Here is a 1,108,483-nt window from a genome sequence, read left to right as displayed (position 1 = left end):
AGTAAAATGTTGGTGACATTCATTGTCATGTAAACATAATGGGCGATATATTGCATCACAAAATGATTGAGGTCATGTACATATATTGTGCGATATATCGATATATTGATTATTGCGACAGGCCTAAGAACACCCCTTTAAAACACTGAATTCTTTCAGGCTTTTTTTGTTGCAAAGATTGGTTAAGATTTTAGTATTTGAGACATTATTTTGATTACATTTTCACTCCAAATTCTCATTGCATTAGTGCATCCAGAAATTTTACTTGCCCATTATTCAGATAGATAGATAGATAGATAGATAGATAGATAGATAGATAGATAGATAGATAGATAGATAGATAGATAGATAGATAGATAGATAGATAGATAGATAGATAGATAGATAGATAGATAGATAGATAGATAGATAGATAGATAGATAGATAGATAGATAGATAGATAGATAGTGTTATAAAAGATTTCTATTTTAAATAAATGCAGTTTTTCCGAACTTTTGATTCATCAAAAACTCATATATCATGGTTTCTACAAAAATATTAAGCAGCACAACTGTTTTCAGCATTCATATGAATACATGTTTCTTTAAGCAGCAAATCGACATATTCTGAAGGATCATATGACATTGAAGCATAATAATGCTGAAAAAAAATCAGATTTGCATCACTGGAATAAATTACTTTTTAAATACTTTTTCAAATAGAAAAGTTATATTTCTACATTATTATTATTATTATTATTATGCAATTTTACTAATATTACAACATTCTCACTGTATTTTTGACTAAATAAAAGCGGCCTTGGTTACCATGAGACTTCATTCCTCACACTTTTGAGCTAAATTATAAAATGTACCTTTTATAATGTAGATTTTAGGATTAAACATGTCCTGAACACGTTCTTGACGAACCGTTTTCACCTTAATATCTCATATTTGTGCCTAATTTTCATGTTTGTAATAGCTGAATGTGAACGAAGCCTCCCAGCTGGAATGTAGCGTTCAGTCAGTAGAGGACAGTGTTGCTCTATGTGACTTCAGGACATCTGCATTACAGAGCTAATGCTCTTAGGCTTTATAAAGACAAATGCTTTTCACCTGCAGAGGGAGATTCTGCTCTTACCTCATGAAATTAAAGCTGAAATCTGTCACAATCATGTTGGTTGCTCAGCAGATCAGATGTGATCGGTCAAGAATCCTTTAGCATCAAATTTTCTCTGCTTTTGAATAACTTATGTGAAAACTTGCCAAGGGATTCATTTTGCTATGTAAATTTCCCAAATAAACTGACTTTGAAAAACATGCCTGATAAATAAAAGGCCTTTGATTGTAGGTAAGAAAACTCAATCGCTGGTAAGTGGTAATGCTGTAAGAAGATGCTTAATGTGAAGATCAAACAAGATTATAGCGCAGCGAACACACTTGTTCTCCTGCGTTTTAAGTGTTGATTCAGATCACAAGAATGCAGATCCTTTGAAATCTTAAGTCCTTGTCCTTGCTTGGCCACAATATCCAAACCTGGGCACTCAGAATGCTTTATCTTTGTGCAAATTTTGAATACCACAATGTGTATTTGGAAACTTCAATCGCATACATAGCTATCAGTGTTCAAAATGAACACATTTTTGTTTCCTAGTTGTTAAACATTAGTGAATGCAAGATATTGTGAAGAACTGGTTTTGGACTAATATGGATGGACAATATAATATGGACAAAACCAGTTCTTCACAATATCTTGCATTCATGAAAGTCAATGGGGTCCAAAACAGCACTGTCCCTTATTGACTTTTACTGTATGTACAAAAACAGTTCTTCACAATATGTTTTTAATAAAAAATCAGATTTGGATTAATGTGACAGGAGAGTAAATCACAACAACATTTTTACTTTTTGGATGAATTATGCCTTTAGATGTCCAAAAACCTTTTTTTTGTGGGGTGTTGTGGCCTTTGAATTCAGATGTGGACAAAGTACACAACTCTATTACTTGAGTAAAAGTAAAAATACTACTGGTCAAATATTACTCCGTTACAAGTGAAAGTTCTAAAAACAGATTTTTACTTAAGTAAAAGTACAGAAGTAATTGTATTTAAAAGTACTTAAGTATCAAAATAAATTTCATTTTTTATGTCGATGCATTATTTTATTATTGTTGTATAAATGCACATTATGCCTAGCCTGGACGCCAGCCGAACTTAGCCCCGCCCACAACATTTCAGGTCGGGAAGTTCGGTCTGCAACTATGCTCGAACCAGAACTGTTCGGACCAATCAAATTGTCAGGGCGGGCTTTATACGATGATGGACAGATGATCAACAGTAACGTAACATTCACCTTTACTATTTCTCTCAAAAATGATGATCGTGTTGGTAGGTACTCCGTGTATCCTTAAATTATTTTTACAACACCGGCAAAGATCGTTTACACTCATCTTCTTCTTCTACTTCTTCCAGCGTACGTGCAGTTGAGTTCTGTTGACAACTATGCGTCGCTCAACACGTGCTCTGATTGGCTGTAGGTCTATCCAATTGAGTGCAGAGGCATTTTCTTTCCTGGTTCAGTTGAAACGCCCCCATAATCACAGCCCAATGGAGCAGCATAAGACTTATATTCTGACTAGAATCTGAGTATGACGACGACGTCAGGCTACATTATGCCATCATGGTGGTTTAAGCCAGTCAGTGATGCTCCATCTGACATACTAGCATACGATTACCTTAAACTCATTCCAATACTTGTATAAAAGTTGCAAAGCTCTTTACAAAGCTGCTGTCACTTTAAGGCCGAATGCACGGACCCTATACTCTGATCCACATCCGATATTCTCAAAACTCTTTTCTCTTTCTCCCACACATTTAAATTTTTGAACATTTTACATTTTGAACAGGTTTTGTTTTTTGTCGTGTTGTTGATTGTATTGGTGCTTGTATTTTGTAATGATGTTTTGATTGGTGAATGTTAGGACCCCCTCGAAAACGAGATGGCACATCTCAAGGGGTTAATCCTATTAATACATTTAAATATATTATGAGACATGCATCAAGTGTATGCCAACTAAACTAATCTTTAATCTTTTCAGAAAACTGAAACATGCTTTCTAAGTATGGCCATGGGTGCACACACTGTGCCGAGGAACCGTCTTCTTACATTTTGCTATAAATTAATCAGTGTTCAAAAAACTTCACATGACCCTACAAGAATGATTAGTGAAAAAAAGAAGAAAAAAATCATCCACTGACTTTCAAAGCTGCTACAGAAACGACTTTCGACTTTGAGGACCTTAATAGAAATGTAGTGGAGTAAAAAGTACGAAATTTGTCTTTCAAATGTAGTGAAGTTAAGTTTCCATAAAAATAAAAAAAATACTCAAGTAGATACTCAAAAAGTGTACTCAAGTACGGTCCACCTCTGTTTGAATTACACAAAGATATGATGTAGATTAATCAATATTCTGAGATGGCATCCTAAAAACGTGTTACCCCTGGTTATACAATGAACAAATGTTCTAAAAACACGACACTTCTCGTGCCAACTCATTTTGGTTCTAATTTACTGTCTGTTTATTGTACTAGCGCTTCCTCTGTATGCATGAGAAATCTTCTCTTTTGCTTATGAAAGCTCTCCCACTTTCTCCCTCCCTCTTTCTTTCTTCATAACTGGTAATGAGACCCTCTCTGACTCCATCTTATTAGGAAACATCTATGCTGTTTGTTGTGTGTAATTAAAACAAGGAGCGAAGTGTGCTGTGATGAATTTCCTCCACTGAAGTGTGTCCCACCGCTTGCCCACAGGCTCATCTTCACCTAAAATGGGCTCTTGCTTAAGTTTCTGAAAGCAATGGAAGAATATTTTTCGTATTCTTAAGATGTTCTCTGTGTCTACTTTCATATTACATTTTGCAATAAAGACTGCAAATCTAAATAGCCGACTGTTTGGTTTACTCTCTAATGTAGGTTAATGTGTTTTTTTTTTCATGCATAACCAATTTTGCCCATGGGTGTCCATTTTATTTTAAAATTTGGCTGTGACGACATGATAAAGGATTGGCTCATCAATATGAATTAGGTGCACAACAAATAAATGTGACGATTGTGTCTGTAGTGAAGTAGCCTATTTGCTTATTTCCGAACTGAATGTTAACAGTGCTAGGCTATACACTCACATGAGATGAAGACTGTAGGCTACTCATACTAGTTTTCTATAAAAAGTATTTTATTCATGTATGGCTCGGGTCCGTGTCGTGTTGCCCCGTGAATATATTTAACCATGAGCGCAATGTTTAAATCCGAGCCGTTGAGAGAACCGTTGAACGCTAGTTGTAAAGTTAGTGTTGTTTGGCGGTGCGAAGATCTTCTGGTCCTTGGAAGAGCGAAAATTATTAGACACTTAATGACATGTTATCGTGCTTTACCAGCGGATACAATGGGATAATCAGTAGGCCTGTAACGTTACGCCGGCCGAAGAAGCAGAAATGGTCTGAAAACAGAAACACAGACAACGACCAAACTGCGCATAAACGGCGTACGACATGAAGACATACACAAGGTGGACAGGTAAGAGTTAGCGTTGACCGCTCTCTGAAACTCACTATCAGTTTAATTTACATAAAACTCAGAAATGTCATTGATGGTAGACACAAAATAGCAAATGCTAGCTAAAGAACTAACAGAATTCAACTGGAATTGCGTCAAATTACGCAGAAATTTAAGGGAATCATTCTTGCTGAACAATTTATTTTGATTATTTCACTTGCCACTGGGATTTTTAATGTACAGATAAGCAATTGACTAACAAGCTTGATGTGTTGGTGTAACTTAGTGGTCATGTATTTGCTCTGTATACAAGTGTTTGGGGTTCTAATCTTCCTTAAAGGGATAGTATCATTAGTTCACCCAAAAATGAAAATTACCCCATGATTTACTCACCCTCAAGCAGAGGTGGACAGTAACTAAGTACATTTACTTGAGTACTGTACTTAAGATACACTTTTTGAGTATCTGTACTTTACTGAAGTATTATTTTTTTAGGGAAACTTTCACTTTAACTTCACTACATTTGAAAGACAAATATCGTACGTTTTACTCCACTACATTTCTATCAAGGTCCTCGAAGTCGAAAGTCGTTTCTGTAGCAGCTTTGCAAGTCAGTGGATGATTTGTTTTCTTCTTTACGGTTCCTCGGCACAGTGTAGGCTACACCCATGGCCATATTAGAAAGTAAGTTTCAGTTTTCTGAAAAGATTAAAGATTAGTTTCGTTGGCATACACTTGATGAATGTCTCATAAAATGTTCAAAAATGTAAATGTCTGGGAGAAAGAGAAGCATAGACATATGGATGAATCTGAAAAAGCATGATGAAAGAGCTCAGTTCAGTCTGGTTTTTGTGCCTCTCAGATGCCAGAGCACGAGTACTGAATAGAGCTTTCTTTCGCATTTTTTTCCGCTCTTAAACAGACAAATACACACAAAATGTAAAAATTGTCATTTTGGAAAGTATTCACGTAAACAAAGTTGATTATGTCTTAAGTGAACGTAAACAGTTGGGGGAATATCAGATGTGTATCAGTGTATAAGATTTGTGCATTCTGCCTTAAAGTGACAGCAGCTTTTATACAAAAATTTAAATTAGTTCAAGGTGGTCGTATGCTAGCATGTTGGATGGAGCATCACTGACTGGCTTAAACCACCATGATGGCATAGCGTGCATTTATACGACAATGCAACAATAATAAAAATAATGCATTGACATAAAAAAGAAAATTAACTTTTGATACTTAAGTACTTTTAAAAACAAGTACTTCTGTACTTTTACTTAAGTAAAAATTGTTTTTTACCACTTTCACTTGTAACGGAGTAATGTTTGACCAGTAGTACTTTTACTTTCACTCGAGTAATGGAGTTGTGTACTTTGTCCAACTCTGCCCTCAAGCCATCCTAGGTGTGTATATGACATTCTTCTTTCAGACGAATAAAATCAGAGTTATATTTAAATATGTCCTGGCTCTTCCAAGCTTTATAATCAAGCTTTATCAAGCTCAAGAGTGGAGCTTAACCTGTTTAATGGGGCCCAAAATTTCCATATTTAACTAAAGTTATAAAGTAAAATATCTAGCTTCCGGCGGACCGCTTTCCCTATTCAACTTACGAAAACTGGCACGAGTGGATGACATAGAGTAAAAAAGCGTAACTATTGCGATGATGACGTCAGATGTAGCATAAGCATTTTGAATTGCGAGAGGCGTTACACTTTCTGCGTAAGTTGAATACGGAAGGCGTTCCACCTGAAGCTAGATATTTTACTTTATAACGTGTTAAATATGGATATTTTTCTTACACAAACACATAATTTGCTTCAGAAGGCCTTTATTAACCCCCCGGAGCTGTGTGGAATGGATTACTTTTATAATGGATGGATGCATTTTTGGTCTTCAAATTTTGGGCTGCCATACACTGCCATTACAACATTTTTTTAATATAACTATATAACTCCGATTGTATTCGTCTGAAAGAAGAATGTAATTTACACATAGGATGGCTTGAGGGTGAGTAAATCATGGGGTGATTAAAATTTTTGGGTGAACTATCCCTTTAATATACCTTTTTTATTTTAATGAATCAAAGTATTTTAATTTATTGCAACTAGAATGGATAGCAAGCTATGGAAAAGCAATAAATTGGAGCTATAAATTGCCACTGTAACGTTCCACCACATATGAGAACCACAACAAAATACTCAACAAAACATAAATAATAATAATAATAATAATAATTCCAGCAAGGATCACCACTCACTTTATCAACTGCCAGTTCAGTTTTTGAAAGTAGTGCTCTTATGCTCATACACTAACAGTAATTTTGTGGATTTGTTTTACAACCGTTTTCTATTTTAATAGGCAAATCTGGCAAATCTGAATTTTCAGCAGCACCTTCAGTGTCACAGTGTCACAATATCCCATTTTTGGTCAATTTGATTTATTGCTGAATAAAAGTGTACAAAAAAGCTTACTGAAAAAAAAACTTACTGAGGGTAGTGTGTGTTTTTTTAACAAACGTTTGGAGGGCGCTTTATCTCCAACATGTTAAACTGATAGTCTAGTTAAATCTGATTGATAGTCTTTCTTTATATCTTTGATCATGACTAGACAGCAAAGATTGTGTAAAATGACACTTTCGAACCGCTGGAAACTTAGACAAACAGATCAACACGCTGAAGCATTATTTGTTCTGGTGAAATATGAATTTGTCAATCCATGTGTTTGGAAGAACTTGATGTATTAAAGCAAGATCCCAGAGTAGGATGAGCATTAATCTGTGACATGCAGTGGTCTGAAGTCAAACTAAACTCCGGCCCATCTATCTCATGAGCTCAGTGGCAGTCTCTGCGCCTCGCCATTAATCAGTGTGTCACGTTTCATCTGGAGGTGTTGGCACTCCACTCCACTCACCCAAACAGCTGATCACACACAGCGTGTTCACAATTCCTGCGGGCTAATTGCACATTTCGCAGTGGCCCCGGTCCCCGTGTGGGACTATCAAAATTCACTTTCACTCTTGCAGTCACGCCACTATTAGTTCATCATCGTCAGCTAATGAATGCAGACTCCATTGTCTCTCAAAGTTTGATGAGATGACATGTAATTAATTGTGAGTTGTGCAGAATGCAGCTCAGGGAGATTTGATGTCTAAGAGTGCTGATGTTCTTACATTGTATCATGTCCATTTTTTTCTGTATGCACTTGCCATTGTAAGCATGGCTGACCCGAAGGCTTATGCTGTGGCTGAAAAGTCAACATGAAATCAAAAATCAAGTCATATTGTGTGGTGAAATATAATTTCAAAACAATTTCCTCGTTGTAATTTTTCATCAAAGTGTAATAATTTGCTAGGGCTGGGCAATATGTATATCATAGGCAGAAATGTTTACATTTTGATGTCCTGATTTTCCTTGTAGAATTCTTTCCATCTTCAAGGCTTTTAAATAACCATCTTCAAGACATTTACTAAAGTATTAGTTCACCCAGGACTCATTAAATTGATCAAAAGTGACAGTAAATACATTAATAATGTTATAAAAGATTTATAATATATTCAAATAAATCCCAAATCAGTTTTTAACATCACTGATAATAATGAGAAATGTTTTTTTGAGCAGCAAATCAGCATATTGGAATGATTTCTGAAGGATCATGTGATGCTGAAAATTCAGCTTTGTGGTCAAAAGAGTAAATTACATTTTAAAGTATATTCAAATAGAAAAGTTATTTTAAATTGCAATAATATTTTACAATATTACTATTTTTTTACCAATACTGAATTTGTATTGCAGCCTTTGTGAGACTTCTTTTAAAAACATGAAAAAATCTTACGACCCCAATCCTTTGAATGGTAGTGTGTTTCATTTATAATAAAATAAGAGAAAATGAGCTTTAAACTGTGTGTGTTTACCGGCTTTGTCACATCACCAGGAGTGTCTTATAGCATGTCGCCAGAAATCAGCAACTCTTTGGGTCACTGTACAACTGCAAACCACTGTCGGTGTAAAATGTTCTTTAGAGATAAATGAGTATGTGCACTCCTATTTCCTGTCAACACTCTGAATTCAATGCACATTCATGCTGCTGCATTAATATATATGCTGTTTATTGATATATGCTGTTTGATTTGAAGCCTTTTTGGTGTAATGAACAGCAGTTTACAGAAAACCACACAGAATTAACAAGAGTTGTTGTCATTTGTATAATAACACAAATATCCTCCGGCTACAGACAGGAATATTCTGACTACTCACGTGTCTTCTTGCCTCAGGTTGCTGTTAACCTGATTTACACAAGTCCTGTTAAATTGAGCTAAGGGCTCTCATGGTGGGATCATCCTATTCCTGAAGCCATCCATCAAATTGTCTATCGATTTCTGACATTTGGAAAATGGGCAGGATTCTGTATTCCAGACACAGGCGTTCGCTTGTTTCTCTACTTTAATGGGTAAAAGTAAGAGACTGGGATCTTTGCAATGACTATGATGGAGAACAGTTGTGATCAGCGGTTGGTTTAAATTGACAGAAGTGATTGGTGGCCTTCAATACAGACTAAAATGAGCCCAAGTCAAAACTCCACTGTGGCAGACTTGCATCTGCATACATGACGCAGATTATGAAGTATTCACATGTCATGTACAAGCACTGTATATTCTGTCGGCATGCACAGGTGAGACTGATCAATGCAAAAGTGTGTGTTTGTGTCTTTAAGTGGCTCTGTCCTTCGTGCCAATGCTGTCCATTGAGTTTCTGTCTGCGTGAAGATGAAACGGTAATAATGACAGCTCCCATCAATATGCTGCCCTTCAGCAAGCAGTGATGGATGAATAGCAATATTCAGTATAATTGAGAGCTGTTACCTGGTTTCTTTATGTTTTCTTTCTTTTCAGTGGAATTGAAACACTGCATTGGATTATCCCCACTATATAAGGGCTTTTTATACTACACTTTAACCTGAGGGTTTTAACTCTAGATTAAGGTGATTTTTATCCTTGGGTCAAGTTTTTACTATAGTAATTTCACTTTTTAATCCTAGTGTAATGGTGGTCTGCAGCATTGGACATTGGAGGAGGAAGACACTACGGGTGGGACCGGAGCATCCGAAAGGCGAAGACTCAAGGGTGGGACACAGATCACAGATCTAGCAGACAGTGCTGCAGGAGCACTCCTGGCTCTGAGATGGACTGGGCAGCTTGTTTCGGCTCAGGGAAGACTCAGGCAGCTGGTTCTGGCTGGTTACCCGGAGAATCGCCCTGCTGTATCCTCCACCACCAGTATTCCACCAGCGCCCAGCATTCTCGCAGGTGATGAGCCTCCGCAAAGCCATGTTAAAAACTTGGGTTGGTTTTTCTGTAATGGTGCTCTGCAGCACACACAACGATAGAGTTCACAAACGTCTTTATTTAGAATAACAAACACTCAGGAGATATCTTGGAACACTTAGAAAAATGCAAACCATATCAGGGCTCGAATTTCGGCGCAGGATAGTGGGTATTATGCATAATTTTCATCATTCCCCCAGGTCTCGTGCTTTAATGCGGGAAATTCCCACAAATATTTATTCACTTTAGCATGCAGGTTTATAATCCAGACTCTCTCTCAAAATGCGCTAAACATCACACAAGGTGCATCTGCACAAGCCAAGGGTCAAGCGTCATGCAGGCAGCGATACCAGGCTCTCATGCTTCGGGGGTCAGGACAGTTGATGCTTGTCACTTGCACAATCAGGCCAGTGTTGCATCGTCACTAAAGTTTATCATTTGCACGTCTTTTTAAGTCTTGTCAATTTAAACATTCAAGGCGATTTTAAAAACTATACAGTACTCGTGCGCTCTCTGAGAGATGTTTTTTTCTGCGCACATACATAAGCCGCCTCACAAACAGCTTGTGATTAATAAAACAGAGTAAATCATGGGCTAATTTTCATTTTTGGGTGAATTTAAGGAGGGAATTCACTCACATTTTCCAAAACGAAATTCAGACCCTGCATATAAAAGACCATATCAAATTTTTCTTGGAATTGCAAGTTTATATCTCACAATTCTGACTTTATATTTTGCAATTGCGTATTTATAACTCGAGTTAATAATTTCTGACTTTGTAACTCTCACTTTATAACTCGCAATTGTGAGCTTATATCATGCAATTCTCACTTTATAACTTGCGAGTGCGAATTTATATCATGCAATTCTCAGAAAAAAGTCAGAATTGCGAGATGTAAGCTTACAGTTGTGAGATTAAAAGTCAGAATTACCTTTTGTATTTTTTATGCAGTGGTGGAAACAAGCTTCCATAAAAAACAAACAAACAAACATGGTGCATTTTTGTATCATTAATATACTATTATAGTTTTTGTTAATAGTTTGAATTATATATTTGTTTTTATAATCATTTTAAAGTAGTTTTCTGTGTTTTTTGTCATGTTTAATAGTTTTGTTTTATACTAGCCCATTGCTATAATTTATTTTATTTTATTATTTTCCAAATTACAAGTCACAACTATCGTTTGGAGCTATTTTTGTTTATGGAGAAAACAAAATAGACAAAGTAAATGGCAATAAGATGCTTAGAATGCAAGTTACTCTATATTAACTTCTTGCTTATTTAACTGTTGTATAATATCAATATCACACTTGCAGTCATGCTGTTGGTCTGAATATCAGCACAGCTGTGATTAACTGGGGCTGGTGTCTTTTTTGTACCCTTTTATAAAAGTAATAAGCCACAGGTTTGCCACAGTTACTGTTCTGAGTTGTATGGGTTTTCACTAACAATAACCTCTCATGGCTTATTGCTTTATTTAATACTAATTTCTATTTTAGAGTAATTAGCACCCTGATGGACAACACAGTATCACACACTGACAGTCTTACTAAGAAAACTGCCAAATAGACTGATTACAGCACATTGAGCAATCATTAAGATGTTAGTATCAGAAGCGTGATGCAGTTTCACAACACAATGTGCTGAAATTAATAGTCTGATCTCTAGAGAAGATCACGGCGACCGTTCATCATGTCTCGAACAAATGAGGAAAAGATACAGCAGATTACACTTAGTTTGTTCTCCAAAAAATATATGCAGTGCCCGTTCATTTATCTGTGTGCCACAAGCTTTCCATGCAATCATTGTGAGTGGGTTAGTGAAAGGGGAAAATTGCCATCCAGCTCATAATCTTCAGGGCAGCGACTCAACATTTTCATTCCATGTCCTACACGTACATTTAAGATTTGATCCCAGGCCAGAGGCAGTTAAGCAGGCTACATTAATCTGGATACATTTGAAAATGCACCTTTTGCTCTATGTTACGTTTTGGCCACACTGAGACAGTGTTTTTGTCCGGTGAAAACGGCCTTTTAAAAACGCTCTCCTAAATGGATGAATTTAAAATCGTGACATATGAAGGCCAAGTGTGTCCCATACTTTGGGGGGTGGGTGGTGTTCTTATTGGGGGTCAGTCATTTCCTGCCGGTATTGAGAATCGAACCCACCACCTCTGGGTTACCAGTCTTTTCTCTAACCATTAGGCCACGACTGCATGTGACACATATTGTATTGATAGATATCTATGGTTATACCGGCAATGTTGTATGTAATGAAGTTTGTTGTTATGGGAAGAAGGAGGGGGGAACCGGCGAACATTCAAAAACTTTAATAAATAAACAAACAGAAAGTAAAAGCGGTAGCTCCTCACGGACGGATATGCTGCGCACACAAATAACAAAACATAAACAAAACACAACGTAAAATCCAGGCCTGGTCTTTTCTCATCCTTCACTGTCGTCACCCCCACTTGCATGTGTCCGAGCTCCTCCGTGAGAGATCTGAGACCTGAGATCTCAAATTGGGCTGTGTGACGCGCAGCTGGCATTCATCATTCAATTACTCACCGGCCTTGCGTTGCTCTCACGGCTCTCGCTCGTCCTGCTCGTCACATTGTGCCTGCTCTCTTAATGTTGTTAAATGTAACTTATACAATCTTCAAATTACTTTCCTGCAAAGTAGGGATGTGACAGTGAGGACATTTTCCCACCGGTTAATCGATGTGTGACAACACCGGTAAAACCGGTATCACCGGCGGGGGCTAATAAATCTCTAATTCTAAATCGCCAGTGCACCATTATGAATGCCAGTGCGGCCGTGTGCATTTTTTGCTTTTGCTTTAGAATTTGGCCAATTCAGGGGCGAATTGCTTGAATGGTGGGTGTTCAATATTATTCTTAATGAAAACAACAACAAAATGATACAATGACAAGCTCGCTTGTCAGTCAGCTCCTCACTCTCGTGATGAATTAAATCTGACTCCTGCTTCTTGTCTGTGCTGCGACTCTCATTCGGCTCACGCTGTATTAAGCCCCGGGTATACTTCAATTTCCGCGGATGGCAGAGTTCGACACATTCACAGTAAAATTGTTGTGACTCTTTTGACTTTCCGTGGGACCGTGAGAGCGGGCTGGTGGCGAGTGATAATGAGCGACACCGGTCCCGTCTCACGGCTGAGTGACGGGAGCATAAAAGGAGGAACGACGACAGTGCAAGACGAGAGAGTACCAGGCCTGGAATTTACATTGTGTTTTGTTTATGTTTTGTTATGTGTGTGTGCGCGGCAGTCGTCCGTGAGGGGCTGCCGCTTTTACTTTAATTTTGTGTGTATTATTTGATTCAAGTCTTTTAACGTTTGCCGGTTCCCGCCTCCTTCTTCCCTGAACATACACACTCCGTTACAATTACGTCATGCGGACGGTGCACGAACGCGGATGGCCGAAGTATACTTTGGGCTTTAAACAAACATGATTAGTTTTTGATAATTGTGTTGACTTCTCTATCTGAAGTAAATTATTTGTATTACTATAAAAAATGTAAACAACGGTGGGGGCGGTGCCACGTGGGAAAGTGATTTAAACAGTGTTGCTGATGTGACGTAATTTCGAACAAAATCAGGCCAAGGGATGTTCGTTTGGAGTCGGTTTTTTGGAGTTCGAAACAGCTTGCAAAAAAAACGTTCTGTAAAAGTTTGCTTTAGCTGGTAAACACCTTTGTACAACCATTGGTCCATGGCGATTACGTAATAGGTGGGTGTGCGCGGAGGCTCCACCTTCTTTCACGCTGTAATCTTTTCTGGTTAATTTGGCCTGTTCAGTCCGTCGAGGTCAGATGTCTGTGAATGAAAACATAAACACACTGGAGAGCTGCTTTATAGTAGAAAATTAAGTTGTTCTTCTGATGAAATGAGACACTGATAATGTAATATGGTAAAACTGCTTGATTTTAAGCAATCTATTGTATTGTATTGTGACGTGACTTTACTGGAGTGCAGTAAAGCTTGTGCAAACATATCCACATTGCTATGATCAGATGCTTTTCTAAATGCTTGTTGTTTTCTCAGTTTCGTTGTGTGTTTATTTTGTTATTGAGAGGAAAGCACGCAGCACATATATTCATCTGTCGGATGTTCGATAAGAGTACATCGCTGCTTACGTATTTCAAACTTTGTTTTACCCCTAAACGAAGAATGAAAAAGAACTTTGCCGTGAGTATATCGGGGCCTTTAGTGGTGGGATAATTTGCTAATAAAATTATGCCAGAAGAATAGTGTGAAAACTTTACTCCTGCATGGTCTCTCTGTAAGTTATTATGTTCAGTAAGATGATTTAAGCAATTTCAGATGTTTCCATGTGGATGTGCAACTTTTGTGTATATGGAAAGCGTTTTGAAACAAAACATTATCTAAAAATGAATTTTATCCCCATTGAATACACAGGAAGCACCGCGGCCCATCGCTTAATATTTGTCTCTGACTTGAAGTGTGTGACAGTGGGCACAGTGGAAATATTGAGCTTCACTGAATACAGACAGTGAAAAAGCCCAGCCAAAACACTTTATATAATGTGCCGTGAAGAATGGGTGGCTAATGGATTCTAGCCAATAACCTTTTAGATGGCAGCAACAGCAAAATATCCTTGGAGCTCAGTCCTCTGTCCTGGTGAATTGTCTTGGAAAATACTTGGTCTGTACTTTACACTCGAAACAGCATGAATGAAATCTTAAGTGGCTCCAAACTGGATCCACTGTCATCCTCACAATAGGACGTCTGCCTGCTTTGCTTCATGCAGTTACAAACACCCCTTATCTTGGAAACTCGGAAAAAACTACTTTTCAATACTGAAGTTAAGAAGAACTTTTAATGGCTCATTCATTCCAGCTGAAATGTGGTGTTGACCTTTTTCACAGTCCTTTTCTGGTTGCTACATCAACATGGGAGAGAGATAGAGGCAAGTTCTCTCTCCCTGCTTCGGCAGATAGTGCTTCTGCCGAGAGATGGCAAATCAACTGTGGACAGTTGGGTTGGGCTTGTGTTTTCAAGCAAACAATTTGGCCTTTCCCCCCCTTTTCAATCCGCTACGAGAGCAAACAGGGTTAGAGTGGGACACGGTGCTGACACGCTTCAGTCCTGCAACCTTAAGCACTCCTCGGGGCCTGTTTTGGTTTCTCATGCTCCGACAAGATTCATTTTTCCCCCAGCAAGTTCCATTTGGAAAGGGGAAAATAGTATTAATAAAATATTAGTCATTAATCAAACATGCTGGCTTCTTCGCCAGTCCCACGTGGTTATTGAGGAGAATTTAACGCTGTGGCGGGTAGTAGTGCCTTACTTTGTTCCCTTCGAATGAACGAGCTTTCAAAATTTAAACCGAGTAATTGACTTATGCTCCCCTGACGGAGCACTATAGTAATGGATGACTTAGACGCTCTCTATGTATCCAGAAAATACATTGCTTTGCGATGCAAAGTAGCATTTCTACCCTTGCATGCGTGATTTATGCGTGCGTGTAAGCTATAACGGCTGGAGTATGTTGAAAAAGTGGCAGATCAAATCCAATCAGGACTGCGGAGAAGGAACTCCAGGCCCTCGTTTCTTATCACGCACCTTAGCCTCTAAAAGCGCTGTTCGGGATTTGAGTGGTTCATTAACAACTTGAGGGTGAGAAACGAGTTCCACAAGGGTGGTTAGGAGCTTATTGATTTCAGAAGCTCTTTGCTCTATTCCGCCATATGCATTGCCTTGAATCAGCATGAGCAATGAAGGCCCCTAATTCATCATTACAAATCAAATGCTCACTCTCATTTGCATACACTGCCTATACTTACCAGCACACATGCTCTCATTTGTCTCTGGAAATCTCCATGGAGACTGAGGGGGAATATTTTAGATATTTGGAATTGCAGACTCATTGGTCTTGTGAGAATTATTTACTCTCTGGTAGTTATCGATAACTAGATATGAGTAGAGCTGAATTCCATCTGTAGAATTGGTGCATTTGTATATGGTCTTCAGTGGTCATTATTTGTGATTGCATTGGAGAGCTGTAAGCCTGCTAATAAATTTCACTCTGTCTTGCAAACACTAGTTTGAGAATATCAAAACTGAGAACCATTTCCTGTATTAACGTCTCCGTATAATGAAGTTGGGCCACCAAATTTATAGCGGATCTCTGAAGATTGTCTCATCATAAACTAATAACGAAACTCCCGCCCTGGGGTATTACTGCAGATAGGCTATAAAGCTTTCCTGTGCTAAACGCATTGATGAAACAGTGAAAATGTATTTCACGCATTTACATTTAGCAGTTTGCATCCAGCTGAGCCATTATCTAGATCTCATTAATGTAATAAGATGTTCCAGTTGACATAATTGAGTGAAACTTCAACCCTTTTTTGTCCAGAGACAATCTCCTATAGTGCAATAACATTGTGTACCCTTAAAGTACTGCCTTTACATTACATTCATTGACAGACATTTTAATCCAACCCGACTTGTGCATTCAAGATATACATTTTCTCTGGGCATCAAACCATTGACCATGACACTATTAGTGACATTAAGCAGGCAAGTATTTGATCCTTCCTACGTACTGCAAAGTAGTAATGCTTAGTACACACATAAACATTGCATACTAACATGCATATTAAAGTAGTGTTGTCACACACAGATCACACACAGTTTATGTAAATCTCATGTCAATCTTGAGTACCTATAGAGTAGTATTGCATCCTTCATATCTCCGAAAAGTCTCCTTCCGGGCATGCTTTTGCTCTCTCGCTCTGGTCGACGTGTGCGTGCGGGAGAAGTGCCCGTACGGCCCGTACAAGGAAATTCTGCCCTTTTTGATGTCACAAAGGCCCATACTCGAAAAAAAACTTTCCGAAACTTGTGAGAAACTGGAAGGAGTATTTTTGGCACAGAAATACTCCATCGAACGTCCAACTTATTTTTTTGTGTGGTATCACACAGACCAAAACAGAATCAGACATTCCGACACGGAACGCACATTTCAAAGTAGAATAACTGGCTGTAGCATTGTTTTTTAGTGAAACGAGTATGTGAACTCAGCATGTTTCCTAAGTACCATTCAAATATACTACCGAATTTCTGATACAAAGCTTAATGCTAATCGCTGAAGTCCCCCTTTAATTGAAAACTCTGAGTTTGTTAACCCTGAAATGAGGGGAACTCTGGGTTTTCCGTTTCAGAATGGGAGGTATGTGTAACCTGAGAAAGCAGGGTAAGTCAAGCCCGTTTCTGAAAGGGAGGTAACTTATACTCAGAGTCAGTTACCATGGTAACTTACTCTGTGAACCTTACCTGGTCAGGAGCAGGTTTTCTTTGGTAAACCCAGAGTTTCTTTTGGTCTCCTCCCCTTTTTTAAAGAAGGATGTCAGATGGATGGGTAGTCTGAGATATAGCTGTTAAATTAACACAAATTATTCACAATTTTATGGTCATCTTTATTTCCTTCAAAAACTTTAATATTAATATTCTTCCCCATCTCCTCGTCATCTGTTGGTGATTTGCAAGCCTCTGCCTTCTTGCTGTTGGCTAGCCTGAGACGTCAAATGTTAATTTCATTACCCTAATTAATAAATGTAACAGGCTGCTGCACATTGAAATAGACACTGAATGATATTTATTTAATATGTCAAATGTTCGTAAAGTCATGTAGCCTACACACCCATGAACCTTTTATACTTAAAGCTTTACCTGATTGAATTATGTTTTTATACTTAATTTTTAGCTGCGGCCACATTCTTTTTTTGCCTGTGGGCCATGAAAAATAAACTTAATTAAACTTACATATTGAGCCGGAAGTATGCAGATGTTGGCTGTTGCCATGGTGAATCGTAATTTTGGCGCTCCATTGATCATGGCTTTTCATAGTCGTGGTGTACGCGCTTAACTCAGAGTCAGTCTACTCAGAGTTGACTGAACTAACTCAATTCAGCTGTTCTGAAACCCAAAAGTCAGAGTTTCCCATCTCAGGGTAAGTCAACTCAGAGTTCAAGTTGGTTGAACCTCCTTATTGAAACAGGCCCCAGTACTCAGTTGTTTAAAAAAAATAAAGATACCGGAAATTACATATGTAGGCAAGAACAATTGGATTTTTGTTTTTCATTCACCAATACATTTTTAGGTTTCAGGATTTTTTTTAAACCAAATTTTGTATAAAGATGATTACCAACTACGCTATGAAAGATATAATGGAATTAAATATATACCATTTTACTTACAGTATGTGGGTGCAATATGTGCAATGGTAAAATGGTCATAAATGGGTAGTCCCATTCAATAAAATGTATCTACAGGGCTGCCAACTTTTCAAAAAAACGTAGTGAGATTTGGTGCTGCCAACCAAAATTTTGCTGTGTACAAGCAAAAATGGCAAAAAAACAATACAAAAATAAATAAATAATAATAATAATAATAATAATATTAGCTAGGGCTGTACGATTAATCGAAAAATGATCAAAACCGAAATTCAGAACCTCTGACCGACGTATTTTTTCCATGTCGGTTATTTCGGTTTTAGTCACGTGACTCCGCCCCGTCAGTCACATCAAGTGCAGTTTGAAGGCACACAGAGAGATGCAGGAGCAGTTATCTTTATTTATAGATGCCCATAATCACTATAGTAACTGCATGTTTTACACAGTTTATACAGGTAAGTTAATTGCCGTTCTTATAACCTACGCTGCCGCACGCACGCACACACACACACACACACACACACACACACACACACACACACACACACACACACACACACACACACACACACACACACACACACACACACACACACACACACACATGTTGGGTTTTCCTGTTTTATGGGGACTTTCCATACGTGCAATAGTTTTTATACCGTACAAACCGTATTTTCTATCCCCCTACACTGCCCCTGCCCCTAAACCTACCCATCACAGGAGACATTCTGCATTTTTACATTTTCAAAAAACATCACTTAGTCTGATTTATAAGATGTTTTCCTCATGGATGTTTTCCTCATTAAATTTTCTATTTTCTATTTTCTTTTTCTTTTTTTTACAATGAGATTGTTACAAATAACTTAATAATTGTTAATGAAGAATGTTATAATATTTGGGGTTTCAAGCAACATAATGCAATGTAATTATGATTTCAAAGAGTATGGGGTGAATTCAGGGTTATTGGGACACTTTTTTACCAGTCATTTCAATGGCAAAAACTGTCAGAATCATTACACTCTAAAACTCAATCTGGCTGTCAAAGTGCAAAATGGCTACAAATTTAACATCAGTGCAAGAACAAAATGTATCTAACTTAAATTAAATACTCAGGATTAGTCTAAAAATGCAGGTTAAACTCACAGCACATGCAGTGATGAAGCGCGAACAGAAACGCTCTTAGACGGCAGTCATGACTCATGAGCTGCTCGTGTGAACAGTGCGCATTGCTCGACTATTTATTTTCGTTACGAATTGTTTCGTTTAAAAGTGGACATTTAAGTCCACATGTCATGAAACCAAGAAACTCTGCTTCTAACCACAGGTCGAGAGCTGTCATTCCAACCACTCAACTTTGCAATGATGTTTGCGAACGTTCGTTGGAACTATGTTTCGGGAAACACAGACTCGTTTAACTATGCTTATAGCGACGGAACTTGTGACCATAGTTAGCTATCGACGCTTTCGGGAAACGCACCCCTGAGCGTCACAGCGCTCCGCTTCACTCATTACAGGCTCGTTCTCGTTAGAACCCAAAAAGGAATGTAGCTTTCGGTCGCGCTACACCATATTTATTTGCACGTTTATCTTGAACCCCCTAACCAAAAGCATTAATAATCGATCTCGAGTGGCTCAACAGGTAGATTTCTAGATAACTCATCTTTCACGCATTTGACCGACCAGGTTGACACTTCAGCGTGAGAAATCGGGGGTGTGGCGTGTGAGCATGTAAAACCAATCAAATGCGTGTTTCTCACGGCCAATGCGTGAGAGTTGGCAGCTGTGTATCTATACACTGTATTTAATTTGCATATTCATGTGTTCTTGGGGAAACGTAATGAAAAGAGACTGTAATAATGGGAGTAACAATTGGCAACATTTTCATAATATCTAATATTTCATAGGAATATATATATATAAATTCTTTCCCTATTCACGTATTGTGTCTCCCAAAATACCTGATAAACATGCTTTAAGTCCTGGTGTCCTGTGGACATGTATGAAATCAATGCCCTGTTTTGTAACAGAAAGTCGTATTTTGTTTAGAAACATTTTCCTTAGATGTTGATTTTTGACAAACAATTTGAAAATGAGTCAGATTTAAATAATAATTACAAAATATTACATCTAGGACATCCAAACTGTTAATTCACTAAAATATGATGTCCTCTACAGAGGACAAAAGTCTATTCGTGGGTCTGTTACAAATTTTTTTTAAAACAGTAATATTGTCAAATATTATTACAATTTAAAATTATATATATATATATATATATATATATATAGTGTCAGTGTCACATAATCCTTCAGAAATCATTCTAATATGCTGATTTGGTGCCCAATAAACATCTCATTATTATTATTATTATTATTATTTTTTTTCCCCAAGATTCTTTGAAGAATAGATAGTTCAAAAGAACAGCATTTATTTGAAATGGAAATTAATTATAAACTTGCATGACATTTTAATATTTGACTGTCACTTTTGATCAAATGAATGTGTCCTTTTAAGGAAATAAATGTAAATCAATTACATTATTCTATAATCTGTTTTAAACGAGTACGTTTGAACATCCTTTTTGAAGATTTACATTTGTATTTTCCCTTGCTAAGATCAGCCTGAATGTCCATCTTTTTATAGTTTATACTGTTTGGTGTTAGTTTGGTGGAGACACTAACACAGCAGCATCCTGTGAACAGCGATACTCTTCTTTTCAGTGACATCTTGCTGTCTGTGTCAATTTTCCTTTTTTTAATATGACTCAAAAGCAAAATACTGCATTTATAGCCCATGAATCAACAGCTTGACTCCTGCATGGAAAAGCCACGTGTGTCCCACTGCTGATAAGCTGAAATATGTGAAGTGTGCAGAAGCACAAGTGCCTGTCACTGCACTGACTACTCCACCATGCAGGCTGGATCAAATACTTATCTGCACACTTCCTTAAGCCAGATGTGCTAACTAAATCAAACATGAAGAGAGCGAGACATGGACACTGGATAAATCTGCCCCCCCCCGAGTGCGTGATCCGACTGAGCATGTGTAACAAATTCTTAAAAGCTTGTTGAACAGGTAAAGAGTGTGTCAAAGTGTATAGCTTCCATCTGTATGCAAGTGGACGTCTAAAAGTTGGCAAAATAAACTTTTAGCAGATATTTGCCTTTAAATTTAGTTTATTGTCCAAGAAAATGGACCAGAAAAACTGATTTTCATCCATTTAAATGCTCTAGAAGGATAATGTCCTTTCCCCTTGTCACGATCTCCAGTCACCACCAGCCCAGTCCCCTCAGCTCTACATCTCCCAGCATTCCTGGCTCCCACTTGCACACACTAAGCCATTACCCACACCTGCCACAATCACCTTCATCAATCAGCACCACATATAAGCCTGCAAGTCACACACTCTATTGTTTGGTCTTGACTGGAACAAACTGAAGTATCGGATTATCTATTTACCTGAGTTACCTACCTATGTGTTATTCTTCTCATCTTCCCAAGAAACCTGTAAGAGAAGGAGACATTCTTATAATTCAAGGATTCGGTGATGCACTGGTGTTTTTGTGGTTGTTGTGCAACTTACCTTCATTGGACCGATTCTTTCCCATCTTCTCGTTTGTTGTCGATTTGCAAATTCTCCTCTATTGAATATGTAACCCGGTGATTGACTCTCCTAAGAGCCAGTGATAAAAGCGCATTCTCAAGTCCCGTCCACATGTTCCGTCAGCGCAGCTGCACTATCAGCTGGGCAGAGTGAGACAGAACGAGCCACGGAAAGCAGCTGCACAGAGTCGAGGTGTTTGCGGATTAACTGATTTATGTGAATGTGAGAAGTTATTGACTTGACTGGGTTTTTTTTGTTTCTATGTCTGTTTCTACATGATCTCCAGCGAGAGTTTTCCTGTTTTGTGCACATTGAATCTGTATGGAGAGGATTCGTCTGTGTATTGGACGCAATTGAATGTGCACAATGGCGAGCTACCCACGAACCGATTTCCGATTTGAACTGTGCTTTGAAGTCACTAACTAGTAGGACAGTTCCAATTTCTCTTGTTTTTGACACTGAAGACTTCCTTTTCGACGAACACTTTTGATATTTTTTTGCTTCAAAAAGGAGAGATCATTTTTTGAGCTTGAACTGATCGAGAGAGTCTAACGACTCTTTGAACTTTGAACATTTGATTCACGAACTCTGATCAACTGAGTCGTTTGATCCATGGACTTTGTTCAAGTGAATCAACTAATGGATTTGTGTATTTTCAGCTCACATTGTTAATATACTTCTTGGGTTTGAAAGGGAAAGTGATTTAATTCAAAGAATTCTGAATCATATTCAGTGTTTGAGTCAAATTGAGAGTCCAAATTGAGTTACATTTATTTGGGTCATTGAATGTTATATCTTGTTGAAGGTTATAATATTGTGAATTACTTTACTCAAAGTGATAGAAAGACACATTAATGTTTTTTTTTTTGATAATCTTCTTTATTTTTGCATTCTGTGAAGTGTGAATTTTCAGATTGAATCAGAGCTGTCAAGTTGTTGAATCCTTGGTTCTATAAGAAACAACAGAAGATTTAACTGTTTTGATTCTCATTGTTACGAATTGATTGTTCACATTTGTGATTTCTTTAATTGAAACAAACTACGAAAAGAGACATTTTCTATATTAATACAAACGACTGAATCAAACCAAAGCTTTGTCACCCATTACTCACCTGCTGCATCATCTCTTCCCTCCAGAAGTCGTTCCTTGCTCCTGATACGTATTGGCCCATACTGAATATCATTACCAGACGTAGCACATTAGTTACATTTCACACCACATGCTACAACTTTGGCGAGCCAGCCAGGAGGGAGGAAGCAGCAGTAATTGAGGTGAATAACCACTGAAAGAGACATATAGTGAACCTGACAGAAATGGATGTTGTAGAAAGAGAAAACGTCAACGTGCAAAACTCAGTCATTGTTAGTGGAATAACACTGACTGAATTAGATCAAGTTCTGGAAGCATACCTTTCAAGATTTGGCTCAATACAACGCAATCTACTAATTGATGATCCACAATCTAAGTTTCATCATAATGCAGTCATAGAGTTCATGCACAGTTCAGCCATGAGCAATCTTGAGCCTCAGCTGCCTTTAACCTTTGCGAGCCCCATTGATGCAGATACTGTGTTCCATGTGCGTGCCCTGGGTACGGTTTACACACCTACCACAAGTAGCGCCACTGCTGAGTGCTTGGAGAAACTGCAAGCAATAGCAAGTGCCAATGGAGAAACCTTACAAGATGTTCTCCAACGAGAGTTGATGAAGGTTGGAGGAGTGAAAACTCCAGCTGATGCGCCACCTAGAGCTGAGCCTGGGCTAGAGCAAAGCCCTCTTGAGATTAACCCTTTAACAAGTGCGACTAGCACTCCCTCACGGTTAGAAGGATTCAAGTCGCCCTCTGTTTTGAGAGTAGAATCTGAAAACCCAGTCAAAGAAAACATAGGTGCAGTGTTGCCTCACTGTTCAAAGGATGCTGATGCTGATTCTGTTGAGACAATTTCTGTGAAGTTTCCCATGTCTGCTATGCATCCCCTAGGCGTCCAGAGAGTAGTAATGGAACATATAGTGAGGACGAGTGATCCTGTGTCCCCGCACAACACCTCATTCCGCCTAAAGGCTTTCTCTGGAAGGAGCCCCCGTCTAAGCAATGAGCCTGATTTCGACACCTGGCGGGCAAGTGTTGATTACCTGCTAAATGATCCATCCCTTCCAGAGTCACACAAAACACGCAAAATTATAGATAGCCTGTTACCACCGGCCTCAGACATTATCAAGCATGTGAACCCACTCGCTCCCTCGTCAGAGTGCCTCAAGCTGCTGGAGTCTGTTTACGGCTCAGTAGAAGACGGGGATGAATTATTAGCTAAATTCATAAGTACTCTTCAGAATCCTGGCGAAAAGTCATCCGTCTACCTCCACAGATTGCATGTCGTCCTGAGTGCCACTATCAGACGGGGCGGAATTGCAGAAAATGAACGAGACCGATGTCTACTAAAGCAGTTCTGCCGCGGCTGCTGGGACAACACCCTGATCGCTGACTTGCAGCTCGAAAAGAGAAAATCAGACCCACCTCCTTTTGCTGAATTAGCAATACTTATTCGTACAGCTGAAGAAAAGCAAACATCAAAAGAGGAGAGAATGAGAAAACATCTTGGTGTAAGCAAACACCCACCAACCCAACTCAAACTGCGAACTGCAACCCACCAACAGTCTGCTTATTCTTGTAACGTGGTAGAGGAGGATGACAAAAGCTCTCTAGACCCTGCCATTCTCAAGCAGAAAGCCTCCAAGCAGAAAATCAAAACTCAGTGCCCTGAGATGTCTGAAGTAGGCATTCTGAAAAAAGAGATTGTAGCTCTCCAAAGCCAAGTTGCAGCCATTAAAACAGCTACTAACCAGGAAGTGAGGGAGCACACTGGAATAAGTGATCTTCAGGCATTAAAAGAACAGATAGCGGAGCTTAAAGTCCAAGTTGCTGCTTCTGGAGCGTGGGGAAACCAGTCAGAAAGACCCCTCGGCCAGAGAGAGAACCCAAGTAAACCTGGTGCTAACGAAATTCGCAGAGACAGGAATGGGAGACCGAAGCACACCGATATTAGTACAAATCGGCCTCGGCCATGGTATTGCTTCCGTTGTGGGGAGGACGGCCACCTAGCCATCAACTGCTAAAGCCCTCCAAATCCATCCAGGGTTGAAACAAAGAGAAGAAAGCTGAGAGAAAGGCAGGCTGAGTGGGATTTCCAACATGGATTCACCCTAGAGTCGTAGGGCTGATGGGGACTGAGAAAAACAAACAATGCCCTAAGTATCGACGAGTGTTTAACAAGCAAGCTGACTCCAGAAACTCCTTGAAATTACCCGCTGGACTAGTGAGAATGAGATGCACTGCACAAATAGAAGTCGAAGGGAAGAAAGTGAACTGCTTGTTGGACACAGGATCTCAGGTTACGACAATTCCCCTGTCTTTCTACAACAGTAACTTGTCACAGCATTCCATGCAGCCGTTGAACCACCTGTTGGAAGTAGAAGGGGCAAATGGACAGGCTGTTCCCTACCTGGGTTATGTTGAATTAACTCTGAAGTTTCCTCAGGAGTTCCTAGGAATTGAAGCGGAAGTTCCAACGTTGGCCCTAGTCGTCCCAGATCTCACATACACACCCCAAATCCTCATTGGCACCAACACTTTGGACGTCCTGTATGCTGATCATGTACAAACGACCATGCCCCGAGTTGAGCCATATTATCATGGGTATCGAGCTGTAATAAGAGTTCTAGAAGCAAGACGCCGACGAGCTGGTGCGAGTGTCTTGGGCCAGGTAAAAATGAAGGGTGGCATTCCTGAAGTCATAATGGCCGGGAGCACCGTGGTTCTTGATGGCTGTGTCAACCTCACTGGGCAGCTGACGGAGACATGGGCGACAGTAGGACCGGCATCACCATCCTTCTTGCCTGGCGGATTGCTAGTGGTTAGTAGCCTGCACTCATTACCTCCAAAACGCAATGTCCAGATACCAGTAGTACTGAAGAATGAGACGCAGACTGATTTAATAATACCTCCAAGAGCAGTACTGGCTGAAGTGCATGCTGTCCAGCATGTGATTGAAGGAAGACGCCCCATGAGTCCTCCAGAGTGCAAAGATGTGAATCCTTCACAAGTTCAAGTTGTTCCTGATTTTGGTGACTCTCCGTTGTCATGTGAATGGAAGGAGAGGATAACAGATCTAGTGAACTCCATGTCAGAATTATTTGCACTGCATGAGTTAGATTACGGCCACACTGATAAAGTGCGACACCATATCAATCTTAATGACAACACACCCTTCAAGCAGCGTGCTAGGCCTATCCATCCGCAAGATGTGGATGCAGTAAGAAAGCACCTCAAAGAACTCCTTGATGCCGGTGTCATAAGACAATCAGAGTCCCCATTCGCTTCTCCGATCGTAGTCGTAAGGAAGAAGAACAATGATGTGCGCTTGTGTGTTGACTTCAGAAAGTTGAATTCCCAAACCATAAAGGACGCGTATGCTCTGCCAAATCTGGAGGAAGCCTTCTCAGTTCTAACTGGCTCGAGGTGGTTCTCTGTCCTCGATTTAAAATCAGGTTTCTATCAAATTGAGATGAAAGAGGCAGACAAACAGAAGACGGCATTCGTATGCCCCTTGGGCTTTTGGGAAATCAACTGAATGCCACAAGGGATCACCAACGCTCCAAGCACATTTCAAAGATTAATGAAGCAGTGCATGGGTTATCTTAACAGGAGAGAAGTGCTAGTCTTCATTGATGATCTTATCGTCTTCTCTAAAACCCTCGAAGAGCATGAGGCCAGGCTCTTGCAAGTCCTGAAGCGGCTGAGAGAGTATGGATTGAAGCTTTCCCCCAAAAAGTGCAGTTTTTTCCAAACATCAGTCCGATATCTGGGCCATATAGTGTCTGAAAACGGTGTTGAAACAGACCCATCCAAAATCGAGGCCCTCAAGACCTGGCCAAAACCCAAAAACCTCAAAGAGCTTAAGTCTTTCCTTGGGTTCGCTGGGTACTACAGAAGGTTTGTCCAAGATTTCTCTAAGATAACAAGACCTCTCAACGACCTTACTGTTGGCTACCCCCCTCTACAGAAAGACCAGAGGCGAGACCCAAAGGAAAGTACCCAGTATCGAGATCCCAAAGAGCAATTTGGGGACCGATGGACTCAGGAATGCCAGAAAGCTTTCAATACAATCATAGAGAAGCTGACTTCAGCCCCAGTTCTCGGATTTGCAGATCCCAGCCTTCCCTATGTGTTAACTACGGATGCTAGCACCACTGGACTTGGGGCTGCTCTATATCAAGAGCAAGAGGGCAGAATGAGAGCGATCGCCTTTGCCAGCAGAGGCTTAACCAAAAGTGAAATGAGGTATCCAGCACACAAATTGGAGTTCCTCGCACTCAAGTGGGCAGTTACGACCAAATTCAGTGATTATTTGTATGGAGGAGATTTCACTGTAATAACGGACAGCAACCCGCTCACCTATATTCTGACATCTGCGAAGCTCGACGCGACCAGCTATAGGTGGTTGTCCAGCCTGTCGACATTTAATTTCAAGATCCAATATCGAGCGGGCAAGCAAAACCTAGACGCAGATGCACTCTCAAGGCGTCCTCATGACAGGCCTCTGGATGACTTTGTCTCTCAAAAAGAGTGTGAAAGAATAAAAAAATTCACCCTTCACCATTTAGCAGAATCAGATCAACCAACAATTCTGCCAGCTGCGGTGAAAGCCCTTTGTGAAAGACATCAAGTGTATCAGAACTGCACTGATCCTAACACGTCATACTTTCAACCTACCGTGTTTGAGTCACTGTCTCTTGTCCTTAGTGCAATACCCCAAGAGTTCCAGCGAGAAGACACCCATGGTCTTCCAGTTCTTCCCCGAATGTCTGACGAAGAGCTGAAGAAATGCCAGAGAGCTGATCCAGAACTCAATGAAGTTATTAAATATCTTGAGTCTGGTAAGAAGCCGGTTGGGAAAGTAGAGCCTGTAGAAGTAGCCTTATGGCTGAGAGAGTGGAGCAGACTTGAATTCAAGAACGGGACCTTATTCAGAAGAAAGCAGGATCGAGGAAGTGTGCTGTACCAGTTAGCATTACCTGTGGACCTCCGGGAAATTGTGTTGACAAACCTGCACAACGACATGGGCCATCTAGGGATTGAGAGGACCCTGGACCTCGTTAGGTCCCGTTTCTACTGGCCAAAGATGGCAATGACTGTGGAGGAGAAAATAAAGACCTGTGAGCGCTGTGTGAGGCGAAAGACCCCTCCTGAGCGAGCTGCACCCCTAGTGAACATAGTGACAAGCAGACCCCTCGAGCTAGTCTGCATGGACTTTCTGTCACTTGAGTCTGATCGAAGTAATACGAAAGATATCTTAGTAATCACCGATCATTTCACCAGGTATGCTGTGGCTATACCCACCAGAAACCAGAAGGCTGAAACCGTGGCCAAATGCCTGTGGGATAACTTCCTAGTCCATTACGGATTCCCGGAGAAACTCCACAGTGATCAGAGGCCCGACTTCGAGTCAAAACTGATTAAAGAGCTTTGCGCCATAGCAGGAATTCGTAAAGTGAGAACGACGCCTTATCATCCTCGTGGCAACCCCGTGGAACGCTTTAACAGGACGTTACTCCAGATGTTAGGGACTCTGGATGATAAAGAGAAGACTTGCTGGAAGAGTTTTGTTAAGCCATTAGTCCACGCGTACAATTGTACTCGTAATGATTCGACCGGATTCTCACCTTATGAGTTAATGTTCGGGAGGCAGCCCCGACTGCCAATCGATCTGGCCTTTGGTTTACCTACTGATGAGTCATCTCAGTCTCACTCGAATTATATGAGGAATTTGAAAGATCGACTGGAGGAAAGCTACAGAGTAGCAAGAGAAAATGCTGCAAAGGTAGCAGCGCGCAACAAGAGGAGGTTCGATGAACGAGTGGTCATTTCATTCCTTGAGGTTGGTGATCGTGTTCTGGTGAAGAACGTTAGACTAAGAGGAAAGCATAAGTTGGCAGATAAATGGGAGAAAGAAGTTTACGTCGTAATCAAGAAAGCTGGCGACTTACCAGTCTACACCGTTCAACCTGAAGGCAAGGATGGGCCGCTTCGCACATTGCACCGCGACCTGCTGCTACCCTGTGGGTTTCTGCAAAAGAGGGATAAATCTGAGGAATCAGTAGGCCCAAATAAACCCTGCAATCCCAGAACTCGAGCGAATTCTGTTTCAAAAGAGCCTGAGAGTGAAACCCAGACTTCTGAATCCGAAGATGACTTCACAAGTTATGGACTTAGGAATTTACCAAGTATTGAGAGTAGGATCCTCTCCAAACATGGACCTGAGAAGCGGTCAAAAACTGGAGTGGTGGCAGAAGCTTCCCCTGGAATGAGAACTGCAATTGGTACAGGAGTCGAGCATCCTACTTCAGCAGAGTCACAAGGGAACTTACCTGACCTTCCTGATGATGGTGTCGAAAGTCTGCATGATGAACCTGAAAAGGAGAACACACAGTTGAAAGATCCTACAGGAATTGACGTTTCAAGTGACTTGCCTGTGCAGATTGAACAGCAGGACCAGGAGTCTGATGAGCCTCCATCTGGGACCCCCAATGGAGAGGATAGGAATAATGGCTTGACACAGGACGGATTTGCCAATTTGAGTTCTCAAGACAGCCCAATGGAGACTGGACAGAGTTTAGAAGATGTCCTTCGACGTTCTCAGAGACATTGTGAGCCACCAAAGAGGCTGCAGTATCCTAAATTGGGTAATCCCCTTTCATTGGTCGTACAGTCATTACTGCAAGGGCTCAGTACAGCCTTCACTGTATCATTGGAGGAGCCTGATTCTCTAAAGGATATGTCTGGGGAGCTGTATAGTGGATGTCCCCCTGCAGTGATTTTGCAACCTCAAGGATGCAGCGGGACCTGCATATCTTCAAGACGGGGAGTGTGTAACCCGGTGATTGACTCTCCCAAGAGCCAGTGATAAAAGCGCATTCTCAAGTCCTGCCCACATGTTCCGTCAGCGCAGCTGCACTAGCAGCTGGGCAGAGTGAGACAGAACGAGCCACGGAAAGCAGCTGCACAGAGTCGAGGTGTTTGCGGATTAACTGATTTATGTGAATGTGAGAAGTTATTGACTTGGCTGGGTTTTTTTTGTTTCTATGTCTGTTTCTACATGATCTCCAGCGAGAGTTTTCCTGTTTTGTGCACATTGAATCTGTATGGAGAGGAATCGTCTGTGTATTGGACGCAATTGAATGTGCACAATGGCGAGCTACCCACGAACCGATTTCCGATTTGAACTGTGCTTTGAAGTCACTAACTGGTAGGACAGTTCCAATTTCTCTTGTTTTTGACACTGAAGACTTCCTTTTCGACGAACACTTTTGATATTTTTTTGCTTCAAAAAGGAGAGATCATTTTTTGAGCTTGAACTGATCGAGAGAGTCTAACGACTCTTTGAACTTTGAACATTTGATTCACGAACTCTGATCAACTGAGTCGTTTGATCCATGGACTTCATGGATCATGGTTCAAGTGAATCAACTAATGGATTTGTGTATTTTCAGCTCACATTGTTAATATACTTCTTGGGTTTGAAAGGGAAAGTGATTTAATTCAAAGAATTCTGAATCATATTCAGTGTTTGAGTCAAATTGAGAGTCCAAATTGAGTTACATTTATTTGGGTCATTGAATGTTATATCTTGTTGAAGGTTATAATATTGTGAATTACTTTACTCAAAGTGATAGAAAGACACATGAATGTGTTTTTTTTGATAATCTTCTTTATTTTTGCATTCTGTGAAGTGTGAATTTTCAGATTGAATCAGAGCTGTCAAGTTGTTGAATCCTTGGTTCTATAAGAAACAACAGAAGATTTAACTGTTTTGATTCTCATTGTTACGAATTGATTGTTCACATTTGTGATTTCTTTAATTGAAACAAACTACGAAAAGAGACATTTTCTATATTAATACAAACTACTGAATCAAACCAAAGCTTTGTCACCCATTACTCACCTGCTGCATCATCTCTTCCCTCCAGAAGTCGTTCCTTGCTCCTGATACGTATTGGCCCATACTGAATATCATTACCAGACGTAGCACATTAGTTAAATTTCACGCCACATGCTACAAATATTCTTCTTACAAAAAACTGTGTTGCTGCTCAATCTCTGCAAGTTTGTTCTGTAACGCTCTCTCTTTCTTCAGCGTTAATTCCGCATAGTAGCAGGGTCCGCTTCTCTGGATCTCTGGTGTCATTTGATGCGATTGTCGGCCTGATCGGGATGCAAACCAATAAGCTTCAGATCGTTGTGCAGCATGTCGAGCCACCACTGCTTCGGTCGTCCCTTTGGTTGCTTTCCGGTGACTTCCCGCTGGAAGCCCATTTTTGGCAAGCGTTGTATGGTCAGCACGCAAGACATGGCCATACCACCGAAGCCTGGCTTCACATAGCTTGTTGGATATTAAGGCAACACCGTACTGTTTCCGAATGCCATCATTACAGACGTGGTCGACGAGTGTGATGCCGCGATCCACCGGAAGCATTTGTGTTGTTTTTTGTTTCCATGACACCGGCGCCGTTCTACTTCTTTCGTCATGGGCCAACACTCTATAGGCGTTTCTCAATGTCAAGGAAGGATCCTCGGAAGCCAGAATTCCGAGGATGCTACGTCATCGACATCCGTCGAAGGACTGTTCCAATGTCGAGGATCCTCGGAATTTCAACCAAGGTCTGAGTCCTTCGTTCGAAAAATATGCCATATACAGGAAAGGATGCATACGATTAGCCTTCACGCTCTCAAATCACCCACAATCCGCACAGCTTTGCTATCTTGTTCAAAAAATACAAAATATCAGACATTGGTGGAGTCTGAGCATTAACGGGGCAATGCTTTCAAGTCTAAGTATTTACGTTACCAAACATTTGTTATAACCGTAGTAAATATAAGTAAAGTTTAACGTTTAAATGCCAGTACAAATTACTACCATATCGATATTATACAAATTACGTTATTGATGGCTAACAGACCTTTTCACTGACATAATGACGCAATGACGTGCACTTGCTAGCCTGTTTCATTTACCTGTTCTCCGAATGCTACAGAGGAGCCTTGCCTAGCCTCTGAAGGAAATTACTTGGAAGGACCAGTTTTGCAGAGGAAGTATCCTTGACATTGAGAAACACCTAGTGCCTTAAAGAACAGCGGTTCAGAAAAAGATAGGTCTTCCTATCGCACGTGAAGCTGGTCACCTTGCGCCACTTCAGCCAGGGTTACTAGTGCAATGACTTCATAGTTCAGACTTCCATCAACTGTGATCGAGCCATTTTATTTGAATGTCTCGGATCTTGGTAGGTCAGTGCCGTCTATCTTAATCATATCCTGCTCATTTGGGTCTGTCGTCATATACTCTGTCTTGTTAACATTGAGGCGTAGGCCGAAAGTTGCCAGCCGATTGCTCCATGCCTGGACATTCTGCTCGAGGCTGGCTTTCTCTTCAGCAGCAAGCATAACATCATCTGCATAGAGAAGTGTCAATGACGTTGGCTGCTGTAGGTCTTGCGTGATGACATCCATCACAAGAATGAATAGGAGCGGTGATAACGCCGTGGTGGGCACCCAAAGTAATATGGAACTCCTTCGCTGTTCCGGCATTTGCCTGCAGTTGGCTTTTTGGTTCATCGTACAGCAGCTTTACCCATTTGATTAGCTTTACAGGAACTTCATGGGTTCGTAATGTGTGCCAGATGGCTAAATGAGAAACACGGTTGAATGCCTTTTCAAGGTCAAGAAAAGCAACGTGCAGGGGCTTCTGTTTCTCTCGATGCTTCTCAAACAGGAGCCTGGTGGCATGAATTGCATCAACTGTCCCACAGTCCTTCACAAATCCTGCCTGATTGACTGAATAATGTTACGAATTCGCTTATCCAGGATAAGTTCGAAGATCTTTATGGTGTGTGAGAGCAATCGAATTTGCCGGTAGTTTACACATTCAGCCGGGTTGCCCATCTTCCAGATTGGAATGGTTTGACTGACCTGCCAGTCGTCAGGTGTCTTCTCTGAAATGACCTGGTTGAAAAAACATGCTAGCCAATCCATTGTGACTTTCACACCTCTGCTGCCAGATCGTCTGGTCCAGTAACTTTACCCGGCTTCATTTTTCTTCACTGCTTCGGCAACTTCATCAGCTGTGAATGGTTGCACTGGAAAGAGAACCGAAGTAGTGGACACAATCGGTGGATGTGGGAACTCCTCGGCCGAGATCTCGTCGAAGTAGTCCTGCCAGCGTTTGACAGCATTCTTGAGGTCATTGATCAGCTGCCCATTTTTGTCATTGACATCAAAGAACTTTTCGATATCCTCAGTCTGGCGATGGCACGACTTCAGGAGGCGATAGATGTCACGTTATTCTGTAACACCCCTAAATAGAACCTACAAACCATTTGTAAACTATAGTTAATTCATTGTTAGTGAGTACTTCATTCATCGTCACTGTAATTAACCAAATTATTTAACTAGCTCATATGTGACCCCGTCTGTCAAACCCCGGCTAAAGTCGCATGATCTAATGATGAGATATAGAGCGTCAAAGTAGTCATAGCCATAAAAATGACCAAAACAGGTGATTTGTGTTTATTGCTGTAAATGATAGATTATACCAATGGCTTTGAGATGCAGTACTCAATTTTTCATCTATAATATTATAAATACTAAAATAAATGATTTTATTGACGCTACGTTTTATTATTTTGCACCAAAAAATACCGGAGGTGGGCTTCTTAAATTTTGATTTAATGTTTACTTTCGACGCAGAAACAACTGCTGCTTCTTATATCATTCGGTTCAGAAACATATTTTTTACAATTACAAAGTGCAAACAGACCATAATATCAATCTACACGAGCAACGATCAGGTCAGTGTCGGGAAAGGCAAGAAAACGGCGACTTAAGCCGGGTTCCGATTTCTGTGTGGATTTCTTTGTGCCATCACCGACATTTCAGGAACAGCTTATTAGTTTTCTAACTCCACCTTCTGCCGATATATCCATCTTATTTTAAAGGGGTCATAGAATGGTACATGCACTTTTACAAGTTGATTATACGGAAATGTGTGTTGGCAGTGCCTGTACACAACCATCCTATAATGATAAAAATACATCCAGTGTTTTTTTTTAATTTCCTTATATATTTTCCCCGGTCTCAAATAGAGCCGTCTGACCGTGTGACGTTACACGGTGTACGCCCCTCCTAAGATTGTTGATTGACAGCAGCGTTTCAACACAAACCCGCCCTGAGCGATCAGTCCGCCATTGTTGATACTCTGGAGCAGAATGGCGTCTAAGCGATTGTGGTGTTGTGTTGTTGGGTGTAATAACGAACACAGCAGTCATTTTGATGTTCCTAAATCCGAACTGCTGAAGACCCAGTGGCTGCAGTGCTGAGTTTTGTTTTAGAAGGGAATACCCCCCCCCCACCCCCCCCCCCCATCAACGTCAATGTTTGCGCAATCATTTCTCAGCAGACTGCTTTATAAACGAGCGTCAGTATAAAACAGGTTTTGCTAATAAGCTGCTCTTGAAAAAAGGATTGTGTTCCTGCTGCACCTCAGGAAGATCGAAGATGTGAGTGTAACGTTTTATTAACCTTTATATTAATCTTTACAAATCGCTTGCACGCTTCACGATGAATGAGGCTAAAGTTTACAGGGTAAGTTATATTACGGCATGCTTTCTGTGTATGACGTTCTCAATATAATTCATAATCCCACGTTTATAATGAACAACGCGTTATGTTTGTTATTACAAACTGTGTACTCGGGTGATAAAGTTAACGTGGTAACACTACACTAAGCTTACTTTTGTACATGGTTTATAACGGTGTCTGTTACTGATTAAGAAGTAATGTAAAAAAAAAAAAATCTTATAACATAACATCAATCTGTCAATGAACTAACACATCAGTAAACACATAGCAACTACGCTACTCTGCCAGTACAAAGATAGATCAAAGTGACATGACGTTAACCAACCATTCAGAAACGTCCTGTTCGAACTTCGATGGGTTCGTCATCTGTTCCTTGTCCGACTCCGGTTCAAAATGATAAGGTTGCTCAGATGTGTCTTCAGAGACTCCCGTTGCCATTATTTCTCGAAAATATAGGCTACCCTCAAATGTTGTCAAGGCAACACTCCACGTGTGTTGTGGTGTTGTGTCGGGTCGAACCGAACGCCACACAGAGCACAGGGGGCGGGGTGAGCAAAGCTCATTATCATTTAAAGTCACATACACTGAAATGACTTGCTGAAAACTGAGCTGGTTTTGACCAGGTAAATTGAGTGTTTTCTTACAATACTAATGAGAATTTTTAATTAAAGTATATTACAAACTTTTCATTTAGACACTAAAGAATCATATTAACTTGTACAAAAATGTCATTCTATGACCCCTTTAAACACATTTAATGGCTGCGACGTGTCGAAATAGTTTGGTTTTTGGATGCTGATGCGCTGGGTTTATGAATGCCCTCTCTGACAGGGCGGCCGCGGCACGCTAAGCGCAAGGGACAGAACAGCTGATAGTTTAATTAATAAGGATTACTGTTTTTTGTAGGCTAAAGAAAGAACCCGTATTATATATTAATATAAAAAAGTTGCGTATGTCCTTCGGAAGCAAAGCTCTTGCGTCTGATGTTTTGGTTTCGGTTTGTAAGCCTATACGAATAGAACATGCATGAATATGATAACATAAAGTGCAGGACGTGCTTTATGTAAAAGAGTTATTAAGCGCAATCAGCCATGAAAAAATCATAATGAATCATAATCTAATCGAAAAGTGAAGATTCACAGGTATCACTAACTGTACAAAGTTTGAGATGACCTGTTCACTTGGTAGGGCATTAGATTTACTTTACAAATGTTACAAAGTGAGATTTTCTATGGATGTTTTATATATTAATGGATATATATTATGGGGGTAGATTTGTTGCATTATTCCAAACAAATAGATTGTTATCCACAAATAAATGTAAAGAGATTCACAAAAATGAAATAAATTCACAAATAAATAGAATGAGATCCACAAATATATGCAGGAGTTTCACAAAAATGAATTAGATTCACAAATAAATACAATGACATTTGTGAATAAAAAAAATATCCACACATATGTTTTTATGTCACAAACACAACTCTGCCCTGCATTCATTTGTGAATCTCTTCCTGTGCATTTGTGAATCTCTTCCTCTGCATTTGTGGATCGCTTCTTGCACATTTGTAAATCGCAGCACAGCGCGTGGATTTTGAAACATTTCTAGCGTCTACACTCAAACAAATCCACAAATAGGTAGACTCCACCCACCGTCTACTTGAGCCAATCATATAACGGCCATATTGTGCTGACTAGAGCCATAGAGCTCTCGCTAGTTCTAAACATCTCCGCGCTGTCAGTCTGTTTTAATAGGATTTAGCAGGATAGACAGCATTTTCACTGTATTTGCAGCGATTTCTGTCGAATATTAACACAATATGTGCATTGATTTCGATTAGGCTTTACAGTAGCATTTTATTCTGGGGAGAGATAAAGAAAAGACAACGTTAATCTTTTTTTGAGTGATCGGGTCATTTTATTTGGGTCATGACAGTACAACATGATATTACATCGTTGAGTATTGTAGTCAATCGCGGGCATTTCTGTTGAAAATAATAACCAATCACAGTGTTTCCCACACATAGACTAACTTTTTTTTAACGCTATTTAAAACGTTCAGCTGCATTTCCTTTCCCTGCTCTTCCTCCGTCTCTCTGTCACTCACGCGCGTCTCTCGCTCTCAAATTGCCAAGCTGCTTTTGATATGAAACAAAGTCTAAGCGTTTACATTTTTTTACGTTTTAAAACGAAATTCAAACAATAAAAAGCGGTGTGGCACTAATGAGTAAAGTCAGAGGCGTTGAAAAACTACCTGCTCTCATCTCCCTGCGGCACGCGCGGTCACGTAGTTCACGGAGCTCTCATAGACGCTTTTGACTGAAAGATCTCAGAGAATCTAAAAACTGTTGAAATGACAGATAGCATCTGGATATAGTAGCTGTTGCAGTGGTGCTCACGTTATCTAACTGAAGTCTAACGATATATTATATAACACTAAACATTACCTCTAACGTGCTTCACAAAATACATCTTCTATCAATATTCCTGAGAGGTCAACTAATGTCATAAAATCTCAAAATATGCAGTAATTTCATCAGTTTGCCAGGAGTGTGCTTGAGATAACCTACACTGAAATGAATGGAGTTCAGGGTTCAATGCTGGAAGAACTATTATTGGTCACTCCATGACACTCTTTGGGCCCTATCTTGCACCCAGCGCAATTGACTTTGTACACCGACGCATGTGTCATTCCTATTTTGCACCCGCGCAAAGCGCGCTTTTCCCTCCACAGAAGCACGTCGCTAAACTAGTGAATGCACTTGCGCTCCCTGGGCGGGTCAGCGCAAAAAAGGAGGCGTGTTCCGGCGCAAAACAATCCCTGGTGCTATTTTGCTGTTCCATTAAACAATTGCGCCACTGACCAGAAAAAACCTAGTCTAAAGTCAGTGGCGCGTTGCGCGTTGTTCATTATGCTATTTTAAGGGCGCATGCTTGACCATAATGTATAGCGTGCACAACGCGCATACACTTTGCTCATGTAATCTACACAGATGCAACAGTTATTTTTGCAAATCATAAATTGTTACACTAAAAAAAAATATATAGGCTAATATATATAATAAAAAAATAGGCATAAATCTAGCTTACAAATGATTCAGGCTAATTGTAATAATTAAGGATAAGACCTGTTTGTCCAATAGTGGCAAGACATGTATATAAGGACATCTGACAAATTGGTTTGTCCGTCAAGAACCAGGAACAAAAATCGACTGAAAAACTGAAAAAACTGAAAGACTGAAAAAAAAAAAAAGACTGTGAAATCACCTTTACCATAATGTACAACATTACAACTTCACTTCTCTGTCTTTCACTGCTCTTACAAGAACATCAGTCTCCTCGGCTGTGAACCGCTCCTGGCGTGCGCCTGGTAAATACGCCATAATAATAGCAATCCATAATGGAACTTGCGCACCTGCTTTTAAAGGGAATGTTGGATGACGCTCGGATTGGTTTATTCGCGTTACGCCCAAACCACACCTATGAATAATGAAGCTACTTCAGACCAACCCATTTTAGATTTGCGCCGGGCGCAAGAGCCATTTATTCCGCCGGGAAAATAGCAACAGCGCCGAGACCCGCCCACAAAGTTACTTGCGCTTCGCGTTTTGACACTTGCGTTTCAGATCGTTAAAATAGGGCCCATTAAGTCTATGGGAGTGGTAACTAACGGCTCTGGCCAAAACGTGATTGGTTGGAGCGAGAATGTGCTACGATTGGTCAGCACAATATGGCCGTTATATGATTGGCTCAAGTAGACGGTGGGTGGAGTCTACCTATTTGTGGATTTGTTTGAGTGTAGACGCTAGAAATGTTTCAAAATCCACGCGCTGTGCTGCGATTTACAAATGTGCAAGAAGCGATCCACAAATGCAGAGGAAGAGATTCACAAATGCACAGGAAGAGATTCACAAATGAATGCAGGGCAGAGTTGTGTTTGTGACATAAAAACATATGTGTGGATATTTTTTTTATTCACAAATGTCATTGTATTTATTTGTGAATCTAATTCATTTTTGTGAAACTCCTGCATATATTTGTGGATCTCATTCTATTTATTTGTGAATTTATTTCATTTTTGTGAATCTCTTTACATTTATTTGTGGATAACAATCTATTTGTTTGGAATAATGCAACAAATCTACCCCCATATATATAGGCCTATTAATGGCATTTTCTACTGAGATTTCATTTTACTAATAAAGTTATAGTCTACAAATCATTAGAGTGAACTGACTTTGTAAATCAAGCTCTTGTGGTGCCCCCATTCGTTTCAATGTTTCACGCTTTTTGGACATGCACATCATAATAAATAGACTTGTTTTACAAAACTCTAAGAATTTTCCCATAAATGTGTCCTATATCACTGAAAATGGGAGAATCTTAGCTTTTATGTGGTATATTGCACATTATCAGAATAATAATGGTTAAAATGTTTTGCAATTTTAAAAATAAGCTTGATTTTAAAATTGGAATTTCTCAAAATCATGATTTTCTGAGGCCGAAATTCAAATAATTTTTTACATGGTCTTATTCAGTCAATATTAAAGATATCAAGGTTATATTTTCACAGAATGTTCTTTACATTATGTAGGATGATTTTATGTATAAAACAGTGAATCACCAAAAAATGACTTTAGCTGGGTTTTCACAGACAGGGTCACATATGTAAAGAGTTAGACAATTTGCATTGTTAACAACTTAACTAAACAGTTCTCACTTTAGATTAGGTCAAGGAAAATGTTAAGTGCTTTAAAACAAACTTTTATTAGACATTAATTGTATTAATATGCCCTATACATTTAGGGGTAGAGTTAGTGTAAGGGAATAGAATAAACGGTGTGTACAACCATTACGCCTATGGAGAGTTCCCGTAAACAACATGTTAGTGTGTGCGTTTAATGTATTTGTCAACATTTTAAAGAACACTAAATATGATTACAATGTCTAATAAAAGTTGGTTTAAAGCACTTAAGTAATGACAATTTTCCATGACCTAATCTAAAGTGACAGCTATTTACTCCTAATAATCAATTAACAATTTCTTAACTACGAGCGAATTAAACAATAATAATTGTGCTATTACGGTGACAATGAATGAAGAACTCACTATTTGTATCTAGCCTATTAATATATTAACAATGTAGAGACTACAATATATTAACTGTGCATTAACTATAAATTAATAGTTTGTTAATGATTTGTACTATTTGATTACTGTACACTTATTATAAAAGTGTTCCTAAGTTAAATTATAAAAGCTACTACTTGTACCCCTGTTGTCCAATTAGCAATAGCAAGTACACTGAAGAAAAAAAAAAAAAGTTTTTCAAAGATCTTTACACAGAATTTTGAGTCTCATACTTTATTTTTATTTGTTCTGGCTGAATCACATATATTTGTACACATATATCACATATATTTGCATATTAAATAATTTAATAACAATAGCCTATATTTATGTTGTACCATTTCATGGTGTTTGAGAGATGTGAATAACCTTACTTTCTTTGTGTAATGTCATTTTATTATGTATTTTATTTAGGCCTACTAGAATATTGATATTTAGAAACATTATATATATATATAACTTTACTGAAAGCCTTTATGTATAAAGCATTTTGAATGCATTGTAAGGTCTCATGAATAATTGTAACCACAATACATTATAACACTTATCTATACATTGAAAACACCTCTAGAAAAAAATATGCATTAAATGAAAGACAAACAACCAATTTCAGAATCTGCAAATATTATAATGCATTTTAACTGCTAACTTTGCTTACAATTATTTGAAAAGATGTAATGCATTATAACATACATTATGAATACCGATACTTTTTTTTATAATATACTTTTTTAACCTGCTTTGCCTGAGCCTCATCATTTTATTCTAAGTGATTGCGTCTGTTTCTATTCCTGTAGGTTTTAATCATCAGAACGACTCGTAAACAACATCTCTTAAAATGAACACAGGATGAGTTGCTGTGAATCTTGGGTACATGCTTAAAGAGATATGACAGGTAGGAACAACCTTCTGTTTGCGCCCAAGTTCATTGACTTTATAACATCTCAGAAAGTGGCAGTAGAGTGAAGGAAAGGCCATATTTCACCTGACAAACCTATTAAATGCGTTTTTTTGACTGCTTATGGTTCCCTCTGCAGTGTTGCATTAGTACATATCAGCCTATTCTTTATTGTAGCTCTCACACTAACCTCTCTCCCACGCAAACATCTTTCGGCTATGTCTAACTACACTTGATCCATGTGGTCTCAGCTCTCCAAATGTGCTGTCCTTTGCCCTGCTTTTCTGGTGGTAGTTTTTTACGCAGCACACCATCTTGTAGATTTAGATGATGCCGCTTTACCCGACAGCAGAGAGGAGCTCGAGGACATGCTTTCCATTATCAGTCATTGTAACACCTGCAGTTCATCTGCTGGGAACTATTTACAGGAGCTTTAGAACAAACAGCCTGAGATTTATCACTCTTTTGTGTATGTAGTCTGGGAGATTTCTTGTTTATTGTACCTTTGTTGTTGCAGTACCAAAAAGCCCTTCTCTTTTGTCCTTGAAAACTCATTTTGTTATTAATGTCTAAAATTGATTTTAATAACTGTGCCCAACCATTCTTTCATGCCTTCACACAGTTTAGATAGAACATATTACGGTAATAGCTATCTTTTGAGCAGTGGAGTTCTTTTTTTTTTTTTTTTTTTTTGAAATTGGGTTCCTTTCACAGGCAAGATTATATTTTGATTGGTCATTATTTTTTGGTCATTATGATAAGCTTACAAAAGAATCAGACTGCTAAACAACTTGCATGTCGCAATGAAGTAATTTTCTCTTTTGTGTCACATCTGCATGATGTTAAATACATTGGCCTGCACAAATGACTAATTCACGGAATTCATGGACAGATCTCACTTGTAGGAAATGTCTTTAGTTCATTCAAAGCTTGATCCTTTGGCTTCTTTTGGGGCTATTTTAATTGGTGGAGAAAAATGTACACTTCTGTCCAATCGTTTATGGTCAGTAATATTTTTCTTTAAAAAAAAAAGAAGTCAATACTTTTTAGCAAGGATGCATTAAATTGATCAAAAGTGTCTAGTTCAAATAAATTGTTCTTTAAACTTTTGACTTATCAAAGAATCCTGAGGAAAAAAAAGCATAAGAGTTTCCAAAAAAATATTAAGCATCACAACTGTTTTCAACATTGATAATAATAATCATAATAATAATAATACACTTGCCCAGCCCAAAACATTTGCTGATTGAATCATTATTGCTTTGATTGTTTTTAGCATCTTGTATGTTTGGCAACAGTTCTTTTAACCCTAATTGGTGGAGTGTGTAGCTTTTCATTTCTTACAAGATCTTGACTAAAAATTGATGCACCTCTTGATGGAAATAAATGTTGATGTTATTTCCATCAAGAGGTGCATCAATTTTTGGTCAAGAACTTGACAAGACAATGCAAGAGTCAAGCACTTTGTAAAGTCTCCTCCAGCACACCCCAAAGATGTTCAATGAATTGAAGGTCTAAACTCAGAGATGCCAATTCATGTGTGAAAATGATTCTTCATGCTTCCGCCCAACCATATAATTTCTGTGAACAATTTCTGAAGCACCATGTTGTGGCAAATGACATCAGAAATATTGCCTTGTTTGAGAGCTCTGGGAATTTGGAAGATTACATACACTTCGCTTAGTTGTAATTAAATCAGGTCCTATTAATGAGGTTGATGTCGTGTGCTTTGCTCCTCTTTTACCGATGCTCTTAGGAATAGGCAGATAATTGTCAACTGACTTACTGAAATCATTAGACATAATTAACTGAATACAGTTAGAAACAAGCAAGGTATCTCACCTCGCTATAATTAAAAAAAAAATAGTTTTAATATATTTCAAACTGAAGTTATGAGATCTACGCCACACCCCCCACCCGGCAATACCTCTGCGGCTCACAATTTGGGAAGCACTGGTTTTGGAAGTAAAATGTGTTGATAGGATCACTTCATTAAGCAGAAGATATGAAGTGTGAAGCATGAAAACTGAAAAAAAAGCAATGAGTGCGAAGAAGGAATAAGACTTATTTACATGCCACTGAGATTTAAATGACAAGAACTGTCTGTTTGACAACCTAAATTCTGTTTGAGAGGCTGAAGTAGTCACGGCTGACCATATGGTACATCAGTTTGTCCATGTAAATCAGACTGACATCTCTGTTAAAAGAGATTTCATTATTCTAATGAATGAGTCCAGTCAAAATTGTCCAGACCTAACGAAAATAATCACTACAGTGTTTATAGTTCATGATATTTTGTCATTTTAATTAAAATTAATTAACCGTCTGTCACTTTCTGTTAGGTGTAATGTCAGTTATAAAATTCACAGTGAAATGATCGTAATAATGTTGTGTTTTTAAGGAAAACTTTTAAAACAAGCACAAACTGTTCTAACAGGTTCTGAGTTTAATGTCCATGAAATGCTTTTAAACATTCCAGCTGGTCACAGGCAGCTTTGCTGAAATTAGGCATTTTTTCACAGCAGGGTCCCATGATGTGTTCTTAACACCTTGGAGGAAGCTCTTAAACAAACTGTGATCATTTCAAGAAATAATACAACCATATCAAACCAACGGATACATGAGAAGACCTTCACGATCCCCAAAGTAAAAGTGTTTACCAGCACTGGATGAATCACTCTGCACTTTCACTCGACAGATTTAATTTCTGTGCCAGGTTTCCTTCTGCACTCTCAGCGGAACGTTCTATTGCTCAGAGGTTGCTCTTTCATGAAGTTCTCATATTTTTCTTTTCTTTTTTTTTATACTATCAACTTTGTCTTCTAAGTTTCTCCTAAAATTCCTTAGGAAAAAAAATTAATCGATATGATATCTATTCTATATCATAGAATAGATAATATGGGACTGGAGTATATAAGTTCATATTGAAATCTCAGAACCCTAAAGCCCAGGACACACCAAGCAGACGTCAAACTAGCGGCGACGAAAGATGACTGTGTTGTTGCCTCTTGTCGGCTGCGTCTCGGCCAAAAAAGCTGCGTTTTTTTTTTAATTTTTTAAACGATTTGGCAGACAACAAATTATAGATTCATGACACCGAAGATCGACCGTTAGATCCACACAAGACGAACCACTACAGGGCATCAGAGCCAGCGGCAGACGGCAGAAGGACTAGCCGAGGAAAGGTTGCTCTCGCCGGGTTAATGAGCGCTGAGTGCCTGGTGATCGCCTGGATCTCACAACTCCACAAACGCAAGATTATTTAAAAAAAAAAAAATAGGCGCTCCTTTATAAATAATATTTTTAAATTATGCAGGGTTTCTCATCACGTCACTTCACCACGTGACAGTAGCGAGCAGGCTCCTGATTGGTTAACGCGGCGCGAATTGACGGCAAAGTTAAAAATTTTCAACTCGGGCGTAAGAACGCGAATTCGCTTCAAACGCGTGAATGCACAAAAAGCACGTCTCGCGCATAACGCGCGTAACGCGCAAGACGCTCAATTCGCGTTGTGCGAATGAGGCGGAATTGTGTCCATTGCGCCGCAGGACCTCCAGACGCGCGTCAATGCGCCTTTCCATTGACTTAACATTGAAATCACTCGGCTCCTGACGCTCTATTCGCGTTCGGTGTGAACGCAGCATAATAGCTCGCAATTCTGACTCGAAATTGTGAAAAAGTTTGATATAAATGTTTTTAAATTCTGTGGCAGAAACAAGCTTCCATACTTTTCTCTCTTTCTGCCTTTTTTATTTACTGTATAATCCTTATTTTGCTATTTGATGCGCAAGTTGAGATATGGCAAAGTACCCAACTTCTTCTGTAGAGTAAATGCAATATTGATGTCAAAATATGTTGCTGTGTTTTACAGTTCAAAAGCACTTACGCTGTTCCAGAAAGTGCACACAGAATAAAACAATGATGAATTTATGAGAGGAGCAAACCGAGACCTTCTGACATCAATAAATTGGCCCTGCATGAAGATCTCCCGATGGTATAAAATACATTGGCCACTTTTGCACGTCGAGAAGGCGAAATACACAAAAGAACAGAAAGCATCGTATAGAAATGCATGCTGTTTGACACATATTTATGGCACGGTGGTAGTTGAGCAAAACTTGATATGCAATATGAAGATGTTTGATGTAATTACTTTGGCACCTGCCTCACAGGATACACTTCGCCCAACCTGCATATGTCAGTTCATTACTCAAGGAGCCCTCAAGGACAGCATCTCTTCAATATTCAGTGACTACAGTGCAATAACTTGTTTTGTCGGAAATATATGTATGTGAACATGTAATGACTCTCAATGGACACTGCGAGAATATTATTATAGCGCGCCTGAAGCGAAGCTATTGCTGTCCAACTGAGTTTTTCTTCTTCACACCAACACAAATTATCCAAGACTGAATGCAGTGTTTAAAAATAAATCCATATTTAACACTTTCATTTCTGAATCGAAAGTTCTTCACTCTAGGTTCTAGATTTTTTTTAATCACTTTTTGTGCCAGAGAGACTTTTTTTCCCTGGCACATCCTGACTATGTTGTGGTTCTTGTAGACATTTCAAAAGCTCTTCCCGACCACTTTATTACACCGCACAGGGGTTTCAGTCGCCCTGAGATATAAAAACAGTTTAACAGAATTTAAAGTGAGACCGCAATTAATTCAGGACATTTAATAAAGGAAGAGTGCATATAAATACTACATTATGCCTGAGGAAATGCAAATAGGACCGGCAGGTGGCGCTCTTACAGAGACACTGAATGTTATATAAATTTTGAACTATATTAATAGCAAAATAGGCAGTGCAGAAACTTCAACCCCTTTGAACTTGATGGTTGGTCATGGTTCAACAATCTTTGTAATTGTGGTTTGAACATCTAAGCAGTGATGGTGAAATATCATATAGGCTATATAGGGGACTGTGCTTCATGTGAGAAATGGGAAAGGGGTTAATTTCTTCATTCTGTCATTAGAGAGCAATACTTCAGCAGTACTTTAGTTTCCTCTGGGAACTTTCATAATGTTATGCTTAATTTTCAGCCGTGTGCATCTCTACTGCTCTTTTCTCATTAAACTCCCAGCTTAAATGACTCTTAAAGGATGTAATGTGTCTGGTTTTGCATCAGACCGGTCCGAGCTTTTATCTGTTGATTTGACTGTCTGTCTGGTGAAACTGCAAACTAGCTGGCAACAGATATGCCTGCATTGTATGAAAAAGCCAGGGCTGTCAATTAATTAATGTTTAAATTCAATAAATTAATATGCTGATTAAATGATCATTAGTTTGATTAATCTTATTATAAATACACGTGAGAAAAGCCATGTAATGAAGATACATTACTATATTTTTACTGGACAATTAAACAAAAATACTCATGAATAAGATTATTTTTGCACTGAGGAATTGTATTAGGCTATCTAAGTACAAACTAGATGAAAATGCCCCACTTTACCAATTGCATTGTCCCACTTTACCTGAACGCATCAAATGGGTTTGTATCATTTTCTGTGTATTTAAAAAAGAAACACAAACATTCCTTCAAAAATCATAGTTATGGAGATTAGTAGACTAGGTAGAATAGATTTATTTGTATTTAAAGGGCACCTATTATGCCCCTTTTTACAAGATGTCATATTGGTCTGTGAAGTTTTAGCACAAAATACCCCACAGATAATTTATTATAACGTTTTGAAAATGTAATTTTGAGGCCTGTCTATAAAAAGCGCTGTTTTGGCATGTACCGCTTTAAATTAGGGATGCACCGATATGAACATTTTGGCCGATACCGATAACCGATAATTCTTAATATTTGAAAGCCGATAACCGATATATTGGCCGATAAATCTAAATACAAATTTTAATAAACTCTGAGAGCCTGATTACAAAAACAAAAGGCTCACCATTAAAAGCCATGTCCCAAACACTTCAACATAAACCAAACAACTAAACGCTTCATATATGAGAACAATCAGATATTTATACAAAATAAATATAATATTACAACTTATATTAGCAAAAAATCACGCATAGGTGAAGGGTTATAACTCCTGTGGATGCTCTTCCCCTGTTTGAGAGCGTGCTGAAACTTAAGATGATCACCGGTACAGTGAAGCACTGCGGGTTATTGACTTAACCAAACACATCCTATATGACTTTAATCAGATGTTTATACTACAAAAACGTAATATTACGACTTACATATGCTTAAAATGACGCGAATGCACAAGCGAACTTGACTGTGCTGGTCAGAATGCGTTGTTGACGCTTCCCACAACAGCGCGCTGAAAAACAACTAAACCCAGAGAATTCACTACGTTTTATAACAGAAATATTCTCATTGCAGTGTTATGTATAGGACAGTCCCAGTAGTTATTAATGCTGTGCATTTGTTTGAAATGCGCGCGCCGGTACAATGAAGTGCTTTACTGCATCGTTAATTAACTCAACCAAACGCATCCTATATGGGTTATATACACAAAATAATAAATATAATATTACAACTTACAATGGCACAAAAGGCTGTGAATGCACAAGCGAACTTGACTGTGCTCGTCATGAAGGTGTAACTCCGTGGGCGCGCTCTTCCCTCAACAAAAGCGCTGAAACACAACGCTCTTTTACAGCCTATTCTATTCTCATTATCATTTTATGTAGATTATAGAAGACTTGCGCTGCACATGTTGCACATAACTGTATTTTCCTTTTCGAAGTGATTCCAAACATATTTAGAGCAATTCAAACCCATCATGGTGGACAGCGCGTCCGTCTCAGCTGAAGGAAATAATACATTATCTATCGGCTTGACTATATCGGTCAAATTTTCTTATTGGACCGATAACGATAACATCAAAAATAATCATTTATCGGCCGATAACGATATGTTGCCGATATATCGTGCATCCCTACTTTAAATGTAAATGAGCTGCATATCCCCGCTCCGTCTTTAGAAGAGGGCGTAGCATATACATCTCTCCTGTGCATGGCAGATTGCATACAGGTCTCACAGGGTGGGTCTATGTTAAAATGGCAGTGTCAGTCAAACCTTGCGGGCGGGCCTTTGCAGTGTGATGTCACACTGCAGAGAATATGAGAACAGCTTGTTCTGAAACACTGCTTATGATTTTTGGGGATTAAAAAAAAATACTGGGTGGATTTTTATCGTTATAGGGTGGTTGTTTACACACACTGTCAACACACATTTATGTTCAAACATCATGTAAAAGTGGATTTTGCATAATAGGTGCCCTTTAATAAACAGTTTACCAAAAAGTGTCCCAATTTTGCTGACTTGACCCTAATATATACAGTGAGGAAAATAAGTATTTGAACACCCTGCTATTTAGCAAGTTCTCCCACTTAGAAATCATGGAGGGGTCTGAAATTGTCATCGTAGGTGCATGTCCACTGTGAGAGACAATCTTTAAAAAAAAATCCAGAAATCACAATGTATGATTTTTTAACTATTTATTTGTATGATACAGCTTCAAATAGGTATTTGAACACCTGAGAAAATCAATGTTAATATTTGGTACAGTAGCCTTTGCTTGCAATTACAGAGGTCAAACATTTCCTGTAGTTTTTTCACCAGGTTTGCACACACTGCAGGAGGGATTTTGGCCCACTCCTCCACACAGATCTTCTCTAGATCAGTCAGGTTTCTGGTCTGTCGCTGAGAAACGACAGTTTGAGCTCCCTCCAAAGATTCTCTATTGGGTTTAGGTCTGGAGACTGGCTAGGCCACGCCAGAACCTTGATATGCTTCTTACAAAGCCACTCCTTGGTTATCCTGGCTGTTTGCTTCGGGTCATTGTCATGTTGGAAGACCTAGCCTCGACCCATCTTCAATGCTCTAACTGAGGGAAGGAGGTTGTTCCCCAAAATCTCGCAATACATGGCCCCGGTCATCCTCTCCTTAATACAGTGCATAAAAACACCCCCAAAGCATGATGCTACCACCCCCATGCTTCACAGTAGGGATGGTGTTCTTGGGATGGTACTCATCATTCTTCTTCCTCCAAACACATTTAGTGGAATTATGACCAAAAAGTTCTATTTCGGTCTCATCTGACCACATCACTTTCTCCCATGTGTAGCGTCTGGAGTGTCTCTCAACTAGGATCAAAGAGATGAGTCGTTTGGAGAAACAATCAGAGATGCTTTCCTCCAAACAGCTCTGCATATAAATTAAATTCCTGCCCCACTGGCTCCAACAAGTCTGGGTCAAATTGCGCCTCCGACTGTTTAATGACCAGCTAGAGCTGACCAGAAGATACTTGACGGCCCTTTCTGAGCTTCAATCAGATCCTAATCAGCCAGGACAGTTCCCTCACCCTTCAGTCTGGAACGGCCGGGGGGTTGACTCTAATACACACACACACACATACACACACACACACACACACACACACACACACACACACACACACACACACACACACACACACACACACACACACACACACACACACACACACACACACACACACACACACACACACACACACACACACACACACACACACACACACACAAGCATTCCCCTCTATTTAGCCTTTAATTAAACTATCCCAGAAATTACATATATGATGATTTCTTAAGTGTATGCATGCTCCCTATATTTCTTATGCTTGCGTGATGTAAGAACTATCTTAAACGCTCCAAATTGCTCTGTATAGAAGATGCACTGCCTTCATGTCTGTAAACCAAGGCATGTTTGATGTCTAAATGTTCCTTTTTCTGTGTCTTAGTCAATGGTACAAATTATATGATTATGAGATGTACCGCTAGTATGTTTTAGTCCTTTTGGAGTGAAACTTTACTAGTTCTGGCTTCCAGCAAGAACATTCCATTGGGTAATAAAGTCCGAACAAAGAAACTCTCTCCCGCCTGAAATTCACACCAACGATTGGTCGCCGCAGGGAAAGTGGGCGTAGTTTAATGGACTTCAAAAGACAGTAACACTAGCATATCTGCTGCTCAGTCGACTTGCAAGGACCCCGACGAGAAACATTTCCTTTTCCTCCCATCTCATCAGCGCGGCTCGCGGGCTTCGACCTGCGAGGCGGCGCGGTCCAGCCAAGCTGTTGTTTCCTTTGAAGATCGACGCGCTCCGTGACGCAGTCAGCGGCGCGCTCCACCAGACCGAGGAACTTAGCTTGGAGTAGAGGAACTTTCCCTTCCAAGACGCTCCCTTCCCAAACACCTTTAAAACTCCCGCGGACCAACGAAGCTCCGGAAGAACCAAACGGAGAGAGCGCTTCAGCGCACGAACACTCTGAGAAACGCCAACGCACGCATCTTGCTTTACACAACACCAAGAAACCATGCAAGTATCAATTCTACCGAAATTTAGATGCGTTTTAAGATTGTACCCCTGTTTAAGGTGATATGGTTCTTGCTGGCTCTAGTGGTTATGTCTGGGAAGGTGTCGGATCGGACACGATCAAACCCTTCTTCCTTTCCCTTCCCCTCATCCTCCTCTTTACCTTCCACTATTCTCTAAATACATGTATTCTTTATGTAGTCATATGTAATCGTAGTATTAATCTTTATTAAAACCATGATATTCACGTTTTGATTGTCATTGTTTTGCTCACAGAACACGAGTCCCTTTAATGTCAGATCTAAGCTACGAGCTCTTATAAGTATCGTTGAATGCTTTAATTAATACCATAACTCGGAAAGTTTGTCCTTTGTGGCCAGAGGGATAAACTTCCCGAAAATTGGGTAGGAAGAATAGACCTGGTGAGTGGATAAAGAATTACCGCTCGTTCTTTAAACGGAACGGAGAGGAATTTTGAATCAACTCCCTAGGTTATTCTGTGATTATTTAATATAGATATATCTGTAGTTAATTGCAATAAATTGTTGTTAACCATATATATATTATATATTGTATAAATACAGAGGTTAGGTATTCCCCTTTTGGGTGATTTTGGAGATTTGTGATTAGATTATAACCCGTTATGATTAATCATAAATCCCTAAATATTAATACCCACAATTCCCTATTGAGCTAATTTTTAATTTAAATATATATGTAACCCTAAGACGCTACACATGACTCCTCTGGATCATCCAAATGGTCATTGGCAAACTTAAGACGGGCCTGGACATGTGCTGGTTTAAGCAGGGGAACCTTCCGTACCATGCATGATTTCAAACCATGACGTCTTAGTGTATTACCAACAGTAACCTTGGAAACAGTGGTCCCAGCTCTTTTCAGGTCATTGACCAGCTCCTCCCGTCTGATTTCTCACCTTTCTTAGGATCATTGAGACCCCACGAGGTGAGATCTTGCATGGAGCCCCAGTCCGAGGGAGATTGATAGTCATGTTTAGCTTCTTCCATTTTCTAATGATTGCTCCAACAGTGGACCTTTTTTCACCAAGCTGCTTGGCAATTTCCCCGTAGCCCTTTCCAGCCTTGTGGAGGTGTACAATTTTGTCTCTAGTGACTTTGGACAGCTCTTTGGTCTTGGCCATGTTAGTAGTTGGATTCTTACTGATTGTATGGGGTGGACAGGTGTCTTTATGCAGCTAACGACCTCAAACAGGTGCATCTAATTTAGGATAATAAATGGAGTGGAGGTGGACATTTTAAAGGCAGACTAACAGGTCTTTGAGGGTCAGAATTCTAGCTGATAGACAGGTGTTCAAATACTTATTTGCAGCTGTATCTTACAAATAAATAGTTAAAAAAATCATACATTGTGATTTCTGGATTTTTTTTTTAGATTATGTCTCTCACAGTGGACATGCACCTGTATATAAATATATTTTAAAGGTGCACTATGTAAAAAATGTTCAGTAAAATATCCAAAAACCACTAGGCCAGTGTTATATATTTTGTTCAGTTGAGTACTTACAATATCCCAAATGTTTCCAACTATTTGTAAATCGTGAGAAAATTGCTATTTTAACCAAGGAACCGGGACGTGTCAGGGAGTTGCCTGTCGATGGCATCATATCTGAGTTAACCCTCGGTTTCCGGTTTTATTTTGCAGAAACGCTTTACTCTCACTGCAGTGCGCAACAAGTGTCATAGCAGCCGCCAAGCGAACGCACAGAGTACCTTCATAACATCATTTTCAATAATCCTCCACAACTGAGTGCAAACTGGCATTCAAATCTGCCACCATTGTGTTAGCAACTTCCAACGATCCAATCAATTCCCGAAGGACAAAATCAAGCCCGTCTACCAGTGATGCGCGGGTCAATGTATAAACAACCCGCACCCGACCGACGTTTTCAACTAACCCGCCCGCAACTCGGACCGCAAAAAAAAAGAAGAAAATATTGTACCCGACCCGCTTCCTGACCCACATTTTTTAAAAGTAGTAAATGCTCATCGTAGCTCATTGGGCCATTGAGAAAATGTTTCAGGCCCTGGCGTGGTGCTCAGAGGTGCAGTAGCGAGAGCAGGCAGTTCTTGAGGCGGCCCATCATTTTCCATTTCAGCTCCAGATGCATATTATTGATGAACGCGATGTTTATGTTTCGACCCGGCTTGAAGAATTCATCAGCCCACATTTGGAAAACATTTGGAAAAGTGTGAAAGCCCTTAGGAGCGCAAACTGTTATTTTTCTGAATGCTGTATGATATAGCCTAGTGTTATGTAATACAGGCTTGATTTATTCATTTATTTTGTTTAATTTTCTTAACAATTAAGATGCTGCATGTGTTTATCCAGTCTAATCGAAGTGTGCGTCTCTCCCCCGACTTTCCCAACAAAAATCCCGCCCCCTCTCAGAAAATACATAAAACTGACTTTAAATGCGTTTAAAAGTAGCCTATTAAAATGGTACAATGGCATTGCTCAGTTCAACGTTTTGGGAAATCGGGCATTTTGTCCCGCGTCAGCATTTATTCAAAAGTTAATAACGCTCAACATCCAAAAGGTAAATAAGGATTTATTGACGATCCGACCGACCGTGACCCGAATATCATTAAAAATATTTTTGGATGACTCGTAACCGCGGGTGGCCGCGGGCACCCGCTCATTTTGGATCAACCCGCGCATCACTGCCGTCTACCATAGTGGGGGAAAAAAATACTATGGTAGTCAATGGTTGCTCTATCTGCTTTGTTACACAGATTCTTCAAAATATCTTCTTTTGTGTTCAGCAGAACAAAGAAACTCATACAGGCTTGGAACAACTTGTGGGTGAGTAAATAATGACAGAATTGTCATTTTTGGGTGAACTATCCCTCTAACGTATAGGTCTATTTATTCATCAGTATAAGTCATATTCATACAATTAATGTGTTTGTTAAGTTGGCTACAGTCGGACATTATGTGTGTGTCATCAATTTTTGTTAAATAAATGTGCTTGTTTTTTTGTTTTTTTACATTATGGTAAATGGTAAAATGAGTAGATTGTTTCTGACTAGTCTACAGTGCAGACATTTATTTCATTTTAGTTTACTCAGGTATGCTAACTGCTCTAAAGAAAACGTGAAGCCAATGTGAATCTAGTGTTATTATTGCTGGTGCCCTTTCATGAACCCTGTCTCCACAGCAAACAGAACCGAACCGTGGCTCCAAAACCATGACATGAACTGAACCGTGGCATAGGTTTATCGTTACACCCCTATTAGTTTATACAATAGTTCATGTTATTGTTAACAAATGTGTTAACAACATTTTTGTAGAAACAATGATATGTTTTCTCTGGATTCTTTGATGAATAGAAAGTTCAAAAGAACAGCATTTATTTGAAATGGAAATCATTTGTAATATTATAAATGTCTTTACAGTCACTTTTGATCATTTTAATGCATCCTAGCTAAATACGTTTCTTAAAAAAAAAAAAAAAACTTTTGAACAGTAGTTTAATTTAAAAACATTATTGTAGCAGACAACCGTAAATAATTCAACACAAATGACTTTAGAAGTCAGTATGGTTTTTGTTTAAGTCCTAGTACTTCTAGTTTTGCTCCAATCCTTTGTTTTCTTCTTTTGACAGTTTTTTTTAAATTAATTAATTGGGTAACGCTTTATTTTAAGATGGTGTAGTTACACGTTACTACATGTACTTACTAGAGTAATAACAGTAAATTATGTATAATTACAAGCAGTGTTGGGAATAACGGCGTTACAGATAAACGGCGTTACTAACGGAATTATTTTTTTCAGTAGCGAGTAATCAAACGAATTACTGTTTCTCTCGTTACAACGCCGTTAGCGTTACTGAGGGAAAAAAATGCGGCGTTAGTCGCGTTACTATAATTGAGCTCACTGAAGCGCTTTTCATCCGAACAGGCTCTCTGTCAGTCGGATCTGCAATGTGTGTGTGTGTGTGTGTGTGTGTGTGTGTGTGTGCGTGTGCGTGTGCGCACCAGCCATGCGTGTTGGGGGTGGGTGCGGTGGTACACATAACTGATGATGATTGGTGGGTGGGAGACAAGGTTGAAGTTGATAGGTTGAGTTCACACCTATTTTTTTTCACGGTCTATGGTTCACACACACACACACACACACACACACACACACACACACACACACACACACACACACACACACACACACACACACCTATGACGCACACACATTCAGCGATAGTCCAACGACTTCAAAGGTAGCTTTCGCAAATTGGAAGTATAAGCGCTACTTTTCCCTCGTTGAGGTGAAAGGTAAGAATATTTAAGTAACGTGCAACTTATGCCCAGGAAGAAAGAGTCTCTCCACGCCGGTGGCAAGTGATTCTGAAGCGCCTCACATCATCATATGCCACAAAATTAGTGGCTAAAAACCCAGGTGATAATGTGAGCTCCACTACCACAGGAAAGTATAGTACTGATAATATTTACACAATATTTACACTATAGTAGGCCTACTGATAATATTTACACAATATTTACACTATAGTAGGCCTACTGATAATATTTACAATAATGCATTGAATTTGATAGGTGTCTCTCACATTGTCCCACAGCAACATTACAATAGTGCACATTAATGTACAATGTTTTATAATAATAATTTATTCTATTTAGTGTCCAATTCATTCATTTAACATATCTAATATTGGGGGCATCCAAATTATTTGACATATTTGAACATTTGAAAGAAAAAAAAAGTAACGCAGTAATTACTTTCCCTGGTAATTAGAACTTTTATAATGATGTAACTCAGTTACTAACTCAGTTACTATTTGTAAGAAGTAACTAGTAACTATAACTAATTACTTTTTTAAAGTAACGTGCCCAACACTGATTACAAGTAACTAAACCCTAACTGTAACTCTGTAGCAAGTACATGCTAATTAATATTAATCTGTACTTATTTGAATAAGTACAATGTAACGGTCACCTTAAAATAAAGTGTAACCATTAATTGTGCTAAATGAATACAATATAAAGAGCTCTAGTAATAACCGTACTAAATATGTAGACTCATGAATGGTGTGCTGCTGCCTCACCTCACTTACATGACTGACTGAGTCCTATGCTAATTTAACTGCTGCTAATATGGCCATGTCAACAGATTGAGGAGGGTTTGATAAATCACCTGAGGAATAAACAAGCAGAAGGTAATAGTGTTTGTTGCCAACTTGCCGTCTGGTGAGATTCAGGGAGAGAGAGGTCTTGAGGATTTGAGCCGAGCCGAGTCACCCACATGCTTCACGTCTCACTGGATGGACACTATCCAACTGAACGCCGGTCGAGGAAAGTCACTGAATCTCTAGCGACCAAGGACACATCTGTGACTGTCCAAACGCATTAAGGTTCTTTGCTGAAAGTTTCTAAGGGGATGTCATATTCTCCTGGTCTCAGCATCGTTCACAGTGACAACATGAAGACCTTGGTCCCGGGTTCTTATAATATCCAGACCTGATCTCCTCTCACTTCCTATTTTCCAGCTCCCATGTTAGTGTGTCATGTGTCCACAGACAGATTGAGCATGTCAAAACCGTGTCTTCATTACAAATACTGTCTCGTTCCATGAGTCTGCTGTTTGAGGGAGCTGTCAGCAATGCACTTTCATTCCCATGACTCCTTATACCCTCACAGCACCATCATCAGTAAGACTCAAGTACCCCTTCAACAACACCAAGTCTGAAATGTTTTTTCTCATGTTATACTGAATTGAATTTACTCATGTCATACCTGTATTATAATGGACTTGCACTGGGCTTCATGACGCACTTCTCTTTTGAAATAGTACATCTAGTCCGGTTATGTATATTTTCAATGCCAGATTTAAACATTGGACATTTTCAGAGACAGGAGAAGAGATATTCTGATGATTACTGTAAAGAACATTCCAAACTCAACGGAACATGAAAGGACGCATTATGCACTATGCACATATACTCTTTGTACTTATGCACTATGTACTCAACCGTGCAGTGTATGAACTTTATATGGTTATTTTGTCATTCAACATCGGAGTCTGATAGCTAGAGCTGCACGATTAATAGTTAAAAGATTGCAATCTCGATTCAAACCCCCACGCGATCTTATTCCTAAATGACCACGATTCTTCTGTGTCTCTTATGCCTGTTCCACATCGCAAGCGTCAGTGGAGCGTGAACAGCGCTGTGTTTTTCCTATGTTAATGAATGACGGGTATCAACTGGCGCGAAGCAAGCGGAGCAGAGCAAGCATTTCCAATGAATTCCTATGAACTTCCATAGGTTACTTTTTGATAAATCACCTGAGGAATTACACCTCCACTACGTAAATAAACCTTTAAAAGTACGATCATCCCACTGCAACATTCAAACCTGCGCACGCTGCTTATCTGGAGAGAACAGCTGCCATGTATGAAGCAGCTTCACAAACAAACAGTCTTTTCAGCCTGTTTTACAAACATTTAAATAACGGGATAAAAGTTTATAGTTTGGGTATAAACATGGTATTGATCAAAATAATAGTAAAATATATTTTAGAAATGTATTTTGACACTTGTATGTATTGCATTGCTTATCGTTATGTACAATGTAATTATATAAATACAATTACATTGTAATGGCAGCCGATACCGTTAACGTGAGCACCACGACGCATGCGTGTGAGGATGACACAGGAGTTGCACTGTATTTACAGCATAAACTGTGTAGGAGACTGACACAGGCTAGAACGAAATTGTTGAATAAAGTTGTTATTTTGTTTGTTTTTGCGCACAAAAACTATTTTAACGATGGACCTTTCTACCTTTCTGGGCCTTGAAAGTGTTAATTAAATAGCTATCTATGGAGGGGTCAGAAAGAAAGGTCAGAAGGATAATCATAAGACATGATTGTCATTATTTAATTTTTTTTATGAGGAACAAACCTTATTGATTCTTGTGTGTCAAGCATGTTGAGCTTCTGTTTACCATATTTGATGTGCTAAAAATATCTTGAATTTTCTATGTTTACAGCAGCTCACCAACCCTCATTGAAAACCAATGACTTTGTGTAATGCTTCTCTATGCGATTTCCTTGCTGTGTGATGCAACAAAATCACAGCCAAAGTCAAAGTGTGTGGATGACTTTGCATGATCTCTTGCACTCGCAACTCACTATAAATCTGAAAACTATATATGGCTAGTTGGCTACATACCTTGCATTACCATGATGCTTCTTTAGACAGCATCCCTTCTTTTTTCTTCATTTTCTATATGGATCTTGAGCGATTTTTCATATGATATTCAATGTTTCTTAATTTCCAGAAACAGTTTCTCCTTGTCCATGTTTGATGTTTAATACACTTGAAGAGCAGAGTTTTGGTATAATGAGTTTTTGGTGTCGGCGGAGCTGCCCAGCATGATATGGCAGAAATACAATTCAATCCAATTACAAAATGTAGTCCCACACATTGCTTACCGCAGCTGGTCATGCAAATTTATAGTAAAAAGCTTTTATCGCTTGTCGCTTTGTTCCTGGTTAAGAACAGGTAATTGAAGTTGGATACAGGAAAATTCCTTTGTTATATTTCTTCCGTCTCCCTGCTGCTCTCGTAAGAAAGATGAACTGAGAGGGAAGGTAGTCCGAGATTTAAAAAGAATTACAGCAAAAGCCCACACTGCTTTAAAATAACTTCCTGATTCTATTGACGGTGACAGAAGGAGTGAGCAGTCAGTCATCTCTGAACATGAGCAGAAGTGGATGGAGAGAGTAAAGCAAGATTGGATCTGCTTTTAAATGATAATCTAAGCAAACGGATTAAAATCCAGAACCACAGACAATTGGTCGCCCACCAAACCCAGGTCTAGTTGATGTGGTTATCTTAGTCATACACCTACAAAATACTGCAGTAAAATCACATTACTGCTTCATGACCTCAGGACTGCAGCCCATGTAAATCAGTTTGCAAACTCTCATTATCTCGTTTTCCCCCTCACTGAAAATAATGAAAATATACCAAATTCAGCTGATGGAGTTCTGAATAAACATACCATCATGGTTCTTGTAACGCAAGTCCACTGGAGGCAAGTTGAAGTGAACCCAAGTGTAGTTTATTTACAAAAGTGATAAACAGAATCCAATGATGACTTGAACAGACTTGAAACCAGACTTGACTTGAAACACGAACAGACTTGACTTGAGAACAGACACTCACCAACTGTGGTTAGAGGAAACGATACTCGACAAGGACCATGGCAAACATGAGGGTATAAATACACAAAGACTAATGACTAAACAAGACACACCTGTGAACAATCAAGACAATGAACCAATGACAGAACTGAACTAAGAACACATGACTAAAACAACCAATGACAACATGACACGAGACTAGGGAATCACATGGAGCACATGGCAGGATCACATGACAAATAGGAACACATGACGAAACCAGGAAACATGACTGATTACTCAAACAGAAAACATGAAACAAAACCCAAACACACCGTGACAGATCCCCCCCCGGATAAATATAAATGTAAGAATTTATCAGAAGAAATTTCTGGACTTCTTTGTTAAGAATATTATTGTGAGTCTGGCCCCAGAATATCATAGATATTTTGGGCAAATAAGCAACCACCCACAACAGTAGTGTTACATTTTCCCTGTGTTTGCCCGTGGACTTATAAAGGAAAGTGACAGTGATGAGATGTGATGTGTAGCCAAGTATGGTGTCCAATACTTGGAATTTGTGCTCTGCATTTCACCCATCTAAGTGCACACACACAGCAGTTTTTTGGACATTTTTTTAAATCTGATTAGATCCGTTAGCATCTCGCTAAAAAAAATGACCAAAGAGTGTCTATATTTTTCCTATTTAAAACCTGACTCTTCTGTAGTTACATCGTGTACTAAGACCGACGGAAAATTAAATGTTGCGATTTTCTAGGCCGATATGGCTAGGAACTATACTCTCATTCCTGCACAATAATCAAGGAACTTTGCTTTGTACCATGGGTGCAGTGGCGCAATGATATTACACAGTTTTTAGTTGAAAACGGTGTCACGTAAATGATCCCCTCACTCTGCATTTGGATCCACCTCTCCCTCGTTTCTGAGTTTACCAGTTGAACATCACGCCAGCAACTTTTGCATGACCAAGAACCACTCACATTTACTAAAGAAAATGTAGTTCTTTATAAAGTATAAAATGTAGTTATTTTTAAAGTATAAAGAACATTTGAGATTGACATTTGAGACTGATGTGGTTATAACATTGCATAACACTTTCTACTGAAATTTGTCTTCATTCCTAGTTAGTCTATGCCTGCATATTTTCCATAATCAGGTCTGTGAATCAAATTAAGTCCCTAATCTTTTTAAATACAGGATTTGCTCTGTATAATTGCAGGTATGTGCTCCATATGAGTGCAATCATAAATTAAGGATCTGCATAACTGCTGAGCATTATGGGAATCCACAGTGAGGTTTAACTGGGGAAATCTTCAGAAGGGGGCACTCATCGAAACAGCTGTCATGTTGATCACCATGACCAGCCCATTAACACTTCAAGCTGTGAATGCCAATTAAATTAACTTATTGATCTTTGGTTTAATAAAGCTATTAAATGCAGGCATAGAGGAACAAAAAGGAAAGGAAATGTATGTGAGAGAGGCAAAGGTCTGTCCATTTAGAAGAAAAAGTGTCATTAAATGTGTCATGCCTTATATAGATGTGCAGACACAGAGAGGAATTTCTCTAGGTCTGACTACTTAGACAAAGACAAGCTTAAGTGGTCAAGCTTTAAATGTGTCATGGCTTTTAAAGATTAAACTTTGCAAAGCAGCAATCTCACCAGCCAGAAAGAGCAACATCCTGCTAGGACGAAAGGCTTGAGATAACATGATATACTTTTGCGGTATAAAAACACTATTGTCCTTTCTCCTCCAAGTGCTATATGTCTTTTAATCCCCTGCCACAGTTAATGCTGCTATCAACATCATGAATTGCAAAGATAAATCCACCTGATTTAGAGGAAATCTGATTTTGTTTGATGCTCAACGATTGCAGAGTGGAATGACATGGTCAGATCGCTCTCAATGGGCATATTGGGGATATTGCTCTCAACACCATTTCTTAAAACTATTTTTTGAATGTTCCAACTTAAGATGTGACATGCTGTTGATTTTCAAACACACACACACACACACACACACACACACACACACACACACACACACACACACACACACACACACACACACACACACACACACACACACACACACACACACGTTTGTTTTTGTGAAATGTGAGGACATTCCATAGGCGTAATGGTTTTTATACCGTACAAACCGTATTTTCCATCCCCTGAAGGCCAATTTATACTTCTGCGTCGAGTGCACGCAGAGGGTACGGCCTACCCTACGCATAGACGCGTTGGATACGCCGTACCCTACGCCGTAGCCTGACGCGCACCTCTCCAAAAATGTAACAACGCGCCAATTCTACACGGACCACAAGCTTTGTGATTGGTCTGCCAGAATCCTTCCCTCAGGTCAATAAATAAATAAAAAATCTGCGATAGGAGTGTGTGTGTGTGTGTGTGTCCAGAAATTGGATGATAGTTCCTTACGTCTGCTATAACACAATATTTTGCAGTCCAGCGATTCTTTGTGGTAGTAAATAAATACATAGATCCGCTGAGTATAGTTTATTTATTTTCTCATTAAAACCAAAGATGTTAATCAGTAATTGTATATCAAGAACAGGGAAACATTAGGGTATATTTCGTGAATGAAGTCTCCGCAACAGCAATCGATTGCTCGAGCCACCGTTGCTGAAAACAGCGCCCACGAGCTCTGCATGATTTCACAAACACATTCCAGCGCCAGATCGCCTTATTTAACTTTACTAATCAACTAGAGATGCTTAATTTGTATTAGATACAACAACTCAAGCTGCAATAAAAGCCGCTCTCTCACTGCTGCTGATATTCCGACATGAATGTACAGATTCTACAAGCTGCTTCTTCTTCGGCTGTTCTCTTGATTACACCAACATGCCCGAGGACACTGCCTACTAGCGTCTGCATGTGTAATTGCACATTGACGCAGACAACAGCGCAGAAGTATAAATGCTCACGACGGCGTCGGCTACACGCGTAGCCTACGGCGTACACTCGACGCAGAAGTATAAATTGGCCTTTACACTGCCCCTACCCATCAGAGGAAACTTTTACTTTCTGTGAAAAAAAACTTGTTCTGTGTGATTTATAAGCATTTTGAAAAGTGAGGACATGGGGAACGTCCTCATATTTCACCCTCTTTTTGTAATACTGTAATAGTAGGAGAAACCAGGAGAGTAGAGGACACTACACCAGGATGGTAGTTTACACACAATACTTTATTAATCGTTAAAAACACAGCATAACATCATAAAACACGTTACCGCCCTTGTGTCAGTAGGCGCAGTCACACGCAAGCTCACGTCAGCAGAGAAGGCTCTCTGGGGTTCCCCTTGTCGATTACGTCACACAGTAGGCAGATTGGTCTCAGGTTCGCATCATCCGCAGCCCAGTTTCCGGGTTCCGGGTCACTCAACAGTTCTCTCAGTGTCCTTGGGAGCTCTCCTAGCCAGCGAGTCAACTCCTAACTATCTAACACATTTGCCCCCCGCTTACTGACTATCTTCACTGCCGGAGACACTAATTGTCCCGAGCGGCCGGTTAGCGTTCCCCACAAGTGAGAGCTCTCACCACACAAAACTCAGCCCGCGCGCCTCTAGAGCGGCACTCAAACACTGCTTATATAATCAGGATTCACACGCATCACCTGCGCACATTAATTTCATTACGGGACACCCCTTCACATTAACTGAGTGGCGTGTACGTTAACCATAGCCATTCTCCTACTATTACACTACCCCCCTCCCAGGCAAAAAGGACACGTCCTCGAGTCAAGCAGATAGCTCATAATCCAGCAACCGGGCTGGTAACTTCCTGGCCCGCGACAACCGTCCCTCAACCAGTTTGTTTTGTGCCACAGCCCGCGACTCACAGGCTCCATATACCAACTCCATAAGTCCATCACCAGACAGAGAAGCACCCATATTCAGCCTAGGGATAGATAGAAAAGTAGGGGCAGAGGGCAGCACAGGGTCCGGAGGCAGCACAGGGTCCGGAGGCAGCACAGGGTCCGCCTCCCCCCATTCTGCTTTTCGGGCATCCCTACAAAGGAATTAGAGACATATGGCTTAAGGCGATTAAAATGTACAACTCGCTCAGACCCTTTCTCCGGTGGGGCTATTCGGTACAGAACATCCGTAACTCGTTCCATTACAACAAACAGCCCCACAAAATGCCTTTGTAATTTTGGACATAGTCCCCGCTTACGAGCCATATTATTTACCCACACCAATTCTCCTTCTGTATAAAACTGATGAGAAACCTTTAAATCAAAACATTGTTTCTGCCATCCTGATGCTTTAAATTGGTGTGTCTTCACAGCTTCTGCTACCGTAGACAGGCTTTCAGCTATTTTCACCACATAATCACTTACGGAATCAAAATGTTCCACCTCCCCCACTCCCAGAACAACATCAACAGGCAAAACAATTTCTCATCCAAAAAGAACCTTATATGGTGAAAATTTTGTAGTAGCATGCGTGCTGCTCCTATAAGCCATCATGACATAAGGCAGGAGTGTGTCCCAATTCAGTTGGTTACTATATACAAACAACGACAGCATGGAAAGCAGGGTCCGGTTAAACCGCTCAACCATCCCATTCGATTGCGGATGATACGCTGTCGTCCTTGTTTTATGCATCTGCAACAGACGACATAATTCTGCAATTAATGTTGACTCAAAGTTACGACCTTGATCAGAGTGAATACTGCGTGGGACCCCAAATCTACACACCCACTCCTGCACAAAAACCTTAGCTATAGATACTGCCTCTTGATTTGGGAGGGCAAATGCTTCGGTCCACTTCGAAAAGTAATCCCCAATAACCAGGATATACCTATTCTTCTCCGCAGACAAGGGCAAAGGCCCCAAAATGTCTACCGCTACCCGTTCAAAGGGCCGAGAAACAGAAGAAAGCTGTAAGGGGGCACGAACATTTAGACCTGAAGACTTACGAGAAGCACATTCAGTACATTCTCTACACCATTTCCTTACATCCTCAAACCACCCGGGCCAATAAAACCGATCTTTTATTTTTGCCTGTAATTTCTGCACCCCAAGATGGCCACCTGTTGCCGAATTATGCAACATTTTTAATACATCTGGAATCATCACCTTTGGAAGAATCACCTGAATTTTTGAAGCTGCATCAGTATTCAAGGGTGGTTGGCGCACCAACCGACCTCGCTCAAACGCCAATTGATTCCACACAGGCAAAAAAGCCCTCACCTCTGCTCTAGTCTGCGCTTCCGCAAGCCCCTCCTCCCCTCGCGACCACAACTGAACTACGAGCTGTAAAATGGCATCCATCTTCTGTGCCCCTACCAACTCATTGTCAACCTCAACTTCTTCAGAAGGAGCCGATTTACACACAACGCAGACAGAAGCGCTACCATCCAGACGCGGATCTACAGAATCTTCTCGCTTAGCACGAAATGATGGCAATCGTGAAAGCGCATCCGCGTTAACATGCTTTTTCCCGGGGCGGTGCACAATGGTATATTGAAAACTGGCCAACTGTTCGACCCATCTAGCCAGCTGTCCCTCCAGCCCCTGAAAGTTATGAAGCCACCTTAAAGAGCTGTGGTCTGTACGCAATACAAACTCTTTTCCCAGCAAATAATGTTTGAAGTATTTGGTAAATACGACCAAACTAAGTAACTCTTTTTTTGTAGTGGCATACTTGCGCTCCTGTTTCGTTAACGCTCGGCTCGCATACGCCACAACCCGCTCTAAGCCATCCATCTCCTGTGACAAAACTGCACCGATCCCCCCATCACTTGCATCAGTGTCCAAAATGAATGCCTTATGCGGGTCGGGATATGCGAGGACTGGAGTGGTCACAAGGGCTGTTTTGAGCTGCAAAAACGCCCGTTGACACTCATCATCCCACTTAAATTTTCTACCTTTTTCCATGAGGCGATGTAATGGTCGCGGAATTTCAGCAAACCCCTTAATAAAACGCCGATAATATGATGCCAAACCCACAAAACTTCGCACCTCAGATTGATTTACCGGTACGGGCCACTGCCTCACCGCATCAATTTTAGCTGGATCTGCTCGTACTCCGTCTCGTACAGAGGACCTCATCAAGCCATTGTAGATGTTCTCCAAATGTCCTGCCAAAGACAATAATATCATCTAAGTAAACAAGGCAAGTCGTCCACTGCAAATCCGCCAACACCAAATCCATAAGGCGCTGGAATGTGCTTGGTGCGTTGCATAATCCGAAACTTAAAACATTAAATTCGAATAACCCCTGTCGCGTTATAAATGCGGTCTTATGTTTATCTTGAGGGTCCACCTCGACCTGCCAGTAACCACTGGCCAGATCAAGAGTGGAAAACCATTGGGCATGAGCAAGACTATCCAACGCATCATCGATACGCGGCAAGGGGTACGCGTCTTTCCGTGTTACATCGTTCAGCCGCCTATAATCGACACAAAAACGAAGTGTCCCATCCTTCTTGCGTACAGGGACCACACTAAAGCATTTGTTAATCTCGGTTAATGTTAATCTCAGCATTTTCTAATACATTATTAAAATCAAATGTTGTATCTGTTAACATTAATGAACTTGAACTAACATACAAAAAACAATTGTATTTGTATTAATTAGTGTTAACAAAGATTAATAAAAGTACTGTAACAAATGTATTGCTCGTTGTTAGTTAATATTAGTTATTGCATTAACTAATGGAACCTTATTGTAAAGTGTTTTGACCAACTCCAAACGTTTAGCCTACGTGAATTCTTGAATAAACTACACAAATTATTTTATTAATCAATATATATATTTTTTTTTCCTGAAAAAAATATCTAACAATCCATAAAACAAGGTGCATTTAGAAAAATCCCTATCAGAGAACAGCTTTAAAGCCCAAACCCATCTACATTTAGTTTGATTGTTACAGCAGGGGTCTTCAGAGTTTAAGACAGTGAACCTCCTCGCTTACAAGCGACAGCGTGTTTGTAGTTTTACTTGGTGGATTTATCATTGCCGTGCCTCCCATGTTATTCTCTGGCGGCCCCCTGTGTGGAGGGGTCGAGAACCGCTGATCTTCAGGATAAGGGTGTAAGTCCGTAAGTGCTGTTGGGCTTTATAGTTGTCAGTACATATGATTGTGTTTGTATTTGATCATGTGGAACAAAACAATGAAACCCTGAAAATACAGATTTTTATGATGGAACCCTCCCTTCTCCTTTGTTCAGCCTGTGATGGTTCATTTGACTTTGCTTTTGGGAGTATTTCACACGTAACAGTCCACTGTAAATCGTCATTCTGATTTGATGTGACCGCACTCAGAGTAGATTCTCTTTGTGTTTGCTTGTGTTCTGAGTTTGACTGATGCTTCTGGTCATGGATATGGAAATGCTGTGAAATTAACTTAAGCTCTGCATTTTATTTATTTGTTTTTTGATGGTTTTCTTTTTTTTAAAGTTGAGTTTGCATAAATGATAATGCAATCTGCGGAACAAACACTACATTTATCTCAAGCTCCCTCATCTTTTGGCTGCCCAGCGGTTGCAGCGGCACATAAACAGCATAATCATCACCGGAGGTGTGTCAGCCGTAGCTGTGCGCCGTCTAAACATTCATGTCAAAACATTACTTCCAATGATGAACGACAAGGTGACTCAGCCCCTGTCACAGAGTTGTCAATGCTGCCACACTCCCTTCTGGACATTCTTGCGCTCTTTCACAGGAAGTGAGCCTTTGCCAACTGCACATACATTTGTCAAAACAAAAACTCATACTTGGCTCTGTTGAGGGAGATTCTGAATTGCATCTACAATGTGTCTATGGTGCTTAGTGAGAGAATCTGTACTGGAGATCATAGTGGTGAACATAGTTTTCTTATAGTGGTGAAGATGGCAATCTCTGCATCTATATCATTGGAAAAAGAGTAACTGTCAACAAGGCTCAATATGGTTTGTGCACTCTTTGAAAATGAATGGTCCTGATGTCATTGAAATAAAAGAGGTCTATAATACAATGGAGAAAGCTATTCATTAGCATTCTCATTCATCTTAATGGCAGTTTCTCAGCTGGTGCAAGACACCCTGGGTGTACAGTACAGTATGTGATTTGAAATCTGATATTTTTGCACATGGATGTTCATTTCTACTGCCAAGTTGTTTTGAGCCACTCATCTGACCTGTAAATGTCATGTGACTAATTATTCTGGAAAATGACACACTGATGGAACCACAAGATTGATTGGCTGATAGAACCATTAGAACAGAACTGTTCCAAACTCTTCATTATGATGATTTCCTGATCTTTGATGTCACAGACGACTGACAGGGAAATTATAAGCCCATTTTTCTCAATTTTAGGAGGGAAAAAAATCAGGCATTACTAAAACATCCATTTAATAGAGTGGTGCAAGTATGACGTCACTTTGTAGGCCAACCAGCAGTTGGCATCGCACTGGTTCCCTCGAGAAAAACCCAATAGGATTTTCCCATAGGCTTTTGGATTATTGCAAAAAACAAGTTCTGTGATCAGCAAAAGTTTATGATATTGAAACGTTTTGTCCATCAAAAACATTTTCACAAATGAACAAAACTTGTATTAATTTTGAAGCCTAAATGTAGTCGCCAGAAGTAAAAGGCTAAAGCTATAAACAGACTACACCATGGTCCTTCAATTTCAACGTCATCATCACTAAGCTTCCGACAACTCTTTCTGTTGTTATCTCAAAACATTTTTCCAGAAAGTTTGAGTTAGACTAGTTTACAAGAGCAAAATTATGAGCATAATGAGGCTGTAAGAGCAGACTGGGTTTTCCTTTATGTCGTGATGATGTTTAATCTCCCCGACAGCCTCTGTAGTCCCATTTAGCCACTTGTTACCAACCACCTTTTTCAAGACAAGTAACGGCTTCAAAAAAAACCACGAGTGGGGTAATACTGATGTATTTTATGTCGTAGAATAAAACTTTAGCTTGTGTTCACCACAGGCCTTATTTCAGCCATTTAAAGGTCCCATGGCATGGCATTTTTCTATTATTTTATAATGTTTCCTGAGGTGTACTTATATTGTTAGTATGATTTTTACATCATAAAATGTAAAATAAAATGTGACTCGAGACGCAAATCGTTTAGAACGATTCAGTCCGATTTGGTGAATTGGTTCGGTTCACTAAAAAGAACCGGTTCAAAAGAATGATTAATTCGCGAACCGGACATCAATAGACCAGAGACGGAGAGATTGCTAACTATAGTGATATTGTACTGAGTTGTGAGAGCGCTGTCAGCGTGAGTTTATTTTTTTTTTATCTGAGAGTTCTGAATAAACACGAGTCCCAGTCACGCCGAGCCCGTCTTCCTCCTTATAACCAACTTTGTAACACATGTAATGTACCATAACAGGAGATGAACGAGTTACGAGTAAGTGTTGATTATAGCATTATTTTTTAGATATTTTCCTATCATATGAAAAGCGTCAGTGACGCGCATTGAGTACACAGCGCAAAAAAAGACACAACAGGGCAGTAATCGAATGTAATTCAGTTTATTGTGGGGCTAGGCTGGTTAGCCCAGATATGCTCACGCTTACCCCCCTTCTGCTTAAAGGGTTAGTTCACCCAAAAATGAAAATTCTGTCATTAATTACTTACCCTCATGTCGTTCGACATCCGTAAGACCTCCGTTCATCTTCAGAACACAAATGAAGATATTTTAGTTGAAATCTGATGGCTCTGAAAGGCCTCCATTGGCACAATGGCACTTTACACTCTCAAGACCCTTAAAAGGTACTAAAAACGTTGTTACAAAGTCCATCTCACTACAGTGGTTCTAAAATAACTTTATGAATCGGCGAGAATTAGTTTTTGTGCGCAAAAAAAACCTAAATAACGACTTACATACTGATGACGATTTCAAAACAAGGCATCATGAAGCTTTGAAGCGTTATGAATCAGTGAGCCGAATCATGATTCGGATCGCGTGTCAAACCGCCAAACTGCTGAAATTTGGCGATTCAAACCGCTGAATCGACTCGCTGTTTCATAACGCTTCGAAGCTTCATGATGCCTTGTTTTGAAATCGTCATCACTATGTAAGTCGTTATTTAGGTTTTTTTTGCGCACAAAAACTATTCTCGCCGATTCATAAAGTTATTTTAGAACCACTGTAGTGAGATGGACTTTGTAACAACGTTTTTAGTACCTTTTAAGGGTCTTGAGAGTGTAAAGTGCTATTGTGCCAATGGAGGCCTTTCAGAGCCATCAGATTTCAACTAAAATATCTTCATTTCTGTTCCGAAGATGAACGGAGGTCTTACGGGTGTCGAACGACATGAGGGTAAGTAATTAATGACAGAATTTTCATTTTTGGGTGAACTAACCCTTTTATCTTGCGCCGCGTTTGTTGCCTCCGCTGTGGGCCAGATGCAATCCTGGGGGTCGGTGATGTTAAAGGCCGACCGGTCAGTGCAGCCCGAGCTTTGGCGTGTGCGTGAGGTTTATCTCTAAAGATGTGATTCTGCCGATGTTGAGCAGAAACTCACAACTATATGCACATTTTAGAACAGATAGACGCGACGAGGACAAACAAAAACACTGACTCACAAGATAGAAAACACCATTCTGTCGGGAGAGAGAGAAGCCGCAGCACAAATAATAAAGTTCTGTTAAACATCAGAAATCACTGATCACAGATCAGAAGGAACTGAAAAAAGACTTCTGTTTTCATTTGTACATCCAAACAGTGAGAAACTACCAGCATTCACTCGTTCACAAGCCATGATCTCTCGAGGACAAACAAATATGGCGCTCGCATGGGCGTGCCAAATTCTCTGGGCGGAGGAAAGGAAGGTAACCGTTCCTGTTATGACGTCATAACAGAAGAATTCAAGATCAGCTCGTCTGGGCTGTCATTTTCTCAAAGGCAGAGAAAGACAGCCAGAACTCGGTTTACACCGATCAAAATTTCTAGCCACTTGGGGATAGGCATGTGCCGGTATCAAATTTTCATGTTGCTATTAATTGCTGAAGCTTTTTTCACGGTATACGGTATTATCACGATATTTTAAAAAAAGTTGCAAAAAAAGTGTTGTCATACTATAACAGGTTTAAAAACTTTCTTAAAACAAAAGAACCAAACATTTAAATACAATAAAGCAATACACAAAAATGAATAAAGTAAACAAATATTTGAAACAGATTAAAGTGCTAAAGAATTATAAAGAACAATAGGTAACACTTTACAATAATGTCTCGCCAGTTAATGCATTAACATTAACAAAGAGCGAATAGCTACATTTTTACAGAAGTTATTCTTCTTTGATAATGTTAGTTTAAAAAAGCAACTGTTAGTGTAAGCTAAGGTCCATTAAATAATACAGTTACAACTTTTTATTTTAATAATGTGTTATTAAATGCTGAAATGTACATTTAACTAAGATTAATACATGCTTTAGAAGTATTTTTCATTGTCAGTTTGTTAATGAATGAACTAATGTTAAATAATGGAGCCATATTGTAAAGTGTGTGATTGAACAACAGTCAGAACATATTCAAACAATATCTAGGGCATGTAATTTAAAATTAAAAAAAAAAAAATTAAGTTTGAAAATGACTTTAAGTCTTTAAGTATTAGGTTATGTGATGACGAGCACCGGATTGTGGTTACTGGGGAAACGGCTGTATTTCTGCTGTTCCATCAGCGCCCTCTGCTGTCTGAAAGTGAATGTGCACTCCAGTGCGTCTTCACGCCTTCCGCCATGTGCTCGGCTCATGAACTGTCTGTTTACATCAGTGCGCATTCCTCTTTGACGCGTTGTTCATTTTAAACGGTTGATGGGTAAAGTATTCTTAAAATACATTCTAAAAATCTGAATAATTCGTAATAAATAATTATTCACGGTATTTTGAAGTGCCCACGATAACAATATTGTGCATGTTCATTATTGCGGTATATCGTATTACCGTTTACCGGCACATGTCTACTTGGGGACAATGTTTAGGCTAGGGGAACTCATATTAATGTTGAAAAACCTCATAAAATGAAAATTTCATGCCATGGGACCTTTAAAAAATCCATATATGTGGATCTATATGTTGATCTGATGATTATTATGATGTATTTTAATATAATGAAATATTTATGTTTTACATTTTGCTTGCAAAAATGTTATTTTGTCTGAATATGGATACTTTTAAATGGTTATCAATAAAGAAAGATGCTTTTGCACCCAGATGGTATAGTTACAACATCTCACTGCAGTTTAATTGGAAATTTGTTAAAAATGAGCAGAAAGACAGTTTATTAAGTAATGAGCTGTTTCTGCACAAAAGTTTATGCGTACCGAGGCATCTCTTTCATTGACTTCTATTCAGACAAAACAGCCTCTGGTCTCCCTGTTAGCCGTTACGCTAACGTTTCAGCTAACCTTGAAAGCTTCCCCTGGGGGAAGGGCTCTGCCAATATCAAAACTTAAAAGGTGAAGAAATGGGATATTATGTGCAGGCAACCATACTAATGAGAATCTGCACTTTTCTCTAATTTATAGCTGATGTTTTTCAATGTTAAAATATTTTCTTTTCAGTTTAATATACCTTTATAAACAAGCCATTGATTTTTCTGAAAAGTGTGAACAGTGGTGCTTTGAGCATTGCTCTGTTTGTTTGAGTGGCCTGATATAGCGAATTTAGCCAATCCAGGCTCAATGTAAACACATGCATGTATCTCTACTCAATGATATTACATTACTACTTGCATGTTTCTCAACACTTTCCAAATGAAATGTCTAGTGAGCGGCACAAAAATTAATTCAGTTTGATCTGAAACAGATTAATGTGAATTTGCCAACATTTTATTTCGACAGGTCAGAAATGATGAACTTTCATATTGACAGAACGATAATGACAATGTTTTATCATGCTTTTATTGAATCCGTTTTGTTCTTTTCCTTGGTGGCATGGATTGGTCATACATCCTTAAAAGCAATAAAATCCTTAAACCAGATAGTTAAATTGTCTAGTCGGTTGTTTGGCGAGTTACAGTTGTATCCAGCATCTCTGTTAACTAGACAGTTACAGAGGATGCTACCTCTATTTTAAACGATGACTCCCACCCTTTGCATGGTTAGGTTCAGCTTCTTCCTTCTGGGCGAAGGTTTTTAGTCCCAAGATGCAGAACAAAGTGGTATAAAAGCAGCTTTATTCCTGCTGTTTTAACAGTGTTGAATAATAAATAGGGTTTTTATCTGTGTATGGATGTATGTTTATATAGGTATATGTATGTATGTATGTATGTATATATGTAGGGATGTGTATTTGTATATGAATGTACAGGTTTATATCCTATTCCTATGAAAAGTCTTGAACACTTGTATCATGTATCATGTAATTGTTATTTTGTTTATTTATTGTTTTTTGTCGTGATGCCCTTATCTTATCATATCATACTGCAAAACAAATTAAATGTCACATCTGTTTTGTGTTTTGCACATTTGGGACTTTTATGTTGAAGTTTCTTTGTGACTAGGTTCTGTGTTCTTTTCTGTGTCCTGTTCCTGTGGAGTTTTGTAGTTCTTTGTAGTTTTTCCATGTCGATTAGTTTTCCCAGGTGTTCCCATTCACCACACCCCTTGTTATCTCATTTAGGTAGTCTCCCCTGTGTGTTTATATAAAGCCCATGTTTTCTCTGGTTCTCTGTCGGTCGTTGTTTAATGTTTGCTTTCATGCAGGTGTTTGGGTTCCCCGTTCCCCGTTCCCCGTTCCCCGTTCCCCGTTCCCCGTTCCCCGTTCCCCGTTCCCCGTTCCCCGTTCCCCGTTCCCCGTTCCCCGTTCCCCGTTCCCCGTTGTTTCTTTTGTGGGTTTTTTCAGTGTTACTTTGTTCCTGGTTTTTGATCTTTTATTGTTATTAAATTCTCCCCTACATTTGGATCCGGTCTCTCTGCCTGCCATCTGTTTATTCCCCGTTCCGTGGCAACTTTAGCTTATAGCACTAGCAGCTTTTTATACTCCGCTGTGTACGTTCAAAACTGAGGCAAGTTATTCCCAGCTTGTCTCTTTGTCTATAATCAGTAATCTGCCCCTGTATTTGTAACTAGCTATAATATCTATCTACGTATCTATCTATACTATACTATGTACATATCCATAAAATTGGTACATGTTTGGAGAAGCATTTTTTTTTCAATGAGCCTATGTTGATTTTAGCTCAACTAATGTTGTGAGTTTGGCACATAAAGGAGTGTTTGGGAAACCTGATTGGTAGAAATTGTATTTTTTTTCTATTTCTGTGGTGTTGGTAGTTGTGCATTAATTGCTGAATGCAGATTCCTTGGAATGCAGAAAAATAAAAATATATATATATATATTTTCTCAAAATTAGGGATCATTATCTTTTCCCACTGATTTTCCACTAAACCCTCTTAGTTTTCAATACCATCTTCCAACTAACAGTCAAGTGAACTTTCCATGATCCAGTCAATTCCCCAAGTTAATTTGGATAACAAATGCAACCTGTTTACACCTCACGCAGAACTGTAAGTTTTGAGCGCAGATAGCTTAAAATATTGAGTAACTCCAAGCTAATTTTTGTATGCATTGTATTCATGCAAATGGTCTGTCGGCCTGTTATTTTCTGACAAAAACAAAGTGAAGAATTTCACACAATCTCACAGATTCACAGAACACGTCCTCTGTTCTTAGCTAACACACAGACAGACCTCTAAGCTTGTGCTAAGAGCATTGAACAAGTCAATCAATGTGTTATCTTCTCACTGTAACTAAAGGTCACGGCCTCATTTGGAGAAATGTATTGCCCGTGGCCTCGCTCCTGTGATCCAGATTAGCTGAAAAACATGCCATGTTCCACCTGTTGAGCTGTTAAGCTTGAGGTCTTTTCAAATTAAAGCTGTCAGATCTTTCGATATCTACTCATGTCACTTCCATAACATTGGGATCAAGCTGGGCATTATATTGTCTGTGTCTTCGGGCATGCTGGGCAATTCATGTCTCTAACGATAATATAAAGAGGAATTCTGATAAGTAACAAGCTCATAAATATTGTAAAAGTCAACTAGAGGGTTGCTAACTATAGGGATGCACACTTTCATGTTTGGTCTAACACAAGCTTTGTTTCCAATCAAAGTTGTGAACTAATGCGCAAAATTAGAACATCATATAAACAGAACAAAAATGGTCACTTCTATGGAAAGCAAAGTATTTCTAATAAAAATGAAAGTTTCTGCAGTCTGGAAAGCTACTGTGGCTGTTTTTCATACATCATAAATTACTTGCGCCTCAGAGAGCACAGAAAAAACGCAATAAACGCTGGCATGTTATCTTGCGTCCGGAGGCGGATGCCTGGTGTTTGGGAATGCAATCATGTGAGACACTTCTGGGAGGTCATTATACCCAACCTTTGTGATGAAAGACATTGACTCATGCATTTCAGAATGACCAAAGCAACATTTGAGTAGTGATGGGCAGACAGAGGCTTCGTGAAGCACTGAAACAGTTGAAGCAAATGTGCCATATTGTTTCGAAGCTTTGAATCAATCTGACACCCGTCTCTACAGTGACACCTAGTGGCAATGATCCATGTAAAAAATAAAAAAATAACAGTTTTAACATCTGTCTGACAACTACATGATCTTGGTTTTGTACCCTGTAGCCTCCTCATTGTGAATAACTATAGTTTTATTTGTGGTCATGAAAAATGAACATTAATAAAATAAATAAAGCCACAATGTGTCACATTTATTACACAACATTTTTATTCAAAAATATTATTTGCTCTGCTGTTGAAGGAGTTAGCGGACTTCTTTTTTTATTTATTTTTTTACATATCATTTCTCCAGCCTTTGAAAAAATCCTCTCACATGGGACACCTGTTGTCCTCTGCAATCTCCAAAATGCCAGGATGAGTGCTCTTCAAATGGTGCATCAAGGCTAGCTGCCTATCACAATACACACATCTCACTTTATTTGGTGTTTCCAAATGGAAATGCTCCCATATCACAGATGTATGGCATCTCTTGTAATGGACAATAACAAAGATAACTTCCTGATTAACAACATCCTCAAGCTGGGAAAATTTTATATACACAAATGCAAGTTCTTAAAGGTGAAACCAAGATTTTATTAATTTCATAATAAGTTTAACTCTTATACAAAAGCCCTCAAAGTTATGAAAATGCAATCAGTCTTTTTTCCATTATTGAAGAATATGGTCTTCAAACAAAACCCTAGCCCCTTTAATGTTTTTTGTTTCTTTTATTGTGATTTGGCTGATATATTTTTCTACTGTACTTTCAAGCACCTGATCTGTATTTTGTAATACAAAAATGTTGTTATTGCCATGCTGTTTGTAAATGATTATTTGTTCAGCAATAAAAACATGTACGGCATCTCTTATGTGGAGCCTCCATTTTTATCTATTCTATTAATATATCTATCTACACTCACCTAAAGGATTATTAGGAACACCATAATAACACTGTGTTTGACCCCCTTTCGCATTCAGAACTGCCTTAATTCTACGTAGCATTGATTCAACAAGGTGCTGAAAGCATTCTTTAGAAATGTTGGCCCATATTCATAGGATAGCATCTTGCAGTTGATGGAGTTTTTTGGGATGCACATCCAGGGCACGAAGCTCCTGTTCCACCACATCCCAAAGATGCTCTATTGGGTTGAGATCTGGTGACTGTGGGTGCCATTTTAGTACAGTGAACTTATTGTCATGTTCAAGAATCCAATTTGAAATGATTCAAGCTTTGTGACATGGTGCATTATCCTGCTGGAAGTAGCCATCAGAGGATGGGTACATGGTGGTCATAAAGGGATGAGCATGGAAACAATGCTCAGGTAGGCCATGGCATTTAAACGATGCCCAATTGGCACTAAGGGGCCTAAAGTGTGCCAAGCAAACATCCCCCACACCATTACACCACCACCACCAGCCTGCACAGTGGTAACAAGGCATGATGGATCCATGTTCTCATTCTGTTTACGCCAAATTCTGACTCTACTATCTGAATGTCTCAACAGAAATCGAGACTCATCAGACCAGGCAACATTTTTCCAGTCTTCAACTGTCCAATTTTGGTGAGCTTGTGCAAATTGTAGCCTCTTTTTCCTATTTGTAGTGGAGATGAGTGGTACCCGGTGGGGTCTTCTGCTGTTGTTACCCATCCGCCTCAAGGTTGTGCGTGTTGTGGCTTCACAAATGCTTTGCTGCATACCTCGGTTGTAACGAGTGGTTATTTCAGTCAAAGTTGCTCTTCTATCAGCTTGAATCAGTCGGCCCATTCTCCTCTGACCTCTAGCATCAACAAGGCATTTTCGCCCACAGGACTGCCGCATACTGGATGTTTTTCCCTTTTCACACCATTCTTTGTAAACCCTAGAAATGGTTGTGCGTGAAAATCCCAGTAACTGAGCAGATTGTGAAATACTCAGACCGGCCCGTCTGGCACAAACAACCATGCCACGCTCAAAATTGCTTAAATCACCTTTCTTTCCCATTCTGACATTCAGTTTGGAGTTCAGGAGATTGTCTTGACCAGGACAGCACCCCTAAATGCATTGAAGCAACTGCCATGTGATTGGTTGATTAGATAATTGCATTAATGAGAAATTGAACTGGTGTTCCTAAAAATCCTTTAGGTGAGTGTATATCACCTATGAATCTATATAATTCTATATCTCTAACTTATGCTGTGCTATCTGTCACTATCTAACTTAACTATATGAATGTGTCACTATATCTATCCTATATATATCTATCTGTCACTGTGTATACCTATCAGTAAATATGTCATTTAAATCTAGCCTAAATATAGCCTAACTAACCAAAGCGCACTATAAATCTCACTTATATCACAAAATCACTGCTATCACAAAGTCTCTCTCCTCTCACAAAAACCCACGAGGTGAAGATGAATTTACTTCACTTTTAAACGTAGGGGAATTAAGTTCATACAGATGTGTGACTGTGTGGTTTGTTCCCGCCCCCTTTTAATCAACGCAGTTTCGACAGGCGCCACCTGATGAAACACTTCGAAGCTTCATTTAGCCATAGTCACGTGACATGGGTGTTTCGAATCACTGTTCGGAGCAGTGTTTCGAAACATCTGCGCTTCGGGATCTCTGCAAAGCGCCGAGACGTCAGTTTCGCGTCAGCCATCCCTACATTTGAGATGTTGTGCAATGAAATTAATCAATTTTTGCCATCCCACCACAGCGCAGTTCTGACAGAAAAACGTGTTCATGCATTTTTTGCTGTTGTTGCACATCATGGGATTATTCTGTAAATGCGTTTCCATCATAGTTTATGTGCATATCATCTTATCGGATAATTAATCCTCGATTGAACGCATAAGTATTTTATGTGTGACACTTTCAAAGTGAAATGTCCTGTCCAGTGAGTGGTGCTAAAAGCGTGTTTTTTCAGAAAAAACATGAATCTGACAATGTTTTATCTCATTGATTGTTGTATGAATCACAACAATTCTGGGCAACACTTTCTATAATGAATTATAGCTCCATTTATACTTATTTATAAGTAAGTATTACCATTTTATGAATATTTTTATAAAGACTAATTAAGATCTATACTGCATTTTAAGAAAAGTTATTGTTACTTTTATATTATTTTTATAGTTACTTATAAGTCATGCATTTGCTTTTTCAATGCTCATGTTCATAATCCATTATACACTGATTTATAAGTATTAATTAGTCAGTCATATGGCTCCATGAATGTATTTATAAAGATGCAACCTGCATTGCTATAATGTTATTATATTATAGTTACAATGACTTTTTAGTAATTCAGATTTCTGTCAAATAAGTGAAGATATTGTTATTAATAGCTGTGTTGTGTTCTTATAAATACTTATTGTGAGTAGTAATACAGTTATGAATCTCTATAAATGCATCCTTGATGGCTTTAAGTAAAGTGAAAACATAGGATGCAGTTTTCCTTGAATTTGTTTATTTGTAAATGTAACTAATGAACAATAATTCCTGTAATAAAATCATTAATACAAACAGTTGTACAAACAACTACATTATTACAAACAAATGTTACATACTAGCAAAGCACAGCAACAATAATATTTTAAAGTATAATTGCAAACTGCTTTAAAACCCTTTTATGCATGTGTCCACATTTGGGGACAGTTAATTTAACTCCATTTAGGGTTCAGTTATCATGGTAATTTTCTCCAAACCACTTGAGGGCAGTGTCAGTAGACTGACAGCAATATTTTAACTGTAGCTACTGTCTTGTATTCCCAGAGGTGGGTAGAGTAGCCAAAATCTGTACTCAAGTAAAAGTACAAGTACTTACGGAAATATTTACTCAAGTAAAAGTAAAAGTAGCAATCATAATATTTACTTGAGTAAGAGTAAAAAAGTATTCGATGAGAAAACTACTCAAGTAGTTAGTTACTAGTTACTGTCAATCTGATTGATAAGAAGCGAAAACCCTGAATTTCAGGCTACTTGGAGAGCTTTCACACACCTCTCTGTAACACTTTACAATTAGGTTGTATTAGATAACATTAGTTAATGTATTATAAGATGAACTAACCATGAACAACACCTCTGTTCAGCATTAGTTAATATTTGTCAACGTTAGTTCATAAAAATCTAGCTGTTCATGGTTTATTCATGTTAGTTCACAGTGCATTGACTAATGTTAACAATATTTGAATAATGCATTAGTAAATGTTTAAATTAACATAAAGATAAGTAAGTGCTTTATAAGTGCAGTTCATTATTAGTTCATGTTAACTAATGTAAGCTAATGAACCTTATATATATATATATATATATATATATATATATATATATATATATATATATATATATATATATATATATATATATATATATATATATATATATATATATATATATGTGTGTGTGTGTGTGTGTGTGTGTGTGTGTGTGTGTGTGTGTGTGTGTGTGTGATTAATGGTTAAACAGTGTAAATTAATGGTGTGCTGGGCTAACTAGAGCTCTTCTTAAAACATACTTTGTTCTTATATTTTTATAGGCTATTCTTTAGGTAGGAATAAAATACAATACCGTTTTTATTTGTATGCATTTTCTACACTTCAGACAGGTTTCTGTCCGGATTTGTGTATAAATGCAAGACGTCACATTAGGCTGTTCAATTTGTTTCGTTTTGTGAAGAAAAGGATATGTAAATGTGAAGATGTGAACGTTTGTTCGTGGACGTGTGTTGTTTGGAGGATTCAAACGATTTGTCATTGCTTACACGAGCGCATATGAGGAAAACACTGGGACAGTGTGTGAAATAGTTTTATAATAAGGGAAAATTTCCCATAGTTACCAAATGACCGTTAATAGTGTTCAAATATAGGCATCATTGTGACACTTACCGCTACATGTTCTTTTCAGGGTGGAATTCTTGTATGCTGAGAGATGTCAGTTCGTTTTGGTGCACACAACATGCATCGCATTATGAAACTATTCTTTTTGACATCTTGGAGTGAAAACATAGACTGAACTTGAGGCCACGGGCAATCTGCCTCCCGTAGCTCACACACATCTTCCTCAGCTTCGGCCATCATCTTCCGACTAAACGCGCGCTAATTATAAGCGGGTGATCCGTAGCAACCTCTCGCGAAGCAGCCTCTCCAACGTTTCGCGAGACTTGCGAAAGTCATATGAACTTATTTTAATATATATAATATAATTATTACCATTTGACAGTAACGGAGGAACGCCACCGAATGTAACTAAGTAAAAGTACAGTTTTTTCACAAAAAATTTACTTGAGTAAGAGTAAAAGTACCCATCTTTAAATCTACTCTAAAAGTACAAGTTACCCAAAATATTTACTCAAGTAAATGTAACGAAGTAAATGTAATTCGTTACTACCCACCTCTGTGTATTCCAAATATTCATTGCTTGATGACATCATTAATCCAAGATGGCTGACAGCAATAGCCATGTGCCAAATGCCCCAAGCATATCTGTTAAAAAATGATATACTAAGGAGGTCGATTGAGCTAAAAAAAAGATTAGTTTGTACAGTAAAGTATGATGAATAGGTTAGTATTTTATAAACTAATATTTAGAGTAAAATGTAGTTTTTATACACCAAAAACGAACTGTCCACGCATGGACGTCATGCAACAGTGTCAGATTGCATAAAGTCTGATTTCTGTAACCTGCTAGTATACCTGTTCTATTTTTGCAAATATGTTTTGAATTGTCTTATATTGTAATAAAACAGACATTTAACTAATATATCAAAATAAATAACCATTTAAAATGACATATTACAGCATTAAATGGCAACTTTACACACACATACCGAGACAAATTTGCATTTTGCCTTCCAAACAGGGACAGCACAGGTCAAGCATTCAGTACAGAATAATATAGAATATCCCAGAGGACAGAGGAAGTGACAGTGACTGCAGTGATGAGGAGTATGGGCCAGCAAAGCCCAGTCCATATTGCTACTAGGTTTCCCCATATATGTAATTACCATTATAGTTCCTACAATATGTGTTTTATCGTTGTTATATTGTAATATTAGCGTTTTTAATAACTGAGCTGATATACATAGCATAACATGACATAATAAAAACACAATGTTCCATATTGTCATCTGTTGCTTTTTGTCCCATTTTACACCTTTGTTGCATGGTGTCCACATACGTTGGACAGTTAAATAATTTTTAAATAAAACTGAATTTTGTAAAAATTTTAATGGATTTAAATTTTAGCATCATATTAAAGTAATAAAAAGAAACTTAAAAAAATCTAGATAATGTTTTTCATAATTCATGCATGAAAGGGTAAGCAATACCATGCATATGGCCGAGGAGATTTAGGGCCCTATCATACACCCGTGTTTTTTGCTAGTTTCAGCCCGATGTGGTTATCATTTTCACGTCCATCGGCACGTTGTTTAAATAGCAACTGCACTTGGCAGGGTCGCCGCTAGCTTAGCTTAGCATAATGAATGGAATCCTATGTTGCCAGCTAGCATGTCCCGAGTAAAAGTGATCAAAAAAAAAAAAAAGCCACCTAATTACTTCTTGTGGCCTAAGTATTCACAACGAGAACAATTAGCGATGCAGAAGTATCACGCAAAACATGAAATCCCAGTGATATCTCTGCGCCCAAGAAGCAGTGCTTCGCCTGTGCTTCCCCATTATATAGTCCCAAGTTAATATCTGCCTAGGAAATCGCATAGTCTTAATCTCCATCGCTATTTGTACTCGTTGTGAATACGCAGGCCACAAGAAGTAATTAGGTGTTTTTTTTTTTTTTTTGGATCACTTTTACTCGGGACATGCTAGCTGGCAACATAGGACTCCATTCATTATGCTAAGCTAAGCTAGCGGCGACCCTGCCAAACTAAAACAATGCATGCACTGAGACAAAATTGCATTTGCCCACATATCTAAATGTAGGAAAGATGTTGAATAAGCCCTATTTCTAAAAACAGTGGAGTGTTCCTTTAAGAGACTGGGTACAACACTTTTGGACCATGTGCCTGACACGCCGACCGTTTTTCTGTCATTAAACTAGCAAAAGTGGATCCGGACACACCCTAAGTGCACATGACAATGCGCTCAGATCGTTAAAATAGGGCCCATAGATTTGAACACATCAAAATTACCATTCATGACCTCTAATGCAAAAATTAGCCATTAAAGACATAATTGATAAATAATTGGTACAGCAATTAAACAGCGTCTCTGGAACTTCGAAAAATAACGTACCACCACCTACACTAAACCTTAAACAGACCCGATAGTGTTAACTAAGGCAAATGCATTAGGCTAGTATAACCAATAATTGTTTATCAGTCGCTAGTCCCGCCTTGTTGATGATATTACACACAATCGTTAAAAACAGCTAACGATGATTCGTCAGGAAGCAACGTGTAGTCTTGTCCACAACAAGAATTTAGGAGTCGAAATCTCATAATCTGACGCAGTGACTATCGTAACAGAAGTCTGAACCTGACATTAGCTTGCTTCTGAAAGTCTTTGAGCTCTTTTATTTTGATTTGTGTTTCACTGGACGTGTACCTGAGTGCTCTGCATTGCAAGTTCAGTGCTGTACCATGTGAGCGACTTAGCAAGTCTGCTACATCTGAAAAGCCACACATATAGAGCTGGTTATATCATGCAAATGTAAAAATGTATTAGTTTAATATGCACTAATATAAAAGTGTTTTGAGATCATAGAATTGTGCGAGGAACTGCATGAAAATAAGTCTCGATAATCTGCCCCATAATCATAATTTTGTGAAAAAAAGGAATACAATTGTTTCTGATTTACTGCCTCTAGTGTTAATTTCAGCTGGCAACTGAATTGATTTGTATGTATTGGTATGTGTTTTGGGTTTTGTAAAAATGTAGGTAGAGACATGTTGTTCCATTGAGCCTGTGTTTGTAGAAACATGAAGGGGGTTTTTGCCGGGCAAATGTTCTATTTGTGCGGTGAGTGTCATACTGTCAAAGGCCAGGCAGGTTTTAATTTCATTGTGTATTAGTTGAATATGTGTGCTATATATGCATTTAAAATGGCAGAAGCCACAGACCAAATCACATTGAGAAAAGGGCACAACCCAATTTGCTTGAACATCAAAGGGACTTATAACTGATGTATAACCGAACCAAATTATAGCTATAACTTCAAAACAAGCACATGCGTTTCAAACAGATGGGCCACAACAGAGAAATTAGTGGTATCATTTAGAGTAAAATGTGCATTTTCATGTACAATAACATTTATGTAAGAAAATATATTTTTGTAACTGTAACAAGTTATTAATATAGACTCCTTAGCATTTAGGCCCTTGAGAGGAAAAAAACAATATCGTTACCATATTCAGAGTGCTGAATGTATGTGTGTGTGTGTGTATGTTCTAATGCTGCCTCCACGTGCTATTGGAAATTTCATCTCACTTCTGAACTTGTGAATACGAGCTTGTCACATTCATGTGCTTTGCTGTCGGAAAGAACAGGAATCATGGAGGACACCATGTTTATTCTTGGGAAAATCTTATTAAAGCCAAAATTATATTTAGCGCCCCATTCATTGACAACCATATAAAAATAGTGCAATCAATCTAGATAGTCTATTTGCTGACGATTCTTGGAATTTTGGAAATACAAACTATTTTTGCTGTGTATTAAACATACAATATGCTTCAAATGATTATTCATTTATATATGTAAAAAAATACTTCTTTAAAGACAAGGCGATGCATCTGTTGTGTAAAAAATGATTAAAGAATATCAGTCACAGCAGTAATTGTTCTCCTCTCTGCCTTGTTTAAAGTTTATGGCATGCCCAACTCGGGAACTGGAGTATACCGGGCTTCCCAGTGGTAAATGCGACTTGAGAGGGCATTCACGTCCAATTTTTAACTAGGAAACACATATTCCTAGTATTCCAAGATCACATTTAAACTATCATGTGTTAAGGTCACATTTAAACATTTCAAAATTGTGTACATCATATCTAAAGAATCACATTCTTCTGAGGGTCCTGTGGCAGCCAAGCAACTGCCATTGAGATGAATAGCAATGCTAATGTGCTAATGTATAGCTTTCTTTCTTATTAACCTCTTTGGTATACTCCCTTAGCTTGGCTAGGAAATATATCCTTTTCCTCATCTGTTTCCAAAAAATACTTTGAGAAGTTTACTTTTCTGAGATAAAAAAAAAAATCATGTAGCTGACATCTATATCAAACAGCTTTCTGCTTGCTTTAATATGTAGTTGCACTTTACAGACCAAAGTACAAGTCAACTTGAAAGGCTTATACGACAACAGAAGCACAAACCAACCAAGAAAAAAACAAACACTCTAAAAGCTTATTTTATTCTTAATATATTATAATTGGCAACATAAAAGCTTTGCGCAGATGTTCCTACAACACAAACAAACCGTCAGGGTAATGGAAAACAAGCCTTGCCAACAGTAGGAATTGTGAGGAAATTAAGTAAAAAAAATTCGTTTATTGACGCCCACACCAAGGGTTCCCATCATTATAACCACAATATCTGTCTGTAAACTGTGAAATCAGAATTTTAACTTGAAATCAACATTACCTCAGGGTTTTTACTGGATCAAAAATGGTCTTCGGTGGTGGCGGTTCATTCACATGGGTGGATGAAAATGATCATCGACCCATGTGAACTGTGAGCCCAGTACTGACAATAAATCCAAAGTAAATGCAAAGAAACAGTTGCATTTACACTCCAAGACCTAATGCACAGATTGTTTGACATTGATTGTTTTGCTTCATCCATTGTTATTTTTACATTGTTAATTGGTTTTAATGGCACTTTTAAAAAGGCTGCCAATCCAGAAACTTTGCAATGTGTAGCTAGCAGCATGAAAAATATATATTATACAGAAAGTGGGCAAAGATTGCTGTCTATATATTCAGCATCAATGAAGCTGTCAATTACTTGAGTTCAAGGCAAGGTACACAAAGCTGTACTTCACACGCAAAAACTCCTATTATAATCAGTGAAGCTGTCTACACTGTGCAATGAATCTCTTATTGATCATCTTTATACTTTGTTGGCTATTTGCGTGCAGAACTCGCACTGAACAAAAACTCTGCCTTTTTGAGTGGATTCCCACTAACTTTAATCGAATAAGCCATTGCGTTCACGTGCTTAACATATATGTTTGTGATTGCTACAAAGCTCAACACTGCAAAAACACATTGTAAAGAAACCTTTGATGCTCTTCACAGAGCGCTTAGGGTAACACTACTATCTTTGAGCTCAGATTATAAAAAGAAAAAAAAATATTTATCATCCTACTTAATGTCTTAACCAATTGATGTGTTTTACTATACCTCCTGTAATTTCAGCTAATCAGTCCATTGCACACTGAGATATGGGTTTACATGTGTTCACACTGTCTGGTGGCCATTTTGAAAGCTGTCTGAAAACTTTCACCAAAAGAGTCCCTTAAATGTGCATTTTTTAGATGTTTAAACCTTTATTTTCGATAAGTATAACTTCGTACTGCAAAATTAAGAGATTAATGTTTAGACTTTTGTATATTATAACCTGGAACCTGAATGTGGGAAATAATTACAGTTAGATCTAAAAGATAGTTTTAGCAACATAGCGCAGGTGCTACGGAACATTGTTAGCTTACTAGCTGTATAAGATTGTGTGCTATATATATTACTTCACAGGCATTACTGGCTTGTACTTTTAAATCCATTATATTATAAATGTACAGTTTATTGATGTTCTGTGGTTTTACACTGCTGTAATTTTTAAAGACTTCATATAATTGTAAGGTGAGCTTAAAGGGTGCACTACTATGAAAATCACAGCTTCAGTGTGATATCAATAAGAAAAAGTATAATTTCATAGATATTTTCAATAATAGCTGTTCATATTAAAATATGTATGAACTTAGTTCATGACCTAGATTATTTATTTAGCACAATTGCCCTTTTAAATTTAATTAAATAATATTTATTAATTAAAAAGGTTTGCTGTTCCAATAAATCTGTGTGCTCCCTTTAATCTCATCCACATTAAATGTAAATACTTCATAAACAGACTTTAAATATTAACTCATGGGTGTCACTTCAAGTTAATCTTTATAACCCCCCCCCCCCCCCCCCCCCCAACAAAAAAAAAGACATGTTGTGAGCTTAATGCAACAGGGGTGTAAAGGGTTCAAACATGTACCCGTTAAACACAGTCAGACTTTTTTGCATTTAGTAAAGTATATCTTCATTTAAATGCTTTTGTCATTTAAAATAAAATGTAATATTATTGTGCAAGAGATTAATATTTTATTTTAACATAACTTCTTATGCTCAAGCCAATACCCTGTGCACTAAAATATGGAGGACCAAATTACTCAAAATGAAATAATTCAATAAATAATGAATTCAATAAAACAACAATTAAATGTACCAGTTTTTTCTGAAATAATTAATTAATTTTATAATTTCATAATGAATTTAATTAATTATTAATTAAATAATTAAATAAATAAATGTATCTATTTATTTTGTAAAATTACATGAAAACACAACATTTATTGTTTTATATATTTCCCAATTACCTCTTCCACACACACTATTGTTGTTTAAAAATCTATATTTTCATTATTAAATGTGCTTTTTCAAAAAGCTTTTTTTCATAATGCTGCATTTACGAATGACGCCTATTAGATGAATCATGCATTTCCAAAGCACGATTTTCACAAAGATTTTTTTCATAATAATAGAGGACATTTCACAAATGCCAATCTACAGGCAGTGTGCGGTGCTTTGCGTTGATTGGTTTGAAGTTTGAAGTCGACAGACATGACAAATCGATCTTTGTGTGGTGTGGTGACATCACAGAACTCCAAGGGTGCTTCTCATTTCTTATTTGTGCCTGAAAATGTATTTTTTTCTAAAAACCTGTAAACTATGAGAACTGTGGCTGTGTTTAAGGACAGGGCACTTAATCACTGAAAGACTGTTGGACTTTGGCATACAAAAAAATATATAATCATAACCTTTTTCTTTCAAGCATTTCATAAAAAAAAACTTATTTGTGCCTCCTCGCTTCTTTTCCTTGCGTCTCAGCACCACCCCCGATGCGATCTCATGTTTGTATACTCATCTACAAGAGCTCTATGTTCAATTGTTTCTAAATTGTTTCATATGAAGTCATCGATTTCTAGATCCTGTGATGCACTTATTGCCGCCAGCAGATCCTTTATGTCATGTAATCCAAATAACAGAGCATCACCAAACAACCCATTCTCTTCTACATCGTCTGCAAATAAAAGCAGTGTGTTTTTAACTTGATCAATTCCTACCGCCATATTCATTTCCAATCAATTCCCCAATTTCCCCTTGCCACTTGCCAGACCCAGACAAACAAAAGTAATCAATCTGAAAGGATTGTCCAATCAGCGCGAAACACCGCCCACTGCCTGTTGATTGGCATTTGTGAAATGTCCTCTATTATGATGAAAAAAATCTTTGTGAAAATCGTGCTTTGGAAATGCGTGATTCATCTAATAGGCGTCATTCGTAAATGCAGCATATTATTATGAAAAGCGAATTTTTGAAAAAGCACATGAAAAAATAGATTTTTAAACATAACAATAGTGTGTGTGGAAGAGAAGTATATTAAAAAATAAATGTTGTTTTCATGTAATTTTACAAAATAAATAGATACATTCATTTATTTAATTAGTAATTAATTAAATTAATTATGAAATTATAAAATTAATTAATTAATTATTTCAGAATAAACTGGTACATTTAACTGTTGTTTTATTGAATTCATTAATTTTATTGAATTCAGTAATTTGGTCCTCCATACTAAAATGTCTCAATGTAGATTTTGGTGAGCTTAATAGGTACGTTTACCTTACACAAACACTCACAGAGCTTTTAAAACATTAACCTAGTCAGTTAGAGAAGTATGATTGTGTTTGTAACTACAGTGCCGCCGCTCCCACCACGCGCTCCCACCACCATGTAGGGCACCAAGTGCTCAGGGGGGCACCACAAGAAAATGCTCTCTCTACCCTACCCCGCTCGGCTCTACAAAATTCTCGAACGTCACCACTGCGGGCATCAAAAAGTGATCGCGCATAGGGCATCAAAACGGCTAGCAACGGGACTGGTACAATATGTACAGGGTTTTTGCTTTATTGAAAATATTTTGTCGCCAGCCAAAATGAATCTTTGTCCTGCCAAAGATTAATTTGCTTATTTAATGTGACGATACTTCTGCAGTATTGGTACTCGCTGATAGTTGATTGCTAGAGGGTATGCATGTGACGTCTCTGTCGACTGGAGTGACTGCGGTTAAACCCACTGAGTGGCAAAAAGACTGAGAGGCAGCATTGGTTTTCAGCGTGAATGCTGTGAAAAACACACAAAACGCATTTAAAAAAAATTAAGCTTTGAGATTGACTGTATAAATAGATTTGATAAGAAATCTGAGGTATATTTTTATAAGCTGCAGAAAGGCTACAGTGAAACGTGGATTTGCATTTATCATTTTGTGTCCATATGCTGAATTTTGAGGTAAAATCCAACGCTATCTCACGACCAATTCATACATATTTTACGAGGTGGCTAATTCGTACAAATTTGTACGACCTCACTCGTACGAATTTGTACGTTTTGTCTAAACCCCAGTGACGGGTAGGTTTAGGGGCGGGGTTTGAGGTAGGTCATTCGTAAGAATTCATACGAATTTGTCAACTCGTCAAATACGTACGAATTAGCAAAAATCGTACACATTCGTACGAGTGAGGTCGTACAAATTCGTACGAATTAGCCACCTCGTAAAATATGTACGAATTGCCGTGAGATCGGGTTGGTAAAATCATACCCTATATATTGTATTGTTATGTATTCTATTGACAACTCATCAATTCAATATTTACCATTGTATATTCTGCATAATTGGATGATATGATGATATATATTGATATGAGTGATGATCACCCGAATTTAAACCTACCTATATTGTATTTATATAAAGCATTCACAGGCAAATTTGCTTAATGTATTTCCCCAGCATGAAATCAGGCTCATATAAATGTCAGGAAAACACGATTCCTGGCTGCATGTCAATATCCATGGTTCACTGGATCTTTGGTAAGTTTTAAGGAACACTTATATTGAGTCCAACTTATATTTGTTTTACTCAGTTTCCCCTATTCATGCAGCAGGCTCTTTTGCCACTCAGTCCGGCTGAGGGGGAGTGTTCCGGTGGGAAAGTGATGTCAATGTAGGGCTATAGTCAAGTCCACCTTTGTCGAGTCCAAGACAAGACCAAGACCAGGACTAGTCGAGACCGAGTTCAAAGAGGTTCAAGTCCAAGCCAAGACCAAGTCCAAATGAGAGACAGAAAAAAAAAAAATCCTCTTCAAGACCACGTTTTGATCATTTTTGTGATGCGAGAGACAGCATATCTTCTATTCTTAGATAATCATTTTGCATTATATTTGTAATGATCAAAAAGCATGTGCAGAGAAACACTGGATAAAATTAGGAATTTTATTTAATCTAGGTATAGCAATTTCACTAAAGTCACATAAAGCTGAAGTGCAACTTCACATTTTCAGTCTTTTTATTATAGTGTAACAATCACATTCTGGGCTGCCAATGGAAAATGTAACAAATAACAAGCAACACAGGTGTCACTAAAAATGTTTCCATTCTTGATCATATTACTTGTCCTAAATAATCCATAGTACAAAGTAGGCTAACCAAAATAATGAGCATTTTCAACAGCCCTCCCAACAGCCCTCCCAAGCAAGGATGTGAAGCAATACACATGAACATCTTCAGCTTTGTGTGGCGTGTGTGTGTGTGCGTGCGTGCGTGTGTGTGTGTGTGCGTGTGTGCGTGCGTGTGTGCTAAATTTTTTTTTTTTTTGCAATGATGATGACTTTTGATAAATAAATAAATAAATAAATAAATAAATAAATAAATAAATAAATAAATAAATAAATAAATAAATAAATAAATAAAATAAATGTGCGCATATAGCTGCCTGGTTGTTTTTAAATTCCCTACAGGATTAGAATAAAATATTTGAATACAACTAAATGTTGTTTCTAGAGCAGCAATATTAAAGTTTAAAGCAGAAAAGTCACTATATATATATATATATATATATATATATATATATATATATATATATATATATATATATATATATATATATATATATATATATATATATATATATAAATAAACATTGTATTTTTACTTACAAGGGTTTAATTTCACATACTTACTATACACGTAACTAGCTGTTGTCAACCTGCTCCTTCACTTCACTGTGTGTGTGTGTGTGTGTGTGTGCCTGCGCTCATGAGAGAGCAGAGGGCTGCAGCCTCACGGCCAGTTTAATAGCATGTTTTGGTGCCCATCGCTTATACAATTCATCTTTCAGCCCTAATTTCTAACCTCATAAAAAGACTCCCGCTGCTCACCGACATTGTGTCTGTGGCCAAAATGAAAATGATTGATATCTCCGCACAGCGCACACACGTGGAGCCTGGCACATGATGCAGACAGGCGTCCAATTGCAATGCCTGTTCTAGATGGATTGTGAATTAAACCAATAATATTACCCGTTTTCTGAACAAGCGCACTCCATCAATGATTTTGTTTTGAAGGAGAAAAAAGCATATATTGCTGGACTCGGTCGAAACCAAAGAACATTTGGCAAGTCCAATGACCAAGTCCGAGACAAGTCCGAGTGCAAATACCAACCAAGTCCGAGACAATAGAAAACCCCAAACATCCCAAAAACACAAACACAGTTCTCATGAACAACTCGATAGCATGAGCACGAACATATTACAATTATGACAAGATTAGATGGTTATATCGATAACTAAAAGAGAAACCAAAGGAAACAAACATATATTAGGAGAATATATGTTCAGACACACGTTGGGAGCTGATGCTTGAAACCGACAGTGAGGAGGTTTAGACACTCCAATCTTATACGGTGTGGAAATGAATGGGTAATTATAGCTGAAGTGAATGACAGTACGATCGCAAGTGGACAAGCAAGCAAACATGACTCCTGAGCATATTCAAGCAAAAGCCAGCATATATTAGCCTGGTCCTACCAGACTCTCGTACATTTCATTTGTAGAGAGAGTCTGGCCACTCTCCATTGACAAGTGTTTACTTCCTTGAAGGCGGGTACTCTGTTGAAGTTTAAAACTATTGGATCTGTCCAGAGCCACTCTGGATCTGCCATAACCAATCGCTAACGTTTGGTCGTGATGTATGTCATCTCAAACTAGCGCACAACATCAATGTCATCGTTCTCAGCCACTCCCTCTGTTGATTGGACCGGTTAAAATTTGATTTGTGAAAACCAGAGAATATATCGCAATCCGAGACGGAGTACTGAAGGAAAATTAAAATTGAGCGGAAGTACGTAGGAGGGCGGAGCCAGGCTATGCAAATATTAGTTCTGTGAAACAAAACAAAACCAATGTAACTCGCCTACCGAGAAGAAATAAACCTCGGCATCCGATTGCAGTCCTTAGTGCTCCTTGAGTTCTCTCCAGCACTGGAAAGCTGATACTTCTTACCTGATCGTAAGCCTTCTTTTGTTCCATAGACATTTTCAACTTTAGTTTTTTTCTGCCATCTCTTTCTGTCATTGCTCGGCTTATGTTCTTTATCATGTCTTTCGAATAATGACGTGCACTGAGCGCACTCTTCTCACCATCATTAGTAGACACGCTCCTTACTGCTGATGGGCTATAAGTTTGTTGGCCTGAGACACTTTTACTAAAGCATTTTTGAAATAACACTTACCCCACATTTAATTGATGCTGATGCAAAAATGTACTATTCACAGTCATACATGATTAATTTATTTCTCAGGGAAATGTCTAATAACAGGGATGTTATTGAGATAAGCAGTAGTATAAATATGGAGCCTCCATTAAGCAACCTGCTCCATGTACAATAAAAAAAGGAATTTATTTATCTACTGATATGACTGGTTGCGAGTTTGTGAGTGTACATCATTTTTAACATATTCTTCCTATGTAAAACTTTTTAATGAGGGAACATTACTTACCGAACCTTTAAATAGACTGACGGTATCAACAGCAGTCATCAGAGCCGAGGCAAAAATTATCAGGCAAATTCAGGTGCTAATGGGCAAGAATTAGTTCAACACGCCCAGACGCTATGTGTGATGTATGATAATCAAAATGTACTCATTACACATGCTCATACTCATGTGTAATTTAATTCAAATGATGAGGACATGTAGAACGGTCATGTTTTGATAAAAAATCTTTATAGGTCGATCAATATCTGAATTTTCCTATCAGTCACTGATGAAGGGATTTATATTAACTAAATTAATGATAACATATATTAAAAATTATTTCTCTTAACGATGATCCTGGCATCTAAAATGGGCTCGGAGATGAAATATGGAGTTCTTCGAAGAGCTGAACAAACTGTCCTGGAGTCTGGCATGATAAATTTGCAGTAAGGAACATTACCCCTGCAAAACAAATTGCATTTATATCAGGAGCTGCTGCATGATGAATTAATTCAGAGCAGCTGAGAGTTAGTTGGAGTTCCAATGAAAAGAGCTCTATATATTATCTGCCTTTACCTTTTTTGCTCTGGGTGAATGCAAGCATGTTTAAAGGAATAGTTCACCTAAAATAAAAATTCTGACATCATTCGCTCTGACAAATTCTCATCAGTCAGTTTTAAAGCACCAAACCTGTCGGACTTGCTTTTTTCTGTGGAATACACAAGGAGAAATTGTGAAGCCAGTGTTGGTTACTATTTCCAATGCAATTACAATAAATTATATTATAATAAATAGATTCACAAAAGGCATCTTTACACAGCTGTGTTATGGCTGCTCTAAAGCGACTCCGTGTCTGCTCAAAATTCTGTGTAAAGGCACACAGACTTAAAATACACCGGGTCTGACCCACCTCTGCCCCTTGTATCAAAGGTGACTCTGAAACGGTTTTGATTCAGTGTAAATGAACGCGATCTAAACTACGCCCTAAACTACATCATTGTCATGACAACCAGCTCAGGCAAAACATATAGGAATAGCTCCATGTCGTTTTAGGCAAATAAAAAAAAATTTTACCATTAAAATAAAAGATTTCCTGTACTCACATCATCTGCTTGAGAACAATATTTCTAGCGCGCTCCATCAATGATTTTGTTCTGAAGGAGAAAAAAAGCATATATTGCTGGACTCGGTCAAGACCAACTAGAACATTTGGCAAGTCCAATGACCAAGTCCGAGACAAATCTGAGTGCAAATACCAACGAGTCCAGGACAAGTTCGAGACAAGTACTACAGCACTACGTTAATGCATACCCTCTATAAGATGCACTCATTCGTTTCTGTTTGTTCGGCTGGCTGATATGACATTGGTCTTGTATTTGTACTGACACTTAGTGGTGTGGAGGCACTACAAAAGTGAAATTAACTGACGCTGATGCAAAAATGTTCTATTCACAGTCACACATGATTCATTTATTCCTCAGGGAAATGTCTGATAACAGGGATGTTATTGAGATAAAGCAGTAGTATAAATATGGGGCCTCCATTAAGCAACCTGCTCCATGTACAATAAAAAGCAGAGGCAAAAATGATCAGGCAAGTTCAGGTGCTAATGGGCAAGAATTAGTTCAACGTGTTGGTTTCACAGCGTGAGAAATCATCTCCTTGAGACGATATTTCACGACGGTCTGTTGACATCTGCTGTATTGCCTGAAACGCTAACGTTATCATTGTTCAGTTGTTGTGCCTGCTCCAAAGTGACTTTCTGGCTCTTTGAAAAAAACTTTCAACCACTTTTAATCAAGCAGTGATGCACGGTGTAATAATTCAAAATTTCTTTGTAGCATTTGTTCCAGCTGGCACAATTTTATTAAGAAATATAAAATAACTATACAGTACTATATCAGTAACATGCACATAATTATAACATCAAAGCGTGAGATATAGCATGCAGAGGAAATTAATGTAAAATTCAGTTTTTTATGGTCCCCATTTCCAAAATTGAGAAACTTGGGAGAACAATCAGCTATTATATCAAGAAGTGGCTTGGACTCCCTCGTTGCCTCAGTAATATCGGCCTGTATGGGAAAAGTGTTCTGGAACTCCCTGTCTCGAGCCTCACTGAAGAATACAAATGTACCAAAGTGAGACTGTACATGACCTTGACCGAGTCTCAATATGCTGTAATACAAGCAACTGCTCCCAGACTGGCAACTGGGAGGAAGTGGACCACGACTGAGGCCATACTGCAAGCAAAATCTGCTCTCAGGCATGGAGACATTGTAGGACAGCTGCAGCAGGGAAGAGGGGGTTTTGGACTCGGGACAAGCCGGCCCTTATGGTACAAGGCAACATCCGCCCAGAGATGAAAGCTGGTAGTAGCCGAGGTCCGGCAGCAAGAGGAGGCAGAGTGTTGCACAAAGGCAGTCTCACAGTCCAAACAGGGACAGTGGACTAACTGGGAAAACCTGGAGAAACATATGCTCACCTGGAAGGATCTTTGGGAGATGTAAGGAAACCGGCTGAGCTTCATCATCAGAGCCACCTACGATGTTCTTCCTACACCCAAGAACCTAAACCAGTGGACTGGAGAAGATCCATCATGTCCTCTCTGTCAAACCCCAGCAAAATTAAGGCACATCCTTGTCGGCTGCAAATTGAGTCTTTCCAAAGGCTGTTACACCTGCAGGAACAATCAGGTCCTGAGACAACTCGCGATTATCCTGGAATGAAGGAAGACCATCACCAAAGCCCTCCCTCCTCCAAAACATGTATGCTCAGAATGCATTGCCTTCATAAGAGCAGGACAACTTCCAATGAAGCCAACTACAAAAGTGGAATCGACGCTGCCCGGGACTGGAAAATGCAAGACCTAGACCGGAAGCTCAGCTTACCTCCTGAGATAACTAACCTCAGGCCGGACCTGATCATGTGGTCAACCTCACAAAAGTCCCTTTTCATTGTGGAACTAACTGTGCCATGGGAGGCTACAGTTGGTGTAGCGAATGAACACAAATGCCTGAAGTACTCAGACCTAGCAGCCAAAGTAGAACAACGGGGCTGGGGAACCCAGTTTATCCCAGTAGAGATTGGTTGCAGAGGTTTTGTAGTCACAACAACAACTAGGCTATTGAAGGGGTTGGGAGTCAGAGGACAGGCCTTCCAACAATCTGTTAGGTTGCTGTCAGAGGCTGCTGAGCAAAGCAGCAACTGGCTGTGGCTAAAAAGGAAGGACCCCAAATGGGCTGCAAAATGACCAAGATGAGTAAAAGCAGAGGGGAGAACACATGGGATGCCAAGTGTTGCTGTTGAGCCCGTTGGAGGTGTCGTGGGCCTCTCAATGAAACGCCATCTGCCCACCTGACCCCCATGAAGTGATTACCCCTACCCACTCAAGATGTTAAGAAAGTGCCGATTATTCAAAGGGATTGTACTATCATGTCCTATATGCTCAACATATTATTTCATTATTTTTTTTATTAATTTATAACACTTTGTTAAAACTATAGTTTTAAAATCAAAGCATTGTTTCCCGCAATTTTAATTCCTGTGTAAATGCATTTATGCCGCTTTAGAGAAACATTAAACAATCTGTGTAAATGCATTTTTGTGATATTATGCTGCTTCAGATTTGGTTTCTGTGACGCCTTTGCTATGTAAAGATGCCTAAAGTGCACAACCCTCGTAAAAAGAAAAATACTTTAGCAATTTAAGTTGCAATTTAGAATTTTTAAAATATATTAACTTTAAATGTAATATTGAATAACACTACAAATAAAATAATAATCAAGTACATTACATGTGCTCTATGAGTACTTAAAAGCAGGACAAAAGATGATTAAATCGTATTGATTAAAAATGTAATTTAAAGTTAACATTTTACTTTTTAAGTTTATTTAATTATATTAAGAATTAAATTAAAGTGTACTCTCAATAAATACATTTTAGTGGCCTTTTATATTTAAGTAATCTATAATCTGCAACTCCAGTTTTCAAAAAAATATATACTTTTAAAACTTGAAGTACAATTCAAGTGCACATTCAATACAATTAAGCTCACTTCTTTTTCTCAAGGGAAAAGCACCATTAAAGAAATATTAACAGTGTTGCATAAGACTCCTGCTATATTCCAAGTATTCTGAGGTCATATGATAGCTTTGTGTGAGGAACATAAAAAAAAGATTACAAAATATAATATTAAAGTTTGCTTATTTATTAGTGACTTAGAGTGGATTCAGACCCTTTAATTTTTTTCCACATTTTATGTTGCAGACTTGTTAAAATGCTTTAAATGTTGCTCTCTCTCTCTCTCTCTCTCTCTCTCTCTCTCTCTCTCTCTCTCTCTCTCTCTCTCTCTCTCTCTCTCTCTCTCTCTCTCTCTCTCTGCCGTAAATGTGTGTATAAAAACAACAGTAAACATGGAAAGGTCTTTCACCCGAGATGCTAATTCTGTCATAATTTACTCATGTTGACAGTGAAAGTGGTCTAAATAACATTAACTTTTATTATAAGAACAAAAACATTTCACTAAAAAATATGCTACACTCTTAATGTGTCAGCAATTGATTAATTTGTGTATATACTGTATTTCATAAGGAGTTTTAAGAGAATGCAGTAGATGTCACCTACTGGAAAGAAGAAAAAAAAAGATGGAACTGTATAGTCATTATGTGCTTTTAAGAAAACAACAGTACCCAACAATAAAGGGCTTCTTCTCTACTGAATTTTAAGCATGGACTTTACTGGCTTGAAAATTACTCATGGGAGCGCAGTGAGTTTTGGGAGCTTCATTTCCCTTCTCGGGAATAACACAATATATCTTCCAGAGATAAGAGACTGAGATCTGGCCAAGACAGGGTTGAATGATAGAGGCAATCCCACAGATGTGTGCATTTGATAGAGCTTGTGTCAATGTGCAGACTCTGAAGAGAAACAAATAGTACTGAAAGCGAACAAGTTTGCCACTATGATGCAGTTCAGTTGCTTGAGAGGAACAGCCGTGCGTCCTAAAGTTGACATTAGTGATTACCATAAATCACCACTGTATATACAGTATAATGTGTATATTATATATACAGTGTGCACTTGGCAAAATTCTCAAAGGAATCTCCATGGACAGGTGGTTATATAGACACACTGTTGTGTGGGGGCAGGTTCCATATTTTGGGAACGTCCACAATTTTTTCCATTTGCCATATTTTTAGGCACCTATTTCTTCTGAGTAGAAAAATAATAGGCTACATATTCAGATCTTTACATAAACTTTGCATGTGATAATGAGATTAGATTGAACGCTTTTTAGTTTGTGAGGCAAGCAAAGTGTAATTTTCTGCGAATGTGTGAGACTTCTGATTCATTAGCCACAATAGGTAAATAACTATGAGAATAACAAAGTGCAGTGAACTGAAAACCGTTTGTGCTACAAACAAGTGTGTTTGTGATTACGATAATAGATTAAAACAATATTATAACAAACACCAGCCTTGCACATTCATGCTATAATTGGCAAGGCCCACGCTTATATTAAAAATAACAGCCACTAATATTCACATTTTTGGAAGAAAAAGAAAGAGAATAGAAGGTCAAGGGTTTCAGATGTAACTGAAATGAGCCCCTTTTCCATCCCGGAAAAGTGCTATAAAATTGCCAGAGTGCAAAGTTCTGTGTGAACGCAAACGCGATTGATTCCGGGATCGATTCTGGAATGGGGACCTAGTAACATTGCCGGGACCAGTCCCGGAACACGGCCTGTGTGAAATAAAGCAAAGGGCTGTGTGTGTCATAGTGATGATGCTGAGATCGTTCGCCAACTTAGTGGAACGGACGCACTGCGCCAGTTTATTTCATCAGAAAAAAAAAGTGGTTTCTCGAGAGAAAGAACCTGGACATTGTACATGTGTAACTACGTATATTGTAGATGCTGTCAATTAGGGCTGCTCTAAATATAATTTTTTGGAGCTTTGAAGCTTCGGTAGTAATCAACACAGAATATTCGAAACTTCGGAGGGAGGGGGCTGAACATATTCTTCTCTCTAATAAATGCAGGAATCTGGAGAAGCGTCGCACCTCATGTGGCCAGGGCTTATATGCGCCGAGAACGGACACTGCACTAGTGATACAAAACACACAGGTCTGTTACGTCCCAGTAACAAGCTCCTATATTTCGCAGTAGATTCATTTAGATTGATAATAATAACGGGTAATAGGCTTGCTGCGATACCAGTTTAGCAGGCATAACACCAGTTACGCAATTGCCCACCACGGCACTTCCCCCCACCATCGTTTTGATTTTTTTATAGTAATACAATTATTTAGTTCAGTTGGAGAACAGACACTACAGATGAAAACTGAATGTGTCTGCCGAAGTCGCAGCACAGACCAGCAGCAGGAGTCAGATTTCATTCATCACGAGAGTGAGGAGCTGAATGACAAGATGACGGCGGAAGATTTGGTCTCAACGCGAAATGTAAAAGCGCCTATTTAAGTATGTTTGTCGTTGTACTGTTTTGTTGTTGTGTTTTTCATTTAATAATAATAGGCTAATGAACCCACCATTCAAGCAACCCGCCCCCGAATTGGCGCTAATTCTCACTGGCATTCATTGACGGCCCCACACACACTATAATGTGACGTGAGGGAAATTTTTCGTACCATCACAACCCTAACGGGTAAAAAGGCTAATATATTTTGATTCTATTATTCCATTTTCCGCAATGACAAACGAACGCAGCTTAACCCAAAATGCAAGTTCAGGCATGGCTTGCATAACCCGATGCATAAATCGAATAACCCACCGAACGAATATTCGAATATTCTGGTCCAGCCCTACATCCGCAATGTACGTTTTAGCATATATGCAATTGTACAAATATGAATACCTTTAAATATGGCTGTTTTATCGATGCAAAGATATATTATTGATTTGTTGTTACATTATTTGTTTAACATTGTATTGTAATCTGTATTGATAAAATATCAAACAAAAGAAACTGTTAATATCCACAAGTCAGAAGCCTGTTAAAATCACAATATTCAAACGTGGTGGCACACACGTGAATACACTGCTGTTTGCAATGATTAAGACCAGTTCTCCTGAGAGTGTATTCACATTTGCCTGCTAATTACCCATGATACAGTTCTCGAAGTGAGGTTATGTCTCTTTATACCCTTTCATCGTCAAGACTAATGCACATGCCTTAGCTAATGCTTGTGTATAGAGTTTTTTTTCTAGTAAGAAGGTGGATTTGGAGGAATTACGTGTTGAGGATTCATATTGTTCGTCCATTATGAATACAGATATTGAGTATGATCTTTGTGCTGATGTGAAACGAAATGCAACACTGTGTTGAAACTTTTGTTTTGGCAGTTGTCACAAGAAATGTTGATTGGATTGTTCGAATGATTTGTTTACACCCCAGAAGTGCCAATGGAAATTTTGCATCGCTTTAATTAGTGCGAGGAAACGAGTGAAAGAATTAGAGAAGACAGGAAATACGGCGGCAGGTCTAAATAATTAGCTGTTATTAATATGCAGACTAGCAGATGCCTCTGTTCCGAGTAATGGGTTTAATGTCGTGTCATGATGGTATGGAGCTGCCAAACCACTTGACAAATGCCTGTTAACAGACAATGGTGGTGTTAGCAACAAAGGATGAGTTTTTATCTCTTGTGCTAATGAACTTCTAAGTAATGACCTGCCAGTAAATAAGTTAATTGCAGCTTTGATAAAGGAAACTTGTCAGCTCTCCTTATGGAGCGTTAGCCCTTTTTGAAGCAAGCTGAATGTATGTAGGTATTAGTGTGACTTAGGATTGATTGACAACATACATGGACATTAATTAGCGACCAAGCATTGAACTTGTGCAGGAACCTATTGTGTCCATTACTTTTCTTATTCTGCTTCTTACTGGGAGTCAGCCTATTGATCAAGTTTAAAAGTTAAAACATTAAAATTCACAGCATGCAGAATATGAAGGGTCGGAACATTAACCTGGCCACCATTGGGGTCTGGTGCCACCAACAGTTCAAAAGTTTATTTTCTATTTATACATTTTTAGCCCTTTGGTCTACAAATGGGCCACGACAAGCTCAAATAACACAAACTAGTCTTTTATTGAAAAAAAAAATAGGTCACACTTTAGATTAGGGTCGACTTCTGGCCTCAAACTCCTAATTACTGCTTAGTAGTAATATGTTTAGGGATTTCAGGGCTTGACTCTTACTTTTTTCCCAAAGAGCACCTGTGCTCCTAAGTTGGAAAATTTAGGAGTGCATTTAGAAACTTTAGGGGCGCAACTAACTATTTTAGCATTTTTATATATGAAGACTTCCAATGCAAAAGCCACCTCCGTCAAAAATGAGATAACGATACTGAGTGAATGCTTTCCACACATTAGTATACATTCATCAAATACTTTCACTTCAAACACACTAAATCCCAGCCTCAGCCCATTCAGAAGAACCGGTACTTGGGTAGAAACCTAGGAGCCTGACAAAAACCCATATTTTAAAGAAAAACGTCAGACGGATTTAGATGATTTTGCATCTGAAGTCTTCATATATATATATATATATATATATATATATATATATATATATATATATATATATATATATATATATATATATATATATATATATATATATATATATATATATATATATATATATATATATATATATATATATATATATATATAAAACTCACTGTAACAGATTTTGCCATACTAGTGTTATTTTAGTATCACTGAGATACCATATCGTTTTTTGATCAATTTAATTCGGCTTTCATTTTGATTTTAGTTAAAAGCTTTAGTAATTATGTTGCTTTATTCTTTTTTTTGTGTGTGCTATTTTTTAGAAATGTCTGTATAGTTTTTTTTATTATTAATTTTTATTTCACTTTAGTTTGGTATAACAGGTTAAATTCAACTAAATGAAAATAAGAAATGTTTGTTTTTATGTTATTTTATGTCAGTTAACATTTATTTATTTCAAGTAAAGAAATTTTTTATGGTTTTAGTTTTTGTTAACGATAATAACACTGATACTAGTAAAATCTATATATTTTATAATATGTGTCAAATAATGTTCTTAGTCTTTCCTTCCTGTGACGGGGCATTCCAGACAGAAGCTAAAATGGTTAACTTGAAATTAAATGGAAATTAAATTAAATTAAATTACATACAGTTTGCGTAACCAAATAATAACCAGGGTGGAAATTGGACACAGTGTGTGACTTTTATTTAATAAACAAGCCCAAAATACACCTGGACTCTAATTTTGAAATGTCTATGCTTTATTATTGCAGGATGCTCTTGCTCATCTAAATTCAGACGAGGGAGATAAAATATGCATTTTTACAACTGTATACATCATACTAGAATGTACATTTCCTGAAGAAAATGTGAGTGGTGCTTGCCGTGGCAAAATTCGCCACCCGGATAATGCAAAAAAGCCAAGAAACATGTCTGTAGGATGTTCTGGGGCTGAGATATAGGTCTTTGTAAACGGTTGCTAGGGTACTCTGTTTGGTTGCTATGGAGTGTTTAGGCAACATTCAATGATGATACTGCTTGTCAGTATGAATGATATAAACCAACCCCCATGTCTCTATGTTGTTCTGAGGCTGAGATATAAGTCTTGGTAAACGGTTGCTAGGGTACTCTGTTTGGTTGCTATGGAGTGGCATGGAAGTATCCAATGATGATACTGGTTGTCATAATGAATGATATAAACCTACCCCCATGTGTCTATGTTGTTCTGAGGCTGAGATATAAGTCTTGGTAAACGGTTGCTAGGGTACTCTTTTTGGTTGCTATGGAGTGGCATGGCAGCATCCAATGATGATACTGCTTGTCAGTATGAATGATATAAACCAACCCCCATGTCTGTATGATGTTCTGAGGCAGAGATATAGGTCTTGGTTAAATTGTTGCTAAGGTACTCTGTTTGGTTGCTATGGAGTGGCTTGGCAGCATCCAATGACAATACTCCAAAGGCTGCTTGTCAGTATGAATGATATAAACCAACCCCCATGCCTCTATGATGTGAGATATAGGTCGTGATTAACGGTTGCTAGGCTGCTTGATAATGTTGCTAGGGCGTGGCTAGGAAGAGTTGAAGGTGATTTGTGATTGGCTGTTGATGCCCCGAGTCAAACAAACCCACCCTCATGTTTCTATGACACTTCTATCCAAAGATATACCTTTGATCTCTTTCAATGGAAGTCTATGGGATCAGTTGCTAGGGAGCTCTAAATGGTTGCTAGGGCGTGGCTTCATACGTTGACAATCATCCTGAGATAGTGATTGGCTGTCTGAGTAAATTGAGCCCACCCCCTTGTCTCTGAGACACTGTGAGCCAGAGCTGTGGTCAATACAAAATCCCTATGCAATTTCCCATAGTAAGAGAAACGCATGAGTTTTATGGGACGTCCCTCCCCATTATAAGTCAATGGGGCAAATTTAGGCAGCTCCTGCACCCCAGGGGTACAACTCACACCCCTTTGCGATGTGTCATCTTAAAGGGCCTGTCAGCCACTTCAAATGAGGTGACACATGCTTCGCAAGGCATCACTAAAACCGTTCTGGGGCTAGATAGTAATAGTGATGCCTTGCTACGCAAGCACCACTAATAAACCGATCCTGGGTGAGATATTAAATATTTATGGCTTGCTACGCAAGCCCCAATAATAATTTTAAGTATGGAGAATAACAATATTGATGCCTTGCTTGGCAAGCACCACTAATAAGTATGTTTGAGAGTGATGGTGATGCCTTGCTGCGCAAGGCATCACTAAAAACCGTTCTGGGGCTAGATAGTAATAGTGATGCCTTGCTACGCAAGCACCACTAATTACAATATAATCAGTAAAGTAAACATTGTCATAATTGATCAGCATTAGTTCATAAGCAATCGCTTAGCATAAATGTGCGCTATTCATTGATTGCGATCTGATCTGAACAACACGCCACGCTCAGGCTTTGAAAAGTGTTGCGATTTGTGTTTTTCCATCCTCAAAATATGAGATGCCTTAAAATGATCATTAAGACGCGTGTTATACCATTTAAGGTATTGAAGACTTTTTATGATCTTACAGAAAACTGCTCGGGTTATGTATATAACCCTTGTTCCCTGAGAAGGGGAACGAGCACTGCATCGGAACGACACTTTGGGGATGCTCCCTTAGCATCAGCGAATCTGAAACCAGAATGCCAACTAGGCCAATCCGATTGGCGTGCGTGATGACGTCATCGTGACGGCATACCCGGAAGTATAAAAGGGGAGCTGGAACGTAATGGCGGTAGTAATTGCTCTGAAGCATGCGCTCCAGGCGCGCCGAGGTGTGGCGTCGGGATGCAGTGCTCGTTCCCCTTCTCAGGGAACAAGAGTTATATACATAACCCGAGCAGTTCCCTTTCGAGGGAACTCGCACTGCATCGGAACGACGCTTTGGGGAACGAGTACCCACTAGGCCACACCGAAGGGTAGCACCTGCCCTAGTGTGAAGCCGGAGACCGGGCACAGCTAGGACTGGAGCACCCTAGCACCAGGCGTCGTAGGGAGATCCAGGCTATAGAACCTGATAAAAGTGTGTGGGGTAGCCCACCCGGCCGCCTCGCAGATATCCTGCAAGGGGACCCCAGAAAGAAGGGCCACCGAAGAGGCCATGCCTCTGGTGGAATGAGCCCTCACGGCCACAGGTGAAGGCAAACTGCGCACCTGGTAGGCCATGGTAATCGCCTGGACAATCCAGTTACTGATTGTCTGGGTAGACGCAGGCAATCCCTTCTTAGGTGAACCAAAACACACCAACAGTTGTTGTGATCTCCTCCACTGTGCAGACTTCGCCAGATAAACTCTCAGAGCCCTAACCGGGCAGAGTAGGTGAAGCCTCCCCTCTTCCGCCGTCACATGAGGCGGGGGATGAAATGCCTGCAGGACCGATGACCTGACCACCCTGGAAGGCACCTTAGGCACTTAGCCCGGCCTAGGGTGTAAGATGGCCTTTACTCCTCCCGGGGCAAACTCCAGGCAGGTCGGCGTTACCGCCAAGGCCTGGAGATCTCCCTCTCTCCTAAGAGAGGTAATGGCAAGGAGAAAAGCCACCTTAAGGGTCAGATTTTTTGGTCCAGCCGACTCCAATGGTTCGAAGGGGGCCTCAGCCAATCCTTCGAGAACCACTGCCAGGTCCCAGGTTGGAACTCTGGACCGAGCCGCAGGCCTCATCCTCCGAGCCCCACGGAGGAATTGTACAACCAGCTGGTGCCTACCCAGAAGCCCATCACCCATAGGAGTGTGGAAAGCCGCAATGGCAGCCACGTACACCTTGAGTGTGGACGGGGTAAGCCCTGCAGAGAAGCGATCTTGGAGGAACTCCAGCACTGAATCCACTGGGCAGTTAACTGGGTCCACCTCACGCTCTCTGCACCAAGTGGAAAATACATTCCACTTGAGGCTGTACAGTCTCCTCGTAGACGGAGCCCTGGAACTGAGTAAGGTCTCTCTCACCTCCGCCGATAGGCCAGCCTCTATGTACCTGGTCCCCTCAGGGGCCAGACCCATAGGTTCCAAATCTCCGGGCGGGGGTAAAATATCGTACCCGCCGCCTGAGACAGGAGATCCCTCCTCAGAGGAATCTCCCACGGCTGACCTGCTAGCAGAGCTATGATATCCGAGAACCAAACTCGAGTCGGCCAACAGGGTGCTACCAGAAGTAGACTGACCCCCTGTCGACGGACCCTTTCCAGGACTCCCGGGAGCAGAGCAATCGGGGGAAATGCGTACAGACGCAGCCTCGGCCACGTCTGAACCATGGCATCCAGCCCCAGCGGAGCTGGATGCGTGAGGGAAAACCACAGTGGACAGTGGGACGTCTCTCGAGACGCAAACAGATCCACCTCCACTGGGCCGAACCTCTTGCATATGGCCTCCACCACCTCTGGGTGGAGTCGCCACTCCCCGGGCCTCAGCCCCTGCCTCAGCAGGATGTCTGCTCCCTGATTTTGGACCCCCGGGACATACATTGCCCTGATGGACAACAGTTTCCCTTGGGACCACAGGAGGATGTGATGCGCCAGTCTGCAAAGAGGGCGCAACCTCAAACCCCCCTGCCGTGCCCCAGCCAGTGAGGAAGGCGTCTGTTGAAACGGATTTCCGGCAACAGGACGCTCCCAACACTGGCCCTTGGGACAGAAACCAAGGTTTCTTCCATATGACTAGGGAACGAAGGCCACTGCGCGTTACCCTGATCATACAGAATGGATTTCCCCTCAAGGAAAGCCACCTGGTTTACTTCCATATCAGGACATGGTGGCCGCGGAGGTCCGGGAAAAAGCTCCTCAGAGCTTTGTAGACCGCCAGCATTTCCAGGCAGTAGATGTGCCAGGAGAAATGCCTGGTCTCCCACAGACCTCTCGCAAAGCGACCGCCATGACCACGTCCCAGCCAGTGAGGGAGGCGTCTGTTGAAACGGATTCCCGGCAACAGAACGCTCCCAACACTGGCCCTTGGGACAGAAACCAAGGTTTCTTCCATATGACTAGGGAACGAAGGCCACTGCGCGTTACCCTGATCATACAGAATGGATTTCCCCTTAAGGAAAGCCACCTGGTTTACTTCCCATAACCACGTCCCAGCCAGTGAGGGAGGCGCCTGTTGAAACGGATTACCGGCAACAGAACGCTCCCAACACTGGCCCCTGGGACAGAAACCAAGGTTTCTTCCATATGACTAGGGAACGAAGGCATCTGCGCGTTACCCTGATCATACAGAATGGTTTTCCCCCCGAGGAAAACCCCTTGATTCCCAGCTACCACTGTAAGGGTCTCATGCAGCAGGCCAAGAGATATTCTGTTGGACGCAGCCGCAATGAGCCCCAGCAGACCTTAAACTGCTTCACAGTGATGCTGTGGCCTAGCTTCATTTTAGAGACCACCGCCCGTATGGACTCGATACGTTCGGGAGACAATTGTGCCCACAACGTAGAGAATCCCATACGACTCCCAGGAACACAGTTCTCTGAGAAGGCGTCAACACGCTACTGCGTGTAGAGTCTCAAAGGGCCAGGCCGCCTGGAAGAACCCGATATTGGTACGCTTTGCCCCAAAAAGCGAACCTCAGGAACTTCCTGTGACACAGAAGGATGGATACAGGGAAGTATGCGTCCTCTTCAGACCCATCGTGACAGACCAGTCCTCAGACTGGATCTGAATCACAATGGAGGAAATGCTAAGCATCTTGAATCTGAATCTCCTCAGAGAACGATTCAAGTACCTCCGGTCTAAAGTTGGATGCAACTCGTCATCCCTCTTAGGAACTATGAAGTACTGGCTGTAGAACCCGGACTCCCTGTCTGGCGGAGGAGCACATTCTGTGGCCTCCTTACCAACAGGGAGTGAACTTCCTGTTCCATTACCCGAACCTGCCCAGGGACCACTGCCGTCCAGACCACCCCACTGAACTTCAGGGGAAGGTAACCGGACTGCAGTCTGTATGCCCCTTCCTACAGTCGCAGGCCCCAAGCTGATATATTCGGAGGCATAACCATGCGCCGAGATAATCTGCTAAGGGAACCAGCCTCTCGAGGCCGGTCTCGGGTGTCAACCGAGCCTCCTCCCCGACCCCCTGAAGCGGCTAACCGGCAGGGCGAAATCGAGGAAGATTTACGGTGTGCGTACGCGTTTGCTGGACCACCGCAAGTCTTGCTAGAGGCGGCTGATGCAGCATGCGTGCACGGGGAAACGATGTGGCCCGAAGCGTACTAGACGGCGGGAACACAGCATCGACTCCCGAAAAACTCCACAGGGGAGACGACCTCGATCGCTCCTACCCGGGAGAGGGGGCTGGCCAGCAGGGGCCTCATCTAAGGGAGCAGCTCAACAGGGCCACAACACTAGAGCGGACACTGCGATTAGCAATTGCCTGAAACTGATGTGTCCCGCAGGCCACAAGGCAGCGAGAACGACATCAACTTCAGGAGGGCTCCATCTTAGATGAATATCCAGTTCACAAGTTAAACACGCTTGGGTGACAGAATTAAAGTATCCAACTTATCAAAGTCGGATAACATGACACTCAATTCCTCGGAATTAAATGCCATCATAATCACCAAACCCGTGCAACCTGATCTGAATAATAGGCTGAATAAAAAATATATCTAACTCCTCAAAGTCAGATAATATTTTAATTTAATTCCTCAGAATTAAATGCAGCCACAATTAAGGTGAAACATAGTCTGAATGATAGGCTAAATATCAAACTCCTCAAAGTCAGATTATATTTTATTTAATTCCTTAGAATTAAATGTAGCCGTAATTAATCAGACAACACTGTTTTATTTGTATTATACGGACTCATTGACCCCGCGTTGCCTCAGCAACGTGGTTCAAGCCGTCATAATACAATTGGTTTTCATCCCTCGAGAAAAAAGCCAAACAGTGTCACACAATACGGTGAAACATGGTCTGAATGACTGAATATCTAACTCCTCAGAGTCAGATCATATCTCATTTAAATCCTCAGACTTAAATGCCGCCATATCAGACAATACTGATTTAACGTACGTACGGACTTGCCGTTAAGCCAACCAGTATCTCATGCACACCGATCGCGTGTGTTCACTTTAAATGCAGACCCATAACCTGCGCGCTGCCTTTTTTTTCTGCAATCGCGAGATGGAATCTTGCATATTTAAGAAGTGCTTATAACTTTGACTGCCACGATGCTGAGCACGTCTAATTCCTCAGAATCAGACCGCTCACACATCGGGTCCTCCGCCCCGGGGGAAGAAGCCGCAGCGCGGGCTTCCACACGGGGAAGGAGAACATCTGAACTGTCAGATAAAGACTGGGAAGATGCCTCAGCAGTCCCAGTCCCGCTGACAGTCCATCCGTGAGCCCAATGACCAGCCTCGCCGCACCGCCTCGGCGGATGCGGGACCGATCCACGGGGCTCACGAGGCTGGCCGGCCTCATCGAGCACGGCCAGCCGAGAGCGGAGCACCCTGAGCGTCAGCTTCTTGTAATGCTTATAAGCGGCTCCCTCGAGAGCCGCTTGAGCATGCTGAACGCCCAGGTAATGCACACAAAGCAGGTGTGTATCCGAGCCCGACATGTAGCGAGGGCAAGGATGCACACACTGCTTAAACTCTCTCACACTCTCACATTTTCCATTTTTCAGTCACACACACTTTCACTGACAATACAACAGTAAATAGACAGACAGTTTGACAGATAGCGCTTGCTGAAGAGCAATAACTACCGCCATTACGTTCCAGCTCCCCTTTTATACTTCCGGGTATGCCGTCACGATGACGTCATCACGCACGCCAATCGGATTGGCCTAGTTGGCATTCTGGTTTCAGATTCGCTGATGCTAAGGGAGCATCCCCAAAGCGTCGTTCCGATGCAGTGCGAGTTCCCTCGAAAGGGAACTGGTTTTTTTATTCACATGTGCTCCAAAGTACATTGTACAGTTTGCACACATCTATATTTTTAGTCGCAAATGAGTGAAATGGTCACACAATGGTCGTGAAATAGAGCCCTGTATTGGGCAGGATTAAGGGATGTAGAATATGCACTCAAAAAAAAAAAACCTGTTGAACAAACTTATATAAATTAAGTAAAACCTTTCCACGAAATAGAATTACATTTTTCCAAAATAAAGTTTTTTAAATGATTTGTTGTAATCTTGTTGTTTGGACTTAAATTAATTTAGTCAAGACTACTTAAAAAATTGTCATTCCAACTTTTTTTTTTTTTTACCATTATGGTGAAGAGGTGAGCTTGTGCTTAGGTTGTGAGTAGCTGCCGTACATACACATACATGTTACAATATTGTTTGAGAGGAGTAGAACTGGTGACCATATAGACTGCGGGAACTAAATCAAACACATTTATTTTATTTATTTCTATAAAAACTAATAACCAACAAAACACTTGTTCACATGCTAAGTGAAGTGTAACTTTTCTAGCATGCAAGTAATGATCAAGTAAAACACTTGTTCTCTTGCATTAACACAGTTACAGCTCATTGAGAACAGACTTATTTCACGTAGCCACCCACAGCTTAACCACAAGTTCCACACTTCTCGACAATGGTAACCTCAAAAATCTCTTTTAAATGTTAACTCTTTCCCCGCCAGCGTTTAAACAAAAAAAAAAGTTGCCAGCCACCCCCAGGGTTTCATCATTTTCACAAAAATGTAGTGGCCCATAGAATATTTTCTTGTAGGGCTGCAATGACGTCGACTACGAAAATACGTCCACATGCGTGAAATGCGTTGACGCGTCACATCATTTACGTTCTAGATAGAACAGATCTAGAATAATGGCGGCTTCTTCTCACGGGCATAGTGAAAATTATCTTTTATCATATAAAGCCAGACCACGACATTCAAAAGTGAAAACAGAAGCCGAATAAAACGTCTCAGGTTACAAATGTAACCATTGTTCCCTGAGAACAGGGAACGAGACGCTGCGTCAGCTTCGACGCTACGGGGAACGCCTCCAGCGTGACTGGTGCCTGAAATCACATTGAATCACGTCAATCCTATTGACCGGCGACAGCCTATGATGTCATCAAGGTGCGACCAGGAAGTATATAAGGGCGCCTTGCCAACATGACAGTATCTATCGTCTGAAGGGACTGTTTCGGCAGGCAGGCCCTGCGGCATGGCACAGCGACGCAGCGTCTCGTTCCCTGTTCTCAGGGAACAATGGTTACATTTGTAACCTGAGACGTTCCCTTTCGAAAGGGAACTCGCGCTGCGTCAGCTTCGACGCTACGGGGAACGATATACCCACGCCGCCATGCCGACGGGAGTGCATGCCCAAGGGCAGTGACAACTGTCAAGACAAGCAAATCTTGCTGAAATGCCTGAACCACTCCCCTTCTGGTCACGTTAGGCTGTCAGTGACAGCGCTCCCTACGGTCATAGCCCAAGCTTATCGCCTGAGAAGGAAACCTTCACACACATGAGTTCCCTCCCAGGCCTTGCTCGAAGGCCTGGAACCAACCCATTCGACTCAGAAGGGGTTCCTTTAAGGGAGCGTGGCAAGGGAACTACGAGGGAACCCTATGCCAGTCACTATTCGGGAGATTATCACCGAATGCCACCAGGGAGACCTGACCAGGTGACCCAGTCTAGTATGGGACACGTAATACGGTCAACCCTGTCTGTACAGTACAGAGCCTCTGGTACTCGCCTCCGAAGAGACATCCCGCTAGGGTGCTGCAAGAAAGGGCAGCATCACCGACTAGCCGGACCTCAGAGACGGGTTATCCCGGAGAGCAGCGCTCAGCGAAGTGCTTTTCAAACCCTTGCTAGCGAGGGGAGTCAAGCCGCTCGATCCTCGGATCTACCAAGCACTTATTTTAAAACGTGCTTAGGAGGCCAAAGGCCTTATAGGCTGAATATATCGGGAGGGGCCCCTCGGGACCTACCACCAATAGATCAGCCCCAGGAGGCTGTAAGCTCACAATAGACCCTCGTTTGAGAGGAGCTCATAAGCCTGCCCGGTAGGCAACCATGCCGTAGGCCTACTATGAAGGTCCCGTCCTGTCGGGACCACATAGCCGCAGTGACACTTCGTCGTGCTAGGGTAAGAACACCGCCTTCAGGTCTCGCAAACGGCCAGAGGCCGGTGCCTGATAGCGGGTAGCCACTAGCTGTCAGCAAAAAAGCCAGTTGTGTGTTCCCGCCTAGGGAACTCGTCCCCCAGGGAGGCCGAGAGAGGCCTCCACCTGGTAACCTGATAGACCGCTCGCGCATCCAAAGCAGCGCTCGTCCTCAGGAAGGCCAAACGGGCCTGATACCTGATCGCAGTCGTGCTAGCCCTCGAGGTAGCTGGGAAGACCAGGGACTCGCTTAATCAGGGAGGCCAAGCGGGCCTACCAACTGCAAGACATCGGGCACTCACAGCCAAACTGAATGTGCTACTCATAGCGCTTCAAGCTCACCACAGCGGCTGGGGACCGGGAGCTCGCTTTCAGGGAGGTACCATGCCTACCACCTGATAGCAAAAAGTGCCACTTATAGCACTTTATGCACACCACAGCGGCCGGGGAGCCGGCCTCTGCTCATTGACTGGATTTATCCAGGAACCACGAGACCAGAGCGTGCCCTCAGAGGAGGCCACGTGGGCCTACTACTCCAAAGCGAATCCCCTCAGGGAAGCCCGTGCAGCTTTGCCTGATAGCAGCCCATGCTACGATCCGTTACCGAAACTGGGGACCAGGGAACGATTCCAGGGAGGCGCAATGCCTCCACCTGGTAGCAGAGCATGCCGTCCGTCGTGCTTCGCACATCACGCTCATTGCCACAGTGACTGGGAACCGGGAGCTTGCTCTCAGGGAGGCCATAATGCCTACCAACCCGATAGCGGAGCATGCTACTCGTAGCACTTCACGCTCATTGCCATAGTCGACCGGAAGCCGGGAGCTCGCCCTCAGGGAGGCAACCGTGCCTACCAACTGATAGCAGGACATGCTACTCGTAGCATTCCATGCTCATTGCCACGGCGACCGGGAACCGAGAGCTCGTCGTCAGGGAGGCAACCGTGCCTACCAACCAACGGCAGAATGTGCTTATCCATAGCGCTCCATGCTCATTACCACAGCGACCGGGAACCGTGAGCTCATCGTCAGGGAGGCCCCCATGCCTACCACCTGATAGCAGAAGGTGCTACTCATAGCACTTCATGCTCACCGCCACAGTGGCTGGGAACCGGGAGTTTGCCTCCAGGGAGGTCACTCAGGGAGGCCGGATGAGGCCTACTACCTACTAACACTCGTGCTAGCCATCCAGTGACTGGGGCCCAGGAACGCCATCCGCAGAGGAGGTCAAGTGGGCCTGCTTACCCCACAGCAGGCCCATAGGGAGGCCCAGTAGCGCCTACCACCTATTCAGCAGCTCGTACCAGCCGTCGAGGGACTTAATGCCTATGGTGCCCCCTCAGGGGAGACCAAGCAGTGCCTGCTGACCACAGCAGGCTCTCAGGGAGGCCAAACAGGGCCTAACTCCTGAGCGAAGGAAACCCAGACTGGGAGCCTACCCCTCAGGGAGGCCTGGCAGGACCTGTCCCCCCGAATAGGGGGTCTGCTTCAGATTCCAAGGATCCTGCCGAAACTCTAAGAAGGCTGGCTGCTGCTACCTGGGCTGACGGCAGCTGTCTGCTGCTGACGAAGGCCTGGAAATCCAGTTAACACCTGGGGACTCATCCCCAGGGCCAATGACGGGTCACTGCTGACGTCGACACCAGTGGAGAAGAGCCTCCGAGGCCCACTCGTGGGCCATAGTGTCGGGACTTTCCTGCAAGGAGGCCGGTTAACGCCTACTACCTGTCCTGAAGTCCAGCTTGGATCCAAGATGGCGGCGCGAGTAGTTCGCGAGGCTCTGGGTCTCTCCAGATTCTGCAATTTTGCGGTATTTTTCCTGCTCATCTCGGGTCTGTTCGTTCAGAATAGTTGTGCCTTAACATCGTACACCCGTGGTGAGATTTTGGATATTGGTTTGCGAATTTCCGACAGTTTTATGGACAATCTTCGACTCCTTCCTGAGATCGCTAGGACACCCGAGGCTATGCACTCTACCCGGCCGGGCGGAAGTGCTCGCAGGCGGCGCCGAGATCGTAAACAAAGGCGGGGAATACGCGGTGGTCTGAGAGCTAAGCTAAGGCTAAAGCTAAGGCTAACCCCACATCGGCTCTCTTTACCCAGTATTTTCCTTGCCAATGTACGGTCGCTAGTGAACAAAATGGAGGAGATTCGACTCAGCATCACACACAGCAAGAAACTTTTGAACTGTAACGTCCTAATCTTCACGGAAACCTGGCTAAACGGCGGAATACCGGACACCGCTATTGAGCTAGCGGGATGCCACACGCTCCGGGCGGATAGAACATTAGATGGCTCCGGTAAGACCAGAGGTGGTGGATTGTGCATTTACATTAACAAAGCCTGGTGCACAAACTCTGCTATTGTTGGGAGTCATTGTTCAGCTAACCTCGAGTTTCTCATGGTTAAATGTAGACCGTTTTATCTGCCGAGTGAGTTCACTTCCACCATTATAACTGCAGCCTATATTCCTCCGGATGCTGATGCCAAGCTTGCTATGAAAGAACTTCACGCAGCCATCAGTAAACAACAGACTGATCACCCGGAAGCTGCTTTTATTGTTGCAGGTGACTTTAATCATTCAAACTTAAAGTCAGTGCTACCCAAGTTTCACCAGCATGTTTCCTGCCACACCAGAGGAAACAAAACCTTAGACCATGTGTACACAAACATGGCTGGTGCTTACGTTGCGACACCCCTCCCCCACCTGGGACAGTCAGATCACCTTTCTTTGTTCCTCATCCCCAAATATGCACCCCTCATCAACCGTGTGAAGCCAGCAGTAAAGACCATCAAGGTGTGGCCTGCGGGGGTTGACTCCACACTCCAGGAAAGGTTTCTACACACAGACTGGAGTGTGTTTGCTTCTCAAGCCACCAGTGGCGCTCACACGGACATTGACTTCTACACCTCCTCTGTATTGGATCATATCAATACCACCATTGACAGTGTTACAACCCAGAAACAGATCACCACATACCCTAATCAGAAGCCTTGGATGAACAGGGAAGTTCGACTCCTGCTGAAGTCACGCAATACTGCCTTCAGATCAGGAGATGCACAAGCCTACAGTACATCCAGAGCTAACCTGAAGAGGGGCATCAAAAAGGCCAAGCACTGCTACAAGCTGAAGATAGAGGGTCACTTTTCCAACTCTGACCCTCGACGCATGTGGCAGGGCATCCAGGCCATCAGTAACTACAAACCCCCCCACTCCACCCCCGCAGCCACTGATGTCAACTTCCTGAACGAGCTAAATCACTTTTATGCTCGCTTTGAAAGAGACAACAGAGAAACTGCCACCAAGCTCAAACCCTCAGCTGACCCACCAATCACACTCTCCACCACAGATGTCTGCAAGTCACTGAGCCGGATCAGCGCACACAAGGCTGCTGGACCAGACAACATCCCTGGTCGTGTTCTCAGGGCATGTGCGGAGCAGCTCGCTGGGGTTTTTACAGACATTTTCAACCTGTCTCTTGCCCAAGCAGCTGTACCTTCATGCTTTAAACGCACGTCCATTGTGCCAGTGCCGAAACACTCTAACCCGAGGTGCCCTAATGACTACCGCCCTGTAGCACTCACACCCATCGTCATGAAGTGCTTTGAGCGGCTGGTCCTGGAACACCTAAAAGACTCTCTACCATCCACATTGGACTCATACCAGTTTGCCTATCGCAGCAATAGGAGCACAGAGGATGCCGTTTCCATGGCACTGCACTCTGTGCTCACCCATTTGGACCATAAGAACACTTATGCACGCATGCTGTTTGTTGACTTCAGCTCAGCATTCAACACTGTCATCCCAACCAAGTTAATAGCCAAACTTGGAGACCTGGGCATCAATACCTCAATGTGCAACTGGATTTTGGACTTCCTAACTGACAGACCCCAGAATGTTCGTTCAGGATTCACCTGCTCCACATCCATCACACTCAACACTGGCGTACCACAGGGCTGTGTGCTAAGCCCGTTTCTCTACTCCCTCTTCACCGCCGACTGCAAGCCTGTGTATGGATCTAATTCTATCGTCAAGTCAAGCGGACGACACTACGGTGATTGGTCTCATCAGCAACAACGATGAGACTGCCTACAGGGAGGAGATCCAGCACCTGGCCACATGGTGCGCTGATAATAACCTGCTCCTCAACACCACCAAAACGAAGGAGCTCATCGTGGACTTCAGGAAGGAGTCAAGAGGCACACACGACACCATCCACATCAATGGAATGGCTGTTGAACGTGTCTCCAGTTTCAAGTTCCTGGGGACCCACATCTCGGCGGACATGTCGTGGACGACCAACACCTCCAGCCTGGTCAAGAAGGCTCACCAGCGCCTCTTCTTCCTGAGGACACTGAGGAAGAATCAGCTCTCCTCGGCTATCCTGGTGAACTTCTATCGCTGCGCAATAGAAAGCATCCTGACCAACTGTGTGGCAGTGTGTTATGGGAGCTGCTCTGTTGCGGAGCGCAAGGCACTGCAGCGGGTGGTGAAAACTGCCCAGCGCATCACAGGGACTCCACTACCTGCCATCGAGCACATCCAGAGGAAACGCTGCCTGCATCGAGCTTGCAGCATCCTCAAGGACTCCTCTCACCCAGCCCACAGACTGTTTTCTCTCCTGCCCTCCGGCAGGCGTTTCAGGATCCACCGGACCAGGACCAGCAGACTAAAGAACAGTTTTTTCCCCAGAGCTGTCTCCTTACTGAACTCTAACCCCCGTTGATCCACTCCCCTCTTATACTGATAACTCTCCTACCTCACATCCACCTTCACTTTGTTATTTGCACTACCGACTGTTTATCACAGTAACAACTGTTTACTTATTCATTTTGCACTACCACACCGTAACTGGATTATGCTCATTTGCACTGCCGACTGTTTACAGTACCTACTGTTTACATTTGTATTTTGCACTGTACTTCTAACTGTAATATGCAACCACTTTCCACTGCACTTTTACACTTTTTTTCGGATAGCTTCTGTCCATAATTTATTGCACTACCTTAATCCACTGCCATATTCCTCATTTTAGCCTAACATATCATTGTATACCTCTATCTGTAAAATGTATATTATATTATATTCATAGTACATATCCACCTGTAAAGTTTATAGTATTAACCATCTGTATATTATTCACCTGTAAATTCTGTTTATAGTAATAACCATCTCTCTATTTATAGATATATTTATATATACTCAGTACATATCCATGTCCTGCACTTATGCAAACGTTGTATATCCTGCACTTGCTGCTATTGCACTTCTGGTTAGACCTAAACTGCATTTCGTTGCCTTGTACTTGTACTTGTGTAATGACAATAAAGTTGAATCTAATCTAATCTAATCTAAACTGCCCAGACCGTCCAAGCTGGCCACTCAGAGCCAGCTGGCTCCTATGCCCGCACCTGGGGCTGGCTCCATCCCAGAGGCAGCTAGGGACAACCTGCTTCGTCGTGTCCTAGGGCCCCCAGGACGGCGCAGTCTCTTGGGCAGTGCCTACAAACATGGACCTAATCACATTGCCAACAGCAGTGTACTCAGCAGAAGTGCTCAGCAAAGACCCTCTAAAGCGAGGGGAGTACAACTTACGTCACCTGCATCGGGGCGGCTGTCCTTCTTTCCATGCAGCGGCCAACCTTGATTGCGAGGGCGTCAGCCATTGGCAATGCTCGGGCCTCAGGGGAGCATCCGACCAGAACCGTACAGACAGAAGGATTATCCGATGTTCTGCTCAACCCGGGCCCTAAAGGAGGTGAAGCAGAGACATAAAGCAAGGGAACAATATCACAGAAATGTGAAAAACCACCGGCCGTACCATCCTCCAGGAAGAGGCCGGGGGCCGCCAGCAGATGGCGGCCACCAAGCTCCGAAAGGCGGAAACAGCAGATAAAGTCTAGTCGCAAACCGGCGAAAGACGCTTAATTCCACCCCACGACTACTGGCAAAGTCGCTGTCTCCTGCAACATCCTCGTCTGCATTACACGTGACCCCAGAACGCAGAGAAGGGGGCGGGCCTTGGCCTGACGACTCTGTAACAGAGGAGGCTGAAACAAGGATGCATAAACAACGCCATGTTCTTAAATAAAAAGACAGGCCAGGGGCGAACACCTTTATTAAAAGGGAACGCCCCCATCCTTGACAAAGCCTAGGCCAAGTGGTGCGACATAGGTCCGCACTAGATCTACTCAGGGCCCGGGAAAGAAATATTATCACCTCTAATATTACACAATGAGGCCCCAAAAAACCCCTTTTCCAAAGCCCCGCAGAGCTGGGCGCAGATCTCACTACAGCTCGTGCATTAGCGCGTACCCGGTCTTCAGCTACTTTTCACTTTACGCTAGGAAAAAACACAGCTCACCCCTTACACTACAAGCCCTCAGGCGAGAGCGCGATTCAGTTACCCAAACAATGGGGAAAAAATATAGCACGGAGAGGCAGCAAACTCTCTAGCAGAAAGTGAAGTATTCACACACAACCATCATAATGTTGCAAAGAAGATCGTTCTTAGCTTACTCACGGGGAGCTGCAGGCCCTGCGAAGATCCAGCGGCGATCCAAATTTCCCCAGAAAACCTCTCAGGCGAGCGAAGGTATAGGAGTTCTGAAAAACATAGTTTTGAAAATGTTTCACCCTCAGAGAGGGGGACTCACCGATCGCTCCCAGCGGTGCTTCCAGCCAGCCATAAGGCTAGTATCCGCCCGCCATCCTGAGGGGGGCGCTTTCACCAAACAAGCCAGGCGAGCCGGCAGAATCTTACATTTTCTGCTCATCATAGGCCACCGGCCTGATGTAAAAGCGCCCGGGGGAAAAACCAGAGGAAGGGAAAAAAGGCAGCGTTCATCTCCGCGCTCCTCGGGGGGTGGAGTCTGCTGCCTGCGCTGGTTCCGGTTACCAGCCCCGGCTTCCTTCCTCTTCCTGTCGCGGGTGTCCCGCCTCCCCTGCGCCCCAGTCCTCCGCGGCGGGGCGCTCGAGAGGCGACGTTGGCTCGCTATTCCCGTCTCCAGCCCTCAGACTGGGACGGGCCGGGGACACCCGACTGCCTGGGCGCGGTCCCGGACCTCAGCGGAATGCATCTGAATGCCGCCGAGCGCGCCTTCGCCTCTCCGAACCTCCCCACCACCGCCTCTACGGAGGTGCCGAAAAGTTCAGATGGCGAAACCGGGGCATCAGGGAGAAAGGATTTTTTCCTTCTCCCCGATGTCCAAACGGTTTAACCACAGATGTCTCTCCGTGGCCACCCTCGCCGCCATCGGCGCTATCTGAACGGTGGCCCGGAGAGCAAAAACCGCGGTCCGGCGCGACTAGACTACCGCCTCAGGGGGTCCCTCCCCCCTGATCGAGGTCCCTCAGCAGGTCTGCCTGCAACACAGCCTGCAACACTGTAAGGTTTCTTCCATAAGTAAGGTTTCTTCCATTCCCTCGAGATCTGCTGATGGAGATCTGGAAGGAATGGAAGACTCCCAGGAGTTGGGAGGTCATGGGCGGAGAGAAACCGATCGTCCGAACTGTTTGGACGCTCAGCCTTTCTCCTCACGCACCGCAAAGGCAGCTGCAGTCTACCCGCAGCGCGTTCCATGACCTCCAGCAACTCCCGTACATGGGACAGGATGGTAAGAAAAGCTTCAGCATTTTTAACTGACTCACCCATCCTCTGCTCGAGTGAAAGAGCAGCAGACGAGGAGGAGGAACATAAATCCAGCTCCTTCCTCCGAGGTCCGCCTCTCGCGATCTGGATCGTCCTCAAGAGCCATAACTGTCTCCAAGCGACGAGCCCGATCCATCTGGGAAGCGCTTTTGGTATTTGGACGCCGCTCAGCCTCAGCTCGAGCGTGGCCGTTCCCAGATGCTGAAACCTCTCCTCTCGAGAAGAGGTCCCACCGAGAGCGGAGCGTTTCCAGAGGACAACGCTCACAAATACTTTCACAAGTACTTTCACAAGAGGTTCGCAAACCTCTCATGTATGCTCTTCTCCCAGACAGTAAACGCAAAGTGTGTGTGTATCCAAAGCGCAAGATACACATTCAAAACACACCTGCAGAAGTGCCGTTCTCAGCACACTTCATTGTTATCCTTCTTGTAGACGTTTCACGTGAAGACAGGCAAAACAGTCCCTGAAGACGAAAAGATACTGTCATGTTGGCAAGGCGCCCTTATATACTTCCTGGTCGCACCTTGATGACATCATAGGCTGTCGCCGGTCAATAGGATTGACGTGATTCAATGTGATTTCAGGCACCAGTCACGCTGGAGGCGTTCCCTGTAGCGTCGAAGCTGACGCAGCGCGAGTTCCCTTTCGAAAGGGAACTGTGCTTTGTTCGCTCTGTAACGCCGGTTTCACACTGCACGCGGTGGCAGAGCAGAAGCTGTGCGTGTGGAGAGCGGGAGCAGCGCACGCCCGTTGGGCTTTCACACTGCCAGTGTTTGTCTCGCGCAGCTGAACCGTGGCGTGTGTATTGCAAATACAGACAAATATTGTCTATTCGGTCACATTTTCCGGTGTTCTTCTCAGACCCCAGTACGTCTCGTGCTTTTATTTATTATGGGCAGCATATATCTGCTGCAAATGCGACCGGGTTCCCCTCTGTCCCAAACACATATGCATATATAACATGCTGTATATAGGTAGTTTACATGATTAAAGTAACTTTAAAGTTAAGATATGCCTCTAGTTTTAATCATTTAAATGTGTCTTTGAAGTTTGGGCAAAAACTTCTGGCAGCTTTAGTCGTTGTTTATGCACATGTATATCTTCAAAATAGACGACTAGTTATACATTAACACTATGCTGAAAGCTTCTGTATGTGAACCTTTTGCAGATAAATACAAGTGCATTTTCGTTTACTATTGACACAAATCAATAAGTAAATCATACTCAACTATTATAGTAAACAACATTTCCTAATTAGGCCTACTCGGGATACATTTTATGATGAATAGTATCATTAGTTATACATAATGTTTAAAATGCTTCTTGTGTTCACAAATTTCATTATAAAATGGCATACTAAGTACACTACCCTTCCTGAAATACAATTAATATTGTCCTTATTCATTGATTTCATTTTCAAATAATATACAAATTCACTACCCTCTTTGAAATACAATAATCAGTAAAAAAGAATCATCAGATTAATCTGGAAAAATAGTCGTTAGATTAGTCGACTAATCGAAAAAGAATTGTTAGATTAGTCGACAGAAAAAATAATCGTTCGTTTCAGCTCTATTTTCTTGTATGAATATCTGAGCAATATATAAAAAAGCAGACCCTCTGCTTTAAAAAAACAAAAAACATTTTATTCTAGCTTCATTCATTCCTTTTTTATCAACACTTAAATATGGGCACGTTTCATAAAAAAAAAAAAAAAATTGAACAAAAAGCTCCATCTAGATCAGATTGATCAAACACAGATGGAGTGATGATCAAACACAGATGGAGTAGATCGAGTCCATCAACACCCCTCATGTTTGCACAGTCCTATAGCTCGTTCTGGGTCGACATTTCATTTAGTAACATTAGACATTTTGATTTATATGATTTTTAATGTTGATGATTACGTTATTTTACATATGCATCTGCTTACATACGATCACTTGTTTTTTTTGCGTCTTCCTCGTCTGTGTTTTGATCAGAAGATTATGTACTCATATTATAGCACCCCCTAGCGTATAACAGTAAAAACCCGGAAACCCGTTAAATTCAGTGTGTGGCAGAGAAGGGTTTTCTAACAAATAACGGAAAATTCTGTTTGGCGGGGAAAGAGTTAATATATAACTGAACACCAAACTTCGCTTTACTAAAAAACATTTAACAGCACTCAATTTCAACATTTACTCTCCTTATCTATCTATCTGGGAACTAGAAATACACTGCCAATTTCAGTCATGTAGTCCCAAACACAAATGGTTTCGGTTTACTTAACATTTTACACATTTAATTTCATTTCACAAAATACAATTGAGTGCAAATGGCAATTAAGTAAAAACCTAAAGATTTGTGTTGTTTCAGCTTATTTTATTTTAATAAACTGAGCAAATAGTATTTTTTTGAGTGTGGTCATGCAGAATAAGACATTTATATGTGCTTTATAAGTACTAAACAATAGCCAATAGCCAATATCTTAATATGCATGCAAATAAGCAACTTAAAAGTAAGAATGGGACCCTACCTAAAAATGTTATTAACGCTGTATGGCCTGACATATGAAACAGTAAAACAAAAATAGTTTATTGAATCATTCTAATATCTAAAGAAAAAGAAAAAAAAAGGTTTGCATGTGTGTTTTTGTTGAGTATCATATTTGTATCATATACGTCTTTTATGGCTCATATAGTATATAGGAGAATATGGAGCTCATACTTGAGGAGGAAAAACAACAAATTTTTATCTAGAGGTCCAAACTGAGCAAAAATATGCACTTTGGGTGCAGTTGCTGATATTTATATGACCGTAAGTAAATGGAATTCTGAAATAGCTTGTAAATCAATGAAATTTATTTCAAAATGAAAACATCAACACATCTGAACCAGAAACCTGATACAATGATGTTAAATCAAAAGGAATTGTTTAAATGAAGTGGACAACATCAAAAAATAATTTATTGGATGGGAGGCGTGCTACAATTTTCTGTTCATTCATCAACTGAAAACAGCATAGACTAAAAGATCAATTCTTGGGATTTAAGAATCAAGGTTTTTCAAAATGAGAAGTGAAAACATTTGAGAAATGGATATATTTCTTTCCCCAGCCCTAATCATTAGTAATCAAATGCTCAGTAAATGCTGCAGGTCTCATGAAGGTCACAGACATGAATGTGCAATTTTAATTGAATCGAGCTGAGTACTCACTTGTAGCCAGACGTCGTCATCCTCAGATTCTAGTCAGAATATGAGTCTGATACTGCTCCCTTGGGCTGTGATTATGGGGCGAAAATGCCTCTGCACTCAATTGGACAAAGTGACGTATGTTGAGTGACGCATAGTTGTCAACAGAACTCAACTGCACGCATGCTGGAAGAAGTAGAAAAAGAAGAGGAGTGTAAACGATCTTTGCTGGTGTTGCAAAAAGAATTTAAGGACACACGGAGTAGTTACCAAAACAATCATCATTTTTGAGAGAAATAGTAAAGGTGAATGCATAAACGAACAAGTTCTGCTGCGTCCCAATTCGCATACTATCTGTACTAAATAGTATTCGAAAATAGAATTAGTATGTCCCAAATCGTAGTGAGTATTCCAAAGATACCCGGATGGTCTACTATTTCCGGTCATAATTAGAAGTACAGATCGACACACACTCTAACGACTGATATTGCCCACAACCCATTGCGAGTTGGACGAGGATTCGATTAGAACTACAAACGCAGATAAAAAGTTTAAAAAAACTACAAACATGACGGATGTGCGATGTGCGAGTTAAGTAGAGAGATTTAGATAAAGGGGTTTGAGTGATCAATTATCAGTATTTAACCTGACGAAAATATATTTATTCAATGTTATACACATTATATTTCACCTGCAGCAGCATTGTGAACTTTTGTAATGATACCTTTGGCCATTAACTTTTAAATGCATCATTATATTCAAACTGCAAACACACGAGGAGAGTCTCTGCATTAAAGACCCACGAATGGCAGATCAACGTGCTACTACGTTTCGCTCCGATACGGCAGGAAATTAAATTGAATGTGGAGGATTTGAACTGTGACTATGATTGACAGGGCAGTTTAAACGGTGACGGGATGCACGTAACTAAGCAACAGAGTCTGTTATAGATGACGAAGTAGTATGTCCCAAAGCTTGCATACTCTTCTGCTACACACTTAAAAATCTAAGTTTTTTTTCTTCACAAAAAAAGTACATACTTTTAGGTCGTAGTATAAGTAGGCGAATTGGGAAGCAGCATCCATTTAGTATTAGAACGAATTCAACCCTGACAATTTGATTGGTCCGAACAGCTCTGGTTCGAGCATAGTTGCTCCACAATGGATCAAGTCCAGACCGGACTTCCTGACCTCAAAAGTTGTGGGCGGGGCTAAATTCGGCTGGCATCCAGGCTAACTCACTTGTTCTTAGACAGACCTTTTTTTTTTCATATGAAATTCATGTCAATTTGGACATGACCAAAACAGGTTTTGTTTAAGTGGGTTATTATTTTTTCACCCATTCAACCCAATTAGCAGATCTGTTGTGAAAATCTTATTCTGTTGACAATTTAATTTGTTTTATTGTTGAAAAAAGTTATAATAATTAAAAATTTAATTAATACATTCATTAGCTAATTGATAATAAATTTAACCAAGCTGTTTCTGATTTGCCTGATTATTTAAATAAGATTCTGAACATGGCTTACAGTTTACAAGCCATGCGGGTGTGATAAATCATTTAAGAATAATAATATTTTTTGCTTTTTAATAAATATTTCAATGTTATATTAATGGTGTTGCAAGACTTCATAGATCACTAAGAAGCAAAGAATAATTCATTGTTAACAAACAGCAAGCAATGTGGGAAAAGTAAGAGGATATAACATGATATATCTCATATTTCTCTGCTACAGAAAACAGCTGAGTTTGCCTTTTGTTTCCCCATGTGTGCTTTGTTATAAAATGAAATAAATTATTGATAATTGCAGGGGTTGGTCAGTAATATAAATAAGAACAATTTATATAATTTTATGATTTCTGATGTTGATTTAAACACAACATTAATTGGAACATGATCATTTACTTTAAATAGTTAAAGTACAGTCAAGCTATTTTTAAAAAAAGTAGTTAGCTACACAGTAGGCTGCTGACAAAAACAATAGATAATTAAAATGATGCTACTTATGGAGAAGCCAATTTATTTTTAAATGAATAATATAATTTTAATCAGTAACAAGTTGCCCTTTATATCTTACAGTATGTGCCTTTAACAGTGTACTTACCTAAGAAAGAGCTGGTTATTATAAGGTAACTACATGGGTTAAGGTTAGGTTTAGGGTTTGCATGTACTTATAGTAATAACAGTACATTATGCAAAATTAAAAGCAACTAACCCTAAACTCTATAGTAAGTACATGTAGTTCATCAATATTATACTTTACAATAAAGTGTAACCTTTTATAATCAGATGCAAGTTTTTCATTTATATCATCAATATCATTTTTTAAATTGAAAAATACTCAACCTATCACGATGATGATGATGATAACAGGATCAAACTTTACCAGAAACATTTACAAAAATAAACAAAAAAACTAGAATACTGTCATGTTCTCCTTTCTTTAGTTTGTTTCTCTTAGTTACCCTTTTCCTGTGTTCCTTTGTTCCCACTAGTCATTAGTTGCCATGGTATTCATTTAATGATCACACCTGTTAGTCTTTGAGTTTATTATAATTTTCCTAATTTCATTCTGTTCTTTGTCCGTTATTTGTGCTTAGTTAGCATGCTGTTTCATTTGTGTTTATATCTCTATTGGATTAATAATCTCAATTTGTTTAATAAACGCTTCTATTTTGAATTACTTTGCCTATGTTCGATTCTCACAAAACTGTATTTTATGCAAGCGTCAAGGATCCTTGGAGACTCCAAAAGGACACAAAATAACCAAATATAAGGAATACATATAATTCTATTATATAATAAATCTATGCACACCTAAACACCCATGAAAAAAACGTTACAGCAAAAAACTTTACAGAATTCACAGTGTATTGTATGTGTACAGAGCAACAACAACGAGATTAAGGTTCATTAGTTAACATGAACTAATAATGAACTGCACTTATAAAGCATTTATTTATCTTTGTTAATGTTAATTTCAACATTTACTAATGCATTATTAAAATCTTGTTAACATTATTTAATGCACTGTGAACTAACATGAACAAACCATGAACAGCTGGATTATTATTAACTAACGTTAAAGGTCCCATGGCATGTTTTTTTTTTATTATTATTTTATAATGTTTCCTGAGGTGTACTTATATTGTTAGTATGGTTTTTACATCAAAAAATTTCATATTTTAGAAATGAAAAGCATTTTTTCTATACTGATATTAGCCCTCTGGCTTGAATGCTCTGTTTCAAGGGGCGTGTCTGATGTGAGAAAACGCCCACTGTTGTGATTGGCTGACATCTTTGCATTTGAAATTAGTATTTTATGTGGCGGAGGGGGTGTGGTTTAGCGAGGCACCGTCTGACTCTGCAAGAACTGCCAGTCCAGAGAGAGACGGACTGGGCACTTGTTGTCCAGAAAGACTGAGAGCTGGAGAAAGATAGCGGAGAAAGTTTTATTGTATCAAGTTGTTGAGAGCGCTGTGAGTGCGAGTTTATTTTGTTTGTATCTGAGAGTTCTGAATAAACACGAGTCTGAGTCACGCGACCCTGTCTTCTTCCTCCTTATTCTACGAACTTTGTAACATGTGTAATACCCTCTCGAATACTTTTACTATGTCTTTTTACCATCACAGCCGTCGAGATTAACGAATCGTGAAAGTGTTGATTATAGCATTATTTTTAGATCTTTTCCCATCACATGAAAGTCTGCAGTGATGAGCATTGAGTACACATGCAGTCTGTTGATCGCGTGAATGCAGTGATCTCGTCATTTCAACGTGTTTTCTCTCACAAAATGCTTTGACCACAACTAACAGCAAACACGACATCAACATGAATACAGTAAGAGCTATAATATTAGAGTTATAATAATTGTGTGTGTAATTACGTTAAAATAATTCAAACAACTGTTATTTAATAAATATTATTATTAGGGATGCACCGATATGATTTTTTGGGGCCGATACCGATTTTAACAAACAATTATCTACCGATACCAATATTTGTCACTTGCCCTCTTATTTGAAATGTTGTCTTTAAAATAGAATGTTTTAATCATGTTTTAAATCAGTAAAGTTAAAAAAACATTGCATTAACTTGTAGCCTACTAGCTAGTTTATTGCTCCATTAGCAAATAATTTCTAATGAACATAGACTGGATCCTTTCCTCCTAACAGGGTTACAGGTGCCTTGTTCAGTGTGATTGTGATAAACTCCTGACTTCTAAGATCATCTTACTGCATGACAAAAATGAAGTTAATGATACAGCTTCTCGTACTTCTGTCATTTATTTGCGCTTATTGCATTCAATTATTTTAACGCGTTAAGGACTTAGAAATTAATCACACTACTGACAGCACTATTTGAAACTATTGTCACACTAATGCAAATTTAGTTTATTGTAGTTATTATTATAGTATCACTATGTGTAGTTACTTCTCAGTTCTGTTGAAGAATCAGCATTGTGTAATTGTGTGCCAATTAATAGGATTCTTTTATAAAATTTTTGGACAACCATTTTCTGTCAGCATCAACATGTTTTACCTATAGGTGCCTCATGAAAATACACAATCTGGAAGCCCTTTGCACATACAGCTCTTTTTATGAGACAAATCTCCTGTACATGTATTCAATAGGGCTTAAAATAGCAGTTGAAAATGCTGATGTGTATATCCGTGTACCTGAGGGAAATGTCAAAAAGTTTCCTCTGCCAAATGAAGCATTTGTCCTTCAGGAAAAACTGGGACTGCAAATCGTGTCAAACACTGGAAGACGCTGTGGTGTCATGTGCCAGCCGACAGTTTCGGAGATGCACAGTTCAACATTGTTTTGTGCAGTGATGTCTCTATATTTGACACCTGGGATAAGAGCCCAGTCTATGCGACACTCTCCTCTGTTTCACGTTTAGCCGTCCTACTTTTTTGCTAGAGTTTGCCCTCAGGGTGCTTAAGCTCAGCTAATACTCCAACCTTAAGATTAGAGCTCATACTTAATTCCAGAGCTCTAGCTCAAGAATATTAATATTATATTTATATTATCAGGGTTTGACATTAACTTTTTTGCTCACCAGCCACTGTGGCTAGTGGTTCTCCAAAGTTACAATCCACTCAGAATTTTCACTGGCCACAATTTTGACATCCAAACTATGGGGAAAAACGGCCATATAGATGTTTCTGATATTATCTTGCCTAATTTGCAGGTATATTAGGCTGATGTCACTTTAAGACCTGACGCACGGATCAATTATACTGTTACAAATGTGTTTTCTTTCTCAACTGTTTACGTTCACTTAAAATATAACTGACTTGTTTTTTTTTTGTTCATTCATTCATTATCTTCCGCTTATCCGGGGCTGGGTCGCGGGGGCAACAGTCTAAGCAGAGACGCCCAGACTTCCCTCTCCCTAGCCACTTCCTCCAGCTCTTCCAGGGGAACCCCGAGGCGTTCCCAGGCCAGCCGGGAGACATAATCCCTCCAGCGTGTCCTAGGTCTTGCCCGGGGCCTCCTCCCGGTGGGAAGGCGTCTAGGAGGCATCCGATATAGGCATCCTCAGCTGGCTCCTCTCGATGTGGAGGAGCAACGGCTCTACTCTGAGCTCCTCACTCGTGAACAAGACCCTGAGATACCTGAACTCCTCCACCTGAGGCAGGAACTCTCCACCAACCTGAAGTGGGCAATCCACCCTTTTCCGACTGAGAACCATGGCCTCGGACTCGGACCTGATTCTCATCCCAGCAGCAACGAAATCGCATGCTTTATTTTTTTTCCCATAAAAATTATGAACAGAACCGGTGACAAAGGGCAGCCCTGCCGGAGTCCAACATGCACCGGAAACAGGTCTGACTTACTGCCGGCAATGCGAACCAAGCTCCTGCTCCGGTCGTACAGGGACCGAACAGCCCTAAGCAGGGGGCCGCCGACCCCATACTCCCAGAGCACCCTCCACAGGATGCCACGAGTAACATGGTCAAATGCCTTCTCCAAATCCAAAAAATACTTGTGGACTGCTTGGGCAAACTACCATGAACCCTCCAGCACCCTGGAGAGGGTATAGAGCTGGTCCAGTGTTCCACGACCGGGACGAAAACCACACTGTTCCTTCTGAATCCGAGGTTCCACTATCGGCCGAATTCTCCTCTCCAGTACCCTGGCACAGACTTTCCCGGGGAGGCTGAGAAGTGTGATCCCCCTGTAGTTGGAACACACTCTCCGGTCCTCCTTCTTGAAAAGAGGGACTACCACCCCGGTCTACCAGTCCAGAGGCACTGTCGCCGACCGCCACGCGATGTTGCAGAGGTGTGTCAGCCAAGACAGCCCCAGAACATCCAGAGACTTGAGGTACTCAGGGCGGATCTCATCCACCCCTGGTGCCTTGCTGCCCAGGAGCTTTTTAACTACCTCGATGACTTCAGCCCGGGTGATGGACGAGTCCACCTCTGAGCCCTCAGCCCCTGCTTCCTCAGTGGAAGACATGTCAGTGGGGGTTGAGGAGATCCTCGAAGTATTCCTACCACCGCCCTAAGATATCCCCAATTGAGGTCAACAGGTGCCCATCTCCACTGTAAACAGTGTTGGTAGGGCACTGCTTCCCCCTCCTGAGGCGTCGAACTGTTTGCCAGAATCTCTTCGAGGCCAAACGATAGTCTTTCTCCATGGCCTCACGAACTCCTCCCAGGCCCGATTTTTTTCCTCCACGACTACCCGGGCTGCAGTCCGCTTGGCCTGCCGGTACCTGTCAGCTGCCTCCGGAGTCCCACAAGCCAGCCAGGCCCGATAGGACTCCTTCTTCAGCTTGACGGCATCCCTTACTTCTGGTTTCCACCACCGGGTTCGGGGATTGCCGCCTCGACAGGCACCGGAGACCTTACGGCCACAGCTACGAATAGCTGCATCGACAATGGAGGTGGAGAACATGGTTCAATCGGACTCAATATCTCCAGACTCCCTCGGGATCCGGTCAAAGCTCCACCGGAGGTGGGAGTTGAAGATCTCTCTGACGGGGCTCAGCCAAACGTTCCCAACAGACCCTAACAGTATGTTTGGGTCTGCCGAGTCTGTCCAGCTTCCTCCCCCACCATCGGATCTAACTCACCACCAAGTGGTAATCAGTGGACAGCTCCGCCCCTCTCTTCACCCGAGTGTCCAAGACATATGGCCGAAGGTCAGATGAGACGACCACAAAGTCGATCATCGACCTCCGGTCTATGGTGTCCTGGTGCCACGTGCACTGATGGAAACCCTTATGCTTGAACATGGTGTTCGTTATGGACAAGCCGTGGCTAGCACAGAAGTCCAATAACTGAACACCGCTCTGTTTCAGAACAGGGGGGCTGTTCCTCCCAATCATGCCCCTACAGGTGTCACTGTCACTGCCCACGTGGGCGTTGAAGTCCCCCAGTAGAACAATGGAGTCTCCAGTCGGAGTGCTTTCCAGCACCCCTCCCAGAGACTCCAAGAGGGCCGGGTACTCCGCACTGCCGTTGGGCCCGTAGGCACAAACGACAGTGAGAGACCTATCCCCAACTCAAAGGCGCAGGGAAGCGACCCTCTCGTTCACCGAGGTGAACTCCAACACATGGCAGCTGAGCTGGGGGGCTATAAGCAAACCCACTCCAGCCCTCCGCCTCTCACCATGGGCAACTCCAGAGTGGTAGAGAGTCCATCCTCTCTCAAGAAGTGTGGTTCCAGAGCCCAAGCTGTGAGTAGAGGTGAGCCCGACTATCTCTAGTCGGTACCTCTCGACCTCCCGCACAAGCTCAGGCTCCTTCCCCGCCAATGAGGTGACATTCAACGTCCCTAACTGACTTGTGTTTACGTGAATTATTTTGTGTGTATTTGACTGTTTAAGGACAATAATCAGTGAAAAAACTATATTTAAAGGAACACGCTGACTTTTTGGGACTTTAGCTTATTCACCATAATCCCAGGGTTAGATAAGTCCAAACATACCATTCTCATCTCTGTGCGTGCCATAACTCTGTCTGACACACCCACCGCTAGCCTAGCTTAGTACAAAGACTGGAAGTAAACGGCTCCATCTAGCCTACTGCTCTAAAAGTGACAAAATAACACCAACATTTTCCTATTTACATGTTGTGATGTTAATAGTCACAGCGTGTACAAATAACAAGGTCACTTGAGACACAGCCATCTTCTAACTGTGTACATACTGGGATCTATATTCTCAGAAGGCGAAGCACTGCTACTTTTGCGGAGTGATTTGCTCGCAGCACCTGAGAAGCACCATTGTCACTTCCGTCAACAAAACCAACATGAATAGGTAGCTAGTAGCGAACGTGACTTCTCACTCCGCAGAAGTAGCAGTTTTTCGCCTTCTGAGAATATTGTTCCCAGTATGTATACGGTTAGAAGATGGCTGTCTAAGTCCCAAAAAGTTGGTGTGTTCCTTTAATACTGAGGCGGCTTCATGTGTGCACACTTTGAGTGTGAGCACAAAATATGCGCAAATGAGTAAAACTATGCACAATATGCACAATACCATGCCGAAATTCAAGCCCTGTAATACCAACAATATTCATTCAGAGCAAATAACTGAGTGAGGGGAGGCGGGTTTGTGTATCAACTCGCTGTCAGAGAGATGAGAGGGCTAGGAAGCACTGCTGGTATCATGAAGCCTATCTATTCTGCAGAAAATTAGTATTGGATGCTTTTCAGATGTATAGATGTATTGAAAAATCCTTATTTTTGACAACACCACATTGCACTTTGCTTATTATTTCAGATTCCTTTTCAAAAGACTACAATTGAAAAATGTATATATTATATATAAAATTCCACCCGCCAAAGTGGCTAGTAGGAATGACTGTGGTACACACCACTGCTTTGGCAGGTTGCAGTTAATGTCAAGCGCTGATTATTATCTAAATTAGTGAAGTATTCAGAATCTCTATAGAGGACATGAGTGTCATAACCCAAGCTTATTGCTAGTTTTATGGGGGAAGCAGGATTGGGAAAAAAGTTAGCATAACCTAATAATTCTGACCATATATTTTACATGTCTTTTAGGAAATTTGTCCACCCTGTTACAAGACATTTTTATAATGCAAAGTGTAACAGGATGGGCTGCATTTCCCAAAACCTTCTTAACGCTATGTTGTTCTTAAGTTATACCTTAAGCTGTACCTTAAAGGTAATACGTTAGGGATGCACCGAATATTCGGCCACCGAAAATTTTCGGCCGAAAATGGCCCAAAGGGGCATTTTCGGTTTTCGGCCGAAAGACTTTTATCACCGAAACAACACGGCCGAAATGTTGTGATGACGCAAACAGAAACCGCGACCAGCACGTGCTTGTCTGAAACAACATGTCCGCAGTGTGGACGTATTTCAGTATATATCTGAGAAACACCCATGTCTGCTCCATGCACAAGCACTGACAGCGAGACCTCATGTTCTCAATGAGAAGAGGACCAGACTTCACTGTGAAACCGAACGCAATCTTTAACAGTGGGCATGTTTTAAGCGCGGTACACACTTCAATCTGGCGGCGGCGCGCGCCTGAACGCGATCGTCTGTGAGCGCGATCGATCATCTCTTCCTTAAGAATAAACATGAATGAACATCTAAGGTGTGTTGAGGATACATTACAACTTACTGTCACGTCTCATATGTGGTGTAATCGCTAAATCAGTGTCTCAACGGCGGAAAGACCTCAATATAACTGCTGTAAACTAAACAGTCATGTAGCATCACATTTACCTCAGGCAGTCATTCAGTGTCCACATCTGTTAGTTCACTAGAGAAATCAAATCTTTCACTAAATATATGACCTATATTAGCCGTTATATTCATTATATTCTACTTAACCTGTTAATGATATATTGATTATTTCATGTATGTTTAAATAAAATGACAGACACTGTGTATAAATGATTATATTTCAACAACGAATTGGATAAAAAACTATTTTATAATTAGATTTAGAAGTTATTGCAAAAACTGTCTTATGTGAAGTTTACATGTTTGCGTACTATGTTATTTGAGTGTTGATTATTAGACCTAAAAATACATAGCAACTGAATTTAGGCTGATAGTTTGGGCTCTGTTGTTAACCTTTAATATTAATGTGCAAGTAAGGGCTCCCTATATAATTTAGAGCAATATATTCAATAAACTTTTAGTTATAATTTAATTCATTTAAGGACAGATACTTTTTTTTTCAGTAAACCAATAAAAATAAATAAAAAGCCATTTTGTAAAACTGCTGTACCGAACCGTCAGTTTTGTGTACCGTTACACCCCTATTCTACAGTTAACATATGGGCTATGGCAGTCTTTGTTTTGATACACTATTATGTTGAAGGCCTACAGAGAAAATAGTTGTATCTTTAAGCAGTTGCACTTGTTCTGAATGCACTTTCTTGTAGTCCTACAGAGAAAAAATTTAAATGCACTAGACCTAAATGCACTTTGTTTTTATGAGAGAACATTTAATTTTATAACCTTTCTGTAGGCATGTACATTATTATTTAATGTACAAATGAGTGGGGTCAAGTTAAACATTTTAGTTTGAATTTTATTTTATACTGTGCATTGTTGCAATGTGCTAAATAAATATTGGCATAATTTGTAATTGATTTATTCTTTGAAACTTTAATATTAATTTATGCAATTGCAATGCCTTGATTTTAGTAAAGTTAGTACACAGTCATAGCCATAAATGCAATGGTACTAATAATTGGCATAATTTCTTTCGGTGTTTCGGTTTTCGGCTTTCGGCCTTGGTTTCCTCTTTTTCGGTTTTCGGTTTCGGCCAGGAATTTTCATTTCGGTGCATCCCTATAATACGTGTTTCCTGAAACGTTCTTAGTTAAAGTTCGTAAAGTTGGTCTGGACCACTCTTAGCTATACCTTATCAATATTAACAGTTCGTTCCGATAGTTGCCACCACTGTTTCTTTACATCTCAGTCTATACGAATATAATTCTGTTAATTGAAGTGTATTCATTCAAAGAATACAATTGTCATTACACTGATGTTTGTTAGCTTTTTAATTACATTATCCAAAGGTAGGCCACATCAGCTGGCAGACCATTATGGTGTCTATTTAAAGCGAATAATTGTAGAGGGGCTAGTTGTGCTAAATCAAAGATGGCGCCGTCCGCGGAGCCATTTAGTGTATGTGCACTATTTCATTTGTGAAAAAACTTTAGTCCCTTGGCTACTGTTATCAGAAGCTGTTTTTCAAAATAAAATTTGCCTGCCACGGCAGCAAATTCAGCAGCTTTTAGATCTTGTTGGTTCGACTTCGTCAAGACAAACCCGACATAGCTCAGCCCCGAAATTCAGCTGCTGGCGGCTCTTCTCTTTATTTCTTTCTTCTCTGCTATAGTAGCTGTTGATTATGTTTTGCGTGTTGCGCTTTTATTGAGTAGGTCATCCAGTAACAGAAATTAGTGATTTACACCAATAATGTGATGCGGGCAATTAACCCTGCTTGTGGAGTAAATTAACTATGGCAAAATATATTATGATAATATAAATGGCATACTGCCAGATAGTGTAGCGGGTTGATGCATGATACGTTTGGGCATGAGAGGTTGCGGGTTCACACAATCATTTTAAAATTATATAAAATATCCACAGTTGGATTTAGTTTGCAATTTGGATTATAAGATAAGATCTCACGAGTCCTGATAAATGCCATTTCAACTATTTCTTAAGTGCTTCTATTATAAAGAACACCACTTTCTACATAACGCAGTTAAACAGCCCCTGCATAGTGAATAATCGATTTTTGAGCCATTGATAACATTGCACTTAAGAAGATATACCTTAAGCAACCTTCTAAGATATAGTTCGGGGAACACGCCTAGAAATGTATACCTTTAGTTAAGTTATACCTTTAGAGTGTTCGTAGCACACTAAGAGACAACATTATCGGGAAATCCGGCCATGGACCTAAACAGGATGTACATTTTAAGCTAATTAAACCCATTACTAGCTAGGAAAGAACAACAAGCTAGCAGAAAATTAACCTTTAAAGGGTTAGTTCACCCAAAAATGAAAATTCTGTCATTAATTACTCACCCTCATTTCGTTCGACACCCGTAAGACCTCCGTTCATATTCGGAACACAAATGAAGATATTTTTGTTGAAAGCTGATGGAGAAAGGCTTCAGATAGGCCTCCATTGGCATTCAGTACATTTACACTCCCAAGACCCATAAAAGGCACTTAAAACGTTGTTACAAAGTCCATCTCACCACAGTGGCTCTACAATAATTTTACGATGCGACAACAATAGTTTTTGTGCGCAAAAAAAATCAAAATAACACCTTTATCCAACTTGTTCTTGTCTTCCGTGTGTGCCTCCACGATGCATGCGCGAGAATATGACGTAGCGCCGGGGTTCGGGAATCCATGAAATGCACACTTTAGCCCGATTTTGAGAACTACGCCGAGACCTTAAGCACGATCAATGTAGAATTCAACAGCTTAGACACGGGCGTCTTCCTCTGCTTGTAAACAAATCGCTTCTGGGTCATGTGTCCGAACGCCGGATCTGCGTCATATTCTCGCGCATGTGTCGTGGAGGCACACACGGAAGACAAGAACAAGTTGGATAAAGGTGTTATGTTGATTTTTTTTTGCGCACAAAAACTATTGTCGTCGCATCGTAAAATTATTGTAGAGTCACTGTGGTGAGATGGACTTAAGTGCCGACGTTTTAAGTGCCTTTTATGGGTCTTGGGAGTGTAAATGTACTGAATTCCAATGGAGGCCTATCTGAAGCTTTTCTCAGCCACCAGCTTTCAACAAAAATATCTTCATTTGTGTTCCGAATATGAACGGAGGTCTTACGGTTGTCAAACAACATGAGGGTGAGTAATTAATGACAGAATTTTCATTTTTGGGTGAACTAACCCTTTAAGGAGAATTTTAATAGATGTATAAAATACATGTCCAGTGTAAATTGACACAACAGGGCAGACATGTTATGTTTTACACTATTATATGTCTATATTATTAGTTTATGACTAATGCTTACTTTGTTCTTGGAGTTCCCTTTCCTCTTCCAGAAACTGAGAAAGCATGATTGGAGACATGGGAATTTGCCTGTCAATTTTTTTAAAAGGATTTTTTTAGGAATTTGTGTTGATGAATAATGAATTCTACCAAACAATAGGAAAAATATCCATCAGATCCATTCACTCTTCGTGTTTGCTGGATAATGAGTGAGCCAGGGGATAGCATGGCATAATATTATACATAAACTTCTAAAATCACTATGCAATAATGTGTGTGTGAAGTGAATGAGTGTAAACTTTATGAATGAAATGATTAGAGCGTGATTGTAAATCAAATAGCCATGTTGCTGCATGGGAATGTCTTTTGTTTGTGTTCTGCAGAGGAGAAAAGGTCATACCAGGTTTGGAAAATAAAACATGAGAGACAGTAAATGATGACAGAATTTTTGGTTGAACTATCTCGTTTGCTTTGTAACTGCCGAGCGCTTTTTTACAAAATAGCATGTATCCTTGGTTACAGAAATGTGGCTAACCATCCCTGGACGCAGTTTCATTTTGTGCTCTTCACAGCTATATTTTGCTGTCACACATTTTGAGCTCCTGACAACATGAGCTGCCCTTTTTTTGTGAGTAGAGTGTTATACTGACGGTTTAAATGTTATTTCCAATATTTCATAATAATATTAAACTGGCATGTAACAGTCTACAATTACATCTGTCTGGTTGTAATGATGATATCATATGTAAGCTGAAAATATATGCGACCTGTAATACTTGCTCTGAAATAACTCTTTTCTAAACATGATTTGGTAACTTTCTCAATATTAGTACAGATGAAGATGCTTGTTCTTGTTCTGCATAATGAAATGTGGAATACTGTAAAATATCTGTCCTGTACTTGCAAGTCAAATTTTGATTTAAAAAATGACCAAAAGGAAACCCATTTCTCTATAAACTCATCAGTTGATTATTCTTTCGAGGGAGGAAGGCCATTGCAGGCACTTGAAAGAAGACAGCAAACTGTTACTGGATCTAACCAGGTCAGACAGAGAAAAGGATGGTCCATGCACACAACTACAAGAGGACAAGTACATCAGAGTCTCTAGTTTGGGAAACCTCTCACTGGTGCTCAATTGATTGAAGCTGCATTGAACACACTAGACAACAACTTCATCTTCAGCTTCATCTGCTTCAGTGTTGAAAACAGTCTGGGATGCTGCTGGTCTTTTAGACCTCTTCAAAGACAAAGACATATCTGACAGTGACAAACAAGACAAAAAAGAGAATGGCAAAATAACTTCAAGACTGTATGAATAAATGATTAGGAAAGAGTATTAAAGTTTGTACTTTAAGTTTGAGGCGTTGAGCTGTTGTAGGAATAGATTGCTTAAAGGTCCTTCAAGCACCTTTAAGAAAAAAAGGGTATAGTAACTTATGATATCACAGGAAAACACAACTATGAGGGGGCAATTTAGTTTGAATTTATAGATGTGAATGGTACAGAAAAGTATGATTATTTGAAAAAAAGTAAGTATGAAGGTCCACCCCTTACATACTTAATTTTCTCCTTCACCGTCTATCCATTGCAGTTATATTGACGCTTGGTCAGTTCCCTTCGGCGGCACTTTTTAACTCACAGGGTACCCCTTTAGCGCTGTTATCGACGCGCAGTACTCCATTGATTTCAATGAGAAACCTTTGGTGTCATATACAGACGAGTTGGGCATCGTCATGATGAAACTATATATTGGGTTACGATTTTGCCATTATGACATGGAGTGTGATTCTCAATTCGCCTAATTTTATTTACATTTTTTTATGTTTTTTATTTACGCTATTCAGACATGTTTTGAACACGTAACCCAACCCCATCCCTAAACCTACCCATTTGTGTATTTAAGAAAAACAGGATATAACAGACAGATACGACTGCAGACACAATTTATTCAAAAAGTACAAATATTCCAAGTGTTCCGAGGCCAAACGATTGATTTGTGTGAAGAAAATCTTCAAAAGTGATCAGCGTAGAGTCCATCCGCCGAAGATCATGAACACATTTCAAAAATTGCCGCCCAAAGAAAATGTCAGCTTTAACAGCATTGGCTGTGGTATGTCTCGTGACCAATTGCGTCATTACGTCAGCTTTGATTTTAAAATGCCATTGGCTCTCCTGTGTCTCGTGACCGATCTCGTCATGCTAAAGAGTCGTGTGTATCATCTGGTTAGTTGCTCCAAAATATAAAAGTAGCCTATACATATTCATAAAATCATGTCTACTTTTACAAATGCAAAGAATTAAATGCTTCTTGATCTGACGCATTGGGCAAACAACTGAAATCAAATGGAGTACCCTGTGCATTAAAAAGTGACGCCGAGGTGTCCTGACCAAGCGTCAATAAGTGACGAATAGAAGTGAGACCGTGTTGTGGCTACGGCTTCATCCCATAACGTAACAATAAGTTTAAGGTCGGCTATGAAAGTGCGGTGCCAGGTGATACGGAGGCGACCACGTCCGCGTTTGCTGCCAAGTGGAATCCAGTTCATAGCCACTCAAGGGAGGCGCTGCCGCAGAATGCGGAAGATAACTATGACGTCCAGCCTGTCGAATCCAATGCGTCGCTGCACCTCTTCATTTTGGATTTTTTGAGGATACGTCGGAGGCATTGAAAATGCCTTCGGTGTCTCCGTTCCTGCAGACAACACTCCCAAGGTATGTGAAGCTGTTTACGACCTGTTGCTGTTGCTGACAGTAACGCACCCTGTTTTGCCGACCAGGCCAACCGGCATGGACGTTCAGTGTTAATTCGCAACACGACCTTCCCTGCTTCCTGGGTTAAGTGTGTCGTGGCTATTTGTAGCTGCAGATCATCTTCCGCAAGTAGCGTCACATAATCCGCAAAGCACAAGTCGGTCAAGTGATCATGGTCGGTCCAAGGGATGCCGGCCCCAACATGAAATCCATCACTACGAGAAACAGCATGGGAGACAGAATACATCCTTGTCGGACACCCATCTTGATGTCGAAAAAATCTGTTTGGCCTGATTCGGTCTTAAAGATCTTTAACTTCGGTCGTCATGCTCCATTATGTCGAATGGCTCCGGTAAACCATACAGCCTCAGTTCATCATCTGGCTGATGTTTTGAACTCCCAAGTGCCTGTTAATTTGTTTGGTAATCATATCATGCAGACATATCATGTGAAATAACATAATTGTAAAGAATAATGGACCGGTTTAGAGTATCTTATATAGGACTTAATGAAGTAACCTCGGAATGAATCCCCATATTATTTTTTATGCTGTAGACTTATTGTTATTGTTAATAACATGCTAATTTAATTCAAGTTGGTTTCAAAGACTTATAAAGTAACTGTAGAGTCAATGCTGAACAGAATGGTTCTGGATAACTATACAGCAGCTCTACACATGGCCTGTCAGCAGATGAGCAAAGGGTCGGGCAGTTCTGAGGTGTGAGGCATTTAATGGTAGGACTTCAACTTTAAAGCCATGTACCTTCTCCTAGATGGGGCAAGGAGAGTGAAACGAATGGAGTATAATAACTCTCAATGCCAATGGATGGCTGCTTTGATTGATGAGGCAAAGCAGGACCTTGATAGGTGAGGCAGAGTAAGCTGTAAATCTGCGTGCTATGTTTTCCATTCGGAGAAATACGGCCCTGTTATTTCCATGCGTGACCCTCTGTGAACGAAAGATGTCTGCTGAAAAATGCACTGTTGTTTGTTTGGCCGCGTTCACCCTTTGGTGCTCTCTCTGAGCTGAGCTCTTCAAATAAACACCTAACCTAAACATTTTGCTCAAAAAATTTATTTTGTGGAACAGTCAATGTGAATTTCTGAAGAATATCCTGGCCATTTTCAGTCAGTATAATTACAGTGAATCATTCAGACTGCTTCTAAGAACTGGATGAAGCAAATCATTGAAACAACCTAATTTAATAAAAAAGAACATATACTGTATATAAAATACAATATATAAAATATAGTATTCTGACAGTTCCCTGAGAAGGGGAATGAGGCACTTCGTCTCATTGCCATGCATTGTCGACACTCACCTGTCTATGTCTCATTTAGACCATGTGTTGACGTCTAATACGGTTGCCATTTTATTATCACGCCGCACCGGTAGTGATGTCACGGACTGTCGTTAGCCAATGACATTGTCACGTTTAAACACGTGCTTCAGACACCGGTCACGCGGGAGGCATTCCCATAGTGTCCTCTAGAGGTCTTATTCCCCTTCTCAGGGAACCATTGTTACAAATGTAACTTGAGACGTTCTGATGTTTACTACATCAGAAAAAAACATATACAACTGATTATGTAAGGCAAATGTCAAAATGCATTAGTTTGAAAATCATGCACTATGGTAAAAGTGTCTAACATAGTATTGTGCAAGGAACTGTGTGAAAACAATTCTTTAGAATTTTATAATCTGCCCCTGTAATCATAAATTGTGTGAAAAGGAATAAACGTTGGTGTTTTACTGCCACTATTATTAATTTCCAGTAGAAAGGGCAGTGAATTGTATGTATACGTTTTTAGAATTTTGCAAAAATGTAGGTAGAGGCACATTTTCCCAATAAGCCGCTGCAATAATCAAAAACATAATATTCACCATAAAATTAATTCTGAAGCCCTCCAGTAATGGTCACCATTTGGAGTAATTTTTTACGAGTGGCACGTTTTAGTAGCTATTCTAACTTGTGTTGATATGGAACAAGAGAGAGCAGAGTAATACAAGAGACATGAAAGTAGCACCAGTATGTTGCCATGGACTACAGTGGTCAGTATCCAAAAATATTTGACTCTGACACTCAATGGTACGATTAACCAACCAGCATCAGGTACTGCAGAGAGCCGTGCATTAAAGAGAAATAAAAACCTCTTGGGACCCTGATGGTTTTATTAAAGTGTTTGAGAGGTGGGGTCTGAAAACAGTCTGCCAACAGCTAGCAATTGCGCTGTCAGGCTGCCTCATGCTCTGTGACATCCTCCAAGCTTTCATTTGGCTCCTTGTCAAAATCGAGTAGTGTCACGGCCCCAGCAGCCAGTCAGGCTCTTGGGGAGATCAGAATGAAATTTGGCTCAAGTGGGTCTTCTGTCTCTTCAGAGGGAATTTCAGATGATCTTGGGAAATGGATGGATTCTATTCTTTCTGGCTCTTGCTGTCTGACTGTTTTTCTCACTTATAGGCATAAACAAAAGTCTTGTCTAGTGTCCCATTGGTAACTAGCACACTTTGACAATAAAAAAAATTAACAGTCTAAAGAGAATCATTTCTAATACACTCTAATAGGGTGGCAGAGGCATGGTCAGGTCATTACTGGATTTTAGAATTAGGGTAGCCTATGCAGAAAAGTATAACCATTGTTTGTACAATGTCTTGCACTGTAATCTTTGTCTTTACTCAAAAAGACAGCTGAACCCTAGAGCACCAGAGAATTATGAAATATGCTCCACTTTAGAGCATCATTTTCTTTCTTTTAAATGGTAAAAAAAAATATTTATTTTCATAATCATTAAAAACATTTTAATAGTCTGAAAAAACGTTTGTTCTTTAAGCGTAGTGAATATATTTCACATGTATTCCAGTAAACATGAACTGTATATATCATTCATTTTTAAAAATGTATGAATGTCATTACATTAGATTATTAGTGGTGAATTAAGACAAGCTTGGTGATTAAGACAACTCTAACCCTAACAATAGAAGTCAATAGAAACCAAAACTGCTTGGTTGATTTGTTTTTGGGTGAAATGAAAGCTCTAGCATAAGTTCTGCTGGGGAGACTCAATTACTACGTCACTTATTGCCTTCATTCTAACCCAATTATATTCTCATGCTCACCGTATAAAAGCCTGGTACTTACACATGTTTGAGTTTGCAGATACTGAAGTGACGATTACGCAGATCTGAAGCGACGATTACGCAGATCTGAAGCGACGATTCAGTAAACGTTCTGGATGTTCCGTAGCGGTCGATCGCTGGTCCTATTATAAAGTTAATAATATGCACACAGTGGCGTTCTAAGTCCATGTCAGCCATCATTCTATTCACCGGGCAGCCGGGCTGTCGCGGCAACAGACACGAGTGCCTTCACTAACGAGAGCAATCTCGCGTTCAGATTCAGAACAATCACTTCCACGGAGGACTATTGGGCATGTTATCAAAGACACGGCTGTGATCTCCATCACCATTCTGGCGTCATCTCTACATCAGCATTCACCACAGCGATATGTATATGATTATACATTCCGATGCCGATTGGGTGTAGTATTGTACTCTTTCTCAATTTTGTCGCAAGTCTGTACAGTGCAGACACAAGCATCATATGAGACGCGCACAGGTGTCTGCCGGTCTGCTCGTGCAATGTGAGCGCTCGTTAGGGCTCACTTGTGTCGTAATCCATAGTGCTGTAAATGATTCGCATGACAACGGCCTGTATTGATGGCAAATTGTTTAGAAAAGCTGAAACAAATCAGATGGCACAGCATATTAGCCTCTATCACTCTCCCTATGAACGCAAGGAAACAACATGAGTTTAAAGCAACATGCACCCAGTTAATCGGGGCTCATGATTAACAGAGTTAAGCTGGAATCGCAATGGGTTCTGTGTTATTAATCAATACAATTGAATTAAATATGCTAATTTGCTCAGCATAGTTTTTAAGTAGGCTACAGCACCGACATCAGTGCTTTGATCCGTTCTCATTCAATGGTGTTATTCTCTTGCAGCACTGTGAGTTCGTCACATACAACATGCAATTAAAACTGACACAAAGTTTTAAGCTTAAAAGTGTTTTTGGGCTGTCATCCAGCAGAGTACATCATCTGCTCAATCATACGGGGCACCCAGCGTTGAAATGGTTTCCCTTTTGACATGGCTTCCTTTCTGATGAGGAAGTACTGTAGCGTTCTGTGTTCCATAAAGGTGTCATCTTATTGCATTATAAATATGCGCTATATTATATATTAGTCAATTGAAATAAACACGTTATGTATAGTAATTGATGCTTTGTTTTCGCTTAACTCCAGTTAATTACTTGTGTTTTATTCAGCTGATATCTGTATACCTCTTTCTATTTTAGTAACTTTAGAATTTAGTATTACGGTTCACTTGGTCCTTCCGTGCTAGGACGCCATGGCTGCAACTAGTATAAAACAAACGTGTATCTTGCTTGTACTCACAGCACCATAGGTCAGGTAAGGTTTGCATACTAAACAAGTTTTAGATATTCGATTGCAGCACTAATATATTTCCGTACTCAATCGACCCGTATTACATAAAGATTGCATCTAAATCGCAGCACGGGAACACTTATTCAAATCTTTAATGAAAACAGTAAGTGAGCAGAGTGTGCTCCCTTTATAAATGCACGGAACCGTCAGAAGTGCTTTAGTTCAGATAAACTCCTACACTAGTGGAAACTGCTGTGGTCAATCTACACCGAATCATGATCTATTGCATGCTCTATTCTTCGTTGGTCAAATGTATGCACTAGAAGGCAGAATTAGCCAGCAAACAAGCGCTGAACCATTCAAATGCGATCGCGTGTATTGTCATGTTAACTCCTCCAATTCGTCACTGCATCCAAGCGCTCAACAGACCTTACATTGCATTATGCTTTTGGCAGACGCTTTGTCCGGGCGACTTGCTTGAATTCGGGGTGCACATTCAGTATTCTGTCCGGTCTTGCTTTCCCTGGGAGCCGGGCCCGTGGCTTGGCGTTGCTGGTGCCGCGCTCTACTGTTCGAGCTACAGGAAGACATGTCTGTAATCGGCTACACTGCACCATTAACGCAACATTTTCAGTTATTGAGTCTAACACAATATACAGGGGAGTAAATATAGCGTTGACTGTTGACTCAGTCTGCACATGAGTGTTGATTTCCGGGTGCACCGCAAATGACGAGCTCTCTCGCAGTGAGCTTTTCTCTTCGCTAAAGCTGGCACACAGTGCGCTTATAATCTTTGTGATTCGTTGCTTTTCAGACTGCGATCTGATGTCATACTGTGGGATTTCAGTGCATTAATGCCAGGTACGTTAATCAGATCCACGAGGACTTGTCCGGAGTTTACATCAACCCATTCACCTTAGTGAAATTATTTAGGCCAAAATTATATCATGGCGTTGGTGAGTATGTCAAATTAACTATTATAGACTTCAGATGTTATTCCAGGGTCAAAGGAATTTTTAGGATTGTGATATTCGTCTCATACTGCCAAATGTGGCCACAATCACACAGTATTATCCTGGCTTAGGTTATCAAATGATGAATTTTTTCATAGGTTCAGTAGCCGTGCCGGGTCCTATATAGCTAGCTATGGTTTTATTAGTTAGTAAAGCTTAAACATATAAAACATTCTTATCCTTTTGCAAGGGCATCGTCTGATGTTCTCAATCACATGCCCATGTTATGTTTGTCATGCTGTCTGGTTTATTTTCTTTAGGGGCTCTCTTAGCAGGTTGACGGTTAGATGGTGTTATATCAAGACGTGAGCGGGAGTTACGCAAGGGTCTAGAATCCCCCTAATTGCAGATGGAAAGAAATACGTTCTCCAACTCGCACGTGCATGGGAAATTTTTTTTCAGGTCAGTGTTGCTACGAACATAGTTCAATGCGTGGAGTTGGCATCCTCTACCAAGGTCTCCTCTATTAAGTATGCGGGATGCCATGATGGTCAAGATGGTTTTCTTCAGCAATCCCAGCTCAGTCTTTCGGTAGGCGTTTTGTCTCTCCATCCGCAGCTACAGCGTTCCCTCTTAGAGCGAACATCGTCCAAGACTTTCAGACGGCTCTGCATAAGCCAACCCGGACCCAGCACCCTGTCCTCCCCTAGCAGCATTAATATTATATTAAACTATCTGCTAATATAGGCTAGAAAATATATTCCTAAAAGTGTCGCTTCCTCAACTTTCAAAACTTACACGTCCGCATCGTCAGTTTTTTCTATGTTCTGTTTCGCCTCAAATGTCAGTATTTCCCACTTTGATTTCGACCATTTGTTCCCTTCTCATCTTATAATAAAAAAATAAAATAAAAAAAAGACCTCTTACATCCGCCGACTCCTCGCTGGCATCAAATCCTATGCAAAAATCTATAGTCCTAATTTTCCAAGTCTTTTCTCCGAAACTTCCATTTGTTTACTCCTTAAAGGCTTCGCTAAATCCTCTAGTAAACAAATAGATAAACGTATGCTCATTACTCTCCCGTAGTGGCATAGGTTTATCAGTTCCGTCCGCAACGGTCTCTTTCCTTTTACATCAATATTCTGCTAGAAGCAGTGTTTCTAGTTGCTTTCTACGGTTCATGCGTCCAGGCGAATTCTCCTCAGATACTAATACATTTGATCCTACCTTTGGTATTTCCTTTTCTGATATTCGTTCTCACCTAATCGCTCCACTCTAATTCTTAAACATGAAAAAAAAAAAAAAAACGTTCAAGGCTACGGCGTCACCTTATCTTTCTTAAAATCAATAATGATTTTTGTCCATTCATCTATGGTCAAATTCCTTAAAAACCACCCTAAAACTTCTAATTATGCCCCTCTCTTTATCTTACCTAACGGTGCACCTCTTTTCAAAAGGCTGGTTCAGAACCCAGTTAAACTGTCGTTAAAAGCTGCAGTCTATCCCCCTCTCTCTACACCGGCCACTCATTCAGAATCGGGGCAGCTACTACAGCAGCTGAACGAGTAATCCCCATGCCGGCCATCAAAGTTTGGGTAGATGGTCTCCTCGGCCTTTGAATCATACAAAAGACCCGATTCTAAAACCATTCTTCAAGCCCAGCAAGCTCTACAGTAACCATAAGGTAAATTCCTATGCAACTACTGGTGGTGGTGTCATAATCATATTTCCCTCATCCAGTTATCATTCTAGCCAGCACTCCTCAACGACTTCTAGTCATCTAATATGTGTGGCCTAGCGGCTCTGTTCAATGTGGCCTCGTCTCTATGTGGCTGTAGCAGCCGTTGTGCCTTTGTTACATGTTCGTTATTTAAATAATCTTAAGTTAATAATATTATAAAAAAAAAAAAAAAAAAAAAAAACTTGAATGTCTTATTTAATGCAATATTTTTGTTCTATGTGGTCTCCTGTGACCGTGTAGCCTAATGTGGCCTTATCTCGTAGTCTTGTGGCCATTAAGCATGGCATGTTCTGTGTGGCCTAGCGGCTCTGTCTCGTTGGCCTCATTCAGTGTGGCTTAGCAGCCTTGTGGCCCGGCGGGCCTCGTCTCTGTGGTACAATGTTGCCTTGTTCCATGTTCGGCCTTCAAGGGTGCGGCCTTTATGGCTTCGTTTCGTGTGGCTTAGTGGCCATCGTCTGTACGTCTCGTCTAAGTGTGGGATTATGGTTTAGGAAACATTCTATGTTCTGTGTGGTCTACTGTGACCGTGTAGCCTAATGTGGCCTTGTCTCGTGGTCTTGTGGCCTTCATGGCATGGTTAAATGTGGCCTAGTGGCCTTGTATTCAAGTATGTCTGTCTATGTGTGGCATTAGTGGCCTTGTGGCCACGTGGGCCTTGTGTTCATGTGGGGCTTGGCGCCTTGTGGCATATGTTTGCCTTGTCCTTTAAAAAGATGCCTGATCGGCCAGTGGCCCCCCTGGGGCATATGTTTAATGTGGCTTAGATGCCCTAGTCTCGTGTGGTTTGTATTTGTGTGGCACTAGTGGCTTGGTCTTGTCCTTAAAAGATGCCAACAGTGGCCAGTCGCCCCCTGGGGCATAAGTCTTTGTAAAAAAAAAAAAAAAAAAATTCTAGCCAAGTGGCTTCGTTCACGTGCAGTCCAGTCTTCCTCGTCTCTTTGTGGCATTAGCGGCCGTTGTGGCTTAGAAGCCTCGTCTCTGTGGTCTGTATAGGCCGGGTGGCTCATCAAGGCCTTGTCTCTGTGGTCTATAAAGGCAGTGTGGTCCAATGAGGCCAGAATATGTGTGGTTTATGTACGGCCCTAGGTGGCCTGCTATATGTGGTCCAATGTGACCGTTCTATTATAGCCAATGCGGCTCTGTCTGTGTGGTCCAATGAGGCCGTGTGGTCCAATGAGGCCGTGTGTGGTCCAATGAGGCCGTGTGGTCCAATGAGGCCGTGTGTGGTCCAATGAGGCCGTGTGGTCCAATGAGGCCTGTTTATTATTTTTGCCAAGGCGGCTGCCTGTATGGTCCAATGAGGCCTTGTCTATGTGTTTTCCTAGGAGTGAACTGGCAATATATATATATATATATATAAAAAAAAAAAAAAAAAAAAAAAAAATATATATATATATATATATATATATATATATATATAATACAAATAAATAAATTGTCTTTTTATCTAGCTATAGGCATGCCGTATCTCTTCACATCTTAATTCTACCACATAGTAATTTTCTTCTCTATTTTTCAGGAACCCCAGGATTCTAGACCGGTGGGTATACTCAGTTACCAACTTTTGGGGGTTGGTGGGCCCCGTCCCGGTGTATTCATACTCCACCTACTTTTGGGGGTCGGCTGCGCCCTGCCCTTGTCTTCAGGCAGGAATTGCAGATCCGATACCCTCGGATTATGCCTACGGACGGGGCCTACGCCAAATTGACTTTGTATATTATTAGCTTGCTGAGCTATTATTAAATGCACTATTGTCGATATAATTCTCCCGAGTCTTTCCTGCAGAAATGAAAGCTCTAGCATAAGTTCTGCTGGGGAGACTCAATTACTACGTCACTTATTGCCTTCATTCTAACCCAATTATATTCTCATGCTCACCTTATAAAAGCCTGGTACTTACACATGTTTGAGTTTGCAGATACTGAAGTGACGATTACGCAGATCTGAAGCGACGATTACCCCCATCCTCCCCACCACCACCAGGATGGTCCCGTCCATACCTCCCGGGGGGTCGGCTGCGCCCTGCCCTTGTCTTCAGGCAGGAATTGCAGATCCGATACCCTCGGATTATGCCTACGGACGGGGCCTACGCCAAATTGACTTTGTATATTATTAGCTTGCTGAGCTATTATTAAATGCACTATTGTCGATATAATTCTCCCGAGTCTTTCCTGCAGAACTATTCCTTTGTGTCCAAATTGTCCAAATACATTTTGGATCCACTTAATGTAAAATATAGTAAGAACAAAATTTCATAGGCTTGTTCTTACACTGTGATTAATTTGTGTCCAGACAGACAAAAAAATACAGCAATCTTGCATCAGAACCTAGAACAGCTTAGTTACATGTCTCTGGGATTTGTATGGCAACATTTGACCTTTGTTTTGACAAAACTGTTTTAATTCATTGTTAATTACTGCAGTAACATCTGAGAAGGCCACGGGTAATAAAAGCTCTGGCAATTTATCATACTCCAATCAACGTCAAACATGTAACAACTCTGGTTTCACTGAGAGTTTTTCCACTTAATTTAATAAAGTTTGTAATACAGCATTTCTGCTAGAGGTAGCGAGGCTTGTCAGTTCTCATATTCAGATGACAGTTTACCTTAAATGGATAGTTTGGATAGCCCCCCCAAAAATGAAAATTCTGGCATTTACACACCCTAATTTTGTTCCAAACAGGATACATTTTTTTCTGCTGAACATTATAAGACCATCATGAAATAACCCAGAAGACTTGGGCTGCGTTTAGCCCCAAAAAAACGTTGCTGCATTGAACACCCTTCTGATGACGCAAGAGTTGAAGCTATGGCAACTGAGAAGGACATTCTTTGTGTTCCTTTTGAAGAATTTTTGGAGCATGATGAAATCATGTCAGTCACTGCCCTTGCTGTCCAGAATTAAAGTGTGAAGGGATTTGTGGAAACTGTGGTTCCTAATTATTGTGATCCAACATTTGCCTCGCATTTCAGGATGAAAAGACAAACATGTCTTCTAATATCTTCAATTGTTGTGTTTACCGAGCTGCAGTGGACACATTTATAAACGACTTTACTTGGACCCATTGTGCGAGCTATCTCTTTAACACCGCACAGTTTATGTATATGTGTTACAAACAGAGGTGACACGGAGAACTGTTGACAGGGGTTAACAGAGTTTATTGACAGGACCAGGTAATGAGCAGTTGGAGTAGGTAACGGCAGGGTAATCCAGTGGAATTTCAATGGTGATACTATACGTCTTTGTTGCAGGATACACGGAGAGCAGGTCGATGGAGCGATGGGGACACGGAGCCAGGAGACAAGACAAGGAGACACTCAGGAGACAAGGAGAACAGGTGGGTAATACAGGTGAGTCCGTTGTAAGCATAGGCGTGAGCGTGTACAAACGATACCGGACAAAGACTGAGTGTGAGAGTGGAGCTTAAGTGCTGGAGGTGATTGCAGTGCTGATGACGTGCAGGTGTGTGTGATTAATACTCAGGTGATTGTGAACTTTGAGTCTGGGAGAGGGTGGAGCCTGGCGTGCTTGGATCTAGGATGTCGTGTCTGGGTACCCACGATCGCTCCTCTGGGCCGTACCCTTCCCAGTCCACGAGGTACTGGAGCTGACCACCACGACGCCAGGAGTCCAAGATTTCCTGGACCTGGTATACCGCGCCATCTTCTAGAAGAAGCAGAGGAGGGGGCTCCGGGGTAATGCCAGGCTCTGGAGAAACAGAAGGGTGATTTGCTTTAAGAAGTGACACATGGAACATGGGGTGAATCCGATACTGAGGTGGGAGTTGGAGTTTGTACGTGACAGGGTTGATCTGCTGCAAGATGGTGAAGGGGCCAACGAATCTGGGACTCAACTTCTTGTATTGCAGACGCAGTCTGATGTCCCGGGTCGACAGCCAGACCTTCTGCCCAACCTGGAACGTGGGGGCCTCTGAGCGGCGAAGGTCGGCTGTCATCCTGCGTCTGCGAAGGGCCCGCTGAAGTTGGTGATGGGCGGAGTCCCAGCCCCTCTCACTCTCCCGGAACCAGTAGTCGACTGCAGGGACATCGGAGGGTTCCCCTGACCATGGGAAGAGGGGAGGTTGGTAGCTGAGCACGCACTGGAATGGGGTGAGGCCGGTGGTAGGCTGACGCAGGGAGTTCTGTGTGTACTCGGCCCATCCTAGGTACTGGCTCCAGGAGTCCTGGTGGCCATGACAGAAGGTACGGAGGAAACGGCCAATCGCCTGGAACTTGCGCTCCGTCTGCCCGTTCGTTTGGGGGTGGTATCCCAACGAGAGGCTGACGGTCACACCTAGGAGGGAGAGGAAGGCTTTCCATACCTTCGATATGAACTGGGGACCCCTGTCCGATACTATGACTTCAGGTATTCCATAGTAGCGGAAGACGTGGTTGAACATGGATTCGGCAGTCTCTAGGGCAGTAGGCAGTCCTCGTAGTGGAAGAAGGCGGCAGGACTTGGAGAAACGGTCTACCACTACAAGGACACAGGTACAGTTGTTGGAGACAGGGAGATCTGTGATGAAGTCCACTCCTAGATGTGACCAAGGGCGGTTGGGAACGGGCAGAGGGTGACGTTTTCCAGTAGGTAGATGGCGTGGACTTTTGGACATGGCACATTCCCTACATCCCTGCACGTACCTTCTGACATCTGATGTCATCTGGGGCCACCAGAAGCGTTGACGTAGCAGTGAGAGGGTTTCATTGACCCCAGGGTTACCAGTGCCCAGCAATGTGTGGGAGGAGTGGATCAGAGGAAAACGTCGCGGTTGAGGAATGAACTGTAAGCCCGGGGGACAACCCGGCGGAACGTCGGTGGAGGCATTGGCTTAGGGCAGGGACTCTTCTGACCAGGTGATGGGACTGACAAACAGCTGGGTCGGAATGATGGGCTCAGATTCCTCGGTCTTCTCCTCTGGGCTGTGGATGCGGGAAAGGGCGTCCGCCTTGATATTTTTAGCACCGGGTCGAAAGGAGATCTGAAAGTGGAACAGAGTGAAAAAGAGAGCCCATCTGGCTTGACGTGGATTCAGCCGCTTGGTTCCTGGGTTCCTGTCGGCGGTGAGTACCAGAAAGGGATGTTTGGCGCCCTCGAGCCAGTGCCTCCACTCCTCCAATGCGAGTTTGATGGCGAGGAGTTCGCGGTTCCCGATGTCGTAGTTCACTTCCACCGGGTTGAGCTTGCGGGAGAAGAAGGCACATAGATGGAGGCGACTGGGGTTCCCCTGCTGCTGGGAAAGTACCGCTCCCACTCCGGTGGTGGAGGCGTCCACTTCCACGACGAAGGGCAGTTCTGGATCGGGGTGGACGAGGAGGGGAGCGGTAGTGAAGGCAGTCTTCAGGGTCTGGAAGGCTTCCGTGGCAGATGGGGTCCAGGACAGAGACTTGGGCTTGTTGCGTAGGAGACTGGTGAGGGAACTGGCGATGGAACTGTAGAGGTGGATGAAGTGGCGGTAGAAGTTGGCGAAGCCAAGGAATCTCTAAAGTTCTTTAACTGTGGAGGGAGTTGGCCAGGACCAGATGGCTTCCACCTTCCCCTCGTCCATCCGGATGCCACTGTGGTCGATGTTATAGCCGAGGAACTGCACTGAGGGCTGATGGAACGAGCATTTCTCGGCTTTGAGGTATAGGTGGAAGCTCCTCAGGCGTTGGAGGACCTCCACAAAGTGGTGGCGATGTTCGGCCAGGCTCCGAGAGAAGATGAGGATGTCATCGATGTAGACCAGAACGAACCTGTGGAGAAACTCCCAGAGCACCTCGTGGATGAAATCCTGGAATACGGAGGGGGCGTTGGCGAGTCCATAGGGCATCACTAAATATTCGTAGTGACTGGTGGGCGTGACAAAGGCGGTCTTCCACTCGTCCCCCTCACGTATCCGGATGAGGTTATACGCGCTGCGGAGGTCCAACTTCGTGAACACAGTGGCACCACAGAGATGTTCCAGGGCAGCTGGGACGAGAGGAAGGGGGTACCTGAACTTCACGGTAATGTTATTGAGTGCTCGGTAGTCGATGCAGGGCCGCAAGCCTCCATCCTTTTTAGCCACAAAGAAGAAACTTGAAGCAGCAGGGGAAGTAGATGGACGGATGTAACCTTGCTCCAGCGCTTCCTTGATGTAGTCCTCCATGGCCTTCTCCTCCGGACGTGAGAGGGGATAGATCTTTCCTCTGGGCACTGGTTCACCGGGCAGCAGATTGATGGCACAGTCCCATGGCCGATGGGGAGGCAGCTTGGAAGCCGTTGGGGACAGAAGACGTCACTGAAGGGGGCGTAGCAGGATGGAACATCCACCGAACGTCTCTCTACTGGACTCTCGATAGATGTGGCGCAGACAGGGAGATCTTGAAGACGAGGAGAGGGACGTACCGGTGGAGACGGGAAGCAGTCCGGGAAACAGCTGTCACCCCACTTCAGGACCTCTCCCATCTTCCAGGAGATGACTGGGTTGTGCTGCTCTAACCATGGGCGCCCTAGAATGATGTCAGCGGTGGATTCCTCCAGAACTAGCAGATGTATCCGCTCCATATGGAGGATTCCCACTTGTACTCCAATGGGGCCCATGGATCGACTGACCTGCCTCCGACTGAGGGGTTTCCCGGTTATTGACTGGATCTGATAGATGGTCGGAGTCGCAGACGTGCAGAGCTTGAGCTGGCGGCAGAGGGTGCCCGAAATGAAGTTGCCGGCTGACCCAGAGTCGAGGAGGGCAGTAACTGGAAGAGAGATACCGGCAGCAGTAAGGTTTACAGTTGTGGTGAGTGGTTGCATTTTGTGAAGAGAGGGAATGATAGCACTCATCATGGGATGTGGGGGGCAGACTGGGCATTCGGAGATGTAATGCCCAGGTAGACCACAGTACAGACACAGACTCTGGATCAGCCGCTGTCAGTCGGGAATTCTCCAGCTGCATCGCCTTGTGGGCTGGTTCTTGAAGCAGCAGGGGAAGTAGATGGACGGATGTAACCTTGCTCCAGCGCCTCCTTGATGTAGTCCTCCATGGCCTTCTCCTCCGGACGTGAGAGGGGATAGGAGGGCTGACATCAACTGGCCGGCGGAGGAAGGAAGAGAATGACGGCTGGCCCTGGTGTTCTTCGATACACGACTGCATACGAGTGGCGAAGCGGATGGAGAGTTGGATGAATCGTTCAAGCCCGATGGTATCCTCGTATGCATCGAGATGCAGCCGCACCCGAGGATCCAGACCCTGTCGGTAGGTCGTAATTAGGGATTGTTCGTTCCATCCACTCGCAGCAGCGAGGGTGCGAAACTGAAGGGCATACTCATTGACAGACTGTGAACCTTGTTTCAGGTGGTAGAGTTGCTCACCGATCGACGAATCCCAGGATGGTTTTCCGAAGACTTCCTTGAAGTGATGGGTGAAACCGCAAAGGGTCTGGATCACGGGACTGTCATTGGACCACAACGATTCCGCCTAACGGAGCGCTTTCCCCACTAGCTGCGAGGTGATGAACGCTACCTTGGCGCGATCGTGTGGGTACAGGTGCGGCTGCATCTCCAGGACCAGCGAACATTGCAGAAGGAATCCGTTGCAATCCTCCACCGAACCAGAGAAGGGCGCCGGTCTGGCCATGGGACTGGTATACTCCAGGGGCGAAGAAGCGGTGGTGTTGTTTCCGGAAGTGCTCGCTGGTGAAGGTGCAGGTGGGCTGAAGGGAAGAGCTCGCCGAACGGCGTCGACGAGCTCCTTGAAGGGATCCGGGGTGCTCATCCTGGTGCTGTGCGGTGTTGGTCCGGTATTCTGTTTCAAACAGAGGTGACGGAGAACTGATGACAGGGGTTAACAGAGTTTATTGACAGGACCAGGTAATGAGCAGTTGGAGTAGGTCACGGCAGGGTAATCAAGTGGAATGTCAATGGTGATACTATACATCTTTGTTGCAGGATACACGGAGAGCAGGTCGATGGAGCGATGGGGACACAGAGCCAGGAGACAATACGAGGAGACACTCAGGAGACAAGGAGAACAGGTGTGTAATACAGGTGAGTCCGTTGTAAGCATAGGCGTGAGCGTGTACAAATGATACTGGACAAAGACTGAGTGTGAGAGTGGAGCTTAAGTGCTGGAGGTGATTGCAGTGCTGATGACGTGCAGGTGTGTGTGATTAATACTCAGGTGATTGTGAACTTTGAGTCTGGGAGAGGGTGGAGCCTGGCGTGCTTGTAACAATATGTTGCTGCTAATTGGGCTGACATTTTTGACACACCCACCAAACAAGAGAAAACGCATTTCAAACCCCGTTGCACACTGTTTCCAGGAAACATGACTCTGTGTTGTTTTCATGTGTGAATTGTGTTGTGGACTACTGTTTTGAAAATAAAATCTGAACTGTTGTGTAATGACGTAATGGGCCCTATTTTAACGATCTGAAACGCAAGTGTCAAAGCGCGAAGCGCAAGTAACTTTGTGGGCGGGTCTCGGCGCTGTTGCTATTTTCCCGGCGGGATAAATGGCTCTTGCGCCCGGCGCAAATCTAAAATGGGTTGGTCTGAAGTAGCTTCATTATTCATAGGTGTGGTTTGGGCGTAACGTGAATAAACCAATCAGAGCGTCATCCAACATTCCCTGTAAAAGCAGGTGCGCAAGTTCCATTATGGATTGCTATTATTATGGCGTATTTACCAGGCGCACGCCAGGAGCGGTTCACAGCCGAGGAGACTGATGTTCTTGTAAGAGCAGTGAAAGACAGAGAAGTTGTGTTGTATGGGGATGGGAGAAACCCACCCAAAATAGCGTCGGTTAAACAGGCGTGGGAGGAAATAGCCACAATTGTTTCATCAGCTGGCATCCCCAGGACGTCGCACCAGTGCCGCAAGCGCTACAATGACATCAGAAGACGGGGAAAGTCCAAGCTTGCCAGCATCAATCGGGCACGCCGTGAAACGGGAGGTGGATCTGCCTCTACTCAGGACCTGACGCCAGCAGAGGACATCGCTGCGTCCACCCTTACCGATTTTTTTTCCTGGTTCTTGACGGACAAACCAATTTGTTAGATGTCCTTATATACATATTAGATTAGATTAGATTAGATTCAACTTTATTGTCATTACACAAGTACAAGTACAAGGCAACGAAATGCAGTTTAGGTCTAACCAGAAGTGCAATAGCAGCAAGTGCAGGATATATACAATGGTTGCGTAAGTGCAGGACATAAAAATGTTCTGAATATATATAAATATGTATAAGTAGAGAGATGGTTGTTACTATAAGTAGAACTGAATTTACAGATGAATATATACAGTGAATAAATATACAGATGGCTATTACTATAAACAGAATTTACAGGTGAATATGTACTATGAATGAATATACAGATGGCTATTACTATAAACAGAATTTACAGGTGACTATGTACTATGAATAAATATACAGACGGTTATTACTTGAACAGAATTTTACAGTTAGAGGTATACAGTAATATGTTAGGCTAATATGAGGAATATAGCAGTGGATTAAGTTAGTACAATAAATTATGGACAGAGCTATCCGAAAGAAAGTGTAAAAGTGCAGTGGAAAGTGGTTGCATATTCCAGTTAGAAGTACGGTGCAAAATGCAAATGTAAACATTGTTACTGTAAATACAGTCGGCAGTGCAGATGAGCATTATCCAGTTACGGTATGGTGGTGCAGAATGCATAAGTAAACAGTTGTTACTGTAATAAACAGTCAGTAGTGCAAATAACAAAGTGAAGGCAGATGTGAGGTAGGAGAGTTATCAGTTTATGAGGGAAGTGGATCAACGGGGGTTTGAGTTCAATAAAGAGACAGCTCTGGGGAAAAAACTGTTCTTTAGTCTGCTGGTCCTGGTCCGGAGGATCCTGAAACGCCTGCCGGAGGGCAGGAGAGAAAACAGTCTGTGGGCTGGGTGAGAGGAGTCCTTGAGGATGCTGCGAGCTCGATGCAGGCAGCGTTTCCTCTGGATGTGTTCGATGGCAGGCAGTGGAGTCCCTGTGATGCGCTGGGCAGTTTTCACCACCCGCTGCAGTGCCTTGCGCTCCGCAACAGAGCAGCTCCCATACCACACTGCCACACAGTTGGTCAGGATGCTTTCTATTGCGCAGCGGTAGAAGTTCACCAGGATGGCCGAGGAGAGCTGATTCTTCCTCAGTGTCCTCAGGAAGAAGAGGCGCTGGTGAGCCTTCTTGACCAGGCTGGAGGTGTTGGTCGTCCACGACATGTCCGCCGAGATGTGGATCCCCAGGAACTTGAAACTGGAGACACGCTCAACAGCCATTCCATTGATGTGGATGGTGTCGTGTGTGCCTCTTGACTCCTTCCTGAAGTCCACGATGAGCTCCTTCGTTTTGGTGGTGTTGAGGAGCAGGTTATTATCAGCGCACCATGTGGCCAGGTGCTGGATCTCTTCCCTGTAGGCAGTCTCATCGTTGTTGCTGATGAGACCAATCACCGTAGTGTCGTCCGCAAACTTGACGATGGAATTAGTTCCATACACAGGCTTGCAGTCGGAGGTGAAGAGGGAGTAGAGAAACGGACTTAGCACACAGCCCTGTGGTACACCAGTGTTGAGTGTGATGGATGTGGAGCAGGTGGATCCTGATCGAACATTCTGGGGTCTGTCAGTTAGGAAGTCCAAAATCCAGTTACACATTGAAGTGTTGATGCCCAGGTCTCCAAGTTTGGCAATTAACTTGGATGGGATGACAGTGTTGAATGCTGAGCTGAAGTCAACAAACAGCATGCGTGCATACGTGTTCTTATGGTCCAGATGGGTGAGCACAGAGTGCAGTGCCATGGAAACGGCATCCTCTGTGCTCCTATTGCTGCGGTAGGCAAACTGGTGTGAGTCCAATGTGGATGGTATAGAGTCTTTTAGGTGTTCCAGGACCAGCCGCTCAAAGCACTTCATAATGATGGGTGTGAGTGCTACAGGGCGGTAGTCATTAGGGCACCTCGGGCTGGAGTGTTTCGGCACTGGCACAATGGAAGTGCGTTTAAAGCATGATGGTACAGCTGCTTGGGCGAGAGACAGGTTGAAAATGTCTGTAAAAACCCCAGCGAGCTGCTCCGCACATGCCCTGAGCACACGTCCAGGGATGTTGTCTGGTCCAGCAGCCTTGTGCGCGCTGATCCGGCTCAGTGCCTTGCAGACATCTGTGGTGGAGAGTGTGATTGGTGGGTGGTCAGCTGAGGGTTTGAGCTTGGTGGCAGTTTCTCTGTTGTCTCTTTCAAAACGAGCATAAAAGTAATTTAGCTCATTCAGGAAGTTGACATCAGTGGCTGCGGGGGTGGAGTGGGGGGGTTTGTAGTCACTGATGGCCTGGATGCCCTGCCACATGCGTCGAGGGTCAGAGTTGGAAAAGTGACCCTCAATCTTAAGCTTGTAGCAGTGCTTGGCCTTTTTGATGCCCCTCTTCAGGTTTGCCCTGGATGCGCTGTAGGCTTGTGCATCTCCTGATCTGAAGGCAGTATTGCGTGACTTCAGCAGGAGTCGTACTTCCCTGTTCATCCAAGGCTTCTGATTTGGGTATGTGGTGATCTGTTTCTGGGTTGTAACACTGTCGATGGTGGTATTGATATGATCCAATACTGAGGAGGTGTAGGAGTCAATGTCCGTGTGAGCGCCACTGGTGGCTTGAGAAGCAAACATACTCCAGTCTGTGTTTAGAAACCTTTCCTGGAGTGTGGAGTCTGCCCCCGCAGGCCACACCTTGATGGTTTTCATTGATGGCTTCACGCGGTTGATGAGGGGTGAATATTTGGGTCTGAGAAACAAAGAGAGGTGGTCTGACTGTCCCAGGTGGGGGAGGGGTGTCGCAACGTAAGCTCCGGCCATGTTTGTGTAGACATGGTCTAAGGTTTTGTTTCCTCTGGTGTGGCAGGAAACATGCTGGTGAAACTTGGGTAGCACTGACTTTAAGTTTGAGTGATTAAAGTCACCTGCAACAATAAACGCAGCTTCCGGGTGATCAGTCTGTTGTTTACTGATGGCTGCGTGAAGTTCTTTCATAGCAAGCTTGGCATCAGCATCGGGTGGAATATAAGCTGCTGTGATAATAGTGGAGGTGAACTCCCGCGGTAGATAAAACGGTCTACATTTAACCATGAGAAACTCCAGGTTAGCTGAACAATGACTCCCAACAATAGCAGAGTTTGTGCACCAAGCTTTGTTAATATAAATGCACAATCCACCCCCTCTGCTCTTCCCAGAGCCATCTAATGTTCTATCCGCCCGGAGTGTGTGGCGTCCCGCTAGCTCGATAGCGGTGTCCGGTATTCCGCTGTTTAACCAGGTTTCCGTGAATATTAGGACGTTACAGTTCAAAAGTTTCTTACTGTGTGTGATGCTGAGTCGAATCTCCTCCATTTTGTTCACTAGCGACCGTACATTGGCAAGGAAAATGCTGGGTAAAGAGAGCCGATGAGGAGTAAGCGTTAGCTTAGCACGCGTTCCTCCACGTCTCCCTCGCCTTTGTTTACGATCACGCCGCCGTCTGCGTGCACTTCCGCCCGGCCGGGTAGAGTGCAGAGTCACCGGTGTCTTAGCGATCTCAGGAAGGAGTTGTAGATTGTCCATAAAACTGTCGGAAATTCGCAAACCAATATCCAAAAGCTCAGCGCGGGTGTACGATGTAAAGGCACAACTGTTCTGTGCGAACAGACCCGAGAAGAACAGGAAAAATACCGCAAAATTGCAGAATCTGGAGAGACGCTGAGCCTCGCGATCTACTCGCGCCGCCATCTTGGTCACTACTCTGGCAAGACATATATGTCTTGCCAGAAGTTGCCACTATTGGGCAAACAGGTCTCCTTAATTATTAGACTACAATTAGCCTGAATAATTTGTAAGCTAGATTTATGCCTATTTTTTCACATCTTCGTGGCACACCACAATGATTTCCGTCATCTCCTGTGTTAATATTTTTTAGTGTAACAATTTATGATTTGCAAAAATAACTGTTGCATCTGTGTAGATTACATGAGCAAAGTGTATGCGCGTTGTGCACGCTATACATTATGGTCAAGCATGCGCCCTTAAAATAGCATAATGAACAACGCGCAACGCGCCACTGACTTTAGACTAGGTTTTTTCTGGTCAGTGGCGCAATTGTTTAATGGGACAGCAAAATAGCACCAGGGATTGTTTGCGCCGGAACACGCCTCCTTTTTTGCGCTGAACCGCCCAGGTAGCGCAAGTTCATTCACTAGTTTAGCGACGTGCTTCTGTGGAGGGAAAAGCGCGCTTTGCGCGGGTGCAAAATAGGAATGACACATGCGTCGGTGTACAAAGTCAATTGCGCTGGGTGCAAGATAGGGCCCAATGTGTGTGAAAACAAAAGTGAAATGTCCCATGCGGTAATTTTGAGTGGCTCAATAGCGCGATATGCAGTATTATCGCTATATATATATATATATTAGTGGTGGGCCGTTATCGGCGTTAATGTGCTGCGTTAACGTGAGACTCTTATCAGGCGATTAAAAAAAATATCGCCGTTAATCTATTCTCAAAGTTGGGTTGGGAGCTGGGTCTATACTACGCAAGCTATGATGACTTTCACCTTGATATTTTAGGCCGGATGTATACCTAGCTGAATTTCACTGTAGGGGGCGAGAGAACGAGTCTTCGAACCTGTGTGTATGCCTACTAGTGTTGTCAAAAATATCGATATTTCGATATGTATCGATACTGAAATATCTGATACGATACTCATTTTCTACAGTATCGATATCAGCTGCGCTCTCCTCTCCTCTCCGACCGACAGCGAGTTGACACGCACCCGCCTCCTCTCATTCAGTTCGGTTAACCCTCTGAACATGGCGAACAGGTGTTCTGTTGGATTTTTCCTCATGATTTTAGTATTGGTGTGACCGGTCTGAATTTTGCGCATGGTTGTACATAATGTTAATTCTACTAATATCCGCAGATTTTGCGCTCACATCTGAAGTGCATTTACATACCGTAATAAAGCCGCCTCTGACATACAAGTGCAGAAATTAGCTCCTTTTTCCAGCTTAAGTTTTAACGTAAACACAGTCGTAACCAGCTCACAGGAACAGTGTTTGGGATCCATGCGTGCGGCAAGTCTTAAAGGGACAGAATTTATTTATTATTCAAACTACAACTATGTATGTGTGTGTGTGTGTATGTTATGATTTAGCGAGGTCATATTTTGTAACCGAAAATTTTGCGTTGAAACAGGAAGTGAAATAAACCAAAGAGAATGTCAAATAAGGGTCCACATAACAGAACATAAATCGGAAATTGTTGGGCTATTGTTATAACAGTTAGTTCTGATAATCTAATCTGACTGGACAAGAGACTTTTTGCTAATATTTCACCAGTAAAAGCAGCTTCTCATCTGCGTGTTCTAGATGGGATGTCAGTCAGTGCCGTTACGTTGTTATGCCCCAAAGTGGCGGCAAGGGACTGTCTTTGAGTGAGTCTTTAAGCCGTTCATTCAACTACAGGTTCAAAATCACTGATTCTTTCAAAGAGAGATGTAATGAAACGACTGTTGAAATCATTTTAACTTTGAACGTCCCTTTAGAAGACTCAGCTGACCAGCAATGTGTTGATGCTAAGACAGAGACATTGCGGTTATCGTGACAGCCCTAAGAGTAAACAAGAAGGATGAAGTTCTCGGTAATGATTTAGATTACAGCCCAGAAAGTACTGCATAATTAAAACGAATTTACAGTGTAACTTCCGGTAATTATAGTGTAGGTATAAGGGAACAATATGTAATATTTGTGGAATAAAGGTGGAACTACCAGGAAAATTAACAAATTATTTATACTGTAAGTATTTGTTAATTAAGGGGTAATTATCTGTGTTGTTACAGGGTAAGTGGTGCTTGTTCCCCTTTTGTTTCATGTAGTTACAGGGTAAGTACACTCTAAAAAAAAAAGGTTCTATATGGTACTAAAAGTGGTTCTTCGTCGTAATCATAGAGGAACCACTTTTGGTGCTATATAGCACCATATCTTAACATGTTCTGTATATGGTAGCGGTGCTATATAGCACCTTAGTCAGTGGTGGTATATGGCACCTTAGCTGAAGAACCGCTGAAGAACCACTGAAGAACCACTGAAGCACCAAAATTGGTGCTATACAGCACTTGAAAAGGTTCCCCTATGATTACGATCCAAGAACCACTTTTAGTGCCATATAGATCCTTTTTTTTTTTTTTAGAGTGTATGAATCTACTGGCTGTAAATTAAAGTGGTGCTTGTTCCCCATTTGTTTCATGTAGTTAGAGGGTATGCATGAATTTACGGGCTGTAAATTGAAGTGGTGCTTGTTCCCCTCTTGTTTCATGTAGTTATAGGGTAAGTACACTCTTCTGTTCTATATGGCACTAAAAGTGGTTCTTCATCATAATCATAGAGGAACCACTTTTGGTGCTATATAGCACCATATCTTAACATGTTCTGTATATGGTAGTGGTGCTATAGCACCATAGCAAAAGAACTGGTGAAGAACCGCTGAAGCACCAAAATTGGTGATATACAGCACTTAAAAAGAACCACTTTTAGTGCCATATAGAACCTTTTTTTTTAGAGTGTACTTACCATATAACTACATGAAACATTACATGAGTGTATGAATCTACTGGCTGTAAATTAAAGTGGTACTTGTTCCCCTTTTGTTTTGTGTAGTTACAGGGTAAGTATGAATCTACGGGCTGTAAATTAAAGTGGTGCTTGTTCCTTTCTTGTTTCATGTAGTTAGAGGGTAAATACAATAAAACATGTACACAATCTGATATCACTCGGAAATCTTTATTTGAAAAACAACTTTCAAAACAGATTTACAACACTTCGTATTTGTTTTTCCCTTGCTTGGCTTCATCCTCCTCTTGTTCCTCTTCTTTTTCTTTCTTGTCACAGATGAATCTTAAGCAGAAATCCAATGACTCTAGCTATTATTAAAAGAAAATACAGTACACCCAGAAATGTCCTCACCATTAACTCGTCTTTTAACCTCATGCCATCCGAGATGTATACGACTTTTTCTTCAGATGAACACAGACAAATAATCTCTACTAAAGAAAGCTAATTTGGGTTCCTAAAAGTTGAAGCATCAAACAGCACGTACAGCAATAACTACAGTATTCCATATGACCCCAATGGATGAATCAATGTTTTTAAGAAAAATAACAATATATATATATATTTTTAAACTATAGACTATCGCTTCCGACCCATAGTCACATGCGCATGCATGAAAGGGTTATTTTTTAAATGCTCACAACAGTATACAAACAATAACATAATATATGATAATAGCAATAAGAAACAAACAAGACAGGAATACAGAGACACCAGTTCTCGCGTGAGTTTCGGATGAAACGAAAACTTGAAGTGTACGTTGCTCATATACCACGCTCTGGTAATAGTTGGTTGGAAGCGAAAATATAAGTCAATTATGAGAGCATTTCTGTGTCTACTTTTTATTTTAATAAATATGAATACACAATAGTAAAAGACATGGGATTCCTTCAATGGAAATAACGAAAATGAAGAAGAGGAACAGGAAGAGGAGAAGCCAAGCAAGAGAAACAAAACAGGGACAAAACATGCTTTTTTCTGTTTATTTAAAAAAAAAAAAGAATAAGAAGTGTCATAAATCTAATTTGAAAGTTGTTTTTCATATAAATGTTTCTAAGTGATATCAGATTGTGTACGTGTTTTTATGGTATTTACCCTGTTACTACATGAAACAAGAGAGGAACAAGCACCACTTTAATTTACAGCCCATAGATACTTTCCCTGTAACTACATGAAATAACAAGCACCACTTACCCTGTAACTACACAAATAATTACCCCTTAATTAAAAATACTTACAGTATAAATAAATTGTTTATTTTCCTGGTAGTTACCCCTTTATTCCCGAAATATTACATATTTTTCTCTTATACCTAACCATACATACTTTATAATCCATGGATTATAGGTCCATGGAGAGGAAGAGGGCCAGGGGGCAGAGGCAGAGCTGATGGCCAGGGGTGGAGTGGGCTCTGGAGTGGGATCAAGGGCTGGAGCTGTCAATGGACTCTGGTCAGGGGCTGGAGCTGATGTGTGTGTTGCCCACACACACAAGATAGCCATGGCCACAATGGTCAGAGCTGCAAACTCTAAAGAAGATTCTGGCGTTCGAGACTCTGGTGTGGCGGCCATGTTGGCTGAAAACATTACATTCAGTTTGCTCTACATTCTTTCAAAGTATATTATTTTCGTGATTAGTACTCTTGTATGCTAAAGTGTACTTTTTCTTTTTGGGATAACTATCACTCTGTGTATGTGCTGTATTGAACAAATTAGCTTTTAGTTATCGAATATAAGAATAGTTGTATACTGATTTAGGAAAATGTTATACAATTTAGATTTGTGCATGAAATGTGTACTGTAGTTTTTGAGCCACAAGCTGGCCATTAGGGACTGGCCACTAGGGACAGGCTCCAGAAGGGAGCAGAATCTCATTGAGCCCCATGTTAATGCCCAACTTTACATCAGAAAAAAACATGTTTACAGCCTGGTACAAATTGTGGTTTTGGTCTATACGGCTAATTTTGTGAGGGGGGTAATTGTTTTTTATAACTCATTCGTTTACATTATATAAAGCCTTAAAGTTCTGCATAATTAAGGGCATGGCCACTTTGAGTGACAGGTGGATAGCCATTTATCTGCTGTCTGTTAGTCATCGCGTCACCTCAGCTCCGCCCACGTCCCGCCTCTTTGCCCATTTTCTGTTATCCGGGAGTGACGCGCTGCCAAGATGGCAACGGCCAGCTCGTCCCTACTTTACGCTTCAAAACTGCTCTTCAGAATCCTATGGGTGACGTCACGGACACTACGTCCATATTTTTTTACAGACTATGGTAGTGTTGTAGTCAAGAACACCTAAACCGAGACCAGGGCTGCGTTTCCCAAAAGCATCGTAAGCCTAAATTGATCGTAAAAAGGATCGTACGAGTGATCTTAATATTAAGGTCTGTTTCCCAAAAGCATCGTAACTTAAGTAGCACTTGAAAATGATCGTAGATCTACGAGTGCTCTGGAGTAATCGTAAAGCTCTAAGTGTATCGTAAGAAGACAGAGTTATGAGGTCACCTACAGGACAACCGGCAGATTACACCTTTAACTTTATTCAACTGCATTGTGATAATACTATAAGGTTTTGATTGTACTTTATTGTACACTTTTTTATTATTTTTTTTTATTTTAATATTCTCATTATTATCAATGTTGATTAAAAAAACAGTTCTGCTGCTTAATATTATTGTGGAAACTGACTTTATGATTACTGGATTTTTTTTTTTTTTTTTTTATGAGGGCAGGTTACAAACAAAAAAAATTATAAATACACATCTGAATTAAATGAGGATATTTATTTCGTCCTTTTTAAAGGTTCTCTTGTTTGTTTTTTTCTTGTTTTTTTTTTTGCCTCAGCCTGAAGTTAGTTGCTTTATATAGACGTGTTTGGATTGCTAATCCACATCAGATGACAATTATTAGGTGAAACGTTCAGAGGAAACGATTCCATATAAGGTTATATTTCAGAACTTCGCAAATGGACAGCGACTCTTAAGTAGCACTTAGAGCGCGTTCTCGCGCGTTCATGTTAAGTACATTTTTGGGAAACGCACGTGGCATTGCTGCGAGTGATCGTAACTTCGCTCGTAGAACATGCTCTTTAGAGCTAAGATATACATCGTTATTGGGAAACCCGGCCCAGGTCGAGACCAAGACCAGCGTGGGCCGAGACCAAGACAAGACCAAGGCAGGGCGAGACCGAGTCAAGACCAAGACCAAGGCAGGGCGAGACCGAGTCAAGACCAAGACCAGACCAGCACTCCTTAAATTCCTCTAAAAGATCCATATCTACTGTCTGAGAAATTCCTTATATTTAATGAATAAATACAATTAGAATAGTAAGACTCATGAGTCTTGAGAAAATTCATGGCACATGCGTCTGAACTGGTACAATTACACGTTCATAAATAATGTTCAGATTAATTTAACATTAAAACATTAACATTATTTAACAGTCACTGAATCATTTATTTAACCGATTTGTTCAAAGCAGCAGATTCATTTAATAATGAAACGTGGCCGAATTAGCAAATACACCGTTTAAATTGTGTCATTTAATATTAACTTCTTGTTTATTGAACGTTTGTATAAATCAATATAATTTGCAATCCCGCTTATATTCATGAATACAGCGCTCTTGCTCTTGTGAGATATATAAAAAACTAAATCTCAGAATTTTGTGGGCATTTATATTAATTTTTTCATTTTTGAGACAATGCTGCTTTGATTTTGAACCTGGCAGCACAGTAACAAAAGAAATCACATTACAAAGAAGTTATTGATTGCATTTTAAGCTGTAAGTTTTACATCAAATCACATTAATGATGTTAAATCAGAAAATGCACTGGCAATTTAGTGATATCCTTGCAGTAGTGGTCTTGACTAGCCTGACGTCGTCATACTCAATTCTAGTCAGAATATGAGTCTGAGACCGCTCCGTTGGGCTGTGATTATGGGGCGTGTTTCAACCGAACCAGGAAAGACCTCAATTGGATAGACCTACAACCAATCAGAGCAACGGAGCGACGCATTACGTTAGTTGTCAAATGTCAACAGAACTCAACTGCACTATGTTGCCATGTCCGCGGGTTGAAGCGACCCCAATTATGTGATATACAAACCCAGGAATGCGATTTTTAACTGCCAGCCCTGCCAAAATAACACATATTTTACCCCTCAAATGCCTTTTTTTTCCCGGAGAACCCCCCCCCCCCCTAGAAAGCTATTGGGCTTGTTTTTGGCTAGTTTTGAGGAACGTTAGCAATTGGGCGGGTTTTGTTGTAAAAACTTGGCAACCTGTCTGCACGCACGCTGGAATAAGTAGCCTAACGTTAGAAGAACAAGATTAGTGTAAACGATCTTTGCCGGTGTTGTAAAAAAATAATTTAAGGATACACAGAGTACTTACCAACACGATCATCATTTCTGAGATAAATAGTAAAGGTGAATGCATACGAGCAAGTTCTCCGTTTAGGATTAGAACAAACTCAACCCAAGCGCCTTTGATGACGTAGATGATTACGTTACTGTTGATCATCTGTCCATCATCGTCTAAAGTCCGCCCTGACAATTTCATTGGTCCGAACAGTTTCTGTTCGGGCATAATTACTTCTCTACCGATCAATTCCAGACCGAACTGCCCGAGTAAAAATGTTGTGGGCGGGGCTAAGTTCGGCTGGCATCCAGGCTAGGTCTTGACTGGTCTTGAGATAAAATCCTGAGTCCTCTAAGTCCGAGACCAAGACAAGACCGAGGAGAAATGCAGTCGAGACCGAGACAAGACTAAGACCTTCAAAAAATGGTCTTCAGACTGGTTTTGGTCTCGAGTACTACAACACTAGTCTATGGTTTGAACAGGTTTCCTCCCCTGTCTGCCGTTGATCAGATAAGTTAACCCTAACCCAAACACACTTTTGGTTGAACTAATGTTGCTTTGTTGGGCTGGTCAAGATTCTCAAAAAAATAGGGCAATGTTTATTTGCGGAAACATTTTTTTTTTAAAATAAAATAATTTAAAATACAACACTTTTAAAAGAAGAATATGTATCAGCTGGATGAGGCGAACTGAGGTGAGGACAGCAAAAACAGGCCATAACGTTCCACATAAATAACTCTGTAAGAAAGACCTATAAAAATATACACATAAAAGGGATAATATTTTGTAACTTGCCTTTCACAAAGAAGTGATGTATCTCAAAACATTGGTTCTGATAAAGAGAAAATAACTCAGATTAGTCCATCTTTTTTACTTAGTTGGGAAGTGGACATAGGAGAATATACAATTAGAATAATATGCAGTGATCAGAAACAAGCATGTGATTTGCCAATTTGATTTTATGAGTTTTCCTCCATTGATGACTTCTTTATCAAGCTCAGGCTTTGCAAATGTCCGTCATCAGTCACTAAGCAAAGTGACATCCTTCACTGAGGCAGAGAGGATGCTGGGTATTGGCTGTTTGTGCACTGACAGACTGTTTCCTCATACTTGTAGGGTCGAGAGTAAGTACAAGCTTCAAAGGATGTGTCGAAAGTATTGAAAAGTCGTTTTATGTTGGCATATTCTGATTCTTTTCAAGGAATACATAAATTATTCATATAGATAGAAAAAAATAAAATAAAAAAAGTATTAATGCTGTATGACAACCTGTAAACCCTCTGATTTACACATCATTGCTATTTTTAATGTGGATACTACTCAAATCCATTATTAATTTATTTCAAATAATACATTTTTATAATTTATATTTTATAATTTGTTTATTATAATTTCCTCTAATTTATATGGATAAATGGGGGGGGGGGGTCTTTTTGTAATATTTGGATTTTAGTATGTTTGTTTATTATATATGTATTGTTTATTATTTGGATTTAGTATGTTTGTTTATTAAGCAGTATTCATGGGGTCATTAGCTGTTTCCCAAAATGCAGGTAGTTAACAGTTTTACCAACCTTGTGGGAACATTTTTGTTCCAGCTCGGAATTAAGCCCTTCAGTGTGTTTATTAATGGTTTGATGATGGTAATGAACAGCTGTAGACATAATGCTGTAGGACCATAGAGATTTGTTGATGAGGTCCAGTCTGGAGTGCCACAGTTCTTCTGAGGGACAATGGGCAAGGGCTTTCATTGTTACAGTGCTGTATTAGCTTGTGTTCTGGAGTCGTGTTAATGCCAAGGGAGGTAGATGAATGTAAATTCAGACTGAAGGCTTGTGTGACTCAGGCTGGATGAGGCAGTTTCCCACCAACTGAACAGAATTGTCAAGCAAGTTGCATGTTCTCTTTGAGTCAGTAGGACCATTACACAGCAGGGAGTTTGCTGCGGCTGTTAACACCCTCCTGCTGAGAGACACGGCTGCACACACCTTCTCTTATTCTCCAATGACTGTACATAAAGCTTATGAGTTATGACTGGAATTCTGCTTACAAAATGGCAGGTGAACACCAGCTACTGTACAGATGACATGTCTTATTTTAGGTTGATCTGTCTGTTTTTCTTCCTCTGTAAGTCACTTGCTCATTTTAAAGGGAAACCTCTAGGAAGGACAAATACAAATGTGTTTTATTTCAATATCTGTCTAGCCCAGTGTTATTTTTGTGTTATTTTAATTGTTTTTAATAATATTTTGAATGACCGTTTATATGATCAGTAAACAGTATACAGTTACAGTAGAAAAACTTTGTAGGTATGTAGGTATGTGAACACAAAAACTAGAACCACAAGCTCAAATTTACATGTTGTGAAAAGTGTCTGAATTTCCAATGTTTCCAAAAGAGATAGCTGTTACCACGTTCTTCTACGCCAGGTTTCTCTTATTGCAAAATCGCATACTGTCAAAGTACTACATTTTAAGAACTTAGTTTCCTTCCAATAAAAAAACTATGTTCTTTATCAGGGAAAAAAGAATGAGTCCTACGCAACTCAAGTCCTGTAGGGCCACATTCCTCCATCCCTAATCAAACACACATAACTGAGATTTTTTAAGCAATCCTTACTTTGTTAGGTTTTTCAGGTATGTTTGATTGGGGATCGGGCTAAACTCTGCAGGATAGTGGTCCTCCAGGACTGGAGTTGCTCATCCCTGTTCCATTGATCAGGTGTGTCCAATCAGTTCTGCTCCAATCCCAAATAAACACATCTGAACCAACTAATCAAGCTCTTACTAGGCATACTAGAAACTTCCAGACACGTGTGTTTAAACACAAGTCAGAGATAAACTGACTTGTGCAATAGAGATCGCTAAGACATGTGACCAACTGGGCGTCAACGTCATCAGAATGCAAAGAATTATGGGTATGTTTGGCCCGTTTACATGGCCTGGCATAGCAGGCTAGTGTTCTGGCATGAAAATAATTAAACATTAGAGAGAAAAACAGAATATAATCCTACAAAATGCAGCGGGCTAAAGAAAACATTGTCGGACCATATCGCCTAAAACTAAATCCTAATGCAAAGACGAGATCTGATGAGAAAAAGGGAATCAAATGACTGGATCCTTACGAGCTGAGCGACTGGTCAAGGGACGTCAAACTGTTGCCTAACTTCCAGCACCCATATATATACAACTACATGATGTTAGTGCTTAAACACACACACTTCTGAAGTTTTCAGAATTCAAGTCGCTGCAGTCTTTTTTACAGATGGATGGGTCTAGGACCTGGAGATTGTAAAAGTGGGGCAGAAAACTCGTCCGTTCAAAGTTATGCAAAGTTTTAAGCACCACACTCCTCGCTCTCTCTCATCTATCTGCATACAGTCAGAATTCAACAAACCTGCGTGCGTGTGTGTGTGAGTGAGTGAGGCCGGCTACACACTGCAAGCGTGGCGTGTCCGTTTTTATTTCGGCTCCCATGTTAACAGGTTAGAGCGTGCACACTGCCTGCGTGAGACGCGGAAAACGCGTGCATGCTATAAATAGAACAGACGCCTATCTTTCACGCGACACGCAAGCGTGTTGGAAGCGTTTAACATGAAGTATAGGCCTTCCACTACGTCACCTAGCAGCAGCATCGCCGTCTGACACGCTTCTGGTGTGCAGACACAGAAAACGCCACGCAGCTGACACACAACAGAAACGCCACGCTCACAGTGTGTAGCCGGCCTGAGAGAGGGGGGAGCGGGCGCAATCGAACAGTGGACACATAAAAATATACTCCGTCATTTTGTTTATACAGGACATCATTCAAACTGCAAAGTGTTTACTTATTTGTATATCCCGTTCTTAAGCTTTATGCCACTTCTATCGTGATAACGACTTTTGCAGTTTATAACACAGCAGGTAGACGGCATCTTGAACACTGCGTTCTTCCCTCCATGCAAAGAAGTCTGGCGACCGGCGCCCGTTTGTGCCGCGGATTCCCAAAATGCTTTGCGTTTACCACTGGGAATACGTCATGATGACGACACATTAGCAATCTCTATATTGTTTGTGCGAAGCAGACTTGTGCAAAGCAGCAATGTTGACTTCCAGACAGGCGTGTTGAAACACAAGTCAGAGTTTATCTTTTTAAAGTGTCCTTGGGGATTGTAAAGTGTACTTTGTATGCATACTTCAAAATATTGCAGGTATTAAGTCATCCAGGTACTTTTCAACTACCGTTTTATGAATACTGCGAATTCAGACATACTACACTCCTAATGTAGCCTGCTGTTTTTTTTGTTGGTTTTTTTTGCCTACTTTATAGTAGGGAAGTGGGTATATTCAGACTGTCTGGCACCATTCTGATATGTAACACCCACTTTTCATTATCCAATTAGTACCCAATTCACTGGTCCCTGGAACAATATATTGATCATGCCCTTCAGTTGAGTTGATCCTCATTTACTGTGGGAATGGCGGATGAGGACCCCCGCCATTCCACAGTACTCACCTCACCAAGTGCCTCCATGCCCCCACTTTCATGTGTTACGAACCCCTTCTCAAATTCCACAGAAAGGGGAACACAACACAAGGACACGTGAAACTAAAATACGAAGTGAAAATATTTATTTAAATCACGAAAGTAAACATAACACAAAAGGAAACACGTATCATAACAAACAATTAAACAACTCTAAAGTATTAAGGCAATTAACCTAAAGAATAACCCACTTAAGAAATAACCTAAAGATAAAGGAAAAATAGAATACAAAAATGAAAAGCTTGTTTGCGGGTGAATCTCCTCTCTCCTGCCATGCTCCGCTTCAGCGTTCTTAAGAGTTAATCAAGAACGACCCGCAGGTGCGCAGGGCGGACCTAGACAATCAAACTCAAACGAGGAAACAAGAAAATAGAGTCATGACGTCATGAGCGAAGACAACGCACACAAGGCACAGGCCGTAACGCATGTCTAGATTAGTTCACGTCATGCCTGCCACACCTGATTTCGTTCATGTCATGCCTCCCAAGCCTGATTTTGTTCACGTCATCCCTGCCCTGCCACAGCCTGTCCAAGTCCAGAGTCCAGTGGCGTCTCCTGTCCACGTCCAGAGCCAAGTGGCGTCTCCGGTCCACGTCCAGAGCCAAGCGGCGTCTCCTGTCCATGTCCAGAGGCAAGAGGTGTCTCCTGTCCACGTCCAGAGCCAAGCGACATCTCCTGTCCACATCCAGAGCCAAGGGACGTCTCAAGCCCATGACCAGAGTCCAGGGAGGGCTCCAACCCGATGCTGGTGTCGAAAAATGTCTTCTGACTTGCTCCTCCAAAACACCCCTAAGTGGCTTGATAATATTCAGATCTGGTGACTGTGCAGGACATGCGAGATGTTCAACTTCACTTTCACGTTCATCATATTGGTGCATTATCATCCTGATACACAACATCACCTTTAGGGTACAATGTTTGAACCATTGGGTGCACATTGTACTCCAGATGTGTGTTTCCCAGAGCCAACTATAGGCGCAAGTTCTGTCGTTACTAATGGAATTCAATGGAACTTGTGACCATAGTTTGCTAATGATGCTTTTGGGAAACACAGAATGGTTCTATAGTCCTTGGCAAAGAGACCCCCATCTAGCACAAGTAGTGGGCCTATTATTTTGCAGTCCAAACCATCACTGATCCACCCCCATGTTTTACTCTTGGCACGCAACAGTCTGTATGATAAGCATTTTTGGGGCTTCTCCACACCGTAACTCCCAACAGAGAACAATACATGTTTCACATGGTCCACAACTCAAGATTTGCGCTGCTGGCACCATTGAAACCCGACTTTTGGCATTGGCACAAGTGACCAATGGTTTGTCCATAGCAGCATGACCATGAATATTGAAACTGTGGGGCTCCCAATAAACAGTTTTAATGGAAACAGGAGAGTTGAGGTGCGCATTTAATTCTGCAGTGAGTTGGGCAGCTGTGGTTTTATGTTTTTTCGATACAATCTAGGTTAGTACCTGGACATCTCTTTCAGACAGCTTCCTCTGTTGACAGTTAGGCCTGTTGGATGTGGTTTGTCCTTTGTGGTGGTATGCTGATAATACCCTGGACGCTAAAGCTTGATACAACACAAATACCTGCTGTCCTGGTCACAGATGAGCCAGCGAGACACGCACCAACAATTTATTCTCTTTTGAACTCTGATATGTCTTCCATTATGTTGTGTGGATTGCGATATTTTATTCTCTACTAATTCAACCTTCACACTCTGATATTACTGATGGAATGTAAAATCAGTGAAGATTGGCCACCAGGCTGTGCATATATAGGCGTGAGTGTAGGCCAGTGTTTCAGTTTCATTGTACAACCCCTGTATGTGTGAAAAACATTTATGAAAATCAATTTTAAATCACATCAATTTTTGACTGCCTGCTGGAGGAAAAAATTAAATATGTATTAATATTAATATATTCAGTATTCAGTGCTTGGACCTCTCCTCTTCTCCATTTACACTACATCATTGGGACCTATCATACAGGCACATGGCCTCTCATACCACTGCTACACTGATGACACTCAGCTCTACCTTTCATTCCAACCAGACGACCCCACAGTAGCTGCACGAATCTCCAGCTGTCTGGCGGACATCTCGGCATGGATGAAAAAACATCACCTGCAGCTCAACCTGGCAAAGACTGAACTGCTCGTCTTCCCGGCCAATCCAACAATACAACATGACTTCACCATCCAGCTAGGTTCATCTCGGATCACCCCTTCAGGGTCGGTCAGACACCTTGGCGTAATCTTTGACGACCAGCTGTCCTTCAAAGACCACATTTCAAAGACAGCTCGCTCATGCAGGTTTGCGCTCCACAACATCAGGAAGATCAGACCTTTTCTAACAAAGCATGCAACACAGCTTCTCGTCCAGGCCCTGGTCATTTCTAGGCCTGACTACTGCAATGCGCTTCTGGCTGGACTTCCATCTTGTGCGATCAAAATGCTCCAAATGATCCAGAATGCAGCAGCACGTCTTGTCTTCAACGAACCCAAAAGGGCCCACGTCACACCACTCTTCATCTCTCTGCACTGGCTACCACTCGCTGCTCGCATCAAGTTCAAGGCGCTTACGTTCGCTTACAGATCCACCACGAGCTCAGCTCCTGCATACTTTGACTCGCTCCTACAAGTCTACACCCCCACCAGAAGCCTTCACTCAACTAAGGAGCAACGGCTTGTGGTACCATCACAGAGAGGCAGAAAATCCCTCTCCAGAACATTCACATTCACCATTCCCTGCTGGTGGAATGATCTTCCCACCTCCATCCGAATTGCAGAATCACTGACAACATTCAAACGACAGCTGAAAACTCACCTCTTCCGCAAGCACTTAACCTTATCTTTAAAAAAAAAAAAATCCTTTTCCTTATTTTCCTTCTATTTTCCTCTACTTCTTCCCTGCCCTAGTGTGTGATGCTCTGTGCGATGTCCAAAACTTAGTACTTCAGGCACTTTCTGTGTTTCGCTGCCTCCTCATGATGGATCGCTTCCTGTACTCCTCATTTGTAAGTCGCATTGGATAAAAGCGTCTGCTAAATGTATAAATGTAAATGTATATTCCCAAGAACATCCTCATAAATAACATCCTCTCAGATGCTCCTATTGTCACACTTCAGTCTGCGCCACTATTTTCACTCTTTACAGAAATATAACTACGCATATTTAAAAAAAATTTGGCATACTGGTGTTTCTTTATTTCTGATATTTTGCCATATTTCTATTACTTAGAATCTACCCTACTAAACACAACATTATGGTTTGATTCCCAACATAACTGATTTCTTGTTTAACCCTATTATTTGATGACCAATCAGCAACTGTGTGACCGACTGAAGTGAGGAAATTGATGCCGTAACCTGAAAACTGAAAAGTCCCATCCCTCTATGCCAAAGGCAGACTGTAGAAGAGCTGTAGAAGATTTTTGTCTCTCCTTCTTTTGACAGATTTTTTCATGCTCAAAGTAAAGTCTACTGTACTGTTGAGAAATCAGTTAAAGGGGTGATGAATTGAGAAATCAACTTTCCTTTGAGCCTTTGGTACATAAAAGTTCATCGTGATAGAAGAATATCCTGCAAGTTTCAGAGCTGAAAAAGTCCTTGTTAGTCAAAGAAAAGCTTTTATAGACACCAGGCCCAGAAAACGAGAGATCTCAGAATATGTCGACCACTGATGTAGTAGGACGCAGAAGCACCGCCTCAAGCCCGCCCACCGACTCGTGAAGCTAAACGATGCGGAATCGATTGTAAACAAGATAGAGGTCGAGACTGGATTTGCAGACATATTGAGATTAAAACACAATGCTGTGCCTTCTATATTGGATCCGACAGGAATGGTGCAACACACTTATGTGAGTCAAACATGTTTGTATATGTGTTAGTATTGCATTGTTACAGATCGTTTGATGTCTATTGATTACATAACTTAGCACGCGGTCACAGGCTTGAGAAGGTGTTATTGGTTCATTCGTGTTTAGACTCTGACTTGTAACGCCAGCTCGCAAAGCCCAAAGTCCCGGGGCTATGTGCTTTTCAGACAGGCTCACGGTTCACGGTTATATTCACTGATGATCGAGCAAAATGATGCAGAAATAACATTTCAATCAATCGTGGGTGGATGAGAGATGAATCATTGTGTTTGTTTGATAAAGACATTTTGCGAGCCCTGGCTGTGGGCTGGGTGATTAATTCCGGTTGCCATTTGCCATACGGTGTCACTGACAGGGGAGCAGAAGCTCATTATATATGCAAATCTTATCCAATCCTAGCCGTGGGCGTTTACTTCCAAGTCTTCAGTGCGGCATGCCCATCAAAATGGATCGTTTTTCAGAGAGCCTCAAAACCAAGGCAGAAAGTAGCCAATTACTTATTCATTATGATGTTTTTGAATGTAAAAACCACGCAAACGTCATAAGTTGACCTTAGACAACAGTATAAAAAAGCCAGTTCATGACACCTTTAATTTGATTTTGGATGCATTGATAAAAAATACTTGATTCCCGCAGGTTTCAGTCAGGCAATCTCATTGAAGGTTAAAATATTATATATATATTAATATTATCTAAAGTTCTTTCCAGCTTTGTGTGTGATATTAGATGCACAGTGTGCTTCATTTGTTAAACATGAGCATTCAAGCAGAATCATTTTTGATAACCATTGTAATGTAAATTGATGCTCCAATTCAATGTGGCAATTTAAAGTAATAATGATTTTATGAACAATTTACACAGAAATTTGTATGAAAATGCCCAATGAATTATAAAAATGCCCAATGAATGTCTGGGACTGAGACACATAGGCTGTAAGTAATCATTTAGCATACATTTTTATCTAGTGCCTAACAGCACACTTATTATTTGGGCATACCCTCCATTTAACCAGGGGATAAATGCTTTGCTCAAGGGCACAATGGTTATAGCTCATTGCTTGCTCCTTGTCGAGCTTCAGCCAACAGCCTTCCATTACTAGCCCTGAGCTTTAGCTACAGTACTAAGACATACAATGCTGTTCTTTCTGTCAAATGTTCTGCTATCAAAAGAAATGTCCCATCAGTTGGATGGTATGTACGTCTATATCAAGTCCATAGACCATTCCTGAATATGGAATCAATTTGAATTGTTGGATGCTACTCAATGCCACAAGCAGTTGCCATCTATCAAGCAGAATATTTTTAGGTAACACTTTATTTTAAAATCTCCTTATGTTACATGTGCTTACTGTAACAATAACAGTAAACTATTCATAATTACAAGCAACTATCCCGAAACCAAACCTTATTCCTAACCCTTCTCTATAGTAGCCTAAGTACATGTTGTTAATTGATATTACTCAGTACGTAATTGTATAATTACACTGAAACAAGGACACCTTAGAATAAAGTTAAGCCAAATTGTATTTACTCAAATGCATCTATGATAGATGTTTTCCCAATTTGTTTGAGATTTTCATGAACTGCACTTAGGAAAAGAGCAGTGATTAATATGGAGATGTATGCAGCTCATGCAGAGCGCTTGGATTCACACTAACATAAGAATGTGCTACACTGTTCCATGCAGTGCAAGACCACAGGCATTTAAAGGGACTATTAATCTTCACTATGCACTCAACCTTGTACTGAATGTTGCATAAATAAGCCAAAGTGAAGGTCAATATAAGACAAAGGTGGCTTGAAATCCTGCCCCAAATTATGTTTAACACCTTTGTGACTTTCATTTGTTCAATAGATGTGTTTACAGCATTCAACAAGACAAGTAATCAAAATACCCAAAAACATCAATAACTACCCAGGAAAGCCAATCTCTCACACGCTCAAAACCTCAGTGTTGGCAGACTTTCAACATAGTTCTCTCAGTTGAGTTTTAGCAAGTAATTACAAGCATCATTTAAAATGATACAACACATTCTACAAAAACCTAATAAAAAATGTATAAATAATTGCAACATCCATCCATCCATCCATCTGACATATCAGAGTTCAAATTAGGACAAACTGTTGGTGCGCATCTCGCTGGCGCATCTGTGACCAGGCGCTTATACCATGAAGCCGGTTTAGCTGGCTAGCCAGATATGTTTAAGCTTAGTTTGTGCTAATCCTGGGTTTTGGGTACCATTAAAATGCTTTGGCTTTTAGCAGTGTTCATCTCCATAGTAACTTACGCTCCACGGCTAACCTGCTCCAGGGCAGGTTATGTTCTGGATAAGACATCAAACTGAAATTGGACCAATCAGCTGTGAGCAAAGTGACACACCTCTGATACAATGAAGTTACTCCCCCTGTTTCTACTCCAAATTAAAGGTCACTACATAGCAAATGGCTATTAAAGACTAAAGTGTCTGGCTTTTAACAATGCTTATTTATAATAATAATAATTTTGAATTATTTAGATTTATGTAATTATTATTCTCGTAATCAATTATTCAAATTCGTATCATTTTAGTTAATCAATCATTAATAGGCACTTAGTTGAAATTAATATTAATAGCTTATACAAAGGTCATACAAATAAACTTTAAAATCAATAAATAAAGCTATTAAATGACTACATGCGAGCTTAGATGTTAAATTCTCTATATATCAACAAAATTAACTTCATAACTTTTACTTGCATTGACGTAGTGAATGTTTTCTTTAAGTTGTCCACTTTCATAGACAGCTCTTTTCTTCTTGCTGTGTAAATTTGTTTAAATTCTTAATATTTTTCAATCATGTAATATTCTGCAGAAGAGAGAAATGAATCTCGCTGCTTCTCTCGCGAGAAGTGAATCTCAGTTTCACTGATCTACAGCATGTGATTGGCTGTTCACTACTGATCACAGCTAAACTCCTAAACTCAGGATCAAAGCCTGAGTTGACAGAGAAAGCTGATGATCAGCATCATGGGACCGACAAAGCCTGAATAGATTGGTTTGGTTTTGTCAACTCTAAACTAATCCTGTAACCCTGAGTTTGTTAAATTACCATCATGGTACAGGCCCCAGGACAGAAAGTCTTTGTGTTGTATCGAGAGCCATGGTACTTTGTCTGCTAAGAATTTTGGTGTTCTGTTTGACAGTCATTTTTTTTTATTTATTTTTTTAATAAACAAATAATTGCTGTAGTTAAATTGTGTTTTTTACCATCTTCATTTATTGGTGAAAGAAAAAGCCCTTCCTGCTTTTGAGCAATTCCGTGATTAATGCATTTGTTTCCTCACGTCTCAATTACTGCAACTCTCTCTATTCTGAAGTTTCTCATTCTTCTCTCTCTCATCTTCATTAGTCCAAAATGCTGCTGCCAGACTCCTAAAGGGGAAATGTAAGTTTGATCACATCACACCAATCCTGATGTCACAGCATTGGCTCCTATCAAATGGATTGATCGTAAAATTATATTATTAGGGCCCGAGCACCGATGGTGTGAGGACCCTATTGTAATTGCTCAACCTATCATTCTTCTTTTCCGAAATGGATCGCATTTTTGAGGGCCTAAACATGCTCGAAAACTCAAGGTAATTTTGCACACGTGTCAGAAGTGGTGAAAATGTACTTCTGATATGGGTTTCAGAATTAGGTGTGGCAAAATGGCTCAATAGCGCCACCTATAAAATTTTAATTAAGCAAGTATGAAATTTGGTAGACAAATGTAGCAGCCCAATACCTACAAAAAAGTCCCTGGGAGCAAAATCTGAAAACCCAACAGGAAGTGAGATATTTAGAATTTTCTCTGCAAAATTTTAGCAGTTTTTGCCATTTCCAGACGTTGTACTTTAACAAACTCCTCCTAGAGATTTAATCAGATCAACATCATATTTGGTCAGTCTAATCTAAAGGCATTTGCGACTTTAAATAATGAAGATCTTGAGTTTTCACTGGAGGGCCTGTCTGTGGCGGCCTTACAAAATTGGATGTTTCGCCATGAAACAGGAAGCTGTTGTAACTCGGGCATACAATGTCCGATCTGCCCCAAACTTTACATGTTTTATTAGAGTCCTGACCTGAAGACATCTACTTGCCAATATTCAGTTACGGTCATAGCGCCACCTGTGGGCAACAGGAAATTACATGTTTTACACTGTGATTAACTCCTCCTAGAGATTTAACCAGAACAACAACATCTTTTGTCAGTTTAATTTCAAGGCCTTAGTGATATTAAATTGTGAAGATCTTGAGTTTTCGCTGAAGGGTGTGTCTGTGGTGGCCTGTCAAGTACCAAACATGCTAGAAACGTTAAATCATGCACCACTTGTCTAAGGGCTAATGTATGCGAATAACTCCATGAAATCAAAGGGCCACCTGCTGGCAGCAGGAAGTTTGGCACATAAAAATTACTTTGCTCTTTTTCTCCTATATTTACCCGCTTAAATGCATCTCGCTCACTATTTGCTGTTTTCCTGAGGTCACCGGGTGGTGGTGTTCCCAGGTGCAAGGGTTCTTTCATCGCTGCTTGCAGCATTAATTTGTATTCAATTTCCTTAAAAATCTGGCCCCATAATATCTCCCTAGTGAGCTTAACTTGCTTGATGTCCTACGATCCAGACTAAAATGCAGAGGTGACTATGCATTTGCACAGTTGCACTAAGTATAATAACACAATAGCATCAAATGTATAATTAGGTAAACATGCAAATGCGATTTTACTTTATTGAGCAGTTTCCCAGCAAATCGGAGGGTTTCATTTGAATATGTTCATGTCAGAGCAGTACTTTTATTCTCTCTACACTTTCAAGACACTATTACACCACACATACCGGGTGCTACTGGGAAGTGTACTGTTTTTTTTACCTTTTATAGTATACTTGGAGCATGTTAGGAAGCATGAAACTTGGATATATTCATGTCAGAGATATAATACCTGAAAATTCGTCTTTAGAGGCTGCAGTTGCTCTGACCTTTCCATAAGCTTGAAGGAATGTTTCCATTTTTCCACCACTAACTGAGGGGAAGCATTGGACAGGAAGCCCACAGGCAGTATGATTTCTGAAGGATCATGTGCCAGTGAGGACTGGACTTTGGATTGCTAAATGAAAGGAAAAATTAACCATCTTAACTTTGTTACAGTTTTCATGCAAATTTTAAATATGTTCCTTCCAAAATTGCTGCTGTATGAAGTTTTAACCCATTTTTAATTTAACCCCTTAAGTGTCAAGGATCTCCACCCGCCCCAGATTACTGTTGTTCAACTTTTACTGCTCATTAAAACATCACAGTCTTACTTTATCTGGACAAACTCAGTATCATTAGACAGATTAAAGACTCCAGCTTCGATATTTGAAGAGTGTTTATGATAAAACTCTGTTGCATTAATTTCTTAATTTATGTCAGGATTGCAAAATAATCAATCTGTAAAGAACGATATTTTGAATTGAATATCACACGCAAATTCTCTCTCGTCTGCTGCGGTTCAGTTGTGTCCACACAGCTTGCAAAGAACAGCTTTTAGTTCAACTCTTAGTTAAAAGTGCGCATATTTGTAAAAATATTTATTTATTATCACGTTTGCTAAATATTTTGTCTTATAGAAAACCATTTCTATTCATTTCCCACTGAATTATCCAATATGAAAAGATGAAACAGTGTTCATAGCGAGCTCTGTGTCTCCTCTTCCTGATTTGCGTCAGATATGAGTCATCACGCACTCATTGTTTCTCTAGAGCTGTCAATCATCTTACGTGACTCAATCCTGCCCTCTGCATGATGCTCTTCTGTGTACACTTCCTCATTCTGTCTCTGTGAAGAACGAACCAATTCTACATTTCTACGCATGAACTAAGAAGCTAATAAATACACGATAACTATGGCATAAGGTTTTTGTGTCATTTTTCATGTGATTTCGGCTATTTTATATAAATAATGGATGTTTACTATATACATTACTATATTACTATATACATATATACATATGTTTATTATAAATGCTCAGCAGGTGTAGCGATGAGCTCCATATAAAATACTATATATAACATGTTTCAATATCACCATATGAATGAAATCCCCATTAGATCGCAACAGGAAGCTAATACAAACACTCGATGTTGGTCTAAAGTGACATTTTGAGTGAAAGTGTAATTTTAATCTTTTAAATTGTGTTGTGTAGCTTGATGCTAACTGTAGCTCTAATGCACCTGTTGGACCAGGAGCTTTATCTATTTCGTTACAATAATTCACATAAGATTCCATGGATGTGCTTTTATTTATTTATTATTATTATTTTTTTTAATACTTCAGATAATATGTGGATTACTGTGAAGTGCTGTTAATGGGGTGACAGGCAATGCATGGGTTATGTATTTTTTTATATTTTATGTAGTATTATTATAATTGATTTTTTTGTGTAAACAACTTCTCCAATTGTGCTACAATGGGTCTTTGTGGCCTAAAGGTTAGAAAATATTCTAACCTTCTGCATGCATGCCCCGTGGCTCTTGTAAGTTTTACTGAAATAAATGTTTAATAGTTTTGATCTTAGGTAATTTCATGGAGTGAAATGATTTGTATTTTCTACCATTTGTATTTCTCGTGCACGCAATGTCTGACAATTAACGTCAGAAATACTGCAATGTATTTTGCCTCTATGATGTTGGCAGTCTCTCAGTACAAGCTGTCATGGACTAGAGGTTTGTACCCCATCCCTCGCACTAATTACTGAGGTTGGAGCGAGAGCTAACTTGATCGAATCCATTTAGTTTGGCATCTACAGGCCAAAATGGTTAATCATCCAGTGTCATCCAGCTAATGCCCCTGAGGTATTCAAAAACATGAAACACTCAGGAGCACACTCAAAGCAGCACATCTGAAATTACTGTACTGCATTGATGAATAATACATTCACTGAGCCATGCAATCCTGTGTATTATGGCCGAATAAAACAATGCGATCCCTCATATTTACAGTCATCCTGCTAGAATAGTGAGCTCAGATGATTATTGGATCTCTGCTCTTCAGGGATTACCCACAGCGTGTGTTATCATGAAAATGAACCTACTCTTGACAGCTTATTTCAGCCACTTTATGTCCAACGCTATCCTGCTGTTGCTTAATTCTTCATTTCGTTTAAACTATGGAGTAAGGATGGGCGATAACCTAAATCTTGTATCACAATATGATTAATTTTATTTCATGATAACAATATATATCACAATATAGTTGTGTTTTTGTTTATACCGTTGAAATTTCATAATTCTTATTACCATTTTCAATATTATAAATAAAAACTAATACTATAGCCTAAAAAAGTCTCAAGCTTACTGAAGACAAGTAATGTTCAATGTTCAGTTTCTTTATACAGCAAAATGAAAACGACCTCAGTTGACCAAAGTGCTGTACAAAGTTGCATAGACCCAATTAAAAATTATACAGTCACAAGACATTAAACGCTATAAAATATGGGTTTTTAACAAACTTTTAAACTCGGACACTATAGAGGCTGTTCTAATAGATAATGGCAAATTGTTCCATAACTTGGGGCCAACAACTGCAAAGGCTCTGTCATCCCTGCATTTTAGTCTGGATCTGGGAACCCGTAGCAAATGCCTAGTCTGTGGTCTGGATTGTGTACAGTAATGAACTCTTACTGTGAGCAAGATTGTTTAAATCTCAAAAATCTGAATTTTGAATTCAATGCGATAATGGACCGGTAACCAGTGCAACGAGCATAAGATACGCGTAATGTGATCCCATTTGCAACTGCACGTAAGCAAACTGGCAGCCGCATTTTGGACTAGTTGAAGTCGATGAATAGATGCGTCAAACAACCCATAATATAGCGAGTTGCAATAGTCAAGCAATGAAGAAATGAAAGCGTGAATTACAGTCTCAAAACTGAGACAGTGAGAGGTTTTCTTTTTCTTTTTGGTGTCTTTGAATAACATTAATAGCGACAGCAGGTAAATTTGTATGCTGTCACTTTAAAGGTGCTGTATGTAAGTTTTTGACTGTACTAAAGCATAAAAATACCACAATTTGTTTGCAGATATTTAGGAAAAATGCTGAGTTCACATACTCGTTTCTCTGAAAAGCAATGCTACAGCCAGTTATTCTACTTTGATATGTGCGTTCCGTGTCCGAATGTCTGTCACATTGTCAGTTTACCCAATAGTATTCCACCAGGATGCCAGTTGGCAGAAAACACAGTGTATTGCTGCCATGGAAGCCAGCAAAAGAACTGGGTCAGAGATCACAGATTCTGCCTGACCTAAAAAGCCTTGGCATCCATCTAAAAAATCTCTATGAACCGAAGTATATTAAAACATGGATAAATCAATTCATCAACTTACAGTGTTTAAGTTTACTCGCCTTCCATTGTCAATTGCGCTCGTTCCTGTTGCGTGTCCTCAAACTGGCAACCCATGTGATCATCAAGTCTAAGGAGGAGGGGGCAGGGCAAACTATAAGCACTCAGTTCAGTCAGTACTCGCGCACTCTGAGCAGCGGCTTCATGAATGCACGTCTTTTAGAGAACACACGAATACTGAAATTAGTTACGCTGCTTATTGCGCTTCAACGGTTTAAAATCACCTGTTTTTAAACTTCAGTGCTTAAAATTGCATGCGAAAAATACACTCTTGTGACTGCGTAGCACAGCAACATCACTTGAGCGTAATATTTCTACCAGTTAATTGTGTCTATGGTATATCGCCCACCGCTACTATGGAGAACAGAAGCTAATGAAGTTGCTGATCACAATGTGTAGGGTACAACGGGCCTAAAGGCTCCACAGGGTAAAAGGCTCCTTTGATTTTATCTTCCTCTAAACCACTAGATGGCACAAAAACTTGCCATAGCACTTTCCAAAACGTCTCGGTTACGTATGTAACCCTTGTTCCCTGAAGGAGACGCCACGTCGGAGTACCGACGAATAGGAATCTCGCTCGCGAGAGCCAATCTACTTCGAGTGTAACTAAACGAGCCAATGCACATTGGCATGCAATGATTGCACCAGGTGTTCATGCCACGCCGTGTGGGTATAAATGAGACACAGGTGATTGCATCAAATCAGCCGAGAGTGACCGACTGAATGGGAACCTCCACTTTTGCATCATGATGCACGTGAACCATCATATTTAAAATATTATTCATATCATATAATAAAATATAATTTATTGTTACTACTGTAAGTATATATTAAATTATTATGGGATCCCCTTCAGTGCTTTCAGAATCTTTACTTTTTAAAATTATTTTGTTTCTATATTTTTATATATGCCTGATGAAGGTCATGAGACCGAACGGTTGCCAATCAAAAGTTGTGATATCTTTTGTAAGTATCGATAGTGAGTGTGTGGGATTTCCTTTCACTTTTGAGTTTCTATATTTTTTAAATATATAAAAAAATATTTTATTTATCAAAATAAACAAAAATAATGCAAACTTTGCTAAAGTGATTTTTTGAACAAGTATTAACTTAGACATTATTAAAAACATTATTTAAGTATCTGTAAATACAGTGAGCCTTTACCCCGTGTGTGGGGTAATAGGCCCCCCGCGACCACCTAAGACATTTATACGATTTTTAAACAAAATAAACCACTTTTATGATTTATTTTCACACAAAATCTGTTGCTCCATAAATGTTCAATACATACACTTTGGGAGTAGTGAAAACAAAGCATATTTTTTTTAAGGTGTGCCTTTAGCCCTGTTGTACCCTATGTTTCTTTTTGCAAGGGTTAGATTCAAACTCACAAACCTTGTGGGCTTTGTCTCAGCCCACAGTCTGTGAACTGACTGTCTGATGAATAGCGTGCTAAAAAATAGCAAGCATTAGCTGAAATTGTCGGTTTGAATTGGATTGGCTGGCTTTTGGGAGTGACAGCATACAGGTCAGTCTGTCTGGAAACAGTTATTGAGGAATTGGGTTGTTATACTGAGTGCTTTTGCAAAAGAAATAATCACTGGATTCATAAAAGAGTGAAAGGTTTATGGCAGCAGTTTATTTATTTATTTATTGAGGTACTTGGTACTACATATTGTTTTGTTTTCTGAGCTACACTACTATTTAAAAAAAAGGGAAATTAATACTTTAATTTAGCAAATCAAGGAAAACATATTGGAACGCTACTTGCTGGAAGGACCCTGTGAAGTAATCACAGAAGGTGCTCTTTGGCTGGGTTTCAAACACATTTTTTGAAAAAACAAAAACAAACAAAAACAAACATTATCTTCATGTCTCACACTAGAAACATTAAAAATGACTAAAACACTGCATACTGCTGCATTTCGGCCATTTAGCCTTCCTCAGAGTGTGTCAGGACATGGCCGAATGGCCGAAAGGCAGCAGTGTACAGTGTTTTTGTCATTTTTAATGTTTCTAGTGTGAGCTATGATGTGAATAAAGGCTTTTGAGCTTAATTTAGCAATCGATCAAAAGTGTCAGTTAAGACATGTATAATGTTACAAAATATTTCTATTTCAAATAAATGCTGATCTTTTCAACTTTCTATATACCAAAGAATCCTGAAAAAAATTATAATGGTTTCCATCCATATTTCAACATCGATAATAATAAGAAATGTTATAATCGGGATATTAGCATGATTTCTGAGGGATCATGTGACACTGAAGACTGGAGACAAATGCTTTGCCATCACTGGAATAGGTTCCATTTTAAAATAGAAATCAGTTTTAAATAATACTATTTCCAAATATTTATGCAGTCTTGGGGAACACAAGAGACTTGAAAAAAAAACAAAAACAAATCTTAGCTACCTTAAACTTTTGAATGATAGTGTTTACGCCTGTGAAATAATTGGTAATTACCTTTGAATAAGAAGGAATTCTATCACAAAGTTTAAACAGATTTTGCTGCCGAAACTGCAGTGTCATTCATTAAATTTGGTTGTCTTTGCTGACCTGAGGTCTACCAGTATAATGTATAGTTCCGATAAAATGGCACGTAAAATTAATTAAACTCTGGATGGCCACTTTTCAGGTCACTCAAATGGTCTCTTTCTTTCTAATGGGCAGAATAAGATTAACTTTATAATTCAAGTCTGGCTGTGTGAGAATACAAGCACGCTAACTTGTCTGCAAAGACGCCAGGTTTCCTGCTCATGGGAAAAGAGACATTTTATCCTTAAAATGTCTGCTGTGACAGCTTACAAGCTGTAATTGACAAAACAGCTTTGCTCTGTTACGTTTGATTTTCCATAAAATGAAACTCCTGAAGGGAAGCCTAGAGAACAAATTGTGACTGTGACAACAACAACAAAAAAAAACTTGTTTTTGTTTAAGTCTGTATGTCAAGAGACTCAAAAATATCCAATATAATTATATTGTAAACTTTTCTGCTTTCATTACCAGTGGGACAAATGAAGACTCCAAAACACTAATGGGAAAGGTAAACATTTTATATCCCACAACAGTGTTTGAATTACTAGAGAATTACTTGTGCGGGGCTGAGACCTTCCAGTCAAAGATACTTACAGAGCTTTCTGCCATACAGTTCAGTACAGATCTGATTACAAGACAAATAAATAAGTAAATTCAGTCTAATGGGATTGTTTCCCACCACTGTAAACCAAAGTCCCAATATGTGATGTGTTGCTAACTGTTTCCTGAATTAAAGGCAAAATGCATTGATAAGCGTTATCAGAGAACTATTCCTAAAGGTAAAATATTATAATTTTTGCTTAAAACAATGGAATCCGACACACTCTGAGGCTTTGGTATCATTCAAATACTGTCCAGGAGTGTGCGCTGAACTGTAATAAATTTTAAATTTGAGTAGTGTTGGATGAATGGATATTCATTTACCTTGACGGCATGACAGGACTTGACAAATACGCTATTGGCTTGTCACACATCCACATCTTTCAGCCAGCGGGAGTAGAACTCTTGACCTGTCACAGCTCAGGGATGCAAAACATCAATGTTGTCAATGATCAAAAATGCTGAGTCAAGAACGACTCTCTTGATAATGGACATTTCAACGGTACACCTGAGCAGAACAAAGGTGTTTCTAAACACATTTTAAAACTCAAAAATGTATAACAAATGTAAATGAGAGCATTGCAAGAGGATTGCAAACATGTATGACACGTAAAGTGCAAATTTGCAATGTGAAACCTCTTGATGTTGTGCCAAATTCCCGTTGTTGTGTGTAAATTCTCACATACATACTGGCTCTGCATGAACTCTGTGAGATGCAACTGAGAGATTAATTAAGTTATTTTCTCAGAGTCCTAATGTACACTCACCTAAAGGATTATTAGGAACACCTGTTCAATTTCTCATTAATGCAATTATCTAATCAACCAATCACATGGCAGTTGCTTCAATGCATTTAGGGGTGTGGTCCTGGTCCAGACAATCTCCTGAACTCCAAACTGAATGTCAGAATGGGAAAGAAAGGTGATTTAAGCAATTTTGAGCGTGGCATGGTTGTTTGTGCCAGACGGGCCCGTCTGAGTATTTCACAATCTGCTCAGTTACTGGGATTTTCACGCACAACCATTTCTAGGGTTTACAAAGAATGGTGAGAAAAGGGAAAAACATCCAGTATGCGGCAGTCCTGTGGGCAAAAATGCCTTGTTGATGCTAGAGGTCAGAGGAGAATGGGCCGACTGATTCAAGCTGATAGAAGAGCAACTTTGACTGAAATAACCACTCGTTACAACCAAGGTATGCAGAAAAAGCATTTGTGAAGCCACAACACGCACAACCTTGAGGCGGATGGGCTACAAAAGCAGAAGACCCCACCGGGTACCACTCATCTCCACTACAAATAGGAAAAAGAGGCTACAATTTGCACAAACTCACCAAAATTGGACAGTTGAAGACTGGAAAAATTGTACCTGGTCTGATGAGTCTCGATTTCTTTTGAGACATTCAGATGGTAGAGTCAGAATTTGGCGTAAACAGAATGAGAACATGGATCCATCATGCCTTGTTACCACTGTGCAGGCTGGTGGTGGTGGTGTAATGGTGTGGGGGATGTTTTCTTGGCACACTTTAGGCCCCTTAGTGCCCATTGGGCATCGTTTAAATGCCACGGCCTACCTGAGTATTGTTTCTGACCATGTCCATCCCTTTATGACCACCATGTACCCATCCTCTGATGGCTACTTCGGGCAGGATAATGCACCATGTCACAAAGCTCGAATCATTTCAAATTGGTCTCTTGAACATGACAATGAGTTCACTGTACTAAAATGGCCCCCACAGTCACCAGATCTCAACCCAATAGAGCATCTTTGGGATGTGGTGGAACGGGAGCTTCGTGCCCTGGATGTGCATCCCACAAATCTCCATCAACTGCAAGATGCTATCCTCTCAATATGGGCCAACATTTCTAAAGAATGCTTTCAGCACCTTGTTGAATCAATGCCACGTAGAATTAAGGCAGTTCTGAAGGCGAAAGGGGGTCAAACACAGTATTAGTATGGTGTTCCTAATAATCCTTTAGGTGAGTGTATATCTTACATGTAGCCTGAAAAACAAGTCAAAACCGTGTTGACTTCATATGACTAAAAGTATTTTGTTGTTTTTGTTGCATTTAGCATAACAGTTTAATGCCATCACCCTATTTCAGATTCATTCATCAATTGAGATTAAACCTAAAAAACGTCTCTGGTTACGAATGTAACCTATGTTCCCTGAGAACAGGGAACGAGACGCTGCGTCAGCTGACACTACGGGGGAAAGCCTCCAGCGTGACAGGTGCCTGAAATCACAATTACAAAACGTCAATCCTATTGACCGGCGACAGCCTATGACGTCATCAAGGTGCAACCAGGAAGTATAAAAGGGCGCCTTGCCAACATGACAGTATCTAAACGTCTGAAGGGACTGTTTGGCAGGCCAGCCTTGAGGCATGGCAAAGCGATGCAGCGTCTCGTTCCCTGTTCTCAGGGAACATAGGTTACATTCGTAACCAGAGACGTTCCCTTTCGAAAGGGAACTCGCGCTGCGTCAGCTGACGCTACGGGGAACGATATACCAACGCCGCCATGCCGAAAGGAGTGCATGCCCACTGGCAGTGACAACTGTCAGGACAAGCAAATTCAACTGAAAAGCCTGAACCACTCCCCTTCTGGTCACATTAGGCTGTCAGTGACTGCGCTCCCTACGGTCAAAGCCCAAGCTATAAACCTGAGAAGGAAACTTCGCATACTACATGAAGTCCTACCCTGGCTGCTCAAAGGCCTGGAACCAGCCCGTTCGACAGAAGGGGTTCCTTTAAGGGAACGTGGCAGGGGGACCCGAGGGAACCCGTGCCAGTCACTATTCGGGAAGAATTCACCGAATGCCACCAGGGAGGCCTGACCTAGCGACCTCTATGTGGGACACGTCAGTTCGGCCAACCCCTGTCTGCTTAAGTACAGAGCCTCTGGTACTTGCCTCCGGAGAGACATCCTGCTAGGGTACTGCAAAAAAGACAGTGTCCTCCACCAGCCGGACCTCAGAGACGGGTTATCCTGGAGAGCAGCGCTCAGCGAAGTGCTTTCTAACCCTTGCTAGTGAGGGGAGTTTAGCCATTCGATCCTAGGATCTACCAAGCACTTATTTTAAAACGTGCTCAGGAGGCCGAACAGGCCTACAGGCTGATCCTTGCTGGGAGGCCTCGATGGGCCTACAACCGACGGATCAGTGCCAAGCGGCTATCAGCTCACAGAAGACTCTCACTTGAGAGGAGCTCCCAAGCCTGCATGGTAGGTAACCATGCTGTAGGCGATCTATGAGAGTCCCTTCCTGTAGGGACCGCATAGTAGCAGCGTCGTCTCGTCATGCTAGGGTATGAACACCGCCTTCAGGTGCTACCGGCTAGAAACCGGCGCCTGATAGCAGGTGACCACCAGCTGTCAGCGTAAAGCCAGTTATGTGTTCCCTCCTAGGGAACTCGTCCCCCAGGGAGGCCAGAAGGGGCCTCCACCTGGTAACCTGTGCCGACTGCTTGCGTGTCCAAACCACGGAGCTCGCCCTCAGGGAGGCCTAGCAGGCCTACCACCTGACCGCAGTCGAGCTAGCCCTCGAGGTAGCTGGGAGAACAGGGACTCGCTCCGTCAGGGAGGCCTAGTGAGGCCTACCACCTGTTTAGTCGTTGGGCGTTCCTTCAGGGAGGCTTAGTTAGGCCTGCCACCTGACAATAGGTGCGCTAGAGATAGCTTTTTCACAGTGACTAGACTCATCTAGAGACTGTGAAACCGGAACATGCCCTTAGAGGAGGCCAGATGAGGCCTACAATCCAATAGCAAATCCCCCAGGGAAGCCCGTGCCGCTTGCTACCTGTTATCAACCCATGCCACCATGTGGTACCGGAACTGGGGACCGGGGAACGATCTCAGGGAGGCTCGCCGCCTACCACCTGATAGCAGAACGTGCTAGTCCTCCAGGGAGGCCTAGTGAGGCCTACTACCTGCTAGCACTCCACGCTCACCGCCACAGAGACTGGGAACCGGGAACTCACCCTCAGAGAGGCCGGGTGAGGCCTACTACCTACTAGCAGCTCGTGCTAGCCATCCAGTGACTGGAGCCCGGGACCAACCCCTCAGAGGAGGTCCAGTGAGCCTGCTTACCCCACAGCATGCCCTTAGGGAGGCTTGGTAGCGCCTACCACCTACTAGCAGCTCGTGCCAGCCGTCAAGGGACTAATGCCCAGGAATACCCCCTCGGGGGAGACCGGGCAAGGCCTGCTATTCACAGCAGGCTCTCAGGGAGGCCTGATGGGGCCTTCTATCTGAGCCAGGGTAACCCAAAAACGGGAGCCTACCCCTCAGGGAGGCCTGGCAGGGCCTACCTCCAAATAGGAGGTCTGCAGGTTCTATGAACCCTGCCGCGGATAGAAGAAGGCTGGCTGCTGCACCCGGGCTGACGGTAGCTGTCTGCTGCTGACGAAGAACTGGACATCCAGTTATCACCTGGGGACTCATCCCCAAGGAGGCCAAAGAGGGCCTACTAGTTGACGAGGTTACTGCTGAAGTTGACGTCGACGGAAAAAATCCTCTGGGGCCCACCTATGGGCCACGACGTTGAGACTCTCTTGTCCTAGAGTCCACTGCCCAGACTGCCCAAGCTGGCTACTCACAACCAGCTGGCCTTCATATGCCCGCACCTGGGGCTGGCTCCATCTCAGAGGCTAAAGGGCCTCCGCGATAGCGCAGTCTCACAGGCCAGTGCCTACAGACATGAACCTAATCACATTGCCAACAGCAGTGCACTCAGCAAACAAATGCTTAGGAACCCTCTAAAGCGAGGGGAGTACAACTTACGTCACCTGCTTCAGGGCGGCCGCCTTACTTTCTCATACAGCGGTCTGATGTTCGTGCAAGGACGTCAGCCATTGGTAATGCTCGGGCCTCAGGGGAGCATTCGATCAAACCGCCGCTTTTTGCAGAAAGTTGCGATGTTCAGCTCGACCCGAGCCCTAAAGAAGGTGGAGCAGAGGACATAGAGCAGAGGGTAAAACACATCATACAAAAATGTAACCCACCTGGCGTACCATCCTCCAGGATGAGGCCGGGGGCCACCAGAAGGTGGTGGCCACACCAGCTCTGAAAGGCGGGGCACAGCAAAACTAAAGTCTTAGACGCACACAGCGAAAGACGCTCAGCCCGGCCCCACGACCACTGGCAAGGTCGCTATCCCCGCTGCAACACCTACACTGCATTACTAAATAACCCCAGAACGCAGAAAAGGGGGCAGGCCTTGGCCGGACTACTCTGTAATAAGAGGAGGCTGAATCAAGGATGCAGAAAAACATGCACTGTTCTTATATCTTAAAGACAGGCCTAGGGCGACATACCTGCTTTTAAAGGAAGCGCCCCCCATCCTTAGCAAAGCCTAGGCCAAGTGGTGCGGTGCTAAACCAGCACTAGATCTACCCAGGGCTCGGGAAAGAAATATTATCACCCCTTACATAAACAACGGGGCCCCGAAACCCATTTAAAAGCCCAACAGGGCTGGGCGCAGATCTCACTACAGCTCACGCATTAGTGCTTAACCCGGTCGTAATGCTACTTTATACTTAAAGCTAGGAAAACCATCAAGCTAGTATACGACCACCATCCTGAGGGGGGCGCTTTCACCAAACAAACCAGGCGGGCCGTCAGAATCTTACATTTTCTGCTCGTCATTGGCCTACCGGCCTGATGTAAAGCGCCCAGGGGAAAACACAGGAGGAAGGGAAAAAGGCAGCGCTCATCTGTGCGCCCTGGGAGGCGGAGTCCGCTGCCTACGCTGGTTCCGGTTACCAGCACCGGCTTCCTTCCTCTTCCTGTTGAGGGTGTCCCGCCTTCTCTGCGCACCAGTCCTCCACGGAGGGGGAGCTCGAGAGGCGATGCTGGTTCGCTGGTCCCATCTCCAGTCCTCCGATCGTGACGGGCCAGGGACACCCGGCTGCCTGGGCGCAGTCCCGGACCTCAGCGGGATGCATGTTCTAAATGCCGCCGAGCGCGCCTTCGCCTCCCTGAACTTTCCGACCACCGCCTCCACGGAGGTGCCGAAAAGTTCAGAGGGCGAAACCGGGGCATCCAGGAGAAAGGACTTCTCTTTCTCCCCGATGTCCGCCAGGTTCAACCACAGATGTCTCTCCGTGGCTACCATCGCCGCCATCGAAAGACTTTTTGCCAAAGGTTTGTTTGGCAGCCCGGAGAGCGAGATCCGTGGTCCGGCGCAACTCGGTCACCGCATCAGGGGTTAATCCCTCCCCCTGATCGAGGTCCCTCAGCAGGTCCGCCTGGTAGGCTTGTAACACCGCCATGGTGTGCAAAGTCGCCCCAGCATGACCCGCTGACATGTACGCCCTGCCGTTCAAACGTGATGTTGTCCTGAGAGGTTTGGTCGGCAGGGTGGGAGCCCTCAGTGTCGATGGCCGCCCAGAGGCGAGATAGTTCGCAAACATCTCGTCCACGGGCGGCAACGACACATATCCAGCCTCAGCCAGTCCCTGGACATCAGCGAAGTTAGCTCTCTGATGCCGATGGATGCGGGCTGAATAAGGCTTCTTCCATCACTTCGAGATCTGCTGATGGAGATCTGGAAGAAATGGAAGACTCCTGGGAGCTGGGCGGTCATGAGCGGAGAGAAACCGGTCATCCAAACGATTTGAATGCACAACCTCTCTCCTCGCGCGCTGCCACGGCAGCTGCAGTCTACCTGCAGCACGCTCCATGACCTCCACCAGCTCCCCGTACATGGGACAGGATGGATGTGAGGTTTCAGCTTCAGCTGACTCACCAACCTCTCTCAGTCGGAAGAGCCGCAGACGAGGAGGAGGAGCCCAAATCCCGCTCCTCCTCCGATGTCTGCCCCTCGCGATCTGGATCGTCATCTGCGAGCACCACACCAGTCTCCAGACGACAAGCCAGATCCATCTGGGAACCCCAGGACTTCAGACGCCGCTCAGCCTCAGCTCGAGCGGGGCCGTCCCCAGATGCTGAACTCTCTCCCCTCGAGAAGAGAGCCAGACGAGAGCGGAGCGTCTTCAGGGGAAAACGCTCGCAGTTTGCACAGGAAGCTCCCTCGAGAACTTCCCGTGCATGCTCCTCATCCAGACAGTAAACACAGAGTGTGTGTTTATCCTCAGGTGTAAGATACCTGGTACACGGGTCCACACATCTGCGGAAGTGGCGTTGCTTCTGAGCACACTTCATTCTCTCGATTGTAACTTTCTTGACGCTTTACGTGAAATCGGCAAACAGTCCCTGAAGACGAAAAGATACTGTCATGTTGGCAAGGCGCCCTTTTATACTTCCTGGTTGCACCTTGATGACGTCATAGGCTGTCGCCAGTCAATAGGATTGATGTTTTGTAATTGTGATTTCAGGTTCCTGTCACGCTGGAGGCGTTCCCCCGTAGCGTCAGCTGACGCAGCGCGAGTTCCCTTTCGAAAGGGAACACCGGTGCTACGTCATATTCTCGCGCATGCGTCGTGGAGGCACACGCGGAAGACAAGAAGAGGTTGAATAAAGTTGTTATTTTGATTTATTTTTGCGCACAAAAACTATTGTTGTCGCTTCGTAAAATTATTGTAGAGCCACTGTGGTGAGATGGACTTTGTAACGACGTTTTAAGTGCCTTTTATGGGTCTTGGGAGTGTAAATGTACTGAATGCCAATGGAGGCCTATCTGAAGCCTTTCTCAGCAATCAGCTTTCAAAAAAAATATCTTCATTTGTGTTCCGAATATGAACGGAGGTCTTACGGGTGTCGAACGACATGAGGGTGAGTAATTAATGACAGAATTTTCATTTTTGGGTGAACTAACCCTTTAAGGTAATGCCCAAATCTTCAACTACAGTGCATTACAGCAGCTGCTAATAGAATAAGTCATGCTTCAGTTTTAGGGTCCAACAGCTCATCTGTGTGAGCTTCTCCTCTTTTCTGAGGGGCATCCCGCTCTCTTTCCCTTCTCATTCCCCACTGTGAAAACAGGTCAATAAATGTCCAAAGTGACAAAGCTCACTTCCCTCCTAAGTTCCTCCATCCCCCTTTCTAGTTGCCTGGCTTTCGTGACCCTGGTGTGAGCTAATGAGTCATGGTAATGAAACCAGACAGGGTGCAGAAGCGTTAGCCTACTGCTAATAAAGACTGACGGCGCGGCTCCACACTTATTCCCTTCAAAACCGCTTCTCCATTCCCACACTCACCCTCTTATTTTCTCCATGCTGTGGGGCTGAGAGAGAAGATGCAACACCGCACTTTTGAGATGCGCCCCGAGGATGCGCTTGGTTAATCCAAAAGCCAGCGAGGTAGTGATGCAGCCTTGATTTCACACATATTTTACACAGCGTAGCACCTTGTCATGACGACAAAAGAAGTCAAATGATCTTCTATATCAGATTTATATGTTGTAACAGCTGTGGATGTCTGTTTGTATGGGCTCCGCTAAGGGTCCAGGCACTTTCTCTGAGAGGTGATTTCTTCTCACGTTACGCTGCTGCAGACACAGTCATCATAAGGGTCTCTCAAATGTTCAGGTCTTAGGTTTATGCCTATGGGCACCTCATACAACTGCTCACATTATTATTGAGGGATTGTTGCCAAGAAATCCCAAACACCAACTTTTTAAAGTTAGTTGGAGCAACTTGGGATTTCACATGCATTTTGTATCTAGTATCTGGATATTTTTCAGCTGTGCATTACATCAGAATCTCCTAGATTCCGTTTTCTTTTTTTCCTTGCGATTTTGAAAAAACAAGAGTGGTTTTCTCAATTGCTTTTTTTTTGTGAGAAAATTAATTCGAGATCATTTGAAAACAAGAAAGAAAGAAAAAATATATGCATGGCCTGTACATCAGAGGTTGTATTAACCAAACATTGCCTGCCATTTACTGAATTTTAAAAACATTGGGTGGGTTGCACCAAGAAGAATGAAATGAAGCACACTTTAGAATTAATCTAGGATTTGTTAATCTAGGCTTTATTTTAAATCAAGTTGTGTTGCACCACTTAAATTTAAACCCAGATTAACAAATCGGGGATTAGAATTTAACCTGCGATTAAAACCTCCATTTACGATTCATTTTTGCTGCCATGATGGATTCGCCATTGACAGCAACATTGTTAATATTCAATTTCCTTCTTTATTGACCACCAGGAACTCTCTCTCTCTCTCTCTCTCTCTCTCTCTCTCTCTCTCTCTCTCTCTCTCTCTCTCTCTCTCTCTCTCTCTCTCTCTCTCTCTCTCTCTCTCACTCTCTCTCTCTCTCTCTCTCTCTCTCTCTCTATCTCTCTCTCTCTGACAAAAGTAGATCTTGCCAATTAAAGAAGAAAACTTGTAAAATGTCAGCTGTCTTTATAAAGCGCTACGTAGAGAGACAGATACTGATCAAGCAGGCAATGAAAACATTGATTTCATAAGCATGGGAATATATTTATAATATCAATTAATGGAGTATATTGTGGCAGCGTAATTTATGACAAAACAACTGTCATGATTGGCTCTTGACAGCGCCGCCCATTCCGTTTGATCGCCGCACAGCAGCAACACGAGGTGCGGCCGCGATCACTGGCGCTCACCTCATCATCACAGCTACCGTTACATGCTAAATATATTCCTCTCTTCTTTTCTTTGTCCGACACCGAGGTGCCCCGAGATGAGTGACGGATCTGCATCCCCGACTCGACAGCAGGCGTAAACTAGTCCGCCACGACCCTCACACTCTGCCGGCTCAATGCGCTTTATTTTTCATTTTTATTTGTAATAAACACCTCTCTGAGACATGATGACACTCCCAATGTTTCTATCTCTGTTCAATCATCTGTATATTTTATATTTATATTTTAAATATGAGTTTAAAGTTATGGAGCAACAGGATTAATCCATTTTAAATATAAATTAAATCCAGGATCAAAATGATGGTTTAAATGTAAACCTGCTTATTTTTAAACACAGTTTAAAGTTTGGTGCAGCAGAATTATTAGATAAACCTTGATTTAATCTAGATTTAAGATTAATCCTTGTTGGTGCAACCCATCCATTATTTAAAACATTTAAAATATGGGTAGCACTTTACAAAAAAGTCTCAGTTAACATTTGTTAATGCATTGACTATATAATCTAACAATGAGCAAGACATTTGTTACAGTATTTATTCATCTTTGTTAAGTTTATAAAAACACAACTGTTAACAAATGGAATCTTATTGTAAAGTGTTACCAAAATAAATCTGTTCTATTGCATTTCCTTACTTTAGCAATGGAAAGGATGCTAACTGGGTTTAAAAATGAAGAAAAGAGGAGAAGACAAAGATTTAATGACAAGTTCACTTATGCAAGTTAACAAGTTCAGTATGGAGTACTGCACAGCTCAGTGCTAGGACCGTTGCTTTTAGCCCTGTACATGCTACCCTTGGGAGATATCATTAGGAAGCACAGCGTTAGATTTCATTGTTGGAATGCATTGCTGATATAAAAAAATGGATGACTAGTAATTTCCTACAACTTAATTCTGAAAAAAAAAAAACCTGTCTAACGCTTGATGGTTGCTCTGTCAAGTCCTCGTCGTCAGTTAGGAACCTGGGTGTGCTCTTTGATTCCAATCTTTCTTTTAAAAGGCACGTTTCTAGCATCTGTAAAACTAAATTTTTCCATCGTAAAAATATATCTATATTACGGCACATGCTTTCAATGCGAAATGCTAAAGAGTTAGTTCATGCGTTCAGGGCCTCAAGGCTAGATTATTGTAATGCTCTACTGGGTGGTTGCCCTGCATGCTTAATAAATAAACAGCAGCTGGTCCGAGTTCTTACTAGAACCAGGAAGTATGACCATATTAGCCTGGTTCTGTCAACACTGCACTGGCTCCCTATTAAACATCGTATACATTTTAAAAGCTTGCTTATTACTTACAAAGCACTAAATGGCTTAGCTCCCCAGTACTTGAACCAGCTCTTAACGCATTATACTCTCTATTGCAGTCTCAAAATTCTGGCCAGTTGATAATACCTAGAACAGGGGTAGGCAAGTTCGGTCCTAGAGAGCCGCTGTCCTGCAGAGTTTGACTCCAACCCTGAAAAACCCTCACCTGCCTGTAGCTTGAAGACACTGATGAGCTGGTTCAGGTGTGTTTGATTAGGGTTGGAGCTAAACTCTGCAGGACAGCGGCTCTTTAGGACTGAACTTGCCTACCCCTGACCTAGAACATCAAAACCAACGGCAGGCGGTCAATCTTTTTCCTATTTAGCACCTAAACTTTGGAACAGTCTTCCTAGCATTGTTCGGGAAGCAGACACACTCTGCCTGTTTAAATCTAGACTAAAAACACATCTCTGTACTCATACACATAGAACATTATCAATTTCTATTATTTCTATCAGTTAAAGGATTGTTAGGCTGCATTAACTAGGTCTGCCGGAACCGGGAACACTTACCATAACACCTGATGTACTGGTGGTTACATCATAAAAAGAATGGTATCTACGCTAATGTTCGCAACTAGACTCTCCCCTGTGAAGACCTCCTTCCCTTACCCTCTGTACAGATAAAAACACATATGCACACATACGTATTCAAACACGCTTGCCTATAGGCTGAACATGTAATGCTTGCGTACATGCCATCGCCGGTTTCACAGATTCGCTTTTTTTGGGGTTTACTTTTTTGGGATGATGGTATAGTTTCAAACAGGGCCATGCACAGGGAGGTGGCCCGGTGGCTAGAGCCACTGCCCCTCTGCCCTCATCGGCTGATGTGCCCCCATTCCCTCCCTCCCCCCCAGAGGATTCCCATAAAAGCGCTCTGTTCCGCTAAAGATCCTCTAATTCCACTTATCCACTCCGTGTTTTCTCGCTCGCTCCGCAGCATCGCTCAGTCTGTGGCAGTGCCCTCTCTCTGTGGAGATCACAGTTCCAGAATGTCGTCCCATTAACAGGTAGATTAAAGATTACAAACTACAATCCACATTACAGACAGTGGTTGATCCACGGAATTAGTAGTTTGGTGGTTTGTTTTTGTATTTATGTCGGTAATGTTTCACTCCTGGTCTTCTAATAGTGCTAACAACTTATGCAAAGTATTCACGTTCTTGGAAGATGTATTGTCTAATCAAATTATTATACCTGATCTGAGCTAAATAACACCAAATTTGCTGTTGTCGGAACACTTTGTAGAGAAACACTTCACAAAAAAGAAGACCGTGAGAAAGAGCCAAGGGAGGCTATAAAGTTAGTTTAACATTGCAAATATGGATTCAAAGCTACAGCAAATCAGCGAGTGAATCATCATATAGAATATATAACAGACAGTTTGTCACACTTTAACAAAGTAATTTGTAAAGTAAATATCCCATTATAATCAATTGTGAGTTAATATAGTATCTATAAAATACATCATATTTATAATGTTTTATTAAGACCATATTAAAAGTAACCTATACCCAGTTAAAAAAAGACAATATACTATAAATGTTCAAAATGAGTTGTATCGTAGCTTAGTAGGGCATAAAATTGGTTTGTTTGTTTGTTTGTTTAAAAATCTTATAAACGTATGGGGTGGTAAGGTGGCCCTTTTACCACAGACACAGGGTCAAGCATGGGGCAAAAGATACAGTAATGATACAAATACTTTAGCTAAAATAATGTTTTAATCATGTCTTAGTTAATAGGCTACTTGTTCAAAACAATCACTTTGTAGTTTATTTTGATAAATAAAATAATTAATTATTGTTCACTAAATACACTGTCATTAAAATATGTTAGTATAGAAATATATTTTAAAAATACAGAAACAAAAATGATTTAAAAAAGTAAAGATTCTGAAAGCATTGAATGATAACTCAATTAAATATATAATATTTTTTATAAAGCTTTAGAGTAGTAACAAATTATTAAAATGTGATATTTTATTATATGATATGATTAATATCATATTTTTAAATAAATGGTTTCATGATGATTGTCTCTAAGGTGGACACCACACTTAATATATGTCATGTCAACAAATGGAAAAGTCAACTGGCTGTTTATTATCATGTTAATAATTGTGTCTTTTACCCCAAATACCATACTTTTACATATTCTTCTGTTATTGAAAAAACGTTGCTAATTACCTTGAACAACACTGAAAATCATTAACAAGACCTTTGTTTCAAAATATATTCAGTTGTTTAGCAATTCTCATTTGCTACATAAATCTACAACATAAAAAAAAACTGTTTGTTATTCATTCTTAAGGTGATACTCAACCCCCTTATAGTGCCCCTTTTTTTTTGTTTGGGCCACTGCCCCTCAAAATGTCTGTGCACCGCCCTGGTTTCAAAACTATTTCAAACCTATTTCATGGTTTACGTTCTCAGGCCACCAAGTGCGTTGGGGGTTTTCTGTTTTAGCTGAGGATGGTGTTGTTTAAGTGGCGCCAAATTAAAACACTAATCAGTTTTTACAACAGAAATGAATCAATCAAAAACTGACTTTAGCTTTTCTTCTAAAACAAAATGAATTTCCTATTATCACTGTAAAGCTACCTTGAAGCAATGTGTGTTGTTAAAAACGCTATATAAATGAAGGTGACTTGACTTGATTTAACATGCCCCTGTAAAAACAGACCAGTGAGGATAATTCATGGGATATTGTTTATTGCAAAAGGCTACAGTTTTTGCATTTTTTCACATTGCAAGAACAGAATAAAAAACAAAAGCCAAGAAACCACAACATAGAGCTTGGTAAGACTAGAAAGTTCATTAGTATCACATTGGACATTTATGGTTTTAGACCCAGTCCATCAAACTGATGCTTAATGATAATTTATAGCCGATTCTGATTCACAAATAAATGAATCAGTCGAATTGGTCTGAATCATCAAAACGACATGTTATCAGTTTGGATTTAGATCGTTGGAGTGACTTCAAGCTATGTTTTGTAGCTCGTAGTGTAGTCTAACTAGCTTACTTTTAGCTTAGCTCACCAGAATTTTTCTATTGAGTAGTTTTTGTATTTATTTGTTCAGCTAGCTTTTGCAAGTTCAATCATATAGTGCTCTGAAAATGCATGTAAGTCCCAGTTGTAATGGTGGACTTTGATATGTTGGATTAAATTAGGATTGATTAAAAAACAAAAACAAAGTTACATGTAAATGAATTTGCCACATGATCATATGTTTGATTAAATCAAATGTTGGTTTGCTTTCTTCTGTTATAAGCACTTTGTTCTCGATGTTAATATTCAACATTGAAGCTGCTTGACTTATGTAAATAGGATAAAGAAAAAATTATATAACTTATAATTATGATTTTTCAAAGATGTTTCATTGGTTATACTGCTTATCAGAGACAGTCTCAGTGGTCCTCCTTGCCATTGTTAGGAAATGTATTGCTCAGTCTACCGCAATTCAACATTTCTTGGGAGAGAAAAATAAATGCATTCACTTAAAAATCCCTCTTTCTGAAAGTCTTTTCTTTGCGTGCTTGCATCAACTTCATCATTAGCCCTAGTTTAATTGAGACACATTTGAGAACGTCTCGGTTACGTATGTAACCCTCGTTCCCTGAAGGAGGGAACGGAGACGCCACGTCGGAGTACCGATGAATAGGAATCTCGCTCGCGAGAGCCAATCTACTTCGAGTGTAACTAAACGAGCCAATGCACATTGGCATGCAATGATTGCACCAGGTGCTCATGCCATGCCGTGCGGGTATAAATGAGACACAGGTGATTGCATCAAATCAGCCTTTTGCTGAGGAGCCGGGTAGGTAGACAGGCACCCCAGCAGGGTACAGAGGACATGGCGACGGGACGTGGCCGTTCAGTCGGTCACTCTCGACGCCACGTCGGAGTACCGACGAATAGGAATCCCTACCAAAGCGCCATGGCATCTGCCCCCATCCAGTGCCCTGTGTGAGCCACCTGAGCTCTCTTACCTGATGAGACGGGGCTCACACCGGGAAGTCCATCACCGCTGTTCCGCATGACCCGCTCAGTGATTATTGGATAACACTGGGAAAGCGTGCCCTAGAGAAGGGAACGCTGCGGAGCCCACAACGTACCCCGAAGGAGTTATGTGGAGTACAATGCTGAGCCGTAGCCCGCCAGGAGAAGGGGGCTCAGTCCCACTGCAGGGAAGGCTCTCCCAAGGGAAGGACACGGGCTTCCCGTAGGAGCGACCGTGGAAGAAAATATGGGATCCCCGCAGAGTCACTCATATGGCCCAAGCCCAATACCGGTTCTCAAGGATTCAGCGGCAAGGGGCCTGATGCCAGACGTTCCGCCACGTCCGGCACCGAGGACGGTGGAGGACTCACAGAGTTTGCTTCTGGAGAATATAAGCGCCGTAGCGCAGCAAGCCGACAAGAGCCGGGGCCTCTCAGTGCTTCTACCCGTTTGAGGTGAGAACACAGGAGGAGACCGGCTCTACACGTAGGCTATAGAATCTAGCGAACGTGTTGGGTGTCGCCCAGCCCGCAGCTCTACAGATGTCTGACAGCGAGGCGCCACGTGCCAGCGCCCAGGAGGATGCAACACTTCTAGTAGAGTGTGCTCGCACCCTGAGCGGACAGGGCACACCTTGTGCTTGGTAAGCCAAGGTGATGGCATCCACTATCCAGTGGGCCATCCTCTGCTTGGAGACAGCCTTTCCCTTCTGGTGGCCTCCGTGACAGACAAAGAGCTGATCTGAGGTTCTGAAGCTTTGAGTTCTATCCACGTAAACCCGCAGAGCGCGGACGGGACAGAGCAAAGCTAGGGCTGGGTCTGCCTCCTCCGGGGGCAGCGCTTGCAGGTTCACCACCTGGTCCCTGAAGGGAGTGGTAGGAACCTTGGGCACATAGCCAGGCCGTGGTCTCAACACCACGTGGGTATCACCCGGCCCGAACTCTAGGCACGATTCGTCGACCGAAAATGCCTGCAGGTCCCCTACCCTCTTGATGGAGGCCAATGCAGCCAACAGCAAAGTCTTCATTGACAGAATCTTTAGCTCTGCTGACTGCAAAGGCTCAAATGGGGCATTCTGAAGTGCTCGGAGCACTAGAGCAAGATCCCAAGAGGGTATGGAGGGGGGGCGAGGAGGATTTAACCGTCTCGCCCCCCTAAGGAACCTGACGACCAGGTCGTGCTTCCCAACCGTCTTACCTTCTACATGGTCGTGATAGGCGGATATTGCAGCAACATAAACCTTGAGGGTGGAGGGCGACAGCCTACGCTCCAACCCCTGTTGCAGGAAGGAAAGCACAGACGCGATCGAACATCTTCGGGGGTCTTCTCGGCGAGAAGAACACCACTCGACGAACAGGTTCCACTTCAAGGCGTAAGCCTGTCTTGTAGACGGTGCTCGTGCCGAAGTGATGGTGTTAACTACCTCTTGGGGTAAGTCACCTAGAACCTCCGCGTCCCGTCCAGGGGCCAGACATGAAGCTTCCACAGGTCTGGACGCGGGTGCCAAAGGGTGCCCCGTCTCTGAGTCAGAAGGTCCTTCCTCAGAGGAATCGGCCAAGGAGGGGCTGTTGCGAGGAGCATAAGTTCTGGAAACCAGGTCCGGTTGGGCCAGTACGGCGCCACCAGCAGGACCTGCTCCTCGTCCTCCCTGACCTTGCACAGAGTCTGTGCAAGTAGGCTCACTGGGGGAAACGCATATTTGCGCAGCCCCTGGGGCCAGCTGTGCGCCAGGGCATCCGTGCCGAGTGTACCCTCGGTCAGCGAATAGAACCACTGGCAGTGGGACGTTTCTGGGGAGGCAAAAAGGTTGACCTGTGCCACCCCGAACTGTCTCCAAATCAGCTGAACCACCTGGGGCTGGAGTCGCCACTCGCATGGGAGCGCAGCTCGTGAAAGCTCGTCGGCCACACGGTAGTGCACACCAGGGACATGAATGGCCCGAAGCGACCTCAGACACTTCTAACTCCAGAGGAGGAGATGGCGGGCGAGTTGCGACATGCGACGGGAGCGCAGACCACCTTGTCGGTTGATATACGCAACGGTCGCAGTGTTGTCCGTGCGGACCAGTACATCTTTGCCCCGTAACCGCGCTTTGAGGCGGCTCAGAGCAAGATGCACTGCTAGCAACTCGAGGCAATTGATATGCCAATGCAGGTGCAGGCCCGTCCAAACCCCTGACACTGCATGCCCGTTGTACGTGGCTCCCCAGCCCATGGCAGAGGCATCCGTGAAAACCACATCGTGCCTGGACACCTGTTCCAGGGGCACTCCGGCCCGAAGGAACGAGGGGTCTGACCATGGACTGAAGGACTGGCGGCAGGCCGGTGTGATGCTCACCCGGTGAGTGCCGCGTTGCCACGCCCATCTCGGGACTCGGTCGTGTAGCCAATGCTGAAGCGGTCTCATATGAAGCAGGCCGAGCGGTGTTACTGCCGCAGCGGCCGCCATATGCCCCATGAGCCTCTGAAACTGTTTCAGTGGAACCGCCATCCTGCCTTGAAACGTGTTCAGGCAGCTCAGCATCGACTGGACACGCTCCTCCGTGAGGCGCGCTGTCTGTTCGACCGAATCCAACTCCATACCGAGAAAAGTGATCCTCTGCACGGGGGCGAGTTTGCTCTTTTCCCAGTTGACCCGAAGACCCAACTGGCTGAGGTGTCTGAGCACCAGGTCCCTGTGTTCGCACAACTGATCCTTGGACTGTGCTAGAATGAGCCAGTCGTCGAGATAGTTGAGGATGCGAACGCCCTGTTCTCTCATGGGCACAAGGGCCCCCTCCGGGACTTTCGTGAAGACACGGGGGGACAGGGACAGCCCAAAGGGCAGGACTCTGTACTGATATGGCTGGGGCGGCTGTCTCGTGGAGGCGGCCCGCAGCGAGGTGAGAGTGTGCTGTGCAACACTTACCTGATTCCACAGGTGGGCAGGAGGAACGTGAGGAGGTCGTCCACTGCTGCCCGCTGGCGAAGGGGGAGGATGAGTGTGGTCCGGCGTTTGACCGGCCACAACTCTCCGAGCCCCCTGAGGACCCAGAGAAACGGAAAACGGAACAAAACGGAACACAAAATTCTCCTCCCGGCCCTCCTCCGGGGGATGGAGCGGCGCGGTCACCGTCTCCAGAAGAGCAGTCCTCCCCATCTCCGGGTCGCCCGTCTCAGGGCCGCTTGCCCTTGCCCCTGCCTTTGCCACCTCTCTTGGCAGGAGCCTGGACGGGCTGGGCGGCCTGCTTGCGCCCGGCTCCACGATGTCGCTTGGGTGGAGGCTGCTGCTGCGACGCGGGAGCGGAGGCAGACGCACAGGGCCGCCCTCGGCGACGAGCAGACTGAGGTGCTGCCGGCGGCGGGGTGGAGACAGCAGCTGACCGCCGTGGCAGGATGTGACTGATGGCCTCAGTCTGCTTCTGTGCGGCCGAGAACTGCTGGGCGAAGTTCTGGACCGTGTCGCCGAAGAGGCCGGTCTGGGAGACGGGGGAGTTAATGAACCTGATCTTGTCGGTCTCCCTCATGTCTGCCAGACACATCCAGAGATGGTGTTCCTGGACCACCATAGTGGACATCGCACGACCCACGGCCCGCGCCGTAACCTTCGTCGCACGAAGCGTGAGGTCCGTTGCGGTTCTCAGTTCTTGGAGAACTGCGGGATCGTGACCACCCTCGTGCAGGTTCTTCAGTGCCTGGGCCTGATGAACCTGCAACAACGCCATAGCGTGTAAGGCGGAGCCTGCCTCTCCACAAGCCTAGTAGGCCTTTCCGATCAGATCGGACGAGTACCTACAGGCTCGGGAGGGGAGACACGGGTTCCCCCTGGATGTGGAGTTAGGGCACAGTTGCATAGCAACGGCCCGTTCCACGGGAGGAACCTGCGTGTAACCCTTTGCAGGTCCGCCATCGAGGGTGGTGAGGGAGGAGGATCCACTGGGCCGGTTTCGGGCAGTAAAAGGTGCCGTCCACGACCTAGTGAGCTCCTCGTGCACCTCCGGGAAGAAAGGAACCGGGGTGGGGCGCTGAGAACCAGCACGGGCCACCCCGAGAAACCAATCATCCAACCTTGAAGGTTCGGGACACGGTGGAGGGTTCCACACGAGCCCGATCTTCTCGGCGGCCCGGGAAAGCATGGCCATCATCTCCGGATCCGTATCGGGCACAGCGGATCTTCCCGAAGGAGCCCCCTGTGCCGACACGTCATCTCCAGAGAAGTCTGACCCTCCCTCCGATGCAGCGATGGACATCTGATCATCAGGGGGAGCCCCGAAGGATACGGATGGTGCACATCTCGAGGACGGCCCACCACGTTCCGACGGCAGCTCTACTGGCTGCGGAGTGCGTGAGGGATGAGGGCTCCCCGGGGGTTGGTTCCCTGGGGGAAGCGCGCTCACCGTAACCCTCAAATCACCCGTGCTACTGCCTGAAGTAACCCTCTGTGGAGGGTTAGATCGAGGCAGAGGCACGGGGACTCCACCCCTTGCGAGAAGGAGTCTAGACCGCAACTCCGAGATGGTCATGTTCCCGCAGTGAGAACATGAGTCATCCACCAACGCTGCCTCAGCGTGCTGAACGCCCAAACACGAGATACAGCGCTGGTGACCATCCCTTGGTGACAGGTAACCACCGCATCCAGAAACACACAGATAGAATGTCATCTTGAAAAAGACGCAAGCTCTATCTGTGTTTGCTCTTTCAGAAGGACGCTCTCCTTGGTGCTGAAGCACGCAGGGGGCGGGGTCGCGGCGACACAGTCAGGGGGTGGGTGCAGCCTGACGTGCGCGCTCTCTCACACGAAGGCGCTCTCTTACCAGCCGTAAGAACGGCTTTTCAGCGCTCTCCACCTAGCGCACCGAACCAGCTGTGAGAACAGCCTTTGTGATTGCTCTAAACAAACAACACAGAGAGATGATCCGAAAACCACGCGACCGCTGCTGTGCCGTCACACCAACACCGACTGAAGAGATCGCTTCCGATAGGCGGCTTCCATCTTCAGTCAGGACTGCGAAGTAGTGAGTGATATCTGGCGTTACCATCTACCACCCGGCTCCGAAGCAAAAGGTTGATTTGATGCAATCACCTGTGTCTCATTTATACCCGCACGGCGTGGCATGAGCACCTGGTGCAATCATTGCATGCCAATGTGCATTGGCTCGTTTAGTTACACTCGAAGTAGATTGGCTCTCGCGAGCGAGATTCCTATTCGTCGGTACTCCGACGTGGCGTCGAGAGTGACCGACTGAATGGGAACAGAAACACTCAGCAGAACAATAGACCAAAGTCACAGAGGATAATGCATTGGTGGGGTATCAATCAAGGTAAATGACAGGGCGGCTTACACAACCAAAAACTCCACAAAGTAGGGGTTAAAATTGCATTTGCACATGTGATATTTAATGTCAGCTAAAACATGAGGGCGTACTTCTCTGAAAGGAATAGTTCACCCAAAAATTTTAATTCTGTCATCATTTAACCCTCACATCAAACCTCTTCTGCAGAACACAAAAGAAGACAATCTGAAAAATGACAGAATTTTCATTTTTGGGCGAACTCGGATCTCTTGAATGCTGTTTTTAATGTTTTTAATAGCCCAAGTTCTTACATCTTGACATTTCTACTGGAATAGTGTTTGTTATCTATTCTCTTGGATATTCTGGTACTGATTTCTCTTGGCTTATTCTCGGCTGTTGGACTGTTTTCCACATGTTGGTTGTGACTTCTGCCTGACTATGGCATTGATATTTGGACTTTATTGTTCACCCTGTAAAACCTTCTGTATTATATTTGATACACACATTTCTAAGGCTTCTAAATGATCAAAACTTTAAAAACAAAACACTTTTATAAAAAATTGTTGTACACAATATGCCTTCTGTCATATGATTGATGTTTTTAAAAAAAATATTTTCATAATAATTCTAAAAACGTCCCCCGTCTTTTTGTTGTCCAATCGCTAATGTAAATGTAAAAACAACTTTTATATTGTTTGTAATATTTCACGATAAACACTTACTGGGCTGAAGCAACTTCGGTTTACTTGATTATCTTTAAAAAAAATTATAATTGAAAAACCATGTCAAATTACTGAGTATCAGTTTTTTTTGAGGAATGTGTGTGTATTTGTACATCTCTTAATAGCCATTGCATTAATCACAGATCAGGCATAACATTATGGCGACTTCCTAATATTGTGTTGGTCACACTTTTGCTGCCAAAACAGCCCTGACCCGTCGAGGCATGGACTCCACTAGACCCCTGAAGGTGTTACAATTTGCCTAGGCAGCAGGAAATCAGGAAGCGGAACTTCAAACAAAGATGGGTATTTAATAGTCACTAGAAACAGAATGGCAAACACAGGCAACTTAACAACATCAACATCAAGAACGGAGTGCAGGGAGTGAATACAATATAAAGGAGTGCTAATGACAAGACAACCAGGTGCAGGGAATCCATGGAGAGTGGGAGAGATAACGAGGAAGTGAGTTCAGGTGTGAGACAGGGAGGATCATGGGAACTGGAGTTCGGGACAGGCGTGGATGTGACAGAAGGTGTGTTGTGGTATCTGGCACCAAGATGTTAGCAGCAGATCCTTTAAGCCCTGTAAGTTGTGAGGTGGGGCCTCAAACCATTCCTTAACCATTTTTGCTTTGTGTCAGGGCGCATTATCCTGCTTTAAAAGCGCCACCAGGGAATGGGCACCCTGACTAGTCTGCATCTATGCAGCCCCAAATGTAACATATTGCGTTGCACTGTGTATTCTGACACCTTTCTATCAGAACCAGCATTAACTTCTTGAGCAATTTGAGCTACAGTAGCTCGTCTGTTTGATCGGACCACACGGGCCAGCCCTCCCTCCCCACGTGCATCAACGAGTCTTGGCCACCCATGACCCTGTAGCAGGTTCACCACTGTTCCTTCCTTGGACAACTTTTGATAGATACTGACCACTGCAGACCGGGAACACCCCAGAAAAAGCTGCCGTTTTGGAGATGCTCTGACCCAGTCGTCTAGCCATCACAATTTGGCCCTTGTCAAACTCGCTCAAATCCTTATGCTTGTCCATTTTTCCTGCTTCTAGCACATCAACTTTGAGGGCAAAATGTTCACTTGCTTCCTAATATATCTCACCCACTTACAGGTGCTGTGATGAAGAGATCATCAGTGCTATTCACTTCACCTGTCATTAGTCACAATGTTATGCCTATCTGTTGTTTGCCCCCAATATAGAACAAAAAAAAAACTTAAATATCTTCTTACTAAGACATTATTGGGAGATATAAAATTACAGCTGATATTTATATGCATTTTATGTAAGTACTCTGTTATAATGTTATAAAGATTAACATTACTCAGCTTTCTTTTTGGCCAAATAAATATCAGCAGCTGCACCAAATTGCAAATTTTTGCTCAGTTTTGGCCTCTAAATAAAATGTAGGTGTTTTTCCTCCTTGAATATGAGCTCCATATACTCCTATATCATACTACATGAGCCACAAAAATAAAGATGTATCAAATATGATACTCAACAAAAACACACATGCAAACTTTTTTTTCTGACTTATTTCATATGTCAGGATTTACAGGGTTAAAGGTTCTGGCCCCACTTTATATTAGGTGGCCTTAACTACTATGTACTTACATAAAAAAATAAGTACAATGTACTTGCTGTGTTCAAATTGTATTGCAAAACACCTTTGCTGATATTGAGGTGGGATACGGGTAGAGTTAGGGACAGGTGTGGTGGTATGGGTAAGTTTAAGGGTAGGGTTAGGTGTAAGGGAAGGGTCAACTGTGTAATTACAAATTTAACTAGAGAAATTAATTACAGATTTTAAATGTAAATACAATGTAAAAACATGTATGTACACAATAAGTGCATTTATCAAATTATTAATTAAAATGTTAGTACATAGTAGTTAAGGCCACCTAATATAAAGTGGGTCCAAGGTTCTCTGGCTTTCACCAGACCAAGCTCAATTTAAGATTGAACATTGGTCTGGGGAGTCTGCTATGTATTTTGTACTGCACAAGAGGCGTGATAAACGAGCATGAATTCAAATGGCTCTGTATGCAATTGGATAGTCCTTCAACCAATCAGACCAAAAGAGGCAACGGGCAACGACCCATCGCTTCTCTATCCGTCATCGTGTTAAACCCGCCAATAGCGCGCCAGGTGGATAAGCCAGTCTATGATTGGTTCCCGCAAAAGTGTAACAGAAGCAGTAGAAATTACAGGTTTCCAGACTGAGTTGCAGGTCGAAATCAAATCAATCAGACTGGGTTTACCCAGTCTAGGTTAAAGGGATAGTTTGTTGAAAAATTTAAGTTCTGTCATCATCAATTCTATGGGCCACATTTACTAACAGCTTGCTCTAGTTCAAACCCTCTTTTGGCATTAAAAAAATACTGTCAGGATTTACTAAAGACACGCAGTGAATAGCCTTGAAAAGGCGTGGACAGAGTTATTTTTGCGGCTGACCTTTTTGCATATGCATTTGTAGGAGTTTCCCTTTCAGACAGGGTACGAGAGTATTTAAATTAACCACGCAACGCGATTTTTGCGGTAGTCAATTTTACTGGTATTTGCGCCATTATTTAATGCCCCACCCAAAAAATTATTTACAAAGTCTGTATTCTTTAATGTGCGCATTGTCAGTAAATCACAGAACTTTAGTAAAGTAAATATGGCCCTATATGTCCTTCCAAATTAGTTTTTTCCCTTCACGCAAAGCTATCATACAACTTCTTAAGATTTTGGAATATAGCACACATAGTCGTATAGACTACTTTTATGATGCTTTTTTATCACTTTTGAAGATTGACAGTCCCAGTGACACTGATTGTATAGAAAAGATCAACCTGAATATTGCTATCAAACACTTTTTAGGTTCCAAGGGGTAGGGTTTGAAAGACATGTCTGACCTCGTTCCACTACAATGATAAACGACTGATGCACTATAAAAAATGGTACAGTTGTTTGTTTCTCAAAGAACTTAAGATCATGATATCACAGTGAATATTTAAAGGCATTTTTAGTTCATTTCACAGCTTGATATGAAGTGCGGTGGGGGATAAACGATCTATGTCAGGCCTGCTGGGGTCCATATGGTCCATCACCAAGGTTCTCGCACTACATCACACCCATGAGATAGATGAACACATGCTGTCTGTTTGCCATCCTTTGTCATCCTTCAAACAAAACAAAAAAAAAATGATGAGGGCCAACAGAACAGATACTCAAGGCTGTGCCCCCTCAAATGTTTATTGTCTGTTACAGTGTCTTTATGCTAAACTATATATCATGATTTTTATATGTCATGTTACTATAGTGGAAAAGAACATTCGTTTTACCACAGAGCCTTGTTACTAAAAGATTTAAAGGGTGTCATTCAAGGTTGGGAGCTGACAGTCACTGAAGCACTGAGCAATAGAGATAACTGCCTCTGACTGAAGCCTGAGCTGGATGGATATAGGCTTGATTCACATTTAACCATGTGACAAATAGAAATTCACAGGAGTCTCTTTTTAAGATGGAATTATCTATGATATAATGATACAAATGATATAATTATATAATATGCTGACTACTTAAATGAATCACAATGAATCACATATCCCTGTTGAGAAAAGCTAGTTTCATGGTCTTGAGAGTTTTCACACCTGGCTCATTTGGATTATTTTATTTTTTATATATATATTGTGACGAGTCCACCCAGAGGAATCAGCGTCGCCCTGGCAACAACACACCTGCACGTCATTACCATGGGCTGATCGGTCACAGCTGCACCTCATCAGCCCGGAGACATAAAAGCGGCTACGGATGAGCAGACAGAGAGACTCTGGTCTCGAGCTGATGTACTGCTGGACTAACCTCTCTCTTTGTTCTCCTAGAAAGCAGCGAGTGACCGACAGCCCACTTCACTGGAGCACGTTTGGGACACCCACTTTCACCAGGATCGAGCACCACACGGGACGAGGATTCACCAGCCACCACGCACCGGCTCACTAACTGTTTTCACCCTTATCACGAGCACTGTAATTAAAATCCACCCTCCGGGAACTTTTCACTCAACCTGCCTTGTCGTGTGATTCCTCACCCCGTGACAGTGGTGGAGAATGCGGGCAGAAGCGTGAGGAATCACCGACAGGTTCACTGCACCCAAAAATCCTAATCTTCTCTGTTTGTTTTGTTTCTGCACGCCAGGACCCGGAAGTAGCGCGCTCGCTCCCCGAAGATGGAGGAAGTGTTGCAGCGCCTCACGGAGGTGAGCATCCGCCAGCAACAAATCGCGGAACATCTCGCCACCCGCCAGGGCAGGACGGAAGATGAACTTACCGCCATCCGTGTTGCCGCCGCCCAGCGCGTTCCGCTACCTGATCCGCGTGCCCAAGCCACCCGCCTGCTGCCGAAGATGACGGCGGATGATGACGTGGAGGCTTTCCTGCAGGTATTTGAAACCACTGCTCAGAGCGAAGAGTGGCCAGAGGGCGATTGGGCACGCGCGCTGGCACCTTTGCTGACTGGAGAAGCCCAGCGGGCTTATTTTTCACTTCCCCGTGCGATCGCTGAGGATTATGACGAAGTCAAGCGGGAAATCCTGGCGAGGTTGGGTCTCTCATCTATCTGTGCCGCCCAACAGTTTCATGAATGGGAATTCAAGCCTCGTGTGCCAGCCCGTGCCCAAGCAGCCGAACTGAAGCGCATCGCTCACCATTGGCTGATGGAAGGAAGTCCCACGGCAGCCCAGGTAGCGGAACGGGTGGTGATCGATCGCCTCCTCCGTGCTCTTCCCCGTTCCATCCGGCAGGCGGTCGGGATGAAAAACCCGGCCAACACCGCGGACCTCGTGGAGGCGATCGAGCTGGCGGATGCCGTCCACCACCGTGAGGCAGGGGAGCGAGTGTTGCCGTTCCCCCGGAGGGTGGTCCAGGAGCGACGGCCGTTCGAAGGCACCTCGCGACCAGGTAGCAGGCCGACGGTTCCCCCGCCGCGAGACGAGCCCATGCCCAGCGCCGAACCCATGCCGCCTCCGCGTGCGTGGCTGGCAGGCTGCATCGTCCACCAGCGGATGCCATCGGGAGCCCTGGAAGCAGACGTGGTGATCGAGGGAAGACACTTCAGAGCCCTGCTGGACTCCGGCAGTACGGTCACCCTCATCCAGTCAAGAGTGTGTGGGCCCCGAAGAGGCGAGAAGAGCTTTCTCCCCATTACGTGTGTGCATGGAGACACTCGCCAAGTGCCAGCCCGTCGGATCACCATCTCTTCGCCCCAAGGTACCTGGCCGGTGGAAGTAGGCCTGGTAGAGGACCTTCCGGTGGCCGTACTGCTGGGGAGAGACTGGCCGGGCTTCGATGCCCTGCTCGCCGCCGCCACCCAGCCTGTCAGCCAGGAGGGGAACCGTCAAAGACGGAGACGGCCGCGAGGACCCCGCTGCCGACCAGCGCTACTAGCCTCCGACAGCGGGAGAGATGGTGAGTCCCCCTCCCAATCTACTAATCCGTTCTTTGATGTGTATCAGCAGGCTGCCGGAGGGGGCTCATTCGCCAAGGAACAACGGGAGGACGATCGCCTGAAGCACTGCTGGTCCCAAGTGCGGACCATCGACGGGAAAGACGTCCTCCCACAGCCCCATCCTCTCCCGCATTTTGTCGTTGAGAAGGGCCTGCTATACTGTGTCGCACAGCGGAGGGGGGAGGAGAAAAAATTGCTAGTTGTTCCTCGGACCAAGACCGAAACCATCCTGTAGTTGGCGCACTCCCATCCGATGGCAGGTCACCTCGGGGCAGCTAACACCACGCAGCGTATCCGTGACCGGTTCCACTGGCCGGGACTGGAGGCCGAGGTGAAGAGGTTCTGCCAGGCCTGCCCGACCTGCCAGGTTACGTCGCCCAGGACTCCTCCCCCCAGCCCACTCATTCTGCTGCCCATCATCGAGGTGCCCTTCGAGCGGATTGGGATGGACATAGTGGGGCCGTTGCCAAAGTCTGCCCGTGGCCACGAACACATCCTGGTCATCGTCGACTATGCCACCCGGTACCCCGAAGCGATTCCCCTCCGCAAGGCCACCGCGAAGAACATCGCCCAGGAGCTGTTCCTGCTGGCCAGCCGGGTTGGCATACCAGCGGAGATACTGACTTACCAGGGTACCCCGTTCATGTCCCGGCTAATGGCAGATCTCTGCAGGCTGCTGCGGGTGAAGCAGTTGAGGACCACGGTCTACCACCCACAGACGGACGGGCTGGTAGAAAGGTTCAACCAGACCCTCAAGCAGATGCTGAGACGTGTGGCGGCGGAGGATAAGCGGGATTGGGACCTCATGATTCCTTATGTGCTCTTCGGGATCCGCGAAGTACCCCAGGCCTCAACTGGCTTCACCCCCTTTGAGCTTCTCTTCGGCCGCCAACCACGAGGGCTCCTGGACATCGCCCGAGAAGCTTGGGAGCAGCAGCCTGCCCCTCATCGCACCCTCATCGAGCACGTCCGCCAGATGAGGGAACGGATCGACCGGGTGATGCCATTAGTCCGGGAACACCTCAGCAAGGCTCAACAGGCGCAGCAACGCCGGTACGACCGGGCAGCCCAACCACGGGAGTTCCAGCCGGGAGACCGCGTCATGGTCCTGGTCCCCAGCTCTGCCTGCAAGTTCCTGGCCACCTGGAAAGGACCCTATACCGTGATCGAGAGGATTGGGCCAGTCACATATCGTCTGCGGCAGCCGGGACGACGGCAGGCAGAGCAACTCTACCACATCAACCTCCTGAAGAAGTGGGTGGGGACCCGGGACCAAGTAGCGGCCTTGAGTATCACCGACCCCGTGGTTGTAGACGTCAACCCCCATCTGTCGGCTGCCCAGAAGGCGGAGCTGCAGCACCTGGTCAGTCAGTTCCAGGATGTGTTCTCGACCCAGCCCGGGCAGACCAACGTGGTACAGCACGACGTCCGAACACCGCCAGGAGTCATCGTCCGGCAACGGCCCTACCGTGTCCCGGAGGCTCGTCGGCAGGCTATTGAGGAAGAGATCCAACAAATGCTGAAGTTGGGGGCAATCGAACCATCCCGGAGCCCGTGGTCCAGCCCCATCGTGATGGTCCCAAAGCCGGATGGCACCCTCCGCTTTTGCAACGACTTCCGACGCCTGAACGAAGTCTCCGAATTCGACGGGTACCCCATGCCTCGGGTCGACGAGCTACTGGATCGGTTGGGAAGGGCCCGGTACATCAGCACCTTGGACCTCACCAAAGGCTATTGGCAGGTACCACTCTCTGAATCCGCTAAACCCAAGACTGCTTTCTCGACCCCCAGTGGCCACTGGCAGTACCGGACCCTTCTCTTCGGCCTCCATGGGGCCCCAGCGACCTTCCAGCGGATGATGGACATCATCCTAAGGCCCCACCAGGCCTACGCGGCGGCCTACATCGATGATGTCGTCATCCATTCCGAGGCATGGGGGACCACCTGGAACGTCTGCGGAGGGTGCTTTCGGAGCTCCGGCGGGCTGGACTCACTGCCAACCCCCGCAAGTGTCACCTCGCCTTCTCCGAGGCCAAGTACCTGGGTTTCCGAGTCGGAAGGGGCCTCATCCAGCCCCAGGAGAAGAAAGTCGAGGCCATCCACTCCGCCCCAAGACCGCAGACGAAGACCCAGGTACGGGCCTTTTTGGGGTTGGCAGGGTATTACCGATGTTTTATCCCCAACTTCTCCTCTCTAGCCGCCCCCCTGACAGACCTGACCAGGAAGGGGCAGCCGGAGAAAGTCTGCTGGACCCCAGCCCTCGAGGAGGCTTTCGCCCGGGTCAAGACAGCCCTGACGTCATCGCCGGTACTCCGCGCTCCAGACTTCGGTTGCCCCTTCCTGCTGCAGACGGATGCTTCCGACACAGGACTGGGAGCCGTCCTGTCCCAAATCCAGGAAGGCGAGGAGCATCCGATCGTCTACATCAGCAGGAAGCTGTCCCCGGCTGAGACGAGGTACGCCGCCGTCGAGAGGGAGGCCCTGGCCATCAAGTGGGCAGTCCTGGAGCTGAGGTATTATCTGTTAGGCCGCAAGTTCACCCTGGTCACCGACCATGCGCCCCTGCAGTGGATGGCCCGCGCCAAGGACACCAACGCCAGGGTGACTCGCTGGTTCCTAGCGCTCCAGGACTTCCACTTTGAGGTACGCCATCGGGCCGGGGCCGCCAACGCGAACGCGGACGGCTTCTCAAGGATATGGACAGCTTATGCAGGTCTGTCAGGGGTCATTCCCCACCCTCCCTTTGTTTCACCCCTACTGTCTCCATATGTTCGCAGGACCAGAACGACGCTTAGGGGGGGGGAATGTGACGAGTCCACCCAGAGGAATCAGCGTCGCCCTGGCAACAACACACCTGCACGTCATTACCATGGGCTGATCGGTCACAGCTGCACCTCATCAGCCCGGAGACATAAAAGCGGCTACGGATGAGCAGACAGAGAGACTCTGGTCTCGAGCTGATGTACTGCTGGACTAACCTCTCTCTTTGTTCTCCTAGAAAGCAGCGAGTGACCGACAGCCCACTTCACTGGAGCACGTTTGGGACACCCACTTTCACCAGGATCGAGCACCACACGGGACGAGGATTCACCAGCCACCACGCACCGGCTCACTAACTGTTTTCACCCTTATCACGAGCACTGTAATTAAAATCCACCCTCCGGGGCCTTTTCACTCAACCTGCCTTGTCGTGTGATTCCTCACCCCGTGACAATATATATATATATATATATATATCAATATATATATATATATATATACACACACACATAGAAAACGCACTCTGACCCACACCAAAAAAAAGAAGAAAAAATATATATAATCTGAACAATGGGTAATTATGAAAAGCAGAGTTTGTTAGTTTGTTTTGCTAATGTCTCACAAAATGAATTGTGGGTTAATCTGGAGCAAAGACAAAGCATGATTTTTCATTTTTAAATGTCGCCTAATTGCTCTGAAATAGGTACATAGTAATAATGATGTCCCAACGAAGCCTTAATTCCTGCTCAAAATGATAAAGTAACATAATGACAGCTACAAAAAAAGCCACAATTGTCAGGGTTGGGTGAAAGATGAAAGGAGCAAGGACTTAATGATGCAGATTAATGGGTTTTAATAATAATAATAAAATAAAACAAGACAAACAAAAACTATCCCGAGGGGAAAATTTAACGACTTGACTCGACACACACACACACACACACACACACACACACACACACACACACACACACACACACACACACACACACACACACACACACACACACACACACACACACACACACACACACACACACACACACACACACACACAACAAAAGGGTGCATATGGATGTTCTTGTGTGAACGGCCCCTTAACACCACGCCCCAAACACAAAACTCACAAGGACAGAAGAGCACGCAGCTCGAGCATGCTCAAAGCTGCATGCTCACACAAGACAAGACAAACAATACAGGAGTGCCAGGGCTCTGTCACAAAACCAAGAGTAAGCTAGACCAAAGTGACAGAACCCTGACAACAATAAGCCCATGGAGCTGTTGTCTATCCATCCTGACCAATGAGAGGACAGTTTACTCGCATGTGATTGATGTTTAGAAATGTTACCTTGTGAAAGCCAATTGAATCAAGAAGAAATTGCAACATTGTAACCATTTTAGTCCCTGTTTCAGAACAAAGCAAATGGCAAATCTACAAAAGCAAAGCAAATCTACAGGTCTGAAAACACCCTTAGATGGCCTTTTGGCTGTTTAAGTTTTGGACACTTTTAATTTGGCCAGGCTGGAAGACTTAACTTAATTCACCTAAAACCAACTATAGAAAGAAATACCAGACGAGTTTAATCTTCTCTCTCTCTCTCTCTCTCTCTCTCTCTCTCTCTCTCTCTCTCTCTCTCTCTCTCTTGCGTACGCATGCGTGAGCGTCTGTGTGCTGACTGAGTGAGTGTGGACTGGAGAGCGTGTGGTGAGTTCGAGTGACTTTTCTGCCCGCTGTGGCAATTTTTTCTTGGTTGAACATTACTAATTTTAAACGTTTAATCTGCATTGAGTAGATAAAACATAACATTGCCTTTTGGGCGTTTTTGTGCCAGTGTATCACCGAGGGCATGGCGGCCCAAGGTGTTGACTCGCTCGGTTCATTAACGCGGCGCCATGGGGTTAAAGTGGTTGCCGCGGCAAGTGTGGAAGATTGTATCTTGGCTATTGGAGAGGTTGTTGGACATAAGAGCATTTTAGCAGCGTCAAGGATGAGTAATGCAGTTGTTTGTTTTTTGAACACTGTTGAAAATGCCAATGATGTAGTACAGAGAGGAGTTGTAATTCGTGGCCTTTTTACACCTGTGATTCCTCTTTCAACTCCTGCGAGAAAAGTTATCCTGTCTAATATACCACCTTTTATTAAAGATTAAGCTTTGGTTAAAGAATTGTCATCGCGATCGGGAGTAAATCTGAGTTGATTAAACATGTGGTGTCTTTTAGGAGATTCACGTACATGATTTTGAGTGAGAACAGAACAGAACGGAACTGAATTTAAATTTGAAATTCAGATGTGATGATTTCGATTACACTGTGTACGTATCTACTGATACAATGAAGTATTTCGGATGTGGTAAAAACGGACATTTGGCTCGTACTTGTCCCGAAAATGGGGGTAACAGTACACGCACAAGACAAGGCACGATAGATGAGAGGGTGGTGCAAGACGAGGAAAGCGCTGCTAGAACATCTGTGCCAGTACCGGTGAATTCAGCACAGGGTGTCAAGTGCACATCAGACACCGTGCCTTGTGAGCAAACAGTTGAAACTGTTCAAACCATGATCGAAATCATGGAAGATAATGCCTCGACTGATAAAGATCAAATAAGGTCGAATGTGAGCTTGCATAAAGAAGCTACTGTTACAGAGAAATTGATGGACACACAAGATTGTTCAATGAATTGCTCATCTGATATAGAATCTTTACCAGATAATGTACATTTCTGTGAAGTGGATATGGATCAAGATGTTTTCAAAACTCCCCTAAAAAGGAAAAAGAAAGACAGAGAAGAAAAATCAAAACAAGCGAGAAAAGAACATAAGACTGACACAGAGAATATTGTCTGACTCTAGTGCTTCAAGTTGCTCACAGAGTGAATGGAAATGTAATGATTACAGTGCTAATGAAATTAAGAAATTTTTAAAAGTAACAAAAAATCAGAGAGGAGTACAGATTGCTGATTTTTTCCCAGACCTGAAACGGTTTGTGGAAAGCACTAAGAGTCTAATGTGTGAAGGTTGTTTTCTGGATAAAGAAGTATATCGACTGAAAAAAATTGTTTCAAAAATCCAAAATCAACTGAGTAATGATGATAAAGTGGCATAATTCATTTATCCTGATTGGCTGTGTGTTTCTGTATGGTTTATTTATTTTTTGTTTCCTTTTCTTCTTTACACATGGCAGAAATCCGTATTGCATCCTTAAATGTAAACGGAGCCAGGGAGGATGTAAAAAGAATGCAAGTGTATGAAACAATGAAACAGAAACAAGTTGATGTTCTTTTTTTACAAGAAACGCACAGTGATGATAAAAATGCTATAGATTGGATAAAGGAATGGAATGGTCACACATTTCTAAGTCATAAAACTTCACGTAGTGGAGGAGTTGCCATCTTGTTTGCGAAGAATTTTACTCCATGTTCTTTTAAAATGGAGGAAATTGTGAAGGGGAGACTTCTGAAAATTCATGCCGTCTTTGAAAAATATGTTCTGGTTTTTATTAGTGTGTATGCCCCCACTTTACCAATAGAAAGAGTGTCTTTCTTGGACATTTTATGCTCAACTTTAGACAAATGCAATAGCGAAGAATATCTTTTTCTCGGTGGAGATTTTAATTGTGTGGAACAAAATATTGATCGTAATCATATAGAACCACATATGCCCTCATGTAAACGTCTTTGTGAAATAATTGAAAGAAATGACTTATGTGATGTCTGGAGAAATTTAAATGGGGATTCAAGGCAATATACATGGGCTCATGCTCATGAAAATGTATTGTCTTTAGCAAGATTAGACAGATTTGATTCACCACAGTGTTTTTAAGAGTTGTAAAATAAACCCAGTTGGTTTCTCAGACCACAGTTTAGTTATATGCAGTGTTTTTTTCAATTCTGTGTCACCAAGGAGTGCGTATTCAACACTGCTTTGTTAAATGATGCCTTTTTTAAAGAGACTTTTACATTTTTTTGGGAAAATTTTAAGAATGAAAGGGTTTCTTTTTCTTCTTTGCAGAGTTGGTGGGATTTTGGCAAGATTCAAATTAAGCTTTTTTGTCAACAGTATACTCAAAATATCACAAGGGAGACCGTTAAATCTATAAGAATTTTAGAAACTGAAATTTTAAATTTCCAAGATATGGCACAATTAAATGGAAATCAAGCTTATATTGATTCTCTTTTTTTAAAGAAAACTGCTTTGTCTGACTTACAAGAGATGAAGGCACAGGGTGCACTGGTCAGATCGCGATTTAAGACCATAGAACAGATGGATTTACCGTCTAAATTTTTTTTCAATTTAGAAAAAAAGAATGGCCAGAAACGGTTTATTCATTCATTATTTTCTGAGTCTGGATCTGTTTTGTCAGATTCTAAAGAAATAAGAGAAAGGGCAGTTCGTTTTTATGAAAAACTTTATAAATCTGAATATAAAGAAAATAAAGACATAGAACAAGTGTTTTTTGAAAAATTACCAAAAGTGTCGAAAAAAGCTAATATAACACTTTCAAAGTCTATTGGCCTGGAAGAATTGTTTAAAGCTCTTCAAGAAATGGATAATGGTAAAGTTCCTGGTATAGACGGAATCCCGGTTGAGTTTTACAAAACTTTTTGGTCTGTTATAGGAGAAGATATGCTTAGAGTTCTTAACGACAGCTTAACCAAAAGACTTTTACCAATGAGCTGTAGAAGAGCAGTTTTGACCCTTTTGCCTAAGAAAGGTAATTTGAGCGACATAAAAAATTGGAGACCTGTGTCTTTATTGTGTTGTGATTATAAATTGTTATCTAAAGTACTTGCTACCCGGTTGGGTGAAGTTTTAGATGAAGTCATCCATCCTGACCAGTCATATTGTGTGCCGGGTAGGTCAATTTTTGATAACAATCATTTAATCAGAGATTTGTTTGATGTTTCTAACATGTTTGGTCTTGACATAGGCTTGATTTCCTTAGATCAAGAAAAAGCCTTTGATCGAGTAGAACACAGTTATTTGTGGAAGACTCTTTAGGCTTTTGGTTTTAATGCTGATTTTCTGGCTTATGTTAAAGTCTTATATTGTGATATTGAGAGTATTCTGAAGATTAATGGTGGCTTATGTGCGCCTTTTAAAGTGTGTCGTGGGGTAAGACAAGGGTGTTCCTTGTCAGGGTTACTATATACTCTTGCAATAGAACCACTTTTAAGTGTTTTAAGGAGAGTTTTAAAGGGAGTACCTTTACAAAATTGTAAGAATTTATATCTGTCCGCATATGCAGATGATGTTATTATAATGATTAATAAGCAAAATGATGTAGACTTATTAATAAAGACATTAAATGATTTTGGTTTAATTTCTTCTGCAAAAATTAACTGGAATAAAAGTGAGGCAGTCTTGATGAGAGAGTGGAAAAGCAGAGTACCAAATCTTCCAGATGGTTTATGTTGGACCAAAGATGGATTGAAATATTTGGGTATATATTTAGGTAATGAGACAGTAGCTCAAAAAAATTGGATGGGAACAATTGAAAAACTTAAGAGTCGACTTGAGAAATGGAAATGGGTTGTACCAAATTTATCATACAGAGGACGTACTTTGGTGATTAACAATTTGGTGGCTTCCTCTTTGTGGCACCGGATGGCTTGCATCGATCCACCTGCTTATTTAATTGGGAAAATCCAGTCCGTTTTATTAGACTTTTTCTGGGACAAGTTACACTGGATACCACATAACATCTTGTATTTGAAAAAAGAAGAAGGAGGTCAAGGACTTGTACATGTACAAAGCAGAACTGCAGCCTTTCGGCTGCAATTCATACAACGATTTCTTACTAGTCCAGAGAACTTGGCTTGGAAATCAGTGGCTTGTGCCATTTTTAAGTCTGTGGATGAACTCTGTTTCGATAAGAACCTTTTTTTGATGGACCCAAAAAGAATTAACACATCGAGGCTTCCTGTTTTTTATAAAAATCTGTTTAAAATATGGGACCTTTTTAAAGTCAAAAGAAATGAGAGTACAGATTCTCTTTTTTGGTTATTGGAAGAACCCATGATTTATGGTGCTCGTCTGGATATTTGTGGACTGTTGAATGGTGCTTTTATTAAATCCAAGATTGCAACATTGGGGTGGTTAATTAATGTGACTGGTCCAAATTTTAAAAATGTGGAAAATGCAGCTGCCTCTTTAGGTATTAAATCAGTTCGAATTGTTGAAAAATTTCTTCAGAATTTGCAGTTTGTATTTACAGTAAAGGAAATGAATATGCTTGGGAATTTTTTGCTGAGAAACTTTTTCCTAATGATAAAGATACATTTCCAAAGTGTTTTTTGTCCCCAAATATAGAGGAATACTCAGGAGTTTTTCTGGAAAATGTGTCAGATATGGACTTATATGAAGTTGGGGGGAAAAAGATGTATAATGCTTGTGTAAAAGTTTTTAACAAAAAAAATCTACATGAAAGAGTTGATTCACCTTGGCATACCATTTTTGGATTTGATAAAGATGTAAAACCAGAGTGGAAGGCACTCTATAAGCCACCATTAACAAAAAGAATTGGAGACTTACAGTGGAGAATTGTACATGGCATAATCGCAGTTAATTCTTTTATTTCCATCTTAAATCCAAATGTTGGTCAAGAGTGTCCTTTTTGCTCTCAAAGAGAGACCGTTTTCCATGTTTTTATGCACTGCTTAAGACTTAAGCCATTATTTGATTTGTTGACAGATATTTTTATTTGTTTTGATGAGCAATTTACGGTACCAGTTTTTATTTTTGTTTTTAAATATACCCAAAGTAGACAATATGAATGCCAACTGATTAATTTTATTATAGGAAAGGCAAAAATGGCAATATATGCTAGCAGAAAAAGAAAAATTGAACAAAACAGTGATTTTAATGTTGTGATGATGTTTATAGCTATGATTAAATCGAGACTTCTAATAGATTTCTATTTTTATAAAGCTACAAACTGTTTAGAAGTGTTTGAAAATATATGGTGTCATAGAGGGGCGTTGTGTTCTGTAATTGGAAATGAAATTACATTTTCTTTAAACATGATGTGATTTATATTTGAATTTTAATGTTTTAATATTTTAATATGTCTGTAATAAAGTTTTTTGAAAAATAAAAACAAATCTCTCTCTCTCTCTCTCTCTCTCTCTCTCTCTCTCGCTCTCTCGCTCTCTCTTTCTCTCTCTCTCTCTCTCTCTCTCTCTCTCTCTCTCTCTCTCTCTCTCTCTCTCTCTCTCTCTCTCTCTCTCTCAGCAGGGATCACAACAATTGAAAAGCCTCAAAAGAAGATAATTTAATATGGCAAACAATGAAAACAAACTTAATACACAAAATGTGACTTTAAAGGGGACCTATTATGCCCCTTTTTACAAGATGCAATATAAGTCTTAGGTGTCCTCAGATTGTGTCTGTGAAGTTTCAGCTCAAAGAGGGCTGTAACAATAAAACAGGAGAAAAGGTATGAGGCTGTCTCCACAAAACACGTTTTTGCATTCCAATGTGCTGCTTTTTCATTATTTCCTAAGTGAAAACTTGCTGGACGGACCTTGAGTTTTTTTTTTTTCCTCATTCAGGGCCATTCACACACAACGCATCTTTGCGACTAAAAATGCTGACAGTGGCAAACGAAAAATGTTGAGATGCGTTTTTTAAAAGTTAAACTTCTTTTAATGCGAGAGCTGCGTTTTTAGAATGCCGTTTCCTGTGCAATACATGTTAAAAGATGCGAGACGCTAGAGCAACGGTCAAATGCGTTATTGGTGGTATTGAATAAACGCATGACGCAGAATCTCACGATAACTTCTTTTAATAAATTAGGAGAATATACACAGGAGAATACTATAACTTTACCACACAAATTAAGATGTGAACCGAGATAGAACTGAACAGAACAGGGAGTATAAATACACAGGGAAAGCATAATGAACGTAATCTGCTGAATGTAATCAGTTTCCAAGGAGACTAACTAGAAAGCAATCTAGACTAAACTAAACTGAATCAAAAGAAACAAACACATAGGAACGAAAAGACAACTAACAACATTTGGCTGCGTCCGAAAAGTGAAAAATGTTGCCTTCGGAGGTAGGAAGGCATCAAGGCACGTCAGAATCCGAAAGTTAGCTTTACTTCGCTGTCTCCTGAGATACCTTCATCTGATCGATTTTTGAAGGCAGCATTGATGTATTCTTCACTACCTTTGATATCCCATCATCCTGAGCTTTCCATTCTGTGACAGTTGAGCTAAAAAATGATGGCAAAAGATGGCATCTGAAAGTTGCGGTTGGTGGTCAGTTTGTTTTTTTACCAACGTTTTCCACTTTTTATGTCATGTCTATTGAGAAATTACTATTGTAGTAATTCAATATTAGCTTAGTTTTCACCAAAGCTCTCTCTATTTTGCTGTAGATCATTAAAGGGATAGTTCACCCAGAAACGAAAATTTGATGTTTTTCTGCTTACCCCTAAGGCATCCAAGATGTCTTCGTTTCTTCAGTAGAACACAAATGAAGATTTTTAACTCCAACCGTTGCTGTGTGTCACTCATATAATGCTTGTCAATGGGGTCGAATTCTATTAGAGTAAAAAAAACATGGACAGACAACTTCAAATTAAACCCTGCGGCTCGTGACGACACATTGATGTCTTAAGACATGAAATTATCGGTTTCTGAGAGAAACCGAGCAGTATTTATGCAAATATATCACCTCATATCAGACGAACGCTTCAGCTCTGCAGACTGCCATCACTTCCCGTGTGTGAGGTCAAAATTCTGGCCGGGTCATAGATATGTATACGTAGATTCCTCATTCAAGCGATCCATGCCATGATCCACGCAGGCACTAATGAGGAATCTATGTATATATCTATGACCGGGCCAGAATTTTGAACTCACACATGGGAAGTGATGGCAGTCTGCAGAGCTGAAGTGTTCGTCTGATATGAGGTGATACCTCATATCAACCGATCGTTTCGTGTCTTAAGACATCAATGTGTCGTCACAAGCCGCAGGGTTTAATTTGAAGTTGTCTGTCCATGTTTTTTTTACTCTAATATAATTAGACCCCATTGACAAGCATTAAAAATCTTCATTTGTGTTCTACTGAAGAAACGAAGACCCTTAGGGGTAAGCAGAAAAACATAAAATTTTCGTTTTTGGGTGAACTATCCCTTTAAACCGTTACGCTGCCTCAGAAGTCTATCCGAAATCAGTTTTGTGAGGTACCTTCATGCGCAAACTCTACCTGCAAAGTCAGTGCCTGATAGGGCAGCAAGGCAACAAGTCAGCTGCCTAAGTTTTCGGATGCAGCCCTAATCCTGACACAAACAACAGAACACTTAGACGAACATACTTTGCAAAAAAGTATGTCTTATATAGTATGAATAGGGGTAGTATGCATTTTTTTCATGTTTTATGGGGACATTCCATAGCCATAATGATTTTTATACTGTACAAAATGTATCCCCATACCATAATCCTACCCATCACAGAAAACTTTCAGCATTTTTACATTTTCAAAACACATCACTTTATAAGCTATATCCTCATGGGGACAACACTTTTTCCAGATATTGCCATCTTTGTGTATGTTACCCCATAATGTAGTATATAGTATACGGGTAAACCTGAAACACACACAAACACAAACACATCTCTTTCGTCTTTGTGGGGACTCTCCATAGATGTAATGGTTTTTTAAACTATACAAACTTTATATTCTATCTCCTTACACCAGGGGGTGTCCAATCCTGCTCCTGGAGGGCCACTGTCCTGAAGAGTTTAGCTCCAACCCCAATTAAGCACACCTGTACCAGCTAATCACGGTCTTTTTAGGCATACTAGAAACTTCCAGACAGGTGTGTTGAGGCAAGTTGGAGCTAAACTCTGCAGGACAGTGGCCCTACAGGACCGAGTTTGGACATCCCTGCCTTACACTGTGACTAGACACAATGCAATAAGATTCCAGTCAAGTAATTTCGCAGCGTCAGCCGCAACGTCACAGAAAAAGAATTTTTTTTAAAAATAGAATCATTGCATGTCGCCGTCACGGTTGGTTAGGACAAAAACTCAAAATAACATGGAAAAGATAGACTACCTTTTATCACGTGTCGCTGGCATCGCGTCACAAGTAGTTAGGACACCGTGTTACACTAACTCTACCCCTAAACTTACCCATCAAAGAAAACTTTCTGCATTATGATTTATAAGCTTGTTTCCTCATGGGTACCTCAATTTAGATAACCACAGTGACACGAGTCCCCATTAGTCAGTGTGCATTCATCCCACCAGGATGGAAAATCATGAACACACACACACACACACACACACACACACACACACCATATGCTCGGTTTCGCTATATTTGTGGGGACCCTAGGCATTATGGTTTTTATACTGTACAAACTGTATTCTATCCCCTAACCCAAAACCTAACCCTACCCCTAAACCTACCCATTACAGAAAACGTTATGCATTTTTACATTTCCCCAAAAAAACTAAACATCATTTAGCATGTTTATTAATCCATTTGGCTGGTCCCCACAATGTCGGTGATCTCCGGTTTTACTATTGTTGTGTGGACACACACACACACACACACACACACACACACACACACACACACACACACACACACACACACACACACACACACACACACACACACACACACACACACACACACACACACACACACACACACACACACACACACACACACAGACAACAAAAGGGTGCATATGGATGTTCTTGTGTGAATGGCCCCTTAAATTGACAGCCCTAGGAAATAATACATTTTAAAAGCTATGTCTACCCATAATATAATGGTAAATGCATGACCTTCCAAGATGTGCAAAGTCAAATGTGTATATCTATTATTTCAAAGGAGATAAGACCTTTAAAATGCAATGTTAATGTAATTTAAGGCAGTTGCAAGTTGTTAATATACTACAGTAAGAACAAGGTCACAAGAACAAAGGTTTAAATAGATTTTTTCAGTATAGCACAGGCCATGAATTACATCTGCTTACTGAACATGAAGAAGAATCCATTTTAATGTCAACCAGCTATAACTTTTATTATGCCTTTATGACATTTATAATGTTGGCGTTGTAAAATTGCTGTCTTGACAATACCAAAGGCAGTATTTTCTCTCATTTGTGAGGGATTGTTAATTTTAAAATATTCACACAAAAAGTAAAAGTAGCAGAGAGAAAGATTCCAGTTATTTGCTCTGTGTTTATCAGCTGTGATTGATGTTGTTCATTGAAGAAAGCTAAGGAGATAGACTCACTATGGTTACGAGGGGAATTAAGTATTGAAGACTCTATCGTGTTAATCCATGAACTCATGCTGTGTCTGTGAAGCAGCGAGTGTCATGCTGGTTAGAAAAACAACATGCATAATGAATATACGTATATCCCTTGTTTTAACAAAGAATCATTTTCCTTATCTAGCTGAGAAGACGCTGACATCACATGAGAAAAAGATGATGAAGGTTTCAGAGATCAGATAATATCATGCCAGGTACTTTATGTTCTTACATTTAAAGGTGGCTCCAAAAAAGTATTTGGTCACTAAAGTTATGCTTCAAGATGTCATTGCATTACATAAAAAAAAATAAATAAATAACATTTGAAAGAAAGAAAGCACCAGTGTTGGGCAGTAGCGACGCTACTAGCTTAACTACATTTTTCAGTAGCTTGTCAGTAGCTCAGTTACTTTTAAAACGGTGTAGCTTTTCCAGTAGCTAACTACTTTATCCAGCAAGTAGTGATGTAGCGCAACCAAAAGTTACATTCCGTTTTGGGTTTGGATGAGTTACGAGCCTGTAGTGCAGTGAAGCAGCGCAGCGTCGTCTTCATACTAGATTACAAACTAAATTTGTTCATTACCGCCATCTGTTGTTACATCACACATCTTGCAGCTTTACTGGCCATCCACCAACAAGAGATCATCTGATGATAATGTAAAGGACATACAGGAGTAGATATTTCATGAGTCGACTGTAAATTATGCAAACCAAAGATTAAAACGCTGTCTACGTCGAAGATTAAAGCACATACAGGAGGTGAATAAAAGCCTTTTTAAATTGCTTAATTATCCTGCTTTATTGCACTCTATGTCTATTTCTGATTTAATTACAAAGATTACCCGCCATTGTTTAATCTGTCCCGCTACAGTTTTGTAATGAACCTAAAAGACCACTAATCAAACAGAAAATAATATTGCGATATACAGTGGTTAAAGTGGGATTTGATCTAACCCTCACATTTTTTGTAGGCGCAACAGGGAAAAATGACTCACCGTGGGACAACATATTGAGTATCGTGGTCTAGCAATACTTTTTGGAAAAAAAGAGTGTCACTGTGACACCAAGTATCGCAATACTTATTTACTTGATATTTTTAATGGTTTTATTTTGGTCCATTTACATCTACACTGATATGATGACGATACTTAACATTGCTGAGCACACAACCTTGTTTTTCACAATGTAAATTCAAACATAAAAATGGGAAGTCCAAAACTGACTCAAATTTAACACACCAAAATGGCTGATGACACAACTATAACCGAAATAAATCACAACCTAGATAGACCTATTGCAGAGTCGATGTCAAAATACAGATTTAAAAGTTTTGCTGTATCATAAAACATAAGAAACAATAACAAAAACAAAACAAAACAACAATGTATGATGGTCCAAATAGCTCCCATATTGACTGGTACTGTGACTTGATTTGTCCTTTTATCTCCACTGCAACCAGGCCCAGATTAAGAACACGTTGGGCCCTGGGGCTATAACAAACCCAAGGGTCCCCCATAGTAGCCGATCTTGGTGCCACAACTTTTTCTACCACATAAATAATTGTATTTTTAAAAAACAAAATCTTCAAAGCACATAGATACAATGAGCATATACTGTTTGAATATTCAATTTTAATATTAAGTAGGCCTATATATAGATATTCCAGGCAACACATTAACAGCATTAAATGCATTAACTCCAGGCATGAGGTCAAAGCAAACAGGTTTCCAGAAACAGCAACAACTTTTGAGCAAATACAACTGCCTTAAGGAGTTTTAAAACCAGTGAGGTCCCAAATTGGAGCTATTTAGGGGGATTCGGGGGGCATGATCCCCCAAGAAAAAATTTGATTTCTCTGATCTACATATGTGCATTTTAAGATGTTTTAAGGCAAAAAACAAAAAAAAAAACAAAGATTAATAAATAGCTTTCAAAATCATGTTAGTGGCCAGTAGATTGTCTGTCATACCTGCTCTCTCCTCATTTCATCATTCTCTCATTTCCATCACTCTCCTCATTTCTATCACTCTTTCACTTTTTATTTTTCTCCAAGTCTCCTTCTCTTACCCTGTCTCTTCCCTTCCTAAAGCTGAGCTCTGACTGATAGTCTTTTCATTTTCGTCGTGTCAACTGATATTTAGCCTTTATTTTAGCAAGCATTTTCTTAGACAAGTTAATTCACTGAAGGCTAGGTAAATAAGTTTAATAAATTAATTCACACACATTCATTATTTTATGCATAATCTGATGAAATTGGCTTTGTTAATGTCCTTTTTTTAATTCAAAAGGGTGAAATTAGACAATTGTATTAGTTTGCCTGATTATTTTTGTCGGTTGTTTAACGTTTCTATCCTAAAACAGCTGTCAAATATGAAATGTTTAGTTTAGCTACTTACATCTCGCACCGTTAACTGAACAATGCGAATGTGCACTCAGCAGCTTCTGTGGACATAAAGCCTGCCTACTTTAATTTGATCTGCATTTTTTGACTAATCCTGAGTATTTAATTTAAGTTGCATACATTTTGTTCTTGCACTGATGTTACATTTGCAGCAATTTTGCACTTTGACAGCCAGTTTGAGATATATTTGAGTATTTTGTGTATCGGATAGTTTACAAAATCAAATGATTCTGACAAATTTTGCCATTGAAATGACCCAATCAACCTGAATTCACCCTATAGGCTACTATTTGAAATCCTAATTGCATTGTATTATGTTGTTTTAAACCCCAAATATTTTACTTATGACATTCTTCATTAACAATCAGGTCTTGACATTAACTTTTTTGCTCACCAGCCACTGTGGCTAGTGGTTTTCCAAAGTTACTAGACACGCAGCATTTTCACTGGCCAAAATTTTGTTGTTGGACAATTTGTTGTTGGCTATATGTAAATGACAACTGTACACACCCAAATCAAGTATACATGAACATGACAGGCCATCGAATGGGCCTATTTAGCTCTGATAAGGTTGTGTGTAAAGCTCCTCAATCTAGACCGAGAAACACTAACAGTAGCATGTCTGAAAAAAAAGGTATTTGGTGTAAATATAATTTATTCTCAAGCAATTTTCTCATCAGTGTTCTGTCAGCTATGACATATTTAAATCCAGCATATTTTTTGTATGAGCCTATACACTGAAATGCATATCCATATTTTCATGTGATTTGACATTTAAGGCCTATTTTATATATCAAAAATCCAAAAGGTGTGCATTATACCTGACATCTGTGAACACTTTACAATCGGTTTTATGACTGCAAGTCATTCTCTTCAAATGCTATTGAAGTTAGAGACGGTCCCTAAATTCCCAAATATCGAACGCCATCTAACGTCAAGTCAACTTTATGACAGGTACATCACATCAGATGCGCTATGGTTCTGCTGTGATCTTTGTTTGAAAGTATTTTCGCTGCTGAAATAGAACAAAAACAGTCAATCACTGTATGATGAATGAATCTCCTAGTACATCGCACTCACATCTCTGCTTTGTTGTTTATGACGAGAGTGCAGATTTCAGGGAGTGAGAGCGCGCTCTGAACAAAACTCCGGCATTTCAGAGTTGACTGATCTAAACCTATGATCTGAATGCCTCTGATTATTAGATATTGCATTCGTAAGCTCAAAAGAATCAAGTATAATGCACAACGCAATTATAACAAATGCCTTTTGAGAAGACTACAATAATGTTCAACCCTCCAAAGTGGGAGTGAATATGTTACACGACGCCATGCACAGCTGAAATCCACCTGCAAATGGCGGGTTGGCGGGTGTTAATGTCAATCCCTGTTAACAATTATTCAGTTATTTGTAAAAAAACAAAAGTAGTTTCAATGTAGCTAGCTACTTTTTTGATAGTAACTTGTAGTGTAGCTAAGTACTTTTTCAGAAGGGTAGCTTGAATGTAAATTAACTACTTTAACTTACAAGTAGCTTGTAACTTGTAAAGCTACAATTTCAGAGTAGTTTGCCCAACACAGGAAAGCACAAGCACACTTTTTCAAGAAAAAAAGTTTAAGTGTAAGTTTAAATGTAAAATCTAAAAAAAGAAGAGAAATACTGTCGGATATTAAGATTTAAATAAATCAATAAATAAATACTGGATCCTGTTCGTAGTGAACTAACTTTACAGCTACATCCACTAAATGTTTACCTTTACAACCTTTAAAAAGTATAGTGCATTTCAGAAAAGCCTTTGCATCATTTATTTGCAGATACCACTTGCTTTGGTGTTTTTGTTATCTAATGCAATTACATTATTTCTCTTTTAAGTGTGGTTTATATTTGTGGAGTCACTGCAAGGTCAAGCTCCTTATTGCACATTTCTTTGATGTTAAACGTGTCTTTGATATTTTTTTCTTCTCCTTTTTAGAAAATCCTTCACAAATAAGTCTGCATCCGTTTTAAAGCACCTGAAGTTTAACTATCCCCCTCTGTGACAAAAACAAGCGTGCCACAGAGTGTTTGAGTGTTTGTCTAATTTGTAGTGCATAGACCTTGAAATGACTTAGTATTTGTTAATTTCTTTTTCCAGAAAGTGAGACACAGTTGTCTAGGGTTTTGGACTTGGCTTCCCTCCAGCTGTGTGTCCTTCCCCTGCCATCCTTACTGGAGCTCAGGCTGCACTGGCAGGCTGGGGAATGCTTTGAATGTTAATGAAATATGTCATCGTGAGTTGTCTCAGTAATTAATTGTTCACATCACATATTTGAAAGGCCACCAGGAAGCAGTCCCAGTAGCACTGCGGTGTGTGCCTGTCTCAGAATAGAGCTCCACTTTGAGGCTGGAATCAGAGTGCAACTATTGAAGACTAAATTGCAGCAGCAATATGAAAATACAGACGGTATTTGAATAAACTTAGTAATTGTTAGTACAATAATTTTTGTTACTACACTGTGAGCACCACCAAACTTGCGCCTCCATTGTATGTAATATAACCATCACATTCAGTACTTAAGTATGTTTTATATAAATACCACATATTTTGAATAAAAAGTTCTGCCAGCCATACAGTTGGGCATTAGGGGTGTGCCATATCATACCGTCCACAATAACACCGCTATAAATTTCTACATGATAAAAAATTGTCATATCGCGATATCAATGATATACAAAGCAATGACGTATGCCGCATTTACGTTCCCTAGCGCACACAACAACAACACCTCTGAGTAAGAGCAGCATGTCAGCCTCCGATGACGATTTAGTACCTAAAAAGGGAGCTACTAGCGGTCAGACCTCTTGACAACTGAAAACTTAAAGCTGTTATTGATGTTTGCAGCGCAATATTTGACCGGAAGGTTACAACTGATGGTTATTTTCGTCAGTTACGGCTTGTTAGATCCAACATTCTGCCGCTTTGAATCAGACACAGAGATAAAGTAGTGTGTAAGATTACAATTATTTGAATGAATGAATCATAGCATTTATTTGAATTAATTATAGAGAGAGAGAGAGAGAGAAATTTGTACCTGTGTGACTGCGTCACTCTTAACAACGAAGATGTGCGTTTATTACTTAAAAATAGGGATGTAACCCCATCGTTGCTGAGAAATATAATGTAGTGATCCAGTAACTTAGTTAATGACAAGTTTCTGTGCTCCTGAATGCGCAGCGTCATCTCCGCGCGAGTGGCGTTTGTGTGTGCACGCTTCAATGAAAACAGCGCATTAAAGGGATAGTTCACCCAAAGAATTAAAATTCTGTCATCATTTACTCGCCCTCAAGTTGTTCCAAACCTGTATGAATTTCTTTGTTCTGCTGAACACAAAAGAAGATATTTTGAAGAATGTTTGTAACCAAGCAGATAGAGCAACCATTGACTACCATAGTAGGGAAAGAAATACTATGGTAGTCAATGGTTGCTCTATCTGCCTTGTTACAAACATTCTTCAAAATATCTTCTTTTGTGTTTGGAACAACTTGAGGGTGAGTAAAGGATGACAGAATTTTCATTTTTGGGTGAACTATCCCTTTAATATAGAATGGTGATTCAACTGAATTGAAACTACCTGTGCATTAAACGATTTTATTTTGCACACCTTCCAGCCAATCAGAATCGAATATTCAGACGGGCATGCATTACTTTAGTTATTGTTAAAGCGGCTGTTCGTAACTTTTTTTGTGTTCAAGATTTACAAAAATTATATAATGAGAATGTACAACATGAATCCATTTTCCAAACCGTGTTTTTGTCTTACCCTGAATCATTATGGTACACTTATAATAAGGGTTTATATTGGGGCTATTTCAGACCAGACTGGTAGGAACCGTTACGGCGGAGCACAGTCCCTTCATGACTCTCCATAGACATAAAATTAGAGAACTAGCTCCGGTTGCAATGTTCTTCCGCAAGACGCATGCAGTTCTGTTTATTAACCGCTAGAGCACAAAAAGTTACGGACAGCAGCTTTAAACTAAAATGTTATGTTATGTTTTACTTTTACTTAAGATTTCCAGTGAAAACACTACCAACATGTACCAAGGCTACTTTGTTTACATTTGATTCGTGCTGTGTGACTATAAAGCTGTTGCTGCCGCCTTATGACAATGCATTTACACTTTGAATCAAGTATTCTGTCATCAACGACAGTAGCTCATTGTTTGCACTAATAAATGCTGCTGCCTACCAGCTGCAATCACCAACAAAACATTGTTCCATACATTTTTTTTCTATATCGTCATAAATATCATTATCACAAATATTCTTGAAATATCGTGATATAATTTTGAGGCTACAGTATATCGCCCATCCCTGTTGGGCATAATTAAGCAATTTCACATGCTGTTTCACATTCAAACCATGCTGTATTTCCAAATATGATTTAATGTATCTGTTTTTAAAATTCAATGAGCTTAGGCAATCCGCTGTAACTATACCTGCGGGTGTCGCTGTTGGACAATGTTACTTTATAAAAACGAGTGATTTTTATACTTTATATATATATATATATATATATATATATATATATATATATATATATATATATATATATACGTTGTTTCATTTTTGTAATATTATATATTGTCTCTTTTTTTTGAAGAGACACTGCTTACCTCCTTCTTGACAGCCTACATTTCAAATAATAGCTTTGATTGATGATGAAAAAGGTTTCAAAATTGTGATTGTTTGAATAGTTTTTTCCTGCCGTCGAGCCACAGGCGTTCACTGAATGACCCATATGGCTCGTGAGCGTAGAGGTTCCTGACCGCTGTTGTAAGCAGACAGTTGGGTCACAATTGTGAATATGGCATTACAGATACAAACTTATTGTATTTTACTTTTACAATGAGCAGAATAATTACAACAAAAAGAAAAAAATATAGTGGAGGCAGTGTCAGAACGAGCAGTCAAGCAAGACACACGCACCATAGCAACACGTCATGGCAACGGCATTTCAGACTGACAGATACGTAAAAGATATGAATACATTTTGAATACAAATGAGGGGAAGCGTCACAACAAAAGTGCAAAAGTGGATCTGTACCATGATTATAGAGACTGCTGCATATATAACATACATGAAAATTACTGTAGCAGATCTACGTAGGTGGAGCTTGGGGAGGCGGAGGATTACTACGGAGCCCCTAAAGGGACGTGGTGGTGGAAAAAAATTAGGATGGGAGGATATTTTTTTCCAAATCGTTTGCGTTCCCTCGCAAAACTTTTGCGTTCCCCCGAGAAACTTTGCGTTCCCTCGCAAAGATATTTGCGTTCCCCCGAGAAACTTTGCGTTCCCACGCAAAAGTTTTGCGTTCCCTCGCAAAGATATTTGCGTTCCCACGCAAAACTTTGCGTTCCCTCGCAAAGATATTTGCGTTCCCTCGCAAAGATAGATGTCCCACGGGCCGTTTCAAACAGCTCAGTAGGCTACGTTAACAATATTGTATCCATTAAATGAGCGGTTAGAGTTATTTTGAACTTGGACTTAGGCTATAGCCTAGGCGAGTGCTCAATGAGTTCGGTGAGCTAAACGTTGTTAAAACACAATGTCTCTTTAACGTAGACAACAAGCTGCAACCTATTTTTCCTCAAAACGAGCCTTATAATATAAATTAATTGGGTCTATATGAGCAGGCGGCTGAGAGACAAGTCCGAAGGGACTGTCTGCAAAGTGCAAAACCCGAAAAGCGCATAGCCTATAGTCATAACTTCAATGTTACACACTGTGTCTCCAAATTCAGTTTACACATCAATGGTCACTTAGTTTGATAAAAACACTTAGTTTGATAAAATTTGCTTTTGCATAATTGTTAGGATTATTTTATTAGGAAAAATGTTCAGCAAACTTCACTGAAATGCACTGTACTGTAGCCTACTGTCACCAAATTCAGTTCACACGTCACGCTCTCCTGCTGGTTATACTACAACGCTTAGTTTGGCAATAGCACATAAAAATAATAAAAGTAATAGCACATAGCCATAGGCCTATTCTTTACACAAATGATGTTGGTACCCAGCTAAAATACAGTAGTTGCAAGTTCCATAGCTTTTGTATGATAATTGCTTACTAATTTTGATGGCATTACACTGTATAGCCTACTGTATTAGTATATTGTAGTAGGAGAGCATTGATTGTTATTGCCTATTTTTTAGTAACGCCTTTCGGGTTTTGCACTTTGCAGACGGTCCCTTTTTATTTGTCTCTCATATATTAAGGCTCGTTTTGAGGAAAATTATGTTGCAGCTCGTTGTCTACGTTAAAGGTGTCATTTGTGTTTTGAACGTTTTTAGCTCACGAGTTATTGATCCGGGAAGTTAAAATCTGTGTATACATTGCCAACTAGGCTACTGAACTCCGATCACTGACTGTATTATTTATAAGCCCAAGTTCAAAATAACTCTAACCGCTCCATTAATGGATACAATATTGTTAACGTAGCCTACTGAGCTGTTTGAAACGGCCCGTGGGACATCTATCTTTGCGAGGGAACGCAAAGTTTTGCGTGGGAACGCAAATATCTTTGCGAGGGAACGCAAAACTTTTGCGAGGGAACGCAAATATCTTTGCGAGGGAACGCAAAACTTTTGCGAGGGAACGCAAATATCTTTGCGAGGGAACGCAAAACTTTTGCGAGGGAACGCAAAGTTTCTCGGGGGAACGCAAAAGTTTTGCGAGGGAACGCAAACGATTTGGAAAAAAAATATCCTCCCATCCTATTTTTTTTCCACCACCACGTCCCTTTAGGGGCTCCGTAGATTTCTGATAGGGTCACTGACTGACAGTATTTATTTATTTATTTATTTAGTAAAAATTAATTAAATCAATCACAATTAACACAGCTCAAATTCACCAGCCTGGAAGTTTCTAGTTATCCTGAAGAGCTTATCTTTTTCAGGTGTGTTTAATTGGAGCTAAACTTTTCAGGACATCATAGAAAACTAAAATCTTCCCAAATATGATTGGGAATCTTTGCCATTTCATCACCATTGTACATCTCCAGAATAACAAAAGGTTAGGGCATGACACTTTTTCGTTAGTGAAACAAACCAAAACAACAGTAGAAGCAGCATGTTCTTTTCTAAAATCTAATTTTAAAGTTAAGGAACATCATAAAACTTACAATCAAATAAAGAGCTTGCTCTTATCAAGTTATTGGCCTCAGGAAAGACTGTATCCTATGAACATGGACCAGAATGACTTGAGTTCATAATGTGGAGGAGACAGCAGTTAAGTAGTAGAGCTCCTAAGTATGATGGAAACATTATTTAAGAGCGGTAACTACCTCCATCATTACTGGTACAAGCAGAACCATTCAGTCTTTGAATAGTCCTAATGCAAGGGCAGCAATATCAATTTGTGACTGTACATGCACTTTAAGTTTAAAGACAATCAATAGCACTCCATGATAACACAATTACAAGACTGTGGCCAAAATGAAGGAGCCAACCAGTTTAGACCTTTATGCGAGGTAATACTGGATCAATACATATTCATTCTCAAATGAAACTCTTATTTTTTAAAGTCTGCTGTTGCAGTTGGTAGATAGCGAAAAAGAATGCTTTGTGCTGAAGTGCTGCATCAAATTTTGATAATAATGTTAACATTTTTACAGGACAACTTAAAACGATTAAAATTATTAATTTATATTGTTATATGTACTGTATTTTGCACATATATCTAGATATTGTGCATATACACACACACACACACACACACACCACACACACACACACACACACACACACACACACACACACACACACACACACACACACACACACACACACACACACACACACACACACACACACACACACACACACACACACACACACACACACACACACTTGCCACTTTATTAGGTAAACCTGTTCAACTGCTTGTTATAAAATATCTAATCAGCCAATTATGGCATTTGACTCAAAGCATTTAGGTATGTTTACATGACAATGATATCTTAAAACTGAGAAGTTTTTTCTTTGAGTTATCCACATACAAACAACATCATTGTCAAAACAATCCCTATTCACACAGAAACGCAAAAACAACAAAAAATCGAGTTCACATTGCACAATTTTCAAAGTCATCGGATCCTGTTCTTTTCACACTTTATGACTATCTGGGATAGCAGTCACTGCTGTGTGCACACTACACGATGGGTCGGATTTCACATTGCATGACTTTACAATAGGAAGAATCGCTGACAACTCTGTCTGGTCCGCAAACTACGTTTCACAACTAAACCTCCGTGAGAAGTGATAAGAAAATAATGCAAGATCATTAGATGCAAGATCTATAATCTTGCATCTAATGCAAGATTATAGCCTGCAAGAAGCTTGAGATCCAAAATGTCTGTGCGCTAATTTGCAGCGGAAAGGAGAAAAAGAAAAAAAGATTATGTAGGAGCAAATGGTTGGGGAAATACAAGGAGCAAGGATTCTGTGTTCTGCAAAGAGAGTTGGAGGTAAATTAATAATTTTGGTCAAGCAAATGTTTGTGCTTAGTTTCTGTTTGATATAACTGTAAATACAGCGGGGAGAACAAGTATTTGATACACTGCCGATTTTGCAGGTTTGCCCACTTACAAAGCATGTAGAAGTCTGAAATTTTTATCTTAGGTGCTCTTCAACTGTGAGTGACAATCAAAAGCAAAAATCCAGAAAATAACATTGTATGATTTGTAAGTAATTAATTTGCATTTTATTGCATGACATAAGTATTTATTACATTAGAAAAGCAGAACTTAATATTTGGTACAGAAACCTTTGTTTGCAATTACTGAGACCATACGTTTCCTGTAGTTCTTGACTAGGTTTGCACACACTGCAGCAGGGATTTTGGCCCACTCCTCCATCCTCCAGATCATTCAGGTTTCGGGGCTGTCGCTGGGCGATACAGACTTTCAGCTCCCTCCAAAGATTTTCTATTGGGTTCAGGAGACTGGCCAGGCCACTCCAGGACCTTGAGATGCTTCTTATGGAGCCACTCCTTAGTTGCTCTGGCTGTGTGTTTCGGGTCGTTGTCATGCTGGAAGATCCAGCCACGACCCATCTTCAATGCCCTTACTGAGGGAAGGAGATTGTTGGCCAAGATCTCGCGATACATGGCCCCATCAATACAGTGCAGTCATCCTGTCCCCTTTGCAGAAATGCATCCCTAAAGAATGATGTTTCCACCTCCATGCTTCACGGTTGGGATGGTGTTCTTGGGGTTGTACTCATCCTTCTTCTTCCTCCAAACACGGCGAGTGGAGTTTAGACCAAAAAGCTCTATTTTTGTCTCATCAGACCACATGACCTTCTCCCATTCCTCATCATCCAGATGGTCATTGGCAAACTTCAGACGGGCCTGGACATGCGCTGGCTTGAGCAGGGGGACCTTGCATAACACAGTGTGTTACTAATGGTTTTCTTTGAGACTGTGGTCCCAGCTCACTTCAGGTCATTGACCAGGTCCTGCCGTGTAGTTCTGGGCTGGTTCCTCACCTTCCTCATGATCATTGATGCCCCACGAGGTGAGATCTTGCATGGTGCCCAAGACCGAGGGATATTGACCGTCATCTTGAACTTCTTCCATTTTCTAATAATTGCACCAACAGTTGTTGCCTTCTCACCAAGCTGCTTGCCTATTGTCCTGTAGCCCATCCCAGCCTTGTGCAGGTCTACATTTTTTATCCCTGATGTTCTTACACAGCTGTCTGGTCTTGGCCATTGTGGAGAGGTTGAAGTCTGTTTGATTGAGTGTGTGGTCAGGTGTCTTTTATACAGGTAACGAGTTCAAACAGGTGCAGTCAATACAGGTAATGAGTGGAGAACAGGAGGGCTTCTTAAAGAAAAACTAACAGGTCTGTGAGAGACGGAATTCTTACTAGTTGGTAGGTGATCAAATACTTATGTCATACAATACAATGCAAACTAATTATTTAAAAATCGTGCAATGTGATTTTCTGGATTTTTGTTTTAGATTCCGTCTCTCACAGTTGAAGTGTACCTATGATACAAATTACAGACCTCTACATGCTTTGTAAGAAGGAAAACCTGCAAAATCAAAAACTTGTTCTCCCCACTGTATATCTATTAAAATACTGATATAACTCAATAATTCCTCCCCGAACTTCCAGCTGCCCTGTATCTTGCTCTCTCATTGGCTGTAGGTCATCGCTGATGTAATCAGAACACATTTCACACAGAAAGATTTTGAATCACAGAAAGGTCCAGATATTTAGCATGGCAAATATCTCACATGTGCCTGCGACGCATCAGCGATTCTCTCAGATCACGTTTTTGATAATTCACACTGCGTGATTGTCACTCGCATGAATAAGCACTGGTTTGCCTCCAATTTCAGGCATGAAGTACTTCCTCCAGCAGTTAAGGGGCTAGCATGTTCTAGTATAGGTGGACAGCACAGTAGGCATTTATATAAATCACCAAGACGTACTGTGTTCGCGCTGCCTGAAGAGGCTAGCGCAGCAGGTTCTGCTTTGGGCTCAGGACAGTTCCTGTCCCTCAGGGCGATTTACATTCCAGGGAATATGAATGTGGGAGCAGACTTACTGTACAGACAGGCTGTGACATACTAGGAATGAAAACTCCAGCCCGAAATGGTCAGACAGTTTCGAGAAAGATTTTACGAAGCAGAGGTGGACCTCTTCGCTTCACAGGAAATGGTGCAATGTCCCCTCTACTTCTCTGACTCCTCTAGCTCCTCTGGGTCTAAAAGCCATGGCCCATATGTGGCCCAGACTGTGTTTTTATCCATTTAGTCCTGACCAAGGTCCATCAACAAGGGTTGTGCCTCTTTCTGATAGCGCCTTGTTGGCCGACCGAAGCTTGGTCTTCAGATCTGATATCCCTCCTCGATGGCTCACTATAGGCGATTCCGATCAGGACTGTAATCCTGTTCCCTGAAAAAATGGGCGCGAGATGCTGCGCTTCATTGCCACACTGTGGGCATGTCTAGACGTCTTTTCAGACAAAGTTATAATCTGAGGGCGCGTCTGTTTCATGTCTATTTACACCGATCAGGCATAACATTATGACAGGTGTAGTGAATAACACTGATTATCTCTTCATCCCGGCACCTGTTAGTGGGTGGGATATATTAGGCAGCAAGTGAATATTTTGTCCTCAAAGTTGATGTGTTAGAAGCAGGAAAATGGGTAAGGGTAAGGATTTGAGTAAGTTTGACAAGGGACAAATTGTGATGGCTAGATGACTGGGTCAGAGCATCTCCAAAACTGCAGCTCTTGTTGGGTTTTCCCGGTCTACAGTCAACTTTTTACAGTGGTCAGTATCTATCAAAAGTGATCCAATGAAGGAACAGTGGTGAACCGGCAGCAGGGTCATTAGTGGCCAAGGCTCATTGATGCAAGTGGGGAGCAAAGGCTGGACCATGTGGTCCGATCAGACAGACGAGCTACTGTAGCTCAAATTGCTCAAGAAGTTAATGCTGGTTCTGATAGAAAGATATCAGAATACACAGTGCATCGCAGTTTGTTGCGTATGGGGCTGCACAGCCACAGACCAGTCAGGGTTCCCGTGACCCCTGTCCACCACCGAAAGTGCCAACAGTGGGCACGTGAGCATCAGAACTGGACTTCAGAAGACTTGGAATGCAACATGAGTTAATACTTTTATACTGTTTTTGGTCAGTTTTTGCAATAAATAGATGTGTGTGTACTTGTATTTGCCTGTTATGTCTTTTATATTGTTTGGGAGTGGGTAGGTTTAGGGTAGGAGTTGGGTTAGCTGCTCCAAAATATAAAAGTAACCTTTAAATATGAATAAAATATTATTAAAATCATGTCTGCTTTTACAAATGCAAAGAATAAAATGCGTCTTGATCTGACGCATTGGGTAAACAACTGAAATGAATGGAGCACCCAGCGCGTCGATATAATGACGCCTAGGGGTGACTTTAGCGTCTTCGATGTGACGTGGAAGGCACTTGACCATGCGTCGGATTTTGACGCCTTGGGAGTGAGAATGGGTTGTGTCTTTCAATATTGTGTAAAGTATAGCTTGTAAATAAGCATTTTCTGAATAAATAAAGAACTTTGAAATACTTTGAGAAAATGTGCAAATTGCTTCATGCCAAAAAATCAGAATATAAATAAATGGTAGAGCTGGATTCCATTTATAATGTCTGAATAATAGGAATCTACATTAGTCAGGTTTGGCTTTACGCTTGTCATCAAAATCATTCGCTCATGAAATATGTTAGGATGTGGTTTCCAGTATTCTGATGACAAAATAATAACATTGTTATTTTTTGATACACAAGCTCATTTTCAAGCTGTCAACTGTCTACAAACTTTATAGACAGTGACAGTTTCTAAAATGTCTTGTTTAGTTAATATTGTTTGCGGCTATTGTGTATACAGTATCTGTGCACAGTGCCAGTAGAAGCTGTTGGTTGATGATCTGGGAGCAATTTTTCTGTTCCTTTAAAAATGATACATGCTTTGGTTTGGACTGGGGTTGTAATTTTTGGATCATTGGGCAGAGGAAATTATATAGGAGACCAAGTGGTACAGAGTGACTTTGTACATAGACTTTCCCCCCATTCAATCCACCATTTTCCTCCAGATGAATACTTGCTGCTGAATGAATGGCAGTAATTACAGTTGACCTAAATTTTTTAATAGTGTTGTTACATCACATTGAAAGTAATTGTGAATGAACAGCTCAAACTCCCAATTACCTGACATTTTGGATCCAAAGGCCTTAGGACTGGACAATTTTCCTCTGTTTCTAAGAAGAAGGAAAAAAAGTCCTGCTCTTATGGGGACAAATTCTGAAACATAATTCTTAATTCAAAGCATATTTTAAAGGGGTCATACTGCATATCATACGGAATCAAATTAGCCTTGATCTTTTGAGATAAAAGAGTGGTGTACTATGGAAACATACTGTAACTTTCAGAAGTCAAAAGTCCCCAGTCCGAAAATACATTTTATTGAAACTAAAGAGCAAAAATAACTCTAAGCTCTTCTAAACTTATGCAACTTTCTATCATGGCTAAGATAGATTATTGTATCCCTACACAGAAGAGCCAATGCTTTAAGAGTAAAACATTCTGTTCTGTCCTGTTTAGCATCTGCATATCATTTCTGTTCCTAATGTTAGGTTGTTGTTGTTGTTTTTTTAAAGATTTTGTAAGAACATTTATTATGTTACAAAAGATTTCAAATAAATGCTTTCTATTCATCAAAGAATCCTGAAAAATTTCCATATTAATTTATTTTTATTTTCATATTTAGCAACTGTTTTTCAATGGTGATAATAAGAATTAGCATATTAGAATGATTAGCATATTAGATGATTTCTGATTTCTGTGACATTGGATGCTGAGCACAGGAATACACTGCATTTTATTAAAATAGAAAACAATTCAATTGTAATATTATGTTAGTGTATTTTTAATCACATAAATGCAGCCTTGGTGAACATAAGAGACTTCTTTAAAAATGGTATCCTAAACTTTTGAATGGAATGGTAATTAACAGTAATTAAAAGTTTGTAATTGAAGGACAGGATAGATTTAGTCATTAATCACACACACAACCACACACAACCACACACACACGCACACGCACACACAGTGTTGTTTATGTGTGAAGGGGGCATTTCCTAAAGACACATAAAAAAAAAAAAAACTAATTGTTGTAATTGTAAAGGTCAGAAAAAGTGTGGGGAATGGGGATGAAAGACTAAATTCTATATAATTTTACAAGTGGAATTCAGGAAAAAATGTGAGTAAATAAAGTTTGATTATCCATTTAATTAATTTGGTACAAACACTAAGGTATACATTTAGACTGTGAGTCAAGAGATGAAATAGCTCACTTTATTTCACATAAATTCTCATGGTTCTGACCGCAACTGCAATTATGAATCCAGCATCTCTGGTTGTCATGGTCGCATAACAGCTGGTGCACCCACAAGAACAAGTTCACCTGTTCAGGACCATTACGGATGTAGAAACAGTAGATTTCGCACATTCCATAGCCACGAGTCTATCAGATAATTTACAGCTTTGCAACACTTTTCCTCACCCCAGAGCGAGCATCTCTATTACCTGATCTGAAGCTCTGCTGTCATTTACATGCATTCAGTTCTCATCCTGATAGCACATTCATCTCTCTCAATGAGATAACCTTTTCTACTTTTTCAAGAAAGCCTATGGAGAAGTGGTGAGGGTGACATAACCTTCAGAATACAATCCTTGCCTGCAGGCTCCGCCATGTCATGTTTCATTATTACCATTTCCCATCTCTACCCAGTGGCTTAGGGCTAATCTCTGCTATTCTAAATCAACTATTTTGAGAAACATATTTTGTTATTTTTGTCTCGTGTTGGGTTCGACACTGAATGTCAGGCATCTGGAGAAGGGTCGGCCTTGTGCGCTGATTGAATTTTCAGATTTGATGGATATATGATTCTAAGCCTCTGAGGCCTTGTGTATTAGACAGGCATTCTGCAAATGCAGTAGTGTAACTGACAATTCTAAGCCACAGCAAATTTGCTATAGGATGAGCGACCAAAAGATGCTGCCAGAATAACTTGGATTCCAGCGGAGAGCTTCATAGTCTGTTTCTTTCACGGTTGGAAAGGAGCAACACACTTTCTCACCTGGTGCTTCAGTTTATTGCTATCATGCAATACTTAGACGCAGACGTCCGTATTTGTTGGAACTGGCTAAAATGAGATTACAGATAAAATGTTAAAGCAACATACCCCATAATTAACATTCCTGTCATTATTTACTTGCTACAAATCACTGTAAAAAAAAAGTTGCTGCCTTAAATTTTTAAGTTCAAACAACTTGGATGTTTAAGTCATTTTAACTTAAATTACATTAAACTGACTTTAAAAAATGTGTTGAATCTTGTATAACTTTTTTTTAAAAGTTGAATATTGCTTAATTTATTTTGGTGAGTTAAAGCAATGTAAAAACATAAAAGTCATAACTTATTGATCACAACTTGTTTTTTTACAGTGTGTTGTTAGATCTAATTTTGTTAAAGAGGCCACATTATGCCCTTTCAAATCTTGATTTTGCTTTTGGGGTCTACTAAAATAGGTTTTCATGCTTGAATTTTTAATAATTTACATATTTTAAACTGTAGCAGCACCCCTCTTCCCCATCTGTCAGTAATGCTGTTTAGTATCTATGGAGCCCCTCCTTCCGATAAGTGTGCTCTGATTGATCAGCTGGATCAGTGTGTTGTGATTGGTCAACCACTTCAAGCATGTTTCGGAAATGTCACGCCCTTACCTTAACCTAGAGTTTCATCACACCACTAACGCAACTCAACCGTACCGTTCTCCACCCACTGTTCGGCATGCACTTGCACCGCAGTTCATCTCAAATATGACGATGCATCACACATCTTTAATATGGTTTGTTGAAAATAACTGTAATAGTTAGGTGAACCAGGAACAGGTTGAAGACTCAGAAGAACAAAATACAAACTTAAACTTTAATAATGATGCTCAGGAACAAACAGAAAGGCAAGTGTGGCAAGCAGCGAGGCAGAGGGACCGTGAGAACATGCCTGGTCCTCTCTCGTCTTTCACTATTGTCGCTCCTCTTTTTATGCGCCCGATCTCCTCCTCGGGCGCATAAAAGGATGAGCGACGACAGTGAAAGACAAGAGAGGACAAAAAGAAAGACAAAATCTTCTTGGGAGGAGGGACAGGAGACGGAGTCCTCTCTGGACTGGGGACAGGAGACGGAGTCCTCTCTGGACTGGGGACTGGGGAAAGGAGGCGGAGCCCTCGCTGGACTCTGGTCATGGGCTGGAGCTCTCTCTGGACTGGGGACAGGAGGAGGAGCCCTCGCTGGACTCTGGTCACGGGCTGGAGCACTCGCTGGACTCTGGTCACGGGCTGGAGCCCTCGCTGGACTCTGGTCACGGGCTGGAGCCCTCGCTGGACTCTGGTCACGGGCTGGAGCCCTCGCTGGACTCTGGTCACGGGCTGGAGCCCTCGCTGGACAGTCATCAATTGCTGGCTCTGTCCTTGGCAAGGCTGATGGTGTAAGGGGAATCACAGCTCACAAGTACCCACTCGACAAACTCTGCAAAGTTCCCTCAAGGTCCCACATCGGGCAGGTGTGCCTTAGTCTCCGCATTCAAGCTGGCTAAGTAAAAGGTGCACAGCGAATGATCTGGGAAGTTGGTGAGGCACTTCAGGTCGATGAACACACGGATGTGAGCCTCAAGGGAAAGAGTCTCTTGCTCTAAACAGAGCATCGGCCCTTCATGCTGCAGCGATGTTTTGGGGTCTAGACATCTGTAACGGTTAGGTGAACCAGGAACAAGCTGAAGACTCAGAAGATCAAAATGCAAACTTAAACTTTAATAATTTTCTTAATTTTTTTTGACAGTAGTCTTTTCCCCGTGCATAGAAAATACCGAAACCGTGAACCTAAAACCATGATACAAACCGAACCGTGAGCAATTTGAACCTTTACACCCCTACTAGAAACTATGGCAACACGGCCACATGAAAAAATGCGGAAGTAGTGGGTGTAGCATCTAGCACACCACTCTGCTGTCTTCATGGACCACGGTTATTCATTATCATTTGCAGCAGGTTGTGTTTCCAAAGATAACTCCAAGAAGCGTAACCATGGGCGTAGGAAGCAAAAAAAAATGTGGATGGGTCCTCTCTCAGAAATTTTTACAGGAGTAGATGGCATTTATATTAAGTACAAATATATCGTCTTGTTTACTAAATGTCTGGTTGGGCCAGACAAAATTACGAAAATCAACGAGTTATTGAGAGCGGCAATAGGGTAGGGGTAAAACACATGGCATGAAGTTGACGCAAATCGACCAGAGGTTTGAATCCACCTTTGCCGAACTCACTCTACTCCCTTTTCCCATCACATACAGATAGGAAAGGCGTTTATTTTCAATAAAAATTAAGAAAATATTAGAAAAATGGAAATAAAGCAGCTAACGTGTTAAATAATAACGTGTTTATCAGTAAGGGGTAAGTAAACAGACATGAACTGAATTCAGTCAGAATGTGTTCTCATTACATTGCGCTACTTTTCTATCATTTTAATGTAAACGTCGCCCTACTGTTTGACTGTTGTGCTCGTTTTCATACTTTTGCAGAGTGTCGTACATGACGCGGCTTTATAAACGCGGCAAAAGTTAAAATAACCTTTAAAAAGCATTTTTAAAGTTAACCGCAAAAACACGTCCTGTGTGGATGACCCTAAACTGCTATACAAGATATAAAGTAATCTTATTTCAGTGCTATTATTTAAGCTGACAGTTTGCCTCGTATATTCAGTTCAACAGCATTAACAGCAAGCCAAAGAGGACAAGGTTTCAACTGAAATACACTCACCTAAAGGATTATTATGAACACTTGTTCAATTTCTCATTAATGCAATTATCTAATCAACCAATCACATGGCAGTTGCTTCAATGCATTTAGGGGTGTGGTCCTGGTCAAGACAATCTCCTGAACTCCAAACTGAATGTCAGAATGGGAAAGAACGGTGATTTAAGCAATTTTGAGCGTGGCATGGTTGTTGGTGCCAGACGGGCCGGTCTGAGTATTTCACATTCTGCTCAGTTACTGGGATTTTCACGCACAACCATTTCTAGGGTTTACAAAGAATGGTGGGAAAAGGGAAAAACATCCAGTATGCGGCAGTTCTGTGGGCGAAAATGCCTTGTTGATGCTAGAGGTCAGAGGAGAATGGGCCGACTGATTCAAGCTGATAGAAGAGCAACTTTAACTGAAATAACCACTCGTTACAACCGAGGTATGCAGCAAAGCATTTGTGAAGCCACAACACGCACAACCTTGAGGCGGATGGGCTACAACAGCAGAAGACCCCACCGGGTACCACTCATCTCCACTACAAATAGGAAAAAGAGGCTACAATTTGCTTGAGCTCACCAAAATTGGACAGTTGAAGACTGGAAAAATGTTGCCTGGTCTGATGAGTCTCGATTTCTGTTGAGACATTCAGATAGTAGAGTCAGAATTTGGCGTAAACAGAATGAGAACATGGATCCATCATGCCTTGTTACCACTGTGCAGGCGTGTGGTGGTGGTGTAATGATGTGGGGGATGTTTTCTTGGCACACTTTAGGCCCCTTAGTGCCAATTGGGCATCGTTTAAATGCCACGGCCTACCTGAGCATTGTTTCTGACCATGTCCATCCCTTTATGACCACCATGTACCCATCCTCTGATGGCTACTTCCAGCAGGATAATGCACCATGTCACAAAGCTCAATCATTTCAAATTGCTTTCTTGAACATGACAATAAGTTCACTGTACTAAAATGGCACACACAGTCACCAGATCTCAACCCAATAGAGCATCTTTGGGATGTGGTGGAACGGGAGCTTCGTGCCCTGGATGTGCATCCCACAAATCTCCATCAACTGCAAGATGCTATCCTATGAATATGGGCCAACATTTCCAAAGAATGCTTTCAGCACCTTGTTGAATCAATGCCACGTAGAATTAAGGCAGTTCTGAAGGCGAAAGGGTCAAACACAGTATTAGTATGGTGTTCCTAATAATCCTTTAGGTGAGTGTATATGCATTTAATCATATACATTATGTTCTAGCTCCTCTGAGTCGGTCTATGCAATAAATACACGTTCTTAAATGAGCGAGTAGCCAACCTATTTTTTATAGCTAATTTCAACTTTGTATGAATCAAATCAAATCAGAGCTGTATATTAATCAGTGGCGGCTGGTCAATAGAGGGCGCTGGGGCGCCGCCCCCATCAAAATTCCAGAAATATACATGTATACAAAAATTATATAAAAGTGAAATAAAAATAAAATAGTTTACTCATACGATGTGCCGGCTGTTAGTAAGAGCCTCAGCAAAAACTGGCTTTGATGGGTTAACTATTTTATATGTTCTTCAATATGTGTCATGCGGTTTCATGCGTGAAGGACACCGGACAAATGGATGTCTATCTGAGTCTAAAAATATACGGGCAGCATGTGACCTGAAGCTGGTCTCTAATTGGTTCTTAAAGATCCTCCTCCGGACGCAGATCGTTGCGTCCCTGGCGAATCAGAAATGGATGCGTGTTATTTTATCCAATCTGGGGTGCGTTTCCCAAAAGCATCGTTAGCCAACTATGGTCGCAAGTTCAGTCGTTATCAACATAGTTCAACCAGTCAGTGTTTCCCGAAACCATCGTTCGAATGAACATTTGCAAACAGCGTCGCAAACTTGTGTGGTTGCAACGACAGCTCTCGACCTGTGGTTAGAAGCATAGTTTCTTGTTTGCATGACATGTGGACTTAATAAATCCTTATCTTGAGCAAAATAAGCAATCTGACATTCAGTACAACCTATATCTTTTATTTAGAATACATACAAATGTCATTAATGTCTTTTAGTTTGTCAAGAGATTTAAAGCACCGTTTTTGAAGAGTGCGCATGTGCGGACGTGCTCTAGTACGTAAAAAAAAGCCTATTTGAATCTGGAAATAAAGCAAAATAACTGAGAAAAATTATTCCTCAGGTGCCATATCCATAATGTGTAGCAAAAAATCTAGCATGAATTCGATCTCAAAATAATTAATTAAAAGCATTTATTACTCCACCACCTGCGTGACATCATTAACCAACGTGGTTGAACGACATATTTGCGACAATACGGTTTCGGGAAACAGTCGTGACTAGCTAGTTGATTTCTTCAACAATGCATCGTACTATTTACATTTACATTTACATTTACATTTACATTTATGCATTTGGCAGACGCTTTTATCCAAAGCGACTTACATTGCATTCAAGGTACAAGTTTTTTTACATTTTGTCAGTTCTTGCTTTCCCTGGGATTCGAACCCATGACCTTGGCGTTGTTAGCACCACGCTCTACTGTTTGAGCTACAGGAAAGAACTGCTATGGTAGTTAAGCAGTGAGTTACGTCGTTGTACGGGAAACGCACCCCTGATTGGTTCTCGTCACCTGTCATTCAAGCTGCTTTGAAATGATATGTATAAATCATACATTTTTTAATGATATGAAAAGCGCTATACAAATAAATTTGAATTGAATTTAATGCTTGAATTTAGTAAACATGCATCTTGATACGATCGGCGGCTGACTTGAGGCAGTGCATGCCGGTTAGAAATTGTGTCCGACTTGAGACAGCGCCAACGCCACGTGACAGTGACGTATGGCATCAAAATACCGCGAGAGCGATTCGAGAGCAGTCGGCTAATACAGCCGGTGCAATTTCTTTAGTGCGGCTGCACGGGATCTGATGACGACACAGCTGTTCCACGATTGGCTGGATTCACCACATGACAGCGATCACGTGTGTTTTGTGTTTCTTCTAAAACCTTCAGTTCCACTAATGCTCACAAATCTGTCTTTATAACAGTAAAACCTCCTTTCATGTAGGCACGATGTTATATTGTCATGTTTATCAAAATAAAACTGATAAAAAAACGTAGACCCCACTTCATTGATAGTGTAGGCTTATATGTTGAACTTCATTCTTGTACAAACACACGCTGTATTAAGCAGAGCATAAAGTATTACATGACAATAATGTCTCTGAAACATCTGTGTATTGACAAATATTGTATTTATTTCACTTCAGCTCTGATAAAGTATGCAAACACAGCGCAAGCGTCCCTGCGGGAAGCAGAAAGTGTCCGACTTCACGTCTCCGTTTGCAGCTCCTCACCGCCTGGACACGGCTACTCTCGCCGATCAGTTCCATCCAGCCGCAGCCGATGTCCAACACACCTAACATAACACATGAGGACAAGGGAATCACATGACAATGATCACATGACAAACAGGAACACATGACAAGACCAGGAAACATGACTGATAGGAAAACTAAAACAGAAAACATGAACATGAAACAAAACCCAAACACACCGTGACATACGAATAAAAATTCAACTTAATTCACATCTTATAGCATGCAAATATTTCTGCCCATTTTCGCTCGTGTGATTGTCAGTCTCTGCTTCTCTGCTACAAACTGAAGCACGTGAATAGTGCGCCGCGCCATTACTTTCAGTTAAAGTTTCAGTTACTGCAAATTTCTGGTGTTATTTTTGTGATTGTTTGGAGCATTTTACAGACCTTCATTAAACCTTTCAACACATAGCCCACCTCAGATGTTTTTTAATCAATGCACAAATCGTAAAAACAGATACAGTATCCGTTCCTAAATTCTGATTGGGTGGGCAAGGCAGACGTTTGGCCTCTGCAACCAAGACGATAAAAGTGAGTGGGTCCAATATCATTGGTCGTAAAAAGTGGGTGGGTCGTGTCCCACCCACATACAATGGTTCCGACACCCATGAGCGTAACCATAATCATTCAGTGCTCTTTCACAGCATTATCAAGCCACTCCTTTGTTACTGTTTTTAATATGGGACCGCTATGTAAAAATGACATACTGTGCTTTTAAATCTATAATGATCTAAATAACTATAAATAATTTAAAATGTATTGTGATTAAATTATTTAAATGTACACACATTACAACTGTTAAATGGTTAGATAAAAACCATAGAATCCTATTTCAACCGTAGAATCCTATTAAACACAATGCATAATTTGATATGTGAAAATTACAGAAATGGTCATGACTTTCATTAAAAAATGACAGAATTCTCCTGTGATGCATTTGTAAACGCCATTTGACATTATTCAAATAAATAATTAAAACAAATGAGTGTGTGAAAAGTCTAAAGAGCCAATAGTAGCCATAGCTGGAGGATGCAGCTCTTGTCCTTACAAAGTTCATTGTATGTTAAACTCCAAAAATGCAATTCAATTCTAAAAGTAGTCCTTTTCACTTGACTTTTTTTGTTTGGAACGACATGAGGATGACTAAATAATGACAGGATTCTTATTTTTATGTGAAGTATTCTTTATGTAATTAGCTCTCTCTCACTCAAAGTGTTTTTCCATTTACTTCTGATGTTGAAACTTGCATTTTTTCTACTGAAGAACTAAAAACGTGTCATATGTAGAACTTGCACAGAATCATTTCACTCATGATTTGAGTTTGATGCAAGTATGAAAGTGTATGAATTCTCATCCTTGATGTTCAGAGCCACACATCCATATTTAGATGATAGAAATGTTTCTTACATATCAGTGTATAAAGTTTCATCTTAACACATTCAAATGAAGGAAGTTGTTTGCAAACTTTTCAAGAAAGAACATGTCAGGCTAAAGAAAAATGTATAAAAAGTTAAGTATAGCAAACTTTTCATTTTGATTTGAAAGTTTTGCTTTTACAACTCACATAAGAACATGCCAGGGGACCTGCAGTTGATTGTACCTTGAGCTGGAATGGACACCTGTAATCATGCCGTGTCAAGTGGAAATATTACTGTAATCGTACCTTACCTTTCTTAAAACTGTTCGGCCTGACGGTGGAAAAGCGGCTATTGACAGTTAACCTTTTAAAATTGAGTTGAACTTGTTCTGCAGCCTCTGTCATGGTAAGGTCTATGTTTACGATGGGCAACAATGACAGTGCAGACTTGGTTAGACAGTTCCCTGCTCTCTCCTTTGAGTTTTCTCCTTTGAAGAGGTCCATGAAGATTTCTTTGCTCTCTTTCACTCCCTTTCTGTAATTTTTTACACAGTAAAGACACTACAAGTGTCCACATATGTTTTCTAAACAGATTAAGTGATTAACCAGTGCAGTTGGACTGAGTGATGTTGAAACAAAAGCAAAAATCAATGTTACGTTGGAGCTGTTTAAAATGCAAATGATGTAAAACCAAAAGTGTGAAGCTTTGTATTATTTTATAAAAGCGGTTCCCTTTCGTTCAGTCACTACGACGTAACGTTAGTGACTAACGAATGGGGGTTTCGCTTAGAAGCCTATCAACTTCGAGTTTTGAGAAAACGCCCAATGGCGTGCCAATGCCATGGGGCATGCGGAATTTGCATACGTAGCTCCGCCTCACTGCGTGAGTATATAAGGAAGTACGAGGCAATATCGCATTATGTTTCTGCTTTCGGAGCCAAGAGTACCTACCTCTTCACTCCTACAGCCTTCTGAGACTCTGTCAGCTTCTTCGAGACGAGTAGCTTTCCAGTCGGTGTTGGTGTGACGGCGCGTTCCAGTGATCGCATACTTCCTGCCTGCTGATCTGTGCAGTGGTCCGCCTGACAGCTGGTGTGTGTTTCCCTGGGCGCTTCGGCATCGACTGCAAGGTTTTCCTCTCACAAAAAGAGCTTGCGCGTGGCACGTCTTTTTCAAGACGGCTCGCCCGTGCACTTCCGGGTGCGATCGATTTTCCGCTGCTGTCTGAGGACGCATTCACTGCTCGAGCGTGTTTGGGCTTCAGCGCGCACGGGCAGTGTTTGCGGATGTGTCACGTTTCCATTGCGGGGGCGTGACCATCGCGATGTCACGGTCGAGACTCAATGATCTCCGTGAGGAGAGAGAGTCCCCTCTGCCACACCCCAATCTACCGTCCCCGAGTGAGATGGTACTTTGGCTGGTGGCCAGGGTGACCTGAGGGCGGTGCTGTGGTATTAAGAACCCCGACGTTCATTCCTCGGGCCACACCCCCCTCTCATACATCGCTTCCGCGAGTGTTGGATTGAATCTACGGCCCGTCTCTGACGCCCCGTTCGTTCAGTTCACGCTCCGGATAGCAGTGAGATGTCGATCGCCGCATCCCAAGGTGGGCTGGAGTCCTTTGGGGATGACGATTAGGTTGTGCTCCGCCTCCGGGTGTGTCAGCACTGCCTGATCTGACCTAAAGTTGACAGCCATGTTATCTCGGGCAGCCGCGAGTCTCGCGCTGGTGTGGAACTCCGCCCAGCCGCGGGTGCTCGTGGTTGCGCGATTGGTTTTTGGGGGCGGCACCCGACAGCTGTTGGGCCCCGCCCCCAATGCCTTTCGCTCCCGGGGTGCATGAGGAGATCACGCGGTCCCGGAAGTCCCCGTGCTTCTCGCGACCGTTTGGTGGCCTCCTCCGCCTTCTCTGCCCTTGATGGGGCCGCGGCCTAGGGTACACTGGGGCCCCCTCCCCCCCCACTGTTGAACTCTCTGTTGCGCACTACGGTGTCCACAGAGGGCTTTGACGTGGCGTGGTGTGGCTGTCCTAAGCACCCCCCCCAAAGCCTGTGGGCTCGTCTACTTCGGTGGCGTGGTCCCGCAGTGCTACGGGCAGGCCGCCGCCCCTTTGCACATGCACAAGGGTGGAGCCGACCCAGGGCTCTTCATTGAGCTGCGTGCCGCAACTGACCCCGCCCCCGGGCGGTGAAGGTGGCCACACGCTCCCTGGGTCGGGCGATGTCCACAGCTGTGGTCCGGGAGAACACCAGGCCTTACCTGGCGATGTGGAGGACGTTGAGCGGGCCCGCCTCCTCAACTCACCCATATCCCAGGCTGGCCTCTTCGGCGGCGCGGCTGAGAACTGCGCCCAACAGTTCTCGGCCGCCCCAGAGCAGACTGAGGCTGCAACACGTACTGCCCCGGCGGCCAGCTGCTGCACCAGCCGCCGGCCCAGTCGCCTCAGTCCGCTCGCCGCCGAGGGCGCCCTCCCTCTTCCCGCCCGGCCCCAGCAGCAGCCTTCACCTGGGCCGCGCCGTGGAGGTGGTTGAGGATGTCGCCCAGTCCGCTCCCCAGACTGGTTAAACGCCAGGATGGAGGTGGACAACTCAGAGATGGGTTCCAGTTCTTCCCAGGGGATGGTAGCAGGGCCTCTCCTTCCCCCGGTGGAGGGCCGGGGGAAAATCCTTCCGCTGCTGGCTCCCGGGCTAGCAGCGCTTGGGAAGAACTCATGTTCCTGTCTCTGAGCACCCAGAGACCGGTGATGACAGTGCGCGCCACCCTCGGGTCTCGCCACTCGCATCCCTCTCTGTCGCCAGCCCCCTGGCAGAGCAGACCCCAGTGGAACGCGAGTCCTTCCCTGGTCTCCTCTGTCAGGGCGCAGCCGTTAACCGTGCTCCGACCCGGGGACGCCCAACAGCCTCCCCTGTCCGCGCCGGTAACGCTGCCTCGCTGCCCCACCCAGGGTACGTCTGTCGTCCGGATGACCCCGTTGGTGCAGTCTCTGGAAGCCTGGCTTCAGCTTCCGGGGCTGTCCCGCTGGGCTGCCCGGACCATCAGGCTCGGCTACGCGATTCAGTTCGCGCAGGCTCCTCCCCGTTACAGGGGAGTCCGCTATACCATGACCGGGGCCATGCCCCCGTCATGCGTGCGGAGATTGCCACTCTACTGGCGAAGGGTGCGATCGAGCCTGTCCCTCCAGCCGAAATGAGGTCGGGGTTCTACAGCCCCTACTTCATTGTACCCAAGAAAACCGGTGGGTTACGGCCAATCCTGGACCTTCGCATCTTGAACCGATCCCTTCACCGGCTTCCGTTCGAGATGTTGACTGCGAAACGCCTTTTCGAATGCGTTCGTCCGTACGATTGGTTTGCAGCGATTGACCTGAAGGACGCCTACTTCCATGTCTCCATCCTTCCTCGACACAGACCGTTCCTACGGTTTTGCTTTCGAGGGGCGGGCATACCAGTACGCAGTTCTCCCATTCGGGTTATCTCTGTCCCCTCGCGTCTTCACGAAGATCGCCGAGGCAGCCCTTGCGCCCCTTTGGCAGCACGGGGTCCGCATCCTGAACTACCTCGACGACTGGCTCATACTAGGCCACTCTCGAGAGCAGGTTTGCGGACACAGAGATCTGGTTCTCCACCACTTAACCCGTCTGGGCCTTCGGGTCAACTGGGAGAAGAGCAAACTTTGCCCCGTGCAGAGGATCTCTTTTCTCGGTATGGAGATCGACTCGGTCGCCATGTACGCGCAGCTTTCGAGCGAGCGTGCGCAGTCTCTGCTGACTTGCCTCCGACAAATCGAGAGCAAGAATGCGGTTCCACTGAAACTTTTTCAGAGGCTCCTGGGGCATATGGCATCTGCAGCCGCGGTAACGCAGCTCGGATTGCTTCATATGAGACCGCTTCAGCACTGGCTTCGCGATCGAGTCCCGAGATGGGCATGGCAGTCTGGCACGCTCCGGGTCCAAGTGACTCGGGCCTGCTTACAGACACTCACCCCGTGGTCGAACCTCAGCTTTCTACGGGCTGGTGTGCCCTTAGAACGAGTTTCCAGGCATGTTGTCGTATCGACGGATGCCTCTGCCACGGGCTGGGGTGCCATGTGCAATGGACAAGCAGCCGCGGGCTCCTGGACAGGACCCCAGCGTCTCCTGCATGTCAATTGCCTCGAGTTGCTGGCAGTACGGTTCGCCCTGCACCGCTTCCGAGCGTTGCTGAAGGGTCAACATGTGCTCGTCCGGACAGACAACACGGCCGTAGTAGCGTACATCAACCACCAGGGCGGTCTACGCTCCCGCCGCATGTCTCAACTCGCCCGCCATCTCGTCTTATGGAGTCAGAAGCGCCTGAGGTCCCTTCGTGCTGTCCATATTCCGGGAGTCCTGAACCACGCAGCCGACGAGCTCTCGCGGTTTCAGCCTCTCCCGGGAGAATGGAGACTCCATCCCCGGACGGTTCAGCTGATTTGGGAACAGTTCGGCGACGCACAGGTAGACCTGTTTGCCTCCCACGACTCTTCCCACTGCAGCCTGTATTATTCCCTGACCGAGGGCACGCTCGGCACGGATGCACTGGCGCACAGCTGGCCGCGGGGCCTACGCAAATATGCGTTTCCCCCAGTGAGCCTACTCGCACAGCTTCTGTGCAAGATCAGGGAGGACAAGGAGCAGGTCCTTTTGGTCGCCCCGTACTGGCACGGCCGGACCTGGTTCCCCGAACTCATTCTCCTTGCGACAGCCCCTCCCTGGCCTATTCCTCTGAGACCGGACCTCCTTACTCAGAGACGGGGCACCCATTGGCACCCGCGTCCCGACCTTTGGAACCTCCACGTGTGGCTCCTAGACGGGACCCGGCAGGTTTGAGTGGCCTACCACCTACGGTGGTCGCCACCATCACTTCCGCTAGGGCAGAGTCCACTCGGCATGCCTATGCGTTGAAGTGGAACCTCTTCGTCACCTGGTGCTCTTCCCGCCAAGAAGACCCCTGGAAATGTCCGATCGGGTCCGTGCTTCAATATCTGCCCACCACGATCTCTTGGAGAACAAAAAGGTAAGTCAGCACGACCTGGTCATCAGGTTCCTGAGGGGAGCTAGGAGACTGAATCCTCCTCGCTCTCCTCTCGTACCCTCTTGGGACCTCGCAGTAGTGTTAACTGCTCTGCAGAGACCTCCCTTTGAGCCTTTGCGGTCGGTCGATATTAAGTTTCTGTCTATGAAGACGGCTCTGCTGACCGCATTGGCCTCAGTCAAGAGGGTCGGGGACCTGCAGGCATTTTCGGTTGACGAAGCGTGCCTGGAGTTCGGGCCGGCTAACTCTCACGTGATCCTGAGACCCCGGCCTGGATATGTGCCCAAGGTTCCCACCACTCCGTTCAAGGACCAGGTGGTGAACCTGCAAGCGCTGCCTTTGGAGGAGGCAGACCCAGCCTTGGCATTGCTCCGTCCAGTACGCGCTCTCCGCGCCTACGTAGACATGACGCAGTGTTTCAGGACCTCAGACCAGCTCTTTGTCTGTTATGGTGGAGAGCGGAAGGGAAGTGCTCTCTCAAAGCAAAGGCTGTCTCACTGGATAGTGGACACCATTGCTTTGGCTTACCAGCAGCAAGGCCGACCATGTCCCCTTGGTGTGAGGGCACACTCCACCCGGAGTGTGGCTTCCTCTTGGGCTCTAGCGCATGGCGCCTCGCTAGCAGACATCTGCAGAGCTGCAGGCTGGGCGACACCCAACACATTCGCCAGATTCTATAATCTCCGAGTGGAGCCAGTGTCCGACTATGTACTCGCTCCCCCGAGGGGCCGGTAAGGACCAGGTTCAGGTGTCTTCGCTTGCTCGCCACTCCACTCCACGGACTGGATACGTGCGATATTTCCTCAGGTGAGTTCCCCGAGAGCCCTGAGCTCCTCCAGCACTGTCGACGCCGACATCAGTTCAGTCTGCCCTCTCGAGCCCAGACCCTCATGTCCGGCCAGGTGCCCCATGTGCATGGTTCCCTCTGGCGACCCCCACATGTGTATTTCACCGTAAGTCTCCGCAGTGAGCGGGTTTCTTCCCTTGGCGTGTCCCCGCCACCCCTAGGGTTAAAAATCCACCTTCGGCTGGTACCCTAGAGATCTCCCATATGCAACCCTCTCCGGGTCTTATGTGTCTCTTAAGTCCTCCCCACGGGTAGGCATCTTGGCATTCCCTCACTGGGATATGCTTCCCAGTGTACCTTGGTAATCCTGTGTTAAGTGGGAGTCCTTCGTCCGTACTAGTCTTACGACAGGGTACTCACACTTACGCAGGGCACTGGAAGACAGCTGAGTGGCGGGATTATATTGGGACCCCCATTCGTTAGTCACTAACGTTACGTCGTAGTGACTGAACGAAAGGGAACGTCTCGGTTACGGATGTAACCCTCGTTCCCTGAGGAGGGAACGGAGACGTAACGTCCCCTTGCCACATCAGCTGTGTTGCCTGGAACGCAGGAGTTCAGTCTTGGCTCCTCAAGCAGGTAACATAATGCGATATTGCCTCGTACTTCCTTATATACTCACGCAGTGAGGCGGAGCTACGTATGCAAATTCCGCATGCCCCATGGCATTGGCACGCCATTGGGCGTTTTCTCAAAACTCGAAGTTGATAGGCTTCTAAGCGAAACCCCCATTCGTTAGTCACTAACGTTACGTCTCCGTTCCCTCCTCAGGGAACGAGGGTTACATCCGTAACCGAGACGTTATGTTACCTCGTTTGTATTATTTGATAAATTATCATTTTAGTTTAAATCATAATTTTTACAGTTGTATTTTTTTTGGCATAGTGTTAACACAAATTGTCTATGTCTTGTACTAACATTCAGTATTTTGTTCATTTTCATTTGTAAGTTCACTCCCATTTTAAGTACCTCACTGTAACTCAGATTTTTAAGGAAAGACAGGACAATTTTAAATTTTTGCATAGTCACACTTCATATTAGGTGTCTTTAATTACTATGTACTTACACAAATGAACATACTTTTGACTGTAAAAGAAATATTAAAGGCAAAAACCTAGAAAAAAGTAGAAATGTGTTATTTTACAATACAGTACAATAATGTCATCTTATAACTTACAGTGAAAAAACATAAATTGACATTCCCAGAATTCTCTGTGTGACACTTCACATTTGATGGCTTTTCATTAAAATAGCCGTGTTTTCATATTTTTTTTTTCTTATCAGGGTTTTATGATACGCTTTATGTTGTTAAATTAATGTTTATTTCATAATTTTACTGTCATGTTATATTAGTAACTTGTGGAAAAGTTACGTGTGATGAACTTTGATTTATCATGTGGCTGTATCATCCTTAATGTGTTTATGGTGTATTGCAAAAAACCTTTGCTGCTATAGAGGTGGAATGGTTAGGTTTAACCCTGTAAGACCCACTGTTGTAATATTACAACATCAAGTTTAGCTCTACTAAAATAAACCTGTATATATTTTTTTCCTCTCTAAGACCACATTTACACAACTAATAGGTCCTATTGTTCAGTCTTGCAATGCTATTGGATGGAAAATTGTGTGAATAGGCCTGTTTATCTGCCCATGAACTCGAAACAGATCATGAAGTTTTACTGGACTGGATAAATCAACATTCAAGTAAGTAAAATTCCCCAAAATATTTTTTTTATGTGATTAGTAATATGTCTAGATCATGCAGATATTAAGGTACTGTTGAATACTTTAATCATATTAGATTTTGAGCTTGTAATTTTACAACATTGGGTGAAAGGGGTAGCAAAATTTACCCGTCCACCTTTCATATTACATGGATGAAATGTACTTCTCACCTGTTCTGTGTTAAGTAAATACTAAAATAAACAATGTTTTTGATCATTTACAAGTTTTAAAATGTCATCTTTGTTACAATTTTGAGTTTTAATCAACATTTAATTATTATTAAATAAGTTGAATTAAGGAATACATTATTTCTTTGAGAATTTGAAAGTATTTGTTTAGCAGTATTTGAAACTATTTGTCTCTTATCATTTATAAAACACACTTAACTGGTTTTCTTTAATGGGCTTTGTTTGCCCAAATATCTGCTTCCTGCACGAGGGACTGGTGATAATGTCTAGGAATGTGGGGGGTAATAGTGCTATTAGCATGATAGGAGAGGGCACAATAAGCTAGCCAGACGGTATTGTGTGAATTCTGTGGAACGTGTGAATTCTTTATATGTGTAAGTATCATTGGGATATAGAAAATAACCGTGTTTTTTTTTCCATTTCAGAATGTCACCAGCCAGGAAAGAAAGTGTATGATGTCATTGATGGCATCCAAAATGGGAACAGTGATTTTGAAATGGATTCTGATACATGATAAAAAGATGAATATGGAGATGCCTGTGAACTGGAAAAGTAGAATAAACCACCCAGTGACCATATCCCAATATTGACCCAATACTGATTTTTCAGGTCATATCACTAATGATAACGAGCTTAATACACCAATGGAGTATTTCTGAAAGTTTGTGTCGGAAGATATGAAGAAAATAGAGGATGCCGCAGACACTGTGGTAAAGGCTACACCAACACACTTTGCAGCAAGTGCAATGTCCACCTCTGCTTCTCTGAGGGCAAGAACTGCCTTTGGGACTATCATAACTGAATAGCTAAATGACTTAAATGCCAAAGTTTTCATTCAGTTCATTATGTTTTGTAAATACAATCTAAACATATTTTTTTATAATAAATTATTTTTCATAGAAATATGACTTGTCCATTTATTAATATTGTGTGATTATTAGTGTATATATATGCTACTAATATAATCATTACACCCTGCAAATGAACCCTTAGATGTTCTCTACATTTATTCAGACAATGAGTGAAATCACTGAAATTCTGCTACCCAACAGACCCAACGTTGCAATATTACAACATTCCCCTAAAAACTTACTAAAATGTCGAAAATGTAAAAAAAACACATTTTTTTTTGCATTAGAGGCCTCCTACAACAACATATATAAGGTGGAACAAAATTGTACAGGTTTTTTTCTATATTTGGGTCTTACAGGGTTAAACAGTTAGTTCACCCAAAAATGAAAATTCTGTCAAATCAGTCAAAGAACTTGCGTCGATTCAGGTTAAACCTGGAGTCACATGGATTACTTTAATGATGTTTTTACTACCTTTCTGGGGTTTAAAAGTGGTAGTTGCATAGCTGTCAATGGAGGGACAGAAATCTCTCTGATTTCATCAAAAATATCTTAATTTGTGTTCCAAAGAGGAAGGAATGTCTTACAGGTTTGGAACGACATAAGGGTGAGTAATTAATGACAGAATTTTAATTTTTTCGGGTGAACTAACACTTTAAGGGTCACTTAATAAGGGTCAGTAGTGTAATTGACCTATCGGTAAGCCCCGCCCCCCTTAGTTACTGTTGCTAACCTGGACAAACAAACCGAGTGGCTAACTGTCTTACAATGCCAGCTGTCGGTTTGAAAACCTTATCCCAAGTTGTTTATGGACACAGAATGTAGCGGACCTTCTCCGATTGATTACCAAACTTTACTGATGGTTTATGAAGTTTATTGTGTCCCTTTTCACTCAAAAAATCACTGTAAGAGCTGAACAAACAAAGCATAAGAAGTGCGCATTAACGTCTCATTCACAAACTCTATCTCCGTCGCATTATCATTAACATACACAGCAAATTATACAAAAACACTCATACAACTAACAGTAAACAAACATATACAGACCTATGATGTTTCAGGGGGTGCACATGGAATAAACTGTATACTTTGTATCTGCAAAACAACTAAACTGCGAGCTCTCCCATTCGCATCACTCCGTAGACTTTAATACCCATCAAAATAGGAGTCATCCTTAGTTAGACAGATAATGCAAACCTTAACATATCTAATCTCACAGAAATATCAAAATTCCATGCAAAAACAAATTAGAAGATAATCACAATAAAGTCTGTGACACAGAAGGACCTCCTCTTGCCGAGGACCATTCATGTGGGACTTAAATATGCCACGGAGGGATATATAAAAGATTTTAAACTAAATATGGTGGGAGATTAATTTTGGAAGCGAGGGTTCACATTTCACAATGCAAGCGGGAGAAGCCTCATGTTAAGCTCGTCCCGATCACAGATGCCAACATCCAGGATCAACACTGTTCATGTACCGCAGGGTAAAATTGAATTAATATACTTTTAACCATTTCACTATGGAGAGGCACTGAAATGTAGACTTTTGTTTGTGTTTTTGACCTACACTGTTAACGTTACATAACGTGAGAACAGTTTCGATTTGTATGTTAGCAGGGATTCACTAACTTCAATCGTAACTTAATGATAGTTTGACAACCAGAAAATCCTCTCAGGATACCTGGAATCAGTGTTGCAGTACCCCAGGCACATCGTTTTGCCATTTTTGTTTTGCGTAAACACCATCAAACAGAGATTGACTTTCGGATTTTCCAATATTTCTCTATGGCGCTGAAACCTAAAGATATCTGAGTTCCGGTCCCCGTGCGACTGATACTCAACTGCCATTGGCTCATCTGCGTTCGAGGGGAGGGGCAAACCATCAATTATAGATGTAATTACATGCAGGTATTTTTTTAAATATAATTACAATGTAAAAACATGTATGTACACAATAAGTGCAAATTATCAAATTATTAATTTACATGTTAGTGCATTGTAGTTAAAGTCACTTAATATAAAATTAGTCCGTTTTTGAGGCAATGCCACAAATGCAGATGCACTGCTTATAATGTATATTATAACTAATCCTTTGTTTCTGAGTGTCATACTCAAGGGTCTGGTTTTGGCTGGCTAGGATGACCCGTTTAACCCCTACTGATAGATGCTGGAACTACACCATCTGGCAGCAAAACAAATCTTTCTCCATTGACAGCAATTCAGAATTTTTTATTGTGTATTCTAATTCATAGCCTTCTCTTAAGTTTTATAGTTTTTAATAAAACGTATTTCTCTTTGAGCTTTAAACTAAGTGATATGTTTCAATAAATGACCAACACCTGTGAAGAGACGACTCAGCTCCTGCGAGGACTTCAGATGACGCAGCTCTGCATCAACACGCACCCATGCTCATCTCTATATACCTTATTCATTAACAACATGTATTCTTATTTCACTTATTTCTGTGCCTTAATTATTATATTGATTATTAATAGATTGTTAGCTAATCTGTGTGCTTTGTATATGTGCATTTCTGAAATGCATAACATGGACAAATCACTTTAAATTGTAATGGAGACGCATTCATTTTCTGTGAAGCTGCTTTGAAACGATATGTATTGTGAAAAGTGCTATACAAATAAATGTGAATTGAATTGAATTGGATAAAACAAAAATATAACACATATACCATAAACCTGTGAACATCACAATTAAAAAGTTCATTCTTTTTGAATAAATTCAGTAATCCAAAAATGTGCCATTTCACCTCACACCTCACAGTGTGTATCTTGATCTTGATCAACAGTTTCCTCAGTGTCTAACACAGCCAAATCTGACACTCACAATCTTGATGAAAAGACTCATTAGTAGACTGAGGGAGCGTGTGCGGAAGAGTGATGTCCCAGCGTTCTGCACTCGGAGGGTTTAATTAAAGAAAGAGAAAAACAATACAATTCATGGCTGACAACTTCAACTGTCTTAATAAGCTTCTTCTCATTAGAGGTAATATCTAATATATGTACATATACTATACTATACTATACTGTACTATACTATATCTAATGTTTCAAAGAGATCTCTTTAATAACTTAGTTGTTTCTCCTAGACAGCAATACTTGAATATCAATAGATTCTCCTCTCAGCTCGAGGGCAATATTATTGAATATTAAAAATGAAGAAGTTTTGGTTGAATTATCCCTTTAAAAGGCATAAATCCTTTTCTTTGATAGCTGGTTTATTCAATTAGATTCAATTTTATGTACAAATTTAACAAGCCACTGACAATGAAATAGACCTGATTATGAAGTATGAGGATTATTTGGAGTTATGCGAAAAGATAATCCTAGAAAGAAAAGAACAATCATAGTTTAATCTGTGTTCTATTGGAATTAGGACACAGACATACATGAAGCTGCATTATAAAATCTCGAATGCACTTCATGTTTAATCCCCCTGAACAGTCTTCAATTTTTCTGGCTAGTTATTTCATATCTCTGCGGTACAGGTAACATTTATTTTTCTGTCAAGGTTGAGTGTATTTGAATTCACCTCTCTCCTCTGTTTTCCTTCATGCTGTTTTTCCTTCTGTTGTTTCACAGCCCATTATTATAGGTGGAAATTGGCCAGCTCTGAGACTGTTTACACGTTTGTCGACTTCACCAGATGATGCATAACTGCACGAAGCAAATAAACAAATATTTGTCCAGAATGTTGACATTATCCTTATCTCCTGTGCTTTATGCCAGCATTTAGACCTGAGCAGAGGAACTGTGCTAATTTTTATTGTGTGTTAGCCTGATAAAGGTCTCTTGTCAGATATAATTGTACCTCTGGGAGGCAGTACCCAAACGTGTGCTGTGAACCATTAGCTATAATGAAATTCAGAAATTCAAATGTAAAGAGGTCTCAGACAATGGAATAAAATCTCAACATGCATCGGACTGTTTAAACAAAAACTTTTGGAGGGTTTGAGGCATGCGTTTTGGTAGAATTCCTGCTGTGACACCCAAAAAGTGTTCTCTCTGTTAAGGATCCTTTGATAAATGTGCTCTTACACCACAGGGCCATCTAATTAATTCCCTTAATGACATCAGACAGTAATAATGGCAGTAGAGCCTGAAACATAGAAAGTAATTTTGGGCCTTATTAGGGCTAATGGTTTAACCTTAGCCATGCGTGCTAGTTAATTACCAATGGGAACACTAACAATAAATAGGAGGCAGTCAAGCCCCACACTCACAGAATTTATGGGATACTTTTATGGGATTTGACTTAAAACCCAAACAAGTGAAAGTGTGTCTGACTTTGGTTATTGTCTGAAATATTTATCCAAAGGCATTATTTTAACCATTTCTGTAATGCCAACTAAAATGCTTTTGGCCATTAGGTGTTTGTACGTGTTCCTAAAATAACTATTCACAAACAGGAATGACTGTATTCATATTCAAAGCAGCAAGAAGTATGTGCAACTGCTTGATCTTGAAGCAATAACACAAATTTATACAAAGACTAGAAAAAAAAAACGAAACAAAAAAATAGCCTTTGTAAATCGAGGGAACTAAATTGTAAATTGTGCGCGTTATTTACTTTTTTTCTTGCACTTCATGTGCGGGGCTCCGTACTTAACAAGATATTAATGCAAGTGGAATTTATTTTAATGAATGATAAAATAATAGAGTGTTCAAAATGGATTCTTCTATTAAACTAGCGTTCACGAACGCCTGTCTCAAAGAAAAGAAAAATAAAAGCTTGAGTCTGTTACTCTAGAATTAAGGATCATATACCACAAAGCTCTCATCCCTTATTCACATTGACTTTTTTATTTTGATCTTTGACTCAGTTTTTTCACATATTTTGCCAATGGGAAGTCTTTTCTTTTTCTGTGCTCTCAGATAACCAAAATAACAAATGCCAAAATAACAAATCGTATTGGAACCACAAAACCACGGATGTCTATAATACCTGGAGAGAGCTTTCCATTAGCATTCCCATTCATCTCAGCGGAAGTTGCTTGACTGGCACAGGACCCCACTGGAAATATGCAATCTGCCCTTTTTAATAGTTTCTGGACACAATTGTTTTTAAGGCAACAACCGGGCATACTGTCAGTTTGTGCGTTAGTGGTGGGGATTTTTCAGTGAGTCTTTATGTAGGTTCTAAAAATCATTCTAAATATGAAAAAATAGCAGAGTCCACACCACAACTATAATGAAAACGGCACAGAAAAAACAATATTGTTGGAATCACTTTCAGAGCGATTTTATACTGCTGATGAATTAAAAAAAACATTGACAGCCAATCAGAATCCATCCTGCTTTAAAGAGCTCAAGCATTTACATATTTATCTTTATCGTTAGCGTTGGTGTAAACGGGCCTTAAGTCATTGAAACATTCATTCAACTGATTTGTTTAGAAAATGCTGACTCATTCTGGAATGAAAATAGAAACTATCTTGCTGAGTCACTGAATCATTCATTCAACCAATTCTTTAAAAAACAATGAATAATTCAGCAATGACACCACTACTGTGTGTTGCTCAATATTGCAAGGATTCTGCGGTAGCTTTGTTTGGATATTTTTGCTGGTGAAGCAAAAGCAGACAAAGCAAGTGGCAATATGCTTTTAAACTAGCAGTACCAGATCCTGAATCAGTGGCTTAAAGGCAAGTTAGGCAATTTGTTCCAGAAACATTTTTTGTAATGCTGGATTGAAAATCTCTTCACATCCTAATAGCTATCAGTAAGTGAAGTGGTCTAAATGTGTTTATGTGTATATACAGTATATCGTCTCTGGAAGGCATAGGACTAGGGGTGTCCCGGACTAAGGATTTACATATAGTCAAATCAGAATTGTCAAATCTTGCCTATAGTAGAATGATCGTGTGTGTGGGGGACATTCTTAAAATGATTCCTCATAACATTTTAAACCCACAATGTACAGAACATCACACAAAGATATAGAATAAAATGTATAAAAACATTTTGGATCAATAAACCTAAAACATAACAAATAAATAGCCGCAGAAAGGCCACACTGCAGGCAGGATTTGCATTCACATGTCGGCAAATCTAATTAAATCGGCTAAATTCCCTGTGCAATATGCTCTAAGTACAGTGCAACATCAATGCACTGAAAAACAATCAAAAACTAATTTACAGAATTTAATTGGAACAGAATATACCTTTCTAATAAAAAAAAAATGAAATAAGTCAGAAGGTGCAAACCAAATGTGTGCAAAATGATTAAAGAACATATATTCAAAACACAAGCCACAAATATCTAAATTAGATAACCCTGAGTGATCAATAAATAAAATAAAAATAAAGAAATTATTAAAATAATGAAAGTATAGCCAGAATTGTCAACTTTGTCTTTTTAACTGCAGAGACGACAATAAACACTAAACTGGAGTGGCAGTATTTTAGCTAAACATGTCCACAGCATCCAAAAATCAAATTAGAACCGGCTGAATTGTTTTGAAATCACTTCTACCCTACCTGGTTGAAAAAAATCCAGTCTTTCACTCTACCTGTGTCCATTTGAGTATTTTCAGATTTTGTGTGTGGAAAACCGGTAGTTCTGTGTGAAATCAGACATTAGCTCCTTTCACACAGCAATCCCGGGAAATTTCCGGAAAATTTCCGGGACTTTGGTTCCGGGTGGATGACGCAAGACGCAAAAGCTGAAGTAGCACGTCCGACTAAAAAAGAACCGAATGAGCCGGTTCAACCAGCTGTCGAAATTTGTAGAGGATTACCGAATATTCTGAGGATTGAGTTGGCGAAGCAAGTCTGAGGCATGTCCTGGAAATATGCTTATTATGACTACTGTTATTAAATAACATTCTATTAAAACCTGCAAAAAACTTTCTGTCGAGAGATTTAAATACATTTTACTGTAGTTTATTGTGCATGCAGATTATATTTTAAATTGTTAAGCGAAAATTATAAGACTGGTTTATTCTTTCTATATAGGCTACTTTAGACATGTAACATATCCGCATTTATGCATGTCTGTAATGTGTGCTGTATGTGTGAAAACTTTAGGAATCTCTAATCTTTAGGAATCCAACATAAAGGAATCCGCGAATGAAACTGTAACCACAAACACCATTAACTTAAGGGAACTGGTTTTATTAAATAGGCCTTTGTTTTATTAAAATGTGAAAAAAAAACAATCACTATGGTTTTGAGCGTGCAGATTATATTTTAAATCAAGGAGTTTATAAGTACAATAAACAAGGAGTTGGTTTACTCGTTCTATGGTAAACTTTAGACATAAAGCACATATCCGCGTTTGTTGATCAGTGCCTGTAATGTGCGCTGTAGAGGATGGATACCCGACCCGAGCCCGATGGGACCCGTCGGTTACCGGGCTGGGTTCGGACAGATATTTAGAAATAATATGCGGGTTCGGGTCGGGCTTGGTACATTTGAAATTTAAAACAGCTTATTATGTAGGTAGCCTGGCCTGTTTAGCTTGATGCAAAGGTATGTTTTTGTGATTAAAATAAATAAAAAATATTACCCTAACATCCATCTTCCTGTGTGCGGAAATTTGTTTATGTAGCTGTGACAACGCGCAACATGTGCGTGCATATTGCATATTAGGCTACATGTGGCTGGCAGCACAACTTCAGCGCTGCTGGCAGGACCATCGAGCAGAGGAGGACAGCCTTGAAGCCATCCACAGTTGATGCAATCCTTTTTCTGCACAAAAATAAAAAACCTGGATTTGCCTAAACTTTGATGGATGGATTATGTAAATAGATCCCATGTTGCAGTTTAGTAGCCATATAGTTTTCGAGAAAAATGGTAAGAGTGATTTTCATTTCAATAAGCTGCATTTGTGTTACGTTAATGTTTTGTTCTGTTAGCTTGGGCCATTTTTGGTAGACTTTTTGTTTATTTAATTTCAATTGGTTATTTGACTGGGCCCCGTGTTAACGTGTGTATTTGTTTCCCCATCTGCGCGCTGATACGCTCATAATGATTTCAGAATGCCTTCCTAAAGTTGCTTAATAAAAGCGGGATTTTCACACGAACAAACGTACATGTGTGATTAGTATGAGAAAAAAATTGATTCGGGTTCGGGTTGGGCTCGGACATAAATATCTTAATGCCTGTCGGGCTCGGTTACTGCTCTGTTGGACGCGGGCCGGGCTCGGGCAGAAAAATGCGTCCTGATCTGCACTTTAGTATGCTGTAGTTGAAGTATGTAATTTTCAGTCGAATCCGACGTGAAGGATAAATTAATTAACTGTGAACACAAACACCATTAACTTAAGTGAACGAAAAGCAATGACCAGCAACACACACTCACGCAAATAACTTTATTCGATTGTTTCAATATGCATTGACACAGATTACTTTATTTGAATGTTTCCTTGATATAACATGACACTGAGAAATGCATAAAAAGTATAAAAGAAATGCATAGTGGCATCATTGCATGATGACATCAGGAACCTATGAATCGGCTATTTGAATTGGTTCAATGAGCCGAACTGTCCGAAAAGAACCTGTTCGCGGAAATGAATCAGACTTTGCATCACTATTATGCACACTTCATCAGCGTGTTTCATGCTATGTGGAGTTAGACGGACGTCAGTCACTAAGCACCGCAAACTAAACAGCAGCCACCTTTTACAGATCCTCCTGAACCAAAGCAACCAGCTTATGCTGCGTTCACACCGTAATTACTGTAATTTGAAAGATTCAAATTACATCAGAAACCTGTGACGTTATACGCTGAGCGAATTTATGCTTTTCAATGGCAACACTATCAACGTCGAAATGAACCTGCAACAGTCAGGTGGTACAAGTAAGAGCTTTGTAAGTAGGTTCATTATTATTGTAATGTTATGTGCTTTAAGACATGAAGTAGTTTAACGTCGTCTCTCCTGACGTTTTTGTTAGCTCCCTGCTGTACGCGTTAATTTGTTTTGAAGGAGGCGTGGCTTTGGAGACACTCTGAAGGGAGGGTGGGGGATTATGCTTTCAAAGCTAGCTCACAGTGCTAGCCTCTCTGAAAATTGCCTACCTTACCTTTAAGAGGATTTTTCCTTACTCATTTAGGCTACATACTGGTAAAGTTACAGATACTACCAGCAGCTGCCCATGCCAACCAGCCAAACTTAGGCCCTGGTGTCACATTTGTTTATTTATTCATCTTCACAAGTTCAAGGGATGGTCTATTCTTTATATTTATAGATTTTAGTAAAGTATGATCATATTTAAGATAATCAAGTTTATTTAAAATATATGTTATATATGTGTTTTTTTGATGGTGAGGCCATATTATGCCATTTTACAAAGTCTCGATTTTGTTTTTGGGGTCTACTAGAATAGGTTTTCAAGCCTGAATGTTCAAAAAACACCATATTTGACCACACAATTTACATTGATGCAGCTCCACTCTTCCCTGGTCTTTTTAGTTCTTGTTTCTATAATGCCCCTCCTTCCAAAATGTGCTCTGATTGGTCAGCTGGATCAGTGCGTTGGGATCGGTCAACCGCTTTAAGCGTGTTTTGGAAATGCTGTTTCAGGGAGTTCAGAAAAAGTGCTCCATTTGGAGTGACTTTGTGCTTTGTAACTTTGCTGACCTTTTTTAATGCTCAAACAGCAACATTACACACTAAAGAAAGTTAAAAATGTAAAAACAAAAGCATAATAGGTCCCCTTTAATGAAAATAAATTGATGTAGCTTTAATGCCATTATTGCTGGATAGATTTCCCATTATTACATTGTTTCCTTTGTTTTCCTTATTAAGAAGAATGAATCCGCCGGTTTTAGATAAGATATATTATTGCAGAGAATAAGGCTGTATATTAGTCAAGGCTAAATTGATTGTTTCTCCAATCTCCAATGCAACATCATCACAAGCTCACAATGCCTAAAGCACATCAGTTAATGTTCTGAAGCCAGGCTGACTGCGCCAGAGACTCAACTGATTCAGATATAACATAATAAACTTAGGAGCGTTATCTGGCATGGGGCATAATGCAATTCCAGGACTGAAGAAATACTCAAGATTTATATTCAGTGTAGGAAGTGAGTGAGTGATCTTTGATTTACGTTGAGTTTGAATCACAAACCTTGACGGGTGTGAGCAATGCATTTGTCACTCGTTCAGAAACACTTCAGTACAATACTTTGCAATTCAATTCAGTACAATTCTTTACAATCCAAAAAGCAATCCAAATTGTCATGGGAAGTTCATCAGGACTATCTTTAAGACTCTTATGACAAAGCTGGAGCAATAACTTCATCGGGTCTGTGGTGGCTGCCTCCTTTTCCCCTCTGAAAGAAGAGAGCCTGCCTCATACAGTAGATTTACCCAAGACATTTTGATTTTGCATTGATTTTAACTTTGATTTAGTGAGTAATGTAAAAATCCTATCAGAGCAGGGCTTCTTATTCCACCCTCTCTGGAGAACTGCAGTGTCAGACATATTTATTTCTGCTGGTGCTATAAACTACTGTTATATATTCTGAATCTGTGTCACATCAATGAATCTTTGAATCTAGATTTCACAGTAATGCATTCATATTCACATACATATTACATGCGTGTGGCCAGATCAGTTTTCCAGAGCTTGTAAACCAGATAACACTTTATTTTACAATTCTTCGCTATTAACTAGTTGCTTATTAGCATGAATATTACTAGGATATTGGCTGTTTATTAGTACTTATAAATAACATATTAATGCTTTATTCTGCATGACACACACACACACACACACACACACACACACACACACACACACATTAGTGCCACCGAACGGAATTACAACTCCAAATCAGAAAAAGTTGGGACAGTATGGAAAACGCAAATTAAGTGATTTCTAAATTTACTTTGACTTGTATTTCATTGCAGACAAAATGAACACAAAATATTTCATGTTTGTCTGGTCAACTTCATGTCATTTGTAAATATGCATCTTTTCCTGTCATTCAGACCTGCAACACCTTTCAAAAAAAGTTGGGACAGGAGCAATTTAGGGCTAGAAATCACTTCTTTTTTTTTTTTTTTGCGTTTTCCATACTGTCCCAACTTTTTCTGATTTGGGGTTTTACAAAAATACAGCATATTTTGCAAACGCACCTTGCTGGGAGCATGAAATTGTCCAAAATGTCCTAGTATGCTGAAGCGTTAAGGCTGTAACATTCTCCGCAAGAACAGAGAAAAAAGTTCTCGCTCCTAGGGCTGCCAGAACAAAATGACGTATTTTTTTTCTCGGAGCCCTGGTTTGGGAGTTCTCGCAGCTCGTTCTCGACACATCGTCTGAGCAGAACTTTTTTCTTGTGGGTGTCCGAGAACTATTGTGTGATTGGTCAGAATTTTAAAGTGAGCGGGGTTAATGCGGAGAAACGGAGATGTTCGGCACATGCTTTTCTCGTGAAGTATGGAATGTCCTGGCCAGAACGAACGTATATTGTTCTTGTTCTTGCCACCTCGAGAAAACAAACAAATTTCTTTGTTCTTGCAGAGTATGTTCAAAGCTTTTCTTGGAACTAAGGGGCCAAGCCCAACCACTGAAAAACAACCCGGCACCATAGTCCCCCCTCCACTAAACGTTACTCTTGGCACAATGTACGTCTCTAGAGTCCAGTGGTAGCATGCTTTACACCACTGCATCCGAGGCTTTGCATTGCACTTGGTGATGTCAGGCTTGGATGCAGCTGCTCTGCCATGGAAAGCTCTCTACGCACTGTTCTTGAGCTAATCTGAACGCCACACGAAGTTTGGAGGTCTGTAGCTATTGACTCTGCTGAAAGTTGGCAACTTCTGCACACTGTGCGCCTCAGCATCTGCTGACCCCTGTTTTTTTACATGGCCTACCACTTATTGGCTAAGTTCCTGTTGTTCCAAATTGCATCCAATTTGTTATAATTCTACTAACAGTTGACTATGTAATATTTAGTAGTGAGTAAATTTCACAAATGCACTTATTGCACAGGTGGCAACCCATCACGGTACCACGCTTGAATTCACTGAGCTCCTGAGAGCCACCCATTCTTTCACAAATGTTTGTAGAAGCAGTCTGCATGCCTGGGTGTTTGATTTTATATTTTATCCACCTGTGGCCATGGAAGTGATTGGAACACCTGAATTCAATTTGGAGGGGTGTATATTGAATAAAATATGAACAGTTTAGTAAAAGATGGAAATTATATATATTTAGTTTTAATTTATCACAATTAAGTAAAAATATTAGAAGAATTGTATTTAATTACAGTACATTTGTCACAAATTTAATAATATAGAATAATAATAAAATAAATAATAAAATAATAATAAAAAACATTTACGATTGTTTGTTTATTTTTTCTCTTCTACTTATTAAAATATTTAAAACATAGTAGTAAAGTAAAACATAATACATACAGTATATAAAAATTGTAAATGTTTGACTATTATAAAAATAACATTTGAATAAAGTTTGAATAAACAACTACTTCCGGATTAAAACACAAGTATATTCAGTTTTTTTTACATTACACGTACACTACCACATAACCCAGGAATAACACCAACATCATTCCATTGCTGCTGTTGTGTTCCGCTCCCAGAACTGTCAAGATGATATAACTAGACATGTTTGCGATTGTGACATACTGTAATATGATTTGACAGAATCCTGTAGGCTGAATTCATGAGCATGTATAGGACTGCTCTTCAAATCTGATCACTTAGATTTCTCTATTGTCCTTCATTTGTTTTCCAAATATAGGGCTGTGGGAGTTTTCTGAAATGTGGATCCCTGTACTCTCATGAAATCTGACACACAGTTGAAACTGTGAAACTTATAAATAGACTTCAGTGGATTAGTCTGTTTAATGTTCCGCAGTGCGTAGACTAAATGTACATCACTTTGAAATTAGATGACATGGTTCTGGGAGCTTCCATCAAAGAACAGCACCTGATCTTTCCCCGTTCAGCTCTCCCTTTATGAAATTCCCAACTGATTATGGTTAGTTAGACAAATCATTGCATTTCTTTAGCTATTCTTACACTGAAATTGAGGCAATTACTTGAGTGCTGACCCAGGTTAGAGGCATTTAAAATTATCTATATCATTTATATTCTTTATGTATGCACCAACCGGGCTTCTGTCAGGTTGGATGACTGGAATTCTTGTCCTAGACCCTGTGACGAGACACACTAATCTTTACAATGTGAATGAAGGCTGGGGCTTGTTAGTGGAAAAATATGTTATATAAAAATAAGCTCAATGTCTTGAGAATTTCCCTGCATAATTCATTAGTTTGACTCAATAACAAACAGTCCCAGTTCCTTCATTTTGTTGTTTTAGATTTCATCTCAAATCTAGGAAGTGAATAATCATTTAGAACAAGCACTGTCAACAGGCACTGTCAACAGTTACTAAATCTAAAACGATCTCATAAATGTGAGGAAAAAAAGTCACACAAGCTAAAAAATGAATTTGATAAAAACAGATCCAAGCTGTAATACTGAGGTGATGTTGGCTTATTGGAACATATTTGCTTTTCAAATTACAAAATGGTTGCAGAGTGGTCACTGTGGACTTTTTTTTGTTCAATACATGTATTTTTTAGTCTGCTGTTTTGGTCTTGAAAATTGCTTTGGTCAGTTTACTCATTTGTAACAGACCACTGGAAAGGAAAATGACAACAAAATCTCTTTTATTCAATTTACTAGATGGCGAGGAGAATAAATGGAACAAACAGACTCTGCTGAGAAAAAGACCCAGTGTTCTTACGTTTCTTCTTTTAGAATTTCAGAAGAGATCTCAACAGTGTCACACACGGAGCTCAGATTTGCCAAAATACCAAAGTCTGTTACCAAAAATTTGATCAGTTTTCTCCACAAATTCTGATATTACTCAACGGTTGACAAATGTATATATATATATATATATATATATATATATATATATATATATATATATATATATATATATATATATATAGGCCTTTCACTATAAATCTGGTATAAGCCCTGTGGCACTCTGTGCTGTAGCAAATGTTTTGTCAAATTGCTAGTGCAGCCTCCTTTGCATGTTATTAACTTTTCAAATGTGTTACATTTTGCTTCATTATCATTAATTCTTTGGAAATTAATCCATACTTGTGACTTTCTCTTCGCCATGCTGGTGGTCAACGAGAAAATATCTGACGCAAAACCATAAACGTGTACCGCGAGGGCTTTCAGTGCTGAACTGCGTTGCACTCCTGGAAGTGGCAGGCAACGTAATTAATATTCATGATGAGGTGAGCCAGGGTTGCCAGGTTTTCACAACAAAACCCGCACAATTGCTACTCAAAACTAGCCCAAAACAAGCCCAATCGCGTTTCAGGGGGGTTTCTCCGGTAAAATTCGCATTTCCGGGGTCACACAATATATCACACAATTGGGGTTGCTTCAACCCGCGGACATGAAACACAGCCCGCATCAACAGTGTTTAAGTAGCCCAATTCCGCGGGAAAACCACGGACTTGGCAACACTGGCTGTCACTCGCTATTAAAGGATACGCTTCCAGCGCTTCGCACACACATTGCACCAGAACCGTTTTCGGAACCGAAACTTAGGAATTTCGCGCGGTTCTGGTATTTTTCAAAAATCAGTTTCGGTTCTGCATAAGAACCGGTTCTCGGTTCCCAACCCTAGCTGGAATACACTACATGGCTTATGCCCAGATTTTGCCCCAACTTGTAAATCAGGACAAATCAACGCTTGTTGCCAAAAGTAAGATCAAGTTTGCATATTTTGGGCAGTAACACTCACTAAATTTATAACAGAGAAGAACTGTGCATTAAACACTAAATGACTGAGGATCACACACTTATAAGACTTTCAGGTCTTTCCAAACACAACAAACTCACAAACATGCAAAACAGAAACGTGTCTTGTTGCTAGGAAAAGGATGACGAATGAAAACAATATGTTTCCTAAAATAAGCTGAAATATCGAACATGTTTGACATCCTCCAAATGAATGGAATCTACGTGATTTCCTGTGAAAGCTATTCAATTAAAATCAATTCCCCAAACTCTGTAAACTGGCTCTGACTTTCAGAAACTAGTGTTGACTATTCCAGACTGCAAGTCTGGGCTAAATTTTGTGTAGTATATTTCAAACTTAACTGACTTAATTCCACTCATCTCCAACTACCATTGCAATGTGTACAAGACATTATGACAATGTCTACCCACCCAAGACTGCATCGATGGCTTGATTTTTCAACTACTGTCTCTACATCAACTACTACAGTCATCTCCTTTACGTCTTTTCATTTGTCAAGCATCTCCTAGTAATGAGGTGCAAGGTTCTGCATGAGTTTGTTGTGTTCAGAACCTTGAAAGTATGGTAGATTGTGATCTTCAGTTGTTTAGTGTATAATCCCCAGTTTTTCTTCTGTATCCAATTACAATGTCAGCAAGTGTATGATGCAGATGCCTAGTGTTTTAAAATCTGTTCAGTTTTTAAAAGTTGTGCAGTGTGTACCAGCCTGGTATCCTTTAATCAGTTTATGCATTTCCAGTGAATATATGGTGCTGGCACCACGCTCTAGTTCAGTATCTGCGCATCCCTCAAAAATCAAACCAGCTCTTTGTCAAGAGTAGCTGAATAATCAACCAAGCAATTTTCTACAACTTGATATGCCTATTTAAATGTTTTAAACTTTGTATGATATGATAGGCTACATATTTCTCTGTTTCACTCTCTCTTGGAGATGGCATTTATGCAGGTATATATATATATTTTTTTTTTTAATTTGTTCAGATTTGCATAGAAAGTTTCCTTCCATGTTTTCTAATCAGCTATTTAGAGTCAGACTCCTCTTATTTGAGGTTATGGTTGTCCTGACATTAGTCAGTACACAGAGTTCCTCTGAAGAAAATATATGTTATTATTACTGTATTAATTCAGACTTTTTAATCACAAAAGGTCCCTGAGGAGGGACTCTAACTCGGGTCGCCCGAAGCACAAACGCATTAGGCCTCAAAGCATTGCCTGTACAAGGGTATCGGCTCTGACAGTTAAAAGATATTTAAATAAATTATAATCTATAAAAATATAATTTTATCAGTTATACAAGACATATTTGTTCAGTGATAACTACGAAGAAACCAAGCCTAAATAACACCTTTCCAAATAGACAATTTTAATGGATCATTTTATAATATTGTGCGATAATATTTATAATAAGTGAAATGTATAATAAGTGTAGTGTTTAGTGCGGCTTATCCATTGGGATCTTCATTTTTGCTTTTTTGCTAAGTTATGATGATTTGTGTCAAAGTTCACCAAACTTTAAAAGTGTAGGGACATTTCTTCTTCTTTATTCTGTCCATCAGGAAGTCCATTGTACCAAGTTCTATTAAAATGAAGGGATTTCGCTGAGCAAGTAAATTTTTTTATCTAAAGCAAACAAGCTGTAGTTGTACTCATAATTCATAATTCTTGAGGGGGTCATGGTGGGGGGTATTTTCTCCATGGCAATGCGTCATGCTTGTCACACGCCACACCACAGCCACAATAGCGCTGTATGAAAGATGTATCACTTTTATTTCCATTTCCCTATATTGACAAACTTGTTAACTATATCAGGAACTATCTGATGTGTTTTGTCATTTAAGAATTGATGTTTTATAAACAAATTTCGGGAGGAACACATTCAGGAAATTAAAACTGTTAAGTGGAGCAGACCCAGATAATTAAACCTAATTGAACACAAGAGGAGCTCATTAAAAAATCAACGATAGGAGGTGTATATAGACTGCCGATTTACCTTCCTGTCGTTGACAGTTTCTTAGCATTTGGTCTGACCGTCTGCTACCATGTCGCAAATCCTATCATCCTCCTCCGACGATGAAACCAACACCCCTCAGGGCTCTCTGCCGCAAGCTGCCGGCCCTAGGGCCACTCCTCCACCGCCGGAAATTGCACCCGAGTCCCAGGCTTCTCAGCGTGGCCGCCAGCTCACTCCTCCAGCCGCTCGCTCATCAAGACGCCGAGGCCAATCCTCGCCTCCACCGGCGAGACAGCCTACTTCCTCCCCGGCGTCCTCTTACATCTCAGCCGTCTCAACGATCCCAGCCATCGGGAAATGGACGGTGGTAAGTCTGAGGCAAGCGCTGGCAAACTCCGAAGTGCAGTTCTCAAGGAAATTAACGAAAGCAGAACTGTACGCACTTTATGTCAGCTTGCAGCCAGATAAACACCGTCCAAAATCTACTCCCGCTTCCAAAACGGCCAACAGGAAGTCAAGAGCACGCAGGGCTCAGGAAACGCCTCGCTCGACACCTTCTCCTCTCCGCTCAAGATCCAGCTCGACGCGAGCAACGAGCCACAACAACAGGCCTTCAGCAAGCCTGGGTCGCGCTCCTGAGTTTACCACGTCAAGGCCCCATCTGCTTTCAACTGAGGGTCAACCTCGCACCGCGGCTTCTCACGCCACAGAGGCATTTGTAGCTGGGCCTTTCAACCCGCCTCCAGCCTCTCATTTCCTTCCTCCCACAGTTACTAACCCTTTTCATTTGCAGTGGCCTTCAGCTCCTTACGCAGACGCTAGCGCGAACTTGCTAGCAGCCCAAACGCAAGGTTGCCACCAGTCCAAGCTACCTTCTGCTAACTTTTCTTCTCCTTTTCAGTGGCCTGCAGCTCCAGCAAGCACCATGCCGCCCCTACCGACAGCACAAGCACATATTCCCCAATCATATTCTACTTTTCCTCATGCTCCCAACAACTTTTCCCTCCAAGCTCCAGAAGCAGCCCAGGCTCCTCTTTCTTCCAACCTCCTTCTGCAGACTAAATCTCCATTCTCTCTCCTCACAGCAACACCGATGCCTGTCCCAGCGAATGCCGTTGCCTCGGAGCCGCCTCCGGTGGCTCAAAACATCCGGGCACAGATCCTGGCAGGTGCGGATGTTGATTTGTCATCTCTCCTCTCTATGTTTCCTGCGTCAGACACCAACCGTCAAATAGACTGCGGGGATTTTTCAGTCACTCTAAAAAACCCCAACCCACATTCTTCCCGTTTACTTTCTTTTCCTGAATTTTCGATTGCTTTTTCCCGGTTCACGGATATCATTTGTTCAGTTTTCCCCCACAGGCGCCGCGAGCTGAATGATTATCTCGCAATAATAGGCGAGCTCGCGTTGTCCTTTGGGGGAGGTCATTTCTACACCTATCACAAACTCTTTTCAGCAAAGTGTGCCGTGCGGCTCGCCCAGTGGAACCAATGCGCTTACTGGGGCGCTCTTGATACAGATCTCCACAGTAGAGTGTTTCTAGGATGCAGGAATATCTCGTGCGCAGTTTGCAGGTCAGTGGCACATTCCACAACGTCATGCCCCCAGATTAACCCTTACATCCCCGTCCCAGATACGAAACAAGTTAAATCGACCAGTTATGTGCCAAGACCTGCAACCACCTCAGCAAACCAAGATTTTAGAAGAAATCAACCTCGTTTTGAGGGCAACCAGCTGTGCAATGGTTTTAATACGGGGAAATGCTACAGACAACGTTGCAGATTCCTACACATATGCAATTTTTGTGGTGGAGCGCACGCTCGTTATGTATGCCCAGTGTCCAAATCTGTCAATAAAAACACAAAAAATTACTTATCGACTCCTGTGAACATTTCTCGTCTTTCCGTCGAATTAGAGCACCACCCGGACGCAGACTTCACAAATTATTTGCTGAACGGACTCAAATACGGCTTTATACCCGGCATTGAATGCCCGCTTTCCCAGAACACAATCTGTAACAATCTCCAATCTGCTCTCGCTGAAGTCGATGTTGTAGATAACCTGATTAAAAAAGAAGTCGAGTCAGGCTTTATGATCGGCCCTTTCGACGACCCTCCCTTCAACATTTTTCGTATCAGTCCCATAGGCGTGGCTACAAGAAAATTTTCGGGTAAAAAACGTCTTATCATTGATCTCTCGGCTCCGCATAACTCACAATTTCCTAGCATAAACAGCTTGATCCCTCTCAACGAATTCTCTCTCAAATATCACGATATAGAGCAGGCAATCGAAATGATTAAAACCGCAGGTCGGGGGGCTTGGCTTGCAAAGATTGACATCACTTCTGCTTTCAAAGTGATGCCCATCCATCCCGATTCCTGGCACTTATTCGGGGTTCGCTGGCACGAGAAATTTTACTTCGCAGTTCGTCTAACGTTCGGTTGTAAAAGCAGCCCCAAAATTTTCGACATGCTATCAGAAGCTGTTTGTTGGATCCTGTCGAACAATTATGCTATTCCTCACCTCATCCACCTGCTAGATGATTTTCTAATTATCTCACCTCCCGACGACATCCCTGCCGCTCACATCCTCACCGTTAAAAAAGTTTTTTCAGAACTTGGAATCCCCATCGCCCAGGAGAAAACTATGGGTCCCACCACGTCGATTGAATTTCTCGGTATTAATTTAGATTCAGTAAAATTCCAAGCTTCACTTCCAAAAGAGAAAATTGATAGGATAATTCTCGTCTCTTCTACTTTTCTAGATAACTCCCACCATTCTAAGCGCGAACTCCTATCACTGTTAGGTCATCTGAACTTCGCAATGCGCATCATTCCTCAAGGCCGCCCTTTCATCTCACATCTCCTCTCACTCGCATCTTCGGTTCACGCGCTGGAGGACCAAATTCCGATAACCACGGCGTGTCGCAACGAACTTAAGCTATGGATAACGTTCCTAAACCAGTGGAACGGTTTGTCTTTTTTCTATAACAATCTCGTTTCTTCCCCTGTTGACATCCAACTTTTCACAGACGCAGCCCCTTCAATCGGTTTTGGGGGATTCTATCAAGGACGCTGGTTCGCGTCTCCATGGCCACCACAGTTCCAAGATATGCTTCAGTCCTCAGCTCTGTTTGAGCTTTACCCTCTCGTAGTCGCGGCTTTTTTGTGGGGGAAAGAATGGACGGCTAGTAGCATATTAGTGCACTGCGATAACGAGGCAACAGTCCAGTGCATTAATAAAGGCCGCTCTCATTCACCTGCTTTAATGCCATTCCTAAGACGTCTCATCTGGATCTCAGCTTGTGATCAATTTATTATTACTGCAAAACATGTCCCAGGGTCCGAAAACCTAATTGCTGACTCTCTGTCTCGTTTTCTGTTTCAGAAATTCAGGACATTGGCTCCAGAGGCGGATGTTTTCCCAACTCCAGTACCTCACTATTCAGAACTGATATTTCCATAAATCACCCGCTAAAACCCCTCTTGGACGCATCGCTCAACAGTATCCTCCAAGCAGTTTCCCCCAGAACAATCCAATCATATGTGACAGCTTGGAGATGTTTTAAAGCTTTCCACTTCTCGTATAGCTTGCAGTTCCCTGATTTTTCTCTCCTCTCAATTACCTCTTTTATCTCTTATCTCAACAATATTAAGAGTTTCCAAGTTGGGTCCATCAAAGGCTACCTGAGCGGTCTTCAATTTTTCCACAAATTAATTCACGGCACTTCATCTCCGGAGATAAAAAACTCCCAAACCTCCCTCCTGATCAAAGGAGAGAGTCAAGATGGCGCCGAGGACGGCCGCAACGTCGCAAGCTCTGCTGAAGCATTGTAGTTTTTTGTTTGTTCTGTTTATAGTTTTTGTGTTTTTTGTCTTGGATGTTGTCTGCCTTACTACGTACGACAGACAGACACTTTTGGACATTGGTTCGGCAATCGCACACCGAAAACCGGACTTTAAATTCATCAACGACGACACGCCGTTTACAAACACAGCAGCGGAACCCTTTGTCTGGGTGGCCCGGCCGCGGAGACGCGGCCGGAGAAGGGGCTGTAGAGCTGGCGTACTCGTCAGATTAAGACGCCGCGCAAACCGACCCCCGCTTCCCAGTATTTTACTGGCAAATGTTCAGTCTCTGGACAATAAACTCTGCGAGCTGAGAGCGCGGATCTCTTTCCAACGAGACACGAGGGACTGCTGCATCATCTGCCTTACAGAAACTTGGATGTCCGCTGAGATTCCAGACTCAGCCATCGAAACCACGGGGTTCTCCGTGCATCGGATGGACAGAGAAAAAGATCTCTCCGGGAAAAGCAAAGGCGGGGGTGTGTGTTTTATGATCAACCGATCCTGGTGTGATCAGAGGAACGTACACTCTATCAAGTCTTTCTGCTCTCCTGATCTGGAATTTCTCATGGTTCTGTGCCGACCATTCTGGCTACCGAGAGAATTCACCGCGGTCATCATCACAGCGGTGTATATTCCCCCACAAGCCGACACAGACCGGGCACTAAAGGAACTGTATAGGTCAGTGAGTGAGCAGGAAACCGCGCATCCTGAGGCTGCGTTTATTGTGACCGGGGACTTTAACAAAGCCAACTTCAAGCGCATCGCACCCAAATACCACCAACATGTTAGCATCAACACGCGAGGGAACCGTGTTTTAGACCACTGCTACTCCCCCTTCAAGGAGGGTTACAAGTCCCTCCCTCGCCCACCATTCGGCAAATCAGATCACGCGTCCATTCTACTTTTGCCCGCTTACAGGCAGAGACTGAAACAGGAAGCACCCGCCCTCAGAACCATCCAGTGCTGGTCGGACCAATCGGACTCTATGCTACAGGACTGTTTTGATCACGCGGACTGGGAGATGTTCCGGTCGGCCTCTGATGACGACATCGAGGTCTACGCTGATAGCGTAACGTGTTTCATCAGGAAGTGCGTAGATGACGTTGTTCCGACCAAAACAATTCGGCTGTACCCAAACCAGAAGCCGTGGATAAATGGGGATGTTCGCGCGGCACTCAATGCGCGGACCTTCACTTTTAACTCTGGTAATGCGGAGGAGCATAAACAAGCAAGTTATGCCCTCCGGAAAACAATCAAAGCAGCAAAACGCCAGTACAGGGACAAGATTGAAGGACAGTTCAACACCACCGACTCCAGAAGCATGTGGAGGGGAATTAACACCATCACAGACTATAAAGGGAACACAAACTCCACCGTGAACACCGCTGCCTCTCTCCCGGACGAGCTCAACACCTTTTATGCTCGCTTTGAGGGAAATAACACCGCCCTCGCGGAGAGAGAGCTCGCGGCTGAAGATACAGAGGTTAGTGCACTCTCCGTATCTGAAGCGGATGTAACCCGATCCTTCCGGCGGGTGAACGTCCGTAAAGCTGCGGGTCCAGACGGGATTCCCGGCCGCGTCATCAGAGCGTGCGCGCGCCAACTGGCTGGAGTTTTCACGGACATTTTTAACCTGTCCCTCTCCCTGTCTGTGGTCCCCACATGCTTCAAAACGTCCACCATTGTTCCTGTACCTAAGCAGTCAAAAACACTCTGCTTAAACGACTGGCGTCCTGTTGCTCTGACCCCCATCATCAGCAAATGCTTTGAGAGACTAGTCAGAAACCACATCTGCTCTGTTCTCCCCCCCTCACTGGACCCACTGCAGTTTGCATACCGCAAAAACCGCTCCACTGATGATGCCATTTCATCAACAATTCACACTGCTCTCTCCCACCTGGAAAAGAGGAACACATATGTGAGAATGCTGTTTGTAGACTACAGCTCAGCATTCAACACCATTGTGCCCTCCATACTTGACATTAAACTCCGGGCTCTCGGCTTAAACAGCTTGTTATGCAGCTGGATCCTGGACTTCCTGTCAAACAGACGCCAGGTGGTCAGAATGGGCAGTAACATCTCCTCACCACTGACTCTCAACACTGGAGCCCCTCAGGGCTGTGTTCTCAGCCCACTCCTGTACTCTTTGTACACACATGACTGTGTGGCAACCCACAGCTCCAACACCATCATCAAGTTTGCTGACGATACGACGGTGGTAGGTCTCATCACTGACAATGATGAAACGGCCTACAGAGAGGAGGTGCACACTCTGACACGGTGGTGTCAGGAGCACAACCTCTCCCTCAACGTCAGCAAGACCAAGGAGCTGGTGGTCGACTTCAGGAGGAATGAGAGAGAACACCGCCCCATCACCATCGATGGAGCACCGGTGGAGAGAGTCAGCAGCTTCAAGTTCCTCGGTGTCCACATCACAGAGGAACTCTCATGGTCCGTCCACTCCGAGGCCGTTGTGAAGAAGGCTCATCAGCGCCTTTTCTTCCTGCGACGGCTGAGGAGGTTTGGAATGAGCCGCCACATCCTCACACGGTTCTACACCTGCACCATAGAGAGCCTGCTGACTGGCTGCATCACCACCTGGTACGGCAACAGTACCGCCCGCAGCCGCAAAGCCCTGCAAAGGGTAGTGCGCACGGCCAGCTGCATCATCGGAGGTGAGCTTCCCTCCCTCCAGGACATTTATGTCAGGCGGTGTGTGAAGAGAGCTCAGAGGATCATCAGAGACTCTAGCCACCCGAGCCATGGGCTGCTCTCACTGATGCCATCAGGCAGACGGTACCGCAGCATCAGATCACGCACCAGCCGACTCCAGAACAGCTTCTTCCCACAAACAATCAGACTCCTTAACTCTTGACCCATCAGGATCATAACACACACTGGACAGAATATCACTCAGCACAACCCACTGTAGATAAACACACATTATATACACATTTATTTATCATACAGCATCTATTGCACTTTGGATTTCAATTTTTCAATCTGTGAATAATATTTTATACTGTACATTGTATATTATTATTACTATTATAGCGTAATGTATATTGTTTAGTGTATGTTTAGTGTATATTGTTTAAAGTATATGTATATTGTAAGTATGTGTATATTGTTTAAAGCTGTGAGAACTACACTCACATTGTGTAAATTATTTATTGTTTATTGTAGAGTTTACTGTGCTGTGAGTAATTGTGGGCGCATCAGTGTAATCTGATGCTGCTTTAAATGTTGTACATGTCATGTCATGACTACCATGTTGCTCGGAACTGCACCTAAGAATTTCACCTACTGTTGCACTTGTGCATATGTAGAGTGACAAATAAAGTGATTTGATTTGATTTGATTTGATTTGATTTGATTTGATTTTGAATTCAGCGATCACAACCCACCCGCCCTGACAGTAGACAACCCATAACTCTAGATTTACTCACAAAATGCATTCATACCCTTCGTACAGGATATCAACCCCTTGACACAGCCCGCACTCTGGATACCATGTTTATCTTGGCTTTCTTTGGCTTTCTTAGATGCTCAGAAATCGCAATCACCTCCAAATTCGACCACAAAGTCCACCCCACTGTCTCAGACTTATCAGTACTTGACGATGAAACCATATCATATTTAATCAAGCGAAGCAAGACAGACCAAAGTAAAAAAGGCCATTTAGTCTACATTTTCAACATCTCCTCCCCAATTCAACCATTTCAAACTGTTCTTGCATACCTCCAAATGAGGAGATTTCAGGCTAAATCTCTGTCCGAACCCCTCTTTGTAGACTCCTCTAACAAACCCATCACACGATTCTGGTTCCAAAAACAGCTCAAATCTGTTCTCCAGCAAACAGGCATCTCAGCGCAAAACTTTTCTAGCCACTCCTTCCGCATTGGGGCGGCAACAACTGCAGCGCAAAAAGGACTCTCCCAGCAGCAGATCCAAGCCCTCGGGAGATGGTCTTCTCACGCTTTTCAAAGCTACATTAGGACCGACCGATACCACATCAAGAAAGCTCACCAAACCCTTATTAATTAACAACCCTTATAAAAAACCCTATCCTTTCTTTCTCTTTTTTCAAACTAACGAGGCTCACCCGTTCAATACAGCGAGTCTTGATCTCCTGTCGAACACCGCAGAGTTCTCCTTGATAGTGGCTATTTCCTTTTCCCTATTTTTCCATCTGGCGAGGCCCACTCATCCGACACCTCGAGCTGATTTCCCTCGGATGCCGTGGAAGCCTTCCAGGCCAGCTTCCATCTTTTCTTTCCCTGACTAGCGAGGGTGCCTTTTCGATGCCGTGAGAATTGTTCTCCCATCGGATGCCGCGAGGGCCCTCCAAGTCGCTATCAATCTTTTTCTCTTCCATCCAACGAGGCTTGCTTGTCCGATACCGTGAGTATTGATCTCCTTTCGGACACCACAGAGCTCTCCAGGTCTATGTCTATCCACTTTGCTTTCCGCCGTCCAGCGAGGCTACCCGAAACCGCGAGTATTGATCTCCTTTCGGATGCTGCAAAAGCTCTCCTGGGCGAACTTGCATGCTTTACCCTCCACCTGTCCGCCAGCGAAGCTTACCCATCTGATACAGCGAGTATTGTGCTCCCATCTGATGTCGGCGAGAGCTTCCTGGCCGGGTGTTCCAATTCTCCTTTACCGTGCCGTCAGCCGATAGGACCCACTCCCCTGAAGCCAGAAAATGCTCCTGGTGGAGGCTGGGTGGGCCCCCTCGGTCAGTCGTTTCTTTTTAAATTGCGTCGCCCCGTCTATCGGTCAGTAGGGCTCACCTGTTTGTCGTCACGAGTATTGATCTCCCCGCCAGATGTGGCCTGAGCCTTCCTGACCGGCCGTTTCAAACAACGCGCCCTCCGTTTACAGCCAGTAGGGTGTCCCTCTGGTTGGGCGGAATAAATCATGTGCTCCTCTTTTTCGACCGGTAGGGCTTTTATTCCCCGTCCAATACAGCGAGCATTGGCCTCCCATTGGATGACGCAAAGGCCTTCCCGATCGGTCACCCCAAATTCTGTCTGCTCCACACTTACCAGCCAGTAGGGCCCGTTCCGCCAGGTGCTATGAGCTCCCATCAGAGGCAACACGGGTTCTCCCGGCCAGGTAGTTCCTGAACATGCTGCTTCTCATTTATCGGCCGGTAGGGTTTTTCCATCTGATACAGCGAGCATTGGCCTCCCATTGGATGTTGTAAAAGCCTTCCCGACCAGTTGCCGCTCCTCATTATCGGCCGGTAGGGTTTTTCCATCTGATACAGCGAGCATTGGCCTCCCATTGGATGTTGTAAAAGCCTTCCCGACCAGTCGCCGCTCCTCATTATTGGCCGGTAGGGTTTTTCCATCTGATACAGTGAGCATTGGCCTCCCATTGGATGTTGTAAAAGCCTTCCCGACCAGTCGTTCCAAAACATGCTGCTCCTCATTTTCGGCCGGTAGGGTTTTTCCATCTGATACAGTGAGCATTGGCCTCCCATTGGATGTCGTAAAAGCCTTCCCGACCAGTCGTTCCAAGCTATACTGCTTTTCATCATCGGCCGGTAGGGTTTTTCATCTGACACAGTGAGCATTGGCCTCCCGTTGGATGTTGCAAAGCCTTCTCGTCCAGTCGTTCCAAACCTTGCTGCTCCTATTTTATCTACCGGTAGGGTTCTTCCATCTGATACAGTGAGCATTGGCCTCCCATTGGATGTTGCAAGAGCCTTCCCAAACTGTAGTTCAAACCATGCTGTTTTCATTTATCGGCCGCTAAAGCTTTCCATCTGATACAGTGAGCATTGGCCTCCCATCGGATGTTGCAAGAGCCTTCCTGACCAGTCGTTCAAAACTAAGGCTGCTTCCAGCCATCAGCCAGTAGGGCTCGCCTGCCCAATGCCGCGAGCAGCTCCCATCTGAAGCAACAGGCCCTCCGGGCCAAGCAACCAGGCTCATCAAAACGCCAGCCTACCAATTATCTGCGTATTTGGTGGCTGTCCTCTGTTTTTGCATTTTGGGGGGTACTCTGGGTTCGGGCAAAATTCCGAGCCCGGAGCCCTCCCCCGGACAGCACGCCAAATACGCATAATATTTACTCTATTTAATTTGATGTAAGTGTGAACTCGTGAATTGATGTTTTATAAACAAATTTCGGGAGGAACACATTCAGGAAATTAAAACTGTTAAGTGGAGCAGACCCAGATAATTAAACCTAATTGAACACAAGAGGAGCTCATTAAAAAATCAACGATAGGAGGTGTATATAGACTGCCGATTTACCTTCCTGTCGTTGACAGTTTCTTAGCATCCCTCCACCACCCCTTCTCCTCACTTAATTAAACTCACATAAGACATCAAATTAATATATGTAGTCTAGTTCTAGACTATTTCCATCACGGGGGGGGTACTCTGGGTTCGGGCAAAATTCCGAGCCCGGAGCCCTCCCCCGGACAGCACGCCAAATACGCATAATATTTACTCTATTTAATTTGATGTAAGTGTGAACTCGTGAACCTTAATAATGATCATGTTAGTTGATCTATAATGTGTGATGGGAGCCGCCGTTTAGTTTGCACCACAATTCAGAGAATTGGATCTGTTGGATTTGCATCACGTAAATTCATCCATTGGCGAACAGAGAGGTCAATAGAGTAAACTTTATAGTTTCCTTATACAGTGTATCTTATATGAATAAAACACAATGTCAAATTATTGCCACATAGACATCAGTGTGTATATGTATTTAACTATGTTAGTTTTTTTTTAAAAATGTTTTTAAATGTCTATTTAAATGTCTGAAACCTAAAATAAACATTATGTGGCTGAAAACACTGAATACTTCTGATATATGAAAAGCGCTCTGGTACCTCTTTTCCACCAGAATGAACCGGGTGCTAGTTCAGAGCCAGTGCTAGTGCCAGTTCGAATGACGAGCCTTCTAAGAACCGGTTTGCCTTTCCACTGGCGAGAAAGCCACCACAGAGCCAGGTCTTACGTCACTGTATACGTCTCATCTTTCTCAGCAACGCTACCGAGGCAGTGCGAAACACAAACACACCAGGCTTGTTCGAGATGCATCTGCGCTGCACAGAAGATCAGCGTATGATATCAAAGTACCGCATGAGCGATTCAAAAGCATAAGGAGTCATATGCTCTCGTTGTACTCGTTGTCATACAGAGATCGGTCAACACAGCGCCGATGCATCTTGAACAAGCCTTCCATCAACAATGGTGAACGTTGCGTTACTATTGATGCACATGGCTACATCCTACATCGGCATCAAAACACAGCGAATCCAACGCATTCGTGCAGTTCGCCGTAATTTGTATAGACGGAGATTACCATCAAGCCGCAATTAGCTTCATTAGCTGCTATTTCCAAAATGGCGGTCACAAGTTTGTGTTCGTCTTGTTTGAGCCCCTGACGCAATCGGTTCTTACTTCTAGACCAGCAATGTTTTGGTGCTAACCTTGCTTTTCCTGGTTCAGAGCTGGTGCTTTGGGTGTGGAAAGACAAAGAACTGATTTGAAACTAGGCTCTGGCTCCGAACCAGCACCAGCACTGCCTCGGTGGAAAAGGGGTATGGTTCAACGCCAGCCAAAGCGCAAAAGCACATTTGAATCTAGCAGTTGATAACAGCACACACTGAACATTCTAATAAGTCGATCATGTTTTGTGGGTGGAGGGGGAACAAATTGAAACTGAAAGGGGAATGCTCCATTTTTACTAATTGTGCCGTCGAGCCTGCGATCACCCCTGACATACTTATAGGCGAAGTGCGTAATTTCTGCGCCACTAACACCAGAGAGCAAACATCTCCAGAACACTCCCCCGGTCTGCAACTGGCAAACTCATACTGTTGGTTGAGTCAATGTTGCTGTGTTACAGAGTTACAATGCATGTGCCTCATTTTTGAAGGATGTGCCCTCTGCAGGTTACATTTGTCGGCCACCTATGCTGAGGCTGTCTCATTTCCGAAAAGCAACCATTCAAAGTGTTATTCCTCAAAATGTGTAATTACTGTAATTTCTTTCCAAGATGAGAATGTAATGGTTGATTTTCTGAAATGACAGCTTCGATGATGTATGGGACCGACAAATGCGACCTCCGGACGACCTGTTAGCAAACATCCTGACACCGTCCACGCTGCTGGGAGCAATGATTAGGTGAATATGTAAATTAAGTGTCGCACACTTTCCTCTCATTAAATAAGCATACAACAAAAATGACAGCGGTGAGAATCCAATCAAGTCGTGTCTACTACAATATATTGCTTTAAAGCAAGCAGCCTTACAGTATTAAATATGAAAAAATAGTTTCAGTGTCTTTCAATAAGAATTACAACTTCAGTTTCTACTATAAAGCAGCTCTTCTGTATGTTCATGTTTTTATTCGTGTCCGATCCTGACAGACTGAACAGAAGAAATTAACTGGAGAAGATTTCCACGTCAAAGAAGGCGAAGCCTCAGAGCACACCTACCTATTATGTAATCACCACGGACCAATGGTAATTCAAAGGTATTTATCAGCCGGAGCAATTGTTTTCGGAAAGTTTGCTTTGGCAAGCTGTTTCAAACTCCTAAAACAAACTCCAAAAGACCTTCATTTTAGTCTGATTCTGTTCGAAATGACATCTCACCGGTTTGTTCTTCGATTTCACTTATATCTGGACCTTAATGTTTACACTTTTTTTCAGGGGAAGCAACCTACAAGTTACTTACTTAAATTTGACTTAACATATTGAACTGGGAATATAATGTTCCAAACATTACAGTAACTTTACAAAAATTACACACATCACCCTTAAATAAAACTAAGTGAGACCTCCATTAAGTCTCATAAGCTATGAAACAGCAACCTCCGAGCAATAAGAATTTCTTTTGGGAGAAAACTTGGAACTGTTAATCACATTTCTTAATCAAAGTTCTAGTTGAGGCCTGTGGGAGAGTTTTTTTTTTTTAATAGTACCATGACAGTAAATCTACTTCACATATTCAGCTTCCATTTAGCAGTCACTTTACAATCAAAGCCAGCACATTTCAAGCCCCGGTTACCTGCCAGCTCAAGGGCGCAGTGGAAAGCGAGACCATGGTTCTCAGTATCCCTCCAGTTTCCAGGAAAACTCTACTTGGGACTCTACTTTTTCTCTATTAGCAACCTAGGATCAAAAGGCTACCAGCACATATGGAACAGACAAACTAAGCATAACCATTTAACTTTGATTATCAATCAGCCTGTCACTATGACATATGAATGATAAAGACTCAATCAGTCTCCCACACTGAACCTGCAGGGAGTCTTATCAAGCACGCGCAGACCCCGCTGTTTGACACCAGCTCAAATTTATGCATTTAATGTCAGGCAGCAAATGAGGAGAAATAGCAGTAGGTGATTACAGAATGTGCCGTGTGTGTTTGTTTAATGGCTGAAATCATAATTAATGCTTTAATGAAGCATCTATCATGCATGTGTCATGTTGGCGCTGTCAGAGAGAGCTGTTATATCCTGATGTTTGTTTGTGTTGTGCTGGATCACTAGAGGGGGTAGTTTGGCTCCACTCATGTGCTGGGTCTGAGTGTGATGGGCTCTGAATCAGGCTGAGATGAATCTCTAGGGAGGTTTCCAAATAATCAAGGGATCCAACAGCGAGCGCCTTAATTGGGGTTTAAATTGTACCAAGCCTTGTCTGTGTGTGCTATCATGGGTTCAACCTTCAACTAAAAAAATTAAAATGGTCGAAATTTCTCTGTTATTTATTATTTTCTGGCCACTCTTTATATTAGGTGTCTTTAAAGGATTAGTTCACTCCATAATGAAAATGTCCTGATAATTTACTCGCCTCCATCTCATCCAAGATGTTCATGTCTTTCTTTCTTCAGTCGAAAAGAAATGTTTTTGAAGTTGAAGTGTTTGAAGTGTCTTGTTGAAGTTTTTGGAAGGAAACATTCGAGGATTTTTCATCATATAATGGTTTTCAATTGCAACCAAAATGCTGAAGGTCCAAATCAATGCAGTTTCAAAGCTCGTCGATGGGATGAGGATGAGGATGAGGAATAGGGTCTTATCTAGCGAAACGATCGATCACACCCCCCCCCCCCCTCCCAAAAAAAATTAATATACTTTTTTACCTAAATTGTTCATGTTTCGCATCTCTGCGAGGTGCTAAGGATGAAGTAAACACGTAGAAAAGGTCACGCCAGACGTAGCTAGACGTAGACCGAAGATTTTCAACTAAATTTTCAACCTCAAAATCATCCGATATCGTTGTTTTACCTTTTTTTTTTTGCTAAAGGGTGTTTGTATTAGTCTTCGCACGAGCGCTTTGTAAACACGGGGGTGGTACTTCTGCCTACGTCTGCCATGACCTTTCCTAGGTGATTTCATCCTTAGCACCTCGCAGAGCTGCGCAAGATGAACAATTTAGGACGAACAAATCAACTGCATTAATTTGGACCTTCAGCATTTTGGTTGCAAAACCATTATATGATGAAACATTTTCTTCCAAAAACTTCATTTCTTTTCGACTGAAGAAATAAAGACATGAACATCTTGGATCAGATCGGGGGGAGTAAATTATCAGGAAATTTTAATTTTGGAGTGAACTAATCCTTTAACTACTATGGGCCAGATTGTGTCAGTGCAATCCCTCTTTTGGCGTTAAATAACTACTGTCAGGATTCACTAAAGACACACAGTGAAAAATTTGCGCTGAAAAGGTGTGGACAGGGTTATTTTTGCTTCTGACCTTAGTGCATATTCATAGGAGTTTCCCTTTCAGACCCAAAACTTATGGGAGGAGAGTATTTAAATGAATCATGCAAGGTTATTTACTTTAGTTTGCACTCTCAATTTACAGGTGTTTGTGCCATTATTTATATTAATGGAAATTATCCGGCTGTGTCTGTGTTCTTTACTTTGCACGTCCTCAGCAGATTATGCGCAGAACTTTCCTGCTTAGTAGTATGGTTGTATGGCTTTTCTGGAAATGCGCTCTCACACTAATTTGGCCTGTTCATTAAATCTGGCCCTATGCATTTTCATCACAAAAAATAATTGGTAGGTACAATGTACATATGTTCATGTTGTAATTCAAAAAACTTTTGTTGCTAATGAAGAGGGATACGGGTAAGGTTAGGGACAGGTTTAGTAGCATGGCTATAGGTTTAAGGATGGGTTAAGGTGTAAGGCTCACCAGTGTAATTATAAATGTAATTAATTAAATACATTTCAGCTATAATTACATGCAGGTATTTTTTTTAAATATAAGTAAAAACATTTATGTACACAGTTAGTGCATAGTATCAAATGATTCACTGAAATGTTTGTGCAATAGTTCAAAATGCTTACTGTAAGCTGGAGTGTGGCAAACAGGGCGGGGCTGAGAGCCGTGGGAACGGAGCAAGGACGGTGGAGCGAGACTCTCCTCAAGTTTCACAGAGGAGTTTCTGAAGGATAAAAAGAGGAGTGACGACAGTGAAGAGGACCAGGCCTGGACTTTACGTTGTGTTTTGTTTATGTTTGTGCGTCAGTCATCCATGAGGGGCTGGCGCTTTACTTTCATTTTGTTGTTTGTTTATTTTATGATTACAGTTTCTTGAACGTTGCCGGGTCCTGCCTCCTTCTTCCCTGAACTTTTAACATTGCTACACTGATGCCGAAAACATGGGAGGAAGTAGGAACGCACAGTCAAAGAGCCCTCGCCGCTGTGGAAAATCCACAGTGCCATCGAGCTGAGCAGACTCTACCGCCATGGACACTCAAGGTGGTGGGCTGGAGTGACTTTACGGGAGGATGGACAAACTCACTGCCGGCTGCCTAGGTTCTGGAGGGGCGGCTGCCGACCAAGAGGGAGCAGAGTTGCCACCATTCGCGTCCTCCATTATGGGGAAGAGCAGGAAATGGGGGACTCTCTCTCCAGTTGCCCGAAACCGGAGGAGCCGTCGCCGTCCACCAGGCGTTGGAAGAGTTAGAGGGCCGTCCACCGAGGGCTATCCAGCACCACCGCCAGGCATTGTGGACCCAGCTGGTGAAGGACTGCAGTGCGTTCTGGGAACCGGACCAAGATTTTTTTTCTCTCTCTCCTCTCTCTTTCGCTCCTCATCCTTCCATCTCCCCTCATTCTTCTGTCTCCTTTTCTGTCACCTCGTCTGTCCTTACCCCCAGGTGCTGCGGCCGCCATGACTGGCCCCCTGTGACTACACCAGTGTCGAGTCTCACGGAGGAGTTCCGGAATGATGAAAGGAGGAGTGATGACAGTGAAGTATGAGGGTGAAGGACGAGAGAGGACCAGACCTGGACTATTTATGTTGGTGTTTTATTTTATTTTAAGCGGCAGGCGTCCATGAGGAAACTTTCATTTTGAGGTTTGTTTATTTTATGATTAAAGTTTATGTTAAATGTTCGCTGGTTCCCGCCTCCTTTTTCCCTGATCCTTAACATTACAAGGACAATTTTTCTTCTTCTTTGTTACTTAAGTAATGCCAAATGCCTGAACTGCTCTTTTCCATACATGTGACCGTAAGCATGATATAGACTCTGTAATAATGATGTTGACCAATGAAACAACTGGTTTTAGAAATAAAAATCACGTTTTCCATACAGTAAAAATCTATTGTTATTTGTGGTTAGGGGGGGCATGGTTTCGCAAGGTTTGCACAGACAGAGGGAGTCGGGAGACGAGTGGTGAGAAAGTAGGTCAAGTGCATGATGATAAACACCTGTGTCTGATTGCAGTGATTGGCGCGGAGAGACCGGTTAAAAGCCACACAGGAACAGTTTGTCGGGAGAGAGGGAAACTGAGGACTCGTGGGACCTGGCAGAGCAGGTGTCGTCCAGGAGAAAGCTGTGGTTAGTGACAAGTGACAAGTTTTAAGTGTTCTTAGTGAACGAGTGCACGTAGCGCCAGATTCATTTTATATTAAGTGAAATAAAACCTGCGAGTTCCAGCTTATCGCCGACCCTGTCTTCTTCCTTTCATCCACACAAACAAACATTATTACACTGGTGCCGAAACCCGGGAAAGGAAGAAGAAGGCTGTTGCCATCATGCAAACCCCGTCAGCCTCGCCATTTGTGGACATCATTCAATCGCTCGCGGGACTACACCAGGAACATCACCGGGCACTGGTTGACATGAGGGAGGACCAGGAACAATGCTTCCGTGCCCTCATCAGTGCCCAGCAGGAGGACCGCGAGCTGTTCCGGAGCTTGGTGGAGCAGGGGGTTCGGACCGGGGGAACAGCCGCAGCTGCAAAGCCGCCCACTCACGTGCCTCTGCTGAAAATGGGTGCCCAGGACGATCCTGATGCATTCCTGGACCTTTACGAGAGGACCGCCGAGACCTGTGGATGGCCGCAGGATCACTGGCCAGTACGTCTCATTCCCCTGTTGTCGGGGGAGGCACAGCTAGCGCCGCAGCAGCTTCCGGTCCAGAATCTCCTGGTCTACAAAGACCTGAAGAAAGCTATCCTCCAGCGGATCGGCCAGTCCCCCGAGCAACACCGCCAGCGATTCCGGTCGCTGGGTCTGGGGGAAAATGGCCCGGCCCTTTGTGATGGCTCAACAGCTCCGGGACACATGTCGCAGATGGCTGGTGATCGAGGGAAGCAACGTGGACACCATCATCGACCAGGTGGTACTGGAGCAATTCATAGCGCCACTGCCCAGAAAGACGGCACAGTGGGTCCAGTGCCAGCTGCCCTCGATCAAGCCGGGCTGTACCAGATACCCGTGAGTATTAAGGGGGGTACATATCAGGATTTGGTGAATTTAGGTTGTAACCAGACCTCCATTCATTAAAGCCTAATTCAACCTGAGGCATTGGATAATGGCCGCTTGGTTACGGAATGCGATGGATAGGCTAATCCTTTCAGAGCGTGATGATTTTCCTCTAGAACAGTTCCAGGACGAAACGCTCAAAAATGCTTTTGAGCAGGTCCGTTACATCGACAGATATCTTCTCCAACCGGTGAGACCGCTCTCTTATCCTTATTTTTCAGTGAGGTTGTATCGAGTAACCCAGGATGCTCAGACAAAACAGGATCCAACCCAATTATTAGTACCGAAGAGCCGTCGGGAAATGCTTTTCCATGCGGCTCATTGTAATCCCATGGCCGGGCATTTGGGTCAAACTGGCATGTTGAATAGTTTAATGGCCCGATTTTTTTGGCCGGGCATTCACGTGAATGTGCGCAGATGGTGTGCCGCTTGTTGTGAATTTCAGTTGGTAAACCCACTGGCCGCTCCAAAAGCGCCTTTGCGCCCTCTACCTCTTGTGCAGGTCCCCTTCGAAATGAATTGGTATGGACCTCATCGGGCCATTAGAATGATCCTTACGAGGGCACCGTTTTGCATTAGTCATAGTAGATTATGCAACACGATACCCCGAGGCAGTTGCCCTCTGCAACATTTCGGCAAAGAGTGTGGCGGATGCGCTGTTTCGTTTAATCTCCCGGGTGGGAATCCCGATCAAGGCACGGCGTTCATGTCTCGCACCATAAGCAAACTTTACGAACTATTGGGCATTAAGTCGATTCGTACCAGCGTTTATCACCCACAAAGAGACGGTCTGGTAGAACGATTTAATCACACGTTAAAGACAATGATTCGTAAATTCGTGCAAGAAGACGCCAAAAATTGGGACAAATGGCTGGAACCTCTGTTTTTCGCTGTGAGAGAGGTTGCCCAAGCCTCCACGGGGTTTTCCCATTTCGAACTCCTGTATGGGGGGACTTGACGTCATGCGGGAAGCTTGGGAGGACGGACCGTTTGAAAGCAAAAATGAAATTCAGTATGTCCTGGACCTGACACACAAAGCCGATTGTAAAACAGATGAATCAGATTAAGAGAATTTACACCGGGAGAGAAAGTGCTTGTATTATTACCCACGTCTAGTTCAAAATTACTCGCCAAGTGGCAAGGGCCGTACGAGGTCACACGACGAGTGGGAGGTAGTGAGGGCGGATAGGAACGGGGCACGTCAGATATACCACCTCAATCTCTTAAAAAAATGGAATGAGGCTGAATCAGTGATGCTGGCGACAGTGGTATCGGACGAGGATGATCTCGGGCCAGAAGCGAGCAGCAAATGCCAACCGATCGCTCTGGCCCCATGTGGGGATAACCTCGCACCCTCCCAGCTCACGGACATTGCCAAGTTGCAGGCAGATTTTGCAGACGTGTTCTCGTCCTTACCCGGCCGAACAAATCTCATATGGCACCATATTGAGGGGATGGGGGGGGGTTTGCGAGGTCTGCACAGACAGAGGGAGTCGGGAGACGAGCAGTGAGAAAGTAGGTCAAGTGCATGATGATAAACACCTGTGTCTGATTGCAGTGATTGGCGTGGAGAGACCGGTTAAAAGCCACACAGGAACAGTGTGCCAGGAGAGAGGGAAGCTGAGGACTCGTGGGACCTGGCAGAGCAAGTGTCGTCCAGGAGAAAGCTGTGGTTATAGTGACAAGTGTCAAGTTTTGAGTGTTCTTAGTGAACGAGTGCGTGTGGCGCCAGATTCTCTTTATATTGATTTAAATAAAAACCCACGAGTTCCAGCTTATCGCCGACCCTGTCTTCTTCCTTTCATCCAAACAAACGAACATTGTTACATTATTATTTATACTTCCAATCTCTAAAAAAACACCATGAAATTATAAAAAAATATTTTTTTTCCTGTCAGTTTTAGTTTTATGCATCTCATATTTTCAGTTCATTACATTTCATGCAGCAAAATGTTTTTGTATGGTCTAAACTGAATCGTGTATTACTGTAAGCATCCCAGGCATTTAACGGGACAGTTTATCACAGATGGTCATATAATACTCACGGTTTTGCATCATAATATGGATATCTGAAAAAACTTAAAATACCACTAGTTGTTCAAGATCAAATAGGAATGATGAGTGGTGACCTCTATATTCGGCCGAACCCACCAGTTCAAGCCCAAGAGTTGAAGAGCAGAGGCCCAATGAAATGATACAGTTCAAATGCCACGCTATTGTGGGAAGAAACGTCTGTGTTCTTATGCTAAAACCGAACTTGTTTAGCAAGATGTCATTGTGCATGTACTAGATTCCCATGAAGTTAAACATCTCACATAGTTGCACTTCAAATGGATAAATATTAATGAAAGTAACATTATCTGTCATCTATAAAACATGATCCTATGCTTTTACCATTGCTCTCTCAGTACGGCAATTTCCTGGCTCGGTAAAGTAGCTTGTGTAGTCTATAGACCTTGACCTTGAAATTTGCGTTTGCCTGCGTTGTAGAGCTAAAATGTATTTTTTTTAGAAAATAGGTTACAATCATATGTTATTATGATATAATGTTTGAGGCTCGAACATGCAAATCTTCTCCAAGCAGGTCTTAGTGTTTTGTGTGTCCATGTCCCTTGTGTTGAAGTAGAATTGGAGGTTATTATCTAAAGTTTCCATTGCAGTGCTTGAAAAAACCCTTCTGGGTTGTACATAATGATGCTATTGTAGATTACCAATGCTTTCACAGACCACTCAGTAGGTGTCAGGAAATGGGGGTTATTATAGGCAGAATAGTTTAAATTGCCTTGTCCTTTATCAAGTCCACAGGGTAACACAATGAAGCCAATCTACCCACAATTCTCTTCGAGCAAAATGCACGTTATTTCACACACAGATGAAACAACCACAAAAAAATGTGTGCACATGCCAATGATGTTTTCTTTTTTATGTACATATATTCATCTATAAACGCAAAAAAACATCATTTATATTAGTAGCTGACTGAGTAAACATTACTGAGGCTATTGTCAGTCAGAAATTGCACTAAAGATCCTCATGTGTGAAGAATATTTAATAATAATATGAATAAATTCATAATAATATGAAGAAATTGTAAATCAGTAGAAATTTCATTTGAAGTAATACTTTTGGAATGTCCTGATTTGTAGCTGTACACCCCTAATCTACATAAGCCTTTAATTCAGTACATACAAAAAAGAAAGAAAATAGGCCTTTTGAATGAACTGGGTTAGCTTTACGACACAAACTCATTTTATGCCAATAATTATTTATAATTCTGTGTGTTTACGTCAACATGCACATATGGTGTCTTTAGTAATGCCAAATATAATTTCATATTGAGAACACTGCATGGTTTAGTTTTTGTTTCCGCTACAAACATATAGACAAATGAAAAAGGATGGCACTCACTCGTTTTCTAAACATACATATGAAAAGGTACAAATGAATATATAAACCACAGTTATACATACTTCTCTTTAGTTCACCAAGGCTGCATTTTTTGCATTTCTTGCAAAGAAAAAAAAAAGAAGTATTATTATTATTTTTTTTATTTTAAATATATTAAAATGATGACAAAGCTGAATTTTCAGCTTCATTACCCCAGTCTTCAGTGTCAAATGATGCTTCAGAAATCATTAATTTGGTGCAGCATTTCTTAATATTATCAATGTTGAAAACTGTTGTGTTGATTAATGATACTTTTTTTTTCCAGGATCCTTTGGTGAATTGTTTTCTTTAAAACAAAACACATTTTGTATTATCTAATCCAGATTCATGAAAAGACGTTTGAATATAATAATAATAATTAATAATAATTAATTACATTTATATAGCGCTTTTCTAGGCACTCACTCAAAGCGCTTTTACATAGAAGGGGGGAATCTCCTCAACCACCACCAATGTGCAGCATCCACCTGGATGATGCGACGGCAGCCATATTGCGCCAGTACGCCCACCACACACCAGCTGATTGGTGGAGAGGAGACTGAGGGATGATACCAATCGTATATATATATGGGGATGATTAGGAGGCCATGATGGACGATGGAATATGTGGATAAGGTCCTCTTTCCGCTCATTTGTAAACACTGACTCTGTACTTCCGCCTGCGTCTAGCGTGACCTTTTAAACGTAATTGTGTATTACGTGACGTCACGAGCGCGCATCACTGAACAGAGCAAGGCGAGCATTTGTGCTTATAAAACTTAAACTTTATTTATTTAAAAAAAAATGACCGATCGTTTCGCTAGATAAGACCCTTATTGATCGTCTGGTACCGTTTGATGTGGTTTAAAGCCCTTTTGAGGCTGTACTGAACCTCTTATTTGGACCTTGAACCATATGGAGTCTATTGACTTCCATTTTATGGAGAAATAACCTGAAATCTTTTCATCAAAAATCTTCATTTCTTTTCGACTGAAGACAGAAAGACATGGATATCTTGGATGACAAGGGGGTGAGTAAATTATAAGCAAAAGTTTATTTGAAATTGAACTAATCCTTTAAATATGAATCCTGTGTGTGTGTCTGTGTGAATGAATGGCACAGACGCGCGGTTTCATTTACCTCACACACATTGACACTCGCTGTGTTTTTCAGCCTCTGCCGCCTCAATATGAGGACATGAATGCATCTCCAGTCACTTCATGAGCATTTTACCGTTTCATTCGACAAAATCTATCGTCATATCATAAACACACACACAGAAACTCAAAGGTCTTCACGGCAACCCGTCAAAATAAAAGTTCAGTTTGACAAAGTAATTGTAACAGGATTAATGTTTTACAGTAGAATTTAGCTGTCTCAATAATAATATACGTATTTAATTCATACAGTGAAGAATATGCAGTGTTATTTAACATTAAACCTACTTAGAAAGCACTGTTTATTTAATATCTTGTTCTGTTGGATTTATATATTTAAGTTGGCTTGCTGAATGTTAAATGTTCATTAGAAATTATTTGATAATGCAGCAATAAACTAGCTAGTAGGCTATAAGTTAATGTATGTTTTCTTTTTTTACTTTGCTGATTTAAAACATGATCAAAGCACTCTATTTTAATGAAAACATTTCAAATAAGAGGGCAAGTGACAAATTTCTGTATCAGAATCGGCCAATAATTGTTTGTTAAAATCGGTATCTGCCCCAAAAAATCCTATTGGTGCATCCCTAAAAGGAATAAATATATTTCACTTCGCGAAAGTGCAATGTGAAGGCCAAATAAAGAGCATCATTCAAGTTAGTGCACACACACACATCAAACCGTGCTTTCATGCCAGTGAATTGAGAATCGAACCTGCAACCTTTAGGTTACCAGTCTCTAACCATTAGGCCATAACTTCCCCTTAAATGCAGATTAGCAAAACAAAAGAAAAAACTGTAAGACAAGTACAATTAACTGAGTTTCAATTCATTTTTGTGATGCGCTCCACAAATTTCACGGAAAGGAAACCAAGATGGCAGAAAGCGGCATCCTGTTTTACAAAAGCAAAATGTTGTTTTTATTGTGAGTGTACACAAATAAAAAAATAGACCCTTATACTGTATATCAGTTGAGAATGATGTCTTACTCTTATCTGTATGACCATAAATGATGTAGTATTTTAAGTTGTTTCTGCCGTTATAATGAGATAAATGTGCCGATTTGTGTCTTTGAATTATCTCGCTGTATCCTTCTCGCTCTTATTTCCTTGATTTCTTGAAAAAGCATAATATTGAACTTTGTGCATTGTCCCCGCATGTTTATAGACTCTCACTCGCAAAGAAATTAAGGCTACCATAAGGCTACCAAACCAAGTTTGAAAACAGCTATTGCATTTTACTGCACAGCATTGGTCAATCTATGAAGTAACAAATCATATGCGTTCACCTTTACTATTTCTCTCAGAAATGATGATCGTGTTGGTAAGTAAACTCTGTGTATCCTTAAATTCTTTTTTACAACACTGGCAAACATCGTTTACACTTACTTCTTCCAGCGCGCGTGCACAGGGTTGCCAAGTTTTCACAACAAAACCCGCCCAATTTTGGGGGGTAAAATATGTGTTTTTTTGGCTGGGTTGCCTGGGTTCCTGGGTCTAAATATCACATAATTGGGGTCGCTTCAACCCGCGGACATGGAAAAACCCGCGGACTTGGCAACACAGTGTGGTTGAGTTCTGTTGACATTTGACAACTACATGTCAACTAATTCTCATTAGAGTACTAACAGACATTCTCCTGACTATAAGTTTGTAACTACATGTTAACTTATTCTAACCCTACTAGTCTACTAATATTCGACTAACACAAAGTGTAACCCCAACCTGTAATGTGCCTAGTAATGATTGAATCATCTTGTTTGGTCACTTAATTGGACATTACAAATGGACCCCTTAAAGATGCTGTGCAGCAGGGTGTTCAGTGTGTTTTTAACACAGTATACCATGAGACAGAATACAAGAAATCTTTCTAAGATCCTGTCCACAACTTTAAAATGTTTTCATAATGGAAGAGTATTGAGCTAACAGCTAAAATCTCAACCTCTAATGTACTGTTTGGATCCAATACAACACATATAAGTCTGGAATTCAGTAGACACAGGTCTGTAATGAAATTACTTCCCATCTATCATGTCCTCCATCCAAAGAAAAAATCATTTACATCAAATTTATCTTTTACCGTTGAACTGTCCATCTGTTTGTCCCATTGTGCAACATTAGAAATATTATCAGATACATAATATAATTCTAGGGAACACTAATTATATTCACAACTATGATGTAGAAAATGTTGCAGAAGACATCTGAGAGATTACTAAACCAGACAAGTGATTTTCCGAGATGGAATTTCAGGAAAATTACCCAATTAACCAAAGAATGATTGTTGTTGTATCAAAAGCTTTAAGCTTAATCTAGTGGATGGGAAACTGAACACAGGCTTGGTAGAAGATGAAGAGAAGCATCTGACAGCTTTATCTTCTCGTCATCCGCTTCTTAGCTGTCTCACCAAACTGATGCAGTGAAACGAATAATGAGCATTTCTTGAGTGTTCGCAACTTGAAATAGACTGTGTAGTTATGGCAATTTCAATGTTGTATTTCATTTTTACTTTTTTGCATTTAGCCAAGTGAATCCAAAGCAAATTTACAAGTTCAAACAATATATTTTATTAGTACATGATATTCTGGGGATCAAACGCATGACCTTGGCTTTGCTTTAATGCTAGAGTCTACAAGTCAAGCCATAAGAAAAACACTCTTTACAATTCTGAATACATAAAACATTGTGAAGTGAAAGAAAGTTTTATACCATAACCTTTCTTTGAATTAAATTTTTAAACACCCTACAACTTTTTATTTTCTGGTTTATATGAAAACAACAACAACAACAACAACAAATAAACAAATTTCAATATTATCTCAGACTGTAGGGTTATGGAAGCTTGTTTGCATCACAGAATAATAAAAAAAAGGTAATTGCGAGTTTTATCTCACAGTGGTGAGTTTCTCACAATTCAGACTTTATAACTCACAATTCCGAGTTTATATTGTACAATTCTGAGAAAAAAGTCAGAATTGCTTAAAATGAAATCAGAATTGTGATATAAACTCACAATCAGAATTGCATATAAAATTTAGATAAAAGTTGCAATTACCTTTTTTATTTTTGGATTAAAGCTGATTTACAGTAAAAATTGCTTATTCATTATAATGTATAATAGATTATTATCTAATAGTTCCAAACTATTTTTGTTACAATTTGAAATAATGTTCTGTCTTTAATTAATAACTACACGGTGTCACGCCTGCCAGCCGGAGAGCCTATGATAGCCACCAGAGGGAACTCCTCCCTATAGTCCATTGCTACCATTTCATGAAACACATTTCCCATAAACCTTTGCCTTACTTCCACCTGTTTGTCATTAGCTTGTTTATGTTTGCCTATTTATACCCTGTGTGTTTATTCACTCATTGCAAATTCTTGTATGTGTTATGCTGCATTTCTGAGTGCTCTTCTGGTTTCCTGTTCCATGGTTTTGACTCTTTGCCAGTTTTCAGTTTTTTTTGTGTTTTTTTTTATTACCCTTTATTAAAAGCTGCATTTGGATCCTCAACCTTGTGCCTCACAGCAATTACGTAACAACGGGAACAAATTAGTAACACAAAATTAACATTCTAGTAACTGCTATTAACTAACAAGAAACTCTGATTAATTAAATATTAAAGGTGGGGTAAGTGTTATTTCAAAAATGCTTTATAAAAGTGTCTCGGGCCGAAGACCAAAACAAACTTGTAGCTAATCAGCAGTAAGGGGCGTGTCTACGAATGATGGGGAGAAGAGAGCGCTCAGTGCAGGTCATTATTCAAAAGACACGACACAGGATGGACATTAGCCGAGCGACGACATAAAGAGAGAGATGGCAGATCAAAAACACGTTGAAGATGTATGTGGAACAAAAGAAGGCTTACGATTGAAGTATCAGCTTTCCAGCGCTGGAGAAAACTCAAGGAGCGAAGGCCGAGGTTGCTTTATTTCTTCTCGATAGGTGAGTAACATTGATTTTGTTTTGTTTCACAGGACTAATATATGCTGACTTTTGCTTGAATATGCTCATATCATGTTTGCTTGTTTGTCCATTTGCGACCGTATCGCCGTTCACTTCAGCGATGATAAGGACCCATTCATTTCCACATCATATAACGTTAAACCACTGTCTGTTTCAAGCGTCAGTGTGTCCGAAAAGTAAGATAATAAACTCCTTATATATGTTTGTTTCCTTTGGTTCCTCTATTTGTGATCGATATAACCCTCTAATCTTGTCATATTTGTAATATGTTCATTAGTTGGTCTGTCGTGCTCGTGCTATCGAGTTGTTCATGAGAACTGTTTGTGTTTTTGTGATCGCTATAACAGTCTAATCTTGCCATAATTGTAATATGTTTGTTGGTTGGACTGTCATGCTTGTGTTATCGAGTTGCTCATGAGAACTGTGTTTTTGGGATGTAAGGGATGACTTTTTCATTGAACATTCAACCTGGATTACCATAGTAACACACATTGCTTTCACTTATTGATGGCATCATACCCTCGGCCGGCTGGCACAGTAGATTCTGCCGTAGTCATTGCCTGGGTTATGTATGTGTGGGGCGGAGCTATCAAAATAGGAGCGAGACCCTTTTGGGGTAGGGGTGTGTTTGTTTTGGGGATTTTAAATATCAACATCGGTTACCAGAAAGCACTTACCCCACCTTTAAGTATTAGCACTCAGTTGAAAGAGGTTGTTCACTATAAGCTAATCAGTATTTTTCATACCTCCCAGAGGACTTTATGAACTACAATATACAGGTTCATAATTAATGTGAATAATTCACAATGTATTATTAATTCTAAATTGAAGATCATCTAGTAATGACTCATAACCAAATCCTTCGGAAGGAATTACTAATGGTTTGGAACAGTATTCTAAAGTGAAAAGCATGATATTGCTTTTCAAATTCTTGTAAAATAATGCTTTGAGCACATCAATATCACTGAAAATTACTGAAAAATGAAGACAAGGTGTTTCTAATGTATTTGTCCACTTTCAAAACAGATTTCACGTGTGACTACGTTTCATTTTCTGCTCATGTTAGGGGAAATATAACTCTATATTGTTTTAGTTTATTCACTTTTCCCTTGCCTTTCTTGTGAGCAAAAGTGAATTTGCTGCCACAATAGAACTCCGAGGGAGTGCTGCGGGTAATTGGATTTGTAATTGTTCTTGTGACTATCATCACACAGCATGTATAGCGCCAGCCATCCTTATTTCTCCTTTTCATATGGAGAACCCTTGTGTCCTGTTGTTACATGTGTGTTGATATAAAAGGTGTCATGTTGCTCTCCACATTCTCCAAAAATACACCCTGATGACAAACTTGGGGTGCCGGCAGATGTTGGCATAGACAAGCCACAGGGTTTTCACAAAGTGACACTCCCTACGGGTCTACACCGCTCACCTGTATGCACTGATATTCAGACGTGCCCTCTATCTGCACTTTGCAAGTGTCCCTGAATTCAACTGTGGGTCTGGTTACACATTATACACTCCAGATGAACCAGGTACAGGCCACAATTCATTACAAGGATTGCACGGCATAAAAGAGCATGATGCAATTAACGTCCTAGTCCCGTTGTCCTATAAATGACCCTCTTTCTCGTAAACATGCAAATACAAATATTACTGAATATACTGTACAAATGACTCATTATTCTGTGCTCTGCAGAGAAGGTTGTGCAATTAGATTACAATGCAGTTTGGTGCCCATTATTATTTATTTGAGAGCATAAAACATACAGTAAGTTAAGAAGAATTGCTTATTTGCAACATGGTTTATGTTGTCATGGCAGGATTGCTGTTACTCATTGTTGGTGAAGCAAAGCTATAGCTTATGATGCAACAAGCCACTTATAATTTAAAGTAAATTAACTCATGTTAGCCTTATGATAAAATACCTCTTATATCATCTTTTTAATCTGATATGATTTTTAATTTAATTTGTCTTTTTTGTTACAAGAACAATGAAGATTTTTGAGTGCTTGAGTGATTTTTTTGAAGCTCATTTGAATGATCACAACTAAAAGCAGCATTAACCCTCTGGTGCTCTTCGTTTAGGGGATGCATTGGTTGTCTTCCCGGTCATAAGTGACCGGACACCTAAAAATTAAACTTCCTCACCTCAGTAAAACCAATGCAATTAATTTTTTTTCAATAATATTTTTTCTTTTTAATTTTGTATTTAGAGATTATTTGATGGTATTTTTTAATATTTATGCAATAATTATGGTCTATTTTTGCCATTGAAAATTATACAACTTTTTTTTTTTTTTTTACATTATTATTATTTTTTTTAATTATTGCAGTATTTCAGGTTAAAATAGAGACTAGGCCTTCAAAATATATATATTTTTGAAGGCAGATTAGCGCCCTCTTTTGGAATTATTTAAGAAATCATGCAACCATGGGTGTAATCACTAGAAGTCTCTATGGAGAATTCCCTAGTTCTGTTTTGAACACATTTAATGATTTTTTTTTGTTGATGGATTTGAATATATATTTAAAAAATCTCAAAGACTATTTATTATAAAGTTTTAGAGTTTTTTGTTGTTGTTAGAAATGTAGATTTTTTTCTGTGAATTTGTGTTTTTGCAGATTTCCCATTCATTTCCTATGGTGTCATTTTTGACCAAAGAGCACAAGTGGGAGTATTTTTTTTACGACCACTTAACATGCTCGAATCATGCCCTCAAATTTTTGGTGTGTTTACATACCGAATGCTAGAAAAGTCACCAAGTTTCATATCATTCTGATGTAGCTGTGATTTTTAAAAGTTCCAAATGTGGTTCATAGGTTCAGTTTTTCATAGGTGTGTGTATAAGTGTGCGTGTGTGTGTGAGTGGATGTGTCAATATCACACTCTTGATGTTTCAGAGTGTCACCCCTTTACTGCGGTGTACTTTTTTCAGCATTGTGGCCGATTTGTAGATTGTACACACAAATATTCGGTGCATTTTTGTGTTTTTGCCGATTTCCCAATCATTTCCTATGGTCGGTCATTTATGACCGAGGACAATGAACGCTACTTTTTTTTTTTTTTTACGACCAATTAGCATGCTCGAATCATGACCCCAATTTTTTTGTGTGTTTACATACCTAATGCAAGAAAAGTCACCAAATTTCACATCATTCCGATTTTTAACATTTCAAAACAGATTTTCCGGTCAGAAATGACCGAAGAGCACCAGAGGGTTAAAGACTAAATCCAACTGCAAAAAAATACTAGAAACACCATGATTAAAATAACTAAAAACGGCAATGAGCAGCATAATATTATATTCTGTAGAAAAAAAGAAAACCTAAAATTTTAAGATACATCCAGGGCTGTGCTGAGACTCAAATCAGATTTTTAATCGGATGATATCAAATTTGAAATTTGCCATGAAAAGGAATTTGCGATAGTCTTTTCTTTCCATTGTGTGACATATTTTTGAGTGAAACGGAAAATGTAAGCATGACTTGATTTTGTTAATTGGAAATTGATTGGATGGTTGTGGTTTGCTATTGGTGGATCTCATTTGAGTGACAGGACTGTAATGGTGGCAGGTCCCAAGTATAATTTAAATCAGCAAATTAAAGATATTTAAAAACACATCTATATACTATGGCATACACACATTATCAATTTCTATTATTCAAATCAGTTAAACGATTGTTAGTCTGCATTAACTAGGTCTGCCGGAACCGGGAACACTGCCCATAACACCTGATGTACTCGTTACATCATTAAAAGAATGGCATCTGCGCTAATGTTAGTCTCTCTGTTTAACCCAAGGTTTACTGTAGTCAGCCGGATCCAGATTCGATGGTGGGCCTGCGCCTAGACACGACCACAACGCATCCCTGAAGTGTCAACTAAACTCTGCCCTGTCAAGTCCTTCTTCCCTTACCCTAAAACACATATGCACACTTATGTATCCAAACGCACTTGCCTATAGACTGAACATGTAGTACTTGCGTACATGCCATCGCCGTTTTCACAGATTAGCCTTTTTAGGGGTTACGAGGGAATGATGATGGTAGAGTTTCAAAACTATTTCATGGTTTGCGTTCTCCGGCCACCAAATGCTGTTGCCGTGCGGATGGGGTCCGGAACGCATTAGAGGTTTTCTGTTTTAATTGAAGATGGTGTTGTTTAAATTGCATCAAATTAAATAACTAATCAGCTTTTACAACAGAAATTAATCAAAAACTTTTCTTCAAAAACTAAATTAATTTCCTATCATCACTGTAAAGCTGCTTTGAAGCAATCTGTGTTGCAAAAAGCGCTATATAAATGAAGGGGATGACTTTGTAATTAAACAAACTGATTGACTTAGTTCGGGTGCCAGACAAGCTTAAAGGGTTAGTTCACCCAAAAATGAAAATTAGCCCATGATTTACTCACCCTCAAGTCATCCTAGGTGTATATGACATTCTTCTTTCAGATTAATAAAATTTCGGAGTTATATAAAAAAAAGTCCAAGCTAATCCAAGCATTATAATGGCAGTAATAGTTGCTCTGTTTTTGAAGTCCATAAAAAAAATGCATCTGTCCGTCAAATAACGTGCTCCACGTGGCTCCGGGGTGTTAATGAAGGCCTTCTGAAGCGAATCGATGCGTTTGTGTACAAAAAATATCCATATTTAAAGCTTTATAAAGTAAAGTAAAGACGCTCGTCATGACGTCAGGTACGCATTTTGAGTTTCACTTTCACCTTTCAACACTTTTCCACGGAAGGCGATCGGCTGGAACTTTACTTGAATAAAGTTTTAAATATGGATATTTTTCTTACACAAACGCATCGATTCGCTTCAGAAGGCCTTTATTAACACCCTAGAGCCGCGTGGAGCACATTATTAGATGGACAGGTGCATTTTTTATGGACTTCAAAAACAGAGCAACGATTACTACAATTGACCTATCGGTAAGCCCCGCCCCCCTTAGTTACTGTTGCTGACTCGGACAAACAAACGGAGTTGCTAACAGTCTTACAATGACAGCTGTCAGTGTGAAAACCTTAAGTTGTTTTCGGACACAGAATGTAGCGGACCCTGTCTGAATGATGGCCAAACTTTACTGATGGTTTATGAAGTTTATTACATTGTTTTTCACTCAAAAAAAAAACTTGTGTTGAGTTGAACAAACAAAGCAGAAGTGCGCATTAACGTCTCATTCACAAACTCTCTCTCTCCGTTGCATTATCATTAACATACACAGCAAATTATACAAAAACACTCATACAACTACTTACAGTAAACAAACATATACAGACCGTATGCCTTTTCAGGGGTGCTAATAAACTGTAAACTTTGTATCTGAAAACAACTCCGATAAACTGCGAGTGCAAGCTCTCCCTTTCACTACCCGTAGACTATAATACCCATCAAAATAGGAGTCCCTCCTGGTTACAGATAATGTAGACCTTAAACATATCTAAACTCACAGAAATATCAGAAATATATACAAAAATTCTGTGGCACAGAGGGACCACCTCTCATCGAGGAGCATTCAAGTGGGACTTAAATATATAAAAGATTTTAAAATAAATGTGAGAGATTTATTTGGAAGCTAGGATTTACAGATCACAATGCAAACTGGAGAAGCCTCGTGTTACGGTCGTCACGATCGTTACTCTGTACATCAACACTGTTCATGTACCGCAGAGTAAGATTCAATTAATGTACATTTAACCATGCAATGTACTGAAATGCAGACCTTCGTTTATGTGTTTTTGACATAAACTGTTAATGTTACATTACGTGAGAACAGTTAGTTATTTCGGTTTGTATGTTAGCAGGGAATCACTAACGTTAATCGTAACTTAATGAGAGTGTGACCACCAGTCAGTGCCACCAGTGTTGCAGTACCCCAGGCACACCGTTTTGCCATCAAACCGTTGAGAGCTTCGGATTTTCCAATGCATCTCTATGGCGCTGAAACCTAAAGATGTCCGAATTCCGGTCCCAGTGCAATTGATACTCAACTGCCATTGGCTCATCTGCATTCGAGGGGCGGGGCTTACTGATAGGTCAGTTATAATGCTTGGATTAGCCTGGACTTTTTTAATATAACTCGGATTGTATTCGTCTGAAAGAAGAATGTCATATACACCTAGGATGACTTGAGGGTGAGTAAATCATGGGCTAATTTTCATTTTTGGGTGAACTATCCCTTTAATCTTGTCAAAGAATATGTTTTTTTCACCCCAGAATAGCTCTTTAAGCCACCAGTTACAAACAAACATGAATCAGAAATCACACAAAGAAACCTCAGTTTCACAGTTATATTTTGCCCCATCATCAAATAGAAAAGAATATAGCGCTTTTCTAGGTACTCAAAGTGCTTTACATATAGAATGTAACCACCACCGATGTGCAGCATCCACCTGGATGGAAGGAATCAAACAAAACAAAAAAACTAAACAAAAATTAGCACTTTGGCTCAAGTTCAAAATACTTTTTTTGGGGTTCAACAATAAAGAAAGCGAAAACAAAATAGCATGTGAAAGTTGTTGCTGCCGAGGTAGAATTATCTCTGGTGAAAGGGTCAGCAGATTCAACAATCCATACTCAGCAAGTGTGAGAGAAGACAAATAATGAAAAAGAGAGAAAAAATAAGAAAAAATTAAATAGTTAAATTAAAAAAAGTTAAATCAACCGTTTAAATACAGGGAGTGCAGAATTATTAGGCACGTTGATTTTCTGATCATATTTTTTTTCCAGGCACATTTGACCAATTCCAAACCACAGTAATCCTAATAACTACTATTGATTTAGTATTAAATAATGTATAAGTGATATATAATTGTTCATGAAGGCTGGAAATGAAAATCACCTTATATTCAGGTGTGCAGAATTATTAGGCATGTTTTCTTTTACAGATAAATTGAGCCAAAAAAGAGATTTAACTCAGACTGAAAAGTCAAAAAGTATTAAATGCCCATGAGAAGGATGCAATACTAATGCAATACTAGACATTGCAGTTAAGGCATGACCATTGGACAGTGAAATCCTCGTTGGGTCAGCAGGGTCAGACAAAAACATGTGGCGGAGAAAAGACACCTGTTAACTGCAAAAGAATTAAGAATTAAGGTGAAGAATTAAGGGTGAAACCATCAAGAACCCTTTAGTCTCCAGCGCCACCATTTTCCAAAGCTGCAACCTACCTGGAGTCTCCAGAAGTGCAAGGTGTCAGGATCTCAGAGACTTCAGTTAGGTAAAGAATCCTAAAAAATGACCCCCACTCAATAAGAATCATAAGCTGAAGTGTTGTAAAATACATGAAGCCTGCTTTTTTATAGGCTTTATAGGTTTTATAGGTTGAGAATGACTCTTGAAGGACCAGCACCACATCCTCTAGTACCACTGTTTGAAGAATTCATCTTCCAGAATCTGGCAGTACGTTTTGGGAGTTCATTTTAGTCCATCCTGAAGTCCGTTTTGCAGAGATGGACTAAAAATGAACTCCCAAAACGTACTGCCAGATTCTGGAAGATGAATTCTTAAAAATTCTGTAATTGTGTGCTTTTTTGAAACACTCCTTCGCTTTTGATTGAAGTTGAACTAGATGATTGAGCACATCTTATGGATGTAAATCAGGAGAGATGTTCTTGCCATGCAACAGTTTGTCCATTGGACCTTGAGTGTGTTTATGGGAATTTTTGACAATTCTTCTAGAAGCGCATTTGTGAGCTCAGGCACCGATGTTGGATAAGAAGGCCTGGCTCGCAGTCTCTGCTCTAATTCATCCCAAAGGTGTTCTATTGGGTTGAGGCCAGGACTCTGTGCAGGACAGTCAAGTTCCCCCACACCAAACTCGCTCATCCATATCTTTATGAACCTTTATTTGTGCACTGGTGTGCAGTCATGTTGGAACAGGAAGGGGCCATCCCCAAACTGTTCCCACAAAGTTGGGAGCATGAAATTGTCCAAAATGCCTTGGTATGCTAAAGCATTAAGAGTTCCTTTCACTGGAACTAAGGGACCAAGCCCAACCCCTGAAAAACAACCCCACACCATAATCCCCCCTCCACCAAATTTTAAAATTGGCACAATGCAGTCAGGCAAGTACAATTTTCCTGGCAACCACCAAACCCAGACTCGTCCATCTGATTGCCAGACAGAGAAGTGAACAGTAACACCCCATCATGTCAGAATCTATCTCCTGAAAAGTGTTGCAACTGTCTGTGCACTGGCATTCCACATCCAGCGGGTAAAATAGTCCAGGGAGACAAGAAGGTACTCGTTCTGATGGGTACTGCGAGGCATTGGTGCCATGATGTCTACCACCAGCATTTTGTTGGCCGAAATCAGACTGCTGGGAATGTTCACCCGATAATGGCACTGGCCACTCTTCAGCTGAGTTGTGTGGTACAATTTATTCTCTACTACCTCGTACTGATTTTTCAATTGATAATTTCCTGCCTGCCAGTGTTTGGAATATTTTTTTGATTACAGGGTCCTTGTGCTGCTCGTCCCAGATGGTCCCAGCGCCAGTGATTGGAAGGTCTGACTCCTCTGGTTGTCTGGCATAAAAGCTACAACCAGGTTGGGTGTGGATCCAAGAAGGCGCATCCGGTGCCATATTTAGCCTTCCTTTATGATACTCAATTACAAAATCAAACTTCTGCAATCGAAGAACCCATCCAATGAGACAACTGGTAGTTTAAATAGAGCTCATTACCCATTGCAGGGCTGAGTGTTCTGTCACAACCGTAAATAGTCTGGGAACTAGGTAATGTTGCCACCTTTCCAGAGCCCATTCGATGCCAAGGCATTCTTTCTCGGTCACAGAGTAATTGGTTTCAGAAGGCCAATGACCAAGAATGGGAAGTGAGGTAAGGCAGTCTTTTAGTTGTCCGAAAACTTGTTGACATTGGGGTGACCATTGAAATTCACAGCCCTTTTTTTCAAGGCATTGATGGGCTCAGCTATCCTCAAGAAATTTCGGATGAAGCGCTGAACCTCTTTGATGTTAGGATGTACAGGGTATGCAAATATAGCTTCCACCTTACTCTGGTCTGTGGACAAACCATGAATGTTCACCACATGTCCGAGGAATGTCAGCTCCTGAAGACAAAGCTAGCTCTTCTTGAGGTTGATAGTCAAGCCTGCTGTCTGCAATTGATGGAGAATGGTTTGGAGATTGTGGAAGTGCTGGTCCATGGTGAGTACACTATAATATCATCAATGTAGACAAAGCATATGTTAACTCGTAATTTCCCGTAAACTGTCTCCATCAAAATGGTCTACATACGTTTTTGCAGACAGCGGGCATGACTTGTTGAGTTCTCCAGGTGAATCCCTGTTTTACCTGTTTTTTTAACCTCACATTGTCAAAAACATTCCTTCCTGCCATTATCGGCCAACGCTTACACGTACACACACACACACACACACACACACACACACACACACACACACACACACACACACACACACACACACACACACACACACACACACACACACACACACACACACACACACACACACACACACACACCGTTTTGCCTCACGCAAGCCAGCCTAGTCAAACATTCACGGACATTTAGGGCCCACCACCGCTACAGGTTGTTTTTAAATAAAGATGTGCATGGATAAATAATTTATAATAAATACTGCAATATTCCAGAAGAATTGTGATTGTCAAGGTGACTTTAACACTTAAAGTTACTAAGACCAAGGAATAAAACACATACATGCACACGCACACACACACACACACACACACACACACACACACACACACACACACACACACACACACACACACACACACACACACACACACACACACACACACACACACACACACACACACACACACACACACACACACACACACACACACACTAATTCATAAGGGAATCAAAGACATATTGTGAATAGAAGTAATTAACTAAATATTTACTTTGCTCCAAAAACATGATAGAATCCTGGAACATTAGGGAACACTACTGAGTGATAAAAAATGTATTAATTAATCATCTTTATGAGTTAATTGAAATTAAGCATATTAACAATATTTTATAAAATGAATTGGACTTCCAGTACTGCTTGAAAGAGGAGGTTTTTGTTATATTATCCTCTGAGCTTACTTGGTTGTAAGGCTGCAATTTTGAAAATACTGTCTCAAATGTATTAGTAGCACCACTGCTTTCATTTAGATACTCCTCAAGATAAGTGTAACGTTATTTTGGGACTGGACAGTTGGACATTCCTTTGTATAAATGTGCTGAGTCAGTTCTGTATGTTTTAAATAAGAATACGTGATTGTGCTAAAAAAATTTAAATCCTATTATCACCACAGTTATGAACAAGATTATGGCAGGATTAGTCTGACAGTTTCATAGTTGCTCAGAGACTTGTCCAGACCCTTATGTGAAAAAACCTCCCTCAGAACTAATTAATTGCTGATTTATATGCAGCTAAGTGATGGGTAAGTGTGAGCCACAACTCACAATTAATTAAAAGGCGGAAGGATGACTTTGCCTTTAAAACTGCCCCACTGTTTTGGCATATTAATGTACAATAAATGTAATTTTTTATGTGGTTCTGACACAGCGATTCTGCTATTAAAAATGACTAGGAAGATCACTGTAGTCTTCAGTGAATCAGTGGACTTCCCTAGAAAAAGAAGCTCCAGCAATGCGTAAAGTTTAATGAGATAGAGAGAGATTGAACCAACGTTTGTCTGAAGAACATGTCACTTAGTAACATAAAATGTATTCAGATGAGGCTATCAGTATATGAGCGTGAGGTACCTCTTTCCCCGCCAGCATTTTTGCAAAATTTGATCCTGGGGGCGTATTACAGAAAGTTCATTTAGGATTTTTCACAATTTCGCATTACTGAAGCAAATCTTAACTTGATTTAGGAATCTTATCCTATCTTACAAAATCTCATCTTATCTGTAGTTAGGAAATCTTAAACCCCTCCATCGAGTTCGGTAATCAACTGTCAGGTCTGTTACCAAGCAACCAACAACGCGCAAACTGCTAACAAAATGTTAAACCTAAAATCAAAATGGAGAAACAACTGCGTGCTATTAATTTCAGTGCGGCAGAGATTGAAATTTTGTTAAGCTCTGTTGAAAGGTTAAATCCCTTTTTTAACATCGCCTTTTGCAAAAACAAAGAAAGAAAGCCGTAAGTCACTTGAAGACGACCGGTAATGCTCCGTGACGGCTAGTTGGCCTCTGTAATGTTGGTCGCAATTCGTCAACGAACTGTAAATGTAACGCTCTCTCGAAAAAAGGCTTTTTGTACTGTGAATTTTTTTTTTTACCGTTGGATTTCAAAAAGTTTTTAAGTTAAGACACCAGTGGGGTTGTCCTAAATTTAAGGCAGCTTTTAGGATTTTTTGTCAAGTTAGGATGCCTAAATGCATCCCTAACTGAAATTGCCATAGTTACCAAACAGATAAGATAGGATTCTAAAATCAAGATGTTTCTGTAATACGCCCCCTGGAGCACAAAACCAGTCATAAGTCGCACGGGTATATTTGTGGCAATAGCCAACAATACATTTACGCATTTGGCAGACGCTTTTATCCAAAGCGACTTACACATACTCAACATGGAATAAAGTGCCTTGCTCAAGGACACACTGGTGGGGACTACTGGGATCGAACCAGCAATCTTCTGCATATCAGTTCAGTGGTTCAACCCACTAGACCACCATCTCACCATCTCATCCCAATACATTGTATGGGTCAATTTTCGATATATTGAAGCGGCAGTGGATTTCAGAATCTGCACCCTTCAGTGAGTCTATGTCTATGCTCAGGTTCAAGTTTAGTTCATGGTTCTGTCAGGTCAGGGGGGTATTCCAGAAAGCAGGTTATGTGATATACCTGGGTATGTTTAAGGATAAGTAAGCGGATAACCTCAACTTTCGGTTCCAAAAATGGAGGTAACTTTCAGGGTATGTAAGTAACCATAGCAACTCACTCTCTGAACATTACCTGCTCTGGAGCAGGTTATGTTCCAGAGTTAGTTTGCTTAAGACGTATTCAGATGTGTTTTATATAATTAATAAAGTTATTAATATAACCAAATTAGTTTCAGTTATGTAATATACAATATTATATATTAATTCTAAATAATTAGAATAAATCAATATAATATACACGATAATGTTTAAATGTTAATTCAATTCAAATATATTTTTTATCTATTTTATTGTCATCTCACACATGGATCTGCATTCAATTAATTAGCATCAAACAAATAATATATGTGATGCCAGCATATTATTCTCAGTGAATAAAGAATGCTTATTAAATGAAGACATTGAAAAAAATATTGCACAACCACCAAATAGGTGGCGATGTGCACTAAGTAGGTTATGTGAATCACCATTAAACAAAAGAAGAAGAGGAAGTAGAATGGCACACTTTTTCTTAGCGTCTGTTTCCATGGTGAACCATCGATTCATCGCGTTTTTGTTGAAATCTGAAGGCTCAATGAGGCCTGCATAGCCAGCAATGTAATTTATACTCTCAAGATCCATTAATGTACTAAAAACATATTTAAATCAGTTAATGTGAGTACAGTGGTTCAATATTAATATTATAAAGCAATGAGAATATTTTTTGTGCGCCAAAAAAAACCTAAATACGTAAAGACTTGTATAGTGATAGCCGATTTCAAAACACTGCTTCATGAAGCTTCGGAGCGTATCGAGTCAGCGAGCCGAATCAGCGCGTGATCCGAATCATGATTCAACTCGCTGATTCGATACACTCCGAAGCTTCATGAAGCAGTGTTTTGAAATCGGCTATCACTATATAAGTCGTTATTTAGGTTTTTTTGCCGCATGAAAAATATTCTCGTCGCTTTATAATATTAATATTGAACCACTGTACTCACATGAACTGATTTAAATACGTTTTTAGTACATTAATGGATCTTGAGAGTGTAAATTTCATTGCTGCCTATGCAGGTCTCACTGAGCCTTCGGATTTCAACAAAAATATCTTCATTTGTGTTCCGAAAATGAACGGAGGTCTTACGGGTGTGGAGCGGCATAAGGGTGAGTAATAAATTACATTATTTTATTTTTTGGGTGAACTAACCCTTTAATATTTAATGTGTTCCCTAATCTAAAGTGTTACTCAAAAAAGTTACAGTATATAACTTTTTTGGGTAACTGTAACAAATGACTGTTTCCAGGTAGTAATAAGTGAAGTAATATGACTTTTGAAAGGAGTAAAATTAATACATCAAACGTTTTTGAGTAACGGTCCCAACACTGGTCCAGAATGCGGAGAGTTTTGTTATGTGATTTTACTATTGATGGAAGCTGTGGGAAAGTGATACATGGGTGCTCGAGAATTACAGTGCCAAATCACCACTCAGTAAAACACAAGTGAAATTCTATCCAAGCACTGGACGTCCAAATTTGGTTATTGTAAAAAGTGGACATGGACCTCACCATAAACTAACCTACAATCAGGATGATTTCCTTGCTGCCAAATGTACAGAACTTCAATTGCAGGCTTGGGATGAGTTTTAAAACAAGACATAAATGTTTTATTTGAAAGGATCGGTGGATTGCAACCATTGCAAATAAAAAAGAGGATCTGCAGTCTGTCCCTCATTGCAATTTCTGGCAAACTTTCTGTCATTGGCTTTCTATGCACAATGACAGAATCAGAATTCTCCTCCTCAGCCTGTCTGTGATGCGTTGGTGTGTTCAAATATACAGTGAAAAATACATTATAATATGCTATTATTTCTTACATATGAATATGGCATGAAGCTTTACTTCACTGAAGATATTTTAGGGTTAACAAAAGCTGCTCTAGCTCTGAAACTGGATTCTTCTAGTTAAGTTTTAACATCAAATATGAATATATAATATCAAAATATGAAGTCCCTTGATTTCTGAGTGATGTGGCAAAAATATCTCAGTGCATAAATGTTTGATTTTAAGATATCTTGTTACATTAATATGGAATGTTTTAGTTGCAGTGGCCAGAATTTTGCTTTAAATATTACTTGAATTGTCATAGTACCTTATATAATTTAAATTAGCTCTCAATTTACACATTTGAAGTCTTGCACAGCGTCATCACTTAAATTACACTGAATAGGCACATAGACTGACTGTTGCTGCTGTTTTCGAAGCATTTTTGAAAATTACAGTAAATACACAACTATTATAAAAAAAGTACTGTGATGGTACTATGATACAGTGATAAATGAGATAATAATACCATGACCCTTGGTGAAAAATAAATGTTTAATTGTGTTGAATGTGAGCTTGTCGTGAACTTCAAATCTTAAAAGTAGGCTATATATTTAAACAACGTGGTGCTGGAAGTGAAAATTATGAAAAAATGAAGCACTTTCTGATTGTGCTATGTCAGCAACTTATTGGATACAAACCAGTTACTTGCAGTAAATACAGAAAACAAAAGATTCAAACAATAAAATGAACCACCCTAGTGAAAAAAAAACTATACCAAAATGTATTTACAATACATTTATTTCATAAAAGTATACTACATTACTAATCCATTAAAGCTACACTGTGTAACTTTTTTAGTCTATTCTTAGCTAAAAACACTTAGTACTTTCAAAAATATATGTGCTCAATAATGTATATTTACTTCTTTCAAGTAATAAAGTATTCTCGTAAGTTTATAATATGCCATTGAAAATACATAAGGTAATGGGATCTAACGGTGGTCGCCATGTTGCCCCTCCATCTTGAAAGTACATTAGCCAAAGAGGGACATACCCGTAAATTCAAGCTTCGCCTTACGCGGTTTTACTGTGCGCGTCAACTTGTTCAGACTTGTCTGGTGCATGTGCAGAGTTTTCATCTCAGCAGCTCCAGTAACAGAGTTATACGGCGTTTTCCTGGCTTGTTTATTCCTCAAAAGTCTGTTTTTCCTTGTGTGGTATTTCTGTGCGTTAATAACTCCGTAAGTAATAATAGTTATTGTCATTGTAGATGTGTTTCAGAGTGTGTCATCACGTAATTCAGTTGATGTCACCTCAGAAGTATTTTTGTGTCAACATACAATAGCGTAATGCTCACCTATTTGAATAATCATTCAGTTATTAACAATGTTTATTCGTTTATAGAAAATATTTGCTTATAATGTATGTTGATGGAAATATGTATCAGGTCTGATCGGCATATTAACACTTGTTATACAGAGCTAAACCTGCGCACACACTTTTGTAATCCGACACCGCTTGTTAGCAGCGGCAGCTCCGCTCCTTTTAATGCAGCTGCATTTAGCGCCTATATGTGGTACAATAAGCTCTGGTTTACGGTTACATTATACAAATGTAACTTATACGTATAGTTATACAGTTCTTAACTGTGTATATTCTGTCATGTCATTATCATGTATATTTACCATCCTAATTTGTTCTCTCACAGAAACCACATTTATGTACATATCCACGCAAACCTGTTTATGCCTTGCAATTGGATGACTGAATAAACATTACTATCATCAAAGTTCACTCTGGATTAGCTGCAGTTCTTTCTAGCCGAATAATTAGGCCAGTTGAGTTCCAACCATCCCACTGCGCACAGAATATCCCACAGGCACCGTGTCGAATGTGGACGAGGTCGAACTGGAAGCCATATTAATCTTGGACTAAATCGGCCACCGTAGGAGTTAAAACGAAATCGGAATTGAACAGAACAGAAACTAAAATTCACTGGATGGTCATATACCAGTTCACCACTAGATGGGGGAAAATATCACACAGTGTAGCTTTAACATATCGCTTGAGACTTACTGATATAATTATAAACTTTATTTGGAGTACTTTATTTCACATAGCACATTTAATATCACTATTAGTAAGGATAGTATGATCTCTGTATACAGTATAACATTGTTCTAGTGGGTTTTGGATATGTCACTGAAAAAATCTTACATATTTTTCCTTTAAGTGTACTTAGAGTGCACTTTTATGCAAAGAATGTGCACTTTGCAGCCCTAATAATACATTTTTCTTTAAAGTACATTATAAATCATTATGTTGTGGTGCTTAAAAGAAGTACACTTATTTTGTACACATATGATGTACGAATTAAAATTAGGTATTTACGATATTATTTATATAAGCAAATATGTTATTGTATTTTAAATATACTAAATAGCAACTTTATCATCACAAATGTGTAATATGTTTAAATACAGACACGTTCCAATAGAAATTACCATAATTTTACCATAAATGTTTGTCAGTACATTTAGCAGTACACTTTAAAAGACAATAGAGATAAATTAAATCACAAATAGACATATATTTAAGTCTTTTTCAAGTGCAGCAAATTGCATTTAATATGAAAATAAACTATAATACTCTTTTCACTTAATTGCAGTTAACATGCGTTGCTTAAATATAACATGAAAGTTAGTTATTTAATATTAATATTAATTATTTACATAAAGTTATGTAATTCACTTTAAAGTTTATTATGTACTCCATATTGCTTAATTGTACACATTTAAAGTACATGAAACAAACCATGATAACCTGTTTAATAAAAAAACTATATATGGTACTTTCTGGTACTGTTTTAGTAGAAAATGTTCAAGTGTGGACATGAAGAGCTTGTTTGAGCCCATTTGATGAATTGTCTGTGTTGGTATGTTGCGTGTGTTCAGGGGGTTTGAGTGTGTAACGCTCTCAGTCTCTCCCAGAACCATACGAGAATGCGCTGAGGGATCAATTAGTTGTCATAAATGAGAAGAGAACCCACACTTATTTGCATTGGAGCTTTCATCAGGACCCCAACTCCCATCAAACTCTCCAGCCTCCCTGTGGAGTAGCTGGGATCAGCTGGGAGTGGCAGTAGCATGTAGGCCAGATATCAAAGAAACCTTAGAAGCTCTGAAACCCTCAGCCAGAACACCAGGCTGCCCGCTCTATGTCAGCTCTTAGCATGTTACTTGGGGCGGCTCAGGTGAAAGTAATGGAGGCTGGTTCCAGATGTCAACAGGGAGGAGAAGAAGAAAGATGGAATTCATTTGTCTCGCTGTGCTGAGGAAGAGAACTTTTACAGTTGCAGGAAAAATATGTGAACCCACTGGATTTCTTGCATGAATTGACTGTAAATCATGATTGGATCTTCAGCCCGATACTGTGCCCGAGTCAAAATAATAGGCAAAAACAGTTTGTTTTGACTTTATTGAACATGAACCATTCATAGTGGATGATGGAAAAGGTATGTTGTGAACCCTTGAGTTTAATAACTTGTTGACCCTCCCTTGGCAGCAATACTATCAACCAGACGTTTCCTGTGATTGTGGATCAGACCTGCACATTGGTTGAGAGGAATTTTGCACCACTCTGTTTTTAAAAAATGTTTCTGTTTGGATCTCTAGTGTCATCTCAATCATGTTGAGGTCAAGCCTCTGCCACAAAAGCATATTTTCTTGTGCTTTCTGTTTTGGTCCTGTTATATCACCCAACTTCTGTTGCACTTCAGTTGCCAACTATGACCTTATTCTCCAGCAAAATGTCCTGAAAAACCTGGAGATTCATTTTTCTATCCATGATAGCAAGCTGTTTAGGCCCTGAGGCAGTAAAGCAAGAAAGCATTAAAAACCTTCCTCCATACACTCTCAGAAAAAAAGCTTTCACTGGGGCAGTACCCTTTCAAAAGGTACACCTTTGTACCTGCATATACCTGCATATACATATTTGTACCAAAAGTACAGATTAGTACCTAAATGGTAAATATTAGAACCTTTTTAAAGGGTAATGTCCCAGTGACGGCTTTTGTACCATTTTTTTCTGAGAGTGTACTGTATTGTTGGGATGAGGTTTTAATGTAGAAAATCTTTTCATCTTTCCACAAAATATTTAGCAATATTTTGAGTTGTTTTTCCCCATCAAACATACGACAGATTTTTTTTTTTGTCAAAACAACTCATCTTTGAAAGAATATCTCTGCAGAGTATTTTGTGCTGCAATTATTGTTTATTCCAACAACTCATCTTTGGTTTAATCTATTCACAGAATATTTGCAATGTGTTGATGCTTTTTTCCCTCCCAAACAACTTTGGTGTCATCTCATTTAATTTTTTGATAATTTGTCTTACTGAGGACTGTTGAGCATGTCCCTACCTAAGATAAGACTGACAAAATACCTACCAGTATTTCTAGCAATCTTAGTTGTGACACAACATTTTTTATCTAAGATAAGTATTGCATGTTTTCATTCTTAAAATGAAAGCATTGCATTTTGCTCTGTATAGTACATGTTCCCTTTTGTTCAGTCACTCCGAGTAACGTCCGTGACTGACGAATGGGGGTTTCGCCTAGAAGCCTATCATCTTCAAGATCTAGAAAATGCCCAATGGCAGTGGCAATGCCATGGGCATGTGGAATTTGCATGCGTAACTCCGCCCCACCGTGTGGGTATAAGTACGCTGGCAAAATCGCATTGTTTCTGCTTCGGAGCCAAGAGCCTTCTGAGTTATTGTCAGCTTCTTCGAGACGATCAGCTTTCCAGTCGGTGTTGGTGTGACGGGGTGTTCCAGTGATCCAGTGAGGAGGTCGCGGGGTCTTGGAAGTCCCCGTTGTCTTCCCGTGACCGTTCGGCGGCCTCTTCCGCCTTCTCCGCCCTCGACGGGGCCGCGGCCAAAGGGTACACTGGGGTTCCCCCGGTTGAACGTTCTGTTGCGATGCAACTGTATCCGCAGAGCGCTTCAACCTGGCGTGGTGACCCAAAGTACCCCTCCAAGGCCTGTAGGTTCACATCAACATTGGTGGCAAAATCCTACAGAGCTGCGGGGCAGGCCACCGCCTCTTTGCATGCCATGGCTACCCTTCAGGCCTACCAGGCCAGGATGCTGTGCGACATGCACGAGGGTGGAGCTGACCCAGGGCTCATAAATGATCTGCGTGCCGCCACTGACCTCACTCTCTGGGCGACGAAGGTAGCCGCACGCTCCCTGGGCCAGGTGATGTCCACAACTGTGGTCCAGGAGAGACACCTCTGGCTCAACCTGGCCGATATGCGGGACGCCGAGTGGACACATTTCAGCTCTCACGGTCTCAACCACTTCCCGGAGAATGGAGATTCCATCCCCAGACGGTCCATCCCCGGGATGGGCTATTCGGCGGCACGGTTGAGAGTTTCGCCCAACAGTTCTCAGCCGCCCAGAACCAGACTAAGGCTATTAAGCACATATTGCCCCGGCGGCCAATTGCTGCCTCCACCCAGCCGCCGGCACAGTCAACTCAGTCTGCACGCCGCCGAGGGCGCCCTCCTGCGGCTCCCGCCCCTCCCGTGCAGCCCCAGCAGCAGCCTTCACCTGGGCTGTGCCGTGGAGGACGCCGCAGGAAAGCACCCCAGTCCGCTCCAGCCCTGCAGTCCGCGAAGAAAGGCTAAGCGGCGCTCCTGATGTGGACAGCTCAGGGATGGGCAGTTCTTTCCGGGAGATGGCAGCAGGGCAACTCCTTCCCCCGGTGGAGGGCCGGGGTAGAATATTTTGTTCCGCTGCTGGCCCCCGGGTCAGCAGCACCCTAATGTGGTTAAAGAAAGAACTGACACCCCCATCCCTGAGCCCCCAGAGACGGGTGATGGCAGTGTGTGCTGCCCCCGGGCCACACCACTCTCATCCCTCTCTGTCGCCAGCCTCCTCTCAGAGCAGACCCCAGTGGAATGCACGTCCTTCCCTGGTACGCAGCTGCTGACTGTGCCCCCACACCGGGACGCTACGCCTCCGACTTCTGGGCCAGTCACGCTGCCTCGCTGCCCCACCCAGGGTACGTCTGTGGTCCGAATGACCCCGCTGGTGCAGTTCCTGGGAGCCTGGCTACAACTTCCGGGACTGTCCTGCTGGGTCGCGAAGACCATCAGGCTCGGCTACACGATTCAGTTTGCACAGGCTCCTCCCCGCTTCCGGGGAGTCTGATTCACCATGGTGGGGCCAATGCCCCTGTCATGCTTGCAGAGGTTGCCACCCTACTGGCGAAGGGTGCGATCGAGCCTGTCCATCCAGCCGCAACTGGCTCATACTGAGTCGCTCCAGCACTTAGCCCATCTGGGCCTTCGGGTCAACTGGGAGAACTGGGATCTCTTTTCTCGGTATGGATATTGACTCGGTCGTCGTGTGTGCAGCTTACCAGCGAGCGCACCCAGTCACTGCTGACTTGCCTCCGTCAAATCGAGAGCAAGAGTGCGGTTCCACTGAAGTTATTTCAGAGGCTCCTGGGGCATATGGCCTCTGCAGCCGCGGTAACGTCGCTCAGATTGCTTCATATGAGACCGCTTCAGCACTTGCTTCACGATCGAGTTCCGAGATGGGCATGGCAGTCGGGCATGCCTGCATACCCTCACCCTGTGGTCGAACCTCAGCTTTCTACGGGCAGGTGTTCCCTTAGAAAGAGTTTCCAGGCATATTGTTGTAACAGATGCCTCCACCATGGGCTGGGGTGCCATGTGCAATGGACATGCTGCCGCGGGCTCCTGGACAGGACCCCAGCACCTCCTGCATGTCAATTGCCTCGAGTTGCTGGCAGTACGGTTCGCCTTGTACCGCTTCCGAGCATTGCTCAAGGGTCAACATGTACTAGTCCGGTCAGACAACACGGCCACTGTAGCGTACATCAACCACCAGGGTGGTCTGCGCTCCCGCCGTATGTCTCAACTCACCCGCCATCTCGTCTTATAGAGTCAGAAGCATCTGAGGTCTCTTCGTGCTGTCCATATCCTGGGAGAACTGAACCATGCAGCTAACAAGCTCTCATGGTCTTAGCCAGCTGATTTGGGAACAGTTCGGCGATGCACAGGTAGATCTGTTTGCCTCCCACGAGACTTCCCACTGCAGCCTGTTTTATTCCCTGACCGAAGGCACGCTCGGCACGGATGCACTGGCGCACAGCTGGCCGTGGGGCCTGTGCAAATAAACGTTCCCCCCAGTGAGCCTTCTTGCAGGTTCTGTGCAAGATCAGGGAGGACAAGGAGCAGGTCATTTTGGTTGCCCCGTACTGGCACGGCCGGACCTGGTTCTCAGAACTCCTACTCCTTGCGACAGCCCCTCTCTTTGGAACCTCCACGTGTGGCTCCTGGATGGGACGCGGCAGGTTTGAGTACCCTACCACCTCCGGTGGTGGCTACCATCACTTCCCCTAAGGCAGAGTCTACATGACATGCCTATGCGTTGAAGTGGAACCTCTTCGTCACCTGGTGTTCTTCTTGCCAAGAAGACCCCTGAAAATGCCCTGAAAAGGGCTGTCTCCTTCCACCCTGAAGGTTTACGTGGCCGCTATATCAGCCTACCACGACCTCATGGAGAACAAAAAGGTAAGTCAGCACGACCTGGTCATCAGGTTCCTGAGGGGAGCCAGGAGATTAAATCCTCCTCGCGCTCCCCTCGTACCCTCTTGGGACCTCGCAGTAGTTTTAGATGTTCTGCAGAGGGCTCCCTTCGAGCCATTGTGGTTGGCCGATTTTAAGTTCCTGTCAATGAAGATCCGCTCCTGATCGCTTTGGCCTCCATCAAGAAGGTAGGGGACCTGCAGGCATTTTCGGTTGACGAAGCGTGCCTTGAGTTTGGGCCGGCTAATTCTCACGTGATCCTAAGACCCCGGCTGGATATGTACCCAAGGTTCCCACCATTCCGTTCAGAGACCAGGTGGTGAACCTGCAAGCGCTGCCTTTGGAGGAGACAGACCCAGCCTTGGCACTGCACTGTCCAGTATGCGCTCTCCGTGCTTACGTAGACAGGATGCAGTGTTTCAGGACCTCAGACCAGCTCTTTGTCTGTTATGGTGGGAAGCTGAAGGGAAAGGCTCTCTCAAAGCAAAGGTTGTCTCACTGGATAGTGGACACCATTGTTTTGGCTTACCAGACGCAGGGGCGTCCATGCCCGCTTGGGGTTAGGGCTCACTCCACCCGGAGTGTTGCCTCCTCTTGGGCTTTAGCGCATGGCGCTTGGCTGACAGACATCTGCAGAGCTGCAGGCTGGGCGACACCTAACACAAGATTCTACAATCTCCGAGTGGAGCCTGTGTCCAACTATGTACTCGCCTCTACTAGTGGCCGGTAATGGACTAGGCTCAGGTGTCTTCGCTTTCTCACCATTCAACTCCATGGACTCAACTCCACGGACTGGATACGTTTGACATTTTCCTCAGGTAGCTTCCTGGAAGCCCTGAGCTCCTCCAGCACTGTCGACGCCAACACCAGTTAGTCTGCCCTCTCGAGCCCAGACCCTCGTGTCAGGCCATGTGCCTCCGTGTGCATGGTTCCCCTCTGGGTGACCCTCACACGTGTATTTCCACCTTGAGCAGGTGTTTTTCCCTTGGCAAGCCCTTACCATCCTGGGGTTAAAAATCCACCTTCGGCTGGTACCCCAGAGTTCTCCATATGCAGCTCTTAGCGGGTCATATGTGTATTCCTAAGTCCTCCCTACAGGTTGGCGTCTTGGCGCATTTTCCACCTGGAATATTCTTCCCAGTGTACCTTGGTATTCCTGTGTTAAGTGGGAGTCCTTCGTCCATACTAGTCTTACAACAGGGAACTCGTACTTACGCTAGGGCTGTCAACGAATATTCTAAATTCGAATATATATTCGAATAGTTTTTGAAAAACGAATTTCGAAGGTGAAAATTAATATTCGAATAAATTAAAAAATGTGGAAAAAAACGCCCGCGGTAGTAGAGGCGTGGCTGTCTGCTTTGCGAGTGGGCGCTAGCGCGCCTGAAGCCTTGGCCTGGCTCTGCAGCGCGAGCCCCCGCTGACTGCGCGCGCTCCTCCCCAAACGGCCGAGGCATTTATGCTCGCCATTGTGCTATTCTTTGAAACGACAGAGGGCGACTCGGAGTAATTGTTCTATAAACCATCAGGAAAAAGCATAGAGAAGAAGTGGGCTAATGTACACAGGTGACGATATTTATTTTAGTACACTTCACCGAGAACCACACTACAGAAGAATCATGTAAAACAGATCAAAATAAACCTTGATATCACTTGTGACATGAGAACAAAATGTATGTAGAAATGTAACGTCAACTTATACAACTCAATTTATGATCTCTAAATGTTTCCTAATTTCACTAAACACTTTAGTGAGTTTTCACTTAGTTTCGTTAACTTTTCTTTATTAAACGGGCTTTTTTATGCTTTTGTAGGCTCGTTTTGTAAATATAAGCAACTAATTTTTATGTGCAAACTGGACCACCCTTACTTTGCATCGCCCGCCACAAGCTCTCTGTCTGCAACACGACAATAGGACATAACAGAGCAATTAATTTTGTTCATTTGTAAGGACATGAGAGCGATCAGTGTCGTGGATGGGGCAGGCTGGAGTTCTGTCAAGCAATGGAACCGAGGTACTGACTGAATAGATATTGCATGAATAAAGGATAAATGCACTGCTTCCACTGGTTTGATTATTTACCGTTTCATGTTTACCACAGCACAGCTCGCTCGGAGCGTTCAATAATATGCTGTAAAACTTCAATTAATATTGTTTCAATCAATTAATGAAGCCTGCTGTTTTTTGGACAAGAATCGCGACCTTAAAGTGCTTGCACAAAACTCTTGATCAGCTCTCAATGTGTGTGTGTTCATTTAAACCGTTATGCGCAGAGAGAGTGAGGTCTGCGGTCTTAGCCATTAGTTGATTTACTTGTTTTTGTGTAGGTAATACGTTGTCAAATATGTTTAAACTTAAATAGACTACCTATATAAGTAGTTATGTCTCTTTGTATTCATTTGTCCTGTTATTGACGTAATGCGCGTCATTGACAAAATGCGCAACCAGATGTTCGAATAGTTCGAATATTCGTGCTTTTTTTAGAGGGAATATTCGAACGTCATTTTTGAGCAATTTTGACAGCCCTAAATTACGCAGGGCACTGGAAGACAGCTGAGTCAGTCACTGACGTTACTCGGAGTGACTGAACGAAAGGGAACGTCTCGGTTACGTATGTAACCCTCGTTCCCTGAGGAGGGAACGGAGACGTAACGTCCTTCTGCCACATCCGCTGTACCGCTGGAACGGCCGGGAGTTCAGTCTTGGCTCCTCAGTAGGTAAACATAATGCGATATTGCCAGCGTACTTCCTTATATATCCATGCGGTGGGGCGGAGTTACTCATGCAAATTCCACATGCCCATGGCATTGGCACTGCCATTGGGCATTTTCTAGATCTCGAAGATGATAGGCTTCTAGGCGAAACCCCCATTCGTCAGTCACTGACTCTACGTCTCCGTTCCCTCCTCAGGGAACGAGGGTTACATACGGAACCGAGACGTTAGTTGACACTGCATTGTTGACTGCATTGAAAAAATTGGCAACCTAAAATGGTAACATTAATTTCCTGGTTTTATTAAAGTCAAAAATATAATTTAATATCAATCTAAATACATGCAACAAACTGATTTTTATGGGTTGAATCAGGTAATAATATATTTTTAAGGTACGAATTATAGGTTACCAGTGTGTTTGAGTTATCTTCAGTCCTTTAATCCTATAAAGCCATTATCTGTCAGTGTTTATCTGTTTATCAGAGTTAGTTTGTTCCTACAAATCAATGGAAGTCAATGGTAACCAACACTGTTTGTTTTTGGTTTGCATTTATATAGTGTGATTGATTTTTAAAATGCCCCATCAAAGATAAAACCAAACATTTTCCATTGAGGTTAAAGGGTTACTTCAGCGATTAGCATTAAGCTTTGTATCAGTACACTGTAAAAAAAATTCAGGTCTCCAATTGAACATTTTCTATTGACCGATCACATCTACATTTTTCAGTTGGCCAAATTGAATTTCTGTGAATTAAATTGCTTCAATTCACAGAAATTAAATTTGGCCAACTGAAAAATTTAGATGTGATCGGTCACTAGAAAATTTTCAATTGGAGATCTGAATTTTTTTTACAGTGTAGAAACCCCCCCATATCCTCCTGAGATGAGAGATTTATGTATTTTATGTCTGGAAAAAGACTCAGATAATGCAAATATCGCCATTTTGCGTTATCGGAGGCTCCGATCGGAGGCTATTCTCTCACTCACAGAATGTAAATACGCACGTCCGCTTGGGCATTCATAACAGAGCGCTGCGGAGCAAAGTGAGTGTTTTCAATTAAATCCTATGAAAGTTAAGCTTCCATAGGCGTGAACTGAAAACACACCAGACTGGACACGCAAAGTGAATGACAGTGCGGCCGTGCTCATTTTAGTTTCGGTATAGAATTAGCCCCAGTTCGGGGACGGGTTGCTTGAATTGTGGGTTCATTAGCCTATTATTCTTAATGAAAAACACAACAACAAAACGGTACAATGACAAACTCACTTAAATAGGCGTTTTTACATTTCGCTTTGAAACCTAATCTTCCGCGATCATCTTGTCTGTCAGTTGTTTGCTCTCGTGATTAATGAAATCTGACCCCTGCTGCAGACTGATCTCATTAAATAGCGTATGTATGACACGCCAATTTGCTATGCCATTTTGGCGTGCTATCAAGACGCATAATCGCTTTTTAGCGTGTTTATCAACGCCGTTTCATTCTATCCCCCTACACTGCCCCTACCCCTAAATCTACCCATCACACACACACACACACACACACACATACACACACACACTGCCCCTGTACCTAAACCTACCCATCACAAGAAACATTCTGCATTTTTACATTTTCAAAAAAACATAATTTAGTATTTTTATAAATCCATTTACATTCACGCGGAATCACATGGCGTTGACATACACGCGGAATCACACGGCGTTGACATACACGTGGCATCACACAGCGTAGACATACACGTGGAGATGATGGTTCGTTTCGGCGTACACATACACGCGGAATCACACGGCGTAGACATACACACGGATAGCTCAAAATGCGTACAGATAACACGCCATTTGGCTTTAGAAAGTGGCGTGTATGTTTACGCAAAGTCATGATGTCATGTTGCCTGCTGCGTTTGTGCTGCGACACTCATTTGGCTCGTGCTGTATTGAGCAGACAAGTTCAGTTTTTAATTGTAGTGTCTGTTCTCTAACTGAACTAAATTATTTTATTACTATAAAAATGAACACGATGGTGAGGTGGTGCTGCGGTGGGCAAGTGATGTAACCAGTAGGCGGGCTTGGGTGTGGCCTCTAGGCAGCGAAGCAAATGCATTCTGGGAGTTGTTGTCTTTCATCCATATGAGTCAAAAATACATTTTCTGGCTTTTCTCAGTCTAGAAGGCACCAACTTATAAAATAATTTCACATTTCTACTACATAAATGACCCAATTTAAATACACATTCATCTTTCCAGCGGTGAAGTACCCCTTTAAGATTTTCACTGGAAAGATCTATGCTGAAGACATGTGAGAATGTGTTGACACCTCTGCATTTAATTTTCCTTGCATGGATTATTGACTTTTAATGACCTGCAAAATAAAGTAATGTTCAGCAGGAATAAATTGTTCTCTCATTCTGGTGGAAAGCCTCTCAACATCTCTGGAATCACAGTAAACAAAGCTAACGTCAATTCAGTGACAGGGTTCATATCACTTTGCTGTTTAGCAGGCATTACTGGAGCCAGTGTCAGGCATCAGTATGGGCATCAGAGTTTCACAACCCAGTGCTCCACTGCATTCTAAAGAAATGCCCTGACTTCACAGAGACTATTGATTTTGGATAAAGAAGGATTAAGACAAATATGTTGCAGTTGATTTAATATTGCACTATTTTGAGACTGCCACCTCCGTTTCTTAAAGTTTTAGGAGTTTACATGGCTAGTCTGACCCAATATTATTTACACTAACCTTGGGAATCCTGATTACATAATAGACGTTTCATGTATCTGCCGTGGCATTAATAGAAAGCTAATTTTAGGCTGTACAAATGCAATTAAATAGAAGTTTATTCAATATCGTGGATGAGACACTTCAGATTTGCAGAGCTTCAGATTCTAAACGCCCCCATCTCTCAATGGGGGTCTCAAAGCACACTCATTATAGCTAATGGAACGAACAAATACATATACCCCCATACATATACATATTACCCCCATTCTCGCCTCTCTTCTCTGGTTACCTGTCCAGTTCAGGATTCATTTTAAGATTTTGGTGTTTGTTTTTAAATCTCTTAATGGTCTAGCACCCAAATATCTTTCAGACCTGATTAAGCTGTATGCTCCGCTAAGGGCTCTAAGGTCCACTGACCATTTGCTCTTTGTTGTTCCACAGGCAAAGCTGAAGAGCAGGGGTGACCGAGCATTTGCTGTGGCAGCCCTGAAGCTCTGGAATAGTTTGCCCCTTTATATTACAGGCTCAAACACTTGCTGTTTTCAAATCTAGCCTAAAAACGTATTTTTATAGTCTGGCAATTGACACTATCTGAGAGCTGCTTTCTTATTGTTTAATTGTGTTTTATTTTGTTTCTTTTCCTTTGTTAGTGATTGTTTGTATTACTGATATTTTAGTCTATGTGTGTACAGCACTTTGATAAACACCTGCTGTTTTTAAAAAGTGCTTTATAAATAAACTTTGACTTTTAAACTTTGATATATACAGTATGATTAATGCACTCTTTTGTAGTATCTTTTGAAATTTACTCACTTACCTTTTGGGTGCTTTTGAGAAAGCTAATATTTGTGTTCACCCCAAAGCATTTTGAAATGATCCAGTTGACAGTCAAGCACTGAAATATTTAAGCATGAGAAAATCGTTAAATTTGGCATGTACTGTTTGATAAACAACCATATTTTCTGATTCCTGCTAAAAAGAAAAGCAAACATTACAAGACCCCCGAAAACACTTTCTTTATCAAAATAAAATCACAGTGGAAAATGCTTTATAATGCTGTGTTTATTATAAATTATCTTTCAGTGCACATCATAATTTTCATTAAAATTCATGTGCCCCTCATAATCTTTAATCAAAATAACTTCCCCTCCCTCTTGCAGCAACATCTCTTCTATGATGGTCTCAGCCTCCGACGTAATGTCCACGGAGCGTTGGCTTTGTTGAAAGCTACTATGGAGTCCAGACCTTCTGCTGTCAGTCTGAAGGTCTGGCTAAGGTCTGAGGGTAATTTTTAACCCAAAGGTCCTGAGTGTGACAATTTTTTTATGACCACTTAGACTTTTCAAATCCTGTCCCCATTTTTTGGGGGTGTTCATATACCAAATACCAATAAAGTCACAAAGTTTCGGACCATTCCGATGAAGCTACGATTTTTAAAAAAAAATTATAAAACGCTTCGGGTTATCTTTGACCCGAAGAACCCCAGAGGGTTAATCATCTTAGTCGGACCTAGAACATTGCAATAACATAACTGCAGTGTGCACTTTTAAACAGGACGGGACGGTAATATAGTTATCATTCTAGTTGTTTTTATAGTTTATTTTTGGTGTGAACGAACCTAAAGAGATACAATTGTATCTGTGGGCATCCATGAGGCTGATTAGATAAAGCTCTTTCAAACATGTAAAAGATTCAAATGGATTTAGTCACAGGATTCACTTTAGCAATATAGATAAATGCGTTTTAATGTGTAGAATTATAAAATATGAAGACTCATAAGATTTTTTCACAATTATCTTGCTAATACAAAGGCCTCACAATGGCATCTTATCATATAATGTGTCTGCACGTTATCTGTCTATGAGGGGTAATACATTTCTGTTGATCTACAGTGTTTTGGCTATAATATCATAACTCTTAGCTATGTGTTTTCTTTGCCACAGTTGTCAGTCTCCATTACTTGCGCTGTGACCCGCCACTGTGTTCTGTGATCTTAAAATTGATTTGAGCTCAGATGTCATTTTCTCACTTTGTATGCTCAGAATATTAAAATAGAGTCCTTTGTGTTTTAGGGAAAAGCTAAGTCCTCATTGTTTGGTTAAATGGCAGAGCAGTTTGAAATTTTTATTCGTTGGTATAAAGGTTACCATATATCACACCTGAATTCTCAGTTTTTCCAAACTATTCCCTGAATTCCTACTATACAAATCAAATAAATGGCACTTTCCACAAATAAAGTACATTTTGATGTCTGCATGGCTTTTTTTAAATACAGCATTAAAGGCGCAGCATGTTGTAAGAACTTATAAATTAACACAAAAATGAGCCTTGCATGAAAATGAGGTTGTCAACACTTCAAATGTCTCAATTGTTAGCTAATTATAATTGTTAGTCTGAGAAGTAAGTATAGGCATATGCATCTGGATATGCATTTAAACAGGATTCAACAGGCAGTTGTTGTGTTGTCACATTATTTTTGAGTTCTCTCAAGGGCAATGCCCTGGGGGGGGGGGGGGGGGGGGTTGTCTCTAAATAAGATTCACTAATTCAATATGTCTCCAAATAAGACAGACCTCAGTCACAGAGATAAATAAAGGATGTGTCCTAGATAAATGTGAAAATCATGTTGCAGCGAGCATTTTAATGAGCCTTTTGTATTATTGAACATCTCAGAGTGATTTGACAAGGGCCTAATTGCTCACTGCACATGTTCATTAATTAGTTACATGACAATGAGCCCACACAGCACACATACAGTGAACATGTCAATAAAAGGTTTTGATGCTTATTGCATAAATCCTATTTGCTCTAACAGATAGCCCTGTCCAAGACGTATGCCATAAATATTGTTATTATGGATGCTCAAATAAACAAATACAACAATGTTAATTGACCTACAAATTGCTTTCTTATAGTTATCTCTGCATATTAAGCTAGGAAATGTATTTTAACAGGATAAACATTTAAGCCCTTTTAAATTTGCTGTATCTCAACTATGTGTACTGTAAGCCAGTTTAAGAGGATACTTGTAAAGATTATGATAGCGTAAAATGTACTGTATGTAAAACAGAAATTGCAACATATCCAGGTTTAACTTTTATACAAATTGTTAAAAGTTTCTTCATAATTGGCACTACTTGTTAAAAGCTGTTAAGACAAACAAGCTCAGGTGTCTCTCTTAAATGGGGACTATAATAGCAAATCTTTTTCATCTACAGTAAATGTTTTTTTTAAGTGAATTTTTGTAAAATGGCATTTTATAATATAATATAATTTGTATACGTTTAGTTAATTCATTACATAGAATGTAATACCCATGAACAATGGTAACTATATTCATAAAATGACTATATTCATAAAATAATCGTGCAAACTGGCCACTAGCACAGGATTGTTAAAAAACTGAACCTGAATTGGAATATAATACAATCAAAATTATGTATGTATGTATGTATATATATATATATATATATATTAGGGGTGTGTGATCTCATGCCAAATGTGACAAGATTTCTCTCTGAGTGAAAAGCTTGCGATATCGCCATGACGGAGCATGAGGGTGAAATTAGCATAGAATATGCTACCTCTACATTTACATCATCCACTGTCGTATTGCTTTTTTTAAATTGAAACAAAAAAAACTTTAATTCAGTTGGAAAAAGGTTGGTTCAATTGAAAACTATTGTAAACGTTTGTTCTGCTCTGCACTGTGTCTGAGCTGCAGGAATCACAATTCACTGGTCACGTGATGAGAGTAAGGTGAGATGATTGACAGGACTACGGCGGAAGATTTGTGCGCAACAGAGCCTGATAAAGTCTCTGATAAATGTCTTATTATGCAGAATGTGCGCTCAGCACCGCTGTGCCCTATACACAGAGTATGTGCAATCGCGAATCAAAAGTAAAAAGTAAACGCGAGCTCCGTGATTTGCACAAATTAGGCGACATACAATAGCCAGTCTCCAAATATCAAAGCTATGCTGGGCTGTGTAGTTGTAACCACTTTAGCTCTGGTCTCTCTGTTTGCACTTTGAATATTTAAAGAGTAATTTGATAATGGTTGCACATCTTATTGTTTGCATTTCACGAGTTTGTGTGCCCATATAATCTTAAACTGGGCATACACTGTGCGATTTTCATCCGATTTCGAGCCGAATTCTTACTCGTGCGACTCTTTTTTGGGTCGGGCCGATTTTCAGCTTTATCATGCGTTGTTTGTCGTGAGGTGTTCGTGCAGTTTACAGAGGGAAACGAGAGGCGACAAACCTCTCCGGATCGGCAATCGGATGGTCGGATGAATTTCTGGCATGTCAGAAATTCTGGTGGCTCCTCGTGAGGTTATTAAACAGCTGTAGCAGAGCTACGAACTGATTGCTCTATTTCTCATCACTGCGCCTGCGCGAAAGCAAAGTTGAACCATTTCATCTTTAATGCAGCAAGAAAGAAAACGAAAAGAGGGAGATCTTTAAGTTCTGTAGGCAGTTATCAAATAGCAACAATTTAGCAAACTGTTGCAATTGCCTCCAGTTCGTGTTGTAAAATGGATAATCTAAGACGTTCAAACCACCGTGTTTAGCCTATCAGTGCCTCTTTTATTCATTTAACTTTGCACATTAATTTACTTGTTTTACTTTCACAAATTATTTTATTTACTATGATTTAATGTTTACTTAATTTTATTATCATGGGAAAAATGTGAACCGTTGTCCATCATTTGACATAAGAAAAGATTGACAAAATGTCACGGCGCAATATAGATTTTTTTTTTTTCGTTTTAAATCATGAAGGCGAGTCAGTGGTGAAAGTGAAAGTAAAATCTGACAAGCTTTCGGCGCATATTCTCACAGAGACAAGATTCATCTTCTTTAAAATATGCTGATAACATAGCCTATAACTGTCTTAATTTATATTCTTAATATTTCTCTTGTGGCCCATATTGTGAAACAAATTAGAAGAGAAGTATAGGCCCATTTCGTGTTAAACAAGTTGTTTTTTAAATAAAGCTGCTCTTACTTTCCGATAATATTATTGCAGTGTTATGACATATTATAGACTGATAATCATTTTAATTATAGGCCTATAATTCCTTTAATAATTCCTGCGCGGAGGCAATAAATGGAATATCAATTTAATAATAAAAGTAGACCTACCCTAATAATAATGTTAATTTATATACATAAATTGTAAATGCTCTTGATTTCGATAGCTGATGTATTTGATAGGCTATCTCTTTATTATAGTTTTTTTTTTGTGCATATTTCACTCGTACAGTGTGAGCAGACAAGTCGCGCTCGACGATCGGACCGCACAGTGTGCGCACATAAATCCAGAGCTTTGGCTTTACGTTGCATGCGATCTACTCGTACAGTGTGAGTAGGTAACCTTGCTGAAATTGCACAGAAATCGCACAGTGTATGCCCAGCTTTAGTGAAAGTGGTAAACAGATTTGGCTTGCTGTCTGCTATAGCGGGGCTCGGAGAGGATATTCTACCCGAGCTCCGATTGCCCCCCATAACAGGCACAATTTTACAAAAGGAGGAGCAGGGGAGGAGGAGGAGGGATGCTGCAGGAACTAAAAATGGGAAGAGGTAAGCTGCTGGTTTTATACCTTGGTATTAATTGGAAGATTAGATGGGAGTACTCCTCCCGAAATTAGGTTTAATAACGTCACTTAAAAAGACTAAGAAAAAACTGTTCTTTATTTTTGTTATGTATACTGTTTTTATTTCAATTTGTGGAAAAGAGTTCAATTAGGAGGTCACAGCCTCAATCATAAGTTCTGGCAGCTCATAATTCATGTACAGTATAAGGTCTGAAGAGACTCATGTGGAATCATATAAAGTCAGTTGAGTTTGTTTGTTACAGTGCTTGTATATTGTTGTCTTTCAATACATATCTAATTCTCAGAAAGTGGAACGGAAATTACATTCATTACAAGGTGATTAGTTAAAACAATTCAAAATGCACCTGCAGACTATTTTTGTCATCAAGGTTTTCTTAAAAACACTGTGCAAAAATCTTGTCCCGTTCTCGTGAACCCAATCTCGTCACACCCCTATAGGCTATATATTGTTTAGTTGATTCAGGTAGCATGAATTACCTATGAACAATGATATATTTATTAATTAGCATTAACTGTTATGTAAAGAGAATTGTTCTGTTCTGTTTTGTTTCCATAGTTTTCACTGTCACCAGTTCTGATTCACTGAACAGGTGTGTGATCCAGCAACAACATCCATCATAGAGGGTATTTTAGTGAAGTTTGATGGGTTTAATATCCACTATGCTAGAATCTATTACTTTTATCATTTTCACAAACTAAGTCATATATAAAAATGAATAATTAATTTACACATACTTTTTGCAAGCATCAACAGCTGAGAGAGACTCCTCTGCATTCGCTTCATTTACACCTTGAGAACCAACCTGAAATATGTCTTAAAGGGGTTCAAATGAAGCACAGAGAAGCAGGAGGGGCATTTTTTCTTGAACGGCAACAAATGAGTGTCCCAGGGCAGAGCTTTCTTAGAGACAATGCAATTGACTGCGGATTTAGCAAAGAAGAATGTGATTGCCCCGGGGATCTGTGCAGCTTTTTAAACCATAAAGTGGCAAGGTTGTTGAAGAGAAAGCTCGGTAGATCATCTTCTAAAGACTGGGAGAGAAAAGCGCTGGTGCAGAACCGTGCAGTGGATGGGGCGATGGAATAGACAGGCCGAATTACAGAGTGTTAAATGACCTCCACTTCTGAGCGGATGGGGAGAGCTGGATAAAAGGGAGATACAAACAATGAGATTCCAACACATGAATGCTAAAAAGGTCTCTGAGCTCAGACTGCGCACCTTAACACTTTGCGCTGACAGTCAGCAAAAATGAAAACAAATATCAGGACTTGAAGTCAGATTAAATACAGCTTATAACTTCCTCGATTTAGTAGACAAAATTCTTTGACTTCCCTTAATTTGCATATAAATCTCTCAGAAGAGATCTCTTCCACAATCCACAACCTTTGAATGAGGTGGCAAGATCTCTGAGCTTTTCATTTGGTTTTCAATCATTTCAATTCTCACCTCTTTATATTTCCCATCTCCCTTTCAAATGCTTGAGTATTTGCATTTATGCTTTTCCAAACATATTTTGCAGCATTTCTACTTTGCAGGACATCTTCATGTCTCCCAATATATCTTAAAGGGATAGTTCACCCAAAAATGAAAATCATCATTTATTTACCCTCATGACGTTCTAAACCCATAAGATTTGGTTAATCTTCGAAAAGACAAATTAATATATTTTTAATGAAACATGAGAGATTTCGGTTCCTCCATTGAAAGTCCAAGTAACCAAATTTAGAAGATCTAACAAAATCATAAAGGTGCTGTAAAACAAATCCATATGAATCAAATGGTTCAATCCAAGTGTTGGGAAGAAATATGATCACTTTATATGCATCACATAAACACAGATGCTTGTGCATGTGTCACGCTAGAACCAACCTCATTAGTTCTCATGCATCATGCATGCACATTTTAACTTCCGTGTTTACCATACGCAATGTGCTCTATTTGTGTGTCAATCATTGTTTAGATGTACAGCCGTGGCCAAAAGTATTGGCAGTGACATAAATTTTGTGTTTGGCAAAGTGTACTGCTTCAGTATTTGTAGATATTTTTCACATGTTTCTATGGAATACTGGAAAACAATGATGAGCATTTCATAAGTTTGAAATGCTTTAATTGGCAAAAACATTTAAATATATTCAATATTGAGTCAATATTGGCAATGTTGACTCTTCTTCACAACCTCTGCAATTCGCTCTGGCATGCTGGATATCAGCTTCTGGGCCAAATCTATTCTTGCCTTATTAGTGATCGGAGTTGATCAGAATTTGTGAGCTTCTCCTTGTCCACTCGCCTTTTGAGGACTGACCAAAGGTTCTCTATGGGATTAAGATCCGGGGAGTTGCCTGGCCACGGATCCAAAATTTCAATATAATGACATCAAAGCCACTTCATTATCACTCTGACCTTGTGACATGGTGGTCCATCATGCTGGAAAATGCACAGATCATCACCAAATTGCTCCTGGATAATTTGGAGAAGTTATTTTGCAGGTCGTTTTGATATCATTCTTTTATGTTTTTGGGCAGAATTGTAAGAGAGCCCACTCTCTTGAAAGAAAAGCAACCCCACTCAGGATGCTTCACTGTTGGCACGGCACAGGACTCATGGTGGCGTTCAACATTTCTTCTCCGGACAATCGAATTGTCAGGGGGCTTAATCTGGGAAAATAACTTTGCACCACCCGTGGCTCATTTGTAAGAGCAGGTAGGGCAGAGCCCCACCAAAATATTCATCCAAAACATAGACCTCTATATAAACTGAATCAATGATAAGTTGTAAATGTGTTTCGAATTCTGTAACAAATATTTTCAGATATTCTAGACTATTTTAAGTCATAACGTGAGCAGGATATACAAATATTTACCAAATGGCTTCGGCAGCATATATTATGATACTAAGCGGGCAGCGGGTGCCTGAGCCCTCCCCAGCTCTACAGTGTACCATCATTTTTTTTTAGGGCCCTATCATATACCCGGCGCAATGTGACGCCAGGCGCGACGCAAGTGTTTTTTGCTAGTTTCAGCCTGACACAGTTATCATTTTCACGTCCTGCACCACGTTGTTTAAATAGCAAATGCATTTGCGCCCATTTGTTGGCCCATGGGTGTGCTGGTCTGAAAACGAGGTGTGTTCATGTGCATTATTGGTGCGTTGCTATTTTGAGGCAACTGAAAATGACTGCGCCGTTGACCAATATTTTGTTTTGTTATTTAAAGAGTGTGTTAGTACTATGCGCCTTTAGGCTGGTCCACAACGCACATACACTTTACCCACACACAGGGATGTGCAGCAGCACACAAACATTTTTAAATATGAAAAATTAAAGGATTAAAATGTAAAAGATTATTACTGTGTACATAAATATAAAAATGCCTATATGTCATAATGGATAGTAATTGCATGTATCAGAATAAGCCTACCTATTTGCAATAATGATGAGCAAGCAGGCGTCATTGGACAAGCAGATCCGTTCCCTCGCTAAAGAAGTGTTCAGTTTTTCCCCTTGCAAATTCCGCCATGTAAATAGTGAATCCACCATGGCGCGAGTGCAACTGGCTTTTAAAGGGAATGGGAGATGAGACTCTGATTGGTTTATTGCATGTTACACCTAAAACACACCCATGACTCATTAAGGGAATAGGGACAACCCTTTTACACCATTTTTCCTGTTGGTAAACTAGCATTTGCGCTGTGCACTTTAGACCATGTGCTTATATCAATAAAATAGGGCCCTTAATGTAAATTTGTGGTGAAAAAATGGAACTGAAACTAACATCAAATTTATGTCACTACCAATTAGGTCTCAACTGTAAATAAAAAGCCTAAAATAAGTCTGTTAACCATATAAAGCGATCCCATCTCTTCACAAGACCTGGATTAAACCACACGATTCATATCAACATTTGTTTGCAAATTGAAGCTTCTCAGCAAAAAATATCTTTTCTTGAACATATTATTTTAAGTGGTTTGTACATTTTCCATAGTTCCCCAATATCACTCCTTCCTTTTAGTCTTTTATAAAATGTTACTAATTAAAGTCACCTCCTCCAGGAAGTGACATCATTTTGGAGGGAAAATAACAGCTCAACAGTGATGGCTCATTTCTGCTTATCATTTCCCTCCCTCAGAGGCAGCTGATAGATCGAGGAGGACGAGGACTGATGATTTGGAATCAGCTTTTGTAAGCTGCAGGGCTTCAGTGACTGACAGTAATGCAGTCTCCGTTGAGTGGCCACTTTTGAAACCTGATTGGTTGACGTCCAGCTGGTTATACTGTGAGAGGAAAGATGAAATCTGGTTAAAACAACTCATTCAAGTGTTTTCGCTATGAATGGTAGAAGAGAGACAGGTCTGTATAGCGATCTACAAGTTAATTTTTTTAAGAAGTGGGATTACCCGAGCCTGCTTGAATGAGGTAGGGAAAATGCCAGTGCAGAGAAATGTGTTGATGATGTGTGTGAATGCTGGTAGGAGTGTAGGAGAGATGGTTTGTAGGAGGTGTGAGGGGATGCGATCTAGAGGGCAGGATGGCTGGAGAGGAGAAGTTTAGATACTGCCTCATTGAGTGCTGAGAGAGGAGATTAGATTCCCGGCTGTGGATGCGGCTGATCTAAAATCCTGTGTGTTTGGAGGTGAGAACTGACTGCTGATAGCTGTTGTTTTACCAGTGAAGAAATTGGGAAAATTGTCTGCCGGTAGAGAGGTGGTGAAGGGGAACAGAGGAGAGAATTGAATGTTCTGAAAAGTGTGCGTGTGTTAGAAGTGCTGTTGATTTTGCAGTGGAAATATTAAGATTTAGTTTTCTTCATCTGAGAAGGATGAGAGCAGAGACTGATACTTACTCAGGTCAGATGGATTGTTTGATTTGCACCTTTGATTTGATTTCCTCTCTGTATACAAATCATTTTTACAGTTAAAAACAAAACATAAAAACCCCTTATAGAAAATTGGGTGTTTGAACACATAGAAAAGTGCCCGTTTATATGAATTGGACTAAAAGGGCAATACATAAAGAAATGGAAAGGGAATGTACCATGAGATATGCATTTTAGATACTACAATGATTTATATGTATATTGTATATGTATATTATTTTAAATGAATATATGGTCGCACCACCTGACATTTTCTGGGTGGTAAAATCAGAAATATTGTCTTAAAAGCTGTAAAAAAAAAAATAAAAAAAAATAAAACAGATTCAACACCATACATTTTTTGGACATATTTTGAACTGTTTAGCATATTTTTTTAATTACATTTTGAATCTTAAAAACCTTTTTTGTCATTGACCCTTTTACTACCTTTCTGGACATTGAAAGTATTAATTAAATTGCTTTCTGGATGGGCCTGAGAGCTATTGGATTTCATCAAAAATATATGAATTTGTATTGCGAAGTTGAACGAAGGTCTTACAGGTTTGTAATGACATGAGGGTGAGTAATTAATGACAGAATTTACATTTTTGGGTGAACTAACCCTTCACGTGATTAGCACGGGTGCTCCTTAAGTGGTGGTAGTCATGCGGTAGTGCAGGATTGATTCTGGCCAAAAGATAAATAATATAAAATAAGCCTAGAAAAAAAGATGCTGTGCGCTTTCACAAGGGGGGGGGGGGGGCAATTATGTTCATACCAGAATGCTAATGGGTTTGCTAATTGTACTCAGGGGCTACATGCAATGCACAGTTTAACTGTCTTATTTAAGAGGTAATTGGTGAATCTTACCATACACTGGATGGAGTAATCAGTGGACAATAGAACACCTGAGCCTCGCTTTTTGCCAGCGGCTGCTTGTTTTGCAAAGCAAAAATGGATAGTTTGGTGCCCCCAAAGACCCTAACCCAAAGTACTGTAGATTTGTAAAGTTTCACAGTGCTGTGAACAGTACATTTATATGGCTCATGACACAAATGCAAATCAAACTTATTGTGCATTTCCATTTGCAATCCATTTTACTTTGTGATGCATTTCTGAGTGGATGGAACTTGATTTTGTCCATCGTAACTCTTGGATTATACAACGTGGCTGTTTTACACCCAAATATAGTCTTTGGAATAACATACACTGATTAATTGTGTCCAATAAGACCAGGAACATGTATTCCCTTGTGAAAAAGAAGCTTTAGCAGAGTAATTATTACAGAAATAATATATTTATATAATATACTGTGTATATATACTGAATAAAGCATGTCACGGCTGGTTGACCCAAAGAAGACAAATTTGGTGAACTGGTTCAAAAGAACAATTTTTTTGTGAATTGGACATTACAATAGGAAACACTGAAAAACCAACTCAAAGTCCAAATCAAACACAGACCAAACGTAACAGTTGTGAACCTAATATCATGTTTTCGGACACTTCAGTGCATATTAATTGCAATGAATTAAAATAGTTTTATACTTGATGCAATTAGCTGAACTTTATAGTGCTTTTGACCCACTAAGTACGACATCTTTATATGCAATTTCATAATTAATTCTATGTTCTTTAAAATGTTGTTAAATTGTACTGTGTAAAGACCTGGGGTCTCATTTATAAAACTTTCCGTAGATTTCATCCTAAAAGTGTAAGTACGCACAACAGTTAGATTTTGCGTATGCACAAAAAAATTCTGATTTATAAAACCATGCCAGAACCTTTGCAAAAATCCCTTTATAAATCACAGCCAGCAGAAGATTGTGCGTACGTGCATCTCCACCCCGTCTCCTCCCCGAAATCACCATTTATGGAGCTTACAACGCCTGCATATTGCATGCATATTCCCATCCACGTGACACCATGTTGAACACTGTCAAAGGTACAAGACATTGAAAAATATTAGATACGGTCTATAAATGCCATTTGTGCCTTACACAGTACATTGCTGACAATCATCCAATATCCTTTTTATGTTTTAGAATAAATATATCAAAATATCCATAAAAACTAAATCATATAAAATACTTCTCAGATATTTTTTTAAAAATAAAGTTTATTCATTCATTTCCACGGGCCAAATGTTATTTTAATTCAAAATATTTTGTTAATTTTAAATCCATCGACTCAAATTCATGCAGTTTTGCTGATAATGTGAACATATAGGATGTTTAGGCTATTTTAATTTAAACAGATAGGCCAACTTATTTATTGCAGTGTAAATACAATCATCTGACTCAGAGCGTCACTGACAAAGTATTTTAGAAAAGGAAACGTGCAAATCTACATTTTTTTAAATACAGTGGTATTTTTCATAATTTTGTGAAGATGTCTTTACACTCCATGTCCGTGCAGCTGCGGTTGTACAATAAGCTATTATCATTGGACCTATTCCTACCCGGATAATGGACCGTTCGTCCACCGAATCCTGCAGTGTCTGTAATAGACTATCGAAGTAAGTGTGTGCATCACTGATCATCGTTCTCGCTAAAACATATTTTGTCATAACATGAGATCTGCAGTTAGGTTTAAGAGGAATGATTGGATTTAGCCTATATTTAATCCTTGCTGTCATTAAAACAGCCTGTCAGAGGAAAAGTGATCAAAAGTCGCACATCCACATGTCTATCTAAATTCATATAATTTTTGTGTAGGCTAAATTCTGAGTATGACTTTATGTAATTTCAGTGCATATCGCCATTAATGAAACTGGAACATTAATGTAAATGTGTATATCAAAATAAAAACAGAGTTTTAAATTGTTCTTACTTCATTACTTTTCTCACTCTATAGGCTACAGTAAAAGAGTTCGTATGCATGGGTCATAGTTTGCGTGCAGGTGCGCAAATTTTCCCGTCAAGTTTTTTTTATAAATCACAACTTATGCGTCGAAAGTGGCGTACGCCTCTTTCAGGGCCATTTTTGTGCGTACGCAACAGTTATAAATGAGACCCCTGGTATACTTAATTTTGCTCAGCCTTTCAAACTATACTCCTTTGGCCATGGGAGCGGAAAGATGCTTTCGGTGTGTTCGCACTATCTAGTGGATTTTGTTTCAAGAGCTCAAGTCACTCGCACATGCGCTGTGGTACGCGCACAGTCCGCGCTGTCACAAAAATTGGGCTGCACATGGATGGGGTGTGTAGACAGCCGAAGTATACTTTGGGCTTGAGTGTCTGAAATGCATTTTGTAACGTGTGTGTTCAGTTTTGCTTTTGTTTCACTGTGTTCTGTTCCTGTTTTGCCTGCCTGAGTTCCTAGTAGGTTTCCTTGATTATTAATTAGTCCCTCACATCTGTTTCTTTTCGTGCTTTCCATGCATTTAAAGGGTTAGTTCGCCCAAAAATGAAAATTAGCCCATGATTTACTCACCCTCAAGTTATCCTAGGTGTAAATTACATTCTTCTTTTAAAAAAGAAAAAAAGTTATATTAAAAAAGTCCTGGTTAATCCAAGCATTATAATGCAATAATTAGATGGGTCGTTTTTGAAGTCCATAAAAGTGCATCTATCCATCATAAAAGTGCTCCACACGGCTCCGGGGGGTTAATAAAGGCCTTCTGAAGTGAAGGGGTGTGTTTGTGTAAGAAAAATATCCATATTTAAAACTTTATAGACTAAAATATCTAGATTCCGGCGGTCAGCAATGCCCGAGTAGACTTGCGCTAAAAGCGCTAACCCCCGACGCTACGTTTTGTTTTGCTCTTTCCTCTGCGCTTCTGTGTTCGTCAATACGCATGCGTCAAGGGTTCCTCTTTCTTCGTAAATCGATCCTTACGGCAATCCGCCGGAAGTATTTAAATGAATCATGCAAGGTGATAGTATACTAATGTTTCTGCTCATCAATTTACTAGTGTTTGCGCCATTATTTACCGCCCAAAAAAAGCATCTTAAACCAGACGCTAACTGGTAGATTGCGTTGGTCATTATGGAAATGATCTGGCTGCATCTGTGTTCTTTACTTTGTGCCTCATCAGTAGATCACGCGCAGATATTTCCACTCCCATTCGCGTTTTCCGGAATTGCGCTCTCACGCTAACTTTTCCTGTTTAGTAAACCTGGCCCCTGGTATTAGGATGCATTTTGGTTGATCGGACCACAAGTAGATGAGGGAGACACATATCTGGTATATTAATTTGTCGCTTTCGTCCGCTTTCAACCACTTCTGTCCTGATTACTTTGAGGGGTGGGTCTATGGGCGGGTACATGTATGGGCTTCTTTAGATCTTTCGATCTAATGGACAAAATAAGCTCGGGGCAATTTACACATGAACAGGACTGGAGATGACAGAAAAACAAGGAGAGCAGTAGCTTTCGTTTTTGCTCTGATAGCCACAAGACCCCGCCGGACGCTGTGACTGTGTGTTAGAAATCAAATGGTAAGAGAACATTGCACGTGGTACGTTTTTTGTCTCCAAAACAAGCTTGGATCTTCAGCCAACAAAGTTGAAATCCCGTCTGTCCAGCACGCTTCCCATAATGTTTACACATCAAGTCAGTAGGCGGAGAGTAGATGGTCTTTTGTGGATATTTAAACGCATTCAACCACACGTTTACACCACTAAATTTGTTTACACCACTAAAACAATCCGGTCAAATGAGTTTTCATCTGCCTTTGGAAGTGGTCGAAAGTGGACAAGCTCAAAATAGACCCCGTTTACACCTGTATTTAGTGTCGTCCACTTGTGATTCGAATGATCAAAACGCTTCTTAATACCAGGGGCAAACAGGGCCTTAGTTATCTGCAATTATACAATCTGTCAAGTCCTTTAAAACTGCAGTCTACCCTACTGAAAAGACTGGCTCAGATCCATAAGAATTTCCATGCTGTTCCATACTGGTTTAGCTAGTAAACCAGCGCATCCATAATGGGAGGGGTAAAAATCAAAGCTATAGTCGTTCTGGTGACACTGGTTAATCAAGGAAGTCTTACTGGTGAAATTAGTTAAGAAGCCTGGTGAGGACTCCCTGCTGGGGTCCACCATCTGAAACACAACATACAAGGGTTTCAACAGAAGACCATAGTTTTTCTGTGGATAGTATAGTAATCCCTGGTGTATTTATTTACAATATGAGAAGATTTGTTTAACTGTGACTACTACAAAAATTTCCTTTTGCACAGATTCCTCCCTGACCCAGGGCCAATTACTTGAGTAATGAACCTATGGAAGCCCTAATGCATTAAGCAAGACTTTGATTCATATGCAGAATGAGCGGGTGTATTTTAAGAAAGTCATTACCCTGGTGACGCATGGGCAAATTTCAGTCAATGACATAAAATATAAATCGCAAGGGTGGGGGAAAAAGAGGGGGGAAATGACAGTTTCATTACACAAACATCTCATCAGAACACATCATCCCAGTCTAAAGACCTGTCAGGACACATAAACCCATCTGGTCTATGATTACATGCTTTTACCATTTTATACTGTCTTCTTAATCAAAACAGCTGGGTTTATTTTTTTTAAATACATATTATGCTGTAGCTTTGTGATGATTGTGATATGCAAACTATTTGAACATTATACTAGAGCAATATTTGATATATAACTGCATTAAAATAAAAAGCTATATATAGCTTTACTTTGAAGCACTGATGTTTATTGGACCGTTGATAAAATATAATAAGAATGTCTCACTAGTCACTATAAGATTTAATCTGGCATGGCAAATGTTTTTCAAAGCTCATTTAATAACCTGATTTTCCATGCATGCAAATGATGCATGCAAAGTTTGGTAATTCACAAACATTTGCTACTGATTATTGGATTATGACAAGGCAACTGTAGACTTTATCAAGTTGCTAAACAATAAAATTGAAACACACACACACACAAATGTTATTCTATTCTCTATTCAATTATTTAATGTCATATATATTGTCAGTTGATTTTCCAACGCTGCAAATGCTTTGGCAACAGAGGCGGACAGTAGTGAAATATTTTTACTTTCCAAGTAATCCAAGTAATTTTCCAAGAATATGTACTTTATCAGTGTTCTTCTTTGGAAAACTTTTACTTCACAACATTCCAAAACATAATATTGTACTTTTTTACTGCACTACGTTTCATATTGAATATCATTTAATACTTAATTACACTAAACATGTAGTACTGTATACTTTTACTCAACTAAAAGTAATTCAAAGTTTTACTTGAGTACAAGTAAGAAAGTACTACATTTTTAATGTTTAATTTTAATGTAATTAAGTAATTAAGTAACTTTTATTTATGAAATGTAGTGTAGTAAAAAGTATGACATTATATATTATGCTTTGGAATTAAGTACACTGATAAAGTATTTACTTGAAAAATTTACTTGAGAAAGTAAAAATACTCCACTACTGTCCGCCTCTGATTCAAGATTCAAGATTCAAGAGTTTTATTTGTCACATACACAGTTATATACACAATATACAACTGGCAGTGAAATGTAAACAGGTCCGCTCCATGGACAGTGCAAATAACAGTTACAAGAAATTAAAATAGAAATAGAATAAAATTAGAATAAAAAGTATTAACATAAGTAGAATTATAAATAAATCAAGTAAAAGATAAAAATAGGAAATAAGATAAATAAAAATATAAAAAATATGTGGATATGATAAGTGAGATAAACTGTAGACTTAAAAATAAGTGGTTAACATAAAATATATATATATGTATATATAAAGAAGTATAATGTGCAAGGTTTATTACAGGTTGTTACGCAGTAACAATAGGAAAGTAAAGTGCAGTGCAATTGCAGTATGTGGATGTTAATGTTAAAAAACCGTATGTTTATGCGTGTGCGGGGTGAAGTGAAGTCACGTGACTGAGTTCAGGAGTCTGATGGCCTGGGGGAAGAAACTCCTCCTGAGTCTTTCAGTTTTTGCCATCAGGCTACGGAAGCGCTTACCAGATGGCAGCAGGGTGAAGTGAGAGTTTGCAGGGTGATTAATGTCTCTGATGATTTTGGTAGCTCTACCTCTGCAGCGTTTGGTGTAGATGTCCTGCAGAGACGGGAGAGCTGAGCCTGAGATGCGCTCGGATAAGCGCACCACTCTTTGCAGGGCTTTGCCATCATGACTGGTGCTGTTCCCGTACCACGCTGTGATGCACTGAGTCAGGACACTTTCTATCGCCCCTCGATAGAAAGTTTTCAGGATGGCTGGTGAAACCCTGAATTTCCTCAGCTGGCGCAGGTGGTACAGTCTTTGCCTGGCTTTTTTCACCTGTGTCTGGATGTGTGTAGTCCAGGTCAGATCCTCGGAGATGTTCACACCCAGGTATTTGAAGCTGCTCACTCTCTCTACCGGTGTCCCGCTGATCATGAGAGGGGAGTATGACCGATGCTGTCTCTTCCTGAAGTCCACAATCAGTTCTTTGGTCTTGTTAACATTCAGAGAGAGACAGTTGTCCTGGCACCATGATGTCAGTTGCTCCACTTCGTCCAAGTATGCCGTCTCATTGTTGTTGGAGATGAGACCCAGGACAACAGTATCATCAGCAAACTTGATGATAGAGGTGGAGCTGTGTGTGGACAAACAGTCATGGGTGTAGAGAGAGTAGAGCAGGGGACTCAGCACACAGCCCTGTGGAGCTCCAACACTCAGGGTGATGGAGGTGGAGGTGAACTGGCCTACTCTCACCGCCTGGGGTCTGCCAGTGAGGAAATCTTCAATCCAGAGGCAGAGAGAAGAATTCAGGCCTAGATCCAGGAGTTTGTGTGTTAGCTTAATGGGAACTATGGTGTTAAAGGCTGAGCTATAGTCAATAAATAGCAACCTGACATAGTTCCCACTTTTGCTGTCGATGTGAGTGAGGCAGGAGTGAAGGACGTGAGAAATGGCATCTTCAGTCGATCTATTGGGACGATAGGCAAACTGAAGAGGGTCCAAAGTGTCAGGAATGGAGGAGCAAATGTTGTTTTTAATGAGTCTCTCAAAGACCTTCATGACTAAAGATGTGAGAGCCACTGGACGATAGTCATTTAGGCAAGAGGGTTTACTGATCTTAGGTACAGGGATGATGGAGGATCGTTTGAAGGAGGTGGGGACAACAGATGTAGCAAGGGACTCGTTGAATATGGATGTAAAGAGCCCTGCGAGCTGATCAGCACAGGACCGCAGAACACGACCTGAAATACCATCCGGCCCAGCAGCTTTCCTGACATCCACACGTTTGAGTGCCCTCCGAACCTCGTCCTCCGAGACAGAGATCACGTGACCGTTGCTGCTCTGAGGGACTCTCTCTGACGCGTCACTCGCCGGAGTCGCGCTGCCGCGATTACCATCAAAGCGAGCGTAGAAAGAGTTTAACTCGTTCACCAGTAACGGATCAGCTCTCACCTCTGCAGAGGATTTAGTTCCAAAAGCACAGATGGTTCTCAGTCCCTGCCACATCCGCCGGGAGTCGTTGAGTTGGAAATGAGATTCCACTCTGTCTTTATAGCGGAGTTTTGCGGCTTTAACGGCGCGCCGGAGGGCGTAACATGAAGCTTTGTACTCCCTCATATCCCCCGTTAGGAGACCGGCATTGTAAGCGGTGGTGCGCGAGTTTACTGCAGTGCGAATTGAACTGCGAATTGAACTCTGTTTGGCAATATGAATGGACAAATTGTTGTCATGCCAATAAAGCACTAAATCACCTGAAAACAGAAAATGAGGGAGAGAGATTATTTTTGTTGTTCTTATTGATTGATTTATTTTTTACTGTAGCAAATTAGCTCTGAGTGGAAATATTAATAATTATTCATTACTCATTATGATTATTCATTATGATTAATTATGAAGATTTTGATAAGTTAAATAGATTAACTTGATGTAGCTACCTTAACATTACAATCAATCAATCAGTTCCTCCTATGAAAGTTCAGTATTAATTATCAATTTATTCTAAGAAAAGATATTTTTCATAGCTACAGAAAAATAATTATTTCTTTGAATTTACGTAAGTTTAAAATATATTATCAGTTGGAAGCTCTGGGACCTTTCTCTGTTGTGTTGGGGGAAGGTCTGTTACTAAGCACAAAGTATTTAAAACATGTTTGTTAAATGTAACAAGCAATTATGTGTCTGATTTTCCTCAGTCACTACATTACTTTACACCTTTAAAGGTACTCTATGCAACTTAAAGAGAAAAAAACGCAGAACAGAGGAAAGCAAAAAGAGAATGCGACAGAGCTCGTAATAAAACACGAATCAACATTGGCTTGGCTTTTTCGGAGATGGCGAGAGGGATTTGAAATGTTGTAAACGTGACGCGGAGATGGCGTTTTTGTTACTTAAAGGTGCGATAGGTAATCTGAGAAATGCTAACTTTAGCCTGCTAGCATTGAAAGCATGCAATCCAACCCCCCCTGCCAATCGCCATCCAAAGCTACACCTCCTTCAAAACACACGAAAGCGCCCAGACCAGAACGAGACAACCAGAGACAACGTTATTGGATTACATCGTGTGTCCTTCACCGGTGAGAATATGTTTACTTTACAATGAGTAACAGTGCTATAATAAGGAACGTGTTTGCCTGCCATTCTTGCTGTATCTGCACAGCGTACGTGAACATGCTAATGATGTATGATGTCTGTGCAGAGGTATGCAAACACTTGTTAACTGACAGGGAACACATGCTATAATTTCATTCAGACCGATTGCAATGATTGAATGGACATTTTATGGTGCTATGCCTTCCACAGATAATATATACTTATAAAAATACATTTAGACCGCCTAACATAGTGATTGCTATCAGGATATGAGGAGACTTTCAACCAGCATAACAAAAAACCTATTGCACCTTTAACAGGTGAGTACAGTATTTTATTGAACAGATAAATTGCCAAAGGTAGCTGTCAGGAGTGCACCGGCCCTCATCTGCACAGTTACGCAACCCGTAGCACAACCAAAACAACGTTCTTTCACAAAATGCATGCAGTTTTTGTTTTTTTAACCACTACAACGGCAAACAATTATTTTCTATGGATTAGCTTGCACGTAAAGGAAAAAACTAAGTAAATAGTGCCAATTTTGATTTCCTGCAGACTTTAATATGGTCTGGTCAACAATCGTTTCCTTAAAAAACACTAATTAACGAATACTGTGTAAGAATATGGTGATTGTAAACAAACATCAATCATTTTAAATTAACCATTAGAGTATAACATTATCAGTTTTATATATCTGATATATTAGCAGTACTGGTAGATGCTTCCAGAACCTGAATCTACTGTTATTCCTAGGTTGTATGCTGCAGAGACATGCTCATCTTGATCTTTATTCTGTGTTCTCTGAAAAAGCCGGTATAGCGTAACAATGCATCCAGGGTCGTAAGTTTCCTAACAGTTCCTGCTTCATTCCCTCAACAGGTCTTGAAGGAAGGTGGGTGTTTTAGGATCCATACAGGTTGGAAATGTGTGTAAAATTGTAGTGCTGTGTGTGTGTGCAAGGTTAAGCAAAAATCTTTTTGTTTCCATGGTTCCCATATTTTTTTTTTCTTCAATTATTGCTTGGGGCATTGATAAGGTCAGTCACTCAATACTACTATATCACAGGGTTTTGGCAGATGGTTTTATATCTTTTGAGACTTCGTCTATTGTGTGTAGGTAAACCGTTGTGACATTTACTGCTTGTTTAGCCCTAAACCAATGAGATTTAAACTCCAGATCCAGTGCCATGTCTTTGTTTTAGCCAAATCTCACATTGACAGAGCTAAAGGGTTGTTTGAGTATAAAGAGACATCTCGATGGCTTTTGTTGGTTCCTAATCACCTACAAAATAAAACCATCTCTGTGACTGGAGTGGTTGCTTACACACAATACAACTTAACGCTATATTTATATGTATGCCTGTATATGTGTGTGTGTGTGTGTGTGTGTGTGTGTGTGTGTGTGTGTGTGTGTGTGTGTGTGTGTGTGTGTGTGTGTGTGTGTGTGTGTGTGTGTGTGTGTGTGTGTGTGTGTGTGTGTGTGTGTGTGTGTGTGTGTGTGTGTGTGTGTGTGTGTCTGTGTCTGTGTGTGTGTCAATGTTAAGTGGTCTCTTAATTTTTTCCAGAGCTGTATGTATATATGTGATGAGTCACACGTGAAAGTAATTAGAGAAGGACAAGTCAGCTGTGTAATGTTAAACACTAATTAATGAATTATTGTTTTAAATATATGGTAAATTATGATTGTGAGGCATCTACATTACATTTGGTTGTTTACATAAGAGAAGTCATCTGTAAGAAAGGCAGAATATCACTGTTGTCTTGACCATGCATTGAACTGTGAGTTCTAAACAAGCTTCCTGCGATTTGGATTGTGGTTCCTGTCACCTGCAAGTGTTTGTGTTGCCATATTAAGTGTCATGTATAATTAGATGTTTGGAACTATGTGTGTGGAAATATCCTCCAGAATTGGTGACAGTGTAAGCAAAGTGTTGGCAGGCTTCAGAGACCAATCTTAACTAGACGTATGTCAGAATCACATAACATGCCACTGAAATAGCTACTGCACTTTCAGTTTAACCCTTGCAGGCACACATTGGCCTGAATGGATAACAATGCAACACATTAAAATCCATTTTGGGTAAGCAGACTAGGGTTCAAGGGGTTATGGTCTCTCATAGTGACCACTGTACACCATTCTGTACTGTAAGGGCTCTAAATATTTTTGGTTAAATTGGTGCAAATTCTGCATTCTACCTGGTGTACATGTAAATAATGCACCGATCAGGCATAACATTTTGACCATTATGACCTAATATTGTGTTGGTCCCACTTTTACTGCCAAAACAGCCCTGACCCGTCGAGGCATGGACTCCACTAGACCCCTGAAGGTGTGCTGTGGTATCTGGCACCAAGATGTTAGGAGCAGATCCTCTAAGTCCTGTAAATTGCGAGGTGGGGCCTCCATGGGTCGGACTTGTTTGTTCAGCACATCCCACAGATGCTCGATTGGATTAAGATCTGGGGAATTTGGAGGCCAAGTCAACACCTCAAACTTGTTGTTGTGCTCCTAAAACTAGGGCTGGTCCGAATACCATTTTCTGAGCTTTGAAGCTTCTGTAGTAATCAACACCGAATATTCGAAGCTCCGGAGGGAGGGGGCTGAACATATTCTTCTCTCTAATAAAGACAGGAATCTCGAGATTCTTAGCGGCGCACCTTTACGCGGGCAGAGCTTATATCTGAGAATGGACACTGCACTAGTGATACAAAACACACAAGTCTGTTACATGCAGTAACAAGCTCCTATTTTTCGCAGTAGATTCGTTTAGATTGATAATAACGGGTAATAGGCTTGCTGCGGTAGTCGGTGATACCGGTGTTCAGGCATAACACCGTTTACATCACTTGCCCACCGCGGCACCACCCCCCATTCGTCTTTTTGATTTTTTCATAGTAATAAAATAATTTAGTTCAGTTAGAGAACCGAATGAGAACAGTTTTGAGGGGGATGCCAGATGTGCGAGAAAAAACTAAGCAAAAAAACGAATATTCGAATCCCAAATTTAAAAATCGAATACCAACCCACCGAACGAATATTCGAATATTCTAGTCCAGCCCTACCTCAAACCCTTCCTGAAGCATTTTTGCTTTGTGTCAGGGCGCATTATCCTGCTGAAAGAGGCCACAGCCACCAGGGAATAGCGTTTCCATGAAAGGGTGTACATAGTCTGAAACAATGCTTAGGTTGGTGGTACGTGTCAAAGTAACATCCACATGGATGGCAAGACACAAGGTTTCCCAGCAGAACATTGAACAAAGCATCACACTGCCTCTGCTGGCTTGCCTTCTTCCCATAGTGCTTCCTGGTGCCATGTGTTCCCCAGGTAAGCGACGCACATGCACCCGGCCATCCATGTAATGTAAAAGAAAACGTCATCAGACCAGGTCACTTTCTTCTATTGCTACGTGGTCCACTGGTTACTGATTACATTTAACTGTCAATCATTATGTCTCCCTATGTGTTTAATCCTTTAAGCCTCGTTCAGACAGTCCAAATCCGATTTTTGTGCATATCCAAGCAAGTGCAAATGCTATTTTTACAAATCTGTTTCAAGCTAGATTCATATGTGGTTTGAAATCCCATTTAACATCACATTTCTGGAAATCCGTTTCAGTCTGACCGCTCTGATTGGATTTTGCGTGCTTTATGTGAATTTCTCACGCCACATAAAATGAAAACACAGGAAACATGCTGAAAGTTAGCGACAGAAACAAGGTTGTGTTGCAAAGTGTCAGATGATCAGAAAATTATAATATAAAGGATAATATCAGAAGACGACAGCACAGAATAAAGCTGTGCATACCAGTGGCATAAGCAGAAAGTGGATGATGGGTGGGCCTCTAATAGTGTGGATTGGACGGAATAATTAGCATCACCCCTTAATTTGAAAGAAAAATCCCAAAATATAGCAATAGCGAAACATAGCTTTGTTTGGGATGTTTGAGTGTGGAAAGACTGTTTGCAGGCGAGTGGCCGCAACGTGAAAAATTCAAACAAAAACAAAGCAGGAAAGAGAGATCCATCCCAAGTCCTGATAACAACTATATCACAAAGATAAATCAAAATGTCTGAGCCCTGTATCGACAGCCTGCCATTACTAATACAGTACATGTGGCTTATGTACATTTCAGAAACTTCTTGCTCACCAATATTACATGCAAATATTGCATAGCCATGCCACGGCGTACCCATAGCTTACCTTTTATGGCTGATGTCTGTTCTGAACAAGTCGGAGTTGGCTAGGTTTTGAATAGAAGATGTTGATAATATCGTCATAATTCAAGTTCACTTTCAAACGACAAAAATGTTATGGCGTCCCTGTCATCTTTGTCAAGGCGAAAATGGAAAACGTATGTGTTTCGGCCGATCATTTACACAACAACAGCATTTTGGGGGCCTAAAAAACACAAGCTTTTGAAAATGGGTTTCAAAGTGCAATGTTCTGAAAACTTATTTTTTTGTAAACAAACCTTTACAGTCTTCATGTAAACAACAAAAACGCAAATCTGTGAAAACGGTGATGCCATGCACATGCGTATTACATATTCACACATGCGTATATGTCGTGTAGCTCCAATGAAGACACAGATGAATACAACAAACAAGTTTTATTTTTAAATATCTCAAAGACGATCCAACGGCATAACAGTGTAAACGCGAGCAATACCAGACAACTGAAGAGTGAACAGACAGCAACTTATGCTACGTTCCAGGTAGGTTTTTGAGCCCGTAAGTCACAACTACAAGCCAAACTTTCTTCTGAAAAAGTAAGATGGCGTCTGAAAGTTGTGGTTGCTGGTCAGTTTGTGTGTAAATGTACGTTTTTGACCAAGGTTTTCCGCTTCTGATGTCATTACTAGCGAGAAATTACTACTGTAGTATATTCTGTAATATTTGTTCAGTTCTAAAAAAGCTTGCTTTATATTGCTGTAGATTATTAAACTGTTACGATACCTCAGAAGTCTATCCGGAATCGGTTTTGTGAGGTATCTTTGTGAGCAGTGTTAGGTGTAACTAAATAATTAGTTACTGTAATTTAATTACTTTTCCCATGAAAAAGTAAAGTAGGGGATTACTCTTATTTTTTTCTGTAGTTTAATCACAGTAACTGCTGATGTAATTGAACTAAATACTGTGAATAGACTGCAGAGAAATTATATAATACAATAGTGGAAATAACATCAAAATTTTAAGTCTAACTTTAAAATACATGTTTTATGTATCCTTCTCACATTTGTAATACTTTGGTAAGTTAATAAGAATAATTTATGTAGTTTTATATTACTTGTTTGAATTAATTAAAAGAGCCGTTTCATGTCTATTCTTTTTGGAGAGAGTAATTTGTACAATAATCTTATTACACTATTGAAGATATAATTAGTAATTAGTTACTTTTTTAGGGTAACTTATCCAACACTGCTAACAAGTCATTGCCTGATAAGGCAGCGAGGCAACAAGTCAGTTGCCTAGGTTTTCGGATGCAGCCTTCATTTCTCACCTTGCGGTGAAATTAAAGAAATGAGATGCCCTTCAATATTGCTGAGTTCGATCAGTTTCCGGGTCATGGCTGGAGGACAGAGGAGCGAGGAAATGAGGAAGCATTAGTTTGAGTATTGGGAAGCACCCAGTGTATGTGCAAAAAAATAGTTTAGCTAAGCTTGGTTCAGCTAGTATCAGACATTTTCAGACTGATTTACACACATGGTCAATTATACTATTGAATGCACACATTTCAAAAAACAATCACTGCATGAAAAAAGGTGTATCCGGACCAGTATACTCCTGTATGCACTGCTGAAATTCGGAAGAATCCAGGAGTATACTGGCCGGATAGGTCAAATTCCATGGATCCGTATATGTCCGTATTCATCCGAAATGGTACCAAATCGGATGTATGTTGTGGCCGTATACTCCAATGCTACAGCCATTTGTTGCCATGGCAAATAATCCCATCAAGTTTTTCCCAGGAGACATTTTCACACCTCTAAACAGCTTTGCCTTCCACCCCCTATTGGTCCTTCATCTCAAACTGGATTGGTTGTTTTTTTAAAACCACTCCCAAAACAAGAATGCTATTGGAGGACAGGACGCATTGAAAACCCAGTCAAGTGACTTTATTGGTTACTTCTAAGGCTAAGGGTGGGCTAGGTTTTGTAGCATAGTGACTTGATTGGTTATAGGCCAGCTATGCAGATTTTGCTCATTAATATATATATAAATAATCCCCTCTCCCTCCCAAAAGAAAAATACACACAAAACAATTTGAGAAAGTCTGAAATATTTATTAAAAAGGTATATATATATAAAAAAAAATTCTTAACCGCATTATAAACGAACATTAAAACAGTGGTGAAACAAAAAACAAGTGAACTAAATGTATTTAAAAGGGATGAAAATGTAAAGGAACAAATGTAAAAATATAAACAGTCCAAAGAACATAAACATACGTTAAAATGAATTGGTAAAGAAACAAAAAGGGAAAAAAGTGAACAAAATGCATTTAAAGGACAGAGATGTAAAGGAATAAAATACACAGTGTACATAAAAAGGAAAATAATAAATATACAAATTAAACAATATAAAAATATAAAATGAGAACAATAAATTTATAAGACTGTTGTAATGTTGTACAGTTACTCTGAGCCGTGCATTAATTTAAGTGATCACAGATATTATGGGAGTGGCTTGATACAGCGCAAGAGATGCAGAGAATTTGATCTTGACCCTTAAGAAACGTTAATACTGTCAGGTTACAAATCTGCTCCAAATTGAATTAAAAATTAAATTACAACATTGAAATAAAAATGTAAAGGGTGTACAAATACTGTATAAAATCGTGAATATAAATAATTGGTAATATGGTAAAACATTTATCATTTATCTATTATAACTTTTATGTTGGTTTGGTGGTTTGGCTGTTTCCTTATAAAGGTCCAGAAATTCGTGAGGTTTTTATTGTATAATTTGTCATGTTTTTTGCCAGGTGGCTTTTTAATTATATGATGTCATTACGTTGCTGTCCTGACGCCAGCCAATCGCTGCATTGCTGATCGTGGTTTCGAGTATCGATGCATCTGCCCTCTTCAGGGAAAACAAGAACGCGCAGTGATCTTAGATCATTTAATCCAGATATTTAAATCCAATCCGCAAATTCGTTTGAAGAACCAAATTAGCCTGAGATCAGTTATCACGATTAAAAGATCTGGAATCTGTCAAATCATCTCAGATGTAATAAGCAACGTACGAAGAACGGGCCCCTGGTCTCCAGCAACTGCAAAACATGACAGTAAATTAACCACTAAAACTCAGAGAGGAGTATTGTAACATTCTGGGGGGAAAACTGCTTAACCACTTTTTTAACTTACCCGTCTCTTTCTCTGACGGTTCTGTGTGATGTTCTTCATAGTGTTTCTTTTCTGGGCCTTTTCAGACTGAGCCAAAGAATACCTCCTCAGCAAAGTCTCACAAAATAAAATACATCTTGCAACCTGCCAAATAAATCATGAATAATATATGTAATGCCAATAAAAGTAAGTAAAACAATTCAATTCAATTCAAATTTATTTGTATAGCGCTTTTCACAATACATATCGTTTCAAAGCAACTTCACAGAAAATGCATGCGTCTACATTACAGAAAAAAACAGAGAACATTCAAATAATTACAACATTTTTAAGATTACCTTTTACACTTTCAGGGTCAACATCTGTAAAAGTTCTTCAGGATCATGGATCCCAAAACTTCTGGATCATGAGGGGGGAATAAACATGCACACACACAAATGAATATTAATTTGTTTGATAAAACATTAATATTAATTATCAACTTACTGACATGGACTTGCAAAACGTACTCACCAGGCCCATACAAAAACTTCACAGTAGAGACAAAATCCTGGTTCCCTTTCGAGGGAACTCGCACTGCATCGGGACGACGCTTTGGGGATGCTCCCTTAGTATCAGCGAATCTGAAACCAGAATGCCAACTAGGCCAATCCGATTGGCGTGCGTGATGACGTCATCGTGACGGCATACCCGGAAGTATAAAAGGGTTGCTGGAGCGTAATGGCGGTAGTTATTGCTCTTCAGCAAGCGCTATCTGTTACTGTCTGTCTATTTACTGTTGTTTGTCAGTGAAAGTGTGTGAGAAAAAGTATGGAAAGTGTGAGAGTGAATGAATTCAAACAGTGTGTGCATCCGTGTCCCAGGTTCATGTCGGGCTCGGATACACACCTGCTTTGTGTGCACTGCCTGGGCGTCCAGCATGCCCAAGCGGCTCTCGAGGGAGCCGCTTGTGAGCACTGCGAAAAACTGACGCTCAGGGTGCTTCGCTCTCGGCTGGCTGCGTTTGATGAGGCCGGCCAGCCTCGTGAGCCTCGTGGTTCTGGACCCGCAGTCGCTGAGGCGGCTCGGCGTCGCAGATCATGGGGCTCACAGCGGGATTTGTCAGAGGGTTTCGGGACTGCTGCGGCACTTTCCCGATCCTCCTCTGACAGTTCCGAGGATCTTCCTCCCCGTGTGGAAGCCCGCGCTGCGGCTTCTTCCCCCGGGGTGGGAGGTCCGATGCTTGTTCTCTTCGGTTCCGAGGAGCCGGAGGAAATAGGCACCGAGGCGGGGGATGAAGCAGGAATTGTTTCATCGCTTCATCCACCCGCCCAAGAGGAGCTGGTCGAGGTGTTGACCCGGGCAGTGGCCAAATTAAATATAAGTTGGCCACAAGAGGCTCCGGAAATCCAGCTACCCAGCAGGCTGGATGACCGGTTCCTCTCACACCGGGTTCAAACACCTCGCCGGGGCCTGCCTTTTTTCCCGGATCTACACACCGAGGTGTGTAGATCATGGAAACGGCCCTATTCTTCGCGTGTTTGCAATCCCCCAGTATTGGACTATTCCAATGTTCTGGGGGCACGCGAGGCGGGCTATGGGGCGATGCCTCGGGTGGAGGAAGCTCTCGCGAGCTATCTTTCACCCGACTCTGCATCGTCCCTCAAGGCTCCGGTTTTGCCCACCAAACCCTGTCGGGACACCTCATCTTTGGTGGGCAAAGCATATATGGCGGCTGGTCGGGCTGGTGGTTCCCTGCACACATTATCAATTCTGCAGGCCTACCAGGCCGACCTCCTTAAAGAGTTGGACGAGGGAGATGGTCCCTCTCCGGAGGACATTCTGGAACTGAGGAAGGCTGCAGATTTGTCTCTCCGAGTCACCAAGGAGACGGCCCGCGCTATCGGCCGCTCCATGGCTTCCATGGTGACAGTGGAGAGACATCTCTGGCTGAATCTGTCGGGGATAAAGGAGAAGGATAGAGCTTTTCTCCTGGACTCCCCGATCTCGCCTTCTGGGTTGTTTGGAGACGCGGTTAACACCGTCGTTTCCAGACACCAGGAGGCGAAGAAACAGTCAGCAGCCTTCCACCAGTATCTCCCTCGGCGCTCTAAACCTGGGAAGGCTGGCCCTAGCGGGCAGCCTCAGCCGTCATCCAGCTCCTCGCACCGGAAGGTGCAAAAGGAGAGCGTCGCTTCTAGAGCCCCTCCCCCGGGAGCCTGGCAACAGAGGCGGCGCTCTCAGCAGCAACCTTCAGCTCCTAAAGGCGATCTTCGGAACGTCCTTCAGGCGCGGAAGGCTGCTGGGAAGAAGTCCTAGCCACGGCTGGGCTTCTAAGAGCGGTCCCCCCCGCGGAGAAACAACCGAGGTTGTTTCCTCCGCGGCGCTCTGGGAAAATCGATGTGGTAATCCCGCCGTCTATGACGCTTCGGGCCACATCGATTTCCCGCGAACACATGCTGCACCAGCCGCCTCTGGAAAGACCTGCGGCTGGTCAGCTCGCGCGTCCGCACACGGAGAACCGTTCCCAACTACTTCCTGCCGGTCAGCCGCTTCAGGAGGTTGGGAACGGGAACCGTGTAACACCCGACGCCAGCCTCGAGAGGCTGGTTCCCTTAGTAGATTATTTCGGCGCATGGAAATGCCTTCCGAATATTTCTACGTGGGTCCTGCGTACTGTAGAAAAGGGGTACAAACTGCAGTTCGGTTTTCCTCCTCCACAATTCAGGGGGTTATACTGGACAGCAGTGATACCCGAGCAGGTTCGGGTAATGGAACTAGAAGTAAAAACTCTTCTAGCGAAGGAAGCCATAGAGCGTGTTTCTCCGCTGGAAAGAGAGTCCGGGTTCTACAGCCGGTACTTTATAGTTCCCAAAAAGGATGGAGGGTTGCGTCCGATTATAGATCTGAGGGTTTTGAATCTGTCTCTGAGGAGCTTCTGGTTCAAAATGCTCACTATTCCCATGATCGTGAGTCAGATCCAGTCCGAGGACTGGTTCGTCACGATAGATCTAAAGGACGCATATTTCCATGTCTCCATCCTTCCATGTCACAGGAAGTACCTGAGGTTCGCTTTCGGGGGCGAAGCGTACCAGTATCGAGTGCTTCCCTTTGGCCTAGCCCTCTCCCCACGCACGTTCACGAAGTGCATGGATGCAGCTCTGGCTCCAATGAGACTTCAGGGCATCCGTGTGCTGAATTATATCGACGACTGGCTCATACTGGCCCAGTCGTACGAGGTGGCGGTTCGGCATCGAGATGTCGTTCTGAACCACATGAAATGCTTGGGGCTGAGACTCAACACGAAAAAGAGCGTGTTGACGCCGTCCCAGAGGACTACGTTCCTCGGGGTCGTGTGGGACTCGACAACGATGCGGGCACGATTGTCTCCCGCGCGAGTCGAGACCATACAGGCGATGGTCTCAGGAATAAGGCTAGGCCACAACATCACTGTGAAGCACTTTCAGAGAGTGCTGGGTCACATGGCAGCAGCGTCCAACATAATACCTTTTGGCCTGCTATACATGAGACCCATCCAGTGGTGGTTGAAAACCAAGGGGTTTTCCCCCAGAGGGAATCCTTTCCGTATGATCAGGGTAACGCGCAAATGCTCTCGTTCCCTAGCCATATGGAAGAAACCTTGGTTTCTGTCCCGAGGGCCAGTGTTGGGAGCGTCTTGTTGCCGGAAATCCGTTTCAACAGACGCCTCCCTCACTGGCTGGGGCGCGGTCATGGACGGCCGCTTTGCGAGGGGCCCATGGGAGAGCCGTCATTCCTCCTGGCATATAAATTGCCTGGAGATGATGGCGGTATACAAAGCTCTCAGGAGCTTTCTCCCGCACCTCCGAGGCCAGCACGTCCTGGTACGGACAGACAATACGTCTGTCGTAGCGTACATCAACCGCCAGGGAGGACTGAGGTCGCGCTTTCTGTACAAGACAGCACGCCAAGTCCTCCTGTGGACCCAGGGGAAACTGTTGTCCATCAGGGCAATGTATGTCCCGGGGGTCCAAAATCAGGGAGCAGACATCCTGTCGAGGCAGGGGCTGAGGCCCGGGGAGTGGCGACTCCACCCAGAGGTGGTGGAGGCCATATGCAAGAGGTTCGGCCCAGTGGAAGTGGATCTGTTTGCGTCTCGAGAGACGTCCCACTGTCCACTGTGGTTTTCCCTCACGCATCCAGCTCCGCTGGGGCTGGATGCCATGGTGCAGACGTGGCCGAGGCTGCGTCTGTACGCATTTCCCCCGATTGCTCTGCTCCCGGGAGTCCTGGAAAGGGTCCGTCGACAGGGGGTCAGTCTACTTCTGGTAGCACCCCGTTGGCCGACTCGAGTTTGGTTCTCGGATATCATAGCTCTGCTAGCAGGTCAGCCGTGGGAGATTCCTCTGAGGAGGGATCTCCTATCTCAGGCGGCGGGTACGATATTTTACCCCCGCCCGGAGATTTGGAACCTGTGGGTCTGGCCCCTGAGGGGACCAGGTTCATAGAGGCTGGCCTATCGGCAGACGTGATAGAGACCTTACTCAGCTCCAGGGCTCCGTCTACGAGGAGACTGTACAGCCTCAAGTGGAATGTATTTTCCACTTGGTGCAGAGAACGTGAGGTGGACCCAGTTAACTGCCCAGTGGCTTCAGTGCTGGAGTTCCTCCAAGATCGTTTCTCTGCAGGGCTTACCCCGTCCACACTCAAGGTGTACGTGGCTGCCATTGCGGCTTTCCACACTCCTTTGGGTGATGGGCCTCTGGGTAGGCACCAGCTGGTTGTACAATTCCTCCGTGGGGCTCGGAGGATGAGGCCTGCGGCTCGGTCCAGAGTTCCAACCTGGGACCTGGCAGTGGTTCTCGAAGGATTGGCTGAGGCCCCCTTCGAACCATTGGAGTCGGCTGGACCGAAGGATCTGACCCTTAAGGTGGCTTTTCTCCTTGCCATTACCTCTCTCAGGAGAGTGGGAGATCTCCAGGCCTTGGCGGTAACGCCAACCTGCCTGGAGTTTGCCCCGGGAGGAGTAAAGGCCATCTTACACCCTAGGCCGGGCTACGTGCCTAAGGTGCCATCAAGGGTGGTCAGGTCATTGGTCCTGCAGGCATTTCATCCTCCGCCTCATGTGACGGCGGAAGAGGGGAGGCTTCACCTACTCTGCCCGGTTAGGGCTCTAAGAGTTTATCTGGCGAAGTCTGCAGAGTGGAGGAGATCACAACAACTGTTGGTGTGTTTTGGCTCACCTAAGAAGGGATTGCCTGCGTCTACTCAGACAATCAGTAATTGGATTGTCCAGGCGATTACCATGGCCTATCAGGTGCGCAGTTTGCCTTCACCTGTGGCTGTGAGGGCTCATTCCACCAGAGGCATGGCCTCTTCGGTGGCCCTTCTTTCTGGGGTCCCCTTGCAGGATATCTGCGAGGCGGCCGGGTGGGCTACCCCACACACTTTTATCAGGTTTTATAGCCTGGATCTCCCTACGACGCCTGGTGCGAGGGTGCTCCAGTCCTAGCTGTGCCCGGTTTCCGGCTTCACACTAGGGCAGGCGCTACCCTTCGGTGTGGCCTAGTGGGTACTCGTTCCCCAAAGCATCGTCCCGATGCAGTGCGAGTTCCCTCGAAAGGGAACTGCTCGGGTTATGTACATAACCCTTGTTCCCTGAGAAGGGGAACGAGCACTGCATCCCGACGCCACACCTTGGCGCGCCTGGAGCGCATGCTTCAGAGCAATTACTACCGCCATTACGCTCCAGCAACCCTTTTATACTTCCGGGTATGCCGTCACGATGACGTCATCACGCACGCCAATCGGATTGGCCTAGTTAGCATTCTGGTTTCAGATTCGCTGATGCTAAGGGAGCATCCCCAAAGCGTCGTCCCGATGCAGTGCTCGTTCCCCTTCTCAGGGAACAAGGGTTATATACATAACCCGAGCAGTTTTCTTTTTTGGAGTCCAAGGATGGTGGTTTCCTGTCCTCTCTGCTGAATGAGTACATGATCTCAGATTATTCATTCCAAAGCTCCTTTACATTTTATGACAAGCTTAATCTTAAAGCTACACTGTGTAACTTTTTTAGTCTATTAGCTAAAAACACTTAGTTCTTTCAAAAATATATGTGCTCATTAATGTATATTTACTTATTTCAAGTAATAAAGTATTCTCGTAAGTTTATAATATGCCATTGAAAATACATAAGGTAATGGGATCTAACGGTGGTCGCCATGTTGCCCCTCCATCTTGAAAGTACATTAGCCAAAGAGGGACATACCCGTAAATTCAAGCTTCGCCTTTCGCGTTTTAACCGGTTTTAAAGGTCCCATGGCATGGCATTTTTCTATTATTTTATAATGTTTCCTGAGCTGTACTTATATTGTTAGTATGACTTTTACATCATAAAATGTCATAATTTAGAAATAAAAAGGCATTTTTTCTATACTGCTGTTTGCCCTGTGGCTGAATGCCCTGCTTCAAGAGGCGTGTCTGCTGTGAGACTTCAGTAAAAACACCCACTGTTGTGATTGGCTGACATCTTTGCATTTTATATGAGCGGAGGGGGCGTGGTTTATCGAGGCACGAGCAGGCACGAGTCTGCCAGGGAGACGGATGGACCTGAGTTCACTTCTCATCAGTTCTCAGCATGTCTGAACTGTTTTAGTTACAGCATATACTTTAGGTTATTAGTCTATTTCTAGTCGGAGGGACTGTCACTCATGTCAGAAAGTTAGTAACTTTAGTAAATTATGGATCAGCGCTGACTGGAGACGCGAACCGTTTAGAACGATTCAGTCCGATTTGGTGAACTGATTCGGTTCACTAAAAAGAACTGGTTCAAAAGAAAGATCGTTCGCGAACCGGACATCACTAATGTACCAGAGACTGAGCTCAGCGATTGCTAACAAAGTTATTTATAGTAACTACTGAGTTATGAGAGCGCTGTCAGTCAGCGCGAGTTTATTGTGTTTGTATCTGAGAGTTCTGAATAAACAGTCACACCGAGTCCGTCTCTTCGTCATTATTCTACCAACTTTGTAACACATGCAAAGTACCATTACAGCTGTCGAGATGAACGAGTTAAAAGTAAGTGTTGATAATAGCATTATTTTTAAAATAAAATAAAAGCGTCAGTGACGCGCGTTGAGTACACAGCGCAAACAAAGACACAACAGCAGTAATCGGATGTAATCCAGTTTATTGTGGGGCTAGGCTGGCTAGCCCGGATATGCTCAAGCTTACCCCCCTTCTGCTTAATCTCACGCCGCGTTTGGTGCCTCCGCTGTGGGCCAGATGCAGTACTGTGGGTCGGGGATGTTGAAGGCCGAGCTTCGGCGTGTGTGAGGTTTATCTCTGCTGATGTTGAGCAGAAACTCATGACTGTATGCACATTTTAGAACCGATAGACGCGACGAGGACGTACAAAAACACTGACTCACAAGATATAAAACACGAAAACACCGTTCTGTCTGGAGAGAGAGAAGCCGCATTGTGTGCACGAATAATAAATAATTAGCTACACATCAGAAATCACTGATCACAGATCAGAAGGAACTGAAAAAAGACTTCTGTTTTCATTTGTACATCCAAACACTGAGAAACTGCCAGCGTTCACTCGTTCACAAGCAATGATGCAATGATCTCTCGACGAGCGTTTGCATGGGCGTGCCAGATTCTCTGGGCGGAGGAAAGGGAGGAAACCGTTCCTGCTTGGACGTCAAACCAGGAGACTTCAGGATTGGCTAGTCTGGCCTGTCATTTTCTCAAAGGCAGAGAAAGACAGCCACAACTCGGTTTTACACCGATCAACATTTCTATCCACTTGGGGACAATATTCAGGCTAGGGGAACTCATATTAATGTTGAAAAACCTCATAAAATGAAAATTTCATGCCATGGGACCTTTAATACTCGATGGCACTTGTACAAAATTCCCTGCCTCGCGAGTCAACTTGTTCAGACTTGTCTGGTGCATGCGCAGAGAGTTTTCATCTCAGCAGCGTCCAGTAACAGAGTTATACAGAGTTTTCCTGGCTTGTTTATTCCTCAAAAGTCTGTTTTTCCTTGTGTGGTATTTCTGTGCGTTAATAACCATAAATAATAATAGTTATTGTCTTGATGGATATTTTATTAAAATGCTACAGAATAATACTGCTTTAAAAGTCTTCACTGTATGATATTCAATTAGTTAATATCACATGATTCTTAAAGAAGCAGAAGGTCTTCTCTATTCTTTTGTTGTTTGATTAAAATTATGACAAAGCTGCAGCCCCTTTAAGAACGGATGCACATAATGACACGCATCCGGGATTCCCCACGTTAACTTGAACTGTTTGACTTTACTTTAGACATAACTGACTGTTTAAATCAAGTGAATACCTCACATGACAAGGTTTCTGAGATAAGTGTGTGCATTTTACAGAAAGATAATTGATTTCGGGATCGCGTGCTGTCTGGGAGAGGCTTATTTTAACACATGCATGTCCAACTCATTATTCTACATTCAAGCATGTTTCCTTGTTAAAATGTCAAAAACTTTTAGTACAGTCAGTGCTGCGTTATATACGCTATATTCACATTCCGCGATATAAAAAGGTAATGTTAACGTTTAACATACTGCAAAATCGCTAACAATAGTCAGTATCAGATCGTCATAACATCCAGCCCTATCTTAACAATATTACAACACAAAACACAGAAACAAAATATGTAAGTTAATCATGATTAGCATATGACTTTAATGCGCTAACGTTATATCTTGATGAGCAGTAGAAACAATATAAAGGGATTTACGTTACCTTCTGCCGTCTGCTGTCCGCCATTGGAAACTTAGTCTGTTCTTATTCATGTTTTTTCGTTCTCAGTCGACATCCCACAATCAAAATTCGTCCAAAATAAGATTTTAACAGATTTAAAATGATCCATGCAATGCCATGGACCGAAGAAGCAGTCCTGTTGCAGATTAGAAGCCGCGACCGCGTCCCCGCGAGACACTCCCACTGCATGAAAACACTGAAATCCGGCACTATCCGGGCATGGTATACTCATGTGTAATTTGATGTTTACCGGATGTATGTGGGAAAAAGCGGATCAGAGTAACACGGAACAGTATATTTCCAGAAAAACCCGGAAACCTCACGTATGCGGACATATACAGGAATCCGTAAATTTCACGGACATATACAGCTGAAACACTGCTGGGTGTGCTAGGACTGAAGACTGTTAGGTGTGAAGAAGACCTTTCATATGTTAATGACTGACACTAGTGCTGGCTGTTCTCAGAGGGAGGGGGGAGGACTTCAGGATTGAGAATTATCTCTGGTCTACTGTAGGCTACAGCAAACAAGCTTTTTGTTCAGAAAAATTAATTCTTAAGGCCCTGAAACACTAAACCGAACTAGCAATGACTAAAGCCGACTGTGGGGTTGGTTCACGTTGCCTGGGTCTGGGCCAAACCATCAGAATGGTGCGTCAGGGCCTTAAAACCACTGCATGAAAAGAGTCTCTTAATCAAATATTTTTTATAAAAGCAGTACAAAATAAAAACCCTGACTGAACATATACGTTCACAAAAAAATCTGAATATGTAATGAAATAAACAAAGAAATGTAATGGAATTAACAAAGGATAATTAACCAAACATTTAAGACTATCCCCAAACAATTTTTGCAAAGTTTTACAAATTTTAGGCAATAATAGCATTAAATAAAAAGGAGATGAAATGTGGAATATAAAAAAGTTTGTTTTTAAAACACCAAAAACTGATATGCTCAAAATATAAATATGGAATAAAAAAGAGCAGGGATTCACTTGCTCAAGAAACACAGAAACACAAGCAGATCTTTCAGCTCTGCAACTGTTAACAAAAAGTGTCACTCCAAGATTCTTAACTTTAACACGCTGCAAAAAAGTTGGGTTTTGAGGTTTGAAATCCACCACTCACAATAGATGTAGGTGCAACCAATAAGGTTACCAATAAAAATAAGACAACCAATAAAAATAATCCTAATTTTACAGAAAAAAACTTCAGTTTTTTACAGTATTTTCTTGTAATTTTTAATTATGTTTAAAACTATGTAAAATTACAAACAATATCTAAATAAACAACTTGACTGCTATTTTAAGGATTATATCATTAATGACAAATTACAGTAATTCTCATTTTTTTATACAGGAACATCACTGTATTATTTTTCTGTTTTCATAAATAACAAATTCATGCAAAATTGCAAACAATATCTGTAAATTAACAACTGTAATAAAATATTTAGCTCATTATATTAAAGGTTTAGGTTTATGTCCATACAATTTAACATTATTCTTTGTCATTTTAAAGTAAATCTTATTAGTTTTATATTTACACTGTAAAAATAAAAACCTAAAAAAACGGTCAAATGACAATTTAGAGAAAACACTATTAGTTTACAGATTTTTCCTTATTTAAATTAAGATATTTTACTTTAATTTTCTGTTTTACAGTGAAGTTGTATTTTTACATTCAAACTGGTTTTACATTCAATTCTGGATACAAATATAACAAACTATATAGCAAACTAAATATCAAACAATAATTGTTTTTTAAAGAGTACAAATCTGCACTGCTCTCCAGGTTGAAACTTCCAGGCCTCTGCCAGTGCCCACACCACAAAACACCATTTGACCAATTAATTAAATATAACAGCAAATAAAAATAAATATACACATTTTCGAACTGTTGTTTTTTTTCTATATTTGCAAGGCTATTTGCTGTCTTTCCGGTTTTCTTTTGAGCGTGATTGGTCAATCTGAACGTCATCCAGAAATCTGGCAAATGACAGTGCGCGCCTTCAGTTTGAATTATACACCCGTTGTCGTTGGGCCTATAATCTGTCTCTATTTTACTGTCCGTTGATGTTGAAAACTTATATAGTCTGTGGGACACAATCATATTTGCTTATTTTTTCAGTTCCAGCTGCCACATTGGAGACTATATTTCTGCCATCATTATCATTTCTTTTTCAAATTTGTGGGATGATTACATTGTTGTGTTGTTTCCTACAATTAAAAGCCAAAATGGCATTTGATATATAATCTGATGCAGTGAGCTGTGTGTCCAGATGATACAATTGGGTACTCAGTACTGTACTGATGCCTGCCAAGCACTGCATGCATTGTTAATTACAGAAACAGTTTTGTTATAGATTGTTGCAACAACCAAGTATTGGCTTGTCTTCATTTTTTTCCCTGTTGATCGCATTTGAGAATCTGTAAAATCCTGATTCTTAATTCATCCGTTATTAAGTTGTCTTTTGAAATGTTATAATTCTTTGCTCGGAGCTGAGCATCACAAGGGAAAAAAATCAAAGAAGGAATAAAATCATCAAACACGCCTTCACTCTATGTATGTGCACACAGCGTGATAAGTGCTTTGATGTTTACACCTGAGGTGTGTTCACTGTCCCCGTGTTGTTTTTTTGAAGCATACTTCTTGTTCTGGCCAATATTGATATCAACAGACACTGACTCGGAACAAATGAGAGTTATTGCAAGTTTATTGAGGTTTGTCCCAGTGCCATCATTTACTCTACCTCGTGTTGTTCCAAACCTGTATGTGTCAGGATCCTGTAACTTAGGTCGGTCTTATTCTTAGTTTGGTTACTTGACTCCAATGCACTGAATCGTCTAGTCCACGTGTGAGCGTGTGGCTTTGAGAATTGTTCTCTGTGTTTTTTGTGTGTTCGGGGCATTGTGTCTGTGTTCTGACACTCGGTATCAGGATCCTGACACTTTTTTCTGTAATGTGTTTTGTTTTCTGTTAGAGCACATGGACTTTGTTGGTGTTTGTTTGCCATGTGCTCTTCTGCCTTCATTGTGTTTGGTGAGAGTAGGTGTGTTGGACATCGGCTGTGGCTGGAAGCAACCGATCGGCGAGAGTAGCCGCGTGCAGGCGAGGAGGAGCTGCAAACGGAGACGTGAAGTCGGACACTTTCTGCTTCCCGTAGTGACGCTCACGCTGTGTTTGCATAATTCATCACAACTGAAGTGAAATAAATGCAATATTTGTCAAATGCACAGATGTTTCAGATACATTTTCATTCAATACTTTATGTGCTGCTTAATACAGCATGTGTTTGTACAATAATAAAGTTCAACATAAGCCTACACTATCAATGAAGTGGGGTCTACATTTTTTATAAGTTTTATTTTGATAAACATGACAATATAACATCTCGACTACATGAAAAGAGCTTTTACCGTTATAAAAAACTGATTTGTGAGCATTAGTGGAACTGAAGGTTTTAGAATAAACACGAAACACGTATGATCACTGTCATGCTGTGAATCCGGCCAATCGTGGAACAGCTATGTCGTCATCAGAGCTCGTGCAGTCATTCTAGAGAAGCTGCGCAGAATGCATCAGCCGGCTGCTCTCGAATCGCTCTCGCGGCACTTCGTTGACATACGTCACTGTCACATGGCGTCGGCGCTGCCTCAAGTCGGGCAAAATTCCGAACCGGCCTGCACTGCTTCAAGTAAGCCGCCGATCGGTCTGCGCATAGTTGCATGAAGTCGAACAAGCTTCATGTATTCTGTTGTTCTGTTGTATGTTTGTATTTCTATCTGCCATGTGCTGTCCCATCTAATTTTTGCAAACGCCCTCTTGTTATCTCATCATTCGTTTATTTGCCCCACCTGCTGTACCTCATTACCCTCCTCATTTCCTTCTCTACATATTTCTCTTGTGTGCTCTGGCTTTTGCTGGTTCATTTTTTTTTTTTGGTGTTCCTATTTGTTGGTTGGTTTATATCTGTCTGTTTTATCCTTCTTGTATCGTTTTGCTAGTTTTATTTCTGTTTTAGTTTTGTCCTAACATGGGTCTTTTGTTTCCAGTCCTGTAGTCTGGACTTTTATTTCCAAACTCTATAGCTGGGAAAGGGACTAGGTTTTGGTGAGTGCACCTATATACATTTTTTGCTGGACTGGAAAAGTCCTTCAATTGGGAGGAGCTGGTAACCTAAAGACCTGGTAGGGTTGCACCAGCCATATTACATGTTCAGTCTGGCATGCAGAATACTGGCCTGGTGTTTTTAACCATTTTCACAGATCTGTGTGAATGGAGATTGCTCAGGTTTTGTGTTTTGACACAAAACACAAAGGAAAAACGTTTCCCGTTTTAGTATATCGTTGTCGTTTAAATGTACCCTTAATTTGAAATGTGAAGTCCAAACTAGAAGCGTAGTAACTACTAGTAGTTTGAAATTAGCTTTGTACTTTATTTGATTGCACCATTTGTTCTTAAACTCTAATGCATAGTCGTGTTGGGGAGTAACTAGTTACATATAATGGAGTTTTGTAATTTAAAGGGTAACTTCAGTGATTTAGCATTAAGCTTTGTATTTAAACTGAGTCATTTATGTAGTAGAAATGTGAAATTATTTTTGAATTTGGTGCCTTCTAGACTGAGAAAAGACAGAAAATGTATTTTTGTCTCATGTGGATGAAAGACAACAACTCCCAGAATGCACTTGATTCGCTGCCCTACGAGGCCACTCCGTACACCGTCGTTTTGATCTTCATAGTAATACAATAATTTAGTTCAGTTAGAGAATAAACACTACAATTAAAAACTGAACGCGTGTTTTCAATAAAGTGTGAGTGAGGCGAACGAAAGTCCCGTCACAGACACATTAGTGTCAGATTTCATTCACACGAAGAGCTGAGCAGAACTGAGGTAATGTTAAGCGCCAATTTGGCACGTTTTCAGATCGCAAAATGACGATATTAGCGTCATCGGAGGAATTTTTCCAGAAATAAAATGCATAATTCTCTCGTCTCAGGGGGATATGAGGGGGGAAAGTACCATAATTTGAATATACTACCGGGTTTCTACTGATACAAAGCCTAATGCTAAACCACTGAAGTGACCCTTTACGTACAAAATAAATGTAACTGTAATCCACAATGCACCCTACCATTTTAAAGGCCATTTAGAAAAGTAATGCTATTCTGCCCACTACCAATCCACATTGCCACTGAAAGCTTTAGCCTTTAGGCTACAACCTGTCTGAGAGTTGCCACCATGGTGAGTGATAAAAATGTCTTCCAGTGCTGTAAATGTTAAAACAATTTCATCCAGAAACTAGGTACAATTATAACAGATCAGTGCAAATATGACAGTTCAGTGCAAAATATGTTTGCCAACTATTAAAATTAAATCGACATCGAAGGATTCAATGTCGAACCTGAGGAAGCATCTCCTATGATGAATGTTAACCTGAAGCGCCACCTAGTGAACAAATCTCTCTTTTAGTTTGTCCCGTTTTGACTTGCAAAATAGAGCTATTTAGTGAAGTTTTAGTAACTAATTTCGGGAGGAGCACGCCAGATAATGTAACCTAATCAAACCCAAGTGGAGCACCCTCAGATAATTAAACCTAATTAAACACATGTGGAGCGCATCAAGCCAATCGATTTAATCAACGATAAGAGGTGTATATATACAGCATATTTACCTTCTTTCGTTGACCGTTTTTATTTGTAGCATCCCTCCACCACCCCATCTCCTCACTTTGATTTAATAAACTCATTAGACGTCAACACAATCCATAATAAAATACAGTCTAGTTCTAGACTATCTTTATCATGGGGGGGGGGGGGGTACTCTGGGTTCGGGGCCAAAATTCCTCCCTCGGAGCCCTCCCCCGGACAGCACGCCAAATATGCATAATCTTTACTCCATTTAATTTGATGTAAGTATGAACTCGTGAAACTACACAACGATTGGTCACTGAGTCTAAACAATACCATGCATGTTATTACGGCTACACTTGGGGGCGTCTGTTTGGGTTGTCAGTGAGTATGAAACTAGAATTTATTCTTCTGCTAGTGAGAAACCAATATTAGACTGTATATGGTATAATGTTTTCCCTTCACACGCATAGTGGAAAAAAGAATCAGTATGAAAACCATGTTTTTTTTACAACCCCAAATCAGAAAAAGTTGGGACAGTATGGAAAACACAAATAAATAAAAAAAGAAGTGATTTCTAAATTTACTTTGACTTGTATTTCATTGCAGACAATATGAACACAAAATATTTCATGTTTTGTCTGGTCAACTTCATGTCATTTGTAAATATGCATCCTTTTCTGTCATTCAGACCTGCAACACATTTCAAAAAAAGGTGGGACAGGAGCAATTTAGGGCTAGTAATGAGGTAAAATGGTTAAATAATGATGTGATTTGAAACAGGTGATGTCAACAGGGTATTGTAATTATGATTTGGTACAAAAGCAGCATCCAAGAAAGGTCTAATCCTTTAGGAGCAAAGATGGGCCGAGGATCGCCAGTTTGCCAACAAATATACGTGAGAAAATTATTGAAATGTTTAAAAACAATGTTCCTCAAAGAAAGATAGGATGAGATTTGGATATTTCACATTCATAACATAATTAAAAGATTCAAGGAATCTGGAGGAATTTCAGTGCGTAAAGGACAAGGGTGCAAGCCTAAGCTGAACAACCGTGATCTCCGATCCCTCAGGCGGCACTGCATCAAGAATCGTCATTCATCTATAAGCGATATCACCACATGGGCTCAGGACTACTTTGGTAAACCTTTGTCAAGTACCACAATACGTAGTTACATCCACAAATGCCAGTTAAAACTGTACTGTGCCAAAAGGAAGCCCTATGTTAACAGTGTCCAGAAGCGCCGTCGACTTCTCTGGGCTCGGAGGCATCTGGGATGGACCATCACACAGTGGAAACGTGTACTGTGGTCAGATGAATCAGTATTTCAGGTATTTTTTGGGAGGAATGGACGCCGTGTGCTCCGGACCAAAGAAGAAAAGGATCATCCAGACTGTTACCAGCAACAAGTCCAAAAGCCAGGGTCTGTCATGGTATGGGGTTGTGTCAGTGCCCTTGGCAAAGGTAACTTGCACTTCTGTGAAGGCACCATTAATGCTGAAAAGTATATAGAGATTTTGGAGCATAATATGCTGCCTTCAAGAAGACATCTTTTCCAGGGACGTCCATGCATATTTCAACAAGACAATGCAAAACCACATTCTGCACACATTACAAAGTCCTGGCTGCGGAGGAAGAGGGTACGGGTACTTGACTGGCCTGCCTGCAGTCCCGACCTGTCTCCAATAGAGAATGTGTGGCTCATTTTGAAGCGCAAAATGCGACAACGACGACCCCGTACTGTTGCCCACCTTAAGACTTGTTTGCAGGACAAATGGGACAAAATTACACCTGAAACACTTCATCACTTGGTGTCTTCAGTCCCTAAACGTCTTTTAAGTGTTGTGAAAAGGAATGGCAACATTACAAAGTGGTAAATGCTTTACTGTCCCAACTTTTTTTGAAATGTGTTGCAGGTCTGAATGACAGGAAAGGATGCATATTTACAAATGACATGAAGTTGAGCAGACAAAACATGAAATATTTTGTGTTCATATTGTCTGCAATGAAATACAAGTCAAAGTAAATTTAGAAATCGTTTTCCATACTGTCCCAAATTTTTCTGATTTGGGGTTGTACAATAGTATAATGATATAGACTTGATTTCTCTTAAATATACCTAAATATAACTATCTCTGTTTTTTAGAGGTTAAATGTTTGAAAATGATTTACAGTGGAAAACATTAGAAATTTTGAAAAGTAATCAAAAAAGTAGCCTAATCATAAAGTAATCAAATGTAATCAGTTACACTTTAATAAAGTAAATTAAATAGTTACACTACTTATTACATTTTAAATAGGGTAACTAATCAGTAACCTATTACATTTCCCAAATAACCTTCCCAACACTGGCATATGATGTTTACCATCAATGATCCAGTCTTCAAATAAATGAAATTGATGAAGTTGATGAAATGCTGTGAATTTAACTTTATCCTTGACTCTAACTTCTTTTGCCTCACAGAGCTAACAGTAAAAACAAGCTTCCATTAAAATACGTTAACCATGAATAAAATAATTAGTATTCTTTTGTATGTCAATAACATTCAGAAATGGTATGAAATGTATAATCAATAAATAAATAAATACTGATGCAAAAAACATAAAAAATTACATTAATTTATGACTGATTTTATTTGACATGCACAACACAAACCTTTGAATGATAGTGTAAGCCATTAATAACTTGCATTAATCAACATTTAGGACTATTCTATCATATATATCCTCAAAGATAGTATGCATAGACTAAAAGCCAGGACATTTCTATTTAATGGAAACTGCATTTTATAAATGCATCCCTTTGCGTTGAAGTTCAACCCATGTCAATAGCCTTTTATCTGAATCCTATGTAGTATTAAATTCACAGCAGTGTTAGAGGGCATGTATCTCTCTTTTCTTATCTGCTTGCCATGCTGTTGATTTTGCTCCCTGTGTCTGCTGGTAGGAACAGAGGGGTTCTGCGCTGTATATATCGTGCGCCATCTCCATATAGCAGCACTGTGATCTGAGTATTATTGCCTGCAAGGAGGGGATATTACATCTCTGCTGCCTGGGTGGGAGATCAGGGGATGCCATCAGTGAAACGGCAGGGACTCTCTCTCCTTTCTCTCTGTCTATCACAGACACAGACCAGTCAGAGTTATTAGATTTGCAGGCATGTACATCTGCAGCAGGGAATAAAGCAGTGTACAATGTCAAATTCTAGCACAGCTTGACTGCGTGACAGAGACTAAATAAAAAGTATTACTTTTTTTTTTGCGGGGGAAGATATTCAAACTTTGAAGAACTGTTTCAGGGTTTTATTGTGGCCATGGGGTGTCAAGCTCCAAAAAAAGACAAAAATACACCATAAATGTAAAGAAAAACCACAGTAATTGAATGCTTCTCCTTTTTAAAAAACATTTAGGGCCCTATTTTAACGATCTGAGTGCATGGTCTGAAGTGCATGGTGCAATTTGCGAGCAGAAAAACTGAACACTTCTCCTTTTATTTTTAATATTTAAAAATGATGGTGTTATAATCAGAGTGTACACGCGTTGTGCACCTGCCTATATAGGCACATATTCCTAACGCGCCCTTTAAATTACAGAAAAAAATACTGCGTTATTGACTTTAGACCAGGTTTTTCTTGGTCAATAGAGCAGTCGTTTTCAGTTGTGCCAACAATGCGCCTGAACACACCTCGTTTTCAGACCAGCACGTCCATGGGCAAACATATGGACGTGAGTGCATTTTCTATTTAAACAACGTGGTGCTGGACATGAAAATGATAACTGCATCGGGCTGAAACTAGCAAAAAATACCTGCGTCGCGCTCTGGCATCGCATTGTGCCGGGTGTATGATAGGGCCCTTATTTAGTAAAATGAGGCCTAAAACTTCCAGTAGCCTACATAATCTTTTTTAACATATTAGCAGTCATTTAAAACTTAAAAGAATCAGACGCAATCAAACTAGATTCACACAAAGGCTAATGTTACATTCATTATACACAATTCATAATGTAATATATGTAACAGAGAACGAAAATGCTCCAAAATGTGTATAGTTCCATTTTTATGTGTATAAAATTTGCATGTCAGTCAATACACAACACATTCTGAAACACTAGACACATTTTTATTTTTTTATTTTTATAAACCTATGGTACAACCAAAACATGCAAGTTGATTTGGAATATATATATATATATATATATATATATATATATATATATATATATATATATATATATATATATATATGTTATATATACACTCACCTAAAGGATTATTAGGAACACCATACTAATACTGTGTTTGACCCCCTTTCGCCTTCAGAACTGCTTTAATTCTACGTGGCATTGATTCAACAAGGTGCAGAAAGCATTCTTTAGAAATGTTGGCCCATATTGATAGGATAGCATCTTGCAGTTGATGGAGATTTGTGGGATGCACATCCAGGGCACGAAGCTCCCGTTCCACCACATCCCAAAGATGCTCTATTGGGTTGAGATCTGGTGACTGTGGGGGCCATTTTAGTACAGTTAACTCATTGTCATGTTCAAGAAACCAATTTGAAATGATTGGAGCTTTGTGACATGGTGCATTATCCTGCTGGAAGTAGCCATCAGAGGATGGGTACATGGTGGTCATAAAGGGATGGACATGGTCAGAAACAATGCTCAGGTAGGCCGTGGCATTTAAACAATGCCCAATTGGCACTAAGGGGCCTAAAGTGTGCCAAGAAAACATCCCCCACATCATTACACCACCACCAGCCTGCACAGTGGTAACCAGGCATGATGGATCCATGTTCTCATTCTGTTTACGCCCAATTCGGACTCTACCATCTGAATGTCTCAACAGAAATCGAGACTCATCAGACCAGGCAACATTTGTCCAGTCTTCAACTGTCCAATTTTGGTGAGCTTGTGCAAATTGTAGCCTCTTTTTTCTATTTGTAGAGGAGATGAGTGGTACCCGGTGGGGTCTTCTGCTGTTGTAGCCCATCCGCCTCAAGGTTGTGCGTGTTGTGGCTTCACAAATGCTTTGACTGAAATAACCACTCGTTACAACCGAGGTATGCAGCAAAGTTGCTCTTCTATCAGCTTGAATCAGTCGGCCCATTCTCCTCTGACCTCTAGCATCAACAAGGCATTTTCGCCCACAGAACTGCCGCATACTGGATGTTTTTCCCTTTTCCCACCATTCTTTGTAAACCCTAGAAATGGTTGTGCATGAAAATCCCAGTAACTGAACAGATTGTGAAATACTCAGACCGGCCCATCTGGCACCAACAACCATGCCACGCTCAAAATTGCTTAAATCACCTTTCTTTCCCATTCTGACATTCAGTTTGGAGTTCAGGAGATTGTCTTGACCAGGACCACACCCCTAAATGCATTGAAGCAACTGCCATGTGATTGGTTGATTAGATAATTGCATTAATGAGAAATTGAACAGGTGTTCCTAATAATCATTTAGGTGAGTGTATATAAATGTACTTTAGTGCAGATTTTTAAATATGTTGATTGTTATTGAAACTGCCCATTATATTAGGATGAAGATGGTTGAATTGCACTCCCTCAATTTGGCCATGTTGAGTATTTTGTCCATTAGGTTATTACTAATGATTTATTTATTATGGAGTTTACAATTATCCCTGTTCTTCCTTTCTACAAAAGCAGTCTATACACAATGTCACAGAACATGTTGTGCAAAGTGTCTTCACATGCCAAGTTGGAACATGTGAAAGTGCGATATTGTATAACTTTTTTTAATGTATGTAATTGTATTGTATAACTCAATTCAAGTGTTGTTTCCATGCCTTTGTGGCAGTGCACATTGCTGTGTAAAATACAACAAATGAATGTGTTGACTGGGGCTTATCCCTCCCCTATGGCTACACTTCCAAAAATGTGCAACCTGCTATATCCTCTTGTGACTTCAATGACCAACAAGCTATTTTAGCTGCAGACATTTGGGTTAGAGAGCAGAAGAGGACTTTTAGACATTCGCCACTGCTTTTGGTGGCAACAGTCTTCTCAGCATGATCAACATATTTTTGTTTGCTTCAGGACTGGCATAATCAATGCATGTGAGCAGTGGAATGTCATGTGTTTTTCTTTCTCCAAGGAAAGTAGATGACTAGCATAATCACACCATTCCTCTTTGGGTAGAACATGCATTTTAACATTATCTAAATAAATTGCTTGCTTAGAAGTAATTTTAATAAATATGTAAATGCATTACTGGGAATCTAGGGAGCTCTGGCATTCCTTGGGCAAGAGGGATAGCTCTCAAAATGTGTCAGGCCTTTTTTTTTTCTTTTTTTTGCGAGCCAGCATTAAAATAAATTAAAGTAATGGCTCCCTGCATATGCCAGCTCCATTAGCGGCAAGTTGAAGCGTGAGGGGGGTATGAGCTATGAAACCTTCTTGGAAAGGTGTTTAATGTTTGTCACCGCTAATGGTCTGCTGGTCATTATAGGGTGGGGCTAATTATCAGACCATTATCACCTTACCTGAATATCAAAACAAATTCACTTCCTTACAGAGGAGAGCAAGAAATAATGGTCAGAATAATAACAATGTGCTGCTATTACAGTGTCGCTGGGTTTTTGTTAAATTGAGATTCTATGACACTGAAAACAAACAAAAAGAATCCCTCATTGCTAATGGGAAAGAGGTGATTGCGGAAAGTAATGCATGACGAATGTTAGGAATAAAAACACAGCGCCAATTTGTTTATGTTTGTATGAAAATACAAAGATTCCCTAAAATCAAACATTATTAGTGCTATAAAACGTGCTGGCCTAACAATTATGTAAATGCATAAGCCACAGCAAAAATGTGAATTACAGTCCAACACGTAGAACAAACACTAACAATAATATTTTATAACAAAATTTATATTAGTCATACAACAATTTTTTTTTACTATTTGCATTTAAAATATTTTCCCTGCTGTCTACTATTGGAACAGGCCCAGTGAACATTGCTAAAAGTAGTAAATATTTTGCAAATATTTAAATATCCTGAAGCTTTTTAGTGTCACAGTCACGTTAGTTTGGACTGTTAGTTTCTGCCTTCATCACTCATAACGTTCAGCTGTGCACTCATCATCACCCTCATTATCACGCGTAGCCTATAGTTGTTTGGTACTGTTTTCAGTTCAGGGTCCGGTGTTGTCTTTTGTGGATGTGTTGTGTGTTTCTCTGTGCCAGTTTAGGTCTAGTCCACACGTACACGGGTATTTTTATAACCGGAGCTTTTCCTCCTCCGTTTTAAAAAACAATCGCGTCCACACAAGCAGGGTTTTAAAAAAATCTCTGTCCACATGAAAACGCAAAACCACGGTATGATTGGCTGCCTGATTTCAACATGGGTCCCATCCATGGCACTAATGCACTGAGGGATGCCATGGGCTCAGTGAAACCCTTCTGCAAGTTTACTTTACTGGACTCAGTGACAGGTAACTGTATACACAGGGGCAGGGCCCAAGTGGACTGTAATAGCTTCACACACTTGCCTTACTACTATTTTGTATTATTGAATCATGGCGCCTCTGTTCTGCAATACAACGAGCTAACTGCACATGTATCTGTATACATTTGATAAGCGCAAGTGCTGCTAGCAGAGTTATTCAAAGCTACGTCCGCCATTGCATAGACTCGACTTGTAAATAAAAGAGATAACGGCACACAATCTGTCGTCAAACAAAGGAGAGAACGGCGCACACTTCGACTTAACAAGCCGAAATCTCCGGTTTCACCGTCTACACGACAACGCTGTAACCGGAGTTTCTAAAAATCATCACCCTGGCCGGAGTTTTCCAAAAAATCCGGTTTCAGTAACCGGATACTGCGTTTGCGTGTGGATGAACAGCCAAACCGTGTAGAAAAAGCTGCGGTTTTGAAAATACCCGTGTTCGTGTGGACAGGGCCTTAGATTCCTCTTTGGATTTATTAAATAATACCTGTTTGCCTTTGTCATCTTTGGTGTGTGTATTTATACAACCAAACCCTGACATTTAGTAGCAAATATTTATTTTTTGTTCCAAAATTTCAGCAATAAAGACTTGTGTACAGTATTCTGTCAGATATTTCAGAACAAGTGATGTCCGAGTCAGGAATGTCTAAAAATAAATAAATTAGTCCACTTTAGCATACTTGATATAGGCCTACTTAAAGGTGCACTATGTAACATTTTTGCAGTAAAATATCAAAAATCCACTAGGCCAGTGTTATATATTTTGTTCAGTTGAGTACTTACAATATCCCAAATGTTTCCAAAATTTGTAAATCGTGATAAAATTGCTATTTTAACCAAGGAACCAGGACGTGTGAGGAAGTCGCCTGTCAATTGCGTCATATCTGCGTTACATATCGGTTTTATTTTGCAGAAATGCTTTACTCTCACTGCAGTGTGCAACAAGTGTCATAGCAGCTGCAGAGTGAACGCAGAGAGTAACGTCATAGCATAATTTTCAACACACTCAGATGTATCTAATATGATAAACAGAGCTGTGTTACCTCATACTCATGACCGGAAAAGCGGAAGTGCCGCCTATATGCCATGACCCAAGTCCCGCTGCTCGCAAGGCGTGTGTTCTGCTCTTCTTATTAACAATTAAATTAAATGAGAATTTCTTTTAGTTTAAATTTATATGAAATGCAATTGGCTCAATTTGAGTGCGCTTTTTTGTACTTAATTGTGTTAAGAAACAGTCATAAAAGTGTACTCTCTGTAAAGGGGACATAGTTTGCCCCTTTTCACAAGATGTAAGATAAATCTCTGGTGTCTCCAGAATTTATCTGTGAAGTTTCAGCTCAAAATACCCCCCAAAACATTTATTATAGTTTGTCAAATTTACCCCTATTTGGGTATGAGCAAAACGTGCTGTTTTTGTGTGTCCCTTTAAATGCAAATGAGCTGCTGCTCCCCGCCCCCCTTCCATAAGAGGGTGAATCCTTTACACAAGTTTCGGATACTCCGGCAACAACAATACAGGCGACTCTCACAAAATGTCAGAAATAACCAGTTGTGGAGTGCAGCCTTACATGTTTGATCCGGAGTCGGACACCGATTGAGAGACTCAGGAAGAGGTTGCAACTTTTACCAATCATTTTATAATTTTGTTACTTTTAAAGCTACACTATGTAACTTTTCCGTCCACTAGAGGTCGCCTGTTCAAAACAAAGGCGTAGTTTGATGACGCCACGTTTGAGCGCAGACTCTCGGGACATGTGGTCTTCACCTCACAGCCGGTGGGAAACAGTCAGGATAGGACTCGGGCATGTTCATGGATGCGATTATTAACATTACTGTAGTCTGAAGCAGAGCAGGACCGAGTGTTGTGGAGCTGAGCAAGGCCGCAGGAGCGATTGAAGAGCGGGACTGTTATTATGGCATAGTCGCTGGCGGGACTTTTATTATGACACGGTTGCCGGCGGCACTTCCTCTTCTCCAGTGCTGAGTGTGAGGTAACGCAGCTCTGTTTATCGTATTAGATATATCTGAGTGTGTTGAAAAGGAAGTTATGACGTTCGCTCGGCGGCTGCTATGACACTTGTTCACAATGCAGTGAGAGTAAAGTGTTTCACTGAATAAAACCGGAGACCGAGGGTGACGCAGATATGATGCAATCGACAGGCGACTCCCTCACACGCATAGCTCACACGTCCCGGCTCCTTGGTTAAAATAGCAATTTTCTCACGATTTAAAAATAGTTGAAAACATTTGGGATATTCTAAGTACTCAACTGAACAAAATATATAACACTGGCCCAGTGATTTCTGGATGTTTTTCTGCAAAAATCCTACATAGTTCACCTTTAATACAGAAATAAATGACATTGTGCTGTTAAAATGACTGCTTTTGTATTATGTTTGTGCATTTTTGTTGGATCTGAAATGTCGGCAGACTGGTGTGAGCACTGAAGATGGGAGCCACAACCTCATCCTGGAAATGGTTTAGTGCCATGATGAGACCCTCCATCACTCCACCTGATCTTATTGCCTCATCTGGCACAAATTTTGCTGTGGTCTCTTCATCCTCAGTGAGCCCAGAGTCAGCGAGAGCTTCGAGAAAAAGACCAAAAGTGACTTACAGTGCACTTATGCAGGGACGATCCCCCTGGAGCACCTGGAGTAAAGAGCCTTGCTCAAGGACATACTGGTGTTGACAGCTGCGGAGATCGAACCAGAAACCGTCTACTTATCAGTTCAGTGGTTTTGTCCACTTCATCACAAAAGCAATAAAGCTACAATAAAAATGAACATGTAACTGTAAAAAAATATGAAATTAAATATGGCAAGAAATGGGATGCTGACAACATGAATTGTAAAACGTTTTAATCTGTTTAAATGTTTTACAGGTAGTCATGCTGATGGAGAGCAGGCACACGGATGTTTGGAGCAGACACAGCGGCAGTCAGATTGTCCCGCACATGTTCTACCACTCTTGCTTCAAGGTTGTGGGGTTCAGGGGAGCCGTCATCATGGTCTTCCTCATCCTCTGGATCAACAATGTCCCTGTTGAGAAGAGCAGCAATGAGGGACATGATGGATGGCAAAGGCAGATGAAGATGATCACGGTGGTCAACTGCTTAATTAAAATAAAGCCGCAGAATTGGCACAGCTGTGTTGAGATGGCAGCAGGATGTGGGGTTCACCGCCTGTAAATGTGTGATAGTTTGTTAGAACAATAAGTTTGAATAAAGCTTTGTTTCATGTGTTGTTGACTTTTATTCATTTATTGTGATGTTTACTTTTATTCATTATTTTACTCATTTATTCATGTTTCCTATTGTTGTCAGTAAATAAAATATTATTTTGCATTAATTCATTGCTTGACTGAAAATTGATGTATTCACATCGACTGCATTTGTCTAGTGTGGATTCATTAATCGCTATGTCATATGACAACAAATTGCATTTTGCTTGCTTTACTAAAACAATTTCATTTTCAGTAAAAAAAAATAAAGTTATATAATTAAGTATTGTTCAGCATTTGTCATTATTATTGTAAGTGTTTGGGTGGGCTAGCAATGCAACTCATTCTGGGGTTAGTAGTGATACTTACATTTTTCGAGTATAAAATCAAAACTTTTCTCCAAAGGCAAGATCTTTGAGCAGCTGAAAGACGTCTCTGTGCAGACATTGCAAACACTGAAGGAAACCGTACTAGGTAGGGCTTTCGAGTTACTGATGTTATGAGGTGTTAGTGCACCTGTCACTCATATCTTTTATTTTATTGTTTTATAATTACATGGTTGTATCTTTAAAGGTCCCATGGCATGAAATTTTCATTTTATGAGGTTTTTCAACATTAATATGAGTTCCCCTAGCCTGAATATTGTCCCCAAGTGGATAGAAATGTTGATCGGTGTAAACCCGAGTTCTGGCTGTCTTTCTCTGCCTTTGAGAAAATGACAGGCCAGACGAGCCAATCCTGAAGTCTCCTGGTTTGACGTCTAAGCAGGAACGGTTACCTCCCTTTCCTCCACCCAGATAATCTGGCACGCCCATGCAAGCGCTCGAGAGATCATTGCTTGTGAACGAGTGAACGCTGGCAGTTTCTCAGTGTTTGGATGTACAAATGAAAACAGAAGTCTTTTTTCAGTTCCTTCTGATCTGTGATCAGTGATTTCTTATGTGTAGCTAATTATTTATTATTCGTGCACACGCAGCGGCTTCTCTCTCTCCCGACATAGCGGTGTTTTCGTGTTTTCTATCTTGTGAGTCAGTGTTTTTATATGTCCTCGTCGCGTCTATCTGTTCTACAATGTGCATACAGTCGTTTCTGCTCAACATCAGCAGAGTAACATCTTTAGAGATAAACCTTACACACGCCGAGGCTCGGGCTGCACTGACCGGTCAGCCTTCAACATCCCCGACCCCCAGTACTGCATCTGGCCCACAGCGGAGGCACCAAACGCGGCGCGAGATTAAGCAGACGGGGGGTAAGCGTGAGGGTATCTGGGCTAGGCTAGCCAGCTATTCCCACAATAAACTGGATTACATTCGATTACTGCTGTTGTGTCTTTGTTTGCGCTGTGTACTCAATGCGCGTCACTGACGCTTTCCATATGATAGGAACATATCTAAAAATAATGGTATTATCAACACTTACTCATAACTCGTTCATCTCGACAGCTGTAATGGTACTTTGCATGTGTTACAAAGTTGGTAATAATGATGAAGACGGACTCGGTGTGACTGGGACTCGTGTTTATTCAGAACTCTCAAATACAAACAAAATAAACTCGCGCTGACTGACAGCGCTCTCATAACTCAGTAGTTACTATAAATAACTTTGTTAGCAATCGCTGAGCTCAGTCTCTGGTACATTAGTGATGTCCGGTTCGCGAACGATCTTTCTTTCGAAGCGGTTCTTTTTAGAGAACCGAATCAGTTCACCAAATCGGACTGAATCGTTCTAAACGATTCGCGTCTCCAGTCAGCGCTGATCCATAATTTACTAAAGTTACTAACTTTCTGACATGAGTGACAGCCCCTCCGACTAGAAATAGACTAATAACCTGAAGTATATGCTGTAACTAAAACAGTTCACTGAACTGAGACTGACAGAACCGATGTGAAGTGAACTCCGGTCCATCCATCTCTCTGGCAGCAGCTTGTGCCTGCTCGTGCCTCGTAGACCTCGTTAAACCACGCCCCCTCCGCTCATATCAAATGCAAAGATGTCAGCCAATCACAACAGTGGGCGTTTTTACTGAAGTCTCACAGCAGACACGCCTCTTGTAACAGGGCATTCAGCCACAGGGCAAACAGCAGTATAGAAAAAATGCCTTTTATTTCTAAATTATGACATTTTATGATGTAAAAATCATACTAACAATATAAGTACACCTCAGGAAACATTATAAAATAATAGAAAAATGCCATGCCATGGGACCTTTAACATATCATTATTATATATATATATATATATATATATATATATATATATATATATATATATATATATATATATATATATATAAAATCATGGGTTTGCATACATACAAGAGGAGTTAGAAAATGAGCATATTTAACAACAAAAAAAACCATCAGGAACCCTTTAGTCTCCAGCGCCACCGTTTTCCAGAACTGGAGTCTCCAGAAGTGCAAGGTGTCAGGATCTCAGAGACTTAACCCTCTGGTGCTCTTCGTTTAGGGGTTGCATTGGTTGTCTTCCCGGTCATAAGTGACCGGACACCAAAAAATTAAACTTCCTCCACCCCAGTAAAACCAATGCAATTTATTTTTCTTCAATAATATTTTTTCTTTTTAAATTTGTATTTTGAGATGATTTGATGGTATTTTTTAATATTTATGTAATAATTATGGTCTATTTTTGCCAATGAAAATTATTAAAAAAATATATAATAATATATATATATATATATATATATATATATATATATATATATATATATATATATATATATATATATATATATATATATATATATATATATATATATATATATATATATATATATATATATATATATATATTTTTTTTTTTTTTTTTTTAATTATTGCAGTATTTCAGGTTAAAATAGAGACTAGGCCTTCCAAATAATTTTTTTTTGAAGGCAGATTAGCGCCCTCTTTTGGAATTATTTAAGAAATCATGCAACCACGGGGTGTAATCACTAGAGGTCTCTATGGAGAGGCTTGAGAATTCCCTAGTTCTGTTTTGAACACATTTAATTTTTTTTTAATGGATTTGAATATATATTTTAAAAATCTCAAAGACTATTTATTATAAAGTTTTAGATTTTTTTTGTTGTTGTTAGAAATATAGATTTTTTTCTGTGAATTTGTGTTTTTGCATATATCCCATTCATTTCTTATGGTGTCATTTTTGACCGAAGAGCACAAGTGGGAGTATTTTTTTTACGACCACTTAGCATGCTCGAATCATGCCCTCAATTTTTTTGTGTGTTTACATACCTAATGCTAGAAAAGTCACCAAGTTTCATATCATTCTAATGAAGCTGTGATTAAAAATTCCAAATGTAGGTTAAGTTCAGATTTTCATAGGTGTGTGTATAAGTGTGCGTGTGTGTGTGTGTGTGTGAGTGTGTGTGTGTGTGTGTGTGTGTGCGCGCGCGCGTGTGTGTGTGTGTGTGTTTGTGTGTGTGTGTGTGTGTGTATAAGTGTGTGTGTGTGTGTGTGTGTGTGTGAGTGGATGTGTCAATATCACACTCTTGATGTTTTAGAGTGTCACCCCTTTACTGCTGTGTACTTTTTTCAGCATTGTGGCCGATTTGTAGATTGTACACACAAATTCTGTGAATTTTTGCGTTTTTGCAGATTTCCCATTAATTTCCTATGGGGGTCATTTTTGACCGAAGAGCACAAGTGGGAGTATTTTTTTTATGACCACTTAGCATGCACGAATCATAATTTTTTGTTGTTGTGTTAACATACCTAATTCTCACGTATGCGTCGTGGTGCTTCGTGAGTTCACGTCAAAGGCCCAGGTGGAAGACAGAAACTTGTTGAATAAAGTCATTATTTTTATTTTATTTTTTTTGTGCACAAAAGCCATTCTCGTCGCTTCATAAAATTATTTTAGAACCACTTAAGTGAGATGGACATTGTAACGACGTCTTTAGTACCTTTTATGGGTCTTGTGAGTGCAAGTTACATTGCTGTCAATGGAGGCCTTTCTGAGCCATTGGATTTCAACAAAATATCTTAATTTGTGTTCTGAAGATGAACAAAGTAGGGATGGCTGATGCGAAAATGACGTTTCGGCGCTTTGCCGAGATCCCGAAACGCAGATGTTTCGAAACACTGCTCTGAACTGTGATTCGAAACACCCATGTCACGTGACTATGGCTAAATGAAGCTTCGAAGTGTTTCATCAGGTGGCGGCTGTTGAAACTGCGTTGATTAAAGGGGGCGGGAACAAACCACACATGCTAATCTGTATAAATCTAATTCACCACAGTTTAAAGGGTAACTAAACCCTAAACCAACTTTTTTTAGTTAATGATCTGTAATACTGGGGCTTTATTAATGCTGTTCATTGATTCGAGTAAATGTTTTGACATTTGAGTATAAAGTGTTTTAATTCTATAAAATATGGTGTAAAACCGCCAAAGTGCTGCCCTCTTAAGGTTGAACGGTGGCTACTGCAGTTGAATTTTCCTATTGGACGTTGTGGTACATCGTGACGTAGGATGGTACCTCCAACGGCTCACTATCCGCGCCCCTGGCACGAGCTCACCACGCCCTCAGAAATGTTTCCCCCAATCACACGATGAGAACGGCTTCCCTCCAGTATGAACTCTCATGTTACATTAAGTGGAAACATTATGAATGAAACTCACTTGACACTTGCTTTAACATTGTATTGAAGAAAATACGGTTAAATAATGCAGTTGGTACATGTCACGCTTTTCTTGCGAGATTATTGCCGCCCGTCATGTGTACAGATAATTTTCATACATGAGACGCGCTTTCAAACCCTGACACGCAAGTGGTTGCCACGGACGCAGATAGATTAGGTCAGTTCTCTTGCGCGGCTGCTTCACTAACATCGTCGGCATCGGGAGTTAACGCAGTTTGAGCAGCGGCTCGCATTGATAAGGCTCCGGGTTTGTGTCTGTAACAGACAATCCACCCTCCTCCACTTCAGGTGAAGGTAGGAGAAATGACCGCTCTGTTGCAAAGCTGGCGTCACTCCAGTCATTCTCCATCTTTGCGACTCTCGAGTCAGACAGCTGTCAATCAATCCGTCACTGCGGGTCTCAGGTGCACACCCTCCGCTCAGCACCGCCCTCGGTTCGTCCCCTCTGTGTCCGCCGGGATCTGCCCACTTTTCCAGCATTTTTTGAAAATTGCCAGTGGGTGGAGTTAAGCTCTGAGCAGGGGTTTAGTTACCCTTTAAAAGTGAAGTAAATCCATCTTCACCTCGTCGGTTTTTGTGAGAGGAGAGAGATGTTGTGATAGCAGAGATTTTGTGATATAAGTGAGATTTATAGTGCGCTTTGGTTAGTTAAGCTTTATTTAGGCTAGATTTAAATGAGATATATTGACTGATAGACAGTGACAGATAGGATAGATATAGTGACACATTCATATAGGCTAAATTAGATAGTGACAGATAGCACAGCATAAGTTAGAGATATAGAATTATATAGATTCATAGGTGATATATAGATAGATATATTAATAGAATAGATAAAAATGGAGGCTCCACATAAGAGATGCCATACATTTTTTTATTGCTGAACAAATAATCATTTTCAAACAGCATGGCAATAACAGAAAATTTGGTTTCACTTTATTTTGATGGTCCCTTTAACACATTCTGTTGACTATAAATAACATTGCACCTACATGCAGAACCGGATTAACGCAAAGGCAAACTAGGCACGTGCCTAGGGCCCGATTGGCGGGATGGGGCCCAGACAGAGGGACAAAAAAATAAATACAATTAAAATGTACAAATGTCCTATCTACAATTTATTTCAATATTTATTAATTAACTAAAAATAGTGACGATGTTTATCTTAACCATAGACTGTTACATTACGTCACATTAACGCCAGCCCATGACTGTATTTATTATAATCAGGTCAGAGCGGGACAACAAAGCTAGCAGGCAGGTGTTTTGAGTAGGCTAACATTCAAGATGCTTTCGGTGTGGCAAAACGTAAAAAGAAAAAAAATGAAGAGGAACAAAAGAAGAGACAGCGGGGGGCTTTATAGAAGTTTCTGTCGGGCAGCTGTGAACCTGCTCGAGTCAGCAGAGCCAAAGGCCGAGCCATGCCCGGAGACACGGCCCGAAGACGCGGTGGAAGATGCGGCGGAAAATAAGTAAAACAACATTTCCGTGTCAAGTTTTATGCTGCGTTCACACCAAACGCGAATAGAGCGTCTGGCGCGAGTGATTTCAATGTTAAGTCAATGGAAAGGCGCGTTTACGCGCGTCTGGAGGTCCCGCGGCGCAGAAGGCGCGTTTCGCGCGGAACGCAGCATTAAGTTACAAGAAAATCTAATTCAAAATGATAATAAAAGATAAAAACAAATGTAAAAAAAGAAATAAATCATTAAAAGAATAATGGCATGGCCCTACTTTACATATGATATAATAATCATGTATGGCTCCCATAATAATTATTATGGGACAATTATTTTAAACAATTATTGTACAAAGTCCTTTATTTTACTCTTGGAGATATAAGTCAGCCTTTCCAGTCCAATGCACACTGAAAGTTCTTTTATCCATTGTTTTATAGAAGATCTTCCATGCTCTTCCAGTTCAGCAATGGCTCTTCTGGCATGTAACAATCCAAAGTCCAATAGTCTAGTGTGTTTCTTTGTTTGTGAGAAACCTGTAGGATATATTCCCAGTACACAAAGTTTGGCACAATGTGGTATTTTAAGATTAAACCGTTCTGACAAACAGTTTATGACATCCTTCCAGAACTTCTGTATATCAGAACATTCCCATAGACAGTGAATTAGAGTTCCTTTATAATTTTGGCATTTTGTACATATATCAGGAATATTGCTAGACATATGATTGAGTTTTTCAGGTGTTATATAAACCCTTGTCAACCATTTATACTGTAATAATTTAAGCCGCGTGTTTATGATTTGTTTTTGCGCTTTTAAACATGCTTCAGTCCATTCAAATTCCTCTATTTATTCTTGAATGGCTTTCCTCCATGCGTTTAATTTGTCTACAGCAGACTCTTTATAGTTAGACATTATTAAATTATAATATTTTGACAATTGGCCCTTTTCACCTCTTTTTTCAATTATTTCCTTAATTAATGACAGTTTGGGAATGTACATAATATCTGTAGACCTGGAAGACATAAAACTTTTAAGCTGTGAATATATATTTTTTTTAAATGTTTTGAGGGAATCTGGTGTTTATCACACAATTCTTGAAATGTAAGAAGTATACCATCCATATACAAGTCTTTAATAGTCTGAATACCTTTAGTTTTCCATAGTTTAAATCCTCCATCCTTATATTTATTATTATTTATTGTTAGACAGTTTCTAAATGGTCTTGATGAATGTGAAGGGGTCATGTTTGCCTTCTTGTTCTTAATTACAACATTTATAAATGTTGTAAGCTATTGCATTTTGCAGAAAATCTTAATTAAATGTGTTGATTAAATGTAAACAGAGCAAATAAGATAAACTTATTTGCTCTGTTTACATAGTTTACTGATACCTATTGTTTATTTACTGGTACTACTGCCTTAACAATGACACCCCCAATGGATGAGGATAATTTAATAGCATTTAATAGAGCCATGTAATGACGTATAAATAATGAATATCAAAAAATAGTCTGATGGACTGTTTAATATACAACAATTTGTAACCAAAGACTAGGCTATGTAAAATGTGAATTCACTTTTATTAGTAACTTTGGTAAGTTTCAGATTTCAATTCATAAATAACATCGATGGAGGGGGGCCCAAAAAATGCAGCTTGCCTAGTGTAGTCCATTTATTTAATCCGCCTCTGCCTACATGTCTACTAATTCTCATTAGAGTGTTAGTAGAGTATTAGTAGACTGGTAGGGTTGGGGTTAGAATAAGTTGACATGTACTTGCAAAGTTACTTATAGTCAGTAGAATGTCTGTTGGAGGACCATCACAATAAAGAGTTAGCAGACATTAAGCAGACAGTCTACTGATAATCTAATGAGAGTTAGTTGAAATTTAGTTGCAAATTTACTTATAGTCAACATATTGTTCAAAAGGGACCATCAAAATAAAGTGTTACCGAAAATTTTAGTGTTTCAAAATACAGATCAGGTGCTTGAAAGTACAGTAGAAAAATATATCAGGCAAATCATAATAAAATAAACAAAAAAAACAAAAAACATTAAAGGGGCTAGGGTTTTGTTTTAAGATCATATTCTTCTATAATGGAAAAAAGACTGATTGAATTTTCATAACTTTGAGGGCTTTTGTATAAGAGTTAAACTCATTATGAAATTAATAAAATCTTGGTTTCACCTTTAAGAACTTGCATTTGTGTAGGCTATATAAAATTTTCCCAGCATGAGGATGTTGTTAATCAGGAAGTTATCTTTGTTATTGTCCATTACAAGAGATGCCATACATCTGTGATGTGGGAGCATTTCCATTTGGAAACACCAAATAAAGTGAGATGTGTGTATTGTGATAGGCAGCTAGCCTTGATGCACCATTTGAGGAGCACTCATCCTGGCATTTTGGAGGTTGCAGAGGACAACAAGTGTCCCATGTGACAGGATTTTTTCAAAGGCTATAGAAATTATATTTAAAAAAAAAGAAGTCAGCTAACACTTTCAACAGCAGAGCAAATAATATTTTTGAATAAAAATGTTATGTAACAAATGTGACACATTGTGGCTTTATTTATTTTAATTATGTTCATTTTTCATGACCACAAAAAAGAAAACGTCTCGGTTACGTATGGTAACCCTCGTTCCCTGAAGGAGGGAACGGAGACGTACGTCCCAATTTGTCGGTACGTCCGACGTACGTCGAACGTGACCGACTGAAAGGGAACTATAATGAGGAGGCTACAGGGTACAAAACCAAGATCATGTAGTTGTCAAACAGATGTAAAAAACGTTTTTTTTTTTTTTTTTTACATGGATCATTGTCAAGGTATTTCAGATCAACACATGCAAGTGGCCACTAGGTGTCGCCGTAGAGACGGGTGTCGGATTGATTCGAAGCTTCGAAACAATATGGCACATTTGCTTCAACTGTTTCAGTGCTTCACGAAGCCTCGGTCTGCCCATCACTAGAACAAAGTTCTTACGGGTGTCGAACAACATTGTTACAAGTCAGTCAGGCAGGAAGGCAAGGACAAGCAGATACGTGACTCAAACGAAGTAGGTATCTCAAAACAAGCAATAAACAGTGGAACATACGCACCATACATAACTGACATAACATAACTGTGACCAGACAACAGGTGAGTGAACAAAGGGGAACTTAAATACAAACACAGATGACAGAATAAACGAAGGGCACAGGTGAAACAGGAGTAGGGTTGGGTACCGAAATCCGGTTCCAATATGGCACCGGTACTTATATAACCGGTATGTATCGGACCGAATCAGAACGCAGATTTCGGTTCCTCATTTCGGTGCCAAAATTCAAACGTGCTTTCGCGCTTTGGCTGAGCCAGAGACAGACGCTCAGCGCTCGTCACATCACAACTCATGACAACTATTCAGTGTTTTCAACCACATCATGTTTATTTCAGGTTTCAGACATTTAAATGCTCATAAATAGGCTACTAGCAAAAAACACACACTGATGTCTATGAAAGCGGCAATGACAATCCTTTCAGACGGTTATAATTTGACTAACGTTACGTGTTTTATTCACATCAGATAAATGCACATTATATAGTAACTATATCGTTTACTCTATTCTTCTTCCAGTTCACTGGTCACTTACTTTCATGTATTTCGTGAGACGAGAATGAACTCAAGTGTTGTAAATCCGACAGATCCGATTCTGAGGCGCAAACTAACATGGCGCCGCCCATTGCGCTTTATAGATCAACTAACACACATTCACTCACACATTTGAACATCAGATAGTTCGTGACACAGTTAAGAAGTTTGTGAATATTTTGAATAAAAAGAAAAAACGAAATAAACCCGATACAGCTGAGCTGTCAGCGCTATTGCGGCTGCTGTGTGTCATGTGAGAAACATGACGCGTCACCATGGAAACATTAAGGCGATGCGTTCTAAAATATTTAGCCAGAGAATATGATCATATTTCAAAATAAAGCTGAAGCTCGAAGCTGGTTTGTAGCAGAGCAAGAATACAGACGACTGCTGTTATTACTGTAACTGTAATTTAGAGTTATATTAGGCTTGTTGTAGTTGGGTTAGGTGGCTTAGGTTTTACTGTGAATTTGTAAATATGTCAATTGTAATTTGTAAATAAGTAAATTGTGTTTTGTATTTATTTATATTCATACATTTAAGTATACATTAAACTTTTAATAAATGGTTCAATTTAAATAATAAATAAATAAATAAAAAGCCATTTAATGTCATCCACCTCGTTTGGTGGCCTTTAAAAAAAAAAAAGTATCGGTTCAGGCACCGTTTAGGCACCGGAACCGTTTTAAAAGTATCGGTTTGGCACCGGAATCGAAAAAAACCCAAACGATACCCAACCCTAAACAGGAGAAGATAACTAAACACAGCTGAACAGAACTAGACTAACGAGGGTAAACAAGGAAACAAAGGAGTGGCGGGAAAAAGAACCATCGGACAAAAGGTGTGTTCGACATCGGCTGTGGCCGGATGCAACTGATTGGCAAGAGTAGCCGTGTGCAGGCGGGGAGGAGCTGCAAACGGAGACGTGAAGTCGGACACTTTCTGCTTCCCGCAGTGACGCTCGCGCTGTGTTTTCATAATTTATCAGCTGAAGTGAAATAAATGCAATATTTGGTACTACACAGATGTTTCAGAGACATTATTGTCATGTAATACTTTATGCACTGCTTAATACAGCGTGTGTTTGTACAAGAATAAAGTTCAACATATAAGCCTACACTATCAATGAAGTCGGGTCTACGTTTTTAATCAATTTTGATAAACATGACAATATAACATTGCGACTACATGAAAGCAGGGTTTACTGTTATAAAAAAACAGATTTGTGCGCATTAGTGGAGCTAAAGGTTTTAGAATAAACACGAAACACACGTGATCGCTGTCATGCAGTGAATCTGGCCAATCATGGAACAGCTGTGTCGTCATCAGAGCCCGTGCAGCCTCGTGCAGCCGCTCTGGAGAAACTGCACCGGCTGTATTAGCCGACTGCTCTCGAATCGCTCTTGCAGCACTTTGCTGACATACGTCACTGTCATGTGGCGTCGGCGCTGCCTCAATAGGATAAAATTTCTAACCGGCATACAATGCTTCAAGTCAGCCACCGATCGGTATGCGCATCGCTGGGTAAAGTCGAACAAGCCTAATAGCAAAAACACAAACGAGACATGTGACAGACATGAGGGTAAGTAATTAATGACAGAATTTTCGTTTTTGGGTGAACTAACCCTTTAATAAGAATCAAAATAAGAAATAAGAAAACATGCCTAATAATTATTCACACCTGAATACCAGGTGTTTTTTTTTTTCATTTCCAGCTTTCATGAACAATTATATATCACTTATCAATGATTCAAATGCACAGGATACCAGGATACTCCGTTACCAGGGTTACCATCAGATAACACTTGGTTTACGACTCAAAGGAATGTGCAGAGAGCTGAGACTCTCACAGTCTTTCTGAAAAGGACAAACAAACCATCTTTAACTCATATAGCCTATATATAACCGCTTGAGAAATATATAAACATATTTCCATCTCATGATTTGTTTTTATAGTGTTTGTTCTATGTGTTAATTCAATCTCTGTTGGATATATGTTTCAGAATTGCATACTATGGTTAACGAAAATCATGTGTTTGGCATGTTTGGTGTCAACAAAGTTGAAATTGAAAGATCTGAATGATAGTGTATATGATATGTTGATTCTTGTGCAACATATTACAGGAATCTTTAATAGTTCCTTAATCAACAACTAATCTGCAAACGATCTCCTTGAGACAAAGGGTCTTAAAACTTTCCATCCAAGAGCCTGAATACGATTGGCTCACTGACCTTCAAGGTGGGATTTCTCCCAAAAGCTTAACCTGTTAGCCTGCACCCCCGCTTTTGAAAAAATCCTAAAATGGCATACTCAGACTAAAACCGATACAGTTCATGAATCCTTTGCACTAAAAGCATTTGTATGGTCTCATTTGAAAGCAGACACTTGCCAGTTTACTGTAAATTCAAAATTATAATTATTTTCATAATCAAAAATAGCTATAATAAGCTTCAAAGTTTTGTAAAGTTATTAGAAATTTATTTGTATGAAATATCTTATATATAATATTTAGAATATCTTAGAATATTTCCTCCGGCTGCCAGTATGAACTGAAAACGCAACACATCAGAGTATCCAGCGCTCATAATGATTACATCTGCGCATTTTGGGGAAATATAGAATAAATAATACTTCTCTGTTTAGAAATTTGACACAGACAAATGAGAATCTATCAATATTTCTCCTCATCTGCTGTAGCGACTATGAGTCAGATAAAATAATAACTCAACGGGGAACTGAATTAAAATGAAAGACTCGAATGACACTATGTAGTATAAATAATTCAGAATTAATGTTTACACCTTAACTTATTCGTCCGCCGATATGTAAGGACTTAAAGGGGGCTCTGTTAAAGGGAAACATGTATATTTAGCTCAAATGAATGAATTTAATGAATTCATAGGGAATTTTGAGAGTCTATTTTACAGCCGAGCAAATGACTCTTCTAGCGTTCATTTGAACGGGCCGTAAATATCAACTCGGCAGCGGATATTAATATCCGAACAATAGTGAAACACTATTTAACAGCCAGGTAACTTAGATCGGCAGTTCAAGACATTAAATTGATAAGCACATAACACAAGAACAGTTATCTTTGAATACAAACGGAACTTTATTGATTAATCTAACACATCAAACTAATATCTAACATAAACACACACGCTCGCACATTCACACGTTGCAGAAAGGAAGAAGGTGAGGAAATAATAAGTTCTAAGAGAGAGAAATTATGAAATCCTAAGCAATCTATGCATTTATGAAACATGACCTGAAGAAACCATTGATCAGTAATTTAACCTCCTATCGTTTCTTAGGCAGGGTTATTACATTTGATCTAATGCACCAGTTCAGCTTGGAATCAAAAAGGCGTTACTTGCGTTTGGGTTTCGCGTGTCGTCTGACAAGGGGGATTCCCTTCTCCTGGCTGGACAGGGATTTTCCCGGATCTTTGATTCGCTGAAGGTCTGGTCGACGTCTGGGGAGGCCGAACACGTGGGGTGTTGGCGGCTGGATGGAAGTCTTGTGGGCGTTGTTTGAAGTTGGAGCGCGCTGTTAGAAACTCGTTGTTGAGAGACTTTTACGGCGAAACTTTAACAGACCCGAGACTTAGCGGAAATAAAATAAACTTTAAGTAAAAGAAAGGAAAGTGAGAGAAAAGCAGATGGCCTGAATGAAATCGTTGTTAACCCATTTTCTCTGATGTTGGTCTGTCACGATCGTCAGATCGTCTCCTGGGAACTCCGTTCCGAACTCTCTCTGGTCATACTGCTAGGACTGAGCTCATCTATGAACTGCGAACAGGCCGCGAACCAGCTCGAACCGAACTGGAACCGAACTTGAGCTGAACTCTGCACTGCTTCTGGTCTGAACTGTACAGAACTGTAGAGAACAGAACTGTGAACAGAACTGAGAACTGAACTTGAGAACAGAACTTGAGAACAGAACTGAGAACTGAACTTGAGAACAGAACTGAGAACTGAACTTGAGAACAGAACTGTGAACTGAACTTGAGAACAGAACTGAACTTTTCGTTCGTGTTCTGAGACTAAACTCAAACATTTGCCCATCCCCTGGATGGGTTCTGGCCAATTAGGCTTCAGGGGTGACTGTGTCTCCACCCCTCCCACAAAATTAGGTTATCTCTAGAATTTAGTTTCCTGCTCTTAAGCAGAGAGTAAATTTAGACCTAATTTCTTACTATAAGGACATGATCAATTCTATAAAGATTTCATTCAGCTCATCTGTTGGATTATACCCATACGAACGCACCGGTACCAAACACGATGCTTTTTCATCCACTCATTCAATAGTTACATAATTGCATGAATTGTGAGTAATATACATGCATGATAGTCATGTGTATTAGTTGTAAACACACTAACAAGTTATGTCGAAGGCTATTTGAATGAAAGTCCAATAATCAGTTATTTGATGTACTCCATAAGCTAACAGTTTCTGTGAGCTTACTCTGAGTTTTAGCTGTCACGTGGAGTTCATTTGCTGGTCATGCAAAGACAGAGGTCTGGTTGTTTCTTTGTCTTGTGACAACCACGAGCCTTTTGTCCTCTTTTAACTGAGTTTGGTGGCGAGTCCATAGGAAGTCAGAACTAGTAGCTCCGGGGCAGAATCAAGCCCCCATCTCCCTCGTGATGATGATGAATTCCTGGAGCTGAATTGTGCTTTGTTGAAAAGGATGTTAATTTGATCGAATCATTGGAAGATTAACTCATCTATATGTCTGCGTCCATAATTGCTACATTCCCCCCTTCGTTAGGCGATGTGTTGGGATGAAGACATCGGCGAACGCTGTAGAAGCACAAGGAGAAGAAGCAGACACAATACACAACAAACAACAAGACAACACCTCCATGATTGGCCACTGTACTGGTGCAGGGCCTTAGATTATTCGAGTACTAACAGTTTTAAACTTTAAACTTAAGGTTAATTTGAAGTTTACGTTTTAACGTTCCTCGGTTTATCGTGTCGACGTAATGTAGTTTAACTTTGGTGTTGTTCTAATTTGGTTCGGTACGGTGACTCTTTGACCAAATTCTGTGTTTAACTTTTGTTTTGTTTGTTTTCTTCACTTCTAAATCGTACTAGGTTGAGACCGTTGTACCTTTCTTCATGACGTGGTGACATCATTTGTGGTACAAATGAGGTGACCTCTTAATCATGGAGCTCTCTAGCTCACATTGGTTCAAAGGTGGCCTGCCGATATTAGGCGTGGTGCATCAATCCCTATATCGTGACCTTGACCCTTATGGGGTAGACAGGCATTTTACCTAATAAAAGAAGAAGGAGAGGGAAGGAAGAGGTGAAACAAAACAAAACAGTTGAGTGTCTCTAGGTCTTGCCTACAACTACTCGTGCAGCTAAGGTGTCGTGTACCCTAACTTAATGAGAGGTGTTCTACTTGTTGGGTAGATTGTGCAATGTTTCCTATGATGAGTGTAGCCGGGTCCATGCCAAGCTAGTTTCTGAAGCTAGTTTCTACCTGTGGGAAGAACATGTTTGCTGAATGTTTTCCCTGGCAGATGTGGTTAACTTCTGTATGTTAGCGAGTATGTAAGTTATGTAGTGTATGTAATGTTAGTGGATGTATGGTCAGATCTGTTCTAGTCTGTTTTTGGTCCCCCCTTTCCTGGAAGGCGTGTCAATCAGAATCTGACTCATCCCATTTCCTGTCCTCTTCATGGCATTTGAGGGATTCTCTCAATAGCTGCATGACTTCTTGTGAGTCGCTGCTTTGCTTATGCCCACGGCCGTCTGGTTGTTTGGATCTGGCATTGGCATGAGAGTCTTGTTCTTCGGCGTACTCAGTGCTGTGCTCGACTGAGTGGTGCCGAGGTGGGTTTTGTCGTCGCTTACCCACGTTAGATGCTCTGGAATGTGTGGGATGGCGATGGTCTTTGGCATCTTTAGGGTTTCTTGAGAAGCGAGGCTGGTCCCATGGCTTTTCCCAGCGGTTGGTGTGGTAGCTGTCATGGGAGTCACGTTCTCTGTACTCTTTAAGATGGACTGTGGTGTAGTCATGCCACTGGGTGTCGTCCAGTGCAAGGCTTGGGTCTTGGCTGACGGAGTTTGACACTGTGGATGTTTTCAAACCTTTCTTTGAGGCCATCTTTTGTTTGATGTAGGCCTTGTGTGTCAGGTCACGCAGCTGTTGGATTGTCATCGTGTCTGGGCAGGCCATGATGCCTAGATGACGACTCACTCCAGGGTGCAAGTTTCTCAGGAAGATGGTTTTGAAGTTCAAATCCTCTTCAAGTTCAGGTTCGTTATATGCACCAAAGTAGGCTTGTCGGAAACGGCTGTAGTAGGCTTGGGGAGTCTCTTGTCGACCTTGTTTGGTTTCCCAGGCGATTAACAGTCCGTGTTCAGACTCAGGGCCTGTAAATTCTTGGGTCAGCGTCCCACGTAGTAGCTGGTAGTTGTACTTTACGTGAACAGGTTGCCGATCTAGAAAGCTTCGTACCTCGGGACTGGATGTGGCCTGAGGAGGTATAACCTGTGTCGGTCGGTCACCTGAGGTCTTGCCTCTAGGTAGAAGTCAATATCTTGGAGGTAGGCCTGGATGTCGCGGCCCTCCGTGGAGTTTGGGTTGAACTGGGTGATGTTCTTAGCGAGCTTGTCGAGGTTTTCAAAGGTCATCTTTTGTGCAGGTTCGGAGTCTGCTTGGATGAGCTCTCTTTTGTTGGCCGGGACAAGTTCTGTGGTGAAGGCCGGTGACGCTTTGGGTTGCGGCCATTCACTTCTTCCGTTGTATGGCAGTTCTTGGAAGGAAGACTGTGTTCTACTCAGCAGTAGTGATGCTGAGGGAGTTCTATCCCTTCTTGGCTCTGGTCTCTGTTTGACAGCATGATTGAGTTCATATCTGACCGCGTAGAGCTCGTCGTTGGCGTCGTCTCGCTGTCGGATCAGATGGTCCATCTCAGTGCTGTACCTTTCAAGGTGGTCTTCCAGAGCATTGATTTTAGAGTTCTGGTCTTTAATATCAGCGTTGGCTTTCTCTAGCTGATGTTCAGCAGACTGGAGTTGGTTTAACAGGCGTTTATGTGCAGTCTTTGACTCTTGTTTGTCGCGTTCAGCGACTGCAAGGGCTTCTTGGAGCTTGTCAACTGGTTTCTTTGTTTCTTGCTCCACTTCGTCAGGCACTTTGAGTTTGTCTTGAGCTTTAGCCTTGAGCTGGTCTGTGCAGCGTTGAGTGTGCATCAGCTCTCTCAGGAACTCTGTGGTCTGACGCTTGAAGTCGTCCTGGACTTTCACTTCCAGCTTGTCTATGCGGTTTTGGGCACGTGTCAGCTCCTCTTGAAGGTGGATGATGTGCTTGTCGCTTAGTTTCAGCTGGGCTGTGAAGGCGTTGCTTAGGGAACAGGTGATCTTGGCTAGTTCCATGTGGTTGTTGTTCTGGCTTGAATCATGTGTCAGGAACCTTCTCAGAATCATGATTATTATTAAAAATAATAACAGTTCAATTGTCTTTGGTATGAGGCAGTCTGTAATGCCTCTGAGACAGGCGTCCACATCTTCCCCTTGGGCAGTGGGGTTTGTCGTCTGCGACATGTTGGTACGCTGGGAGAAGAGACTGACACAGATCTGTGTGGGGTATAAGCCTATGTGTGGTGGGACAGCTAAGTGTCGTTTCAGTGATTGTACACCAATAGTGGCGTGTTGTGACGACTAAGTGTTGGTCTCAGTGTAGACAGGTAGGCTAGTGATGTGAAGGCTTTGTCACTCAACTAGGTAAGGGAAAGAGAGAGAAAAGGGTTAAAACAAATCTCAATAGATTGAAACAATTTTCTTTTCACTTGGAGAATTTCCTTTTTTTCTAAAAAGAAAATTCTATCAATGAAAAGCTGTTTCCAAATCGTGATGCGAGGACTATGTCACTCAGCTTAGTAAGGGAGGAAGAGAGAAAAGGTTAAAAACCTATTTCAATTGAAAGAAACAAAAATAACTTTCACTGGGAGAAAAAGTTCTTTTTTTTCTATAACTACTTCCTATCAATGAAAATCTTTTTTCAAAACAGAAACAATATTATTGTTTATGTTACAGAGTAAAATAATACAATAATAATGCTGATACCTCTTTCCTTAGTCTGACAGGATTGACGCCACACACCTTACAGGCGGACCGCTTACGCAGGGATGCGTTGAAGGCGACGGTGGCTCAACACTTGTCTCTGTTAAATGAACTTAGATATGTCAAAATTTTAAATTGCGTTTACAAATGCAGGGAAAGCATGGAGAACAAAGGAGGGTTTGATTACCAATCAAATGCCTACTGGTTTGTTTCTCTGGGAAGAATTATCTTTCTTTCTTTTAGAAATGATCAATGATTCTTCCAGGCTTGTTCCCTATAAACATGAAGAATAAAATTGAATAGAGCAGGACAGAACAGGGAAGACGTGAGGAGAAGGGAGGAAAGCAAGGAGATCCGGCCCCACAAATGGCTCTGAAGCCTTTGTCTGACTACGAGTATAAAGTTGATAGTTGATGGTCAACTAATCACCCAAAATAAATATTTAGTCAATGAGGATTGTCTCTGATTTATTTTGAAACTCGTAGGAATCTGGCACTGTCTCCTATTGAGGCTCAGGTGTGTTACAAAAAGGAAGTTAAATAAAGAGATAAATTAGTAAATAAAATAGAGTGGCTAAGTGAATAGCTACAATAGGAAGAGGGGATAAAGGAGGGTATAACGCAATAAAAATAATGAATAAGTGTGAGTCCAAAAGGTTTTGGTAATAGATATCAATTTAGTGGTTCACTTGAACTTCTAAAGTTCCAGACGAATACCTAAAGTAATTGGGTCTCAATGAGAAATTCTGAAAATGAGTAAATTCCAGAATAGTTAGAATAACTTTAAAATCATTTTACATGACTTTGAGGAATGAATCTTGAATTTTTTCTTTCATTAAATTCAAACTTAACAATTAATAATTGCAAACCAGTATCTTTCCTCTTCAAGTAAAATGTTGGTAAAGTAACTAACAATTGTGAACCAATATTTCCCTTAAAGTAGAGTATAACGTAATGTATTAGAAAGATAAGAGAAAAGTAAGAAAGACCAACAGTGTACATAAAGTTGAGGTGTTTAAATGGTTAAATCACTTTAAAGTGACTCAAACAGACACTGCATTTACACGTATGTTAATACGGTTGATACCTAAACTAATGCTAAAGCTTTAGCATTTAGGCTTCAATGTAAACAACTGCTTCGATTAGCTTAGCCTGTAGCTGTTAGCTACCGTAAGGTTTGTTTACAAATATGGCTTCGACGCACTGCGCATGCGCTGAGTTTATCCGGAAGCGCTGGTTGACTTCCGTGCCGCAGTCGTGACTATGGCGACAAACAAACGCTAGCGGCAAACATGTGAATTGCAGACAGGGTAGTTAGGAGTAACAAGAAAAGTCAGCGCTTTTCACCCTGTAAAGTTACACATAAGTTTAGCACGTGTAATCGAGTGTATTACGTGAAACGTCGGCACATTTCAACAATGAAAATTAAAATAAGGAACACCACTCGTAGCTGGTCTTGCTCTGTGGGGCTTTTCACTCAGTTTGTTAAGAGTGAGATTAAACTTTCCAGTTACAGTTCAATGTTACAGTTTTGCGCTGTAAATAGAACACTATTGATCTCGGCGGATCTATGTGCATATAGAACAACAGGTTTTCTTCTACTGTTGATTCTATCAATGTCAGCTTTACTTGGGTTCAAATCATTCTCCTTTAAATCACACTGGGACACGCAGTGTTATACGAGACGGATATACAAACCGGCAAGTTTTTAAATGTTTAACATTAGCACAGGGAAGATATAGCTCTTCGAATTACAGTGGAACACGCACTGAATTAATAGCTATAAATCATATAAGGCCGTAATAAATCGATCAAGGAACACGCTTGATCTGATCGCGCTGTGAGGAGATTATTCCTCGCAGGGTATTTCAATTTATGCAGTTTAAGTTCGTTCAGTTCTCTGGCTGACTGATATACGTATAACGTTAGCTATTTAATGACACTGGAACACGCAATGACATCAATTCGGCTATAAACGAGGCATTCTAGAAATTAAGGAACACGCTTAATTCTTACCTTATCGTATAGTGTGAGATCTCAGATCTTAAATTACTCTAATGCAGTTTTAGAACAGGGACAGACTTGGGTTACACAGCGTTCCTCATTCATTCAACACAGCTTTCAAATAGGCGCGCGCGCAGCTTGCGTCACGAGCGCGCGCACACACAGACAGACGCGTCTAGCGGTCTGATCTCTCAAAATGTAATTCAAAGATAAAATCTCGATTTATATGCTTATAATTTAGGTTAAACTGCCCGCATCCTCCACCAATACTGTAGCGACTATGAGTCAGATAAAATAATAACTCAACGGGGAACTGAATTAAAATGAAAGACTCGAATGACACTATGTAGTATAAATAATTCAGAATTAATGTTTACACCTTAACTTATTCGTCCGCCGATATGTAAGGACTTAAAGGGGGCTCTGTTAAAGGGAAACATGTATATTTAGCTCAAATGAATGAATTTAATGAATTCATAGGGAATTTTGAGAGTCTATTTTACAGCCGAGCAAATGACTCTTCTAGCGTTCATTTGAACGGGCCGTAAATATCAACTCGGCAGCGGATATTAATATCCGAACAATAGTGAAACACTATTTAACAGCCAGGTAACTTAGATCGGCAGTTCAAGACATTAAATTGATAAGCACATAACACAAGAACAGTTATCTTTGAATACAAACGGAACTTTATTGATTAATCTAACACATCAAACTAATATCTAACATAAACACACACGCTCGCACATTCACACGTTGCAGAAAGGAAGAAGGTGAGGAAAGAATAAGTTCTAAGAGAGAGAAATTATGAAATCCTAAGCAATCTATGCATTTATGAAACATGACCTGAAGAAACCATTGATCAGTAATTTAACCTCCTATCGTTTCTTAGGCAGGGTTATTACATTTGATCTAATGCACCAGTTCAGCTTGGAATCAAAAAGGCGTTACTTGCGTTTGGGTTTCGCGTGTCGTCTGACAAGGGGGATTCCCTTCTCCTGGCTGGACAGGGATTTTCCCGGATCTTTGATTCGCTGAAGGTCTGGTCGACGTCTGGGGAGGCCGAACACGTGGGGTGTTGGCGGCTGGATGGAAGTCTTGTGGGCGTTGTTTGAAGTTGGAGCGCGCTGTTAGAAACTCGTTGTTGAGAGACTTTTACGGCGAAACTTTAACAGACCCGAGACTTAGCGGAAATAAAATAAACTTTAAGTAAAAGAAAGGAAAGTGAGAGAAAAGCAGATGGCCTGAATGAAATCGTTGTTAACCCATTTTCTCTGATGTTGGTCTGTCACGATCGTCAGATCGTCTCCTGGGAACTCCGTTCCGAACTCTCTCTGGTCATACTGCTAGGACTGAGCTCATCTATGAACTGCGAACAGGCCGCGAACCAGCTCGAACCGAACTGGAACCGAACTTGAGCTGAACTCTGCACTGCTTCTGGTCTGAACTGTACAGAACTGTAGAGAACAGAACTGTGAACAGAACTGAGAACTGAACTTGAGAACAGAACTTGAGAACAGAACTTGAGAACAGAACTGAGAACTGAACTTGAGAACAGAACTGAGAACTGAACTTGAGAACAGAACTGTGAACTGAACTTGAGAACAGAACTGAACTTTTCGTTCGTGTTCTGAGACTAAACTCAAACATTTGCCCATCCCCTGGATGGGTTCTGGCCAATTAGGCTTCAGGGGTGACTGTGTCTCCACCCCTCCCACAAAATTAGGTTATCTCTAGAATTTAGTTTCCTGCTCTTAAGCAGAGAGTAAATTTAGACCTAATTTCTTACTATAAGGACATGATCAATTCTATAAAGATTTCATTCAGCTCATCTGTTGGATTATACCCATACGAACGCACCGGTACCAAACACGATGCTTTTTCATCCACTCATTCAATAGTTACATAATTGCATGAATTGTGAGTAATATACATGCATGATAGTCATGTGTATTAGTTGTAAACACACTAACAAGTTATGTCGAAGGCTATTTGAATGAAAGTCCAATAATCAGTTATTTGATGTACTCCATAAGCTAACAGTTTCTGTGAGCTTACTCTGAGTTTTAGCTGTCACGTGGAGTTCATTTGCTGGTCATGCAAAGACAGAGGTCTGGTTGTTTCTTTGTCTTGTGACAACCACGAGCCTTTTGTCCTCTTTTAACTGAGTTTGGTGGCGAGTCCATAGGAAGTCAGAACTAGTAGCTCCGGGGCAGAATCAAGCCCCCATCTCCCTCGTGATGATGATGAATTCCTGGAGCTGAATTGTGCTTTGTTGAAAAGGATGTTAATTTGATCGAATCATTGGAAGATTAACTCATCTATATGTCTGCGTCCATAATTGCTACACTGCACACTTTTGAACTAAAAGCCCTGAGGGATGTTGTTTTGACGCGAGTCTTCGTGATGAGAATAGAGGATTTTTTTATGAATGAGAGCAGCTGAGGCTCATATTACAATCAAAAGGTAATGACGCCAATGTTCATATTCATTACTCCTGACACATATTAACAAATTACGATCACTATAAGACTTTGAGAATAAAACAGAGGTAAAAAATTTAATCTTGAGTCTTAGATCTTTTTAATGATGTATAGTTTGTCAAGGTAATTACTTACATCTGACAGTAATTTGAGCTAATTTAAACAAAGAAAGCTTCAGTGCGTCCACTTCCTCGTGCAGGTTATCAGGTTAAAAGAGAAAGACAGATTCACGCACACTCTCTCTTCTCTTCTACCTCTGGACCAAAATGAAGCGTCATCTTGGCTGTCTTATCCGCCTGGCCTGACCTGCAAACACAGAACCATGTGTGTGTGGAACAGGAAACCTGATGCAACCACACGGCCACGGGCCCGTAGACCCAAACTCTGCATGCCATGTGCAACTTCCTCAACCTCGACGGAGTCGAAGCAACCATACAAGTTCACTGTCGTTCCTTCGCTCGACACGGAAGGAAAAAATCGCAACCGCAAAACCATCAGTCGGAACCATCGAAACTTTCTCCTGCGACAGTCTTCTTTAGCTCAGGCTAAATGCAAGTAAGGTACGAAACACAAATCGCTGTGTAATTAGTAAAACGGTAAACTCCTTTGCTCAGACAAAGAAGCTTATCAGGGATGGTTCTTCCCAGGTTTTAGACTCTTTGAATAACTTCATACATCTGTACTGACCCGGTTCTTCTTCTAACTTTACCTCTTGCCACGTATGTTTTGTGTAGGTATGTTTTATGTTAGTTTCAGTCTTGTCCGCGCTTTAGTTAATAAAGTTTGTGCACAATATATGTTTGGTCCTGACTCCCTGCCTGCAAACAAATTGTCCCTGAAATGATCGATCTTGTTATGCGCTCTAGGCGCTTATGTAAATACAAAGGAAGAATTATTTTTCTGTGGCCATGAAAAATATCCTTTTCTTAGAATTAATTAATAATCAATGCTGAATGTTCATAGGATGAACTGATTGATTGATTGTAATGTTAATGTAGCTACATCAAGTCCATCTATTTAACTGATTCAAATATTCATAATTAATCATAATGAGTTATGAATAATTATTAATATTTCCCCTCTGAGCTAATTCACTACACCCCTATTAAATCCAGTCATGTAGCAGCTCTTTTGACACTCAGTCCGGCTGAGGGGGCATGTTTTGGTGGGAAAGTGTCGTCAATGCATACCCTCTAGTGGTTTTCCTTCATATTGTACTTAAAGCAATAACATTTTGTCCATTTGTCACAAGATGACAAGTAGTAAATAATGGCATGACCATTAATTTGGACTGAATATTTAAGAGTGGATTTAAAAAAAGAAAATACAGACCTCAAAGAATATCTTCACTTCACTTCAAACCAAATCCCACTGGCAAAACATCTAAATTACAAGCAGGACAGCAACAATACAATCCTTTACACATTATTTATTATTTTCTTTTATCAAAAGCTTTTGTATAATGCATAGACTCCCTCAGGAATTGGACCAATTGAAGATTAAGACAAAAGCTTGTATTGTGCCCTGCAAGAACAATAAGGGTTTTCACCTTTAGACAAGAATATGCATCAACTCTCTTGTGCTGTTGATCAATCCAATTAAAGTAATGATCATGAGAATGGGAGAGCCAAATCTCCCCAGAACAGACTGTTTTCAATCACACTCAAACACGCCTGTCATATTAGTTTTTTGTAGCCATGCCATTGAAAAATTGTGACACAATTTCTTTGTATCTAGTAGGTCAGTGCATTTGTCTCTGGACACTTCAGAATTATTTCTTCTGAATCTGACACAAGCCACCACTACAGTGGGGGCAAATCACACATGGATTGCTTTAGTATTTCTGACAATTATTTTATAATCTCTCTCCTCCTATTCATCACATCATAGCAGGAAATTGTCTTTTCTTTGGCCAGTGTGGATAAGGGAATAAGGGAAAGGGAAATAGATTTTTTTCCCCGTCCATCAACATTTATCTTTAGAAACTTCAGTTATCTAAATGTAATATGTTTATGAGCTGATCTTTTCCAAGACTTGTTGTGTCCAAAATGCTCATCTTTCACTGCCACACAGTTTAGATTATGTCTGAGCATGCGATATATGTACATTCATCTGCATTTTTTGAATATTTATATACTGTACATCAACTAGCAATTATACCACAATAATACAGGTATACAAGATTATTGGCTGGCTGGCTGTACATTATCCCACTTATTACAAGGTTTCTTACTAAACAAATGAGCATGACATATTTAAGTTGAAATTATTATATGAGAAGGAAAAGATTTAAAAGACTATACAGCAACATTATGTAGGAAATAAATTGCCTGGGATAACGGTTAGTTTTACAATTCAGGGGTCAAAATACAAAATATGTAAAATTGACCAAACAGAATAACGTACTCTGAAGAATCGTATTCTGAAGAGCTTATGGCGGTTCCAGAGCATCATTGGTGAGGATATTTTCATCATTATGCTAATAGGTGACGAAAAGTGATTGTCTTTAAGAGTGAGCCATTGAATCATTCATTTACAAACAAAACAAGTGACAGGATGAATTCAAAATAGTGTACACACCAGCACCCACCCACCAACCCCCGGTTAACTTTATGACAGAAATAGATTAATTCAGGAAAAAAAAACAAGTGAATGCGTGAGACTCGTATGTTTGTTGGTCCATCCAACAACTGAAAATGTGTAATATTTTTTTAGGCACAGACATTGTAATACTCTAGCTAGATGGTGTTACCCTGGCTCCGCCCTCCTACGTACTTCTGCTCAATTTTCATTTTCCTTCAGTACTCCGTCTGGGATTGCGGTATATTGTCTGGTTTTCTCCGGCCAAGTTTTAACCCGTCCAATCAGCGAACAGAGGGAGTGGCTGAGAACGATGACATTGATGTCCTGCGCTAGTTTGAGATGACATATGTCACGACCAAACATTAACGATTGGTTATGGCAGATCCAGAGTGGCTCTGGGCAGATCCAATAGTTTTAAACTTCAACAGAGTACCCGCCTTCGAGGAAGTTAACGCTTGTCAATGGAGAGTGAACAGACCCTCTGTACAAATTAAATGTTATTAGATTTATTATATTTTTTTGACATGGACATAACAATTACATTGGACGAACCAAATGCATTTGCTTAAGTGGTTTAGCACACATGCTAATTTTCAACACCTGTCGAGAGTCCTGTTGATGTACGAGAGTCTGGTAGGACCAGGCTAAGCTGATGTATGGAATCAACAGTGAATCAGTGAATCAAAAGCACTCTGTGCTTCTCACTCAGGGTCTATGCAAAAAGGGCACATCATCAACAGTCAGGGGCGGGTTTGGTGGAGTAGTATCAGGGTGCCGGTTTGATCAGCTTGGGGCTTGTTTGTTTGTGTCCTTTGTTTGTCTGGACACATGCCCCCTCCACCCCTCTTGTTACCTTGTTATCTCATTATGGCTCACACCTGTTTTAGTTCGTTTGTCACCCTTTATATTCCCCTCTTGTTTTTTGTCCTGTGCCAGATCGAATCTCGATCTGCAACGCCCAATCTTTCTCCAACGCCTCCTATTGGGCTGATAATACCCCTTCTGACCGTGGACTCACTTTTTCTCCCTGTGTTCCGGATTTTGTTTGCTCTTGTCATTTAATCAACACTGTTATTCTCGCAACTGGTTCCTCCTCTTTTACCATCCTGACAAGTAGGGGGAAAAATGAAACGGTGCATTATGAGAGATTGATAATGATTGATGGGGATTATAAAAAAAAAAAGTATTGGGTGGATTTTTACCATTTATAGGCTGGTTGTTTACACACACTGTGGACACACATCTGTGTTCAAACACCGTATAAAAGTGAATTTTGCATAATAGGCCCTCTTTAAGTACACTTAAGTGATTAAGTCATTAATATTATAATATCTGCATTTGTTACATACTTTTGTCACTTTGATACTTTTCACAAGGGATGCTATTTCCCACATAAATTATAAAGTAACTTCATTTTAGAAAGCTATTTTTTCAATGTAACTTGTACTTAACTAGGTGCACAGTTCCACTTTATTTCAATTAGTCCTTTTTAGACCTTCTACCAAGTATAACTTTGCAAGTACATGTCAACTAACTCTCATTATTTTGCCACTACGTGTCAGGCAACTCTCAGAGTATTAATAGTCTGTTAGGTTAGGGTTAGGGTTAGTGGACATGAAGGTCAGTTGACATGAACTTGCAAAGTTACTTGTCAGTCTTTTGGGGGCCGTCAAAATAAAGTGTTAGCTGATATTAAACAGACAGTATACTAACACTCTAATGACTGGTAGATGACTTACAGTTACTTACTGTTAGTATAATGAACACTGAAATAAAGTGTAACCAGGATTGAAATAAAGTGTTAACAGAGTAAATGTCAGCTTACTGTAGTTTACCTCATTTTGTGTAGAGTAGGTTTTATTTATCTAGTCCCCTTTTTGAGTAGGTTGCCCAATACTTAACAGGCCTACTACCAGATTTGGAGCCATGATTCACCAGTTGAGAAACACTAGGGATTTGAAGGGATTGTTATTTGAGTATGTTGAGTTAATCTAAGCTTAATCTACAGTATATAGCCCCAGAAATAGATGAATTCAGAAAAAAAAAAAACAGTTCATGTCGTGATAATATCCAGCCAGCACACTCTTGGTCTTCCACGACTTCAGAAACCTTCCACTAAACCTGTGATGATGCTGCCTTCAATGATATCGACTGATTGTCTCATTACATGACCAAAATAAAAACTTGCGGGTTTTAGTGTGATTCAGCTATTCGCTCGTTGTTCTAGCCAATTTGTTAACCTGCTCAATTTTCTTCAGTTTTTCTCCATGGAATTTGTAATCATTTTCGAATGCACTTGTTCTCAAAAGCCTGGGTGTGCCTTTCTTCCTCTTCTGGGGCCCATGCCCCCATTAAAAAGAGTGTCACCATATTTTGACACCTGTTGTACAGCTGCACACGCAAAAAGTTGCTTTCTTATTGACAAACGATAAAGACATTTGCCAGTTCAGTTTGCCTATTGTAGTAGGTAAAACTCAACCTCATCCAGCACTCCTTTTGTTTTCTGTCTTATGAATCCCATTACTATTTTACTGTGAGAAACTGCTGCAAAAAAAGTTATTTAGTGTGCAAGCGAACTGTATGAATGAATCAAACAAAATACCTTTTTGCTAACTGATTATATCAAAAGAGTGAATTATTCAGTTATAGCCAGTTCAGATTCAAAACAGCTGACAGAAAACTCTCATGACATGGAAAACGATTCTTGTGTCAGTATGTGGTAATCTCTGTTTTCAGACAAGGATTTATCAGTAATATTTTACCGGGGCACAGCAGTATTTCACTGGGGCTCGTACCCCAGTAAAAATGGTTTAACGATGCCCCTGATATTGTTTTTTGTCTGAGCATTTTATCAGAGCAATCAACTGCTTCAAAAATCCCATTTTCGAATGTGACGTGATGAACACGAGTAAACAGGAAATCAGTTTGTTCCTGTGGGCACTGCACTCACTTCACCTCACCAGTGGGTCATGCTTTACAACTGAACCTGGCATGCTCAGCACTCACTCTCAGCACTATATCATCTGCCCTCTATCAGAGCTGCCAATGTGGCCACAGTCCAGCCTGCAATCTACAGAGCAGTCATCGCCATATCCAGATGTGAAATGAGGATAATTAGCAGGATGCTTGTGTGCTTTCATGGCTAAGTGGATCTCATGAAAATGTAACATCCAGGGGTAAGTGCAACTGAAATATTAAGTCGTTTTTCATCCATGGGTTGGTTATTGGTCTATAATGTATTTTTCTTTGCTGCAACAGTGGGATTATATTAGCCGTTTTTAAATCGAGGCACTGATGAGTGAGGAATGGATGATAGAAGAACAGGTATTAGAGGAGGCCAGGGGAATTCTGCTGGAGGACAGATGATGTGATGGTTTTGGGTTGGCAGACCGTGGCAGGATGGATGGTCATAGGTTCAGTACTCACTCATTAGAGATGGTCGCAGAGGAGTTTAGGGTTGTCTGTGAATGATTAACTGAGGTCTTGGGTGAGCTGATGTCAGAGAAGGTGAAGGAATGGATTGTGCCAAGGTCATCAGATATGGTCATTTCTCACTGCCACTCTGCCGCACATGATTTTTGTAATATATTTATCACGGAGTGTCTATTTACACCAAGCGCAAATAGCGCACCTTGTTGGCAAGCGCTATTTACATGAGCTCCCCCCAACAATGCCTGGTTGGGCCACACAAGATTAAAAATGATGCACATGCTTCAGTGTCTTCAGTGGTGTAGTCAGTAGAGAGTAAGGCTCATGAAACTAGGTTTTGACGCAAACTACCTGGTTTCGAATCCGCCTTTTGCAGAGCTCGCTTTTCTCCCTTTTCCCATCATTACATCGGAAAAGCATTTACTTTTAATAAAAATAAAGATTTTTTTCTAAAAGTGGAACTAAAGTGCCTAACAAAATGTTTAATAATAATAATACAAGTATTTATTGGGTACGGTTAGGGGTAAGGAGGGCTTTTATTGTCCCATTAAGGTGGTATCCATTTAATAATTTTAATATAATTCAACAATACTGAGGTGCAAATAGTATGTATCTGCCAAAATAATGTATAAATAGCATCTAATTACTATTACACATATTGCAAATAACTGCTACTTTTACATCGTGTAAATAGAATATATCACTATTTTCAAATAGTGTAAATAGCATCACTAAGAAAATGCTGTTATATTGTCACTTAGTGTAGATAGAATATATAACTATTTTCTATTATGGTTATATTAAACCCATGGGCGTAAAATTAATCTAACAATAAACTGTGTAATCTAACAAAAAAGTGTGTAGGTGTATTTGCCCCGATTGTATTGTTTACGCAGTTATTTTAAGCAAATATCATCATATTGTTTACAATATACAATGTGGTTTTTAATGACATTTATAGGGGGGACAACCCTCAGACCTTGCTGTGTGTTAATTAACCAAACTTAATAATAACTTTCATTTTGGTAGTAACTTTTCAAGATGAACACTTAGCTGGACTGAAGTGACATAGGTTTACTTGAGTATCCATATATCACTTTTTAGAAAATTCATTTTATTATGCGAGTATCAAATATGATGCATCAGGCTTTTTAGGAATATTCATTTGTACACCTCTCAAACATCATTGTATTGCATTGTAAACCTCAAAAGCTTACAATGACTTCAGCCATTACTAAAGATCATGCTTTTCACTTTAGAATATTATTATTAATTCCTTCCAAAGGATTTGGTTATACTGACACAAGTATAACCAAATCCTTTGGAAGGAAGGAATAATCATTTGGAACAATATTCTAAAGTGAATAGCATGATCCTAGTAATGGCTGAAGTCATTGTAAGCTTTTGAGGATTCAGTAGCGAGTGAAATAAGAATGTTCATTGAAGATAAACAGCAGTGATGATCGAGAAGGTCAGAGTAACAGAGTCCCAAGGCAGCGCAGGGACGCAATGGGCAAAACCAGATCCTCCATGTGAAGCACTGCATGAAGACCAGGAAGACAGGGACAGAATCCAACCGGAAACGAAGAATGATGCCAGCGAACACGAACGGGACCAGGACTCAGGAGATCACAGGAGAAACCAAACAATCTGACAACACAGGACGGAATACACTGTGGCCCTGTCCCAAATGGCACACTTCATGTGCACTTTCGGTCTTGTGGACTTACAATGGCTACTGCGTGCGCGTGTCCGTTAAGTACACAAGACTGTAGGGAGTCCCATTTGTCATTTTAGGTCTCAGAAGGGTGCTCGCGAGCCGAGCCGCAACTAGCGCTGATAAGCTGATCAGCAACAATCAGCAGACTCCTACACACAGGGAGAGAGAATAAAGTCAATGAATCCATGAATCCATGAACCATAACAACTTGAGTCATTACTAGTGGATTACCATGATCTTAACCTGTAGTTCTCAGTAGTCCTCTATGAGGTATGAAAAAATAATTGTAGTTATTGATTAGCTAATAGTGAACAACCTCATTCAACTGAGCATTATTACTGACTAATTAGTTAATAGTAGTTGCTTGAATGCTAATATTGCATTACTCATTTGTTCTTTTGTAATTGTTCATTAATGACAGAACAATATTCTAAAGTGTTACAGATTTTTCAGTAACACTTTAGTTTAGGCCCATTTCTTACTGTTAACTAGTTGCTTATTAGCATGCATATTACTAGGATATTGACTGTTTATTAGTATTTATAAAGCACATATTAATGCCCTATTCTGCATGACCATATTCTACATCCCTTAATCCTACCCAACACCAAAATTGAACTACCTTACTAACTATTAATAAGCTGTAATTAGAAGTTTGAGGCAAATGTTGTAGTAGTTAGTTAATAGTGAGAATTGGACCCTAGTCTAAAGTGTGACCAATTTTACTTTCTATCATTTCATATGTTAGGATTTTTATATCCTAGGATTGAGTTTTTTTAATATATTGATTTACTTACTCATATGTAGTCACATGACATGCAATCTAGTGAACATTTCTCTTTGCTATTTGTATCTAATAGTGCCTGATGACTGTAAAATTCCATGCAGTATATTCAGACATGGAGTAGTTTGTGCAAAACAATGTCCTCGTATAGGGGCACTGGGTTTATTTTCAGACCAAACTGTCAGTATACACAACTAAAATCAGCACCATCACAGTCTGACTAATGCTCTGCCAGAGTCACTGCCTGCAATTTCCCTCTGCAAACTTTCTGTTGATGACCATCCAGATGAAATCACCTGAAAAAGTTTTGTAATCCATGAAGTATAATATAAAAATAATAAATTCTGGACAGCACAGTTATTGTGGGGGCATTGTAATATACATTCATGGACAGTAACCACTAATAATGGGTTACATAATAGGCAGAGGTTATTTGCACTTAGTATAAATAAGATAAATGCTATTTATACTAAATGTACACTATATTGCCAAAAGTTTTGGGATGCCTGCCTTTACATGCACATGAACTTTAATGACATCCCATTCTTAATCTGTAGGGTTTAATGTGGAGTTGGCCCACCCTTTGCAGCTATAACAGCTTAAACTCTTCTGGGAAGGCTTTCCCATTTTTTACCATTCTTCTAGAAGTGCATTTGTGAGGTCAGATGTTGGACGAGAAGCCCTGGCTCGCAGTCTCCGCTCTAATTCATCCCAAAGATGTTCTATTGGGTCAAGGTCAGGACAGGCCAGTCAAGTTCCTCCACACCAAACTCGCTCATCCATGTATTTATGGACCTTGCTTTGTGCACTGGTGCGCAGTCATGTTGGAACTAGAAGGTGCCATCCCCAAACTGTTGTCACAATGTTTGGAGCATGAAATTGTACAAAATATCTTGGTATGCTATAGCATTAAGAGTTCCTTTCACTGGAACTAAGGGGCCAAGCCCAACCCCTGAAAAACAATCTCACACCATAATCCCCCCTCCACCAAACTTTACACTTGACACAATACAGTCAAGCAAGTACCGTTCTCCTGGCAACGCCAAACCCAATCTATCGGATTGCCAGACAGAGAAGCGTGATTCCTCACTCCAGAGAACACGTCTCCACGTCTCCAGTGGCAGTGGCGGCATGCTTTACACCACTGCATCCAACCGGTTGTGTCAAAAGCTAAATCCACTGTTCTTACTCTCTACGCTATTGTCCAGTTACCAGCTTGTTTTCTTTTGTAATTTTGACTCGCTGATTCATAACGCTTTGAAGCTTCATGATGCCTTGTTTTGAAATCGGTCATCATGATATAAGTCGTTATTTAGGGTTTTTTTGCGCACAAAACTATTCTCGTCACTTTATAAAGTTATTGTAGAACCACTGTAATGAGATGGACTTTGTAACGACGTCTTTAGTACCTTTTATGGGTCTTGAGAGTGTAACGTGCATTGTGCCAATGGAGGCCTTTCTGAGCGATCGGATTTCAACTAAAATATCTTCATTTGTGTTCCGAAGATGAACAGAGGTTTTACGGGTGTCGAACGACATGAGGGTTTTGGGTGAACTAACCCTTTAAATGCTTGAAACTCAAAAATGTAGAAAATCGTAATAATAAAGAGTCAGTAGATGTGCCCAAAAAAGTGACTGTACATGATAGGGTGTACATGACAGGATTCTTTCCCCGCCAGCGTCTTCTTAAAAGGTTAATATGGTAACCTCAAGCAGTTTTGATTTTTATGCAGATCTTCTTCTTCTTCACATGTTTTTGGATCCGGAGGTGCTGTTCTTTTTAAGTAGATGCCTAACAGCACCACCGGATACCAGTGAACCAATGGAATGCTGGAAAAAATTTGTCAATGGCAGGATGGCGTTGTGTCATAAATGATGAAAAATGGCGGTGAAGGAGTTAATAGACATTGCTCTTATATAAGATGTTATCTTAAATGACAACATTTACCGGTCCGGTATATTGTTTCTTACAAGACTATTGCAGACTATTGCAAAAGAAAATTATCGCATCAAATTAAACTACAGAAACAGATTTTTTTTTTCTTGTTATGGGATTGTGTCCCGAAAAAGATATTGGACCTCAAAGTTTCCACCCATTTGAATATATATATATATATATATGTGTGTGTGTGTATCTGCACACTTTGAAACGTGTATTTTCAAGCACCACTTTTCAGAAAAGAAAATGAGTAACAAAGATGAATTATTGATGTTGCAGCTGTTCTCCTGTGGTCTCCTCATTAACCGCACCATCATCGGGGTGTTTTGCAAGACATGTTGAGCTTGGATAACAATGAATTAAATTGTGCCATTTAAAGACTGCAAATGATTTTTCTTTTGTGAAAGAGTTCCATCAGGATTTCATCTATATATAAATTAGCCATTAGAAAGGCTAATCCATTATTTGGGTCGTTCCTGGGATTCGGTAATATTTCAGTCCCCCAGACTTTTAAAAGTGGTGGTTCACCAAAATTAAATGTTAACAGCTTTTCGCAATACTTTGGTATGTCCATTATAATTAATACAAATAATTATTTAATTTAAAAGAAAATATCATAAAATGTCTTATTTCTATCTTACACCAAGCATTTTGTCATGTCCCTGAGGCACTTCACTGAATTTGTACTTAGAAATTATTCAACAAAATGTATATATCATTTGGAAATATTGCAATGTAAGTATTTATTTGTGTTACTTTTGGTGAAAAAAAAAGACAGAAAAAAAAGAAAGAAAGATATTTAATAAAAAATACGGACTATAAGGTTATTTCTCTCAGTCTGAAATCAATCCCCTCACACCAACCATTCTCACACCAACCCATAATAATTTAAACTCCACCCATATGTGACATAATTTACCATAAATGAAATCATTCAGGTCTCTTTCTCAGGCCATATTATAGTAAGGGGGGGAGGGGGGTACTGTCAAGCTTAACAACTTAACCCCATCACATAAAATTAAGATGGAAAATTACTTTAAAAATTGTATTTTAACCCATAAATATACAATGTACTTATTTACTTGCTGCCATACATGGTCTACTCTCCTTCACTCCATGAGGAGCAGTGGCCATTTTGAGCAAAAAACCTCAACCCCCATCACACTCAACCCTGTCACATATCTGTATATTTCTCATTGTTTCGGGGTTGAAAACTTGTGACAGAGTTGAGTTTTTCCACTTAATTTATGAATCATTTTAATAATAAAAAAAGATATACAATAAATATCTTATTGTCGCAGTAAATGTATACCTACCAAAATCATGGCAACTCATTTCTTAGCATTTCTTAATAATTATCACCGACATGTTAAGAACTAACACAATAAAATTATGGTTTTAGTCCCATGAAAATGAGAAAATTATCATAAATATTGCATTTGTAGTTATTACATTGTTATGAGGGACACATGAGAACTAGGTAGATGTTTGTTTTATAACACGTTTTGGTCACACTACAGATGAGGGTCCAGTTCTCATTATTAACTATCTATTAACTATGACATTTGCCTCAATTGCCTCCTAATTACTGCTTATTAATTAGTAAAGTATTTGTTACTTTTAGGTATTGGGTAGGATTAGGCCACATCCACACGAAGCCAGAGCTTTCCCTATCCGATCTTTTTTTTCCCCTCGTCTCAAGAAATATCTGCGTACACACAAAACCACTGAAACCGACTCAAAACGATTTAGTATACATGCCAGGCCAGTATGTGGCACTGTAATTCTGCCACAGAGATACACTAAAAACGGAGAAGAGTTGTGGCTAGAAGGGGTACAGCAATGGTAGGAAGTGAGGCAAAATCTCATGATAAAATAACAATAAATAAATGTGCTAGATGTGTTTATTAACACCTACCTTAACCCTAAACCTACCCTTTGAATAATGCAAATACAGTAATTAAATGACACAATATTGATGTGCGCATGCCCAGTGGCCATAGCTGTATCCCTTCTAATCTTTACCATGCGGGATGTGGTGTGATGACATCACCGTTTCACAAAATATACGGATTGGCTGTACACACGAAACCTCAAGGGTGTCGGTTTCAGATTTATCCACTCTGGGACCCGGTTTAAAAAAATATCGGTTTCAGGCTCCCAAAATGCCGGATCCATGTGGACGAAACGCTGATACGATACAACATTTTTACGTATACAGCTAAACATGTCTCCGTGTGGTCTAAGGGATGTAGAATAAGGTCATGCAGAATAAGGCATTAATATGATTAAACATCGCATACATTTTAAAATCTTGCTTATTACTTACAAAGCACTAAATGGTTTAGCTCCCCAATACTTGAGCGAGCTCTTAACATATTATACTCCATCCCGTCTACTGCGGTCTCAAAATTCTGGCCAGTTGATAATACCGAGAATATCCAAATCAACTGCAGGCGGTCGATCCTTTTCCAATTAGCACCTAAACTCTGGAATAGTCTTCCTAACATTGTACGGGAAGCAAACACACTCTGTCAGTTTAAATCTAGACTAAAAACAAATCTCTTTACTATGGCATACACATAAAACACTTTTTCAATGAAATGATTGTTAGGCTGCATTAACTAGGTCAGCCGGAACCGGGAACACTTCCCATAACACCTGATGTACTCGTGACATCATCGGAAGAATTGCATCTACGCTAATGTTAGTTTCTCTGTTTTATCCCGATGTTTACTGCAGTCAGCCGGATCCGGGCCGTATCCAGATCAGATGGTGGACCTGCGCCCAGATAAGACCAACACATGACCCTGAAGTGTCTGCAGAGACCGTGTCAATTAAACCCATCTCCGGCGTGATGACACAGATTGTTCGAATATTACAATTTAATAATACTTAAATCGATATGTTATCCTCAATAAACCCGTCTCCAGCGGGTTGCCTCTGATCTTTCGAATATTGCACTTTAATAATTATTTAATCAACACATCAGCCTCAATAAACCCGTCTCTGGCGTGTTGCCTCCGATCCTTCGAATATTCTGATCTATTATGACCTCTGACCTGTAAAGTTTCCAGAATAATAATCATGCGCTGTTTGTTAATTGGCCAGAGGAGAACTGGCACCCCGACTGAGCCTGGTTTCTCCCAAGGTTTATTTTTCTCCATTAGGTCACCTGATGACCTGATGGTTTCCTTGCCACTGTTGCCTCTGGCTTGGCGTGCTCAGTTGGGGACACTACATTTTTCTAAATTTTTCAACTAAATATCGAAATAAATCTAATTATTAAACTAAATTAACCATATGTGACCCCGTCTGTGAAACCCCGGCTAAAGTCACATAATCTATTTAGGAGATATTGAGCGTCAAAGTAGTCATAGCCATAAAAATGACCAAAACAGGCAATTTGTGTTTATTGCTGTAAATGATAGATTATACCAAGGGCTTTGAGATGCAGTACTCAATTTTTCATTTATAATATTATAAATACTGAAATTAATGATTTTATTGACGCTACGTTTTATTATTTTGCACCAAAAAATACCGGACGTGGGCTTCTTAAATATTGATTTAATGCTTACTTTCGACGCAGAAACAACTGCTGATTCTTATATCAATCGGTTCAGAAACGTATTTTTTACAATTACAAAGTGCAAACAGACCATAATATCAATCCGCATGACCAAGGATCAGATCAGTGTCGGGAAAGGCAAGAAAACGGCGACTTAAGCCGGGTTCCGATTTCTGTGTGGATTTCTTTGTGCCATCACCGACATTTCAGGAACAGTTTATTTGCTTCCTAACTCCACCTTCTGCCTATACATCCATCTTATTTTAAAGACATTTAATGGCTGCTAAGTGTCTAAATAGTTTGGTTTTTTGATGCTGATGCGCTGGGTTTATGAATTCGCTCTCTGACAGGGCGGCCGCGGCACGCGAAGCGCAAGGGACAGAACAGCTGATAGTTTAATTAATAATGATTAATATAGGCCTACTGTTTTTGTAGGCTAAATAAAGAACCCGTATTATATATTAATATAAAAAAGTTGCGTGTGTCCTTCGGAAGCAAAGCTCTTGCGTCTGATGTTTTGGTTTCGGTTTGTAAACCTATACGAATAGAACATGCATGAATATGAGAACATAAAGTGCAGGACGTGCTTTATGTAGGCTAAAAGAGTTATTAAGCACAATGAGCCATGGAAAAATCCTAATGAATCATAATCTAATCGAATTGTGAGACAAGTGAAGATTCACAGTTATGACTAACTATCTGCACAAAGTTTGAGACTGACCTGTTAACTTGGTAGGGCATTAGGCCTAGTCCTGGATTTACTCCAAATGTTATACAGTGAGATTTTCTATGGATGTTTTATATATTAATGGATATGTATAGGCCTATTAATTAATTTTCTACTGATATTTCACTTTACTAATAAAGTTATAGCCTACAAATCATTAGAGTGAACTGACTTGGTAAATCAAGCTCTTATGGTACCCCCATTCGTTTCAATGTTTCACGCTTTTTGGACATGCACATCATAATAAATAGACTTGTTTTACAAAACTAAGAATAATAATGGTTAAAATGTTTTACAATTTCAAAAATAAGCTTGATTTTAAAATTGGAATTTCTCAAAATCATGATTTTCTGAGGCCGAAATTCAGCTAACTTTTGACATAATCTTACTCAGTCAATATTAAAGATATCAAGGTTATATTTTCACAGAATGTTCTTTACATTATGTAGGATGATTTTATGTATAAAACAGCGAATGACAAAAAAATGACTTTAGCTGGGTTTTCACAGACAGGGTCACATATAAACTAAATTACTGATCTAATTACTGATCTAAAGCCCACTGCTACTGTATGATAATTGAAATGAACTGATGACATAACCGTTTTCTCCAGAATGGCTAGACGGCTGAATAAAATTTTGCTGCATTATTTTCCTGTTTAACACAGTAAAGCTGCTTTGAAACAATCTGGATTATTAAAAGCTCTATATAAATAAAGTTGACTTGACTTGACTTTACAAGCACTAATAAACAGCAAATACCCTAGTAATAAGCATGCTAATAAGCAACTTTATTAGTGGTAATTGGACCCTAAAATCCTTTTTAAACCAATTCCATTTTGTCTGTTACGAGTTGAGAATAAAAGGTGTTTAAATCTGAAAAAAAATTACTTACAGTGTACTTAGCCTACCTAAGAAAGAACTGATTTGGTTAAGGTTAGCTTTAGGGGTAGGTTTAGGGTTAGTAGCTACCTAGTTATTACCCAGTTATTGTAATTACTTTAATAAGTAAATAGTATGTACATGGGGAACAGGACTGTAAAATAAAGGGCTGCCAAAAACTGAAAATAATAAAAGGACTTTAATGCCTGAGGTGGGAAGATATGCTTTGCTGGAGGTTTGATATGTGCCTAATGATGTGGGGTTGAAAATAATCATATGTAGTTTTAAAAAAAAAAATTCCCAGAAGTGTCCCATTTAGTATGTGAGTACTCAGATATGGAATTGTTTTGACATATTATTTAACTTATGGCTCTTCAATGTGTAACTGGTTTGTTGTTGTTATGAATATTCTTTTTTAAATGTCATAAGTTAAGGCATTAACTTTGGGAGGCTACTTTTTGTATAACACATGCTATATGGAAAGGATCTCTGGAGGCCAGATATAGCAAAGGCTCATGATGCATGAGAGGCAGACAGAGCTTTAACTCAGACTTTAGAGTGAATGTTGAAGGCGATGTTGAAGTAAACTGCACTACTGGGAGAATTGCATGCAGATGTTTAAATCATCACGTAGTGTGAGTGGGCCGCTGTGTTTAGGGACGAGGTAGAAGGCTGTTTCAAGTCTGTCTAAAACTGTCTAAGGACCCAGGAGAAAACCAACAATGCATGTAACATTTTGAGAGGTAAAAACTGTTAAAATATATAAAAAATATCTAGACAGAAAGCTTAAAAAATTTAGCAAGAAAAAATGTCTATGAGGAAGACACATCCCTGGGTGACCAGACTATCCGATTAACAAGGGCTTCTCAACTCTGGCCCTCAAGATCAACTTTCCTGCAGAGTTTAGCTCCAACCTTGATCAAACTCACCTGCTTATAACTTTCTTGCAATCCTGAAGACCTTGATTAGCTTGTTCAGATGAGTTTTGGAGCTAAACTCTGCAGATACGTGGACCTCGAGGGCCAGAGTTGAGAAGCCTTGCGATAAACAGTTGTCTCGCATCTAGACAGACTTACAGTCTTAGTTGTATTGCTGTAAATAAACTTTTTAAATAGATGTGATTTTTATATGTGTACGTATATGAAGACTTCAGATGCAAAAGCCTCTAAGTCCGTCTGACGTTTTTCTTTAAAGCTACACTGTGTGATATTTTCCCCCATCTAGCGGTGAAAAGGTATATGACCATCCAGTGAATATTAGTTTCTGTTCCTCTCAATTCCGATTTTGTTTTAACTCCTACGGTGGCCGATTTAGTCCAAGATTAACATGGCTTCCAGTTCGACATTCGTCCACATTCGACACGGTGCCATCGAGTGTTAAAACACGAAGGGCGAAGCTTGAATTTATGGGTATGTCCCTCTTTGGCTAATGTACTTTCAAGATGGAGGGGCAACATGGCGACCGGCATTCGAACCCCTCACCCGTATGTATTTTCAATGGCATATTATAAATTTACGAGAATACTTTATTACTTGAAAGAAGTAAATATACATTAATGAGCACATATATTTTTGAAAGAACTAAGTGTTTTTAGCTAAGAATAAACAAAAAAATTTACACAGTGTAGCTTTAAAATAAGCATTTTTGTCAGGCTTCTATGTAGAGGTTTCTACCAAAGGAACAGGGATTTAATGGGTTTGAAGTGAAAGTATTTTATGAACGTATACTATATGCGGAGAGCATTCACTTAGTATAGTTATTTCATTTTTGACCAAAGTGGCTTTTAGAGGCGTTTGCATCTGAACTCTTCATATGTATATGTGATCCGTGCTGGCAAAATGAATCAGAATGCGCACGGGATAATTTTGAGCTACAGGCAAAATAAGTAAAAAGTTGATTTTGAGGTTTTCACAAAAATGAGTTTATTAAGCCAAAATATTATTCAAAATTTATAGTCTCTCACTTCCGTTAAAATGGATCACAGATTTTTATGACATCACCGCATACTTCTCATCACATCTTCTGTCCAATAAAATGCTTTCTAGAATCTGAAGTGCCTCACCCCCTACACTATAAATAGACGCTGAAGCTGCAGCTGAAATCGGTCAGTTGTTCACACATTTACTATTTTCTATATGGTGAATGGCACATAGCGCATTATATATGCGATAGGAAACGATTCAGACAGTGTAAATATGCTTTCAGTTGAGGCGAATGAACGTTAGTTTCACGCGCACTGCCACAGTACACACACATAGTCTAGACCAGAGCTGTTGACTAGAGACACGATAGCGCAGAGCAGATCATATGCGCGAGTCGGCGCAGACAACAAAACATATCGGACCCATTTAAATTCTGCACAGAATGCTGTATTTCAAAGCGATATGGACAGCGATCGGTCAACACAGCGCCGATGCATCTTGAACAAGCCTTCCATCAAAATGGCGAAATTTGCGATAATATTGATGCACATGGCTTTATGAACCTACATCGGCATCAAAACACAGTGAATCCAACATAATCATGCAGCTCGCCATAATTTGTATAGACGGAGATTATTAGCTCGATTGGCTGCTATTTCAAAAAATGGCAGTCACAAGTTTGTTTGTGTTCATCTTGCTGGTCCCGGTTACCCTGCCCCCAGCCCCTGACACAAGCGGTTCTTACTTCTAGACAAGCAATGTTTTGGTGCTACTCACTTTTCCTGGTTCGGAGCTGGTGCTTTGGGTGTGGAAAGACAAAGAACTGATTTGAAACTAGGCTATGGCTCCGAACCAGCACCCGCACTGCCTTGGTGGAAAAGGGGTAAAAGACACTTGGGCCGACTATTCTCAAATGGGAGAACAGCACAGTCAACCCCCTATAGAAATGGAATTCTATCCACTAATTCCTTGACAATCTGTTTTAATGAATGAACATGCATTTCCCCAGTACATTTTGTGTATCATTACTGTTTGTATATTGTCTTTTTATATTGTATAGTGTTTTGCATGCTTGATGATAGAATTACTAGTTAATGTTGGCCCATCTAGCCGGTGTCTCCTATCAACATATTCCTCATTTAATGACTCACACTTTGGTGGACATCACTTTCTCATAGAATGCAGTGTGTGTTTATTATATTTATCAGAATATAAATGACCACACAATTTCCACCTTAGTTCAATCATGCGAATGAGTCAGCTTTTCAAACAAAGGGACTCTCCCATCTGAGAATTGCACATTTCCCATTGGTTCCCAACAGTTTAGGCAAATGCAAGTAACGTACGATATACAAAAATGCTGTTTAGTAAGTTAAAGCTGTAAACCCCTTTGTTCAAACAAAGGAGCTTGTTGTCTTAACTGATGGTTCTCCCAGGTTTTAGACTCTTTCAATAGCTTCATTCATTTGTTCTAATCCGGTTTTTCAGTCACGTTTACCTTACATTCTACACATGTATGTGTGCTCGTGTGTATGTGTTTTTTGTGTAGAGTAGTTATGTGTTCGTGTTTTAGTTAAATAAACTTTGTGCACATTCATAGTAGATTCTGGTCTGTTTATAAATAAATTGTCACTTTTTAACGAATTGGTGATAGCTACAAGCTAAGAAAGAGTTATTTTTCTGTGGCCATAGAAAATATCCTTTCTGAAGAGTTAATAGACAATCAGTACTGAATGTTCGCTGGACGAATAGATTATTTGGTTGTAATATTAATTCAGTTACATTAAATTAATTCAGGTTAACCGATACAAATATGAATAGTTAAATATAACGAGTTATGAGTAATTATTAATTTAAGCTAATTTGTTAAATCACGCTGGCTGACAGATTTAACGCGTACACACAAAGACACCTCAGACAGCGCGATCCCAATATACACAGAATTACAGTATTTCAAAATATCTGTCTTCCCGATAGTATTCACGCAAACATTATCTGTTATGTCTTATGTGAACATTTGGTTAACTGTTGAGGAAAGACATCTGATACAGCTGAAATGGGTGTTGCTCAGTCATTTCTTCTCCGATTCAAACAAACCATACATGATTTTGAAGGTTTTTTAATATGGAATGAAAATAACAATAACTAATTTTTGAAAATGTGCTTATTGTGACTCATTTTGCCAGCACGGGTCACATATTTTTATATGTAGTCTAGTCTTAAAGTCATTGTTCACCCAAATTAAATTTTGTCATCTGTGGCTAGGTTGGCAAGCTCCTCCCAATCTCCTCGCTCCTCCCACGTCTCTCACTCGCCAACCTCGCCACATCATCATTTACTCGCCCTCATTTTGTTCCAGACCCGTATGTCTTACGACATACAAGTTTCAATTATAAACCTACTCTCAATAACTGTTTTGTTGTTAACCCTCTTTCAGACTATCCGATAAACAGTCCTGATTTTACAAGTTTTCCCGCATATAGACTTACAATCTTAGTTTTATTGCTTTAAATATATATTTTAAAAGCCATGGTGTAGTCTTAATGGCATTGTTCACCCAAATGAAAATTCTGTCATTTACTTATCCTCATTTTGTTATAAACGTGTAAAATATAACTATTTGTATTTTGATAACACAAAATTCGATCCCTGGGATAAGATAACCACCTTAGAATTGGGGCACATCGATGCTGGTGTTTATTTTTTTATTTTTTTATTAATTTAATCATTATTATTATTATTATTGATGGAGTTGTTATTAAATGGAGTTATCATTTTACAGTACATTTTAAACACAATACATCATAACCTAAAATCAATTTGAGTGGAATCCTTAAGTCAGAGTGGATTAAAAATTTAATTGTAATTTAATGAATATTTAATTCATTAAAATTGTATGTATTTATTTCCCTTCATTGATTAAAAAGTGTTATATCATTATCAATGGGTACACAACAGTCATAAATCATTATAGTCTAACCTGGCAGTGACTAAAAACACCTAATGTTTTTATTTTCATTAAGCAACATAGAATATAACACAGTATTTATAATCGATATTATGCATTTTAATTAATAAAGAGAAAATGAATAATTTAGTGTCATGTGCATACATTATATGCTCATGACACTAAATGCAGTTTTAATAGTCATTACAATTCAAGTCTTATTATAACTAGTAAAACCTGAAAGCCAAAGAAAGAAAACATCTGTATTTTTTACTTTCTTAAGACAATATACAATATCACTCAATATTACTATTAAATACTATGGTAATGCTGTAAATGAGTCCTACCTGTCGTGACATTCCCTTATCTGCCTTCTCTTTATTAATATTATTATTTTATTATTTTATAATAATTTATTTTTCATTGTGATGAGTCTACCCTAAAACTACATGTGTGTGTGAAAGCACAGGTTAATTGTAATGTATCAGGGGTGGCAGTGCATTTGGGAGTTAACCAGTCTCATTAAGAGATCAAGAGACATCCTTAGGCTGAAAACATGTCTGCGTTTTTCCCTGCCCCCTTCCCAACATAGATTACACAGGCTGCTGGTGTGATTAAACCACAAGCAATCGACGTGCAATTATTTAATTAGTTAATATGTATGTATGAACTGATTTTTATTCCCATTTGGTTTGTAGTATGTCAAGGGTATGTTTTAATGTCTGCTGCATGGATGGTTGTTTATGTGTGTCAGTGCAGTCAATGGAGGGCAGTGAGTTTATGGGGAACTGGGTTTATCTGCTTTCATGTGTTTTTATCGACTACTTGTTTGCTGATTTCATTGTTTTTGTGACCTGTCCAAGGACTACAGGACAAATGTAGCTATTTGGCTGCTGCCTATGGTAATATAGATAAATGAGCATTGATGTTGTCAAGTCGCATCTTAAGAGAGTTTGGGACAGTCTGAGCTCAGCAGTTCTTTGCTGCATTTGTTTCATTCTGTCAGGCAGAAAAGAAAAGAGACGGTAAAACTGTAGAAAAACTGGATAATTGGCTCAAATGAAAATGCATTGCGCTATCTAATTTGTTTCTCTCAGAGAAAGTGAGAGAAATGTTTCTTGTCCCAAGGCAACGTTCATTGTTTTTAGATGATCAGCACATATTTTTGTTTTATATATGCAGCTTTTCTATGTGCAGTTGCTAGCATGTGGTAAATCACTTACATGTACAAAGTTTAAACAAAACTAACCCCTTTAGTTAAATATGCTATACCTTATCAGACAATGTCCAGAGGTAGGACCACACATTACAAACCACACTGGACCTTCATATAAAATCTCACTGTTAAGCAATTGCAAGGCAACTGTCTTCAGACTTGCATTGTAATGCGGGGAAGTGCTTCATTACACAATTTATGGTAATCTTATGTCTCGTAATTGTGCTTTTCTGAAAAAAGTTTTTTTTCCTAATATTGTTATCATTTGGCTGGACACTTTGAATAAAACAGCATTAACTAATTGCAGTCTTTTTTTGAAAATGGCCTGTCATAAATCTATATATTATTGATTCTGTGGAATAACTTGCAACATTAATTTGTAATTGTGTAGTATTAGATTCTATACTAATAATGGATTTTGTAATGTTTATGATTGTAACGTGGATCCACTGGAGGCAAGTTGAAGGACCCAAGTGCAGTTTATTTACAATTAAACATAAATCTCAACATAAAACAAAGACTTGACTAGATCCAAACATAAAACAAAGACTTGGCTTGACTTGACAATACCGAAACTCACCAACAGCGGGTTACAACATTCAATACTTGACAAAGACACATGGCAAACATGAGGGCTTAAATACACACACAGACTAATGACAAGACAAGTGACACCTGTGAACAGTGATGAGACAATGAACCAATGACAGGACAAGACACAAGATCACATGAGGGCATGGGAGTCACATGACAAGACCAGGAAGTGCATGACAAGACTGTGAACATGACAAACTCAAACATAACCATGAACATGATAAACAAAACAGAACCAAGAACAATGAACATGAACCATCACCAAAACACCCTGTGACAATGATAAACTTCTGCTATTTATTTCAGTCCTGCAGTTACGCACTTAACAGAAAGAGAGATTTTCATTATTAATAAGCATCAAACAAGTTGCAGCAGTACATATTTGTATGAATGCAGCATATGGAAATGTAACGGTTGGAATGTGTCAAAACAAACTAATACCTTGAAACATGCTGCAATGAGACATGCTTGACTGTTTTAAAAAGCATTTTACATTTCTTATAATAGTTAATTTTATTATAATTATTATTCATGCAGTCTGACCTCTTGTTAATTGAGAGTTAACATTTAATATTTATAGGAGAGAGCAGGGATAATTGTTACATTTGTAATACTGTAATGCACAAGGCACCATATTATCAGCTATGTACACAAATAAATGAATGCTCTACCGACTCCAAAATTGACAGTCCAATCAATTTTAGTATTGATTGACACAGATGGGTTTTTTTTTAAATTCCCACTATTGTGCTACAAAAAACAGCCCTGTCCCGTCGAGGCATGGACTCCACACGACCCCTGAAGGTGTGCTGTGGTATCTGGCAGCAAGATGTTAGCAGCAGATCCTTTAAGTCCTGTAAATTGTGAGGTGGGGCCTCAATGGACTGAACTAGTTTGTTCAGCACATCCCACAGATGCTTGATTGGATTTGGAGGCCAAGTTAACACCTCAAACTCGTTGTTGTGCTCCTCAAACTATTTCTGAATCATTTTTGCTTTGTGGCAGGGCACATTATCTGCTGAAACAGGCCATGGCCACAAGGGAATACCGTTTCCATGAAAGGGTGTACATGGTCTGCAACGATGCTTAGGTAGGTGGTACATGTCAAAGTAACATCCACATGGATGGCAGGACCCAAGGTTTCCCAGCAGAACATTTCCCAAAGCATCACACTGCCTCCTCCAGCTTGCCTTCTTCCCATAGTGCATCCTGGTCCCCAGGTAAGCGACGCACACGCACACGGCCATCCATATGATGTAAAAAAAACATGATTCATTAGACCAGGCCACCTTTTTTCATTGCTCCGTGGTCCAGTTCTGATGCTCACGTGCCCACTGTTGGCACTTTAGGTGGTGGACAACAAACTGTGATGCATTGTGTATTCTGACACCTTTCTATCAGAACCAGTATTGACTCAGCAATTTGAGCTACAACAGCTCATCTGTTTCACCACATGCATCAATGAGCCTTGGCCGCTCATGACCCTGTCGCCAGTTCACCACTGTTCCTTCCTTGGACCACTTTTGATAGATACTGACCACTGCAGAATGGGAACACCCCACAAGAGCTGCAGTTTTGGAGATGCTCTGACCCAGTCGTCTAGCCATCACAATTTGGCCCTTGTCAAACTCGCCCAAATCCTTGCGCTTGCCCAATTTTCCTGCTCCTAACATTTTAACTTTGAGGACAAAATGTTCAAAATGTTGCTGCCTAATATATCCCACCCACTAACAGGTGCCGTGATGAAGAGATAATCAGTGTTATCCACTTCACCTCTCATAATGTCATGCCTAATCGGTGTATATTCAGGGATATTGTATATCCCTGATAGGTTGAAAATGGCCCTGCTAATGTTTCTTACCACAATCAGTTATGAATGACATTTATCAAGTAAATTATAGCATCTTTTTCATTCAAAACAGAGGGGGAAAAAGTGTAGAGTAGTTTGCATCACTGGATATTATGTTCTGTCATTTAACATTTTTAACAGGTGTCAAATATAAAATTTTTTGCTACTTACATCATACCTTGCACTCTTTCTGCATTAAAATGTTTGGATGTTTGGATTCTGGGAACAGTAAAGCCCGCCAGTTTTCCCATTTCTATTTATTGTCCTCCTCAATATCTATGGTGCTCACACAACCCATGTGTCAAATATAGTTATACATCCACAGATTCTGAGACCTTCTGGTAAATTTAACTTCTTGTGGGCGATGGGCTGATATAACAGGCACTTTAAACCGAAGCTAAACTATCATCCAAAAATGACACCTAAAATTAATGTCTCTTTGAGACAGAGGTCAAACTTAACATATGGGAGATTAAGTGAGATAAGAGTCTAAAGGGGAGAAAAAGAAAGATTGACCCCAAAAGTGAGGCAAGTGTTTGTGACCTTCTTATAAGTGAAGAAAAGGAGAGACAGAGAGGAGCTGCAATAAAAAAGATGATGCCTTGAAGTGCTCCAGTGAAGAGGGTAATAAGCAGGAAAAACCTCTCGTCACATGATCACAGCCATCAGAGAGGTACTAGGAGAACAAAGAATGAGCCAAATTAAAAAAAGAAAAAATCTGATTCAAGGACAGTCATAAGCGTGCTGAAAACTTGTGAAGTGTCTTTCTTCAGCAAAGAGTAATTTCCATAAAACTGCTCCTATTTTATCTATTGAACTATGGAATCTGACCTGGGTTACTGGTTGACAGAAGACACATTTTATTGCACAGATGTTGCTGTATCATAGCTCAGGAAACTTACTGGACTTTCCTCACTTATGTTTAACAAGGCAATCTTAAATTAGAGTAACTTTGTCCAAGATGTTTCTCCCAGAATTCTTTAGGAGGAAATGGGTACAAATGTGGGTAGCATAAATCAAATAATTTGTTATTGGAAGAATTTGACGAATCATTTAGTAAATGTGTTTCGGACAAGTTGGGCTTTGGTGCTCACATAGATAAGGAGGATCATATCCAGCTAGTCTCAGCCTCAGACGTCACGCCATGAGCCGTTGGCTTAAAGTCGCCATGAAATCAAAATGGAATTTTTGGGGGATTTAGTATGAATATGTTAGCCTTACTGTCATCTATAAGCTAATTAGCATTTAGAAGATATAAGCTTTTAAAACTCAATTCCTCCAATATGGATCAATGATTTTGATGACATCACGCTGCACTTCAGCTTCTCATCAGATTCTCTGTCCAATCAAATCTCAAGAATCTAAAGTGTCCCACCCCCTACACTATAAATAGACGCTAAAGCTGTGAGTAAAATCGGTCACTTGTTCACACGTTTACTATTTTCTGCATGGTGCATAGTGCACTATATAGGGGATAGGGAATTATTTAGACAGTGTAAATATGCTTTCCATTGGGGCAAATGAAGTGTGGTTTTATGTTAGTGTCACGCAAACTGCCACAGCGTGCACACAGTCTGCTCCTGTCCAGAGACACAATAGCACAGAGCTTTTTAACACAAAGGCTTTGAACAGTGAACAGCAACAGAAGTTACATTATTACATTATGATGAACATATAGGAATATGCTAAATATGAATGCAGCTAATACACTCGGTCTCTCGATCTCTCTCTTACAATAATATAAGCTTCAATGAACAATATCAATTGAGAACAAGCATATGTTTATGTTGCTAAGAGTGGTTGCTATGGGTGTTGTTCAGTGATTCAGAGAACCGTTGGGTAAAAATGGCATAGCCGTAGATATGTATACGTGTAACCGTATGCTTCTGTAGTCTGCGTTGTGTTGAGAATTAGTGAAGAACAACAGGAGAGCGCCGGATTGGTTCTGCATAGAGAATGTTTTTTTATATAGGCCGTCACAACAGCTTCAGCTCACACATCAGTAACACTCTTTCGTTTGGGAGAAAAACAGAAAAGGGAAGGGCAACGAAAAGAAAAATGAACGAAGGTAAAAGCACAAAAACAGAAATGGATAAAACGCAGTAACTCCGTACACTTAAACACATGAAACACGACAATATAAACTTAAAAAACACAAAAATATGGTTTGTCAATGCATACCTGCATAGAGAATGTATTTTTATATAGACAGGCCGTCACGGCAACTTCCGCTTACACATCAGTAACACTGCCAACAAAAATAACATTCCCAAATATACCAATCCACAACAATGAAACATGTATGTTGAATATATATGATCTTTCATCTGTGAATAACAAAATGAATAAAAAACATTATATTTCTGTGTGTAGATTATTTTCAACCAACGCTAACAACCAATCTGCAGCATGGAGCACAGCATACCTCTTTCGTTCGGGAGAAAGACAGAATAAAAATGTTAAAAGAGCAATACGGCAGGTATGGCTGCCTGGCCTGAACCACTTTGTTGTAAAAGGGTGAGGGACCATCACCTCCTTACAGACCCTTTTTTAAGTATTTTTAGAAACTCTGGTTTAAACATTGTAGAACAGCATTACATGTATATTAACAGGAAAATCTTGTGAAATGAAACTATTTTAACCTTGTTACATACGTGTATATATATATATATATATATATATATATATATATATATATATATATATATATATATATATATATATATATATATATATATATATATATATATATATGGTCATAGCCATGTTTTCTTGTTAATAAAACACAGCTATTGACCAAACAGAATCAAGGACTGGAACTAACTGTTTTATAATAAACGCGTTTGCCCATTTATAAAAAGGGGAGGGTTTGTTCGATATGTCCCACCCTGTCTTTCTGTTTCAGTGGAAATTATATTAACACATTGAATAATGCTGCATGCTTCAAGGCACTTCAGTGGGACTTTAACATCTATTCTAATGCACAAGAGGGGGAGGAAAGGAAACACTTCAGGAGTTTCCAAGTCGGTATCTCATTGGTTGAATTCTACAGGATTTCCGGGAGACGTGTGTGTCAAGTTCTTAAATGGTTTGCCTAGAAACAAAGCCTTTGTGTTAAAAAATATGACAATGAGTGCTTATCAGGATCAACTAAATGCTGGATTTTCAAAGTCCATGGCATAAACCCTTAAAAGACGTCCCAGAGTTTTGCTTGAGACACTTAGGGGTGGTTTCCCGGACCAGGATTAAGCCTAGTCCTAGACTAAAATGGCCATTTAAATCAGATTAACGGAAATGTGCTTTCTCTGTCATGGTTTTAAAAAGTCTAAGACTTAGTCTAGTCCAGAATTGAATAGGCTAATTTCCTGGAGGAAGACTAGATCAACTTCAGGACTAAATTGAGGCTTAAATTAAACCTACCAGGAGGCAGGTTTAACTTCAGATTAATTTCATTTGGAGGACACATGGATTACTTGGACTATGTCAGTGATGATCAGCGCTTTCCACCAGCCAGGCAAATTCTTGCAGACAGAAGTGACCCATTGCAACGTTTTGATGAAATAAGTTTTCTAGATCGTTTCCGCATGCATAAAGTAAATGCAGTGGAGATAATTTCACTCTTAGAACCCAGGCTTTCATCTGTGACCCAAAGAGGGCAGCCTATTCCAGTTTGTCTCCAGGTGCTCATAACTTGAAGGTTCTTGGCATGTGGCACCTTTCATCGAGAAACTGGGGATTTATGTGGTGTCAGTGAACCAACAGTATGTAAAGTCATTCACAGAGTGTGCAGGGCCATTTGTGAATTAAAAGCACATTACATAAACTTCCCTGATGCTAGAACCCAGGCTAACTACAAGGTACTATTCTATGAATATGGAAATTTCCCAGGAGTCATAGGTTGCATAGATGCAACCCATATTCCCATTAAGCATCCCTCTACTCCAGATGCTGAGGAATACAGGAACCTAAAGAACTGGTTTTCCATAAATGTCCAAGGTGTATGCACTCCCCAGTTAGAGTTTTCAAACATTGTTGCACGGTGGAAAGGTGCAACTCATGATTCCCGAATTTTCCTCAAATCATCTCTGTATACTCAATTTGAAAGAAGAGATCATAATGGAATTTTGCTTGGTGACAGTGGGTATGCTCAGAAGGATTTCTTGTTTACGCCATACTTGCACCCAACAACAGCGGAACAACTGCGCTACAACCAGGCTCATATGCGCACAAGGGCTTTAGTCAAGCGCATGTTTGGAAGAGTCGTTTTCAGTGCCTTAGGAAAACACTCAAGTCCAATTCAAACCAAGTAGATGCTGCACTGTCATTATTGCAACAGCTGTTCTTCACAACTACCTAAAAAAGCAGGGATGCCCAGATCCCCCAATAGAAGAGGATGACAATGCAGATGTGCCACCATTTACAACAAAACACAGAGAAGGACTTGCATACAGGGATGCTTTTGCATTGTGCCACTTTAAATAGATATTTTTACATTATTTAACTTTCAACCCTCTGTTCAGATCTGATACTAATGTAATAATAAAATAATACATTTTTATAAAAATAATAATAAAAACCAAATATTTGTTAAAAGTGTACAACTTTTTGGCTGTTATGTTACTGAAACCACCACAACATCCATCTTTTCTTAATTAAACAATTTTTATTTCACAGATTCATGTACTGATGTGACATTTAAGCCTGTTGCATCTCTCTCTCATTCATCTTTATCTCCAGTTCTACTTGTAGTATCTTCATCTTCATTTCATGCTCCTCCTTAAGATACTTCAATTTATGTTCATGAAAATCATTAGCCAACTTTTCATGAACAGTGAGTCTTTTCTTCTGGTTACCAGTACTGCAGACATTGCCACCCTTGCTTCTGAAGCTGCTTTCCAATTCTTCAGTTCTGTTTCGACCTTCTCCTTGAAACATGAACAGTTCATATATGGTCAAATAAATACAGATTAAATGGGAAAATGTTTCACATCATATGACAGAAGCAAATAGAAGTTTGAGAGGAAAGAAACAAAAGCCAAAATCAAATTCAAATACTTAATATAGGTGCATGTGATCCATCATCTGAACTGTCCTGATGGTCATCTTCTGGTATGTTCTCCAAAGGTTGCTGATTCTCTAGTATTCCTGTCAGTAACTCCGCCAGTCTTAAACCTCTCTCTTCGAGCTTCAGCAACAGTTTTTTTGAGGTTTATTTTGATATTTTTCCACAACACCTGTATTATCTATTATAAATACAACAGTGATTTTAAAAAGCCATAATAAAACTAATGATTCTTACCTGAAGTTGTTGTATTGTTCTTGTAGATGTGTGTTCATTTGCATTAAATTCATTACAAATAGATTCAACAGCTGATTTGTGCAGTTTATCTTCGATAACAGGATGTCTCGAAACGATTTGCTTTAAAAGACTTTTCTCATGTTCAGAAAAGTTCTTTGATCGCACTCTCTTTTCAACTTCCATTGCCATTTGCTTCTCAGTTGCATACAATTTTAAACTTTTCTTGGTTCATTCCATTTTTTATAGGCAACCTCAATCCAGCTAATCCGGATTTGCACAGGTGGTATTAAATTAATCGAGTGTATTTTAGTTGAGGACTCCATAATCCAGGTGTTAGTAATCTGTACTTAATCTGTGTTTCAGAAAGCCATTTTTTAAAACATGATTAACTATTCTAGATTAAGGCCTACTCCTGTCTTAATTTAATCTTGGTCCGGGAAACCACCCCTTAAAGTTTAAGTTTAAGTTTAAAGTTTATTGCCATTTGCACAGGTACGTTTCAGTACAGGTACATTGGAATTCTTATGCGTTTCTCAAAGTCAAGTTCTAGATAAAAAAAATGATGTATAAAAACTAATAATATATAAATGCATACACCCACACATAGCCTGCATATATACATATACGTACAAACATATATCTATATTTACACATACATACACACATACACATACGCATAATGAGGTAGAGCAGAGAGTGACTAGACAATTTTTCAAAGGAGTACAAAAAAACTAAAAAAAAACAAGATACAGAACCGGTGTATGGATAAATAACGTCTAAGGTTACGTATGTAACCTCTGTTCCCTGAGAACAGGGAACGAGCGCTGCGTCTAGCTGACGCTATGGGGAACGCCCTCGGCGTGACTGGTGTCTGAAGCTACTATCGAATCACGGCAAAGTCTTTGACCGACGTCAGCCCATGACGTCATCAACGTGCGACCCGGAAGTATAAAAGGGCGCCGTGCCAACACATACACATCTTCTCGTCTGAAGGGACTGTATGGCAGATAGGCCCTGAAGCATGGCAACGCGACGCAGCGCTCGTTCCCTGTTCTCAGGGAACAGAGGTTACATACGTAACCTTAGACGTTCCCTTTCGAAAGGGAACTCTCGCTGCGTCTAGCTGACGCTATGGGGAACGATATACCAACGCCGCCATGCTGAGGGGAGTGTCTGCCCATTGGCAGTGACAACTGTCAACTCAAGTAATTCATAGAAAAACCTGAGCGATTCCCCCTCAGGTCCTGGGCTGACAGTGACAGCACTCCCTACGGTCATAGCCCAAGCTATACAACTAAACGGAACCCTAACGCACTGCGTGGAGTTCCATCTAGACCGCTCGAAGGCCCGGGACCACTACTTCCAATGAAGGGGTCCCTTCAAGGGAATGTGGCTAGGGGACCCGAAGGAACCCCAGCCAGTCACTACTCGGGAAAAAGTTATCCCGAGTGCCACCAGGGAGGCCTGACCTGGTGCCCTAAGTGTTATGGACACTTCGGTTTAGCCAACCCTGTCTGTTCAAAACAGAGCCTCTGGATGGTGCCCAAAGGGCGTCCAAGCTAAGGGACTGAAACACAGGCAGTCTTACTTAGCCCGGAACTCAGAGACGGGTTATCCAAGAGAGCAACACTCAGCGTAGTGCTTTTCAACCCTTGCTATCGAGGGGAGTCTGCCTGCTCAAATCAAGGATCTACCAGGTGCTTGTGTTTCAAAGCAGTAGGGAGGCCGAAAGGGCCTAAGGACTGATCTAACAGGGAGGCCTCATGAGAGGCCTACGACCGTCTGACCAGGCTCAGGCGGCTGAGCACTCATAGACGACCCTCATTGAGGGGAGCAGCTGAGCCTGCCTGGCGAGTAACCTCCAGCTATAGGCCCAACTACCACAAGTTCTCACAGAGAACTGGTAATCAAAGTGCCTAGCTCAGGAACTTCAACTTCAAGGAGGCCCTGTGGGCCTACTACTTGATAGCGGGTATTCCAGGGAGGCCTATAGAGGCCTACTACCTAACCGCAAGCCATGCTGGAAACCCAAGCATCCAGGCTCGGGACTCCGTCCTCAGGGAGGCCTTAGTGAGGCCTACTACCTGACAGCAATACCGCCTGCTGAGGTTACCCATGTTTTCTCAAGGAGGCCTAATGGAGGCCTACTACTTGACAGTCAAGCTACGCAGGCTAGTCGGGCATCCTGTTTAAGGAACCCGTCCTCAAGGGAGGCCTATTAAGGCCTACTACCTGATAACCAGCCTTTAGGGAGGCCTGGAGAGGCCTACTACCTGATTGCAATACGTGCTAAATGACTGGGTCCCAGGAACACCTTAGGGAGGCCTGATGGGGCCTACTACCTCGTTCGAGTGACCACCATCTGGGACTCGACAGTCAAGCTACGCAGGCTTTTCGAGCATCCTGATTATGGAACTCGCCCTCAAGGGAGGCCTATCAAGGCCTACTACCTGATAAGCAGCCTTTAGGGAGGCCTGGAGAGGCCTGCTACCTGTTTGCAATGCGTGCTAACTGTTTGAGATGACTGGACCCCAGGAACACCTCAGGGAGGCCTGATGGGGCCTACTACCTTGTTCGAGTCAGGGAGGCCTATTAAGGCCTAGAATTAACAGCAGGCTTTCAGGGAGGCCTGATGAGGCCTACAACCTGCCTCTGAGAGGGACCACAATCTGGGAACTCACCCTCAGGAAAGCCTAGTAAGGTCTTAGAGTTAACAGCAGGCCTTTCAGGGAGGCCTGATGAGGCCTACAACCTGCTTCTGGTAGTGATCACAACCTGAGAGCTCACCCTCAAGGAGGCCTAGTAAGGCCTTACACCTACCAGCGGGCCTTCGGGGAGGCCTGATGAGGCCTACAACCTGATAGCCTCCAGGCTAGCTGTCCTGATGCGCACATCGGTACATACCTCCAGTGAGGCCTATTTGAGGCCTTCCAACTGATAATGCGCCTTGTTCAAGAGGCCTACTGAGGCCTACAATTGACAGCCGACCTTCAGGAGAGCGTATTTACCCCTATTTAACCTGATAGCCAGCTAGGCTAGTAGTACCTTGATGCTTAAGCATTGTCACCTGCCTTACTAGAGGCCTGATAAGGCCTGCCACTGTCACCGTTTACTCTTGAGAACGGTGCAATCCTTCCTGCTAACTGGGACAGCCATATTTGAAAAATGTGGGTTGTCATAATATTAGACCCTACGGCTCGTTTTCATGGAGGCCTGCTGAGGCCTAACACATGATAGCTACCCATTACTATGGGGACCCGTTCCAGGGAGGCTTGTAGAAGCCTACAAGCTGTACGAGTTTCGCAAAAAACGAGAAATAACTGCCAGACAAACAAACTGACTGCTATTAAAACCAGCGACTCTCAATGAGAGGAGGCCTCAGATCTAAGTACAACAAAAAGGTGACGGTGCCTCAGCAACGCGCCTCCTTCATCCACATACCAACTGACGCCGTAGCGCTCAGTCGTAACAGAGACAAACTAATCCAACCTGCAGTGGCTTTAGGGAACCGAAGACACATAGTAACCCTAGGCGGTAGACAAACACTACATTCTATCAGAAAAGTGTGCTACCGCCTAGTAATCCGCAAACATTTCAAAGAAAAGAGCGGCGGCCTAAACACTACTCTCAAAATGAGAGGAGGCCCATCTTCTGATAACCATAAGCGGTGGCCTATCTGGCGCCATCTTGACCAACCAGGGAAAGCCAACACACGCTCACAAACATAGCCCAGATAATGGTGCTGTGTTAAAGCCTAACTAAGCAGGGGAATAGACAGTTCTCTCTGATGAATATCCAACTCTATACAGGAACCTGGGGTCTGTAAGAAATACATATTTTTAGTATAACACAAAAATGACCACTCTCACCTGCGGCATGCTGAGCGAAGACTCATTGTGCGGTTCTCACCACCATGTTCTACCGCCCTTGAATGCCTGAAAGGGGCGTTCTCACTGAGCAAGTCCGGGCGGGCCATCAGAACATAGTTCTACTCACCATAGGCCCGCCTCAGGCCTGATGTAAGAAGCGCCTGGGTAAAAGTTTCATAAAAAGACATTAAAAAGGAAAAAGGAGAGGGCTATGATGTAATCGCCCTTAAGGGAAGTGATCCATCACCAACGCCTTCGTTGAGAACGTTTGTCCTGGATCACCTCCCTTAGATCCTTTTTCCCGCGGGAATCCCATCTCCTCTGTACCCTGCTCCTCCAAGGAGGGGGGGGGGGGGGGGGGCACAAGAGGAGACGCTAGCACTCTGGTCCTGCCTACGGTCCTCAGACCGTGAAGGACCAGGTCCCGCCTGCCTGGGTGGGGGCGCGGATCTCAGCGGTATGCATGTTTTATTCTTAAATGCCGCTGAGCGCGCCTTCGCCTCCCTGAACTTTCCAACCACCGCCTCCACGGAGGTGCCGAAAAGTTCAGTAGGCGAAACCGGCGAATCGAAGAGAAAACCCCTTTTCTCTCTCCCCGATATCAGCCAGGCCCAACCACAGATGCCTCTCCGTAACCACCATAGCCGCCATAGAGCGGCCGATAGCAGCAGCAGTCTGCTTGGTGGCCCGGAGAGACAGATCTGTGGTGCGGCGCAGCTCAGCAACCGCCTCAGGGGACAGCCCGGCCCCCTGGTCGAGATCCTCCAGCAGGTCCGCCTGGTACGCCTGAAACACCGCCATGGTGTGAAAAGCAGCACCAGCCTGACCCGCTGCCGTGTATGCCCCTGCCATTAAAGCACAACGTGATTTAGAAAGGCAGAGTTTGAGCTCTTCAGTGTTGATGCCCACGAAATGCGAGAAAAGTTCGCAAACTTTCCTCGCCAGTCGGTAGCCTCAACACATATCCATATTCCCCTATCCCCTCGACATCAGCGAAGTTAAAACGCTGATGTTGATGAACATTGGGTAGAATATGGATTCTTCCATGCCCTCTCGATCTCTGTAAGAAGATCAAGAAGGAATGGAAGGCTCATCTGAGCTGATGGTTTATGGCCAAGGAGAAATCGATCGAGCAATTTATCACGAGCGATCTCTCCTCTAACGCGCCAACATGGCAGCAGCAGCCTGCCCGCAGCACGTTCCATAACATTCATCAGCTCAGCATACACGGTCAAGGTGGCTGAGAGGATTCATACCACTCTCACCAGCCATCCCTAAGAGCACTTGCTGTTTAGTCTCGTTAGCCAATCTGAGAACCCATGATGTATGCCAACGCTCAGCCTCAGCTTGAGCGGGACAGCATCATCCAGTCCCAGATGCCAAACTTTCTTCCCTCAGGAAAAAAGCCAGACTAGAGTGGAGCGATCTCAGATTGAAAACCGCTCACACTCACACACAAACAACTTCAAATGAACTTGACTGTGCATGCTCTTGATCCCAGGCAGTAAATACACACTCGTGTGTATTAATAATTGAATTTGTTTTACCTTAACTCGTATAGCAGTTCAAACAGACAGTCCCTGAAGACGAGAAAGATGTGTATGTGTTGGCACGGCGCCCTTTTATACTTCCGGGTCGCACGTTGATGACGTCATGGGCTGACGTCGGTCAAAGACTTTGCCGTGATTCGATAGTAGCTTCAGACACCAGTCACGCCGAGGGCGTTCCCCATAGCGTCAGCTAGACGCAGCGAGAGTTCCCTTTCGAAAGGGAACCTTCCTAGTTTAGATAAATACACATTGTAATAAATAATAGTAATATTGTGCTTACAAGATTAACACTCTAAAAATAATAAATTGCAATTGCCCTAATCATTACAATAATTAAAAACATGGAATAGGATACATTTTTCCCTCCTTAATGTCTTGTGCCACTAGCCTGACAGTGGCTGGGAAATTTTTTTTAAACAAACGGGCCTTGTGGGTGCTAATGCTCACAGGCCTAAGATGTCTCAAATTATAACCTGTGTCCACCCATTTAAACAAAGCATAAGCTGGGTGGTGTTTGTCCTTAAGGATGCTCTGTGCTTTTCTTTTGCAGCGCTGGGTGTATATAGTGTCCATCGAGGGAAGGTTAGAGCCAATAACCCTCTCAGCAGTCTTAATGACCCGTTGCAGTGATTTCCTCTCGGCCAGGGTGGTGTTGCCATACCACACTGTGATCCCACTGGTGAGGATACTTTCAACAAGGCCTTTATAAACATGGGTTAGAGGTTGACTTTTAAGACCGGCCTTCTTCAATACGCTAACGAAATGCAGCCTCTGCTGAGCTCTTTTCACTGTTGCAACAGTGTTTTTAGCCCTGCTGAGATTCTCGGATAGATGAAGTCCCAAGAACTTATAGCTGTCCCTTCGTTAAATCATCTTGAATTAATTATTAGTGGCTGCATGCCAGTTTGTTTATTGTAGGAATATCAACTTTACATTTTCATGCACCCAAACATGACAAATCAAACTGTGATTGCTTGCTTTACATGTCAGTCAGACGGCCTGTGTCCAGCAGACTCCAGATTCCATTCGTCCTCTCTACTTTCATTGTCAATAAAATCAAACAGTGGGGTTAAAATCAGTGGGAAACTGAAATTGGACCAATTTTTTTCTTTATTTTGATTTGGTGAAACAGCTTATCGAGCGAGAAGGAATGTAAGCCGAGACATGATTTTGCTTATCAGGAATTGATTACATTGTAGAAAGTGTTTCATTTGAGTGAAGTGGGTTGGAACTCTGGCCAGTTTTATTATGTAAAAAATTTGAATTGTCAATTTTGATTTCATTTCAGTTGTGTGATGTGCTGTATAGGCCTAATCTGAGATCTCAGGAATTTCTTTTCACAGACAAATAGCGCAGTTTGTGATATTATCTTTGCTGTTGCTCCATTTCTTAAAAGATTATGTCGGTGCTTCTGAGGCAGTAGAGCTGTGTTTTAGGACAATAGTCTTTATGCGATTAGATTTACCATGATTCTTCTTAATGGGCTGGCTGGCAAAAATCCCAACTCTCTTTTCTGCATCAAAAACCTAATGCACCTGTTGCACTTAATGTCGCCCCTAATGCACATTTATCAAGTCACTCTACTCTTATTGTTTACGATGGGATATACCATACCTGTGCAGTGAATAGTACTTACGTATGTGGTATTTTGGGTGGATTTATTCCACTTATTTTTTGCAATCTTTATGTTGAATCAATTACTATAGATTTTGCAAACACAACAGCACTCAAACTGAATAAAACAAAATGTTTTGTGGTGTTAGAGTACATACATAAACACAGAAATCAATGATAATTCAATGAATGTAATGTTTCCTTATCGTTTCAGGTGTGATACATGACAGTAATCTCCTTAACCATTTTATTCCTGATAAAACGTTTTTGTAATTTCCGATTTGTAACTTTTCTGTATTTTCCTATTTGTCCTATTTTCCAATTCAATTCAAAAGTGAACAAATATACAGTTGTTAGCACATCCCGTTCTGATAGGATTGGTTGTTGGTGTAACGATACACTTGTGTCACGATTAGATACAAATCGTGATACTGATCTCACGATACGATATGTATTGCAATATTTTAAGCCAAAATAAAGAAGAGAGGTTTTTTATTTTTTTACTTTTTTATTATTATTATGTAACGAATTAGCTCTGATGGTAAATATTAATCATTATTCATAACTCATTATGATTATTCATTATGATAAATAATTATTTGAATTTATGTAAGCGCCTAGAGCGCATAACAAGATCGATCATTTAAGGGACAATTTGTTTGCAGGCATGGAGTCAGGACCAACATATATTGTGCACAAATTTGTATTAACTAAAGCACGGACAAGACTAAAACTAACATGCAACATAGATAGCACAATACATACATGACAAGAGGTTAAAGTGGTTGGAGGGAAAAGGGTCAGAACAGATGGATGAAGTTATGCAGAGAGTCTAGAACCTTTGGAAGAACCACCATTAATAAACTTCTTTGTCTGAACAAAGAGTTTACAGTTTTACTAACTACACAGCGATTTCTGTTTCGTACTTTACTTGCATTTAGCCTGAGCTGTAGAAGACCGTCCGAGGTGAAATCACAGGAGAAAGCTTTGATGGTTCCGTCCGATGGCATTGAATTGGCAGTCAAGTTCCTCTGCATCGATTGAAGAAGAAATGATGAGCTTGCGTGGTTTCTTTGACTCCGTTGAGGAAGTTGCACATGGCGTGCAGAGTTTGGGCCTGCTGGCCAGTGTGGTGGCATTGGGTTTCCTGTCTCACACACACACACACACACACACAAACACGTGAGGCTATGTGCCAACTGGCCGAGATCAGGTGTTGTTTCAGCCAGGAAGAAGAGAAGAGAGAGAAGGAGGGACGAGTGCCTCGCTCCTTAAGAGGTCTGCAGGAGATCATCACCTCCTGAGGTAGACTTGACCAATGAGATTGTCGGGATTTCCAAGAGGGAAGTTTCTCTGGAGATTTAATGGCTCTTTGATTCAAGCATGATTCAATTGCAGAGGATGGAACTACTAAAGACTCTTGTAATTCTAATATGTTGCACAAGGATTGACATATCATATACACAATCATTCAGATTTTTACATCTCAACTTCGTAGACACCAAACATGCATTCACATGATTTTCGTTAACCATAGTATGCAATTCTGAAACCAATCCAACAGAGATTGAATTAACACATAGATCAAACCCTATAAAAACAAATCATGAGATGGAGATATGTTTATATATTTCTCAAGTGCTTATATATAGGATATATGAGTTTAAGATGGTTTATTTGTCCTTTTCAGAAAGACTGTGAGTCTCAGCTCTCTGCACATTCTTTCACGTCGTAAAATGTAACAGGCAATTATGTATCTGATTTGCCTCAGTCACTACAATTATAATAACATGATTTTTTATTGTATTATTACCACACTGTAAAAAAAATCAGGTCTCCAATTGAAAATGTTCTAGTGACCGATCACATCTAAATTTTTCAGTTGGCCAAATTGAATTTCTGTGAATTGATGCAATTTAATTCACAGAAATTCAATTTGGCCAACTAAAAATTTTTGATGTGACCGGTCACTAGAAAATTTTCAATTGGAGACCTGATTTTTATTTAACAGTGCAGGACCCATAAATATTCCCCCATTGCATTATTATACATTATAATCAACATTATATATAGTCGTTTAATGTATTAGCCTAATGTCACTGAAACTCCGTAAAACTGTATTTTTTCCCCTCCTTTATTACTCACCCTTTCAATGCAGGCCTCTTAAGCTGCACGCACACAGACTCTCCCGGTGCTCGCTATGTCCTGCCTCTCCCACTATTAATGCACTATACATATAGGAATAAACAATCTAAAATGCTTTGAATAATCATACTACTAAAACTAAATGTGATCTGGGGATTTAAATGATGTTTGCTTTCACTTCGAGGAGTGCCGTTCAGGCAGCACGTGTGCTTCAGACGATCAATGCAATCAATCAATCAATCAATCAATCAATCAATCAATCAATCAATCAATCAATCAATCAATCAATCACAGTTCTAATCGCAAGAAAGCGTGTCAAAATGACTATTTCCAAACTGTAAATGTTTGGCTCATCCAAAAATTTGAATTCTGCATTTACTCAATCTCATCTTGTTGTTGCACGTCTCGCAAGCATTTGAACCTCTAAGGTTTCATAAAAAATATCTTAATTTGTGTTTGGAAGTTGAACGAAACGATAAGAGGGTGAGTGACATGTTTGGGTGAATTATACCTTATAAATAGAGCAAGTTGAGCCTTGGATAAAACAACTCTATATCGCGAATCATATATTTTACATCAACGATATGGTCACATTTTTATATTGCAATATATCGATTAACAATGTATCTTTACACCCCTATTGTTTGCTCATAAAAATGTGTTTATTCACCACATTTAATGACAAAAAAATCATAAAATCATAAAAGCATAAACTAGCTCAAACCAGCTGCCATGCTTCAAATCAAACCAAATCAGTATGAACAGTATCATCAGGAAGTTCAAAAGGGAATTTTTATTTGTTATATCATATTTAAGGGATGAGAGATGCAAAGAGAAAAATTAGGGGAAGGGCGAGAGATACATTGGGATCACAAAAATTGTATCTGGGCCAAGCATGTGGCCGGTGTGAGGAATTCTGCATAAATTGCATATAGCCTTTGAGCAATTCCCTATATTCTCTATTGGATAAGTTCACAATGTCATAATTCATATTTAATCTAATGAGCTTCAACACTAGCATAGCACAAATCAAATTTGGTTAGTGAAGGGAAGCTCTGAAATTTCATTCCAATGAACCTCTCCTGCCATTTTGACATATACAGGAAGGAGCTAATGCGATTTACTGCGGACACCACATGAATTATCCCCAATAATTTGAATTAAATGTGCCAGGTCTTGTGCTACTCTTTTTAGCTAATTAAAGTTCAGAGATGAAGAAATGTATCAGAAGGTCATCAGAAGGTTTCCTTTTTTATAGTGTTTTTTTTTTTTTAAAGGGAAAAAAAACCCCACATGAAATGTGCACATTAAAAAAGAAAGATTCCTCGCTCAGGAAGGAGGAAGAGTTAAGCAAAGTAGACAGCTACAATAATTTGCACATCAATTATACATCTGGTGCAACGTTGTAGACAGCAGGCTAATATTCTCTAACCGGTACTTTAAAAACATAACTGTATTTTCTTGCCCTACAGTGTCATGGTGTTGAATTTGAATGGAATGTGCATGATGCTTTAAAAATTGAAGTTAAGTGATCTCAGGTCATCGTTTTGCTCATCTTTTAACTGCCAATGTAACAGTTATAACTGATACTTGATGCAATTGAAGAGCAGCACCACAGGGGATAATATAGAGTTCAAAAAAATAAAAAGACAGAATTACTTGCTGGATGAGCCAATGCGCAACTTAAATCATGTTTCATATGCCACTGTCCCCACAAAGAGCTGAGGCACTCAGAACCAGCAGAAGAAATTGAATTGCTTTGCTATTATCATAATGCCGCTATTACATTTGGAAAAAGAACAGTTTCTTCAGTTCAGACTTTTGGGATCTCATTTCAAAGCCCAGGCCTATTAAATCTGATTAAGAGGGATTTATCTAATGCTGTCTGATTTATAAGCTCCACACATCTATGGACTTGTATCTGTCATGTAACAGTTGAGATGAGTCAGAGCAATTTAGAAAAAAAAATCTGTAAAATGAAAAATACTTAAACATACATGCATACATACATACACACATATACAGCCAATCAGATCCGAGAACCAGAAAGAATTGTGTGCGTGCGTGTGTGTGTTTATACAAATGGCTACGAGTGTGCTATTGTTTATATATTAAAGACGGATATTTTTTATATATAAGTGATTTATTGCAAATTATTTGAAGATTAATCTAAAATAAATATAAAAAATTAATATACAACCCCAAATCGGAAAAGGTTGGGACAGTATGGAAAACGCAAAAAAAAAGAAAAAAATAAGTGATTTCTAAATTTACTTTGACTTGTATTTCATTGCAGACAATATGAACACAAAATATGCATGTCATTTGTAAATATGAATCCTTTCCTGTCATTCAGACCTGCAACACATTTCAAAAAAAGTTGGGACAGTAAAGCATTTACCACTTTGTAATGTTGCCATTCCTTTTCACAACATTTAAAAGACGTTTAGGGACTGAAGACACCAAGTGATGAAGTGTTTCAGGTGTAATTTTGTCCCATTCTTCCTGCAAACAAGTCTTAAGGTGGGCAACAGTACAGGGTCTTCGTTGTCGCATTTTGCGCTTCAAAATGCGCCACACATTCTCTATTGGAGACAGGTCGGGACTGCAGGCAGGCCAGTCAAGTACCCGTACCCTCTTCCTCCGCAGCCAGGACTTTGTAATGTGTGCAGAATGTGGTTTTGCATTGTCTTGTTGAAATATGCATGGACGTCCCTGGAAAAGATGTCTTCTTGAAGGCAGCATATTATGCTCCAAAATCTCTATGTACTTTTCAGCATTAATGGTGCCTTCACAGAAGTGCAAGTTACCTTTGCCAAGGGCACTGACACAACCCCATACCATGACAGACCCTGGCTTTTGGACTTGTTGCTGGTAACAGTCTGGATGATCCTTTTCTTCTTTGGTCCGGAGCACACGACGTCCATTCCTCCCAAAAATACCTCAAATACTGATTCATCTGACCACAGTACACGTTTCCACTGTGTGATGGTCCATCCCAGATGCCTCCGAGCCCAGAGAAGTCGACGGCGCTTCTGGACACTGTTAACATAGGGCTTCCTTTTGGCACAGTACAGTTTTAACTGGCATTTGTGGATGTAACTACGTATTGTGGTACTTGACAAAGGTTTGCCAAAGTAGTCCTGAGCCCACGTGGTGATATCGCTTATAGATGAATGACGATTCTTGATGCAGTGCCGCCTGAGGGATCGGAGATCACGGTTGTTCAGCTTAGGCTTGCGCCCTTGTCCTTTACGCACAGAAATTCCTCCAGATTCCTTGAATCTTTTAATTATGTTATGCACTGTTGAATGTGAAATATCCAAATCTCTTCCTATCTTTCTTTGAGGAACATTGTTTTTAAACATTTCAATAATTTTCTCACGTATTTGTTGGCAAACTGGCGATCCTCTGCCCATCTTTGCTCCTAAAGGATTTGACCTTTCTTGGATGCTGCTTTTGTACCAAATCATAATTACAATCACCTGTTGACATCACCTGTTTCAAATCACATAATTATTTAACCATTTTACCTCATTACTAGCCCTAAATTGCGCCTGTCCAAACTTTTTTTGAAATGTGTTGCAGGTCTGAATGACAGGAAAGAATGCATATTTACAAATGACATGAAGTTGACCAGACAAAACATGAAATATTTTGTGTTCATATTGTCTGCAATGAAATACAAGTCAAAGTAAATTTAGAAATCACTTCTTTTTTTTTTTTTTGCGTTTTCCATACTGTCCCAACTTTTTCTGATTTGGGGTTGTAGTTACTGCTTCTCTTTCTATTTTTATTTTCTTTTTGAGATGTCACAATCAGAAGTTGTCAGAGCCAAACCAAAAATGCTTCAAAAATAGATTCCGTAATATACAGAATTGCTTCTCAGTATGCTGTATGTAATACATTTCTGCATGACTGACAGTTTAAACGGCAAGGTAATTAGCATCATCATAATTGGCATGGCAGTGTTTGCAAATCCATGCTGAGAAATAACCATTCAGTATCCATTAGGAGATCTTCAACAAGTCAAATTAAACATTTCAAATTAAACCGCTACAGACCACTGTTGCACCTACCGACAGGCGCAGAAATTAGTTTTGGGAGGAAGGGGGCCTTGGACGTTTTTCCCACCAAAAACAAACCTGAGGTTCAGTGCTTATTTACGACAATCACTGATTTAGCTAATTTGGGCGTTAAGATTTGCTTGACCGATAACAATAGCCGGATGATCAATCGGAGCACCCTTAAAGGGGACCTATTATGCAAAATTCACTTTAACATGGTGTTTGAACATAAATGTGTGTCAACAGTGTGTGTACACAATCGCCGTATAATTGTCCACCCGCTCATTTTAATCCCAATAAATCATAAGCAGTGTCTCAGAACAAGCTGTTTGCAGATGCAGTGTGAAGTCACAAATGCTTATAGGCCCAGCCCACGACTTCTGACGGACTCTGCCCTATTAGCATAGACCCCGCCCTGAATGAGCTGTTCACAGTCCGCCATGTTTATCTCCTCACCAGAGCATTTAACAGCAGCATTCAAGTAAGAAATGTATTCTTATTAAAGGGTTACTTCAGTGATATTAAGCTTTGTATCAGTAGAAACCCGGTAGTATATTCGAATTATCATACTTTCCCTCCTCATGTCCCCCTGAGACAAGAGAATTATGAATTTTTTGGCCAGAGGCTAGAGACTATAGCCAGTAGTAGAAGTTAGTTTTAAACCCGTCCATAGGGGGTGGGATCTTGTTAAATAATGTTTTATCAACAAAGCTCGGGCGGAGCACGTTCAGATAATTAACAATCGTGAAATCAACAAAATTAGAAATCGTGTCGAGTATTAGCGAGAGTCTTACCTCTAGGCCAATGCGTTTAGTACCAGATGGATGGCTCAGGCTGTTCGTCATCTGGGAAGGTGAATATCGAAGGAATCGTGGTGTCCTTCAGAGTGGCTCTCTTCATTCCAAGCACATTCGGTTCATAGTCTTCCTGCTTGAAATGGCGACTGCACACCCTCCGTATTTTCAGGTTTTCCACATTAGTGTCCCCTCCAAAATTCGGATGGTTGATAGCCCGCAGCCACTGTTTACACCGCTCCAAATTTTTAACCAGCAAATGATGAAAACTTACTGCTTGTCCTTTTCTGGTTTTGGCTGTACATCCCGGTACAAAGCAACTTAGCACCATTTGGATGGAAAATACACTAATGTTTAAGTTATTTTAGGAACTAGCTCATCACGGAGACTCACGATATAACAGTGTCTTTTTAGTTTCTAGTCATCTAACGTTAGAACTGGTAGTCATGGCTTGGGAGTGGCCTCGTAGGGCAGCGAAGCAAGTGCATTCTGGGAGTTGCTGTCTTTCATCCACATGAGCCAAAAACACATTTTCTGTCTTTTCTCAGTCTAGAAGGCACCAAATTCAAAAATAATTTCACATTTCTACTACATAAATTACACAGTGTAAATACACATTCATCTTCCCAGCGCTGAAGTGCCCCTTTGAACATCCAAGTTGATTGTAGGGTAGAGTGGGGGAAAAACTAACTGTCTAACTCAGCAAAATCAGGATGTGCATCGTAAGTTACTTTTCCTGTGAGATCAGGTTGTTCTTGCCTACTGTATTTTGCCTTTCAAAGTAAATAAGCACTTTTTTAGCGGAGAAGCACTAGGCTTTAATAAAAGAAAATAAATGGGAACACTTTAGAATAATGGTCATTAGTTAACATTAGTTAACTACATTAGTTAACATGAACTAATAATGAACTGCACTTATAAAGCATTTATTTACCTTTGTTAATGCTAATTTCAACATTTACTAATGCATTATTAAAATCTTGCTAACATTAGTTAATGCACTGTGAACTAACATGAACAAACCATGAACAGCTGGATTTATATTAACTAACGTTAACAAAGATGAACAAATACAGTAACAAATGTACTGCTCATGGTTAGTTCATGTTAGTTAATACATTAATAATGTTAACTAATGACCATTATTCTAAAGTGTTACCAAAATAATTTTGTTCAGCAATTTGCCTATAAAAGCAAGCATCTGACAAAGGACAGCCCTCAGCTGTGTTGTTTGCGTAATGCAGCTGATGTTTCCGGAGAGTGTGTCTCAGAGAAGCATGCCAGTACAATGAAGCACAATATGACAGCTTTAGTATGGAGAAACTCCCTCATATGAAGCCAGGCTCTGCTTCTACTGCTGAGGGGAAACTGTTACACCTTGTGTGTGACTCAGAGCTTTCATCTCACACATGCCTGTCAATGCACTCTTGACGGCAGGATTGAGATTACACGGATTTTAACCTCTCATCTATTGCCTTCTCTTCTCTCTCCCCCCTCTTAACCCAGGAGTCATGCATGGATAACATCTGCCATTGCTGCCTGCCTCTTGCCAGAAGAAATGAGTTTATGAGTTTCTTCTCAATGAAAATATGTGGGTTTTGTGCATCGCTGACGGAAATGAAAAATAAATATTTTTCTTAAAAAAAATTTTTACGTTTTTTTTTTTAATCAATGCTTGATGTTTTAAAAGACCTGTGATGATTAAAGTGGCAATGAACTGACTTTTTATTATTTTATAGTGTTGTCTGAGGTCAACTTATTACGTTCGCGTGGTTTTTACATTCAAAAACCTCATAATAAATAAGTAATAGGCTATTTTCTACCCTGGCTCAGTTTTTAAGGGTGTGCCGCACTGAAGACTTGGAAGTAAACGCCCACTGCTATGATTGGATAGCAGTGATTTGCATATTACAATGAGCAACAGCTACCCCCTCAGTAAACGTGTGGGAAAACGGCAACCGGAATGATTAATCCCACAGGGATCGCAAAATGTCTTTATCCAACAAACACAATGATTTATCTCTCATCCACCCGCAATTTATTGGAATGTTATTTTTTTATTACTTGGCCCATCCGATCGGTGGATATAACCGCAAACCGTGCATCACTAACACACACACACACACACACACACACACACACACACACACACACACACACACACACACACACACACACACACACACACACACACACACACACACACACACACACACACACACACAAACACACACACACACACACACACACACATGTTTGTTTTTGTGAAATGTGAGGACATTCCATAGGCGTAATGGTTTTTATACTGTACAAACCGTATTTTCTATCCCCTTACACTGCCCCTGTCCCTTAACCTAACCCTCACAGGAGACTGTGCAGTTCACTTTCTGTGAAAAAAAACTTGTTCTGTGTGATTTATAAGCATTTTGAAAAGTGAGGACATGGGGAACGTCCTCATATTTCACCCTCTTTTTGTAATACCTATGTCATACCCATGTCATTATACACATTTGTGTCCTGATATTTCACGAAAACATGCCCACACACACACAAGCCTCACTGCAGAGTCAGTGGGCTTTGCGAGCCCTGGTCCAGTCTGATAACGAATCGCAGCACGATTAACCAACAACTCCACAAATAAATTATGTTCAGTTAGACACATACACATAATCAATAGATCTCAAACGATCTGTAACAATGCAATGCTGTCACATATAAAAAAAATTTTTTACTCACACAAGTGTGTTGCTTCATTCATTCATGTAATCTCATCCTATCTGCAAATCCAGTCTCTTGTTTACAAACGAATCCGTGGTGAAATGAAGGAACAAACGCTCAATGCTTCCCCACGTGAGCAGGATATTCATTAAAAATAAAGTTCATCCATGTATTCATAATCCTGGAATCCGAATGAAGCTTTTGCAAAATGTTTATTGCTTGGAAGTTCGATCCAGTTTAGCTCCACGTAGGCCTATGTTATTTATCTATAACATGTCAGACACGAGTCGGTGGGCGGGGCTACAGAAACAGAAACGTACAGGATATTCTTATATTACCATGACCTTATATATATCAAATGTTCAAGGGAAAGTTGATTTCTCAATTCATGACCCCTAAAAAAAACAAAATAATAAAAAAAAAACATTTGTATGCCATAATGACTTTTAGTTTGGCAAATGACAATGAAGAAAATGCTAATAATAGGTTTAAGAATGCATTAATTGTATTATTATTAATAAATGTGAATTCTTTCTATTATATTTATTTAATGCATTACGTGAAATGTCTATTTAACTATTTATATCTTACTGTTTTAATCATAAAACTATTTTTGAATATTGGTGATTTAGAATATTGCTCTTGCTGTCATTTTATAAAAGCAATAATAAGCAGCTTAATGTTCTCTGTTAGTGTTTTTAGCATTATAAAGGGTTTAAGCATGTCCTCACAGAGGTTATTGCATTATTTTAAGATAGTGCAGCTCAATATCATCTCTTCTGAGCTAAATATATAACAGGCCATTGTGATTATTTTAAAAACGGTTGGCACAATGACATTTTCCGGCACTCATCTGAAATCCTTCAAAATCGTCCTGTCAGAAATGCATTAAAACTGAGATGATTCAAGAAGCATCACTTCTAGACTCATCACATTCAAGAGTCACTTCGGCATGTACAATTTACCATTCAGCATCACTTCAAACCTCAATTTGCATAAATACAGCTAACATAGTCACACTGATAGGATATAGGGTTTTTTGTATTTTTTTATTTTTTTTTCAACTCTTACCAGCTCTCGGTTAATGGGTAGCTGTTTGAAAGCATTTAAAATGAGTTGCATTTTTGCCTGCTGCAAATCTGCTGTTATCAGATTTGCTGAACATTTGCTCAGGATGGCCTTATTATTTACTAAATATTAGGGCTGTCAAAAGATTAATCGCGATTAATCTCATCCAAAATAAAAGTTTGTGTTTACATAATATATGTGTGTGTACTGTGTATAATTATTATTTATATATAAAAACACACACAAGCATGTATATATTTAAGAAAAATGTATTATATTTATATATAAAATATTTATATTTATATATAATATAAATTATATAAATGTATATACGGTATATAGTGTATAGCCAGCAGCCATATCACCCTGTAGCCAGAGACTGGTTTCCCACTGAAGCTAAGCAGGGCTGAGCCTGGTTAGTACCTGGATGGGAGACCAAATTGGGAAAACTAGGTAGCTGCTGGTAGAGGTGTTAGTGAGGCCAACAGGGGGTGCTCACCCTGTGGTCTGTGTGGGTCCTAACGCCCCAGTATAGTGATGGGGACACTATACTGTAACAAGCACCGTCCTTCGGATGAGACGTTAAACCGAGGTCCTGACTCTCTGTGGTCATTAAAAATCCCAGGATGTCCTTCGATAAAGAGTAGGGGTGTAACCCCGGCATCCTGGCCAAAAAAATGTGCCCATTGGCCTCTGTCCATCATGGCCTCCTAATCATCCCCATATACATATATACGATTGGTATCATCCCTCAGTCTCCTCTCCACCAATCAGCTGGTGTGTGGTGGGCGTACTGGCGCAATATGGCTGCCGTCGCATCATCCAGGTGGATGCTGCACATTGGTGGTGGTTGAGGAGATTCCCCCTTCTATGTAAAAGCGCTTTGAGTGAGTGCCAAGAAAAGCGCTATATAAATGTAATTAATTATTATTATTATTATATACATGCAAATATTTCTTAAATATATACATGAATGTGTTTGTATTTATATATACATAATAATTATACAGAGTACACACAAATATATTATGTAAACACAAACTTTTATTTTGGATGTCATTAATCGCGATTAATCTTTTGACAGCCCTACTAAATATTATTCGATGAGCCGGTGTGACTTGCATTAAGATGCTGAATAAATGGGTTATAATGTTTTTTTGACAGAGAATTGCCTTTAAAGTTGTCCAAATTAATGGAATATATATTTTTATATATATTTACGGTAGTAAATTTACAAAATAGCTTCATGGAACTTGATCTTTACTTAATATCCTAATGATTGTTTGCTGCAAATCTGCTGTTATAAGATTTGCTGAAAATTTGCTAAGGATGACATTATTTACTATATATTATTAGATGAGCCAATGTGTCTTGGATTAAGATGCTGAATAAATGGGTTATAATGATTGTTGGACAGTATTACATTGATTACATGTTTGTCAAATATAGTGAAGTGATGAGATTTGGAGTAGCAATGGAAGCTTGTTTACACCACAGAAAAAATTTTATTGTGACTTTTTATCCCACAATTCTGACTTTTTTCACAAATGAGAGATATAAACTTGCAACTGCAAGTCAAAATTGCAAGATAAAAACTCTCAATTGTGAGACAAAATAGTTTTTTTTTTCTTAGAGTTGCACATTTATATTTTGCAATTCAGACTTTATGACTTTATGACAATTCTGAGAAAAAAGTCAAATCGGTATTGATGGGGAGTCGACTCCAAAAGAGTCGATTGCTCGACTCTGAATAGCCAGTTGGAATCGACTCCAGCACTGGAATCGACTCTCGTGTCGACTCTGTTGCTGTGTCCAAAATCGCTCACTTGTTTACTGATTCTCTAATCCCTATATAGTTCATGGCAGTCATAGTGACTTTAGTTTGTAATTTCCTCCATGCTAGCTTTAGTTTAATTAATGGTATATTAATGCAATAAATAGGTATAGATTTGGTTTTCCATGGTTAACCTTGTGTTCATAATCATTAAACTAACCATAAATCATAAACTCACATCAAGAATAAACACATCAATAAGTGTACATTATTGTATGCATTTTAGTATTTAGTGTCTTTAACTCACCTTTTAAGACAATGATCACATGCATTTAGCGCTATCACTCGACAACCGCTGTTTTTCGTGACTTTTTCCTCTGTAAAATTAGGTATCTGCAACAGCTAGGAAGCAACGTTGATAGCCACTCATTAAGTCATCACTAAATTGGACTAATTTGGACGGTCACGCTAAAAGTGTGTTGTTTTAATAAGGAGATTTGAAGGCTTTGTGTCGGGTGAAAATAAATTAAGTGTGTAACAACTGCAATTTTGTATTATTTCTTTCCCTGTTCTGATGTAAAGTAAATGGAGTCGAGGAGTCGATTCTATAGACTCCTACAGTGGGAGTCGGGAATCGGAGTCGACTCCAAAAAACCTGGAATTGAACACCCCTACAAATAGGAGATATAAACTTCAGAATTGTTTATATCTCGCAACTATATCTTTCAATTCAGACTTCTTTTTTTTCCTCAGAATTGAGATATATAAACTCTGTAACACTTTATTTTATGGAGTCAATTCTCACTATTAACTAGTTGCTTATTAGGATGAATATAGTTATAGGCTCATATAAGCACATATTAATGCTTTATTCTGCATGACCTTTTTCTACATCCCTTAATCCTACCCAATACCTAAATTTAAACGCTACAGAAACGACCTTACTAACTACTAATAAGCGGTAAATTAGGAGTTTATTGAGGCAAAAGTCGTATTGCATATGTGTTCCCCATACTAAAGTGTTACCATAAACTCGCAATTGTGAGTTATAAATTCTGAATTGCAAGATATAAATTCACAACTGTGAGGGGGGGAGGGGGCGGAGTCAGAAGTGTCAGATAAAAATTCTCAATTACTTTTTTATTTGTATTCCCTGGCGGAAACAAGCTTCCATAATGCTTAATGTCTTCATGACATAAAATTACTTTTTTGCAGAGTACAAGTAGCCAACGTTAACTTTTCAGAATACTGTGTATTCAAAAATGTTGCATGTTGTTCAGGTATGTTAAGCTTGAGTACAGGTGCTGGATGGAAATTAGTTTATCCAGCTGTAAGCAATGATTTTTCCCTCATAACCTACATTCAAGAAACGGTAATTGCAGTGAGCAGATAGCATGTGCTGACTTTGAGTGCTTAATTAGCAAGTGAGTGACTCAAGCAATATCTGAGAGGTGTTACTGCACAGCATCACCACAGGTTAAACAGAACTGTAGGATAGTAACTTGATCTTTTTCTAGCCACTTTTTGACAATTATTCTCACCTAGAAGCTGAAGAGCTGCCAGATCAACTGTCACTTTTCTCAACAGCTTTATTAGGATGTTTTCCTAACATACTGTCTGCGTAATATCTGCTAACACTTTATTTTGATGATCCCCCAACATACATTCATCTACTACATCCACTACTAATGCGAGTTAGTTGACATGTAGTTGCAAAGTTTCTTGTAGAGTGTCTAAAGTGGAGCATCAAAATAAAGTGTAACTGAAAACTTTCATTACAATTATAATGAACTTCCTAAATATGATGGCTAAAAGAAATGTGGTGTAACCAGCGCATGCCCTGCCCTGAATAAACTATTTCACGCACAGTAACAGATGTTTACACATATATATAGTCCACACTACACAAGACAAAATAATAGCTGAAAAATGACCTAAATAAGTAAAAAAATTAAATAAATAAAAAAACATTATTCTGCAAGGTATATTTACAGCAATTATTTATTTATTTTTAAATATAATTCACAAAGGTCGAGTCACACCGCAGGAACTAATCTTGCCTTTTCATAAAAATGTCAAATAATCTGATATTATAACAGACTCTGGATCTGCAAGGAATCTCTCTACAGTATGATATCATTTCCTGTTTTATTTCTTTTTTTCTGCATGTTGGTTGCACCACACGATTTGGCTGGCAAAAGATTTTCAGATATTAATAAAATTATGCAGTGATCTTGTAATGACTATCCCCCCACCCCACTTCCTTATGAAGTCAGAACGGTTGTAATTATTCATTCAGAAATGTAAAAAAATTATCTTCATATAAGATGTGTATTCAAGTCGTTTCATAACAGTTTGACAACAATTGCAATTTCTATGATTTTTTAAATAAATGAATAGATTCTGACAAACAAATCAGCACCATGTAACTGACATTTTAGGAGGCAATGATCACTTTTAGTAATGCCAAAATCCGAGAAGTGTCAGCTGTTGAATACACCACCAGTGTCACATTTGAATGCTCTTTGAATACGATACAAGTGTGATGTTTTGGTGGTGCAGGATAAAAATAGTGATGCTTCCTGCGTGTAGCATCTGAGCTGTTTAGACCCTGTGCATTTGAAGGGCCTATTCTTGTTAGCATGGAAAACATTCTGTGCAGACATATAGGCTACTATTTTATCTAACAATGATTGTCAGGATAGATTAAGCTCATTGTAAACCTCATCCATGTGGCTTCTAAAGCATGTCGTTGCATTCTGAGAACCAGAGCTGCCTTCTCAAAGCATCCCCTGTCGGCCTGTGGGCTTTCATTGAATTTACTGCCTCTTCCACTTCATCAAACGCTTTTAGACCTCTTGATCTTGACACTTCAGCTCGCCTGAACTTTTTAATACAGGAGAGTAGCCTGGTGTATTGCAGTTTCACATATAGCCTACATGATGTGTGTAATACAGTCAAAGTGTGGGCAGTGAGTGGATGAGACCTTTTCTTTGTGCTGTGGGGCATATAAGGTGCATTCCTCTGGGTGCTGGAGACGAATACGTGAGTACACTTGTACAATCAAGAGCAAAGCAGAGGAGGACTTCGCTTCGTCTTGTTTAGTGGTTACTCGCACTCTAGAGCAACTTGACATTGATGCTTCAGTTGCGGACACACAATCAGTGGTTCATTCATGCTTGCGTGGCTTCGCTCCTATGTGCTCGGCCAACACAAGTGCCTACCAGAGAAAATTTACAGCATTTTCGGCCAGCGTTTGGTCATCCGTCTTGACCGCTGCGTAGCTCCAAAATAAAACAATCAACAGGGCGTTAATAATCGCGAGCAAACACGCAGATGGATCAAGAGTTCAGTTCAGAGAACAATTATGAGGAAATGGACCCCAGCTGCAGAGCGAATGAGGTTTGGATGAGCGCAGAGCTCTTGAGTATGAAAGAGCACAAATGGCTGGAGTGACATTGCCAAGGTCACATGCAGTAGTGCCAGGAAGTCCAGCTCTTTAATCATGAGACTCTCTAACGTCTGGCCCCGGGCCTGAGCTCAGCCTCCCTCCTCTGTATGTTCGAAAGGGTCCTTGAAGCGATGGATTTTGGCTCTTTCCGCACATAGATGTATGCCAGTATCATAAAAACGCCTCTGCGTATACGGTGCTTTACAACGTCCTGTCAGACGAAGACAAATGCTCTGTCCGCTGTGCTCTCTGTGTTATCAAATCATCAGAATATGAAAAGCATCTGTACTGGGTTCTGGTTTTAGGCAGTCTTAGTCTTTTCTCCAGTTTACTAACATAAATGTGTCAAGGCTTATGCTGCTATTGAACCGCGGTGCTCTTCCAGCACTTACAGGTATTTTTATAATCCTTACATAATGTACAATATCCTCAGGCTGAGGTATTCAAGAACACCTAGTTATGCAGAGACTTGCTGCATATTTGTACATGTGAAAGCCAAAAAGTCACTGAAACCTTTTTTATATCACATTTATGCAATTTGTTCAGTAGTAAATGTGTAAATGTAAATGTAGTTCTAGGCAGTATTGAGACGTGGAAAGCTGGGTAATGAACTGTGCATAATAAGTATTAATGACGGTTAAAGGACAATGGATCAACCTAACATATGAAGGAACACAAAAGAAGATATTTTGTGAAATGTTTCAGTCATTACAATGAAAGTCAAAGGGGTGTAATGTTGCTTTCAAAATATCTTCTGTGTTCCACAGATGAAAGAAAGCCATATGGGTTTGGAACAATGCCATGGGGCCTATGCCATGAAGCCAGTTTAGCTGGCTAACCAGATATGGTTAAGCTTACTTTGTAAAAATCCTGGTTTTTAGGTACCATTAAAGTGGTTTGGATTTTAGCAGTGTTCATCTCCATAGTAACTTACGCTCCACGGCTAACCTGCTCCAGGGTAGGTTATATTCTGGATAAGACATCAAACTGAAATTGGAACAATCAGCATCAAACTGAAATTGGACCAATCAGCTGTGAGCAAAGTGACACACCTCTGATGCAACAAAGTTACTCCCCCTGTTTCTACTCCAAATTAAAGGTCACTACATAGCAAATGGTTTTTAAAGACTAAAGCGTCTGGCTTTTAACAATGCTTATTTATAATAATAATAATTTTGAATTATTTATTTATCATTTATGTAATTAATATACCCTGAATCAATTACATATATATCATTTAGTTAATCAATCATTAATAGGCACTTAGTTAAAATGAATAAATAGCATATAAAGGTCATACAAATAAGCTTTAAAATCAATAAATGAAGCTTTGAAGATTACTACATGTGAGCTTAAATGTTCAATTCTCTCTATATATCAACTAAACTAACTTTTACTTGCATTGACATATAAGACTTTTCTTTAAGTTGTCCTCTTTCATAAACAGCTCTTTTCCTCTTGCTGTGTATATTTGTTTAAATTAATCTTTTTCAATCATGTAATATTCTGCAGAAGAGAGAAGTGAATCTCAGTTTCACTGATCCAAAGCATGTGATTGGCTGTTCACTACTGATGTCACAGCTAAACTCCTAAACTCAGGATCAAAGCCTGAGTTGACAGAGAAAGCTGATGATCAGCATCATGGGACCAACAAAGCCTGAATAGATTGGTTTGGTTGTGTGTGTCAACTCGAAAATAATCCTGTAACCCTGAGTTTGTTGAACTACCATCATGGTCCAGGCCCCTGGTGTAATGTGCATTCACGCACAAAAAAAAAAATATGTGTGAAAAAGTGTGAATAAGAATAAGAAACAAGTGTGAATAAGATTTCAGAATTATGTTGGAGGGCCAGATTGATCAGTAAATAATGACTTAAATTTTTATCTTTATCTTTTATCTTTAAATTTTCCTTGTTTAATATGGAGGTAAATATCAGAGCTGAAGATGTTGAGGTTGTCTTTGGGAGTGACGAGGATGGATAGGATAAGGAATGAGTACATCAGAGGGACAGCACATGTGAGATGTTTTGGAGACCAAGTTAGAGAGGCCAGGTTGAGATGGTTTGGACATGTTCAGAGGAGGTAGAGTGAATAAATCAGTAAAAGGATGCTGAGGTTAGAGCTGCCAGGCAGAAGGTCGAGAGGAAGACCAAAGAGGAGGTTTATGGGTGTAGTGAAGGAGGACATGAAGGTAGTCGGTCTGAGAGAAGAGGATGCAGGGGATAGGGCTAGATGGAGGCAGATGATTCGCTGTGGCGACCCCTGAAGGGAACAGCCGAAAGTTAAAGAAGAATATGGAGATAAATAACCAGATGAGTGCTGGGGGTAAAAATTATCCGATTCACTACGTTATAAGCAGTGTTGGTCCAAGACTTCTGGGGGCCCTAAGCAAAACTTTAATGAAACCCAACCAAATTACACACACACACACAAAATGACCCCTTAATATGTTCTTTCACTGTCAACAAACAACAGTGGGTTGAAACACTCAGTAATACAATTTACAAAAAAGCAAAACAAAGCAAAAGGACAAATACAAAAGAAAATATATGAATATTAGATATGAATGAAATGAATAATTTAGCCTACTTAAAAAAGCCTATTAGAGATCAGAAATTTAATAAAGTAATAAAATGTAAAATAAATAAATAAACAAAAAATAGTCTTCACGGTATGATTTTTTTCTTTTTACATCAGTTGCCTTTCAGCACTATGCAAGCTTTTTTACACCAATGAATTTATTTTCTCTCACAATAGTGAGTTTATTACTTCCTTTTCAATTCATTCTATGTAAAGCACTTTGAATTACCATTGTGTATGAAATGTGCTATATATAAATAAACTTGTATTGCCTTGCCACTAGAATGCCAAATGCATCTTTCCACGCTCACAGCCTAAGGAGTACTGCTTCAGTCATTACAGACACGCATGGTGGATGGATTATAATCATTCCACTGTATTGTTTATTCATTCATTTAATGAATCATACTTTGAAAGGCTTGCGCGTGCATCTGTGCCCAAGACAGAGCGGTACTTTCGAAAGTGAAGTATACCCAGGCCTCAGGACATGCCTCTGTGTTGACAATTTACATATAAAATATTGGTCACAAATTATTGGTCACTTTCTAAATAATAAAAGTATATCACATCTACTTATAATTATATATAAAAAAATATTTTTTTACAGATGCAAATATGTTAGAAATGATGCATTGCGATACAAATGCCAACTTGTGTCCGATGCACACTTTTTTAAATCGATGCATCACATCGTTACCTTTTAAGCTGATGCACCGATGCAAATCTGTGAATCTTACCATCCCTAGTAGCCATAGTAGGAAGGACGAATGATGTCAAACTGAAATTTTTTATGAATTTCCACCTGACCACTCAAATTATAAACCACTATTGTTGGCTTATAACCAGTGCGGGTCCTCCCCATACACAAAGTACGCAAGTTGCATAGTCCCTTGCTCTCAAGAATGATATAGGGCTGTCTTTTAGTTTCATTTTTGATTTTGGCTTCAAACATTTGGATGATTCTTCAATTGGGGGCTATTTTGCCATCTTACATTTTGATGAATGAAATTTGGTTGAATTTTGTTAGAATTATGTCAAGACAATGTTTACATGCTTTGATGTAAAGATAATGGCCACGACTGAGCTTAAATATAATTTGAGTATTTTATATCTATTTGCCAACTGGCACTGCAAAACGTCATTACCATCACAACATCAAAAAGTATCATAATGCAAAGAATGTATCAAGGAGATAATTTAAACTCATTTATCTTGCAAACATTGTTTAACCTTCAACAATACGTATAAAAAAATAAATGTTTCCATTCAGCGAATTACATATATTTTCTTGTTCTTACCATCAAAATGTGTTTTTCTGTGTTCATCAAAGCACACTTTTGTTTAATTTCTGGAAAATTAATTTTAGATGTTTTTTCTTTGAATAGGTGGATGAGTATTTCATTAGGCTTTTCATGTAGCACCTGAAGATTGAACATAAAACAGTTTTAAATATATGTTTGCTGTAAATTAAGCAACGTGGCGGTAATGACATACTGTTCTGGTAATGACATAGTGTTTTGGTAATGACATAAATGAAAAGTGCACTGATACATAAAGCAAATTTAAAGGCTTAAATAATGACTTCTGGTGAGTGTTGTTGAAAGAAATGGACAGATGTGAGGAGATATGTTCAAGTTGATGGTTGTGTCATATTTATATATGTTTATTTCAATCATGAAGAAAACATAAAATATTTTCTAGAGAATAAATTGTTACAATGGGATAAAACAGCATAAACATATCCTTCATAAACATTTCATAACTATGACTATTACCATTAGGTGAAATATTATATGTTGCATTGGGTTAAAACTAACAATGCATAATGAAACGTGTTTGCTTTCAAACACACTCAAAAATAATAAAAAAATATTTTATGATGCTGTTCACTTTATTTAAGCAATTCATCTTGATTTAACACAATTATATCAGGTTTCTGGTTCAAATCTAATTGATTCATGTTAAACTGACTTAAAACCGTTACTCTTTGACATAACTTGATGTTTTCATTTTGAAACAACACATTTCAATCAAGTAACCCAATCAAACAAGACTTTCACTTCCCATCATGCTTTGCAAAGGGGCTGAATTCGGAGAGTAAATGTTTAAATAAAGTGCTATTTGATGCCTTTTTAACAAGATGAGAAAATGGAGAGACTTTTTAATGCTTAATGTTTTGTTATGTTGGTATTTAAAATGTTTTGTTATGTTAGTGTTTTTGGAGGTGACCATTGTGGTGAAGTAGAGCATGTGCTTGGGATGAGGACCTGCTAATAAAAATTAAAGCTATTTTAATAATAAAAACAACTACTTTGGGCATGCCATGGATGTAACAAAACCATCTTCTGGCTAGCCAATAAGACCTTGCAAAAGGTTTTGTAAATGTTGTAAAAAATAGTATTTGACTAAATAAAAATAATCAATTAAACTGTATTACTTGATTTGGTTTGTTTTTAATATTCCTTTTAGAATAATTACATTGAATAGTTTTGGACAATTTTAAGAATGTTAACCTGATTTAACTAAATGGCATTGAATTAACCTTACGTAAAAAACTTAAGTTTACTGAAATAAACAATTTTAATTAAATTCAACATAACCCAATTACGTGGAACCTGTTGACATAAAAAAATTAAGTAAAACCCACGTATCATTTTTTTGAGTGTGAACATTCAAAATGTGAATTAGAGATGATAAAGGGAGATGGATGGGATGTGGAGAGAAAGAGATACTGGGCCCTAGTTTAAATTAAAGGCATAGTGTAGTCACTCAATGAGCAAAGTGTCCTGAAGATCAACTCCAGCCTTTTTTCTATAATCTCTAGACCTTTCAGTTGATTTCTTGGGAGCCATTCTGATTAAAAAATAAAAAAAATTGTTTTAGGAAGTAAGGCATCTCACATAAGTTTCATTGTAAAATCACACTATTATGCTTCTTTAACTTAATTTATAAACACATAATATGATATAGATAGGGACACAGAACATGTCATTACCACCATCACTTGTCATTACCATCACAACAAGTTGTGTGTTGGTAATGACGTGTTGCGGTAATGACATTTTTTAATTTTTTTCAGGAAAAAAGATGCTAGGTCATGGATTTGCTAACTTCATTCAACAGCTAGTACAAAAAGAACTTGAAATACACATAAATCATGTGAATATAAATATATATTTATCAAAATATTGCTGCTACAGCATTTATGGTAATGACGCTGAATAAGTCTACTCCATGATCAGAAGGAATTCATGATTAAATTACTTACTTTTTCAGACATCAAATATCACTGTTCTTCCATGGCTGACATGTGCTCCCCTGCTAGTCTTCATTTCCATGGTTACGGCATAAACAAGTCTTACCCTCAAAAAAATCCTTGTTGTAATCATAGACTGTCGCGGTAATGACAGTATTGTTGTGGACAATACTAAATTGTTAAAAATATTCACAAATTGCACAGATATGAACCAGAATTATGCATCAAGTGCCTTTTTAAGTTACTGTTTAAACATATATTGTGATTTTTTAATGAACTGATAACATTTGATCACATTTTCAGAGCAGATAAGTTTTAAAGTCTGGGTTGGGGACAAGGCCTGAGTAGCCAAATATTAGTGATGAAAACATTTTTAAAAATGGAAATCAAACTGATTTTAGTGTATAACATTTTTTGGTGGTGCAATAAATATTATTTGAAATAACTAAACTATTTATTTTAAAATATAGTATTTTTAACATGAATGTATAACCTGGGGACATAAAAGTTCCCCTAATTGAAGAATCACCCATTTATGAAAACATGATGCTGCTTTCAGTTCCTTTCATTAAAAGCAGTGTCACCCATATGTAATCCAAATCAGTCGAATCATGTAACGTTATGTGTAAAAGCATATTGAGCTGCGAAAGAGACTCTGTTCAACAGGCAGCTTTCTACGCGATCCGAGATGGAGAGAAACACGGACAAGTATACTGGCAACTTGCAAAGTGTCCACTTAAATAATCAAATACATGCAAAATTGGGTCAAAATATCTGTTTAAGACATAAGTTCTAAACACATTCAGGTATAAACTCGTAAAAGGGCGTGTTCACACTTGACGTCTTTTTTTGAAGCTGCCAGCGTCTGTTTTACATTATAATCCTATGGAGTAACCGTCATTTCAAGTTGAAAAAAGTTCAACGTTTCTGATAAACACGCCCTACGTCAAGTGCCTTTTTGACAGCTGACCAATGACAAGCGAGTAGCAAGACCTGACTCGTTTCCATAACAACAACAAAAATGAAGAAGGTGTAGATCGACTAATTGTGCCAGTGTCGGAGCAATGATTTGTAGCAGATCTTCAAACTGACTTTTATTAAGTCTAAAATATGCTGCAAACCGCACATCATCCAACCGGAGCTCCTGGACTAAATTATTGTAAGCACCATACTGTTTTCTTCCCCATATAATGTTGTGCACCCACAAACGTCATTGTGAACTGACATTCTCCTCCCCGTTAACTTCAAAAGCCAACGCAAGAGCCAACTTTCTCTTTCTCAAAATGTTGTATCTCTGCACCACACAGCACTCTTGTTGCAGCTGTTGTTATAGCAACAAAACAAGCCCTCGGCTGCTATTTGAAACCAAACGCTTCCAGCTTTTTTTTTTTTACTAAAAGAGCGCTCTTGTCAACTTTTTCTTGTCAAAAAACACAGCCTAAAGGCCTGTTCACACCGGGGCGATTTTCACGCGCGTTTATCGCCGACTTTAACGCCTCGTGACTAAACAAAGGGCGCCAGTGTGAGTGTATACACCGACGCGCAAAAACGGCAGGCGTAAAAGCGGCATTTAAAAAAAAACGCCTTGGGTTCGTTTTCTTGTTTTGAAGCGGCGACTTAAAAACTGTCCATCCAATGAGATCGCGCTTTTGTTCCCGTGCCTGGAGCTGCTGAAGTTACAGTAAAACACAACTTGGTGGCACTCAAGCACAAAACGGTCTTGCCGAGCACACATTGATACGACGAAGAAAAAGTAGGTAGACAAAGAAGAAGATGAGCTGCTAATGCTGTTTGCCAGTTAGCAAAAAGTGTGTGAATGGTTTTTGCAAGCACGTAAATACTGTGTCTCTTCTTCTTCTGCGTGACAAGCGAGTGTTAGAAGCGTAAAGTGCCGCAGCACCAGCTTGTGTACCGGGAGCCGAATTGCACGTAAATTGCATGTTCACTCGGCACATCGTCAGTGAAAATCGATTGGGTGTGAACACTCAATCCGTGCCGAAAAACGTCTCGACAAACGCTGGCGATAAGCGCGCGCAATATTCGTCCCGGTGTGTACAGGCCTTAACTCGTAATTGCAGGTTTATATCTTGCAATTCTGACTTTATAACACGCAATTGTGTTTATATCACGCAATTCTGAGAAAAAAAAGTCTAAATTGTGAGATGTAAACACACAGTTGTGAGAAAAAAATTCTGAATTGTGAGAAACAACGTTTTTATGTTTTTTCAGTGGCGGAAACATGCTTCCATAGTGCTGAAAGACAACCATTTCACACACAAATGGTGATAGTCCATAGTTTAAAATCTCTCCATATTTTAAAGTCTGTTCCTTACACACACATCTTATGGCTTTACAAGACTTGAAAAACAGCTTTGAAAAAGTTGTTGGCCTATATCCTGATGACTATATGTATGTTATCATAGTTTGGATTAAAGCAGTGTGAGCATTCTGATTAAAAAAAAATAAAAAATACAAATTGTTCCATAGAAGAGAGTACGTTTTGATAAAAAATGAGGGTGAGTAAATGATGATTAAATTTTTATGACTATTATTATTCTTTTAGCCCATTTCTCGTATTCATCACTTGGACAAACCATGCTGCATTTCAAAGAATGGAAAACAATGCGGTGGTGCTACTAATGATTTATTTATCCTAGCCAATGGCTTACCCGGCTGCCGCCTTTCTCCCAGATGTTTCCTGCCCACTCATTACCCTTCATTCTTGGCAAGAGAAGAGACTGTCAGCTTTCTGCAACTGCAACAGCTTGTTCCTCAGGCAAGCTTTATTCCACTGATGCGGGATCATGTTCCTCCAAGTCAATCCCTAAAGTTCCTGCTTGTAAGAGGTCCTGCCAAAGTGAGCTCAGATCAGTGTGCAAGTGTGATTCCTACCAACATCCCACAAGTTCTCCAAGACCAGCTTAGGCTCAAGGACATCAGCCCAGAGTCCTGCACGGGTGCGCACGGGTGACCCGCGAATATTGCTGAAACGGGTGAAAAACATCCTACTGTGTCGGATGCGGGTGCGGGTCGGGTCGGACAAGGGAGAAACACGGGTCTAAACACGGTTTTTAAACAGTCACGTGCAAACGAATATAGGCCTATATACAATATATGCATGTATATTGTAGATGTGTTCCTAAAAAAAATATGCCTTGCCTGTATTCCAAGTTGATAAAATAATTTCAAATCCATATCAGTTCATCTGTGGCCGCGCGGCGCGCGTGTGCCCTCACAGAAGAATCACAACCGCGCGTGCGCTCTGCCTGCACTGCAGCCGTCAAGATGGATCATGAGGAGTTGAAGAAAAGATAGACGCGAATGTGGAACTTCATCGCTGAGGAAGCACGCAGATAACTGTGGTAACAAAACCAAGCACAAGCAGTTCTATCGAACAGTATTTGTGTTATATTTCCTTAGTTTGGTCTCTTAATAACACTGTCTTAGTAGGCCTACATTAAGCCACGTTAAGCTCCCGGCAGAAGTTGTCCTTGTGTTAATGGTCGTGTAATAACTTCTGTATGCTGGCAATAAAAATTTTTGTAAGTGTGTCAATAATGTGATATGCTAAACTGATTTTATTGCGGGTGCGGGTCGGGTGTCGGTTCTATTTTAAGCGGGTCGGGAGCGGATTTTAATTAGTGCTGTTGTCGGATAACGGGTCGGATGCGGGTTTAAGCACTGCGGGTACGGGCGGGTGCGGGTTTTCAAAATCGGACCCGTGCAGGACTCTGCATCAGCCATCTTGATCCATCATTTATACATTGCCCCACTGGTTCTTGTCTTTTCCTCACTATCCAGAGATTGCTTACTGTCACTAAGAATGACAGAGCACAGCCCATTTGCAGAGAAGGATATGAGCCATCTTTTGTGTTGAGAGCCAAACGCCAGGGTCACCACCTCGTAATTATATAATTTAATTAATGAGCGCACCCTCAGGGTAGAATTCTCTTTTTGAGTGAGCTTCATCCTTCATTTCAACCTCTCAATGTCAGATATGGAGATTTTAGGGGAATTGCTCTCTCATCACTTTAACACACAGTTCCACTTCCTTGCAAATGGTTCCTGCTAAAAAGGTCTTCTCCTATCCTCAGTCATTAGACCAATAGTGATGCTTGCCAACACAAAGCGGAATATCCAACCCAGGCTCATTTGTGCATTAGGATTTTATGTTGCTTCTTCCACATTGATCCTGGAACAACATTCCAATCATAAATTATGGGTAGGGTAAGGTTTAGGGGTAGGGACAGGGTTAGGGCAAATTTTTTCAGACAGGAATGTTGTTCCATACAATCAACATTGTATGTAGGCTATTGGTAAGTCTTGGAGAAAAAATTTAGGTAGAGGCACAATTTTTCAATGAGCCTGTTTGAAACAGCCGGCGGACAATCAACAACAAACTTCAATAAAATAAATCCACAAAATAAAATACAGGCGGCAGCCCCTCACGGACGACTGTCGCCTATATACAAAACAAACATAAATAAAACACAACTTAAAATACTTAAAATTCTGGTCCGGTTCCCGGACACAGTGCCGCTCGGTCCTCAGCCAGCTGAGAGGCTCTTCCTTGAGGTGCCATGCGATGGCACTGGACGCTTGGTGGACGGCTCAATCCTCCTCCGCCCCCTGGCGGCCGGCGGTGGCTCCTCCTACCGAGGGAGCCGGCAGCGAGTCCAGCGCTCCCTGCTCCTCCCCTAAATGGCGGCAAGCGCTGGCGACTCCTCCGCTCCCTCTCGGACGGCAGCCACCCAACCTCGGTCCAGGGGCACAGCAGCGAGTTCTCCGTCCCACCGGATCTTCATTCGCTCCAGCACCACCGCCTCGGGCAGCCACTCACGGTCTTCTCTTCCGCGCTGCCCGAACTCCTCAGCACCGCGATCCCCCTCAGCAGCAAGGGCTCTTCGACAGCATGTCCCTCCTTCCTCCCGGGCTTCGGCACCAATGTAACGGGGTTCGGACGTTCAGGGAAGAAGGAGGCAGGAACCGGCGAACAATCAAAAACAAACTTTAATAAAACACAACTTAAAATCCAGGCCTGGGGCCTCATTTATAAACGTTGCGTATGCACAAAAGAAGGCGTACGCCGCTCTCTACGCAATAATTGGTATTTATAAAAAGCAAACTTGACGGGCAAATGTGCGGTCCTTCACGCAAGCTCTGACCCAGGCGTACGCACAAAAACGGGTGAAATGAGAAATGGCGACACCGTCGGCAGATGGAAAAAACACGTGAAAGTGTGTGAAACTCTAGACCGTTGTGTAAAAGAAATGGCAATACTGCCTCTTATAAATAACATGAAGACTTCACAAAGCAAGTCTTACAATTAACAGCCTACACGAACACCCGTTTGATCGATCTGCAGTGTAAAACAAACAAAATCAAACGAAAATTACAACAGAAATGCAAATTTACATATATTTGCAAAAAGAAAAGTGAAATATGTTCTGCAATAATATTGGCATGTTATGCAATTCATCCTCATAAATCATAAGGTAAACAGAACGAAATAATGTACAAAACTGATATTCTCGTCAATGTGTCCGTCTGGTGTAGCAGATATAGATGCAATTAGATAGACAGATAAGATAGATAATTAGGGAGATAGATAGATAGATAGATAGATAGATAGATAGATAGATAGATAGATAGATAGATAGATAGATAGATAGATAGATAGATAGATAGATAGATAGATAGATAGATAGATAGATAGATAGATAGATAGATAGATAGATAGATAGATAGATAGATAGATAGATAGATAGATAGATAGATAGATAGATAGATAGATAGATAGATAGATAGATAGATAGATAGATAGATAGATGGATGTATTAATTGTCCACTGGGGAAAGTTATTTTCATAGTAAAAGTTCTTCATCAGCTACGGAATCATGGTATTCATGCATATGCCTTTAGTTTTATTTTTGATAAAATAACGTATGACGTATGTCTCAACCATTCAGAAAACTGCAAGACATTACATTTGCACTGAACTATTTCCCGTAATGACGCACAATGGCTGATCATGAGCTCTTATAAGATGTGGCAAATGGAAGGATTCGTAGTGAACGCATCTTCAGACAGCAAGAAGACTTGCTACAGCATTTACGGCGTCTGCAACATTTTGCCACTCAAGTGCATTTTTGGCATTAGTAATGCCCACACTGTTCCCTCCAAACAACATTTTTCTTCTCTTTTCCACCTCGCCACTGATAACTTCTACTTCACATTGAGTGAAGTTACGTTTTTTTTATGTCCTCTCTGTGTTTGCCATGATTTCGCAATCGATGAATATTAACTTGTGGGCGTTTCGCGGACTATTTATGGGCAACTATGGGCGTGAAATGAAGCCGCAAAAGTTGCGCTACATTTAGAATTGATTGTGATTTATTAAGGGAAAACTGCGTAGGATGTGCGTGCGCATGGTTTTATAAATCCGAATATTTCTGTGCGTACGCATGTCCTATGTTTCATCTGTATGCCACTTCTGACGCAAATCCTACGCAAAGTTTTATAAATGAGGCCCCTGGTCCTCTCTCGTCTTGCACTGGCGTCGCTCCTCCTTTTATGCCCCCGTCACTCCGCCGTGAGACGAGCCCGGTGTGGCGCACAGCTGCCGCTCATCAGAGTTGGACGAAGTACACAACTCCATTACTTGAGGGAAAGTAAAAGTACTACTGGTCAAATATTACTCCGTTACAAGTGAATGTTGTAAAATACTATTTTTACTTAAGTAAAAGTACAGAAGTACTTATTTTTAAAAGTACTTAAGTATCAAAAGTAAATTTCCTTTTTTATGTCAATGCATTATTTTTATTATTGTTGCATTGTAGTATGAATGCACGCTATGCTATCATGGTGGTTTAAGCCAGTCAGTAATGCTCCATCCAACATGCTAGCATACGACTACCTTGAACTAATTTAAATACTTGTATAAAAGTTACAAAGACTTCGAGGAGCTTGATAGAAATGTAGTGGAGTAAAAAGTAAGATATTTATCTTTCAAACGTAGTGAAGTTAAAGTAAAAGTTTCCCTAAAAAAATAATACTTAAGTAGAGTACAGATACTCAAAAAGTGTACTTAAGTACAGTACTCAAGTAAATGTACTTCGTTACTGTCCACCTCTGGCACTCATTAACATTCGCCACCGGCCCGCTCTCACGGTCCCTCGCCTCGCTGCTTGCCACACACCACCTTGTCAAATAGCATACGTTTTCTCATGAGATCCAGTTGAAGATTATCTGTCATTCAAATTTCAATTCAACTTCCTATGGACTCCAAATTGTTATCAATCCTGCTTCACAGGTGTCATAGATGGCCGAACTACTGGTGTCCACAATGTTTGACTCCTAAAATCCATATGAAAGGTAAATTCTATTGTATTCCTAAGCTACAAGTATGTCATACATTTGAACACTAAACATGAACAATAACAACCTAACAAAGCAATTTTAATGATGTAATTATCCCCCATGTTGCTTGTAATGCTTCAATGTCAAGAATTGTTTTGATATAATTAAACAGAACATTTAATTAATTAAACAAAATAATGAAATATACAACATTGCTAAGATAATGAATATTCATACTGACAGTTTTAGCCATTAAAATTATTACAAAAAAATAGCCTTAAATTTTTTACACTATTCTCAAGATACTCCTTAGATCTATTGGTAAGGATTTTTTCTATTATAGATTTCTGTGTTTTTGTACTACTGAGGTTGGTTACATTGCATTGCATTATTCAGGTAATATAATAGGCAATATAAAGCCCCCCACGTCACCTAGCTTAGACACCTAGCCAGGTCGGAAATTGCCATCTCTCTCTCTCTCTCTCTCTCTCTCTCTCTCTCTCTCTCTCTCTCTCTCTCTCTCTCTCTCTCTCTCTCTCTCTCTCTCTCTCAATATATTTAATATATTATGTGATATTCAATCAATAATAGACTTCTCTATTTCTGGGTTTAATGTATCTGCAGACATTCTGTAGCTGTCAGATATTCACTATAATGGAAGTGTTGTTGAATGTTTGTATAATATGAAATATGGCAATGAAATATGTTCAGCCCTGGAAACACTCAATGTGAAGAAAACACTCCCAATAACTCCCAAATTTTAAACAGCGGTTATAAAATCAACTATGATAGTAGACAGTTGAGAATAATATAACATACGGTAAAATTCATTATAGCAGACCATAAATTTTATTATCTTGTGCTGTATTTACAGCTACTTTTGTATTTGCAGTTGAATTGATTTTAAATATAATTGAATTTTTACAATTCAGTTTGATTTGATTCATTTGAAGTATTTCACACAAATGACCTGTTTTATATGGTTAGAAAAAAATCCTCACAAAGAAAAAAAATGCCCCTAGAAAATCAGTTCTGGAAATAAATATTGTCCTTTAAAAAAAGTTAGACTTTTCAACAACTGACAATAAAAAAGTCAACTTACCTATTTTTAATTATGCAGCCACATAGACTGATGTGGTGTCTCTTTAAGGTATAGAGGCATCCTCTGCGCTACTTTCAACATAATCTATTGTCAAAAGTCATTTTAAATGCAACACAACAGGGACCTGATTACAGTAATTGGTTTTGGTAATATGAGAGGCTACAGATTGAATGATTTTGTTCCAGTCTGCTGCGAGTCTCAGAGGACAGCAGGGAAGACATTACCTTTCTGGCATCTCAGTAGTAGCTTAAGTACAAGACTTCAAATCAAATCATTTAATGATAACCATAGCCACAGAGTATAATGCACTTCCTGGAACTTAAAGCATTGGTGATAATTCAATAATTAGTGACTAGACGGATCAGATAGACCATTGTTAGTCCATTATTGTTTTCAACAGTTCATTTGTTCTAACCAATCAGATGTCAGTGATACCCAAATGGACTGTAACAGTGACATTAAGGCTAAAAAAAGCTAAATAAAATGTGAAATGTAAATGATTGTAATTAAAATGATTATAACTATTTTTGTGAAATGCATATTTACTTTCACTAGTATGTTTAATCTTTGGATATTTAAAGTATAACTTTACCGATTTTCAACCTTCTTTTTATTGTTATAATGTCAGTATTAAGCTATATGTAAATGTTTACTCGTTCTCCGTGTTACCTGGATACAACACACTGAATCCTTTACTGGAAACTGAAAGTAACTCGTAAAACCCAATAGATGTATACTCTTTGAATTCTTGCACCCAGGAACAATACAAGTCGGCACCATTATGACTAAAAGTTTGCTAAGAAGTATCTCCTACTAAAGCAAGGCAGTATTTGACTGTGATAAGTGTATCCATAGCAGACTGGTGGGAGTGGCCTTGGATGGCAACATGCCCAGTGCATTATGGGTGTTTGACCAATAGTTTGAAATTTTCTCTAGTCATGTAGCACAGATAAAAATAAAAATACCTTTCTACTGTATAGGCAGCCAAGTTTTATTGAAATCCCATTTTGCCAGTGGTTGATTATGATTTCACTTTTTTAACTTTAGTTAGTGTGTAATGTTGCTGTTTGAGCATAAACTACACCTGCTATGATGCTCAAAGTTAAAAGCAAAGGGAGATATTTTCTTTTAAAGAAATCACTTTTTAAAGTCTACAACAAACGGCTGGTAGGGACTACAATGAGCTTATTCACAGGTTGGTGACATCACTAACCCTAAAATGAACATAAACCCTGCCCCCGGGAACATGCAACAAAGGCCATTTTGTGAAGAGGAAAAGTGCAATAGCATGTCATAAAAGCAAGATGACAACATAAGTTATAATGGTAATTCAACTAAACTATCCCTGTTCTATCTTCATGCAGCATTCTCTAGCTCTGTAGGCATCTTACAACAGTTCCCACATGAGCGATTTATAGATTATCATGACAAAACATGCTAATCAATGACTTGAAGATAGTTAACTCCACATCATATATATATATATATATATATATATATATATATATCAATCAACTAATCATTCAGAAACATCCTGTTGCACTCTACATGTTGTCACTTCTTCTTGAGTCTCTCCATCATTGTCCAACTCCAGTTTGAAAATAAAAGGCTCAACAGTTTCTGACATTTTCATTGTGTCTGCGTGAGGTAATCGGAGCTGCTAACACAAGCTCTTGAAGCTCCGCCCTATTCTTGAGAGGTGCTAGGGAGCAGCAGCTCATTTGCATTTAAAGGGACACACAAAAATGGCGCGTTTATGCTCACCCTCAAAAAGTGACAATTTTAACAAGCTATAAAAATTATCTATGGTGTATTTTGAGCTAAAACTTCATATACACATGGACATCAGAGATTTATTTTACATCTTGTAAAAAGGGGCATAATAGGACCCCTTTAACATCAATCTGTTATTTGGAGATATAAATAAAGCAAATGATTCCATGGTTAGACAAGCATAGTGAATGCGAACACATAGTTTTGCACATCTTTTTTATTTTGGATTGTACGATTGACCTTAGATATTGTAGTGTTTGGGATGTGATCATAATGCATCGTTAACCCCCACCATTCCCCTTTCACTAAATTGTTGTCCTTGCTCCAAAAAGTCTGGAACCAACAGTCCATCGAATGCAATTATCACCTTTTGCCATTGACAGGACCGTTTTCTGACCTCTCTTCGAGCTTTAAAGGTTTTCCAGGTGGATGGACGACGACTACGTCTCCAGCCATGTGTCACAGAGAACACTACAAACTAGCAAACCATAGGAGCCATAGCCATAGGAGTCTTACATTGGCTCCATTTAACCCACAATCAAACTGTCAGTTTTTTTTATATTCCTGTGTTGTATGCATGTCCCTATGTTGTATTAATCTCTATAGTCATGTTGAAACCAAAATGGTTCTATCCAGATTTCTGAATGCATCACTGCTGTAATGTTTTCTAAACCCTGTCAGGTCTTGTATCAAAATGACCATCTTCTAATTTCTTAAATAATGGTGTATAGTTTTTTAACGTAACTTGCATCATACCCTTTTTTTACAACACTTTGGTTTAATACTGCACAAAATCCTCCAGACCACCATAAACATGCAAATAAGGTGTCAAGTGAGACAACGGCACATTCTCCCGCTCAAAATTTGCACATCAGCATTGCTAGTTCACCAGATATGGGTGTGACTCTCTCGTAGCCAGACCTTCAGACTGACAGCAGAAGGTCTCTACTCTATTGCAGCTTTCACTGGTCAAGGACCGCCCAAGAGGATGTTTGACTGGCATGTAACGCAACCAATCATAGTTTGTTTTGTTCCGTGAATGTTTAGGGCCGTGAAAATGTAAAGTCGATGTCGCTGCAATAACAGACCCGTGCATCTATAAATGATTCATTCAAGAATGTTGTGCAAGTTACAAACTGCACGTACCTTTGAAAATCCAGCGTTTAGTTGATCCTGGTAAGAGCTCATTGACACAAAAAATACAAAGGCTTTCTTCTTCTTCCACGAGGGAGTTTGGCTTCACAGCATTTGTTTCCAGGCAGACTGTTAAAGAAAGCAACACACATCTCGAGGACATCCTGTAGAATTTAACCAATCAGATGATGTCTTCAAAACTCCTGAAGTGTTTCCAGATAATTGTGCCATATGCATCAAACGGTTAGCCAACGGTCCGTGGGCGTGATGTCTGAGGCTGAGTAGAGGCTCAAAAGACATTGACCCACACACATTGATGCTCATTCCTTTGAGACAAATGCCTATCCCCTTGAAACCGAGACTCACCCAAGACTGGTCTTCTGGCATGTTTTGCTTTCAATCAACTTCAATTCCTGCGGACCATCCGATCCTTGGAAGGACTCGACGAAAGCTTCCAGCTTACTTCTAATGAACTCATCCAAAATCTCCGTGCTCCAGGGTCAAATTGATATTTAATGCTGCTCTCCATTACACACCACTCTGTTTGTTGTTGTCAGTTTAAAAAAAAATATTTTTAGGCAGGTCTGTCTAAGTAGTCTAACAGCACTCATTAGTGTCAAAATGATGGCCAATCAGACCAAAGAAGGCGGGGCTTAATGTCAACTAAAGATATGTGTGAATTCAAACGCGACATGCGTGTGAATTCCAAGAGTGTGTGTGTGGTAAGATATAAGTAGCTAAACATTTACAGCTTTCCTGTAGCTCAAACAGTAGAGCTGGCACTAGCAACGCCAAGGTCATGGGTTCGATTCCCAGGGAAAGCAAGAACTGACAAAAAAAAAAAAAACTGTGTACCTTGAATGCAATGTAAGTCGCTTTGGATAAAAGCGTCTGCCAAATGCATAAATGTAAATTTAACATTTGAAAACTGTTTTATGTTGGATATGTTTAATGACCCACAGTAACATACAGTGATGCAAACTATTCAACTTTTTTTATGTAATTTCGCCATTTTGAATTGAAAATATGCAATCATTTATATGATGTCATTCATAACTTGAGACAAGAAACGTTTTTTACATTTCTGACATATTATACATACTAACACGTGTGAATGTGAGCATATTTTTAAATATAATTTTTTTTTTTTGCAAAGAGTATTAATGGATTACTTCACAACTATCTAACATTACCGCAAGGCCATACCCAGTCAACAATTTGATCTCACCATGAGCTCCCAGGGTACTCATGATGTGGTCATAATGTGAGGTCACAGCGAGCTAAAAGTGTAACCTCACAGCTCACTCACTTTGTAACGAGGAGTGTTTCAGAAACAAGGAAGTGGAGGATCCAAATGCAATATAGCAGTTTATTAACAAAATAACACGAAAACATCCATGCAGGCAGGAGACCAGAGTAAATCCAAAACAGAATAAATCCAAACAAGGGGTAAAACAGAAATGAAAACATCGCACACGATACATCCACAAAGGACAACACCTGGGAGGTATTCCAGAAAGCAGGTTATGTGCCATACCTGGGTAAGTTTAAGAGTAAGTAAGTGGATAACCTCAACTTTCAGTTCCAAAAATGGAGGTAACTTTCAGGGTACATAACCTGCTCCGGAGCATTTTACTTAAGAGGTGTGCAGATACGTGTAATATAATTAATCGAGTTACATTAATATAACTAAATGGGTTATATACTTACAGTTATAATATACAATATTATATGTTAATTCTAAACAACTATTATAACAAGGTAGTGTTTAAATGTTAATTCAATTCAAATATATTTATTATTTATTTTATTGTCATCTCACACATGGATCTGCATTCCATTAATTAGCATCAAAACAAACAATATAATCCTTATTCTCAGCGAATAAAGATTACTTATTAAACGAAAAGATTGAAAAAAAATTATTGCACAACTACCAAATAGGTGGCAATGTAGGTTATGTAAATCACCATTAAACAAAAGAAGAAGAAGGAAGTAGTATGGCACACTTGTCCATTTCCATGGTGACTCGTCGATTCGTTACTCTGTTGAGAATGTCTTGTGTGTTCACGGTTAACATACTCTGGATTGGCTGAACTTACTCCTGGACGTGTTTTGGAACCAGCATACCTCTAGTAAGCAAGGTTTGGGTTACTCAACCTGGAGTACAGTGTATAGGCCCCATCTGATGGTAAGCTGACCTTGCTTTCTGGAATACCCTGGCAAAGAACATGAGAAACACTGAGGTAAATATACACAAGGGGTGATAGGCAAACAAGACACACCTGGGAACAATCAGGAACTAATCAACAAGAAAAATTACAAAGGACTACACAACATAGCGCAAAACAGGAAATAACAAAAGTCCACACAAGACAAGGGGAACACAAGACAGGAATCCTGACACACCGTGTGCTCATACTATGGTCACAATGTGAGGTCACAGTGCACTCACTGTGTGCTTAAACTGTGAGCTCCCAGGATACTCATGATGTATGAGGTAAAAGTGAGCTTATACTACGAGCTCGCCATGTGAGACCACTGTGTTCATAACTGAACCATCATTGTGTTAAACTCATTCTGTTAGTTTACTGTGAGTTCACTGTGACCTACAATTTCTCTTATATTGGTCAGTTATATCACAAACATCATGTAGAAGTTCGATTGATTTGATTTCCATCAACAAAGTATTTCAAAAGATCAGTTTCCTTGTTTGTTACTTATATTGGCATTTGACACGACTATTTATATTTGACGGGTGCATTCAGTTTCTGGTGTTGATTTAGAGACTCCTCTTTACTTCTTAACCTCTATTTCTTGACCTCTAAAGACTTGACACATCCTTGAAACAGAGAGGCTGCGTCCGAAAACCTAGGCAGCTGACTCGTTGCCTCACTGCCTTATAAGACAATGGCTTGTAAGGCAGCGTTTGTGCATGAAGGCACCTCACAAAACTGATTTCGGATAGACTTCTAAGGCAGCGTAACAGTTTAATGATCTACAGCTAAATAGAGAGAGCTTTGGTGAGAACTAAACAAATATTGAATTACTACATTAGTCATTTCTCGCTAGAAATGACATCAGAAGTAGAAAATGTTGATTAAAAAACCGTACATTTACACACAAACTGACTAGCAAAAACAACTTTCGGACGCCATCTTTTTTTTCCAGCTCAACTGTCACAGAATGGAAAGCACATCAGGGCTGTACAGTGTGACATATATGTCGCACGTGCTACAAAAAAATCGGTCTGTGCGATTAATATATTTACCCCAGTAGCACGCGTGCTATACAGTTTAGCATGTGAGACAGATCTCGTTTGAGTCAAGGGAGAATTTGTTTTGTGCTCGTGTGAGGTTAATCTAGGGCTGCACGATTGACTGAAATTAAACCAAAATTGTTTTTGTGAAATTATGAAAATAAGGAATATTTTCCTCAAAAAAACGTGTTTTCTTTTCGACTGGAGAAAGAAAGACATGAACATCTTGGATGAGATGGGGGGTGAGTAAAATATCAGGAAATTTAAATTTTGAACTGAACTAATCCTTTAACGGAAGTCAATGCCAATGCTCTTCTCTTTCTTTCTCTTTCTTTCTTTAGTCTGGTTAATTCGATGTTTCTAATTTCTAGTTGTATGTTCCTTGTAGTTTTGTCTATTAAACCCTTTGTAGATCCACGCTTGATCATCTTCTTGGCCAGGAGAATAACTTTTCATAGAGTTAATAGAAGATTGGCGGGCAAACAAATGAATCAATTTTAATTCAGCTACTAATTAATTATATGTATTTCCTTTTTGAGCTAATTTGCTACAGCATTATGAAGATTATTTACACATAAAGCTTCAAGGCTTATTTATGCGTGTACATATGCATACTCCATGGATTCAAGGACAAAAAAAATACTGCACCTACAGTGTTCAGGTCTTTAACAAAGAGTCAGCAATTTTAGTTATGAATATGATTTTAGTTCTGCTCAGTAGAGGGCTCTTGGAGAGGCAATTTTTATGGTGTGCTGGCACTGGAGATTAATTTTCTATGTGAATTTATTGAGAATTAGCCCAGCATGAAAATGTTCTCGACAGTATGGTTGCAAGCCACCTAATCTCTCCCAACACTGGGGAAAAACTAATAGAAACAGCCAGTCAACCCTGCAGAGATGAGTTGCTTTCAAGTCTTTCTCTTTGGTGATGAAAACAAAAAAGAGAATCAGCCTTTAATGGATGGAATTGCTCAGCAGGAATTTGGGAGTTAATATTCTTTTCATGCTCTGCATACTTTTCCACTCATTGCTGGTTTGTTCAAAATGAAAGAGGAGAAGCTACACAGTTAGTCTTTTGGTATTCAAATGAGGCGGATCCTTTGGAAAAAAATGGCACATTTCATTTTGCTAATATTTTTGCTATCTTTTCATGCTGAGGACTAGTAGACATATGTCCTACAGGGACCTCAAAAGTTGATTAAAAGGATGTTGACATAACTCTCACCCAATTTTGACAATTAGAGTAGTAGGGGAGAGCAGGGATAATTAACACTCTTTGTCTTTTGCTCAGATATATAAAATATTTAAAGGCTTAACGTTTTCCTTCAGACATGTCAGTCATTACCCGTGTCAGTTAAAGAGCACCTATCATGGCATTTAAAATGTTCCAAATATTGTTTTAGAAGTCCCCAACAACAGTTTTGCAAGCATGCAATGAAAAAAAAGACTTTAGTTTTCTTATAATATGCATTTATTTTTACCTGTTTTGACAGCGATTCTCAAATGATTCCTTTAGTGATTCACTTTTCAAAACCCCGCCTTTACGTGACGCTAATCTGCGGTGATTGGTCCGATGACCCAGTCAGTTGTGATTGGTATAGTCTGTGCAGATATTTTCGGAAACGGAACGCCCATCAAAGTCTTATAGTGACAGTAATTTGTTAATGTGTCAGGAGTTATGAATATGAAAACCGCGTCTGTACCGTTTGATTGTAATATGAGCCTCAGCTGATCTCATTCATAAAAAAACTCCTCTATTCTCCTCACGAAGACTCGCGACAAATCAACATCCCTCAGGGCTTTTAGTTCAAAAGTGTGCAGATGAGGAGAAATATTGATAGATTCTCATTTGTCTGTGTCAAATTTCTAAACAGAGGAGTATTTTTTATTCAATACTTCCTCAAAATGCGCAGATATAGCCTAATCATGAGCGATTGAGTCTCTTATGTGTTGTTTTCAATTCATACTGGCAGCCGGAGGGCGCTCTGTGCACATGTAGTCCATGTACAGACAGACGAAAAAGATACCATGTGCCATAATAGAAGTCCATAATAAAAGCTTCCTGAGATCGCGAAACATACATTTGACGACTAATAAACACTCAATCGCGATGATGTATGGTTTGTCTTCAAATGCTCATCCTTGGGCAGATGAAAGAAGTTTGCTTTTGAGTTGAACTTCAGAACACGTCTCGTCGCCATGATGTTTTCTAGTTTTCACTGGCGTCTTGGAGCGCAATAAGTGGGCGTATCGTATTCAAATAACTTGACAAGTTGACGTCATCTAGTCAGAGAAAAAGCTTCGGTCTTCTAACGATTCTTAAAAATGACTCAGAGTCGACTCTTACTTTTGAAAGAAAATAACTATATATACGGTACACTGTCAAATTTCAAACTATGCAGGATGTTTTTGTTCACTTAGATCTATGTTACACACTGAAAGGTAAATTTCAAAATTCCATGATAGGTGCTCTTTAAATTTAAGTAGCGTAAGTAGTATAAAGCTTGAAGTACACAAAGACAGACATTTTTCATAATACCTATACGCATGTAGTTACAACACTGGTACGTGATAAAGATAAGGACATGGATTTCATGTTAATCAATACAAAATAAACTTTAGACACTGTCTGTGCAGGGCTCTACTTTAGACTGTACAAAGACACTTTATTAATGGATAAAACATCAATTAAATACAACAGCAGTTTAAAATCTACTTTCCCACATTTCATATTAAAAAGTATAACAAAAGTTGTGCCTGCTGTGTATTTTTCATTTTTTCTGGATTATGCATCTGTTAAATTCATATTCAGATAGGAGCTTTTGTAATATTGCTATACCAAATCAGTCCCCAAAACAGCACACGAAATAACTTTTGAGGAGAGACAAAATATCAAATGATAATGGATTTCATTTGTTGTAAATAATAATAATAAAAATGAAATCACCTAAAATTACATAACTAATCCATTTTCAATGAAATCACTCGTACATTATTCCCCTCCTTACATGGCTATTCACCAAATAAATAAATACGTGGACAGAAAATATTGAAAGACCGCTAAAAATAGTCAATGAATGTACAACAATCGGCCAAGGAACAAAATTCTATTTCAATTAAATTCAATTAATATTTATTTATATAGCTCTTTTCACAACACATATCAAAGCAGCTTTACAGAAAATGCATGTTTCTACATTTACCATTTAGAGTAATTTGTTATCAGAGGTGACTGTGTCCAAGTAATGTCAATATGTCCTAAAATGTACAGTTCTAAGATGATACGAATAAACATCATGTAATCATTTAGGCAGAAACAATTAGCTCATTAAGGCTGTTTGTGAACATAATGATTACAATATATAGAAATTTTGGCAGGGATGCATGTTGATTCAGATTTGGCGTCATCTGTTGTCCGAGCAGGGGGTGGTGTCATTTTTTCACAGGTGTTGGGTCATCTGACATCTTCATAAGAGGCTGAATCCAAACTGGAGCTGGCGTAATCTGTAGTTGGGCATCCCGAGGTAGAGATAGAAAAGCAAATAGAAAATAATTAGCATAGATGCTGTTCATAACATTTCAAGCAAAAGACAACCGTGCATTTAATCTGTTATGAGACAAAACAAAAACTTCAACAATATTACAGTAATATTAATGCTGAAGTCATGAGGCCATGTTCAGTATAGTCGATAACTGTAGGAGATGCCAAATGGCGGCAGTTACCGTACGTTTGTATGAAACGCATGATTTAAGCCATTTTCATTGGTCAGGTCAATGAGAGAAAAAAACGCTGAATGCTCTCTAACCTTAACCTAGTGTTTTACTGTGTTAGATGGATATGTGTTTGTATCACATTGTATCACATTTCACATATCAGGCTTTAATGGATCATAAATTATGACATAGGAGAATATGGAGCTCATACTTGAGGAGGAAAATAACCAACCTGGTCTCATTGGAAAAATGTACTTGGGGCAATATTTTTGCAAAAGGCCAAATACGTACCAATATGTACATATCACTGCAGTTTTCAACAGAAATGAGCACTAGAGGCAGTAAAACAGCAAGCACTTTTTATCGTTTTCATACACACTTATGATTACAGGGGCAGACTATGGATCAATGACTTGTTTTCAGGCGGCTCCTTGCACAATATTACGTTATGACCTTTTTTTTATCATAGTGCATGATTTGCAAACTAATACATTTTGGAGTTTGCATCACTTAACCAGCTCTATATGCACTGTAAAGTTTAAGTAAGCAGAACTTGCAGATTTTGAATTGCTCTTAACTTGAAATACTTGAAATGTTGAAGCTATTTTATACAATTAACTTAAAAATATAATTTAATCTCAATTTAAATATTTTTAGTAGTGGAAACTTGGATAGACTTATCTAGCTAATTCAATAAATGCTACCTTGCTAACTGGTGACACAATGCTTTGATAGCATTAGCATAGCAATTGCAGAATGAAAACAGCAATATAAAACATTTTACACACTGTATATCTGTTCTCAAACTAAGCTCATGCTCCACTCGTCACCACAATGATGATAACATAACAGAAACTCTTCTAAACTAGCATAACAAAACATTAAACACTACTAAATCGCACGCTTAACATTAATCTTGCACCAAAAATATTATATAACCCCTAATTTTTGCATTTACTCTCCCCTTTGCTGGGAAATAGAAAGCTCAGTCCAGTTTCAGTTAAATTTAAGTTTGTCTAATTTAAAAGAAACAAGTTCATAAAACTCAAAACAATGAAACTTCAGATTACTTAAAATGTGTTAGTTTTGTGAACTCAAAAGTAAAAGAAAGTTCTAAATACTCATAAAAGTACATTTGATTGAACTAATTTGTTTAATTTGAGTTGGCTCTCAACGATTACATTTTTGTCACAATTGCTTTTTTTAACAGTATCGGGTAGGTTTAGGGTTAGGTGTACGTTATTTAACGTGATGGAGCATTAAGCTTTTAGCGCCACTCACCAGACATTTCAATTCAGAACTGCAGTGATACAAAAACCAACATAATAAAAAGTTGCCGGATTCATGTTCATCTGTTCCAGAAAAAAACTAAACACGCTTTTAGCGCCACTCACTGGACATTTCACTTTGAAACTGTTGCGAAACATGCACAACGCAACATATTTTACATTTTGCAAAAATATATATTATATATTTTCAGTTTTATTCAGAGGCCCAAACTGATCAAAGCTCTGTAGTTTTTATTTTAGGGGCGAAACACAGAATGCAATGCAATACAGTGATGATGGAGAAATGTACAAATAAATGTTCTTCAAAACAAGCCTGGTGCATCATATTTGACACTCACATTTTAACATTATATTTTTATAACATAAAAAACACAATCAAGTAAACCTAAGTTGCTTCAGTCTTGATATATTACTAACACTATAAAAGTTATTCTCGTTTACTTCATAAAAATCTTTTCACAGCAAAAAAACCTGTGAACCATGACCTGAAGGGGGACATTTTTGAAACAATGCTTAAAGGAACACTCCACCGTTTTTAGAAATAGGGCTTATTCAACATCTTTCCTACATTTAGATATGTGGGCAAATGCATTTTTGTCTCAGTGCATGCATTGTTTTAGTTTGGCAGGGTCGCCGCTAGCTTAGCTTAGCATAATGAATGGAATCCTATGTTGCCATCTAGCATGTCCCGAGTAAAAGTGATAAAAAAAATAAATAAAAAAACCCCACCTAATTACTTCTTGTGGCCTGCGTATTCACAACGAATACAAATAGGGATGCAGATTAAGACTAGGCAATTTCCTAGGCAGATATTGACTTGGGACTATATTAGGGTGAAGCACAGGCGAAGCACTGCTACTTGGGTGCAGAGATATCACACAACACATGAATCTCATCCTTGTTGATCATGTTGAGCGATCGCAACCTCCTCCTCCTGTCATTCTATTTCCAAAGCACGCAGGCGTAGCTCCTCTTCTTAAAACTCTGGTTCATAGAGGTATGGTTCTGGATCTTGACTGTCTAAGAAGTAACCCTCTTCGTCTCTCACAAAATCAGCCATGTTCATCGCCATTCATGTACTGTATGAAAAATAGCCAGCTACTATTCATGCCGGTATGTTGACGGAAGTTGTGGGATTTCATGTGTTGCGTGATATCTCTGCGCCCAAGTAGCAGTGCTTCGCCTGTGCTTCCCCATAATATAGTCCCAAGTCAATATCTGCCTAGGAAATCGCCTAGTCTTAATCTGCATCGCTATTTGTATTCGTTGTGTATACACAGGCCACAAGAAGTAATTAGGTGTTTTTTTTGTTTTTTTTTCATCACTTTTACTCGGGACATGCTAGCTGGTCAAAAATGCATTTGCCCACATATCTAAATGTAGGAAAGAAGTTGAATAAGCCCTATTTCTAAAAACGGTGGAGTGTTCCTTTAACTCTTTCAGTGGCAGCGTTTTTGATCATTTTCACAAAATGTTAGGGCCCGTCCACACGGAGACGTGTATCACTGTATACGTATAAATTTTTTATCGTATTGACGTTTCGTCCACACGGATCCGGCGTTTTGGGAGACTGAAACCGTTATTTTTTGATACCGCGTCCTAAAGTGGATAAATCTGAAAACGGCACCCTTGCGGTTTTGTGTATACAGCCAATCCGTATATTTTGTGAAACGGTGATGTCATCACACCACGTCCTGCGCGGGGAAGACTTGAAGGGATACAACTACGGGCACTGAGCATGCGCACATCAATACTGCGTTGTTTAATTACTGTATTTGCATTATTGTAAGGGTATGTTTAGGGTTGGGGTGGGTGTATGCGTTAATAAAACACATCTGGTAAGAAGCACATTTATTTATTGTTATTTTATTGTGAGATTTTACCTCACCTCCGACTGTTGCCGTACCCCTTCTAGCCACAACTCTTCTTCTCCGTTTTTAGTGTATTTCTGTGGCAGAATTACAATGCCACATACTGGCCTGGCATGTATACTACATCGTTTTGAGCTGTTTTCATGCTCTCGTGTGTACGCAGGTATTTCTTGAAACGAGGAAAAAAAAAAGATCGGATAGGGAAAGTTCTGGCTTCGTGTGGACGAGGCCTTAGCCTGGATGCCAGCCGAACTTAGCCCCGCCCACAACATTTTTACTCGGGCAGTTCGGTCTGGACTTGATCCATAGAGAAGTAATTATGCCCGAACAGAAACTGTTCGGACTAATGAAATTGTCAGGGCGGGCTTTAGACGATGATGGACAGATGATCAACATTAAAGGGTTAGTTCACCCAAAAATGAAAATTCTGTCATTAATTACTCACCCTCATGTCGTTGGACACCCGTAAGACCTCCGTTCATATTCGGAACACAAATGAAGATATTTTAGTTGAAAGCTGATGGCTGAGAAAGGCTTCACACAGGCCTCCATTGGCATTCAGTACATTGACACTTCCAAGATCCATGAAAGGCACTTAAAACGTCGTTACAAAGTCTATCTCACCACAGTGGCTCTACAATAATCATACAATGCGACGACAATAGTTTTTGTGCGCAAAAAAAAATCAAAATAACACCTTTATCCAACTTGTTCTCGACTTCCGTGTGTGCCTCCACGACGCATGCGCGAGAATATGACGTAGCGCCGGTGTTCGGGAATCGATGAAATACACACTTAAGCCCCATTTTGAGCACTACGCCGAGACCTAAAGCACGATCAATGTAGAATCCAACAGCTTAGACACGCGCGTCTTCCTCTGCTCGTAAACAAATCGCTTCTGGGTCATATGTCCGAACATATGGATTTCATGGATCTTGGAAGTGTCAATGTACTGAATGCCAATGGAGGCCTGTGTGAAGCCTTTCTCAGCCATCAGCTTTCAACTAAAATATCTTCATTTGTGTTCCGAATATGAACGGAGGTCTTACGGGTGTCCAACGACATGAGGGTGAGTAATTAATGACAGAATTTTCATTTTTGGGTGAACTAACCCTTTAACGTAATCATCCGCGTCATCAAAAGCCGCTTGGGTTGAATTTGTTCTAATCCTTAACGGAGAACTTGTTCGTATATGCATTCACCTTTACTATTTCTCTCAGAAATGATGATCGTGTTGGTAAGTACTCTGTGTATCCTTAAAATCTTTTTTTTACAACACCGGAAAAGATCGTTTACACTCATCTTTTTCTTCTAATGTTAGGCTACTTATTCCAGCGTGCGTGCAGACAGGGTTGCCAAGTTTTTACAACAAAACCCGCCCAATTGCTAACGTTACTTAAAACTAGTCAAAAACAAGCCCAGTAGCTTTCCGGGGGGGTTCTCCGGGGAAAAAAAGGCATTTGGGGGGTAAAATATGTGTTATTTTGGCAGGACTGGCAGCTAAAATTCGCATTCCTGGGTCTGTATATCACATAATTGGGGTCGCTTCAACCCGCGAACTTGGCAACACAGTGCAGTTGAGTTCTGTTGACATTTGACAACTAACGTTATGCGTCGCTCCGTTGCTCTGATTGGTTGTAGGTCTATCCAATTGAGGTCTTTTCTGGTTCGGTTGAAACACGCCCCATAATCACAGCCCAACAGAGCAGTATCAGACTCATATTCTGACTAGAATTGAGTATGACGACGTCAGGCTAACAAAATGTTCATGGCCCCCAGAATATTTTGTTGTATAAATATCTGAACCTGCAATATATCAAAAGCAAGAACATACACTCTGCTTTAAAAAAAAATTCTAGTTTTATTCTAGCTTCATGCATTCTTTTTTTATCAACACTTGAATGTGGGTAAGTTTAATAAAAACTGCGAGATGCAACAAATCAATCAAAAACTACAGCCAATCAGAACAGTGTGTGGTCGGGCTCTCGCGGCAAGTGTACGGCACCAGAGATTAATCTTGACTGCACTCGCAATGAAATGGATAAGTACATGATAAAATTCACAAATATTACACCATTTAAACATTACTAAAAATACACACTGAGTCACTAAAACAATCTTTGTCATAGAATATACTTGTTTGTTCACAGTTTGAACGTTCTTGTTTCAATTTGTTTAATTTCAGAGATGAATTATCCATTGTTGCTTTTAGTACGACTACATTACAAAGCTGGGAGCACTAAATGATATACAAAGTCACATTACACGCTTTTAACATTAAATAAAGCACATAAACACTACCTGAGATTATCATTGCCATGTTTTGTGTTGTTGTTCCAGCCGCGATGTCGCAGAAATAAAAAAACCTTTCTAAAATTGAATCATTGCGTGTTGCCGTCGTGGCTGGTTAGGACAAAAACTCTAATCAACATGGAAAAGATACCTTTTATCGTGTGTCGCGGCGTCGCGTGTAGTTAGGACACGGTGTAACAGTGAAAACACGGAAAGGCAGAAATTCCCGTCAATGACGTATTGTCTCATAAATGATGGACATTTCTGTCAATGGCAGCGAAAGTTAAGGAAAGAGGCCTTTATTTGTTAAACAGTATGAACTCAATCAGATGACAGAAGGCAGGTACTGTAGTTAATTGTGTGCAATGGATTTTTCAGCAAAAATGCAGGCCATGTTGATAATGTAGAGGCCTTCAAAATTTGCATATCAAATATGTTACAGTAAACTTTAGGGTTAATCATGTGCACAGTTTACAGTGTGCCGGTGTTTTAATAGGATGGCAAAATGTAAGAAAATAATTGCTGTGACCTATAGTAGACCTATGATTACAAACCCTACGGCCCTATACACCCTAACCCCCAAAACATTTGAGTGAATTTGCTGATTCAGAAACGAGGGACCATCTGCACTTCAGCTGTATGCAATCAAGAGATGTTTGCATTCTAGAACTCCTGTATCTGCAATTATAGAAAACAGGGAGGAAAAAAATCACAGGTGAATGCCTCGGTAAATGAAGACCCAGAGGCAATGCTAATCATATGAACCATGTTAATATTCATCTGAAAATTCCTGTCAATCAGTATGAGCAATGGGACTCTTAGGAGTGTCAGATCTTAAGCACTGTAGCTTTAACTCCTATCTGTCATCATACTAAATTAGTCAATGGGTTTTCTCCATGCTTGGGGACACAGCTGCATTTGAGAGGTTGCTGGTGCCAGTGCTGGCCACCTGCTCGGACTGTGGAAGTAAGTGCTGCTTAGAACCAATCAGACATGATATAGCGGTCATAGAGGAAGCCAATACGGAATGTAAAGGATCATTTCATGACTCTAATATAAGTATTTAATCTTGCTGTAATAAGAGCTGCTTTAACTCTGGCCATTAGTGCCGCTTTGTGCTGATCCATGACCAGCTTCTTGCACCTAAACACTGTCCGTATTCATTGAGAATCTGACCGCGCAACTGGCCTCAGATCGGAATCGGAGTGCATCATTTTCTCTCTCTCTCAAAAGAAAAAAAAAGCCATTAGGAAGACTACTGCAGAGAGAGGGGCGACTGAGAATCCGAAAAGCAGGCTCGATCACTACTGCTCATTCAGCTGAACAGTTGCCATAGATACAGAGTGGTGATGATGTGACGCTCCTGTGATTTGTCTGTTGTTTTGGATAGCAATGTCACTACATTTTGAAATAGACAAACCAATCAGAGTTATTGCTAGGGCTGGGTAAAAAATATCGATTTCTCGATTTTTATCGATTCTCATTTTTATGAACCGATATCGATTCTTAAATCCCAAGAATCGATTAGTCATCCTGTTTTCAGTTGATGAATGAACGTAACTTTGTAGAGCCCTTCCCATCCAAATCAATCGCAATAATCTTTGTGCTTTGTTACTTTTGATAAGATACAAAGTCTTAGATTTCAAATTACGTCCATTTTATCACAACATTTTTAAAATAAATATAGTTTTGGTGCTGTTTAATGTGTTTGGTTTGACAGATCACAGTAGCGCAGCTTAGCTCAAGAGAAGCAGCAGCGCGCAACGCACATCAACGGATCATCTCCGCTTTAATATCAGTTACAGCACGAAATATTAATATTAATATTAAACATTAATGAACGTCTGAAGTTGGAAAAGGGTGGCTTGTCCGCTTCAGGTTGGTGGAGAGTTCCTGCCTCAAGTGGAGGAGTTTAAGTATCTTGGGGTCTTGTTCACGAGTGAGGGAAGGATGGAACGGGAGATCGACAGATGAATCGTTGCAGCTTCTGCATTGGCGTGGTCGATGTACCGTTCTGTCGTGGTGAAGAAGGAGCTGAGTTGCAAGGCGAAGCTCTTGATTTACCGGCCGATCTACGTTCCTACTCTCACCTATGGTCATGAGTTGTAGGTCATGACCGAAAGGACAAGATCCCGGATACAGGTGGCCGAAATGAGCTTTCTCCGCTGGGTGGCTGGAGAAGCTTGGTCGCTCAGGAGGAGCTCAGAGTAGAGCCGCTGCTCCTCCACATTGAGAGGAGCCAGCTGAGGTGGCTCGGGCATCTGTTTCGGATGCCTCCTGGACGCCTTCCCGGGGAGGTGTTCTGGGCATGTCCCACCGGGAGGAGACCCCGGGGAAGACCTAGGACACGCTGGAGGGATTATGTCTCCCGGCTGGCCTGGAAACGCCTCGGTTTTCCCCCGGAAGAGCTGGAGGAAGTGTCTAGGGAACGGGATGTCTGGGCATCTCTACTTAGACTGTTGCCCCCGCAACCCGGCCCCGGATAAGTGGAAGATGATGATGATGATGATGAAGTTGATGATGATGATGAACGTCTCTAGTATGTTAAAAGATAGAGGACAACACTGAAATCTTTTTCACGTCACATGTAATCGCTCATTGTTCTCAGCTTGTGAACAATATGTCACGTAATGTCACATTTACCTCAGAAAAACCATTCAGTGTCCATAAAGAGACCAGATTCAGAGACCACTCGTTAGTCAGCAAGAAAAATGTACTCTAGAGAGGAGCATTTTGATAAATATATGCACCACATTACATAGGCTATCCATTATCATTTTTAATGTTCTTCAATATTAATGCATGTTTGAATATATCCGTCGTTTTTATGATTGCCACCATTTAAATGTTTATATTTCAAAAAACTAATTTGAGTAGAAATATGATTGTGTAAATATAAAAAATATAAAATTTGCATATCCGCACTGATCGATATTGAATGGAATCGAAATCGTTATCGAATCGAATCGAAAGCTTGTGAATGGAAATCGAATCAAATCATGAAATTTGTGTCAAAACCCAGCCCTAGTTTTTGCTTACGTCGGATCTCTGACATGTTGTAATTTCAACTGATTTTCATGTTCAGGTCTAAGAATAATAATTACAGTGGGCTAAATCGTAGAGTTACTTAAATGTCATGAGTACAATCTGAGTCATTCTCCAGCACTGCGCAGAAGGATAGTCTATTGCATGGTCCAAGTTTGAGGTGTATTTCAGTGTTATAAACTAAGAAGACATCGCATGACTGATTATTCATGTTCCAAATCTAAAATAACTTGACAGCAGACCAAATGATACTTCTCATACAAAAATATAGTGTTCTGTCACAGCTTTCTGGCAAATTTGTTGCAAGTTAATTTCCAAATCAGCTTTGTTGAAAACTGTTTGCAGCAAATGTGTAGCAAGCAACGGCAAACCTTGAACAGTGAAAAGTGCAGTTCAAAATAATCAAAATATGAAAATAATGGTAAAACTTTAGTTCATTGCAACGTAGTTACACATTTATAATGCATTTACTTTAGTAGTGACAGTAAATCATGCATAATTATGCAACTAAGAATAAACTTAACCCTAAACCTATAGTAAGTACATGTTGTTAAATAACATTTCTCAGTACTCCTAAACACAATCAAATGCATATTTTGGCAAAGTTTCTCATTTTTAGCTTTGATGATGACACACACTGCAAAAGGAGTGAAATAAAATTGTTCTGTCTTTGTAATTTCCTTTTGTGTCATAGGGGGCTGTGCTTCTTTGAAATTGGCTTTGAAATGTTATTGTCCAAATGTTGGGTTCAGGTCCTGGGCATGTATTAGGTTTTTAATTCATGGCAATTGTTTTGTTTTCTGCAAATTTGCCATAAATGAATGCCAAGTTCAAGGGTTTATTCATAGACCTGACTACAGCAAACACATTTCACAGTCATATAAATGGCATGTAATCCCGTAGGAGACATAGTGGAAATCACATTTCATGTTTTCTGCACACAAAAAAAACACTGTATCAATCCTCAAGACATGGTTCCTGCGGCCATGGGAGAAAGCAGCTAAAGTCCTGTTTAAAGAATTTTTTGACTGTGACGAAGCGTCACGTTATAGGAAAATGTCTGTACATCACATGCAACCTTGTAAGCATTTATGTAATGGATTGGCCATAGCCGCTTCAGTTATTTTCATCAGCAACACTTCTTTGGATTTTAAGGAAGAAAAACGAAACATAGATTCTTCTTCAAGCAAGTCGTGCCAATTTTTTACTGGAGAGGATTTACAGATTGAGGCTCAAGCAATGCTGTGAGCTCAGGTGATGATGGAGTTTGTACTTCTGACTAGCTTCTTTTGCAAAACTTTTGCATCCCCGTTTGCCCGCATCCATGTTTGCTGTCATTAGGATTGCCAAGTCCATGGTTTCCCGCAGATTAGGGCAACTTTTTCTCTATTTCAGGGTCAAAAAAGGCCGTAGAGCAGGGGTGTCCAATCCTGATCCTGGAGGGCCACTGTCCTGCAGAGTTTAGCTCCAACCCCAATTAAACACACCCGAATCAGCTAATCAAGGTCTTACTAGTAGCATACTGTTATTACAGACAGGTGTTGAGGCAAGTTGGAGCTAAACTCTTAAGGACAGTGGCCCTCCAGGACCGACTTTGGACACCCCTGCCGTAGAGCTTCCCTTATACGTAATGGATAACTCCATAAAAATCTCGGATAAAGGAGAAATGCTTGATCGTTTTAATAAGCACTTTGTTGCTGCTGGATCTCTATTCCAGGCACCTAAAACTATAGAAATTAACAATGATATGGATTATTCAGGAAGACTGGATTTTAGATTTTTTGGGATTAATTTCAGTTTTAAACCGTTAACTATTTGTCAGTTTAAAAAAGCTATTCAATTATTGGATGTAAATAAGTCAGCTGGTCCTGATCAACCCCTATTCTTAAAGTGAATAGGCGTTGGTTTAAATGTGTTGTATGGTTTTGATATGTCTATTGAATTATCTAAGGCATTTGATACTGTTCATTTCAGGTTATTGAAATCTAGACTCATATTAATAGGATAATAACACTATATCATGGTTTGAAAATTATTTAGTGGATGGGACACAATGTGTGCGAATGGAATTTCACTCATCTGCACCTCTACAGATTATGAGGGGTGTTCCTCAGGGGTCTGTTTTGGGGCCTCTACTTTTAAATGATCTATATTAATCTTCTTGATTGAAAGCCAGTTTTCATTTTTATGCTGATGACACAGTGATTTATTGCAGTGCACCCAAATTGCATCAAGCTGTGTCTTTACTGCAGACTGTTTTCGAAGTTGTGCAACAAAGGCTTCGTTGCTTGAATTTGACTTTGAATCCTAATAAGTCATGTTATTTTCAAGATGGATTATGGAGATGTTTTGTATAGTTTGGCACCTACCAAACTTCTACCGGTATGTTCCTTAGACACCCTTTATCATGCTGTTCTCAGGTTTATAAAAAATTCTCTTCACTATTAATACACAGACTTAAGCATTGGTACTTGTTTATTTACAAATCTATTTTAGGTCTGTTTCCTTCATATCTTTGTTCCTTTAATCTACAGAAAATTGTTGGGGTATATTCTTTTCGTTCACAGATTTGTCTACCTTTCCAGTTCCATTTGTACAAACTGAATTAGGAAAAGCTAAATGCCAATGATTGGAACACTTTACAAAATGATTTAAAGATGCTAAATTTGGTGTCAATCGGCCCTTTTAAATCTTGATCTGTGAGCTGTTAAAAGGAAGAATAAAAAAATTAAATGTGAAAATGTTAAGTGTATTAATCTTGTGGTGTTTTGTAACTGTAATTAGTGTTGTAGTCAAGACCTAATCCGAGACCAAGACCAATGTGTGTTGAGACCAAGACAAGACCAAGACTTTGAGGGGTTGAGCCACCTCAGCTGGCTCCTCTCGATGTGGAGGAGCAGCGGCTCTACTCCGAGTTCCTCCCGAGTGACCGAGCTCCTCACCCTATCTCTAAGGGAGCGCCCAGCCACCCTACGGAGAAAGCTCATTTCGGCCGCCTGTATCCGGGATCTTGTCCTTTCGGTCATGACCCACAGCTCATGACCATAGGTGAGAGTAGGAACGTAGATTGACCGGTAAATCGAGAGCTTTGCCTTGTAGCTCAGCTCCTTCTTTACCACGACAGACCAGTACATCGACCGCATTACTGCAGAAGCTGCACCGATCCGTCTGTCAATCTCCCGTTCCATCCTTCCCTCACTCGTGAACAAGACCCCAAGATACCTGAACTCCTCCACTTGAGGCAGGAACTCTCCACCCACCTGAAGCGGGCAAGCCACCCTTTTCCGACTGAGAACCATGGCCTCGGACTTGGAGGTGCTGATTCTCATCCCAGCCGCTTCACACTCGGCCGCAAACCGGAGTCCAACATGCACCGGGAATAAGTCTGACTTACTGCCGGCAATGCGGACCAAGCTCCTGCTCTGGTCGTACAGGGACCGAACAGCCCTAAGCAGGGGGCCGCCGACCCCATACTCCCAGAGCACCCTCCACAGAGTGCCACGGGGAACACAGTCGAATGCCTTCTCCAAATCCACAAAACACATGTGGACTGGTTGGGCAAACTCCCATGAACCCCCCAGCACCCTGGAAAGGGTATAGAGTTGGTCCAGTGTTCCACGACCGGGACGAAAACCACACTGTTCATCCAAAATCCGAGGTTCCACTATCGGCCGAATTCTCCTCTCCAGTACCCTGGCATAGACTTTCCCGGGGAGGCTGAGAAGTGTGATCCCCCTATAGTTGGAACACACTCTCCGGTCACCCTTCTTGAAAAGAGGGACCACCACCCCGGTCTGCCAGTCCAGAGGTACTGTTCCCGACCGCCATGCGATGTTGCAGAGGCGTGTCAGCCAAGACAGCCCCACAACATCCAGAGACTTGAGGTACTCAGGGCGGATCTCATCCAACCCCGGTGCCTTGCCACCGAGGAGCTTTTTAACCACCTCGATGACTTCAGCCCGGGTGATGGACGAGTCCACCTCTGAGTCCCCAGCAACTGCTTCCTCAACGGAAGACATGTCGGTGGGATTGAGGAGATCCTCGAAGTATTCCTTCCACCGCCCGACGATATCCCCAGTTGAGGTCAACAGGTGCCCATCTCCACTGTAAACAGTGTTGGTAGGGCACTGCTTCCCTCTCCTGAGGCGTCGAACGGTTTGCCAGAATCTCTTCGAGGCCGACCGATAGTCTTTCTCCATGGCCTCACCAAACTCCTCCCAGGCCCGATTTTTTGCCTCCACGACTACCCGGGCTGCAGTCCGCTTGGCCTGCCGGTACCGGTCAGCTGCCTCCGGAGTCCCACAAGCCATCCAGGCCCGATAGGACTCCTTCTTCAGCTTGACGGCATCCCTTACTTCCGGTGTCCACCACCGGGTTCGGGGATTGCCGCCTCGACAGGCACCAGAGACCTTACGGCCACAGCTCCGAGCGGCCGCAGCGACAATGGAGGTGGAGAACATGGTCCACTCGGACTCAATATCTCCAGACTCCCTCGGGATCCGGTCGAAGTTCTGCCGGAGGTGGGAGTTGAAGATCTCTCTGACAGGGGGCTCGGCCAAACGTTCCCAACAGACCCTCACAGTACGTTTGGGTCTGCCGGGTCTGTCCAGCTTCCTCCCCCGCCATCGGATCCAACTCACCACCAGGTGGTGATCAGTTGACAGCTCCGCCCCTCTCTTCACCCGAGTGTCCAAGACATATGGCCGAAGGTCTGATGACACGACCACAAAGTCGATCATCGACCTCCGGCCTAGGGTGTCCTGGTGCCACGTGCACTGATGGACACCCTTATGCTTGAACATGGTGTTCGTTATGGACAAACCGTGGCTAGCACAGAAATCCAATAACAGAACACCGCTCGGGTTCAGATCAGGGGGGCCGTTCCTCCCAATCACGCCCCTCCAGGTGTCACTGTCACTGCCCACGTTGGCGGTTGAAGTCCCCCAGTAGAACGACGGAGTCTCCAGTCGGAGCACTTTCCAGCACCCCTCCCAGAGACTCCAAGAGGGCCGGGTACTCCGCACTGCCATTTGGGCCATAGGCACAAACGACAGTGAGAGACCTATCCCCGACTCGAAGGCGCAGGGAAGCGACCCTCTCGTTCACCGGGGTAAACTCCAACACATGGCGGCTGAGCTGGGGGGCTATAAGCAAACCCATTCCAGCCCTCCGCCTCTCACCATGGGCAACTCCAGAGTGGTAGAGAGTCCAGCCTCCAAGTGTGGTTCCAGAGCCCAAGTTGTGCGTGGAGGTGAGCCCGACTATCTCTAGTCGGTACCTCTCGACCTCCCGCACAAGCTCAGGCTCCTTCCCCGCCAACGAGGTGACATTCCACGTCCCTAAAGCCAGATTCCGTGTCCAGAGATCCTGTGGTGAGCCCACAGGAGGGCGGCCCCACGTCACTCCTTCGGGCTGAGCCCGGCCGGACCCCATGGGGGGAGACCCGGCCACCAGGCGCTCGCATACGAGCCCCAACCCCGGGCCTGGCTCCAGGGTGGGGCCCCGGCTGCGCCATGCGGGGCGACATCACGGCCCTTGGTCTGATTGTAAACATAAGGGTTTGTGAACTGTTCTTGGTCTGGCCCGTCACCCAGGACCTGTTTGCCTTGGGAGACCCTACCAGGGGCATATAGCCCCAGACAACATAGCTCCCAGGATCATTCGGGTACTCAAACCTCTCCACCACGATAAGGTGACAGTTCAAGGAGAGGAATTTTTAAATATATATATATATTAAATGTTTGTTAAAGAAAATCATGTTTGCAGTCATGCTCAAATTTGTGCTCTTGCAATTATATTATATATCTTGGTTAATTATATCTCATGTGATAAATGCATAACTCATACAAGAACTTTTTGCTACTATCTTGAATTTTGTGAGCATTTGTATACATTTTTGGTGACATTGACACAATCCCTAATTAATTTCTGAATAGGCACAATAAATAAATCAAACTAGAAATAAGTTATAGACTGCATCTGAAGCAATAAGTTTTACATCCAATCACATTAATGATGTTAATAATCTAATCAGGCAATGCACTGGCAATTTAGTAATATACCAGGCCAGCAGTTGTGGTCTTGACCGGTCTTGAAACAAAATCCTGAGTCCTCTTAGTCTGAGACCAAGACAAGACTGAGTACAAGTGTGGTTGAGACCGAGACAAGACCAAGATCGTCAAAAAATGGCCAAGACCGAGACCGGTCTCGAGTACTACAACACTAACTGTAATATTGTGAGAAGGTTCAGGTCACCTCTGAAAAATAAATTTTTAATCTCAGAAAGTTTTTACCTGGTTAAATAAAGGACAAAACATTTTAAGCTGGGTCTGTTTACTTTTATGTCCATTCATTTTTTCCAAAATTAAAAATTAGAACCTTACACACAAAATGCTGTGCACAAAATAAAATATTGACTTTGTAAACAGAAGAATGCAACAAAAGGTTGTTTATTGCAGGTAAGAGCAGGAAACAAGCTATGCAAGCATGTGAGGGACTGAGTTATGTGATAAGAGGTAAACACTGAGCGCTGAATAACAGTTAGTATCTTTGAAGGTGCGGACTGATGCAAACTGGATGGCTGGAGACTGAAGACGCCTGAAGACTGAAGAGGATTGATGATCGGATCATAACTGGTAAGAATCACAAGCCCTGTTTCCATCCACCTATTTTTATGCACATTTTGAGATATTGCATAAGAAAACGCTGGATGCAAACGCCAAGATGCACATAAATGATAAAAATTAGCATAAAAAAACGTATGCGCTAAAATTGAGTAGGATAAATTCTTTACGTAATCAGATTACTTTTTTCAATTAACTAGTAAAGAAACACATTACTTGTTTTCCCATTTATTGACTGAAAGCTCTCTCATCCACATGTTGAGAAAAATCGGGAGTAAGTGCAGAGGCATTGTATGTAAACATGATGGTTATTGTAGTTCTAGACTCAATATGAGCATGCATTTACTAATCTAAAAAGATTCAGTATTTCTCAGAATTAATAAAATCAGTGAAATGCAAAATCAGAATACTACGCAAACCTCTAATAATTAAATGTTAAATAAAACAAATATTTTTGTGCATTTAATCTCACTTTATTGACCAATGTACTTGCTGCTGAACTTCGATGATTCAGTTAAACCATAAGAAAAAAATACTTTGGATTTTTTTATTGGTGAAGTAAGGGTGCGTCTCAATCGGCTCCCTAGTTCAGTAGTCAGGGCACTGATCAGGGGGTCAGCGCATTGAGTACGATAAATTCTTTATCCAATAAGAAGACGTGCACATAAACTACAATGGAAACACTTTAACCGAATAAATTATCAATGCGCATCAAAAAGTCATGTGATTTTGCTTTGATGGAACTTTTCATGGGTTCCATCCAGAGCTCCATATACTTTTATGTAGTTACTCATCATGTGTGCACAAATGGCCCTATACACACAACGGCAGTGTTGGGGAAAGTTACTTTGAAAAGTAATGCATTACAATATTGCGTTACTCCCTTAAAAAGTAACTAATTGAGTTACTTAGTTACTTTTTAAGAAAAGTAATGCGTTACGTTACTTTTGCGTTACTTTTTCTCACCCGGGCTGTGCTTGTTTTTGTTTATAACAAAAAAGTTATATTTTTGTGCAACGGTAAAGACCTCTTCATACCAAAATTGAAATAATAAGCCTGAGGTAAAAATGAGGTAAAAATGCGAATTCACGCATGAACAGTAGAGGGCGCAGCTCTGCTGTGCTGCCATTCTGGATAATGGTAGAATAGGATGCAGGAGAAAAAAGTTTTACCAATAAAAACAAAAAATCCAGTAATTTTCATTATCAAAGGTCAGCAGCAAGACATTGGTAAATTAAATATAAAGGTAAATGCATAAAAATAGTTGTTTTTTTTAACATTTAATTATTGGAGGTTTGCATAGTACTCTGATTTTGTATTTGACTGATTTTATTCATTTTGAGGAGTACAGAATCTTTATTATGCAAGTGAGATAAATAAATGCTCACATTTAGTCTGGAACTACAATAACCATCATGTTTACACACAACGCCTCTGCACTTATTTTTCTCAACATGGGGGCAGGAGATCTGTCAGTCAAATTAATGTGAAAAAGTAACTTGCGTTACTTTTTTGAAAAAGTAACTCAGATATTTTGTTGTAAATTTGAAAAGTAATGCGTTACTTTACTAGTTACTTGGAAAAAGTAATATTATTACGTAACTCAAGTTACTTGTAATGCGTTACCCCCAACACTGCACAACGGTGAACTGTTGTTTTGCTGCCACCAAATGTCTCCCCCACAACTCTGTATTCGGCACATGTAGCCAACTTATACAGCGCAATGGCAATGCGTTTTTCTGTCGGAACTGGAGCGCAATGGGACGGCATCAATGGATTAACCAGCGCACCGATCTCGCGGCACAACATGTGAAATGTTAGTTTGGTCATTCTAAAATGCCTTAGCCCAAAGTCTGTCATCAAAGTGGTTCGGTATAATTACTTCCCAGAACTGTCTTGTACGTCTGTGTTCCCAAAGAGCAGGCTCCCGCCTCCGAAAGCAACTTGACATGACTGCGTTTATTGCGTTTCGTCTTTGTCCTCTGAGACGCAATTCATTTATTATACGAAAAAAGGCCCACAGCGGTTTCTCCTACAGCAGCAACTTCCATTTTTCTTTTTAATATTTGGCGGCAGTTTATTGGGAAGTGACACGTTTGTTCTCTTCATCACACTGGATGGAAACGGTGGTTTATTCGCAAATGATTTATGTGGTATTCCAGTTTTGCGCATAAGTTAAATACGCAACTTTGGATGGAAACATAGCTAGGTAGTCAGGTAAGTAGCTCGGTATGGAGCACCAAGACCAGACAATTGTGAACTGTGAAGTGACTGCTACTATAATTAGTCCTTGATGAGCTGGTGCTGGTGCTGGTGCTGGTGCAGAATTCGGATGATTGTGAACGAGTGGTTGGAGTGGAGAGGTCTGGTTCTGATGATGTGACTGACTCTGAGACAGACTTCTTTTCAGATTTTTGTTTATGACTTTTTGCACCTTTATTAAACAACTGAACAAATGACTAAGGGAAAAATTGAATTTGAATTTTGAGTTGGCTGAATTAGAAATAATGTCTATACTATAACTGTCACCCTTCTGTTTAGTTTCAATCGGCTGCCTAGTTCAGTAGTCAGGGCACTGATCAGTGTCCTGATCAGTGCCCTGGCTACTGAACTAGGGAGCTGATTGAGATGCACGCAAAGTGTTAAACTCCTGCATCCTATTCTTCTGCAATCCAGAATGGCAGCACAGCTGAAAGGTTTGTTTGAGCTGCGCCCTCTACTGTGCACGTGTGAATTTGCATTTCCTTCAGCCTTAATATTTAAACTTTGGTATGAAAGGGCCTTTACATTTGCCCCAAATAAACCCAGCACAGGTGAGAAAAAGAATTGCAACACATTACTTTTCGTAAAAGTAACTAAGTAACGCAATTAGTTACTTTTTAAGGGATTAACGCAATATTGTAAAGTATTACTTTTCAAAATAACTTTCTAATGATCTTTGATCTTATGATGATCTTATAGGATTGCTGAAATCGCACAGTCTGTAGCAGGCATTAGGTTTGACAAAAAAGTATTGAAAAGACGGTCAAAATCGTGGCCAAAATCGTACAGTGTGCACCCAGCTTTGAAAAATGATATACAGTTGTGGTCAGAATTATTGGCACACCTGGTAAATATGATCAAAGAGGGTTGTAAAAATAAATCTGCATTGTTTATCCTTTTGATCTTTTATTTTTTTTAAATCACAAAAATCTATCATTTCATTGAAGTAAAAGAATTGAAACTGGGGAATAAATCACATAATGAAATAAATGCTTTTCTCCAAAACACTTGGCCATAATTACTGACACCCATTTATTAAATACTTTTTGCAACCTGCCTCTTGCTCTGAGTCTTCTTTTATAATGCCTGATGAGTTTGGAGAACACCTGACAAGAGATCAAAGACCATTCCTCCATACAGAATCTCTCCAGATCCTTCAGATTCCCAGATCCATGTTGGTGCTTCTTCTCTTCAGTTCACCCCACTTATCTTCTATAGGGTTCAAGTCAGGGACTGGGATGGTCATAGCAGAAGCTTCATTTTGTGCTCAACATTTGTGTGATGATTTTGATGTTTATTTTGGATCATTGCCCTGATGAAAGATCCAGCAGCTGCCCATTATAAGATTTCTAGAAGAGGCCGTCAGGTTTTTTTTTTTTTTTTTCTTGGTATTTGCTAAAATCCATGATACTATGTATCTGAACAAGATGTCCAGGACCTCCATAAAAAAATAGGCCCACAACATTAAAGATCCAGCAGTATTTTTAACTGTGGACATGGGGTACATTTTATCCCTGTTTGCACCAAACCCATCTGGTGGGTTTTCTGCCAAAAAACTATTTTTATAGTTTCATCTGACCACAGAACCAGGTCTTCCAGTCATGTCTGACAACCGAATATGCTGGAGTTTGTTTCTGGATGAGCAAGAAGGATTTTTCTTGAATCCCTCCCAAAACTACGGATGAAAATTAGCCAGTGTTGGCTAAATCTGGCGCATTTTTACATATTTTATGTATTATTAATGTATATTGTCCCTGATTAAAGAATAAACAAAGTAGAGTTCAAACAACGTGGTGATGTAGGGGTTGTTTGATGTTTGTTTTTTTGACCCCCAGACTCAACTAATCTCTGCAATTCTATATCTGTGATTCTTGGAGAGTCTTTGGCCACTCAAACTCTCCTCTTCACCGTGCATTAGGACGTTATAGACACACGTCCTCTTCCAGGCAGATTTGTAACATCTTTAGTTGATTGGAAATTCTTAATTATTGCCCTGATGGTGGAAATGGTGATTTTCAATGCTTTAACTATTTCCCTACAGACACTTTCTATTTTGTGAAGATCAACAATCTTTTGCTGCACAACAGCACTACTATATTCTTTGGTTTTACTCATTGTGATGAATGATTAAGGGAATTTGGCCGTTCTGTTTCCTCACATTTATACTCCTGTGAAACAAGAAGCCATGGCTAGACAATTTCATGTTCCTAGTCACCCAGGTGTGCTTAACAATGTAAATATTAATGGGAATATACTTCAGATATATTTTACTCATAAAAAAAATCTAGGGGTGCCAATAATTGTGGCAAACATGTTTTGGAGAAAAACATTTATTTCATAATGTGATTTTCCCCCAACTTTCCATTCTTTTACTTTAATGAAAGTTTAGGTTTTTGTGAATTTTTTAAATGATAGATCAAAAGAATAAACAATGCAGATTTATTTTTACAGCCATCTTTGATCATATTTACCAGGGGGGGGGGTCAATAATTCTGACCACATATATATATACAGGTGCTTAACATAAAAGCTTTACACAAGATACAACAATAACAGAGTCTTTTACTATAAATAAAAAACAAAAGACAAAATAACCAAAAACAAAACAATACAAAAACAAATCAAGTAAAAGCAATCCTAAATATAAAATGTTTTAAGACTTCCAATGATTTTGCTTCCCTAATGTCAGCTGGGAAAGAATTCCACAGTTTTGGAGCATATGCTGAGAAGAACCTGTCACCTCTGGAAGGGAGCCGTGTTTTAGGAACAGCTAATAGACTATATATACATAGGAACACCATACTAATACTGTGTTTGACCCCCTTTCGCCTTCAGAACTGCCTTAATTCTACGTGGCATTGATTCAACAAGGTGCTGAAAGCATTCTTTAGAAATGTTGGCCCATATTGATAGGATAGCATCTTGCATTTGATGGAGATTTGTGGGATGCACATCCAGGGCACGAAGCTCCCGTTCCACCACATCCCAAAGATGCTCTATTAGGTTGAGATCTGGTGACTGTGGGGGCCATTTTAGTACAGTGAACTCATTGTCATGTTCAAGAAACCAATTTGAAATGATTGGAGCTTTGTGACATGGTGCATTATCCTGCTGGAAGTAGCCATCAGAGGACAAAGTGTGCCAAGAAAACATCCCCCACATCATTACACCACCACCACCAGCCTGCACAGTGGCAACAAGGCATGATGGATCCATGTTCTCATTCTGTTTACGCCAAATTCTGACTCTACTATCTGAATGTCTCAACAGAAATCGAGACTCATCAGACCAGGCAACATTTTTCCAGTCTTCAACTGTCCAATTTTGGTGAGCTCGTGCAAATTGTAGCCTCTTATTCCTATTTATAGTGGAGATGAGTGGTACCCGGTGGGGTCTTCTGCTGTTGTAGCCCATCCGCCTCAAGGTTGTGCGTGTTGTGGCTTCACAAATGCTTTGCTGCATACCTCGGTTGTAACAAGTGGTTATTTCAGTCAAAGTTGCTCTTCTATCAGCTTGAATCAGTCGGCCCATTCTCCTCTGACCTCTAGCATCAACAAGGCATTTTCGCCCACAGGACTGCCGCATACTGGATGTTTTTCCCTTTTCACACCATTCTTTGTAAACCCTAGAAATGGTTGTGCTTGAAAATCACAGTAACTGAGCAGATTGTGAAATACTCAGACCCGCCCGTCTGGCACCAACAACCATGCCACGCTCAAAATTGCTTAAATCCCCTTTCTTTCCCATTCTGACATTCAGTTTGGAGTTCAGGAGATTGTCTTGACCAGGACCACACCCCTAAATGCATTGAAGCAACTGCCATGTGATTGGTTGATTAGATAATTGCATTAATGAGAAATTGAACAGGTGTTCCTAATAATCCTTTAGGTGAGTGTATATATATATATATATATATATATATATATATATATATATATATATATATATATATATATATATATATATATATATATATATATATATATATATATATATATATATATATATATATATATATATATATATATATATATATATATATATATATATATATATATATATATATGTATATATATATATATATATACGTATACAACTGATATACATCAGTTGTCACTGATGATATCATTTGGTCCTTTCTGGATTAGAATCCGCCATCAAAATGATAAATTTAATTATTCCAGCGGCTGTGAGAAAAGGCTATAAATGATCTGCCACCTGTAGTATCCTCACATGCGATATAGCCCAGGACTCCTTCTATATGTATACAGACGTGACGTAATGATGCGCCATGATCGGAAAGTTACCTGTACCACTCAAATTATAACATATTATTACAAGCTTACCGTTGTGAATTGGGCAAAGCTAAGGAGATCGTTTTGAACACTGGCTGATTATATACTTGCAAAAAAAATTACGGACTGCAGCTTTAAAAATATAAACATAAACAATTGCATTAATGAGATATTGAACAGGTGTTCCTAATAATCCTTTAGGTGAGTGTATATATATCTATATCTATATATATATATATATATATATATATATATATATATATATATATATATATACAGTATATATATATATTTATATACAGTCCCTATCCACCTATAATATATTTATGGAGGTTTCGATGTCTCTCCCCACAGGATATTTAAAAAGTAACATTTCGAAAGTTTTCTCCTGACTGTTTGCTAGTGGTACCGTATCAGAACAGGCTTAACCACAAGCCTCCAAGCTATGAGTGTGTGGACAGGGTAGAGAGGATAATGAGAAAGAGTGGCTAGGGACAGTTTATGAGACAGCATAATGGCCACTGGCTACAGTATTCTCACTCAAACCTGGAGACTTACGGACAGATCCAGATTCCAGACGTAAACACAGCCAAAGATTTTATTGCACTGCATTATATTTCCCCATCCTGTGCTCCTTCTGAGCCATCATCACAATACAATTGCAAGTTGTTTTGCTGATTATGATGATTGAAGTCATGTTACCATAATGGCCTGGGAGCCCAGCTGGGCTAAAAATTAAGCTTGGCTGCCTTAAAGCTTTGTGAAATGCTTTGGTTGTTTTTTAATTAACAAAAAAAAAAATCAAGCAATTATGCATTTTGAATCAGGCCCTGAATGACAGATATAGTCATCATAGTTCCCATTACTTTCTTTAGAGAACATGTAATCACAGCAAAAAACATCATCATTAACATAAAAATTGACCAGTATAATGCCAAAATAAATTTCCAAAACAAATCCCACATTTCTATAGAGTTTTATTATTTTTATACTTTGTTCTCAAATTGTTACTGTTAACAACATCAGCATTGCGTCACTATGTGTATTAAGTGTGTATACATCTAATCTTTTGCTTTGGACTATGGGTGAATCTCCAGTTGTCACTGATGATGTCATTTGGTCCTTTCTGGATTACAATCCGCCATCAAAATGATAAATTTAATTATTCCAGCTGCTGTGAGAAAAGGCTATAAATGATCCGCCACCTGTAGCATCCTCACATGCGATATAGCCCAGGACTCCTTCTTTATGTATACAGACATGACGTAATGATGCGCCATCATCGGAAAGTTACCTGTAACACTCAAATTATAACACATTATTACAAGCTTACCGTTGTGAATTGGGCAAATTAAGCTAAGGAGATCGTTTTGAACACTGGCTGATTATGTACTTGCAAAAAAAATTAAAGACTGCAGCTTTAAATATATAAACATAAACAAAAGGAAATAGTTTGTTAATAATGCTGACGATTTGGTAATGCACCTAATAAACTCTCAGATCATGAGTCACCACAATTCTAAATTGTTGTCAGGAAATGATGTGTCAAATTTTCATACCAGGATTCATAACCACGTTTCTGTGCTTAATTCAACTTTCACTAGAGAACTTTAAAGAAGGAAGGATTATTACTTCAAATGAAGGAGAAACGTTTCTGTACCTGCCATCTGGCTGATGTTGTTGACACGAGTCATGGATACGTTATAGTGTGTGTTCTCTAGTGAAAAATAAATATGCTAAAATGTATTTGAAATATTTATTTTATGCTATGTATACTACAAATACATTTTCATATTTATGTACTTAATGTAAATAACCTGCAATTGTACTTTTGGTATACTAAACTAAAGGAACACTTTAGCTTATTCACCGTATCCCCCAGAGATATAAGTCCATAAGTCCAGGAACTTTGCTGGTGTACCATGGGTGCAGCAGACGCAATGATATTACACAACGCCTGAAAATAGGCTAACTTCCATCAACATAACCAACGTGACAACCTGCTTGCACAGAAAGTGTGCTGGGGACTATTATCATTGCCCTGCTGCACCCATGTTACAGCAGCAAAGTTCATTGATTATTACGCAGGAATGAGAGTATAGTTCCTAGCATTATCTAGAAAATCGCAACTTTTCATTTTCCGTCTGTCTTAGTACATGATGTAACTATACACATCACAACATGTAAATAGGAAAAAGTTGACGTTATTTTGTCCCTTATTGAGCAGTAGGCTAGCTGGAGCCGTTTACCTCCAGTCTTTGTGCTAAGCTAGGCTAGCGGTGGGTGCGTCAGACAGAGTTATGGCATGCACGGAGATGAGAATGGTATGTATGGACTTATCTAACTCTGGGGGATACGGTGAATAAGCTAAAGTCCCAAAAAGGCGGCGTGTTCCTTTAAATTCTGCTAAATTGGAACAACTCATTTTGTACTTAATGTACTTTAGTTATCGAGACATAGGGGAGAGCGGGGCAAAACCTAACGCTTTTTGACTTTCTCAGTTTGTGTAAATCCACTTGGTGTTCAGAGTATTTATTTTTTCCCACATTAATTGCACACATGTCTAGTACAATTATGTGGTTTTGTTTCATTAATACAGTGTATACTTTTTTCTTGATTTACCCCGAAAGAATGTAAGTGAAATGTGACAACATCCCCCGTAGGTGGGGTACATTGTAACATGTGAGGGGCACAATGTAGCATGACCAAATGACAGCTTAAAATGTTACCTGAAATAAATAAACTCATTTTTAAGTTTGACAACAAACACATCGCTAAATACAGCATAGTTCAAAACATAATAATAATGACTAATTTCTGAACATTAACTCTCAGTCATTATTCACCCTTTTCTCATGGTTTCTAAAAAGAATTCATAAAAGCATAGAATATAATGGCATATTTCTAATAGGGGCTCATTGTAACGTAGTGTTACAACGCACCCCATCTGCGCAACTGGGATTTAAATCGCTGCTCGTGTCTTCTGTTGGTAATATAAGCATTAAAGAATGATCTCTACTGTTAAATCACAGATATAAGATAAAAATAATATCGGATTTGTCTTATTTTAAATAAACACAAAAAATGAAAATGAAACTTAAGTAAGAAATTTACTTTTGCTATGGTTAAATAAATTTTCAGTAATATCTTCCAGAGATTTTTTAATTTTGGCTTTATTTTTTCTCTAAATAATGTTGATATGGCAACTAGTAAATACACTAAGTTTCGTCATTCAGGCATGTGTGGAAAGGGTTAAAGTATGCGTGTTACAACTAACCCCGCGTTAGGTTGTGCCCCGCCCTCCCCTAGTACTGAGGTCCAACTAAAGATACTTAAAGCTGTAGTCCGTAAGTTTTAGCTCTTTGTCGCCATCTCTGTTTGAACCCTGAAATTGCAGTAATTCGCATAGTTATCTTCTTTACGTTCTCTCCTTACGGCTCGACAGCGTGAAAGAATCTAATGTTTTGAGGTGTATGTGTGGGTTGTCTATCAACGCACCAGTTGTTAACGATGACTGTCGTTCTAAACTTTCGGATTACAAGCCGCCATCAAAATGACATGTTTAATTACATTCCATCTGCCACAAACGATACGTCACTTGCAGCATCCACACACATATAAGCCCTATTCGGACGGTAATTGTTTCTCATGTGGATGTCCGTAAAAATACACTTGCAGGTCACCTTAGTGATAAAACTCGGATGGCGATTTATTCACCGTGGAGGAGCGAGTATTGTGATCCTGCACACCTGGGAAAGCACTGCTCACGTGGTCAATAACACGATTGTATGCTGTAAATAAAATGTCATATGCTTGGTATAATAAGAATAAATGCATATTTCATTTAATAATAGGAAAATAATATCCTAATTATTATTTATAAATAGGAAGATATAGATGCACATTATAGTTAAAATGGTTTTCTGTCTTGTATTTTATCTGAAAATAAAGGATGTCATTTTATTCCACATGGAAATGAGCGGAAATAAGTTAATACAGCCTCTTATTTACATTTGGTAAACATAATGCTGCTGGTTATTTTAACGTTTATAATTGCTACCGTAATAACGGCCCATTTCAAATGTTTTATTTTTGAGCAGTGATGAAATATATTGCTCTTGTAAATACTTGCCAGCATTTAAGTAATACAAGTCTAGATCTATAAATGCATCCAAATTACAGCGAAGCGCAACTGTACGGTGCTCGCAGTGGTCAAAAAGGATATAAACCGTGAATTTTGAAGTGATATATTCTTGAAAACTCTGAGATGTGGATTTGGACGACAATTAAATTACCACACGACCTTGGTGTTTATCAGAAAACGCTAGGTAATTCGGCCGGGGATTTTTACGCGGGTGGTGAGAGAAAAGCATTGATATTCTGGATTCGGATGGAAATAAAATCACTGACTAGCCCCTGTAAATTTTGAAAATACCTTATGACCCCACGAGAAACAATTACCGTCCGAATAGGGCTATAGCCTACTAGCCAGGACTCCTTTATGTATACAGACGTGATGTAATGGCTCAAAGACGATCGGCAGAATCTCAAATTTCCCGCGGAAAGCTACCAGTACCACTCAAATTAGAACACATTATTACAAGCTTACTTTTTTTCTAGGCTTAGTTGTGTTTATGGGGCGCAGTATAACATGTCTTAATACTTATTTTTTTTTAAACGCTGTATTTTTCTTATATTTTACCTTTATTCCACACCGCTGTCTCCACTGTCCTTTGAACGGCTCGTTTGCTTCCTGCTTCTATGAAGCCCATCCCTCCAAAAAACGCAATGGTCTTAGATTGGTTAGATGGCCAAATGTAGTTTGTAGTTCTGCAACAGCTCTCTCTCTTTCGTAATGACTGCGACGTGGCCTCGCCCACTTTGCTGCGTGTTCGCGGGGGCAGTGTTTATGTTAATAGCAAGGGTTTACCAACCCGGGAAGAAGCTTGTTGTAGTCCAAACTGACCGTTTTTGTAGGCAATAAACTGCCATAACTTTAAAAGACAATATCTCCGTTTGCATTGAACTTTTCAGCGCTGTAACTTTGCAGATACTGTTTATGCTCAAGCAGCAATATTACACACTAACTAAAGTTAAAAGTTGAAATCTTATGCAACCACCCATTTAAAGGGTTTCTATTATACTTAGTATTAAATAAATATATTTCAAATACATTTTGGTACAGATTTGTTTCACTAGGGTTGTTTGCATTCATTATAAGCAGTGAATTCAGTTCAGTGTTCATCAAGCTCATCATTTCCACCAGTTAACGCTGGCAAACAGTAAAGATGGCTATGAGAAGTAAACAAATATGTTCTGAGCCTCAATCGCTCCACGAGTCAGAAAAAAAAAAAAAAGATAATGAAAGCAATCCATGCAACTGCTTTATTCTAAGTCTTCTGAAGCCATGCGCTTTGTGTGAGGAACAGACTGAAATCCAGAAAAAGCTATCATATGACTTCAGAAGAAAAAAATATAAGGCATTATGGGTTTGGAACAACATAATGGTGAGTAAATAATTACAGAAGTTTCTTTTTTTTTCAGATTGTAAACTTGCATATTGCAATTGTGCAGTGGGAAATGTGAAGGGTGAAAAGTAAAGAAATCACTGGTATAATGCAAGCGATTGCAAACTTATTTTGTCTTCACAATTTCTATACCCAATCAAATATTTTAGAGTTTTGCATAAGTAGAAAGATGTATATTCATTATAAATATAACCAAATCGATTTTTTTGTCTTTATTTTTAGTTGTTTTAGCTACATTTAATGCTTGTTTTGTCTAAATAATTTTTAGGTCAAATTGAGGCCCCCTTGGAAGTTTTTTGAGCCCCCCCTAGTGGCCCTGGCCCCCTGGTTGAGAACCACTGTAATGGAACTGTAAGTGAACAGCTGCCATTGCAAATTACAGGCAAAAATTGAGCCTTATGGGGCAACCGAAGGTCTAACCATCAGTATCAAAGGTTGTCTGTCGGACTCTTTATTTATTGATCACAAAATAAGAATAAAGTGGCTCAAATTAAATTTTAACGGCCTCCTTTCGTATTCTGCCATAGAGGTGGAACAGACCAGAGTGGCAGGGGTGAGATGCTGTCTTAAAGCGACTATCAGGAAAAAAAATGTCAAATGGGTCGATACTGTTTCCATTTGGTGAGTAAACAAGCCCTGTAACACTTAAACTAGAAGTGGTCCAACATTTCACTAGCAACACAACCAGTGCTGGATATGACAGAGTGAAAGAAAGCTAACCTTTCATATATGAAAGACATTTCTACTATAATCAGATTCATCTCATTGTCTCACTGCAACAGGAAACCATCAACCCACTTTGGGCATAAAATTACAGTGCACTCCGTTTAACAAATGCTCTTCAAATATTAAATTGCCTGATGGTGCTGCTGGCCATTATGTTGCATCTATTTATTCTAGCATGATCTGAAGGTAGAGAAAAACTGCTGGCAGTCACCATCACTTTGCACTTGGACAAGAATAGTATGTCATCATTTCAACTACCGCTGGACATTTATTTTTATGGATGTCACTGCATGAATGCACTTAAAAACCATCAGAGCAGCATATAACCAAAGAAGTGCTACCGATAAAGGTTTCTGTTCTTATTTATAGAATGTTCCAAAGTCCTCCATGTCCCAAATTCATTCAATTGAACTACTAGAGCATGCTGATCAAGAAGTCGCTTTTCAAAAGCAAGAGAAAAAGTTTCAAAACAAACTGCATACATGCAATATATACATTAAATATAAACCATGTTTAATCAAGTGAATATTTCTCTTGGTATGGTTTTTATATCTATGTATTTATTCATTAATTTATTTATTATATGTATAATTTATATGTTTACATATCTTAGATACTGTATACACTTTATAGTGTGGCTAAAGTTTGAAAATATCCACAAGTATTGCCCAGAAGGATATTATTTGTGTGTGTGTGTGTGTGTGTGTGTGTGTGTGTGTGTGTGTGTGTGTGTGTGTGTGTGTGTGTGTGTGTGTGTGTGTGTGTGTGTGTGTGTGTGTGTGTGTGTGTGTGTGTGTGTGTGTGTGTGTGTGTGTGTGTGTGTGTGTGTGTGTGTGTGTGTGTGTGTGTGTGTGTGTGTGTGTGTGTGTGTGTGTGTGTGTGTGTGTGTGTGTGTGTGTGTGTGTGTGTGTGTGTGTGTGTGTGTACGTGCATGAAAAAAAAACTATAATTATTGAGTAAAAAATTTTTGTCCAGGAAAATTCAGAATATATATATATATATATATGTTCAGGATTTACAACTGTATTTTCAGATTTACATTTATATATTCAGAGTTATAACTGTATATTCGGGATTTATATTTATATATTCAGGATTTACATTTATACATTCAGAGTTATATATATATACTATATGGGGTAAGTTCTCACAATGGAATTTGCCGTATTACAGGCTTTTTAGCCAAATCTAGACACAAAAAAAAATATTGTAATTCACAAATTGCATAAATGTGTGCAATTTTAAACACATTTAATAGGAAACAACAATGTGACAACTTGCCCCAACTTGTCATGAGAACTTTTCAAACCATCATTACATAGTTGATTCTTGTCTGTATGTATGTCAGTGTGGTTTTACTGTGTTCATTTTGTTTCCCCAAAAGCTGAAACAAAGGTTTGGTGATATTGTCATTTGTTTGGTGGACCATGTTCACAGAAATTCTCTTCATTTAAAGAACAATACACTGCTTGTGACAACTTCCTTGCGAAACAACTAGCCCTGTAGTCCTAGCTCTGCATATGCACACAATTATACAATATTGTGAAATGAAGGATTATTATGACAATGAAATTCGTGACAACTAGCTAGGGATCATTAGCTATGTTTCCATCCACCTATTTTTACGTACAAGTCATTCATGATGCAGGAACAACATTTTCAGGAATTGACTAATTTGTTCTCTTCATCACATGAGATGGAAACGATGCTTTATTTGCAAATGTTTTATGCAATATTCCAACTTTGGATGGAGCAGCTACTGTGACTGTGTAAAATCCAAGAATATGTGTGACGCAGAATGAACGAGGAATACAGAGACTTTAATGAACACTGAGAACTAGAAACACTACACATCTACCAACGACAACATACACTACATTGAGGAAACTAAGGGCTTAAATACATAGAGAACACAATCAACAGAACAAGGAACAGATGCAATACTTATTAGAAATGATGATAACAAACAATGAAAGAGAATCGTGGGGGCTCGACAGGGGAGGCACATGCAGCCTACCCAAAATTTTGAGGTGAAAATGGGAAAAGGACGATTTAATGTTAATACAATTCCCAGTTCATTTCATGTCTCAGAATCTGTATTTATTGTTTGTAATTTCACCTTTGTAAGTGTAACCCCAAAGGTGCCGAATCTGCGGAACACGAGTCATAGGGGATAGATAAGGGGAGAGGGAGGCAAATCCATAGCCAAAAAAGCATAACGGCTAGTGCTAACGCTGCGACTGCCAGTATGCAGGAAAGGAGACCAGAGGCTGTTTTTTAATGGATGTCAATGGAGAAGAGGCTTCACTACACTGAATAAAACACTTTGTGAGGAAACGGCTTATCATTTAATGAATTGACTGCCTGTCTGCTAATCTTCAACATATTTTACGCTAAACAATAGGGGAGCACAACCTAATGCGGGTTAGTTGTAACACACATGGTATAACACTTTCCACACATGGCAGCATGACGAAACTTAGTGTATTTACTAGTTGTCATATCAACATTATTTAGAGAAAAAATTGCGTCAAAATTAAAAAAAATCTTTGGAAGATATCATTGAACATTTATTTAACCATAGCAATTCTTAAGCTAATTATCTCTGTATTTTGTGTTTATTTAAAATAAGACAAATCTGATATTATTTTAATCTTATATCTGTTATTTAACAGTTGAGATAGTTCTTTAATGCTGATCTAACCAGCTGAAGACACGAGCCGGGTTTAAATCCCAGTTGTGCAGGTTGGGCTCATTATAACACTGCTATTATATTCTATACTTTTATTAATTATATTGAGAAATCATGAGAAAAAGGTGAATAAAGACTGAGAGTCAATGTTCAGAAATGCTTAATTAGTATTATTATTTTTTCCTATGCTGTATAACTGTGTTTTGAGGTGTGTTTGTTGTCAAACTCAAAAAATTGTTTAATTTTAATTATTAAACAATGACTATTTAATTTGAAAAAGTTAATTGTATTTTGCTGCCAAAATATGGAAGTCTTGGATATTTTTGTGATTATATCATAACATTTTAAGCTGTAATTTGGTCATTTAGTTACAATGTGCCCCTCAATGTACCCCACCTATGGGGCATGTTGTCACATTGCACTTCCATTCTTTCTGGGTAAATCAAGAAAAAAGTATATACTGTACTGATGAAACAAAACCACATAATTGTGTGCAATTAAAGGGATAGTTCACCCAAAAATGAAAATTCTGTAATTTACTCACCCTCAAGTTGTTCCAAACCTGTATGAGTTTCTTTGTTCTGCTGAACACAAACTATGATATTTTGAAGAATGTCTGTAACAAATCAGATAGAGCAACCATTGACTACCATAGTATTTTTTCCCCTACTATGGCAGTCAATGGTTGCTCTATCTGCGTGATTACAAACATTCTTCAGAATATCTTCTTTTGTGTTCAGCAGAACAAAGAAACTCATACAGGTTTGGAATAACTTGAGGGTGAGTAAAGGATGACAGAATTTTCATTTTTGGGTGAACTATACCTTTAATGTGGGGGGAAAAAAAAGAACCACAAGTGGATTTTCACAAACTTAGAAAGTCAAAAAGCATTAGGTTGTGCCTAGAATAAGAATAAGACTTGAATAATGAATATGTATGCATGCACATGATGCTGATATTGTGCATTTTAATGAATAAAGAGAAAAAGAATCATTAAATTGTGTTATATTGGATGTTGTGTAATGAAAATAAAAAAATAACTATTCTTCCTATCACTGCAGGTTAGTCTTTTTCCGCTCAGTAAAGCACATTCCACAAACAATGCAGTCCTGCTGTACCTTGACTAGTGATATAACACAAATATAGAACATATATTCAGAAGACCGGCGCGCTAATCCACAAGAAACTGATTAACGTAAACTGTAACTGACTGTCATAAAACTTTGAACGGCGAGCACTGACGTCACTGCCATTACACGATAAACTGAGAGGTGCCGCACGTGATCCAAGTTAGTGTTACACTTTCTCCAATGGTAAGAGATACAGACCCTCTCATTTCCTTAAAATAAGACAATCTCTGTTAGAAGTGTTGAGAAAAGAAACACGGCAGAGGAGGCTACCCTCCCTTGGTGTATCAACCAATCATCGACGAAAGACGTAAATTACGTGATATTAGTTTGAACTGCTACCACTGATGTATCAACTACGTATGGAGACTAGAGATATTGAATATTTAATCGCAAACAAATTCATCAAAGTACCATTTGAAAAACAGCCACAATTTTTTAATTAAAGGGTTAGTTCACCCAAAAATGAAAATTCTGTCATTAATTACTCACCCTCATGTCGTTCGACACCCGTAAGACCGTCTCACCACAGTGACTCTACAATAATTTTACGATGCGACGACAATAGTTTTTGTGCGAAAAAAAAATCTAAATAACACCTTTATCCAACTTGTTATTGTCTTCCGTGTGTGCCTCCACGACGCATGCGCGAGAATATGACGCAGATCCGGCGTTCGGACACATGACCCAGAAGCGATTTGTTTACAAGCAGAGGAAGACGCGCGTGTCTAAGCTGTTGGATTCTACATTGATCGTGCTTTAGGTCTCGGCGTAGCTCTCAGAATGGTGCTTAAGTGTGCATTTTATGGATTCCCGAACGCTGGCGCTACGTCATATTCTCGCGCATGCGTCGTGGAGGCATACATGGAAGACAATAACAAGTTGGATAAAGGTGTTATTTTGATTTTTTTTTGCGCACAAAAACTATTGTCGTCGCATCGTAAAATTATTGTAGAGCCACTGTGGTGAGATGGACTTTGTAACGACGTTTTAAGTGCCTTTTATGGGTCTTGGGAGTATAAATGTACTGAATGCCAATGGAGGCCTATCTGAAGCCTTTCTCAGCCATCAGCTTTCAACTAAAATATCTTCATTTGTGTTCCGAATATGAACGGAGGTCTTACGGGTGTCGGACGACATGAGGGTGAGTAATTAATGACAGAATTTTCATTTTTGGGTGAACTAACCCTTTAAGGAAGACTCCATGCCTATTGTCTAAGCTAAAATATAGGCTACACAGCAATCAGCTTCACTAAACGGCCCAAACATGCTCTTTTAATACGGACATTTAAAGGACAGGCTAGGTGATTCAAGTGATAGGCTATAGGTGAGTGAAATTATATCATTGTCTTGCTGTATGTGTCATTTTCTGTAAAAGTGACCAAAAAAACACAAAAATGTTGTGTACCTCCTCTATTTTAAAACTCACCAGCTGCCACTGGTTTACACCGGTCATTACACCGTTCATTTACACGACAATGCCGTTTTGGGGCCCTGAAAACGCAAACAGGTTTCAAAGTGCAAGGTTTTGAAAACGATACTGTTATAGTCTCTGTGTAAACTACAAAAACGGGAATTTGAGAAAATGGTGACGTCATGTGCATGTGTATTACGCGTTCAGTCTATAGTGACTTCGCCAACTACTGGCCTGGCATGAATACAGCGTTTTTAATTGCTTTCGCTGATCCGTGTGAACGGGTCTGAAAATATTCTCATTTTGACAACATTGTTGCCTAAACAGGGCATGATCGTGACAGTCATATGATAAATCAAAATGTCCTTGTTCATTTTAAATAGAAAACTTCAATGTAGTACTATGAAAACATTTTGTAACACAAAACCTCCTCCCCAAAACAGCAACTAAGCTGCAAAAGCTGAAAAATAAATCAAATTATTTTATATGTGATGTGATAATAGTAATAATAATAACAGTATTTGGGAAAAATCTTATAATAGCTGATCCCCTTTTGCCCACAAATTTCCACCAAGATTTATCTTATTTTGTTATGGATGTGTCCTTTTCTGCTACCTACTGTGAATATGATTAAAATAGCAGTGGGGAAAGCTGCTGTCTTTTCACAGAAATGGATTGAGTGAGTTATCTTTCTCTTACATCACAAGTATAGCAAAAGAAAACGTCAAGGCATAGACGGCACATTTTCTGTCAGGGATACTCAGCTGAAGTTGCTCGGTTAGAGAATTAACTAATGCAAACACATCTCAGCTGAAAGCTGATAAGGGTAATACATGTTAATGACTTAAAGAAACATCGAGCTATTCTTTAAACACTTTCTTTTCTAATGTTTCAACAAAATATGAAAATAAAAGGATTTTGTGCATAAGCAACAAATGTACTGGCATCAAAGTATTTTGACTTTGTACTAATTTGTATCTTCTAACCTCAATAAAACAATGCAATTCTGCAGCTAAAAGTTATTTAGGTAAAGATGGTTTACTGTTACAATGGGTGAATATTGCTTTCAGCCCTGTTTTTACCTGACTTACTAAGAGCATAATCCTTTTGAATTTATGATTAGCAAGAAGCTTTAAATATTAAAATATTTTTTAGCAAGAGACATACTCTCCCATCACAAATTCTTAAAATAATTAAAGTGCATGAAATCTATGAAATTAAATGTTCATGTCTTGGGAATGTTAACAGATATTTCTAGTGCACTCAGGTCCATAAAAATAGAGCACAATGTACAGTGTTAATATGAAGGATTTTTCAATAACACTTTACAGTAAGGTCCCATTAGTGAATGCTAACAACAATGAGCAATACATTTGCTAACTAATGTACACTCTAAAAAAAAAAAGGTTCTATATGGCACCAAAAATAGTTCTTGGCTCGTAATCATAGGGGAACCTTTTTAAGTGCTATATAGTACCAATTTTGGTGCTTCAGCGGTTCTTCAGAGGTTCTTCACCGGTTCTTTGACTAAGGTGCTATATAGCAGCGCTAACTAAGGTGCTATATAGCACCGCTACCATATACAGAACATGTTAAGATATGATGCTATATAGCTCCAAAAGTGATTCCTCTAGTCTATGATTAGGACGAACAACCATTTTTGGTGCCATATAGAAACTTTTTTAGTAAACTAATGTTAACAAATGGTACCTTAGTGTTACACAATGTTTCCCGGACAGAAATTAAGCTTAGTTCTAGAGTAAAATGGCATTTTAAACCAGATCTGCTTTTTTTTTTAAATAGTTCTAGACTTAGTCTAGTCCAGAGTTTATTAACCTGATATCCTGGACGAAGATTAGAGCTACTCCAGGGCTAAATTGAGGCTTAAACTAAACCTACCAGGAGGCAAGTTTAACTTCAGATTAATTTTGTGTTTGGATTACTTATATCAGTGAAGATGTATATACATCCACGTGATGTAAAAGAAAATGTGATTCATCAGACCAGGCCACCTTCTTCCATTTTCCTGCTCCAGTTCTGATGCTCTCATGCCCACTGTTGGCGCTTTCGGCGGTGGACAGGGGTCAGCATTGGCACCCTGACTGGTCTGTGGCTATGCGGCCCCATTGCTACAAACTGCAATGAACTGTGTATTCTGACACCTTTCTATCAGAACCAGCATTAACTTCTTGAGCAATTTGAGCTACAGTAATTTGAGCAAACTCGTCTGTTTGATCGGACCACACAGGCCAGATTTCGCTCCCACATGCATCAATGAGCCTTGGCCGCCCATGACCCAGTTGCTGGTTCATCACTGTTCTTTCCTTGGACCACTTTTGATAGATACTCTGACCACTGCAGACCGGGAACACCCCACAAAAGCTGCAGTTTTGGAGATGCTCTGACCCAGTCGTCTAGCCATCACAATTTGCCAAATTGTAATGGCTAGACGACTGGGTCAGAGCATCTCCAAAAGAGCATCTCCTTGTCAAATTAGCTCAAATCCTTACCCTTGCCCATTTTTCCAGCTTCTAACACATCAACTTTGAGGACAAAATGTTCACTTGCTGCCTAATATATCCCACCCACTAGCAGGTGCCGTGATGAAGAGATAAAATCAGTGTTATTAACTTCACCATACTTCATAATGTTATGCTGGATCGGTATATATATTGATCTTCACTAATATAGTTAATGTTAAGTAATGTAGTTAACTAATGTTAACAAATTAAACCTTATTGTAAAGTGTTTCCAGGAAATGTTTGTAAATCCATAATGTCCAGGCAATAAATTATCTTTACCTTTTCTGTTTTTCTACCATTTTTTCCCTTACAGCGTTTATTGAGTTTATTGAGTTTATTGAGTCCTGATGAACAATCATATCATGTGATCGTTAATATGCGTTTGAAATAAGTGACCTGGTAAATCCTAATGACCTGCTGTAACTGAAGGAGAGGATGATAGAAAAAATGATAGATGGCTTAGTGGGTGCGTGGGATGCATGTTCACACCACACAGGGTGGCTGACTTACTCATAGATCAAGCTGGAATTCTTTGTAATCATTTGTGTCATTTGTTAACTGATACTCACAACAGCGGTAGGCTAAATTAATACAATTGTTGTTTATAAAAGAGTTCGTTTTAAAGCATTAAAGCTAATCGTGCATGCTGTTTGCGTAATGAAAACCAATGGAGACCAAACCTAAGCCAATAGAAATATTTTTCTAAATATACAGAGACATGTGGTATTGATTTACATCATTTCTTATGCTGCAGAAAAGTCAATGTGCATATCTACACTCATTTGCTAATCGATCACTTGGAGGCTGTTGTTGAAGAGTAGAGTTAAGGCATTCATATTTTGAGGAGCATTACAGTGTAAATATTATTATTAGGCATTCATTTGTAAGATACATATACTGTATGTGTTCATTATTTGGAAAAATCTTTGGATAAAAACATCTGATAGATGAAGAGAAATAACTGTAAATATTTCAATTGAGTTTAACTGTTAAAAGCTACTAAAGTACAAAAAATTTTTTTTACATTATCGCATGATAGTGATCTCTATTCATTTGATGCTTAAATATGCCATGCAGGTGTTAAATAATTCAAATGAAAACCACTGACCACATTTGTCCCATAAGAACTGACCAAACGATTCACTGTAAATGGTTTAGGGAAGAACAATTTAGGGAAGACATATACATACTGTTAATTATCCAAAACACGTGTTATTACTATCTATCAATTTTTTCAAATTGTCCTGTGTAGGGTTGCAGGGTCTTGGGGTTTAGGCAGGGAAACACCTTAGACAAATGGCCAGTCCATCACCCTGGCAACCTGGGGAGAACATGCAAAATCCACAAATTATTTATTATAGAAAAAAAAACTAAAAAAACTAAAACAAACACATAATATACACCGGCCACTTTATTAGGTACACCTTGCTAGTACTGGGTTGGACCCCCTTTTGCCTTCAGAACTGCAATAATTCTTCAGGTCATAGATTCAACAAGGTGCTGGAAACATTCCTCAGAGATTTTGGTCCATATTGACATGATAGCATCACGCAGCTGTTTCCGATTTATTGTCTGCACATCCATGATGCAAATATCCTGTTCCACAGCATCCCAAACATGCTCTATTGCACTGTAAACCCAAAACAAGTTGGCAAAACTAAAAAAATTTAGGCAATCAGATACATCAATTTTTTTAAGTTAAGAAATTTGAAGTTTAAGTAGAGCTTGCAGATTTTTATTTTGTACTCAAATATTAGAAATTAAAATGTGTGAGTAAGCTCATTCATACATTTAAATTACAATTGATCAACTTAAATAAATTTAGTAGTGGAAACTTGGTAAGCTATATAGCTAATTCAATAAACGCTAACTTGCTAATTGGTAACACAATGATTTGATAGCATAGCATTGCACTTTCTGAATGAGTACAGCAATATAAAACATTTAACATATATCTGTTCTCAAACTGCTCATCCTCCACTCATAACTATGATGATAACCACCTTATTACGAGTGTTAGGGCTTCAAAGTTCTCAAAACTGATTCTCAAAATTGGGCTGGGATTTCTATTTCCCAGCATGCTTTGTATGACACTCAAAAGGGAGAGTAAATGTCAAAATTAGGTGTTATATTATGTTTTTTTTAATGCAAGATTAACGTTAAGTTGGAGATTTAATAGTGTTTAATGTTCTGTTATGCTAGTTTAGAAGAGTTTCTGTTATGTTAGGTTTTTGGGAGGTTACCATCATGTTGACGAATGGAGCATGAGCTTATTTGAGAACAGATATATGCTAAATATATTATAGACCTATTGCTGTCCTCATTCAGCAATTGATGTGCTATGCTAATGCTACCAAAGCATTGTGTTACCAATTAGCAAAATGGCATTTATTGAATTAGCTAGTTGAAGCTAGCCAAGTTTCCACTACTAAAACATTCCAATGAATCAGCGTACTCAAATATTTCAATACTTTAGGGTGACCAAACGTCCTGTTTTCCCAGGATATGTCCTGTCCTGGCCCTAATATAACAATTTTCTATCGACAGGGGGCATACTTTAAATGTATTGAAATTAATAAGGAATCTTTGAGTAAACTTTGAGTATCATTTGTGTATCTCATTGCCGGGCCAAGTGTCCTGGTTTTCGGTAATCAAAATATGGTCACCCTAGCTTACTTAAACTTTACATTTCTTATCTTATTTGGGTTTACAGTGCATGCTTTCACATAGTTTATACCAAATTGACCCTACAGAATGTCACAGCAGAAATGAAGACTCATCAGACCAGGCAATGTTTTTCCAATCTTCTATTGTCCAATTTTGGTGAGCCTGTTTGAATAGTAACCTCAGCTTCCTGTTCTTACAGGCTGCTGTAGCCCATCTGCTTCAAGGTTCGACATATTGTGTGTTCAGAGATGCTCTTCTGCAGACCTCAGTTGTAACGATTGGTTATTTGAGTTACTGTTGCCTTTCTATCAGCTTGAACCAGTCTGGCCACTCTGCTCTGACCTCTGGTATCAACAAAGCATTTTCGCCCACCTGCTGCTCACTGAATATTTTATCATTTTTGGACCATTCTCTGTAAACCCTATGGTTGTACGTTAAAATCCCAGTAGATCAGCAGTGTCTGAAATATTCAGAACAGCCAGTCTGGCACCAACAACCATGCCATGTTCAAAGCCACTTAAATCACCTTTCTTCCCCATTCTGATGCTTAGTTTGATGTTCAGAAGATCATCTTGACCATTTCTACATGCCTAAATGTATTGAGCTGCTGCCATGTGATTGGTTGATTTTTGTGTTAATAAGCAGTTGAACAGGTGTACCTAATAAAGTGGCCGGAGAGTAAATAATTTAATTTATAATTATAATATATCATTTATAAAGTAATTATTTGAACTTGAACTTGAACTGTCACCTTATCGTGGTGGAGAGGTTTGAGTACCCGAATGATCCTGGGAGCTATGTTGTCTGGGGCTATATGCCCCTGGTAGGGTCTCCCAAGGCAAACAGGTCCTTGGTGACGGGCCAGACCAAGAACAGTTCACAAACCCTTATGTTCACAATCAGACCAAGGACCGTGACGTCGCCCGGCATGGCGCAGCCGGGGCCCCACCCTGGAGCCAGGCCCGGGGTTGGGGCTCGTATGCGAGCGCCTGGTGGCCGGGCCTCCCCCCATGGGGTCCAGCCGGGCTCAGCCCGAAGGAGTGACGTGGGCCCGCCTTCCTGTGGGCTCACCACCTGCAGGAGGGAGCGTAAGGGGCCGGTGCATAGCGAATCGGGCAGCAGTCGAGGGCGAGGCCCCCGACGACCCGATCTCTGGACACGGAATCTGGCTTTAGGGACGTGGAATGTCACCTCGTTGGCGGGGAAGGAGCCTGAGCTTGTGCGGGAGGTCGAGAGGTACCGACTAGAGATAGTCGGGCTCACCTCCACGCACAGCTTGGGCTCTGGAACCACACTTCTCGAGAGAGGCTGGACTCTCTACCACTCTGGAGTTGCCCATGGTGAGAGGCGGAGGGCTGGAGTGGGTTTGCTTATAGCCCCCCAGCTCAGCCGCCATGTGTTGGAGTTTACCCCGGTGAACGAGAGGGTTGCTTCCCTGCACCTTCGAGTCGGGGATAGGTCTCTCACTGTCATTTGTGCCTACGGCCCAAATGGCAGTGCGGAGTACCCGGCCCTCTTGGAGTCTCTGGGAGGGGTGCTGGAAAGTGCTCCGACTGGAGACTCCGTCGTTCTACTGGGGGACTTCAACGCCCACATGGGCAGTGACAGTGACACCTGGAGGGGCGTGATTGGGAGGAACATGTTGCATGTTGGACTTCGGCAGGGCTGCCCTTTGTCACCGGTTCTGTTCATAATTTTTATGGACAGAATTTCTAGGCACAGCCAAGGGCCGGAGAGTGTCCGGTTTGGGGACCACACGATTTCGTCACTGCTTTTTGCGGATGATGTTGTCGTGTTGGCTTCCTCGAGCCAGGACCTTCAGCGTGCACTGGGACGGTTTGCGGCCGAGTGTGAAGCGGCTGGGATGAGAATCAGCACCTCCAAGTCCGAGGCCATGGTTCTCAGTCGGAAAAGGGTGGCTTGCCCGCTTCAGGTGGGTGGAGAGTTCCTGCCTCAAGTGGAGGAGTTCAGGTATCTTGGGGTCTTGTTCACGAGTGAGGGAAGGATGGAACGGGAGATTGACAGACGGATCGGTGCAGCTTCTGCAGTAATGCGGTCGATGTACCGGTCTGTCGTGGTGAAGAAGGAGCTGAGCTGCAAGGCAAAGCTCTCGATTTACCGGTCAATCTACGTTCCTACTCTCACCTATGGTCATGAGCTGTGGGTCATGACCGAAAGGACAAGATCCCGGATACAGGCGGCCGAAATGAGCTTTCTCCGTAGGGTGGCTGGGCGCTCCCTTAGAGATAGGGTGAGGAGCTCGGTCACTCGGGAGGAACTCGGAGTAGAGCCGCTGCTCCTCCACATCGAGAGGAGCCAGCTGAGGTGGCTCGGGCATCTATTTCAGATGCCTCCAGGACGCCTTCCCAGGGAGGTGTTCCAGGCACGTCCCACCGGGAGGAGGCCCCGGGGAAGACCTAGGACACGCTGGAGGGACTATGTCTCCCGGCTGGCCTGGGAACGCCTCGGGGTTCCCCCGGAAGAGCTGGAGGAAGTGGCTAGAGAGAGGGAAGTCTGGGCATCTCTGCTTAGACTGTTGCCCCCGCGACCCGGCCCCGGATAAACGGAAGATGATGGATGGATGGATGGATGGATGGAAGTAATTATTATTATTTTTTTACCAGTAATGTCTTCCCAGCAACAAAAGTAGGTGGAAACTACAAAAAAATCCTGGCATCTATATAAATAGCATCCACTGACTGAGTTATTTTTGAAAGCTGCTGAGTGAGAGCAAATGTTGCGTCTTATGCACATATGGAAAACTAATATTATTCAAGAACAAAAATGGAATTCCCTGGGTCCCGGGGCCATTGTAGCCTACATTGAAGACAAAAGGATGTGATGTTCGCTTAGCATATGCATAAGAGATGACTTTAGTGTGTATATCATTTGACCTAATATGCTATGCTAACTGAAACAATGTGCTGTCTTGCAGAGAACATGCTTTTGTACAAGAACCTTTAGTTGAATCCTGCCTCGTGTCAAAAGCTTCTTTTTTTTTAATGTTTCAAAATTTTGTTTGATAAGGAATTGTGAAAAATGCATCACAAAATTTTTGACAGCTTATGCATGAAATCATTTAGAAATCTCAGTCAGTGTATGATTCATTAACTTTTCATCCTCAATCCGGTGTGATTTCTATCTGTTGATTGTGATTATTAATAGATGCTTGTGGTGTTCAGCAGGACGCCCAGAAGACTATTTCCTTCATTTTTCTTCTAATTCATGGCAAATCTCTTGACTGATTGTGAGCACAAATAAAGGAAATTAAGAGAAAAAAAAATGTAAGTATTGATCAGATGTGATTTATGAATCTCACACGGAGAGTAAAGGATAAAAAGTGAGTCGAAGTTTAAATATGACTTTCTATGTCATAGAAATGACTTTCTATGACTTTCTATTATTATGTTTTCTGAACTCTCTGAAATGCCTCGATTGTAGACTCGAGTTTTCTGCTGGGAACGTACACATCACAATATTCCTCATTTAAATAATTCCCTCCCATATGCAAAAAAGGGGGAGGCCTGGTTTAGTTGCATTAGTAGTGTATTGCAACCATAGACTGTTTTTTTTTTTTTTCAGTTCACTTTTTTTTTATTTATTTTTTATGCTCGAATAACAAATATCAAAACATTGCCAAGGGACTACATAGAAACAAACACACACACAAAATTAAATAAATACAAAAAATAAATAAATACACAAAAAGACAAAAACAAATTTCTAATCAAATCATAAGTTGCTAAGACACAGATGTATTACAATAACATACAAACAATTACAAGGCAAGCTCTTTAAAGTTATTTAAATATTTCTTCATAGTATTAAAGGAATCTTAGGGTTTTCTTATTCTTTATGTAATAAAAAGATTTAGGAAGTTAGTTAAATTCACTTTCAAAGTGGGTGTAGGTTGGAATACCGTTTGCACATTTTTGCTTATGAATGAAGAATTTTCCATATAAAATAAAAACATTAACAACATATTCCAGGGGTCTATTTTTTATATTGTTAAAATAAAAAAAAGTCGTTTAAACTGAAAGAGTGTGTAACATTAGCAAAATCAAATATGTGAAAACCTAGGTCAAAAAGTGTTCAAATGTCTCCTCTGCTTGTTTACAAAAAGAATATGAGCAGTCAATGTCCAAATATTTAGAAATGTTAGAGTTGACAGGGTAGATTTTATGTAAAATTTTGAAATGTATTTCTTTTGCTTTATTGGAAATACAAAATTTCCCAGGTAAAAGCCAGGCCCTTTTCCAGTCAATATCTTCTACCAGGGACCTCCAATAGAACTTTCCTCTTGGTGAAATTTTCTTTTTAAATTTAAATATATTCCGTACATGTTTATGTTACATTTCTTATCTAATAGATCAATTCCATCCAAGAGTAACGTGGATTGTACCATAGACTGTTTAAAATAATGGACGTAGTGTCCGTGATGTCACCCGTAGGTTTCTCAAGAGCATTTTTGAAGCCCAAAGTGGGCGGAGTTGGACGTCGCCATCTTGGCAGCGTGTCACCGCGCTGGGCAAAGAGGCAGGGCTTGGGTGGACTAACAGACAGCAGACAAATTACTAGTTTGCCTGTAATTGAAAACAGAACCGGAAGTGTATGCCGCTACACATACAGGTAATTTTCTTTTGTTAAATATAAGCTCTTTTCACATGGGTTTAATCGGGTCGATGTCTATATTTAACAACAATCCTTTTAAATAAAGTCACTTTTCTGTTAAAAAAAAGACAAATGGCTAGTGAGTGACAGCAGCGGCAATCCACCTGTCACTCAAGTGGCCATGCCCTTGTTTATGCAGATCTTTAAGGCTTAATATAATTTAAACGGATGAGTTATAAAAAAAATCACCCCCTCACAGTTGTCATGAAAAGCAAAATTAGCTATATAGACCAAAACCACTTTTTATACCAGGTTGTAAACATATTTTTTTCTGCTGTAAAGTTGGGCATTTTAACATGGGGGGTCTATGGAATTGACTACCTTTTGAAGCCGGTCTCTAGTGGCCAGTTGATGAATTGCAATGTAAGTCACTTCCGTGTTGGATTCAAGAGAGGTTGAAGGTAAGGTTGCCGCTTGGTTGAAACCATAGACTGTAAAAAAATATGGACGTAGTGTCCGTGACATCACCCGTAGGTTTCTGAAGAGCATTTTTGAAGCCTAAAGTCGACCGTCACTGCGCCTCACTCCCGGATAACTGAAAATAGTCAAAGAGGCGGGACGTGGGTGGAGCTGAGGTGACTGGTCGCTGAATCATCACCAGCCTTTCTGCTGTAAAGTTGCGCATTTTAACATGAGGGGTCTATGGGATTGACTCCCTTTTGAAGCCTGGTCTCTAGTGGCCAGTCGATGAATTGCAGTTTTAGTCATTTCCGTGTTGGATTCAAGAGAGAGATGGAATGTATCCACACCCTTAATTATGCAGATATTTAAGGCTTAATATCTTTTAAACCAGGGGTCTCAATCTCGCGGCCCGCAGGATGATATTTTGTGGCCCCCTTCTTGACATCAAAGTTTAGTGTTAGTGCGGCCCGCGCATTGCTCTGAAAAGCACGTTTTTGCTGAGTCGTTGCGTGCTGCGCTTGCTGCTTCCTTTGTGTGTGTGTGTGTGAGAGAGAGAGAGAGAGAGAGAGAGAGAGAGAGTTGGCTCGCCCCTCCCTCGTGCAGTATAATTGGTTGACACCGCGTGATTGACAGGAACAGACGAACGAAGCTGATCAGACAGTTGAAACGAATGTGGTCTAACAGCGCTCGTCAATGTCAAAATGATTGAGATGGCCAATCAAATCAAAGTATGTGGGGTTTACGTTCTCTTTTGGCTCGTGCACACTGCACAGTCTTCACACACAGACGAGCGCGTCAATCTATCGCTTAATGCCGTTGCTGAGAGAGACTCTATTCTTTCTGGTGAAATCACAAAACAAAATGCAAACATGGTCTTATTATACAATCCTTGATGAACATCTTTGATATTAATGAAGAAAAACTATATGAGAGCGGATTAGAACCCGGAACCTTTGACACGGTTGACAAAAATTCTACCACCAGACCACAAGAGAATTCAAAATTATTTTGCGGATCTATGTATTCATCCACTCACTCATGCGAAGAATATCGGGACTAATAATATATTTGACGCAAATTAATGCAAATATTGTTTACAAATAGTCCCAAAAAGATTATTTCCCAACTAGAATTAGACCTAGAATTTCGCTCACTGTTCTGTTTGACCTGGTTACGGCCTTGCTGTGAATTAGTCTATTATTTAAAATAAAATTTAAATCATTCATTATTTCATATTACATTATTTAATTTCTATAGGCTAAAAAAATTCAGAGGAACAGTTCATGTTCAGAAGAAACATTCATGTTGAAGAACTGTTAATAATTAAGATTGAGAAGATTGGATCAGTTGTGCTACTTTTTTTGGGAATTCTTGAAACACTTTTTATGTGGAATACTTGACCCAGCCTGACCCAGAGTCTACCTCCAGGTAAAATGAGTTTGAGACCCCTTATTTAAACGGATGAGTTATAAAAAAAATTCACCCCCTCAGTTGTCATGAAGGGCAAAATTAGCTGTATAGACCAAAACCACTTTTTGTATCAGGCTGTAACCATGCTTTTTTCTGCTTTAAAGTTGGGCATTTTAACATGGGGGAGATACAGATTTGGCTCCCTTTTGGAGCCTGTCTCTAGTGGCCAGTTGATGAATTGCAGTTTAAGTCACTTCCGTGTTGGATTCAAGAGAGAGACTGGAAGGTTGCCGCTTAGACTGTAAAAAAAATATGGAAAGTAGTGTCCGTGATGTCACCCATAGGTTTCTGAAGAGCATTTTTGAAGCCTAAAGTTGGCCGTTGCCATCTTGGCAGCGCGTCACCACGTGTCACTCCCGGATAACTGAAAATGGGCAAAGAGGCGTGACGTTGGTGGAGCTGAGGTGACTGGCTGCTGAAACCAGGCCAGCCTTGCTCTACCATAGTGGCAATCCACCTGTCACTCAAGTGACCACGCCCTTAATTATGCAGATCTTTGAGGCTTAATATCATTTAAACGGATGAGTTATATATATAAAAAAAAAAATCACCCCCTCAGTTGTCATGAAGGGCAAAATTAGCTGAACCACTTTTTGTATCAGGCTGTAAACATATTTTTTTCTGCTGTAAAGTTGGGCATTTTAACAGGGGGGAGATACAGATTTGACTCCCTTTTGGAGCCTGTCCCTATAGCGGCCAGTCGGCCAGACCGGAAGGTTGCCGCTTGGTTAAAACTTGTGGTTATGGTAAGGGGCGTTGTACTTCTGAAACACACTCAAAGCAGTTGACCAATCACAACACACTGGTCTAGCCGACCAATCAGAGCACATCACACTTTTTGGAAGAAGGGGCTTCAAACAGGAATTAAGTGTTACTGACAGACTGGGAAGAGAGGTGCTGCAACAATGTCAAATATGTGAAAAAATAAGGTGTTTTTTGAACATTCAACCATGAAAATCTATTCTAGTAGACCCTGAAAAACAAAATCAAGACTTTGTAAAAGAGCATGGTCCTTTTAAATGGTCAGAAGTGTTCATAAAGTGCTCTTCCACCAACTAAATGTGATGTAATTATGGTGTATGAGCTTGAATGAGAGCTAGAACAGGAACATTTAATGAATCAAAACAAAGTAGCAGTGCCACTTTTTTTAAAAACAGAAATCAACGCAATAAAAAAATAGTAAGAGGCACTGGGCCTCGCTAAGTGATGTGCTAAATGCTGCTAGAACTGATGCTGACAACTTGGCACCTTTTTGCTTAGCTCATTAATACATTACACCAAAATGTAATGTTTCTGGAAGGAAAGAGAGCTGTCTTCTTTATTTAGACCGCGTTTGTAAAACACAAGAGACCAGCTGCATGTTACGTCCAAGTGACGTCCATCATTTGCTTTTGACTCTGTGGCAAGACAAGTAGATAAAGGATGCTCATGTTATGGTGTAACCTTAGATCTAAATGGCTGGGACGGATGAAGGTTTAACAAAGTTAATATCTGAGATATGAATCAATGTAAGTACTCTAAAATCTGGTCCTAGGGCCATTCCCCAAAGGTTCCAGCGTGTACTACAAGGGGACCGTGCTATAAGATTATCCCTATCGCACATATAACCAATATCCTTGTGTGTGCGCAGTCTCGCATTGTAAACAAAGCCATCAGTAGTACATTAAACAAAACATCACGGGACATTGGCCGCAAAAGCACTTCCGAGCAATAAATGGTTAAAATGAAGAAATCTTAATATGTTTTCCGTATCATAAATTGTGGAGTTAATGTGGGAGTATACATTTAGCATGCTACTCTCAGTGGAAGAAAATGAGAATTGTTTTATTACAGCAGCTATATTATGCACTGTCGAATAGCATTCTTTTTTTTTTTCTTTTATGGTCTGTACATATGAGAGTGTGATGTGCATTATATTATTTGTATTATGCATAAGCACAAATCATATGCAAATTGCAGAAGTGAAATGCTCTAGCCATTAAAACACTGTGTTTATTTATTATGCCATTAAAATTTTCAAATGAACACAAATAAAGCCAGCTGTCAGGGTGTGTGTTCCCTGCAAAAAATAATAATAAATAGAATTAAGGGTTAAAGGATGTATAAAAGTATCAGAATCATGGCAATGGGGTTTATTTAGGGCTGTCCTGCCATGTGGAACTGACAAGCTGTTATGATGTCGGCTACACGACCCTGATAATGTGGCCCGCCAGGAGATGTCACTGTCGTGTGACACCTTAAAAGCAACGTCAACTTCATGAAACACAGTTACTTGTGAAACTTTCATTTGTGTATTGCACACTTCTGGGTGATATGTTGTTGATTTAAGATATTTGGTTTTAAAATGAAAAATGGTCTTGATAACATCTTTGTTTTTATGCCACAAAACACATAGAATTTCAGTATCACTACTGTTTGCACCTTTACTAACTAATAATAATAAAAATATAATATAATTGTATGTGTGTACACACACACACACACACACACACACACACACACACACACACACACACACACACACACACACACACACACACACACACACACACACACACACACACACACACACACACACACACACACACACACACACACTAATATACATTTTATAGCCCTATATATAATATTATATATTAAACACATACACATGCGAATTATGCTTATTTTTCAGGTAAGATAATAATGTAATAGGCTTAATTTGATAGGCTAGATAAAAACCACCAGCTTTTCATTTACAAGTTTACATAGAAAAATCATGACTGTAGCCTACTTCCCCTCCCAACAACAATGCCTATATATAGACCTATATTTGATACAATTGTGAGAGTAACTAAAACACACACTGCCTGTAATGTTGATAGTTATATTAGTCGATGTATTTATATTTTATAATGTCTTAAATTGTCCTTTTTTTAATGTATTAAAATGTTTGCTATTTTATTATTTATTTTTACACTTTTCAATTAATCTGTTTAAAATAAGCTTTGATTGTGACAATATTTAAAAAGTGTTCCATTAATGCAACCACCCTTCATAATTTACACACGTGACAGGTTGGCTACAAACGCTGTCACTGGGGTTCCTTCAAAAGGTACTAATATCTACATTTCAGGTACTAATGTGTAGATTTTAATGTAGCCTATAATATGGAATTTTAAGGGGTAAATAATGTGAAAATACGTGGGGATGAATTGTAGATTTTACTCTTATTTGCTGCAGACATGTAAATATTGTATCAAAGTAAGACGCATAGAAAAACCTTGTTCTCTTACAAATCAAATGTGAAAATTACTACCATTACAGTAATAACAGTAATGGGAATTTGGAGCTGAACTGTGAGATTATCATCATTCACATCATCTTTCTTTTGATCTTCGGATGAAAAGTGACCCTGTCATGCTTTCGTGAGATGCACATGACGGACGCGTGAAAACGTCAGAGCGGTCTGATTGTAAAGACTCGTGTCACGTGACCGCCGTGAACCGAAGAGATTTGAAGGGTTTAGAGATTCACCCGCTACTTCTTCTTCAACTAGTCCAGCGGAACGCAACGCGTACCTACTTCATGCCGTTCACAGCTTGTTGAGACGCAAAGTTAGGTTGTGTGACCTAAGGAGGGATGGTCTTGAATAAATCTCTACTTTGACGAAGCTCAACAGAGAAGCCGAACCTCTAGAGTAGCCCACACAGACCGGAGCGCTGCATTGTTACGAAGAATACAACTGTTAGCCGTTATTTTTTCGTAACTCCTCGGAGTTTCAAAAAATGGATGCGTATCGCTTCCTACAGTGATATCAACCGAAGAGGCAGTGGTTTATCATATAGTTAACGTACCCGGGAAAGCTTCAGGACTTCAGTTGCTTCTGAGAAGAATTTCAAGTCATCTTTCGGACTTCAGTCAGGAAGAAAACACTTTTTTTTCCCCATCGGAGCGGACAAGTAAACGTTTATTTTCCATATTTTGATTTTATTTCAAATATAGCCAACATCGAATAACCGGATCTCATCCATAACACAGGCAATTTGACCAAATGCTAAGGTTACCATAGGAAATCCTAAATTGCCATCCAACACAAACACGTCGTGTATCAGTTGTCTTGTGATGCTTTTTGTAGATTATTAAACTAACAAGCTCGCGGACGACACTGGCATTGTGCTGTTGCGAGACCATTTCTGGCGTTTCATGGGATTATAGTTTGAATTAAAACCGCTGGATGGACGAAAACGACTATATTTGATGCCGTGTGGATTACTGAGAGAGAGATACGCGTGGGAATCGAGACACCTGAGCCGGATACCTGTAACTTTTCTCTTTCTCTCTCTAAAGCTCTTCGTCGTACATGAGATTGCGCTTTCGGTCGCTGGTTGACACGGTCCTTTTTATTTAACTCTTCCTGGTATAATGGACGTGAATGCTCTAGATAAAGTTCACCAGCATCACAATCCAACAGATTCTCGCTGGAAATCCGTCGCTGGACTGTAGACGTCTGTCGGGGAGATATTTTGGAGGAGCGCTGTTGTTTATCATCACAAACGGGATTTATTCGTGGAAACTACGATGTCCGTTATACGCTCTTGGATGGGAACTCTGTTGCTGTATATGTTTATTTCACACGGTAAGTCTGTTTATTTATTAATTATTTGGAAATACCATACTTGCTAATTCATGTTTGGGTGTTGTGAATGACTGCAGCGGATTTTAGCCTGATATGTTGGGCTGCAGTGGTTTTTATAAGTCTTAATTGGTAATTCAACACACATACACTGAAGCGCAGAGCTGAGATCAAACCGAATTTAACGCTTGAAGTTCTTGTTTCGTTGCCGTCTCCAGCCTTGGTGGACAACGTAGCCTAAGTGTAAAATGCGCCTTTTTTACTTCACATATAATGCTTTCTCTTTTTGAACACAACATACACTTATTATTCAGGCATAGCAACTGCCCGCAAGGTGGGAGCACGACTAAAGCTTGAGGCCAACGTGACAAAAAGATGCCCGTTTTATAAAACAACGTGAAATCAGTTTTGGAGTCTGTCCTCTCTGTCAGAATGACGTTATTTTATTTTTTTCCAGTGTTGTGTTGTAAAGTAAGGGTATGCAGTATGGGAATGGCGGGTCTATTTAAGACTTAACCCCCCCAAAAAGTAGTCAAAACTAAATATGTGGTGTTGTTGAGTGTCTTGAAAAGTACACAGGGTATAATAATAAACATGGGTATAAGGAAAGATACAATGTTTTAGGAAATCATCCAAGTTAAGTCACAAGTTTGCTTGCGTATTTTTTTAGGCGCAAAAAAGACGCATCAGTCGTCAGAAGAGGTAACCATAGCAACAATTTATTTATTTTTATCAGCGTCTTTATTATACTGAAGCCGTTTTAAATGTCTGAATCTCCCTTTTTTTAGTTGAGCAATGGAAATATGGTAAAGTTATGTATTTAAAAGTGTTCATTGTTTTGAGAGGTGCAATGTTGCATTAGCTACGTAGCCTATATTTAGGGGGACATGCGGATGGGACAAATTTGGATTATTAAATTGTATTATCTGTTGCTTGTTTATAATGAATCAGTACCTGTTTGCTCCCTGTTTGTCCTCCTCAGTTTCAAATGAACACGATCAAATGATGACACTTTATAGATGCTTATCTGATTGCCAGTCTGCATTAATCATATAAATACATTTATCTCTCTCTTTTTTTATTTTTTGATCAGCTATCACAGCTGTGTCTGTCTAATTGAAAGCTTTGACTAGTTTGTCTCATCAATATGAATCTAAATCCTATTGAAAAACGAAACACGCCATTAGGCTATTTTAGAGTCAGAACTGTATTATGGCATCATAGTGTGACTAAGATTATTACATTGACAGGCATCAGCGCAGAAGATATTTCTTTGAAATTATTCCTTTGAGGTCTGATCCCTTATTTTCCTTTCATGAAACCATAAGAACAAAGGCAACATCATTTGGGAGTCATCAAAGTCCTGAGGTTTCGTAATGTGACTTGACTATAGTTTATGGTGTTTGACAGAAGCTATGAGAAACACCAGAAAGGGAGTTAGATTTTTTTAAGTTATGAGTTACGCCGTGGGAATTGTTAGTTGATTTCTATTCAATCGGCTTGTTTGGATTCCACTCTTCCATGATTCATACCCACATAATAAAAGGCAGGAGCATTGGAAGGTCAGATGTGCTCATAATGTCATGTGTCAGGCACTGTCCAATACAATTGCGCATGTTTTGACAACAATGCCACTCAGTCATGCATTTCCGTTTGTAATCCAGACAGCCTTCATCTGCAGTTGATACTGATGTACTCGGGCAATAAATTGGGCCAACACAAGTGTGTCTCCTCCGCTTCCAGTTACATGACAGACAGGAACCAGGCATTAAGATCAAGGAAAACATCAACAAACCTGAGACGTGCCGTGAGCTCTCCAGGAATGTCGTGTTTGTTAATCCACAGTGTTGCACCTGTGCGGAGAGCCCTGGTTCGGTTTCAGAGCTGCTTCCTTGTGAAACCAAATCATCTGGAAAGAAATAGCTTTGTTTTGTACTCTTGTTTTATTTATTAGGCCTGGGAAGTTGCATCAGTGGAGCTTCAGTGCCTTGATTGTTTGGACCCCTGTGCTTTTTCTCATCCTTATGACAAACTAACCTGAAATTATTTTCGACAACACTTCTAAGTGATTTCTGATTATTTCATGGTCTTAAATGTTTTCAAAAATTGTATGTATTCGCATACATTGAGCAGAACAAAGAAAAAAGCTCCTAAATTGTGTATTTGCAAAATTTAAAGGGATAATGTCAAAATATGTCATAATTTAATCACTTTCATGTCATTCCTATCCAATTTGATTTTCTTCCTCTGCAAAACACAGAATTGTTTTTGAATTAATACATTTTGTGTGTGTGTGTCCGTCATCAACCGGGTCCAGTGTTGTTTTTCACAAACAGGGCTTATATTAAGCCTAAACAGTAGGCCTCAAGTATCTTTTATATTTATATTATATTTTATATTTCAAGTATCTTTTATAAACGTGACTTTGAAAAAAAGAAAGACAAAAAAAACATTACTGGTTGCATCTTGAGAAAAAAACAATGGCATATTTTAAGATATGTCAGTGCAAGTTGCTTTCTGTTGCATTTTAGTCTGGGACTAGGTCTAAGCCTTGTCTGTGAAACTGGGCCTAAATGTTGAGCTAGAACTTATTTCAAAGGTTCAAAGTTAACAGCTCTCAGAAGTTATGCTAAAATGGACTTCCAGCAGATTTATAAATCCTGGTAGATAATTGCCAGTCATTTTTGAGAGAGTTTCTTTGAACACTAGAGACTTTCAGAGCATTTATCTCCCCAGTTCCTTTTGGGTTTGAAAGATTTAGATGTGCAAAAGGGGCGTTTTGCCAGTTTTTGGCATGCCGGACCACTTGAACACTTAAAGGGATAGTTCACCCAAAAATGAAAATTAGCCTATGATTTACTCACCCTCAAGTCATTCTAGTTGACATTCTTCTTTCAGACGAAAAAAATCAGAGTTATTTTAAAAAGTCCTGGCTAATCCAAGCTTTATAATGGCAGCGTTTGTGCATCTGTCCATCAAATAAAGTGTTCCACACGGCTCTGGGGGGTTAATAAAGCCCATCTGAAGCGAATCGGCTGAAACTTTACTTAAATAAAGTTTTAAATGTGCATATTTTTCTTACACAAACGCATCGATTGGCTTCAGAAGGCCTTTATTACCCCCCCAGAGCCGTGTGGAGAACGTTATTTGATGGATAGATGCACAATCGCTGCCATTAAAATGCTTGGATTAGCCAGGACCTTTTAATATAACTCGTCTGAAAGAAGAATGTCATATACACCTTGGGGGGGGGAGTAAATCATGGGCTAATTTTCATTTTGGGTGAACTAACCCTTTAATGCATGCTACAAACTGTGTGATTTCGGCAATCCTATAGATCATTACAAATCACAGTGTACGACATGTATGTAGACTGTATGATGATGACACCTATTGAATTGTAGGCTACAACGCTTTTGGGTGGTTGCAAACATCGATGTCGTGTTTTGTTGACGGAGCCTACCTCGTACAGAAAATTACAGTTCTGTAGCAATCTATGGTAGCCATGTTATAAAACATAGTGTTTATATAGGCCTACCCCAATTCTGACTTTTTCCCCTTCAGAATTGTGATATCAACTCTCTATTGCAAGAAAAAAATCTGAATTGTGAGATGGGCCTAAAATTTTGTTTAAATGTTACCTATATAAAACGTTTTAAGGTTTAAATATTACACGTTAAAGGTTTAAATATTTCATGCTGAAACTGTAGATCTATTGGGCCTCATTCATGAATCTTTCGTAAATATATGAGCAAATTCGGAGTAATTTGTGTGTATAATGGACCTTAACGAAAACTCTCCTCCGGATTCACAAACGCTTCGTATACCACGGATTCAATAGTTAAACGTGTGTATATTAATGAATTCCAAACATTCGTAAATAGGGCGCACATACACGCTCATTCATAATTAGCATAATCCCCCCCCCCCATGAGTTACAGCTACGCAAATTACGTGCCCAGGAACACTGTGGAATCTTCTGGACCTCCTTCTCAGGTTTGGCTCCAGTATATTGCATACATGCTAAAGAGACCAATTGGCCATAGGCCTAGCAATAAATATTAAATTATCGTGTGTCCACCAAAGCATTTTAGCCAGCTAAAAAATGCCTGGTGCTCTTCTGAAAACGGCCAGCTGGTGGCGCTTGAACAAGCACAGCGTTTTTCCAGCGGAGATACTTTGGTTGCTATGTTACAGAATGCCCATGGCTGTAATGTGTTACTAGGATCTCATTTTGAAGAATATTACTGAATATAAAAATGCAGTAGGGCCTAACCAGCAATATTAACTTCTCCATTGTTGTTCAGTCATTGTACAAGTAGGATTATTTTACACGTGGTAGGGAGCAGGTGTACATTTTTTTTCGGACCAACTAACATTTTGAAAATACGAACATTTGTCAGAACGGCTTTACGAACAATTTACACACATTCGTTCTGCTCTTGTTTCATGAATGAGGCCAATTGAGTGTAAAGCTATGTGAATATTATGTAGATCTATTGTTTACATCAAATCCATGCTTTAATAGTATACTAGTCATCTGTGGCTTGCAACCATAAATGTCTGATTATCTTCACAGAGCGTCCTTGACAGTATTCTATAAATATATTTGATAGAAAATATTTTTTCTCTTATTCTGTGGATTTTGCCCATTGCTTTTTTGCCACCATAATGCACATACAGCTGCAAATGACGTAACATTGGTCTATAGAGCAAGATGAATTGCACTTTGGCAATTTTGTGCACTGTAAAAACGAGGAGGAAGTGAAAGAAGAGAATATGGACGGCCAATATGACATGCCGATTTTGCAAATCTTGAGGTAATTGACCGTATGCAAAGACCCGCCCTCTTTAGTTACTGTTGCTATGTCCGACAAGCCATGGCGCTCTCACACCACACACGTTCTCACGTAGAGAAAATACATCGCGGAGCAAAGAGGACACTGACAACACGCCGACAGACAGGACAGAGCAAGTTAGTTTTGATATGAAACAAAGTCTCAACTTAGAAATTGTCATTTTTTAAAGAAATTTAAACAATAAATACGGTTTTGTGGCTCTTTAATGTGTCGTAATCCCTGTAGCGCCTCAGTTATAGCGGCTCGTGAACCGATCATCTCTTCCTTCTAGTTCATTGATAAGCATGAAATAAACATGAATGAACACTAAAAGAAATGTTGCTTCAACTGCGGTAAGACGTCAGTACACAACGTTTTTCCAAGTTCAAGTCCATCCGCCGTTAATCTACTAACTCCTGACTGCTTTGTCGGACAAAACGGCAGATTCGGCGATGTGATTGGTCAGATCGCCTGTCAATCAAACTTGCGGCGAAGGGTGAATTAGTTTGAAGTTTTAGCTCCATGTTGCGTTGATCATTACGCCATTTCATGTTGCCTTAAAATGAGCTAGTCAGTGGACGTAGGTCATAGCAACAAACACACTGTGATCATGCTAAATTTATGACAATATCAGAAAATTAACGCTGGCTATCTTTGGTCGCAAGACTGTGACAACAGCCGTATTTGAACCTACTCACTGTACAACGTAGAACCACCATTTAGGAGGGCTGCTCGATTATGGAAAAAATCATAATCACGATTATTTTGGTCAATATTGAAATCACGATTATGTAACACGATTATTTCACATGACTTTGGGAATGTGTTGTATTTATTAAAAATACACCTTTCAACAACTCAATTGAAATTGTAACATTTGTTGTACTTTTTGAACTATTAAAATAAATAATATAACATATATTCAAATCAAAGTATAAAAGTATTCACGTAAAAATGATAACCACAAATAAATAAGATCAACAATATGGTTCGGCTAGATATGCTTTTCAGGTACGTCTAACATTAGTTTTCAGGTACAGAAATGTATCAAATGTAAAATAACATTGCATATTTGAGTGCATAAATTAAAGATGAATCCTATTAAACTTACAAAAGCTATTCAATCAAGAGCGGTGAGTGATGTCCTTGTCTTTTGTTGTTTGACATCAAACAGCTTAAACAGACAGCAGTAAAGGCTACTGCCTCTTTAAGACCTAATGATCGGATATGCGTCGTCTTTATCGACTGTATAAAGTTCACTTAAGGCATATACAGACTATGTCTGCTAGGATACTCATCAAGTTGGACATGTTGACATACGTTTTGTGTGAGTTTGTCCGTTCAAGAGCAAGACTTGAAAGAGAACTCAATATTTGCGCGCTGTGAGACGTGTGCCCGCTCTTGGATGAGTGCACAGAGATACATTTTCTCACAGCGCACGCTACTTCTCATTCGCGTCTTCAGGCACTAAACCCGGGTGATGACGGTGAAAACGACTGGTCATATTCGAAAATATGGCAGCACTCGCATGCATTGAACAAAGTTTACAAAGAGAGAATTATTTGAAAAATATGAGGGGGAAAAAAGGACGTTTACACGGCACCCCTGCTCTCGTCAGTTTTTGTTTCTTTATTAGATTTTCATAGGTCACTCTGTGTTTCATTTTCAAGTGGTTAAACAAATTTGTGATGTTCCCTTGCGTTGCAGCCACTACCATGTAGCAAATCTTGCACGTAGCATGTTTCTGCTCGTCGTCTGATTCCTCGAAGCCAAACTGTTCCCAGACAACGGAGTTGGTTTTGCCTTTTTTGCATACCAAACGCTGCTGTAACTGCCCTCCTTCTGCCGTCTTTAGTTTACTCGCGGCGAGTTTTTAAATTCCAGTGGATGATATGAACACGAGTCACGAGACTCGCGACCTGAGAGAGATTTGTGGCTTCGGGAGGGGCGGATGAGCGCGTGCGCGTTTCATTCAGAACGCAAGACAAAATAAGAGTGTTCTTGCAAAACTGAACATGGCGAAATAATCGTTTTTTCTCGATTGTACTATTTTGGTGATCGCTGGGAGGCGAAATCAAAATTCGATTAATTGCACAGCCCTACGCGACCACAGAAATCACCACGATTGGGCATCTTTTGTCTGGGACAGCCCGAAATCGCACAATGCGTATTGCCATAAGGAATGCAAGGAGAGTGCCCGTTTGTTATACATTTTTTCCCGTTTTTTATCTACTGCTTCATATGAAGTCCTTGACAAACTTGACAGAATTTGCACAGGTTCACCTGGCACTAATGAGATTTCTTAATGGGATTTAGGTTTGTGTGACATTTGTAAACTCAAGCCACCTAATTGCCAAAGGAATAAGGTCGGTTGTAACCTGAACGAACATGGAAAAAAAAAGGATAAAAAGGTGAAAAGTTTTAAATTGAAGCAGGATGTTTTTGAAGAATATTGAATTCAGTCATTCCTGGAGAAGAACATTAATTTCATCATCTCTTGGCTTACACGCACACACCCACTATAATCTGTGGCACAGCATGTCAAATCATTGATTAATGCAGTAATAGCATTACCTGGCACCAACAGCCACACTACAAAAGGTTTTTCCTTGAGTTGCAGTAAAAGACAGCTTTGTGAAGTGGTGGTTTTTACAGATATGGCATGACTGAAGACCTCCTGCATCGGCCCTGAAGGCCTTTCTTCTGAAAGCATGCAACTTGTTTACTTTCACTGCACAATGCCCTTTAAAAGAACAATCTCCTCCAATCACAAGCATTGTGATCAAGAACCGCACCACAGTTGGCAACATCCTTTAAAATGTTCCTTTATTTCTTCAGAGGGTAGGCCTAATAGCATGAGATGGCTGTACTTTACCATCGTTAAAACATCCTCTTTGAGTTTGAAGTTGACCCTTTGTCATGCGAGATAAATTGCCTCTCCCCAGGCAAACCGGCTGACCCATCTGTCAACCAATCAGGGAAAGAGACACTGCTTGTATCCTCCAGACTCTTTAGTTTGGTACCTACTGTGTCCATTCATCACTTACATCCTTCATTGTCATCATATACAGTCATCATATAGCGATAGCTCTGAGAATCACGACCAGAAACATCTCCCAGACAGCAGGGATGAGGAAAAATCACAAATGGACGACATTTGCTCCTTCCCTACATTTTGTTTTCAGCGTGTTTTTTTTGGAACGGCTGGCTGTATCGTGCCTTTGCTTTAATAAGACTGCAGCTATGATTAAAGGGCTGACTCAGGAGACTGTAACCTGTATTTCCTACTCTTGTTTCTAGCCCGTCGTTGTATGCCTGCCAGCTGCACAGGATTAGTGTCTTGACAAAAGGAATGCTTATTAATACGAAAATTGTCTGTAGCTGTAGGAAAATTAAGTAGATGTGAGATGCATATTTTGTTAGTCTGAAAAATCTCTGTGAGGGTATTAATTAGCCGACTAGGAGCATTTGCTAGGACAGAAACAAATAGATTAGCTGGGAAAATGCCTCTTGCCTTTTCGAGTAGAATTATCATTATCGCAGCTACTTTCAAAGGCTTAGCTGTGACGGTAGAAATGTGCCAACCGGAACAGATTTTGCTGTGCAGTTGAAATGGATGCATTTGCATGGCTATCAGTGGCCAGGACTGATTTACGTTATTTACGTATGAGAGCAGCGAAGAAATGTGGAGTAATTAAAAAATATATGACACAATTTGCCCATAAACAAGTCAAGAAGAGGAAGAACTTGTTATTAAAGTGTGTTGTTAGGCACAGTGTGGAATTTACTTTATAATTGCTAAGCAAACGTGCACAATCACAACCACATTAATACAGTTTTTCTTATAATATTGTTTTTTGTTGTTGTTTTGAGGATTTTTTTTTAAATCTAATGTTGCAGAATGTGGTGCTGTTTTTGCACTGATGCCAGATTGATCATTCATTTGCTTTTTAAATTGACTAATTTAATTGACTGACTTACCCCAAAATTGACAATGCCACATAGATAATTTATTATATAATATTTAAATATATTTATTATATAAACCAATTTTTTGCATTTATATCTTTAGACTGCTGAGCTTTACACACACACATGCACGCACACACATACATTTGGATTAGGCATGCATATTTTATACATAAAAAGGATATATTATTTTTATGTATGCTTTTGTCAAGCTGTGGCCTTCCCGTGATTTTGATCATAGTGCACACCTGTACATGAGAAAACAGATGATTTCTGCCCAAATCGCTGCTGTAAGGCAAAAATAGTTGCGTGTTTGTTGTTGTCATTTTATATTTATTTATTTATATGTATGTACATTTTTTTTCTGTCTCATATATATATATATATATATATATAACATAGATATAAAATATAAAATTTACCACTGTTAAATAACCAAGAAATGTGTTGAAACAGGTTGTCAACATAGCATTGTGAAGTCCATTTTGCCTCTACATGGGAGACTGTGATCTGTGATCACTGCAGTGGAAGCTGAAGAAATATGGCCAGATTTTTGCCCTCCAGCATTTCTTGGCTCCTCACGTGGTCCTGTTTGCTTCCCTCCCTTCCTCTCTTCCTCCATATCCGCTGCCGCTTCCCTCCCTCCCTCCCCCTCCCTCCATATCTCATATGTGACAAATCTGCAGAAGTCGCTTGTACTCCCAGTGCCCAGGCCAACTAGATGTCCCCTCAGCCTTTAAGCGTTGCTTACTTTCTTTTTTCCTTACTTCAGTTGTGATATTTCTTGCTCCATCTGCACAGCAAGCCTCCGCTTGGCATGAGGATTTCATAACTCGAAGTAAGTCCAGTTAGAATGATTAGAATGGCAAATTGGTTGGGTTTGCAGACAGTCCAGATATTTAAATCAGCAGACTCAGGCTGATGTGGGTGGTAAAGCCACTGTCTGGCCTGCATCATCATTACCTTTTTCTAATTGAATGACACCTGTGGCAGAAGAGGTGATGCGACGAGGGCTGACTGGGTCAATGTTGTCTCAGTGTGACTCATTAGTCTTTCTGCTGGGCTTTAGTGCTGCTGCTTGGCTGCTTTTAAAAGTCCTCAAGCTTACACCAGTGACAGTAGCACAGTTAACTCAAACTGTGAGTGCAGGGCCACACTGAGGGGGAAATGTGTGTGGGTTGACTGAATGACCGTGTCACTGTGTAATATTATGCAACCGTAGTAATAAAGTACTAAACGGGGGCATAATTTACACTTTTGTAGGTCGGAAGTATGCCTGCTGAACAAAACCATAGCATTAATACTGATTTTGTCCTCCCATTGCTACTAAATATTGCTGATATTGTGATATTTAGTTTTTAATTTAATTTAGATATGAAAAAATACAGGAAGTTTCACCAGATGACTCGAATAGTTCTATTTAGTAAGAATGAATCATTCTAGAATGATTGTGCTGATTTAGTTGGAAAGTCAATCTGCCGACTTTTTAAAGTGTGGAATGTTTTAGGGCAGAGTGAAAAACGTAAAAAAAAATTGGGTGTTCATGATTGGATTTACTCTTTACAAGAGCCAACTCAAACTATAAAGTGAGCAACACAAAAAGTTTTCTTGAGTTTTCATAAGCCACATTCACACTGTTTGACGGTTTCAGTATGACTATAATAATAATAATAATAATTATTATTATTAAACATATTAAACATTATTGCAAAAATTCTATTGTACTGTAAAATTAATACTAATATTTACATCTTAATTACCTTATTTTCAAACGGCATACCATCAAGATTTTATTTTGACCGGTTGTCAGAAAACAAATGAATGCGCTGCCTGTTTAAGATTGAAGGCACTGAATGTTTGTTTACACGTGGCAGCTCACAGCATCTCAGGGTGTACTCACACTAGGCACGATTGCCTTGTACCGTGCCCGAGCGTGATTGTCCCCCCTCCCCACTCCCCCGCTGGCCTGCACTCACATTGCACTTAACGTACCGGGCCGGAGCACGCTTAAGTCATTCACGATGCAACTTTTTGTTTTGAAGAAGACAGGAAGAAAAGCGCTTTCGCTAATAGACTGCCTAATACATTTATAATTTATGCCGCGCAGCGATTTTCACTTGATTGCACTGCACATATCAGAAGATTATTACGGAGGCAGCTGACTTTGACGGAGGAATTTGCAGCTTTACTCGCAAACTTCAATTCATGTTCATCAATAAGGTGAGAACCAGAACCATTATAAACCTAAATATAATTGAATTAATTGAAAAGTGTATCCAAGTAGTAATAGTTTGGTGTTTGCTGTTGTAATGTTGATAGTAGCGCGCAGCTGTTCCGTGCTCCAGCACGGTTAGCGCTCACACTGCATGCGAACCGCGCCCGAGTCCAACTGAACCGTGCTCTGGCCCACCTCTTCCAAGCGGGCCAGGGCCGGCTAATCGAGCCGCGCCCGAGCACGGTTCGGATCACTCACACTAGTCAAACGAACCGCGCTTTGGTGGTCAAACGCACTCGGGCACGGTTCAAACTGGCTAGTGTGAGTACACCCTCAGATCAGCTTGATTCACAGCCAGTGAACCAAACCGTTATGAAACTCCAAAACACTGTACGAAACTACATATGTGTAATTGTCGCACTTTACTCAAACAGGTAGCGCATATTTTTACTTGATTAAATTACAGTCTATGCCATTTAAAAATCACACTAAGCATATCATGATATTGTTTCCCCCCCGATATATTGTGCAGCCTTATTTTACTCTTATAGGAAGGGTTTTCTCTAGTTGGAACATGGCTGTGGGGGCTCCCATTCGGACGCAAGCATCAGTAAGGTCAGATGTTGATGTTAGGGCGATTGGGGTAATTCATCCCAAAGGTGTTCAGGTCTGGGATTTGTGCAGGTCAGTCAAGTTCTTCAACAACATACTCCGTAAAACTTTCTTCATGGACATTGCTTTGTGCACTGCGGCATTGTTGGCAGGTTGGAACAGAAGGCTTACAGCACATTCTACTAGTCCAAGAGGTACAGTATGTTGACTAAATAGTATGTTTGAACACAGATTTTAATAAAGTGAAATATACCTGGATGACCTACTGCTTGGATCTACTGCCAGCATAGTCCATATACTACATACATGCATACTTGCAGAATGTACCTTATTAAAGGTGCAGTATGTAATATTGCCAGCTAGCGATTGAAATGGATATTGCAGTCCAAATTCAAAATATTGGAGAGAGTTGTTTCCCGTCGCCTCTCCTCCTCCTCAGACTCGGCACTCACTTGCCAGATTGAGGAAACGCAACAGGAGCGAGTGCAATCAATGGAAGACAAGGGGACTTACACAATTGTAAGTTGATGAGTTTATTTATCTGTGTTTTAATATGCTCCCGTTAATAGAGATTTTTAGATGCTGAGGCTTTTTAGGTCAGGTAGAATCTGCGATCTCTGACCCAATTTTTTTTGCTGGCTTCCATGGCTGCAATACGCTGTGTTTTCCGCCAACTGTCGAAATACTATTAGGTAAATTGGCAGTGGGCAGAATAACACAGACCAAAACAAAATTCCAGCAAGGAACGCACATTTCAAAGTGCCTGTAGCATTCAGCATTGTTGTGAACTTTCCTGAATATCTGCAAACATATTATGGTATTTTTATGCTTTAGTACGGTTAAAAAAATTACATACAGCACCTTTAATGGTCGAGAAAAGACCTTTTAGGGGTGCACAGTAATTGTTTAGTTATAAATCTGATATTGTGACTGCCCTTGCAATGTTGATGTGAAGGCATTGATATGGTTGGGAATGCTGATTTTCTCATGGATGTGACATCTTAGACTATTTCTGAGTGACCCAATTTTGCTGCTTGGTTTTCTTTAATGTTCTGGACTGGGGAAGGAGCTTTGCATTGTGAATTTATTTATTCCGCAGCAGGGAAATACTTCCATGATGTGTCACCTTTTAAAGTAAGGGCATATTTTTATTCCTAGGCGTAAACTAATAGTGTGCTGTGCTTTTTCTTTTTTTTTGGCCCCGACAGGTTGATTGAGTTGAGAGAACGGACCATTATTCCCTTCAGGCCCTGGGGTGAACTAAAACTGAGGAATGAATAAAGTTTACAGACCGTTTTATATTGAGCTTTATAAGGCATTATAAGCTGTTCACAGGACATGCAGTTGGACAATATAGCCGGATCCTTCCACAACTGCATTTTTACTCCTGATAAACCTCACAGCTGCCAGAGATCTGAATTAAAGATTACAAGGACAGCACAGTCAGCGTGTGATCAAACACAGGCTCGGTTCATTTAGGCAATAAGCTCTCTTTCCTTCTTCGTTTTCTTTATGTAACTCTTATTTATTAGGTTCCCTCAGAGGTTCAGCATGTACAGCCTCATCTCAACAAAAGAATGACACTTCCGTTCAAGACAACCAACGTGTTTCCGTCAAAACGTAATCATGGACAAGATGACTGTGGGAAAGGTTTTACATACCCAAAACTCCTTAAATAGCTTGCAGACTTTTTCCAGTCTGCTCGTCACATCACCTCAGAAATATCCCTCCTGAGTCAGTTTGAAGTTGACTATGAAGTTTCCTATATTCCGACAAGAGTAGTCATGGTAGCTGGCGACATGCCATCTCTTGTAGCCGTCATTCTGGTTAGATGATGGGGACATTCAAAGTCTTAACTATGAGAAAGAGGGATCCACTGTCTCTAGATCTGATCAGAGTATCTTTGTATCTGCAGAAGTCACTGAAAATCAACAGTATTCAAAGTGGTGTCAGTTATTATGATATAAAAAGCTTTAAATCTATTTTACAATACAGTATTTTTGTGTCTAGAGGAGAAATAGAGCCATCAAACTTGTCTGTGCTCATTCTGTCGCTGACTTTATTCATTGTTTTGAACACCGTAGAAGTTTCCTCTTAGTACAACAGTGATAGTCTTCCCTGGAGACCTCAGTACTGCCTCAACATGGTTCTCATATCTATGACGGTCATGTAAAAGTGTGACCCTGCCGTTTTTTCCACCTCCCAAAAAGATGTAGAACATGTTTGCTCTTGATACACCTCTCCAGTTGGCTTGTACTGCAAAGCTAGCACTGCGGCTGGGAGTTTTTTCAGTTTCAGCCATCATATGTTAGTGTTAGAGTGTCACTGACAGCCGTATGTTTCTGCCTGTCCTTCCAAGCTCTGCCGTAAATCTAGGCACTGTCTGCTAGGATCACTTCTGAAATCAGTGAACAGACAATCATGTTTTCATATTACTTTGATGTGATGCCTGGCAAAACCTTGCAAATGCTGACATGTTCATGAATGGCAACCAGGTATTCAATCTTGATTGTTCATTACAACAGTTTTATTAACCCAAAGATGAAAATGATGTTATCATTTACTCCATACAATACGGGACATGGTGGTGGGGAAAAAAATGAAATGGGAGGAAAAATAATGTCAATGCCTTTGCGTTCTATCGCAATTGTTTTGCGTTCCCCCAAGAAGCTTTGCATTTCCTTGCAAAACCTTTGTAATCCCCAGAGAAACTATGCGTTTGCTCGTAAAACGCTTCACGTTTTCCAACCATTTTATAGTCTAAAGAACCTGTCTACGCTATAAAGAACCTTTTTGTGCAATGGAAGGGTTCTTTGGATATTAACGGTTCTTCATGGAACCATACACCCAGCCAAAGAACCTTTATTTTTAAGAGTGTAAGGAGAGAAAAAAAGAAGAAAGGAGCTCTCAAAATAGCTTATTTTGTGTTTCATGTAAGAAAGTAAGTCGTACAGGTTTTGAAAGATATGAACATGAGTATAAGTTCATTTTGGGGTGAATTATCCTTGTAAGTTAATGTTAAAGGTGTATACTTTGATGTTTCTCCTATCCCCGTTTAATGAGCAAACCGACACTAGAAGACTGATGTTTTGTAAGACTCAACAATGTGATTGTCTTTGGTGCCTTTAATGGTATATAAATGATACACTTCATCTTTAACCTTCCAGTTGTCAGAGATTTTGTCATTTTCTGTATTACCTAACTTGTTGCCTGCAGTGTTACAATACCCAGTAGGGAGCTCAGGAGAAGATAGGAGAATACCTTGCAGAAAAAAATAGCTTTTCGGGCATTATAAGCCATTTTTATTGTTGACTAAAGACGTGGCACCAGTGAGATTGTGACACCCTCTCTGGTAGAAACGGATTAACCCAAGACAAGCATGTTGCGAGATGAGGGATGAGAACACCAAATCCCTGAAATAAGCACTGGGACCCCTGGGAAATCAAACTCTATAGCGAGCGAGAGAGCAACATGCGTTCAACTCAGAAACGCACTGCATCACACATCACTCCCTTTATATCTCGTGTTCCCAACTGATGTCAAAACCCAGAATCCTCGCAAAGCGCACTGTCTCAAGCAAACACACATGCAGGCACTACACCCATTTATCTTTCTGTTTTTCTCTAATGCACACAAAACAGCTGTGAACTATAGAAGTACTTCTCACTGACTTAAAAGAAGTTTGGCCAAGTTTATTTTTGTATTTATGCATTGGGCAAACATTTCATGATGCCTAAGTTATTTGATGTGCGTGTGTGCATGCGTGTGTGGTCAATATTAAGGCAGATCTCATACACCACTCTCATGCTGACAGCGTATAAAGACACGCACCTGCCGTGAGAGGTAAAATAATTATAACGCTAAAGGTGAGGTACAATTAATATCTATTTATTAAATAACTCACAATGTAATTTGAAAACTTTCTGTGAGACGTAATTTCACAAACATTGTGAGTGAATCAATGCGCTCTCTTTCTCTGTCCCACTCAAAATGTGCAAATGGTTTCTCATCAGCACATCGCGTCTGCTCTATAAGCGAGCTGCAGGCTGCACAGTTGACACAGGAATACCACTCAGCACTCGCACACTCTCCTAGAGATGGAGCACACACACATAAGGCCGCCTCACAAACAGCTTGTGAGTACCAAAGATTACGTTTCCGAGATTAAGTTAGTATTCAACAGTAAAAATTATTTTCATGCGTTGCGTCCGAAATCGAATACTTCCCTACTAAATAGTAGGCGAAAAACAGTACACCAACATAGTAGAATGTCCGAATTCATAGTATTCGAAAAACAGTAGGCGAAAAGTCTCAGAATGACCTACTACTTCCGACGAGATCCTGAAGTGTGTAAATACGATGGACTATCCCTATACTATCCCATGAGGCCATGGGAGAGGACTTATGAATGGAGGTGAAGGGAAGTAACTGACGCTTGTAGGTCACATGATAACGACAACATGGCGGATGTAGTACTATATAGAACTCATTCATACTATATAGAACATACTTTTTTAACGGTCGCGAAGTAAGTTCAAATTCAAATGAAGTACCTACTCACATAGTACGTGATTTCGGACGCAGCCATAGTCTACTGATATGAGTCAGTGTGTCTGTCTCATGTGGGTTTTCATGATTTAAACAATGCTCACACAATGCTTTGGAACTGAATGTTAGCTTAGCAACATGATACTGCTAAACTCTGTGCGACATGGAGTTGCTTTCTATGTTTCCAAATCTGTCACTTATAAAGTTATTACAATACTGGCTTAGAAAGCAGAAAGCAGAAATCTTACCATGCTTTGGAACTCATTGTCTGCCCACAGGCATTTACCTTTTGTTTATGTATTCATGTTTTTCTGGGTAAAAAAAAAAAAATCTATAACGATTAAAAAAGACTCTGAGGCACCACAATTGTAGTATGAGTCAAAATTAGATTTGTATAAAGGTCTTTTGGAACGTTTAAGGAGCCTGTGATGAACAAAGCAAAAATCACATCTCCAGGTTATTTCTCTCTACAAGCCACTTCAGATGTGGCTAATGACTCAAGAAACATTACTGCATGGATTAAGTTGAGCTTGACAGTTCTGGCCCAAGGGCTTTGTTTTACTTTCTCTATTTTTAGGTTGTGTTTTATGTATTGTAAGAAGATTATTTGGAACATGGACAGGCTTACTACACAACCATAAAATGATATTGAAAAAAAAAAAAGTTGGTTCACACTGACCATGTAAACATATTAAGTGTGTGTCCGAATGCATTAATGCATTTATATTTGATCATCATAAAAGGAATGTGTATGAATGAAAAATGGAGAGTGGTGCTTCCAACATGGCCTTGCCAAAATGACTTTATTTTCCTGTTATCTCAACATATTCTTATGACTATTTATGCATTTTTATATTTACCACATATACATATTGTCCAACATCAGCCTAACAGACATTGCTGTCTACTTCTAGATATTGCCTTGATAAACAGACTATGGTATTTATGAATACGCAGACTTATCGCACATTTCTTTTCCAGGCCTTTCATGCCCTCAGGTTCAGGATAATTTCCTAGCATAAATGTTATTTTCAGCAGTGGGCCATCATAATTTTGTCATAAAAGAAACCGTGATCAGATAAGCATGGGAGCGTTTCTCATTGTGCACCTGCAGAGCAGAGCTATAATTTAATTTAAGTAACAATGGTTGCACCTGGAGGAGGTTCTCTAATATTTAAGAAAGCCTTTCACTGGGGTTTCATCATTTTTCGGAGCAACAGGATCAAGCCGAAATAGTCATCACAGTATTTAATGAGGTGCGCCTTGACCTCAAGGTGATGATACACGGGGGAACTTTTTGAGCAACGTTGCTTAGGCACTTTCCCATTGAGAATGGGCAACAAATTTCTATCTGGATAGTTTGGCCCTGTGTCTCACCTGGTTGCCCATTGACAACAATATTTCCCAGCAACATTGCTCAAAAAGGTGCCCTGTATATCATCACCTTTAGAGTGTGTATTGCATGTTATGCCCAAAACACACGTTGAATAGGAGCAACCCTTTTAGACCATGCGCCTGGCGCGCAGACTGTTTTTCCCGTCATTAAATTAGCAAAAGTGCATTTGGACACGCCCTAAGTGCACCTGTGCCATGCGCTTTAGACCATGTGTTTAGATAAAATAGGGCCACTTAAGTTAGTATATGCACAGACAAAATCTGCCATTCAAATGGATGGTTAGAGTCCTGGATGCTGATTGGTCAGTACAGCGTTTTATACTAAAGCCCTATTCGAACGATAATTGTTTCTCGTGTGGACGTCTGTAAAAATAAATTTGCATGCCACCTCAGTGATAAAACCTGTGCATTCGGATGGCGATTTATTCACGGTGGAGGAGCGAGTTTGTTGATCCTGCTCACATGGTCAATAACACGATTGTATGCTGTAAATTAAAATGTCACATGCTTGGTATAATAAGAATAAATGCATATTTAATATAATAGGAATATAATATCCTAATTATCATTTCATTATTTAAGTCTGTTTAAAAATAGGAAGATATAGACGCACATTATAGGTAAAATGGCTTTCTGTCTTGTATTTTATCTCAAAATAAAGTATGTCATTTTATTCCACATGGAAATGAGCGGAAATAAGTTAATACAGCCTCTTATTTACATGAGGTAAACTTAATGCTGCTGTTTATTTTAACATATAGGCTAGATTATAATTGCTACCGCAATAACGGCCCATTTCAAATGTTTACGTGCTTTTATTTTTATTTTTAGAGCGGTGATGAAATATCTTGCTCTTGTAAATACTTGCCAGCATTTCAGTAATACAAGTCTAGATCTTTAAAATGCATCCGAATTACAGCGAAGCGCAACCGTACGGTGCTCTGCAGTGGTCAAAAAGGACATAAACTGTACATTTTTAAGTGATATATTCTTGAAAACTCAATTAAATTAAATTACCACACAACCTTGGTGTTTGTCAAAAAACAGTTGGTAATTCGGTCAGGGATTTTTACAAGGCAATAAAATCACTGACTAGCCCCTGTCAGTGATGAAAAAACCTTACGACCCCACGAGAAACAATTACCGTCTGAATAGGGCTTAAAGCTGCATTCTCGCTGTCAGTCCCAATCCGATTATTTGTGTATTCGATTGGAATCTGATCTAAAATGAATGACTGTCCACATTGTGTATCGCAACTGTTCAGATCCGTTTCTGGAATATCTGCATTGGTTTCAATGGCAATGATGTTGCGTTGGTAGGTATGCCAAAAACAGCAACAATAGTCCTATTCGGACGGTAATTGTTTGGGGTCGTAAGGTATTTTCATAATTTACAGGGGCTTTGTGATAGTTTGTGATTTTATTGTCATCCGAATTCAGAATGTCAGTGTTTTTCTCCCACCACCCGCGTAAAAATCCCTGGCCAAATGACCTACTGTTTTTAGACGAACGCCATGGACGTGTGGTAATTTAATATCCGTCTGAATCCACATCTCTGAGTTTTCAAGAAGAGATTGCTTAAATTCACTGTTAATATCGTATTTGACCACTGCGGAGCACCGTACCGTTGAGCTTCGCTGTAATTCGGATGCATTTTAAAGATCTAACCTATACTTTTATCACTGAAATGCTGGAAAGTATTTACAAGAATAACCCTTTATTACCGCTCAAAAGAGAAAGATAAGAAAAACAAGTAAACATTTGAAATGGGCCGTTATTACGGCAGTAATTAACATTAAATACCTTAAATTAGCAGCATTATGTTTACCTCATGTAAAGAAGAGGCTGTATTAACTTATTTCCGCTCATTTCCACATTTTTAAAATGGCATCCTATCTTCCTATTTTGTAAACAATAATTAATATTTTCCTATTATTAAATTAAATATGATATATTCAAAACACTTATTATTCCAAGCCGACATTTTATTTACAGCAGACAATCATGCTAATGACCACGTGAGCAGCGTGTTCTAATTACTCCACCGTGAATAAATCGTCATCCGAATGCACAAGTTTTATCACTGAGGTGGCATGCAAATTTATTTTTACGGATGTCCACATGAGAAACAATGACTGTCCGAATAGGGCTATAGAGGGATTTGCAATACAGATGTTGTCTGATTTACAACATCACAATGTTTAGCCACTTTGCTGGACTACTGCGTCCTATGAGGCTTCATGAGTAGCTTTATTCCATGCTGTCGTCACCGCCGGTCTCAAAACATGTCTCTGTTATATTGTCATTTTCTGCTCGCCCGGCACTTTGCAAAAACAAAACCTTGTTTCTGCAGCGATTTTCAGCACGTGGCATGAGAAGGTCACATAAACCACGCAAAATCCGATCAGAGCAGTCAGACTGAAACGGGTTTCCAGAAATGGGATTTAAATTTCAAATCATAAATGAATGTAGCTCGAAACGTATTTATAAAAATCGCATTTGATGTGATTTGATTTTTGTTGCCGTTCACACTTGCTAAATCTGATCGGATTTCAATCGGATTTGGACTGACAGTCTGAACGAGGCTTAGAATAGATGATATAGTATCAGCTGTGATGATGTGAAACAGCTGTTAACCGAGATGCTATGTATGCGTAACACACCATAGAAACCAAGGATAAACGTACCAGCGCTATAGTATGTCAGGGGTGATATTTGGGACAATTATTTTTTTGGTGCAATACATTTATTCTAAGCACGTTTTAATTTCTGATTTAAAAATGTTGGTGGTCAAAAAAATATGAGCCTAATTAAAAGGATTCAATTCTTGTAAAGACAAAAAAGTAGTTTGGTATTTTATTATTATTATTTTTTTTTTGAGGGGAAAAAATTATAAAATCACATAAAGTCAAAAAGTAACTTCTGAAAAATTACCCGGAATTTCATTTGAAATAATCAAATTCAAACTTTTTTTTTAAACTGGTATACATGTATAAAAATGTATAAATTTTTTTTTTTTTACTTGTGTTTTAGACTTTTAAAAGATGTTTCCTTTTTCTTTGACAGTCTTATTTTTCATCAACCCATTTTCTGAGTATTATAATATTTAAAATAATATCTGAATCTGGTAATGCTTTTATTATACAGTGACCTTTTTATTCTTGATGTATTGTTGATGTAATCACAGCTAATGGATTGCAGGAGCTCCACTGTGCATAATGACTACATTCACAATATACAATAGCCTCTTGTACTTTATTGCTTAATTAGAAGATATGTTACATTTTTATATGGCATCCTCATATTTATACAAGCAACATTGCAGTAATATAAACCAGTTTCTGTTCTTTTTCTCTTTCACCGTTTTTAAAAAAAAAATTCACACCATACACAACCCGTGTGTGTACTTTTTCACTCTTGCATATCTAATGTGACAGGGCGTCGTCATCAGCAGCACCAAATGCTCAGGTGTAGAGTGCTTCCACATTGAGCAGATGGGTGACTTTAAATGTATGATTTTTCCTTTTCTAATTGCAGTTCCATTTTCAGCTGTTAATTGCTCATGAAAATGTCTAATCTAAATCTTGAATGTAATTTGGAGTCTACAGCACTCTCCATTGAGATGCTAATGACAGCCCTTCTCCATGAACCTAATCTTTTGTCGTTTACGAAATTGTTTTTCTTGTCACATAAGGAGTCCACTTCTTCCTCTGTGTTTTTTTTTTCTCAGCAGGATAAAGAGTCTGTCATTCAATTTACTGAAAGAGATGGAGTGTTTGCTTGCTATTAGAAATGAAGTAGTTCAAATTCTTTAGTGGCAGGGTTCGCACTTTAAAACAAATGCTGTTATAATCAGTCAGATTCAGTGTCATTCCTGAAAGCACTCATACTGTAAGATTAGAAATGCCTTATAAAGGTTGACATTTTTGAAGATTTGAATAGTGGGGCAGGAGGGCAGTTTTGCACATACTGGTAATCTTGTGCTTTGTTCACACACATCATCATAACAGTAGTTTACTGGCAATGTTGCAACTTCTCATACCAGAAAACCGCCAGCACTGATTTACAGTTATTACTCTTTTAACAAAGATTATGAAGACAAACATTGTGTTCTTTGGAATAACATGCAACCATGAATCAAAAGACTAGGAAAAAATCTCTCTCTATTTTTTTCAGAACGATAGACCAATTGATTGTTTTTAATGTTTAACTAGTCAACTTTAAAAAAACATTAAAACATAAAAACATTAACATTCTCTTTATTAACCACTTGGTTAAAACAGTTATATTCCAAGTGCACACATCTAAAGTGATCAACATGGTATAAATGTAAAACAAATTACTTATTTGTTATTTGTTATCTTCAAAAGATGCATGAAATATGAAGGCAAATATTGTACAAACATATCTTAAACATATCCCATATACTCAGAAATAATATCAAATAAGGAAAAAGCTAATTTTTTCTTAGCCAAAAAGTAATAGTACTATAGTAATCAATCTAATTAGCACAAGAGGATATATACCCAACCTACCTCTATCCCACAACAGTCTTCCAGCTTGAGCTGCAACTAACGATTATTTTTTCTGTCGATTAATCTAACGATTATTTTTCCGGATTAATCTGATGATTCTTTTTTACTGATTATTGTATTTCAAAGAGGGTAGTGAATTTGTATATTATTTTAACATGAAATCAATGAATGATGACAATATGAATTGTATTTCAGGAAGGGTAGTGTACTTAGTATGCCATTTTATAATGAAATATATGAACACAAGAAGCTTTTTAAACATCATGTTAATGATACTATTTATCATAAAATGTATACAGAGTAGGCCTAATTAGGAAAAGTTGTTTACTATAATAGTTGAGTATGATTTACTTATTGATTTGTGTCAATAGTAAACGAAAATGCACTTGTATTTATCTGCAAAAGGTTCACATACAGAAGCTTTCAGCATAGTTTTAATGTAACTAGTCGTCTATTTTGAAGATATACATGTGCATAAACAACGACTAAAGCTGCCAGAAGTTTTTGCCCAAACTTCAAAGACACATTTAAATTATTAAAACTAGAGGCATATCTTAACTTTAATGTTACTTTAATCATGTAAACTACCTATATACAGCAAGTTATTATGCATATGTGTTTGGGACAGAGGGGAACCAGGTCGCATTTGCAGCAGATATATGCTGCCCATAATAAATAAAAGCACGAGACGTACTGAGGTCGGAGAAGAACACCGGAAAATGTGACCGAATGGACAATATTCGTCTCAGCTGCGCGAGACGAACACTGGCAGTGTGAAAGCCCAATGGGCGTGCGCGGCTCCCGCTCTCCATGCGCACAACTTCTGCTCTGCCACCGCGCGCAGTGTGAAACCAGCGTTACAGAGTGAACAAAGCAGTTTTATTCGGCTTCTGTTTAAAGTACTCCCACACTTTTGAATGTCGCGGTCTGGCTTTATATGATAAATGATCATTTTCACTATGCCCGGGAGCAGAGGCCGCCATTATTCTAGATCTTCTGTTCTATTCTAGAACGTAAATAATGTGACGTCGACGCATTTCACGCATGTCAACGTATTTTCGTAGTCCAATTGCAGTCGTTGCAGCCCTACTTCCAGCATCCCTCCACCACCACCAACCACCACCAACCACCAAGCCCTCCCCTCGGACAGCACACCAAATATACATACTTTCTATATCCGATTATGTAAGGGTGAACTTATGAACCTTTGGAAGTGCATGCAAAGTGGTTCTGCTTTCGCAAAGCAGAAATCTGCGTCTTTTCGAAATATCAACAACACAACTCTTCCAGGCCTCAGCTACAACAAGCGTTTGAGCCGAGGTTCAAAGTATATGTTGTTTGCAGGCAGCCAATGGAGACCATAGGCTGGCATTATGCAAATATGTTAGCAGGAAGTAAGAATTCCAAGAAATTAGTTTCAGGCAGTTCAGAAATCACTTCTTTCTTTTGGGAGACAATAACTTATTTGTTGTGCACTTTGATCTTTGAATCTTTGCATTCCTTTTACTTGCTCAAACAGTTTCATTACACTGAAAGGTAATATTTGAAAAATATTTTTTGTAATTTTCAAGTTTCACAGTCATGTGAAACTGCAATTGGAAAAGAGCTGTTTGAAGATTCTTCATAACATCAATTGAACTATCGCTTTAAGAATGCGAATGGGGCAATTTTGATATCTTTTAATTGCTGATTAAGGTGCGGTGTTGATATAATGACTCAGTATTCTCAGGGCTCAGAGTCAGACCAGTCTTTCTCTCTCTCTCTCTCTCTCTCTCTCTCTCTCTCTCTCTCTCTCTCTCTCTCTCTCTCTCTCTCTCTCTCTCTCTCTCTCTCTCTCTCTCTCTCTCTCGTTCTTTTTCTGTTTCTTTTTCTTTGCATGAGAGGACGCTCACAACTGATCCTCTGTTTGCTGCCGCACAATAGGTACCAGGGTTTTTGGAGATGGTACAAGCCTCTTTCTCTTCTCTCCCAACCTTCACCCTGCAGTCAGCGTTTGTCCTAGATTTATTGTGTGTTCTCTCTCTTTGTGTGCCCTCCTCTCTCGCTCTCTCTCTTTCTTTTTCATTCTAAGCTTTTCACTGAAATCTATTCTTCAGTGTCATTCTGATTTCCAAACGGAGTGAAGCTACAGTACTAAACTATAGGATGAGGAAGTTTCCCATTTTACATTTAAATTATTCCCATTTGTGCAGCCACATGCCTGAAGCTATACTGTCACCTGTCACAGAAATGTCTTTTGCCATTTTGAGTACTTGACCAGGATTGTATTTTCTTCAAATTTTTGTGCAAATGTGTCACTTTGGCTGTGATCTCATGCTACCAGTGAGAATTAGATGAAATGGAAAATAGCTACAGCAAAACTGCTGACTGTATGAAGCCCACTGCACAGTTTTGTCCACAAATTTGCTGTCTGAAATTTAGAACTCATAAATTCATTCAGCATAATCTGGTGAATTTTATAACTCTCTTTTTTGACATTCTCAATCAATGATGTCTTTATGTATGAGAGAGGCATTTAGTTAAAAATGTGTCAGTGACATGACCGCTGCCGGCCCACCCTATCAGAATTTAGGCACAGATTGTGTTAATCTGTTTTTTTTTTTTTTTTTACGATTTGTGAGGTGAGCTGTGTGTTGAGAAGTTTGATGAAGGGCTGTATAATGCCCCAACCTGTAAAAAATGTGCTGTATTTTTCTTTTCTTAGCTGATAGTAATGGTGCGGCGCATTATCACAAGGCGCTTCAGTCTGTTGCAGGAAAGCAGAGGCTGACAATCACGAGCGAAAGTGGCAGAAATATTTATGTTCTATCAAAGTGTGAATTACGGAGAGTTTAATGTATATTTTAATATGCATTTTCAAATTTACTTCACTGACTGATATGCATCTTCATATTACTGGCTGATTTTAAAGTGTTATTTGTCGGCCTGCCATTAAGAATGAGTCCTATCATTGCAATTCTAAGCAGTTAAAAATGAAACCTTGGTCATTTGAGAATTTATTGCATATAGCAAGAACAAAAGTTAAAATAAAGTAAAACGTTATCCATAATTAAAAAAACGAATTAAAATGACATAAGCACAACGAAATCACTAAAACTAAAATTTAAATGGAAAAATATGTAAATAGAATATTAAAAAACTATAATACTATCAATATAATACTACAATAACACTGGTTCATACAAATAATGATTTGAATACAACTCTTCTATAATAAAGTTTATAATAAAACGGATGGGAAAAAACAGTTCCTGAATTCCTGAACTTCTTCTGCATTTACGCTGGCACAAAAAATCCAGGGACGTGCACAGGGGGGTTGCTCAGGTTGCCCGGGCAACTGCCCATATGCCCTTCTCGACTCACGTTGCCCATCCGAGGTGGACAAAAATAAATGCAAAAATCATACAATGGATGCAGAATTTCACGTAGGCATAAAAATAAAAAAAAACGCAAACTCTCATTCACTTTCATATTCGGGCACCCGTCCGAAAGTGAAAGTCAGTAGGGGGGAAGGGCACACTCTGTTTACGTGGCTGCAGCGCTGCACGCGACCGGCACCTGAGCCTGCATGAGCGGCACTAAAAGGAGCATAGTTGCCAGGGTCGCAGTTTTCCCGCACAATTGGGCTATTTTAAAAAAGGAGTCCGGGAAAGGTCACAGAGCTGCGGGTTGCGTTTTTTTGGGCTACTTTTATAATGTACCGCGGCCGCAACAAAAATTGCAGGCAAAGAAATATGAAAATGGAACTGTTTATTAGTTTGTATTGATCCCCCGGGAATGAATACTTGGCAACAACCGCTGCTGCTCGTGTGCATTTGACGTAACATCATCACACGAGTTATGGTTGTAGTAGAAGCATCGGTTCGGTTGTCCGTGGAAGAACAAGCAGCATTATAAATTGTCAGGTAAATGGAGAAAAACCATCACTGCAAATGCTTTCTCTCTTTACTGCTGAAATCTATTCAGAAAGGTGGGGAAGAGAGCACAAATGTCTAAAAGAAAACAGCCCTAAGATTGTATATAGTTCTGTTATATATATACACACACATACACTATACCGGTCAAAAGTTTGGAAACTGTACTATTTTAATTGTTTTTAAAGAAGTCTCTTCTGCTCACCAAGGCTGTATTTATGTTATTAAAAATACAAAATAAGCTGTAATATTGTGAAATATTACTTAAATGTTAAGTAACTGTTTTCTATTTGAGTATTTTAAAATGTAATTTATTCCTGGGATCAATTTAAATTTAATACAGATCAATTTATGATTAATTCAAAGAAATTAATACATTTATTCAGCAAGAATGCATTAAATTGATCAAGTATAGACATTTATAATGTTGCAAAAGCTTTATATTTCAGATAAATGCTGTTCTTTTTAACTTTCTTTTCATTAAATAATCCTGAAAAAAGGTGCACAACTGTTTTCAACATTGATAATAATCAGAACTGTTTCTTGAGATATATTATATAATTGCATATATTACATATTAGAATGATTTCTGAAGGATCATGTGAATCACAGAAATAAATTGTATATCAAAATATATTCAAATAGAAAAAAAAGTTAGCCTATTTTAAATTGTAAAAATATTTCACAATAGTACTGTTTTTGCTGTATTTTGTTTCAAATAAACGCAGCCTTGGTGAGCAGAAGAGACTTCTTTCAAAAACAATCAAAATAGTACAGTTAAAAAATAGTACAGTTAAAAAATAGTACAGTTAAAAATAGTACAGTTAAAAACAGTCAGTTTCCAAACTTTTTATATATATATATATATATATATGTATATGTATATGTGCGCGGTTGTCGGGTGAGACAACTTAACGTTGTCAGAAAGGTATAACAAACGGACGATCATCATCATCATGTTTAATGAAATGAATTAAAATCTTTATAAATCCAGGATGAGTTTGCCACGTTTAGCCTAAATAATCAGACAGATAGCTTGCAGACAAGCAGCCTTGGCTACCATTTTTTTGGTAGGCATTAGGCAAACTAAGCTACATGTCTGCTGATAGTTAGTTTCTCACATTTCGTTTTAGCAAGAAGAATGAATGATGGAAGTAATGCATCACATTAATTATTTTATTCAAAATGGTTAAATGCCTAAATCCTATCACTATTTTGGGTATTGTTTGAAGTGCCCTTTTTTTTTAGGTCAGAGCAACTGCCCCTCAAAATTCCTGTGCACATCCCTGAAAAAATCCCTTTTTTTTTTTTTAATCAGACACTGAACGGAATTTGTTGCACACATGTAAACACAAATCTGCACGAGATCCGATTTTTCCCCCCACATTCGATATGAGCCACTTCCAAATGTGGTTTTAAATCAGATACATATCCGATATCTGCACACAACCTACGTCTGAATACAAAAAACGATTCCCTTTTGAATTCCATGGCAAGGTGAGGTGCAACACATTTTCACATTTTACAGCTTTTTAATGTTGTTGTATGAAGCAGATTTGCCTGTATGTGCTCTCACTTTTATGTTTTTTTTATTGAGGTGGAAACTTTATAAAAGAAAGAAATTGCACAGAAATGTCCAGGAGCTGGTTTTCAACCTCTGTACAGTGAGTTTTATAAATAAAACAGGTTCACTACTGAAAGCTACATTATATTTCTCAGCAATGAAAAATGCTGTAATTAAACCAACAAGTTTGGCTATTAGGCTACTTACTCTCTCCCGTTAATTCATTCGAATTCATTCAAAAATATATATTTTACAGCGCTACTTTATTTCACCTACAGAATTCTAGATCTAACGAGCTGTAGATAAAATAAACGTTATTTTCCATATCCGTTCGGTCAGATTTAGCGCTGCAAAACGCTCATGACAGCTGTCATCTTGTCCATGTGGGTGGCTTAGAAAGCGCACAACGAAGGAGATGGTGATAGCTACTAAAGTCTTTAATCAAAATAACACGAACACGTTCACACCATAGACCGTAAAAAAATATGGACGACGCAACTTCATTCTCTTCCGCTGAAGAAAAGTGAAGCCTCCGGAGGTCTGAATATGGCGCTGACATCTTGTGCAGATTTGGGACAGAGTCTGCGCTTTAGTGACCTCGGGACTGGAGTCTGCGCAGTAGAGAGCAGGAAGTAGAGCCGTGATATCAAAAACCTGCCCAGACTCTCACAGATGCAGAACACGATCGAGGCGCGTTGGCTTCAGTTTTTAACACAAGTGCTGCAGGCTTGGTTCACACCAACAATAACCGACGAGGACTGAACAGAACACAGAGTATAAATACACATAGCAAATGAGGACACTACAGGCACAGCTGGACAGAATAATGTCCAACAGAGGAGGGAGAGGGCTTTGGAGGAGGGCATGGAGCTGATGATGGGCACGGACGACCAGGAGTAGTTGGAGGGAAACACCATGGTGGTGCAGATGGTGGGAGGAGCCAGGGTGGAGCTTTGACAGAAGGGCTGGGTGGCACCTGTGAGCCGATCAACGGCGGCGGAACCGGAACCATGGCGAGTGGAGAAACCCGTGAAGCAGAGAGGCAGACAGGCCAGGGTGATTCTGATGGTCTTGAAGTCTGAGGCTGAGCTGGACGAGATCGGAGGAAGGGAGGAGCCTGATGATGCCGTAGGGGTGTAGGGTGTAGGTACTGTCGGAAACCAGAGGTGGAAGCTGGGCGTTGACCGCTGGAGGCAAGACGGCCCAAGGAGGTGACGAGGAAGCGGTGAGCCGAGGTGATGGCGACGGGCTGTCAGGCTGAGGTGGAGACATGGGCCTGGGGGACCGAGGTGCAGCCGGGGACTCGCCTCATGTCTAGCTGGTGGAGGGGAAGCCCGAGGCGAGGTAGATGAGCCACACGAGTATTAGTCTGTCTGTCCACCAACAGATATTCTACTGACTATAAATAACTTTGCAAGTACATGTCAACTTATTCTATTTAACTCTAACCCCTAACTTAACAGTCTACTAATACTCTAATGAAAGTTGGTTGACATGTAGCTGTAGAATGTCTAAAGTGGACCATCGAAATAAAATGCAACAAAAAATAAATACATGAAAAAAGCTTTAACAAAAAATCCTGCTTCACTGCTTAATACAGTATGTGGGAAAAAAAAAATTTCTGTCAAAAGTCTTTAACATCTTAATGAGGATGTCAGAGTGTGACAAGATTGATCACCAAGTCAGAGCCATCAGTCGTGACAAAAGATCTGTGATGTATATCGTACAGTCTGTCAAAGGACTCTTGATGTTGCTCAGTCTGTCTTGGTTTTACACAAGGTCTCACCCTGGGGTTGTATTGTACAATCTGACAACGAGGACAGACAACAAATTGCACAGTGTGCACTGGGCTTTACAGTACACTCTTACAAATAAAGGTTCCAAAAGGGATTTCACAGCGATGCCAATTGAACACCTTTTGATTCTCCAAAGAACTTTTAAATGACCATTTCTTAAAAGAACCATTTCTTTCTTAGTGTGAAGAATATTTCTAGATTTATCTCATTAAATGGCAGAGCAAGAGATTCAAATGCCAATTGGCAAAAAACAAAAATAGCAGAACTATGACCCGAGACCTCAGCTGTCCTTGGTCACCCGGGTATTGAGGGCACTTCATTATCTGTCCTTCTCCAGTGTAGCAGCTTTTTCAGACCCAATTTATGCCATGTATTCAGTTTGCTCTTTCCTCCACTGTTATACCATTGCATGAGTCATTATGAAAGAAATCAAAAGAACGATCTTTTTCAGATCAGATGTTTAGATCTCACCCCATCTAATTAGAGAGATTTACTCTGGGATTATTTGTTGGGCTTCAACCACCAATGCAATGAGTCCTTTTTTAGGTTACCATAATGAAATAAACATCATACAAATACATGGCATGGTTCTTTTTTCCCTCTCAAGTTGGAACAAAAGCTTTGATGTCTGATTGTGTAATAATTGATTCAGTATTTCACTGGTTTATTAACAAGAAATATACATACTGACCTTTTTAAAATAGCAATCACTTTGTGAGTACACTGTAAAAAAAAAAATTCAGAAATTTGAATTGATGCAATTTAATTCACAGAAATTCAATTTGGCCGTCTAAAAAATGTAGATGTGATCAGTCACTAGAAAATGTTCAATTGGAGACCTGATTTCTTTTTTACTGTGTACATGAGATTAACTATTGCAGTATTATACGGTATATATAGCTAGTATTGTAATGTTATAATTCTTAAGTTTAAACATCCCACTAAATTCATTAAACATCTTTGGTTTTAGAATTTAAGACGAGTGTAAGGCTATCCGATAACCTTAAAGGGTAGTCTTCATTTACTCATCCTCATGTTGTTCCAAATCCATAAGACTTCCGTTCGTCTTCGAAACACATATGAAGATATTTTTATTAAATCTGAGATTTCTGGGATTTCTGTCTCTGTTTAAATTTGGTTCAGCCAAAAATGACTCCATATGTAAAATAAATCCATATGAATCAAGTGGTTTAATCACAGTCTTCTGAAGAAACTTTCTTACACGAGTCTAGTTCCAGCAGAAGAGTCACCTCTGACCCGACGCATGATGTATTGATAGACGCGGAAGCACAGAGGATAGAGCAAAACGAAACACCCGGTCATGAATTAGAAGTCTAAAACCCTATTCGGACGGTAATTGTTGCTGCCGTGGATGTCCATTAAAAATGCATTTGCATACCACCTCAGTGATAAAACCTGTGCATTCGGATGGCGATTTATTCATGGTGGAGGAGCGAGTTTTGTGATCCTACAGCCCCGGGTATACTTACATTTCCGCGTCCAGACCAAGCCTGCTGCACTCTTGTTAAAAACGGAAGCCAAAATGTCTCGATCGCCCCCAGGTGCTTGGTCCCAGTATAGGTCATAACCCCCGCCCCTCCATGTATTCTAATGGAGGCGAGACAAACGAAACATTCAAATTAAACTTCATATAATTTTTCCCCAGAGTTGGTTTCTGTAATTTTTGCCAGTTTTTATCACGCGGATTTCATTTCTAGTGTTCGTTTTTTTAAATAAGTTTGGTTTTAGTTAGTTATTTGATGCTATAAAAACGGGGGGTGTGACGTCATGATTGACAGCTGAGACTGACAGCTTCTCTGAGTGAAGTCGTCACTGAGGCGCCAACTGACTTTTTTTCGGGAGGAGATTGGAGCTTTAGCTTTAATTTCTACATTTCCATAACTGTTTCACAAATGAAATGGACTCCGGTCCCGAGGTCATTACTGCACAGACTCAGTCCCAAATCTGTGCAAGATGTCAGCGCCATATTTGGACCACCGACAGCAAAAGAGGATGAAGTCGCGTCATCCATATTTTTTACGGTCTATGGTCCAGACGCATATTGCACGTAGTCGTGTCCGCACAGCTTTCAAAGTATACACAACCGTGGATGGGTGCGGATGGCTAAGTTCAACATATGTGCAGTACAGTTTTTTTATACTCTACCAGACATCCGAGGACAGCACTGAGTTGTGTCATCAACAGGACATTTGCTCGGCAGGATTGAAGAAAAAAAGCAGTGGATTAACCATTGGAACATAATTCAGAAGAAACAACAACGCACAAACACTCGTCAAATTCGCCGAACCTGGGAACGCGCAGCTCACGTGATCATTATCATGATTGTATACTGTAAATAAAATGTTATATGCTTGGTATAATAAGAATACATTCATATTTAATTTAATAAAAGGAAAATAGTATCCTAATTATTATTTAAATCTGTTTAAAAATAGGAAGATATAGACGCATTAAAATGGTTTTCTGTCTTGTATAAAAATAGCTTACGAACTCATGAGAGAAAATTACCGTCCGAATAAGGCTAAAAACGTGAAATGTCGGAGGATTTCGATATAAGAGAAGAGGAGCTTGAGTTTGTTGCCCAGCCCTATTTGTCTACTCTCACCTAAGCTTACACTATGTCGGGTCAGAGGTCACTCTTCCGCCCTGAACTCGACTTGTGTACAGCCGTTACCGGAAGCCAGTCAGATTATATGATTATAGTTTATAAAGTTATAAATATGAATATTTTTCTTGCTTCAGAAGGCCTTTATTAACCCCCTGGGGCTGTGTGGATTACCTTTTATGATGGATGGATGCACTTTTTTGGGCTTCAAAATCTATGGTAGCATTCACTCCCATTATAAAGCTTGGGAGAGCCAGGATATTTTTTTTAACATAACTCCGATTGTGTTTGGCTAAAATAAGAAAGTCATTCAATTATAGCATAATTTTCATTTTTGGTTGATCTGACCCTTTAGTTATTTACAATGATTTGTCTGAATTAATATATATATATATATATATATATATATATATATATATATATATATATATATATATATATATATATATATATATATATATATATATATATATATATATATATATATATATATATATATATATATATATATATTATATATAATTATTATTTTTTTATTTTTATTTTTTTTTTCAAGAATTTGACGTTTTTCTAAAGAACAAAAAAAGTTAAGAGCATTCATTTAGTCTTTTCAGGAATAAAAACAATTCTTAATATTTATGATAATATTTTTTTCCCCACCTTCATATTAAGAAACCATATATCATTCTTAAAAATGTTTTTCAAATCTGGCCCTTCTAGTGGAAAAGGTTACTGGGTGTGATTCATGATCTGGGAAATGATCCTTTCCCAGTTGTGCCCTTGAGAAAGGCCTCTAGGGTGCTCTAGGTGTTCTGTCTCTGTAAAATATGTACTGTCACTTTGGATAAGAGAGCATCTGCTTAATGGCAGATTTGATACATGTCTCTTCCCATTAAGCGAGGCAGGATTATATCATTTAGACCATCCGGTCATGTCAAGTGGCACTGCAAATTGAGATTCTGTTAATTTACTTTCTAAATCCCCAGACGTAGCTCAATTGTAAATAACGTTATAAGGAGATTGTCCAACCAGCCTACCACTGGGCGTTCCATTGACTGGCTCACTGTGCATATGTTCCCCATGCAGCAGAAATTAGTCAGGGAACTAAAGCTGGATTTGCTCTAGCACGACGCCAGTGCTCCCATAAATACTAGTATACCACCCAAGGGTGAGTGTTAATGGACCGCAGTTAACAAGGTTTCGCCAACACCATTTCTTCGCTTTTGTAAGGAATGATCACTGGACCCTGCCCACATTGGGAGCTCTCCATTTATCTGTGGAGGCCAGACTTCATGCTCTATAAAGGACCAAATGATAAACCCTACTCATAACCTTAGCCCTATTACTTTAGGCGATACATAATGGAATTATAGCAGACAAATATGCTGAACATATATGACTTACACCGGAAACGTATACTTTTAAGGCTGATGTGTGTAGTTTAGGTTCTAAAGTACTTTCTTCTATCCCAGCTTAATGTGTAGAGGCATATACGTAATCCATTTGTCAACATTGGTTCTTTGGCACTTTCAAACATTAATCTGCTTGTGCTGCCGGAAATGTCAACTTTATCTCAGCCAGTGGCCTAAGTTTGGGGTTGAACTTCCTGCTTGGATACTCATCATTAAGTACGTTTATATGCACTTTTAAAGTTTGATTTTCAGTGGAACTAAAACATTTATTTGTCTATGTCATGTAAACACTTTGGTAGGGGTGAATCAGTATTGTCAAGTCTTGCCTATAGTCGACTGTTAGTCGAACCGTGTGTGTGTGTGTGGTGGGGATAAACATTCGCAAAACGATTCCTCATAACATTTTAAAGCCACGGTGTACAGAACATCACACAAAGATATAGAAGAAAATGTATAAAAACCTATTGTATAAATAAACCTAAAAAATAACAAATACAGTACGTAACTGCAGAAAGGCCACACTTCAGACAGGATTTGCATTTCGGCAAATCTAATTAAAACGGCTAAATTGCCTGTGCAAGCACGCTCTAAGTACAGTGCAACATCGATGCCCCGAAAAACTAAAATGTACTAAATTAAATTAGAACAGAACACACCTTTCTAATAAATAAAAATAAAAAAACGAAATAAGTCAAAATCAAGTCTCAAGATTCAAAACACATTTTTATTTATTAGAAAGGTGTGTTCTGTCCTAATTTAATTTAGTACATTTTAGTTTTTCGGGGTATCGATGTTGCACCGTATATTTGCAACCATATATTCAAAACACAAGCCAATTTTTTTTAAATTAGATAACCCTGAGTGATCAATACATTTAATAAAAAATAAAGAAATTATTAAAATAACGAAAGTGTAGCCAGAATTGTCAGCTTTTTTTTCTTTTTAACTGGAGAGACAAAAAAACGCTAAACTGGAGTGGCAGTCCACAGCATCCAAAAATCAAGTTAGAACCGGCTGAAATGTTTTGAAATCACTTGTACCCTACCAGGGGTGCGTTTCCCAAAAGCATCATTTGCCAACTATGGTCCTACTTTCCATCGTTATCAACATAGTTCAACCAGTCTGTGTTTCCCGAAACTATAGTTCCAACGAACATTCGCAAACAGCATCGCAAACATGCGTGGTTGGACCGACAGCTCTCGACCTGTGGTTAGAAGCATAGTTTCTTGCTTGCATGACATGTGGACTTAATAAATCCTTTTCTTGAGCAAAATAAGCAAGCTGACATTCAGTACAATCTATATATTTTATTTCGAATACATACAAATGTCATTTATGTTTTTTAGTTTACTGTTAGACCTACCTGAAAAAATAAAGCAGTCTCTTTCATTTGTATCTTTATTCTATTGTATTTATTTGTGCTATTATTTGTAATTTGTTTATTTGTTCTAGTTTTTAAAATCAATTTGAATCAAGCTTCCTTTTGCTGTATGTAAGCTATTGCAACACAATTTGTGAGATAATTGTAATGGTAATTGATCGACGTTTATATATGAGAAAAAGCTTTATCATATAAAGTGATCTCTCAGAAGATTTTTTTTATTTCCTCGACTTTCAATAGACGGACAAAAAAAATTCATTATATAAAAAATCTATTTGACCATATATCCAGTGTTTTTTCCCCATGGTATCGAATATTGATTCTTTTTTAGGTATTGTATCGAAGTCAAAAATTCCAGTATCGTGATAACGGGAAACACACCTCTGATCGGGTCTTTCACTCTGCCTGTATCCGTTTGAGTCTTTTCAAATTGTGTGTGACGAAAACCGGTAGCTCTACGTGAAATCAGACATTAGCCCCTTTCACACAGCAATCCAAGGGAAATGTTGGTAAATTACTATAATGACTTTACCGGTAAATACACACATATGCTGTTCACACAAATAATGGCGTTCTGGCTTTTTACCGGTAAGAGACCGTTCACACATCAGCACCAAAATGCCGGTAAATTCTGTGATGTCAGTCATCAATGCTGCGTCGTTGTCTTCATTCGCCCGCACGCTTTAGTTTCACCATCTGTCCAATTTGACAACATATTTTGACGTCTGAGCGACAGGCATAAGATGATCCAACAGAATGCGTTTTTACTCTTAAAAACACGAGACGTGTGTAATAGTATCCAACTGCAGAGCGCAACACTGATGAATGGAAAAGGCTGGGTCTCGAGCATGACACGTTGAAAAAGCTAGAAGTCATGGCTCAAAGATCAAAGTAAAGTCTGTATGTGTGAAAGGGGCTATTGACCACCCCCATATAGCCAAAATGGCATGATCATCATTTTATAACACCTCTGCGAAGATTCGACTGTGAGATTGGTAGTCGAATCAGGCTCCTCCTATCGAAGCATCAAACCCAAGCAACTAACCCAACCATAACCTAGTTTGTATGTGTAGTACTGATATTACTCAGTACTTATTTATATAATTAGACTGTAAGAACATCATCTTACAATAATCTGTAACCACACTTTAAGGCTGACACCCTCATGTCGAGCCATCGAGTGTCTGTCAGCCTAGACATAGCTTTGGCACTAGTCAGACCCCCATCTGCGTTTTTGGGTGATTGAGCATGTTGAATTGGGGGCGGAGCCAGACCGTGAGAGATTACTCTGATTGTCAGATCAGCTTAATGAACCAGTGCAAGTAAAAAAGCGAAGCAAGCAAACTGTGTAATCAAGAGGGCACACACAGAAGGCTCTTCTCATTTTTCATCTTTATCCACGTTGTGGAATGCTCAGGTGAGATATTTTCATATCAACATGCCCATCTGGAATAAAGGAACTGAAGATTGCCTGTGGTGAGAGTGTGAAATGTAAGCAAGCACTATTGTTTACGGTTTGTATGTCACAGTCCTAACTGTTTCAGGTCCATATTTTAAAATTATGAATATAGAATACTGCCTTTTGCTGGTATGGAGAGTTAAATCTTCTTGGCCCATATGCTGGCGACTTGAGGTGACACCACAGTTGACTTTAGCCGCCACTATTTCTTTGATGTTGGTTTTGTGTGTCTGTACCTTTAATCCAACTGAAATCATACGAGTATGGTTTAAACAAAGTCAGACTAACAGATCTAATGATTGAGTGCGCTTGCTTCAAAAGACAGAGGTGACACACGACACGTGCATATAATCCAGATATCCGATTATGCATTGTGTCAGAAAACTGTAGCTTGGCAACGCAAAAAACATGTTGTAGACATATTCACAGCAGCTTTAAATATTACTTTGATGTAATTGACATCTTTTATCAAGTCTCATAAACTAGTGGCATGTGGGCCAAATCCACCCTGTCAATCATTTGTGTCAGCCTTCTGATCACGATTAAATTTGTCTGCTGCCTTATCAGAGCACGCGGTATACGAATGTCAGCAGTTCAGTAACACTCAGTCATCTTTCAACACTCCATATTGGACCTCAGTGCATGTGTTTAAAAATGTTTCTGGCCACAGTTCAACCCGGGATTGCATATTTGATGTCTTCAAAAGAGTTTTGAAGTTCCCATGTTATGCTTTTTCGGATATTGCCTTTCATGTAGTTTTATATAACTGTTTGTGAATGTAAAATATCTGCAGAGTTTCAGAGATCAAAGTGCACGATACAAAGGACCGATTCTGATCTGCCTGAAACGAGTCATCAGTAATTCCAGTTTTACTTCCTGTACAGATCTACACAGGTTTGTAACCAACTTTATTGGCTGCCCGTGAACAAAATCGACTTTACCCGCCCCCTTAAGCACTGTATTGTAGCTGAGGCCTGGAAGAGAATTGGAGAGAGTTTGTGTTGTCGACATGCCGTTAAGACGCTGTTTTCTGCGCTGCAAGAGCAAATCCACTTAGCATGCACTTCCAAAGGATGAGGACTTTGGCTCAAGTTGATACGGTAAAACCATAGACTGTAAAAAAACATGGACGTAATGTTCGTGACATCACCCGTAGGTTTCTGAAGAGCATTTTTGAATCCCAAAAGTGTCCGGAGCCGGTCGTTGCCATCTTGGCAGCGCGTCACCGCACGTCACTTGGACGTGGTGGAATAACAGATAGCAGACAAACGGCTAGCAGTGACCGCAGCTGCAATCCACCTGTCATTCAAGTTACCACGCCCCTAATTATGCTGAGCTATAAAGGGTTAGTTCACCCAAAAATGAAAATTCTGTCATTAATTACTTACCCTCATGTCGTTGGACACCCGTAAGACCTCCGTTCATCTTCGGAACAGAAATGAAGATATTTTAGTTGAAATCTGATGGCTCTGAAAGGCCTCCATTGGCACAATGGCACTTTACACTCTCAAGACCCTTAAGGTACTAAAGACGTTGTTACAAAGTCCATCTCACTACAGTGGTTCTAAAATAACTTTATGAATCGGCGAGCCGAATCATGATTCGGATCGCATGTCAAACCGCCAAACTGCTGAAATTTGGCGATTCAAACCGCTGAATCGACTCGCTGATTCATAACGCTTCGAAGCTTCATGATGCCTTGTTTTGAAATCGTCATCACTATGTAAGTCATTATTTAGGGGTTTTTTGCGCACAAAAACTATTCTCGCCGATTCATAAAGTTATTTTAGAACCACTGTAGTGAGATGGACTTTGTAACAACGTCTTTAGTACCTTTTAAGGGTCTTGAGAGTGTAGAGTGCCATTGTGATAATGGAGGCCTTTCAGAGCCATCAGATTTCAACTAAAATATCTTCATTTCTGTTCCGAAGATGAACGGAGGTCTTACGGGTGTCGAACGACATGAGGGTAAGTAATTAATGAGAGAATTTTCATTTTTGGGTGAACTTACCCTTTAAGGCTTAATATAATTTAAAACGGATGAGTTATAAAAAAAGTTCACCCCCCTCACAGTTGTCATGAAGGGAAAAATTAACTATATAGACCAAAGCGATTTTTTTGTACCAGCCTGTAAATATTTTTTTTTCTGCTGTAAAGTTGGGCATTTTAACATGGGGGAGATATAGAATTAACTTGTCTCTAGCGGCCAGTCGATGAATTGCAGTTTAAATCACTTCCGTGTTGGATTCAAGAGAGAGACCACTCAGGTAAAACCGATATCATAATTTCTATTCATATCACTGTGTGTACAAGTGCTGAGGAATCCTCCGGAGCTGAAATTAAGATATAGCAATGACCGTTTTGTTTCAGAAACGCGCTGTAAGCAGAAGACCAATCACAACAGACCGGGCTATCTGACCAATCAGAGCAGAGTAAGCTCTCAGAAAGGAGGGGGTTTAGAGAAACCGAATCCTTTATCAAACTATTTCAGACAGATGTGATGCTGCAATAGGGCTGTAACGATTTGACCAAAAATAAAAACCTTGATTAATTTTACCTCGATTACGATTAATGAACGATTATTTTGCTTTTTTTTTTTTTTTTTGCTTTCCATTTTTTGCCCTCATAAGGTTTTTGAGTAAGTTCCTGATAAGGTTTTTACTGTAAATATTTTCTACTATTAAAGGTGTCCGTGTTGTGTCCGTGCATCGCCTATCAATGACATCATACCCACGTTACCCTTGTATTTATTCTGTAAGAACCATGGAAACACCAAGTACGCTTTAATATATTATGTAGTTTTATTTGTCAAAAATAGGAGCTTTAGCAAATCTTTGAATGCACTTCCTTCTTCAGGTCCCTAATTTGCAATGCCATAACATGTTAAAATGTGGTATTATTATAACACATAATTAGAGGTGGTTAGCTTTAGTTTTTCATATGAACATGTTTCAATTATCTCAGATCTGATAATTACTCTGTAAAAACGTGAATTTTCACGTAGAGCGCTGGCCTATATGCTGAAATAAAAAAAGGAATAATAGATTGCTAGAATAAAAGACTTGGAAATGGGACATTGAATACTTTTTGCTTTTGTCTGTTGCTAGAAAAGCACAAATTGCATGAGCCACCAAGAGTGATGGAACATTACCACCTTTAGAAACCTGTTCACTTCACCTGATATCACAGAAGCTCTTGCTATTCAAGTGTACTCATCTCACAGTATAAAAAAGTTCCTAGATCTTCCTTTCTCAGCTCAGAAATGTCATGTAGTATCAGAGGGTTGCTGCATGTGCTGTGTGGAGCTGTCTGCTGATACAAGCCTAGGTAGAAATATCCGTTGATTCCTCCAGGGGCCCTACAGCTCATGTAGGCAACACACAGGAAGAATGCACAACATCCCCCTTTTTTTAGATTCCAGATGGAAAAAAAATACTGCTGGTCATGACAGAGTTGTGGTCGTTTGGCAGATTTTTTTATCAGAGTGTGAGTGATGTGACCTCACTTATGCCTCTTTGACAGTTGATTGGGAAGAATGTGCTTCTCACCATATAATTGTTTTTGAGAGTTGTCAGTCTTTTCCCTGAAACGGTCTCAAAGAGTCTTAAAATATATTCCTCTTGACCAGCTGAAATATGTGTTGACTGGAACTTTGACATGCGAATATGTTTCTCAGGTACTTGACTTGAGACACTTAAAAGCTTGTAATGGTTGGAAACATAAAAAAATAATAATTTTAACTAAGTGTCAAGTTTATTTCAAAGATACATCGGTAACACTTTACAATATAGGTTGTATGAGTTAAGATTAGTTCATGCATTAGTTAACATGAACTAACCATGAACAACACCTCTGTTCAGCATTAATTAATCTTTGTTAACGTTGGTTAATAAAAATACAGCTGTTCATGGTTTGCTAATGTTAGTTCACAGTGCATTAAATAATGTTAACAAGATTTTTAATAATGCATCAGTAAATGTTGAAATTAACATTAACAAAGATAAATAAATGCTTTATAATTGCAGTTAATTATTAGTTCATGTTAACTAATGTAGTTAACTAATGTCAACTATTGAAACGTATTGTAAATTGTTACCGATGCATCTTTAATCATGAAAGTTGTTTTAATATTTTTAAATTATCTAATTAATTTTTGACATTTGTAAGTCATAAGTTCCCTGTTTTACTAGTAGTACAAGACAAATATCCTGTAGGAAACATCATTTTAAAATTATAATGCAATCCCACTGTACTTGCATACTATTTGCAATAATCCATAGTTCATTCTTATAGATTGTGTGTCCCTTTTCCAACCTTTTTAAATAACATAACTACAATTGAGCCAAGTCAATCCAACATGCATAACCTGGCTTGAACAATATTCTCTCCAATTTGTTCTTGTTATTCAGTATGAGGACTACATTTCATTCTGATTTGCAGTATGTGAGACGTGACCATGTTTTAAATTACTCTTATTTTCATGTAAGTACTTAAGTATGTAGCTATAAAAACTTGCCATAGCGTATAGTTCTCTCAAAGTGCGTATACATAAGACTAATTGCATTCTGTTTGCCCAGCATCCAGTGAGAAATGGGGCTTCTTTTAAAGTGGTTCAGCACTTTTTTGTGTGTGTGAGTTTATTGAAAATCTGTCTAACCCAGAGGAATCAGTGCCAAAAGACTTTTGTAGCAAACAATGAGATGTTTATCTTTGAGACGTGGCTGTTTGTCAGTGGTGGATGAAGTACACAAATCAAGTACTTGAGTAAAAGTACAGATTCCGTAATAAAATGTCACTCCAGTAAAAATATTGAGCACCCCTTTTTGATTTTACTTGAATAAGCGTACAAAAGTACTTGATTTTTAAAGTTCTATCCTACTAAGCCTATAGAGCTTAAAATAGGTTACAGCTCAGTCTGACATCATGAATTATGAATTAAGTAGCAAGCATTAGTCAATAAGGAGGATTATACAGATACTTCATATGTATTGATCTGCAAGTAAGAAAACATTTTATTTTATTACCATACACCGATAACTGGCTACCACATTTGAAATTGCTACGGCAGTGGGGAAGATGCATGGGCATTCATTTGCATTATTTAAACGTTATGTTTAATTTTGACCAAAAACCTTCCCCGTTCAGATGGTGATAGTGATACGCAAATGCAGACATGTCCACATTCAAGCATATCATACAGTGGGCCATATTTTAAAGCTACACTGTGTGATATTTTCCCCATCTAGCGGTGAAAAGGTATATGACCATCCAGTGGATTTTCGTTTCTGTTCCTCTCAATTCCGATTTCGTTTTAACTCCTACGGTGGCCGATTTAGTCCAAGATTAACATGGCTTCCAGTTCGACCTCGTCCACATTCGACACGGTGCCATCGAGTGTTAAAACGCAAAAGGCGAAGCTTGAATTTACGGGTATGTCCCTCTTTGGCTAATGTACTTTCAAGATGGAGGGGCAACATGGTGACCCGCATTCGAACCCCTTACCCGTATGTATTTTCAATGGCATATTATAAACTTATGAGAATACTTTATTACTTGAAAGAAGTAAATATGCATTAATGAGCACATATATTTTTGAAAGAACTAAGTGTTTTTAGCTAAGAATAAACTAAAAAAGTTACACAGTGTAGCTTTAATGATCTGAGCACATGGTCTAAAGCGCACGGTGCAAGTGCACTTAGGGCGTGTCCGAATCTACTTTTGCTAGTTTAAAAAATAGTCCTGGCGCGTGGTCTAAAAGGGTTGTCCCTAGTCTATTAATGAGTAATGTGTGTGTTTTGGTCGTAATGTGCAATAAACCAATCAGGGTCTCATCTCCCATTCCCTTTAAAAGCCAGTTGTGCTTGCACCATGGCGGATTCGCTATTTATATGGCAGAATTTGCGAGCGAAAAGACTGAACGCTTCTCCAGAGAGGAATCCTTATATTTTTCATATTTAAAAATGTTTGTGTGCTGCTGCCAGATGACCCTTCGCGTGTAATAAGCAGAGTGTATGCACGTTGTGCACCCGCCTATAGGCGCATATTACTAACACACCCTTTAAATAACAAAAAAAATATTACACCATTGACTTTCGACCAGGTTTTGTTGGTCAATGGCGCAGTCTATTTAATTAGCCTTAAAATAGCCTGCCCTGAACACTCTTTGTTTTCAGACCATGGACGAACAGATGGTAGCAAATGCATTTGCTATTTAAACAACTTGACGCTGGACGTGAAAATGATAACCGCGTCAAGATGAAAGTAGCAAAAAACCCATTGCGCTGGGTGTATGATAGGGCCCAGTGAGCTTAAACAGCATGTTTAGTTCAGATTGACAGTCGTGACTGTCTGATTCTCATGTACAAAATCCTCATATTCGGCATTTGTAACTTACTTTTTGCGGCATCAGTTGTGTACCCACTCAGGCTCCAAGGATCTCGTTCTTGGCTCATTTTAAATCAGACTTGTTAACTCATCTCGCTCTGACCTGATCATTTGAATCAGTGAGTTGTTGACTCGAGAACACGTGCAATCGTAATGGTCTAATTCACGAATTAATCTATTAATCTATTAGCGGGTTTTAACAGGTTGATTGAAAAGAATCTCGAATTGTACTCTATCACATCTCGGAGCGGGTGACTATCGTATATCTAATGTCTTTAGTGACGATTTCTTCAGTTCAAAATAATGAGGAACAGCATTATTTATGTTACCTATTATGTTTTTTCTTTATGTAGGGGAGTAAAAAGTACAATATTACACTTTGGAATGTAGTGAAGTAAAAGCAAAAAGTTTCCCAAAATAAACATACTCTGATAAAGTACAGATACATGTTCTTAACACTTTCCCTGCCAGCTTTTTTTTTTTTTTTTTTTTTAGTTGCCAGCCACCACCAGCGGCCCACAGAATATTTCGTTGTATGTATATCTGAACATGCAATATATCAGAAGAAAGAACTGACCCTCTGTTTTTAATCAAAAACCTGTTTTATTCTAGCTTCATGCATTCTTTTTTTATATTAACACTTGAATGTGGGTTTCAAAAAAGTAAAAAAAAAACTTCTGGATCAGTTTCAGAATGATGATGAAAACACAGATGGAGTAGATCGTATCCATCAACATCCCTAATGTTTGCACAGTTCTGTAGCTCGTCCTGGGTCGACATTTCATTCAGTAACATTAGGTCGTTTTCATTTATATGCTGTTTAATGTTGATGATCACGTTATTTTACATATTCATTTGATTACATATGATATTGATTGTTTCTGAATTTTCTTCACATGTGTTTTGATCTGGAGGTTAAGTACTCTTTCAGAATAGTGCCCCCTATTATATAACAGTGAAATCACGGAAAGCCAGAAATTTCCGTCAATGGCGGGGAGTTGTTGTCTCGTAAATTATGGAAATTTTCCGTCAATGGCGGGGAAAGAGTTAAAAATGTACAGTTACAAATTAAAAACACTATTTTACTGTTGTCAGTGGTCAGTGTCATTGTACCAATGCTGTTTGTCATCAATTATTTTAAGAAATGTCCAGCAGTGACTATGGTTAGTATTAGCTTTGTTTATATATTTGTTTATAGTACAAAGCTTGGTTTATATCCACCCTTATAATGTGATTTAGGTTTGAGCTCGTAAACCGAGTATTCCAATTATATTAATGTGATCAACATAAATTAAATAAATTAGCCAGAAAACTATCAGCAGTCTATACTCACATCCACATCATGAACATTACGTTCACGGAAAATCTGTCAAACAAACATTTTGCATTTGAAGCACATAGAAACAGCAGCAACAAACAGACCTACTGCACTTGAAATTAATTGTGTTTTTTTGCTTTGCTTTGTTTTGTTTCGATTTTTTGCACCTCAGGGTCTGAGGGATATGTGCATTGATCATGTGTACATAACAATTTTTTATGACTAATTTAGATGCTTGGCGAGTCACACCGTTCTTTGATTTAATGTCTAGATGTTGGAAGATTGAAAACTGGAAACCGAAGTCTACAACTTCCTCTTACCTGAGGTACTCCGGAGCTTTTTATTTCTGCAGAGCTGTTTGTAATGCTGAGTCATTCGCAGACACTGCTGGACATGATATTTTGCGATGTGCGGCAGTGGCCCCTCTTTCATTGTGTGCATTTTCAAGAGCTCCAGAATCCCATTGGATCATGGGTAAATATAACAATAGAGAAGCATTGTTCCTGCTCATCCAAAGATGTTCCAACCTTTGTCATGCTGGTTCATGAAGTATAAGAGAGAGATTTTCTTCAAATTCCTTTGAGCTCGTATGCATACAGAACCTCTGCAGTTTTATATTCTTTACATCTTTGTCAATATTCCTTTGCCTTTTGTTTGATAGCACAAGGGGGCGGAATATATCGAGACCCGCCGCAATTCCGTTTCAAACCTGCTCAAAAAACATAAAAAGTATGCGCACGAAAGTCTTTTGAACGTGAGCTCTTGTGCTATTAAACGGCATTGGATAAAGGGTCTGGTGAGCACACATTGATTAGACTATTTTGATGAGTAGCCCATTCAGGTTTAACACCCCTGTCTCACCTCCCTCTATTAGATCTCATCGTATTTTACAGCAGGTGGTCCATATGTCTCTCAGCGCTGCAGGCTGTTGCTGTGTCAGTGCCAGTGTCAATGATGAGGGGTGCAAACCCATTAGCCTGTCATTGACTGGGCCGTTTAGTCAAGGGGAGCGATTGGGTACTACATGTATCTATCCATGCATGATGTAATGATCTCCTTTGGAGCCTGTGCCAGACGTATGTCCTTTGCAGAGGGTTTCGTTTTTGATGGTAGTACTTTTCTAGTTCTTGGGCCGTAACCATTATACTCATAAGGCGGGACACAACCACAGATGAATGATCGACGCATTAAGTGGGTTTTTCAATAGCCAATTAAATTAAATTAAATTAAAGTCAATGAAAAATATATAATTATTATATTATTGACCCAAGTATCTCACAAAACAATATCATTCAGAATGGCTCATTTTATTGGAACTTTCTTTATTGGAAATTTGGAAAATTGGTTAAAGGTGAACTATGTAGGATTTTTGCAGTAAAACATCCAGAAACCACTAGGCCAGTGTTATATATTTTGTTCAGTTGAGTACTTAGAATATCCCAAATGTTTTCAACTATTTGTAAATCGTGAGAAAATTGCTATTTTAACCAAGGAGCCGGGACGTGTGAGCTATGCGTGTGAGGGAGTCGCCTGTCGATTGCGTCATATCTGCGTCACCCTCGGTCTCCGGTTTTATTCAGTGAAACACTTTACTCTCACTGCATTGTGAACAAGTGTCATAGCAGCCGCCGAGCGAACGTCATAACTTCCTTTTCAACACACTCAGATATATCTAATACGATAAACAGAGCTGCGTTACCTCACACTCAGCACTGGAGAAGAGGAAGTGCCGCCGGCAACCGTGTCATAATAAAAGTCCCGCCGGCGACTATGCCATAATAACAGTCCCGCTCTTCAATCGCTCCTGCGGCCTTGCTCAGCTCCACAACACTCGGCCCTGCTCTGCTTCAGACTACAGTAATGTTAATAATCACATCCATGAACATGATTTCTGCCCGAGTCCTATCCTGACTGTTTCCCACCGGCTGTGAAGTGAAGACCACATGTCCCGAGATTCTGCGCTCAAACGTGGCGTCATCAAACTACGCCTTTGTTTTGAACAGACGACCTCTAGTGGACGGAAAAGTTACATAGTGTAGCTTTAATATATATTCATTCAACTGATATTAAATATTCAATCGGTTAATTCCCCGTTTTTTACATTTAGATTACATTTGCTGTCAACTAACAGTTCATATTTAAAAAAACACAACATGTTAAATTATGTAATTACATTCGTTCATTCATTTTAGACCAAATAAAATATAAAAAATAATCTGCCATTTATCAGATATTTCTGCTAGCAACACCAAGGTCATGGGTTTGATTACCAGGGAATGCATGAACTGAGAAAAGGAAAGGAAATATGTAATTCATTAATTCATTCATTTATTCATTCTAGACAAAATACAATGTGAAAAATATTATCTGCCATTTATCGAATATTCCTGCTAGCAACACCAAGGTCATGGGTTTGATTCCCAGGGAATGCATGAATTAAGAAAAGTAAAGGAAATGAAAGGAAATATGTCACTCACTCAATCACTCACTCACTCACTCATTCACTCACTCTAGACAAAATAAAATATTAATATAAAATCGGATATTCCTGCTAACAACACCAAGGTCATGGGTTTGATTCCCAGGGAATGCATGAACCAAGAAAAGGAAAGGAAAGGAAATAAGTCACTCAGTCACTCAGTCAAACACTCACTCACTCTAGACATTAAAATATAAAAAATATCTGCCATTTATCGGATATTCCTGCTAGCAACACCAAGGTCATGGTTTTGATTCCCAGTGAATGCATGTACTAAGGAAGAGAAAGGAAGATAAAGGAGGTATACCTTGAATACAATGTATATTGCTTTAGGTTAAAGCATTTGCCAGCTGAATTAATGTCAATAGTTATCAGCCATACATGAAATATATTTTAATATCAGTGCATCCCTACTTGTAATGGACTGTCACTAGAAAATATTACAGCTTTGAAGCCCAACACTGTAACATTGGCTCAACCAGTGGTGTGAGTTAAAGGCAAAATTTCAACCAATGGGGGAGTGTTTGAGAAACCATTAGTTTTGCAGTTTTTACGTTTTATGATGAGGTAGATGAACATTATTTCAAGCATCTGCCTTTGTTTAGATGAATTTTAAATTGCCTTTTAATTTTCCTGTGCAGTTGCGTCCTGTTTTTCTTGACATCTAACTTAACATTTGTCCAATGTCCCAGCCGGAGTGTATAGGTTGTGGAAATATTGTGGAACTCGGAAGAGCTTCAGTTAACTCAGTTTCCTCATCTTTTGCTCCATGACGTCAGACTCCAGGGATCTGCAGTGAGGATTTGGGAGGCACTATGCCCCAGGCATCAGGAATTAGTCACCTCTTATCTTCAGTGAGCAGCTATATTTCCCTCTAATCTTATCTCACAGTCAGTGTTTTTTAAAGATGGGCTCTAGTGTGAATCCCTGTGCCTTCAGGAACATGCTGAACACTGCATTGCACCTGCCACTGGCAGCAATTTGTATCTTGGACCTAGATAAAGACATAAGGTGACACCGCTTCCTGGAAAGCTGAATAGTGATTCTACTTTAAAGACTTTGTTTCTGTTAATTACTCTAGGCCTGTAATTGGCACACCGTCGATCCTAAATCGTATGTGAGATGATTATTATTAGGTCCCAAATCATTCATAGTACATTGAAAATACAATGTGAAAGGTTCACAGATGGTGTATTATTTCTTTTTTTTGTGGGTAGTTTCTAGGAGAAAAAAATCCCCTGCTTCACGGCTTAGTAATATTTAAACCAAAGTATTCAATATATATACACTGATAAAAGCAGGAAAACTGGGCAAGCGTAAGGATTTGAGCGAGTTTGACAAGGGCCAAATTGCGATGGCTAGACGACTGGGTCAGAGCATCTCCAAAACTGCAGCTCTTGTGGGGTGTTCCCGGTCTGCAGTGGTCAGAGTATCTATCAAAAGTGGTCCAAGGAAGGAACAGTGGTGAACCGCTGACAGGGTCATGGGCAGCCAAGGCTCATTGATGCACATGGGGAGTGAAGGTTGGCCCATGTGGTCCGATTAAACAGACGAGCTACTGTAGCTCAAATTGTTCAAGTTAATGCTGGTTCTGATAGAAAGGTGTCCGAATACACAGTGCATCGCAGTTTGTATATGGGGCTGCATAGCTGCAGACCAGTCAGGGTGCCCATGCTGACCCCTGTCCACCACCGAAAGCGCCAACAGTGGGCACGTGAGCATCAGAACTGGACCACGGAGCAATGGAAGAAGGTGGCCTGGTCTGATGAATCACGTTTTCTTTTACATCACGTGGATGGCCGTGTGCGTGTGTGTCGCTTACCTGGGGAACACATGGCACCAGGATGCACTATGGGAAGAAGGCAAGCCGGCAGAGGCAGTGTGATGCTCTGTGCAATGTTCTGCTGGGAAACCTTGGGTCTTGCCATCCATGTGGATGTTACTTTGACACGTACCACCTACCTAAGCATTGTTGCAGACCATGTACCTTTTCATGGAAACGGTATTCCCTGGTAGCTCTGGCCTTTTTCAGCAGGATAATGCGCCCTGCCACAAAGCAAAACTGATTCAGGAATGGTTTTAGGAGCACAACAATGAGTTTGAGGTGTTGACTTGGCCTCCAAATTCCCCAGATCTCAATCCAGTCGAGCATCTGTGGGATGTGCTGAACAAACAAGTCCGATCCCATGGAGGCCCCACCTCGCAACTTACAGGATTTAAAGGATCTGCTGCTAACATCTTGGTGCCAGATACCACAGCACACCTGCAGGGGTCTAGTGGAGTCTATGCCTCAATGGGTCAAGGCTGTTTTGGCAGCAAAAGGGGGGGCCAACAGAATATTAGTCATAATGTTATGCCTGATCGGTGTGTTGTAAGTATATTAAATTATCTTATATTGTATTAAATTATAAATAATGGGGATAATAGTTCAGGATGTAAAATAACATGATTAAAACAATTATATTTATGGATTAATCATTTATGTATGATATTTGCAAAATTCATTAAAATGTGTACACTTGCATGTATTCATAATGTAAGATTTTTTTTACTTAATGGTTACACCACTTGATATTTTTCGCACCATCATTGTAGTATGTGTAATAATACTGGTAGCTTTTTTTCCTTTTACCCCCCCCCCCCCCCCCTCCCCCTTTTTATTTAAAGAAAAGCACATAAACATCTCAAGGCACAGTACAAGCATCAAATTGTTACATAATTAAGTGTGGGAAAAACAAAACATAAACGTAATTTTTTTATTAAATTAACCTAAAAATGTGCTCCAAGATTTTAAGAAAAGTACTGGCAGGCAATATAATAGCCTTTTTGCCTGTGTTTTAGGTTGATGTTAGTAAGTTTTATGAAAGACAGAAATTATTGATGATAGTGACGGCAGTGCATCAGTAAAAATAAGGTTGTAGTTAGAAACGAAGAAGTTGAAGATCAAGGAGGGTAGAAGCATTCAGGGCGGTGCAACTGGACCGGGCCCACACTTAAGGGGGCCCCGTGGCAAACGGACTGAGGGGGGATCCCCCCAGGAATGCGATCGCGGCCAGAATGCGAGAGGCCGTGCTTTCGCTACCTTGCAGTGGGCCCCGCCCCATGCTTGGGACTGCACTGGAAGCAGTAATAGTGATGGCATATACGTCATAGGATAATATACCCAAATGCCTTCAACAACAAATCTATGCCAGTTTGAAAGATGTGATCCATACTACAACCAGAGCTCAGGAAAGATGCCACTCCCTATTTGCCTCACTACACTGACAAGCAAATGCTCCAAAAATGATGACTAAACAGGTCAAAATCGAGTTATATGTGGAATGTTTGGGATACACTGAAAAAGAAGAGTTTTGATGTTTTTCACTTGTGCTACAATCATTGCTTTGGAATTCCTAGAAATAAACAATGATTCTAATGCTTTTTGAAACAGTAAGACAGTGTTTCACTACTTTCCAGTGAAATTGCATCTGAATTTGTGTCAAGTTTTTGACATTTTCACATGCGAGTTCCAAATGAAATATAGGAGCACAGGATGAAATGGAATGTTAATAATGCTTTTTAAGGTTTTTTATTTTTATTTTTTAAACACTTAGACAGATCAGACAGACCGCGTTTTTGCAGTGAGAGGCGCCTTTTTTGAATAGATTTCTGTTGGCAGCGAGCGTTATGTCGTTGTTTCTGCGCCCCGGGCGCCTCGCGTTTTAACCGCCTCGTTTTTTCGAAGGAGCGCTCTGAGCGCATGAAGTTGAAAAAAAAATCAACCGATTGCAATGAAATTGCAATTTTCTTGGCTGAATCCGATTTTTTGTTAATGAGAATTTTCTTCTTTTTTTTTTCTTCTTTCTAAGAACTATAATTGACAGCAAATACAAACAAAAATCCACTTTTTCTTTGAAGCTAAATTTTTTTTATTCTAAAATAAATTATTAAACATTACAACAGGATCTTCTCTCACTTAAACAACCCTCAAAAAATAAGTGTTCTCTGCCTGGAAAGAAGTAGAAATAACAAATAACTGAAAATCAGTTGCTTTATGAAACAAAACATTATAAATTGACCTTTTTCTCTTTTTTACTAAAGTACAAAAGATCCTGTGAATGAACAAACCTGAAGTGTACAATACTCCTCCAAATAATAGTTCAGTTATTTGGGTAATAAATGTTGCCAGCTAGGGATACGATACCAAAATTCCAGTAGTTGGTACCAATACCATAACAATTTTATGGAACTCTGTACCAATTTCAGTACCACAGCTAAATGTTTTCTATATATATATTTTTTTTATTTTTTTATTTTACCATTCAAAAAAAATTATCAAATGTATTAAGTTTATTATTTATGATGATCATCATTATAAGTAAATAATACATCAATACAAACATTTAAAGGCTGTATGCTGTTTAAAAGTAAACATTGTTTATACAACCCCAAATCAGAAAAAGTTGGGACAGTATGGAAAACGCAAAAAAAAACAAAAAGTGATTTCTAAATTTACTTTGACTTGTATTTCATTGCAGACAATATGAACACAAAATATTTTATGTTTTGTCAGGTCAACTTCATGTCTTTTGTAAATATGCATCCTTTCCTGTCATTTTGACCTGCAACACATTTAAAAAAAAGTTGGGACAGTAAAGCATTTACCACTTTGTAATGTTGCCATTCCTTTTCACAACACTTAAAAGACGTTTAGGGACTGAAGACACCAAGTGATGAAATGTTTCAGGTGTAATTTTGTCCCATTCTTCCTGCAAACAAGTCTTAAGGTGGGCAACAGTACGGGGTCTTCGTTGACGCATTTTACGCTTCAAAATGCGCCACACATTCTCTATTGGAGACAGGTCGGGACTGCAGGCAGGCCAGTCAAGTACCCGTACCCTCTTCCTCCGCAGCCAGGACTTTGTGATGTGTGCAGAATGTGGTTTTGCATTGTCTTGTTGAAATATGCATGGACGTCCCTGGAAAAGATGTCTTCTTGAAGGCAGCATATTATGCTCCAAAATCTCTATGTACTTTTCAGCATTAATGGTGCCTTCACAGAAGTGCAAGTTACCTTTGCCAAGGGCACTGACACAACCCCATACCATGACAGACCCTGGCTTTTGGACTTGTTGCTGGTAACAGTCTGGATGATCCTTTTCTTCTTTGGTCCGGAGCACACGTCATCCATTCCTCCCAAAAAATACCTGAAATACTGATTCATCTGACCACAGTACATCACAGTACTTGTGATGGTCCATCCCAGATGCCTCCGAGCCCAGAGAAGTCGACGGCGCTTCTGGACACTGTTAACATAGGGCTTCCTTTTGGCACAGTACAGTTTTAACTGGCATTTGTGGATGTAACTATGTATTGTGGTACTTGACAAAGGTTTGCCAAATTAGTCCTGAGCCCATGTGGTGATATCGCTTATAGATGAATGACGATTCTTGATGCAGTGCCGCCTGAGGGATCGGAGATCACGGTTGTTCAGCTTAGGCTTGCGCCCTTGTCCTTTACGCACTGAAATTCCTCCAGATTCCTTGAATCTTTTAATTATGTTATGATGCACTGTTGAATGTGAAATATCCAAATCTCTTCCTATCTTTCTTTGAGGAACATTGTTTTTAAACATTTCAATAATTTTCTCAAGTATTTGTTGGCAAACTGGCGATCCTCGGCCCATCTTTGCTCCTAAAGGATTAGACCTTTCTTGGATGCTGCTTTTGTACCAAATCATAATTACAATCACCTGTTGACATCACCTGTTTCAAATCACATCATTATTTAACCATTTTACCTCATTACTAGCCCTAAATTGCTCCTGTCCCACCTTTTTTTGAAATGTGTTGCAGGTCTGAATGACAGGAAAGGATGCATATTTACAAATGACATGAAGTTGAGCAGACAAAACATGAAATATTTTGTGTTCATATTGTCTGCAATGAAATACAAGTCAAAGTAAATTTAGAAATCACTTCTTTTTTTATTTATTTGCGTTTTCCATACTGTCCCAACTTTTTCTGATTCGGGGTTGTAAAAAAAAAAAAAGATCAAGTGAAAAATAATCAACCATTTAAGCATAATGATTATTAGTAGTAGTAGAGACTAGGGATGCACCGATACCACTTTTTTTCATACAAGTACTTACATTTGGGTACTTGCCGATACCGAGTACTGATACGAGTACTTAATAAAACCATTATAGTTCTTCTAACAATATTATTTTCATCAGATGTTTTTCACTTTCTGACTGTAACAAAGTAAATACACAAATTGATGCTGTTGCTGACATTTTAACATTCAACTTGGTGTTTTCCTAAACAGACATGGCACTGCTGCCCATTTCACATAAATGTAACCTGTTACAATCAGTGGATTCCAGTACCACACAACATAGTAGCAGAACATATGAAATATAATAATTATATTTTATCATAGCCATACAGCCCTTTTCGGAAAAGTGAGAGGCTGGTTCTTTTTGATGAAAAGAAGCTTCTCTGCATAATCAGCTATGAGCCTGTTTATGTTTTCATCTACAATGTGTGGCACTGAGCTATGGATGTGCGAGTCTAGTCGATTAAACGTTAGTGCACTTTTTTGGCACATTTAAGGTTTTGCTTTAAATAAATATATTTTTTTTACAAAGGCTATGTTTAAATTACTGTCTTGTTAATGTTATTTGATATGAATATATTATTTTGAAAAGTGTATATCTGCAGCAAAACAAAATCATTTAATTTTACCTCAGGTTTTGGATGCGTTGGTTTTCTCTGGCGCTCGCGGAGGCTTCAGATAAATCTCCACTCGGGTGAAGGAGGGATTTTGAAAGCTTACACAACTTTTCCATTTTCTTCCATGTCATGTCAAACTAGTATAACAATTAAGCTTGCTTAGGCTTGTTATACTACCGGGGTTAGGCTAGTCATTGCGCATATCCCTACTAAACAGCCTTTCACTTTCAGCACTCACTACCGAGAGGTATCTGCCTCACGAGCAGTTAAGCTTGGTTTATACTCGCCGCGTCTGCACTAGCGCTCGGGTGCACGCGGCAAAATGAAGCCATATGGCAGTGCGCTTTGAGAGCGTGAGACCCCTTTGCACTTGGTGCCGGGGTGTACGGGTGTGCACGGCGAATTATGTAACTTTCCGCGGCTCCGCATCCAAAGATGCGTTTCCATAAAATGGTATCGGGTGCGGTTGTATTGGGGTAGTTGTACGAGTACTTGACAACTGGACACCTGAGTACTGGTATCGGTATCGGTGCATCCCTAGTAGAGACGTATTATTATTACATAGAGCCGGCGCTAAATCTACAGTAGGCTACAACAGTAGCCTAATAGTCAGTCAATTAAAACATTTTTAAACCCAACTTTTATTTTCACGGGTTGCCGTGAAGACGGGTTGCCGTTGCCCTTCAGTGTTTGTGTTCATGATATGACAGTTCTCTCAAATGAAATGGTAAATTCTCATGAAGTGACGGTTAATGCGTTCGGCTGATCATCCAGCGCCATGAAGTCCATAATTTCTTTGTAATTGCTTTGGTCTTTTCGCTGCTTATACCAAGGAAAGATAAGAGAGGCTGCAGACCTGTGGCTGGATACTGCGCTACCTTCTTCAAACTGGGCATGTTCCGCGGGGTGATGGAGTTTTAAGTGTCTAATTAGGTTTGTCGTGTTGTGCGCTTTCCTGGTGGTTCCCCCACGGTTTATTTTAACCTTACAAGTTTTACAAATGGAATAATTAGTGTCTTCTAGTGTTTGTATGCGCCTGTGAGCGCGAGTGTGGCCCTGACGTCAACGTCGCGGCCGCGCTCGCATGTAGACAGATCGGCTCAAAATCACCGATCAGGCCGATCATGCAGAAAATCGGCCAATTCCGATCCCTGGCCGATCAATCGGTACATCTCTACTACAGACAGTAGCTCGCACATCAGTCACGTGAAGATCTCGCGCAGAGAGGAGTGCAGAAACTCTGTCAACGCTGTCATGTGATTCATCTCTAAAGTAGCTTAGAAACTCAACCGTATAGCATAGATTTGTCTACCTTTTGAAGTAACTACAAACCACAGCTTCGTAATTAATAGAGACGGTATGACTAATTCACACACACAAACTCTCTCATTAATGCATTCAAATAAATGTAATGTAGGCCTACTGTGCTAATTTATCTGTATCTGATGTACAACAAACAGAAATATGTTAGAAATGTTACGACCCATAGACAATAACTGCTGAAAGTGAGCTGTTTCCTTCAAGTATTTTAAAATTACAAAGAAATGCACTTTTTCAATAGTTTTTTATTGAATATTTTAGAACATTTTGCACACTTATAAAGCAATCTATCAAGTTGGATGGATGAAAGTAGCAGGAGGGAAACGAACAGTTTCAAACAAAGTGCAGAATAATCCACTGAGATTCCACCTCAGTTTGCCCCTGCAAAGGGATTACATGTCTGCCTCGGATCAAAGCTGGGATTTCTTTAATGTGCTCAGAGACACACAGCACATACCCCAGGCTTCTTCTGTCATTGTTTAGTCATTGACCTTGAATTTGTGCAATTAGCTGAAAAGCTAAAATCTTTCTCTTTAGATCAAGTTCTGTCATTCTTGAGCATACTAAGGGTTTATAGACTCTCAAAGGAGGGGCGTTTTCTCTAAAGGTGTTGTCTGTTCAGCTTACTGGAGCTGTAATCTGCTTTGTAATGTTTACACAGGCCTCTCTAAAGTTTTTCCTTCTCTTTCTAGGAACACCCTTTCTTCTGGCACTATTGGAAATCCCTTTATGTTGAGTCTCCTGATCAGCATGTTATCTGATTTGTTCTCTGGGGATGGCAAATGTCCTTCTGTCAGGGATTCTCAGTAAAGCAACTGTTATGAGATAATCCAGTCCCAGCTACGGATGCATCGATCTGATACTGAGTATCAGTATCGGCTCCGGTACCGCCATTATTTGCCTGATCGGGTATAATATTCTGTTATTGTTAAGCCCCAGTGCTCCACAAAAGGCACAACAACATTATAAAGCATAAACAACTCTTCTTCATGCACTATATTAAGTGTTCTGAAGCTATTCCATAGTTTAATGTGAGGTACAGATGAATATTTAAGTCATTAAATTCAAGTTCACATGAATGCTTCCCTCCGCTGTGGCTGTCAGTCATTCTCCATTAAGCTTTAAACTGTGTGTCGTGTTTGGTTTACGACAGTCTACACGATGAAACTCTCCAAGATGATTCAATGTTCATGTTATTATGCTTGATCTGTAGATAACGCTCTATGGTTTCGCATAAAATTACTTTATCTTGCTGGAGTTTATTGCCGTTTCTAAATTGTTACTTTCTCCTAGGTGTCAGTTAGATCACAACACTGGACTAGAGATTGTATTGTTCTTCACACACGGTAACTGAAATTTTAAACTGTTAGAAAAGGCTCAATAAAATATTGCAAAGATAGATACACTACGCATCGATATCTCTTCCCTTTTGTGTTTTGAACTTTTCAATGCGGACGGAGCGCTGCCGCTGCGCGCTGAGACTCCATCTTGCTTTCAAGCGCATCATCCTGAGCATGGGATGCGCATCCGCGCTTTGTGGCACTCTTTATTGGAGCCTTTCGTATTAGAATACTTTTGCGCAATGAAAGATTATTAATAGCATTTCTTGTTCTGCCCTATATCTATTATATGTTGCTGCCTCATTAATAAAACGCTGAAATAAATGTCTTTTAATTTCTTAGTAGGTATATAGGCCCTATTTCTATAAATATATTTACTTGTTTTTCATGCATGTATTTTACAATGTGTGACATTTTACCAGATGTAATGCTACACTTAAAAACATTTAGTAAGGAACAAATAAAAGTGAATTTCCACTAGTTTAGATTTTATACAATTATTGTGCACTCATGATTTTTCTAGTTTAGTAGTATTTTTGTTATAGATTGTGATTTATATATATATTTTTTAATTTGTTGTTTTTCTTTTATAATGAAGACTGTGTTTAGTATATTGTGTTTAACACACAAACGAGTGATTATCAGTTCAACACACTGAGGTATAGAAATCCTACATTTAATTTTTAAACAAAACTGCTCTGTATCGGCAGATACTCAACATTTTTGGGATCGGATCGGTTCTGAATTTTTCCTTTTTCCTGAATTCATCCCTAGTCCAGCGGCACTTTGCAAACCTTTGTGAATGCACCTTTTATGTTATACCATTATCTGACACTATCCTTTTTTTATTACTTTAACCCATGAAGAATTTGATGTAAGAGCATGTCAAGTGTTGTAGTCAGCTCTCCCTGTCCTCTCTCTGCCCACACGAGGACCCCTCCTCTGTAATTAAGCCCGACTGATAAAGGACCTGTACTTGCTGACAGGGGGATGTGAAGTGCTGGCTCAGCGCTGGATGCCCCGTACCAGCCCAGGGTCATCAGTGTAGTGTGTATTTGTGACAGGAAGTGAGCTATTGTTGTGGCCCCATTGTTACTATAAGAATTACAGAAGCCAGATAAAGAGGATAAAGAACTGTTGTGATGACGTAAAGAACATATTATATACACTATCACATATTATACATACTATACATCTTATTTGTAACAGTGTCATTGTGTCGGTTTTCTTGATTTTCAAGTGGGGTGACATCATATTTTATATAAAATATTTGTTGCTGTCATGTGGAAACCTTGTATGTCTAAAACCGCTACTTTCAGGTAATAAAAAAAACAACAACAGTTTTTTTAAATAATTAAACACTATTGTCAGTATGTGGCGTTATATTATTAACCTTTTACAAAAATCAAGCTCAAATGGAGTTAGAAGGTTTTTCTTTTTTTGGACCAGAGAATGTCGGACATGTTTTGTCTGTCATTAGAACGGCTGCATCTGAGGCAGAAAGTGCATGGCATTTAAGTTTTCATCAACTTACAGGTTAGGAAGTTTATGATGTTGTTGCTCTGTTTTTTTCTGTCATTTGGCCTCAATATTATTAAAGATAAAGTGCTTTGCACAGGCTATTTAAGACCGTATTGGCTATGACTCGACGACAAATGCTAGACGAAGACATTTTTTTATCCGATCGTTAAATACTTAAACCATTAGCCTTTATGCTGCATTCACACAGGGCTTCGCCATCAACGCTTGACAGAGGGCATGTCTGAAGCTTGGTGGAGATGCATACATACATTCATTCATTCATTCATTCATTCATTCATTCATTCATTCATTCATTCATTCATTCATTCATTCATTCATTCATTCATTCATTCATTCATTCATTCATTCATTCATTCAATTCATTCAATTCATTCCATTCATTCCATTCATTCATTCATTGTAAAAATGACAGGCTCAGGATGCAAGTGCAAAACGCTCTTTATTAAATGACAAGGTTCGCGGTCAAAACCGGCAGTCCACACACACACAGGTGGTCAGACAGACACAAGCTGGATGGTATGGTGACGCAGGGACTTCGGTGGACAGACGGTGATCGTGCTCAATCCAGGTGTGGTGAATCCTCGTGAAGGTGCCCGTAATCCCAGTGCTGAGTGGAGAATCCAGAACGAACACGACGAAGAACATGGAACCAGGAACCAGACGACAGCGAGGGACAACCAGGGCAGGAACACACACCGGGGAAACCACAACGATCTGACAACATGAGACACCAGTCACTGCACATATAAAGACACAAACAATTGGAACCAGCTGGCGCTGCTGATCAGCAGTGATCAGTGACCACGCCCACAGACACAACACGAGACGAGAGAGAGACAGCAGAGTCATGAACCGTGACATTCATTCATTCATTCATTCGTCACTATATCATGGATATCGCGAGATGACTTTTTTTTATCATGTAAAAATGTATACCGGTGTTATCGTGGACGGTATGTTATGGCACACCCCTAGTTTTGTTAGACATGAGGAATTGAGTAATGAGTAGGCCTAATTTATGACAATTTCCAGTTTTGGGTGAACTATACAATATTTGTTTTCGATTTAGTTTACATTATTTAAAACCTGATATCGTCTAAGGTTACGTATGTAACCTCTGTTCCCTGAGAACAGGGAACGAGCGCTGCGTCTAGCTGACGCTATGGGGGAACGCCCTCGGCGTGACTGGTGTCTGAAGCTACTATCGAATCACGGCAAAGTCTTTGACCGACGTCAGCCCATGACGTCATCAACGTGCGACCCGGAAGTATAAAAGGGCGCCGTGCCAACACATACACATCTTCTCGTCTGAAGGGACTGTATGGCAGATAGGCCCTGAAGCATGGCAACACGACGCAGCGCTCGTTCCCTGTTCTCAGGGAACAGAGGTTACATATGTAACCTTAGACGTTCCCTTTCGAAAGGGAACTCTCGCTGCGTCTAGCTGACGCTATGGGGAACGATATACCAACGCCGCCATGCTGAGGGGAGTGTCTGCCCATTGGCAGTGACAACTGTCAACTCAAGTAATTCATAGAAAAACCTGAGCGATTCCCCCTCAGGTCCTGGGCTGACAGTGACAGCACTCCCTACGGTCATAGCCCAAGCTATACAACTAAACGGAACCCTAACGCACTGCGTGGAGTTCCATCTAGACAGCTCGAAGGCCCGGGACCACTACTTCCAAAGAAGGGGTCCCTTCAAGGGAATGTGGCTAGGGGACCCGAAGGAACCCCAGCCAGTCACTACTCGGGAAATGTTCTCCCGAGTGCCACCAGGGAGGCCTGACCTGGTGCCCTAAGTGTTATGAACACTTCGGTTTAGCCAACCCTGTCTGTTCAAACAGAGCCTCTGGATGGTGCCCAAGGGGCGTCCAAGCTAAGGGACTGAAACACAGGCAGTCTTACTTAGCCCGGAACTCAGAGACGGGTTATCCAAGAGAGCAACACTCAGCGTAGTGCTTTTCAACCCTTGCTATCGAGGGGAGTCTGCCTGCTCAAATCAAGGATCTACCAGGTGCTTGTGTTTCAAAGCAGTAGGGAGGCCGAAAGGGCCTTAATGACTGATCTAACAGGGAGGCCTCATGAGAGGCCTACGACCGTCTGACCAGGCTCAGGCGGCTGAGCACTCATAGACGACCCTCATAGAGGGGAGCAGCTGAGCCTGCCTGGCGAGTAACCTCCAGCTGTAAGCCCAACTACCACAATTTCTCACAGAGAACTGGTAATCAAAGTGCCTAGCTCAGGAACTTCAACTTCAAGGAGGCCCTGTGGGCCTACTACTTGATAGCGGGTATTCCAGGGAGGCCTATAGAGGCCTACTACCTAACCACAAGCCATGCTGGAAACCCAAGCATCCAGGCTCGGGACTCCGTCCTCAGGGAGGCCTTAGTGAGGCCTACTACCTGACAGCAATACCGCCTGCTGAGGTTACCCTTGTTTTCTCAAGGAGGCCTATGGAGGCCTACTACTTGACAGTCAAGCTACGCAGGCTAGTCGGGCATCCTGTTTAAGGAACCCGTCCTCAAGGGAGGCCTATTTAAGGCCTACTACCTGATAACCAGCCTTTAGGGAGGCCTGGAGAGGCCTACTACCTGATTGCAATACGTGCTAAATGACTGGGTCCCAGGAACACCTCAGGGAGGCCTGATGGGGCCTACTACCTCGTTCGAGTGACCACCATCTGGGACTCGACAGTCAAGCTACGCAGGCTTTTCGAGCATCCTGATTAAGGAACTCGCCCTCAAGGGAGGCCTATTAAAGCCTACTACCTGATAAGCAGCCTTCAGGGAGGCCTGGAGAGGCCTACTACCTGTTTGCAATACGTGCTAACTGTTTCAAATGACTGGGTCCCAGGAACACATTAGGGAGGCCTGATGGGGCCTACTACCTTGTTCGAGTGACCACAATCTGGGAGCTCACCCTCCGGGAGGCCTATTGAGGCCTACTACCCGACAGTCAAGCTACGCAGGCTTTTCGAGCATCCTGATTAAGGAACTCGCCCTCAAGGGAGGCCTATTAAGGCCTACTACCTGATAACCAGCCTTCAGGGAGGCCTGGAGAGGCCTGCTACCTGTTTTGCAATGCGTGCTAACTGTATCAAATGACTGGATCCCAGGAACGCCTTAGGGAGGCCTGATGGGGCCTACTACCTCGTTCGAGTGACCACAACCTGGGAGCTCACCCTCAGGGAGGCCTATTGAGGCCTACTAGTCGACAGTCAAGCTATGCAGGCTATCCGAGCATCCTGATTAAGGAACTCGCTCTCAAGGGAGGCCTATTGAGGCCTACTACCAGATAATCAGCCTTTAGGGAGGCCTGGAGAGGCCTGCTACCTGTTTGCAATTCGTGCTTAACTGTTTTAGATGACTGGATCCCAGGAACACCTTAGGGAGGCCTGATGGGGCCTACTACCTTAGAATTTAACAGCAGGCCTTCAGGGAGGCCTGATGAGGCCTACAACCTGCCTCTGGTAGTGATCACAACCTGAGAGCTCACCCTCAGGGAGGCCTAATAAGGCCTTACAACTAACAGCGGGCCTTCAGGGAGGCCTGATGAGGCCTACAACCTGATAGCCGCCAGGCTAGCTGTCCCGATGCGCACATCGGTACATACCTCCAGTGAGGCCTGGTTGAGGCCTTCCAACTGAAAACGCGCCTTGTTCAAGAGGCCTACTGAGGCCTACAATTGACAGCCGACCTTCAGGAGAGCGTTTTTGCCCCTCTTTAACCTGATAGCCAGCTAGGCTAGCAGTACCTTGATGCCTCAGCATTGGCACCTGCCTTACTAGAGCCTCCGATCTAAGTGGTACATATTACCAACGGTGGCGGTGCCTCAGCAACGTGCCTCCTTCATCCACATCCCAACTGACGCCTCAGCGTTCAGTCGTTGATGAATACCCAACTCTATACAGGAAACCTGGGGTCTGTAAGAAATACATATTTTTAGTGTAATACACAAATGACCACTCTCACCTGCGGCATGCTGAGCGAAGACTCATTGTGCGGTTCTCACCACCATGTTCTACCGCCCTTGAATGCCTGAAAGGGGCGTTCTCACTGAGCAGGTCCGGGCGGGCCGTCAGAACATAGTTCTACTCATCATGGGCCCGCCTCAGGCCTGATGTAAGAAGTGCCTGGGTAAAAAATCATTAAAAGACATTAAAAAGGAAAAAGGAGAGGGCTAGGATGTAACCGCCCTCAAGGGAAGTGATCCATCACCAACGCCGAGAGCGTTGGTCCTGGATCACCTCCCTCAGATCCTTTTTCCCCCCGGGAATCCCATCTCCTCTGTGCCCTGCTCCTCCACGGAGGGAGGGGGGGGGGGGGGGGGGGGGGCACGAGAGGAGACGCTAGCTCTCTGGTCCTGCCTACGGTCCTCAGACCGTGAAGGACCAGGTCCCGCCTGCCTGGGTGGGGGCGCGGATCTCAGCGGTATGCATGTCTTAAATGCCGCTGAACGCGCCTTCGCCTCCCTGAACTTTCCAACCCCCGCCTCAACGGAGGTGCCGAAAAGTTCAGTCGGCGAAACCGGCGAATCGAGGAGAAAGCCTCTCTCTTTCTCCCCGATATCAGCCAGGCTCAGCCACAGATGCCTCTCCGTGACCACCATAGCCGCCATAGAGCGGCCGATGGCAGCAGCAGTCTGCTTGGTGGCCCGGAGAGCAAGATCTGTGGTGCGGCGCAGCTCAGCAACCGCCTCAGGGGACAGCCCGGCCCCCTGGTCGAGATCCTCCAGCAGGTCCGCCTGGTACGCCTGAAACACCGCCATGGTGTGAAAAGCAGCACCAGCCTGACCCGCTGCCGTGTATGCCCCTGCCATTAAAGCACAGTTTGAGCTCTCAGTGTTGATGCCCACGAAATGCGAGAAAAGTCTGCAAACTTTCCTCGCCAGTCGGTAGCCTCAACACATATCCATATTCCCCTATCCCCTCGACATCAGCGAAGTTAAACGCTGATGCTGATGAATATTGGGTCGAATATGGATTCTTCCATGCCCTCTCGATCTCTGTAAGAAGATCAAGAAGGAATGGAAGGCTCATCTGAGCTGATGGTTTATGGCCAAGGAGAAAACGATTGTGCAATCTACCACGAGTGATCTCTCCTCTAACGCGCCAACATGGCAGCCGCAGCCTGCCTGCAGTACGTTCCATAACATTCATCAGCTCAGCATACACGGTCAGGGTGGCTGAGAGGATTCATACCACTCTCACCAGCCATCCCTAAGAGCACTTGCTGTTTAGTCTCGTTAACCGCCAGATCGTCGCGACGATCGGCGAGCTGCATCTGAGAACCCATGATGTATGCCAACGCTCAGCCTCAGCTTGAGCGGGACAGCATCATCCAGTCCCAGATGCCAAACTTTCTTCCCTCAGGAAAAAAGCCAGACTAGAGTGGAGCGATCTCAGATTGAAAACCGCTCACACTCACACACAAACAACTTCAAATGAACTTGACTGTGCATGCTCTTGATCCCAGGCAGTAAATACACACTCGTGTGTATTAATAATTGAATTTGTTTTACCTTAACTCGTATAGCAGTTCAAACAGACAGTCCCTGAAGACGAGAAAGATGTGTATGTGTTGGCACGGCGCCCTTTTATACTTCCGGGTCGCACGTTGATGACGTCATGGGCTGACGTCGGTCAAAGACTTTGCCGTGATTCGATAGTAGCTTCAGACACCAGTCACGCCGAGGGCGTTCCCCCATAGCGTCAGCTAGACGCAGCGAGAGTTCCCTTTCGAAAGGGAACTCAACGTTTCTTTAAACATATGTCTCATGTTTGTGTGAGAAGTATTTCACTAAGCTACAGGTCATTTTCTGAAGACTATCTGAATGAACGTCACTGAGAGCGAGGCTGCAGATCGCGCATCATGTTTGTTTTCTTTATTTAGCAAAAAGCAAAACATTTTGTTTGTATTGTGACTGTACACACAAAAATAGAAACTTAACAGATTATAATGATGTATAAAACTCGCCTGAATGATATAAAACGCCAGTTATTGGAGTCTCTTTGGCACTGAAAAAGCGAGTTGATCGCGCAGGTGCGACCGCCGACTCGATTAAAGATTAAAGTTTCAGTTCCCATTGACTTCCATTGTTCATACAACGGAAATCAATAGGAACTGAAACTGTTTAGTTACCAACGTTCAGAATTAACATTTTTGGGTGGACTATCCCTTTAAGTTTTACATTTTAATTCAAAACGGTATGCTTAATAAAAATATATAATTTACATACAATTTTTACACTAATAAAGACACTAATAAAAAATCTAAAATAAAAATAAAGTTTTCATATGCAATAAAGATAAATTAGCTTGAAGCAAGTCTGCATGAAATATTTACAGAGATATTTTCTAGTATTTACATCTCCACTTGAGTTTATTTTGTTTTAGGCAGAACTATTACATGTATTATTTTATTTCTAATTTTCTAAAAGCAACTGAGAATAGACAAAGATATATTTTCCCTTGTCTTATTTATTACTGCTGTAGTTTTAGAGCACTTAAAGGCTGCAATTTGTCTTTATTTATTGCATATTTAATAATGTAGCTTTAATTCTCTGCTGATGCATCAGGGCTATGGAAGGAGGATACAGTAGAGGGTCAGTTTACATAGTAAACAATGACATTACTGTTGTTTATGGATCCACCGAACAGTATCCCGCCTTATTAAGAGAAACAGTGCATAAAGTTCATAAAGTGTGCATTCTGTATACTTCCTACTGTGTGTGTGTGTGTGTTTCTGTACACTGAACATTCCATTTCTACATGCTAATAGCATGCAAATTTAAATCAGAGTTTGTAAGATGAAAATGTATTCATCGACAAGAGACTTGTCAAAATGAGCATCATGTGCAGGAATGTTTATTGTGTTATGTTCAACATACGTTACTGTGCTTTTAGTAAATGTAATGGCAAATATGTCCGGGCTTTCTATAAAAGATCCCCTCTTTGATGAGCACCTGTGATAGAACCATCAGGACAGGAGTTAACAACAGACAAATCTAAGCATATATATTTTTTTTAATTTCGCCAAGCATCTGGCTCCTAGTTGCGTGTGTGTTGTTTACAGAATGCTGTATCACGTCCAGCAAGGCTGTTATTTGTTTACAAAAACATTATTTTCTATCCTTTCACTCTAATAAACAGTGATGTGTGTAAACAGAGGTCCACGTCGGAGCTCCACGATTAAATTGACCCGCCGTGGTTCCCCTGTGTTTGCAATAATACTACCTAAACACAATTTATGCAACAAAATATATTGGCAAGTGTTTGGGATACTGCTAAAGAGAGCGCAGTTATTATGCTGTCGGAATATTGGACTCTCTAACAAGATCAGCACAAATGCCCCTAAATGTTTTTTGTTTTTTTCAATAAATACAATAAATTGTTAAAGTGCTACTAATATGTTAAAGGTTCTTAATTTTGTATTGGAAGTCTCCTACAATCTCAAACTCAATTTACCTGGGGGTGAAACCGTGTCAAAGGTTCTTCTTCTTCTTCTTCTTCTTCTTCTTCTTCTTCTTCTTCTTCTTCTTCTTCTTCTTCTTCTTCTTCTTCTTCTTCTTCTTCTTCTTCTTCTTCTTCTTCTTCTCCTTCTCCTTCTCCTTCTCCTTCTCCTTCTCCTTCTCCTTCTCCTTCTCCTTCTCCTTCTCCTTCTCCTTCTCCTTCTCCTTCTCCTTCTCCTTCTCCTTCTCCTTCTCCTTCTCCTTCTCCTTCTCCTTCTCCTTCTCCTTCTCCTTCTCCTTCTCCTTCTCCTTCTCCTTCTCCTTCTCCTTCTCCTTCTTCTTCTTCTCTTCTTCAACATAAAACAGAACAATGTCTAAAAGCTGCTATGTGACAGGGTGTACAGCAAACAAGCCAGAAAACATAGAAATACGTTTTTAAAAGCTGCCGACCCAAAAATACGAGCGTTTAAGGAGACAAAAGTGGATACAGGCAATAAGATGTGAAGCATCAGCAGGAAGAATGGGTACATTTTGGGATCCTGACACTCAGTATGCCTATGTGTGCAGTAAACATTTTGTCACTGTCAAGTCAAATATCCAAATGTCAGTTTTATATATTATATTTCCTGTCGCTGATTACGTTCCCCTCCAGTGGGTGTAGTTCTCAGTGTAATATAACATGTCGCGCTCTGTCTCAATTGCCTGTATCCACTTTTGTGTCGTTAAACGCTCAGTTTTTGGGTCAGCAGCTTATAAAAACTTCCGGGTTTTGGGTTGTTTAGCTTGTTTGTTGTACACTTAGTCACAAATCAGCTTTTAGACATTGTTCTGTTTTTTGTTATAAGTCAAAAATGACAAGGAGGTTGCCTCATGCAATGCAAAGTCAATGGAGAGCGTTGGATTGTTTTACCCCCCGGTGGGCGTGGTTTTGAGATTAATTACCATATCTAATATCTAACCATATCTCAGCACTTGTATACACAGTGATACGAACTGTAACGATGGCAACAGTTTTACCGTATCATTTCCATCCTTGGAAAGTGCTTGTAAAGTGGATTTGCTTTTGCAGCGCAGAAAATGTTGAAAACATGAACCAAACTCTTCCAGGCCTTTTCAACTACAGTGTTTGAGGGTCAAAGTAGATGTTGTTAGACGGACAGCCAGTGAAGACCATAAGCTGGCCTTTTGCAAATTCGTTACAAGCCTGTGTCGGTTTGTGCATTAAGTAAGACTGTAATTACTGACAACTTTGAACTTAGCAGACCTTTTGCATCCACAAACCGCTATATAGCACACTTAGTACACCTAATGACATATTTTCTTTTTTTTTTTTCAATACCAACACTGCTACTGACGTCTCTATAAAATAGATTTTTTTCCCCTCAATTTTAGTAATTAATTATAGGCATTATAAAAAAATAAAAAAAAACTTTTAATTTAAGTGTACTTAAAGCAATCTTCACATAAACCTATTATAATAAATGTCATACTTACCAGTGCCCTTCATTATATCAGGGCTCAATTTTTTTCTATTGTTCCAGTCAGACCAGTTCAAATTTTTACTTGCCCTGTCAATATGCAAAAAAAAGTTATTGTTTTGTTGTTTTTCGACTCATGTGACCTTGTAAACACTGCTAGTTTCAGGCTGGTCTAACAGGTAGGATATATACAGAAATGTTTATAAAGTTATAAAACACTGCACAGTTTTCACTGAATAAATGATCAAATATGAATCCTTATTAAAGCTACAAAAGTTATTCAGACAAGAGCAGTGAGTCATTTTCTTTTCTTTTGTTCTTTGGTTATGACAAACAGCAGCAGGTTTATTAGGCTGCTGTCACTTTAAGATCAGACGCGGATCTGACATATCCCATTTTCTCACTGCGGTTTACGTTCATTTAAAGCTACACTGTGTGATATTTTCCCCCATCTAGTGGTGAAAAGGTATATGACCATCCAGTGAATTTTAGTTTCTGTTCCTCTCAATTCCGATTTCGTTTCAACTCCTACGGTGGCCGATTTAGTCCAAGATTAACATGGCTTCCAGTTCTACCTCGTCCACATTCGACACGGTGCCTGTGGGATATTCTGTGCGCAGTGGGATGGTTGGAACTCAACTGGCCTAATTATTCGGCTAGAAAGAACTGCAGCTAATCCAGAGTGAACTTTGATGATAGTAATGTTTATTCAGTCATCCAATTGCAAGGCATAAACAGGTTTGCGTGGATATGTACATAAATGTGGTTTCTGTGTGAGAACAAATAAGGATGGTAAATATACATACACAGTTAAGAACTGTATAACTATACTTATAAGTTACATTTGTATAATGTAACCGTAAACCAGAGCTTATTGTACCATATATAGGCGCTAAATGCAGCTGCATTAAAAGGAGCGGAGCTGCCGCTGCTAAAAAGCGGTGTCGGGTTACAAAAGTGTGTGCGCTGCTTTAACGTTAGCACTGCAGTGCGCTCTGTATAACAATTGTTAATATGCCGATCAGACCTGATACATATTTCCATCAACATACATTACAAGCAAATATTTTCTATAAACGAATAAACATTGTTGATAACAAAATAACTGAATGATTATTCAAATAGGTGAGCATTATGCTATTGTATGTTGACACAAAAATACTTCTGAGGTGACATCAACTGAATTACGCGATGACACACTCTGAAACACATCTACAATGACAATAACTAGTATTATTACTTACGGAGTTATTAACGCACAGAAATACCACACAAGGAAAAACAGACTTTTGAGGAATAAACAAGCCAGGAAAACTCTGTATAACTCTGTTACTGGACGCTGCTGAGATGAAAACACTCTGCACATGCACCAGACAAGTCTGAACAAGTTGACGCGCACATGCGCGAGGCAGAGAATTTTGTACAGTGCCATCGAGTATTAAAACCGGTTAAAACGCGAAAGGCGAAGCTTGAATTTACGGGTAAGTCCCTCTTTGGCTAATGTACTTTCAAGATGGAGGGGCAACATGGCGACCACCGTTAGATCCCATTACCTTATGTATTTTCAATTGGCATATTATAAACTTACGAGAATACTTTATTACTTGAAAGAAGTAAATATACATTAATGAGCACATATATTTTTGAAAGAACTAAGTGTTTTTAGCTAAGAATAGACTAAAAAAGTTACACAGTGTAGCTTTAAGACTTAATTTAAAGGGATAGTTCACCTTGAAATTAAAATAAAGTCATCTTTTTCTCACCCTGCTGTTGTTCCAGTGCCCTATGTCCTTCTATCCTTTTCGGACCTCAAAAGCAGAAATTAAAAAAATAGTCCTGCACACACTCCATTGCTATAATGGCATTGAATGGCGACCAGGCTAAAACATTACAAAAAATATACAAAAGTATCACGCAATGATACAGTGAGACGCGCGCCATATATGGAAAGGGTTCAGGCGGCATACTATAAGGTTAAAATTTCTGCTTTTGAGGTCCGAAACAACAGCAGGGTGAGTAAAAGATGGCTTTTTATTCATTTCAGGGTGAACTATCCCTTTAACTAATTTAAGACTTCATTTAACTCATTTAAGACTTCATTTAACTCAATTAAGACAGTGCTTGCGAGGATACTCAACAAAACGGGCATTTTGGCTTAATTTTGTGTGTTTTTGTCCGTTCAAGCGTTGTCTGAAGCAGCTTTCTTTGCGCACGAGTGTGTGTGTGTCACACACAGGAGATTCACAGACGCGCGCCAGTACCGTTCTCTTATGTGTCTTATCATGCTTGAATGGTTTAAAAGCATTTATATGAATAAGAGCGTGATCATGTATTGTAACGGTAGCTAAAGGATGATGGGATGCTGCATTAATTGCGTTAACTATTTTCAATGCGTTAAACTGAAAATGAATTTTGTAAATGTAATAAGTTCATTTTGACAGCACTAAGCACACTACATGAAAGGTAATATCCAAAAAGCATAATAGCATTTTGAACGATGGCAACAATCCCATTTATGTTACAAATCATACTACTATAATGAAAAAAATGTAATTCTGTCCCAGACGGAATGTAAAGGGCAGTGTGTAGTGATCTGATTCGCTTTCCTGGCAATAAACCAACCTACATTCAAAGACATAGTCTCAGAGACATGCTCACATACTCTCGCTCTCTCAGGCCTTCATTTGGCTCATAGGCTGCAAAAGAATATATGAACATAGAGCAAAATCATCTGTGGATAAGGCCAGGGAAGCGCACTATATCCATTAAAGCTGTTCTCCTAGATCCCATTCTCAAAAGTGGTAATTACCGACCACTCAGTGAAAGCAGTCTAGATCCTCCCAGGCTTCAATGATCGAAAACAGTCATAAAGTAACTGTATATTTTTTGTCCTCCAAGAGAGACTATAATGAGATGGTACAGACATTGCTGTATGTGCAGTGCTCTACTACTTTATGCTTTATGAATTGTCCCAGGTGCATTTAAAATGTTGGAAACTACTTTGAAAACTATAGCATGACATTCTAAGTTAAGAAAAATTTTTGTTTTTCTTTCATTTAAAAAAAAAAAAAAGTTAGCTACACTAATGCTACTAACAAAATGCACACAAAAGCTATTAAATGTATATTTGTGTACTTATAATCATTATAAGATTTATATATTTGAAATTTAAAGCAAAAAATGTAAACTGAAGTCACAGCATTGAAATTAATAAACCAACACATAAAACACTCTAAAAAAAAAAGGTTCTATATTGCACCAAAATGGTTCTTGGCTCATAATCATAGGAGAACCTTTTTTAGTGCTATATAGCACCAATTTTGGAGCTTCAGTGGTTCTTCAGCGGTTCTTCAGAGGTTCTTCAGCGGTTCTTCTGAGGTTCTTCAGCGGTTTTTTGACTAAGGTGCTATATAGCACCTCTGAAGAACCACTGAAGCACCAAAATTGGTACTATATAGCACTAAAAAAGGTTCCCCTATGATTACGAGCCAAGAACCATTTTTGGTGCCATATAGAACCTTTTTTTTAGAGTGTACTTCAAAACATGAAATCCATACTTCAAACAACCTACAACAGAATCAACACCATAAAAACAGCAGTTGGCCTATTTAACAAAGTATTTACTTTGTTAGAAGAAAGGGATATATCAAATGTTGTGTAGCAAAATTCATGATAAAATAGTTAGCCTTTTTGGTCATTAAAATGTTGTCAAAGTCAATTTTTGGTCAAAGCACAATGTGTGAAAAGACTCTGATGAAGATGAAGATTACCAGTGGTCTACCAGTAATTTCATCAGAGCAAATATATATATATATATATATAGACCCCTGAAGGTAGACTCCACTGGACCCCTGAAGGTACACTGTATCTGGAACCAAGATGTTAGCAGCAGATCCTTTAAGTCTTGAGGTGTGGCCTCCATGGATCGGACTTGTTTGTTCAGCACATCCCACAGATGCTTGAATGGATTGAGATCTGGGGAATTTGCTCAAGAGGTTAATGCACAGTGAATCGCAGTTTGTTGCATATGGGGCTGCATAGCCGCAGACCAGTAAGGGTGCCCATGCTGACCCCTGTCCACCACCGAAAGCGCCAACAGTGGGCATCAGAACTGGACCACAGAGCAATGGAGGAAGGTGGCCTGGTAAATCACATTTTCTTCTACATCACATGGATGGTTGTGTGCGTAGCTTACCTGGGGAACACATGGCCCCAGGATGCACTATGGGAAGAAGGCAAGCCGGCAGAGGCAGTGTGATGCTTTGGGCAATGTTCTGCTGGTAAACCTTGGGTCCTACCATCCATGTGGATGTTACTTTGACACGTACCACCTACCTAAGCATTGTTGCAGACCATGTACACCCTTTCATGGAAACAGTATTCCCTGCTGGCTGTGGCTCTTTCAGCAGGATAATGCGCCCTGACACAAATTTGGTTTACAAATATTTCAATTGAATTCAAACGATTGAATTACCGTAATTAATTTTTTAGGCGCAAGTGGCTCCGCATTCATTTTTGTGCTCAAGTTTGAGCTCTTTGCTCTTTTAATTGTGATTCTAAAGATGATTTTCTGCTCCTTATTAAATAGCTCACAATTTACAAGTGCTTTTTGGCCATCTGGCCCAAACATTCCCAAATAATACTACTTTCTAGCTAGTAAATACGAAGCATAACTGTTTATGTCTGGAAGTTTAAATGTTCAGATAAAGCAGGAGCTCACACTTTAAAGTATGCTATCTGAGCCCATAGAAGAACCCTTAAGTGCACCCGTTGAAAACAAATCTGATGTCAATATATTTTGGGCATCACTCAACATAAAACCTCTCACAGTATAGCGTGTACGTGGCAGTAAAAGCCTTTTCATTCAATGCTATTTGAGTGGGCTCCAAGATTAGAGGACTATCTCAGTCTATTCCTTTTTCCCCTCTTTGCCTCTAGCTACGGTAATGGGCTACAAAAATGCCGTTGACATTCTTGCATCTTTAAGCTCCTAGAGAGCTTCTTTTTATATCTATTTTTTTATTTCGTTTTCTACCCGTTGGATGGTACTTGTAGAAAACAACAAAGGTGAAGAGTAAATCCGCAGGGCGCCTTCTGATCGGAAAAAGAGCCTTTTTTCTTTGCCATTTAATGCTGTCTGTGGAAAAATGCAATTGTCCTTGTTTTTCATGATCATGTCATCTGTTCACCATACAAGCTGACATATTAAAATGAAAATAAACTGTACCGTCAATCTGTTGGCCTCCCATTGTGTGATCTGCTTGACATTTCATCTCTGTTCTGTTATTTCTTATTGCACAATTGATTACATTCTTTTTTAAGACTCTTTGTAACGTGACATCTTATTGTTAAAAGCTAAATCAATATCACAGAGAAGATATTCAGTTCTGATCCGCAATCAAATGAAATGTTTGGTGGATGTTATTGCTGCCAAACGAGGGTCAACCAGTGATTTTATTTAAGGGTTCAAAAAATGAGAGCAGCACGAATCTTGATTTAAATTATTATTGTTTAATTTTTTTTATCGGTTGGAATCAATGATTCATTGTCTCACTCATAAAGACTTCACTAGTTTCATCATGGGATGAATCAGCGTTTTTGATCAAAACTCTTAAATGTAGACGACTCAACTCCTGCGAGGACTTCAGATGACACACAGTAAAAAATGTATAATCTTCCCAACTCAAAATTTTCTAGTGACTGGTCACATCTAAAATTTTCAATTGGCCAAATTGAATTTCTGTGAATTTAATTTTATCCATTGTGGCAACAGTCTGTTAACATGGGCTCAATTAGAAATAATATGTTGAGCCAATGGAAAAATGTAATTTACCAACACTGTAAAAAATGTCAGGCCTCTCCAATTTCAAATTTTCTAGTGACCGATCAAATCAAAATTTTTCAATTTGGCCAACTAAAACATTTAGATGTGATCAGTCACTAGAAAATTTTGAATTGGAGAAATGTTTTACAGTGAAACTGTGGTTGGTCCAATTAAATATTTTAAATTGTAGTAACAATTGTTTATTTCTCACTGTCCCAAAAGACAAAAATGACTAAAAACATAAATATATTAAGCAAAATACAGAAACAGACAACAGGGTTGACATTTTATCACATTACTTTATTAACAAGTAAATTCCAACACAGGATATTTGGGTGAAAATACCTTATTTTCAATAAGGAAAAACTCTGAATACATTCAAGAAGTCTTCTGCACAACAGGATGTCTTAAAGTGGTGAAGAAAACACGGCACTGCATGCTAAAAACCTGCAAATAAAAATAAAAACTAACATTAATGACAAAGCTCCCCTGCATCACATCTGGCAAGAGACAGAACAGAAGTTTCTTCATTATATAATGAGGATGAGACGAATGAATGGACATAAGAAAATCACGAGCTTGACGTGTTTGATATTAATAGGCAATAACTTAAGCCCTGAAAGAGGCCGACGCCAAACGCACCGTGTTCAACAGTCGCATGCCGCACATATCACACAAATGACTTAATTTCCTTATTAGCTATTGTTTTAGACATATAAGACATGAGGAAAATAAAACTATTGGCTACAGGCTACCATTAGATAATTATGTGGTAAACGAGAACACGCATGAAACAAATGAATGCATGAACTCGTGATTCTACAAAGTGTCTTTTAAACTTCATACCCGGTCATAAAGCAAAACTCTGGATAATAATTTCAGTGCTAAATACTCACCAACGTCTTTGTGAGATGAATATCTCTATTCTCTTGGGAATGTGTCTCGGTCTTCAGCACCTGCTGGTTCGGCTCCGCTCGCGCTGCCGCTCCCGCGTCTCCGCATTTGACATCTCCAGACGAACGGTTTTCTTCAAGTGCATTTTGCGCATGCGTATACCGTTTTTCGGACGGAGGACTTGTTCAGCCAACATGGATTTTTCACTTCGACTTCATAGATTGACTGAGCACAATTAAATATGTTCGGTGAATATACAATTTTAATTTTGAGTGAAGACCTTAAGCTATGATTAGTACAATGCATCTTTTTGCATGGCGATAATTATTTGGAAGTCATTTATTGGGCCAATATGTAATGATCAATTTGCACAATTTTTCCCCCAATTTTTTTTTTTACAGTGCACAGCTCTGCATCAACACACACCCATGCTCATCTCTATATACCCTATTCATTAACAACATGTATTCTTATTTCACTTATTTCTGTGCCATAGTTATTATATTGATTTATAATAGATTGTTAGCTAATTTGTGTGCTTTTGTATATGTGCATTTTTGAAATGCATAACATGTACAAATCAATTTAAATTGTAATGTAGATGCATTTTCTGTGAAGCTGCTTTGAAACGATATGTATCGTGAAAAGCGCTATACAAATACATTTAAATTGAATTGAATTGAATTGAATTGAATGCTTCAATAACAAATAATAATAATAATAATGATTATTATTTATTTATTTAACAATCACTTGTCGCCAATAGGGATGGACTGTTACTGGTTTGATGATGGTTACTGAATTCTCGATAGTTAATATTACCATTTCATATATATATATATATATATATATATATATATATATATATATATATATATATATATATATATAGGCTCTTTGGCCATCTGGCCCAAACTTTCCCAAATAATACCTCTTTCTATCTAGTAAATATGAAGCATAACTTGGTAAAGGTTTTGACACTTATGTGGTACTGTGAAACGCTTACTTTTACTGAAAGCTTTTTTTGAGATATCAACCTCAAATTTGAAACAACTTGTTTAGATTTATGGCTTTGATCTTCTCACAGTCTTAGAGTAAAACATTTTTTGGGAATATGTTTTATACATTTCATACAACATTTAAAAATAGTATTTTTAGGCACTTCTATCACCGTTTTTTTTCTTTTACTTTTTCAACTTTTTTCACTTCAGCAGTAATTTAATTCACTTAAAGATATTATTAAGCAACTTAAACCTACCAATTGTCTGCATGACATGTTTCCAGGTTTTTGATGTTGGGCCTAGCATTTTAGCGATAATAGATAAGTCCCTTCTCAAAGGTGTTGTTCCTAAATACCTAAAGCATGCAATAGTTAAACCCTTGCTTAATAAAACCTAATCTTGACCCAACCATACTTTCTAATATAGACCTATTTCAAATGCATCTTTTATTTCTAAAATCTTAGAGAAAGTTATTTAGGAACAACTGCAGGGTCCTTTGGAGTTAGTGTTTTTGAAGAATTCCTATATCTGGGTTTAGAAAATATCACAGTACTGACTGAGTCGGCTTTATTAAAAGTTTTTAGTGATATTTAGTTTTCTGTTGACTCTGTGATACTCTTGCTCTTAGATTTAAGTGCTGCCTTTGATACTGTGGACCACAAACCTCTTACCTCACGACTTGAACAATGTGTGGGTATTGAAGGTTGCACTCTAAATTGGTTTAACTCCTGTCTGATTGCTAGAACATTTTCTGTTTGTTTCTGTCTTGGATTTTGGAGTCCCTCAGGGCTCCATTCTGGCCCATGCTTCCTTTGGCACTATTCTTTCTAAACATGGGGTATCATTTCACTTTTACGCTGATGACACAAATTTATTTGCCCTTAAAGAAAAACAACAAAAAAAGGCCTAAGCTCATTTTCAGCATGCTTGTCTTATTTTAAGTCCTGGTTTCCCTTAACATTTTTGCATCTAGACAAGAGCAAAACTGAGGTTATTGTTTTTGGGCCCTCAGGTGTTTCAGTTACTCCTGATGGTGACCTGGGAGATTTGGTCCCCTATGTAAAACACTCTGTGAAAACCTTGGGTGTTATTTTTAATTAAGCCCTTAAATTTGACAAACAGATAAATGCTGTAGTTAAATCTAGTTTTTTTTTTCTTTTTCTTTCAATTAAGATTATCTAAGGCTAAAAGTTTGAGAGAGTGATCCATTCGTCCATTTCATCTAGACTTGACTATTGTGTATTAGTCAATCCAATATTAATCGTCTTCAGATGGTTGAAAATGCAGCAGTCAGACTTTTGACTGGCACACGGAAATGTAATCATATTTCTCCGATATTACATTCATTGCACTGGGTGCCGGTTTGTAAAATTCAGCTTTTTGTTTTTAAAGGCCTGAATGGATCAGCTCCAAAATATCTCTGATCTTTTGAAATTAAATAACTCTGCTTGATCATTAAGGTCACCTCACAAAAAAATGACTGATGGTTTTCTATATTTTCTATTGTTGGTCCAAAATTGTGTAATAGTCTTCTTCTATCTCCAAGACTAGTATCCACAGAGTCTACATTTTTTATTTAAATTTAGAGACTGGTGTTTTTGATGTAAACTACCTTTTATCATTGTTTTGAAGTCTTTCTTGTTTTTAGATATTTATCTTGTTGTACAACTACTGTCGTTTGTTTATTGTTCTATATAAATAAAAGTTGATCATTCAGCAAATGCATTTCCATTTCCCATCATTCGCGTTTTTTTTGTCCGCACAAGTCAAAAACCCACCTCAAGTTAGCGTGTAAACGTTTTTGTGCATCAAGGGATTTTTTCCCCCGAAATTTGCAGTTTCCAACACTTGTTTATTTTGCGTTTACCTCAAAATGCACATAAAAACAGGGTGATGGAAACATAGCTATTGTCTGTAATTTTGATGGACAGGGTCGAAAAAATTCCATCATAATCTGTTATTACCTGTCATTTGGATTTTCATATTTTAATGATACTAAGACTTTTTGTAGCATTTGTTTTCATTCACATTAGAATTTTTTATCATAAAGGACGAGCATAAAATTATACATTTATTTATTTACATTATACTGTGCGACACTTTTCATGTGCAGATAAAACGTTGCTTTGATTTTTTTATTAGTATTAAACTAATTTAGTTCAGTTAGACAGACACTACAAATAAAAACTGAACGTGTTTGCTTAATAAAGCGTGAGCTAAACGATCAGCACAGACCAGCAGCAGGAGTCCGATTTCATTTATCACGAGAGCGAGGAGCTGACTGAGAAGATTATCGCGGAAGATTTGGTTTCAAAACGAAATGTAAAAGCACATATTTAAGTGAGTTTGTCATTGTACTGTTTTGTTGTTGTGTTTTTCATTAAGAATAATAGGCTAATGAACCCACCATTCAAGCAACCCGCCCCCGAATTGGCGCTAATTCTAAACCGAAAGTAAAATGCGCATGGCCGCACTGTCATTCATTCACGGCTGCATGGTGCGCACTCAGTTATGGCCGCACTGTCATTCACGGTGCGTGTCCACTGGCACGTTTTCAGTTCATTCTTATGGAAGCTCCACTTCCATAGGAATTCGTTGAAAACACTCGCTTTGCTCTGCTCCACTATGAAGGCATTTTACTTTCGGTGTAGAATGAGCGATTTAAAAGCCCCCATCGGTGATACCGTCATTGTGAAAATTTCCTCAGTCACATCCCTAAATTGAACTAAACTCAAACAACGCTCTGCACTGAAAAAAACAAACAAGTAAAATGTACTTTAAAAATGTGCGTGCAAAACTTGAGAGATAAAAATGAAGTACATTTCACATGGAATTAAGTAAACTCTACTTAACTAAGTTTAATTAACAAAGTTGAAGTTTCCTTCACAATACTTTTTACTCAAACAACATAACTGAATTAAACCATGCTTTTAAACTGTATGCTTTACTTAGAAACATCTAAGTAAACAATACAATAGATATTGTGTAGACACCAGATCTACATAATTGAAGTAATGCAGCAGCACAATGACGGTAACATTCGATGTATCGTTTTCGAGTAGAAAATGAACTCCAAATGTCACGAAATGACAACAACTAAAGCAATGATACAACAGCTAAAAATCTACCTTAATAATTATTCAAGCCCCAGTGCTTGATGGGAACACCATTATCAGAAAAGTTGAGTTTTACTTTCTTTTTTCTGTAGTATTTACTTCACCACAGAATTAGTGTATCTGCCTGAACTCAAGCTAGGGCTGTACGATTCATCGAAAAATAACCGAAACCGACATTCAGAACCTCTAACCGACGTATTTTTCCCATGTCGGTTATTTCGGTTTTCACGTGACTCCGCCCCGTCAGTCACATCAAGTGCAGTTTGCAGGCCACAGAGAGATGCAGGAGCGGTTATCTGTGTTTATAGATGCCCAGAATCACTATAGTAACTGCATGTTTTACACAGTTTATACAGGTCAGTTAATTGCTGTTCTTATAGCCTACGTGCTGACACACACACACACACACACACACACAGACGGCGCGCGCAAGCCCCGAAGCCGCTTTCACTTTCGTGCTCATAAAGTTTGTCAAGTATGCGTTTAAAGGCTTGCCAGTTTCAACATTTAAAGCAATTGTGCACTATTCAAAAACAACAATACGGAAAACTTCTCCGTTCAGTGCTCAGCTTTTTTCTGTGACACAGAGCCGTGTCGCGTCTCTGACAACACGCGCGCACGCGCCCTGAAGGCAGATCTCTCTCATCTGCGTCCTCGCAAAGCTTGTCATTTGTATGTGGTTTAAGCCCTGCCAGTTTGAACATTAAAGCAAGTTTCGACCATCAGATGTGTATTATGTTGAACTAATGCCTGATATATTGTGACAAACGAACACTCAGATCTAGCTCGCACATCACGTGAAGATCGCTCGCAGAGGAGCACAGAAACAGTATTAACGCTGTCCTGTGACTAAAGTCACTAAAGTAGCTCAGAAACTCAACCGGTATGGCATATATTTTAATACCTTTGCAGTAAGTACAAACCACAGCTTCATAATGAATAGAGAAAATAAATATTTTAAAATCACAAAGAAATGCACTTTTTCATTAGAAAAAAAAATTCCACCTTTAATAGTAGAAAATATTTACAGTACAAACCTTATCAGTGAACTTACTCAAAAACCTTAAGAGGGCAACAAAAAAAAAGAAGCAAAATAATCGTTCATTAATCGTAATCGAGGTCAAATGTTCAATTAATCAAGGTTTTTATTTTTGGTCAAATCGTTACCGCCCTAACTCAAACTTTCCTCCTAGTCTGCATCGACTGGATGCTTGTCTGTGCATAATCAAACGGATCAAGGGACACCAATGCAGAGGCAATTGTCATTCGATTTTGCGTCTTTGCCTCGGACAGACGACGACTTGTGACTTCTCGTTTAAATGTTTTTCTGAGTGCTAAATTCATGCTCTGCTGCCACAATGTGGGGTGGGAATTACAGTTACAAGTTACAATAGATAACCCTCAGTGTGATCTGTCAAAATGACTGACGGGCTTCAGATTTTTTCATCATTGCTAAATAAGTTTCAGTCACGGTGTGGCAAGCGGGGCCGAGAGCCGTGGGAACGGAGCGCTAATGCGCGCCACACCGGTCTTGAGTCTCACGGAGGAGCACCGGAAGGATAAAAGAAGTGACAACAGTGCAAGACGAGAGAGGACCAGGCCTGGACTTTTATGTTGTGTTTTATTATGTTTATATGCGGAAGTCGTACGGCTTTTGTTGTTTGTTTATTTTATGATTAAACTTCCCGTCAATTCCCGCCCCCTCCTTGTCTGAGCCTTTAAACCTTGCTACAGGCAGAAAATATTGGGTTAGCGCAACCTCTGAATGACTTAGTCGGAGATCAGATCACATTTTATGACAAATATAGGTGGAAATCCGCTATAGGGGGTTCACATACTTTTTCTTCCTGCAGCTGTGTACTGCTTATTCCCAAGGATTTATTTTTTTTTAAATTGTGGATTAAATAGGGGAACTACAGGAATGAAATGTCAATCCGTATCTAATATAAATAAACAAACGGAAACAAATAAGAGAAAGGATGCTGAACTCTCAAGGGCACAAAGAAACAATTTATCGTTTCCGTGAAATCCTCCTTTGTGGATGGATGGTGAATGCTACAGTGCTTGTCATAAATAAATATTTATCTGCGTTCCCTGTGGCCTCTTCTTTCAGGCCCGAACTCAATACATCCGGGAGCTGTTGAAACTTTTGATATGAATCTGTCTCCTGGTTTATTACCTGGTAAGAGTTTTATGGAGTCTTTTGCCACATTCTCCCATAACAATTACAGAGTTGTCATTCACGCCATGATCTTCAACGACGGCAGAGTGACACGCCATATTAAGATTTTTTTTTTACATTTATTTGCTGTTTGTTTAGTCTTCAATATATTCCGCATAGGAATGCAATTACGCATCAAACTAATTTAGAAAAATATGCTGAACTTACAGACTGAGGGGTGCAGGCTTTTGCTTAATGTTGAAATTGAAATGAATCTCAAGGGGCTTTTTATGCAAATGTAAAAAGCTGTTGATCAGTGACTGACACCTCGTGTTTTGCTGCATAATGTAAAATGTAATTGTGGTTGTCTAGTTTAGTTTGTTTTGATTTATTAAAGAACACTGTAAAACCAGCTTTTGTCATATAATGGATGAAATAAACTTTGTTTTCGTATTTTTTCACATCAAAATAACTTGTGTTGCCAATCTTTTGAGGAACTGTCACTGTAGCCAGATGCAGCATTCAAATTTTGTCCTTAAAATGTTTTTCTATCCCAGTTTAATATGCAGATAACCTATAATTATGCCATTTGTAGGTTTATAACATTTCCACCGTAACCGTAGCTTTTTTTGAAATATAGTGTCCCAGGACAGCAATATTAGCTCAACCAGTTGTGTGAGGGCAGACGAGGACCTGTTTGACAACAGCCGTTGTTTTTGTAATTCTGTTTAGTGACACTGACTGGTGTAAGATTCTAAATTAGAATCTAAAAAAATAGAACTATTGGTACAGTTGTCATTATGGCAGTGATTTTGCTGTTGTGAGAGGGATGTTGTTATTGTTCGATGTCGGTTGTATTTGTAATGTGTTGAAATCTGTTGGCGTTTGTATTTGTCAATTGTTGTTGGTGATGACTGAAGGGTGCCACAGACACTTAACGAATTTCCCAAAGGACAATAAACTAAACTAAACTTGTGACATGTATCAGTGAATTAGATCATAACAGGCCCTTAACTGTTACATACTCAAAATATAATTTGTTATTGTAAACCCGCTCTCTTTGTATCTACTCCTGCCAACTTTTGCAAATGGATGCAGCAAAACTTCATTCTTTCTCACTCTATTTATTGCTGCAGTTTTCACTGTAAAGCTAAATGTTGCTCACCGCATTGATGCATGGTGGACACTGCAAAGATTGCAAGCCTATCATTTTCAGCCTCTTTCGTATACATTTCACCCTGTGTCTGTGTTTTGAAAATGAGTTTCTTGTAAATCTAGAGATGTTCCGAGGGAAATTGGCCCTCAACTTACAACTTTTACATAAAATAAATTAAATTTAGCCTCATACAAATGAGACAAAACTGGTTGTTTTAGGTATGTGTATACAAACAATGGAGATAGCATTTTGAATGACCACTGAGCAAACGCAAGCTTATGTATGTATGTATGTAATATATATTATAAAGATCTCACTTTCAGAAATGTACACTGCTCAAGATGAGGTACATTGTACATTGATTTTTTTGTACAATGGCAGGAAAATAAACAGAATGTGTAACAGGAGGGAAATAACAATCCACAGTTGTTCATTTAGGGATTGAGAGGGACTGAGATGAGTGTCATGTTAAAATTGCATTTTGATGTATTATAATCATTAGAAATGTTGAAAAAAACGCATAAAAAAACAAACAGACAAACAGCATTTTTGTAATGCATAAAATCCATTACTAATACTTATTACTTAATAATAAGTAATACCCCCCCCCCCCCCCCATCAAATATTATGTAATTAGCTAGTTACCGTTGTGAAAATGGCTTTTGTTAGGTAAAGAGATCTGTTAGTGGGTGGGATATATTTGAGAGCAAGTGAACATTTTGTCCTCAAAGTTGATGTGTTGGAAGCAGGAAAAATGGGCATGCTTAAGGATTTGAGCGAGTTTGACAAGGGCCAAAGTGTGATGGCTAGACTGGGTCAGAGAATCACCAAAACTGCAGCTCTTGTGGAGTTTTCCCAGTCAGTGGTCAGTATCTATCAAAAATGGTCCAAGGAAGGAACAGTGGTTAACGAAGGCTGGCCCATGTGATCCGATCAAGCAGATGAGCTACTGTAGCTCAAATTGTTCAAGAAGTTAATGCTGGTTCTGATAGAAAGGTGTCAGAATACACAGTGCATTGCAGTTTGTTGCGTATGGGGCTGCATAACCGCAGACCAGTCAGGGTGCCCATGCTGACCCCTGTCCACCGCCGAAAACGCCAACACGTGAGCATCAGAACTGGACCACGGAGCAATGGAAGAAGGTGGCCTGGTCTGATGAATCACGTTTTCTTTTACATCACGTGGATGGCCGTGTGCGTGTGTGTCGCTTACCTGTGGAACACATGACACCAGGATGCACTATGGGAAGAAAGCAAGCCGGCAGAGGCAGTGTGATGCTCTGGGCAATGTTCTGCTGGGAAACCTTGGGTCCTGCCATCCTTGTGGATGTTACTTTGACACGTACCACCTACCTAAGCATTGTTTCAGACCATGTACACCCTTTCATGGAAACAGTATTCCCTGGTGGCTGTGGCCTCTTTCAGCAGGATAATGCGCCCTGACACAAAGCAAAAATGCTTCAGGAATGGTTTGAGGAGCACAACAATGAGTTTGAGGTGTTGACTTGGCCTCCAAATTCCCCGGATCTCAATCCAATCGAGCATCTGTGGCATGTGCTGAACAAAGAAGTCCGATCCATGGAGGATCCATTGTTTTGCTTTCTCTTGTGTCCTGCCTTAAGAAATATCACCTTCCATCCATACAATTAAACATACTGTATATTAAAACATGATATTTAATTAATATTCATATTTCTAAATAAATTGCAAATTTTGAATATTGTAAAGCCGATGTACTGAAATCCACCTCTGTGTTGTATTAAGTGTTATTGTCATGACAGACAATTGACAAAAGTTTAAAATTTTATCCAGTATACTTAGACATGTATTTTATAATACCGACATGAAAATGTGAGGCAGGAACATTTTACTGATAATATTGCTTCAGATCAGGCCAAGGAATGTTTACATCACTGATAAAACAAGATCACAGGAACCAAGAGACCCACTTGAGTTAATGTAAATCTTTCCAGCCGTCATACATGTTCCTTATACTGATTATTGATTAATCACAGAGATACTAAATCAAGGAAAAGTTACCCAGCCAAAGTAATCTCAATCCTGCCACCGTAGCCCTTCCCGCCACCACCCATCCTCTGAGAAAACACATCCTCACTCAGAAGCAGGATGACATCAGACAGATTGAATTGCATGAGAGCGTTTAACTCCCAGAGAAAATGTATACCTCCCTCTGTGGTAGATTCTTTCTCTACTCCACACTCTTATTCATTTAATTTCCCTCGGCCTGATGCAGACTGTATTACAACATTGATCAAAGAGCAGATAACACTGCACACTGCTAATGGCCTCCTCTTTCTGATCACAATTCTCCTGACTGCTGTGAGTCGCTGTTGCCCTAAAGCGTTGTCCCCAAAACCCAGTTAGCTCAAGTACCATATCCTCAATAATTATAGTGTATTGGTCCTAATAGAAAGCCTGTCTTTCAGTAGGTGACCTGTACTTAACAATGTGATACAGTTTACATATTATATATATATATACATAATTATATTTAAAGTACTTGCATTTAATTAACATTTGTAGTTATTCTGTTAACTTTACCCCTAACTGTAACGCAACCATTATCCCAAAAAACTCTAATCCCTATTATTTTAACTCTAACTGCTAAAACTAACCATACCTCAAATTAATAACAAAGGTTAATAAGTGTTGTAACAAATGTATTGCTCATTGTAAATGTTAGTCAATGCATTAACTAACTTTAATGGCACCTTATTGTAAAGTGTTACCAAAATGTTTGTATTTGTCCAGACACATTGTTAACATTAGTTAAAGGCAGGATAAGTGCTTTCTGGTAACCTATGTTGATTTCAAATCACCAAAACAAACACGCCCCTATTTTCATAGCTCCGCCCCACACATAAAACGTCACCCAGACAACGACTATGGCGGAATATGCTGTGCCAGCCGGCCGAGGGTATGATGTCATCAATAAGTGAAAGCAATGTGTGTTATTATGGTAATCCAGGTCGAATGTTCAGTGATAGTCATCCCTTACATCTCAAAAACACAAACACAGTTCTCATGAACAACTCGATAGCACGAGCACGAACATTTTACAATTATTACAAGATTAGAGTGTTATATTGATCATGAAAAGAGGAACCAAAGGAAAAAAAAAAAAATACTAGGAGTATATTGTCTTACTTTTTCGGACACACTTTGGGAGCTGACGCGTGACAGACAGTGAGGAGGTTTAGACGCTCCAGGCTTATACGGTGTGGAAATTAATGGATCTTTATCATTGCTGAAGTGAACGACGATGCGATTGCAAATGGACAAACAAGCGAACATGACACATGAGCAAATTCAAGCAAAAGCCAGCATATATTAGTTCTGTGAAAAAAACTAAATCAATGTTACTCGCCTATCGAGCAGAAATAAAGCAACCTCGGCGTCCGATTGCAGGCCTTCCCACTCCTTGAGTTCTCTCCAGCGCTGTAAAGCTGATACTTCTTGCCTGATCGTAAGCCTTCTTTTGTTCCAAAGACATTTTCCACATGTGTTTTTTATCTACCATCTCTCTCTTTCTGTCGTCACTCGGCTAATGTCCGTCCTGTGTCGTGTCTTTGGAATAATGACGTGCATTGAGCGCTCTCTTCTCCCTGTCATTAGTAGATACGCCCCTTACTGCTGATTGGTTATAAGTTTGTTTTGGTACTCGGCCCGAGACACTTTTCTAAAGCAGTTTTGAAATACCACTTGAGAGTTAAATAATGTTCACAATTGAAACCTCATAAAGCGCTACAATTTATTTGCAAGTGATTTTCAGTAGATGTCATATCTGTACAGTTTTCAGTTAATCTTAATGTTAATTTCAACATTTAAAATCTGATAACATTTAGTTATACTACTTTAAAGGGTACATAACACACCGTTTCTGCCAATCTCATGTTAATCTTGAGTATCTATAGAGTAGTAATGCACCCTTCATATCTCCACAGAGTCTTTAGTTTTATCGCATTTATTAAAGACAGATACGCTGTACCGATTCTTTCAAAAAACAGCCAAGCTTGTGGAGGCGTGCAGTGGACGGAGCTAAAGAGTTACGAACACACACACACACACACACACACACACACACACACACACACACACACACACACACACACACACACACACACACACACACACAATACATCATGGCATTATCCCTAGATAACTTTCGATTCACTATAAGTTTGTGTTTTTGACATTATATGCACTTACGCGCCGATTGCCAACATAACACAGACTTTTGATGCAGTTTCACTCACCGCCTGCGGTTTCAACTCATGACCAGTAACAGACAAACACACTTGCACAACTCTGTTGCTGTACCGGAAAAACAAACTGCATCCACTATTTCCTTAACGCTGGGCTATTTGGGAAGCTGAACAAGGTTATCTTTCCCTCACTTTCAGAAACACACTTCTTTAGTGACATTGTTGATTTCGTGGTCTAAAAACAAAATGACAGCGCTGCCTATGGCTACCGCAACCGAACAAAGCTCGTTGATGGCTGTGCTCTTGCTCTCGCTTCGGTTTGTGTGCGCACGCGCTCATCCTGTAGAAGTGCCCATATAAGGAATTCCACCCTTTATGATGTCATACAGGGCCATATTCTAGAAAATAAATAAAAAACTTTCCGAAACTTGTTTCAGTGTATTTGGCACAGAAATATTCAAATACTTTTTGAAATTTTGGCCATGTTTAGAATGAGAATCCAAATCTTTAACACTGTAAATAAGTCAGAATGCATGATAAATAGCATTAGACCCTCCCATTAATATGTTGTCATCGATGATTGGCTATTAGTTTTCAGCATTAAAACGATACTCGGTTACTTAACGTAACCTCGGTTCTCTCTAGAAGAGGGAACGAGTATTGCGTAAGTTCCTTACGCTACGGGAAAGTATTCTTTCTTCGAGATTTCTGAAAAACCCAAAATTATCCTTAATTTTGTAACATTGTCAACGCAGTGCGGCAGCCTGGCAGACCATAGCAGGCTATTCCAGCGTGCTATTGGCTGCTCTGCTGGCAACTGCAGCAGCCTATCGGTGAGCCCGCGTGACGTGGCGACCAATGAGGGCGCTTCGCGCCCACCTGGCTTCATTTGCCTACAGGTGGGGCGTGGCCACGTGTATATAAGCAGGGCTCACGGGCTGCATATTCGGTTTTCTTAGTTCTGAAGCGTAAAAGCCAGCGGGGCGCACGGCAAGGAACGCAATACTCGTTCCCTCTTCTAGAGAGAACCGAGGTTACGTTAAGTAACCGAGTATCGTTCTCTTACGAGAGGTTCTCTCGTATTGCGTAAGTTCCTTACGCTACGGGAACATATTGTCAACGCCGTGCGCGCCTCGCATACAGCATATGTATCCCAGGGAACCGGGGACCATAACACTGCTCGGGCAGGGTGGCCGGTAAAGAAAAAACGGGCCACCACATATACAGACACTTCATTCGAACTGACGGGTGGTTTACGACGGGTGGTTACAACACCCTGTCCCATGAATGAGGGAACGGCACCTGCCGGTCTCCTTCAAATTCACCACACCTTGTCTCATGAATGAGGGAGCGGCAACGCCGGTCGCCTTCAAATTCACAATATCTTGTTATATGAGTGAGGTAACGGCACCGCCGGTCACCTTCAAACTCACAACAGCTCGTCTCGTAAATGAGGGAACGGCACCGCCGGTCTCCTTCAAATTCACATGAGCCTAGTACCGAACTTACTACCAGTATGTGAGCTATGTCTGCGCAGAATCACTGGGCAGAACCAACGGCCCTATTGAACTGATAACACTTTCGCCTGTAAGGCAGGAACTTCCAGATTGTAAAATCTCACGAACGTAGACGGGGAGGCCCAGCCTGCCGCCATACAGATATCGTGGATGGAAATCCCTCTGGCCCAAGCCCACGAAGAGGCCATGCCTCTGGTGGAGTGTGCTCTGACACCTAGCGGGCACTGCAGGTGTTTGGAAGCGTATGCAGTTGCAATCGCGTCCACTATCCACCTGGACAGGGTCTGTTTCGAGGAGGCGAGACCTTTAGTGCGCCCACCAAACGAAACAAATAGCTGCTCAGAACGCCTGAAGGCGGCGGAGCGTGTGACATAAACCCTCAATGCCCTGACAGGGCAGAGGAAATTGCCACCGTCCCCCTCATCGGATGCTGGCAGAGCCGAGAGGGAGATAATCTGCGCCCTGAAGGGAGTGCCGATCGCTTTGGGGACATAACCATGCCTCGGTCTGAGAATGACCTTAGAGTCATTAGGACCGAACTCCATACACGTCGGGCTCACTGAGAGCGCGTGTAGATCCCCCACGCGTTTCACTGAAGCCAGAGCTATCAGAAACGTGGTTTTCAGCGAAAGGAACCTTGGTTCCACAGTCTCGAGCGGTTCAAAGGGATGAGCCTTCAGGGCCTCTAGGACCAAGGCCAGATCCCATATAGGAACCGACGGGGGCCGCGGGGGATTCATCCGTCTGGCTCCTCTGAGGAAACGGACGATGAGCTCGTTCCTTCCTAGCGTGCTACCTAGCGTCGTCTGAGCGAACGCTGCTATAGCCGCCACATACACTTTGAGCGTGGAAGGGGACCTGCCCAATTCCAAAAGCTCTTGGAGGAAGGAGAGCACCCGCTGGACCCCACATTGCTGTGGGTCCAATCCCTTGGAAACACACCACTCAGTGAACACCGACCACTTAGAACTATATAACCGCCTCGTCGAGGGGGCTCTAGAGTGTGAAATCGTGTTCATAACCCCTTCGGGCAGGTCAACGGGTATCCGTTGGTCACCCATACATGCAGAGACCATCGCTCTGGATGGGGATGCCAAACTGAGCCTCCTGCTTGAGAGAGAAGGTCTGCTCTCAGCGGAACTGGCCAGGGGGGTGAGTGCGACAGCTTCACCAGCTCTGGGTACCAAATCTGGTTCTCCCAGCGCGGTGCTATAAGGAGCACCGGACGGCGCGTTTCCCTGATTTTCGCTATGACCTGGGGCAATAGGGAGATCGGCGGGAAAGCATACAGCGGGAGGCTGGGCCAAGTTTGGGACAGCGCATCCTCGCTTTTGGACAGAAACGTCGGGCAGCGGGCGTTCTCTTTTGTTGCAAAGAGGTCGAGCTCCGCTCTGCCGAACAGGCGCCATACCAGCTGGACTGTCTGGGGGTGCAGGGACCATTCTCCTGGGAGAATGAGGCCCCTGGACAGCTTGTCCGGGCCCACATTGAGGTGGCCCGGCACGTGCGCAGCTCTCAACGAGCGCAGCGAGCTGTGTGCCCACACGAGCAGGCGTTCTGTCAGATTGCCCAGACCTCTGGACCTGACACCGCCCTGCCGGTTCACGTAGGACACCACTGTGGTGTTGTCCGACCGGACTAACACATGGTGTCCTCGTATAAGCGGGAGAAACTGCTTGAGCACGTTCTCTACCGCTATCATCTCCAAACAGTTTATGTGTAGGAGTTTTTCCTCGCTCGACCAAAGGCCCGAGGCTGATCTGCCCTCGAAAACGGCGCCCCAACCCGTGGTGGAGGCGTCCGTCGAGATGACCTTGCGGTGTGAGATGGCTCCCATCGTCACTCCCCTCTGGTACCAGTCGGCTACTAACCAGGGCTCTAGGGCTGACACGCAGCCCTGAGTCACTCTGATCTTGAAGCCACCGGACGCCCAGGCCCTGTGAGGCACTCGGGCGTTTAACCAGCATTGCAGCGGGCGCATGCGCATTAAGCCCAGCTGGAGCACAGCTGCAGCTGAGGCCATACGTCCCAGCATCCTCTGAAACAGCTTGAGAGGTGCGATTTTGCCTGGCCGAAAATACGCAGCCATGCGCCGAACTTGGCGCGCGCGATGGGGTGACAGGCGGGCTGACATTGCCACAGTGTCCAGATTCAAACCCAGAAATGAGGTTGATTGCGTGGGCACTAATGAGCTCTTGGTCCAATTGACCGTGAGCCCTAGGCTGTCCAGATGGCTGAGCAGCATTGCCCTGTGGGCGAGGAGCTCGGCCTCCGACTGCGCCAGGATGAGCCAATCGTCCAGATAGTTCAATACTCGCATCCCTCGATTTCTCAGAGGAGCGAGGGCCGCGTCCATGCACTTCGTAAATGTACGGGGTGCTAGTGACAGGCCGAACGGAAGGACGGTGTATTGATAAGCCTGGCCGTCGAAGGCGAATCGTAAGAATGGCCTGTGACGCGGCGTTATCTTGATTTGAAAATATGCATCTTTCAAATCTAGGGAGATTAGCCAGTCTCTCGGGCGAATATGCGCGAGGATCTGCTTGGTCGTGAGCATCTTGAACGATCTTTTCATAAGAGCTTTGTTCAGACGCCTCAGATCCAGAATCGGTCTGAGCGACCCATCCCTTTTTGGCACGAGAAAATACCGGCTGTAAAAGCCTGACTCGCTCATAGAGTGGGGAACCGGTTCTATAGCCCCTTTGCACAGCAGCGTGGCTATTTCTGCTCGAAGTAGATGTGCTACTTCCTCGCTCACTCTCGTCTCTGTACGCGCACAGAAGCGCGGAGGGCGGCGAGCGAACTGCAGAGTGTAGCCGTGCTTCACTGTTTTCAGCACCCATTCTGATACACCTGGAATGGCTTCCCACGCTCTCGCGTGCGCCACACGGGATAGAACGGCCTCCGGGCTCGAAACGCCGCGCTTCGCGGGTTTGACGGCCCGTATAGGAGGGGCGGGCGCAGTGCGCGCGCTCTCTGTGCTGTGGGCCAGCCGATCGCTCGCGATGGCTGGCCGCCCTACACACTGCATCTCTGCCGCTTCGAGCGGGGAGTGGCTTGTGTGCGGCCCTACACTCATCGCTCCGGCCACCCTGGGCGGAAAATAAATGGTGTGTGGCGTGGCGCGTGGCGCCTGAGGCATAATGTTCGCGAAAATGTGTGAGCGCGTTTGAGCGGGCACAACTCTTACGCGTGGAACATGACCGGTTAAGAGTGGCTGTGTGACAGCGCGTGTGGTGGTTAGTCGTGGACGCAAACAAGCGGACACGTGACCTAACTCTAGCACTCGAGCGGCCGGTGGCCGCTTTATGTGAGTGGGGGACACAGGGTTTATAGTGCTTGTGTGCAGGGGTGAACACAGAAAAGTGGGCACATTTACTGCATTTGAAACACATACGGCGCGAGCCGTGCGACCAGAAATAATGCAACTTTTGTGATTTCTCTGGTTCGCCGTAAAAACGGCGGTTGTTGACAGGCGAGAAGGCATTTTTGCCGGCTCGTTGGCTGCGTGAAATCCATCTGCAGCAGCCACAGTGGTGGGGGCTGACAGGAAAAAGAGTTTTGACGGTGGTCCGGCCGCGGCGGGACTTAACCGTCGTTTCTCGCCTCTTGCTAGGAGGACTTTGGAGGCTCGGGCTTCAGCGTGATCCTAGGCCGGGGGCCCCGAGGTGGAGGCGGCTTACCACGGCTGGAAGAGCGCGATCTGGGGCGGCCGCTCGGTCTTCTCTGAGACGAAGGGGGCCGCGCTGGGCGCTGCGCGGAGCTCGTTGCTGGCTGGTCACGAGGACGGCGAGCAGCGGAGCTATTGCTAGCGCCGGGGCGTCGAGGCAGGAAAAGGTTCATGGCCTGCGTCGTTTTCTGCACTTCGGAGAAACGGTCGACGATCCCCTTGACCGCTGGTCCGAAAAGCCCAGACGGAGAGAGCGGGGCGTTTAGGAAGGCCGCGCGCTCTGTTTCTCGCATGTCCGCGAGCGTGAGCCAGAGGTGGCGCTCAGCTACCGTGAGGGAGGCCATAGAGCGTCCGAGGGCCTGTGCTGCGGTCTTGGTGGCGCGAAGGGAGAGTCGCAAATCCGTGATTAACTCAGCGTCACAGCATTTCTCGTCCATGTCGCGGAGGAGATTAGCTTGGAGGATTTGCAGCACGGCCATAGAGTGCAGAGCGGACGCAGCTTGACCGGAGGCAGCGAAAGCGCGGCCGATCAGCGATGACGTCACTCTGCAGGCCTTAGACGGGAGGGCAGCCTTTGAGCGCCAACCAGAAGGCGGGCAAAGGTGCGCTGCGACCGCCTCTTCCACCGGAGGGATAGCGTTGAGAAGTTCGCAAGAGTTCGGCGTCCTCACCCGCTCGAGAGCGTCCGGAGCCCCGGACTGAAGAGGATGCGGAAGACCAGTCCTCGCTGTCGGAAGCCATGATGGAGCAGCTGTCGGCCCGTTCTGCGGCCGCATCCGCCTCATCCCCGGAGGCGGCAACAGAAATGGCGGCCTGGGGTGGGGGCGGGGAAGGCGAGAGTGAAGCGGGCGGGAAAGGTTCCGGCGAGCTTCTCTCTGCGAGCTCCGGAGTCCGCTGCGAGCGGCGCTTCTTCTTGCGCGGCGTGGCAGGGACTGGAGGGATATCATCTTCGAACAGGACGAGTCGAGCCCGCAGGGTCGACATCGTCAGTTCTTCGCACTCTTGGCATCCGCCAGCGTGGAGTGCGGCGGCGGCGTGATCACGGCCCAGGCAGAGAGCGCAGATCACATGGCGGTCCCCGGAGCTGAGCTGCGCGTGACACGAGCCGCAGGTGGAACGAGACATTTGTATCAACGCTCGGCTCTTTTTGTGAAAAGTGTGACGCAGCGGCGACAACACTTTGAGCGTAAAAGGATATGGGGCTGCCGGATAGCAGAGCAGGCACGGAAGGCTGAGGGTGGCGCGATGCTGCCGGCTTCCTCAGGCGCTGTCCTCTGCTTGCTTGTCTGCGCGGTCACGGCGGCGGGTTCCAGATCCAGCGATGCGAAGGGCTTCGCTGAAGAAAAGAAAATCGAATATGCAGCCCGTGAGCCCTGCTTATATACACGTGGCCACGCCCCACCTGTAGGCAAATGAAGCCAGGTGGGCGCGAAGCGCCCTCATTGGTCGCCACGTCACGCGGGCTCACCGATAGGCTGCTGCAGTTGCCAGCAGAGCAGCCAATAGCACGCTGGAATAGCCTGCTATGGTCTGCCAGGCTGCCGCACTGCGTTGACAATGTTACAAAATTAAGGATAATTTTGGGTTTTTCAGAAATCTCGAAGAAAGAATACTTTCCCGTAGCGTAAGGAACTTACGCAATACGAGAGAACCTCTCGTAAGAGAACTACAAATGTCAATATCACAATTATGTCATGTGAGGCACAGGTTTTATAAAGTTCCAACAGGATTTTTATATATTTATTTTCACATTTCCATTTTAATAACAAATAAAACCACACTTGAACCACTCATAGCAAAAACAGGATTACCGCAATGCACAATCCTCATACTATCATACTTTGTTGTTGATGAGTATCATCCAGTTGTTTTATTATATGGCCATTTGGACAATACGGGCATTTCGTTAAGCCCTGTGAGTGAGAGGGATATCCACCCTCTTCCACAAGAGAGGGATTACTACACAGATGATTTGGGCCCGTATCCAGATCACTGTCATATATTGTCATATGTTGGGAAAACATTTGAAAATCAGCATCGACTATCTTTTTGTTCCCAAATCAAAGATTTGAGCTATTTTGTTTGTATCTGTGAGGTACGTTGTTCCAACCTGGCTGTCCTTGACCCTGGGTTTTACGATTTAATTAAATTAGTTGCATATCATCTCCTTGGAATTACAAGGTTCTATCTGACATTTTTGTCAAAATTTAGTTATTCACATATTCTTATTCTGTGACAACTTCTTTACATTGTGATGTTGTTTTTTAAGTTTTTTGGGACTTTTTATTTAGAAAATGAAAAGGTTCTTTCTACACCATCAAATGGAATGCAAAAAAACGTTAAAGCTCAATATCTCCAAACCTGTCAGAATGCAGATAGAACCTTATTAGATTAGATTCAACTTTATTGTCATTACACAAGTACAAGTACAAGGCAACGAAATGCAGTTTAGGTCTAACCAGAAGTGCAATAGCAGCAAGTGCAGGATATACAATGGATGCGTAAGTGCAGGACATGGATATGTACTGAATATGTATAAATATGTATAAATAGAGAGACGTTATTACTATAAACAGAACTGAATTTACAGGTGAATATGTACAGTGAATAAATATACAGATGGCTATTACTATAAACAGAATTTACAGGTGAATATGTACTATGAATACAATATACAGATGGCTATTACTATAAACAGAATTTTACAGATAGAGGTATACAATAATATGTTAGGCTAATATGAGGAATAGCAGTGGATTAGGGTAGTGCAATAAATTATGGACAGAGCTATCCGGAAAAAAAAGTGTAAAGTGCAGTGGAAAGTGGTTGCATATTACATTTAGAAGTACAGTGCAAAAATGCAAATGTAAACATTGGTACTATAAATACAGTCAGCAGTGCAAATGAGCATAATCCAGTTAAGATATGGCAGTGTAAGATGCATATGTAAACAGTTGTTACTGTGATAAACAGTCGGTAGTGCAAATAACAAAGTGAGGGAAGATGTGAGGTAGGAGAGTTATCAGTTTATGAGGGAAGTGGATCAACGGGGGTTTGAGTTCAATAAAGAGACAGCTCTGGGGAAAAAACTGTTCTTTAGTCTGCTGGTCCTGGTCCGGTGGATCCTGAAACGCCTGCCGGAGGGCAGGAGAGAAAACAGTCTGTGGGCTGGGTGAGAGGAGTCCTTGAGGATGCTGTGAGCTCGATGCAGACAGCGTTTCCTCTGGATGTGTTCGATGGCAGGCAGTGGAGTCCCTGTGATGCGCTGGGCAGTTTTCACCACCCGCTGCAGTGCCTTGCGCTCCGCAACAGAGCAGCTCCCATACCACACTGCCACACAGTTGGTCAGGATGCTTTCTATTGCGCAGTGGTAGAAGTTCACCAGGATAGCCGAGGAGAGCTGATTCTTCCTCAGTGTCCTCAGGAAGAAGAGGCGCTGGTGAGCCTTCTTGACCAGGCTGGAGGTGTTGGTCGTCCACGACATGTCCGCCGAGATGTGGATCCCCAGGAACTTGAAACTGGAGACACGTTCAACAGCCATTCCATTGATGTGGATGGTGTCGTGTGTGCCTCTTGACTCTTTCCTGAAGTCCACGATGAGCTCCTTCGTTTTGGTGGTGTTGAGGAGCAGGTTATTATCAGCGCACCATGTGGCCAGGTGCTGGATCTCTTCCCTGTAGGCAGTCTCATCGTTGTTGCTGATGAGACCAATCACCGTAGTGTCGTCCGCAAACTTGACGATGGAATTAGATCCATACACAGGCTTGCAGTCGGCGGTGAAGAGGGAGTAGAGAAACGGGCTTAGCACACAGCCCTGTGGTACACCAGTGTTGAGTGTGATGGATGTGGAGCAGGTGAATCCTGAACGAACATTCTGGGGTCTGTCAGTTAGGAAGTCCAAAATCCAGTTACACATTGAAGTGTTGATGCCCAGTTCTCCAAGTTTAGCTATTAACTTGGATGGGATGACAGTGTTGAATGCTGAGCTGAAGTCAACAAACAGCATGCGTGCATACGTGTTCTTATTGTCCAGGTGAGTGAGCACAGAGTGCAGTGCCATGGAAACGGCATCCTCTGTGCTCCTATTGCTGCGGTAGGCAAACTGGTGTGAGTCCAATGTGGATGGTATAGAGTCTTTTAGGTGTTCCAGGACCAGCCGCTCAAAGCACTTCATAACGATGGGTGTGAGTGCTACAGGGCGGTAGTCATTAGGGCACCTCGGGTTAGAGTGTTTCGGCACTGGCACAATGGAAGTGCGTTTAAAGCATGTCGGTACAGCTGCTTGGGCAAGAGACAGGTTGAAAATGTCTGTAAAAACCCCAGCGAGCTGCTCCGCACATGCCCTGAGCATATATAATTCCAAGGCATATATAATTCCAAGGTGGCGATATGCAAAATAACCATTAACCTGATCTGTGACTAAACGGCATAAACTCTGGTCCACACTGCAGCTTATTCTGGCCAAGAATCACCTTCTTAAACAGTATAGTAGGAGATACACTCTTAAAAAATAGTGTCCAAAATTGGGTTTTCGCAGTGATGCCATAGAAGAACCACACTGTAAAATCCAACAGTTGTTCTAACTAACATTTTTAGTTAACTTTACTTAATGTTTTAACTTAATAGTAAAAATCTAGTAATCTGTACTATTCACACACATATGCCTTAGTTACTCGGAAAAGCCAAGTTAAAGGGATAGTTCACCCAAAAATGAAAATTAGTCCATAATTTACTCACCCTCAAGTCATCCTGGGTGTATTTGACATTCTTCTTTCAGACGAATAAAATCGGAGTTATATTACAAAAGTCCAGGCTAATCCAAGCATTAGAATTAGAGTAATAGTGGCTCTGTTTTTGAAGTCCATAAAAAGTGCATCTGTCCGTCAAATAACATGCTCCACGCGGCTCCAGGTGTTAATAAAGGCCTTTTGAAGCGAATCGATGCGTTTGTGTAAGAAAAATATTCATATTTAAAACGTTATAAAGTAAACTTTCGACCGCCTTCCGTGGAAAAGTGTTGAATGTTGAAAGTGAAACTGAAAGTGAATGTTGAAAAAGATGCGTACGTGACGTCATGACGAGCCTACCTGGTCGCGTTAGTCTTTCGATCGGCAGAGTACCTTTCAACAATTTTTCCATAAATTGAACAGGGAAGGCAGTCGGCTGAAAGTTTACTTTATAAAGTTTTAAATATGGATATTTTTCTTACACAAACGCATCGATGCGCTTCAGAAGGCCTTTATTAACACCCCAGAGCCGCGTGTAGCACGCTATTTGATGGGCACTTTTTATGGACTTCAAAAAAAGAGCTACTATTACTGCTATTCTAATGCTTGTATTAGCCTGGACTTTTGTAATATAACTCAGATTTTATTCGTCTCAAAGAAGGATGTCATATACACCTAGGATGACTTGAGGGTGAGTAAATTATGGTCTAATTTTCATTTTTGGGTGAACTATCCCTTTAAGTTGAATTGTTTGGTTTGAGTACCATTTTGTCAAGCAAAAACTCTCCATTATGGTGATTAGTGTTTCCTTTGGTTGGTCACTTGGAACTTCATTTATATTACTATAATTATCTTCCTATTGATGCAGTGATGCAACAAAAAAAAATCACTGTTATTTGGTTTCAAAGGAAGGTGAGTAATAAATAGGTTGCTTTTAAAAGGTGACCTAACATCTAACTAAAGCCCTATTCGCACGGGATTAGTATTATCTGGGGACCTCTGGTGATTTGTAATAATTGCAGAGAATGTCTGTGATCTTAATCCCATGCGAATCGGCCATGTCTGTAATTTGTAGAGTAAAAATTCCCCCGCAAAGTACCTACCATATTTCGCCAAACACCGAGGTCCTGTGATAATATTAGTCCCGTGCGAACCGGGATTAGGCGGATTGTATATACATTTTGCAAGGTTTTTGTTTCCTGTGCACATTTTTATCTTTATCTTTCACAAACAATGGAGCTAGGCTGCATATAATGCGCACCGTTGTGAATTCCTGTGCGGCCGCGCGGATACTTTCACTTTAGAATGAGCACCAATTTGGGAGTAAATTGCTTGAATGGTGTGTTTAATATTATTCTTAATGAAAAACACAAAAACAGAACAGTACAATGACAATCTCGCTTAAATGGGCGCTTTTACATTTAGCTTTGAAACTGAATCTTCCGCTGTATATTGTTATTAGCTATAGGCCTATTGCTCAGTTCAATTTTTAATTGTAGCGTCTGTTCTCTAACTAAACTAAATTATTTGTATTACTATAAAACAATCAAAATGATATCGATACGACGATTTCATACAGCTATATCTATAACTAAAAAACATTAACAAGTCTTGACATCATATCCGGGAGATAAGTCTGTAAATACGAGTAAAATCACAGGCTTGATTATCCCGTGCGAATGCGCCACGCGAAATTCAGATGTGGGGGAGTAATTTCTAAATCACACGAGGTCCCCAGATAATACTAATCCCGTGCGAATAGGGCTTAAAGCCTTGTTTATACTCGCCGCGGCCGCAAGAGTGTGAGGGTGCGCGCGGCAAAAATGACGTCAACGCGGAGGGGGCGGTCTCGCGCGTTGGCTCCGCAAGACCCCATTTCGCCTGGCGGTGCGCAGCGCATTTTTTGTAACTCCGCGCGCACCTCCGCATCCGAAGACGTACGATCGATTTTGAGGCGACTTTGTCCGAGCTGGTGCGTCAGTACCGGCACATTTATGACCCTTCCATGAGGGATCATCGCGACAGCCAGATGGCACAGAATTCATGGAAAGTTTGCATTGATGGGCATCCATCCGTCCAACCATCCATTCTTTTTGTGAATAGGACTTTAGAATACATTTGCATTAAGCACCCAGTTTGCACTTGTCTTAAGTAACTGCTTACATTTTCAAAATAAGCCTACACTAACTGAAATAGAACCTTTGATAAAATAAGGCATGTTTTATAAAAACTAACTGTACAAAGAGGCATTTCATTTAGTACATTAGTTTACAAGACACTTTCTACAGCATTTATTGTGCTTGTTTAGTGTTAATTTTAGAATGTACAAACAAAATCAGAAATTAGTTGTCGTCTTCAGTTAATGCACTGTGAACTAATATAGTAAAAAAAAAAAAAAGTATTATAAAAAATTAAATTTATTTATTTATATATATATATATATATATATATATATATATATATATATATATATATATATATATATATATATATATATATATATATATATATATATATATATATATATATATATATATATATATATATATATATATATATATATATATATATATATATATATATATATATATAGTATTAAAAACCATCTGCAAAATTTGGGGGAATGTACTTGTACTACGATCAACGAAACTGTGGTCGAGCCCAACTTGTAACTGGAGGCAACACATTTTTGGTTACTGCCAGACGCAAGAACACGTAGTGTGACGGCCAGTCTCTCTTGTAAAGTTACGGGGCTCATGTGGGTTCATTTATGTTCCACGAACGGCTTGCGGGACGCCATGTTCACCTGTATTGTTGTTCCGGTAAACTACTTCTTCGCTCCTGCTTTCGACGGATTTAAGAACAATTACTCCAAGTCGCCCCCTGTTGTTTCACAGAATACTACAACGGCGCGCGCGTCGACTATAAACGCCTCGTCCGTTTGGGGGAGGAGCGGAGCTCGCGCTGCGGAGCCAGGCACGAGTATAACCGGAGCTTAAGGGTGCATCTCAATCAGCTCCCTAGTTCAGTAGTCAGGGCACTGATCAGGGAATCTGCCATTTTAAGGGCTGTCTCAATCGCAGAATCCTTCCAGTGCACCGAAACGTTCGCTCCCTAAAAAGTCCCACAATGCACCACAGAACCCAGGGTGCATCGATGCTCACTATGCTCCCTTAACGGAAGTTCTGAAGCACGAAACTTAAATCACATGAGCGAACTCGCTACACATAACGACGATAATGACACGCAATATATGTTTTTAAAAATAGAAACCATTATATGCTTCTTCTTCTGCTTCTTCTTCTGCTTCTTCTTCTTTAGCCTCTACCAAACAATAATAAAAGGTAATCAAAATAATACCTTTACTAAATAAACTCAAACAAAATAACATTTACAACACAATACCCCGTATCATGCCTAACATAATACAATCATATAACCAAACAGATGAAAAGAAAATATTCAAATCAAACAAAGGAATAACAGAATAAAATAAATCTAAAGATCCCCCCGAAATCAACACATGATGGTACAGTCCAACTTCCTCTGGAACAGCATAAGTTTGGAGGCTGAATGCCCGCCTCTTCCTTTGACTGCTGCCACATGGAATGTGAACAACCAAGCAGGCCTCCATGGACCAGAGTAATCGAGGACTCGGGTAAAGTTAAACAGCAAAGAGAAATATAAGAAGTGTGCACCCTTCAAGATTTTAATAAACTTTTAACTCATTTTCTTGTCCTTTGTGGTTCTTATAATACTGGGATTTAAATAAAGTAACAAACATATTAAATTAAACTCCCAAAATAACCAAATATGTGAGGTGGGCTACGCACCCGTCACACTAGCTAACATTTATAATTTATTTAAGGCTGAAATGTTGCACGTATATGTAACAAGCAAAGTATTTATCATAATGTACTTTATATAACATTACAAGTAATGTCAGAAAGATATCAGCTCTGCTGTTGTTCATAAATACCAGTAATGATGTTGTTCAATGTTGTTCGTTGTCATATCGCCAGAAATAGTCATCAGTGTACCAATGTGTTGGGAGCCAGCGTCCTTTACTGTCCTTACCAGTGCCCGAATTTGTGTACACGATATACTGATTCATGAGCTAGGGAACTGAATGAGACGCACCCTATATTATTAACTAGTTTATTTTTCATGTCGAATAAAGACCTTTTAAAATTTTATTGCCAACACTTATGTCATAAACACCTTGTTAAACTTTTCATTGGGTTGATATAATCCCTATATATTTGTGACAATATCTTGCAATTGTCCCACAGACTTCAACATTCATGCATGCAAAACACAACAATGGTAACAATTAGTGTTGTCACTATGCCAAAGTTATGACTTCGATTCAATACCAGACTAAAATACCTTGATACCAATACTGAATCGATACCACGGCAAAAAACCTGTAAAATGAAATATGGCTTCATATGGAAATAACAGGTTGGGATGACCAACATCTTATTTCATGATTCGAGTAATTTAATATATATATTTTTTTATTACTTTATTTATACATAAATATATACATACATACATATATACATATACATATATACAGCTCTGGGAAAAAATTAAGAGAACACTTAACATTGAGAAAAACACTTTTGCTGATATTGAGGTTTTCTGTTTTCTTTTGTTGTTTGATCAACATTAATCACACAGAATATTAGGTACGGCCCTTTAAGACCTGCATGGACCAAATTCTTTGGAACACATCCAATTTCTTACTCAACTCTTTATACGCTCACTAAAGACTTACCCGACTGCGTTTACCTGAATACTCGCCAGGACGTGCATTTTCACATATGTTTGACCATTCAAACCCAATAATCCGCGAAAGAGAACTGAATCGCGATCGCATGTTGTCTGAAAGGCCTGTGCAGGTCAGAGTCCGGAAGCGCGAGCATGTCACGTTTTTTCTCATGCATGCACGTTTCTGTTGCTCTCTTTGTCATGCGCTGTGCATATATTTAACTTTTCTACTTCCATTGTTTAGTGAATGGTGGAAGCAGAGCTCGGCACACACGTCATGACTCCTGCTGTCACAGATCCACGCAAATTATTGAAGTGCTGTCCTTCTTAAAGTACCGGTACTAATATAATACAAATAGCAGGTCATCGCGATACTTTTCTACGGTATATTTTTCTGTTGATATGAACAATCAGGTACTTTTAGCAATATAGCTGGTGTATTATGTATATTATGATGCTATAATGAACTACATGCCTTTCTCCACTGATGTTCTAAGTTGTTCAAAGTGTTTCTAAGGATACTGATTTTTAGAAGGCAGCTCTCTGACTCTGAGATGGCAAACGGGAACATGGTTTGTGTAACATTAGCAAAAGTGTAGGGGACTGTTACTTTTAAAAGCAATGCTTTACAATATTGCGTTACTCCCTAAAAAAAGTAACTCATTGCATTACTTAGTTACTTTTTACTTACTTAGTTACTTTAAAATTACTTTTGCGTTACTTTTTCTCACCTGGGTGGGCTGTTTGTTTTTTAATAACAACAAAATCTATTTTTGACAAATGTAAAGTCCCTTTCACAATAAAAGTGAAATGATTAAGCCTCAGGCTGAAAGAAATGCAAATTCACGCCTGTACAATAGAGAGGGCACAGTTAATTCTGGATTGAAGAAGAATAGGATGCAGGAGAATAAAGTTTAACACTTCAGCAATAATAAAAAAAGAAACATAAATGGGTCAAAATCACCATAACCACTTTTTACACTCACTGAAGTTAGCTGAGCAGCATGTGGGACATGCCAAAATCACATACATCCAATCAAAGAAAATGGTATAAAATGAGACGCACATTTCAAGAGACTTATCATTGTACTTGAATGTGATTAAATGTTTGGCCATTCATAATAAAACCTCCATAAGTTCATGATGACTGAGCGATTCTGATGAGGACACCAAAGGCACTTTATAGTGATATTGACCCAAATGAGATGTTTATAAAAGTTGTTTTTCCTTATTAGTATGGTTGAAGTGGATCATCAAATGTAAGCAGCAAAGACATTGGTTAATAAAGTGAGATTAAATACATAAAGTATATTTGTGTCAATTAATATACAGCTCTGGAAAAAATTAAGAGACCGTTAAGTGGTCTCTTAATTTTTTCCAGAGCTGTATTTATTTATTGCAGTTTGTGTAATATTCTGAGATTTCATTGAACTGTTTTTATTCATTTTTAGTAATACTGAATCTGTGAGATGAGTAAATGTCTGCTCACATTTATTCTAAAACTACAATAGCCATCATGTTCACACAGCACACACAACGGCTCTGCACGTATTCCTGATTTCTCTCAACATGGAGACAGGAGAGCTGTAGGTCAATACATGGAAAAACAAAGTAACGTGCGTTACTAGTTACTTGAAAAAAGTAATATGATTATGTAACTAAAGTTACTTGTAATGCGTTACCCCCACTGACACTGACTAGCAACACATTATTAGCTGTTTGATAACGTAGTCAAGCAAAAGGCTAACCATATTAATTACAGTCATGTGTTCGACGATGTAGTGAGTGATGCATAAAACACATGACTATTCTGATACATCGACATAAACAAGCCTGTATGAGTGAGTGGAGGCTGGGCTAATTTGCATATTCATGACTCCTCGTATACTAAATGGAGCAAGGGTGTGGAGTTACATTCAAGCTATACACATTTTTTTTCACAGACATTTTTTTTTTAAAATATGCCTTTTTAGTGCGCTAAGATGAGTTTTAAGGGATACGATTATTGACTACAGGGGGTTCTTCAGGGAACCTTAAGCCACTTTTCCACCATCGGGCCAAACTGTTCTCATTGCTTAACCATTCCATTCCGTGCCGATCCGGCCCAGCTGGTACGGATTCTCCACTGTGGAGCTGATAACAGAGCTCTTTGGAGCTCACTATAGAGTTCCTCGCGGTTCGCTAACTGTGCTGATAATTCCGGGCCATGCCGAAAGTGGATATATAACTGGAACCATTCCTTACCATTCTTCATAATTGTTCACCAATTAATGAACAATTATTTTGACTTTTTTTTGCCCTCATAAGGTTTTCGAGTAAGTTCCTGATAAGGTTTTTACTGTCAGTATTTTCTACTATTAAAAGTGGAATTTTTTTTTTTTTCTAATGAAAGTGCATTTCTTTGTGATTTTAAAATACTTGAAGGAAACGGTTCATTTTCAGCAGTTATTGTCTATGGGCCATATTTCTGTTTGTTGTACGTCAGATACAGATAAATTAACACTGTAGGCCTACATTACATTTATTTGAATGCATTAATGAGAGAGTGATTGTGTGTGTGAATTAGTCATACCGTCTCTATTCATTATGAAGCTGTGGTTTGTACTTCAAAGGTATTAAAATATATGCCTGTAACGGTTGAGTTTCTAAGCTACTTTAGTGACTTTACTTTAGTCACAGGACAGTGTTGACACTGCATTTCTGTTTGTCACAATATATCAGGCATTAGTTCAACATAATACACATCTGATGGTCTAAAATCGCTATAATGTTCAAACTGGCAGGCCTTTTAACACATACAAATGAAAAAGCTTTGTGAGGACGCAGGTGAAAGAGGTCTGCCTTCAGGGCGCGCGCACGTTGTCAGAGACGCAGCACGGCTCGGCTCTCTGTGTCACAGAAAAAAGCTGAGCACTGAACGGATACGTTTTCCGTATTGTTGTTTTTGAATAGTGCACAATCGCTTTAAGTGTTCAAGCCTTTAAACGCATTTACTTGACAAACTTTATGAGGACGAAAATGAAAGCGCGCCGTCTGTGTGTGTGTGGCAGCGTGTAGCCTATAAGAACTGCAATTAACTTACCTGTATAAAATGTGTAAAACATGCAGTTACTATAGTGATTCTGGGCATCTATAAATAAAGATAACTGCTCCTGCATCTCTCTGTGTGCCGGCAAACTGCACTTGATGTGACTGACGGGGCGGAGTCACGTGACTAAAACCGGAATAACTGACATGGGAAAAATACGTCGGTTAGAGGTTCTGAATTTCGTTCTCGATTATTTTTCGATTAATCGTACAGCCCTAGCTTATATGTGTGTGTGATTGTCTACTTGAATGGCACATATCACTGTTTTTGCACCATATTTCATGCTGCATTCCATTAAAACACAAAAACAGATTTAGCTGTCATATTTTTCCTCACAACCTCCAAGCCTTTTTTCATTTCCTCAAAGCAGCAGCTTATTTCAGTAATTGGTTAAGAGCTTGTAGTTTCAGTTAAAAAGTTAAAAGGCATAGAGCTTCACTCAACCGGCCCTGCATCCAAAACCTCTGTTCTTTTAGCAAACACGCTGTAGGGTAATATTTACACACGTCAATAGAAACACGTTTCGAGAGAGAAAATTAATCCCTGAATGGTATAGTATGTCTAGACTGTACTTTCATCTGTTCCACCTCATTCTCAAATGTACTGCTTGTAATCTTTTAATGTAAAAATATTATAGAAATTATTTAATTGAAATATTATATTATAATATATATATATATAATATTTTTTTGTTGAAAGAAGTCTCTAATGCTCACCAAGGCTGCATTTATTTGATCAACATATATTTTCATTAACATTCCTTGCAAAAAAAATATGGTTCAAATGGTTAAATATTATTTTAATGTCATATCATAGCTAAGAGGAACACAAACAACAAGGGGAGAAAGGAAGTCAAGGAGGAATACGTTAATAGTAAATTTTCCAAATGAGATAATTAATACACCTGCATATAAAAGACATACACACACATACAGCCTGTGTGCTGTTAGATAACTGTCGCAGGCAGTCTGTGTTAATTGGCTCCGTTAGCAACAGCATGAACTAGAGAGATGGGTTTGTAGGTTATTCATCCATCACGCGGCCTGGCAAGTTAGGGAGAGATCTATAGATGAGGCTTCATCAGCCCAGAGAGACTGATGGGGCAATATAACAAAGTGATGTGGAAAGTCAAGGCTGATTTGTAAGAGTGTATGACAGTGGTTCTCAACCTTTCCCTCTACTCTAAGACTCACGGCTGCATATCATTTCAACATACATATGACATCATCAGTGCAACCAACCAGGCTTAATTGTAGGCTGCTTTATGTCAGTGTAATATTATTATAAATTTGTAGATGGCACTTTAGTTAATTCACTAAAGTTCATTTAATTTAATTTAATTTAAATAAACTCTTTCTGACACAATAAAACATTTCCCTAAGACTGCAATAAACTACACAACTTTTTAAAATCTGAAGAGTTTTATATTCACTCAAGGTATTCACTTTAATGATGATAATAAAAATAAAATGCAATTATATAATTCATAATAATCAATCAACTAAAGAAAATACTATTTTTCTACAAACTACACTAAAAAAGTGGTTACCTGCAACTGTTACACCGTGTCCTAACTACACGCGACACGATAAGATTCTAGCAACAAGCAACTAGTCCACACCAGACGCGACTATGAGGTGCGACAAATCAATCAAAAACCACAGCAAATCAGAACAGCGGGTGGGCAAATGTACGGCACCAGAGATTAATCTCTACTGCACTCGCAAGGAAATGGATAAGTACATAATCAAATTCACAAATATTATACCGTTTAACATTACAAATACATACTGAGTTACTAAAATAATCTTTGTCACAGAATATACTTGTTTGTTCACAGTTTGAACGTTTAATTTCAAGATCTGAGGTGAATTATACATTGTTGCTTTTAGTATGACTACGTTACAAAGCTGGGAGCACTAAATGATATTCAAAGTCACATTACACGCTTTTAACATTAAATAAAGCACATAAACATTACCTGATGTTATGTTTTGTGTTGTTGTTCCAGCCGCGACGTCGCAGAAATAGAAACCGTTTCTAAAATAGAATCATCGTGTGTCGCCGACACGGCTGTTTAGGACAAGAATTCTAATTAACATGGAAAAGACCTTTTATCGCGTGTTGCGTCGTCGCGTCGCATGTAGTTAGGACACGCTGTTACCTTAAAGAGCTATATCTACATGATTTAACCCATACAAATATTTTTTTGTTGGTATAAATTAATATAGTAGGGGTGTAACGGTACACAAAACTGACGGTTTGGTACGTACCTCGGTTTTGAAGTCACGGTTCGGCACCGGTTCGGTACAGCAAGGGACAGAAAACTAAATACAAAATTGCCTTTTATTTATTTTTATTAAACAGTGGTTTACTGAACAAATTGTGCCTGTCCTTAAATGAATTCCATTATAACTAAAGGTTTCCTAAAGATAATGCTGTAAACTATAGGGAGCACTTACTTGCACATTAGTGCCGCTTGAACTGACGCGCCTATACAGTGATCTGTCATGTCGAAGCCTGCAGCACTCATGTTAAAAAACGAAACCTACGCACCTCAACCCCCCCCCCCCCCCAAAGGGGGGTTGGTCCCAGTATAGGTCATAACCCCCGCCCCTCCATGTATTCTAATGGACGCGAGACAAACTAAACAATCAAAATTACACTTCATATAATTTTTTCCCAAAGTTGGTTTCTGTCATTTTATCCTTCTTTTCTGGATTTTTGGGAGGAGATTGGAGCTTTAGCTTTAATTTCTACATTTCCATAACTAAATAATGAATTGTTCTGCATCTTTGAGAGTGTGGGCGGGCTTTTGATATCACGGCTCTACTTCCTGCTCTCTACTGCGCAGACTCCAGCCACAAATCTGAGCGCCATATTCGGAACTCCTGAGGCTTCACTTTTCTTCAGCGGAAGAGAATGAAGTCGCGTCGTCCATATTTTTTTTTTACAGTCTATGGTCACATCAAACGATAAATGACGTTTGACGCTCTTTAATGTGAAGTACGTTCCGCGCATTAAACAAGCCTACTGTTAACTGTTAAAGATTGCATTCGGTACACACATGCACCGTACCAGAAGTCCTGTACCGAAACGGTTCGGTACGAATACGTACCATTACACCCCTTGTATATAGGTTGGTTCAGGGATGTTAAATAATATATTTGGCTTGAGTAAAACTTTAGATGTTACCATCAGAGTAATTTTAGAGTACAAACACATTTTTAAAATGCAGCGAAAGGCTCTTTGGAACAAATCTATAGCAATTTAAGTTTAGCTATATTAAACTTTCTTCCATCTGACTGACTCTTTCAGCATCTTTTCTGCTCTCCAAAACATACTCGCACAGGTAATCTGATCCCCAGAAAATGACTAAATGCGTAATAGCTGAATCATGACTCTTTTTTATTTATTTATTTTTTAATCATAAGACACCCTTTTTTTTTTAAAGATGTGAATGGCATGCTACAGGTTGAGAACTGCTGGCGTATGACTCAAAACTCATTGCTTTCAATGCAGATAGAAGACCCACTGTATAATGTCAGTGTGATAAGACTCTGACTCATCACTTTACTTGCCTCACTGTGCTGTGGTTAAACTACAGAGTAATTACTGACACCATACTGTCAGACCAGAGTTACTGGTAGTACTCCAAAAATGGTGTGCTTTTTAAAGTACTTTTTTGCTTCTCTCCTCTCGACAGAAACCTTGAGAGACCTATATTCGGCAGATTTATTAGGCCAGTGAGAATACCATGTCAATATCAGATTACATATTGGCACATATTACATATTATCTCTGTCCTCCAGAGCCCTGTAGCTTCCTACCTGATTTACAGCTGTTGATTGGTTAACAGTCCACATCGCTGATTTACGGCCATTCCTATACCACACCCTGGAGATGGCACTGACTGCGCCAGCTGTCCTGCTATATTAGATATAAAGCCAAAGTACTCTAGCCTGCACATAAACCCACCAGAGAAGTGAGAAGACTTGTATGCAGTTGTTTTTCTTATCCAGGGTCTATTGGATGGATGGATGGATGGATGGATGGATGGATCGATGAATGCATGTATTCATGAATCCCATCCATCCATCCATCCTTCTATTATTTCAATCGTTTAATATTTCATGTCAGTACTTGATTTTACATAGTTTTATTTTTATAAATAAATTATAAATTAATCCATATTAAAGTTACAAAAGTTATTCAGTAGTGTTCAGTTAGATCAGCAAGAGATTATTTATTTTGTTCTTTGATTTAACAGTAATGACAATGACAGCAGCATGTGTATTAGGCTGCTGTCACTTTAAGACCTAATGCAGGATCCAATATACTGTTACACATGCATTTTCTTTCTCTACTGTTTACGTTCACTTAAGACATAACAGACTGTTTACAAGGATATGTTGACATAAGTTTGTGTGTATTTGTCCATATAAGCTCAAGAAGACGCAACAAGAGAACTCAATTCAGTATTCGTGTGAGAGGCGGCTTTTTGTGTGAGCGCTCTTTATGCGCCCAGGACAGAAAACAGTGTGCGAGTTCCGAATAAAGTTATCTTTCGCTTGAATGGGTTAAAGCCACATTAAAATATGCACACAGGAATCGATAAATAGAATCAAAATTAAAATGTTATAACAATAATCTGATCCCAGAATTGGAATTGATTTTCGATTCCCAACTGTAGATCTGAAAATTCAGCTTTTGTCCCCGTTATGATTGAATCACAGGACCGGATACCAGTTGCCTTGTCAAAAAACTCTTTATTGTAATATGTCTCAAGACACAGGAGAGAAACTTGTTGTTATCGTGCCAGCTGTATGTTTCTCTGAGGTTGTAGATTAACAGTGAGCATTATATACCACTGACTACAGGATTTGTAATTCCTTACAAGGTAAAGAAACATGTTGGTCTGTTTAAAATAGAATGTATACTTAATGCGTACATCAGTTGATAATATAAGCTACTGTTACATCATCGGAAACAGGTGCTTCATATACAGTAAGGTCCCTCAGACAGTCCATGACAGAACATGTACACACATTCTTGTATGACCAAAATTATCTCCCTGTGTCCTTCTCCATGCCATATGATAGTAATATGTCATGCAAACTTCAGCTCATGCAGTATATATAACTTTCTCATGCACTTAAACTTCACAAATACATTATAGATTTAATTATGCATATAAATAATATTAAAATAAAAAAATTCTGATCTACACCAACCCTAGTGACCAGTTATAGCACCTAAAATATACCAAAAATATACACATTTTAAACCATTCTTGATGTTGAAAGAAGTTAATGGCATGCATTGACTTCAACATTGCTTACTTGTAATATCAATTGCGTCTAATTCCATATACATTGTGCTCTTTTTTGTGTGATTTCTCTTTAAAAAAAAAAAAAGGAAACAAAAAAACGATTCTGTACTTCATGTTTGCAGTAGTCTTGCAGTGATCTCGCCTGGGGCTCAACAAATCCTGTGCTCTTACCACTGCCATACACTTGAAATCAATAACAGAGACGCTGGGCAAAAGTCATTGATTTCCAGTGGACTTGTTCTTCCATGATATATTTCTTATGAAACGTGTTTTTATGATAATGAATGTGTCGATGAATCAATTGATTTCTACTTACTCTTAAAGCAAAGTACTGTGATGGTAGCCTGGATGCCAGCCAAACGTATCCCCGCCCACAACATTTTAGGTCGGGAAGTTCGGTCAGGACTTGATCCGTTGTGGAGCAACTATGCTCGAACCAGAGCTGTTCGGACCAATCAAATTGTCAGGGCGGGCTTTATACGATGATGGATAGATGACCAACTGTAATGTAACCATCCACGTCACCAAAGAGCGCTTGGGTTCAATTCGTTCTAATCCGAAACGGAAAACTTGTTCGTATATGCATTCACCTTTACTATTTCTCTCAAAAATGATGATCGTGTTGGTAAGTACTCTGTGTATCCTTAAATTCTTTTTACAACACCGGCAAAGATCGTTTACACTCATCTTCTTCTACTTCTTCCAGTGTGCGTGCAGTTGAGTTCTGTTGACAACTATGTGTTGCTCAACATTTCACTTACTCCTTTGCTCTGGTTGGTTGTAGGTAGGGATGAAACGATTACCGGTTTCACGATAAACCACGATAAAATTTAGTGACGGTTAGTAATATAGTATAAAATTTTATTATCATTAAAACCGCGTGTGATTATCACGGTTGTGAAAACTCGCGGTAAATCCTGTGTAGTCAGCGTCAGTCAGGCGCAGCACCGCTGTTTTTTGAATGATAAGAAATGGCAGAAGGCAGTGACAGCACTTCTGGGGATTGTTCAGCCTCTAAAAGGACCAAATCTGAGGTGTGGTCATATTTTGGCTTTTACAAAAGAGGGAAACTTAATCTAAGATGGTCACCCTGTCTGCAGAACATGCCAGAAGAAAGTCACTGTAATAGGGGAAACACTTCAAAACTACGAACGGCAAGTGGACTTTGACCTCAATACCAAAACTACATCTGGGAAATAATAACGTGAAGCGAACGAACAAATTTAGTCAAGACTAACATTTAAGGGATAATAATCAGGGCTTGACATTAACAACCGCCATTTGCGGGTGTGACGTTATTTCGGCTGCACACTAGTCACTCTGGCTGTTGAACTTATAATAGTCTTCTCAAAAGCCATCTGTTATAATCGCGTTGCGCATTATAACCACTCACACGTGTTTCTATTGAGTTTATGAATGCAATGTCTCATAATCAGAGGCGTTCAGATTAGCCGGAGTTTCATTCAGAGCGCGCGCCGCTCTTACTCGCTGAAATCTACACTAAGCAGAGATAAACGTGCGATGTATGCAGGAGATTCATTCATCATATAGTGGTTGTACTGTTTTTGTTCTATTTCAGCAGCGAAAATGGTTTTAAAAACACAGCAGAAGCACAGCGCATCTGACATGACTGGCATAACGCTGGTGAATTTAGGGACCGTCTCTAAAGTTACATACAACATTGGTAACGTTACACGTTTCAAACTTCAGCATTTGAAGAGAATGACAGTCACAAAACTGACTGTAAAGTGATCATTTAGGTGTCAGGTATGATGCACACATTTTGATATTTAATAAAATAAACTGTCAAATCATATGGAAATATGGATATGCATTATTTCACTTGGATACTGTTTGGGCTCTAACACAAAATATGCTAGATTTAAATGCATCATTGCTGAACACTGTAAATATATTCTCAAGCAATATTCTCATCAGAGATAATATTAGAGATTATATTTACGACAAATTATTATTATTTATGTGTTATGCGTTGCTATTGACGACGGCCATTAAGGAAGGAAATCCCACAGAATCTAGCTTAAAAAAGTGCATAGAGCTGCTTGATTTATTTGTTGTTTGTTGATTTTCAAATATAAAACTTGTTGAAATGTTTTAAGTGTGTGCATCAGTTCTTTTTGAACACTTTCATCTCGTTTGAACAAAACCGTGATAATATTGATAACCGTGATAATTTGGGTCACTATAATCGTGATGTTAAATTTCCATACCGTTTCATCCCTAGTTGTAGGTCTATCCAATTGAGTGCAAAGGCATTTTCTTTCCTGGTTCGGTTGAAACATGCCTCATAATCACAGCCCAATGGAGCAAAATCAGACTCATATTCTGACTAGAATCTGAGTATTATGACGTCAGGCTACTGTGGTTTTACACTGGGAAGGTTTCATATGGTAGTACTTTGATAGATACCATGGTACTGAATGATAAACCATACTGAGCTCTTGATAAACCATACTGATAAGTAGGGTTGGGTACCGTTCACATTTTTCAATTTAATTAATAAAAACAACCATATTCTTTTTTCTTTTTTTTTCTTTCATTTCTATGAAAAGATTTCCCACAAATTATGTGCTGTGTATTTTCTGGTAATGAAAATGAAGACATAAGACATTAATTGAATTTATCTTTTAATATAATTAAACTTTTTTTGTCAAACAAAGTTCTGCACAACTGAGCTTTATAATTAAAACATTAAAACAGATTTTTTTAAATGTATTACTTAAAAAATAAAGTTTTGATTATTATAGACCCTTTTCACAGACTGTGATGACGTGTTTTAACGGTCATCAATATCGTAAATCCTGCAACGTTTTTTGTATTTTCATTTTTTAAAATATATATGTACATTTATAACACTAATACTTTGTATCTTATTACTTTTGCATCAAATTACAATAAACAAGTTACCGCTGCTGTGAGGGTGTTTAGTAATAGCGTCTATGGGAGTGATGGTAAAAATTTACATATTTCTCTCTTTTCACTGCCGTTAACAGTCTCACTCTATTTTTTCCCTCTTTTTGAAAGTTGTGTAATCACTACTGTGGCGTTTTTCTTTTGCTATGTGAGCAAATGGGCACACAAAAAAATATTTAATATATTCTCTCATTCACAGCTATAATATTTAACCCAACTATGACGTATTCCGCTCTGAGAAACCCGGAAATGTGAAAAGGGTCTATTATTACATTTGTGTTAGTATTATTAATTGAGACATATCTAAATTCTACTGTACAACAGTGATGTATTTGTCAAGATAAACCGGACTTTTATTTTGACGGGTTGCCGTTCCTTTGAGTTTCTTTGTTTATAATATGATGGTAGTTTTTCTCAAATGACACGGTAAAAGGCTCATAAAGTGACTCTCAGTGGCTCTGGAGATGACGTTTGTGCGTTCATGTCTTCATATGAGACGGCAGAGATGGAAACACGCGACCGTCAAAGTGATAGTGAGCGCGATAGTGTGTGTGTGTGTGTGTGTGTGTGGTAAACCGTGCTTCTACGGCATTCATTCGCACAGAGACACGCAGGATTCGTATTTAAATAGTCTTTTTGCGGTTTAATATTCACAGACAGTAGTCTATATCACCAGATGCGTTCTCAGGTACTCGAAATTTGGTACCGATTGATTTAATGTGAATCGGTACTCGGTAGTACCGACGTAATTCGGTCGGTGCCCTTAAAAGTACAGAGTTCGGTACCCAACCCTACTGATAAGCCATGGTTTTAAAGGGGTCATGAACCGGCTTTTTTGTTTTTTTATATTGTTGTCTGAGGTCAACTTAGGGCTGTACGATTAATCGAAAAATAACCGAAACCGACATTCAGAACCTCTAACCGACGTATTTTTCCCATGTCGGTTATTTCGGTTTTCACGTGACTCCGCCCCGTCAGTCACATCAAGTGCAGTTTGCAGGCAGACAGAGAGAGAGATGCAGGAGCAGTTATCTGTGTTTATAGATGCTCAGAATCACTAGAGTAACTGCATGTTTTACACAGTTTATATACAGGTCAGTTAATCGCCGTTCTTATAGCCTATGCGCGCTGCCACCGACACACACACACACACACACACACACACACACAGAGAGAGACGGCGCGCGCAAGCAACAAAGCCATATCTCTTTCACTTTCGTGCTCATAAAGTTTGTAAAGTAAATGCGTTTAAAGGCTTGCCAGTTTCAACATTTAAAACGATTGTGCACTATTCAAAAACAACAATACGTATCCGTTCAGTGCTCAGCTTCTTTCTGTGACACAGAGAGCCGAGCCGTGTTGCGTGACGTCTCTGACAACGCTTGCGCGCCCTGAAGGCAGACCTCTTTCACCTGCGTCCTCACAAATCTTTGTCATTTGTATGTGTTTTAAGCCCTGCCAGTTTGAACATTAAAGTGAGTTTAGACCATCAGATGTGTATTATGTTGAATTAATGCCTGATATATTGTGACAAACGAACACTCAGACAGAAGCCATAGACAATAACTGCTGAAAGAGAACCGTTTCCTTCAAGTGTTTTAAAATCACAAAGAAATGCACTTTTCATTAGAAAAAAAAAATTCCACCTTTAATAGTAGAGAATATTTACAGTACAAACCTTATCAGGAACTTACTCAAAAACTTACGAGGGCAAAAAAAAAGAAAAAAAAGGAAAAATATTCGTTCATTAATTAAAAAATTAATAAAGTGTTTTGAAAGCCTATGGGGAAAATGCAACCGAAATGAATCGCTCACAGGGCTCGCAAAATGCCTTTATCAAACAAACACAATGATTTATCTCTCATCCACCCGCGATTAATTGCGTTTTGTAGCCCGTCTGAAAAACACATAGCCCTGGCATGTTGTGCTTTGTGAGCCCTGGACATGGCCCATATATGTCCAAGTCTGATCCAGAATCACAATGAACCACCAACAACACAAAGGATTATCCAGCCTTTGACAGCGTGCTAAGGTATGTTCAGTTAGACATATACACATAATCAATACGATCTGTAACAATGCAATACTATCGCATATAAAAAAATTTTTTACTCACATTAGTGTGTTGCTTCATTCATTCATGTAATCTCATCCTATCTGCCAATCCAGTCTCTTGTTTACAAACTAATCCGTGGTTAAATGAAGGAACAGACGTTGTTCCTCAGATGTCTTCCTCCCCCTTAAGCTGGAGATTCATTAAAAATAAAGTTCATCCATGCATTCATAATATTGGAATCCGAATGAAGCTTATGCGGTATGTTTACTGCTTAGAAATTCAATGTGGTTTAGCTCTATGTAGGCCTATGCCATGTCAGTGGCTCAAGTCGGTGGGCGGGGCTACAGAATCAGGCGTTGTTCTTCTTCTGTTGAGGCAGTGTTTCACCACACTCTGACGTCATAGCCTGGGACATTCTAAGATTGAGCGTTTGTTGGGCCTGGTGTCAATAAAAGCTTTTCTTTGACTAACAAGGAAGTTTTCAGCTCTAAAACTTGCAGGATATTCTTATATTACCATGACCTTTTATATATCAAAAGCTCAAGGGAAAGTTGATTTCTCATTTCATAACCCCTTTAAATAATACATGTCTAAAAAACAATGTAATATCAAGTGCATAAATGCTTGTAATTGTACTATAAATGTAATGCTCTCGAAAGGGAAAAAGCACTTCATGCTCTCATATTTATTCTTGTATTTTCAATTGCATAAAATATCTGAATTGGCTTCGCAATTCACTCTTATAGCAGCAGCAAGAAAGCAATTTTCTAATAAAATGGTGCTTGCAGGTTTCACAGATACTTTTGACACCCCACGCTAATAGCATGTGAAGTTAAAGTGAAGGGCTAGTCTGAACGCAGAACAAGCAATGGAATAGAATGAATAATTCAACTCCATCCAACACGTTTCATGTTTTTTTTCCCTCCCTTTTATGACATCTCAGAAGGCGGAGGAGAAAGAGGATGAGGAGGAGGCGCTCGGGATATTGGAGTGGGATAATTATGGCGCAGCAATACAATTGTGGTGGCTAATGAAGGCGCTAAGCTGATGTACAGCACAGCAGGTTACTGTCACTCTATGGACTCTTCCTGTAGCAGAGGCCTGGAGTTATGAGGAGTTACGAGAGAAGCTGGATAGAGGGCATGAGAGAAACTTAAATCACTCTCAAGGCTGCTTGTGGCAATTTAACAATCTGCCCACATACTGTAGTAATTTTGCTGTGCTTGTTCGGGGCTATTGATATCTCATGGCTCATTAGCACAATGGATGTCAGTAAGTTTTTAACTATTTTTATTAGGCTCTTCTTACTAACACGCCTCTCTGGAATGCTTGGTTCTGATTGGTCAGTCATGGCATTCTGTGGTTAAATTGTACAATGGCCCTAAACTATATAATTGACTGTTGCCCCTGACAACCCGTCTGCTACATGGTGCTGGTTTCATGTCTTTCATTTTACAAGATAAAACCAACTCTTGTCAAAATGTTTCCAAGTCAATATTTCATTTATTAATTAGTCAATTACTTTAGTATAATATTAGAATATTGATTGTCTACAGGAAGTATAATATATAGGCTATAATTACAAATGCAAACTGTTCCAGGCTTGGTATTTGGACCCCGTATTATGTTATGCTTTATTTAAATGCATACAGTATGTCATATATGTAATTCATCACTTCAGTGAGCACAGAGGTGAATGTTAGTCCATTGACTTGGAAATGTGTATATATAAAAATGTTTTGCAATTTCTTAAATTATATTATTTTGTTTTTCCTTTCCAGTGTCAATAAATCTAACACACACACACACACACAGACAGCAAAACAAGACTAGAAATACAGACATTAACTGGAAAACAGATTAAAAACAAACTCTAAACAAGATGTATATACTGTATATCATTAATACTTATTACATACCAAAGCACCAATAAAAAATACGTTTTATATTTTTAGCTCAATATACAATGGTAAATGCAAGCCGTTGCCATAGTGCCAATATGCAAATCTTATCCACCAGAGTCTGTGGAAAGTAGCCTTTGAAACGTTTTGCATTTTCACACATTTTCAGTGCTCAAATAGCCATATGTCCAGTGTCAAAAGTCATCTAACCCCTAGAATCATGCCCATGGTTTCACTTGAGCCCTGTGCATCATTAATTCAGAGGTAAGCTGAGCCACCCTGGAGATATGTGAATGGCTGCTTCACTAGCAGTAATTAAAGTCTAGGATGGGCTGAGCAGCAGTCAATGCCCTCGGGCTTATTCTGTGTGACTCCCATTTCAGTCTCCCGCCCCCCTGCCTCCCTCGCACACACTTCCAGAAGCATTCTGATTTTGATTGTTGCATTTCCCGTACGCTGGAACGCGAGATACTCTGAGTGACTTCTCAAATTTGCCTGATTTTAAATGCTGCATCCGCAGTTAATAGTCACAACTATTTCTTCCATTAAACAGGAAATGGGACTTTTTGAAGAATGCCCTGGCTGGTCTCTTTAAACGGGATAGTTCATCCAAAAATGAAAATGTGATGTTTATCTGCTTACCCACAGGGCATCCAAGATATAGGGGACTTTGTTTCTTCAGTAGAACACAAATTAAGATTTTTAACTCCAACCGTTGCAGTCTGTCAGTCGTATAATGCATGTTGTAACATGCATCTATGAGAGTAAAAAAACACACACAAAAAAACGTGCACAGAGAAATCTATTGATGTCTTAAGACACGAAACAATCGGTAGAAACTGAACAGTATTTATATATATTATTTTACCTCAAATACACTATGTCCAACAGCCTTCAGCGCGCGATCACTTCCGATGAGTGAGGTCAAGGTACACGATATGGCGTAGAGATACGCGCGAGAGATCACTTCCGGCGCTTGCATAAACTATGCCATATCGTGTACAGACCTCACTTACCAGAAGTGATCACGCGCTGAAGGCTGTTGGACATAGTGGTGTATATGAGGTAAACAAATATATAAATACTGTTTGGTTTCTCACACAAAATGATCGTTTCGTGTCTTAAGACATCATTGTGTTGTGTTGAGCCACAGGGTTTAATATTTTGTCTGGATGGATTTTTACTCTCGTAGATGCATGTCACCATTCACATGCATTATACGACTGACAGACTGCAACGGTTGGAGTTAAAAATCTTCATTTGTGTTCTACTGAAGAAACAAAGTCACCTATATCTTGGATGCCCTGTGGGTAAGCAGATAAACATCACATTTTCATTTTTGGATGAACTATCCCTTTAATATAATGAATGATGACTGGGGATGTCAAGTTGTAAAATTAAACAAAAACACTAAACTAGTATCATAGAAGTGGCACAGTGACACACAGATCTTGTGATCTATTTAAAGGGTTCTGAAGCCATATTGTAGTTTTATGTGATGAACAGACTAAAATTAAAGGTTAGTTCACCCAAACATTTCTGTCATTAATTACTCACCCTCATGTTGTTCCAAACCTGTAAACCTGTAACCTTTACCAAATTAAGATATTTTTGAAGAAATCCGAAAGGTTTTTGAACCATCCATAGACAGCAACGTCATTGCAACTTTCAAGACCCAGAAAGGAAGTAAAGACATCATTAATATTGTCCATGTGAATACAGTGGTTCAACCATCTATTGTGTTTTTGAAAGCTGAAATCTTGGAAGCTGTATGAAAAAAAGTAAAAGGTAATTTTCTTTTGAGAGAGAACAATAAATTATCAAACAGATTGATCAAAAATTGTTACAAAAGATTTTGTATTTCACAAGTTCTTTTTTTTACTTTCTATTCATTAAAGAATCCTGAAATATTAATCTGTTTTTAACATTGATAAGAAATGTTTCTTGAGCACCAAATGATTTGTGGCAATTTAGCTTTGCCATCACATGAATAAATTACATTTTAAAATGGAAATATTCAAATATAAAACAGTTCTTTTGTAATAATATTTCACAATTACTCTTTTGCTGTTGATCAAATAAATGCAGCCTTGCTGAACATAAGAGACTTAGATAGAAAGGTAAATTATTTAAAAAAAACAGTAGATTATTCAAAAGTTCTCCTTTTGTGTTATTTTAATTTTTGGTGAACTATCCCTTCAAACATGGATAGATGCAAACATCTCTCTTTTGTTGCCTGTTCATTTTCCCCGTCCTGCTCACTTGAAACCGAATTTGAAGAAGCAAATGGCTTCAGAAATATGGCTATGCATGTTCATACTCTGAATATTTCAAAGGCTTCAATATATGTTCTCCAGAGACCCATTAAAGCAAAATCAAGGAACTTTAAAGGAATACATTAATTGCTGAGCTTGAGGAAATGCACAGTAAGATGTTGCGCTATCAAAGGCTTGTGTTTGGAAATATGCAGGTTAAAGGTGGATAAAACGTGGGGAAAATCTTGCAAACACTAACTAGTTTTGGCTGAAACTACATTTATCATCACTGGTATGGCTTGTATTGGACAGGCAGCTCTAAACGGTTCTTTCTGCATGTGGAAATTACCCCTATGTGGAAAACAAGCATGTTTGATGCTTTCCAAGTGAGAGCTTGGCTCATTATCCGTTTTCCCCTCCAAAGGCGGAAGATGGGCAGTTTTCTACCTCAGCTTTGATTGATCTGTGTCTGGCGCACTGATGTGCTTACATCGGAGATCCTGAAGTGAGGACATCATCTAAGCATTTTAAATTCCGTATGGCACTCCAGCACATCCACAGCCTCAGGAGGGGTGTCTGGTGCCAGTCATAAGATGATGTCATACTACGAGTCCCAAGCTCTAATGCTCTGCTTTGCCTTTCCCTACGGTTCCCCTCTGATCTCATCCTGCAGAGGAGTAGATACCCTTTCATTTTTAAACCAAATGTAATTCCAGGTAATTGCTTTAACATTCTGCCATTAAAAGCTAGAAATTATTATTATTATTTTTTTTTAGTTTGAAAGACTGTATTTAAATAAAGCATTCAAATTATGTTTTTGTAAATACTTGCTTACTCATTCTTAGGGTTGGGTACCGTTCACATTTTAACCGGTATCGGTACCTGAAATTCGGTACTTTAGTAATGTTTACATCAATAACTGTAAAGAAACCGTAAGTAGTTTATAGAGGTGTAATTGACATTATGCCAGAGCTGCCCTGGTCTCTGTCTGCCATTGTCTGTGATGTTTGTATACTGTAATATTTACTAGTAAATAGTAGGCTACTAGGTACTTAATTTAATTCATTTAATTATTTGTTGTTTTTAATTTCATTTCTATGAAAAGATTTCCCCCAATGTATGTGTTGTGTATTTTCTGGTAATCAAATGAAGACAAAAGACATTAATTTAATTGATCTTTTAATTTAATTAAATGTTTTTTTGCACAGCTTTATACACGGTGTGCAGAATTATTAGGCACATGGATTTTCTGATCATATTTTTTTTCCAGGTACATTTGACCAATTCCAAACCACAGTTATCCTAATAACTACTATTAATTTAGGATTTAATAATGTATAAGTGATATATAATTGTTCATGAAGGAAAATGAAAAACACCTTATATTCAGGTGTGCAGAATTATTAGGCATGTTTTCTTTTACAGATAAATTGAGCCAAAAAAGAGATTTAACTCAGACTGAAAAGTCAAAAATGATTAAATGCCCATGAGAAGGATGCAATACTAATGCAATACTAGACATTGCAGTTAAGGCATGACCATTGGACAGTGAAATGCTCGTTGGGTCAGCAGGGTCAGACAAAAACATGTGGTGGAGAAAAGACACCTGTTAACTGCAAAAGAATGAAGAATTTACATTTACATTTAGTCATTTAGCAGACACTTTTATCCAAAGCGACTTACAAATGAGAGCAATAGAAGCAGCTAGAACAGTTAAGGGCAACAGTATGCAAGTGCTGTAACAAGTCTGTTAATCTAGTACAGAACACACAGGACAGAATTTTTTTTATTTTTTTTTTATTTATTTTTTTATAAATAAATTAGACAGACAGAAAATGAATAGAATGATAAGTGCTATTCTTGATTGGTCAGGTGCTGCTGGAAGAGATGTGTCTTTAGGTGTTTTTTGAAAATGGCTACAGACTCGGCCGCACAAATTGAGATAGGCTTGTTTTTCTTAATGTTTTAATTCTTAATTCCTAATGTTTAAGAATTAAGTGTGAAACCATCAGGAACCCTTTAGTCTCCAGCGCCACCATTTTCCAGAGCTGCAACCTACCTGGAGTCTCCAGAAGTGCAAGGTGTCAGGATCTCAGAGACTTAAATTAGGTAAAGAATCCTAAAAAATGACCCCCATTAAATAAGAATTACAAGCTGAAGTGTTGTAAAATACATGAAGACAGATAGGTGGAGAGTGACTCTTGAAGGACCAGCACCACATCCTCTTGCACTACTGTTTGAAGAATTCATCTTCCAGAATCTGGCAGTACGTTTTGGGAGTTCATTTTTAGTCCAATACTGCAAAACGGACTTCAGGATGGACTAAAATGAACTCCCAAAAAGTACTGCCAGATTCTGGAAGATGAATTCAGGTGTCTTTTCTCCGCCACATGTTTTTGTCAGATCCTGCTGACCCAACGAGCATTTCACTGTCCAATGGCGATGCCTTAACTGCAATGTCTAGTATTGCATTAGTATTGCATCCTTCTCATGGGCATTTAATACATTTTGACTTTTCAGTTAAAATCTCTTTTTTGGCTCAATTTATCTGTAAAATAAAACATGCCTAATAATTCTGCACACCTGAATATAAGGTGTTTTTCATTTCCAGCCTTCATGAACAATTATATATCACTTATACATTATTAAATACTAAATTAATAGTAGTTATTAGGATTATTGTGGTTTGGAATTGGTCAAATGTGCCTGGAAAAAAAATATGATCAGAAAATCAACGTGCCTAATAATTATGCACACAGTGTATGGTTAAACTTAAAACATGAAGAAAAAATTTAATTTGTTACTTAAAAAATAAAGTTTTGATAATTTATTATTATTACATTAGTGTTAGTATTATTATTACACTGATACATATTTAAATTCTACTGTACAACAGTGATGTATTTGTCAAGTTAGCCAAACTTTTATTTTGACGGGTTGCTGTGAAGATCTTTGAGTTTCTGTGTGTTTATGAAATGACTAGGGATGCACCGGTTGACCGCCAAAAATCAGAACCGGCCGGTTTTCTTTGTATTTTTCTGCCGATTTTTCCACATACGCCTATATTGCAATCATTCGTGAACATGTCACTTGTGTGTTACAAACGGAAACTGGAGACCTGAGGGAAGAGACGAGATAGGCTGAGGGGAATGAAGAGCCGCTTTCCTACGCAAGCTTACCTCTCCGCGCGCTGCACAAGCGTAGATAGTGGGCGTTTGTTCAGCTCAGCTTCTCACGTGTTGGATCGGATGAGAACGAAACACTTGGGGTTACTTGACTGTAACCCTGTTCCCTGATAAAGCGGAACGAGATGCTGCATAAGCTTATGCAAATGGGAATGTCTTTGACATAACCAGCTGTGAAAATAGTGTGAAAACACGTCAATGAAATTGACCCGGAGGTATTTATAGCCTCGGCCGGTGACGTCATAGGCGCACCTGCTGCACGAGGCTATAAATAGATGAGCTTCCGCTGGAGCAAACCAGATCTTCTTTGTTTGAAGACCAGTCCTGAAGCATCATCAGCACGGCCTAGCAATGCAGCATCTCGTTCCGCTTTATCAGGGAACAGGGTTACAGTCAAGTAACCCCAAGTGTTCCCTTTCAAAAGCTACACTCAATGCTGCATAAGCTTATGCAAATGGGAACGAGAATACCCACGCCGCCGTGCTTGATGGTGCCTGGACCCCTTACGGTTGTGTAGGTGTGCACAAGAACGCAAGAAGCCTCAGGCATTAGCCTGTGATGTCGACTCAAGGACATGAGAGCCCAGAGTGGCATGAGCATCCAAGCTATAAAGTCTTAAGAATGTGTGCGGAGAGGACCAACCTGCCGCATCACAAACACTTTGTAAGGGAGCACCCCTTGCTAACGCAGTAGAAGAAGCGACTCCCCTGGTGGAGTGAGCCCTTAATCCTATAGGCGAAGCTTGATCGCGCACCTCATAGGCAAGAGCAGTAGCATCCCTGACCCAATGTGACATTGTTTGATGGTGGCAGAACCTCTGTTACGGCCCCCATGGCAAACAAACAGTTGCTCTGACTTACGCCACTGGCTAGTGCGGTGGACGTAGGCCTGAAGAGCATGGACTGGACACAGTCTATGAAGTTTCTCCTGATCCGGCGTTGTGAACGGCAGAGGGCAGAAGGTTTCAAGAGTGACAGGATGTACAGTCGACAAAGGAACCTTAGGCAGGTAGTCAGGGCGGGGATGCAAAATCACTTTCACCAAACCTGGGGCAAAGTCTAAGCAGGATGGCGATATTGACAGAGCCTGCATGTCCCCAATTCTTCAGAGAAGTTATAGCCATAAGAAAAACCATCTTTAGAGTCAGAAGTTCGTCATACGCTGATTCTAGAGGTTCAAAGGGGGTCTCAACCAGACCCTCGAGGGCTAAAACTAAGTCCCATGAAGGGATCTTGGCTCTTAATGGAGGCCACAACTGCCTGGCACAACAAAGTGAGCAGGCAGAAGATGCCTCCCAAGCGGCACCCCATCCACCAGGGCGTGGCAAGCCAAAAGAGCGGCCACATAAACCCTGAGAGTGGAGGGGCAAGCTAATGTTTCAAAGGGGGTCTCAACCAGACCCTCGAAGACTAAAGCTAAGTCCCATGAAGGGATCTTGGTTCTAACAGGTGGCCTCAACCGCCTACCCCACGAATGAAGCGAGCGAGTAGAGGACACCCGAGCGGCACCCCATCCACCAAGGCGTGGCAAGCCGAAAGAGCGGCCACATGAACCCTGAGAGTGGAGGGGCAGGTGCCTGATGACAACTTTTCTTGCAGAAAATCCAGAACTGAAGTTACCTGGCAGTTGACTGAATCTACATTGTGTCGTACACCACCTTTCAAAGACACCCCATTTATTAGCATAAACTTCCGAGTGGAGGAAGCTCTAGCACTTAGAATGGTCTCAATAACTGCAGGCGAAAGCCCCGTGTCCCTCAGTTGGTGCCCTTCAGGGGCCAAACATGAAGGTTCCACAGGTCGGGCCTGGAATGTAATATCGTGCCCTCTGCCTGAGACAGAAGGTCCCTCCTCGCCGGAATCGCCCAAGGCGAGCCGTTGAGGAGAGACACTATCTCCGAGAACCAAACCCTGCACGACCAACGCAGCGCTATTGATAAGAAGCAAGACCCTTGTTGGCGAACCCCGGCTAGAACTCCCAGGAGCAGAGCGACTGGAAGGAGGGCATACAGACACATTTTGGGCCATGTATGAACCATCACATCCAGACCCAGCGGGGCTGGGTGACAGAGAGAAGCAGGGACATTGCGCTGTCTGAGAAGAGGCGAAGAGGTCCACTCCCTGTGGTCAGCTCTGTACTGGTGATTATATACAAGATATTTAGCTGTACTGTCCACCCGCACTAGGACATGACAGCCCCTCAATTGGGGGAGAAAGTATTTCAGGGCCAGAAATACAGCCGTCAACTCGAGGCAGTTGATGTGCCAACTGAGTTGATGACCCTCCCATTCCCGTTGGGCTGGACGACCACTTAAGGCCGCATCCCAGCCCGTCAGGGAAGCGTCCGTCGTTAGCAACTTGCGACGACAAGGTACGCCTAGAGTGGGACCCGCCACTTTATTTGCCTGAGGATTGGCCCTAAGTCCTCTGGCTTTGAGCCACAACTGAAACGGTCTTATGTGCAACAACCCCAAAGGGAAACCCGTGGATGCTGATGCCATTAGACCTAACACTCTGGTGCTGATGATCAGTAAGATCTTGGTCTAGCCTGACTTTGCTCAGGGAATACTGAATGGTCTTGATTCAAGCGGGAAACCATTGTGCCCACCTTGTGACCAAAAACCGAACAAACCCTAGATAAGTCGTTCTCTGGGCAGGAGAAAGAACACTTTTCTTGGTGTTGAGTCTCAACCCTAGAGAAACTAGATGAGCCAACACACTGTGTTGAAGCACCATCTCATGTGATTGTGCTAATTTTAGCAATCGCCTTTGTAATTCAAAATTTGAATGCCCCGGAATCCCAATGGAGCCGGTAATACATCCATACATTTTGTTTATGTGCGGTTACAAGGCTAGCCAAATGGAAGACCCGAAATTGGTAAGCTTTTGCCCCCAAGAGCGAACCTCAGGAACTTCCTGTGTTGTGGCAGACTTTATATGCGAATACATGCGTCCTTCGGATCAATCGTGCCGAATCCAATCACAATGTTGAATATGCGACACGACCGCCTTCACTGTAACATCTTGACCTTGAGTACTTTAACTGCTTCACGGTTTAAGACTCGAAGATCTGAGATTAGACACCCCCCCACCCTACTGGGGACCAGGAAGTAACTGCTGTCACTTGTGACAGTACGAACGCCAACTCCGCCTTCACGGAAGTGGAGACCACGCCGTTCAAACAAGGAGGATGACAAATAAATTAGTTTACTAATTTTTACTGTGCTTAACACCCATGCAGAAACGCCTGGCAGAAGTTCACACGCTGCCTGAGACTCTGAGAGTGACAATTTTAACACTTCCTGTTGAGGGGATGTTAGACGTTCTATGTCCTGGATGATAGCAGGATTTAAACACTGAACGTCTAACATTTCACTGGAAACCACTGCCCCCCCGAATCACCAGAGGCGGCGGGGATGGAGTAGTTTTGAGGATAACGGGGTGGGGCGAGCAAATGTTTGACACGCCCTGTCCCGTGGGGGCAGACTGGGCACCAGACCACCGGACTTCTTATATTGACGAAGTCTGCCCTGGGAGGTTGTTGAGGATGACGAGCCGGTCTCCAGTCTTTACGAGGGAGAGCGCGACTCGCCACACTCTGCTTATTACCCCCTTAAATCTTGAAGGACTGAAGAGAGGTTTTGTGGCTGATAGCCCCTCCCCTTGAGTGCATTGAGGAAGAAACTGAGTGAACACTTCATGTTTTTTTTTCCACTCCTTTAAATCTGGCCACTACAGAGTTAACTGAGTCACCAAATGAACCACTCAAATCCTTCAGAAGGTCAGCCTGATATGCTTGCAAGACAGCCATAGTGTGCAGCGCAGCACCAGCCTGTCCCTTTATATTTATTATTCTTATATAAATCATATACAATATATATTCCATATAAAATAATATATTATATATATATATATATATATATTCCATATAAAATAATATACAATATATAATTCATATATATAAGCTTTGCCCATGACAGCCGACGTTTATTTTCTACATGGCTTTATGGGGAGGTATGTCTCTTTAATGAAAATGCAGACCCAGGCGAGAGATAGCTCGTGAGCGTTTCCCACCTGGGGTATTCTCACATATCCACGCGATTTCGCACCCATGATAGTCGAAAATGTCGACGTCAAGGGTACAAAAACACGTGCAGTAAATGTTTTTTTTTTTTTTTTTTTTGACAGAAACCTCAAGCTCACTGCGTTCGGGGATCTCTCATTCACGGTACCAGACAAACTGCCCTGGCCACCGCGCGAACAACCACCTCGATAAATTCCTCGTATGGATTCACTATCATGTGAGGAACGATCGCAGGCGGCTGCTCGAGGTCCGCGGACCCAGAGATTCATCATCATTCCCCGCGCGAGCCGAAGAAACGCCGGAGCGCGCTTCGGGATCACGCGGGGAAACATGCATTTGTTGAGCGAGCAAGCGAAAGGGACGGACCCGTCTCTTGCTCGTCAACAAACCCATTCGAGAGCTCCGAAAACTGGTGCGGACTGAAAGTAGCCCAGACGAGCATAAAGCATTCTAACTGTAAAGGCTTGCAATGCTCGCACTCGTCTGACTCAATGCAGAGACCGCATGCTCTTCCCCAAACACACACAGCAATAAACGTGTGCATCCAGTTCTGTTATTTGAAAGAGAACATGGATATACAGCGTTTTACTCTGCTGACTTGTTTCCAACTGATCAGATTTAACTAGAACTCTTTCCACATATGTTTCTTTGTAACAGAGATGAGAAAGAGAGAGAAATCTGCACACTGCCATGTTGAAAACTAACTCCTAACAAAGATCTCGAGTTGAGTCTTGAAAGAGAGAGAGAATTTTTTTTTTTTTTTTTTTTTTTTTTTTTTTTTTTCAGAGACTTTGTAACACACCATAACACAGAGTTGGTCTGAAAACAAAAAGACCTGGTTTGCTCCAGCGGAAGCTACTGGAGACCTGAGGGAAGAGACGAGATAGGCTGAGGGGAATGAAGAGACGCTTTCCTGCGCAAGCTTACCTCTCCGCGCCCTGCACAAGCGTAGATAGTGGCCGTTTGTTCAGCTCAGCTTCTCACGTGTTGGATCGGATGAGAACGAAACAGACTAACAAAGCCGAAATACTTCTTTTTGTAGCCTAAAGAAAAACATGCATGCACTTTTGAAATGAAATAGGCCTACTATCAGTTCTGTAGCCTACAGGATGATCATTTTTATTTTACCTTAAAATTACATTGACTTAATTTGATTTAAAAAGCACCTGCTGTAGCATCTTAGTTTTTTTCGTTGCACTAAACATTATTTGATTTAACATTTTGGAACAATTATATACTTTGGTTTTATTTAATTTCACTGGTAAATGCTTTTTTTCTTTACACTGAATTTAAAAACAAATGCTGGTTTACGTAACATCTTTGTTTGGATTGCAGAATATGCAGTTGTTGCCTTTAATGTCACCTTTCAGCCTTTTAATTTCCATTTCAATTTCCGGTTAATTTCAGATTGCGGACTTGTTTTCATTAGCCAAAAGCCAATTTAGCCTGTTAAATACCAAATAAACATCTTGTTCATGTATGCTTTCATTCTTTTATTGTGTAAAAAAATTAATTAAAATAAATCGGAAATCGGTATCGGAATCGGCCAGTTTTATTGAAAAGAATAGGTATCGGAATGTAAAATCATGATCGGTGCATCACTAAAAATGACTGTAGTTTTTGTCAAATGAAACGGTAAAATGCTCAAAGTGACTCTCAGTGGCTCTGGAGATGACTTTCGTGCGTTCATGTCCTCGTATGAGACGGCAGAGATGGAAACATGCGACCGTCACTCGCGATTCTGAGTGTGTGTGGGAGGTAAACCACGCGTCTACAGCATTCATTCGCACAGAGACACGCAGGATTCGTATTTAAATAGTATTTTTTGCGGTTTAATATTCACAAACATTAGGCTATATCACCAGATGCGTTCTCAGGTACCGACATTTGGTACCGATTGATTTAATGTGAATCGGTACTCGGTAGTACCGACGTAATTCGGTCGGTCCCCTTAAAAGTACAGAGTTCGGTACCCAACCCTACTCATTCTCCGTGTTAGCTGGGCTGAGAAATTCACGTTGTGTCATACTGTATGATACTATGTCTACTCTTTAAACAGCATTACGGTAAAAATGGAACACTATGGCAACAGCTTTCTTACCTGTACATGACGACATTTTACTTCGGTGGAACTGATAAAACTGCAGTTTCTTCCTTTTTCCCCCTGCATTTGGCCTAAAATTTCGTTTGAAATGGAGGTTTTTCAGATTTTCTGTGGTGCTGTTCTTTCCGTATTTACGATTCTTTGCAGCCTTTAGCCACTGCCCACAACGCACTGGATCATTCACTGGCAACTTAGTAACTCACTCCTGCTAAATGTTTTTACTCTTTGAATTTTTGCACTTGGGAACAATAGAAGTCGACACCATTATGACTCAAATTTTGCTAGGAAGTATTTCCTACTAAAGCAAGACAGTATTTGACTCTAGTAAGCATATCCACTGCAGACTAGTGGGACTGATCTTGGATGGTAACATGCCCAGTGCATTATCGGTGTTGAATTTATCGCCTTTCTAGTGTAGGCTGCCACGTTTTATTGAAAGTAGTACCTTAAAAGTAGGCCTATACATTTTACCTTCTTTTTCCTTTTATTTAATTTTATTTTTTCTTTCTTTTGCTACCTTTAATTATTGTACATTTCATGTTTTAAATAGTTAATTTCTTTTTTTGGTCGTGTAGATTTAAAAAAAAAGAAAATACAAGTGCCACTCATGATCCTACGACTTTGTCAGAATGCTGCTGTTCAGTTGTTTGGGTGTTCTGTATGATTTCTAGGGTGTTGCTAAGTGGATGCTAGGGTGTTTTAGGTGATTGCTTACTGTACAGAATCCATGTTCTTGTCTCTATGATCCCTGCTTCAATGCTAGTCAATTTTCCCCCGCCTGTTTTATCGTCTGCCAATTGTAATTCTAAAGCCTGATTGCTAAGTAACAGCACACCACTCCTCAACAAGCTATGTGACTTGAGGTATTGTTCATGCCTATGACACAAACTATCCTGGATGAGTTACAATCCCAAGCTTAATATTTAAGCTGGGGTTTTTGAAAAATCCCCAAGTATGAGAAATAGTAGCAGTGAGACTTGTCTGAGATATGAAGGGGCAGCCTTTATTTGCAAGTAAAGTTTGACCTTTTAACTGGCCATCTTTGTTACCTTGACCTTTTCACGTGGAAGGGTATAAAACCAGCCGTACTATGTGCAGCTGAAGTTTTGCAAAAAGCACTCCATCACCAAAATAGGAGGAGCACTTGGTTCCATACTTTTGACCTTTTTTAGGCTGTTAACAACTTGCTGCCCAAGTACAAATTGAAATAATTTATGGTTTGTGACGCCTGACGGCCTTTGTCTACAACTTCAGCTTTCCTATCTGATTGGAAAAGATCCTCTTCTCATTTATCTTCCGTCTGCCATCTGCCAGACCTTTATAGACTGAGCACCTGATGCAGGACACTCAAGCATTTCCTTTAAGTCATATTGTGTCTGCTGCTAAATTAGGTGCTTCTAACACTTATTTAGAGATGACAAATATGCCCATTTTCTCTATCTCAGAAATCAATTGCGAGACTAAGCTTTGGTAATGATTTAAGCTTGGAGCTTCCATGTTCTTGAACTCCCGACTGATGTATCACTTTGTTTCATAGAAATGGGTCTGGCAGAGATACAGCCTTTCGTACTGCTGAGGGATAGTTAATTAGCTTCGGAAAGGTTCAAATTTGATGCCCAAACAGATATGTTGTGTATCACTGGAAGTCAGGAATCTATTTTGTTTTCAGATCACGTAACACTCACTGTAATTATGAGTTTCCAAGTTGTAAACCCCTTCATGTCTTTGTTGAACTCGTAATTACATGTTGGCAATTTAATGAAAGCCCCAACTTCCTCTCACTTGTTGTGGCATCATAAAAAATAACCAAAATGACAGTAGCCTCGACGGTTAAAGTAGGCAGGTGGCTCTACACATACTTGCATACAGTATGTCATTTTATTACAGGTGGTGTTACCTGGTGTGCTTTTTTGTTCGTAAACATTGTGGAAGAGTACATAGAGGTAAATAATAGTGGCTAAATATTTTGCTGCCACTAACTACAAAGCCACGTGTAGATTCATTTTGCTATTGCTTTTGTTATGAACGTTGCCATTGAAATCGTTAATGTCTGACATTAATAGCTCAGGGCACTTAGGCAAGGCAAGGCAAGTTTATTTGTATAGCACATTTCATACACAGTGGGAATTCAAAGTGCTTTACACTGAAATTAAATAAAAATATTAGTAAGTGAATTAAAACAGTTATAATAGGAATGAAAATAAATACAAAATAAAGATGAAAACCCCTATCTGTGGTGGAAGAAAATGGAGAGTCAGGTTTACTTTGGGACTTCCCCATATTGGCTGTCTGCTTCTGTGGTTTTTAACCGGCTCACAGCACGGCCTCCTCGCCCACGTGATATCTCAAATATCTCAAAATTTCAATCACGTTGCGTTTACCACAGAATCAGTCATCCACCTATGGTTTATCCACCCCACTTATTTATCGCTCCCGTCTCTCAACATCTTCCACCCAGATAGCCTTAACAAAATAAAAATATTGAAAGATAAAAATAAAGAGTATAATTAAAACTAAAAATAAAAACAGGGTTAAATTGAAACATATAAATTAAAATGCAAGCAGTTCGGACAAAGCACGTACAGTGGCACAGTGCTCATTCAGTAAATGCACAGCTGAACAGATGTGTTTTGAGTCTGGATTTGAAAGTGGCTACTGTTGGAGCACATCTGATCTGTTCAGGAAACTGATTCCAGCTACGGCTGGCATAATAGCTAAAAGCAGACTCTCTTTGCTTTGAGTGAACCCTTGGTATTTCTAACTGACTTGATCCTGAAGATCTGAGTGATCTGTTGGGTTTGTACTTTATCAGCATATCTGCAATGTATTGAGGTCCTCGGTCATTGAGTGATTTATATACAAGTAATAGCACTTTAAAAACGATCCTAAATGTAATTGGAAGCCAGTGTAAAGACCTGAGGACTGGTGTGATATTGTCATATTTTCTGGTTCTGCTCAGAATCCTGGCCGCAGCGTTCTGTATGAGCTGCAGCTGTCTAATGGTCTTTTTGGGAAGGTCGGTGAGGAGACCATTACAATAGTCCACCCTACTGGTGATAAAAGCATGAGTTTCTCTAAGTCTTGCCTGGAAACAAAGCATCTAATTCTTTCAATATTTTTCAGATGATAGTACACTGATTTAGTTATTGCTTTGACAGGACTACTGAAACTCCGGTCTGACTCCAAAATCACACCAAGATTCCTGACTTGATTTTTTGATTTCAGATCTTTGGCCTCAAGAAATGCGTTCACCTTGAGAATTTCATCTTTGTTTCCAAATGTAGTGATTTCAGTTTTGTCTTTGTTTTAGCCTCTTTTAATAACGAAACAAGGAAAACATAGCATCATTAGCTCTGTTAGTCAGCTGCCTTGCTGTCTACTGTCTATAAAGTCAGCTGAACCTGTCACTGATGTGGGAAGCTTTTTATAGGCTGGAGTAGCGAATTCATTCCAATGGAATTTAATGTTAGCATGTTGCTAATGATACTCACACAAAGATTAAGTAGTAAATATCTAATTAGACTGAACTATTTTATTTTATATTTTACATTTTCTACATTGAGATAATATATTTTTTTCAATAATAAATATACTTTCATTTTTAAAACCAATTAATGTTTCAAAACCTAGTGAGCGACTTTAGTGTCTACTATCTGAGGCAGCCTGCTCTCACTGTTTATATGTAGGTATTTGTACGAAAAATTAGCTGGTACTTTTTTGTATGTTTGTGTAGATGCTGAAACATACAATATGGATATACTGGCATCTGAAATGAATGCAGTATTACAGCTTATAGAAATGTAAAATATATACAAATGCTTAATATCATGTTATATTTTTACTGTTGTATAGATATATCCCTCAATCTTATACCCAGATAAAATCACTTTTAATCTGTCATTCACTTGTCCGAGTAAAAAATGTGCTTGTCCGGAATTATTATTTTTTTTTTTGTGTTGTAAATATAATTTATTCTGAAATTCTCACCAGTGTTCAATCAGCTTTGACATATTTAAATCTGCATAGGATATTTTTACCTTTTATAAAGGGCATTTTTTCCATAATCTTATTAAATATAGGCTATGCTTCAGCTTTTATTTTTTATTTTTTTATTTGATCTAGAAATTAAAGTAGAATAAGACATTATAGGGCTGTTCCAGACCAATCAAATTAAATAATTTACACTGAAAAATTACAACTGTATTAAATAATGTTATGAGATTGTTTTAAATATGTTGATTCATTCAAGAATGAGGCAGGCCTTGTCCCAAACAACACACTTCATGTGCACGTTCGGTCTTGTGGACTTACAATGGCCGCTGTGTGCGCGTGTCTGTTAAGTCCACGAGACCGCACAGTGTCCAGTTTGTCATTTTAGGTCTCAGAAGGGTGCTCATAAGCGCCCCCTTTGCAGTCGATATGCGCCCTCGATGCGCACTTCTGCCGAGCCCGCACTGGTGCGGGTTACGCAGCAGACTTCTTCCTGGCAGTCTAAGCGGCATTACGTCATGAAAGTGCGGACTCAGAGGAAGATCATGAGGGTTTAGGGTGCCATTTGGGATAGGGCCGCAGTCATTTATGAATAGGTAATTGAATCTTTGATTCAACCGTTTCATTCAAAACGCTGAATCATTCAGTAACCCACAGTTGCTGTGAGATGCGTTATGGTTCTGCTGTGATCTTTGTTTGGAACAATTTTTGCTGCTGAAATAGAACAACAACAGTCAATATTGCATCTCAAATGTAAGTGACTTAATGTTAATTAATTGTTTATGGAACTGTCATATGAAATCAGTGTCATTTTCAGTCGTGATGGTATTCAGGAAAACAGCACTCTTGGTTCTGTGATGTTGCTTTACTGTAGGCTATCATGTTATAAAAATATAAACTCCACACTTTGTAATTTTAACCGTGTATGTTAACTGAGTTTTTTTGAATGAGCGGCGCTCATTTGTTGTGATTTCTCCTCGAGAGGCTGCGCGAGCCTCAACAGCGCAACATTGTTACCATCAGTTTATTATTATACATGATATATTATTATCCACTATCGATTGCCACTTACACTAAACGAATGCAGAATCATTCTTTCATTTTGGTGATTCCCTAGTTATTTTTTTGGCGTTTTAATCAGGATACTTGTCTAGTCGGGCAAGTAAAATTCTTTCACTTGCCCCTTCAAAAAATCCACTTGTCCCGGACAAGCGTTAATGTCGAGTATTGGTACTCGAGTTGGTACTAAGTATTGGTTAAATTATTACATTTCAACATTTTAAAGTGTATCTTGTTTAAAATCCCCAAAGATTACATGAGCACATTTACAAGAAAATACAATTTCACGCTTTCTACTTCAAAAATCCATGTTTAATCAATGTGTTACTTGTTGATCCTTTGTAATTCTTTGTAAATAATTTCTACACCCAATTTTCAGTGCAAAATGCTACGTTTTCAAACCAATCTATTGTGCCTTATTGGTATGTTTCAGAATGGCATTGTTGACCCACAATTGGATCAATCAGCAGATTACAAGCTTAATAAACATCAAACCACCCTAGATTAACTCATAATCTGAGAGCCAAGTGGGATAAACAATTGGGATTGATGGCTTTACCTGTGACCGCAAGCGATATTAACTGACATCTGCAACATCATCAAATCGGAATGTGAATATACCTGTATTGATTTTGCATCATATATGTCACATGTGGCCCATAATATTTCTAACATTATGCCCTTCTCTCTCTCTCTTTCCTCTATGCTTTCCCTCCTGGCTAACCACCTATAAAGGTAAGTCAAATCTAATGATATCTTCCTTGTGTGATGTGTGGGAAGGGTAAAGATGTTAAGCTAAGGTCATCGGTTATATGTTTCACACGTTTATGGCGCTACTGTATTGCCGTCTTGAAAGTTTAGTGGCTCTCTGAGTGATTAGTGGAGTTTGGAGCTGATTGTTGAATGGAAATGAAGCAGACCAGATCTCAGGGCTGACCTTGGCACAGGCTTAGAAGCAAGTTTAAGGGAAATTTAGACACGCAGCCATCAGAGAGGAAATGCATCTTTAGAGCTGACCATCTGGAAAATTGTTCAAGCTTTGCTGGTTTATTACATTACCTTTCAGTTTGTGCAGCTGAGTAAAGAACATTAAAACACTTTCAAATCGCGCTCACATTTTTATGAAAGAGGGTTTTAGAGATGTGCTCTGCTTCTGTAAATGGTAAGTATATACTTTTATACTTCTTAAGTGAGTGTGATCCAGCATCTTTAGAGAAATTAGGTTTGATATGCTCAATAAAAGTGCAAATGTATGCAGCTTGAATACGTTTTTCAAAATCCTTTTGGTTTGATTAACACTAGCTGTGTTGTCAATGGATTCCAGCATACTACTGACTGCGAGCTATGCAGTATTGAAAACTAAGACCCACTTTTAGTAAGTGTCTATTACTATGTGACTAATATATAATAACCTTTCAAATAATCAATTGATACAATGTACTTAATGTGTAAATACATGTTTTTACATTGCACGTAGTTAAAAATACTTGCATATAAATAATATCAGTATTTACACCCTTAAACCTACACACACCACAAAACCTGTCCCTAACCTTACCTGTATCCTACCTTTTATAGCAGTACAATTGTTTTGCAATAAAACATGAACACATGGGTGAATTCCAATCGGAATTGAGCATCCCTATGCACTACACACTCTGAAGCAGATCATTTGATGTGGGGACACATTGGAATAGATCAAATTGGGATTAGATTTGACCTATTTTTGTAGATTTTTTTTTTACTGTATTGAATGAAAGTAGTGTATTTATATGTAATAATAATTTATCTTGCCTTATTTACCACCTTGGATTGCCCCTCCAATTAACTAATTTCCAATGCCTTTTCCATGAGTGATACATGCAATGCTGACTTAAGATGCGCACAAATTTTATGGGCAAAAAAACGTCATTGTCTATTGTCAATATTATAGCAATGCATGAAGCACTGCTCACACAGTAGTCACTTTCAAACCAATACGTTTTTTGTTGGTCAATTTGCAGTACCAACTCGAACCGTTGCAAAATCTGCATGGGTAAATGTTTCGGCTTCACGCAAAGTCCTCAAGCGCCTGAATTCCTATTGAAATACCTAGATTTTGCTCGTGATGTGACTGCACCTTTCTAATTTGGCTAAAGAAGTAAAAAAATGGAAATACAAAGACTAGAAGCCTACTTTTTACGCTGTTTTCAAAGTTGTAAATAAATCAATGATAAAGAATATCACTTTTATTCGCTTGACATTAGGTGTGTCGAAATTATTAGTTTCTATGATGCATCGCGATGCAGACGAGGACGATTCGGTATCGTTTCAGTAATAGATCATAACCGATTATAATGTACTGATTATTTTCTGACGTCATTTGTCGCGTAAGTGCTTTGTCGCGGTAGCATACAATGGCAGAGGGAGACGAGACACGAGTGCGACTAATTAAAATGCTCCAACTACTATAAAAGCCGACATCTGGGCACATTTCGGCTTTTATGAACAACCTGGTAATCACGACCTGGAGAACACACGCACTGTGTGTAAATCAAAGCTATCTGATTTATCAAAACAATTTCATTTACACTTGCGCACATAAATGTATCTCCGCAAAACGGATATAAATCCGATCTTCAATTCCCGCGCTATATGCAGATTAGGGATGCGCGGAATACCGGTACTGGGAAAATACCGGTATATATTTTATTTCAAACGATTTTGCTAATTTCGGTATATGCTGCTGTTCCGAAGTTCACCGCTAGATGGCAGTGCGCTACCCAAACTGACGCAAAACCGGCAAATGTGGCGCCACAGAGGAACAAAATGAATACAGCATTTGATTCTCACTCAACACGCCCAAAACTAATTAATAAAGAGAGGATTAGACATGAAATTTGGAATTACTTTGCTTATAAAACTGCTGAAGAACCATCAAACCTTGCCAGGTATCTGTCACTTGCCATTCCTGTCTTGTATAAGAGATCGACAGGTGAGTGCATCATTCAAACGATCTAATTAAGTTAGACATTTGTTTTCTTTTAAAACTCGTTAACACACATAAGGTTGTATTGTTTAAACATCATGAAATCTCCAGCGTTCGTTTCAATCAGTGATGTTTAGATTTCATAATATTTGCACGCATACTATTGCGATATTTACATTCGCGAAAGACATAACCAACTGTGTTTATGTGACTGCTCACTAAAGATGGACATTTTTGACATAATTTTGTGTGTATTTGACTAAGGAAAAACAACTTAATTTGGAATGCGCAAGCTCTTTAGGCTTCTGTGTTTGTTGTTGGTATGAGCACAAAGAAAACTCTCTCAAAGAGCTCCCATCCCATGTATTATGAAATTCTATAAAATCGCTTGCATGTTCAAATTGGCAAGGTTTAAAAAGACGTGGGCAAGTGATTTCCGTCAGCTCCCGAAACGACAGTGAAAGTGTTGAATCTGAGCGCGCAGATTGCTTTAGTGTAGGTATGATGTCTTTTAAAGCCAGAAGCAATTTGCTTATTTTGAGAGCTAGAGAAGGGAGCAGTATTGCTGAAATTACTTCTTACTAAATAGTTAACAAATGCCTGATTTTATGTGATTAATCTTTGTTGATTAATTTAATAATAAACATTTGCGGTATTTTCCCGCTTGATAAAACCCCAAACTTGCGAGAGTGAGTAAACTTATGCGCAATACCCGTGCCAAAATTCAGACCCTGTATGGTATCGATTTAATATCGGTACTTCGGTATTAGATTGTGGTACCGTACCGAAGCCAAAATGGTGGTATCGAGCCATCCCTAATGCAGATTTATTGGAGTTCACGTCACCGAAAACAACAGATATGAGCTGCATTTTATTGATCATCAGCTAATTTCACAATCAAAGACCGCAATAATAGAGAGCGCGGCAACAGCACTGGTAAGATAATTCGGTTTCTTTACTTTTAATGAATATGATTCTATGTTGAGCACCTACGACTTTACTTTCAGTAGTTTGTGCGTTGGCTTGATGAAGAGAGATACGCAGCTGTTTGTCTGCGGCGATGCGTGCTTCAGTAGCGCTGTCATATCTGGCTATGTCATATAGCCCATAACACGCTCTCACACAATTTTTTTTAGCATTCTTGTGAGGAGTAAAATTTACATATGTGATTTCAACAACCAGATGCATTTAGACTTTAGTTTTGACTGCAATGCGGCCCAGACCACCTCCTGAAGTGGCTTTGAGTATTTTCCTGTTGTCTTCAGTGCCCAGACTTGAGTTTTGTTTGATACATTCAAGAAGCGTGTTTTCTCTGAGCAGGTAAAATTAAAGGATCAAGTCCTTAACTGACTGACAAAATGGTATACATGAGGATGCAGTGCATCATCAAAGCATTGTGATGCATCGTGATATGGAATTGAACCGAATCGATGACATGATAATCGTAATCGAATCGAACCGAACCGAACCGAACCGTGAGACGAGTGTAGGTTCACACCCTTACTTGACATTCACTGTAAAAAATGACATCATCAATAAGTCATGACAGCATATGTTCTTAAATTACTTCAACTCATCCAAATAAGACAATTTTAACTTTATTTTTTTAAAGTTACAATACATGGGATTCAATAATTGTTTTTAAGCCTGTTTAATGTAATTTTAAGTTGAAATGACTTGCCCAGCCAAGTTGATTTTTCTTAACAAATTTAAGGCAGAAAGTTGTTTTTTTATAGTGTTTTTGTGGCCCTGCTTTGCCCTTTTACCTTTAAAACACTCATGCTTCAGAGCAGTGTTAAAGCTTTCCCACAAAGGTGCTAATGGATGTGTAATTTAAAATACATAAATATGTATAAAATTACCCACAAGCATTTTCTGTTATTTCAGTTCCATTCTTACTGCTATGAGTGCTGGGCTCTCACAGTTGGGTTGCATGGAGACTTGCCATAATTTTCATTATTCCAAGAGTGAATGTTCTTACATTGAGAGAGATTACCCGACCTAGAGGGGGAAATTCAAGGTTAAAGAGGATGCTTATAAAGATGAAGCTAGCTGCAATAAGGTTTGTATGCACTTTACAAATTACTAGGTTTTGGACACTGCTGGCTTTTATTGGAAGCAGGATTTTACTCTTAGAAATGAATTGCCTTATCTCAACTTTAGGGCAAAGAAAAGAAGAGACTACACAAGCACGCAGCAACACTTTAACTGCTGCTGAATATAAAGTATGACTATGAATGCAAGAAGTAAATATGAACACTGTTATAATATGCTCAAATTTGCATATTAGTGGATCTTATTCAGACCTACACACTCTCATGGCAATCTATTTTAAGTTTTGGCGATTTGGTGGCAAGTTCATATGAATTTGTATTATCTGCTGATGGTTTAGGGATGGACCTTCATGTTTACATATTTTTGGTAACACTTTATTTTACAGTGTCCTTGTTACATGTACTTACCACAGTAATAACAGTAAATTATGCATAATTACATGCAACTAACCCTCAACCAAACCCTAATCCTACCCTAACCCTATAGTAAGTACATGTAGTTAATTAATATTACTCAGTACTTAAAGGGCTTTTTGCAGGTTAGAGACTCAATGTATAGATGTCTAGGTTTCTTTAAAATATACCTGTAAATATGCTACTAAGGCTTTTGGAGTCGTTTTTGTGAGAACATTTTACTTCCGCATCTAAAAATGCCAAAACCGGAAGTGACGTAACGGGAGGGAGTGCGTTGAATTTCAAGGATAGGAAAACAATGGATTGCAATGACAGTTCGGACGCTGAGGAAATTATAAATGTGTATGAATACTCATATGGCAGACCGCAGCCATACAATTATGACACACAATTAGGGACAGGCCAGGATTAGACAGAACAACGATTAGAGGAGACAAATTGAGTTGTTGTGTGAGGAGAAACAGTGGAGAACAGCGGCAGGAGTCTAGGTGAGAGACCAGTGTTAGCTAATGATATATACATGCTAGCTAAAGATATGAACACTGTGCTCAGATTACAGTACTATACAGATTATTATCATGTATCAGGCAATAGCAAAGATGGTATTGGTCATCTAGGAGTATTGATACTTACCAATAACAGAAACTAATAATCTTTGACCACGTAAAAACAACGACAAAGAAGCATCGCGTGTGGATGTTTATTCATTTAATATCACCCTTTACATGAGTATTACAATGTAGAACTCCATCATATCGCCGGGATGATAATCCTCCGGTCAAAAGTGAACAATATAACGTTACACACTACCGCGTGTTTCCAAGCAGATGCAGAAGTGAAGTCCTGTCTCATCACCTGCACAAAACGCCACCATGCAGATTTTCTAACTTTTTTTTTTTTCTAAAACTTTTTTTTTTTAGGAAACCTGTGGACTCCATGTCCTGACAGGCTGGACACAATAATTTACCATGACAATGATAAATTGAAACAGAAAAACTACCGAAAATACACATACTCATACATACGTACTGAATACCAACCTATTCTGCACTGAGCCAACGCAGAGCTCGGCAAACGACTCCCTCTCGTGACGTAATATGACGCAATGTTGAAAAAAAAAAAACGTTTTTACAAACGGCCAACGAAACGGCCACTTTATCTATTAAATTTGTGCTCTTATTAAAACATTTTAAATCCTGCATTACCATTTCATATGGTTTTTTCTTACTAGGTTATATATTAACTTGGAATTTTTTTACCTGCAATATGCCCTTTAAATATATAATTACACAGTAACAATGACACCGTAAAATAAATACATCTTTTTTATTACTAAAAAGCATATATTTGCAAATTCATACAAAACCACCACCTGTTGTTTTCTCATGGGATCAGGTTGATCAGGCACAATGTAACCTATTGTATAGATTAATGTTCTAAATTCAGGGTTTCCCAACATTATTGTCAGACAAACCCCTTTGACCTAAAATTTTCACTTGAAATACCCTTAGAGATTTTAAGTTAATATGTCAATATTTTAACGGCTCTGTATTATTCATTTCAGTTTTTTTGTATTCACTTTTTTTTTCTTCATTTTAGTATTTTTAGACTGGAATCAAGACAAAATAATAAATAAGAAAGCATTTTTACAGTGTTCATAAAGTCACTACAGTTGCCTCACAAAACCTGGTTTGGAAAACCATGCTTTTTGATTTATTTCTACTTGCCCCAAAATTGTCTCCCAAGTGTCAGCATGAAAAAACATTGACAAGCCATTTTACCTTCATAAATTTGGCACATTTCCACATTAAACTGAATATTTGACTACAAGAAAAACTACTAAGAAAAATTACTAAGAAAAACATGTTTGCTTCAGAATAAAATGGCTAATAAATCGTCCACAATAAAAACCAGAAACGTATACATTAAAAAGGCTTGATTTTTGATACTGGCATTTTTTTATTTGATATTTTTTATATTGACTTTAAATAACAGTTCAGCAACAGCAACAAAAAAACGGCAGTATTCCCTTTTCTCTCATTCTCACTTTCAATTTCGGTCACTGTGCCGCTGCTTCTTGCTCACTATATCTACCGTGTGCTTTACTCTGAGATGTCAGAGATAGCTTCATCCTTGGAAATGAAATTTGTCTGTTGTAGTGCGTTTCTGGGTATGTCTTTTTTGAGTGGCAAGCACCCATGGCTACTCATTCAAATGGGAAGAGGAAAATAATTTAAAAATGATTCCCCAGATCTGAAAAACATTATCTACACAGACACACTCTGGCTTACTGAAAGCCCCAAGAGGTGATAGATGCAAGCATATCCTCCCTGTACAGCTCCCAGTTGTTTCTAAATGGCTACAGTAATTAATTCTCGCATTTATCAGTGAAACAACTAAGGACGGTTTAGATTTATATCTTAATTGCCCCAAATTATGCTTGCCTTACAGCAGATACTGAGCTAACCTAATGTAGGGATACCAGCATAGAGTATGTACTTAAAACTCTACCTCAAAGTGCACATTTAATACACCAATGCGAGTGATAACATATAGGGGCCTTATTGAAAATGTAATGCAGAGCTGTGGTGTGGTGCTCTTTGAAGTGATAATGATTTGAATAGATTCTTGCTAGCTAGAGAACTCCACAGTAGAGCAATTAAATCTGCCTTATGGAAACTGCAGACACAGGGAAAACGAATATGAGGGAAGGGCATGATTCCCAGATCTAGAGCTAAGAAACAACCTGTAATGTTTTACAGTGCTGGGAATTGAGTATGTAAAATAGCCATACTTCTAAATTACCTACATATTCCAGTACCTTAGCAGCCAGGGCCGGCCCGTGGCATAGGCGGAATAGGCAAATGCTAGGGGCGCCACTCATCCATAGGGGCGCCAAAATTGATAACTGATACTATTTTATTAATATTAATTCGAAATATTAACTTAACTAAGTCCCCCGCCTCTTCCCGGTCCGCCTCATCAATCTCCCCCGCCGAGCTACTTGAAGTGCGTCAGAAATATAACACGCGATCAGTTTAACGTTGGGAATGTGTTTGTGTCGCGTCGCCTCTCGCCACATCTAATGAAGACAGGATTGCTTTCATTTTTTAGGGTGCTCTGCTGCTCGCGCCAGGTGTAGACACGGTGAAAGTTTCCTGATAATTTATGATGGATGGCCGAATTGTAGTGTCAAAAAAGACAGAAGCCCTCTGATGCAGGGAAGATAAGGCATTCACTGCAAAAATGCTCTTCTTACTTAGTATTTTTGTCTTGTTTCTAGTCTAAATATCTAAAACTTCTTAAATTAAGATGCATTTACTAGATAAGTAAAATGACATAAGATATATTTTCTTGTTTTCTTGAAAATAAAATCAAAATTAAGTGAGTTTATGCTTAAAACAAGCTAAATTATCTTCCAATGGGGTGAGAAAAATAATTTAGTTTCTGATTGAAATCTTGTTTCTTGTTTCCGTCCCAAACAGAAATAAGATAATTTTTCACGCCCCATTTGGCAGATCATTTTGCTTGTTTTAAGGAAAAACACTTCATTTGAGTGTTTTTTCCCCCCAGAAAACAAGAAAAAATATCTAATGTCATTTTATTAGTAAATACATCTTGATTTAAGAATTTTTAGCTATTTGAACTGGAAACAAGAAAAAAAAAATACTAAACAAGAGCATTTTTTGCAGTGTAAAAACAGAGGTTAAGTGATGTAGGCTAATGCATGTACAGTTTATTTAATTGCATAGTAGTACAATACTAATGTTCGCTAATTAATTCCAGTTTTACCACACAGCCAGTGTGATTTTGTAAATAAAATCGCATGCAATATCACTTTTTTAATAGCCTAATGTTTTTACTCTACAGTTGTGCAGTTTTAAGGGGACATATGGCAATTTTAAAATGTATTTGCCAAAATTAGAAATGATATTTATATACAGGTTTATTTAAAATAGCAACATTTTATTTAAAATTCACATGAAATATCTACATTTCTCAGTTTAATTCATGGTGAAAACATGAATGTGCATAGTTTAGTGGAAGATTGCTGCCATCTACTGGAAAACAAACACTTTTGCTAGTTCTCAATGAATAGTTTGTGCATGAATGCTGGATGCTATTTGTGTTTAGGCTGTAATGTGGCATAGGTGCTAGTTTTGTATAGTTTAACTATCATCAGCCTTTTAAAAAACAAAATAATAATAATAATATCATGAACATAATGACGGGGTAGAATGGACTGGACATATAAAACAACAACAATGAAAATAAAAATAAAAACATCAATGCATTATAAAAATAAAACAGTAGTAATTCCACAACTTAGGCTGATAACATGTAGTGCTAAACCTTGATACACGGGGCACCAAGTAAAATCTTGCCTAGGGCAGCAAATTGGTCAGGGCCGGCCCTGTTAGCAGCTACTTTTGATGACAAGATGTGTAGCACAACAAAATGCTACAATGCTAAGCTATCCTCTTGTATGTAGCAATGAGAAGTTCAGATGGTTCATGCCTTCATGGTAATGAATCACTTCCAAAACGATCTACCAAATCTCTTTGAGATGTTTTATGTAGGTCTGTCTGGGGTCTTTTTGTAGTTTTTGCTGCCAAGCTCAATGTTTACATCTCTATATAGCATGATGATAACCATACATAAAAAAAAAACATAACAGAAACTCTTCCAAATTAGCATAGCAAAACATTAAACTATAAATACTGAAGCTATTATTTAATCTTGGAAAAAAAAAATAGAGATATCTTAATTTTAGCATGTACTCTCCATTTTTGGTATCATGGCAAAGCATGCTGGGAAATATAAATCACAGCCCAGTTTTAGTCAAATTTAAGTTTGTCTAAATAAAAGAAACAGACATTTTTGGGTGAACTAACCCTTTACCCAGTTAGTGATTCTTATTTAATGTGTTTAAATAGATTTGTCAAGAAATGACAGCCACGGTTAACATATTGTACATTGTAGATTGTTACCCATAATCATATAATTTGAAAAAGTTGTATATAAAAACTGCCTTATGTGCAATTTAAATGTATATACAAATCGTTTTTTATTTGTGTTGAGCATTCTATGTTTAAATAGCAATTGCTAACTGTTTTTGCTTTAGAGTAGCATAACTATAGTTAAACTACATTATAGAAGCTTTATTAATCCACCATTTAATAGTAGCGTCTTACATTTGCACTGGTAAAAGAACAGCCTCCTTATCTTTTTGTGAACTTGGTCATGGGTAAAATGATCGATGATCATTTTAAAATGATCGACCTTTGAATAGATAAGATACAATTTTAATTATTGGCTAATTTATAGTAAGTGATTATCTTATAATGGACCTGAGGCTGCTTTTCCTTATTACACTACCGTTATTTTAGTCGCTTATAAAAGATTTTTCTAGTTGAGGAGTCTTTGTATTTCTCTTTAATTAACTGTAAAGGTCTCCATTGAGACATGGATTAGGAGAATACTGGGGTGAACATGTACACTCTTACATGGGTGTAGAAACTATCTGAAAATTTGGGAGGTGGGGCATATTATAAACCTTATCAGCATGGCTCATGGATATAAATTTGGTGGCATTGTTTTTGCTGAAAATGTAACACACTTTCACATACAGTATATTCAGTCCGTTGCTGATGCAAACCAGTTGAAAGAGGCTTTAACTTGGTCTGAGGACTTGTGACGCATAACCAGGCATTTGACAAAATTATATTCAAGTACATAAAATCACTGTGATTTAATTTGCTTTTGCTTTCACAACTTGTTTGAGTGCTTTTAGCAGTTTTTTGCTATTAGATGGAACGCATGAAGTTTGAATCTTGCACCAGCAGTTTGTCGCTATGCACCAATCAATGATGACAATATTTGGTGACACCTTAGATTAGGGAACACAGATTCACTATTAACTAGAGTTTTTCCTCAATAAACTCCTGATTACTGCTTATTGATAGCAAGTAAGATAGTTGTTGGAGTTGTTAAGTTTTGGTATTGGGTAGGATTAAAGGATGTAGAATATGGTCATAAAAAATGGCATATAAATGTATATCCAAACAGTTGCTCGCCTGTCTAATAAAATAGGTTCTATATTAAAGCGTCTTTGGTGTTTCCATGGTTTCTATGGAAATCAAGGGAAGCACGGTTATGATGCCATTGACACAGGCCGTTACACTGGTTAAAATAGCTGATTTGTCTGGATTTAAACATTGTTGGAAACATTTGGGATAATGTACGTGCACAGGTCAACAAAATATATAACATTGTTCTAGTGTTTTTTGAATATTTGAATCTTAAAATCGTACATATTGTGCCTTTTGGATTTGTTGAAACCAACGCAGGGAACTTTTTCCGAGCTGCTCCTTGTGTTATAGTTCATCCCATACTTGCTGTTGTCTATCTGCCCTTGAAAACATCTCCTCACCTGCAGAAGCCAAAACTGAAGGAGGAATAAAAGGTAAAAAGGTCAGGTGAATCAGGTCAGTGAAATTCCTAAATAAAATACAACCAAATTCCCCTGGAAAATTCCCATGTTCAGCCGGATTCAGTCTCAGGAATTCTTACCTATATAATATATCTAGTATGAGAGACAGACCAAAATCCCTTATTGTATCATTAAATAAAAAATACAATATACTCTACCAGTCAAAAATTTTTTTTTTTTTTTTATATATACAAAAGTATCTTATGCTCACCAATGCTGCATTTATTTGGTGAAAAATACAGTAATTAAAGTAATATTGTGAGAAATTATTTGAATATATTTTAAAATCTAATGTATTCCTGTGATGGCAAAGTTGAATTTTCAGCATCATTACTCCAGTATTAAGTGTCACATGATCCTTCAGAAATATGCTGATTTAGTACTCAAGAAACATTTCTTACTATTATGTATTGTTGAAAATAGTTTTTGAAGCTTAATATTTTCAAAGGAAACTGTGATACACCACTACCATTCAAAAGTTAAAGGTATTAATTAAAGAAATGTATACTTTGGTTACACTTTAGAAAAGGGTCCAATTCTCACTATTAAATGCAACTTTTGCCTCAAACTCCTAATTACTGCTTATTAATAGTTAGTAAGGAAGTTGGTAAGTCTAGGTATTGGGTTAAGGGATATGGAATATGGTCATGCAAAATAAGGCATTAATATGTGCTTTATAAGTGCTAATAAACAGCAATATCCTAGTAATATGCATGCTAGTTAACTCTTTCCCCGCCATTAACGGAATTTTCCGGCTTTCCGTGTTTTCACTGTTATATGGTAGGGGGCGCTATGACGCATCTTCTGAAAGAGTACTGAATCTCCTGATCAAAACACATGTGAAGAAGATTCAGAAAAAAGCGATATCATATGTAATTATATGCATATGTAAAATAACGTGATCATCAACATTAAACAGCATATAAATCAAAACTGTCTAATGTTACTGAATGAAATGTCAACCCAGGACGAGCTACGGGACTGTGAAGCATTAGGGGTGTTGATGGACTCGATCTACTCCATCTATGTTTTCATCAGCATTCTAAATCCGATCCATACATAGTCTTTGACAACAATGTGATTTACTTAGCTTTTTGCTCAAAATGTTGCTTTTTTGTGAAACATTGATGATATATTGCATGTTCAGATATTCATACAACCAAATATTCTGGGGACCTGGACATTTTTGTGAAAATTATCAAAAAAACTGCCAACGGCACTGGCTGGCAATTAAAAAAAAAAAAAAAAACACTGGCGGGGAAAGAGTTAATAGTGAGAATTGGACCCTAAACTAAAGTGTTACCAATACTCATTAAGGACTCATTAAATCGATCAAAGGTTACAGTAAAGACAGTTGATTCAGCTTTTCCATTGCAGAAATAAATGATGTTTTAAATATTTTAAAATAGAGAACAATACTTAAATTGATATTTCACAATATTACAGCTTTAAAATAAATGCAACCTTGGTGAGAGACTTCTTTTGAAAAATATTCAAAAATCTTGATTCAAACTTTTATAGCATTTTAGACTTATTTAATGCATTATTATATTGGCTTTAAATGTACATGTGACAAATTTATTGCAATTTATTACATGAGGAACTAGTTTGGCCATGTCCATAAACCTTAAAAAAAGAAGAAAACGGGACCCTCCCCAAGACTGGTAGACACTCGTTACAATAACAGTGCAGTGCAGACAGAAGCAGAAGCCGAATTCTCTAAAGTGCAGATTGTGGCGACGGGCCATCAATAATCTTGGCAGGACGCATTTAGGCCGGACGTTGAATATCCCTGCTGTAGCATGTAGGCGCCCTTAAAGTCATTGTTGTGTGTGGCCATTATAATAGTTGTTTCACCTCTGCACTCTCTCTCTCTCTCTCTCTCTCTCTTCCCTCCTCTACCTCCCACACAGTCTCACAGTCTCTTGTGCTCTGGAACTGACGACCTGAAGCTTTTCTTGTGGGAGGATTTCAGTTGTCAGTTTTTTCAGGCTTATAAAGGGAAATAACATTTAACCTCTAACAGTTTCTGTGTTTTTGGAGAAGGTGTCCTTTCCAGAACATGTCGGAAAGCTTTGGGAGCCTACATCATCTATTTTTTTGTGCGTGTGAGACTGCGTGCTTGTGTGGTCCTGTATTCACTACGTTATGGGGACCAAATGTGGATCAAATAAACTATGTTAGGTCCACAGAAGTGTAATACCAATACATTTTGACCTTGTGGGGACATTTTTTGGTCCCCATGAAGAAACAAGCTTATAAATTATGCAGAATGATCTTTTATGAACATCTAAAATAGCAGAAAGTTTTCTGTGATGGGCAGGTTTAGGGTGAGGGATACCATATACCGTTTGTACAGTATAAAAAACACTAAGCCTATGGAAAGTCCCCATAAAACAGTTTTACAGTTACTCACAATACAATTAGTATTCCTACTGTACTTTCACAAGGTTTAGCTTCAGTATATGCCGTGTATCCATGGATACCTGCTTAGGCAATAATCCAATTAGCTTCAAACATAATTGTAATGTCACCATTCAATAATGGCTGCACGCTAGCAGAGTTTCTTGCTTTCATTTTGCAGGGTTATTTTCACCTTTATGTTGGGAATGTGTCTCTAAAACAGGGTTGGAAGCCTTGGTGAGATTAAAACAGGGGCATGATGGGACTGAAATGCATTTCTTATATAGAAATGCCCTTGTTCAGGATTAATCTTCCAGCTTGCAGAGCTCTTTTTGCAATCATGTTCTCCTTTAAATATTACATTGAATGGTTAGCAGAGAACATGTTGTTAAAAATGCTTTATGTAATTGACAATACTCTGTGTAGGTGATGTGAGGTGAGAGCTGTTGTAGGATTTGGATTATGTATGTGATAATACATGACAAGGCTATGGGTTTGTTATTGTGTTTTTTTTTTAATGATCATCGTGATGTTTTCAGACAGCAATGTAAACAGACATTTAGCCAGTTGCTCAATTTTTTATATATATATATATATATATATATATATATATATATATATATATATATATATATATATATATATATATATATATATATATATATATATATATATATATATATATATATATATATATATATATATATATAAAAGTTTATAATATATATATATATATAATATATATATATATATATATATATATATATATATATATATATATATATATATATATATATATATATATATATATATATATATATATATATATATATATATATATATATATATATATATATATATATATATATATATATATATTAGGGCTGTCAAAAGATTAATCGCGATTAATCGCATCCAAAATAAAAGTTTGTGTTTACATAATATATGTGTGTGTACTCTGTTAATTATTATTTATATATATACACACACATTTATGTATATATTTAAGAAATATTTGCATGTATATACTGTATATACATTTATATAATCTATAATATATATAAATATAAATGTTATTATATTTTTTTCTTAAATATATACATGCTAGTCTGTGTATTTATATATAAATAATAATTAACCGAGTACACACACATATATTATGTAAACACAAACTTTTATTTTGGATGCTATTAATCGCGATTAATCTTTTGACAGCACTTTAATTTAAATTAATTTAATATAATATGATGTCAAAAAATAAGCAACAATATTTATTTATAACTATTTGTTTTCATTTATATGAACACTGTTACTTATTGTATTATTTAGATACTATTAGTAATTATTAATATATTACTTTATATTTTTTGTTAGTCATTTTGCTATATGTGCTTTTTTTCCTTTGTATTAGTTTTGTTTTTATTCAGTATATTTCTGTTTATTTTAGTTTTTGTAAATGTAGTACTTGGTGTCTATATAAATGTTGCCTTGGCAACTACTGAAATAAAAGCTCATTTCCAATGAATGAAAACTATTTTAATAGTTTGTTTTAATTAACAATAACATCACTGATGGATCACTTTTCTGAGTGATGACACAAACTAATTTTGACTAAATTTTCTTTGAATTGATTCACAGATACGATTCAAATCACCAACATTTCTGCTACTGAAGTTTAAATCGAAGACCTTCTCTGTCTCAACACTCTAGTTTTGAGAGAAGAAGGGATCACGAAAGTAGTCTCTCTTTTCAAAAGCGCATTAAAAGCATTGCAATATTTATGTTGCTTTATTATTTATGTTCAGCAAAATCATTGCGAATGTGCTGCGAATATTCAATACATCACCCAACCATACACCGTTTCTCCTTTACCTATTTAAATATATCAAATGAAAGATAGTTTGTGGCGTTTTGCCACCCCTGCCACTGACAGCCGTGCCCTGCGCTGAAGTCACACCAGACATAATGCATTCTTTTCAGCCCATTGATCCATGCCAAAATGAAACCATTACTCTTTCATTGATTTCCATTCTATCTCTACTGCTGCTCTTTCCCAGGTCTTTCTTAATTAATTGCAGTGTTCTCTCTCTCTCTCTTTATGAACATGGCTGTATAGATTGTGTCCCCACCGATGAGAAAGAGAAACTTGGTTCCACTTATTTTAAGTGATGCTGCCTTAAACATTAATTGCAGTGGGCCTGGAGTAAGCAAAGCAAATGCACCACAGGAGATTTGAAATATTCATCTCTGCTATGGAAGATGGGCCTTAATGAAGGGGTTGTTTTTATTCGCCCACAAGGCATTGCAGGAGCTGCATTATTTTCCTTGGGGTACTTCATGCACCAGTCATAAAAAGATTCTCTATCAGAGTATGTGATCTTGTGACGGGGTCATGACAGGAATACACTAACTAGAGCGCTTGGCCATATTTGTTTGATTGACAGTTGTTATCCCTAATAGATAGCTGAGCACAATAGGATATGATGTACATGAGCTTGACTAAATTTAGCCTGACTTAATGGTGGCTTAAACCTTTGCTGCCACTCTGTCCACACTGACACAGCTAATGATCTCATGCCATTAGTGGAGCATGAGGGCAACTCTCAGGCCATCGCTAACTCTTTAGCTGATGACAAGGAATGACTAACTGAGCTTTTACAGCAAATGTCAGCTTGTCTCATATGAGATCTCCATAAAATAAAGAAAAGAAAATAATAAAACCATATTTTCTTGGTAACTCTAAAACTAGGGGATAGTTCATCCAAAAATGAAAACTCTGCTATCATTTACTCCAGTTCCAAACCTTTCTTTCTACTGTGGAAAATAAGAGAAGATATGTTGAGAAACGTCTGTAAACAGGACAGGCCAGTGACGGGACATGCTGAAGACGGACGCAAAGAAGGCCCTGTTTTCAGCTGGCATTAAAGTGCCCCTATTATACGATTTTAAAGGCTCCTAAATTTGTTTTGGAAGTCTCCTACAACAGGTTTAAATGCATAAAAAAAAACTCTTTAATTTTCTAATAATATACATTGCACATCACAACACTTGAGAGGGCGTTCATGTCCAATTTTTAACTAGGAAAATTACGATGGCATGTGAAGGTAGCATTAATCCCTCCTTTCTGTGAGCTACTCTGCTCTGATTGGTCGGATGGCCCAATCTGTTGTGATTGGTCTACCGTTTACAGCGCGGAAACAAATGCCCATTACTATAAACTTCATCTCCGTGCGGAGGCTTCCTAAAGCTCAGAGATTGTACACTGTAAAGACAGTAACGATTGCGTTGATTTTGCCATATCAATCCGGGCGCAAGTCCGATGATGTAACTTTGAAAGAAATAGTTATTCAACACGAACATCCATCGCAAGAACGACTTGAGCAGGACGTTTCTCAGTGATACACTACTCATTTTGAGGTACATTATGAGATGTTGCAGCTGTATTTCCTCACCATCATTAACGAGTTTATGTCCATTAACAAACCGATGTGAATATTTCAAATTTATTACATTGTACATGCGGGAACTGAATTAACTGTATCAATAATGGTGCATATGTTAGCCAAACACTAATGTGAATGACTGATGTAAAATTAAAGTTTGCAAAACAAATCTTGCTCCATCCTTTATCTTTACTCAAAGTAGAAAAAACGACAGTTTTAGGTAATAGTGGCCCACAGCTGCTTAGCAGAAGTAATTCAGTATAACAGTAATAACATGAGTTACACAATCTAAAACATAAAACTAAGCATTTTGAACACCCAGTAGAAAATATATACAACAATAATGAATTATACTTACAGGTTGTGATTCTGAGGAGAAAGCCTATTGGTCCAAATAAACAAATAGAGCCATCTTTCCAAAGCAAGTGCTTTGTGAATCCCGCTTTGAACTACGAGATTTGAGAAGCAGCCGTCAGTAAAATGACGTGTTTGAGGGCTGGTCAAGTTGTTAGTGGACAGACATACAACATAGGAGGGCATTATGCAAATGTATTTTTTAGTGACATAGAACTGTCACGCAGTAAGATTCAGAAACGACTCCTATAGGCAGTTCAGAGTTGATTCTTTCTTTTGGATGACAATAACTTTATTTATTGTGCACTTTTGACTTTACAACTTTGCAGAACGTTTACATTCCCTAACAGCTATATTACACACTGCATGAAAGGGAATATTCGAAAAACCATAATAGGGGCACTTTAAGATGTGTTTTGGTCAATCGGATCAAATGTAGATGAGGGAGATACAAAACCATTTACACCTGGCTAGGCCTGTCACGATAACAAATTTTGCTGGACGATAAATTGGCCAAGAATTATTGCAACAAACGATAATATTGTCGTTCTGAGACCATTTTCATCTAAAATAATGATAATGGCATAATAATGCAGGCACACCTTTTCAAAGATCAATAAACTTTTATTTCTAAAGACTATTTAACACTGAAAACGGAAAACATTTGAAATATCCACAATAAATGAACCAAACAACCAAAAACAATAAAAGCAATGGACTCTCAGTCTGTTAACAAAAAATACACTTGAATAAATACCAAAAACAATAAATAAAATGGATGAAAACTGCAACGGATGATTGTGTTTTAGGTGCATATTAGGGGTGGCACGGTTCACAAAACCCACAGTTCGTATCACGGTTTTAGGGTCACGGTTTTTCGGTTCTGTACGGTTCTTGTTGTTGTTTTTTCTTTTAATCGTTAACAGTCCAGAAATGTACTTCAGCATATAATATTTAGCTTAATTATCCACAATTTAGGATACAGTATTTAAAAAAAATTGATATCATGTAATCATGCACAAACTGAATTTGACTTGACTTTAAGCACATTATTGTATTGGAACCATCTCTGAGGAAAGCTAGGTGAGATTTTGATACAGCAAGACATTGATGACATGCTTTTCATTTATTTGGCAAAAAAGGAGAATATGTATTGCTATCTCTACAGGAACTGATGTGCCTTTTTGTACTTGAAGCACACAAAGATTAAGCTGAAGAATTAACTTGCATTTATCAAACTGCCAACTTCAGTGTAGCTTTGAGCCTTGTTTAAACTTGACGCGTCCGCACGAGCGCGAGGGTGTGCGTGGCAAAAATGACGTCAACGCGGAGCGGGCGGTAGTGCGCGAGACCCCATTTCGCTTGGCAGTGTGCATGTCAAATTTTGTAACTTTGCGCCCGTTTCCTCAACCGAAGTTCCAGCACAAGCTAATTTTTTTTATTGTGCGATTAATTTATTTATTGACTATCGCGACAGGCCTACGCCTGGCATTAATCCGTCTCTTTTGTCCACTTTCAACCACTTCTGTCCTGATTTCTTCAAGGGGAGGGCCTATGGGCTGGTAAATGTACGGGTTTTTCAGATCTTTTGATCTAATGGACAAAATAAGCTTGGGCAGTACAAACACGTCCGTAGATAATGGAAAAGAGGCAGCAGCTTTTGTTTCTGCTCTGATAGCCGCAAGACCACGCCGAACGCGGTGAGTGCATGTTCGAAATAAGAAATGGTGAGAGAACATTGTGCTTGGTACGTTTATTGTCTTCAAAACAAACTTAGGTCTTCAGCTGATAGTTTAAATCCTGTCTGACTAGCCCACTTCCTATAATGTTTACATGTTAGGTCAGTAGGCGGTCTTTTGTGGCTGTTCGAACACATTTGACCACATGAGCGTTTACACTACGAAAGCAATCCAGTCGAATGCGTTTTGACTACCTCTGGAAGTGGTCAAAAGTGGACATGCTCAAAACCAAAATGCATCTTAATACCAGGTGAAAAAGGGCCGAAGATAACAGAGGCAAATATAAATAATGAATCGAGGGTGGGGGTTTAAATGAATGTATCTCTGAATGGAACTGACTGTCTTTAGAAAACTTTTGATTAGAATTTTCTTTTCATCTTACCTCCATATAAAGTAGTATTTATAAGCACAGGGCTGCTTTGTGCACAGCGGTACCCAAAGAAACTGCTGCTGTTCCATAAGCGTTGGAGAGTGAATTTGCATTTTCGTTCAGTCCGTCTGCTGTTTTTGTTGTGTGCAGGTTTGTCTATATAGCATCATTTCACAAATCTGAAGTAAGACACTTCTGTTTTTGCTTTAAATCCTGAAATGACATCAAATTCAATTAAAAAACAACTGCTCATGCTACATGTGTGTAGCATGTTTGTTTGGATCGTGATTAAAATGCATTGGTTGCCTCTAATTTCAAATGGCTACCGATATTTTTTGTTTAAGGCAAGTTTGCCTGTTATAGAGCAAATAAACAACAGATGCATTTGTTTAAACAAAGAAAACAATGGGCAACCTGTATCGGAAGCAGCCAATTTGCTCTGAATCAACCATGAAAAATCATGCTTGGTGCATCACTAGTTGGCAAAAGTGTTTGCTTACCAACATTCTTCAAAATATCTTCTTTTATGTTCTACAGAAGAGTGAAAAGTATACAGGTTTGGAACGGAGTAAATGTTGACAGAATTGTCATTTTTGCGTCAACTGTACCTTTATCTTTCATTAAAAGCATTAACTAACTGATCATTTGTTAGAAATGAATTAATAGTAAGTATTGTCATTATATAATTTAACCATGTTTTATGTTCTCAAATAAACAGATAAATCATATCGGTAACACTTTAGTTTAGGGTCCAATTCTCGCTATTAACTAGTTGTTTATTAGCATGCATATTACTAGGCTATTGGCTGTTTATTAGTACTTATAAAGCACATATTAATGCCTTATCCTGCATGACCATATTCTACACCCCTTAATTAGGGCTGTGCAATTAATCGAATTTCGATGTCGATTTCGATTTTGCCTCCCAACGATCACCAAAATAGTACAATCGAGAAAAAACGATTATTTTGTCTTGCGTTCTGAATGAAACGCGCACGCGCTCATCCGCCCCTCCCGAACCCACAAATCTCTCTCAGGTCGTGACTCGTGTGCATATCATCCGCTGGAATTTAAAAACTCGGCGCGAGTAAAGATGGCAGAAGGAGGGCAGTTACAGCAGCGTTTGGTGAGCAAAAAAGGCAAAACCAACTCCGTTGTCTGGAAACAGTTTGGCTTCGAGGAATCAGACGACAAGCAGAAACATGCTACGTGCAAGATTTGCTACATGGTAGTGGCTGCAACGCAAGAGAACACCACGAATTTGTTTACCCACTTGAAAATTAAACACAGAGTGACCTATGACAATCTAATATAGAAACAAAAACTGACGAGAGCAGGGATGCCGTGTAAACGTCCTTTTTTTCCTTCATATTTTTCAAATAATTCTCTCTTTAGTAAACTTTGTTCAATGCATGCGAGATTGCGAGTGCTGCCATATTTTCGAATATGACCAGTCGTTTTCACCGTCATCACCCGGGTTTAGTGCTTTAGGGTTTAGGTTTAGAATGAGAAGCCGCGCGCGCTGTGAGAAAATGTGTCTCTGTGTCATCCGAGAGCGCGCACACGTCTCTCAGCGTGCAAATATTGAGTTCTCTTTCAAGTCTTGCTCTTGAACGGACAAACTCACACACAACGTATGTCAACATGTCCATCTTGATGAGTATCTTAGCAGACATAGTCTGTATATGCCTTAAGTGAACTTTATACAGTCGATAAAGAAGACGCGAGGTCTTAAAGGGGCAGTAGCCTTTACTGCTGTCTGTTTAATGTCAAACAACAAAAGACAAGGACATCACTCACCGCTCTTCATTGAATAGCTTTTGTAAGTTTAATAGGATTAATCTTTAATTTATGCACTCAAATATGCAATGTTATTTTACATTTGATACATTTCTGTACCTGAAAACTAATGTTAGACGTACATGAAAAGCATAGCCGAACCATATTGTTGATCTTATTTATTTGTGGTTATCATTTTTACGTGAATACTTTTATACTTTGATTCGAATATGTTATATTATTTATTTTAATAGTTCAAAAAGTACAACAAATGTTACAATTTCAATTGAATTGTTGAAAGGTGTATTTTTAATAAATACAACACATTCCCAAAGTCATGTGAAATAATCGTGTTACATAATCGTGATTTCAATATTGACCAAAATAATCGTGATTATGATTTTTTCCATAATCGAGCAGCCCTACCCTTAATCCTACCCAAAACCTAAACTTAACAACTCTTACTAACTATTAATAAGCAGTAATTAGGGATTTATTGAGGCAAAAGTTGTAGTTAATAGTTGTTAATAGTGAGAATTGGACCCTAAACTAAACTGTGACCATAACATCAATAGAGCTCCGGAGGTTGACGTCACGCAGCCTAAACTCCGCCATTTTGGCAGGCAACCAGGGGGGCACTAGAGCGGCTGTTGCATTGGTATCTATAAAATAATTTAAAACCGGACTGTTTAAACCTTACTATTTCAACATGATGGACAGCTGATGTGCGCCAGGATGCCAGAACAGGCGGGGGAAAGCAAATGGGAACAACTGGTGTCCTGACAGGAAAGCTATACGTTCCTTTTATCGATACATGTGAAAAGCACCCCGGGGACATTATAGGGATCTGTTATGTTTAATCTATTAAGTTTTGCTATGTAAAAGTCTATGTCTTTTGAATTAAAGTGTGCAGTGAACTCCGTTGCCTTGAAACTCATGTTGATGCCGGCTGTTCTTGCCTGCCAAAATGGCGCCGTAAACAGAATGGGTCACGTGACCTCCGGAGCTCTATACATTATTAGTAGTATTACTACTACTAGTAAACAACTCATAAACAATTTTAACATCAAGTACAACCTAGGCTGAATAGGAATATTAATTTATTTTATCTTGCATAGTTTTGTTGATGATTTTTAAGGACAAATAAAGTCATTCACACTATTCATGTTCACATCTGCCTTATTCGGTTAGCTTGCCAAATGATCACTTGGTAAAAATACTGTAGCATTTGATTGGATGCTCAGCCTAAAGATGTAGATCACATTTTCATGGCCCTTTTAAACGTTGATAAGCTCATTTATTTTGCTGTCCTCACCATGTCTAATTATATGATTAGCTTCATTATTTGCAATTAGCATTGGTTTTAGTATTTAGCATGTAGCGAACACACCGCCGTCCCATTTATAGGTCTTGACCCAGCAGTTTTGCCACACAGCTTTGCAGTAGGGTCTATATATTCAGGTCAAGCGAAAACTTGTGTTTTTTTTGTCTTCTTTTTTTTCTAAAGAGCAAGCATGCCTGCCTTTATATATTTTTGTCTCTGTTGTTTGGCCTATGTTGACCTATATTGCTTTATTATCGTGGCTGTTGTGTTCCTGGGGGAAAGACAATAAGACCTATACCACTGGAAGCCTCTGGCGTGGCACTTCTGCTGTCTAACTAGCCCGAGTCTCTGCTTTCAAAACGAATCGGAGTTGGCGAAGGGGAAAGAGACTGTTTATGAATTGAAACTTTGGAGTATTTTGACAGCACAGCTGAACTGCAGACTAAATTATACATGGGCACAAGAACTGTGGTGTGAGGGGACAGCTGACTGCAGGTAGACCTCACCATCAGTACTGCCAGTTTGGCATTGACATCCCGCTCCATGCCAGAAAACACTGCCATCATGTCAGGGAACATCTTTCTCTGTTTCCTTCTCTTCACACAAACAACATAACTCCCATGGTACCAGAACAGCCGATTGACAATGCTTGACAGGTAAGGCTAGTGGTTCATTTGCTTGGAACTGGTGGATAATGACGACACTTGTTATTGTGCTTTATGGAATTTGGGGCAATAAAAATGAGCATCCTTTCAAAGTACTTGGTTTTGAAATTTGCCGAACGGTCTAAACCAGTAGCAATCATATCAACAGGAAGAATCCTCAAGATGTTTCAGTATGGTTGAGATGTTTTAAGTGTTGTTTCTCCTTGATCTCATTTTAAGGTAGACGCAGTGATAAAGTACTAGTCAGGCAGTTTCTCTCTGTGGGTAAAAGTTCTAAAGCGCTTAAGTAAAGGATTTTTTTCATCACTCTGCTTTTGGAGCTGATGAGTGTTACTTCAGGGATTCAGAGGAAAGAAACATTTGGAGTGCTGTGAAAGAAATCTCTTTTTGCTGCCAGCCTGCATTCAGTTCCACTAAAATACTCTTAGGACTGTTTAATAATTATTGTATGTGATTCACATTCAGACCGGGGAAATCAAGAAGGATTCTTGGCTGCTTCTTTACAGTATATATGGTTGCAATCATTTGAATTTAAATTAAACATGAAACGTTGAGAGGAAATGTTAGTCTTTCTGTGAATATTGTTTCATATAAGCATGCATGCGCTAGACAGCTAATTGCTTGATAACTGGGTCACAACTACTGGCAGATGAATACAAGAGTAGTCACAAAAGGAAGGTTTCTAAGTGTGAATCAGTAGCAGAAGAATCTTGAAGTATGATTACCTCTGTAAATGCATGGATGGGCATCAAAAACGGGATGCAGCCAATTTGCCAATACTTTTTGGCCATCGAATAGTAACATTTTTTTGAATACCTCTGCCAATTTTTTGAACACAGCCAATACGCAATTTCATTTAAATGCCAGCAAAACTGTAATCTTGACAATTCATGTTGATATATAAGAATTGTTGTGTACAACATCCCAGAAATACAAGCAGACACTTATAAAGGCAACCGCCACTCCAAAAGAAAGTGTCAGGAAACAAATACACTTTACTTTTTTTATAAAGCAAAGTTATATAAGTGGAGAACATCCTGATCCTGAGATGTTGACGTGGAGAAAATTACAATTTCACTTTTTAAAAATGGACATGACTGCAATTCTTGGGGGGAAAAATGTTGCATAGAGAGTAATAGATCATTTAAAGCTCCAGATTGTTCTATAATTGTATTATTTTGGAAGTCACATTTAACATGTACAAATATCATTGCAAAAAAAACAACACCTTAAAAATGTTAGTTTAATGCTTTACCATGTGTGATTTGATGTTTTTTGATGGTGTCACGACCGGCTCAAGCCGTGACAAATGAGTGGAGGCCATAGTAGGTTGGTTAGGTGAGGATCAGAAAATATATAGAACAGTAAATCAATACAAAATAACTACAATTTCTGTCTGACAACTGGTGTTAAGATGTCAGACAGAAGCAAGTTTAAAGTAACAACAAAGATAAACTGAACAAACAATAACAAAACCATAACATAAAGTAAATTGGAGCAAACAATTCTCACGATGCTCTCATGTTAGTGCCAGACGCCCCGTGGCTCTCTCTGGCTACCCGAAGCCCTCTCTCACTCTCAAAGGCTCTGCTTTAATAAGGGAAGAAACAGGTGCACATCATTCGCTCAGTGAGCCTGCCCAGGTGCACATCGCTCTCCCGATGAGTCTCACAGCCACACCCGCCGGTCGGTAACAGCAGGGATAACGAGACCCGTCACAATGAACATGTAGGGTTCCAACCTGATCTCATGAGAAAACGTAACTATTTTACACATTGGTGATTTAGTTTGACTTTGTAAGATTTGATTAGCGTCAAAACGTTCGATTTAAGCTCCACCTCTAAGCTTAACCCTCAGTGTTGCATGAGCAGATTCTACGAAAACATTTAAAGTAGAATTGATATGAATGAACCACCAGTTCACCAAAACATAAAATGGTCATTATAGTAAGAATTGTCATGTGTGTTGAGGGTTCTCCTAATTACTCGTGATGGCTAACAGGCTCAAGCTAGCGGCTACATCAAACACCAGAGAATATGCCTGTCTGACATCATTTCCCTCAAATGAAATTGGCTAATATTTCCATTTAGTGACAACAACCAAAAAAAAAGTTAGTCTTTTGAATGTTGTCAGTGATTCTGCATTCCGGATGGAGGTGGGAAGATCATTCCACCAGCAAAGAACGGTGAATGAAAATGTTCTGGAAAGGGATTTCGTGCCTCTCTGTGATGGTACCACGAAGCCGTCGCTCCTTAGTTGAGTGGGGGATGTAGACTCGTAGGAGCGAGTGGAAGTATGCGGGTGCTGAGCTTGTGCTGGATCTGAAAGCAAGCGTCAACGCCTTGAACTTGATGCGAGCAGCGAGTGGTAGCCAGTGCAGAGAGATGAGGAGAGGTGTGACGTGGGCCCTTTTGGGCTCGTTGAAGACAAGACGTGCCGCTGCGTTCTGAAGCGTTTGAAGCGTTTTGATCAGACACGATGGAAGTCCAGCCGGAAGCGCATTGCAGTAGTCAAGCCTAGAAATGACCAGGGCCTGGCCGAGAAGCTGTGTTGCATGCTCTGTTAGGAATAGTCTGATCTTCCTGATGTTGTGCAGCACAAACCTGCATGGCCGCGCTGTTTTTGAAATGTGGTCTTTGAAGGACAGCTGGAGTAATCAAAGGTTACTCCAAGATTTCTGACCGACCTTGAAGGGGAAATCAAGGATGAACCTAGCTGGATGGTGGGTTATATATCATATATATATTAGTGCTGGGCAAATTAACGCGATAACGCGGGCGATTAGTTTTTTCAGTTTAACGCGTTAAAAATACTTAACGCAATTAACGCAGCATCCGTTTTTATATCCATTTTTGCCCAGCGTTACATAATTTAATCACCCTCTTATTCATGTAAATGCTTTTAAACCATCTGTGCGACAAGACGAAAGAGAACACGCTGTATGTCAATGTCCCTGTGTGGGTGTGTCTCAATCGGCTCATAGAGGGACACCCTGACACACACACACTCAAGGCACAGACAGACTCACGTCAGTCTCGTGCACACATCGAGTTCTCTTTTGCTCTTGAACAAACAATAACAACAACACAGAGAATTTTGCCAAAATGCCAGTTTTGTTGAGTATTCTCATAATAGGAGTCTTAAATGAGTTAAATAACGTCTTAAATTAACTTGTGAGAAAATGAGATGCGCGTGACAGCGCGTCAGATCTGCGTCATGTTCGGCAGCGGCCGATCTTAAAGTGACAGCTGCACAGATGATGCCTGTCATTAATGTTCATCAAATTAATCTATATTTAATTTATTATTTATGCAGTTAAGAAAGGTGTTTGATAACTATTACATTTCTGTATAGGCTATGTCTAACAGGGAAGGCACATGTATTCTAATGGGTTTATGTAAAGATTATTAAATTTTAATTTAAATTTTAAGTTCATTAAATTAAAAGTTGATTTTTTAAAGCCTAATAATTGTTGAAATTGGTAGCTTTCAGTTAGACTGTATAGTGGTGGGCATAGATTAATTTTGTTTTATCTAGATTAATTTTACTGTAATCTTGGAATTAATCTAGATTAAAATGGCTAATTTGAATTCTGCCAAAGGCATTCAGAATATGTGTGCTCATAAGTGATCGTTTGTCTTTTTGTATTTGAATAATAATAAATAACTTGCCGCACGCATGGATAAACACTGTTCCTGCTACACATTCTTCCTGAACTGGTTACGACTGTGTTTAGGTTAAAACTCACCAAGATGGGCATTGAGACATTTTTGAGTGTATTTGACCATTAATAAGCTGGAAAAAGGAGCTCATTTTTGCACTTGTATATCAGGGGCGGCTTTATTACGGTATGTGTGTGTGCGCTTCAGATGCGAGCGTGAAATCTGCGGGAATTAGTAGAATTAACGTTATGTGCAACCCTGCGCAAAATTCAGACCGGTCAGACCAATACTAACACGCTGTCATGAGGAAAAATCCAGCAGAACACCCGTTCGCCATGTTCAGAGGGTTAACGGGACTGAATGAGAGGAGACGGGTGCGTGTCAACTCACTGTCGGTCGGAGAGGAGAGGAGAGCGCAGCTGATATCGATACTGTAGAAAATGAGTATCGTATCGTTTCAGATATTTCAGTATCGATACATATCGAAATATGGATATTTTTGACAACACTAGTAGGCATACACACAGGTTCGAAGACTCTTTCTCTCTCGCCCCTACAGTGCAATTCGGCTAGGTATACATCCGTGCTAAAATATCAAGGTGAAAGTCATCATAGCTTGCGTAGTATAGACCCAGCTCCCAACCTAACTTTGAGAATAGATTAATGGCAATATTTATTTTATCGCCCCCGATAACGGCCCACCACTAATATATATATATATATATATATATATATATATATATATATATATATATATATATATATATATATATATATATATATATATATATATATATATATATATATATATATATATATATATAAATAAGTGCAAAATCGAAATGAATCCAACTACTAGCAAGTAATACTCTAAGCAACACAACAGAACTAGGGTATTCCCAAAAACACTTGCGTCCTCCCGCTGTTTCACTGTCCAGACACTTCTCCTGTCCATGTTTGTCCAATCATTGCATTAGGTCCGAATGCAATAATTGGATGTCTTACCTGCCTGTCAACATATATATTTCTATACCACCGTGCACCTGCAAGTGCAGACACGTCATGAGCGCACTCCATGAGGCTATGCAGAGTTGTGGACAGACAGCCACTGAGTGCCACAACCAACAGCCGCCTTTCATAGTTCCTCCTGAACCAAAACAATGAGCTTATGCTGCGTTCACGCCATGTTGTAACCATAGTTATGACTTTCATACTGTTCATGTCCTCAGACTCGGATTTATGTGTTTCGATGTTTACACTATCCACTCTGAAATTAATCAGCAGCAGTCAGGTAGTACAAGTCAGAGCTCTCTAAGTTGTTTACATTCATTATTATTGAAAAGTTATGTGCTTAGAGACATGAGGTAGTTTAACGCAGTGTTGCCACAGTTACTTTGAAAAAGTAACTTAGTTACTTTACAGATTACTTGATTTTAAAAGTAACTAAGTTACTTTACAGATTACTTGATTTTAAAAGTAACTAAGTTAGATTACAAGTTACTTTATTAGTTACATTCATCAGTTGCCAACAACCCCTCTGCAGCAATGACAACCGTTTTTGCCAACACTAAACATAAAACACTAAACATAAAACCCTAAACATGTTAATGAAAAGGTACAAATTACTTTGTGTTCTTATTAAATACATTTATGAAAAACATTTTTAATTTATATATGAATGTAAATAATGATATGGGCCTACACAAATAATATAAAATTACAAGATTTATATTTTATTGTAAACGTAATGTGCAGCTCTGTAAAGGGACAACAAATATATGATCGATCCGTGAGAACAATATATTTTTTAATAATCTTTAAGTGCACAAAACTATGAAAATATATGAAACGCTTCAAAACAGAGCGGCAACAAAGCGCTTATGCGCATCCCGGGTGCAGAATGATGCGCTTAAAGCAACATGGAATCAGAGTGTGCAGTGCAGCGCGAGTGCACATTGAAGAGTTCACGCCACGGCATAAAGAGAAGATGAGCGTTGAGCCCACAAATCCTAGTCTACTATGTAGCCTATATCGGTCCAAACATTCACTGATTATTTGTTTCTTCACAGTTTTTAATTCTGGTTATTGTGCGTGTGATGCTAATTAATAGTCCTTGTGTTGTCACCTGAGTAGCGAGCACAACATCTTTCAGAAACCGCTAGATAAACTCCAGGAAGATAAATTATTTTATCAACATATCAAGTATTATAACGGGAATATATCATATGGAGTGAGCTTTACCGTGCAGCTGCTGACTGTAACCGAACGCGACGCGCAGTTTTGCTGAACGGAGAATGATTGACAGCTACAGCAGAGGAAAGACATTCAGCTATGGAATGGCTTTAGATGACTTTGTAGGCTACTAGCAAATAATAATATTCTAATAATGATTGCTGAAGGATAATGTGACAATATATATTTCTGATGATTATTTAATTATCACGACATGCCTAATCTGAGCAAGTGACTGCCTGTCTTGAGTTTTGTCGAAAGACGGAGGCGGCAAGAAATTTGACGGAGCGGCCGCCTCGTAATTCTCTATGCAGGAAAACCCCTGCTGAGACTAAACAAGAAAGCAAATATATATATTTTTACTAAGGAAAATGACAAAAAAAGTAACTCACAGGGACTTGGATAAGTTACTTTAATCTGATTACTGGTTTGGAAATAGTAACGCGTTAGATTACTCGTTACTGGAAAAAGTGGTCAAATTAGAGTAACGCGTTACTAAGTAACGCGTTACTGGCATCACTGGTTTAACGGCATCTCTTGTGACGCTTTGCAGCTCTCTCTGTGCGTTCATGTGTTTTGAGTGAGGCGTGGCTATGGCAATGCTCTGAAGAGAGGGTGGGATCTCATGCTTTTAAAAGGGTTGCTATTGCTAGCCTTTCCAAAATTGCCTACCCTATCTTTAATATGATGAACTACATTTGTGGTTATACATTTTAAAAGAATTGCAAACATGTAAGGAAAAATGTAACACCATTTCTTTGCAGATGTCACTGAATATTTTATATTAAATGCAATGAAGTTCAGACATTTCTAAGTGTGGCTTAAGTGTCCAATTACATTTTTTGGACCACTATAAACAATTAAACAGTTCAGTGTCAACTGTGTCAGATGAAAGTCAACTTCTCTCTTGTTTTAATCACACATTATTTCATATTAGCGCAGGGCCCATTACCTGCTATATACAAGAGCCTCTGTCCTCCTGAGATAAAGGATGAGCAGCTTCACCTATAGTGAAGGTCTTAATGTTGAAACATCTCTTTGAGCGAGTTTCACATGGTGTTGGTTTCAAGCCATGCACACTCAGCATTGGTGTAGCGGTTGCCGGATTGCACCTGTCAGCATTCTCACTCGATCACTGGCGCCTGACCCTTGTGGGGCGGCAGATCAAAGAAGAAATAGAGGCTGGGCTTCATCAACGCTTCCTGCTTTGGTTCCTTCTGTTAGTCAACTCTATTAACTCTTCATCATGAACATTATTAGAGGAGTATTTCTTCCCAAACTGACAATTCTGGTTTAATTTGGACCACTTTTTTCTGTCCGTTTTGAAGCACAATCACAATGAATCGTTGAATGGAAAATAGCTTTTTATATATATGAGTGTCATTTTTTCATTCTTGGGTGAAATATTTTTCTAACCACCTCAAGTCCAAACAAAATTGTGTAGAAAAATGGTAGTTGTGATATGATAAGTATATATATATATATATATATATATATATATATATATATATATATATATATATATATATATATAGATAGATAGATAGATAGATAGATAGATAGATAGATAGATAGATAGATAGATAGATAGATAGATAGATAGATAGATAGATAGATAGATAGATAGATAGATAGATAGATAGATAGATAGATCAAATCAAATTCTGAGATTGTGAGTCACAATTGCAAAGTCACTTTTTGAGATATAGTCACAACTACGAGAAACAAAGTAACAATTACGTGAAACAAAACCATTTTCTGAGATATGTAGAAGCTATACGAGAAACAGTCACAAGTGTGTCATATGAAATGAATGAATTCTGATATATAGCCATCACAATGGCTATATGGGAAACCATCACAATTGTGCGATATATATCATTCTGAGATTTGTAGTCACAATTCTGAGAAATAAAGTCACAATTGCGCTAAATAAAGTAACAATACCTTTTTTTCTCCATTCTGAGGCAGAAACAGGCTTCCATGTCTATTTTATAAGCTAACAAGGCTAATATGAGGTTGATGAAAGGAACAACATTTCTCTTTCTCATGTCACATGCCCTGAGTGCTGCTTGTGGGACAGTTGGAACCTTTCTCAGACTGCACTAAAAACAGACAACAACATTGTCAAAATTATCCCCATTTCGTTTTCAAAAGCGTGCGTTTTCAGGCTCCCAATACGTTGTCGTCGTGTAAATGAACGCTGAAAACGCATACTAAGTTTTCAGTTGAAAATTGTGTCATGTAAACACCCTTAGTCCAGAAACACACGGAAAGGTGGAAACAAACTGTGAGAGGTTTCAAATAGAAGTTTGGGTGTACTGCTTGACTGGCACTGACTGTCATCTTAGTGTTGTTTACTTTCTTGGTTAGGTGGGTGGTGCTGTGAGTAGGCATTTGTGGATGATTGACAGCCTGTTGTTGCGGCTCACTGTGCAGTGTTCAGTTTTGTGGCGGTAATGTGTTGTATGTCTATTAATAAATTTAAAAACACAGAATGTCATGTGTCACAGAAAGAGGTGGGAGTTTCGTAAGTGTGTGATCTCATCTGCGGTTTATTGGATGTCAGATCAGAAGCTCAGTCCCAAAAACAGGTGTTTGCTGTGTTATCTCATCGGCAGACTAGATGAAAGTGCACAAAACCATGCTGTCTCTTCTCATTTAGGTAGAAGCATCACTTCTTTTTCACTGTTGTTGTAACGGTTAGGTTTAAACTCTTAAATCCAAGGGATTACAAACCTTTCCCTCAACAGTTAATTCACCTCTTTAACTTTTTACCATTTAAGCAATTAGTTTTTATTCATTTCCCTTAATGGAAATTGACATCTCACATAATACACTGCAAAGTCTCTTTTAAATTGTCACTGAGAAGAATACTGCATTCATAGATTCTTTTGTTTTTCCCCCTGAATGAAACAGTGACCACATGCTGCAGACATTTTTATTGCATTACTGAATATTGAATAACACGGTGAAAATAATCATGGTGAATTGAATAGTAACTGTCTCTCTCAGAGAACAAAAACCCTAAGGAACATCCTGGTAATGTTATCTTACTGCCCGTAGAATTTCTTTATAGCTTTTACGGCACCTAATAAATGTGGCATGAAATAATCAAGGAAGACACCACATTCTCTCCAGCCAATTGAACTCCATTTGAGCAAACAAAACAGGGTGAAGATTGTGTTGGTCGAGTAATTATGGGACATATGTAAACACTGGTCACAAACAGCTTTAGAAAGGCTGGAAATGTTACGTAATTGGGGGGGAAAGTTTAATAGGGGTCAGTGTGTTTAATTTTAATTAACACTGCTGTTTAGAGGCCAAATGTTCAACTCTTAAGCTTTCCTCTGGTGAGCTTGAATGTTGACCGCAAGACCTGGCCCATATCACAGTGACTGTTATCAATTAGTTCACAGAGGATTTCACGTAACTTTTTTAGTGGCGTTAAGAAATATGTACTTAAAGTGTAGGGAAGGCAATTTTGGGGAGGCTAGCTTTGAAAGCATGAGATCCCTCCCTCCCTTCAGAGCGTCTCGAAAGCCACGCCTCCTTCAAAACACATGAACGTGCACACCCAGAGCAGAGTCTGCGAAGCGCCACAAGACGAGAGACGATGTTAAATTAACTCATGTCTCAAACCACATATAATAATAAACGTAAACAATAGTGTTGTAGTAGTCAAGACCGGTCTTGGTCTCGAGACCGGTCTTAAAGGGATAGTTCACCCAAAAATGAAAATTAGATTAGATTCAACTTTATTGTCATTACACAAGTACAAGTACAAGGCAACGAAATGCAGTTTAGGTCTAACCAGAAGTGCAATAGCAGCAAGTGCAGGATATACAATGGTTGCGTAAGTGCAGGACATAAAAATGTTCTGAATATATATAAATATGTATAAGTAGAGAGATGGTTATTACTATAAGTAGAACTGAATTTACAGATGAATATATACAGTGAATAAATATACAGATGGCTATTACTATAAACAGAATTTACAGGTGAATATGTACTAGAATATAATATACAGATGGCTATTACTATAAACAGAATTTACAGGTGAATATGTACTATGAATATAATATACAGATGGCTATTACTATAAACAGAATTTACAGGTGACTATGTACTATGAATAAATATACAGACGGTTATTACTTGAACAGAATTTTACAGTTAGAGGTATACAATAATATGTTAGGCTAATATGAGGAATATAGCAGTGGATTAAGTTAGTACAATAAATTATGGACAGAGCTATCCGAAAGAAAGTGTAAAAGTGCAGTGGAAAGTGGTTGCATATTCCAGTTAGAAGTACGGTGCAAAATGCAAATGTAAACATTGTTACTGTAAATACAGTCGGCAGTGCAGATGAGCATAATCCAGTTACGGTATGGTGGTGCAGAATGCATAAGTAAACAGTTGTTACTGTAATAAACAGTCGGTAGTGCAAATAACAAAGTGAAGGCAGATGTGAGGTAGGAGAGTTATCAGTTTATGAGGGAAGTGGATCAACGGGGGTTTGAGTTCAGTAAAGAGACAGCTCTGGGGAAAAAACTGTTCTTTAGTCTGCTGGTCCTGGTCCGGTGGATCCTGAAACGCCTGCCGGAGGGCAGGAGAGAAAACAGTCTGTGGGCTGGGTGAGAGGAGTCCTTGAGGATGCTGCGAGCTCGATGCAGACAGCGTTTCCTCTGGATGTGTTCGATGGCAGGCAGTGGAGTTCCTGTGATGCGCTGGGCAGTTTTCACCACCCGCTGCAGTGCCTTGCGCTCCGCAACAGAGCAGCTCCCATACCATACTGCCACACAGTTGGTCAGGATGCTTTCTATTGCGCAGCGGTAGAAGTTCACCAGGATAGCCGAGGAGAGCTGATTCTTCCTCAGTGTCCTCAGGAAGAAGAGGCGCTGGTGAGCCTTCTTGACCAGGCTGGAGGTGTTGGTCGTCCACGACATGTCCGCCGAGATGTGGGTCCCCAGGAACTTGAAACTGGAGACACGCTCAACAGCCATTCCATTGATGTGGATGGTGTCGTGTGTGCCTCTTGACTCCTTCCTGAAGTCCACGATGAGCTCCTTCGTTTTGGTGGTGTTGAGGAGCAGGTTATTATCAGCGCACCATGTGGCCAGGTGCTGGATCTCCTCCCTGTAGGCAGTCTCATCGTTGTTGCTGATGAGACCAATCACCGTAGTGTCGTCCGCAAACTTGACGATGGAATTAGTTCCATACACAGGCTTGCAGTCGGAGGTGAAGAGGGAGTAGAGAAACGGACTTAGCACACAGCCCTGTGGTACACCAGTGTTAAGAGTGATGGATGTGGAGCAGGTGGATCCTGATCGAACATTCTGGGGTCTGTCAGTTAGGAAGTCCAAAATCCAGTTGCACATTGAAGTGTTGATGCCCAGGTCTCCAAGTTTGGCAATTAACTTGGATGGGATGACAGTGTTGAATGCTGAGCTGAAGTCAACAAACAGCATGCGTGCATAAGTGTTTTTACTGTCCAGATGGGTGAGCACAGAGTGCAGTGCCATGGAAACGGCATCCTCTGTGCTCATATTGCTGCGGTAGGCAAACTGGTGTGAGTCCAATGTGGATGGTATAGAGTCTTTTAGGTGTTCCAGGACCAGCCGCTCAAAGCACTTCATAATGATGGGTGTGAGTGCTACAGGGCGGTAGTCATTAGGGCACCTCGGGCTGGAGTGTTTCGGCACTGGCACAATGGAAGTGCGTTTAAAGCATGATGGTACAGCTGCTTGGGCGAGAGACAGGTTGAAAATGTCTGTAAAAACCCCAGCGAGCTGCTCCGCACATGCCCTGAGCACACGTCCAGGGATGTTGTCTGGTCCAGCAGCCTTGTGCGCGCTGATCCGGCTCAGTGCCTTGCAGACATCTGTGGAGGAGAGTGTGATTGGTGGGTGGTCAGCTGAGGGTTTGAGCTTGGTGGCAGTTTCTCTGTTGTCTCTTTCAAAACGAGCATAAATGTAATTTAGCTCATTCAGGAAGTTGACATCAGTGGCTGCGGGGGTGGAGTGGGGGGGTTTGTAGTCACTGATGGCCTGGATGCCCTGCCACATGCGTCGAGGGTCAGAGTTGGAAAAGTGACCCTCAATCTTAAGCTTGTAGCAGTGCTTGGCCTTTTTGATGCCCCTCTTCAGGTTTGCCCTGGATGCGCTGTAGGCTTGTGCATCTCCTGATCTGAAGGCAGTGTTGCGTGACTTCAACAGGAGTCGTACTTCCCTGTTCATCCAAGGCTTCTGATTTGGGTATGTGGTGATCTGTTTCTGGGTTGTAACACTGTCGATGGTGGTATTGATATGATCCAATACTGAGGAGGTGTAGGAGTCAATGTCCGTGTGAGCGCCACTGGTGGCTTGAGAAGCAAAATTCTGTCGTCATTCTGTCATAATTTTGTAACAAAGCAGATAGAGCAACCATTGACTACCATAGTATTTTCCCCCTACTATGGTAGTGAATGGTTGCTCTCTCTGCTTGGTTACAATCATTCTTCAAAATATCTTCTTTTGTGTTCAGCAGAACAAAGAAACTCATACAGGTTTGGAACAACTTGAGGGTGAGTAAATGATGACAGAATTTTCATCTTTGGGTGAACTATCCCTTTAAGACCATTTTTTGAAGGTCTTTGTCTTGTCTTGGTCTCGACTGCATTTCTCCTCTGTCTTTATCTCAAGACCAGCCAAGACCACAACTGCAAGGATATCACTAAATTGCCGGTGCATTGTCTGATTTAACATCATTAATCTGATTTGTGATTTAAACTTACTGCTTAAAATGCAACCAATAACTTGGTTGTAATGCGATTTCTTTTGTTACTGTGCTGCCGGGTTCAAAATCAATGCAGCATTGTCTCACAAATGCCCCAAATAAATATAAATGCCCACAAAATTCTGAGATTTAGTTTTTTTTTTAATATAAAATGGAATATAATTAAGCAATATCAGAAGAGCAAGAGAGCTGTTTTCATGAATATAAGCATGATTGCAAATTATATTGATTCATACAAATGTTCAATAAACAAGAAGTTAATATTAAATTACACATTTTAAACTGTGTCTTTGCTAATTCGGCCACGTTTCGTTATTAAATGAATCAGCTGTTTTGAACAAATCGGTTAAATAAATGATTCTGTGACTGCTAAATAATATTAATGTTTTAATGTTAAATTAATCTGAACATTAATTCATAGATTCATTTCTGCGTTGATATTGTCGACAGAAATTATGGTTACGACATGGCGTGAATGCAGAATAAGCTCGTTGTTTTGGTTCTGGAGGAACTGTAAAAGATGACTGCAGTTTTTTTGTGCATAGCCTTACGGAACGTGCTGATGATGTTTGATGTCTGCACAAGCAGGGTGTATGGAGGTATGGAAATAAATATGAAGTGTTCAGATGCAAAAACCTCTAAGTCCGTCTGACATGTTTTCTTTTAAAAGAGCATTTTTTTTTTATCAGGCTCCTATGTTTAGGTTCAGTAATTTCACTTTAATGGCAATGGAAAGGTTATTAGTCAACCTTATTTTCAAAAAATGTCACTTTAGTCAATTCATTGGTCCACCTCTTTGGACAACAAGACATAGTAAACAGTTGCAAAATCACTAAAGATGCAAATGGAAACATTGCAAATGATGAAAGCAGAATTCAGAATGAAACAATGAAGAAACTGATCCACATCTGTTTCTGTCAGTTTTACAGCAGCACAAGGTACACTGTTTGGTTGCTACCAAGCGGCAACCTCCCGCAGTTTCTCTTGAAGCCAATACGGAAGTGACATAAACTGCAATTCATCGACTGGCCGCTAGGGACAGCCTCCAGAAGGGAGCAGAATCTCATTGAGTCCCATGTTAAAATGCCCAACTTTACAACAGAAAAAAACATGTTTACAGCCTGGAACAAATTGTGGTTTTGGTCTATACGGCTAATTTTGCCCTTCATGACAACTGTGAGGGGGGTGTTTTTTTTTACAACTAATTTGTTTACATTATATAAAGCCTTAAAGTTCTGCATAATTAAGGGCGTGACCACTTTGAGTGCCAGGTGGATATCCATTTATCGGCTGTCTGTTAGTCATCGTGTCACCTAAGCTCCACCCACGTCCCGCCTCTTTGTCCATTTTCTATTATCCGAGAGTGATGAGCGATGACACACTGCCAAGATGGCAACGGCCAGCTCATCCCTACTTTACGCTTCAAAACTGCTCTTCAGAATCCTATGGGTGACGTCATGGATACTACGTCCATATTTTTTTACAGTCTATGGTTGCTACTCACGAAATCCTGTCATTGCCACTGTAAAGATGGACAAAACATGATAATAACTTGCAGCTCGGCAATTGAAGGCCGGCTCATACGCACACCGTCATTCATCTTGAAATCATATGATTTGATTTGCGTCTTCTTGATTGCTTTCTATGGACTTGGAGGATTTTGCTTACAAAGGGAAGTGGTGTTTAGCGGTTTCTGCCAACCCGTATGTCTGAATGGGATTTAGCGGATTTGAAGCGAAATTATTTGATGAACGTATACTGTGTGGAAAGCCTTCCCTCAATATCATTATCTCATTTTTGACGGAGGTGGCATTAGCAGCTTTTGCATCTGAAGTCTTCATATGTTGACAGGCGGGTAGGACATTATAACAATTATAACAGTATAACAAAAAGTGTTTGTTTATGCCTACCCTAGCTTAAACCTACAGTAATAGTTTATATTCAGAGTTGACATGATTTAGCCTTCTGTCATTCATCCCTGTCTATAAATAAAGACAAAAAAGGACATTATAACAATTATAACAGTATAACAAAAAGTGTTTGTTTATGCCTACCCAAGCTTAAACCTACAGTAATAGTTTATATTCAGAGTTGACATGATTTAGCCTTCTGTCATTCATCCCTGTCTATAAATAAAGACAAAAAGTTCAGACTACTGTGGCTGTATATATACTACCTACTTGCTCAAATGGAATATTTTTCAAATATACGTTTTGTAAGATTTTTTTCTAGTATGTATTCCTCAAATCGTCAGATTCATTCAGGCAGGAGAACACAACTGAGATAAAATTGTTCCTCTAGTCTACAAGTAACTTCATTTTTATGTTGTGACCACAGATGGTGATTACTTTAATAAAGCTCTGAACAATAAGGCTTTGTGTCCAGCAAAGTGTTTTTAGCCATGTGAAAACACCAGACAATCTTTTAAAACCGCCTTGCTGAGGGTACTTGAGAGCTACACTGACCTTGCTATGGAGGACGCACGGCCTAAGGCTGACAACTAGTTGCCCATTCTGATCCATTCCTAATTATGATTTCACTAGATTTGTTTTAAAAGTAGTTTTTAATGATGGAGTTGTAGAAATGTGTGGGTTTGGTAACTTTTTAGAACAAAACCGAATGATGTTTTTCGGCATTATACATTTAGCAAATGCTTGGAAATGACATATTCGTAATTCGAGGTTTTAATTGCCTTATTTCGGGTTTTTATGTCAAAATAATATTGATTCCAGCCTGGGCGACTTTAACAACTTTGTGTTAGCACTGAGCATATCATGTTAAACAAAGAGAAAATACCAAATTGTCTTCACAGACTAATTTTTAAGGCCAGCCTATCTTTCAAGTGTGGCTTATTGAATTAAGCTTTGATGTACATTACTTAATTTCTAGTTTTCGATTTAATTTCAGGAGATGTGGGTCAAAATGATACTAATATTCTAAATAGAAGGTTGTTTGTTCCATTTAATGTTCAGTGGTCACCACCAGCAGTGAAAGTAGGTGAATTATCTACTTGCATGATTTATTCACTTAAAAAGACATGAGTTAAACCATTTTAATTTGGGCAAAATATATATATATATATATGGACCATCATAAAACACTTCAATGGTTTGAATGAAAAATAAATCACAAAGAATGAAACAAATTTGTGTTCTGGTATTTGAAGAATGCTTTGTTTGTTGTATCTACAGTTCTCCAGTGTTTACAGTGCTCATTGTGAATTTTATTTTCATTTTATGAATTAAAAAAAAAAACATTTATCTATTTTTTCTAAACTCTTAATATAGTCTGTTGAACTGGGTGAACCAGTGCCACCATGGCCCTTATGTAGTCTGGCCCCTGCCCTGTGTTATGCCAGTTTACAGCTGGCCCACTGAACCAAACAATAAACTGCACTTTGCCGTTTTATGTGGCTGTGATTGATCACCAAATGAAGGCAGCCTAAGTGCTGCAATGTGAAGCAGATGAAATGGAAAGCTCTAACCTAAACTGACAATCTGGAAAGTATTACAGAGGTCAGCAGCAATCCCCAGGCATTTAGGGAAACATACAAAGTATGACTGTATATTGATTTTGAAGCAGTATGCATCTCGCTTAAGGAGTTTGTCCCGCACAAGTAAACAGCTGGTACACATACGCCCGAAAAATCAACATGTCTCCACAGTTTAGCTGGATGCAGTGTCATTTTGGAACATTTCTTCTGCTCACATCGGCTAGCTTGGTTGGATCTCTAGATTGGATCTCACCAGCACGTCACAGCAATTGATGTACATGTTGCGATCTGTGCTATCAAGTTTACCTCAAGTTTGTTTTGTAGCGTGTGCAGTCCACAAAACCCTTAGTTATAAGGTTAAAGGTACCCTCTGTGAAACATGGGTTGCAAGAAACAAACAGGGTCCACTTAGGAACTTTAAGGCTGCCATTAAGTATTTTACCTTAATTACTTGAGAGTTCCCTTAAGTTCTGTTATGCGTTGCAACGAAGTCCTTAGTGACCATTTAGCCCTAAACAAATTTAGGTATCAAAACAGGTCCCTTAAGTCATCTGCTGAACTCAAAAGCGATGTAGGATTTCATGTTAATAAATTGGGGAGGCCTTTTTACCAATCCAGATAAGCCTGTTGAAAGTATGACTTGAAACAGTGTGTATTGTCATAAATATAATTTAATAAACACTGTGTGCTTGAATCTCATGCCAGGCTTTGTCTTGTACGCAAGAGTGACTCATTATAGCGGCAGGTTTGGATGTTTCCCCCCGGCTGTTTTTCAAAAAATAGCTTTTTTTTGTCCAGTTTAGTTTAGATTTCTTGTTTTCAGCGCTGTAAGACGGTTAACACACAGGACTAGACGTTGTCGTGTCTAGTTGCGTCTATGTCATCGAGTGACCGAACGCTTCATTCTGTGAAATCACCACAGACAAAGTGCCGTTTGATGCGTGAGTACAATACAATAAAAAAGAAAGCAAATAATGTAATTTAATGTAAAACTATGTGAGCGGCACGGCAGGATTTTGAGCATCCTCCAATAATAATAATTCAAATATTGTAGTACAGCTGTATAGTTTAGTAAATGTTACACTTGTTTGTGGTCTGTTATGTTCTGTTTGGTGTGGGAGATTTCATAACTATAGCAACCGCTTCTCCGTTGCCGTGTTTTGCCAGAAACTATTGCAAAATGCTTAGTATAAATACTTAGGTACGGGTAACGGTTAAGACGTTTGTTGCAACGCTCTTAAAGAAATCTCTTACCTCAGGGATTTCACCCCCTCAGGGATACCTTTAAAGGGATAGTTCACGCAAAAATTACTTCATGGACTTACAATGGCCGCTGCGTGCGCGTGTCCGTTAAGTCGACGGGACCACAGGGTGTCCCATTTGTCATTTTAGGTCTCAGAAGGGTGCTCGCGAATGCCCCCTTTGAGGTCGATATGCGCCCTCGATGCGCACTTCCTAGCCCGCACTGGTGCACTTCCGTATTCAACTTACGAAAGAAGCAAAACTGGTGCGACATTTTTTAAAATAACTCTGATTGTATTCATCTGAACGAAGAATGTCATAATCACCTAGGATGGCTTGAGGGCGAGTAAATCATGGGGCAATTTTTGGGTGAACTAACCCTTTTAGTCAAACCACTTAACAGGTTTCATGCAACCGGTCCCAGTATAGTACAATCCGACTTAAAGGGATAGTTTACCCAAAAATGTTTATTCTGTCATTAATTATTAGCCCTCATGTCGTTCCAAATCCTTAAAACTTTCGCTCATCTTTGCAAAACAAATTAAGATCTTTTTGATGAAATCTGAGAGCTCTCTGTACTCTCTATGGACATAACCTTGGGTGAGCTATCCCTTTAAGAGACCATAGATTGTTGCACAGTCTGCCTTGACATTTAGCCACCAATTGTTATGGAGTCAACCCACCTTCATGTCATTACAAACCTCTCATTGGTGAGCTCATTAGAGAATGTCTGATTCATGAACAAATCCTTGCTTTGATTTAGATCTTTTCAGTGAATTGATTCATTTGGTTTATTGCAATAATCAGAATATTTTAATGAATCAGACTGATTTGGTTCTCGAATCAGCGATGCCATAAAAGAACCATTTTGGGCTCCATAAAGAACACTTCAGTGAAAATTTCTTAAAAGAACCTTTTTTTTTTTCTTTATTGAATTTTTTTTTTATAATCTAAAGAACCCTTTTTGACTAGAAAGAACCTTTAGTGCATGGGTATCCAATCCTGATCCTGGAGGGCCACTGTCCTGCAGAGTTTAGCTTCAACCCCAATTAAACACACCTGTACTTAGCTAATCAAGGTCTTATTAGGTATACAACTCCCAGACAGGTGTGTTGAGGCAAGTTGGAGCTAAACTCTTGGGGTGCGTTCCGTTCGACCGTAAGTGGACTGCGAAGTGGACTTCAGAGGGTATTCCGCCATCTTAAGTGAGATTCCAATCCAAAGGGAGCGAACATGTTCAGTCCGAAGGGTACTGCGAACGGCGCAGGGAAGAAGGGAACATCGATACATCACTTCACAGGAAGTGGAGAGTGAAAATCACCCAAATGTCTTTGCGCGTCGCATGCATCACCTGTCTGAACTAATTAATGATGGAGCAGAGCCGTTGGTTGGAATAGTTTTTAAACAGCTCTGCGATTAAGGAGTTTACATATGCATTTGAATATTCATAGTTATTATACAAACTAGAGTATTTATGAATTGTTATGGCAATAACTGTTACATTTGTATATTATATTTTATGAATATGTAAACAAATTAAAAGTGTTGAGAAGCACCTGAGGGCTGTCATTTTATATTTTACTTTATTTACCTCAGGAATGTTTACTGTGCAGCTGCACTTGGGAAAGAAAGCGCACGAGATGAGACCGCTACAAAGCCCATTAAGAATAGCCTACAAACATAGTTAACCAAATCAAAGTATTTGCATATTGAATGACAGGTGCAGCTTCAAATCTGTTCATAGTCAATACAGGTTATAAGTAAACTAATAAAACTAATGGACAATGTTTTGATTATATGTTTTAGCATACTGTGTGTTTTGTAAATGTATGCTTATTATATGGTTTTCAATTTGAAAGTAAAGTAAATTACAATATTAATTTATGTCATAATCTGCACCCGTCGTTGCCTTTCTTTGATGACGTTGCAGGGCGTTCCAAATGAGCGATTATTGTCAGCGAAGTCCACTTCAACTGATATACCGTGCTCAGGGAGTAGGGAGCAGTGAACAGTGCGTAGGGACCCTGTCGAATGGAATGAGATAACTTAAGGCTACTGTAGGCCATCTTTCCCAAATAAATGTATATAATAAATGTATATAATTATCTCACCTAAATATTTGATCATGCAGTGCATTTTTGTTTTTAAAAACAATTTTTCAGGTAGGTCTAACATTAGTATTGAGGTAAGAAATACTAATGACATTTAATAAGAAATCAAATGTAAATTAATATTGGTCTTCCCTGAATAAATTAAATTAGATTAATCCTTACACTTAAGGTTGCAAAAGTTAGTCATTCAAGAGCAGTGAGTGTCATAAAGGTTCATCAAACAACACAAAACAAAGAGAAACTCAGAGACAGCAGCAGTTTATTCGACAGCTGTCACTTTAAGAGCGAACACGGATACGGTTACATGCAGTAGCACAAATGTTAACTCGCGAGTCACGACGGGGTTTACGTGCATACTCGTCAAGACGGTAATTTAGTACATACATTTGTGTGTATCTGACAATTTCAGCGCAATTTGTACTTGCAAGCTTTTTGTGAGATGGCCTGTGTGTGTGTGTCTCTCCAGACCGTGCGCGCGAGTGCGGTTTGAACACTGGCAAGACTTAAAAATAAATGCAAATGATAAACTTTAGTGACGATGCGACGCTGCCTCGATTGTGCAAAGTGGCAAATCCTGTGTCAATTGTGCAGCTCGATTTTAGTGCAGATGCGATGCGCTGATGTGAAGCCATTTGAGCATTTTGAAAGGGAGAGAGAGAGCGCGCGCACGCACGCGGTGATTCACGCGCGCTGTTTGTGAACTTAAGTTACGTCCCACAGAACGTTTTCAAATGACTGCGTAAGTTATTTAATATAGAAATATGAATTGTACCTCACCTTCAGCATTATAATTATTTTACCCGCGCTGGAAAGAGAATGAGACGGTGTCGCTGCATATCATGCCCTAGCTCTCACGGCAGGTGCGGGTTTTATGTGTCGTCAGCATGCGATCGGTTCATGAGATCGATCGGCCTTTTTGGAGACCGCCGATCAATCATCCCAAAGCGATTATCGACCGATCGAGATCGGTTGCCGATCGAGATCGGTTGCCGATCGATCGGAGCACCCCTACTAAAAACACATCTGCTTGGTTTTGATTATCATCTATATCGCGATCACTCTCACAGATAGCAAAGTTCTTCTTTCATCATTAAAGTTTATTATTTCCTCGTGTTTTAAAGCTATACTTCTAATGGGTTGTTTTCTGAGCGTACTTATCTGAAGCACACTCACACAGACAACTGGCTTTCGGACGTCAAGTCTCGGGAATCACTTCTCTTTCACATTTTTGTTGTGTAAACTGTCAAATACACACAAGGGTCTTGTTCACCGTTGTCGCTCGCGCCATGGGTGGAAACGTTCAGAGTAAGGGGCGGTAATATTATAATATGATCCCCTTCCTACGTCAGAAGTGGCTAGTTTTTTCACGTGCTTGTAGAGAGAGGCTTACCAAAACAAAGTTACTGGGTTGTCCTTTTTCACGTTTTCTGGGTTGGTAGATGCACTGGAGACCCAATTATAGCTCTTAAACATAGAAAAAGTGAGATTTTCATGAAATATCCCCTTTAAAGGTCTGTTGCAAGGCAAAGCCAGGCAAGGCAAGTTTATTTGTATAGCACATTTCATACACAATTTCTATGTAAAGCACTTTGAATTGCCACTAAGTTAAAATAGTCATAAGTGAAAAAATAAATAAAAATATATATAGTATAACAGTTATAATAGGAATTAAAAGGATATAAAAAATAAAGCTGAAATCCCCTGAAATCTGGGGTGGAAGAAAATGGAGAGTCAGGTTTACTTTAAAAATATTTGTCAGGTAACTGAGCGTTTAGACAGTACCCTTACAGACAAATCTTCTTGGCCTAACTTGAGGGCGTTCTCTAGATGTTTTTCCCGCCAGAGCAGATCTAAACGGGTCTTCCTCGCACCGGAGGGAGTACTCAAAAAATATTTGTCAGGTAACTGTGCATTTAAACATTACCCTTACAGACAAATCTTCCTGGACAGGTACACCAGGGCTATCTCTACTTTGTTCGACCGTCAGAGCGGATCTACACGGTCCTTCCTCTTACCACCAAGGCTATACAGATCTATCCGTCAGAGCAGATCTAAACGGATCGTCCTCGCACCGGAGGGATTTCGATTTATCGCTCCCCTGTCTCTCAACCTCTTCCACCCAGACAGCCTTAACAAAATAAAAAATAATAAAAAATAAAAAGTATAATTAAAAACTAAAAATAAAACAGGGTTAAACATAATTACAGTGCAAGCAGTTCGGACAAAGCACAGAGCTCATTCAGTAAATGCATAAGATAAGGTGCAATCAGTCAGACGTACAGTGGCACAGTGCTCATTCAGTAAATGCACAGCTAAACAGATGTGTTTTGAGTCTGGATTTGAAAGTGGCTACTGTTGGAGCACATCTGATCTGTTCAGGAAGCTGGTTCCAGCTACGGCTGGCATAATAGCTAAATGCAGACTCTCCTTGCTTTGAGTGAACCCTTGGTATTTCTAATTGACTTGATCCTGATGATCTGAGTGATCTGTTGGGTTTGTATTTAATCAGCATATCTGCAATGTATTGAGGTCCTAGGTCATTGAGTGATTTATATACAAGTAATAGTACTTTAAAATCTATCCTAAATGTAACTGGAAGCCAGTGTAAAGATCTGAGGACTGGTGTGATATGGTCCTATTTTCTGGTTCTGCTCAGGATCCTGGCAGCAGCGTTCTGTATGAGCTGCAGCTGTCTAATGGTCTTTTTGGGAAGGCCAGTGAGAAGACCATTACAATAGTCCACCCTGCTGGTGATAAAAGCATGAACGAGTTTCTCTAAGTCTTGCCGGCAATAAAGCTTCTAATTCTTGCAATATTTTTCAGATGATAGTAAGCTGATTTAGTTATTGCTTTGACATGACTATTGAAACTCAGGTCAGACTCCAAAATCACACCAAGATTTCTGACTTGATTTTTTGATTTTAGACCCTTAGCCTCAAGATATGCGTTCACTTTGAGAATTTCATCTTTGTTTCCTAATGTAGTGATTTCAGTTTTGTCTTTGTTTAACTGAAGAAAGTTTTGGCACATCCAACTGTTAACTTCATCAATGCATTTACATAGAGAGTCAATGGGGCTGTAGTCATTAGGTGATAGGGCTAAGTAGATCTGGGTGTCGTCAGCATAGCTGTGGTAAGCCATTTTGTTATTTTTCATTATTTGGCTCAGTGGCAGCATATACAGGTTGAATAGGAGTGGTGCAAGAATTGACCCTTGTGGGACTCCACATGTCATGGATGTCCACTCAGACTTATGGTCACCTATACTCACATAATAACCTCTCCCTTCTAAGTATGACCTGAACCATTTGAGGACCATTCCAGAAAGCCCAACCCAATTTTCTAGCCTGTCAAGAAGTATGTTGTGGTCAACAGTGTCGAATGCAGCACTGAGGTCCAGTAGTACCAGAATTTATGTTTTGCCTGTATCTGTATTGAGGCGAATATCATTTATAATCTTTATGAGCGCTGTCTCTGTGCTGTGATGCGGTCGGAAACCAGATTGAAAATTGTCAAAGTATCCATTTGAGTTCAAGAATTTGTTCAGCTGACTGAAAACAACTTTTTCAATGATCTTGCCTATGAAGGGGAGATTTGAGATTGGTCTGTAGTTGCTCAGTATGGAGTTATCCAGATTTCTCTTTTTAAGGAGAGGCTTTACTACTGCAGTTTTAAGGGAGTTCGGAAAAGTCCCAGAAAGAAGTGAGGCGTTTACCACTTCTAGGAGATCTGCTTCTAAACAGTTAAACACACTTTTGAAAAAAGAAGTGGGGAGTGTGTCAAGAGCGCAGGTTGATGTTTTAAGGTCCTGTACCGTTTCTTCTAAAATTTTACCATCAATTGCTTAGAAATCAGTCATAATAACTTTATGAGGTTGTGGTCTGATCTGACTCACCTCAGAGCAACTCAAGGATGTGCTGTTCGCATTTCTGATATTAATGATTTTCTCGGAGAAGAAGGAAGCAAACTCACTGCATTTGCTGTCTGAGAGCATTTCACTGGGAATGTGACTCGGGGGGTTTGTTAGTCTCTCTACAGTAGCAAAAAGAGTGCGTGTGTTGTTTATGTTTCTGTTTATATTATTTGAAAAGAAGGTCTGTCTAGCTTTGCCTAGTTCCACATTGAAAGCACGAAGACTGTTTTTATAAATGTTGTAATGGACTACAAGTTTTGTCTTTCGCCACATGCGTTCAGATTTCCTGCATTGTCTTTTCATTAATTGCACTGCTGTTGAGTTTCTCCAAGGTGCTTTTTGTTTGCTACTCTTTTTTCTGACTTTCACAGGAGCAATATCATCAATTACACCCTTAACTTTTGAGTTAAAAGAGTCAAGGAGAAAATCAACAGAGTCTGCAGATATGCTTGGTGTTAGAGATATAGCCTTCATAAACAGCACACTAGTGTTCTCATTTAAGCATCTCTTTTTGACAGAGACAGATCTAGTTTCAATGGCAGGAGAGATTGATATATCAAAGAAAATACAGAAATGATCAGACAGTGCCACATCCTTAATAACTATTGATGAAATGTTTAGACCCTTACTGATAAGTAAATCTAGAGTGTGTCCACGATCATGTGTGGGTCCGTGTACATGTTGTGTCAAATCAAAAGTGTTAAGAACAGTCATGAGATCTTTTGTTGTACTGGATTCAGCATTGTCAATGTGAATGTTAAAATCCCCAGCAATAGCAAAACAGTCATACTCAGAGGAGATTGCTGATAACAGCTCTGTAAAGTCATCAATAAAGGCCGGAGAATATTTCGGAGGCCTATAAATAGTGATAAGCAGGATGCGTGGTGCACCTTTTAGCACAATGCCCAGATATTCTAGAGACAAATAATCACCTAATGATACTTGCTTACATTGATAAACATCTTTAAATAGAGCAGCGATCCCCCCACCCCTTCTGACTGGTCTGCAGACACTCATAAAAGTAAAGTTAGGAGGGGCTGTTTCATTGAGGACTGTTGCACTGCAGCTGTCTTCTAGCCACGTTTCATTTAGAAGCAAAAAATCTAGGTTGTTTGTGGATATTAAGTCGTTGACTAGAAATTATTTGTTTTTAAGTGAACGGATGTTTAAAAGTGCTAACTTAACAGTATTCATTTTAATTTTTTCCCCCACAGTAATCTTAGTTTGACAAGTAACAGGCAGCAGATTAGATGGGTTTGCCATACGGCCTGAGAAAGCCTTGGACTTTCTATCACTGTTGTAGAAAATTCAGCTAGTTTGGAGTGATATTGCATGATTTCTCTCTTGGTTTCATTTGAATGAGCTAATTTAAAGACATCTCAGGGGTAGAGATGATACGTGGCATAATATGAAATTAATCACGGTCATCAGTATAGACTAAGTCCACCCCTGTTTTTAGGAGAAACTAAATTAATTCCACAAAAGTAGATTTGGGGTCTAAAACTCAGACTGATTAACTAAAGATAAATGTATTCCCTTTTGCTTCGTTGCTGCTAAACTTTGTGGAATAATCACATTAAAAAAGTAGAAAGAATTTATTATGCACTACAATAAAGGGAATTGCTAACTGATGGTTCTGAGGATGGGTTTCCGTTGCATCTTCACATCCCCAAAGGACTCACATTGCTTTAAATTACAGCCTGAGAAGCAAATGATGGCAAGAGCTAATGTACCCAGACACATACATTTTAAGAGCTAAAAGGTTTTTCATCTTCTTCTCTTATTTCCTTTTCCATTCATTTTTGTCTAGTGCGCACAGCAGAAATGTACACTTTTGCAAGCAAGCACAGACTCTTCCAGTTTGAGCAGCAGCGGTTTTCTGGCCTTAGGGAGCATTGGGGCATTGTATTAATTATAGAATAAATGCAGTCTAATGCGCTGCTTCGTTCACTGAAAAACAAAACATACTTTGCCATAATATTTTACAGTAATTATTTTGTTTGTGTAATTTAATCGTGGTGCCTGTGTAATGTAAAAACAGCTAAAGAAGCAAAACTGTGTCAGGTTGTGTAATTGTTATGCACAAACAAATGAATTAGTGAGATTTTTGCATAAAACAAGCAATTTGACATTGAGGTAAGAAAAAAAAATGCAATTCTAAACTTGTATATGAAAAAAAATACAGATTAAGCTTGTTTGCAGTGAATCAAATACATATTCAACTGATCAAAAAGGAGTGCTTGCACAATGTAAACATACAAACATAGAAAATGTAATAAAAGTTATTGCCAAGACAACTTTTATTTTTGTAAGAAATCATACCATGAAGCACACATTATTTATTTATTTATTTATTTATTTATTTATTTATTTATTTATTTATTTATTTGTTTGTTTACATGATTTCACAGCAAACTATATAATAAATGTTACATAATGTACAACATAATGAAAACATTGCCATGGAGAATATTTATTTATTTGTTTGTTTGTTTACATGATTTCACAGCAAAATATATAATGAATGTTACATAATGTACAACATAATGAAAACATTACCATGGATAATATTTATTTATTTATTTATTTGTTTGTTTATTTGTTTGTTTGTTTACTTGATTTCACAGCAAAATATATAATGAATGTTACATAATGTACAACATAATGAAAACATTACCATGGAGAATATATATTTATTTATTTATTTGTTTGTTTGTTTGTTTACTTGATTTCACAGCAGAATATATAATAAATGTTTCATAATGTACAACATAATGAAAATCATACCATGGAGAATATTTATTTATTTGTTTGTTTATTAATTTTTTTATTTACATGATGTCACAGCAAAATATATAATGAATGTTACATAATGTACAACATAATGAAAATCATACCATGGGGAATATATATTTATTTATTTACTTACATGATGTCCCAGCAAAATACATAATGAATGGTATCGTCAAGGTCACTTTTATTTATTTACTTATTTTCTGTTTTACAAATCATACCATGGAGAGTGTTTATTTATTTATTTGTTTTCTCTTTTGTTTAACAAATCACATCATGGATAATATTATTTATTTGTTTATTAATGTATTTATTTTCATGATGTCACAGCAAAATACATAATGAAAATTATCACCAAGATAACTTTTAATTATTATTTTTATTGTTTTACAAATCATGCCATGGAGTTTGTTTATTTACATGATGTCACAGCAAAATACATAATTAATGTTATCAAGACAACTTTTATTAATGAATGAATGAATTAATTACAAATCATACCTAGGAGAATATTCTGTTACTAATATTTATTTATTTGTTTGTATTTTTTTTTTTACAAATCATACAAAGGAGAATATTATGTTACCAATATATATATATTTATTTATTTAAATGATGTCACAGCGGAATACACAATGAAAGTTATCGTCAAGACAGCATGACTGAAACTGTCACTAAAAAAACTGACACAATCGTGAGTCATAATAGTTTTATCACTCATCAATATAAAACACACATTCCCGTTATTATAAAACAATCACCTTTCCTCAGCAGACCTCTGTGATGGTCCTGCACACAGCAGACGTCTGCTCCTTTGCCCCTCCGCCCCAAGTGAAGGGGATTATTGCCTTCTCCTCCGTGCAGTAGGTCAGCTGCAGGCCAGACAGGAGTGACAGCTGTGAGCGTGCAGAGGCTCCGTCGGGGCTCGCTGCGCGGGAGAGCGTGAGGAACGAGCTTTAGGGGCAGAAGCGGGTGGTTGATGTAAAGCTTTGCTCTCTGACCCGATCATCAGTGATTAAAAAAAGTCCCCACAGAGAATTCCTGGAAAACAAACAACAAAATGTCACAGGTGAAATGAAGAAAGACAGGTGGGCTCTGAGCTGCCTGTTATACCAGCACAGGCACTAGAAGGGCACAGCATCCTCCTGCCCAAACAGACACATCTCTGCTGCTTTTCTCCGAACACTTAGCAGAGAAATACCAAATTAATGTTGAGTGTGGGAATGCTCTATGCTGTTCTTCTTCACTTTAAAATCGTTTTAATTAGCAGGGGGAAGTTTCTTCAATAACAAGTAATACGCAGCACATCTTTCTTAATCTGCACTCATTTGACCTGGTTACTTGGAAATTATCAACAAAGCTTATTTTTACATAACACATTTGCACAATGCAAGATTACGCTCTTCATCGGCTGCACATGAACGTCTCAGACCTTTGACCCTCAAACACTGCAGTTGGAGCTGAGGCCTGGAAGAGTGTGGTTCATGTTGTCGACCGTGAAAGCAAATCCACTTTGCATTCACTTTCAAAGGATGAGGATTTATACAGTAAAACCGATGTCATCGTTAATGTTCATTCCTCTGTGTACTGAAGTGCTGAGGAAGCCTCCGCAGCTGAATTTCAGATATGCTAATGGTCGTTTAGTTTCCGACACGCACTGTAAGCGGTAGACCAATCAGAACAAACTGGGCCATCTGACCAATCAGAGCAGAGTAGGCTCTCGAATAGGAGGCATTTAGAGAGACCGAATCTTTTTATCAAACATTTCAGACATTGTGAGAAAAGAGGTGATGCTGCAATATCAAAATTATGAGAAAATGAAAGTTTACCTTTGATGCATGTAAAGCTATTGTAGGAGACCCTCAAAATAAAATTACACCCTTAAAAATAAAGGTGCCAGGAAGAACCAAAAAGGGGGTTTCACTGTGATGCCATAGAAGAACCATTTTTGGTTCCCCGAAGAACCGTTTTGTGAAAGGTTCTTTGAAGAACCTTTTTTTTCTAACTATTTTATAGTCTAAAGAACCTTTCTGTGCTACAAAGAACCTTTTGTGCAATGGAAAGGTTCTTTGGATATTAAAGGTTCTTCATGGAACCATACACCTCGCCAAAGAACCATTTAAGAACCATTATTTTTAAGAGTGTAAGAACCATTAAAATAGCATAAATGGGGCACTTCATCATGAATGACAGCCAATAACACTGTCGTTGGTAGCAAGCTTGAAAATTATTCTTTAAAATACATAATTAACATTATTTCCTCTGAGTATGTAGCTGAAAGCTGCTTTCGACTTATTAGTTGATCAGTATTTAATTTAATTAAAAATTATTTTACATGTTTCAGTTAATTAAAATGAAATGCAGGTCCCACTTAGACTTGCTTCAAGCATACTTTATTCCTGACATCTAAAATAATTACTACCATATTCTTGGCAGGATATATATATACAGTATATATATATATATATATATATATACACACATACACCGATCAGGCATTCCATTATGGCCACCTTCCCACTATTGTGTTGGTCCCCATTTTGCCAAAACAGCCCTGACCCGTCGAGTCATAGACTCCACTAGACCCCTGAAGGTGTGCTGTGGTATCTGGCTCCAGGATGTTAGCAGCAGATCCTTTAAGTCCTGTAAGTTGTGAGGTGGGGCCTCCATGGATCAGACTTCTTTGTTCAGCACATGCCACAGATGCTCGATTGGATTGAGATCTGGGGAATATGGAGGCCAAGTCAACACCTCAAACTCATTGTTGTGCTCCTCAAACCATTCCTGAAGCATTTTTGCTTTGTGTCAGGGCGCAATATCCTGCTGAAAGAGGCCACAGCCACCAGGGAATAGCATTTCCATGAAAGGGTGTACATGGTCTGCAACAATGCTTAGGTAGGTGGTACGTGTCAAAGTAACATCCAAGATTTCCCAGCAGAACATTGCCCAAAGCATCACGGCCTCCGCCGGCTTGCCATCTTCCCATCTTCCCATAGTGCATCCTGGTGTCATGTGTTCCACAGGGAAGCGATGGCCTCCGGCCATACACGTGATGTAAAAGAAAACGTGATTCATCAGACCAGGCCACCACCTTCCATTGCTCTGTGGTCCAGTTATGATGCTCACGTGCCCGCTGTTGGCACTTTCGGCGGTGGACAGGGGTCAGCATGGGCACCCTGACTGGTCTGCTGCTATGCAGCCCTATATGCAACAAACTGCGATGCACTGTGTATTCTGACACCTTTCTATCCGAACCAGCATTAACTGCTTGAACAATTTGAGCTACAGTAGCTCGTCTGTTTGATCGGACCACACGGGCCAGCCTTCGCTCCCCACGTGCATCAATGAACCGGTAACACTTTACAATAAGGTTCATTAGTTAATATTAGTTAACTACATTAGTTAACATGAACTAATAATGAACTGCACTTATATTCTAACATCAACTTTGAGGACAAAATGTTCACTTGCTGCCTAATATATCCCTCCCACTAACAGGTGCAGAGACGAAGAGATAATCAGTGTTATTCACTTCACCTGTCAATGGTCATTATGTTATGTATACATATAATAAAATACTAAAAAGATGTCAGGTATTTGTAGGAGTCTGTAAGTTATGAAGGGAAATATGAATTGCCCTGGTTTCCCCTATGGCAAAGGACTAATGAGTCTTCAGAATATCAATGTCAATAAAGTGATAACTCAGTAAATAAAGATATTGCATGATATCTACTCCTGGTTTATGTTTCATTTGATCTCACTTTCCCTAACATTTATCATTTTAATAACATTTTACACATTTAAAAAAAAAATCTAATATGAGGTATAAGTGTGTTATGTAAGAAAAAAAAAAAGTTAACATCTCTGATGTGTTCGTATTTCCATAGTCTTTGATATTATAGCTGTTGATTTGCATCATAGCAAATTCCCTGAAGATGGTGAGTAAATTCTTCATAGACTCAGTTGTAATAACATTCTTGTGATGTATCTGACTCATACAATGTTAATATTACAAATTAATTTAAAAGTTCTAATTTTTAAAAAGTAATTAAGGCTGTCATGAACTGTCATTTCCTGTTAGCCTATCTGGAATTTATAGTTGTCTATAAAAATCAGGCCAGGCCAGGCCATGTAGTTAAAATGAACCCCCTTAATATAATCAGTCAGAAAAGGTGAAGGACTGGGTTTATGATATCAAGGTCACTGTGCCCGCTTCATATTCTAATCTATATAGCCATAAGACTTCATATGACACTTCATATGAGAGCCTGAGAGTGGAATTAGACTTCATTTTAATTTAGTTTCTTTATATTGTTTAAAAAAAAAAGAAAGTTATATTCATTCATCATGTCTTCTAAAGCCTTGTCTTTCGTGAACACAAGGATAAATATATATGTATACTTTTTTTATTTTTTTATAGTTTTTATACATAGATTTGTTCATGGCTCAGAGTTTGACAGTTCATGTATATTTGAAGTGTCAGGCGCTTTTGTTAGAAAAAGGGTGTTATTACTGAAGTGTGAAATTAATATAGACTGTTTAAAAAGTGCCTTTTTGTGAATTTCAAGATGCATTAGCCACAAAAATAACAGCTATCCCTTTTGCAAATGAGGATATGGATAATTACAGCTTTTAGCTCCATTATGAAGAGGCAATGCAGCCAGATAATATTTTAGTCAGTGATATTCCTGACAGTTTGCTTAAAATTGTATACTATGAATCCCATCTCCTTGTAATGTAGCTACTGTACAGTACAAGGCGCATCTTCCACAAGGCATCTTGAAGCAATTCCACTGAGTCATCCTATTTTTTTTCTTTTAAATCTCTTTTGTCTGTTGACAGAGCAAAAAGAACAGGGATCTGAGAAGCTGTTAACTCATCCACAAGCAAGAGTTCACAGTGTAGCGTGAGATATTGATAGGCACCGTTGAAGGTGTATTTCCTTCACACATCATCAGCCTGCTCAATCTCCTGATAAAATCACAACAAGTTTCTGCTATCTCAAGTGTATGCTCAGCGCACACATATAGACAGTTTATATTATGAATATATGAATATTTCCATCTCATTCCATCTAATACATTACACTTTACAGAATTACATTACACCACAGAAGGCCATTTTTGCCCACTAGCATGAGACTTCCACTTTGGACAGAGGTGTCACTGTGTGAAGAGGCTTGAATTCAAAGCGGTTCTGTAGGGACACACCTTTGTGCATAATCTATAGATTGTACAATTTGTATATTTTACGTAGTACTGTTTTTCAGTATATATGGTTTTGTATTTCCCAGTTTGTTCATCCATCCACTTATGCATGCAATATACACTATTATACATATATCTGCAGCATTACCTAATTTGTTATGTTTGCATTACTTTGTTAGGGCAATTAAATGAACAATAAGTTAAGTAATAAATTAAAAACATTAGCAAAATGAAAAGTTCATGTAATTGAAAGGTAAGAATCGTTTAATAAAATTAGAGATGCAAGTTTAAATCCTTGATTGCTTTTCAGTGAAGTAGCAACTGCATTTGTTTATTGATTTTATTGATTTTAATTTGAAATGTACTGCATTTTATTATTATTATTATTACATTCATGCCCCACCTTGAGACTCTTGGGGAAAACACATGACCGCAGAAGTATAAAGTGGAAACATCTATGTATAATCTATTAAACAATTTTCTTAGTATCTATGTAAAATGTAAAGCATAAACCAACCATTGTCAACCTATACATATATATACAGTGGTGGTCAGAATGATTGCCACCCCTGGTAAATATGATCAAAGATGGCTCTAAAAATAAATCTAGATTGGTTATCTTTTTGATCTATCATTCAAAAACTGCACAAAAATCTAACCTTTCATTGAAGTAAAAGAATGGAAAGTCGGGGGGAAAATCACATTATGAAATAAATGTTTTTCTCCAAAAAATGTTGGCCACAATTATTGGCACCCCTAGATTTGTTTCTGAGTAAAATATCTCTCTAGTATATTCCCATTAATATTTAAATTTTTTAGCACACCAGGGTGACTAGGAACATGAAATTGTCTAGCTATGACGTCTTGTTTCACAGGAGTATAAATATGAGGAAACAGAACGGCCAAATTCCCTTAATCATTCATCACAATGAGTAAAACCAAAGAATACAGTTCTGATGTGCAGCAAAAGATTGTTGAGCTTCACAAAATAGAAAGTGGCTGTAGGGAAATTGCTGCGTTGAAAATCTCCATTTCTACCATCAGGGCAATAATTAAGAAGTTTCAATCAACTAAAGATGTTACAAATCTGCCTGGAAGAGGACGTGTGTCTATTTTGACCTAATGCACAGTGAAGAGGAAAGTTTTAGGATTAGTTGAGTCTTGGGGTCAGAAAGCCTAAAAAAAAATCCTTCTTGCTCATCCAGAAACAAACTCCAGCATATTCAGTTGTCAGACCCAACTGGAACTTCAAAAGCGACCTGGTTCTGTGGTCAGATGAAACTATAAAAAGAGCTTTTTGGCAGAAAACCCACCAGATGGGTTTGGTGCAAGGGGGTAATCATACACCCGGAAAGCGTACCTTCCATAGGGGCGGCCATTGCTAACCAAGCCATCACCTGCTGTTAGCATCCCATTGACTCCCATTCATTTTGGCGTCACTTTGACAGCGAATAACTTTACATCTGAGGCTTTTAAAGACTCCATTTGTCCATTGTTTATTTCTTAAGAAACACAACAGTGTATAAAAGGCTCCATTACCTTGTATCTTACACTATCGCCCCGTAGAAGCCGGTTTTGTAAAAAATAGGCTAACGATTGCATCATAACCACGCGACAACCGGTGCATAGTAGATAAATTACCGTATAGACAGGAGGAGAAGCTCGCAGGCAATCTTTTACTGTCTATGAGGCAATCGGGGGGACGTGGAGGCATGAAGTCTGATAAAGTCAAGGGAGAGGGCATGGGGAGAAGCCCATGGAGAGCCAAAAGCAACAGGACAAAATATTTCAACAACGTGATTCAGATTTCACTTTGCACAACTACTAGAAGACTTGCCACTGTCAGACAGGTTGCTCACATCACATCTATGTTGTCAAGCTCAGTCTGAGGCTGCGCAGTACGCTTAGCCATCAGGAAGTGAGTGCTTCTACCTGACTTAATTTTTTGTCACTGTGTCCATATCTTTTACTGTCTATGGTTTGGTGCAAAACAGGGAAAAAAAATGTACCCCATGCCCACCCCATGTTGAAAATACTGCTGGATCTTTAATGTTGTGGGCCTATTTTTTTGCTGGAGGTCCTGGACATCTTGTTCAGATACATGGTATCATGCATTCTAGCAAATACCAACAGAAAAAAAAAAATCAAAACCTGACGCCCTCTGCTAGAAATCTTATAATGGGCCGTGGCTGGATCTTTCATAAGGGCAACAATCCAAAACAAACATCAAAATCGACACACAAATGTGTCACTGAACACAAAATGAAGCTTCTGCCATGACCATCCCAGTTCCCTGAACCCTATAGAAAATGAGTGGGGTGAACTGAAGAGAAGAAGCACCAACATGGATCTGGGAATCTGAAGGATCTGGAGAGATTCTGTATGGAGGAATGGTCTCTGATCTCTTGTCAGGTGTTCTCTAAACTCACCAGGCATTATAAAAGAAGACTCAGAGCTGTTATCTTGGGAAAAGGAGGTTGCAAAAAGTATTTAATAAAAGGGTGTCAATAATTATGGCCAAAGTGTTCTGGAGAAAAGCATTTATTTCATAATGTGATTTACCCCCAACTTTCAATTATTTTACTTCAATGAAAGGTTTTATTTTTTCATGATTTTTTAAAAATAAAAGATGAAAAGGATAAACGATGCAGATTTAGTTTTACAGCCATTTTTGATAATATTTACCAGGGGTGCCAATAATTCTGACCACAACTGTATATAATGCACACATACTTATGCAGTTATGTTTATTGTAAGATTTTATTTTCATCTTTTCTCTGAAATGTAATTTTGGAGTTCAGTGTATTTTATTTTTAATATTAAAGGTGTCAAAGTTCTGATGTAATTTATCTTTGTTTCATTTTATATCCATATTTTATATATAGACTTTTTATATCCAATGTGGATTATATATGTATAATGAGGACACCTACTTCTCTGACCCTTCGTGGCATTGAGTGTACAAATGTATGACAAATTGTCACATCTATACTGTTTAACTCTTAAAGGACCTTCTTTAGTATACTGGTGCTTGAATGGGAGTGTTTTCGGTGTTGATCAAAATCCCCCACAGGTGCCCATTAGTGTGAAATGGTTGTCCATAGTGTGAAATGGTTGTCCACTGAAGGATTTTCACTTTGGGAGAATGTATAGAGTCATATTGAAAAAGTGCCCAACAACACAGGGAATAAGGAGCTTGTAGCGTCTTCCGTTTCAAGATTTTGTATTACGTGACACCATATATTTAGCATGACTCTCTCACTCCCCCAGCACTCATACATTCCATACATATAAGAACTTTACTACCACCAAACTTCACTGTGGTGACCAGGAACTTCTCACTGTATTTCTCCCCCTTGCAATGCCATACATTTTGGATGCTGTTTGATCCATAATGATTGATTTGGTCTCATGAAACCAGAATATGGATTGCCATAGTCTATTCCAAGTCTATAGTCATAGCAAATCTATATTTTGTTGATATGGGCATTGGAAAAGACTACATGAGTTTCCTGTGCTTTGGCTACAGTAGATAGTTTCTTTGTAGACAACAACAATGCATTTCACTTCTGCACATTGTGTCTTCTCACAGATTTTTCTAGCTCTGAGACATTTGCTTGGCATTTCTCCTGCTCTTTTCTCAATAAAAAATATTCATCATAAAATGAAAGCTTACAATGAGGTCTTGATTGTTTCATAATTCCATTCTTTTTGAGTTTCTGTGTTACTTTTGCTATATTTTCACACTTAAAACTTAGCTTTGGCAATCCTCACGTACCATTGTCCTATTTTGTGCAAAGAAATAAGTCTTCTGACAATTCTCTCCCAAGTGATTCCATTGTTTTGAGCATTAAGTCTGAGAATGTTTCAGTGGGCTATAAAACACTTCATTTTTAAAAATTAAAATGTATTCATTCAACATACTCACCTGTTGATGAACAGTTGCCTTCAACTTGCACCATAACGTTTTTATTTAGTTTTACTTTGTAACTTTCAGGAGGGTTACATCCAGAGCACATCTGACTCTTCTGTGAGAATCAACACCATTTTATCTGTGCTCAAAATCAAATAATGCTTTCAGATCCAGTCAAAATATCACTATAGATCATTCATTTGACACTACATCAAAAAATGGAGAACACAACATCCAAAGTATGCAGTCACAGAAAAAAAGTAACTATATTGTAACACATTAAATTAATTTTGCAATTATGTTAAAAGTATAGTAACCACAACTTACGGTATAGTAAAGTGAATAAATTGTATACTGTATGCACTGCAAGCAAGTATAGTATTGAATATTGTATAGTACTCAATGTCTGTCAGCACTTGCATACTGTAAAAATACAGGAGTCTGCAAAAGCAAAAAAGGTTAAAAAAAAAGTGAAAAAAGACATGTTATAGTATGCTCAAAAGAGCTGTGCAACTGCAAAATCTAAAAGTCAGTGAGATATTAATTCAGCATCACATCTTCGTGCTGGATCCAGCCTAAGGACTTTGACTACATCACAGGCAATGTCGTGTCTTGCCAGGCAAAGGGGAAGACCCTATAGTGTGATTTTCCATTTATTGTTAGCATCAACATTGTGCATCTGATCTGTGCCACCTGCACACTGAACTGGCTTATTTTGTACAGTTGATCTGATAACATCATTCGAAATAAGTGAGAACAGTGTTGTTGTATGTAAACAACGACAACGTTTTAGGTGTGTTTAACCTTTGCCTGCCGGTGTTTAGCATTTTGCAACATGTGTTTTAGTGAGTAAGAATGTGTTTACAGAAGAAAAAAAAGTGGTGTCTAACTGCCTGAACTTGTTTAAGGTTTTACAGAAAGAGTGATTTATTCCACAAATTGGTTTAGGCTATTGAGAATTTGGTTCAGAGAATGGGGTTTAGTGTTTTAGCAATTCAGAAAAACTAAGTCTTATTTTCCTGATATTCCCATATTGACATGCTTCTTTGGTAATCAATCAAGCAGACTTGCTGGAACATATCTTCAAGTAAGCCTAACTTTCAAACTCATTTATTATGAGTACTCTATAGTACTGTAGAAATGATGGGAACACTTTAGTTTAGGGTCCAATTCTCGCTATTAACTAGTTGCTTATTAGCATGCATATTACTAGGATATTGGCTGTTTATTAGTACTTATAAAGCACATATCAATGCCTTATTCTGCATAACCATATTCTATAGCCCTTAATCCTGCCCAATACCTAAACTTAAACGCTACAAAAATGACCTTACTAACTATTAATAAGCAGTAATTAGGAGTTTTTTTATGCAAAAGTCATAAAAGTTAATAGTTAGTTAATAGTGAGAATTGGACCATAAACTAAAGTGTGACCGAAACGTCTCGGTTACGTATATAACCCTCGTTCCCTGAAGGAGGGAACGGAGACGTTCGTCGGAACTGACTGACGAATTGGGATCTGTTTTCAGAGACCGACCTACTTCGAGTAATTAAAAACGAGCCAATAAACATTGGCATGCGATCACGCATTCCACGCACCACCCCGCGTTGCGGGTATAAATAAGGAAGTGGAAGTGCCGCATACCGTTTTCAACTGAGGAGCCGAGATAAGTGGCTCGGGCCTTCAGCTGAAGCACAGCACCTGGCGACGGGACGTACGTCTCCGTTCCCTCCTTCAGGGAACGAGGGTTACATACGTAACCGAGACGTTCCCTTTCAGTCGGTCACGTTCGACGTACGTCGGAACTGACCGACGAATTGGGATCCCTACCAACACGCCAGGAGGCTGGCCCTTCCAGCGTCCTGCCTGAGCTTGCTGGACCACTCCTATGTAGAGGCTCCGGGCAGGGAAGGACAGTCACTGCTGTTCCTGCAAGACCCACTCAGCGTGACTTTTGGATAACGCTGGGAAAGCGTGCCCGTCTCGGGAGATGGTACGCTGCGGACCACATCCTTCAATGGAAGGAGAGGTGGAATACACATAAGGACTAACCTAACAGGGTAGTGCAACAAATGGCAGTCTCTGGAGTGGACCCAACCTGGTTCCAGGGGGGGAAGAACACAGCCAGAGACGACAGAGGAAGCTCTGTCGAGGGAAAGACACGGGGCTAGCCGAGTAGGGTAGCTGGTACCGTGGAAAATACACATATGGGGTAGCCTAGAGGGGACCGCAACATATGGAACCCAGCCTACACACACGTTCCACAAGCATACGGGTGCAGGCCTGGCATCAGACGGCCGACACGTCTGACACCGAAGGGGTGACGGAGGAACTCACAGGGTTAGTCGGATTTCGGGGGAACACGACTGGAGCAAAATAGACGCACGTATCCGGCCGAGAGGGCGGGAGTGGCATATGCAAGCCGACACTTAGAACGGGCACTTAGCGCTGCTGGCCACTGGGGGCGAGAATGCGGGAAGATACCGGCTCTACACGGAGGCTATAAAATCTAGCGAACGTGTTAGGTGTCGCCCAGCCCGCAGCTCTACATATATCTGTCAGCGAGGCGCCTTGAGCCAACGCCCAGGAAGAAGCAACACTCCTTGTTGAGTCTGCTCGCAACCCGAACGGGCAAGGTACATCTTGGGACTGGTAAGCCAAGACAATGGCATCCACTATCCAGTGGGCCAACCTCTGCTTGGAGACAGCCTTCCCCTTCTGCTGGCCTCCGTAACAGATGAAGAGCTGCTGTGAGGATCTGAAGCTCTGAGTCCGGTCAACGTAAGCGCGAAGAGCGCGGACGGGACATAACAAAGCTAGGGCTGGGTCTGCCTCCTCCAAAGGCAGCGCTTGCAGGTTCACCACCTGGTCCCGAAAGGGAGTGGTAGGAACCTTGGGCACGTATCCAGGCCGGGGTCTTAGGACAACGTGAGAGTTGGCCGGCCCGAATTCTAGGCACGATTCGTCGACCGAGAGTGCATGCAGGTCCCCTACCCTCTTGATTGAAGCCAATGCAATCAGGAGAACTGTCTTCATGGACAGGATTTTTAGCTCAACAGACTGCAAAGGCTCAAATGGGGGACCCTGAAGTGCTCTGAGCACCAGGGCTAAGTCCCAAGAGGGTATCGAGGTAGAACGAGGAGGATTTAGTCTCCTCGCAGCTCTGAGGAACCTGACGATTAAGTCGTGCTTACCTAAGGATTTACCATCTACTGCATCGTGATACGCCGCTATTGCTGCGACGTACACTTTGAGGGTGGAGGGAGACAGCCTTCGATCCAACCCATCCTGCAGGAAGGAAAGCACAACGTTAATCGAACACTTTCGGGGGTCTTCCCGGCGGGAAGAGCACCACTCGACGAACAGGTTCCACTTCAGAGAGTAGAGGCGCCTCGTAGAGGGGGCTCTAGCTGAAGCGATGGTGTCTACCACTGCTTGTAGTAGGCCACCTAGAACCTCCGCGTCCCATCCAGGGACCAGACATGGAGATTCCAGAGGTCTGGACGCGGGTGCCATAGAGTGCCCCGCCCCTGAGAAAGCAGGTCCTTCCTCAGGGGGATCGGCCAGGGAGGGGCTGTCGCGAGGAGTGTGAGTTCTGGGAACCAGGTCCGGTTGGGCCAGTAGGGCGCAACTAACAAGACCTGCTCCTCGTCCTCCCTGACCTTGCACAGTGTCTGTGCGAGAAGGCTCACTGGGGGGAACGCATACTTGCGTAGGTCCCGGGGCCAGCTGTGCGCCAGTGCATCTATGCCTAAGGTACCTCCGGTCAGGGAGTAGTACCACTGGCAATGGGTCGAGTCCGGAGAAGCGAACAGGTCTACCTGTGCAACTCCGAAGTGGTCCCATATCAGCTGGACGCTCCGGGGGTGGAGTCGCCATTCGCCCGGAGGTGTCGACGGCGAGAGAGCTCGTCGGCTGTCTGGTTCAGCGCACCTGGGATGTGAATGGTACGAAGTGACCTCACAAACTTCTGACTCCACAGGAGGAGATGGCGGGCGAGCCGGAGCATGCAACGGGAGCGTAGACCACCCTGACGGTTGATGTACGCAACGGCCGCAGTGCTGTCCGAACGGACCAGTACGTGCTTGCCCCGAAGCGGTTTCTTGAACCGGGCCAGGGCAAGACGTACCGCCAGTAACTCTAGGCAATTGATATGCCAACGCAGTTGGGGCCCCGTCCACAGACCCGAAACTGCGTGCCCGTTGTACGTGGCCCCCCAGCCCGTGGGTGAGGCATCCGTGAAGACCACAGCATGCCTCGACACCTGTTCTAGGGACACTCCGGCCCGGGGAAACGAGGGGTCTGACCACGGACTGAAGGTTTGGCGACAGTAAGGAGTAACTAGGACCCGGTACTGACCGCTCTGCCACGCCCATCTCGGGACTCGTCGTGCAACCAGCGTTGAAGCGGTCTCATATGAAGCAATCCGAGCGGCGTTACCGCGGCTGCAGATGCCATATGCCCCAGGAACCTCTGAAATAATTTCAGTGGGACCGCTGTCCTGCCTTTGAACGTATTCAAGCAGTTCAACACTGACCGGACGCGCTCTGGAGTGAGGCGCGCTGTCCGGCTGACCGAATCCAGCTCCATACCGAGATAAGAGATCCTCTTTTTGAGTTTTTTTTTAAGAGTTTGCTCTTCTCTCGGTTGACCCGAAGTCCCAACAGGCTGAGGTGACTGAGCACCATGTCCCTGTGTTCGCACAACTGCTCCCGAGACTGGGCGAGTATGAGCCAGTCGTTGAGATAGTTGAGTAAGCGAACGCTGCGTTCTCTGAGCGGAACAATGGCTGCCTCGACGACCTTCGTGAAGACGCGAGGCGACAGGGACAGCCCAAAGGGCAAGACTTTGTACTGATATGCCCTCCCCTCGAACGCAAAGCGCAGGAACGGTCTGTGTCGAGGAAGGATAGAGACATGAAAGTACGCGTCCTTCAGGTCGATCGCTGCGAACCAATCTTGGGGACGGATGCATTGGAAAATGCGTTTCTGCGTTAACATTTTGAACGGAAACTTGTGCAGGGCCCGATTCAGAATGCGCAGGTCCAAGATTGGTCTTAACCCACCCCCTTTCTTGGGTACAATGAAGTAGGGGCTGTAGAACCCCGACCTCATATCGGCAGGAGGAACCGGCTCGACCGCGCCCTTCGCCAGCAGGACATCGATCTCGGACCGCAAGACATGGGCATCGCTGCTCCGCACGGAGGTGAAGAGGATGCCCCTGTACTTGGGAGGCCGGCGTGCGAATTGAATCGCATAGCCGAGTCTGATGGTACGGATGAGCCAGCGAGACGGCCTGGGGAGACCTAGCCAGGCCCCCAGAGACCGAACAAGCGGGATCAACGGCACCACAGACATACCCGGGGTGAGGCAGCGAGGTGGAGTATTCAGACCCGACTCGGGAGGCCCGGAGGCGGCCCGGAGTGTTGTCTGAATACTCCAGGTGGGGCAGAGAGTGGGTGAGAAGGCCCGGGGGCGTCCTCGGTGCCCACTCTGCTGCCCCCTGGCGAGGGGTGAGAGGGAAGGAAAGGAGTGGCAAGGCCCGGGGGCGTCGCGCACTGCCAACCTGTCCCTCTCGGAGCTCAGGGAGGGAGGAAACTGCTCTTTTATTGAGAATGTGGGTATCGCTGGACCCCGGAGGGCCAGCGGCAGGATGTTGTGTGTACCAGTGTGGACATTCCCCCCCGGTCCTCCTCCTCCACCACCTCCCCTGGAGCAGCTCCTCTTCTCCCTGGGCTCCCCGTGTCAGGGCCACTTGCCCTTGCGCTTGCCTGCCGACTTAGCGGGCCCCGCCACGGGTTGGGCGGCACCCTTACGGCGGCACCCGATGGTGGAGGCTGCTGCTTGGGTTTAGCAGGGGCGGAGGCGGCCGCAGGGGGACGCCCTCGGCGACGAGCAGGCGGAGGTGCAGCCGGCGACTGGGTGGAGGCAGCAGCAGGTCGCCGGGGCAGGATGTTCTTGATGGCCTCCGTCTGCTTCTGTGCCACCGAGAACTGCTGGGCGAAGCTCTCGATGGCGTCGCCGAAGAGGCCGGCCTGACAGACAGGGGCGTTGAGGAACCGCACTTTGTCGGTCTCACGCATATCTGCCAGGTTCAGCCATAGGTGGCGTTCCTGGACCACCAGAGTGGACATCGCCCGACCCAGGAGGGCGAGGTCCGTTGCGGTACGCAGTTCCTGCATAACCCCTGGGTCGGAACTACCCTCGTGCAATTCCTTGAGCGTCTTGGCCTGGTAGACCTGCACGAGTGCCATGGCATGCAGAGAAGACGCGGCTTCTCCTCAGGCTGTGTAGGTCTTGCCCGTTAGGCTGGACGAGAACCTACACGCCCGGGAGGGGAGACGCGGATGGCCCCGCCAGTCGGAGCCGGTCTTAGGACACAGTTGCATCGCAACCGACCGTTCCACTGGAGGGACCTCCACGTAACCCTTAGCCGTGCCTCCATCGAGGGTAGTGAGGACGGAGGAACTCGCTGATCGTGAACGAGCGCTGTAGGGCGCCGTCCACGACTTCGTGAGCTCCTGATGCACTTCCGGAAAGAAAGGCACTGGGGCGGGGCGCTGAGAACCAGCACGTGCCGTCCCGAGATACCAATCGTCCAGCCGCGAGGGTTCGGGACACGGTGGAGGGTTCTACTCGAGCCCGACACTCGCGGCGGCCCGGGAAAGCATAGCCGTGAGCTCTGGATCAGACTCGGGCAACGGTGCCACAACCGAAGGGGGCAACGCAGCCGAATCCTCATCTCCAGAGTCCATTAGCTCGTCCCCCGATGCAGCTATCGACAACATGTCCTCAGCAGGAGCCCCGAAAGAAACGGGCGGCCCCCCATGGGAAAAACCACCGCAATCTTCCGGGAACTGCGCCGGCGTAGCGGAGGGGGGAGGGGCCCGAGCAGCCTGTTGACTGGGCGGGGGTGCCCTGACCGTCACCCTCAGATCTCCACCAAAGGCATCAGCCAAAGTAGCAGCCCTCTGCTTTGCAGCGGGAGGACCACTAGATCGGGGGATGCGCAATGGGACTCCATCCCTTTTGAGGTATAGGAGCCTAGACCGTAGCACTGCGATGGTCATGTTCGCGCAGTGCGAACATGACTCATCCACGAAAGCCGCCTCTGCGTGCTGAACGCCCAAACACGAGAGACAGCGATCGTGTCCGTCAACTGGGGACAGAAACCGACGGCATCCAGAAACACACGGTTTGAATGACATCTTAAAAAAGACGCAGGATCAAACCGTGTTGCTCTTTTAGTGAGAGAAGAGAAGAAAACCGCTCCGTCAGTGCCGAGGCACGCAGGGGAAATGGCCGCGGCTCACAGCAGTTCAAAGGTGCAAGCCTGCTGTGAGCACTCAAGGAAAAAACGGCCAGCGAGCTGTGGAAACAGCTGTTTGTCTTCTCCGGAGCTCGCGACCACCGCTGCAAGGCACCGTCACACCGACACTGGAACCGGAACAGGTAAGACCTTTTCTTCTCGCTCGTTCAGAAAACTCTTCGTAGGAACACCAGGAAATGCTGAAATGCTCGGCTCCGAAGTTGAAAGCGGTATGCGGCACTTCCACTTCCTTATTTATACCCGCAACGCGGGGCGGTGCTTGGAATGCGTGATCGCATGCCAATGTTTATTGGCTCGTTTTTAATTACTCGAAGTAGGTCGGTCTCTGAAAACAGATCCCAATTCGTCGGTCAGTTCCGACGTACGTCAAATGTGACTGACTGAAAGGGAATGATATAATCGGGGGTTTTAATCATTGTATTATGGCAAAAGTACTGAAAAACAGATATGTTCCTTGTCTGGCTATCACCAGACCAAGCTCAATATTTTAAGATTGAACATTGGTCTGTGGAGTCTGCTCTGTATTTTCTACTGCACAAGAAGCGTGATCAATGGGCATAGTTCAAATGACACTGTACGCAATTGGATAGTCCTTCAGCCAATCAGACCAACGATCCATCGCTTCTCTATAGTCATTGTGTTAAACCCAAATTTGTAATGGAAGCAGGATAGAAAAATGTACAGGTTTCCAGCCTGAGCTGCAGAGCGATGTTCATGTTTTTCTATTCTAGTGGGGACTTCAACCTGAATTAGGGCTGCTCGATTATGGAAAAAATCATAATCACGATTATTTTGGTCAATATTGAAATCACGATTATGTAACACGATTATTTCACATGACTTTGGGAATGTGTTGTATTTATTAAAAATACACCTTTCAACAATTCAATTGAAATTGTAACATTTGTTGTACTTTTTGAACTATTAAAATAAATAATATAACATATATTCAAATCAAAGTATAAAAGTATTCATGTAAAAATGATAATCACAAATAAATAAGATCAACAATATGGTTCGGCTAGATATGCTTTTCAGGTACGTCTAACCTTAGTTTTCAGGTACAGAAATGTCTCAAATGTAAAATAACATTGCATATTTGAGTGCATAAATTAAAGATGAATCCTATTAAACTTACAAAAGCTATTCAATCCGGATCGGATATGCGTCATCTTTATCGACTGTATAAAGTTTACTTAAGGCATATACAGACTATGTCTGCTAGGATACTCACAAAGATGGACATGTTGACATACGTTTTGTGTGAGTTTGTCCGTTCAAGAGCAAGACTTGAAAGAGAACTCAGTATTTGCGCGCTGAGAGATGTGTGCGCGCTCCCGGATGAACGCACAGAGACACAATTCCTCACAGCGCGCGCGGCTTCTCATTCGCGTCTTCTGGCACTAAACCCGGGTGATGACGGGCAAAACGACTGGTCATATTCAAACATACGGCAGCACTCGCATGCATTGAACAAAGTTTACAAAGAGAGAATTATTTGAAAAATATGAGGGGAAAAAAGGACGTTTACACGGCACCCCTGCTCTCGTCAATTTTTGTTTCTTTATTAGATTGTCATAGGTCACTCTGTTTAATTTTCAAGTGGTTAAACAAATTCGTGATGTTCCCTTGCGTTGCAGCCACTACCATGTAGCAAATCTTGCACGTAGCATGTTTCTGCTCGTCGTCTGATTCCTCAAAGCCAAACTGTTCCCAGACAACGGAGTTGGTTTTGCCTTTTTTGCTCACCAAACGCTGCTGTAACTGCCCTCCTTCTGCCATCTTTACTCGCGCAGAGTTTTTAAATTCCAGCGGATGATATGCACACGAGACTCCCGATCTGAGAAAGTTTGTGGCTTCGGGAGGGGCGGATGAGCGCATGCGCGTTTCATTCAGAACGCAAGGCAAAATAATCGTTTTTTCTCGATTGTACTATTTTGGTGATCGTTGGGAGGCAAAATCGAAATCGAAATCGAAATTCGATTAATTGCACAGCCCTAACCTGAATGCACACTGACCCATGGGGACTTGCGTCACCGTGGGGACCTAAATTGAGATCCCCATGAGGAAACAAGCTTATAAATCATACCGAATGAGTTTTTTTGAAAATGTAAAAATGCAGTATATGTTTTGTGTGATGGGTAGGTTTAGGGGTAGGGTTAGTGTAAGAGGGTAGAATATACAGTTTGTGTAGTATAAAAACCATTATGTCTGTGGAGAGTCCCCACAAAGATAGCGAGCCAGACGTGTGTGTGTGTGTGTGTGTGTGTGTGTGTGTGTGTGTGTTTAGGCACTGGTGCAGCTGTGTTGACTGACTGCATGGTGAAATTCACGCAAACAGGATTAGACACTGTGGGATTAGCTGTATATTGGAACTGGTGAAAGGAAGAAATTAAAACACCATCAGAAACAATCACCCACCCCCCCACCCAAAAAAACAAAAAACAAATCAGGAGGCTTTGCTTAAACAAACACAATTAAGAACTCAATTACCGCATCTGATGTTGTTCAACCGTGTTCGTTTCTATCTGTTGCAATGCTTTTGCGCTTTTGTGTTACCTTGTCTGCATTATGCTTTGTGTAGGTTGAGCTCTTGTAGACAGGAGTCGATCATGTGTTGTCTCATTAAAGGTTTTGGTGGCATGAATGTTTGCCATTCTCCATCCCAATTAACTCACATTCTGTTTATGCTACTCTAACACTTGGTGACAGTGATCACACTCAGCAGAATGTGGGAACTGCCGTTTGCTCTGCTTCCTGGCTGGCTTTGTTTTTGCATTTTTGCTGCTTGCTGGGATTTTAGTAGAAGTGCATTTACAATTTTAAGAGACAGCAATGATTAATCATGAAAATATGACCTTTTTTTTTCAACTTCAGAATATTTTAGATAAATATTTTCACTGCACACACAAACATGTCAAAAAGGAGGCTATTTTTGCCAACACTTTAGATTAGGGAACATAAATACACTATTAAGTACTTGCCTATTAGCATGCATATTACTAGCATATTGGCTATTTATTAGTATTTATGAAGCAAATATGAATGCCTTATTCTGCATGATCATTTTCTAAATCCCTTAATCCTACCCCATGTCTAAACATAACTACTACAACAACTTCCTTACTATCAATAAGCAGGTTTATTGAGGGGAAAACTCCTAGTTAATAGTGAATATGTGTTACCCTAATTTTTAATTATATGTTTGGTTGCAGTGTCATTTTGGAGGCATTTATACTCTTGAAAGAATATATACAAAAGATAATTTGATCAGAATACTGAATTTTAGCAGGGTAATTGGCGAAAGATACCAAAGAGTGAGACCTCATGCAATGTTCAAAGATGGTTTATATGTACATACATATATTTTCATATATTTTTTGTGAATTTGATTAAATATAATAGTGGCAGTAAACGCTGTTTTTTTTTTTTTACGGTAGACGTAGGCAGAAGTACCGCCCCCGTGTTTACAAAGCGCTCGTGTGAAGACTAATACAAATGCCCTTTACCAAAACACTCAATTTTCAACTTCAAAATCGTCAGACATGGTGTTTTTTTTGTTTTTTTTTGCTAAAGGGCATTTGTATTAGTCTTCAAGCGAGCGCTTTGTAAACACAGGGGCGGTACTTCTGCCTACGTCTAGCGTGACCTTTCCGACGTGATTATGTCATCCTTAGCACCACGCAGAGCTGGCAAGATGAACAATTTAGGTTAAAAAGTATATTAAATTTTTTTTTTTTTTTTTTAACGACCGATCATTTTGCTAGATAAGACCCTATTCCTCATCTGGGATCACGCAGAGCCTCTGAAGCCCATCGAAGTGCTTTGAAACTGCATTGATTTGGACCTTCAGCATTTTGGTTTCAATTGAAAAGCAACTAGAAAAAGCATAATTTATTTTCGACTGAAGGAAGAAAGACATGAACAACTTGGATGGCATTGGGGTGAGTAAATTATCAGAACATTTTCATTTTAGGGTGAACTAATCCTTTAAATGATAGGTAAATGTTTCTTGAGCAGCAAAAAAGAATATTAAAATGATTTCTGTAAAATGTATCATTTGGCTTGGCCATCACAGGAGTAAAGTACACATTAAAATATATGTAAAAAAAAAAAAAAATTAAAACAGTTAAAATTGGCTAATTGGTCATCCACTTGCAGTTGGTGATATCTATGCTACAGTGATATTTTGTCAGCCCACGTGCAGGGCATAGACTGAAGGTGTGTCGTCCATCTTTTTTTACACTCTTTTTCCTTTGAATTAAGTGAAGCCAAATATGTGTCGAAATATGGCGCTGACATCGTTATTCTCCTAGCATAATTGGCCAGATCAGATTGGCCAAAAAATGACTTGGGCAATTATGCTATGAGGCTAGCGACATCTTGGGTCTCGAGTCTGCGCAGTAACAACTTGGAGCCAGAGTCTGCGCAGAACTGTGTGCGAAGTGGAGCTGCGATATCAAGGTCCCGCCCAAACTCTCGCCTAATCAACAACTTTTTGTGAAATAAACAGTTATGGACAGTGGCGGCGTTTCACAAAAACCTAGGGGTATGGCATGAGCCTTTCTGGCCATACAACAATAGCCACGTTTACATGCACACTTTTTTGTCATTCCGATTGAAAGATTCGGTGGACCGTTTACATGAGACGTTATCTAAACCGATTTGGTGTTTACATGTGCTGACGCTTTCAGCCGGACTCATTTTGTGACATGCGCACAGTTTGTCTGTCGCATAGATTCGTAGCTTTGCCAATTATAATAACTGCGACGTTCGTGGATCAATAGTTCTGTGTTGGTAATTTTTATATTTATTTATTTTTCTGTGGGCTGACATGCAGTAGTTTAACCTAATTTATGTCCTATACAATGGCTATTTCAACAGCTGTGAATGATGAATGCGGCCTCAAAATTAATTCAATTCATTTATTTTGAAAAACACAAAATTAACAATAAAATGCACCCAAATTATTAATAAAAACATAGGATATGAAACATGAATGAAAGCATTCAAGACGTGCTCAGCATCATTACTACATACTAAACGCATACATATTTCAGATGATTAAGGAAAGATACCATAATCACAGAGGTATAAATATTAACAAAAGGTTAACTGTGGGTAATGTTACTTAACCAATTTGAAACAGTTGTTGAATTTTTTTTATATATAACTTATGAGAAACTCCAGCAGTGAATGTTTCCCGTTGCAATGGCAACTCTCAACGGCCACCAGGATTTATACAGTTTTATAAAAGCTATTTATTATTTGTTGTAAAGTGTAAGAATCACCTCAGAAAAATAAATTCTTCTGTCAGGCGCAGTTGAAGCCTAGGACAAACGCTGTCAAGATGAGATGGTGTAGCCAGGCTATATCTGTGTCATTATTCCAACATTATGTTCACAACTTGTTACAAAATAAAAAAGTTTAATACCTCAGAAAAATTAACTTTCCTCTCTTGTCAACATCAGCCTGGTGTGAGCGCGGAGCGCGGTCTTCAGTTGTGGAGGCGCGCGCTATAGCCTATATCACGTCACAGAAAGACGTGCACTCAAAGTAATCGGATCAGGTCGTTTACAGGGTGGAATTTTTCGTTTGATCGGTTCATGAAAAGGTTTATCCCACCCCTCTCAAACCGATTACAATTTCATTCGGTTTGGCCATTTTTATTCCGATTGAGGTGTTTATATGGAGCGTTTTCATTCAGATTGGACTTTTAAACCGATTACATTGCTCCATGTAAACGCACCTAGTGGCATTCCCAAATAATAACACTATCTTTACAAAATGTGGACAAAATCCACAAAAAGGACTTAACAACAATGCAAATACTGAAATATATATAAGCCTTCACTGTGTCCTAACCAAACGTGACACGTGAGAAAAAATATATTTATTTTACTGTTTTTATGTCTGCGGCGTTGTGGCTGAAACAACATACAAAGTATGACCATTGCAGATCATGTGTCAAAAGAATTTAAAGTGAGTTTGAATATAATTTTTCATGACCTTTTTAGACACAGCCTTCTATGATTAAAAATCATTTGAAAATTGTTTCAGTCACTCAGAATGTATTTATAATCATGCTAAAATTGTGTACGATTTTGGAATTTGATATTCTACTTACTGCGAATGCAGTCAAAGTCAGGGACGGACTGGGACTAAAAATTGGCCCTGGACTTTGACTAGGCCCGGCCCAAAGCAATCGGCGCGCGGAAACTCGACAACAACAACATTAGCTACTGCATGTGGCATTTTACAGCTAAAATATTGAAGTTTAGCTGTTTTAACTACTGTAATAATTAAAAATGTAGCAACCTGAATATCACTTCCTAACATCATCCCTAGCAAGTAACTGTCTCTCTCCTCTCATGTTCCATACTTACTTGCCCTGGATCTGCCTGTGGAACCAGCTCAGACCTTCAGTATTTGCTATGTTCAGGGAAAAAAGGACTACTGTCAAATAAAAATAAAGAAAATAATAAGAACAAATAATTTAAATACAAGCAGCAGCACAAATAAATACTATTGAGCAAAGATACTAATAAAATAAACTATGCTTTTCAGGTTTTTCAGGTACGTCTAACATTAGTTTTCAGGTACAGAAATTGATCAAATGTAAAATAACATAGCATATTTGACTGTATAAATTAAAGATTAATCCTATTAAACTTACAAAAGCTATTCAATCAAAAGCAGTGAGTGATGTCCTTGTCTTTTGTTGTTTGACATTAAACAGACAGCAGTAAAGGCTACTGCCCCTTTAAGACCTAATGCATGGATATGCGTCGTCTTTCTTGACTGTATAAAGTTTACTTAAAGGGTAACTAAACCCCTGCTCAGAGCTTAACTCCACCCACTGGCAATTTTCAAAAAAAAAAGTGGGCAGAGCCCGGCGGACACAGAGGGGACGAACCGAGGGCGGGGCTGAGCGGAGGGTGTGCACCTGAGACCCGCAGTGACGGATTGATTGACAGCTGTCAGACTCGCGAGTCGCAAAGATGGAGAATGACTGGAGTGACGCCAGCTTTGCAACAGAGCGGTCATTTCTCCTACCTTCACCTGAAGTGGAGGAGGGTGGATTGTCTGTAACAGACACAAACCCGGAGCCTTATCAATGCGAGCCGCAGCTCAAACTGCGTTAACTCCCGATGCAGACGATGCTAGTGAAGCAGCCGCGCAAGAGAACTGACCTAATCTATCTGCGTCTGCGGCAACCACTTGCGTGACAGGGTTTGAAAGCGCGTCTCATGTATGAAAATTATCTGTACACATGACGGGCGGCAATAATATCGCAAGAAAAGCCTGACGTGTACTGACAACTGCATTATTTAACCGTATTTTCTTCAATACAATGTTAAAGCAAGTGTCAAGTGAGTTTCATTCATAATGTTTCTACTTCATGTAACATGACAGTTCATACTGGAGTGAAGCCGTTCTCATCGTGTGATTGGGGGAAACATTTCTGAGGGCGTGGTGAGCTCGTGCCAGGGGCGCGGATAGTGAGCCGTTGGAGGTACCATCCTACGTCACGATGTACCACAACGTCCAATAGGAAAATTCAACTGCAGTAGCCACCGTTCAACCTTAAGAGGGCAGCACTTTGGCGGTTTTACACCATATTTTATAGAATTAAAACACTTTATACTCAAATGTCAAAACATTTACTCGAATCAATGAACAGCATTAATAAAGCCCCAGTATTACAGATCATTAACTAAAAAAAGTTGGTTTAGGGTTTAGTTACCCTAGTTAGTTTGACATACTTTTTGTGTGAGTTTGTCCGTTCAAGAGCAAGACTTGAAAGAGAACTCAATATTTACGCGCTGTGAGACGTGTGCGACTTCACATTCGCGTCTTATGGCACTACACACGGGTGATGACGGCGAAAATGACTGGTCACATTCGAACATACGGCAGCACTCACATGCATTGAACAAAGTTTACAAAGAGAGAATTATTTGAAAATTTTTTGAAAAAAAAAACATATATTTGAAGCACTTTTACACGGCACCCCTGCTCTCGTCAGACGGCACACCGGTTGGGAAACACTGTTCTATCTAACGTCTTTGCTGTTGGTTTCTTCCTACTCTTCCACTTCTTCTTCTCCTTACTTGGCGGCCACGGCCAGCGCAGCTGGCATCCAACTTAAAGGTGCATTGCTGCCACCTACAGTACTGGAGTGTGAAACAGATTAATGGGGGGGAGAACAGGTGATGACTGCGTGCGTGGTGGGTGGTGGGCCGGCCCGCCGGCCGTACTGGAGTACCGGCCGTTCTGTGATTCTCCAGATCACACAGATGACCAGTCCGCCCCTGGTCAGTGTGCTTGCAGAGAGCCCGCCCACACGCTCTTCTGATTGGCTGTGATTTTTGGTTGATTGATCTCGGGTCGAGCCTGGTTTGCCGTTGTAAAATCTTGTCGCATCGCGTCTGGTTAGGACACTGTGTTAGGCTGTTTAAATTTGCTTTTCAAAGCTGCAAGAGAACTATCGAGCAGCATCATAAGCCGTTTATTTCCCCTGCTTGTCTGAATGCTAGAGTATGGCAGCTGCCCCCGGTTATGGAAATGTAGAAATTAAAGTTAAAGCTCCAATCTCCTCCCGAAGTTCCCGGAAATGTCCATTAATATCTCAGTGACTACTTCGCTCAGAGAAGCTGTCAATCATAACGTCACACCCCCGTTTTTCTTGCATCAAATAACTAACTAAAACCAAAGAACGAACACTTGAACTAACATCAGCATGATAAGTACTGCCTAAAATGACTGAAACCATCTTTGGAAAAAAGGTATTTGAAGTGTAATTTGATTGTTTAGTTTGTCTATGTCCCATTACATTACATGGAGAGGGTGGGGTTTATGACCTATACTTTATCCAGCCACCTGGGGGCGATCGAGGCGCTTTGGCTTCACTTTTCAGGACTTATGTGACACGCTTGGTGCAGAGATATGAGAAGTAGAAGAAGAAGAATGGATTTCCCATGCATGTCCTTGTCAAAAAATTGTCAGCATTTTGAGTGAATTTGATTCATTCATTAATAATTGTTCATCCCATTCATTATGAATTAGACTGCTACAGAATATTCATTGTTAGCAGCCTAATTTCCTTGACAAAACTGGTCAAATTAGTGATTATCTCATTTTTACTGGTATTATATCTCATTTGTGAATTTAGTGAAGTCGCATAGTCTGGATGCTGAATGCAATTATGTGTAGGCTATTTTAGCAATGAAGTCACATTTAAGAATATTATGCATCTATTAATCCTTGTTTTACTGTGGCCCTGATAAACGTTAAGTACCTTTTTATAGCTGTGAAGCACAGTGGAGTCCTGAGTCAGATGTGTGTTGCTCTGCGCTTGCCTCTTACATACAATACCCTTTACTCCCTGTGAAACTGCCAAAACCCCACTGACTTTCTGACACTGCATTTGCCAGCTGTACAATTTCCTGAAGCCTGTAATAATGAATGCAAACCGTGGCTGCAGCATTAACTCTGATTGGATAGGTCCTGTGGGGAAGTTGGGGCCTCGACCCTCTCTGGTCACACGGCAGGAGGTGAGGAGCTGGTGAGCACTGCTTTCTCTCTAAACGGAGTCAACTGGAAACGGTTAGTTTCATGGTATTAATTTATGGTGGTGGCAAGACATGCAATAGGATCTGGAAGGCATTTGCATGAATTTCCCATGGGACTTGAAATGCAGGGCACTACTAATTCGGTCCGGACGTAATTAACAGCCTGATATGACAGAGATCATTCACATGACTAATATCACTCGAAATGCATATTCATTTATGCCATAGTTCATATTTAGGAGCATACCAAGTTATTAAATTGAGAGTTTCACACAATGGGAAAGCTGGTTTGTTGCCAGTCCAAGGTGGTTTACTAGCCCTAACCAACTTTACCAAAAAGGCTTATCTGGCATCTTGGCACTAACCTTGAGCAGTTTACGTAACCTTTGACGACGGGCGGTTTAATTATTAGAACAATAATGCACACTCTAGGTGGTAATGCAAAACGGAGTCAATTATTCCGCTTATACTACGGTTACCACACCTCAAAACGTTGTTCAGATGATGTATTTCAGAACATTTGTCAGGTTTTTGTTCTTAAATGCTTTTATGTATAAGACTAATTTCTAATGCATCCAGGGGCGTAGCCAGAATGTTTTTTCAGGGGTGGCCAGGTAAGACCCAGTGATTTTATTGGGGTGGCCACAATTTTTTTTTTTTACTACTGACTGTGACATGCTGTACCAAAGCAAATTCTACTGAAATGATAAATCACAAACAAAAATAATTTAAAATTGTCAATTTATTTACAATGTCATACAAAATAAGGAAAATATGTATGCTGATAATTTTAGGGGAAAAAAGACAAAGCTTACTCGCGTTTCTTTTATTCACCTAGGGAGAAATCATGAGACTTGAATGTTAAGAGCCTGAAAATAACCTAAATGTCTGATCATGTTTTCATTCAAATATGAGGATTATTCTCTCAGTAATGTAGCTTCTGTAAGCTTTTATGTCAAGAAAAGTCTAGGCGTCCTTTCAAAAAGGACATTTATTTCAGAACATTTGTGATTGTAAAGAGTAGTTTTTTTTTATTCAAATTAATCTGCAATAAACTGGTCATTATAATGCATATACAGTTACTGAAAAACTATAGCAACTATTTACAGAATTTGCAAAGTGTAAAAACTAATTTAGTTGATAAGAAGTGTCAGTCATAGTCTGCGCGCTCCATTGCGTGTGTGCGCAAAACTGGCAGACGAGTGAGCACAAGCAATATTGATTCCATGCTTACAAATATTGCACAAGTTGATGCCTTTTGATTGGTTGCTAGGCCATCCAGCACATTTTACCCCCGAACGCAATTTTTACCGAGGAACCACTCCCCCTGTTTTGGGCTAGTTTTGAGTAGCAATTGAGCAATTTGTTGTGAAAAACCTGGCAACCCTGAGTACTGCGGTTATTTTGTTCATGTTTAAATAGCGAGTGTTTTAGTATTTCATTTAACCCTTTCCTCTCTGGCGTATTTATTGCAAAAACAAGTTCAGAACATGAATATTGAGTGTTTAGCTTTCAAATGATGCATAGTTGATTGAATATTTTGTATAAAACAAAATTAAATATAGACACTGATAACGGTTTATTTATTTTTTTCCCCTATTAAAATCCATTCATGCAGCAGCTCTTCTGCCGCTCAGTCACTGGCTGAGGGGGCGTGTTCCGGCGGGAAAGTGACGGCGATGCATACCCTCAATTGTAGCCTACGCAAAAATTTGTTTCTGCTAGGGAAACATTCACATTACCACAACTTTAACAAACTTTTCGGAAAATTTTGGAAAACTTCGGTAAATAACGTTGACTTTCCTAACCTGATCCTCACCGTATCCTCTTGCGTTGCTCGGCTTGTGCTGAACTTGAAATATTACCGCTGGCTTCTACCCTTTACACACGGAGGTCTGTGCACAAACCACAGAGCCAAACCACTTCACCAGAAACCCCGCCCTACAGCTTATTTCATTGGTTAAGGTTGCAGTGACAGGTAGGTTTAGGGATCAGTGTTTGGTCAGTACTGTGATTTGACATGACCAATAAAATCGTAAATCATCGAGCTGTTCAGAGTAGCGCAGAATAGTGTCAGAGCGGCGAAGTAAAAGTCACCTCTTTCTCATTGTCAAAAGTGCTTTTCAGCTTGCACATCAGGGGTGGCCAGAGGGGTACGCATCCTGTACGCATCTAATCCAAGCCTCCGTTGCTAATTCCAAAACGTCATTTCAGAGCTTGTAATGGATGCTTCAGCCACTAACAGCAGACTAAAGGCCTGTTCACACCGGGACACTTTTCGCGCACATTTATCGCCGTCGTTTAAAGCCTCGTGACTAGACATGTGCCGGTACACGGTAATATGATTTATATCACGATAATGAACATGCACAATATTGTTATCGTGGGCACATCAAAATACTGTGAATAATTATTTATTATGAATTATTCAGATTTATAGAATGCATTTTAAGAATACTTTACCCATTAACCGTTTAAAATGAACAACACGTCAAAGAGGAATGCGCACTGATGTAACCAAACCCAACGTGCATGAGCAGCACATGGCGGAACGAGTGAAGGAGACGCACATTCACTCTCTGACAGCAGAGGGCGCTGACGGAACAGCAGAAATGCAGCCGTTTCCCCAGTAATCCTCATAAACAAAACACTCCTGCTCCTACTAAACACTCAGCCGTTCAGTTTTCAGTATTCGCTAAGGTGCTCCTCACATAACCAAATACTTAATACTTAAAGACTTAAGGCTATTCATTTTCAAACTTAAACATTTTATATTTTAATCTGGACTACATGCCCTAGATATGTTTGAGTATGTTTTGATTCTTTATTGTTCAGTCACACACTTTACAGTTCATTTATGTTGATTTAGTTTTAGTTCATTTATGAACAAACTGACAATGAAAAACACTTCTAAATGTTAGTCATGCAAATATGTCCATTTTGCTGTCAGGAGAGGACGAGCCTTCTGCAAGTGAATCTCCGCTACAACTCAGGCTCCCGTGAATGAGCGCCGCCGCGTGCATGCGCGCCAAACAAACGGAGCGCAATAGAACGGAATAATTTGTTAGGCTACATATTTCTAAAATATTTGTTGTTGGACAATAAATGTGCCATATGTGGAATTTTAAACCTACACATACTGTATTTTCATGAAAGTGACCATTATAATGGGGTAATCAAATATAGGCTAATATGCTTTTGTTTTTATTTTCATTTTTAATTTAATGAATTTAAAAACAAAATTATTAATTTTGTTTTTAGATTGTAAACCCCATTTTTGAACATAATATATTGCATAGCATACATTACATTCACTGTATTTTTGTATAGCCTTCAATATCAATATTGTTTTTAGGACATCATTGGACAGGATGTGAAATAAAATTATTAAAATAAATACCGTTTTTTTTTTTTTTATCCAAATAGAAAGACTTAGAAAATAACGGGATATATACCGTGTATCGGCATTCAACCAAAAAATACAGAGATATGATTTTTTGGCCATATCTCCCAGCCCTAACTATATATAAATGTTTCAATTCAATTGCATTTTTTTTAATGTGATAATTACGAATTAACGTAATTATTAAATTGCAGTTTTGGCCTTATTTAAACCAGTATGGTCGGTGTCTCTCTCTGCTCTGGAAGTAATGCCTTTGATTAGTGCATTAAACTGAAATTCACTCCACATAACTCATAACCTCACGTCTGATATCGGCCTGTGTATATCAAGAAGCTTATAATGTCTGAGAATTATTTCTGGTTCGACCAAACAGACCATTTCTAAAAAAAAATTTGCATGAGATTGATCTTATTAGGATGCTTGAGGGTCAGTTTAGATTAAGTAAATATCAGAGGTTCACCAGTATATCTTATTCTCAGCTGAGACCAGACCTGAATGCATCATTAGTTGTTAATAGCCAATATTTTTCATTTTATAGAAGAGCTATTTTGTCAACTATCAACTTGAGTGTGAAAACAGTGCACTGGCTTCATGTTGACTGTTAGTGCTTTTTTGGCCAGAAGCAATGTTTTTTTTTTTCTGTCATGTTGTGGTGCTTGCAAAGAGCGCACAACAGATGAGTAAAGCAAACAAAACCAAGTGTTTAAACAGTCTTTATTAATCCACACAGAAAACACAGATCACAGGAGAATAAACACATCAACAACACATCGACAATAATTGACAGAGAATTAAGGATAACTCAGGGCTTTAATAACAAGGAGGTAATGAGTATTCTAATTAGACAACAGGTGAATGAAATCACTGGCTATGGGAACAGACTGGCACACATTGGGACGTCAAGATACACATGGCAGGGAAACAGACCCAAACCAAAACACAATGAACAAGACGTAATCCTGTCAATACATGTACCATGGGAAGTGAAATGAGACTGATAGCATGTATGTGTATCACAGGGAGTTGAATCACTGTATCAGTGTTCCAATGTATCAACAAGTGGTATCGATGCATGATTAGTTTTTTATTACATTACAGACATATTTCCATATTTACAATATTACATATTGTAGTACATAACATATTGTACTATATGTTGGTAAATATACTAAAATACTCAAACGTATTCAGTACAGAGTATCAGTATTTTATTTAAATGTATTTTACCAATTAACTAGTAGAAAGTGGTTTCAATGCATTATTAGTAATAAAAGTTATTTAGTACTACTGAGTATTAATAATTTTTAAAGCAGTGATATTCATGTGACGTTATTTAGGTTAATGTGATTGATGAAATTAAATATTAAACTAAATTTAATTTATTTAAAATACATTTGACCTATTAACTAAAACAAACCATATAACTGGTTTTATTCTTTGTTGTATTAGTCAAATTTTGTTAAGAAAATGATTTATCTGAATGTACCTGACATTTTAGGTATATGAAAAATATATAGAGGAGAATGGGTCTATTTGTCAAAAAAAAAAAAGGTTTGTTATATGTTTTGTATGTATGTGTGTGTGTATATATATATATATATATATATATATATATATATATATATATATATATATATATATATATATATATATATATATATATATATATATATATATATACATACATACATACATATATACATACATACATACATACATACATACATACATACATACATACATACATACATACATACATACATACATACATACATACATACATACATACATACACGCACATACACGCACATAAAACATATACCAAACTTTTTTTTTTTTTGGACAAATAGACCCATTCTCCTCTGTATATTTTTCTTATACCTAAAATGTCAGGTACATTCAGCTGCGTGTCCTTGCAATTAGACACACCCTACAGGGTTCTGTAAATCAGGTTATGAAGGTTGCTGATTGTGATCTGAATCAAAATCTCTTGATTTGCTCGTTCTCTTTTGCATGTCCCAGTCCCTTGTAGTTATCGTAAAAACTGAATGTCATATCATCTCCCGCTGTTCTGTCTTATCTGGCAGATTTAACCATCTGGCCTTGACGTGATTACAAACCCATCCAAATCTTTTGTTGTCCGCAGTGGCGGAATCACCAGCGCCTTCACATGACAACAGCATTCAAGAGTCCCTAAATGAATATTAAATCTGAGTTGAAGGAGTTACTTAAGCATGAGCTGGTGGCTTGTAGGGATAAAGGGGTTTATACAACAGTATAGGGGGGCTATATTAAAGTCCCCTTTACATAAACGCAAACGTTGACATTTTGCAATTCATCTGCCTTAATTCCCTTGTGTCTAATTGCGCTTAATTACTCAATATTTTGTGCTGGGTGTCACCTTTAGTTAGCTTTGTTTAAAGCATGCATCTCCCGAGGTTATTGTTAGCCTTTAGCACATCTGTTTAGTCTCAGAAGTTCTCATCCTTTAACTCCTTATTGGTGGGGGGACGGGACGGGACTAGAAACAGTTGCCTGTGCAGAGGGAAGAGTGTTCATTGCTTGGAGGCTGAGTTTATTAGCCAGTCTCTTTAATTTGGATCCAGGATTAGCATGGATTTCATTGCACACTGGTCAATTTATCAACTTGGCTGACTGTGTTAGAGAATTTTGCACTTCTTATTGACCAACACATTTGTGAATGTCAAGCTTTAAATGAAAAAGTGTACCACAACAGTGGTCGGTGTTACTTTTGTGCTAGATTCCAAGTCTTCTGAAGCCATATGTTAGATAACCAGTGAGAATTTATTGAGAATTTGTGGCTGTGCGATTTAAATATGCGCATATTAAAATGTGGCCCTTCACGATCAGTTATGAGACAGAAGTGCTGTTTGGCATCATTCATGTCATAAGGAGCATGGCATTAATGTGCCATATTTTAATATGTTAAAATGAAAAAAAAAAAAAGCTATGAACAAAGCTATCTTCAGAAAGATAATCATATGGAATACTTGTATGGTCTTTTTTTTTTTTTTTTTTTTTTTTTTTTTGACACACCCTGATCACCCAGTGCTGTTGAACAACACAAGAACAGGCAACTGAGGAATGCATATGATTAAATACATTTATATTTTTTTATCGTAAGTTCCCAATTCCCATAAAACCAATACATTTTTTTAAAATTAAAATAAAAAAACTCAAATTAATTATGCTTAATTTAATCGGGCCATAATCATTTTTTTTCAGTATATTTATGTAATTTTTGAAAATGTTTCTTTTTTCAGAGAGAGAGCGAGAGAGAGAAAGCGAATACAGGTCTATCAGATTATAATAACATTTTGATTATAATAAAAGAGGCACTTGTGGTGGCATTTTTGCCCCAGACCTCGGTCACCACTTACTTTGCGTGTGGAAAAAAGCAGCGTGAACATTCTGCTAAACTCCTCCTTTTGGATTATACAGGGAAAAAACAAATAAATATCCTGCTTTAAAACAACGCAACAATGGATAATTGTAATGACCAAAAATAAAGAGAATGTCAAAGAGAGGTTGTTCAGTGCTAAACCTATGCTTATAATATTCTAATTATATATCTGAGACATTTTTTTGTCACTATTGGTGGCATTTTTTTGCCTCGGAGCACTGGTTCATTTCTCAACCAGTTCTGATGACCTACTTATTCAAGTGTTTTTTGAAGATACAGAATGATCACCAACGTCTTGACCTCGCTGTGGTGAAGAAATCGCTTCTTTTTCTCTGCCATGGATGAGTTTTGTAGGTTAATCTGAAGAAACAGGAAAAGGCTGAGCATGCATCGCTAACCAGCTTTTCTCTAGCAATTCTCGGCCTCCCTTATTATAGTCCCTTCCTCCAAAAGGCTTTATCCTCTTTTTTCATATTTTCTCTTTTCAACAGTCATTTCCTCAGTTGCTGTTTGCCCTGGTCCCTCTCCGCGCCCACAACCATATCACTGAACCGGTGGTCAAACATTTAGTTTCAGGCAATAGGCCATGCCCTAATGCATTTTGGGTGAGCAAGCAATAATCGAAATATTTTTTTTAGAGGGAATGCTCTTTGCGGTTTGACCGAGCTCCTCTGGCTAAAATAGTCGTGCAAAAATTCTACGATCTTCACTTTATTGACCGCTGCATGGTGTTGTGGCTTGCAGGCTTGCCACCATCACTAGCAGACCCACTTTTGGGAGGTCTGCCAGTCAATAAAAACCTCATTTATTTGCATGATAAGGAAACAAAGTAGTACCAATCGACAGCAGTCTAGACATGACATGCGGTGATGACAGTTTTACATTGGAGATGGCACTACATGCTGTCCTCGTCCCTGCTGGGTGAATTTGCTTTTATGAGAGGATGGCTGAGATAAATATACTGTATATAGTGAACCTATGGATAACCGTTGCTTCTAAAAGCCACCATCTCATGACATTGATTTGCAAAGAAGTTAACGCTCCCCTTTTTCCATCTATAAATTGACTACTGTATTAAAACACCCATTTCATTTAAGAAAGGATCATTTATTACTGCTAAGAAAGCTAAAATGTCTATGTCAGTCATTCCCAATGGTTATAAACATCATGTGACAGTCATAAACAATGATAAATATTCTAGAAACCACATATCCATCCATCTATCCATCCAGTTAGTTAGTAAAAAGCTCCATCTATCCATTCATCCATTCAGTTAGTTGGTAAAAAGCTCCATCTATCCATTCATCCATTCAGTTAGTTAGTAAAAAGCTCCGTCCATCCATCCATCCATCCATCCATCCATCCAATTAGTGTGTAAAAAGCTCCATCCATCCATCGATCCAGTTAGTTAGTAAAAAGCTCCGTCCATCCATCCAACCAACCAACCATCCATCCATCCATCCATCCATCCATCCATCCATCCAGTTAGTGTGTAAAAAGCTCCATCCATCCAGTTAGTTAGTAAAAAGCTCCGTCCATCCATCCATCCATCCATCCATCCAGTTAGTGTGTAAAAAGCTCCATCCGTCCAGTTAGTGTGTAAAAAGCTCCATCCGTCCAGTTGGTTAGTAAAAAAGCTCCATCCATCCATCCAGTTAGTGTGTAAAAAGCTCCATCCATCCAGTTAGTTAGTAAAAAGCTCCATCCATCCATCCATCCAGTTAGTGTGTAAAAAGCTCCATCCATCCAGTTAGTTAGTAAAAAGCTCCATCCATCCATCCAGTTAGTGTGTAAAAAGCTCCATCCATCCAGTTAGTTAGTAAAATGCTCCATCTATCCATCCATCAATCCATCCAGTTAGTGTGTAAAAAGCTCCATCCATCCAGTTAGTTAGTAAAAAGCTCCATCCATCCATCCAGTTAGTGTGTAAAAAGCTCCATCCATCCAGTTAGTTAGTAAAAAGCTCCATCTATCCATCCATCAATCCATCCAGTTAGTGTGTAAAAAGCTCCATCCATCCAGTTAGTTTGTAAAAAGCTCCATCTATCCATCCACCCACCCACCCACCCACCCATGTACTTCCTATAGTAATAACAGTAATGTATGCATAATTACAAGCAACTAACCCTAAACCAAACACCGACCTTGACTCTATAATAAGTACATGAAGTTAATTAATATCACTAAGTACTTATTCGTGTAATTACACTGTAACAACATCTCATTCAAATAAAGTCTGTATTGTAAACAGCTTTTATTGGAGAAAACTGAATTCACCATACTTTGAGAATGATCCATGTATTTTTGACGACCTAGACTTGATGCCTTCAGCTAATGTCTAAATGATTGCTTAAAAAAAAAAAAGAAAGCATAATGGATAATTGGTATTGGTCATAATAATGCTGTAATTGTGCACGTTCGGTGTACATTTCAGTTAGTACACATTTTGTGTGCTGTTGATAAAGATTATCTGTAAAGCTTGCCAAGCAGACCTACTAATTTAGCTGTTCATGAGGCGGCAATATTTTGCAACAAAACCGCATTACCCATCATTCTCAGTGGCAGCACAAAAATGGAAGTCATGAATAAATACATTAAAGCATCAATTACACTCCTAACTGGCATCTTTTACTCTTCATTTTGTTGCATTAGCATTAAAACAGCCTGATTTAGTCAGAAAAAGGATAAGAAATAGGACTACACATCCATTTTATTCTGACCACAATTACTTGAAAGTAGATTACATTATGCCGTAATTACCACTTCTGGACTTCCAGGGAGAACTTGAAGGCAGCGCGAGTTTTTAGTCTAAATATCTGCTTCTGAAATATCTGCTTTTGTCTTGGCACTTCAAGCATTATTATTGTCTTCCTTATTATTTCCCATTATAGAGCAGTGGTTCTCAACCAGGGTGACTAGAGAGGGGCCCCAATATGACTTCTTTTTTCTTTCTTTTTTTTTATATGAACTATTTTAAAAAGGGAAAAAAGCATTTAAATCAGCTAATTCAATTACAAATCAAGGTAATTCTTATTATAGATCTTCCCCTCAACATCTGTCTTGGAAAACCTGGATATTTGAGGAAGCCTAATTATAAAAGTGTGGTTTCTAGACCTGGAAAAGTCATGTAAATTTGTACAATCTTAAATCTCCATGGGCATTTTTTCTAGAATATTTTATCAAGTAGAGATTGTGAGTCAAAAATCTTCAGATGGTGATTCACAAATGACATTTAAATTAATTTTTATAAAGAGTAGGAACCTTAAATAACATTTAGATATCAGAACTTTATTTACTTTACAGAAAAGTTCCAGTTCTTTGAATGTTGTTGTGGAAAATGGGGAGTCTTGGAGTCCAATTTTCTGATTTAAAGGTTCCCCTCATAAAAAATATGCGGCACTACCATTGTACAGTAATTTTATCAGATGGTAATATCATGGAATTTTCATATACCGCATAGCATCCTAATAAAGGATTACCATATTAATTCCATTATATTTACATCATACTCAAAGGTAGCCAGCTTTAAAATATTCCATGGTGAAATTTCCATTTTTACCATATTAACATATCCAGAAAGCCATTGTGATACTATTTTTTTATTTAATTGTTTTATTTTTATTTGACTGACTTGATGAAAGCAATGCATAAAAAAGAGCCCTCCAAACACCTGCACCTAATCAGTCTACTTTCAGCCAGGTTTTTTACACATTTTGCACTGCGTTTGTTGTTAATTAAAATGTCTGAAATACAAGGCACTTACAAGTTTAACTGTGAGTCTGTTCCTCTTGAAATATTCACGTACAGGCAGAATTTTCTAGTGCTATATTTTGCCTAGGTAGAAGCTCAATTGATATGTGTGTAATAGTGTGTGACACTTTAGTATGACATTTAAAATTGATTTATTTTTTACAACAGATGCTATCAAGTCATATGTCAGTGAACCAAAATGAAAATGATTGCTAAAATGCATTTGAGATGCACTTAATTCCATCTGTTTTTTACACATACACACAGTGCATCCACTTTGTTTTGTTTACAATGTGGAAATGGTTTATAGTGAAGATTTCAAATGCCATATGTGGTATACAGAAATGGAGAGTCTCAATTTTCTTCTGCTGAAGTTGGCAACCCAGCTTCCTTTACCTGCGCAAGTTGTATAAATCACTTGTTCATATGCCAATCTACAACAGGAAGCGGCTTGCCAATTATAGGGTTTAACAGAATTAACAGAATGGGATTTAAGAGACTTTCGTCATTTTTTGAGTTCGGGGTTTGTTGGTGAGAAGTGGGCCTATATAGCAAATCCTCAGAGCTGAGGCTGTGAGATACATGATGATTGTCTGCGTGCACCAGCTTTGCATGATCAACAAAACAAGGACTGAATACAGATGAAAGCCTAGAGTAAAATGAGTGTGCTGGTGGAGGGAGATATCAAGGCTATAATGGTAGAACATCATGGCAATGCTAATAGTGGCGGCTTGCAGGCTTCCTTTGGCACTTTTATATATATATATCACTAGACAGTGCAGAAAGGATCGTGGATCAGGACTTTGACAAAGTGTAACTTTCAAAGTTAAGCGTTAGGTCACATTTACACTGCATGGTTCAAGTGACCCAATTCCTCCCATGTGGCACAGATCGGATATGACCTATGAATGTGTAAGCAGGAAAAAAAAGCGTGTGGATTCCAATATTCTTAGATCGGTTTCAGGCCTCATTCATACGTGGAAAGTATGAACGGAAGGCGGTCCACCGGAAGCTAGATATTTTACTTTATAAAGGTTTTAATATGGAGATTTGTGTTACACAAACCTATTGATTCACTTCAGAAGGCCTTTATTAATAGGAGCCGTATGGATTACTTATTATGGATTATAATTGATGGATGCACTTTTTTGGGCTTCAAATTTTGGGCTGCCATTTATAATGCTTGCATTAGCCAGGACATTTTTTGTATTTAACTTTATATTCGTCTGAAAGAAGAATGGCACATACACCTAGGATGGCTTGAGGGTGAGTAAATCAATTTTCATTTTTGGGTGAACTATCCCTTTAAAAGTTCTTGAACCTGCTTCTTAATTGATTGGATTAAATAAAATATTTGATTGTGAAACATGCTGGTTTCTTAACCTGAGACAGATGAGAAAGTTGCTTACTAAATTAGTTGCTAAGTAGTCTCTGTGCTTGTAGTATCTAGTTGTCTGCAATGAACTGTAAAGTTATTTTATCAGGGAATGAACTTCATTAAACTACATTAGTTTTTAAAGGGATACGTCCCAAAATAAAGTCCTGTCATTCAGTCATTCTGATGTTGCACTAAACAAATATACTGTTGTTTTCATGTAGCTCTTGTCCATACGGCAGCATTCATATTCATCATGTCCAGAAAGAACAAAAGCACACCGTAAGCCCAAATAAGTTGGGGAAGAAATTGAGGCTATCGGTTACATACAATGTTTTAAGTTCAGGTAAGTTGTTGTTTTAAGTAAGCAGAACTTGCAGATTTTTACTCATACATTTTAATTGCTCTTAACTTCAAATATTTCAGTACGCTAATCCATACATTTAAATAAAAAAATTATGGGAGAAGAAACTTGGCTAGCTTAAACTAGCTAATTCAATAAATGTTACCTTGCTAATTGGTAACACAATGCTTTGATAGCATTAGCATAGCACTTTCTGAATTAGTACAGCAGTATAAAACATTTAACATATATCTGTTCTCAAACTAAGCTCACGCCCCACTTGTCACCATGATGGTAACCCTACAAACAAAAAATAACATAACTGAAACATTAAACACTACTAAATCTCCACATTAATCTTGCACATGAGTGTCATGGCAAAGCATGCTGGGAAATTGAAATCCCAGCCCAGTTTCAGTTAAATTTAAGTTAGTCTAAATTAAAAGAAACAAGTTCATAAAACTTAAAACAATGAAACAATTCAGATTACTTAAAATGTGTCAGTTTTGTGAACTGTAATGTAAAGTTCTAGGTACTCATAAAAGGTAATATGATTGGACTAATTTGTTTAATTTGAGTTGGCTCTACTCAAACTAATGAATTAGTTTGAGCGTTAGGGTTTACAGTGTATCATAAAAGTAGTCCAATAACTTGTGGGCCAAAAAAAGGTTGATGCATGAAGCACCACTCACACAAAAGTCACTTGTAATCCAAGCAGCTTTCTGTTGGCCAACGCACCAAATGTGCCTGACCCGTTTGAACACGAGCAAAATCTGTGTGGGGAACTTTTTCAACATGACTGGAATTCGCCAGCAATATTTCGCTGAGCAACTGTAAATCTGAGCGGACTTTTTGTGAAGTCTTACAATGTGCTTAATTTGCATAATATGACTGCTTTATTTGGATCATTGAGCTTCTCAGTTAGAAGGTTGCATCCTGAGGCTGCGTCCGTCCTAAACCAGTCCTTCTGAGGACTTCTCAGCATTAAACACTATATGAGACAGTCTAATAAGTGCGCATGGCTACATCATAAAGGTTCCCACATCCATGTCACGGCACAAGAATACTATTAAAATTAATTGTGGATAAGTGATTTATATTGAATATCTTATATGAACTGACTTTTATTAATGCAATAAAGTGAACTTTTTGTGGTCTCCCAGTTATGGACAGTTTAGCATTATGTGAATAATTTAAAACTTTTTTTTTTGGTCTTACATTACATAATGAAATTGTATGAGCCCAGTGCTGATTCATTTTCCACTATTTCTTTTTCATGAATTGGAATTTGTGCAAAGGATTTATAGTTGATACATCCTTAAAAATAAGGCAAATGAAAGACAAAACGAAATGAAGGCTTCCTTCCAAGGATCCTTCAAATTGAGACGGCCTTCGGCAGTGCTTGATGACGTGGCTGGAGAGATATATCGCTTTACTAGGGCACAGCCTTCAAGTTGAGAAACAACCAGTGAGTTTGGATACAAGAAGAAAGGCAGTCTGATTAATGAGTCATTGGGCTCTATTTTAACGATATAAGTGCATAATAAGTCCGAATCCATTTTTGCTAGTTTAACAATGAAAAAAAAAAAAAAAGGCGCATGGTCCAAAAGGGTATACACAAGGGGTGTAACGGTACACAAAACTGACGGTTCGGTACGTACCTCGGTTTTGAAGTCACGGTTCGGTACGGGTTCGGTACAGCAGTTTTAAAAAATGGCTTTTTATTTATTTTTTTATTAAACAGTGGTTTACTGAAAAAAAAATTGCCTGTCCTTAAATTAATTAAATGATAACTAAAAGTTTCTTAAAGATAATGCTGTAAACTATATAGGGAGCCCTTACTTGCACATTATTACTATAATATTAAAGGTAAACAACAGAGCCCAAACTATGAGCCTATATTCAGCTGATATTCATTTTTAGATATAGGATAATCAACACTCAAATAACACATTGTGTGCAAACATGTAAATTTCACATAAGGCAGTTTTTGCATTAACTCCTAAATCTAATTATAAATATATATATATATATATATACTGTATATATATATGCTAATATAGTACATATATTTAGTGAAAGAGTTGATTTCTCTAGTGAATTAACAGCTGTGGACACTGAATGACTGACTCTGAGGTAAATGATGCTGCGTGACATTGTTTACAAGCTGTTTAATGTCTTTCCGCGATTGAAACACTGATTGAGCGATTACACGACATATGATACGTTTCAGTAAGTGTTATCCTCAACATACCTTAAGATATTAATTCATGGTTATTCTTCTGGAAGAGATGATCGTGGTGCGAGTCGCGGCCGCTTGAATTGACGGCCTATACAGTGATCAGTTGTCATATTAAAAAGCGTCAAAACGGCATTTATCGTTTTAAATTGTGATAAAATGGACTGAATACTTAATAAGTTCGAGTGTGAACTAGGATTGAAGTGTGTTCCGTGCTTAAAACAAGCCGACTGTTAACTGTTAAAGATTGCATTCAGAACCGTTCGGTACACACGCACACCGAACAGAAAGCCCTGTACCGAAACGGTTCGGTACAAATACGTGTACCGTTACACCCCTAGTATACACAAATATTGAAAAATAATAACCCAAAAGGCTCAACCCAGGATTTGGGTGGAGAAAATAACCCAAGATTTTTTAGAGTGCATGAAGAACCTTTAACATCCATAGGACCTTCCCATTGCACAAAGTGTTCTTTATAGTAGAAAAGGGTGTTTTGATTATTAAAATATGAACTGTTCACTAAAAGTTTTTTTGTAGAACCTAAAATGAGACCCCACACACACACACAAAAAAAAAAACCTTTTGGAACAGATGGATTTATAAATGGATGGATTTTGTATGCAATTATTAGTTAATGAGACCCATTGTGAGAAGGTATAATGACCACAATACGCAGTCCCAAAGCTGTTCACCCAAGATGGATTGAAGTTGCGCAGTTGTTCGGAGGTGGTCGGCAGACGCTGGTGTGAAACACTCTGTTCCAACATGCGGCCACGACACAGATAAATTACCTCGTGGATGCTACCTGATGCATTGTGCAACTCAAAGTAACCAGTGGGCGAGATAGGCTGTCGTGCAGGTCGCTTTGCACATGGTCTGTGGCTACTAGACTGCTTTTACAGTTCAGAGAATAAATTTTCCTGCTGGGAAAGCAGTGGAGATCAATAAACCTGCAGCACGCACAATAACAGCATGTGCTTGAAGCTTAAGCCCAATTGAGAACGTCCTTCACATGAAGCATTCTGCCAGCACTCCAGCGCCTTTCTTTTCATTTACCGCGGTGATAACTCCAAACAACTCAACTTCTTTCTTTTTTTCCTCAGCCATTAGAAGCCTTGTTATAGATTTTGCTATATTTACACTGGCACATGACCATGAGTAACTACTTCATCAAAAGCATCAAAAAAGACAGCTGTTGTGCTTATATTTACAAATATATAATGATGCATATTGTCTGAAAGTTGAAAAGATGGCTTTTCTGTCTGTTGCATTAACTGCAAAACAAATCAATCTTTTGAATTAATGCACTGCGGTGTATTGGCATTCATTTACAGAATATGAATAGACTGAACAGTTCTGTCTACACAAACTAATACCAGAAATTGATATCGAGAAGTTAATAGTTCATAGCTTTTGAAAGTCTGTGTGTTCTCAAGTGTTCAAAATGCAAGGCACACTATCGTTGATGGGGACTGTCATAAAAAAGAGCTCCGCTGAATAACAAATAGCTACAGAAGCGTTTATAAATGTCATGCTTATCTCTTATTCTGACCACGCCGTGCTTTCATCTTGATTTTTTTCTAGAGTTTCTAAGGGAGACTATGACTTTTCCCTCTTCCAAAGTGTTGGACGACAAACAAAGCAAACAGATCAAAGATGGGTTTTGTGTACTTGCAGCTGCACTATTTGGTTTTATATAATTTACTCCCCTCATGTCATCCAACACTCTTATTATTTTCTTTTATTTTCATGAAACATAAAAGGAGATCTTAGGCAGAATTTTCTTTTTTCCATATTAGAAAAGGACATACTGTCAAAAAAGGACAAAAAGGGCTATGTGTAAGTAACAGACAGAAATATAAAAGTTATTTGCATCAAATAAATAGTTATTTGTGTCATCTATCCGTTTGATTTTTGCATTAATATTGATTTTAATATTTTTGACAGAAGGTCTGAACAAATGGACAACTGATACAACTGCCCTGATTTCATAATGAAAAAAGCCTTATTTAAAAACAAAACTAAATTCTTGAAGAGAAATACCCAATTAATAGGTATGCTTTTATTATTATTATTAAAAATTAGTTAAAAAAAATCAATACAAATCAGACAGAATATCTATGTATGTATGTATATGTATTTATATATATAATTATATGAAATAAATCAACTTTTTGATGATATTCTAATTATATGACGAGAACCTGTATATACCCACACACACTTACAAAATTTAATTAGTTAAAGTAGTTGTTCTACAAGACTTACGTTAATAAGAGCCGGCCAAAGGTCACGGCTGCAGTACAATGAGACACGGGTGACGCAACACTAGGGACCTCAGGCCAGGCACAGGACCTGTCCTCATTAACAGCCACCTTTTACTGTCTATGTTCTCGAATCCCTGGAGAAGCCAATTAGCTACAGATTAATTTTTTTGCGGGGCTTGGTGCATTGTGCACTAGAAATTACAGCGAATCTGATTGGTCAATGGGCCATAACTGGTACACCTCATGTATTTGCAACATGACCCAAACAGTATGCCCATAACATATCAAGCTATGATTTATTTCTTGAGAATGTCAGATGTTATAGTTTTTTTTTTTATAACAATAGCCAAAGTGAATTGAAGTCCATTCAAGGGATTCATTTGATCAACTCATGACCTTGGTGTCAGAAATGCTCGATCAATTGAGCTACTGAGAAAGATGTAATCATTGGTGCTGAAATAGGACGGTATCGACATGTTTCTCATTTTATTGCTGCAGCTCATAACATATATATTAAATATGTTGTTTTCGAAAGGTTATCAAAACTTTTTACATTTACAGTGAAGATAAGAGAGACTCAATTTGGTGAATCGAAATCCAGTGAAATGTAACTTGAGGCAGTTTTTACAAAATAATTAATTCATAATACAGCATCTACTCCATTATATTCATTATTTTGCTGTAGAGAACAAAAAAGCAGCTATAGCAGAAAATCTAGATTTTCTTCTGTACACAAAGTAAAATGATTAAGTGATTAAAAAGCAAGCCATGTGATATCTTTGTGTGTGTATATATATATTAAAAAGCCAAAGCCTTTGTGTGTGTGTGTGTGTGTGTGTGTGTGTGTGTGTGTGTGTGTGTGTGTGTGTGTGTGTGTGTGTGTGTGTGTGTGTGTGTGTGTGTGTGTGTGTGTGTGTGTGTGTGTGTGTGTGTGTGTACAGGTTTAGGAGGACACAATCGTATATAATGACAAGGGTATTTCAACATAAACATGATTTATGAGGACACTTCTTTGTGTCCTCATAAACCAAATGGCTAAAAAAAAAAGTGTTTTTTTAATAAAATAAAAAATAGAGCCTTTCTGTTTGGTAAAGGCACGGTTTCCTCCTAATCTCTTACCGTTTATCATCATAATCTCCTTCACATCGCTTTGAAATACAGCATTCTGTGCAGAATTTAAATGGGTCCGATATGTTTTGCTGTCTGCGCCGACTCGCGCATATGATCCGCGCTGCGCTCTCGTGTCTCTAGTCTAGACCAGAGCCGTTGGTGTGTGTGTGTGTGTGTGGTATGTATGTGTGCTGCGGCAGTGCGCGTGAAACTAACGTGAAACCAGGCTTCATTCACCTCAACTGAAACCATATTTACACTGTCTGAATCGTTTCCTATTGCATATATAGTGCGCTATGTGCTATTCCCATGTAGAAAAAAGGAAATGTGTGAACAACTGACCGATTTCAGCCGCAGCTTCAGCGTCTACTTATAGTGTAGGGGGCAGGACGCTTCAGATTCTAGAGAGCATTTGATTGGACAGAAGATGTGATGAGAAACTGAAGCCTGCGGTGATATGATATAAAAATCTGTGATCCATTTTAACGGAATTGAGAGACTGTACGTTTTGAATGCTTATATCTCCTAATTGTAAATTTTGTAATTGTTTTGGAACACACCAGCGTATTCAAAACCTTAAGGCTAACATAGTCATACCAAAATCAATTTTGATTTCAGGGGGCCTTTAACCAGCAAAACTACTTTGGTAAACCAACTTTACCAGAAAGATGAGCTTTGGTCATGCTGGTGCCGCTAGAACAGAACTAACCAGGATAAAGCAACCAGGACGAACACAGAAATTCACTCTTATTAAAGGTGTCATGTACTGGCTTTTAAAAAATGTTTATACTATTGTCTGATGTCAACTTATTCCGTTAGCGTGGTTTTTACATTCAAAAACATCATAATGAATAAGTAATAGGCTATTTTCTACCCTGGTTTTGAGCCTCTCTCCTGGAAAGCTCGTTTTTTATGGGCATGCCACACTGACGATTTGGAAGTAAACGCCCACGGCTATGATTGGATAACAGTTTTGCATATTATAATGAGTTTTGGCTCCCCCGTCAGTACATGTGGGAAATTGTTTTGAAAACTTCCAATGTGAAGAAACGGCAACCGGTATCAGCCCACAGGGCTCACAAGATTTCTTTATCAAACAAACATTATGTATCTCTCATCCACCTGCAATTAATATGAATGTTATTTTTTATTACTTGGCCCGCCTGATCGGTGGATATATCCGCAAACCGCGCATCACACACACACTCACACTCGCACACACAAGCCAAGCATGTGCATCATCAGCAAAACTTCACTGCAGACAAATCAACATGTTCAAAACTTTCGCAACATAATCAGTAGATATCAAACAATCTGTAACAATGCAATATTATCACGTATAAAAAACTATTTTTACTCACATAAGTGTGTTGCACCATTCCTGTCGGATCCAATATAGAAGGCACAGCATTGTGTTTTAATCTCAATCTGTCTGAAAAATCCAGTCTCGACCTGTATCTTGTTTACAAACGATTCCGCTGTGAAATGAAGTAAACAAACACGCAACGTCTTACGCACGTGAGCTGGAACTTCATTAAAGATAAAGTTCAACCCCGCATTCCTAATATTAGAATCCGAAGGAAGCTTATGCAGCGACTGTGTTCTTCCACAACCACAATATATTGCTATCTTTGGCATGTTTATTGCTCGGTAGAGCGATCAGTTTAGCTCCACGAGTCGGTGAGCGGGCTTGAGGCGGTGTTTCCCCACACTCAGACATCACAACCTGGCACATTCTGAGATCGAGCGTTTGTTGGGCCTGGTGTCAACAAAAGCTTTCCTTTGACTAACAAGGAAGTTTTCATCTCCGAAACGTACAGGATATTCTTATATCGCGATTAACTTTTATATATCAAAGGCTGAATGAAAAGTTGATTTCTCAATTCCTGACCCCTTTAAAGCTAGTCTTTTCAGTTGAACTGATTATAAATATCATTAATTATTACTGTAATGTTTGGTGGTAATGACATATTGATTTAGTATATTTTGCAGTCTTTTATATCTTGCTAAATGGTCAGGTTGTCCTTCCTATCTTGAAAGCCTTTGTTGGTATCCAGCATCTCAGCTCAGTTTGTGTCATGTTAACTGCAGTGAGAAGTGGAGTAAAGTAAGGAGGAAAGCCCCTGTGATTTGTGGAATTGAGTTGTGGGTGAAGAGGGTGAGAGTGAGCTTAGCCTAGCTTGACCTCTGAGCTGTTGTTTATCAGATCAGTCCCAGGCTGCACTGCTTCGATGGACTGAATGGTGACTACACTTAAAGCATTTTCAGGGTAGATGCTTTGAACCTGTCAAGCTACAAGCTACTTAAAGTGTAAAATACTTAGGCTGTAGCCATGCTAAACTTCAAAAGCGTTTATCTACACTAAAAGTTGCTAATAAAACAGTAACTAATTGCATTGAATTTATTTTAGGGGGAAATGTATTGCAGCATGATTGAGTCACAGATATGTCTGATTTTTGCCCTTATGGTTCCATCTTTCCGTAGTAGTTTATTTTTGGTTAAATTTATGGAATAAGGTCTGTGGTGAACATATTTTCACAATTTAATTAATGGAATACATCAGTAATACCCTTTTCATGATTCTTTTAAGATTTCACACGTCTTGAAAAAGGCTAACAAGTGGCTAGATGTAACTACAGGGACGTCATCACATCGAACAAGTGAACTCCTTTACTCACTAGTCCGCTTTTACAGTCCTGATGTGTTCATACATGCTCTAAAAATATGATGGAAACTCAACCTCATATTTAACTTCATCTATAACCTCATAAAACCTACACAAATGCATAAAGGAGGTCAAAATGACCCGCATTGGAATTAATGGTTTTCTTAAAAAAAACAAATGAATTAAAATAACTAATGATACACAATTGTTTTAATATATCAAATGTGCATAATTTGATAACTTCAGGACTGTTAAAAAGTATGCATGTGTACAGTATTATCAAGCATGGGTGTGCGCCATGTTAGTATTGTCATGTGAGCTATAGAATGAGTTGCATTGTTTCCCTGCCATTCATGAATTCTCCCCCAGGTCTTAAAGTGTCCATTGGATGTGAACTTGAGAATCATGGGAAAAGGAGTAGGTAATCCGGGTACTATTTTTGCCTGTATAGTTTCATGAATACTGTGAATTCAGAATTCAGACACGTTTCACTGCTGAATGATTCAGCGTTTTGAAAGAAGAGTCAATGACCCATTCATAAACAACTCCCTCATTCTTGAACGAATCAGCCGTTTGAACGAATCGATTGAATGAATGACTCATTAAAACAGTCACCTGCCGCAACCTACTGGAAGTTTAGTTTTCGTGTTTAAAAGTATAATTTTTTCCAACATTTCTTATTTGTAAATATTTTTTTTAAAACAATCTTATTACATTATTTAATGCAGTTGTAATTTTTCAGTGTAAATTATTTAATTTGATTGGTAACTGCCCTAAAGTGTCTTATTATATATATTATCTTTCATTCATGCTTCATTTTAAATTGTAATATTTGATTAGTATATTTAAAACCATTACCGGAAAAATGCCCTTTATAAATGTAACCCCTCCTGTTCGACCCGCCCACTCCAAGCGGGACTCGAACCCGGGTCCGCCGGTTTGAGAGTCGGACACTATAACAATGAGGCTAAAGGCTGCAACCTCTAGTGTCAGTCGCTAGAGCATCTCTTGAGACTAGAGGAGTGAGGTTTACTCGCACAGCAACTACTAGCTGGCCTCCTTTACACTCACCCCCCTAAACTTCACTCCCATCCGGGTCACGGCACCAAATGTAACGCCTCCAAGTGGGACTCGAACCCGGGTCCGCCAGCATGAGAGTCGGACATTCTAACAACGAGGCAACTACTAGCTGGCCTCTGTTACATAAAGATTAAAATATCATACATATGTCAAAGCTGACTGAACACTGATGAGAATATTGCTTCAGAATAAATTATATTTAAAACAGAAAATTTTTTATTTTGGCAACCAAATGTTTTACTCTGACAAGTGAATGATTTACTTGTCAGAAGGACTTCACATGAAGGCTTAATGTCGAGCCCTGCTGTATATCACTGAACGACTTCTCAGGAATGAGACTTCTCTAGGTGACTGAGCTAATGTGACCTTTTTGAGGTTTTAAAAATGTTGACTGAGAATGACACCATGCCAATTATTTTCTTTTTTTAATGAGGGCACGCTTCTGTTTTCTTGTTTGTTTATTTGCGAGCAACTTGTATAAACATGCAATTAGTGGTACAAGGCATTTTTGTGCTGTTTTGATATTGTAATTCAGTGCGCAACTGCTAATATGACAGTCTGCCAGACTGACTTTAGATAGCCTTGTAAGCAACCAGTCTTTTCATACTTCATTTTTTTTTATTCCAGCAGTGTATGCCGAGCGCTGTGCACTTTGGGATGAATGTCCCAACGACGGTGTAATTCAATTTCACACATTAACACTTAGATCATTACAAGCACACTAACCCTCAGCCACCGTCAGACAAGACAGAAGCGGCGCCCGCAGTCTCTTTCCTGGAGCCACAGGAATAAAAGCCTCTTAATGTGTAATTATGAACGTGTTGCATTGAGTCCGACTGAGCTGAAAGTGCCACAGACTGCGTTTAGACGTACCTCAGACGTACCTCTTGTCAGAAAGACGCATGCATGAAAGCTGGTGACTCACCTGTGTGTCCGGTGTTGTTGTGTTATTGCATTCTGATGTCGTCCCCCCCCCCCCCCCCATATTTATTCTTTTCTAATCAATGGACAGGAGGTGAGCGTGAATGGGGTGACAGGCTTTGAGATTATACAGCTTTCAAGTTGCGGCCTACATTTTCATCTCATAGCACAAATTGGAAATAGTATGCTGTACACAATATGTTGACACGCTTCAGAGAAAGAAGGGAAGCAAATGAGAATGCGTACAATCCAGAAACGAGGGACATGAATGTGGATGAGTGTATTAGAGGAAGATTACTCTGAGAGACACGAACAAACGTAGCCAATCACGCTGCCCCTCTGTATGAGCACATGTTCTACTCGGACCGCGGAGGAAATGGCAAAGGTGAAAGCTTAGCGGCGGAGATTATGCAGAGCCGGGTTCAACAATGTGCCAGTGGAGCTTTGTGAAAAATTATTCGAGGGATTTGACGAAGAAAAAGGCGGCTGTCGTGTCATTTGGTCTGGTTTTTAGATGCCAGACGTGCGTTCGCGTTTGGTGGCGGCTGGTTTCTGGGTGCTTTGATCTATTACGGGCTCCACTATAATAATGAATGGCGTGTATTTCCATCATTGGATTAGATGCAGAGCTCGCCCTTACGTCCCTGTCCCTCTACATCACTCTCTGTCAAAGAGCAGACGTGGCAGATTAAAATATTGCCTGTGCTGTTGCAACCAAATGTGAGCAGTGGACAAAATGTGTAATGGCTTCAGCATTAATAATGGATAAGTATCACTGAAAAAGCTTTGCCTACTCTAATGCATAATTCATATCTGCACCAGCATGAAGATGGACAGTAATTAGCTGTCCACTGCCTTATTGAAGTAAAGGTGCTCAGGGTCAGATTATACTACACTTCCGACTTAAAAGGGCAAGTGTTGGACCAACCCACCAACTTTGTTTTAGCGGCGGCTGTAATTTGAGCGGTGACGTTAAAGTTCACCAAAAAATTAGCATTCTGTCATTTACTCACCCTCATGTCGTTCCGATCCCAAATGACTGTATTTCTTCAGTGAGGAGAATTTCCGGTTACACTTTATTTTAAGGTGTCCTTGTTACAGTGTAATTAAAGCTGCACTATGTAACATTTCCGTCCACTAGAGGTCTCCTATTCAAAACAAAGGCGTTGTTTGATGACGCCAAAGTTTGAGCGCAGAATCTTGGGACATGTGGTCTTCACCTCACAGCCGGTGGAAAAGAATTGGGATAGGACTCGGGCAGAAATCATGTTCATAGATGTGATTATTAACGTTATTAACGTTACTGAAGTATGAAGCAGAGCAGGGCCGAGTGTTGTGGGAGCTGAGCAAGGCCGCCGGAGGGATTGTTAATAAGATGAACGCAACACACGCCTGGCGAGCAGCAGGACTTTTATTATGCCACAGTCGCCAGTGCCATCTCCACTTTTCCGGTCATGAGTATGAGGTAACACAGCTCTGTTTATCATATTAGATACATTTTAGTGTGTTGAAAATTATGTTTTGACGTTACTCTGTGTGTTCACTCAGCGGCTGCTATGACACTTGTCACGCACTGCAGTGAGAGTAAAGCGTTTCTGGAAAAAAAAAACAGAAACCGAGGGTAACGCAGATATGACGCAATTGACAGGCGACTTCCTCACACGTCCCGGTTCCTTGGTTAAAATAGCAATTTTCTCACGATTTACAAATAGTTGGAAACATTTGGGATATTGTAAGTACTCAACTGAACAAAATACATAACACTGGCCTATTGGGTTTAGGATATTACATAGTGTACCTTTTAAGTAATAATAAGGTTACACTTTATTTTAAGGTGTCATTGTTACAGTGTAATTATATATTTAAGTTCTGTGTAATATTAATTAACTAAATGTACTTACTATAGGGTTAGGAAAGGATTAGGGTTTGGTTGAGGGTTAGTTGCATGTAATTACGCGTAATTGACTGTTATTACTGTGGTAGGTACATGTAATATATGTAACAAGGACACTGTAAAATAAAGTGTTACCAAAAATGAATTAGCTCCCTGGTCTTACTATATCGTTAGGATTTTGGTTTCCAGAGCAAGCATCACAAGGTGCTTTACAATCAAAATATAAAATAAATTAAAAATACGAATAATAGACAATAGAAAAACGTACAATCAAATAAAGGATACATAGATCAACAAATTTAGACAAAAGCAAGTTTAAACAGGTGAGTTTTAGCTGCTTTTTAAAAATGTAATTATGCATACAGTCCTTAGATGTTAGATCCAAAGGGAGAGCATTCCACAACTTGGGAGCAACTACCTCAAAAGTAAAATAAAGTGTGACCGAATTACTGTGACTGGTTTTAGTATTATTTAATATACTATTAATGTATTTTTTTATATTTTGAATATTTTGACATTTTCAGTTTTCATTTTGAATATATATTTATACATATAAAAAAAATATATATATTATACTTTTTTTTATAAAACAAAATAAAGGTACTGATTCATACATTCAGAAATCTTATGTTTTTTGTTTTTAATTTTCTTAGGGGGGAAAACAGTGAGAGCGTTGTTTTAATATGTAATGATATTTCTAAAAGAATTTTAAAATAAAATACCATGTGTTCTTAAGTACCATTTAAATTATTTACTTGAAAATAATAAATATGTGTACACTTGAATGTATTCAAGGTGTAAGGAAAATATGTTCTTTACTTGATGGTTTCACCAAGTGACAACTTCTCTTGAAAATGTTTTTTCATAACCATATGAACTCAACTTGAATAGAAAGAATACATTCCTTAGTATTTCACATGTTTTAAACTAGATTTTTGAAATATTTCCTTTAACATGGACATTCCTCATTTGTCATTGATCCAGAAAAAGTGACTGTTATGCTCAGAGAAGGACAAAAACTATCAGAGCAATAATCCATGACTGTTCAAAAGCCATACAATTTATGTGACAAAATGGTCAAATTGTTCATTGAAAATGTCTTCTGCCCTTGCTCACCTGCTGCTTTCATAATATACACAAATTGTGTGTATAAAGCCAGAAACAAAACGCACACAACAAAGAGGTGATCTACATTGCATCTAAGATTAACTTTATGAAGCATAAAGGACATTTGAGAGTGAGGGTGGAAGACAAGATCATCAGTGAATAATGACATACATTTTCAGTTTGTACTTCACAAAAAATGACATGAGCAGATGATGAAAGAACTGTCATTTTTGCTTGAACTTTCCCTTTAAAGGAGCACAGACTGAAGCTCTGTGATTAAAGAGTGTCTGTGTTTTGTACAACCGTGTTCAGATTCCTTTTATCCTTCTCCCTGAGGTGAGAAATAAGCCCAATGACTTTGTTCTTAAAGTGTGAGAGAAAGATTTCATGGGAGATATATTTTACTGAAGCTTGGCAATCAGCAAACTAATTAAACAAGGCATTAAGTGAGGGCATTAAGGTAATAGCATTTAAGCTGTAGAGAAAAGGTCATATTTTTCTTACATTGCATCCAAGATTAGTGAGAGAAATGAGATAATGGTGTTTCTGCATATTGCGGGTTCGTTTTAAACCTAAAGCCCCTTTAATATGAAATGCACCCTATACTGCTATATTTTGATTCCAGGTTAAAGCTTGACAGAAATAGGCTGTACTCAGAATAATTTTACTGCATAATACAGCACTGCATTCTGCCTACTGTTTGTTTTTGCACGTTTCTAGCTCACAATTCTGAGGAAGAAGTGCAAGTTTATATCTTGCAATTCTTTCTCATAATTCACTCGGATAAATAAAGTTCTAATTGCGAATATGAATTTACAATTCTGACTTTTTTCTCACAATTTCTCACATCTCATTCGGACGTTTTCATGAAATTGTGAGATATTGAACATGCGATTACGAGTTCTAATATCCGTGCTGTGACATATAAGCTCGCAATTGTGAGGAAAAAAATCTGAATTGTGAGATGAAAATATCGTAATAACCTTTATTTTTTGTTCCGTGCCGGAAATAAGCTTCCATAATATTGTCTTGCGACTGTGTGGTTACGGGACCTCACTAAATTTGCATATTTAATTCAGTCCGTGCCATCCAGTTATTGATGAAATGCATACAGCATACTGTATATTATGCAATATTAATAAAATTAATTTCTAAATGTTTGGCAGTCTGATTAAATAATGAATGAAGAAAGAGGTATTGAAGTTGATACATTGCCATTGATATGGACTGATATGGGAGAACATAGAAAATACTATTATTATTATTATTATTATGGTTGCACTTTATTTTACAGTACCTACAGTGTGCTTACCTAAGAAAGTACATACAGGGGTGAAGGTTAGGTTTAGTGTTAGTACCTAGTTATTGCCCAGTTATTCCAATTATTAAGTATATTTTATGTTCATAGGGAACAGGGTTGCATTTCCCGATAACGTTGTCTCTTAGCGCTACAGAGACTCTAAAGGTATAATTTAACTAAAGGTATACAATTTCTGGGCGTGTTCCCCGAACTATATCTTAGGAGGTTGCTTTATTGATGTGACACTAGGCTATTTTACAATAAACACTTCATAATCTGTCCAAAACAGGCCAAAGAAATCTTGTCTTTTTGCGTTTAATATTCACATACACTAACAGAATAAACTTACCTCACAATCAGCGGCTGAATCCGTTGCTCTTAGAAATAAACAGCTTTTCATGAGGTAAATTATTCCAGGATTATTCTAGCCTAGAAATCTAGACGCACCCTAGCGGCAGAAAATGTATTTTGCGCGAGTGTAGTCTAGCAACTCTCGGTAGACTTCAGAGCTGGAAAAACCAAACTTTGATCAGGCCAATCACAGCGTGTGTAGAGTCGGTGGGCGGGCTTAACATAATGACGGCACGTCACGGCAGAGTTTCGGAGGTTCCGCGTGCTACTCGTAAACAAAGAAGCTGACAAACAGCGGTCTTTTGAATCGGCTTTGGCCGCGACTCTGGAAGACTTGGAGTTAAGCTTTTCTTTGAGAAAAGAACAAAGAACGGTACTGAAGTTATTTTTAAGAAAATAAGATATGTCCGAAGTTTTGCCGACCGGATACGGCGAAAGTCTATCAACTTACGTTAGCTCGGCTTCACCTTCTTCTTTGCTCTGGTTGGTTGGCGCCCATGGCTCTATCCAATTGCATGCAGAGGGAATTTGAAAGACAACCGTTTATCCCGTCCCTCGGATTGAGCCCTGTCAATGGTGAGTTTCCAGACCCAACATCTTGATGTGGGTCTGGCTTCTCAGGCTAGGATTATTCCACAACACGTCTCAAAACGATGTAAAGCACATGCACTCTCTTGATGTGTTTATTTGATTTGATGTGGGCGTCGATTCTGTTCTCATGGATCACGTCAGTATTTGAATCTCAAAAGAACGTGCACTCCGTGGGCGTGGCGCATTAGCAGATAATGAAGAGGCTTGCAAAAGACTGACATCTGTCTCTTTTCAAAAAGATTACATAAACAGAGAATATTTGTTTTTGTTTTGATTTACATTGTTTAAAACCTGACATTTCAACGTTTCTTGAGACATATGTCTCATGTTTGTGTGATTAGTATTCACTAAGCTACAGGTCATTTTCTGAAGACTATCTGAATGAACGTCACTGAGAGAGAGGCTGCAGATCGCGCATCATGTTTGTTTTCTTTATTTTGCAAAAAGCACTACATTTTGTTTTTATTGTGACTACACAAATAAAAGTAAAAATTTAACAGATTATAATAATGTATAACATTTGCCTGAATGATAAAAATCGACAGAGTTATCTGAGTCTCTTTGGCACTGGTAAGAAAAAAAGCGAGTTGATCACGCCGGCGCGACGGTCGACTCGAGGGGGTTGAGGTTTACCTTCTTAAGTGCAACATTAGCAGGTGCTGTCCGTGGTGGTGGTGCCGATTTGGTTAATCAATGGCTCAAAAATGTATTTTTCACTCTATGCAGGGGGCTGCGTTATGTGAGAAAGCGGTGTTCTTTATAATAGAAGCACTTCAGAAAAAGTAGAAATTGCATTCATCAGGAATTGTGAGATCTTATAAATATAATCCAAACTGCAAGCTAAATCCAACCATGGATATTTTATATAATTTTGAAATGATTGTGTGAACCCGCAACCTCTCATGCCCAAACGTATCATGAATCAACCCGCTACACTAACTGGCAGTATGCCATTAATATTATCATAATTTATTTTGCCATAGTTCATTTACTCCACAAGCAGGGTTAATTGCCTGCATCACAATATTGGTGTAAATCACTAATTTCTGTTATTGGATGACCTACTCAATAAAGGTGCAATACGCGAAACATAATCAACAGCTACAATAGCGGAGAAAAAAGAAAGAAATAGAAGAGTCGCCAGCAGCTGAATTTCAGGGCTGAGCTCCGTCGGGTTTGTCTTGAAAAAAAGTCGGACCAACAAGATCTAAAAGCTGCTGAATTTGTTGCCTTGGCAGGCAAAATTTATTTTTAATTGCAGCTTCTGACATGGTAGTCAGGGACTAAAGTTTCAACAAAAAGTGGACGTAGAAATGGCTCCGCGGACGGCACCGTCTTTGATTTAGCGCAACTATTCGTTGTATTGCTGCCATAGTTTGACCAAACTCCCCTCCACAATCATTCCCTTTAAATAGACTCCATAATGGTTTGCCAGCTGATGTAGGCCTACCTTTGGATAATATAATTAAAAAGCTAACAACCATCATTATAATGACAATTGTAGCCTATTATTTTCATGAAAACACTCAATTAGCATAATTATATTCATATAGACTGAGATGTAAAGAAGGCCACTATAGGAATGCACTGTTAATAGTGATAAGGTGAGGAACAAATGACTTACAGAAGGCATACTTAACTAAGATCGTTTCGGGAAACGCGTATTTACGTTAAGGTACACCTTAAGGTATAACTTAAGAATTACGTGGGTTTAAGAAGGTTTCGGGAAATCCAGCCCAGGACTTTAAAATAAAGCGCTATTATTATAATTATAATACAAAGGCAAAAGAAAAAGAAAAATATGATGGCAGTCAGAAAATAGAAATGTATCATCACTTTGTCAGCAGCTGTATTGTGGAATACAGTATTCCATGCAGTACGCTTTGCTAGCATACTTGTGTACTTTAACACTTGTATACACATTTTGACTTATTGTCATAAGTCATCCTGTTATTCCATGTACAAACAAATCTGCTGCATACGTTAACATACTGCATAAAGCAGAGATAGTATGAGTAGTACGCTAAAAAAAAATATTTTTCTAGTTGTGAGTAAAGATTTTTTTTGTGTTTTACAAGAAAATTCTATTTATCTTTCAAATTATTATTCTTTTTTACAATTTATTCAATGTGTTACTTGATGTTTCTTTGTATTTTTGAAATTTACAAGGGAAAATAGTTTCTACACCATTTTTCTGAACATATAAATTGGTGCTCGGCACTCTTTTAACAGTCTTTCTCTTGCTTAAACTGAACATTGTGGCTGTTTTTCACCGGCCTGATTGCATTGTTATTATGGCACCTTCAATTTTGTTTTAACAAAACAAATACGTCTTGCCTGGCAGGTAATGTGCCATTTTGTCACAACAACAAGTGCTTTTCAGTCTCTCGACATCTATCGGTGAACGTGATTTCAGCAAGTGCAACATGTTCCTGGATCAATGTCTTTGTTGATCCTGGAAAAACATTCAAATCAACCAATCAGATTTGAGGGACACGTTTACAGTTTATGTCAAGTTTAGGCTTACAATCAGGGTAAGGTGCTTCATCAGTGCCATTCACCGATCATTTGCCTCTGCTTGTAGGGATAAGTTAAGGGTAGGGTTAGGTTTAGGTGTAGAGGTAGGTCAGGGCTAAATGTTGTTCGAGGATCAACAAAATGTGTTGACCCAGGAACATGCCTTACTTGGCAAAATCTTGGTGACCCCTAGGCGACATGGGTCAACCTAAAAGTAGTCAGATAAATTCAGCTGATGGTTTTTATCTGAAGTAACTTGCAAATGAGATAATTATTGCTCATCATGCCTGCATTTATTCCTTTAAAAATACATTAAAAAACTGTAATATTGTGGGATTTTTTATATGACAATGGATTTTTTTTCCTGTGGTGGCATCACTACGTTTTTTGATTGTCGCATGATCCTTCATAATTATTAATACGTTGATTTTCTGCTTAAGAAACATTTCTTACTATTATCAACAATTTTTGCTGCTTAATATTTTGTGGAAACCGTTATACTTTATTTTTTATTTTTTTTAAAGTTCAAAAGAACATAAATAGAAATCCTTTGTAACATTATGAATGTTTTTACTCTCATACTGTCAGTTTTGATTGTTCGATTTTAATGTGTCCTTACTGACCCCAAACTTTTGAATGGTGTATGTATTAGCAATTGACAGTCTTTAATAACGTACAAAGATGTTTTTTGCAAGAGTCGTGACTGTTTGTTGCAGTTCCAGTTGATTTAGATGTTTAACAGGATTTGTATGGGTCACATCATCTCTTTAAAGGGTTAGTTCACCCAAAAATGAAAATTAGCCCATGATTTACTCACCCTCAAGTCATCCTAGGTGTATATGACATTCTTCTTTCAGACAAATAAAATTATATTATATTAAAAGTTATATAAAAAATGTCCTGGCTCTTCCAAGCTTTATAATATATATATATATATATATATATATATATATATATATATATATATATATATATATATATATATATATATATATATATATATATATATATATATATATATATATATATATATATATATATATATATATATATATATATATGATTGGTATCATCCCTGTCTCCTCTCCACCAATCAGCTGGTGTGTGGTGGGCATACTGGCGCAATATGGCTGCCGTCGCATCATCCAGGTGGATGCTGCACATTGGTGGTGGTTGTTCTATGTAAAAGCGCTTTGAGTAGTGCCTAGAAAAGCGCTATATAAATGTAATTAATTATTATTATTATTATTATTATTATTATTATAATGGCAGTGACTTGCAATGATAGATTCTAGTCAGGATATGAGTCTGATACTGCTCCAATGGGTTGTGATTATGAGGCGTGTTTCAACTGAACCAGGATAGAAAATGCCTTTGCACTCAATTGGATAGACCTACAACCAGTCAGAGCAATGGAGTAAGTGACGTATGTTGAGCGATGCATAGTTGTCAACAGAACTCAACTGCACGCACGCTGGAAGAAGTAGAAGAAGAAGATGAGTGTAAACGATCTTTGCCGGTGTTGTAAAAATGAATTTAAGGATACACGGAGTACCTACCAACACGAACATAATTTTTGAGAGGAATAGTAAAAGTGAATGCATATACGAACAAGTTCTCTGTTTAGGATTAGAACGAATTCAACCCAAGCGCTCTTTGGTGACGTGGATGATTACATTACTGTTGATCATCTGTCCGTCATCGTATAAAGCCCGCCCTGACAATTTGATTGGTCCGAACAGCTCTGGTTTGAGCATAGTTGCTGCACAATGGATAAAGTCCAGACCGAACTTCCCGACCACAAAAGTTCGGCCGGCATCCAGGCTTGCTCCACACGGTCCCGGTGGGTTAATAAAGGCCTTCTAAAGCGAAGTGATGCGTTTGTGTAAGAAAAATATTCATATTTAAAACTTTATAGACTAAAATAAATATTGTTCTCCATTTTCAACTTATGGAAAACAGTGTAACGCCTCTCGCAGTTCAAAATGCTTACACTACGTCTGACGAGCACAATTGGTGTGCAATATCGTCAGATGTAGCGTAATCATTTTGAACTGCGATAGGCACTACACTTTTTCCGTAAGTTGAATATGGAAGGCCATTCGCCGGAAGCTATTTATTTTAGTCTATAAAGTTTTAAATATGGATATTTTTTCTTACACAAACGCACCACTTCACTTCAGAAAGCCTTTATTAACCCCCCAGAGCCGTGTGGAGCAGTTATATGATGGATAGATGCACTTTTATGATGAACAGTCACTGCCATTATAAAGCCGATTATATTCACCTGAAAGAAGAACTTGAGGGTGAGTAAATCGTAAATCATGGGCTAATTTTCATTTTTGGGTGAACTGTCCCTATAAGACATCAACTGTTCCCTTAACTGTATTACACGTTGACGGCTTATTAAACATAAACGTTGTAATAGTGTGCATGTGAACACACTCATTATGTGTTTATTTAAAGTGTATTAAAAGGTAACAAACAAACATGGAACATTTGGAGAGAGCCTTTTTCTCTGATGATTGCTAAATGATCATAGCTTGTAATTTTGGTCAAAGGCTTTATGAAAAGTACCGGCAAATCAGAAAATGATATATCAAAGCTATAGAGTACAGCGCTCATTTACTGCATATTAGTCACAGATGTGGCGGTAATGACATTGCTCTTTGATGTGAGTCAGTGGACATTTTTACAGTACAATGAGCCAACATTAACAGTCTTAATGTACCCACGCTGCTGTTCAGTGTCTTTAATTGAACAATGTATGGTTTGTTAACATTGCCATTTTGCAGCTGTCTTTGTTTTTTAATGTTTTTAATATCCGTGTAGGATATTGCCTGTGACAGATGTGGCAGCGCAGTCATGCAAAGCCCCGCAGCTTGGAGCTGGGAGTGCTGGGAATGGTGACCTTTCAGTCAAACCCTCATGCCATGTTTACCCTGTAACATATCTACACATAAACAGACACATAATTACCAGCCCTCGGATACAGTTCCTCCTCCCTCTCGTGGTTCACTCTGCCTCAGTCTAAAGTATTCTCTTGTTATTCCCCTAAGTGTAACAAATGTAAAACACATAGCTTGGGGAGGTCTGCGCGCAAGCACCTTTTCCTCTAGTCAACATTGCCTGTATTGATCAGTAGTGCTCAGGCAGAGATGTACAACACAGGAAGGGTTTCTGGCCTCTTTACCTTCACTCTCAACAATAAACCCACTGTCCTCATCCCTGAGTATGAGCGCAAACACAGACTCCACCATGCCGGTGCACCCCGCAGTTGTTCAGCACAGCAAATATTTGTGTAGTTACAGCAAATTTCAGGCATTCTCTTGTTTTGTGAATTTAGTGAAACATCCTGGCATCAGACTGGCTCTAAAGTCCTTATAATGTGATGTGTTGAGCTTTGGTTTCAAGTTAAAGGGTAATGACTGTGGAAGAGTGACTCTGAATCATGGTTATTATTTTTAACTAACACTAAAACTATTTAAATCATTGCTTTTCATTTAAATCAAGCTGAAATGAAATTATAAATATGAGTGGAAAACTTAAACTAATCGAAAATTAGAAGAGTTTTCTTTTGTCAAAAAGTTGAAGCACTAAAATGATTAACTGGGAATAAATAAAAACTCAAACAAAAAACAATGAACGTTAAAAAATGAGTATATATAGAGAGCAAGTATTTGATACACTGCCAATTTTGGCAGGTTTCCCCACTTACAAAGCATGTAGAAGTCTGTAATTTGTATAGGTAAATATGCAAATGCATTATTTTAAATCATACAATGTGATTTTCTGGATTTTTGTTTTAGATTCCGTCTCTCACCATTGAAGAGTACATATGATAAAAATTACATACTTCTACATGTTTTGTAAGTAGGAAAACCTGCAAAATAGGCAGGGTATCAAATACTTGTTCTCCCCACTGTGAAAAAAAGTCTGTAACAATAGGGCACAATGTACTGAATAAATATGAAGGAATTTTCCATGTTGCTTTTTACAGGTGTTGTACCTGTATTTTGAATTACACATTCCATTAGTTTGTGTTTTAAGGGTTAACAGAAATGTCTGTAAAATTACTGGAAAATGTACTGGCACTATATATATATCTATATATGTGTATATGTATATGTATGTGTGTGTATATGTATATGTATCTATAATATACTTTTTATGTCAGATGTGATTTGACAGCACTACTAAAAATTCAACCAAAATTAAACTAAAATTATTCAATATAAGAAAAAGTGCAACACACATTCATACGTGTATGAAGTCGGACGTAGCGTAAGTGTTTTGAACTGTGAGAGGAATTACTTTCTTTGTAAGTTGAAGGCGGTCAGCTGGAAGCTAGATATTTTACTTCATAAAATGTTTTATTTGGATATTTTTCTTACTCAAACCCATCGATTCACTTCAGAATGCCTTTATTAACCCCCCGGAGCCATATAGATTACTTTTATAATGGATGGATGCACTTTTTCGAGCTTCAAATTTTGGGCTGACATTTTTTTAAATGACCGATTGTATTCGTCTGAAAGAAGAATGTCATATACACCTAGGCTGGCTTGAGGGCGAGTATATTTTTGGGTGATCTATCCCTTTAAGAGACATATATGTTTATATATATATATATATATATATATATATATATATATATATATATATATATATATATATATATATATATATATATATATATATATATATATATATATATATATATATATATATATATATATATATATATATATATATATATATATATATATATATATATATATATATATATATATATACAGTAGAGAGAGAGAGAGAGAGAGAGAGAGAGAGAGAGAATACAATAGAATGCAATAAATAAATAATCATCATTATCATGCAGTCGTTTACAATCAATATAATAAAAATGTCGTACTTGCTATAATTTTAAATGAGTAGCTAATACAAATGAAAACAATGGTATTTAATGTAAAAGGTTTTTGTCAGTTCATAACATTTTTCAGTGTCTTGCATTGTAAAATTTGCACATTATATACCACTTGTTACATTTCTCAGTTAATTGCTGGAGCATGTTACTGGAAATAATAGTTAATTACAGCCTACAGCAAAGCAATTGTGAACTGACAAAAAAATGTGAGAAATGCTTGATGAATTCAGTTTTTCCTCTGCTTTGCCAGCATGTATTTTACGCCGAAGCACTGTCTGTTTCAGTGCATAGCAGAGCTCTTCAAGATGTCATGCTTCTTTGTTGAACGAAGTATTTTTGTGTACATCAAAGAGTGACGTAGATACACAGGTGAAAAACAAAGGCTCATCGTGTTCTAAAGATATACGTTTGCATGCTGTCATACATTTCTTTCTGAGTGCATATAAGTGACATGTGACTGATAAAAAGGAACAAAAAAAAAGAGAGCCTTTGATAAAGTGCCTTTATTGCATGATGCTTCACACACAAGTCAGTATAGCACCAAGAATAGAATGTATCTTCCTGTCAAATCTAATGGCTAAATGTGAGAGTTGAAGGTGAAAATGTCAGAATTTCTCCGAGTTGAGCCTCTTATGAGAAGCTTTGTCTAGAGCACTTGTTTAAAGTACAGCAAGCTGTCATCCTTCAGGAAGATTCTTAACAGAGAACATCTGTGAGGTGCAGCACTTCACTATAAATGACACATGTGTATCAGAGTACTGTGGCTTTAACTCGGTTAAAATCTAAAGGAACGTTGAAGATCATCTAGCGGCATATGAAAGGAAAGTACTTTGACAGCTGGCAGCTTGATGTGGTAAAACTATCTGATAGATTTTAATGTGAAACCGATAGCCGTTTATTCAGAATGATATCTGCTTAAAAATCTCTCCCATTTAATGATGTAAACTATACAGGGAACCCTCTCTTTTGGTACATTACTATAATATTAGAGGTTAAAATTAACAACAGAGCCCAAACTATTGTATTCAACTGCTAAACTAGATTTTCGTATACATAAGATTTGTCTTCATGTCAAATGTATTCAAACATACATGTATAATTACAAGTAAATAAGCTTCTCTCTAGTGTTTTTTTTTTACTTTTTATAGCTAACTAGCAAACTGTGAACATCGGATTACTTTCCTGATGCAAATGCAACGTTAAAGGAACACTCCAATTTTTTTTTTAAATATGCTCATTTTCCAACTCCCCTTGAGTTACCGTTTTCGAATCCATTCAGCCGATCTCCGGATCTGGCAGTAGCACTTTTAGCATAGCTTAGCATAGATCATTTGAATCTGATTAGACCGTTAGCATCTCGCTCAAAAATGACCGCTGATATTTTGTTTCCTATCATAAGTAAAAAAGCACAAAACTTGATTGTTGGTGGATGAGAGGTGCGCGACAAATAATGTTTGGTGTAGGGGAAAACTGTGGATCTGGCAACCCTGGCTTGAATTACAGGTGATTGATAGGTTCAAATAGAGCCTGCTTTTATGTCACTTTTTGTTTATTCAACTGTTAATGCGCTATTTTCTCATTAACTTAGACAGCCCTAAATACTACACTTTCCTTCACACATATTATGAATTGCAGTCTGATGTGTTTTTCCGCCCCCTTTTGATTGACAGGATATAATTGGCCATGATTAGCAGCTGTTCATAATAGCTTTTATCGGCAGATATGGATTATTGGCCAGTGCCAATTAATTATATTTAAGGTGAGTTATTATGAACTAGGGATGCACCGAATCCAGATTTTTGGGGTTCGGCCGAATACCGAATCCACTGGTTAAGATTCGGCCGAATCCGAAACCGAATACTGAATCCTTCTCCCATCCTCAGTCCATTATCACAGTAAACACATTAACGAAGTAAACAACGTCCACAGCAGTGTAGGGATGCTATTGACCATTTAACCGTTAACCGAAAGTAAGAACTTTGACCGATTAATACTACCAGTTAAATGGTTTAAATGTTTTTAACGCTTTTTTGTTTGTTTGTTTTTGATGCATGGTTAAGAAAAATATGCTTTAGCTATAGCGTTATTTGTTCACTCACGGAGTGCGTCGACATGTGCCACCACAAACCAGATATATCTCGCAAAATGAAGCAATGGAAAAGCTTACTGTGTGGGACCATTTCGATAAAAAAATACAGCAGTAGTAGCAAATGAACGGCGCTTACCGAGGCTGGCCACTCTAGCGAGGCGTTATCTCTGTATTCCCGGGACATTAGTGCCATCTGAAGCCTTGTTTAATGCTTTCAATAGTGTGGTTTTGGTCAAGTTCACTAAAGTAAACATTGTCGCTTATGTTCTTCTTCATATTTACTATTAACTATTTTCTTATTAGCATGCATATTACTAGGATATTGGCTGTGTATTAGTACTTATAAAGCACATATTAATGACTTATTCTGCAGGACCATATTCTACATCCCTTAATCCTACCCAATACCCAAATTTAAACATTACCTTATTAATTTAAGCAGTAATTAGGATGTTTTTTTTCCCAGGTAAAACTCCTAGTAGTAAATATGTGTTCCCTAATCTAAAGTGTTGCCAAAGATGTCTATTTCACATAATTGTTTTTCTTTTGAAATGTCTGTTTATCAGAATCCTGTAAAAAAATAGAATGGTTTTGACAAAAATGTTAAGCAGAACAATTGTTTTTAACATTGTTAAGAAGAAATTTTTTTTTGAGCAGCAAATCAGCATATTTGAATGATTTATGAAGTCAAAATTCAGCTTTGCCATCTCTGAAATAAATCAAATGTTATGTCATAAATACAGGATATAATCATGACAGGTAATAATTTTGACTTTTCATCTCATAATTTATGATTTACCAAAATATATATTTTTTGGGCTTTCGTAGATTTGCGCCTCTAATGCTTAAAAAAAAAAAAAAAAAGTGTGGAAAGTGTCATCTGCTGTTTTGTAACAGCATTTACAATCATTTCACTTCTGGCAATAAAATGCTTTGCTACTGTACGTTTTGCACTTTACAACACTGCTCTCAAAACTCATATTGATGTTTTATGAAAAACATATCTAATGCGATTTGAAACTGAGAGGCATGAGCTATAGTGATGGAGCTTTCTAACATAAGACATGCCATGCTATATTAAGTTTAAATGGCCCAAACGCAAAATCACAAGATTATATTGAATGCGGCCTGCAGACTAAATATCATTAAGAAGTTGTGGCATCTGTTGCTGTCTAAACAATATGAAGCTTATGTTGTATAGCGCTGTAAGCCTCTTCATGTCTCGACAGCAGCACTAAAATGAAAGTATCATACTGCATGAAGCTTGTTTTGTTATCTTCTGTGTGATGGAGTTCAAGAGGGCAATGATGTGGGGTAAAGATTGTTTTTCACTTCTGCATTTTTATTTTGATATGTTTTATTGTGTTCTGTGTGATGGATTTCAAGAAGGAAATGCATTCATGTACTGTATATCATCTGAAAGCGGGTGTAATATTAGTGAGACAAAAGTTGATTGGCTCATTTGCTAACATTAGTCATTGTATTAGCTTAAATTAAATAAAACAAATTATAGTGTAGCAATGTTCGTGTGTGTGGGTACGGAAGAAGACAAAGGGGTCGGCTGGCTGGAACTCGAACAGGTTTATTTACTCAATAACTCGAGTAGCAAAACAAGGTGCACATCGCACAAATCAAAAGCTCAATTTCTCAGTAGTTCTCTGGTTTCTCTAGGCAGTTCCTCTCTGCAGTGTCCCAGCTCGAGTCCCAGCATCTGAATGTCTCCAGCTTCTCTCTCTCCGGTCCTCATCTCCTGCGTGGCTTATAAACTGTCTCTCCATGCCAATTACTGAAACAAGAGACAGGTGTTCATAATTTGCACCTGATTCACTTACGTGCCGCTCGTCCTCTGACTCTCTCTCCCGTCACAGACCTCGCTAGCCCACGCCCCCCTCCCCACATATAGCTTATTATTAAAAATAATAATTTAACATTTAAAAATCTTTGTTCATGTTACTCAGTAGTAACAATTGTTCATGTTAGTCCACCTTGTATTAAAGGTGGGGTAAGTGGTATTTCCAAATGGTATTTTAGAAAAGTGTCTCGGGTCGAGTACCAAAACAAACTTAGGGTGCTTTCACACCTGCCTCACTTAGTTTGGTTGAATCGTACTAGAGTTCGTTTCCCCCTTTGGTGCTGTTCGTTTGGTCAGGTGTGAAAGCAGCAATCGCACTCGGGTGCGCACCAAAAGCGGACCAAACAAGCGCTTTCAAACGAACTCTGGAGCGGTTCGTTTGTGGTGAGAATGTGATCCGACCTTGAACAGACCCAACTGCAAAAAGTACTGATAATTTTTGGACTAAACCAGCTGCTGTAGTCAGCTGCACTGTGCATTATGGGATGAGGAAGTGTTTATTGACAGTTTGCACTTAGGCATGGCTGCTCGCGGACAAACTTGGAGTAGTGAAGAACTAATGCACGCCTCCGCTTGAAGTGACGAGCGATGCGCGCTCGCCATTTGCAGTGCATTAGAACTTTGTTTTCAAGCCGCGTCCACGCTTCATTATAGAAATGCATTGCTTGCATATTGTGGTGTATACAAACAATGTAATCGATTATGGCCAGGGACAAAACCAGCCCGCGCAGTTTGCTGGCTTTTCCTCTTCTGTTGGAATTTTCCCGTACGTAAATTCTGACCAATCGAAAAGCAGTTTAGGAAATACGCCATGGCCAATGAGTGATGTGGATGTTGTCATGTGACTGCATTTTGGTTCGTTTCAACTGGTTCGAACCAAAGCAATCAGTGTGGTGTGAAAAGGAACCAAAAAAGCTGAAAAATGCCACAATGTATTATTGTTTGCCCTTGGTTCGGACCAAATGAACCGAACTAGAGATGTGAAAGCACCCTATATTGGCTATAAAATCAGCAGTAAGGGGCGTGTCTACTAATGATGGGGAGAAGAGAGGGCTCAGTGCACGTCATTATTCAAAAGACACGACACAGGACGGAATTTCTTTACATTTGTTTTTCTTTGCGCAAGTTTTTGAAAACGATACCGTTAACATCTCCGTCACACGAATTTGTGAAAACGGTGACGTCATGGGCATGCGTGTTATGTGTTCAAAGTAACTTCGCCAACTACTGGCCTGGCAGCATAATACAGCGTTTCAGCCATTTTCACAGATCTATGTGAACGGGGATTGTGTTGACAAAATTGTATGTGAAAAATGCTAAAGAAAAACGTTTTAGCCTAAAGAGTTTTTAGTACATTGTTATTGTACCCTTAATATGAATTTATTAGTAAATATTGAAATTGCTGTAGAAGTATTGTTCATTTTTAGTTGAACAATAATAAGTAAAACTAATGCTGTTAACTAATCACAAATAAAACCTAATTGTAAGATGAGCCACGGCTGGTTCTAAGCATGAGATTTAAGTATAATCTGAGTGATACGAGTACCACATGCTGAGCATGAAGTAGTAAAAAAAAATAGGTCGATGTTCTCAAAAGCCCTCAGGAAAAAATGGAGATGAGCAGTGAAGAGTCAAGAAGAGATGTTTGATATGCTGCCGGGCCATATATGTTTGCTTAAACAGCTTTAAGCTAATGCAGATAGTGGTAATGGATTTTGCGAGTGTTTAGGACTAAACTATCAATTCTTAAAGCCTAGAAAAATCCAATGTTTGAAAATCAAAATGAAAAAAAAGACCCGACAAGGGCCTTTCAACATACTTCTCATGCACAAAAGTGTGTTAACATGGTACAGCGATGGTATCAGATGATAATACCATAATCACTCAGGAAAAAAAGGTCCTTGAAAAATACATTTTGACTTTCTTATTAATTTAGGTGCTTGTTGTCCCAGTGGAGTAAGTTGTTACAATGGAACCTACAATAAATCACCTATTATTTTTAAGAACAATTTAATATTGTTTTAGATCATTTTAGTAAAAAATTATTTAAACTAAAATAATCATATATATCACTTACACTACTGGTCAAACGTTTGGAATAATTAAGTTTTATTTATTTATTTATTTTTATTTTTTGAATTGCGTTTACTGTTAAAAAAAAATATGGTAAAAACTGTAATATTGTAAAATAATAATAATAGTAGTAGTAAATAAATAATATTTCTATTTTGATATATTTTAAAATTTATGTAACATAGCCGATCCAGGGAAGAGAAGAGGCTTGATCCAAATGCAAGCAGTATTTAAATAAATAGTGTCTATTCACACCAAGTGCAAATAGCGTGCCTTGTTGTCAAGTACTATTCGCACTAGCTCCGCCTAACAATGCCTGGTTGGGCCAAACAAGATTAAAAAAGAAAATGTGTATTTCAATGTCTTCAGTGGTGCAATCAGTAAAGTGGCTTAAGAATCTAGTTTTTGATGTGATCGATCCGGGTTCAAATCCGCCTTTTGCAGAGCTCGCTCTTCTCCCTTTTCCCATCACATATCACATCGGAAAGGCATTTACTTTCAATAAAAATTATGAAAATGTCCTAAAAGTGGAAATAGTGTCTAACAAAATTATATTTAATAATAATAAAAGCATTTATTGGGTAGGGTTTGGGGTCGGTGTAGGAAGGGCTTTTATTGTCCCATTAAGGCTGCATCCATTTAATAATTTTAATACATACAATCATTTACACTGTGTTATGTTATTATTGCATCCTGTTTATGTACAACAATACTGAGGTGCCTTTAATAAAAAAAGAGGTTATCCTTATCCAAAACACAAGAAAAACAAGGCAAAACATACACTACATCCTCGCAGAGACTACAACTGACAAAAGACAGACTAAAACAGGGCTATTTATTTACAGATATGCTTATAAGATAACAAGGTAACAAGACACACCCAGGAATGCAATCAAAGGGACCAATGAAACAATAGGACTACAAAGCGACTATAGCATGGCCCTAGGAGCAGGAAGTAACACAAAAGTCCCCACTGTGGAACACGTGACAATGTAATTTATTCCTGTGATGGCGAAGCTGAATTTTCAGCAGCAATTTTCACCATTTCCTTCAGAAAGCATTGTAATATGCTGATTTTGTGCTAATTTATTCTTAGTTATTTTTTGTTCTCAATTATTAATAATGGTTGTTATTATTATTATCATTATCAATGATGAAAACAGTTTTTGTTGCGGTGACCATGATAGATTTTTTCAGAAAAGTTCAAAAGAACAGAATTTATGTAAAATATAAATATTTTGTAACAGTATAAATGTCTTTGTCACTTTTCATCAATTGACTGCATCCTTGCTTAATAAAAGTATTACATTTATTTTTGGGAATAAAATGCATTTGAATAGCTATATTATTAAAAACAGTTCTATTAAATTGTAATCTTTTTTCTCAATATTACTGTTTCCACTGTATTTTTGATCAAATAAATGCAGCTTTGGTGAGCATAAGAGACTTCTATCAAAAACCTAAAAATAAAAACTTGTCACTGGTAAGGTGAAATAAATTAATAAACCATATACATTTATAACATTTTAAATCACTAGCCCCAAATGTACATTTGTGAAAAATACCTTTCCGCCTAATTTATGTAATTGTTAATATGCTGAGAAAGTTTGTGTGTGACAACTAGCCCCGGTTGCCGCTTATTACCATATGAATAGTGTTTGTGTGTAATTAGTCCAAGGTACAGAGGATAACACTGTGTTACCATAGTACCATGTTCAACAACACATGGTAGTATCATTGTACTTTAATGCATAAACCACTTCTGTGATGTAGTTTCCTTTATTATGACGAGTGGGTGGCAGCTCAATCATCTGGACATTAACAGTTTTGATCTCACAGGGCAGGTTGCCAGGATCATAAAGAGGCTCTTGCTCCAGGAGGTCCATTACTGACCTGTGCCATCCCACAGCATAAGACTCTGTTGGCCTTCAGCCATGTGTATATGCATCCTAATCTCTGTTTTTTGTTTTTCTGTGCATTGAAGTCCAGTATGGAATTGCCTTAATTACACAAGAAAGAGTTTTGGAATCAGACCAGGAGTGGTGAGCTGAGGTTAGGTCACTTTTTGCGTGCTTTCTCTTAGTGTATGATTTTAATAACAAACTGTAATGCAAGATACGTTTGCTAGTTTTCCGGTTGGCAGATATAATTGCAGGTTGCCATGCAACTGAATTTATCCTCAGCTAAGAATTAGAACTCTGTCAGTGCAGATGAAGGTTGTGATAAGAAAGGATCCTCTTTGCATATGAATAAAGTAAAAGCAGGCCATCTGCATTGCTCTGCATCAATTAAGGTAGCACAACATATAGCCGCACCATAAAAGATGTGCAGTCATAACCGGGGCTTAACATTAACTTTGTTTTGCTCACCAGCCTCTGTGGCTAGTGGATTTCCAAAGTTACTAGCCACAAATATACTTCAGAGATATTTTACTCTAAATTCTAGGGGTGCCAATAATTATGGCCAACGTGTCTTGGAGAAAACATTTATTTCATAATGTGATTTTCCCCCAACTTTCCATTCTTTTACTTTAATAAAAGTTTAGGTTTTTGCAAATTTTTTGGAATAATATATCAAAAAGATAAACGATGCAGATTTATTTTTACAGTCATCTTTGATCATGTTTACCAGGGGTGCCAATAAGTCTGACCACCATTGTATATAAAATTCAACCCGCCAAAGGGGCAAGTAGGAGTGACTGCGTTACATGCCACCGCTGGAATCAACCCACATGTATTTGCTGCCTTCACGTGCTATCTGAATTATTGTAAATATGAGTTTCCTAGGTAAAAATTGCACATGAACGCCCTCTGATGTCATGTTTACCACTGGGAAGATCTGAAATAATTTTGATACCTAAATTCCAAAGATGGGTGTGCCATAAACTTTATACATGGTGACGGGGAGAACTACTGCTGTGACAGGTATGATTTATGAATTTTTTCCCCCCAAAGCTAGATCGTCTTGTCTTGTCATTAATGTTGCATATTTTTCATTTGAAGCATATTGTATGTTTTAATAATAATAATAATTAATTACATTTATATAGCGCTTTTCTAGGCACTCACTCAAAGCGCTTTTACATAGAAGGGGGAATCTCCTCAACCACCACCAATGTGCAGCATCCACCTGGATGATGCGACGGCAGCCATATTGCGCCAGTACGCCCACCACACACCAGCTGATTGGTGGAGAGGAGACTGAGGGATGATACCAATCGTATATATATATGGGGATGATTAGGAGGCCATGATGGACAGAGGCCAATGGGCACATTTTTTTTTTTTGGCCAGGATGCCGGGGTTACACCCCTACTCTTTATCGAAGGACATCCTGGGATTTTTAATGACCACAGAGAGTCAGGACCTCGGTTTAACGTCTCATCCGAAGGACGGTGCTTGTTACAGTATAGTGTCCCCATCACTATACTGGGGCGTTAGGACCCACACAGACCACAGGGTGAGCACCCCCTGTTGGCCTCACTAACACCTCTACCAGTAGCTACCTAGTTTTCCCAATTTGGTCTCCCATCCAGGTACTAACCAGGCTCAGCCCTGCATAGCTTCAGTGGGAAACCAGTCTCTGGCTACAGGGTGATATGGCTGCTGGCCAGCAGAACAAACTATATTTGTTTTATACACAGAAAATTACAAAATCTGCAGAAAGCATATGGATAGCATTGTAAATGGTTGTCAGTGCATGTGACACTGATAATGTTGGTTCTAATAAGATTGGATTTTCCCAATAAATAGGCAACCAAAAACCTGGTGTCCTCCATGATTCATGTTCATTCCGACAACAAAGCACTTGAATGCAACAAGCTCGTAATCACGACTTCTGAAGTGGGAAGTAGGAAATGCACGACAGCGCGAGAAGGCAGCATTGATATCAAGTGGTCACTGGTCATTAATGTCACTGGTCATGACGTCTTGTTCCATAAGATGAGCTTGATTTGTATCTGCTGGCAAAACATCCCCATTCACTTTTTCTTTTTCTCTTTTATTATCCTTTTGTTTTGTTTATTTGATTGTTAGTTAGTTTTCATAAGGATATGACTATAATCTATAGTCTGTACAAAGAGGAGCCATGTGTTTCTAATTAGTCATAAGCAGAGTGTGCTGATGCACTTAACTGTAGATAATTCTTTAAGGGAAATCCTCAGAGAGTGTGTGCAACAACTGTATGCTTGGTTGCATTGAAAACAGCAACTCATCCATTCTTGATCTACTACTTAGGACTGCAAAAACTTTAAAATCGCTGTTGTCGGTCAGGAATATTTTACACAATTTTATGGTTGTGGTAAATATGCCTGAAAAAAAAAAACATTAAATACAGGTAACACTTTGCAATAAGGTTAAGTTTTCTTACATAGTTAATGCATTTGTTTGCAACTTCTGTTAGTGTGTAATGTTGCTGTTTGAGCATGAAAAAGTCACTCCAAATGGAGTTAATCTCTATATCAGGAAGCACCGTTTCTGAACTCCCTGAAATGATTGAAGTCTTTGAGTGTTCTTTTGGGAACGTACATGTCACAATATTCCTCATTTGAATAATTCTCACTAGAGGCATACACCAAAAAAAGAGTTGCATTAGCATTAGTGTTTTCACCATGTCCCAGAGACGCTGACATTTTCAAAACAAGCTCAAAGCGATTGACCAATCACAACAAACTAATCCAGCTGACCTATCAGAGCACATTGAGCTTTTCGGAAGGCGGAGCTTCATAGGCCCTGTCCCAAATTGCACACTTCATATGTGCTTTCGGTGGCTGCTGCATGCGCGTGTCCGTTAAGTCCACGAAGACCGTAGGTGGTCCCATTTGTCATTTTAGATCTCAGAAGGGTGCTCGCGAGTGCCCCCTTTGCGGTCGATATGCGCCCTCGATGGGCACTTTTGCCGAGCCTGCACTGATTTGAACTCTGCAGCAGACTGCCTTCTTCGTAGGAAGACCATGAGGGTTTAGGGACAGGGACAGGGCCATAGAGACAGGAACTAAAAAGAGTGTTACTGTCAGACTAGGAAGAGAGGTGCTGCAACAATGTCAAATATGTGAAAAATTATGTGTTTTTTAAACGATTCAAGTATGAAAACAATAGTAGACCCCCCAAAAAATCAAGACTTTGTAAAAGGGCATTATAGGTCAGTTTTAATTTATGTATAATTTATACAATTTTCAAATGTCAAAGGTATTTGTGCAGTTAGAAATCAACATTAACCTAGCTATTGCATTAACTAATGCTGACCTTACTGTAAAGTGTTATCTAAATATGCAATCACATATCAATGCCTTATGGCATGAATGCTAGATTTATCAAAAATATAAGCAGTATCTAATTTCATACACTCAAATCCTTCTTTTTTTCTTAAAAAAAATAAAATAAAAAGAGAAACAATGTGGGAAAACGGCATCTTTGCAACATGAGCCAAAACAAAAAGTTAAAAGTTCATGTTCATTTTTGTGCTTAATTGTTTGTTGCTGTTTTACAACAGCTGCATTCTTAACAAAATCATCCAGATTTTCATACATTTATCTGTTTAAAATTATTGCCTTGATGTGGCTTTCTTAAAAAACAAAAAAGGAGTAGCTTGAAAACGTCTCGGGTTATGACTATAACCCTTGTTCCCCGAGAAGGGAACGAGACACTGCGTCGTCGAGTGACAACACTCTGGGAACGCCCACAGCGTTACGCATCTGAAGTATGAATGAAATCAAGCCAATCTGATTGGTGGTGCGTCGTGACGTAGTAGATGACGGCATACCCGGAAGATACAAAAAGGAAGCTGATGCAAACACACACTAGCTCTTTTGCGATGAAGCAAGCGCTCTAATCGTGATAGGTGTGGCGACGAGACGCAGTGTCTCGTTCCCTTCTCGGGGAACAAGGGTTATAGTCATAACCCGAGACGTTCCCCTTCGAGGGAACTCGAACTGCGTCGTCGAGTGACAACACTCTGGGAACGTTAATACCCACTAGGCCACACCGAAATCACCCCACGTCCCAGTGTGAAGCTGGAGACCCAGGCACACTCAGGACGCAAGAACTCGAGCACCAGGCGTCACCGGGAGGTGCAGACTGTAAAAATGAATGAAGGTGTGCGGGGTGGCCCACCCGGCCGCCTCGCATACCTCTTGAAGCGAGACGCCAGAAAGGAGGGCCACTGAGGAAGCCATGCTCCTGGTGGAATGGGCCCTCACGGCCATGGGGGAAGGCAAATTGCGCACCCCATAAGCCGTGGCTATAGCCTGGACGATCCAGTTACTGATCGTCTGAGTTGACGCAGGCAGCCCCTTCTTGGGTGAGCCAAAGCACACCAACAACTGGTCTGACCTCCTCCAATGGGAAGACTTCTCTAGATAAATACCCAGAGCTCTGACCGGGCAGAGCAGATGAAGTCTCCCCTCTTCCGCCGTCAGGTGGGGAGGGGGATGGAAAGCCTGAAGAACCAGAGACCGGGCTCCCTGAGATGGAACCTTGGGAATGTAACCCGGTCTAGGGTGAAGAATGGCCCTTACTCTGCCAGGGGCAAACTCCAGGCAGGTTGGCGTGACCGCCAAAGCCTGGAGATCTCCCACTCTCCTCAGAGAGGTAATGGCGAGTAGAAAGGCCACCTTCAAGGTCAGGTTCTTAGGCTCAGCCAGCTCCAGTGGCTCGAAGGGGGCCTCAGCCAGCCCTTCCAGAACCACCGCCAGGTCCCAGGTTGGGACTCTGGAGCGAGCTACCGGCCTCATCCTCCGAGCCCCACGGAGGAACTGTACAACCAGGTGGTGCTTCCCCAAAGGTCCATCACCTAAAGGTGCGTGGAAAGCCCCAAGGGCAGCCACGTACACCTTCAGGGTGGACGGGGTAAGACCAGCGGAGAAGCGATCTTGGAGGAACTCCAGCACTGAAGCCACTGGGCAGTTAACTGGATCCACCTCACGCTCTCTACACCAAGTGGAAAATACGTTCCACTTGAGGCTGTACAGTCTCCTGGTAGAAGGAGCCCTGGAGCTGAGTAAGGTCTCGACTACCTCTGCTGACAGGCCTGCCTCTAGGTACCGAGCCCCATCAGGGGCCAGACCCAGAGGCTCCACAACTCCGGCCGGGGGTGAAATATTGTGCCCCCTGCCTGAGAGAGCAGATCCCTCCTCAGAGGAACCTGCCACGGAGAGCCGTCTAGCAGAGCTATGATGTCCGAGAACCATACTCGAGTGGGCCACCGGGGTGCTACTAAGAGCAGGCTGATGCCCTCCCGGCGGACCCGCTCCAGAACTCCCGGGAGCAGAGTGATCGGGGGAAATGCGTACAGACGCAGCCTCGGCCACGTCTGCATCATGGCGTCCAGTCCCAACGGGGCTGGATGCCTGAGAGAGAACCACAGTGGACAGTGGGACGTCTCTCGAGACGCGAACAAGTCCACTTCCACTGGGCCGAATCTCTCGCACATGGCCTCCACCACCTCTGGGTGGAGTCGCCACTCCCCGGGCCTCAGCCCCTGCCTCGACAGGATGTCTGCTCCCTGGTTTTGGTCCCCGGGAATGTATATCGCCCTGAGGGACGATAACTTCCCCTGGGACCACAGGAGGATTTGATGCGCCAGTCTGCATAGAGGGCGCAACCTCAAACCCCCCTGGTGATTGAGATACGCGACAACCGAAGTGTTGTCTGAGCGTATCAGGACATGGTGGCCACGGAGGTCCGGGTAAAAGCTCCTCAGAGCCTTGTAGACCGCCAGCATCTCCAGGCAGTTGATGTGCCATGAAGAATGCCGGGTCTCCCACAGACCTCTCGCAAAGCGGCCTTCCATGACCGCGCCCCAACCAGTGAGGGAGGCATCTGTTGAAACGGCCTTCCGGCAACATGATGCTCCCAGCACTGGCCCCTGGGACAGGAACCAAGGTTTCCGCCATATGACGAGGGAACGAAGGCATCTGCGCGTTACCCTGATCATACGAAACGGATTTCCCCTCGGGGAAAACCCCTTGGCCCTCAGCCACCACTGTAGGGGTCTCATATGCAGCAGGCCAAAAGGTATCACGTTGGACGCTGCTGCCATGAGCCCCAGCAGTCTCTGGAACTGCTTCACAGTGAGGCTGCGGGCTGACTTCACTCTGGAGACGTTCGCCAGTATGGATTCCACGCGTGCGGGAGACATACGTGCCCGCATCGACGTGGAATCCCATACGACTCCCAGGAACGTGGTCCTCTGGGAGGGCGTCAACACGCTTTTCTTCGTGTTGAGTCTCAGCCCCAAGCACCTTATGTGGGCCAGAACGACATCTCGATGCCGAACCGCCATCTCGCGCGATCTGGCCAATATGAGCCAGTCGTCGATGTAATTTAGTATACGGATGCCCTGGAGTCTCAGCGGAGCCAGTGCTGCATCCATACACTTGGTGAAGGTGCGAGGGGAGAGTGCCAGGCCGAAGGGAAGAACCCGATATTGGTACGCTTCGCCCCCGAAAGCGAACCTCAGGAACCTCCTGTGTGTTGGAAGGATGGAAATATGGAAGTATGCGTCCTTTAGATCTATCGTGACGAACCAGTCCTCGGACTGGATCTGACTCACGATGGCTGGAATTGTGAGCATCCTGAACCTGAATCTCCTCAGAGACCGATTCAGAAGCCTGAGATCTATTATCGGACGCAACCCACCATCCTTCTTGGGAACTATGAAGTACCGGCTGTAGAACCCGGAGTCCCTGTTCGCCAACGGAACCCGCTCTATGGCTTCCTTGGCTAACAGGGCCTGTACTTCCTGTTCCATAACCCGAACCTGCTCTGGGCCGACCACAGTCCGGACCACCCCGTTGAACTTCGGGGGAGGAGAACCGAACTGCAGTCTGTAACCCAGCTCTACAGTCTGCAGGACCCATGTAGATACACTCGGAAGGCATGTCCATGCGCCAAGATAATCTACTAAGGGAACCAGCCTCTCGAGGCTGGCCACGGGTGTCAACCGAGCCTCGTTCCCGATCCCCTGAAGCGGCTGACCGGCAGGGAGAAGTCGGGAACGATTTTCGGTGGGTGCACACGTTTGCTGTCCAGCCGCAAGTCCTGTTGGAGGCAGCGAAGACAGCACGCGTGTGCGGGAGATCAGTGAGGCCCGAAGCGTCTGTGACGGCGGGAACACAGCACTGATCTCCCGAGAGCTCCGGGGGGAAGACGACCTCGGTCGTTCCAACCCGGGGGGGGCAGCTCTGAGCGATCCAGCTGCAGCTAGGACCGCTTAGTGGCAGCCTTCTTCGCCTGAAGGACGGTCCTCAGATCGACCTTAGGCTCTGAAGGCTTGCCACGAGAGCGCCGCCTCTTTTGCCAAGCTCCCTCAGGAGGGGCGCGAGAAGCAACGCTCTCCTTCTGCACCTGCCGGTGCGAGGAGCTAGCAGACGGCCGAGGCTGTCCCTTTGAGACAGCCTTCCCCGAAGAGCTGGATCGACGAGGGAGATACTGCTGGAAGGCCGCCGCCTGTTTTCTCACCTCCTGGAACCTCTCGACGACGGTGTTAACCGCACAGCCGAAAAGCCCAGAAGGCGAGACCGGGGAATCCAGGAGAAAGTGTTTCTCTCTCTCCTTCATCCCCGACAGGTTTAACCAAAGATGCCTCTCCACACACACCATACCTGCCATGGAGCGGCCGATGGAACGGGCCGTCTCCTTGGCGATGCGGAGAGACAAATCGTTGGCCTTCCTGAGTTCGAGGATATCGTCCGGAGACGGGCCCCCGCCCTCGTCGAGCTCCTTGAGGAGGTCGGCCTGGTAGGCCTGCAACACCGCCATAGTGTGCAGGCAACTACCAGCCCGCCCAGCCGCCATATATGCCCTCCCAACCAGCGCTGATGTATCGCGCGCTGGTTTGGCGGGCAATACCGGGGTCTTCAGGGACGAAGCGGCCTCGGGAGAAAGGTAGCTCGCGAGAGCCTCCTCTACCCTAGGCAGTGTCCCATAACCCTGTTCGGCCGCCCCCAGCACGTTACCGAAGTCGAGTACTGGAGGGCTGGTTAATCTGGCCGAATAGGGTTTATCCCAAGACCTACACAACTCATTGTGTAGGTCCGGGAAAAAAGGCAGACCCCGGCGTGGAGGTTGAGGCTTGCGCCTGAAGAACCGTTCATCCAGCTTACTGGGCGGCTGGATTTCCGGTTCTTCCTGTGGCCAATGGATGTTTAACTTGGCCACGGCGCGGGACAAAACCTCCACTAGCTCCTCTGGAGCGGGTGCGTGAAGCGATGGCTCAGGCTCCACTGTACCCGCCTCGACGCTCAGCACATCCGACTCCTCAGAGCCAGATAGCTGAAGCATCGGGTTCTCCACCCCGCGGGAAGAAGCCGCATCGCGGGCTTCCGCACGGGGCGGGAGAACATCGGAATCCTCGGACGAGGATAGGGAAGGTGCCTCAGCAGTCCCATATCCCGTCACGAGGTCCCGCTGCGAGCCCCATGATCTACGGCGCCGCCGTGCCTCAGCAACAGCGGAACCCTGGGGCTCGCGGGCTTGGCCGGTCTCGCCGAACACAGCCAGCCGTGAGCGCAACACCCTGAGCGGCAGCTTCTCACACTCGCTACAGGCGGCTCCCTCGAGAGCCGCCTTAGCGTGCTGCACGCCCAGGCATTGTACACACAAAAGGTGTGTGTCCGTGCCCGAAAGGAATCGCGGACACGGGTGCACACACCTTGTGAACTGTTGCTCACTAGCCATCTTGTACTTGGATATATGTGACAAACAACACCAAATAGACAGACAATTTTTACATATAGCGCTTCGCTGAAGAGCAAAAAAACTAGTGTGTGTTTGCATCAGCTTCCTTTTTGTATCTTCCGGGTATGCCGTCATCTACTACGTCACGACGCACCACCAATCAGATTGGCTTGATTTCATTCATACTTCAGATGCGTAACGCTGTGGGCGTTCCCAGAGTGTTGTCACTCGACGACGCAGTTCGAGTTCCCTCGAAGGGGAACTGCATATTTGCAACAGAAGCCACTTTTTTTTTTTTTTTCAAATCAAGTTTATGTGCATTGTTGTGCTTAATCCATTATTTATTTATTTTTACAACAGCTGTATTCTTAGAAAATTCCTCCAGATTTTCAGTAAAAGCACCTGTTTAAAATGGTCGCCTTGATGTGACTTACTTTAGTGACAAATCATATTTCACATAAGCGTATGAGTCAATCAAGCATTGAAGCCTAAGCTACCAAAGTGTCCTTAAATCTACTGATCACAAATGCTTCTGTCGTCGCAGCTGCTTCTATTGTCTATTGAGCTGACAAACCTTTGGAAAAGCAGAGTTTTGCTGGCAAAATTGGACAATCACAAATATGATCTGCTTATCAAGAAAACATGGGCATCAAAAATCATTCTTTCTTGTGACTAAAATGTGTCTCTTCTGAGGCACGGCGCTTGATTTGAAAAGAGATACCCTGAATGTGCAGGTGCTGATAGAAAAAGGATGGGAGGAGAGGACAGAATAAAAAAATGTGGCGGGCCATTCAACTATCAAACCGAACTGCATAGGCACATAATGAAGTTAAGCATGAAAATTGTAGCCTCGCAGTTATGCTCAGTTTTGGTTTCCGTTTCTATCAGTCTGTTTAGTCACCTGTTTTTCTGTGTTCCTTCTTTATGCTTTTCCCGCCACTAATCAGTTACCATGGAAATTAATTTAATCTTCACAGCTGTTCATTATTTAGTTCATCACTTCCTCTCATTTGGTTCCGGTACTGTTTGTGCATGGCACACTGTTTCAAGTTGTTGGCTTATGTTTAATAAAGACTGTCGTTATTTAATGCCCCTTCTTCATCCTTGGACTTAAACCGTTGCATTAGGAAAATCTTCCTGTACCTTTTTTATGCAAAAATGACAAAAAGTGTTGAATAATGAAGCAAAATGGGTTGTAAATGGTATTTCATGCTGACTTTAATGACACATTATAATCTTTCCACTCACCAACACGAGTTTAGCATCACTACAATTATTTTATTGTATTTTTTATTTTAGTGTTATCTAAAGATACAATCAAATATCAATGCCTTGTGGCATGAATGTTAGATTTATCAAAACTCTACACACTCAAATCCTCCTCCTTTTTTTTCTTAAAAAAGAAATAAAACAAGAAACAGCACGGAAAACAGCATCTTTGCAACAGAAGCCAAAACAAAAAGTTCAAAGTTCATGTTCATATTTGTGCTTAAGTGTTTGTTGTTGTTGTTTTGTTTACAACAGCTGCATTCTTAACAAAATCATCCAGATTTTCACATTTATTTATTTTATAAAAAAAGAAATATTTTATTTCTTATGTTTATTTAATTTCATACATTTATTTTTATTAAAATTTTTTTTATTAATTAATTCATTTATTTTAATTCATTTATGTTTTTTTTTTTTTTTTTGGTCAATTTATTTAATGTTGCTTACAAGGAGCAATACATATATTACTTTATTTATGAATCTTTGTCAATTTTATAAATGTTTAATGTTTGTTAATGTATTAAATAAAAATACAGTTGTACATCGTTTGTTTATGTTAGTTCACAGTGCAATAACTAGCGTTAATTATTGCTATATATATTATTTTATTTTAATGAATTAATTTATTTATTTAAATGTATTATTTTATTTGTATTAATTATTTTTATTAATTAATTATTATTTTTTTTTTTTAATTAGTTAATTTATTTATTTATTTTAATTAATTAATTATTTTATTCTATTATTTTAATTCATTTTAATGTATTTATTTTATTTATTTTATTTATTTTATTTATTTTATTTATTTTATTTATTTTATTTATTTTATTTATTTATTTTTATTTATTTTATTTATTTTATTTTTATTTATTTTTTATTTTTTATTTTTTTTTGATTGATTGATTGATTTTAATTGATTTAGTATTTTATTTTATTTATTTTTTTATTTTAGTCTGTTTATTTTTTTGTTTAGTTTAGTTGAGGTTGCACACATTAGGTCTTTTATTTTATTATTTTATTTATTTATTTAGAATTTTTGTTTAGTTTAGTTGAGGTTGCACACATTAGGTCTTTCATGCAACAAAAGTAATGGAGAAGAGAACTCAACCTGGCCTGCCATAGTGGTCATTGATTTTGCATAGCTGTGTTTCACAGCAAGCCATCTCTGAAACTGTAGCCTAGTTCTGCGGCAGCGCTAGGCCGCTGGGACTCTTAACAGGATTGCTGTCTCTGAAAAAGTTGAGTAGCGAGACGCAACTCCTGCCAACATACACACAAACAAATGACACACACATCCACAGACACTTAAGAGACTAGCGCACACTCACAAGACTACACCCAAAGGTACACGCATCTCACTGTCATAAAACCCGGTGTGAAAACCAGCATCAAATTCAAGGTTTACAACATCTCATGCCTGCAGGCGCTACTTTTCGCAGGTACCAACATGAAAAATGTTTCAATAATAACACTGACAGAGAGGAAGACAGTTTCCACACATCCGCACAACATTAGAATGTAACGTAGAATGTATGTGTATGTGATCAGACAAACTATTTTAAGGAGCATGAGTTGCGCATGACTGTATCCATGCAGACATGCACACTTAGACATAACAGCAGCAGCAGCCAACTGCATCCTCCATTCCTTATGGAGCTACAACACGCCATAATGCCTGTGCTTTGTTATGCTTTCCTCTGCCACATTAATTCATGCATGTTTATGAGCAGTAGAACACCTGTTCTCAATGTAGACTTAACTGCTGGGATATGTAAATCAGATCATATAGTTTCCTTCAGTATATAGTTCATGTTCTCAAAGGTGCTTAGGGATTGTTAAACTTGGTAACCACAGATGTAGCTTTGAACAACGCTTTTGAACGTGATGCTCTACTTATATGCATCCACCTTCAACTCAATCATTTAGTTCCAAAGGGTAAAATGGCAGCTTATATGTCTTGCATATACAATCACGAAGCCCTCAGTCTTGTTTAATGTAGCGGGTGCAGTTTTGAAAACCGTCCCTTGAAGAGTCTCAAACTCTGTCACGGCTCGATGTCATAATGAAACACTGGAGAAAGTTGGAAGGTCTTTGCATGTGATGGCAGACTTGCATGCCTACGCGTTCACCTTGGAAACAAAAAGCCCTTCAGCTACTGCTGCCGAGTGTGTTTGGCAGAGTTCATTAGCGGTACCTGAAGTGGCCCCAGCCAGCACAAGAAGAGCCTCCTCTCACCCGCGCACTCCCACACATGTCGACCCTTAATCTCCTCAGTCTCTTCACTGTCAATGTACGCAAACGGCTGCTGTTATTCCCTTTCCTCTGTGTTTCAAGAATGTCAACCGAACAGGTGCTATATATATGTATATACAGAACCAATTAGAAGTTTACATGGCCAAAAAACACTAGCCGTGAAAAGTGGCAACACTGATGTTTCACTGCTGTTTTTCTGCTTCTCTGTTTTCTTGGTTCCCCCAAGTTATGTGTTGTAGTGTCAAATAGCTCCTTAAAGGAACACTCCACTTTTTTGGACAAATAGGCTCCTTTTCCAACTCCCCTAGAGTTAAACAGTTGAGTTTTACCGTTTTCGAATCCATTCAGCCGATCTCCGGGTCTGGCCGTAGCACTTTTAGCATAGCTTAGCATAGATCATTGAATCTGATTAGACCGTTTGCATCTCGCTCAAAAATGACCAAAAAGTTTCAATATATTTCCTATTTAAAACTTGCCTCTTCTGTAGTTACATCGTGTACCAAGACCGACGGAAAATGAAAAGTTGCGATTTTCTAGTCCAATATGGCTAGGAACTATTCTCTCATTCCTGCGTAATAATCAAGGAACTTTGCTGCCGTACCACGGGTGCAGCGGCGCAATGATATTACGCAGCGCCTGAAAATAGGCTAACTTCCGTCAACATAACCAACGTGACAACCTGCTTGCATGGAGAGAGTGCTGGGGACTATTTTCAGGCAAAAATCATCGCAACTTTTAATTTTGGGTTGGTCACGATGTAACTACAGAAGAGGCAAGATGCTAACGGTCTAATAAGACTCAATTATCTATGCTAAGCTATGCTAAACGTGCTACCACCAGACCTGGAGATCGCTGAATGGATTTGAAAAACGGTAAAACTCAACTGTTTAACTCTAGGGGAGTTGGAAAATAAGCCTATTTCCAAAAAAAAAAAATGTTAGTGTTCCTTTAACACCTAAGTAGGAATCAAACGATAAGACAGGTGACAAAAAAATCCCATAGACTTGCATTAAAGGGGACCTGTTATCCAAAATTCACTTTTATATTGTTTTCGAACATATTTATGTGTCTGAAGAGTGTGCACAACCACCCTATTGTGGTAAAAATCCATCCAATCCATTTATTATTTTCCCCATAAACCTGAAAAAGTGCCTCAAACTAAGACTATCGATATAGAAAATCGATATAGATATCCTATGAGTTATGAATGGGAGACACTGCAATGCGCAATATGGCGGAATACGTCCCATCTTCTAAGTAAAAGAACTAATCGCTGATTGGTAAAGTCACTGCGTCACTGCTGTTGCCGTTAGAAGCTCCGGTCCCAAAGAAACCTGACACTCGCGCTTAGGACTGCGTATGCACATTGTCTTGTCTAGCCTGAGAAATACATTTTTTTCAGTTCATGTCAGATCTGTTGATGATTTGAAATATGTTATTTAATTGTGATTTCGGCTAGCAGCTTCTGAGATTTCAGGATTCCCCCATTCAAGTAGATGGGTCTCAGATGCCATGGGGGCATTGCAAATATGGCCGCCAAGTGAAGACTTTCCTTGAAAGGGACTTTGGTCTCAAAATGAGCAATTCAGGAACGTGCTGCAATCTGTCTGATCAACGTCACATTGAAACAGGCCCCGCCCACGGCTGGCATGGAATCTGCCCTATTTGCTTAGGCTTGGCTTGGCTTGCTCATTTTTCAACTAAATATCCAAATAAATCTAATTATTAAACTAAATTAAACATATAAACTAAATTACTGATCTAAAGCCCACTTTGTCACTGTATGATAATTTAAATGAACTGATGACATCACTGTTTTCTCCAGAACGGCTATACGGCTGAATACAATTTTGTTGCATTATTTTCCTGTTTAACACTGAAGCTGCTTTGAAACAATCTGCATTGTTAAGAGCACTATATAAATAAAGTTGACTTGACTTAACTTGAATTAGCTCCTTCCCTTAGTGAGCTTTACACAGTCCGTTATCTCCTCGCCAGAGCATTAACAGCAGCATTCAAGTAGGAAATGTATTCTTATTAAAGCTACTAAAGTTATTCAATCAAGAGCAGTGAGTTATTTTCTGCTTTTCTTCTGTTATTTGATTCATATTAACAGCATTGCAGTAGGTACTGTATATCATGCTGCTTTCACTTTAATACACAGATCTAATTTTAACAGATCTAACAGATCCTAACAGATCCTTTTACATGCGATTTCTCTCTTCTGTTTACATACACAGACATAACCGACTGTGTTTGTGAACTTTGTGTGTTTTTGACAGTTTAAGTGCAATAAGAGGTGAAAGAGAACTTAGTTTAAAACTCACAGAATGCGCCGTCTGACAGCCAGCTTTCTGTGCACGTGCTTCAGATGTGTGCGCTCAGAAAACCATATATCAAGTGTTTAGACTTATATGGCTTTAAAATGCATGCACATAATAAACTTTCACGATCACAATGAAGAACTGCAAAGTCACGAGAGCGTGACTGGGATGGAGATGATAATCAAAACCAAACATGTTTTGTTAGTTCTTGGCAGAGTATCTGATGCAGGAGCTGTAGGGGCTCCACCCTCTTCTGGAAACCAGGGTTGGGAGCAGCAGCTCATTTGCATTCAAAGATACATGCATTCAAAGATCCTTCCACTCAAAAATGGGCATTTACAACATGGGGTATTTTGAGCTGAAACTTCACAGACACATTCTGAGGACACATTCTGATTTATATTACATCTTGTAAAGGGGCATAAAAGGTCCCCTTTAAAGTAGTCCTTTGGCCATATTTAGAGAACAGAATGTCTTTGAAACATGGAGGTGGGCGGTTTTTTACTTGGGCCAGTAAGCAACCACCCAGATTGCCCTAGCGACCACCCAACCTAGCAACTGTATAGCATTACATTTAAAAAACATTCAGAATACCTTAGCAATATCGACAACCACCCACAACACCCCAGCGTGATATGGGCCATTCACAGCAAAATCTTGTTTGTTATGCTATGCTTTTTATTTATCCATTAGTGTTATATCCAAAATAAGCTCAATGTAAAAACAAGCCTCTACCTACATTTTTTAATTTAACTCCAAACATATACATTTGACCATAGTGCATGATTTGTAAACTAATACATTTTGATGTACAACCCCAAATCAGAAAAAGTTGGGACAGTATGGAAAACGCAAATAAAAAAAAAGAAGTGATTTCTAAATTTACTTTGACTTGTATTTCATTGCAGACTAGAGCCCGACCGATATATCGGCGGGCCGATATTATCGGCCGATATTAGGCTTTTTCCAAACTATCGGTATCGGCATTTATGATGGCCAATAAATGAATATTTTTTTAAAAATAAAAAAAACCGGACGAAACGCCTCTCAAACACATTGAGTGTTGGCGTTTCATAGTTTGTCCACCAGAGGGCACCCTACAACGTGCCGGCTGGCAACACCACCAGATGATCCAGCAGAGTCATGCTGAGCGTCAGCGCTCTGAGCGCTGCATTCACAACACAGATCATCCGCGAAATGCATGTAAGTTGGCAACGAGACATACATTGCTTGAATTGAATAACAGTTAAAAGAACATCCCCATCAGTTCTCTTAACTCAAATAACATGACACAATTTGTAACTGCCAAGTCCAGTTTTGCTGTTACATGTAAGCCAAGAGAGCTGGTAATTACGCTAGGTTACAGTTGACTGACTTATTTTACCTCGGACAATGTGACTGAATAAAATGTATTTCTTTAATAGTCTGACAGTTTGACAGCATGAGACGTATCATCTCTCCCCTGCCCGTTATTTTGAAAAAGTATACATATTTCTAAATTATAACTTATCATAGACGCTAACCACAAAGCTAGCTAATGCCATGGCTATCAGTGGGAGACCGCTAACATTAATGTGCCTTGGAAATCACAACAAACTTATTCTGCCTAAATAAAGTAATGATTACTGTATTTATAACTAGTATATTTGTAGTTCCAGTCTCTGCATTGTAAATCGTAAGTTAGGCTCGTGAAGAGTGAACGAAAGTGCGTGACTTCGTTCAGACGCCGCATTAACGAGTCAAATAATGGATTACACGAGTCATCATCAGTAACGTTAGTAGATTTTAGAAGGCAGGCAGCAAATGATGATTGAAAATGGTTTGTTGTAGCTTGATGGATAGAATTAAAAGTGCATGTAAAGGGATAAGCAAGTTGACATTGTAATTATAAGGTGGCTCATTTTTATACTGTATATAGTTTATGTTTTGCTGTTGTTGTTATTTATCAGAACTTCTAGAACTTAACTGAATATTTTTTTTTCCAGTCTTGCTAAAAGTTATATTTATAAAGCTTACCACATCTATTAATACTGGTAACTTTGATTTTTTGTTTTTGTTAGCCTATTGTGTTTTCGTCCAAACGACTTTAAGTTTCATATCTTAAGTTTGTATTTTTATACATTTTATTTATCAGAACTTTAATATATTTTATGTTCCTCTGTTCTGTTGTAACAATAAAACAAACAAGTTTATTTTTAAACTGCATTATCATATTATTTTAGAGAGGCTGAGGGATCATGAATAACTACAAATAACTGATGTATAAGGGAAATCTGTTTGTGTTTTTTTACGCGTTTCTGTTATTTTATTTTTTTATTTTTTATATATATCGGCTGATATATCGGAATATCGGATTTTTAAGTGACCAAATATTTGTATCGGTATCGGCCTTAAAAATCCTTTATCGGTCGGGCTCTATTGCAGACAATATGAAAAAAAAAATATTTCATGTTTTGTCTGGTCAACTTCATGTCATTTGTAAATATGCATCCTTTCCTGTCATTCAGACCTGCAACACATTTCAAAAAAAGTTGGGACAGGAGCAATTTAGGGCTAGTAATGAGGTAAAATTGTTAAATAATGATGTGATTTGAAACAGGTGATGTCAACAGGTGATTGTAATTATGATTTGGTACAAAAGCAGCATCCAAGAAAGGTCTAATCCTTTAGGAGCAAAGATGGGCCGAGGATCGCCAGTTTGCCAACAAATACGTGAGAAAATTATTGAAATGTTTAAAAACAATGTTCCTCAACGAAAGATAGGAAGAGATTTGGATATTTCACATTCAACAGTGCATAACATAATTAAAAGATTCAAGGAATCTGGAGGAATTTCAGTGCATAAAGGACAAGGGCGCAAGCCTAAGCTGAACAACCGTGATCTCCGATCCCTCAGGCGGCACTGCATCAAGAATCGTCATTCATCTATAAGCGATATCACCACATGGGCTCAGGACTACTTTGGCAAACCTTTGTCAAGTACCACAATACGTAGTTACATCCACAAATGCCAGTTAAAACTGTACTGTGCCAAAAGGAAGCCCTATGTTAACAGTGTCCAGAAGCGCCGTCGACTTCTCTGGGCTCGGAGGCATCTGGGATGGACCATCACACAGTGGAAACGTGTACTGTGGTCAGATGAATCAGTATTTCAGGTAATTTTTGTGAGGAATGGACGCCGTGTGCTCCGGACCAAAGAAGAAAAGGATTATCCAGACTGTTACCAGCAACAAGTCCAAAAGCCAGGGTCTGTCATGGTTTGGGGTTGTGTCAGTGCCCTTGGCAAAGGTAACTTGCACTTCTGTGAAGGCACCATTAATGCTGAAAAGTACATAGAGATTTTGGAGCATAATATGCTGCCTTCAAGAAGACATCTTTTCCAGGGACGTCCATGCATATTTCAACAAGACAATGCAAAACCACATTCTGCACACATTACAAAGTCCTGGCTGCGGAGGAAGAGGGTACGGGTACTTGACTGGCCTGCCTGCAGTCCCGACCTGTCTCCAATAGAGAATGTGTGGTGCATTTTGAAGCGCAAAATGCAACAACGAAGACCCCGTACTGTTGCCCACCTTAAGACTTGTTTGCAGGAAGAATGGGACAAAATTACACCTGAAACACTTCATCATTTGGTGTCTTCAGTCCCTAAACGTCTCTTAAGTGTTGTGAAAAGGAATGGCAACATTACAAATTGGTAAATGCTTTACTGTCCCAACTTTTTTTTAAATGTGTTGCAGGTCTGAATGACAGGAAAGGATGCATATTTACAAATGACATGAAGTTGACCAGACAAAACGTAAATTTAGAAATCACTTCTTTTTTTTTTTTTTGCGTTTTCCATACTGTCCCAACTTTTTCTGATTTGGGGTTGTACATCTATGTATGGCTTTTCTGATGTAGTTTTCTTGCTCGGTAGCTCAACTGGTACATGGTTGCACTTGCGATGCAGAGCATTCGTATGTCCTGTGAAACACAAGTTGCTATAAAAGTGCTCAAAGACTTGTAGAAGCAAGTTAAATGACATGCTTGCTTCAGAAAATTACGCTTGCTTTTGTTAACACTATCGATTAGGTTTAGTGTGGGGTTTAGTGTAGGTGGCAGGTTATTTTCAAATGAGATTTAGGGTGCTTTCACACTAGCACTTTTGGTGCGCACCCGGGTTCGATTGACGTCAGAATTCAGCTCGTTTGGATGATGTGAACGCTGTCTTCCGAACTCGGGTGCGCACCCACTTAAAAAGGGTGGTCTGGGGTTCGGTTCATGTGAACTCCGGTACGGTTCGTTGCTGATGTGAAGGCAATCGTACTAAATTGCGGAAGTGAACCGCTATTAATGACGTTCGATTTGATAAAAATGTGTGTTTGTGTGTGTTTCACTCATTTTCCTGGCAAGCGTGACTGACGTACTGCAAGCAGAGAGCTGTAGATCTCATTTCTGCTCGTCTTCAGCGTTCTTCAGAGCATTTGCCGTACATTCGCGGCAGATAGAAGCAAGTGCCATTACGTACTGAAGCTTTGGAAACAAAACCAATGGTTCAAAAACAAAAATATAAAAGTGAGGTGAGTGCATTTTGCCACCTTCACGCTCGCTTTCGTTACTAAGCAACCAATTAAACAGCTCCTGCTTTGATGACGCAAATGCACCCCGATTCGGACCCAAATAATATAATATGTACACAGTCCAGCAGGGCTAGGGGGAGGGGGGAGCAAATCGAACTCGTGTTCGGTCCAGGCAATCAAACCAAGTGTGAAAGCACCCTTACATTCATCTGGACACTTCACTTTGAAAACACTGAAATCTGCAATGAAGCAACATAGTATAATTTTGCAGAAATGTCGCCAAAGGCATGTTTTTCCACTGAGCCTGGGTTGGTTTTGTCATTTGCTATATGCATTCAGATCCAGTCAGCTAAATTCTTAGGGAACACCAGCCTGCATTAAATGATTAGTAACGTTGGATATAAATTGGCAAGTCAGGGAAAATAGTAGTAGTCCCTTGATGAGCCAACTTCCCCAAGTAATCCCTTCTCAGGGGGTTGGGAAACATTACTCAGAGCTTGATTCTATCGACTTTCCCCCAATGGAAACGTTTCCCCAACAAGAATGCACAAATTGGGTCCTGAAAGAGCCAGGCTGGCTCAAGCATGCTTGCAATCTATACACACTTCATGTAGTCTGTTGAGTTCAATGTTGTGGAGCATGAACAGCCATTTGGTTTTATCCTCCCAGGCTTGATTGTCTCTCATGTTCATAAACGCTGCCACCTGTTATGTGCTCTAAACACCTGTGTTAATCAGAAAAAGAGGAAATTGATTCGCAGCCATACCAGCCTGCTGTGCTGATGTTCTCTTCTCCTGCTGGAAGACCCTAATAGCCGATGCTCAGCATACTGCATATTAACTTAATGTTCCTAAGCCCCTCTATTTTACAGCAACAGCTAATATCAGCAAATGTACAGGGTGAAGTCGCCATTTTGTTTCGTTTACTACCGCACAAGAAGCATCTGTTAGTTTTGGTTATTATAGAGGTTTTCTTTCTTTCCCCTCAGCATCCTGTTGTGTTTCTTTGTACTTTCTGTGTAAGATGTATTCTGTATTCAGTTGGACATCTCTGTCTGACCTCTCCAGTGTCTTTCTGCCACACATTTTGTTTTCTACACCATTAGAATGCCTGTTTTGTTCTCTCTTTCTTTCTGCAGCCAGATTATGGTTTTAAAAACAAAAAACGAACAAAAGAAAAAGGATGATCTAGTCTAGCAAACAACATTGTCTGTCCTCATGGATGAATGCCTTTAGTAGCTTTTTAGTATGCGTAATTGATGTTCATTGATATTTTTATAGTGTTAACATATATTTTGCACCTACACACTTGCAGCAGCTGTTCTTATCGAGAATAATTTTCACTGTATAGTGAAAGTGTTACATTATAGGTTCTTCAGGTCAGTATTCTAAAGTACTTTGCTAATGCAAATAATAAAATGTAACTGATCACGTAATTGTTATAACAGCTAAAGAAATGCGCTTTTAAAAGAAGGAAAATATACCCATATCTTTTGACTCCTCTGTATTTTGCCACAAATGCATCTGTCAACATGGACTACAAGCTTATTGTAATTTCTTCATTGAAAAAACATGAATAAAAGTGCAGATGGAATGAAAAAGCATTGAAAAATAGCAAGCAGCACAGTTCATCTTAAAAAATGTACACCATACAAATCTCCACAAATTCATACATTTTGTATAACATAAAGGGTTTGCAAATGGCAACAGATTTTTTTTTTTTTTGATGAACTGTCCCTTTAAAGATGATGTATGTAAGTTTTTCACTTTACTAAACCATAAAAATATCATAATATACTTGCAGATATGTAGGAAACTTGCTAATTTCACCTACTTGTAGCAATGCTACACTCTAAAAAAAAACGGGGCTAAATAGCACTAAAAGTGGTTCTTTAAAAGGAACCCCTTTTAGTGCTATATAGCACCATATCTTAACATGTTCTGTATGTGATAGCTGTGCTATATAGCACCTCAGTCAGCAGTGCTATATAGCACCTCAGCCAAAGAACCGCTAAAGAACCACTGAAGCACCAATATTAGTGCTATACAGCACTTAAAAAGGTTCTCCTATGATTACGAGCCAAGAACCACTTTTAGTGCCATTTTTTAGAGTGTACAGCCAGTTATCTTACTTTGAAATGTGCGTTCCACGTCGGAATGTCTGTTGTTGTTTTGATCTGTGCGATACCGCACGCCGCCAGTTTACCCAATAGTATTTCAACACCACAGGTTTCCCGTTGGCGGAAAACACAGCATATTGCAGCCATGGAAGCCAGCGAACAAACTGGGTCAGAGATCGCAGATTCTACCCGACCTAAAAACCCTCAGCATCCATTTAAAAATCTCAATGAACGAGAGCATATTAAAACACGGATAAATCAACTCATCAACTTACACTGTGGCTTTCATTGTCAATTGCGCTCGCTCCTGTTGCTTGTCCTCAAGCTGGGAACCCGCGTGAGCGTCGACTCTGAGGAGGAGGGGTCGGGGGAAACAACGCTCTCCAATATTTTGAATTTGGACTGTAGTACCTATTTTGACCACTCAATCCTACATACCGCACCTTTAACACTCACATACACACTGTTCAAAAGTGGGTGGGTAAAAGGTTTTCCGTTAGCTCACCAAGGCAGCAAGTAAACTTTTTTGAAATATTAGTACAAAAAAATAACTTTTTTTATTTGAACATATTTTAAAATGCAATATATTCCTGTGATGCAAAGCTATATTTTCAGCATCATTACTCCAGTCTTCAGTGTCACATGATCCTTTAGAAATCATTCTAATTTGCTGATTTGGTACTAAGAAACATTTCTTATTATTATCAATGTGAAAATCTATTTTTGATGCTTAATATTTCTGTGGAAAACTTGATAATTTTTTTTTCAGGAATCTTTGATGAACAGAAAGTTCAAAAGAACAGCATTTATTTGAAATATAAATATTTTGGGATATTATAAATGTCTTTACTGTCCTTTTTGTTCCATCTTTGCTGAATTATAGTATTAGTATTAATTCCGTACCAGAAACAAACAAAGAAACTAAAAAACTCACCCCCAAATTTCTGCGTTCTGATGCATCCAGCTGTAAGAACTAATTTTGGTCCTAACTGGAACCTGTATTTTTTTTAAGATCACAGATGTGCACACTATGTCACACTTGGGATATTTGTAAAGAGCTGCTTGTGAACTCAATACCATGCAGTATAAAGCTGCAGCTCTTTCAAATGACTCCAATGACCCTTAGACCTTTATAGACTTTTACTTTTCTCATTACTTTTACGATTAGCTCATCTCAAAATGTCTCCTTTCAAATGAAAGGGTTGAATTTGTTCTGACATGGCCCTTTATTGTAAGAAGAATGGCCTAGCTTTTATTCATCTTTACGCCCAATAATATTTAATCTTGACCTTGGGTAGTGGAAATTAGCTCTGCCGTTGTGGTGAGCCACATTTGATGATATGAACAATTTCTTGTGTAATAACAGACATTATCGTCAAAATGTAAATCAACCAATAAAGTTTTCAGTGTCACTCAGTGTCTGCGGTACAGTCAGTGCTGTTGGCACCAGCGTCAGCGTACCTATTCATGCGTAGCTAAACTAATGAGGGATTAAACCTACTTTGGCTCAGAACGCCTAATTCTGCCAGATGAGCTGTTTAATGTGGGCTGCTTTGAGGGCAAACAAGCCCCCTGGTCCGGCCCCTTGAATTTGCATAATTCCTTGGACATCTTAGTCCTAGTTATTGGTGTGCTCTGTTTATACATCAGTAGATTAGAGGTCATTTACATGTATATTTATGAAATGATAAGATAATGTGCTATGACAGTCTTGGCAGAATTAGTGTGTTGAATGTAAACACACATACAGCCAAAGCTGATTAAAGTGACAAAAGGGAAACTGGTCAACACTGATGAAAAAGGGAAAAGCATGCGCAAAGCTTTTCATATGGCAGGCGTGGGAAACAAGTGATAATTTTTCCTCTCATATTTGTTTTAAAATGCAGGCATAATTTTGGCAAAATTTGTGTGATTCACAAAAACTTCAAAAACATCCAAATATAGTCATATTTGACCTTAAAGGTCCTGTTCTTCGTGATCCCATTTTTCAAACTTTAGTTAGTGTGTAATGTTGCTGTTAGAGCATAAATAATACCTGTAAAATTATAAAGCTCAAAGTTCAATGCCAAGCGAGATATTTTATTTAACAGAAGTTCCCTTTCAAAGCCTACAGCGAAAGGCAGGTTTGGACTACATCCCTGTACATCCTGCTTTAATGACGTCAGTAGAACAGTTTGTTGACTAACCTCCGCCCACAAGAATACGTGAAAAAGGGGGCGTGGTCTTGTTGCTCCCGCGTGGAGAAGAGGAAGTGTTGCGTTCGGTTGCGTTTGTAGAGTGTGTTTGTCGCCATGTCGTCGAGACGCTGTTATTTTCATCCCGGAGTCAAATCACCTTTGTTTGGCTTTCCCAGGGGCGCTGTACTGTACATGCATCCCCGTTATGGTAAGAGGCGTGACCTTTCCGGGCAACGTGCGCTCAGTGTTGGGAATAACAGCGTTATAGATAAACGGCGTTACTAACGGAATTACTTTTTTCAGTAACGAGTAATCAAACGAATTACTGTTTCTTCCGTTACAACGGCGTTAGCGTTACTGAGAAAAAAAATGCGCCGTTACTATAATTGAGCTCACTGAAGCGTTTTTCATCCCAACAGGCTCTCTGTCAGTCGGACCTGCAACGTGCGTGTGTGTGCGTGTGTGTGTGTGTGTGTGTGTGTGTGTGTGTGTGTGTGTGTGTGTGTGTGTGTGTGTGTGTGTGTGCGCGCGTGCCCATTGGGGGGTGGGTTGGGTGCTACACATAACTGATGATGATTGGTGGGTGGGAGACAAGGTTGAGGTTGATAGGTTGAGTTCACACACACACACACACACACACACACACCTATGACGCACACGCATATGCACAGTCAGCGATGGCAGTCCAACGACTTCAAAGGTAGTTTTCGCTAACTGGAAGTATAAGCGCTACTTTTCCCTCGTTGAGGTGAAAGGTAAGATATGTTTATGTAACGTGCAGATTATGCCCAGGAAGAAAGAGTCTCTCCCCGTCGGTGGCAAGTAATTCTATTTCTAATCTAATGAAGCCTCACGTCATCACAGCCACAACATTAGTGGCTAAAAACCCAGGTGATAACGTGAGCTCCACTACCAGAGGAGTAGTAAAGAAGTACTGATACTATTTACACAATATTTAAACTATAGTAGTGATACTACTGATAATATTTACAATAATATATTGAATTTGATAGGTGTCTCTCACATTGTCCCAAAGCAACATTACAATAGTGTACATTTAATGTACAATGTTTTATAATAGCAATTTATTCTATGTAGTGTCCAATTCATTTATTTAACATATTTAAAATTGGGGGCATCCAAGTTATTTGACATATTTGAACATTTGAAAAAAACAAAAAAGTAACACAGTAGTTACTTTCCTTGGTAATTAGTTACTTTTATAATGACGTAACTCAGTTACTAACTCAGTTACTATTTGTAAGAAGTAACTAGTAATTATAACTAATTACTTTTTTAAAGTAACGTGCCCAACACTGCGTGCGCTAAGCTGCTGTCGAATCACAACACGGGAACCGCTGGCACAATCAGAACTCGTTACGTGTTTCTGAAGGAGGGACTTCATAGAACGAGGAAATTCTCAGGCCGTTTTGAGGACAGTGAAAACAGCGGTATACAGATAAGTAAATTGTGTGAAAAATACTGTTTTTTTACACGCGAAACATGAACACATGTTATATTGCACACTGTAAACACAATCAAAGCTTCAAAAAAACACGAAAAACGGGACCTTTGAAGTCGATACAAATTCTTTAAAAATTATAGCTGTTTTTCCCCCCACTACAAATATCTAAACATTATTAGAGTTTAGATATAATATCTAAAAATCTAATTGAAATATCTAACATATTATATCTTAAGCAAAATTACTTAAGATATTAAGTCTTATTAACCCCTCTTATTAGGTTTTTGGGTGAACTATCCCTTTGTCATTTTGCTTCTCAAGTAAATGTATATTGATTAAAAAATTTTTGTTGATATTTTTCAATAGAGACAGAGCGACACACGTCATAATCTGAATACAACGCCCACCGGGGGGAAATAATCAAACCGTCTCCATTGACTTTGTATTGCGGGAAGCGGCCTCCTTGTCATTTTTGACTTATAACAAAAAACAGAACAATGTATAAAAGCTGATATGTGACAAAGTGTACAGAGAACAAGCTAAACAAAACCCAGAACAAAAAACCCGGAAGTTTTTATAAGCTGTTGACCCAAAAACCGAGCGTTTAAGGACGCAAAAGTGGATACAGGCAATTGAGACAGAGCGCGACATGTTATATTACACTGAGAACTCACACCCACTGGAGGGGAACGCAATCAGCGACAGGAAATATAATATATAAAACTGATATTTGGATATTCGACTTAACAGTGACAAAATGTTTAGTGCACACATAGGCATACTGAGTGTCAGGATCCCAAAATGTACCCATTCTTCCAGCTGATGCTTCACATCAGCGGTGTGGGCGTGGCCTAAATGCGCTCTGTCTCAATAGAAAACAAGATAAAAATATTAAGCAAGAAAAACTTTTCTTTTTCTTTTTGCAGTGTAGCATTTTATTTAATTTAGCATTATAGGCAGTGCTTTTTTCATGTTTTTTGTCAAATATTTTCATGAAACCAAACTAACTGAAATACTTAGCTTTGACATTGGATGATTTCACGGTAGCTAAATGTGGGTTAATTGCTGATGATTGCAACTTGGGGCTCTCACTGTTCGCCTATAATTTTACCCCCTAGAGCTGCAGACGTGGAGGCTAAAGTGGGTCTCCTTACGCCATCCGCTCAGAGGCCAGCAGTTGTCAGAGAGCTCCACGCAAAGGCTCTCAAGGGAGGAAGTGACGGCCCCTCCCATCCATCTCTCCCTCTCTTACATCCACTTTCTGAACCGCCGTAATGAGCAGTTAAATGTAGCCTAGGATGCTGAGAATCACTTAGGAGGATTCCCTTAATGCATGTCTCCAGACAGCCCACAATTAAAATTTAAAAATGAATTTAAGCTCCTGCATAATTTACGCAGACCCCAAACTGCTAATGGGGTCGACAGCTGACAAAGAGGGGTGGGTTCGGCTGTTCGACTTTTTTGTCTTTGTGTACGCGCCACGTTCCCCAAGCTGGGGCTGGAAGACACTGGCGCTCTAACTCAGCAGGGAGGTGGATCAGGTGCATTTTGGGATTTGCATAGGAGGGGTTGTTTGTTTATTTTTTGGTAGTTGATTGTTTGTGTGACTTTTGTTTTCTCTGCTTGTGAGTTACCTGAAGTCACGCATGTAATTCGTAGCAACTGTGCACAAAATGGCATCTGCATAATTGTAATGTTAAGATTTTTAATCACGGATGAGCACGGTAACTCAGCCAAGCCATGCAGTAAATTACAGTACATGACTGCAGTTGGTTCCTGGGCTTTATGCATGTAGGTCATTGTCCTTTTGAATAGCTAATTAAAAATTATAACATGCAAATATACTCTTCTCTTCCATTATGTCTAGAGCTGCGTAGGTGTTGTACTTGTGTAGTTGGAGCATGCATTTTTGTGTGTATGCTAATGGGTCAAGCTAACACACACATATTACAAAGATCTATGAAGTACTAGATTCTGATTGGTCAGTTGCAGAATTCAGATGTTGAATTTTTTTTTTTTTTGCAAAATGACCACTTAAATATACAATTGGCCATTTCTTAAAAGCCAACCCAAGCTCATTGGAAAAATGTGCCTCTACCTACATTTTTGTAAATCTTCAAAAATTTACCTATATACAAATCACTGCAATTTACAGCTGAAATGAACACTAGTGGCAGTAAAACACCAATTTGTTTTTTATTCCTTTTCACAAATTATGATTACAGGACAGATTATCGATAAATAAACGGTTCCATGCACAAAATGTTATGACCTCAAAACACTTTTAATACATTTTGATGTTTGTATCACATAGTCCAATCCATATGTAGGTTTTTTTCTGATGTAGTAAACTTGTTCGGTAACTCAACTGGTACTTGATTCGTGTTTCATGGTACTTGCTCCACATTGCAAGACAAAAGAGCTCTAAGAAACAAGCTTACAACAATCCAATCTTGAAACAAGCTAAAATGGCATAGTTGCTTCAGCAAATGCATTTTTAATAATTGTAAACTCTATTGTTTAAAGGGATAGTTCACCCAAAAAATTAAATTATCCCATAATTTACTCACCCTCAAGCCATCCTAGATGTATATAACATTCTTCTTTCAGACGAATACAATCAGAGTTATATTAAAAAATGTCCTGGCTAATCCAAGCTTTATAATGACAGTGAATGGTAGCCCAAAATTTGAAGATCAAAATAGTGCATCCATCCATTATAAAAGTACTCCACACGGCTTAACACATTATAAAGTAAAATATCAAACTTCCGGCGGACCACCTTCCGTATTCAACTTATGCGCTAGTTACGCTTTTTACGTAAGTTGAATACAGAAGGTATACATTTGTTACTTTATAACGTGTTAAATATGCAAACACAAACCCATCGATTCGCTTCAGACGGCCTTTATTAACCCTCCGGAGCCGTGTGAAGTACTTTTATAATGGATGGATGCACTTTTTTGGTCTTCAAATGTTGGGCTACCATTCACTGCCATTATAAATATTGGATTAGACATTTTTTTATTATAACTGATTGTATTCATCTGAAAGGGCTTGAGGGTGAGTAAATTAGGGGGTAATTTTCATTTTTGAGTGACTGTCCTTCTAAGTTTAGGGTAGGATAAAGTGTAGGCGGTAGGGTGTAAAGGTACACGTATTCGTACCAATAATTTTCGGTACTCGTCTTTCGATTCGGTACACATGTGTACTGACAAATACAGAGTTGTAGCCCATTAACATTTACATTTACATTTAGTCATTTAGCAGACGCTTTTATCCAAAGCGACTTACAAATGAGAGCAAAAGAAGCAACTAGAACAGTCAAGGGCAACAGTATGCAAGCGCTGTAACAAGTATCAGTTAATCTAGCACAGAACACACAGGTTGTTTTTTTCACACAGACAGTTGTTTTTTTGTTGTTGTTTTTTTATAAATAAATTAGACAGACAGAAAATGAATAGAATGATAAGTGCTATTCTTGATTGGTCAGGTGCTGCAGGAAGAGATGTGTCTTTAGGTGTTTTTTGAAAAAAATAATGTAATCGCTCAATCAGTGTTTCAACTGCAGAAAGACGTCAATAAAATAGCTTGTAAACAATATGTCATGTAACATTACATTTACCTCAGGCAAGTCATTCAATGTGTCCAGCTTGCTAGGGAAATTAACTCAATATATGCACTATACTCACCTAAAGGATTATTAGGAACACCTGTTAAATTTCTCATTAATGCAATTATCTAATCAACCAATCACATGGCAGTTGCTTCAATGCATTTAGGGATGTGGTCCTGGTCAAGACAATCTCCTGAACTCCAAACTGAATGTCAGAATGGGAAAGAAAGGTGATTTAAGCAATTTTGAGCGTGGCATGGTTGTTTGTGCCAGACGGGCCGGTCTGAGTATTTCACATTCTGCTCAGTTACTGGGATTTTCATGCACAACCATTTCTAGGGTTTACAAAGAATGGTGTGAAAAGGGGAAAACATCCAGTATGCGGCAGTCCTGTGGGCGAAAATGCCTTGTTGATGCTAGAGGTCAGAGGAGAATGGGCCGACTGATTCAAGCTGATAGAAGAGCAACTTTGACTGAAATAACCACTCGTTACAACCGAGGTATGCAGCAAAGCATTTGTGAAGCCACAACACGCACAACCTTGAGGCGGATGGGCAACAACAGCAGAAGACCCCACTGGGTACCACTCAACTCCACTACAAATAGGAAAAAGAGGCTACAATTTGAACGAGCTCACCAAAATTGGACAGTTGAAGACTGGAAAAATGTTGCCTGGTCTGATGAGTCTCGATTTCTGTTGAGTCAGAATTTTGCGTAAACAGAATGAGAACATGGATCCATCATGCCTTGTTACCACTGTGCAGGCGTGTGGTGGTGGTGTAATGGTGTGGGGGATGTTTTCTTGGCACACTTTAGGCCCCTTAGTGCCAATTGGGCATCGTTTAAATGCAACGGCCTACCTGAGCATTGTTTCTGACCATGTCCATCCCTTTATGACCACCATGTACCCATCCTCTGATGGCTACTTCCAGCAGGATAATGCACCATGTCACAAAGCTCGAATCATTTCAAATTGGTTTCTTGAACATGACAATGAGTTCACTGGACTAAAATGGCCCCCACAGTCACCAGATCTCAACCCAATAGAGCATCGTTGGGATGTGGTGGAACGGGAGCTTCGTGCCCTGGATGTGCATCCCACAAATCTCCATCAAATGCAAGATGCTATCCTATCAATATGGGCCAACATTTCTAAAGAATGTTTTCAGCACCTTGTTGAGTCAATGCCACGTAGAATTAAGGCAGTTCTGAAGGCGAAAGGGGGTCAAACACAGTATTAGTATGGTGTTCCTAATAATCCTTTAGGTGAGTGTATATTATGTATATATTTGTTATATTTTACTTGTCTTGGTTATTTAATGTATATGTTTAATGTGTGTCTAAACAAATCTTTCATGAAAGCAAGTTATAATGGCCATGCACTGTGTAAATTAATATATTTGAATGAATTGGAGTAAAAACATAATCTTTTATGCAATTTACATATTTGCTTGCAACTTTTATGTGAGTGTTATATAAATATAAATAGCAAGTGAATTTAATAGTTTGAGCTCTGTTGTTAATTGTAACCTTTAATATTATGTGCACGGGCTCCCTATATTGTTTACAGCTTTAGAGGAGAAAGACTTTTTTATCCTTAAGAAAATGTCAATTATAATTGAAAAGAAAAAAAGAAAAGAAAAAAAAGCCATTTATGTTTAGTTTTCTCCCTCCTGCTGTACCGAACCCGTACCGAACCGTGACTTAAAAACCAAGGTAATTGTGTGTACCATTACACCCCTAGTAGGTGTAACGGTACACAAAATGACCTCGGTTTTTTAAGTTATAAGTTATTCAATTATAATTAACAGGGTTTTTTTCCCACTGGAGGGGAACGTAATCAGCGACAGGAAATATAATATATAAAACTGATATTTGGATATTTGACTTAACAGTGACAAAATGTTTACTGCACACATAGGCATACTGAGTGTCAGGATTCCAAAATGTACCCATTCTTCCTGCTGATGCTTCACATCTTATTGCCTGTATCCACTTTTGTCTCTTTAAACGCTTGTTTTTTTGGGTCGAAAAGTGGGTCCAAAAGTGGAGAGAGAGTTAACCTTTTAGTGTCACTCGCCAGACATTTGATTTTAGAACTGCTGTGATATACAACAACCAATGTAATAAAACATTATCAATATCATAGTTCATCTAAAACTGAGCGCATGTTTAGCGCTCCTCACTGGACCTTTCGCTTTGAAAGTATCACGAAATGTGCTTTTCAGCATAATCATTTTGCAGAAATGTGTCCACAGGCACCTTTGTCCACTGTGCTTGGGTTATAGCTGTGTTAGTCTCTTTTATCACCATGTAGTCTATTTATTGTCACCATAATGCTATTTCAACTCAAATCAATATTTAATGTCTGTTTATTTGTTTATTTGGTAGGCGTCTAATACATGCGATAATGCATAATCGGCTGGTCATTACTGCAAAATAAACTCACTCAGAGTGATTCAAGACACTTCTGCTTTGTGTCGGGGTCCTGAACACCCTGTCTGGGTTTATTTTGCAATAATGACTGGGTGACTGTACATTATCTCTTGCTCATTCAGTCATAAATATAAGGTCAGATATGTGACTGCATCTCCTACTGCATATGCATGAAGCAATGCAGGTCAGAGTTTATTGTATAATTTTTGTACAACAAGATAATAAATTGTTAGAAAAGTCAAAGGTTTTTGTGTTTATGTGTTATACACCCCTCGCCTTGGACAAACGTGGCTCTGTTGAAAAACCTTGTACTGCTTTCTGAGTACTTCCTGCACAGCCACATATGCACACAAATAGTTTTTGGTTGCACTTTATTTCAATAGTCCACTTTAGACATTTTACTTACTATAACAACTACATGTCATGTACTCTCATTTGAATATATGTATACTGTTAGATTAGGGTTAGTAGAATAAGTTGACATTTACTTGCAAAGTTACTTATAGTCAGTAGAATGTTGTGGGGCCATTAAAGTAAAGTGTTAATAGATATTAAAGATGTCATGGCCCCCAGAATATTTTGTTGTTTTATTCTAGCTTCATGCATTCTTTTTTTATCAACACTTGAATATGGTTTCATTAAAGAAAATCGCATTTTTGTCAAAAGCCCTATTCGGATTTGTTTCTCATGTAGAAGTCTGTAAAAATACATTTGCATGCCACCTCAGTGATAAAACTTGTGCATTCGAGTTGTGCAAAACACAAGTTTTGTGATAATACGAACCTGGGAACACACTGCTCATGTGGTCATTAGCATGATTGTCTGCTTTAAATAAAATATTGGCTTGGAATAGTAAGAATAAATTCATATTTAATTTAGAAATGATTAATTATTTAAATCTCCTGTTTAAAAAAAATAGGAAGATGTTATTTTAAAATTGTGGAAATAAGCGGAAATAAGTTATTACAGCCTCTTATTTACATGAAGTAAACATAATGCTGCTAATTTAACGTATATAGCGTTAATTACAGCCGTAATAACGGGCCATTTCAAATGTTTACTTGTTTTTCTTCTCTTTCTCTTTTGAACGGTAATAAATGATTATTCTTGTGAATACTTTCCAGCATTTCAGTAATAAAAGTGTTGATGATCTTTAAAATGCATCCAAATTACAGTAAAGCGCAACGGTATGGTGCTCCGCAGTGGTCAAAAAGGATATAAACAGTGAATTTTGAAGCAATCTCTTTTTGAAAAGTCAGATGTGGAAGTAGATGTGGATGTGGATTTGAACGGCAATTAAATTACCACACGTCCATGGTGTTTGTCTAAAAACAGTATACTGTTTTCTTCCACAGTGGTGGGAGAAAAACACTGAGATACATTCTGGATTCGAACGGCCAAAAAATCTCAGACTAGCCCCTGTAAATGATGAAAATACCTTACGACCCCACGAGAAACAATTACCGTCCGAATAGGGCTAAAGACTACATCCAGATCAGATTCAAAACGATGATCAAAACATAGATGGAGTAAATCAAGTCCATCAAAACCCCAAAGCTTGTACAGTCCTGTAGCTCGTCCTGGGGTCAACATTTCATTCATTAACATTAGGCAGTTTTGATTTATATGCTGTTTAATGTCGATGATCGCATTATTTTAAATATGCATATGATTACATATGTTATTACTTGTTTCTGCTACTTCTTCCCATGTGTTTTAATCAGGAGATTAAGTACTCTTTCAGAAGATGTGTAATAGCGCCCCTTACCGTATAACAGTGGAAACACGTTTTCTCACAAACTGAATATTCTGTGTTTGGCGGGGAAAGAGTTAACAAAACCTTATTTTTTGCATGGTTCCTTGCATAATACTATGTTATGACCTCAAAAAACTTTATACAAAAGTACATGATTTGTAAAATATACATTTTGTCATTTGCATCACATAATCAGCTCCATATGGATGGCTTTTTTGAAGTAATAAACTTTCTCGGTAGCTCACCTGTTACAGCATTGCTTTTATGATGTGGAACATTCAGGGGTAATCTCAAGTTTGCTTTTGTTAACCCTATTAGGTTTAGTGTAGGTGGTATGTTATTTTCAAATGTGATAGACGTTAGTGCCACTCACCAGACATTTAATTTCTGAACTGCTGTGATTTGTGTCACGTAATAAAACATTGTCAGATTCATGTTCATCTGTTTTGTGTTTTTACCTGCACTTACTGGACATTTCACATTGAAAGTGCTGTGAAACATGCTAGAAGCAATGTAATATAATTTTGCAGGAATTTATCTGCGAAGATAATAGTGATCTTGACTTCCTTTTGGAATAGCCTTCATGTCCGGAGCATGCTTACTGTATGATGCCTTAAAATTCTTTCTAGGTGGGCAGCCCACTAGCTTTTGGAACAGAGCTAAACTCCTAATCTCAATGCCAGCCATTGGCACTTCACTACACAGTGGCCAGTGAGCTTCCGGGGGTTTTCAGGAACACAGTGAGCCGAAACCGCCGCTGTGTCAGTAGTACAGCTGCTGCCAGCTCTCTTTGTACCATTACTCACTGTCCCCTCTTGATGATCATTGCTTGAATGGTAATGCAGTGTCGTAGCACCGTATTCTGGCTGATTTAACAAATAAGAGCTTGTGAAGGTTTCCGTGCTATGGGTATGTGGGAGATCCACAAATTGAATTTTCATCTCTCACAGCTGATGACTTCTGCCATGCAGCTGCGTTATTAGCCACTGTTCCTCCACTTGAGATGAGGAGGAGAAAGGAAAGAATGACGAAGAAGAGAAACAAATGACTCGCTCAGAATTCGACATTGGTCGTGATTGCTTGAGAGGACTGATGGTGGTTTCTCTGATAGTTATTTAATCCATTACAGCTTTAGGAGATGGTTCTCCCTCTCTGCAATCTCTGAATGGTGTGGGCTGACTGAGAGATAGAGCAGGAGAAAAAAGGCACAAAGAGAGTGAATGAGTCCTATTTAGAAGTCCATTATATCCTCTCTGTCACATCACTTATTTTCCCGGGCCAGTGCACTCTAACCCCCTCTTTCCAATCTTTTAAATCTGCAGTGTGTCCTAACCATGTGCAACGTGACACATTCCTTTTTTTTTCTCACTGAAAGCAAAATGGTGCTATAATGTGAACCACAGCCAATCAGCACCAATTTCAAGTTTACAATTTGAAAGCTTTTTTGTGGATTTTTTTTCTCTTATCCCAGCTTAAAGTCACCATAATAAATGATTCATCCATGCCCATTTTTTCTTTTAAATGTATGTACCTTAGTAATCTTTAATCAAACTAACTTTCCCTCCCACTTGCAACAACATCATGTTTTTCGGAGCGATGGTGGGACAACCTGTGGTGTTTCTGTCTCCCTTGATAGAAATAGGGGCCAAGATGATAAATAACACATTATTGCAGAATAATAAATTTAAAATTTTTCGAAATTATTACATAAAGTTGTATATTCTTGTTAATTTTAGAACAAACCAAAATGTTACTTCAAATACTATCACCACAGACATAGTTAGCACCAGTGCTTATAAGCATAGGCACAAGAATTTGATACATTTAATAAAAATACATTTTTAAGCTTTAGTTTTAATAAATAGAGGCCCGGTTTCACAGACAATGCTTAGATTAAAGGTCTACAGTAGTTTAACGTTATAGGATGTGGAAATGAATGGATCTTTATTATCGCTGAAGTGAACGACGATACGATTGCAAATTGACAAGCAAGCGAACATGACACATGAGCATATTCAAGCAAAAGCCAGTATATATTAGTTCTGTGAAACAAAACAAAACCAATGTAACTCGCCTATCGAGAAATAGTATATAAAATAAAGCAACCTCGGCCTTCGCTCCTTGAGTTCTCTCCAGCGCTGGAAAGCTGATACTTCTTGCCTGATCATAAGTCTTCTTTTGTTCCAAAGACATTTTCCACATGTGTTTTTTATCTGCCATCGCTCTCTTTCTGTCGTCGCTCGGTTAATGTCCGTCTTGTGTCGTGTCTTTGGAATAATGACGTGCATTGAGTGCTCTCTTCTCCCCATCATTAGTAGACACGCCCCTTACTGCTGATTGGGTATACATTTGTTTTGGTACTGGCCCGAGACACTTTTATAAAGCTTTTTTTAAATAACTCTTACTCCACCTTTAAAGGGATACTCCACCGTTTTTTCATATTAAACTGTTATTCCCTTAACTAAGACCAGTTGATACATACCTCTCTCATCTCAGTGCGTGCACTTAATCGCTCTGACGCGCGGTAACATTTTGATAGCCCTTAGCTTAGCCCACTAAGCCCAGTTCATTCATTAGGTATCAAACAGAAATCAAGTTAGGAGCGACCAAACACCTCCACGTTTTCCCTATTTAAATACAGTTACACGAATTGTTGAACGACCAAGTATGTAGACACAAAATAAAACGTGTCGCTTTTCTATGCGGATTAAAAAGGATGACTATAATGTATGGCGGAATAGCACTTTTGAGAGAGTACTTCGACTCTGCACAGTAAAAAGTCACGCAGAGAAAAATCCTGTTTATCCTGAGAGCATTTTTCAGGCGTGACTTTTCACTGCGCCGAGTCGAAGTACTCACAAAAGTGCTATTCCGCCATACATTATAGTTATCCTTTTAAGCCAGGATTATGCCTTAGTTCAATTAGAACATTTAAGTAGCTTTTATAAACGTGCCTTAGAAAACAACATTACTGGAGTGCATCTTGAGACGAACCAAACCAATGACATTGACATATTTTAAGATATGTCAGTGCAAGTTGCTTTAAGTTAAAACCGCTCAATCATGCATTTTAGACTTAATCCTTGCCTGTGAAACCACGGGATAGACATTTTTGAGCCAGTCACCTGAGCTATAAATGTCATGCAACAGTGATTTAGATTAATAAAGCAATCTGAAGTCAATCCTTTTTAACGAGTGGCCATTTGAGGCGACATGAGTCACAGCAACCGTTGGCAATGGTGCAGATTTCAACATAGTTTAACTTTATGCAAATAAGCAGTGTTGGAATGGCCAGTGGGAGTAAAGACAAAGAACGCCATCTTATTTGACAATAACGTAGGGCGTCATGATAAAATGAATAGCTTGAATGTAAATTTAAGTCGTTCTGAAAATGTCTGCTGAATGCATAAATGTGCATGTGAATTTGTTAATGAAACTGTTACAGATGATTTTAAATATTTATTTAGTTAATATGTAAAGTTAGCCTTGATGGAACTTACCTAGGATTTATTGCTTGGGACCGGTCGGGAGAACTCTAAGGTATGCTATTGTCTGCTGAAAAGGCTTTTAAACATATTAATTGTGATGCGATTTAATTTGCCTGCACTGTAATAGTAAAACTGTTTCAAAGGGGGCAAGCAGACCACACACAGAGAGTGAAGCTCATTAACTGAAATGGAGGTCATAGGGAAATATCCACCTCCTTCTGCACTGTGTTTGCTGAGGGGGGTCATAAATTTCTTGTGATTGTGAATTCAGCCCAGGCGGTACCTCCTCTGGTTCAATCACTCCACATTGACTTCACCTTGGTCCTGATCTTTATCTCACAAGTTGAAATTACAAGACAAAAAATGTGAGATTTTACACTCTGTCTGTTCCAGTTACATCTGCCTGACAGGACTAATAAGAGATGACTGTGAAACCTCATGTGCTGGTTGTATGTTATACGGATAACTGTCTTTCTTTTAAAAGCTTCAGACAGAGGTTACCTCATTCTGGGTAGAGTTAGTGTTGAAAGGTTAAAAGCAGACACATGAGCACATTCAATCTTTATTTGCATGGGGAGACAGAATCCTCAAGTGTAAAATCTCTTGAAGGCCTTTCCTTGACCTGCCAATCTACCCCCACCTCCCTGCCCACATGTGCGGCCCCAGTAGATTAATCACCCAAGGACAGCTTACTGTTGCCTGAAGACTTTTATGTGTGCTTGGATCCGTAGCACTTTGATGGGCACTTGGACCTTGGGGGTTAAAGACCATCACTCCGCACTCCTATTCTGCATGTTTAATTAATTTGCACCTGATGGCCATGATCTTAATCAATATAAAGATCACACATATATATATATATATATAGTTGGCGGGAGGTGCAAACGACAGACAGTGGGGTGTGGCATCAGGCCTCGAGGATCTGGTGTCCTTGGCGTGCCAGGGAACCGTGAAGGAATTGGTTGTGATAAAATAGGATGGGTCCAGGTAAGGGGCAGGGTCCGACGGCCACACGCACTTCTCGATTCTGTCTTGGCATTGAACTTTGAGCTTTATAATTTTACAGGTATTATTTATGCTCTAACAGCAACATTACACACTAACTAAAGTTTGAAAAATGTGATCACAAAGAACAGGACCTTTAATTGCACTGTTCAAAACTTCACAAAGAAAGAGACATTTTGTGAATTAATTTTTTTTACTTTCATATTAGAGGAAAATATTCAAATTAAAATCTCTTAAATTACAGATGAACAATATACAAAGATAAAATTATCTGTTTTAACTGTCTGAGAGTTTTAAAGGGATAATTCACTCAAGAATGAACATTTCTTCATCACTTACTCAAGAGTTCCTTTCTTCTGTATTTTAATGGATTTTAAATCGTCTCATTTTAGAAGACCCTGCTGTGATCTCATATGACACCATACGTGAATGACTACGTTTACATGTGCACCAATAATGAGATTATTTCCAATAATCAGAGTAAGGACTAAGGACTCGCAGTAAGATGTTTACATGACACAAGCAAACCTCTTCACACCTGTTTACATGCATCTTTTTTATTATCCTGTAGATTCACTAGGAATTATTATTAGGTTATTTTGACAGATATTATTCACATACCCCAAAGCAATGCACAAATGAATGTATACACAGTAGGTTTGCTACCTGTTGTCTTCCAATACACACGGATTTGTTAGTTGGTTCTTTGTTATCCTGCAAATAAATCTGAATGTCAAATGCCAAAATGTATTGGTTTACAAATCATATAACAAACCATGGTTATAACAAAGTATTGTGCAAGGAACCATGCAAAAATAAGTCTTAATCGATAATCTGCCACTGTAATCATCATTTGTGTGAAAAGGAAAACTTTTGGGTATTTTACTACTACTAGTGTTAATTTCTGCTGGAAACTGCAGTGGGTTTTATGTATTCATTCGTTTTTAGGAGTTCTGCAAAAATGTAGACACAGGCACATTTTTCCAATGAGCAGCATGAACATTCTTACAATTTCTCTTTTTGTGTTTCACGAAAGAAGAAACCTTTTAAATGACGCAAGGGTGAGTGAATAATGTCAGAATATTCTGTTTAAGTGATCTTTTCAGTTGTACAGTCTCTTCCTTAACTCCTAACTATTAACATAAGAAACATTGAGATGAAATATATCCTCACAGAGGCAGAAAAGGGGATTTCTCCACCATGTGTCATCTGTTAATTGAGCAGGTGTTAGGCAGTTAACATCCCAAAGTCCCTCAATTGACCCCCAAGCCTGATCTTGTCACTTTGTCTTCCTCAAAAATCACGCCAGTGATAAGTGCTGCTCTATTAGCTCAGAATAAAACATGGAGCGAGAGGGTCAATTAAACAGCCCTGTTGTACAAGAACCTATTGGTCTCACATTGCAGAGACCTCATCAAAATGCCTGTCAGATGCATTAAGAACGGTTTGATCTATGTCAGATAAATTAGGCTCCTTCTTAAGCTTTCTGACAGTAAGCTGATGAGAAAAAGTCACATACCCAGTACACATAAAATATAACGAGGCCTGAGTCATAGACTTGCTTTTCAGTTGACACCTCAGAGAGGTGAGCCTGATATATCCACTCTCTCATGGAGACCTTTACCCACAAGGCCAGGGAACGAGATTGTCTGCTGAGGTGTTCCTGCATAGTGTCTTTATAAGACGCCTCAGAGTGTAAAAATGACTTTTCAAGTGACAAGTTCTGCCAAGGTGGTGTTGGATGCATTTTGGACTAGTTTCTTTAAGCCTTGAAGCAAAGACATCAAACAAAAAGTTAAAATAGAAGCTCTAAGCCCAGCGGTCGGGAACCTATGGCTGGCGAGCCACACCTGGGCTGTGTCCGAAATCACCTCCTATACCCTTAAATAGTACACTCTTCTAGGGGACAGCCATTTGTAGTGGTGTCCGAAACCATAGTGGACTTTCAATTCGACAATGCACCCCAAAAACGAGTGTACAACCGATGTACGCTCAATTGCTAGAGAATACCCATAATGCACTGTGATGGTCTGCTAAATGAATTCCAGCGTCTCGCCAGAAGATGGCGCCCGCAGCTGAATCCTCCATCCATCCATTTTTGAGACCGCTGGTCCAATGTGGCTACAGCGTAATATCATACAGGTATAAATTCCTGTTTAATTGATTATTAAGTTGTTTAATTAAGGTTTATACATGCTAGTTTCCATGACAGCTACTGGAGCTGCCAGTTTGCTAAGTTTCAAATGATTATTAAACAGCAAACACAAACTATGCAAAAGCATCAGCCCTTTTAGCGCACAATGTCCAATTTCTTCTCGCTTTCATTTACTCTAGGGCTGCAACTAACGCTAATTTTAATAATCGATTAATCTTTCGATTGTTTGTTGGATTAATCAATGAATTGGATAAAAAACAAAAAAGCCCTTTATAATTTTTAATTAATTTCCAGCTCTTTATTCAAAAACACAACTGACAGTGCAAATTCACAGTGCAAAAAATCTGCACAAACAGGTTGCTCCTTGAACATCCCTGAGCTGTTAAAGTTATAAAAAACAAATGGACTAACACAAAAAAACATACACATGTATGCTTTACATCTGCCAAATATACAGGCTTTTTAAAAAAATAAAAATAAAGTGCACAAAAAGATGTATATTTTTGTTTAAAGTGACCTGAGCTGTGTTTTTTAAATAAAGACAAATACCAATACAGAACACTTAACAGGATTTGTTTGAACGTTAGAACTTTTTCTCTACACTACACTCGCAAATTAAATCTAATGGGTTAAGTTCAATTGTAATGCATTAAGAATTTCTCTAAAATTTTCGATGAATGATATTGGCATTCTTTATAACAACTTGCATTCAACATTCCTTATGGATTAAATATAATAAATGTATAATAATTATAATGAATCCTTATTAAAGCTAAAGTGCAGTGAGTGAGTTTCTCTGTCTTTTGTTGTTTGATTAATATTAAGAGCACAGACGGCAGCAGGTTTATAGACTGTATAACTGACTCATAGTTTTTGTCATTCAAAGCTGAAATTTATTTAGTTATTGTCTCATTTTCGTCTGTGAAAAAATGTTGTTGATGAAACTATTTACGAAAATGATTCAGCACTGAAATTAACATAGCAACATATTGAAAAATGAATGGGCCAAAAAAGGCAAGTGAAGTCTTTAGTCTTGCAAACTATACCACCCCTGCTTTACTACTGTTATTAACGAGCTAACGCTAACTTGTCGTGCTTGTCAAGCTGGATAACGAGTAAACACCAGCACCAGAAGAGCTACTGGAGGGACGTTACACTCCTCACTTCAAAACGGAACAAAAGTAGGATTCTGTAGTGGCTTAACGTTACCCTGCTGTTGAACTCCCTTCCTCCTCATCAAGGACTAAAAGATATTTTAGTTTTAGGTGCTGAATCATCACCGTGGTGCTCCCGTGCCATGCCATGTCGCTTTTGCATATCTTGCAATTAACACACTTTTTGGATTTATTAATGGCGCTTTTCCACTGCATGGTACAGCTCGACTCGGTTTGCTTTTTCACTGCGTGGCGACTCAGCTCGGCACAGTGCTCCCAGACCTTGGATGACTTGGGTCGTACTGATTTCTCTGCCTCCGCCTCCACTCTGCTTCGCGCTCAACCACGCTTTTTTTATACTCAAACGTCTCCGCGTCTTATTGAGTGGCGAAAAAGTCGCTCGACACAACGAATCGATAATGAAATTCGTTGCCAACTCTTTTAATAATCGAATTTTATCGATTTTTATCGATTTGTTGTTGCAGCCCAAATTCACTCCTTCAAGTGGACTTTATTAGTGGAGTAATATATGGAATAGTGAATGAGTGTATAGGGGGTGATTTCGAACACAATCATGTGCCAGGTCTTGCACCCTTTTCCAATAAATGATCGATAAAAAATTAGACACATCAATAGAGATCCACTCTAGCCTGGATGCCAGCTGAACTTAGCCCCGCCCACAACATTTATGATACACATAAATCAACAGATCAACAGTAACGGTACCATCCACGTCACCAAAGAGTGCTTGGGTTTAATTTGTTTACTAAACGGAGAACTTGTTCGTATATGCATTCACCTTTACTATTTCTCTCAAAAATAATGACTGTGTTCGTAAGGACTCCGGGTATCCTTAAATTCTTTTTTACAACACCGGCAAAGATCGTTTACACTCATCTTCTTCTTCTACTACTTCCAGCGTGCGTGCAGTTGAGTTCTGTTGACAACTATGCGTCGCTCCGTTGCTCTGATTGGTTGTAGGTCTATCCAGTCATATTCTAACTAGAATTGAGGATGATGACGTCAGGGTAGAGATCCGCAGAAATAGCAGCCAATTACAATTCCTTTGCTGTACGGTACCTACTGAAGTTAACGAAAAGAAAAGTTTTGAATAATAATATATTTCAAGTTGTACCGGCCAATGTGCGTGTTCATTGCTGTCCGCGAGTGTCACGCCAGCAATCCTAGCTCCTGCTCTCAGATTCAAGCAGCTCCATAACTTGTTTGTGATAATGGTGTGAACAAATTTTAGAACAGAAGTGAAAATGTAAAAGCTGGCTGTATAAAAAAGTGACTGAACTGAAACATATCCTTTTATTGTGGCAAGAGACATTTCGAAACATTTCACCGGGTACTTTCGCTTTTGTCGCAGAGACCTTTTATGTCCTGTAAATGTGTCGTATTTATGATAATCTGTGCAGCTTTCAATGGACAAAAATACTTTAGGTTATTAATAATGAAACTTGGATGAATGAGATGGTAACGAGCAGGATGTGCTTGATGTGTCAAAAGCGCAATAAGCTGTGAAAGAGAACTGAATTTGCTACTGACAGGATGCTTTCTGTGCGCATGTTCAGAGCGGAACACGGACAAGCATAGTAGCCACAGAATACATTGCTAGCAAACTGACAGAATACACACAGAATAGTAGCTGTTTTTCTATCTTTGTGGGGACTCGCCATAGACATGGATTTTATATTGTACAAACTGTATATTATGTCCCCTAATCCTACCCTTCCCCTAAACAAAACTTTCTGCATTATTTACTAAATTATGTTTTGTTTTTTTGTTTTTTAAACATAATTTAGTATGTTTATTAATCCATTTCCTGCTGGTCCCCACAATGTAGAAACCTGTACACACACACACACACACACACACACAAGAAGAGGATTTATTGGGCGCTAACTCAACATCACTGTGAAAGCCCTGCACAATTAATTCCATATTGCAACTTATTTATTGTTTGTTGCGTATTTGTTTGTTTTCTAGGGACCTTATACATTTATGAAATGTGAAATGTTGTAAAAAAATGAACGTAGTCAAGCCAAAGGCTAATCATATCAATTATGTGTCCCGACTTTGTAGAGAGCGATACATAAAACGTGTTACCATTCTGATGCATCGACTTGTAGACGAGCCTGTATAATTCACTTTTCCTCTTCGTGTTCTGAATCAGTTTCTGGTTCAAACATATATGGCTGAATTAAACCAGTATTTCCACTATATTGTGCAGCGTTTACTACAGTTGAGAAAGTGGATCAGGTATTCTTGAGTGGATGGGACTAATTAGCTTTTTCGTACTTCAGCATATAGCAGATGAATCAAGGGTGCTATTTTAAGGCATGGAGAAATTATTATCAGAGGAATACAACGTCTAAATATTTAATTTTGGTGATCAAAGATGAGTTTTAAGCGATACAATTATTGACTACAGGGGGAGTTTAATGTTATACTGTTAATATTTTATTTCCATACAATTTTATTATTTAAATGTTCTTATTATCTTTCTCCTGGTGATTTTAGCTTTAGGAGGCTTAGCTACTTAGATCTCTTTAAAAGGATTAACATGATCGCCTTATCTGTTGAATATTTTGAAAACAGAGTGGGTTACCTAGTGATCCCATATGCAACTCTAGCAAACATGCCACAAGACAACATTTATGCAATAATAATTTTATTCTAAGATGGGTTTAATCTTTATAGAATGGATCAAGCATAGACTCAGTATGATATGATTTTGAAACTTAACTATCCAATCAAATTAAAAGAGAGAAGAAAGGACAACATAAAAGTAAAAGGAGAATGGAATGGATAAATGGGTAGGGATTAAACACTGCTATGGTTTCTAGATTGAAATGGTAACACTTTACGATACGGGTGCACTAATATGCATTAATTCATGCTTAACTAATGTACAGATAATCACAAGTTAATGTATGACTTATACAATACAATACAATACAATTTTATTTGTTAAGCACATTTAAAACAACCGAGGTTAGCCAAAGTGCTGGACACTGACATAATTAAAAAAACACATAACATAAACACAATACACAGTTTAAACAAGTGACAAACTAAAATAATAAAATGCAGAGATGAACTCTCAGGCTGGTTTAAAGGCCAATGAATAAAAGTGAGTTTTAAGCCGTGATTTAAAACTGTCATGGCTGGGAGCCACTCTGACACGCATAGGCAGATCATTCCACAGCCTAGGGGCCACGACTGAAAAAGCACGATCTCCCCTATTTTTAAGTCTTGTTCTAGGAACAGATAAGAGTAGTTGTTCAGCAGACCTCAATGACCTTAGAGGAGCATGCATCTTCAGTAGATCATCTATGTAAGCGGGGGCTTGACCATGAAGAGATTTAAAAACAAACAATAAAATCTTAAACTGTATTCTAAAACAAACAGGTAGCCAATGAAGAGAGGCAAGAACAGGCATAATGTGCTCCCGCTTACGGGTTCCTGTAAGGAGTCGAGCGGCAGCATTCTGAACTATTTGCAATCGAGAAAGAGAGGCCTGGTTAACTCCTATATATAAAGCATTACAATAATCCAGGCGAGTGGTGATAAAAGCATGTATAACCCTCTCCAAATCTTTAAAAGATAGAACTGGCTTCAGTTTGGTAAGTAGCCTAAGTTGAAAAAAACTAGCTTTTACAACAGAGTTTATCTGTTTCTCTAGGTGAAGATCACTATCCATCTTTACCCCAAGGTTCGATACCATAGACTTTACGTAGGGCGTCAGGGGTCCCAGGTCCAATTTGGAGGTGCTAGTTAAACTGCTAGGTCTGAAAATCATAATTTCAGTTTTATTTTCATTAAAATGTAAAATGTTTAAAGCCATCCACGCTTTAATATCATAAAAACACTCTAACAGCCTTTTTATCGAATCCTCACCCTTTCGTTTTATAGGCAGGTAGATTTGTAAATCATCTGCATACAGATGGAAACTAATATTATGCTTTTTTAAGATGGAACCTAAACGAAGCAAATAAAGGGAGAAGAGAATCGGCCCCAAAATAGAACCCTGCGGTACTCCACATGTCACTGGTGCTGCTAATGAAGTAGAGCCCCCATACCCAACTTTAAACGTTCTCGCTGAGAGATATGATCTAAACCATTTTAATACAGTGCCTTTAGTCCCCACGTTGTGCTCAAGATGCGAGATAAGAACAATGTGGTCAACCGTATCAAAGGCTGCTGTAAGATCTAAAAGCATCAAGATTGTAGAATCTCCAGAATCTGTTGAAATCAAAAGATCATTAAAAACTTTTATAAGTGCAGTCTCTGTAATATGAAACGCTTCGACTTATGAAGAACTAACCCATTTATTAATGATTACCGCATCAGCTACTAATGAACATTCTAATATATTAAATAATATATGAATTGCTATTAATTAAATGTCTCATCATGTATTAATTCCCTAATAACATATTATATTAAATAATAATGTAAATTCATATATTAATTACCACAATGGTCAAAGCTATGTACTTCAACTTCCAGTTGTCTGCTTTAATTAATCATTAGCTAATGATTTACAAAGGTATCATTATGTTATGATTTTACTTGTTGAGGCACATGACTATTAACTAATTGTTAAGTAATATGTCATTGTTGTTATAGGTTTTGAATTAAATTTGAATTAGTTAATAGTCATGTGCCTCAACAAGTAAAGTCATAACATAATTATACTTTTGCAAATAATCAGCTAATGATTAATTAAAGCAGACAACTGGAAGTTGAAATGCATGGCTTCGACCCGTTGTGGTTATTAACACATTCATTTACATTATTAGTTAATATAATATGTTATTAGGGAATGAATACATTATGACACATTTAACTAATAACAATTTATTGATTACTTAATCTATTAATCATATAGAATCTTCATTTGTTGCTAATGCAGTAATAATTAATAAATGGTTTAGTTCTTCGTGAGTCATACATTAACTCATGATTATCTGGCTATATTAGTAAGCATGAATTAATGCATATTAGTGCACCCGTATTGTAAAGTGTTACCATTGAAATTTCACAAGACCTTTTTTTACACTTTTTATTCAAACTACCGTATCAACATCAATTTGTCTTAGAATATGTCCCTCTTTTGCTTTTATGACAGCAGCACTCAAACTGCTTAAACTCCACAAGTTTGTGTAAAACTTGATGATTGTTATCCAGCCTGATTTGATCCAAAAGAGCATCTGCCAAAAAAAAAGGAGCAGTTCACATGGTCTATGTCAAAAATTGTTTACGTTTGGTTAGTGACCTAGAAAAAAATCAGGAACTAAAATATTTATATGAATATATATATTTTATCTAAATATTGAATTTTGAGTTGTTGGTGTGAAAAGCACAACAAAGAGAATACGGACAGCCTGAAGCCTTTGGTTTAAAATTGTTGGTCTTAATTGTTAGGTTTAATCCAATTGAAGTGTCATTCGTGTCATTCGATTGCAAGTAAAAAATATTTGTGACAGCAGTACATTGCATGTGTAAAATACAAATATGTCCTGCTCAAGTGTATAATTTAGATTAGATTACACTTGGCAATATTTATTGAATAAAATGCTTGAAAGAAGTTCATAAAGGAGATGTTATATAGTCTGCTTTTTCTGATGCTAATTTCCTTATAGAAGCCTCAGTCAATGGTTTTAAAGTAATACTTATGTTTGATACACTGCAAAAATAATTTTCTTAATCACAATTTTTGTCTGGTTGTCCGGTAGAATATCTAAATATACTTAAAACAAGATCAATTTACTTGAGAATCAAAATAACAAAATTAAAAGTCATCTTATCTATCTATCTATCTATCTATCTATCTATCTATCTATCTATCTATCTATCTATCTATCTATCTATCTATCTATCTATCTATCTATCTATCTATCTATCTATCTATCTATCTATCTATCTATCTATCTATCTATCTATCTATCTATCTATCTATCTATCTATCTATCTATCTATCTATCTATCTATCTATCTATCTATCTATCTATCTATCTATCTATCTATCTATCTATCTATCTATCTATCTATCTATCTATCTATCTATCTATCTATCTATCTATCTATCTATCTATCTATCTATCTATCTATCTATCTATCTATCTATCTATCTATCTATCTATCTATCTATCTATCTATCTATCTATCTATCTATCTATCTATCTATCTATCTATCTATGAGGTCGGCAAACTTCACTATTTTTGAAAATAGGCTTATTTCCCAAGTCCCCTAGAGTTAAACAGTTGAGTTTTACTGTTTTCGAATCCATTAGCCGATCTCCGGGTCTGGCGGTAGCACTTTTAGCATAGCTTAGCATAGATCATTGAATCTGATTAGACCGTTAGCATCTCGCTCAAATATGACCAAAGAGTTTTGATATTTTTCCTATTTAAAACTTGACTCTTCTAGGCCGATATGGCTAGGAACTATACTCTCATTCCTGCTTAATAATCAAGGAACTTTTGCTGCCGTACCATGGATGCTGTGTTCCTTTAACAAAACTCCCCAAAAGAGCCCAGCAGTGCAGTTTGACCAGAACACTGCTTATTCTGCAAAAGCCTGCAGCATGATTCAATGGAAAAAGCCAAGAAAAATAATTGTTCTTTATTGTTCGGTCAAATCCTGAGTGAGATGTAATTAAAAACATGCATGGCGGATACATCTCAGGCAGCAGTGAGGGGAACCGCTTGACATGAGAGATTATACATGACTACAAATGCACGAATGCAAATGTGACAGACAGGTCTTGATGACTATTGTCATGACACCGGTCCTGTGTGGGCGACCGATCGATGATGTTCTTGTAATAGCAAGAGGGTCTGGGTAAGCAGCATTTTGATTGTGTGTGGGTGATGCTCAGAGGCCTTTGAAAGGGAGTTTCTTATTCCATTCAGCCCAGTACTGAGTGCTGTATAATTGAATTGCCTTTTTGTTTGTGTTCCCACCTTCCCTAGCTGTGAGTCAGTAATGTTTAAGTTTCAAGTACGACAGTAGCATCTTCCGCCTCCAAGGACTTTATTAGTGTGTTGTTGTACTTTGGAGTTGGAATGGATTCGAAGTGGTGTTAAATAATTTAGGCACATCATACACTACGATGTGTGTTCTAAAATTGGCTCACAGTATCGAAGTTTGATATCCTCCGACTGGATGGGGTTGTAGCATAGCTGGGGTCATAGCTAAAAAACTGTAAAATATGCCCATTATACACTACACAATTTTCGGTGAATTTTCTTTTGACAATTTGTGTAGACTTTGTCCAGACCGCAAATCGGTGCTAGAATCTAGATAGAGGTTGTGTAGTGTATTCCAGCCTTTAATATAGAGACTGTTGAGCCAATTGCCTGTTTGTTTACTTTAAACACACATTAGCATTAGCTAAAACAGCCACAAAAATAGTGTTGCATGACACAATTTTGATGCCATTATTGTCAAATTTGATTCCTGATTTGAAATATGTTATCAAAATGTAATTGTGACAAACAGTTATTTCGATTTCGGTCTTTCCCATCAGGTAGATTGTAGTTATACCTTCATGAATGAAAATAGCCCTGGTGCTATGAATATATATGACCATCATATGAACTGGCTTGCCTTAACTCTGTGGTGGTCTTCTGTCATTTTTTACTTAATTGGAAGGGTTTCGAAACTTGGTGACTTTTGTTTAACTTGATTCAATATGAACGCGCACACAAAACTTTCTACATTTTTACATTTTAAAAAAACATCACTTAGTATTATTTATAAGCTGTTTTTCTCATGGGGACCAAAAATGTCCCCACAAAGACAAGGATTTTGGATATTGCCATCTTTGTGAGGACATTTTGTCCCATAACGTTGGGTTTACCAGGACCACACAGACAAAAAACTTTGACATGATTAGAAATGGCTAAATGGCCTTAAAAAATAGTCACACTTGTGATCTTCGTGGTCAAAAATGACCACCACAGTAAATAAATTGGAAATACAAAAATACAAAACAATTTTCTGGGGTACAATCTACAAAGTAGCAATGATTCTTTGATAATGTCTAAATATATTTCCAAATGTAAATAAAAGAAAGTATTTATGTCTGAAAATACTCTTAAATAAGTAACTAGGGATTACACAGCCCTACATACTATATATATATATATATATATATATATATATATATATATATATATATATATATATATATATATATATATATATATATATATATATATATATATATATAGTGAACAATTCAGAGGTAAATATTGTATAAAGATTTTTGGATTACAATATCCAAAAACCACTGGAACAATAGTATATATTTTGTTGACTTGCGTACTTACATTATCCCAAATGTTTCCAAGAATGTTTAAATCCAGAGAAATAAGCTATTTTTACCAGGACACGGACCGTGTCCGTGTGTCGCCTATAAATAACATCATACCCGTGTTACCCCCAATTTCCGGTTTTATTTTGTAGAAACCATGGAAAAAACAAAAACTTTTAAATATATTATGCGTTTTATTAGACAGGTGAGCAACTGCTTGGATACATTCAGTGACAGAAAACTAATAATTTTTAAATAGCTCAACACAGTTAGTCTTATTGTTTAAATCTTGTTTTCTTGATTTACCGTGAGTACCATGTTTTACCATGCCTAATATCAATCTAGCTTACTGCATTGTGCAACAAGTGTATCATAGTAGCCGCCGAGCGAACGCACAGAGTAGCATTATAACATAAATTTCAATACACTTAAATGTATCTAATTTGATAAAAAAGCACTGCGTTACCCCACATCATTGACCCACATACGCATGACCAGAAGAAGCGGAAGTGGACGTCTGCGGCATAATAAAAGCTCAGCGAAATCAAGGGGTCATCAAGCTACGCCTTTGTTTTGAATAAGCCACCTCTAGCAGCGAAAAAATTACATATTGTGGCTTTAAGTAATAAATATTACTGAAACAAAATATTGTACATTCATTTTTTTTATGTTTATTGATGTCGGTTTGTTCTCACCACTGAGGATCACAAGTTGTGACTCTTAGGTGATGAATACCAGAGGGTTAAAGAGACTTTGATTACACGTTCTGATCAGCATGTAACTTATTTCACATGTGCATTCAATTCGTTTTCTGTGTAAATGTATGTTGTTGGGTTTTTTTTTTTAAATCATGTTTTCACCAATGCCAGATTTTAATTAAGATCCTTAATTTATCCTCATGACGTCTTTTCGTCTTGTCTTTGTTAACACTTCATCAATGAACATTTTCGTTGACTAGATTAACACTGAAAGCATCCTAGTTCTACAGAAAGGTATCTTGAGAAATAACTATTTCCTTTTCTCGCTGTTTCTTCATTGTGCGATTGAGCTAAGCTAGACCTGGACCTCTACGTCTCATTACTTTATTGTGAACAAAGAGAATAGATGTGTGACAAAACAAAACAAACATTTTCACTTTGCAGGCATTACATTCTCATAAATGTGTTCACATCCCTGGCTGGCAGAGCACAGTAACTCAATGTAAATCACTACATGCTGGCTTCTCCCTCAAGGCAATGTCATTATTTGTTAAAGCTCTTCAGCAAAGGTACAAAATGGTGTGTGCTTCATTTGCTTTGCACCGGGAACATCTAAGAGAACAGTTTCCTTAGTTTGTCCTTGCCCACCCTTTCTCTAGGCTTTATTATACCATTGATTCTAGCATGATTGGCCTCTTGGGTGTTTAATTACATAAATAACTGCCCATTATCAGAACTGCTGTATACACATGTCCTCTGCCAATTATCTGATATTTATTTTATAATTTTTTTTAGGATTCTTTGATAAATAGAACGTTCAAAAGAACAACATTGATTTGACATTATGTGCCAGATTTACTAACAGCTTGCATCAGCGCAAAGCCTCTTTTGGCGTTAAAAAAAATACATGTCAGGATTTACTAAAGACACGCAGTGGAAAATTAGCGTTGAAAAGGCGTGGACACTGTCGTTTTTGTGGCTGAGCTTATTGCTTATGAATTTGTAGGAGTTTCCCTTTCAGAATTTTATGGGAGGAGAGTATTTAAATGAGTCACGCAAGTTGATTTAGGTTTGCGTTATTTCATTTACTGGTATTTGCACCATTATTTACCGCCCCCAAAAAAGCATGTCTTAACAAAAAAACTAATAAATGTAACAGTAGTGTATGTACGGAAGGACCAAAAAGTTGGAGGCTATGATTTGAAATGTAGTAGAAATATTTAAGCTGCTACATTATTTCTCGGTCACAAATAAAATGTAATCAAATTTGTGACATTGACCATCCTCAAAAGGTCAGAAGATCTTACTTCCACTGAAGTCCATTTGAAGTCATTTGAAAACATGTATATCACGGATCATGGAAGGTTTTCTTGTGGAGTCCTTTCAGCTCGAGTGCTGCTTTCATTGAAACAAAAGCAAGTTATAAATACTAAGAAATTCTTACATTTTTCAGTTAAACTTTCAACTCAAATTGTTATGCTGATAATATGATTTATAGTGAAAATAAATTAGAAAATTGCTAATTAAAAGCATTTTCACAAGTAGTTTCAGACTTTTAGACCCCACTGTATTTAATGTTTATTAAGGTCATTATTATTAACTAGTTCCAATATGCATGCAGTAGTTCTTATGTCTGGCATCTTAAAGCCCAATTTATACTTCTGCGCCGAGTGTATGCCATAGCTATGTCGTAGGCTGTGTGTTGCACAAAAATGTAACAACGAGTCAATTCTACGCGGACCGCAAGCACTGTGATTGGTCTGCCAGAACCCCTCCCTCAGGTCAAATAAAAAAATGGGATATTTTGTATATACATAATATTTTGTAGTCCAGAGATTCTTTATGTTTGTGAATAAATAATCAGTGATTGTATATCAAGAACAGGGACACATTTGGGTGCATTTCGTTTTGTGATTTCAACGGAATGAATAAAGTCTCCGCAGCAGCAATCGATTTAAGCGATTGTCTTTGCACAAGCCTGCGATACTGAAAACAGCGGCCAAAAACGCATTCCAGCGCCAGATCCCCTCTTATTTACCTCTACTAATCAACTAGAGATGCTTAATTTGTATTAGGTACAACAACTCAAGCTGCAAGAAAAGTCGCTATCTATTTGCCGCCATCACTGCTGCTGCTACTCCGAAAATGTACACAACAAGCTGCTTCTTCTTCCGCTTTTGCCTTGATACTGTGGGTTACATCATCTACATGCCCGTGCATACTACCTGCTAGCGGTCTGCATGTGTAATTGCACATCGACGCGGACAACAACGCAGAAGTATAAATGAAAACCGACGCATAACCTGCGGCGTAGAGGTCCGAAGTATAAATATTATACTATATATAAGTATATAAGTATAAATCAGCCTTAAGGCCCCAGCGAAATCGAAGAACAAACTGGTGTGTATTTTGTACAAAATCAGGCCAAAACGATGTTTGCTTTGGAAGTTTGAAACAGCTTGCCAAGCAAACTTTCTGGAAAAGTTCGCTCTGGCTGGTAAACACCTTCGAACTACTACTGATCTATGATGATTATGTAATATGTAGGTGTGGCTCTGGTGGCCCCGCCTTCTTTTATGTGGAAATCTTCTCTGGTTAATTTCTTTTGTTCAGTCCAACCAGGTGCCAGTAAAAACATGAACACACCATGTAGTTATAGGAACTAGCCACCAGGGCGGTTCCCCGAGCGCAATTTTCCAGGTTGCATTCGCACCGCCGGTAGGAACTCTGAAGTGACGTAAGCCATGCTTGTTCTTGTGAATTTTATTTTGAATGCGTGGCAGACATTTATTTTGACGGTGCTGAGAAAGCCAGAGCCTGAGCAAATAGCGCTCCCATTCTCCGTCTTCATTAGTTTACGATTAATACGTTATTAGGTAGCACTGTTATACAAAGAATGTAAACTGTATATGAAAAAATATCACTTGGTCCCCTCAAAGCCGTGTTGGAATTTCTCCTTAGCGTAAAGAGAGGTCCATCTGTTACTGTTTTCCATTGGCTATAATCTGTGTGTGTAGACTGCTTTTTTTTAAATGGCGGGTGCTGGTGTTTCACGTAAGTTCACCCAATCAGCGTACACTTATGTCACTGGTAGTTTCTATTGTGCTGGGTTAGACCCTACTCTGAAGTAGGTGCTAATTTAGTTCCCCCAAAAGGCGTTCCCAGAACTAAAATCATTCCCAGTTCCTGCAGTGTGAACAAGTGTTTTTTTCCGCCATTAGTTAGGAACCATGAAAAAGGCTACCTACGGTGCAAAAGCCCCTACTGACTTTTTTTTTCATGTTTAATACTGTAAAGCTGCTTACTTAAGCAATACATTGTATAAAGTGCTAAATAATTAAACATGACGTGACTGAAGTGCTGAACTGCAGAGCTGGTGCAAAAATATTCAAATTGCTATGATCAGATGCTTTCTTAACTTCTGATTTCTGACCGCTGTCAGTTATGTTGTGTGTTTATTTTGTTATTGAGAGGAAGCATGCAGAACATATTTACACATTCATCTAAATGCCTATTTCAGCAGCGTGGGTAGCGTTGGGTGTTAGCCAGTGGTGTAATGTAACAAAGTAATAATACTTTAATAATAATTTTATATTTCTGTCAACTTTTACTTTTACTCCACTACATTTCCTACATAAAATGTATACCTTTACTCCGATACATTTCCCCAAAGCAATTTCGTTACTTACTACAAAATAAATTCGGAAGACTGCAAACAAGTGCTAGCACAACCGCACGGATTCAATTTTACGTGATGCGTCCATTGCTATAGTGACAGACACGTGAGGCTGTGCAAATTTGAAAAACAAATTTAAAACAGACAACAAAATGGTATGTTATACACTACAGTACATGTTTTCCTGTCACTATAAAGTAATTCATTTGTTGACTAGATGCTTTATTAATGCCGTCGAGGCTGATGCTAACATTAGTACCTAAAGCTGTTAAAACAATGTGACAAAAACACACGCAAGTCTGACCCAAATGTTTAATGTCACGTTTGTTACCATCTATTTGCATTATTTTATATCCATCTGGATGCTTTTATGCAGTTGTTATGCAGTGGCATATTTGAAGCTAGTGACATGAGAAATCAAAATGTTATCCTCATGCAGCCGACAGAAACATATAAACATGTTTATAGTCACTGTAACATATTTTGATTAGATAATCATCAAGTGTTCTAAAATAGAAGCAAATAAAGTGTATACATATAATATACATAATACTGTGTCTAATTTCAATGCTATGACTGTGTGAAGATGGCCATCTTTAAGCATGACTGTTTGGATTTAAATGAAATGGAACATTTTACAATAAGAGTCCATTTTTAACATTAAATATTAGTATTGTTCATCAACAATACATTTTAAAGTTGTCTCTTACATTAGTTACTGTACTATGAATTAACATGAATTATCAAGTAATAATTAATATATTAAGATTTTTATATTTAAATCTTACAATAAACAGTTTGCCATTTTTTTATTCAAAGAAAACAAAATGGAAGAAACAGAGTTAAAATTGAACACAATCTTGCACTTAAACTGTATAGAAAAAGTTTAAATATTTTGTTGCTCCTTTTGTGTTTTGCATTTACTTGTACTTTTACTTTCAATACTTAACCCTCTGGAGTCTGAACTCTTTTGGGGACCTTTAGAAGTTTTGACATGCTCTGACATTTGTGTTTTTTTCAGTTGGTTATAAACACATTAATGGCAAAAGTGTAATTACACTGTATTCAGCACAAACTGGGCTACCATAATATGTGAGCAACATGAATGTACATGCTTGTATTTTTGAGAGAAAAATGTTTATGCACGGTTTTTGAAAAAAATAAAAATAATAATAAAGGCCTCAAAACACACAATAGATATGTGTTCACAAGGCTTTTGACTCCACTGTGTATTTGCATATAGTTTTTTCTTTAAACTGATGTGAGAATCATTGAGCCTACTCATTCACATACAATACACTGATTTAAAATTTGTAAGACAGTTTTTCTTCACAAAGCCCGTATGCGAGGAGGCGTGATATCTAATGAATAATGATGAGTATCACCTGAGAGACATAATAGCCCACATAATGAGCTGCATAATGAGCTGCATAATGATTGAGCTTCAGATAGGCCTATGTGACAGAGAGCAACAGAGCAAAGGAAATATACTTTTTTGTAGTTTATTTTATTTGGAATGTAGTCAACAAACCTATTATATTTTAAATGATCAAAAGATTTGACTACACTGCAAAAAATGCTCTTCTTATTTGGTATTTTTTCTTGTTTCCAGTCCAAATATTTAAAATTCTTAAATCAAGATAAGTAAACATTTCTGGGGGGGAAATCAAAATGAAGTGAGTTTTTGCTTAAAACAATCTATATTATCTGCCACAACAATTTATGATTTATTAAACCATAATTTATTATTTATTACACCAATGTATTAAAACACAACAATTAATGAGATTAAAACCATGTTTTTAAATAACCTTATGTGATCTCATTTGGCTTTGGATCAAAAAATCAGACAGAAAATATATAATTTTACAATATTCTGCATAATTTTAAAAGCTCGAATAGCATTGCATTATAAATATAAACTATTATGAAAACACCCAACATGGTATAAATAACACAGATAAGCCATAGAGCCTATTGTCGCGATTGTGTGTTTATTATCTTCAAACGTGTCTATCTGCATGTTATAGCGATTTCTGGAAGCTGTTTATGAAAGGGAGAATGTCACATGATATTTTCTTCGTCTACCGTATATGGACTACATGTGCACGGAGCGCCCTCCGGCTGCCAGTATGAACTGAAAACACAACAGATTGAAATAATAACACTTCTCTGTATAGAAATTTGACACAGACATATGAGAATCTATCAATATTTCTCCTCATCTGCATACTTTTGAACTAAAAGCCCTGAGGGATGTTGTTTTGTTGTGAGTCTTCATGACGAGAATAGCGGAGTGTTTTATGAATGAGATCAGCTGACGCTCATATTACAATCTAAGGTACCAACGCGGTTTTCATATCCATAACTCCTGACACATATTAACAAATTACGGTCACTATATGACTTTTGAGAATAAAACAGAGGTGAAAAATGGAAGCTTGAGTCTTAGATCTTTTAAATGATGTATAGTTTGTCAAGGTAATTACTTACATCTGACAGTAATTTTGAGCTAATTTAAACAAAGAAAGCTTCAGCGCGTCCTCGCGTAGGTTTTTGTGTTTAATATTCACAGATGCTTACAGAGTAAACTTAGCCTACTTACACACAGCGGGGGATCGTTGCTTTCAGAAATTAACAGCTTTTCATGGATAATTATTCCAGGATTATTAAACGTGTCTCAAAACGATGTAGTTGTAGTAGGAATGCAGGACTTGATGTGTTTGTTTGAGATGATGTGTGTGTGGGCGTCGCCTCCGGAGCCTCAGTATTTGAATCTCAATAGAGCGCGTGTTCTGTGGGCGTGGTCGCATTAGTGTGTAATGAGCCGCTCAGAACGACTAACATCTCTCTGCTTTCAAACAGATTACATAAACAGAGAATATTTGTTTTTGATTTGGTTTACAGTGTTAAAAACCTGACATTTCAGCGTTTCTTTAGACATGTCTCATATTTGTGAGACAAGTATTCACTAAGCTAGAGGTAATTTTCTGAAGACTATCTGAATGAACATCTTTGAGAGAGAGGCTGCAGATCGCGCATCATGTTTGATATCTTTATTTGAAATCAAATGACTGTACACAAAAAAAATAGAAACCTAACAGATTATAATGATGTATAACACTTGCCTGAATGATAAAAAATGACAGAGTTATTTGAGTCTCTTTGGCACTTATAAGAAAAAAAGCAAGCTGATCGCGCCGGCCGACCGCCGACTCGAGAGGGTTAAGTATGTTTAATATGAAAAAAATACTTTAGTACAGCTTAAGTACAATAAATATCACAAACTTTTACTCAAGTAGGCTAAAATTCTAAACACTTACTTTAACTTTTACCAAAGTTATTTTCTGGCAAGATATCTATACTTTTAATCAAGTGTGGCTTGATTAAAGAGTAGCCTACTTTATCCACCACTGGTGTTAGCTAGCAGTATAGTGGTATGTCAAACTTCTTTTTACCCCTAAGCTAAGAACGCAAAATAACTTTGCTGCGTGCATATTGGGGTTTTAGGTTTACTACAGGTGTGAGAAAGAGTTTAAGAAGTCCATGGATTCAGCATTTGTCACTCTCAGCATGAAGTCTTTCCTCTTCTGCGGAGCGGTGAATCACTCTACCTGTGGTGAAAGCACTCCATTACACGCGCTGACTGGAAGAAGCAATGTTAACCTTTAACAATGTTGACAGCTCAGCTTTATCAATACAGCACCCCTTCTGTTTTCAAGGCGTCCTCATTTTTATCTTATGTTGTGTTTGGTTTATGCGTTAACAGTCAGTGTTGAACTTTTATTTGATAAGCATATTGTGAGTATTGGGTGAAGATAAGGATGTAAATGTGAGGAATAGCTGTGTGTGTGGTTATTTTAACAACATTATTATTTGATTTGATCTTTCACTGTCTGTCAATGCACTGATTCAAGGCAAACAAGAGTGACTTCTTCACTAAACTTCTTTTTTATCAGATTATTCTAACTATTTTTTTTTCTTTCTCTTTTTTTCTATGCTTCCTCCACTCCTGATGCAACAATGCAGGTAAGTCACATTAAGGTTTTTAACATAACATGTTGGCTACATCACAGTAATTGTCTTTCAGAGAAAACTATATATAGTTCAAGGGATCTCTGCAGCTATCGCTCATGCACAGGCAATAAGCAACCGAAATGGGTGAACTCAAAATCAATGATGGTATTAGAACATGTTGTTTTCCTGCACTGAATTTAATAACATGAAATGCATTTAATGGGACAGATTTGATTTAAGAAACTTTTGAAGCTATGAAAAAGGGGCCGAAAGTCATGCATCAACCAAATGTCTAGGCCACAGGGCGGCCATTAGGTATTGTTAAATCATCTAGATTGTCATTATTTCTGGAATGTTCTAGTAAAGAAAAAGAAAAAATGAGCCACCTAAATATATGAGGGCATTGCAAGGTCTAAGTTGAAGTTTGAAGGTGTGAAATGGAAATTAAATGGGTGGTCATTTTATAGAAAGGCCCAAAGATCACTGGGAATTAGAGATTAAAAGTGCTGCTTTTGTAATGGCCATCATTTTATCCACCTGTTCTCAGAATGAGCTTGAAGGTCATCAAAACCTCACATCTATTATGTCGCTTAGTCCATTTTTTTATCTCAAAAATTGTTCTGTTCAGAAGTCATACATCGAGTTGAGGCTAGTTTAAACATATTATTTTCCAAAAGTGTAGACTGAGAGGTCATCGTGTGTCTTTGAGTTTTTTTTACTTTATCGAAATTCTGTCTTTGTGTGTCCTGACCACAGGACTGCTGTCTCGATGTTATTATAATCATACTTTGCTCTTATTCACTGATCATTCACTGATAATTGTGCGTAAATGCCCATACATTGAATTGCCAATGTATTTTGCTAGACTTCAGGCTAGTTCAGCCTGCTCGTTCTTCAAAAATTAAGGCCAATTTAAGGTTTGTGTAAGAAAAATATCCATATTTAAAGGTGCTGTATGGAAGAATGAAAGCTAGTGGTTTAAATGGGTACTGCAGTCCAAATTCAAAATATAGTTTGCCCCGCCCCCTCCTCCTCAGACTCCGCTCACGCTGGTTGCAAGTTTGAAAACACGCAACAAGAACAAACGCAATTGACAATGGAAGGCAAGGAGACTTACACACACTGTAAGTTGATGAGTTGATTTATCTATGTTTTAAAGTGCTTCCGGTCATAGAGATTTTTAGATGGATGCTGAGGCTTTTTAGGTCAGGTAGAATTTGTGATCTCTGACCCAGTTTGTTCGCTGGCTTCCATGGCTGCAATATGCTGTGTTTTCCGCCAACTGGAAACCTGTGGTGTTGAAATACTATTGGATAAATTGCCAACGTGTGTTATCGCACAGACCAAAACAAAAACAGACATTCCGACACGGAATGGACATTTCAAAGTAGAATAACTGGCTGTAGCATTGCTTTTCAGAGAAACGAGTATGTAAACTCAGTGTGTTTCCTAAATATCTGCAAACATATTATGGTATTTTAATGCTTTAGTACAGTCAAAAGCATACATCCCACACCTTTAAAACATTATAAAGCAAAATATCTAGCTTCCGGCGGACCACCTTCCGTATTCAACTTACAAAGAAAGTGTAGCGCCTCTCGCAGTTCAAAATGCTTGCGCTACGTCCAACGTCATACGGCGCGTCAGTTACGCTGTTGAATACGGAAGGCGGTCTGGTGGAAGATATGGATAAATATGGATATTTTTCTTACAAAAACCCATCGATTCAGAAGTAGCATTCTGACATTTACTGCCATTATAGTGCTTGGAAGAGCCAGGAAACGTTTTAATATAACTCCGATTATATTCGTCTGAAAGAAGAATGTCATATACACCTAGGATGGCTTGAGGGTAAGTAAATCATGGGGTAATTTTCATGTTTGGGTGAAATATCCCTTTAATATCTATGTTGAAAACAGTTGTTCTGCTTGGCATTGCAGTCACGTTTCATTTATTGAACTACCAAACAACTTGGTTTAGAGCGCTTCCATTTTTCTTTGGACACCGTATTTTTTATAATTCATTTTTGCTAGGTCTGACCCTTCTGTAAAAGAAGTCAAAGTCAGAACGAAAGCTTTAGAAGGGTTTTAAACAGCACTTAAAACAGCATTTCAGACACAGCCAAAGTTATATTTCAAGCAACATATATTCATCTGACACCTAATAGACACAAATACAAATAGCGGTCACGTTCACCTGAGGGGGTAAACATAGCAACAGTAGGCTGCTCAAGCGATGTGCATTAGTATCAGTATGGATTTAACAATACAATATGACAAGTACTGTCCTTATATTTCACTTTTATTATATTTAAGATTTGCATATCACACATATATAACAATACCACATTGTCGAAAATGTATTTTTTGTCAATTGTGGCTTTTGGCTAATGGTGCTTATGGCGCTAGAATCCAATTTGGGTTGCCCAAGACACTTCACTTCACCAAGATGCACACACACAAGCCAGCACCGACTGGAGTGTTGCTTAATAGGTGTCTGTTTTACTGTCATGTCTGTTGAATATCATAAACCTGTTGGCCACAGGTTTATAGAAGTGTATGATGATGTGATTTTTACAGCCACAAGTTATAGTCAATCACAAACAAACTATCGCAGCTCCTCGTCACAGTCGACACAATACAAGCTGAAGGCTGATCATTTTTTTCTTAATGACATTACTTCATAGAAGCCTTCATTTTATTGATCACTCAATTTGCTTTGTTGTTCAGATAGACAGAATCCATGAGCTCTTAACAGTTACTGTATAAATAGAAAAAGGCTTCCTGTTATTCATAACTGTGTACATAGCAGCTGTCTTATGATTAATACATGCATTTCACGTTGTAGAAAAGGGAAAACGTTAAGTATTAATGTGTATGGATGGCTGGGATTAAACCATGAAACTTATAAGGAGTGACATTAATCTGTTCAATTAAAAAAAAAAAAAAAAAAAGCTTATTGTTCGTGATATTTTTGTGGAAACATTGATAGTTTTTGTATGTAAATGTCATTTTAATCAATTTAATGCATTCATGCTGAATAAAAATATTTATTTTAACAAATAAATCAATATATAACTCCATACATTAGAGGTGTAACGGTTCGGTACGTACCTCGGTTTTGAAGTCACGGTTCGGTACAGCAGTTTTACAAAATTGTTTTTCATTGATTTTTATTCAAAAGTGGTTTACTGAACAAATTGTTGTTGATTGGCACAAATATCAATTTTGATCTTGATTCAGTATCAATTCATATGTATATAGCCTACTGTACATATAAGGAAAAATAAGTTTGCCTTTTTAGCACTATTTTAAACTTTTCTTGGGTTAAATTATATCTGCTCACATTCATTAATATTCACTGGTGTGTGCTTATACAAGTATCATTAAAAATATTAGGATTCAAGTTATTAACGTTTTACAATTTCACCTTTAAAGAAATCTAGTATTTGATCATGTCTAAATATGTATCCAAATGCAAAACCTAAAAATGAATTAAGCAGATATGAACTGCAATACTTTTTTGAGCAGCTAGACTAGATACATGTATATTTATTAAAGAGCCACCAATAGTGGTTAATGGCATTACAAGTGAAAATTATTTTTCCAGCCACAAAAGGACTCTAATTTGCATTAGAATTCTCTATTTTAACCTTAATTACGACACGAATTGTAATATAAATCATACAAATATTAGAAGAAAAATATTTTAAGTGGTCATTAATGGACCATAATTATTGCACAAATAGTATTTAGTACCAAAAGATCTTCTCAAAATATTCAATAAATATTTTTGAACTAAAATATATAACTTTTATTTAATTGAAAAATATTTAAGGTGTATAGTCACATTTGACCACCAATGAGTAACTCATGAGGGTGGGTTAAGTAATACCTGAGGGCTAAATACAAGAAAAACATTAACATTAATGTTCACAATGTTGCACCTCTATCACTCTCCATAAAAAAATGTATCCTGTAAATATGGTTGACGGATTTATGCACACTATGCTGTACTGTTTACCAAAAATTGCTGCAAATACCAGTATAGTGAAGCTGTTGTCTATCCGCTTAAGCCATTTTGAGAGCGCTGGTTTGTTTGGAACTATTGAGAGCTCCATGAACCACGTGTCCGCGCGCGCGCCCCCGGGAGATGAAAGCATGTCGCAGCGGCTCTGGATTTAACCGTAATGCCACATTAAGTGCGCCAAAACGCTATTTATTGTTTGAATTTTGTATTAAAACGTTAAAACGACTTTGTTTAAAAAAAGCAGGTTTTGGCGTGAGATATACTTGGGCAGAGTGCAGTGGCCCTTCTACTGTCACTCAAAAATTCAAATAATATTTTCTGACATGCATTTGAATAATTAGCGATTCTGCGTTGCTTCTCAACAACGGGGACTTACGGGGGAAGAATAGCAGGCGGCTGTTAGTGTTTTCCAATGAAAAAAAGCATATGGTAAGTTATTATGGTAGCCTAAGGTTTTTTTTTTTTTCAATTAGCGAGTTGCAGCGTTAGATATTGGTACTGTCTTTAAGAACAGGCCAGGTTTGATGTTAGCTCCTAGACTTAATAATGCTAATCATTACAATGCTCTGTTGCTGAATGTAATGCTTAATAACACAATCAGGGTCTTCCTGCGTTGTTAATTTTTTTCCCCCGGCTGGTGAAGACCAAGAGACAAGAAACCAGGGAGAATGCTCAGAAATGCAGTGTTACAACATACAAGACTTTGCAAAGAATGATTGTGATAACCAGGTTTATATAGGGTGAGGTAAACAGGGTAATGAGACACAGGTGTAAACAATGAGTGATGATGAGTCCGGGCAAAGGATTATGGGTAATGTAGTCTTTGATGGAATGGCAGTCCGGGATGGAGTGCCCTCTGGTGGTGATCAGGGGCACTCACACTGGTGAATCGTTACATATACATATAAATACACATCATAACATTGTATTTATTGTGGCCCCTCTTGTGCCCCCCAGTTGAAAAAAATCCTAGAATCGCCCCTGCCAGAGTGAGAGCGTGAGGAATGCCTGAGAGTTGGCAACCCTGACTTACGGTCAAATGGAACGCACCTTGTGTGTGTGTGTATGTGAGAGACGCGCGAGTGACAGAGAGATGGAGGGAAAGGAAATGCAGCTGAACGAATATGCTGCACATTCAAAAAAATTAATAACGAGACGTAATATGTGGGGGCCGGTGTTGACTTAGTCTGTGTGGGAAACACTGTAAATAACATATTCAATATGTAATACAAATACTTATACTTAATAATAAGATGAATAATACATAGTAAGGTTGCAAATTGTGAAGCATACCAACAGACAACAATTTTATTTTCTATCTTGTATTTAATGGATGTATTTACTTTCTCTTTCTTTCCCAGAGGAGAGCGATAATTTTCCTTTCCTCTCACATGCAGCATAGTCATAATATCTCTCTCGTGCCGAAAAGAGATTTGAGAATTGCTATATAATTGCTGAGAGATAGTGTCTATCGAGTGTTAGTGGGAATATCCTGAGGGGAAATGGCTTATGATATAAAAAATATAAAAAAAACAGGTTTGGCGAGTTTATTAGAAATGTAATTATTGTCTGTGAAACTGAATAAGAAGTTTATTAATGCAAATATTGTTCTGCTTTTCATATACCGGCAACATGTTATATTGTTAGATCCGTTTTTAGAAGATAAAACAATATGAGTTATTACAATTTTGTGTGAGAAGTGATGCAATAAATCAGTCAGTCAGCCAATCAATCAAAATAACAAGATTTTATGATTTATATAATTTTTTTGTCTTTTTGCCTCATTGTTCATGGGGGAAATCCCTCTATTCAGGCTTTAATGCTACAACAACCAATGGAGGTTTTCACATGTCTAACAAAAATAGAATATATATAATTTATCTTATTTTGGTTACATGAAAGGCTATTTCAAATAATGCCAGTTCTGTCATTTATCATTCATTAGCATGATCACAAATCAGATTAGACACTATACATGCAATGATACTTTCTTACTTCTTACTTTCAGTCTGCTTTACTATAGTATATACAGGAACCGAGTGATACATTTATATCAGTGATATAAAAGAAAAAGTTGCTTGTGCATTGCATCAGCCTGCCAAATCAGGATTTTATTTGTCATAACATCACATATAATATCTGCGAAAGCATCAACGCTCATGCCAGGCCTATTTTGTCGCTTAAAGTTGTGTCTTAAACAGAATGAAATAAAATCGAAACTCATTAGAAACTTGGAGTGCCGGTGCTAATTAAGGGGGTGAGCCATATGCACAGTAATTACCAGCTGCTAGTGCACTCCCCTTGGCTAACTTTGAGGTAGAAATGGGCCATCCAGACATCTCTGGAGGACGGTATTGCAGTTTGAAACGGTGCATGTGCTCTTGGTTGGGTTCCAGCACATGCTTATTCATGCAGTACAGAGCAGAGGGAGCAGGTGGGGATTAGTCCAGGTGCATGTATGCGATTTTTTGAAAAACTGAAAGGAGATAAAAAGAAAACAAAAAAAAACACTGAGATTATTCAAACGCTCGCCCCATTCAGACAGTAATTGTTGTAAATTTACAGGTGTTAGTCACAAATTGCCATCTGAAAAGAAAATGTTCAAAATTAATTTTGAAAGTCTAGGTGCTGTAGGTGCTGTGCGATCATTTTGCAGGTGATTGCCACAAGTTATGCTTGTGAACTGAAAGGAACTATGGCAGTGCAGTAAATGTTTTGTGAGTAATAAAAAAACATTTTGAGGTCAAGGACCCTGATATACGATCAAATATGGGGTTAGTTTAGGGGGAACAAAACCTAATATAGTTCTGGGGCCGTATTCACAAAACATTTTATCTTGCCACTTAAAGCTACACTGTGTGATATTTTCCCCCATCTAGTGGTGAAAAGGTATATGACCATCCAGTGAATTTTAGTTTCTGTTCCTCTCAATTCCGATTTCGTTTCAACTCCTACGGTGGCCGATTTAGTCCAAGATTAACATGGCTTCCAGTTCTACCTCGTCCACATTCGACACGGTGCCTGTGGGATATTCTGTGCGCAGTGGGATGGTTGGAACTCAACTGGCCTAATTATTCGGCTAGAAAGAACTGCAGCTAATCCAGAGTGAACTTTGATGATAGTAATGTTTATTCAGTCATCCAATTGCAAGGCATAAAAAGGTTTGCGTGGATATGTACATAAATGTGGTTTCTGTGAGAGAACAAATAAGGATGGTCAATATACATACACAGTTAAGAACTGTATAACTATACTTATAAGTTACATTTGTATAATGTAACCGTAAACCAGAGCTTATTGTACCATATATAGGCGCTAAATGCAGCTGCATTAAAAGGAGCGGAGCTGCCGCTGCTGCAGCTAACAAGCGGTGTCGGGTTACAAAAGTGTGTGCGCAGCTTTAACGGTAGCACTGCAGTGCGCTCTGTATAACAATTGTTAATATGCCGATCAGACCTGATACATATTTCCATCAACATACATTACAAGCAAATATTTTCTATAAACGAATAAACATTGTTGATAACAAAATAACTGAATGATTATTCAAATAGGTGAGCATTACGCTATTGTATGTTGACACAAAAATACTTCTGAGGTGACATCAACTGAATTACGCGATGACACACTCTGAAACACATCTACAATGACAATAACTATTATTACTTACGGAGTTATTAACACACAGAAATACCACACAAGGAAAAACAGACTTTTGAGGAATAAACAAGCCAGGAAAACTCCGTATAACTCTGTTACTGGACGCTGCTGAGATGAAAACTCTCTGCACATGCACCAGACAAGTCTGAACAAGTTGACGCGCACATGCGCGAGGCAGAGAATTTTGTACAGTGCCATCGAGTATTAAAACCGGTTAAAACGCGAAAAGCGAAGCTTGAATTTACGGGTATGTCCCTCTTTGGCTAATGTACTTTCAAGATGGAGGGGCAACATGGCGACCACCGTTAGATCCCATTACCTTATGTATTTTCAATGGCATATTATAAACTTACGAGAATACTTTATTACTTGAAAGAAGTAAATATACATTAATGAGCACATATATTTTTGAAAGAACTAAGTGTTTTTAGCTAAGAATAGACTAAAAAAGTTACACAGTGTAGCTTTAAGGCCCGGGTATACTTCGGCCGTCCGCGTTCGTGCACCGCCCGCATGACGTAATTTTCGTCACTCGGAGGGCTCGCGGCCGGCCGGTCCGCGTGCAACAGCGCATGCGCCAGCAGTACAGAAGAGTCCACTAGGTGGCAATACGCACTGTATTGAGCACAGTGTTCAGCCGTCGAAGAAGAGAGTGCAAAGACCGGTTTAAAAACAACACGCTTGGAAAAAAAAGAGAGAATTTTTGATTCTTCAGTGTTTCTTCCAAACTATGTAGCAATGGTGGATGCACTACAGTTCTTCTCCGATCATGCCCAGCGAATGTCCCGTTGATGACAGGACTCAGTGCTGCCCTCCGATGTCTGGTGGAGCATAGACACTTTTTTACTGCGCATGTGTCGAACGCGATCCTCCGCGTGCATCCGTTGTGTAGTATACTTTGAAAGACGCGCGGACAGGGCTGCGCGCGTGACGCGTCCGGGCGCGGTAAGTGAAGTATACCCGGGCCTTAAGAGTTCTCCTAAATGGCAGTAAAAGTTGTTAGTTAAGAGTTTTCTCTTAAAACCTATTCACAAAGCTGCTGAGACCAACTTTTACTAAGGAATAGAGAGAAGTCTTAAAGGGATAGTTCACCCAAAAATGAAAATTAGCCCATAATTTACACACCCTCAAAGTCATCATAGGTGCATATGACATTCTTCTTTCAGACAAATAAAACCAGCGTTATATTACAAAAGTCCAGGCTAATGCAAGCATTAGAATTGCGCGGCTCTGGGGTGTTAATAAAGGCCTTCTGAAGCGAATCGATGCGTTTGTGTAAGAAAAATATCCATATTTAAAACTTTATAAAGTAAACTTTCCTTCCCTGTTCAATATATGGAAAAATTGTTGAAAGTTCCCCGGCTGATCGAAAGACTACACGACCAGGTAGGCTCGTCATGACGTTTCAACATTCAACACTTTTCCACGGAATGCGGTCGGCCGAAAGTTTACTTGATAATGTTTTAAATATGGATATTTTTCTTACACAAACGCGTCGATTCGCTTCAGAAGGCCTTTATTAACACCCCGGAGCTGCGTGGAGCACGTTATTTGATGGACAGATTCACTTTTTATGGACTTCAAAAACAGAGCAACTATAAATCTAATTCTAATACTTGGATTAGCCTGGACTTTTGTAATATAACTCAGATTTTATTCGTCTGAAAGAAGAATGCCATATACACCTAGGATGACTTGAGGGTGAGTAAATTATGGGCTAATTTTCATTTTTGGGTGAACTATCCCTTTAAGTTAAGAGTAAGGGCAGGGTTGACCTCGTTGCTATGGATGATGTCACCACGCTTACTAACTATGACCACAGTGTTTGGCTGATGGGGGAGGGGTCTATGTCAGTGATTTAATTATAGAAGTATTGTAGAATGAGGTATAATGTTGCCATATTCAAATAAAGTTTTTAAAATAAAAATGTTGCCATATTCAAATAAAGATTTTAAAAAGTAATTGTCAGCCTCTTACATGTCTGCATCTCAAGAGATTGCAGAAAAAAACTTTTAAGAATTTAAGAATATTAAGAATTTTTATTAATATCTTGATGTCAGTCTTTAGAAAACAGAATGAAGAATATTCAATTCAGTCAAAGTGAGAAACATGTCAACTTTGATAGGCCTAAAAACACATTAAGTAAAAATCCTTCTCTTTTTTTGGAATACACAAGTCGCTTCTGAACCGCTTGCTTGTACGGAACAGAATTGAGCACTTAAAAGAAAAGTAACAACCATATTTAGCTGCTTGTGTGTCCTTTGTCTATTTGTGAATTCATTGCTAAATGCATGATTAAATGCATGACTATATGATAGAGGAGCCATGCAATTTTTTTATTTTTTTTTGCAGATATCACCTTGAGAAACATTTACTGTGTGCTGCTGGGTGGTTTTGTTTTAGGCTAAATGTGGTCTGAAATTAATACAGCTTTACATACAAGAAATGACCTCCAAAATTCTTGTTAAAAATTACTTTTTCATACACCAACTCAGAGTGCCCAAATGCCCAAGGTTGTCTTTCTTTTTACTCTTTAACAAACACTTATGAAGAAAATTTTATTTCATGGTCTGGCTAACAGTGTAAAAAAAGTATATGTTTTGCTCTTAGAAGTTGTTTCATTTAATTACCATTTAATTTACCATTGTTGAGACATGTAAAGACAAAGGATGCTCGGATGTGGTTGTGATTATTTCAGACATGGGTGACCATTATCAATAGCATGTAATGAGCAAGTGGGTGCTTCTTTCCTTCATCTTTTATTGATTTGTTTTATTCTCTCTTATGTCATTACATCGAGTTCTTCTGTTGTTATTTGTGTAAGAAATGTCAGATGTTAAAGGATTTAGCGAGGACTGGATAAGTGAGCTCACTTACACACACACACACACACACACACACACACACACACACACACACACACACACACACACACACACACACACACACACACACACACACACACACACACACACACTCAACTGCCATCTTATTAGGTACACCTGTTCAACTGTTTGTTAATGCAAATATCTAATCAGCCAATCACATTACAGCAACTCAATGAATTTAGGCTTGCAGACATGTGCTGCGTCCCAATTCGCCTACTTATACTACGACCTAAAAGTATGTAGGCCTACTCATTTTGGGAAGAAAAAGTACATACTTTTGAGTGTGTAGCATAAGAGTATGCAAGCTTTGGTACATACTACTTTGTCATCTTTAACGGACTCTTGCTTAGTTACGTGCATCCCGTCACCGTTTAAACTGCCCTGTCAATCATCGTCACAGTTTAAATCATCCACATTCAATTTAATTTCCTACCGTATTGGAGAGAAATGTAGTATTACATTGATCTGCCATTCGTGGGTCTTTAATGCAGAGACTCTCCTCTTGTTTGCAGTTTAAATATAATGCTGCATTTAAAAGTGAATGGCCAAACATATCATTACAAAAGTTCACAATGCTGCTGCAGGTGCCATTTGGGACAGGGCCTTCGAGTCGATCTGCACTTCGAATTCTGACCGGAAATAGTAGACCATCCGGGTATCTTTGGAATACTCTTTTCAAAATACTATGATTTGAGACATGCTAATTCTATTTTCGAAAACTATTTAGGGCGGATAGTATGCAAATTGGGATGCAGCAATGGTTAGCAATGGTTGAACTTCTGAAGTTCAAACTGAGCATCAGAATGGTGAATTAAGTGACTTTAAATGTGGTCTGAGTATTTCAGAAACCACTGATCTATACTGGGATTTTCCACACATAACCATCTCTAAGGTTCACAGAGAATGGTCTGAAAAAGAGAAAATATCCAGTGAGCGACAGTTCTGTGGGCGAAAATGCCTTGTTAAAGCCAGAGGTCAGAGGAGAATGGCCAGACTGGTTCGAGCTGATCGAAAGGCAACAGTAACTGTAACCACAACCGAGGTCTGCAGAAGAGCGTGTCTGAACACACAACATGTCAAACCTTGAAGCAGATGGGCTACAGCAGCAGAACACCACACCGGTGCCAGTCCTGTCAGCTGAGAACAGGAAACTGAGGCCACAATTCACACAGGCTCACCAAAATTGGACAATGGACAATATTTCCTGGCCTGACGAGTTTCAATTTCTGCAAATCTGTGTGAATGTAGCCTCAGTTTCCTGTTCTTAGCTGTTCTACATATGTTTGTGTATATATACACTCACCTAAAGGATTATTAGGAACACCATACTAATACTGTGTATGGTGTTCAGAACTGTATATGATGTCGCCTTTAGAACTGCCTTAATTCTATGTGGCATTGATTCAACAAGGTGCTGAAAACATTCTTTATAAATGTTGGCCCATATTGATAGGATAGCATTTTGCAGTTGATGGAGATTTGTGGGATGCACATCCAGGGCACGAAGCTCCCGTATCACCACATCCCAAAGATGCTCTATTGGGTTGAGATCTGGTGACTGTGGGGGCCATTTTATTACAGTGAACTCATTGCTATGTTCAAGAAACCAAATGACCTATCGGTAAGCCCCGCCCACCTTAGTTACTGTTGCTAACTCGGACAAACAAACAGTTGGTATATCTTACAATGAGAGCTATCAGTGTGAAAACCTTATCCCAAGATGTTTTTGGAAACAGAATGTAGCGGATACCCTGTCTGAATGATGGCCAAACTTTACCATGATGATGGTTTATGATGGTTTATCAAGTTTATTATGTCATTTTTTACTCCCAAAAAATCATCTTAAGAGCTGAACAAACAAAGCATAAGAAGTGCGCACTAACGTCTCATTCACAAACACTCTCTCTCTCCGTTGCATTACCATTAACATACACAGCAAATTACACAAAAACACTCATACAACTAACAGTAAACAAACATATACACAGTGCATTATCCTGCTGGAAGTAGCCATCAGAGGATGGGTACATGATGGTCATAAAGGGATGGACATGGTCAGAAACAATGCTCAGGTAGGCCGTTGCATGTAAACAATGCCCAATTGGCACTAAGGGGCCTAAAGTGTGCCAAGAAAATATCCCCCACACCATTACACCACCACCACCAGCCTGCACAGTGGCAACAAGGCATGATGGATACATGTTCTCGCCAAATACTGACTCTACCATCTGAATGTCTCAACAGAAATCGAGACTCATCAGACCAGGCAACATTTTTCCAGTCTTCAACTGTCCAATTTTGGTGAGCTCGTTCAAATTGTAGCCTCTTTTTCCTATTTGTAGTGATGAGTGGTACCCGGTGGGGTCTTCTGCTGTTGTAACCCATCCGCCTCAAGGTTGTGCGTGTTGTGGCTTCTCAAATGCTTTGCTGCATACTTCGGTTGTAACGAGTGGTTATTTCAGTCAAAGTTGCTCTTCTATCAGCTTGAATCAGTCGGCCCATTCTGCTCTGACCTCTAGCATCAACAAGGCATTTTCGCCCACAGGACTGCCGCCTACTGGATGTTTTTCCCTTTTTACACTATTCTTTGTAAACCCTAGAAATGGTTGTGCGTGAAAATCCCAGTAACTGAGCAGATTGTGAAATACTCAGACCGGCCCGTCTGGCACCAACAACCATGCCACGCTCAAAATAGCTTAAATCACCTTTCTTTCCCATTCTGACATTCAGTTTGGAGTTAAGGAGATTGTCTTGACCAGGACCACACCCCTAAATGCATTGAAGCAACTGCCATGTGATTGGTTGATTAGATAATTGCATTAATGAGAAATTGAACAGGTGTTCCTAATAATCCTTTAGGTGAGTGTATATATATATATATATATATATATATACACACACCTAAGCACCCATGAAAAAACATAACATTACAGAAAAAAATGTTACAGTATTATCAGTGTATAGCAGAGCAACAACAACGAGATTGTTTACATTTTAGACGTCAAGCTGCGATACCGAATATGACCACAGGGAGATGCCAAAAAAACTCCTAAATCAACTGCTTTGACTGCATAAACCTACGATTACTCAACACAACAACGTACACACAACAAATAAAACATTATCCTTCCAGAGTGTGTGTGGAAACAACGCAAATGTACTGAAATGTGTTTACGTGAATGCAGCATGCGATCAGTGATCGAGAACGTGCACATACACAAGTTTGTTCTTTGTGCATCAATATGACAGACTCTCACGCGCTTACTGTACGACACCAAAATTGCGTTCTTCAGAAACAATCGCAGAATACGACAGAGCTCGTGTTTTAAAGCAAAGCACACTTGAATGAATAATTCACTAAAAACGCAATGTGAGTCTCTATTCTTTCTGCAGGGTGTCCGCCGGGTTGTAAAAGCTAGTAAATTAAATTAGCCAAAATTAAGGGCATTAAAAAGTAGTAAAAAGTAGTAAACGTCATCTGACGAGGTATTACATTTTCAAGCCCAATTATTTTTAGATACATTTTCAATTAGTGTTAAGTACAGGCCTTTTTTTTTCAAAAATTTGCGTGGATTTATTTATATGTTGAGAGTAGGACCTGCGCTATATCATGTGAGGTGGTGTTCATTCGCGCGTGCTGAAACAAACTGGGTACCCGGCTGGCTTGCTGACAAGCATGTACGCGAGCTCGCTTCCATTCAGTAATTAAAGCATGGTGAAATGCAAGTTCTCGGACCTCTGGCTGGAGGACTCACGATTTAAAGACTGGCTTAGGCCAGTAGTTTGCAACAGCCGCGAGTTTGCAAGAAGACAATTAATATAACCTGGGTGGGGGTGAATGGCGTCAAATCGCATATGTAATCATATAGCAGCCACCAAGCTAGGATGCGCGGACGTAGCGAGCAGCTTCCTATATCAATGTTCTGCGCTACGGATGCATCAACGACCTCAACCTCCACTGCTTTGCCCTCAACCCCGACTGCTCTCCCGATTCAAACCACTGCCAACGAGATATATCCAGCTGCAGCCCCGCAGCACACCAGTTTCAGAACACCATCCACAGAACCGGAAGTGAGCGGCGCTACCCATACACGTTGTTTTCATATGGATTTTAAAGTTACTTTTCATGCAAGAGAAACATGCATTTAAACCAGTAAGATGTGAACAGAATATGTTGAGTTGTGTGTGATATTTCTGTAATGATACATGTGGCGGTGAACGAATATTGAATCTGTTCACGTCTTTCACGTTTTATCATTAAAGCTTTTTTGCATTTGTCAAAAGATATTATTTGTCTTAATATTAAATAATTAATAAAACATATTAATTGTTTTTTCAGGGATGAAAAGACTTTCATCTTTTCACGTCTTTCACGTTTTATCATTAAAACTTTTTTTGCATTTGTCAAAAGATATTATTTGTTTTTAATATTAAATAATTAATAAAACATATTAATTTTGTTTTCAGGGATGAAAAGACTTTCATGTTTTCACGTCTTTCACGTTTTATCATTAAAACTTTTTTTTGCATTTGTCAAAAGATATTATTTGTCTTAATATTAAATAATTAATAAAACATATTTATTTTGTTTTCAGGGATGAAAAGACTTTCATCTTTTCACATCTTTCACGTTTTATCATTAACACTTTTTTTGCATTTGTCAAAAGATATTATTTGTCTTAATATTAAATAATTATTCATTAATAAAACGTATACATTTAGTTTTCAGGGATGAAAACACTTTCATCTTTTCAAGTATTTCTGCAGAAATGCCATGATATGGGCTTAAGAGTCACAAGTTTTTGTGTTTTAAGTTTTTTTTTTGCATGTTTTTATTTTTTTATTAAGTGCTGTTTAAATTAGTTTTAAACCTATTATTTTAGAAATATTTTATATATGTCCTATTTGTTTTCTTTCAGAGAAACACATGTTTCACTTTAAGGCCTTGTATTAAATGGTTATTTTTATTTGACATTTGAAAAATAGAAATGTCACATTCTCTGTCTATTATTTTCAATCGAAATAATACGATTGAATATAGAGTCAAATGGGAAACACTTTATAACATGTTACAAATGTATTAGGCCTAATATATTTTTTAATTAAAATAAAAAGTCGTAGTATTGTTAAAGTAACAATAAACTAAAGTGTTTGTGTCCATTAACATTCAATCTCATAGGCTATTTTCTGTCAGTATTATTTGTAACAACATAAATGTGAACAAAATAAAACTAATATATCTATAGTCAAATAAGAAACACTTTACAACATGTTATACATTTATTAATATTTTTTAAATAAAAACTGTATAGTTTAAGCCTGTTTCCATGAAGTATAAACTACTGTCTTTGTATTCATTGATTTAAGCATGATTAATAGGCTATGTTTTAAAATGTTGATCATTGTACATCATGACATGCATATTATATGAACAGAAAAGGAACTTCATTTAAAAGTACTGTTGTTAAATATTGTAGACTCCCATCCGATCAAAATCCATGTGAAAACAGCTTATATTTATCAAAAGAAAATTACATATATGGATAGCGCAACTATGACTGTCACGCCCGTCACTTCCGGTTCTGTGGATGGTGTTCTGAAACTGGTGTGCTGCGGGGCTGCAGCTGGATACTATTGCTGCCAACAGTAACGTTAGTCCTAGCAGCATCATCAACAGGTGCGTGACAGACGTCAGACAGCAGACGCTGTGCCCCATCACCACCGCTACATTGCGAGCTGAGGTGCTGTGGTGTTTAGATCTTGCAACTAAACAACATTCTTTATATTTGAGCGATGGCATTGAAGAGCTGTTTCGATATATGCAAGTTGCTGGGCATACACGTTGCGATTTCAGCAAGGTTACCTACTTACACTGTACGAGTAGATCGCATGCGATGTAAAGCCAAAGCTCACGGTTTGTGTGCTCACACCATGGCTCAGATCGTCGAACGTGACTTAAAGCTACACTGTGTGATATTTTCCCCCATCTAGTGGTGAAACGGTATATGGCCATCCAGTGAATTTTAGTTTCTGTTCCTCTCAATTCCGATTTCGTTTTAACTCCTACGGTGGCCGATTTAGACCAAGATTAACATGAATTCCAGCTCGACCTCGTCCACATTCGACACGGTGCCTGTGGGATATTCTGTGCGCAGTGGGACCGTTGGAACTCAACTGGCCTAATTATTCGGCTAGAAAGAACTGCAGCTAATCCAGAGTGAACTTTGATGATAGTAATGTTTATTCAGTCATCCAATTGCAAGGCATAAACAGGTTTGCGTGGATATGTACATAAATGTGGTTTCTGTGAGAGAACAAATAAGGATGGTAAATATACATACACAGTTAAGAACTGTATAACTACCGGTATACTTATAAGTTACATTTGTATAATGTAACCGTAAACCAGAGCTTATTGTACCATATATAGGTGCTAAATGCAGCTGCATTAAAAGGAGCGGAGCTGCCGCTGCTGCTGCTAACAAGCGGTGTCCGGTTACAAAAGTGTGTGCGCCGCTTTAACGTTAGCACTGCAGTGCGCTCTGTATAACAATTGTTAATATGCCGATCAGACCTGATGCATATTTCCATCAACATACATTACAAGCAAATATTTTCTATAAACGAATAAACATTGTTGATAACAAAATAGGTGAGCATTATGCTATTGTATGTTGACACAAAAATACTTCTGAGGTGACATCAACTGAATTACGTGATGACACACTCTGAAACACATCTACAATGACAATAACTATTATTACTTACGGAGTTATTAACGCACAGAAATACCACACAAGGAAAAACAGACTTTTGAGGAATAAACAAGCCAGGAAAACTCCATATAACTCTGTTACTGGACGCTGCTGAGATGAAAACTCTCTGCGCATGCACCAGACAAGTCTGAACAAGTTGATATGCGCGAGGCAGAGAATTTTGTACAGTGCCATCAAGTGTTAAAACCGGTTAAAACGCCAAAGGCGAAGCTTGAATTTACGGGTATGTCCCTCTTTGGCTAATGTACTTTCAAGATGGAGGGGCAACATGGCGACCACCGTTAGATCCCATTACCTTATGTATTTTCAATGGCATATTATAAACTTACGAGAATACTTTATTACTTGAAAGAAGTAAATATACATTAATGAGCACATATATTTTTGAAAGAACTAAGTGTTTTTAGCTTAGAATAGACTAAAAAAGTTACACAGTGTAGCTTTAAGTGAAATATGCGCGAAAAACCTATAACAGAGAGATAGCCTATCAAATGCATCAGCTATCGATATCAAGAGGATTTAGCATTTACAATTTATGTATATAAATGATTATTATTATGGTATGCCTATTTTTATTATTAAATTGATATTACATTTAATTTGCCCCTGTGATCATTTCATAATGTATCAATGCATAACCGACGCTGCATAATAAAAGAATAGATTAGCTTACTCCTCATTATTTAAATACATTTTGCCCAATTAGACAAGGAATTATAGGCCTATAATTAAAATGATTATCAGTCTATAATATGTCAGAACACTACAATAATATCAGTATTATCAGAAAGTAAGAGCAGCTTTATTTCAAAAACAACTTGTTTAACACAAAATGGGCCTATACTTCTCTTCTAATTTGTTTCACAATATGGGCCAGGGCCGGCGTTTGCTATAGGCGAGCTAGGCGGTTGCCTAGGGCGACAAATGTGTTGGGGGCGCAGCCAGGCGCCCTCTTGTGGCGCCCTTAAACTTACTTCCCATTAAGCATAGAATAACACAAGCGAAATAAAACATACTGTTTATTAAACATGATCATCCTTGGGCGCCCCCTCAGCCGCACGTTTAATTACTTAACCTGATTATTAGATTGAATTGATAGTATTGACAGAGTATTGTCGAGCACAGGCGTTCAGGCGGTTGGTCAGGCATGTGCTCATCACTGGCGCGTTCTTCAAATATGAAGCGGTCTAAACCCTCGAGTGCACAGGGACGGAAAAAGAGAAAGGCAGACGATCAAAAGAAAGCCCAGTATAGAGGCAAGTCTTCTCATCTCAGCCATAAAGCTGTCAAACGAAATAAATTTACTTCGTATTATCGATATTATCAACTAATATTGGACGGCATTGGACGTTTTATTGCTGTCACTAAGCTATCACTATACTAGCTAGTTATCTACATATTACTACGCATTTCACTGACAATAAGGAAATCCAGACGAGCCAAATTTTAATGCTGCGTCAATTTTGAAGGTGAATAGAAATGCCAGAAACAACTGTTCATCTTTTATTATTTAAGATAGGGATAGAGCTACAAGAACTTATATATTTTAATTTTGTAGTGGTAAGTACAGTGTATCCATAATAGCACTTTTGTTTGTAGAGGGTATAGTTAATCCAGTTTATGGGTCATAATTTGCTTAAGTGTCTTTACATGTGCTTGAGAGTTTTTGCACAGTTTATGGAGTTAATATTTGGTAAATATCCTTGAACATTCTTTCTAGAATTCGTGTATGAACAATTTATTGCAGTTGATCCTTCAAGTCTTAATTTTCTTGATTAAGTGTTGGAGTGACTATAAAAGCCTTTTTGTTTGTTCATCCATAGTTTGAGTCATAATTAGTTAAATATCCTCCAACGTACTTTGTAACATTTTTACTTTGTAGCAAAACTCAATCTCGCCTAGGGCAACCAAAGAGCTAGAGCCGGCCCTGATATGGGCCACAAGAGAAATATTAAGAATATAAATTCAGACAGTTATAGGCTATACGTTATCAGCATATGTTAAAGCAGATTTATATAAATAAAGAGATATCTCTAGTCTCTGTGAGAATATGCGCCGAAAGCTTGTCAGATTTTACTTTCACTTTCTGTAGTGAATAATTGACCAGGTTTGAGACTTCACCGACTCTCGCGCACATTGCGTTTTTGTGTGATATCCACTGACTCGCCTTCATGATTTAAAATGAAAAAGAAAAAAAATCTATATTGTGCCGTGAAAATTGCTCTCGTGTCCCTCTGTACACTGCACGAACTATGAAGAAGATGTCTCCTTCCTCTTCTGTCTTTATTTCTATTCTCATCTCTGTGGGCAGTTGATGTTAAGTTATAATGACCTCGTTACATTGTGATGCAATATGTTATTCCATTTGGAAAGATATTTCATTTACGCTACTATAGTTGCAGCTTGAAGTCGCGCTGGTATTAAAAAATATTTTTAAGGTATTAAAAAAGGTAGTAAAAGGTATTAAATTCAACTTAAGAAGTTCTGTATATACCCTGTTCTGATGTGTCTGATGTGATCAGCCTGGCCTTCTTTACATTCGCACTGTTTTGGACTGGAATGAATTTGATTCCTGGATCACTAAAAACTTTCAGTTTAACGGCTTAAAATGGCCTGATCACAAACAGAGAAGAAGAATTGGGTTATAGAGTTAGGATGGAAATTTCCTCTTACCAGGGTTACAGGTGCTGTAGATGCTCAGTGTGATTGTGATAAACTCCCGACTTCTAAGATCCTCTAACTGCGTGACGGAAATTACGTTAATGACGCAGCTTCACATACTTCTGTAATTTATTTGCGTTAATTGCGTTCAATTATTTTAATGCGTTAAGGAATTAATCCTTAACTCTTAATTAATCGCATAGTGACGTGATAGCCCTAATATATATATATATATATATATATATATATATATATATATATATATATATATATATATATATATATATATATATATATATATATATATATATACACACACAGAAATAATTGTTGAGAAGCAAATCAGCATAATTAGGAAGACACTGAAGACTGGAGTAGTGATGCTGAAAATTCAACTTTGTCAGTGGAATAAATTACATTTTAAAACATTCAAATAGAAAACAATTATTTTAAATTATAATAATATTTCACAATATTACTGTTTTTACTGTATTTTGATCAAGTAAATGCAACCTTGGGGAGCTTAAGAGACTTATTTCAAAAATATTATATATAATATATAATGTTTCTGAAAAATGTACGTACGGCACATCGGCTGAGGACACGCATCTAAATCCGAGACGACAAATAAGAAACACCATGGCAGGCGTCAATTTAAATCTATGCCAGAAGTTTTATTTTATTTTATTATTATTATTAAGGATTACAATTAAGTATAATACAATAAATATTGGTAGCCTATTATAAATAAAATATAAGTAAAATATCATTAGAATAAATGTAGGTATAATAAAAATATTGAAATTAAGTTGAAATAATGGAAATTGATGACTTTAACAAATGACTATCGATTAACAGCCTCAGATAGTTACAGGTCTGCTTACAGTAGGTCTGACTTTAAGTAAAAAATAAATGTTCCTATGGAGAAAATAGAATACTATGAAAATAGTTTCAGTTATGACTTTTTTTTAACTTGATTTAGTCTAGTTAGTTGTATCAAACCCAATGTGATATTTGTTGATCGAGATCTGGCAGAAACCGCACATTTTTCCTCTTGGGCGGGCGATTCGGGGCAGCTTTCCCTGCGCATGAAATCCCCCATATGCCAGCGAACCAATGAGAATGCGGGACAGTGATGACGATACATAACAACAGAACATAGGCGCCAAAGCTGCTGTGGATCCGCTTACCCTGAACTCTCAGTGAGTGGCAGATTTGAAGAAAATTACTGTTGTTTGGCAAATAAATACATGACGGAGAGTTACATATGTATCACTAACATTTCACCATGTAAGCTTTATGGTACAAGCCTGACAAGCCAGACCCACATCAAGATGTTGGGCCTGGGAACACACCATTGGCAGGGCTCAATCTGAGGGGCGGGATAAACGGTTATAGTATATAGTAGCACGCGGAACCACGGCAACTCTGCCGTCATTATGTTAAGCCCGCCCACCGGCTTACATGATGTGATTGGCCTGACTAGAGTTTGGTTTTTCATGCTCACAAGCCAACAGAGAGTTGCTAGACGCCCTGGCTGCAAATTACATTTGCTGCCGCTAGGGTGCGTCTAGATTTCTAGGCTATTATGGTACACCTCAAGCAAGGGAATTTATAGTCATTTATAGTATTAATACTAATCAGTGAGTCCACAAATGGCAAATACAAAAACTATTCGTCTGTACAATGATGTTATTGACCAATCATAAAGTTTCCCAGACAGTTATGTAATAAAAATAACAGTAAATAAATTAAAGCATTAGTATGGGAGGATGTGATATCTGTGTCACATTCCCTATATTACCATTAATAACAGCCATGAATGTACAAGTCTGACATCATATGCAAATGAAGTCTTTTTTTAAAAGGCTAAAACGATTACGTCTGTTATGATAAAATTGCAGTACGTGGCCGGAGCATTTGACCCGTGCATCTGTCACCACTCACACAGTCATTGCGGAGCTCAATACAGATGGGAGTTTTTTTTGGGGGGGGGTTGCTTTTATTCAATCAGGGTATCGCAGAGTAGGATAGTTCATAAGCACCCACTGGATAATCTTACCTGGAAAAAGAGAGTTTAAGCATGAGATTGCGTGTGGTGATTATCCTGATTACTATGCATAGTGCATCTGTCTCTGACTTCCTCTAGTCAAATCCAACTCTCAGTCCAGATCTGTTTCATTTATTGACACAAACCTCAGAGTAAAAGGACGTATTTGTTAGCATGTCCATTGTCTGGAATCTCCTGAATGACACATTACAGCAATGCAACCAGATATTAGGCCTAGTTAGGATGAGATTCCAGCCTCATTCTCTTTATTACAACATATATTCTTTAGTTACTAAGCCTATGTGTTAAAAAAAAAACAGGCTGTATGCCAGCATTGGCTCTCTTCACCATGCCGCTGTTGTATGTGTACCTCTTATTTCCTTGAAAGCTTTTGAAGGTTACCGTGGTTGTATTGAAATCTGCTTGCAAAATGAATGTATATCATGTTTTGTATAACATTAATAATGCCTGGAGACATCCTGGAAAATAACGTCATGAAAATGAGAGATTAATAAGCGTGGGATTTGTTTATAGGATATTATAATTTACATATTTGCCTCTTTAGATCCTGTTTCATTTTGTTTATTCACACTGTGGGCTGTTAAAATGCTCTTGCAGAAAAATAATTATCACAGTCATGTATCATATAGTTTGCAACTGGCTTTTTGTGACAATATCATGGTTTTATAGTATAACTAAAAAGTCGATATTGAAACAGAACAAGGACCTTTTTTTTCATTGTGACCCCAGTCCCACTGTTCTGCTGAGAAACTGTTGGTGGTACAGAAAGACCTCTCGTTCCCCTCAGTTGATAATATTGGACATTTTTCATGCTTTGACACTAAGACTGAGGGGACAACCATAGTCCATTATGACTGTGACGCGAGCATCATATTTCAAATCAACCCAAACCAGCCCCACAAAAATATAACAGTGCTGCCAAACAAGAATTTTGAACTGCAAAATTGATTCTCTAGGGCATATGATTTGTCATATAGATGAGCATTTTATGTTAATAAATGATCAATCACCCAGTAAAGATGAAATAAAGGTTTATATATATATACACCATCAATACACCATATATTTATGTATAAATATACACCATCAAAATATGTTAAAATGTCAAAAATGAGAACACATTTTATTTTAAGACCAAAACTAAACTTGGTTAAGGTATTTATCTGACAAAATTATTTGGCAAAAAAGAGTAAACTACAGCTACAGGTTTTATTTAACTAAAATAATAATGCATAGAAAAACAAAAATCTCAAAGAAAAAGCATACATTGATTACAACATAATCAGTTATTAATATTCAATTGGTTCTTTATAGTTTTTGCATATGTTCATGATTTCTATGATTAACAGCCTGGCGTGTGTGTGTGTGCGTGCGTTTTTGTGAGGACACAAATTTGTATAATGACACAGGTATTACACTGGTATTACGACGTAAACATTTCAGATGTCCTCATATTTAAAATAGCTTTAAAAACATACTAAACAATGTTTTGTTAAAAATGTACAAATGCAGAATGTTTCCTGTGATGGGTAGGTTTAGGGGTAGTGTAGGGGGAGAGCATGTACAGTTTGTACAGTATAAAACCATTACGCCTATGGAATGTCTATATGTATACAGTATATATGGGAACACTTTAGAATGGGGAACACATATTCACAAATAACTATGACCTTTACCTCAATAAATTCCTAATTTACTGCTTGTTAATATTTAGTAAGGACATTTTTGGTAGCGTTTAGGTATTGGATAGGATTAAGGGATGTAGAATAAGGTCATGCAGATATATAATTTATATAATTTTAATATATAATTGTTTATTATTATTATTACTATTATTGCTTTTTATTTATATTATATGATATTTACAATATTATATTTACACCCCCTGACACATATGAAAGTCATAGAGGTAAGGTCATGTGTTTGTGTATGTGTCATGTCTCATGTAAAAAGCATGAATGTGGCTTGGTTATGATAAGCTTTGACATTTTCACTCTGCTGTTCTTCAAGCAGAATATGCTGAAGATGGCAAACCACTTGCTATATAACCACACTTTTGATTTATGAGAGGAAGATGAAGTTAAATCATGTTGGAGGTGTGGGGTGCCATAAAGGCAGAATATTGAACCGGCAAACTGGCGGCCAATAATATTTATATGTTGAGTCTTATTTGAAGTCTGTGAAGTGATGATAAAAGAAGTCCGTTCTCCGCCTTCTGAATAATTTACTTGCGCTGCCAGTCTCAAAGTCTTTCTTCATTCTAATTACAGCATAGACAAACATAATGTTTTGAACATCCTTTTTAGTTTGTTTCACAGAAGGGAGAACATTTCACATGACCTTTTAACTTCAAGAATCACAGAGGAAGCAAATACAATTTGCCCTAAAACACAGTTGTGCCATTAAGATGCTCCATCCGTCAATGGCATTGATGTAACTTCTTTATGAAGGGGATACTGGCCCAGATGCTACTTACGCTTCATCCATGATGGACTCCAAATGACAGCTTGGGTGGAAAAAGCCTCGGAGTGAAACTGAATTAGCAAAACAAATGAATTTCCTCTCTGCCAGACAGTTCACTGTCACGAAGTCAGGCCGTCCGAAGATTGAGTCGTATATCATGACCCGAGGCCTGTAACCTCAGAATGACAGCTATAAGGCGAGCGTAAATTCAGAAAGCTGTTATTTGTCAAGGGAGGGCTGTCTATTTAATTTGCACGGACTTGTGCGCAGGGATTGGCATTTATCAACATGGCAGCTGCCTGTCATGTGACTAGTTAATTGGATAAGCTTTGCATCCTTGTATGGTTGAAAAAGAAAGAAAAAAGGCCTCAAAAATGGGTTGTCCACAGAAAAAATTTCAACGATTTGTTTACGGGAGGGGGAAAATAAATAAAACTTGTTCTCTAAATTGCACAATGCACTGCTGCAAGTAAATTATTAACACGTCCTGCTCTGTATAATAGCATTTTCATGTTTGGCAATCACTTCATAGTATTTAAATTGTCAGAGCACGGAATCTGAGCACAGACACAATTTTAAAAGCTAAAATGATTTCATGTGAAATAAGAGTCCAGACACAGGGAGAACAGCACGGAAGTCACTTCAGGTTCATCAAAACATCATTTGTTGTGTGCCTCTTGTTTATTTTCCATATTCAATAAAAGCGAAAGTGGCAGATCTGCATTCGCTCACTAGTTACATGTCAACCAGTTTTAGAGAGGCAATTAAATAGATAAGAAATGCGTGTTCGGTAATTGAAGGAATTGATTAGACAGAGGATACGTTTAATCATAATCAATCAAGTCAAAAAACTTAAATCGATTTTGAATCTGTATTGGTTTATTAGTAACAGTAAACGGCACAACTATTGTGTTTTAAGGAGTGACTGAAAGCTAAGGGGGATTTTGTGATGGTTAATGGAGTATAATGTGCTATAGATTGATTAGTAAAGGTCATGGGTTTGATACTGGGAGAAGACTCATGCTAATACAAATGTATGATTTGAATGCACTGTAAATACTTTTTAAAGTGTCTGCCAATTGCATAAATGTCCAATTTGATATTAGGAGAACATCATAGTTGCCTCATTACAATAGCTGTTTATTAAATCTGGACATTATTTGTTTTCCATATTCTATAAAAGCAGAAGTGGCACATCTGCATCTACCTATTGGTTACATGCCAAGCAATTTTATGGAGGAAATTAAATAGATAAGAAATGGGTGTTTGGTATTGAAGGGAATTGATTAAAAAGAGGCTAAATTTGATCTTGATCAACAGTCAAAAATCCTGAATGGAATATGGATCAGCATGTTCCCTGATTGCTTTATTAGTAACAGTAAACTGCACAAATATCAGATTTTAAGGGGTCACAAAAAGCTAAGGGGAAGGTTGGGGTGTTTACTGGGGTGTGACTTCCTGTAGCTCGACTGGGTTTGGGACTATAAGGTCATTAAAATTGTGCTCAATCAAAGCATCTGCCAAATGAACTACTGTGCAATTTCATATCACTATCTTTAACTCGTATCACTATTAACTCACAATCTCATTTGTCTCCCTTCTTCCCATGGAAGTTGAATTACTGTAAACTTTCAGTGGCAGTGGTTTAAATAAATCTGTTAACCACTTGATAAGCATAATATTCTTTCAGCAGTGCAGAACCCACAGTATGGGAAGCCTGGAGATGTAAATAAATGCTAGTTGTGGGTGTTTCCACAGTGATTGCGGTGCTTTTTCTCTACATTGGTCTCTAGCAGATTTAAGAGGACTCAATTGACTGATGTAGGTGGCGGAACAAGTGCAGCACGGTAATCCTCTGCATGCTGAGTTAATGGGGTTGTATTGACTGACTGGCTTGTGTGACATTTGCTACTTAGTTTTTTTCTAATTAAATTCTAATCAAGGACCAGTATTTTCAGAGGTACAGAACCAGGGCCCTCATTTATCAACAATGCATAGAAAAGGTTCTATATTTTATCCTACGAATGAAATTTAAAATGTGCCTAAGTACAAGAAAATCTGTATTTATCAAACATGCGCACACAGTTCTTACACACACAAGTACGCAATCATTGTCGATAAATCCCACATGTGCGTAAGTACCATGCTCGTTCACGGTCATTAGCATTCAGAAACGCCTCCAATGAACCATATGGTGACAACACTTCCCTTTAAAAATCACGTGATTGTGTTTTTTTCCTCAGCGCAATAGTGGCAAAGGGAGCAAAGAAGAGGAACTTCACAAATACAGAATGAGTTTAACAACAACAAATTTGCATCACAAATGATTTGCACGTTAATAGAATGAACCCCTTTTATATTTGCATCATTAAATTTGGTTGTTGATGTTGCTTTTTATGGCGATGTGGGTGCAGTCTATGGCTCCAATTATATTTGGGAAAGTAGCGATAGCATGAAAGCCCAATTTTATTTCAGCTTTTTGAGGACTTCGGTAAGGGAATTGGATGTAGGTTGGGGCCAAGGAAATAATTGCACCCATCATTTGTCACAGCTGTCTTTTATAGGGTTTGACACCAATTACGCATTGTGTTTAAAACTACAAAAAATAAAAAAAAATAGTGTTTTATAATTAAAGGAAACACAGGACAAATGTGAATTATTTAGTTCATACTGTCAGACTGTTAAATGTTTTTGTGTAGTGTCGCTATTCTACCACTAGATTCTCTGCGTAAACATGCTCAGAGGTGTGCGTATATTTACACACATTTCTATGTATAAGTACAAGTTGGTAGATCCCACACTTTGCGTGAAACTGTTCTTGTGCACTCATTACGCACAAATCTGTGCGTACGCACCGTTGATAAATGAGGGCCCTGGACTTTATGCATTCTAGTGCATTTATGCTGTTTTAAAAGTTTCTCATTTTGTTTTGGAGGTCTCCTAAAATAGGTTGTGTCATGTAAACATCTTACTGAGATTAAGACCTTCTCTGATTATAATAAATAGTCGCATTATTGATGCACATGTAAACATAGTCAGGGTCTGAAATGGTTTGATGAAGGATTCGGTCTCTCTAAAAACCCTCTTTTCTGAGAGACTACTTTTGCTCTTATTGGTCAGATGGCCCATTCTGCTGTGATTGGTCTACTGTTTACAGTTTGTGTCGGAAACTAAACTCCCATTATCATATCTGAATTTTAGCTTTGGAGGCTTACTCAGCATGCGAACAGTAATAACCGGTTTTAAGGTGTCAATTCGAGCTTGAGCTTGAGCTTCGAGCTTCATTCTTTGGAAGTGCATGCAAACTGGATTTGATTTGGCAGCGCAGAAAACAGCGTCTTCCCAACATGTTGACGGCACAAATCAAACTCTTCCAAACTACAGTGTTTTGGTCAAAGTAGATGTTGTGCACAGGCAGCCAATAAAGACCATAGGACTATCTGATAGACAGCAGTTTGTAAGGATAGGTAAAGATCGATCAAGTACCGCTACTATCACTCATGGTGTACCTCAAGGTTCTGTACTTGGTCCTCTTTTATTTCTCATTTATGTGCTGCCACTGGGTCAGATAATCAGACGACATGGTCTTGCCTTTCATAGTTACGCTGATGATATTCAGATTTATTTCACAGTTGAACCAAACTCAGCTTATCCTCTCGCTTGTGTAAACTCCTGCCTTCAGCAACTTAAAACCTGGATGACTGAAAACTTATTGCAGCTTAATACTGATAAAACTGAAATCCTGTTGATTGGCCCTAAATCACAAAATTTGCCACGTGATGACGTTTTTATTGACATTGATGGTGTCCAGATTACACCTTCAAAAACTGTGCGAAACCTGGGAGTATTGATTGACTCCACGCTATCTTTCGACTCACATATTGGTCAAACAGTAAAGTCATGCTTTTTCCACCTGCGAAATATTGTTCGTATCCGTCGATCCCTCAACTTTAACAATGCTGAAACTGTTATTCACGCTTTTATAACCTCCAGATTAGACTACTGTTACGCCTTATGCAGCGGCTTACCAACTAAGGCTATACATCGCCTCCAAATGGTGCAAAACTCAGCTGCGTGAGCGCTAACATTTAATAAAAAATCCGTACACATCACTCCCATCCTCAACCAACTTCACTGGCTTCCTGTGGCCAGTCGCATCGAGTTTAAACAGTTAGTTTAGTCTATAAAGGCAGTCATGGCTCTGCACCACAATATCTTGCTGAGTTAGTCCAACCTTATGTTCCTGCCCGGACCCTCAGATCCAGCAATGAAAACCTGCTTGTCATCCCCAAGTTTAAACGCTCTACTATGGGAGGAAGGGCTTTTAGTGTTATTGGCCCTAAGTTATGGAATAAGCTGCCCCCGACTATCCGTAACGCACCTACTCTCCAGATTTTTAAATCAAAACTTAAAACTCATCTTTTTTCTCCATGCAGTAAATAATTATTTTTCTCTCACCGTCTCTGCCTTCAAGTGATCTCACACCTCTTCATGTTATGCTACATGACTAGCTACTGTTAATTGTTCTTTGATTCTATAACTTCTTTGTTGTTGTTGGAGTTATTTGTTGTTGGAGTTATTAGTTGTACACCTGCTTGTTTTATTTGCTATAATGAACAGGCTGCTTTTCTGATTGTAATTGATTGTACTCCATTGTGAAGCGACCTTGGGTTCTTGAAAGGCGCTATATAAAATAAACATATTATTATTATTATTATTATTATAGGCTGCATTATGCGATTTGTGACAAACTTACATAAATTTGTGCAGGAAGTAAGACTGGAATTAATGTTGACTCCTTTCAGTCGGTTCTCTTTTTGGGGGAGACAATAACTCTATTTATCGTGGACTTTGATCTCTGAAACTTTGCAGACCATATTCACAAACAGCTATATTTCTCACTACATGAATGGGGTGGATAAGAGGAGGGAGCAGACTAACAGAAACTGGTGTAATTTACTGGGACTCCACCATTCCATATTGCAGGTGCTTAGTGAATAAGACAGATAGTTGTATGCTGAAATGCCGCATACAACAGTGGCCCAATTGTTTGTTGCATTACAAACAATTACCACGATTGCAGTTTTGTAGGTTTTTCTTAGGATTTCTTTCTTTTTGCTTCTTCTTCTGTGGTCTCTTGAGTGAGTGGTATTACATGAATGTCCCTCATAGCTCTGTTACCCCAGGACTGGGAAAAGCTCTATTATGGCAGGCCCAGCCTTTCTGAGCTTCAGTCCATCATTGATTTCTATCGCAGAATTGATAGCCAGCACCGCTCCAGTCTGAAACTCAATCCACTGGGGCTGCTGCAATTAGAGGCTCACTCATCCCTGTGCTTGCCTGCCCTCCTTCACTAATACTTTCTTTCCATCCAGCACATTGAACAGCTACCAGTATGACTCAGCTGTTTAATCCCATTTATCTCGCTTTTATGTCATGTATATGGAAATTCAGAGTAAAATCCGTTGATTTCTTTTTTTTTTCTGTGGGAGGGGCTTATCATAGGGTGGAAAAATCACAGATATTTCTTTTAGTAAGTATAAAACAAGCAAATTGTTGTGGCATTCATTAGAAAATGAAACTGCCACAAACACCCAAAGTGGCAACATATTAGCCTGATGTCGTCATACTCAGATTCTAGTCAGTATATGAGTCTGATGCTGCTCCATTGGGCTGTGATTATGGGGCGTGTTTCAACCAAACCAGGAAAGAAAATGCCTCTGCACTCATTTGGATAGACCTACAACCAATCAGAGCAACGGAGTATGTGGCGTATGTTGAGCGACGCATAGTTGTCAACAGAACTCATCTGCACGCACCTTGGGAAGAAGTAGAAGAAGATGAGTGTAAACGATCTTTGCCGGTGTTATAAAAAGAATTTAAGGATACACGGAGTACTTACCAACACCATCATCATTTTTGAGAGAAATAGTAAAGGTGAATGCATATACGAACAAGTTCTCCGTTTAGTAAACGAATTCAACCCAAGCACTCTTTGGTGGCGTAAATGATTACGTTACTGTTGATCATCTGTCCATCATCGTATAAAGCCTGCCCTCACAATTTGATTGGTCCAAACTGCTCTGGTTCATAGTTGCTCCTCAACAGATCAAGTCCAGACCGAACTTCCCGACCTCAAATGTTGTGGACGGGGCTAACTTCGGCTGGCATCCAGGCTAGCAACATATAAAAGACACTAATATCTGTTATCAAAAGTTTGAGATTAAAATTAACATTTCTTATGAAAAACTTGCCAAAACAAATAAGCTGGACTAAAAAATCCAGAATAGTTTTATGCAAAAAGAGATATTTAGAAGAATTTGCACTGTTCTTTTCCATACAACAAACAATCAGCTACCACATCTGTGAAGCTCCAAAAGGACAAAAACACCATAAACATATCATAAAATATACCAGTGGCCGGTTGCATAAACTGCTTAGACTAGTCTTTTTTAAAGTCAGTTAAAAAGGTAGATTGGTCTAATTGGAATTTAAAAAGATTGATTGATCACAAGCAAAGCGTTCTGGCTTTTTACCGATAAGAGACCATTCACACATTAGCAGAAAAATTTCGGTAAATTCTGTGATGTCAGTCATCCGAAATTTTCTATAAACACTGTGGTGTTGTCTTCATCTGCCCGCATGAGGAGATGCGCTTTAGTTTCACTATCTTTTCAATTTGACAACATCTTTTTTGACATCTGAGTGACAGGCATAACTGATGATCAAACAGAATGCATTTTTGCTCTTAAAAACATGACACTCACGTAATAGGCAAGGCAAGGCAAGTTTATTTATATAGCACATTTCATATGGTAATTCAAAGTGCTTTACACAGAAAAGGGAATTACAATAATCACAAAATAAAAGTAAGGAAAATTAAAACAGTTATAGAAGGACTTAACCGAGATACAAAGATAATACAGTTATAAAAGGAATTAAAAGAGTAAAAAGATGATACATAGACAGACTTCTCATCTGGTAAGAAATTTTCAGAGTAATTTATGTTTGTCTCTTATATTTAATTAATTTCCCCACTTGCTCTGGGACTGATTGTCTCTTTCTCTGTGGATTTCTTTTGGCGCACATAAATAATCTGTCGGACGTCTCCAGCAGGTCCGATCTTTCACCTAAAATCGGCCAGGCAGAGCTCTGACTATTTCAGTCCACGCTCCAATTTATCACGCAGTTTCAATTTCTCTTCCAGAAACTTCTTAACCACGCTACATTACCACAGAACCACACACACACTTTTTTTTTCTTCAGAAATAAAAACACGGTTAAAATTGCAAGCAGTTAGGACAAAGCACAGAGGTCATTTAGTAAATGCATAGCTAAACAGATGTGTTTTGGGTCTGGATTTGAAAGTGGCTACTGTTGGAGCACATCTGATCTCTTCTGGAAGCTGGTTCCAGCTGCGCCTGGCATAATAGCTAAAAGCAGACTCTCTTTGCTTTGAGTGAACCCTTGGTATTTCTAGCTGATGTGATCCTAATGATCTGAGTGATCTGTTAGGTTTATATTCTATGAGCATATCTGCAATGTATTGAGGTCCTAGACAATTTAGTGATTTATATACCAGTAATAATACTTTAAAATCGATCCTAAATGAAACTGGAAGCCAGGGTAAAGACCTGAGGACTGTTGTGATATGTTCATATTTTCTGGTTCTGCACAGAATCCTGGCAGCAGCGTTCGGTATGAGCTGCAGCGGTCTAATGGTCTTTTTGGGAAGGCCGGAGAGGAGTCCATTACAATAGTCCAGTGGTAATGATACAACTTCCCTTACTGGTAAATTGCCGGAACTGATTTACCAGTATTTTTGAAAAGGTCCTGTTCACACATGATCTGTTACTGGGAATTTACCGGTAATTTACCAGTAAAGACTGTATGTGTGAGAGGAGAAAAAAAAAGGCTCGTAATCATAGGGGAACCTTTTTTAGTGCTATATAGCACCAATTTTGGTGCTTCAGTGGTTCTTCAGCGGTTCTTCAGAGGTGCTATATAGCACCTTAGTCAAAGAACCGGTGAATAACCTCTGAAGAACCGCTGAAGAACCTCTGAAGAACCGCTGAAGAACCACTGAAGCACCAAAATTGGTGCTATATAGCACTAAAAAAGGTTCCCCTATGATTACGAGCCAAGAACCATTTTTGGTGCAATATAGAACCTTTTTTTTTTTTAGAGTGTACTGTCTGATCATAGTGACTAAGTTTATGCAACTGGCCCCAGAAACGGATGAGAGTTGTAACAGTGAATAAGTTCTTACATTTTGTATTCAGTCTAGAGCTTGACAGAGGTCTTATGAACTTCTGTTTTATGAAAAAGGTTAAGATGTTTTTGTATTCCACTGAAAAATCAACATAAAACGGGTTTAGAATGACATGAGGGTGAGCAAATAAGGGCAGAATTTTCCTTTTATATTCCCTGGGCAATGCTTTTTTGGACTGGGTCATGGTTGCGATTGACAGTAGGCTTGCTGTAGTGCTTCTCATATTGTTCTGACTGTGCTTGTTGGTGCGTTTAATGGGTGACACAGCATTTAACGCTGTAGGTATCGCATGTCCCCGTGCTGGTCATATTCTGTACCAACAACAAGCCACAAGAACCAGCTCGGAATATGAGCCTGCCTTTTGGAGATAAGCAAATGCTTTACTGTCTTGTTTCAATATACCACAATATGTTTAGCATACGTTAATCCCTAGGCATTTAACTTGACCCTGTTATACATGAAAAGAACAACATCCCAGTTACAAAACCAGCGGGCATAAGAAGACAGCATGCGATTTATCTACTGCCAGTTGTTCACCACTCCCCGAGAGCTTCATGCTAAAGCAGCACGCAAAAGGAGTCAGGTGCACAGTCGCTGATGCACGGTCTTCATCAAGAACGTCCCTCCCCCAGAAGGGACGTGTTGAAGTAAAATTGCATTTCCAATTGAAGAGGCAGATGATACTAATATCACACTTGACTTGGCAGCACTTAAGCAGTTGCAACAAACGATAAGAGAGACAGATGAAAAGAAATGAGAGTAAAAAGGCTCCTTTCCTCTGACAGAACAAAGTCAGTCTCCTTCCACTTGACCTTCACCGTCCCTCTTCAACTCTTGTTTCACTCCATCACAGAGTTTCTAAGTGAACACGGAAGACAAATGATGGCGGCATCATCACCAGCTAACTGCGACATGTCCGTATTAGGCATTCATCCCCACACAAGCGAGGGGCAACAGCTTGTTTTTATGCTTTAATTTAATTAGGCCACAGACTTTGCAATCCAATTATCCCCTTGTGAAGCCCTTTGAGATTGCACACTCTCTGCCCCTTTCAAGCAAAGTACCTGCAGATTGTTACGGAAGTCAGTGTCAGGATGAATGTCTGTTGATTTGTCAGCGTTCATCACAGCATCCTGCTTTATTGGTGCCAAAACGTTGCACTTGAACACACCGCGAAAACTTCAGCCAATGGCCAGCCTGAATGTACGTTCTGCACCTGCATGAGAGAGAAATAACTCTCCATACCAGCAGGTGGGTTGCACCAATAAGGATTAAGTTAAGCACAGTTTAGAGCTAATCTAGGATTTGTTTGTCTAGGCTTTATTTTAAATCAAGCTATGTTGCACCACTTATTTTTAAACCCAGATTAAAGGGTAACTAAACCCTAAAACAACTTTTTTTAGTTAATGATCTGCAAGGCTGGGGCTTTATTACTGCTGTTCATTGATTCGAGTAAATGTTTTAACATTTGGGTATAAAGTGTTTTAATTCTACAATATATGGTGTAAAAACGTGTCTGAGTGCTGCCCTCTTAAGGTTGAACGGTGGCTACTGCAGTTGAATTTTCCTATTGGACGTTGTTTGCCATCCCCACTCCCCTGGGATGAGCTCACCACACCCTAAGAAATGTTTTCCCGCATTGATCACATGAGAACGACTTCACTCCACTATGAATTCTCTTTTTTCTTTAAGTAGAAACATTATGAATGAAACTTGCTTGACACTTGCTATCAACATTCTAATGAAGAAAATATGGTTGAATAATGCAGTTGTCAGTACACGTCAGTCTTTTCTTGTAATAGTTTTGCAGCCTATCATGTGTACAGATACTTTTCATACATGAGACACCCAAGTGGTTTCCGTGGTTACGAACTACAATACCGTAATGTGCTGCCGTATATAGTCTAACTTTTATTTGAGGAAATCTGTTTATAATAGGCTAGATTTGAATTTATTGGTCCTGCACTGCCTATTGATTGAGTTAATTTGAATAAAAATACATTGCATGTATCTGATTTATTTTTAGTGGCATTCAGTATAAGGATTTGACTGTTCATAGATTAGGTCAGTGGTCTCATTCTCTCTTGCATTGGCATCAGGAGTTAAGACTGCAGTTTGAGCCAGCGGCTCGAATTGGTCAGGCTCTGGCCCTGTGTCCACAGACAATTCACCCTCCTCCACTTCAGGGGAAGGTGGGGGAGAAAAGTCCTCTACTTCGAAAAACCGCTCTGTTGCAAAGCTACTGGCGTCACTCCAGTCTCTTTCCATCTTTGCGAGTCTGACAGCTGTCAATTAATCCGTCACTGCGGGTCTCAGGTGCACGCCCCCCCTGCTCAGCCCCGCCCTCGGTTCGTCCCCACTGTCTCCGCTGGGCTCTGCCCACTTTTCCAGCATTTTTCAAATATCGCCAGTGGGTGGAGTTAGGCTCAGACCAGGGGTTGAGTTACCCTTTAACAAATCGGGATTAGAATTTAACCTGCGATTAAAACCTCCATTTACGATTAATTTTCTCCACTATGATGGATTTGCCATTGATATCAACAATGTTACTATTCCATTTCTTTCTTTATTGACCACCAGAAACTCTCTCTCTCTCTCTCTCTCTCTCTCTCTCTCTCTCTCTCTCTCTCTCTGACAATAGCTCTTTCCGACAAAGGAAATAAATTTATAAAATGACAGCTGTCTTTGTATAAAGCACTACATAGAGAGACCGTTACTGATCAAGCAGGAAATGAAAACAGTGCTGCAGCGCATGCGGATTTCATAAGCCTGGAAATATATTTATAGTATAATTTAATTGAGTATTATGGCAGAGTAACTTATGACAAAACAACGAAGATAAGAAAAAACAACAGCATGATTTACGGAGTGACTATCTCCAGCAGCCACGCGTGAAGCGGGCATGAGAAACGAGAGGTGTGGCAGCGATCACCGCACGCACCATCATCGCTGCCGTACTAAATTGGTCTCTTCTTTTCTTAGTCCGACACTGAGATGAGGACGGATTAGCATCCTGGACTCTATAGCTGGTGTAAGATTACTGGCTGCCAGGACCCTTGTACTCTGCCGGCTCAATGGGCTTTATTTTTCATTTTAATTTCTAATAAACACCTCTCTGAGACCTGACAACACACCCAATGTATCTGTCTTTGTTCAATCAGCCACATATTTTAATTGCAGGTGCACTTTATTTTATTTAAACCTCCTCACCTATAAGTTTAAAGTTAATCCCTAATTGAGATTTAAATCTGAGTTATGGAGCAACAGGATTAAAGTAAAAAAAAAACAGCACTGCTCCAATTATTCGAATGAGGCCTTTCAACACTGAACCCTCAAAAAAAGTGAATATTAAACTCATGTCAAATCAGCACGAAAGCTCATCTTTCTCTAGACCCCTCATTTCAAGGTCGTTGTCATTCAGCAGTTATGACCTGCTATGTTTTCCAGTAACTCAATAACCTCATTTGAATCCCCCACAAACCCCTATTATAAATTCACTGAGATCGGATCCCTGTACCCCTGAGCTTACTGGATTTCCAAAATCATTGGCCAACCAAACATCTCCCCAGGTCCCCTCAGTGCTGCCGTTGTCATCTCATCTGAAATTGGACGCGCTTGAGGGACCATCGAATAGAGCCTTCCCAGGATTCTGCCAAAGCTGCTGAATTAAACATGAGAGAAGATCTGCAGTTTAATTTTTTTGACTCAAGAAAATATATTTAAGTATTTTTTTTTTTCATTAATGCAGTATGGCACATCTAGAGTGAGATGACAGTTTTTGTATATATCTCTTAAAACGATTATATAATATTGCAGAGGATCGAGCTCTGCTGTACAAATTATTTTTCTTTGTTATATCCTGCATTTCATGTCTGATTAGCCTTCAAATAATCATCAGTTCTGCCCACCTAGGAAGATAATGAGAACCGAGTATGTAACCCTGAGGTATACCTCATCATTACATACCTTAGAAGTGCAACACCATTTACAACAGGAGTTCTGTATGTTGTGTTGCTGTCCAGCTTCACGCTTGATATATTCTCTGAAATAAAGGAAAATTCACTCCAGCACTTTTCCAAGAAAGAGTGATAATTTAGCCACCAGCTGCTGCTTGTTAGTGTTCTGAGGAACAGAGATAAGAAAGCTCTGTCATCATAAGAGAGGCTTTGGTTTTTGTCTTTTTAGGTCTGTTAAAGAGCTTATCAATTTGTAATGGGAGGAAACCCTGGGTGACAATCAAAACTTGAAGCCCTTGTTTAAGGACTTTGTCCATTTTCTTTGTAAAGGTTAAGGGCCAACATCACAAAGGTAGGCTAGGACTCTTTGAGCTGGAATCTGAGATTATTTGTTCTGAGTAAAAAAAAAAATTGAAAGGTTCTGATGTCACTTTGAAGAGGAACATGAAATGTATGTGGGCCTTAAAGATAACTTCTTTTGTCCTCTATTAATGTTCAAAATCAAACATCTTTATGGAACACTCTACTCTTATTTATTTATCGTTTTATTTTTTACTAAAAAGCAGCTGGTACAGGGAAAAAGACTGAAAACAAAAGTATGACGCAAAATACTATTGACTTTAATTTTGAATCTTTGAATAATTGTATTTTATGATATCATTAATTTTAATGATGGTGCATTTTAGGCTTTAAATAAATTACTTTAGTCTAGGGCTGTCAAACGATTAATCGCATCCAAAATAAAAGTTTGTGTTTACATAATATATGTGTGTGTACTGTGTATAATCATTATGTATATTTGAATACACACATATACATGTATATATTTAAGAAATATTTGCCTGTATATGGGTCAATGACATGTTATTTTTTTGTCCGAATTCATTATTTTCCTAAAAATAATTTTAATAAATACATGTCATATATCAAATTGATCTACAATATTTCCTTTATAAGAAACCCTTTAATTTTTTTTTAATTCAATTGACTTTTTGAGTTGTGGTTTGAAAGACCAAAAATGTCAGGTGGTGCGACTGTCCGAACGTACAAGCAGAAAACAAAACTGCAATAAAAAGGTTCATTTCCTCAGTAAAATTCATAACCAAATAGTTACTTTAAGGCATAATTTTACGTAGAGGTAAATGTATGTATAACCTTGAGTATATGGTCAAACATTTGTATAGGTGCCCAAGTTAATGCCTTTTAGATTTGAATTGAGTTTGAAATGTCAGGTGGTGCGACCAATATGTCAGGTGGTACAACCAGCACCAAAAGTATTTATTCCCACTGCAATTGCAAAATGAAGTAAGAAATATAACTGTAAACCATTATATAATGTATACAAATACTTTTTACAGTTAAAAACAAAACATAAAAACTCCTTATGGAAAATTGGGTGTTTGAACACATAGAAAAGTGTCTGTTTATGAATTGGACTAAAAGGGCAATACATAAAGAAATGGAAATAGAATTTACCATGCGATATGTATTTTAGACACTACAATGATTCATATCTACAAGTTTTCAGTTGAGCTAAGTACATTAAATGTATATTATTTTAAATGAATATATGGTTGCACCACCTGTATATATATATATAATGTTGCACAGTACACAAACTGAAAACACAAACTTTTATCTTGGATGCGATTGACAGCAATAATTCATAAATTATACTTTAGGGCTTTTAATTCTCTTTTGTTGTAAAAGCAGGTGGTAAGTGTTCATATCGGCCAATCTGACTGTGCCCAACAAACAACAAACAAATCAATACAACTAGTCAGCTTGCCTCACATCACTATTCCTTTGTACGCTTAACATGTATGCATGTGTTTTCATGTGTGTTTGGTGTCCCTGCCCGCTGCTCTGAAATCGATGGGTGATGGGGGTAATGTTGTGATTGTCATGTTGGCCAGCAGGTGCTGTGGCCTGACATTTTGTCCCCAATTGTCTCCTCAGTTAATCCGTCTTTTGTTAGAGATTAGCAATATCCTGGTAACTCCTCTGTGGAGGGTGGCGAGGGAAGAGCCCAGGCAGGCATAGGACAATGCTGAACCATGAAGCATGCTGTCTAATTTCATTAGCCTCATATGCTAGGAGTGAGGGAGGGGGTTAGACAGCTGCAGTTTAGACTCTAATGTGCCATAAAAGGGCCAGCAGAACTTCAGTGGCCCCCAAAATAACTTGATTAAAGAGGTCCTCCATTTGATTCTCTCTCTCCTGTGTGGTTGCTTAATATTATAGAATTCGGTGGAGATCACTATGAAATTGTGTATGTGCGTAGGGACGCGTGAGTGTGTTAAATGAATTTTCCACTCTCCTTCCACCAAGATGCCCCCTGTCAGTTTATGAAATAAAGTATTCATGACCACTTTGGTTATGTTTTTATCAACACCGACACTTTTCTCTACCATACTGGACTTATACACATACAAACATACATACATACATACATACATACATGTCTGCTTCTTTTTTAATGGATGATTCTATTAATGCTTTTATTAATCAATGACTTAAATTGATCAAAAGTGACAGTCAATATATTTAGAATGTTCAGAATATTTGAACATTGAAAAAAAATAAGTGTTATTGTTTCCATAAAAACATTGAACTGGTTTCAACATTCATAATTATAATAAATATTTCTTGAGCACCAAATTAGCCTATTTTAATGTTTTCTGAAGGGTCATGTGACACTGAAGACTGGAGTAATGATGCTGAAAATTAATCTTTGAGTCACAAGAATAAATTACATTTTAAAATATTTTGAAATAGAAATCCATTTCCAATTGTAATACTATTTCAAAATATTACAGTTTTTACTGTATTCTAATAAATGCAGTCTTGGTGAGCATAAAAGACTTCTTTAATAAAACATGACATTAGTGACATTATGTATAGTGTGTGTGTGTGTGTGTGTGTGTGTGTGTGTGTGTGTGTGTGTGTGTGTGTGTGTGTGTGTGTGTGTGTGTGTGTGTGTGTGTGTGTGTGTGTGTGGGTGTGTGTATTGTGTAGCCAGTGCTATTTAAACCTAGGTTCAAATAGTCACTTTGCATCAAATATGGGCTTTTTATGCTTAATTTATGACTGTACTATTTTTTTTTTTTCCTGAGGTAGTCTTATTGTCAAGCACCCTTCAGTCTCAACCTTCAGAGGCACTTTAACAGATGCTTTCTTTGTTGTGTATTTTGTCTCCGGAAGGTTAATGTAGAACATTTCCCAAATCAACGACTCCTGCTTTGCCATCTTGTGTCTGTCAGGAAAGCGCATGAAATATCTGCTATCAGTAAAAGTTTAAGACCCCACATCGCCACCCATGCAGACTTTTTACTGACATCAATTTTTCATAAAGACTGCATATACATCTTTGGTTAATGTGTTCATTTATGCTGTCTACTTCCGTGAAATAAAAAAAATAATATGTGTCTTTTTTAACCAACTATTGCTATAGTTCACAAATAATGTTTAATTTAATTTAGACACACATTATTTCACATATACATCCTTGAAACGGCACAGTAATATTTATACTAATTGTCTTTGCTGTCCTGTGATCATAATCACGCTGAGCTTTGCTTATTCTGAACCATCAGGTGTCAAGCTATCTTACTCTCCACATGCTTAATTTGCATAATAAACCATGAGTGTGTGTATGCATGTATGTCCGTAGCCTGCAGACTTTTACATGATTTGTTAGATTGGGGTGGTAGCTATGCGTAATAAGATTATGGAGCCCTGATTGATTTGCTATAGGTGGCAGCAGGTGTCAGGCACCGGTTGATTGAGGCGTGACTAATGATTGGCCCGATCACATTTATGCCTCAAGCTGCGGCTTCCTGCTGCACTATTAGCACTTCTAATAGGCTGCCAATTAACAGAGACATCAAAAAGGCATGCATGATCACAGCTCTGACGGAAAGCAAAGAGCTCTCCTGCATTGCACAGTTCCTGCTTTCTTTTTCCTTTCAAACAACCTTGCTTGATCCTAGTTTCTGGGAGCTGATGAAATAAAGCCTGCTGCAGACTGTGCGATTTCGACAATCCTACACTGTAAAAAAAAAAAATCAGGTCTCCAATTGAACATTTTCAGGTGACTGATCACATCTAAATTTTTTAGTTGGCCAAATTTAATTTCTGTGAATTAAATTGCTTCAATTCACAGAAATTTAGTTTGGCCAACTGAAAAATTTAGATGTGATCAGTCACTAGAAAATTTTCAATTGGAGACCTGATTTTTTTTTTACAGTGTATAAGATCATTACAAATCGCACTGTACGACATGGATCTAATAAACTTGGATATGACATGTATGTATACTGTACGATGATGAAACCTATTGAATCCTAGGGTATGACACAAGTTAGTTTGGAAGGAACAATTGACAACATTGAATTATTTGAAAAGAATGAACACCAGAGGTGATAATGCGGAGTGCATTTGTTTTCTAATAATTCAATGGCCCTGAGTCAAATTTTCCTCTCATACTATGGTTACCACACCTCAAAACATTGTTCAGATGATGTATTTCAAGACATTTGTCAGGTTTTTGTCCTTAAAATGCTCTTGTCTGCAGGAGTAATTTCTTGCGCATCTAATCCCAAGCCTCCTTTGCTAATTCCAAAACGTCATTGTACAGCTAGTAATGGAGGCTTGAGCCATTGATAGCAGACTAATGCAGTTATTAGAGAGAGAGAGAGAGAGTATGTGAATTACCTCTATGTCTATGCGTCTCTTTCAACAGTATTCGGCAGCAGCGTCTACTAATTCGAAACTGTAATGTTTCTGTGTGAGTATCCGTACTGTATGTGTGCGTTTGAGTGGGCGATCAGAAAGAAAGAGAGCATGTGCTTTCCGTACATAATGAAACATAATTTTGTGGCAACAAACATGGCAATAATTTGTTGTTTTTATCCTATTTTGTACTATATTTATTTGCTTGGTGAGTGTCGTTGTGGGTTTTGGTTCTTTTGCTGTTTTCGGCTGTAAGGACCTTTGAAATAACTGAAATCATTTGGCAAAGTTATATGAAACTGTAATGCGGTCAAGACCTGCCTGGAACTACTTTAGCCATGCGTTTCCCTGAAAATAATTGCACACCTTAGAACGTTCTCCAACCAATCAGACTCAAGCATTCAACAGTCCTGTTGTAGAATGAAAAATAAATCGTCATCAGCATCCGCTTCTTCTTCTTCTTCTTTCGTGTGTCGTCATCAAATGTCCAGCTCAGTAGAACTCAGCCACGTTCTCATCTCAGGTCCCACGTCGAAGAGGCCGGCCTCCGAAGGTGGTTTATACAGTGGACAGGTGGTGATTATGTGCTCAGCGGTCTGTTCTGGCTCCCCACACTCACACACTGCTCTGTTCTCCAGGCCCCACTTCCTCATTGATGCTTTGTAACGTCCCACCCCAGTTCGCAGGCGGTTTAGCAGAGTCCATTGCCGACGTGGCAGATCCTCTCCTTCAAGACCGCCTCCAGGATCAAAGATGTAACGGTGGATTCGTGAGGGTCCTGCTGACTCCCACTCCTGCTTCCAAGCTGCCGCGAGCCATGCCTCTGTAGACAGGTCCTCAGGGATGGACCTGAGCAGGTCTTGTGCCGCCGACTAGCATCCGCTAGTGGTAAACAAATAGAGCAAATTTAATCACACTTTGGCAATTGTAGTTTTTATGTGCACTGAAAAAACATAGGTGATCAATGCACCATTTCATGTTACATTTTTATTGGCTTGTCAACGGACGTAGGTCATAGCAGCAAACGTGATCATGCTAAATTTCTGAGACCGTTTAGGAGCCACGACCACAGAAATCGCCACGATTAGTCATCTTACGTCTGGGACAGGCCAAAAATCGCACAATGCGTACCAGGCATTAAACCTAGTCATATGACAAAAACTGTCCCTAAACAGTGGTGGCAATAGGGCAGGGTTTGCTGGGGCTATATCTCCACCAGAAATTTGCTTAGCAATGGCACAACCCCATTCTAGTGCAGCCATCCCTGTTTTTTTACCAGTCTAAGTGCCACTTTCATTTAAGATAAAAGTCATTAAAAGCCTAAAAAATAAAATAAGGTTTAATAAATGTTTTAATGCACCAGGAGTCAAATAGGCCACGCTCAAGTACGGCGTGCATTATACAATAGCAAACAATACTTAATACTGTGTTTGACCCCCTTTCGCCTTCAGAACTGCCTTAATTCTACGTGGCACTGATTCAACAATGTGCTGAAAGTATTCTTTAGAAATGTTGGCCCATATTGATAGGATAGCATCTTGCAGTTGATGGAGATTTGTGGGATACACATCCAGGGCACGAAGCTCCCGTACCACCACATCCCAAAGATGCTCTATTGGGTTGAGATCTGGTGACTGTGGGGGCCATTTTAGTACAGTGAACTCATTGTCATGTTCAAGAAACCAATTTGAAATGATTCGAGCTTTGTGACATGGTGCATTATCCTGCTGGAAGTAGCCATCAGAGGATGGGTACATGGTGGTCATAAAGGGATGGACATGGTCAGAAACAATGCTCAGGTAGGCCGTGGCATTTAAACGATGCCCAATTGGCACTAAGGGGCCTAAAGTGTGCCAAGAAAACATCCCCCACACCATTACACCACCACCACCAGCCTGCACAGTGGTAACAAGGCATGATGGATCCATGTTCTCATTCTGTTTACGCCAAATTCTGACTCTACCATCTGAATGTCTCAACAGAAATCGAGACTCATCAGACCAGGCAACATTTTTCCAGTCTTCAACTGTCCATTTTTGGTGAGCTCGTGCAAATTGTAGCCTCTTTTTCCTATTTGTAGTGGAGATGAGTGGTACCCGGTGGGGTCTTCTGCTGTTGTAGCCCATCCGCCTCAAGGTTGTGCGTGTTGTGGCTTCACAAATGCTTTGCTGTATACCTCGGTTGTTATTTAACCACTCGGTGGTTATTTCAGTCAAAGTTGCTCTTCTATCAGCTTGAATCAGTCGGTCCATTCTCCTCTGACCTCTAGCATCAACAAGGCATTTTCACCCACAGGACTGCTGCATACTGGATGTTTTTCCCTTTTCGTACCATTCTTTGTAAACCCTAGAAATGGTTGTGCGTGAAAATCCCAGTAACTGAGCAGATTGTGAAATACTCAGCCCGTCTGGCACCAACAACCATCCCACACTCAAAATTGCTTAAATCCCCTTTCTTTCCCTTTCTGACATTCAGTTTGGAGTTCAGGAGATTGTCTTGACTAGGACCACACCCCTAAATGCATTGAAGCAACTGCGATTGGTTGATTAGACAATTACATTAATGAGAAATTGAACAGGTGTTCCTAATAATCCTTTAGGTGAGTGTTTAGCAACAGACGTATTGTCCTTTTGTAGTCTGGTGAGTAGCTACTTTGGTGGCTTAAGCCCCTGATTATTATTAAAAGCCCCTGATCTTTTTGAAGATTCACTCCCTTTATAAATGTCACATAATATAGATTTTTAAATAAAAGATTGCGCTTTGTTCGCCCTAGCCTAGCGTTGATGAAAAGGAGATATGGTTGCTTTCGTCTTTTTTCAGTTTATCTAGCCACGTTTTTAAACACTGTGTCAAGTTAAAAGGTAAAAGTTAAAACTTTTAAAAACACGTCTCAACACCCTGCACTCTTTTCCATTTTGTCTATGTTTTTAACAGCACAAACACGTTGGTTCATTTAGGTCACTGCAGTTTTAAAGCCCTCATTATCTGTTCTGGTCAGCCGGCAGGTTTCAATAAACCATTTTTTATTTTTTGGTTTCAATAAATCGTTATTGATAGGGTAATAATTGTTGATGAGGTAATAACAAAGATGTTCAGCTAAATGTATATGTGCTTAATAAGTATGGACACTTTACAATATGACCGTGTAACTGTATACCCTCTAAAAAAGCTGGGTTGTTTTTAATTAAATTTTAAACCCAACGGTTGGGTTTGTCCATATTGGACACAAACATGGGTTGAAACAATCCAGCATTTTTTAGAGTGTAGTTTTATGGTAAAATAGAAAATTAAATAAAAAAAAATGCCAAAAAATAAGTGCATATTTTAATAAATAAATAAATGTTGTTTAATTTATGAAGTCCATAAAAGTGCATCTATCCATCCTATAACTGCTCCAGACGGCTCCGGGTGGTTAATAAAGGCCTTCTGAAGCGAAGCGATGCTTTTGTGTGAGAAAAATATCCATATTTAAAACTTTATAGACTAAAATAACTAGCTTCCGGCGGTCAGCGTGACACAAGTCGACTTAAAAGAGTAACCCCTGACGCGATGTATACGAGCATCGCAAGCAATCCTAGTTTTAGACTCTAATTCATGACCGGTGTTTTGTTTTGCTCTATCCTCTGCGCTTCTGCGTTTGTCAATGCACATGCGTCAAGGGTCAAGGGTTACTCTTTCGGCGTAACTCGACTTGACCGCCGGAAGCTAGTTATTCTAGTTATTTTAGTCTATAAAGTTTTAAATATGGATATTTTTTCTTACACAAATGCACCACTTCGCTTCAGAAGGCCTTTATTAACCCCCCGGCGCCGTGTGGAGCAGTTACATGATGGATAGATGCACTTTTATGGACTTCAAAAATGACCCAAGTCACTGCCATTATAAAGAGCCAGGACTTTTAATATAACTCCGAAGAATAATGTCATATACACCTAGGATGACTTGAGTAAATCATGGTCTAATTTTCATTTTTAGGTGAACTATATCATTTACAAAAAGCTTCAGTATTTTGATGCTATTGTTAGAACCTTCAATACCTTCATTTAGTTGCTCCCCTGCACTGCAAGAAGCTCTCATGGAAACATTTAATAACCTGTAGAAGGCAGCCCTCAACGTTAAGTAAATAATACCATCCGCACCAATAAATAATATTGCACTCCCTGTTTCTGCTAGGAAATGAATCTCCTGAAGAAAATATAGCTTATTTTCTGGAGAAAAAGATATTAAGATTCACATAAATCTTGGGGGACAGATAAAATCTCGTTGATTTTCAGTAAGGCTACCAGGTTAGGCAATGGTACAGGACCTTTATCTTCTGCCTGTGGAAGTCTTGCCGTATCTCACCACTGCAACCCAGTTCAGACCAGACCCTGCCAGGGCTATCAATCTCACAGAGATGCAACCGCAGAAAGGGGGAGAAAGGAAGTATCTGGGTCAGAAAGTATAAGAAAGAAAGAACAAAAAACGAAAAAGTTGAAGCCAAAGGGCACAGAGGGGTGTGGTTCACCTTACAGCTTTAGCAATGGCCCTTCCGCTGAGGGCATAAGAATGAAGCAGGGAGTCTTGGCAGCCAAGGTTGACACGTGTTTGCTTTACTGATGTGCTGCTTATACGTGAACCGCTCGTGGAGCACGGACAAATGTTCCCTCTCTCCACTCTAGCAGAAAATGATCTCTCAGGCTGCATTCGTTGTGTTTATGAGTTACCTGCTGAGAGACACAGGCCAGAGTTTTAGCTTGACCGTCCACTGCATGATACTGCAGGGGAGCAGAACTGTACAATCTCCCCTGTCCCACAGGTGACCGCAGTACATTTGGTCATTTAAATGCTGTCTGGGTTCTCCTTTTCAACCAGGTAGGGTGCCCACTTACCAACCCTTTCATGAAAGCGATTTTGCTTGTTGAAGTTTGTAGAGATTGCAGGGTTTTACTTGTTCCACCTTATTTCTTAATATTTCACATAGGTTTGCACTCAGACTCCTATTTTTTTGTAAGATCCTGCCATTTTATAAAATATTTGTTTCTGTCGTCACGGCTGCATATCTTCCCCAGTGTCTGAAAAAGGTTTATTACACCTGCAGGGCTTTAGAAGATAATTAAGCCATCAAGTGGAAACACTGAATCGACAGATATCATAAACAGTAGCTCAAACAGTAAGTACAAGGTTGTGGGCCCGGTTCTTATGGAATGCATGAACTGATTGAATTTATAATGCAATGTATGTAATTTAGTATAAAAAGATTTTTTCAAAGATTTTTAATATCCTTTTAAGGTAGAAATAATTTTCTCAAATATCATGAATTATTTATAGATATCATATAACACATAAAATGTACTTCCTGAACTATTCTTTCCTTGTCATAAAAAGGTATCTGCATCTCGGTTGGACCGCATGACTTTAATTTGGCACACAAAGATTTCTAAAAAAATCTATTTTTTAAGCAATAAAAATAAAAGATTATTTTGAACAAATCAAGATTAAGAATTTCATTCTTTAATATGAGGACATTTGTATTACTTTGACATTTTTGACTTTATGTCCCCCCCGAAACAACATTTGAAATTAAAGCTGTTTGAAATTAAACATCATTTCATCATATAAATGGTGTATTCAAGTATGTATGAATTACATTTTTTATGTATTTTTGAATAAATTAATAGACAAAAAAGATCAAATAATTGACTCATCTGCCGAATTAATAAATATTAATAATACTTGGCCATCATCAATACAAATACTGTTTGAAGTGAAAAGTAAAATAAGAAAAGAAAATTATTTTATTATATTTTTTATGATATGATGTATGGTAACTAATTCAATAACATCATACACTGTGTGATGGTAGTTACAGATGCAATAACTAATAGCCCATGCTTTACTTAGTAACATCATAGTATAAGTAAAATCGCAATACTGATGCATTTGCCCTAATTCTGTTAATATTCACTCCAAAATCAGCGATTCCCTTGATATTTGGAGGTAAACACCGTCTTTAGTCTGTCAGCCTGATCAACTCAAAAAATCCTAAAAGCATTTCATTTGGTTAACAGTGCAGTTTTCTTGTTTCTCTTAACTCAAGCTGGGCTGTGCTATATTAAGCCTGTGCTTTATCACTTCTCCACAAGATTCATCACAAAGGCTTCATTACCTTGCTGCCACTCAAAGGACACTCTGAGACAGTGTCAGTGCCACATCAGATCCTCTTCTGCCTTCCCCTCCTCAGCCATTAACATGACATCCTTGGCTTCATGGAGATATTAGTCATGTATCAGGCCTGGCTCCTCCACATTATTGTCACTTACAGGAGCCAAGCAGATGAGGGATACCGCTCTCATAATAGCCCAAAGGCCCCGATACACTCAGAGTGAAGTTCTTTTTCATTCTTCAATTAGGGGTAAAATGAAGTTCGAAATACCTGAGGAGCAGCATGCTGTTAGCAAACATCCCAACGCTGCTGGGAGTGACATGATAGATGAATCTGTAAATATATGCTGTGCACTTTCCTCGCAATAACAAAAAACAGCAGCAGTTAAGAAAGCATATGATCATAGCGATGTGGATGTGTTTGCTCAAGCTCTGCAATTCGGCAATCCAGTCACGCTTAAGTAGCCTGACAAGCCAGACCCACATCAAGATGTTGGGTTTGGTAACACACCATTGGCAGGGCTCAATCCTAGGGCAGGATAAATGGTTGTCTTTTAAATTCCCTCTGCATGCAATAGGAAAGCGCTACAACCAACCAGAGCAACGAAGAAGGTGCTTGTTGATAAATTAAACATTTGCCATGTCCGGTCGGCAAAACTCCGAACACGTCTTCCTTTCTTAAAGGCCACTGAAGTGCCTTGAAACACACAGCATTATTCAATGTGTTGATGTAATTTCCCCTGAAACGGCTCAAGCTGTTAGCAGCTCCTCCCCTTTTTTGAAACGGCCAATAGAGACAGAGTATTTTTAGGCCACGCCCACACCAATCCAACGCTCTCCATTGACTTTGTATTGCGTGAGGCTGCCTCCTTGTCATTTCGGACTTATAACAAAAAACAGAACAATGTCTAAAAGCTGCTATGTGACAAAGTGTACAGCAAACAAGCTAAATAAAACCCAGAACCAAAAACCCAGAAGTTTTATAAGCAGTTGACCCAAAAAACGAGCTTATAAGGACACAAAAGTGGATAAAGGCAATAAAATGTGAAGCTTCAGCAGGAATAATGGGTCAATTTTGGGATCCTGCCACTCAGGATGCCTATGTGTGCAGTAAACATTTTGTCACTGTTAAAGTTCCCATGGCATGACATTTTCATTTTACAAGGTTTTTCAACATTCAACATTTCAACATTTCAACATTTTCAACAGAGTTCCCCTAGCCTGAATATTGTCCCCAAGTGGCTAGAAATTTTGATCGGTGTAAACTGAGTTCTGGCTGTCTTTCTCTGCTTTTGAGAAAATGACAGCTCAGACGAGCTGATCTTGAATTCTCCTGTTATGACGTCATAACAGGAACGGTTACCTCCCTTTCCTCCGCCCAGAGAATTTGGCATGCCCATGCGAGCGCCATATTTGTTTGTCCTCGAGAGATCATGGCTTGTGAAGGAGTGAATGCTGGCAGTTTCTCAGTGTTTGGATGTACAAATGAAAACAGAAGTCTTTTTTCAGTTCCTTCTAATCTGTGATCTGTGATTTCTGATGTGTAGCTAATTATTTATTATTCGTGCACACGCTGCGGCTTCTCTCTCTCCTGACACAGAACTGTGTTTTCTATCTTGTGAGTCAGTGTTTTTGTACGTCCTCGTCGCGTCTATCTGTTCTAAAATGTGCCTACAGTCGTGAGTTTCTGCTCAATATCGGCAGAGCCACATCTTTAGAGATAAACCTCACGCACGCCAAGGCTCGGGCTGCACTGACCGGTCGGCCTTCAACATCACCGATCCCCAGTACTGCATCTGGCCCACAGCGGAGGCACCAAACGCGGCCCGAGATTAAGCAGAAGGGGGGGTAAGCGTGAGCCTATCCGGGCTAGGCTAGCCAGCTATTCCCACAATAAACTGGATTACATTCGATTACTGCGCCATTGTCTTTGTTTGCGCTGTCTAGGCTACTCAATTCGCGTCACTGACGCTTTTCATATGATAGGAAAATATCTAAAAAAAATGCTATAATCTACACTTACTCGTACCTCGTTCATCTCAACAGCTGTAATGGTACATTACATTTGTTACAAAGTTGGTAGAATAAGGAGGAAGGCGGACTCGGCGTGACTGGGACTCGTGTTTATTCAGAACTCACAGATACAAACAAAATAAACTCGCGCTGACAGCGCTCTCACAACTCAGTAGTTACAATATATAACTTTGTTAGCAATCGCTCCGTCACTGGTCCATTGATGTCCGGTTCGCAAACGAATCGTTCTTTTGAACCGGTTCTTTTTAGTGAACCGGTTGAACCAGTTCACCAAATCAGCGCTGATCCATCATTTACTAAAGTTACTAACTTTCTGACATGAATGACATTCCCTCCGACTAGAAATAAACTAATAACCTGAAGTGTATGCTAGTAACTAACTACAACAGTTCACTGAACTGAGACGTGCTGAGAGAACTGATGAGAAGTGACATCTGTCTCTCTGGCAGCAGGCTTGTGCCTCGTAGACCTCGTTAAACCACGCCCCCTCCGCTCATTTCAAATGCAAAGATGTCAGCCAATCACAACAGTGGGCATTTTTACTGAAGTCTCACAGCAGACACGCCACTTGAAACATTCAGGGCATTCAGCCAGAGGGCAAACATCAGTATAGGAAAAAATGTCTTTTATTTCTAAATTATGCCATTTTATGATGGAAAAATCATACTAACAATATAAGTACATCTCAGAATACATTATAAAATAAAATAAAAAATCCATGCCATGGGACCTTTAAGTCAAATATCCTAATGTCAGTTTTATATATTATATTTCCTGTTTCTGATTACGTTTCCCTCTAGAGGGTGTGGTTTCTCTGTCTCAATGGCCTGTATCCCCTTTTGTGTCCTTATAAGCTTGTTTTTTGGGTCAATGGCTTATAAAACTTCTGGGTTTTTGGTTCTGGGTTTTGTTTAGCTTGTTTGCTGTACACTTTGTCACATATCAGCTTTTAAACACTGCTTTGTTTTTTGTTATAAGTCAGAAATGACAAGATGGCCACTTCACGCAATACAAAGTCAATGTAGAGCGTTGGATTGTTTTCCCCCCGGTGGGCGTGGTTTTCAGATTATGACGCGTGTCGCTCTGTCTCTATGATAGTTCAAAGGTGTTTACCAGCCAGAGCAAACTTTTCCGTAAAGTTTTGGCAAGCTGTTTCAAACTCCAAATGAAGTGGCCTGATTTTGTTTGAAATTGTCGCACCAGCTCCTTCTTCGATTTCGCTTGAAATATTGAGGTCTCAGCACTGACATTAGACGCATACAAAGGTGCTTTTAATATGTTACCTTCCACCAGTAATAGAGATCACATCTCAGGCTGTGCAGTGAATGCCAGATTTCAAGTGCCTAGCTTTGTTTCAAGATAAGTTTGACATGAGCCACAAGCTCATAAGATGTTAAGACCAATCTAAAAATGGGAGAATTTGCGACCTGAAACTCTACAGACATTGCTGTCTGAATCATATATTATGGTGTTAAACTGAACTCTTGAACTGACACTGTAAAAGGTATTTTGCAGTAGATAGGCTGTCATGTAACAGGGATTTATTTTCACGACTAAATCGCCCTGCGCTAGATCTGTCTGAATAATCTTGCTCGGCAATGCACCTCTCTTCCTCAAATCAAGCTGATCAGACATGTTGGACATGAACGGAGATTTGATGTCAGAGATTAGTGGAACACATGCCCTTCTATCCAGATAATGACTTTAGCTCTTGTTCATTGGAGGGGGAGAGAGAGTGGATGTATTTCCTGCTAATTTCTTCAGTCTTTTGGAAGCCCATCCCAACGCTTCACCGCAGACTCCCAGAAGAACTAAATTAGACTCCTACTGGTTTGGAAAAAAAAAGAGTACAGATGAAATGAGGTGACATCATTTTAACATGACCTTCTTGTTATGCACACACATCTATTCTTTGTATAACCTACATTGAAATAGATTTTGGATTTAGAGGCCAATAGCTGACAGATTATGAGCATAATTGAGTTAATCGTTCAAAAGTTTGGGGTTGAGTTGTTTTTTCAAAAGAAGTTTCTTATGCTCACCAAAGATGCATTGTACCAGCTATTATAATAATATAATATCATAATAATATAATTCATATAATATAAAATATACAACTTTTTTCTCATTATAAAACTATGACAATCTTAATTCAAATAATAGTAATAATAGATCAAAAAGTGTGAAATGAAAGTGAACCTGGAGGAATTTTGAAACTGCACCATGGACTTAAAATGAACTGTAGTCAAACAACCTCCTGAGGTGAGTTTAATTCACTTTAAAAAGGTTTGTTTTGTGCGTTCACATAGGATCCAAACTTCAATCAGACCCCTGCCCCTAAAACAAACCCCCATAGACACTCAATGTAGTAGGTTACCAGTGGTGCTATTCAGATATTGCATGTCAATATTGTGTATATTTTTATGGTTCTCTCTCTCTCTCTCTCTCTCTCTCTCTCTCTCTCTCTCTCTCTCTCTCTCTCTCTCTCTCTCTCTCTCTCTCTCTCATATTCTCCTACAAAACTGCTCCACTCAATTTTTTGTGGTTAGCCCCATAAATACAGCTGACAAATGGATCACTTACAAACATGTGTAGTTCCGTATGCATAGTGTCAAGTGTTTAACTGTAATGTGGTTATTGTAATTCGCTCACATTAGCCCATGGACATGCTCTGTCTCTGTCAAACAACTTGTGTCCTTGTGGGATGAGATTAGCAATTCTCAACTCCCTTTCCAGCCCCCAGTCTCCCCTGTCTCATTATACCTCAGTGTGTGTGAGCTGTGCATGTTATGGCCTTAGTGAGCGAAGGCAGGCAGGCAGGCCCTAGTTTGAGATGCACTCCCTGGTGTATTATGCTGTCCCGAAGGCTGTGGACTTGCTGGCGGCCCCACTGACCTGACAAACAACAGCTATGACAAGCCAGTGACGAGGCTGTCAGAGGCTCTGACGGATGACACAAGCAGCCGCCTGTCACCCTGAGCCAATGACATCACGCAGGAGGAAGAAGTATATTCTTGTGGAGGTGGTGATGGGCATGTTCAGTTACTGGCGTACACTCGTATGCATACAAATGATCACTCTGATCGCTCAAAGTGTGAGGCAGGACATGATGTATTCAAATTCAAATGCACACATGAGGTCCTCGACAGAACAGATTCAAAACACAAGAGCATGTGCTGTGTTTTTCAAGCTGGTTTCAAGCATGGGCTGTCCGTGTGCTGGAGTCCCCACACCACTCGAGGTACAACTGCTTGTCACTAGGGCAGTGCCCTTAAAAGGACACCTTTGAACTTTTTTACCCAAAAGGTCATAGTAGAACTTTAAAGGACTTCGATCCGTCAATCTCTTACCAGCTCAAACTATAGCGTGAGTTTGGAGCATGACTACTGAAGACGATGGAGCCAGAGGGTATTTAGCTAGTGTGGGACCATGGCTAATGTGTTATATGTAAAAAGACATTCAGTTTCGAGTACAGAAGAGAGAGCCAAAATGCACTGCATTTAGACCATCAAAGATTAAACCAGTCATGAACACAGACCCCCAGAACAGATTTAGCTTTCCCACCAGTCAATTGAATATATATATACCAATCCTGAAAATCTCTATATCTAAACCTCTCCACTTCCATTTTACCTGCCAGTCTCACACATCTGCCATATTTGTAGTTTTTATTACGTTGTTTATTTGTATTTGTAGTTCTGAATCGAACTCTCTTTTAAAGTGCAATGTGTTCTGGACAAAATTAGCCGCTAGGCTGTGTGTCCACCAAAGCATTTTTGGCCTGCTGAAAACACTAGCGCTCTTCTAAATACGCATAGCTACTAACGCTTGAGACTCAATGTCGATATAATGTAAAGTATTTGCACTGGCTCTTGTTTTAAATGATTTGATACTGTTGTTGTGTTTGTTGTTGTCTGTTGCCGCTGTACAAGCAGGATGTGGCAGTTGGTCAGTGTGGTATTTGTCCTGCCCCTCCTCCAACTATAATTGGACGGATGAGCGCTGAGTCTTATCCCAAGTTAAACATTCTTCTACTCTCGGCGACCATACAAAGACACAGAGCATGCAACACTTAGCATGAAAGCTTCGTCACGCTCTTGGCATTTTAATAAATGTGATGCTCCCATTGAAAAAAAAAAAAAACGTTTTGGTTGGCTCACATCTGAAATTCAAATTTCCACCGTAAAACCATCCAGATATACCTTTGGGATACTCATTTCAACATACTTTGGATTTGGGACACACTAATTCTAATTTCAAATACTATTTTGGACTGATAGTATGCAAATTGGTACACAGCAACTGTCTTTGCATCATTGAATTATTCATTGAACTGATTTGTTCAAAAACGCTGATTCATTCTTAATAAATGAGTGATTGAATCCTTCACTCAACTTATTCATTCAAAAATACTGAATCATTTAGGAAGAAAACACCACTGATGTTTCTTGCTATGATGCTGACTTTGAGCTATTTTCATTTCAGGACCAAAAATAGACAAAGTTGAACTGTTGTTGTTTTTGAACACACAATCACACAGCCTTATTCTTATTCCAATTAGGTTTTTTTTTTTAATTCCAAGGATATGTTTTTAAATTAGTAATATAGGCTTGAAAACATTTTTGAACTTGTAATGACATTCTGAATCTTTGGCCTATGAAATTAGCTATACACACAAGATTCCATTCCTTGGTTTTTGATCATTTTGTTTAACTGTTATTTAAAAGCAATACCACACACTTATTAACTGCATCCTTACAAGAAGATAAATGTAACAGAGAAGCAAACTCTTAATATCTTACTCAGCTTTCCTTTGCAGGTAAATGTAACACGTTTAGAATTTTTTTTACTGAAATACAAGACAAGAGAATTCAGATTCTTACTAAACAGAATCAGAATCAAAACTGTCTATTGTAACTGAATGAAATGTTGACCCAGGACAAGATATAGGACTGTGCAAGCTTTGGGGTTGCTGATGGACTCGATCTACTCCATCTATGTTTTGATCATCGTTCTGAATCCGATCAAGACGTAGTCTTCGACAAAAACACAAAAATGTTTAGCTTTTTTAATGAAACTTACCCATGTTCAAGTGTTGATAAAAAAGAAGGCATGAAGCTAGAATAAAAAAGGGTTTAAAGGCAGAGGGTCTGTTCACTCTTTTGTTATATTGCATGTCCAGATATTCATACAACAAAGTATTCTGGGGGCCATGAAACTTTTGTGAAAATGATCAAAAAGGCTGGTGCTGGCTGGCAACTTTTTTCAAAAACGCTGGCGGGGAAAGAGTTAAGTGCCAGTGTTACTTAGGATCTCTGCTGCATGAGCCTATTGTTTGCCTAATTGTTGTTTACATTCTGTACACCTCACCTGAGGCAAAAAATAATTTGTCGAACGATGGAGAAGTGCTTCTCTGATTCACTTGGGTGTTTCCTGTGAGGACCCCTTTTGGCCCGAGCAATAGCTCTGGATCACCACGAGGGGATTTGCGAATGATTTATAGCAAACAGTAGCGTACAGCTGTGTTGAAGCATTTGTGTTTACAGATGGAGCAAAACAGACCACTGGGAACTAGGAGATTGTTTTGAATCTGTTTTGCGTCGTCTTTCTTTTGCAAATTGCTCTATTTTCATTTGAATGATTAAGGACTGTCGTCCAGTGATGCTCCACTTGGCCAAATAGCTGCTGCATTGATTCCAATTACTGCCTATTCAGAGGAAAATATAAGCTTTAAGTGAGCTTTTGATGAAATGTTCCGACTTCGCCTCCTTTGCAATACACAGTAAAAGCGGATTATGATAAAATAGGTCAAGTTGAAAGAAATTACTGCCCAACAGCTGTTTAGGTTCATGTAGTTCACTAATCCAATACTTGACTAGGCAGCCTATTACAGAACAGTGAATTAAATTAAGTGCTGTTTTATATTCTTAAAAAGAGAACTGTAACTGGAAAGAGTTGTGAGGCTCAACAATTTTGAAATGTATATGTGCTAAATAAATATGAAATGTATTTGCTAAGACAGTTATTTTAAAAAATGTATGGTGGAGATCCCAATACATCTTTATTTGAATGTAGGCCTATTTAATTTCGTTTAAAAAAAATCATATTCGTCAGATGTTACCAATTAAGGGAATTCAGCGGATCCAAAGTACAACACAAACAGAAGTTAATAACATAACTGTATTCTGCTTTCAGGCTCTAACATCTGTATCTCTGCCCTGAGTGATCATTTTGGTAAAGAAAATGGGTTATTTGTCACACTTTTTACTCCATTGTATATTTTCTTAGGGTGGATTTATGTCTGAAAGTCCATTTCTGAATAGGGGCACACCTTAAGGGCCCTTTCACACCTACCTTGTTTGGTCCGGATTTTCAGACTTTTCAATTTGGTCCGAATCAAAATTACAGGTGTGAAACGTCCCCCGTACCACAGTCCGGACCAAACAGACGAAATTTGGTCCGACGAAAAGAGGTAGTCTCGGTCCGGATCAAACTGAACAAAGGTTCGGTTCGTTTCTTGTGTGAAAGCATTTTCTGTATGGTTCGTACTTTCAGACCATTTGCAGGAAGTTCCTGTTTATGTTTAAATATTTTAATGTTATTTTTAAATTTAATCTAGGCTACGTTGATTATGAAAAGTGAAAAGATGCGCAATATGTCAGAAGACAGAAGGTCACAAAGGATTTTGAAAGAAATTTTGTATGCTTTTGCTTAGAAAGCCTTTCTTTAATGTGAATTTCGTTTTGTATAAATTGTATTTTAATTTTAATCAACGTTTAATCAAATAATTGCCTGGATTTAATAAATAAGAAGCAAATAGTCTATAGCAGACAATAATCGCGGGAGCGATCACATGCTTTGCACATGAAGCTGGAGTGCGTCTCAAATAAACCGAAACTCAGCAGGCTACTTGTTTCACAGACATGGGAAATATGTGTATATAAAGCTTGAAATGTCCACTTTTAAACGTAACGAAAAGAAAATAGTCAAGCAATGCGCACTGTTCAGTAGTGGCAACGATATGCGTCCGTTCATTCACTCTTGTCAAAGACGCTGACGTCAGACGCACGTCCGTTTACAAACCAATCAATGTCCAGATGCAGCCCACATAGACGAGTGGACATAAGTGTGTCATGTAAAGTTCTTTAGTGCGCTTGCATAATTGCAATGTGAAACCAAACCAAAACTAACCGAATGTATAAAATGTATCAAAACCTGAACTTCGGTTCGGACCTTGGTGCGGATTTTCAGGTGTGAAAACGCCCTAAGTGTATAATATACATTGGACATTCTACTATTATACACTTTCTACTATAAACAGTAAACGTATATTAACCTTTTGTGACAACATGCCCCATGTTGTCAAGTACAAATACACAGAAAACAATTATGAAGCTCAAAGACAATATAAAAGGTAATTTTACTAAATTTCATTAAAGGGATAGTTCACCCAAAAATGAAAATGTTGAAGAACGTTGGTAACCTGACAGTTGACGGCACCCAACATTCTTCAAAATAGCTTCTTTTGTGTTCAACAGAAGAAAGAAAGTCATACAGGTTTGGAACAACATTTTTGGGTGTACTATCCCTTTAATTGCAATAACGAATTGATAAAACTGCAACACTTAAAATTTTGCAAACCTGTATGACTTTCTTTCTTATGTGCAACATAAAAGAAGATATTCCATACAATAAAAAAGATGTTGATACAATAGTCAATGGTCACCAAAACTTGACCAACACAAAATATCTTCTTTTGTGTTCCACAGTAGAAAGAAAGTAGGCTAATACTGGTTTGATATGACATGAGGGTGAGTAAATGATGACAGGACTGTCATTTTTGGGTGAGCTATCCCTTTAAGGCTTTTCAGCCATACTTAGAAAAATACATGCTGCACAATATTCAGACATTCTAATATATTAACTAGTCTCATTAGTCCTTTAAAACACCCACGTCATTGATCAGGGGTCAAGTTTGTGGTTAGACTGCGGTAGTTTGTACGTTTCGCTGTGGTGGTGCTGTTCTGGATCGTACACACAAACCAGAGCAGCTCACATGAAAGGTTTGATTTTATTTTTACCATTATTTTTTTTAACCATTCCTTAAGTCAAACCTTAACCTCTTAAACTCCAAGGACCCTGATAATGACCTCATATACCATTTGAAAGCTTAGAATGTCTACTTTCTGGACATATGCATCACTTTGGCATTTGTTTTACACAAGGTAACCTATTTACACAAAATATCCGCCTGGATTTGGCCTACCCAAATTTAAAAGCTTCCCATAACAACATACAGTGGTCTAAATACACAATTTTGGTTTCATTTTACTGGAAACCCTTTGAAGTTCCATAAAACACTGCAGAAAGAGATAAACATTATATATGTGGTGTATTATATATTATATAAAGTGTATTATAAATATGTATATAAGTATATGTTGTCTGAGCTCCCCAAAAGGAGACGCTTTTTGATTGTTTGGTTATAAAATCATTTTTGAATTTTTTGGTTATAAATTCATTTTTGAAAGTGTATATCTTAGGCGCTGTGTGCTCTAGCACCCTGCAGACAGTTTTGGCTGTTTGCAGCATATGTCGGCAAACACTTGAAAATTTTAGGACACTGGGATATTGCATTTATACCATTGTTTATGGGGAGACTTGTACATTGGAGAGATTTGGGTAGGCGGAAATTACATAAAATAAGGTAATATTCCTCCCCTCAGATCCATTTGAATAAATCTGTTACAGACAAAATTCTTTTTTTTTTCAGTATTTGCTGCCATCTAGTGGAAACAGCCAAAACTGTCTGCAGGATGCTAGAGCACACAGGGCCTGAGTTATACACGGTCAAAATGAATTTATTACCAAAAAATCTAAAAGTGCCTCTTTTATTGGGGGGGATTACAGCTCAGACAACATATACTCAAATGTTTATCACTTTCAGCAGTGTTTTATGCAACTTCAAAGGGTTTCCCGTAAAATGAAACCAAAATTGTGTATTTAGACCACTGTATGTGGGTATGGGAAGCTTTTCAATTTGGTAGAACAAATCCAGGTGGAAATCCCCCGAAATGGTCCCAGAGCTAAGGAGGTTAAAAAACAATGTGTACTTTATCAGATTCACTGGTGTAACCTAATGTAATCAGACTGATTCTGTCATAACAAATAATATTTTGACTTGAATAAACTAGTTAATTTAACGGTGCATGAAGCACATTTTCTTTAGTCATCTGACAAAACTTTTGTTATAATCTCACTGGTGCGCTCTCTAGACTGAATGTCTATCTAGAGAGCAAAAATATCCACTGCAAAGATTTTATTTATTCTAATTTAGTAATCATGTATGATTCATTATTTCACTCCAATAATTAATTAAATAAATAAAAAAATAGACTCCAACCAAAATAAATTAAATAGGCCTAGTAATAAAAGTGCTGAGAATATCGCTGTGATAACTCTAAAGCAGTCAAAAAGAGTTTTCCGGCTTTACTAGATGCTTTGACACTATTTTTAATGTGACACTTTTACTTCCGGAAAATGATTCGGAGGCAAGCATTCATTCTGATTGAACTGTCTGTCACGATTGGTGGAACGTTACAGTTGGTTAGACAGATTAAAATGCGTAAAAACTGGATATTTTTTATTAACTGAAATGGAAAAAATGAAGGAGTGCTCACAAAATTGGCACCTGCAGACTTGAATCCTTTCAGCATTTAAGCCTTTTGGTTCAAGTGCGAGTGAATGGTATTTTTTAAAATAAGATGCAGTTCAGTTTCAAAGATGCCAGTGCTAAAGTGAAGAAATTATTTACTCATGTTGTTTCAAACCTATTTAACTTACTTTCTTCTTCGGAAGAAACATTTTGAAGAATCTTCAGTTATGGTTTGTAGTGACTAGCGCTGTTACAAAGCTACAGAAATCTTAAAAAAACACTCAATATAAGTAATTCATATATGTTGTGCACTTTATTCAAAGTTATATCCACCTTATTTTCTAACACATAAGTAAGATATTTCCTATGAATGTGTGACTTCTTATTCATTATCCTCTATGGTTAAATAACTAGAAGTGCAGTAAAACATGAAACTATTTGCACTACAAACCAGTGTGTTAATGATTGTGATAATACATTCAAATAATATGATAACAAAAACCAGTTTGCAACATCAAGCAGCATAATTTACTGTTTGTTTGTTTTTCCACTAAAATAACTAAAACTATAACTGGAAGCTATTGACACTGGAAGCCTTGCACATTCAAGTTAAAGTGCCCCTATTATGCTATTTTAAAGGTTCCTTATTTTTTTCAGTAGATTCATATGCATCTATGGTCAATATATGTTGCAGCATCGCCTTTTTCCTCATAGTGTCTGAAACGTTTCAATAAAGGATTCTGTCTCTCTAAACCACTCCTTTCCATGACATTACTCTCCTCTGATTGGTCAGTTGGCCCGGTCTATTGTGATTGGTATACCGCTTACAGTGTGTGTCAGAAACACACATTAGCATATCTGAATTTCAGCTCCGGAGGCTTCCTCATGGAATGCACAGTGGAAGGACCAGTAACGCTGGCATCGGTTTTACCATACAGGGAGTGCAGAATTATTAGGCACGTTGATTTTCTGATCATATTTTTTTTCCAGGCACATTTGACCAATTCCAAACCACAGTAATCCTAATAACTACTATTGATTTAGTATTTAATAATGTATAAGTGATATATAATTGTTCATGAAGGCTGGAAATGAAAATCACCTTATATTCAGGTGTGCAGAATTATTAGGCATGTTTTCTTTTACAGATAAATTGAGCCAAAAAAGAGATTTAACTCAGACTGAAAAGTCAAAAAGTATGAGAAGCCCATGAGGAGGATGCAATACTAATGCAATACTAGACATTGCAGTTAAGGCATGACCATTGGACAGTGAAATGCTCGTTGGGTCAGCAGGGTCAGACAAAAACATGTGGCGGAGAAAAGACACCTGTTAACTGCAAAAGAATTAAGAATTAAGGTGAAGAATTAAGGGTGAAACCATCAGGAACCCTTTAGTCTCCAGCGCCACCATTTTCCAAAGCTGCAACCTACCTGGAGTCTCCAGAAGTGCAAGGTGTCAGGATCTCAGAGACTTCAGTTAGGTAAAGAATCCTAAAAAATGACCCTCACTAGATAAGAATCATAAGCTGAAGTGTTGTAAAATACATGAAGCCTGCTTTTTTATAGGCTTTATAGGTTTTATAGGTTGAGAATGACTCTTGAAGGACCAGCACCACATCCTCTAGTACCACTGTTTGAAGAATTCATCTTCCAGAATCTGGCAGTACGTTTTGGGAGTTCATTTTAGTCCATCCTGAAGTCCGTTTTGCAGAGATGGACTAAAAATGAATTCCCAAAACGTACTGCCAGATTCTGGAAGATGAATTCTTCAAACAGTGGTACTAGAGGATGTGGTGCTGGTCCTTCAAGAGTCTTGCCTTGCCTTGCCTTGCCTTAATTCTTAATTCTTTTGCAGTTAACAGGTGTCTTTTCTTCACCACCTGTTTTTGTCAGATCCTGCTGACCCAACGAGCATTTCACTGTCCAATGGTCATGCCTTAACTGCAATGTCTAGTATTGCATTAGTATTGCATCCTTCTCATGGGCATTTAATACTTTTTGACTTTTCAGTCTGAGTTAAATCTCTTTTTTGGCTCAATTTATCTGTAAAAGAAAACATGCCTAATAATTCTGCACACCTGAATATAAGGTGATTTTCATTTCCAGCCTTCATGAACAATTATATATCACTTATACATTATTAAATACTAAATCAATAGTAGTTATTAGGATTACTGTGGTTTGGAATTGGTCAAATGTGCCTGGAAAAAAAATATGATCAGAAAATCAACGTGCCTAATAATTCTGCACTCCCTGTAGAGTCCAAGTCCTCATCCTTTGTAAGTGCATGCTAAGTGGGCTTGCTTTCACAGTGTGGAAAACAGCGTCTTTTTGACATGTCAACAACATGAACCAAACTCTTCCAGGCTTCAGCTACAACTGTATTTTTGAGGGTCATTATAGACATTGTTCACTGGCAGCCAATGAAGACCATAGACTAGCATTATGCAAATGTGTTACAAACCTACATAGGTTTATACAGGATGTAAGATTGAAACTACTGACAACTCGTTTCAAGCTGTTCAGAATTGGTTCCTTCTTTTGGGAGTCAATAATTAAGTTATTATTCACTGATCAGTGAATATATATATATATATATATATATTCCTTGAACTTAACAGATATGAGGCCCTATTTTAACCATCTGAGCGCATGGTGCAGGTGCACTTAGTCCGAATCCACTTTTGCTAGTTTAACGACGGAAAAATGGCCGGCGCATTCATTGTATGGTCTAAGAGGGTTGTACCTAGTCTCTTAAAGGGGGGGTGAAATGCTGTTTCATGCATAGTGAGCTTTTTACACTGTTAAAGATTTGGATTCCCATGCTAAACATGGACAAAGTTTCCAAAAAAAAAATTGGACGTTTGATGGAGTATTTCTGTGCCAAAAATACTCCTTCTGGTTTCTCATAAGTTTCGGAAAGTATGAGCCAAAGTGACGTCAACAAGGGCGGTATGTCCTTGTTCGGGCCGTACGGGCTCTTCTCCCGGAAGGGCGCGCGCGACTAGAGCGAGAGAGCAAATGCACGCCCATTAATGCGCTGTGCTCGGCTTTAGGGAAGTCATCGGCTGCGCGCTGCAGTCACAGGACTTTCAGAAAATAAACAATGTCACCAAAGATTTGTGCTTTTGGTTGTCAGGGCAAGACAACCCTGCACAGCTTCCCAAAGAACCCAGCGTTAATGGGACAGTGGATGGGGTTTGTTTTTTTTGTTTTTTTTTGGGGTTAATGTCCTCATAAACCACGAGTAAACACATAAATGTTGCAAAACTCGCGCAGGACAAGCCTCTAAGCAAGTATTTAAGTTACAGTTACAGTGCATACCAGTGCATGATCACTATGAACTATTTTTAAGAATTCTCCTTTATATATATATATTGTGGCTGGAGGAGCAAACGACAGACACAGTGGGTGTGACGTCAGGCCTCGAAAGAGGCATTTAAATAAACATAAATAAACAGAAAATGTTCAAAAAGGGGAATAAGTATCAAACAAAACAGGGGATCTGGTGTCCTCTGTGTGCCAGGGAATAGTGAAGGAAGGGCAGTGAATGGATAGGATGGGTCCAGGTAAGGGGTAGGTTCCGACGGACGCACACACTTTCTCTCTCCGGTCCGAGGCTCGTCCTCTTTAGCCACGGCATCCGAGGGAAATAGTGGCCCGGCATCCTAGCCCATCAGCGACGTTACGTGTGCATCTCCGTTTCCGGACCGTGGGTCCTGCGTCTCACATCTTTGGCGTCACAGGAGTCTCTCCGTGCTCCCTTCCTGGACCCACGAGGACACCAGCGTGCATGCACGGGTAGAGAGAGACTAGCCTCCTGAGGAGAGGCGTGTTTGGCATTTAACAGCGGCGGTGATGAGGCTTCATTATATCCAGGTGTGCCTCATCACTCGCCGCCATTTCTCATCATTTCAGCGCCACTCCTCTCACACCCACACCAGTCGGCAACCTGGCGAAGGGCAACGATTTCAGGGACGGGGTGGCGCTGATAACGAGGGAGAGGCAGCCGTTTCGTCACACTATATATATATGTATAAGTCAATGGGGCCCACCATCAACTGTTTGATTCCCCATATTCTTCAAAATATCTTCTTTTGTGTCCAGCAGAAGAAAGAAATTCATACAGGTTTGGAACAACTTGAGGTAATGATAATTATTGGTTGAACTATCCCTTTAAGTGTTGCTTTAACTTTTTGTTTTTGCTAGCTGGTTGTTCTCTCCCTGGAACAGTATGTCCAAGCTTGTGCCGTCACTTCGTTAAAGGGCTGATTCCACTGCTAAGCTGTTTGTATATAGCTTCCTGGGATGAGATGGGAGGATTGAGAGTTAGCGAAGCAGCTTAATTAGCTGTGATCCGTGTCTGTGGGTTGGAGTCTGTCAGTGTGTGTTTGTCTTGTAGGGCTGGTCCTGACTTAGCAAGAGGCACAACAGAAGAAGTGGACAGCTGTCTGGGGCTTTAATGAGGAAAAAAGCCATATCAAAGATCAGCTCAGCAGCCTGGCTACAGGGCTTTTCATTATTACCACCCAGTACGGGCTAAAGGTTGCTTGACTTTGTGTGTGAAGCTTATTTCACAGCCCTCCAGCTCTATGATCATGGAGTTTAATCACTTTAATCGTTCATGTATAAAGCAAAATTCTCTTTCACAAGCCAATAGAAATGAACAATCATGTGTTGACACATTCGTACTGCTTGAGAGAATACAACTGTGATCCTCAAAGCAATTCCCAGCACTTAATAATGGTGTGCCAGTTATAACCTTAATTATTGAGTACAGGTGTCCGCTTAAAGAGTTCATTTACGATCACAAATAAATAAACTAGAATATGCATAATGAATGGAATTTTAGCTTTATTGAGAAAGTTTTAAAAGAACAGTTTTGAGACAGACATTAATTGACTCACAATCTCATATTCGCTTTCTTGGATGCCACTTATGTTTTTGATCATTGTTTATAAAAAATAGATCATGATATCATCATATGTCATAAGTGACAAGAAGGTGGATTAATGTCTGGTTAAAACATTACTGAGGGGGGGTGGGGGTGGCGGGGGGCACATAATAAAGCACAATTAAAAATACTTAAACACATACCAAATGGGAACACAGGGGAAACGGAAGACGTAGACAATACAACGATCCGACGAAGACTGAAACCACAAAGGAACTTATAAAGGGGACAAATCAAGCAGGGCATGAGGGAACACAGGTGGGGCAAATGAAACCAATAACGAGATAACAAGGGGGGTGGGATCTAGACAGAGACAGGAGCACATGACCCAAAATAACAAAACACCACATGTGCACACGAGACAGGACAGGCATTGTTTCACATTGTTTCTCTTAGTAGCATGAAAAAAATCTATTTAAATTGTGATTAAACTACAGAGAGCGGTCAAAAAACACTCTCTTTATAATGTTCGGATCTATCAATCACACATTGCGAGTATATCTGCACACTTGTCCAAACTACCGTTATAATGAATGCTGCTGTTATGCTGCACAACAAAGCTCTTACTGTATTCATATCGATATTGTGTTTGCTGTTAGTTGTGGTGAAAGCACTTTGTGAAAGAAATAGCGTTGAAATGACGAGTTCACTGCATTCTACTCAATGCTCATCACTGCAGCCTTTCATGTGATGGGAAAATATCTAATATCTATCTGACTGGGACTCGTGTTTATTCAGAACTCTCAGATACAAACTAAATAAACTCGCGCTCACAGCGCTCTCAACAACTCAGCAATCTTTTTCCAGCTCTCCGTCTCTCTGGTCCACATGCAGTCCGTCTCTCTCTCTGGCAGCACTTGCAGACCTCGCTAAACCACGCCCTCTCTGCCACAAAATCTAATACTCATTTCAAATGCAAAGATGTCAGCCAATCACAGCAGCGTTTTCACTGAAGTCTCACAGCAGACACACCCCTGAAACACACCCCTGGCATTCAAGCCAGAGGGCTAATATCAGGACAGAAAAAAAAGAGCCTTTTATTTCTAAATTATGACATTCTATGATGTAAAAATCATACTAACGATATAAGTACACCTCAGGAAACATTATAAAATAATAAAAAAATCCACGCCATGGGACCTTCAATTCTCGCTATTAACTAGTTGCTTATTAGCTTGCATATTACTAGGATATTGGCTGTTTATTAGTACTAATAAGCACATATTAATGCCTTATCCTGCATCCCTTAATCCTACCCAATACCTAAACTTAACAACTACCTTACTAACTATTGATAAGCGGTAAATTAGGAGTTTATTGAGGCAAAAGTCGTTGTTAATAGTGAATATGTGTTCCCCATACTAAAGTGTTACCAAAACAGCATTTATTTGAATTTTCTGTAACATTATAAATGTCTTTACTGTCACTTTTTGATTAATTTAATGTGTCCTTGCTAAATAAAAAAATCTATTTAATACTAAAGTATTAGTAGGCACCGGTAATGCATTATTTCATGTTTCATGCAAAAGTTACATCCCTGATCAGCTCCGGATATGTTGCTTGCTTTTGTTTCCATGTCATACGCCATATGTCATTACGCATTTGCTTCCAGAGGACTAGATTGTTGCGGTTGAGGTCACCTAATATCTAAATCTTTGGAGTGGATTTCATTTTTATCCAGTCGTTCTTTATCGAATGTTTGCACTGCTTTTGTAAAAGGCTTTAAGGCTGAACTGCGACCATGGGATAGATTAATCTTAAGTACCATGCTGCCACAGTTATTTTGACAGCCAAATTATAAAAATGTCTTCTCACCTTATTTGTTTATATCCAGGCATCACCCGTGTCAGCCTTCGCTTTCAGAGCTGCACGGAAGAATTGTTCACGCCATTATTTCATCAGTATTATTATTTTCATTTGCATGTTGTGCTGTGCTAAAAAAGCCTGTGTTCTTCTTTTTTGTCAACTTCCGATCCTTAACGTCCAAGCTTCATTCCACTCATTAAATCTAATAATATATTGCAAGGAGATTGCTATGAAATGCCTGAGCATATGTTTGAATAGCTCTTCAAACAGTCTTCTGAAGTGGCATGCCTCAACATGTTCCCACCCCTGAAAAAAAGAAATAATAAAAAAAAAGAGACAAAACTTTCCCCAAGCCTTTTTGATGCCGTCCTCATGCATAATTGAAGTGCCTTTCCCTGTATCGTGGGACAACATCAGACGAGCTTTAGCGTGATTACAGCAAGCAGGCAGTCCTTTGTTCCAGGCCCGCACATGAGGGTGTAGATGCTTGGACCTCTACACAGATGTTCACACATAAGGGTACTAAATACAGCAGACGCAAACAGATGGACCCAGCTTGCAGCTTGCTCAGCACCATTGCTACAAGACCAGAACGTTGCTTAATATTTATACTCAGAGTGTGAGAATCTTCTGAGTTGACAGCAGAGCTTTTAAGATTATGCGAAGAGGACAATGGTTGCTACTTAGCAGATGCTGTACATCCGAGCGACTTACACTGTACTAATTGTAGGGACGTTTCCTTTAGAGCTACTTCGGGTCAAATGCCTTGTTGGAGAACACAATAGGGCTGGAATGGGATATCCATTAATCTCCAGATGATGAGTTAACCCTTCTTGGAATTAAACCTTTAACCTTTGAATTAACAGGTCAAGTCTTTAACCATTACACCATGTCCTAACCTGATACACCGGCATGATGTGCAATAAATATATTTTCTATATTAACCAGCCGTGGCAGCGATACACTACGAGCAACAGGGTATTCTATATCAGAAAGGGTTTCTGTTAACAACAACACACTGGAAACCCTAAGGCTCAAAATGATTCAATGGTTTGAGTAGAGCCAACAAATAAACAACAAATTATTTAAAACTGTCTTTTAATTTTGAGTTCACAAAACTGACACATCTTAAGTAATCAGCATTGTTTCATTGTTTTGAGTTTTATGAACTTGTTTAATTTAACTGAAACTGATTGCTTTATTGCCATATACTTAAAAGGGAGAGTAAATGCTAAAAATATGTATGCGTTATATAATGTTTTTATTTATTATTTTTTATATATGTATGATTTAGTGTTTAATGTTTTGTCGTGCTAGTTATGTTTTTTTTTTTAGGGTTACCATCATGGTGACGAGTGAGGCATAAGCTTAGTGAGAACAGATATACGCATGCATGTTAAATGTTTTATATTGCTGTACTCATTTAGAAAGTGCTATGTTATGCTAATGCTATCAATTGTTTTACCAATTAGCAATTTAGCATTTATTGAATTCGCTAGTTAAAGCTAACCGAGTTTCCACTTCTAAAAATATTTAAATTGAGATTACATGATAAGTTTAAAGGACAACTCCGGTGAAAAATGAACCTAGGGGTAATTAACGCATGGTTACTGAGTAGATCGTTCTCTGGGATGAGTTTTCATGAAAATCGAATGTACTTAGCACAGCGTTCATGGCTCGACTCATCGAGACTGTTTTCCAAGATGGCTCCTGTCTGTATACGCGTAATGTACTGTCTTTATAAAGTATCTTCTTATTAAACTGTTTGTACACTCACAAAGTTCTCAATGCTCCGGTTTGCATGTAGGGACCCTCATTATGCTACCTTCTTAGTGTGAGGCTATTTTGAGCCTTGTTAGTGGTATTAACTAGTGATTTAATTTTTCTTATTATATGCCCCATATACCAGCGTTATAAGCTAATCTGTTTTTTGAGATAAAACTCTTTACATTCGATTTTCATGAAAACGCATCCCAGAGAACGATCTACTCGGTAACCATGTGTTAATTACCCCTAGGTTCATTTTTCACCGGAGTTGTCCTTTAAGTTAAATGTGTGAATCAGCTTACTCAATTATTTCAAGTTAGAGCAATTAAAATGTATTAGTACAAAATAAAAAGCTGCAAGTTCTGCTTACTTAAGCTTTAAATTTCTTAACTTAAACAATTTGATGTAGATTATCTTATTTGGGTTTACAGTGCACACAAAATATTACAATATGACATTTTAACATTACATTGTGACATTTTTACATTACTAAAAATGAGTGCTGTCAAAATTACCACGTTAACGCATGCAATTAATTCTTTCAGTTTAATGTGTTAAATGTTTTAATGCAGCATCCCTAATGCACAAAAAGACATGAGCCAGTATCTTGCACACAGACTCAAGTTCTCTTTCGCGCTTGAACAAACAATTACACACAGAATTATGCCAAAATGCCCATTTTGCCAAGTATTCTCATAAGAGCAGTCTTAAATGGGTTAAGTAACGTCTTAAATGAACTTAAAGAGTTGTGAGATAATGAGATGTGTGTGACAGCGTGTCAGATCCACATCATGTGTGGCAGCGATGGCAGGTTTTAAAGTCACAGCAGCCTAATAAAACAGTGTTGATCAAAAAACAAAGGTAACAGAGAAAATTGTAGTTTTAATAAGGATTAATCCATATTTTATTTATAATTTATGCAGTAAAGACTGTAAAGTGTTGGTTAAATGTATTTCATTTCTGTATATTTCCTACCTGTTAGACAGGTAGGAAGGCCACAGGTAAATATGATATTTATTTTAATGGTTAATGTGAAGGTTAAAACTGTGAATGGTTAAAACTTGTGTATCATATCGGCGTTTCGCCCAGACGGATCCAGTGTTTTAGGAGCCTGAAACCGCAATATTTTTTTAAAACCGGGTCCCAGAGTGGACAAATCTGAAAGCGACACCCTTGCGTTTTTGTGTGTACAGCCAATCCGTATATTTTGTGAAACGATGATGTCATCACCCCACGTGTCAACCCTAGTCAGACGGTAAAGGCTAGAAGGGATACAGCTACGGCCACTGGGCATGCGCACATCAATATTTTTTTATTTAATTACTGTATTTGAATTATTGTAAAGGTAGGTTTAGGGTTGGGGTAGGTGTAGGTGTAGGCTTTAAACGATTACTTCACTGATTAGCATTAAGCTTTGTATCAGTAGAAACCTGGTAGTATATTCAAATTATCGTACTTTCCCCCCACATGTCCCCCTGAGACGAGAGAATTATGCATTTTATTTCTGGAAAAAATCCTCCGATGACGCAAATATCGTCATTTTGCGTCATCTGACGATTTTTTGGCCAAAGGCTAGAGAATACAGCCAGCAGAAGGAGCTAGTTCCGCATGTTTTCAACCCGCCCATAGGGTTGGGTTCTCACTCACAGAATTTAAATGCGCAGGGCCGGTCAGCTCGGGCATTCATAAAGGAGCGGTGTGGAGTAAAGTGAGTGTTTCAACTTTTAAAAGAATTCCTATGAAAGTTAAGCTTCCATAGGCATGATCTGAAAACGCGCCAGACTGGACACGCACCTTGAATGACTGCGGCGCTTACCTCAGCTCTGCTCAGCTTCGCTCTCGTGATGAATGAAATCTGACTCCTGCTGTGTTTGTGTCGTGACTTTTGTTCGGCTCACTCACACTTTATTGAAAAGACACATTTAGTTTTTAATTGTGGTGTCTGTTCTCTAACTGAACGACGTGATTACTATGAAAATCAAAACAACGGTGGGGGTGGTGTCATGATGGGCAAGTGTTAACCAGTGGCCGTGGCTTTGGGAGGGGCTTCGTTGAGCAGCGAGTTGTTGTCTTTCATCCACATGAGACAAAAATAAATTTTCTGTCTTTTCTCAGTCTAGAAGGCACGAAATTCAAAAATAATTTCACATTTCTACTACATAAATGACCCAGTTTAAATACGCATTCATCTTCCCAGCACTGAAGTACCCCTTTAATAAAACACAATCTGGTAAGTAGCCGATCGTTGCTGTATTCCTTCTAGCCACAACCTAGTCAGACACCGCCTGCAAATGCTCCGCCTGCAAGTCTTCTTCAAGACTTAAAATGGCATTTGAATTGTCAATCAAAAATGTGCAGAGATTGCAATTATTTCCAAACATTACTTTAACTGATGCAGAAAGGAAGGAGAATTGTTGATTATTGCTGCCGGGCCTTTTTGACAAGTATTATGCCTAAATTCCACAGCGTGTGAGACCGAGTTTGTGTTTACTGTTGAAGTCCTGTCTGCTGAATCAACCTGTAATCATGTTATTATTTTTTGGTTCTCAGGAGCTTCTCAAAAGCATTTCCCAGACAGCTTTAAACCACCAATTATACATAATGTTTCAAGACTTTATTTACCACACAATTACCTCATTTACCTTTTAATACTAAGTTGGATATACACAAAGGATTAAAGACCATTGGGTGTTTTGGGCCTGTGTGAGGAAGTTTTAGGCTGGTTGATAAATCAATGCGTTCCTTAATGTATTTTTGAGCTTAAATATTTCCAAAATGCATGGCTTTCTGTGCTGAGCATTGTTGACTACTGTTTTCTGCTGATGCAAATATGTTACCAAAATATCTAGTAATCTAGTTTAAATGTAACATCAGTTCTGTGACTTGGGATGAAAAAATATAAACAAATTCAGTTATTTTGTAGCAGAAGTGTATCAATGAAGTTTATAGCAGTCACATTGAAGTTACTTACCTTTCATTACATTATAGCCTTTTAAAATATAAATACATTCATATTTTAAATGCATTTATTTATATATTAAATAATTTTTTCTGGCACGTTCAGGCCGAAACAGTGAAAACGTTTTAGCAGGGCAAGTAAAAGTCCCTGCATGTCTAGATTGGCCTAGACTTTTAATGAGAACATACACAGAGTAAAGCGCTTCATTTTTACATGAAACATTCTGTGGTTTCTGCTTTGCTTCAGTCTGGTAATGAGAGTGGCATTCCAGTCCCGTCTGTCTCAGTCAGTCACCAGAGTTGGGGATTTTAAGCAGTGACAGTTGAAGTGTTTTCTGAGGGTTTAGCTTCCCTGTCTTTTTAGCTATTCTATGAGGGCACAACCAAGGTAAAGCTGTCACAGCCGGGCCGTTAATCTCCCATTCACACCTCTTATCACCATGACAGAGACAGAGATGTGATAGACTGCTCCACAAGCAAGGAAATCCTTTTGACAAAACTGCTAGTGCTGTTTATCCTTGTGCCCAGCTCTTCGTCAAAGTGCTTCTCTCCTTGGCTACGACCAGAATGCACAAGCGCATAATGGAGCTCAGCCTCTTACATCCCTGCTGGGCACAAGGGAATGCATTGTCAGTTTCAGAAGCACTGACTGATAGAAAAAATGGAATTATTTGTTAGGAACTTTTTTCTTTTTGAAAGGTATGTGGGGAAAAGAACTCAAAAATGTGTAAATGTTGAAGGGATACCAGGCAGCGATGGGGAGAATGAACTGTTGTCAGTTACCTTGTATTTTGGAGATTTTTTAGCCTTTACTTACAGGACTGTCTTGAGGCAGACAGGGAAGTGAATGAGAGAGAGAGAGGGGATATGTGATCCAGATATGATCCAGGCCAAATTCAAACCTAGATCCCCGTGAGCCAACAGCTCTTATACTATATGTTGTGAACAAGTGTGCTAGTTGAAAAAAGTAGGATGCTTTTGAATTTTTACACTTGCTTGGTTCAGCAATCTTTTTTTTTGTCTTGATATATTTGTCTTTTCACTATTTTAAGTTTCAAAGATATTTTTCTTACACAAACACATTGATTCACTTCAGAAGGCCCTTATTAACCCCCTGGAGCCGTGTGGATTAATTTTATAATTTTAAATTTGATTACTTCAAAATTTGGGCTGCCATTTACTGCCATTATAATGCTTGGATTAGCCAGGACATATTTTAATATACAGTGGGGAGAACAAGTATTTGCCCACTTACAAATCATGTAGAAGTCTTTAATTTTTATCATAGGTACTCTTCAACTGTGAGTGATGGAATCTAAAACAAAAATCCAGAAAATCACATTGTATGATTTTTAAGTAATTAATTTGCATTTTATTGCAGGACATAAGTATTTGATACATCAGAAAAGCAGAACAATATTTGGTAGAGAAACCTTTGTTTGCAATTACAGAGATCATACGTTTCGGGGCTGTCGCTGGGCAATGCTGACTTTCAGCTCCCTCCAAAGGTTTTCTATTGGGTTTAGGTCTGGTGACTGGCCTGGCCACTCCAGGAACTTGAGATGCTTCTTACGGAGCCACTCCTTAGTTGCCCTGGCTGTGTGTTTCGGGTCGTTGTCATGCTGGAAGACCCAGCCACGACCCATCTTCAATGCTCTTACTGAGAGAAGGAGGTTGTTGGCAAAGATCTCACAACACATGGCCCCATCCATCCTCCCCTCAATACAGTGCAGTCGTCCTGTCCCCTTTGCAGAAAAGCATACCCAAAGAATGATGTTTCCACCTCCATGTTCATGGTTGGGATGGTGTTCTTGGGGTTGTCCTCATCCTTCTTCTTCCTCCAAACACGGCGAGTGGAGTTTAGACCAAAAAGCTATATTTTTGTCTCATCAGACCACATGACCTTCTCCCATTCCTCCTCTGGATCATCCAGATGGTCATTGGCAAACTTCAGATGGGCCTGGACATGCGCTGGCTTGAGCAGGGGGACCTTGCGTGCGCTGCAGGATTTTAATCCAAGACGGCGTAGTGTGTTACTAATGGTTTTCTTTGAGACTGTGGTCCCAGCTCTCTTCAGGTCATTGACCAGGTCCTGCCGTGTAGTTCTGGGCTGATCCCTCACCTTCCTCATGATCATTGATGCACCACGAGGTGAGATCTTGCATGGTGCCCCAGACCGAGGGAGATTGATCGTCATCTTGAACTTCTTCCATTTTCTAATAATTGCGCCAACAGTTGTTGCCTTCTCACCAAGCTGCTTGCCTATTGTCCTGTAGCCCATCCCAGCCTTGTGCAGGTCTACAATTTTATCCCTGATGTCTTACACAGCTCTCTGGTCTTGGCCATTGTGGAGAGGTTGGAGTCTGTTTGATTGAGTGTGTGGACAGGTATCTTTTATACAGGTAACGAGTTCAAACAGGTGCAGTTAATACAGGTAATGAGTGGAGAACAGGAGGGCTTCTTAAAAAATAAAACTAACAGGTCTGTGAGAGCCGGAATTCTTACTGGTTGGTAGGTGATCAAATACTTATGTCATGCAATAAAATGCAAATTAATTATTTAAAAATCATACAATGTGATTTTCTGGATTTTTTTAGATTCTGTCTCTCACAGTTGGAGTGTACCTATGATAAAAATTACAGACCTCTCCATGCTTTGTAACCTGCAAAATCGTCAGGGTATCAAATACTTGTTCTCCCCACTGTAACTCTGATTGTATTCGTCTGAAAGAAGAATGTCATATATACCTAGGATGGCTTGAGGGTGAGTAAAGTGATTGTCCTTTTAAGAAACATTTATTTTTATTATCATCAATGTTTGACGAATAGAAAGAAATGGTAGTGTACTCTATTCTCTTTCTAGATCTTTCTTTTTCGCTTTTCTTTTTTTCATCATATTTATGTTGATGTATGTTTAATTAAGAATAATTAATTAATAGTTTAACTATCACACTGCCCATATTTTGTTTCACCTTTGTGTTATTTGACAATAGTCAATATGTCCTTCAGTAACGGCCATTTTTATCAGTAATTTCATTGACAAGATTGTAAGTGGGCACGTTTACTTAGATTGCACATCATTCCTCTCTCAGTATTTTAATACTGGTTTAATGCAGTCAATTTTGAATGTTTATTTACTCAGATATGCTTCAGCATATTTGGCAAGTCACACAATCACATCTCAGTTGTTACACATAATGAGGTCACAACTCCAATCAGCATTCTGGAACTGGCACTCAAATCTTGCTGGCTATGAAATTTTTGGCAATGAACATGGCTGAGATGAGACAGGACACATCCATAGCCTCTCATTCAAACAGTTTTTCTACAATACTGAAAAAAAGATTAAAAACCATTCATATTTAAGCATACAAAAATCATTTTAAACCTATGAAAATGTTGCAGTGTGTCATGGTTGTGGTGATGCTAATCATGGTTGGAAATTAACAAGATTTGGTTTAAAATCACAACCAAAATGAATTAAAAATGCAATTAAAATATGGGGCATATGAGTCTTTGTTTTTTATGTTCATAACATTCAATAGCATCCTCATGACCCTTAGGCAGTTTGGAAAATGAATGCTCGTTTTTTACAACAGTTCAATAAACAAGTGTCAAGTCACTTACAAAATGTCTCCTTCCGTTTCATCATGATTTTTATTATGAATGCACTGAAATGAAAATTCTTGGCCGAAGCCGAAGCATAATAAAACACAGTTTTTCTATTTTTTTCCATTTATGTTGCCGATTTGTTCACCATTGCATAAATTAAATAGTACAAATTTGCTTTTTACTATTTTGTCTTGCTTTTTTTTGTTTTAAATAAAAATAAATTACAACACTACAACTTAAAAATATTTATTTAACACTGAACATTTTTTAGCATTCCTGCAGACATTATACAAACAAAGCACAATTTTACTTAAAATATATATATTTTTTTTATTTGGCCACCTTATGCTATCTTATCTTGTCTTTGGCCTATTATGCCTACAGGTATCATAATCAAATCACTGAGGGTACTCTATTAAAGTGCAGATGTAGGCTAAGTAACAGCTCCACCACAGCAGTGAGTGTACAGTGAGACTTTTAAGATTATTTAGAATTTCAAAAATATGTTGAAATTAATATATTTTTCTATTAATCTATTAGTCTGCCTTTACATTGTTTTAATGCGTTACTTTTTCACTGTCACTTCCGAAACTTTGCACCGTGCAATTGGCCATTAATAATTTTTGCAACATGAAAAACAATAGTTTTATTCAATGGATTATATAGACTGTAGACTCGAAAGCGAGCCAAGACCGCTCCATTTGCGATCACTAAACGCTGTCGCTATGTCAGTTCATCGTGATCTCACAAAGTTCAATGAAGCTGCTAACAATGCACATTAAATATCTTTCTTACGTCGGTTTGTGTCTACACTTTGTTTGTTTGTTCATGAGAGGTTTTGCGAGCCTGTCACCGCTGCAGAAACACGTTGTAAATGGATACATTTGACGTTCTACAGACACAAATATGCACTGGAGCATTTGCCAATATATTATTACTGTATCAACTGAGGGTGCTCTTGCTTGCATTTGAGGGTGCTTAGACAGTGTCTGCAAATGGCCATTTTTGCGTCTATCTCGGACACTTTAATGCTTCCACACTTCCGACATGTTTAGAAGCGTGCGCGCCTCTCTCTCACATGCGCTGGTTGCTATATTTGATTGCGGCATTGTTCGGTTAAATTTATTCTGTCTTTTCACTTATTCGAAAACACAGAAAGTGCAATTTTTGCTATTTTCGGCCGAATCATTTCAGTTGCCGAACAATCGGTGCATCCCTAATTTTTATTGAAAGGTAGGTTGTAGGTTTTGAAGGATTAGTTCACTTCAAAATGAAAATGTGCTGATAATTTACTCATCCCCATCTCATCCAAGATGTTCATGTTTTTCTTTCGTCAGTCGACGTTTGACGTCATCACATTGGAATGGTTACAGCCGTGACATAGGTGGAAGTACCGACCTAGTGCCGAAAAACTCCATCTCACGTTCTTCTCCAACTTCAAAATCGTCTGACATCATTGTTTTACCTTTATTTTTGTGAAGGGCGTTTGATTTAGTCTTTGCACGTTCGTTTTAACACTGGGTCGATACTTCCACATACCATGAGGCCACGACCTTTCCGACGTGATGACATCATTCACTGTGAAGAATCATAACACCGAAGTCGAGCATTCATGGTCAAAAAGTATATATATAAATGTTTATTTTTTCTTGAAAATGACCGATAGTTTGGCTAGATAAGACCCTATTCCTCAGCTGGGATCGTGCAGAGCCCTCTGAAGCTCTTCGAAGCCCTTTGAAACTGCATTGATTTGGACCTTCAACCCGTTGGTTGCCATCGAAGTACATTATATGGAGATATCCTGGAAAACATACAATTTATTTTAATTTATTTTCGACTGAAGAAAGAAAGACATTAACATCTTGGATGACATGGGTGTGAGTAAATTATCAGGAAATTTTCATTTTGAAGTGAACTAATCCTTTAAATCCTATAACCTACCTTTCAATTAAAATCGTGATGAAATGGAAGTAGACATTTTGTAAGTGACTTGACACTTCCTGTTTATTGAACTGTTGTATAAAACTAGCATTCATTTTAGAAACTGCTTAGGGTCATGATGATTTGAAGTGAACTAATCCTTTAAACCACATGTCACACACAAATGAACATTCATATAAATCATACATGAGTGCAACTGTGTCTCTGTTTACGCCGAGATTCCATTTCAGTATCTCAGACACCACAAATAACAATCTTCTCCATAACAGAGACACACCATTCTCTCTGGATATAAAATCTAGCTTTGAGAAAGACAAAAACATTTTTGTGTCATGTTGATTTGATGTACAAGTTTGCGACTGGAGTGCTGGAACACTGTGGTGTTAACATGATGTAGATAAAGGCAGTCGGATGTTTGGAAAATATCAGTTTTTTTAATGAAATCTGTTGTTTTGAAAAATCACAGGTTCTGTAGAAATGTATCCATCCACAAGATGATTTGCAAATCTAGTGTCTTCTGGGACAATATGTGTGATTTATAACAGAGACATGCATATTTTCTCCATCGACAAGCTTGGTTTAGTATATCACACCTCTCTTATAGTGTTTTTCCATCATGCTGTTATTCAAGGTTGTCGGTTAAGTAGTGGTGCACAATCACTAAAAATATTTTAAAACTAGGATCAGCTAATACTGATCACCAATATTTATTTTTTAAAGGGTTATGACACCCACCCCACCCCACTATGGAAGTTTGTTTCCACCACAGAATAAAAAATTAAAAACGTAATTGCGACTCTTTATCTCACAATTCTGACTTTTTTTCTCGCAATTGTGAGTTTATATCTCGCAATTCAGACTTTTTTTAAAAAAAAACCTTATAACATGTAATTGCGAGATATCAAGTCAGAATTGTGAGATAAACTTAAAAAATCAGAATTACGAGCTGTAAACTTACAATTGTGAGAGAATAAGTAGCAATTATATTTTAAAATGTTCTATTTTGTGGCAGAAACAAGCTTCCATACCCTACCAGCTCGTCTTATTTTTTTTTTGCTTCAAGTGCCCCTTTGCGAGACACTTTTACAAGTTAATATGCAACATCTAAATGTACCACACTCCACAATTTTTTTTACATTTTCAACTTTCTTTAGTGTGTAATGTATAACAAAGCACAAAGTCCACTCCAAATTATTTTCTATAACAGCTAGCACTGTTTCTGAACTCTCTAAAACGTCTCAATTATAGTCTTTTTGTAGTTCCCTTTCGTTCAGTCACTACGACGTACGTTAGTGACTAACGAATGGGGTTTCGCTTAGAAGCCAATCATCTTCGAGTATTCAACAGCGCCCAATGGCAGTGCCAATGCCATGGGCATGCGGAATTTGCATGCGTAACTCCGCCCCACCTCGTGGGTATATAAGGAAGTACGCTGGCAACATCGCATTATGTTTCTGCTTTGGAGCCAAGAGGATCTCTTCACTCCTACAAGCCTGAATTCTGAAGTCTTCTCTTCAGTCTTCGAGACCAGCGGTTCTCCAGGGTGTTGGTGTTACGGCGCGTTCCAGCGATCTCATGCTGCCTGCCTGCTGATCTGTGCAGTGATCTGCAACAGCTGTGTGTGTGTTTCCCTGGGCGCTTCGGCACTCTGCAGAGCTTTCCTCTCACAAAAAGAGCTTGCGCGTGGCACGTCTTTTTCAAGACGGTTCGCCCGTGCACTTCCGGGTGCGATCGATCTCCGTTGCTGTCTATGGGCACATTCACTGCTCGATGTGTTTGGGCTTCAGCACGTTCGGGCAGTGTTTGTGGATGCGTCATGTTCCCACTGCGGGAACGTGACCATCGCGATGTTGCGGTCGAGACTCAGTGATCTCCGTGAGGAGAGAGAGTCCCCTCTGCCACACCCCAATCTACCGTCTCCGAGTGAGGTGGTACTTTGGCTGGTGGCCAGGGTGACCTGAGTGCGGTGCCGTGGTATTAAGAACCCCGACGATCATTCCTCGGGCCACGCCCCCTCTCGCACATTGCTTAAACCCGCGAGTGTTGGACTGAAACAGCGGCCCGTCTCTGACGCCTCGTTCGTTTCGTCCACGCTCCAGATAGCAGTGAGATGTCGATCGCCGCATCCCAAGGTGGGCTGGAGTCCTTTGGGGATGACGATTAGGAGTTGTGCTCCGCCTCCGGGTGTGTCAGCGCTGCCTGATCCGACCTAAGGTTGACAGCCATGTTATCTCGGGCAGCCGCGAGTCTCGCGCTGGTGTGGAACTCCGCCCAGTCGCGAGTGCTCGTGGTTGCGCGATTGGTTTTTGGGGACGGCACCCGACAGCTGTTGGGCCCCGCCCCCAATGCCTTTCGCTCCCGAGGTGCATGAGGAGATCACGCGGTCCTGGAAGTCCCCGTGCTTCCCGCGATCGTTTGGTGGCCTCCTCCGCCTTCTCTGCCCTTGATGGGGCCGCGGCCTAGGGTACACTGGGGCCCCCTCACCCCCACTGTTGAACTCTCTGTTGCGCACTACGGTGTCCACAGAGGGCTTGACGTGGCGTGGTGTGGCTGTCCTAAGCACCCTCCCAAAGCCTGTGGGCTCGTCTACTTCGGTGGCGTGGTCCTGCAGAGCTACGGGCAGGCCGCCGCCCCGTTGCACATGCACAAGGGTGGAGCCGACCCAGGGCTCTTCATTGAGCTGCGTGCCGCGACTGATCCCGCCCCCGGGCGGTGAAGGTGGCCACACGCTCCCTGGGTCGGGAGATGTCCACAGCTGTGGTCCGGGAGAACACCTGGCCTTACCTGGTGATTTGGAGGACGTTGAGTGGGCCCGCCCCCTCAACTCACCCATATCCCAGGCTGGCCTCTTCGGCGGCGCGGCTGGGAACTGCGCCCAACAGTTCTCGGCCGCCCCAGAGCAGACTGAGGCTGTAACACGTACTGCCCCGGCGGCCAGCTGCTGCACCAGCCGCCGGCTCAGTCGCCTCAGTCCGCTCGCCGCCGAGGGCGCCCTCCCTCTTCCCGCCCGGCCCCAGCAGCAGCCTTAACCTGGGCCGCGCCGTGGAGGTGGTTGAGGATGTCGCCCAGTCCGCTCCCCAGACTGGTTAAACGCCACGCTGGAGGTGGACAACTCAGAGATGGGTTCCAGTTCTTCCCAGGGGATGGTAGCAGGGCCTCTCCTTCCCCCGGTGGAGGGCCGGGGGAAAATCCTTCCGCTGCTGGCCCCCGGGCTAGCAGCGCTTGGGAAGAACTCATGTTCCTGTCTCTGAGGACCCAGAGACCGGTGATGACTGTGCGCGCCACCCACGGGTCCCGCCACTCGCATCCCTCTCTGTCGCCAGCCTCCTGGCAGAGCAGACCCCAGTGGAACGCGCGTCCTTCCCTGGTCTCCTCTGTCAGGACGCAGCCGTTAACCGCACCCCCACACCGGGACGCCCAACAGCCTCCCTTGTCCGGGTCGGTAACGCTGCATCGCTGCCCCACTCCGGGTACACCTGTAGTCCGATTGACCCCGCTGGTGCAGTTCCTGGGAGCCTGGCTTCAGATTCCAGGGCTGTCCCGCTGGGTCGCGAAGACAGTCAGGTGCGGCTACGCGATTCAGTTCGCGCAGGTTCCTCCCTGCTTCCGGGGAGTCCGTTCCACTATGATCGGGGCTAATGCCCCCGTCATGCGAGCGGAGGTTGCCACCCTACTGGCGAAGGGTGCGATCGAACCTGTCCCTCCAGCCGAGGTGAATTCCGGGTTTTACAGCCCGTACTTCATTGTACCCAAAAAGACCGGTGGGCTTGACCGATCCTGGACCTGCGCGTCTTGAACCGTTACCTCCACCGGTTTCCGTTCAAGATGTTGACAGCGAAACGCCTTTTCGAATGCGTTCGTCCAGACGGTTGGTAGCAGCGATCGACCTGAAGGACGCCTACTTCCATGTCTCCATTCTACCTCGACACAGACCGTTCCTACGGTTTGCTTTCGAGGGGCGGGCATATCAGTACGCAGTTCTACCATTCGGGCTATCTCTGTCCCCTCGCGTCTTTACGAAGATTGCCGAGGCAGCCCTTGCGCCCCTTCGGCAGCACGGGGTTCGCATCCTGAATTACCTCGACGACTGGCTCATACTGGGTCACTCTCGAGAGCAGGTTTGCGGACACAGAGATTTGGTGCTCCATCACCTAGCCCGTCTGGGCCTTCGGGTCAACTGGGAGAAGAGCAAACTTTGCCCCGCGCAGAGGATCTCTTTTCTCGGTATGGATCGACTCGGTCGCCATGTGCGCGCAGCTTTCGAGCGAGCGCGCGCAGTCTCTGCTGACTTCCCTTCGACAAGTCGAGGGCAAGAGTGCGGTTCCACTGAAACTGTTTCAGAGGCTCCTGGGGCATATGGCATCTGCAGCCGCGGTAACGCCGCTCGGATTGCTTCATATGAGACCGCTTCAGCACGGGCTACGCGATCGAGTCCCGAGATGGGCATGGCGGTCTGGCACGCTCCGGGTACAAGTGACTCGGGCCTGCTTACAGACTCTCTCCCCGTGGTCGAACCTCAGTTTTCTACGGACCGGAGTGTCCTTAGAACGAGTTTCCAGGCATCTTGTTGTATCAACAGATGCATCATCCACGGGCTGGGGTGCCATGTGCAATGGACAAGCAGCCACGGGCTCCTGGATAGGACCCCAGCGCCTTCTGCATGTCAATTGCCTCGAGTTGCTGGCAGTACGGTTCGCCCTGCACCGCTTCCGAGCGTTGCTGAAGGGTCAACATGTACTAGTCAGGACAGACGACACGGCCGGGCGGTCTACGCTCCCGCCGTATGTCTCAACTCGCCCGCCATCTCGTTTTTTGGAGTCAGAAGCATCTGAGGTCCCTTCATGCTGTCCACATCCCGGGAGTCCTGAACCGTGCAGCCTACGAGCTCACGGCTTCAGCCACTTCCTGGAGAATGGAGACTCCATCCCCAGACGGTCCAGCTGATATGGGAACGGTTCGGCGACGCACAGGTAGTCCTGTTGCCTCCCAGGACTCTTCCCATTGCTCCCTGTATTATTCCCTGACCTATGGTCGGCACGGATGCACTGGCGCACAGCTGGTCGTCGGGGCTACGCAATTATGCGTTTCCCCCAGTGAGCCTTCTCGCACAGGTACTGTGCAAGATCAGGGAGGACAAGGAGCAGGTCATGTTGGTCGCCCCGTTGGCACGGCCGGACCTGGTTCTCAGAACTGCTACTCCTTGCGACAGCCCCTCCCTGGCCTATTCCTCTGAGACTCCTCACTCAGAGACGGGGCACCTTTTGGCACCCGCGTCCAGCGTTCTGGAAGCTCCACGTGTGGCTTCTGGACGGGACGCGGCTGGTTTGAGTAGCCCTCCACCTGCGGTGGTCGCTACCATCACTTCCGCTAGGGCAGAGTCTACACGACACCTCTATGCGTTGAAGTGGGACCTCTTCGTCACATGGTGCTCTTCCCGCCAGGAAGACCCCTGGAAATGCCCGATCGGGTCTGTGCTTCGTTTCTCCAGGAGGGGGTGGGACGAAGGCTGTCTCCTTCCACCCTTAAGTGTACGTGGCCGCAATATCTGCCTACCACGATCTCCTGGGAGACAAAAAGGTAAGTAGCAGCACGACCTGATCATCAGGTTCCTGAGGGGGGCGAGGAGACTGAATCCTCCTCGCTCTCCTCTCGTTCCCTCTTGGGACCTCTCAGTAGTCTTAAGTGCTCTGCAGAGGCCTCCCTTTGAGCCTTTGCGGTCGGCTGAGATTAAGTTCTTGTCTATGAAGACGGCTCTGCTGACCGCATTGGCCTCGCTTAGAGGGTCGGGGACCTGCAAGCATTTTCGGTTGACGAAGCGTGCCTTGAGTTCGGGCCGGCTAACTCTCACGTGATCCTGAGACCCCGGCCCGGATATGTGCCCAAGGTTCCCACCACTCCGTTCCGAGATCAGGTGGTGAACCTGCAAGCGCTGCCTTTGGAGGAGGCAGACCCAGCCTTGGCATTGCTCTGTCCAGTACGCGCTCTCCGCGCCTACGTAGACATGACGCAGTGTTTCAGGACCTCAGACCAGCTCTTTGTCTGTTATGGTGGAGAGCGGAAGGGAAGTGCTCTCTCAAAGCAGAGGTTGTCTCACTGGATAGTGGACACCATTGTTTTGGCTTACCAGCAGCAAGGCCGACCATGTCCCCTTGGTGTGAGGGCACACTCCACCCGGAGTGTGGCCTCCTCTTGGGCTCTAGCGCATGGCGCCTCGCTAACAGACATCTGCAGAGCTGCAGGCTGGGCGACACCCAACACATTCGCCAGATTCTACAATCTCCGAGTGGAGCCAGTGTCCGACTATGTACTCGCCCCTACGGGTGGCCGGTAATGGACCAGGCTCAGGTGTCTTCGCTTGCTCGCCATTCCACTCCCAGGACTGGATACGTGCGATATTTTCCTCAGGTGAGCTCCCCGAGAGCCCTGAGCTCCTCCAGCACTGCTTACGCCGACATCAGTTCAGTCTGCCCTTTCGAGCCCAGACCCTCATGTCCGGCCAGGTGCTCCGTGTGCATGGTTCCCCTCCGGCGACCCCCACACGAGTATTTCCACCGTAAGCCTCCTCAGCGAGCAGGTGTCTTTCCCTTGGCAAGTCCCTGCCGCCCCTAGGGTTAAAAATCCACCTTCGGCTGGTACCCTAGAGATCTTCCATATGCAGCCCTTAGCGGGTCATATGTGTATTCTCTAAGTCCTCCCCACGGGTAGGCATCTTGGCATTTCCTCACTGGGATATGCTTCCCAGTGTACCTTGGTAATCCTGTGATAAGTGGGAGTCCTTCGTCCGTACTAGTCTTACGACAGGGTACTCACACTTACGCAGGGCACTGGATGACAGCTGAGTGGCGTTGTTGTATAGGATCCCCCATTCGTTAGTCACTAACGTACGTCGTAGTGACTGAACGAAAGGGAACGTCTCGGTTACGTATGTAACCCTCGTTCCCTGAGGAGGGAACGGAGACGTACGTTTCCTTGCCACGTCAGCTGTGCTGCCTGGAACGCGGAGTTCAGTCTTGGCTCCTGCAGCAGTAACATAATGCGATGTTGCCAGCGTACTTCCTTATATACCCACGAGGTGGGGCGGAGTTACGCATGCAAATTCCGCATGCCCATGGCATTGGCACTGCCATTGGGCGCTGTTGAATACTCGAAGATGATTGGCTTCTAAGCGAAACCCCATTCGTTAGTCACTAACGTACGTCTCCGTTCCCTCCTCAGGGAACGAGGGTTACATACGTAACCGAGACGTTTTCTTTTGTGAATGAATATGTCACAATATCCCTCATTTAAATAATTCCCGCCCAAGGCATTTGCAAAAAAGGGGTGGCATCTGGTTGAGTTGCATTAGTGGTGTGTTGAAACTTGCAGTTATGGTAAGGGCTGTGACATTTCCAAAAACATGATCAAAGCGGATGACCAATCACAACACACTAATCCAGCCGACCAATCAGAGCACATTATGCTTTTCGAAAGGAGGGACTTCATAGAGACAGAGGTGCTGCAACAATGTAAAATATGTGAAAAAGAATGTTTTTTTGATCATTCAAGCCTGAAAACCTATTCTTGTAGACCCAAAAACAAAACCAAGAATTTGTAAAAGTGCATAAATTAAACAGTTAAATTAAGTTACATAATTTTAAACAGTTATGAATAGTTCTGCTGTTACTATCAAACATTGTGACATACTAGCAAGCACAAAACTGCTCCAGTGAGAAATCATTAGTATCTGTAATCATAAGTATCTATGATTTCTTGCTCATATTGGCATTTTGTTGTAATGCAAACTACTAATTATTAAAGGTGCACTATGTAACTTTTCTGTCCGCTAGAGGTCGCCTATTCAAAACAAAAGCGTAGTTTGATGACGCCAAGTTTGAGCGCAGAATCTTGGGACATGTGGTCTTCACCTCACAGCCATTGGAAAAGAATCGGGATAGGACTCGGGCAGAAATCATGTTCATGGATGCGATTATTAACGTTACTGTAGTATGAAGCAGAGCAGGACCGAGTGTTGTGGGAGCTGAGCAAGACCGCTGGAGCGATTGTTAATAAGATGAACGCAACACACGAGGTGTGAGCAGCGGGACTTTTATTATGCCACAGTCGTCAGCGCCATTTCCGCTTTTCTGGTCATGAGTATTAGGTAACGCAGCTCTGTTTATCATATTAGATACATTTGAGTGTGTTGAAAATTATGTTATGATGTTATGACGTTACTCTGTGCGTTCGCTCGGCGGCTGCTATGACACTTGTCGCACACTGCAGTAAGAACAAAGCGTTTCTGCAAAATAAAAAAAAGACCAGAGGGTAACGCAAATATGACGCAATTGACAGACGACTTCCTCACACGTCCCAGTTCCTTGGTTAAAATGGCAGTTTTCTCACCATTTACAAATAGTTGGAAACATTTGGGATATTGTAAGAACTCAACTGAACAAAATATATAACACTGGCCTAATGGTTTTTGGATAATTTACTGAAAATGTTACTTTTAAGCAACAGCGTGACGACACAGCACTGTTATTGAAGGTTAAACTGTTACATTTAAATATATGTATATCTCTGTATATAATTTTTCATACGTACATATACACACATATCTCTATTTGCATATCTTTATAGATCTAACTGAGAGTGTGAGTGTATGTTTGAGTGAGACAGACATCGCACATAAGTGTTCAAACTTAAGTAATTAATTTGCCCCCTGTACCATATGAATATTCAGGGGATTTCCATACCATCCAAGCAGTGCAGGAAATTCTAATAATCTTTTTTTTGAAAGTTCAAAAAACCTAGATGGAATGCAATCCAGTGTATGTTTAATTTGACAAGGCATCCTAAAAGCTCAGCACTCGTGGCGCAAGATGCTCAAAAACAGCAAGGCACAATGCATTCTCAAAGACATCAGTCAGCATGTGCAGAAATTATTTGAATGATTTGATTGTCTGTATAATGCTGGATATCTCACTCCATGTGGTTTAATTCAGCCCACTGGTGATTTATTCTCAAAACAGGACTGCTAACAGCAGTAAGTACTCGATTGTATACACAAAAGTAAAACATTTAAATAAAAAATAAATAAAATTAACAAATGTTGTGTTTTCAATAGAAAATGGACAACCTAGTACCAAGTATTTACTTCTTTTGCAGTATGCTTTAAATCTCAGGGGAGTGTTTCAATCTTCATGAAATTAGCACAACAAAGCACCTCTCAAGTACTCATGCTAATGATTCTAGCAACCTGCCTGCATTTCAAGGGCAAGATGGATCCCTTACACAAATTTACCAGCCTGTCAGAACATTTTTGTTTGTCAGACAGCTAAAGCAAGCACAAAATCATCAAACATAGCAGTCCATTTTCATAAGGACAGTTACAGTTGCCTCAAGTGCACACTTAAAAACATTGTCCTGTACAGATCCACAGGATCCCAATTAGTGTCACATATTGCATATCATAAGTAAACCATGGGAAAACAACCAATCTCCCCAACCGAGACAAAGTCTGAAAGGGTTATATGTATGTTCACCGCCACCAAGTGTTTTAAACCCATTAAGATCCTGAGCCAATCCACAGCGGATTTAGGAGCACTTGTGACCGGCCGCTTTAAAATTGAAGCTGGCATATCACTTTACTGTGTGAACCTGCACATATGCACTGTAGGGACTTAAACAGTGATTGTAGTGGGAAGAGGCTAAAAAGATGGTGTAGTTACACCGCCCTGTGGTTTAGTTTTACTCAGATGAAGAAATCAACGAATATATAAGCATTCAGTCATGAATCCTTTGCATCAGCTCAGTAGTTTTGATATACTGCAAGGGGCAAAACTTTCTACCTGAATCGGTAAGAACCAGATGGATGGATGGATGGATGGATGGATGGATGGATGGATGGATGGATGGATGGATGGATGGATGGATGGATGGATGGATGGATGGATGGATGGATGGATGGATAGATAGATAGATAGATAGATAGATAGATAGATAGATAGATAGATAGATAGATAGATAGATAGATAGATAGATAGATAGATAGATAGATAGATAGATAGATAGATAGATAGATAGATAGATAGATAGATAGATAGCACCATTTTTTTTAGAGTGTAGTATTGTTGCTGTCAATGGTGAATCCATCATGGGGGCGAACATTTATTGTAAATGGAGGTTTTAATCGCAGGTTAAATTCTAATCCCCGATTTGTGGTTTAAAATTTAAGTGGTGCAACACAACTCGATTTAAAATAAAGCCTAAATCAACAGATCCTAGACTAGCTCTAAACTGGGTTTAATTTAACCCTGGTTGGTGCAACCCACCCTAAGACAATAAAAAGCATGCTGTTGGCTAACATTGTGTATTCAGTTAAGCAAAAACAATGAGAATGTTAAACATGTCAATATGGCAGGCATGCAGATGCATCATGAAAATGAGTGACATGTATACCACGATCCGGAGGAGACATCGTTGATGGATCGGCCATGTATAGCGTATGCCGGATGAACGTCTTCCAAAGTCCATCTTCCATTGGGAGGTAGCTGTGGGACATCGCCCTCGTGGCCGACCCAAGCTCCGCTTTAAGGATGTCGTCAAGCGGGACATGAATGTCTTTAACATCAACCCTGACCAATGGCATCACCTTGCGGAAGACCGGGCAGCTTGGCGGTCTGCACTGACAGATTTTGTCTTGCCATGCTTACACAAGCATTTGCACAGAAAGGCGGCATGTTAGACACCATTTAGATAGGCGCTTGCGCTGCAAAAGGCCTTGATGATGAAATCAATTTTAAGGCACAGAAAAAGGAGAAAATTACGACAATTGTCATGTATATCTCAATTATAATTGGCACAAAACACAAACAATAAAAGTGTTTATTTTATATTTTTTTCTAAAATAAAACATTTAAATATAAATAGTAAAAGAATAAAAAATATAATTTTATAAAGATAAAAATTATTATAAATGTGTATGTGGATACATTTTAGATTCAATTAAGAAAAATAATTCCCATTCACAGAGTAAAAAACATTGAAAGGCAGCATTTTAACAACATATACACTATTTCTTTTTGTTTTACCTTTATTATCATGCCACCGGGGACAGAGATTGGGAAGACAGCTGTAGGCTAGAGTCCATAAATTAGATCACACAAAGCTTGTGTATGCTGGTGGGGTACCACAGCCTTAACCGCACATGGACACTGGCCTTTACAACAGCCTATGTGGCTTGTGTAAATGCATAGATAGGCCAGAATGCAATGGACTGCAAAGCGGCAGTACAAACGACTTCTCTACTGTGGCCTATTAAGGCGCAAAAGCCCAACATAGCATAAAACACCCACTTTGTAAAGGCGCTTGTTGTATGGTGATCCTGAACGTCCCGTATTCCCAAGCCTCTGCTTGATTTAAAAAACAAATTGCTGTTTCAGCTTTTCCCCCCTCTCAGCCTATTTCTCCAGTCTCTGGGTGGATTTAATATCTCCCCTGAAGGATTGTTTTGAAAGAAGGCTAACCTTGGTGCTAGCTTTAAGGAAAGTTCCCAGGGCAGTCCATTAGCGTATTGTGAATGGTTTTAACCCAATACAACCAAGCTAAGCGTTCAAATGACTTTAGAGAGGTCCTGGTAGCTTTTCTTACACACAAAAAAAAGTTGCCTTCACTGCAAGGAGCTTTTAAAAAAGTTGCTCTCTATTGTTCCGCTTTTGCAATCAATAAATCATATGCTCGGCTTGTGAGAGTTTCTTGAATATTTAATAGAAATGGCTTGTTTCCTTTTATCTGCCAGCTCTCGCAAGAGAGATCAAGAAATCATCGCTAACCATTGACTAGGCATTGTTTCCTTTTATCGGTCCAATCTGAAGCATGACAACTCTGAGTTGAAAGCATTGTGCAACAGGTTGAATATGTCCTGACCTAATAGCATGCCCTCATTTCTAATGCTTTCATAAACATTCCCTTTGAAAATGACTTCAGTGGTTTCACATGTCCTTAAAAGGCCCTACCTGACCTGAACATGACTCTAGCTGGTGGTATTATGACCTGACCTGGCTGTGATTCTCTTTATGTTGGCTGCTAATTAGACTTTTGACTTATGGCATAAAGTCTTGTCCTCGTTGCAGCTTATTCCGGCCAAGAATCACATACAACCGCGGTTCAAGAATGCCTGTAGTGTTTGTGATAAGAATTGTTGGCCATACAAGAGCAGTATGTTTTGTATTTTTCAAAGAAAAAAAAAAATCATAATGTTCATGTGGATATCTACTGACTTAATATATGATATTGATAGTTCAGCCAAAAAATTCTGTCATCATTTACTCACCCTCATGTCGTTCCAAACCCTTCTTTCTTCTGTTAAGATTCATTAAGATTCATTAAGATTTCCCCCCCCTTTTTTAATAAATACTTGTATTCAGCAAAAGGCATTAAAGGGATAGTTCACCTAAAAATGAATATTCTGTCATTAATTACTCACCCTTGTGTCATTTCAAAACCGTAAGACTTGTGTTCATCTTCAGAATACAAATGAAGATGTTTTTGATTAAATTTGTCCCTCCATTGACAGCTACGCAACTACCCCTTTGATGCTTCAAAAAGTTCATAAAGAGATTGTAAAACTAATCCATATGAATTGAGTGGTTTGAATTTAGGCTTTTATTCACATATTAATATTCATTAACGCACACAACAGTTGTGGCTCAAGCATGCTTGCTTGACGTATGAGAACCAATGAGGTTCATTCTAGTGTGTTACGCAGCACGTTTCATCATTCTCATGTGTTACCCAGCATGTTTGAGCTTCCGCAAGAGCCAATGAGGTTAATTCTCATGTGTTACGCAGCACGTTTGAGCTTCTACAAGAACCAATGAGGTTCATTCTCATGTGTTACCCAGCACGTTTGAGCTTCCGCAAGAGCCAATGAGGTTGATTTTCGTGTTACGCAGCACATTTGAGCTTCTGCAAGAACCAGTGAGGTTCATTCCTGTGTAACGCAGCACATTTGAGCTTCCACAAGAGCCAATGAGGTTCATCCTCGTGTTCCGCTGCACGTTTGAGCTTCCATAAGAGCCAATGAGGTTCATCCTCGTGTTACGCAGCACGTGCCATTATTTACCGGCCAAAAAAAACATGTCTTAAACCAGACATTAACTGTTAGATTGCATTAGTCATTATGGAAATGATCCGTATTCTTTATTTTAACTTTCCATTCCCATCTGAGTTTTTTTTTAACTGCACTCTCACGCTAATTTGCCCTGTTTAGTAAATTTGGCCCTATATTTGCATTATTTTATTTAGGGTAGGGGTTGGTATGGACGTTAATAAATCCCCAAACCACATGAATTTGATAGCATTTTTCGCTATCAAGTTGTGCTACCTACGTTTTTATGGGAGGTAGCACAATCTGAGCAGTTAGCTGAGTAAGTAAAACTGTCATATATGGAGGTCAGTGATAATGGTCTAAATGTGCGGCCATTGAAGCTGAGGTAGTGACTTCTCAGGCACTGTGATATCGATGGCCCCTGTCAACTCAAGGCTGCATCTACAGCTCTATTCTCTCCGGGGAACTGTCAGCAGGTAGCAATCTATTGACAGGACCGCTTAAGCTCCAGGCTATAGATATCCCATCAATACTGATGTCTATCATCTGATTGTGCTGTGTCGAAAAATAGTAAACACCTGTTGAACATTCATAACGGACTGCACTGCTGTCGTAATGTACTGCGCTCTTTCTCATAAAGCACGCTTCATTAGAGCCATTTTATAGGAAAATTCAGTGCAACCTGAATCACATTATCATTAAAAAAAGCAATAACAATATTAATGTGTAATTTCACAGTGTTCTACAAATTAAGTATACAGTTTCATTACCTCACTACATACTAATGTATTTAAAATGTATAATACATGCTGTAATTAAAAAGGACATATCATGTAAATTGGATTTTCTTTGCTCGTTCTCGTGTTCACAATGTAAAGCTCACCCACATTATATCATATATGTCCGTTCAGTATACAAAAGCTTGGCGGGGGAGTTATAATTCATTTCACATGCAAAGCAATTAGCCTATCATAGATCATTTACATAAAGAGGTTTTAAAGGGTCATAGAGAGAGTGGAAAATTATAATGTAAAACTGAAATTTGTATGAAAAATTACAACAATTTTACAACATTGATTAATGCAGGTACCAGGTCTAGTTTATATATACCTTATATATATAGTTAATTTATGCAACTTGGTTGATAATGTATTAGAATAAATAGAAATTAACATTACGTTAGAACAATAAATGGTGTTAAACATTTTTTAATGGTTACTTATTATATTATAATATACTTTTATAAAATACTCATTCCAAACCTGTATGCTGTCTTCTATGGAACACAAAGGAAAATATTTTATAGAATGTCAATGTTGTTTTTTCCACACAAAAAAATGGAACCTTGGACTAGAACTTTCAAGCTTCAAAAAAACATGCATCATAAAAGTATCAAATGGTCCATTTGGTTCATGCGCTATGGATAGTCTTCTGAAATCATACAATATCTTTGTGTCAAGAACAAACCAAAATGAAAGTAATTTATTCACAATAATCTAAGTATGAAATCTCCTAGTTCTGCCAGTGGGGTCAGTGGACATTTTGAAATGTCACCAAAGGTCCCCCCTAATCATGTGAAAATATTACTCAGTGATTATTAAAGTGATCCTAAAGAGCTTAGTGATGGCAAAAGACGTACATCAGGATGTACGACCTACCTGAGGATGATTCTTATGCATTCATTAAACTTTTGCATTGTGCCTCCAAACACACGGAAATATAGAGGCACTTTGGTGACAGTCATGCATGAAAGAGTTTGATGACAGCTTGAGTGGCGCAGTTGACGCACAAGACATGTCACATCAATTTCCTGAGCATCTCGTGCATGTCACGCCAATGTTTGTATCCAGTGGCTAATCAGTAATGATTTAAATGAACTTGTCACATGAGCATGAGACAAGACAATGAAAAGGGTCCTGTGCAGTAAAAATGTCTGTTTTATAACACAAGCAGTAATAGTGCCTATAATATTCTGTTGTTTAATCCGGCTCTGATCTAGCTGTGACCTATAAATTAAACTTTAATGTTCGCATTTGCCATAAATCACTATTACATTTGAATAAGTGCAATCTTAGCTTATGAGGAGCAGTGTCGCCCTGCGCATTGCAACAGCTGACCGGCCAAGATCACAATCTTTTCAAATTCATCAGCAATATTCAAGGCTTAAGGTTTTACGGTTTATTGTATTTACTATTGTCAATAAGCGGTTTTTCAGGGACGGGGAGGGTGTTCATCTTCAAATCCTTGCCAGCTTAGTGGAGTCATTCCAATGAAAGGCCACTAGCATTTCTTGAAGGAAAACTGAAATATTGCAGTGCAAAGGTTAATGAATAGTGTTCTTGTACGGCAGACTTGGGTCTTAATCTGCTGCAATCGATGGTCTCACGGATAGAACATCTGGAGATATTGCAGGATTTTCACTTCTAGCTTTACTTGTTCATCATAAGTACTGTTTCAAAACCTCGAGCTGGTTGTTAGGGTGACTTGGCAGGGGTGCCCTTTTTATTTTATTTTTATTTTATTGAGTGTACTTGGTAAAGTTCAAGTATACTTTATGTAGTAAGTATACTAATATGTACTAGAAGTATGCTTGTAAAGGCCAATTCACACCGCACAAATGCCAACAAACACAGACAAACAAGTTAGCCGTTGGATTTATAAGAAAAATAACTGTCATGGTCACACTGCCCCAACAGACACTGACAAACTCGAGTACCCACGGAAATGGTTGAACACCCACGGAAAAACACGAGATATTCTCCATTCATTTTAACCAATAAAAAGAAAAGATTGTAGCTTTCTTCTCGTTTTATAGTTCGTTTGAGGCCGTTTATATGGTGTCAAATGTCGCAAGCCCATTATTGTAACACAAAAGTGCATCCATGTAACAAATCTCTCTGCTAGCAGGCGGTTTTCTTTCAAAACTAACTGGACGCGTGCTTTCAAATATGTCTCTGCTCTCGCTCAGATTTTACGCGTGCGCACTCAAACTTTGTCCAGTGTGCTCTTGTGAATCTCTTTGCTCTTTCTCTAGAATTGTCTTCTGATTTGTTCAGAAACCTGCCATTTTCACTACAAGGATAATTTACTAAGCAGGCCCAGCACCTACGCACAAGGGACTTGTCTCATCGTCATGGCAATGGTTCGTGTCCGGGTCAGATTACGTCAGAGTTTGTTGTCGTTTGTTGGAAAATCATACCACACTGTTTCAGTAATGTTTCAATACTACTTTGGACTAAATTGGTCCCCTTTTAGTGTATAAAAGTATAGTTTTAAGTATACTTTAAGTGCACATTTAGTTTACAACTAAGTTTTTTTTTTTGTACTGCAACTATACAAGTGAACTTATAGGTATACTCATAGTTTACTAGTCAAGTTCTTGTAACACATTTTTTTTGTTTATGAATGTACACTTTGAAATATACACTCAGTAAACTACTAGTTTAGTAGTTTTATACTGGAAATATACTTGTAAGTTTTCTGTAAGTGAACATACTTATAGTTTACTATTTATTAGTGCTGTCAAAATTAATTGAAATTGTCGAAATTATGTATTTCAGTTTAACGCATTAAAAATAACCATGCCAAAATGTTTCGTTGATTATACTCGCAAGCACAGTCTTAAATGGACATAAGAGTTGAGAAAATGGGATGCGTGTCAGATCACGACCAATTTGTACGTATTTGTACGAGGTGGCTAATTTTTACGAATTTTTTTACGAATTCGTGTGACCTCACGTGTATGAATTCGTTCAATTTGTCTGAACCGCAGTGACGGGTAGGTTTAGGGGCGGGGTTAGGCGTAGGTCATTCGTACGAAATGATACGAATTGAGCAACTCGTCAAATCCGTACGTTTTAGCAAAAAATCTAACAAATTCGTACGAATGAGGTCATAAAAATTTGTACGAATTAGCCACCTTGTAAAATACGTACTAATTGCCGGGAGATCGGGTTGGTATTTTCAGAAGAATGATGTATATGTTTATAATGATATAATTTTATTAAATAGTATATGTTCTGTCTCGTTCTGTGATAAGAAGCAACATGTGACCGACCACAGAAGGAAGCTGTTTCAAACAAGACTGACTTTATATATAGTGATTTTGGAGTCCATCATTTGAATTTTTTTTTTTTTAAGGGCAAAGGTAAAGAAGGGTAAGTGAGAGGCTTGATCAAAGAAATTAGGTATTAAAAAAAAGAAAGGTGTCAGTCCAAAAAAAAAAAAAAGTGAGGTAGGAGTCCAGCATTTCTATAGTAACTAACTACACTTTTACGTGCATCTGATGTTCTCAAGTACTGTAACAAAAGTATTTGTAATTTGTTACTTTCCACATCTGATTTTAGGGTCTTTTACCATGCAGGTGATAACAAAATTGTGAGAGACACTTGTGAGAGACAAACATACTTTTCCCATGTGATGTACTAGTCATGGCTAATGAAAACATTTGATGACAATGCTTCAGGCATTAAATTTCATGTAAAATGTGCATAAATCCCTGTAGGGAGATGTGCTATTTTCCATCTAAAGCTTTCAAGTCGGCATGAAAGGAATATTCACTGTACTTATTTTCTAATGCTTTTTATTGATCTTGATCGGCATTGTCTTTTACACTTGGCATGTTTGGTTAGATTAAAAGGAACCCTGGTGCGATAACTTTGTTAGTGCGGTTCATTTGAACGTGTGAACACTGCCATACGAACCCTGGTGCGCACCAAACAAGTGGACCGAGACCGCTGAAAAGATTGTTCTCGGTCCGCTTCCAAACAAACTCTGGTGCGGTTCGAATGAAATATGAACGCAACACGGACCAAAGACATGTAAACCAGGGGTTCTCAACCCTGGTCCTCGAGGCCCACTGTCCTACAGAGTTTAGCTCCAACCTTGATCAAACTCACCTGCCTGTAGCTTTCTAGTAATCCTGAACATATATATATATAACAAAGGCTAGATGTTTTACGATGGAGTCTCTAACGCCATCACTGGAGGTCATCTTGTCACAGGCAAGCTTTCTGGCGGGCTCTGTGGTACCTGCTGTAAGGTGAGTGATCTGCACGAACACAAATACTCTTATCTCGCTGAAATCTTGACGGATTTACAAATGGTTTCTTACAAACATTATTAATGTGGCTATAATTCTGGATGCTTGAACAAATTATGAATAATTATTCATAAGTATTCAGTGTCATAACTACATGTCTGGCGTTTATAACAAACCAAGCAGTTTGAATATCAGTAGAGAATTGAGCAAGTTATGGTTATTTAACCCTCTGGTGCTCTTCGTTTAGGGGATGCATTGGCTGTCTTCCCGGTCATAAGTGACCGGACACCTAAAACTGAATCTTCCTCCACCCCAGTAAAACCAATACAATTTATTTTTCTTCAATAATATTTTTTCTTTTAAATTTTGTATTTTGAGATGATTTGATGGTATGTTTTAATATTTATGCAATATTTATGGTCTATTTTTGCCATTGAAAATTATATATAAAAAAACAATTGTAATTTACTTTTTTTTATTTTTATAATTGCAGTATTTCAGGTTAAAATAGAGACTAGGCCTTCAAAATATTTGTTTTTGAAGGCAAATTAGCGCCCTCTTTTGGAATTATTTAAGAAATCATGCAACCATGGGTGTAATCACTAGAGGTCTCAATGGAGAGGCTTGAGAATTCCCTAGTTCTCTTTTGAACACATTTAATGATTTTTTTTGATGGATTTGAATATATATTTAAAAATCTCAAAGACTATTTATTATAAATTTTTAGATATTTTTTTGTTTGTTAGAAATATAGATTTCTTCTGTGAATTTGTGTTTTTGCAGATTTTCCATTCATTTCTTATGGTGTCATTTTTGACCGAAGAGCACAAGTGGGAGTATTTTTTTTACGACCACTTAGCATGCTTGAATCATGCCCTTTTTTTGTTTGTTAACATACCTAATGCTAGATAAGTCACCAAGTTTCATATTTTTCCGATGAAGCTGTGATTTAAATTCAAAATGTGGTTCATAGGCTCAGTTTTTCATAGGTGTGTGTGTGTATAAGTGTACGTGTGTGCAACAGTGTGATATTGACACATACACAATGTTTTAGAGTGTCACCCCTTTACTGCTGTGTACTTTTTTTCAGCATTGTGGCCAATTTGTAGATTGTACACACAAATATTCAGTGAATTTTTGTGTTTTTGCCGATTTCCCATTCATTTCCTTTGGTCGGTCATTTATGACCGAAGACAATGAACGCTACTTTTTTTTACGACCAATTAGCATGCTCGAATCATGACCCCAATTTTTTTGTGTGTTTACATACCTAATGCAAGAAAAGTCACCAAGTTTCATATCATTCCGATGAAGCTGTGATTTTTAACATTTCAAAACAGAAAATTTTCCGGTCAGAAATGACCGAAGAGCATCAGAGGGTTAAAAAGTACATGCACCATTAAAACACAATGTTACGAGTGAGCGAGCTGACTGTGACAAGATGGCCGCCAGGTGCGTACGTCGACCTGCATTGACCAGCAGCGCGGACGAGACATCTAGCCTTTATTATGTATATCTATGATCCTGAAGAGCTTAATTAGCTATTTTAGGTGTGTTTGATTAGGGTTGGAGCTAAACTCTGCAGGACAGTGGGCCTCGAGGACCAGGGTTGAGAATGCCTGATGTAAACGAACCCAAAAACAGGAAGATGAGACCCTAAAGACGACAGAATGCTCACCCATATTAGTAGCTGCGATGTTGCCCATCACAGTTCAGTACATGTATCAGAACCGTGTCTCCTTGCAGCAGATCTTCATTTATGTTTGTGTGTGTGATGGAGGGATTCCAGCTGCTGTGAGTTCTCAGCTGGTTAAAATACCATCATATGCAGGCTATGCACGCACAACAAGCGCAGTTTATCCCCGTACACAGCATTGTTTTGGATGTTCGGTAAGTTCTGTCTCAAAATAGGCAATACATCAAAAAAAAGCTGACCAATCAGGTTTTGAAAGTATCCATATGCCTTTAGGTTCGGTATCTTTTGCTTCAAACCTGGTTTTGCTGTTAATTATGTGGTAAATCATTCTTTTTATATTTGTAAAAATATATATGTATTGTTCAGTAAATAATTGTTCTGTAAAAATAGTTTTTCACTGTATATGGTAAGAAAACTGACAGCTGGTTAGCATTTTTGAATGCCTTTTCGTTAAAATTTCGTTGTTTAACCAAAGCCCCAAATCGGTGTGTCATTTTTCACATTTTCTCTACTGATTGTGGGGGAAGATCTACAGAATGTAAAAACACAAATGGGAATAGAAAAAGGTGTTAAACAGAGCTGAGAATACTGCACTCTTATAATCAAATTAGCCAAAATATCTGTTAAATGATGGGTGAATATGTACAACTTTGTGAATGACTGCTGTTTAAATTATGCAGAACCTCCCTGTGGGATTCTGTGGGCAATGATTCCGAGCAAGCCGGTTGTGTACATACACTTTTATCCAATTTATATAATATTCTACTGAGACTTAAAATGTGGAATCCACATATTTGAAACAATAATAATCATAATTGTTAATAAAGATAATTGAAAGCTCTTTTGAAATACTTTCAAACCCCTTTCCAGATATTTAGTATCTGGTCTGAGCACTGGAGATGCTACAGACTGTATTGCTTATGAAGGTGAAAGCAATGTGCTTCATACTTATAATCATTTATCAAAATACGCAGACACCTTCTCAGTCAATACACTCATTAGTATTCCCAGTGGAATGGGCCCTTCCCTATTGTTTTTGTTTTCAGGCTCATTAAACAGTCTTCTAAAGTACAATCAATGCAGTTAGCAAAACTACTTGTGTGTGTGTGCGTGTGTCTGTGTGTGTATTTGTGGGCAGGTATAAATACACTTCAGACACATCTTATTACATGTACTCTGATTCATGAGTTTGCCAGGCAAACCACATTACAATGCTAAACAATGCATCAGCATGTGAATCAGTGTTTTTATGGATCTATAAAATAATATATATGGTTATACAATAATTTTGTTAGTTCATACAAACATTATTATCTTTCTTTGGACAGGATTTTTGAGTCATGCCATACATGTTCAAATGTTCAAACAATGTCTTTTTCACTGCTTCTGGAAACAAGGCTACTTTTTTCTCTTCTGTGCATAGAATCATTATTTTGCTTCGTTACTATAATTAGGCAATTAAATATTTCATAATCTGAATTTGTGGCAATGCGCCTTACCATCCGAATTCACTGGATTCTGATTTATATCCTGTCAAACTCTTAATGACAAATCTCCTCATTCCCTTTCATTTAATTCTACCATAAATGACTTTGCAGCAAAGCAATGGCACCGCATTAGCAATCCGCTCTCTGCTCAGTATCTCACGAGTTCTGTTATTAAGTCAGTTTTCATCCACTCATAGCAAAAGGCACTTGTAGGACAGACAAGGGCAAGTGGTGCAAGGCGGAGCAAATACATTAGGCCTCATGGTATTGAATGCTGAAATAATGGCAAAATATGGTCAGCGGTTTAGAGTTGGCATATCTGAAAGCCCATTTCCCTCTGAACATTTCCTTTCAGCACTTTCTTTTCAGAGAAAACAGAAACCATAGTGCTATAATGAAGGGAATGCAATGCAATGGTAGTCACTATTTGTGATACGCCAAGGCCTGACGTGATGCTAACAGTCTGAGCGCCTGTTTCTTATGTAAATCACTTCATTTGCAACTGTTGCTTGTCATGCTAACTCAAGCCAGAGTTCATTCACTAGCCTCTGAATCAAAGCGACTGACAGGCTCGTTAGCATAGCCTTGGATAAAAAGGTTTGGTGGACGCTTCAGAGCTCATATGGTTATAAATTCCTATTGTATTTTTGGTGAATTAATGAATTCTTTATTTGGCATATCTGATGAATGCTGCTGAACTCATGAGATGCAGTAGGGTGTGAATACTTACATAAAGTACAACCTTAGTAAAACTGTGAAGGGCTGCACATTTAATCAAATAATCAAGATTATGATGACTGCAGCTGTGTTTAACTAAATATTAAACTGAGAGTTACAGCATGCCATTTAGGTCTACTTAAATGAGATTGCATCAAAATGTTCAATTTACAAAAAAAAAATTATCGATTTCGTTTTGTAACTGCAGACTCATGAATGCAAATAAGAGGTGTTTAAGTTACTCTATAGACCTGTCAATAACAATAAACACCTTATGAGTTTTCAGCAGTCTCATCCACAGATATAGATAGACAAATAAATGGATTATATTTCACTTTAGTTTGCAGTGGCAGCTTCAGTGCTTATATAGTGTGATGGGGGCATTCTGATCATGTAGCTCACTTTCTATAAACAATATATGCAACATTTGATGAACAGTTTTGTTTTTCACACTTCAAGAAGGCCGGTGTGAAGTTCAGGCAATGTCTTCGTTTTTACGCATGAAACAGCGATATGTTTATCCAAGAACACAGTTCTCTCCCTTTTTTTAGTATGTGTAGACTATGTAAAGAATATGGCACAGTTGCCCCTAACAAAATAAGTCAATTCATGTAAATTTTATTTAAATGTGTACTGTGTAAATGTTTGCGGCATCTAGTGGTGAGGTTGCGATTTTGTAACTGCCTACCGCTCACCCTTCCCTTTCGAAGCAAATAGAGAAGCTACGGTGGCCGACACAAGACAAAGATGTCGTCGTCTGAGACAGCAGAGGGTAGCTAGCGCTCTGGAGAGCAGGTTGTCCTTTTAGGGCTACTGTAGAAACATGATGCCGCAAAATGGTGACTTAACTGTAAGGGGACCCACGGTGTATGTAGATAGAAATGGCTCATTCTAAGGTAATAAAAACATAACGGTTCATTATGTAAGTTCTTTATACTCCACTGAAAACATAATAATGTATATTATATTGCATTTCTGTCAATAGATCCTCATAAATATTACACACTGCACCTTTAAAAATGAAAACAAAGTTAATTCATTACAATTTCAAAGGGAATAATCAACATTTATTGCTATTGTATTTCTAGCTATTGTACCCCTACTTAGAATGCTTCTTCTCTTTATGAATTGAAATATTTCCTCAGTTTAACAGATGTGACTGGATCAATCATGGAATTATGCTAATTTTTGTTTTTGCAAATCAAATGTTGCATTCTCCTTGTCTACCTTGTAGTGATTTACCTTTCAAATTGCATCATCCCCAATCTTTGATCACATGTCACATTTTGTATTCTCACAACCTCTTCTTCATTCAATTTCCTCTCTGCGCATTTCCTTTGGGTACACTTGAATGCAATAATTCAAATGGAACAATTCCACTAGCACTTCTCGTGTCTCTTTATAGAGATGTTTCTGAGGTACAGCTCATTAATTAACACACCACTCTGTTCAATTTGTTTGGTAATTCAAACCGGGAAATAATACACCATGCCATTGAAGCATTTTCAAACTTTAACAGACTCTGAAACAAATGACAACATTAAGATTGCAATCGTAGGTTATGCACACTTTCGTAATGTCTGTGTGGTGCATGTGGGTGGGGGACTTCTTTTCTAATGCTTATTGTTGTCACATTTTTTTCTAAGAAAAAGCTGCATGGATTATTTCCCAGAGCAATTGCCCCACTAGACAGATTATTTCAAAGGAAACCGACATGCTTGTGGGGAATTTCTTATTTTCCTTCCAGCACCTTACATTGCCCAAGAGTCAAAAATAAGTGTGGGATTACAGAGAAAAAAATGACAGCAATGGCGACTTCTATTAAACAGTGCATTTCAAAGGCGTATTACACATGACGATTCCATTATCTCTCATAAGGCTGCAGCTTAAAAGCTACAGAAAGCCCTCAGGATTGTATCGAGCCACAGTCATTGACAAACAGATGTGTATCCTGTTACTGAGTTCAGCAACAGCAGCCGCCACTCCACTACACCCTGAGGTCTATTAGTGGGGTTGGGAGGAGGGATTTGGGGGGGGCTTTTGGTGTCATGTTGTAGTCCCATATGTGCCTTCTCTTTGACAGTGCAGAGTTTATGCAATGATGGGCGTGATGTATTAGAATCTGTGACCTCTCATACTGTGTATCCCTGGGGACACTGGAAACACATAATCTGATGAAGCTATTGAAACCATATATACATTAGACTGCCTGTGTCTGGAAAACTAGCTCTTTGGTGCTTAATGTGTTTGTAATGGATTGGCTTTCAGAGGCATTAGCTCATCCCTTTAAGAGGTATTCATATCTGTTTCTACAGGCCACAGCCACACCAAAAGGTGTTCAAACCTATGAGTGTGAGTGAAACCCAATCTGTGGGCTTTTATAATCTGAAACTTTCCGCTGAATGGGCACAATGATGAACGTCAGACATGTAATGGAGCAGAGGGAACCTCTCTTAAAAGAAGTCTCAAAGACGTAATTTGCTTCACAGAAAGTGGTACTCAATAAGTTGCATTCCAGCTGAGGAATGCATTGTTAAGAAATGTTTCTTAATTATATTTTGCTGCACTTTGTGCAGACATTTATTTGTTGTAGTAGTAGGTAGCTTGGCACAGAGCATCATTCCACATATATACTGTAGTTTATTTCCTTCTCTGAGCTCGCGAGAACTCTCTGGGTGATTGGAAGGGTAGAGCACCCACCACCTTCCACCCCCATCCCCCATCTCCATTCACATGTATCTTCCAGGGGCCGTTGGATGGGGAAAAGGAGGAGAGCTAATTCGTCAATGATCTTCCCACTAATCCCCCACTCTTTGCCTGAAGGCGCTCAAGCTATGCATCCCTCCCCCAAACCCAGCCCCCCTCACAAATACACTCTCCCTCACACAGACACATTCAGAGTCTGCCTCGACACGTCTAGTGGGAGAAGATGAATGTAATAGGGTAGTTTGTAGTCTGCCACGCTGGTGTCCTGGGAGGAGAGCTTTTGCACTGGCTGTGAATGAGAGCTAAAGAGTTTATTACAGTTTGGGGTGAGGTGTGGTGAGACAGGGCGGTGTCTATGCTTTGTCTCGGGCTGTAAGAGGAGAACGGGATCTGCTAGGAGGAGTCACAATCAAACAGGAACTGCAGAGAATAGATGGAGTGAGCGAATGCTAGTGTGTGAACTCACTCCGATCATGCTGCAGGGCAAGAGGTGTCTTCGGAGCCTTTCAACAGGCACAAGTGATCAGTGTCTTTCAGATCTTTGAGCAGGTTCTGGATACAGTTGGATTACTACTGAGAGGATACTACTCGTGTGCTTTCAAGTTTGGAGACTTTGAGCAGGTTTTCAAAGCTTGAACTGAGCTTGATCTGCAGCTATAATTTTTTTTCTACAGTTTGGCTTCAGCTGCATGGATACTCTTTTTGTGTACCTGTGAAGTGATTCAAGTTGTGAAGTACACAGTTTAAATGCAAAGCATTTGTGGAATATGGGACATTTTCTTGTTCAAGTGGATTTGCCATGGATTCTCTGTTCACTTCGCCTTGTCATTATGATAAGTAAGTTTTATCGTTCCCCTGATTTTTGAGAGCATGCTCCATATCTGAATAGAGTGCATGAGGATGAATTGAGTTCTCAAATAACATAAGTATCTCCCTTTTCATACAGTAACTCTACAACAGTGTTTTCTATAGCTTTTTACTTGGTCTAACTATCTATGAATATTAGGGTTACTCTCCAAGTGTCTCCATTTCTCTCCAGTACAGGCAGATTATGATCAGCGTATTGAAGTTTCTCAACAATCGATTGAGCATCTAGTCTTAGGAAGTTAATCTTAGGAGCCCAAGAGATAGAGATCAATGATGTCTGCTGTGTACAATATGTTATCGGACAAACTGTTGCATGCTAGTCGATATCTCACCTCACTCCAAATAGTGAGAATTTCTGTTAAAGATGCTCATCTCCATCCTCTCATTGAAGCCAATGTATTCACTATATTAATTTATTACTCATTATTTGAATTTCAACACACAGACTCATCCGAAACAGTTCATTTGGAAACCTCTCTCTCTCTTGCATGCCATTAATCAGCATATATTGTCAGAACCAACTGAGCTCTCGAGGCATGAAAGGAAGAACAAGCATTCATTTGAAAACATTGTTCACTTTCTTTCAAAATGGAGAATATTTCCCTGCCACCAGCAGATACAGAAAAGATCTTGAATTCCTTTTAATTAAATGAATACGCTTTTTATCAAGCCAGCATGTCGCTACTTGCCATTTTTTATTTGTTTTCCATCAAGAGCCACTTGCAGTGCCGTAACTCAAGGGTCTTCCCCTGTAAAGCTGTATGAAGTTGAGTGCTCACTTAAGGGTTCAGTGTTGAGGAGGAGCAGGATTCCATGAACTCTAGAGTTCCTAAATTCGTAAATCTGCTCTACTGACTTTGAACCTGTGTTAGCAATTTCGATATATGATTACCATCAAATAGTATCAGTGCATATTTAACAGTGTTTCTTCTTGTTTTGTCTTTGCAGTTGCTGGTAAAGTTTCCCCTACCAGTTCCGATGCCCTCTTCAGCATCCCTGTTCCTAGCGCCACCTCCAGTCCACCAGAAGTTTACCTCCCTGCTAACTTTAAGCTCTCCAACACACAGTTGGCCTTCTTTCTCCAGGAGACCCGAGTTCCATCCTATGGCAGCCAACGTGTACACCCTCTTCAGCGCTCCGAAAGCTTTGTGGTCTTCCAGACCAAAGAGCTACCTGCAGTCAACATCTCACTTGGGCCTTTCACCCAAGACCAGACATTGTCCAAGGACCTGCTGCAGCCGTCAAGTCCTTTGGACATTCCCGGAAGGCTGACGGTCAACTGGAAGGTCCGGGCCTTTATCGTACAGTCTAGAGTGTTTGCTAGTAACCCATTGGTTCAGGTGCTGTTCTATATCGCAGGACGGGACTGGGATGACTTCAAGATTCAGGACAAGCTTCCATGTGTGAGGCTGCATGCTTTTAGAGATGTTCGGGAAATCAAAACTTCCTGCAGGCTCCAAGGGAATCTGGCGCAGTGCTTGTCCCAATTGGATCTCCCTTCCACGTGGTTTAATGTTAATGTAGCACCATTGGGTCGCAGAAAGTCTTCAGGAACAGATGGGCTTGAGTTAAGTGGGGAGACCCTTCAAGTGGAGCTTTACTATACTCTCCATGATCCAGATAGCAATGATGAGTGTGGGGAAAGCTACCCACACCGAGGAGGGGCATCCAGAGGGGAGAGCTCATCACAACAACCCCTTCTGCGTATTGGGAGCATCAGTTTGTATCAGCCCAGTCAGGAACAATTGGTGGTAGACAAACAACTTGACAAAAACCTCTTCCTGAGGCTACCAGAGAGGCCATTAAAGCCAGGAGAGACCCTTAACATCTACCTGCTCTTGGTTCCAAATTCAACTGTGGAGCAGTTTACACTCAAGTAAGTCTTTTTCTTATTAATATGTGTTTGGGGTTGTCATTCAAGGATTATACTCAGTAATAAGCAAATTCTTAGCTCAACAGTGGTGCATAGTGGAGTGTATGCACCAAGTCAGGCTTTATTCCTGTGTTATTCACTGTCTCGATGTCTGCATGTTGCAGAGAGCTGAAGAAAAAAAAAAAACTAATTGACTCACATTCCTTACAAGGTAAAAACTGATTTCCAAGAGACAAGACACAAATCACTGAGGATCTAACTAAATCCCTAGTGGAGTGCCAGGCTTTTAGAGATTGTGAGAAGGATTCTGCTTTTCAAAGTAAAGACATAATGGGTATTAATTGACATCTGTTCAAATTAAATTTCTTATGAGCTTGACCCAGTTCTTGTCAAATTAGAGCCAAGGGGATATGAGGCATATTTCTCATTTGGCCTGTGTGTTTTAATTTTATTTCTCATTGTCAAAAGAATCTGAGGGTTAGGGTTCTTGTGTATTAAAATTATTATTTAAATCCTTGAAAGCAGAGGAAAATTAGCCTTTTTTCTTCTCAGATGAGAGAAATAGATGGTAGGATATTAGCTGCTCGTTGAGGCATGACGAAGGAACGCTTCATAAACAGAGTCCTTCTAATTGTAATGGAAACTCACAGACTTCAATTTAGAAATCCACCGTGAATTAATTAGGCTTCGATAACTCATTAACCCGAACAGGAGCAGACAGAGCTGTGGTGTAGCCTTAGCAGGTAGAGTTTATTAAGTTTTATCTGACATAGTCTGAACTTTAGTCTGTGTGTCTACAGAGTGAAGTGATTTGTAGTAGAGTTTGACAGTTATAATGGGTCAGAAGATGTTGCTAGATCAGTTAATTATTGTTCAACTTTCTAGATCACTTCTATATTGGAGAACAAGAATGATAAATACATTTTCAGTGCTCTATTAAATTACTGTATGCACTATCTCTTATGATAGTTCTCATTTTAAAGAAAATAATGTAAGGTGAACTGTCATTTTTTATGGTAGTTGTCTTGGTATACTGACACCTATTGGTGTGGATGCAGAATCACACTATGTATTCGCTGTCAGACATGACCGAAAATTCCTAATAAGGTTACTGAGACAAAGTAAGCGGTATTTATCTGGTCATATGCTGTCAACATGTGTGTCTCAATGAGGCAAATGTAAAAGCAGGGCTCGACATTAACGCTTGTCCGGGACAAGTGGATTTTTTGAAGGGGCAAGGGAAAGAGAATTTTACTTGCCCGAAGGACAAGTAGCCTGATAAAACGTCATAAACAAAAATAACTAGGGAATCACCCAAATGCAAGAATGATTCTGCATTCATTACTGTAAGTGGCGATTGACAGTGAATGATAATAATGTATAATGAACTGACGGTAACTAACGCACTGTTGACGCTCGCGCAGCCTCTCGAGGAGAAATCGAAACATACGTGCACCGCTCACAGAGAAACTCAGTTACACTGCCGTAAAAATGTAGAAATGTGGAGTTTATTTATATTTATAACATGATACAGTTGCAATGTCTCATTACCAAGAGTGCTGTTTTCCTGAATAACATCACGACTGAAAAGGACACCGATTTCAAATGACAGCTCCATAAACAATTATTAACATTAAGTCACTTACATTTTGATGCAATATTGAGTGTTTTTGTTCTATTTCAGCAGCGAAAATAGTTCCAAAAGATCACAGCAGAACGAGTGTCACAGCAACAACGTGTTAGTGAATGATTCAGCGTTTTGAATGAATCGATAGAATCAAAGATTCAATAAACTATTCGTAAACGACTGCCTCATTCTTGAATGAATTAGCGTTTGAACGAATCGACTCAATGACTCACTCATTTAGACGGTCACCTGCTGCCACCTACTGGTGGTTTAGTTTCATCTTTCCAACATTTCTTATTTGTATATTCAAAAAATATTTAAAACAATCTCATAACATTATTTAATGCAGTTGTAATTTTTCAGTGTAAATTATTTAATTTGACTGGTAACAGCCAGTGTCATCTTCTAATTTAATTTATTGATCCAATTTAAGAATATAAAAGGAAATCTGAATCATAGCCTATATTTAATAAGATTAGGGGAAAATGCCCTTTATAAAAGGTAAAAACATCACAAATATGCATATGTCAAAGTTGATTGAACACTGGTGAGAATATTGCTTCAGAATAAATTTTATTTACAACACACACAAAAGTTTTGTTTTGTTTTCCGGAAAAGCAAATTTTTTACTCGGATAAGTGGATGAAAGATTTACTTGTCCGAAGGACAAGCATGTGAAAATGCTTAATGTCGAGCCCTGTAAAAGTGAAAACAGAAAACAGCTTTTATTAGGCTACCGATAATGTAAGTCTTCATGACAGATTTTTCAAAGGTGCTGTTCATTACTTTGTGTAAAGCCTTTTTTTTAATGAAATATAATCAAATATTGGTGCATCTTTAAAATAGAGGACATTTAAATCAATATAATATGTCATAATATGTCATATAGCTCAAATTACAGAGCAGATGTGGGCATTTTATCCGCAGTGATGTGTCCATAAAGTGACAGAAGACAGGGCTGCTTGTCACTGCAAACATCATGATCCATTTTCTGAACCTAATCCTCTTAATGTTATGGCATATGCAGAGAATTATCCCTAGTTCGGAAGTGAAATCAGGGAGAGTTATCTTCATACTGTGGCATTTTAGCAAAAAGGACCATCAACCTGATTGATATTGTAAAGAAGCAGTTGCCTAATTTCTATTCCATGTCATAAGGGGAATGATTTAATGGATTTTTTTCCGATCTAATATCTTCAATGAAAGTTCATCTGCAGTAGTTTTTCAGTTTACTATGATATTAAAATCCAAACAGTAAATCTCTCTCACCTCATACGTTTATGCACTTGTATTGGAGTTTTTTGTGGTCCAATATGGTGGCATTAATTCTCCAAGGAAAAGCTGAAGACCAATAAAAGCTCAGGCAGAAAGAAAGGAGATGAAAGTCAGAAGTTGAGAGCTCTGAGCCAGTCAACTCAATGGGAGGTGAATTAAACTGTGCTGGGAGCCAAAAGTTGAGGGATACCAACAAAAAAGGCTATTAAAGATGTAATAAAGGAAGTCTTTAAATATGAATTAAGCTCGGCTGAAGTCGCCCCCGACTTCACATTCCTTCCCACCATCAGGTTCCTTTCATTTTTCGTACATTACATTCTACTGTTTTCATCTGTTATTTATAGAGATTGCATCTTAAAGGAATTAATCATGGGGAAATATTACATTTTGAATCTACAGTGGTAACCCGCTAGTCATAAGTAGAGTAAGAATTACTGCCTCGCCATTGGAGATTGATCATGAAAAACAGTGTGTTGTACATGTAACAACTAAAGCAAATCACAATATTTGGGTCTACCAGGGGGCTACTTCAGAGCTGTTGAGACAATACTAGATTGCTGCGAGTATCTTATTAGCATTTAAATGTCTTTTAAGTTAAATTGGCTACATTAGTACGTGTACAATTGGTTTCCAGGAATTCAGGCAAACAGCTGTTGTGAGGCAAACGCCAGTGGCAATATTCAATCATTTGCCTACCCAGGAGGTCACAAAACTATTCTAAATAAAATGTTTTCAAGCTGAAAGCTGAGCTGTTAAACTGTACAAAGACAGAATAGTTGGCCTGTCCCATTACATTTTTTTTTTTTTTTAGTTCTCTGGCCAAAATCAGAATATGGCTAGTTAGTGGTTATTAATAATGGTGTGAAACCATGGATATGAATCATCTTCTGAAGAGCTTTTGCTGTTCAATTTTATAATCGACTTGCTGATGATAAAATGGCCAAAACAACCGCATAAACATACTTTGAAGAGGGGCCATATTTAGGGACCAGAATAACTTAGAAACTTGGAGGTTGGCCCCATGGACTTGGACCAGTAAGCAACCCCCCTAAACTCCTTATAGGAATCACCAAGCAGTACCATAACAACAACCCAAAATAGCCTGTAGCCTTGTGGTGGTGAGATTGCACTTTTTATTCAGAAAATGTGTAAATCAAATTCTGATGAGTATTTGCATTGACTAATTACCTTAGTTTAGGACCTTTTTTTGTCCACCCATGAAAACAAATTGCATCCACATATCACATTGTGATTTGGTCAGCAAACATTGAAGTGATAATGGACAAATAACATGCTGTTTCTTTATCAACACTTCATACCAACTAACTGGTTCAAAGTAAATCGCCCAACTCAGTCATCCTTTGCATACATACATCATATTTGATACAGTACTAGTCAAATGTTTGGAAACATTTAAGCTTTTTAAGCAAATTTAAGCTAAATTTGAAAGTAGACTCATCAAGGCTGCATTTATTTGATCAAAATACAGTAAAATCAGTAATACTGTGAAATATTATTACAATTTAAATTAACTGATTCCTGTTGTAATATATTTTAAAATGTAATTTATTTCTGTAATGGCAAGGCTGAATTTTCATCAGTCTTCAATGTCACATGATCCTCTCCTTTTTTAGTATTATCAATGTTGAAATTGTTTTGTTTTTTTTATTTGTTTTTTGGAAATCATTATACACTGCCATTCAAAAGTTTGGGGTAAGATTAATAATACTTTTACTCAGCAAAGGCACATTAAATCGATCCAAAAATGACAGAAAATACATTTATGAATTTAATAAATGTTACAAAAAAATCGATTTAAAATAAAGGCTGTTCTTTTGAACTTTCTATTCATCAAATCCTGAAAAAAAAGAGATTTTCCACAAAAATATCAAGTAGCACAGCTGTTTAATAATAATAGGAAATGTTTCTTTAGCACCAAACCAACATATTAAGATGATGTCTGAAGAATCGTGTGACACTGAAGACTGCTGAAAATTCAGCTTTGCAAGAAGAAACTACTTTCAAACTTCCAAAACTTTGTATTACTGTACATCAGACTTTTATGGATCACATAGTATTGTGAGAATATGAAGCTCATACTCAAGGAGGGCAAAACATACTGAAAAAACTGAGCAAAAATATGCAATTTGGTGCAGTAGCTGATATTTTTATTACAAAAAGTATGATGAAATTCTGATAGCTTGTAGTGCAAACCAATGAGATTTTTGTATGATATTTAAATGCTTAGTTTTATGATCAAATCTATGTAGTTTTTACTGTGTTATGATGGATGGATAATCAAGTAAACCTAAGTTGCTTTAGTCCAGTAAGTGCTTATCTTGAAATATTACTAACAATATAAAAGTTATTCTTATGTCCACTTTATAATAAAAATAAAAAAAAACGTTTTCACAGAAAAAAGACACGGATAGCAGGACCTAAAGGGAGATGGTTTTTTTTTTTTATTATTATACTAAAAGGCATTTTACTTACTAAAAAGTATAAACTATCAATCAGATGACAGACGGCATGTAGTAGATTGTGTAAAATTGTTTTTTGGCAAAGTTTTGATCATGTTGATAATTTAGATACAGTAGGTTTTATAGGGTTAAGACATTCTGTTATTATAGTCTTTTGATCATGGTAATATGGTGTTGATGAAACAATGTTTTCTGAATGTCTTTGTCACTGTTATTTCACCTCTTAGAGACTTGGAGAATTGGCGTCCTTTTCTGAATATGTCAGAAATGATGGAGATGTTAACATTTGTGTATCACAGCAACCTAATGAGAGGACAGTGACCGCATGTTTGAGGTACTGCTCACATCCATCTATGACAAGATAAATTATAATATAAGAGAGGACAGTAACTTTTCAAGTGCACATGCATGCCATTAGAGACAACAGAACGGCTGCAAGATGCAGAAAAATCCCAGAGTTATGATGTTTGTTGAAGAGGGCAAGGGTTATGAAAGCACATATACTCCAATTACTCTGAGAGAGAAAAAAAACCTACATTGCCTGAAGGTCGTGTATCGTCGCCCTGTGTCCTATAGCTCATTGTGTTCAGTGAGCCCTATCTCGCCACGCTTCTTATAGGATGTGTCATCACTGCCGCCAAGTCTGATTGGGTGAATCAGCGGGGTGTCACCTCAACGCTGCTATGCTCTGCTGGTCAGCCACATCTGGGCACGTCACACTCGCTCTCATCAGCGAAGCAATGCACCCATAATGCCCTAGTCCAAGCACCGCTGACATTGGCCACTGCCGACTGCCCCCATGTTCTCACATCTTTATAGCCATTACTTTGTTTTTTTACTTCTGCCATAAAATTGTTTAATTAAACGCACCACCTGTGCAAGTGTTCACCTCAAGCTTGTAGTGTTTTTGTACCTTGTGAGGAAAACATTTAGCAACAGATAATTAGCGTTGGGGAGGTGAATCTGATAAACATAATTTAAAGTAGTTAAGCAACAGGCAAGTTGTTACAAGCTGTTATTACATGGCTCTGTGGAATACTTTATTCTGATTGGTCAATCGCACCATCCAGCGGTGTCCTCCATTAACAACTGGTAAAACTGATAACATGGGCTCATCTGGGTAACTGGGTCATTACTTTTTCGATAATCTGTTACACCCAGATTTATGTCACAATACGGAAGTAAATATTCCGTTTCATTGCGACTTGACATAATGATTCAAATTGGTGAATAAATTATTTTTGATCCAAACAAACCGAGGAACTAAAAAGAATCAGACTTGCTACACATGAGAGAGAGGATGTTTTGGTACAGCATGCCTCATTTTGCTCGTAAGTAATGCTGTGTTCGCAATGAGACATAATAAACAAGGTTGTAGCATTTTGGCAGAACATCAAATATACATTGAGCCATAAACTTCATTAACGGAAAAAGAATAATGAAGAAATAAATTAAATGTCTTTTTTGATTTTAGACTAGATGATTTTGTTAAAGATATTGAACTTTTTAAATGTTCCCTGTAATGTTTAGGAACTGCTAATCGACTGTTTGAAATGCGACATGACATTTATTATACCCAAAGGAGAAAGGTCTCTTGTTCTCTTCCCTGCAAAGATGAATCGAAGCACTAAAACAGACAGATTTCAATCAACCGCAGTCCTTATCCTTTCATTTTACATACTTGAGTAAACACAGAGTGTCCTGTTTCTCGCATCCCGCCAAACACACAAGGTCAGGCACATGTTTACTTAACTATTCTTTATACCAAGTCCTTTTGATTTACAATATTTAACGATGAGCTAAAAGGTTTGTTAACTTAAGCAAGAATTTTCAAGACTTCGATGTTTGTTATTCTGTGGTCTGTAGAGAAATGAATTGAGAGCTTTGCTCAAATAGAACTTGTATAAAGCAACGCAACTGCTGTCACCTGAGGATGCCACTTAATTTTATGTTTGCAATAGCAGTATTGGCAAAACAGTACGGTTTACTTGCCAAGTTCTTTTGCTCATAAAACACGGCCGTCTGTGCCGCCAAGGATTATATCATTACAGCAAATTGGTCATGCAGCACCATTCTGTCAAAGTCAATTGAAATCTTATTGCGCTACATTTAAGACATTTTCTTCCCCGCTTGGTTAATCCTGACCAGGATAGAAGCTAAACGCTTCTCATGACACTAACCAACATATGTTTCACTGTTGTGATATGCAGAAACAGATTTTGAAATTGACCTCATGCAAATGCATCACGGTCAGAATACAGATACAATTTCTCTTTTCCCTGATACAGTTTCAAATACACAACCACAGACATGAATATTAGCTTGATTCAGTGTCTTTTTTAATAGCAGTGCAGTTTATGCACTAATTGAATGTAAACAATAGCAACTTCTTCACGGCTAAAAACAAAGCTAGGCTAGCTTATCCTCACTTTACTGGAATAATGGCACAGACAGTTGTGTATCACGGGGGTGCTACAAATTAATATATCATTAATTTGTAGCAGATATACACATTTACAATTCTGCATTTTCTAACAGGAAGAAGGAAAGACTTTCACACCAACATTCTATTCCAACAGGAAATATGGTAACACATGGTGTAGGTTCGATATTGACATTGGTGGGGACATAAAATGGTCTTAGTTTATTGCTGTTTTACACATTCGAAAATCAATACTTCCCATTGGTTCAATTAGTAGCGTGAAAAAAAAACGAAATGGTTATTCAAATTGGGAAGCAAAGAACGTTCCCCATCACTAAAACAGTCAATGACCTTAGTCTCACAAAAACTCCCATAATGATTAATGAAGCCGACTACACTGCACAATGAATCTCTTACTTACAGTGCATCGAATCTGCACTTGTTTATGATGAAAGCAGTCGTGAATGTGCAGATTTGAGTGCAGAATGTCTGAATGCATGCATTGAATTGTAGCGTTTTCAGCTGAATTCTTTTGAACCTGTGACTAATTTGCACGTATTTGATTGGCCATTGCATTCTTGTGCTCAACAGACATGCCTGTGATTGTTTGTAATGTAAAAAAAAAGAAAAGTAAAACATGTAAAAATAAATCTTTGATTCAACATAAGAAGATCAATAGTGTAATAGACACTTTAAAAAAAAAAAATTTGCATGATCTTTTATCGCAACAGTCGATCAAAGTTATTGCTAGGGACGATTCAGTAGTTTTTGGGTATTGGCAGGTATGTGTCCCTAGCGTCCCTACTAAATACGGCACCCCTGCACAGGAAAGAATTGCTCTCTATGAGTAATTTCATGAGGTCTTTAAAGAGCGTCCTAAATAAAGATTGTTGAAAGCTTTAGCTTACCAAGGAATTGGCCAGAGAGTTGAATCATTATAGCTATAAAGAAACACTTCAATCCTGCAGTGAATTTCGGCATGTGCTTATGTACCGTAATCAAGCTGTTATCCTGACTACAGACCTTCTTAAAGATCACTACCTGATGAACAAATCCATTCTTGTATTGCCAACAACGTTTATTATTTCAGTATCACTTTTTTCAGTCCTAAAGAAATGAATCTCATGACAATGTGCTGTGCTGCATTCTGACAAATTAGCTACTGTGGTTAAAGGGTGTAGATTTCCTATGTTATACAACTTTTTCTTTTCCCAGTTTATTATCCAGTCAACTAAGGTCGATTTCAAAATCAAAACTCTGTTTTAGTGCCCCCACCAGCCCAACACAGCAACTATATTTGCACTTGGGGTTTTGCATTGTGTCCTTGAAGTCCACAAGACCGTAGGGTGTCCCTCCCATTTGACATTTTAGGTTTCAAAAGGGTGCTCATAAGCACCCCACTGTGGCCACTATGTGCCCTTGATGTACCTTTTTGCTGATGCTGGCTCCACAGAGGACTTCTACTAGTTTATGCTGCATTAAGGCACCAAAGTGTGACCACAAGAACTTAGTGTGGCATCTGGGACAGGGCCTAACACTTAACCATAGACTGTAAAAATGTCACAATATGGCACTGACATCTTGCGTTAATTTTTCATAGCATCAAATAACTAACTAAAACCAAATGTATTTAAAAATTAGATTTTTTTTCAGTATAATAGTCTTAAAATGGTGTAGTATTTATGAATTTGATTATGTACTTATCAATTTCATTGGGGGTGCTGTGGGCTTGCAGAGAGACTCCACCTACACGATCTTCTGATTGGCTGTGATTTTTGATTGATTTTGTCAAGTCTCGTAGTTGTGTCACATCTGGTGTGGACAGTATTGCATCGCATCTGGTTAGGACGTGGTGTAAAGGTGCAGTCACATTTACCGTTGCTCTGGGAATTTTTGCTGTAATTCCAATAGGAATCCGGGGGTTTCGCGTAAAGGGCAAAAAAAATGTCCCTCGCAGTTTCCGTTCGTATTGTTGGTCACATGAATTAGCTGCACTGACCAACAGAAAGCTGCTTGATTTCAAGGTAACTTTTGTGTAGGGAGTGCTTTATATGCCACTACACTATTGACAATAGACATTGCACTTTTTACACAGACATTAAACAGACATTAAAGGGATAGTTCCCCCCAAAATGAGAATTCTGTCATCATTTACTCACCCTCAAGTTGTTCCAAACTTGTATGAATTTATTTCTTCTGTTGAACACAAAAGAAGATATTTTGAAGAATATGGGGAACTAAACAGTTGATGGACCCCATTGACTTCCATAGTAGGGAAAAACATACAATGGAAGTCAATGGGGTGCATCATTTTTTGGCTACCGACATTCTTCAAAATATCTTCTTTTGTGTTCAGCAGAACAAAGAAATTCATACAGGTTTGGAACAACTTGTGGGTGAGTAAATGATGACAGAATTTTCATTTTTGGGTGAACTATCCCTTTAAGTAATACAGGTGCTGGTTATATAATTAGAATATCATCAAAAAGTTGATTTATTACACTAATTCCATTCAAAAAGTGAAACGTGTATATTATATTCATTCATTACACACAGACTGATATATTTCAAATGTTTATTTCTTTTAATTTTGATGATTATAACTGACAACTAAGGAAAACGTCTCCGGTTACGTATGTAACCTAGGTTCCCTGAGAACAGGGAACGAGACGCTGCGTCAGCTTGACGCTACGGGGAACGCCTCCAGCGTGACAGGTGTCTGAACTACTATCGAATCACGGCAATCCTATTGACCGGCGACAGCCTATGATGTCATCAAGGTGCGACCAGGAAGTATAAAAGGGCGCCTTGCCAACATGACACCGCCCTTCGTCTGAAGGGACTGTTTGGCAGGCAAACCCTGAGGCATGGCAAAGCGACGCAGCGTCTCGTTCCCTGTTCTCAGGGAACCTAGGTTACATACGTAACCGGAGACGTTCCCTTTCGAAAGGGAACTCGCGCTGCGTCAGCTTGACGCTACGGGGAACGAAATACCAACGCCGTCATGCCGAGGGGAGTGCATGCCCACTGGCAGTGACAACTGTCAGGACAAGCAAATTCAAAAGAAATGCCTGAACCACTCCCCCTCTGGTCACATAAGGCTGTCAGTGACAGCATTCCCTAGGGTCATAGCCCAAGCTATAAGCCTGAGTAGGAAGCTTCGAACACTTAGAGAAGTTCTACCCAGGCCGCTCAAAGACCTGGATCCAACCCATTCGAAAGAAGGGGGCTCCTTTAAGGGAATGTGGCTAGGGGGCCCTAGGGCGCCCCAGCCAGCCACTACTGCCGCCAAGGAGGCCTAGCTTGGTGCCTTTTAGAACGGGCACTTCAGCCGGGCCATCCCTGTCTGTTCGATAACAGAGCCTCTGGGTACTCGCCTCTTGGAGAGGCATCCAGTCCAAGGGACTGCAGAATGACAATGTCCTCCTCAGACCGGATCTCAGAGACGGGAATCCTGGAGTACAGTACTCAGCATAGCGCTTTCTACCCTTGCCAGCGAGGGGAGTTAATCTGCTCGATCCTAGGATCTACTGAGCTATTATCAGATAGAAACACTCAGGAGGCCAGACTGGCCTAAAAGCTGATCTAATTGGGAGGCACCCTAGGGGCCTACGACCACCCGATCAGGCCCAGGCAGCTTCGGCTCACATACGACCCTCCGAAAGGAGGGGAGCTTAAAGGGGGCTGCCCAGTAGGTAAACCAGGTTGCAGGCTGAAATCCCCTCCTTGGGGACCAAGTAGCAGAAGCAACACCAGTCGCGCCAGGGTAAGACCCTACCAGATGCTGCCGGCTAAGGGCCAGATCACTGATAGCAAGTCACCACTGGCTGTCAGCGTTACGCCAGTTAGCAGTCCTCGCACTGAGAATCAAAGACCCGTTTAGGGAGGCCTAGTGAGGCCCATTGTATAATAGGAATATATGCCAGAGAAGCCTGAGAAATCAGGCTCAGGAACTCGCTTAGAGGGAGGCCTGGTGAGGCCTACTACCTGATCGCAGTTGAAGCCGACTGTCAAGGTAGCTGAAAAACGGAAACTCGTTTTCTCAGGGAGGCCTAATGGAGGCCTACTACCTGATAGTCAAGCTACAACAGTTAACCGAGCATCCTGACTCGGGAAGTAACCCTCAGGGAGGCCTTGTTAGGCCTACTACCTGGTCGTATTTGAAGCCGACTGTCAAGGTAGCTGAAAAACGGAAACTCGTTTTCTCAGGGAGGCCTAATGGAGGCCTACTACCTGATAGTCAAGCTACAACAGTTAACTGAGCATCCTGACTCGGGAAGTAACCCTCAGGGAGGCCTTGTGAGGCCTACTACCTGATAGCAAGCTTTGCTAACTGCCTGAGCGTCTGACTCAGGAACTCATCCTCAGGGAGGCCTTGTGAGGCCTACTACCTGATAGCAAGCCCTTAGGGCCTGTTTAGCGAGCCTTAGGGGAGGTTTAGTGCTTAGGCCTACCGTCTGGTAGCAAACTAAGCCAGCTGCCCGAGCACCTCTGACTCGGGAACTCACCCTTGGGGAGGCCTGTTGAGGCCTACCACCCGATAACAGGCTTTTTAGGGAGGCCTGTAGAGGCCTACTACCTGACAGCAAGCATTGCTAGTTACCCGAGCATCCTAACTCAGGAACTCGCCCTCAAGGGAGGCCTAGTGAGGCCTACTACCTGATAGCGGGCCTGCAGGGAGGCCCAGTCTACTACCTGCAGGCGACTCGTGCTAACTGTTTCTCATTTTGATGGTCAAGGAGCCCATAAACATGCCCTCAGGGAGGCCTGGTGAGGCCTACTACCTTATGCTAAGAGTTGGATAGGCCTAGTAAGGCCTACAACTTGATAACGGGCCCTCAGAGAGGCCCAGCCTTACAATCAGTCTACAGGGAGGCCTAGTGCGGCCTACTACCCAGCAGCAGCCTAGCAATTTGTGTGCTAGCTGGCACGGCGACTGGCAAACAGGAGCCCTCCTTCAGGGAGGCCCGGCGGGGCCTGCTACCTTACGACCAGTCTTCAGGGAGGCCTAGTGCGGCCTACTACCCAGCAGCAGCCTAGCAGTTTGTGTGCTAGCTGGCACGGCGACTGGCAAAAAGGAGTCCTCCTTCAGGGAGGCCTGGCGAGGCCTACTACCTTGCGACCAGTCTTCAGGGAGGCCTAGTACGGCCTACCACCCAGCAGCAGCCTAGCAGATCCTATGCTAGCTGACACGGCGACTGGCAAACAGGAGCGCTCCTTCAGGGAGGCCTGGTGAGGCCTACTACCTGCCAACGGTTCATCACAACCCACCAAGTGACTGAGCCCGAGCCTGCGCCCTCAAGGGAGGTCTGGTGAGGCCTGCTACCTCATGCCGAGTCTTCGGGGAGGCCTGGTGCGGCCTACCACCCATCAACAGCTTAGCAGCCCATGCTAGCTGACACAGCGACTGGCGAATGGGAGCCTGCCTTCAGGGAGGCCCGATGGGGCCTACCACCTCACAGCAGGCCTGCAGGGACGGCTTCCTGGTGGCAAGAGTGAAAAACTGGCTGTTATAACCTTGGGCTGACAGTAGCTTCTCTGCTGGCTGACAAAAATTAACATCCAACTGCTAACTAGGGTTATTAGTTGGGAAATTCTGCTACTTGAAGCCGACATCGTTGGGGAGCAATATATACCGCAATACACATGGGGCCGAACTTTGCAGAGGCCTACCAAGGCTGACTACCTATTTTCCAGGTTGCAGCTAATAAATTGCCAACCTCCCCAACCGTCGGGACTCACTCGCAAGGAGGCCTGTCTGAGGCCTACTACCTGAACTGGAGTCTACTGCCAAGACTGCCCCAGCTGGCTACTCACAGCCAGCTGGTCCTACAATCCATCCCAGCCTAGCTGGGTGACCCATCCTGGAGGCCTCCAATTCCTTCTGGAGCCAACTGTATAATGGTGCAGTCTTATCGGCAGCGCCTACAAGCACTGGAACCTAATCACATTGTCCATAGCAGGGTACTCGGCAAACCAAACGCCCTATACCCCCTAAGCGGGGGGAGTACCACATACGCCACCCACCTCATGGAGGTCCTAGCTTTAATAGCGGCCTACGATACCGTGCAAGGGCGTCAGCCATGGCAATGCTCTGGCTACAAGGGAGCTCACGACCAAACCAACATAAACAAAGGGTTGCAAAGTGCTGCTCGACCCGAGCCATGGGTGAGGCAGAATGATACAGAGCTAGGAGTGGAGGTACTCAAATCTACCCTGCCTTGTCAGGGGAGTACTATCAACTGGCCAGGGCATATACAGGAAGGGCCAGCGCCTGCCAAAAAACTGGCGGCCTCTAGAAACTAGCTCTGGAAAGCCGGGCTTAGCTATGCATACGGAATTTTCGTATCTGCATGAAAAACGCCTCAACCCTGCCCCACGACTACTGGCTAAGTCGCTATCAATTCTGCACAGCACCAACCTGCATTACTAGAAAAAGCCCCAGAACGCAGGTAAGGGGGCGGGCCTTGGCCGGACTACTCTACACAAGAGGAGGCTACATTAGGGACAATAATAAAGCTAGATTCAAAAAAGAGACAGCTACCCGGAGTGCAGACGCTTCTTGGCATGCATCTCCGTAATCCCTAGAAAGCCTAGGCCAATCTAGATCTGTACCCGAGGTCCATAAAAGGGCCGCTACTATTGCACCATGCAAAAGGGGCACTCGGGTAGAAGTGCCAGTCGTTAAATAGATCTGGCTCTAGATCTAACTGTAGTTCTAGCATGGTCTGATCCTGTATTCTCCAGAAATTTACACTGAGAGAAGATACAGACCGCCTTACCCTGAGGCGGCTACCAGTTAGCAGCTTAATAATTCCCTTAACACAAAAACCCCTTTTTTTTTTTTTTTTTTTCATATATAACCGCTACACACCCGCAGGAAATGAGTGGCATTCCCAGCGCTAATTCTAGCGCATCTTAGCTTTTTAGGTCTGGGAATAAAAAGGGCTGTACAGCTCTCACAGCATGTACCATATATAGTGTTTGCTGGCTTCCACTAGCAATACTAGCTCACTTATACCAAGCTTAAGCAACTGGTAAATAATATTTTATCGTTCTAGCCAACCTAACAGGGGAACTACAGGCCCTAGGAAATATCCAACGATCCACAGCGACCCCCGAAGCCCTCTACAGGGAGCATAAGTCAGAAAATATATAATATTTTTCCCTCTTATAGGGGACTTACCCGCTCGCCTGCGGCGCGCCATGATATCCACCCACAAGCTTAATTCACATGTATGCTTAGGTGTACCACTACCACGGGCCTGAGGGGGCGCACTCACAAACCAGCCAGGCGGGCCCTAGCACATCATCGTGGACCCACCTAGGCCGGATGTAAGAAGCGCCTGGGGAGATGATGAAGAAGAGGAGTGAGGGTCAATGTAATTTCTCATCTCACCCTCAGGGCTAGGAGATCCATCATGAACGCTGACTGCGTTTTGTGATACACAGCTCCTACTTCTCCCGGGAGTCCGCCTCTCTGTGCCCCACCCCCAACTGTGGGGGCGCATGAGAGGCAATGCTGGCCATTGGGCCTTGTCTCCGGTCCTCGGACCGTGACGCCTCCCGCCTGCCTGGGACCCGGATCTCAGTGGCATGCAGGTCCTCAGACGCTGCCAAATGTTCGCTATTCCTCAGCGATGCTGGCCCTCAGGCCCAGACTCCGCCTGTTGCGCAACCACCGCATCAGGAAAAACCTTCCCTGATCGAGATCCCTCAGCAAACCGGCCTGGTGCACATGAAACACCGCCATGGTGTAAGAAGTAGCACCGGGCTGACCTGCTGCTGTGTATGCCCTGCCATTAAAATGACACATCGTTTAAGTAGCAGGGTTGGAGCGCTCAGCTTCCCAGAGATAAACATCCCATTAATCGGAGGCAACGACACATACCCTTATTCTACCATCCTCCCGACATCAGCGGCATACTGCTGATGTCATACCGCTGATATCAGTGAACATGAACCAAACATAGGTTATTCCATGCCCTCTCGATCTAATTAGGAAGATCAGGAAGGAATGAAAGCCCAACTGAGCCAATGATTATGGCTGGGGAGAGATCGATCGTTTATTCCAACATGAGCGATCTCTCCTCTAACGCAACAACACAGCTGCCGCAGCCCGCCTGCAGCGCGTTTCATAACATTCAACGGCACAGCATACACAGTCGGGATGGCTGAGAAGATTAATCCTCCTTCTCACAGCCATCCCTAGAGCACTTGGAAACAAGTCTCGTCAGCCACCAGATCGTCAAAGGGAAGAATGCCTTACCGTGACGATTCAGCGAGCTCTATCCAGGAAACCATGACGTGCGTCCGCGCTCAGCCTCGGCATGAACGGGGACCGCATCATCAGTCTCGGATGCCAAACCCTCTTCCCTCAGGAAGAGAATCAGACGAGAGCAGAGCGATCTCAGATTGACAAACGCTCACATTAAACAAACAAACAGACAACTCGATAAGAGCTGACTGTGCATGCTCTTGATCCCAGGCAGAAACACACAGCTTGTGTGTGTACAATAATGAATTTGGATTACCTTAACTCGAAGCAATTCAGACAAAACAGTCCCTGAAGACGAAGAAGCGGTGTCATGTTGGCAAGGCGCCCTTTTATACTTCCTGGTCGCACCTTGATGACATCATAGGCTGTCGCCGGTCAATAGGATTGCCGTGATTCGATAGTAGTTCAGACACCTGTCACGCTGGAGGCGTTCCCCGTAGCGTCAAGCTGACGCAGCGCGAGTTCCCTTTCGAAAGGGAATCCCAAATTCAGTATCTCAGAAAATTAGAATATTTCTTAAGACCAATACAAAGAAAGGATTTTTAGAAATCTTGGCCAAATGAAAAGTATGAACATGAAAAGTATGAGCATGTACAGCACTCAATACTTAGTTGGGGCTCCTTTTGCCTGAATTACTGCAGCAATGCAGCGTGGCATGGAGTCGATTAGTCTGTGGACCCCAAGTCCTGTTGGAAAATGAAATCTGCATCTCCATAAAATTGGTCAGCAGCAGGAAGCATGAAGTGCTCTAAAACTTCCTGGTATACGGCTGCGTTGACCTTGGACCTCAGAAAACAGTGGACCAACACCAGCAGATGACATGGCACCACAAACCATCACTGACTGTGGAACTTTACACTGGACCTCAAGCAACGTGGATTGTGTGCCTCTCCTCTCTTCCTCCAGACTCTGGGACCCTGATTTCCAAAGGAAATGCAAAATTGACTTTCAGCAGAGAACATAACTTTGGACCACTCAGCAGCAGTCCAGTCCTTTTTGTCTTTAGCCCAGGCGAGACGCTTCTGTCTGTTGTTCAAGAGTGGCTTGATACAAGGAATGCGACAGCTGAAAGTGCGTAGTGGTTCTTGAAGCACTGACTCCAGCTGCAGTCCACTCTTTGTGAATCTCCCCCACATTTTTGAATGGGTTTTGTTTCACAATCCTCTCCAGGGTGCGGTTATCTCTATTGCTTGTACACTTTTTTCTACCACATCTGTTCCTTCCCTTCGCCTCTCTATTAATGTGCTTTGACACAGAGCTCTGTGAACAGCCTCTTCTGCAATTTTGTGTCAATGGTCGTCTTTTGGACAACTGTCAAGTCAACAGTCTTCCCCATAATTGTGTAGCCTACAGAACTAGACTGAGAGACCATTTAAAGGCCTTTGCAGGTGTTTTGAGTTAATTAGCTGATTAGAGTGTGGCACCAGGTGTCTTCAATATTGAAACTTTTCACAATATTCAAATTTTCTGAGAGACTGAATTTGGGATTTTCCTTAGTTGTCAGTTATAATCATCAAAATTAAAAGAAAAAGACATTTGAAATATATCAGTCTGTGTGTAATGAATGAATATAGCTTACAAGTTTCACTTTTTTAATGGAATTAGTGAAATAAATAAACTTTTTGATTATATTCTAACTATATGACCAGCACCTGTACACTTAGGACCTACATAACACACGTACCTGATTAACCTCTCCTTTAAGGCCTAGTCCACACGTATACAGGTATTTTTATAACCTCCATTTTTCCTCCATTTAAAAAAACAATCGCGTCCACACAAGCACGATTTAAAAAAAAATCTCCGTCCACATGAAAACGCAAAACCGCGCTATGATTGGCTGCCTGATTTCCACATGGGTCCCATCCACAGCACCGATGCACTGAGGGATGCTATGGGCTCAGTGAAACCCTTCTACAAGTTTACTTTGGACTCAGTGACAGGTAACTGTACACAGGGGAAGGCCCAAGTGGACTGAAGCTTCACACACTTGCCTTACTATGTTGTATTATTGCATTCTGGCGCCTCAGTTCTTCAATACAATGAGATAACTGCGCATGTATCTGTATACATGTGTTAAGTGCTGTTAGCAGAGTTATTAAAAGCTACGTCCGCCATTGCATAGACTCCACTCATGTAAACAAAAGTGATAACGGCGCACAAACTGACGTCAAACAAAGGAAAGAACGGCACACATTTCGACTTAACAAGCCGAAATCTCCGGTTTCACCATCTACACGACAACGCTGTAACCGGAGTTTCTAAAAAACTTCACCCTGGCCAGAGTTTTTAAAAAAGTCCGGTTTCAGTTACCGGATACTGCGTTTGCGTGTGGACGAACAGCCAAACCGCGTAGAAAAAGCTGCGGTTTTGAAAATACCGTGTTCGTGTGGACAGGGCCTAAGTCTGACTTTGACAGACTAGTCAAACAGTTATAAATTTTTGTAGAGTAGCTTCTCAATCAATCAGTCATGTTGAAAGATAAATGAAAACTCCTCTGTGCAACCGTCTAGGAAAAACAAGCTTGTACATTAGTGGTTTACCAAAGTGTATTGTTAATATTTATCCCAAACTATCCACATTTTAAGACTATCATGTAGAAGTCCTTGGCTCCCAGCAGAGAAGGGAGGATACTGTCCCCTCCCACTCCTGGTAGTTGCTCAACATCATCTACTATTACCGCAGCGAGAGGGACTCTGAGTACAATAGGCAGTTTCAAGCCATTTTTGCCTGAGCATTTTCTATCGACTCGTTCCTTAGGCTCCCTGAAGCTATTTCATTTCATTTCGCGTTTTTATGCAGATCAATAAAATCTCAAAAGAAACCTTCTAAGCCCCCAAACCCCCCCTTCTTGCAAGCTCTCGCACCAAAATAAGTGGTGGAAAAAGCATTCTCATGTCTTTACAGCAATTGTTTTTCTCCAGTATCTCAGGAGGAGCCAAGGCACAAATTTTTGGGTGCTGTTACAAAATACTTCCAGTCGTTTTATCACCTATTCAAAATCATTTTACTGTCACACAAATGACATTAAATTGTGCATATAATTTCTCTTCTATTCCATGGCACTGTTCTGTTGACACAAACAATAGCATGAAATGGCATGTTGAGAAGGCCGCTGACTGACACAGAAATTTATTCCAGCGCACACATGCTATGCTTTGCATTGCCAAGAAGGATAGCCCATTGGCTGAGTGTCCAAATCATTACATGTACCGGCAAATATATCCCACAAATTAATTATCTTTTATGAATATTAGACTATTAGACGAGGTATACTCTGTGCATCGGTGTCAGCGTGCATCGTGTGTGTGTGTGGGTGTGTTGGTATATGCTTAAATCAGACGGGGGTGGCTGCATGCTAAAGGTGACATTATAAATGCATTTTCCCTCCTAGTGCTGGCACGGAGTATAAATACAAATGCAAATATATTGAGATCTCTGGTTGTATGCCTGTGCTGATGACACTCTTGAACTCGGCCCCCTTTTTGGCATGTTAGAAACGCCTGCGTGTTAAATGCTCTCTGCTGCGCACTATCGATGGATGTCATTGAGCCGAGATGGCTGGATTATTCACACATGTCTCTGAACTGGTCTTTATTATTCAATTATCAAAGACTGAAAGGTCACACCGTTTTTTGTATTCTGCTGTAGTGCTTGTCGAAAGGGCATGTTTATTAGAAAGCCTGTGGTGGGTGTTCGCTTATGTTCGCTAAAGAAAAGATCACGTTGGGGTGGGGTGGGGGGTGGGGGGGATTTACCGGTGATTACCATGGTGTTACTCAACGGCAAGGCATTCAGCTGGTAATTGTAACACTGCAGGATTTTTTTTTCCCCATGATTAAATTTATTATGACTCATCGCAAACCCACATGGAAGCTGCTCCCGAGAACTCAGCAGAATTAGGATGCTAATCATTCAAAGTTCTCCACATTGTCCACGTTTTCTGTTTGTTTAGTATATAATGTAACATATTTAATTATGCTTATTTCTGCTAATAGACTTCAATCAGGATAGACGCCATTTGATGCGAATGAAAACAAGACTGTTGTGCATGCAAATGCAGGTAGTATATCCTTAAGGTCCTTGGTTAGATATTATTCGATATTCCATCAATTGAATAATAGCAGACTACAGGACAACCAATTAAACAAACTGTACTTCTGTCCTTTACAGCCTTGCTTGCATTCAAGATTAAATAATTATGGCATCTATCCTGATAGATAGATGCTGATTTTACCATATTTAAATCCATTCCACATATTTAGTGTTGAGGCCAGATTTACTAAACAGGGCAAATTAGCATGAGAGCGCAATTCCAAAAAAGCGAAGATGGGTGTGGAAAGTTCTGCTCGTGATCTACTGATGACGTGCAAATTAAAGCACACAGACATTCGGATCATTTCCATAATGACCAACACAATCTACCTGTTAGCAAGATGTGCTTTTTGGGGGCGGTAAATAATGGCACAAACATCAGTAAATTGACAAGGGCAAACCTTAGTAAATCACCTTGCGTGATTCATTTAAATACTCTCCTCCCATAAATTTTGTGTCTGAAAGGGCAACTCCTACAAATGCATATGCAATAAGTTCAGCCGCAAAAATAACTCTGTCCACACCTTTTTTCAACTGACAGTAGTTTTTTTGACGCCAAAAGAGGGTTTTGCGTTGGCGCAAGCAGTAAATCTGGCCCTTAACTTTCCTGAATACAGCTGGAATATACAGTGGTGGCCAAAATTATTAGAACACTTGGCATCTAGGAGTCGTCTGATTGGGTCTGGATTTATTTTCCAAAAGGAAAATGACCCAAAACATTCTTCTACCTATAGCCGGAATTACCTGCGACCGAAGGAATCTGCTGGAACATTGAAAATGGAACCCAATCGAGCATATTTGGGGCGAGTTGGAAAATAAACTGGACATATCTATTATACGTTCAAAGGAAAGCCTTTGGCTTCAGTTGCAGAAGGCATGGGACAACATTAGTGGTGAAGTTCTCAAAGGAAATATATTGACACTATGCCAGAGAGATGTGCTGCTGTAATTGCTGCAAAATGTGGACATACCAAACATTAAAGTTAAAAGTGGATCAAATCTGATATCTGATATTTGATGGTCAGAGCATCCATCTGCTAGCCTGGCGTGGCCATACTCAATTCTAGTCAGAATTTGAGTCTGGTACCGCTCCATTGAGCTTTGATTATGGGGCGTGTTTCAACCGAGCCAGGAAAGACCTCAATTGGATAGACCCACAACCAATCAGAGCAACGGAGCGACGCGTAACGTTAGTTGTCAAATGTCAACAGAACTCAACTGCACTGTTACCAAGTCCGTGTTTTTCTCCATGTCCGCGGGTTGAAGCGACCCCAATTATGTGATTATATAAACCCAGGAATGCGAATTTTAGCAGGCAACCTTGCCAAAATAACATATTTTGCCAACCAAACGTTTTGAGTAGCAATTGTGCGCGACATTGCAAAAACACTTGGAAACCCTGTCTGCACGCACGCATGATTAAGTAACGTTACAAGAAAAACATGAGTGTAAACGATCTTTGGCAGTAATAAAATAATTTAAGGATACACAGAGTACTTACCAACACGATCATCGTTTTTGAGAGAAATAGTAAAGGTGAATGCATATACGAACAAGTTCTCCGTTTAGGATAAGAGCAAATTCAACCCAAGAGCCTTCGATGATGTGGATGATTACGTTACTGTTGATCATCTGTCCATCATCGTCTAAAGCCCGCCCTGACAGTTTCATTGGTCCGAACAGTTTCTGTTCGGGCATAATTCCTCCTCTATGGAGCGAGTCCAGACCGAATTGCCCGAGCAAAACATTTTGTGGGCGGGGCTAAATTCGGTTGGCATCCAGGCTATCCATCTGCATGTTTCATGAACATTATGAAATGAAATCATGTTTTGGAGGCAACAAAGGTCAATATTTTCAGATCTGTCTGGTGTTCTAATAATTTTGGTCACCACTGTACATGCAGCCAATGGGAATGCATCTCTGTCTGTGAGCATCCTCACAGCAACAAAGTCTGTCTCCGACCATGAAGGTTCTTCCTTTATTTCGTGCCAGACATTATTGATGAATGTTGTTCATTAATACATTTTCTCTTTTGAAAGCATGGCATATAGGATACACAAAATGTATATAAATGTAACCCTATGCATTTCTAAAGTGTTTACTTTTCCAGTCATCTGAAAGTGCCCCAGATTGATGCAAAAAATCTTCAAATGCCCCCTGACTCTCCAACTAGGATCCCCTGACTGAAGCCAGGCTATTTCCACCTCTGGAAAGACATGATTATGCAGCTGCTAAATGTGATACAGTAGTGAAGGCTTCTGATTTGTGATAGTATTGGATGAGATTACAGTGACAATACCATGTGCTGTTGCATTGTCTTTTGGTGTAGTGAGTATCAGTTTAAACTGCAGACAGTGAATGAGACTAAAAGGGAAGTAATTGGAGTACATTACAGTAATTACCTTGACACTGACATACTGTCCTGCAATCTGAACAACTCTACTCAGACAGGCTCTTCCTGCCTCTGTGTTCTCTGATCACACATACACACACACACACATACACACACACACACACACACACACACACACTCCTCAGGGTGGTTCGCCTGGGGCCCATAGATAAGGTAGTCCTATGTGTAGCTGTGTTAACAGAAGAGTCAGGCCTGACATCCGGGCTCTGGGCACCGCTACATGTCCCCTCACATACACAGATATGATGGAGTACACACACAAATCACACGTTTACTGTTTACCTGCTGTTTACTTGTGTCTAGGTCTCATGTGAGTCATGGATTTGTACCCTGGGTTATCTCGCTGTGTATGGGGCAGATTTATTTAAAAATATAAAATTATAATAAATATTACTGACCAGCTCAAACCCCTACTCAAACCCAGGAAGACATTTTTAGCATTTTTAGGCATAATGACACATAAAGTGTCACTGTGTACAACGCAGCACTGGCTAATATATATATACACATACACACTGATCAGGCATAACATGACCTGTGTGAAGTGACACTGATTATCTCTTCATCACGGCACTTGTTAGTGGGTGGGATATATTAGGCAACAAGTGAATATTTTGTCCTCAAAGTTGATGTGTTAGAAGCAGGAAAAATGGGCAAGCGTAAGGATTTGAGCAGGTTTGACAAGGGCCAAATTGTGGTGGCTAGATGGTCAGAGCATCTCCAAAACTGCAGCTGTTGTGAGGTGTTCCCGGTTTGCAGCGGTCAGTATCTATCAAAGGAAGGAACAGTGGTGAACCAGCGACAGGGTCATGGGCGGCCATGGCTCATTGATGCACGTGGGGAGCGAAGGCTGCCCCGTGTGGTCCGATCAAACAGACCAGCTACTGTAGCTCAAATTGCTAAAGAAGTTAATGCTGGTTCTGATAGAAAGGTGTCAGAACACTTTGACACGTCAAACCTACCTAAGCATTTTGCAGACCATGTACAAAAACAGTATTCCCTGGTGGCTGTGGCCTTTTTCACCAGGATAATGCGCCCTGCCATCACAAAAACATGTTGAGAAGCATGTATATATTTGTATATTCTTTACATTTCAAACTCCTATTCAGTAGCAGAGCCAACGATGAGGTTCAGAGACAGAGATGCCTACACATCTGCAGCAAACAAGCTTTCAAACCGACTCTATCACATGGGTGTATTAATCACAAGCTACAAACGATCCACACACCCTCGGTGCAAATCAAGAAATGCTGTTGTTATAGAGCAAGTGCTGAATTTCTCACACTCATGCAATATCCACTACCCAGCTTTGCTGGAGCATGAGGGTTGTGTCCAGTCCTCTGGGATCTGATGGATGTGATGTGATGAATGAGACCCCTCATGCTCACAGCTCCCCCGTAGCTACAGCAATGCAGTCACAACACTTCTTGCACACTGCCTCTCACACTTCACTTTCGTTTCTTTGCTTTTTCATCTTTTCCTGCTTCTTTTGAGGGGCATGTACATTTGCCTAAGAGGCCTCTCACTGTGACATAAATGAATTTTGCAATTAAACAGGCATACAGGAAATATTATGATCATTGTAATTCAGCATCTCACTTTGTGGGGCGCTGATAAATCTAATCACACCAATTTAAGGTGGAAAGATTAGAGGAATATTGGTTTATTTCGGCTTTTCATTTTTGTAATTATAACGCATAGAAATGCTTTCATTTTCTGCACAGAAGATGAAAGTGGTTTCTTTCTTCATTTCTTTTTTCCCTGATAGAATGGAGTATGTGAACATGTATCCAAACAGTTCAGTACTTATTTGCATGTTTCAGTGCACAATAATTAGATATATTTGCATATATAACGATGACGTTGCACATTTAGAGTCAACATGAAACTGCATTTGCAATCCATTTTACTTCTGTAGTTTGATTTAATTTATAAGTGGGAATTGATTGGCTCGTAATTAGTGGTCTCTAAATGACCGATGGTTGGAGGGGAGGTTTAAAAAAAAAAATAATAATTGGGCTTGGTCTTACGCAATGCATATGTTTTCAGTTACCGATGTCCATGAGCTAATTGTCAAATAACAGGATCAAATGAACATTTGGTTAGTCATGTGATCAGAATGAAAACCATATACATGATTTTATTAGACTACTGATGTGAGTCTTCATCAAATGTAAATAGACATGACTTTATGTAGCAAACATATTTATAAGTATATTTAGACTGTATATTTGGATTAACATTTATATACATTTCTATATTCAGGCCTATAACTATATATATATTTACATATTAATGTATATATTTAAAACTATAGACTACAGACTATATATATATATGTTATGTATTTCCAAAATAAAAGTTATGTATTTATAAATGACTGATTCAAGTATATATTTAAGAAATATTTGCATGTATATACTGTATATATATTTTTATAATATGTAAATACAACAACATTTTCTTAAATATATATGCATGTGTGTGTATTTATGTATACATAATAATTATACACAGTACACACACACATATATTATGTAAACAACTTTTATTTTGGATGCGATTAATTGCGATTAATCGTTTTGACAGCTCTAGTGTGTGTGTGTGTGTGTGTGTGTGTGTGTGTGTGTGGTCCAGGTAAACCCCATGTTATGTCCCCACAAAGATGGCTTGTCCTTGTAGAGACATTTTTTGGCCCACATGAGGAAAAGCTTATAAATCATACTAAATAATGTTTTTTGTACATGTAAAAATGTAGAAATGTGTCTAGAACAGAATATACATACATAGAATAGAATATACAGTTTGTACAGTATAGAAATCATTATGTCTTTGGAAAGTCCCCATAAACCATGAAAACAAAACATGTGCTTGTTTGTGTGCGTGCGTGATAAAGTCAGCAGCAGTCACAGGTGAAGTAAAATGGCATGAATGTTTAATTCACACTGTGTTTTGTAAGTAGGTGCATAGTCATCAAGGCTGCGGCAGGCGAAGGCTGTGTGAAACCACTGTTAAGTAGCTGTTCAGATCAAATGGTATTAAGAGCAGCATTAAACTCGCTCAGAGGCAGTGCTTTCTAAGCACTCTGATTTAACCCCAGAATACAGTTTTTCACCTTTACCTGTAAAAGCACAGTATCACCTTGGCTCACAAATCTCATACACACACTCGACCTGAACCTGTTAACTCAGAGGCTTTCACAACAAAGAAGAGGTTAGAATAACTGGAACATATGAATGTTGCCCTAGATATGGCTGTCTGCTCACTTTAATATATTTACACCAATAGATGATCACACGGAGCTGCTGATCTCTGCCGCCCGAGGCATGGCAAGCGTTCCTTTAAACAGATTTTTGTCAGTGCAGTGGTACTGTAAATAGACAATATAAAAATATATATTTCTCCCACTACTTTGTAATTTTGCCTGCCAAAATGGTGATATGCCAAGTACAGACCCCTGGGGCATTCCCCTTATCTCTCCTCATTTCTGTGCCAAAGGATTCACCTGTAAAATATGGGGAAAGAAAAGTGCAGTGATCCTAGGCTTTTTTTCCCCGCATAATGTTATTCCAGTCTTTCCTGCAAGCATTTCCGTTGAAAGTGTGCTATGCTTAAAATTGAAATAAGTTTCCAAAATTTTTTGACACTTGGTTCTACAGTGTGGCATTCAGGCAAGAATGTGTTGTTGTGTTTATGTGTTTTATCGTAGTGTAGTATTTGAGCACGCTCAATATGTCCTCAGTATCTATAGATACCACTTGCACTTTTATGCCCCAAGGGTTGAATTGTATTAAAACAGATTTAAATTTTTTTTTTTTTTTTTTTTTTTATTATATGAAAATGTAAAACTTATTTAAATGTCTTTTACAACGCATCATTTACTTTTGCTAATCACATTTTATTTTTACTCTTGTTTTACAAGACTCTCAATCATAAAATATGAAAACACATCATAAAAACATTAAATAATCAAACAATTTTAAAAAACTGTTGCAGCATAAAGCTGTATTTTTTTTCCAAATTAGGTATAAAATAGTATTAAATTGTGTGTTATTTCCACCATTTGTTGGTTTAGAATAATGCTGATAGTTTAATTTATGTGTTTGTGTCTATATGTGGTTGCATGGTTGTTAAATGTATTCAGACTTTATATATAAACTGTGCATTTCTCTCTTATCTTGTGCTGTTCACAGTAGGAGTATGTTAGAAAACATAGTTGTACGTTTCTGTCTCAGCCAACAATCCCTGCTGAGAATTGTTTTTTTTTTTAGTTCTTTCTCTCTTTCTCTGTCTGGGATGATACAACAGACCACACAACTAGCATGAAGCGTATGACAGCTCTAACCGCTGTGTGTGTGTGTGTGTGTGTGTGTGTGTGTGTGTGTGTGTGTGTGTGTGTGTGTGTGTGTGTGTGTGTGTGTGTGTGTGTGTGTGTGTGTGTGTGTGTGTGTGTGTGTGTGTGTGTGTGTGTGTGTGTGTGTGTGTGTGTGTGTGTGTGTGTGTGTGTGTGTGTGTGTGTGTGCGTGCGTGCGTGCGTGCGTGCGTGCGTGCGTGCGTGTGTGTGTGTGCGTGTGTGTGCGTGTGTGCGTGTGCCCGTGTGCGCATGCGTGTGTGAAGCACTCGCTTCTCCATGGCTAGGCGCCACGGCAACTGAGGCCAGTCCGTGAGGCTGGTTTAAATGAGAGGGAGAATCTTACTGTGGCCTTGTTATGGGACGCCTCCCAGCCAACTGGGCCGCAGTTGCTCTGGCTTTTACCACTGGCCTCTGATCATCTTTAATGGCTGTTTAGTGCTTCGTCCCTCTCTGCACCCTCATCCTAAGAGGGCCAATTTCTCTTTTAAATCAAGTCATTTAAGGTCAAAGATCTCGGAGATCTGCTTTAGGAAGAGAAAGATAAACTCATTATTAAACCAGGACTTAAGGGTGCTCACAGAACGTAGGTGGAAGAGCCTCCGCTTTGTCATAATCACATTAGTCTGTTCTCTTGTGTAATTTCTCCTAGGGGATACCGATCAAACAAATTGCTTTTGTGTTGTTATATTTATGATCTGTCATCATTAGACTATGACTGTATGCTGTTATGACTCTAGGGCGGTCCACATGTACAGCAATTCACTGTCTAGTTTGCTAACTAGCTAACTTCTATCTTTTCTAACTTCTCTCTGTCTGTCCAATCTTGTCTGTCTGTCCGTCCGTCCATCCTGCCTTTCTGCCTGTCTGCCTTCCTGTCCGTCCATCCATCCATCCGTCCATCCTGTCCATCCGTCCGTCCATCCTACCATCCATCCATCCATCCATCCATCCATCCATCCATCCATCCATCCATCCATCCATCCTGTCTGTCTGTCTGTCTGTCTGTCTGTCCGTCCGTCCGTCCATCTATCCTGTCTGTCCGTCCATCCATCTTGTCTGTTCATCCATCCATCCTGTCTGTCCGTCCATCCGTCCATCCGTCCGTCCGTCCGTCCGTCTGTCCATCCATCCATCCATCCATCCATCCAGCCAGCCATCCATCCATCCCTCCTGTCTGTCCGTCCGTCCATCCATCCATCCATCCATCCATCCAAGCTTTTCTGTCTGTCTGTCTGTCCGTCCATCCATGCATCCATCCATCCATCCAAGCTTTTCTGTCTGTCTGTCTGTCTGTCTGTCTGTCCGTCCATCCATGCTTCCATCCATCCATCCATCCATCCATCCATTCTGTCTGTCTGTCCTTCCATCCATCTATCCATCCATCCAAGCTTATCTGTCCGTCCGTCCGTCCGTCCGTCCATCCATCCATCCATCCAAGCTTGTCTGTCCATCCATCCATCCTGTCTGTCTGTATGTCTGTCTGTCCGTCCGTCCGTCCGTCCATCTATCCTGTCTGTCTGTCTGTCTGTCCGTCCATCCATCTATCCATCCATCCATCCAAGCTTGTCTGTCCATCCATCCATCCATCCTGTCAGTCTGTCTGTCTGTCTGTCCATCCGTCCATCCTGTCTGTCTGTCCGTCCGTCCGTCCATCCATCCTGTCTGTCTGTCTGTCTGTCTGTCCGTCCATCCATCCATCCATCTATCCATCCATCCAAGCTTGTCTGTCTGTCTGTCCATCCGTCCGTCCATCCATTCTGTCTGTCCGTCCGTCCATCCATCCATCCATTCATTCATCTACCCATCCATCCATCCAAGCTTTTGTGTCCATCCATCCATCCTGTCTGTTGGTCTGTCTGTCTGTCTGTCTGTCTGTCCGTCCATCCATCCATCTATCCATCCATCCATCCATCCATCCATCCATCCAAGCTTGTCTGTACATCCATCCATCCATCCAGGCTTGTCTGTCTGTCCATCAGATATTACATTTATATATGACTTTTAATTGTGGCACTTTTAATTTGTTATCCCACAAGGGATAATAAAATAAAATTATGCATGCAAAACAGTGTAAGAAATTGTTTGTATTCTAAGTGAGCTTGCATTGATAATCATTAATCATTCATGCATTGATAACCATTCATCTTATTCATGATAGATTATATTATGCAATGCAGTGATTTATATACAAATAGTTTTATCACCAGAATGTTACTTTTAGTGTCTAATAAACATTTTGATAGTCAAATTAGAGTGACTTTAGAGCAGTGCTGGGTAGTAACTGATGTAATGTGGATTACGTAATCAGATTCCAAAAATGGAGTACTTGTAATTAGATTATAGTACATTTTAAAATGCTCCTAATCAGATTACATTTACTGCTTATGGATTGCATATTATAGACACAATGACATCAATTTATTCATCATTTATTGATTCTCCCCAAATCTTCTTTTAACTCTTTTAATTTTTCCTTTCATACCGTTGTAAATGTCATGTAAATACATTTGTGATGCTTCTAAATTTTGGGGACAAAAAGCACCTCTGAAAGATGAATAATTATGCAAGTTACTAAGCACTGTTGATATATAGCTGTGAAACACTGACCTTCACTAATTATTGATCTGGACAAAAGTCCAATATATTTCAAAAAATATATAGCCTACATATTTTTAATTCCCAAACTTTTTGTCAGATAAACCTCTCTAGCCTAAAATATTTACTTGGAGACCCCTGAGATATTAAGTAATTTTTTTCAATATTAACAACACACATGAGTGTTCACAGTTCTCTGATGTCATATTAATATTTTTAGTGTTTAATCATTCTATTTTGATTGTTTTTATTTTCAAATAATTTATTAATTTTAATTGTACATTTTTATGATTCAATTAATAATTTACTTTTTATCAGCTCACAATCGTCAATCATCTTGTTAGGTCTCCTGATTATTTAAACCCTGTGTTCTCTGTCCGTTCTCGTTATTGTAACTGTGTATGTCTCCTGAGTTTATCCTGTTCCAGAGTATTTTAAAGCCTATCTCCTAGTATTATTCCTTGTCCTGCGATTTTACTATTATACCACATTATGTTAGACTGGGTAAACCCAGACCGATCTGACGGCGATTTGATTTCGCCCTGCAGCTCAGGCTGGCAACCTGTACATATTTCTATCCTGCTTCTGTTTCAAATTTGCGGGGACCAATCACACAGCCTCTTGTGGTCTGATTGGTTGAAGGACTATCCAATTGCGTACAGAATCATTTGAACTATGCCCGTTGATCACGCCTCTTGAGGTCTGATTGGTTGAAGGACTATCCAATTGCGTACAGAGTCATTTGAACTATGCCCGTTGATCACGCCTCTTGTGCAGTAGAAAATTCTGAGCAGACTCCCCAGACCAATGTTCAATCTTAAAAGATTGAGCTTGGTCTGCTGATAGCCAGACAAACATTATGTGACAATATATCCAAATTCAAATGTAAGTGATAAATGTCAAAAGTAATCAAAAAGTCAGAATAATTACCTAAAATGAGTAATCTAGATTGTTACTAATTTGTAATCAATAACAGACTACAAGTAATTGTAATTTGCAAGTAATCTGCCCAGTACTGCATATGAGTTTTACTAGTGTTACATTCCTTTTGTGATCAGATTTTCAAATGCCGTGGCCAATAAAATACAGCCCACCAATTGCATTATGGCATCCAGCTGTATTAATGACTATAACTACATCCAACAAAACAGCCAACCTCAGATAAAATCTCTGTCTGTGTGAATGCACCTTAAGACTAATAGGTCTTCATTTTCTCTGAAAGCACAACTCCCTCAAGGTTGATCTTTTCCCTCACCGTAGTAAGCCAAGTTCAACTTGTCCCCCTCTATCAACCCCATGAGTGGGTTTCTGGACCTAAACCCTGTCTAGAGTGAGCAAGTAAGTTGATGGGAAAAGGCAGGTTTTGCCGCAGGAAAACAGCTTTTCACTGGCCTTGCACTCGCTCTCTCTCTCTCTGTGTTTTATGGATGGCCCTCGCATGTCTGAACCTCATGATGTCCTGGGTAAGAGTAAACTCTGGGTGGAGTCGCAGTATGGTAGTTTCACACTTAAGGGGTGTGTAGGAGTGTGTGTAAATGCTAGAGAGAGAGAGAGAGAGAGAGAGAGAGGTGGTCGACATGAAGAGCTGGAATGAGCTTACCTTTGTACTCTTGGCAAAAATATGCATGCAGGTGCATATAGATATGCAAATGTTAAGTCTCAGAATATAGCTCCAACTGTATCTTTGCGTGCTCTGTACTGCAGCTGTTGTATTGTGTAACACTTGTGTGTGTTCTATCCGCATCTGAGCTTTTGTGTAATTTGCCCAATGGAGCATTCTTTATGATCTTGCTACTGTGTATACTTTGCAAGAACTTTTTGGCTTTGAAGTTTTGGAATACTCATATTTATTAGTGTCTGTCAGGAGTCTCTTTGCCAAGATCATTGCAAAACTTGTTGACATTTTAGAAAAATATATCATTTGTATAATGTTATAATATAAAATACTTCTGAAGTGAAAATAAACCCAGCAGGCCAGAATTTAGAATTTTCCTTCTTTAATTAAAAAGTGTTTTAAATGTTCTATCACCCAAGTTAAATCACCCAATTCCCTTCAAATTTGCATACATTATATTATATAATTTGCTGGGTGCAGGGCATCATTTGTCTCTATGGAAACCTATGGGGTGGCACATTTGCACATTAATGAATCATTAGATTCATTTGCTATAATGAGGGAAATGATTGAGCAGCTGAAGGAGCCAGTGTTATTTGAGCGTCGCCATCTTCATTCTGTCAGACAGACAAATGCATGCGCGTGGAAATCGAACAATACCATCAGTATTTGTTTTAAAATTTTACAGCTGTTTTCACGCCTTGGTTTTACACAGCCGTGTTGCTTTGGAGTCTTAAAGCCAGTCACTTGCTTGATGTGAACATCAACATCCATGCTGCATGAGAACAATGTGGTTTATGAGGGGGATATGATAAAACAGGCCGTTATGAAGACAGTTCATTCAAACTGCGTTATTATGAGAACCCCTGCCACAGTCCCTGACTTCCAGAGCGCGCGCAAACACACACACACACACACACACACACACAGACAAACAAAGAAGGAAGGAAAAGAATGCTTTGTTCCATCTGAGCAAATGCTGCTGCATAAAGCGCATCTGTCTTCAGAGCGTGTGAAAAGTAAATGTTGCCTCATCAGCTCTTGTGGTAATCTGCTCTGATCCCTTGATGGAACGCAGACTTTAGGTATCGGAAATGAGGGCCTGTTGCCTTTTTATATATTTTTCTCGTTCTCTTCTGCCTCTTGTCTTCCAGATTACTCATCTACTTTTTCGTAATTTTTTTCTTTTTTTTTTGTCTTTTTGCCTTCAAGGAATAATCATGCTCTCCATTACTTCTGATAAAATTCAGACTCGTACATTAGTTTGCAAATGAGCTGACCCAAAAAAAATAAAAAAATAAGTGTATTTAAATGTGTCATGTTTAAATCTATCATGAGCACAAACACTCAAGTGCAAGGTGCCATAGAGAGCATGGATGACTGAATGTCAGTGTTAAAGCAGGGCCCTGAGCAAGATGGAGGGTGTTTAGTAAAAGGGTCAGAGTCTGTTAGACAGGCGGGATCTTGCTAACGTTTGAGACCCTTAGTAATCCTTAATGAACTTTACAGTCCCTGACAAACAGAAGGTTTGTCATGATTTAAAGATGGGAAATCAAGGCTATGGGAGCCAACAAAATTGGTTGTTGGTATTGTTTTTCTTATGTTTTAGCCTATTCCCACAGTATTTTTTAATTGTGTTAAATTGTGTTTTTTGTTTTGTTGCTGTGTTGTAGTTTTTTGTGGTTTGTTTTGTTGATTCGTTGTGTTTTTTGTTTTGTTTTATGTTGCTGTGTTGTCGTTTTTGTGGTTTGTTTTTTGATGATGTTGTGTTTTTTTGTTTGTTGTTGCTGTGTTGTAGTTTTCGGGGTCTGTTTTGTTGCTGTGCTGTGTTTTTTGTCATTTGTTTTCTGTTTTGTTGCGTTTTTTGTGGGGGGGGGGGTCCCTTTGATTTGCTTAATTCCGGAAAAGACCCACGTTCCATAGAGTCCTGGAGATCCAGAGGAGATCTTAATGCCTCAAACTGTGCTCAGATTTGATGCGAATACTAAAGTCTGCGATTAAATTTCAGAGATTTAAACATTAACTCACACATAATCAAATTAACCAAGGATCAAATTATCTCTATAATCCTCTGTCTTTTTCTTATTCTTCTAAGCTTAGTACAACTGAAACATCACCATTAGGCTTCCTGAGCTATAAAAGAGCAACCTAAAATGTTCCTGTAAACATACACACTTGAAGTCCACATGAGTTCAAATAACACTGTCGCCTAGTCATCACTGCATCATTGCTGTGGTCTGATTAGACCAGAGCTACCTAAACACACACACACACACACACACACACACACACACACACACACACACACACACACACACACACAGCCAGGGACAGCAGCAGCGGGGAGAACGTTTGTGTATATGTTTATGGGTGTGCATGCATTTGTGCACATTGCCAATGCGCTTGTGCATCCATACGTGACAGCAAAAGAGAGAAGGGACAAAATGAAGAGACAAGAACTGATGCACAGCGGTTTAAGCAGTGCCAGGGGAAGAAGATTAGGATAGAGGTGACCATGAGGACAGCTCAGTATATTAAACAGAAGAGCGAGCATGTGGGGGTGAGCCAAAGATCAAAGAGAGAAGCATAGTCTCTGTGTCTGCTCAATTACATACTCTTTTATTTTCTTGAATAATTTATCTTTTGTGTGGTATATTTTCCTGAGTGAACAAAATTAAGCACTATATAAATTAAGAAACCATGACCTAAAGTGGCACCTTGGCTTTGACAAATAATTTGACATTTTAACGCAACATAAGCATGCTAAATGTAAGCAGCACAATTATGCTGCCTTCTAACACTTTATCCTATCGAGACACAATGCAATAAGATTCCAGCGACAAGCAGTTTGTCTGTCCACACCAGATGTGACACAATTATGAGATGCAACAAAATCAAAATCACAGCCAATCAGAAGAGCGTATGGGCAGAGTCTCTCTGCAAGCGTACTGCACTCGCAACAAAATGGAGAAGTATAATCAAATTCATAAATATTACACCACTTTAATATTAAAAATACACACAGAGTGACTGAAACAATCTTTGTCATAGAATACACTTGTTTGTTCACATTGAGTTGACAATTAAAATGGTTCACATTGAGTTCACATTCTTGTTTTGAATTCATTTTCAAGATCTGAGGTAAATTGTCCATTGCCGCTTTTAGTATGGCTATGAAGGTCACGCAAAATGATATTCAAACTCACATTAGAATAAATCACATAAACAGTACCTGAGATTATCATTGTCATACTTTGTATGTTTGTTGTTCCAGCTGCGATGTCACAGAAATAGAAACCGTTTCTAAAATAGAATTGTCGCATATCGCCGTTGCTGCTGGCACACACACACACACAAACACACACACACGTTTGTTTTTGTGAAATGTGAGGACATTCCATAGGCGTAATGGTTTTTATACCGTACAAACCGTATTTTCTATCCCCTTACACTGCCCCTGCCCCTAAACCTACCCATCACAGGAGACTGTGCAGTTCACTTTCTGTGAAAAAAACCTTGTTCTGTGTGATTTATAAGCATTTTGAAAAGTGAGGACATGGGGAACGTCCTCATATTTCACCCTCTTTTTGTAATACCTATGTCATACCCATGTCATTATACACATTTGTGTCCTGATATTTCACAAAAACATGCCCACACACACACATGTATCTACTGAAATCCATTTGTGAGACACTACAGCTTGCACTTTTTTCATTCATGGCTTGGTGTTCAAAATGGAAAAATCTGACTCAGTCCTGACTGTAGTCATCGAGGTGCTGACCTTGTTAAAGGGTCCGGGACCTTTTGAACTGATGCAACTGTGCTGTACAGAGCCTCTCTAGCAAAAGGCCTCCTGCTGGACAATTGGGTGTACTGCACAACACCAAATACAGTGAAAAGAACCAGATTTCTCGTTTCTCCTAGGATGGTCCCATACATTTGATGTTTTTCACATGTCCCAGCTGAATCAGCTTAATCATGTCCCATTTGAAATGCGGGACAGTATCTTGAAAAAAGGGACATCTGGTTATCCTAGGAGAACGCATAGAAAACGACTCCCCAATGTAACATACGCTCAAAAAAAAAAGAACTTTCACTGTTGTTAGTTGCACAAATCATCCTTGTTCACATTACTTAAAAAACTCATGTAACTACATGAACTTAAATTTACTGAGTTGTTTCTTCTAAAAATGAGTATCTACAGCTTTACTTAATAAGTGTTTGTTCTGTAAACTTAACATTGCTGAGTGAAAGGAACAAACTGGGCAGTGGCTCTGTAGTTCCCAGCATGCTTGACAAGGGACTGCATTAGGAGAGGGATTAAAGAGTTATTTTATGTGTTTTTCAGTAAAGGGAAAGATGTTGTAAGTTTATGTTAGTATTCAATGTTCAGTTTTGTTGGTTACCATTATGCAGAAGAGTGGTGCCTGGCTGTGGGCACTCATATACACACATTTATTGGATGGAATTCCAGCCCTCAAATAAATTGAGTTTGTCCAATGAGTTATTTTTGCATTTTGTTTCTAAAAATAAGCTTGTTGTTAATTAATTGTTTTCCACTTACTCTAGTAGAGCAAATAGTTAACTTAATAAGGTAAATTAAATCAATAAATGTGTTCACCTTACATAATGAACTTTTATCAATTTAACATAACATTATTAAGTAAACTGCACATATAAATATTATGTAACAGTGACAAATTCAGAAGGTTTGTATTTACTCAAAGCAATTTTGTCAGCTTTACTTGAATTTCTTTTGTTCATATAACTAAATTGTTATTTGTAAAAAATTACTCTATGTGGAACCACTTGATGCTGATTTTTTAAGTAAAGTAATTTGTTTGAGTGCATATTACTGCCACTTGAGTCTCTGTCTTAACAAGAAATGAATTAGTGGACTCCATCATAAAGCTGGTCCACAAAGACCCTATATAACACTCCAGGCAATGGAAATAGTGAAAAATAAATGCAAAGAGCCTTTCTCAGCACCTCTACAAGGATAGAGAGGCTTGATTATCAAGATGAGGCACGGGAGAAGCCTAGTGAAAGTTTCATAGAGCATCTGTGCTGTAAGAAGTGATTTATTTAAGAAGAAAAGCATGTACGAGCGAGAAATACACAAGAAACTGTAGGAGAGATGGAAGGAAGAAAGAGATTGGGCAAGGGTGGGTGGGTGCTTGGTGAAAGATAGTGGTCTGAATGTAATAACTATTGATGTGTGGTAAGAAGGGGAATGGATAGAGAGACAGAGAGGGCGAGAGAGATACGCCTGCTCTCACAGTCGAGATGTGCCGTTTGGTTGCATTTGTCATGAGGAGTTAATGAGAAAAGGCTTTTGTGCTGGTGCTGTATAAACACACACCTCTGCTGGTTTGACACTTCGACATACAGGTCTGATTAGTTTGATGAGTGGTAGACATGCATTTTCAAATGCAAGTGAGCATTCTCGTGCAATTTTGTGCTATTAAAGCGACTGTAAGCATGAGATGGTTCAATAACGCTCTTTTTTTTAAATAAATAAAAATTGCAGGTCATACATAGAAATAATGTGAATACACATTTTATGATTAAACCTAATTTGTGAAATAATGAAAAATTATTTAATTTTTTTTTTCGGTACTAATGAAATATATCCTAATGTATAAATAAAAATACTCATTATTAATTCTTTCCCTGCCATCGTTTTTTTTAAAAAAGTAAAAAAGATACATAAAAAAGTAATTTTCACAAAAATGTCATGGCCGCCAGAATATTTTGTTGTGTGTGACCCTCTGCTTTTAAACAGTTTTATTCTAGCTTCATGCGTTCTATTTTTATCAACACTTGAATGTGGGTAAGTTCCATAAAAAAAAGCAACATTTTGAGCAAAAAAGCTGAGAAAATCGCATTTTTGTCAAAAACTATGTCTGGATCAGTTTCAGTACGATGATCAAAACACAGATGGAGTAGATCGAGTGCATCAACACCTCCAACGGTCTTAACCGTTTCCTGGGTCGACATTTCACTCTGTAATATTAGGCCGTTTTGATTTATATGCTCTTTATTGTTCATGATGGCATTATTTTTCATATGCATCTGCTTACATATAAAATCGCTCGTTTCTGCTCCTTTTTACCTGTGTTTTGATCTGGAGATACTGTAATTGTTCAGGAGATGCTTAATAGCACCCCCCTAGCATATCACACCGTGTCCTAACTACACGTGATGCGACACCGCGACACACAATAAAAGGTATCTTTTCCATTTGAGTTTTTGTCCTAAACTAACGTCGCAGCTGGAACAACAACACAAAACATAATCTCAGGTAATGTTTATGTGCTTTATTTAATGTTAAAAGCGTGTAATGTGACTTTGAATATCATTTAGTGCTCCCAACGTAGTGCTTGTATTGTAGTCTTACTAAAAGCAACAATGGATAATTCACCTGAGATCTTGAAATTAAACAAATGGGAACAAGAACGTTCAAACTGTGAACAAACAAGTATATTCGATGACAAAGATTGTTTTAATAACTCAGTATGTACTTTTAGTAATGTTTAACTGGTGTAATATTTGTGAATTTGATTATGTACTTATTTTTTTCTTTCCGAGTGCCCTCGAGATAAATCTCTGGTGCCGTTGTACTCTTGCCGCGAGAGCCTGCCCACACGCTGTTCTGACTGGCTGTTTTTGATTGATTTGTCACATCTCGTAGTCGCATCTGGTGTGTACAGACAAATTGCTTGTTGCTGGAATCTTATTGCTTTGCGTGTAATTAGGACACAGTGTTACAGTGAAAACACAGAAAGACGTAAAAAGAGTCAACTCGTCAATGGCAGGGAAAGAGTTAAACCTTAAAAACACTAGTTTGGCTTAATGTTTTATTCAAACCAGACAGAAAAAACGTGCCTGTGGCGACATTTCTGAAATGATATTACATTGCTTCTTGCATGTTTCGTGACACTTTGAAAGTGACATTTCTGGTAAGTGGCAGTAAAAGGTTAATGCTCTATCATGTTTGAAAATAACATACCAGCTACATTATCCCCTACACTAAACCTAACCGATAGTGTTAATAAAATCAAACTTGAGATTGCTGAAGCAACCGTGACATTTTCGCTTTCTTCTACAAGTGTTTGAGCACTTTAATCATGACTCGTGTTTCACAGGACTCGTACCCGAACACTCCACATTACACTGTACCAGGTGAGCTACAGAGCAAGTTTACTAAAAAGGTCATTCATATTGGGCTGGATATGTGATGCAAAATATATTCGTTTACAAATCATGCACTATGGTAAAAGTGTTTTGAGGTCATAAAGTATTGTGAAAAGAGATTAGAAGAAATATGTCTTTATTTATATGTCTTATAATGTATATTCTGCACCTGTGATCATAATTTAGTGTGAAAAGGAATAAAATTTGTTTGTGTTTTACAGCCACACTTGTAAATTTAATCTGCAATGAATTGCATGTATAGGTACGTTTTTGGAGTTTTGCAAAAATGTAGGTATGATGCATGTTTTTCTAATAAACCTAGGTTTGTTTTATTATTATTTCTTAGGAAAATAAATCTCTGCTTATTAATATTTGCATGACAAATTTAGTTCAGTTAAAATGTACTATGGTGTGATTCCCTAAAAACATGATATGAAATATAAAATATATTTGAAAATAGTAATTAAGATGGTAAAGTGCAAGGAAAATGTATTACTACTTTTTTAAATGGTTACATTTTAAATATTTACATTTAAACTTTCCTGAAAAAAGTTTTGGTAAAACTTAAGTTTAGATTCCAATTCTCACTATTAAAGGTCCCATGGCATGAAATTTTCACTTTATGAGGTTTTTTAACATTAATATGAGTTCCCCTAGCCTGTATATGGTCCCCAAGTGGCTAGAAATTTCGATAGGTGTAAACCGAGTTCTGGGTATCCTGCTCTGCCTTTGAGAAAATGTGAGGTCAGACAAGCCGATCTGGAATCTTGCCTATATTTCGTAATACGGGGAAAGGTTACCTCCCCTTTCTCCGCTTTGCCCGCCCAGAGAATTTGGAGAGAATGGATTCAGTTTATTTTAGTCGCAATGTCAGCACAGGCTTTACAAACAGACTTTTACAATATGGATTCGACAGCACCGCCACAAACAGTGTGTAACAGTGTTCATTAATGCCTGATCGGTGATCAGTGATTTCTGATGTGTAGCTAATTATTCAAGTTCACACAGACTTTCTTTCTAAATCGTTTAATACTGTTTATGCATCAGTGAATCAAGCCAGTGACTAAACGATCAACTTCACATTGTTTCTCTTAGTAGCGTGAAAAAAATCTGTTATTTAAATGATTAAAATACAAGAGTGATCAAAGAACACTCTCTTTATAATGTTCGGGCAGTGCTTGCAGACCTCGCTAAACCACGCCCCCTCCGCCACATAATCTAATACTCATTTCAAATGCAAAGATGTCAGCCAATCACAACAGTGGGTGTTTACACTGAAGTCTCACAGCAGACACGCCCCTTGAAACAGAGCATTCAAGCCAGAGGGCTAATATCAGGATAGAAAAAAAATGCCTTTTATTTCTAAATTAAGACATTTTTTGATGTAAAAATCATACTAACAATATAAGTACACCTCAGGAAACATTATAAAATAATTTTAAAAAATCCACACCATGGGACCTTTGACTAGTTGCTTATTAGCATGCATATTACTAGGATATTGGCTGTTTATTAGTACTTATAAAGCACATATTAATGCCTTATTCTGCATTCCTTAATCCTACCCAATACCTAAACTTAACTACTACCTTACTAACTATTAATAAACAGTAATTATGAATTTATTCAGGCAAAAGTCATAGTTAATAGTTAGTTAATTGTGAGAATTGGACCCTAAACTAAAGCGTGACCAACATTTTTTTTATACAAAGAGTACTTGACTTCCTTTTTTTTTTATCATGGACACTATTCTTTATCATTGACCGATAGGCCTATAAGGTTTTGTTTCACATAGTGGTCAATAAAGGGCTCTCAGCAGTCCTTTCTCTGTCTCACAGTGTCCTCTGTTGCTTCTTCATCTGCCCTGTTACACAGTTGATTCTCTTATTGTCTTTGACACTGATTTAATTCTGATAAAAAATGGAATGAGGGTGAATGGAAAGAAGAGAGATACTGGTATGTTGCTGCATTTGCATGAGGAGTTAATTAGAAAAGGCTCTTGTGCTAGTTTTGTCACCTCACTATAGAGGCTTGATCCACTTGAAAGACTCAAGTGACAATGAGATGTATGTTTTTGAGTGTTTTTGTGTGTAGTCCTTACTGAAATTACATTTAAAAAATTTACGTCACACTTTTTCCCACACTTTTTTCTTTATTTTTTCTCTTTCAGACACTTTTTCATAGAATGTGTTCCAGCACACCCCTATGGCAAACATTTTCACAATGGACAGACTGTTTGCCTCAAAGTTATTGCATATTAACTTGGTTTATCTTAAAGGTGCTGTATGTAAGTTTTTCACTTCACTAAAGCATAAAACATACCATAATATGCTTGCAGATATGTATAAAAAATGCTAAATTCGCCTACTTGTTTCTCTGAAAAGCAATGCTACAGCCAGTTATTCTACTGTGCAAAATGTGCGTTTTACGTCGAAATGTCTGTTTTTGTTTTGGTCTGTGCGATAACGCACGCCGCCAGTTTACCCAATAGTATTTCAACACCACAGGTTTCCAGTTGGCGGAAAACACATTGTATTGCTGCCATGGAAGCCAGCGAACAAACTGGGTCAGAGATCACAGATTCTACCCGACCTAAAAAGCCTCAGCATCCATCTAAAAATCTGTATGAACGAGAGCATATTAAAACACGGATAAATCAACTCATCAACTTACACTGTGGCTTTCATTGTCAATTGCGCTTGCTCCTGTTGCGTGTCCTTAAGCTGGCAACCCGCTTGAGCGTCGACTCTGAGGAGGAGGGGGCGGGGGAAACAAATTTTGCAATGATCGCTGCTGTAATCTCTGTGGTTGGTGTCCACCTGAGTTGACGTCATTCGCCAGCATCGATTTTTTCAATGATGTATGACTTGCATTGACAGGGAAATATTCGATCTGTCCGCTTACATGGTAGAATTTGGTTATTTTCTCATATGAATGAGGCCTGAAACTGATCTGAGAATATTCCGAGTCGGAATCGGGTCACATGAACCATGCGGCCATAGGGCTCTCAAAAGCCCTCTGTTTCTCTTGGTCGTCTGTTGCTTTTTCATCCGTCCTGTTAAATTGGATCTCTCATTTTTTTTTGACACTGAAAAGAAACTGATATTTGGTTGATCTTCAGAAGCGCTTGGCCTGACATTTATCCTCCCATCAAATTAATTTATGGCGTCAGCCTCTGAGTTTTGAAAGTGAGGCCAGAGAGCGTCAGAGATGGGGGCTGAATGGTGGTGTTGGGGGGGGGGCAATGCTTGTGAAAATGTGTGCAAATGTGGATGAAACACTTAGAACTTGCACAAAACTCAGATCTAATTAGTACTTAATCGCAATGTGTGTCCTCCTGTGCGCTTTCCACTGGCAAATCTGGTCCCTCTCATGTATTGAGACTATGACGCTAGGGTTGCATCACAATCCATGTACTTCTACGTTAATTTACAGAACCCTGTAAACCCTAATGGTCAAAATAATTAATTGGTTTGAGTAGAGTCAACTCAAATTAGGTCAATCAAATTAACTTTCATGAGCATTTAGAACTTCCTTTTTCTTTTGAGTTGACACATTTTAAGAAATCTGAATTGTTTCATTGTTTTCTGTTTTATGAACTTGTTTCTTTTAATTTAGACAAACTTAAATTTAACTGAAACTGGACTGGGATTTCTATTTCCCAGCATGCTTTGCCATGACACTCAAAAGGGAGAGTAAAAACCAAAATTAAGTGATATATAGGACCCTATATCGATGGTCTGAAGTGCATGGCGCAGGTGCACTTAGGGCATGTCTGAATCCACTTTTGTTAATTTAACGACGGAAAAAAACGGTCGGCATGCCGGGTGCATGGTCTAAAAGGGTTGTACCTAGTCTCTTAATGAGCCATGGGTGTGTTTTGGGGTGTAACGCACAATAAACCAATCAGAGTCACATCTCCCATTCCCTTTAAAAGCCAGTTAAAGGGCTATGTGAAGTTAAATGGAATTATTGTGCAATACCATCATGGTGACGAGTGGAGCATGAGCTTAGTTTGAGAACATATGTATGTTAAATGCTATATATTGCTCTACTCCTTCAGAAAGTGCTATGTTATGCTAATACTATCAAAGCATTGTGTTACCAATTAGCAAGGTTTATTGAATTAGCTAGTTAAAGCTAGTCAAGTTTCCACTACTAACTTATTTGGGTTTACAGTGAAGATGAGTACATACTCATGAGTGCGTAGAAAGATGGTATGCTGGTAATGATGTAACAGACTGCCATTACACATTACTGTTGATACCTAAGACCCCATGTTTCATAATAGTTTAGTTATAGGATGACCAGACATCCAGTTTCACGAAGGTTTGTCCAAATAATTCATTAAAATGTCCTTGTTTTGACTTCTCCTAATGTTTGTGTGCTCAGTAGATGACATTGCAGAAAAGTAAAGTGTTTATTTGCAAATGCTAGTTGATTTACTGATACTTTCCCACTTTTTCAGCAAATCAGCAAGCAATACAGCTGGTTGTCATAACAATAACATGCTTGCTGCTGCTCCCTGCAGTCCTCTCCGTGTAAGCAGCATTAGTGAGGCAGCCAAGCTGAGAAAATGGCCAAACAAAAATCTTTGGACGTTTTATTGAATTACATTTTGTGGTTTGGGTTAATCTAGTGAAGATTTAATAAAAATAAGAATAATAATACATTTAATAATAATACAAATTATTATTATTTATTTGTTTGTTTGTTTATTTAGCTGAAATAGTCTTTAATTTCTAATGTCAAACAACATTCTGTTTCAATCATTGTTTTGTTCCATTTGAAGAAGGATTTTGTTTCCCACATTTCAAATATACATATGAATCATACATGAAGTTTCATATCTCGATTTTGAAGTGGCCAGTGAAATGTCAGCTGCCTGACGAGAGTTGGCTGAGGGTACGAGGGTGATTTTCCTGTTCTTTGCAGCAGTTGGCAGGACTGAGTTCCGCTTGCCTTATCAAATAAATTGGAGAGCTGCTTTTTTTTCCCCTATTGCCTCTGCAGAAAAGGTTTTGGCTCACCCGAGGGTCTTCCGCTCATGCCTGCTACTGATGGGAAAACTACTTAGAATAATTGTGTTCCAGGCAGGAGGATTGCAAACCACTGCATGGCTTTCTCTCTCTCTCTCCGACACTGTTGCTCACGGTCTCTCACCCTCTGTCTTTTCTTCCTGTATTGTTCTGGCTCATTCTCTTTCTTTTTTGGTCTTTTTCTCTGCATTGAGAGAAAAGGACCTTCCCAGCTTCCGACAGGGGTAGAGGGGGCTGGTTTAGTCTTTGCGTCACTCCTGTGTCAAAGCTTATTATATAATATCATGGTGATGTGAAAGGTTTATTGCTTTGATTACATTGGATAGAGTTTACCATTAGGACTTTTTGCATTGTGACATTATTTTCATGAACATAAGCACATTTCCCACCTGTGAAATCAATAATGCTATATTATTTCAGTTATAAAGTAACTATGGATTAGGGTAGTGTTTGTTGTACTACATTTATTTTATATCAACATATCATACTAATAATAATAATAATTGATGTGCACAAGAGGATTTTCATCACTATATTACAACCTGGCCAGACAGAATAATGTTTTTTTAATTAAAACCAAAACTCTTATGCTCACCAAGGCTGCATTTATTTGGCCAAAAACAAGATAAAAAAAAATAATATTGTGAAATATTATTATATTTTCTAATAGTTGTTTTCTATTTTAATATATTTAAAAATGTAATTCATTCCTGTGATGCAAAGCTGAATTTTCAGCATCAACAGTCACATGATCCTTCAGAAATCATTCTATGATGCATTTGATGCATTTTCTCATCAGGATTCTGTGATGAATAGAAAGTTCAAAAGAACAGCATTTATTTGAAATATATATATATTGTTTGTAACAATCTAAAAGTCTTTACTGCAGCATTTAATCAATTTAATGTATTGTAGCTTTTTTTTATGAAGACTCCAAACTATTGAATGATATTATATACTATTAGGATTGTATATTTTTCAGATTCACCTAAACATATAGTGCACATACACTGTCAGAAAGAATATGGATAGTGCACTGTAAAATCGAATTACTTAGACATGCAAACCGATGGCCTTAATAAAAACAAGTAAAGTGAAATAGGAATAGCATGTTGTGCTAACATGTTTAGTTAGTATAGTTAACTTACACAAGTTCTAGTAACTAAAAAGGAACTGTAGAGAGTACTTGATCTTTTACTTTAGATTTACTCTTGACTTAGTATAGCTACCATTGTTGTTACCATTGTTGTGTTTTGCATGCTGAATGTTGAAGTCTCTGTGTGACTCAGGCATGGTCAACTGCAAGATATTGTTACAAATAACTGTGATTTCTAGTTGCATCGCTGCATCAATACGAACAGAGTTATAATAATATGAATATTACAAGTGCCCAGCCAAAGTGAATACAGATCACCATAATGGTGAGTTTTTCAAAATGGCACAAACCAATCAATTAGTACAATAGTACAGATTACTAGATTTTTACAGTTGAGTGAAGACATTAAGTAAAGTTAACTAAAAAGTGTTAGTTAAAACCACTGTTGGATTTTACTGTTTGGCATATCCCTTTTGTATTTTAGCAGATGCGTTTTGGTTTGATGTGGTGGAAGTCAAATAGATTGACTTGATTTGATATCCTTCTGAATGTTCCTGTGTTGTTAAGTTAAATGGTGAATCATTTCCCTCTGAATATTTGCCTTTCCTCCTTTGATGAATTGTCATATTTGTGCAAATCCTTGCTGGCAGGTTCAGCCCTCTCTCACTCCATTCTAAATCTTCTTCTGAAGTGACAGAGAAACGCCATAATTCTCTTCCACTCGGTGCCAGCGTACCCTCTTTCTGTCTCTCTCTCGCACATTGTCATTTTCATTGTGCTTAGTTTAACAGTATTTTGAATGGTGGCAGATCTTAGTATTCTGAATTGTGCAAAATAAACGTCTGTCTCTGTGGATGCTTCCTATGAAACAATCACACACAGAGAACGAGTCGGATTATTGACGTTTGTCTCAAATGGCCAGGAGTACACAGGAGTATGTGAATAATAATAATATGAAAATACAATTTATAATATTAATAATATTGAAGTACCCTCAGTGTCTCTAGCAGCACCAAACTAAATGTAATGCAAGGATAATCCCGGACACATGACATTGTGTCAGCCTGGTTGTAATGCTCAGACAAAATAAGCCTGTTAAATGCTACAATTCGATTCAAAATTCAATTCACATTTATTTGTATAGCGTTTTTTTTAAAGTACATATAATAAGATATTTTTAAAATTTATAATAAAATTACAAAGCAGCTTTACAGAAAATGCATATTTTCTACATTACAATTCAGAGTATTTTTTTTTAGCAGTTAGCTAACATCATGTATTAATTTAGAAACAATGAGCTCATTAAAGCAGTTATTACAAGTTGTGATCATAATGATTACAACATTGTACAATAAGATTACAAAATTTGGCAGTGGTGCATGTTGATGCAAAGTTGGCGTCATCTGAATTCCGAGCGGGGGTTGGTGTCATCTGAAATCTTCATAAGAGGCTGAATCCAAACCGGAGCTGGTAAAATCTCTAGTAAATGCATAAACGCAAATGGAAAATAATTAATAACATATCAAGCAACATTTCATCTGATATAACTGGAGTACAAGGCTATGAGGTGCATTATGTGAATGCTTGGCTAAAGAGATGTGTCTTTAATCTGGGTTTAAACTGGGAGAGTGAGTCTGAGCCCCAAACATTATCAGGAAGTCTATGGAACCAAATGTTTAGGATAATAAGTTCAGGAACCAAATGTGAAAATACTCTCCCGCCTTTAGTGGACTTTGCTATCAAAAGAGTTTTGTGACCTTAAAGAGTGTGATGGGTTGTATGGCAATAGAAGATAGGTTAAATACACCGGAGCTAAACCGTTTGGGGCATTATAGTTCACATAGCCGTGCATAGAAGACCAATGGACAAAGTCAGGGTTTTCGTTAAATAATACATCAAATTTCGGTTTGTTTTTCACCAAACCCTATAGTATACCCCCAGAACACTTGGAATAAACGGCGCGTGTCACATGGGATCGTTATGTGATACTTTTTTTAAAAGCTTGATGCTGGTCACTTTTCACTTCCATTATATGGACGAGCGCAAGAGGGCCATTTTTTTACAATTCTCTTTTTGTATTCTGAAAAAGAAAGAATGGTATACGACATTAGAAAAACACCAGGGTGAGTAAATAATAACTTAATTTTCATTTTAACTATCCCTTTAATGCAGGGGTCTCAAACTCAACTTACCTGGGGGCCACTGGAGGTAGACTCTGGGTCAGGCTGGGCCGCATCAAGTATTCCACAAAAAAGTGTTTCAAGTATTCCACAAAAAAGGAGCACAACTGATCCAATCTTCTCAATCTTTATTATTAACAGTTCAACATGAATGATTCTTCTGAACATGAACTATTCAACTGAATTTGAACATTCCTGTCTGAACATGAACGGTTCTTCAGAACATAGGCTTCTCTTGCCTACTCTATTTTTTAAAATATAGCCTATAGAAAATAAATCATTATGTAATAATTAAATAATTAATGATTTGAATTTTATTTAAAATAATAAACTAATTCAAAGCAAGGCCGTAACCAGGTCAAACAGAACAGTGAACGAAATTCTAGGTCTAATTCTAGTTGGGAAATAATCCTTTTGGGACTATTTGCAAACAATATTTGCATTAATTTGCGTCAAATATACTATTAGTCCCGAGATTCTTTGCATGAGTGAATAAATACATAGTTCCGCAATTAACATTTGAATTCCCTAGTGGTCTGGTGGTAGAAACCGTGTCAAAAGAATCCGCTATCGTTTTTTTTTTTTTTCTTCTTCATTAAAATCAAAGATGTTCATCAATGATTGTATATAAAGAGCATGGACACATTTGTGTGCATTTTGTTTTGTGACTTCACCGGAAAGAATAGAGTCCCCGCAATTGCATTAAGTGATAGATTAACGCACTTATCTGTGTGTGAAGACTGTGCATGAGTCAAAAGGGAACGTAAACCCCGCCTACTTTGATTTGATTGGCCATCTGACGATTGACGAGCACTGTTAGACCACATTTGTTTCGACTGTCTGATCAGACTCACATTCTGTTCTTGTCAATCACGCGGTGTCAACCAATTATACCAACCGTTGGCTCGGCCCTCCTTATGCATGAGGGAGGGCCAAGCCAACTCACTCACACACACACACACACACACACACACACACATATATACAAAGTGCATTTCTGAAAATAAAAGCGTGGCAAGCGCGGCACACTGAGCAAAAAGGTGCGTTTCAGAACAACGTGCGGGCCGCACTAACACTAAACTTTGATTCAAGTCAGGGGCCACAAAATATCAGGCCCGCGGGCCGCGAGTTTGAGACCCATGCTTTAATGCATTAAATAATGTTAACAAATGAGACATTGCTATAATATTGTGTATATATACACGTATAGTCAAACCAAAATTTATTCCGACACCAGATTTTTTTTTAATATATATTTTTACTAGTGGTTGCAGGACACTATAGTTCATTTATGTAAATTAGGATAGCCAAATAAAGTAAACTGTGACATATTATACCCCCAAATTCTTCATACAGTGACTACCAGTAAAATTGATGAAAATTTGGGACCAAAATTATTCAGACACTTTGACCTGACCATGTTTTGCTTTAATTGCTAATGTGACCTTTTACACCACAGACTGAATAAAATTAGGCAATTGATTGACCTAAATTGGTATTATCTAATTGTGTACTTACATTTTTACAGCTGACAGTTGATTGGTTTATTGTAATTTATAATTTCATTACATACCTTTCTATCAAAGTCTGATAGAACATTATCAAGATGAATTTGTTCTGACATAGTTTAACTGAGTTCTTGTCATATTTTATTTCCATTTTGTAAACCATAGCGAATAAACTGTGATAATGTGAGAGAATATTTGTGTCTGAATACATTTTGTTTTAACACAAATAAAGTAAAGTAAAATAACACAAACCCAATTGAAATAAATTCAAAGACTCTCAAAGGCATCTTCCGCTTATAGTGAAATGTTGTTGCTATGTTTTCATATTTCATAATTGTGAGCTGGTGAGCATATGGAGCACTTGTTATGGAACAGATGTTATGTCGTGCTAAATGGGAGGCAGAACTCATATACATGCAATTATATGGTCTAAAAATACTGAATCAAGACACGATTGGCCCGTATCAAGAAGGCGTTGTTGGAACTAATGCTTTCTGACATTGATACCATCTTGATTTCAGTACAATTCACAACAGTGATAAAAACGCAACTTGATCTGTAGATGTTTACATGAATTATGGTGTTTTTAAGAACATTATTATTGTCTGTTTGGAAAAAGGAAGGGTTTTCACATATGAAGATGTCATTTTAATGTTTAAAAGGAGGAGGTTCTAGTGACATGCACTAATCTTTGTGTGTTGTGACTCGATGTATGCCTGCAGACCTCCAGCGATCATTTATTCATGTCAAGTGGCCCTTTCTCTAGTGGAACTAATGGAAAGCCCTGGTTGTACAAATGGGTGGAAAAAAAATCTTTGCTGGCCAGATTTAGACATTGAAGAGAGGGACAGCTTTTGCAGTAATGCAGAGAAAGAGGGAGTGAGTGCCTAATGCCTTAGAGACATGCATCTGCTGACATTTCTCATCCTGCTTGTTTATGGGTTTTTTACGGTAATTTTTATGGTAAGAGACTACGGTGAAGGCTAGAGTTATTCATCACTGCTTGTGTTTCACACTGCTGCTGTAGGCAACTTTAGTATCTGGTCATTGTTCTAAATACAGAAAGTCAAATCATAGTTTCCGTTCCTTTGAACACATACTAGATCAGCTCAAAAAGCCTAAGTGTATGTACAGGTCTCTCTACAACTCTCTACTCTCGACCTCATGTCTCATACTATATTTGCATGTGTGATATATGAAGAGACGTCACGTCACTGCAACTTTATTCTGAATTGAATGATATCACCTGCAAAATAAAACTTTAGTGTCAGATATATTTGTGTTGTTTAATACAAATTGCATATCTACATGTGGTTTAAAAAACATGACATTTGACATACACGTCCATTCAAATTTAAAATGTTTTGGTTACACTTTTTTTTAAGGTGTTCATATTACAGTGTAATTATATAGTTAAGTACTGAGTAATAATAATTAACTGCACTTAGGGGTTGGGTTAGTGTGTGGTTTAGGATTAGTTGCGTGTAATTATGCACAATTGATTGTAATTACATGGTAACTACACTGTACAATAAAGTGTTATCAATGTTTTTGTATAGACTATGCTCACTATTTATTTGATCATAAACAGTTAAAACTAATATTGGGAAATATTATTAGAATTTAAAATGTTTTTCTGTGATGCCAAAGCTGAATTTTCATCATCTGTGTCAAATGATCCTTTAAAAATCATTCTATGTTGATTTGCTGCTCAAAAACATCTTATTATTATTATTATCAATGTTAAAACAATTTTGTTGTAAATTTCACATATGGAATTAAGTAAACTCTACTTAACTAAGTTAAGTAAAATGCACAAAGAAAATAAGTCATTTTAACTTGGCCAGTAAAAGGTTGAGTAATTTCTACTTAGTCCTTTGCAATACATTTTACGTCAAACATTGAATTAGAATTAGAAATATATAAGTTAATAACACAATAGGTATTGTGTAGATGTCATATCTACATAATAGAAGTAATGTGGCAGCTGAACACAAAGACCTCATTACTTGGTACACAATACACAGTTACGGTAACATTTGATAGATCGTTTTGGAGTATGAATGTGTCATTTTGCGTAGAAAATGAACTCCAAAATGTCACAAAATGGCAAGTTACTGAACCTTACAATAAAAAGCAATGATAAAACAGTGCAAATATAGCTGGAAAACCCAGTGCATGATGGGAACACCAGCATCAGAAAAGTTGAGTAGTTTTACTTAATTTTATAATCCTGATATTTACGCTTACATTTCTACAAGCTTAAACTGAGTACTAATATAGAATTTACTTACTTTTTTTATTCTTTCCTGAACAAACTTTATGTAGAAATTACATTTGTTTTTTCTGTAGTATTTACTTCACCACAAAATAATTTGTATCAGTGTACCTGCAATGATCTTTCACAGTAAGAAGGAATTAAGAAATAATTCAGGTCAGTTTTGATTTCAAGTCAACGTTAAAGTGAACATAATTAGTAAACATTACTAAAGGCCTTATGGAATTGAACATATTATGTTGCTCACAATTGGGCCATACAAAACAATGGCATTGACGTATTTTAAAATATGTCAGTGCAAGCTACTTTCAGTTAAGACAGCTCGAACATGCATTTAGTCTGGGGCTATCTCAAGCCGTGTCTGTGAAACCAGTGTGCTTTTAAGTGCTGATTTGTTTCTTTTTAAAAAAAAAAAAGTTCCAGCTAATGAAATTCCTCATTTAGTAGCATATGGCCTGAAGACGCAAGACATTTGTCAAATTTGACGGTTAAATGTGAATTACTGTTAATTAATGTGGACAATGGAAGGCTTTTAAGATAAAGTAATCTAGCGCTATGCTTAATAAATTGAATAATCTAATTGTTGCACGGTACTGTCTATCATCACACAAAATGATGAGGTCGCCCGCCAGTCATCTACATTTCCAGCTTTTCACTGTGTAATGTGAAGAGCTACATCAAAAAATCTGTTATTATCGCTCCATCTAAAAGATATTGTGTTTGAAAACGAGCCAGGCTTTGCTGTCAGATCTGCTTTTTTCTCATATTTAATATTTATAAAAGTGCAGTACAGCCTGTGATCATCACTACTGTGCTTGATGGAGGGGCTGAAGGGATGAGATAAGGCTCCGTTGACTGAGTTGTTGAAATGGGCGACTGAACCCTCTGCTATTGGTCATGGTCTATTCCTCAAAGCAGGGGCCGCCTTTTATCAGGTAAGTGCAATTCGAGGCAGCAGTTCAAAGAGAAAGGACTGAGTTTTTTTAGGTTAACCGGTCTGAGGTTAATCCTAGAGACAGATTCAGCTATCAATGAATGTTTCGTTACGTTACGAGTGTTTGGTCAACCATTTAGAGCGGTTCCCCTAAAGCACAGAACAGCCGCCTTACAGAACTTTCCTGTGAAGTTATAAGCTAGTTCTTAAATGAAAGCAGTAATCAATATGAGGCCATGCGTTACAGCGATTTTATCACAGTTAAGGTAGTTTTAGGCACTGCAAAACAGCCTCTTGATATAAAACACACTAGTGTTCAATAAATAATTACATTAACTCCTTCCACGCCATTGATGGAAATTTCTGTCAATGTTTTATGATAGGGGGCGTTATTATGCATCTTCTCCGGATCGAAACACAGGCGAAAAAGAAGCAGAAATAAGCGATGAAAGCATTGCTTATGCAAATGTAAAATAACGTGATCAAACAATAAACAACATATAAATCAAAACTGCCTAACTTTACCAAATGAAATGTTGACTCAGGACAAGGTATAGAATGGTGCAAGCTTTGGGGGTGTTGATGGACTCGATCTATTCCATCTATGTTTTGATTATCATTCTGAATCCGATCTGGACTTGACAAAAACACACTTTTCTCAACATTTTGTTCAGAATGTTGATTTTTCATGAAATGTACCCACATTCAAGTGTTGATTAAAAAAAGAATGCATGAAGCTAGAATAAAAGTTGTGTTGTTTAAAGCAGAGGCTCTGTTCTTTCTTTTGATGAATTGCATGTTCAGATATTAGATATGAATATAATAACAGTAAACAATTTATTTGCCAAGTGTATATTGAATAATCCTTATTAACTATATAAATTAATTAGCTGTAGCCTTATTAACATTCTAATTGTTTGTAGAAACTCATTAATATACTGAAAAAATATGGAGTATAAACTTTTTTTTTTTTTTTTACAAAATAATTACACAATAATTAAACATGAAATGGTAAATAAATTGTTTTCTTGTCAAATGTACTCAAATAATCTTAGTTTTATTAACAACTTTGAAAAATCTTTCTTTTTTTTTTACAGTGTATCGATTAATAAGATAAATAATATAGCCATTAATATAGCATTAATTTGATGTGCAGTCACTGTGTGTGTGTGTGTGTGTGTGTGTGTGTGTGTGTGTGTGTGTGTGTGTGTGTGTGTGTGTGTGTGTGTGTGTGTGTGTGTGTGTGTGTGTGTGTGTGTGTGTGTGTGTGTGTGTGTGTGTGTGTGTGTGTGTGTGTGTGTGTGTGTGTGTGTGTGTGTGTGTGTGTGTGTGTGAGAATACAGCTTTAAATTTGGCTCATCTAATCAGATTATTTGATCACCAGGATTAATAATGCGTGAGAAACATCATGATGTAAACTTTTTTTTGCTGTTTGATATAAAACTGATGAAATCAAAATCTCCCTACTTTGATATTTCATTGGATTCTAAATTCTCTCTTTTCATTCATCGCCTCACGTCTCGCATGTGTCCACCGTTTCTTGCGGCATTGCAGCTGAATGGCTCTGGTGTGGGCAGACCTCAAAGCGGTTGATTTTCACTGCTGCTTTAGGTCGATATCAGATAGTCAGAACTCAGAGAGTGGTCAGTAATCCAGAGGCTAAAGCATACATCATTTACCGTGCCTTGTGCCACTGCACCTATTCTAGGTGTTAAGCAGCACATGTATGATCTCAGAACAGCAGCAGCTTCCATCTATTGGAACATAACACTGCTGGAAACACATGTAGCACGACTGTGGTGTTTGAAGTTATGGCTTCTCTGAAAGAGCGGGGGTGTGTTCCACAGGGATTTTATCATCGGAATCTGGTTGTGGATCAGAGAAAAGGCTGATGTTTTTGAATTTTAATGGACAGGGGGGAAATGCCTGATGAGAATGAGCTTTAGTGCGCATAAATTGATGCACAGAAGATGCTTTTTTAGATGTAAGGTCTCAGAGGTCATAATGAAGAAGCAGAAGTCATGTGAGCTATCAATGGCAAATAGGATTTGGTTTGCAGCACAGATTGACAATCTTTATATAAATGAGCTTCTGAAGGAGTGAATTTATACAACAGTAACAATTCCTGCAAGTACTGAACATGGATTATCGTTTTACATTCCTTTAATGTTAAAATGTGTTATATCTTATTTTCTTATATCATCTTCTTATATATCATCTTTTTGGTTGTTGTTGTTTATTGTTTTGTTTTTTGTTTTGTTTCGTTTCGCTTCGTCTTTCAACATGAAGGTTGGGCCTTCAAATTCAGACAAATTTTTGCATGTGATTTGTCTTTCCAGACCAGTGTGGTTTTGTTTTTGTTTGTGGTTTTGTTTGTGATTTTGTTTTGTTTTGTTTTTGATGTATACATATCTTGCTTATTTGAGTGGCAAAATTAAACGCTTAAGGTCACACCAACACGGTTGGGCATTCAAATTCAGTCAGATTTTTGCATGTGATTTGTCTTTCCAGACCAGTGTGGTTTTGTTTGTGTTTTGTTTTGTTTTGCTTTGCTTCATTTTGTTTTGTTTCATTTTGTTTTGTATTGTTTTTTTTTTCCGTTTTGTTTTGTTTTTGATGTATACATATCTTGCTTATTTGAGTGGCAAAATTAAACACTTAAGGTCACACCAACATGGTTGGGCATTCAAATTCAGTCCGATTTTTGCATGTGATTTATCTTTCCAGACCAGTGTGGTTTTGCTTTGTTTTTCATTTTTCTTCGTCTTTTAACACAAAGCGTTTGGCATATAAATTCAGATTTTTGCATGTGATTTGTGTTTTCAGACCAGTGTGGGCGAAAAAAAGTCAGACAGACTAAATTTTTTCTGTCCACAGAAAAATAAAGAAAAACCTGTCACAATAACAGCATGCTAATGTTCATGTCAATGTGAAGAGACGCAAAGGAACAGTTGTTCCTTTAAACGAATTTTCGCACTGAACATTCGTCTAGTGATGAATTTCATAGCATTAAAAATCTTTATATGACATTTAAGATATTGGAGCGGTAAACAGAGAATTTAATGGGTATTCCAAGGTGTCTGTCAACTTCTTGGAGCTGAACGCTTAAAGCCATAACAGTCTTGCTGGACTCCAGCAATATATATTTCTTTAAAACGCTCCGTGTCTCTTTCACAGGGTGAAAGCAAAGAAAGGGGTGAACCTCCTCAGCACTAAGTCGAAGAGTAACCAGTGGAAGGTTGAATGGGATATGCAGTCCGGAGCCAAACACTCGATTGCAACCGTGGAAGCCAGCAAGATCAAAGGAGTCACTGGGTAAGTCAGCTTCCCCGCATTTTGTACACTGATCTAGGAACAGCGTCTCCACTGGGATACTCCGCTGTGCGTAATGAATGGCAATCTGGTTTCAAGTCAGCAAAGAAAAGAGAACCTAAACTTTCATGTTTGAATAATCACATACACCCACTCAAACATCTGCTAGTTAATCCAAATAACATTCAACTAAAACAGAATGCCGGCTGTTCAGTTAAGACCTTTGTTTAAGGATGTTACTGTTTAATTGGAGATGCTTATATTCAATGAAACGTTATTAATTAGTACTTCCTGTGTATTCATTCATACAAAATTATTATTGCAGGGCTTTACGACAGAACCAGCTCATTAAAGACAGTCTGTATAGTCGAAAATAAAGACATTTACAGGATTCCGATTAAAACCATTATTTGGAATCAGTCCTAAAGGAATTAAATAAAGTTGTCCTGGATAAAATAACAAAAATAAAATGTCAGTTGGATCACGTTTACTTCTTAGAGGCTTCTTAGCATCCTGTAGGATTGATTTCAAATGATAATATCTGATTTTGTATGCATTCCTTAAATAAAATCAACCAGAAATAGCAGACAAATATTTTCGGTCCAGATTTCTAGAAATCTACAAAAGTCTAGAATGTTTTTATCTTCCATTTCATCTTCAGGAACACTGGGCGATTCATCTAGCTAGTAGAGTCAAGTGTTATTTACCTTTTGTCAGGGAGAGCAAGACGTGGTGATTGAGTGTCGACGCAGAGATTACCAGAGAGGTCATCTGAATTCAACATTGTGTCATTTGGTTCATGTTTCTAAGCCTCTTAGCCTTTATCCTTCTTTTTCCCTGTGTATTAAGTGGACCCTGGCAAACTGTTTTTCTGTCTGGCTTGTGAAAAGGCGATGTCACTCACCTGCAATCCTGCTACTTGGAAGTACTTTTGTGTATTCTGACATCTGTATGCAAGTTTCATCAGTTCATAGCTTAAGGCTATCGTTTTTGAAAAAATACACCCTGCTAATTAAGACCATTAATACCATCTTTTAAGCCAATACAATACTACACTAGGCATATGGTTTTCCTGGTTTTACCAGGCATCATTTTATTAATGCATCCAGGTTTTTTTTTTTCAGTAATGATCATTCTGAGTCAAATCTCATATGGTAAATACAAAATGTCTGTCGTTTGATTCAGTACCCATAGCCTTTAAACTAGGGCTGCAAAACTAACGATTATTTTCATAATCGATTAGTTGGCTGATTATTTTTACGATTAATTGGATGAAAACCACCCTTTATTGACAAAACAACTATCCCACATCCTGCCCAATGCTGTCCTACAAACAAACGTGTCAGCTGAGTGCTATATCTACCCTTACAAAAATTAACCATGGTTAACAACAAATAAAACCATAATAATAATAATAATAATAATAATAATAATAATAATAATAATAATAATAATAATAAATCAAATAAATAAATACATTTAACAGGGTTATTGTAGTTATTCCATGGTAACCACAAATTAACCGTGCTTTTGCTTCAAATCCATAGTTTATCTATGGTATTTGTGTGGTTATACAAAATGGTAATCAATACACCAAAAAACATAGTTTTGCTGTATAATACAACCATGGTTAATTTCTGTATGGGTATATCTGTGTAATATGTTATGTGCAAAAATAAGAGGAATGATTAGAGGAATGTTCTGCAGGAACACACACACATTCACCATGGACAAAGTAACCTGTTACTGTCATTTCTTTATAAACAATTTACATTTATATTCAATTACATGCTGTTATCCCTTTACAGTCACTACTGTCATAAAATACTTAAATTACATGTCGACTTTTAAACCTAAATTTAGCGTCCAACAGCAGATATTTTAGCTAAATGAATGTTTTTGTGCTCAATTTTAATTGTCTCCCTCTCGACTGCGTTCTGTCTGTTTGACACGTCTGTTTAGCGTCACATTTGCGCTCGTTCAGAGAAGATTGAAGCTTAATTTAATGGAGTGTGTCAGGGCACACTTTCATGCAAAATGGAAATACTTGCGTGAATTAGTAACATTTACAGATAAGGATATAACCTGTAAAATTAACGTTTTGTGCCGAGGACGCACACGCATCTGTCAAACTGCATGACAAGGTATGTTAAACGGGAACGCATTAGCTTGAAGCTTCAAATAAAGAATTCTCATGTTTTGGGCGCTTAGATCGTGTACATTTCCTGCAGCATCTCACTCTTTTCCACTTTTTCTATATCACTGTTTCCACTTCACTATTTTTAGATGCATTTTGTCCATAGAAATGCGTTACTCAGTGCTGTAATTCGTTGTGTGGAAGTTTTCCGTGAGTATATAAGGAAGTACGTGGCAATATCGCATTATGTTTCTGCTTTCGGAGCCAAGAGTACCCTACCTCTTCACTCCTACAGCCTTCTGAGACTCTGTCAGCTTCTTCGAGACGAGCAGCTTTCCAGTAAGGTGTTGGTGTGACGGCGCGTTCCAGTGATCGCATACTTCCTGCCTGCTGATCTGCGCAGTGGTCCGTTTGACAGCTGGTGTGTGTTTCCCTGGGCGCTTCGGCATCGACTGCAAAGTTTCCTCTCATAAAAGAGCTTGCACGTGGCACGTCCTTTTCAGGATGTTTCGCCCGTGCACTTCTGGGTGCGGTAGATCTCTTCTGCCTTTCGACGGGCACGAGCGCTGCGTGACGTGTTTGGGCTTTCAGCACGCTCAGGCAGCGCTCGTGGATGACTCATGTTCTCTCTGCGGGAACATGGCCATCTCGGTGCTTCGATCAAGACTCCGTGAACTCTGTGCGGATGCCGGAGCGAGAGTCCCCTCTGTCACCCTGCCGTCCCGACTGTGGCGTTTGGCGCGGCGGAGGACGAAGAGATGTCTATCGCCGCATCACAAGGTGGGCTGGAGTCATCTGAGGGTGATGATTCGGCTGTGCTGCCACCTTCGGGTGCGCCAGCATTGCCCGAGTCGGACCCAGAATTGACAGCCATGCTGTCTCGGGCCGCCGCAGCGCTTGGGTTGGAGTGGAACCCTCCGCCTCAGCCTGAGCGTTCGCAGTTGGATGATTGGTTTTTGGGGGCAGCGCGCTCGGACACCCGTCCAACCGTTCCTCCAATTCCTTTCTTCCCCGAGGTGCATGAAGAGATTGCGCGTTCCTGGAAGTCCCCGTTGTCTTCCCGCAAACGTTTGGCGAACTCTTCCGCCTTCACCTCCCTCGATGGAGCCGCGGCTCGTGGGTACACTGGGGTCCCCCCAGTCGAACGCTCTGTTGCGATGCAACTGTGTCCGCAGAGCGCTTCGACCTGGCGCGGTGACCCAAAGCACCCCTCCAAGGCCTGTAAGTTTTCGTCATCCCTGGTGGCGAAGTCCTATAGAGCTGTGGGGCAGGCCGCTGCTTCTTTGCATACCATGGCAACTCTTCAGGCTTACCAAGCCAAGTTGCTGTGTGATATGCACGAGGGGGGGGCTGACCCAGGACTCAGCAATGAGTTGCGTGCCGACACTGACCTCGCTCTCCGGGCGACGAAGGTGACCGCACGCTCCCTGGGTCAGGTGATGTCCACAAATGTGGTCCAGGAGCGACACCTATGGCTCACCCTGGCTGATATGCGTGATGCTGAGCGAACCCGTTTCCTCAACGCCCCCAAATCCCAGGATGGGCTATTCGGCGGGGCGGTCGAGAGCTTCGCCCAACAGTTCTCGGCCGCTCAGAAGCAGACTGAGGCTATAAAACATATACTGCCCCGGCGGTCAGCTACTGCCTCCACCCCACCACCCGCGCAGGTGCCTCAGCCTGCTCGCCGCCGAGGGCGCCCTCCTGCGGTTCCCTCTACCTCTGCGCCTCCCAAGCAGCAGCCTCCACTCGGCCCGCGCAGAGGCAACCGCAGGAAGGCGCCCCAGTCCGCTCCAGCCCTGCAGCCCACGAAGAAACGCCAGGCTAAGCGGCGCTCCTGACGGGGACAGCTCAGGGATGGGCAGTTCTTTCCAGGAGACGGCAGCAGGGCCGCTCCTTCCCCCGGTGGAGGGCCGGGGGAGAATCTTTTGTTCAGCTGCTGGCCCCCGGGTCAGCAGCACCCTAATGTGGTTAAAGAAAGAACTGACACCCCCATCCCTGAGCACCCAGAGACCGGTGATGACAGTGCGTGCCACCCTCGGGTCTCGCCACTCGCATCCCTCTCTGTCGCCAGCCCCCTGGCAGAGCAGACCCCAGTGGAACGTGCGTCCTTCCCTGGTCTCCTCTGTCAGGGCGCAGCCGTTAACCTTGCCCCGACCCCGGGACACCCAACAGCCTCCCCTGTCTGGGCCGGTAACGCTGCCTCGCTGCCCCACCCTGGGTACGTCTGCCGTCCGTATGACCCCGTTGGTGCAGTCTCTGGAAGTATGGCTTCAGCTTCCGGGGCTGTCCCGCTGGGTTGCGCGGACCGTCAGGCTCGGCAACGCGATTCAGTTCGCGCAGGCTCCTCCCCGTTACAGGGGAGTCCGCTATACCGTGACCGGGGCCCATGCCCCCGTCATGCGTGCGGAGATCGCCACCCTGCTGGCGAAGGGTGCGATCGAGCCTGTCCCTCCGGCCGAAATGAAGTCGGGGTTCTACAGCCCCTACTTCATTGTACCCAAGAAAACCGGTGGGTTACGACCAATCCTGGACCTTCGCATCTTGAACCGATCCCTTCACCGGCTTCCGTTCAAGATGTTGACTGCGAAACGCCTTTTCGAATTGGTTCGTCCTCACGATTGGTTTGCAGCGATCGACCTGAAGGACACCTACTTCCATGTCTCCATCCTTCCTCGACACAGACCGTTCCTACGGTTTGCTTTCGAGGGGCGGGCATATCAGTACGCGGTCCTCCCATTCGGGCTATCTCTGTCCCCTCGCGTCTTCACGAAGATTGCCGAGGCAGCCCTTGGCCTCATACTGGGCCACTCTCGAGAGCAGGTTTGCGGACACAGAGATCTGGTTCTCCACCACTTAGCCCGTCTGGGCCTTCGGGTCAGCTGGGAAAAGAGCAAACTTTGCCCCGTGCAGAGGATCTCTTTTCTCGGTATGGAGATCGACTCGGTCGCCATGTGCGTGCAGCTTATGAGCGAGCGCGCGCAGTCTCTGCTGACTTGCCTCCGTCAAATCGAGAGCAAGAGTGCGGTCCCACTGAAACTATTTCAGAGGCTCCTGGGGCATATGGCATCTGCAGCCGCGGTAACGCCGCTCGGATTGCTTCATATGAGACCGCTTCAGCACTGGCTTCGCGATCGACGGAGATGGGCATGGCAATCTGGCACGCTCCGGATCCAAGTGACTCGGGCCTGCTTACAGACACCGAACCTCAGTTTTCTACGGGCCGGTGTGCCCTTAGAACGAGTTTCCAGGCATGTTGTCGTATCGACGGATGCCTCTGCCACGGGCTGGGGTGCCATGTGCAATGGACAAGCAGCCGCGGGCTCCTGGACAGGACCCCAGCGCCTCCTGCATGTCAATTGCCTCGAGTTGCTGGCAGTACGGTTCGCCCTGCACAACTTCCGAGCGTTGCTGAAGGGTCAACATGTGCTTGTCCGGAAAGAGAACACGGCCGTAGTATCATCAACCACCAGGGCGGTCTACGCTCCCGCCGTATGTCTCAACTCGCCCGCCATCTCGTTTAATGGAGTCAGAAGCGCCTGAGGTCCCTTCGTGCTGTCCATATTCCGGGGGTCCTGAACCACGCAGCCGACGAGCTCTCGCGGTTTCAGCCTCTCCCGGGAGAATGGAGACTCCATCCCCAGACGGTCCAGCTTATTTGGGAACATTTCGGCGACGCACAGGTAGATCTGTTTGCCGCCCACGACTCTTCCCACTGCAGCCTGTTCTATTCCCTGACCGAGGGCACGCTCGGCACGGATGCACTGGCGCACAGCTGGCCGCGGGGCCTACGCAAATATGCGTTCCCCCCAGTGAGCCTACTCGCACAGCTCCTGTGCAAGATCAGGGAGGACAAGGAGCAGGTCCTTTTGGTCGCCCCGTACTGGCACGGCCGGACCTGGTTCCCCGAACTCATACTCCTTGCGACAGCCCCTCCCTGGCCTATTCCTCTGAGACCGGACCTCCTTACTCAGAGACGGGGCACCCTATGGCACCCGCGTCCCGACCTGTGGAACCTCCACGTGTGGCTCCTGGACGGGACGCGGCAGGGTTGAGTGGCCTGCCACCTACGGTGGTCGCCACCATCACTTCCATTAGGGCAGAGTCCACTAGGCATGCCTATGCGTTGAAGTGGAACCTCTTCGTCACCTGGTGCTCTTCCCGCCAAGAAGACCCCTGGAAATGCCCGATCGGGTCCGTGCTTGAGTTTCTCCAAGAGGGGTTGGAGCGAAGGCTGTCTCCCTCCACCCTCAAAGTATATGTGGCCGCAATATCTGCCCACCACGATCTCTTGGAGAACAAAAAGGTAAGTCAGCACGACCTGGTCATCAGGTTCCTGAGGGGAGCGAGGAGACTGAATCCTACTCGCTCTCCTCTCGTACCCTCTTGGGACCTCGCAGTAGTTTTAAGTGCTCTGCAGAGGCCTCCCTTTGAGCCTTTGCGGTCGGTTGATATTAAGTTCCTGTCTATGAAGACGGCTCTGCTGACCGCATTGGCCTCAGTTAAGAGGGTCGGGGACCTGCAGGCATTTTCGGTTGACGAAGCGTGCCTGGAGTTCGGGCCGGCTAACTCTCACGTGATCCTGAGACCCCGGCCTGGATATGTGCCCAAGGTTCCCACCACTCCATTTAAGAACCAGGTGGTGAACCTGCAAGCGCTGCCTTTGGAGGAGGCAGACCCAGACTTGGCATTGCTCTGTCCAGTACGCGCTCTCCGCGCCTACGTAGACATGACGCAGTGTTTCAGGACCTCAGACCAGCTCTTTGTCTGTTATGGTGGAGAGCGGAAGGGAAGTGCTCTCTCAAAGCAAAGGCTGTCTCACTGGATAGTGGACACCATTGTTTTGGCTTACCAGCAGCAAGGTCGACCACGTCCCCTTGATGTGAGGGCACACTCCACCCGGAGTGTGGCCTCCTCTTGGGCTCTAGCGCATGGCGCCTCGCTAGCAGACATCTGCAGAGCTGCAGGCTGGGCGACACCTAACACATTCGCCAGATTCTACAATCTCCGAGTGGAGCCAGTGTCCGACTATGTACTCGCCCCCCCGAGGGGCCGGTAGGGGCCAGGCTCAGGTGTCTTCGCTTGCTTTCCACTCCACTCCACGGACTGGATACGTGCGATATTCTCCTCAGGTGAGCTCCCCGAGAGCCCTGAGCTCCTCCAGCACTGTCGACGCTGACATCAGTTCAGTCTGCCCTTTCGAGCCCAGACCCTCATGTCCGGCTAGGTGCCCCGTGTGCATGGTTCCCTCCGGCGACCCCCACACGTGTATTTCACCGTAAGTCTCCGCAGTGAGCGGGTTTCTTCCCTTGGCGTGTCCCCGCCACCCCTAGGGTTAAAAATCCACCTTCGGCTGGTACCCTAGAGTTTTCCCATATGCAGCCCTTAGCGGGTCATATGTGTACTCTTAAGTCCTCCCCACGGGTAGGCATCCTTGGCATTCCCTCACTGGGATATGCTTCCCAGTGTACCTTGGTAATCCTGTGATAAGTGGGAGTCCTTCGTCCGTACTAGTCTTACGACAGGGTACTCACACTTACGCAGGGCACTGGAAGACAGCTGAGTGGCGGGATTATATTGGGACCCCCATTCGTTAGTCACTAACGTTACGTCGTAGTGACTGAACGAAAGGAAACGTCTCGGTTACGGATGTAACCCTCGTTCCCTGAGGAGGGAACGGAGACGTAACGTCCCGTTGCCACTTCAGTTGTGCTACCTGGAAGGCAGGAGTTCAGTCTTGGCTCCTCAAGCAGGTAACATAATGCGATATTGCCACGTACTTCCTTATATACTCACGCGGTGAGGCGGAGTTACGTATGCAAATTCCGCATGCCCCATGGCATTGGCACGCCATTGGGCGTTTTCTCTAAGCTCGAAGATGATAGGCTTCTAAGCGAAACCCCCATTCGTTAGTCACTAACGTTACGTCTCCGTTCCCTCCTCAGGGAACGAGGGTTACATCCGTAACCGAGACGATTGTTATATACAATATAGTTGGTATATGCTAGCACTTGCTTCCATATGAACCAGCTCTTAGTGCAAAAAAAATCTGGTTGTTTGTTGTACATTTCTGTTCAAAAGTCTGGGGTGTGTAAGATGTTTTTTTATGTGTTTTAAAAGTATGAAAGCATTTTATGCATGCTTACCAAGGCTGCATTTATTTGATCAAAATTACAGTAAAATCGGTCATATTGTGATTATATTATTGCAGTTTAAAAGAACTGCTTTTTATTTGTATATATTTTAAAATGTAATTTATTTTGTGATACAAAGCTGCATTTTCAGCATCATCATCACTCCATTCTTCAGTCACACAATCCTTCTGAAATTTTCTGTTCAAGAAACATTTCTTATTATTCTCAATGTTGGGCACAGTTGAGCTGCTTAATATGTATTATTTATTATAATTCTTTGAAGAATAAAAGGTTCAAAAGAGATTTTTAACCATGTAAAAGTCTATAACTGTCATTTTTGATCAATTTAATGCATCCTTGCTGATATTAATTTCTTTTAAAAAATGTCTTTATAACCCCAAACTTTTGAACTGTTGTGTATGATTGGATGTTCACCGAAACAGATAAAATATAGAAGGATTTACATATGCACAGCTTTAGAAATGTACAAATCTTTATGAATGATATTATATTTATATTTTAAATATAACTGCATAGTTGCATTTTACTATTATATTTTGATCCATGTGGTTGCCAATGTTTGATATCCTTTTTATTAACATTATTATTTGCACTCTCTCACTTTACAACCAATTTGTTTTAGCCTACTGTCTGACACTCGCAAAAAAATGCTCCTTTGACATGGAAGTCTGAAAGTTTTGCCTTAAAAACTTATCACGGTTTATTTATGTCCAGCACATTGCAACAGTCTCTGACATGTTGTCAAGCGCCAATGTGACTTGTTATTTTTAATGCGAGTTTAAACAGCTTTGCACTTTTCAACACAACAAGCAGAATTTACTTCTTGTTTTGGGACTATATTTTATTGTTGAACTCATCTCTTTGTTTTGGAGAATAAATGTCTAGATGTGGCTTTTTGTATCGTAACAAAGTAATGCCTGCATGAGCTTGTTGTCTGGGAAGATTAATCATTTTTAGCAAGTCGATGCCGTTTCCTCGTATAGATTTTCTGTTAGCACGGCTCGTTCTGTCCACAGACTGCAGCTCTCTTCTTATACTTGCAAATTTCTTCGCAAACGTCGCCCATATTCTTTCACCATCTATCTTTTCTAACGCTTTTAATGAGTGACTCGACTGCTAGAAGCAAACATTGTGAATGTGGTTTGGGGCTGGCCTTGGAGGCAATGCCAGCATTATTTGTCAATATAAGACAAGCCTCATCATTCCATTAGTGTATTTTCAATTAGAGATTCAGTTGCTGCATGCGCGTGCCAATTCTTTTCTCTCCTTATGTTTCTGCACCCAGAGTTAAGCAAGCCTAAAACGAGTCCAAAAGCTGGGCGTTTTTTTAAAGCTGGCTCCTGCTCTGGCAGTGCTTAATGACTGATTGTTAGCTAAACTCTTCCCTGGCCTCCTCTCCTGTTGTGCAGGACAATCAATTCTCAGCAATGGCTAAATAATTAAGGCAATATTAACTTAGTTAATGCAGTGTCCAATGAATGGACATCAAGAAAGCAAACACGTTTGATAGAGATTGATTCCCATTTGCCCTCAAATATTTCCTTCCAAACAAACGGAAAAGTAATTAAACTTTTAGTAAGGAAGTCCCAGTTAATGGCCTTAATTGGCCACATCAATTTCAAAGGAGCCATGCAATAATTAGTGACAAAACATTATCTCCTAACAAAGAGGCTTTGCAAACTATAACAGTTAGCCACTGTAGTGTACTATTGTAGTCTACTAAACAACTAACTACTAGTGTCGTCAAAATTGACCGTTCGCAAAGACCCGCCCCCTTTAGTTACTGTTGCTATGTCCGACAAGCCATGGCGCTCTCACACCACACATGTTCTCACGTAGAGAAAATACATCGCAGAGCAAAGTGGACACTGACAGGACAGAACAAGTTACTTTTGATTTGAAACAAAGTCTCAACTTTGAAATTGTAATTTTTTTTAAAGAAATTTAAACAATAGATACCGTTTTGTGGTTCTTTAAAGGGGCTATATGCGTTTTTTTGAAATTTAAACTCGCGACTGACACCTGTGGCCAAAAAACAAAACTGCTCTCATTTTCTGCTCGCTCTCGCAGCGGTGGTGACGTCACATCCGCAGACAGCGCGGGAAAAGACGACCCGCCAGAAAATAGGAAAAATAGGATACAGGCTTATAGGTGCACCCACTGTGAGCGGACAAGGTGTCAGTATGCTCATCAGGAGATGTTTGAGTCATAAATGGTAAAATAAAAAGGCTATTGTTACGTTTATTTTGGGGAAAAAGTTGCATATAGCCCCTTTAATGTCATAATCGCTGTAGCGCCTCAGTTAAAGCTGCTCGTGAACCGATTATCTCTTCCTTCTAGTTGATAAGCATCAAATTATCAAGAATAAACACTAAAATAAATGTTGTTTTAACCACGGAAAGACATCAGTACACACCGTTTTTCCAAGTTCAAGTCCACCAACGTTAATCTACTAACTCTCCTGACTGCTTTGTCGGACAAAACGGCAGATTCGGCGATGTGACTGGTCAGATCGCCTGTCAATCAAACTTGAGGCGAAGGGTGAATTATGGCGCTAACGCATGCGTTTATTTTTTTCAGTTTAATGCGTTAAACTCTCATTCTTTGGCTAGCGTTACATTATATGTTCATGCTCCTATTCATGCAAATGCTTTTAAACCATTCAAGTGGACATTCAGGACAAAAGAGAACGCTGTCTGTGAATGTCCTCACACACACACAACGCACAGAAAGACGAGCACCAGTATCATCTGCACAGACAGCAACCCGAATGTAACAGATGTATAAGAGCATGTCAAGCTTTGATGCCTCTCGCGGATAAGGCTGGGCAACAAACTCCAGCCCCTCTTCTTTTATATCGAAATCCTCTGCCATTTTTCTTTAAAAATTCTCGTTTTAGACTCTAATTCATGACTGGTGTTTTGTTTTTCTCTATCCTCTGCACTTCTGCGTTCGTCAATACGCTTGTGTCAAGGGTTACTCTTTTAGCAGTCGACTCGCGTACCTCTGGCCGCCGGAAGCTAGTTATTTTTGTCTATAAAGTTTTAAATATTGATATTTTTCTTACACAAAAGCGCCACTTCGCTTCAGAAGGCCTTTATTAACCCCCCGGAGCCATGTGGAGCAGTTATATGATGGATAGATGCACTTTTATGGACTTCAGAAAAACGACACAACCATTCACTGCCATTATAAAGCTTTGAAGAGCCAGGACTTTTTTAATATAACTCCGATTGTATTCGTCTGAAAGAAGAATGTCATATACACCTAGGATGACTTGAGGGTGAGTAAATCATGGGCTAATTTTCATTTTTGGGTGAACTAACACTTTAAAGGATTGAAAAATGAAAAATTCCTGATAATTTACTATGTTTATGTCTTTCTGTCTTCAGTCAAAAAGAAATTAAGTTTTTTTGTGGAAAATATTCCAGGATTTTTCTCCATATAATGTACTTCAATGGCAACCAACGGGTTGAAGGTCCAAATCAATGCAGTTTCAAAGGGTTTTGAAGGGTTTCGAAGGGCTCTGCACGATCCCAGCTGAGGAATAGGGTCTTATATAGCGGAACCATCTGTCGTTTTCTAAAAAAATAAAAAAAATTATACTTTTTAACCTCAAAGTCGCGACTTCTGTGTTGTTCTTCTTCATTGCGTATGGTGTTATCACGTCGGAAAGGTCACACATGGTGTAGGTGGAAGTACTACTGACCTAGTGCCGAAAAACTCTCCTCCAACTTTAAAATTGTCCGACATCATTGTTTTACCTTTTTTTTTGTAAAGGGCGTTTTACCTTTGTGCTTGGGGGGGCACATTGGGGTATAATTTATATTATTATATAATAATTATATATTGTTACATAATAATAACAATAAAGGAATTGAATAATTAAAGGATTAAAAGGGATATAAATAAATAAGAATGGTAAAATAAGTCCTAGGTCTAATTGTAGTAGGCTAATGAAGTAATCCATTTAAACTATTTGAAAATACAATTTTATTTTAAAATGTGCACAAATTCACTCTTATTCATATGTCTAATATTGCCTCATCGTCACATTCATTTATGAATGACATAAATCATGATCGCAAAATGGTGAAATTTCATAAAAAGTTTAGTAGTTTGCATCACTAGATAGTCCATTACTGTCGGTAGCTGAACATTTCTATAATAAAACAGTTGTCTAAGACTTGCATCTACTTACATCTTTCCACGAACTCTGTTTGCATTGTCACAGTTATAGTATGACAGTAAGACCCGCCTTCTTTGATTTGATTGGCCATCTCGATCATTTTGACATTGATGAGCGCTATTAGAACACTGAGGTAGAGCAGCCTAAAAAATTAATCAGCCTAAAAATGTAACTTTTAAAAAATTGTCATCCAAAAAACAACCAGCTTTTCTCATTCTACACTAAAAGGATAAGATAACACAAATAAAATGAGAATTGTGTATGAATTGTATTATTATTTTATTCATAGCTCAGACAAAATCATTGGCTCTGGTCTGGTCCGCTTGTTCCTTTTAACAATGGGTCGGTACTTCCACATACGCCGTGACCTTTCCGACATGATGACGTCATACGCCATGAAGAAGAACAACACAGAAGGATGTTTAACCGCATTTGAGGTTAAATAGTATATAAATATATATATTTTTTTTTTTTGAAAATGACTAATGGTTTTGCTAGATGAGACCCTTTTCCTCAGCTGGGATCTTGCAGAGGCCTCTGAAGCCCTTCGAAGCCCTTTGAAACTGTATTGATTTGGACCTTCAAACCGTTGGTTGCAATTGAAAACCATTATGTGGAGAAAAATCCTGGTATATTTTCCCCAAAAAACTTCATTTCTTTTCGTCTGAAGATAGTAAGACAAGAGCCTCTTGGATGAGATGTGGGTTATTAAAGTATCATGACATTTTCATTCTGAAGTGAACTAATCCTTTAAGTACACTAAGACTGAAAAAAAATTATTTAGGCTCAATTGAATGTGCTTTTTCTTATTCCGCATAAGAAGAAGTTGTTGGTTTTGCAGCTCTGACACATTAATTACCCCCCACAAATAGCATTTTGATAACCCTGCAGCATTTTTCCACAGACACACACACTCCCAGCAAGGGAATTTATTTTTTGGCCATCTCTCTTGGCGTGGTTGTCAGCTGCTATCAGCACATCTACCTGTAGAACAGGAGTCTCAGATAAAGGAAATAATCCTTGATGAGTGTGCATGAGATCAACAGACAGGACACATTTAGCCTGTCACTATCCATTATGGAGGTTTCCTGCAGATGCTCTGAAGAAACTATTGCCTTTTTTTCCCCCGTGTTGCCAATTTAATTCCAGTATGTTGCTGAACAGTTGTGCTCAGCTGTTTTTACGACTACATCTGCGTTCATTTCACCAATACACTTGAAATCAAGGATTATTGTTTTGTGAATGTGCAGCCTTTTTGCTTTTATTGTTTTGTTGATGTGTATTTGATGTGTAATTTTTCAGATGTTCCAATACTTTTCCCTATCCCAGCTTAAAGGGATGGTGCACCCAAAAATGAAAATGTTGTCATCACTTACTCACCCTTATGTTGTTCCAAACCTGTATGAGTTTCTTTCTTCTGTTGAGCACAAAAGAAGATATTTTAAAAAATGTCAGTAACCAGACAGTTGACAGTAGCCATTGACTTCCTTGGTATTGTTTTTACCTTCTATGGAAGTCAGTGGCTACCGTACTAATCAAGTAGTTTGGCCAAGCAAGGGTAGACGGGTTTGTTGGCCCAAGAAATGAAGAAGTGAAAGATTTCACCTCTAAAAGAATAATATATATGGAGCCCCGCACATGACATGCGGGTGGGGGGAAATATGTATATCATGGCTACGAAGTAACAATTCATTCCCATGACTTACTAATATGCTTAACATTTTAAATAAATTGTGCGCATGATATAATAAATTGTTCCCTTGATTTACTAAATCGTGTTCACATTGTACTGTAATTCATTGCCTTGTTTTAGTCAAATCAAAATGAGGGAACAAATTAATTCAATGTGGCCACGATTTACTAAAACGAGGGAAAGAATTAATAATTGTGGGTATGAATTCTTATTTCGTGGCCATGATTTAACTAATGGTGCGTTCAAGTCATGTCGTAAAGATCCTATTTACGAGTTGAACGCACATGAATGCCACCACGAAGTCGTAAATACCAGTGGGAAGTTCAGGATTGTCTGTAAGCCCCGATCTGAGTTGGGGGAGTGTGAGAGAGAAACATGGCGGAATCAATGGATGCAACGTCTGTAGTTGAATATAACTATTTGTATTTGTATTTGTTTGTATTTGTATTTGTTATATTCTTTAAAAGAAGGTACACCACCATCTTGCTCCGACCAAAGAGACTTTAACGCACATGATGTCATAGACACGACTTCTCACCTCGTAAATACGAACATCCCAGGAGGACTTGAACGCACCATAAATACCGTATTGTTCCGAATATAAGACAATCACAGCGCAAGCGCTGATCCATTAAGTTGCATCATTCTTATGCCACATCAAAGGGGCAGCTTCGAGGATATTGACAGGCAAGGGCGTCAGTACATAGCTGAAATCTTAGAAATCCTGGACCTCGCTGGTGGGTAAATCCAACTCTTTGGCGATATCCAGTGCCTTCATCTGGATGACGGCTCTGGTTATGGGCAGTGCTGTCATTTATTTTTTCAGCTACGTACTGACACACTTGCCTGTCGGTTTCTTCGAATCGGCCACTTTTAGAACCGCGGTAAACTTTTCTTTGACTGTTAGCATTTTTAAGTCTTTTTGGGCTCGCTATCTTCAAACATTAACACTCTGACACACCATATTTCTTGTCTGCTTAATGAGAGTTGTTCGATGGCTCCGCTGCGTTAATCAGTCAGAAAGCTGAGAAATCAGAGCCCTTTTGAGGGGGGCTTCAGCCCCCCCTAAACTTCTGCCCAGCCCCCCTAAAAAATTTTTGATTAACCTTTATAACATATGAAACTGGCGGGAGGCTTCGGCTTCGTCCCGTTTTTCCATCTGCGTTAATCTGCGTGTTCTTCAATCCGCAGCAGCGCCGAGCAGAGCGCACGTCAGAAGCAGAGGTGGCTCAGAGGTGTGTGCGTTGATCTGAGCCTCATTGGTCTGTCACCGCTCGTCAATGTCAAAATATTTGAGAAAACCAATCAAATCAGAGTAGGCGGGCTTTATGTTCACACAGAAGCTGCTGAGGCTGAGCGCGAATCTTAGCAGCCCGACTCAACGTCAAGTGCGAGATATGTAGCTAAACTAAACATTTCATATTTGACAGCTGCTTCTTTAAGTCAGAAATGTTAAACAAATGACAAAAATATTCAGGAAAATTAATAAACTTGTCTAATTTCGCCATTTTTAATTGAAAGAGGCCTATGTAATGTCATTTATAATATAATTAACAAACAAGAAATATTAACAAAGTGGCTTTCTTCAGATTAGGCATAAGATTAATAGTAATGAATGTGTGCATATTGTAATTTAATATAATTCCATTTGTAAATAAAAATAAAAAAAGCTCAGCTTTTTTCAGCCTGTATTGGACATAAGATTAGTAATGAATGTGTGCGTATTGTGAATTAATTTAATACATTTAGTTACCTAGCTTTCAGTAAATGAACAAAAATGATTCATAAAACATACAAATATCAGTTAAAAATGTTTACTGTCTTCACTGACGAAAATGGAAAAACTTTATCAGTCATATCTGACCACTGACATGGTTTTCAAGCTATTGTTATCTAATTTTTTGGCATTCAGAACATCACCCGAACCCCCTAAATACCTCACATTTGGGATCTAAGTGATTATAAACCTGTCTACATTGTATGATTAAGGGATGTACAATATGGTCATGCAGAATAAGGCGTTAATATTTGCTTTATAAGTAATAATAAACAGTCAATATCCTAATATGCATACTAATAAGCTACTAGTTAATAGTGAAAATTGGACCCTAAACTAACGTGTTAAAAAAAAATGTTTCATACCCTCACTGGGGGCTGAGCCCCCCTAAAATGAAAATCCTAGAAACGCCCCTGTTTGAGAATGATAGTGGCTTTATGTTTCATGTTTGCTGGGAGAAATGCTGCCTGTCTAGAACAAGCGGAGTGATACAAATGGCGAACAGTCCCACTGCTGATACTAGAGTGTTTGCGATTCTTTTCTTAGATTTGAAATGGGTAAATCCATTTTTAGCCCCTGTAATCCAGTCCTAAACAACAGATGGGCCTTTGCCGGCTCTCTGATTGATTCATTTCCTGGATGTTTCAATATATAATTCCTAATACATGACAGAACATCTGTTTTTGTTCATGGCCAGCGTATTAAACCATTTAAGCTTTAAATACATACCTGACCCTAATTAGACTCTTCTAAATGATCTTAATGGCTACATTTGGTGGAAAGCCAGTATTTTTTTATGTTTTGTTCTTTCCAGCATTATTATTGATAATTTTAGTGTTCTGCTCACTGTAACACGATCATGTTGTATCTCTTCAGGGACATGGCTGCCAGCATCGAAATTATGCAGCTAGACTTTGAGATGGAGAACTTCACCAGCCAGTCTGTCACCAGAAGAATCAACTGGAATATTGATTACCGGGGCCAGAATCCAGCCTCGGATGCAGAGAAGGTGGTCACAGAGCTGACAGTTGTGCAGAAGGACATCCAAGCCATCATTCCACTTTCAATGGTAAGAAGTTTTTCCTATCTGCCACCTAGGGTCATAAAGTTTGTGAAATGAGATTGCACTTCAGTCTATTTTAAATGTAATTTAACTTGTCAAATCAGTAATGCAATCGATCACAACAGTTACCGCCCACTTTTTTCAGCAGCCTTGGTTCTGGAATTATTTTCCCCATCCATTTTCTTCTGCATTTCAAAAAGCTTTATAATGAAGAGTATAAGTCATAAACCAAAAAATTGGATTGGAAGCAAAAAAAAAAGAAAAAGTAAAAGGTTTCTGAAAATCAGGCAAGAAAAAGATCAGCCTGCAAAAATGTCATGACAGTTCTGCTTGCTGCAATCACATTTTTATGGTAACAGCAACTGTTTCATCTGAAAATCTGCAATCACTCTTGAATTTAAATTTTTTTTTACATGGAAATCACATTGAAGTTTGGGTTCTACAGAAGCATATTCCATAACACAACAACCTTGGAGCTCAGGGTTGGCCAACTTTGATTTTGGTTTTGATAGGTTTATACTTTATCTGCAGGCCCACATGACATCTGTGGCCACGCAGAATTGGAATGCCTGTCACAAAATATCACACACATAACCCGTGCATGTTTGTTTAATCATAATTGTGGATTATTTTATGAAACTTTCAACTACCAATGAGAGTGCAGTACTTTCAGCTCCAAAATAAAGATTTTTTTTCCTCAATTAATATTTATAGTGCCTTTGTGCGATAGGTGGATTTTTATCAGACGTTAGCACTGCATAGAAAGTCTACAGCACTTCTATTTCAATAGACACATTTGATATCTATTGTTATCGCTCGAGATTATATGTGGATAATGGCCACTATTTTCACATACAGTAGTTTCTGATCCGCTGCCCTTGTGAAAAGAAGTGCGCTTAAAGGTGCACTGTGTACATTTTAGCGGTATCTGTTGCAAATTGCAACCGTCCACTGCTCACCCCTCCCTTTCGAAGCACATAGAGAAGCTACGGTGACCGTCACAGGACAAAGATGTCGTCGTCTGAGACAGCAGAGAGTAGCTAGCGCTCTGTAGAGCAGTTTGTCCATTTAGGGCTACTGTAGAAACATGACGGCGCAAAATGGTGACTTAACTGTAAGGTGTATTTAGATAGAAATGGATCATTCTAAGGTAATAAAAACATAACGGTTCATTATGTAAGGTCTTTATACTCCACTGAAAACATAGTAATGTATATTATATTGCATTTCTGTCAATAGATCCTCCTAAATATTACACACTGCACTCCTTTAATTGTATTGATTGTGCATTTGTAGTGTACTTCAAAGAGTACTTAAAGAAGAGAGTAAACTTACATGACTTTGTAATCATGTCAAATTAAAATTTACTTTAAAGTACATTTTGAATAGCCTGACAAGCCAGACCCACATCAAGATATTAACTCCAAGTCTTCCAGAGTCGCGGGCAAAGCCGATTCGAAAGACCGCTGTTCGCCAGCTTCTTTGTTTTCAAGTAGCACACGGAACAGCCGCAACTCTGCCATCATTATGTTAAGCCCGCCCACCGACTCTATACACGATGTGATTGGCCTGACTAGACTTTGTTTTTTCCAGCTCGCAAGCCTATGGAGAGTTGCTAGACGCCCTGGCTGCAAATTAGATTTGCTGCCGCTATAGGGTGCGTCTAGATTTCTAGGCTACATTTTGAATCATTGTTTTAATAATCTTTTGTCATGCTTTGAAAAAATACACTTATTTTGATGTTGACTAACATACTAAAGTACTAAAAGTATTATATATTACATTTAAGTTAATATATTTTAATTGTACTAAAATAGAAACTTCATCATTAAAAATATGTAATTAAAATATTTAAATACATGACTGTTACAATTACGTTTGTCTTGTCTTCACCTGTTCTCGTTTATCCCTGATTAGTTTATCAACTCCACCTGTGTCTAACTAGTTCCCTCCATTACCTTGTGTATTTATACTCCCTGTTCTGTTCAGTCCTTTGTCGGTTATTGTTTGTCTACACATGTCTGTGTGAGCGTGTACTATGCCTTCTAAGTCTGTGTTTGGATTAAAACCTTTGTTATTCCTCACCTCCTTCGTCGTGTGCTTACTAAGCCACCCAGAACCGTAACAGAATAACCGACCCTCAAAGTGAGTATTAAAGAAGATGGACTCACCCATGCTGCAACTTCTTCTCCGTCCAGAGAGCCGGCCATACCTGGGATACCTGGCCTGGATGATCCGGAGTGGCGGTCTCCTTCCTACAGCCGGCGAGCCCGAGGCACCCACTGAGGTGATTTGAGTGTTGGAAGACGCAAAGGCCCCGGAGTTGTCGCAGGTTGGTCAGTCCATCTTAGAGCCAGGAGCGGACTGTAACCTGATCGATCTGTGGTCCGCGGATCCTTTTCCCACCCTAGTCCCCACCCTCTCTTCGTCACCTTCTTCGCCAGTCCCGTCTGGAAATCTTCTGCACGTATCCAAGCCTCTCCTGAACCCGTCTCCATTGCTGGTCACGGCCAGTCCCCTGGATCCGTCAGCACCACTGGTGTTGTCCAGCTCCTTGGCTCTACCCCCGCCGCTCACTCCGTGCGGCCCATCATCTGCGCCTCGGGCTTCCCTGCCACCAGCTCAGCTAGAGGCCAAGTCTCCGGCTACACCTCGGGCCTCCAGGCCCATATCTCCACCTCGGCCTGTCAGTCCATCACCATCGCCTCGGCTCTCTGCTCCTTCAACGCCTCCGTGGCCCGTCTGCCCAGAAACTCCGCTGGGCTCCCTCGTCTCTCCAGGTCAGCCTCCGGCGGTCGACGCACTGCCTATGCCACGGACTTCCGGGATTCGGGCTACGCCCTCACCCTGCACCCCTACGGCGTCGGCGTGCTCCTCCCTTCCTCCAGCCTCCCTGTCGGTCTCACTCGCCACATCGTCGTTCCGGTCATCCGAGTCCCCGTCACCGCTTCAGTCCCGTGAGCCAGCGACTCAGTGCCAGGCTTCCTGGCCTGCGATGTCGCCCTGGTCCGTCGGCCGCTCGGTTCCGCTGGTTCCTCCCCTCACCATGGTTCCGCCTCCGCCGATTGTTCCCAGGGCTCCATCCGCCCCTGCAGTCTGGACTCCGCCCTGGACCCTCCCTCTGTCAGCGCCACCATGGTACTGGTGCCCGCCTACTCCAGACGCTTGTCTGTCATCAGCTCCACGCCCTCCACCAAAGCCTCCGCCCCATTTTCTACTTCATGGACTCTGTTGTCTTCACGGCGCGAGGACGCGCCTTTCCGAGAGGGGGCGTAATGTTACAATTACGTTTGTCATGTCTTCACCTGTTCTCGTTTATCCCTGATTAGTTTATCAACTCCACCTGTGTCTAACTAGTTCCCTCCATTACCTTGTGTATTTATACTCCCTGTTCTGTTCAGTCCTTTGTCGGTTATTGTTTGTCTACACATGTCTGTGTGAGCGTGTACTATGCCTTCTAAGTCTGTGTTTGGATTAAAACCTTTGTTATTCCTCACCTCCTTCGTCGTGTGCTTACTAAGCCACCCAGAACCGTAACAATGACATACAAGTTTCAATAGAGATTGCACATTTTATATATTTTAGTTTTACCATAAATCCTTGTCAGTACATTCATATATTTTAACTTTACGTTCAATTAAAGTCATTATGAAATTTCAAATAATGATGTACTTAAGTGGGTCAAACTCACTCACTCTAAAGTTCCACTAATTGTATTTGATAAATTTATACCATAGTACATTTTTATTTTATTTTATTTTATTTCATTAAACATGCAACTAAATGTCTGAAAACATTGCATTCAATTCACACTTAAGGATATTATTTATATATATATATAATTTCTCTAATATATACCCTCTTTAAATGTATGCTACTTATTTTTCACAAGGGTGTTTACATTATCTTATATTATAAGAAAAGAAAAGACCTCATTCACACTTTTACTGTAGGATTTTTAAGGTAATAGGTCCATGCGTAGTGTGAGGATTTCTCATGCTCACTCCAGTGCAATAAGAAACTCCATTTTTCACCTATTAAAATGTATCTCTGGTTGGTTGAAGCCACTCGCCCAAACCCATAATATTTGTGTGTGTTTAAACTCTAGCATGATTCAGTACACTGGGACCAGGTGCAGCACAAAAAACACATTGCTTCATGTAGAGAAGCTGCTTTGACCTGTCAGTATCCTCCATCTCCCTTGAAACCTATCGGTGTGTTTCAAAAGCCCTGCGCCGGCAGAATATAGCAGTTCAAATAACAAGAAGTGAATACAAAACAAGACAGTCATGAGGGAAATACTAAAAACTGCAGCAGTGCAGGAGCCAAGGCCTCAATTTTTCACTACCTCCCTTAATGCACACACACAAAGAATCCGAGAACAGACATAAGCACTGTTAAAAAAACAACAACAAAAAAAGCCCTGCTCAGCTGCTTCCGTAGGCAGCATCTTATGACATCATAGGTGGGCTCCTCACATGAAGGCTGTTCCAAAAAGGTGGGCGATTTAATTTTGCCGTTTCCTAAAATAACGTATTTTGGACAAATTCTAATGCAGCAACACATTTATTATTTACAGAGAAGGTAACAATTGATTACAACTATTGATGGAAATAACATCACAACATTTATTTCCATCAAGAGGTGCATCAATTTTTGGTTAAGATCTTGTATTGGCAATGCAAGTCAAGCACACTGTAAAGTCTAGGCCAGCACATCCCAAAGACTTTCACTGAATTTAACGTCTGGACTCAGTGGTGCCAATTCATGTGTGAAAATGATTCTTTAATGCTCCCTCCCGCCTGTTGAATCTTGACATTGTCATCCTGGAATATGGCCATGATGTTTCTTCCTACATGGTTGTTTAGGAAATGAAAAGCTATACACTTCATCAATTAGGGTTGGAAGAACTGTTGCCAAACATATAACATGCAAAAAAACATAATAATCTCTGCAATAATGATCCAATCATTGACTCTTAAGCATTTGTCTATTTAAATCCAAACAGCGAATCAAGTATAGCATTTGTTCTGGCAGGTCACGTTAGTCAAGCTTGCATCAGCTGACTGTCAGCTGATCATGTGTGCCTATAGGAATATGATGTCTATCACAGCATATATATATATATATATATATATATATATATATATATATATATATATAAGCTCCCTCAGTACTATCAGCAGCTTTATCACATTTCTCCAGAGCTCTCATCTCACATTTGCCATCCTTGATCCCCAGCTCCTCCTCTCGTCCAGTCAGGATTTGGTATTCTGATTCCCCTTGAATCAGACTAAATTCACAAATTATTTTGTGCATTAAATATTGACCTTAAAGATATCTGAAATACATTATGTTGGTTCTGTTCTGTTCATCCTAAGGCCACATGGATGCGCAGGGAGTTCTTGCCCAGAACAGAACCATACCGCCAATCCAAACTGTATGCTAATAGTCAATCATCTTTGAAGATAGTGGTCCTGACAGAACTTTTATTTTGGGCCGGGTACTGTGTGTCATCCCTGCACCACTCTATTAACTCTTTCCCCGTCATTGACAGAATTGTCCAGCTTTCCTTGTTTTCACTGTTATACGGTAGGGGACGCTATTACACATCTTCTGAAAGAGTAGTAAATCTCCTGATCCAAGCACATGCAAAGACAATACAGAAATAAGCGATATCATATGTAATCATATGCATGTAAAATAATGCGATAATCAACATTAAAGTCCCTGTAAATGCAATTCTGAGATTTGTCTCTAAACACATTATAAATGTTAGAAATGTACGGAGGTGGACAAAGTGCAAAACTCCATTACTTGAGTAAAAGTAAAAGTACCACTGGTCAAATATTACTCCATTACAAGTGAAAGTTGTAAAGACAGATTTTTACTTAAGTAAAAGTACAGAAGTACTTGCTTATAAAAGTACTTAAGTATCAAAAGTAAAAGTAAATGCATTATTTTATTATTGTTGCATTGTTGTATGAATGCACGCTGTGCCATCATGGTAGTTTAAGCCAGTCAGTCATGCTCCATCTGACATGCCAGCATATCTTGAACTCATTTAAATACTTGTTTAAAAGTTACAGAGCTCTTATCAAAGTCAAAATCATACTAGAAAAGAAAGGTTTCTACATTGTCTTTATTTGACAGGATTATGTAAAAACATATTTCTGAAAGGTCTTCAGTTAACATTATTAGCCCAACTACGTTTTTGCATGCTAACTAACATCATTGTCGAACGTTACCTATGTGTTAGCACTGTATCCACAAGGCTATGGCAACTTGGCAGGTAAAAATAATTTGACCGACCATACTTCATACCAGTGTTCATTTTGACAGCAAATTTTGATTTAGTGTTAGTCATAGTCTTTTGACCATAACATTTTAGGCTTCTGAATTGTTTTAGTTTTAGTTTTAATTGACTATAATAAGATTTTAGTAGATTCAGTTTCAGTACTTGTGGTCTGGCGTCTGAGAGGCAGCTTTCTGTGTGCACATCCGTGGTTTCAGCACAGACAGCGGAAACGCACCCAGCATTTGAGAGCAGAGAATACTGCTTATTTTGATAAGCTATTTTATTCACTTGCCGTTTTCACTTGCTATAAGACTGTGCAAGTATTAGGGGTGTTGACGGACTCTATCACTCCATCTATGTTTTGATCATCATTCTGAATTCGATCTGGATGTAGTCTTTGACAAAAACGCGATTTTCTCAGCTTTTTAATCAAAATGTGGCTATTTTTTTATGAAACGTACCCACATTCAAGTGTTGATTAAAAAGGAATGTATGAAGTTAAAATAAAAAGGGTTTCTTTGTTCAAAGGTAGAGGGTCTGCTCTTTCTTTTGATATATTGCATATTCAGATATTCACACAACAAAATATTCTGGGGGCCATGAAATCTTTGTGAAAATGATCAAAGACACTGGCAGTGGCTAGCAACTTTTTTTTAAATGCTTGTGGGGAAAGAGTTAAAAGCAACGTAACTTACCGTAAACAGCTCCAACAGAGCTTTATGATTGGCCCAGAGCAGACTTCTTAAATCAGCCTGACCTCGTGCATACTCATACCGGTAATTGTGTTCTTTGTTCACAAACAGCATCATTTACTGGTAATGCTATCATACCGGGAAATTGCCAGAACTGATTTAATGGTATTTTTGAGAAGACCTTGTTCACACATGATCTCTTAACAGTAATTTACCGGTAAGTCAGGTCTTTTTGTATACGTTTTTAGGCTATGTAGCTAATCAGTCATTACACGGGTCCTGTTAGGACATTGCCAGAGAGGGCAGTTGTCTATGTGGGCAGTAGACAGCAAGGCAGCTCACTAGATTTTGGAGCTAAAGTGTTAGACACATGGATGTGTGTGTTCAATAGCTGGAAGATATGGGATAGATACACAATGTGCCATGTGTTTATGTGGGCTTTATGCATGAAAAGACCTTCTTTATACATTTTCTAAATACTTAAGAGGTCTGTTCATCCTCATTGGGGGATTTGGAAGTAGGAAGCAATCAGAGAGGCTCATATAAGAGGTGTTTATAGACACAACAATGGCAGAACCTATATGTTGTATGCCAAGTGCCTGAAATGAATCCTGCACTGATTTAGGCTAGCAAATGCTGTACACCCACAGAGCCACATTCACGTTCAAAGCATCTAATAATTATCCTACATACAGAGCAGACGCACACATGCAGATACAACACAATGCATTAACACACACAATAGGCAGCACACATGCATTTATTTTGAATTATCACATGTATAAATCCCTGGATACAAAGCAGAGTATGAGAGAGAGTTTGTATATACATGTGTGATCCAAATCTGAGACCACACTGAAAATCAGAGATATCAAATCAAAATGGAATAGATAAGATATTTATATGCATACACATATTTATACGCTTGCAGTTTTTTAAGCATAATAAACTCCTCCAAATTACACTTCTTCAGCTTATCTAGAAAACAAAAACACAGGAAACAGAACAACACCTATTAACGACTAAGCAATGCAATTAACAAGACACAGGTGAGACACATGAGGGTCAATCAAACACCATGGCAACAGATGAGCACGAATAAAGAAAACAAAGGAAACTGATCTGAAAACAGTGCAAAACTAACTCAAAGTCCAACTGAAGCAACACATAAACACAGAACAGATGTGACAAGCTAACAATTAATCAACGATGGATTAATTGTTGATAATAATCTAATCTAAAACTTATAGATGGTCGATTAAGCATGGTCGTTAGTTTTGAGGTGTGTGCGGCTTGTGTTAAACACGTGCAGCAGGAAAAATTAAGCGAGCACACTGTAGTTATTATCTTAATATCTTCAAGCCATGCAATGGATAAGGTAGGCTAGCCATTTATTTCAAAACATAATAAACCAAGGGTCCTAACAAGTGATTTTACTGAACCTAAGAACTACTCACTTGTGTAAACGGCACAATAAAGGTTAATAGAATAAACAAGTAATAAGATCATGATTGATGAGTTATGATCTTCCAGCGTTGTTTCAGCAGTGCTCTCCTATTCTATGGCATACATTAAATCAAGACCTGTCAATCTGAGCGATCAAACCAATCCAAGTGTGCTTCAGCTGCCTACTAAGGTTTACGAATGTTTCGCAAAGTTAAAAAAAAGTAACCTGGTGCTGTTTACATGTGCGTTGGCACAGTTTTTTTCATACAAATACTTGATACTTGATATAGTTTTGTCTCTAACTGAACCAAAAATGCTTGTTGTATTCTGCTAGTTGAGACCTTTTCAGCAATATATGACACAAGGCTATCTGTTATGTACTATGATTTTACATATCACATTTTCATGTAAAGCAGTTATTTTTTCCACACTATGAAAATAGAACACTTCTAATACTTCAGCACATTTTGTTAAAGGTGCAGTGTGTAATATTTATCAGGATCTATTGACAGAAATGCAATATAATATACATAACTATGTTTTCAGTGGACCTTACATAATTAATTGTTATGTTTTTATTACCTTAGAATGAGCCATTTCTATCTACATACACCGCAGGTCTTTTTACAGTGAAGTCGTCATTTTGCGCTGTCATGTTTCTACAGTAGCCCTAAAACTTCTCTACAGAACACTAGTCACTCTCTGCTCTCTCCAACGACGACATCTTTGTCCTGTGTCAGTCACCGTAGCTTCTCTATGTGCTTCGAAAGGAGGGGTGAGCATTGAGTGGTTGCAATTCCCAACCTCACTGCTAGATGCCGTTAAAATTCACACACTGCACCTTTAAGTGATGGTCATATCCCTATATTCACTGTAAAGCGAAGCTTCTAAGCTTTAAAACAACCCTCCACTTCGGATTTAGAAGGTTATGGTTAACAATTATTAGATTAATTAATCATTAATTTAAACAACGATCGATTATGGGAATTTATGACTTCCATAAATTGACTTCCATAAATTAAATTGACTAACTTTCGAATCTTACGAACACCATACAAATCTTATGAACATGTGTGTGTTTATTTAGGTTTTACGTCTTATGAACTAATTAGTACTGGAGACTGAATATTTACAAAAAATTTGCACACAATAAAAAAATCTGACAGCTTTGTTTTTAGATATGTCATCAAGGTAAAAATGGCAATTATGCTTGCGGCAGCATTATCTCGGTGGTTCTGAACACAGTGACTGCACGCTGCATTTGCATTTACATTTACATTTAGTCATTTAGCAGACGCTTTTATCCAAAGCGACTTACAAATGAGTGCAATAGAATCAACTAGGACAGTCAAGGGCAACAATATGCAAGTGCTGTAACAAGTCTTAATTAATCTAGAACACAAAACAAGCGAGTTTAGTTATAATGGTGCAGAGCCAGTGGTTGCTTTGTAGGCGAGCACCAGTGCCTTGAATTTGATGCGAGCAGCTATTGGTAGCCAGTGCAGACTGATGAAGAGAGGCATGACGTGCTCTCTCTTTGGCTCGTTAAAAACCACCCTCGCCGCTGCATTCTGGATCAGTTGCAAGGGTTTGATAATGCATGCCTGAAGGCCCGCTAGAAGAGCATTACAGGAGTCCAGTCTGGAGAGAACAAGAGCTTGGACCAGGAAATGTGTGGCCTGCTCTGATAGGAAGGGTCTAATCTTCCTAATGTTGTATAACGCAAATCTGCAGGACCAGGTTGTTGCAGTAATGTGGTCAGTGAATTTTATCATTTGAACTGTTGAATTGTGAATTGAAACAGTGAATTGTTCTGTTCAAGAAACATAGAGAGCTGGTTGAACACAACTCACTCAAGTGTCTTTGCAATAAAAGGCAGAAGGGATACCGGTCGGTAGTTTTCTAAAAGTGCTGGGTTCAGAGAGGATTTCTTAAGCAGTGGGGTTACCCGAGCCTGCTTAAATGCTGTGGGGAAGGTCCCGGTGTGAAGAGAGGTGTTGACAATGTGAGTGAGTGCAGGAGTAACTGAAGAAGAAATGGCCTGAGGGAGGTGTGTGGGGATAGGATCAAGCGGACAGGTAGTGGGGTGATTGGAAAGGATTGGAGACTTCAGCTTCAGAGAGCAGAGAGAAAGAGGGTAGCGTGTGTGTGATGGTTGTTGAAATGTGCGTTTCAGTTTGTGGTGTGGAGAATTGGCTGCTGATGGAGGAGGTTTTGTTTGTGAAGAATGATGCAAAATCGCCAGCTGTAAGAGCTGATGAAGGAGGAGGAGGACAAAGGAGCGAAGAGAAAGTTTTGAAAAGTGCACGAGAGTTGTGATAGTATGTAGTCTTAGCAGTGGAGACATTTGCAGAGAAAGAAGCGAGAAGAGACTGATAAAGGGTAAGGTCAGTAGCGTTATTAGTTTTGCGCCACTTCCTCTCTGCCGCCAGTCCAGAACAATGTTCGCGGAGAACATCAGACAGCCAGGGGGCAGAGGGGGTGGTGCGGGCTGGCCTGGATGAAACGGGACAGAAGTTGTCTAAGCAAGATGTTAGAGTGGAGCAAAGAGTGTCAGTAGCACTGTTAGTGTCCAGTGCTGAGAACTGAGCAGGTGGAGGGAGTGAGGATGAAATCATAGTGGAGAGATGAGAGGGAGAGTGCAAGCGTAGATTACGCCGAAAGGTGATCTGGGGAGGAGTGTGTGTTGTATCAGGAGTCAGTATGAGGTTAAGAGTGATGAGAAAGTGGTCTGAGGTGTGCAATGGAGTAACTAAAGTGTTGTCTGTGGAGCAGTAGCGTGTGTAGATAAGGTCCAGATGGTTACCTGGTTTGTGAGTAACTGTAGTAGATACTCGCTTAAGGTAAAATGAGGTCAGAAGAGTGGTGAAGTCTACAGCCTGGGGTTTATCAAGGTGAATGTTGAAGTCACCGAGCAGTACCAGAGGAGTGCCATCCTCAGGGAAGTGAGAGAGTAACATATCCAATTCCTCCAAGAAGTTACCTAGTTGACCTGGAGTGCGATAAATAACTACAACATGGATTTTAGCAGGGTGAGTGATAGTGATTGAGTGTGATTCAAATGAACTGTTGCCAGATAGAGAAGTAATGGGCTCAAATTTCCAATCATTTGAGATGAGCAAACCAGTACCTCCACCCCTCCCAATCGGGCGAGGGCTGTGTGAAAAAGTGAAATTAGTAGAGAGGGCCGCAGGAGTGGCAGTATCCTCTGGTTTGATCCAGGTCTCAGTTAGGACCATGAGAGTGAGATGTGAATGAGTGGAGATAGATGAAATAAAGTCTGCTTTGTTTACAGCAGACTGGCAATTCCAGAGACCAATTGTAATGGACACTAATGTAGCAGAGGATATAGGTAAATAACGCAGATTATTAGGATTACGTCGTCTTGAATGTACAGAGCGTGATTTACGGGTATTAGTAGTAATAGTAGAGATTTGAAAGCACATAGTGAATACTGGTCAGAAAAATAGATGGAAAACAACAAGCTAAACACAAAAGTGTCAGAGAGAAGAGAAAGCTATACTCAAGTGCCTTGTCGGTGTCCTTGCTCGAGTGAAGTCGCACAGAGTAGAGTCTACACTCTTCGGTCTTCACACGATGAGGGCTTCACACGAGGGCTGCCGCGGAGTAGAACTCAATTTATACTCACGTTAAGTGTCGTTATTGAATACAGCTGGCTACGTCTAGCGAAACGTCTTTACTCACGAGAGATCACGTGGTCAGCACATTAACATACATGACTACAAACAAAAAGCTCACTACACCACACAGACAATGTTCTAAATAACTGCTGGACTAAAGATCAAATGAGAAAATGGATACAGTACTCACACAGTAGTTGTTCTCCCTGTCGGTCGATTGCTTCTCACTGAAGCGCTGAAGTTATGTAATGCACATTACAAAAACAAATATGTGAATCGGATTGTAAAGTTAGGGATTCATGTAAACTGAAATTGGTTTCACTTGGATTGAAGAGAGTGAGTCCATGTATGATTTCTGCAAATGAAGGACATGCTCTGGACCATTGTGTTCAATGTCAAATGTATTTTTTCAATGTCTTCAGTCATTTTCAGAGGTGGTCTCAGACATTGGGCCCCTACAAATGTAACACTATGACTTATATGTAACCTCAGCCATTTTCCCAACAGGCTCAGTCTGACCACAATTAGCCCTCTTACCTCGCAAAGCCAGTCTCTCGACCTCCATTAACATGAGCTACTCTTTCAAGCCTGGCCAGTGAGAGAGGCCTTTAACATTCACACAGGATCAGCTCCGCATGTTCCCTTGAAACAGCTCAGTTTGGCATGTGAAGGCATTTCTCGATAAGCACGCGGGGGACAGAGAATGTGTTGACTACATGGGCTTCACTGCGACTCCTGCTTCAATAGTACATCATAAATAAAATATCACATGGCCTTCCAATTGTGACTAGTATCATGCACACACTTTCAGACAAGGGAATAGTCCTGGTATATGAAAGAGGATAGATTCTGGACGTGAGGTCATCATGACCTTATGTTTTTTTTCCTCAGACTCTAAACCTGAGGGATCGATTAAGACTTTAACGTTAACTTGAACCTTTTTAAAGTAAAATGGATGTCATTTACTTCCTTAATCCTGTAAAGTCTGACAAATTATCATTTGATTATTAATTTTAAAATAAGTAACGGTAATTAATTAATTTTTTGAGTGTATTTACATCAAGGTGGAAAAGGACTTTCATCATCATAAAAAAAAAGATCATATCAAGTAATTTTACCTGGCTGGAGAAATCAGGTTATATCTTCTGACAGTTATCCTTGTTTTTTCAGTTTGATTGAATTCAGCTATCAGTAATCTTAAATCATTTATTTCATTTAAACAAAACCAGTTATTTTAGATGTTACCACATGAAGTACAAGTTGAACTACGAATTTTTTTTTACGGATTGTTTTGGGGAAGCAGATACACAGCAGCGTTGGCGCCTACGCTCTGTTGTTATGTATCGTCACCCATCGGAATTACAAAGATACAGCATATTTCACAAATGGCCCTTTTGCCTCCCTCAACTCAAACGTCACAAATACAGCTCTCATGCTTGTGAAGTCATGTCTCAACAGGTAATCTAGGCTACTATCAATAAAAGGTCCAACATATTAAGAATACTTTTAGCTGTCAAGTAGCTAACACTCTGTATTGAGCAGGGGGTCCAAACTTTTTCAAAAGGGGGCCAGATTCGATGTTGTGGACACATTTGGGGCTGTTTCCTTTTCTATTTCTATTTATATATGAATATGAATGACAGATTTGACAAACCTTGAGCTGACAGTAGAGTAGCTTGAGATGACACAGATGTAAATTTAATACACAAAAAATATCTGTAAAACTCTTAACAACCTAATTTTTAAAGGGTAAAATATTATTGCTGAGTTAGAACTCTATTCTTATTTAATTTAACGAGTACTCTATTTAGATCACCACAGGTAGAAACAAATTTTCTATACCTAGAATGGCTTTATAGTATTCTATAAAGACAATTATTATAAATACAAGTGTACAAAAGTTTATGACAAAAAAATTGTGTGTAATTTTGCCTTTATTACTCATTTAACACATGTCTACATTAAAAATTTAATAAAATGAGATATTAACCTACATTTCTGACAAAATACCACGGTTACAGTTAGTGTTACCACAGTATATCCATGATAAATGTTGGTGAATTGTATGTTGAAAAGTATTCTAACTGGATTGGCTCAACATTTCTACTGATTTGCACGTTAGTGTTGTTAAGTCAGCACAGTTTCAACTGGCTTTAAACTACATTAAACCACAGAGAGATGTGCAGATTGTACCGGAGTCCTCTAGTCTACGGCAAACTCGAGCGCTTATCACTGGATGTTTAGTGGTCGTGTTATCGAGACACTCGACAAGTAAACACATTTGTTCAGACTCAGTCCGCGAGTTGCGCTGCGCACTAGTAGCGCTGTTTCGTTCCGCTTTTGGCACGTTAAAGTTTCCCTGGCCTTAAATCTAGTACTGCCACCTTGTTTTGACATTGTGAAACTGCATGATTTGTAAATTATGCGTGGTGGGCCACATATAATGTATATTTTAATAGACAAGCTGCGGGCCATTTAAAATTCATCCCCGGGCCGAACTTTAGACACCCCTGGTATAGAGCGAACGCGAGCGTCTCGCTTATAATAAACCCATCCAACGCTTCAGGTGCTTTTTGGCATGACACATCACCCAGCATACCCAGTTAAAGAAGTCATTCGCCACTGATTTACACTAAAAAGTTTTGGGACACCTGCCTTTACATGCACATGTAATCACATTCTTAATCTGTAGGGTTTAATATGGAGTTGGCCCACTCTTTGCAGCTATAACAGCTTCAACTCTTCTGGGAAGGCTTTCCACAAGGTTTAGGAGTGTGTTTACAGGAATTTTTGACCATTCTTCTAGAAGCTCATTTGTGAGGTCAGGCACTGATGTTGGACGAGAAGGCCTGGCTCACAGTCTCCACTCTAATTCATCCCAAAGGTGTTCTATCGGCTTGAGGTCAGGGCCCATTCTTTCACAAATGTTTGTAGAAGCAGTCTGCATGCCTAGGTGCTTGATTTTATACACCTGTGGCCATGGAAGTGATTGAAACACCTGAATTCAATTATTTGGAGGGGTGTCCCAATACTTTTGGCAATATAGTGTACAATATATATCATCAGGATTTTATGGTCAGGCTTTTATGGTAATTTACTGATCACAACAACAACAAATTCCTCACCTTTATAATATTTGAAACTTTTTTTTATTTATTGAATAATCAAAGTAACCTTTTCATTTTGCTTTGTAATAGTGGAAAATAAATTACATGACCTCAGACAGTCATGAAAATATGTGGCTTTTCAGGGTTAAACTGACTTTCTAGTATAGAACAGCCCCTTTCTACAATCTATTCAATTTCTGATGGAAATATTCTAGTCTTTCCTTACATTTAAAGGTTAAAAATCCAGTTTCAGAATATCTTGTTTTATGTCATGGAAGTCAAATTGATTCCGAGAGCCATTTCATGTTGACTGTAATATGCCCATATTTTATTGCAAGCCACTTGACCACAGCAACATACATCCTTGTTAAAACCCATGAAGCATTTGCTGCTACACACACCAAGCTGGTTATTCGTTGTACAGTGCACACAACTGTACATTTCTTAGAAGTATCTCATTGTAAGGGCAGTCTGTCACCTCAGCAGTGTCTTTTATCAAATAGCCTGTATCTTTGGTATCCTTTTGTCTGGATAAGAGGCTCAGGTTTACCTTGCTCTGACTGCATGTGAAGTGTTTAATGGCTTGCAAAAGCTCCCTTGCTGTTATTTACAACTAAAGCTGTCCATATCCATCTGAGCTGGCTGTTTCACCCATCACATGAGACCACTCGGCTCTCGCTGTCTGTCACTGTAAATACTGCCCACCACGGGAATGATACTACTATTTGCATTCCCAACCACACGCTCACACATTGCTGTCACTTTAAAATGATTCAGAGTAAAGTTATGGGCTGGGGCAGCGTTGGCCTGTCTCTTGCGTTAGAGCAGAGCGCTATATTACTATCATTAAAAAATGATCAAAAACCATGTTATTGTTCATGAGTTCATGGCATGACGGGTTCTTTAAAATTGAGCCCAGAACCCTAGTGTTCTATATAGAACCCCAATGAACTTTTTTTTCTTTCTAAGAGTAATAATATCATAATATATTATGGTAATACCATGGCATTATTTGAATCAAAGTACAAAGTCATTCGTATTACCATTTGATACTGTAAGTCACCATGGTACCACATCTTTTTGCAAGGGATGAGAGACTCAATCAATTCTGAGTTAAATCTTAATGTTGTTATTACTGTAGTCTTTTCTGTGCTTGGCTATTATTTGCCTAAAATAAACCTGGATTTGATTCAGCTTCCTTTACTGAGAGTCCCTGTGTGTCCATGACCATCTGTTTAGCCTTTTGCTTGGAGTGGAGGCAATGACAGCGGTAGGCAACACCAGCACAATAGGCTTTTTCTGAACATGAATCGTATGAATTAAATAAATTCAACGGGTGGATGTTGTTGACCTTTAAAGTTTACCTTGCATAAAAATGAGATGTCAGGAAAAGAATCGAGCTGGTCTGCTGCAAGATGAAAAGCCTTTTCAGGGCCTATAATGAATTTTATTTCTTAGTGCAAGTACCCAAGACTTCCATTTCAACAAGGCAGGCAGGTCAGTAATGCACTTTGAATGAAAATTATGATTATGCAGTTTCAGCTAAGGCTATCAGAGTAATTCCGAGCTAATAACTCATTTGCTCAGTGGGGAGATTTTAAAGCGAACCTAATTCAGATGCTATTTGCAAGTCGAACATTTACGACCCATTTCATCTGGTGACTTCTCTCTTGCTAAAAATTTGAATAAAGATAGTGTTTTATGGGGTTTTTTTATTTAATGAAATGAGTCAGTCTACAGCATGACTTGTGATGCAATAATGTGACAAGGGATAAATCCTATATGGTGCCATTCCACTGTGGTTGTTATTGTGGTTTTACTTTATTTCGATAAAGTCCACTTTAGACATTCTACAAACTATAAATAACTTTGCAACGACATGTCAACTAATTCTCATTGGAGTATTAGAAGACTGTTATGTTAAAGGGATAGTTCACCCAAAAATGAAAATTTTGTCATCATTTACTCACCCTAAAGTTGTTCCAAACCTGTATGAGTTTCTTTGTTCTGCTGAACACAAAAGAAGATATTTTGAAGAATGTTTGTGACCAAGCAGATAGAGCAACCATTGACTACCAGTAGGGGGAAAAATACTATGGTAGTCAATGGTTGCTCTATCTGTTTTGTAACAAACATTCTTCAAAATATCTTCTTTTGTGTTCAGCAGAACAAAGAAACTCATACAGGTTTGGAACTTGAGGGTGAGTAACATGATGACAGAATTTTCATTTTTGGGCTAGTAGAAGGTTAGTAGAATAAGTTGGCATTTACTTGCAAAGTTACTTATAATGTATTTTGGGGGACCATCAAAATAAAGTGTTTGCAGATATTGAGCACATAGTCTACTAATACTCTAATGACTGCTAGTTGGCCTATAGTTGCAAAGTTAGTAGTTGTAAAGTTACTTATAATGAGTAGAATACATAATATATATATATATATATATATATATATATATATATATATATATATATATATATATATATATATATATATATATATATATATATATATATATATATATATACATACAGAATTTATAACATGTTATAAAACTACTTTAAATAAATCTGAAATAAAATATATATAAAATATTTTAGATGAAAAAAATACTAAAACTAGTGCCAGATTTATTAAACGGGGCAAATTAGCGTGAAAGCGCAATTCCATAAAAGCGCAGTTGGGAGTGGAAAGTTATGTGTGTGATTTACTGACAACACACAAATTAATGAACACGGACACAGCCGGATCATTTCCATAATGACCAGTTATCGTCTGGTTTAAGACGCGCTATTTTTGCACTCAAAAAAAAAATAGCTTGTTGGTCTAACTTAATACAATGACACCTATTTCTACACAGTTGAACTGATTTATTTGAACTTAAACTGGGTTAATTGCACTGATGAGTAAAATTCATCATCAAAATTCAATATTCTGTGAATGTTTCCTGAACATAATTCACTCTTGTTGAGCCAACCAGTGCTGTGACTGTTCAGACTAGTGCCCTTGTGCAGAGTTGCGTGAGTTTTCAGTGTTTTTAAGAAAATGGAAAGACCTGTTTGAGTGTAAGTGTTTAATGTTTAGTTAATTTGAACATTTAAAAGAGTTTGTAGAATATATATTATTTTTATTTTTTTATTTTTTTTGTTACCATTGTGGTGAAGAGTTGAGCTTGTGGTTAGTTTGTCGGTAGCTGTTGTGCACACATACATGTTCCATGATCGTTTGATTGAGAGGGGTAGAACTGATGACCATATGTAGACTGTGTAAATTATGTGCTGACCCTCAAACCAAATTATTTTATTTATTTCTATAAAAACTAATAGCTAACACAACACTTGTTCATATGCCATGTGTAACATTTGTAGCATGCAAGTAATGATCAAGTAAGAAAACATCTTCTCACTGGCTTTAGCATAGTTACAACTCATTGAGAACATCATAGACTTATTTCACATAGCCACCCACAGCCTAACCACAAGGTCTGCTCTTTACGATAATGGTACCCTCAAAAACTGACATAACATAAACTCTTTTAAATGTCAAATATAACTGAACAACAAACATTAACTGGTCTTTCCCTTTACTAAAAAACACATTAAACAGCACAGCTTAATTTCAACATTTACTCTCCTAATCCATCCCTATGCAAAGCATGCTGGGAACTAGAAATCCACTGCCCAGTTTCAGTCAGCGCAACATAAATGATTAATTTAGTCCCAACACAAATGGCTTATGTTAACTTAACATTTTAGACATTTAATTTCATTTAACGTAATTCATTTGAGTGCAAATGACAATTAAGTAAAAAACTTAAGATTTGTGTTGTTTCAACTTCTTCCTCAGTCCATTATCACAGTAAACACATTAATGAAGTAACAACGTCTACAGCAGTGTAGGGATGCTATTGACCGTTTAACCGTTAACCGAAAGTAATAATAATAATAATAATAATAATTAATTACATTTATATAGCGCTTTTCTAGGCACTACTCAAAGCGCTTTTACATAGAAGGGGGGAATCTCCTCAACCACCACCAATGTGCAGCATCCACCTGGATGATGCGACGGCAGCCATATTGCGCCAGTACGCCCACCACACACCAGCTGATTGGTGGAGAGGAGACTGAGGGATGATACCAATCGTATATATATATGGGGATGATTAGGAGGCCATGATGGACAGGGGCCAATGGGCAAATTTTTTTGGCCAGGATGCCGGGGTTACACCCCTACTCTTTATCGAAGAACATCCTGGGATTTTTAATGACCACAGAGAGTCAGGTCCTCGGTTTAACGTCTCATCCAAAGGACGGTGCTTGTTACAGTATAGTGTCCCCATCACTATACTGGGGCGTTAGGACCCACACAGACCACAGGGTGAGCACCCCCTGTTGGCCTCACTAACACCTCTACCAGCAGCTACCTAGTTTTCCCAATTTGGTCTCCCATCCAGGTACTAACCAGGCTCAGCCCTGCTTAGCTTCAGTGGGAAACCAGTCTCTGGCTACAGGGTGATATGGCTGCTGCATATAGTAAGAACTTTGACCGATTAATACTATCAGTTAAATGGTTTAAATGTTTTTAACGCTTTGTTGTTTTTTATGCACGGTTAAGAAAATTATGCTGTATAGCGTTATTTGTTCACTCACGGAGCGTGTCGACATGTGCAACCACAAACCAGATATAGGCCTATTTCGCAAAATGAAGCAATGGAAAAGCTTGGGACCATTTCGACAGAAAAATACAGCAGTAGTACAAGCTCCTGACTGGTGGAAAGCAAATGAAAGGCGCTTCCCGAGGCTGGCCACTCTAGCGAGGTGTACTTATCTCTGTATTCCCGGGGCATCGGTGCATCTGAAGCCTTGTTTAAGGCTTTTTGTAGTGTGTTTTTTTTCAAGTTTACTAAAGTAAACATTGTTGCGTATGTTCTTCTTCAGAGTCGCCCTCTGTCGTTTCAAAGAATAGCACAAAGGCGAGCGCAGAAGGAGCATGCGCTGTCAGCAGAGGCGCGCGCGCTGCGGAGACAGAAAGATTGAGAGGGTGTTTCCTGGCTGCGCTCCAGACTAACCCGCATCACTTAGACATGTTACTTAAAAAAAATAAAACATACAAGGTGTGGATTGAGGTAGCCTAGGCCTGCTATTTTCATTTGACCAAAAAAAAAAAAACTTCTTCAAAGCTTCAAACGGATTCAGTGTATTTTCGTTTTGTCATCTTAATGTCATCATCTCTGTCATCAGCCTATTTATTTTATTATTTTTATTTATATTTTATCTGATCTGTATGCGGCTGTTTGCACGGTAAAATAAAATAAATTTTGGCTGCTGTCTGATTCCTTTATGCACAACTCGTATTCTTTCGGATGTTTCAAACGCAAATGTTTTAACAGCGGCTATTGTTTAGGGTCCTTGCCACAACGAGACAAATCGGCATTGCAAACTGAATTGTAGCTCGACTTGAATAGCCTTCTGCCACGTTTTCTGTTCATGAGTTCCATTTTCACTTTCAACAGCGGCTTCATTACGTTCGACCAGCGGGGGGCGCATAGCGCAAGCCTAGGGTTCGGTTCGGTGGAAAAAAATTTGGAGGGTCAAAAAGCCCAATATTCGGCTGAATCCGAACCTGAATCCTGGATTCGGTGCATCCCTAATTTAAATACTCTCCTCCCATAAATTTAGCATCTGAAAGCAAAACTCCTACAAATGCATATGCAATAAGTTCAGTCGCAAAAATAACTCTTAAAAATAACCTTTTCAGCGCTAATTTTTCACTGCGTGTGTTTAGTAAATCCTGAGTAGTTTCTTAAAGTCCCAGTGAACCGGAAGTTGCAACTGATTTTATTTCAGTGCTGTGACGTATTTCCAAGCGAAACGGATAGATAGATAAATAGAGGGCAGGGTTTCCCTTCAGCGCTCCTCCTCTCCATCTCACACTCATAGCAGACAAACGGTTGGAGGGGAGTGGTTAAGGATATTCAAACCCAAGCCGTCGCATAGTCGTCATCGGAAAGGGAACGCCATTCAAGACCGGAAGTTACTTTACAGATTTTGATTAAAGATTACCACGGCAAACATTTTTTTTATGTGTATTAACTTGCACTGATTAAATGTTCACCCTAAGACCTGTAATGTGGGCTAACAAAGTAAATAAGATCGATTTTGATTTCATGAGGACTTTAAAGGCGGGGTGAAATGCTGTTTCATGCATACTGAGCTTTTTACACTGTTAAAGACTTTTTACACTGTTAAAGACTTTTTATACTGTTAAAGAGCGTGGACAAAGTTTAAAAAAAAAAAAAGTTGGACGTTTGATGGAGTGTTTCTGTGCCAAAAATACTCCTTTCGGTTTCTCATAAGTTTCAGAACGTTTTTTAAAGTATGGGTCTATCTGACGTCAGGTACGGGCCGTACGGGCTCTTTTACCGGAAGGGCGCACGCGTGACTAGAGTGAGAGAGCAAACGCTTTAGGGAAGCCGGCTGCGCTGCAGTCACAGGACTTAATGAAATCAACAATGTCAACAATAGAAATAAAATAAAAAAACAGTTCCAATAAGACTACAGATTTCTAATTCATACTTGCATGCTTTTTTTTCTGCTAGTTTAAATGCCTGTTTTAAAGCAAAGGGGCTGAGTGGAAAGTTTCTCCTCAAATGTGCTGTTTTGATTGAAGCATGAGGGGAAGAGAGAGAGTGGAGAGAGAGCTGAATAATCTTTGCTTTATTCCTGTGGGCCACAAGGGAAATAATTTACAGTTAGTTGTGCAACATCCCTGCAGCAATTCTATCCAAAATAATGAATTGATTTTTTCTTGGAAAGCCATTGCGAAGCCAATGTGCTCTTTAATTGGCTTCATCTTTTGAGATGTAATTGAAAGCATGGATTTATTTGCATGTCATCTAACAGGGAAACTTTTAAATTGGGAAGCTCAGGACAGAGTATTTTAAAAGTTAATCCATTACCGTGGAGTACTGTAACCGCCATAGCCCGCGAGGTTTGTACAAAGTGAATGAGAACCTCAATCCCATTTGAGTTTGTCAAATGACACTATTGAACATGTACATTCTTTTCTTCAAGCTTCACACATTTTACAGGATGTATTCTTCTCTTTTGCTTATTTATTGACCGTTTTTAGATGTAGATTCATATCCTGGTTCAGCCTTGATTCCAGATGTTTAAATGCTTCACAGGTATTGGAATATTCCTGTATGTAATCAAGATATTGCTTTATCTCTTGTGGGAATACTGGAGATCTCTTGCCATTTATTTTAATTTGTTTTAGTAATTCAGCTCATTAATTCTCATTCATGTCCTTGACACAGCACAGAAGATACAATTAATTGGAAAATGTAGGTCATAACACTGTTACGGCGCTTTCAGCTGTCTGTAAATTGATTTATGTTCACTTCTTTTAATATTTTTGAAAAACACAACCACAAATATGTCAGCTTAAAAGGATAGTTCACACTAAAATGAAAATTAAGTCATAATTTACTCACCTTGGTGTTGTTCAAATGCCCTTATTTCAGTTATGGACCACAAAGGGAGAATTTTAAAAAAAAAATCTCACTCGCACTCGTTCATATAATGCTAGTGAATAGTGAAAAGTGTCACATAATGCTCTCTTGTGACAAGTGCCGTACATTCAAAGTTTTCTTGGATATACGATATGGGTTCGGTGTATTATTTATTGAAATTCTTGACCTTTTGACCATTGGTCTTTTCTGCGTAGCTGCACGACGTAGTACCGCAGTTCACTCCGACACGCCCAGAAAAACACACAAGTTGTAAGAAATCAAGACTTACAGTAATGTGACAAAATACAAGCCATTCATCTGAGGTGAATATATCGGTCAACTGTCATTGTGACTGTCCAACGTTCCGGTCCGGTGATGTTTGACTCAGTGAAGAAAGTACACAGATACTTTTGGGGATTTCTAGGCGTTGTATTGATGTTGTGTTTTTGTTCATCTTCTTGATTTCTCACAACTTCTCACGAGCGCGCACATCAGCCAAGACCAAGAATTTTGTCAAATTTTGGTTTGTTTTTCACCAAACCCTATCACCCCCAGAACACTTGGAATAAACGGCACATGTCGTAAGGGATCAATCTATGATACTTCTGCATCTTTTTTTACAAAGCTTGATGCTTGTCGCTATTCACTGCCATTATATGGACGAGCATGAGCAGGTTCATAAAAGAAAAAAAAAAGAGTCATACGGCATTAGAACAACAAGAGGGTGAGTAAATTATGACTTAAGTTTCATTTTAGGGTGTACTGTCCCTTTAATAAGGTGTTTATATGAGAGAATTCTGTACAAATTAATATAAGCATATTCCAGAAAAGCGGAATATTAACTTAATCATGTTTTAACAATAAGGTAAATACATTTACATGACACATAATAATCGGAATACGACCAAATTCCGATTTCAATTTAAAGCCAAGGATCTGCGAAAGTTATTTGAGTTCTATAAAATAATGTTGAACAAATAATCAAATATTTACTTATTATTGATTGTTAAACTTACTGGACTTTCAGATCCCAATGCAGCATTTCAGTTGTGATATAATCATAAAAAAAAAAAAATAAGCCTTTCTTAAATCAGACAAACTAAGCACATCATTTTGAGTTAGATTAATGCCTTTTTGAGTTCTGTTGGCCTGTACTGGTTAGTTCATCCCCATTTACACTCTTCCCAGCAGGCCTGGAGTGGCCATCGGGAGAATTCCCGGGGGGTGGCTCATAAATTGGACCAGCAGTAGTGTCTATTTCAAGTGTCTATTTCAATTTCAAACTCCTGGGCTGAAAATGGGCCCAATTGTAGCCCTTCTTCCCAGCATGCACTGGGGCATGAATAATGAATATGGTTGCATTGAATTTGTTTCTCTTTTCAAATGATGGTTGTAACCCTTGTTGTGATTCGTGTAGCAAGAGTTGACATCCGTTTGTGGGACATTAAGGTATTTTGTGCGTTTTGTATTTGTTTTTTTGTTTTGTCGCAATTAACTAGTTGCTTTTTAGCATGTATATTACTAGCATATTGGCCATTTATTAGTACTTTTTAAAGTTCATATTAATGCCTTATTCTGCAAGACCATATTCTACATCCCTTAATCCTGCCACATGCCTACAACAACTACCTTACTCACTTACTTACAGTTTATTGAGGGGAAAACTCCTAGTTAATAGTGAATATGTGTTCCCTAATCTTTCAGGATTTGGATAAAAGCGTCTGCCAAATGCGTAAATGTAAATGTAATCTAAAGTGTTACCAATTGTTCTACAATAAAATAAACATATCTTAAAGACTTTGCCTTGGAAAATCTGAAGGGACACATTCCTGGGACATGAGCTCTTCTGATTTCATGTGTCTCAATGAGTTTCAAAACCAATCGACTGGAATTTGTGCTGATTGGTCATTTTCTTTTGAAGGAGGGAAGCTCAAGGCTCTTGAATTGAATATAGATAGTGTTTTATACTTTCTTAAGCAGTGTAGCACTGACTCTGGGACTTTCCTGAACATTTTTGGAGCAGTGAACATCTACTAACCTCTTGACTCATGCTCTCGCTTTTATTCTCCCTCTCTCTTTCTTTCTTCCATATCCAGGACACTGAGATTATCAACACGGCAGTTCTTACTGGCCGAACTGTGGCCATCCCTGTCAAGGTGGTTTCCATTGAGATAAACGGAGCAGTCACTGATGTGTCATCCTTTGTGCAGTGCAAGTCATTCAATGAGGACATCGTCAAGGTACGTCACGCCCACGTTGAGAGGTTTACTGAACTAGGACGTCTTCTACTATTCTCATAATCAATTGCAGACAGCTTAAGAGACCATAAAATGACCATCAAAACCTCATTTAAGCCGAGTTTATATATGCTCCTGTGGCCACTGCTTTCGTGATCCCCTAGAGGGATCGATGCCTTTTCAGTCTCAGACAGTACATCAAAAGTGTTCAGCGCTCTGCAGAACAACATCTGCCACTGAACAACCGCAGAGATCGCACACTTGACCTGTGTTTAATGCTTTTAAATGAAGAGTCTCATAGAAAGCAGTGCACCAAAGCTATCTATATTAAGGCAATACTTTTTTTTAGGCACTCGTTAATTTTGAGATTTTTGGGCTATTTAGCTTCCAAAACATATCTTGATCGGACTACTGGAAAGATTACAAAACAATAAACATTTGAGTTTTTGTTGTGTTACGCTTTGTCTATTTGCATCTGTAGATATCTGTTATACTACATTTACAACACTTGCCTGGTTTGTATGATGCAAACTATTCTTTTTACAGTGGGTGACTGCATTGTAGACATTTGTTCAGCAATATTGAATTATTTGGTTACGCTTTAGATTACTAGCTAGATAGTTGCTTATTAGCATGCATATTACTAACATATCGGGCTGTTTATTAATACTTATAAAGCACATATTAATGCCTTATTCTGCACGACCATATTCTACATCCCTTAACCCTGCCTATCTAAATACATGACCACTGCAAAAACGTCCTTTTTGTGTCTGTAGATTTCAATTACAATACATATCTTTAAATGCCATTTTCTCAAAAGGCTGTTCTTTCTCATGCACGGAGCAAGAAATCTCCACTGCAGTAGCACTTACATATCAAACCTTCCATTTTAATTAGGTTTTTACAAAGGGGTTTGTTCATACACTCTCAGAAAAAGGTGCAAAAGCTGGGTACCTTTTCAAAAGGTACTTTTTGTATCTAAAGGGTGCATATTGGTACCTTAAAGGTATATACATTAGTACCTAAAGTGTACATATTATTACCTAAAAGGAACAAAAATGTAAAGGTACCCCAGTGACAGCTTTTTTTCTGAGAGTGGATAACAATATGGACATATTCCTAACATTATGGATATTAGTTTTTTCTGGCTGTTGACACTGTTCTATGATTTTTAGGTTAAACATTTTAGATTACTAAAGAACCGTTAGATCACAGTAAATTTTATTATAATTTTTTGCATTTTTAAAATGATTAAAAATGCATAAAAGCAAAAAAATCATATCAAATCAGCAATCACTAACCCTCCTATTATTTATATTTGTTTCCTAGTTTGTTTAAAATATATTTCATAAAATCTGATTCTTTATAATTTAGGTGAAATACTGGTGGAAATATCTTACATTACATGGGGGTCGAGGGTGCTTTGAAAATGTTTGAGACAGTAGGAGGCATTTGGGTCAAAAAGATTGAGAACTACAGCTTTAAATGCTCATATCTGGGTCTAGGATGAAGTTGCGTCTCAATTCAACAGCCAAGGTTGTGTATTTGAGTCAATGAATGCATTTATTTCTCTATATTTGCACAAGGGGGCAGTTGGTTCCACCTGAGGGTTTGTAAATGCAGGCTGAAAACATTTTGCAATGTCCTTTGCTGAAGGAAACAATCATTTGAACAATCTTCACCATCTGTTGGAAAGAAGGAATCCAATTCGACTATAAACCGTATCCAAAATGTAGAGAAATGATAATAATATGCCTCGGAGTGTCATCTGTCCGCCAAGATTGAGATCCATAAGTCATCAGAGACAGGCCGTGAGGGCATTCGTTGTTTATCTGTTTTAAGATTCAGAATAGCCTTGTGTGCCGCAGTGCCTGGGCAGAGCATTAGTTCTGGTGTTATTGAGTGGGTTTGCTTGGCCGCCCTGGCTATTGAACTTTGGAGGCTAATTCAAGATGAGCCCTTCAAGCTGAGACAACATGAGTCCTGACAGTTCAATAAAATGCTCTGTGCAGTGGCAAAAAAGCGTCATACAGAAGGCAAAGGTTACAGGGTCCACTAACATCTTTTTTTGCTTATCTTATTCAAAAGGTAGTCACGGGTATCTATTGAAACATGACTTATTTGCCTAGAGCCAAAGCTTTTACTTCTGCATAGAACAGATGGTTACATGCATAACCGTGAGAATGACATCTTATGCTGCATGCATGGAAATGACTTTTAATATCATGTTTGCCGCAGGTTCTGTATACAGGCTGGCAATAAAACACTACCTTAAGACCAGCGAGGTGTATCTTTTGAAATGTTTGCACACATTTGGATGGTATAGTTATTTCTTGGCGTCTTTGTTTGTGTGTGTAATGAACATCTACATTGCTATATGTGAGTGTTGAATGATGAGACCCTGTGGGGCTTTGTGTTTGGGAGCAGGAAGCTGTGAACAGTCTCTCCCAGATGATCACACAGGCCATCTGAGAACATACGTTCCCATTCCATTCCACTGCTTAGGAATCCTCACTGCACGCATTCCCAACACAGCAAACACACACATTTAGACATGAATCACCACGTATAGATGAGTCACAGACCTTTATTCCGGTGCAATGACTGAATAATATGTCTAATGTATAATAATAGTAAATGGCATGTTATTATCTTCGGCCTTTAAAGATTATGTATTTTGTTCTTTTAAATGTTAAAATACTTTCTCTTATCTCAGGTTAATTGTAAAGCATAAATATTATGAAATGGATAGTTTCGGTCCTGGGTGCTGATTGGTCAATGCAGAATTCCAGTTGTGCTACGAAATATGCAAAATGGTAACCACTTTGAGTCATGTTTACCTCACATATGTAATATGCATGGTGGAAGGATGGCACTTAATGTATTTTGTCGCTGCCTGATGAAACTCACGTATGTCCAAAACGGTTACTTTTCAGGAAGTGAAAAAAACACCGTATTTCAAAAGCAGTTGAATGTAGCGTTGTCATACTTGGTACGGCATCTTTACATGTAACCATATTCTTGCCAGTGTAATGATATAATCCACATTTGACCAAAATTTAGTTTAAATGGACATACGTGCATATTTTACAGTAACGGTGGTCGATACGCGTTCTTCCGATCATTAATTAGAATGGCCAAGTAGCGTTTCATATTGACAGAGGAATACGCTCAGTTTATTAAATAGCCTACGTCTTAGTTTATTAAATACGCTTAGTTTATTTAATATTAATTATAAATGTATTAAATGTCTCTTGCAAACTATGAAGGGACAATGAATCAATACACTGACATGGTAATGCTAGACAGATACTTTGTTTGTACAGTCCTACCGTAATTTTGTCACTCCTAGACGTACGTCTGGCGTCAGGGGGGAAACGTTTACCTCGATGAAGGAAAGTCATTGTCTCACCAGGCTATGTTTATCTGGCAATGTATTGCAGAAAAGAAAAGTGAAAATGAAGATGAAACTTCACGAGACTGGTGAGATGCTTCCACACGGAGGGAGATACGGGGCGTGATTGACAGCTTTGACACCAAATGGATATACGTGAAAATCAGATGACATGATTTCACAACTTTTCATTGGCCATTTAGATATGTGAAGCATACTGTATACGGAAATGAACCTGGACATTCAATCCGTCGAAAAATCTCAAAATCGGCAAAATGGACATACGTGGTTTTCAACGGACAGCGACGATTTACTTGATATAATAACGTTTTAATATTCTAGCTGATACAGCCGATAATTATTAAAAAAAAATATTAAAAAAAGCATTTTATATTACATATGATAACTATCAGTCCTTCCAGAAAAATGCGGCTTTTTTTTGTGATTGTTGCGGGCAAAAATCCTTGATTATGCGGCACGTTTTCTTAAAAAATGCGATGAAAAATGCGGGATATTTATGCAATTTTATGCGATAAAATTGCGGGAACTTGCAAAAACTGCGGTTTGATGAGAAAGAGAAAAAAAGCACTACATCACAGAAAGTGCTGGAATATTTAAGTTCTCATCTTGTTTTATTGAAGACCTTAATAATGGCTCAAATTTACAAAACATTTAGTCAATCAAGTTCTGTAGCTTTACAAAAGGAATATGCTACAACTTCTGAAAAAATTAATAAATAACTTCCTGTTTTACAGATGTCGCTATACAAAACAGACATTTGAGTGCTTCCAATGCACAAAGTGCAATCTCTTAAAGGGTTAGTTCACCTAAAAATGAAAATTCTGTCATTAATGACTTCCCTTTATGTTGTTGGACACAAATTAAGATATTTTAGTTGAATTCCGATGGCTCAGAAAGGCCTCCATTGGCACAATGTACACTCTCAAGACCCATAAAAGGTAGCCTACTAAAGACGTCGTTACAAAGTCCATCTCACTACAGTGGTTCTACAATAACTTTATGAAGCGACGATAATAGTTATTGTGTGTAAAAAAAACTAAATAACGACTTATATAGTGATGACTGATTTCAAAACACAGCATCATGATGCTATGAATCATCGAGTCGATTCATGATTCGGATCGCGTGTCAAACTGCTGAAATACGTGACTTTGGCGATCCAACCCGCTGAATCGACTCATTGATTCATAACGCTTCAAACCGCTGAATCGACTCATTGATTCATAACGCTTCAAAGCTTCATGATGCTGTGTTTTGAAATCAGTCGGCACACAGGGAAACTGCTTTGCTCTTTTGCTGTTATTTTTGTTGGCCAATGGGAGTTTGTGCTTCATCATGGTTTCACCGGTATCTATGGTTTCTCCACGGGGTTTGAAGCTTTTCGATGACGTTCGCGTCGGGTAATCACGTCACTTCAAAACGTTCCCATGGCAATAGGCGGAAATGGCGGCTCTTGTGTGAAGTAAACGAAAATTGTTCAACTTTCTGCTAATATATATGACTTTTTTTGCAACGAAAATGCGGGGATTATGAAATCATTATAGCCGCGCATATTTTGCACGCGGAAATAGGCAATTTATGCGGCGAAAGTGCGCCGTATTTGAAAAAATGCGGCCCCCGCATGAATATGCGGACTTTGGCTGATTATGCGTTAAATCACGCGATCGCATAATCGCGTTTTTCTGGAGGGACTGAACTATGGAATCTTGTTTCCGCCACGATATTAAACAATGTTAAAGATAACTACAACTTTTTATCTTATAATTCAATTTTTTTCTTCTCAAAATTGCGAGTTGTAAAGTCAGAATTGTGAGTTATAAAGTCCAATTTTGAGGAAAAGAAGACTTTTTACAAATCTACAATTCTGACTTTATATCTCGCAATTGTGAATGAAAAAAGTCAGAAATGCAAGATGTAAACTCGCAATTGCGAGATATAAATGTCGCTTTTACCTTTTTTAAAGGTCCGATGATGTGGATTTTTTTATTGTTTTGTATATAGTTTCCTGAGGTGTAACTTATGTTGTTAGTATGATTTTTACATCATAAAATGTCTGAAAATAAAAGGCATTTTGAAATAAAATCCTGATATTAGCCCTCTGGCTTGAATGCTCCGTTTCAAGGGGCGTGTCTGCTGTGAGACTTCAGTGTAAACGCCCACTGCTGTGATTGGCTGACATCTTTGCATTTGAAATGCGTATTACATGTGAAGCCTCTCTCGAATACTTTTACTACGTTTTTTTACTATTAAGCTGTCGAGATTAACGAATCGGGAAAGTGTTGATTATTGCATTATTTTTAGATCTTTTCCCATCACATGAAAGGCCTCAGTGAATGAATACAGTGATCTCGTCATGGCAACGCTATTTTTCTCACAAATTGTTTTCACCACAACTAACAGCAAACACAATATCGATATGAATACCGTAAGAGCTTCGTTGTGCAGCATAACAGCGTCATTCATTGTAACGGCAGTTTGGGCAAGTGTGCAGATACACTCGCGACGTGTGATTGACAGCTCCAGCCGTTATAAAGAGAGTGCTCTTTGATCGCTCTCTGTAGTTTAATCACAATTTAAATAACAGATTTGTTTCATGCTACTAAGAGAAACAATGTGAAGTTGATCGTTTAGTCACTGGCTTGATTCACTGATGTATAAACAGTATTAGACGATTTAGTCTGTGTGAACTTGAATAATTAGCTACACATCAGAAATCACTGATCACAGATCAGGCATTAATGAACACTGTTACTCACTGTTTGTGGCGGTGCTATCGAATCCAAATCGTAAAAGTCTGTTTGTAAAGTCTGTGCTGACATTGCGACTGAATTAAATGTAAAAAATAAACTGAATCCATTTTCTCCAAATTCTCTGGGCGGGCAAAGCAGAGAAAGGGGAGGTAACCTTTCCCCGTATGACGAAATATAGGGAAGATTCCAGATTGGCCCGTCTGAGCTTTCATCTTCTCAAAGGCAGAGCAGGACACCCAGGGCTTGGTTTACACCTAACGAAATTTCTAGCCACTGTGGGACCATAGACAGGCTAACTCATATTAATGTTAAAAAAACTCATAAAGTAAAATGTTCATGTCATGGGACCTTTAAGCTAGCTTCCATACATAACCGATATTTTGGCTATAACAAAATATAATACTATGTTATCTAAAATAAACTAATACAGTCATTTAATTGCTACCTAAGTGATCTCTAAGTGAATTTAGATATCACAACATTTTGAGATTTGCTGAAGGTTACATTCAATAGTGTTGTTAAATTATTACTATTTTTATTTTATTTCGATTTTATTATAACTCTAATTGTTGACAGCCATGTAAAAAATTGGAGAAACAAGGATGCAATATTAAAAATCCAATATCGGCCAATACCAATATATTGTGTATCCCAGATAAAACATTTTGTACAACGCACTTTCGCACTTTATTCACTTCACTTATTTGTTTAGCTTGGCCTCTTAAAGGTTATTGACTAAATTTAGCAGAGCTGGAACACTGAATTGAACAATCCACATTCAGGACTGGAACTCTCTATTTTATAACAATATTTTAAGTGTGAAACCATTCTGTTTCTTTAGAGGCTTGCTGTCATATTAAATCAAATCATCAGTTCTTGCTTCAAGCTGTAGGCAGTATGTTCGTCTTTAACCATGTATAGTCGGCCTTCGCATGATACCATCAACACAGATAAAAGCGCATCTGCTTAACTGTGTGACGGCAGCCTGGATGGTGGAGGGTTACAGGGGGTGTTTGTTGGATTAAACACCGCTGGCGGGTGTGTAGAGCTGGAGGCCTCTCAATGGGCATCACTATCCTGACCTCGCCCCTGCCACTCCTCTAGAACCACGCAGGGTGCCAGGGCAGATTAGTGACTCCGTGGAACTTTGACTGCTGGCTGGCGCATAAGAAGTACTTTCAGCTGTCCCCTGCTGGCTAGTGACGCCCACAGTCCTTAACTGCTTTTGACTTAAAATTATCCATCCAAGTTTATTAGAAGCCCCAGGTGCAAGTGGGTCAAGACTGAGCTCACATCAACAGAAGTGGCACAGCAGGAACACATTTACAAAACTGTAGAGTGCATTGGGAACCAGACAGGACATGAGCAACACTGCAAAACTGCTGCTGCTTTTGTTGTGTGCCACCCACCAACACTATTGATAGTAACAATAGTGACTGTTTTTTTATTGGGCTTACTAGTATTAATATTACTATTAAACAATAGTTCAACCAAAAATGAAAATTCTGTCATCATTTACTCACCCTCAATTTGTTCCAAACCTGTATGAATTTCTGGTAACACTTTATTTTAGGGTTCAATTCTCGCTATTAACTAGTTGCTTATTAGCATGCATGTTACTGGGATATTGGCTGTTTATTAGTTCCTATAAAGCACATATTAATGCCTTATTCTGCATGACATTGTTCTACATCCATTAATGGATTAGTTCACTTTAAAATGAAAATAACCCCAAGATTTACTCACCCTAAGCCATCCTAGGTGTATATGAATTTCATCTTTCTGATTAACACAGAGTTATATTAATAAATATCCTGACACTTCCTAGCTTTATAATAGGAGTGAATGGGGCCCACGAGTTTGAAGCTCAAAAAAGTGCTTCCATCCATCATAAACATTCTCCACACGGCTCAGGGGAGTTAATAAAGGCCTTCTGAAGTGAAGCGATGCATTTTTGTGGGAAAAATATCCATATTTAAAACTTTATAAAGTAAAATATCTAGCTCCCGCCAGACTGCCTTCCGTATTCAACTTACGAAGAAAGTGTAACGCCTCTCGCAGTTCAAAACATGCCATGTCCAACGTCATACATCACGGCAGTTACGCTTTTTTCATAAGTTGAATATGGAACGCGGTCTGACGCCGTGTGGAGTACTTTTATAATGGATGGATGAACTTTTTTGAGCTTCAAACTCTTGGGCCCCATTCACTGCCATTATAAATCTAGGTGAAAGCATCATCAACTCTAATAAAACGAAGGGGAAAAAAGTATGACTTTGACTATCAAATCCTTCTAGTGAGGTTTCTCACATCTAGATTTAGGCCAAGCAAGGAAATGTTTCATTTGAACATGAAAAGCTCTCTCTGTACCTCCCCCTCACTGCTGTTATCCTCTCTGCTCTTTCACCATATGTCAGGTTTTTTTCAGCAGTATTCTTCATAGTTTTTTTTTTTTTTCACTGAATAACAGTCCCTTTAAAAAAAGAAATTAAGTGGGCAAGCAGAGTTTCTCCGCAGATTCTCCTAAAGGCTACTGTGGAGAGAGCCATCTCCTCTGATCAATTCCCCATATTGATGGTATGGATAAGAGCGGGAGCTGTCTAGCAGACCTACATATTTTATTACACAGATATCCCCCACTATGATGAATCTCTGGTCCTGGATAGACTGCAGCTCCCGACCTCCATTTGAGGGAGATTACGTTCTCTGATTACAGTGTCAGCTGCCTTAGACCCCTTGATAAATCATAGATGGTACCCTAAAGCAAAGCTTCAGCTATCTATTACAGTAAATAATTTATTATTAAAGACTGCTGAGTGTACATATGAAATGTGTTGGCAGACCGGAAGGAATAACGGGGGAAGAAAAATATTTTTTTTTGTTTTCTTTTGTACCGCTTTGTGTGCATTAATGAAAATTTCACAACTTTGAGGTTTTAAAAATGTGTGTGTGTGTGTTGTGTTCATTGGTGTGTCTGTTTGTCTGCTCAGAAAAAAGGCAGAATGCAGTGAAAAACAACTGCTGCTTCTCGAGAAAAAAAAAAAGAAGAAAAAAACAATGCCTCAGGAAAAAAGCTGTCAGACCCAGTTCCTATGGGGTGTTATTTTAGGAAACATGTTTGGAGTAAAAAAAAAACTATTTTACAATTCAAAAATATCTTTGAATGGATTATTTTCATGTTTTACTTGATGCTTTTGAGAGTGACTCAGAATGACACTTTTAACCCTTTCTGGTGCTAATTGATTTTTAAAGAAATTTTTAAAATTTTAAACTATTTCTTTCATTTAATTGAATGTGGGGGCTCGTCCGGGATCATGTAAAGCTAGATAACTAGATCAGTCATTGTGTTTGAATTATTATATAAAACATAATGTGATGCATGTGCTACAAAAATAATAATGCATTTACCACCTTACCCATGCAATACTACAGGCTACTTGGCATGGCAAACCACACTTACAGAATAAGTGGGGAGCTGTTCACATAGGATGCATTCTTGGTTCAAAAACAGCTGAACGTAGCACAATACAGTGGTCTGTTGGACGGTTTCTAACTTGACACAGCTTCTTTAAAGCATGGTGTGAGCCCACATTTTGGTAATGCATTGCTGTGTAGACTATCAGGTAGTAGTCTGCATCCTTTTGAGGGGATTTCTTCGCAAATATTTGATCAATTTTGATTTATTCAAATAAGTTCTAAATAAGTTTTACACAATTACACAAATAAGTTTTAGTTCACAGTCCTATTTCAAACCGACATCCACTTGCAGTTGCCCGTGAAGAGCTTTTGTTTTGTGCTGACTCTCCAGAGAATGCAGTGAAAGCAATCAAATCTCTCTTTGCTCTCCTCAACAGGTGTCCATGAACTGTGACTATGTGTTTGTGAATGGAAAAGAGACGCGTGGCTCCATGAACGCTCGGGTGATTTTCAGCTATGAGCACCTGAGTGCCCCTCTTGAGCTCACTGTCTGGGTGCCCAAACTGCCCCTCAAAGTGGAGCTCTCAGACAACAGACTGACCTTCATCAAGGGCTGGAGGGTGCCAATCTTACCCGACCGCAGGTAAGACACACCAGCGATCCGTGCGTTCAAATATCATTGCACTCTTTTCTCCATTAGCACGTTTAATGCATGTTTTCTTTTATTTTGTTGCTTGTTTATTTAAACATAATACTTGTAGGCGTTGTGAGGGCGATAAAACAGTGTAATAGTTTAATTAGTGTAGTTGTTAAAAGCTTTAAAGCTAGGTCACTAAGGGCTGTGTTAGTTACAATGCGACTACAGAGCTGATGCCGCATGAGACCCGAATGTCATTCTTCATACAGCCCATTTACTGTGATTTTGACAAATTGAAGCAGCGGTGTTGTCGTACAGTGCACGGCAGAATATCAGCTCCGGCATTTTTCATGAGGATCCTCTCCAGAATTAATCATGATGGAAAATATTCTGGTAACTCACTAGTATCATTATTGCTCCCTTACAGAGGTCTTTCTTTTGTGATGTAAATCTCTAATTAAATTCATTCAAATGGGCCATTAAAATGGAAATATGATCTGATTCGGTTATGCTAATCCAATTTGGGTGCAAATCGTCAATCTACATCTAGCCTTCATGTAGGGCTGGCGGTGTGACGCATGTACCATGCAACGTTAGAAATAAGTCATCCATTAGAAATTCAGCTATAAAGATTTAGCTTTGATATCTTAAACAACATTGGAACATTTAAAACATCCCATATAGCTGCTAGAATGCATTTAGCTCACAAAATTAAATCTACAAAGTGTATTATTCACTATTTTCAAGCCATTGTAAGCAAAGTCTCTGTGCAGTTATACTTTCAGTATTCTCCCTGTTTCATACGGACAATTCACACACAATACAAGCGTGTCATTACATTTGCATTTGACCTCAATTTGAGTGCCTTTGATTTAGCTTCCTCCCAGGACCCAAGAACTCTAAGGCTTTGTTCACACATACAATCTCTGTGTGATCAGCTCAAAATCTGATTTGTTTTTCAGATGCAATCTTTATCCCAGTGTCTGCACTGTCATTTTGCAAATGAAGAAATCGGATCTATTGAATGTATATGGTTACTATAGTAATGACTTAAAAGTCAGCATGGCACCAGAAGACTTAAGATAGTAGCTGTCACTGTGGGAGAGAAAAAAGAGAAGATGACAAACCTGAACATTTTGTCTCTGCTCGTATTCATCTTGACATCTTGTCACAGTGCTGAGCTACAGTGCATAAGACCCAACCCAGGGTACCAGCTAATCCTGATTAATCTCATGATTTCAGTTCCTTTTTAAATAGAATAATTTTAATATATTTTTTTACGAAAATGTGTGTAATCTCTGCAAGTTTATGAATTTGTGTGGATGGCACTAATAGCAGAATATAGTCTTTTTATTTACCTACAAATCAGTTGTTTTTAAAAGTCCCTTATAGAATTCACATTGCCAAGTCCAACTTCACTTATGTATTGCTGCGTAAAATCGCTTATCAAACAAGGTTGTTGATTGGATTTGAAAGTGTGTGTGTACATGTTTTCCTATCCCGGTGGGGACTTCAACCTGAATGCACACAGACTCATGGGGACTTGTGTCACCGTGGGGATCTAAATTTAGGAAACAAGCTTATAAATCATACAGAAGGAGTTTTTTTTTTTTTTTTATGTAAAAATGTAGAACGTTTTCTGTGATGGGTAGGTTTAGGCGTAGGGTTAGTGTAAGGGGATAGAATATACAGTTTGTACAGTACAAAATGTCCCCACGAAGAAGGCAAAATCCAAAATCCTTGTCCTTGTGGGGACATTTTTTAGTCCCCTTGAGGAAAACAGATTATAAATCATACTAATTGATTATTTTGAAAATGTAAATTGCATAAAGTTCTCTGTGATGGGTAGGTTTAGGGGTAGGGTTAGTGTAGGGGGATAGAAGATACAGATTGTACAGTATAAAAATCATTATGTCTATGGAAAATCCCCATAAAACATGAAAACACAACGTGTGTGAATGGTACTGTGCAAAAGTATTTTTTTACATTAGTATTTTTACCAATAAAAAGGTTTTAAGCCAGTTATTTATATATTTTACTGTAGTGTGTCAGTAGAAAATATCAGTTTATATTTTCAAACATTCCTTTTGCTATTAATTGTAATAATCCAGGGAGATTTTTATATGCACAAGGAGTCAGACAACAGCCGGTATGCTCCACACAGAGATCTGATCTCACCATCATTGAGTCCATCTGGGATTACATGAAGACAAGGCTGTAACCATTTGGCCATTTCTAATTATTGGGGGGGGGGGGGGGGGGGGGGGGGGGGGGCTTGTCCCCCTCAATGTCTATGGTGGTTACGGCCCTGCATGAAGATACAGAAAAAAACTGAGACAGACTACATCCAGAAGAACTGTGGCAAGTTCCATGATGCTTGAACAAACCTAGAATATTGAATATATGTTCTAGGTTTCTTGAATATTCTAGGTTTATAGGTATATTGAAGAAACCAAGAATGCAATATGCAGTATAATATGAGTTACAAAAACATATTTCTGGTTATATAAAGGCTATATTGAAACCATACCGAAGACGAAACTGCATGAGGCAATACAAGCATCAAAGGCATTTCTGTATTGCTTATACATGCATGCATATTTGTGCAAAAATCCACTCATTCATTTACTTATTCACTGTTTAATACTTCAGTTTAATAATTCAGGCACAGTGGTGTATGCCGTTATATACATGTTACTGTACATCCCAAATTACTTTTATTATTATTATTATTATTAAATCTTATCTAACCTGAAACTTATTTTTTAAATTTAGATTTTTACTAAACAATTAACCGGATTTGGATATGCCAAAGAATCCACTGCCTGTTTGAACAATGCCATATTTTCTTTCCCTCTTCCCTTCTTTCTGTTCCTCCCTCCTCTGCTCTGTCCATTTCATTCCACTACATTGCTCAATGTTAAGACGTGTCAGTGGGCAGGTTTCTCGCATTGGCCTTCCACACCGATTGATTGATGTAGCTCACTAAACTGGTGAAACAATGATGTGTCTGCAAAACCTGACACTCATTTTTATTGGATGAGCAAGTTCCCGTGCATGAAACCTCCAGTTCTCTTAACAACCTAATGAGTTCAAGCAAGTCTCCAACACTTGAGGTGTGTTCTTCTGCTCTGAAATTCACATTAACCAGTGGACAAGAGACTACAACTGTCCTCAAGAACACAGAGAGCATCTGTCTGCCAGGTTCTTCAATTGATGCAAAAGCCTCTTGTTTTTCACCTCCATGGAAACAGGAGCATGTGTGTAACTCAGAAGAGAGCAAAGCGCTGATCAGCAACTGCTTTCCACTATTATGAGTCTTCTACTTCTGTGTTTGTGTGCCTGTCAATCTCTCTTTTTTGCTGAGAAGTGCCAGTGTGTCTCCTTACATGATAACGCACTGCTTTACATTCAGTTCAATTTAGGCTTATCGATGGACATGCTTTGTCAGACACAGACAGACATGTTGTCTCTATATCTCCAGTCATCTGATTAATTAGTTATGTGTGTAGAATGGGTGAAGTTGCATTTATCTCTCTAGATCCCCACAGCCCTTATACTGCTTTCTCTCGCTTACCTCACGTGGTGACATGCTGCCAAGGGAGCAGATTAGATAGATCCAATGTGATGGTATGTGTGAGGCACGCAAGAGTCACTGATGCGAAAACTCTTTGAAACAGGTCTCCAGATGATGCACTTTTTGATACTGGCATGCAGTTCTAACAAACATTTTGGAGGGAAATCACGATGGAGCGTTGTTTATATGCACACATTTTCTATTAGCTATTTCAACACCCAATGCACTTTAGAAATGCAAATTAATTAGGTAATGGCAAAAGCATGCCAAAAAATCTGTGCTGAGCGCAATTTACTCATTGCAATTTTAGAAGCGAGCACAATACACAGTATATTATCCTTCACTATAGGGAAAGTGTACTCCTCTGTGCAATGTCTTGAATGCATGTCTTATTTGAAGATCTTTGGATGAACAACTGTTGCTATGGCTCTATAGAAAATGTACACCAACACCTCCCTTAAAAAAAGATATATATATTGGATGGATGGATGGATGGATGGATGGATGGATGGATGGATGGATGGATGGATGGATGGATGGATGGATGGATGGAAGTCACACTAGCATGCATATTAATGAAACCTAAATTCTAGTGTTAATTTCTTATTTAACCCACAATCATCTCTTTAGAACGGCCAGAGACAGCGATGACGATGATGAAGATGACCGTAAAGTAAGCCGAGGATGTACACTTCAGTACCAGAGGGCCCAGGTTAAGGTTCTGACCCAGTTCCACACAACATCTACTGAAGGCACAAACCAGATGATCACTATGCTGGGTCCTGACTGGCAAGTGGATGTGACTGAGCTGGTGCAAGACTCTCTGAAGGTGGTGGACGCCAGGGTGGCTGAGCTGGTGGACAGGACCGTGCTAGTGGCCAACGAGCTTGGATCATCCACTCTGAAGGTAGAATACAAATTAGTCCTATAAATTTAGGATTGATGGAATAAATGGGGAAGAGGTGAATGGAGCTCTCAATACCATATTACAATGCAGCAATTTAATTTTGCTATATAACATTCTCTTCAGCCAACATTATTGGACACTGGTCCTTACTCATAGTTTTTATACCTGTCAGGACATACAAAGTGTCTAAGGGACAATTGTTCAATCCCTTTTATTGTCTAATATATGCAAGTTAAAAAAATTTACTTTCACTTTCTTCCCTGATGTTATGTGTTGGCCGCTGGCAGGGTGGGCTGTTTTATTTTATTTTTACTTTGCTTTGAGTTTATTATACTTGCTTATATAACTGCAAGTAGATTTTTTGTGTGATACATTCCACTATATAAACTGCCAGTATATCAGCAAGTATAATAAAATCAAAGAAAATCGGCCACCCTGCCAGTGTCTAAAACATATTATTTGAGAAGAAAGATTTTTTTAATTTAATTTAATTTAATTTAATTTAATTTAATTTAATTTAATTTAATTTAATTTAATTTAATTTAATTTAATTTAATTTAATTTAATTTAATTTAATTTAATTTAATTTAAATTAATTTAATTTAATTTATTTTTTTATTTTTTATTTATTTTATTTTATTTTATTTTTTATTTTATTTTATTTTATTTTATTTTATTTTATTTTATTTTATTTTATTTTATTTTATTTTATTTTATTTTATTTTATTTTATTTTATTTATTTTATTTTATTTTATTTTATTTTATTTTATTTTATTTTATTTTATTTATTTTATTTTATTTTATTTTATTTTATTTTATTTTATTTTATTTTATTTTATTTTATTTATTTTATTTTATTTTATTTTATTTTATTTTATTTTATTTTATTTTATTTTATTTTATTTTATTTTATTTTATTTTATTTATTTTATTTTATTTTATTTTATTTTATTTTATTTTATTTTATTTTATTTTATTTTATTTTATTTTATTTTATTTTATTTTATTTTATTTTATTTTATTTTATTTTATTTATTTTATTTAATTTATTTTATTTATTTTATTTATTTATTTTATTTTTATTATTTTTATTTTACTATTTTTTGTATTATGTTCTGTTTGCTTGTTTGAATAGCCATGATGCTAATGGGATTGAAGACTTTCTCTCATCTCATCCTTTCTCTGTTCTCTTGTGGCAACAATTGCTCAGTCCAAACCTAATAATTACTTAATTGTTTTTAAACAGACAGATTGCTAAGAATATAAATGTAGTTTATAGATAAAATCAACAAGGGTCTAAAATCAATGTTCAAAATTCTCATATATAATTTATCTAAGTTAGCTCTGCTGCTGTCTTTATCTTTTCATGCCCCTTTAGAAAGCTATTCATATGCATATTTAGTCCCAGTAGGCTATTCAGAAACTAGGATGTTTGGCAAGAGAATTATCTGTGCAATATAAAACTTCAATAGTTTTAAATTGGGGGAATCATTCTTGAAAGTGACGTTTCCTCTCTATTGAATCAGCACACAATCAGTTCATTGTGTCCAAACAAAGAGAGTTTTGATTGTTCGTGACAGCTTCATCACACCTCTCCACAGTGTTGTTTGTTGTTTGGCTTCAAAAAAGTGTCTTTTTTTGCCCATAAACTAATTTGAGCATAAAAGAAAAAGTTTGCTAATTAAACTAGGGAAAACTGCAAAGGTCATTAATAATTAATGGCCAATGCAGATTTCGAATGTTTTTGCTGAATGTGAGCTGAAAATAAATGAGTCTGAGCACAGCAGCACCATTTCACCCTTCTAAAAAAGAAAGAAAAGGAAACAAGGGAAAGGTATGAATAATGTTGTTTATCAGTCCACCACACCAAGGTTTTTTAGCTTATTTGGTGGGTCTTTGATCTTTCTCTGCCACAGCGCTCATTCTCCACCCGTCACTATGACCTGAACACAAAGACGCACCGCCGTTAAGCTTTGAACGTTTCTCATGACAGAATCTTATGAACAGCAGAAGGTATTGCTGACCCGTTCTCGGCATCGACTGAACTGTAATGGTCCTGTGAATCCGTCTACAGTAGCATTAATTGTACAATACTAACCCTCCAAGCCTGATTCTATGTATTTCCTATGACTTAATTGGCTTTTCAGGTTTACCAAGTACAGGAATTAGGTTCTGGGGAATAGGCAGTCCCTTTTTAGCCTTTGAACACACTCTATTCAAGCATGCAACGCTCTGGTTATAATGCTAACATCAAAAGCAGATATATCAGCAAGTATAATAAAACTAATTGCAACCGCCTGGATACCAAACTAGCCCTTTCTGGCAAGAATTTGTTTTCAGTTCCCCTTTTTCTATCTGTCATTCCTTTTCTCTCCTTCAAACACACTGTATCTTTGAAGCTTGCCTTGAACTCAGGAAATAAGACATGCAGGAACAAAACAGTTTAGTTAAATTATACATTCATCTGCCCCCTATACATGCATCCCTTTTCCAACAGGAGGAAGGGAGAGAGGATTGTATAGGACTGGAAGGTCAATGAACTGTAACAGCCTGCTTCAAATCATTAGTGCATTGGGACACAAACAATGTGCATCTGGGACATATGGGTCGCAAGTCTAGGCTGGATCAGTAAAAGCCTGGGTTCGGCTCCCTGATGCCAACCGCACACCAAGACATCGTCATGTTCTTCAGCGAGAGATAAGGCTGGAAAACGGCTGGATGGTTTTTCTATGCCAAAAGATGGTTGAGCATTGCCACTTCACAGACGAAGTATAATCAGCAGCATGGCTAGTTCATAAACCTACATCAGCGTTGAGGGCTTTTAGCTGGAGATGGGTGATTTTGAAGAGGGAAGTAATAGTAGGTTGGATGAAAATGTTTGCTGTAGAGGTTGGAGATTTTTGAACACCATTAACAGTCATTATGGATTTTATTGGGCTAAATTATCAAGAGCAAAATTTGCTTGTGTAACCAGTTCTGACTCAGCTGTGATTAAGACAATTAAATAAAGGTTATATTTTGTTATTCTTTGTTCTGTATAGCTATAAAGATAAGATAATGCCGTTAGATAATGCTGTATAGCTGTTAGATTAGATAATGATCTCAATTCGCAAATATCATGTTGACATTTGCAGTTGGTGTAAAAAGAAAAGAAAAAACAACTTCAGTTTCTGTCAACATTTTTTAGTGTTCTTTACTAGTCATAATTCTTTAAACTTCTGTTTGTCATGGAGAGACTGAAGTGTAGGCTACTTTAAAATTCATCCAATCTCCATGTACTTCTCCCTCTTATTGTGTCTTTCTTGAAGCAAAAACGCTCCTAGTAGGCTGCCTTGTTCTTGTCTTGCAAAATGTGAGTTTAATTTAATCTTTCTGAATTATGAAAAGAGAAACACTATCCCTATATTGAGGCTCTAACTTAGCGCTATGTGGCTCTAGGGATTGGCAGGGTCTCACGGTTCAGCAAAGATACCGAAAAAAATGAGATTCTCTGACCCTCCTAGTCGTGCCGCCCCACTTGACTTTTCACTCGGTAAGTCCCTGGTGACCTTTAACGCTGGTAGGAGGTGAAAAAATGGTGACATAATGGGTTTGAAGTGTCAGCTGGAGGATTTATGTGGAGGCCGAGTGCTGGCCGTCCTCCGGGGAAAAGGTGCATTTTCCCATGCTTACTTTACTCAGTGGGCTGCATCTTGAATATGTGGGATTACTCACTAAATGTTCCTTTTTGACAGGAATTGTAATTTCACTCCTCACCATTCTTTCTTCCATTTAGACTGTTTTTACCTCCATTGTCTTTCGTAATGTAAAATTGCATCTTGTTTTGTTGATTTCAGGTTGAATCCCCACTGGCAGTGGAGGCGGTACTGGGAGAGACGCAGTTCTCTGTGGTAGACGAGAAAGTGTCCATAGTGGAGCTTCGTGCTCATGCCATCTCGGGGCTGGCACTTAATCTTCAACCAAGCCCTGGCAACAGCCATACCATGGTTGCTAAGGCAACTGGCCTGCAGACTCTCTCCACTCTTAAGCAGGTATAGTTTTTCACACCTTCTAGAATAAATGACATTTCATCTGGCTTTCTTGACAGTATTTAGTTACACTTTTAACAAAATACAGATTTCTAGAATGTACAGTATATTTGATTTTGTGCTTGTCCAAGGCAAGGTATCATTATTTAAATAACATAAACATGAACTGAAATTGAATCAAATGTACAAAATGAAGGCTTATATGATTCCACCCTTAAGCTGTATTGAAAACCTTGTTTAGACTGACCTATTATAAAATTGCTTGTTATGCTATATTATCACTGAATATTGGATTCAATCTTTTTGTCAACTTGTTTCCTTTCAATTAGGACATGTTTTGTATTTCTTTTCAGAACTGATTGGCCTCATTGATCTGAGCTTATATTAATTTATAATTTGTTACATTTATATAGTGCTTTTCTGGGTATGCAAAGCACTTTACATGGAAGTGGGGGGATCTCCTCAACCACCACCAATGTGCAGCATCCACCTGGATGATGTGACGGCGGCCATATTGTGCCAGAATGCTCAGCACACACCAGCTAATTGGTGGAGAGGAGACAGATTGATGAAGCCAATCAGTATATGGGGATGATCAGGAGGCCATGATGGACAGAGGCCAATGGGCAAATTGGTCCAGGATATTACGCCCCTACTCTTTTTCTGAAGGACATACTGGGATTTTTTAATGACCACAGAGAGTCAGTACCTCGTTTATAATTGTGCCACTATTCAACAATATTTACACTGTTTATCATACTAATGTACTTTAATGCTTTAACCAGGAAGTTTGTTTTGAAATGCTTTTATTTTGTAGAAAATGGAACAAAGTCATACTTGTGGTGTGTATAGTTCATAAATCTCTTATTATGCTATATTATTACCAAATATGGGATTCAATCTTTTTGTCAACTTGTTTTCTTTCAATTAGGACAGTTTTTGCATTTATTTTTTAAACTGATTGATCGTAGGCCTGAATGATTATAATATCATTTTCGGTCATTTTTGACCAGGAAACACCACAAGAGTAGCATGGTTGGGAAAAAATCCCCCAAAAAGTACAAAAATAAATAATTTTTTTGGGAATATTATACCCTGTGTGAGCAAAGTCAGTAAGTTTTAGTCCAATGCAATAACATTAGCTAACATTTTCGGGTCAAAATGACCCAGAAACAACAGGTCAAAATGACCCGGAAACAACATAAGGGTTAAGCTAGTAGCCAAGGCAATTTTGATGAAATGAAAAAATGATGAAAACAAACAACAAAATTGCTAAAACTAACTAAAATCAAAGAGAAAACTAAATATAAACACAAAATCTAATTCAAAATATTAACTAAATCTATAATAGTATATCAATCATACTAAAATAACACTGTTCCAAGAATATCTACCAGCTCTAATAAACTTGTCCAAGATGGTCTACCAACTCATTCTGGCCCCCATGTGTAGACTAAACCAGCTACAGACCATGTAAAACCATCTGAAGTGTCATATTTACGTTGAATTGTCATGGTACCATCTATGTGAATTTGTGTAAAATATAATAGGTCTTAGACCCTGAATGAAGGTACAATATCAAGTTATATATTGTGATTTGAAACCCTAAAAAGATCACACTTGTTTAGGGTCAAGAAACACCTCAGTTAATTTATACACAAAAAGTTGTATCTTCATGTAATTATCTAAATATGACCGTATCATTTGTCAGCATACCCCTCTGCAGCCGAATCAATGGAAAAGCTCTAACCTTTGGCCCTCTGCAACTAATTATGCAAGTGACATTTATGCGAAATTCCTCCTTGTTGCTTATTCTGCTTCTCAAGAGTTAACACTGGCTGGACTCCTCATATTGATGAATCGAGTCTCCATGAAGGTTATACACCAATGGCAAATTAGCCTCCGCACAGTCTTCCAGCCGGCCCTCACTACTTTAATAAAGGCTAGTTTGGCATTCAGACATATTCAAATCTCCTTTAATATCAGCACACCAAATGAGCAAGCATCTTGCTTAATAAGCCACCGCCACCTCTGTTCTCTGCCGTTCTCGAGTGTCATCAGGGGAGCTCCGTGCATTTGCTGTATAATCTTTCTCAAAGCATTAATTGGAGCACATTCGCTCGTATTTTCAAGTGAGGGCCTCGTATGCTGCCGGGCTAATTTATACAATGTCTTGGGCAGGTCGCGGAGCCCTGCCGCGAGAGCTTGGGGCCTTTTTTCCTGCTCTGTACTTAGCCTGTGACCAACATCTAACATCAGACGAGGGTGGCTGCTTTCAGTTCACGCATTAAACTCCAGCGGCTCTCCCCCGCTCTCTGCTTCACCACCTTTGCTTTTAATTAGCGTAATGTATGGGCCTAAGTGCTTGTGGAGACTGTGCAATAAACATCACTGATGACCCTCCTCCTCCACTGCTACCAGTCCATCATTTCAATCCTTCAGTGCACTTACCTACTTCACCTCTGCAGTCACAAAATAACAGCAGTTTTGCAACCATTTCTGCCTTTAGTTTTTTATTTTCAGTTGTTTGTTTGGTAATACTTTAACTCTTTCCCCACCAGTGTTTTTAGTTTATTTTATGGCCCCCAGAATATTTTGTTGTATGAATATCTGAACATGCATATCAAAAGAAAGAGAAGACCCTCTGCTTTTAAACAAAAAAAAATGCATTCTTTTTTTATTTTTAACACTTGAATGTGGGTAAATTTCATAAAAAAGCAAAATTTTGAGCAAAAAGCTGAGAAAATCGTTTTTGTTAAAGACTGCATTCAGATCAGATTCAGAACGAAACATAGATGGAGTAGATCGAGTCCATCAACACCCCAAAACTTCAGAGTCCTGTAGCTCGTCCTGGGTCGACATTCCATTCAGTAACATTAGGCAGTTTTGATTTATATGATGTTTAATGTTGATGATCACGTTATTTTACATAGGCATATGATTACATATGATATTGCTTGTTTCTGCATCTTCCTCACGTGTTTTGATCAGGAGATTCAGTACGCTTTCAGAAGATGTGTTATAGCGCCCCCTACTGTTTAACAGTGAAAACACGGAAAGCCAGAAAATTCTGTCAATTCATAGTTTTCAGTCACGTGACTGTCGCGGAGGACTGGAGGGCAAAAGAGCCATAGAACTGCAGCACAAGCCTGTCAATATTCCATCTTAAAGGGGGGGTGAAACACAAGTCAATTTCAGTCAATCTCATGTCAATCTTGAGTGCCTATAGAGTAGTACTGCATCCTTCATATCTCCGAAAAGTCTTTCGTTTTAAGAAAGATACGCTGTACAGAGTCTTTCCGGAAAAAAACGAGCGGCTGGAGGCGTATCGTGTGGGCGGAGCTAAAGAATCACGAGCGCGCGCAGCTATTGCGTTGAGAGCTGAGAAAGCTGTGACATCCTTAAACGTGGAAAAACGTTATCCTAAATAAACCATGGAGATCAATCAGATTTAGCCATACATATATGATCCAGAATCAGATCTATAGGCTGAAATTGAACAGGAGAAGCAGCAACGAAGACTACAGCAGGACGTCTCTATGGTGTGTACTGTAAAACGTATAACTTATAATGGCAACTTAATTGCCTGCTTACAGCGGCTTGTCATGCGCGAGCTTTACAATATTTGTGGGTGTTTACTCATTATTTATGAGGACATCATTTGATTTATGGACTATTATATGTGATTTAATGTTAGCAGTAGCAAGCGTAATGGTTTTGCACGTCAGACTAGTGCGTGTTTACATAGAAAAACAATGGAATAGTAGCGCATTTGAATGAACGAGTCAATAGCTAACAACACAAAGACATTTGAAGCAGTTTTACTCACCGCCTGCTTCCAACCTTAATCGCTGGAACCGCTCCATCTTTCAATTTTAGACGAGCTACAAATCCACAGTTGAACTGGGCCTTGTTTATAAAACGATCGTCGCCGAAAGGGATCCCATTAACGCTGGGTTCTTTGGGAAGCTGTACAGGGTTGTCTTGGGTGTCCCGGACAACCAAAAACACACATCTTTGTTGACATTGTTGATTTCGTGACGTCCTATGACTGCAGTGGATCCAGCTTCCCTGAAGCCGAGCACAGCGCTACAATGGGCGTGCATTTGCTCTCTCTCTCTAGTTGCGCGCGCCCTACCGGGAGAAGAGCCCGTACGGCCCGTACAAGGACATTCCGCCCCATCTGACGTCACATATACCCATACTCGAAAAAACTTTCCGAAACTTATGAGAAACCGGAAGGAGTATTTTTGGCACAGAAATACTCCATCAAACGTCCAACTCTTTTTTTTTAAACTTTGTCCATGTTTAGCATGGGAATCCAAGTCTTTAACAGTGTAAAAATCTCAGTATGCATGAAACAGCATTTCACTCCCCCTTGAAAAACAAAAATATGTGAAAAAGATGCGAAAAGTTTTTGGCACTTGTTATCCATACACAGCACCTGCTGCGGTATTTCAATCACTTAACGTGAAAAACACTTAGGATGCACCAATAAGTAGTGTTGTATTCAAGACCACCTAAACCGAGACCAAGACCAGCGTGTGCCGAGACCAAGACAAGACCAAGACTTTGTGGGGTTGAGACCAAGACAAGACCAAGACCAAGGCAGGGCGAGACCGAGTCAAGACCAAGACCAGACCAGACCAGCACTCCTTAAATTCATCTAAAAGATCCATATCTACTTGAATAAATACAATTAGAATAGTAAGACACTATAGCGCTGTTACCAATCAAATCACTAACAATACAATTCATAGCACAGAAGTTGCATCTGAATTGGTACAATTACATCTGCATAAATAATGTTCAGATTAATTTAAATTTAACATTTTTAAAAATGTAAAAATTAATTTAAATTAAAACATTAACATTAACAGTCACGGAATCATTTATTCAACTGATTTGTTCAAAGCAGCTGATTCATTTAACAACGGAACGTTGCAGAATTAGCAAAGACACAGTTTAAAATGTAATTTAATATTAACTTCTTGTTTATTGAACGTTTGTATAAATCAATATAATTTGCAATCACGCTTATATTCATGAAAACAGCTCTCTTGCTCTTGTGAAATTGCTTAATTATATTCTATGTTATATAAAAAAAACTAAATCTCAGAATTGTGTGGGCATTTATATTAATTTTGGGCATTTTTGAGACAATGCTGCATTGATTTTGAACCCGACAGCACATTAACAAAAGAAATCACATTACAAAGAAGTTATTGATTGCATTTTAAGCTGTAAGTTTTACATCAAATCAGATTAATGATGTCAAATCAGACAATGCACCAGCAATTTAGTGATATCCTTGCAGTTGTGGTCTTCACTGGTCTTGAGATAAAATCCTCTAAGTCCGAGACCAAGACAAGAACGAGGAGAAATGCAGTCGAGACCAAGACAAGACCAAGACCATCAAAAAATGGTCTTAAGACTGGTCTCGAGTACTACAACACTAACATTAAGGATTCAATTAAGCAAAGTTTAATGCTAGTCAAGGATTTGTTGATCGAGTTGTGTTGCACCACTTAATTTTAAACATAGATTGAATGCATAGAAAGACCGGCTGATCGGGCAGCGTTGGCGGAGGGTGAACCGACGCCAGGCTAAAGATACTTAATCCTTATTCGTGCAACCCACCCTTAAAGTGCCTTAATATACTAAAACAGTGATATTAAAAGATCAAATAAATTTTTCATACTATATACAGGCGAGCAGATGAGCCCAGAATATGACGTAACACGTTTTCCTTATGGAAAGGTTTTCAACCTGTTGCATTTATATGGTGTTCATCTGCTTGCCTATACAAAGTATGCATAATCACTAAGGTGTATATTGAATTTGGTCTTTTAATATCACTGTCTTACTACATTAATACTTACTAGCTGGTAAAACTTACTGGTCAATGGAGGAAAGCATTGTTTTGTTTTGGGCATTCCTATAACAGTGTGACGTCTATGAATGGCGGGGAAGCTTTTTTTCACAAATGGCGGAAATTTCCGTCAATAGCAGGGAAAGAGTTTAAATATATGAATGTGTTATTAATGTTAATGTGTTAGGTATCATGAACACTGGACAACAATTCTTTACAAAGCAGCGCTGCGCAAGCGCAACTTTCTGTTTCCGCTCAAAACGGAGAGGAAAAGGCTGCAACCAGTATTTACATGTTCAAACAGCCATTTTTGTACTCGCTTTAGTGTTTATCAAACAACTCCAAATATTTAAATAGGCCTACTTAAATACTTTTCAAATGTGTTTTTAAACTTAAGTTCTTTTCATTTTAATCTGGACTAAAATATGCCAGCTCAGAACAGTTGCCTATTTATCGTCTATTATTGTAATTATTAAAAATATACTATTCTCTATTGTAATTTGAATAACCCATTGGCAGGTGTTTTTGCTTTATTAAAGCATTAATTCACTAAATGTTGATACATTTATCTAAAAACAGTCATTAAAATCATAAAAAAGTTTGCATAAGTAAAGATATCTTCATATTATATCTTGAAAGATAAATATATTAAGTAAGGCAAATTGGTCAAACTTTACAATAAGGTGTCAGTGTAAGTTGGAATGGGTTGGGGGTGGTTAGGTGAAACTGTAGGTAGTGGGGGCCCCTTTTGGAAATCTGCTTAGGGCCCCCAAAATACTAGGCCCGGCCCTGATTGCATTAACTAATTTAAACAAATTGAAGTTTGTTATGTAAAGTGTTACTGATTTTCTTGCTCTTTCTTACACTTTAGATGCCCCTTTCTTTTGTCTTACTGGCAGCCTTAAATAATTGATTTTGCTGTATGCTGGTGTAAGCGATTATTCCGTTTTAAAGTGTGTTGGATGCAAGAACCCTTTACTTTTATAGTTTGTTACGTACAGTGAATTCAAAATGACCTTCAAAATAGATCTCAAAAACTTTTATCAGATAGGAATTTAATGACTTATCTGTGTAAAAGTTGCAGTGTCATGTCCCAAAGAAGCTTGTAGAAGAATTAAGGGCCATGTGTGATTGATGTCATTTTATGTAGTGGCTAGAGTGATCTCGAAAGGTCCACGATGACAACATGTCGTCTTCAATGTATTATTCAGATCATGCATATCAAAGATTCTCTTCATCTTGACAAGCAGTGTTGACAGAGCCTGAGCCTGAATGTCAGAACAACCTTGAAGTTTGTGACGAGACAGAAGAGTTTTTTTACAGCCTCACAACAGGCCGTTGCTCACTGGAGGCAGATAAATACTCCTCTTCCTGAATATAAAAGCAAAGCAACACTTCATTTCTGACTAAAAGCACTCTGGCAGAGTGGTTTCATTTTGTCTGCTTGCCAACAGGTGTAAGGTGTTGTGCTGTTCCTTTAGCAGAGAGCAAGAGCAGGAAAACAACTGTCAAGCTCAGGCTTGTTATGAGGTGACAAGAACACAAGCATTGCGCCAGTGCCGCTTCCCCTCAGTCTGTGTTTCTTATGGCCAATGCATGCAAGCACCTCTGATGTTAGCTGTATTTTGCTTGCTCAAAACAGCACAAGGTATAGGACTGTGCAAGCGTTGGGGGTGTTGATGGACTCGACCTACTCCATCTATATTTTGATCATCGCTCTGAATTCTATCCAGACAGTCTTTGACAAAAATGTAGTTTTCTCAGCTTTTTGTTCAAAATGTTGTTGAAACGTACCCACATTCAAGTGTTGATTAAAAAAAAGAGTGCATTAAACTAGAATAATTTTTGTTTGTTGTTTAAAAGCAGTGTCTTTCTTTATTTTTTGATATATTGCATGTTCAGATATTCCTACAACAAAATATTCTATGGGGCCATGTAATGTTTGTGAAAATCAGGAGATGAAGGTCAAAACACTTCAACTACTGTTTTTGCATTAAAAAAATGCACTGTGTTGTGTTAATGCTAGATGTGCCAAAGTTTACCTAAAGCTAAAGTGTTAGTTCACTGTCATTAATTACTCACCCTCATGTTGTGATCATAAGATATTCGTTCATCTTCGGAACACAAATTAACACAAATTATCTTTCTAATGTAATCTGAGAGCTTTTTGTCCCTTCATTGACAGTCCACGCAACTATGCGTCAAGCCCCTTTCAAGCCCCAAAAAGGTAGTAAACACATCATAAAAGTAATCCATGTGACTCCAGTGATTTAACCTCAATTTATCTCCAACGTGCATTCACAAAATAACATCTGCTCTTGTGTCAACACAACACGCATATGTCATAGTTGAAATAAAGTGGGGTTTTTTTTGCACGAACAAATCTTTTACACATCTTCTGAATGAGTTCAGAATCTCCTGATCAAAACACAGGCGAAAAAGACGCCGAAACAAGCGATATGCAAGCAGAGTTTATTTTCTCAAAAAGTTGCTTTTTTATTAAACTTACCCATATTCAAGTTTTGATTACAAAAACTTGTTGTTGTTGTTTAAAAGCAGAGGCTCTATTCTTTCTTTTGATCTATTGTATGTTCAGATATTCATTCAACAAAATATACTGGGGGCCATTCAATTTTTGTGAAAATTATCAAAACACTGGCGCTGGCTGGCAACTTTTTTTAAAAACGCTGGCAGGAAAAGAGTTAAAAAGATCTTCATTTGTGTTCCGAAGATGAACGAATATCTTACGGATTTGAAACTACATGAGTGTGAGTATTTAATGACAGAATTTTCATTATTGGGTGAACTATCCCTTTAAGGGGATCGCACACCTGACACAGCAAGTGGATGATGTACAGTTATATAAATTAAAATAAACCTTTTGTATTAATGTACTGTACATACAACACTGACCACCATTCAGTGTCCATCAACGGCGCCTAGCTACGCCTTCAGGGGCTACACAAAATTATTTCACACCAGTGAGTGCTATTCATGTAGTTTTTCATTAAAGTTCAAATTGACCTTAAATCTCATCAGGAGTTGACTTTGAACTTGAGCGTGCATGTACAGAATGACGTGTTCTATATGCAATACCAATGCAACGCGGCGCTTCTCATTCAGTGTGGAATTTCAGTTTCAGAATTTATACTATTCAATATAGTGCATCACAGACAACAAAGTAAGAATTCAAAGACAGATTTGAAGGTTATCTGTTGTTTACGGGTTGATGCTCACAATTTCTTTCGTTTTGTGTTTGTAGGAGGCCAGTTTGTCCATCTGGGTTTACTACAGTGACAATACCGCCGCCCCCCTGAGTATGTACGACCCTAAAGACTACAACCTCAATGCCTCCACAGCAGACGATAAGGTGGTTTCGGTGGCTCAACAACCCCAGCAGCGGTGGCCAGTCATCGTTGCCGAGGGTGAGGGTACAGGAGAGGTAGTGCACGTGGAGATGACCATCTGTGAAACCTGCCAGAAGACTAAACGCAAGAGCGTCATTGCTTCATCGCCTGTGTTTATCAAAGTCCGCTTTGGACCAGATGAAGACTCTGAGGAGGAAGTGGATACAGAAACTGAAATAGACACCAGAATTGCTGCCAACACGAGAAAGCCCGCTATCGATCCCAACGTAGGTGGTGCAGGGTATGAGCCATCTAATGAGCAACCCGCAAGCGTGCCTATTGATTACACCAACTTCCCTACAATGAGCAATCCGGAGGAACCAACTGAAGAAGATGAGGAGGATGACGAATTTGTGCACAATCCCCGTAGCATGACTGACCTAGAGATCGGCATGTATGCTCTTCTCGGCGTGTTTTGTCTCGCCATACTGGTCTTTCTTATAAACTGCATTGTGTTCGTGTTGAAGTATCGCCATAAGCGCATCCCTCCTGAAGGCCAAGCCAACATGGACCATTCCCACCACTGGGTGTTCTTGGGTAATGGGGAACCCCTGCGCACCCAGAGCGACCTCTCGCCTCAGACGGTGGAGAGCCCCAGCAACACCTTGGAGGGGGTACAGACTTGTTGTCACGGGGACCACCACAGCAGTGGCAGCTCCCAGACCAGCGTACAAAGCCAGGTCCACGGCCGAGGAGATGGCAGCTCCGGCGGTTCCACCAAAGACCACGGAGAGGACGGCAGCTCGCCAACCTCCAAACGCAAGCGCGTCAAGTTCACCACCTTTACCCTTCCCACAGAGGATTTACCCTACAACTCCATCCCCATTGCCAACGAAGAGGACATTCAGTGGGTATGTCAAGACATGGGCTTTCAGGACCCAGAGGAACTGCACGACTACATGCGCAGGATAAAGGAAATAGCCTGATCGGGCTGTATGCTTTCTAAAGACGTTCCTTTCTATTTTTCTCTCTTAATTTTCACTCTAGAGGAGGTACCTTTCACGAAAAAACAACCAAGGCCTAGTGTCCAGTTTTGTTGGGGTTTTCTGCACAGTGCTGTTTCCCTTACACATTGAAACTTGTACAAACTAAAAATAAATATTCATGACGCTGCCAGGGAAGCCAAAGACGAGTCTTAAGGGATTCTAGCAAAAATGGCTTTAGCGGTGTGTGTGATTGCTGCTCAGTAGAAGGGTGACTGTACAATCTTTAAGGGAAACAGAGTTTTTTAGTTGTGAACACTAATATCAAAATGGATCCCTGAAGTACTCAATCATGTGTGGGTCACCCTGCTGTGGATAGGATCTTTCTCAGAGGAATGCCTGGAGTCTTGGCACTGTGTCCATTCTTCTTCTTCTTCTTCTTCTCTTTTTTTTTAATTCAACAGATTATTCTCCGACAAAGAGGCCTTTGAAGTGCAGATTCTACTTTTGTCCCAGATTTGTGTTTGAGATGGATCATGTTCATGCCATTGTTGATAAACCTGACACTTAGCCACAGAAACTGTCAGGGACGTTCGTGAGAACGTGCCATGGATTCTTTTCTGTCAGTGTTGGAAAAGTTGAATGGTTTTATCCCCTTGCCCCTCTTTTCAGTGTTATCTCGGTTCTACACATGCCTTGGTTGTTGAATTAGTTCTTCGTCTGTCTTTGGTATTTCATACTCATTCTCAATCTGGATGCCACCTCTTCTTCTCTCACTGTCTTGGTTAAGTCAGATGCCTTATTAAATGGATCTCAATAGTCACAACCTCTCTCTGTGCTGACACCACATTTGTTCACATTGGTAAGGGCCAAAGCAGGGGCAACTCTACAGATGTTTGTATCTCAATTAAACGTGTCGGCATGGGGAAGGCGAGAGCTTGTACATTGTGGAGTTAGGTATCTTCTCCAACATTCCTCTGCATGAATGGAGACTTGGAGGCACAATTAGCGCTTTTTTTTCTTCTTTTTTACTTTGTATATGTTTGTATTGTGAGAATTATCTAATCATACATAAATGAAAATAGAGGACATATCATGTTACCATGCATTACATGCATGTGCCAGACCCTCCCTCCTGTGTACATACCATGTTCAGTACATGACGACTGCTGAGGCTTAACTCTGAGAAATAGGGGATGCAGATGTTATATAGGGACTCGGCAGCCAGATACTTGAATTTCAGTGAGGCTCTCTTTTCTCTTTCTCTTTTTCTGTCTCTTTACTGATCTCACCGTGAATTCCCATCCAGGTGGTAATAGAGTTAAGATCTCTGGTAAAGATAAAATGCTATGCAAACACACTGGAGGGGTTGATTATTGCGGTTAAGTTAATCTGCCCTAGATATCATTATAGCGCCACGGTTACTTTCGTTAATATACCAAGAAATATCTCAAAATAGTTGTAACATCTGCCACAATGTAAATTTTGAGGTTTCATTTTTTTTTTACTTTGAAGCACGCTAGATTTGATAAAGAAAACACCACAGAATGCAGTAGCACAGTAGATCAAGCCCAAAAATGTAAGCATTTACTAGTTTAGAAAGGGTCAAACTAGTAACGGGTCTGGAAGCTTTTTTTGTGGTGGGGCACAAAGAAATTGTATCTGTATTGCTGCTGACCTATCACAGGTTAGTTTCAGGGTTACAGTCCCCCCAGTTTCTTCAGGATGTCTAAATTCACACACTGTATTAAATGCTTATTTCCCACTTTGCTTATTTGTAACATGCAGGATTTACCCTTGACTTTGTTAGTCTTATTAGTCATTTTTCTGTAACCGGGAGGGAACACCTATTTTTGCTTTCTTTGTTTTATAGATTTTACTATAATATTATTTTTATTTAAGAAAAATAATAGATCACCCCTAATTTAATCAGGGGCCCTTTGCACTCCACATAAGAGTCACAGAGAACATAATACTGACACCTCTCCACCTTTCTCCTATGATTTGTTGCCCCCTTCACCCTTTTTCAAAAAAGGAACCCTCAGTCATATGACGTGTGACTAAGTGTTAATTGATAATGTAACATGTCAAGGTATTAGGTTTTGATTGGCAGCTGGAGTGTTGGTCAAAGGTTCATTTTGGCCCTCACTTTACAGATATGGTGGCTCAGAACTGAATGTTAACTTTTCAACTGTACCTTGAGGATCAAAATGAACATAATTCCCCATGTATTATTACGGTCTTCTGATGGGGTACGTGAGACTCGATACGACTACTAGCAAGTCTCTGGTAGCAGCTCATACACTTTTCCGTTGTGTAACATCACCATGAGGACATTATTGGTTTCATATTGTTTTCTACTTTTAACTGATGTACGTATGTATATGAATTAGCAGTTGCAATATCTGCGCTTTCATTTATCTTTTTCAAGAGGAGCTGCTACTAGGCCTTTGCCTTGACCACATGCTGTGTTGTGGTGTAGATTTGAGCTGTACTCTATGACCTGCTGAAGCACGGTACTGTCAGCCATGTGCTGTCACACCCTTAATGTACAGAGCACTGTTATAACATCCTGTATCCTCCCTAAAGAACAACTGTTGTATTTCCCTCCTTATATGTAAGTACTAAAGAAAATACAATACATAAACTTGGTGTTATGTCTTTTACTTGTAAATGTCTCTGTATTTTAATGCGCAATCCAAACAATAGTTGCCCAATGAGCCTACTGAGCTGTCTAGACAGCTGTTAATTTATTTATAATTCATCCATTTATAAGGACTATTGTGGTTTGTTAACAATAATACACAGTCAAAAGAAATGGAAAAAAAAAAAAAAACCTTCCTTTTCAAACGTTCCTGCTATTATTTTTTTTATAATGGCATTAGTAGCATCAGCACCCAAGGCAAGTTGTTAAAATATTTTAATTGAAAAATTACAAAGACAAACTTTTTTTTTAAAAATGCACTGATGAACTGATTACATTAAGACCAGAAACCTTTTGAAAGTTAATGGGGTAAATTTTGAATTGTGAAAAGAAATGTGCTTAATTGTATTGAATGTCCATGTGTACTTTAGATCTTAAAAGTATATATATATATATATTTATTTATTTATTTATTTTATTTAACTTTACTTAACTTGCAGATAGTGTAAAATTAATTAAATTAAAGGAAAAAAATATTTAGGCAGAGTGCACTTTCATAACAGACTTTCATAACATGTTTTACTTTAAAGAACATGTGAAATAATTATGTTTTAATAATCTTTTGTCAATCTTTCATAATAGAAATAATTATGAAATTATATTAGTGCTGGGGAAAAATTAATTGTGGTTAATTGCATTCAAAATAAAAGTTTGTGTTTACATAATATATGTGTGTGTGCTGTGTATTATTATTATGTATACATAAATACATGCATGTAAATAATTTTTTTACAATTATATTTATATATTAGATAAATTATATATATACACATGCAAATATTTCTTAAATATATACATGCATGTGTGTATTTATATATAAATAATAATTATACACAGTACACACACATATATTATGTAAACACAAACTTTTATTTTGGATGCGATTAATCAGGATTTCTTTCCCCAGCACTAAATTATATATAAAAATGTACTTGCATCCTATTTAAAGCTACACTGTGTGATATTTTCCCCCATCTAGGTGAAAAGGTATATGACCACCCAGTGAATATTAGTTTCTGTTCCTCTCAATTCCGATTTCGTTTTAACTCCTACGGTGGCCGATTTAGTCTAAGATTAACATGGCTTCCAGTTCGACCTCGTCCACATTCGACATGGTGCCATCGAGTGTTAAAACGCGAAAGGCGAAGCTTGAATTTACGGGTATGTCCCTCTTTGGCTAATGTACTTTCAAGATGGAGGGGCAACATGGCGACCGGCATTCAAACCCCTCACCCGTATGTATTTTCAATGACATATTATAAACTTACGAGAATACTTTATTACTTGAAAGAAGTAAATATACATCAATGAGCACATATATTTTTGAAAGAACTAAGTGTTTTTAGCTAAGAATAAACTAAAAAAGTTACACAGTGTAGCTTTAAGTGAATCAAGAAACAAAAGCACTCTTAAAGGGTTATTTCACCCACAAATGAAACTTCTGTCATCATTCTTTTCTTCTGCTGAACACAAAAGATATTTTGAAGAATATGGGTAACCAAACAATGGATGGAAAAAAGAATAAGAGGTCAATGGGGTCGATCAACTTTTTGGTTACTGACATTCTTCAAAATATCTTCATTTGTACTTATGAACTCATGCTTCATAACTTGCATAATGCAATGCAATGTATGTTTAATCAACATACTTTTCTAACAGGATTTCAGCGTAAATGGTCTATAATACATATTCAAATGCTTTAGAATGGCTATAGTGCTTTGCATTCATTGCTTCACATCATTACTTTTATTTCCATCATTGCTTTTGCAATACCAGACTCGCACATCACCACTCTAGACGTTAGTAGTAGGTAAAATGAGAATAACAACCGCCTTCATGGCATCTGTGACTGCCTTCGAGGATGTACACTCTGTGCTTAGACGTCCCATGGGAAATAATGTGGGTTTTGAACTGCTGCAAAGACTTCTTCGCTTACAGGTCTTGTTATATTGTGCCAAAATGTGCGAAAAGAAAAGTGTTTCTGTTTCCGTATAAAACAAAAGTGTATTTACACCTCTTTTGCACCTTAGTATCACATCACTTCATATACCAGTCCTTTAAGTGTGTACCTGCCCTGTGTCAACACAAAACTTTACAAAGTCTTGATTTTGTTTTGAGGGTCTATTAGGATAGGTTTTCATGCTTGAATATTCAAAAAAAAAAAAAACGACAAAAAATAAATGGTAACACTTTATAATAAGGTTGTATTAGTTAGCATTAGTTAATGCATTAGTTAACATGAACTAACCATGAATGACATCTCTGTTCAGCATTAGTTAATCTTTGTTAACGTTAGTTTATAAAAATCCAGCTGTTCATGGTTTGTTCATGTTAGTTCACAGTGCATTAACTAATGTTAAGAAGATTTTAATAATGCATTAGTAAATGTTAAAATTAACATTAACAAAGATAAATAAATGCTTTATAAGTGCAGTTCATTAGTTCATGTTAACTAATGTAGTTAACTAATGTTAACTAATGAACCTTATTGTAAAGTGTTACCAAATAAATTACATTTTAGCAGCACCTCTCTTCTCAGTCTGTCAGTAACGCTCTGTTTAGTTCCTGTCTCTATGAAGCCCCTCCTTCTGAATGTGCTCTGATTGGTCTGTTGGAGCGGTGTATTGTGATTGGTCAACTGCTTTGAGCATGTTTCGGAAATGCCACGCCCCTTCACATAACCACGAGTTTCAACACCACTAATACAACTCGACCAGGCCCCACCTCTTTCATTTTGCGTATGCCTTGAGTGGGAATTGTTTAAATGAGGAATATTGTGACGTATTCATTCCTGGAAAAACCTCAAGACTACAATCGGGGCATTTCAGTGCTTACTGATATAGAGAAGAACTCCCTTTTGAGGAGTGACTTTGTGCTTTGTAACTTTGCAGACCTTTTTCATGCTCAATGTTATCATTTTCACGTCCAGCTCCACGTTGTTTAAATAGCAAATGCATTTGCACCCATTTTTGCGCCCAAGGGCGTGCTGGTCTGAAAACGAGGTGTGTTCAGTCGTATTGTTGGCGCATTGCTATTTTGAGGCAATTGAAATAGACCAACAAAAACCTGGTCGAAAGTCAAAAGCACAGTATTTTTTGTGTTATTTAAAGGGTGTGTTATGCGCCTATAGGCGGGTGCACAACGTGCATACACTCTGCTTATTACACACACAGGGACACGCAGCAGCACACAAACATTTTTAAATATTAAAAATAAAAGGATTCCTTTCAACGAATCGGCCATGGTGCAACTGGCTTTTAAAAGGAATGGGAGATGAGACAAAAAAACACAATTTTTTTCCCGTCGTTAAACTAGCTAAAGTTGATTCGGACATGCCCAAAGTGCACTTGCACTGTGCGCTTTAGACCATGCGCTTGAATCGTTAAAATAGGGCCCTATGTGTGGCTCAAAGATAAACACAGTCACACTCATACAGTCTCATTCTCTTGAAGGCTGGGTGTATATAACCGTCTGTCGTAAGGGAGAAAAACTCTAAATCACATTGCAGATCTATTGGACTAGAGGAAAAAATCAGTAAATCGTCCTCTATTTAAAAAAACGTTCATCAACACATCAGGCTAATTGGGACCAACAGTAAAGTGAAGGCAGAACAAAGCCACGGTCTTCATTTAGAGAACAGTGGCACAAAGGTGACTGTTACAGAAGATTGATATTATTAAACTGGAAAAGAGCAGTGTAATATCACTCCCCAGGTATGTGTATTGTGGGAACAAGCATCACCTGGCGAAGTAGCCTGTAATATAACCATGCAATGTTTCCAGACATTTCATCAGCTGGGAGTTGTCAGGAATGTCACTGCTTGAAGCCGCTCATAATTAAAAGGTTGGGAGTTATCGCTCATCACAGCCTTGCCAGCATTTGATGGAGTTTGCATTTGGAATGCATCCTAATTGAAAGCTTTTATTGAAGAGACCAATTAAAATGAAGAATTGAAAGGAAACAAGCAAATACCGTAGATTAATGGTCTTGTTTTAGTTCTGGGTGCCGGGGTGTATATCATTATGATTTTAGACCTCTGAATAATGATTCACCATGACTGTGAAAAGTTTAGATTTTCAATTATGATAGAAAGTCATAAGTATAACTCTTTAACATGAATGCATTTTTTTATTTTTCAATCAGAGCTTTGGAATAGCCACAGGGTTTCCTTTAGATTAATTTCAAAGGTTTTTTTACAGAATTTCATTTACTTTTTATAGTTTTCTGAAAAATTACAACATTAATACCATCTCTAACTGGTCTCCTTAAGTGTTTTACAAATTACATGCACAAGGGTTAAATGTGAAGGTAAATGACAGTAAATGATTCATAATTGACTGATTCTCCCCACTACTACTTATATATCTTTTTTTATTTCCTTTATAAAGAATGTCTATCCTGCTTATATACATTCAGAAGGTCTTCCAGGTTTGTGGAATTGCACACACCAACCGCTATAGTGATCAAAACTGAGACCCACACAGCATTTGATCACTGGATTTACAGAGACCATTTCACGTTTAAGAAGTTTTTTCTGAGCATTACAATACTGCATATTTAATCAGCTCCTGACGAACACTTGTCTGGCTATCACCAGACCAAGTTCAATCTTTTAAGATTGAACATTGGTCTGGGGAGTCTGCTCTGTATTTTCTACTGCACAAGAGGCGTGATCAACGGGCATAGTTCAAATGACTCTGTACGCAATTGGATAGTCCTTCAACCAATCAGACCACAAGAGGCGTGATCAACGGGCATAGTTCAAATGATTCTGTAAATGGATAGTCCTTCAACCAATCAGACCAACGATCCGTCGCTTCTCTATAGTCATCGTGTTAAACCCGCTAATAGCGCACCAGGTGGATAAGCCAGTTTGTGATTGGTCCCCGCAGATTTGTAACGGAAGCAGGATATAAAAATGTACAGGTTTCCAGACGAAATCAAACCGCCGCCAGATCGGGCAGGGTTTACCCAGTCCAGACGAACACATTAATTACTATTTTAATTATCTCTCAATGAGTCATTTAACCATAATTATCTCTCAATGAGTCATTTAACCATATGTATTACTGTCTTTTGGAAGGCTGTTGTCTTTCAAACACATTTGATTGTACAAATTCACGAAATTTCTGAGCTTTAGTGATTTGGAGACTGTTATTCATGCGTTTATTTCAGCCAGGCTTGATTGTTGTAATAATGCCTTATATGCTGGAATAAATCAGTCCTCGCTTTCGCGATTACAATTGGGACAGAATGCTGCGGCTCGTTTTTTAACAGGGACAAAAAAGAGAGAACATATTACACCTGTGCTGTCATCACTTCATTGGCTACCCGTTCGTTTCAGAGTTGATTTAAAGGTTTTAGTATTTGTATTTAAATCAATTCATGCAAAGATTGAGAGATGTACAAATAAACTTTTCTCAAAAGCCTGATGTATCATAATACAATTTTAACAATATATGTAAAAAAAAAAAAAAAAAAAAAAAATGTGTATGGATAATCAAGTAAACTTAAGTTGGTTTGGTCCAGTTTGTGTTCATCTTGATATATTACTAACAATATAAAAGTTACTCTTATGTTTACTTTTTCACAGCGAAAGGATATGTGAATCACAACATAGGGAGATGTTTTAGAATTATACTAAAAGGCATTCAATTTGCTTAATAAACACACTCACACACACACATACACCGATCAGGCATAACTAAAACAGCCCTGACCCATCGAGGCATGGACTCCACTAGACCCCTGAAGGTGTGCACTTGTAGTTGTGAGGTGGGGCCTCCATGGATCGGACTTGTTTGTTCGGCACATCCCACAGATGCTCGATTGGATTGATATCTGGGGAATTTGGAAGCCAAGTCAACACCTCAAAGTCATTGTTGTGCTCCTCAAACCATTCCTGAAGCATTTTTTCTGGGTGTACATGGTCTGAAACAATTCTTAGGTAGGTGGTATGTGTCAAAGTGGATGGCAGGACCCAAGGTTTCTCAGCAGAACATTGCCCACAGCATCACACTGCCTCTGCCGGCTTGCCTTCTTCCCATAGTGCCATGTGTTCCCAGGTAAGCGACGCACACGCACCGACTTGTTCCTTGGCCCATAAAATGAGAACAGAATGTGCCTTCAGAGTACTAATTTACAATGAAGGCCTGTAGAAGCTGAGCAGACAAGACTGCTGCACTATACCAGTCTCATGTGGTACTCAAAAGCAATTCACAACTGCGCAACAGACATTAAATAGTAAATAACCTGGAATATTTCTTTTTTTTTAAAAGTTCCTTTCTCTGGTCGCAGCTCAGAGCTATGGGTGTAATTATAGGTACTGCAGCCTCTAATATTGACCACAGTTGAAGCTTTGTTCACACTGCACACAAACTGCATGAATATAGGTTTTGAAATCCAATCTTTAAAACTGTCTGTCTGCACTGTTACTTTGCAAATGATGAAATCTGAACCATTAGTTTAGACAGCAGTGAATATCTACTGTATCTACATTGGCTGATTTAAGTAAGCACACAATGCAGGAAACTTTCTCATACAACATACTATAAATAACATATATTTTCAAAATGTTAGTTGGTACGAAAGAAGTTTACACCTGCTCCCTATTTATGTATTTGGGGGGTTTTTTTATGTTTGTTTGTAGCTGAAAGTTGAAAACTGTTCAACTTTGGGTACAACTCTGCGCTAGTCACTGTCACTTTTACCCAGCCGTCCAATCACAAATCAACCATCCTACTTGGAAAAGGACTTGGAAAACAATGGAAAATTGTAATATTGCTGGTTACTGCATTTTTATATGCAGTACTTTTTACGTCATAAAAAAGTATTCAGTAAAATAATCCAAGCACCACAATATGAAAGTAATGTAATCTGATTACTTTTGGATTCCACATATGTGAATAAAGTCAGGTTTAAATAATAATCAAAGTATTTTTATTTAACTATGGATTTAAAATAAAAGCTAATAAAAACTATTAAAACTAAGCAATTGTCTTGTTTAACCAAATAGATTACACAGCCCTATATATATATATATATATATATATATATATATATATATATATATATATATATATATATATATATATATATATATATATATATATATATATATATATATATATATATATATATATATAAATAAAGTATATAATATTAATATTATATTATATATAATAAAAAATTGTACAACATTTTTTATTCTTACACAAGCCCATCGATTCACTTGAAGGCCTTTATTAACCCCCCGGAGCCGTATGGATTAATTTTATAATGGATGGATGCACTTTTTTGGGCTTCAAATTGTGGGCTGCCATTCACTGCCATTAATTTATAAAGCTTCCAAAATCGCTCTCAAACACAACCTGGCTGTTTAGTCTGGCAGTTAGTCTATAATACTGGAGCCAAACATGAGAAGGGAGTCCAGAAAATTCTACAGTTCCTGACATGTAATTTATGTAGTTTTAACTCATGGGCGGGGATTATGCTAATTTTGGATGAGCGTGCACGCCCTATTTACGAATGATTGGAATTCACACGTAGGCCTATCAAATCGGACGAAAGCGCTTGTCAATCCGGAGGAGAGTTTTCGGGAAGGTCTGTGTTTTCACACCTGAAAGCACCAAGGTCCGCACCAAGGTCCGAACCGAAGTTCATTAGGGCTGTCAAAAGATTAATCGCGATTAATCGCATCCAAAATAAAAGTTTGTGTTTACATAATATATGTGTGTGTACTCTGTTAATTATTGTTTATATATAAATATCGCACAAGCATGTATATATTTAAGAACAAAAATATTATTTTTATATATAAAACATTTATATTTATATATATTATAGATTATATAAATTAATATACAGTATATACATGCAAATATTCCCTAAATATATACATGAATGTGTGTGTATTTATATATAAATAATAATTAACAGAGTACACACACATATTATGTAAACACAAACTTTTATTTTGGATGCGATTAATCGCGATTAATCTTTTGACAGCCCTAGTTTTGATACATTTTATACATTCGGTTAGTTTTGGTTTGGTTTCACATTGCAATTATGCGAGCGCACTAAATAACTTTACATGACACACTTATGTCCACTCGTCATCATCTATGTGGGCTGCATCTGGACATTGATTGGTTTGTAAACGGACGTACGTCTGACGTCAGCGTCTTTGACAAGAATGAATGAACGGACGCATATCATTGCCACTATTGAACAGTGCGCATTGCTTGACTATTTTCTTTTCGTTACGTTTAAAAGTGGACATTTCAAGCTGTATAATCTCATTTTTGTGAGACAAGTAGCCTGCTGAGTTTCGGTTTATTTGAGACGCGCTCCATTAAATCCAGGCAATTATCTGATTAAATGTGGATTACAATTAAGATACAATTTATACGAAACGAAATTCACATTAAAGAAAGGCTTTCGAAGCAATATCACACAACATTTCTTTCAAAATCATTTCTGACCTTCTGTCTTCTGACAAATTGTGCATCTTTTCACTTTTCATAATCAATCTAGCCTAGATTGAATTTAAAAATAACATTTTAATATTTAAATATAAACAGGAACTTCCTGCAACTGGTCTGAAAGTACGAACCATACAGAAAATGCTTTCACACTAGAAACTAACCGAACCTTTGTTCAGTTTGATCCGGACCGAGACTACCTCTTTTTGTCAGACCAAATTTTGTCTGTTTGGTCCGGACCGTGGTACGGGGGAGGAATTTTGTAATTTTGATTCGGACCAAACTGAAAAGTCCGAAAATCCGGACCAAACAAGGTAGGTGTGAAAACTTGAATGAATGAGGCCCAATTTCTTATAGATCACTGTATGAGTAAAGAGCAAACGTAAATTAGGGAATCTGATCACAGTGCCAAAAATCATGGAGGAGTGGAGTTTGGATGGGAGTTTTTTTGTGTGTGTGTTTTTTGTTGTTGTTGTTGCTTTTAGCAAAGCCTAGACAGATGAGTCTACTATGTCAAAATTGTGTAATGCAGATACAGGTATGAACATAAACTAATAACACTATTTTTTAAACAGTGCACCTGCTTGAATGTATTATCAAAGCTATCAAATGGCTTTGGGGGTGGTTTTGGTCCATTAAAGAGTCTATAGTATGTATGTAGACTAAGGTGCTTGTGTTTTGATTAAAGGTGCTGTAGATTCAAATAAAAGGGGCAAAAGATATAAAACAGAAAGCTTTTCTCCACAGAATATCAAAGAAAAAAAAATTACAGGAGACGGAGCACAAAGCTAGACAACATAATAGCCCTAATTTTGGATCACAGAAACATCTGAAGGCATCACTGATAGCTCAGGTACGTTTATTAATGATTATAAAATCCCTGGCTGTAACAGCCAGTAAATGTAAACGCTTGGGTATTAATTATGCAACCTCAAAGAATTTGTGATTTGAAGAACAATGATTTTTGTTCATATATTTGTTTATGGCGCTCTCTTGTACAAAAGTATAAATATGGTTACTTGGAAACAAGCTATTTAAATCAACAATCTGTGCAGAACCTTTAAAGCAGGGTGTGCTAGCAGGTACAAGTATGAAAGCAAAGACTACTGGTGGAATACAGTGATGAAGGACTGAGAAATGTCATCATATGTGAAGTAATTGAGACGCATATGAAGCCTGTGATTGTGTCCTCCTCAAAGATGGAGTTGACAAATCACTTTAAAATGATTGAGAGCATTGGCGTAAGTTGACATTTGAGCTAGTGGGGGCCAGACCAAGCCATGCAGTCGCCATTTGGTTAGTCATGTCATTTTAACCACATTTGAACTTTTCTTTAACAGACCTTTAAATTCACACTTCATACAGTCTCTCAATTAATATCTTGCTCTAAAACTAGGTAATTGACCACTGGGTCATTTTGGTTGTTGTAATAAAGGCCTATATTTAAATAACTTTTGCAAAAGAGGGCACATATGTAAGTAATTTTGGCTTTTGGTACAAACTGTCAAGTGCATATTTTTTATACAGAGCTGTAATAGAGTGGAAAAGATTGGGGAAAATATTTTCCTCAGTTCAAAAAGTTTGGATGTAGGATTTTTGATAAATATAAAATATAAGGTGAATTCACGCAATGTGATTACGAGACTCAAAAAAAGTATTTATGTCCTCATAGACTTGAAATTAGGTCTACAACTAATAGTGTTCTCAAGACCATTTTTTACTCGAGACCATTTTTTGAAGGTCTTGACTCTTGGTCTTGTCTCGGTCTCGACTGCATTTCTCCTCTGTCTTGTCTCAGTCTCAGACTTAGAGGACTCTGGATTTTATCTCAAGACCAGTCAAGACCACTGCAAGGATATCACTAAATTGCCGGTGCATTGTCTGAGTTAACATTAACGTGATTTGATGTAAAACTTTCTGCTTAAAATGCAATCAATTGCTTCTTTTTAATGTGATTTCTTGTGTTACTGTGTGGCCGGGTTCAAATTCAATGCAGCATTGTCTTAAAAATAACCAAAATTAATATAAATGCCCACAAAATTCTGAGATTTAGTTTTTTTATCTACCATAGAATATAATTAAGCAATATCACAAGAGCAAGAGAGCTGTTTTCATGAATATAAGCATGATTGCAAATTATATTGATTTATACAAATGTTCAATAAACAAGAAGTTAATATTAAATGACAAATTTTAAACTGTGTCTTTGCTAATTCTGCAACGTTTTGTTATTAAATGAATCAGCTGCTTTGAACAAATCAGTTGAATAAATAATTCTGTGACTGTTAATGTTAATGTTTTAATGTTAAATGAATCTGAACATTATTTATGCAGGTGTAATTGTACCAATTCAGATGCAACTTCTGTGCCATGAATTGTATTGTCAAGTCAAGTGAAGTCAACTTTATTTATATAGCGCTTTTAACAATGTAGATTGTTTCAAAGCAGCTTTACAGTGTTAAACAGGAAAATAATGCAGCATAATTTTATTCAGCTGTATCGCCATTCTGGAAAAATTTCAAGTATCATACAGTGACAGTGTGGGCTTTAGATCAATAATTTGATCAGTAATTTAGTTTAAATGGTTATTTTAGTTTATTATTTAGATGTATTTCGATGTTTAGTTGAAAAATTGAATGTAATGTTAGTGATTTGATTGGTAACAGCGCTATAGCACTAACATGTTTAAGCACTAACATGTTTATTGTTAGTGATTTGATTGGTAACAGCGCTATAGTGTCTTACTATTCTAATTGTATTTATTCATTAAATATAAGGCATTTCTCAGACAGTAGATATGGATCTTTTAGATGAATTTAAGGAGTGCTGGTCTGGTCTTGGTCTTGTCTTGGTCTCGCACACGCTGATCTTGGTCTCGACTTGGTCTTGGTTTAGGTGGTCTTGACTACAACACTAACAACTAAACAGGAATTTTCTGAAAGCTCTGACTTGGACCGTGTGACTTTTGTACCTGACCACTGCAGATTCATTTTGCCGTTGATAGTGTTACCATAGAAGCGCATAATTCAGAGTATGTGAACATCTCCAATAGAACGTCACAGGTTAGCATGGTGTAAATGCAGCAATATTTGCATATGATGGACTGAGCAAGACATCAAGAAATTTATTTTTATCATCACACCATAGGCCCTGTCTAATGCCGTTGCTTAAAACACTTGTCTACATCGGACGCAACCATCACGTCAAAAGCAAATAGAACCATTACAAACACTGATGCTGTCTTGACTGATTTGAGGATACAGATGCCCATTCAATTTCTGACATTCTCCATGCGCTTGACCAAGTGACTCATGACAACAGGACAAATAGAAGAGTACAGGATTGTTCGCTATGATGCTTCATTTAAACAGCATGTTTAAGCCTTTGTTCAGGCTTCAGTGTCAGGAATAAGGGGATAGTTTATTTTGAATGGCATCATGGACCACGTCAGAGGATTATGTTTGCTCGGACATCAGTTCAGGCTGGTGATGGTGGTGTGGGGCAGGCACGTGCAGAGGGGGGGGGGCTTTGGGTGCTCGACCCCCTGCCCTTTTTCAAAATGAATCAAAAGTGCCCCTCTCAGACAAATATCAATGATAACATCGTGGTCAATAAAACTAAATAAATGTGATTATTATAACATGACAATGTATACAGTAACAAACGGCTCAAAAGTCGGACAATTTCTGTTGAGGCGTTGCTATAACGCGTTGCTATGGGTTGCGTGCGTTTTGATTGACTGCTGATTTTCCACTGTTCGGAAACGGAACAGTGTTTCCATATTTGAAAGGACCAAATATGGTCAACAATATGCTTTTTTTTTTCATCCATAATTAGAGCTAATGTGTTGATTTAAAGGGGCTATATGCGTTTTTCTGAAATTTAAACTCGCGACTGACACCTGTGGCCAAAAAACAGAACTGCTCTCATTTTCTGCTCGCTCTCGCAGCGGTGGTGACGTCACATCCGCAGACAGCGCGGGAAAAGACGACCCGCCAGAAAATAGGAAAAATAGGATACAGGCTTATAGGTGCACCCACTGTGAGCGGACAAGGTGTCAGTATGCTCATCAGGAGATGTTTGAGTCATAAATGGTAAAATAAAAAGGCTATTGTTACGTTTATTTTGGGGAAAAAGTTGCATATAGCCCCTTTAATTACAAATCTATATATTATATATTTTAAAGTATTACACAATTCACCAATGCCCGTTTGTCATGTATATACACCAACCAATCGTGATCTGGCAAAGCAAGTTCAAATTCCATTGGGCGATGTGAAGCAGTAATTTTCTGTTCTTATTAATAAATCGGTTGAAAATTACATGGACAGACGAACTAACGTTTGTGGAACGATTTCCTGCGGTTTGTCTCATTTTATAAATTGCATCACTGACAAAATGGATTTGAACTGACAACAAACAAAACCATGCAGCAGCAAAAGTCGCATTAATGGTAAGTAGTGTTAAATTCACTTGTATTTATGTATATTGATACATCGTTTACTATTTCATGAAACTATCAAAGTTAACAAAACCCTTTTACAAGTAGACAGGAGGCAGACACAGATGTAAACAGGTATGGTTAGTTTATTAGACCACAGTAGAGCATGTGATGTGGAGCAGGTGAGTAAACCGGTTGATGGTAGATAACAAGATGGTGATACGAGAGAGAGAGTTACTGTCTTTTGTATTGAAGGTGGAATGAGGCTGGAGCCTGGAGGTAACTGGAGACTGGAGATAGCTGGAGATCGCTGGAGAACAGAGGAACGGACAGGAACACACCCACACAGCAGACAAGGAACACGGAAGGAAGGGGACACACTGGAGACAGGTAGTAGAGTCCTTGAGGTAAGCATAGGCAGAAGTATATGCGAACGAGACCAGACGTGGAGTGCTGTGTGCGTGTGCTTCTTATAGTGCTGGTGATGAGTGCCATAATGAGGTGCAGGTGATAGTGATCAGTACTCTGGGGATGGAGTGCGCTGTGATTGGTGGAGGGTGGAACCTGACGTGTCTGTGACAAACCCAAGTGCCACCGGCACCTACAGGCCTATTATGTGAAGTGTAGGCTGGCGAAATGGTTACGTGAAAGGACTTTATTAGCTATATTACCATTTTTGAAGATTATGCAGCATTATGAAAGAAGTCTCTTATGTTCATCAAGCCTGCATTGATAAAAAAACAGCAATATTGTGAAATATTATTAAAATAATGGTTTTCTATTTTAAAATAATTTTAAATATAATTTATTCCTGTGATCACAGCTGGATTTTCAGCATCATTACTCCACTCTTCAGTGTCACATGATCATTCAGAAATCAGGATTTAATGTCAATGATGGAAACTGTGATACTCTTTTCAAGATTCTTTGATTAATAAAAAGTTAAAAAGAATATAATGTAATAATATTTCACAATATTAGGCTACTGTTTTTTCTGTATTTTTGATTAAATAAATGCAGGCTTGATGAGCATATATAAATATATATATATATATACATTTGCCCCTTTTTTACATTTGAGCCCCTGCCCATGAAGAACTCTCTGCACGGCCCTGGTGTGGGGGATGTTTTCTTGGCATACTTTAAACATCACTGCCTACCTGAGTACTGTTGATGACCATGCACATCCCTTTTTTGACCAAAGTGTACCCATCTTCTGATCGCTGCTTCCAGCAGGATAATGCACCATGTCACAAAGCTCAAATTATCTCAAACTGATTTATTGAACATGACAATGAGTTCACAAAACTCAAATGGCCTCCACAGTCACCAGATCTCAATCCAATTGAGCACCATTGGGATGTGGTGGAAAAGGAGATTTGTATCATGAATGTGCAGCTGAAAAAAAATGCAGCTATGCTGAAAAAATTATGCTTTAATGTCAATATGGACCAAAATCCATAAGGAATGTTTCTAGCACCTTGTTGAATCTATGCAATGAGAAATGAAGGCAGTTCTAAATGTAGAGGGGGGTCCAACTCTGTACTAGCAAGGTGTACCTAATAAAGTGTCCGGTAGTATGTTTTAAGACATTGTTAGGAGATATAGAATAACGACTGATATTTAAGCCTGTGCATTTTAAGTGGTCTGTTATACTGTTACAGTATTAAGATCTAATTGATTTATATTACAAGCTATCAGAATTTCATCTTATTTTTTTCCATATAAATATCAGCAACTGAGTAAATCGAGGTGTTTTTTCCCCTTCTCGAGTATGAACGTCTCGGTTACGTATGTAACCCTCGTTCCCTGAAGGAGGGAACGGAGACGCCACGTCGGAGTACCGACGAATAGGAATCTCGCTCGCGAGAGCCAATCTACTTCGAGTGTAACTAAACGAGCCAATGCACATTGGCATGCAATGATTGCACCAGGTGCTCATGCCACGCCGCGCGGGTATAAATGAGACACAGGTGATTGCATCAAATCAGCCTTTTGCTGAGGAGCCGGGTAGGTAGACAGGCACCCCAGCAGGGTACAGAGGACATGGCGACGGGACGTGGCGTCTCCGTTCCCTCCTTCAGGGAACGAGGGTTACATACGTAACCGAGACGTTCCCATTCAGTCGGTCACTCTCGACGCCACGTCGGAGTACCGACGAATAGGAATCCCTACCAAAGCGCCATGGCTTCTGCCCCCATCCAGTGCCCTGTGTGAGCCACCTGAGCTCTCTTACCTGATGAGACGGGGCTCACACCGGGAAGTCCATCACTGCTGTTCCGCATGACCCGCTCAGTGATTATTGGATAACACTGGGAAAGCGTGCCCTAGAGAAGGGAACGCTGCGGAGCCCACATCGTACCCCGAAGGAGTTATGTGGAGTACAATGCTGAGCCGTAGCCCGCAAGGAGAAGGGGGCTCAGTCCCACTGCAGGGAAGGCTCTCCCAAGGGAAAGACACGGGCTTCCCGTAGGAGCGACCGTGGAAGAAATATGGGATCCCCGCAGGGTCACTCATATGGCCCAAGCCCAATACCGGTTCTCAAGGATTCAGCGGCAAGGGGCCTGATGCCAGACGTTCCGCCACGTCCGGCACCGCATTCTGCTTCTGGAGAATATAAGCGCCGTAGCGCAGCAAGCCGACAAGAGCCGGAGCCGGGGTCAGTGCTTCTACCCGTTTGAGGTGAGAACACAGGAGGAGACCGGCTCTACACGTAGGCTATAGAATCTAGCGAACGTGATGGGTGTCGCCCAGCCCGCAGCTCTACAGATGTCTGACAGCGAGGCGCCACGTGCCAGCGCCCAGGAGGATGCAACACTTCTAGTAGAGTGTGCTCGCACCCTGAGCGGACAGGGCACACCTTGTGCTTGGTAAGCCAAGGTGATGGCATCCACTATCCAGTGGGCCATCCTCTGCTTGGAGACAGCCTTTCCCTTCTGCTGGCCTCCGTGACAGACAAAGAGCTGATCTGAGGTTCTGAAGCTTTGAGTTCTATCCACGTAAACCCGCAGAGCGCGGACGGGACAGAGCAAAGCTAGGGCTGGGTCTGCCTCCTCCGGGGGCAGCGCTTGCAGGTTCACCACCTGGTCCCTGAAGGGAGTGGTAGGAACCTTGGGCACATAGCCAGGCCGGGGTCTCAACACCACGTGGGTATCACCCGGCCCGAACTCTAGGCACGATTCGTCGACCGAAAATGCCTGCAGGTCCCCTACCCTCTTGATGGAGGCCAATGCAGCCAACAGCGAAGTCTTCATTGACAGAATCTTTAGCTCTGCTGACTGCAAAGGCTCAAATGGGGCATTCTGAAGTGCTCGGAGCACCAGAGCAAGATCCCAAGAGGGTATGGAGGGGGGGCGAGGAGGATTTAACCGTCTCGCCCCCCTAAGGAACCTGACGACCAGGTCGTGCTTCCCAACCGTCTTACCTTCTACATGGTCGTGATAGGCGGATATTGCAGCAACATAAACCTTGAGGGTGGAGGGCGACAGCCTACGCTCCAACCCCTGTTGCAGGAAGGAAAGCACAGACGCGATCGAACATCTTCGGGGGTCTTCTCGGCGAGAAGAACACCACTCGACGAACAGGTTCCACTTCAAGGCGTAAGCCTGTCTTGTAGACGGTGCTCGTGCCGAAGTGATGGTGTTAACTACCTCTTGGGGTAAGTCACCTAGAACCTCCGCGTCCCGTCCAGGGGCCAGACATGAAGCTTCCACAGGTCTGGACGCGGGTGCCAAAGGGTGCCCCGTCTCTGAGTCAGAAGGTCCTTCCTCAGAGGAATCGGCCAAGGAGGGGCTGTCGCGAGGAGCATAAGTTCTGGAAACCAGGTCCGGTTGGGCCAGTACGGCGCCACCAGCAGGACCTGCTCCTCGTCCTCCCTGACCTTGCACAGAGTCTGTGCAAGTAGGCTCACTGGGGGAAACGCATATTTGCGCAGCCCCTGGGGCCAGCTGTGCGCCAGGGCATCCGTGCCGAGTGTACCCTCGGTCAGCGAATAGAACCACTGGCAGTGGGACGTTTCTGGGGAGGCAAACAGGTCGACCTGTGCCACCCCGAACTGTCTCCAAACCAGCTGAACCACCTTGGGGTGGAGTCGCCACTCGCCTGGGAGCGCAGCTCGTGAAAGCTCGTCGGCCACACGGTTGTGCACACCAGGAACATGAATGGCCCGAAGCGACCTCAGACACTTCTGACTCCAGAGGAGGAGATGGCGGGCGAGTTGCGACATGCGACGGGAGCGCAGACCACCTTGTCGGTTGATATACGCAACGGTCGCAGTGTTGTCCGTGCGGACCAGTACATCTTTGCCCCGTAACCACGCTTTGAGGCGGCTCAGAGCAAGATGCACTGCTAGCAACTCGAGGCAATTGATATGCCAATGCAGGTGCGGGCCCGTCCAAACCCCTGACACTGCATGCCCGTTGTACGTGGCTCCCCAGCCCATGGCAGAGGCATCCGTGAAAACCACAGCGTGCCTGGACACCTGTTCCAGGGGCACTCCGGCCCGAAGGAACGAGGGGTCTGACCATGGACTGAAGGACTGGCGGCAGGCCGGTGTGATGCTCACCCGGTGAGTGCCGCGTTGCCACGCCCATCTCGGGACTCGGCCGTGTAGCCAATGCTGAAGCGGTCTCATATGAAGCAGGCCGAGCGGTGTTACTGCCGCAGCGGCCGCCATATGCCCCAGGAGCCTCTGAAACTGTTTCAGTGGAACCGCCATCCTGCCTTGAAACGTGTTCAGGCAGCTCAGCATCGACTGGACACGCTCCTCCGTGAGGCGCGCTGTCTGTTCGACCGAATCCAACTCCATACCGAGAAAAGAGATCCTCTGCACGAGGGCGAGTTTGCTCTTTTCCCAGTTGACCCGAAGACCCAACTGGCTGAGGTGTCTGAGCACCAGGTCCCTGTGTTCGCACAACTGATCCTTGGACTGTGCTAGAATGAGCCAGTCGTCGAGATAGTTGAGGATGCGAACGCCCTGTTCTCTCATGGGCACAAGGGCCCCCTCCGTGACTTTCGTGAAGACACGGGGGGACAGGGACAGCCCGAAGGGCAGGACTCTGTACTGATATGCTCGACCCTCGAACGCAAAGCGCAGAAACGGCCTGTGTCGAGGAAGAATCGAGACATGAAAGTACGCATCCTTCAGGTCGATCGCTGCAAACCAATCCTGGGGACGGATGCATTCGAAAATGCGTTTCTGCGTGAGCATCTTGAACGGTAGCTTGTGGAGGCTCCGATTCAGGACTCGCAGGTCCAAGATTGGCTGTAACCCACCGGTTTTCTTGGGTACAATGAAGTACGGGCTGTAGAAGCCGGTCTTCATATCGGCTGGAGGGACCGGCTCTATCGCGTCCTTCGCCAGTAGGACAGCGATTTCCGCACGCAGGACATGGGCATCTGCAGCATTCACCGAGGTGAAGCGGACGCCCTTGAACCTGGGGGGGCGCCGGGCGAACTGAATCGCATAGCCGAGCCTGATGGTCCGAATGAGCCAGCGAGACGGACTGGGGAGCTCTAGCCAGGCTCGCAGAGACCGTGCAAGCGGGACCATAGGGACCACCGGCGCACCCACGGTGGGGCAGCGAGGTGGAATGCAGGTACCGGGCTGGGGCGGCTGTCTCGTGGAGGCGGCCCGCAGCGAGGTGAGAGTGTGCTGTGCAACACTTACCTGATTCCACAGGTGGGCAGGAGGAACGTGAGGAGGTCGTCCACTGCTGCCCGCTGGCGAAGGGGGAGGATGAGTGTGGTCCGGCGTTTGACCGGCCACAACTCTCCGAGCCCCCTGAGGACCCAGAGATGGAGGAAACTGCTCTTTTATTGAAAATTTGGGTACCGCTGGGGCTGAGCCCAGCGGCGGAACAGAAACAAAACGGAACACAAAATTCTCCTCCCGGCCCTCCTCCGGGGGATGGAGCGGTGCGGTCACCGTCTCCAGAAGAGCAGTCCTCCCCATCTCCGGGTCGCCCGTCTCAGGGCCACTTGCCCTTGCCCCTGCCTTTGCCACCTCTCTTGGCAGGAGCCTGGACGGGCTGGGCGGCCTGCTTGCGCCCGGCTCCACGACGTCGCTTGGGTGGAGGCTGCTGCTGCGACGCGGGAGCGGAGGCAGACGCAGGCGGCCGCCCTCGGCGACGAGCAGACTGAGGTGCTGCCGGCGGCGGGGTGGAGACAGCAGCTGAACGCCGTGGCAGGATGTGACTGATGGCCTCAGTCTGCTTCTGTGCGGCCGAGAACTGCTGGGCGAAGTTCTGGACCGCGTCGCCGAAGAGGCCGGTCTGGGAGACGGGGGAGTTAAGGAACCTGATCTTGTCGGTCTCCCTCATGTCTGCCAGACACAGCCAGAGATGGCGTTCCTGGACCACCATAGTGGACATCGCACGACCCACGGCCCGCGCCGTAACCTTCGTCGCACGAAGCGCCTGGGCCTGATGAACCTGCAACAACGCCATAGCGTGTAAGGCGGAGCCTGCCTCTCCACAAGCCTGGTAGGCCTTTCCGATCAGATCGGACGAGTACCTACAGGCTCGGGAGGGGAGACACGGGTTCCCCCTGGATGTGGAGTTAGGGCACAGTTGCATAGCAACGGCCCGTTCCACGGGAGGAACCTGCGTGTAACCCTTTGCAGGTCCGCCATCGAGGGTGGTGAGGGAGGAGGATCCACTGGGCCGGTTTCGGGCAGTAAAAGGTGCCGTCCACGACCTAGTGAGCTCCTCGTGCACCTCCGGGAAGAAAGGAACCGGGGTGGGGCGCTGAGAACCAGCACGGGCCACCCCGAGAAACCAATCATCCAACCTCGAAGGTTCGGGACACGGTGGAGGGTTCCACACGAGCCCGATCTTCTCGGCGGCCCGGGAAAGCATGGCCATCATCTCCGGATCCGTATCGGGCACAGCGGATCTTCCCGAAGGAGCCCCCTGCGCCGACACGTCATCTCCAGAGAAGTCTGACCCTCCCTCCGATGCAGCGATGGACATCTGATCATCAGGGGGAGCCCCGAAGGATACGGATGGTGCACATCTCGAGGACGGCCCACCACGTTCCGACGGCAGCTCTGCTGGCTGCGGAGTGCGTGAGGGATGAGGGTTCCCCGGGGGTTGGTTCCCTGGGGGAAGCGCGCTCACCGTAACCCTCAAATCACCCGTGCTACTGCCTGAAGTAACCCTCTGTGGAGGGTTAGATCGAGGCAGAGGCACGGGGACTCCACCCCTTGCGAGATGGAGTCTAGACCGCAACTCCGAGATGGTCATGTTCCCGCAGTGAGAACATGAATCATCCACCAACGCTGCCTCAGCGTGCTGAACGCCCAAACACGAGATACAGCGCTGGTGACCATCCCTTGGTGACAGGTAACCACCGCATCCAGAAACACACAGATAGAATGTCATCTTGAAAAAGACGCAAGCTCTATCTGTGTTTGCTCTTTCAGAAGGACGCTCTCCTTGGTGCTGAAGCACGCAGGGGGCGGGGTCGCGGCGACACAGTCAGGGGGTGGGTGCAGCCTGACGTGCGCGCTCTCTCACACGAAGGCGCTCTCTTACCAGCCGTAAGAACGGCTTTTCAGCGCTCTCCACCTAGCGCACCGAACCAGCTGTGAGAACAGCCTTTGTGATTGCTCTAAACAAACAACACAGAGAGATGATCCGAAAACCACGCGACCGCTGCTGTGCCGTCACACCAACACCGACTGAAGAGATCGCTTCCGAAAGGCGGCTTCCGTCTTCAGTCAGGACTGCGAAGTAGTGAGTGATATCTGGCGTTACCATCTACCACCCGGCTCCGAAGCAAAAGGTTGATTTGATGCAATCACCTGTGTCTCATTTATACCCGCGCGGCGTGGCATGAGCACCTGGTGCAATCATTGCATGCCAATGTGCATTGGCTCGTTTAGTTACACTCGAAGTAGATTGGCTCTCGCGAGCGAGATTCCTATTCGTTGGTACTCCGACGTGGCGTCGAGAGTGACCGACTGAATGGGAACTCCATTCTCTCCTGTACTATACTATACAGTATGAGCCATACAAGCCTGATGTATCAAATATGATGCTCAACAAAAGCGCATTATGCAGCCTTTTTGATTATTATTATTATTTTTTTTATTTTTTTTTGTCTAAAGGTTAAAGTTAAAATTAAAGGTTAAACATTTTTGGACTATTATTTCATGTCAGGCTTTATAGGCTATTACAAAGTGCAACTGACCCAGACTTTTTACACTAACACTGCCCACTGACGTCTGGCCATACAACATACGGAATACGCTGTATTGTCAACAGCAGCAATAGTGTAGGGGTAAGTCACATGGCAGAAAGTTTTTACGCAAACCGACCAGAGTTCAAATCCTCCTTTTGCCGGACTTGTGCTACTCCCTTTTCCCATCACATATCAGAAAAGGCTTTTTTTTCCAATAAAAATGACGAAAATATTCAAAGAGGGGAAATAAAGTGTCTAACGTGTTTAATACGAGTTTTTATCGGTTAGGGTAAGGGGTAACTGGAGGGAGGATTGTCCCAAAACGGGGGCATCCATTTAATAATTTTAATAAATATAATAATTTGCACTCTGTTTTTATTGCATACACTTTAATGCACAACACTGAGGTGCAAATAGTGTCTGCCACTATTTATAAGTATCAATACCATCTAACTACTATTTACATTAATTGCAAAGAAAATACTACTATTTTACAGTGTTTCTATCGCTATTTTCACTTGGTAAAAATAGCATATCGCTAAGAAAACGCTGCTATTTTCACTTAGTGTAAATATCATCTCTTACTATTTGCACTCAGTGCAAATATACAATATACACACACCCTACAGCCTCCCCACAAGTTCCGTCCATGATTGGGAGTCATTTATTAAACCTACCCAGGCCATTCTACAACAGAAATAGTGCATGGAAGACCTTTCTCTGTGGGTCAATACTTTGAGCATAACAAGGGTATATATGAAGAAATGTGACCATGAGTATTGTTTCAACTGAGCACACAGCATATGGGCTATGATGGCCGATGCTTTATCTTCATTCTGTGCCAACCACAGTGTTTCCGTCATTTCATTAAGAGGAGTGGAGACTTATCTGTGAGTGTTGGAAACTAGAGACAAAGATGGATTAATGCACAGGCCTGCCGGGCAGCTGCCCAGGGCTCCAAACCAGCAGGGGGCCTAGATGAGCTGCACAAATAGTTTGTTTTTGCTAGACCTGTAGAATATTTCTGGAATGATTTTTGTTTTATGTCAATAACAGAGCAATGTTGAACATAGCTGATGTATCAAATACCAGAGTACTAATATTCTGTTCAATTTTTATGATCTGCGTCAACAACACAAAAATGTGCCTGATGTGAAGAGCCCCTTAGTCATATGTGCCCTTGAGAACCCCGAATTTTCAGAGAACCTACTCTGGTCAGATGGCCCAGTCTGATGTGATTGATCAACCGCTTACAGTGCGTTTCAGAAACTGAACGTCCATTAGCATATTTGAATTTCAGCTCTGGAGGCTTCCACAGCAATTGCAATGATATGAACAGTAATGATTTACTATATCTATTCGAGCCCGAGTCCTCATCATTTGGAAGTGCACACAAAGTGGATTTGCTTTCTCAGTGCAGAAAACAGCGTCTTCTTGACATGTTAATAACACAAACCAAGCCCATCCAGGCTTCGGCTACAACAGTGTTTGAGGGCGGGTCAAAGTAGATGTTGTTTGCCGGCAGCCAATGAAGACCATAGGCTGTGTGGGATTACAAATTTATAAATTGTTATATCAAGGTTCCAATGTAATAGTATATAAACTGAAAACATTATAGTGTTTTACAGTTTGAGGTAAAAAATGATGACATTAGTCTGTTATGCAAAGTTTCGAGCAAGATATTCCTGCCAGTTCCTGTTCTCTTCATTGTAAATCAAATTAACCAGATTACTGAGATTCTCACCTTTTGTCTTTAACGGCTCTTGTAGCCCCTGTAATCGTTAGGCTGATTGGATTAGGATTGGAGTCTGATGCAGGAGGTCTCTTTATACAGGGCTCGACATGAAACCTGTTCACAAGTAAATCTGTCATGCACTTGTCCGAGTAAAAAATTAGCTTGTCCGGATTTTTTTGTTGTTGTTGTAAATATAATCTATTCTGAAGCAATATTCTCACCAGTGTTCAATCAGCTTTGACATATTTGTGATATTTGTACCTTTTTATAAAGGGCATTTTTACATAATCATATTAAATATAGGCTATGCTTCAGCTTTCATTTTGTATTTTTAAATTTGATCTATAAATTAAATTAGAATAAGACATATAGGCTGTTACCAGTCAAAATTAAATTATTTACACAGAAAACTGCATTAAATAATGTTATGAGATTATTTTAAATATTTTTGAATATACAAATAAGAAATGTTGGAAAGCTGAAACTAAACCACCAGCAGGTGGCAGTAGGTGACCGTCTTAATGAGTGAGTCATTGCTTAATGAGTGAGTCATATGTAAAAATGCCCTTCAGGATCCACCGGACCAGGACCAGCAGACTAAAGAACAGTTTTTTTCCCCAGAGCTGTCTCTTTACTGAACTCAAACCCCCGTTGATCCACTTCCCTCATAAACTGCGAACTCTCCTACCTCACATCTGCCTTCACTTTGTTATTTGCACTACCGACTGTTTATTACAGTAACAACTGTTTACTTATGCATTCTGCACCACCATACCGTAACTGGATTATGCTCATCTGCACTGCCGACTGTATTTACAGTAACAATGTTTACATTTGCATTTTGCACCGTACTTCTAACTGTAATATGCAACCACTTTCCACTGCACTTTTACACTTTCTTTCGGATAGCTCTGTCCATAATTTATTGTACTAACTTAATCCACTGCTATATTCCTCATATTAGCCTAACATATTATTGTATACCTCTAACTGTAAAATTCTGTTCAAGTAATAACCGTCTGTATATTTATTCATAGTACATAGTCACCTGTAAATTCTGTTTATAGTAATAGCCATCTGTATATTATATTCATAGTACATATTCACCTGTAAATTCTGTTTATAGTAATAGCCATCTGTATATTATATTCTAGTACATATTCACCTGTAAATTCTGTTTATAGTAATAGCCATCTGTATATTTATTCAGTGTATATATTCATCTGTAAATTCAGTTCTGCTTATAGTAATAACCATCTCTCTACTTATACATATTTATATATATTCAGAACATTTTTATGTCCTGCACTTACGCAACCATTGTATATCCTGCACTTGCTGCTATTGCACTTCTGGTTAGACCTAAACTGCATTTCGTTGCCTTGTACTTGTACTTGTGTAATGACAATAAAGTTGAATCTAATCTAATCTAATCTAATTGAGTCGATTCGTTCAAACGGCTGATTCATTCAAGAATTAGGCGGTTGTTTACGAATAGGTCATTGAATCTTTGATTCTACAGATTCATTCAAAACGCTGAATCATTCAGAAACACGCTGTTGCTGTCAGATGCGTTACGTTTCTGTTGTGATCTTTGTATGGAACTATTTTCGCTGCTGAAATAGAACAAAAACAGTCCATACTGCATCTAAAATGTGACAATGTCAATTCATTGTGTATGGAACTGGCGAATGAAATCAGTGTCATTTTTAGTCATGATGGTATTCAGGAAAACAACACTCTTGTTTGTGTGATGTTGCTTAACTGTATCATATGTTATAAATATAAAAACTACACAATTTTAACCGTGTATGTTAACTGAGTTTCTTTTTATGAGCGGCGCTCATCTGCGCGAGCCTCAACAGCACAACCTTGTTAACGCCAGTTCGTTTTATATTATTATCCACTATCAATCTCCACTTACACTAACTAAAGCAGAATCATTATTGCACTATGGTGATTCCCTAGTTATTTTTTGTTATGACGTTTTTACCAGGATACTTGTCCATCAATTCTTTTTCACTTGCCCCTTGAAAAAATCCACTCGTCCCGGACAAGCGGACAAGCGGACAAGCATTAATGTAGAGCCCTGCTTTATAAATATACAACATTTGCATTCTTTTGTTTAGATTGTCTCCTCCTCTACTGTGTAAATCCCTCCCCCCTGAAATGTAGATAAATAACAGTGTAAACTGTTTTAGTCAGACTTGTTGGACGACCACAGCGAAAACACAGCTTGTGTCTCAATAAAGAGTAACGTCTGCTTGAAAGATATCCCAACGTCTCCTGGTCTCTGCTTCAACGAGGAAAAGAGTTCCCAACAGCTGGCATTAGGCAAATTTGAACAAGCCTACATAAATTTGTGCAGGAAGTAAGACTGGAATTACTGATGCCGTTCAGAAATCTCTTCTTTCTTTTGGGAGACAATAGACCCGTTTCACAGACTGTGATGAGGCATTTTAACGGTTATCAATATGTGGATCTGTGCTACAATGCAGTAAATCAATACTAAATAAAGTTTTTTGTATTTTCTTTTTTTTTTTATGTATGTACATTTACAACACTAATACTTTGTATTATATTACTTTTGCATCAAATTACAAAAAACAAGTTACCGCTGCTGTGAGTGTGAGTGTGAGTGTTTCTAATACAGCGTCTATGGGAGTGATGGTAAAAATGAACATTGTAGCGTCTGTAGGAATTGTGGGCGCAGACACATAGTTTAATGAATCTTCCAAATGATTCGACCAGAAATTACCCCTTTACAAAGCCCAATTCAGCTCCAGACCCCAGGAAATCGACCATCTATCACCAGAGAGACGGAGACTCCATTCTGCCTGGAGCTACTACTTTTAAATAATAATTACTTGATTGCCTATGAACTTTTGACCAAAACTTAGACAAAGAGGACAAAAGACTTGGTTTGATCACAAGACAAAGAAACAAACCAGATCTCTGTCTTTTCAATGACCGGTAAATGAACTCCACGTGACACAGCTAAAACTCCTAGCAAACTCACAGAAACTGTTACATATGAAGTGCATCAAATCACTGATTAATGGACTTGCATTCAAATAGCCGACATAGCTTGTTAGTGTGTCTACAACTGATACACGTGACTATTATGCATGTATATCACTCCCAATTCATTCAATTATGTAACTATTGAATGAGTGGATGAAAAGGCACCGTGTTTGATATCTTTTTGTTCGTATGGGTATAATCCAACAGATGAGCTGAATAAAATCTTTATAGAATTGATCATGTCCTTATAGTAAGAAATTAGGTCTAAATTTACTCTCTGCTTAAGAGCAGGAAACTAAATTACCATAGATAACACAATTTTATGGGAGGGGTGGAAACACAGTCACCCCTGAACCCTAATTGGCCAGAACCCATCCAGGGGTTGGGAAAATATTTGGGTTTTAATCTCTGTTCACAGCGAGTTCAGAGCCAGCAGTTCGCGGCCTGTTCGCAGCCAGTTCGCAGTTCAGAGATGAGTTGAGTCCTAGCAGTTTGACCAGAGTTGAGTTCTGACCGGAGAGCTCCCAGGAGACGATCTGACGATCGTGGCAGACCAAGATCAGAGAAAATGGGTTAAACAACGATTTAATTCAGGCCATCTGCTCTTCTCTCACTTTCCTTTCTTTTACTTAAAGTTTATTTTCTTTCCATTAAGTCTCGGTTCTGTTAAGTTTCGCCGCAAAGTTTCTCAACGAGTCTCCAACAGCGCGCTTCAACTTCAAACAACGGCCACAAGACTTCCATCCAGTCGCTAACACGCCACGTGATTGGCTTCCCAAGACGTCGATCAAAAGACACGACCAGACCTTCAGCGAATCAAAGACCCGAGAACCCCCCCCCCCCCCCCAGCCAGGAAAAGGGAAACCCCTGTCTGAGATGACACACAAGACACAAACGCAAGTAATACCTCTAGATTCCGAGCTGAACTGGTGCATTAGATCAAATGTAATAACCCTGCCTAAGAAACGATAGGAGGTTAAATTACTGATCAATGGTTTCTTCAGGTCAAGTGTCATAAATGCATATATTGTTTGGGATTTCATAATTTCTCTTAAAAAGTATTATTTTCCTCACCTTCTTCCTTTCTGCAACGTGTGTGAATGTGTGAATGCTGGAAGAGTCACTTGCTCGGCTGTAAAATAGACTCTCAAAATTCCCTATGAATTCATTATTTCATTCATTTGAGCTAAATAGACCTGTTTCCCTTTAACAGAGTCCCCTTTAAGTTCTTACATATCGGCGGACGAATAAGTTAAGGTGTACACATTAATTCTGAATTATTTATAAATTATAATGTAATTCGAGTCTCTTTCATTTTAATTCAATTCCCCGTTGAGTTAATATTTTATCTGACTCATAGTCGCTACAACATCTTTCTCTCTTTTCACTGCCGTTATCAATCTCTCTCTATTTTCCCCTCTTTTTGAAAGTTGTGAAATCACTATTGCAGAGTTTTTCTTTTGCTATTTGAGCAAATGGGGACACAAAAAATATATTTAATGTATACTCATTCTACTCTTATTCCCAACTATGATGACTTCCGCTCTGAGAAACCCGGAAATGTGAAAAGGGACTATAACGTTTATCATGCACTTTGATCTTTGAAACTTTGCAGACTTTTCACATCCACAAATAGCAATATTACACACTAGGCCTACATGGCCTAGGCATTATCATTATATATTATAAAGCATAATAGGGGCACTTTAACATTATAATTAATAGCTGACTAGAGTGCTCTAAGATCCAAAGTAGCTAAATAGTAGAAGAACTGATTCATCAAGTGAGAAATCATTTCTCTTCTTTGGTGGCTTCATCTGACAATGCCAGTGGGCTCCATGGTTTAGCACTGTCCACAATTGATTAATACTGCCTTATGGCGTTAAAAGTGTGGCCTGTTAATAAACATTTGCTAGAATCTACCACTGAAGGAGAACAGAAAGTCGGTGAGCTGCCTCACTGCTAGTATACTGCCAACATAGGCCTTTTAAGGCAACATCCTAACCATCATAAAGCCTCATTAATCTTCAGTTAAGCTGTTAAAATACTTTAGTTTATTGGTCCAATTCTCGCTATTAACTAGTTGCTTATTAGCATGCATATTACTAGGATATTGGCTATTTATTAGTTTATTAGTCTTATAATGCCTTATTTTGCATGACCACATTCTACATCCCTTAGATGACGCCAGTACCTACCCAATACCTAAACTTCACAACAACTTACTATTAAGTTAAAGTTACTATTAAGTTAAACCCCTAATGTTAAAGTCTTTTGCCTCTTAGCAAAAGACTTTTTAAATTTAATTGACTCCTTTGGATTTCAGCAAATAGTGAAGGGGCCTACTCATAACCGGGGACACACGCTGGACTTGATCATGTCCTTTGGCTTAGATGTCAAGGACATTATCATTGATGACCTATTGTTATCTGACCACAATCCAGTCTTAAGTTCTGTCTCTCTTCCTTGCCAACTGAAAAAACTTTGTCCAGTTAAAAAATGGCTTCGTCCACTAATGCCCAATACATATTTGGACTTTAATGCTTCTTTCATGGAGATGTTACAATGTGTTCAAGTGGATCTTTTATCTCCACATCTAGATGTAGAAGAAGCTGTTAATAGTTTTAATGTTGTATGCAAAGAAACATTAAACTGTGTTGCCCCTTTGAGACAGGTATGTAGAAAAAGTAAGTCTGCTCCATGGTACAATGAAGAGGTGAAATTGTTACGAAGACAGTGTAGAAGATGTGAACGTAAATGGAAGAGAGACAAATTAAAAATTTCTTATGAAATGTTAAGACACTCCTTAGGTAAATTCCAGCGGGCTGTAAAAACTGCCAGGTCTAGATATTTCTCAGACATTATTAAGAAAAATCAAAAAAATTCAAGAGTCCTTTTCACGACAATTGACTCATTTCTGAATCCGACATTAGAGGTGCCTGGAGATACATCCATGGAGCTATGTGAAGGTCTTTTAGAATTTTTTGTTGGGCGTATTTCTGACATCAGAAAGAATATACAACAGTGTTCATATGTGCCTATAGATACAGTTGTAATTCATGCTGTGTTCTGATTTTGAGCCTATCTCTTTAGCTATGCTTTTAGATACTGTATGTAAGCTTAAGCCAACATCTTCCCCCCAAGATATTGTTCCCACAACACTATTTAAGAAAGTCATTGAGTTGATAGGTCCATTTGTATTAACTATAATTAATAAGAGTCTACAGTCTGGAATTGTTCCAACTTATTGTAAACATGCTATAGTACATCCCTTGTTGAAAAAACCAAACCTAGATACGAGTGTGCTGTGCAATTATAGACCTATTTCAAAGCTTCCTTTTTTATCAAAGATTTTAGAGAAAACTGTTTTTAATCAGCTCGAATCCTTCCTTAGTGAAAATACTATAGGTGAAATTTTTAAGTCAGGGTTTAAAAAACAACATAGCACAGAATCTGCACTATTGAAAGTATTGAATGACATTTTTATTGCTACTTACCAGGGTGATGTGACTGTACTTTTACTATTGGATCTGTCAGCAGCGTTTGATACTATTGACCACAACATTTTGCTCTCACGCCTAGAAAATCATGTAGGGATTCGAGGAAATTGCCTGAATTGGATTAGGTCTTATTTTGAAAACAGAACTTTTTCTGTTCAGACCGGAGAATTTACATCTACTTCAGCGCTGCTATCGTGTGGTATTCCACAAGGATCCGTTTTAGCACCAGTATTTTTTTCACTGAATATGCTTCCGTTAGGTCAAATCATGAGGAAATATGGTATTTCTTTTCACTGCTATGCAGACGACACACAGCTGTACCTTCCGTTAAAGCCTACTGTCTCTTTGGCTGTAGAAAGACTACTAGAATGTTTTGATGAGATTAAGCTGTGGATGTCCACACATTTTTTATGTTTAAATGAAACAAAAACAGAACTGGTTATATTTGGCCCTTCCGAGGCCTTTGATACATCCAAAATTGACTTGGGTGCACTTTCACCTTTTCGGATGCATCAGGTAAAAAACTTAGGTATAATTTGGGATAGTGCATTAAAATTTGAAAAACCGATAAACAAAGTCGTTAAAACTAGTTTCTTTTTTTTTAGACTAATCGCTAAAATCAAGTCCTTTGTGTCACAGAAGGACCTGGAAAAGATAATTTATGCTTTTATTTTCTCAAGACTAGATTATGGTAATGCACTATATTATGGTGTTCAACAAAAAAGTTTAAACCGATTACAGTTGGTGCAAAAAGCAGCCGCAAGACTTCTGACAGGTACACGGAAAAATGAGCACATCACCCCTGTACTAAGACAATTACATTGGCTGCCAGTCTCCTATCGGATTAATTTTAAGATTTTATTATTTGTTTTTAAAGCTTTACATGACACTGCTCCAACATACATAGTCGATCTGATCCAGGTAAAGAAACCAAAGAGATCATTACGCTCTGATTCATTAAATCTTAGTGGTCCCACGGACGTACCGGAAAATGAGGGGAGACCGCTCTTTTGCCGCAGTTGGTCCTAGGCTGTGGAATGGGTTACCCCATTATATCTGACAGTGCTCCAGTCTTAGGGAGTTTAAAAGACAGTTAAAATCATATTTTTTTGCTTTGGCGTTCGATCATACATGAGTGTGTGCTAGTGGTGTTTATATCCTTTTTTTATTTATTCTTTATTTTATTTTTTATTTTTATGGTGGTGTAATGAAATTGAATTTGAATGTGATTGTATAATTATGTAGTATTTGGCCCTTGTACAGCACTGTGGTCAACTTCTGTTGTATTAGTATGTGCTTTATAAATAAATTGAACATTGAACATTAATAAGCGGTAATTAGTGGTAGTTAATTAGTTAATATTGAGAATTGGACCCTAAACTAAAGTGTGACCTCTTACTGGAATTCTTTAACTCGATATTATAATAGGCCTTTATCACACTTCCTATTTCCGGTAAGTGAAGCAGTGCACCTCTACTTCCGGTCCCATCACGACTCAATCAAAACGCGGGTGTAACTGCAGCGATCCCGTGCTCTAATACTAAATAATGACATCCTTACCTCAGATTTGAACATTTCCTGACACTAAAAGAATAGAGGAGAGCATGGGTGAGACTGATATGGTGGGATGAAGTTGTATGTTTGTGTGTTGTAGGCCTATACATTTCCAAACTGCGGATGTTTACGTCTCATATCGTCAGCCTGCTGAAATGTTCCCATCCAAATGTGCATTCTGATTAATAAATACATTTCTAACCTGCCGCAGTCCAGTGATTGTCTTCTCATTAACAGTGTTTCTCTTACTAATCATATTTCATACCTGTTGTTACATTTTTTAATTAATTTGACTGATAAACACCCTTACGAAAGTTAACCATGGTTTTATTATAGTAAGAATGTAGTAACCATGTTTTTTTTCGTGGATTGACTACCATTTGTATTAGTTTTACTAAAAAATATACCATGATAAACTACAATAACCATGTTTTATTTTATTTGTAATAAAAACCATGGTTCATTTTCTTGTAATAAATAGATGAATGAATGCGCGGTAACTGCCTTAAAGAAAGTAAACAATGTTAAGCATTTAATTAATCTTAAACAGTAATACGTTAACAGCGTGACTGAATTTTGGCATAAATGTGTGAATTACATATACTGTAGGCTACAGTGAAATGATTGTCACTGAAAAGTGACAGAACAATGACTAAAATATTAATACAAATCAATATGTTCATTCAGATCTTATTCGTCAGGTCTCACACACACTTAATCGCGGACACTATTTAGACGTGCACTGACACAGTGTGGTGAAATAATCACGTATGTTTACGACCCTCGGCTTATGTCGGATTAAAAAACGACAAGTTCAACAGAGTTTGGAAAATCCTGTACACAGTAATGATCAGTTTATCTCTTCTACTGTCTCGGAAAATGTCCGGATTTTTAAATCATCCTCCAGATGCTTATTTTAATGGTCGTTTGTTCAGCTAGGTATTCACAGCACATTGAAAACATGCATAACCGGAAGAATCAGCACACTGCTTCGACGCGCACTTCCGGTATTCAATTCCTCTGTGATAAAGGCCTATTGTGAGATTTAACTAATGGCATTGGTTATGTAGCCACAAGTGGCCCTGATGGGAAAGCGTTGGTCAAATTAAGCTTGTATTCATGAATTATTTTAAACAGTGGGATTTTAGAAAATAGCAGGAGAGTGCTCATTTGTCAGAATCTGATTAATGGCTGGCTCTGGATGGTGAGAGATGAGTATGCTCTTTAATTTATTGGCTAAACAGGCTTGGCACCTTCTCCACTCAGTTCACATTTATATAGGCTGATGCTGACTGAAATGGATGCGCTTCATTTCTGTTGTACTGCTTAGCCAGCTGTATTGTTCTACCAATTAGAGATGACTCGTCTGTGCCTACAAGACAGGAAATCTCCAGAAACTTGAACAATAATGACACTTTGTCAGATGTGAGGCATGCCATGTTCAAATGTCGAAAAAAGGACTGAAAGCAAACAGGAGTCAAATTAGGTATCAGTGCTCAACATTAACTATTGCCTGGGACAAGTGGATTTTTGAAGGGGCAAGTGAAAGAGAATTTTACTTGACCGACCCAAAAAAGTAGCATTATTAGAACTTGAGTAATAAAAATAACCCCCCCCCCCCCCCCCCCCAAAAAAAAAATAACGACATTACATTCAGTGTAAACAGCGACTGATAATTGATAATGTATTTACAGTAACAAGGTCGCACCAGTTGAAGCTCGCAAAAAAAATCCATACAAAAAAAAACGACCAAGAGTGCTGTTTTCCTGAATATCAGCACAATTTCAAATTTGACATTGATTTTATACAACAGTTCAATAAACAAGTAGGTAATATTAAGTGACATTTTAGACACACTGGGTCTCATTCACTAAGCATGCTTACACAATTGTAAGAACAAATCACAATTCACCAAAGATTTCGTAATATTCTTTTTTTTTTAATTTACAAACAAATATAGGAACAACTGAAACCACGCAAAAAAAGATCTTACTCTGTATGGCTTTATAATCGTGTTAAGAAGTTATATTTCATCCTAACATGACTATAATTTTGAAGTGTATTGCATTAATTGTATTAGCTATATAATCCATATATAAAATTATATAATGAAATTATTAAATAATAAAATTTAATTTAATCTTAAATACATTCAATCATATCCACAAGTTTCCTACGCCCCATGAAGCCTTGCGTCAAAAGTGGGAGCGTCTTCCGGTTCCAAGTAAACAAGTGGGACATTATGCATTTCCATCGTAGTTTTTGCGCACGTTTTCGTATCGGATAGAAAATGTATCCGACTCAAACAAGCACATATGTTTTTTATATGCATTTATAGAATTCATGCGCATCTTGGCGTTTCGATTCAGCATTTTTTGATGCGATATCCCAAAATGCGCATAAAAATAGGTGGATGGAAACATAGCTTATTGAGAAGCCAAATTTGCTAAAGATGTGGGAACACAACTGCAACGAACTTTCAAAAGGGTGAAACAACAGTACCTTTACCCTCCGCGGTAGTTGGTTGGGAGGATGGCGTGAAGAAGTGGCCTCGTATCACGTACGGTAGCATTTTTAGCTATTTTCTAGATTCAGTAGCCTGTGATGGTAAGGCGATGAGCAATTTGAATCTGTCGGAAACGATCTAAAAGCGGACATTGAGCCGAGCCTGAGCCTACACGTCTCCCATCACAAGGCATGGGTGCTGGCATCAGTGATGGGTGAAGTACAGACAGCGGGTTGTTCATGTATTGCAGGGCCAGGACGCTGTTGTAGTCATGCAGCAGCACTTTTGTGGAAGGTCAGTAAAGTAAGGACAATTAAGGGCACGAAAATGCTATTGTTTATTGTATTGTGATATTATTAACTAATAAATGTACTAAACTGAAATGTTTAGTGTGTCATTCATGTTGCTTCACAGTAACCTTCACTTAACCCTTGTGGCACCATCTGATAAAAAAAAAAAAATAGTAAAAATGTACATTTTGAAACCTTGCCAATGATCCGAAAAACACTTAGCATCTTCACTAACTACACTCTAAAAAATGCTGGGTTAAAAGCAACCCAAGTTGGGTTGAAAATGGACTAACCCAGCAATTGGGTTTAACCCAGCATTTTAGAGTGTAGCACACAAAATACCATTTGGTATACTACTTCCGCCGCCTCACCAGAAGTTGTACCCACGTTCTTTTTTACAGTAGCGCCTCCCGGAAAAAGGTGGATACAGTTAAAGAGTAAGAAAAGCTGCGTTATAGCTTCAGCTGCGAGGTTCTCCTGTGCGTAAAAATATGAAAGAATCCACGCAATTATGAGTAAATGAGACCCAATGTGAACTGTTTTTGCAGTGGTAATTGTGTAAGAGCATTCATGCCTTTGCCCTTTATAAAGGTGATTTAAGTAAGAGTTGATAGAACACTGATGAGGATATAGCTTAAGATTAAATTTACACCACCAAAAAATTTCCATGGCATCTCAGTAGATTAGCATTATATGAGTAATATAGTGTACACATCAGAGAAACACATGCCTTCTATCTTGCAATAAGAAAAGCAATCTTTTTTTGTTTTTCATCAATTACTTTCTGACTAAATCACCAGTCATAAAACACAAATAACAAAACATGGTGACATGCCAGAATCTTTCTATGCTTGCCAGGAAAAAAAAGGGGGGATGAGGATGGTTGGATCATTTTATGTATGTATTTTTTATTTTTTTTAATGTATTTTTGGCCTTTGCGATTTGAAAGTGTTTACACATTTGATGGCCAAAAATGAATCGGTATCTTCTCTAGTACTTAAAGCTTCAGTCTAGGGATAGTGAGGCTGAAATGATTAACCTATACATTTGATTACCATATTGTCATGTTACATTAATATATGCCCACATAATGTAATATATATGTACATATACATATCTATTTACATAATAATACATCAGTTTAATTTTGTCTATATTAAATTGTTATATTTTTGTTTTGTTTGTTTATTTTATATTATTTAATAGAATTAATTACAAAAGCAAAAAAATTATACACAATTATTCCATTCATATACTATATATGCACAAATTTTCTAAGTATTTTTTTATAATTGTATTGTTTTTGTTTTATCTTATTATAATGAATTCTAAATAGAAAAAATTATTTATGCATATGTGAAAATATGCAGGGATATAGTTCACCCGAAATCACATTCCAAATCTGGCTTTCTTCTGTGAAACATGAAATATATTTTCACAAATGTCTGTCTTAGTTTGGAATGACATGAGGGTGAGTAAATGATGACAGAATTTTCATTTTCTGTTGTTTTGCTATCAACTAACAGTCATCACAGTCTGCAAAACTCAAAAAACACACAAAAGAGCCAGCTAAGTCTGGGAGTACACGCATAAAATAGCAAATGATTATATTTACTCAAGTCATGAACTCGTTCAGAGCTTTACCTTTACTGAATACCAGAGCTTGCAGTAAACAGTCTGCTTAGGCATTTTGTTAAGGCAAATTATTTGAAAGTGTATTCTTTTGGAAACAGTTTTTTTTTTGCCATTTCCTGGAGGTGTGTGGAATCTACAACTAAAAACACCCCTAGGTTTGAATATATGGAAGTTGATTCTGAGCGTAAGTGAAAATGTTTAACTTTACAAACTCATCTGCTCAAGAGTTTAAATTTAACTGAAACTTTTCATTTGAACAAACAGCGGATGTCATGGAGATTGCGACTCTCTGCAGCCAGTCCCGTCTTTATGATTGCTTCATTAGCTGCGCAACTGTGATAAAACAAGACCTTAAATCTGACCAATACACATCACAAGAACAGACAAGCACACTGGGAGTAGTGTCCATACCTTTAGTCGTGCTACATTAGTTTTGGTGTGAGTAAGAGGGACTCAGTCATGCGTGGCACCTATTAAAAGGCCCTGAGTGTCTGGCCATCTCTTTGCGGTTCACTGAGAGAAATCTGTTCTATATCAATCATTAATCCCTGCGTATGTATATACATAGACTTCACTGTTTTCTGTCTGAAACCCTTAGGCTCTGAAAGCTTATTGCTACTGATAGAAAGGACATTTATTTTTGTCTATGTGCCTTTTTCCAAGGTAGCCTATATTTCCACAGTCCACTTGGTAGAGGGTTGGGCTGCTGACACTAATTGGTGGGCAAAATAGCCTAGACGCTCTAAAAAGCAGAAGATTGAGGCTGTTTCGCAAGGATGAGTTTGCTAGCCTGAATTGCTTCAGAACTCATATTTATGCCGAGATGTTTTACACGCAGCCTCCTGATCTGGAGTCCACAGGCTCTTCATTTCAGAGCTTATAGTTGATTAACCATTTTAATTAATACTGCTCTTATGTGTGTGTGTGTGTGTGTGTGTGTGTCTGAACAAGTGTGTTTTTGAGCTCTTAAGCTACTGAGAAGGCAGTTGTGGCCTTTATATGTTTATGTTTTTGCAGTCTAAGGATGCTTGACGGCTTCAATTAAACATGGAAACATATAAATATTGTTTTCCTTGTTGACACAGCAGAACACCTGAGATACCGTCATTTATTAATCCAAGTGTTGAATGTAGCTTTAAAGAAACGGAAGTTGCAATAGTCTTTCCTTCCCTATTGTGACATACAGTATATCTGAGTGAAACAGCTTCTCGAACAAGAAAAAATGTAAGGCGGGACTTGATTTTGTCCATCAGGAATTGATTGGATGGTTGTGGTTTGCTATTGTCGTGATGTCATATGAGTGACAGGTTGTCCCGCCCTGTCGCCAGTAATCAAATCATCAGAGAAGACATGTCGCTGCGGAGGGAGGGGAAGTTATTTTGATTTAAGATTATAAGGGCACATGAATGATGAAAAATGATGTGCACTGATAAATCATTTATAATAGATACTGCAATATTCCATAACCAAATAATTCAACACCATTGCTGAGTATTTTCTCCTTAAAACTGCAGAGTACCAAAGACTCATGAAGTGGTTTGAAATTGCTGGTGTTTCTGACATTACAAACTCCCTTGTATCCAATCACATCAACGTGCGGGTGGGCTTTAGCATGTCATCAACTATTCTCTGAAGCAAGAGAGTCTCAAGAGAAGCCAGGTTATCCCGGTATATTTTTCTGTTGATATGAAAAATCTGGCACTTTTAGCAATATAGCGGGTGAATTATGTATATGATGTATATTATCATGTTATGATGAACTATATTCCTTTCTCCACTGACATTCTATGATGTTCAAAGCTTTTCTAAGGATGCTGATTTTTAGGAGGCAGACTTAGATGGTGAACAGGAACATGGTTTGTGTAACATTAGCAACACCTTTGTGCAGCGTTTACTACAGTAACTTGAGTAAAGTTGAGCAAGTGGATCTCTGAGCTGGTGTGAGTGTAATGGGTTTAGAAAATGTAATTTATAAGTTAACCCCCCCCCCCCCCCTCCCATATTTGTGGCATTACGCCGCCACACCAGTAGATGGCGCATTTCGCGCACATGAAAGACGCGAGAGATTTACTTCCCCTTGTTCGGCGCACTCAGTAATAAACTGACTGCTGCTGTGGAAAGACATAACTTTTGTCCTCTCGTGCTTTCTATACAGGTATGAATATAATTCTCCAAAAGGTTCATTTCATTGTACTTGTGTGAATCAACAAGTGTGATACAAAGAGTTTGAAAGTGTATCTAATCTAAAAAAAAAGAGTTTTAATTCTCAGAGGACTGCTAAAGAGTGAGTTTAATCGTGTTTCATGCATGGTTTATATTGATTGACATTAGAAAAATGTTTATCAGGTTGAAGTATTGAGTTTATACCTTATATTATTGTTTACAAGCGTTTTAGAGACGTTTTGGTATGACATTCCTAAGAGTATGTTGCATTCTCATTTCAATCGCCATTTTGATTGTTCATCACATGTATTGTTTCAGTGTGTGCAAGTGCATGATTTAAATAGAATAAGAGACTAATGATATCAAAGTAATACATCAAGTGTAATGACATCTAAAGTATTTTTCTTCTGAAATCTGGTCTTGAACATTTTCTGGTCTCTTGATAAATGTTTTTTTGTGCATTTTTGACACTTCGTATTGTACAGTATTTGATTATTATTGTAAATCTATATAAGATTCTAAATTCATATAATGCAGGCCCGCATATAAACTCATAAGTATGTTTTCATATAAAAATATACATGATGTACAAAGGTATATTTTGCATACAATGGATTTGTTGTTTGTTAAATTGTCTTCCATCAAATTCACTTTGAGAGTGTTGAAGTTTTGAAATGTTAAATGGTGTTTCAGACTTTAAAGGATTTAAAGAGAAAGTATTTCAGTAATAAACTGTCTGCCTCTGTGGAAAGACATAACTTTTGTCCTCTCGTGCTTTCTGTACAGTTTATTCACCGACCCACAGTGCACACTGCCTGTGTGTCATTTGCTGCCGGCCCGGATATCCCCTAGGTCTGAGGCCGGTAACTTGAGTGAGTGGAGGCGGGTCTAATTTGCATATTCATATCCGCACATACTAAATGAAACAATGGTGTAGTTACATTCGAGCTATTTTAAGGCATGAATATTTATTTTGGTTTAAATATTTCAGTTTGGTGAACAAAGATGAGTTTTAAGGGATCAAATTATTGACCAGGGGGACTTTAAATATCACCTTCACTTAAAAGGATGCAATCTAATCCAGGTCCAGATAATTGAGTAATCCACGCGCGAAGAACGGGCCCTAGGTCAGGTATCTCGTATCTTGTGCCTATGTATCTTGTTGATAAAATTAGTTGTATTTTTATAGTTATAGCTACTGAAGGATTAGCATTATCTAGTTAGCCCATTCTGGTAGCAATGTAACTACAGCATTATCTGGAGTGAATAGTCACATAATGAGTGCTGTTCTGCTTCCTCTCTCTCGCTCTCTCCTTATAATGCATATGGGATATATGCAGAGACACATGATGGCTGATGAACTTGAAATGTCCCTGTCTTCCTGATCCTTTGTAGCTCTACGTAAAAAAATCTCATACTGTCATGTAGCTCTGTTTATATTCTCATACCGTTCCCCTCTCTCTCCTCGTGTTTCCTGTTTACCTTTGTGCTGTCCTATAGAAATAAAAGGAAAAAGGCCATAAATATGAAAGAAACTCACATTTCACTATTGACACAAGTGCCTTGTCTTTCTTTTAAGTTTGCCCATCCCCTAAATGCAAAGTCAGAACAAACACTTTTCAAAACTATCCTAAAAAACTTTTCAGCTGAAAAACTATCAATCAAGAAAAGAAACAAACAAGCAGCTCCCTTTCAACATGCTCTCTTCAGGTGGCGCCGTACGTTGTGCGTGTGTAATGGTGTAGTGCAGGGGTGCGGTCGACTGTGAAGCAGATTTTTAAACCTTTGATCTCATTCAGACTGACTTCAAAGATGAACTAAAGGGTGAGTGGACGAGGACATGCCCTAATAATCACTGTCATAGATGTGAGCTTTCTGAAAACAAAATATAGACTATATTAAAGGTACACTATAGCCCTATTTGGACAGTAATTGTTTCTCACGTGGACATCCGTAAAAACAAATGTGCATGCCACTTGCCACCTCAGTGATAAAACTTGTGCATTCGGATGGTGATTTATTCACGGTGGAGGAGTGAGTTTGGTGATCCTGCGCACTGCTCACGTGGTCAATAACACGATTGTATGCTGTAAATAAAATGTCATATGCTTGGAATAATAAGAATAAATGCATATTTAATTTAATAATAGGAAAATAATATCCTAATTATTATTTAATTATTTAAATCCGTTTAAAAATAGGAAGATTTATAGATGCGCATTATAGTTAAAATAGTTTTTTGTCTTGTATTTTTTTGTTGTATTCCACATGGAAATGAACCAAAATAAATTAATACAACCTCAAACATAATGCTTCTTGGTTATTTTAATTGCTGCTGTAATAACGGCCCATTGCTTTTCTTCATTTTTTGAGCGGTGATGAAATATATTGCTCTTGTAAATACTTGCCAGCATTTCAGTAATAAAAGGCTTAATATTTAAAATTAGCGAAGCGCAACCGTACAGTGCTCTACAGTGGTCAAAAAGGATATAAACTGTGAATTTTGAAGTGATATATTCTTGAAAACTCTGAGAGGGTTAATTCAGACGACAATTAAATTACCACACGACCTTGGTATTTGTCAAAAAACAGTAGGTCATTCGGCCGGGGATTTTTACGCGGTTGGTGGGAGAAAAACACTGACATTCTGGATTCGGACGGCAATAAAATCAGACTAGCCCTTGTCAATGATGAAAATACCAAATTGTTCCAAACTGACAAAATATTTCTTCCAAAAAAAAAAAATTATTCTGGCTGTTTTTGTCTTGAGCCCACCTTTCGATCAGAACCAGCATTAACTTCTTAAGCAATTTGAGCTACAGCAGCTCTTTCAACTCAACTCTCTTAAAAACAACAATTGTTGACCAAGGTGCTGTACATTATATCAAATATCAGCAAAATATAGCACCATGTAAAACATAAATTAGGACACAAAACAGACCAGACACAGCACAAATCAGCTACAATTAAAAGCCAGAGACAAAAGATAGGTTTTGAGTTTTGCTTTAAACTTGTGCAATGTAGAGGTAGTTCTAACAGAGACAAGTAAGCTGTTCCAAAGTTTTGGTGCAGCAATGGCAAAAGCACGGTCTCCTCTCAGTTTCAGCCTAGACCGGGGAACATTTAACAGTCTCTGGTTGGTTGACCTAAGAGACCTTCCAGAATTTTGAATGGATAGTAAATCTGAAATATATACCGGAGCTGATCCATTCAATGATTTAAAAACCAGCAGTAAAACTTTCAAATCAATTCTATAACAAATAGGGAGCCAATGCAGGTTTTTCAGAATTGGAGTAATGTGCTCACGTTTACGAACACCGGTGAGGAGCCGAGCAGCTGCATTTTGTACCATCTGCAGACGGTTCAAAGATGCTAGATTAATACCCATATAGAGGGAATTACAGTAGTCCAGCCTTGTAGAAATAAAAGCATGATCACCCATTCAAAATCCTTAAATGAAAGAAATTATTTTACTTTAGAAAGTACTCGGAGATGGAGCTCGTCTGTTTGATCGGACCACAAGGGCCAGCCTTTGCTCCCCTTGTGCATCAATGAGCCTTGGCCGCTAATGACCCTGCTGCCGGTTCACCACTGTTTCTTCTTTGGATCACTTTTGATAGATACTGATCACTTCGGACCGGGAAAACCCCACAAGAGCTGCAGTTTTGGAGATGCTCTGACCCAGTCGTCTAGCCATCACAATTTGGCCCTTGTCAAACACGCTTCAAATCCTTACTCTTGCCTATTTTTCCTGCTTCTAACACATCAACTCTGAGGACAAAATGTTCACTTGCTGCCT

General features: G+C 39.9%; 1 protein-coding gene and 1 pseudogene across 3 annotated transcripts; both read left to right on the top strand.

Annotated features, from left to right (window-relative positions):
- Nucleotides 1-428,385: 428,385 nt before the first annotated feature.
- Nucleotides 428,386-429,403, top strand: LOC307124815 (putative nuclease HARBI1; annotated as a pseudogene). The gene has a single exon. The product of its transcript is annotated as a putative nuclease HARBI1 (transcript).
- A 96,407-nt stretch (nt 429,404-525,810) lies between these two features.
- tmem132e (transmembrane protein 132E) lies at nt 525,811-1,067,100 on the top strand. Of its 2 annotated transcripts, none has more exons than XM_079815982.1 (9): nt 525,811-526,959; nt 937,952-938,879; nt 993,443-993,580; nt 1,010,402-1,010,594; nt 1,035,385-1,035,528; nt 1,045,548-1,045,753; nt 1,049,955-1,050,231; nt 1,054,069-1,054,263; nt 1,063,395-1,067,100. In XM_079815982.1, the coding sequence occupies exons 1-9, from the start codon at nt 526,902-526,904 to the stop codon at nt 1,064,463-1,064,465; spliced, it is 3,210 nt and encodes a 1,069-aa protein (XP_079672108.1). In that variant the 5' UTR covers nt 525,811-526,901; the 3' UTR covers nt 1,064,466-1,067,100. The 2 variants fall into 2 exon arrangements, with proteins under 2 accessions (XP_079672108.1, XP_079672107.1); XM_079815981.1 differs by lacking the exon at nt 525,811-526,959 and adding an exon at nt 936,537-936,973.
- Nucleotides 1,067,101-1,108,483: the final 41,383 nt, after the last annotated feature.

This window comes from Gobio gobio, assembly GCF_949357685.1.
Source record: "Gobio gobio genome assembly, chromosome: 4".
Taxonomy (NCBI): Eukaryota; Metazoa; Chordata; class Actinopteri; order Cypriniformes; family Gobionidae; genus Gobio; species Gobio gobio.
Note: the sequence above shows the minus strand (reverse complement) of the source record. Positions and strands in the feature narration are given on the sequence as shown.

Excerpts from the sequence above, each read along its gene's own strand:
- tmem132e (XM_079815981.1), top strand. The coding sequence starts at position 936,904 with ATGGGACATTTTCTTGTTCAAGTGGATTTGCCATGGATTCTCTGTTCA. Across the intron at positions 1,010,595-1,035,384 it reads CCATCATTCCACTTTCAATG|GACACTGAGATTATCAACAC; the intron begins GTAAGAAGTTTT and ends TTCCATATCCAG. Across the intron at positions 1,054,264-1,063,394 it reads CTCTCTCCACTCTTAAGCAG|GAGGCCAGTTTGTCCATCTG; the intron begins GTATAGTTTTTC and ends TTGTGTTTGTAG.